The following is a 1,153,433-nucleotide window of genomic DNA, read 5'->3' on the forward strand; positions in this document are numbered from 1 at the left end:
AGTCTGTCTGTGTCCAAAGCCTATCCTTGCCCTCACAACTAAAGCTAAACAACGCATAGGGATGTCAATAACCAAAGAAATAGCTATCAACACAAAGTTCTGAGTTTCTTCCAGCTCTAGCTTCCTCTTCAGCTCCCCTTTCTCAAGTCCAAAACAGTTCCACATATTTCTTAAGATTACCTTTCTCCAGTTCAAGGCAATACAGTTCTGCACAGTCCTTGGAGTTGCCTTCCCCAAGTGCCAAACAACACAGCTCAAAAGAAAACAGGTTTTGAGGCTCCATCCTCAAGACAGCACTTGCAGCTCCTTAAGTCTCAGGGTTCCCTTCCCCAAGACTTTAATGTAACAACCAGTATTTCCTTATCAAAGTTCAACACAACTCTTGGTCAACCTGACCCTCCTTCTGAATGGCATTACCAATTTGCTCACAGTGTTTCTTCTCGGTTGTATTTCACAATGTCTTTGGCTTTCACAATTTAGGGCTCACTGGTCTAGGCGCAGTTGTCATACCACATGGTCCACCCATCATGCAACCAGGATCCCTAGGTTCATCAGCTTGCACAGGTTCTTCTGTGCCTGTCCTGTGCACAGATTTACCTTCACTTAGTTTCTATTTGTCGGCCTCTTGGCCTTTATTGGTGTTTTTAAACTTTCCTGGCTTCTGCTGGTTCGCCTCTTGGCCATGCCCATGAGTTTTATTTCCATTTAGTGTTCAGAATACTTAATTTCAAGGTTTCGTTCAGTTTAATATTCAATATGCCTAATCCCGCTTAGTTGCTAATTTTCATTTAATTCTGTACACAATATATATAAATCAATTTAGTTCCAAGTTTGTTTTGGGGTTGCTATTCAATATGCATAGTTCATCTTAAATCCAAGTTTGTATTCAGTTTAGTATTCAATTTGCTTAGTACATCTTAATTTCAAATTTGTATTCGGTTCAGTATAACTTTACCTACATGCGGTCTGCTAGGAGTGCTCCAGCTTGTGAGTGTCTTCCTCTGACACCCGCCGGTCCTCTGCATTCCTTTCCTGCGGCTCCCGCTACTTTCTGCTTCTCCGTGAACCTCGCCCGCATTCCGGGGTGATGTCTTCTACACGCTGGCAATTCCAGTGCTCCTACACGGACGCAGATGGCATCCTCTCCTTACTTGCTCGCAGCTCTGGCGGCTCACTTTCCAATCCAGAGGCTCCCACAAATGTAGCACTGTTCGCCCCTCTTGCCTTGGGCTCCACAAGCTCTCTGGGATGCCGGCTGGCATCCTGGCTCCTTCACAGGTCTCACCATGGCTGCCTTCCCATGACACAGGTTCTCTGCTGGTCTCCCTGTTGCTCTCTTTGCTTGTTGAAATGGTCTCCCTTTATACCCCTTGACAGGTTGCAGGTGTGGATTCCTTATTCGATCTGCCTGACTGTAATTTACGGGACATGCCTGACCTTGCAAGTACTCTTCAGGCATCTTCCTAGTACTAGGGTGATAAAAGGAAGGTTTAGTGTTAATTACTCTTTGTCACCTCTTCCTCGTCCCAGTACTATCAAATGTTGAATTAGGGGAAATGAGGGGAGAGGTTCTACAATAGCTCATAAAGGCTGGGGATGGTTAGGCTGGTCTTCCATAGAGAAAGGGGGATACCATGTCTCACCTGTGGGTACCTCACTCCCAATCTTGTAGTTTGCAGGCAGCGGAAACAGGCCATCAGGAGGCCAAAGGTTCACTCTATGCACACACAGGTCCTGCTGTGAGAGTGGTTGTAGGCAAAATCCTGTTGTGTTTGTGGATCACGCACAGATGTCATGAACAGGGCAGCTGCGGGTGTCTGGAGTCAACTGCATGGAGAGAGGCACAGTCATGAGTCACAGTGTATTGTGTGGGGGTGGGAGGGTGTTACGGCATCAGGCCATTGGAAAGCATTTGCATGCATATGAGGCTTCATTGCGTGGCATGTGTCTTTACAATGTTTGTGCATGTTATGACACTCGTATCATGCATTGTATTTACTTAACATGCACCCTGTTCCCTTGCAGCAGATGTTACACATCATGTGTCCGTCAGTGCCATGTCAAGCTGATATGGTGGCTGTCTTGTGTGGCAGCGTATTGCTCTCGTGCATGTGGCCGGATGTGTTTCCTATCAGCCCTCTCTTGGCTTCTGGGGGCAGCGGGTCGGCATTGCGGGCTGAGTGTTCATGGCTGTGGTACTGGCAGGGTTGATGTTGTGTCATGCAATGTGGCACTTTGTTTTACATTGGTTCGGATTATGCAAGTTGCATTGTGGTACCTATAGTCATGGGAGTGTTTGGAGTTGCTACTGTATGTGTTCATCTGCTTCTCCATCAAGTTATGTCCAACATGTGCATGTTCTCTAGCTGTACTGTGACGTTGGTGCGGGAGGTGGGCAGGTGCTACTTTTGCATTCACTTATTATGCCATGCTTTGTGGAGTTTTTCACCCTCCCGCCCCCCATTTGGTCAGGTACATTGCAGCGCCTGCATGCTGCCAGTTTTACTCACCCACTATCCACGTCTGTTGTCCGCTGTGCCTCTCCGTGTATCCAGTCAGTGTACTGTTCCGTAGGACCATGGTATTGTGGGTGGAACCAGGGTAGCGGGCACAGCAGTGGGTGATGTACAGGTAGTGGTCACAGGTCACCTGCACATTCAGAGAGTGGTAGTGCTTCATGTTGCAGTAGACTGCTTCGTGGGCCTGGAGGGGTCGGGGGGGCACCAATGCTTTCTTCCCATCAGGACAACGCTGCTTCTCCCGGCTGCCCGGCGGACAGGGATCCTCTCGCAATTCTTGGCATCTCCATGGCAAGCCTTGCAAGCACCACGTTACTTTCCATTCTTGGCTGCTAAGTTTATTTGCACGGCCACACTCGCTCTCACCTTCAGCTTCCGCACACCGGCTTGTGTCTCCAGCTTATGCACACCAGCTCGTGCTTCCAGCTTCTGTCTGCCGGCAAAGGAGATGCCACGTCTTCTCTTGAACTCAACTAACAGGTTAATTAAGCTTGACGCTCCTGCTGTTCTGCATCAACTCCTTCATCCTCCTCGTCTGAGTACTTAGGTGGTTGTGGGAATTGAAGTCCACTGATGATAACTGATGAATTTAGTGGTTGTGGGCAATGTTCCCTGTAAGGTGCGCGCCTGTGCGGCCGCGCACCTTTTGATTGTGAGCCGCGCATAGTGCTTATTTTGCCGCGCACTGCAATCATCATTTTGTGATTTTTTTTTTTTTTTTTTTTCCCCAGCCCGCGGCCAGGAAGTCAAGTCGGACTCCTGGGGTGAAATGATTATTTATTTATTTATTTATTTTCATCCCGCGGCCGGGAAGTCAAGTCAGACTCCTGGGGGCTGGGCCGCCTGGGGCTGGGTAGGGCAGGAGCCAGGAGGCACTCTGCAGTGTCTGCACACAATTCATCATCATAGCAAGTTAACACTAGATGTTGTTACCTTGCTTTGATGATTGCATCATGCATGCATCATAACTTATGATGCATGCAGATGCATGTGTAGCAAGCAGGCAGCATCATTCAAAATGGTGGGCGGGCCACCGGTGGCCGTGGGGGGCCGGTGCCGTGTGGTGCTCGGCCCGCGCTCTGCTCGGGCCGGCCGAGTTCAACGTTTACTTTGATCTGTGGAGGGAGGCGACAGGCGGCTGAAGCAATTGCACACACTAAAGCAATTGTAACACCTGCCGCCTCCCTCCGAGTCCTGACCCTGGGGGGGCAGCCTGCCTGCAGGGCTGAGCTGGGGCCCAGTGACATTGCACACTAGTTGCTTCAACTTTGGAGGAAGTAACAACAAATTTGTTGTTGCACTTCTTTACAAAGTTGAAACAACTTCCACTTGTGCCTGGGGGAAGAACAAGCCAATGAAAATTCGTGTCCACCCAGACTCAGTGCCGCCAGGTCCATCACGGCGTGACGCACGTGACTGATGCTATTGGGCCTCTGACCCACCCTGGCCCTGGCCCTGGCTGGGCATGATTTATTGGGGTGCACCAGTGGACCTCAGTCACCAGTCACACCACCAGCCAGCCCAGTGCCCAGCCCACACACAGGACAGCCACACTGAGGAGGACCACCAGGCGAGGCGACGACGACCCAGGCCACAGTCAGCAGCCAACAGTCAGCCTGCCACTGTGCTACAAGGTAAGGAGGAGAGGACTCTCGTCTTATAAAAGGGTTTGGCAAAAAACGCTATGGTGTTTCCCCATGGAAGTCACCCAGCCGCACCCTCCCCCCCACCCATGTGCGCCCCATGCTATGAGGTGCCCCGGTAGTTCTTGAAGCCACCCTGCCTGTTTTCGCGCCCAGGCCCTCCAACCTGAAGAAGGCCCAGCCAGCAGCTCCTGGGGATTTATGGGGGCGGGGGGGTCTGGCTACAGCAGCTCCTGGGGATTTATGAGGGAGGGGGGTCTGGCTGCCGCCGGCCCCGTCCAAGCACCGATTGGGCCTTGCCTTCACGGCGTTGCCGTGTCCTGATGGGGGGCACCCCACCCGAGACGCTCTATTTAAGCGGGGTGACCTGTCGGCTCAGGAGGGCCATGGACCCTCCTGGGGCTGACGGGCCAGTGGGCCCACTGCACCAGGCCTGCTCACTATCCGACTGTACCTGCTGGCTGGCGGCCAGGTCCGAATTTATGCAAATCTCGGGCCGAGCAGGGCCTGATGGGAGAAATGAACTGTGCTACAATGTGCCTCTTCTGCTGGGCTCTGCCTGCCGGAGCTTCTCCCTGCCTGTGGGGCAGGCAGCTCTGCAGACGCTCAGGGCTTCTGGGAGGGCTGGGTCTGGGTCAGTGCCGGCCTTCTCACCCTCGCTTAGCGGGGCTTCCAGAACAGGCCCCGCCGCCCAACCCCTGCCCTCTTGCTCGCAACTCATACTTACCTGGCAGGGGAGCATCTGTGATCAGAAAGGCAGAGCTCCCCGGGTGAGGCTCATCCATTGCACATCGGATTTGCTGACTCCTGCGATGTCCCCAAATGCAGGGTACTCGACTGCATTATTTCTAGTAGTGGGGGACTGCGTTCGCGATATCCCCTGATTTATTGGTAAAAGAAAGAAAGTTTAGTGTGCGAGTCAGCTGGTTTACACAGAGCCCCTGGTCTTGCAGCAGAGTTTCTTTTGCTGTAGTCAAGAGGGCCAGCCCCGAGCAGCTCAGGGGTCCAGCCCTGATGCATTGGTGAAAGAAAGAAAAAGTCACTGAGACCCTTATTGGCCCATGTGGGCCAGTTTGATGAGTTAATTTACTCTGCTGTGACTAGTAGTTTTGACCAGTGTTGCTGAATAAATATTCTTTAAAATGTACAATTTGCACGTCACTTTATCAAAAAGCTCCCCTGGGTACTACTCAAACAGTATCACAAAAGGAATGAAAAGCTATTTGCAAGTGCGAGCCACTTTTTCTTTGGTGCCTGAGACAATTACATGGCCCAGTCTGACCCCGGATGATGCTAGCCTTTGTTGCTGTGTGCAGTTCGGAAGCACCGACCCCACAGTGTCTTTGTTGAGGGCATAGGGGCATTGGTATCCCGAAAGGGACCAGGGCAGGGAGTGGACAGGTGGTGATGTTGTGTAAGTTGGCTGTAGAGGCGTTGTCTGGAGTGTTGTAATGTAACAGACACATGAACCCTCAATATGTTGAATTGGGCATATGTGTAGAAGAGATAGAGCCATCCCGTGCTTGCCACACGATTGTTCTCCACCCGACCTGGTGTGTGGAAGGTCAGTACTCCATGGTGCGACAAGTAAAAACCTTGTAGAATTAAATCCAGTTGCAAATAAATACACAGTGGGCCTCAAATGGGCAGAGTATTGTAGAATGAACACCTCTTTTCTCCACTGCTACACATATGGAGATCACATGATCTAAAAGTTACGTTACAACAGACCTTATGTTTAAACACTGGCAGTCACATGACATTCACAAATGGCATTGGTGAGGTGAGTGGTGACAATCATCTGAGATTACATGATTCAGTGCTTTTTATTTAACTGTCAGAGTGCAATGTCCATTCATATCCCGCCTTCTATTAAGCCGTCTTTGTCATTAATCATGTTCATGTACTGTTTATTTCATTAAACCAAGAGAAAGCATTTCTTTTATATTCCATACATTTAGTGAATGGAGAAGCTAATGCTGTGCCAATATTAATTTGTGAGGCAGAATCTGTGTTCCACTACAAGAACCCCTCTGTTCTTGTACCAACCCATCATAAAACGAAAGATCTTGGTTTAGAGATGTAAAAGGACACAATTTCAGAAGAGCTAAAGTCTTGGGAGGAGAATAGAGCACCCAAATGTCCCTTGAAGTAGAGCTTGTTGTGCTGCAAATTCGCATTCCTCGCTTGCACACTGTGGAATCTGATCACTAAGCTTTGCTCACTGGTATGGCGCTGCGCCGCCGCTGCGCCGACGACCACCCCCGGTCTGGCAGCGCATCACTCAGTTGCGCACATGACTGAAAAACAGCCCGCACACAACTATTCTTTGGCGCACACAGCCCAAAAAAATTAGAGGGAACATTGGTTGTGGGAATTGAAGTCCATTGATGGTTTCTGATGTACAATACTTGAAGAGTCTTTCTCAATGATTCCATATGAAGGATCAGTTTTACGTGAAGGAAAACTAGAACTGAAAAGGGTTTTCATGGAGCTTGTTCCCCTCAGGTTACGGATGAGAGTTTGGCCTAAAGGGTGTTGGGAAAAGGTCTCCTTATGTTATACAGATGCATGGTAATAGGCCATTGGGGTCTTGGGTAACAGGGGGGGTTTCCTCATGGGAAAATGGGTGATACCCTGCCTCATCTAATGAAGCCATAACATCTCACCAGTGGCTATCTCCTACCATGTGATCCTCCCTCATAAAGCCGCTCCCAGGATCAGGATCAGGTAGCGGCTGCCATCCCCTGGCCACATGGGAGGAGGTTATCACTGTGGAATCTGTGATGACTCCATTGGATTCATCACAGGGGTCTCAGACAGAGTTCAGGAATGCATAAAAATAGGACTGATAAAAGCGGGAGTTGTGAATCCTACATCCCATCTCTGGGAAGAGACATGTAGTGAATCCAGAAACTAAGGTCTGGAAAAATACCTCTTTATAATTGTATAAAGCCAAGGTCTAAGAGAGAGAAGAGAGAGAGCCGTGTTACACATCCTGAGAGAACCGATGACCAGAAGGTCCTGGTGTAAATGCTGCAAAGGAAGTTCTTGTGGAATCGTTTTTGTTTTGTTGCAGGGACAGACTTAGAGTATGCTTTGGACCATTAACATTGTTCACAATGGGAGAACACTGTGGGATCTGACTAATCACCATGTAGTTTAATCCATCTTGCTGCGGTTTTATTTAGAAGCCTTTCTTTTTTTGTCGAGTGTGCCAGGTACTTTTAGTTAGGAATTTGTCAAACTCAAACCCTCACCTTTTATATTCTGAATTGAAGAAAGAGTGTTGGAACCATACTTTGTATTTTTGTGTAGCATTCCCTCAAGTTCCCTATAGGCCGTTCTGCTACAGCTGCTTGAGCTAAACTTAACATTGGGCCTCATTCCAGGTCGGATGGTCCGGTAAAAAAATGCTGGTATTCGCAGATGCCAGCACTTTACCGGACCGCCAGACTACAGATTTGCCAGTGGGGCACCTTGGCTTACCTTCAGCTAAAAGCTGGAGGTAAGGCAGGCACCCTACCGGCAAACAAAGCCCTCATTACCGACATTGCCGATGCCGCTAATCACGGCAAATCCGCTCATGGAGTCCTATGGGACTTACTCCGTCCCTCCGGCAATTGTAATGCAGCGGCAATGCCGCCTGACCGAGTGCCAGAAATGGTAACGGGTTTACCGCCAGGATACTGACATGGTTGTAATGAGGCCCATTGAGCTGTTGGGAACTCCACACAATGCCTTCTGTGGATTATAGGCTCTTTGTCCTTCCAGGACGCACTGGCTGTTGTAGGTTCAGAAGTTCTTATCAGAGTGGACCCATTCCTTGCGCTCTAACTCATTCCGTTTCTGCCCCTAAGCTCTCCTTTCCACGTGTAGCCAGGGGTGTACTGGTAACCAAAAGAGGCCCTGGAAACAATGTTTAAAGCCTCCCCATATTACACATTTTCAGCAAGCCCAACCCTTTTCTTATGGGAAATTTGGATATAACACATATCTGGAAATAACACAAAAAAAGAGGCCTGTGTGCAGAGGCCTACCGGGAAATCTCCAGAGTTCCCTATAGGCCAGTCCAATCCTGCGTGTAGCCTTTTATTCAGGCGTGTCTCTTTGGGAGTATGTGGGACCGGGTGGTCTGTCGTCACTGTGCCCCCATCGCAGCACATGTTTACTGGTTTCTTCCAGTTCCTGGGGGTCCTTTACTGCCCATCGCAAAAGGCAGCAAATGCAGCCATCTGAAAGAAACTTAATTTACACAGGCACAGACGAGCAGTAAACCTCTTGGTTAGAAAGTCTGGGCAGATTTATTTTACATATATGTATTTACTTTCTTTATGATTACAGTTACTCTTGACTATATTAGAGGAGAGAGCACCAACCAGCCATACTCATGCACTCCTGCTCATGTGCCTGTGGTGGGGCTGGCGGCGGTCACGCAGCCAGTCTCATTGGTGCTCGGGAGCCCAGCACCATGCTGTTATGCCGGAGTCACAAGGACTTACTGGTTGCTGCAGGGCAGGGCCCTGAGAGGCTGTGGGGCACAGCCTGGGTGTTGGAGCACCGGGGATGCCTGGAGCATCCTGGAACAGAGGTGCCTGGGCTGGACCCAAGCACCAGGCTGGTCTGGGGGGCTAGACCCGCAAGGACCTGCAGGGCCGTGGTCACACGGTGTGGGGCCGTCAGGCCAGGACCGCAGGACCGTGATCACACGGTGTAGGCCTGCAGTCCCACAATGAGAGACAAAGACAGGAGTTCCAGTTGGAGTCTGCAGCCGTTCTGCTTCACGTGCCTGCAGAGGATCCTTTTATTAGCTTGGGCCATGACACAGTCATGTCCCAACTTAAAAGGACAATACACGTGGGAGGGACACATCCCCTTAAAGGGATAATACACAATGGGAGGGTCACGCATTACACTCCTCCTTTTTCATAAGGAACAAAACAAACAGTGCTGAGACATACATGATTCCCCCGTTACAGAATGACAAATACTTCTTATCACCTGGAAATTGTGGGTTAGATAGATAATAGGATATGCACATACTTAGCTACTCCAATAGTTACAGACATAACACATGCTAACCCATTCTAAACATAATCAGCGGGTGACAGTCGTGGTCGGTGAACTGCTTTTGGAGTTTAGGCAGTTCTACCACAGTTTACAAAACCCTTTATTAACCTGGGGGTCGGAACTGCAACCACTGAAAAAAAGACACCATGGATGGTGGCTGGCACAATATGCACACCTACTAACTGCAGGATCACAGCTTCACATCACTGTTCTTTACTGAGACCACTTTAAGCATGCAGCTTCTATGCAGATGCACAGCTGTCAACCCCTTGCGGCTTTACTTCCCAAAGTCCCCGACTTTCCTCCTTCTCCTCACCTGACAGACTAAAGTCTGGTGTTGTAGACGACAGGGGTCTTCAGGCTCTGTAAACTTCTTCTTTCTTCCTTTTGTTTTGTAGAATGTGTGTCTCTCTCTCTCTCTCGGAAGGAAGCCACAGTGAAAAGCTGTCCGACAGCACAACCTGTGACTCCTCTCCCGTAAGGGACTAGTTGGGGAAAAAGCATGTACCGGCACAAAAAAACCCACGCAGACTGGGAGCAGGTGTTGAAGATCCGACGGTACCAAAGCAGAGTGGAAAATGGGCTCTGCAGGTTCCACGGGGATGCAGGTATTGTACCCAAGATAAGTCACCAAGGTATTGGAGCAAACGACTGATCAAGAGTATAGTGCAAGTCCACATGAAATGTGGAACCCGGAACTTGATACAAATAGGAGCAAATAAGGAAAGAGATGAGAGAATAGCAAGTGCAAAGGAGAGCAACAGATGGGAGAGCGAGAGCGCGAGGAACCACCCTCCGCGAGGAAAGGCAGAGCAGAAGTAAAGAACAGGCGTCCCCGTAGGAACACAGTGGAGCAGAGGAGAGCAGCGCACTGGAGGAGCGCTGCAGACTGAGACAGAGGGAGATAGCTTCCCGGAAAGGCAGAAAATAGCAGAGAAAAGAAAAGTAAACTAGCGTTGTGGCAACGGAGAAAAGCGCACGGCAGCAGCGAGGCTGACCAAGCAGGGTTGCAACGCACAGCGTTCAGGGAGGGCGTGGCTAATAAGCCTCCCTGGACGCTGCAGCCACAACACTAGACCGCTGCAGGCGCGGCATAGGGAACTTAATGGAGTCTCTAATGGCCGCGATGCAGCCGCACACGGGACCACAGGCTCCATGGCATGCAGCGCATGACAACAGCTTCAAAACACATGTACACTGAGTCCTCTTTAAGCAATTGCAGGACTGCAGGAGACCAGTTCACTTTCCATCAGTGTCTGTTCGGGAGTCACTTCCCCGGGTCCAGGTCCATTGATGGTACAGTTCACGGCCCGCAAAGCTGCATCTGGCGGGTACCAGGAGCCACATCGGCATATTCCCTTGATGTTGTGGGCAAGCCAGAGAGACGCAGATCGCAGGGCGACGAGACTGCTCCATGTAATGTTGACAGGCCATGGAGTGACAGGACGTCACTCACCCACTTTTCGACCATGTTCCCCCAGTCAGGAATGACCCTCTCTCCAGGGTCGGACTGGGACAAGAAACAGGCCCGGACACCCCAAAAAAAGTGGCCCATCCCTCGCCTCAAAAAAGTGGCCCGCCCCTCGCCTCAAAAAAGTGGCCCACCCCTCGCATCAAAAATAGTGGCCCTCAAACCATCACCTGTGAATCGCGTCAATTCACAACTCTACAGAAAATGCTACTTATGGAGAGTTCATGTGTCTGTTACATTACAACACAACTCATAAAATAACATAACTTTGTATGCAAGAATGGATCACCATATGTATCATTAATATCTGTGTGTATATATCCATTTTGTCAAATTACTGTGAATGCAAGCAGACATCCAAGGCCAAATGATAATATGTTATTGTATAGCACTTACACTTAAGATCTTTTTTATAGAACAAATATGCATACAATATCACCCAACCTGTGTTCGTACTCATTTATCGACCTCAGAAGGATGAAAGGCTGAGATGGCCTTGCTGGGGATTTGAAGCTGCAACCTGCAGATCACGCACACACATCACAGCAGCGAGCACTCAACCCACTGAGCTATCCTATCAGCTATAGTAAAATGAGCAATTATTACTTAGTGGATACCATTAAACTGGTAACTGAGATTAAACAGCAGACCAGTTAAGTTCTGTTTGGCACGCCCTCTGCCAAACCTTTGTCAAATACCAACGTGTCCCAGCTCCCCCACTCCATCCCAGCTGGAAGGGTCAGCATTTCATCAGTTCTGCGTTTACCTTCTGCTTGCACTGCGCATGACGCACGCTTATCTGCTTCCGCTTGGAGGCACAGCATTATTTGCACCAAGAGTACACATGCACTAAGGATCTGGGTAGGGATTTGAATTAATTGCCAGTTGTGAGCGCTTTAAAAATGCAAAATAAATACAAAAAATAATAAATAAAGCATGAGGTACTGCACCAAAAGACGCCTTCCCTGTGTTCCACATTTCCTGCAGTAGCAGAAAGTTTGGTGCTGTGTCGGCCGGGCAAGACCGAGAGGGCTGTAGCGGCAGAAGGAATCCGGATGGATCCCAAACTGTGGGCTACTGATGTGGGCTTGCATGAATTCGTTGCCCTGATGTAATGGTTGTGCCACTGGTTTTTGCCCTTGGCACCCTATTTTAATTGTGTGCCCCAACACTTCACGTCCAATCACACTCTTCGAAGAACAACTACTGCATCTCACAGAGTAACGTCAGACCCCTCCCTCCAGACAACGACTATACAGCCAACGTACACATCACTGCCTGTCCCTGGCCCCTTTCGGGATACCAATGCCCCTATGCCCTCGACAAAGACACTGTGGGGTGCTTCCGAACTGCACACAGTCAGCAACAAAGGCTAGCTATCATTCGGGGTCAGACTGGGCCATGCAATTGTCTCAGGCACCAAAGAAAAAGTGGCCTGCAGTTGCAAATGGCTTTTCATTCCTTTTGTGATACTGTTTGAATAGTACCAAGGGGGAACTTTTTGATAAAGTGACATGCAAATTGTACATTTTAAAGAATATTTATTCAGCAACACTGGTCAAAACTACTAGTCGCAGTGTGAATTAACTCATCAAACTGGCCCACATGGGCCAATAAGGGTCCCACTTTGGCCAAAAAACAGGCCCACACCAGCATTTTGTGTTTTTGGTTGGCCCTGGACCTATTGTCCTACAGGCCAGTCCGAGGCTGCTCCCAGGTTTGGGTGATATTGTATGTAAATATGTGCTCTGTAAAGCACTTTGGATTAAGGCGCTATATAAATAACACATCATTATCATAATAGGAAGCCTGTTCTGTGTTATGCCACGGAATCAGCTTTGTGCATTTCGCACATGGCCAATTATAGTCTAAAAAATCTATGAACGAATAAAGCCGTTGTTAGGAATAGGGCGGCAGTCTTTTTACTATTTCTAAATCATGAAGCTGCGGCCAAGATGTAGCGCGAAGAGAGAGACACCTGTGGCAGGTAAGTGAGCGTATGTGTCTGAGGGAATGATCTGCAGGGGTGTGAGGGACTGGTGGAGGTGGTGTGGGGGCAGGGACTGTGATGGGCGAATTCGGTGTCCACGGCACCAGCCAAAACAAAACACATGGAAGACTGCAGGAGAGGCACAGGAATGGATGTGGGTTTATACTGACTGATACATCCCGCATTACTTGCCTGCTAATGGTATTCTGCAACTCCCCAGGTGGTAATTAACTGATAATGGCATTCCAGGTGGGCTGTACAATCTCGTAATGGCCCAGCGAGTGACCTTAGGTAACAACCGTTGGCACACTGTTATCAGACAGTGCAGCCTACCTAGAAGGACCTGATCACAATTAAAGGCCACAATGTTGTGGCTGAAATGAGAAGAAAAGAAAAAAGAAAGCTCATGGAGAGTGTGAGTGGGTATGGTCTAACCTCAAGCACCCCTAATTCCAAACCTGCCAGAGCGCCTGGAGACCGTACGAATGGCAACAGAGCGCTGTGCCCAACAGAACATCTGCTGGGTGAGCGTTTATGCACTTGCGTACCACGGCCATTTGCATAGCTCCCCTCCCCATGTGCCAGGTACAGGTAGAAGCCACCGTGTTTATCTGTGCTGGGGGGACACTTCCAACAAACAAAATGGCAATGGCCACAGAAGGGGGGCGACTTTCGTTCTATTTTAGAAACTTTGGGCCCGTTTGTGTTAGTTTACCAGTTGCCCCCGTCCAGAGATAAGGATGTTAACTGGACTGTGGCAAATGCACTTCTGACACGAGGCAGGCAACTGCCTGTTCATGTTTTACTAGGCCTGGGTGAAATGCTTCCCAATCTACAATCGCCCCAGTCACCCAGGCAGTCTAAAGTAATTTAAACCAACACATCATGGCGTCCTGCCCATCGGTTGCAACTTGCAAATGGCTTTTACTGGACGCTGTTGCTCCTCCGTGTGTGTTTTGTGGTCATTGAATTGGTTAGGTGCAGACGGTGGGTGGGAAGTTGAAGTGGAGGGTGGGAGAGGCAAACTTTCCCGATTACATTACATCAACTAACAGGAAAAGGCAATACACAAGACACACAAGTGACATCTTCTCTACAGAAGCCACGTTTACGCGGACCTAGTGGACAGACACACACCCTCTATCACTGTTTCACAGGAACTTGCAACCAAACGTAACAATGGATTTTTTTCTTCACCAATGTTTAGTCAATCTCAGTTCATAAAATGCATTGCCAAGTCATCTCATGTTTTTACCAGCGTGGTGTGTGTGGATATCATTTATTAAACCCAGGGATGTCATTTCCAACAGACATGAAAGGATACAGTGCAGGTGGGGGGAGGGGCTTTGCATAGTGCCTTTTCAAGATGCAATGGCCGGATGAATAAAGTGAGCCGGGTGATCTTGGGGCACATGTAAAATGAGGCACATAGACCAAGGACAAGTGACAGTGTATATACAGTATAAAACGTAATCTATGCAAACCAGCAGGGCCCCAAGCTAGTGTTTAGAGGCCCTTGTAACCCACTGAGTTTGCATTTGCTATTTTGAAAGTACCTGGACTAGAGAACTACAAACACAAGACAACATTTAAAAAAAAAGAATTGGTACTACAGAAGCTACTCACTCCTTACTTGGGCTCTGATCTGAGATCATAGCAAAAGTACTCCCATCTATCGCTTGGTTATTTATTTATTTATTTATGTGACAATTTTTGCAAGCGCACAAAGCCCATGGGCATCTAGGCGCTATATGGCTCAGATAAAGATGGAATGAACCAGAGGGATAGGGCATTAGTTAAAAAGATGGGTTTTGGGTTTCTGTCAGTGCTGGCTAAGACCATGCATGCCACGTGAAAGGGGGGGGGTGACATCCATGGGGGGAATCCGAATCACCAGAGCGGTCGGGACTAAAAAAAAGTGCACATTGGGCTGCGACACAACACACTTGGCAAAAGCGACCTACCATCAGGAGTTCAGGAACGTCCACCATCAGAACTAACCCCGCCGCGTCCGCGAAAACTTACTGAGGTAGCTGGTGGTGCCACTGGGTACCCCTGCAGCTCACCAGGAATTGGAGGGCCGGACTGCAGGTTAAATGGTGCAAATACCTGGGCATGCGACAGCAGGACACAGCTAAGGCCCATCTGTACACAAGTTCAAACTGTTGAATGTGCCAATGTTTGTTTTTAACAGTAATTCAGTGCATGGAATGGATGAGAGGACACACATTACTTGCAAATGAAGTGGCTGAAGACATAACTGGTTAAGAGTTTTTTGGCATCAGGAGCACATTTAAAACTGAAATTAAGCCAATAACTTTCAGACGACTGCTTAGCAATAGCACTTGTGTGGACTAGAGTTTTATGTTACTGCTTGAAAGAGCAAGCTCAAATGGATGCCCTGGGCAGGGGCAGGTGGCGGGTGTGAACGGCTATAGTGTTAGCATGGCACCGGGCAGTCAATGGGTGGGTAAATAACTAAACGCCTTCTCACATGCCATCTCCCTCATAGCTGTACTCTCATGTGACATTTTGGGTTTATAAGTGACACTGACTTAAGCACCATCTAATAGCCAAAACTAAGAAATGGCTCATGTTGCGACAGTTCCTGAAGCCTGTGAGGAATAGGCTGAGTAGTGTGGGTTCACCTTGCTGCTCTTCCCAGATCCCTACCTAATAATAAGTTACAGACAACTTTGTGTGTATGGAAAATTTGTAGGCCGTAGGCATTTTATTTTTCTTACAGAAAATCCATTATAACAAAAACATTACATATACATAAGCTTTTGGGCCCATTGTGTCCAGTTCCGAAGCCGCTCAAGGCTCCTTCTGAGTCTTTGTTATCCCTGAGCCTTCGTTCCTGGGCACATGCCGCCTACGACGTTTCTTGAACCGTGTACCGAAAGAGTACTCGGCGTTCTTTCCTCTTGCTTATTCCTTCTTTCCTTGGACCGTGTACCGAAAGAGTACTCGGCGTTCTTTCTTCCACTTTTGCACCATCTTGTACCGTGTACCGAAGGAGTACTCGGCGTCCTGGCTCCTGCCTGCAAACCCCCACCTCTTCCGTTTCTTTTGCAGGGTGGGTTGGGTGGCAACGTTTTTCCTTTCCCTTCCCCAGGTACCAAGAGCCTACCCGAGAGAGGTGAGCTCTTACCTGGTTTGTGCCGCCTCTCCTTTTCCAGGCTTACTTATACCCCCCGGCCTTTTGTTCCTTCCTGGGGGCGGCCGGGTTACACCCTGACCTCTTGTTGTTATATTTCGCACCTACCCAGGTGCTGCTTCCTGCCCTTCCTGGGCCTTTGTTTCTTGTGGCGCCATTCGGACGCCCCTCCCTACGCTTTTGCGCCGTTTTCCCCCCACCCCGCGCCTAAACTCCCAGACCCTCTATCGTTCCGCATTTCATGCGGCCCGGGGCCTGGGTCATAGGCTGAGTAGTGTGGGTTCACCTTGCTGCTCTTACCAGATCCCTACCTAATAATAAGTTACAGACAACTTTGTGTGTATGGAAAATTTGTAGGCCGTAGGCATTTTATTTTTCTTACAGAAAATCCATTATAACAAAAACATTACATATACATAAGCTTTTGGGCCCATTGTGTCCAGTTCCGAAGCCGCTCAAGGCTCCTTCTGAGTCTTTGTTATCCCTGAGCCTTCGTTCCTGGGCACATGCCGCCACACCTGAGTGGGTGTCCTTTACACCCACTCAGGTCCCCCCCAAAATCCCCCTACCTACAGCCTCTTGCTTGGAGTGCCCTAAAAATGTTGTCGGAAAAAACTCCCATCCCAACCTTTGATAGGTGCACTCCCTCTTGGTGGAACATGCCCGGGTTGCTCCGGTGTAAACCATGTCTTATGAAATGTAGACCTGTACTCTTGCAATACTCCTCTACTGATTTATTTCGTTTTTTCCTCGCTGTCTCGATCGCATGTCTCTTTTGTGCCCCATGCCAGATCCTTCTAGGTATTATTTCTGACATAAAAATCTCTGTTTTCCATCAGCTGCGAGCCAAGCTATGCAGTGACTCGCAGCTCTCTCTTTGCAATTTGCCCCTGTTCGTGCTCACCAGATCGTTCCCCCCTAAATGTAAAACTAGGTACTCAGGGGGGTTCTGATAGCCTGTTGTGGATGTCCCCCCAGTGCATCCCCGGGAGGCCCCACCATGACGTGATTGTGTTCCTGAAATGTAATCCTTGATTCACCTCTTCCAGCCACCTGCCTGACCGGGTCACAAAAGAGTGCCCTACTATCCAGGCCGATTTGTAGGGTCCGACCTCTGTGGAAACGGGGGAGATAAATGTCATATCAGTTCCTCCCTTATGTATCTCTTAAAATATTGTGATTTCCCTCCCCCAATTCGTTTCACCCCCTTCGTCCCCAGGCCCCCCGCCCACGCAGAGGTTGCTGCCCATATCCGGAAGGAGTGTGTCCCAAATTCGGTTGGATCCCATCCCGCCTTTGCCACTGCCTGCTTCAATACCGCTTGAAACTGATACCTGCTGAGCGCACGGCCGTCCCTATGTATCAATAACTGCCCGTCAGCTTCTGGTCGCGGATCTAAAAATTCCCTGGTGGTGCATCTGGGACAGTGGTCCTTCTCTCTGATGCAATTGAGGTCTATCGCTCTCCCCCTCCCTGTTTGGTCTGTCTTAGATTTCCTTAGCATTATTGACATACCTTTGTCGCCCATACTGATATCTCTCCTGCCAGCCCGTCTCCTGCTATCGTATTCCTGGCCACCAGTTCCCCTATTCTGAAAGCCCCGTAGTACGCCAGCACGAATGCTGCCCTGAACAGCGCAGTTTCGTATGTGCTGCTGCATGTATTAGTTAGCCATTTTAGTAACATTATCAATTTCCCAAAATTGACCGGCCTTCTGCTATCTGGCTTCTTCCCCTCTAGCTTCGCCCATCCCCTCATTGCATATTTTTTCTTATCGCTGTCAGTCGGGACCGGTATGCCCGCCACTTTTGCGGTATATACCACCGCCGCCAGGTGCGCTGCTGCCCAGCATTTCTTTTTACCATTGGCAAATGCCCCTTCCAGGAATTCACAGATTCTTTCCGTTGATATTTCATCCACCACTTTTACACCTGTTTCCAACAACACATCTTTTACCATCTTTCCGTTGATATTTCATCCACCACTTTTACCCTTGTTTCCAACAACACATCTTTTACCATCTTTCCGTTGATATATCATCCACCACTTTTACACCTGTTTCCAACATCACATCTTTTACCCTCTTTGCGTACCGCTTACCCGTCTTGTATGTCAGGGCATTCCTGGTCAGCTTGTCGATGACCCTTTCTTTTTTCCACTCTTTTTCCACCACTTTTGAGTCGACCTTGAGGCCAACCGTGCTTTCATTTCTAGTGCCTTCAACGGGACCCATGCCTTTCGTGGCGTGGGCGTCTTTTCCTTGTCGGCGTCCGGTCTCTGCTCTCTGAATCTCTCCCACTGAAAACGAGAGATCGCATCAGCAACCACCTTTTCCTCTCCTGCTATTTGCCTCGCCCTTATGCATGTATTTAACATCAGGCTTTCCAATGTGATTGCCCTCATCAATTCCAACACTACACTGCATGATGCACTTCCCTTGTTTAACACATGCACTACCGCCATGTTGTCCGACCATACCGCCAACTCCTTATTGCCTAGCTCCTTCCCCCATGCACATAACGCGACCCATATCGGGAAGAGCTCTAGTGGCGTTATGTTCTTTGTCCATTCCGCCGCCTGCCATGATTCCGGCCACTCATCTGCACACCATTTTCTCCCCAGTATTGCTACAAAACCAAAACCACCGGCTGCATCAGTGAATAACACTCTTCTACCTTCCTCATTCACTGGGGAGCGCCATACCACTGTACCCCTGAAGTTCACCAAAATTCAGCCCAGACTTCTAAGTCTCCCTTGATTCCTCCTCCTAGCCTGACCCTGTGGTGCCCTTTGGTAGCACCTCTTGTCTTCAGCTCGATCCTTCTCTGGAACACTTTTCCCTGCGGTATGACTCTTCCTGCGAAGTTCAATTTCCCTGCCAGTGCTTGTAACTCCTTCACGGTTGCCTTGTTTCTTCCTCGTAGCTCCTGTATTGTTTTGATTAGCTCCGTCACTTTGTCCTCTGGGATCCGACACCTCCCCTTGTTTGAGTCGATCTCTATACCTAGAAACTGGATCACCTGTGTTGACCCCGTCGTTTTCTCATCTGCCAGAGGACTGCCCCACTCACTCGTTATTTCTACGAATTTGTCCAGTGTTGCCTTGCACATGTCTGCCCCTTTGGGGCCGACAAAATAAAAAATCATTTAGGTAATGCACCATCATGGACTCCCTCATCTCTTGTGCTACTGCCCAGATTCCTGGGAATGTCTCGCGCTCCTTGGCCGGTGAACGGGATGTTGAACCCCTCACGAAAGCCTCGCCTAATTTGTTCTGCCACTTCTTGGTCGGGGTAATCTCGGAGCCACTTTTTCCTTCTCTCGATCTTTACCGGCATGGCCCCTTTCCTGCTCCAGTTCTTATTTCCGTGTCTCGTCTCTTCTGCCGCTCGGAGCTCCAGCCCTTGTGCACTTGGAACTGTTGTGGTCTCCCTTGCATTTCTCGCATTTGTGGCTGAATTTGCACTTCCAACCCCAGCTGCATGGTACCCCTTTTTCGAGGCTCCTGCCTTGCCCTGGTTCTGTCCGAGCCGTATCCGGGCTTCCACTGCCCCCCCCTTGTGCTGTTGGGGGCAGGTTGCTCTGCCATCCTCTCTGTGGCCTGAAATTTTCACTCCGAAAACTCTGTTCCCTGTATCTGTCGTAACTGGAGTCGTATCTTCGGTTACTAGATCTGTAATCTGTCTTGTAAACGCTCTGCCAGTACTGCCTTCTCTGCTGACCACCTGTATTCCGCTCCTTGGAATCCCATTTTTCTTTCAGCACATTAAAGATGTAAAGGTTGAAATTTTCTTCTTCCCAGCCCATGTCCGGGAAGCAGTCCGTCTCCTTTCAGAACTCATGGTCGTACTCTAGCCATGCGTCCCCCCCAAACACTGCGTGGACCCTCAGCACCCACTGTTGATAGGCAACTAACGCTACCCCATCCTCCGGGAATTTCTGTAATATGATTTTCTACATTATGGTAAAGGCCGACATCCAATTATCGAAGTTCCTAACTACTGGCCCCCTTTTTGAGTAAACTCTTTTCATCCTCTTTCATGTCTTCGACTGCCACATTCATCCCCCTTTTTTTTTTTTGACAATCTAATAATGTAAATATATCGATCAACTCCTTTCTCCTTTCTCTACCGTTACCGCCGTTGTTGTTCCCCCTGCCCCTATGTTTGGGCCTACCGTCGTGCTTTGCAGCGTCACTACAATTGGCGCTCCTTGTGGCACTGGGACTACTGGTGTCCCTTGCGGTGTCTGGACCGGAACTTCCTTGGGCTCAACTGGTGCCCCCTGTGGGGTAGGGACTGGGGCCTCTTTGGGTTCTATCCCTGCCCCCCTACCCCACTCCGCTTTTCCTTGCTCACCACTCCTTTCCACTTTACCCCAGCTTTTAGATGATCCCTTTCTTCATCCTCACTGCTGGTTTCCTCTGATGAATTACCCAACCATTCTTCCTTGCTCTTCTTCCCCCGTCTGCTTTTCCTGTCGTTGGTTCCGGGCGACTTACCCGAAACCGTGACGCAATTTTTTAAATCTTTACTATTTTATTCCCAACATATTCACAATACCTTTCTTTTTATCTTTTCTCTTTTTCTTGACCATCGTTTCCGTCTCCTCCTCCGTTCTCCCTGTCTCCGTTCTCCCCCTCTTCTGTCTTGTGGCACTTCTTCCTCGCCCTCACTGCTGCTGTGTTCGATGAACAGTAGGGGTGATGCTGCCTTCGCCCTTTCTTCTTTCTGCATTACTTCTAGCACCCATTGGGCTCCATACTCTTTCTCCGCTTTTCTTGCCCAATCTGAGAGTTCCCGGGCCTTCTTCGCTCTCCCATCCGTCATCTTTCTCGTCTGAATTCTGCCGGTTCTGGCAACTGCAACGACTCTCCCTCTCGCTCGCTCCGGTGATGTCTCGGTTGTTGCGTTCGTCTCAAGCGACGCAAGAGCTCCGCTTCTTGAAGGGTCGAAAGCGCGTGAGCCTGCAAGAGCAAACGTTTTTCCTTTCCCTTCCCCAGGTACCAAGAGCCTACCCGAGAGAGGTGAGCTCTTAGCTGGTTTGTGCCGCCTCTCCTTTTCCAGGCTTACTTATACCCCCCGGCCTTTTGTTCCTTCCTGGGGGCGGCCGGGTTACCCCCTGACCTCTTGTTGTTATATTTCGCACCTACCCAGGTGCTGCTTCCTGCCCTTCCTGGGCCTTTGTTTCTTGTGGCGCCATTCGGACGCCCCTCCCTACGCTTTCGCGCTGTTTTCCCCACACCCCGCGCCTAAACTCCCAGACCCTCTATCGTTCTGCATTTCATGCGGCCCGGGGCCTTGGTCAAAAGGCTTGCTGCAGTGAACTCCTGCAAAGGACGTGTTCAAAGGGAGCCCCCAGGATCCTCGCGGAGCGCAGTAGCAAACTCAGCGCCTCGAGTGACTAGTGCTGAGGCAGTGAGCTGCATCTAGAGAGGGCATGGGAAAGTATAAAGAGTCTAGACTCACTTTTTTCTTGCGTCTCTTCTGTGTTTTTAGCAAACCATTTTTACAGTGCTTCTTTTGCTGTTTTTTGCTGCAAAATTTAGGGGGCAGCGAGATCCCCGCGCTCCACCCATCCAATATTGCCTCACCAAAACTCACCATCTTTCTGTACGCACTTGCTGCAAATGTGCACATTAATTCAAAACACAGGTTTCACTGTGCCATGCAGTCGGATCTGAGTGTCACCCTGTCGCAGGAGGCCCAGCACATTTTTGTGCTCTATATAAACACATTACATACATTAAAAAAAAATTCAGAGCGTGCAAGTGCACACATGGAAAGGGTATTGCTGTGAGGGCCGGGGCCAGGAAATAACCCCGGCAGTTTTGACCTGCTGAAAATAGAAGCGCTCGGGCTCGACAGAGGCATTTCTATTGTTTGCTTACAAACGGTATTCACAGTCACTCGCCGCAAATGGGTTCTTTGACCCCCTGTGGACCCTGCCTCATCCTGCATTTGCCAAACCCCTACGAGAATAGTACGAGTCCTTACCTCAGTGGCATACTGGCTGGCTGTTGGCTGGCTGGCTGCTGTGCTGTCTGTGGCCTGGGTGGCACTGGGCACTGTCTGCTGGCTGCCTCGCCTGCTGCCTGGTGGTGGTGGTGGTCCGGACCTCCTGTGGCTGTGTGTGTGGGCACTGGGCACTAGTGGCACTGGGCTGGCAGCCTCCAAGTTGATGAGGTCCACTGGTGTGCTTGAGTTGCACTGGGGCTCAGCTCAGCTGGTGCCTGGTGGCACTGGTGGCTCTCTCTCAGTCTCTGCCCGGCGAGTGCTGTGTCAGTGTGACTGCGTTGTGCCCAAATAAATCATGCCAAGCCCAGGGCCAGGGTGGGTCAGAGGCCCAGGGCCAAGGCAATTAGCAAAGAAATAGCAGCATACTGTCAATTGGCGGCCGGCACAGTCTATTGGGCGGGCCCAGCCGAATTTTCATTGGCTTGTTTGTTCCGCGATGCTGGCGGCCCAGGGCCTCAGCCCCAAGGCACAACTGAAGTTGATTCAACTTTGCAAAGAAGTGCAATGTGTTGTCACTTCCTGCAAAGTTGAAGCAACTAGTGTGAAATCTGTCTGTTCTGGCAGTGCCGGCCCCAGCTCTCAGCCCTGCAGGCAGGCTGCCCTGCCCCCCACAGGGTCAGCCCGGTCAGGACTCGGAGGGAGGCAGGTGTTACAATTGCTTTAGTGTAGTTTGCAATTGCTTCAGCCTGCCTCCCTCCCATAGATCAAAGGCGGCACGGCACCGCCCCCTGCAGTGGCGGCCGGCCGTGGCCCAATGACCGTGATGAATTTAATTATGCTATGCCCAGCATCTGCATGCATCATAAATTATGATGCATGCATGATGCAGATGCAATCATCAAAGCAAGGTAACGTAACAAAATCTAATGTTACCTTGCTATGATGATTGTGTGCAGAGTAGACTGCAGACAGTGCAGCCGGCGGCGCCTCCCTCCTGGCTCCCTGCCCTGCCCTGCTGCCCAGCCCAGGCGGCGCAGGCGGCCCAGCCAACCCCGTCCCTGCCCCCCACTCCCCCATCTGACTTTCCAGCCGGTGGCCTGCTGTGAACCACAGTACTCGCGACTCGCAAGCTGCTGCTACATGGCGCTGCCGCGTGCACACACACACACTAGGCCTGCCAATAAATTACATTGTAATTGTTTTTTAAAAAACGGCCCAGAGGTGGCTGCCGGAAAACCGGCCCCAGGGGACCCCAAAGTTGTTCGGCCACGGGCCGAAAGACCGAAAGGGCCAGTCCAACCCTGCCTCTCTCCAGGTGCACAGGAGAGCGCAGAAGCACGCAAGATGAGCTGCAACCCATACCCTACCCGTTCCACTGCTCCTTGGCGTTGGGGGCCAGGGGTGCATGGTTTGGTCGGACACAAGTTGTTGGCTGAACTCAGGCGGCCGGCAGGTATCTCCCCCAAGCCCACGTTGGCCTGGTCCTTCGATGACATGGCAGTCAGGGTGTTATTAGTGGGGTCAGTCAGGGCCACTTGTAGGGCACACTGGGTGACTGCAGTGGCTCGGTGATTGGACCACTTACAGGACAGGTCAGGTGACACCAGTGACAGGGCACTGCGTCCACTTGCCGCACGGTTCTCTTCCCCAGGCAGGTACATGCCCACCAGTGGTAGATGTTGGTGGCATGGTGTTGAGGCCAGAAAAACGGGGGGGGGGGAACAGGAGGCACAACAGTTGGTAAAGAATGAGGTCAATGTGTAAATAGGAATTTATCCTTAACAGTGCTAATCTTAGTTACATTTCAGGTGCAGCAGGGTAAACTTCGAGGCCAATCGAGGTCCTAAGAAAAATGAACACAGAACACACACCGGGTGCAGTCACCCGATCGCCCTATGCTGCACTCCTCTTGGGATAAAATCCAAGGTATTTAAATTGTTTCAAAACTCACCCAGTGGGGTACATATGTAGATATATACTGTATTCTTCCCCCTAATTAGGAGGTGATGCCTATCAATCTTAGTACAATCAAGAAGCCATTGAGACCATACCAAATGTGGGTAGACAGCAGATATATTTGTGTAGCAAAAATTAAACATTAAATAGTAAACAACTAGCAATCACACTGTATAGTCCCAGTGTGTATACACCATAATAATACGGGTGTCATATACATTTATTGAATGTGTATTCTAAACACTCAAAGCAACAGGTTGCAATGAAGCATTAAACAAATCAATCAGTTCATAATTTTAACAATTTTAACAATTTTAACAACATAACATATGTATTTGCACGAGCAGTGTAATTCCTTCTGCTCTATGTTTTGTCCTAAAACACTCCTAAAGGTGCCAACGCGTTTCGGATTCCGATGAATCCATCTTCAGGGCAGGATGTGTCAAGTTTCCTAAGGTACTACCTACAAATAACAGAGATACACTAATTAGCTCAGTGATGTGTACCATTCTCTCAATAGGGTAAATATTGAAGTAAGTCACTAACCTTATAATTCAAGACGTGAGAATGCCCCAACCTGCATTAAGAGCAAAAAATGACATTTCTCAGCTCTTAGTTGCATATATTTCTAGGCTCTTGGGAAGTCAAAAGTTACATATGACAAGAACTCACCCGGTCCAAAGGCAAAAGCAGCGCCCCGGGTCTGGGTAAGCTGTTGAGAGGTTAGTCACGAAAAAATCCGCACTGTAAGGGTCAGAGAAAGGACACCGTACTGAGTTTGTTGGAAAGGGAAGGTCGTATCTATTAAAATCAGAAAATTAACTGAGCAGAGTGTGTAAATATAGATATAATCACTAAGTCTTATATGTCACATGTATGCACCCAGGGGGCATGAGTATTTATGTCAGAACAGCGGCGCCACCCGCGATTGTGATTAGGCGGGAGATAATTTACTATGAGTGAGCCGTGGCGTGCCGCCTAGTGCTCGGTTGTCGCTATCGGTAAGTTTATGAATACTTACAGTACACAATCATCTCATGTGGTGCGTATGCTATTGCGAAAAACTAACCTGTAGTCTGGGACAGAGCACAGCTCACGAGACGCCAGTCAGGAGGACGTGCGGCTCGGGACTGTGAAATGTTATTGTGTTGTCATGACGGCGGCGCGCATGCGCGCTACCTGTATCTGCGCCATATTGGTATGGGCATAACTTAGATTGGGTGTCAATTATAGTCAGTGCGCATATCGCTATGGCCATCCCCTGAGTCGTATATTTGTGTTACACATGGATCACTAGGTCATATCATGGTTGGAGTAATACCGTAATTAAAAGGTGAAAAAACAGTGTGAGGCGGGGCCACGAAGCAGACCACGCGGTGTCCCACCTCTCACTGACCATTCAGTGTGTCAACTAAACCGGAGCTGGACATGTAAAGGGGGAGACCCCTACGTCCTAGCCGGTATAGTGTGACCTCTAATAGGGATGTGTGTAAATACTGTGTTCTACATATTCCTGTATCGCAGCCCTTAATGAATCCTTGATCCACCTACAAGCAATGCAATATCTCTAGCGTTTGTCCATCACTATATTACAAGCAGGATATAATTGATCTCCTCCTTCGTAAATTGGTAAATCCATATTTCAGCAATCCCATAGCAAGTCATGTGCTCATATACAGCCATAGTCGCCTGAAAGAACATATAAGTAAAGCATAACAGCCTGATCAGGCATATAGTGTTCAATAGTGCCATGTTTGAACCACATCTTCACTGTTTTTTCACCTTTTAATTACGGTATTTCTCCAACCATGATATGACCTAGTGATCCATGTGTAACACAAATATACGACTCAGGGGATGGCCATATGGCACAGATACAGGTAGCGCGCATGCGCGCCGCCGTCATGACAACACAATAACATTTCACAGTCCCGAGCCGCACGTCCTCCTGACTGGCGTCTCGTGAGCTGTGCTCTGTCCCAGACTACAGGTTAGTTTTTCGCAATAGCATAAGCACCACATGAGATGATTGTGTACTGTAAGTATTCATAAACTTACCGATAGCGACAACCGAGCACTAGGCGGCACGCCACGGCTCACTCATAGAAAATTATCTCCCGCCTAATCACAATCGCGGGTGGCGCCGCTGTTCTGACATAAATACTCATGCCCCCTGGGTGCACACATGTGACATATAAGACTTAGTGATTATATCTATATTTACACACTCTGCTCAGTTAATTTTCTGATTTTAATAGATACGACCTTCCCTTTCCAACAAACTCAGTACGGTGTCCTTTCTCTGACCCTTACAGTGCGGATTTTTTCGTGACTAACCTCTCAACAGCTTACCCAGACCCGGGGCGCTGCTTTTGCCTTTGGACCGGGTGAGTTCTTGTCATATGTAACTTTTGACTTCCCAAGAGCCTAGAAATATATGCAACTAAGAGCTGAGAAATGTCATTTTTTGCCCTTAATGCAGGTTGGGGCGTTCTCACGTCTTGAATTATAAGGTTAGTGACTTACTTCAATATTTACCCTATTGAGAGAATGGTACACATCACTGAGCTAATTAGTGTATCTCTGTTATTTGTAGGTAGTACCTTAGGAAACTTGACACATCCTGCCCTGAAGATGGATTCATCGGAATCCGAAACGCGTTGGCACCTTTAGGAGTGTTTTAGGACAAAACATAGAGCAGAAGGAATTACACTGCTCGTGCAAATACATGTTATGTTGTTAAAATTGTTAAAATTATGAACTGATTGATTTGTTTAATGCTTCATTGCAACCTGTTGCTTTGAGTGTTTAGAATACACATTCAATAAATGTATATGACACCCGTATTATTATGGTGTATACACACTGGGACTATACAGTGTGATTGCTAGTTGTTTACTATTTAATGTTTAATTTTTGCTACACAAATATATCTGCTGTCTACCCACATTTGGTATGGTCTCGATGGCTTCTTGATTGTACTAAGATTGATAGGCATCACCTCCTAATTAGGGGGAAGAATACAGTATATATCTATATATGTACCCCACTGGGTGAGTTTTGAAACAATTTAAATACCTGGGATTTTATGGTGTTGAGGCCACTCTTAGGACAGACAGGTTGTCTGTTGTGGCACAGTGTGCTTACGGGGCAGGCAGGTTGACTGTGGTGGCACAGTGTTGGGTCGCTTGCTGCCTAGGTCTTTCCCTCCACCAGGCGAGAGATGTTCACCTCCTCTTCTTCAGGCACAAGCCCACACCAGTGGTAGGGTAACGCTGGTGGTAGGGTGCTGAGAGCTGTGAGGTGTGAGCGGCCACTTGCTTGTTATTTATCTCCCCCAGGCAGAAACGCTAGATGAACTTATGGCGCCATGATGTGCCATGCCTACGCTTCAGACCTTGATGATCCACATTGATTATCAGGCGAGGCACAACAATAGTTAAACAGTCACCTGTTTCTTTGTTGTTGATTGACTGTGAATTGCGCTCTAATATTGCAGCGTTACTCTTTAGCTGCTCCAGACCGGAACACGTCCCTATCCGCTCCGCCACATGGCCTGGGCTTTTTGGAGGGCCATCTGTTTCCTTTATATTCATTCCGACATGGAGCATTCAGACTATCATCGCCACATGGGCCGTGCTCTTGCGGGTGCTCCTTCTTTCCTCTGCTCCCGACTGGAGTACTTCCTTCATTCCACTGCCGGGCCCGGGATCACAGTGGGGGCTCCAGCGGTTCTTCCTTCTGCTCCTAGCGGAGCACTATAGCAATGCTCCCAACCAGAGTACTTCTTTTATTATCATCACCGCCAGGTCCGGGATCTTACTGAAGCTCTGGCGGTGGCGGGGCACCACTAGGGAAGGTGCTGCCACTTGCAGGCACTCACCTACTGATCTTGGCTCCGGACTGGAGCATAATGATCTCCTGCTACCAGGCAGCCCAGGGCCTCCTGGGGGCTGCCGGCACAGCTGACACGCGTTGTCAGCACTTTACTTTTTTTGACATCTCCTCCCCAGTGGGAGGTTGCTTCTTTGCCGCGGCCGCACCATTCTGCAGGCTGGATCCCTCCCTGGCCGCACGAGCACCCTTGTTGCCGAGGGCCGTGGCCAGGGAGGATAACAGGCAGGGCTCCACACATCGACTGCCCCTTCTCTTCTCCAGGGGGCAACACCACACTTCTTTTTGTCACGGCAGCGGCCTCTCCATTAAGCAGCACCACTCTCTCCCCGGCGGGAGGTCCCTCATTCCTTGCAGCAGCGGCCGCTCCTTTACTTCTCCCCGGGGGGTGTGCACACTTCTTTTTGTTGCGGCATAATGCTGCGTGGAGGGCCTCACAACTCTTCTCCGGTGGGAGGTGTAGCATCACTCACAGCTGCGGCCGCACCGGTTCTTCTCCCCTGGGGAGGGCAACTTGACACTTCTGCTTTCTGGGGATGCCGCAGAGGGCCGGGGCAAAGTCATGCAGAGGCATCCCTCACTTCTCCCCAGCGGTGACCTGCCGCTCCTCCTCCCGTCTCCCTCCTCTTTCCTCCCACTGAGAGGGAGAAAAAAACAATAGAGGGACAGAGACAGAGCGGAGGCATCACTGGGGCTCTTCTTCACTCGTCGCCAATGTGGTGGGTCAAGCGGCTGGCCTCATTGGTGCTGAGGAGCCCAGTACCAGGCTGTTATGCCAGAGTCACCCGAACTTACTGGTTGCTGCAGGGCAGGGCCCTGAGGCACAACCTGGGTGCCGGAGCACCGAGGATGCCTGGAACATCCTGGATGGTGGGTGCCTGGGCTGAACCCAGGGCACCAGGCTAGTCTGGGGGGCCCGGACCAGCAAGGACCTGCAGGGCAATGGTCACACAGCGTGGGGCCTGAAGGCCAGGACCGTGATCACACGGTGTATGCGGCCCCACAATGAGAGACGGACACAGGAGTTCCATAGTTGGAGTCTGCAGCCGTTCTGCTTCACGTGCTTGCAGGGGCGCCTTTCATTAGCTTGGGCCATGACACAGTCATAGCCCATCTTAAAAGGGCAATACACGTATGAGGGACACATCCCCTTAAAAAGGTAATACACAATGGGAGGGTCACATATTACAGTGCCCAACTTACACATTCAGAACATACACACACCAAGCATTCACCAACATTCTCCATAGCTTTCAGTCATATCCGTGCCTCAACATTCTATCAACATCCATAGATTGGCCGCAGGACAAGACAGAATTCAGCTAGTCACAACATGTTCTGAAGGGATGTTTCAGTTCCTGGAAGTACCATGCTGTGCTGCAAGGGAAACAAACCCACAATGATGTGATGTGATCTCGAAATCAAAGCGGAACACAGGAAATCCATTTTTAAGCAGAGTCTTTTGATCTTGAGGCTTAAGCCCTCGCAAGCCAGTGGCTGGCACCTCCCCTGTGCCCATTCCTACTGCTCCGAAAGCATTACCATCCCCTATCCTATTCCTACTGCTTTTAGTGGGTTGCAGGCAGAATGCAACACTCTGCCATGATATGCAGCACATGGCTCCGATGAGAAAGGGGTGCTATGCAAGAGCCTGTCTAATTTCTCATCTGGGAAAGCAGAGTATTTACATTTAAACAATCATTAACATAGCAGCAGAGGACACAAGCCTGTCGATGCACAATTCATATAGCCCATGATGAAGCCAATGGCTTAACTGCTGGACTCAGCTTTTAGATGGCCCAAGCCTCGAAAGATTAGCATAGCTTTGTGAAACTAAATAGCCTCTAGATTGGAGTGAAATATGCATCGCTTTTCTGAGCAACGAGCTGGGGGCAGATCTCTCTCTTCGGCCGGTGCCTCCCTCTGGAACAGCCTCCCTGCCTCTCTGAAACTTGAGCCGAACCATCCCCTGTTCCGGAAGCAGCTCAAGACTTTTCTCTTTGCTTCTGCCTTCTCTCTTCCACTTACCTGCTGATCTCCTGTCTGATAATGCACTGGTTACCTGCCTACCCACTGAATCACTGACTCAGGTCCCTGCCCTCCCAGTTGTATACTTGCACTGCCTCCTGGCAACCCTGCACTTGGGGGCTGTATCTGCATCCCTACACTCCCCCCTACTTGCACTTATCCAACACTTGTTGTCTGCACTTAACCACTGCACTGTCACCTGTTGGTCGCACTCTTTTCCTATGTCTTGATCCTATATCTTGCACTTCTTCTTCTCCCCTTCCCCTTGCACTTTTCCCCTTCCCTCTCCCCCGCACTTGTGCAAGCTCAATGTCACTTGGCCTAGTAAGATTGTTTTCTTGTCCTCCCTTGCCCCCGCCCCTTGCCTCTTTGCGCCTTGAAACACTTGTGTATAGGCGCGCTATAAATAAAATCTCATATCATCCAATGGGCCAAAAGGAAGGCGTAATAGATGGAGTGATAGAAGTTCAGCCTCCTCGGCTCAGCGGAAGGGCGGGTCTGCAGTGAAATGGGTTCATGACCCCACTCATGACCAGCTTTCAAAATTGTCATCCAGACCCCCCCCCCGCATCTCCCCCTCACAGCCCCCAACATTCTGAGGCTGGCCTTGCCCTCGAGTGTGGGTGCAGGTGGAGAGAAGCAGTATTGAAGTGAAGAACTTCTAAACACTGTCCTGCGGTTTCCCTGGACCTATTTGAAATGTCTTGACATTTTCTCTTTTTTAATGTGTTACTTATTTCACCTGACGTTAACTATTTCACATCTGAGATCTTGTTACATATGTAATGTTAGCGACTGGTCAGTAGCATGAAGGACAGACTGAAAGCTCGACCTCCCAAAGACTATATACCATGCTTACCTTCCACTCTAGAGTGTTGTGAAAGTGGTATTGCTGCTCCTGCTTGGAAACTTTCCTAATTATAACCCACCCAAGCACAATATTGTATCACCCACGAAACCACTGCCAGTGTGAAGAGAGAAGGAAATCAAGATGGACCCCTATACATGCGCTGACAACTGACAATGAAAATTCAGAACTGGAATACAATATCAGATAAACAAGACATTTTTAATTCTGTTTAAATTGAGAAACTAATGGTGCTGACTCGTGTTTCGACCACATAGGTCCTTTTAAGGCACAAGAGAAATCTATATGATATTCCCTAACTCGAGAAAAAAGTCCCGGCTAGTTTGCCTGATAAATAGATTTTGCTTTGGTGTCTGATGAGAGTCAAGTAATGGTGAAGCTTCATATGTTAATTCAGAATGTGTACAGCGCAATATCCTTGAGTATAATGCCATATCGCCAAAGCGTAAGTCATATGGGTACACTGAAATCCAGCTACACAGGCTCAATCTGGTGTGTCAGGTTCCATAAAATGCAGCACCAGTGTGAAGAAAGACTATGAATATAATGAATGCTGTGTGTTACACATGCTGCCTAACATAATGTACTAATTTCTGAACAGAGAGAACTAATATGTACCATTTTAACTAATGTAATATGTGGTATTCATTTACGACTATGTTAAAGAAAATCTGATTTCATTCATAACATGCAAGATACAGAGAACATCATCACAGGTCTTTCCTTATTAACAATTACAGTGCACACAGTTCTGAAAATAATGTTTTTATTAGAAAAGTTATTAAAGCTCTTAAACGAGATTCTTAAAAAAAAGGATAAACCCTTAAAAGGGACAGGAGAACAGATGTTCTGTGGTGGTTAACCTCACAAATGTAGGAGAATTTAAAGAAAGCTTAAGCGACAAACAAGAGGGAGTTCGAAGCAGCATACAGAGGCACAGAGTCAGAGTGCCGACACATGTTATCTTTTAGATCATTTGATATCCGAAATAAGATTTGTGTTTGTCTCACCTTAGCAGTAGTTCCATTGGAGACCATGGGCCTGATTTACAAAGAGGTTTTCAATGAGATGGTACTATTAAAAACAAGGTGTGAATCAGGCTCTATGTGTTAATGCACACACCATTTTATCAATGCAACTACAAAGTTCTACTTAAAAAATTGACAAGGGAAAGTGCACAAACCAAATCAAAGGAGATGAGAAAAGACATCTCTTGATAAAGAGGATGAACAGAATCACTTTTCAATAGGGATATTATTCTCTGCTAGTCTCCTGGGAGCACTAAGAAGTGAATCCTTCGTTGGAGCACAATTACATCTAATTTGTTAAGGTGGACCCCCCCCAATAGACCTAAGATGGATCTGCATTACATTAACCTCTGTTGATGTAGACGTTTTTTACATACCCTCGCCATGTCATTCAACACAGAAAAACTATGGGCCAATTGCTTCTTGATTCCCCACAACAAAATGATTGACCTCATTACGAAGTACCACCCATCTTCCTGTCTGTTGCTCAAAGAGTCTCTGGTTAATGGATCTCTCTGTGGTTCCGGTTTAAAGCAGCAGGTCTCCTTGAAGCTGCGGTGAGACCAGATTCTCTGGCTCTTGCAAACCACATTCTCTGGCCTGATGAATGGGGTCCACCTTACGCGGAGGCTTACTGTAAACACGCAATCCCAGACATGCCTGTTCACTGTCATTGACACTGAGGGCAGGAGCTAGCTTCAGACTCATAGTTACATATGAAAGGTTGTTGGGGTTTCCCGGCTCCTTTGTTAGCCTCCACAGCCAGCCCCCATGTGGGCCTGTTTGAAGTACACTATGATGTTAATAGCTGCCAACAGGTGCCGGGCCACCGAGCCAAACAAAAGAGTAAGGCAGATCCATGGAACATTTGTTAATCAGGCTGGTCATGGCAGGGGGAAACCTGGTCCTCTCTCTTCCTGGAGAGGACATAGTGTACTCCTGCCTGTCACATTCAAACTAAATGACAGGGCAGACTGTGCCAGTAGGCTGTGTACACCAAGAGTACATGGGTCTATGTGTTTGTTGTGGCGTGAGCATAGGAAAATGTGTGTGAATTAGCCCCACATTTTCCGGAGGTTGGTCTACCATCATTCCATTTAATTAAACATTTAAAAAAAGCCCAGCCAAGTGCACCTACCCAGTGGATGGTCCTCACCTGCCCCCCAGCCTCAACATGTGAACCAACACCCTACTGAGGGTCTGGTTTGTCATATACGGTGAAAGTACCAGCTGAGGCCATCTGCATTTCCATGCTGCGAGATTGGCTTATGTTGATTGTCCATACCTAATCCCTGTAGATATATGGCCCAATGCAAAAGCTTGGAGTTCTCCCCTAGCATGGCCATTAACCATCGAAGAGGCTGGTGGTCTGTTTGGATAGTAAAGTGAGATTAAAAAATGTAGGGTTTCAGCTTCTTTACTGCCCACACAACCACGTAAGCCTCTTTCAACGATGGCCCAGTTCCTTACCAATCACTGCTAATGTAGGCAACAGGTTGCTCTACCCTTGAGTGCTCAGCTGTGCTAACCCAAAATCACAGGCTTCTGTCTGGATAATGAACTCCTGGCCATAGTTTGGCACTTTCAGAACTGGGGCCCTGCACAATCTGTCCTTTAAATCCTGAAAGGAGGTTTAACATGCGGGGGTCCAAGTTACCTTCTTTGGCAGAACGACCGGTAGAACCCGGTGAGACCTAGAAAGGCTCTCACCTGTGTGGTGCGGATGTCCCAATCCTTCACAGCCTGTACCTTCGCTTCGAGAGATTGTTTCTTATCTCCACCAACCAGAAGGCCTAGGTAAGTCTCTGTGCCTAGCGTTATCTGGCACTTTGTGGCCTTGATGTTTAGACCTTCGTTCTGCAGCATTTCAGGTGGGATAAGTGATTTTTCTAGGTGTGGCTGAACACTGCAATGTTGTCTAAATAGGTGACACTGAATTTTTCCAGCCCAGACAATACCTGGTTAACCATTCTCTGAAAAGTGGCAGATGTATTCTTCAATGCAAAGGGCATCACAGTGAACTGATGATGCCCCTCTGGGGTGAACGTGGTCATTGTCGTTCTGTCAAGTCAACCTGCCAGTACCCTGCTGTGAGGTTAAAGGTACTCATGTACTTGGCAGCCCTCAGTTTGTCAATGAGCTCGTCTGCCTGGGGAATGGGGTGAGCATCTGTCTTTGCGAAAAGTGGACTTCAGTCTTCTCACCACTGGCCTTTTTAGGGACCAGTACCACTAAGCTAGCCCAGGGGCTGTGGGATCGCTCTCTCTCGTAGGAACAGCATCTTGAAAACTTCCTCTTTGCTGGTATCCCTGACCTTATTGGACATCTGGTGAATCCTGCTTTTCACCGACTTACTGTCTCCAGGGTCCACATCATGGGTGCACCAATCTGCATGACCTGGAGTCGGCGAAAACAGACGGGCAAAGTCCCAGTAAACAGCGAAAGTCTGTCAGTTGATTTTGTGACAGGTCTGTTGCAAGGTTGACAACTGCAACTGACCCATCTGTGGCTTCAGTGTGCAGGTGGTCTGGGAGGGGATCAGTCTCCTCCTCTGTCTCCATCTGTCATTAACGCCATGACCAAGTTATCCCAGCTATAATGGGGTTTTAGCCCGTTGACGTGAAAGACCCTCGTTTTTAGTTTGGAGCGGGTGCATCCACTTGGCAATAGGATTCGTGCTTGTAGGTGAACAATGGTCCTGCACAGCTCTCAAAGGTGAATTTCATTTTGTTTTGTGCATTTTCGGCTGTGTCGCAGCCTCTGAATCCCCTTCCTGAGCACCATCCCGCTTCATGGTGTCCCTCTCCCCAGCCTGCCTCCTAGCCCACCAGACCCCTGATTGGGTTTCTGGCCTTGTGTTTATAAAACCAGCTTGGTGTACTGCTGGAGCTGGAGGCTTCTTGGTTCTGTTGGCATAAACCACCTAATCGCTAAACCATTTGGACTGTAAATGTAAAAAAAAGGAAAAAAGGGGAGCTCTGGCACAGTGCATGGTGTTAGCATGGCAACTTGCCGATGCTTGGCTATGAAATGGCCGAAGCACCAGCCAGACCTTCACCCTCTCGCTCACGTCAGCTGGCCTGCGGCTGTTGCCGGAGGGCTGTGCGTGCTACTGTGGTAGGAGCAACATGACTGCATTAGTCTTGATTCAAGAGATGGGGATGGCCCAAAAGTGTCTTCTACAAGATCAAGGCAAGGTTCCATCCACCCCGCGTTGGCAGGGGAAGCAGTAACAACTCTGAAAGTTACCTTTGACTGCGCTAAAGGTGAAGAAAGAAAGGTGAAGGCAAGCCAAGAAAGAAGTAGGCACAGAGGTTTTCCGTCCGACTGGTCTTGCTTGGTGGGATCTCTGGCTCAGGGCCAGGGTCTGTAACTCCCAGAATTGCAGAAAGGCGTACGCCTACGCATGGCCTCCTGGGATACTAGAGGTTTCATGCATCTTTTCGATGAGGAAGGACTGGACTTTACAAACTATGACATATGTTGTGCATGCAGGAAACTTGGTTGTCCTCCAAACCGATTTATGAGGGCTTTCAAGTACATCTTTGTCATGATGCCTACCCCCGGGCATCCAGACCAAGTCCATCAACCCCGGAAGCAGGCATCATGTTACCTGGAGCCAACCCAGCAACTCCTGTTAGGGGCTATCTGGGTACAGTCCTGGCGCCATAGGCGCCAGGCTCATATGTTAAAACTTACCTGATGCAGACCATACTGCAAGGGATCCAAGCATCCAAGCCCATATGAGGCTTGAAGGAACTATTTTATCTTAGGAACTATTTTGTTACTCGTGTGTGGTTGTGGAGGAATACTTGCATGGGAATACTTTGAAGGCTATTTAAACCACGCCTGAAGAGCAGCACATGCTTCGTGTTATTCTGCATCCAGCAGCGTAACGCTCACCGTGTCTGCAGTCAGCATCCAGCATCCTGCCACACCTGCCTCGAGTCCAGAGTACCTATAAAGAAGGGAAAGAAGAAGAAAGGTTAGAACAAGAACTTTACTGGATTTCTTACCTGATTTTGGATTCAGCGCATCTTTGAAACATAAACAGACTTCATTTAAACGCGTCGCATCGCCAGCAGCAGCGCCGCGCCATACTAACCGTTCCTCGCAGCATCTCTATGATCCGGTGCTGTCTCCATCACAAGGTTGCCGCATTCCAGCACCTAAGGGGGACAAGAAAACAACAAGGTGAGCCAAGGGAACAAACAAGGACAATCTCTTGCCACCATATGCTTACCTGATTTTACCGCAGGAGGTATTATCCACCAGCACGCCAAATCTTCCTACGCTGCACCTGCAAGAAAAGAGAAAGCAGTGAGTTAAACCTTGGCATCATTTACCGGACAGTGTTACAAAACACAGACTCTTACCTGAACGCTTTCAGCTGCCACAAGACGATCATCTTTTGGGTCTAAGCTGCAAAACAAACAAGGAATTGGACAAGAGTGATTATTCGGACATTTTGAACTCTTTAGAACTTTATACTTACGGCCTTTTGCCCGGAGGTTTGGAGCCAAGATTTGTCCAGAACTCTTCCAATACCCTCAAGCCAGTGAAGTAACTGGCCATCAACACACCCCTGCATTCTTCTTAGGATGGAGAGCTCATCATACAAAACTATAAGGTGAGCTTAGTGAAAGGGAATGTCAGAAGTGATAAGTGAGGACGCAGTAAGGTGTTACTACTCAAATCCACAGGTGGCTAATTCCCTTTCCCCGTCTTCAGGAGACTACTCCTACGGGTCAAGCAGACAAAGCTAGGTGGGCCAGTCCATTCAGTCATCTCTGCACTACGCATCACGTTGGTGGAGACCGTGGCTGTCCAGTTCCGCTCGACACCCCTGTGAGCGTAACAGAATGCGAAGCCTTCCTACAAATTCTCACCCGGGTGTCATGGAGACCTCAGAAACTGACCAACTGGCCCATTTATTAGGGGAACCTAGGCTGAAGTACATGCCGCTCGCCAAGAAACTAATACACTCAGGAGAGAGTTGATTGTTTCGAAGCAACGCACTGATGACCTTGCTAGACAATTACTGCAAAACCAAGCGGGGCAAACACCCCTACCGGGACTCGGGGGGGATTCCAAACCCTGTTTCACCAAGCAACCCCGTGCAAGTGATTTTACCAGGCAATATCCCTTTAGCCTCACCAGAACGCCTTGCGGGGCACCCGAAAAGATTCGCCGTGTTCATGAACCAATGCCGTTTGCACTTTTTATGCAGACCTGGAGCCTTTCCAAACGATCAAGCCAAAGTAGCTTTCGTATTATCCTATCTCAGCAGCAGTGCAACGGATTGGTCAATCCCACTAGTCAATCAGGATGACCCTATTCTTCGGGATTTTCAGGGTTTCCAAATGAGCATGGAAAGAATATTTGCCCGGCACTCTCAAGGACAGGCCCTGGATAACGAACTTATGTCCCTACGACAGGGTAACCAAGACCTTCTAACCTACATAGCAACCTTTAATAGGTTGGTGGTGGAAACTGGATGGCCCAAGGAAAAACGGGTTACGTTGTTTCATCGGGGACTTCGAGGAGAACTCAAAGATGTTTTGGCTTAAGTTGTGAACCCACCTCAAGACTGTGCTGAATATATAGATTTAGTGGTCCAGTTAGATTACAGACTTCAGAATCGAAAGGCTGATCGAGCCAAGTTCGAGAACCGGGTGGTGGTTAAACCCAACGCTACCCCCAAAGGAACAGATGCCTCAGAACCCATGCAAATCGAAGGAGTTAAAAGACCCTTGACACAGAAGGAAAGAGAAAAGAGGCGGCAAATGCAATTATGTCTATACTGTGGAACTTCGGGACATTTTCTACGGGATTGCCCTGTAAAACCACCCAAGAAGGTGGTAGGAGCTGCTGATAAAAGCCATATGGAGCCTGACTCGGGAAATGACCACGCCCGATAAGCGTAGAGGTCCGCTTGCCGAGCTTGAAGAAGGATACTCAGACCTCGCATTTCATCATACCAATGGTCCTTATAGATCCAAGGCAGCCATCTTGTTTGCACGCAGTTAGGGCATACATTGATAGCGGGGCCATAGGAAACTATGCGGACCACGAATTGGCTTCTAGGATGAATCTACCTCTCTGCAGAAAGACCACTTCGGACTTCATCACCACAGTCGATGGAACTGAAATTGCCTCTGGGCCTGTAACTCATTCCACCGCAGAGATGACATTATTGGGTCAGGATGGGCATCGAGAGACTATTGTGTTTGATTTAATCAAAGCCCCGCAGTTCCAAATAATACTGGGGATACCTTGGTTGGAAACACATAATCCTTGTATTGGTTGGCGAGAGAAGAGAATAACCTTCCCGGATTGTGCACATACTTGTTACCCAATAAAAACCTTGAACAAGGACCTGGCCACAGTCGCTACTCCAGTTGTGCAGTTATCACACGAATATCAAGAATTCCAGGATGTTTTCCAAAAAGAACAGGCAAACACCTTACCACCTCACAGATCATACGATTGTCAAATTGATCTCATACCTGGTGCACAACCTCCATGTAGTAGGATCTGCGCACTTACGGAACCTGAGAACCTTCACCTACGACAATACTTGGACCAATACCTTGCCAATGGCTTCATTCGTCCATCCAAGTCCCCTGCATCTTCAGCTTTGTTCTTCGTGCCAAAAAAGGAAGGTGACCTCAGAACGTGCATAGACTACCGTGCCTTAAATCAGATCACGGTTAAGAACTGATACCCATTGCCTCTAATCCCAGAATTACTAGACCAAGTAAAGGACGCTTGCATCTACACTAAATTAGATCTCCGAGGGGCATACCATCTGGTACATGTTAAGAAAGGCGACGAATGGAAGACTGCTTTTCGCATTAAGTACGGGTCATTCGAATACCAGGTGATGCCCTTCGGGTTGTGCAATGCACCAGCAGCCTTCCAGGATTTTATGAACGATGTCCTTCGTGAACTCATTAACGTCTCCGTTGTCGTATACATAGACGATATTCTAGTGTACTCCTCTTCAGAATCAGACCATGTGAAGCAGGTTTGTGCAGTCCTTGAGAAACTACGCCAGCACAAGTTATATGCAAAATTGGAAAAATGCGTTTTCCATACTACAGAAGTTGAATTTCTTGGATTTATCCTGACTCCAAAAGGACTCTCGAAAGGCGGACGCAATTCTCAAATGGCCATCACCCAGTTCAGTTAAAGGAGTACAAAGCATGCTCGGATTTGCTAATTTCTATTGCAGATTCATTCCGGATTTCTCGCACGTTGTACACCCTATCACAGCGCTCTTGCAAAAAAACAAACGCTTCTTGTGGACTGAAGAAGCTGAGAATGCCTTCCAAGAACTGAAAGCGAAATTCACGTCTGCACCTGTATTAAAGCATCCGCGTCCTGAACTCCCATACATAGTTGAAACCGACGCATCCAGTTTAGCCATGGGAGCTGTCCTGTCCCAGAAGGATCCTGAAACCGGTCAACTTCACCCAGTTGGGGGCGTGGCTACGAGAGCCATGTAGGAGGACGCGTTCCAGCGGAGCTCCCGAGATCCTGAACAGATCCGGGCAAATCAGTGCAGTACGACTGCTTATTGAATACCGACGATATGCATGCCAGCGTGTGAAGGTGCTACCGAAGTACTGTGAACTTTTGGAGGTCATAGTAGCTACGACGGCTGAGATCGGAGAAGAAAAGTCGAGAGACGCTGAGAACAAAGGGCGACTCAAAATGGCCAACATAGACCTGAGACGGGATTGAAAAGAGTTGCTGGAAGACCTAGCCAGGTCAGCGTGCAGTGCGCCCACTCATCATTCGGTAGACCTGCACATCCTCAGAACCATGTCCAGTAAGGCAGTGCGACCTAAGGCGAAACAGCCCATGCTGGATGACTTCACCAAAACGTCCCCGGGCTCGGACGCCACCAAGAATAAGGATGCACCGGCCGTGGGTAGCGCGACGACTTCGAGCTCTAACCAAGAAATCCTAGCAGCGATTGCGGACCTGAGAGCGGCCTGGGAGTCGAAATTAGAACTGGCTGTCTCTGAATTAAAAACGGCATTGGACCTCAAAGTTGGGGAGGTCCAGGAAGACGTCAATCTACTGAGACAAGACGTTAGGGTTCTGGCGGAGCGCACAGAGTCCCTAGAAAAAGAAGTTGGCCCGAATACGGCGGACTGTGCCATCCACAAGGCAAAACTGCACGCCCTAATCCAAAGGGTAGGCAACCTGGAAAGTAGAGCGGAGGAGGCGGAAGGACGGGCCCGTCGCAACAATATCCGCATTGTGGGCCTACCGGAGGGGACGGAGGGCCGTGACCCTACTGACTTCGTTGAGACCATGTTGCTGCAAGAGATATCCGGAGGGGCCTTATCCCAAGGCTTCGCAGTGGAGAGAGCACATAGAGCCCTAACGAGGAGGCCGCCTCCTGGAAACCCGCCCAGACCCATCATTGCCAAAATTCTTAACTATCGTGATCGGGAAAGAATATTAGAACATTTTCGAAAAGGAGGCACGATCAAGAGAGGAGCAGCAAACATCACGGCGTATCCGGATTACACCCTAACTGTACAGCGGAGCCGCATGAACTTTGGGACTGTGAAACGGAGGCTGAGGGAGGCAGGTTACAAATATATGTTGCTTTACCCTGCAAAACTGAAGGTCATACAGGCGCATAAAACTTTATTTTTCGAGACCCCAGAGGACGCCATGGAGTGGCTCGACGCACAAGGGTGCCCTCAAGAATCGGCGGACCGGCCCCAGAAGGACTTGGAGGAGCTGCGGAAGACGTAAAATGGCGTCGCAAGATGGCGCGACTCATGGACCCTAAGACTTGATTATAGTCGGTTCGGAACCTTCGGTATGGAAGGTCAGTTGGTTGTACTGTTTGTCACAAACATTGAGATTATCATTGAACGGGAGCCCCATGGCGCGATACTCTCTCCCCACAATAGCTTAGGTTAGGTGGCCATTAGGGCGACCTCACCCTACTGGGCTCCGTGCACGGACCGGTGTTTGCGGAACCAGATGTGGGGGTGCCTGAGCTCTTTTGTTGAAGCTGGGCAACAGTTGGGGTGTGTGGTGTTGGGGGGAGGGTGGGAGAGGGAGGGGAAAGGGGGTTGGAGTTTGGTTGTGTGTGTGGTTAGTTTGGGAATGAGCTTATTCGCGGAGTGGCTGCAGTGGGACGCCTTCTGTGTCATGAGAACTGCTGGAGGTTCCCGTAAGTGGGGTGGGAAGACACATAGCTGCCATGGGTGACCTCAAGATTGCCACCTGGAACGTCCGAGGCCTCAATAATTACCTGAAAAGAAATAAAGTCATGTTGTATCTTAAACGACAGAAGATCGACATTGCCCTGCTACAAGAAACGCACCTGGCCCAACATAAACTAGACCTTGTTAAGAAAAAATGGGGAGGTACAGTGGTGGGCTCCCCGTACTCGGCCTATGCCAGAGGTGTGCTGATCTGGGTGGCCCCGCATGTCCCACTCAGAATTGTACGAGAGGAGGTAGACACGGAGGGTAGGCTGGTAATACTGAGGGTACTGATTGAGAACAGAGGACTGAATATTATTAATTCATATGCCCCCAATCAGAATACTGCTGTATACTTCAGAACTCTATGTACACGCCTGGGCCCGTGCGCAGGGGAACCGATCATCTGGGGGGGGGACTTTAACTGTGTTCTTGACCCCAAGATAGATAGGTCCGACAGGAAAGTAGACAGGCCCACCCCAGCGGCCAGGGCTCTACGGGTACTATTAGACGACTATGGACTAGAAGATGTCTGGAGATTGAAACACCCCACGGCCTTGCAGTACTCTCATTATTCGGCCCCTCAACAGTTGCACACGAGACTAGATTACTTCTTTGCTACGCCAGAAGTGACGATAACAACTACACAGGTTGAATACAGAGCGAGGGTCCTGTCGGACCATTCGCCCTTGGTGATGGCCTGGCAATATGGCCGCCCCAGAGGGCGGATTCCAACATGGCGCCTTCGGGCGGAGGCGCTCAGAGACCCGGTCTTCAGAGAAGATATTAGAGAGACGATTACAAGGTATTTTGAGGAGAACGCGGGCAGTGTGTATTCGGCTGGTACACTTTGGGAGGCCTTCAAGGTGGTAGTGAGGGGCGACGCTATTTCTAAATCAAAGGGCCTTCAGGGGGGGGTTTTAGCTGAGCTGGAGAAAGTGGAGAAAGAATTGGAGCGTGAATGTACCAGAGGGGGAGGGGACACAGACCTAGTACTCAAATTACAACAACGATGCTCAGAGCTTTGGGAGCGGCTTTGTGACCTCAATTACAGGAAATATGTGGAGAGGCAACATGCAGGAGGTGACAAAACTGGTCGCCTACTGGCATGGCTTTATAAGAGGGAAACCCCCAGGGCCCCGGTCATGATGATAGAAAGGGAAGACGGAGAGGAGGCTCACACTCAGGAAGAGGTTAACGCTGCTTTCTTAGATTATTATAAAGCGCTGTATGAGGACAAAGGGGAAGACAATCTGGATAAAATCAGGGACACACTGGAAGATATAGAACTGCCCAGGATTAGTGCAGAGGAAAGGGAGGAGTTAGATGGCCCCATTACGCTAGATGAACTGGAAGAGGTGGTGAAACGGCTGCCTACTTGTAAGACCCCGGGCACTGATGGACTCCCGAGTGAGTTCTACAAAACGTATAGCGCAGAGATATTCCCCCCTATGCTGGAGATGTACAACGAATCATTCGAGGGAGGCCGATTGCCAGACACGCTCAGAGAAGCGCTGATCGTACCACTGCCCAAGCCTAACAAGCCGAGACAACACTGTGGATCGTACAGACCGCTGTCGATGTTAAACCAAGACAGTAAGATCCTGACAGCGGTCTTGGCGGATAGGCTGCGCAAGGTCATCGGCAGGCTGATACACTCGGATCAGACAGGTTATGTCCCTGGCAGGAATATAACTCATAATCACAGGCGGCTCCACCGAGTGATAGAAGAAGGGAACAGAAGAGATGAGGAAATGGCAGTGATCTCCCTAGACGCAGTTAAGGCGTTTGATTCGGTGAGGTGGCCATGGCTGTTTGCGGTCCTGAGGGAATATGGGTTTGGGCCAGGCTATATCAGATGGGCGAGACTACTGTATAGCCAGCCTACGGCTAGGGTGCGTACGGGATCAGTGATATCCGATAAGTGGCACCTAAGTAGGGGTACTAGGCAGGGATGTCCTTGGTCCCCGATGTTATACATATTGGCCTTGGAACCCTTAGCGGTATATCTTAGACAGCAATATGACCTGGTGGGCATCGAGGTGGGAGGAAAGAGCCATTTGATATCCTTATATGCCGATGACTTGCTGCTGTACCTAAAGTATCCGGAAGAGAACCTCCAGTATGTTTTGGAGGTCATGCAGAAGTATGCCGAATTGTCCGGCATAGCGGTTAATCCTGACAAGTCGAGCATGTTCCCCCTAGGGTACTATTCGAGGGTCCCCACGGAACGCTTACCGGTATTGCCCGTGCCTTGGGCAGCCGAGTCCTTCCGATACCTCGGAATAGACATATATCACACTGTGGGAAACGAACATCTGCATAACACCGAGGTTGCTGTGGATAAAATCCGTGCGTCTATGCGATTTTGGGAAAAGCTGCCGCTAGTGATGATAGGGCGAGGGGCGTTGCTTAAAATGGTTGTCTTGCCTAGACTGCTGCATTTCTTCAACAACATACCATACTTAATAGCTAGGAAGTTCTTTACCAAACTCGATAGTATGTGCAGGGACTTCCTATGGCACGGCACTCGCAACCGAGTGGCGCTGGGGAAGCTACAAAACTTTTACGATAAAGGAGGGATTAAATTACCACATTTTGAGGCCTATTATGTAGCGAGCCAATTGCAATATGTTACACAGTGGCTCTCTGATGAGGAATCTCCCGAGTCCAGGTTGGTTGGGACAGATTGCACCCCGTTTTATTTGAAGGAGATCATCTGGGTCCCTAGACAAGACTTAAATCTTTGCCCTGGTATGCTGTTACTTGGGTGGAAAATGTGGCGTAGAGCATGCCGGCTACTGGAAAGCCCGGATCCGTGTTCGCCGCAGGTGCCACTGGTTGCCTTGACTGCGGGGGATGGTCAACTTAGAAAATTGATCAGAATGTACTGGGAACCGGTTGGGTTGGCCACGTTAGGAGATATATGGCAAGATGGGGCCATCAAGGATTTTGCAGACTTAGAAGAAGAAGCTGGGTTACATGGGGGCCAATATGTTACATACCTCAGGTTGGTACAGATTATCCGAAAATCTTGGCCTGAGACGGTGTTAGCGGAGGATCCGGACGCCCTGATTGATACAATATATGACATATCAGAGGGCGGACACGAGATCTCCAGATTGTATGAGGTGGTGATGTCCCGAGTGGGAAAGGACTTGACAGACTTGAGACTAGAATGGGAAATGGAGGTGGGGGTTCAGATGACTGATGGGATGTGGGAACGGGCTCTGGGATATCATAAAAAAGTGTCCAGAAATGCTAGATTACAGCAAATCCAACTATATATCACACACAGAGCGTATTTGACCCCCAAGAGAATAGCTAAGTTTGCGAACTCGGGCAGGCAGGCATGCCCGAAGTGTAACGAGGAGAACGCAGACATGACGCATATGTTCTGGTCCTGCCCAGTAATTGAAGTCTTCTGGGGAGAAGTGTTACAGAAGTTGGCTGACAAAGGGGTCCCGATAAGCATTGACACGACCTGGGCTTGCCTTCTAGGGGGGTTCTCCAGACCAAAGAACACCAGACATCTGGGGAAACTGAGAGACCTAGCGTATATACTCGCTAAGAGGAGGATAGCTATGAACTGGAAGCAATGCTACAAACCTAGGATAGAGATGTGGTGGAGGGATCTCCAAAAATGGGCGGAAGCCGAAACCATGGTCTGGCAAGAGGCATGCAGTAAATGCGGGGAGGAGGATGTGGGCAACCTAGTAGCCTGGAGGTCATTAGTCACTGGTCTGTTTGGGGCACGAGGAGAACCTACTGCCTCGGAGGAGGAAGTCACCCGGCCACACCAGGTCGATACGGAACTACCCTGTGGATGAGCTCTTGGGGGGGAGGGGGGGAGTGTAGTGTTGTGTTTTGTTAAGTGTTTTTTGGCTTATTGTGTATAATGTCACAAGTTTGTTTATATTGTTTTCACTTAAAATAAAATAAAAATATATTTAAAAAAAAAAAAAAACTTCACCCAGTTGCATTTTGGTCCAGAAAGTTCTCGGCACCCGAGTTAAACTATGCGGTTACCGATAAGGAGCTATTAGCTATCAAATCCGCCTTCAAGGCTTGACGGCATTATCTTCTCGGTGCCAGGCATACCATTACTGTAATCACCGATCACCGGAACTTGCAGTATTTAAAGACAGCCAAAGCCCAATCATCACGCCAACTTCGATGGGCATTGTTCTTTGCCAAGTTCGATTTCGTGATCACTTATCGACCAGGCTGTAAAAATGGCAAGGCAGATGCCTTATCCCGAATAGGAATGGAAGAAGCATATGCGGACCCGGAGCCGGTGCCTATAATTTCAGAACAAAGAATTCTTGGCATAACTACTTTACAAATCCTAGAAGATATTCAGGTAAAGATCCAACAACTCTTCGATCCACAGCCCTGTAGGACTGGGTAAAGAAAGGCTCAGACTACTCTGTCATCAATGACCTACCTTATTATCAAGGGCGTCTATTTCTACCACATAAGGAACTACAAGAACTAGTAATCTCCAATGGTCATGACACCCTGATGGAAGGGCACCCAGGTATCGCAAAAACTGAAGCTAAAATTAAGAGACAATTCTGGTGGCCCACCTGACGAAAAGACAAAGTAATTTGTAATGTCCTGTGGCATTTGCGCCCAAAACAAAAGTCTGAAGAAAAAAACGGCTGGCCTTTTACAACCCTTGTATATTCCACCTACACCATGGCACACCTTATCGTTAGACTTTATTACAGACCTACCTCCATGTAATGGATTTAACACCATTCTCGTTATTGTGGATCTTTTTTCCAAAATGGCCCACTTTATTCCTTTAAAGGGATTACCTTCTGCTTCAATTCTGGCCAAGGAATTTCTCGAAAACATTGTTCTAATACAGGGATTTCCCTCCGTATTGGTCTCTGACCGAGGTAGTCAATTCATTTCACATTTTTGGAAGAAATGTTGTCAATTGGCGCAAATCGACGTGAGGTTATCGACCAGTCACCATCCCCACACCGATGGTCAAACGGAGAAGACCAACCAGACTCTTGAACAGTACCTGCGTTGTATGTTACACCAGACTGAAAGTAATTGGAAGGACATTCTATGGATTTCCGAATATGCATACAATAACTCTGTACATTCTGGAACTGGACAAAGCCCCTTTTTACCATATGCGGGCACCACTCTCAAACCGCCTCAACACTTAGAAATGCCCGCAGTGAACCATCTGCATGCTACTATTACACAAGCCTTTAAGGAAGCAACTGAACATTTGAAACATGCGAAAGAAAAGTACAAGAAAAATGCTGATCAGCATCGAAGTGATGCTCCACAATACCAAATTGGGGATCAAGTTTGGTTGGCCACAAAAGACATACCTCTAATGGGAAAGCGGACCTTTAACCCTAGATATTTGGGACCTTACCTTATTAAGGCCATTATCAACCCGGTGGCCGTCAAATTGGAATTACCTGCTAGTATGCAAATTCACCCCGTCTTCCATGTGTCACTTCTGAAGCCAGTACAACCTGGGACAAGTCTAACCAAGCACCTGACCCCGTCCTTATAGAAGGGGAACCCGAATTTGAAGTGGAAAGTATCCTGGACTCCAAAATGGTTAAGTCAAGACTTTTTTATTTAATCGACTGGAAAGGTTACGGACCACAAGAACGGTCATGGGAAGCTAGTGACCACGTTCATGCACCTCGGTTGGTGAGAAGATTCCACTGGAATTTCCCAGACAAACCAAGGCCAAGGGGAGGAACGACTTTAGGAGGGGCCTTTGGGGGGAGTGCTGTTATGATGCCTACCCCAGGGCATCCAGACGAAGTCCATCAACCCCGGAAGCAGGCATCATGTTACCTGGAGCAAACCCAGCAACCCCTGTTAGGGGCTATCCGGGTATAGTCCTGGCGCCTATGGCGCCAGGCTCATATGGGACATCAGTCCTGGCGCCATAGGGATTAGGCTCATATGTTAAAACTTACCTGATGCAGACCATGCTGCAAGGGATCCAAGCATCCAAGCCCATGTGAGGCTTGAAGGGACTATTTTATTTTAGGAACTATTTTGTTACTCGGGTGTGGTTGTGGAGGAATACTTACCTGGGACTACTTTGAAGGCTATTTAAACCACGCCCAAAGAGCAGCACATGCTTTGCGTTATTCTGCATCCAGCAGCTTAACGCTCACTGTGTCTGCAGTCAGCATCCAGCATCCTGCCACGCCCGCCTCGAGTCCAGAGCGCCTAGAAAGAAGGGAAAGAAGAAGAAGAAAGGTTAGAACAAGAACTTAACTGGATTTCTTACCTGATTTCGGATTCAGCGCATCTTCGAACCAGAAACAGACTTCATTTAAACGCGTCGCATCGCCAGCAGCAGCGCCACGCCATACTCACCGTTCCTCGCAGCATCTCTACGATCCGGTGCTGTCTCCATCACCAGGTTGCCGCATTCCAGCACCTAAGTGGGACAAGAAAACAACAAGGTGAGCCAAGGGAACAAACAAGGACAATCTCTTGCCACCATATGCTTACCTGATTTTACCGCAGGAGGGTTAATCCACCAGCACGCCAAATCTTCCTACGCTGCACCTGCAAGAAAAGAGAAAGCAGCGAGTTAAACCTTGGCATCATTTACCGGACAGTGTTACAAAACACAGACTCTTACCTGAACGTTTTCAGCTGCCACAAGACAATCATCTTTTGGGTCTAAGCTGCAAAAGAAACAAGGAATTGGACAAGAGTGATTATTCAGACATTCTGAACTTTTTAGAACTATATACTTACGGCCTTTCGCTGGGAGGTTTGGAGCTAAGATTTGTCCAGAACTCTTCCAATACCATCAAGCCAGTGAAGTAACTGGCCATCAACGCGCCCCTGCATTCTTCGCAGGATGGAGAGCTCATCATACAAAACTATAAGGTGAGCTTGGTGAAAGGGAATGTCAGAAGTGGTAAGTGGGGACGCAGTGAGGTGTTACTACTCAAATCCACAGGTGGCTAATTCCCTTTCCCTGTCTTTAGGAGACTACTTCTACGGGTCAAGCAGACGAAGCTAGGTGGGCCAGTCCAGTCAGTCATCTCTGCACTACGCATCACGTTGGTGGAGACCGTGGCTGTCCAGTTCCGCTCAACACCCCTGTGGGAGCCAGGTGAGCGAAACAATCTTAACCCGGCCCAGACAAGACCAGTGGGAAGACCCTCTGCAGACCTTTTGACTTTGGTGAAACTGGGGCGGAACCTTAAAATTCTGGAAACGAGGGTTCCTGATAAAATCTCACGGGTATTAGTTCTGTTCAGTCTGTACTGGAACCCTGCAGGGATTGGGGAAGATGAATTTGTGGGGACTGTAACTCATCTTATAGATGACATGTGGGTGGAACTGAAGGATCCCCACATAGTGATCTGTGGGGACCTTATATTAAGTATGGACAAAATGGGTGCAAGGCTGCCAAAGACTTCCTTGTCTAAAAAAGCAGCTTTATGGGTATCGGAGTTAAAAGAGCAAGACGTTTGTATGGTGAATGGCCAGCTAAGAGTGCTACGTTGTCCCGTGGCTACCAGAAAGCTCACCTGGACTATTACTTCGTATCTGTTGGTCTATTCAAATGTCTGCATACTCTAAATATTAAACCAATGATAAATAGTGACCATTATCTGTTAAGTCTAACCTTTAAAGGATTGGAATGGGAATGTGGTGATTTGAAGGTAGATGAAATGCATCTAAACCAGGGTGGCAACCGATTACGAATACTCCCAAGGGAGGTCCGAAAGGTTACGACCCAGTATAAAAATGCCCTGGAATCTAGAAACTTGGGGGTAGACTACTCCAATATCTTTGAGCTTCCAAATTAAATCCAATACGGGCGGAAGACAAGAATTCAAGAGATTGCATTATACGAACAAAGATCTGAGAGAGGCGAAGAAAATCTTTAGAGCCAATCTTCATAGTATAGATCGACTACATATTGGTGATAAAATTGCCCTAAAAAAGAAGCGGAAGTAGCAATACAGGAATTGGCTGCTAGCTACTAAAGACCAATACTTCCAAGCAGATACAGAAGTAATAATGAGGATAATTTCTAATAAGAACACACAAGACCTCTATGCGCTGCTCAATAATAATGTAACATTCCATCTGGCTACTGTTATCCCAGCAGTCTCAGAGAAGGCATGGATTAAATACTTTACTGCTCTCTTTGCTTGCTCGACCCCAGTAGACCTTGGAAGTCTGGGAAAAGCTAGTATTCCCATGTCTATCGAGTTTGAGCGAGATGATATAGTTGTATTAATTAAAAAAGCTGAACTCCTCTAGACCTGCAGGCCTGAACAACAGCATGCTAAAACAGAACCCGGAAGATTGTGCTGACTTCTTCTGGGTTCTGTTTAACCAAATCCTACATGCAAGAGAGATTCCCCCTTCTTGGGGGGCTGCATTGATTGTACCTGTCTTCAAGAAGGGCGATAGAGATAAACCTAAAAATTATAGGCCCATCGTTCTTTTAGGTACCTTTGGAAAGATCTTTGCATCTATCCTGCTGAGATATCTAAAAAAGTGGTTGAGAGATTCAGGGCATTTTGATAAAAGGCAAGCAGGGTTTGTCTCACGGGTAGCTACCAATCTCAACCTGGTTCTGCTAAATATTCTGAAGTTGAGGGTGATTAAGAAGAAAGTATTTCTAGCATTTATTGATCTGGAGCAAGCCTTCAACAGTATTAGCAGAGGAAGACTGTGGGAGAAATTGACGAACTGGCCTTGCCCGCTGGATCTGGTGGAGGCAATTAAGGCTTTGTACTCTTTAACCACAGTTCAAATAAGGATGTCTGCCAAGGGAAAACTTACGAAAGCCATCCGAACATTCAGGGGACTGAAACAGGGTTGCCCCTTGGCCCCCAAGTTATTTAACTTACATCTGACATGGAATCTAGTCCGGAGGGAGTTAATGCCTTCCCCCCAAAATTGTATAACCAATTCATTCCATGGGTTCTATACGTGGATGATTTGGTCCTGATTGACCAAAGGCTGATAGGTTTACAGAGGAGACTCAACCAGCTAGAAGAATACATAAAGGCAAACGAGTTGAGAATAAGCGTGAAAAAAAACAGAATTATGGTGCATTCTAATGCTTGTGGGAAATTCAATTGGGTTGTGGGCTCTGTGGAAATAGAGTGTGTAGAATCTATTTTTTATTTTGGAGTTCCAATTGTAGTGTGAATGAGAAATTATGGATGGAGGAGTAAGGCTAAAATGTGTAAGACTAGCCACCCAGACATGATTGATCCATAAGAGATTTGGCAAATTCACTCTGGCACCGATAATAACCTTCTATAAACTTAAAGTTACTCTGATTCTCATATATGGAGCAGAATCAGTGCATGACCTCCCTATAGGGTTTTGGGACCTGGTGGAGGGACTTTTTGGGAGGAGGGTGCTAGGTCTTCCAAAATGCCTCCCAATTTCCCTAATTAGGTTTGAACTGGGTCTCCAATCTTTGTGTTCCATGATTAGGTAGAGCTCCCTGCGCCTGTGCCTGAAATGCACAGATGGGGACAACCCCCACCCCCTTTGAAATTGTAAGAAATGGGGGGGGGGGCAAATGGATTTTGGATATCCGGAAGGCCACCTGTAGAGAGTGGCTAAAGAATATCGACATAACAGAAGATATTCTTGCAATTAATTGTGGTAAAGTTAAGAGCCAGATAAAGCGGATGGACTGGATAGATACTCTAGCACAAGGAAGTTCTTACAGACTACCGCTGAATCTGGAGCACAAGAGGAGATCAATAAATCAACTTCAAAGGTATCTACTAACATTTCCTAGTCTCAGATATAGGGATCTCTTCATGCGGCTTAGATTGAACACTCTGCCGACTAGAGAAGTCCTTTGTATGAGAAGGCAATTGGAAGACAATGACCCCTCCTGCAGATTCTTTAAGAGGCAAGATAACATAAAAAATGTTCAGCAGCTATTTCAGAGTGTAATGGCTTGGGGACAATGAGAAGGAAATACATGAGTGAGGTGGCTAAACGTTATAAAACCTTAATGGTGGGGGAGTGGTGGGATATGTTTATAATTGGGGAAAATAACTTGATGATATTGGCTGAAATGAAATTTATGGAGGAATTGTTGGAACTTTAGACTGCAAAATGAAATTATTTGATGTTTACACCTATAATGGAGAGATGCAACGAAAAAGATTGTAAAGACAGTTTTAACCTTTTTATTTTGTGATGGAATGTAATGTATTGTTTTTATGAAATGTTGAAAATAAACCAACCATATTAATAAAAAATAAAAAATGAGCACTTAAGTAGATGCACGTTAGGTTTTTATTTGTATGCACCAATATTTTTTTGTCAGATGAACTCCTGTAGGACTATGTTTAAAGTCTGCGCGGAGTTATCTCTGTTCGGTCTGCTTTGCCTAGACCTCGCTTTCGGCCAGCGATGGAGGAGCAGCGATGGAGGAGCAGGCTGACGGGAGTTGAAACAGCCTGAGGGGTTTAGCTGCTCTGTGCCCCCTTGTACCAGAGTCAACGGACACAGCCAGGGCAAGCGGTCACTGGAGAGAGCAGCTGAGGGGTTTCCCCACCAAAGAAGAGCGCACAAGGGCGACTCGTAGCCCAACGGGCAATTAGGTAACGACTCCTCAGCGCAATGAGCGACACAGTGTTGTGGCAGAGCGAAGTGAGTTGTAAAAATGGGGGTAAGTAAGAAGACTCCTGGCTGGCAGTGCGAGTGTGCGCTTGCGTGCATGCAACTCTCTTAAGACAATGTGCACGCCAAGTCTTATGTGCATTAGAACCTGATCATTAAAAGTTACATAGCTGTATTTCTGCAAAAATAAGCAACGGTTCATTTGTTTTATCTTTGTTGAGTTTTTTTTAAATCAGGCGATTGTAATTACGCCAACATATTTTATATACGCCCCATAATATATCTTTCAACACCGGGATAGAAGGCTGTTGCTTGTCAGGGTGGGACACACATCACCTGTGACATCACGGAGACACCTTGACACAATTGCCATTGCTGCTAAAGAAGCCGGGTCTGCACGTAACACAACACGTTTTAATATTACTAAATAAAAGACGTGCAAGTATCGGCATTAACTAAAGTGACCTTGCTCTGATAAACGAACCGTAATAAAGAAGAGAAAAACAACAGACTGAAAATGAGCGTGGTATGGACATTTTGAGTTTACCTATATGAGCTGGCGACTTGTGGGGCCAGGTTAGACGTATCAAATGGGTGCACCCACAGATGTACTGAACTAGTTGAACATGCATGCATTTGTACGTTTTTGGTAAACAAATTAATGACGTCAAATATTGGAATGGTCTATTGCTGAAAACAACGAGGCGTGTCATAGCGAAGCATGAGATCACAGGCCACTTTCCCCGCTCTTGGCACTGTTTTATGGTTGGGTCTTCATCCTCCTGGTGTGGAAAGTGCGGCTTCTGTTGTGTGCGTCATTGTACCTGGCTGCTGTTGCCCAGCTTCCCCGCCCGTGCTGTAATGCTCAGTGGCTGCTCCCGACCCCGCCTGCCTACTGGCAAGGTCGAAAGGGAGCCCAAACTTCGGGGAAGCCCACCAAGTTGTGCCCAAGATATGATGAGAAACTTTCCGATCCGATCATTCACAGTGCACAAGAACACACAAGCGTGGATTATTTACCACATAGTAAAATGTGGCAATGCCTTTATACTACTCTAAAGCTAATTTTCTAGTGTGTCCAGGATGTAACCATCAATTCGACTTAATCAGGTAATAATGTCCCCATACATAATGTCCCCATAATTAATGACGCTGGGAAAAGCCTTTGGTGACCTTATGTGTGGGGACGGGTTGCGGGTATATCTCCTGCTCCCCTTGTAAAAAAAATAAATAAAAAGGGGGGGATGTGGGGTTATCCCCTGCATGTTCAATGTAATAATGTCTCCACAAAAAACTGCAACTTTTTCATCAGGAGACATTTTTGCAAGGACATTATTACATGAAACCAATTCAACGTGCCCTTTAGAAAAGTCTGATTTAAAAAACCAGTTTCCTCACATTGCATTCATATGCTGCAGAAGCTGCTGCATCCGTTTGCCTGGCACGATTATCTTGATGTTTGAATTACATTATCGGGTCAATTCATAGAATTCTGCGCAGAAGTAGTGCACACGCCTGGCACAGAGAGGGAGCGTGCGTCACAAGGGCATCAGGCGCAGCGCAAAACAGCATTTGTCGCACTGTGTATTCATGGACTTCCCAAGCCATTTGCAGCCGTGGCGCAGTGAAAATCCAGCAGCGCCAGTAACGCCCCCAAGAACGCCCCTTCCGCCAGAAAAAGCCATAGAAATCCCCAGTACAGCGCAAAGGGCCGCGCCAACCCCAGACCAGCATACAGCCCCGCTACACCGTAATCGTGTGAACATCTACCCACGCAACACCTTGAATACACATACCCCGCTCACGCCAGCCAAATCACGTGAAAAAGGCCTACCGTAACCCCTTCAATATGTGTACCATGCTCGCGGCAGCCAAAACGCCTGAAAACTCCTCACGCACCCCATTCAATACGCGTACCTCGCTTGCGCAAGCCAAATCGCTTGAAAAAGGCCTACCGTAACCCTGCGAATATGCGTACCGCGCTCACGCCAGCCAAAACGTGTGAAAACTCCTCGCGCACCCCCTTCAATACGCGTACCTCGCTCACGCAACCCAAATCGTGAGAAAAGAGCCTACCGTAACCCTGTGAACTCGCGTACCCCGCTCGTGCTTGCCTAATCGTGTGAAAACTGCCTTGCGTGCTGGCAGCACCCACAAACACACCCTGCAGGCAGCCCACACCACAATGAACCCCCCATCACCCGTGACCATGGCCGCAGGCAGCCCACACCACAAGGGATCCCCCCTGACCATGGCCGCAGGCAGCCCACATCACAAGGGCCCTCCCCATCACCCGTGACCATGGCCGCAGGCAGCCCACACCACAAGGGCCCCCCATCACCCATGACCATGGTCGCAGGCAGCCCACACCACAAGGGCCCCCGGCACCCGTGACCATGGCCACAGGCAGCCCACACCACAAGGGCCCCCAGCACCCGTGACCAAGGCCACAGGCAGCCCACACCACAAGGGCCCCTCATCACCCGTGACCATGGCCGCAGGCAGCCCACACCACGAGGGCCCACATCACCCGTGACCATGGCTGCAGGCAGCCCACACCACAAGGCCCCCCATCACCTGTGACCATGGCCGCAGGCAGCCCACACCACAATGAACCCCCCCATCACCCATGACCATGGCCGCAGGCAGCCCACACCACAAGGCCCCCCATCACCCGTGACCATGGCCGCAGGCAGCCCACACCACAATGGACCCCCATCACCCATGACCATGGTCGCAGGCAGCCCACACCACAAGGGCCCCCATCACCCGTGACCATGGCCGCAGGCAGCCCACACCACAAGGGCCCCCGGCACCCGTGACCATGGCCACAGGCAGCCCACACCACAAGGGCCCCCAGCACCCGTGACCATGGCCACAGGCAGCCCACACCACAAGGGCCCCCCCATCACCCGTGACCATGGCGAAGGCAGCCCACACCACAAGGGCCCCCATCACCCGTGACCATGGCCACAGGCCGCCCACACCACAAGGCCCCCCCATCACCCGTGACCATGGCCGCAGGCAGCCCACACCACAAGGGCCTCCCATCACCCGTGACCATGGCCGCAGGCAGCCCACACCACAACGGCCCCCATCACCCGTGACCATGGCCGCAGGCAGCCCACACCACAAGGGCCCCCCATCACCCGTGACCATGGCCGCAGGCAGCCCACACCACAAGGGGCCCCCCATCACCCGTGACCATGGCCGCAGGCAGCCCACACCACAGGGGTCCCCCCATCACCCGTGACCATGGCCACAGGCAACCCACACCACAAGGGCCCCCTCCATCACCCGTGACCATGGCCGCAGGCAGCCCACACCACGAGGGCCCACATCACCCGTGACCATGGCTGCAGGCAGCCCACACCACAAGGCCCCCCATCACCTGTGACCATGGCCGCAGGCAGCCCACACCACAATGGACCCCCCATCACCCATGAACATGGCCGCAGGCAGCCCACACCACAAGGCCCCCCATCACCCGTGACCATGGCCGCAGGCAGCCCACACCACAATGGACCCCCATCACCCATGACCATGGTCGCAGGCAGCCCACACCACAAGGGCCCCCATCACCCGTGACCATGGCCGCAGGCAGCCCACACCACAAGGGCCCCCGGCACCCGTGACCATGGCCACAGGCAGCCCACACCACAAGGGCCCCCAGAACCCGTGACCATGGCCACAGGCAGCCCACACCACAAGGGCCCCCCCATCACCCGTGACCATGGCGAAGGCAGCCCACACCACAAGGGCCCCCATCACCCGTGACCATGGTCACAGGCCGCCCACACCACAAGGCCCCCCATCACCCGTGACCATGGCCGCAGGCAGCCCACACCACAAGGGCCTCCCATCACCCGTGACCATGGCCGCAGGCAGCCCACACCACAAGGGCCCCCATCACCCGTGACCATGGCCGCAGGCAGCCCACACCACAAGGGCCCCCCATCACCCGTGACCATGGCCGCAGGCAGCCCACACCACAAGGGGCCCCCCATCACCCGTGACCATGGCCGCAGGCAGCCCACACCACAGGGGTCCCCCCATCACCCGTGACCATGGCCACAGGCAACCCACACCACAAAGGCCCCCTCCATCGCCTGTGATCATGGCCGCAGGCAGCCCACACCACAAGGGCCCCCCATCACCTGTGACCATGGCCGCAGGTCCAGACTCATGTCCCCCCCACCCCACCAGTGACGGCAACATGCATGCAGGTCCCGACTCATGTCCCCCCACCCCACCAGAGACGGCAACCTGCATGCAGGCCCATACTCATGTCCCCCGACCCCACCAGTAACAGGAACCTGCAGGCAGGCCCCGACTCATGTCGCCCCACCCCACCAGTGACGGCAACATGCAGGCAGGCCCGACTCATGTACCCCCACCCCACCAGTGACGGCAACCTGCAGGCAGGCCCCGACTCATGTCCCCCCACCCCACCAGTGATGGCAACGTGCATGCAGGCCGTGACTCATGTCTCCCCACCCCACCAGTGACAGAAACCTGCATGCAGGCCGCGACTCATGTCCCCCCACCCCACCAGTGACGGCAACATGCATGCAGGTCCCGACTCATGTCCCCCCACCCCACCAGAGACGGCAACCTGCATGCAGGCCCATACTCATGTCCCCCGACCCCACCAGTAACAGGAACCTGCAGGCAGGCCCCGACTCATGTCGCCCCACCCCACCAGTGACGGCAACATGCAGGCAGGCCCGACTCATGTACCCCCACCCCACCAGTGACGGCAACCTGCAGGCAGGCCCCGACTCATGTCCCCCCACCCCACCAGTGATGGCAACGTGCATGCAGGCCGTGACTCATGTCTCCCCACCCCACCAGTGACAGAAACCTGCATGCAGGCCGCGACTCATGTCCCCCCACCCCACCAGTGACAGAAACCTGCATGCAGGCCGCGACTCATGTCCCCCCCACCCCACCAGTGGCGGCAACCTGCATGCAGGCCCGACTCATGTCCCCCACCCCACCAGTGACGGGAACCTACAGGCAGGCCCCGACTCATGTCCCCCCCACCCCACCAGTGACGGCAACGTGCATGCAGGCCCCGACTTATGTCCCCCCACCCCACCAGTGACGGCAACGTGCATGCAGGCCCCGACTCATGTCCCCCCCACCCCACCAGTGACCGCAACCTGCAGGCAGGTCCCGACTCATGTCCCCCCGCCCCACCAGGAATGGCAACCTGCAGGCAGGCCCCGACTCATGTCCCCCCACCCCACCAGTGATGGCAACTTGCATGCAGACCCCGACTCATGTCCCCCCACCCCACCAGTGACGGCAACAACCTGCATGCAGGCCCCAACTCATATCCCCCCCACCCCACCAGTGACGGGAACCTGCATGCAGGACTCGACTCATGTTCCCCCCACCAAACCCATTGACACAACATAGAATCATGTAGCAAATGTCCACACAAATGCCACCCCACGCTACCCCCCACCCCCAGTGCAACTCCACACTCATCCATTGTCCCCACTTAACAGTACTGGCCCCATGGCATTCACCAAAGCACACATGCATGCACCCATATACATGTCCAACATAGCCACACAGCAGTGACACATGCCTGAGCCAATGGCTATTGACACATGCACCAAACAACTGAGAGCAGACAACACTCAGATTGGACTAAATGAAAATGTATTAAAAAAAAGAAAATACACCAAATAAAAAAGAAAAATGAGAATGTAAATGAAATGAACGTAAACAAATTGAAAAGCAAAATCCAAATGAACATGAAAATCCAAAAAAGAGACATTCCTGAAAGTGGTCCATGTCCAAAGTAAAGTTAGCTGTTCCAAAGGAAAATAAATAATAAACCATTACTCCATGGGAAAATAAAAGCCAAACAATCCACCAAAGTCCAACTATGTACAAGAAAGGATGAAGGGTCCATGATCCCAAAATGCTGAATTAACCTAAAAAACACCCTATAAAAAACAACTATATACAAAGTGGAGCAATGTCCATGGACTCCAAAGAAAAAAGATAAAGAAAGGAAACCTAACACTAAAGAACTATTTACAACGGCGGCAGACTAGTCCTACGCTCACCGTTGTTACCAAGAGTTTTGGCCAGGGCATCATCGAACTCGGTGTCTATAGCCCGGAGGTGGGACTGTGCTCTATCCTCGAGGACTCGCAGGGACCCGCCATGTTCTCCACGAACTCCCTGCGAGTCTCCTTGAGGAACCCCACCCGCCTCTCTGCCCGCCGCATGGAGTTCTCCACCCTGACCATGGTGAGCAGTGCCCTCTCTGCCCGCTGCCGCTCTGCATCTATCTGCCGGCCCATCCGCTGCCACACGGAAGACACTCTTTGTCCAGGGTCATCTGGCTCTTTGGCCAATGCCTGCCCCTGTGATGTACTTGGCACCGAATCCTGACGCCTCCTACGTCGAGCCTGCTGCTTCCTTTTAGCCATCTGCCTGTGCCACCACGACTGCCTCTGGGGAGATGGCAAAGTCCGGGGCCGTCGTGCACGTGTCCTGCTCGAAGGTGCCTGCACAACCTCCATTGCCAGTGGTCCTGTTGCTGGGGTGACCACCTTTGCTGTACCTCCGACTATGGCAGGGATGTAATCTCCACCAGCATTGCCGCGGTGGAAGTGGCAGGTCCACAGGGGGCCCTGGTGGGATCTGGGCTGGAGGACGGCATGGAGGACGACTGGCGCATAGTGGGTGAAGAGGAGGGGGGGGTCGCAAGAGCGCCCAGCAGATGGAGGAAACCCCTGACAATGAGCCGTCCTAGCCAGTTCATGATGGCACACACCTGTTCATGATGACGTGCGTGGTCCTGCCAGGAAGCACGCACATCATCACGAATGACACCTGTGCGCATCGCGATACCGACTAGGATGGGCTCAACCCTGTTATGGAATGCCTCGTCCACAGGTAGAGGAATGTCAGTTGATGTGGACCCTTCCCCTACCTGCGGACGGCCTAGTCCGAGGCATCCGTGCCGGTGCAAAAGATGCAGTCTCAGTACCAGAGACAGGATTAGGCACTGGCCCCTCTGCGGCGACCTGTGCTGCCACCTGCCCCTGCCCCTGGACTGCACCACTTGCACCGGTGGCATCACCCCCTCCAGGCCCCATGTGCAGGCTCCTCCTCCTCAACCACCACCAACCTGGATGCCTCTGCACCGTCTTCCGCACTGGATTGCCCCTGTGGGGGCTCACCTGCCCCTTCCACTGCCGAGGAGCCCACTTCCAACCTCGCCCTCTTGGGCATCCCCTCGGCAGCTGCAGCTGCGGATGCAGCACCTGTCCCCTCGCTCCTGGAAGATGACATATGGTGAGGGTGACTGGGCCCTGCATCTCCGCCTGGTGGAGGCATCCCCGCCGCTTTGCTCCACAGTGCCATCTCCACCCTCTCCCTGCATCATGAGACATGCACATCAGATGCACACACACCACCAGACAGTCATGCATCTGGCCATGTCTACCTCCTATCACAGAGCTCTCATTGGCAACTGTGCCGCATCAGTCAATCATGCATCGAGATGGACATGTGTCATGATTCCATGGCGATTCCCAGTCACACACTTACCACTCAGACACACGCACATGTACACGGTGCACGTCCATGAGGGTGACATAAGCATCCATGTATCACACCACAAACATGGCCGAGTACAGACACAGGCATGCAAACATGTGTACGTCGTCACATGCTGGTGCATCTCATGCATTGCAACACAGACACCATTGATGTGGAACATGCTTGACTGGACTCACATGCAGCACCGTCACATCCCTGCACACAGGCATCCATACATGGGGCATGCCAGACATACGGCCGAGGTGCCCACTCCTGCCACACCTCAACATGCAGTACGATGGACAAGAACACATGGACACTTACCACTCGACTCCAGATGGGTCTGCAACTGGAGGACCTGGTAGTGAAGCGCTGGGCGTGTGCACTCCAGGACCCGCATCTGGATGTTGCTCAGCTGGTCCTGGCGCCCCACTTCTCCACGAGCCACAACGAGGCACCGGGCCTTGCTGTGGGTCCTGGACCTGAAGTTCTCCCATCGCTACAGGACGCATTGGTAGTCACAGGATGCCACCCCCACCGTGTTGATGGCATCCACGATGTTCGACCAGCTCCCCCTCCGTCCTTCCTTGTCGAGGCGCAATGACGACAAGAGGGCATCATAATGCCCCAGGACTTGCTCCACCAGGATGCCAACTTCATTGGCAGGGAAGCTGGCAGCCCTCTGCCTCTCTGACTGGGGGTTGCCACTAGCCCCAGATGGTGTTTGGTCCAACATGGCAACCCCCGAGGCAGGTGTGGGTGGGCAACTGCGTTCCGGGGCTGGGCTGTGGAGTGATGGTACAGCAGTCGGGAGTCTTCTGTATCAGCAGAGGTGGTCACAGCAAGAGGACCTCTGGCAATGTCTTCTGTGCAGGTACCAAATAGCAGAAAAGGTTGGCAGCAGGTTGGCTGGCAGCAGCAGATGGCTTGTAGGAGGCTGCTCTGGGCTTTGGGGGGCAGGTAAATGGCCCTCTGGGCAGGAGCGTGGTCTTCCGTGTGTAGTCGCGTGCCCAGCTTGATGCAGAGTGACTCTGCATGTGAGAACACAGTGCGCTAGCATTAAATTCGAGGCGTGACATGTGCGGGCTTTGCCTTTGGCACGGGTTAAAGGTCCGCCCAGGACAGTAGTTCACTGTACGTGCTTTTCGTGGATACCGATGCCTAGGTTCCTTCTACTTGTGAGTTCACACATGACATCTTCACAGAACTAGAGTTTGTACTTCTTGTTTTGGCGGGGGAGTTGCCTAAGCGCACACGTGTTTCTCTTTTCCACGCAAGACAGACGGTGAGTCGCACATGCTTATTTTTCCCACTGTGGTTCCCCCTGTGTGTCGCGTACCCTGTTTTTGAGGTCGGAGTAGCCTGCGTGTTCCACAGGTACGCTTTTTTTGTGTCCCTTGGTGCCACAGTGTATTACGGGAGGCTTATTCCACGCATGTGGGCTACCAGGGATTGCGTTCACATTTGTTTTGTTTACTTGGGGTGCCTGAGCGTTGTGTGACCCGTCTTTATTCACCAAGGGTCAAATACAGCCTCGCAGGAGCACAGGGGTGCATCTACCATCACGTAACCTGCCCACTTCACCCTAATTGCCCAGGACAATTTTTGTGTGCACCTCCCATTGGCAATAGTCCATCTGTGCCATGGTTGGGAGACCACCAAAAGGTAAGGGCGGCAAAGCTGGGCGACCTCCCAGGGCTAAGCGTGGTGGGACACGTGGCCAAGGAGTCCAGGGAGGCCATGGGGGACGTGGAGGGGTATATTGCCAGGCTGTTCCACAGGGGCAGGGTGTCCAGCCACATGCTGGCACAGTCATGCCACCACCCCCAGCGCCTCAGGGAGATGCTGCTGCTGCAGACATCCCCGGCGCACATCTGAATCCACAGCCAGTGTCATCTGCTGGCACAGGCCACCAGGTAGTGGAAGCTGCAGGTTCAGCTGTGGCAACCACCAACCATGCTCGTGGTCAGCCAGTGCAGGCTGCCTTGGCACAGGAGGAATCCCAGGCAGATTTTCAGGTCAGGAAGGCCAAGCCATGTGTGCCTAAGGTAGCTGTGACCAAGGCACATGTATCTGGGGCAGTGGTGACATCTGCTGCCCCGAGCAGTCAGGTGGTGGGAGCTGCAGGGGCAGATGCAGCCAACACCACCCCTGCAGTAAGTCTGCTAGCAAAGACTGTGTTGGTCATAGCCCTTGGCACTGAGGCAGTTGTGCCGCTGGGTCCTGGCAACAGCACCCAGCAGCCAATTACTCAATACAGGCCATCTGTCCTCATGCCAATGACTACTCCCATTGGCCAGTCCACCATCATCACTGCCCCTACTGACCATAGTGGCATTAGCCACTCAGGATCCGCACAACCAGCCAAGAGGAGGAAGTGTGCTTCTGCGCAAGAGGCTGGGACCCTAGACACGGCTCCGGCCTCCGGTACGGCAAGGAAGAAGCCTTTCAATGAACAGGAACTGGACTTCTTGTGGCCTACATGTCAGCACACGACCGTGATATGCTGGTGGGCTCAGGTTGCCATACTACGCCTGCCCAGCGTCAGGTCCACTGGCAGTGCAATGCGGAAAGTGTCAATGCCATGAGATATGAGAGGCGCACAGCTCAGGATTGCTACAAACGGACTGACCTCCGACGCTGTGCAAAACAAAAGTGGACCTCTAATTACTCCCTGACTCTGTTGACTGGCAGTGGGCCACCACCAGAGGAGGATGAACTCACTCCGCACGAGGAAATCGCTGCAGATTTCATCGGTCAGGGACTTATCCAGGGAGTGGGAAAGATGCCGGATTATGATGCAACGTCCGGTGAGTGTTGATGCTTGTGTGAGGTGTTGTGATTAACTGTCAGTTCAGGTTATGTATTCATGAGTGCCATGTGTGACACATGCAATGCTTGACTGATGCGTGCTTGTAGTGGTGCAGTCTGCATGCAGGCCATGTGCTGCACACGGGGCAGTCCTCATCAGCACACATGCACCCTACTTTCATGCAAGTCACTCGGCGGTGTCTCCTGTTCATGTTGAAGCTCATGGACATGTTTGCATATAGTCTGTGGTGTTGTTCCACTCAACACTCGGCCTATGTCCTCACATGACTGACGGCTATGTGAGGTCACCCTGAAAGCTGCTCCTCCTCACGGGCATGCTTCCTTGCCTCTCCACCACCCTGCAGCACACTGCCTCCATGGTACTGGTGATTTCCGTGTTGGACTACTGCAATGGCCTGTTCCCCATTCCTGGGTACATGCACACTTCCCTCTGCAACCCTGCCAAACCTGTACTGTGAGGTACATCCTTTGTCCTTGATGCAGGGTGTCTCACTTGGACCGTGCAGATGGCACAGGCTCAGAGTGGACATGAGTGTTAATTCATGGACCATGTGCATACCCTACAATCCCCTATGGGTCTGTGGCAGGCTACTCATTGTATATCATGTTCACTAAGGGTCACTTCCTCATCACGCACATGTTTAGGGTGTCCTTGTCTGTGTCGAGCACAGGCCTCCCTCTGTTACAGCCACCCTACCTCCAGGCAACTGGTGTGGCTTCTGTGTGTATAGATGTACTTGCGATGGTTCCTCATGTGTCCTGCTTTCTGTCCCCCTCTCATCTGCTGTAGTCTCAGTTGACTGAGATGATGCAATTGACACCTGCCAACACTGTCTGCAACTTCACAGTACTCTGGTCAACCATTCAGATCCATGCACTGCCGCCCTGCCATTCCCCGGGAGAGGGGGCTGTGTTTGCTGCATCCCTACAGCCCAGTGCCAACACTTTGCACATGATGACTGCACTTGCCCTTACAGTGCCGTCATGTCACGAGATTGATATCACTACAACATTTGGTTCTGTTGATAGTTGAGGACGTACACATGTGCTGCACTGCACCCACGCACTTCTGAGCCATGTTTCATCCTTCAACATGCCTATTCACTTGTGTGATGTCAAAGTGATCTGGCATGTATGTATCCATGTGCCTCCCTTCACTGTATTTCAATGCACTTGAGTTGTTGCATCATGTGACACGTGTACCTTTTAAAATATTTATTTTCTTGTGCATGTTGACATGAATTTTACATGTGGCATGGACAGTTCTATTTGACTTACTGCTGTGGCTATTTGGGAATTGTGCAATGGCTATGCTACGTGCCATCTCTTTGTTGACATCTGTCATTTTCGGCTAAGATCTATGCCTGCCAGAAGGTGATGCTGATGATATGCAACATGCAGTACATGTGTGGGTTTGATATTTGACACACATCCATGTCTGCTTTCAGGGTCCCCTTCTATTTCATTGCCACTGCATGCATGCCGGAGTTTGTGTTGTGTGTGTGACATGGCTGCCTCATGTGTTGGCCGTCGATATTGTGTTGTCTATGTGTGTGGTATGTGCTGCTGACATGTTTGCTCATGTGTTTTTTATTTTGTTACAGGTGATGATGCACCGGAAGCAGAGGAGGAGGAGATGGCAGACAGGGTGGAGGGTTCAGGTCAACAACCATGCACCAGTGGGGGTCATGGGGTCGTAGGCCGCGAACATCCATCGGTGCTCCAGGCCATCCTGTCCAGGCCTGCCTCTGGGTATGGCTCTGAGGATCTCTTTGACTCTGATGATGGTCGGACCGTCAAGACCATGAGCCCATGGAGGATTTTATTTTTTAGTCTCAACATCATCGCAGGTGGGTGGCTCTGAGGATCTCTTTGACTCTGATGTTGAATCGGATGCTCATCAATCCGTGCCGTTGACGGTGGGTGATTCTGCAGTGGACGCTGTTCTGTCTGCCACACCGGCATCGGGGGTTGAGCCCTCAAGGGGCCATCATTGTTGGAATGTCAGTCTGTGGTGGTTACGGGTGCAGGGTCATACTCCACACCAGTTGCTCCTTTTCCTGGGGAAGCAGATCGATGGAGGAATGCAGTCCTGCAGCCACAGGCAGTGCCAGCACAGCAAGGACCACGTCTCCTTGGGCCCAACAGGTGTGGTGTCTAGCAACGCTGGGTGGGAGAATGCCATGTATGCCATTGCACAGCAACAGGGCGGAGCGATTGAGATGTTGGCTCAAGGCATGGAGCGTGTGGTCGATTCCATTCTCCCCCCTGATAGGCGGTGGAGCTCCAGCAGCAGGCAACGCAGTCCACGTGCCGCTCACTCAGGCTGGGCACGGCGGCCTTCAACAGGGCCCGTCAGGCTGAACTGGTGGCTCTGTGCTCAGCTATTGCTACTGAGGGACAGGCCCACAGGGAAGCCCTGAGGAAAGATAACAACTCCCTCAGAACTACTCTGGCTGCACTCATTATGAGCCAGGGGACACGGGCAGAACAGAGGATGGAGTAGCTGGAATACACCATCTCGGCTGAACTCCATGCAAGCCTGGTGGGAGGTACATCTGTCACGTGAAGCTTCGCTGGCAGAGCTCCGTGTTACACGTGAGTCCTTGCAGGAGGAACTCTGTGTTACACGTGAGGTGCTGCATGGGGACCTCTGTGCCATATTCTTGCAGAACCAGGCTCAAATGCTTGCTGCCATGGAGGGGCTTGCTGGGGCTATGCGTGGTCAGGCACCTGTGCCACACGCACCTCCTGATGTACAACGAGGGGGTGACGACGAAGAATCTCTCACTCAGGTCGGGCCGTGAAGACCATGAGCCCATCGAGGATTTTATTTTTAGTCTCATCATCATAGCAGGTGGGTGGTGAGGTGCACCCTGCACCTCCCCCTCCTGGGTAACACCCTCCCCCCCGGGTTCACTATGGCCATTTTTATTTTTTGTCTACAGTGTGGTGCTGTGTGGTGCTATGTGGCATCCGATGGCATCCACTGTGTGTTCCGGCTGGGCCCATACAGGCTTGTCTCGTGTTTGTGTTTGTGGCTTGGGGTCCGGACACATATGCCACTCATGCTTCCCCTTTCCATGGGCTCGCAAGGATGGTACTGTGTGACAGTAACTTACACAGAGGCATTGGACTTCCATCATATCTGTGGCCAGTCTGAAGCCCAACTTGTGTATACACCCCTAGTGGGGATTCATGATGGTTTCTCCAGTGCATGGTTGGACTGCATTTTGGTGAGTATATTGTTCACTGTGCATGATTTAATTTTGCTTATTCATGTATTGCCTTGACTGTATACATTGTTGATGCACTTCATGCTGTATACAGTCCCATGCCCCCTTTAGCTGTAAAGCCACTCTCATGATTGTAGGGGGACGTGTGGTGGCAATGTCACATTGAGGCACTTGTGCTATGGTGTTTCCTCACTGTCTGACATTGTCACTGTTGGGTCCTGGGTTCATGATATGTTATGCTGGTAAATTGATAGTCCTGTGTTGGTTTTGCTTATGATGTGTCACGGGATCGGTAATATGTTTCCATTGCAGATGTGTCCACAACAGAGTAGTTCACATGGAAAATGCACACAACACTGAAGGTTCATGCATTTCCCATGCTAACATGCATTAAATAGCCCTGCAAACACCGCCCACAACACACACAGCACGCCCCCACCCCAACACCACCCCAACATCCATCCACGCACACACTACTTGCCTTCTGAGACATGCTGTGTCCCTGCTGCACAAGTTCACAATGACTTTCGTGAACTGGCACTGCAGGCTCATTGTTTTGCTTTGAATTCCTATGCAGCTGCAGGGGTTTCCAGGCCGCAAACACCTCTCACTTTACTGTGTTGTGTAGTGAGCAGGGTGTTGCAGGGGACAACCCTGTGGCACCCGCATTTTCCTTTCTTTTTTGAGGTTCCCTGAAATGCATGCCACCAAAGGTTCAAGGTTTTGGTGTTCACACCTTTGGTGGCATGCATTTACGTACTTTTGTATAGGTTGGATATTTTTGCTCACTCTTTTCTTCAGAGTCCGTGCCTGAGGGGATTGTTTGTGGCCTGTTTCCATTTGTGATGGTGTACTTTGTGACAGTTGTGTCATGTTTGTTCATATTTTTACTGTCGTTTTCACATTGCATGCCATGGCGTGTCGGGGGGTCATGGGGTTAAGGGAGGTTTATGTGACATACCAGCATTTGGATGTGATATTTTACACGGGGGTGGAATCTGTAGCTTGCATGTGTGCCTTTTGGTCACACGGGATTGTGTTTAAGTGGCTAGGGATGCACACAATGCTGCAATTCCAAGGACACATTCTCAGGGTGTTAAGGTTGTGACAGTTGTGCAGGACACTGCTGGGGCGCATATTGTAGCTACCCACCAGAGCGGTCAAGGGAGCGGAAACGTGACTTGAGCACTCCGAATGTGCGCTCCACTATGCCCCGGGTTGCAATATGGCTGCGTTGTATCTTACCTGGGGTGGTGGGATGGGGTTCCGTATTGGTTTCATCATGTCGGTGCTCAGAGGGTAGGCACTGTGCCCTTGGGTTTGTGTATTTGTCTGTGTGTGACATGCATGCATGTGTACAGGCATTTGTACTCACCAATGAGCCATGTGTTGCCATGCCTCCCAGCTTCCAGGTCTCAGTGTAGGGCTGACATTCTGAATATGAAACTGTCATGGGTGGACCCGGGATAGTTTGCATAGACAGAGGTGATGATTCCCTTAGCATCACATACAACCTGCACGTTCATGGAATGCCAGTGCTTGCGGTGGCAATAGATTTGCTCAGTGGCCCTAGGTGGACGTAGGGCCAAATGGGTGTAATCAATGCACCAAGCACTTTGGGGAAGTGTGCCACCCCGTAAAAGTCCTGGACCACGGCCTGCCTTTCTGAGGGTGTTCTGGGCATGTATATGTGCCTGCTGACTGAGGGCTGTGCAGTCATGATTTCCAACACCTGGTGTAGGCAGCATGACTGTGTGGCCTGTGAGACGCCCTAAACTATGCAGTTGTCTGCTGAAATGACCCAGTGGACAAAAAATGCAGGACACTGAGCCCCTTTTCCAAGGCGCTCAGTGCTTGGGAGCACAAGGTGGGTGATGTAAGGTCATCCTCCCACTCAGTGACCAGGTCTGCCCATTGACTCCTTGGGCTGCCCTTTATTCCCCTTGGGCCTTCTACTTTGCCCAGGCACTTCCACTTGCCGTGTGCTAGGGCTTTCCACCCCCGACCCACTTCTTTGTGTGTTTCCCTGTCTGCCTTCCCTCTCTGTACTTCCCTCCAATCCCCCTCGTTTGCCTCTTCCACCCGGCTCCTACATAGGCGGCCAGCTGCCAGCCTTCAACCAGCAGCGACTAAGGCAGGTAAGAGTGGCCCGAGTTTGCTTAGAACCTCACTCTACCCTACACACCTGACCATATCGTACTTAGGTGGTATTCCTCCTATGTTTTTAAAATTGAATTGTGAAAGTGTTTAAAATCGAATTGTGAAACCTAGGCCTTTTCCCCCACTATTCAGGACCCTCAAACCTAGGTGTTCTTCTCCTTTGTTTTAAAATTGAATTGTGTAAGTGTTGAAAATTGAACTGGGAAACCTAGGCCTTTTTCCCCGCTATTCAGGACCCTCAAACTCAGGTGTTCTTCTCCTTTGTTTTGAATTTATGTAAGTGTTTAAAATTGAACTGTGAAACCTAGGCCTTTTTCACACTATTCAGGACCCTCAAACACAGGTGTTCTTTCTCCTATGTTTTTAAAATTGAATTGTGAGAGCGTTTAAAATCGAATTGTGAAACGTAGGCCTTTTCCCCACTATTCAGGACCTTCAAACTTAGGTGTTCTTCTCCTTTGTTTTAAAATTGAATTGTGTAAGTAGTGCCGTTCGGTGGCTTTGCCTCCTAGCAATAGCACTCACCTAGCGTACCTTCTAATCACTATCTAAACGCCTGTCGCTTTGTCCGATTGTCTACCTGTCTCATCTCTCTCCTACCTTCTGGGACCCTGCCCACTGTCCTTCGCTCATGTTTTTCTACCAACCACTTCCCACCCCCTTCCTCTCTCCCTACCTACTCTATGGTGCTCTCTGTCTCTCCTATCTTTTCTAACTGCTACTCTATCGACTATCCTGCTCTCCTCACGAAATCTGGTAGGAGGAAGTTTAAAAAGGACATCCTGGTCTCCAACCTAGGCCTCCCTATCGCTGACACCTATACCAGTGCCTACTCCAGACAAACCTTCACCGACATCCTCTTTGCCGTTGCCTCGCCAGACCTATGGACTCTTCATATGGTCTCTGTGCTCTCTCCCTTTTCTTCTTCTCCCATCAATGGTGGCACCCGGTGGGAGGCCCTCCTGGCATCCTTCTACTCCTCTAAGGTCATCATTAATGTTTACTTGAATGGCACAGTCTTGGTCCAAGGCCCTCAGGACAGTCTTCTCCTCTTTGATAGACGCTTCCCACGCCTCATCAATTTCCTTTCTTCTCCTGCTGTCCCCCCTCTCCCCTCCACCCCCTGGTGTCTCCTCCTTGGCTACCTTGCCCTCTCCTCCTCGGTTGGCTTCTACACCTCCGCAGGGCGTACCTCTAATTTGTACCCTTCCCCAGAAGTCTTTCAAGGAGGACAACCTTCTCCATATTTCCACGCTCAACCTTCGCCCTGCCTCAAACACACCTTTGACATCTGCCGTCTCCTGGAGGAACTTGATCTCGAAGTCCTCGGTCTCACTGAGACCTGGTTCATGGCCAGCTCTGTCACAAGCTTTGACACTCTCTTCCCTGATAGCTACAAGATCCTCTCTGTGCCCAGGTCCAAACGTTCTGGAGGGGGTGTAGCCCTGATCTTCCCTGAGTGGATTTCTGCCTCTGTCATTCCTATGCAGGTCTACTCTTCTTTTGAATGCCTCATCTGTAGGCTCTCTCTCTCTCCTGGCTATTCCCTTACTGTGGCTACCATCTATCGGCCACCTGGTCAGACCTCCACCTTCCTCTCTGAGTGGGCAGATCTCTCCTCTTCCCTCCTGGTCTCAACCACTCAACTCCTCCTTCTTGGAGACTTCAATATCCATCTGGATACTTCCTGTCCTTCCATTGGACTCTTTTGTGACCTTTGTGACTCCCTTTCATTCTCTATTCTCCCCTCTGGCCCAACTCACGCTGCAGGGCACACTCTGGATGTTCTGATCGCCTCAGACCTTCCCCTATCATCCCCTGTGACCACTCCTCTATCCTGGAGTGATCACTTTCTCCTTTTTTCCCAGCTCACCCTCTCTACCCACCAGGCCAAGCCAACTCCAGCACTGCCACCTATCTTCTCAGTTATCCGGCCCATGAAGCGTGTGTCCGTTGAGGCTTTTGCCGCCACTTTCTCCCAACCTCCTCGCCCCTCGGCTGACTCACACTCTGACACAGCCCTTTCCATGCTCCACTCTGCTATATCTGATACTCTTGAAGTTCTTGCCCCTGTCATGAGAATCCGCTTGAAGCCCAAAGCCAAGCACAACTCTTGGTACGACTCAGCTCGTCACCCTTAAACGCAAGTGCAGGAGGGTGGCTGAGAGGAAATGGCATGCTTCCGGTACATCCTCTGAAAAACAGGTCTGCCGCCTGCTCCGAAGGCAATACCAGCTCTCTGTCCGCACCAAGAAGAGAGCCCACATCCAAGCCCGTGTCTCTGCTGCATCTAACAACTCGGCCAAACTCTCTAAAATCTGCAAGGAGCTGGCCAATCCTGCTGTAGTATCTACCTCTCCTATCCCCTCCCAGGCCCTTTGCACTGCCCTGGCTTCTCATTTCATCTCTAAAACCCAAGACATCCTGTCCTCTCTCTCTTCTTCTCCTCCTCCTCCTCTGTCCACTCCCTGTTCTTCCTCTGGCCCTTCTTCGGCCACCTCTCATCCATGCTTCTCCGCCTTTCCCCTGTTCTCCACCGAAGAGGTTCCTAGACATGTCCAATCTATGAAAGTCTCATCAAAACAGGTTCAACCCTGTTCCTCCAAAAACATCAAGGACCACATTGATACCCTGGCTCCTGCTCTGACTGATTTCTGCAACCATTCCTTTGCCACGGTAGTCTTCCCCTCCCCCTTGAAGCACTCCCTTGTGCATCCACTTCTTAAGAAACCCTCGGCCGACCCCTCCTGCCTGGCTAACTATCGTCCCATCTCCATCACTCCTTTCCTGGGCAAACTCCTGGAAAAACTGGCCATCTCCCAGCTTAATCTTCACTCGGAAATCTGTTGGCTGTCTCCATGACCATCAGTCTGGCTTCAGAGCTGCCAGAAGCATGGAAACTGTTCTCCTGAACACCTGTGAAGACCTGCTCTCCAAACTTGATTCCAACAAACCCTGTGTCCTCATCTTACTTGATCTCTCTTATGCCTTTGACACAGTCAACCATGCCATCCTGCTCAAGCATCTCCGTGATAACCTTGGTATCACCGATCAGGCCCTGGCCTGGCTGGCCTCCTTCCTCTCCGATCGACCCTCCAAGGTCCAACTCGGGTCCTTCCTCTCCTCCATCTCTCTCTCTACCTGTGGTGTTCCGCAGGGGTCTAACCTCTCTCCCTGGCTGTTCAACCAATACCTGGCACTTCTTGCCCGCCGCATAGCCACTCTCTGCCCCACCTTTCAGTGCTATGCGGATGACACTCAGCTCATTTACAGGCTCCCCTCAGCCACCTCTTCTCCTTCTGTCATCTCTGACTGTCTGTCCACCATTGAGTGGTGTGCCGCCAATGATCTCTGCCTCAATGCCAGAAAGACCGAGATTCTCCTCATCTCGGCACTCCTGCTCCCTCCTTCCCTGTCTCTCTCTGGCCGGACGCTCTTGGCCCTCTTCCTGCTCCCACCTGTGAGGCCATAAATCTCGGGGTCATCTTCAACTCCACACTTTCCTTCTCTCCTCACATCTCTGATGTCTCCAAGAAATCACACTACCAGCTGCACCTCCTCAGAGGTATTCTTCCTTTCCTCTCCTTCCCCAAGAAGCTCAATGTCTCCAGAGCCCTGGTTCTCTCTAGGCTGTACTACTGCAACAGCCTCTTTCTAAATCTGCCTGCCTCTACTCTCCGCCCTAAACAACTCATCCAAAACAGGACTGTGAGACTTGTCCTTGGCCTCAAGCCCAGGGACAGCATCTCTCCAGGACTGAAATCTCTGTACTGGCTCCCAGTGGTGGCGAGGATTACGTTCAAAACCCTCTGCATTATCCACAAGGCCTTCTGGGGCCTGGGACCGCAATACCTTCAACTCTCTCTCCCTAAACATCTTCCTTCTCGAGCACTTCGCTCATCCGCCTCCAACTCCCTCAGGGTCAGTCGCTTCTCCAAGCAGCGAGCTGGTGGTAGATCTCTTTCCTCTGCTGGGGCCTCCCTCTGGAACAGCCTCTCTGCCTCTTTGAAACTTGAGGAGAACCATCTCCGGTTCCGGAAGCACTTCAAGACCTTCCTCTTTACTTCTGCTTTCTTTCCCCCTCTCCCTTGCTGATCCCCTGAACGAATCTGAAACTGCACTGGTTTACCTGGCTACCCTCTGATCTCGGGCCCAGGTCCCCCCGCCAGTTGCACACCTGCACTGCCCCCATGGCAAACTTCCCTCGGGGACTGTTTCTGTATCCCTACAGCCCCTACTAGCACTTGACACCTGATGTCTGCACTTACTCTTGCACTTGCCACCAGCTGGCTGCACTTCTTATTCTATTTATTCTATTTATTATCCTAATTAATTCACTGTTCATCCCATGCACTTTTCCCCTCCCCCCTCCACCGCACTTGCGCGAACTCAATGTCACCTGGCTTAGTAGGGTCGCTGTCTGTCTTCCCTCTGTTTCCCCTCCCTTGCCTCGTCGTGCCTTGAAACACTTGTGTATAGGCGCGTTATAAATGCCATATCATATCATATGAGGTGCACAGACCTGGTCATCAGGCATCCCAAAAAGGCTGGTCCTGGGTAAGAAAATGCTGGGCCTGGCTATCCTCCTCCTCCTCCTCCTCCTCCTGCGGTGTCCCACGATCACTGCTGCGAGAAATGGGACAGTCATCGTAGCTGTATATTGTTTGTTGTTTGCGTGCACTTTTATGCTGTGCGGGGGCACTTCCGCCTGCTTTTGCGTAGTGGACATGTTTCCGGCTTTGCACGTCTTTTGGCAAGTGTAGGTTTGCCCTGTTCAATTCCATGAATACGTGTTGTTAGCGCGCGTGTGGGCGTTGCAGGGATTTCGGCGCTGAACTTCCCCCGTTACTCCGACATTCTCATGTGTTGTTCACCCATTCCGTGTGTTCCGCCCCCTTTTTAGGTGTTTGCGCTGGACGTTGTGCGTCTTCACTGGGCGACTCGGGCACAGCTTTCAGGATGTCGCAGTGACATGTGTGTCACGTGTGGATTCGGCGCAGGTCCCAGGTAAGCCAGGTGCAGTGCCTTCCATGAATCGGGAAACGGGCACACCTGTGCATTTCGCACACGTGTGCTGTGTTTTTCATGCTTGCGCCACACATTTCGGCACACAGTGATTACATGAATCACCCTGTATGTTTGTTTCTAATTACGCACTCCTTTCTCAGCGAGCGCTGAGTATCTATCTGCCGCAGTGTAAAACAAATCATTAACGAGCAGGCGCAGCCCTAGGCTCATTCGTTTCTTTGCTCAACCATATTCACCTTGTTCTTTAAGTAATTTAACAGGGAACCTTGTGCATCCCTGATGTGCAGTTTTGGATATCCCTATAGCCTTAACGACTCATGCATTGAGTGGTGACTGGCTCCATGTTTCATGTTTGGTTTGCTTTGGGTGAAGCAAATGGAGCCGAGTACAAGACTTGTTTCTGAGGGTCTCAAAAGCATGGTGACAGTGATAAAATATGTAGGTTTCCCTAAGAGTTTTACCACTGCTGATTTGGAAACCCATATGTTGTGACAACCACCTGCTTTTGTGAGTGGGGGGAATTCTCTTCACTTCACTCACAGTGGCAGTAATAGCGCAGGTGGTATTCCCACCCGTGTTAAAACTCCCACTTGCCAATTAAATCAAACAAGACTTCACAATGGAGAGTAACTAACATGCATCATTAAGTGCTGATTTACCAGTTTACAGGTACCAGTAAAACAGACAGGAACAGTCATCCAGTTTGGAGTATTAGCTAAAAACGCCAAACTCCAAATGAGTTGTCTCTAGTGTCCCGCGGACACAGAGACTTAATGGCATCCTATTTATACAGCTCTAGATGTTTTCCTTCATGTGGAACTGTGGGTGCGTTAACTTTCTAATTCTCCTGTACATACTGTCAGGTTGTTCCTGCCTGGCATCACCAACCCACATCGTTATGTGGGTGGACTGCGAATGAGGTCCTTTCCCGTGGAAGGGAAGTGACATTGGGGTTAGGGAGGGGGGCAAAGGGGTTTCCGGCAGACTACTGCCTTGTTAAAATAAAGACGGTTGCAGAGGACCCTGGCTCCCGTGTGATATGTCCTTTTAGTCGGTTTGAGGTCCGCACAAAACCTCACAGTTAGCGACGAGGGGTTTCCGACACCCGCCCGTGCCATTACGAGGACCGCAGTCGAGCGGCTTGGCGCGTCGGCGCTCGAGTCCAGGGACACACGGATAGCAGCAGCCTGGCCCCAGAACACACACGCTGCGGCGCATCCAGCAAAAAGTGGGTGGCCCCACCTCACACAGCAGCCAGTCAGGTGTGGGGCCCCACAGAGCCCCCCAGAGCACCTGGGAGGCCCTGACCGACACGGGTGCACGCACCAAGCAGGCATACAGAGGCCCATATTACCCCTCCCACCACGTGCAGTCGTCCCAGTACAGAGGAGGCACGTACAGCAGGACCACACAGAGGAGGCACCCTGCAGCCAGCAGGGGCACTCCACCAAAGGGAGGCACATAAGCCCCAAGCAAGGGAAGGGGTAGCACCACACCCAGGAACATCACCCACAAGAGGCACACAGGAACAATACCCAGGCACTATGCCCCCAAGAGGCGCAAAAGACCCCTGTACACCAGAGTTACCAAAGGCGCAAAGCACAGGCCGGTATCATGACCAACCCATCAAGTCTGGTCACATCTACAGACACCAGGGGCAGGAGGCTCATCACAGAACATGCCCATGCCAGGACCTTTCGATCTGAGAGACACTTCCAATTTAGGACCCAGGTGGGTCATATGGCTATGTGACTTTAAATTTTATGCAGGAGCGATAGGCCTCACGGACAACGAAAGACTCAAAAACACATTATTCATGGCCGTAGGCCCGGCTGTCAGAGATATTGCAGGTGTGCTGCTAAATGTGTACACGGTGACATGTGGGGAACTTCACGGCAAACTGTCGGAATATTTTGCCCCGCACACCAACATAGACTACGAGCGTCACAAATTCAAGAGGACATCAAGTGGATAGACCACGTCCGATATGAACTCTCCATAGTAGATGAACACGTTGTGCTAAAAGGTTGCAAAGTACTCATCCTGTAGGTCCTACGAGCAAAAACAATACACTTGGCGCATGAAAGACACCGAGGGGTGGTCGCCACCAAGCGGCTACTAAGACAGAAAGTGTGGTTCCCGAGACTTGACGCCATGGTGGAGGAAATAGTGGGAAAGTGCCCGACGTGTGCACAAATAGCACCGTCACCACAACCAAACCCGCTCCAGATGTCACCCCTACCAGAACAAGTATGGGAGGAATTAGCGGTGGACTTCTTCAGACCACTGCTAGATGGCACCTATGTGTTAGTACTAATAGATGAGCACTCCCGATTCCCTGAAGCGCAAATTGTGCAGAGCACAGCTGCCGCAAGTGTCATCCCTGTATTAGACCACATGCTGTCCACGTACGGTATTCCAAGACTGATAAAGTCAGACAATGGGCCACCATTCGGAAGTCAGGACTTTGAGAACTTCTCCAAATACATGGGGTTTCAACACAGAAAAATAACGCCTCGATGGCCCCAGGCAAATGGCATCATTGAGAGATTTATGGCCAACGTCAAAAGAACACTATAGATAGCCATTATTGTCAAAAAGCCGTTCGAACAGGCCCTCTACCAATTTTTGAGGGATTACAGGCACACCCCTCACAGCACGACAGGGATATGCCGGGCTAACCTGATGTTTAGGAGACCAGTCAAAACTCGGCTACCAGAAGACCCCAGTCCTGCCGGTGCAACACCACTAGAACAGGAGGCCAGTCTGAGACGACGCCGCAAAGACCAAGATGAAGGACACCGCAGATCACAAGAGGCGAGCTCAGGAATCGACGGTGGAACTAGGAGACCAAGTGTGGATGCGTCACCCGAAACAACAGAAAGAGGATGCCACGTTTGCGAAGGAACCTTTAACGGTGACATAAAAGAAAGGAACTATGGTCACGGCTCAGAGGGAGGATCACTCCTCGGTAACCCGCAATGTCTCACACTTTAAGCGCAGGACGACCCACGCCGAAGACACCTGGGACAGGAATAATTACAGCTCTGAGGAAAGACAACGAGACAAACCCTACCTAGGAGACAGCGAGGCCTCCGAGGCAGAGGACAGTCAGATGAACTATCCAGAGACATGGGCGACTCCTCGCAGGTCAAGCAGACCCCAAAGGAGTCGTATGAAACCTCACAGACTTATTGAAGAGATGGAATAGGAGAGGTGAGGATCTGGTACTTTAAAAAAGGGGGAGATGTCAGGTTGTTCCCGTCTGGCATCACCAACCCACATCGTTATGTGGGTGGACTGCTGTTGCGGTCCTTTCCCGTGGAAGGGAAGTGACGTTGGGGTTAGGGAGGGGGGTGAAGGGGTTTCTGGCAGACTACTGCCATGTTAAAATAAAGACGGTTGCAGAGCACCCTGGCTTCCGTGTGATATGTCCTTTTAGTCGGTTCTAGGTCCGCGCAAAACCTCACACATACTGCTGGTGTTCCTTTGGAAAAAGCTGCACCTCCTGTAATCCAGAGCCTTCTACCCAACCTTTATTTCAATGGAAGAGAGGGTTGTGCACGTTTCTATCATTTTACTGGCTCTAAAATACGTTTGCTTGAGAAGGAATGTGTTTGCTCTTTAATAAAAAGAATGGATAGCAAATGGTTTCCTGTATTATTCACAAACTTCGAGCAAGATTGGATAGCTAATACATGTTTCTGGAGGTCCAGATGATAACACTGGTGTTTTATATAGTGCTACAGGGAATTCAGTAACGCTTCTTAGCTGATTCAAGGAATACCATCATTGTTACCTACAATGTGATACCATCTCCTCTCCATACCCCCATCCACCCACCCTAACCCTCTCTTTCTCTACCCAATCCTACCACCTCTCTTTACCCCCACTACCCACCCTACTCCATCCTAACTTCTCTTACCCCCTTTCCCTGTCACCTCTCATCCTTCCTCTAACTCTCAATTTATTTATTATCCTCTCACTCATGCCCTTTCTCCCTCATATTTCCTCTTGGTCATCATCAATGGCACCCTCAATCAATGGCTTCCACCCTTGCTCTATTCCTCTTCTCATTCTGTTGCAAACCTGCACCCATTTCGGATCCTCCTTTCAAACTTTGCAGTCTCCTCCTTGCAAATACAAAATTTGTAAATACAAAATGCTAATAGCATCAGTAAATGCCCAAACTAATGGCATTGCCAATGCTTGTTTTTAGTTTGAAGTCGGTGCATCCACTTCGCAAGCTGATTCCTGCTTGTAGGTGAGCCACGCTCCTGTGCAGCTCTTAAAGGTGAATTTAAATTTTGTTTTGTGCATTTTTGGCTGCTTTGTGGCCTTCGAGCCCCCTCCCTGAACCCACTCTGCTTCCTGTTGTCCCTCTCCCCTACTCGCATCCCAGCCGGCCCCGAATGGGCCTCTGGCCTTGTGTTTAGAACACCAGCTCAGTTTTTCTGCTGCACCTAGACGCTCGTATTTAGTTTGGAGCTAGTGCATCCACTTTGCAAGGTGATTCCTGCTTGTAGGTGAGCCACACTCCTGTGCAGCTCTTAAAGGTAAATTTCATTTTGTTTTGTGCATTTTCTGCCACAAGGCAGCCTCTGAGCTCCCTCCCCGACCCCGATCCTGCTTCCTGGTGTACCTCTCCCCCACCCGCTGATTGGGCCTCTGGCCTTGTTTTTAGAACACCAGCTCAGTGTACTGCTGGAGCTGGGCGCCCTTTTTTGGTTTGGAGCTGGTGCATCCACTTGACAAGGTGATTCCTACTTGTAGGTGAGCCACGCTCCTGCCCGGCTCTTAAAGGTGTATTTCATTTGTTTTTTAAATCTTCCACTGCAGCGTGGCCACTGAGCGCCCTCCCTGACCTCCATCCTGCTTCCTGGTGTCCCTCTCCCCTGTCTGCCTCCTAGCCCACCGCCGACAACCTGATTGGGCCTCTGGCCTTGTGTTTAGAGCACCAGCTCGCTGTACTGCTGGAGCTGGATGCTCGTCCTTAGTTTGGAGCTGGTGCATTGACTTGGCAAGGTGATTCCTGCTTGTAGGTGAGCCATTCTCCTATGCAGCTCTTAAAGGTGAATTTCATTTTGTTTTGGGCATTTTCTGACACTTCCCAGCCTCTGAGCCCCCTCCCTGACCCCCATCACGCTTCCTGGTGTCCCTCTCCCCTGCCTACCTCTCAGCCCACCCCTGGCTCCTGATTGAGCCCATACCCCCCTATTACACACCACAGTAGGGCAGCCCATCTGCAACTGCAGCCCCTTCTGTGAAGGACTCCGTGGCAAAGGACATCTTTTGAAGAAGAAGCAGCTACAAACCGTGCTGGCCAGTGTAAGCCTATGGTGCCTGCAGCCATCAACCAGCAGCAACTGACAAGATAGGCGAGGTCTAGACAGGGGGACCAGCAATTACTGCTCCCAATTAGAATGTCCGGCCCATCTTATTATAGTATCATTATATTATCTAAAAGCCTGTATTCAGCTGCAAATTCATATGTTAGCCACATCCAATGCCTAGGCCAACCATCACTGAACCATATCTCACATCTAGATAGATTGTGTTAGTCAGGCATATCTAGCATCTAGGTAGATGTCTACCCCCCTCCTTCATCCGAAGCCTCTTTCTTACCCTTAATCTGGCCATCCTCTCTGTGCTCTCCTTCATCCAAAGCCAAAAACCTTGGAGTCATCTTCGATTCCTCTCTTTCCTTCCTCCCTCACATTCAGATCCTTGCAAAGAAGGCCCACTTTCGACTCTACCTCCCTTTTCCTCACTTTCCCCCAGAAGCTCAACGTGTCTAGAGCTCTGGTTCTCTCTAGGCTAGACTACTGAAACAGCCTTATCCTTAATCCACCCTCTTCCTTTCTACGGCCCCTACAGCTAATCCAGAATAGGGCAGCAAGACTTATCCTTGGCCTCAAGTCCAGGAACTGCATCTCACCAGCCCTAAAATCTCTCCACTGGCTCCTGATTGCTGCAAGGATCAAATTCAAATCCCTCTGCATCATCCATAAGGCCGTCTGGTGCCAGGGACCACGCTATCTACAACTTGCTCTTACTAAATACTCTCCCTCCAGATCTCTATGTTCCTCCGGCACCAACTCTCTGTCTGTCAAGCGCTTCCCTAAACAGAGAGCTGGTGGCCGATCTCTTTCCTCAGCAGGCTCTCTATGGAACAGCCCCCCCTTCCTCTTCGTCTTGAGATGGATCTCCTCAAATTCCGGAAGCTCCTCAAGAGTTTCCTTTTCACCTCCTTCCCTTCTTCCCTCCTCTGCTAATCCCACAGTTGCTGAGATTGGTGACCAGGGCCCTTATGTATCTTTTTGGGCCCTCGCCTCCCACAACCAATCACTTCCGCCTCCGCCCGCATGGCTCCCACTGGCATTTGCCACAGCAGGCCTGCACTCATTTATTGGCAGCTGACTGTTGTGTCCCTGATTCCGGCCTATGCGTCGGCGGGAAGCTGGGAAGAGTAGGCCCGTGTGGGTGGGCCTTGCTGCGGAGCTCTGGCAGGAGCAGTGAAGACACGGACACCTTTGTGTTGCTGTCTTGCCCCGGAACTGCCTCTGCGGTGCGGGGCCGGGGCCTTTATTTGGGCGCCTTGCGTCACCGCGTAGCGGGACGCAAGGCGGATATAACATTCCTCCTTTATTATAACTGAACAATAAACAAATACACGCATCTCAGCCAACGGGCTGGCCCCTTTTCATTAAGTCACTTGCGGGGGTTTTCTACCACTCATAGTCTCTGAGTCGGCTGGAGGCCGGGTGGTGGCTCTTAAACTATATCTTCCTCCCCTGGGTATGTCCCCTTGTGTCACCTTGGGTTGCTCACCTTCATTGTCCTGCTCACCCGGATCTGGTTCGCTCCACAGTTCCTTGGCTCCTTCATCCATGCTTTATCCATTGCGTGGGTTTTCCTGTCCCTCGTCCCTCAGCGGATTCTCTTCTTCTTCCGGGGGACATTCGCCATCTGTCCACAAGTTCCATGGCACTGCTTTGAACCTTGACACATTTCTCGTCACTTGTCTTTGCCCCCGTTTTGCAGTTATCATGGTGCCATGGCGTCCACTTATTGTCCACGGGGCTGCGTCATAGCGGGTGTCCAGTTTGGATTTGGATGGGTTCCTCACCATGACCACTTGATCACCGACTCGGTGGTCGGACTGCCTGGCATGCCTCTTGTTGCTCATGTGGGTGTTGGCTCCTATCGTCCTTGTTTCTGTACGCTCGTGGTTGAACGTGTCTGGGCTCCTGATCGGGTGATGTGGTATGGAGGAGTTGATGATTGTGCCATACATTAGGTCTGCCGGCGGTATTCCTGTCGTGCTGTGGGGTGTGACCCTGTAATTCCGTAGGAATTGGTATAAGTCCACCTGCCATGGGCTGGCGTTGATGCACGACAGGCGTAGTACCTTGTTAATTGTCCGCATGAAGCGTTCCACATCGCCGTTGGCCTGCGGCCATCGCGGCATTATGTGGTGCTATCGGATGTTGAGTTCCTTGAGGTATTTTTTGAACTCTTCCCCTGTGAAGGGTGGGCCATTGTCGCTCCTGATTTTTCTTGGTAGTCCATGCGTCGCAGACATTTTCTCGATCGCGGGTATGACGACCTCTGCTGCCGTGGAGTTGACAATCTCAACCTCTGGGTACCTGGAGTGGTTGTCAATTGCCACTAGTAGGTGGATGCCTTCCTGTATTTTGCAAAAGTCTATGCTTATGGCGTCCCATCTAGGGGACCCTCGCACCGCCAATTGGATGGGCTCTGGATTGGGCGGAGGCCCTGTTATTTGGCATGGGAGGCAGGTGCGGACCAGCGCTCGACTTTCCCGTCAATCTGGGGGAACCACACCTGGTGACTTATACAGGCTTTGGTGCGTACTATTCCCTGGTGGCCTTCGTGGGCCAACACCACGACTTTGTCCTGTAGGCTCAGAGGAATGATGATTCGGGTTCCTTGTAGGATGAGCCCTTCTTCCGTGATGGAGAGGTCCTGCCGGATCGCGTAGATCCCCGTGAGGAATTCTTTGGCTTCTGCTGTCTTATTGTGGATGTTCCGTAGGAACGACCTCCATTCCCCTGATATGATCGTGTCCTTTATCAGATTGCAGCATGGGTCCCTTTGCGTGACCTCTACTATGTCCTCTAGACTGATCGCTCGGGGCATCATGGTGTGTATCACCTGTCAGATGTGCTCTTCCGTCTCTTCTGCTACGTGGATTTCCCTTGGTGTTGCCGCTCTCAGGTGTCTTGACAGGAAGTCTGCCAGATTGCCACTGCCTGGCTGGTACGCCAGTTCGAAGTCATATTGTTGGAGGTGCAACATCCACTTGGCGATCCGGGCAGGGGGGTGAGAAGAGGTGCCCGTGAAGATGGGGAGCAGTGGTTTGTGATCTGTGTAGGTTTTGAATTTCCGGCCGTACAGATACAGATGGAAGTGGCGGCAACCCCACAGCACGACTATTGCCTCTTTTTCGATGTGGGAGTATCGCTGCTCCGTTGATGTCAATGCCCTGGAGGCATAGGCAATCGGCATTTGCTCTCCCATTTTTGTCACCTGTATGAGAATGGCCCCTAGGCCCACGGGGCTTGCGTCCACGTACAGTTCAGTTGGAAGTGCTGGGTCGTAATAGGCCATTGTAGTGTCAGCTGATAGTGATGCTTTAATGTGCTCAAGCGCCTCTTGGCATGCGGGTCCCCACTCTCGCTTGGTGCCGGCTTTTGTAAGTTCTCGAAGGGGTTCCGAGAGCATGGCCAGATTTGGGATGAACCTCCCACAGTAGGTGGCCATTCCTAAAAAACTGTGCACTTCCGTTGGCATGGTGGGGGGTGTAGCAGCTTGGATGTCTGCCACTTTTTGGGGGTCCGCTGAGATGCCTGCGCGATTGAACGTGTACCCAAAGAATGATATTTCGTCCTTCAGGAATTCACATTTTTCTTTATGCATTGTCAGGCCTGTGCTCTCTAACCTGCTGAGCAGCATGTGTAGCCTTCTCATGTCTTCATCTTTGTTGCTGGCATGAATCAGAATGTCATCGCTGACATTTAAGACTCCCGGTATGTCTCGGATCACCTCCTGTATTGTTTGCTGGAAGACCTCGGCAGCTGAGAAGATTCCAAAGCTCAGTCACTTGTACCTGCGTAGGCCAATGTGAGCTGAAAATGTCGTTATGTACTGGGAGTCCCGGTGTAGCTTCAGCTGGTGATAACTGGCGTTCAGGTCGACCTTTGAGAAGATCTTGGACCCGGTGAGGTCTTCCACTATCTCATCCAGGGTCGGGGTGATGTGGCGCTCCTGCTTGATTGCTGCGTTGGGTAGCCGCATGTCTATGCATATTCTGACCTTCCCAGGTTGTTTTGGCTTCTTCGTAACAACCATTGGAGAGACCCATGGCGTGGGCCCTGTCACTTTCTCAATGATGCCCGCTTTCTCCAGTGCCCTTAGCTCCTTTTCCACTTGGCTGCGGATGTGGAACGGCGTCCTATGTCGCACTGCTCTCGGTTGAACTGACTCATCAATGTGTAGCCTGATCGATTTTCCCTTTAGGCATCCTATTCCCTTGAGTAGGTTTGGGTATCTCTCCAACACGTTCTCGACTTCTTGTGAGTCGGTCACTTCGCAAATGAAGCTTACCAGCCCTAGGTCCTCTGCTGCATCTCCACTCAGGAGACATTCGATGCCTGCATTTACCACGTAGATTTTCGATTTCAGTGACTTTTCTCCGTGGCTGATGGTGGTTCGGAACCTGCCTACTATGGGCAGTGGGGTCTTACACCTGTATGCAAATAGTAGCGTGTCCATTGCTTTCGTGTCAGGTTGGGGCTGTAGTGTCTTGAACGTGGTCAGTGGCATCATGTTTACAGAGGCCCCGGTGTCTATGATCATCAGTACATTTTGGCCTTGGATGTCTACCTGGCATTTCCGTCTTCTCAGCTTCCTCTTTGGCGTGGTGTTTCTGTAGTTGAGGGCTGACCCCAGGTAAACTTTCCTTCCTTTCTTCCACTGCTCATTCGCGGATTCCTGTTGGGCATGAGCTGCGTCATCATCTTCTTCCTCTGTGGAGGAGTTTGTGATTTCGATCCGCCGGGCGTTGGTCTGTTTCTTTTTGTTTCCCCCACTCCTGTCCTGGGATGCTTTCGGTGTCTGCTGTTGCACGCCTGATGACCTGCATACCTTGGCATAGTGGTCTTTCCTGCCACATGCACCACATGTGGTACCCTGAGCCGGGCAGTTGCGTCTTCCATGGCGAGGCCCTCCGCACCACCCACATCCCGTGGGTCCCGGAGTTCGGGGCTGCCATCTGGGGTGCGCGTAGTTTCCACCGGTCTCATCCCTCGTAGGCTGGCGATTCGTGATCTGGGCCACGGTGGCCGATGTGAGGGCCGGCTGTAGTTTCTGGAGGGTCGTGTGCCCTGGCGTGTGCTAGTTCCCTCTGGCGGCCCAGTTCAAGGATTCGGGTCAGGGAAATGCCCTTCTCGCTCAGCACCATTCTCCTCAGTTTTTCTGATTGGATGCCGTTTATGAGTTGTCGTCTGATCTCCTTCTCTATGTCCGTGAACTCGCACAAGATTGCAAGCTTCCGGAGCCTGGTGTGGTAGGCATCCAACGTCTCCTCTTTCAGCTGGATGGTTGTACAGAATATGAATGTCTGGATTGAGCTGGGGCAGAAAATGGCCATTAGGGCGTCCTTCGTCTGCTGATAGGCATCAAGGCCGTCATCGATAGTTAGTGAATTAAAGATGCGTAATACCTCATCCCCCACATTTAGCAATAGATGTGACCTCATCTTCCTCGCAGTGGTAATGTCTTTACACTCCATTGCCATCTCAAACTTCTGTAACTACAATTGCCATCTTGGGCCAACTGATGATGGGTTAGTGCAGGGGTCAAACGGATGGAGAGCCACCGATGAGCCCCCTTGTGGGCGAGCTTGCGGCGTGGACAACGACAGGTTTGCGGCCAATCTGGATGGTGTACCAGGCCTGGAGGTAGATGTGCCTGTCGCCACGTTTGAAAAGTCAACTGAGCACTTGTGGGGATCGCTGTCTCACCTTGGTGTGCCCCTGTGGTACTTTTCGTTTTTCCTGCGTGTTTCCATGTGCTGGGTGTGGTGGAGCACCTTCTCCTCCTTCAAACACCCAGTGCGTGGTGCAGGTGAACTCTGGCTCCGTGTGGCCATATGGTGGAGCCAATCCGACATTGCAAGTGGGTTAGGGAAGATGTGGGAGGAATGACAAGAATTTATTTTAAAAAAAAGTATATATATTTTTTTTTTTGGGTGGGGGTTTGTGTGTCCCCACTGTGTTTCCCAAAAATTTGCTGTTGATAGCGGCTTCAAAAGAAGCTGGGCGGCGGCGGCACGCGTGCCGTTATGTTCGCTTCCTTGTCGCCAGTGTTGTGTCCCTGATTCCGGCCTATGCGCCGGCGGGAAGCAGGGAAGAGTAGGCCCGTGTGGGTGGGCCTCGCTGCGCAGCTCCGGCAGGAGCAGTGAAGACACGGACACCTTCGTGTTGCTGTCTTGCCCCGGAACTGCCTCCGCGGTGCAGGGCCTTTATTTGGGCGCCTTGCGTCACCGCGTAGCGGGACACAAGGCATATATAACACTAACCACTCCCTAGCAATTCGTCTGCTTGCCACTTACAGCTGCTCATTCCCGAGCACTTCCCTCTGAGCACTTACCCCCATTCCCTCTTCCCTCTCCTCTCTCTGCACTTGCACAGGCAGGTTCTGAATGCTCACAAGGCCTAGTAGGTCCACCTCTATCCTTCATTGTTTTAATTGATTTTCATTCCCATGTTCCCTCTCTGTTGCCCTGTGGGCGCTTTGAAACACAATTTACTTGCTGTATAAGCGCCTTACAAATGCACAATAAATAAAAATTGTGTTAGTCAGCCATATCTCGCATCTAGATAGATTGTGCTAGTCAGCCATATCTTGCATCTAGATAGTTGTTCCAGGTCCACATCCAGACAGATTGCGTCAGGTAGCACATCTCTCATCTAGGAATATTGTCCACTGTTGTACTCGCAGCAAAGGCATATACCCCTCCGCCCTGGTTTCCCAAACCTCATAGCTACTGCCTGCATTGCTATACCCCCATCTAAGCATTTCACGGTCCCTCCAGATCTCCCAAATCTAGGCACTACTGCATTTCACTGTCTACTGTTGTATGCCCATTTAGTCCTCTATCCAGGTGTCCCAAAAATAGATGCTACTGTATTTTACTATCTACTGCTGAAGGCCCATTTAGACGATATCCAGGAGTCCCAAAACTAGGAGCTACTGCATTTTACTGTCTACTGTTGGAACCCCTTGTTAGGCCTCTCTCCCTCTATCCAGGTGTCCCAAATCTAGGTGCTACTGTATTTTACTGACCACTGTTGTATCCCCAGTCACTACATTGTAATGTCTGTCGCAAACCCATTTAGTCATTTGTCCCACTAATCAGGTGCATTTACAGTCTATTTTATGCCCAGTTAGGCGTCTCCCCCCCCCTATCCAGCTGTCCCAAAACTAGGCTCTAATGCTTTTTACTGCCAACTGTTGTATGCCCATGTATGCATCTATCTAGGTGTCCTAAAACTAGGTGCTGCTGCTTTCAATGACTACTGTTGTATGCCCATTTAGGCATCTCTCCCTCTATCCAGGTGTCCGAAATCTAGGAGATACTACGTTTTACTGTCTACTGTGGGTAACCCCCTTTAGGCGCACCCCCCTACCAGGTGCCCCAAAATGCACTTCTAATACCCAGATCAGTTGCCCAAGGCCAAGTAGGTACACATCTAGTGTTGCACAAGCCCAGTTGGACGGGCTACCTCTACTTAGCCAGATAATCTGATGTACCCTTCCCACAGGTTAGGCACCTTGCCACACAATGGCCCAATCAGAACCGCATGCTGGCGCACCAGCAGTCCTGATGAGACTCAACACACCCTAACTCATCCATCCCAAATGCACAGCCCATCATCCCAGCCTTCCCCCTCCTTCCTGCTATACCCTCCAAGTAGATCTAGCTTCGCTCAAACCAGAGTGGCTAGATGAAGAGCGGGAGCAGAAAACATTGACCCCAGTATATTCCACACCACCCAGCAACCCAGGCAAACCAACCTTCTCACCTCAACCCCCCCCGCTAACTACCCACCTGCACCATCTGGTCGCACCTCGGCTGAGGGACATAGCACTCCCTGCCCCCAACCCAGTCTTCCCTTCTCTTAGCAGAGCAAGAGCAGCCTTGGCCAAATCTCCAACCTCCACAGCCCCTCCACCCCCACTCTCACTCACACCCCATGGCCACTTGAAAGTCAAGGAAAGGCCCAGACCAAGACCACACCAGGCCCCTCCTACCTTGTCCCATTCTCCAACCCATATCCCAAAATATGCCACCTCACTATAGGGCCCACACCTCCCTTCCGGCACCCAACCCAGTCCTAGCCCTATTCTCTTCTTCTCCCAGCCCCCCTGGTCCAACTCCAATTCCCCACACCTCCTACCCACACACTCCACTGCCCACCCCTTTTCCCTAACGCCCCCCCCCGGTCACACCCTCTCCCAACCCCCAGCCATCCCCCCTACTCCACTCCTGCTCCCCCTACCATTCCCAACCCGACCCGTCCAGCACTTACAAACATACCCCAACAACCATCTTGCACCATCATCAATGCCAGGTCAGTCTCCAAAAACAAAATCCACATCTTTGATCTCGTCACAGAGGAAAATCCATATGTCCTTTTCATCACAGAGACCTGGTTTGCTGACAATTACAACGAGCATGAGGCCTTCCCACCCGGTTACATCCTTATCGTACGAAACAAATAGCAATACTACACGAACACCAATTCCCACTAATAATTAAGGACACCACAACCAGCAGCACATACTATGAATCCCTTCTGGTAAAACTCCAACTCTCAACCTCCACCTCACACAGCTTCCTACTAATCTACAGACCCCCTGGTTTAAACAAAAACTTTGCAGACACACTCTGCGATGCTCGGACAACCATCCTCAATCTCCATCCAACACTTAGCATCCTAGGAGATTTCAACATCTGGTTTGACTCACTCTCAAACCCCATGACCCGATCTCTCACAGACAACCTAGAAGCATTCAACCTGACACAACGCATCTCCACACCCACCCACACTGGAGGTCACACCCTCTATGCGATCTTCACCACTGCAAACATATCCAGAATGCCCCCTCTCACCCTATCATAGACTGATCAGTCAACAATCTTTGTCTCTGTACCACTGCGGCTCATACCCAAGGTCACGCCTACCTTCACCAACCCCCACACCTCTCATAACCCCCACACCTCTCATTCCGCTATGGAATAAAGTCATTATTACCCCAGATCTAGCCAATGCCCACCTCTCTTCTCGCTCAACACTATCCCTCCAGGAAGGACCATCCCCCCATCAAACTGTTTGACCTCTGGCCCAACGCCCTTACACCCCTCACCCCAACAAAACGGTCCTCTCAAAGATCAGGACCCACGCCCATGTGGTACACAACCACCATAAATCACTAAAAACCCTCAAGCACCGTCTGGAACAGACCTGGAGAACAATGCCTATGGCCCAGAACAAAACCGCCCTAGCAAAACTAACCAGAGCATACAGACTAGAAATCAGAAAAATCAAGAATGCATTCTATGGGAACAGAATCTTAAACACTCGGGACCCAAGCAAGGAAATACATAGCATTATTTCTGAATTCACCTCCCCGCCCTGCTCTACCCCCCACCCCATCTCTGAATCACTATGTGACACCTTATCAGAACACTTCTGCAATGTCTATCGACAGACACTCCAAAATCATCTCTAAATTGCAACACATGCCCCCACCCCCTACCTGCCAACAGCCCAACCCTCGTCAAAACCATCTTCAATACAAACTTTCACCTCTTTCACTCCAATCACACACCAGTAGTTGCTCTTTCTCCTAGCACAAAGTTGCCCCAATAGGCTCCCCTGAGGACCGCTGCCCACCCACCCTCCTCAAAAACATCCTAGCCTCAACCTGTGCAGGCAGTAATGCATGCTCAATCCTCAACCACTCCCTAACATCGGGACATTTTCCAGAAGCCCTAAAAACCTCCCTTCTCAAAAAACCTACACTCGACCCACTGCTCCCCCAGAACTACCGGCCAATCTCGAACACCCGCTTCATGGCCAAACACATGGACCACACAGCGTACAAGCAGCTTGGCCTTTTCACTGAAACCAACAACCTCCTGGACCCTGCACAATCTCGCATCAGACTGCTTCGAGGAAGAGAATCTTCCCTAGTGTCTGTCTGGGGTGACCTAAAAAGAACAGCTGATGCAGAAGGCTTCGCTCTACTCATCCTTCTTGACCTTTCTGCTGCATTCGATACCATTGATCACACGATCCTCCTAGACAGGCTACACTCACTAGGAATCAAAGACACAGCCCTCTCTTGGATCTCCTCTTTCAACTCTAATCGTTCCCAAATCATGCTCCTTCACCTGTTCACCTCCACCTCACGACAAGTAACAAAAGGGGTCCCACAAGGAGCATGTCTTTCTCTCCTACTTTTCAACATCTATCTAATCACTCTTCCGCTCCAACAATCCTACCTACTACAGCTAGGCAGATGACACGCAGAAAATCCTTAAAAACCCAAACTCTCCAGGCCCCAACCATCCATATCTGTCATCATGCCTCTCAGATATTGACTACTGGATGACGAACCACTACCTGATCCTCAATCCTAGGAAAACGGAAATCCTTGTCTGTGGGAAAACAGGACTCCTCTCACAACTTATTCCCTGCCCACAATCCCTAAACCACCCACCGGCAACCTCCACCTGAAAAACCTTGGCTGCACACTAGACACAGATGTATCCCTATCCCAACACATCAATTCCGTTTCTAGAACCTGCTGCTTCCACCTACGCATCCTCCGGCATATTTTCCCTTACCTCACCTGTCTTCACTGTTTCTGCACCATTATCTTCATCATCCTCTCCCGCTTAGACTACGCAAACTGCCTTTACCTAGGCGCATCAACGTTTCAACTAAGGAAACTGCAAAGAATCCAAAACGCTGCAGCCCACCTGCCCATTAACTTACCTTCCTGAGAACACATCAGCCTTACACCAAGAGTCCCCCATTGGCTCCCTAATGGGCAACTCAATACCTTTAAAGCCATGTGCATCACCCACCGGGCCATCTGAAACACTGGGCCGGAATTCCTTCATGACAAAGTCACTTGCTACCACCACTCAAGAACTCTCAGATCTCTCACAGCATCTCTCCTAGTGGTCCCACATTACAACTCCTCCAGATTGGGCGGATCCTCTTTCTCTGTCTAAGCACCGGTCATCTGGAACTTCCTACCCCTGCACATTCATAATATTGACAATCACCTGGCATTCAGAAAGACCCCCAATTCCTGGCTTTTCCCTTCCTCCTCTTGAAACCCTCCCCCTCTCTACACTCTCAATATGCGCACAGAAACGCGGACCCAAACACAACAACACTCCAATCCACCAATATCCCATGGATGCTGACAGCGTTCGCAGCAGCACACCTGACAAACTCGTCCTCCCCAAACACAACAACACTCCTACCCACCAATACCCCACAGATGCCAGCAGCGTTTGCAGGGGCACACCGTAACAAACTACCGTCCTCCTCAAACACAACACTCTGACCCACCAATACCCCACCGACATCGGTAGCGTTCACAGAGGCACACCATGACAAACTACCACCCTATCCTCATCCCCCACAACCTCTTCCCTCCGGGCACCTCGCCTACTGCTCAGACTTTCATTCCAGGGAGACCAGATTAACGAGACCAGCCAATCGCATTGGATCAAGATAAAGAACACTGCAGTCAAACTCCATCCAAGTCTATGGTACGTATACCTTACACCACGTCTGTGGACACAGGCCACGGGCACGGCCACCCATCCATCCATGCACCCTAGAATGCAGCTATGGCTATGCCTTTCCAATCTAGCAACTATGCTTTTCCAGTCTAGCAGCACTCATAGCAGTACACACTGAAACCCCTGACATACCTCAACACCGCTGCCATTATTATACAGCACATCCAATTAAAATAAAATTTGGTTTAGCTGGGCACACATCGAATAATTGAATATTCAGCACTAACACTCTATCCTAAACCACCAACAGCACCCACCCACGTACCTGACCTCCGGGCTGCTTAGTGGAGCCTAGCCAGCCTACCTATGTCTTAACCAATCAAAAATGCACACAAGCATTTAATTAAAACGCTTAGAACCTCCTACACATGGCCTGCGGTCACCAAGGTTGTTCCAACCCCAAAGCGTATTGAGACCATATAAATGGGGAAAAGGCGCTATATAGATGACAAATACAATACAATGGGCCTCATTATGAGAACGGCGGTAGCCATGGAGCTATTAGCTCCATGGCTGCCACCGTTCAGGGCTCCATTACCGGGTTCCTGCAATGGGGACTTACTGGGTTACTCCGAGATAGGAGGACCCGGTAAGTCCTCCATGCAGGAACCCTTCCCCATTCCCATTTGAGCCCCCATAGGGCTCAATGGGAATGGGGAGGGAGGTAATAATGGGCAGATTACATCTGGGCCATTATTGCCTCCCTCTGCCCCTGGCTGGACCCGGAAAGCACGCCTGGTTTTACCAGGCGTGTAATCCGGGTCCCGTGATGGGAAGCTTGTAATCGGCGCTCCCGGATTGAAGGGGGCCGGTGCTGTACCGGCTCCCTTCAACCCGGGAGTGCCAGGGTCGTAATGAGGCCCAATGAGTTTGGCGATCTGGCCAAAAACAGTGGTAATGCAGTGGTAAGCAAGTTACCACTGCCTTACTGCTGCATTATCGCACCACAGTACTACTACAGGTTTGGAGGTAAGGCAGAGGAAAAACCTTCAGCAAAATACTGGAGGTAATTCCTCTGCCGTACCGCCAAACAGCGAAATCATCAGAATGACCACCAGTGGTCAAAATCCCCATGGAGTTCTATGGACTCCAATAAATGGGGACTAACACCGCCTACCACCACTTGTAATCCGGCGGTAATTCCGCCAGACCAACTACCGGTACCAGTAAATCCATTTGTTGGTATTTCGTCACATTTACTTCCGAAATACTACCAAACTTGCAATGAGGCCCTATTGTGTTTTATAGATGTAGACAGGTAACCAGTAATTTTGTTGGAGGGGTTTTGAGTAAGGAGAATTTAGAATTGCTCTCCCAGGCATAGATACAAATGTATCATGTTAAAATTGTATCTCTTGGGCAGAAGGAAAGGTACATCTAGCATGGTCAGTGGTGAGGGATCATGGGAGTCAGTTAAAAACGTCTGGAGAGAACCAGGTTTCAGACCCCTGTTATATAGGGAAGTGCTGCTTTTCAAGTGGACACCACAAAAAAAAACACAAAGATTGTGTAAGTAAGCCAATGCCTGATGCATGTTCTTTATCTTGGAAAGGAGTTTGGCTCAGCAGTGGTGTTTGAAATGGATAAGCTTGGATTCCACTCTGTATCAAGCACATCCATTGTCACCCCAGTTGCCACTAAAGAAGCCAAATATCTTATAAAGAATGGAGGATGAACACAAAAAATGGTATAATTAGTTCCAAGGAACAGAAAGGAAAGAACATGAACATTTGTTCAGACATCTGCAGGGGTCATGATGGGTCACCTTGACTCCATGCAACATTGTCACATTAGGAGCAGGTGCCCCGGCCCAGGCATGGAGAAGAATTAGGAGCTAGGTGGCTGGCCAGACTCACAATAGACCTCGGGTTTCTATACACTCAGAGTCTGTGGTCACACAACAGAAGTGACCCTACAAGAACTTGAAATAGTAAAGAAACCCCAGATGGAGGATGCTAGCAGCTAAGAGGAATCCATTATCACAACAGTCTGCATGACTTCTACATCTTCTCTGCTGCCAATGGGATTGCATATATGTATGTTTATTAAGGTCCATGGTCCCTGTGCTTCGGGTTAATGGGTCACCCTGTGATAATCCTAAGGAGGAGGATACATTTTTATCATCTAATTGTTGTCTCTTTTGAAACTTATATTCCAAGAATAAAACAACATTTACATTATTTAACCTAGCAGGGCATGAAAGGAAAAGCAAAAATAAATTTCTTAAAAATGCCTGTGAGCTTCTTGGAATGCAGTAAAATGTAACAGAGTGACGGAACAAAAGAAGCAGAGGGAAAATAGCAGTATGCGTTGAACCTTTCTATGAACATGTTAGCGTTTCTTTCCTAAGTTCTCTACCCAAATTCTTAAAACACCCATAGACTCTTAATTGAGCAACGTCCTTGCAGCTTGAGGTTTCAACCATCCTCTACCGGTGTTCTTCATCCATGCAGCTCCTATTCTGAAACACTTGGCTTCAAAGGAGTGGCTTACACTTTCCCTGTGTGCCCCGTTTGATATCTTGACCACTTTTCCTAAAATTTCATCAAATATCCTGATACAGGCAAAGCTCCATGTTGAAAATATTTCCGCAGCAGTGAGACCACTGTGGACTTCACACTTCTAACTGCTAAACCCTTTAGGTTTTCCAATATCTCGTACTTCGGATTTGCACACCAAACCAAACATCTTCTATAGTCTTACAGGAAAGCTGACGTGCACCCAAAGCTTGCCATCTTCTGACCAAATTGTGTGCCAAAAGTAAATTATCCTTCCTTAATAAAGCAACCATCCTCCAATATTGGCAATGGCCAAGTGTGACCAGACATTTGAGCACAGTTGAGGAAAACTCTTAAATCCCTTCACAAGGTCTTCTAGACATGGTACGTAGACTTTGTGCAGGACAAGTGTTACTGTTGGAGATGTGGAGTCCGGCCTAAGAGGAGACCTCCACGACATACAGTGGGGCATGTGGGTTGATTCTCCCAGAGGTCCTCAGGGAATGGATTGTCCACTATGGGTGCATCTAGTTAGGGAATCTTCCCAAGTTAAGAGAGATTGTTTTGGGGTTGCCTCACTTAGTGTAGAGGTTACGCACTCCCATATTGAGGGGATACTTTGGGACCCTGTCCTATGTCTTTTTGTCTATGCCACGCACAAGTCTGTTGCCTGTCCATGTCTACCAGGGGATGTCTCATGCTACTTTGTCATCTCTTAAACTGTTAAGTTAGCCTACGAATACACTACTCTAGATAAAGGCAGGGGGACTACCCGCAGCACAGGGAAAGCCATAATGGGGAAGGTGTCATTTTACAGTTTTTCTTCTGGTGGCCAAAACAATTATCACAGCACTCCTGTTTATTTTTTAGTTTACTTATTTTCACTGCAGGGTACCCCCTGTGTCCCCTTACCCTCTCAACCATCCACACACCTGCACTCCACCCAGTTACCTTACCAGTTAGAAAAACATTTTATTCTAAACATGTGGTTCATATAACTGGAGAGAGAGAAGATTGCAGGAGAAATAGAGGTATGGGGAGGGAGCTTAACAGGAATTCCTAGGACAGCATTTCTACTGCTGCATTTTCCCAGCAAAAAAGAAACTGTATGGGGGTTTATGGGATCCATTCCTCTAGGCGACATGTGGGTGCATCCGACTAAAGTAATGCCTTCTTTCCCTTTGATTTGATATTTAAGAGGGCGCTGGGCTCTCTCGCCCCCCCCCCGCATCCCAGCCATAAAGACACACAGGTACGCACTGGCTGACCTACACACAAACCCACCAGAGAAAGCATATTAGATTTACTGGCATCTGGTGTTGCATTCTAAAACAAATGTTTGAATGATCACTGTTTGAAAAAAAGTTTGAAAAAGCAAATTTGAGAAGAAATAAAGTAACCATTACAAATAATTAATAAGTAGAGAACATGTGGTTGCAAGCAAAGAAAATACGAATTAGAGGATGGTATAGTGGAAGGGACAGGGGAATTACTAAATATCGAGATGGGGCTCATTATGAGCTCCCCGATATCCCGCCAGTAATTTCAGCGGGATACCGGGGAACTACTGCACAGTCTTGCAACCAGATATCCCAGTTTTACCGGGATATCACAGGCAGCAAAGGCGCCAGTAACTCCCCATTCCATGGAGTCCTATATCCATGGAATGGGGTTGCCAGAATCACTGGCACCGTTAGTAACAGTGCAGGTGATTCAGGCATTTATCTGCCAGTAGGGGCCTGATCTACCAGCAGGTTGGGCTTACCGTTCGATCCGAACCCCTACCACAAGACTTGATATGATATGATATGATATGATATATGATTTATAACGCACTTAATACCCAGAGGTTTCTAAGCACAGACCCAAGAATAGAACCTGTGTTGCTCTGTGTCGTCTTGTTTCCAAGGTGAGCACCTTGCCGCCGAGCTATCCTCCCAGGACGTTTTGCAGTTTATTAGTCTGGAAATGTGGCGGTATACATTATTACAGGCACCTTATTTCCAGACCAGCAAACTTGTAATGAGCCTGAAAACGTTACTGTTTTTCAACTATGCTCGAATTACTAGAGAGAGGAATAGCAGCCCCCTTTACACTCCCCCTGATAATCTGCCTGCAGAGTGATGTCTCCCCTTTGATTCTTGAGCCCCGCATAATGATTAGTCCATCACATATATTGTGCCAAACAAAGCCAGTCAATCACATGGTATGCCATTCAGTGATATATTAGTCAATGACATAATGTGCACAAACATGTTATCCCTTCAGATGCCATGACTGGCCCAAGAGATGTTCCCATTCTTGAGGTGCTCCAATCCAGTGCGGTACATAACACGGGTGTTGACCTTGCCATTCATATCACGAATATTAGATAAAAAGAAACAATGACACATGCGGGCATCATAGTGTCAACATATGGGGCAATGTTCTGCTCCAACGTTACTACGAATTACATGGTTGGATACTTCAAAGGAGTCAGTGTTTTGGGAGAGGTATGTGGATCCGCCTCACTACTGTCTGTTGACTATTTGAGGTGGGGGGCGCAGGGTACACAGAGTGGACAATGATTGACAAACAGGCCAGACCATGGAATTGGTGAACAAAGCTTTTTATTGATGAATGCGTAAAGGAGTCAACAAAATAAATAGTGTCAGAGGAAAATTAAAAAATGTGAAGATGGTCTTCCTCAGTATGCAGTGCTTGATTTGTGGAGGTGTTTGCCAGGGCTCAGTGCTGGCACTTATTTCTGGGCCCCAGCACTTATTGGGCCTCATTACGACCCTGGCGGAACGGGTTAAACGGCGCCGTAAAAGGCTGCGGCGCCGTTCAACCCGTTCCGCCACATTACGAGGTCCCCTCACGGGACACGTTAGGCACGCCTGGGAAAACCAGGCATGCATACCAGGTCCCGCGAGGGGAAGAGGGAGCAAACAACGGGCCATCTCGTAATGGCCCGTTGTTTACTCCCTCTCCCATTCCCATTCAGCCCTATGGGGGCTGAAATGGGAATGGGGATGAACCGTGTCCGTGTCCTCGAGTGAGGAATTACCGGACCATCCAAACTCGGAATGGTCCGGTAAGTCCTCATTCCGAGGACACGGGCACGGATGCGGTTTTGCCGGCAGCCATGCTGCAAATTGCAGCATGGCTACCGGCATAACTTGTAATGGGGGCCATTGTCTCAGACTCGGTTTGATTATGATGCGGTTCGTTGGGAACTTTATTATTTTGTTTGCCAGTCACATAAAATAAACACCTATAGAATCGTAGAAACATTTAAATGATGATGCTGTTTAAAGACACACTTAAACATGTCTCATGTCAAGACACAACGAGTATGTTTTTTTATGTGTATGTTGATTGGCATTTGTAAATAACACATCTGCCATAGTGAGTACATCCGTCAACCACAATAAGCGGTGGGAGTTGCAGCTTTAGCCCCATATATATGTTGAGAGCATGGGGAGCAGCCGTGGGTGGTGGCAACAGTGGCCAGGGAGCTGCCCATCCTGACGTGTCATGGGCGTGTCAGAAAATATTTGCGCCTGGTACTTATTGTCATTATGGTAGTACTGTAGGAAAAGATATCCAAAAGAAAGTGTACTTCGTGAAAGTAAAGTGTTTCAGAAAATGTTCTGTCAATGCTCAGTAAGTTTGGTGCTGAGTGCCCCCTGGGAAAGCCACACAATAAATCATGAGCTCAGAGACTCGGGTTTTAAGATGTTCATGCACGCTACTCAGGGTCTCTTCTCCTGACGTTTCATTCCAAGGTTTAATGGTTCCTACATCCTGTTTACCACAGTTGACAGGGCCCTTTGTCTTTGGTTCTTAGCCCCATAAGGTGGCTCTATACTTGAAGCCTGTGGGCGGTGAGAAGGCATCATGAAGCAGACACACATAACAGGTTCAAGTTTGTCCACAAAGTTTTATTAACTTGAAATGCAGGGTTGAATAAGGCCGAACCTGCCCTTTTCTAAGGTGGGATTTCCCTACCTAAATGAACTAAGAATAGTCTTAAAATCCTGTCTGTGTCCAAACCCTATACTTGCCCTCACATCTAACTGTATACAATGTGTAGTGATGTCAGCAACAAAATAAATAGTGTTCAAAGTAAAGTTCAGAGCTTCTTCCAGCTCTTAGCTGGTAATCAGCTTCTCATTCAACAAGTTCAAAATAGTTCAAAAGGCACAGGGGCTCCCTTCCCCAAGAGTTCGGATGTATACGTTTTGGCCGTGTCACAATTCGGCAGCGAAACCAATTTTGCAGTGGCCAAAACCTCGTAATTAAAAGCACCACACACACACCCCCCATGCACTTGCCTCATATAATACACATTTCCTTGAATGCTCTTGGCTGTTGCCAATACTTGTTTTCCCATATAATACACAGTTCCTTGTATCAGGAGGATTCCCAATCTTTCTTTCACTCTAGTCAATGTTCAAGAATGCCCCAAACTTGCATCTGCTCTGTCGGTATTCACAAGTGCTTATATTTGCTTTTACTTCGTTCAGTATTCAAAAGTGCTTATTGGATTTCATTTAGTTGTAAAACAGTGTTCATTTCCTGCTTTTCATATGCGCCGGCCAGAGCCCGGTGTTCCCCCTTCTTGGTTAACTCACTGGATGGCTCTTACGGCTCTTCTGCAAGGTCCTTGGTCACCACGGGTTCTCTTCTTTCCCTACGGTACCTCGCTCTTTCTCCCAGCGGCTGCCCGTGGCTTCACTCACCCAGCGATGCTCCACCTGCAGCACGTGCCATTATCCCTCTTGCGTTCTGCCACTGGCTTCCAATGTCCTTCAGCTTCCCTTCCTGCTGCATAAACTCTGTATACTTGAACAGGTCTCGAATGTGCCGCTTGCCACACTGCCAATCTGGAAAGGTCTGCCTGCACTCAGTAGTCCGTAGCCCTGCTTCCACAGCTGACTCCATTTCCAAAATGATGTCGGCTTTTAAAGTTCCTGCCACCATGATGAGTCCAGGCAAGACTAGATTGCTCACAATTATAACAATAGTTCTGCCTTACACGTGCTGTCCTCCTCCCATGCCAGTACACAGCTGAGGCTGACATGTGTCTGTATTAACAAAATGAGGATGTGTCTTCCTTGTTGGTCTCTTCCTCGTCCCAGTGTTGAGCTTGTGTGTCTTAGGGGACATAAGAAGGGAAGAACAGGGAAAGGGCTGAAAATAGCTTACAAAGACTTGAGGGATAGAGGGTTCATGAAAAGGAAATGGGGGGGTTCTCTCCCCACTCCCCAAGTCTACTCCAGCCAGGTGATCCTCCCTCACATATCCACCCCAGGGTCAGGATCCAAGAGTGATGGCCTTTCCCCGACAACCCGACAGAAGGATACAGGGAGAAAAGAAGTGAGGACGCCCTCAGGTTCTGCACAATGGATTCTATAAATTGAGGCATGGGTAATGGGCCTTCTAAGATGGATTGAAGCCAGAGGATGACAGGAGGCTACTGTAATGCTGGGACAGGGTTCGCAAATCTGATCCCCCTCTTCCTTCCTCTCTGTCAGTTTCTGCAGCCACCTCCCCCAATCCCTTTTTCCTCTCCAGCGTCTCACCTAATCTTTCACTCCCACAAAGCGTTTTCCTCCGTTAGCTACCTTTCTAGGGGTAGCCATTTTGTCCTCGACACTTCTTTCTTTTGTTCACCAAAAGTCCCCCTCTAGAGCCCTACCCTAGTCCTTTACTGAGCTTCACTTCCTTCTACTTCCGGTTGATTAGCCATGGTTTCTCCTTCACTTCTTTTGGACAACTCCTCTTTCAGCTTCTGGAAGTTTCACTGCTCCCCCACCTCATTCAACACTTCCTGTACCCACTCTGCTTCACTTTCCTCTATGATTCTTCTCCACTTTTATCCATCTCTCATCATTATATTCTTGCATTAACTTCCTCTTCTCCACTCCACCTTCTTAACTCCTATGGGCCCTCTCTTTGCCCTTTTCAGCCCGGCTATTACAACTCTTTAAGATTCTCTTCCAACGCTCCTAACTTATTCCCCCAGTTGGACACGTTCGTCACCACTTGGGCACTTCTATTATTACAATTAAATTTCCCAAATTCACTCCTTACTCTCCCACTTTCTTCACCTCTATGGCATCACCTTCACCCCTTTGGGCACTTTCCTCACAATCACCAAGGTTTTCCAGTTCTCCCTTATCTCTCTCACTTTCTGGGCCTCCCTTTCCCCAACCTCCTTGGTCCTTCTTCTTCAAGTCCACTGGGTCGTTGAACTCCCCACATTTTGGGTATGCCTTTACCATGGCTCCTAGATCCTCCCTGCAGCCTCCTGTCACACCTTACACCAGTCTTCTGAATCTCTGCCCAAAACTCCTGTCTCCTGCTCACCCCAGGCTTCAGGGGCTCTGTTCCAGTCTCCTGCCTTCAGCTACTTATCCAGAATCTTCTCTTCGTCTCTCTAGGCAACACCAAATTAGCTATTTCCCCTACCTCTACCACCTACTGACTGAGCCTTTTACATTTTATAGGGTTTAGCCCCTCCTTCCAGCCTCCCTCTGATGGGAATCCGGTGTGGTAGATGGGATGGGATTGGATGCCAGACTCCACCTCTGAGGATGGCTTACAGCACAGCTGTGGAATTTGCGATTGGCTCGTCGTTCTCGCTGGGGCTATCAGGTAATAATATCGCCATATATATGGTTGCCGTAAATAATATTGCCGGGAAAATGTTGTGGCGATATTATTTGGGTGACCATATATATGGGGACAGGGCAAAAAAAATAATAATAATTAAAAATAAATAAATAAATAATTTGGGGGTTGCGGGAGTGTCCCCCGCATGTTCCATGCAATAATGTCGCCACAAAAAACAGCAATTTTTCGGCGATATTTTTGCATGGCGAGATTTTTGTGGCAACATTATTACATGGGACCCCGCTGGGTGGTCCCCCTTCTACCTGCCCACTTTCCGACCATTCATTTTGTGTTTGTATCACAGGTGTGCTAGCTTTACACAGGGAACTTGGGAATCATAGTTCTCTGGGCCTGAATGTGCCTGAACCACATCCACCATATTGGATTTCTCAACTCCCTCTTTCCGTTTATGCCTCTGACATGGGACTGGTTGATTGTCTGTGGGATCACTTGGCCTAGCTCAGGTCCCCCTCATTATATAGATGGATTCAGGAGCGGTTTGAGCACCCGCAAGAGTGGAGCCAAGGGTGCAGGCCCTTGATTTTCTTAAAGGGGCAGGAGAACCTATAGTTATCCTGTGATGGGTCCTTGCCCTCTACACGTGGCACAGTGGGGTCAGATCCTCTCCATGCTGGCCCTGGGCTCAATCTCACATTGCTTGTGGCACCTGGCTCCATTGGTGACCCTCACCATTCACCAATGCTGTCAGGCAGGGCACCTTGTCACGAGGAAGAGTTTTTTGTATTTTCTTGTTCATCTAGCAATCAACTTATGATACAAAAATGGTCACACATTCAAACATGATTAGCCAACCAAATATATATGCATTTATTTATATAGTGGTTTATTTATTAGTGATGCATATTGTGCCAAGAATTAAAAGGGGATTGTGGGGAGACAGGTAGGAAGAGTTTTACAGCTAAATCACAACCCCATTCCAGAATCTGTTTTGCCAATGAAAAATAGCGGAGAACAACATTGATAACAAGGATTATATGTAAAGCTAGAAATAAAAAATCTTAAACATCAACATTCAGTCAGACATGATTAGAACATTAGTGTAGACATCAGGCCAGAAGAAGGAGTTATCACTGATCCTTCAAGGTTGGATGGAAGAGGCCGGCCTCTGGTTCTTCAAGAATTTGAGATGATCTCGTGGAAGCCTGAGGTTTGGGGTCTGTGACGCATCTTCGGATGTCGTCCTTCTCCCCTATGGGGAGCCCCTCTTCATGAGGCCAGGGACGTGAGGCTGCTAACCGACAGTCCCCCTTGGGGGAGTACTCAGCGAGAGGATCTCATGGGGAGGGATACCCCTTATGGGATTAGGCACGACTGTCTGAGGAGAACGCTGTATTCCCACCAATCACATGACCCTAGACCCCCTTCCTACAGTTACACCACCTTTCCTTCACCTTCCTCTTCAATCCTACCCTATGTACTTTACTAAGGCAATCCAGGTAGAGAGTACTGAGACGAGGAAGATCCTTAGAAAGTTACCACATCAGCACTCACTTAATACTGAGACAAGGAGGAAGTGCGGAGCACTACCAAATAAACATTGGAACCACATTTACCAGTCTAGTGGTTGCCGACTTCCTATTGGTCCAACAGTAGTAGTAATAGAGGATGGAAACCAGGAAGTGTTGTCAAGCCCTCCTACGAGGAGCCAGGAGCAGGAAAGCTATGCTTTACTGAGAAGGGGCTGTGGAGCAGTGCACCCTCCAGACAGACGGGGAACCTTTGCCAGCCGGCAAGGGGAGGAGAGCAGGAGAAACCTGCCAAACTCTTCAATGGGGAAACCAGAATCATGCCCTCCTTGGATGTACTGCGAGAGCCAGGAGGAACCCAACGTGCAGGCGGGTGCTGACTGAGAGGTCAAGAACCGGGAGGGAGTGGCTGAGGCCGGTCTAGGACGTGAGGAGGCGAATTAAGACTCTGGGTGCCCCAGAGACCTGGAAAGCGCAAGAATGTGAGACTGCACTGTTCCAGGAAGGAAAGACAACTTCAGAGCCACTGCAGAGCATGGGAAGATCCAGGAAGGTACCAGAGCCCCACAGACAAGCCCACTTACCTCAAGGGAGTCAATAGCCACACAAAACACACCACAAGGTGCGTGGGCTGCTGAGAAGTGGCTGAAGGTTCAAGGAGGTGGGGGCATAAATCAGAAGCCTGGGAAAAGAGGGTCTGGAACCCTAAAGCAGTAGGAGAAAAGCAACAAAGCAAACAGAATTGTACTACAGCATGGCAGGAGAGTGAACCAAGCCCACAGGAAGGAAACCTAAGGTCTGGGGCGTGCACCTAAATAGATTGAACTGCAACTTGATGGGCAGTTTATATAGTGCTTGGCAGGTTGGTGAACCAAGCCTGTATGACCCACTACAGCCTGGGGAGTGCATCCAGGCTACTCTTCTTCATTATAATACCTGGTGAGAGGGAATCAGGTATGCATACCAGGGTCAGGGACGCACTAGAGCTTGGGAAGTGCACCCAGGCTGCTCTTCTTCATCGCAGTACCTGGTGAGAGGGAACCAGGTCTGTACACCTGGGTCAGGGACGATGTATGCATAGATTGTTTTTTTTGTGACATGGAGGAGAAGCTCTTTGACTTGTTGGGCATGACCATCTCTTACCAAATGCATAAAGCTGATGGACTGCCTTTGAGTAGCAAAGTATTTGGTAATGGTCCACACAGAGGATCCCCAAGTCTGTGTATGGAAGGCACTCAGCCGTGACCAAGGTTAAGCTTTTAATTCTTTATCTGATAGATTTAAGATACATCCTATCTTTTTAGTGTGGGAGTCTCCTGAATATTTCTGGGAAATTATGAAACTCTCTGGAGTCCAAATGTGTTACCTTGGCTTTCTGTTTAGGTGAGTGAATCCCCTCAGTCTGACTGAATGAAGAGCTTTATATGGTGCTCTTTTACGTACATACGCCATTCATGGAATAGAAGCAACAGACCCAGAGAGGAGACCCTAGTCAAACAATTTGTTTTCAAGAGCTGTGTAAACCCAACGTGTCTCTGGTCAGGTGTAGCTGCAAGAGAATCCAGCAAAACATACCACAAACCCGCATCTCTCCAATCTTTGCTCTCTGAAAAGGGTGGCGTTTGTGTTCTCAGCAGTCTCTCCAAACAATGGCCTTCATGGAGTCACTGGACATCAGTCAAGCTTCATTTAGTCTACTTGGGATGTTGGCTCCTGTCAGTCACTTAGGGTTAGGGACCTTATCTTTGGAGGTACCCCCTGTACTTTTCATGAACAAGGTACAACTCCATGTTTTCAGTATCACACCAATTATTTGTCTGATTCCAATTTCCTTGGGGAAGAGGCTGCTCCCAGTCTAACTGGGTGGATTGTATGTCGTTTTTCTAACTTACATGTTTTCATGAACTCCCTGAAAATGAGCAAAATTTAAAATGTTCATTTTTATGGGTATTTTTTCATTGGAGGTTCCACCTAGATAACCGTAACCCCCACTTACCCTTCTCTTCCTTCCCATTCCCCCACTTTTGTTCTTCTGTTTCTTAACCTTACTTATGTTTCCATTCCAACCATATATATATGTACTGTCGCTATGGAGATTTGTCAGAATAGGGTCATGAAAATTGGGTGAGGGACATACACCAGTGATCCGGGATGAGGAGTTTCCCCTGTCTCCCAGGATGGGAAGCTCCACCCAGACTAATGAGCCGAGAGGCTCAGCTCGACTCTTGGTGAGAGGATTGCACCCCAATTTTTGGTGGTTCATCTCAGTCTCCTGAGGTGAGAGGCTCTTCCCAGTTTCCCAGTGTTCAGAAATTAGGAGAATCTTTTAGCACCAAGTATCATGGGCCTGGGGGCTCACCCCACTCTGCTGGGTTGAAGTGTTCGTGCCACATTCCTAATGTGAGGGGCTGGCGCCAACCTCCCTGGGTGAGAGGCTGACTCCAGCGAGCTGAAGAGAAGGGTTGCCCCCAGCCCTCTAAGGCAAAGGGCTGACTCCAGCCTCCTGGGGCAAAGGGCTGACTCCAGCCTCCTGGGGCAAAGGGCTGACTCCAGCCTCCTGATGCGAAGTGCTGACTGCACTTTGCTGGGGTGAGTGGCTTACCCTAGTCTCATGGGGAGACAGGCTCATAGCAGCCTCTCTGGATGAGGGGCTCACCCCACCGTCCGAGGGCAGAGGGCTTCCTGCAATTTCCTGTGGCGAGGGGGCTAAACTAGTCTCCTGAGCCACCTCACAGGGTGAGGAGCTCAATACAGCCTTTTGGGAGGAAGGGCTCAAGGGAAAGGGGCTCACCTGTGTTTCCTGAGGTGAGGGGCTCACCCTAGACTCCTGGAGTGATGGGCTCACAATAGTGTCCTGGAGCAATGGGCTCACACAGCGGCTTGGTAACAAGCTGCCTTCTCTCGTATCCTGCGGTAAGGGGCTCACATCAGGGTTCTGTGGTAGCTGCTTACCCCCAGTGACCTGCAGCAAGGCACTCCCATCAGGCACCTGTGGAAAGGGGATCCCTGTAGCATCCTGTGGCATTGGGCTCATACCAATCTCCCTGGGTGAGGGACTCAGTGCCATCTCCGACGGAGCAGAGTCCATGTCAACCTCCTTGGACGAGGTGATAATATCTGCCTCTCTGGGAAATGTGTTCACTCCAAAATGTGAAGAGAGGCTCACCCCACCCTTCTGGTGCAAGGAGCTCACCCCATTCTCCAAGGGCAAGGGGCTCACAACAGTCTCCTGTGGCAAAGGGCTCAAGCCAGTCTTTCTGGGTGAAGAGCTCAACCATGTCCCACTGGGTGAAAGGCTCATGCTAGCCTTTCTGGGTGACGTTCTCTGTTTAGTGTTAGTGGGGGATTTGCTCCTTTCAGTCTCTATGGGTGTGGGAATCCCTCTTTCCGATATGCGCATAGGACTTCCCTTAGTCTTTTTGGGTGAAATGCTCCTCCAAGTTTCCCTGCTCTCTGACTCTCTTGCTTTAGTGCTCTCATTAGCCTCTCTCTGGGAGGTGCTACCTTCAATGTGTCTTAGTGACAATGTTCCATCCTCGTCCCAGTGTGTTGGTTTCAGTTCAGTATCCCTAGACAGAGAGTTGCTCATGATCTCTTTAAGTGTAGACCCCACTAATGTTTCTCCCTCCAAGGTGCTTTCTTCAGTTTCCCTGGGTGTAAGTCTGTCATTTGTCTTTTGTGGTAAAGTACTGACCTTGGTATCTTTGGGGATCGGGCTCTTACTAGTCTGTCTTTGTGGTGTGCATATTTTATTCTCCCTCAGCTTCGGACTGGTGTTTGCCTCCCTCTGTAAAGTGCTGCCCTCGCTCTCACTTTGTGAGGAATCAAGACACTCCCCAGTCCCAATAATGAAGGATCTCATCTCAGTCTCACTGTTAATGGCGCTCTTGTCAGTTTCTATAGCCACGATATGTGGGCTCTTCTCTGTATCTTGATCTGAAAGAATGGGGCTCCCTTTCATGCCACCTGATGACTTTTCATGCTCCCCCATAATCATTCCAGGACTAGAGTTTTCCCAATTCTCTACAAACGAGCCATTAGGACTCCCTTCTGAATCCATGAGTGAAAGGTATGAGCTCCTCAGAGAACCTCCAAGTGAAAGGCTTTTATCCAAGTCCCTGATCGAAAGATCAGAGTTTCTTTCAGAACCCCTACTTGCCATGTCACTGCTTACCTCTCCTGTCCCACTGGAAAGTCTAGTACCTCTGTCAGAACCCCTGCTGGAATAGACTGTGCTTCTTGCAGCCCTTCTGGAGGAGAGGTGTGTACTTCCATCAGATCCCCTTATGGAGAAGCCAGTACTGACCTCTGATCTCCTGGAGGAGAGTCCTGTGCTTTTCCCAGACCCCATGACGGAAAGAGCACTACTTTGCTCCGAAGCCCTAATGGAGAGACCAGTCTCCAAATCCCTGATGATTGGATGAGGACTGCGCTCAACCTCCTTGGATAAGGGCACCAGGTTGTTCCCAGAGTTCTTATAAGTCTTCTTAAAACCATATACCTTTTTCTTCTCAGGAGTGAGATCCCTTATTACTCTTCTCCTGGATAGTGCCACCTCACTCATCACAGTTCCTGTAGACGTGGTCCCATCCTTCCTGGTTGATGATTGCACTGACAACATATCACTTCCCACTGATCCCACCGATGAGTTTCTATTGTTCTCTGCAAAGGAGATCTCATCATCCTTCTCTGTCTGTCCAGAGGCAGGGCCACCACACTTGATTAGGCGAGCGCTGGATGAAGTCCCATAGCCCTTGAATCCTAGGAAGAAAACAACAATTCAATTACATTTCTTAAATAACATCTTTGAAGCCTTACCCATGACATATTCTAGGTCAAACATGCAATGCTACGGAAATAAGGATATGTGCTAGAACGTCCTTACACCAGTGAGATGGAAGTGGAAATGCATGTCATAGTGTTGCCTGTGACAAATGGTTAAATGTTGGGAATCTGAAATAATAAAGGACAACAATAATATCAGTGGATCCAACGAACACCATTTGCCCCATTCTGGGTTTTTACTGACACCTTTGAAACAGGCAAGGAACAACAACAATAGCTGTGGCTTTTTTGTATAGATTGAAAAATTGGTTTATTCTTGGTTCAGTGTGTGTATGGATAGTGAGGATGGGGTCTGTGACTGAGTGGTTGAATGCATGCGTTTGTCATGTTCAACACTCCTTCCCCAATGTGTGCACAGTAAACCACACAAAGCCCCTAAGCAAAGAACCATTCAACGAAAATATTGCACCTGTAACAGACATGCCTCATGACTGACTTGTTACTTCCCAATCACAAAGCCTACAACAATACATTCCACAGATAAACACATGCCATGTACTGCTGCAAGAGAGGCATTAGTCTTGCTAGCGAGCTAAATCTTTGTTCCACTAGACCTGAGAAGGGAAGACACTGGTAAAGACTGGGGTCTGTGGCGAACCAGAATAAGTAGTCGACTAAGATGTGCCATGTTTTTAAAGATTTTTTTTTAAATAAAAGGAAAGCACCTATCTAGCCCTACTGCTATGAGGGAAGTTCCCTGACTAACCAACTAAAAGGAAGGGCGCTCGTCAAAGTCACAAATAAATAGTGCTTAGTCCAAATCCTACTAGATAGGTGCCCTAAAAAAGGAGGCGGAGCAATAGCCTCTGTCCTTGGCTTATGCCTGGCCCAATCACCTGGATCTCTTTCTCCAGTTCATTTTCAAATGTTGATCAGTTGTTCGCAATACAGTTCTCAACCTCTCTGCAGGTTTTGTATGCCAAATCTTAGTTCCATTTGGTTCCCTCTTTCAGGAAGAAAAGTTTACTAAATAAAATACCTCCATTTCCGACTGGGTGCTTGACAATATTCTGGTTTGGTACTAAATGACTGGAATCCTCCAGGTTCTCTCTCTCTCCAGTTTGGACTGTCTCTCTGTTTCTCAGGGCTCTCCAAAGCCCTCTGATAGGCTCCCTTTAGCTCAGATTAGGTAGGGTGTCTGCCCACTCAGGCCTATCTGGCTAGCCTAACCCTTGTGGTTTTCCCAGCCTTGAATATTAGTTTCTCTCGTTTTTAATGGGCTCTCCAAATCCCTCTGGTCCTCTGATATGCTTGTTTTAGCTCGGCTTTGGTAGGGTGTCTGCTCACTTGGTTTTCTCTGGCTTCCTCAGCCTCGAATATCATTGTTAGTCCTGCACAATGGTGTTACCTCTTCAGCACATTCACTTACCTTCTGCTGCTCGGCAGCTAATGCACTTCTTGTGCAGAGCTTTGGGTTCCTTTCTCTCCGCTGCAGTCTGGTCTCAGAATCAATTAACGGGCCCCAGACCCACCACAGCTTCTGTGTGGTCACTCCACCAGGCAAGACGGTCGCTTTGCGGTCCCAGTCTTCTTCTTGACCCAGGCTTTTTTTCCGTCAGTTAGGATGCCAGCCTACCAGCGTCTTGCAAGCGTTTTGTTCACTCTCCATGCTACCGATGGCTTTGCGTTCTAGCGTGCTCAGCCCCTCCAGGATGTATTCCCGTCAGAGGCTCGCATCTCTGTATGATTCTCTCTTAACTGCCAGGTTCTTCATGGTTTTATGTACGCCATTACAAACAAAAGGTGTGTGTCGTTCCTCTTTGACTGTGGAGTTCATGGGGAGTTCCAGCATTGCCTGAAGCCAAAAAGATTGAAGAAATGTCACGTTTTGGTGAATCCAAAACAGGGTTAACAGTCCCTCCGATTCCTATATAGTCAGATAATGTGTTCTGAATATGGAGTTCCTTGCGGGAATGGTAGTCCTTGTCCCCAAGAAGGGAGTCACTCCCAGTGAAGTTCCACTTGCCCAGACACCCTAGGGAGGGTCTTGCTGAGCGAGCTCGTCTCTCTGGCTTCAAAGGGGATTGCTCCCTTATGGGGAGAAGGGACGCATAGTCCAGATTCGTCAGAGGTCTGAAACAGATTTGGGGAGGGTTTATATTTCTTAGAGGACAGATTTAGCTGAGTGTTCCTTGGTAATCACAAAGCATGAAAAGTAAAGAGGAGAATTAGAATACAGCAGCATCCCCACCCCATTCCGGGAATAGCCTAATTGTCTAATTGTAAATGACATTTCAAAAGAACATATATTATTTATCAGTAGCCCACAAAGAGGCTGGCTGGTGAATGGTGAGAAGACTGAAGGGCTTATTGTACCTCTTCCTGATGTACTAATTCCAGAAACTGGTGCGAAAGCCTGGAATTACTCTTTTAACGGATCTTCCATTCTTAAGAAGCCTATCTGTAAATCTGCACATAGAGCTCTAATCCTGCAAATCAAGACAGTGGCCAACACCCGCTTTATCTCCTCCACCTCAAAGCAAATGGCCTTCCTTCTGTGATGAATTCCCCTGCTTAACTCTTGTCCAAAACGTGAGGAACCAATGGGGATATCTGTTTGCCCGCCAAGCAATGCTTAGCCTGAGGGCCATTGCAGGAGGGATCCCCTGGCTAACCACACCATGCCCCATTCATTGGGCATGGGCTCACCAAAGTTAGTGTGAACCTACCCCTGCCCCTTCAAGGGAATCTAAGAGTATGTACCAAACAGATATCACTCAAGCAAGCTTGTGGTCAAATAATCCCACAAAATATGAGAGCAGCAACTGAGCCTCAGACAGTCTCCTGCTGAGAGGCGAAATAAGATATGTTTTTAAATTGTTATATGGTTAATCAATAACTTTTAACAAATCTTCAATACATCATAACTGTACACAAAGAGAAAAATAAAAAAAACTTAAGAATAAGAAGAGTTAAAAACGAACAATATACAATTTCATTACAATTGAGATAAAAACAAAAATAAATTCTAATTTCACAATACATCAAAATACAATCAGTAAAAAAGAGAAAATTAATCATACCTAACAATTCATCAGAGATAAAATGACGAAAGTGCGTTATGCCTGTACCGGAAACTCTAACTGTAAAGAATCTAGATAATTAGTTACTGCAATCACAATGGTAGCAGTTCTACCAGAAAGACAGTTACTAAAGAGACTCATGATCACACAAGGCAAATAAATTGACATTTCAATTAAAATAGGTGAATCTTTGAACTGTCAATGCAGCACAAGTTGTAATTAAGTGCCTCAGCATTTCGATTTCATTCACATCTTGACAAAACCTATACACGCTTGACTGGGGTTGCCAGCATCCATAAGAATCAATACTTCGCTAGTTGGTAGAAAATTCCAGTGAAAGTGCAGAAAGTTACCTCTAATTCATATGTGAGGGTATATTGTTAAAAATGGAGCAAGAGTGCCTGCTTTTTTGTAATCCCCACTTAAGTGAATCAATGACTTGTATGTGTGCATCTCATCTATAGTGAGAGCCCAATTATAGCTAAATAATTGCAGTTTAACTTTCCCTAGATTTGTGGCCAGCTCAACAACGGATGACCCAATTTGTTTGAGGGGATTGCTGCAGAAGTTAAATTATTGACATACCGTTCCCCCTTATTATCCAAAATAAGAGAAATCTAAACTAGAGGGAATCCTTAGGCGGATTTAACATTTTATGACAAAAACTCAGAACTGTCCAACCGGCCGTAGCCTTAAGAGAATGGTTAACCAACTCATACCAAATCAAAGCAAGAGGCGTGCAGTTTGGTAACCAAAGCAACTTTCTCCAGAAAAAAACTTTCCAAAGTTGGTAGGAAGAAGAAAACCCAAGTGGCCTGAATTTCTAACCCACATCAAATTTTGCGGACAATTTTCCCCTCATAAAATCTCATAGCCGGGATCAGGGAGAACTTACCATACCTAGCACAGAGGTCGGAGTGGGCGGGAGCGGTCGGGAACGGTGCTCCTATACTTTTCATTTTTCAGTTTCACTGTTCCTATACTTTGATTTTAAAAAGAAACCATTCCGGAATGGTTTAGTTGTAAAATAAAAGTGTAGGAAGAAGTTGAAGCTTGCACTTCAGTGCACTGCATGGAACATTCCCTTAAACAATAGGTGTGATTGTTTGGGGGTTTAGATTGTGTGTGGGAGGGGGTGCAGCGATGGGTTTGTGGAGAGTGGGGCAGACTGGCAGGGAACATAGTTCCACTACTTCTTTTCGTACACTTCGACCACTGACCTAGCATCAATTCTATGCAATTGATTCAACAATTTGGTCATCCATGTCTTTAGCCAAGCTTTAATGTATTCTTTGTGTGGCTTAGCTGAAATGGGAAAACCTAAATAAATAACGTTGTCAACCAGCTCAATCGGGGTAGTTTCAATGTGCCAAGTATACGTTGGTGAGATCTTTTGCAGTGTACATTGCATTACCTAATGGGATTCACCTTAAGGGAATGAACATTTGCAAAGCTCCAAAATGCAGTAATCAAACGCTGTAAACCTAGTTGGGCACAGTCGAAGATGACAAAATCATTTGCATAAGCCTGACACATGACTTTCAGATTGCAGATTTTTGGGGAGGCAAAAGCAGCAGAAGCTAAAGATTCACCTATATCAGACATGTAAAGATTAAAAAGGGTGGGTGCTAACACACAGCCTTGCCTTACACCACGATGCATCTTGATCCTGCGAGAGAGAGATCCCTGTTGATTCAGTCCGACTTGAACATTCAAGCCTTCATGGTGTGAGCAAGGTCAACACCATGCCGTCACACTACCTGCGGTTTGCTCTCTGCAGGTCTGATGCGAGGTACGGCCACCGCATCCGAGGAGAACTACATGCAGAATCCAGGGAGAGAGAGGAGCATGCGAGGGAGTTGTCTGTTCTGCACAGTGCAGTTTGCAGTTCCGAGATCAGAGCTGATGGCAGAGCCAGATAGCTCTTCGGCTCAATGTACAATGCAGTGCCCAGTTGAATGAAACAGGACCCTCCCAGTTGCTGGCATGTCCAAACCAATCCCCGCAAAAAATGTCATAATACCACACAGCAGTTCTCTATTACGAGGGGGGCGGGCCAGTGCAGAGGTTTCTAGCAAAGGGTGTGTTTTTGGAGACAGCAAAGTAAAGGATTTTGAATCTGCTGGGAGGAGGGGGACAATGGGGTCCAAACTGGCACAGGAGAAAGAAGGCTGGATGGAGAAGGCAGGAGGTCAGAGGAAAAGGATTGCAGTAGTGAAGACAAGCACACAATCCCATCCTTAATTAGGAGCATCTTGATCTCCTCTGATTGTTAACAATATTGTGGTAAAATTCTTGAAGATAACATCCAGAAATATTATGCTCACCTCTTGGTAAATGAGATTTCTACCAATTGTGAGAGTTGGCCAATCAGAACAAAACAATATAACTCAACTCCTCCGCCATATGAGGGATCAACTATGTTCATACCTTCCCACACCATAGGCCTCTTGGGGACTGTTATTTGGATGGCACGGAGTGGACACCTCTTAAATATCCCTTCTCGCTACTTCCTGACAAAACACACTCCCTGGCAGACCTCTTTATCTCTATGTTGCACCTGGATACTAATAGTCTCACCAGTGCCAAATATCAAGCACTGGAGGGGGAGGAGGGGCACTTATTAGCTGTTGAATGCAAGCAAAATGGAGCACATGTGATAAAAGAACGGCCCTTGAAATGGAACAGAGAGTACACTGCAGAATTTGAGAATGTTTAACATGCCCTAGGACAAGCTCCTTTACTCTGTAATTACAAACCGGGAAGGAGGACCGTTTTAGCGATGGATGCTAACAAGGACAGATGATCTGTCATTCCACGGAATAGAATTTGCAGTAGATTTTGTAATGCCAGACCTGAAAGGAACAAACTCTTTTCCGTGATGTAGAAAGAGAAAACATCTGTCCTCTCAGCCACCCTCCCATCTCTCCACTCCAGCCCACACCACCACCACCTAACTACACTTCCACTCACCCACCTCCACCATTTCTCCACTTCTCCCTCTATATACTTCACCCATACAACCTCCTCTCCCCCTCTCTAACTCACACTTCCCATCCGTAAGCATAGCGAGGGCTGCTCTGGCCAACAATCCAATCTCAACAGCCCCCCTCACTCTTACCACACTCCTCTAGCCTCCCAAACCTCCAAAAGGGCACTAGTCGCATTTACCTCAGGACCTCCCAGGCCCTCTCCTCTGCTCCATCCTAGATCCAATTCTTTGCCCCACCTTATTCCGCCCAATACTCTCCTCCCACCCCAACCCTGTTGTCCTAGCCCTCTTTTCCTCTCCCCCAAAACCCAGAAGGACCTCCAGTTGCCTACTCAACCACCCCATCCCAACATTCACCTGTGCCTTCCTCTGAGCATCCCATCTTTTGCTCTGCCACCTCCTTTGTCCCCACATTCACTGCACCCTCTAATCCTACATCATACCTCACCACCCATACCCAGTCAGACCACTCCCGCATACAATTCTTCTCCACCAACATACCCACCTACCCGTGCTCTTGCCCCTAACGCATCCCCACGACGGAAACCAAACCTACTCTCTTGCATGCTCATTGACGCCAGGTCAGTATTGTGATGAATCCTACAGATTCCTCACTAATTCCTTGCCTAAAGTCTCCTCCCAAGTGGCCAGGGAAAGGCAGACGTTTTCTGATCCTGACCTTGGAGGTGGTGTTGTGAAGGAAGATCCCATGGGAGTAGACAAGGCCCAGAGGAATGAGAGGACTCTGTGGAATGAGACACAGTATTTGTCCTCCTCTAGGGAGGATGACTACACAATGCCAAAATATGTAATAGCTTGCTGCAATAAACATCTGGATATTCCACAAGAACTGCCTGCAAAGAGGGGTGAAAACAATTATAAAACTCCTTACAAAAATCTTGACAATTAGAAAGCTAAAGACCTCTCTGGCGCCCAAAGTTACAGTGAACGAAAGTCTATAAATAATAACAGCTTAAAAGAATTGCCTGGCCCTTGTCAACCAAGTTTGGTGACTAATTCCTAAGAAATTCCTTTAAGGAATATTGTGAGGAACAAATGTGTGTTTAAAAGTGCAAATCTAGGTCAGACAATTAATTTTGTCATTAGGAACTTCAAGTCCCATAATTACCTAGGTACAGAGATAAGGAAGAGGGTGGAAGAGGTGCAATGTTTCAGGAGCCGTCCAATCATTAATCCCAATGCCCTACACCTGAGGGAGGCTGAGAGGCTTAAAAAGCCCCCTGAGGTGCAGGCCATAAGAGATAAGGAGAAGAGTGGTAGTAGTAAGAAGCAGCAGCGTGACTCGTGCAAACAGTCTGTACTGAAGCTGGAGGAGAGAGAGGACGCCGGGACCCCTGTGTGGCAGATTGCAGCTGCCGGTCCTGAGAGTGTCTGTGCCTCCCAGAGTAGGAAGGGCAGAGGTCACACAGCAGGAAGCTTGCAGGAAAGAAGCTTGCCAGTTGGAGACCCGTGTTGCAGAGGTTGTAAAGCAGGAAGCAAAGACAAGGGAAGCTTTCCTTCTCAAGAGGCCGTCTCAGGTGGCTGGCGTACACCTTACAGCCTCGAGGAGATTTCTGGTGGCTGGCGTGCATCAGGAGATCTCCAGAGCAAGGCAAGCTCCAAATACAGGTGGCATGGGCGAAGGCGGACTGAAGGACGCAGTTTGCCGAGAAGCAAGAAGTCACCAAAGCAGAATTCCTGCGAACATCGAGGGAAATGGAGGCGTGTGGCTTACCCAGAGAGTTCACAGGTTTGTAGTGACCCCGGAAAGCTCCATCTCCCTTTGTGTGGCTCAGGCAGGTGTTTGGAGATTGAGCAACGCTCGCGTAGGAGTGAAAGAAGGTCAATTTTGAATACCAAACGATTGAACAGAAGCAGACGCGGTACTCGCGTAGAAGTGAGAGTGATTCCCAATCATGTTCTTTGAATGTTCATATATTGTCAAATTTTGGTTCGATATTTGGAAATGTATTCAGCGCATCTTCTCTATAAATGTTCCGTTTTCCCCTTTAAGCATATTCTTAGGAAGCGTAGCCATTACAACACATATTCCACCGGACTCTACTAGATTATATGACCTACTCATATGTATTGCATTAAAATGTATTACAGCAAACTGGAAAGACTTTCAATCACTCTCTACCAGAGCATGGTGGAATGCTTTATGTCAAACTCACAAATTGGAAATGTGCATGGCTAAAAATCTTAATACAATCACTAAATACAACGCTAAATGGCACTATTTCACATGTTATCTCAACTGTTTCAATGCAACCGCTCATGGCTCCTGAAGAAACACTCCCATGCTTACTTTACTAATTGAATGATTATATTTATATAAAAATGCTTGGTTTTAATTATCACTGTAATAGAAGAATCAGTTATATGCAATAAGCTGTTATACCCATCTTCCCCCCATTCAACCTCGCTCCCTTCTGTATTGGTATGTTAGCTGTCTGTTTCCCTGTTTTGTCTCCCCATCTCTCCACTCATATTTCCTTATCAGTTACTCATTGCAGAGATGTATTATATTAATCCAGGTTTAATCAGCACTATCTACAATTTCTAATCCTTACTTGTACAATTTAATGCATCAAATTTTCTATATCTTCAATATGGTTATATTCTCTTTGGTTTAAAATTGTTATCTCTGTTCATTCTTGATGTTTACCAGATCTACTCAAAGTCTGTAATGTGCTAACACATGTAACAATATCTGTATCTTGAATAATAAAAAAAAAAAATATTAAAATAAAAAAAAAAAAGAAGTGAGAGTGATTCCCAAGGTGAATTTGACTCTCTAATGAATGAAAAGCAACATTTTGTAACTAAGCTGAATGATTGTAATGGTTAAAGGTGTGAGTCTGTGTAAAACCCAGCAAACCAAGGGGGCAATATTGTTAAAAGCTAAGACCTACAAGCATTGCCCAAGCCAAGAGACAATATTGTTAAAAGCTAAGACCTACAAGCATTGTCCAAGCCAAGAGACAATATTGGTAAAAGCTAAGACCTACAAGCCTTGCCCAAGCCAAGAGAGACTAAAACGTAGGCAAGAGCAATTAAGTCAACATTGCCAAAAGCAGAAGGGGGCTAATGAAAGGTGTGCAGAGGGGGAGACTTATTGCTCAGATTTTGTCCAACATCTGCTGAATGCTGGTCGAAACTCACATTGCCAAAGACAGGGGAGATGCAGAAATAAACCCTATCCGCACACCAAGTGAAGCTGTTTGTTGTCCACCCTGTTTCTCTCGGCCTCAACCTGCTCAACATGCTTTAGTCGGCAAGAGGAAGCTGTCCCACATCATACGCGGTGAAACTCTTCAGCCCGACACGACAACGTCTGTACTGAACATTTGGCTCCTCCCCCTTTTCTTCTGACAGCGCTCTACAATTGGAGCGGGCTGGCGCACCCGCGCGTGCACCCAAGTGGATGCCATATGAAGCTGTTTGGCTGTCCCCCCTGCTTCTCTCGGCTTCGACCTGCTCAACATGCTTTAGTCGGCAAGAGGAAGCTGTCCCGCATCATACACAGTGAAACTCTTCAGCCCGACACGACAAGTAATAATGAACTCTGTTTTGTAGGCATAGTTAGACTTTGTTAACTTTGAGTTACATGAGGGGACTTTGAGGGGGCACGGGCGGGCGTCTTAATTCATGTAAGACTGCTGAAATTGTTCTATCCTTTTGTTGCAGCGTCTCCACTGCACATTTGGCTCCTCCCCCTTTTCTTCTGACTGCGCTCTACAATTGGAGCGGGCTCGCGCACCCGCGCGCGCACCCAAGTGGAACGACTAGTGAAGCTGTTTGGCTGTTCGGGTGTGCGGCGGGTGCGGGGTGTCCCTCTCCATTCTATTGACCTGGGCTGTCGTGTTTTTCATGTTTGGAGGCTGGTGATTAGTTAACACGGAAGCCCAGGTAGGAACCTCTCACGTGCGAATTTAGATTCAAAGTGATTGAATATAGTCAGAATTGCTGACTGAGCTCACAGCTACTTTATTAGGTATACAATATTTACAGCCAGGCTGCTAAACGCACCAAGTGTATTTTTGTAGTTCGTGAGCAAATTGCTGCATGCTACGACAGAGGGAGTTGATCACAAGGTCATTAATTTAACATTGTTTATGGGCTTGATCTTAAATGTGAAATGTGAATCTTCTTGTGTTCAGCGAAGACCTTTTTTGCACTTTATTTCTTCCTTGTTCCTTTGTTTTATCAACATTTACAAATTGTGTGATGTCAGCACGGTTGCGTAGTGGTCATATTGAAACCAAAATGACTACCAAATCTCGCAAAACCGATGTTCAAAAAGGCAAACTTTGCCTGGACACGCAAAACACTTCTTTACCTGTAAGAAAAAGAAATGATATTGCTTGTCCCCGAAGTCCTGTGAGAAACAAGACATCTCTTGTTGATCCTTCTCAGAATGAAATTATTCCTCATGATGTAACATTTGCGCACACTACTACACTTCCTGCCAATACACTTACAGTACAAGGAGAAGTGCGAGTAGCCTCCATGGGGAAGTTTATTGAAATTGCATTGCCTCAATTTTCTAGGAAAAGTTTCTTAAGTATTTATGAATCCGAAGAAATTAATACTCTGGGTGCAATTGAAGATACATCCCTAGGTCCTCCATCAGACATATACATCGTGGCCCCCGCAGTATTAATAGAATTAGAAAAAATGGTATTACTTTCAGATGGACCATCGACCCCGGTCACAGTCCCTCCAGGCCGTAAAGACAAAGTGCATTTACATCGCCAAGAACATCTTACTTCTTGCCTGGCAACTTATCCATCTACTAATGAAATGGACATATTGTCTAATAAACCTGCATTGATTGCGGCAGATAATGAGGAAACGTGTCAAACTACTTTTGGCCAGACATGTTCCTCTCCCGAGGGTGAATCAGGCATACCCATGTCGTCCTCGAGTGGAGAAAACAACGCTACCCTACCACTTAATTCCAATACCCTAGCAGACGATTTGCAAATTTTGAATCCTATTATCCAGTAATTTCTAGAATACTTAATCTGCTAGATCGTGGACATGACTACACTCACTACAAACTGCGTGACTTTAAATCTTCACAGGCAGCAATGCTTTCCAAATTAAATAAGCTGGAAGGTTATATCTTTGCCGAAAACGTTAAAAAAGAAGGAGGCTGTAACACACCGCCCCCTTCTAATATCTGTCATCACTCCATTACCACGCAGACTTGATCTGTGTCATCACTCCTTTGCCACGCAGACTGATCTACCTACTACTAAGAGGGTGACTCCTCAAATTTGCCTAGAGAAACCTCCAGCGTATGCATTCTCTCAATCATTTGCACACACAGTAACTGCACCTAAAACCAGTGAAGCAATTCAAATATTCACACATGCTCAACTGTGTCAGATGGTCTCTGACCATGCAGAAAAAATTGACCAACTATTATTTTTTAACCAACCCAATGATGAAACACTTGGTGCATCGGATGTGCAAGATGATTCATCACCTCCTGTTATTAATCAGTTTTATCCTGATAGTCCATCTGCCCTTGCAGCCCTATTGGACGAGGGAACTCACAAAAAAAAGTCTTTAGACGTGGGTGAGACATGTCTTGACGACATACATGATAACACACACCAAAGACATTTTGCCTCAAGAAAAGAAAAGAGGCTCTACACACATGCAATGAATCGTTTAAATTTATGCAAAGCAGCACAAATGGATTCAGAAAAAATAAAAAAAACAAAAAAGGAAACTGAGATCAAAACAAAACTGATACAAACAAGGATACTGTAAATAAAAAGAATAACAAGTCTGCGAGAGATCTAGCCTTAACTAACCTCCCCAAAATGGCAGCAACAGAATTGGGGATCAACACTGAGGAGCTTTCTCTAGAAAGCAGATTAGCTCTCCAATTACATCCCCTCATGGCGAGTAAGAGGGGAACAACTCAACTTAGTGTACTCGATAATACAACCTTGGACACACAACTTGAGTTTACATCCTCTCTCACCGTTCCTCAGCAGTCATTGCTACCTACATATTATAAACCTATTCCGAATAAGAAAAACTCAGCACTCAAAAATCAATGTGCTGCTAAGACAAACAATGGTGCTGAGGAAAGGTTGACACTTACAGAAGTAAAACTTCATGTGGAAAAGGTGATTGTTAAAAAGAAACAAGTTTCTACATGTCATGACAGTATATCTGAACATACTGCATCCCACAATTTCCAACATCATAGTGAGGTTGATTTCGGAGAGATGGGTTGGGAAAAGTTTAACTCCGACCTCGAAGAGGCTCATGTAAGTTTGCATCTATTGGAAGGTAATACCTCCAAAGCTGTGAAACTTCAAATTCCTGATCAAGATGTAGCACTGACAATTGTCCAAGACAATGAATCTGTTCATATCCCGCAGATTTCGGGCATTTTAGGTTGGATTAGTAATCCTAAAATAAATGGAGACAAGAGCCTAAATCGCTCATTTATGCTTGAGGCATTTCACAAAATACCCACACGTAGAACACTAGTATCAAGAGATATGGATCACATTGCCTCCAGTCAGCAACTACAGGATGGTATTTCAAGTGCAATCCACCATAATAGCTGAACTAATTTGGGGAAACAGAAGGGAGCTGAAAACGTTAGGTTTAGCCCTAACTTCATTGCAGTCGATTGAAGAGGCAAAAGCTTTTAATGAGACCCCCCTTGTTACTGCATCAACAATTAATCTCGAAACATCGGAGGCGTTATCTTCCCAACTTCCAGAGGCTGTGGTAATTGCACAATTAGCAGCCATTTCCACTAATACAAAAGATTGGCCATGGCTAACAGTTCTGCTGGGTTCGGGAAAGGAAGGACTAAAAACAACCCCTACATAGTAGCAAAAACTGGCTCAGGGTGATGTCCTGGAATTCATGTGGAAGCTAAAACCTCTTAACTTGGGCAACAGGATTTGCACCGCATGAACAAAGGGACATCATATTGTGCCAGGAAAAAATTTCATTAAAACAAATTCAGATCAAAGGCTTTGTTCCTTTCCAAATAGAGGCAAAGCATGGTTCCAAAGGTAGGCCCTCTGACGGAATTGGGATTTTTCTCAACAATGTACTTGTATTCTCACTTTTAAAGTTGCATAGATCTCACTCTTTTGTGGCCATTGTCATCGAATTGAGGGATGGTAATTGTGATTGTTATTTGATAATCTCAGTATACTTTAACCCGCTTTCCATGATTCTTGAAAAAGTCTTGGAAAAGTTGGAGACATTGTTTGATGAGGTCTTTCCCCCGTTGGCCCCATTGCAAAGTAATGCTTGGAGGTGACATTAATTCAGATTGTACGAGGCATTTAGCCCCAGTAGGTAATTCAGACTACCTGTTAAAAACATCACCAGCCGTTAAGAGAGGGGAACTTTGGCATACAATTCTGTCCCGGTGGAATAGTGTTTTAACTCCCTTTAAGGACAAAGGGTGTATTGAAACATGGAAACTAAATCATTTAAAATCATGTATTGATTACATTGCTGTGTCAGAAGATCTATGTCTAAAGTGCAATGAAGTTGAGATTGTTCTAACGGACCTAAGTGATCACAGCATTCTACACTTAAGGATCAAACTTCAGATCCCTGTTCTGAAGAGTGAATTACAGCACACCTTCATTCTAAGTGATCGACCAGGGGCCTCTGTGATGGAACCCACATACATGTGAGAATCTCAATGCCATAATTACTAACCACCTTACAGCAAGAAGGCAGGAGGGTTTACCAACCATTAATGACTCATTGACATTATTAGAAATAGCGGACATAATTAAGGTTTCAATTGCAGCTTTAATTAAACGTATTGGTCAAACAAACAAAGTTAAAAAACCAGCTCACATATTTAGTAACCAAGTAAGAACACTTAAAAAAAATTTTTTTTGGAGATTACGCAGTTAAAAAAAACAATTTCTAAACAGAATAGATTCTCAACTCCCAAAAAAAAAAATATGCAACAGATGTCAGAACAAAATCAAAAATTACAGTATTTATACTCAACATGTTACTAACCAGGCAATGATTACCCACCTATGTCGGAATGATAAAAGATCAACCTGGGCCTTACTGAGGGGGGGCGGAGCCAGAGATAATCACTAACAATCTTCTAATATATCTGAAGAATCATGGACTTCATTTTTCAAAGCAAAGTTTTCGCTGCCTGAAAGATTTACTAATCATTCGTCAAAATGTGCATTGTCCAGGGTGGAAGATTTTAAGGGATGGACTCTTGATGATATTAGGTGGGCAATTGGAAAGTTAAACAACTGCAAGGCACCAGGACCCGATTGTATTCCACCTTGTGTCCTGAAACATAATCCTGATCTATGGGCATCTATTCTTAAAATTCAGTTTGATGAGGTCATTAAGTGCTCACAAATTCCATCTTCTTGGTTGAAATCAATCATAGTACCCATTTTTAAAAAGGGGGATAAGTCCAACGCTGAAAACTTCTGACCCATTGCACTCATTGATGCAGGAGCCAAAGAATTCGCAATTTTGTTACTTCAACAGCTACATCATCATCTAAATACACAGTCTATACTCTTGCGGTTCCAGATTGGTTTTTGTGCATGAATGGGTACAGTACTGAATGCGACAATATTAGCACACTTATTGATCAAAACAAAATTGCCCAATGCAGGTGCATTATATATGGTGTCGATTGATCTTTCTGCAGCCTTCGACTGTGTGATCCGTACTATTTTGTGGGAGAAACTTGAAATCAAGGGCGTGCCATTTCATCTAATATCAATAATTGCAATACTACATCATGGCACATCCTACCTGGTGAGAATCGGTAATTCTGGCACAACTACAAAATCGATTCCAACAGGGGTGGTGGTTAAGCAGGGATGCAATTTGGCAGCGACCCTGTTTAACCTCTACCTCTGTGATATACAACAAATATGGCAATCTGAGATCACATATCCAGCTAAACTTGGTCATCTACAGATCCAATGGATCGCTTTTGCAGATGATGTGATGATATTTGATCGCACACCCTATGGGTTGCAGAAAAAACTTGATATTTTCGCTGATTATCTCTATAAGCATAACTTAAAGTGTAATGTCAACAAATCAAGAATTCTCTTATTCAAACATATGAAAAATAAAACTCGCACCATGAGATGGAGTATAAATAGTGTTACTATTCCTGTGGAAATGGGTCTAAGATATTTGGGATATGATGTGAAAGACTCCAACTCGAGAAAAATGTGAAGAAATAACTTGAATGCTAAACTTTGTGTCTTGGGATCACAAATGAAGATTGTATATGCCAAATTCTGTACATTTTCAATGTGCCCTCTGTTCGAATTTTACCTCCTAAAAGTAGAAGCTATTATACTGTATGGCCTCGACTTATGTTTGGTAAACATTGATGCAGTAATATATCAGATTCAGGGGCAATTGTGGAAGAATACCTTAAGAATATCTAACTCTCTTTCAAACTGCATACTGCGACAAGAGCTCGGTCTAACCGCCCTATCCGCCAGATGCCACTGGCGCCAACTAACTAATTTGTCAAAGATGCTCTTTCCTCCAGAAAACTCACTCTATGGAGACTTTTCCATCATGCTGAATAGAGGAAATCCACCTTCTGTGGTAAAGTTTGTCAATATTATGACAACATTTCTTGATGAATTTGCACTAAAACCAAGCAGCCTTGAATATAGTTGGTCACTTGTAAAAAAAATGGCTCTTTGAGCACGATTGGGCAAAAACTCTAAATGAGATGCACTCTTAGAAGTTGTACATGGAAGCGACAGTATTTGTGACATTGAGGATTCCTCGAAGAGCTTATTTACTTAAATTTCCAAGTAGCAAATTACGAGAGCTTTATCTTAGATTTAAGCTCAATCAATTCCACACTTTGGAAAAAACAGCGAGCTGGGATAAGGGAATCATCTTGAATAAGGAAGTGTTATGCAGTTTTTGTAGGAATGGCACAAAAAAAGGAAACTCTAAAACATCTGATAATCTTTTGTAGCCACTTTGAAGTGTGTCGTTCCACTTTGATTGGAGGGCAATTACTTGGTGTAACACAAAATTCTCAAGAATGGTGTTGGAAAGTTTTTATGTGGGGTTTATCATGTAAAGCGAGTTTGCCGGTAACTACATTTCTTGAGGTCTTTGCTTTAGAATTGGATAACAAGTATACTTTGGCAACATGAAATGAAATGTAACCGCTCTTGATATGAGGATCATTGAATGTATACAATTATGCTAATGGTTGTATGTTTAATTTTAAGTTTAGATTTATGTAAGATAAGGAAACTCCCTGCGTGAAAAATGTGCTATGCTACAAAATAGTGATGTATATAAGACATGATGTTTTAAACTTTTGTAAAATTGATGATGCCGTTGTAAAAGTTTGTTTATCAAACTAAAAAACAACTTTTAATAAAAAAAAGAAACCCTATCCTTGGCAGTCATTGTTTACTTGTGTGGTAGGGAAACAAGAGTGGCAAAAAGGCTGCCCGTCTGGGAAAGAGATATTCTGAGGGAGAGGAACATCATTTGTAAAAGAATATTCAAGAGCACCAATGTGAATCTTGTTTTCCCTAAAGAGTTGTTGAAAGTGCTGAGGCTACAAGTTGTTGAACACTGTGAAGTTGTTATGAACCTCTTGTCAGTTGATTTAAACTACAAAAGCACTGGTGCTATGGTGTAGTTCTGACATAGACCATTTATGTTTTTTGTGGTGTGTGAGGGGCCAGTAATGTGAGGCGGACAACTTTTTGATGATTGATTAAAACATGCCATTTTATTAAATGATGTCAAATACCTCACTAGCCGTACTCTGAGGATTTCTCTGTTTAACAAAAACTAAAGGGAAAACACTAACACAGGATGTCTGGCCCTAACACTTAAAAACAAATACACACACAAAATATATGGCAATTCAAATAACATGAACAGTTATATTCACAGTTTCTTGAGAACCTTTTAGTAACCTGGGTGAACACCCTTCCCCATGATTCAAAATAAAGTCAGCTTCAATGTTCATCAAAGGGAAACTAGGACATCCACACAGACAGCTTAGTCTCAATTCATTTCTTGATGTTTCAATGTCACAGTAACATTTTTTTTAACCAAAGATGCAACAACAACAACAACAACAAAGGTCTTCTTCTTGGTTAAATAAAGAATTCCCACTTCCTCAAAATAGCATCAATGTTATTCCCAGCCACGATGCTTTGCCACCACCTCCAGTTTTCCAAGAAGACTTAACACAATTCAAAAGAAATACAACTTCTATAAATGTTAGTGAAACACCAGCGTTGGTTAACAGTGATCATCTCTTTTCACAAGATTAGGATAGATATATTTGTCAGGATAACTTCACAGTGCTGCTGCACTACTTCAACAACATCACTTCTACCAGAGTTTACTATGAGGACATTCTCCTTTGCCTCATAGCATTCCACTTAATTTGTAGTTCTGAAGTCGTGCATCTATTGACAACCAGATATACCACCACATCGTCAGCACTTTGTGATTCAAGGCAGGTCCTGACAGTATCGTACCATAATGTCACCACAATTGTGGTGACATTACATTACTAAAACTGCACCGGAGCGCGGTACAAGAATCCTGACCCCCATTACTGCGCTCAAGCAAAGTGGGGGCTGCAGGGGTGTCCCCTGCTCTCCTTGGTTGCAGTAACGGGAGTTGGGGGGTTGGGGTGCTCCCCACATCCCGTTGTGGTAAGCGGGGGACAAGAAAGTAAAAAAAAAAAAGAAAAAAGCACCCTGCTGCATGAGCTCCGATCCACGTAAGTGGAAGGAATAGACGCCACAGGGATAGCAGGAAGTCAGCGATGCACACAGAAGTGTGCCGCCGTAAAGGTAAGTGGGTTGGGGGAATCGGGTAAGGGGAATGCATGCCAGGGGATGCAGGCAAAGTGCTGTAATTCGGTTCAGTTACGGGCCGCGCAGTGATCACATAGATTCACTCTGACAAGATTCACTTTAAGGCACTGGAACAACTTCATAGAGGCAAAGCACTCTTCCTCTGAATATCTCTCTTCAAAAGAACAGCCTCTTTGCATGTCTGCCACACCAGCAACCTAAGTTTGCCTTTATGACCCACTCTACTTTTCTCTTAGAATTCTTGCCAATATAGGTTCTGTCAACTTCAAGTAATCTGTATAAGCACCAAGGTTTCCTATCCCTAACTTTGTCTTCACCTCTCTGCCAACTGTTAGCAAATAATTACCCAGAAACCTTGCTGCCTCTCTCTTGCCTTCAGGTAAGGTTTACCCACTTGTATCTTAGGCACGGTCAAACTTCTACTGGGCTCATAGTAATTGTTAGACCGTTTCCTGACTTTGAGAAAGGCTGTGTTCAATCTCAGTAAGGGAATACTCTTGGCTTGGGCAATGTTTGCACTCTCTCCAACTGCAGATACTGGTCCTCATCACGAGTTGGGTGGTAACGCCGGCGCTATAAGCAATGGCGCTAATAGCCCTGCCGCCAAACCCCCGGCGCTATTAGCGCCGGATCACGGGTTTGGCGGAAGGGTTATTGCCCATTCCCCATTGGGCCCATTCGGGAATTCCTCATTCCCCATTGGGCCCAATGGGAAAAATGTGCGCTATTACCGCCGGCGGATTTCCCGCCGGCGGTAATCACGCCGAAATTCGGCAATTTTGCAGCGGTTTTCCCCCCAGCTCATAGCTGGGGGGAAATCCGCCAAAGCCATGATCTGGTGGACCCTTAAATGCGGCGATAATAGCGCTACCGCCGCATTTAAGGGTTACCGCCAGACTCGTGATGATGCCCACAATGTTTAAACACTCAACTTCTTTTATGAACAATGGTCGTTTGTGTGAATAAAGAGGTAAAGTTCCTCATTCATTTGGAAAACTAAATTAGGCACAAGTGACCACCTCTTCACAAGTTTTACAAGATTTAAATGTTCAACAATGACTTTTCGCGGCATTTGCTTTCGCGTGAGTAAAAGATATGTTTCTGATCACACACGAGTGCTACTTTCCATTGTCTCCTTGTTAGGAACTCAGCAAACAACTTCAACTCGCTTCTGCTTCTATGCGAGTGAAAATTGAGCTGGAAACTGTTGCTGGCAGTGCTCGCACAAGGAATCAGAACACCAGATTTGACTTGCTGGCTTCTGTGATCCTATTTCCACATGTTGCTTTCCTACTGCTTTTGGCTCACTTAGGACCCACACCCTTTCTCGCTGAAGGTGTCTCTGGCCCGGCCATTCTATTATGGTGCCCCTCTCACTACGGAGCCCCACGGCTTGATAACAGCTCCTCTCCTCAGTCTCCGACACGTTTCCTGCATGGCAACTGCTGGAATCAGGCTCACATGGGATAAGGCAGCCATCCTGCGCGCCTTCCACTGCGCAGCCTCTGCACTTCAGAGTTTGGGGGAACAGGGCCCTCTCAGAACAAGCAGGTGAAATCTGCTGCATCCACATTCCTGTGTCCCTCTGGTTCTCCCACTTCTGCTTGGATTGCCAACACTGTGCCTTCTTATTTCTGCCACTGCTACTACTGCACACACTCCATTCACAGCTCCTTCTAATTGCCTGCAATTGAGGGGGCCTTTTATGCCTCCCAGGTTCCTTCAGGTGTGGAATGTTAGGCTTAATTGCCTGACTACTGCTACAGTATAACTCTTCAGTCCTCTTCCTCGTCCCAGTACATATGGGATTATGGGACTTGTAGTCCTCAACAACAAAACCAGCTCTTTTAAGCAACTTCTGGATGTTAAGGGGTGGAGTATATTTCCCTTAGAATCATTTAAAGATGAACCTTTAGAATGTTTTGTTACAGAGGAAGACAGTTTACTTAAGACAATATTTCTAGATTCCTTTACATCCTGCTTTTGGGGGTAAGGAAGATTTCTATCCCAAAATACCTTGAGTGGTCTTTCTGTTGTCCAGGCTTGTTCAGTTTGTATGGTATTTGTACCCAGAGCCACAGATTGTATATGTGGTTCAGATACATGTAATGACAATAAGCCATTACATGTTCTGCAACTTTAAAATGTTCTCCATTCGAAAGGCCAAATACTGTGTCCCATCCCACGGGATCTCCTCACCATCCACCATCCTGGGCCTTGTCTCCTCTCAGGTGATCCTCCCACAATACACCACCCCCAAGGCCAGGATCAGGAAGCGTCTGCTTTTCTGGCCACCTGGGAGGAGACTTTAGGCAGGAGCTCAGTGAGGGATCCGATGATTATTCACAGGTGCTAAAAGAAAAGCCAAGCAAAGCTTTTGCAAAGAAACTATATTTCTGTGGAATGTATTTGTTGTGGCAAAAATTATCCTGAGCAAGACAATTATTGCTGCTATTTATGAACTGAGAACTTGTTCAAGGAGGTGGAAGAGCATTATACTTTTTGTGTTGGAACTGTACGCTGACAAGTTGAAGTGGCATAAGACAGTGTTGGAACTTTTGTTGAAATTCAGGATTTCTGTGTGTTCTTTTCTTGAACTGTGGCACAGATTCACGTTTAAACCTAGAGAAGAGGAATTCACCAAGGTTGTGAAGAGAGACTGCAGTTATATTGTGAATTCAATTATTTGTTATATTTAACTGCCATGTATTTCCTTATTAATTTGTTATATCTATGTGTAAGGGACAGAAATCCTTTCTTAGAGTGTTTCCTTTAGTTTATTTTAGGCAGGGAAATCCTCATCAGGGTAGGGATAGTGAGCCCTTCATCCAACCTTTAAATATAATAAAATGGCATTTGCTGAGATAAATGTACAACATGGTCTAACTCACATTTCTGACCCCTCACAGTATCCAAAAACAAACTTGACATCTTTCACCTTATCTCAGACGAAAACCCGGACATCCACTTCATCACAGAGACCAGGTTCTCTGACAACTACGAACCTATTGTACACGAGGCCTTGCCCATGGGTACAACCTGATTGTACAGAATAGCTCCAGCAGAGTAGAATTGTTAGCCATCCTCCACAAACATCAGCTCGCAGTCCTACCCAAACATATCTGAACCTGCAGCACTTACTGTGAATCACTGCTAGTAAAGTTTCAACTCTCCCCCTCTACCACCCACCAGCTACAATAGGAGCTTTGCAGATTCTCTCAGCGACGGCCTATCTGCCACACTAATTCAGTATCCCTCTCTCACCATATTAGGAGGCTTCACCATCTGCTTTGACACTCCATAAATCCCCATGACCCGCTTGCTCATTGACAACATAGAAGCATGCAACTTGACTCAATTGATATCTCTCCCCAGCCACTCTGCAGGCCACACCCTTCATGCTTTATTCAGTGCCACAAGCCTGATATCCTCCCTGCCCCCTCCATCCTCTAATCTGGACAGATCACTCTGCAATCTTCTTCTCTCTCCTGACCTCCCCATAGACCCTCTCCCAGCAAAACAACCCTCCCTCTCCTACCCCCAATCACTCCTCCCTCTAACCCTGATCTAGTGTGAAGGCATCACAAAGTAAGACATAGACAACAGATGTAGTGCCTGATTCACAGAACGTTTTCCTGTGGCATTGTGTCATTATAAAAGACTTCCATGAATCAGGCCCTTAAAGTTCTAACAAAAGATATTTATTTACTTAAATGTCAGGATGGTTTAAGGCCTAACTTGCCCTATGCTAAGGTGGGATGTCCCTACCTGAACTAAACTAAGGAAGTCTGAGCCAAAGAGTTCAATTTAAAACTCCATCTGTGTCCAAAATATATCCTTGCCCTCACAACCTCAGCTAAACAATGTGTTGGGATATCAAAGTCAAAAGAAATAGTTTTAAACTCAAAGTTCTGAGCTCCGTCCAGCTCACAGCTGTCTTTCAGCTCCACCATCTCCAAGCACAAGAAAGTTCATTGAAAAAGTCTCAGGGTTACCTTTATCCAGTTCAAGGTGTCATAGTTCAAAATCACTCCTTGGGGTTCCCTTCCCAGGTTTCAAGTAACACAGTCCAAAACAAAAGGGATCTTGGGACTCAGTTTGCAAGACAGCAAGTGTGGTTCATCTGCAGTGGTCTCAGTGGACTGTTTCAGTGTCCTTCTTTTCACCATTCAGTGCTCACTAGTCTAGGTGCAGTTGTTAGACCGCACGGTCGACAAATCATAGGTCACGCAACCAGGATCCCTGGACTCCTCAGCCCACACAGGTTCCTTAGCACTTGCTCCTATGCACCAAGTCACCTTCACCTAGTTCCTTTTGTCGGCCTCTTGACTGTATGTGTAGTCTTGCACTCGATTGGCTTCTCTTTGTAAGCCTTGTGGCTCTGCCACCACGTGTCACACACATCTTGCCAACTAGTGGCCTTGCCATACTGCAGTCACTCATCATCACTGTGTGGCTCCCTATAGCCTTTGATGTACTAAACTTCAGAGTTTAAATTAAGTTGTGGTGCAGCATACATTTACTATTGTTTACTTCCAGTTCAGTGTCTCATGTGCACTTATATTTCTCAATTGTAAGATCTCATTCAGTTCAGTATTTAATATGCATTTATTTGCCTCAAAGTCAAATTCTCATTCAGTTCAGTATTCAATATGCATATATAGGCTTCAAAGTTAAGTTTCCTTTTAGTTTGGTATTCAGTATTCATGTATTTGTTAAGATGGATTTCTGAACTCTGACCTGGTGGGCAGAGGTTCAGAAGACCAGCCTCGTTTCTTGGAACACGGTAACCTTCTGGACAAGCCAGACCAATCAAGGTAGCATTGGTGGCGGTCAAGACTAGGTCTCAGGTAGGAGAGCGTAATCGAAAGCCCACAATGAGCACACAGAGTAAACAACACCACAAATTACTCTCAGTCAGGTGTATATATAAAAAATACATATACATTTATTAAAGGCCTTTTAAGTCAAACACAACGTAATTATTCAGCTGTATTAATAAAACCAACACAACACTAATTATGAAACATATTTACAGTAACCAATGGCCTAATGGGATATTGCACAGCACAGATCCACAACCTGCAAAGTAGGGGGTCACACAATGTGAATATCTTATAGGCAGTCCTTCACAATTCAAACCCTAGCTAAGAGGCAGTCCAGTCCCTAGGAGGAGTGGAGCCTTGAGCTCAAAAGTACATTCGGTGCTGGTGCACACAATAGTGCGGCTACGTTCAAAACAGGGTCTCTTCAAGGGGCTGTAGCAACTCAGTAAGGTGGGTGAGGCAGTGAAGAATAAGTTCCCACTATTCAAGGAGGGTCTCCACCAGAGGGCAGAACAGGATCCAAATGTTGGGAATAGCTTGGTAGCGCAGGCTACCTCAATAAAGAAGAGTATCCCTCAGAGGACACTCGTGCGTAAAAGTCTATGGATGCGCCAGGGGCCACCTGTAAGGGATGCAAGTACTTACGACCCTTGGCGCACTCCGGACCAAACCTCGCCAATCAAGTCCAGCAATGGGTGTAAGATGCCTTTTCTCATCCAAAATCTCCTTTGTGCCAAAACGAAGAGAAACCAATAGGAGATCTGCTCACATACAACCATCCCAGACGTGGACCAATCATGGACCACGGTGATCCAGGTCATTCCAGCACACCAGACATCCTGGCACCCAGGATGTGTATTGGAACTAGACAGCGCACACACACAAGGCATGCAGAAGCCCGCAAAAGCTTCGGTTTGCGCGCGGTCTGCATGACCAAATAAGGAATTTCCTGGGTCTGCTCGCTCTGAGGGAGGCAAAGGGACAAGCTGGCCAAATGACGGAACAAAGGACTTTTTTGGCACTGGCCACTGTACTGGGCCAAACACAGCAAACGTGGTATGGACCATAGAAAAGAGTTTAAAATACATGAAAAGTAACAACTGCCACCAGCTCTGTCCAGGGTACACTTGTACATGCACCAAATATCGTTCGAGGGTGTCTAGGGCCTTAAAAATGATAAAAGGATCCCAGCGCACTGTGCTATAAGGTACTTCGTGCACTAATAAAATGTTACTAAAGAATAGCAACAAGTTGAAAGACTTAGGGGAAACAAAGTCTCCCAGTACTGACAGTCTTAAGGGCATGTCAGTTTCCCCATAACAAAATGAGCAAAAGCCCAGCGGAGTACAGCAGAAGGCTGGGCTCCACTGGTAAAAGTCAGGCTATGATGGCCAGACAACAGCAAAAAGTTGGGGGGTTCACAACTGGAGGGAAAATTACCCATAAATGGAAATCCTTCCTAACACTCACCCCTCCCAGACCAAGGACAGGGGGAACTAATCCACCACTGGATGAGCTTCTCGTTCAGGTTGGTTAAACATTCTGGACAACCCATCAGCATTGCTATGGTGAAGTCAAACTGTTGAAGGCTTATGGACCACCTGAGCAACTTGGGAATCACTCCCTTCATGAGCCACTTTAAGGGCTTATGGTCAGTTTTCACAGTGAAGAGGGCCCCATAGAGGTAGCGCCTCAGCTTCCTTAGGGCACACACAACAGAGAAATATTATTTCTTAACGGTGGACCACCTGACCTCTCTGTCCTTAAGATGGCGACTTATTAATCAAATTGGGTGTTCCTTGGCTTTCGCATTTACCTGTGATAGTACCTATTCCAGTGTCAGAGGCATCTGTCTGCACAATAAAAGGTATTTTGTAGTCAGGGGCCCTGAAAACAGGGGCCAGGCACAATGAGTCTTTTAATCCATTGAAGGCCTTCCCACACTCCTCAGACCAAGAGACTTTCTTGGGTTTCTTAGAAGTAGTCAGAGCAGTCAGAGGGGCAGATAGGGTGCCATTGTCTGCCATAAAGTTTCTGTAATACCCAGTGAGACCTAAAAAGGCTCTCACCTGGGTCTGTGTAGTGGGGGTAGGCCAGTCTTGTACTGCTTGTACTTTACTGGGTAGAGGGTGAATCCTCCCTCCACCTACTTCATGCCCAAAGTAGACCACTGGCCCTTGACCAATCTGGCACTTGATGGCCTTTACGGCCAAGTGGGCCTTCTGAAGAGCCTGCAACACAAGGTGTTTCACATGATCCTCCCAGGTAGCAATGAAAACTGCTATATCATCCAGATATGCAAGACAGAATTCATCCAACCCATTAAGGACATGATTCACAAGCCTCTAAAAAGTGGCTGGTGCATTCTTTAATCCAAATGGCATTACCCTGAACTGGTAAAGGCCTTCTGGAGTTGAGAATGCTGTCTTCTCCTTGGCATGTTCTGCTAGGGTTATTGCCAATACCCTGCAGTGAGGTCAAATATGCGGAGGTACTTGAAGGCACCTAAGGTATCCACCAGCTCATCAGTTCTAGGCAAGGGGTGTGCATCTGTCTTGCTGACAGCATTCAGAGCCCTGTAGTCCACGCAGAATCTCAGCTCAGAGGAACCTGCCTTGGGCGCCAGAAGCACAGGACTGTACCAAGGACTACTAGAGGGTTCAATCACTCCAAGATCTAACATCTTGTTGACCTCCGTCTTGATGTAAGATCTCACCTTATCTGACAACCTGTATACCCTACCTTTAGTAGGTACACTATCTCCTTTGTCAATATCATGTTTGCACCAAGGTTTCAAATCAGAAGGTAGAAAAAACAAGGGGGAGAATTGTCTCAGCAAACCTCTCACCTCATCTTGCTGACCAGAAGTCTGGCAAGGGGCCACTTTGACACCCTCAATGGAACTTCTCTGAAGGACTGCCCTGGAACAGATCAGGAAGAGGTTCTGACTCTTCCTCCTCTACACCTGAAGCCAACAGCAGTGCAGCTATTTCAACCCTAGGGATAAAAGCCTTTGGTCTATTCACATGGAACACCTTTGGAGCCTGTGCAGCCCTTCCAAGGTCCACTAAATAGTTTACCTCACCCAGTGGCTCCACTGTAAAGGTCCACCATTTATCCTGTAAAGCTCTAGGCCTTATAGGGTTCATAATCAGGACTTGCTGGCCTGTTGTAAAGTTGACAAGGGAAGCTTTATGGTCATACCAGTGTTTCACCAGAGCTTGCCCATCCTTCAATTTATCACTAGCCTGAGCCATGAGGAGGACCATTCTCTTCCTTAGTCCTAGCACATAGTCCACTACATTGGTAGTGATAGGGGGAGTAGGCATCTCCCACCCCTCCTTGACTATAGCAAAGGGTCCCCTAACAGGGTGACCAAAAAGAAGCTCAAATGGGCTGAAGCCAACCCCCTCTTGAGGTACCTCTCTGTAGGCAATCAATAAGCATGGAAGAAGGAGATCCTATTTTCTCCTAAGTGGCTCTTCCAGTGCTGCAATCATGCTTTTGAGGGTTCTATTGAACCCCTCAACTAAGCCATTGGTTTGCAGGTGATACGCTGAGGAAAACTTGTAAGTAACCCCACACTCCTTCCACATGGCTTGCATTTACCTGGACATAAAGTTGCTGCCCCTATCAGACAGGGGGAAGCCACCCCTAGTGAATATGCCAAGCAAAGCTTTTGCAACTGACTTAGCAGTTACAGTCTTTAATGGGTTGGCCTCCCATGGTCGACCAGCACCAGGATAAACCTACTGCCTGAGGATGTCAAGGGGACCATCAATGTCAATCCCTACCATTTAAAATGGTACACCCACAACTGGGAGTGGTACCAATGGAGCCTGGATTGTTGTGCCACTCTTCCCAGAAAACTGGCAGGTGGCACAACTCCTGCAGTGACCTTCTACCTGGACCCCCATCCTTGGCCAGTAGAAGTGCATGGCTAAACTTTGCTTGGTTCTCTTGATGCCAAGGTGACCAGCAAGGGGGACTTAATGCACCAGCTGCAAGAGGAAGGGTCTTACATGAAGGGGAACCACCAACCTCCTATGGTCTCCTTGTGTAGACTCTGTGGGCTCACTGTACAGGAGCCAACTTCCCAATAAATCCTATGCTTCCCAGGAGGTTCACCCTCAAGCTGGGAGCAGGCCTGTTTCCTTAGGCTTTTGTTACTCTCACCTGGCTCCCACAGAGGCCTCGATCTGAACTGGACAGCTGCAGTCTCCACCAACGTGAAGCGTAGGGCCGAGATGACGGACTGGACTGGCCCACCTAGCTTCGTTTACTTGGCCCGTAGGAATAGTCTTCTGCAAATGGAGAAAGGGAATTAACCACCCGTGGAGTTGAGCGTAAATCACCCCACCCCCGCTGTTCTCCCCACAGATCACCTTTGAAGTCCCCTCTTATAGTCTTACCTGATGGTTTGAAAAGATGAGCTCTCCATCCTGCATTGAGCGCAGGGCCGCGTTGATAACCAGTTGCTTCACTGGCTCGAAGGAATTGGTGAGTTCCAGAACAATAGGACTCCGAAAAGTATGTAGTTCGTAAGAGTTCATATGTCTGACTTTCACTCTTATCCGATTCCTTGCAGTTTGCAGCTTGACCCCAGCGAAGGGTTCCTTGTGGTAGCTGACGAAGTTCAGGTAAGGATTTGGCTTATCCTACACAGTTCAATAAAATAAGGCCAGAATGTAACCTGTTGCTTGTTCCCTTATTCAGGTGTGGAGAGAAAATATGAAGTTCGGGGAATTATGCCTCCAGCGGTAAAATTAGGTAAGTGTATTGCGGTGAGAAGAGTTCCCCTTATTTGTCCCGTTGTCTCACCTTGTTGTCCTTTTGTTCCCCATAGGGGCCGCGGTACGGCAAGGATGCAATGGAGACTGCGCCGACCCGTGAAGAGGAATAGTACCCCCGGCGGTAATCAGGTAAGTCTATGGGGGTAGTTGCTATTGCCTCTGTTTATTTCCTTGGCTCACCTTGGCTGTTCTTGTGTCCCCTTAGGTGCCAGAATGCAGTGGGAACGTGCAGAAGGATGCGGTGGATCGTGAGGATGCTGCGAAGGCCGGTGAGTTCAGCGCGGTGCTGCAACAGGCGAGGCGGCGCGCATAAAATGCTTCTTTCTTCTAGCTCGAAGGCGCGGTGGATCTGGAATTCAGGTAAGGGTCGAAGGTTTGCTCTTATTCTAATCTTTCTCCTTCTGTTCCTCCCTTTTTCTAGGAGCTGCAGACTCGAGGCGGGCGTGGCAGAAGACTGGATGCAGGCTTGCAGACACGGTGAGCGTTACGCTGCTGAATGCACAATAACGCGAAGCGTGTGCTGCTCTTCGGGCGTGGTTTAAATAGCCTCCAAAGTAGTCCCAGGTAAGTATTCCTCCCCAGCCCCATCAGAGTACAAAATAGTCCCTAGGTAAAATAGTCCCTTCCAAGCCTCATTTGGGTTGGAGCTCTGCAGCATGGTCTGCACCAGGTAAGTTTGCAGCATGGTCTGCATCAGGTAAGTTCTACTGTATGAGCCTGGCGCCTATGGCGCCAGGACTGACTCTCCATATGAGCCTGGCGCCATAGGCGCCAGGACCGCACCCAAACAGCCCCTAGCAGGGGTTTTTGGGCTTGCTCAAAATAACGTGATGCCTGCTTCCGGGGTTGCTGGACCTGGTCTGGTTCCCCGGGGGTAGGCATCATGACAGCTTTCCAAAGATGGGCACTCACATTGGCCCTTACTAAACTCAACCCTGTCAGGACCACCTTCAACCAATAAACCTTGGAGTTCAGGATGGTCATGGGGATTGAGAATTTCAGGCAACACCTCTTCCTTGTCAGGTTCAGGTGTTTGGCCAACAACCTCCACCTCAGTGGTAGGTGAGTTAGGGGGAATTTCTTCTTTTCCTCTCTCGTCTATTGACTCCTTTAGCCTTGGGTTTCCCCTTTGGCTTGGGCTTTGCCTTGGCTAAGGCAGCCCTTGTGTGTGACCTTGTGCATGGTCTCTCTGCTGTGTCACCCACAAGACCTAATCCCTGAGATCATTCCCCGGGAGGACCTTACCAGGGACTTGCCTCTGTATGTGCACTGGAATTATGAGCATAGTACCATTTATAGTAAGATTTACAGGCATTACTGGGAACTTGAGAGGGGGACCATCAGTTAACTTGGTGGGCATCAGGAGCGCTCTTGCAAGCTCCTCTGGGTTTACCAAAGTGAAATCCACAACAGTTCTGCTGGCCCCACTATCCCTAAGGGCAGGTGTATCTAGACCATTGATTAGCACACTGTCCTTAATGTAGTGGTTGGTATTGTCTGGTATGCTAGTATAAGCCTCTGAGACCTAAGGCTCCCAGGGAAACTAGGACTACCTCAGATTCTATCCCACTGGGGAAGGAGTCTGAGGAAAAGGATGCCCCTGTGATCTCTTCCTCCTCATAGGAGGGGAAGGCCAGACTCACAGAGCGGACCCCCACTGTTTTGACCTTATATCTGGGGTCCCCCTTAACATGATCATTTGCTCCACAAGCCACACAAGATCCAACTGGGTCTTGGGACATAGGGAGGCTTACTATAACCAGAGTTGTGTCTGGGAGTATAACTCCCACTACCCTGAACATTCTCTTGGGACTTACCATTGTTTTTCTTTTTGTGGCTTTTTTGGGAGGAAGATTTATCCGATCCCCCACCCTCTTTATCTTTGTTCTTTTTCCCCTCCTCCTGCTTACCAGTAGTAGTCTTAGGATCCACCTCCTTTGAATCAGTTAAGTGCTGCTTAAGCTCAGGGGAACAAGATGCATAAATATGTTCAAGCATGACTAAACACATCATACCCTCAAACGTGGTGGCCATATAGCCTTCAATCCACCCAGTCAAATGTGTCAAAGAATCAGTAACCTAGGACACCCAAGTGTTAACTTCTTTCTTTTTGTACTTTCAACATCTCTTTATGTATCAGTCTTAGACATTTCCATAATGGCACTGCACCCAGAATGGGGTAGTTGATTGAGCAGCAATGCAATCTTGTCACCATCCACAACCGCTTATACTTCACATGCATACTCACATGCAGTTAACCAGTCCATGATGTCATTCTTCTCATCATACATACTGAGCAGATCTTTAGGAAATCTTGGATGAGAGGAGGACCCAGACTCATGTCCAGATACCTTGAAGGAACCAGTTGTAGCCTGAATCTTGGCCTGTGCCAACTGGTGATCCCTGACCTTTTGTTTTTCTGCCTGCTCTACTCTTAGCTTTGCCAAGTTGAACTCAAGCTCCTTCTGCTTAAACAGCAGTTCTTGCTTCTTGAATTCAAGCATGGCATCAGAGCTGACAGATACAACTTGGGACTCTTCATCATCCCTGTCTTCATGGACCCCATGGACAAGTGCAGCAACAGCTCTTCTAGAGCAGACAGTGAGAGCAGCCCCACCACCTTCTGCACTCCCATCTGAAGTAATGGCATCAAGCTGCATCTCTTGCCAATCCCTGCTCCTTTAGATGATTTCACTTTTGGTACCTTGAGTAGATAAGCCCCTCTCGGGAAACAACATTCTCAGTGTTTCAGACTTGTAAGCATTCAAGGTTATGTTGGTTATTGATTCCATATTTTAAGGTAGGTCGTTAACCTTCAGAGTTAAGTTACTACTAAGATCACTGTGTCTCCTGGGTAAGTGTAATCTGGGTACCTTTACCAGTTCGCAACACTGGGTACCTTCGATCCTATCCCACTACTGCCACCAATTTGTTAAGATGGATTTCTGAACTCTGACCTGGTGGACAGAGATTCAGAAGGCCAGCCTAGTTTCTTGGAACAGGGTAACCTTCTGGAGAAGCCAGATCAATGCGAATATCTTATAGGCAGTACTTCACAATTCAAAGCCTAGCTAACAGGCAGTCCAGTCCCTAAGATGAAAGGAGCCTTGAGCTCAAAAGTACATTTGGGGCTGGTGTACGCAGTAGTGCGATTAAGTTCAAAACTGGGTCTCTTCAAGAGGCTGTAGCAACTCAGGAAGGTGGGTGAGGCAGTGAAGAATAAGTTCCCACTATTTGAGGAGGGTCTCCCCAAGAGGGCAGAACAGGATCCAAGAGTTGGGAATAGCTCTGTAGCACCGGCTACCTCGATAAAGAAGAGTGGCCCTCAGGGGACACTTGTGCATACAAGTCTATGGATCCACCAGGGGCCACCGGTAAGGGATGCAAGTACCGACCAACCCTTTGCCAGTCAAGTCCAGATCGTCGCAGGTTCAAATCCTGCAGTTGCGCTTCTTTACGGCTTTCAGGAGCTGTGTTACGGAATCGATTCTGTGGCGGGACAGTGGCAATTTCCACACTCCTGGTGAAGGGACCAGGCCAGCTCCAATGCAGCGAGTCTGAGGGCACAGGGAGGCTCAGCAGCAAGGCACCCATGAAGTTTGTCACCACAGCTGGGTGACACGGTGACCGCGTATGCTCAGATTCAGGCGTACTCTCCTAATTCCAGACCTAGGAAGGCTAGGTGTACAGAACACGGCGGGAGAGTGCTTTATAACCGGAGCGCTTTCAGTCTCCAAAGGCTTAAGTCGAAACTAACGACGGCGGCGGTTCCAGGGCAAAGGTCCAGTACAAGCTTGTCAGTTCACTGGGAGGACCAGGAACACTTCCGAAAAGGCTTGCTTACAGGTTAAGCAGGAGGTGCCGAGAATAGTTGGTCTCACTATTCCAATGGGTTGAAGCACCCTTGCAGGCCTTCTAGGTTCGATCAGAAACAGGGAGTCCAACGGGACAACAGCTGGGTCAGGGTTCCAAACCTTCCAGCAGGGCACCAGTGGTTCCACCGATCTGTGTCAGAGGTTCAGGATACCTGACTCCTTTACTAAGTTCGGTGTGAACTCAGAAGATCGACCTGCAATCGGTGTAAGATGCCTTCTCTCATCCAAAATCTCCATCGTGCCAAAACGAAGAGAATCCAATAGGAGATCTGCTCACATACAGCCATCCCAGGCATGGACCAATCACAGACCACGGTGGTCCCAGTCATCCCAGCACACCAGACATCCTGGCACCCAGGATGTGTTTTGAACTAGACAGCTCCAGCCCACATCATGGGCGCGCACACACAAGACATGCAGAAGTCTGCAAAAGCTTTGTTTTGTGCGGGGGTCTGCATGACCAAATAAGGAATTTCCTGGGTCTGCTCGACCTGGGAGAGGCAAAGGGACAAGATGGCCAAAGCACCTCGTGGCATGGCCATTTTAGGCACTGGCCACTGTCCTGGGACAAATGCGGAAAACGTGGCATGGACCATAGATAAGAGTTGAAAATACATACAAAGTAACAGCTACCGCCAGCTCTGTCCAGGGCAAACTTGTACATTCACCAAAAATCCTTAGAGGGTGTCTAGAGCCTTAAAAATGAAAAACTGACCCCAGCGCACTGTACTGTAAAATACTTTGTGCACTGATTAAACGTTACTAAAGAATAGCAACAAAGTGAAAGACTAGAGGAAACAAAGTCTCCCATTACTGACAGTCTTAAGGGCATGTCAGTTTCCCCATAACAAAATGAGCAAAAGCCCAATTGAGTACAGCAGAAGGCTGGGGTCCAATGGCAAAAGTCAGGGGAGGATGGTCCGACAACAGCGAAAAGTTGGGGGGTTCACAAATGGCCGGAAAATTACTCATGAATGGAAATCTTTCCTAATGCATGTATTGGCTTATATGCACAGACCGTTATTCACTTGCAGTCCCACAGGAGCACCTTGGTGCTTACATGCCCTCCCGACATTCACCAGTCTGTTGTACGTCTTCCCGGTGTTTCCGGTGACTTCCTCTTGACTTCTGAAGTCAGGAAACCAACTGGCGCGAGTCCTGCTCACCTGCAGTGTGCTTCTCTCTGCATGCCAGCCCAAGGCTTCTTCCCGGACACGGACAGCGTCCTCCCTGCACCAGGCTTCTCCTGAGAAGCTCCTGCTGCTCACTCTTGGAGATGGAGGCTCCCAGACCTGGGGAAAACACACGGCCCACTTTTTTGGGTCCCACGATTCTTCCTGGATAATTGCTGGCGTCCTGGCTCGATCTCTGGTCCAACCATGGCTGCCTCCTGATAAGGGGCTCCTGCTGCTCCTCCAGTCACTCTCTTCCCTGCTGGTCTGGTCTCCTTTTATACACCTGCAGCCCCTTGACAGGCTGCAGGTATGGGTGTTGAATTAATCATGTCTGACCACAATCAGAGGGCCATGCCTGACCCTCACAGCTCTCAGCAGGCATCTTCCTCGTCCCAGTACTAGAGTGGTGAGAGGGTGTGGTTTTCATTACTCTGTCTCCTATTCCACATCTCAGTACTGTCAATTGTTACATTTGGGAAAATGAAGGGTGCTTGCGTATAATAGCCCATAAAAGTTGAGGAGGGTTAGGTTGGTTGTCAATCGAAAAAGGTGGAAACCATGTCTCGCACCAGGGCTCCCCGCTCCCGATCCTCAAGGACCCTCCACCCAGGTGATCCTCTCTCACTTCTCCAACCCGAGGGTCAGGATCCAAGAGTGATGGCCTTTCCCTGGTCACCTGTGCAGAGGATCTAAGGGGAGCAGGAGTGAGTATACCCTCAGGTTTCTCACATACCTTTCCCAAATGCGGGTTGGACTGGGGTGCTTCACAGGGAAACCGGGAGAGGAAGTCTACATTACCTTGCTCTCAGCCTTTCCGGTCTTCAACTGTGAAGCCATACGGCTAAATGTTCAAGAACCACTAAAGTACCCGTTGGTTGGACTCTTTCCTCTGACTAATCCAACCTAGAGGAGAGTGGTCTGTTACTAAGCATAACTTGCGACCTAAGAGGTAATACTTTAGATTGATTATGGCCCATTTGATTGCCAGTGCCTCTAACTCAATGCCTGGATCATTTTACTCCCTGGGAAAGAGCTTTCTACTGATGTATAAAATGGGATGTTCAAACCCATCATAGTTTTGTGATAGAACAACTCCTAGTCCCATTAAGGAAGCATCAGTCTGGAGGATGAAAAGTTGGCCATGCTCAAAATGGGGCTCTGGCAAAGGCCAAGTTTTAAGGGCGTATAACAGATTTCATCCTCTTCTTCCCGCCTGATCTTTTGGGGCTCAGCATTTTTCCATTTATCTGTCAGTCTGGATGTCTTGCTAGAGAAATTCTGAATAATTTGGCGGTGGTGTCTGATTAGTCCCAAAAAGGTCCTCAGATATTTCTTAGCTTTTGTAGCGGGTGTATCCAGGATAGCTCTCACCTTCTCCTGTTGTGGTTGGACTGTGCAATTACCCACAAAACACCCAAATATTTTACAGCTGATTGGGCTAGCTTGCACTTTCTGGGATTACCGGTGAATCACGCTTTTCTTAATACTCTTATGATGGTATATAGGTGGTACAAATGATCTTCCCATGTCTTGCTATATATTACAATGTCATCTATATAGGCTCTGCAATATTCGAGTACGGTTGTAAGATTTTATCCATGAGTCTCTGGAATATTGCAGGAGCACCATGTAGCTCAAACGGTAGGACCTTGCATTGAAGCAACCCTAAGGGAGTGGCAAAGGCAGTTTTTTCTTCATCAGGCCCATGCAAAGGAACTTGCCAATATCCCTTTGTGGAATCTAGTGTTGAAAGGTAGACTACATTACCCAGCAGATATGTCAAATCGCCGATACAGGGCATTGGGTGAGCATAAAACGCAGAGATGGCATTTAATTTATGAAAATCTATACAGAATATCCAACGTCCATCAGGTTTTGCGACCAACATGATGGCGGAGGACCAAGGGCTATTACAAGGTTCAATGATGTTAGTCTCTAGCATGGTTTTGACTTCCTGAATTATAGTTTTTTTTCTAGCCTCAGGTAACCAATACAGTTTCAGGTGTACCACTTTACCTATGGGGGTGCAGATATGATGACAAATACCATTCACTCTTCCAGGTTCTTCCCTTAACACATCAGTGTACTGCCTTATAAGCTCATATAGATCTTGTTTCTGATTGTTATTGAGGTCAGATTAAATTAGGCCCTTACTTTCTGTATCTTCTGGCAAGAGACAAGAGAATATTATGGCCGGAGACTCTCTGGGATTTTCCTTACACTCCTTTAATAGATTTATATGATAGATTTGTGTTTTAAGGTGGGGGTCGGGTTGTGAGATCTTAGAATTACATGGCCCCGTTTGCTCTATTACTTAGTATGGTCCATGCCTCTTGGACACAAGTTCATTTTCCGAAGTAGGCAACAAAACGAGTACTTTTTGTCCTATTGAAAAGAATCTGAGGGAAACCTTTTTATTGTAAGAGGTCTTTTGTTGCTCTTGTGCCTTAACCATGTGAGCCTGTACCAAAGACCTTACAACCGTCATGTATTCTTTCAACCTATTCACAGTCTGGAAGAGGGCAATTAGAGCTTCCTCTCTCTCCTTCAAAGTTTCCCTCAACATATCCAACACATCCTGTGGTTCTTGTCATAAAGGAGGTCAAACTGGGAAAATCATATTGAGGCCTGAGGGGTTTCCCAACTGCAAACAAGGCCCAGGGTATCATTTGACCCTAATTTTTACCATTTTGTTCAACTAACCTCTGGAGTATGGTCTTAATAGTCTTATTACATCTTTCCACTAGGCCATCTGTATGGGGATGATACACTGATGTTGAGGGTGGCAATGTGCAATAGTTCTTTAACTTCCCCCATAGGCTTGCTCATAAAAGTTGAACCCTGATCCATCAATAACTTCTTCAGAAACCCCACTCAGGAGAATAAAGGTAACAGATGTTTCAGGATCTGCTGTGTTGTGTTGTATTGGCTGAAGGCTTCAGGATAACGTGTGCCGTAATCTACAATAACTAGAATGTGTTTATTCCCCAGTTTAGAAGTCTCCAGGGGTCCCACAATATCCATACCAATCCGGGAAAATTGAACCTTAAATATTGGTAACAAATTCAAGGGGACTGCTGGCAGTCCATGTGGGCTAGTTTTCTGGTCCAATAGTGCATGCTTGAATGAAGGTTTTAATGTCATCATACATTCTGGGCAAGTAGAACTTATTCGCTATATGTGCTTGAGTCTTGGGCTGCCCCAGATGACATCCCGTAAATTGTGAATGGGCTATCTCTAGTACGACCCCCTTATGACTCTTGCGGACCACCAACTGAGTTTTTACTATACCTTCTGAAGTGGCATTTCCTCTATAAAGAAGTCCACGTTTCAGGAAAAAGAAGGGTCTCCCTTTCTCAGGACCTCCTGGCTCCTATACTACCTGCAAAAATGCATCAGTCAACAAGGGGTCGTTTATTTGAGCAAAAGCTAAATCAGGAAGTGTCTCGGCTCTTCCTCTATAGGTTTTCTAAGTTCAGTTTTGGGAGGCCCATCAGTTGTCTCATCAGCCTCCCCAAAGCCTTGAGACGCCCTATCTGTGCTTTTCTTCCCAGATTGTTCCTTAAGCCTAGGGAATGCTGCTTTTTCAAGCACCCCTTGACCAACCCTATCCTCTTGATGAATCTGAAATGGGTCCTTTCCATGATTTTGTAGCAATACCTTAACATCACCTCCAATGTCTGATTCTATCACTCCTGCCTACACATCAATTCCAAATCTCCATGCTAACCCTGACTTGGGTGCTAATCTGATAAATGTATCATGGGGTGGAATCAATATCAAATCAGTAGATATCAATCTTCTTGTACCTGGAGGAATTGTCTCATTCCTAGTACTACAGATATCAAACCCAATAGAACCCCTGGTAGCAACTGAGGGGTCTGATGTTCTGGCACTTAGCTTTTCAAATGTTAAGGTCTCCCAACTTGTATCAGCTGAGCCGCATCCCACTGCTGACACCATTTGTGAAGGCATCATGAAGTAAGACACAGTAGCAGACTTAAAGTTCAAACAAAAGATATGTATTCACTTAAATGTCAGGACTTTACTTGCCCTATGCTAAGGTGGGATTTCCCTACCTGAAGTAAACTAAGGAAAGTCTGAGTCAAAGAGCTCAACTTAAAAGTCTGTCTGTGTCCAAAACCTATCCTTGCCCTCACAACTTCAGCTAAACAATGTGTAGAGATATATAAGGGAGGCATGGTATCACAAGTATGACACTGACACAAAAGGTACAATTTGTAAAACCTTTATTCAATTCTCAGGGTTTAAAAAAAACTCCTACTTTGTCCTATAAATAAGATTAGAGTAGTCTCTACCATCAAATAATAAAGAAAACACAGTCCTAGTCAGTCTCTGTCAAATCAAAATGTCCTATACTAACAAAAACCTAATGCCTGCCCTATCTCTTGTACAAAAAGGGTGCAAAGGGGAATATGTATGCAAAGGAAAATCAGTGTTAGAATATAAGGAATCAAAGTGACTGAGTCAGCTCTCCTCCCCACATTAGACAGAACAGAGTAAGGTGGTCCCCGCAGACAGGATGACACACACTGGCTCAGGTTCTCAAAATAAAGCAGTTCAAAACGTAGATCGAGGGCCCCCCTGGCCTTCCATGTTAAAGTCACCTTTCCAGCATTCCAAAAGTTCCTTCACAGTTCAACAAAAGGGTTCACAGTTCAACCAAAAGTTCATGCAGGTCTCCCTCGATCGGGCTCGGACCTCTCAAAGTAAAAGTTCACGTAGGTATCCCTCTGTCGGGCTCACTTAATCACAGCACTTGTAGGGGTTCCCTTACTCAAGCTTTATTCACATTCGTTAGTGGTTCCCTTCCCCAAACTTATCACACTTCCGGTCTCCCTCTACCGGGCTCCAACATTTTCCTGATGTCGAAGACTTTCGAATGTGCAAGGCTTTTACTATAGACCTCCGCAGGACCACTTCGACTTTCCCTTCAACTCGCACTCTTGTGTTACTTGCCCCAGTGTTCCTTGGTCAATGTTCACTTTCAACTTAACCTTTTGCAGGGGTCAATCCTGATCATCATGCTTTTTAAAGTTAATTCACTTCATGGCTTTAGAACAAATCATTTCACCTTTCGCTGAGACTTTCGAGTGGGCTATTCCTTTCGCCGGACCACTCTGCTACTCTGGATCACAGGCTTCAGTTATCTGTAAATGTCTGCCTTTCTTCACGGCTCATCCACATGCATGCAGCCTTCAATTGTAAGATATATTGTTGCCACTTCAATATTTCCTTAACACACACAGTCTTTCATCTTGCTCGCCAACTCACCGGCTCTGTGCATTCCTTTCTGGTCTTCGTCTTTTTAATTCACAAGTCAAAGTTAATACCACAGGCTTGGCCTCGCCTCCCCAACTCAGCATTTCACCCAGGAGGGTCGTGGGCACCTTTGAAACACAATGCAGTCCTCTTGTCTGGGGTTTGGCCTTTTCCACGTATCTCTTAGGGTTCCTTGGAGGCAACAACCTCCTGCAGGGAACTCCTGGGTTCCTTTGACCTTGGTTCTTGTCCCTCGATCCGTCATCTGCTCCAGTAGTTTGGCCTTCACCCCGGAGGCTCTGCTGCTTCTCATGTTCCACCTTGCTCAGAGTGTGTTTTATGTTCCCCCTTTTATCCATATGGGGAGTGCTAATGGGTATCAGATGTATGTGATTGAAGTCAAGTGCCTGACTTTGCCTGACCCGATTAGCGGGACATGTCCAATGAGATATATAAGGGTTAGGCTTGTTACTCTCAGTTGCCCTTTTCCTCGGCCCAGTGTTTGAGTAGAAAAGGAGGGGGGTTGCGAAATCAGAGAATCCTATAAAATAGGAGGGGTCATGGATACAGTAAAAGGGGGAATACTGTGTCTCAACATGGGTCGCCTCACCCCTCTCCCTCCCCCAGGGTCTGGATTCAAAGGCGATGGCTGTGCACTGGCCACCTGAGAGAGAGATCCACAGGGACTAGTAAGTGAGACAACCTTTGGTTTCTCACAGATATCACAGTCAAAAGAAATAGTGTTCAACTCAAAGTTCTGGGCCACGTCCAGCTCCTAGCTTTCTTTCAGCTGCCCGTTCCCCAAGCACAAGAAAGTTCCATGAAAAAGTATCACGATTACCTTTTTCCAGTTCAAGAGGGATCCTGAGACTCTGTTCTGTAGTATGGTTCATCCGCAGTGGTTTCATTGGACTGTTTTTACAGTGTCCTTATTTTCACCATTCATGGCTCACTGGTCTAGGCACAGTTTTTAGGCCGCACAGTCCACCCATCACAGGTCGCAAAACTAGGATCCCTGAACTCCTCAGCCCACACAGGTTGCTTGGCACTTTCTCCTATGCACCAAGTCACCTTCACTTAGTTCCTTTTGTCAGCCTCTTGGATGTATGTTTAGTCTTGCACTCGGTTGACACAACTTTGTAAGACTTGTGGCTCGGCCACCACAAGTCACACACCTCTTGCCAGTTTCTGGCCTTGCCACACTGCAGCCACACATCAAAGTTCACTGTGTGGCTCCCTTTAGCCTTTGATGTACTTAACTTCAGAGCTAAATTAAATTATGGTGCAAAATACATTTAATATTGTTTACTTTCAGTTCAGTGACCCATGTGCACTTATGTTGCTCAATTCCAAGATCTCATTCAGTTCGGTATTCAATATGCATGTATTGGCGTATATGTAGTTATTCACTTGCGGTCCTAGAGGAGCGCCTCAGTGCTTTTGTGCCCTTGTGCCCCTGATCGGCCTTTTGTATGTCTTACCTGTGGTGCCCGCAACTTCCTCCTGACTTCTCAAGTTGGGAAACCCACTGGCACGAGTCCTGCTGGCCTGCAGTGTGCATCTCTCTGCATGCCAGCATAAGGGCTTTTTGCTGAATGTGGTCAGCCTCCTCTCCGCACCAGGCTTCTCCTCAGCACCTCCTGCTGCTCGCACTTGGAGATGGATGCTCCCAGACGTGGGGAAAACACACGGCCCATGCTTTTCGGGTCCCACAATCCTCTGGGATAAATGCTGTTATCCTGGCTCTGGTCCTACGACGGCTGCCTCCTCGTAAGGGTCTCCTGCTGCTCATCCTGTTTCTCTTTTACCTGCTGGGCTGGTCTCCTTTTGCCAGGCTGCAGGTGTGGATGTCCAATTAACCCTGCCTGATCACAATCAAAGTGATATGCCTGACCATCACATCTCTCAACAGGCATCTTCTTCGTCCCAGTACTAGAGTGGTGAGGGTGTGTGGTGTTAATTACTCTCAGTGTCCTCTTCCTCGTCTCAGTACTGTCAATTGTCATATGTGGGAAAATGAGCAGAGCTGGCTTATAAAACCCCATAAAGGTTGGGAGAGGGTTAGGTTGGTTGTCAATAGGGAAAGGGGGATACCATGTCTCGCCCAAGAGCACCCCATTGCTGATCCTCTAGGACTCTCCACCCAGGTGATCCTCACTCGCTTCCGCACCCCCAGGGTTAGGATCCAAGAGCGATGGCCTTTCCCTGGCTATCTGTACAGGGGATCCAAGGGAAGCAGGAGTGAGAACACCCTAACATTTTAGAGGCCTGGGCGATGCCCTCTTCCCAACAAGGACAGCGATCCGAAGATCAGCTGAAGGCGGGACCGGTGGATGAGAATTGCAGGTAAGGCCGTTGTCGCTGTAATAATACCTGTTCTTCTGTCTTTCTTCTTTCAGGCACCGATGGATGGAAATCTCAGAAGGGGCGTGGCTGTAGAAGCTTGAGGACAGAGCAGACACGGTGAGAGTTACGCTGCAGGAGTGCAGAATAATGCGAAGCGTGTTCTGCCTGCAGGGTGTGGCTTAAATAGCCTTGCAAGTAGTTCCAGGCAAATAGTCCCTTTACCACACCCTGCCTTTCAGGTAAAGTAGTCCCTCGGTCACGCCCTGGATATGCAGAAAGGCTCAGCCTCATTAGGCTGACTAAGTAGTCCATATGGTTCAAACCATCTTATGAGCCTGGCGCCAACGGTAAGCCCTATTGGGTGTCAATGAATGGGGTGGGCCCATCAGTTCCAGGGGTTTTGGAGCACGCACCATGACAGAAGCACACAGAGAACACGTTCCAAATTCAAAATAATAAATTTATTAACTTAATGTCAGGATGGAGAAAGGGCTAACTTGCCCTAAGCTAAGGTGGGATTTCCTTACCTAAATAAAACTAAGGAAAGCCTGAGTCAAAGAGTTCAATTTAGGAATCTGTCTGTGACCAAAACCTATACTTTCCCTCACAACTAATCTACATAGGGCCTCATCACGAGTTGGGCTGTAGCCCTTAAATGCGGCAGTAACGGTATTACCGCCGCATTGAAGGGTTGCCCCTGTCAAGAGTTGGACGCTTAATAGGCTGTTTTACCTCCAGCTTTTTCTGGAGGTGAAAATCCCGTTTATCGCCCTGTATTACTGCCAGCTGTATTAGCACGCAGTATTCGCGCCAACGATTCCCCATTGAGTCCAATGGACCTAATCGGAAAAGAGGATTTACAGTTAACGCCCCAACCCGTGATCTGGCGGTAATGCCACCAGACTCGTGGGTGCTAACGCTATTAGTTGGGTGGTATTACAGCTTGATACCGCCCAACTCGTGATGAGGCCCACTTTGTCCAACATAACATTCAGAGCTTCTTCCAGCTTTCTTTCTGCTCCTTTCCCCAAGTATAAAACAGTTCCACAAATAAAAGTCTCAAAATTCCCTTTCTAGGATTGAGGATGCAAGAGTCTTATTTAGATCTTGAGCTTTCCTCCTTCCCTCCAAGTCAGGACTCAGGATTCCCTTCCACAAGTTCCAAGTCACACAATTCAAATAACCTTGAAAGGAAATGTTCATGGTCAGGACTCAGGGTTCCCTTCCCCAAGTTTCAAGATATACAGTTAAAAAAGAAATACAAAATATCCTGGTCTTTATAGTTCAGTTAATGTTATTTTCAAATATTTGTTTATATAATACTTTCACCCAGGTTGACATTTCACTGTTAATCAGGCTTCAGTGTCTTTTGTTTATATATTCTTTAAAATCACATTAGATTTCAGCATACTGTGGTTTGTTTAGTACTTCAATATATAATGGTTTGCTGGTAATATTAATTTAACACTTCAACGTATAATGGTTTGCTTGGATTTAACGTTTTTTCCCCTTTTTGGGTTCCAATGGTTTTTATTCTGTTTGGTAGGGAGGTTTTAATTCAGTTTGGTATTCTTGTTTATTGTACGTTTTCATGTCATCTGTAATTCAATATTTGTTTGTTTCACTTTAATTGAATGGTTCGTTGAGACCTCAAAAATGTGTTTCTTGTCACACGCGACCACTGAGATACAAAGTATTCTCATCTGTTTGATAACTGAAAATGAAGAGGTCAGATACTTTTGAAAACGTGCTAACCCGAAGTACGCGACCACTCTGATACAAAATATCAATGTAATAAAGAGTTCCCACACGCGGGCACCAGGTTTCTCATTCACCAAAAACTCACCAGTCAGAGTTTGTGCTGCAGTGCGGCTTACACAGCCTTCTGCTTTCTGTGTCAGGGCTCCATTTCCTGCCCCTCAGACTGTGGTTCTCCACAAAAGGGTGACAAGCACTTTGAGCAGAAAGGAAAGGGGCAGTCTTCCTGCACAGCTCCCTTCACCTTCTTCATTTGGCTCCAGGAGGTCCCAAAGCCCACGCCACACTGGGGTTCTCTGCTGCATTCACCGGCCTCCAAGTGCTTCTCCAGTCCTTCCCCTCTGCCTTTGGGGAGGGCTGCATTTATACACCTGCAGCCCGTTGATAGGCTGCAGGTGTGGATGATTAATCAACCTTGTATGACCACAATTAAAGGGACATGCCTGACCTTCACTGCTCTTAGTAGGCATCTTCCTCCTCCCAGTGCTAGAGTGGTAAAAGAGAAGGATCAACAGGGAGGCCTGTGTGGGAGAGACCAGGGGACCCTTTCTGTGAGGAGGCAGCCGTGGTGGAACCTGAAGTGTGACCAGAAAGCCATCCAACATCCTAGAGGTGTGGGAGCCTCTGTGGCAGAGTTTGAGCAGCTTGGATATGTAAACGAACAAAAGAAAGAGAGAGGATGCTGCCCGCATCCACCTAGAAGCAACAACGTTGCCAGCGCATGCAGAAGTCAAACTGGCATGCGAGCGGGGGTTGCACAGGTCAGAGCGCCAGCCTGGGAAGCCAAAGGAGCAGCAAGAGCCACCAGAGCTAGACGCTGCTGACCAGTGAGTGTTGGAGAAAAGGCACTCAGAAGCCAGGGCGCTCCGGGCGGGCTGCGTACAGCTAATGAAGCGTTGTATGAATGAAAGCTTCAAAGCAAGATGAGTGACATATTGAATACCGAACTGAACCAACGTTTTTAAATTGCACTAAACTCTACATATTGAATACTGAACTGAATAAAAGTTTAAAATAGCGCTAAACTATATATATTGAATACCAACCTGAATGGAAGTTGAAAACCGCACTAAAACTATACATATTGAATACCGAACTGGATGAACGTTTTAAACAGTGTTGAACAACGAATATGGAAGCAACCTATGGGGAAAGGAACAAGTGTGAAATAGTACAACCAAAGGTGGGGCATGAACAGGTTCACCAACAAGTGAACTTTGTGAGTAAATGCATTGCGGCAAGGCCAAAGACTGGCAAGCTGTGTGTGACACGTTATGCCAGAGCCAAGAGGCTTACCAGGAGAAGCCAGAGGAGTGTGCATCTTGCACAGAAAGCCAGGAGACCAACAAGGAGAAACATAGAGAATGTAGCTTTGTACACAGGGGCAAATGTGTGGGCTGAACAGCCAATGGGCCCTGGTTGCACGACCTGTGATGGCTGGACAGTGTGGTCCAACAACTGCACCAAGACCAGTGAGCCCTATAATGTGAAAGATAAAGACACTGTGAAACCAACCAAGAAGGAGCCCTGCAAGTGAATTGGTGACGTAACCAGAAAGAGGGTTAGGTTGACCCAGAGTTAAGTTGAACTTTAAAAGACTGAATCACACATTGATTGCTACGTTGAAGTCTTGGGGAAGGGAACACTGAGAATTGATGAACTACAACTACCATCTTGAGGACAGGGCCTCAAGACCCCTTTTGTTTGAACTGTGTTACTTTGACCTTGGGGAAGGTAGCCCTAAGGAGTTTGTGGAACTGTTTGAATTTGAACAAGGTAAATCCTAAGACTTTTTATGGAACTTTCTTGAACTTGGGGAAGGGGAGCTGATGAATAAGCTGAGATCTGGAAGAAGCTCGTAACTTAGTTTTGATCACCATTTCTTTGATTGTTGACATCCCTACACACTGTTTAGCTTTAGTTGTGAGGGAAAGTATAGTTTTTGGACACAGGCAGATTTAAGTTGAACTCTTTGACTCAGACTTTCCTTAGTTTTGTTCAGGTAGGGACATCCCACCTCAGCATTGGGCAAGTAAGCCCTTCTACCATCCTGACATTTAAGTTAATAAATATCTTTTGTTTGTACTTTAAGTCTGTTGTTTGTGTCTTGCTTCATGATGCCGTTATACCTTGCATTAACACTTTCTACATGTCATCATGTACACCGTGCAGTCCCGACAACTCGCAAGGTGATCATTGATGTCCCACCTGAAGAACCTCCACATTTTGTTCTATTCATCCCGTTCACTCAAATCCTATCCTACTTGATTCCTGCCCGTGGTACTGTTCATGTCTGGAGGTAGGGGGTGTTTGGTTTATTAGTTCTACATCAAAGAAGACTGTTTTTTTTTTTCTTGAGGTGTTCTCTACTTTCTGCCCGTCGGGTAACCCTTGGATCAAAGTTGGTCCGTAACTTTGCTGTCTGTTTTTTCCAGCATAAGCTGATTGTGCAGCCACCAATCAACTTGGTCCTCAAAGTTGCATGTCATCACAAGGCCTTTGAGGGTCATGACATATTTCTCAAGTCTCTCACCTTCTTTCTATGCTTTTTTACCATAAAAATATCTCTCATTTATGATGGTAAGCTCTGTTGCATAGTGTTTGTGCAAAATTTGTATGCACTTTTCCTACTCATTGTGGCTTTGCACCACCTCTGTAGTCAATTCCAGTAGGTTTTCAAATTACTTCTACTACGCATGTCAAGGCAATTCATAAGTAACCATTGTTTCCCTTTAGTGCCACAGCTGGCCTTGCATACTGCGATTGCCTAGTGTTCAAAGCATTATTTTTTTTTATTAGCATTTGGTTAAAATACAAAGCTTTAGCCAATTTATACACCTTTAGTTATATGACTTAACCAATAATGATGAATTAAAAACCATACACAAAAACATTTACAAAAGACAAAAATCTGTTTTAAAAAAACACAAATATAGTCAAATTTAAGCAATCAATAATTTAGACATGTTAAAAATACTTGCTATTTGTTGCATTGCCAAGTTCCATATATAAAAAGCGGCTCCAATTAGAGCAATGGATTCAGCGCTAAATAAAATACTCCAAAATTGATCGCCAGCAATTGAACTAATATTGTGTTCAAATTTCCTGTAATCAGCAAGATAAAAAGCCTGAAGGGCCCGACACTGGGTCAATAGATGACGTGAAGAATCAATATGGGCATTACATAAATGACAAACTCTATAGCAACAAGCTAGTTTAGTCCATCTACCCGTATGTTCCAAAGTCAGGAGAATATTGAGCTTTAAATACAGCATGAAACGCTGCATGTTAGAAAGGAGTAATTTCGTCAAGTAGATACACAACTGACCTCGCCGAAAAGACTGCCTAGAATAAATCTGATACATAGACTTTTAATTTAAGTCTTCAATATTAGCCACCATGTCTGCATTAATATTTTTCCTTTTCAAGAGAAGGTAAACATTAGGATGTTCCAGAAGCTCGAGCATATCAATATCAAGGCTGCCTAAATGTGCAAACGCTGAGAATTCAAGTTGCTCGAGAAACATGTTAGAACTGTCCACCTCATATAATCAAGCCAAATAACTAAAGACATTCTCTGCCTTTATAGGCGTACTCCAAATCTCAAGATACAATTTAAACCACTGATGCAGCCATAGCGAAGTAATAGATTGGCCCCCAAGTTCACAACGGATAGCCTCCACCAGAACATAAGAAGGAACCCCTTATATGGAATGTAACAGGGGACTCCAAACTGTCCATCCATTTGATCATAGATTTCGGGACTATGGCAGTACCATACAAAATCATGGAAACAATGCTTTTGCGATAAATTTCCACCATTACCTCCATATTATGACCTCCTTTATGACGTATAAACCTCCTGATCGTGAGCCATTTCTTCTTTGTTTTGCGAACAATATCTTCTCCATACTTTTGTGCCAATGGAATATTATAAAAAGGAACTCCTAGGTATACACATTTATCCACCACTTCCAATACATCCGCACCATAGTGCCACTTAAAATTAGCCTTCGAATTCTTCTTCTTACCAAATATCACAATTTTGGTTTTGGAACTATTGACAGACAGATCATTAGCCTGAGAATACAAACTAGGGCATCTAAAGATCTTTGCAGCCCAACTGGTGTATGATCCATAATGACTGTATCGTAAGCATAACCAAGCAAACGTACTGGGATTGTACCAATGCGGGGAAGGGAAATTATGGGTAGCTTCAATACTAAGACCCATATCTGCAACATACAGGTTGTATAAAAAGTGGGCCAAGGCCGATCCCTGTTTCAACCCTGTATTTGTTAGAATGTCATCAGTTTCTTCACCTTGATGGTTCACCCGCAAGGAAACCGTGGTATTAATGTAAAAAGCCGCAACACAGTATAACTGGTCAATATTCCAATTCGATTGCAGGAATTCAAATCAAAAGCTTTAGAAAAATCAATAAAGCAGACATAAATATTCTCATATTTTTCTTCCTGGGTCTGGCTAATAATCATTTGTAATGTGCTAAGATTATGCAACGTAGCAAACGATTTTTGAAATCCCATTTGGAATGGGGATAGCAGTTTTCTAGCTGTGGCCCACTCAATCAGCTTTCGCTGTAATATACAAGCGAATATTTTCGAACTAATGTCTGACATAGCTAGGCGCCTATAGTTATTAGTATTATACCGATCGCCCCTTTTATACACAGGAATAAGAATTGATTTATGCCAGCTACTGGGAAGCACACCTGTATGAGGTATTCATTGAAAAAGCTTATAAAGGATCCTTGCCCAAAATTCAGGATCAGCTTTAAAAACAGCATTTATAAGCATATCAGGGCCAGAAGCTCTGGATCCATTCAGGGAATTGACGAGAAGTCTCATATTATCCACTTCAAATTCCTGAGCAAATTCACTACTAGGACGAAAGGAAATTTGAGATTGGCTAAGCCCCGGCTTGTTGTATACCTTCAAAAAAGCTGTAGTCCAATCAACCATGCTGATAACATTACTTTTGCTCTCAGTGGAGCCATTGGAGAAGGATCAGAACCTAGACCAAAATTTCCTAGCATCGTTATTAAGTAACAATTGAAAAAGGCCTTTCCAGTCATCACTGATCAGTGCAAATTTATGATTCCTGCACCAATTTTTATATCGCGTACGCTCATTTACCAAAAAAAAAAAGAAAGCCTTTTTGCCACCTCTTCCACTGCACTGGTAGCTCTTGTGATGAATCTGAGGATGTCGTCCCTATGTCCCTCGGGGGAGACCATTCCCATGGCGCCAGGGCAGTCTGTCCACAGTACAGAAATACCCCTAAGGGTGGTGCACCGAGGAAGGATCACATGGGCAGGAAAGCCCCCTATGGAAATAGGGACGATTAATCACATGGAATGCAGTATTCATCTGCTTTGATAACCCCAGCCCCTTCTCCAATACTGAGTCCGTCCCATTCCCTCTTGAAGGGAGAGCTAACATACTCTGTTGTGAGGTTTACCAACTTAATACCTTCCCAAATCTGAAATATCCGAAGACTTTAAGCATCTCGCTTCAGAGGGAAAAGCTAGTACTGGGACAAGAAAGATAATTTCAAAGAAACAAAGTGAGCTGTTTAGTTTATTCTGAGATGTCCATTGCCAGAATGGAGGCAGCTGGCCGGCACAGGAGTTTAAAAGAAACTCAGCTGTCAAGAAGCCTGAGCGAGGCAAGCCCCCCGAGAACGAGTCACAAGAGAACAGGTCTCCAAGAAGGCACAGCGGGTTGCCTGCACCAAGCGAGCAGAGGGAAGCCCCAGAGGTAGGTAGAGGAAAGTCAGAGGTTACCCTAGCTCTGGTGAACCACTTGCAGTGCAGGACGAGAAGCCGGGAGACCAGAGATGCCGCCCGAAGTGTTGCAGAGCCAGTCTCTCTCCAAAAAGTATTTGGAAACTCAGCGAGCAACACCGTGATTGGGGAAACGCTGGTACTGTTTGTTAGGAAAGATTTCTTAATTATGGGTAATTTTCCTTCCATGTGGCAACCCCTAAACTTTTTGCTGTTGTTTTCACCAGGATCTAGACTTTGCCAGAGAAGTGCAGCCTGTTGCCGCACTCCTCTGGGCTTTCGCTCCATTCTTACGGGGGAACTGACATGCCCTTCAGACAGTCAGTACCGGGAAACGTTGTTTTCCGGAGTTCTTGTATCATGTTGCAGCTTTCGCGCAACATGACACAAGAGGGCACCGTAAACTAAGTTACTGCTCTCTTGGGTCTCTAGTCTTCTACAGGCCCTAGATACTCTCTCTGGATTGTTAATGAATGGTGCAAGTGAATCACGGACAGGACTGGTGGCAGCGATCGTTTCTTTGTGTTTTTGAGCTCCTTTTGTGGTTTAAGCGCGTTTCTCGCGCTTAGCCCAAAATGGTGCCCTGGCTCCCAAAATGGCCAGACCACGAGGCTCTTTGTCCTGCCCGCTGACCGTCTTGCCCCCTTCACCTTCCCCAGGTCGAGCCGACCCGGGGCCTTCCTTATTTGGGCATGTACTTTCCCGCAAAACACAGATGCTTTCGCGGGCTTCTACAGGCCTTGTGTGTGCCTCCAGGATGTGGGCTGTGATGTCTGGTCCCAATACACATCCTGGGTGCCAGAGAGTCTAGTGTGTCGTGAATGCCTGGGACCACCATGGTCCGTGATAGGTCCACGTATGGTGTGAGTGTTTTGTGAGCAGATCTCCCATTGGGTCCCCTCTGTTTTGGCGCGAAGGGAACCGTGGATAAGAGGGGGCTGGAAACACCACTACCATGTCGATTTCCTGAGTTCTCACGAACGAAGGAATACAGGAGCCAAGTATCCTGCAACTACGAGGCTGAGCTGAGGAATCGCTGGTGACCCTCTGAAGGACTGCTCCTCTGCACTGCTGTCGCTTTGTGAAACCCTTTCTACCTCTGATCGAACGAGAAGGCCTGTACTGGTACTTCGACCCCTTGGAATGGTAGGAAGAACTATTCTTGGCATCTTCACCATCTCCTGCACGTAAGCCTTCGGAAGTGTCTCTGGGCCATCCAGCAGACTGACCAGCCTACCCAGGAGTCTTGCTCTGTAACCGCCGTCAGGTTGTGTTGTATTACGAGTCCTTGTCACTCTCACACGATTCGTACACTTGGCATTCCCAGGTCTGAAGTGAGTAGTGTACATTTGGCTGAAATACACACGGCCGCTCCATTGCCCTGCTGTGGTAGCAAACTGTGCGGGTTCACTGTGTTTGGGACATCCTCAACTCAACTTCTGCTGCTGCGGAATCTACACAACGCCGAGACGTCCCCTGCTCGTATCTGAACCTGCCTGCACCAAAACTGACGCGAAGAAGCCTGGGTCTGCCTGCATCGGGGACCGGTGAGTAGCATCGCTAGGAACTGGTCGCCCTCCGGCAGTAGCCCATAGCTTTTCCCTGCTGTGTCTAACAGCACGCCTTTCCGTACTCGCGCTCTGCTTCTGCCCCCAGTGGAGGCTGCGCTTGAGTCGCGGAGCTCTGTTCATCTTCATTTGCTCATCGAACTAAACTGCCTGATTCCCTCGAAGAGACTCCCCTTTGCCCGCTAGCACCAGCGTGTGCAGGTACTTTTGAGCATAAGGCTCCACTCATCGTAGGGCTTGGGCTTCCTTTTAGTTAGGTGCCTCTGAAGGCGGACTGGGTCTAATTATTATTTGCACTGCCTGTTTTCCTCCCCATCTAGGTGGTCTACACATTTCGTGCGTCTAACTCGTTAGACTCGTTTGTATTTGTATATATATTGGATTTGATTGGTATTTGTTGGTTTTCTTGAGTTTTATTGTGATTTCTCGCTACGGTCAATGTTACAAAGACCTTGTAATAAATGTGTCTATATTTTTAATATAACACCTGCTTGGAGTAATTTGTAAGTGTCCTTGCTCTGTGTGCTCATTGCGGGCTTTCAGTCACCCTCACCCCTCTTGAGACCTAGTCTTGACCGCTGCGATCGCTACCCTGATTGGTCTGGCTTGTCCAGAGCTTACCCTGTTCCAAGAAACTAGGCTGGCCTTCTGAACCTCTGCCCCTCCAGGACAGAGTTCAGAAATCCATCTTAACAAATTGGTGTACAGCGGTGGGATATGACTGAGGGTATCCAGTGTTGCGCACGAGCGAAGGCATTTCAAGTTATTCCTACCAGGACACGTAGTGAATTGTCGTAGTATAACTTTTAAAAGGCCATAGTCCTATCAAACAGTATGGAAAGAAATACCTTGTTAACTTTAAATGCTTCTAAATCCGAAACATTGAAAAAGATGTGTGCAGAGAGAGGTGTCTCCTCTCAAGGCACCAAAATGGATATGATCCAAAGAATTGTGGCGTGGCAAGAAGCGCAGCTTGACGCTATAACTTCTGAGGACAGTGCGGAAGGAGGTGGATCTGCTCTCACTGGTAGAACCGACGGTTCTGCCGCTGAACTGGTCCACCGCGACCACGAGGACAGGGAGGATGAGATGTCTAATGTTTCCTCTGCCAGTGTTGATGGAGAGGCCATGCTTGATTTCAAGAAGCAAGAACTGCTGTTTAGGCAGAAGGAGCTTGATTTCAACATGACCAAACTAAAAATCGAACAGGCCGAAAAACAGAAAGACAGGGATCACCAGTTGGAACTGGCCAAGCTTCAGGTTGCAAATGGATCCAAGTGTCCTGGACATGGGTCTGGGGCCTCCTCTCATCCACGGTTTCCAAAAGATCTGCTCAGTGTGTATGAGGAAAAGAATGACATTATGGACTGGCTGAATACGTTTGAGTATGCATGCGAAGTTCACCAAGTTGACAATGCTGATAAGATTTCCTGGTTACTCAGCAGACTGCCCCATTCTGGCTGTAGTGCCATCATGGAAATGTCGAAGGCTGAGCGAGCGTATTTCGCAATGTTAAAGCAAACTCTCATTTTAAAGTTTGGAAAGACTCCTACCCAATATTTAAAACGATTGCGAGAGTATAATAAAGAAGAAGGTGGTACTTGGGTATCTTATGTAACCGAATCCTTAAAAAACTTGACTGGCTGGGTCAAAGGTTATAAGGTTTCTACCTTTGAAGGCATGATAAGTCTTGTCATGCTGGAACATATTTTTGCATCTTCTTCCCCAGAGCTTAAGCAGCATTTGGCCGATTCGAAGGAGATAGATCCTAAGAAGCTTGCCATTGCCGCAGATTTATGGGTGTCACATCGAGTGTCCCATAAGGACAAAACTCATCCTGGTAAGCAGGAGGAAGGGAAAAAGTCCAAAGATAAGGAGGGTGGAGAATCTGATAAATCTTCTTCTCAAAAGGGCCACAAAAAGAAAAATAAGGGTAAGACACAAGAGAACTCACAGGGTAGTGGAGGTCAGCCTCCGAAACAGAACTCTGGTTACAATAAGCCTCCCTATGTGAACAGACCCAATGGATCTTGTTTTGCTTGTGGAGCAACTGACCACGTGAAGGGGATCCCCGGTGTAAGGTTAAACCTTTGGGGGTCCACTCCGCTAATCTGGCCTTCTCCTCCTACGAGGAAAAAGAGATTACAGGAGCATCCTTCCCCTCAGACTCCTTCCCCAGCGGGATAGAAGCTGAGGTAGTTTTAGTTTCCCTTAGTTCCTGGGAGCGTAAAGTCGCAGAGGCTTATGCTAAGATTCCAGATAATACCAAGCACTACTTTAAAGACAGTGTGCTGATCAATGGAGTGGATACTCCAGCTCTTAGGGATAGTGGGTGCAGTCGAACTGTAGTGGATTCTACCTTGGTATCAGAGGAAGTTGCCAGAGCTACTCTGATGCCCACTAAGTTGGCTGACGGCCCACCTCGCATGTTTCCAGTAATACCTGTAAATCTTACTTTAAATGGGTCAGCAGTCAGGATTCCAGTGAGCATTCAGAAAAACGTCCCAGGAAAGGTCTTGTTAGGCAATGATCTCAGAGCTTTAGGGCTCGTAGGAGACACGGCCAACACACCCTGCACACGGTCTCAAACACGGGCAGCATTGGCCAAGACCAATATGCCGCCCCAGCCAAAGGGGAAACCCAAGGCGAAAGGATTAAGCAAGTCAAGACGAGGGAAAGAGAACATTCCCCCGAACTCACCTATCACTGCGGTGGAGGAAGCTGGTCAATCGCCCGGGCCTGATGAGGAGGTGGCGATGCCTGAAGTATTTGACCCCAACGACCATCCTGAACTAAAAGACTTGTTAGTAGAAGGTGGTCCTGACAGGGAAGAATTCAGTAAAGGCCAACATGAGTGCCCATCTCTGGAAGGCCTAAGGAGACAGGCCTGCTCCCGGCTTGAGGGTGAAATTCCTGGGACGCAACGGATTTATTGGGAAGGTGGACACCTGTATAGTGAGCCCACAGAGTCTACAGAAGGAGACCATAGGAGGTTGGTGGTTCCCCTTGCTGTAAGACCCTTCCTCCTGCAGCTGGCGCATGAAGTGCCCCTTGCTGGTCACCTTGGTATTAAGAGGACCAAGCAAAGGTTATCCATGCCCTTCTACTGGCCCAAGATGGGGGTGCAAGTAGAAAGTCACTGCAGGAGTTGTGCCTCCTGCCAGTTATCTGGTAAGAGTGGCTCAACAATCCAAGCTCCATTGGTACCACTCCCAGTTGTGGGAATACCATTCGAAAGGGTAGGGATCGACATCGTTGGTCCCCTTGACCCGCAGACATCCTCAGGCAATAGGTTTAACTTGGTGCTAGTCGATTATGCTACCAGATATCCTGAGGCCATCCCATTGAAAACTGTAACTGCCAAGTCAGTTGCAAAAGCATTACTTGGCATCTTTACTAGGGTTGGCTTCCCTAAAGAAGTTGTGTCTGACAGAGGCAGCAACTTTATGTTAAAGTATATGCAGGCTATGTGGAAAGAATGTGGGGTCACCTACAAGTTCTCTTCTGCATACCACCCCCAGACCAATGGTCTGGTGGAACGTTTCAACAGAACGTTAAAGAGCATGATTGGGGCTCTGGAAGAACCTCAGAGAAGAAAATGGGATCTTCTTTTACCATGCTTACTGTTTGCCTACCGAGAGGTACCACAGGAGGGTGTTGGCTTCAGCCCCTTCGAACTTCTGTTCGGTCATCCTGTACCGGGACCCTTAGCCATAGTCAAAGAGGGATGGGAGATGCTCACTCCCCCTGTCACTACCAACGTAGTAGATTATGTGCTGGGGCTCAGAAAACGAATGGTACTTCTGATGGGCTTGGCTAGTGATAAATTGAAGGCAGGACAAGCGCTGGTGAAACATTGGTACGACCAGAAAGCTTCCCTCATCAACTTTACACCTGGTCAGCAAGTCCTGATCATGAATCCCATAAGGCCTCGAGCTTTACAGGACAAATGGTCAGGCCCTTACACAGTGGTGGAGCCCCTGGGTGAGGTTAACTATTTAGTGGACCTTGGAAGGCCTGGACAGGCTCCAAAAGTGTTCCACGTAAATAGGCTGAAGGCTTTCGTCCCAAGAGTCGAAATTGCAGCGCTGCTACTGGCTTCAGATGTTGAGGAAGCGGAGTCTGAACCTCTCCCCGACCTGTTCCAAAGCGGTCCTTCAGATAGCTCCTTTGAGGGTGTCCGAGTGGCCCCTCACCTGACTTCTGATCAGCAGGCTGAGGTGAAAAGTTTGCTTAGGCATTTTTCCCCCCTGTTTTCACAGTCGCCTGGTTTGACACTGTGGTGCAAACATAACATAGACACAGGAGACAGTGTACCTACCAAAAGTAGGAGATACAGGATGTCAGACAAAGTACGGTCTTACATTAAGACCGAGGTCAACAAAATGTTAGACCTTGGGGTGATTGAACCCTCTAGTAGTCCTTGGTCCAGCCCTGTGGTTTTGGTTCCAAAGGCAAGCACTCCTGAACTGAGGTTCTGTGTGGATTACAGGGCTCTGAATGTTGTCACCAAGACAGATGCACACCCCTTGGCTCGAACAGATGAGCTGGTGGATACTTTGGGTGCCTCCAAGTACCTCAGCACGTTTGAATTCACTGCTGGCTATTGGCAAATAGCTTTAGCAGAACATGCCAAGGAGAAGACAGCGTTTTCTACTCCAGACAGCCTTTACCAATTCAGGGTAATGCCGTTCGGGTTGAAGAATGCTCCTGCCACTTTCCAGAGGCTTGTGAATCATGTGTTGAATGGGTTGGACGAATTCTGTCTTGCATATCTGGATGATATAGCAGTTTTCAGTGCCACCTGGGAAGAGCATGTGAAACACCTCGGGATTGTGCTCCAGGCTCTTCAGAAAGCACACTTCACCATAAAGGCTAGTAAATGCCAGATTGGACAAGGCTCAGTGGTTTACCTTGGACATGAAGTAGGTGGAGGGAGGATACAGCCTCTTCCCAGTAAAGTACAAGCAGTACAAGACTGGCTTACACCCACTACACAGACCAAGTGAGAGCCTTCTTAGGACTCACGGGGTATTACCGCAACTTCATGGCAGACTATGGCACCATAGCTGCCCCTCTGACTGCCCTCACCACTCCGAAGAAACCCAAGAAGGTAACTTGGACCGGCGAGTGTGAGAAGATCTTCAACGGCTTAAAAGAATCCTTGTGCCAGGCCCCTGTCCTCAGGGCCCCTGATTATCAAAGACCTTTTATTGTGCAGACGGATGCCTCTGACACTGGAATAGGAGCTGTACTATCGCAAGTAGATGAGAATGGTAAGGAACACTCTATTGGTTTTATTAGTCGCCAGCTTAAGGACAGAGAGCTCAGATGGTCCACAGTGGAGAAATAATGTTTCTCTGTTGTGTGGGCCCTACGGAAGCTGAGGCCCTACCTCTATGGGACCCACTTCACTGTGCAAACTGACCATAAGCCCTTAAAGTGGCTAATGAACATGAAAGGAGAGAATCCAAAGTTGCTTAGGTGGTCCATAAGTCTACAAGGCTTCGACTTCACTATTGAGCATAGGCCAGGTGTCCAACATAGCAATGCTGATGGATTGTCCAGAATGTTTAACCGACCTGAACAAGAGACTCATCCAGGGGTGGATTAGTTCCCCCTGTCCATAGTCTGGGAGGGGCGAGTGTTAGGAAAGATTTCTTAATTATGGGTAATTTTCCTTCCATGTGGCAACCCCTAAACTTTTTGCTGTTGTTTTCACCAGGATCTAGACTTTGCCAGAGAAGTGCAGCCTTCTGCCACACTCCTCTGGGATTTCGCTCCATTCTTACGGGGGAACTGACATGCCCTTCAGACAGTCAGTACCGGGAAACGTTGTTTTCCGGAGTTCTTGTATCATGTTGCAGCTTTCGCGCAGCATGGCACAAGAGGGCACTGTAAACTAAGTTACTGCTCTCTTGGGTCTCTAGTCTTCTACAGGCCCTAGATACTCTCTCTGGATTGTTAATGAATGGTGCAAGTGAATCACGGACAGGACTGGTGGCAGCGATCATTTCTTTGTGTTTTTGAGCTCCTTTTGTGGTTTAAGCGCGTTTCTCGCGCTTAGCCCAAAATGGTGGCCTGGCTCCCAAAATGGCCAGACCACAAGGCTCTTTGTCCTGCCCGCTGACCGTCTTGCCCCCTTCACCTTCCCCAGGTCGAGCCGACCCGGGGCCTTCCTTATTTGGGCATGTACTTTCCCGCAAAACACAGATGCTTTCACGGGCTTCTACAGGCCTTGTGTGTGCCTCCAGGATGTGGGCTGTGATGTCTGGTCCCAATACACATCCTGGGTGCCAGAGAGTCTAGTGTGTCGTGAATGCCTGGGACCACCATGGTCCGTGATAGGTCCACGTATGGTGTGAGTGTTTTGTGAGCAGATCTCCCATTGGGTCCCCTCTGTTTTGGCGCGAAGGGAACCGTGGATAAGAGGGGGCTGGAAACACCACTACCATGTCGATCTCCTGAGTTCTCACGAACGAAGGAATACAGGAGCCAAGTATCCTGCAACTACGAGGCTGAACCGAGGAATCGCTGGTGACCCGCTGAAGGACTGCTCCTCTGCACTGCTGTCGCTTTGGGAAACCCTTTCTACCTCTGATCGAACGAGAAGGCCTGTCCTGGTACTTCGACCCCTTGGAATAGTGGGAACAACTATTCTCGGCATCTTCACCATCTCCTGCACGTAAGCCTTCGGAAGTGTCTCTGGGACATCCAGCAGATTGACCAGCCTACCCAGGAGTCTTGCTCTGTAACCGCCGTCAGGTTGTGTTGTATTACGAGTCCTTGTCACTCTCACACGATTCGTACACTTGGCATTCCCAGGTCTGAAGTGAGTAGTGTACATTTGGCTGAAATACACACGGCCGCTCCATTGCCCTGCTGTGGTAGCAAACTGTGCGGGTTCACTGTGTTTGGGACATCCTCAACTCAACTTCTGCTGCTGCGGAATCTACACGATGCCGAGACGTCCCCTGCTTGTATCTGAACCTGCCAGCACCAAAACTGATGCGAAGAAGCCTGCGTCTGCCTGCATCGGGGACCGGTGAGTAGCATCGCTAGGAACTGGTCGCCCTCCGGTAGTAGCCCATAGCTTTTCCCCGCTGTGTCTAACAGCACACCTTTCCGTACTCGCGCTCTGCTTCTGCCCCCAGTGGAGGCTGTGCTTGAGTCGCGGAGCCCTGTTCATCTTCATTTGCTCATCGAACTAAACTGCCTGATTCCCTCGAAGAGACTCCCCTTTGCCCGTTGGCACCAGCGTGTGCAGGTACTTTTGAGCACAAGGCTCCACTCTTCGTAGGGCTTGGACTTCCTTTTAGTTAGGTGCCTCTGAAGGCGGACTGGGTCTAATTATTATTCGCACTGCCTGTTTTCCTCCCCATTTAGGTGGTCTACACATTTCGTGCGTCTAACTTGTTAGACTGGTTTGCATTTGTATATATATTGGATTTGATTGGTATGTGTTGGTTTACTTGAGTTTTATTGTGATTTCTCGCTATGGTCAATGTTACAAAGGCCTTGTAATAAATGTGTCTATATTTTTAATATAACATCTTCTTGGAGTAATTTGTAAGTGTCCTTGCTCTGTGTGCTCATTGCGGGCTTTCATCACCCTCACCCCTCTTGAGACCTAGTCTTGACCACCATCGCTACCCTGATTGGTCTGGCTTGTCCAGAGGTTACCCTGTTCCAAGAAACTAGGCTGGCCTTCTGAACCTCTGTCCCTCCAGGACAGAGTTCAGAAATCCATCTTAACACTGTTTAAGAAGAAGAGGACAGGTACGTGGGTTTACCAGAAGTTGTTTGAGGTTCAGGGAAGCTTAAAATAGGGTCTGGGACCCAAAAGAAAACCAAGGGGGAGTAACGCCACCTTGTGAGTCTGGGACTTGCACCCAAAAGAGAGGGTCTGGGACCTGAGAGAAACCCAAAACCAGTTGCTCACTTGGCAGGAGAGTAAACGAAGAGGAAGTAATGCCACTGGGTGAGCCTGGGACCTGCACCCCAAAGAGAGGGTCTGGGACCCAAAAGAAAACCAAAACCAGTTGCTCACTTGGCAGGATAGTAAACCAAGGGGGAGTAACGCCACTGTGCATGCCTCGGTCTGCACCCAAAAGAGAAGGTCTGGGACCCGAAAGAGAATCAAAACCCGCTGCTCACTTGGCAGCAGAGTGAACCAAGGGGGAGCAACACCACTGTGCAGGTCTGGGACCTGCACCCATTTCAGAAACCAAGGCCTAAACACAAGAGGGTCTGGGACCTGTGAAAGACATTTATTGTGAATTACCCAGTTTGGCAAGAGAGGACACCAAGCCATCTTTGCGAGTTGGGGACCTGCTCCCAAATAGAAGATTGGAAACCAGGCGGACAAAAGACCCTGGGAATAATAAAGTGAATCCTAGACTTGGCAGAAAGGAATCCGGAGTCAAAAGGATATAAAAACTGAACATATAAGAGACTTTACCTTATTTGTGATCCTGCCTCTTGAAAGAAGAATAAGTCTATGGGAAAGGAGCACTACCGCAATCTGGGAACTTTGTGGGTTCTTTTAACAGTTCTTTTTGATCACTTCAATAATCTGGGAACTTTTCTGTTCATTGAGAACACAAAGACCATTGTTTGGTTTAGTAAAGAATACCCTTGCACAGTTATCTAAGAATGTAAGTGTTAGGAACAGAAGTAGCGTTTTGATACGACGGTGACAGACTATTTGTTTTCCCATTTTAAAAGATGTGTTGCTTTGCACTGGAATTTGCATGACTGGCAAACAATTTGCCACCCTTTAACTGTGTCTGCCTCTGCCTAGATTTGTTGGACAGGGAGGACTATGGAGCAATTGCCTAGGAGCGATGGGACCAAGAAATTATGTAGGTTGTGCTAGTGTTTCTTTTTTTTAAAAGTATTTTTATTAGCATTTGGATTATGATAACATAAACATACCTACCCCCACCCATCCCTGCCTCCACCCCCGAACAGCTGCACATCTTTTAATTTTGTCCGATCACCGCCCCATAGTATACCAAATCCAATCCTCAATACAAGTCAGACAGATTCTTTGTGGACACCAGTTCACTCGAAGGACTTTATGGAGGAAATCCAATACCATGTCTCAATCCTCCTTAAACTTCCTCTGGTCCCCCTGAACCACATAAGTCACCCACTACAATGAGACATAGTGCCAAATCTTTGATAGCCATTCTTGTTCTGCAGGGCCGAGGCCTGTTTCCATTTGTGGGCAATAACTGACAGAGCTGCCACAATAAGAATCATATATGCCTTTGTTTGAGATTTCGATAGTAACATGTCCAAAACATCTCCCAAACCCAAAATTACTTCCCCGAAGTCTCTACATATTTGGGTTCCGACTATAACTTACATTGCTGTGTTAAGACAATTCCAGTATGGTTTCAAAATTGTTCACTCACACCATATATGCCTCCATGTCCCTATAACGTTGTAACCCCGCCCACATTTCCCAGGTACTTTTGGGAAAAATGTGTGTAATTTTTCGGGTGTCAGGTGCCGTTGTACAATTACCTTGACCCACAATTCACGGATCTGAAGTGCCCTTTTGAGTTTTGGAATCCCCTGGCATACCTGTCATTGATGTTCCGCTATGGGGTTGCTTAAAACATTCTCCCACTGTTTCATATACCCCCACTGTAAATGAGATGGCACATCCATGTTCAGCTTATACAATGCTCTGACCGAATGACGGCCACCTGAATTTTTTCGTCAAATACTTTTCAAAGGGAGTGATGTCCCTCATTGCGGAGTGTTTGTTTTCCGATGCTTGCAGCCAACGCCTCAGTTGTGTATATCTAAACCTGTTCTCTTGGCGTAAAGAAAACAACGGTTTGCACTGTTGGAATGGATTAATCTCTTGGCCCTCCACCATATGACCCATGTTTTGAAACCCTGCTTCCTCCAATCGCCTGAAGGCTCCCTGCTCTACTCCTGGTGTAAACTGAGGATTACGAAAAAGGGGCATAAATGGAGAAGGAAATGTGATAGCCAGCCGCTGTACTATAGCATCCACTATGTCACCTATCAAAGCCATAATTTTACTCCTATACATGTTAGCAGGGCTGTCAGCCTTCCAACACCATATAACTTCTTCTAGGGGCCTGCCCACCACCACTCTATAAATCTTCGACCAAATTTTCTCTTGGTTACCCCCAAACCACTCCCACATTATTCACAACTGGGCCGCTTGGTAATATGTTTTGAAATTTTGAGCTCCCATCCCACCACTCGTTATGGGTGCCGACAGTACTTTCCACGCCACCCTTGGCTTTTACCCGTTCCATATAAAAGTCCCCACCATCCTATTTAAAATCTTAAACAATTTCTGAGGGACTGGTAATGGTAAGGCTTGGAAATAGTACAATCCCCTTGGTAGTACTAATATTTTAATAACATTAATCCTATCATCCAAGAGATTGTCAGGGAATAACACTCCTCCAGCCACTTTTTGATTGAGTCTAATAAAGGGGGATCATTTGCCCAATAAAGAGATTCCAAGGAATTGGTTATCAATGTATCATAGGATATTGTAGGCCCTTATCAGCCCTCACATATAGATCCAGGTCCAAGTACTGTTCCTTTACCTTCGCTCACCGATGTAAAACCATAGTTTACGATTTATGAGTATTCATTTTCAGGCCTCCCACTTCACCAAATTTTGCTAGCTCTGCTGTTAGCCTTGATAATGAACTAGCCAAATCTGTTTCCATAATGAGTAGATCATCGGCAAACGCCATTACTTTATGCTCCACTACTCCAAAGTGTATGCCTCTAATATTTTTCTCTTCCCGGATCCTAGGTAAAAACGGCTCCAGATGTATCACATACACAACAAGGCATTATGGGCATCCCGGTTTTGTACCCCTAGACACCATGATTCCCTGTGACACATGACCATTAATGGCCAACCTTACTACCGGCGACTGATAGTTTGCCTTGACCATTCGTAAAAATCTCGGCCCAAACCCCATAGTCTCCATAGTATGAAACAAAAAAGACCACTTCTCCCGATGAAATGCTTTTTCTGTTTCTAAAGTTTACAACCCGCGGAACGCCCTAACTTATTTGCCTTCTCGACCAAATGACTCACCTGTCTTATGTTGTCAAATGCTTACCTTCTCTTATAAAAACCAGACTGATCCGGATGGATAACTTTAGGTACTTGTTAGTCCAATCTTGATACTAATATTTTAGTATAGATTTTTGCATCAATATTAATAAGCGCTATGGGTCGGTACGACCGCATTGTGTTCTATCTTTGTCAGGTTTGGGAAATAACACTACACCCATGCCTCTTCCATGGTCTGCGTAATACATCCCAAACTAGTAAAGGACTTAAAAAGAGAGGTCATCACCGGGGTCAGTATATCTTTATACGTTTTGTAAAACAGTGCCGGAAAGCCATCCGGTCCTGGGGCCTTATTCACTGGTAAAGACAAGAAAGCTACCCATACTTTGTCTGCAGTAAATTCCCCTTCTAACTCTTCCCTTTCACCTAGATCAATTTTATTTAACTGGCAATGATTCAAATAGGCCGCCTGAACTTCTTCATCTGGGGAATCTGTGGTATATAGCCAGAATAGTATTACGTGAACACCTGCAATATATCGTCTGACAAAGAGCTAAAGGTTCCCTGTCCCGTTCTGATTGTAAGGATGGTCCTTGCTTCCTCCTCCTTCCTCACTTGCCGTGCCAACATACCGATTTGTTAGATTTAACATAGAACTGTTGTTTTAAAAATAATAAGGACTTCTCGGCCTGCCTAGTCTGTAGAAGATCTAATTGTCCCTTGATGTGCCTAAATTCCCTCCTTAGGATCACCCCCCTATTTGTTTCCATCTCTGCACTGGCTCCCAGTGGCTGCGAGGATTAAGTTCAAGACCCTCTGCATTGTCCACAAGGCCTTCTGTGGCCTTGGGCCTCAATACCTCCAACTCTCTCTTCGTAAATATCTTCCTACTCGAGCTCTTCGCTCCTCCACCTCTAGCTCCCTCAGGGTCAGTCGCTTCTCCAAGCAACGAGTTGGTGGTAGATCTCTTAGTTCGGCTGAGGCTTCCTTCTGGAACAGCCTTCATGCCTCTCTGAAACTTGAGGAGAACCATCTCCGTTTCCAGAAGCACCTCAAGACTTTCCTCTTTGCTTCTGCCTTCTCTCTTCCTCTCCCCTGCTGAATTTCTGGCTGAAACTGAAACTACACTGTTCACCTGGCTACCCTCTGATCTCGGGCCCAGGTCCCCTCCCCGCCAGTTGCCCACCTGCATTGTCCCCTGGCAACCGTTGCACTTGAACCTGTATCTGTAACCCTACAGTCCCCTACCTGCACTTGGACACCTGCTGTCTGCACTTACCCTTGCACTTGCCACCAGCTGGCTGCACTTCTGTATTGTTTGATCACATGAAATGCACTGCCCCCTCCTGTTTCTGCTCGCACTTTTCACCACCCCTCTCCCCTGCACTTGCACAATCTCAATGTCACCGGCCTAGTAAGATTGCTGTCTCGGTCTTCCCTTTGTTCCCCCTCCCTTGCCTCGTCGCGCCTTGAAACACTTGTGTATAGGCGCGTTATAAATGCCATATAATATCATTCTACTCATCACTCCCTTTAATTGTAATTGTAACTTATCTTGTATTGAGGCAAGTTTATTTTCTCATATAACCTTCCTTGCCATCAACTCTCCCCTCATGGTAGCCTTAAAAGCGTTCCACACCAGCTGCTCCTGCATTCCTGTAGTCCTGTTTATTTCAAAATCCTCCCCAAGTTGACCCCATAGCTCATTGCTTATGACCGGGTTCCCGAATAGATGATTTCGGAAATTTCCAGCACCAAAGCCCGGACCTTCTAGTTCCTGTTGAATATCTATTGATATGGGTGTGTGATCTGACAGACTAATGGGGCCCAGGTCCATATTATGTACTTGCCCCAGTAACGTAGTTAACACCCATATATAGTCGATCCACAAAAAAGACCGGTGGACATGAGAGTAAAACGTGTACCCTTTGATTCCCTTCTGAGTTTCTTTCCAAGCATCAATCAACTGGGTCATACATGCTTGTAATTTGTGTGTGGAGTCCCCTATAAACTGAATATGCTGTCACACTTCTGTCCACCAAAGGATCCCAAGGTACATTAAAATCTTTATTTATTTTATTGTTTTTTTATAACGCGCCTAATACCATACCTGAGTTTGGTTTTTAAGCGCGGATCTGGGATTCAAACCTCTGTTGTTCTGCATGGTCTTGCTTCCAAGAACAGCGCGTTGCCCCTGTGCCATCACCTGTTATTATAATTTGTCCCACCGCAAATTTCTGAAGTTTGGCCAACATCCCCAGCAAGAATCTATCTTGCCCCGTATTTGAAGCATATAGTGTGGCTATCGTGTACCGTAATCTCCCCCACTGGATACGGGTGCATATATATCTGCCTTCTTTGTCCACCTCTTTCGCCTTATATGTAGTCCAACCAAGCCCTTGAAAACTATCAGGACCCCTCCCATCTTACCCCTGTTGTTAGATTGCATTATATAGGGATACCCCTTATTCCTTAATCTGTGGCTATCACTCTTATGTATGTGGGTCTCTTGCAGGGTCACAATGTCTGGTTTTCCCCTCCTTAAAGGCTTCTACCTTACTTCTTTTAACTGGATAATTTAAACCCCTAATATTCAGTGACAACAGTTGGAATCCTTTTTTACCTCTGATGACCCTTTTGGGTATGTTAATTCAATGGCAGCTGTCCCCCCTCACCCACCCCTCCGTCCCAACCCTTTTCGCTCTTCCAACCTCCTCCTCCCTCCTAACAGTCTGGTCTGACTCAACCTGCCCCCCCCCGCCCATGCAACAAGCCATGGGGGTTGAGTCTCACTAAACACCCAGAGTTAAATTTTGCGACTCTACTAGGACCCATACCCTCCATGAATTCCAAATGCCAGCCCTCATGGGCATGTAAATTTGTCCATGGGTTTACCGGGACCACTCGGGGTCCTCTTCTTCATCGTTAACTCTCAATCTTTTCTCCATTCCCATTGTTTAGTCTATACTGTCTCTCGTGGCTGCCTAGAATCTTGTTGGGCACCCTCTTGTTCTTCAATTTTCATAATCCTAAATCCTTCTTCGCAGGAGGTAATGCAATGTTGGCGTCCCTCCCATGAAAACAACAATCCAAATGGGAATATTCATCTATACAGACATGCCAACGTTCTGAAGCCCCGGAGAGGGAGATTTCAGCCCCGAAATCGGGAGAATGCATTTTCCCCCATAGGAATGCATTGGGGATATTGTTATTTTAGGCGGGAGACAGTAACAAATAGTACTGTTGTTAGGGAAAAAAACAGGAGTCTCCCGCCTAAATGGGGAGGGTTGGCATGTAAGTCTATATTGTACTTGAGCCTGCGACAAAGCCTTTACCATTAGCTCCATCATTCTCCGGTTCACCAATGTGGCTTGCGCTAGATCTTGATATAATTGTATTTCAGCACCATTCACTTTGGTGGGACTTGCCCTTCTAGCTGCCTGCAGAATCGCCTCCTTTTGGCTGTATCTTTGGAAAGCCGTTACTACATTGCGAGGTCTGGCCCCCGGGTCTACTCTTCTGGGGCCCACTTGGTGAATACAATCCAGTGGTACATCTCCCCCAGTCTCCAGCAGATCAGCATAAACCTGTTGCATAGTGTCTTTTAAATCCCTGATGTTAGATCTCCCTGAGCGATAGTCAGCTGAATCTCTAAATTATGTGTAGCCATTGCGCAATGGTCCATTACTGCATCTATCGTGCACGTATCCTCAGCCAATTCTTGGCTGGCATTTTCCGTGGTATCCACTCTCTCTCCCAGTTCAATAAGGTCCCATTTCACCTCTTGCAAGGATTGAGCTAGCTAGTGACTGCAAAGTCTCTGTCATCTGATCACTGAACTCTTTGAGGCACTTTTGGAACACTTCTTTGGTTACCACTTGCCCAGTTGTCCAAATTGGGGATCCTCTGAGCTCTCCTGCTCCTGAGGAAACTGTTCTTTCCCCAGCGTCATGTCCCCTTCCTTCTGCCAGAGTTTCTGAAGAGCTCCATCTTGTTGTTTCTGTGTCAGTTTAGGAGTAGGGGCCCCCTCTTTGGGCTCTTTAATCTTGTTCCGAGACATCTGTATGAAAGGTAGGGGGGTATCCTTGTCCAATTGTTTGCTAGTTTCCATTGACGTGCCTTATTCTTTATATCTGTATTCTGTTACTACTGACAGCTTCCACAATGCAAAGACTGCCACCCCTCAGTCTCTCAATCAGGGCCCACCAATGCCCCTCCCCCTGCACCACAGCCAAGACTGTCTATTGTTCACCTTTCCTTTTCCTTACCTGCATCTCCCCAAGTGCCCCTTCTGCCTTGCCTTTCTTTAAATTAATCCTCCTTCTAGTATGCCTTTTGTGCTTGGAGCGGTACCACCATCCGCACTCACCTTAAGTTGCATCCAAATTGCAGCGTGCTCCAGATCTTCCTGATGTCTATCTCCATCACACCCGGGTCGGCTCCTCCCTCTGTGCCCACTGCACAAATGTCTCAGTTTGCAGATCAACCCGAGACAGCCAAAAAGATCATTTGCCAAAGAAGATAGGGGGGGACATGTTGAGAACCTGCTCTGCAGTAACAACCTGCTCTGTCCGCTGCGGCAGGTGGTAGATGGGAAGCAGTCAAATCTTCCGGGGCCTTCCTGGGCCTTCCACTACTAAAATGGCAGTCACAGCTTCACTGCAAAAACACGTTGTTGATCACTCGGCAACGAAAGGAAACCTGCTCCTCAAAACATTTCCCACAGTCCTACAACATCCGCTGGGCCACTGCACTGATCAACCATCACCCGGGGGAACCTGCCACTTGTAATCTTCGCTGCTTAGGTGGTGCCAGGCAGTAGCCATCTCCTTACGGTGTTGTGGTCCCAGCGGGCTTCTTGGAATCTCTGTGGTGGTGGTTCTTAATAGTATTGTAACCTTAACATAACCATCTCTACAGTGTTTTATATTGTAGTCTTCACTTGGCTTGAAGGAGAATGGCTGTGTGTTTATTGCCTTCTCTAGAATCTCACTTGAGGATACACTTTCCACTGTTGGGTTTATTGTCTTTTAAAATCAATACTTAAATGTTGAGTCCTAACATCAGCATTGTTGCTCATTTTCTCCATCAGAATACCACCTTGCCCAGTGTCAGCACCCTCCATCTGCCATCATGCCTTATTTCCAATTCTGAACTGTGTGAGCGTACTGGCCACATCCTTGGCCACAGGGCAATGCACAGGCCCAGTGTGTCCCAGTTGCTGGGAGATGTGCCTGTCTTCCCGGAGTGTCCTGACATGTATGATACACATCAATACCTTGGGCTCGAGCCTCTGCGCTGCTGCCAATGTTGCCCTGCGGCACACTTGGTATGACCTAAACCCTCGATTTCCATGAGGGGGCCCCACCTTAGACCTGGTGCCCAACACACCCCTCTCAGTGCCTGGAGGGTCAATTATGCAGTCCCCAACTGTTCCACCCGAGCTCTACTCAGATGCCCGATGCACCGCTATATTGCCACACCCACTCATCTGTCAACACCACATGGGCCACTCCTCTAATCAGTGCACCTATTGGGGATAACTTACTCATCTCCATTTGAAGCGACCATAACACAACACAGGTAAGCTGGTTAACTGGATTAATTATGCTGCGTGGGTAGTCACCACACCAGTGTCCCGTCAATCATACAACCAGGGAGCAACTAATGAGGCTAGAAGGTAAAGCACAGAATGAGAGGATATTCCAGAACCTTAAGCATTTAATCAGATACCACAGTGATCCTATTAAAAGATAATCAGCCCATCTTAGAAAGTGAATCACCAGGCTCCCAAGCTTCTAGAAATGGGGCCACTTCCTGAATGTGCATATAATGGCCTTTGCTGGTTGGGCACTAAAGGAGAAACTGTTGGGGCCATTACGTTCCAGGTTCTGCATGGTGCTATGTGTCAACATACCAATGGTTTGCACGATTGTACCGTTTGTGAGCTCTGCTCAAGAAGATTCATGTTATCAATCCTGCAAGCTATAACTTAGGTATTTAAGTATTCCTCTGTGTAGCTTAATTGTCTTGGCATGACGTGGCCAAGGAAACTCGAAAACCGACGGAAATTACTACTACAGTGCCACAAGGCCTCAATGAGTATGAAAACGTCATATAACAGACTAAGTAGAATGGATGTAAATAGCAGTGCATTTTTGTGTGATTCACTTTAAGATCTTTGTACACAAACTCATAATTTTATTAGCACATCGCTATAAGGTTAAGATGACAGATATTTGGCAATACTGGGAAATGCAGGTATAGGCTAACACTGGCTATGCAAGCTCAGGCTTAATATCCATAGTAAAAAGGCTTTCAGATTTCAAGTAGGTAGCTGATCCGGCTGTATGAGGAATAAACGCTTTTGTATCCATCTACCACCCCAATTGGATAATAGAGGCTGTATGCTTTGCACCAGTCCTCTCTTTGCCACACTTAGGCATATGTTTTTAGTTCTACTGTGGAGAAAGGGTGATCTTCGACTAAGGGAAAGTGCTTTTCATATGTTAATAAAGGCAGATACAACAACGTGTTGGGTTGCGGTTGGTGAGACAGGCATGGTATGAAGAGAGACACAGCCTCAAAAGTAACAGTTTGAAAACCTTTATTGTCAAACCTTGTGGGGTTGGTGTAATGCCTATCTGGGTATAACTCTAAGGGGGTTGTTCCTTCAACTGATGTTTGTAAGGGCCGTCAATGTCCATAAGTCCAAAACCAAAGTTTGTCTGTGTCCCAACCTATGATTGCCCTCACGCTTAAACCAAATGTGATTGGGAACCATCTTAAAGGAAAAATGGTAATGTAAAAGAAAACATCTGGTTTCAAGTAGTCTTACCAATAGGTGCAATTCTGCCAGTTCGAAATAGCTCAACTCAAAATGATCGCCCATGGAAACCTCCACGTAGGGCTCTTGCAGCAAACCAATGAAGTTCACAGGGACACTCGGTATCTTGGGGTTCCATTCCCCAAACTTCAATCTTTCCAGTTCCAAACAAAATGATACAGTTCCTGTTAGGCCTCTCGGGGTTCCCTTCCCCAAGTCTCAGCCAGAATTCACAAAGTTCTGCAATGTTGTTATTTTAGTGAGCCCCTTAGGGTTCCCTTCCCCCAAGCTTAGGCCCCTCTGGGTCAAAAGATTCACAATTTCTTACTTTATAATTCAACTGAGGATTCACAGTTTCATTTAGGCCTCCCAGGGTTCCCGTCCCCCAACCGTAGGCCCTTACTTACGAAGTTCACCAATGCCTCTGGTGGGCTTCTTAGGGTTCCCCTGCCCAAGCATAGGCCCCTCCTCCCAAAGTTCAACAATGTCTCTTGTGGGCCTTCCCAAGCCTAGGCCCCTCTGGTCTCAAACAAACAATGTCCCTCTCGTCAGGATGTACCTTTCGCTGCACAGTTCTTTCATGAGGGTAGCATTATAGACTTTAGAGAATGCTGGGTTCTTTGCTCCTCCCAGGTGCGACCACTCTGACTTCTTACACCTCTCCTTATTCTCGGGCACCTTTTTCTCTTCTGTGCCTCTTTCACTCTGCCCTTTTCTACTTTGTTGATGCACTGCTCACCTTCTTTTCCTGTTGTGCACCCTTGCACTTGTTTTTCATCTTTCAGTGTCTCTTGCACACTTCTCTTTACTTTTCACCATGCTCTCCTGCATCTTTTTTTCCCTCACCATGCTCTCTGGCACCCTCTGTGTTTCCTTTGGGTCGCTTGCACCCCCTTTCTCAGTTTTGGGTTGCTCTCACCCTCTCATGATTGTCCATTTTCCTTTTACTGTCTCTGCGCTCTCTCTCTCTTTCTCTCTTTGTTTCGGGTCGCTTGTGCCCCTCTCCTTTTTTTTTTGGTCACTGTCACCCCCTCTTAGCTGCTTTTGCGCCGCCAGCGCGCTTGCTCTGTCTTTCTTTTCATCTGCGCCTCTAGCGCACATTTTCTTAACATTATGCTTTCTTTCTCTTGCCGCTTTCTAGCTTTTGCTTGCTTCTCTTTGATATAACTTTTTTTTCACTTTGCTGTCTGCCCGCTTTCGCTTCACCAGGCTCTTCCTTTTACAATGCTCCTGCTCTAAACACCCGCACGCTACTGAGTTTTTCGCTCTGCTTCACGAAACTTATCCACAGTAGTGCAGCGCCTGCCAGCAGTTCAAGTAAGTTCACATGGGTTTGGGTCAAAGTCAGGGTCTCACCACTTGCCCCTCGGACACCCCTGGGACCTGCAAACTTCCCAGGGGAACAAACACTGGCCTAACCAAGGTCGATAGGCTGCTTACTGTCCTGCGCCGGCTCTCTGGAGACACATTTCCCATGTCACGCTGCAGCCATTCACACAAACAGGGCCAGCGTCCAGCGTTCTGCACCCCACCAGTTTGTCCAGGCTCCTCTCCTTGCTGCCATCTGCACCTTGGCCTTCTGGTTCAATCAGCAAACCGAGCTTGCTCAATGATCCTGGCAGAATCACCCTTAATATACTGTAGGGGAGAGTTAATGGGAGTCAGGTGTGCACAGTTGGTGTAAAGTGCATGAACTTGCCTGACTCTATTAGTGGGACAATTGAAAGGTGTTAGTTGGTAGGCCTCCCTATGTATCTCTATGTTGTTGCTCTGGGTAATCATTCTAGGTCGCCTCTTCCTTGTCCCAGTACTTGTTGCAAATGGGGAGGGGGAAATGAGGTGTGATTGAAAATACCCCATTAGGGCTGAGGGAGAGTGGTTTGGTGGGGAATGGGGGAGAACATGTCTCGCCCTCGGGTACTCGTTCCCCCAATCCCTTGTGACCCTCCACTCAGGTGATACCCCCCCCCCCCCCCCGGGTCTGGATCCAAAAGCCATGGCCCTTCCCTGAATGGAAGATCCCGGGGAGTAGGTGGGAGAATACTGTCAGGTTTCTCACAGATTGCACTATTGTGTTTGGTTTGCCCAACTGCATTTGTGTGGTATGTTGTGCTATTGATAAGGGAAACTTAGGTCACACAGCTTCATGGTGTGGAATGCTGTTTTTTAGGGCTTATTTGTAAACAAATTTGATGTATACAATGGAAGATATTGGTGTAAAAGAAATGGTTTTGTAATACTATTCTTTAATGGTATTCAGCTAAATAAAAAAACATTTTTGGATTATTATTTATTCTACACATTTTCTACATATGTGCTATTTAATTACAAAATGTTCATGTGCACGTTAATCTATGTAGCATTTGAACATAGTCACCTATAGTTGCCTCTTCCACTTGCTTTGTTTTGTATGTTTTATCTTTAATACTGAGCAAATATAAACAAAAACAAATGCTCCATTGTGTTCTAATGCAGCATTTATAAACTGCCTGTTATTTCATGGAAGCTCTTTATGATGACAGGGTGAGAAAATTAGAGCTTTACTCTACTCACCATTCTCATATGGCTCAGACGAGTATTCATTGCCCATGGATGAAAATCCACTACTTGATGGTTTTCCTTGGCCTTCCAAACTCTTCACCTTCTTTCCACCTGCCTGGAGAAGAACAGGAAATGGAAATTAAAACATACAAGAGATTGCAGTGTACCAAAGAAACCAACTATACAATCATTAATTAGATACCAGAAAAAGTCATGGACAAACTAGACAGTGTCGTTGGAAGTACCGAGCCAGGATTGAACATTCTTGCAAAAATTCCACACCTTTCGCAGGAAACAAGAAGAGAAGGGAACACATGTCCTGCATTTGCAAGCAGCATTGACCTGGTGCTGCAAGTAGCTGGGACGAATCCAGGGAATTCATCGCTTCAATCCAAGGGGGAGCCCTCCCCTGTGAGGCTAGGGGGTTGAGCTTGCTCCGTAAAACCCTCCCAAGGGGTTGAGGCAAGTGGGACCTCACCTGGAGAGACTACCCCTTAGGGAACAAGGACTCCCGTTCCTACAAGGAACTCCCTAAACCAGTACAGAGAGTGGCCTACATGGGACTTTCTGGAGAGCCAATAAGTTTCAAGCCTTAAGACTTGGATAAAAGAAAGGTTAACGTATATCATTTGCAACAGGAAAGAGGGCTTGTCTCTTTAAATGAAAGTCTCCAATCCACAGAGACGAGGATGTTGAAGAGCAAGCATATATTGAATGAGAAGGAGACCGAGAGAAAGGGGGCCTGTGGAACCATTCTGAGACCACAGCGAGAAAGTGAGAAACAGCCCAGCTGGGTGCCAGAACATCAAGACAGCAGGAGAACCGATAACCAAGCAAGACGGGAAGGATGTTCCCAGAGGTGGGCCGAGGTAATGGGGAGAATGGGCAGCCATACGGAAATTATTATACAGTTGGGGAAACTCATCTCAGTATACGGGGGACGGGTGCAGGACTCTGCTCTCGCTCAGGTGCTGCTCTTCGCTCCTCTAGCTGCTCAGATCTCCTGTACTGTAAGGCCTTTAGTTCTGGATGGGGTTGTGAAGCTAGTGTCTGCTGGTGATTCCATGGTGATCATTGTGTCATCACTTTTAGGACTGAGTATTGCCCTGTGTTTTCCCCTTATTCATCTTGTGCTAAGTGGAGGGAGATGTGCGAGTGTGGATGTTTGTGGTGTCCTTGCAGGTGAATGGGGTCTCCCAGTGTTTTTGTGTAACTTGTATGATATTAATATACTGGTGGTTCCTATCTCCTGCAGTTTTCCATTTGGGTTTTTGTCCACTGCTGCCATCCTAGTAAGGCTAGTTGTCAGGGTATCCCTGCCCTGATGTTCGGTTTTGTCAGGGTAATTACAGAGCTCACAGGTGGCAGCCTGGCAGGGTATTTCCACTCCGATTTCCGCTGTGCTCTGGGGTGGCAGACTCGAGACCTGAGCATTGTTTTTCTTGTCAGAGTTGGGCTTGTTGGATTAGTAGCCCAATGGTGTTGTCAGTTGTGTAGCCCAATGTTGTGGCAGGTAACTTTTGGCCGTGGCAGGCCCCCCAAGGTCTGATTTTGGGAGGATCAGACGGAAGGTAAATAGTTTTCTAGTTGGTGCAGAAAGTTGGTATGTAGTGCGGTCATGATGGCGTGGCTTGTTTTGGTCATTTCTTCTTCTTGGTTCTTGCTTCAAGTTGGTTAGTGTTTGTAAAAGAGGGAGATGTGTTACTGTCAGGAATGGCACTCTGTCAAGAGTGGCACAGGGTACCCAGGTAGGTTTTGAGTGTTTGTTTGTTTATTTTATTTGTATGGCGCTCCAAACCCAGAGGTAGAAGGGCGCTTAAGAATTTGGTTACAGCGTTGTGAAGTATCTTAGTTTTGCAAACTTCGTACAAGTTTATAATATAAGCATATGTCTGTACAGTGAACAGTAAACAAGAGCAAATGCGTACAATATGCCATTTTCAATATAAATACAGATACCGCACGGGTCTGGTGTTAATGGCGTTATTCTTTGTTTAGAAGCCAGCTGATGACTTGCTTCCTAAAGATCTGGAAGGATTCAATCATTTTGATGTTAAGCGGTAGGGAGTTCCAGAGTTGGGGGGCAAGCACTGTGAAGCTTACCCCTCCAGCTCTTTTTAGGTGGAACCTGGGCACTGATAAGCAGAGAGTGTTGGAGGATCTGGTGGATCTGGTGCCTGGTTTCAGGGTGAATTTATTAGCTAGGTAAGGTGGTGCTAGGTGATTGAGGGATTTGTACGTGAGGCAAATGGTTTTTAGATCAATTTTTTGGCGTATGGATAGCCATTTGCAGGCTTTCCTAGTAGTGGTGATGTGCTCATGTCTGGGAATGTTGAGGGCTGCGCGCAAGGCGTTGTTTTGTATTACCTGCAACTTGTTGAGTACGGATTGATTAGCACCTAGGTACAGGCTGTTACAGTAATCGAGTTTTGATTGTATTAGGGCCCTGGCAAGGGTGAGGCAGCTGTTGGGTGATAGGAAAGGTCTGCTGGCCCTAATGAGCTTGCCAGTATAGGCAGCATCTGAGGCAGTCATATTGGTGTGTTTGCTAAGGTTGGTGTTGGCATCTAGATAGAAACCAAGGGTTTTTACACTTTTGGCTATGGGAATGGCGTGGCCGTCTATAGTGATGTTGTTATAGCTAGGGTCGAGTTTAGTTAGAGTGTTGGGGGAGCCGACGATTAGGAGTTCTGTCTTCTCATCATTCAGACAGAGGCCATGGGAGGCCATCCATGCCTGAATGATGGAGAATATTTTGTTGATCCGGGCGGCGTCTTCTTGGTAATTACCAGAGATGGTGAGGAGTATCTGGGTGTCATCTGAGTAGTTTGTGTAGGTGACACCCAGACGGTCCAGTTGGTCAAATAGAGGCTTTGTAAATATGTTGTACAAAGTGGGGGATACACAGGATCCTTGTGGGACCCCGCATGTGATGGGGATGGGGTCTGCTGCAGCTGTGGTGGAAAAGACTTGCATTGTTCTGTTTGCCAGGAAGGATTGTATCCATGTGATGGCGGAGGGGGAGAAGTGGGCTGCGGTGGCAAGGTGATTACAGAGGACTTTGTGGCTGACCAGGTCAAAAGCCGCTGAGAGGTCTAGTATTAGTAGGATTGCGGCATTGCCTTTGTCTTTAATTTCATCAATCTGGCTTTTGAGATCAACAAGGGCGGTTTCAGTTCCGTGTTGAGGTCTGAAGCCGGATTGACGTATTCCTAGCAGTTGGTTGGATTCCAGGTATTCCTGAATTTGGATGTAGGCAACTCTGTCCAGGATTTTCAGTAGGAAGGGGACTGTGGTAATGGGCCTGTAGTTGGTGGGTATGGCCGGGTCGAGGGATTGTTTTTTCAGGAGTGGGAGAACCCATGATTGTTTTAAGTTGCTGGGGATAGAGTTATTGGTGAAGGATAGGTTGATGAGTTTGGTAATGAAGGGGGAGAGCTCTCTGGCTGCATCTTTTATGATCTGAGCCGGACAGCTGTCTCCTTTGCAGTTAGAGGGTTTTAGGGTGGTGATGATTTTTTGAACTTCCGGGATGGTGACTTTCTTAAACGAGAAGCCTGCGCTAGTGTTGTTGGGTGTGGGTAGGCTAAGGTTGGTGACCTTATTGTTGAAAAGTTGTTGCCGTTTGTCTTCAATTTTAGTTTGGAGTCCTAAAATTTTGTTGTTGAGGGCGTTTTGGATGTCGGTGCACCAGGATTTGTCTTTTAGGCCGGTTTCTGGAGGTGAAATAGGGTTTTCTAGTTCCTTCAGAATTTTGAATAATTCTTTAGTGGAGGATCCTGCCTGAGTGATCCTGGTGTTGTAAGCATCTTTTTTGGTTTGGATTATCTCACTTTTGTAGCGTGAGGATAAGTTAGTGAGGTTGGATTTGTTTACCGCAGTGGGGTTGGTCTTCCAGGTGTGATGAGCCTTAGCTTTCTCTTTCCTGAGTGTTTTGAGCTCAGGGGTGAACCACGAGTTCAAATGAGCTTTAGGTATAACTTTGCGTATTTTTAAAGGGGCAACAGTGTCCATTGCTTTAGCCATGGAATTATTGAAGGTGTCGATCAACAGGTTTAGGTCAGCGTTGGCTGGGAGAGCATTAAGGGTGGGTAAGACCAGTGGTAGTAGGGCTTCAGCAGTAATGTTGCGTTTATTCCTGGTGGGACATGCTGGTGCCATGGGGTGCTTATTGGGCAGTGCCTGATTGGTGTTGACCTTAAGGGGGATCATGTGGTGATCGGTCCATGCCAGAGGTTGGGGGTCTTTGCAAGTTGTATTGCAGTTGTGAGTTGCTACCCAATCGAGGGTTCTACCTTTTAGGTGGGTGGGGAGTGTAACGAGTTGAGTAAGACCATGATCGGTTAGGACATTGGCTAGGGATGCAGCATGTGCATCGTTTGGGTCTTGGTAGCCGAGATTGAAGTCTCCGAGGATCATGATTTGTGCTGATGGTTTGGAGTTTTCGGTGATGTGGGAGGTGATGTCTTCTTCAAAGGTCCCAGGGGATCTGGGGGTCTATATATAAGGTGGATGGTGATCGTGGTTGTGGGGGAAGTTTGTAGCTTGGCTGTGAGTAGCTCACAAGATGTGAGAGCGACTGTGTCGGTTAGTCTAAGGCCTAGGGCAGATTTGGAAATGATCGCTACGCCTCCACCTCTGGCGTTTGGTCTGTCCGCTCTGAGGATAGAGTATTTGTCTGGGATGGCTAGCGATAAATGGGGTCCGGATGCCTCATGAAGCCAGGTTTCTGTTAGGGCTAGAAAGTCGAGGTCGTTGGTAAGGATAATGTCTACAATTTCTGTGGGGTGGGCAGCCAAGGATCTGACGTTGAGTAGGGCGCCTTTTAGAGGGGGAGGTGTGGGCTTGTTCGAGGCGATGTGCTTTGTGTTAGTTTTGGTGTAAGGTTTGGAGCTGGGAGTGGAAGGTGTGGTGGGGAGCCTGGAGCCTAATCTATCATTGCGTGCTGTGAGGTTGGGGGTAAGGGATGGGGTGGTTGGGACGGGCGGCTTAAAGCGGGCGGGGGGTTTGGTGGTCAGCTTAGTTTGGTAAGATTTAGCAATGGGGCTGGGGTGGCTGTTGGCAGGTGGGCCATGGATGGCAGTGGTGGTGGAGGTGGGAGGGTGGTTAGTGGAGGGGAAGGGGGATGCGGAGGGTAGGAACGGAGTGGGGCATGGGATGGGGTGGTGTCTGGGGCACCCTAGTTTAGCTAGGCCGTCCTGGAGGGCTATGTAGCTGTTGTTGCTACAAGCTACGTTGTCCTGTATTAAGCAGAATGGGAACATGATTAGGGCGAGCCAGAAGATCATGGTCTGTAGATACGGGTGGCACCGACTAAAATGCAGTGAGGCAGTAAAGACACTGGGGCTAGAGGCGAGAAGTGTGTACAGATAAGGCTAACGTGACATGTGCAGACAGGTACAGTAGACCAAAAAGGTTCACCTAAATGCAAAATGCACAGGTAAGGCTAGCGTGGCATGTGCAAACAGGTACAGTAGACCAAAAGGGTTCACCTAAATGCAGGATTCACAGGTGAGGCTAGCGTGGCATGTGCAAACAGGTACAGTAGACCAAAAGGGTTCACCTAAATGCAAAATTCACAGGTAAGGCTAACAGTAGACCAAAGTGGTTCACCTAAATGCAGGATTCACAGGTAAGGCTAGTGTGGCATGTGCAAACAGGTACAGTATACCAAGAGGGTTCACCTAAATGCAAGTTCACAGGTAAGGCTGGCATGGCATGTGCAAACAGGTACAGTAGACCAAAAGGGTTCACCTAAGTGCAGGATTCACAGGTAAGGCTAGGGGGCATGTGCAAACAGGTACAGTATACCAAAGGGTTCACCTAAATGCAGGATTCACAGGTAAGGCTAACAGTAGACCAAGGTGGTTCACCTAAATTCAGGATTCACAGGTAAGGCTAGCGTGGCATGTGCAAACAGGTACAGTATACCAAAAGGGTTCACCTAAATGCAAAGTTCACAGGTAAGGCTGGCGTGGCATGTGCAAACAGGTACAGTAGACCAAAAGGGTTCACCTAAATGCAGGATTCACAGGTAAGGCAGTGAGCTCATACGATAGGGCAGCAAAATCGCGGCACAGTAGGTTCAAAGCAGTGTGGACAGCAAGATCCCGGCAATATGGGAATAAAATGCAGTGCGGGCGACAGGCTCTATTTGGGCGGCAGTATGCGGGCTAGTAGAGTCATGAGAATGGGTTGTCCCAAAGCAGATAGGTGGGTTTGGGTGGGTGGCTGGGTGTGGATTGCATTTGCCCTCCAGTGGATAGCAAGTCAAATGAGGGGTGGTGAGATCACCTCGAGTTCTGTGTGAATAGGGGTCCCAGGCAGGTGCAGGCACAGGTGTAGAAGAAGTGTACCTTATGATGATTGCAATCGCGCAATCCGGCGCATAACAGGCGCAGAACAGGGCCTTATCAAACGCGGGCCTTTGCAACAAGCGGCCGGCTTCCGCCTACCGGCGGATGTGCATCATTAATATGCACGAGCGTTGCTTAGCAACGCGTTCGGGCGCCATCTTGGGTGCAGGCAACTCCGAAATGGCAAGAAACAACGTGTATTCATTCAGCACGAGAGCAAATGCTCAGCCAAATGGGGTATTTGGGTGAAGTGGGGTCAGGGCACATCAGTGCTCACCTGAGGCAGATGTGGATCCAATGTTTGCTGTGGGTGCGTGCGTTACAGCAGCTCCTCGTGGCAAGGTCAGCGTTGCGTGGCAGGATCCAGGTGCAGGATGGGAAAGGGCTCCTGCCCTCTCCAGATCAGCAGGTACTGAGTGGCTGTGCTGAAGTAAGGTAGCAGATAAGCACACACAGCAGGAAGTTCAACAAGAAAGAAAAGTAGGAAACTGTAGCTGTGAGCCAAAAGATACAAAGGTACAAACAAACTGGATTCCCTCTTGGGGTGTATGCTGAAATGGGAAAGAGTGTTCCACGAACCTTAGGAAACTCCAGCCTTCTGCACAGATTGCTATAACAGAGGCCCACGCTGTATGCTCATGGCTGGGAACAACAGCAGTGGGTGTCTGTAACACTGAAAACGCAACAAGGGAAGGAGCAGAGGTTGCCTGCCGGAAACCAACAGGCAAGCTCTGTACAAAGGGATTACATAAGACACATGAGAAGACAAGAACAGATATATCCAGCGAAAAGGAAGTCAAAGAGCAATCTAGCAGAAGGAAATGAAGGAAAGGCAGTTAGACTGAAGTAGATAACCTAAGGTGAAGTACAGTGGACTCAAGGAAGAGAACAAGGGAGCAGCAGTCAGGAAAACAGAAGGGCTGCAAAGTAGGAAGCAGGTCTGCAGTCAAGAGTGGGACTAGGTGCAGGCAAACTGTAGTGGACTGCAGAGGACTGTTGTAGGCTGCAAGGCAGGGAGTCCAGAAGAACAGGAGAGAGAGAGCTTAGTAGTAGGCGACAGACAGAGAGCCCAAAAGAATAGGGCCGCGAGGTAGGGAGCCCAGAGGAGCAGGGCTGTAGGCAGCTAAGTGTAAAACAGGCTGTAAGGCAAAGGAGTGTAGCAAGCCGCAAGGCAGGGAGCCCAGAGGACACGGGCTGTAGGTAGCGGAGGGAGACAGGCTGCAGGAAGGAGCCCGGAGGACACGGGCTGTAGGCAGCGGACGGAGCAGGCTGCAAGGAAGGAGCCCAGAGGACAAGGGCTGTAGGCAGCGAAGAGGTGCAGGCTGCAAGGTAGAGAGCCCAGAGGACAAGGGCTGTAGGCAGCGAAGAGGTGCAGGCTGCAAGGTAGGGAGCCCAGAGGACAAGGGCTTGGAGACAGCAGAGGGTTGCAAGCTGCAAGGTAGGGAGCCCAGAGGACAAGGGCTGTAGGCAGCCGGAGTGAGGCAAGTGCAGGGCAGGGAGCCCAGAGGACAAGGACCGTAGACAGCCGGAGTGAGGCAGGCTGCAGGGCAGGGAGCCCAGAGGACAAGGACTGGAGGCAGCCGGAGTGAGGCAGGCTGCAGGGCAGGGAGCCCAGAGGACAAGGACTGTAGGTAGCCAGAGTGAGGCAGGCTGCAGGGCAGGGAGCCCAGAGGACAAGGACTGTAGGCAGCCGGAGTGAGGCAGGCTGCAGAGCAGGGAGCCTAGAGGGCAAGGACTGTAGGCAGCCGGAGTGAGGCAGGCTGCAAGGCAAGGAGCCCAGAAGAGCAGGGCAGCAAGGAGTGAGCCCAGAGGAGCAGGGCTGCTGACTGTAGAGGGCTGCAGAGGACTGTAATAGGCTGCAAGGCAAGAAGCCCAGAGGACAAGGGCTGTAGGTAGAAGGCAGCGGAGCGTGATCGGCTGCAAGGCAGGGAGCCCGGAAAGGGCACTGGATCAAAATAGGATAATGCAGCAACAGGAACAGCATACAAAGTAAAGGGTCACGGCAAACAGGAATGGGGAGATCTCAAGATGCAAGACACTGTGCTCCTGCAGGCAGCTGCTTATATACAGCCCTGCCCTGTTCTGAGGCAGGCTAATTGACAGCACCTGGAGCAGCACACCTGAAGACAAACTGCCTCCTCCCTCTCTGGTCCTGAGCAGGTGGAAGCAGCATTGGCCGCTAGGGCTTCTGGGGATTGTGGTCCCAATAACGATGAATGAGAATAGCCAGGAATTGAGGACTGTAGCAAGGTGCATTGTGGTAAATGTAGTTAGTTGAATAAAATAAGAAAGAACCAAAGTCGAGCAAATGGAAATTAAAGACCAAGGCGTGAATAGGAGTTGTTCAAAGAGTATTAGGAGGATAAATGAGTACCAAGTAGTCCATGATGGTTGGCAATGCGTGTGCCAGCGGCGCGGGCATGACAGTTACATCCTCTGTCCATGTGTGCCTGAGAGTGTGAGGTCATTGAGATAATGTTGAGTGAGTGCTTGGAATGTGAATGTGCGACATCTGTTCCACTGGTTCCATCCCTGGCAGTTGAAGATTTAAGCCTGGGTGTTGGGTGCCATTGGGTCTATGTCTTTCTCCTCCCTTCCTCTCCTGGGGCTCAGCCCCTTAACTAAGCTCCTACACTTGTACCATCTAAATAAAAGGAACTTTCAACAACCTACATGATGTCTGGAAGATCTCACCATTTAACATCCTTCTTCTGGTTCGTCCAAGTAGCAGAAAAGCTGGGGAGCAGTGAAAATCCTCAGAAAGATTTGGGGAAAGGTAGTTATCTGGCAGAAAGAAGAGGGGGCTCTAGACAAAGGGAAGCGGTATGCAACAGGGTCATAATCTGGTATGTGGGGAAGTGTTAATGGGGGGCCCCAGTATCTGTTACACCATCATGTGCCATGGAAGTAGATAGTGGTGCAGTCTTCTGATGCATAATGCCTCCCAGCACTTTTTCTGGCAACCATTATTTTTCCTTTTGTTCCAGGACCACAACTCTCAGAAGGCTCCTGCAAGCAACCAAGAAAACCTAGAACGGGGCCAGGAGAAAGGAATCAAGAACAGCCATGGAATGGACTGGGAATTAATGTTTTAATCCAAACAGAAATGAGTCCACCAACACACGATCGAGAAAGCCCAGATGATTCCCAGGAGAATAGTGGGGCAACAGAAAATGAACTGGGATTGGGAATAGAATTCAGGGGGACAGAAAAGACACAAAAACCCTCCCCAAACCGAATTGGCAACAAAACCTACCAGCACCGGAGGAAATCCACAGGGACAATGCACACCCTGAGCCCCTGGCTCCTACCACACCATCAGGAACTTTAAACACAACCGTGCTAAACAAATGGAGGGGCTTACGGGGTTATTAAAGCCTCTTACCTATGTAACCCAGTCCTTGGGAAAAAGACAGGTAGAGATTGGTTTCTAGAGTCAGGTGAGAGCTGCAGCCAATGGAAGGGTGTGACATAACTAGCAGAACCAGAGTATAAAAGTAGATAGAATGTGAAGCAGCGTATGGGTTGCAAAGTGGAGGTCAGGGGGTGTGGAGGTCGACAAAGACCAGGGGGAGGATGGCAGAGGAGCCGCATGCTGCAATGTTGGTGGCAGAATTGGAGCAGAGTGCAGGTCAGGTATTTATGAGAGAAAGTAATAGGAGATGTCTGTTTGTAGTGTAGTTTGAGGAATAGGGTTGTGTAATAGGTGAACAGGAGAGAAAGAAAGAAAGAGCAAGAAGTATGGGGGAATTGGAGAAAGAGTGAAAGGGAGAGAGAGAGAGAGAGAGAGAGAGAGAGAGAGAGAGAATGGAGGAGAATGTGGAGAGAATGCACGGCGGCAGTGGGATTGGAGAGACAGAGTGTGATAAAGCATAGATAGACAAAAGGGGTGTTGTGAGAGGTGAAGGGAAAGGCATAGTGAGAGGTGAGAAGAAGGGCGTAGTTAGAGGTGAGGAGAGGTGAACAGTGAAAGGTAAGTAGAGGGGAAGGAGAACGGTGAGAGGACAGGGAGAGTAAGGGAGTGTGAAGATGGGACGGACATAGGAGGGAGAGTAATAGGAGGACAGGAAGGGAAGAAGAAAAAGAAAGGAAAAGAGAAGAGAGTGGGAGAAAGAAAGGTTGGAGAAGATTAAGCGAAACTAGAGGGAGAGGATCAGATGAATGTGAGAAAGAACCAGAACATCTAAGACCGGCACTTTTCTCATCAAGCAACATTGAGAAAATCGGGGAGTCTTAGGATAGGTACAGTCAGAAGAACCCTTGATGGAGAAAAGTAGATAAGGCATTTGCCTTTAGCCCTTCAACTAAGCTAGCAGAAAGTAGGTGTTCCAGATCGCTGGTTGGGCAACCTAGGATTAAGGGACACCTGGGCTAGGGTGGGAAAGCCCACAGGGGACAAGAGAGAGACACCCATTAGTGTAGCTCCCCCCTTTCTTCTAGCCTGGTGAGATATATTGAATAATGTGCATATCGTAATCTTACTAGTCAATTCATTTCAAGCTATTACCACCTTTCTGAGTTTCCCATCTCTGACAATAGCTGACATCACCAACCATTTGAACATTGTATATGCAAACAGGTAGGGCAAGAAAAGACAAGCATAAAGACGAATTACAACATAGGTTTAAGCTTGTAATATTGGTTCCTGGGCATATAACAATGTTCTGACAGCCTGAGCTGGCATGAAAGAATGGCGCTGGTCCACTGCACATGCAAACTCATCAAACATGATACCACCACAGATCACGTAATGCATAGAGCACAGGTTTAAGGAAGCACTCACAGCAGGGCCGATGCGCAGAGGGAACCTTAAGCCTTCCACTACACTACCTCTGCCAGCATTCGTTATAGCCGGCCAGTACCAAATCAGAGAACTACGTGAGTGGGGAACGGACAAGACAATAACAGGAAAAAAATCACAAATACAGATCCACTACTGCCCTAAATGCGCTGGCCTCTTATGTAGAATATCACAACTCTTAAATTCACCATCAACCATTGGCTGCTATAATTTGGAGTTGGAAACTTAAGGTTTAGATGCATGCTGTTGGTACACAAATAGTGAGAGAGTTGAAGAGGGGAGAGCCACTGTCCCCTTCAAAGCATTGAAAGAAGCAGGGCAAGCTCACAAAGAAATTTAGGTCTCTGTCCCTACACACATCTCTTCCTTGACCACTCTCTTTGAGACTAACGATTAAGACTTCATGAGCAGAGAACTTTAAAGAAAATTAAAAACTGGTTGACCAGGAACCCATTTGGTAAGGAGAAGCTGGTCATTAAAATGTATAATTTCTAATACTTTACAACAAACATCTCTACTTTCTTCAAATTATGCCAAGTCAAGAACATTGCTATATATATATATATATATATATATATATATATATATATATATATCAAAACAGGACCAAATCTCACCAGCAATTGAACATAGTTGCTGAGACTTCCAATTCAGGTCAAGGTATTGTGAGGGGTCGGAAATTAGCGGAGGGCACAAAGTTGTAATATTTTCAACATGAGACATTTTATTAACTTAAAAGGATTGGATAAAGGCCTTTGTGTCCCTATCCTAAACAAAGTTTCACTATCTAGGAAACTGATACTAAAGATCAGTCTGTGTCTTGTCATCAAAATCATAAAAACAGTCCTTGTTCCCAAACTATATCTGACATGTAAGCAATAAAAGTTAAATGTTCTGCATTTTACTTAATAAAAGCTGTATAGAAAATAAATCTGAAAATTCAAAAAATGATCCTTCAATCCAGGAGGGGTTCCCTTCCCCTGGATTATTTCAGGTAGGATAACCACAATGTTCTTCTTAAAGTCTGAGTTTTTAAGGATGGCTGAAATGTCTCTTTCATAAAGCACTTTCTTAAGGATGGCACAAGTGTCTTTTCCCAAACAATGATTCCTCAGAATTAGTATAAATGTCCCTTTGCCACAACACTGTTTGGAAGCTAACAAAAGAAGTCTCTTCAGCTTTAAAAGCTGGAAAATGATCTAATTTTCACAACTGCTTCACAAATGACATGATGGCAAATACTTCTCTTTCGCACTAAGGTTTTAAGAATGGTTTCCTGGTATACTTCCCTGCCAAAAATTCTTCAATTAACTCTTTAGATCTTCTGGTATACTCTCCTGTGAGGCATCTTTCACTGTGTCTCTTTCTTTCATAGGTTTCATGGATTACCTATTATACTACCCTGCTCGGAATTCCCCCTTCTAGATCTTGCAGATTCCCTAGTGTACTCTCCTGCCAGGTATCGTTCTGCCTGATGCATTTTGTTCACCAGGTCTTTCTACAATGTTCACTTTCTTTCTAAGTATTACACAGTTGCACTCCTTCACTGTTTATATCCTTTAACTTCAAGTACTACTTGTTCCAACTTCCCCCAAATTGACATTTCATATAAGGAGACTTGAACAATCTTTGCCTTTCAACTGCTTCATTAATATCCTGTGGCTGGTGGCAATATTTGTTCCAATTTTACCCAAATTGACATTTCATATAAGGAGACTTGTAAATCTTTGCCTTTCCAGTCTATCTAGTCGGTATTCAAAATAACTATTCAATTGTTCGCAGCCCTCCAGATAAATTGTGTATTAGGCCTTTTTACACACAGAAATCTTGCCAATACAGCCCTTTCATGTATTCCTTGCGTACTTCTTACACAGGCTATTTATGGCAGCACCCCCATAAATCACAGAGCTCACAGGTGGCAGCGTGGCTAGCAGCAGCTTGCAAATCCACTCTTTACTTTAGTAATCGACACAGTTCCTTTCAAGAAGCAACTGGGATGAGTCCTGGTTGATTTAATTTTTTTAACGCTCTCTTCTGTTAATGATTCTATCAAGATAGTACTTTCGGAGTAATGTAAAAGGGAATTTGTGTTTTGTTCACTTTGTTCAACTGCCTGCATTTTGTAGGTTACAGTGTTATCAAAGCATCTTGAACCATGAATATGCTTTTCACTTTGCTTTAGGACACAGGTAGTAATGTGTAAAATAAAAATTGTCTTACATAAGGGCTGCATTTCTGCTCAACTGGCTTTAATAGAGGCAGGGCAATTGCAGCAGCATGGGAATTTCCTACGTTTTCTTTTCACCACAGAAGCACACCAATTGCATAGCTGGGCATATGGTCTGAACCCTAACTCCCATTCTGACCACCCACAGATCCTCAAGTTGCTAGAAATCAATGCAGCTCCAAAATTCAGGTAATTAAACATCACATTAAGGGGTACCTGATAATTCACTAAAGCACAATTTGATTGGTTTTCAGCGAGTGACTACTGTCAATGTAGACAGGATGCTCCCATTCAACGCAGTCAGTCACTATTGTCTGAAGCTAATAAAATTAACCCTTCTGTGAGCATGCAGGGCCAATCCTCGATACACACTGTAATCGACATAAGAAACAGGGAAAACCAACACACCCGTCTTATTGAGGTACCATGAATTGAAAACTCTGAATTAGAGCACCTTTGCGCTAAACGGAGGAAGAAGGAAGGCATTAAGACTCCCAAGCACATAATGGATGACAGGAGCTGGTTTGACCAAAGTGTGGAAAATCTACACAGCTTGAAGGTCAAAGATGAATGCACACGCCTGATTTAACTAAACAGTGAAAACACAGCTTATAGCCCTGAAGAAAGATATTAGGTTACATCCAAAACCTGTTGGCACTAAATCATTTAAAATTGAGATTTTTTTGGACTTACATTTTTCATTTTTTGATTTCCAAGCTGTATTGTTAATTTAAATATTGCTTTGTTTCGTTTTTCAACGAGTCTTGAAGTCTGTTACCATATGCAAAATATTGTTCTTAAAAACATATGTACAAACCCAGATTGTGTGTGTTTTGGTTTAATTGCAAAATATGTGATTCTTTAGAGATCGCTAATAAAACAATTGATTTTCGTATCCATTAATGAGTGAAGAATTTCTTTAAGGACTTAGTCCATTAGGAGTGCAAGAGGGTTTCCTGTCGGTTACAACAGGTTTCCTTTTTTATTAGTTATTGAGGTACTATCCCATAACCCTGTTCATGGACCCGAATCTATAATGACAAATTGTCATTGAATGGAAACTTTGGGGTAGCTCCTGGGGGCCAGTGGAAGCAACCCGCTCTGTGATGAAACCCCTAGAAGTGGTATAACATGGAACGTCCATAGACCTTGCCCCTCCTCATCCTGTTTAATATGGGGACCCCAGTGGGAGGGACGTGTCAGAAGGAGTGCCAAAATGAGGGTGACAATTTAGGCAGAGAAGTGTTTCTATGAACCGCCACACACTGTAGCGAGACGGGGTGTGAACAAGCTCTTTCGCCTGGTATCTTGCTTGTGAGGTTGGCATCATGGAAGGAGACACAGACACCAGATTAAATGCAATACAAATTCCTTTATTAACTCAAATGTCAGGATGGTATAAGGCCAAACTTAGGTGGGATTTCCCTACCTAAAGAAACTAAGGATCGTCTCTGTCAGTACGTTCCTTTTAAAGATCTGTCTGTGCCCAAAATCTATGCTTGCCCTCACAGCTAACACCAAAACAATGTGTAGGGATGTCAACCATAAATTAAACAGTGTTCCAAAAGTAAAGTTCTGAGCTATTTCCAGCTCACGCTCATATTCAGCTTTTCTTAAATATCAACACGTTCACCACAATGTCCACATCACCTTCTCTTGGGTTCAAGGCAATATAGTTCCACACGGTTTTAAATGTCAGGATGCCCTTCCCCAAGTTCAATATCAAAAGAAGTCACAAAAGAAAGTATCTTGAAGCTTTATCTTTGAGTAGCTCAGGGTTCCCTTGCCCAATCCTTAAATGCCTCAATAGTAGTTTTCCTTTTGACACAATAGCAGGTTTCCTTGTTAGCATATAGGAGTTCTCTGGTCTTGGCGCAATTGTCGGACCACACGATTCACCCATTACAGGTCACACAACTAGGAATCTTGAGTTGAATTTCTCAGACTTGACTTCAACTCTGCAGTCAGAGGTCTTCATTTGGATTAGTTTCTTACTTTCTTTCAGTACATGATTAAACATTAGCAGGTTTGCTATTTATATCAGTTCATTAATCAAGATTAGAATATATGCAATTGTCATTCATTTCAGCATAACATTTAGCAGTTCTGCTGTTGTCATTCAATTTGATATTCAATATTAGCAGCTTTGCTGTTTTCCTTCAATTTGGTATTCATTATTAGTAGTTTTGCTGTTTTCATTAATTCGGTATTCAATGTTAGCAGTTTTGGTGTTTCCATTCAATTCGGTATTAAATATTAGCAACTTTGCTGTTGTCATTCAATTCGGTATTCAATATTAGCAGCTTTGCTGTTGCCATTCGATTCAGTATTAAATATTAGCAGCTCGGCTGTTTTCAACCTTCATGGCCCGTCCAGAATGCCCCAGTCTCTGGGTAGTTTCCCCAGCACTCACTGGTTGTGTCTTCCTCCGACAGTCCTTGCTGCTTTCTGTGTTCCGCGCTCACGTGGAGACAGAAGCTCTTCGCCCCAGTACCTAAGTGGTAAAAATGACTGGTGTTCATTACTCTTTGTTGCTTCTTCCTCGTCTCAGTATTGTCATGTCTCAAGAGGGGAAACAAGGGGAGCTGATGTACAATAGCCCAAGAAGGTCGGGGAGGGTTAGATTGGTTGACATTAGGATAAGGAGGCTACTGTGTCTCGCCTGAAGGCATCTCACTCTCAATTCCCAGGGATTCTCCACCCAGGTGATCCTGCCTCGCTTGCCCACCCCCAGAGTCAGGATCCAACAGCGATGGCCTTTCCCTGGCCACCTGTGTAGAGGATCCTAGGGGAGTAGGAGTGAGAATACCCTCAGGTTTCTCACACCGTCCATGTTTTAAACAATGACATGTTCCAATGCAGAGGGGACTCGAAGAGGCCCATGGGTCACAAGCATGCTACATAACAAAAGGAAGAAAGTCACCGGCAGGGAATAGTGCCAGTTTGCAAACCCACACAGATGGTACGTTTTATCCGTCTGACCATATGAGAATGACAAACTTTTTTAAGGCGTCTGCCCATAATCTCTAAAGATATGTGGCAGTAACTTAACATGGAAGGAAGGGGAACCCATAACACATGAGAATAACGATAGGCGAAGTGCATGGGAATGAGGTGGAACCGTCGCATATTAACCAATCGTTTGACCCGGGGCTAATTACAAAATGGCCCAGCCCATCACATGCTTAATTGGATAATCCTCAACAGTCAACCAGCATAAAATGAGGCAGGTAGAAATTCGCTTTGATTGAGCGTGGACAGAATTCCGAAGAGTTGGTGTGTTTATTGTGTGACATGGTCAGAGGCTTGACCCTGTTGGGGGGGTTGAGGGGAGGGACAAGTACCCCTGCTGACTCGTGATAGGTGGCCTATGAGGGTGTATGCCAGAGCCGATCCTACCCCAGAGGCAGAGTGAGGGAGTTGGGAGGCCCCAGTCCTAAAACCCCTATATGTGCCTTGATTGTTGATTGTGGTACCATTGTCAATCACCCAATGCCTTGCACCCTCAAGTTTGGCCTGCATTTTCTTTGTTTTATTTCAGAACTACAAGGACCATCATGCCATGCTGTATCAGCGGAGACCATTGGGCTGGGGGAGAAAACTGAAGGCTTCTAGACAGGCTCTGACACTCTGGTTCTGGAGAAGAGTCTGTGGAGAAGCTGGATAGGAGTGCAGGTGTTAGAGACGGTGGTACTAAGCAGAAAAAGTGTAGCTGCGAGTATGATGGTGGATGTGTGAGTGAGTGTAGGGAGTGGAAGGATGTAGTGTAGGATATAAATGGTGAAAAGGTAGTGAAGAGAGAGATAATACAAGAGGGAGAGAGGGGGAGAGATTGCGGGGGAGAGAGTGAAAGAGAAGAATGGATTTTCTAGAGGGGAAGATTGGAAGTAGGAGGAAATAGTCAATGGAGGAGGGAAGTGTTAGAGAGAATAGGGGTGTGAGACTGGAGGGTCAGAAGAGGAGAAAGGGGAGCAGAGAGAGAGAGAGAGACAGAGACAGAGAAAGACAGAGAGATAGAGAGAGATAAGAATGAGAAGGAAGAGAGGAAAGACAGTGGGAGGACCATGAGGAGTAGTTGCATAGACAGAGGGGGAGGAGGGGAAATGAGAGAGGGAATAAGTGGAGAAAGGGGAGTATTGAGTATGAAGGCAAATTAAGGTAAAGGAGTGCAGGGGAGTGAGAGGAAGAGAGAGAAAGAGCACGTGCCAGAACATCACTGTGATCACTGTTGGAGAATTGTTAGCGCAGGGGACCTCTACGAAGCCCCAGAGGAAGTTAGATAGAAAAGTACTTTGATCTGGAGGCTCTGCCTGAGGATAAACTAGACAGTACAAGCCAGGGAACTCTAGGAGCCAACTCTAACTTTGGGTGATAGGGTAGCCTGAATTATGGTAGAGGGAGCCCGTAGGGGATTGAGGGACTAGTTAGAAACATCAATTAGTCAAGTCTACCTGTAGTCTCAAGAGGATTGAGAGAGCAATTTTAAAGTGCTTTTAATAAAAACCCTTGAACCATGCATCAGCCTCTTGTGAATATTAAGGCCAACTGTGATAATATAGAAAGAAAAAGAGGTTTGATAGAGAAAAGAGGAGGGAGGAGGAGTTTGCTGAACATTGATGCTATATTGTTTACTTTAAAAGGATGAACACTTTGCCCAGAGCCTGTTTGGGGCAGTAGCCAAGACCCTGGCAGAAGCCAGAGACCACCATAGCTGAACAGGAATTTGGTACACCTGTGGGGGGCATTTACCAAGACCGGGGCCAGGGGCTGTGGGGGTGGGGGGGAATTGAGAGATACCCAGTGACATAAGTAGAAGAAGTGACAGCCTGTGGGGGACAATATACCCAGACCCTGGGGGAGATACCAAGAGGCCTGAAGAACACTTGCTGGGGGCCACAAATGAAAACCTGGGGTAGAACCCAGATTTGAGAAGAAGCCCCAAAGCGTGCAGTGGGATCCCACTTGGGAAGGAGAAGCATGAGCCTGTAGTGGGCTCAGCTCAGGAGGGCGACCCTTGTTTGTGTTGTTCAAAATATTGAGAGCCCAATGTCTTCCCCAATGGGTACTGACAAGTACCCATTGGGGAGACATTTCTGTCGAAGGAGTCTGAGGAAGGTGACCTGCGGACAGAAAGTTACAATATTTGAGCCCAAAATCAAGGAAAAGAAGCCATCAAAAAGGTGAGCTGGGGTCATTAAATACCATGAGACTTTGTGTGACTTTAGGACCCAACGGGGGGTACACCACTGGACTGGGCATTTTTTAGAATAGACAACAGACTTAGAGTTATATACTAGGTCCTATTAGAAGAGCTCCTACTTGCACTTATTTGGTTCATCATTACTACTTGATAGGATTATCCATAGTTTTCCTTTTGTGTTCTAATTAGCCTTCAAGGTCCTATAGGAGTTCACTCAACCAACATCCTCAGCAGTATAATACCAAAAGAGGGTTGGTTGACCCTTAGCCCGAGGATCAAGAATCCCTACAAGAAAGGTTTTAAGGTCCTCATGCTATAATGTGAGAACTATCCCCTGCACTAGTGTTCTTTGTTATCTTCTGTGCACAGTTAATTTAACACGTGAGACACCTGAGGACATTCTCACATCTACGTCCCTTGGATCCTCTGTGCAGGTGGCCAGGGAAAGGCCATCAGTTTTGGATCCTGACCCTGGGGGTGGAGAAGTGAGGGCGGATCACCTGGGTGGAGGGTTCGTGGGGAGGAGGAGTGAAATGTCCTTAGGAGGGACGCAGAATCCCCCCTTTCCATTCCATAATGAAACCCTAGTCCCAGAAGCCTTGATGGGATATTGTTACCCCATTCCCTTTGGTAAGAGTAACATCAGAAAAAAACAAGCCTCGAAGACCTAGAAGGAAGGTGAGAAAGAGTGGGGTGCCCTTGGGTAAGACATTGTATCCCCCTTTCCCTATTGACAGCCAAGCCAACCCAACCCTTCCTCATCCTTTATGGGCTTTTATAAGCCAGCTCCCCTCATTTCTCCACAATTGACACTTGACAGTACTGGAACGAAGAAGAGGCAACTGAGAGCAATGAAGACTATGCTCTTTTACTACTGTAGTACTGGGATGAGGAAGATGCCTGCTAATAAGTTCAGAAGTGCAGCCTGTCAAGGGGCAGCAGGTGTATAAATGCAGCCCTGTGCAATGGCGGAGGGGGAACGACAGGAGAAGGACCAGGAGGCATGTGCATGCAGCAGAGAACCTTACAGTGTGGTGTGAGAGTTGGCATGCCCTGGACGGATTGAAGAAGGTGAAGAGAGCCGCATGGGAAGGATGCCCCTTTTCTTTCTGCTCTATGTGCTCGTTCCCCTGTGACGGAGTGTCTGAGGGGCAGGAACTGGAGCCCTGACACTAAAAGCAGAAGGCCGAGTGATCCGCGCTGCAGCACACACTCTTAAAGCGACCAGTAAGTTTCTGGTGAATGAGAAAACCGGTGCACGCATGTGTGAACTCTTTATTACCTGAATACTTTGTATCAGAGTGGTTGCGTGCTTTGGATTATCACATTTTCAAAAGTCTCAGATCTCTTCATTTTCAATTATCAAACATTTCCAGTATTACGCAGATGACACACAGCTCTCTTTACCGCTGCCTTCCCCTATCTCCACCACCTCCTCTTCCTCCTATCTGTCTGCTTGACTGCTATTCAGGCATGGTGCTCTGCCACTGATCTATGCCTGAATGCCAGCAAGACAGAGATCCTTCTCATTGGGACGCCTGCTGCTTGTTTTCCACTCACACTCTGGCCAGACTCCTTGGGTCCCCTCCCCTCAACCACTTGTGTGGCAAACAACCATGGGATCATCTTTGACTCCTCTCTCTCTCTCCACACATCAATGATCTTGTCAAAAAGTCCAATTTTCAGCTTCATCTCCTCAGGGGCATTCTACCTTTCCTCACCTTCCCCCTGAAGCTCAATGGGCCTCATTACTACCCTGGCAGTAGCCGTGCATGGCTGCCACCGGTAATAATTTTTTACCGGGTCCAAGAAAAGGGCAATAACCGGGTTATGCCGACCTTGGCGGTAATTGCCCTTTTCTTGGACCCGGTAAAAATCAATCCCCATTCCCATTTGAGCCCTATAGGGCTCAAATGGGAATGGGGAGGATGCTAACAACGGGCACGTTAATGACGGGCCCGTTGTTAGCCTCCTGGCCTGCTAGCGGGTCCCGCTTTTCACATCTGGTCAGACCAGACGTGAAAAGCTGGACATGCTAGCAGGCCATCGTAATTGGGCATCCCGTAATGAACGGTGCCGGTCCTGTACCGGCACCGTTCATAACGGGAGCGCCAGGGTCCTAATGAGGCCCAATATCTCCAGAGCCCTGGTTCTGTCACTACTTGACTACTGCAGTAGCCTCTTCCTCAATCTTCCTCTTTCCTCCCCTTGCTCCATCCAAATAATTCAGAATAGGACTGCAATGATTATCCTTGGCCTCAAGCCCAGGGACCGCATCTCTCCAGCCCTAAAATCTCTCCACTGGCTCCCAGTGACTGCAAGGATCAAATTCAAGACTCTTTGCATCATCCACAAGGCTGTCTGGGGGCTGGGACCTCACTACATCCAGCTCTATCTACCGAAATACCTCCCAGCCAGATTCCTTCGGTCTTCTGGCACCAACTTTCTGCAGGTCAAACGTTTCTCCAAGCAGAGAGTGGGAGGTAGATCCCTTTCCTCGGCTGGCGCCTCCCTCTGGAATAGCTTCCCTCCCCTCCTCAGACTTGAGCTGGATCTTCTTAAATTCCGGAAACTTCTCAAGACATTCCTAAACTCTCCCCTCCCATGTGAAACTCTCCATCTGCTGCTGCGACTGGAGCCTATTCCCTTCAGAGTCGTACAAGGGCCAGACCACCCCCCACCAGTCCCTCTCTAGCATCCTTTGCCAGCATTTGCCCTCTGGCTCCCTTTCCTGGACTATCCCAACTTATTCCTCCCTGTGCACTGCACTCCTCCTCCCCAGCCCCCTTCTTTCCCTTGGCACTTGCTGCCTTGGCCAGACCAACACTTGGTGTACCCCACTTCTGCACTTCACCCTCTACCCCCTCCCCCTTGCACTTATCACCTTGTCATGCACTTGCATGGTAGGATTGTCACAAGGCCAATATAACCGTTTCTTTGTTGTTGTATTCTTACGATTTCTCATGTACCCCACACAGCCCTCTCTTGTCTTGTGGCGCTTGGAAACACCTGTGTATAGGCGCAATTCAAATGTCCAATAAATAAAATGCTTTGTATCAGAGTGATCGTGTGTGTCAAGAAACACGTTTTCGAAGGTCTCCGAACATCGGACCATTCAATTAAAGTGAAACTAACAAATATTAAATTACAGATGAAGTGAAAATGAATTATATGCAAGATGTATCACTATTGAATACTGAACTAAATTAAAACCTTGCTAACAAACAGAGGTAAAACCTTTGGAACCCAAAAAGGGAAAAAAGAAACTTTAAATCCAAGCAAACCATTATACATTGAAGTGATAAATTAATATTACCAGCAAACCATTATATATTTAAGTACTAAACAAACCACAGTATGCAGAAATCAAATGGGACTTTAAAGAATAAACAAAGGACACTGAAGCCTCATTAACAGTGACATTTCAACATGGATGAAAGCAGCAAATTATTTGAACAAATATTTGAAAATAACATGAACTGAACTACGAAGACAAGGATATTTTGTGTTTCTTTTTGAACTGTACATCTTGAAACTTGGGAATGGAACCCTGAGTCCTGACCAGGAACATTTAATGTCAAGGTTATTTGATTTGTGTGACCCCAAGACTGGAATAAGACTCTTTCATCCTCAATCCAAGAAAGGGAATTTTGAGACTTTTCTTGGTGGAACTGTTTTAATCATGGGCAAGGGACAGAAAGAAAGCTGTGAGCTGGAAGAAGTGCAGAATTTTATGTTGGGCACTGTTTCTTTTGGTTGCTGACATCTCTACACATTTTATAGATTAGTTGTGAGGGCAAGCATAGGTTTTGGACAAAGACAGATTCTTAAATTGACCTATATGACTCAGACTTTCCTTAGTTTTATTTAGTTAGGTAGGGAAATCCCACCTTAGCATAAGGCAAGTTAGGCCTTTTCCCATCCTGACATTTAAGTTAATAAAATTGATTGTTTTGAATTCGGAATATGTTGTCTGTGTCCTTCTTCATGATGCCTTCACACACAGCCAACTAGGCCATCCACTTTTGCTGCCCCCTTTCCCTTTACACGTTCATGCAACCACACTTAGAAAATAAAGGTATTGCAACTCAGGGGAAACACCTATTCTTCTGTTGTGAGTCTTTTATCGAACCATCTAACCCTGAGACTCTCCAGTGATCAAAGGAAGGATACTGAGAGAATACAGTATGATTTTAATAAATGAGGACACAGGATGGCGTATCAGACTCCTCAAAGCTGAGGTGAGGCATGGAGTCAAGTGCCCAATACAAGGGTTCATACATGGCAAAAGATGTTCAGTTTGTCAAGGTGATGTCCAAAGAGTCATGCAATAATGCAGAACTAAATAAGTAAACATTTGCTGAAGTGGTCTTCTCCACTTCCATTTTCTTGGGCTTACAGTTTTGGGGGTTCAAAAATAATATGCAATTGGTTCTCATTCAAACAATCCCATATTTTTAGATGAAATATTTTTCGATCGGTAGCATTGCCATGCATTTTCCATTTTGAATAACATTTGCATTCTTAAAAAGAAACGTTCTTCCAAAGGTTTTAATAAAAATGTAAAATATTTTTAAAACAGCTTGTCGGCTAAGAGGATACGTTCAGTTCTGAGGTTGCAAAGTTTCTATTCGCCTTTAGCCACGAGTGTATTTCTTGTTGACAGGTAGCAAGGAAGCCCAAGCCCTTCAGCTTAACCTTCAGGCACACATTAAGCATTTAAAAGGATGAGAGGACTGCAGCCACAGAATACAGACCAATCATACCCTAACTGCTCCTTGGTAGACACAAGAGTATTTGATGCGCAAAGTTTTTGTGCTGTGTTCAGTTGGCTATAATTGCCAACTAGACTGAAAATAGCACAAATAAACAAAATGCACACAGAAAGAAAACCAATACTGCCTCTCACCCGGTGTAGCCTGATACCTCGTGGGTAGCGGGAAATGTCATCCCTTAGGTGCTCCACCCGCTCCCAGTGTTGCTCCCATTTCTCGCGTCTGTACTCCGACTGCCTCTTCTCGATCCGCTGCAGTATCTTGCTGTTGTCTAGGGAAATCTGTGCCATGTCCCGCCTGTGCTTCTCGATGTTCAAGCTGGAATAGGTTAGGAGAATCATAAGTAGGTTTAAATATTCAATTTTAGACTTAGTAGACATGTCTTTACATGGGGGATGGTATTGAAATGGTGGTAGTGGCACTTTGATAGATGTCCATCAGTGTAGAATCAGATGGTTCTTGGCATGCCCAGGGAATACACTTAACCACCCATGGCCGTAGCCTGATGCCTAGGAAAACCTCTAGTAAGGTGGCCAGGTTCCTTGTCCGGTGCTGAATACAGTTGTTCATTGACAGTAGTAACATGTGCCTTATATTCACCAGGATAGAATTTGCTCCCCTGTGTTCCATTATCAATCATGTACTTCGTTGGCATAAGGTATTATCTCTGCTTGCTCCTACAGGAGTCCTTGGTCAAATGGACAGACCTAGTTGTAGAGAAGACAACTCAATAGGTCCCTCCTAAGGGATCACCATTATCAAGGTACCAGATTACCATTAGAACAATTTTCTCAGCCTCAGAGGAGAAGGGCACTTTTCCCGTAGACCATCAAAAATCATTGCACCCGGACCTTTATATTTAGGATTCGTCTCGAGGTACTCGAATGCGACATCCACATTCAAGCCCACTTAAACTTTGGCCTTGAAAGTGGCCCCATTTCCTGTTAACAATGAATTACAGACATCGTCTGGCAGGAACTCATGCAAAGTAACATACATACTGAGGGAAACTATTCAAATACACCTTCAATTAATTCATGTGGAAAGCAAGTCTGAAAATATCAACACAGTATGGAGAAGGGCCCATGACTTTCCATACATCTCAAGTACCTAATTCTTTTGACCAATCCCACAGTTGGAACATTTTAGTGCAACAACTTGGCTGTAGTGAGAACAGCCTCATGCAACCCCCAGAATTGACAGATCACAGCAGCCTTGCGTGGAAAGGGAAGCAGAAGGAACAACCCCTTATCACAGCCTTTGATCATCACACTGACCTCTGCCTCACCCACCTGCAAAGGGATTCTTCAAGCCCCATCCAATGGCAGTTCTCCCCGACCTATCCTCATCGCGCTCCAAGCCCAGCTCCCACTTTCCCCATTTCTATTTTTCCTTGCGACTATCTGTCCTCCCCAGTGCACTCTAATCCCACTGAGCTCTTTTCCTTGCCCACCCACTTTAAAGTCCCCTACCATCTCCTGAATTCCTAAATACTCAGATTATCATCCTTGAGGCTACACACAGAGCTGCCAATCTTCAAACAGCACATCAATGTGTTACAATCAAAACACTTACAATTAAAAATCTGATCATCACTACACAAACACTTCTAAATGTTTTATTATATCATTCACTATATGCCTAAATATTTTATCTGACCCACATTTTTATCATCTATCATTCTATACTTTTACAGAAATCCATTGTTTGTGCAGGTGGGTGCCAAAAAATACCTCTCTGCACGTTTACTTTTTCTGGCACATATTCCATGGTGGGTTGAAGCGCTTGCACCATGGATGTCAAGTGAGTCAACCAAGCATTAAAGCTCCTTTTTTCCTCCCACTGAATGTTATGGGAGAGATTTGTATACTGTGCCGGTTACCACCATTGTGGTCTAACAGCCCCAAGGTTTAACCTTATCCAAGGTTTATCCAGAAAGTGGCATATTCCCCACCAGCAGGGGTATACAGTCTTTTGATAAATTCTTAATACATTGATCCTAATAAAAATATTTTGCCAACCAGGAATAGGTCATACCTATCTCTCAAATGCAGAATCATTTCAATGCAATAAACCCTAGTGTATGTGTCACAAAAATTACTGTGTGCCCCAGCCATGCTTCCTTTGACTTCAGCAGCACTAAACATATGTGACTAGCCTTCAGTGTGGTAATACATGCATCTCCCTGTCAGTCACAGAATGCATATTTGATGGTGGAGTAGCCTGAGCTTTTTAAATGTTTTAACATCACAGTGTTACGGGTAGCTCTGTTGTCAAAAGTGAGGTCTGCTAATCAGATCCCCATTCATAATGCTCCATGTTGAAAAGCATAGTGCAGCATTCAACGTTTCTGAGCCTACATATTGACACCTCTCAACAACTGCCTTGTAATCTGGCCACATAGAAGTGCAATGTGATAGGTTAATTCATGCCAACGACTGATGGAGCCCAAAGCTTCATCAGCCAAGGATTACCCTTTCAACCGTGGGCCCCCCTGATCCAAATTATAGACAATTGTTGACCCCCAGTACTTGGTAGCAGCTGATTAATATCAAAATATAAGCCCGGTATGATTGTGACATGGTGGTCTCTGGGAATCCACAATTATATTTGGTGTCATTTATTGTTAGCTTAATTTCTAGTGACCTTCATGTGAGTGCCTTCTATGTATTTACTGTCTGGCCATTTGGTCTCTGTCACAGCAAAAGACTAACTTTCCTTGGAAATGTTTTTCAACTTCCAGGAAGACAGTAACTGCCCTCAGAGGGCAGGGAGCGGTCCAGTGCTTCAAATGTTAGGCTCTGCCAGGCCAAGGAAATCACCCCAGTGTGGTACTTAACAGAGCAGCTTTGATGTAGGAAGACAGGGGAAGGGGCAGAGAAGAGTAGCCCAGGAAAAGTCTTTCAAGCAGGAGAGGAGTTCCATCAACATGGCATTTTCGTAGGGCTTTCAAACTCTGCCCACTCCCCACTTTCTACAGCCAAAGCATCCTTCGCCCAGCAGAAAATTCTGAAACAGCAGCTCCGATTGGACCCCTTATCGAATGCTGGTAGGGAACCAATCCACTGTAGAAGATTGCCTATTTAAGGAAGCGAGACCCCACTCCATTGAATTCTATTTGGATTACTGAAGAATTACAACCTGATATCTTGGGGGTACATCGGTCTGCTCCAAAGACCTCTTCCATAGAGGTGAAGACAAAAGCTTCCAGGAAAAGGGCAGGCCTTTTCCATAAACCATCACGGGGAACATTTGGGTGACCTGCTCTCTGGACAAGGCGTCCTGCAAGCTGAGGAACTTGCTGACAGGACACACCCTACAAGTGCTCTCTATAAACCTTCCTGGCTTGGAATTACAGAACAGAGGACTTACCTTGCCCCTGGAAAACCTGGATAGGTTTCCCCAGCACCAGAAGTCAAGAAACAACTCTGGAACTTATTTTCCAGCTTCACTCTGTTTTCGTGCCAACTGAACCGTCTAGACATATTTTTCAGCTGCTGCAAGCACCCAGAGTTGCCTCTGACACTTAAAACTTTCCATCTCCTGTTGATGCGCTGACTTAACGCATTGCATCTATGCGCTCCAGCCATTTCAGATCCAATCGCCACTGAAGAACCTCATCACATCATTGGACCACCTCAAGCCGACTTGACTGCCTCAAAACCGATGATCCATTGGGAGCAACTGACTCGAAATGTCTCAACGCTGGTTCAGCCCATTGTAAAGCACATATAAGCCTGCCTCAATGGTTTCACACCCCAAGAACAAGCATTAAAGGTATTTTAAGTGGTTATGTCCCCCTGGTTTCACTTAAATAGCGCTAGCAACTATTTAGACCCCACACTGTACCCCTTTAAAAGACATCTTCAATGAACTTGTCATTGCTGCTGACAATATTGCCTGACCAACCCGGTCTTCAGTCCAAGAGTGCCACCTTTCATTACAAAGTCTGCACATTTTGTGCCTTCTCTTACAGGAGTGGGTTTTAGTGTTTTTGATTACTTTGTATTTTCAGTTTAATTAAAGTATCCTATTTTTATAGAACATTTGATGGACATTGTTTTGTTTTGGTAACACAGTACTATGGTAGTTTGGCCTCCTTCTGTGTTAGCTTACATCCCACCTGACCAATATATCCCGCCCTATCCCATTATACCTTAAAGAGGGGAAGAAGGGAATACTTGTATGGCTGTGCCTGTTTCAGCTTTATGATTGGGATCACTGCTGGTTTAGTAGTAGTTGTCCACTACTCATCCCTGTACCCCTGCAGATCAGTAGTCATCTCATCAAACTCCAACTTCAAATAGGATAAATTGCAGGCTTGTGCTATTTCATTCAAAGCAAACATTCCTTCTTTCATTCTGAAATGATGTCTGCACACAAAATGGACAGGTTAACACAAATGGTTTATTGAGATAGTTCTTACAGCAAAGCCCCAGCTCTCCATCAACTGCCACTCTACCATAAAACATAACATTCCCTTCTTTGCTGTACCGCTGTGTTCTAATGACATGGTTCCAATATAGCACAGCTGCTTCACCCAGGTGGGAGCACATTATAACACATCTCCCTCCCCTGACTTTACTGAACAACAATTGAATTACTTAACATTTTTCAAAGCCCAACTATACACAGATAAAACATGACACTTCCGAACACAGCAGCTATGTGCAGGGAACAATATGCTCAATATTCTTCACTGCTCCCAGTATGACAGGGCTTCTGTGGTCAGATACCAACAAGCAGTGGTGTTTCTCATACATGCCTAATCTGCGCCACTCTTGACAAATTCCACACCTGTCCTCCCCACACTCTCACCGCTCCCCTCATCACCTCCATCACTTGCACCCGACCAGAATACAGTAAATCTCCTTTCTTTTTCATAACACCCTTTTTTAAGCGACCCCAATCACCCACTGACACCTCTATGCTCTGTCTACCAGATTTCTCATTCACTCTCTCCACCCATTCACTTTTCTTTTTGTCCATTCTTGACCTCACTTCCTCCACCACACAATCCGTGTTGCGAGCCCTACCCAACCAGGGAGGCAACATCTTGGTGTTGGGTTTTCTTCCCTTCATTAACTCAAAAGAACTCACATCCGTGGATGCATGGGGCGCCAATAGCAAGGCGTACAACCTATCCGTCACGGCAACATGTTTTGTATCTCCTGCATGCACCTGCCATTCTCACGGCCTCCATTACACATCGGTTCACTCTTTCCGCCACCCTGTTTCCTTCCGGGTGATAAGCCACCGTTCTCTTGTGCTTCACCCCACAATGCATGAGATATTCTTCAAAGCACCCCCTACAAATTGCCTACCATTATCTATCAGTATGGAACTAGGCAATCCTTCTCTCTCTCAAATAAACTTTGTAGAAAATCCACCATAGCGGAAGCTGTAATGTCCTGCACAATTTTGAATTCAGTCCACTGCGAAAACAGATCAACAATAATCGCAATAAAACTACCATGTCCACTGCCTAGATCAACCGGACACAGAATGTTCAACGCCAAATAACACCTCACCTTCTATGGCGCCGCTACCTTCATCAATGGTTGCAGTCGTGCTACTGCGCCCTTTCTTGATTCCTCGCACTCAAGGCACTTTCCCATCATTCTCTCAACATCTCGGTCAAACCCAGGTCACCAATATTCATTTCTCAACACCACCTTGGTTTTTGTAACTCCAATGTGACCCTCATGGGCAATCTCCACCAACCTCTTTCTCAAGTTTTTTGGCACTGCAGCTCAGTCCCCCCTGTATAATATCCCACTCTTGATACTCAATTCTGATCTCACTTCCCATATGCTCCTTTCCTCCCCATCGAGCAATCATTTCTCTGGCCAGCCTTCACTCACAAACTGCATCACTCTCCGGAGTGCCCCCTCCTCCTCACTGACGGCACTCAACCACTCTTCACGAGTCACAAACACTGTATCGGTAACACTGTCCTCCGCTGTCACCAAACCATCAGATTTCTCGTTCCCTCCTAATCTCGATACCCGAACCGCCAAAACATTCTCTCTTCCTGGAATCAGTTCCATAACACATTTGTGACCCTGTATCCGGGCCACCCAACAAGCAACCCTGCCTGATACCACCTTCAATGGTCTATGATCAGTCCTAATGGTAAATCCTACTCCCCATACAACATTCCAGAACCTTTCAACACCACAATGACATGCAAGAGCCACCTTCTCCAAAACCGAATAATTCCTCTCTGCACCTCTCGGCATCCTTGAGGCATGTGTCACTATTTTCTCACCACCATCTGGTCTGACCTGTGTCAGCACAGCACCAATTCCTTATCACTAGCATCCACAGAAATGATACTCCTCCTCCTAGTGTTAAACATCGCTAGAGGCCTCGCCATATCTATCTCACCTTTAATCTTCTGGAATTCCTTCTCACATTGCATGTCCCAGCTGAATTCTACACCCTTCTTTAGTACCCCTCTCTTCTTCACAATTTCATCAGAATAATTAAGCACAAAATTCTTATAGAACTCTATCCTCCCCTAAAAGGATCTTAACTCTCCTTTACCCCTCTGGGACAGAATTTTCTTAATGGCATCCACTGTGTCATTTTTTGGACTCGACCCTTCACTCGAAATTTCATGGCCCAAATATTCAACCACCTCTTTTCCAAACACACATTTTTTTGCCCTCAACGTCACACCCCTTTTTTCAAAATAACTAAAACCTTCCTGACATTATCTTCATGCCTTTCCCTTTCCCATGTCTCTCCACATACCAGGATATTGTCCTGGAAACAATGTACATCGGGAATGTCCTTTAGCAGCTTATCCATCACCTTCTGGAAGACGGACGAGGCCGAAACCAGTCCAAAAGGCATCCAGCAAAACTGAAATACACCCTCATTTATGATAAAGGCGGTTAATTCCTTAGATTTCTCATCGAACTCGATGTGGTGGTAGGCGGATGCCATATCCAACTTTGAGAAATACTTAGCCCTTCCAATCAATGCCAACATCTCTATCATGTTTGGAAGTGGATGCCTTTCAACAACCACACATTTATTGAGTTCCCGCAAGTCCACACATAACCTTAACTCTCCACTCGCCTTCTTCACTACCACCAAGAGGACACCAAGAGGACACCCATTCCACACTTCCAGCTGGTTCTATCACGCCCGACTCCTTCAGTTTTTTGGATTCCATTTTCACTCCCTCTGTGAGAAACCTCAAGGTGTCTCACTTACTAGTGCCCGGGGGTTCTGTCATCCAGGTGGCCAGGACACGGCCATCGCCATTGGATCCAGTTCTTGGGGGTGGTCCACTGAGCGAAGATCACCTGGATGGGGGTCCTGAGGGAGTGGAAGTGGGACACCAACGGGTGAGACGCAGTATCACCCTTCTTCCAACACCTTTTCTGCATCCTACCATATAGGACATTCAGAAACACTGCCCCCCCCTTTTTCCACATGAACACTTTTTGCACACCACAAAACACAAATGACTAACACCAGAGCCATTTACCTGACATGTCCAAATACAAGGGTCATGCAGAGTCAGGCAATTGACCAGAATCACACACACACACCTGACAGCCTTTCCATTCCCCAAAGGGATAAAACGTAGAGCACGAGAGCACAATACAAGCAAGGCAGACCGCACGACGAGAGAGCTATCCAAGCACAGTAGTTCAGAAGGAGGAGAAAAGCGGCAAGAACCGACGGGGCGACAAGGAGAGAAGCGACCTTGCCGTTTCCGATCCAGACACGCACAGCCTCCTCAGAAGGAAACATAGGATTGCGAACAATAGCCCAAGTGTGTTGCAGCAGATGTCAACGGTGCACAGAGCGTGCCTTACGCTGATAAGCAGGACAAAGGGTGATGCCTGCTACCGTGGTACCATCCTTGACACCAGATACAAGTAAAGCCAAGTGGTTCATCATAGCTGGTGAGTCGAGAGGAGAACCGATAAGAAACCGAACTCTGTTGAATGAAAGTCACAAAGTGGCAAATTATGAAAAGTACAAAGAACTGTGAGCATTGAGGGAGAGCCAGCTGCAGAGGGGTTTGGCACCATGTGGGTGGTCACTCGAGAGATTCTGGCTAATCCTGTGTTTGTTGAACTACTGATACCAGAAGGCCTTAAGAGAGCCGCAAGGAGGCCCTAAGAGAGCCGCAAAGAAAAGGCCAAAGTGGTCATACAGGGGTCTAGCAACACTCCCGTACAATCGAAAGTCTTTGACCAGCACATCATTGGAAAGCTAACGGAGGTGAATCCCACATAGTGGATTCAAGGGAAGAATTGTGTAAAAAGAAAGAATTGGCAAGAGTGAACCCGACGGAAGGATCTCGATAGAACGGGGCGAAGCCTGAAGTCCCAATGAACAGTGTGTTCACAAAAGTGAACCCGGCAGAGGGGTATCCACAGTGAACTGTTTAAAAACACATTAAGATTTGTGAGTGTCACAGGTGAAATTGTTCTGAAAAGCCGTAGTGAACCAGACAGAGACTGAGATTTGAGAAGGGTCTGAGCCCAGAAGAGGGAGATCCTAGGGTGCCAGAGTGAACCCGATGGAGGGAGGCAAACATTTGAGAGGGGTCTGAGCCCGGAAGAGGGGGACACAGGGTGCTAAACCATCACCTCACCAACACATGAATGCAAGAATAAGAAATCTTTGAATACAAACCCGAATGACTCTGACAGAGGGAGGCTAATATTCTAGAGAGGTCTAAGCCCAGAAGAGGGAGACCGAAGGGTGAAGAATCGTCACCCCAAGTGCAATCCGAAAGACCTTTTTGTTTGTTATTTGAACTTTCAGATCCTCGGAAGCAGGAGAGACAACCTCTGAAGATCACAATATTGATAAGAACTGTTTGAAGGGTCTGCACCCGGAAGAGGGGGATCCAGGGTTGAAGTCATCACCCAACGTATATTTGGAACAGAACTTCTTTTTGTTTGTTATTTTTAGAACTGATCAGGTCCTTGGAGGCAAAACACTTTTGTAGAAAAGAGACACTCACCGAAGGTCGTGAAGCGGAACTGTCGTCTCATGCTGGGAAAGCTCAAGAGTATGCTGTGCTCAGGAGTCACACCTTGTCCCGTGCTCAAAACATGGGAAAGGGAGACCCCTGGCTAACACACCCTGACTTATCATTTGTGAACACTACATTCTTTCTTGTGAACCCTATCCCACACTCTTTTTGTATTTAGCGTAAGTACTGGGAATAGGTTTTTCTTAGTATATGCCCTTTTATTTGACATAACGCCACTAGGACTGCCTTATAATTTGATGGTCATAGCTTGCTTCCAACTTAGATTTAGGTTTAGACTAGGTGTCTTTCCAAGCTACCTATACAGTTTAATAAACACCCTTGAACTGTGATCACTCGTGTCTGTCTATTCTTGATACCATGCCTTCCTTACACCTCTCTCAACGTCATTGGTACAGAACGCAATTTTGCCGTCACTGGAACACTCAATTTCTTGAGGACAATTCTATGTTTCCTTCCATTCACACAACCTTAGAGAACACTTTGGGAAATGTTTCTGATATGCTACTACTCTCCCCAATGTGCATCTTCAGTGTTGGGATCTAGCCTTATTTTCAAGCCTCTCGGTTCCCTCCATCCCAACAGCGTTTCACCACTCTTGGTAACATAAATCTTCCCATGGGTTTCTCTCCCCTTGAATTTCAGATGTGCTACAAAATATCCTATTATATCGATTTTACTCAAATTGTATCCTCATATCCTCTTGTCGGAAGGCAATAGGTCACATACCTTCTCACTCACCTTCTCATATACATCGCGAGACATCAAAGACTGGTTCGCACCCGAGTCTGCCATCATTCGCACACTTGTCACTTCCACATCAGTTGATGCGAAAGGGCTATCACATTCACCATACTCATCGCATCTGACCATAATAACTGTAACCACTTCTATATGTTCATCATCATCATCACCCGATGACTGTTGTTGGAATTCCTCATTGACATACAACACCTTCCTATTTCCCCCAACAGAATAATTTTTACTGCAGGTGCCATAGTGGGCCCACCTCTTATACTTGGAGCCTGTAATTTTCCTCCCCAGACACACAGGAGAGCTGGCAAAATGATTTGAACTAGCGCATCTGAAACAAAGTCTCTCCTCCATATTCTGTCCCTTTTGCCTCTCCCCTTTAGTGCCCACTAGCTCTCACCTTCTTTTTCTTTCATTTACCAATATCTTTTGCTTGGTCGCCCACTCTCAGGATCTCACTGGGGAATGTAAGAACTCATGGTGGCAACAGTAAAGACAGACACAAGTATTCACAGTTCAAGGGTGTTTATTGAACAATGAATGCAGGGTGGGAAAACGCTTAGGCTAAACATAAATCTAAGATGGGAGCAAGCGTCGACAATGAAATGAAAAATAAGGCAGTCCTAGTGGAGTTGTGTCAAAATAAAAGGGCCTATGCGAACAAAAACCTATTGCCAAATCCTCATAACTAATTCTAGAAAGAGTTTGGGATAGTGATAGTGTTTCAATACAGAAAAGAAGTGTTCCAAATAATAAGTCAGGATGTGATTGACAGGGGTCTGCCTTGTCCGCGTTTTCAGCACGGGACAAGGTGAGACAGTGGAGCACAGCACATGCTCGGACCTTCTCAGCACGAGTAGACAGTTTCGTTCCAGCTGCCACAGTACACACTCAAGACTTCTCAGCACGAGCCGACAGTTCTATTCCATCTATCAGGTTCTTCGATGGTAAAGTCTCTTTGCATTAAAAAGTCTCTTGCCTTTGAGGCCTGATGTATCCAACAAACAAATACAAACAAAAGGTTCTTTCCACAGTTCACATTGGGTGATGGCTTCTGTCAGAGCCCACATCGTTGTGTTCAGGGAAGGGGAGGGACGGGGGAAGTTTGCGGCAGTTGCTGCCTCTATGTTAATAAAGAAGGTCGCTGGCACATTAGGCTCCTGCGTATCATTTGAGGCGTTCGGCCTAGCGCAGGCGAGCCCCCCCCCCACCGGGGGAAGTAACAATGGCGATGAGCTGGTACATGTCCCACTACCACCATGCCGAGGTCTGTGGCCGAGCAGGGTAGTGCGTCGGCGCGCCTCGGGCACAGCACCCCCGCAGCAGAAAGAACTTGGCGCCGCCTCTCGAGAGACGACGGACCTGGTGAGGGAAGCCCAGGCGACTTGCGCCCGCCTCTCCCAGCAGTATAGAAGGCGTCTGCACACCCGGTGAAGAAAGTGCGGCGCACGAAGCCCGGGGGAGGGGCTGTTGGCGAATCCCGCCCGCGACTCCACAACGAGGAGACGGAGCGTCCTGCAGAACAGAGAGGCCTCACGGGAACACAAGCTCAGCAAGGCAGCGTGAGGGTAAGCACCACCCCTGCCTGCTGTTCATCCGGGGCACCAGAGCCACGAGTGTTCACGGCTCACAAGCAGGTGACTGGTTGCTCCATGCCCGTAGGGAGGTCAAGACAAACCTCAGGCGCCAAGAGACCTGACGCACGCCTCATTAGGAACACGCTGCAGGCAGTCCACCCCACTTGTGGGCTGAGGTGAAAAAGCACACCTCAGGAAACAAGGGCCTCAACGCACGCCCCAAAGACACACATAAAAAATCCTATCACCTGCACACAGGACACCGACATATCGTCTGACATGTCGGATTCGGCGAGCACCACGGCCTCATCCTCAGGAGGAGCGGGAGCGGCGGCAACAGGGTCACCAAGAGGAATAGATACAGCACAAGACAACAACCAACACACGCAAAATGAGGGAGGTGCATCCCAAGTCATGCACATGCCAAACCCATTCGAGATACGAGATACATCAAATCTATGTCCCTGCTGGACCATATGGCTCCGAGACTTCAAGTTCCACACCGGTGCCATAGGGCTAACAGACGACACAAGGCTGAAAAATACTCTTTTCATGGCAGTAGGACCAGCAGTAAGAGACATTGCAGGGGAATTACTCAACGTAGACACTGTTACATATGGGGAACTGCATGCCAAACTATCAGACTACTTCGCACCACACACCAACGTTGATTATGAACGCCACATGTTCCATACGACCAGACAAGAGAAGGGCGAATCAATAGACAATTTCGTAATGCGCCTCCGCATCAAACTGAAACACTGTGAGTTCCACAAATACTCCAATGAAGAGGCGCTCAGATCGCAAGTGATTGCAGGATGCCTTTCATAACCTTTTCGCAAACAACTCCTACAGAAGCAGAGGTCCCTGGAGGAAATCCTAGCACTGGCCCGCATGGAAGCGGCAGTGGACTCACAACTGGACAATCTGGGGCAAGTGTCCCTACAACAACACAGTGAAAACACTGAATCAGTCAATAAACTGTTCTCAAACCCCTCTCAAGGAAATAAACGTCCCGAAGCCACGCGCTACAAATGCGGATACGAATACCCTCACACGGGGGAATGCCCAGCCATAGGACAACAATGTGCAGCATGTGGAGGAATGGATCATTACCGGGCCATGTGCAAAAACGCACCGACACACACGCCAAACAAACACTGTCATCAAGACAGGCGCCGATACATCTGCCAGAGTCCGCCCAGGTCCAGGGGAGAAAGTGAGAGGAAACCCACGAGAAGAGAGGACGGTGATCGTAAAAGCCGTTACACTCGTGAGGACAGACGCTCGTCGGAAGACACAAGACGCTCACACAGAAAACGATTTGTAAGATACGTTGAGACTCGTTCACCCACCAGCAGTGACACCGCGTCATCAGAGGAAGATCAAAGGAGGAAAGGCTATGTGTGGGCCATAAAAGACAATACTGCAGCCACCCAACACAGTCCCATATTGACACGTCATGTGAATGAGACCCCGCTAAAATTTCTGATAGACACCGGAGCGACGGTCAATGTCATCAGTGAACAAGCATATGAATCATTGACACCGCACCCCAAAATCAAGAAAGCCGCAGTAGACATCTACCCCTGCGGCTCCACGACCCCTCTGCCGTGCAAAGGCATGATCACAGCCTGTTGCACTCATAAGGAACACACGGCGAAAATCCCCCTACAGATCTTAAAAACTGAAGCTAACAGCGGATGCATTTTAAGTTTCCGGACTGCTGTAGACATAGGACTGGTACATGTCTTATACCAGTTGATGGCACATAAGTATTTCACCAAACCAGACGCAATTGAACAATCATTCCCAAAGCTATTCATTGGCCTAGGCAAGTTGAAAAACAGAAAAGTACACCTTCACATAAATCCTCATATCAAACCGGTTGCCCAGCACTATCGAGGAATTCTGTTCAATATTCAGAGGCAAGTGGAAGAGGAGCTGGATAAACTCATCAAAATGAACGTCATTGAACCCGTGTCGGGTCCCACACCATGGGTATCACCCATCGTCCCTGTCCCCAAGAAATCACCGGATGGGTCTATACGTCTATGTGTGGACATGCGCAGAGCTAACATTGCCATTGAAAGAGAAAGACACCAGGCACCTAGGATCACTGACATGATCCATCTCCTTCACGGCGCAAGAATCTTCTCAAAGCTGGACCTTACAAAAGGCTATCATCAGATCGAAATAGCACCGGAATCCCGATATATAACTACGTTCGTTACTCACCTCAGTCTTTTTCAGTATAAAAGACTCAGTTTTGGCATCTCATCCGCTGCTGAAATCTTTCAAGAGGAGATTCACAAGGTGATAAGACACGTCCCAAACTGCCTGAACTATTCTGATGATGTCCTAGTATACGGCAAATCACAAGAGGAACACGACTTGGCACTCCACAGAGTGTGTCAGGCACTGGATGAAGCAGGTCTAACATTGAACAAATTGAAGTGCAAGTTCTGAAAAGGATCTCTGAGATTCTTCGGCCGCATTTTCTCAGACAAAGGAATGAGACCAGATCCGGAAAAAGTCAAAGCCCTCAATTCAGCCAACCCCGCGTGAACACCACGGACTTGAAATCGTTTCTGGGCCTAGCCAGTTACTGCTCCAGATACCTGAAAGACTACGCCACCGTCAGCAACCAGCTACGCCTACTCACACGCAAGGACACCCCAATCGTCTGGTCAAAAGAGTGCCAAGAGGCGTTTGAGGCAATACGAGAAGCCATATCACAAGCTGAAGACATGGCATACTTTGATGCCAGCCGCGATACCGAACTGATTGTGGATGCCAGCCCGGTAGGACAAGGCGCCATACTGACACAAAAAGACCCTAAAGAACCATGCAACACCCAAATAGTGGTGTATGCCAGCGGAAGCCTGACAACCACGGAACAGGCATACTCACAGGCGGAAAAAGAGAGCCTGGCGGTGGTCTGGGCCTGTGAATATTTCCATCTCTTTCTGTTCGGCAAGGACTTCACTGTTATCACCGACCACCAGGCACTGCTCACCATCTATGGAAGCCCGAAGGCCAGAATGCCGCCGAGAATAGCTAGATGGGGTCTGCGTTTACACCGACCGGGAAAAGAGGAGAACCCTGCATATTACCTCTCCCGCCATCCAATAACCACAACCGCCTCCCAGCCATCCATAGCGGACGCCTACATAAACTACATCATACATCACCTACAACTGCTGCCAGTCGGATGGTCAGAGCTGTCGGTGCAGTCGGAGCTGGACCCAGCACTCCGTATCGCAAGGCACTGCTTGCAAACCGACAGGACGACCCTCATGAGACAACAGGCCAGAGGAGAATCAGAGACAACACGTGAGGACGTCAAGTGGCTTGACCAAGTTAGGGAAGAACTAACGGTGGTAGAGAACAACACAGTGTTAAAGGGCTGCAAAGTCGTCATCCCGAGAACCCTCCGGGAGAGAATAGTACACCTGGCCCACGAAGGACACCGAGGCGTGGTCGTCACGAAGCGTCTACTTCGTCAAAAAGTGTGGTTCCCGCAGCTCGACCGACTGGTAGAAACCATTGCAGGGAGCTGCCAAATTTGCGCCACCGCCACATCCAAACCCATTACAGACATCACTGATGCCGAACAAAGTGTGGGAGGAGTTAGCAGTAGATCTGTTTGGTCCGCTGAACAACGGGACCAACGTGGTCGTACTCATGGATGAACACTCGAGATATCTGGACGCCCAGATCGTGGAAAGCAGCGCAACATCAAGCGCCATCCCAGCACTCGACAGAATGCTCTCAGTGTATGGTATTCCCAAGGTCATAAAGTCGGATAATGGCCCCACATTCATAAGCCACGACTTCCAGATGTTTGCAAAGTACATGGGGTTCCAACATCGACGGATAACCCCCCGATGGCCCCAGGCCAATGGCATGGTCGAAAGGTTTATGGCCAATATCAAGAGAACACTACAAATCGCCCATGTTCAAAACAAGCCTTTCAAGCAGGCTCTCAATCAACTGCTCAGGGAATACAGGCACATGCCTCATAGCACGACGGGAGTATGCCCCGCAGATTTGCTGTTAAGGAGGCCGATCACCACGAGGCTACCAGAAAACCCAAGACACAAGAACTGACACCCGGGGAACAAGAGGCGAAGGCAAACGATACCGCAAGGAAGGCAAAGACAAAGGAAGTCACTGACAGGAAAGAAGAGCTTGTGAAAACATAATGCAACCTGGTGACGAAGTATGGCTCAGGCAACCCAAGAATCGGAAGGAGGAAGCCAACTTTGCATCCACCCCTCTCATCATAACTCACAAGAAAGGCACCATGGTTACTGCACAAAGGAGTGACTGCTCGGCAGTGACCAGGAACAGTTCGCACTTCAAACGTGTCATACCGACGCAAGGAGGCCAGTGGGCAATGGACAGAGACAGCGAGGATGACAGGCAACAAGAAGCAGCTTACCAAGGAGACAGGGAAGAGTCAGGAGGGGAAGCATGCACCCCACCACCTGCTGCGGAGAGACTAACCCCAAGCCAGGTGAGGCGCCCCCAGAGAAGCCCCATGAAACCACTTTGCCTCATAGCGGAAATGGGGTGAGAAAAGTCATGGGACTCGTATGCTAAAAAGGGGGGAGATGTCAGATAGCCCACATCACTGTGTGGGCGGGCTGCCGTTGCGGCCCCAGGACACGACGTCCAGGACGTGTCGTCAGGGAAGGGGAGGGACGGGGGAAGTTTGCGGTAGTTGCCGGCGGTAGTTGCCGCCTCTATGTTAATAAAGCAGGTCGCTGGCACATTAGGCTCCTGCGTATCATTTGGCGCGTTCGGCCTAGCGCAGGCGAGCCCCCCCACCGGGGGAAGTAACAGCTTCATCCATGGGTCCCTCTCTTCCGGGCACCGACCCCTCACGTATCGCATTCAACCAATCAATTGAACAGTTCCTTTCTCATTGAACTTTGGGTGATTGTTTTCCACTCCTGGATCTCCCTCAGCGGGGCTCAGATCCCAAATGACAAAGGGGGGTAGGGGAGTTGCACTTCTTTTCCCCCTGTCTTGCAATACTTCTTGCTTTCACAAATCTTAATGTCTTCTTATACAAGTTTTCGGGCTTTGCCCCTCGTTACTGGTTTCCCTCTACCGGGTTCACTCTCACCGACCTTCAGTTGTCAGCTTCCCTCTGCTGTGTTTACTCTTGCCAATGGTCATAGACAGTTCATCATGGGACTTTAGACTTCACCCCCTCTCCTTAGCATCCCTCCACCGGGTTCACTCTTGCTAATCTTTACGAGATACAGTTCATGTATTTAATGTTCACCATGCAGGATTCACTTCCCTTAGCTTTCGCAATCATCTGCCAGTCAAAGACTTTTGACGGTACAGAGGATTTTACAAGACCCCTGTATGACCACTTTGACCTTTTTTCGCCTCTTCCTAAGGGCTTCTGGTTACGGTAGTGGTGTCTACCTTTGGGTAATCGCCCAGAATTTTCTGCTTGAGCACCCATGCAATGCCGGCCTCCTCTGTTTCTGGATTTCCCCCTCCTTTCTCAATCATATCTTTAATTCTTTCAAACTTCACAAAGTTCCAATTAGCCGTTGGCTACTTTTCGTTCAACACAGTTCGGTTTCTCATATATCGTCCGCTCAATTCACCGGCTGTAATGAACCGCTTGCCTTTCTTTATCCTTGGAGATAAGGTTGGTACCTCCGAGACCAGCATTCTTCCCCGGCTTGGTTATCTGCAGAGGAGGATCTCACGTACTGTAGACATCTTATGCAACACACGCGGGCTTTGTTCGCAGTCTTATACTTTCTGTGGAGGTTTCACAGGTCTTGGTTAGAAAGGGCAAGGTCCCTTCTCTCCTTCTCACCCTCTCGGTCTGTGCCGTCTTTCAATTCCTTTTGAACTGCTGTGCTGAGTTAGCTCTCACGTCGTGTGTTCTGCCTTGCTCGTCTTGTGCTCCACCTTTTATCCCTGTGGGGAAGGGAAAGGGCCGTCAGGTGTGTGTGATTCTGGTCAATTGCCTGACTTTGCCTGACCCTTGTATTGGGACATGTATACCGCATCTCACCCCTCAGTGTCCCACTCCCACTCCCCAAGGACCCCCCAGCCAGATGATCTTGCCTCACTGGTCCACCCCCAGGAACTGAATACAATAGTGATGGCCGTGTCCTAGCCACCTGGATGACAGATATCCGTGGACTAGCCAGGAAGACATCTTCAGGTTTCTCACAGGAAGCATTTATTCTCCTTTTTGTTCAACTTACCCACACATGCCATTGAGTGCTCAACACGTTTGGCAATGGTTACCACTTCATTTAGATTTGGCTCATCTTTGAGCCACAACTCTTCTCTTATTTTGTCATGCAGCAGTGGATCATACATTGATCCCTAATATGTTCTTCCAGTTTTTTACCAAATTTACAAGTGAGACACAAATGTTGCAAAGCTGTCAGGTACTCTTCGACTGTCACCACTTCTTCTTGTACTCTTGTACCAAAATGTTAACTTTTGAGGATGCTGCTTGATTTTGAGGTTAAAATGTAGGTCAAGTTTATGCAGCGCAGCATGAAATTCATTGGAACCTCCCTCTTTATCCAATTGTGATAGGTCAGACAATGGGCCTCATTACACGGTAGGCGGTGAGCCATGGCGCTATTAGCGCCATGGCTCATGCCGGTAAAATACCGGCACCGCCTTGGCGGAAAGGGGATTTACCGCCGCATTCCAAGGTTGGAGGGGCGGTAAATCCCCTTTCCGCCATTGCCCTTCCCCATTCCCATTTCTGCCCCATAGGGCTCTATGGAAATGGGAAAGGCGCTAATTACGCCACCGCAATTTTGCGGTGCCGTAATTAGCTCCGAGGTCCCTTAGCGGGTTGGATTTTAACGCCTGCAAGAAGCAGGCGTTAAATCCTCCAACCCGCAAAGGGACCTCGTAGTACGGCGGTAAGGGTTAACGGTCACCGTTGCCATTAACGGTGACCGTTAACCCTTACCGCCGTCCATGTAATGAGGCCCAATGTCTCATATTCGCTGCCCCTCATACCCAAGAAAGTGCATTAAAAGTGATACTTTCTGGTCCGTTGAAATAGTGTTACCACAAGCTGCTCTCACATAATGAAGCAACCCTTTTTTCCATGGGGCCCATTTTATTCTGGCAGTGTCACACTCTGAGTCATCAGACTCTTGACTCACCTGTTTGTTTCTTGACATTTTCTTTCTTGCAGGTTTCTACTTCTTTATGGAAGTTCGGGTCTTGTACAGGAATGGGCTTGTCTCCTCCGATGCCAGTCTGCAGGCAGGTAACTGATAGATGATATCCCGGGTTCCTGCTGAGGGAGGATACGATGGCCTGGAGATCGTTCAGTATCCAGGAAGGATTCCAGGAAGGGCCTGGTAAGTAAACCAGGAATGGAACAAGGAGTCCAGGAGGTTTCAGAAACTGCTCACGCGGCTCCGCACAAACGGAGATAGCGAGGAGCGGCACGAAAAAATAACACCAGGAAGGAAGGGGAAAGGCTTAATTGCATAGGAAGCCAAAGGATAGACATAGTAGGATGAGGAAAAGGAACCAGGAAAACAACTTGCCGGAACGAAGGGCACGGTCAAGCTTAGCGTTGCGACGCACCCGAGCCGCGGGGGCCTGTCTCTTTTCACGGAAGCAACAGGCAGTACTGGGAGACTAGACCGTGTGTTCCTGCACGGCGTCGGCCATGTTGAGTGTAAAGATGGATGCAATAATACAATGTTTGAGGGACCAAGTCGTCCAGAAAGGGCTGAATCAGTGATTCGTGACAGGCAGGTCCTGGGGCCGGCATAAATGCTGGCAGACCGGGAACACCTTGCATTGCCATTTTACCCTAGTGTACAACAAATAGTTAAAGGGAAAACTCTCTTCTTCCCCTCCTGTTTTTTTTGCTTCCTTTAATCACTGTAGGCCTTTCAACCGGGATTCACTTTCATGTCCAACGTGTCTCTTTATATCTTGTTTGCGTGCCCTCAGGACTGTCAGCTTTTTCCGTGGCTCCGTCCATCAGAGCTCTTATAACTCCTTCACTGCATGGGTGGTTGCTGAGCAACCAAAAGCATTCTTGCGACGAACGCTACGTACAACGGTCCATTCCTCTAATCAGTCGCACACCTTGTCGCCGATCGCGTTCTTGGGAGCGTGATCAAGGCAAGGTCGCTTGCACCACAGCCCACTGCAGTCTTTGCTGCGTGTGTGCAGCTTAAATTTACTCCACTTCCCCCTGACCAGCACTGGCTCTATCGAGAGCTGAGACAAAGGCACACAAGCGCGCGCAGAACTTACCCCCAGTCCTCTCTGGGCTGTGGGCAGGTGCTGGCCGGCCGCTATCTCCAGGCAGTTCCTTACTGCTGCACCTCTTCCCTGGACGACTCCCTCTGCAGCGAGCTGGCTCCATCACTGGCAGCACAGGGTGGGGAAGTTGGACAATGCTCCAGCAGCCCCAGGGAAGCCATAGGGGAAGGTCCAAGGATTGTCGGGGGTTGCTGTACTCTGGTTCTTAACTTCCTCGTCGCCAGTGAAATGATGATGTCTGCACACACCATGGGCAGGTTTAACAGCAATGGTTTATTGAGATAGTCCTTACAGCAAACCCCCAGCACAAGCCAGATGCTGCCTTGGTCTCCATCAACTGCCACTCTTCCATAAAACATAAAGATTGTACCGCTGTGTTCCACTGGCAGGGTTCCAGTGAAGCACAGTGTCACAAGTTTCCCCCCTTCTCACCTGTCTGTGTTGTTTCGATAAGTTCTTCGATGGAGTCTTCTGGCGCACAGTGCAGGTCTTGTATAACCCGGTGCGTATGTCCTCGGGTTCCAGCGTGCGTTCAGCGTCCCGACTCCTGGAGCATTCAGAATGTCCGGGAAGTCCTGGAAACAGCGAAGAGTGTACTCAGAAAGCGAGTACATGGAGATCCGGGATGCAAGTGAGGACAAAAAGGGAAGGAATGGATGAGGAGGAAATAATAGGGGACCAGGAACCAGGAATCAAAGAAGTTAGCAAGAGCGAACTACGGCAGCACACGTCTAGCCACTGCAAGCGGTAGCGTTGAGACGCGCAGGGCCGCGGGGGCGTGTCTGCTTTATAGAACGTGATGCATCCGACGCGGAAACTGGTAAACAGCGTTCCGTGTTTGCCGGCCATATTGGGAGTACTGCTGAGTGCAAGCCCCTATGTGTCAGGGACCAGGAAGTCCAGAAGGGACGCCTCCGATGGTTCATGACAGCATGCCTCCTCCGAAGGCCTGTTCCTCCGGGTTTGCCCGGGTGTATAAGATAATACCTTTTGAGTAATCTGGGGGCATTTAGGTTTGAGATTGGTTCCCAGGTACGTTCACTGGGAGGGTACCCTTTCCACTCAACCAGATACTGTAGCTGACCACGTCTTTACCTGGAGTCATATATTCTGGACACTTCGTATTCTAGTTGGTCATCAACAATTACAGGGGTAGACCTTGGAGCAGTCCGGGAGGACTGGACGTATGGTTTCATTAGAGATGTGTGGAACACTGGGTGGATCCTCTTCCAGGAGTCTGGTAGTTTGAGTCGGAAGGCCACTGGGTTAATAATTTCCTTTATGGAAACGGGGCCATAGTACCGGGGAGCCAGCTTATTCGGTTGTAAGTGTTGAGGCAGTAGTTTCGAGGATAGCCAGACCTTATAACCCACTGCATAGGAAGGCCCTGGTCTTCTTTTGGAGTCTGCATAATGCTTGGTGTTAGTTCGGGCCTTTCTAGGTGTTCTTTGGCTTCCTTGTGTACGTTGATGAGGGTTTCAATCCAGGAGTCGACTGTATGTACTGGTGTAGGATGTGGGAGAATGGATGGTAGAACCGAAGGGTGGAATCCTTGGCTGCAAAAAAAAGGGCTGGTCTTGACAGCCGAGTGATCTGAATTGTTGTAGACGAATTCAGCCACAGGTATTAAGAGTGCCTAATCGTCCTGGACCTTGGTGGTGAAACAACAAAGATATTGCTCTAGGATTTGATTCACACGTTCAGTAGCTCCATTAGTCTGTGGATGATAACCTGAGGAGAGGGCATGTTGGATTCCTAGTATACGGCATAAGTGTTTCCAAAATTGAGATATATATTGATGTCCTCTGTCTGATATGATCTTGGAAGGGAGTCCATGAAGTCGGAATATGTGTTCCAGGAAGATTCCAGCGAGTTCTGAGGAAGATGGTAGTTTATACAATGGCGTAAAAATGTGAGTGAATAAATCAATGGTGACCATGATAGTCGTGTATCCCCTGGAGGGTGGCAATTCCACGATAAAGTCCTTAGCGATGTATTCCCAGGGCCTTGTTGGAAGCGTTGGTTGAAGTAGGAGACCCGCCGGTCTCTTGTTATCATGCTTGTTTTGATTGCAGACTGCACAGGCTTGGATGTACAGTTGGACGTCAACTTTCATTTTTGGCCACCAAAATTGTCTTTGTATTAAACGGAGAATGTTGGTGATGCCACGATGTCCTGAGTGAAGGGTATCGTGACAGAGGTTCATAATCCTTTGTCATAGTCTCTGTGTGGGGATGACCAGGCCATTATCCTTGAACAAATACCCGTCCTTTGTTGGAAGATTCCATCGATTCTTCCCTGTAAATTCCTTCCAGATCTCAGAGGACTGGGCTTGAATCTGAATGTCTTCCAGAAGGCTGATTGCTTGGGCTACAAAAATTGTGTGGGGAAACATATTTGGGAAGGACCGATCTTCAAGAGTTTCGTACTCGGGACGTTGGGATAAGGCGTCAGCAATTATGTTGTGTGTTCCAGGGACACGATGAATTCGGAACTGGTACTGGGCGAAGAAGAAGGCCCAACGGGCTTGACGACTATTCCTACATTCCAGAGATTGTAAAACTTGAAGATTCCGATGGTCCGTACGGACCTGAACAGGATGTTTTGCTCCCAGGAGAAGATGACACCACTCTGTGAAGTCTTGATGGATGGCTAACAGTTCCTTTTCCAAGACAGAATGAGTCTCGCTGGGAGTTAGGGTTCGCGAGAGATAAGCGATGGGGTGTTCTAAGTTGTCCTCAAATTCCTGCATTTGAACTGCTCCGATGGCATAGTTGGAGGCATCCGTCTCCACTAGGAAAGGTCGATCGATGTCAGGTTGAGCCAGGATGGGGGCTTGTGTAAACTCCACCTTCAGTCGTTGGAACGCTTCATCTTGGGCTGCTGTCCAGAGAAAGGGAGTATACTTTTTCAACAATGTAATGATCGGTTGAACTATCTCAGAAAAGGAAGGTATGAATTTCTGGTAAAAGTTGGCAAGCCCCAGGAAGGATTGAATCTGTTTCACCGTAGTTGGGACAGGCCAGGATAGTATGGCTTTTACTTTTGAGTGGTCCATTCCAATTCCTTCTGGACTAAGAACAAATCCTAGATAGTGAACAGTAGAGACATGGAAAAGGTATTTCTCGGGTTTAGCCTGGAGCTTATGTTCACATATCCGCTGTAAAACATGCTCTTCATGCTTAAGATGGTCCTTGGAATATATCAGAATATCGTCCAGGTAAACTATGAAACGTTGGAAGACCGCTAGGGCATTGGCGAGTCCGAAGGGCATGACCAGGTATTCAAAGTGACCAGAAGGTGTTCTAAAGGCTGTTTTCCATTCGTCACCCTCCTTTATACAGATCAGATGGTAGGCACCTCTGAGATCCAACTTCGTGAAGACTACAGCTCCTCTCACCGCTTCCAGGATATCCGAGATTAAGGGCAATGGGTAGCGGTCCTTGAGGGTTCATTGATTTAGACCACGATAATCAAGACAAGGCCTAAGCTCCTTTGTATCTTTCTTGGGAACAAAGAATAACGAAGCTCCTGCCGGAGATTTGGATGGTCGTATGGTGCCATTTTCAAGGTTGGTATCCAAGTATTCTCGGAGGGCCCTTTTCTCAGGTTCGGATATAATGAACATCCTTCCAAAATGAATCACTGCTGAAGGTTCAGTATCAATAGCGCAATCTTCAGGTCTGTGAGGGGTTAGGGCCTGAACTATGGCAGTTGAAAATACATCAGTGTAATCCTGATAGGCTGTGGGGACCTGGATAATATTTGAGACCGTGAATGGGCCCTTCTGGTCTGTCAGCGTACCTTCAGAGGATGTCAACGAGGAATCCAGGGATAGACAGTGAGACATATAATGCTCGGAACCAAGAAACAAGGATCCTGCTGCCCAGTTGATGTATGGGTTGTGCTTCTGTAACCAGGGCATACCCAGTACCATTGGATAATGAGCAGACTTTATAATGTCAAATTTGATCACCTCTCGAAGATGGTTTATCGAGAGATGGATCTCTTTGGTTTGTAGGGTTATGGGTCCTGAAGAGAGAGGTCTTCTATCTATAGCCTCTACAGGTTGCATGATGCCTCGAGTTTCATATAGAATGTGGTGGGTAGTGACCCAATCTTGATCTATAAATATCCCCATGGCCCCAGAATCCACCAATGCCAAAATGGGGTAAGTTTCTTTCTTGGATTGCGATAGAAAGGCCTGCAAGATCACAAGATTGTTTCGTCCAGGAGAGTTCAAGGATGGAATAGATGTGGAGCAAACATCTCTCTCCCGTAGCTGTGCTCCATCTAGGATCGGGAGCTGGCATTTCCTGAACGCCGTGGAGGAGCTAAGGGACATTCTCTTACAAGATGTTTATCTGAGGCACAATACGTACACAGCCCAGTGTGAATCTGTCGCATTCTTTCTTGCAGGGATATGGGTCCACGGAAGGCCCCCAGTTGCATGGGTTCTGGGTCTGTAGTGGGGGCAGGAGTGGGCTCAGGTTTAGAGGAAGGTTCTATGGAGGTCTTTTGGTAAGGCACTTTAGTCTTCTTCTTTTCCGCCTTCCTTTTCTGAATACGGAAGTCTATTTGTAAAGAGAGGTTCATAAGAGCCTGGAAGGAACCTGGGCGAGCTACCCTGGCTAGCTCATCTTTTATTTCTTCATTCAGTCCTCTTCGAAAAAGGGTAAAGCAGGCCTCCGAGGACCAATCTGCTTCCTTGGCCAGTTGCTTAAAGCGTGTCACATAGGTAAGCATATCCTGGGAACCTTGTTGGAAAGCCAGTAGGCGTTCCTGGGCACTGTAGACCTGTTCTGGGCATTCAAACAAAGTCTTTAGAGCCTGTACGAACCCATCATAGTCATCCAGGAGGGCATCTTCAGAATTAACCAAGGGCGTAGCCCAAGTTAATACATTCCCGGAAAGATGCGAAATCATAAAGCCCACCTTTGCCCCGGGGGTAGAGAAGTAGTATGACTTAAAGGTAAAGTGGACTAAACACGAATCAAGGAATCTGCAAAGGTTATTTGATGAACCATCATATTTATCCACTACTCTGCCCAGCAATACACTTTCCTTGGTCGCGGAATCAATTGACAGGACTAATTGTTTTAATGTGGCATTCTCGGCTTTGAGATTCTGAACTTCTGTTGTTAACTCCTGCATGCCACGCATGAGGTCTTGGACTGCCGCCTCCATGTCTGTATCAGTTTCAGTTTGTTGGCGTCTCAATCTGTCACAAGTTTCCCCCCTTCTCACCTGTCTGTGTTGTTTATTGGAGTTCTTCGATGGAGTCTTCTTGCGCACAGTGCGGGTCTTGTATAACCCTGTGCGTATGTCCTCGGGTTCCAGCGTGCGTTCAGAGTCCGGACTCCTGGATCGTTCAGAATGTCCGTGAAGTCCTGGAAACAGCGAAGAGTGTACTCGGAAAGCGAGTACACGGAGATCCGGGATGCAAGTGAGGACAAAAAGGGAAGGAATGAATGAGGAGGAAATAATAGGGGACAAGGAATCAGGAATCAAAGAAGTTAGCAAGAGCGAACTACAGCAGCACACGTCTAGCCACTGCAAGTGGTAGCGTTGAGACGCTCAGGGCCGCGGGGGCGTGTCTGCTTTATAGAACGTGATGCATCCGACGCGGAAACTGGTAAACAGCGTTCCGTGTTTGACGGCCATGGTGGGAGTACTGCTGAGTGCAAGCCCCTATATGTCAGGGACCAGGAAGTCCAGAAGAGAAGCGTCCGATGGTTCATGACACACAGCTACTTCAGCCAGGTGGGAGCACATCATAACACAGTACATTCTACCCAACACTTTTTTCAAAATAAAATTTCACACATTTAAAATAAAAAAGGTTGGTCAGTTTTCTGCAGTTATGGCACCTCCTCAATAGCTGTTCCCAAATGTTGCTTTAATTGTATAATCTCTTGTGATACTGAAATAGTCAAATTATTGTGACAGAGCCTTGACTCGGTCAGGGAGGTAAGAGGGAGATAGGGGGACCACAGCCTCTGAGACCCCCTCATATGCTAATTATGTGGATACCGGTGCAGCCCTCTGTCTCAAAATGCCTCCTAGCACTTTTTCTGGCCAGTGTTCCATCTTTTCCATTTAAGAACTCCAACTCCCACGGTGCACTTGGGAGGAATCGAGAAACGCAGGACTGGAGTCAGGAGAGCGCAATAAAGAACCTCCAGGAAATTGACTGGAACTGTTTCTGCTAAACAGAAGTGAGACACGCAACACCCGACCTGACAACCCCTGACGGTCACCAGGTGGGGCAGTTGAAAATGAAGTGGGAGTGAGGAGAGGCTGGCAGACTGCAGGGGAACAGGAGAGACGCATAAATCCTCCCCAAACCGATTTAGCAACAAAACTCAATAATACCTGGGGAAGCCACAGGGAGAAATAGCAGGTTGAGCCCCTGGCTGCTACCATGTCAGAGATTGTGCTGGAAAGGGGGAAGCGGCTTAGGTGGGTTTTTAAAGCCTCTCGCCTGTGGGATCCAGCTCCAGGGGAAAATACAGTCAACGATTGGTTCATAGAGTAAGGTGGGCATTACAGGAAATGGAAGGGAGAGGGAAACGGAACCAGCAGGACAGGCACAGTGTGGATTATTTGAGTCAGGTTAGACGAGGTGCAGGTGGGAGGCAGACCAGATGGAGTAAGGACAGTGCAGAGGAGCATGGAGGTGGATTACTAGGAAGCGTGCAAGATGAGATATTTGTTAGGGAGAGTGGTACGAGTTTATGAGTGAAGCATTGACTGAGAGAGTGTTTGTGAAGGTGACGATAGTAGTGAGGGAAGAGTGGGAGATAGGAGTAGGGTTGCAAGGAGAAGGGCGCAGGAAAAGAGTGGGGGGGTGAGAATACTGAGATTGAGTGTATTGGGGGAGTGAACAGGGCACTCACTATATCCCTGCGTACAGAGTGAGAAGAAAGAGACACGGATTGAGGTGAGAATAGGGTTGTGGTGAGTGGTGGGGAAAAGAGTTTAGGTTGCGGTTTGGGAAGAGTAGAATTAGTGCAGAGAGGGAAGAGTAGTGGTAGTGCAGCGAGGGGAGAGTAGTAGTATTGTGGAGGGGGAGAGTCGTAGTGGTGTGAAGAGGGGTGAGTAGTAGTGGTGTGAAGAGCGGTGAGTAGTAGTGGTGTGGAGGGGGAGAGTCGTAGTGGTGTGAAGAGGGGTGAGTAGTAGTGGTGTGGAGGGGGAGAGTCGTAGTTATTGTGGAGGGGGAGAATAGTAGTGGTGTGAAGAGGGGTGAGTAGTAGTGGTGTGAAGAGGGGTGAGTAGTAGTGGTGTGGAGGGGGAGAGTCGTAGTGGTGTGAAGAGAGGTGAGTAGTAGTGGTGTGGCGAGCAGAGAGTAGTAGGGGTTCAGAGAAGGGAGAGTAGCGGTGAGTAAGACCGGAGGGTGGAGGTAACTAGTAGGAAGAGAGGAGCTTTGGAGGGATAGTGGTGGGAGACAGCGAGTGGAGTAGGAGATAAGGCAGAGTGATAGTGACACACAGTGACAGGAACATCGGGGTGTGAAAGGAAGATCGAGTGGGGGGACTGCAATGCCTGGAAGGCACAACCCTACAGTCCCTATATAACTAACATCATTTATAGTGTAGAGCCAGCCCAGGAGGTCCGTGAGAAAGCTTATATAGATAAGGGGTTTGTCTTTAGGCCCTCTCTTATAAAAAACGTCAGAACTTAGATAGTAGGGAGAAACAATCAGTATATACTGACCTGAGGAGTAGGGACGCCTTTGTCAGGGGAGGAACTGGTGCATTTTCAACGAGAGAGTGATGGCCATTAGTGTACCCCCTTTACTCCACCTTCCCAGCCCGTTGCCCTCTAGCAAATCATCTGCTTGCTGTTGCACTGAATAATCTACCCATTAATGAAAAGATCAGCTGATACACCTCACGTTGATATGTATGTTATTTTTAATAACACCTGTGAATCATCCTAGAGACACAGCAATTTATTAAGGCCATCTGTGACATGATATACAATTGCCTCAGAAAAAAGCGCATACACTCCCTGCCTCGCAAATGATCACAAACACCCAACCACCTAAATACGCCATTGGTGATCCTATTGTTTTAAGCATATTTCTACTCTAAGTCGGAACATCATCCCAATATGTGACCACCTCCATTTGACTCTTAAACATGTTAAGCATAATCCGTTGAAAGACCAGTGATGCATTGGCCATCCCTTCAACAGGACACACCTGAACTCAAATATGACCTTGGAGTCAAGGGTGTTGCTAGGTCTGGAAGAGATCTGGGGCAATGCGAATGTTGGGGTTGTCGGGACTCGGGTCTGACTAGCCTTTTGGTTGTAGCTCCTGAGCTTCTATTTGGGGCTACAACAAAAAGGCTGGGGGCTATAGCCCCCTCCGCTCACCCTCCCCCCCAGCTTGGAGTTAAAACCAGGAGTCTGCACCCTTTCCCCATAATAACCTGACGATAAGCACCGACCAAATTCAATATAAAGGCGTATGCGTTCCCCATTGTTAATATCACGTTATGTAAATGAGGCAGTGTCAGGAGATGTGGACCCAACGTGCATTGCAGCTATACTTGCATGTCCCAGGAAACATGTGCTTCATTAAGGTGCACTGTACCAGAACCAGGGGGCGGTTGCGCAGATGTTTGCACGCAGGGATTGATTGCGAATTGAATTGGTCCCTATTGAGGGTGCGTTACATATTTCTCTGAATAAACAATGCTTCCATACTCCAACATATCATTGGTGTGCATCACAGTAGGATTACACTGCCTGATGCTAGAATCCAGATTCACTGCTATGCGTTCCAAGCCTTTGGTTCTTGGTTTCCTGCATAGCTGTGTAGGTGCAACTTTCCATTCAAAAGGTAGGTGTGTGTCTCACTTTGCAGTGGTTTTTGATGTGTGACTTGCCATTTTGTGTTTTAAAGGATAGCTCAGGGGCAAGGCGCTACCCTTGGAAGCAAGAAGCAAGACGTTGAGTAGCAATATAGGTTCAATCCCAGGTCCGCGATTGGAAACCTGTGGGTATTAAGTACATTATAAATAACCAATTACAAATAGAAAGGTTGTGGATTGCAAGTTCTTGTCTGCCTATATTTGCCCCTTCTCTTCCTAGCAAGGGTTAGTGTTTAGGGGATTGGCTCCTTTGGATTTTTAGGATGGTTGCTTTCTTTCTGCGTTGCTGTAGTTACATGTTAGTGTTTCCTTTAACCTTTGTTCAGCAATGATTTTCTGGCTGTAGAACACACAGTCTGCCAGATGTTCACTGCACACAGACAGAATCCTACCCCATTCCTTTTACCTACTACCCCTAATGTCTCCCTCCAAAGTCTCCTTTTAGTGAGTCTATTCTAGATTCTGCTGTACTTGTCAATCAGGCTGGGCAGGTCCTGAATAGGTATTTCAGGAGTTGTTATAGTCAGCTATAGCAAGCCCAAAAAATGTGTCTCCATGCTACAATTGTCGACTTGAGCACATTTTGCTAAATGCAGCTTTGCAAATCAAAAAAGCTCAGGATTGCACACCTTTACAGATGGCATTCTGGGCAAAGTTTCCCCGACCACCAAACTGAATGAGGGAACAATATAGCCATCCATTCCATTCATCCTACATAGATTACACTGACTATGTTAAGTTTAACATCATTTCATATTTGTTTAAACATCAGTCTTCGAAGGCTGTATTGAACCTTTGTCAAATAAAATGTCAACTGTTTTCCTTTCAACGTATGACAATTGTACAGTACTGTAGTTCTATTCTATGCGCTCTCCCAAAACCATCAGAACAAAATTCACCATCACCTCCTCACATTACTTAAGCACTAAACCCTGACGGGCGGGGGCTTTACTGGGCCAGGCAACGCCCGGGCCAGTTATAAGCACGAGCAAAGTGAGGGCTTTAACATTATCCCGGGCATTACCTGCCCCGGTAAAGCCCCCTCCTGGAGGGTTTTATTGCTATTAGCATCCCAGCATGTTATTCCGGGTTGCTAATCGTTTTTTTATTTCAAGTTGAGATACAGGGTGCTTTGCATTTCTGAACTTGAAAAAATGCCACAAACCAAGATGGACACCATGGATTAGGGAGAAGCAAACTACACGTAGTCCCTTCTCCCTTTCCATGTTGGCCATTGCCGTAATGGAGATGCGCTGGGAACACTGAGTGTTCCTGGCGCTGGTCAGGGACAAAGCATTGCAAGGTAGGGGATGTGGAAATTGCGGTTGGGAGAAGGAGGGGAAAGGAAGCGCAGGGTCTCACTTAACTGATTCCCGGCAGAGAAGACGGCTGCCTCCCACTTCCGAGGAGGCTGGGAGCAGGGGATTTACCATGAGGTAAAGACCCCGTTCTAAGTCTCCTGATTGGCTGGGAGGCTGCCACACCATCCTCCCCCTCCCCTGCCACCTCAGCTGGGTGCTAATAACCAAACACTGTTTGCTCTTCTATTTTGCTTGATTTTGCCTGCACGTGCAAAAAGCCCGTTCTGGCTAACCAGAAGGAGGACTCGGATCAATGACTGACATGTTCAAGGGTGTTTATTAAAATTAAAAGAAAACTCCAAACCTGCACTATCTCTATGAGGGAATTTTCCCTACCTAGAAACTAAAACTAATGATGCTCGTAAAAAGAAAACAGTCCTTGGTCCAAATCCTATTCCGCTAACTGACCCTAGTACAAAGAAAACAACAAAAAGGAGGAGGCCAGAGTTATGGCCCCCGTCTTCAGCTTCTGCCTGACCCATCACTGGACTTCCTGTGGCTTTATCTACAAAGGAGCATCAATATTTCAAAACACAGTTCATAACCTCTGTCTACAGGTTTTGTTGTCAAAAGTTAATAGGGCTTCATTACAAGTTGGGGGGATGCAATAAAAATGCAGCAGTAATACTGTTAACGCTGCATTACCGCACCGCCCAAATACGAGTATGGCAGTAAGGTGGAGGAAAAAGCTCCAGCAACATGTTGGAGGTAATTCGGCCGCCTTACTGCCATAATGTGGCTGTTTTTGTGATATTGCCATCAACGGTATTATCGCCAGCGGTAATACTGCCGAAATCCTGCATGAAGTGCTATGGACTCCAATTAATGGGGACTAACACTGCTTACCACCACTTGTAACCCAATGGTACTACTACTGGAAACAAGTGGCAGTAACAGTAATAGTGTGGTGGTATCTCAGCAGATGTACTGCCAGTATGCCACCAAAATCATAATGAGGCCCAATGTCTTCCATATGGTTTCCTCTTCCTAAGGAAAATTAGGGTTTGTTTCATTCAAGTTTCCTAACCTCAACTAGGTGCTCAAAACACTCCTAATTCTGTTTCTATACGATTGTTAGGTTTCGTAGTTCTTGGACTCTTCACAGTCCCCATGTCGTATATTGGCTTTGTTGTCACTTGTCTTGACTAGCGCGTTTGCCCCCTCGGGTTTGTCAGGCTCCTGGGATTCTGCCGGTATCCCCAGCCTTGGCTGTCTGTTCAGGGCTCTCCGAAGACCTGGGTCCTTTGACAGGCTTGCTTTCTCTCTGCTTGGGTTTATCAGGCTCCTGTAACCTGGTAGGCTTTGCAAGCATTGACAGTTTCTTGGTTTCTCTGGGCTTCCCGAAGCCCTATGGCTTCATCACAGGCTTGCTTTCTCTCTGCTTGGGTTTATCAGGCTCCTGTAACCTGGTAGGCTTTGCAAGCATTGACAGTTTCTTGGTTTCTCTGGGCGTCCCGAAGCCCTATGGCTTCATCACAGGCTTGCTTTCTCTCTGCTTGGGTTTATCAGGCTCCTGTAACCTGGTAGGCTTTGCAAGCATTGACAGTTTCTTGGTTTCTCTGGGCGTCCCGAAGCCCTATGGCTTCATCACAGGCTTGCTTTCTCTCTGCTTGGGTTTATCAGGCTCCTGTAACCTGGTAGGCTTTGCAAGCATTGACAGTTTCTTGGTTTCTCTGGGCGTCCCGAAGCCCTATGGCTTCATCACAGGCTTGCTTTCTCTCTGCTTGGGTTTATCAGGCTCCTGTAACCTGGTAGGCTTTGCAAGCATTGACAGTTTCTTGGTTTCTCTGGGCTTCCTGAAGCCCTATGGCTTCATCACAGGCTAGCTTTCGTAATGCCCGGGTTTATCAGGCTTCTCTAGCCGTGACTGTCCAGGTTCTTACCTCTTGCTTGTATCTTCTCACCGGGAGTGATCACTTCCCTGCTGTTGCGCATCCCAGCAGCAAATGCACTTCTATTGCGGAACTCCTGGATCTGGACTGCACTCTGGTCTCGGCATCGGTTAGCGGCTTCACGCCCACCATGCCTCCCTTGAGGTCGCGCCAACAAATGAGACGGTGAATCTTCAGTCTCTGCCTCATTCCCAACCTGGGCTCCCTGGTTAGTCAGCATGCCAGCCTTCCAGCATCTGGCTAGCGGTTTCCTTACCGTCCATGCCACCACTGGTTCTGCAGTCTTGCGTGGCTCTGCCCCTCCAGGATGTCTTCATTACAGAGACGCGCCTCTGCATAGGAGTTCCCATCCCATTCACAGTTCATCCTGTGTTTATGTACGTCATCACACAAAAAAAGGGTGTGTCCTTTAACTGTGGCGCTCACACAAAATCCAGCATTACCTGAAGCCAAAGATATGGAAGGAATGCCACTGGTTGGTTGTGTCAAAACAGGAGTAAAAACAGTTTTTCCAAGTCCCATGTAGGCAGACAATATATTTCGGACTGGGAGTCCTTGTACCTGAGAGGGGAGTCGCTACCAGTGAGGTCCCATTTGCCCAGACCTCCCTGGACTCACAGTGGGTGACTCCAATCTGAGGAGAACGGACAAATTTACCAGATTCGTCACATAGTGCACAGCTTCCATTCCACTTGTTCCACACAGCATATCGTTTGATGCTTGCTGTGTCCAAATTGGCACCTTGAGCAAAATGTGCATCTCTCAAGGACAATGAATTTCTTTTCAAATGTATTGTCCAATTATTTACTGCTTTGATTGAATTTTTACATTGTGCCAACACACCACCAGTGGTACCTTCAGGACTCTTGGCAAAAGGCAAAGAAGTCAAATAAAGTAAAATGCACTAAATTAACTTTTAGATGTTTTCTGATGGTCGGGAGTAGCTTTGGTGTCAGCAAGAAGGAAGTTCCAGAGAGTTTCCACGTGCAGAACATGAGCTTGGACCAACCCAAGATCAATGGATTTGATGAAGTTGAGTGATACTGACTCACAGACAAATGTGTTCATTTCGGATTGCACCATAACACAATACACAAAAAACACATTACATCTTAACAACAATTCCAGAGACAAGAACAAATTCACCCCTTTCAACACATTCTTTGAAGATATTAGTAAGAAATATGTAGTATTTACCCTTTCTAATATTGCAATATTACCACTAGCCGTGAAAATATTAAAAGTCCATCTCCTCAAGGAATTGATGCTATAAATGAATTCCTTATGAGTCATGCTTTATTCACATATCTAGAAAGTGCCTATGCTACGGCCAGTGACGGGGATATAGCAAAAAGAATAAATACCTGTCCTCAAGGACAGATCGCACAGTCCTCCTTCGTATTGCATTATATCTAGTGCACAATGCAATAGAGTGAGTTGAGCAATCGCAGCCGGAAAAGGGAGCTCAGCCAATCAGGTGGCTAGAACAGCAGGCAAAAACACTTTCTACGTCCACTGTTCCAGCCACTTGAGGCCCTTTCCTGGTTGGTGCCATCTTTTTGTTTTTTCTCGAATGTGGGGAGGCAACAGGGAGAAAATATAAATGGAAAGGCTCTCACACCCGCCCTTGTCCATTGTTTGGTAATCCCTCTACCCCTTTTTTCATTCTGTTTTTTTGGGCGCTTTATCTATGTTGCTATTAAGTACCAGTATCATGTTACTCTATGAAAATGACTCAAGAAATATCACTAGGAGGTGCTATAGGGAGGCTGTTTGACTTTAAAGTACACAGGACACTTGTGCAAATGGATTTGTGCATGCGTTAATTTTAGCCGCCATCTTTCTCTAATCGGGAGCCTATGGAGAGATTTCTCGTCTTTGCCAGCTGGAGAGGAAATAAGCTGCATGTTTTTGGATAACGTGCATAGAAGTGGCCTACAAAAGGATGTCCTATTCTAGGTCCTGATAATAGGGTAGTCATTACCATTAGCAGCCTATTCCATTAATTGTTCTCAACCGATGTCCTTAACTGTGGCAAACCGATCCAGTGTTGTGCAACTCCAGGCATCGAGGGACAGATCCATGTGGGATTTTCAGGATATCCCTCATTAATATTCACGAGATGAATTTGCATATAATGTTTCTAAATGCATGCACATTTTTGCTCATAAATATCAATGAGGAATATACTGAACACCTGTCAGGTTTTCCGGCACTAGAGGCCTGGAGTTGGACAATCCTACGCGAAACCATGCGACACAAAGATAGCATCTCAAGGCTTTATTATTTGAGTCCTGTTTGGGATGGGGTAAACACACAAAGGAACCAAGCATATCTATCTACAACTAAAACAGTATTTCCTAGTTTGGAACTACCTCAACAAAACGTATTAGGATGGGGTAACCTAAAGTGCATCAGTGGTTTCTGATCCAATAGGAATACTAGTCTGTCCCTAGATAGCAGTTCTAAGTATAGTCTCAGGGCTATAGAGCCTAGCTTGCTTATTTGCCAACATCACACTGTGGGTGATATAGCACCTGCTTGATATCCAGTCTTTTTCCCCCCACACTCTACTCACCAGAGATCTTTTACCTCATATTCTTACCAAATTATTGTCACCAAATGCAGGGGGTAGGTTTGGGTGAGGAAGCAGTATGGGTTGGGGAGAGGATGGTGGGTGGCTAGGCATGTAGTGGGGAATGCAGCAGGTTTCTCCCTTCCCATTTTGTGGCAAAAAGAAATTGGTAAAAGATTGGCTTTGGTGTCCCAGGTTTGTCAGGGTACTTAGGCTTCCTAGACATTCCAGCCTCTCAGGCCCTTCATCTCTCAGAGGCTTCTCAGCATGTCAAGACCATCAGTGCCCTTAGGTTAAAGATCTTGCTTATACCCTGTGTTCTCTTCAAGATGAACATCTCCCTTCTCTATCAAACGCAAAAGTTTGGGTCTTCTCGCTCTCCCAATGGTTGAGGGTTGCGGATGATGAATGCACCATGCTTCCAGCTCTCCGTTTCTTCCTGCTTCTTGGTTGGTGGCTTTTCACGAGCCTTCTCTATCCTGGCTCATGATCTCTGGTTTTCACATTGGTTACTTCCAGAGCTCATCCTGCTCGAGACTTTGGATAGACTGGAGTCATTATTGTTGTTGTCATTTGCCTCCGCTGATGTGGGTCTGATGCCATCCAATGATTCATAAGGCGTGGTGGCTATCTTGGGGTTAGGTTGACGTCTTGCACACAGCATCAAGCTTCACTCCAGTTTTTCGGAGGACCTCTGCACAGCCGCTGAATCCTAGGACGGTGCTGTCCTCAGTGCTTTGTCTCTTCCTGGGATCCCTTCTGACTTTCGGGACCACGCAAAGTTACACAGGCGGCCGCATACTGAGATGCCAGTATTCTGGGTCTTGTAGACTAATTTGCATATTCTGGCAAGTGTCCATTCTGGCATATGGGACCATCCAGAATAGTGCTGTATCCAACTGCATTCCTGGCCATTAACCTTGTCTCCTGGCATGGAGGGAGTCTTGCTGTACAGTTAGAGGGTGAGCGGAACCCTACACGTGGGTCTCTTATGAGACTAATTCTAGATTACATTGTTCCTGGCCTCTGTAATAATAGAGGAACAGGTTTTTGGAAAAGGGAAGGAGATGCCCAGGGCTTTATGGGTGCTTTATGGGCGAGGTCTTCACAATGAAAGAGATGGCATCAAATAGGAATGTACCGCCTCTGGGTAGCACACAGTTCTGGAACAGAGGCATTGGGAGACCGGCTTCCCTGCGTCACATGGTCCCCCGGCATCCCTCAGGAGGGGCACAGCCAATTGACAGTTACAAAACCCTTCAGCTCCAAAACTATACTTGAACTTTATACATTTTAAGATTTCGAGGCACGTTTCAAACAGCTCTCTCAATAGTATCTATTTTACTGTTGGTTCACCAAGAGTAGCCAGGGTCAAAGGATCAGTGAGCTTCCTTGTATGGGGAGCTTATGATAAGAAAGGATGTCAAACTACATTCTTCGTATTGTTTTAAGACGATAAGTATTTCACGATAATCCTTATAAAGGGAGAGAGTACGACATTCAAGGCACCAGTAGAACTCCCCTTAACTGCGTTGCCACCTCAAGCCATCATCGTGAATTACTGCAAAAGGCTCAAAATCCCTACTACCCGTTGCCTATGAGCAGGGTTGACTTACAATAACCCTGCTCAATATTCCCAACTTCTTCATAGTTTCCAACCCTATTATCCTGCCACCATATCAGCCCCTCTCCTCTTTAGAAAAGGTCTCGGGAGCAGATAATCAGTGTTATGAGTGCTAAATAATCTAAATAAATCGTTTGTGTTAATAATAATCTAAATAAATAATGCAAATTCAGCAATAAAGCAGCTGATCGACTGGAAAGAGAAGACTACCAGCATTTTTCAGAGCCAGTCCAAGCGCGCATACCCTACCCTAGGGAAGTAATATGGGCCACTTTATCCTTCAGCGAAACCAGAAAGAGTTGATAAAGGTAAGAGACGAGGCCAGGAAGTGCACACCTAGCATGCCGTCCATGGCTATAGCTGTTGTGTCTGATTGTTACCTACTGAAAGCCCTGTTTTATAAAAATCTCCAACCAATCTTTTCCCCAAAAATGGCCCAATGTGTTGGATGCTTCCGCCGCCCTATGTTTACTGTCAGATTTTGTTTTGCTGATTCTTATTTTTCTTTATTTGTGCTTACTCCCCTCCTTACCCCCCATTATTTAGCCTCCGATTCTGTCCCATTCCTTTTGATTTCATATCCTGGGATGGGTCTTCATTCGCTCTGCCCACCTGGTCCCGTTCTCCTTTTTTTGCTTTGCTGTCATTTTTCTTGAATAAAGGGGATCCCTGCACCCTCTCGTTTTAACTCTGTTCATCATTAGAAGATTGTTTTTTCCTTTTTTGGTACTCGACATGCGATTTTCTGCTGTTGCGGGTGCCATCTTAGTTTGGCCACAATGCATGTTCGAATAATAAGATTGGCGATTTCGAAACTAGGCTGGCGTTCTCGAGTGGGTGGAACTTCGACATATAGGTTGTTGATAAAAATAATGGCACTTTCCAGAATCACTGCCATTCTAGGAAAGATGGCAGTCTCAAAAATATCCCAGTGGTAGTAGAAGTCAGGCACTAGCAATGAAACCTAATGCTGTCATTGGTTCATCAATAATATAGGGAGCTGTTGCTTGGCAGCCCACGGTCAACGAGCAAAACATTCAAATCATTGTGAACATGTGCAGTATTCAGAAACTTGAGATGGCACCAGAAGATCTGGATAACCAGGTAATTAGACACAACATTAAACATTGATTAAGCTGAACACTGGTGCACTCTGGCCAATAAGCTAGGGCTAAGTTTACTCCTGTGGTCATCTTTTTTATCTTCTCCTATTAGCTTTGAATAAAAAGATGCTGGGCACCGCCTCCCTCACCTTTCAAACTCCTGACTGGCAAAGCTGACGACCTGTGGCATTACAGGTGAGATAAAAAAAACATGACAAATATGGCTTCAACCTGAATAAAAGGGGTTCAGCCTATATTCATTTACATCAGAGAAGATGGATAAACAAATAAAGCGAGATTCATAATTCGGCCTTGCTGCACACCCTCACCGTCACCAGCAGATGCCTCTCTCAGTCGCACCCCACTACTTGCCAGAACGAATTCACCAGGTGCCCGCGAACAGACCTAAACGTTCACAATACTCACACCAGCTTTCAGTTCCGGCCTTCAAAAGAGCCAAAGCCGGGGGTACCAGCTTCTCTGTGTTAGCACCAAAAAACTAGAATACCATGAGTACTAACTCATGACTACCACTCAACCTCAGAAATTAAACTTCCTTCACTGTGTTCAGAAAAGCTTTGAAAACTAAACTCTTCAACTAGACTGTGCTTAAATGAGTTCCCCTCTGTAACCATGGAACATACCTATTTGTATTAATGCATTGAACTATGTACTGTTTCGTTTCTCTCAACGTTCCTCCTATGTAATCTGTAACCAAGTGAACCCTCTGTAACAGTGCCACGAAGCTCTAGTGCCGATGAGCGCTTTATAAATACAAATAAATAATCCCACACACCCTACCCACTGCTCAGCAACACGTTCATTAGAATGCAGCTACCCCACACGACAAACTCGGCCTAGCTGTACACATACTACCTGTCTCACATCCTTGCACACCACCTCCAATCATTAGAATGCAGCTAGTCCCCATGATCAATCCGGCCACGCACTGTTTATTTCTCTGAACATTTACACTTACCGTACTGCGGTCCCCAAGAGCATTCAATCTACAGCGCTTTGAGACCATACCAATGGTGACCGGCGCTATACAAATCCTCATTAACATAACATATTGCATCCTACCTACTGGAAAGCAACATAAAAAACGTTAAGTGAGTAAAACATGCATGGGCACAGCAACATAGGCGGTAGGATGTACTTGACACATTTTCTTGAGTGGAGGCATACATGCAGAATCAAACCCCCGCCCCCCTCCCGCCGCAACGGGTATGTAGGGCAGGTGGCTGTCTCTGATGTGCTTTCTCAAAGCCACAATTAGCCCTTTCACTGACTATAGAACAGTATCTATATTATATGGCTGTGCTAGCAGAGGTATGGAGAAGGTTCCCTCGAAAGTTACATAGGAAAATGCAAATGTGCTTTCCCTTATGTGTCGAGTTGGAAAAACTCCCCGTCCTTTTGTACGTGGGTGTCGTGCCACAGAGGACTGGGTTGATGCGGCAGCAAACTGATGTGCCTGCCAGTGGGTGGACGGAGTAGGATTTGTGAGAAACCACAGAGTATTCTCACTCATACTCCCCCTGCATCCTCTTCTCAGGTGGCCAGGGAAAGGCCATTGCCCTTGGATCCCAACCCTGGGGCTGGAGAAGCGGGGGGGGGATCACCTGGGTCGAGGATGCTCGCGGATTGGGAGTGAGGTGCCCGCAGGCGAGACATGGTATCCCCCTTTTCCTATTGAAGACCAACCTAACCCTCTCCCAGCCTTTATGGGCTGTTGTAGGACCTCTCTCCTCATTTCACTACTTTGTACCTTTGATAGTACTGAGATGTGGAAGAGGGGACTAAGAGTAATGAACACCATGAACTAATTTCACCACTTTGGTACTGGGACAAGGAAGATGCATTCAGAGTACGTGCAAGGTCAGGCATGTCCCTCTAATGACAGTCAGGCAACCCCAATTGAATGGTCACACCCGCAACGTGTCAAAGGGTTGCAGGTGTACAAAGGGAGACCAAAAGTGCAGCAGAGGGAGCCACAGGGAGGCCTGTGTGGCAGAGACCAGTAGGGAACTTGTGTCGTGATGAGGCAACCATGGTGGGACCTGAGAGGAAGCCAGGATGCCGGCCGGTATCCTAGAGACCTGTGGAAGCAAGGGGAAGTCGGGCTGTTGAGCTGACACAGGTAGGAGCCTCCGCTTTGGAGGGAGGGAGACCAGCTGAAGCTGCGACCAACGAAGGAAGAAGAAAGGACGCCACCTGCGTCCGTGCCGGAGCAGCAGAACTGTCAGCGTGTAGAGGACAGCATCTGGAATACAAGCGGGGCTCGCAGAGGCCGGTCCGCCGTCCAGAGAAGCACAAAAGGATAAGCGGAGCCCCAGAGAGGAATGCCAGGATCGGTGAGTCAGGGAAAGTCACCCAGCACCGGGGCGCTCCTAGCCATCCTTGCAGAGACATGGGATTACATTTAATTAAAAGAAGTCATTGTTATCTGATAGGAAATTTCGGATGGCAAGTTAAATCATTCCACGAGTCCAGCTCGCATATTGCACCCTTTATTCCATTGTATCACACTGTCACCCGATTCTTTCTACCAATCTGCAACTTGCTGCCTCTTTCCGGCCCACAACTCCCTCTACTTTCTGGCCCCCCGCTCCTCTCTGCTTTCTGGCTTGCTGCTCCTTATCTGCTTTCTGGCCCACTGCCCCGCCTCTGACCCAACACTCCCTCTCTGCTCTCTTGCCAACTGCTTCCCACTCTGGCCCACTGTTCTCACTCTGCTTTCTGGCCCATCACTCCCCATCTAGCACATAGTTGCCACGCCTTCTCTCATTCCCCCCTCATATTGTGACTATTTTTTTAAAAATTAGAATTTGAGCTTGATCCCCAAAAAATGGGGCCCCTAAAAGTATAACAGATGTGCTGTTTTTAGATACCCCATTTTTGGAAATGAGCAGGTCACCTTATTCTCAAAGGTGACCTCCGCATTTCAGTTGTAGCGCATATGATGCGCTGGGCAGCCACCTTGAATATATTAGTGTCGGGTGTGCTCTCCCGACATTAATGTTCTACAGGGTCCCTGTACATTTCATTGTGGGTCTGTCACTTTAAAATGTGATTTAAAAAAAACAACAATATTTCTATCCCATTTGGGGAATAAAAATGCAAGTGAGACAGCAGCGAAGCAGACTTCTGCTTTCACACTTAAAAAAAGAATTGCAGGACAGGTTCAGGAAAGCTGTGGTGCAAAGTGCACCCCACAAGTGCCAATTCCAAGAAGGCCCAAGGGGATGCTTTTATTTTGTGCACATTTTAATGTGCATTGTGTTTCTGAATTCCGGACACACTTTTAAATATGCAGAAATGTGCCCTGCTTTGCACAAATCCGCAACGAGGTGAAAAAGAATGGGTGCATATAATATTCGCCCATTCAGATGTGCTTTCTGGACTGGGCTGCTCCTTTTTGTGGCGTAAGTGATTAGAGTTCTAGCTCATTGCGTCAATTGCGCCCACATTTTTTTTGAGGACTTGGCCATTTGCGCAATTTTTTTTGTAAAAACAAATTTTTACAAAAACAGCCATTTTCGTGTTTGTGTTTTTAAAAAAACTGTTTTCGCTGAAATTTGTGGTATCGCGAAATTGAGATAAGCTCGTGGGTCTGACTAATGACACTATCTGACAAGGGATGATGCCACTAAGCATTTACCTGAAGTAGGCACATTTGATTTGCATACGATTATTTATGAGGGGCTTTGGACTCCCATGGAGCGAAGGTCCTCCAGAAGCTGTGGGATGCATTTTTTGATTGATGCACAGAAACCACTAAATGACATACTTGGCCTCATTACACGGTAGGCGGAGGACCAAGGTGCTATTAGCACCTTGGTCCATGCCGGTAAAATACCGGCACCGCCTTGGTGGAAAGGGGAATTACCGCCCTATTACAAGGTTGGCGGGGCGGTAATTCCCCCTTCCCCCATTGCCCTTCCCCATTCCCATTTATGCCCCATAGGGCTCTATGGGAATGGGGAAGGCGCTAATTACGGTGCCGCAAATTGCGGTACCGTAATTAGCACCCTGGTCCCTTTGCGGGTTGGTTTTTAACGCCTGCTAAACAGCAGGCGTTAAAGTACCTACCCGCAAAGGGACCTCGTAGTAAGGCGGTAAGGGTTAACGGTCACCGGTACCATTACGGGTGACCGTTAACCCTTACCGCCTTCCGTGTAATGAGGCCCATACTGAGTCACAGATTAGCACTGAAAGCTGCAAAAGCAAATTGCAAGATCAACTGAGCTGACTCAATCCACCCCTGTAAGGGGTAGCCCCCACCGAAAGTATCTCTTGAAGATGTCCTCGACTCTTCTAATCCAACCTCATTGAATCTACCACCCGAACAACCACCATCACAGGCATCGACACCCTCTCAACAGCCTGATGATCAGGCTTAGTTATTCAGTCGACACTCTACCATTGGTGGACATTCAGTGAATCACCAAGCCACTCCCCTAGATAGACCAGTGAGCCTTGCAACCCAGTCATGCTCAGCCTCCCCTTCGCTACGTGCTAGCTGGGGAATCTCAAATATATTTAGTACCTTGGCCTCTGCAGCGATTTACATTTCTTAAACTGAACAGGGATAGTCATATAGCTCTGCCTTTTTTTGACACCTATATTCCACCCAAAGTTAATGACAGCCTTATCATTCCTCTGGGTGGTTGTGTGGATGTGACTATAGTTCAATCGTAATACACTACCATTCTTGCTCTGACATTACAATACCATAAGCTCCTTTCTGTAGCTGTGCAAGTAATTAGATTCAGGACTAACCCGATACTTCTTCTTGAGATGCACCATTTCAATACAAAATTTGATATGTTTTTTTTGCTCTGTCCCAAAGGGTATCCCCCCTTTACTTCTCTTAGAAAACTTCCCCTACACTTACTGAGTCTGACTTCACTTGGCCAGGCATTTACTCTGTCATACATATACTTCTCCATGCCTTAGGCAATGCATGTGGTTAAGGTTAGCTAAAGCTTAGGGTCAAAGGTAGCAGGGGAGTAGAATATGGGGTGAATATCATGATTGCATGCCATAATCCGCCTCGAACACGTAAATAGCGTGTATCAGCGTCTCCATTCTTACAACGCTGGCAGTTGCCATTGAACCTAGGCAGACCTTCTGCAAAAAGGATCGTTTTGGATCTCGATTCTGGTACCTCTGTTCTCCTGATTTCCTGGTAATGAACTTTGTTGTGTTTTGGACTGCTTTCCGGATTTCCCCTTGTTGTTGTGGTTTCTAACAGTCTGTGAATTCGTGGACCCTAGTTTACTGCTGGACCGTGTTGTTCACTGGACTAAGGATGCACTGCTTTTCTCTGTGCACCATCCTGTTGTTAGTGCATCCTCGTGACGCCCGGGGGTAGGTCCCTACTAACCATACCTACCTTCCTTGATTTCCTTCCTGCTCTCGTTTTGGCCTGGAACTGATTTTCTGGTCATTCATCACGCACAGGACTTCATTCTATTTCTATTTAGGTAAGACACACTTCCCTTAGGGATCATACTCTTTCTTTATTACCACTCCAGTCTCTTCATGACTCTTTGCTCTCTTGTCTATTTAGAGTGAAAGCAGAGTCCTATTAACACCAGAGGAAAACCCGAAATACTGGCTAAACCCCAAGCTTCATCAGGTTAGTACTGATCTTCTTTTCTTACATTTCATATGTATGTTGTAGTCAGTACTGAGTCCTATCCTCATTTCCACTGCTTGGTAAGTGCCTAGTGGTACCTTTGCTCTTTCATTTGATCTACACCTTTGTTTGTGTTCAGTAAACAAACAGAGGGATGTCTCGAGGGAAAGTTCACCCTCATTGAGGAGACCCTACTTTTTGGTTGTGGTTGTAGGTCAGTTTCCCGCTCTGTGGTGAGTACTGACAGTGAAAAATAAGGGGGGTGCAGAAGGTCTCCCCCTGTAATGACAAAGTGAAAGGCAGGAGAAGTAAAGGTATGTTATGTTAGAGTTTCGCTTTCCCTATGCATATCTGTGTAAATGTAAAGGCATTCTAGGGCAAACCTAGCTGGAGATTAAGTGAGCGTTATACAAAAGGTGGCGACAATAAAGTGTGTGGGGGAGGTGAGAAGGAAAGGGTGGTTGGGATGTATAGTCAGTGCTCTGAAACCAGCCATCATTGGCTGTCTAGATGTTTGTGAAAAGTCTTCCATTCATTGCCCAACTGCATGAGTGAGCTATCCAAGTGTACATGGTCTGGCCCACTTTCGCCAAATGCATTTGCACTGGGTTTGTTTCACTTTTTTGTGTGTCAAAATGCAAATGGTAAGTGGGGGTAAGGTATACTTGGGAGTGAGGAGTGGGGATAGTAAGGGGATGGGTTTGGGGGAGGGTTCTCCCTCTGCATTTTAACTGCTGCAAAAACAAAGTGCAAAATTAGTTGAAAATGCATTTAGCGAAAACAATTCCAGAAACAGCTTGGTTGTTTCTACTTGCAATAATGTCTGCTAGTGTTGCATTGGCTTACACACATGGAGAGATCTTTCTCTATTTAGGCAGATGGCTTGGTGCCCACCCCCTTGAATGTGATGCAGGCTTGGCGGGTAGTGTGAGAAACCAGAATGTGTCTCATGCGCTAGTCCCCGGGGATCTGTCATCCAGATGGCCACGACATGGCCATCGGTTTTGGACCGAGTTCCTGGGGTGGACCAGTGCAGAAGGATCATCTGATTGAGGGGTCTTCGGGGAGTGGGACACCTGATGGCAAGACACAGCATCCCCCTCCCTACAATACCTTTACCCTATCCTAGGAAATTTAGAAACTCTATCCTCCCACCCATTCCCTTCACGAATACTTTGACAAGGACAGCCTGCTCTGGGAGAAAACAGACTCACACCCGAGCATTGTACCTGACATGTCCCACTACTAAGATCGTTGTGTGGGTTCTCTCCACTGTTCCCCTCCCTTTACCTGGTCGCACTCTGAAACACCTGTGTATGAGCGCAATATAAATAAAATATCAGATCATATCATATCATACTATGGTCAGGCAAAGTCAGGAAATTACTGGTAATCACTCACACCTGACTTCCATTAACCTTCCCCACACGGATAAAAGTCGGAGCATGAGAGCACTCTCTCAGTGAGGCAAAGCACACAACACAAAGGAACAGTACTTTTCCGGCAGCAGCTGAACGAGGGAAGAAAGACGGCAAACCAAGAAGGGTACGCAAGGAGGGAAATGCCCTAGACATTTCTGACGACAAACCGTTGATTTCCAGAACGCTTTAGAGTACAAAGCATAAGGCCAGGAAACCGAACTAAAGAATCTTGTATTGTGTGTAAGAGATATGGAGGGCCCTTCTGCATGGTTGGCCGAGTTGGGGAGGAGTAGCAGCCGCCGTGGTACCGTCCATGGCTCCAAGATCAAGGCAGAGTTGGGGAAACCGATTCAAGACCGGTCTGTGTTGAAGTCAAGTTTGCAAGCGGCAACATAGTATAAAGAGCGCAAGAACAAAGATTGAAACACACGTGATGAAAGACGCAAGGAAAGCTTAATTGCTGATAGATGTTTTGAACATTCAAGGAGAAAAATATAATACCAGTTACAGAGTGGTCCGGCACCACCTGGGTGCTCAATCGACGGCCCACTCCGTGAGAAAACTTCTTCAAATCTATTGCTGTGGCTAGGTGGATGTGACGGCGTCAGCATCAGTGCAGACCGTGTACGAGCAGATGCGGACAATAAAGAAAACGAGAGGAGAGCCACAGAATCAGGGCACTTGAAGAATAAGAGGCACATTAGAGGCGGATGAGATCGCCGGAATGAAACATTGAGAGACTTATTCTGCGGCGATAGATTTGAAGATGTTTTCCCACGGAATGGGCCCCACTTTAGACACCTAGATGTGAAATAACTACTTGGCAGTCTGAGAAGAAACCCTCGACTCTCATCCGAAAGATATGACATCCTTATATTAATACGACAAAGACAGTAGAGAAGCTGCCCTTGGCGAGTGTTGATACTCACCCTACTTGGTAGAAGGGGAGTGATAGGAAATCCCCTTCTACAGTCCTGAAGAAGGTTGCGTCAACAAGAGGACACATTTATAAATGTCCGATGAGTCAACTGAAACATGTGTCGACTATATATATTCTGTGGAATTGTTTAAAAAACACAGAAAGAACCATCTGCATTATAGTGGAGGACTTTGCACATAGAAAAACAGATGAACTGCTGACCTAGGGGTCAATGAGTATAGTTGTGGTTTGCACGATTTTATAACTGTTGTTTGAATGAATGGTAGGTATGATTGAGAGTGAGTTGATTTAACGTGAGTAATACGTTGTGATTTGTGCAGTTTATGAAACTGGTAGTTTTTATATGTTAAAGAATAATAAAATTAATTTGAATCTAATGAATGACATTTATTGGTATTTGTTAAAAAGATAAATGAAATAAGTTATTCCATTCCCTAAATCCCACTGGTCCATTGTGTTCATTTTGATATTGCTACTAGCGTGGAGGACCAGGGTTGACCAAGCACCCCTTTTTTCTATTAACGTATGTGCGACAAGGTGCAGGAGCTCCTCCTCGGACATACAGACATGCAGTCCCCCAGCCAGCATTTCCAATGAGCTATGCAATGCTGGTGAAGCAAAATGCCCCAGCACTTGCATGGCTCAGTGAGCATGTGCGGCTGGGGAACTAAACTGAACTGTCAAAGCGAAACAAGATAGGAAGGGGAAAATGTGTTATGAGGAAGGGGGTACTGTGTCTCAACCTTTGGTGTCCCACCTCAACTCCCTGAAGACCCCTCATCCAGATGATCCTCCCCCACCCCCAGGAACTGGATCCAGTAGTGATGGCCGTGTCCTGGCCACCTGGATGACAGATCCCCGAAGACCAGTAAGTGAGACACTTTCGGGTTTCTCACATACCCTTCCCCTATACGAGGTGGAGCATGGGATAAGGCGGTACTTAAGAGCACAGCACACTCCTTGGCCTCTCCAGCACGAGGTTCAAAATTCCAGTTCAATGATACCAGAACCTTCAGGGGCCAAGTCTCTTTTCTGCAAAGTCTCTTGCCTTAGAAGGCCTGATAGATCAAAACAACAAACAAACAAAAGTTCCTTCGGTAATCTTGCACCTTGGGCAATCGCTCTTCGATCCTGGGATCTCCCTCTATTGGGCTCGGATCCTCCTTACAACTTGGGCCTCCATCCGTCAGGTTCATGATGGCCTTTTGAATGAAGCTTACAATATTCAAGAGCCTGAATGTCTTTTTAAACAACTTCTTGCTGTGGACAACCCTCACACAATGTCCACAGGTGTATTACTCTTCACCCCAACTGGCAGGCATCCCTCTGCACAGTTCACGTTTGCCAAATACACAGTTCACTTCGCTTTATCAGAATTCTGGATTCATTCTCATTAGCTTTCCCCTTGGCATCACTCCGTTGGGTTCACATAGCCAGTTTTATGATATGATATATGATATGATGTGGCATTTATAATGCGCCTATACACAAGTGTTTTAAGGTGCGACGAGGCAAGGGGGGGGGGGTCAGAGGGAAGACAGACAACGATCTTACTAGGCCAGGTGTCATTCAGATCGCGCAATTTCAAGGGAGGGGAATACAGTTTAATACAGTTAGCTTTTCCACTGGCACCCCTCTGTTGGGTTCATATAGCCATCCTGAACACAGTTCATGATTTGCCCCTCTCATCTGAAAGCCGGGTTCCCTTTTCCTAGCTTTCATTCGGCAACCCTCTGTCGGGTTCACACTCGCCTTATTTCACAATTGCCAGCTTTCTTTTGGCAATGGGTCAGAGACATTCGAATGTACAAGGGATTTGATGTGACCCTTGTAGGTCCACTCCGACACCTCACGCCGCCCTTTCCTAGTACCTTCTGGTACTTGCAGTTTTCACTACATGAGGGCCACCGAGAGTCCTTGCACTGAGCACTCCTACAGCACCTGACTACTCTCCAGCTGGCCCTTCTCTGGGCTTTCTCAAAGGTTCAAACACACAAGTTCTTTGTTCTCAAGTTATTACGTTCATCTAATGTTGGCACTTGCAACATTGGGCTCAAACACAGTTCAGTTTCCTATCAGCTTCCTCCGACTCACCGACTGTCTTGAGTCGCTTGGCTAGGATTGCTCTTGCTGGTGGAGTCAAGAATGGTACCATGGTAGCCAGCATGCCTTCCCACCTGTGTTATCAATGCGGGAGGCCCCTGTGCACCGTTCACATCTGTTGCTCCACACGTCAGCTATGCTTCCCGGTTTTGTAATTCCCCCTTCGTTGTCCCACCTGGTCTCGCCGCCTTTGTCCTCTGTTTGAACTGCTGGTTTGGTGTAGGTGTTTCCTCGTGCATTCGGCCTTGCGCGTAGTGAGCTCTGGTGCTTTTATCCTTGTGGGGAAGGTAAAGGACTGTCAGGTGTGCGTGGTTATTGTCAATTGCATGACTCTGCCTGACGCGTGAATTGGGACATGTCAGGTAAACGACTCTGGTGCTAGTCCGTTGTCTGTTATGGTGTAAGAAAGTGTTCAGGTCGGAAAAGGGGGGTCGAGTTTCTAAGTATCCTACAGGATAGGAAGGGTAAAAGGTCTTATCAGGAAGGGGGTAGCGCATCTCAACCTTCGTTTGTCCCACCTCCACGCCCCAAAGACCCCTCATCCAGGTGATCCTCCCCCGCTGGTCCACCCTCAGGAACTGGATCCAATAGCGATGGCCATGTCCTGGTCACCTGGATGCCAGATCACCGGGGACCAGTATGTGAGACACCTTTGGGTTTCTCACACCAAACACAGAAGTTAATTTACGCAGTCTAGTTCCTTACAAGATGACGGGTGGAAGAAAACCTACTGCTCACTTACAATAAATGCTGGTGAGCTGATGGGGACGGTGCGTCGCTACTACGCTCCTTGTTGAAAGCTGCTGATCCTTGCAGTCCTTTCCAGCTACCGTTTTCCTACTTCTTGTTACTTTCCACTTCACCTATTTCCTGTTTCTTTCCTCTCCTCTCTTCAGAACATCTGTTTCGAATTGCCTCCGTTCTGTTGACACCTGGCTTCCATCTACCGGGTTGGTTCTGCTTCATGCACTGCATCTCCTTTCCGACTCGATTCTTCTCTATTGTTTTCTGGCTTCTAACTTCCCCTAGATACTCCTCGCACCCTGCATTCCTTCTTTCCTCTTATTCAAATCTTTTCCTCTTGCTCCCTTTTGCTCCTCTGTCTTCTCTCCAATGTTTGCCCCTTTTCTATTACCTCTTGTCCAATCCCAAACCTCTTCCCTTATCAAGCCTTAACTGCCTTCTTCCTTAGAAGACTCCTGCTTGTCAGTTTACTGTGGATTCGATCTTGCCAACAGGAGAACTCTTGAACTCACAAATTACAATCTCTTCCATCTGCAAACAAGATTATCCATCCTGTAATCTGAGACAGGCTGTCTTCCGCTTGAGGGTTTCCAGAGGGTGCTGCGCGGGGTACACAGAGCTCATATTAACTCTGGTCTCTGAATACTCTGTGGGACTCTCTCATAATCATCATTGTCACCACTGCTGCGTTGTACAAAACAGTGAGTACAGTATAGTTGCTAATAGCGACACCCAAATGAAGAGAAGAAGACACAATGTATCAGTAAGTACCGCAGTTGGTTGCAGCTGTTCAAAATCTCAATGTTGAGGTACACCTAGACAATTGGTTAAACCTCACTCGGAGCTACCTCTGGGCCCATTAGCAACTGGCAAATATGATGGAAAGCCTAAAAAACATAAAGAAATCATGATTCTTGTACAGTGCAATTTACTTTAAAGCCTACGTTTGTTCCTACAGCCCGATCAAAAGTATGTTTCATGGTTTCAAATCTGACACGCAATGCCCTTTCATGGGCAACACCACTTGTAACCAATAATAATAAATTATTAGATTCTTGTGTGGGATTCCTGAACAGTCTACAAGCTATGTTCTGGTGTCGTGAGTTGGTCAGGAGACTCTATTAGATCTAAAACAAGGCAACTTGGATATTTTTAACTTCATCACTCAATTCAAACACCTAGCCTCAGAAACCGCATTGCCTGATGTTGCTTTTCTATCTTTCGCAGTAGTTTGAATGCGGACCTTAAGGATGAAGTGTCTAGGGTTCCGCACCCTCATAATCTATCTGAAATGATCTCCTTAGTTTTACAACTAAACTACAGATTACAGGAGAGAAATTTGAAAAATTAGAAGGGTAATACATCTCGATTTGCTCATGAAGTTCCACGGGTTGAGAACCCTAAGACTACAAGACCTATGGATGAAGAAGAACCCATGCAACTTGGGGTAGCCCGAGGACCACTCACTCCAGAAGAGAGAAATCGGAGAAGGTCTTTAGGTCTTGGTATGTATTGAGGCTCTAGGAACTATGTCCTAAAATACTGTCCACTCGCCTCTCCGAGGCATTCGGGAAATGCATCCACCCGTTCATGAAGGGAACCATGGATGTGTCTTCATTAAGAAGTTCCCTACATTGTGTTTAAAATTCCCATGCCATGGTCGTACTGCAGGTGACTCTTAAAATCTCTGACAAAACCATACAAAGAATCCCAACCCTTGTGGATTGCAGAGCCACCAGACTTTTTATGGATGTTGATTGAGCAAAGCAAAACAACATACCCTGTGTTATTAAGAAGATACAAGTTCCTGTAGAAGGGGTGAATGATACTCCTCTTACATCTGGACCGAGTAAAGAACAAACTTCTTATATGACCATGTTAATTTCATCACATTCAGAGACCGCATCCTTTGATCTGATAAAAGCAGCTCACTACCCATTGATTCTGGAATTACCGTGGCTCAGGAAACATAATCACTATATAAAGTGGCCGGCAGGAGCACTCTCTTTAGGTTCATAGTACTGTCTCTCTTCCTGTCTTCTACATGGTGTTTTGGGGTTATTTTCGTATTCGAAAACTGAAGAAAACTGTTCGACTAATCCTACCATTTCCAACATCCCTCTCCTCCCTGAATGTTATCTTGGCTACGAGATTGTATTCTCCAATAAGGTTTATAAGGAGCTACCCCCAAACAGGGGTGACATTTGTGATATTGATCTTATACCCGATACTCGGGTGTCATTGGTCGAATGTATACGTTGTCAGAGCCAGAAAAGAAAGCCTTACACATCTACCTACAAACCAATTTACATCATATACTTATAATTGAATCTAAAGGTCCGGCTGGAGCTTCCTTATTCTTTATTCCTAAAAAAGACTGTAAAGAATTGAGACGCTGTATCGATTATAGGAGACTAAACAAGATTACACTTAAGGATCGGTACCCGCTACCTCTCATTCAAGATATTCTAGAGGCAGTTTGTGGAGCCACTATTTTTATTAAATTGGATCTGAGAGGGGCCTATTACTTAGTGAGAATACTTAAAGGAGATGAATGGAAGCCGGCATTCCGCACACCATTCGGCCATTACAAGTACCACGTAAGGCTGTTCGGATTGGCTAATGCGCCTTCAATTTTCCAAAGATTCATAGATCACGTTTTTGCAGATCTATTGTTGCATTCCTAGGTGGTCCATCTTGATGGCATATAGATCTTCTCCAAGAACCTTGAAGAACATAAACAACATGTAACCAAGGTATTAAGAAGACTAAGAAAAAAATGATCTATTCTCAAAGATTGAAAAATGTTCCTTTCATCAGGCCACTATTCCTTTCTTGCGATTTGAATTATCGGCTGATGGAGCCACTATGGATCACACGAAAGTTAAGGCTGTGCTACATTGGAGGATACCACAAAAAGTTAAAGACATCCAGTGTTTTTCAGGGTTTGCCAATTTTTTACAGGAAATTCATCCCTAACTTTACCTCGAAAATAAAACCCTTGACTACGGTGTTACAAAAAGGAAAAAGATTCCACTGGAATATGGAAGCTCACAATAGTTTTGATCTGTTAAAACTTGCCTTCTCATCTGCTCCCATTTTGAGAATACCTGATCAGAAGAAACCTTTTTTTCTTGAAACTGATGCTTCTCATTCCGCTATAGGTGTAGTTCTCAAACAAACGTCTTCTGTAGGCATTGAACATCTCATTCTAAAACCTTAACCTCTTCTGAATGTAACTACACCGTCCTGGAGAAAGAATTGTTGGCTATTAAGAAGGCATGCTAAGAAAGGAGACATGTATTGCTAGGTTCCCAATACCCCATTACTATATGAACCGGCCACCACAACCTGAGGGTATTGCAGACTTCTGAGTGCCAGAACAGTCGGCAGGCGAGATGGGCACATTTCTTTTCATCATATGACATGATTTTACCTACATTCCAGGCTCAAGTAATCAAAGGGCTGATGCCTTGTCCCGTTACTCAGGAGGAGACACGGGTCAGTTCATCCAAGAGAAAATTTTACCACGGACTTCCTTTGTATACTTTGTCACTACACTCCTTCAGTCCATCAAGGATCAAGTCAGAACTCTTACTGAAGCAGCAAAATTAGACATACGGAAATACACTTTGTTAAAAGAAGGACTATATTTCCATGATCAGCAACTATATATACCTACACCTCTTCTCCAACAAGAAATACTGAAACTCTGTCATGACCACAAAACTGCAGGCCACAGGAATCCATACTACACAAGAATTGATTAACAGACATTTTGGTGGCCTACAGTAAAATCGGATGTCAAGGAATGTGTTTCCTCTTGTATAGTATGTTTACAAACTAAGGTTCCTCGGAAGCCCCCAACAGGAAAGCTAGTGCAACCGACTTTACCAACTCAACCATGGGAATAGATCTCCACTGATTTCATTGTTGGACTCCCTCCTTCATCCAAAAACACTATTATCGTGGTCACCATTGATTCCATGACGAAACATGAACATTTCATCCCCATGACAAAAGTTCCTACTGCAGCCCAAACGGCCTCCTGTTTTCTCCAAACGATATTCAGGTTGCATGGTCTGCCTAAAAGCATTCTTTCAGATCGTGGACCCCAATATACTTCTACCTTTTGGAAACATCGTTGCAAGGCTTTAGGAATACAGTGAAATTTTACTTCAGGCTTTCATCCTCAATCTAACGGGCAAACTGAAAGAGTAAATCAATCTCTGGAACAATACTTACGTTGTTTCATTTCTGCATCCCAGGATAATTGGAGTTCCTTATTACCATACGCTGAATTTGCTTACAATAATGCCATTCATTCTGCTACAGGAAAGAGAGCTTTTTTTATTATTACAGATTCCATCCTTCCATTCTACCTACAGCAAAACTAACTTCAACAAAGATACCTTTCGTGGACACTCTTATCACAGAGATACAACAAGAACATGCTGATGCCTTACTTGTCCTGAAAGAAACGAGAAGAAGAGCTAAACAACAAGCAGACAGGAGACACTCTCAAGAACCGACTTTCCAAACAGGAGATCTGGTTTGGCTGCTTTCTCATTTCCTTCCTAGAAGGTTGATTCCATCCAAATTATCTCTCAAATATTTTAGACCTTTTGAAGTACTCAAAACCGTAGGAACAGTGGCATACCATATTCAGTTACCACCTTCTTGGACCAGAATACATCATGCATTTCACGTTTCACAATTAAAACCTTGCATACCCAATCACTTTCCAAGAAACCAACAGAATTCCCCACCCCCGATTGATACATCGGAAGGTTCAGAATACAAGGTTGCTGCAATTTGTGACTCAGATACTTCAGAGGATCCTTGCAATATCTCATTGATTGGAGGGGTTACGATCCTTCTGATATTACATGGGAATCGGCTTCTTCAGTACATGCAGTACGTGTTAAAAGATTTCACCGTACTCATCCATGGAAGCCATGACCTATAGCTCCATGGGGAGAGGACATACTGTTAGGATTTCATCACGATCCTTATGGGTTAAATGGGGGAAGCATCATCCACAATACATTAAACAGACTCCAAGATGGCTCCTCCTTGATGCCATACACAGAAGTTCACTTATGCAGTCTAGTTCTTGCCAAGATGGTGGACAGATAAAAACCTACTGCTTACTTACAATAAATGCTGGTGAGCCAATGGGGAAGGTGTATTGCTACTACGCTCCTTGTTGAAAGTTGCTGTATCTTTGCAGTCCCTTCCAGCTAACGTTTTCCTACTTCTTGTTCCTTTCCACTTTGTCCATTTCCTGTTTCTTTCCTCTCCTCTGTTCGGAACATCTCCATTCCAAATTGCCTCTATTCTGATACCTACCGGCTTCCATCTAGCGCATTGGTTCTACTTTGCGCACTGCATCTCATTTCTGACTCGATTCTACTCTTTTGTTTCCTGGCTTCTAACTCGCTTTGACACTAGTCGCGCTCTGCATTCCTTCTTTCTTCTTGTTCAAATCTTTTCCTCGTGCTCCCTTATGCTCCTCTATCTTCTCTCCAATCTTTGCCCCTTTTCTACTTACCTCTTGTCCAATCCCAAACCTCCGTGGATTTCCATCATCAAGCTTTAACTGCCTTCTTCCTTAGAAGGGTGCTGCTTGTCAATTTACTCTTGATTCGTTCTTGCCAACAAGAGGACTCTTGAACTCACAAATTAACATCTCCTCCATCTGCGAACACGTTTATCCATCCTGCCATCTGAGACGGGTTTACTTCCCCTTGAGGGTTTCCCAAGGGCACTGCCCACGGGGTACATGTAGCTCAGATTAACTCTGGTCTGTCAATACTCTGTGGAACTCTCTCATAATCATTGTCACCGCTGCTGCGTTCTACAAAACAGTGAGTACACTGTAGTTGCTAATAGACAGTATCCATTGATTGAAAATCTCTCTCTTCATCATACAGGTCTAGATGTCAAGTGACTACTTGGAACCAACTCCCTCAAAGACTTAATTTATCCTCCCCAGAAGTTCCAAATGCCAAAAGGGCTGACCTAAATGAAACTTGAGCGAGTCAGTCGACATCTCAACGTCTAGCTCGAAATACATATAACTGCTCAGCAATCTCCTTCAAAATCCCAAAACCTGGAACCAGCTTGCCATTCTTAGCATCTTCAAATGTTTTATCCCAGACTATCACTTTAGCACCATTGTCGAATTCTTGATCCTCTCACACCTGGCTCAAGGCAGCACCCTTCTTGCGGGCGTCTCAGACTCTATCGGCTCATCAAAGGCTTACAGAAACAGGATCACATCCGCGAAGCGCTGCACTGGTGGCTACTGTAAGGAAAGCATTGTATCAAACAGTAAAGACAGACACAAGTGATCACAGTTCAAGGATGTTTATTGAACTTCAGTGGGTTGCTTGAACACTTATCTAAACCTAAATCTAGGGATGGCAGCAAGCTACAACCATCAAATAATAATAACGCAGTCCTAGTCGAGTCTCTGTCAAAATAAAAGGTCCTTTACTAATAAACCTATTGCCAATCTGTACTTCTAAATACAAAATGGTGTGGGACAATAGTGTATACAAAAAGAAAAGTGTTCAAGAAATAATATGTCAGGATAGTACAGCAGTTGGCTTCCCTTCGCCACGCTTTCAGCACGGGGTAAGGTGGCACGTTCGGGCTTTGCACACACTTTGGATTCTCTGCCATGAGGATACAGTCCAAAGCATAGGTATCAGGCCCTTCTGCCAAAGCTTCTTTCTCAATAACAGTCTCTTCTTGAAGAGGGCCTGTCACAACAAACAAGCACCAAAGTTCCATTCTTATCAGGATTTCACATTTACAAGTTCTCGCTTCCAGTATTCATCATCGGTGTGCCTCCTTCAGACTCTGACCCCCTTTTACCACTATGTTCACAATTGGTCTCCCTCGATTAGGCTCGGACCATGGATCTCCCTTGTTCGGGTTCAGACCCCTTTTAAACAATGTTCACAGTTGGTCTCCCTCAGACCTTGTAATCTCACTTTCTACGTTTCCGACTTGATATCAAAAATCAAAGACTTTCGAATGTGCTATGGGTTTTGCTTAAACCGTTGCAGGACCACTTCGATTCACTTCACACAATGTTCTTACTTTCGTTTCTGCCACTTCTTGGCTGGAAGCCTTACAGCAGCAGTATTCAAACTGTGGGGTGTGCGACCACCAGGGGTCTGTGGGTACATCCCTGAGGGGCCCTGAGAGCGCAGCATGAAATATAAAAAAAAAATTATACATATATATATATATATATATATATATATTTTTTTTTTAGATTGGAAGAACTGGGCAGGGGTGGCTCACATGGTCGGGCTGAAGCATGAAACTGTCTCAGGCAACAATGAAAAAGTGGCCCGCAGTTGTAAATGGATATTCATTCCTTTAGTCACAGACTGGGCCTCGTTACAACTATGGCGGTACGGTAACAACGCTGCCGGTAAGATACCGGCACCGTTGCTACCGTACCGCCATATTAAGGGTTGTGCTCACGAGTGCCTGACAGCCCACCATGTCTGACCTGGCAGGCCGTTCGGCACCCGCAAGCACAGCTCTTCGGATGCACCGGCCCCTGTGGGGCTCAAATGGGAATGGGGATCTACCGGTACCAGCACCCACGAAAGGGCAATTATCAGGTCCGCCTAACTCGGCATGACCCAGATAATTGCCCATTTGCGGGTGCCGGACCCAGAAGCAACTCCGGCGGCAGCCGTGTCGGTTTTACCAGCACAGCTGCCGCCAGGGTTGTAATAAGCTTATAAGCTCTACCCCCACTTTTCCAACACAAACACTCTCTTTCACCGTAACAGACAACGCGCAAGCACCAGAGCCGTTTACCTGACATGTCCCAACACAAGGGTCAGGCAGAGTCAGGCAATTACAATAACCACGCACACCTGACACCCCTTTACCTTCTCCACCAGTATAAAAGGTGGGGCACGAGAACACACTACGAGCAAGGTCGAACACACAAGGAAACAGTTACACCATACCGGCAGTTCAAACAGAGGAGAAAGGCAGTGAGATCCGGAAGGAGGACAAAGGGGGAATTGCTCTTGCCCTTTACAACTCAGACCTGCGAAGCCCCCGAAAAGGGAACTACAAGACCAGGAAGCACAGCTGACGTGTGGGGCAACAGATGTGAACGGTGCACGGGGGCTTCCCGCATTGATAACACACGCAGGGAGGCATGCTGGCTACCGTGGTAACGCCCCTGACTCAAGACAATCAGTGAGTCGGACAAAGCTGATAGGAAACATAACTGTGTATGAGCCCAAAGTTGCAAGTGGCAACATTAGATGGTTGTAAGAACTTGAGAACAAAGAACTTGTGTGTTTGAACTTTTGCGAAAGCTCAGAGAAGGGCCAGTTGGAGAGTGGTCAGATGCCGTAGGAGTGCTCAGTCGAAGGACTCTCAGTGGCCCTCGTGTAGTGCACCTGCAAGTACCAGAAGGCCCTAGGAAAGGGTGTTGTGAGGTGTCAGAGTGGCCTTAGAAGGGTCACATCAATTCTCTTGTACACTTGAAAGTCTCTGACCCATTGCCAGGAGAAAGCTAGGGGAAGGGGACCTCCACTTTCTAAAGAGAACGCATTGTGAAATAAGGAGCGTGTGAACCCGACTGAGGGATGCCAAAAGAAAGCTAGGAAAATGGAACCCGGCTTTAAGATGAGATGAGCAAATCATGAACTGTTTTAAGGATGGCTATATGAACCCGACGGAGGGATGCCAGTGGAAAAGCTTATTGTATTAACAATGGCTACGTGAACCCGACGCAGGGATGCCAAGGGGAAAGCTAATGAGAATGAATCCTGCATTCTGATAAATCAAAATGAACTGTGTATTTGGCAAATTTGAACCCAGCAGAGGGATGCCTGCGAGTTGGGGTGAACAGTATTAGACCCGTGAACATTGTGCAACAAGAGTGAACCCGGCCGAGGGTTATCCACAGTAAGAAGTTGTTTAACAAGAAATTAAGGCTCTTGAATATTGTAAACTTAATTCGAAAGGCCATAGTGAACCCGACGGAGGGAGGCTCAAGTTGTAAGGAGGATCCTAGCCCGACTGAGGAAAATCCCAGGGCCGAAGAGCACTCTCCCAAGGTGCAAGATTACAGAAAGAACTTTTGTTTATTTGTTTGCTTTGATCTATCAGGCCTTCTAAGGCAAGAGACTTTGTAGAAAAGAGACTTGTCCCCTGAAGGTTCTGGTATCGTTGAACTGGAATTGTGAACCTCGTGCTGGAGAGGCCCAGGAGTATGCTGTGCTCAGAAGTCCCGCCTTGTCCCGTGCTAAAAACGTGGGGAAAGGGCGACCCACCCATAACATCCTGACTTATTATTAAGTGAACACTTCTTTCTTTTCCGGTGAACATTTTCCCACACTCCTTTTGTAACCTAGTGGTAAGGATTGGCAATAGTTTTTTAGTATAGGCCCTTTTTATTTGACAAGACGCCACTACGACTGCATTATTATGATTTGATGGTTGTAGCTTGCTCTCATCTTAGATTTAGATTTAGATTAGGAGTTTATCTCACCCATTGTAAAGTTCCATAAACGCACTTGAACTGTGATCACGTGTGTCTGTCTTTACTGTTGCCACCATGAGTTCCTTACAATGGCATCAAGGAGGCGCTGTCTTGGAGTCAGTTTAGTGTATTGTGGATGATACTTCCTCCTTTTAACCCATAAGGATCGGGATGAATTCCTAACAGCTGCTTGCCAGGCTGACCGGCACAAATAGTGTTCATCAAAAGCTTCAGCTAGGTTGGAAGCCCAGATTGACACAGTGTCATTACAGGAATAGCTTGTAGGAGCATTAGAGTGCCATGTCATTGATACCCCACTGATCACATTGCCATGCTAGTTTACACAATCTCCCCAGAAAAGCACAATACCAGTGGAAATTGCCTCCAGAAGTGTGGCATGCCTGTATTTCCCATGTAAGCACTGTCGCACACTGAGGGATCAACAAACTACGTATTTAGTTGAAAGACAGAGGTTGGATCAAGAATATAACTGAGCAAGGTTGTGTTTTATAATTGTGTCAAGTGCAAGGGGAACAAACCAGGTAAAGGGACAACTGAAGAACAAATCCTGAACTACAACATGAGCTAGGTCCAAACTCCAAATTCCCCAAAGTATGACAGTTCATGCTCACAGTAAGAATGCCCAGAGGGTATTGTATAATGTAATTCACAGTTCTTGTGGGTTTTCCTAGATTCTGGACTTTTCTCGAGACAATGCTGTTGAATGTTGCCCCGCCTGGGCACTGATGCTTGGATTCTAGATGATAGTTAATTTCTTACCTGCCTTTCACAGTCAAATGTTTAGGGTGCAGTCATTATTGACACCCGCCCACCCAATGGTTGTGGCCTGTGCTCCGAGCTAATCACCAGTTCAATTGATAAAAAGTCCACCACATACCATGTTCTCAGAAGCTCGTCTTAGGCTCAGTAGGTTGTCCTTGCTTGAACTCCAAGAGAACCTTCCTGGCTCAGACTGTCTTGATGCCTTTCGGTCACTGGTGCTCATCTAGCCCACCTTACTCTGGTGATTCACAAGCAAGCCTTATTTTTACTTGGTGGGTTTGGCAATCTCTGGCCTACATCACTCTCCCACTCTTGCTCTTACTTTCTATTCCTTTACAGCAGGTCTTATTTATTTCCTTTAGTGACCTATCCACTCCCATCAGAATCTATATTATGCCTCCTTACTAGACTAACTTTCTTTCTCTTATGGTCTCCAGGTTATTGGGCCTGCAAAATGCTGAACTCAGGTCAACAAGGCAATCCTTCCTCAAATTGTGCTTCTTCATGTCACACCTCTTGCTAATACTTCCTACTTTCTCCTCTCAAATATTGACTTTCTCCAACATCACCCTTGCACTGATATTTCATTCTCCCTCATCCTTCCTGATGTCATCCTTCTCCACCTCTGCCCTTTCCCTGGTACTTCCTCCTTACTGGCTCACTTCCTACATGTCCTCACTGTCAACCTCTCTCCGAAAACCCTTGCCTTGGAACTGTCAGAGACACCTTTTATATCCCAGTAATTATGAGGTTGGAGTAATGAGGGGCTTCCTGAAGATACCTGGGACCTGTTGGCATTAGACGTGTGCGATTTGCTATTGACCAATGAGCCCTCCTCTTGCCCTGGTGTAGCCAAGTGTCAATATGATTTCCTTTCACACATGGCATCACAGTCTGAGGCTTTATCTTGGGGAAGCACCATCTTCACATCAGGTGGCCCTGTCATGGCAGACGCCTGATCCCACCTGGTCATGCTATGGTCAAGGTTCATGTTTGCTTTGACCTCGCTGTTTCAAGATCCTGTATCTATACGTGGTATCACCAGGGTCTCCCACTGCAGTGAACTCCTGGTAAGATCTCATTCCCAAATGCGCTGTAACCTGGGGACGGGCTCCTTGAACACTGCTCTTTTCATCATTCTGTTGTGACATCGCTGTCCATAATTTTAACAGTATCAAGAAAGATGGGGTTGAACCAAACTACAAAGTTGGGAATTGTTAAAAGACGTTTGGGGACTCCTCTGTATAATGCCTCTGGGATCTGAATCACCAAGTGGGCAGTATCCCCAGAGTCCCCCTCGCACAGTTCTCTGCTACTCTTTTTACTGTCACAGCACAAAGTCATAATATGTTCCACAGTGCATAGTATATTGTAGTGTCAGTCTCTGCAGTATTGTACCAGTTAAGCACAGTGCCATGCTAGATTTCACATTGGTCACCAGGAAAAATACCATGCCAGTTTCACATTGCCCACAGAAATGTGTCATGCCAATTTCAACAATGCCATAATCCAGTACCATTCTATTGGCGGAAAGCTCCATGAAATGCTAGAGTCCCCTAAAGCTGTCCCTGCATTAGGTCTACCATACATTGGTCACCCTGCACCTGGAGATGCCAAGAGTGCTTCTATGCCATCTCCTAGCAGGAGTATTGACAGACCTTCATGATAGTACTAACCTGGAAGGCTAGTCTGCCACACCCCTATTCTCAAACTGTGCGATAGTCCAAGCTGCCTACCATCTGCATGTGACTGCTGTCCACGGCTTATGCACAGACTGCATTAGAATCCCAGAGACTTTATGAATTTGTTGCTTACCTGTAATGGCAATTCTCCAACATTGCTGTCTTTCATAGATTCACATGTTTGATTTGCTCCCCATTTATCCTTGACTGGGCCACATCTGGCCTCCCAGCTTGGCAGTCCTGAATTACTATTCAGGTGTTTGACATGTGAAATAATTTAAAAGGTACCTCCAGATCAAATAGCCACCGCGATTTAACTGGGTAGCTGGAGCACATCCCAAGCCCACCACGCTGCCAATCAGCACGTATTATTAACTACATATTGCCAATCCAAACTGTTTCACATAATCCTTTTGATGGCAGACAAGTTTAAACCATAACTTCCTTTCTGCAATCCCAATCTATGGTACACACTAATGGATTCACACGCACCCAACCCATCACAAAACATTTTCCCACTTGTACATTGCCCCAACCCTCTCTTGTATTTGAGCGGCTTTCCCATCCACTTATCTTCTCCCTTTACTCCACAGACTAAGGCCTGGATAACTCCAAGAGGAGGAAGAATTTGCCAATCTCCAGACACAACAATTTTTCTCAGACCACTGTGGTGGTGATTTGGTGCAGTATAATGGTCTTGCAACAACACATAACCACCAGGAAATACTTCAATGCCACCTTTACACTGCCTCCCGACAAGTGACCCATGATACTCTTTTTTTTTCCATGCCGCTTCACATTGCTGCTCACTGGTGTTTTCCTCTGTGCCACACTGTCCATGCAACATCCTTGCACAGGAGGTATTCGCCCACCCTGTCCGTGCTAGCACATCAGGCTGGGAAATGGGTTCAGTGGTTTGTTTATTTGTTTATTCATTTATAATGCACGCCTAACCCAGAGGCAACAGGGCGCAACAGTACAGAATATGCACAGCTTTTGTTACAAGGTTGCATAGGTATCATACATGAACAGCAGAGATGTGCATACAGGTAGTTACATGGGTAGCATAAATGAGCAGAAAAAGATGCATGCACAGGGCAGTGGAAGGTCTAATAAATAGATACATATGAGAAGTCGTATATAAATGAAAAAAGGGTACATGTATATGTACGCTGGTATGGAGCTAACTGCCTTGAGATTTCAACCAATTTAGATATTTGGTTCTGAATTTAAGGTAGGGCTGATCTTCTCTTATAGGATGTGGCAGGGAGTTCCAAAGCTGTGCAGCTCTAACTGGGAAACTGCTACCCCCGGTTTTATAAAACTTAAATCTTGGAATGATAAGGCTGTTGGTGTTAACTGTTCTCAATGGTCTAGTGGAGATTCTCCTCTGGAATCTGTCTGTGAGATAACTAGGGGCGGCGTTGTTCAAAGCTTTGTGAGTAAGGGATGCAACCTTTAAGTGAATTTTATTTTGGGTGGACCACCATCCTGGGGCAGGCAGGGTCAGGGCAGCAAGAATGAGCCACTTTCAATGCCACAGGTTGTGTTGGAAATTGACGAAATTCCCCATGGAAACCCCTTTCCTGCAGATGGTCGGGATGAGGAAAGCGGGCAGGGTGATGTGTTTGGCGGGCCGTCCCAACACAGGACGAGCAGCACCTCCCGCAGCACCTGCTCTCCTCAAGGAACTGAATCAAGAGCAGCTTCCGGCGGTTGGGTGGGCACCTGCAGGAGGGGCTGAGTCCTTGGACTTTGAGACTATCACCATTGCCTGGCTGGCTTGAGGTCCCTGACACCTTGCAATGTACATGTGTCATGGTGGCACTGCAATGAAGTGTGCTTTAATGCCCTATCACACGGGCAGTACAGGCCGTGGAGTCAGTGACCCCCCCCCAGTCCTGGGATTTGCAACCAATCTGCCTAATGATTCAATGAAAATGCAAACAGGACACACCCCCACGCTACTTAATGCAATTTCGGTTGAAGTGTTCTGGCAGTGTCTGGAACTTATTTTAAAATGTGGGGATGAGCACTGCTCCCCCTCATTGATGTTCACTCCCGCTTCAAGTCATTGTAGGTTCTTGTCCAACCTAGGGTCTCCCAGTTGGACCGGTGAGAAATATAGTTGGTTTGCTAAACCTTGCATTCTGCTGCAAGTCCCTGTTCCAGAAATGGTTTTGTAGAATTGCAGCTGTGTTACCTATTACTTGGCTGAGCGAGCAAGCCTGTCTTCCCAAGAAATCGGCCAAGAAACCATTTGGCCAGTTGCCTTTCCATTTTTTTATTTTTACAATTGCCAATTTTATTTCTGTTGAAGGTACCTTTTTTAATTTCCCTTTCTTCCTTTTTAAGCGATGGCATATCCTGTCTTTTTTTCTTTTTACTATTTTCTTACCTCTGACACAATACTCGCTGAACACTTCCGTGATGCTCTCCGTATCTGAAACCACCAAATGCCTACTCACTTCTATGGCTGCATTTATCTTTTTGCAGGCATTCCTTTCTCCTTTTTGAACTGGTACAAATGTTCTTATTTTTAAGCTAAACTTGCAAATTGAGCAGTTATTGCACTCAAGTTTGTGCATTTTTCAGAAGGACATCCTTCATCAAATTCTATTTCTATTCCCCAAGCAATATACCTTTTGGGAAAATTAGCAGTTCATTTTGCATTTTTCACTAGGACATCCCTTCATCAAATTCTATTTCTATTACCCAAGCAATATACTTTTTGGGAAATAAGCAGTTCATTTTGCATTTTTCAGTAGGACATCCCTTCATCAAATTCTATTTCTATTACCCAAGCAATATACTTTTTGGGAAAATAAGCAGTTCATTTTGCCGGGAATCAAATTTGAGAAAAGCAGATGCAGCAATAAATTCATCTTGCACAAAGAGGAGCTTCAATGAAGAGGTTACCTATAGATTAGAGGGACAGGAAAGAAATCTGCATCAGAGTGTAGGGGCCAGGGAGGAAGAGAGGGGAGTACCTGCGTTCAGCATAGATGTTCCAGTTGTCCACTCGTCCCTTTGATTTCACAATCCCAGTCATTCTGCTGGAGAGCAAGAGATTATCTCGGTCAATGATTGCCCGGCGTTCCTTCTCCCGCTGTATGAGGAGACACACACATTTGAGTTCTGAATATAGCCTTCCTTGAAGCCAAACTAGGCATGGGCGGTGCTACTCAAAGACCTTTTCCTAAATACAAGTGCTAACTTCAGAATTTGTTTACGTAATTCTACTATGTGCGCAGAGCTCTAGATATCAGGGGGAGGTACTGTGTAAAGTCCAAAGCAAAGTAGCTAAGAAAGAATTAGTGTTTAGAGAGAAAGTTCAGTTCGGTTTAGTTCAGCTTTATTCGACTTAAGTCTTCAGCTCAACAAAAACATCAACACACATATATCCAAAAGTACCTTTGGTTCAAAAAACAGATACCAGCAGCAGTACATACATACCATAAGCCCATTACATGGACGAATGAAAAGAGGTAAAAACAGTCAATTGGTGATATTAAAAAAAATGATAAAACAACATCATTCAGTATAAAAAGAAATATCATCGATTGAGAATAGCGCCTCACAAAATCAATGCTAATTAGGTCCACTTGACAGCGTAATAATGCTACTTTTTAAAACGAATCCTATTTGCTGCCTACAACACACCATCTACAATTGCCTTAATGTTCCAGGTGGGATTATCATGCCAATTGTGACATTGTCACCTCGTTTGTGTTAGCTACTGGCTGGTGTACTCGCCATGATCTTTGAATCCGTGCATGGTGGATGAACTTGGCAACGACATTAACAACATTAAGGTCGGCAGTGGCTTTACAATGGGCCACAGGATCCTCCACACAACGAATATGTGCGATTTGAAAAGGCGGAGGCAAATACATCGCCCTCAGCTCTTTTAAACCTTCACAAAACAGAATACATGTGACAGACCTATCGTTAATAGCACATACCGGCCAAATAGCAGAAATGTGCCCGCTCCAGTTTCTCGTAAACTCTGTAACTTTCAGCATATTCAACCGAAACTCAATATAGAGTGCTTGTGCTTAGGTTGGGTATACAATGTCTAAATACTCTTCAAATCCTAGCTCTTGCTTATGCTTAATAGTCATATACAGCACCCGAGAGCTCAATGCAAGACAAGATTCCTTCATGTTTTCCCAGAATAGTATGTGGGCAGCATTTTTTACTTCACGTTTTGTACCACAGGCCATAGCTGGTGGATTAAGCCATAGACTGGTCAAATCCATAGCTGTTAAGCACTGCTTAACGTGCAAGACCCAGGGAAGTGATCGTTATCCTGCAATGGCCAGTACATGCTTAAGTGCATCCCTGTTCTTCTCCAGTTCAGGTGTCGCCCAGCACCTCACCCAGTATAAAACTGACTTGAGGCCCACCTGATCAGTTACTGGCCATATGTCGCACTCCATATCTAGTGGGGCATTTGGGGAGCTCATTGGGAGTTTTAGCAAGGTTTTTAGAAACCTATTCTTGGTAACAGCTAGGGATAGGCAGTTAATATAGCCCCATATTTCTGCTCCATAGAGCGCTGAGGACAAAGTTTGTAGGTTATAGATCTCTACTGCGGGGGACAGCCCCACTTCCCCACCCCTCTCATGACTGCCAAAACATTTTCTTACACCTCCACTGTTCTTGTCTAAGGTGGCAGACGATTTGGCTAATTGAGCTGTCCAAGGACCACTTCCCTAATAATCCTAATAACCTAATAAACTTAATTCCCAAATAATCGTAGTAAGAAGCTTGTTCTAGCCTGTGACCATCCACCTCTATCTTCAGGTTCAATCATTTTGAGGATTTAGGTCTAAACCCCATTACCTTGGTTTTACCCTTGGTTCGAGTCTCAACTGATTACACTTGTTGACAAAACAGTTTATGGTGCGTTCAAGGCCATGGAGTGGTGGCTAGTAGTGTGTAGTTCCAGTGAACATCTTGGAAACAAGTCCACAGGCTTGCCTGGTAGGTACTGCCACCCACTATGTAATCCTCAGAAACCAAGGAGGCAGTCATTCGCTCTCAGAGATGTAGAAGCCCTGATCTTAGAGCAGAGGTCTGCAACATGCCAGATGTTTGACTACAACTCCCATGATCCATGACCACCGACTATGCAGTCTAGGATGGATAGGGGTTGTAGTCCATAGGATCTGGAGAACCAAAGGTTGAAGACTCCTGTAAGCAAAGATCCTGAAGCTAGAATGAAGAATATAAACTAACGGACAGATTGCAGCTGGGCCTATACAATACAAAACTCGTATCCACTGATCAGGTTGATGGTTGGGTTACTAAAATAACCTAATGCAGCAGGTTGGTAGTGCAGACTTTGGCATGTGAAAAAAAGCCATTAGAGAAGTTGTGGTATTGGAATCCTGATGTTTCCAGAAGTGTGGTGCAGGATTCTGCTCCAAACAATAAAATGAACAGTCCCAAGGGATTTTTATGTTCTATGACTAAGTCACATTTGGGAGAGCAGGAAATGTGAGACACTGCGGCCATGGATGGCTGGCCGCTCTGCGATACTGGTCCTGTAAGCAGTATGCAGAGGAATCGCTTGGGGCCTCCATCACATTCCTACCCTTATATGACTTACAGTGACCCTAGACCCTCACCATGGTCCATGAAATATGACACACAGGCAGAGAGAGCCTATGCTCATGCGGCTCTGCGTGCTGCAGGTCAACATCAGCAAATGTCAGGTGGCAGCAAAAGACGGGTACAGGCACTTAGCTTGCAATTATATGAGTAAACACCACCCCTAGATAGGGCATCATGCAGTCGTTCCAATGAGGTAGGAGGTCACACAGACAGAGGGATTCATGGCGAACCCCCTCTTATATCCCCTCAGTGCTTGGAGCCCCAGCATGGTCTGCAGCATAAGTGAACACATGTGTGGATGTTGCAGTTTGTTGAAGTCCCTGTCAATCAAAGGGCCAATTCTGCACATTTGTCATGGATCTCCCAGGCAAGAGTCCTATGATAATCCCGCGTAGACTATAAAAGGAGGGTAACGATTTTAGCAGGGGCCAGCACCAAAGAAGCACTAGGAAACTGGAGAAATAGGCCTAGGACACCAGAGATGCACGTGAAGGCTTAGGGCTGCATATGCGAAACTTACACTAAGCCTGTAAGATTGTTTCTGCACTAGTTAGGACCAATCGAGCATCAATCAAATGCTACAAACAACTGCATTGCTGGAGCTTTAACCATCCTTCTGTAACTGCACTTAACCCAGCCACATGTGCCAAGACTGCGACACTTCTGAGTATGTATGCTCACCTCCAAACTCCACATTTACGTCTTCACTGATCTCGAAATGCTATTTCATTATAATCCCTCGGTCTCTGCTGCTTTAGGTGCTAAATGCTAAGCACCCCTTACTCATTGTCTGGAGCAAGTACAATGTGGCTTGCTGCAATCTTGCCTAGGAAACCTGGATCTTACTACGCCTGCCTGGCCCCAGTCTGTCGACGCTAAGCTATCATTCACTACAGCTCAATCGTTCCTTTTGTTCACCGCTTTTTGATTGCCAGCTTCACAACTCTATCCTCAAGCCCCTATCCTCACTCCACCAAGGCGGCAAGAACAGCTCCCATCCCTGCATACCTTTCAATGGCTAAAGCTCACCTCCTCAAAACCCCACTGAGCCATCCTTTTCAAGCTCCATCTCACAGTTCCTGGCTTGTCCCGCCAAAAAAAAGACATTTTTTCCTGCCTGTTCTCTCCCTACAATTCAGCAGAAATAGACATTTCCCAGTGCAAAAAAAGCCCAGCGGGCTGTCACAAAGCACCCGAGCATGAGAGTAGAGCAACCTGTGCCAATACCTTGGCCTTCTCCTCCGCCAGCCCATACAAAAACAAGATTGAGTGTATCCCACTGTATGACACAACTGAGCATGTTCTCCAGCCATGGCCATACTCTGTGGCCCAACTGGGAATATTCCACAACCTATTCTTTAAACGGTGGGGTACGGCCTATTTTTGGGCACAGTGGGGCCTAATCAGCAGAACAATGGCTGGCATATTCTATGGAGGTGCCCTATTAGTGAAAATTGATCCATTGAACTTGCAAGCGGAGATAGACCCTACCCTTCATCTTCAAAAGGTGATGGTTGGTTGAAGACTCTTCTTCTTCTCATTAGAATACAATATATTAATCACAACACATAGGGCCTCATCACGAGTTGGGCGCTATCCCGACTGGGATACCGCCCAACTTTATTTGCGTTGGCGCTCACCCGTCAGTCGGTATTACTGCCGGATCATGGGTTGGGCGTTGACCGTTACTCCCCATTGGACCAAATGGGGAATTCTTGGCACAATTACCATGCTATAATACCGCTGGCGGTAATTGCCCCGAAATTTGACATTTTTCCAGCACGTTTACCCCCAGCTCTAAACTGGGGGTAAACATGCCAGACTCGAGATTGGGCATAGCGGTACATGCAGCGGTAACAGGTTCCATCTCTGTTCCTCTATTGGAAGACAGCCCAATAGAAACACATGGTCTTCAAACTGTTTTTGTGCCAGTTGGAGCATATTGGCTTCCAGACAAGACTTTCTGCTTTTTACTGAACCACGAATGCAGGTGGGTTAAGTTCGCCTTTGGCCACATGCAGGGTATTTCTGTCTTTTTGAATTCCACGTTTCTTGAACTGGGGTTTGGTTTAATCCCAGTTCTTTGTTGTTTGTGTCTCTTCAGATAAATTGTTCATTATCTGACTTTTGATTGAGTTGGAGCATGAAGTAATTGCCCTCCACATCCATAATGGAAGAAACAAGGGTACCTTGTGTTCTCCAAATATTCTAATATTGAACTCATTCTGGTGGAATGGAGTTGTAGGCTCGGTCCGGTTTTAATGTAATGTAATTTTATTTGTTGTTTTTTATTTACTTAGCAGAAAATATTGATTCTAATTCACCTAAGGGCGATGCTTCACGAACATTGATGAACAAGAACAGGTCAGGATATTCTTCCAATATAACATATATGCTTGAATGTACATTGGTGACCATTTGCCCGTTGTACTCTGCCCTGAGGAAGACGAATATCAGTTTTCCATAACTAGATGTAATAATCGTTGAAACTACCATCAGCAGGAAATGTTGCGGTACAATTGATATTTATTCATCAAAGATACCTGAAGCTGACACTCGGCACTTTCTTTGTTAGCACTTATGCAATTGCTTAGCACTTTAGTAGTCACCTGAGAGGATTACATTTATAACCCATATGAAAAACAAGATAAAAATGAGAAGCTTTGTTGGCTTTTAATGTAGAATCATAGTATCTACTATTAAGTCTTTTTGCACATGAAAATTAAAAAAACTAAAAATAACGTTTTCTTTTGTTGTAATTATATTTTCCATTTTGGTGCAATATTAAATTGAAATGTTTTTAGAGTTACCAAATGTTTGTATAAACTATACGACGAATATTTGGCCAATTTTTATGGAATTTTGTGAAGTGTATTAATAAAAGTTGAATATATAAAGATTATTGTACGTCTTGACCGAGCATACTCTCTCTTCCATCAGTGAGAGTCTATTGTCTATACATTATATTTCCTTGTTGTTCTGTGAGACATTCACCCTTTGTTCATTGGTTTATTAGCTTCCCCATGTCCACAATGAAGGGGACACCCATGCGTTTGGTATAAATTGTCACCGCCACATTTGAGGGCTACCGACCAACTCGTAATGAGGCCCATCGCCAGGCAGACTTTGGCTACTTTGTAAGCTTTTTCTTAATGTCTTGGGTCATGCATCAATTGATGTAGTTCTAACAATAATTGCCAATCGTCCAGTGTTGAAGGTGAGGAAGAGGCTACTTTGTAGGTGGCTGTAGGAGAGGTGACGCAGTTACTAGAAGAAGAGGAGAGGTAGGGACTAGGAGAGAGGAGAAGTTATATTGTAAGAGTACAGGGAAATGAGCCTGTGGGCAAGAAAGAGGAGAGAAAGAAAATCTGCAGGAGAGGACAGAAAAAACTCATAGGTTGAGAAGGGAACCACCCAGGTGAGGTGAAAAATACCCTTAAGGTTTATGAGAGAAAGCCCCCCGGACCTCCAAAGGTGACGAGAGAGTGACCCCACGGGTTGTAGAATGACTCCTAAGGCTGGGGAGAGAAAAGCCCCTGGGGTTGGAAGGTAAAAGAACCCTGGGGTTGGGGAGAGAGAGAACCCCGTTGGGGAGCTAAATAACCCGGTTGTGGAAAGAGAACCCCAGAGGTTTGGGGAAAACAAGCCCCAGAGGTTTGACAGAGGAAGATCCCCGAGATTTGGGAGAGAGAGAACACGTAGATTGGGAAGAAGCGACCCAGGGTGGTGGGAAGGGGAGGAGTCACAGAAAAGGGAAAGCTCCAGGACCAAGAGGAGGGGAAACCCGGTATGAAGGTTGTATTTTATGACCAGCAGAGAGTAGTTAGAAGAATCTGAAGAGCGACGGGGAGAGGAGAGAGACGCCACATGTTGGAAGGACGTCCTCCTTGCCCGGAGGAAGGTTTAGGGGGAGGGTAAAGAAGAGGAAGAAGAGCATCAGAAAAGCAAAACTAGAGCTACATTCCTGCCAATATACCCTACATCAGGCAGACTAGTGAGGGTTGGATGAAATTTGGAGCATGGGATCAGAATGTCAAAGAGGTCAAAGCAGCCCTGAGGAGGGAGGGTGAACTCGCAAGAGAGACGTACAGTCCCCAGGAACGAGACAGAGGCAGAGGCGTGACAAGGTCAACGAGAAGAGGACTTGGTGAGTAGTCAGCGAGCCTCGGATTTAGTGTCAGAAATTCCTCCTCTGGAGACTCCAACTAGCATGCCAAAGACAGGGCAGAGGCTGGCACGGTTACATTTGGTTACCCTACTCCCCTACCAGTGGTTGTCCATCTCTGGAACGCAACATGGTCTGGTCCCTGGAGCCGTCTTGTCTGGAGCCACTTAAGAAGAAAATGATAAGTAAAAGGTCGGGTGAACGAAATACCTAAAATGGATTGATGGGTTGGGGGACCTGGATTCGAGACTGCGCGTTCAAAAAGTGAATTCCTACCGACTTTAGCAAATCCGACGAGAAGCCACCTTGTTGTTCATTTGTCCTGTTAATCCAGGGGGAAGCAATCTTGCTATTAATTAGACTTGATTACTACCTGGGGAGAAGGCATCCTTTTACCTGTTGCTTGGTTACACCACCAAGGAAAATATCATCTGTAATTTGAGTGGCATTACTTTCTTTATTGGGTTACAAATAAAATATCTGATATCCTGCGGGTCTATGCCTCTCATTTATCCGTACTGGATGGACTTTGTGACACGTGGTCTGTGGTATCTATCATGATTTGCTAACAGTGAATCCAAGCTGCCATTGCTTAGAGAATTTCACCTCTCATGATATGAAATATTGACGCTGCCCTTTAACTAAGACGAGACAGCCAGGTATTAAGCGATTGCAGATGGCCAGATGACGGTACCCAGCTCACACCTGGCTGTCAATGTTCGTTGATAAAGTCCCAGCCCTGACACAAGTTTAGCACCTCCCCACTTCCCCTGCTCCCATCTTATCTTACTTTGATCTTCTGCACGTGTATTATATGCAATGGAAATTTAAATAAGTGTGCTCTGGGTTGACTTCCTTTGGTAGGCTGGCTACCAGTAGAACATGGCAGGCAAGTGAAAGATTTGTAAAAAAAGTGTAAAAAAACACAAGGATCAAAAGAACTCAATTTGAAGGAAATGACCTGGAATGCACACAAGTCACATAATAAGGCAACCTGACATTAAATACATCGTTATTGTTACATGGGAAGCAAACGGAGTATGACTGTAGCTTTATTTTCCACATCCTGAGCGGGAGCCCACACATAACATCAGGGTGGAAGCCTACACATTCTGGTAAAGTAATGCTAGTCTAAAAAAGTGCATGTTGTGTTCATAGATACGGTCGATAGCACAGCGAGTAGAGCGCTCGCTTTGACATCTGATCCCGACAGGGTCAAACTCAGCCTTTCATCCTTCCGAGGTCGATAAATGAGCACCACACACCGTGGGTATAATAAGCAGCGCTCAGATACCCGAGGTTTCGTAGCGCTATATAAATGCTAAATTATTATTATTAGATGTGTTAATGACTGACAAAGGCCAGTGGAAAAAATGCATGACATGATCACCTGTAATCATTGTGTCACATCTTGCAGCTTTATGCACCCCCTCCTGTTTCTAATCACCCACCTTTCGCACCACTAAAGAGATATGCCACAGACCTTAGACACGCCTCATTGCCCACCTACTGCTGGGCCTGCAGCCTTCAAACGTTAATCAACGCGCAATGCGATTGAATGCAAAACAAAGACAGACTGAAGCATATCTCCTCTGAGCTTGGAAGTTAGTCCAGGGGCACTGGTAAAAGATTATCACCGTGGGTGTAGTCTTTGGCAGCTCGGGTATGGGATTTTAATTTACCCAGATCTGGTCACAAGGAGAGACTATTTTTGCTGGATTCCGGAACCGGTGATATCCGGCTGCATACTGCCTTGATTATATGAGGTAAGAGGCTCGAGATTTGAAAACCAAAGCAACCAATGTCCATTTGGGCTCAGATGTGGCGGGCACAGCCTGCAATGGCTGCCCTCTAACTTGCAAGAAACATTGATGGAGAACAGCTGCGGCACTAAAGATCAGTGATTTGCCCTCGTTGCCATGGACCTCCCAGATGAATTAGGCAAGAGCTGTTGAGAGACTCCGGTCATTAATACATGCATTTTCATTCAATGTTCCTTATAATGCCATTCACAATCAGACTCTTCCTGTACAGGTAGACCCCGAGGAAGGTCTCCGGGTTCCACCAACAGTGCAGCAACTAGGCAACCAGCGGTGTGGCGCTTCCTGTGGGCACATACTTGGCACTGCTGACGGCCAGCTGGTACACAAAATCATCTATTCTCTGCATATCTTGTGACTTTCATCCTTCACCATTAACTGTGGCTCATGTCCTAAAATCTCTCATGGTGCATTGGAGAATCTGGGTTTCGTTTAGGTGGCATCATATACCCTATGTGCAAGGTCATGGGTTTGCCACTGTTAAGGGGGGGTACAAACACGGGGGGGGGCAGGGGACTCCTATCCCTGCCTTCCCAGTCTGCATGGACCCGTGCATGTATGTTGGTTCCTCTTGCCTGGACTCAATAATTATCAGCCTCTTTCCTGGCAGGTCGCTTTCTCCTTTCTTTCAGCTGCATGTCAAGAGACTACAATTACTAGCATGCATCAGACTCCCCAACCGCGCTGAGATTAATATTTCCCATAAGACAATACCATCCACAATTGGTTCACCATACCACAATTCACCTGGGCCTAACATGGACGTCATTTAGGGGTCGCATCTGAGGTCTGCCTTGCTACGCCTACACATTTTTAAAAAAAAAAAAATATTGAGGCTCATGGGCTGTGGCCAGCAGCATGTGGCTTTGTTTCTGGAGTGGCTGGTTTTCTGACAGCTATAGCCGGTAAAATAGCTCAGTGGGTTGAGCGCTGGCTGTTGCAATGTGTGTGTGATCTGCAGGTTGCAGGTTTGACTCCCAGCAAGGTCAACTCAGCCTTTCATACTGCTGGGGTTGATAAATGAGTAGCAATACAGGTTGGGTGATATTGTATGTATAGTTGTTCTACATGAAGCCCTTAAACGTAAGTGCCATATAATAACACATCATTATCATTTGGTCATGGACGTCTGCTTGCATTCACAGTGATTTGGTAATAAGGGCCTATACGCACTGATATTAACGATACATATGGTGATCCATTCTTGCATGAAATGTATATCACATTATAGTGATATCTTAACCATATTTTTCGCAGTGTACTCAAAAATAATGCTATATGATGCCACTTCCTGTTTTGTCAAGGGGTGAAAAGTCATGTTCCATCGCTTACTGTGACGTCACTTTGAGTGTGGTTAAATGATATCACTTCCTGTGATGTCATCAGAGGTCAAGGGTCGTGTGGTGTCACTTCCACTACCCCTGGCATTTTGGTGAAATGAAGTCCTTGGGGCCGAAAGGACAAGGCCCTGTCTGGAACAGGAGGACTAGACTGAATGCCTAAGTGCAAATGTGGTAGACTTCGAAGGGGAGACCAAACACCCATTTCCGACTGCCCAGGCTTGCTACAGGGGAGCAGCAGCGGTGAGGCACGAACCAGCAGAAAGCAACACCCCCCCACCCCCAAAACGTTGATGGATAATTACTTATTTAAGGAGGAAACAGAACAATCACAGTGACTCCATGGCTGGGTGGAAGAAAAGGGAGACTGCCAAGGGGCGGGCTAAAGGCCCTGACAAAGACTTCCGGGGGAAGTTGCAGCCGATGATGGGATTAATTGGGAGCAGTTTAGAAAGAGATTGGGTCAAGGAAACGGCTGACTGGGGCAGCTCATGGGAGTGGGAAGAAGCTTCCATGCAGGAAGAGGAAGGCTATGAAAAGCCAGCAGAGCCAGTCTGCACCGGGAGGTGCTTGGGTGAGGATGGAAGAAGACGATGAAACCAGAGAGGGCGATGTAGCAGGTGGAGGAGGACTTGGAGAAGACTTTTGGAATGTTTGGATGGGAGTGAAGCTATGGTGTTGGGCTTCAGAGGGTGGTATCAATTTGGTTGTTTGTGTGTGAGTGAAGATAATTTTTGGAGGGAGAGCATGAGGGGTTTGGGAGTCGGAGTGAGAAAGTGATCTGAAGAAAGCGAATGGCAGGAGGATGGTTTATAGCCCAGGGTAATAGGGAAGTGAGAGGGCAGAGAGTAAAGGCAGGGATTGAATAGGGTGGAGCGAGATCTGGAGGGAAGCAGAGAAGATCCTGAGGGAGCTGGATAGTAGAGCCAGGAGGGAGAAAGAGAGAGACCAGGAGATGGAGTGTAGGGAGAGAAGAAAAGGTCGAGAGACAGTTATCCAGAACAAAGGCACCAGGAAAATAAGATTACCCCACTACTTCACCTAGAAAGTTCCTGAGGGAGTTTGATAGCTAAAGCTACAGACTTTAGGCATCCCATATAGTAGGGCTTTCTTAGACAATAGGTGTACCCTGGTTAAGGTGACTCTGAACTGAAAGAAAAACCTTTTGGAATAGGGAGACCAGGCTGGGGAGGTGGGAACCACATCAAAGGACTAAAGAAATAGCAGAGGGATCACCCCTAGACTGTGAACCCCAATTGCCTGTTTTTTTTGTAAAACCATCTGCATAATAAAAAGTGAATATTTGTTCTGGTTGTCTTGTGACTCATTGAGAACATTCCCGCACCTACCAAGCGGACTCCTCTTCAGTGTGACTCTGCCAGCATGTGGGAGGCTGCAGGATTGCATTTTCTTTTACAGGCACCACAAATTCAGAAAATACAAAAAGACAGAAACGTGTGCAGTGCTTGGTGATTGAATGTGTGTACATTTATCACACTATGGCAACACTTGTATTTACTGATTGCTGATTCTTACAGCACCACGTGCAAAGGAGAATTACTTCCAGGTTCCAAGTATAGAGTCACACAGATGAATTTCACCCAAATACATTACGTTTAAAGAATCTTGCACAACGAACATATACCTGTATCTTCTTGTAATTGACTTGGATGTGACCCGGGATCACAAATCCCTTGGTGTCCACCATTGGCACGGCCGACTCCACCTACGCAGACAAAAGAGATTTCTGGAGAGAATGGATGATGCAAACCTACTTTTTCACTGTGGATATCCACTAATTGTGTAGTATAACTCCACTAAACTGCAATACATATCACCCTGCTGTGCAATTGAACTCAAATTCTGCCCTGATCTTACTCTATTCCGAAAATGTACAAACATGCCCTCCCCTCAATAATGCACACTACCCAGCCCACTCCTTTGGACCAAAGGACAGAAAGAGCACAAACGAACTTCTCGCTTCATTCAGCGGGGGTGATTCTGACCGTCTTACAGTTATTATGGAACTGCGGGTTCCTGGAGATGTTTCAAGCTTTCTCCAGATCAGTGGAGGTTAGACGAGATACATTTTCTCACTTGCAACACATTGTTTCTAGAGCTTTGAGTGTGGCAGGTTAAAGGTTTTCTAGTGATGGGTACCCAGCAGCCCTGCTGATGTTTTGGCCTACGATTCCCATGATCGCTCATCAGGGAGTATTCTGGGCATGGTTGATGGGGAATGTAGGCAGATGCATCCGGTGGCCCGCAGGTGTCCCACCACACTCTTACAGTTTTATTAATATTCCTTTACATCATGGGGAGTTGTGCACTCTCTGCGCAGGAGAACCATTTCTTATGTTTTGGTGACATTCTTTTGATTTTTTTTAAGGGCTCACAATACTTTAGACATGCCCACTGATAGGTATTTGGAGCAATGACAAATCACTAAGAATTCTTCAACCAAGTCAGTGGCCTTTCTGTGGGTCAGTCTAACCGCTTTTGCATTATGCTGGAAGGGTTGAAATGCTTCTTGAAACCGTAGGTCATGTTGTGCTCGCCACTAAACGTCGCAAAGCAATGATCTAATTTGAAAATATGATCTGATGGGACAGGGGTGCTGGAGAACAAATCCATGCATTGCTAATAAACCTTCTCGCAGGGCAGCAGATCATTAAAACCAACAATTAATGACTGAAAGGAGGCATTACAGCCCAAAGGAGGGAGGACTGTAGTAGGGGTTATCGTTCTGCACCAGAGTTATGGACCTATGGCCAAGCCGAAGGCTCATAACGAGTCTACGGGACGAAAACATCCAATGCAGCCCTTCTCTCCAGGTCTGTATTGGCATTATATGTCTGAATAACAGCAACAGTCTACCATCAAAAGTGAACAGTTGGAAAAGGTGCTGAGAACCTTGCAGTAAGCATTTTCCTTATGGAATGTTGGCTTGCTGGGACTGAAATCAAAGAAACTGAATGTTGGGAGAGAAGTATCAAGCTTCCTATGAGTGGTTAAGGCTTTCCTGCTGACCTACTCTTTACAATGACCCCTCAAAAGTTCAATGTTATAATGTATGGTTAGTTTTGGTTTGGTTAGTCTGTTCTGAAACGTGAATATTAGCAGTCGGGCACAGTATAGGGCGCTACATCAGAGTATTCTAGGACAATATCTGCACAAAAACATATCGCCATGCCCTCATGTTGGCACAAAAGTCTCACCATTAGAAACCTCGACATGCTGACATGAAAATAACGGATCGTTCACATCTTAAGCCCTCCCCACCTATCGGAGGGCTCTGTTAAGTTCTTATTCAAACTCTGGTCCTAGGATATTTTGGGGCAAATGCTTGATGGTAGCAACCATGATAAATCGCCTCCCATATTTCTATGACCAGGTTATTTTACTGTTCTAACGCCTGTCCTAAAACATTTGGGGCCACCCGCAGTATCATTTGTTTGGTTCAATTCGTCGCAGGTGTGTAGTATGGCATGGAGATAGTTACCCTGTGACAGCTCTTAGAATCTGAAAATGTAGCCCTGTATCACCTGGGTACATATATAATTATTATTGTCCATTTATAAGGCGCTTAATACCTACAAATGGTTTCTAAGCACGGGATCGGGATACAAACCTGTGTTGCGTTGTCTTGCTCCAAGACAAACGCGTTGCACCTGAGCCATCCTTCCTCTCCACATGGAGGACCCATGGGATCAATGTCACTGGGTATCATTTTCCCTGTGGGTTAGTCTTTTATGGGCCTGGAACTCAAACAGTTGAGATGATGGCATGGAGAGAAGTTGTTGTTGTTAAATGACTAGCTCTGAAGCTTTAGATCTGTAAATTATGGGGTCCCCTGCACCTCTTCTCTGTTCTCAAATAGCCTTTGTTGTGTGGGACCAGTCTTCAGAGTTGGAAAAGAGAGGGTTGGGGACCAGATACATTTTCAAGACATGCCTTCAGAATGCCCGAAAAGTCAAAGTTGGTTTATTCCAGAACGAGGCACAGCAGAATTGCGTGTAGCAGAGTGAGTGTTGACTTCAGAGTGTGCAGGCCATTGCTGGTTAGGTGTGAGTAGCCCAGACATAATTTTCCAATAGCCTTAAGCACCTTCTGCTTTGCCAATTTTGGATTTAACAATCATTAATAGAAAGAGAATGTGTTAGTTTGGTTGCGCCAGTGCGATTGCTTTAGCTGAAATACTGGAAATTGTGGCGTGGGTGGGTCATCTAGAAGCGACTCCACCATTTGGTTAAGTGTTCTATCATTCCAGGAGATGGCATAAGGCAGTGGTTTATGATAAGCAACGCCCGGTGTCCAAATAAAAGACATACCTGCCCATTTTTAATGTACTCCCTGAAATAAGGCCAAGAGTCCCAACAGAGAAAACAAGCATTTGCAAAGCCAACAGTTTGGCTGTTGTGTAGGCTTTTTCCAGGCACTGCCATAATGGTATTATCCGGTAACAAGACGACAACAGCTGGCAAACCGTGTGAGTACTTGGCCACATGACACATGCCTAATGCCTAACCTAATGAATAGAATAGAGCCAAAACGGTTTTAATTAATCGAACAGATAGGATGGCACACATATTGCTTAAAAATAAAGTTGCTGATGGTACACTTGGTTAACACGTTTTTATTACAACTGCAATTAAGTATATGCTATGAGAAGACTGATTACAGATAACAATGCCAACATGAAAGCACATAGTTTGATGTTAGTGCATGATAGAGCAAGCTCAAAGAGATCTCAGAAGGGTGTGTAGTGGGTGCATGTGAGGGCAGATAACAATGAGAGGGAATAATTATCGTAGCCATGGCATCAATGGGTGGGTAAACACCAAACCCCTGTAAACGCTGTGTCCCTCCTAACACTATATTTCCCTTTTATCTGTGCAATAATTGTGCCTTTTCTGGTGAGGCTGAAGCAGCCATTTAAAAGCCACAATTAAAAATAAGTAGTATGCCATTTTGGTAATAGAAGTACAATTTTACTCCATAAAAATACTTTTACTCCCATCTTCCCAAAAGAGGATTCATATATTCTTACCTCAAATTCTTGCCTGGAGTCAGGGACAGTCAAAGCGCAGTCATGCCCGTTAGACTCACAAACTTTGAATGAATATCCAAATTGTAATTTGAATTACTGCTCATGCTAAAATCACGGGTCAGGTGAGGTACTAATTGCCTGAATTGACTGTTAAAGCACTGCAGATAACATTACTGTGAACCTGTGTTAGGGCGAAGGAGAAACCTTCCATCCCATTTAAAGAGTCAGTGCTGGATATGGTGTTACATCCAAAGAGCTGATGCACCCCCTGAGCTTGGGGGCTAATTAATGGTCTTGAGAGTTGAGGATACTCCATGAGTGGAGACAGGTATGGATGCCGTTTGGGGGTCACCAGGGGTAGCAGCTGTGACCCCTGGTGACTCTCCTGCGACCCCTGGTGAAGGAATGCAGAGGCAGTGTGTAAAACGAAGATAAAGCTAGTTTCAGAACCTTCTTTATTTTCAGAAAGCACCCTGTGAAGTTTTGGCTCTCCAATGGACTTTTTATCGCAAAGGGGCAGCTGGAGATTAGTGTTTATTCATATATGCCAGGCACACTGGATGCCCCAGACCTTCTTGTTAAGAGTTAACTTGATTGTTTCATGTTTCTGAAGCCTGTCATGTGTGCAAGAATGCTTCACATTTTGATATTCATGTGGCCTAGATTTCCCTGTATCCAAGTAAAAATAGTTGGTTGTCATTATAGCCATCTGGCCAAGGAAGGCCCATCTGTACCCGTGCACTGCAGCAGCAGTGCACACGCAGAGCAATACCAACGATGTAAGCCCTACTGGCTACCTGGGGCTGACGCCGCTTTCTGTGCATGCCAACTTTAAAAAGGCATATTTTGCTTGCTTCGACCTTTATGAGCCCCACAGCTACCATTTTCGCCTCCTCACTGAATAAAATCTCCTTGTAAAGAAGAGTTGCATCCATGGCTACAACAGCGTAATGACCCATTTCTAAGATGGCCGCCGCCTGATCGTCGTTCCCTCCAACCTCCATTGTGTGTAAACACCTCCTGAACAGCTGATTGGGTGCTTACCCAATATCAGCCAATCGCATCCGCCGGCAGGCAGAAGCTGGCCCTCGTCGAAAGGCCTGCATAAAAGGCTCTTGACTGAGCCTGAATCCCTCACTCCATACTACCCTGGGAAGGCTCCATCTGGCCCAGGGAGGCCCCTCCAGACCCGTGCACTGCAGGAGCAGTGCACACGCCGAGCAATACCAACGAGCTAAGCCATACTGGCTACCCGTGGCTGATGCCGCTTTTCTATGCATGCCAACTTTAAAAAGCATATTTTGCTTGCCTCGACCTATATGAGCCCCGCAGCTACCATTTTTGGCTCCTCGCTGAATAATCTTGGCTCTAAAGAAGCGTTGCATCCAAGGCAACGCACTGCTACAACAGCGTGGTCACCCACTTCTAAGATGGTCGCTGCCTGATCATCGTTCGCTGCAACCTCCATGGTGTGTAAACCCCTCCTGAACAGCTGATTGGGTGCTTAACCCAATATCAGCCAATCGGATCCGCCGGCAGGCGGAAGCTGGCCCTCGTCGAAGGCCTGCGTAAAAGGCTCCTGACTGAGACTGACCGAGCCGGATGAGAGGCTACCCACTATAGCTGAGACCTGCGGTAAGATATTACTCCCTAGACTGCCTTGTATACACCCACAACCTTTTTTGCTGCCCTAATCCCACACCTTTTGAGGATCCGCCTTCACCTCCTCCATGCCATCCGCTCCTTACTCAGTGAAGAAATCCTTCTTCTCACTCCCCTCAAATGCGGGCAATGTGCACACAACACCCACAACCCGGAGCGCTTTTGTGCACCTCCTGTCTAGCAGACGCGATCTAAACTCTAATTTCCATGCGCCTACGAACATCACTATAATGCGCTCCTCCACACTGCTGAGCTGTCCATACCTTGTCTGACCGCCCGCCCGCAGCATCTGCTACCGTGTACTACCGCATTGTTGTACTAACACTCAAAGAGCTCTGTGCTACTGTATCGACTGCTTGACAACTCTTCTACTACCCTTGACCCATGTATTACTGTAACCATACTGTATTGTGCTGCCTGATTATTGCATGAGAACTCACATAGAAACCCCCATTACCAGCGAGTTACTGCAACTGTATTGTGCTGCCTGATTATTGCATGAGAACTCATGTAGAACCCCCCTTTACCCATGATTTACTGCAACTGTATTGGGTTGCCTCACTATTAATTGGGAACTCACTAAGCAACCCCCACTACCCTCATATTACAGGGTAACCGTACTGCATTGCGATGCTTCATTACTGATTTTGGAACTCACCCAGTACCCCCTACCCTCAGAACACTTACTAACCACATTGCCTTGTACCCTACACCTCTTCACACAACATCCTCATCTGCTCATGCGCACTTGCCATTACATTGACCTGTGTCTAACCCACCACCAACCTGAGCGAACCCTCCTCGCTGCCCGAATGCACCCCATCCTCTCCTAAACGTTATTGCATAGCCCCACCGTGCTACACTGTACTTCAACATGTCCATCGCACTACTCAATCACCACAGCAGGTCCTCAACCTTGCATGGCATCAGATCAGCCCGGGCCACACTACCTAAGTCAGCACGCCCTATATCCCCTCAAAGCACCATCCCACGTACACCTGCCCCGCAACCAACAGCATTCAGAAACTATAACCTATCTTCAAGAACTAAGATCACTAGAGATAACACCTCCACCACTACCCTCTCAATCCCGAAAAAAACTCACTCCTCACACAAAGAACTGCACGCATCCATGGTCACCATCTCAATATCTCTCACTCCTACATACCTGCACCCTCCTCTAACATTCTAGCAGCCTTCATCAACACCAAATCCCTGCCAGCACATGCCCTAGAAATTGTGGATGTCATCACGTCCTACAAAGTTGACTTCCTTGCAATAACCGAATCATGGCTGCACGCAGCAGCTGGCCCTGCCCTGTCTATAGAAGCCCCAGACAGCTACTCTATCTGCAGAATGGACAGGCCTACAGCCAAAGGTGGAGGCATGGCCATGATAGCGAAAACTCCCCTAAACATGAGAGAGGCACCCAATACCCCCATCACCTCTGGTGAACACCTCTCAGTAAAAATGTCCCTGAATGCGAACACCACACTAAACATCCATCTCATCTACAGACCACCAGGGCCCGTAATCTCCTTCGAAAATGATGTTATCCAAATTCTATCCTCAAATTCCAAACCATCATATTGGGTGATTTGAACCTAGGCTACAGTGACTCATTGGACAAAAACGCCCTAGCCTTAGCCAACACCATGTCTACCCTTGGACCATCACATATGATCCACAATCCCACTCATGTGAAAGGCTGCATCCTTGATTGGCTTGCGGATATCAACTGCGAATCCACCATCTCATCCAACTCACCCTGCCCATGGTCAGATCACCACTTCATTACCTTTAAAATTGAAACACGCACCAATAGGAACCTCAACCCGAAATTAGCGCCAGAAGCCCAAACCAGAAATAAACCAAATATAATGGATGACAACCTTCTGCCATTACTGCAACCCTTCATAGAAACCCAAAGCAAGAACGACCAAGACCCATCCTCTATGACACAACAATGCAATGACACCATGCTGGCAGCTATAGACAAACTGGCCCCCCTTACACACTGCAAAGCCAAACAACCTGTGCATCTCAACGAATGGTTCACCCCCACACTATAAACCTTAAGAAAAACTAAAAGAAAAGCTGAAGCTTCCTTGAAGAAATCACCTTCCGAACTAAACAAAACTGCTTTCTTCCTGGCAGCTAAAGATTACAAACTACAAGTCTTCCAAACCAAAAGCACAATGTACGATGACAAAATAGCCAAAGCCAACTCAAAATCTAAAGAATTATTCTCTATCTTTAGAGAGTTAGAAACCTCCATACTCCCTGCGGTAAACTGCAATAGAAATACTAAGTGGTGTCTGGACATTCAGAACACTCTCTTGGGTAAAATAACGCAAGTTCAGGCTAAAATAGCTGCAAAAAAGGAAATGTTAGTAAACCCATCTGCCACAGTCAGTCACCAACCTAAACCCACCAACAACCTAAAAACTCCTCCCTTCGAATTCTCCTCGGTCAACAACACGGAAGTCCTGCAAATCATCTCTAGCTTAAAACCACCCAAATGCCAGGGGGACTCATGCCCACCGTCAGTCATCAAGGATTGCACACCCCCACCTCGCCTCTTTCATCACCAATCTCATAAATGCCTTGTTCCAAAACAATTGTGTCCCAACGGACCTCAAAAACTCCTGGGTTCTACCATTATTTTAAAAAACCTACCCTCGATCCCAACTAATTACTGCCCCATCACAACCGTCCCATTTCTTCTAAAAATATTAGACAGAGTTGCCTACCTCCAAATTCTGAAGTACCTGGAAGATAACAACATTCTGGGCCTCAGGCAATCCAGCTTCTGCCCGAAACACAGGACAGAAACAGTCGTCCTAGACTTAAAAGTGCAAATGGACAACTTGAAAGATAAAGGGAAGCTCGCCCTGCTCCTACTACTGGACCTCTTGGCTGCCTTTGATTTGGTGGATCATAACATCATTTGCAACCACCTCAGTACAGCCGCTCAATTCTTACCTAACGCCATCCTTTGGATAAGGTCCTTCCTCTCTGACAGAATGATGAGGGTCTTTTCACCCAAAGCAGAGGCCCCACCCACTCTGGTCACATGTGGAGTTCTGCAAGGCTCATGCGTGTCTCCCACATTGTATAACATATTTACAAAGTCACTGTTTGACCATCTTGATCACCTGGGTGTCACCTACACCAACTATGCAGATGACACCAAGGTCCTCATGCCGATCACAGGAGACTACGCCACTGACACCCGGACACCATGACACAACGCCATTTATCATACCATACAAGCTTGGATGGCACACTACAGGTTGTGTCTCAATGACAAGACCAAGTTGCTCCTCATAGGATCTCAACTCAGGCTTGCCAAAATCAGCACTGCATTTCAATCCTTTAACATTGATGGCAACAATATCACCGTGTCCAACTAGGTGAAAACATTGTGGTTCTAATTAGACTCCTTCCTCACCTCAGCTAAACAAGTGAACGCCACCGCCTCAGCCACCTCGTACACATGCAAACTCATCAACTCCTGCAGACATTTTCTCTCTCCCGACAGCTGCATCACACTGGCCAGAGCATTTTTCCTAACCCGCTTAGAATACTGCAACTCCCTATACACCGGCACCTCGACTTACAACATATATAAACTCCAGGTGCTTCAAAACAACGCCATCAGAGCAGCGTTGAACATTCCCAGGTCAGCACAGATTTCAGCAACTAGACCAACACTTCACTGGCTACCCATCCAAGAACGAATTTGGTTCAAAATGCTCACGCTGACTCACCAATGTATTCACTGGGTAGCCCCGGCCTACCTGGCAGACATTTCCAAACCCCAGACCACCAGACCCAGAAGAGCAGTCTACAAGAACTGCCTTGTCAACCCCAAATTCAAGCTCCAAAAAGCAGGGAGCAGCAGCTTCCCACAATGGCCAGCAAACTCTGGAACGCCCTACCAACCCATCTTAGAGCCCAGTAATCCTTCTGGATTTTACATAAGCAGATCAAAACTCACATTTTCACACACAAACTGCGCGTCTAAAACACATACTCCTTCAACGCATGTAACTGCTGCAACCTGTACTATTCTGTATATTATATACTTGTATATTCGAAAATGTGAAACTGTATAAAAGTGCAAAAATTGTATAATTGTAAATATATCTGTACACATGTAACCTTTGCAACAAATGTAAGATGTTTTTATGTAAGGAAGCACCCAGATGCCCTTGGGCTTGGCGCGCTATACAAACAACAAAAATAAATAAAATAAATATTTGTATGTATAGTTCTTCATGTTTGTCTCCTGTATTCAAATGCTACAAAATAGGTGTTATTACTATGAAATAAATAGTACTTCATGTATTAACCTCCAAAGGATAAACGGCTGATTCAGCCCTGCTGAAATCTGAACTTGGAAAGTGCAGACTGGCACATGTCTTAATTTGCTGAGCTATCTAATTGTGACACTGAACCTCATTGCAAGTTTGGCAGTGCAGGAAAAAAGTGGCAGTAATTCTGTTACTGCCACTTTTTTTGGTGGTAACGGAATTACCACTGTTTTTCTTGCGCCTCCAAATGATTGATTTTTTCAAAACAAAATGTAACAGTACTATTATCAGGCTTACTAGTGGGCCATGACATATTCCTTCTGCTCGTTAGCACTGTAATAGTACTTTTTTGTTAATAAGAAATGTAACTCCCACAGCAATGTATTACAAAATACTTTGGTATGCATATTTAAGGAGAAAAGGCTGGTAAGATAGCTCAGTGGGTTAACTGTTCACTGCTAGGATCTATGTATTCTGCACATCACATATTTGAATCCTAGTACGGTCACCTCAACCTTCCATACTTCTGAGGTCCAAAAATTAGTATTTATTTTGGTTGCTTGGTAACAATTTTATATAAGAGTGTTTTATGAAAAGTACTTTGGTCAAAGCTCTATATAGTAATATATTATTATAAATGCCTAAATGTTAGCATCAGTAAATACAAGCATAGACTCTGAACAATGTCATTGGGCCTCATTATAAGTTTGCCGTTCCAGGAACTACGGTACCGGTAAGCATGCTGGTACCGTAGTTCCCGGACTGGCAAACTACGAGTTGTGCTTGCGGGTGTCTTTCTGCCCGCCAGGTCGGACCTAGCGGGCAGAAAGGCACCCGCGAGCTAAGCATGTCGGATTCACCGGCACCGTTATAAATGGTACCGGTGCATCCTACCTCCCCATTCCCATTCAGCGCTATGGGGCCGAATGGGAATGGGCAGCATCTTTTTCCCGGTGCTCGCAAATGGGCAATTACCGGATCCAGCAGGACCGTAATTACCCCGTAATTGCCCATTTGTGAGTGCCAGAAAAAAATGCAAGTTTGGCGGCAGCATGTCGGTTTTACCGCCAATACCTACCGGCAAACTTGTAATGAGGCCCATAGTCTTCAATTAGTGCCACAAAAGAAGGTACTCTGTTGTGGGAGCTGGAAAATGTGATTAAGTAGAAGACCTGCAGTGCATTAATGGAATACAAAGAAAGGAACAATATTTTTTTCCCCGCTCAATTGCTTGGTCTCGGGCTTAGGAAAATAGCTCAAGTGTTATGCACAAAATGTTTAATGCATGTGCTGAAAAGTGGGATTGGGCCTGTAGCCATGATTATGTGTCCAAAATGAAATCTTTATTTGTATTCGCCGAAATGTTGTATACGCAACCTTAAAGATGCATATACCAGTTTACATGTTGATTGTGTAGGGGTGAAAAATAGATTGAGACAATCAGGCACGTAACAACACTATTCCCTGCTATGTGGAGATTCCAAGTGAGATATTTTGGGAACCATGTGGAAAACATGCAGGAAATTTGCTGTGAAAACCTTTGGTTAAGGTGTCGGTCGGAGTGTAGTCCAGCAATGGTTCTAGCGATACTCAGGGTTTGGAAAGCGGCTACAATTAGGTTCTCTTGTATGTAGACAATACATTACCTGTGATTCATTATGGATCCTGCAACGTTTCACCTGTGACATGTATCTACATTGTTTGTTTTTATATGTGAAGATTTATTTATTTGTAATTTCATATTATGCATTTTATTGTTCTGTGTGTGAAATGTTATTGATATAACTATAGCACGCAACATTACATTCAGAAAGTGTTTCTTTGCTTCCTTGAGATATGTTGGTATCTTATTTTATACTGGCATGTCTGAAGCTGAATGAGACTGGGCGAGGAATGCATTGGAACACATATATATATTTGTTCCAATGCATTGGAACACAAGTTTTGAAACATATATAAGTGTATGAAAGGGGTTTTTCAAACATTTTTAAGCCCACCATAACTTTCTTGGTGTTGTGAAAACATGGCCGAATGCTCCAACCACAAGGCTGTCTGGACTATACTGTACTGATGATCCCTAATAAGGGTGAAACCTGACATGTTGTTGTCCTGGCAGCCTTGCAAAACAGCTGTCTTGCATTGATTAAGCTGATTTATAAAGTAGTACTACTGCCCTCTTAGACAAAGACAATTTCCTTGAGAAAAAGGTTTGCATTTGGGCTAATTTGCATATCTACAATGCCTTGCTTTTCTGGCTCAGAACTAGAGGTGTGATGTCATCAATCACAGAACAGTGATTGGTGACATCACCAATGGCATCACATACACGGCCCACTTGGTTTTGTTCACTGAAATATCTGGGCCAGGTGGTTTTGTTCACTGACAGTCAGAATATTAAAATTCAAAAGATTCAAAAGGTGTTGTATAGCTATACCTTAACCTTGTCAGGTATCAGGTAATAATATTGCCATATATATGGTCGGCGTAAATAATATCGCTGGGAAAATGTTGTGGCGATATTATTTGGGGGACCATATATATGGCGACAGGGGCAAAAAAAAAAAATAATTTTAAAAAAAGAATTACAAAAAAAAAAGTTTGGGGGTTGCGAGGGTGTCCCCCGCATGTTCCATGCAATAATGTCGCCACAAAAAAAAACGACAATTTTTCAGCGATATTTTTGCATGGCGAGATTTTTGTGGCGACATTATTACATGGAACCCCTTGTCATATGTTTTTAAAGTACTTTCCTTAGGGTTTGGTCTCAGCTCATGGTGCACGTACATGGAGCAATAGACAGGCCTCAAACACACAATTCATTTGTATACATGAAGATAAACTTTAATGCTATTAACATTTTCTGATGATGCTGTTTCGGTCTTCCTTACTTTAGTTTCCCTGTATGTGCCTCTGATTTGTATGCATTGTGGGTCTTCACGTGTGGTACGTCTTGAATTGTTGGCTAGTTATTACATTTTTAACATTACGCAATCACCCCTGACATCATTTAACCAACATTATAAACACAACCCCTTGTAGGGACTTTTCATCAAAATTAATTTCACGTGATGTCATCAATGACATTTCTGATGTCATCTTTGATGTCCTGGGTGTTATTCTTAGCAGTGCATGGTGGTGGCACGAGTTATGTTTGCTTAGCTTACCATAACTGCTGAATTTCCGAGGTTTTTCAGTTTCACTTGTAAGCATAACGTTGCTTTAACAACGTTTTTTCATTGAATTTCATAGGTTTTTATTAGTGCAATTTAACCATAACGTCTCTTTAACAAAGTTTTTTAACAGAATATATATGTAGCAAACTTTATGTCTTTTTTTAAAATGTATTCTTGGTTTAACCAAAAAGCGTTTTTTACAAGACGAATCCATGAACTTTTACTAAAGTCTCTCTCTTGTTTCTAGTTTTTTTCATTTTCTATAGTTGCGATTTTTAAAGTCAGATCCATGATTTTCGCTGTGGCCGTCACCTAAGCTGTCTTCTCGCCTCCAATCAGCCGAAGAGTGGGGCTAATAGTGTCACTCCGCAGGCGCCGGGGGCATGACTTCCAGGCTTGCTCTTACTTATCAGCATCTGTAAGTGGCCCCCACCACAGGACACAACAATGTCCAGCCATCTGGCATCCTCGACCATACTTTCTACACCTCACACATGCAGCGGGTCCTAGAGCACCATGCAAGGTTTAAAAGTTAAAATGGTGGGAGGTGAGAGAGTAGTTACTAAATGTTTTCAGGACAAGATAGAACGATTAGGATAGACAGGTGAAGGCAGGGGAGGTGACAAGACTAGATTTTATGTGGGGAACTGTGCATGTTTTGTGCATGTTTTTCGGATTTTGTGGCAAATGGTGGTAGCAAATGGACATATGAGGCTGCATATCACCTATTGCAGTTGCCTGCCACCTTTGCCTCTCCTGATATGTTGGACTACATCATCCATCAGCCTTATACATCATAGTCAATTGTAGGTGATCATGTGAGCTATAGGCCAAAACATCTGATTAGCCACAGGATGTAGACCCCTGATGGTAAAGATGCCATGAATATGTGGAATTAAGTGGTGCTTTGTTGGTGATTTGAGGCTGCATTTGGCATATGACTGCAGAAACTGGGTATGAGGCTGCACCTCGCTTCCTGCTTTCATCTCTACTCGCGCTCTCTGTGCGCATCACTTTCCACTGAAATCAGCTGCTCTACACTCGTGGCTTTCTTCTCCAGCCACGCTCCATAATGTAGGTAAGCCTTGTTGCCCCTAAGTACACCACAGCCCGTTTGCAGCATCCTGAACAAAAAAAGCACTTTTCTTTTTATCTTTGGGCATTTTGTTTGTGCTTACATGAAACCGCAGCTGTAATTGTAATTTTGCACATGTTCTTAAGCACGTGTTACTTGAGTGATTGTGCTGCGTGTGGGCCATTTTTCTGCACACAATAATGGGAATTGTGGATGCTTGGAGCAGCCCTCACCACCTTCCAAGATGTCTGCATGGTTTTTGTTGTTGCTGCCTGGATAGCCTTCATCAGCCAATCGGTGGGACTGGGGACCGGCCCAGAGTACAAAGGCCCACTTCTAAGGCCCCTGTCTGCACCCTATCCGCTACAGGTATGCTACCGAACCCCCTGGTCACCTGTGATGCTGTGTGTGCCCCTTCACACCCCCGGTCACCTGTGATGCTGTGTGCCCCCCACACCCCCACCCTGGTCGCCTGTGATGCTGTGGAGGCCCCCACACCCCTCTGATCACATGTGATGCTGTGTGTACCCCCCACACCCCCCTGGTTGCCTGGGATGCTGTGCCCCCCACACCCCTCCTGGTCGCCTATGATGCTGTGCCCCCACACCCCTCCCCAGGTCGCCTGTGATGCTGTGCGTGCCCCCCAGGTCACCTGTGATGCTGTGTGTGCCCCTCCTGGTCGCCTGTGATGTTATGTGTGCCCCCCTGGTCACCTGTGATGCTATGTGTGCCCCCCCGGATGCCTGTGATGCTGTGTGTGTCCCCCACGCTCCCCCCTGGTCACCTGTAATGCTGTGTGTGCCCCCAACCCCTCCTGGTCGCCTGTGATGCTGTGTGCTCCCCATACCCCCCTGGTCGCCTGTGATGCTGTGGTGTCCCCCACACCCTCCCTTGGTCGCCTTTGATGCTGTGGTGTCCCCCACACCCACCCATGTCACCTGTGATGTTGTGTGGGCTCCACATGCCGCCCCCAGTCGCCTGTGATGCTGTGTGTGCCCCCACACACACCCCCGGTCCCCCGTGATGTTGTGTGTGCCCCCCCTGGTCTCCTGTGATGTGTGTGCCACCTACCCCCGTTTGCCTGGGATGCTGTGTGACGTCCCTCATGCCTTAGTTGCCCACCCCCCGCCTCCCTCTTAGCTCAATAATGCCCTGTTTTTAATTTTTGTATTATATTTGCATGCTGCCGCCGCCCTGCAACATGGGTTAGGCACCATGTATTTGTCTATTGCTGGACTTTCGCATCTGTGTGCTGCTGCCGCCCTGCTATTTGCCCACTGCTGAACTTTCGCATCTGTGTGTTACTGCCACCCTGCAACATGGGGTAGGCACCATGCATTTGCCCACTGATTTGACTTTCGCACCTGTGTGTTGCTGCCGCCTGTAACATGGGGTCAGGCTTAATGGATGTGATCACCTTGTACTTCTTTTTGAACTTTGCATATGAGGTACTACCTTTGCACGTTCCATGATGTTGTAATTCACCTCATACGCTTCGTTTTCTGTAACCTGAAGCACTGAAACTAAGTATAAGCACCTACATAACTTTGCGCGCTATACAAATAAACAAACAAGCACATTACATGTAGCAATGTGCCATTTGCATGAGGCATTCGTTGTAATTTTCGGTGATATTTGAGGTTGCACATCACCCATTGTAAACATACTTTCATATGAGGAACTCTGGGGTTTATGTATCTTTTGTGGCTAAGCTTGGTACCCGTTGGAATTGTTTACAACCAAGGCTGCACATATAGTACCTTATACCATCCATAAAAGGCACTGAATGGCATTTCTGGGCGTTTGAGGCTGCACTTCACATGTGATGGCAGGAATCAGACAGGTGTGTTTCTAGCTTACATATTTTGAAAGCACGTAGGTTGTTGTACGGCTATAAGATTGCAGTATCCACAGACGGAGGCTACACATTTGGCATACTATGTTATGGTAGCACTTGGGAATGTGGGGCTTTACTTGGCATAGGATTACTTCACCAGGCGTGCAGTTTAAGATAGCAGTAAATGGCCATATGAGACTGTAGAGGCTAATGCATGGCAGTGCCCCTGTCCAATGTTGGTTCTACTGGGTCTACCCATGGCATAAGTTGACCCCCTCCACGGCAATCCAAGGTATCACCCTACTTTAAGTGTGGTTGGTATCTAAAAAGGTCTTATGTCTGCTTTAGTACTGGTTTCATATTTTATTAAATGTAAGGTTATGTACGATTTGTACACCAGTCAGTCACTTCAGGTAATGTTGTCAGGGTTAAATGTCACGTGATATTTCCTGTGATGTAATTGGGGCCAAAGGTCTTATGACATAACTTCCCATGATGTCATCAGGTGTGTGATGTCACTTCGGTTCCCCCTGACATTTTAGTGAAGTGACATCCCCGGCGCCGGTACACGCTGTACGGATGAGGTGCTTAAGAAGTATCAAACGCCAAAGAGACATGAGAATGTGCTATGTGTGCTGGCAGCTGTCTGACAGCTGCAATATCGACCTTCCAAAGGACCCGCCTGTGGTACCTTGCATCCAGCGGTGACCCAATTCTCATGACGAAACACTAATGTCTAGGATAGGGGTATTCAAACTTTTTCTTACCAAGCCCCCCCCCCCCTTGAGTAAAATATGTTTCTAAAATAGACGCCGATTGCCTACTGCTTATAGTTTCTATTAACAGCAGTGACCTTAATGCTTTTTTTTATATTACAAAAAAAAGTAATTCTATTCATTTTTTAAAGTGTCTGAGGCCCAAGTTTTGAAGGCCACTGCTCTAGGAAGAAACACGTGCTGTCAGGGGATCTGCAGAGGTTTCACGAGTGATGGGAGAGGGTCATCCTGAGGGGTGGCTTTATAATACCATAAAAACACACACATCTTCCTTTCCCTCCATGACAGACGGCACTACTTGGGGAGAGAAACAGACGCCAAAAACCTTTGCCTTAACTACCGAGGAGCAGAAGTACGATGCCAGTATCTTGGAGCCGAAAGCGTGCCCCTCCTGCCCCCGAATGCCTAGTGGACGGTGGATGCGCCAACAGTATTAGTGCAATGTTTACCAAGTCCTTACATTTATGAGCCCTCTTACAAATTGGAAACCAGGGCTCAAGTCGAGGATACACGCTGGTGGACGGAGTACACCCACTTTTTTTTTTAGAGGGTGGGCTCAGACCCCCGCACCCCCGACTCCTAGCTAAAATGAAACTCATTTGAATGTATTCTTTGAATTTATGAATTAAAGTCGACCCCGGGGATCGGACTGCAGGTTTGCAGGCCAGACACTTCACCACTGCACTACATAACCTTATGAAAAACAACAGACAACTAAAGGTGAAATGTCCCATTTCGATACTGCACGTTCCAGGGAAAACATTTTTATTGGTTCTTGGACTTCAAAACATGCACACCTTTTAATGTTTTCAAAAACTCTATTAGAAGAATATATACTCTCTTGGTTTTGTGTGTGTGGTTGATTTTATGAAAGGCAAGGGCCATTCGTCCTGTGCGATTTGGGTAGTTATGCAAAGCCAACTTAATGAAATGTGCACATGACGCCTTGATGTGCTAATTAACGGCGACACCGCATCCCATTTCGTTTTTTGATAAGTCCCCACACTTTAATTTTCAGGACCCGACCCCCTAAACAAACATTCCATTGATTACATGTGATTGGTCGGTTTCACCCTGGGGCATATCTACCAATTACTCTCTTCTTGAACTATCGGTGCTGACTGGCCAGGCCCACACTTACATTTACATTTTCATACATGCCAATATGCTCTTCACTGTGTCATTCGGGATATGCTCATTTACGCCCTTTGTGTTGCCTTTTTTGTTTTTTCCGTCCCATGCAGGTACACGGCCCAGAACGAGCGTTTCCCGAACGCCATGTGCGTGTGTCTTGCTGGAATGTGCCCCCCCCCCCCCCACCAATGGACAGGCGTGATCGGTACCTTCCTGCGGTGCTCCTGGAAATCTTCCCGGTCCCATTTCTCCTGCAGGTACTTGTTGGTGGATGGCAGGAGAGGCTGGTAGGCCCGGTGCATGCTGCCTGCACACGGGCAGCCACCTGCATTCTACGACGCAGTGATGAGGGGCAGCCTGGCAGAGAGTCAGTCCGCCCGGGGTAAGGTTACCTTTCCAGTGAGCACTCAGGCGAAGAGACGCCATCCGCTCGGCTGGGTCCTAAACTCCGCCAACTTCTGCGCTCTCACCACCTGTACAAAATGGGAGTGCCAAGTTAACAAACACGCACTCAAGACCCACCATGGGTTGACGGGAGACCTAGGCCTGAACAAGGACAAGGACGTTGCTCTGACCTCATGAAAGGTGTCCAGCAAAGCGGGTTTGAATAAAGAACACACTAAAAAGCTAGTTTACTGAGCAGGACACTGTGCTCCTGAGGAAAGTACACTGACACTTCCTCCATGATAAGTGGGGCGCCTGGTGGCAGTTATCATGGTCTTTCTGAATGGAATGCTGCTAAATTAAATCCATATCAACGGGAACTGATACGGGCTCCTCTGGAACGCAATGGTGCTCTTCAATGGGATGCTCTTGAATATGGATGGTAAAGTACCCCCGGTCATAAGTTATAAGCATGGTTACTGCAAGACTTGCTCAGTGACCATATAATACCCGTTCATTTACATGGCCACAGAACCCCATGGTGACTTGCAATATCCTTTTTAGTTTTGGTTATTATGTGGCGCTTGCATTAGAGTGCAGCTACGTAGAAATGGCCGAAGGCATAACAGCTTCTAGGTTTTTTTTGGTTATTTACCCACCGGTTGACTGCTCAAAGCCATGCTTTTCACTATGGCCATTCCCACCCAGTTTCTGCCCCCTCCCAAAACACATCCTCCTGTAATCTCTTTAAACTGGCTTTATCAAGCATAATGCTCGAAGTGCCTAGCAATGTTTTTTTGAAAAACAGTCTTCTGAGCGTTGACTTAATTGGAGCTGTAAACCAGCTACTGGTGTAATACAAATCTAACCAGGTCTGCTTTCAGCCTCTGGATTTATAAGCACTTTGGAGCTCACGTTCCTGGGTGAGGGGGTCATAACTAAAAGGTGTAAACGCCTTCCATTCACGTTATGGCCCATTTTCCATCATTTGTATGATGGAGACGAGGTGCGGAATGCAACTTGCGTTTCCACCACCTCCTTCCTATTGTCATATAGATGCTCCAGAATTTCCGCCGCCAGAGATTTTCCTGCTGGCCCGAATGCTGGTGATCCCCATGGTGACTGTCTGTTTTATGCACTAGCATAAAGCATGCAGACGCCATGAGGATATATGGCATTTATGACGCCTTTACTCAAGTGTTTCTAGGTGCAAAAAGGAGGGGGAAACAGAGGGAGGACAAAACAACGATCTTACTAGTCCTTCTGTCATTCAGATTGCGCACGTGCAAGGACGTGAAAGGGGAAAAGTAGGGCGGGGAGAAGTGCAGGTAACTCAATAAGTGCAGCCAGCGAGTGGCTCATGAGTGCAGCGGGAAGGGACTCTAGGGAGCAGATTCAGACCATAAGTGCAGGGGGCACCCAGAGGCAGTGCAAGGGCAACTGGACATGCAGGAGCCTGGACCCCAAGTTCACAGGGTAGCCAGGTGACCAGTGTGTGGAGCAGCAGGGAAGAGTGAAAGCCAAAGCGAAAAGGCAGGTCTTGAGTTGCTTCCAGAACTGGAGGTGTTCTGCTCAAGTTTGCGAGAAGCAGGGAGGCTGTTCCAGAGGGAGGCCCCATCTGAAGAGATGGAGAGATCTGCCCCCAACTCACTGCTTGGAAAAGCATCTGACCCTCAGAGAGTTAGAAGTGGATGAGTGGAGAGCTCGAGAAGGGGGATGTTTAGGAAGAGAGAGTTGGAGGTAGTGCAGTTCCAGGCCCAAGAAAGCCCTGTGGACAATGCAAAGGGTCTTGAACTTGATCCTTGCTGCAACTGGGCACCAGTAAAGACATTTCAGAGCTGGAGACATACAATTCCAGGGCTCGAGACCAAGGACAAGTCTTACCGTCCTGTTCTGGATAAGTTGTAGAGGTCGGAGAGTAGAGGAAGGCAGGTTTAGAAAGAGGCTGTTGCAGTAGTCCAGCCTAGAGAGGGCGAGAGCTCTAGAGACAGTGAGCTTCTGGGGGAAAGTGAGGAAAGGAAGAATACCTCTGAGAAGGTGCAGCTGAGAGTTTGACTTCTTGGAGGCGTTAGAGGTGTGAGGAGAGAGGGTGGAGTCGAAGATGACACCAAGGTTCTTAGCCTCACAGGAGGGAGCAGGAAGAGGGCTCAGAGTGGGCGGCCAGAGAGAGGAAAGCAGAGTTGGTGTTCCGATGAGGAGGATCTCAGTCTTACTGGCATTAAAGGAGTAGTGCGCTCAAAAAATATTATTGTCCCAAAAGATGGGCAATAATCCAAAACATGCATTAAACATAATTTTGATGAAAGTTCCTATGTAAACTTTTGAGCAAACGAGGCTCAAAGCATTTACATGGGAGCATCCATTTTGCCATTTCAGGCAGCCTCCTCAGCTCATGTTAACCTCTGCCTTGGCGGCACTAAACAAGCGGCAAAAGCTGCCTTCAATTTCATTTTACGTTTTCGGTGCTCCCCAAGCCCAGAGAAGCACAGAAAATGTCAAATGAAAGGCAAAAAGCAAAGGCACAGCAATTATAAATACAACATTGTATTTCTGATTGCTGTGGTTGGAAAACCACGGCAATCACAAATACAACAACGTTGTACTTTTGACTGCGGTGGCTTTCGCTTTGAGTCTCGTGGGCTCCCCCAGGTCAGGGGAGTCCAGGATACTCAAAGCAAAAGCCGCCGCAGCCAGAAATACAATGTTGCTTTGATGGCACTACCTCTTTAAGGCAGAGATTATTAGCTGCACACCATTCCTGAACTGCGGCCAGTCAGTCTGGTATGAGAGAAGGGGAAGAGGCAGCTGAGGGGAGCCTGAAAGAGAGCTGGGTGTCATCCGTATACCTCTGAAAGTTGGAGTAGAAAGAAGCGATGCAGTGGGCAAGAGGTGCCAGGTAGTGGTTGAAAAGCCAGGGAGAAAGGTTAGAACCCCTGGGGAATACCACAAGTAGAGAGAGAGGTAGAAGAGAGGAAAGACCTCTAAAGTAGAGAGAGATAGAAGAGAGGAAAGACCACAGTTGGACCATAGAGGGTGGGAAAGGTCATCAGCCAGGCCAGGGCATGATCAATGATACCCAGGTTATCACTGAGGTAATTGAGCAGGGTGGCATGGTTGATTGTATCGAAATCAGAAGAAAGATCAAGGAGAATGAGGATAGAAGGAAGGTTAGAGTCAAGGTTAGAGAGCAGGTGTTCAGGAGAGCATTTTCCATGCTTCTGGCAGCTCTGAAGTCAGACTAGTGGTTGTGGAGACAACCAACAGATCTAGTGTGCATATTAAGCTGGGAGATATCCAGCTTTTCCAAGAGTTTGCCCAGAAAAGGAGTGATGGAGCGCATGTGATAATTAGCCAGAGAGGAAGGATCGGCAGAGGGCTTCTTAAGAAGGGGGAGCACAAAGGAGTGCTTAAGGGGGAGGGGAAGTCACAGACAAAGGAGTGATTGCAGAAATCGTCCAAGGGTGTCAATTTGGTCCTTGATGGTTCTGGATGAGCAGGGGAGAACCTGCTTTGGCGAGGCTTTCATAGATCATGCTTGTCTAGAAACAACTTCGGGGGTGAACAAGGGAAAGGAAGAGAAAGGAGGAGAGACAGGCACAGGTGGGCCAGGAGTGGAGGAGGAGGTAGAGGAGGAGAGGGTGGACAGGAAGTCCTGAGTTTTAGTGATGAAATGAGAAGCCAAGGCCGTGCAGAGGGACTGGGAAGGAACAGAAGAGGTAGAGACTGCAGCAGGATTGGCCAGCTCCTTGCAGATTTTGAAGAGTTCAGCTGAGTTGTTAGATGCCGCAGAGATGCAGGCTTGGATGTGGGCTCTCTTCTTAGGGAGGACCGAGTCTGTATTGTCTTTGGAGCAGACGGTAGGCCAGTTTGTCAGGGTGTACGCCAGATGCCCTCCACTTCCTCTCAGCCACCCTACACTTGAGTTTAAGGGTGACAATGTCAGAATCGTACCAAGAGTTGCACTTGGATTTGGGCTCCAAGTGGATCCTCATGACAGGGGCAAGGACATCAAGAGTGTTAGAGATAGAGAGATGAAGGTTAAATAGGGAGGGAGGTCTGCAGAGATCAGAATATCTGCCCTGCAGAGTGAGTCGGGCCTGGGGGAAGAGTAGAGGGAGAGTCGCAGAGATTGCCAAAGAGCCCCAAAGAAGGGCAGGTGGATGTTCAGGTCTCCGAGGAGCAGTTGAGAGGTAAAGGCGAGGAGAGGTCAGCCCACTCAGAGAGGAAGAGGGCACCCTGGCCAGGCAGCCTGTAGATAAGCACCACAGTGAGAGGCCAGGAGAGATAGAGAGCCTGCACGCCAGGCATTCAAAGGAGGAGTAGCTCTGCATAGGAATGATAGAAGTAGGGATCCACTCGGGGAAGATCAAGGCTTCACCCCCACCAGGAAACTTGGTTCTGGGTTCAGAGAGGATCTTGTAGCCATCAGGAAGGAGTGTGTTGAAGCTCGTGACAGAGCTGGCCGTGAACCACATCTCAGTGAGACCAAGTACATCCAAATCAAGTTCTTCCAGGAAATGGCAGATGTCAGAGGAACGCAACAGCTGAGCGAGAGTTGAGAGCAGCAATGTGGAGCAGGTTGCCCCCTTTGAAGAACCTCTGTGGAGGGGTACAGGTCAGACGTACACCCTGCGGAAGTGTTGCAGGTGCCCAAGGATGGGCGGAGGAGAGGGCAAGCTAGCCAGGGAGGAGGAAGTGGGTGCCAGAAGGGTGGCAGAGGAAGGAGGCAACAGGGTGGCCAGAGAAGCAGCAGAGTGCCATAGAGGTGGCAGAGGATGGAGGCGGCAGAGGAGCCAGATAGGGGAAAGAAGGGATAGCAGGAGAGGAAAGGAAGTTGATAAGGCGTGGGAAGCATCTATCAAAAAGGAAAAGGAGGCGGTTGGCCTGAGCGCCCTGGACCAAGATGGTGCCATTTAACTAGACATTAATGATGGTCTTGGAGGAGTGGAAAGGGCCCAGGAGGGCCTCCCACCAGGTGCAACCATTAATGGGAGAAGGGGAAAAAAGGAGAGCAAACACAGACCGTATGGTGGGGTCCATAGGCCTGGAGAGGGTACGAAAAAGAGGATCTTGTTAAGGAAGCACTGGTGTAGGTGTCAGTAATAGGGAGGCCTGGGTTGGAGACCAGGATGTCCCTTTTGAGCTTCCTCCTGCCAGACTTAGTGAGGGGGATAGGATAGTCCATAAAAAATCAGTTATAGAAGATAGGTGAGACAGAGCACCGTAGAGGGTGCAGACAGGGGGAGGATGAGATGGGGCGAGGGAGCCTTTTGGGGGGGGGGGGGGGGTTAGCACTGGGGAGCAAGCAGGCAGGGGACAAACGGAGGGGGCAAACAATGGACAAGCAGCGGACCAGAGAAATCAGATGCAATACATAGTCAACAGCAAAGTACATCGCACAATAGGGAACCTAGAGGAAAAAGGATGCAGATGCAAAGAATTAACAACAAGGCACAGAGCACAGCAGGGGACCTACAAGGGAAGAAAGAATAAGGACCAACAACAAAGCACAGAGTGCAGCAGGGGACCTAGAAGGGAAGGACAGAGCCAACAACAAAACACAGAGCACAGCAGGGGAAGTAGATTTGAAGAAGCAGGCAGTGCAGTGTAATGGCAAGAACAGTGGGGAACACACAATATCAGAGCAAAGAACGACATACAAGGTCAATTACAAAAGGAACCTAGAAGTAAAGAATGTACGCAATATGAATGCAGGCAATGACAATTTAAGCCAACAACCATGGAGCAACTAAAATGTCAAGAACAGCACACAATAGATCAAGGGAAGGAGGGAGCTAAGATGAGAGGTGAGGGAAGGGACCGCAGGGACCTAAGATGCAAGGGATCGCAGCGACTAAGAGAATGAGGGGGTGCACGCGACCAAGCAGAGAGAACGCATGCAGCCTTAGTTGCGAGGGAGTGCACGTGGACTGGGGTGCAGCCAAGTGCAAGTAAGCAGGTGGTCAGGGGGGTGTAGGGTCCGGTCACGGGGCAAACAACACATGTGCAAGAGTGAGACTGCGCACCAGGCAGGTCAGGGGGGGGGGTTGTGTGGAGTGTAGCAAGCAAACTCTCACCAGACCTTCTTACCATGTGGCCACAGACAGGAGGGTGAGGTCATCCGCACTCACGGTCTACGCCACTACCCCAATGGTAGTTTATGTATAAATTAAATAGAAACGGTGCTACTACAAACCTGGCATGAACCACAATAGGTTTTAATCCACCCAGTTCAATTACCACTCTGGTCTAGGTGTACCTTAACTTCTGTGTTTGAATGAAATGCGATTAACATACTAATAATACCGCTAGGGCAACCTAACTTGTGTAATTTTGCCCAGAGTATAGCCGTTTACACGATCAAAGGCCTGTGAAATATCTAAAACAAAAAAAGCACAGTAAAGCACTCTTTTGCCGTCTGGCTGGGTCTGCAAAAGGTGAATAATAAAGCAGTTATGGGCTGTACTCATCGCCGGTCTGAAGCCTCATTGAAATATATCTGTGCACCCTACAGCAGATGGCCATTGCTGCAGATTCCTTAAAATGAATGCCCCAAAATGTTTACTTGAGGCAATTCCAGAGAGAAAGGACTAACACCTTTGCTGCAGCGTGCCAAGGGAGCGAGCAGTCTCAGTTTACGTCTTGATAGAGTGTAATGCATTTTCAACCTTTTTTCCGAACTGGTCTATGATGTCAAAAAGACAGGTCGACCACTCTGGATTGCACATCGGGCTGAAAATCTGTGGCCTTGAGCCACCCTGGTCTGTGAAGGAACCCCCCAAGACCAAGCTGGCAAAATCCAGTGTTGGCAATATCCACCGATAATATGACGACATGCTCTGATGCCAAATTGGCCTTGTGGAAAATGTCCATGGCCGCCGGTTTCTTGTCATCAGGCAGAAGCTCTAGGATGGAACCCAGTTTATACCATAACTCGCGATCATATCTTGCAAGAATGGCCATTACGTTAGCAGCACCGATAGTCGTGGCTGCATTGGTTACGATTGTCTTGCAGAAGGCATCTATGCTTTTTCCCACCTTATCCTGAGGAACAGAGCAGGAAGACGGGTTGGCTGACCTATTCCTCGCAGCAGCAGAGGCAACCAAATCTGGTGTAGGCGGAGTATAAAGGCAGGCAGGGACGCTGCCTGGGGCCCTGTATTTTTTGTCAAAACAGTTCTTTTGCCAGAGCCGTTGCAGGATGTTCCAAGGTGACAAGGCCACCCTCCCAGATATCCTCCAAAAGCAGAACGGATATGACCGATTTCCTTCGCTGCTCCCTCCACTGGTATCAAACACTGTCCTTGTGCTGCTCCTCGAGGGTGATGTCGAACATCTTGGCTGCTCTCCACAGGATCACATCGAAAGCACCCACTTAATCCGGTGGAGTGTCACTAATTGGGACCTCATCAGGTTTCCCATCGGCCGGGACAAAAGCTTTGAACTCGTCAGTGTGAGACATGTGCGTTGATGCCACATCGTCCAGATGGTCTGGATCTGTTTCAGTCCCTGTCTGACAGTTGCTAGGGTCTTTCCTGGCATTCAACCCTTTTAGGAAGGGGGGGGGGGCACAAAACATCATCTTCCCGGGATGGCCCAGGGGCATCTGCGGGAGGCAGTTGTGGTGGAACAGGGGTTGATGCCAGAAGCCTTTGTTGCAATGTAGCCACCAGCGCAGTCCGGGTGGATAAAATCTCTAGTGACATATCCTTCGGTGGAGACGGCAGCAAAACTGGCTTCACCAGAGGCAATTTGTCCCCTGCAGGCATTGGATACAAGGGTGGCAATACTGGTAGCCCTAAGAGGCTTGCCTTGCCACATGGTGAACTAGACTGCTTCCTAGGAGCTGGTGTCCTGCATTGTGGGGAAGAAGGAGGTGATATGACTGGTTCCACATCCCGTTCTTCCAAATTTTCAGAGGAAGAGGCTTGGCTCTATTATGATGGTCCCCTTCGGGAGCACACCCACTCCGAGTTCTGAGTATGATGATCGAGAGAGCGCAGCTAGCGTGGACACCATTGTTGGTGGGGGAAATGGTCATCACAGTCAATGGTGCGGGGGTCATGACCATTCAAGAAGATCATTTTTGCAGTCAACGTGCCGTCGACGTGGGCACCACAGTCAGCAGTGTAATAGTCATTGAGGTCTTTTCAGTGGGGTAGCCTGCTTGCTCGACGTCTGGGTATTCGTGGAAAGTGGAGATGGCTTTGGCATGGACGATCTGGAGGAAGACTTGGGCGTCGATGAGGACTTACTCGGCACAGACTGTGATGACGTTGAGAGGGTTGATTTGACGGTCAACAACAAAGAGTGGCCACCAAACTTTGAAGTGGATTTGCTTGACAGGGTTGCCCCCGTCAGGCAGGGGAAAAGGCCTTGGCTGCGCTTTTCCTTAGAAGCCCCCTGTGCAATGACCTTAGGTGATGACCGTACCTTGTGCGACGGTCTTGGTTCATCTTCAGAAGTTTCCACGTGTCTCTTCCTGCTGCTGACATGGACTTCATGCAACCTAGACCTCTTACGGGAGGTGGTTCATCCTGCCCTGCTGTAGAGAGGCATGGCTCCATACGGAAGTGTAGTCAGAGGCCCTGCCGGCATCCTCGAGACACGCGATAAGACGCAAGTGACTTTCATGCATAACATGATGCAGGTAGGGACAGTCATGGTCTTCGATGTAGACATTCTTCAGCCCCACAGCAGCACAAGCCTCACCCATAAGGTAGTCCCAAACGGCGCAGACAAAAGTTGAAGTTTACTGGTAGCAGGAATGGTCTATGGACTCTGCAGCTTCACAGTCTGTGCCATTTGTCGACGAGTCATCAGAAAAAGTGATTTTTTCATCTAAATTATAATTAAAGTCTATTTTTGAAGATTATCTGTAGAGAGAAAAACTGAGTATTCCCAACACATATGTGTGGTAAAAGAAATCTCACCTTCGGTTTTTACTTTTATTGCTGAATGCTTATTTTTGCACATTGAACATACTAGACTCCATTTTAGTCCCAGTGGTTTTACCTTCAAGTAACCTGAAGCCTTAACAAAAATAAATTAACTGAATTGTTCTGGCTACGCTGTCTTTTTTTTTAATGTTACATGTATTAATGTTTAAAACGCCAAGTTCCACCTTGATGATGTTGTATCCTTCAGTGTCATTGGCCAGCTGGATGAGTTCCCATCTGGTAATCTGATCTGCAGCCATTTTGCTTTCGCTCTTGCCTGGATGCTGGGAATGAGAGACATGAAGAATGTCTCGACTGAGCTGAACAACTGGAATCGATCAGGGATCTGTGCCAGGAGTTCTGTTGATTTGGCAGAGATATAGTTCGATAATCTTCTCCTTCTCCGCGTTGTGCTCTGTAAGTCTTCTTCAGCTATGGCATACACGGGAACTTCGTCAGGCTGTGTTGGGGACAGTTCGTTTGGTGCCGCCACTTGTGTCTTTTCACCTTGGATATGGCTTTCTGTGATCACCATTAATGCAGAATGCAGCCGCAGACCCAGTATATATCCATCATTGCAGCTGTTCCTTTCTTCATGTCAGGTATTATGAGAGTTTTGCTGCAGTTTTAGTTTTCTCCCATGTTCTTTTTAACTTCCCCACGAAAGCAGTTTCTAAGGAATGTCTTTTTGCAGTGTGAAGGGTTTTTCAATGGCAGTCACCCAAGTGAGTTTTGTTATATGTTCAGCCATAGGGGAGCACACGTTCTTTGTACCCATGAAAGTTTTTCTTCAGCCAGCCCTCGCAGTGCCGCTGCTTTGCATAATATTTCTTCATTCTGCCATTTATTGTCTGAGTGTAGTGTTCCTTTAATCAACAAAAACGGCTCCTTTACACAAACTACTCCTTGCGGCCGGTAGTAGCATGTCTGCTCGTTCTGCAATAGTTCGAATGCGACTGTATGTGCTTGAAAAGTATTTTTCATTCTACACAGTGCGAGATATAGGAGACACTGTGCCTCTGCAAATGGAATTTCTTGTGGCAGCAATACTTTAGGGGTTCCTGAGGCATGGGGTATAAGTGAGAAAACGTAACAACTTTCATTTGTTGTTTGTTTTGCTGTATTGCTCATGTCAGCATACCATTTGTTTGTTTGGTGCGGGTGCTGAGGGTCATCAACTGTATCTAGGCCGAATTTGGAACAAGTTACTTACCTGTAACTGTTGTTCTCCAGCATGGGTCTGGCATGGATTCACATGCTCATGAATATTCCCCGTCAGGCTGGGAATCCTCGGTAAAGAAAAAAATCAGTATCAGTTTCGTTTCTGATCTGTCTTTCGTAGTAGTAACCAATCACTGATCTCTGCGTCATACTTACCACAGCCAATGACTGCCCTCTACCTAAGCCCCGCCTCTGGCAGCCATCTTCAGATTTGGTAGCACGTGAAGTGGCAGTATGACCAAGTGAAGAGCCGCAGAGAGGTAGGCGGGAGGGTTCGCATGTGAATCCATGCCAGACCCATGCTGGAGAACAACAGTTACAGGTAAGTAACTTGTTCCTTCTCCAGCATGGGGTCTGGCATGGATTCACATACTCATGAATAAAGAATACATAGCAGTACACACATGCACAACCACGGGAGGTGGCAAAGGCTCAACATTAAGCATTACATCAAACTCAACATTAAGCAATTCTTACCTCCTCACCAGGCTCACCTTAGGCGAACAGGTTGCGCAGCACTGCTTGGCCGACCCTGGACTCCTCCCTGGAATCCCGATCGACGCAGTAGAATTTCGTGAAGGTGTGCGTCGACCTCCACGTAGCAGCCCTGCAGATGTCCAGCAAGGGCACACCAGATAGGAACGCCGTGGTAGCTGCGATCGCTCTGGTGGAATGGGCTCTCGGACGGCCAGGCAGCGGTCGGTTTGCCAACCGATGACAGTACATGATACATCCGGAGAGCCATCTGGAAATGGAAGCCTTCGAGAGAGCCTTCCCCTGATTGACAGGTCCAAAGTTCACAAAGAGTTGTGACGTCTTCCGAAAACACTTTGTGCGGTCCACGTAGAACTTCAGCGCTCTAGCCACATCCAGCAAGTGCAAAGTCCTTTCAGCCGGCGACGAAGGCGACGGGAAGAAAACAGGCAACACCAAGGGTTCGTTGAGGTGGAAGTCCGACGGCACCTTGGGCATGAAGGAGGGGTGCGTCCTGAGCACTACCCTCGTGTCGTGAAAAGTCAAGTACGGGGCTTTGCAGGAAAGGGCCTGGATCTCTCCCACCCGTCGTGCAGAGGTGATGGCCACAAGAAACGCTGTTTTCCACGACAAGAACTTCAACGGAGCTGAGTGCAGAGGCTCGAACGGAGGTCCCATGAGCTTGGTCAGCACCACGTTGAGCTCTCACGCCGGAGCCTTCACCGGCGGGAACGATCTGAACAGTCCCTTCATGAACTCTTTCACCAGGCGATGAGACCACAAAGACGTCCGCCCCGTGGTTCTGGTGTATCGGGAGATCGCAGCAAGATGAATCTTGATGGACGCGTGTGCCAGTCCAGCTTTGGCCAGCGTCAGTAGGTACGGCAGTACTTGGGGAGCCGTAATCCGTAGAGGGTTAATCTTCTGTGCGTGGCACCAGACAGAGAACCTCTTCCATTTGTGTCCGTAGCATTCAAGATTTGAGGACGCCCTGGCCTTTGCAAGAACCTCTCTGCAGTCGGCCGGTATGTCGTATCCTCCAAACTCTAACGCTGCAGGAGCCAGGCCTGCAAGCTCAGCGACTTCGGGTCGTGATGGAGGATGGCGCCTCCTTCCCTGGAGAGAAGATCCGTGTCCACTGGCAGCTTGATTGACGGGGACGCTGACAAGTCCAGAAGGTCCGGGAACCATATCTGCCTCGGCCACGCAGGTGCGACGAGGATCATCCTGCACCGTGACCTCTTGAGCTGGTTGACGAGCCGGATTAGCAGTGGCAATGGAGGGAACGCGTATAGAAACAGGCCCTCCCAGGGGAACGAGAAAGCATCGCCCATGCTCCTCGGCTGGGGAAACCTGCTGGCGAACCTCCGGCACTTGGAGTTCGTCGCCGTCGCGAACAGATCGATCTGGGTTGTGCCCCACCGTCGGAAGAGGCGGTCCACTAGATCCTGTCGTAGTTCCCACTCGTGGCACGAGCGCAGCACCCTGCTGAGTGAGTAGGCAATGGTGTTTTTTATCCCTGCCAGATGAAACGGCACCAGAAACATCCCTTGGGCGACGGCCCAATGCCACAGATCCTGCGCCTCCATTGACAGGGCTGGAGACCTGGTTCCGCCCTGTTTCCTGATGTAGAACATGGTGGTGGTGTTGTCGGTGAAGATCCTCACCACCTTGCCCTTGAGGGACGGAAGAAAGGACCTGAGGGCCCAAAACACTGCACGGAGCTCCAGGACGTTGATATGGAGGGACTTCTCCGTCGGGAGCCAAAGGCCTCTCGTGTGCAGATTTTCGGTGTGCGCTCCCCACCCTTCCAGGGAGGCATCCGTGGTCACCGTCTCCTGGTGGCCGGGGGTCTGGAAGTCCATGCCCGCCGTCAGATGCGCGCGGGTGCCCCACCACAGGATCGCTCGTCGGAAACTCTCGTCGAGTGTGATCCTCTCCTCGAAGCTGCCCGTCGTCTCGATCCAGCGCGCGTCCAGGAACTCCTGCAAAGGGCACATCCGGAGCCTGCACAGGCGGATGAGGTAAATGCAAGAAGACATCATTCCGAGGAGGGACTTGATGGACCTCACTCTGGCCGCGTCCGCAACCAGCATCCGCTGCACCTTGCCCAAGATGGCCCTCGTCCTTTCCTCCGACGGAGAGGCCAGAAGCGACACTGTGTCGAGCTTCGCTCCCAGAAACAGTGCGTCTTGCGCGGGCACCAGGTGGGACTTGGCGTAGTTTATGGAGAATCCCAGGTCCGTGAGAAGTTGGACGGTCCTTGCCGTGTGCTCCACAGCGAGCTCCTTCATCTTCGCTCGGATGAGCCAGTCATCCAGGTAGGGGTAGACGTGGATCCCCTCTCGGCGCAGCTGCGCCGCCACCGGTGCGAGGCACTTGGTGAAAACCCTGGGTGCCGACCTCAGTCCGAAGGGAAGGGCTCTGAACAGGTAGTGACGCCCTTGGACCACGAACCTGAGAAACTTTCGGTGTCCCTTTAGGATGGGAATATGGAAGTAGGCATCCTCCAAATCCAACGACGACAGGAAATCGCCCTCCTCCAGCTGACCCAGGACGTGTTGGAGAGTGACCATCCGGAACTTCTGTGCCTTGATGAATTTGTTCAGTCGTCGTAGGTCCAGGATGGGACGCCATCCTCCCGTCTTCTTCTTCACGAGAAAGTATCTTGAGTAAACTCCGGAGCCCAGAAGCCTTTTTGGGACGAGCTCGATGGCGCCCTTCTTGAGCATCGCCTTTACCTCCAAGAGAAGTTGAGTGACGTGATGTTCTTTCCTGGCCACAGGGGGGACGCGCGGGCACCTCTTTAGAAACTCGAGCGCGTGACCCTGAGCTAGGGCATCCAGCACCCAACAGTCGGTGGAGATGGACTCTCACATGCTGACGAAGCTCGCCAGCCGGCCTCCCACCGGGGTGCTTCGGTGGGGGCCCGACCCCACGGCCGGTTCAGTCCTGCTTCGACGAGGCTTTGCCGCCTTGTCCTCCTTGGCGACGACGGCGGAGTCTGCCTGACTTGCCTCGTCCCCTGTAAGCTTCCTGCGACGACGAACGGGCCGCTTGACGGTAGGTGGAAAATCCGCCGCCGGAACCTTTGGAGGCACCCTGTTTGCCTCCGCTGCTCCGAACGTGCGGCCGCCGTTGCTGGAGAACCCCAAGAGCCCGGGCCGTCTCCGTGTCTGCCTTGAAGGGAATCGTCCACTGTTTTCCCAAACAGGTTGTTTCCGTCGAACGGCATGTCCAAGACTCTGGTCTGCACGTCCTGACGGAAGTCAGTAGCCTTGAGCCATCCACGCCGCCTAAGGCACACGCCGTTGCCCAACTGGCGAAATCCAGTGTCAGCGATGTCCGTCGCAATCGTAATGGCGTGGTCCGACGCCACCTCTCCTTCCTGCAAGATCTCTAGGGCTTCCGCCCTCTTGTCGTCCGGTAGGAAGTCCAGCAGGGGGGCCAGTTTGTACCACAACTCCCTGTCGTAGCGGGCTACGATAGCCAAGGCGTTGGCCGCCTTAATCGTCGTCGCTGCAGACGAGATGACTCTGCGTCCCATCGTATCTAATTTCTTTCCCTCGCCGTCCAGCGGGGAGGTCGACGTAGAGGCCGCGCCCCCCCTGCTTTCTTCCTGGCCGCCGCGGAGACGACCGAGTCCGGCGTCGGCTGTGCCCGAAGGCACAAGGGGGCCGCGTCCGGGACCCGGTACTTCTTCTCGTACCGATCCCTTCTAGCCGGCGTCGTGGATGGGTTCTTGAGGAGGGCGAGGCCCTCATCCCAAATATCATCCAGTAGAGGTACAGAGAGGACCGTCTTCCTCTTGGCCTCGCGCCGTTGATAAAGGAAACCTTCCTTCTCTTCTCTTCCGGGCAGAGCTGGAAAAGCTTGGATGCCCTGGCGATCATGGAGTAAAACGATCCAATCTCGTCGGGCGGGGAAGCCCGGGTGGGAGGTGACGACGGCAGATCCTCGTCGTCCGTACCCGTCGCGGCCGTGTCAGTCCCCGTATCATCCCCACGAGTCGTGGACGGGAGGAGGGCTGAACAGGGCGCGATGGCTGAAAAGGAGGTGGAGGATGAATCCTTCTCTTAGGGGGAGGGCTCCCAGAAGGGCCTGGCTCCGGGTCCCCCGTCGGGAGCGGTTCCTCCGCTGGTGGTAACGGCCGCTCGTCCTTATCTCCGAGCATAAGGACTGTATAGCCAACAAAATGGCCGCCGAGTTGTCTTGCGGCACTGGTTGAGGGGAGTCCGACGGGCGGTCAGGGGCCCCGTCGGCACCCTCGACGTTATCGTCGTCTCCCACGTCGGGGTCCCTCCCGACGGGCTGGTCTTCTTCCACGCTAACGCCGTGGCTTAAGACTTCGATCAGCTCTTCCTCAGAGGTTGAGGCCGAATCCACGACGACCTCCTGTCCCCCCTTTTTCTTCTCCATCGGAGGTTTCACGGGGGTCCTGTCGATGGGCATAAAAGAGGACTCCCTCCGCGGTGGCAGGGAGACTCTGAGTCCCAAGGTCGCCACCACTGGTGTAGCCTCCACAGGCTGAGCCAGGGCCGCCGCGACTGTCTCGATAGAGGCCTTGGCCGGATGGATTAAGGCTTTCCCCACCTTAGGTGCGCTCACCGCCTTCTCCTTGGGGGGAGGGTCACTGCCTCGCTCCCCCTCCGATGGGGCCTTTGAGCTCGACCGGGGTCTCTCCAGGAGCTTCGCCGGGTGCTCGGCCTTCCTCTTACCCGAGCCAGAGCGTTGGCTCGTGGTTGATGGTGCCGGGGAGGATGCGCCCTGCCTGGCGCCCGTAGAGCCCGACCGTTCAGCGCTCCCGGTGCCAGCTGACTCGCGGTGCTTGGCCTTGTGTTGGACCCCCGTCGCCGGGGCGTCCTCAAAGGTCTTAGAAGACCGCTCGTACTTCTTCTTCTTCTTCTTCTCGCCTGACGGGCTCTTCCCTTCCAGCCAGTTGGCAAGACGTTGATGGCGGTCCTTCATGGTCTGCTCCGACATATTGTCGCAAAACGCACAGTCCTTCTCCACGTGCGTCTTGTCCTCATGTAGGCAGTAAAGACAAAGGGAGTGTTCGTCCTCCTTAAAGACATTCTGAAGCTGGCATCCAGGGCAGACCCTGAACTGCTTTCCGGGCGTCGAGCTTCCCTTCTCCTGGGCCATGTCCGAGATGGGCCTGAGAAACTTCTGGAGTCCTCCAAAAGCGTGGCTCGACAAAATCTTCACCCTTGAGGGGCGTAGACGAATCCGACACAGGTCCCCGTTGATCGGATGAAGAAACGGTGGAGCTTGAGGCTCTGTTGACCGAAAAATAGAAGTTTTTTGAGAAAAAACGTGAAAAAAATAGCACTAACGCTCGAGAGCAATAGCACGAGGATCCCAACACTTGAACGTGCGGTAAAAATCTGAAGATGGCTGCCAGAGGCGGGGCTTAGGTAGAGGGCAGTCATTGGCTGTGGTCAGTATGACGCAGAGATCAGTGATTGGTTACTACTACGAAAGACAGATCAGAAACGAAACTGATACTGATTTTTTCTTTACTGAGGATTCCCAGCCTGACGACGGGGAATATTCATGAGCATGTGAATCCATGCCAGACCCCATGCTGGAGAAGTAATGCTCTTCCCATGTTTCCTGACGCGTTCCCCTCTTTTTCCTCCTGTGTCCACCCCCCCTTATTTCCCTGGGGTGCCTTGTCATTCCCTTTTTCTCTCCCACTCTGTGTATAGGTTGGAATAGCTGGTGGCTATGTCTTTGTTATCGCTGTTCTCTTCTATGGTGATTAGGCTACCTGATGATGTGATTTCTGTAACCGGCATTGTGGTTGGGTATGGGTGATTTTGTACCCACATGAGTTCTGAAGGTGTTCTGTCATTCATTGTATAAACACTAAAATCCGTGCCATTAAAATAATGGTGCTTTTGTGTTGTCCGTACACTGGATCATTGGCATTTTTATCAGTGGATTCGTTCCTTTGATCCCCATGGGCCCATATTAACTTAACACCATCCCAAATTAAATGGGTTCCCTGTTTGATTGATTTTATTCCCTCACCCCCCTGGCTCATATCAATTGAAATAAAAGCTATTGCCCAATACAGTACCAGGCCAAATAACATTGAAAAGAATATCACTGTGCACACAAACAGCACACACTCATATGAATAGCAAGGATAAACCTTCTTCTAGTCCTATCTACACTATTGTTTGTTGTCATTGGGGCCTCTTCCATGCCCATTGTAGGCTCCTAATAAATGAGATGTAAGCATTTGTTAAGCATACATGTTGAGTTTTCGAAATGTACACCTTTTAATCGTATAACACTTCAGTTTTTCAAGGTTTTCTGTGCTTAATTTTGTTTCTTAATACATGTAATCATATTGCATCCCTCCTTTCTCCCTCCACATACTTTGAGTTTGGGGAGGAGGAACAGGGGGAGACCATTTTCTTGCAATTTGAAGCCAACCGTGAAGAGAAGTAGAACATAAGAGAGAGAGTATGGAGGACCTTCATCATCATCTTTGTACAAATATTTACATTTTAGCAGAGTTTTTTCATTTTGCATATCACACTTAATATCTTTACTCACTGAGGTACTGCAGCTTTTTCAACACTGTCTTTTACCATTTGCTTACCCCTGTTCTATGCTTGCAATCTATTTTTGCCTTTTCACTTACTACGTTTGTGCACTCTGCTCATTTCCGCCATCTTCATAGTCTGTGCAGTCCGTGCTCCCATGAGCCCTGCGGACATCTGTCAAGTGAACCCAATACCTTAAACCCTGCACCTTGACTGCCGTAGGTGTGCAGTATATTAACTTATAGGGGCCACAGAACCTAGGTCAGTTCCACCTACACACAAAACATCTCACGTATACCATGTCACCTGTCATCAACTGGCAGTCTGGGCTATCTGTGGCTGGAGTGGTTGTGTCTGTGGCAGTTTCCTGGGTAAATGGGGGTACTATTTGTTTTATGGCACATGCTGCTCTTGTGAGATTTCTGAGATACTCATGGAACTCTTCTCCTAGTACTGTGGCACTCTGATGTGCATCTGACTGTCTGTGCAGGGGTGAGTGGGCTGTGTGCATCCACCTACCTGTCACAATCTCATGGGGTGACAAGTGAGGGCTAAGGGTAAACAATATACCCAGTTATTTTTGAGTGTATGGCACAGTTTTAACAATCTGCTCTTGAGCAATCCGTTCATTTTTTTAACACCTCTGTTCAATTGCGGTTGATAAATCATACAGAGCTTGTGAGTTATACCTAGCATTGCAGTTATATGCTTGGACATGTAATTTACAAAATGCATCCCATTGTCAGAAAGTATGACATCACAAATGCCCCCAACAAATATCCAGCGGGGGAATACTTCCCTGACCAAGACTTTGGCGGCACACTGTGCGTCTGGATGAGCGCAGGGGCCCGCTTCCACCCACCGGGAAACGGGACAAAGTACAATCAAATATCGAGACCCATTACACCGCTCTCCCATGTCTGCATAGTCTATATGCAGCTCTCTGAATGGCCCTTCAGGTTTTGGCAATGTCCCTCTAAGTGTCTGTAACGTCATGCAGGAGCTGTATGTTTGGCATGTAATACATACTATTATCAGCTTTGTGATTTGTTCCTGTAGTCCCGGGGCGAACCAATCTACCTGTATGTCTGCGATAATGTATTGCTTTGCATTATGGGCGAGGAAGTACAGTTGCTGGAATGCTATCTCCAATAATTTTGGAGGCAATTCTACCTTACCTGTGTTATTCTGTCTCCATAAAAGGTCAGTGGATGACTGGCTACACCCTCTCTTTATCCACATCTCCTTTTCCTCACTTGGTGCATCTTGTTGAAGCTCAATAATTTGAGAGATTGGCTAAGAGTTGAAACCTTCTGGGCGCTCTTCCTCTACTACCTTTTGTAGAATGTACTCACCTGTTGAGCACTTTGGTAAATAGGATGCTTCCTTGACGGCAGCGTCCGCTGCAACGTTCCCCAATGAGATGACATCATCCCTTTGTGTGTGGGCCTGACATTTCACGACTGCTACAAGTGTAGGCTCTTTCAACGCATCACTCAATTCTCCTAATAGTGTTGCGTGCTGGACTGGGGACCAATCTGTCCTTCGAAATCCCCTCCTACACCATCTTGCCAACCCTCCATGCACTGTCGTTGCTATGTAGGCAGAGTCTGTGTAGAGACTGCACACCCTTTTGCTGTATGCAATGCTTCTATGAGAGTCACTACTTCTGCGACTTTGGGCTGAGAAGTGTGGTGGTAATCTTTTTGTGCAATCACTTCAAATTCCCCATCCTCCACCCAAACTACTGCTGCTCCTACGTTTTTCTCCTGTTTCACAATCTATGGAGGCAGACCCATCAGCGAAATACATTTCTCCTTCTGCTAGTGCATTTTCGTGTGCCATAGGTACATTACCATCATCACCTCTGTAGGTAGCAGTCATGCTGCTGCATGTCTTATTCTGTACATGCTTCTGTGAGGAATGTGGCAGGGTTTACACTTTTTCACCGCACGATATGTATGTTTGCGCTGGATATGATTAACCCGTACACCGTTGCCCTTTGAGTAGTTAGTGTGCTTTTTGATCTTTCCAGGATGGCAAAAAGAGTGTTCTACATATAACGTGACAGAGCATCCCATTACGATTGTAGAGCTTTTTTCGATTGTGAATGCGGCAGCTGCAAGAGCCGGTTCGCAAGCAAAATGTCCTTGCATTACTGCATCCAGTGTTCCACTGTAGAATACCAGGGGATTATGGCCTAAAGATGTTTTCTGTGTTAATACAGCTGTCATGAGTGTGCCATTGCAGTGTGAGAACAGATAAAATTTGTGATCGTAGGTGAGGGTTGCTAGAACTGGAGCAGTGGATATCAGTTCTTGAGTGTGTCAAAAGCTGTGTGCATTTCTGGTGTCCACTGTAATTGAGTGTTTTCTCGTCGTGCTTCCTTGAGTGCCTGTAATAGGGGTTTTGTGTATGCTGCGTAATCTAACATCCATGCTCGGCAGTAATTACACATGCCAAGGAACTTCTGCATCTCTTTTACTGTATTAGGCTCTTTTACTGCTTTTATTGCTGCTGCTCTGTCAGGTATATTCTCTTGACATCTTTGGATATCAGCTGACCTAAGTATAACACTTCTGTCAAGCACTAAGTAGAACACTTCTGTCAAGCAATATTGCAGTTTGTCTGTCCACTTTGTACCCTTTCTGTGCTAAGTGTGTTAAAAGAGTGATGGAATCTTCTCTGCATTCCTTTTCATCTTTACCGCAGACCAACAAATCGTTTACATACTGAATTATTGGACTTGTGTGTATGTTTCCAAGATCCTTGTGCAATATTCTGTTAAAGATACTGAGTCTTTCGCAATACCCTTGAGGCAATCTGCAGTGTTCATCCACCCCGCCCTAGCGTGAATGCTGTTAGGTACCAAGACCCTGGGTGAGCGGGATTAAAAATAATGCATTTTTCAGATCCACTACTGTGAAATAGGTGGCTTGTGTTGGGATGCTGCATAATATTGAAGCAAGATTTGGAACGAGAGGGAACTCTTTCTGTACTATGTCACTGAGGGGGCGTAGGTCCTGGATCATCCTCCACGCCCCTCCCTTCACTTTCTTGATCGGGTAGATGCAAGTGTTGCAGGGTGAGTTGGATGGCACCATTATTCCCTGTATCATCAATGCACATATTGTGTCTTTTATTCCCTCTTCTGCTTCCCTCGAGAGGAGGTATTGTTTTACCCGGTGTAAAATGGCTCCAGGTTTGATCTTTATCTTTACAGGCGTTACTTCATGTAGTAGTCCTACATCGTGTGGGCCTGTGGTCCACAACTGCTGTGGTACTTGGGACATGTCTTCCTCAAAGTATGCTGGTGGTGCTTTAACGACCACTACGAGGGGTAGTGGCACTTCTCTTTTGAATCATCACATCACAGGGGATTGCAATCTCCATCACTATTTCCCCATCGTTTTCCGTGTCACTAAAAAGTTCCTTCTCTGTTAAATCCTGCAGGGCCGTATTGGCGTTGATGCACAGCACTGTTCTCCACTGGCATCCCTGCATGTCCATTGCAATTACTGCTATTCTTTGCGATGACACCTGTACTGCATATATATCTAAGGACACTATTGAACCTGGCACTATCTCTGGGTCTGTGATGGGCGGAAAATGAACTGAGGGCACTCTCCATTTCTCATTTTTCAATTCTGGCACCATTCTCGCCAGTATCCTTAACCCTTGTATGAACATATCTGGATCTACAGGTATGCCACTTGTTTGCAGGAGGTTTGCTTGAGTGTGTATTGCTAGCATGGCACGGATCGCATATATTCCTAGTGTAGAGCACGCTATTCCTCTTTCAGTAAACGATATGGTCATGTTAAGCTTGCTGAGAAGATCCCTTCTCAGCAAATTAATGGGCGACTCTTCGTAGTACAGCAGGGTTGCCTGTACAGTTTCTCCCCCCCCACTGTTATGTCTAGCTCTTCAGTATATGGAGCCTCGACCACCGCCCCAGAGAATCCTTGCGTTTCAAAAGTCTGATTAGAAAGCAGGAACAGGCCCTCTTTGAGGCATGATTTTTCCGCTCCCGAATCCACCATGAAAATGAACTGTTTGTTTCCTATCGCCGCCCCTACCAGTGGTTCCTCTGCTGCGTTAAGGGTCGTCGATAGTACTGGACACGCAAGTGTTCTCTTTGGGCTGTCCTATGCTGAATGCCATGGGAGTTCATCAGTATCAAAAACATTTCCCGTTACCATCGCCGTCCCTCTACATGGTATAGGTGCTCCATTTGCAGTGGTAGTGTGAGGCCCTGCACGGGTGGGGGCGGTACGTTTGTGGCACTGGGGGTGTTGAGGTGTGTTTTGTGGGGGCATCTGGCGCTCATTCATGTATCTAGGGTCGGGCTGACTCTCCCTTCTGTTTCCACCCATTGGTAATCCATACCGGCGCCCTGCAACGCTCACCTGGTATCCACGGGGATGTCACTCAGCCTGTTCTGACCTCTTACAACCTCAAACCCTTCCCTGGAGGCTGGGCCTGAAACACAGGATTGGTAGAGTTTAACTCCCTATTGTCTCTGTGTGTTTGAACCCCTTCTTCCCCAGGGTCCAACCCTTCCCTTTGATCCACAGCTCACTTTGTTTTCTTGGATAGTGTGCTCTCCGGCCTGCCTTCAGCGCAGGGGCGCGTTGATTGATGCAGGCTTGTTGCTGCCTAGTTACTTCACTGGCAAGAGTCCAACAGGTAAGTATGATGAGTCTTTTGAACAGTTCTCCAACTTCGTTCCGTTCCTTCCTTAGATGATGGCCGGCATCCAGGGATGGCGGCGTGCTGCTGGGATGAGTAGCGCTGAAGGTGAGTTTGAGCGCGATGCATCCCTTTCGTATTTGCATTGAACAGAGTTCTTTTTCTGTGTCTTTTAGGTGCTGCAAGGTTTTCAACGTGGATGCCGGTTATGAAGAAGAAATGCGGTGGGTAAGCGTGGTATGCGGCGCCTCTAGATGTTTCCACGCTAACCTGGAGTGTCTTTTCCCACTTGCAGATGGATGAGAAGTTCCGGAGACAGAGTTCCCCCAGAGTGGCTGGGATTCAGGTAAGCGTTTGAAGCTCATAGAGTATTTAAAAATAAGCGAAGATTTGCAGAATGCTTACTAATGCCTTTTTTCTGTTCTTTTCCCTTTTCCTTAGGAAGCGGCATGCCGGGATGGGAATGACACCGCCGAAGATGCCCACAGAACAGAAGGAGCGATGACTGATGGGCAGAAGCGCCGCAAGGTAAGGCTGTAACAGTGTTCTTGTAGGAGCTGAGCGCAGAAGAAAGATGCAGGCCTACTGGAGACCGATTTGAACACAGTGAGTGTCACGCTGTAAGTGCAGAAAACACAAAGCATGTTTCTCAGCCTGGGCGTGGCTTAAATAGTCTCTGGGTATCCCAGGTGCCTCTGGGCTGAACCGCACCCAAAAGACTAGACCACACATGCAGTTCTGGGAACCAAAATATGTGGGGGCATCCATCTTGTCCCCATCAATGCACTACAAGTCCAATCCCCAATGTTATCCTATGGGAGTGAGTGAGTCTGGTGCCACAAGCGCCAAGTCTGACTCCAAGTGGGTCTTTGGAGGGATGGAGAGGCCCTTGAGGGCCATGTAGGTGATCATGGCCTGGCTCCAGCCTGACATCTTGGAGGGCTGGGGGCAGGAATCATGACACTCCCTGGGTGGGGGTGTCCATACTGTTTGTTTGGGTATGAATTAGTGGGCCTGCTCCGACACTTTCATGAAATTCCCCCACCACCCACAATTCCAACACTGTCCTTGCCCTCCTCCTCAGGGTCCTCCGTACCCGGCACCCCCTCTCCTTGGCCCCATGAATCCTCCTTTATTGCCCCAGCCGCCTCTCAACGGCCACTGTGGTCCCTCATACTGATTTTCCCCTGACCAGGAGTCCTGGATATTACCTGTCCAGTTTGCCGCCATTTGCAATGGTATTCCAATGTCCTTCGTCCTCCTCCCGCTCCCTTCCTGCCGTACTGGTTGCTGCTACTGCACGGACCTTCAATAATTTGCTTTGTACTAATTTAACCTCGTCTGCCAACCGCCGCTGAGCCATCTCCTTCTCCTTTTCTTTGATCCTTTTACAGTGGTGCACTATTATGCTTTGAATTTCTGGCCATCCCTTGACTTCTATCCCAGCTATTTTATCAAGGGCCTTCTGTACTTCCTTTGGGAGCCCCCTTTTTATAATGAAATAAAATAGGGAAGTTGATTGGTCCCAGGGCGTGCCCGTTTCCGCTTTCCACATGTCCTGCACCCGGAGAATGAAGGACATAACATCTTCCTCATCTCCCATTGTACACTGCATTACTGACTAAATCTGGCGTGTCTGGAAATGTTTCCCGCAAGGCATCCCACACTCTCTCCTTTCTACCTGACTGAGTATTCTCATTGTTACATAATTCATGATAATTTGCGTGTATTCATGTTATTGTCCATACTAAGTTGAACTGTTCATTACCAGATTCTGCACATGCAGGCACCAACACATTGTCATGATAAGATCATACTGATTATGGCAACTGGCTGCTATAACATTTTTATACAATATCATGCATATAATTACACTGAGCTTAAAAACAAGGTAGCTTTGTGCTAGCATATACAGTGTTATGTTCTGTTGTGCATTTTATTACTGCTATCTATTTTTATTAAACTACATTCTACACGTTAATACACGCCACACTTATATAACTGGAATCGAACGTTAGTGATTCTCATTACACATATGTGATACAATCATGTGTTTATTATTCTAATGTAGTTCTTTCATTATTCTGCATGCAATGAAAACAGTTCATAAGCAACGTACTGCGATTGCATAAAGAAAGACACTGATTTTAAGGCGCGAACAAACAGGACATACTTATGGATCATTCTTAATTATTTGACCATGTTAAAGGATCTGGGGCTGGTATTCTTTATGGCCAGAGTCTGTTAGGTGGGAGCAGGTTTATGGAGATGAACGACTTCTGTAGTCGGTCCCTGAGCTGGGCCATGACAGGGTTACGACAGAAGATATAGTGTAAAGTTTGTTGCACTGGCGCGGCCAGTCTCCCATGAGAACCGGATGGCTGCAAAGATGACAGGGGAGGAGGGGGGTGGGGGAGGGGAGTAGCTTGCAAACTGTGCGCGTCTTGCAGGGAGAGCTGCAGGCCGGCGTTCTACCTTCATGGCTGACCTCCCATTATGAGAAAGCAAAATGTAGTCGGTGGTACTCAAAATGGATTCTGGTTCAACACTGGTTATCGGGGGGGGGGGGTGTTCACAGTTCCTTAGGGTATTACCGTGCGGGTGCTCCGGGGCCCTGAACCCAAAGCAGCCGCATTAGGGCCTATCCAGGAAGTGTGCTCTCTTCGAATGGAGGGGGGGGAGGTTCCGAGACCCCCTCCTCCCACACAGCATCAAGTATCATCTTCAGCTTCTGAACGATTTCCATCAATGAGAGGCCCCCAGATATACAGTTGATCTCCCATTCACTCTGCTGGGTCACACTCAGGCAACCCATCATTCAGAAGGGAATTCAGGCAGTCAGCCAGCCAGCCAATCAGGCTCACAGTGAATTCAGGCCATTCTTCTCCATCCAGACACCTACAACACGGAATGCGGATTCGGACAAGCACTCTGCCATTCAGCATTCCACACTGCATTCATACCAGTTTCAGGCAGGGCTGTCTCATTCATTGTGTCAAATACCAGATACTGGACACCCATAAAATGAAATGCGTATTCATCACACACTCCATTCACCCAGGTCCCACTCCACAGTCATACCCACAACATACAGTCATTATGGAGAAGGCTCCAGCCAGTCTTGTCTGTGCTTCCCCACACCACTATATATGGAACTTCCACCAAACAGCCAGTCAGGGGGAAGGGACAGAGTCAGGGCTTCTCAGGACTTTGGGAATACAAGGTAACAGGCAATAGAAAGCAAGAGGCCACAGGAGCCATCTTGTTTCCTATTAGGAATCAACTGATTCCAATGGCAAAGCCTGGGTATCCCAAAATGGATGATACTCAGAGCACCTTTCAAATTCAGCATGGAGCTGCCACCAGCCCATACCCTGGTCTGTGGGCCACACACCGGTGCCCAAAAACATACACTAGGGGTACAGGGTTGTACCCCCACCCATGGATGCCATAAGGGTATCCCAAGGGTCTGTACACTCCTGGGCAGAAAACAATACAGAACACACATGAAAAAAGACTACAGAACAAGGACAGGGAGGCTCTGTCCCTCCAATACATTTCCAGAATATCTTGTTTCTTGTAAACTCCGCAACTTTCAGCGTATTCAACTAAAACTCAATATAGAGTGCTTGTGCATAGGTTGGGTATACAATAATACTCTTCGAACCCTGGCTCCTGCTTACAGAACAAGGACAGGTCCCTCCAATGCATTTCTAGCATCACACTAATGCACCAAGATTAACAGCTGGGCAGTTTGAAGATCAATAAAGCTTGAAAAATAAATGTTGCCATTGGATTAGACATGTTAAGGGGTGCGTCTTGGTTGTGTATGATGATATTCAGTCCCGTCAGAGGAGTAATACACTAAACTCACAATGGGATCACATTAGAATCCAACTGCGGTCCTGGGATATGGTTGAGGGGTTATTTAGTAGTGACCATAGATTTCACTCCTCCAATGACGAGAATTGTACTGCAATCGCCAGAATTCCTATGTTTGAGAGGCCCAATTACAACTATAAATCAAGGGGCGCCGAATTATCATGTGCAAGCACTAAAATCTGTAGCAATATCTGAGAGTAACATTCATACTCCCGAGATTTGCAAACTTGAAGATGTTGAGTGACTTGGTGTAGAAAGGTACTGCCGCAAAGCGGTTAGTGGGACTATTAAGCTCTTGCCTTGGAATATAGCGGGATTAAATAGCGTTGACAGATTCGATATGGGACTCATTTATAAAAGGTTTTAATGTTATAGTATTCCAGGAGACCTGGGCAATGGCTCCTGTTTCGCTGTTTATAAAAAAAAAAACCTGAAGGGCAGACCCAGTGGAGGTTTGATAGTTTGGGTGGATGCTCTCCTGGGATGGAAGGTAGTGCAAACTGATATGGGCACTCAAGACCTCCAATCTTTATATATTACCACTGGAGAGGGAGAAGAAATTCTCCTTCTGAATATTTATAATAGGCCTTCTAACTTCCAAGGAATGAAGACCCTGACCCTTCAAGAACTTTTTAGATCAAGATGACGAGCCTGGGCGTTCAGACAAACTGATTTTGGTGACAGGGGATCTGAATCTCCAAATATAACCCATGGGCGTCCTAGCGGGACTGTGGGAGGATCAGGACTTGGCCTGGGATATCCCAGAAGCAAACATAGTAGCCCCAGTGCGTACGCACCAGCTACAGTTGAATCTGCCTGCCTCGTATCTAACCTCAATTTAAGGGCATGCAATGGGAGAACCTGAGAGGACCAAAGAAAAAACATTTGAAGGGGACAATGGGTCCTCTTTAATAGATTATATAATGATCTCAGCAACTGACTCGGCAAGGGTAATTTATTTTGAGGCATTAAACAGAACAGAAAGTGATCATTATCCAACGGCATTTCATTTTAGGGGAATGTCTCCTGCTTTGGGAGATCTGGGTGATCATGGGACTCGCCTAAACCAACCCCTGGAAATAGTTGGTCATGCTTGCAAATCCTTAAAATTGGCAAAAGTCCTAGAAAAAGAGCTTAAACCTTCACTTTACGCTGCAATAGTAGGTAATATTGTTGACATCTGTGGTAGTGAGGCTCACAACAAATTCTAGAATCCTACGAGAACCTAAACAAGAAAATACTTACCTTTATTTCTATCAGTGCAGGCAAAATAAGTGCTAAAACAATCTACAAAGAGGGATGGTTTGACGAGGACTGTCGTAAGGCCAAAAGAAAGATTTATTGTGCTGCAATAAAGGAGGGTGTGGGGGGGGAAATAAAGTGGCTTTGTAGCAAACACGGCTAGAGTACAAAAAACTAACACAAATGAAGAAAAAGGAACATGTGTCAGATATATGGAGTGCCTTGTACGATACTCCAATTTCCAAAATAGTATGTTATTTTTAGACTTTAGTTACGGACAAAGGATTACAGGGCGATCCAACATTTAATTGCTGTATTACAGCAGAGGACTGGTGGCAGCATTTTTCAACCCTTTATGGCCACTCGATCTGGGCAGTCCCACAGCCTTTGCCCTGTGCACTAGTGTCTGCTCGTTTGTCTGTCCGTTTGAGTATTACATGGGGGGGTGCGGGGGGAGTAGAATATGCTCTTTCTGCCAGAAACGCGGCCACCAGGAATGAGGTCTGGGCCTGCAGCTTGATCTTTTTAGTGACAAAGTTTACATATGGATGTCTATCCTCTGTAGAGATGTTAATTCTATCGTTAGGAAGGGACAGATAGCAGAGCCCTAGAGTAAGGCCAAAATAATCTCACTGTATAAGACGTGAGGGCGGGATTCACCAGTAAACTACCGTCCAAGTTCCCTCTTGGACCGTACGAGCAAATTATTCTGCAAGGTTTGATTGTCTAGTCTCCAGGACTGGGCAGATAACAAGGTTATCGCATACCTTCAGCGGGATTTAGGAGGAAAAGGGTACCTTAGACCAATGTTTTGTGCTGTATTTGTTGATCCAGAAATAAGTCGTATTAAACAAGATGAAATTATATACTGTATTTCTCGATCTCAAAACCGCTCAGGAAACATTGTGGAACATACTTGCTCAATGGAATTCCCCCCACGATCGGATAGAAATCATTGGTCCACTGTACTCAGAAACTAGTGCCTCAGCCCGTTATGGGCTGGGAGGGGAATACACAAATTCCTTCCCGGGTTACTAAGGAGGTAAGGCAAGGGTGCACCCTGGCACCTTTATTATTTAACTTTTATATTCAGGAGGATATAGATGTTTTAGTAATGGGATGCCAGGAGTGCCAGAAAATGTCCCCCAACAAATAACCAGGATTATTTTATGCAGATGATGCAGTTCTTTTCTCCACTACCCTGCAAGGTGTGAAGGAAGCCTTGGAAATATTTAGCCAGAAACGTAGGGTGTTACAATTGGAGCTTAATATTGAAAAATCCAAAGTCTTGGTTTTTAGGCCCCGATTTGCAATATATACTCCCTTGGCGTTAGAGGTGGAGGGAATACAATTGGGCCAAGTTAAATGCTTTGATTATCTTGGTGTAAGGTTCCAAGATACGGGAGGGGGGTAGAACAGGCAAAGTGCTCTCTTATCACCTTGAGAAACTTAGCAGGTCCATTAAATCCTTTCATGTTAAACATGAAGGTGGAGCCATTTTACCAACCCTGAACCTTTATGGAAAACAAGTGTTACCAACAGCCCTCTATGGGGCTGAATTGTGGGACCACACTAACGTGAAATAATGTATTTCAAGCAAACCTAAATTCCTAAAAAAAAGAGCTATTATTGCCCAATAGTCCTCACTCCACAATGGTGTTTATTGAACTTCATATAATCCCTGTGGTTGTCCAGTTAAAACTTAAACCCGTACTATTCCGGCTAAATCTGTGGTCTCAAGAGGGTCTAGAAAATCTACAGTCTGCACTGAGACATCTGTCATTAGATGGCAGGAACTCTATAGCATGGCTTTGCCATTTGAAAAACGTTTTCAAAGAAGCTGGCAAAAATGATTTGTGGTCCAACCCTGTGAGCCAATGTGTAGGTGCTAAGAGAAGAATTAAAGCGGCTTTGGCTAACAAAGTGCAAGATGAACCATTGTATTTGGCCACGGAACAAAAAAAGGTTCCGGATTATCTAGAGCTTTCTCCATTTGGCTATAAAGCCTACCTGGATTATATCTGACCAGCGTTTGAAGGGTCGCTGTACTTACGCCTAAGACTTGGCACTTTACCAGTGGCAGTTGTGACCCAATCATGGCATGTCTCTAATATGGCAGAATGCCCATTGAGTTGTAATCCAAAAAAATTAATTTTACATTTTATGTTATTGTGTCAAAATCCCTTGCATGTTAGGCGATTGTACTGGAGGCCAGTATTACATAATTCAGGGGTTTGGGATACCAAATCAGCACTGATTCTGCTAAAAATGAACCCGGACCCTTTTGTGGTTTTTGGGTGTGATGGCTTTCAAGGAACAAATGGTTGAAATTGGGGGGATACTGAGTAGTTTAAAGTATAATTCATTACCTGGCACTACATTAGAACCAAATGTTTGGTTTGTATGTGCCCCTCATTTAGGAGATATCCCTATATTCTAACACCCCGGTATAATTGTATCCTGAGGCTGCAAGCATTGCTATCCTCAGCAGTTTTGTTTGCTACCGTTAATACAAATGTAACTTTTTTAGCTCTTATATACTATGAACTTTGTATTAACTTTTTTATTCATGTACCTGGCTATATCTGTGTATCTGGCGAGTAGTTTTTGTATTTTAATGTTAATTAATTTGTTTTACTTGATGGCGCACGCCGAATAAAAGTATATTGACTGATTGGTAAAAAATCTGAAGATGGGCGAAAGGGGAGGGGTTATGGGTATGGGAGATGTTCCTATTGGCCGTGGGTTGTCTGACCCAAAGATGAGAGCTAGTACTAGAGCACAAAAGTGACTGAAAGTTTATATTTAAACTGCTCTAGGTTTCCAAAGATATATGAAAGATCCAATGCTTGAGAAATGGGGCTTTCCGAGACTTGTGTATTGCAGGGTTGTCCAACTCTAGGCTTCGAGGGCCAGAAATCCGCCATCGTCAGGATATCCGCAATTAATATTCATGAGAAAAAAATGTGCATTCATTTGTAATCATTGTATGTACATTTCTCATGAATATTGATGGGTATCCTGAAAATCCAACATTTCCAGGGCTCAAGGACTAGAGTTGGACAACCATAGCATGACATTGCAGCTAGGTGCACAAACATGGGTGCATGTGTCAAGCCCCCTTCAGGTAGAGACCTGCCTTGACCTGCAGGCTCCACAGTCTTAATCCAATCAAATTCTCTTAATTTGGGTTTACACCATTTGGGGTTGGTAAGCAATGCCTTGAGTGAGCTCCTGATTTCTTTCAATGCGGAGCACATTTTCCCTCAACACTTTTTTAGCATTGTTATCTGGATGCCATTATTGCTTTACGCAGCATTTCCAAGATCTCTGGTCGGGCAGAAGCAAAACATTTTCTGAAAAGAGTGAAACTCTTCCAAAGAACTATTGATTTTAATGAAGAAAGACCCAACTCTCGTTGTATAATTTGAATTGGAACAGATTGAGGGAGACAGAGTACTTTCTTCCAGAAACGATCCTCAAGTAGGCACCACATCTTTTCTGGAATGTTTGCCATCGCTCCTCATCCGTAAGTTAATATTGGTACAACTTTCGATCAATAGAACAAAAGGACAGGTAAGATGGAAAATCACCCGTAAATCTGATTCACGGTGCGTGTCTGAATAGACAAGGCCTTAGTTGTAGCTTTCAAACGACACCATGGGATCCTCCGATGCAGTGTCACTCAGCCAAAACCCCAGATATTTTAATGTAGTGGCTTGCACAATGTGTTCACCATCAAGCGTCCCGGAATAGGCATTTTTGCCTCTGTTGGGAGTTCCCGAACGTTAGGATTTTGGTCTTTGATTTATTGATTGAGGACATTGTCGGTGATGAGTTTTCAAGATATTTAATTGCCGTTGAAGCCCCACCAGCGTTTGATCGACTAAGACTATATCATCAGCATAAAGTAGCTGAGCTAGAGGAACTCCACCCTTCGCTGGCGGGAAAATTCTTATTTTCGGGCCTGTGTGCTTCATATCCGCTACAGCCTGTCTACTGCCGCAAGGAGACTCCCGCCCTCCCGCATGTCTCACTCTCGCTCGCTAATAACTCTACGTACCACACAGAGCCGATAAGCTCAGATCACCAGTGGAACTTCTTCCGACTACCTACCCAGAACTATAAGAGCGCCCATCTCAAGCAACAGGTCAGGACTATCACCCTTGTGTAACTGTTACATTATTCACCACTTGCGAACCTATCTAAAGCCCGCTGCTACAACATGCTCCCCATACCGTCATTCATCTTGAATGCCTCCATCCACAAGCAGCACATTCTAACAAGATAACCGTGTGCATTTCTCCCCGAACCTCTAAAACAACTTATCTCAACCTGCTTATCAGTCACACACTACAGTAATACCTTGTGCCGCGCATCCTTCTCGGCTGGCAACGGTAGTTCTCTGCCACTTCAGTAGTGTACGCCCATCCACCCATTGTGTTGATACCTTCCTTCTACCGATTACCCGAACATTGAAATAGCCTACTACAAACTAGACAACTGTATTTTTCACACCGTAATGCAAGTAGAGTAAATCAGCCTATCTAGACATGCATTGTTACATATCTTGTTAACAGGGGCGTTGCTAGCGGGGGTTAGGGGGCTATAGCCCCGGGTCTTTTGGTTGTAGCCCCTTATAGAATCTCAGGGTCTACAACCAAAAGTCTAGCTAGCCCCGAATCCTGCCAGTCCCGACATAATCTTAGCCCCTGATCTTTTACAGACCTTCCAAAACCCATGCTTGTTAAACTGCTGTATTTTTCACATTGACGGCAATAGCCTGTCTTGTTTACATATCAAATGTATATCTTCCTCACCTAACCGCCTTTTCTTGGGAATAGCCTACCTAGATATATATGGTTAATTATATCACCTGTCTGCTAGATTAATTAAATAGCCTACTTTTGACTTCTGTTATCTCACCTTGCTGCCACAATATTGAAAAAGCCCGTCGTACTTAGACACTGAATTGTATTATCCCTCAATGAACCGCCACTTTTCTGAAATTAGCCCATTTTACATATAGACTTATGTTTTTCACCTGACTACCACAGTTTATATATAGATCACCTATCTGCCAGATTATGGCAATTACCCTATTCTAGTCCGCTGTAGCTATATACCACATTTGACTGCCAGATTTTGGAAAAAGCCTGCCCTTATTCAACACCTAAATTGTATCATCTCTCATTTAATCTTCATTCTGAAGCGCTATTCCCCAAGTGCCTCTAATCTGCAGATAGCACATCCTAGCTTAATACCTGCTAAACCTCTACACAGCCACTTCTAGTTGACAACGCATGCACATGCAACCGCAACCCAGAGTATCCATTGCATTTCCCCAACTTATTACTCTCACTTTGGCCATCTACCTCCATATCATCCTCATTACCTTACCAAAAGGCAAAAATGCAGCACTCTACAGTCTTCCTACCCAATTTCACCACACATCTCATCCACTCAACGGCACCCCACCTCGCCACCTACCAGCTCACACCGACACCGTGCAACTTGACTCGTAGATACTCCCTCCTAGGATATCACACACCCCATCTTCACCATTTCAACACCAACACTTCACCCAGCAACCCACCTCTAAACACATACAATAAATTGAGCACCACATCTCGACAAATCTAACCAACCTTAATGTACCCCTCAACCCGCCACAAGCACACTCAAATGTGCCCTCAAATTCTAGATCACTCATAGCGCATGCACCCGACATAGCAGACCTTCTACTAGCTAATGATCTAGACCTACTGACAGTCACGGAAACATGGTTACAGGCCCCTCCCTCATGCTTGCTATCCAAAATAAATACACAATCACAAGGACTGACAGGACAACAAGCAAAGGAGGAGGAATTGCCATCATCACCAAAGCCCAGCTCTGCCTTAGAGAATTCACTTCCCTACTCTTCCCTTCAGAACTCATGTTCGTCAAACTCCCCCTCTCTGCCCAAAGCACACTACTCATGCACCTGATATACAGAGCCCCAATATCAACCTTTGAAGACAATTTACTGTCTCACAACACTGAACATACATCGAAAATCCTACTAAGAGATCTAAACCTTGCATACAAAGAACCCCTAGACTCTCACGCCTTACCCGTAGAACAATCCCTCATCGGACTAGGCTTCACACAACACATTTCTGAACCTACCTATCGCAAAGGCAGAACCATCGACTGGGTAGCCAATCTAAACTGCAACCTGAATATACTATCAAACACACCATGTGCCTGGTCCAACCACCACATCATCCACTTCGAGCTAGAATCTTAACTTCACGCCCCTTCAGCAACTGCACAAGCCGCACCGGCTTCCACCAGGAACAACAAGTCTATCACTCTAGAGGCCCTCCGCCCACTCATAGAACCCTTCTCCCTCCACTAAACCAGACCCAGAAGCCCTAGTTGACACCTTCAACAAGAATCTTCTTAAAGCAATAGACCAAATAGCCCCATTAAAAACCTGGAAAGCAAAACAACCCAGTCACCTAAGCAAATTGATCACCCCAGAACTAAAAGGCTTAAGGAAAACAAAAAGAGCATCAGAAGCCAACTGGCAAAATGTAAAAGAACTCTTCACCATCCTCGGGGAAATTGGATCTCCCATACCTCCTCAAGCCACATGTGTCAAAGATACTTCATGGTGTGCAAACATTCAGAAGGCACTACTAGATAAAATATCCCTACTCCAGACCAAAATAGAAACCAAAAAAACTCTCCTTGCTAAGAAAAGCACAACTAACTCTGACCAAACCCATAAACCCTGTCCTAACAATACAGAACTATTCGAGTTCTCCCCTGTCACTACTACGCAAGTAGAAGCTATAATTGATGGACTCAAACCATAAAAAAGTCAAGGGGACATCTGTCCCGCCTCCATCATTAAAGAAGGAGCTAAAGACTTGACCCGTTCATCACAACTCATTAACGCATCCTGCTCCGTACCAAAGAATCTCAAAGATGCCTGGGTTAAACCTCTTATAACATCACCACTGTCCCATTCTTGCTAAAAATTCTCGCTAAAGCTGCTTACATTCAAATTCAGAATCACCTTGAAACTCATAACCTCCTAGGCCCCCGTCAGTCAGGCTTCAGACCCAGACACGGCACTGAGACAGCCCTTCTAGATCTGAAGATACAGATAGATGAGGCTAAAGACAAAGGCCACCCCTCCCTCCTCCTTGATCTCTCGTCGGCCTTCGACCTAGTCGACCACAGTATCTTATCTTCACACCTTACTTCCTCAACCGCCTTCTCACCCAACAGAGCCAAATAGATACAATCCTTCCTAGCCGAAAGATCTATGAGGATCTTCTCAGACACTGCCTCAGCAAACCCATCACCCATTTTGTGTGGAGTCACCCAAGGATCCTGCGTATCCACCACCTTGTATAACATCTTCACCAAGATGCTATTTGACCTCCTTGATGACATGAAAGTCCCATATACCAACTATGCGGACAATACGCAAATTCTCATCACGCTCTCAGGCTCGTACAAGAACGTTTCCTCCCGCCTCAATGAAATCGATAGTAAAATTCAAGCACGGGCTTTGTCTAAACAATGACAAAACCGAGCTCCTACTCATTGGCTACAAACACATCCTCAACAAACTTGATCCTCAATACAATGCATTTAATATAGATCGAAACATCATCAATGTCTCCAAACATGCCAAAACATTAGGGGTCTACCACGACTCCACTCGGTCACTCTCAAAACAGGTTAATGCCACAGCCTCCTCCTCGCCCTATACCACTTAGTTAATAACGGCCTGCAGACCTTTCTTATCTACACAAAGCTGTATCACACTAGTAAGAGCTCTTATATTATCTAAACTGGAATACTGTAACACCCTCTATCTAGGTACCAGTAAGCAAAACATACACAAGCTACAAATCATACAAAATAACGCTCTCAGAGCTGCCCTCAACATACCCCGCTTTGACCACATATCCCAATCCAGACAGACAGCCAAATGGCTTCCTATAGATTACAGAATCACTTTCATAACTCTCATGATCAACCACAATTGCCTCAACAACACCACCCAAAATACCTGGCCGACAAATTCTGCACCAAGACCTCTTCCAGACCAACTAGAACCGACTATGCCCACTGCCTGAACATCCCCAAATACAGACTCCAAAGATCAGGTGGAACCAGCTTCCCGGTCCTAGCAGTTACAACCTGGAACTCCTTGCCCCCAGCCTTAAGAGATGAACACTCATTCCTAAAGTTCTGCTTCAGAGTCAAAACCTGGCTCTTTGCTACCATATCTCTCTCCTATGGTACTTACTGGAACCACACAACTATTTTTGTCTTCTTGGTAAATGTCTGCTACAACTCTACATTTATATACAAGAATTTACATGTTGGATGCAAATACCTATATTACTGCACAGCTTTCTTCTATGTAAACCATCAAATTATTCCACATTGTGGCTCTCGATTGTCTGGAGAGGTTATGGACTGTACTTTGAGAGTCTGCAATATAGGATATACATGAGGTGTTTAGATCTCCACAATCACATATCCTGTTTTCTGGTGTATATATGCGTCATCAATTAGGTCAGCTATGTGGTCGAACTCTTTGTTCAATGTCAATAGTGTATTCCAGTATGCGTTGATCACTACCACTTTCGCTGAAGCCTCTGAATCTTGGGAGTTTGTTTTAACTGCCCATTTGATTAGAATTTCCTGAGACAAGGCACACGCCAACATACATTTCATTAATGTTAGCAGACTTCCAGATTTTATTGCCATCAGCCAGCCTGAAGATGCTCGCCCTTTGTCGCCACACTCCATGAAATCTTAAATCCGTCCAAAGTTGGCTTGGTACAAACTCATGGCTCTTGTACATAAAGGACGCCAAAAATACCTAGGTTGATGTCACTATCTTTGGTAAGATAGATGTGGCCACAAGTGTTCCATGAGGCCAATTTTAATTGATACAGTTCATTTGTTGTGCAGGGCAATCAGGTTTCGGTCACTATTGGATTATTGGATTGCTAAAGTACGTCCTGAGCTGTTAATGCTCTTGATAACCAAGACCAGGCCTGCTGTTTCTCGAGGATTGCTCTAGCAGGTGAATGTACGCTGGTGATATTAATGCTTTTGGTTGCGTTAATTAGCATGTTCTTGATCACTGGGGTGGTGAGATGTAAGTATATTTGGTCTGTTCTTCGGTCATCAACAAACTATGGGTTTAAGATCGCTCAAGGTCAATTGAAACAAGTTGGGAATTTGATGAAAGAGTTCCAATACCGCTCTTCTATTCAGAATTAAAGAGTCATCAGTATCTAAAATTCATTCAAGTTTACATGCTCGATGGTCAGGTTTTCATGGATGGGATCTTCAATCCTTGCTTGTCCGACCCGCCACAGGCTTGAAACTGGTCCATCTGCCATTCGGCAGGTTAGTGATGTTATTGGCTTGTAATTCAAGTCGAGCAGGGATAATGCTTGAGATCAGGGTCCCAATCAGTTTTCCTGCGCAAAGAGACGATGTTTGCGGCTCACTTATGGTCGGTGCAATCCTGTTTTCTGCTCCGCGTCTCAATATTTGGTCTTCAGTCTTTAGAGGCACTGACCTCTAGTCGTTCTTTGAGTACGGAGCAGGTGGAATCTTTTCTGACAGTGATAAAAGGCAATGTAGGCAGCTCGAACAACAAAGCTTTTGGGAATGTAACTCCATCTTCTTGTGCGACCAGTTGTACATGCAGGTCTCGCGCTTCATTCAGGTCGCAAGATGAGTGGTCTAGAGAGTATAAGGATAATTTAAGATGCAAGTTCCGAGTTTGATATCGGGTGTGGGAAAATGGATTTATGAACTGGAATAAATGACAGAGGAAACACGCTAGCCATAGGAGACATCAAGGGTCTCTTGGCAGCTATTCCTGGGGAAAGAGCTGATATATGGAGGAGAGAAGGCTATGGGGCGCTGTTCAATAATTTCAGATCAGATGTCTGGAAGGCTCTCAGGGTACAGTATCCCGACATGTCAGATATGGATGCAATCATGACACGTAAGATGAAGACCCCCTTGCTTAAATTCAGGACATTCAAGAGTGCTGAACTCTTGAAACGGAACCGTGGGAAAACTTTGTGGCATTATTTTAACCACATTTTATGTCAGGGACTGCCCGAGCAAGCAGAGGCAGATGAAAAAGCAAGTGGGAATGGAAGCAAAGCTGTGGCCTGAAATACAGTTGACGATGGTGCATCACTGTCAGCTGTTACTGGATAAAAATAAGGATTAAGCTGAATTAGTTCAGAAGAAATTGAAAAAATATGCCATAGAAGGTGGTATTGACAAGTGGAGAAGGGTTAGGAATACAGCAAGCAGTGGGTACATCGCAGGCAAATAATCAGCACCAGATGGACCAAGGAAAAATGGGTTAATTCCACAAGGCAGAGAGGTATGGGCAATAGAGGAAGAGGTGGATTCCAAAACAATCAAGGTGGGTTTTAGAACGTGCGGAATGTGAATCAAAATGCGCAAGAAGGATTAAACCAAGGAGGACTTAGCAGACGGGCTCCTCCTGTGTGTTGGACTTGTGGGATAGCAGGACACATTGCACACAGATCTGGGAGCCAAGGGAATGTACAGAATGGCCAATTCTCAAAAGGGGGACAGCTTATCCTCCAGCATATAGCTCAAAAGCTAGGGAAGGGTTTACCAAAGATCAGACAGTTTATCAAACAGAGGTGCTGCAAATGCAACAGGCACAACAACCACAGCAAGCGCAAATGAATCCACAGCATGGACAGTCGCAGCACGCCCCCATCCAAACAGCAGTATGCAAACACAGGACAATTGTTGACACCAAGAATAGGGTGTCACTGTGGTGGGAGGAAATCCTTTCACAGGTACAGGGGTATGCATGCATCCACAATCGGACAGCTCACAGGGAGACTTAATGTGTTCAGTACTATCATTGACACCAGACCTCCAAGTGGAACCAAGGGTTGATGTGACGATAGGAGTGAAATCCTTTTCTTTTCTAGTAGACAATGAGGCTACTTGTTCATGTATACGAGAGGGAAAATATCCAATGTCAGAAATTGCCATGAACGCTCAAAGGCCCTCTCTCGAGCTACAAGTCAAGTTCCTTTTACTGATGAATTACCAATTTCTATAGGAGAGTGCGATATTTTTGTTCCATTGTTGTATTCTCAGCAGACACCAGTTAACATTTTTGGAAGAGATTTGATGACAAAACTCAACATGACTATTTTACTGACGAAGGAATACCGTGTTCCACTCCTGGAATACATTATATGAATGTGGGCAAACTTATATTGGCATGCACAGGGCAGTGGCTCTGCGAGGTGTTCTAGCAGAGCTAGAGGTTTTTCTTCATGGGGTGAGCATTCTTCTGACATGGCTACCGGGCTTAGTGGGAAAAACTATGAGTATACCGGTTGCATTTTTGTTTAGACCACAGATTCCCATGGACAAAGAGGGCGGGGGGGGGGGGCAGACCATCCCCATAGAATTAGATGAGGACAAATGTCGATGTTTGAAGGAACAGATGACTAGGGTAGACCATGGAGAACAGTGATAGCTATTGGGGAATGGCACAGGTTGACTGACATTACTATGACGTGTTTGGAGACGATCCGACAGACTATGAAGTAGTGTTCTTTGTGAGCATTACATATTAGATAAAAATAGAGTAAAGGGAGATCCCACAGCTAATGGCAATAACGCAGCAGCATCCAGCATTTTTTGATGAAAACCTGAAAGTGCCAAGCATCTTATGGACTACAGGCCCTTATGACATAGGTCTGTTTAAGTGGATAGGGGAAGTCAAGATAAAGCTGAAACCAGGAGCGATTTTACCTCAAGAGAGACAATACCCCATGTCTCGAGAGGCTGATGAGGGTATTTTCAAAACTATTTCAGCATTGATGGAACAAGGTATTCTTGTGCCATCAGAATCATTGTGCAAAAATCAAATGGGTCGTGCAGATTCATACAGGACATGAGACAGATTAACCAAATTTTAGAGGCAGAGTTTCCTTTAGTTCCTAATCCGGCAACAATACTATGCAGTATCCCAGTAGAAGCAAGATATTTCACTGTGATGGACTTGAAAAATACATTTTTCTCAATCCTGTTGCACAAGGACTCACAGGATCTGACCTAATTTAGTTCACCCAGACTCATCTGAAACATACTAGGCAGCCCCAAGAGTACTGCAAGTCTCCATCAATTTTTAATAGAGTCCTACAGGTGGACTTAGGTAATGTAGATTTGAAGAGTGCCGTGATACAGTTATTTTAATTTGTAGCACTACAGAAGATGTGTGCAGACAGGATTCAATTTAATTGATGACGATTTTAGCAGACAAAGGATACTAAGTAGATAAAGCAAAGTTACAATACCGCCAGGAGGTGTTACACATAGGGCAATTGATTTCACATGAAGGAAAAAAGGTGACACCTGAAAGGGCTGAGGCGATTATGAAAACAGCATACAGGGAAACACATACATAATCACATAGCACGAGAAATAGTTGTAAGAGCCTGGGTGTTTGATTACAGTTCATACACGAGACCCCTTTTGCAGGCTTTGAAGAAAGCACAGGTGAATGGTGTTAAAATAGAATGGACTGATGAGATGGATGAAAGGTTTGAAGAGTTGAAGAAAGTAATTTGTACAGGTCCTGTTTTAGGAATTCCTAATTATGCTGAGGAGTTTCTTATTTTCACACAGGAATGGGACAGTCATGACAGCAGTACTTACACAGAGGACTACATTGGGGTACAAACCGCTAGCGTATTACAGTGGGATTCTAGACCCAGATATGAAAGGACACTTTCCTTGTGAACAGTCATTGGAAGCTGCGCGTTCGCAAATTGAGAAATCTACAAGTATAGTAATGGGCTACGCTAGAACACTTTGTGGAACATGCTTGGTTTGCCATCTTCGAGAAACCCAAAAGGTACATTGATATATCCCTGAGAGCTTCAGCTTATGAAGTAATGATTTCAAACCCAGCGATTAAGATTGTCAGATGTTAAATAGTGAACCCTGCCACATTTGTGGTCGAGCCAGTGGCAGAGGACAAGCATTTGCATGACTGCGCAAACTACGTTGAATTTTATGATGGTATACCTTGCATCAAAGAGAATGCATTGCCAGGGGTGGAAATTCTCTTATTGATGGTTCTTGGAACAATGTATCAAATTAGTGGAGAAAGGCATTCTGGTGCTGCTTTAGTGAGGCACATAGCAAATGGCAAGTTTGAGGTTGTAGCAAGTGCCAGGATACCGTCTCATTTTTCAGCGCAAGCGGCAGAGTTAGTAGCGCTTTTGTCGTGCTCGAGAATCATGAAGAGCAGGAAGTGAGTACAGTGATGTCAAATGTTCACGCAGGGCTAGCACGTTGGAAAAGGAGGGGCTAACCCCATGTGGACGGCACTCCAATGCAGCACGTATACTGATTGGACAGGCTTATTAAGGCACTACAGCTGCCAGTAGCCATAGCAGTCGTTAAATGCGCTGCTCACACTAAGCATACAGACCATTTCTTGCAGTAACAAAGCCACAGATGCAGAAACCAAAAGGGTTGCATATTCACCAGATATTTCAAGTTGTGATACTCCAGATTTCAAGGAGAAGGTAGTCGCGTTTATGGTAGTGAAAGAAGGATATAATCGTTTGCCAAAAGCCCAATTAATGGAGATTCAAGGGAGTGCACCACAGGAAGAGCAGGAATTATGGAAGCGAAGGATGTGTGCTTTATCCCCCACTGAAACATTATGGTGACAGGATAGCACTGGTAAGGTGGTGAACTACCCTGCGCATGTGACTAGGGAAAGTCTTGCTGAAACAATTGCGGTAAACTTTATTCCAAATTTGTTATAGCACGTTGCATTTTAGGTAGTAAACTGCATCGTATGTCAAAATATTCCCGCTGGGCATACGCTGCGAACAATCAGAGGAGTAATTCCTCGACCGAACAGTCCTTCTTAGCATTCAGATATTGACTATGTTGATCTGCTGCAGGTGTGTAATGGATGCATGTATCAGATAGTGGTGGTGTACCTTCTCTGAGTGGATTGAGGCAGGTCCATGTACACACCCTAACACCACTTGCGCAGCAAAGTTTATAGTATGTGAAGTCTTTCCCTAGATGTGGAGTGTGTGAAGTGCTGAGATCCGATAATGGGCCACATTTTGTTAATGAAGTATTTGAACAGATATAACTATTATTGAATGTAAAGCACAAGTTTTCTTCTGCTTATCACTCGCGAGCTAACGGGATATGTGAGAGAATCAACAGACTCCTTAAAGAAAGGATTGCCAAGCTCAAGCTTTTGTTGAAAAGGCTATGGATATATTTCCTGCCCTTAGCTTTATGTGCCCTAAGGAATCAGCCTGGTTCAGACCACCACCGTACACCCCATGAATCGGTGATAGGGAGGCAAATGAGAATGCCTCTGACTCCTCCATCGAGAAATAGAAGTGATGTCGAGAGTACAGTGAAAATGTTAGGAATTGAGTTACATGATTACTTGACATTTATGACCTCTAGCATCTCTCTAATTTCAGATCAACTCAAGCATCAGGGGTCGGTCTCAGAACATAGATGAAAACCATCCAGCGACCGGATCAAGTGAACTATTAGAGCACCTAAACAATTTGTTGGCGACACCATGCCAATTAAAAACTTCACTAGGAAGTGGCACAAGCCGAGATTGAAGTGCCCTATTCTTGTTGAAAAGGTTACTCCCTCAGCAGTAAAAGTTCAAGGCAGACGAGCGTGGATACATCTAAACTACGTGAAGCTACATACCGGCGAGGCGGAACCAACCCCAACTGATCCAGAAGCAAGACAAGAAAAATTTCAGCATGTTTAGTTTAGTTCATTTGCTTATATAACGCACCAAACCCAGAGGCATCTAGGAGCTTGTGCTTACATATAAAAACAGTTGTTACATAATGTACAGTTATTTACACGAACGAGGATCAGTCTCGTAGAATGAAAAATAGCAATTGATACATGAGCACATAGGTCTCCTAAAATGACAGTGGGATACGGTGACATAGAATGTGGGAGATTTACAAAATGTTACATAACAATGACTTACATTGTACTAAACAAATTATAACAGAAATCTATACAGGTAAGCCGATGTGAGGCATAGCGGGAGGCGTCTAGTGTAACAGATCTAGCTGTTGGTCATTAATATGAGTAGGACTGATAGATACATGGCATGCGTATTAGGCATTGTGTCCTTAATTCCGTTGGGAGAAGAGCCAGGATTTTACCTTGTTTCTGAATACTGGGAAGGACACTTCGACTCTTGTGGGAGAGAGTTCCATGCTTTAGCTGCCAGCACTGGGAAGCTGGTCACGCCGGCCTTCAGGAATTGGAATTTTGGGATATTGAGGCAGTGGAGATCATTGCTCTGGAAGATTCCTTCCTGGAGAATATATCGGTCAAATATTTGGGAGCCGAGTTTGAGAGGCATTTGTGGGTGATCATTAAGGTTCTGAATGTGAACCTGTCTTGAATGGGGAGCCAGTTAAGATGTCTTGCTTGTGAAATGTTACGAGTCTAGAAATTACCCTACCGCAGCATAGAAGGTAGATTATGTTGGCCGAAGGCCAGTCACATCATATGCCCTACATCGCCAATAAAGAATCATCTGCATAACCATAGAGCGTCCATTTTGTGTAAAATCCGTCATCTGCTCTCTTTCCCTTTCTGTTCAAATGCTTTGCATTAATGTATTTTATTCCATTCTGCTCATGCACGGAGCAAGGCCACAAGTTACATGTTGAGAAGCCAGCCCAGACAGTAATGCCAAACAGTAGAGAAATACATTGTTTTCCTCCCTCACAAGTCCTTGAAGGCGAGCAGAGAGGCATTTAATCACCAAGCCAGGTGCCAGCCGGTCTCGCTGAAACTGTAGAAACAGGCTGTTAAAGCATGAATTATACTTTCCTAGCGGCCCCCCTTTCGGGGCCCTCTTTAGATCAGGCTGACTCCTAGTTTGCGAATAGAAACCAGAAGATCCATTCCAAAGCATGCTGTCTTTCCTACGAACACAGCTTCCTCGCTAAACAAGTGCTTTGTGTTCTTCATAACAAAGAACTGTCTGCTTACTGCAAATTGCAACTGTTGCTAAACCAATTATAATATCATAATTGTCAATTATTGAACCCTAGCGCAAGAAGATACATTATGGGCGGTTTTGATGTGTCACAAAGAGATTGCATGATTGTTTTTGTGTCTATATGATACTGTTGTAGAATGTTCACTCTCTTGCGTCTCACAAGGTTTGGGTGATCACACGTTGCGAGACGTTAGACCAGTGGTATTCAAACTGTGGGTCGCGACCCCGTAGGGGTCCGCGGGTGCATCCCAGGGGGGCCCTGAGAGCTCAGCATGAAAAAAGATTTTTTTTTTTTTTTTTTTTTTAGATTGGAAGAAATGGGCAGGGGTGGCCCACATGGGCGGGCTGAAGCATGAAACTGTCTCAGGCAACAATGAAAAAGTGGCCCACAGTTGTAAATGGATATTCATTCCTTTAGACACAGACTGGGCCTCATTACTACTATGGCGGACCAGTAACAACGGTGCTGGTAAGCTACCGGCACCGTTGCTACCGTTCCGCCATAGTAAGAGTTGTGCTCGTGGGTGCTTGACAGCCCCCGCCAGGTCTGACCTCAGCTCGTCGGATGCACCAGCACCGTTATTAACGGTGCCGGTGCATCCGAGCTCCCCCTTCCCATTTGAGCCATATGGGGCTCAAATGGGAATGGGGATCTACCGGCACCTTCGAAAGGGCAATTATCATGTCCGCCTAACTCGGCATGACCTAGTAATTGCCCATTCGCGGGTGCCAGACCCGGATGCAACTCCAGTGGCAGCCGTGCCGGTTTTACCGGCACAGCTACCGCCAGAGTAGTTATGAAGCCCACTGTTTCAATAGTACCCAAAGGGGTGCTTTGTGTTAAAATGTAAGTAAATTGTGATATATTCAGCAACAATGGTCAACATTACTAACTGCATAGTGGCCCCTCACCCATTATGGAGGAGCTAAGGAGCCAGCCCAGTGAAACAGTGAGCACTCCCTCAGCTGCTTTATCCAGCTAATGGAGTGCTCCTGGGCTGGCTGAACTGTCAAAGGGAAACACTGTTTCCCTTTGACAGTTCAGTTTAGTTCCCCAGCCGCACATGCTCACTGAGCCATGCAAGTGCTGGGGCTGGGGCGTTTTGCTTCGCCAGCATTGCATAGCTCATTGGAAATGCTGGCTGGGGCACTGCATGTCTGTATGTCCGAGGGGGAGCTCCTGCGCCTCCTCGCACATACGGACAGAGCAGCTGGAGCAGCACCCACACACAGGCCAATGCAGAAGGTACGTTTATGTTCATTGTTTTTATTTAAACATGTGTATGGATGCGTTATGAGTGAGTGTATGGTGATGGATGCTCATGTGAATGATAGAGTGATTGCTGTATGAATGTGCAGCGCCTTGCATATACACATAATCATGTTCATTGTGTTAGGACCAGTGGGGCCCAGGGGACAGGGATGGTATCTTTTTACCGCACATCTATCATTCAAAACCCTCTGCCTTGTCCACAAGGCTTTCTGGGGCCTCGGTCCAAAATACCTTCAGCTATTCCTCCGCAAATACCTCCCCTCTCGAGCTCTTCACTCCTCTACCTCCAACTCCCTCAGGGTCAGTCGTTTATCAAAGAAACGAGCTGGGGGTAGATCTCCGTCTTCGGCTGGGGCCTCCCTCTGGGGCCTCCCTCTGGAATAGCGCCCTGCCACTCTAAAACTTGAGGAGAACCATCTTTCTTCCTGCACTTATCAGACCTACCCTGTCTGCTGCCTTAAACGTAGCACTTGCAAATTGCTGGCTGCACTACCACTGTTTGTTGCCTTTATTATTTATTTATTGTTATTTATCTGTTTCTCCTCTGCTTCGCACTTTCCACTTCTCCTCCCTTCCATGCACTTTTCCCCTCACACTTGCGCGTTCTCAATGTCACTGGGCCTAGTAAGATCGCTGTTTTATTCTCCTCTGTTCCCCTCCCTTGCCTTGTCACGCTCTGAAACACTTGTGTACGAGCGCGATAGAAATAAAATATCAATGCCTGCCCCCTGGACTCCCAGCAACAATTGCAAACTGTTTGGCTATTTACCCATTTTTTGTTAAAAGTATGCTCTACAATGCAACATTTTAACCTATTTAAAAAAAAAATTCACAGGGGGAAACCCCCCCGAACCTCCCCTTAATGCCCCTCCACTTAAAAAAGATTCACCAGCCGCCACTGGCCCTCAGACTGTGTTGGGAACGGGATGGGGGAACCGAGGGACTATGGTGGGAGCACAATGGGCGGGAACCATGGGATAGTGATGGGAGCAGAGTGGGGAGAGCCCTGGGTGTGTGATGGGGTGGGGAGAGACCAGCGACTGGGTAGGAGTGGGATGAGGGAGCCCAGCGACTTTGATGGGAGCAGGTGACGGCGCGCAATATATACTGTCCATTTGGCATTTCTGGGGGGTCCCGACCTGCCCAAATTTTGCTCAGGGGGGCCCTGGCCAAAAAAGTTTGAAGACCACTGCGTTAGACCCAGTCGGCCGACTGAGAATATTTGCTTTGCAATAAACCCTAGTACTTGGAAATCGATCCTTGTGTCCGTCATATCACTGGGTGTATGGGGATGTGCCTTGTTTCCATACGCGAGGGTCTTCAGGGCCTAGCAAAAAATGGCACCCGAATAGGGATGCTCCCCCATTTGCTCCATCGTGTACGTTGAATTTGAAGAAGTCGAAAACGAATCAAGGATGAGGCCATCGAACCGTGATCGAAAGGTGTTCGGGGCACCCCTGTGAAAGTGATGAGACTCCTTTGCAGATCTGTACACTGCCGATCCCTGATCGACAAGCAGCAGCCAGAGAGCAAGAAGGCGAGGGTCCCGAAATGAGGCAGATTGAGCCAGATATGCAGTCACGACGATTCTTGGTTGTGTCTGTATACGGACGAATTGCGTCTTGAGAGACAAACTGATTGATCAGGTGAGTCATGCCCCGATTCTTAACAGCCCTGATATTGGTTAAGTGTTGCTCTTGCAAGATCAAACGCCCAGGGTAAGGTACGAATAAGATTAACATGCCTCGGAAATTGTCTTCTTGTCTAGTGGGATTTTTCCACTGCGGTAGACAATCTTTGGAAACTGGCCAGGTTGCGCCGCCCATAGGGTCTCCAGCGTTTGAAATGTATGTGAAATATGGAATAGGAGCGATAATGTCTAATGAAATTGTGGCATAGGCAGACCAGGCATGTAGTAGATTTCAGTGGCCAAAAGACGGTACTTTTGAGATGGCTCGAATAGAGCACTTGGAATCAGTATTGCTGCGCAAGAAAGCATGCCCCGCGACATATGAAGTCATAAAAGACTGGAGGAAAGAAGCGAACCACCACTTAAAAAGTCAGAAGAAACATGCTTGAAGACATAAATCAAACACAGAACAAGCGATAGAACCAGAAGAGCTAAAATGGGAAGAGGATATTAGAAGAAGGGATAGGAGTATCCAATTAAGCATACAAAAGATATATCCACAACAAGAGTTACATGCATCAGATGAACTAATACAATTTTGAGTGAAACGAGACAAGAACGCCCTCAAAATAACATTGACACGATTGAACCAATACCCATTGCTCCACCTCAGTTGCCACCCCCCATTCCTGTTGTTCCAACTGCACCATCTCCCCCTGCGCACGTGATACAATTTCCCCTGTCGCTGAGAGAGCAGGAATTAGCAGCTGCCAGAGAAGGCAGCTCTACAGAGGCGGGCCTGCACAGAGAGGAAGCACCAGAGTAACCCGTAGTACGGTTAGCAGGGAGAGGAGAGAAGAACTTAAAGAATGGGCAGAAACATATTGAAGGGAATGATGAGGGATACACGCTTAGTGCAATGTATGACTATCAGAAGCTCGGTGAAAAACAGGTATTGTTAGAATGCATGGGGGAGTATCTTATAGACAGATGGAAGAAATTAACTGGTATGATAGCACCGCAGAAGTTACAGTATCTGAATGCTTTTTCACGTATGAGGGAAAAGTGCGGCAGAAATAAAAGAGCACGTAGACAGGCTATTTGAATTTCAAGCCGAACTTGATGAATTGCATGCGGAAACGAAGAGGGAAACAGGTGGTACCTTAAGTTGTGTGGTGATTTTTTCCGTTGTCAAAACCGGTTAGTGAAGAGATGAAAATATGTACAAGAGAGGCAATTAGATGGATTATGGATGCTAGCATTTCTACAATGGAGGTGCATGATACATTTGACCAGTATACGATAGAGATGCAGAGGAAAGTATTGCAGGTGATGATTGAGTATTTGCAAGATGAATGTTGTGAAAAAAAATGTTGTACCCCTGAGCTAATGACAATATACAAGAGCATTTTCACCTGAAACTGAAAGACTGCCCTTTCCCTCGATCTAGCTATAGTGCTTAATAAAATAACGAATAAGGAAACGGCCAGTTCGTTATTTCCCATGAGGGAAGTCCCTCCCACGTTTGTGCCAAAAGTAGAAGTTCCTGGCATTAATGGAGCTCCAGCGCAGGTAATAGAAGCCCATTATACAGCACAATTCGTGCATGTCCCTTTTTCTAGGCAACAGGTGAATAATATAAAGCAAACCATCCCTGATTTGAGAAGGAATCCGGCAGGATTTTATAAAGAGATTGAGTCCTATTTGAAATAGTCTATTTTTACAATGAGTGATATTGATCTATTATTTCCTGTGATTCTCCCAGTAGACATATAGAAGCAAATTAGAAATGTAGATGACACTGATATTTTAGGTGATACTTGGGAACATTTGCTAAGAGGATATTGACAGAAAAGCTGGCAAGAAGCCATCGCCAGCTCGGTTAGCATTACTAGCGCGGATAGTACAGAAATGAAAGATTTTGGTATCTGAAAGGAGAATTATCTGGGACAAATTAACGGCATGCGTGCAAGGTAAAGATGAATTGGCTACTGACTATTTTAACAGATTTGAAGAAGTATTTGCAGACTTTAGTGGCCAAGATTTAAGCACTGAACCCGGGAAGAGATTATTTGTTAACAAATATGTGAGGGTTGCTACCGAAAATTCAAAATGTAATGACATCTGAAAGTGCTTGGCAAGCAAAATCACAGAGTGAAGTATTACACATGGCACAATACTATGAGAATAAAGTAAATACAGAAAAAGAGAAAGAAGTGAGAGATAGGGTGAATCTGAAAATGAGAGTATTGATGCAACAGGTAGTGAATAATAACAGGGGAAGAGGCAACGCACAAACGCAAGGGAATTTCTCCAATATGCACAGAGGACCAATTGGACTGAATCAATGTTCATATTGTAAGGAAGAAAATCATTGGCGAGCACAGTGCCCACATTTACAGAATAGGAATGGAAATGCCCCAAGAAGACAGAATAGAGGTCGCCCGGGAACACAAGGACAAAATAGGAACACAAGAATGCCACAAAATCAGAATAACCAAGGAAATGATAACCCGAATCAGAACCAAAACCAACAGCAGCAGAATAGTGCGGGAGAAGGAAATGTTTTTGATACTCAGTCCAATTCGTACTATTCTGGTGACTTTACATCAGATGATGTATTGTTCAACTACTAGGACAGTCCAAGACAGGGGTCAGAGCCAGTATCTATTCCAGTTGATCAGACAGGGCCCTACGTAGAGATGAAAGTTGGGAACAGAGAGCACTCTTTTCTGGTGGACACAGGGGCGCAGAAATGCTCGATTGACCATCACCTGGTTCCGGAAATACCACTGTCAGGGCAAAAGAATGTTTCAGTAGGGTTCACAGGTACCCCAGTAATCAGTCCAGTGTCACATCAGTGCCTATAACACTAGGTCCATTCACTGAGTCATGCCCGTTCCTTTTGACACAAAATTGCGGCGAGAATTTATTGGGTTTAAATTTGTTGACAAAAAATTGTGTGCGGTTATTCATTGTTCTCCTGATGGAGTGTATTTGACAATATCACCACAAAAGATGCCAGTATCATAATTTGTCTAAACAATTACCAACTGAATTAAGTAACGTACCGACTTGTATATGGGCAATGAATGACAACGATGTTGGTTGTTTGAAAATAGAACCAGTGAGAATTGCCCACGTATCGTAGGTGAGAAAGCATTGAAATGTATAGTTTCTGATTTGATTAAATGAAGCGTGATAGAAGAGATTACTGGTAGCACTTGCAACAGTCCCAATCTTCCAGTTTATAAGAAAGGAGGTAATGAAATACCACATCGTTTTATTATTGATTTGCGCGGATTAAATAAAGTAGTTGATCCCCAATTTCCATTGGTCCCAGATGTCACTACCATTTTGACAATGATTCCCGCCTCTGCTTCACATTTTAGTGTCGTAGATCTTAGGAACACATTTTTTAGCATTCTAGTACATCCAGATAGCAGATATCCATTTACTTCTACATTAGGAGGACATTCTTTCACATTCACACGAATTCCACAGGATTACACAGAGAGCCTGTGTATTTATAGCAGATTGTTAAAAGAGCAGCTAGACATGTTAGAATTGCCAACAGGTTGTGTACTACTGCAGTACATGGATGACCTATTGATTTCTGCCGACACAGAAGACATTTGCAAAGAGGGTACTGTTAAATTGTTGACACATTTGGCAGCACATGGACATAAAGCTTCATTAAATAAATTCCAGTATTGTCGAAAGCAGGTGGCCTATTTGGGCTACCTACTTTCGAAAGAGGGAAGGAGACTGACACCAGAAAGAATAGAAAGCATCTCTGGTATGCCTATTCCAAAGGCACAGAAGGAAGTCAGAGCCATAATAGGCATGGCTACATATTGCAGGGCAGTGGATTGCTAATTTTGCGATGATTGTAAAACCTATGGTGGCATTGACAAAGAAGGATGTTGCTTTGCCTTTCCCATGGAGCAAGGAATGTCAGAATGCATTTGATCTGCTCAAAGTTGTGTTATGCTCAGATCCAGTTTTATGCACACAAAATTATGAAAAGTATTTTAAGTTATTTGTGCATGAAAATAATGGCTGTGCGTTGGCTGTTTTGACTCGGGAACAAGGAGGAAGAAATAGACCATGCAGTTATTTTTCTTCCGTGCTGGATCCTGTGGCATGCATTTTGCGGCGCTGTTTGCGAGCTGTTGCTCCAGCTGCCACGTCAGTAAAATAAACCGAGGGAATGGTTTTGGGTCACGCCTTAACTTTGATGGTTCCTCACACAGTAGATGTTATTTTAAAAAGAACGCAGATGCAACATCTTACATCAGCTAGACTGACGAGATACAAAATTGTCCTCTTTGCACCACATATCCAGATGTTGCGCTTTGAATCCTGCAGAATTAATGCCCCCTCCTAATGAAAGAACGGGTGAAAAGGAACTACTACCCCATGATTATATAATGGTTACTGAACAAGAAATGAAAGGAATTGACCTAACAGACACCACACAGAAAGAGCCAGACAGAGAACTGTTTCGTGACGGTTCCTGTTTTAAATTGCCCGATGGCACATCAACTGCTGCATATGCCATCACAACACTAAAGAGTATCGTAGGATCCCATATAATTCAGCACAGGCTGCAGAGATAATAGCATTGACAAGAGCATGTGAAATTTCTGAAAATTTGAATGTAACTGTAATGTATACTGACAGTCAGTACGCATTTGGGGTGGTACACAATTTTGGTAGACTCTGTGCTGAGAGAGGTTTTCTAACATCACATGGAACCAAGAGTCAACATGGTGCTTTAATAGCAAGATTGTTGTCTGCACTGGCGTGTCCTAAGCGACTAGCAATAATGAAATGCAAAGCGCATAATAAAGTAACATGTAACGTTGGAAACGGAAATGCATTTGCAGACAAAATTGCGTAACAAACTGCCACTGATCCACACACGAAAATGTTTATAGGTCAGTCACAAGAAGTGCCCTGCATGATAGAAAATGGAATTGCCACAGTTAAAGAGATGCAAGCGGAAGCAACTGCAGATGAAATGAAAGCATGGGCTGAGGGCTCAGCAGAATTAGACGTGGAGGGTTGCTGGGTAGACAGTAGAAAGTGGATGCTGCCCAACTCCTATGTAACTACAATGGTCATCATGGCCCACAGTCCCACACACATGTGCTAAAAAGAGGATTCAGCATTTGGCCACAGTATGGCAGAATCCACACATTAGAAAAACTGCAGAAAGACTGGTCCAGAATTGTATGACTTGTTTTCAACATAACATTGGAAAAGGAACAACTACTCCAGTAGGTAGATTTTCTACCCCCTCCCCTCCTGCACCCCCAATGCCCTTTGAAGTCATCCATTTTGATTTCATGTAAATGGAAAGATGTCACAACCTTAAGTATATCCTGGAAGTATGTGCATTCAGTAAATGGGTGGAAGCATACCCACTTAAAGACTGCACAGCAATGAACACAGCGAAAGTGATGCTGAAAGAGTACTTCTACAGATTGGGCCTGCCACTTGTCATATGGTCAGACAACGGCCCGCATTTTGTTGCCACCGTGATACTACATATTTGTGCAGGCCTTCAGATTGATAAACGATTCCATTCGGCCAGACACCCGATGAGTGCCAGTCTTGTTGAGCGCCAAAACAGAATCTTGAATAAAATTAGCTAAATCTGTTCAGGGCGTCAATTGAGATGGCCTGATGTGCTGCCCTTAGCTTTGTGGTGCATGTGCACGTCTGTGCAAGCTAGGACTGGACTCTCCCCATACGAAATAGTCATGGGGAGACCTGCAAATGTTTGGTGCGCCCTGCAGCCCAGGCACTTGAATGAAGTTGAATACCCTTTGCTCAGCACTTATTGTGAAGTGTTAACGCAGAAACTATGTTTGATTCATCAGCAGGTGCTTGAGACTCTTCCTGTCAGATACACAGGCCCAGAGCATTGCCTGTAGCAGGGAGAGTGCGTAATGGTGAAAAACATTGAGAGAAAATCCTTGCTCGCACCCAGGTGGAGGGGCCCATATCAGATTCTCCTGGCAACGCAGACTGCAGTCCGAGTGGATGGTCGAAAGGCATGGATTCATGACACCCACACGAAAAGAATTCCATTTCCGTTAAGAGCTGCCTGATCCAGACAAGGAAGAAACAGCTGCCCTTGACTCTAAAGACACCATCGCCAGTTCTCTGCCACAAATACTGCCTAAGTCTGAGAAAGAGCCTGCAAAGATTGCAACGAAAGGGAAAGGGCTAAAGGTGCCCCAACTTTGCCCAGCTGAACGTGCATCATCGCGGGCTGACATTGAGCCTGCTTCATCACTCACTGCATCACGGGCTGACACTGAGCCTGCATCTGGAAGTGAATCTGCATTGTTCATTGATCACACAGTACCTGGAGCGACAAGGTACAACCTACGTTCTCAAAATCAGAAGTGATCTGATCTACATGTTTTGTTTTTGCCTCTATTCCCAACACAATGAATTGGGAACCGGAGGCCTAGGGAAGTGGAGTGTTGGAGCTGCACCAATCTGCATCAAATTGGGAGCTCTGGAACGCGGCTTACCGGTGCTATCTTTGAAAAAAGTGAATGACATATGTTGATCACCCCATGGGGACAAGAGGGGCGCATACGGTACAAACACAATTGAGGCCTGCTCTGGAGTCTTTGGAGCACTGTGCAGAGGCACAATAATCTTGCAATTCAGGCTGCCGAGAACTGGCCTAGACCCTATGCGGACCTCTTTGGGCGATTTGCTGGTTATACGGGCGCTGCTGAAAAGAACTTATTCACGAACATTGGTCGAGAGAAGGATTGCACACAATGCCCATACTTCTGTTCCCTCCTGCACCAACGCTGATGATGTAGTAGATATAGAGACTATAAAAATGTCTAGGAAAATTTGCTGTTGAAAATTCATGCTAATGATTATACTACTACTTTGTAAACGCTTTGCATTAATGTATTTTATTCCATTCTGCTCATGCACGGAGCAAGGCCACAAGTTACATGTTGAGAGAGCGGCCCAGACATAAATGCCAAACAGTACAGAAATACATTGGTTTCCTCCCTCACAAGTTCTTGAAGGCGAGCCGAGACACATTTAATCACCAAGCCAGGTGCCAGCCGATCTCGCTGAAACTGCGATCTCGCTGAAACTGTAGAAACAGGCCGTTAAAGCATGAATTATACTTTCCTAGCAGCCCCCCTTTCAGGGCCCTCTTTAGATCAGGCTGACCCCTAGTTCGCGAATAGAAACCAGAAGATAGCATGCTTTGGAATGTGTCTCTCCTACGAGCACAGCTTCCTCGCTAAACAAGTGCTTTCTGTTCTTCATAACAAAGAACTATGTCTGCTTACTGCAAATTGCAACTGTTGCTAAACCAAGTGATAGATATTAAGAAACGTGTCATGATGTGTCATATTTGTCAATTATCGAACCCTAGCTCAAGAAGATATATTATGGGCGGTTTTGATATGTCAAAGAGATTGTATGATTGTCTTTTTGTATATATGATACTGTTGTAGAATGTTCACTCTTGCGTCTCACAAGGTCTGGGTGATCACACGTTGCGAGACATTAGACCCAGTCGGCCGACAGAATATTTGCCTTGAAATAAACCCTAGTAGTTGGAAATCGATACTCGTGGCTGTCGTATCACTGGGTGTATGGTGATTGTGCCTTGTTTCCATACGCGAGGGTCTTCAGAGCCTAGCAATGTGGTTGGAATGAGGAATGTTTAAAACTGATCTGAGGCCGTTATTTTGCAACACTTGTAACTTATTTAGGTTGCGTTTGCTGGTGCCCAAGTAAAGTGTTACAATAATCCAGTTCAGAGAGATTGAGAGCTTTTGCAAGTGTGATACAGCCAATAGTGGACATGAAGGGTCTGGAGGCATCTATTAATTTGGAGGTATAGGCAGTTGCTTTGACTTGTTTGGCCAAGGAAAAAGTGGAATCTAAGTAGACCCCAAGTGTTTTGGCATCCTTTGACACTTTGATGTTGTTCCCATCTATATTGAAGGTGTTTTATTGAGCACCTAGTTTGTTGCAGCAATGCCTGGAGACAATGAGCAATAGCTTGGTCTCATCATCATTGATGCAAAGACTGTGCTTGGCCATCCAGTCTTGAATTCTGAGGTAGATTTCATTGAGGCATGCAGAGTCTTTATCATATAAAACAGAGTGTGGAGAATTTCCGTATCGTCCGCAGAGTGGTGTAACGGAAGCTTTGGAAATATGTTGTATAGGGTTGGTGAGACAGCAGCCCTGTGGGACTCGCCACCTCATAGTTCTGCCTGAGAGGAAGGATTGGACCCAAGCAGTGGCTTTTGGGGAAAAGGAGGCTGCTGTGGTTAGAATGTTGTGATCGACTAAATTGAACCCTGCCGAAAGATCCAAGTAGTAGGAGTAAGGCAGGGTTTCCATCATCTTTAGCTTAATCCATTTGGATTTTTAGATCCAAGAGTGCTGTCTCAGTCCCATGTCTTGATCTAAATCCGGATTGCCGGAAGCCAAGTAGGTTGTTTGTTTCAAGGTGGTTTTTGATTTGGATAAAGACTGCTTTATCCAGTATCTTCAAACGAAAGGAGAGTTATCGGTCTGTAGTTGGTAGGGCTGCTAGGCTCAAGATGCAGTTTTTTGATGAGGCATGACCCAGGCATCTTTAAGATTCTTTGGGACATAGCATTAGGCGAAAGAGGAGTTAATGAATTGCGATAAAGGGAGCACATTCTTTTATGAATGTGGCTGAGAAGACGTCTCCCTGGCATCTGGAGGGTGTAAGGTTAGCAATTATGGCTTCTGTCTCTGGTCACGATTGGGGAACATTCAAATAAACAGCTGTAGTTAGCAGGTGTCGGCTGTGGTTCCTTAGATTTGATGCTCGATGTGATGCTACATTTTTTGGCTTCAATTTTCATTTGTAGCAGTGTGATTTTATCGGCGATGTCCCTTTTGGATGTTGGTACACCAAAGGCCGTCTTTGATGCACAAATCGGGAGGGGAGATGGGTGACTTGTGCTCTTTTCGTTTTCAGGATAGCAGTTTTGTAGAGATATTGGAGACAGTGTTGAAGTTTTCCTTGTTTTGGGGCAAAGTTTTTTTTTTCCCAGATGGCTTCTGAACATCTTTTGGATTTGCGAATGGTTTTCAGGTCTGATGAAAACCATTTGTTGAGATGAGCAAAGGGATTTGCTTTTCTCAGTTTGAGCGGAACTATTTGGTCAAGAGCTTGGAGTAGGTTCTAGTTATAGGCAGGATCTTTATCTAGGACCTTGCAGGAGTTGGCGATAGGCTTCAGGAGAGGGGTATGCTTTCTAAGGTGATCAGATGGTTGTTTCTAGTTAGGGCAGGTGGGACTAGTTGGCCAGAGAGGAGGGGGCTACTGATGTCATGAATCTAAAAAAGATATGATGTGGTGGTCAGACCATGCACATGGGGAGTTAGAGAGGACTTTGGTGTTACAGTTTAGATCAGCTACCCAAACAAGGACTGTTTATTATGAGTTGGTTCGGAAATACGCTGTGAAAAGCCTAGCTCTCAGAGTTGTCTATGGCATCGATAGTTTGGGGGTTGTGTAGGCCTAAGTTCAGGTCACCCAAAAGCATGATTTGTGAGCTATGTTCGGTGTTCTGGGAGAGAATGAGTGCAATGTCTTCCTCAAAGGTGGACAGAGGGCCAGGTGGCCTGTGTATGAGTACTGTGTGAGCGGTTGAAAGAGGGAGTTTGGCAGAGAGAAGTTCTCCTGAGGGGATCTGCTGGCTAGCGATTTCTCAAGGCCAAGCTGTTTTTTCGCAATAAAAGCGACCCCGGCAACCACTGCTGGAGGTCCTATTGGCTGTGATTGTATAATCTTCAGGACGTGCTAGCGAGAGGGATGGTCCTGCTGTCAGGTGAAGCCACGTTTCTGTGACTCCAAAAAAATCTAGATCATTGGAGATGAGATTTGCTATATCTAGCGCATGAGTGATCAGGTATCTAGTGTTAATGAGAGCTCCTTTGATGTGAAGGGTTTCTTGTAGCATAGGTGTGGTGGGCCTAGAAGCCTGTAAGTGGACTGTGTGGGTAGTAGAAGCGAGGTCTGGGTTGCTTGAAGTTGGTTTGGTTGATGGAGTCTTGTACATAAGAGTATTTTTAGTTTTGGATCAAGAACCTAGTCTGGCATTTTTGACAGCTATAGAGCAGGGTACGTTTGGCATAGGCCTTGTAGGATATTGCAGTATCCACTGACAAGGTGTGAGAAGGTGATCACTGCTCACTGAGTCTGTGGTAGTAGGACATACTACATATGCTGAAGCATGACTGGGCATATGGCAGTAATCAGGGGGGGGGATTGGAGGGTGTAGTGGTGCTGATGAGTGGTAGTAATGTAGCCATAGTCTAGGTGAAAGTCTGTAGGTTGGCCATGGGGGCCAATGGTGGGAAAGGGGCTAGTGCCAGGGGCTAGTGGAAGCAGGGCTAGGTGCACAGTCTATGTGATAGCAACAGCAGAGCGGTGAAACAATTGTGAAAACATTAGTTTAGAATTCTGAAGTGAGTAGCAGAGTTGACAAATAATAGATAGACCTACGCCAGAGGAGGGTTATACCTTGTGAAAGATGAGCTAGTATTTTAAGATGGCGGGATCCCTGCTGACATAATTCCCAACCTTGTTCCAGATGTAATTAATAGCTAATCAATGGGAGGGTCAGACTAGGCAAAAAATGAATAATAAAACTATTTTGTAGCAAAACAGAGGTGTAGCATCGTAATATTGCCACAAGTGATGCAAAGGACAGTTAACTGTGAGAATTAGAATACAAGATGCAACACGGACAGAAATCGCTGACTAGAATAGCCGGAAAGAGCTGGTGTGCCCAATGCAATATCACAGAGGGGCAAGGCACTACAAGGCACGGTGTTCTGACACAAGTAGCACAAGGTCGCAAAGTGACGCTCTTCTCAATAGCTGTCAGGTGAGTACAAAGGCAGTGAATATGGCAAAGTAAATGTGCACAAGATCACACAGTGAATAGCTTTGAGTCAAACATGCCCACAGGAACCAAGACACATGTATACTAAAACCCAGGAGTGCAAATAGAGTGAGACAATACAAATATATAAAAAGGGATGTGGGGTAAGCACTTAGAAGCTCCTTATGGTTACAAGGAAAGTCGGTGAGCTCCTTACCCACAATTGCTGTTACAGGTACTGACCGCGCTAAACCCACGTAGAGGGCAAGCAACGACAGGATCCGTGAGCTAACACTCTTGATGGTATTGAATAAGGTAACTTAAAAACACTACTCACGAGGACAAGAGATACCACTTGAAGTCAGCAAGCCCACAAACCCAGTTGATCAAACAGGGACCCAGAAAGGCTATAACAGCAATGGGAGGATAACTAAATACATAAGACTCAAGACAAGGGGCAAGTAGGAATAGTGATTACAGAATAGTGAGGAAAACAGGCATTCACACAGGAGCTAGCTACAACACACCACACTTAATAATTAATCGGAAAATAAATGCAGAAGTGCAAGGGAAAACCTAGAATGGATTCCAAGAGAAAGTAAAGGAACAGGAGCAGAGAAAAAGTAATAAAGGCAAACCTCCCTCCACCCATCCAAGGAAAAAGGCAGGAAGCTAAATCTATAAAGAGGGAAGACTAAAGCATCAAGGTTTACAGCAGCAACGGGCAAAGTCAAAGAAATATAGAACACAGGCAAACTGGGCTGCATCAAAAAGGGAAGCACTGACAAATGCTGCCTGCAAGAGGAAGACAAAGGGAATCTAGGAAGCAGAAATCAATTAAGCACATTAATTTGGGATTAGTAGCTCCACGATTGAAGGCAGGAGAGTTTGTGATGATGGATTTAGGAACGTTTCGGGCAGGTCTCCAGTCCTCACGGGTCCAACAGGCTCGGGACAGGGCCTTATGCGGGGGGGGGAGCGGAGGGGCCTTAGGCATTGGGGCCGGCGGGACCTATTGGCTTAAAAGCCTGAATAAGCCCGAATAAACAAAAACAAACCAGCACATCAGCAGCCATCTTAGGTAAACTGAAGAATGTTGGGGGTGGCGCTGACAGACTAGTCTCGAATCTGCATGGATTTTAGTGGCACAGAATGTGTAGATATGCAGGTGAGGTTTGCGTATGTTGGTCTGGATGAAAGTCTTGATTTCTTAGCTGAAGATTTCACTGAGCATTCAGCAGGGCGCAGAAGATAGACGAGACACATGGGAATGCAGTTTTCTCCTCAGGCGGCAGCAATAGCAGAGCAGGGATGCAGGGGCTCCTGCCCTGGTGGAGAAGTGCAGACTCGATCAATGACAAAGGACGATAAAGCTACAAATTAATAAATGCAGATTTGCATTAGCTCCCCTAATCACCATTCCCATTCACTACCACCCATTCCGACCAGCCCCCAGCATGTCTTTCTTAGCCTGGCTGGGGAATATCAAGGGTGATGCATCCTCCACCTCCTCTGAGAAGTGAGGCCCCCAGTCTTTGTACCATCTCAGATGATGGTGTTCGCCCAACAATGCCTTCCTGAACACTGTCTACTCCCAGGAGTACCCAGTGGAGGTGCGTGTGATCCCTCCATCTTATGTGAAAGATAGACCCCCAGGAATACTGAAGTAAGGAATAGGAAATTGTGTCTTAGAAAATTCTGTTGCATTTTTGCAGCACATTTTAATTGAGTTGAGGGCGTGCTAGAATGTAAGAGAATGCTAGGGCTGGGAGTGCTGCATGAGAAGTCATACTGCAGGGTGAGGGGTTTCCCGACTCCTGGTATCACTCCTGGTGGGGTATGGCAGGGAGGAGAGGGCCTTGCTCCCCTGCTTTACCCCAGTACATCATTGTTTGGTACATGCTGGTTATAATATGCATGATTACGTTTTGTATGATGCGTTTACTTTGATTTGCTATCAACACAATTTTGTTCAATAAATGCAGCCTGATAGTTTTATGAAAGATGTGTGGTTGTGTTCTTGGCGGGTTCCAATGCTTGTGCTGCCCATCTATTAAACCATGAGTGGGGCGTTTGGAATAGCTTAAAATGCAAAATTAATCACTTCTAGGGGCACCTAATTTTAGCAGGTACAACATTGAGAAATTAAATTATTTGTACAGGATCACACTTTGGTTGAGTGGTAAAGCCAGAATGTGAGCCTAGCCTGAAATTTAGATCCTTGACCATGCATCTTCCAATCTCAAATTGATAGAAATATGTGTTGAAGTATTGTTTTGAATACCTACAATAATACTTAATTGTATACAGATTACTTTAAAAATGCACAAGTCAAATGATCAATCAACCTGACAATGTATTAATTCTAGAAACGTGTTGATGAAGAGTAAGAGGGGCATTTTGCTTTGAATCCCAAATTGCACAGGAAGGGACCACTCCTGTTTGCACTTTTTGCAAAAGGGGCGATTCATCAATTGTCATTGTTTCAACCAAGTACTGGAAAAGCAAAGTGTAATACGCAGGCGGAAATCGCCTTTGCTCTTCACATTTCCACTATGTGTCGGGGAAAGTGTAAATCACTTCCACAATTATGATTGTGGGAGCCAACCACAATGGATTCCTTTGTAATTTGCCTGCTTTTACCAGGTGTAAATGTCAGACAGATCCCAGAGGAATCCCTTGGTTTTCTGCCAACATAAAAATGCATGCTGGTGGAAAACCAATCTGATTTGGCAGGGGGACCTCTGTTCTCCAACCTCACATGCCAAATCATACAAAATCCTGCAGGTCAAAAAAAGTGGAGATAAATGCATTTAACACCACTTCTTGCACTACGCTTCGCTTGGAAAATGACCCCGTATGATTGTAGCTTCGTTTTCCCCATCCTGAATTAAAGCATATAGGCTCCAGTATAGATATTGAGAATTTACAAAAAATCTCACAGACACAAAGTGAAATGACATGCATGACAAGATCATTGTTTCACAACGCTTGTTCTGTATACTAATCACCCAAAAATCACACTTAAATAGCTTTTTAAAACCCTATATAATTTCAAGAAAAAAGTGCCACAGATATGGTCTACCCGTTACCTTTTCCAATCTCTAATTACTTTCTATGAATCACTTCCTGCTGTAAATAAGTTGCATCTGAGTCACATAAAAAATATATGACCTCAGTGGGAGGGCCTGTGCAGCCCTGGCTGTTTGTATTTGGGGAGAGAACGCAGAGAATGGGCCAGGGGGGCATGGGGATTTGTCCCAGGTCCAAATGTTGAATCCACCTCCGATTGCACACTTTACGAAATATTTAAATACTGCTTTTTAGTTTTAAAAGATGTACACCTTTTTCTACTTTGCACGCAACATTATAGGAAATGATCTTCTCTCGTGTTATTTTAAAGCACTGCCTAAACACCCAGCATTTACATTCTACTTTCCAAACAAGACCCACAATACACATGATGTATTCTGTTGGAATGCAAACTCTGTTAAGTTACTCAAACAGTATGAGCTCATCACGTCGGTACTTAGTTTCAATCATGAAACGTTCTGGCAGACTAGCCTAGGCTGCCACCCAGACAAAGATACATTCTATTTAGGTCGGAGCCCCACTGTTAAGTATGCATGAGAAGATCTGAAACTGGTCCATACTTGCCATCCTAGCCTTATTTTCAAGTAGGGCCTTGTTGGACCAACAGTGCAGCTTGATTACCTAGGCGTAGCAAGCACGGCAAATGCCTCACATCTGGGCACATATATGTTCACTTCGGGAGACAAACTGAAACCAATATGCATTGACAAAGCAAACAGCTTGAGCTTTTGATCAGGCACTACCATAAGGGTACCACCTGGCCATAAGATGGGGAACAGCTGGAAAATGGTGAGAGAACCTGGGCATATGATGGCATTGCCTGGCAAATGTCCAATACCTATACACAAGAAAAAACTGTTGGCTTTGCGATTGCTGGCTTAAAACAGTACTTCAGGCAGAGACATTGACAAAGATATTGGTTATAAAATCAACTGGCTGAACACACATTAAGAGTTTAATTTTTTAATCATACAAGGAGCTCATTTACAGTGGCAATTAAGTAATTGAACACTAAAAGAATGCTTAGATGTAACACTGGCAGGCCCTAAATAGCAACACGTTTGGTGTTCCTTTGCGATAGAGCTTGGTCAAAGAGTTCCAGAAAAGTTACATTTTGGTGGCAAGAGGCAGGAAGTTGATGGAAATGCGATGGGCTCTAACATAGCCATGACTAGTCGTTGGGTGGGTGAATGACCAAATAGACTGTTTCGCCTTACATTTTATCTACATCCTATCTGTGTTCCACTGAATGAGTTCTGTATTAACCCGAATGGGAAAAAGTCTGAATCAATGATAACCACTGGCATTGCACTGGCCAGTCTTTTCCATTGTTTGCAAATCAGCCTTGGCCCATTCACCAATTCAAGAAGCCCTTCTCAAACTGCTAGACCACAAGGCCTAAAAATGCATGTGGTTGCTGTGTTCCAGTGCAGAGGGGTCATGGCCTAGCAATTGAGATTGGACTGCACCTTTTGGTGGCAGCACCAACAGTCATTTGCTAATAGCTTGTCCCCTTCTGAAATGGCACAGACATACTACAGAATTATGGCATGTTGCGCAGCGCAACGGTAGTGGTAATGTTTAATTCAAAACCTTGCATCTATCACTTTTTATTTTACTACACTCCAGAATTGCATTTGTGTTGCTATCAACCTTATATTTTTTCCTTATACTCTGGTAGTTAATGCAGCAGAATAAATACTTTGAATGTAATTTGTAAGGTCCCCCAGTCAGATGATACACCTTCTGCAGAAATCTGTGTTCAAGCAACATCGGTCATTCATGGTTTGATATAATTAACCATTTTATTAAGCATGATGCGAATAAACGCTATATTCCCACAAAAGATAAACATGCTTTAAATTCCAGAAATCAAAAGTGTGATTTTAGGTTTGAGAAAATAGTTGTAGGCAGCCAGCTTGAATATTTATGCTACCTCACTTACAGGTGTGAATGGCCCTCCATCTCCCTGGTCATGCCAACAAATCCTGGCCGATCTCCTGCATTTCAGCCTCTCAGAATATCTTGGATGTTGCTGCTGCATGTGTAGAATGAAATCCACCCCCACACCCATATTCCCTCAGGTGCCACTGGCATGGCCTACTTTCTAGGGGGACATGAGGGTGGCCTTGGGGGGCCTGGCCCCTTTAGCCCTCCTGCTAGAGATGGGCCTGCTTAAAGATATTATAGCAGGCATGCAATTCTTTTCTAGAGTCACAGGAAACTTTGAAAATGAGCATTAGAAAAGTACTGATGCATTACAATTATGCCTAACCTCGAATTCGACAACTGGAAACGTGAGCAGTACCCACATTTGTTTGGTACTGAATACCTGTTGGACTAAATCTATGGTCCTGTCACAAGGAGATGCTTACAGACTCGTATTTGCTGTTTTTGTGTTTATCCTTCAAGCTTATCCTGCTCTGGTCAGAAGAGAGGTTGACCTACACACTTTTTTACAGGATCCCAAGAATGGCCCTGTTATTAGAAGGCTGCTTGTAGCAATAGAGAAATTACTACAGTTGCCAGATATATTGCAATTGCCGGAGTAAGTGTTTTTCCTTCTTTAAATTGAAGTAAAAATGAGGAATGTTAAAGTTGGTATGATTTCAGAGAACGAGCAACCTCACGAAATTCCAAAATGGCTTAAGTGGTGGGGATTAATATGCTGGTTCGTGATATACATATGCACCATTATGCTTTGTGTATTTGTTTCTACTGATTCGCCTTTTCCATTTCATCAATCTAAACAAAGCAGATGTCCCTTTAATCCTCCCCACTCCAGGAACTCTTGTAGATTTGCCCATTACAAGTGAGCCAAAGTCCCTTGTGTTGTCTCCCCATAGTAAAGTTGCTTTAGAGTCATTTCCATGGGCTGCAAACATTCTGTTAGGGAGACAAAGGAGGAGTGTAGAGGAAGACAATGATGGGATAAACAATTATCTAGACAGTACACCTGGATAATATGCGATACCAGCACATGAAAAAGGTGGGAGAAAGACATCTAAGGAGAGCTGCTACGTCTGCGCTCTCATACCTTATGTCATGGGGACTTCCAAATTGTTCATAACTACAGAAGTACCAGTGAGAAAAGCAAATTGTCTGATGCATCTCGCACTCTGCATGACAAGAGGACAGTCCCAGGGTCGAACAGCATCCTTAGTGTGGAGGAATCAAGCAACAGATCAAAGAGAAGATAATTATGTGCAAGATTTGAAGACACAAGAGAATGCCTACTTCCCACACTATTAATGATACTGCTGTTGCCTCATGCCTCCATGCCACATATTGCATCCACCATGCCAGCAGATGATGCTGCTGCTTCCACATGCACCAATAATACCACCTGCCTACTCTGCCCAATATCCTGCCCACGTGCATCAGTCCAGTCACAATCGATGTCCATTCTAAGACCTCACCACTTCCTCCCCATCTCTCCACCCTTAATTGTGCCCTCATTAACACTCACTCCCTCCCTCCCTCGCAGCCCATGCAGTAGACATCCACTATATGATCATCGCCCATAACCTTGACCTATGTGCTGTTACAGAAACCTGGCTACATGAGGCATCTGGCCCTGCCCTTGATCTCGCACTCCCCATGGGTTACACCATCTTCTGACAAGACTGCCCTCTTTCTAAAGGAGGCGGGGTAGCCCTCATAGCCAAAGACTCCATAGCCATCAGAAAGACTGACCAATTATTCAGAAGTAACTGACCTCCTAACCCTCAAACTCACCACCTCAATCAACTGCACCGTCACATTACACATTGTCCACCACCCCCTGGTCCACTTGCAGACTTCCACTCCGCCATCACACACCACCTCTCAGACAACCTCAAAACCTACTCCAGCTCATCCTTGAAGGTGATCTCAACCTAGGACTACATGAACCTAACTACACCGCAGCAAAATCACTAGCTAAGGCGCTGGAAACACTAGGCCTCTCACACTCCATATCCTATTCAACTTATAGCAAAGGCCACACCATTGACTGGTTAGCTCTCCACAACTGCCCACCTGTTGTCACGGCCAACTCTCCCCTCCCATCGACTGACCACCTTATCCTCTTCACCCTCTCCCCACCTAAACTCCAGAAACCACTCGCAATGCCTCTCCCTTCCCCCACCACCACCAGAAGCGCACGCCTCCTCACTAAAGAGGTTAGCCCCCTACCTCAGTGTCCCAGCTCTAATGGCCCCATTCTCCAAAGACCCAAATTTACTCGCTCACTCCCTTAACACTATTCTCTGAGGCTATAGATGCCACTGCTCCCCTGTCAGCAAAGGCCACCAAACATCCGGAACTCTTGGCCTTGCACTCTAATAAGCATGCAGCCCTATCTAAGTGGCAAACCAACCAACTAGTCTCAGACAAACTAGAATTCAACAAACTCTCCAATGAATACAAAAAAGTGATTATTCACACTAAGGCCAACTCATTCAATACAAGACTTGCCAATGTCAAATATAACTGCAAGGACATCTTTACCATCTTCAGGGAGCTAGAAACTCCTGCCCTCCCAGCTCCCCCAAGCCATCTAAAAAAATTAAGCCTGGTGTTCTGACATCCTAGCAGCCATACTCCAAAAGCTTGACACCCCCCAGAACAAAATCCTAACTAATCAACTCCATCTGCACCCCCCTAACCCTGCCCAGTCCCCCACCTCCAACCAAGGGGCCTGCAACACAATACTTCTCTTTCAGGGACGTTAACGAGACTGTAGTAGCCTCGATCATGAAGAACATTAAAACTTCCATGTGCAAAGGGGATATCTGCCCACCCACCCTTATCAAGGAGTGCACAGACCTGCTCACACCCTTCCTCACAGTGTTCATCAACGCCTCCTTTGCATCAGGATCTGTTCCTCCCAGCCTAAGGGAAGCCTAGGCGCCTGACACTCCAGCTTCCGTCGGGGGTCATAGAACTGAAACAGCCTCACGTCCGACTACATCAGAGACACAGGCAAACCTGCCTTACTCCTCCTCCTAGACCTCTCAGCCGCATTTGACCTGGTGGACCATAAGCTACTCTGTCAACACCTATCTGCCTCAGCCTTCTTTTACCCTAATGCAATCACCTGGATCTCCTCCTTTCTCCAAGGAAGAGCCATGCACGTCTTTTCAGACCAAGCATCAGCAACCCAAGCCACCATCCTATGCAGAGTCCCATAGGTCTCCTGGCCTGTCCCCCACGGTATACAATATTTTCACTATATCTCTCTTCAACACACTGGACGCGCTCAGTATTATGTACACCAACTATGCCGATGATACTCAAGTCCTCCCCTTGTCTGGTGACTATGAGGCCAATTCCAAAACCATCAACTCCACCATCCACACGTGGATGGCGGAGAACTGGTCTGTCTGAATGGGGAGAAGATAGAACTACTACTGTTAGCCCCCACTGACTCACAGATTAAACTCGATAACAGTACCTATCTTTCACCATCGACACCACCATTCCAGTCTCCCAATCAGTTAAAACTCTGGGAGTGTACTTCGATGCCAACCTAACTATGACCAGACAAGTTAGTGCAATTGCTGCCTCTGCTGCCTACTAAACTTCTTAATGCCACTAGACCATCCCTCTCCACCAAAAATTGTCTATCCATAGCCAGAGACCTAATAGGCTGAATGCTGGAATATTGTAACGTTCTCTTCACGGGAACCTCAGCTAAAAATGTTGACAAACTCCAAACCATTAAAAACACCTTTCCCGCTGCACTGGGCATCCCCAAAAGAGAACACATTTCTTCTGCAGCCAGACAGCAAGCCCACTAGCTGCCAATCCGCCAACACATCTTTTTAAAAACACTTGCCCTCACTCACAAATGCAATCACCACACAGGGCTGCCCTACCTTTCTCACAGTCATAATTCCTCCTGCCACCAGACCCACAAGAACACCATACAACAATCTACTACCTGTTCATAGAGTTAAGCAGACCAGAGGTGGGGGTGTTAGCTTCCCCTTCATTGCCTACAGGCAATGGAACTCTCTGCCACGTGCTCTCAGGGCTGAAACTTCACATCTCGGTTTCCGCAAAGCCATAAAAACCAGACTATTTGCTTAAAAACCTGACACACCACCATTAAGGCTCTTACCCAGCCACTTGTGTGCCCAACGACAAACAACTGTATGCTATTGATATGGAATCATCATATGCAGCTCAATATGTAATTGTGCGCTGCATTTTCACCCGTGTAACCAATCTTGCATATCTAAACTCATGTATGGGCTAATGTAACTAAGCCGCTTTCCTTGTAAAGTAACTGAGTCTCTTTCTTGTAACAGCGCCACGTTGCTTCTGGGCTGTTAGTATTATTTATTTGCATTTATAAAGCATGCAATCGCAAAAAAGAGTGCTTGAAGTCTGTGGTACAGAAAAAGCCATTACTGCGAGGAAAGCATCTGCAAATGATTTAGATTTGTGGATATTTCATCTTAATTTTTGAATCAAGGGAAATGTCATGTGAAAACACTGCATTGTGCGTTTTGTTTTTGTATTTGGATCATTCTAAATCTGTTAATAAGCAACAAAAAAGAGAAAGGTGAATCAGCCTCAGGCTACTTATTATGTATCCTGGCTTCTTGTGATAACATGCAGACAGTTGTGGAACAAGTGATGTTATCAAAGGCGGTATTTCCATTTTACTGCATGTGGTAAAAACTCAAAACCAAACTGGTCACTGAACTAGGCCAATCAAAGGGGCTGGTCATATGGATAACTTTTTCAGGTACTTTTGTAAGTATATTCTGGGTTACCACCAAATTGGTATTCTAGAAAAATAACATGATCATTAAATTGTGATTTAGGATGCACCAGGTCTGGTTTTGGCTTACCGTTTATCTCTGTATAAGAATAATATCAGGCAGTCCTGTATATTTAGGGTTCACCAACATTCCACAAAATACATGAACAGGCTCACCAAAATATCATGTAAATTCCTCAACATGTTCATGGCGAGTTAGCCATGAAATGGTAAAATAACTACTGGTATGCCCTTGCATAATATAGCATAACCATATTGAGTGCTCATTCTTTGACCTAAAGTCCATTATGAGAGAAGTACCAGCAACTGTACCGAGTGCACATTGTGTCTTATTTGTTTCTTTGTTTAACTAAGTCTCCATGTCCCAGATAGAAGCTGGGTTTCCTGAACTATCGGCTTCTCGAAACAAAACTTTTAGCTCTTACAACCTGGTCTTCTGAAAATCTGATTACATGGAAAACAGGATTAGTACCGAAGTGGAGAAAGAGACCCCTGAAAAGATCTTTAAGAAGAGAAGCATTATACAAATGTGTCTCCTTAGATTATTTCAAGCCAAAGAATGTAAACAGGAGAAAGATCATATTGTTAGTAATGCACCAAGTCGTGGTTTTCGCTACACACATTTATAAAATTGCGGGGAAAAGATATTCAGGTTGTTAGCAAATTACAGTGCATTTTAGATGGAGAACAGGAATGATCACTACAGATGGAAAAACAAGGGGAGCTGGGCACGCAGCTGCAGGCCAAAAGTATCAACCTCAGTGCACGGTTGGCTCAGAGGGACAAGCAATTTGCTGAAAGTGAGGGACAATTAATTCATTTAAAACTGTGTTAGGCAGTGTACTATACAATAGAGATGTTGCAATCTAAAATTCAGATACTTCGAAAGGATAATAGTGAACAAGATAAGGAGTTGCGTGTCATGGAAAATGAAATATTTAAACTAATAGATGAGAATGAAGAAAAACTAGAGCAGTTGATAATTACCATGAACAGATTAATGAATTTCAGGGAATAATCACTAAAGTGAGGAATGAGAATTCTGCTCTTTGTCATGAAGCACAGTAGCGCTATGCACAGTGAAGAGAACCGAAAGAGTAAATCACGAGTTTTAAATCTCAAGAAAAGCAGCAGTGCACCACATTCACTGGGGTTGAACTCAATCCAAGCACTAACCAGGGAAATGTGCGAGCATATGTCCATTTGGCCTGGCCTGGCTGTGGTCCAGTATTTGAGGCTGAACCACCCCCATCTGCTCATACTCACCCATGAGAGAACAGGAGTGGGGGACAAAATGGCATCACAAAATGTGCCATGTAGTGCCTTAAAGATTATGAAATCTATCAAGGCCTTAATCAATCCATTCAAAAAGGGAGGAGATCGCTGTATCGAAAATCATCACACGGTTGTATATGATATTTTCAAGACCCTTCAGATCCATAGAGAACAATATGGGTGATACGTTCACCTCACTTTAGATGCTGCTTCTGCCAGTGTTATTCGTGGTCTAAAAAACAGAAAAGTGTGTCATGGGAAGACTTTGAAAAATAAATTAGAAGTCAATTCTCGCCCTACCACACTATGCAAGCCAAAAAGGCTGCTTATAGCATGTCTGCACATCCAAATGAATCCCTGCACCAATTTCAAAATGTAAAAAGGGCACTCTCGTATTTTGATGTGACCTTTAACCCCCAGTCAGAGTTCAAAACTACATATTTGTATGGGCTTCAAAAAGATGGTGTCTGTTAATCTGCGAGTGACAGGGAAAAATCATTAGTGTTGATCATTGAACAGGCAACTAAACTATACAAAGTAATATTTAATGAGAGAGAAGAGGGAACTAAAAGTAAGGAAACTAAATCAAAGACTAAAGAATACACACCAGCAATTCTAGAAGTAGTCTGTAAAGATACCCCTGGAAAACTCAAGTATCTTTACAGAAGAATAAGTTACTTACCAACTAGTAAAGTTCTTTGGACTGGATGTTCCTCCAATGTATTTCACATCTGCGTCGATGACATCTGGTCAATGTCCCTCGAAGGTCTGTCGAGGGCAACGTAACCGGATGTTATAAATCGGACACACGGCACCCCAGTTTAAGGCTTTTCCCCCAGAACGTGTGGCACCAGTCTCATGCCGGCTTGACTGCACATAGCCTTGCAGAAACGTAAGCTGCAATCGCATAGGAAATTCTCCAAAGGGGCAGGTTGGGATGGCCATGTGGAATACGTTGGAGGAAAATCCAGTCGAGAGAACGTTACCAGTTGGTAAGTAACTTTCTTCAAATGGATTGTGTCCTCCAACCTATTCCACATCTTTTGACAGACTCCCAAAGCAGTACCAGAAAAATGGGAGGGAAAAGAATTTAGAGAACCCAATTAGATGGTGGAATAACGAAACCGCCTTACCAAAGGTCAGATCCTGACCATGGATTGTATCCAGGGAATAATGCTTCACAAAGGTGTTCAGCGAAGCCCATGTAGCGGCATCAAAAAAATTCCTAATAGGGATACCCTGCTGGAGGGTGGTGGAAGTAGCCACACCCCTAGTGGAATGAGCTTGCAACCCTTCAGGAGGGTCCTTACTCGCCAATCGGTAACACTCTAATAGTGAGGATAATCCACCTAGTCAAGGTCTGTTTGGTAACAGCCCGGCCTAATCAGTGTCCAGCATATCCTACAAAGAGTTGATTGTCCACTCTGACCCCGGACATCCTAGCAATGTAAAAGCTCAGAGCTCTCCTAGGATCCAACCGATTGAGTCATAAATTCCTTACCAGGATGAGGAGGATACAAAGATGGGAGAACCACCTTTGAATGCAAATTAAATTCAAATACTACCTTAGGTAGAAAGTAAGGATGTACCACCAGTACAACCCTGTCCTTGTGCAATACCGTAAAGGGAGGCTTAGAGGAAAGTGCCTGCAATTCACTCACTGCGAGCGGAAGTAACCGCAACCAAGAACAGTCTTGAAGGACAATAACCTCAAAGGACAAGCGTGCAAAGGTTCAAACAGAGCACCCATGAGAAATTTCAAAACCAAATTTAAATCCCAAACCGGCACCTGGAAAGGGGACGGCGGGAACACATTAGCCAATCCTTTAAGAAATCAAAGGAATCTTAAAGTAAGAACATTCTTCAGACGAGCGCTTAAAGATAGACAGCGCCGCCAGGTACCCCTTAATGGTACCCACTTGAAGGCCCCTTGGGCCAAAAGAAAGACAAAAACATAGTAATGGAGCAGTGAAAATGATCAACATTGTGACCTCTGCACCAGTCGCAAAACTTGAACGGCAACGGTGCAGGAATTTTGTTGCTGCCTGGCCGAAAGCAACACCGCCATCACGTCATTCGGGAGGTCCCAATCCTTTCCTTATACCTCAACCTTTCAGATACCAAGTGTGAAGGTTGAGCGTCTTTACCTCTGGATGGAGAACCTGGGGGGTGGGGAGGAAGGAGAGGGAAGAAGGGAGAAGGGAAGGAGAGGGAAGAAGGAGAGGGGGGAGGGAGAGGGAAGAAGGAGAGGAAGAAAGGAGAGGAAGAAAGGAGAGGAAGAAAGGAGAGGAAGAAAGGAGAGGGAGAAAGGAGAGGGAGAAAGGAGAGGGAGAAAGGAGAGGGAGAAAGGAGAGGGAGAAAGGAGAGGGAGAAAGGAGAGGGAGAAAGGAGAGGGAGAAAGGAGAGGGAGAAAGGAGAGGGAGAAAGGAGAGGGAGAAAGGAGAGGGAGAAAGGAGAGGGAGAAAGGAGAGGGAGAAAGGAGAGGGAGAAAGGAGAGGGAGAAAGGAGAGGGAGAAAGGAGAGGGAGAAAGGAGAGGGAGAAAGGAGAGGGAGAAAGGAGAGAGAGAGAGAGAGAGAGAGAGAGAGAGAGAGAGAGAGAGAGAGAGAGAGAGCGGATCCTCTTGGTAGGGAAGACGGCGTGGAGGGCAGATGGACATTTCTAGAAGGGCCGGGTACCACCACGCTCTCCTAGCCCAATCCGGAGCAATGAGGATCATGTGGGAACCAAACCTTTGCAACACTTGAGGACAGACGGGGACTGGAGGAAAAGTGTACAGCAGCAGTAATGACCTATCCACTACGAACATGTCTCCAAAGGCTCCTTTCAGATGAAATTCCCTTGAGCAGAATCTCTCGCACTTCCAGTTGACACTGGTGGCAAAGAGATCCAATTGTGGGGTTCCCCAAAGGATGAAGATCTCCTGAAGGACATCCTGAGCAAACTCCCACTCGTGAGGGATCGTGCTCTGCCTGCTCAGAGCGTCTGCCGCCCCATTTTCGAGTCTGGCCAGATGAACTGCCGAGATCGAAATGCCCTGCAGGATGGCCCAGAACCAGAGCTGCATTGCCTCTCTGCACAATGGGAGAGAGCCTACCCCCCCCGCCACTTTTTTTGTTGAAGTAATGCATGGCCACTGTGTTGTCCGTCATGATCAGGACACTTTTACCCCGCACAGATGGCAGGAAAGCCTTCAGGGCTAGCCTGATGGCCGTCAGCTCTAACAGATTGAGCCCAACGACCGCTGGCGGTCAAGTGGTTGGCATGGCCATTTAACTGGCCTCGGTCTTCTTTCAGGAGAATACTAGTCATTGAGCGTGGCTGCCTACTTAAGCAACACTCCATGTTTAGTCTGTGTTTTCTGCAGTTGCTCTACTCCGTCCTGACCTGTAAAGATAAAGTAGCAACATCTGATCAAAACTAATATTCAAAACCTTACCAGCCACGATGCGGATCCTTCGGCCGCCACTTGTACAGCTGGTCTCCGACTTCAGCAACTCATCGAACTCTTGATCCAGCACTTGCCGGCTTTTGGCTATCTCTGCTGCACGTTCACCGTGCGGAAGAGAAGGTAAAGGGCATACAGTTAGAATGACATTTGCGATGACAGCCGAGCGTGCCTCTCCCATACCGCGCGCATCCTGCAAGCAAAATAAAACTGAAGGATGCAGATCACGCCTCGCGCACTCTGCTACCAGTAACGTTCTAAGTAGCAAGCGCACCACACCAACACCGCAAGGCAACACCTGAGAACTGCAATCCGGACGGCAAGACACACAAAAAACACTTCCTTCTGAACTTACCTTAGCACTAAGTGCGCATTACAAAAGAGACTCCGTCCATCATTCCCCTTTCATCTGTACAAAGAAAGAAGATATAGGGATTAAAACAAAGTCAGACTTTCACGCATAGCGCGCTAACAAAGACAAGACTCACCTTCACAACACGTGAAGAAGTTTGTGAAGAGTTGAACTACTCCAATCTTACCACTACCACAGAGGCTGTACCTCAAGTCACAGCAGGACTGGACTAGAGAGCCAGTGAAGTAACTGGCAACAGCAACTCACCAGGAACTTAGCATCCCAGCAAGGCGCAGGATGGAGAGCTCACCCTACATAGCATACAGGTGAGCTTACACACTACATTCCGGGAAGTTCACAGAGCCGTGTCACAGGAGTGGGGCAAAACAGGTCTCGGGGGACCCATAAATTAGTAACCCGTAATTCCTGTTTTTTACAGAACCAGCACATAATCCCGGCCAGGTCACCCCCAGTATCCATTGAGAGGAGACTTCCAACGCTCCTGCAGAGTCCACGAAAATGAAACAAAATGAAAAGTCAGGATCAACCAATGGGTTAAGTTTCTTACCTGTAACTATTGTTCACTGGCATGGATTCACATGCTCATGAATATTCCCAGTCATCAGGCTGGGAATCCTCAGTAAAAGAAAAAAACAGTCCACTTTCACTTTAAAACTGTATTTGTCCTCTAAACCAATCATTGTCCTCTGGGCCATACTGCCCCATCCAATGACCGTCCGCTCCCTAAGTGACACCCCTAGTGGCCATCTTCACATTTGGTAAGCACTTAAAGTGACAGTATGAACCAAGAAGAGCCAGGGAGGTGGGAGGGTTTGCATGTTAATCCATACCAGACCCATGCTGGAGAACAATAATTACAGGTGTAGTAACTTAAACCTTCTCCAGTAGAGGGTTTGGCATGCATTCACATGCTCATGAATAACGATTACACAGCAGTACATATACACAACCACAGGAGGTGGCAAGGCTCAACAGAAGCAATAAACACTCACCTCTGGAACAGACTCACCTCAAACAGATTGTGTAACACCACATGGTTGACCGCAGACTCCTCCCTGGAATCTGCAGTAAAGCCTGGTGTAGGTGTGCATGGACCTCCATGTAGCAGCCCTGCAGATGACGAGAACGGGCACACCAGAGAAAACGCTGTCGTAGCTGCGATGGCTCTGGTGGAGTGAGCTCTCAAACGGCATAGCAGCAGCTTGCTAGCCAGTCGATGACCGTGCATGATGCAGCCGGACAGCCACCTGGAGAAAGAAGCGTTCAATGAGGCCTTTCCTGATTCACAGGTCCAAAGTTGATGAACAACCGAGAAGTCTTCTGGAAATCCTTTGTACGTGCCATGTAGTATTTCAAGGCACAAGCAACATCCAGCGAATGCAAGGCAGTCTCTGCCGGTGACTATGGATTCAGAAAAACGACAGGCGACACCAAACGTTTGTTGAGGTGGAATTCCGATGGTACCTTTGGTATAAAGGTAGGGTGTGGATGCAGTACCACCCTTAAAGCGTGAAAAGACAATTAAGGCTGCTTGCAAGAGGGCCTGAATCTCCACATCACGCCTGGCTCAGGTGATAGCCATAAGGAAAGCAATCTTCCACAAGAGAAACTTGAGCGGAGCCTGATGCATTGGTTTGAAGGGTGCTCCCATGAGCTTAGTCAACACAACATTGAGCTCCCAAGCCGTGGCAGGAGCCTTCACTTGCGGGAAAGTCCTGAAGAGCCCCTTAAGGAACTCCTTGACAAGCCTTTGAGATAGTGAAGGTCTGCCCGTAGACCTGGTTTACTTGGATATGGTGGCGAAATGCACCTCGATAAAGGCATGAGCCAGTCCTGTTTTGGCCAAGAAAAGCAAGTATGGCAGAAGTTGTGGGGTGGTGACCCACAGAGGGGTAATCTTTTGAGCCTGGCACCACACAGAGAAGCATTTCCATTAATGTCTGTAGCACTTCAACGTTGACGAGGCTCTGGCCTCTTACATTCTGTGGGTAAAGGAAAACCTCCAAACTCTAGGGCTGCAGGAGCCATGCCCACAGGTTCAGAGACTCTGGGTTGTGAGGCAGATTCTCCCCCCCCCCTTTCTCTCTGGCGAGAAGGTCCAGGGACAGCAGTAGCCTGCTGATGGACAGAACTGTCATACTCAGATGATCCCTCCCGTGCTTCCTCCTCACCTGGGTCCTCAAGGGAGCTATCTTGGGCTTCAAAGTCCTTCTTTCGGATCGTCCTAGGTTCTTTAATCTTTTCTTTCTTCTATTTGATGTAAATAAGGGCAAGCTCCCTCAGAATCCACTGTGGCCTGAAACGTGGTCCAAGCCCAGGGGGACCCCAAGGAGCAAGCCCCTTTGTAATGCAGGGAAAAAGCCTCGGCAAAAAAAAACACTGCCAGTAGTCCACAGATAAGATGACGAGTTGATTGCTTGTTCCACTGGAATGCAAAGATGGGTCGGCTTGAAGGAAGGAAACTTTCAATACTCGCAGATCCACAATAGCGAAACCAATGGGGCAGAGCGGGTTGTAACCAGAATGAAAGGTGAATGGCTTAAGAGTTGTCGGGTATTAAGTAGACAGAGCAAAGTGCAGCAAGCGCGGCACAATCCGCAAAGAAAACCGTGCAAGATGCAGTGAAATAGGATAAAGAAAGCCACGCGAGACGCGGTGCACTAAGAAAAAGAAAGCTGCGAGAGACGCGGAAAGATTCAGCCCGGCAACCACTAGACTACTAACCGGTAAGAGTGAAAGCCGTACAAGGCAGCGAAGCAGCGTTAACAAGAATGACAGAAAGGGATAGCTTAGGTAGCCAGGAAAGTCGGAACCTGTTTCGAAAAAATGAAACTGAAGAAAGAAGCCGAATGTCTAACAAGTGGGTGGATACAAAATGAGAGGACTACAAGAAGCACCAAACTGGAACGAAAGAGTGAGATGACACGTGAGGCTGGCGTGCCCTAGTACAGAACCTGGACAGATGAAAAAAGGGGCAAGGGGACAAGGGCAGAGGGTAGGAACTCCACACGGAAAAAGCAAAGCTCCGGCAGAGTGTCTCCTGAGAAAGAACGGATACAACGCAAGGAGCTGATGGCTCCGTCCAGCCATATAGAAGCGGCAGCCACCTTGGGGGAAGTCGACCATCAGATGACAAAACTGAATCTATGTGAACCTCCATCGATGCCAATGCTTCCAAGGTCGGCACATGACAGTATGCCCCCTCCCATACTGCATTCCCTCAGGTCTGCCTGGATACAGTCTATGGAAGCGTAGGACCAGTCTGGGAGCATGGATATGAGACTGGGGTTCCCACGTTAGCTCTACGGAAGGGTAACCCTGCCAATGCACCAAATATTGCAGAACTCCCTTCCTCTATCTGGATTCCACCAACCGTTCCACCTCATACTCCTCTGGTTCAGTGGGTGGAGCAATCTTGTGTCTTGTTACAGTATGCCTGAAGGGGTCCTCCAAGTACTCCTCGAGTAGAGAGGAGTGAAACTCTGAGGTTGTTTGGCAGGTATAGGTGATATGCCACTGTTAATCTTGGCTTTGATCCGAAACTGACCTATGTACCTGGGAGAGAATTTTCCAACATGAGTCCATCTGGGCAGGAATTTAGTTGCTAGCCAAACCCGATCTCTAGGTCCCCACTCAGGGTTGGTTCTCTTGAGATCAGCTTGTCATTTATACACCTTGTGACTACCCTCAAGGGCAATTAGGGCATCCTTGTGCACCTGTCTAAGTTCAGACAAGAGGTTATCCACTGCAGGCGACTGAGAACAATGTCAGACCAAGGGACTCATTAATGGCAGTGTGGAGTGAGTTATTTTAGGCAAATTCTGCCATGGGAATATAATCCACCCAGTTGTCTTGTTCTTTGTTATAGAACGCTCTGAGATATTGCTCCAAGTTAGCGTTCAGTCTCTTTGTTCGATTGCGGGTGGAAGCCTGAAGACAAGGCTCTGTGGATTCTCAGCTGCTCACACAACGCGGTCCAAAATTTAGATGTAAATTGGGATGCACGATCAGACACTATGGTCTGAGGCAACCCATGTAGACACACTAAGACCTTGAGAAACACTAGCTGTCTGATGGAACTCCAGGAAGAACAGAAAAGTGTGCCATTTAACTGTAGGAGTCAATTGTGACCATGATAGCCGTTATGTTCCTGGAAGGAGTATTCGACCATAGTCTGTTGAGACATAAAGCCAGGGTCTTGAGGGTAGCGGTGCTTGTTGCAGCAACCCTAAAGGTTTGCGTCAGGACACCTTACTAAAGGCGCACGTAGAACAGGAGGATACCTAGGACTTGACATTGTTCCTGGCAGGCCACCAAAAACTCAAGGGTACCCTTTTGGCCCTTATGTCCTGCCAAGGGGAGGTCATGGCACCATGCTAGGGCCTTGGCTTGCGATGGTTTACTTGGTAGGTACAAAGCCTGGTTATGAAACAGGTCACCACGGTTCTTTAAACAGCGACGAAGACTGTCCGCTCTGCCACTTGCCTTAACCGCTTCTTGGACCTGGAGACCAAAGATACAGTCTTCTTGTCAGGCAGTAGTTTCTCTGACACAGGGACTGTCAGAATCTACACAGTAACTGCGTGATAGCGCATTTGCCACCACTTTCTTGGATCCAGGAATGTATGTAATGGCAAAGTCGAAGAGCGAAAACTAATACGCCCATTTGGCGAGTCTTGAGTTCTTGCACTCCATTTCCCGGAGCACCTTCAGATGGCGGTGGTTTGTGCAAATGAACTGGTGTGAGGCTCCCTGGAGTAAGTGCCTCCACTCCTCACATGCCTGTGATGGCCAAAAATTCCTTCTCCAGAACAGAGTAGTTCTTTTAGTTGGCAGTGAGGGTTCTGGAGAAGTAAGCTACAGGATGTTCCAGCTCCTCTGCTCCTCTCTGGAGAAGGACAGCTCCTAAAGCTCCAACCGAAGCATTCGCTTCGACAATGAAAGATTGCGATGGTCGGGCTGCACCAGTATGGGCACCGTAGTGAAGCAGATCTTAAGCTCTTGAAAAGCCCTCTGGGCTTCTCTAGTCCAAACTTCATCCCCTCCTTGAGCAAGGAGGTGATGGGCAATACAAACTGAGAAATTCGGGATGAAAAAGCGATGGAAGTTATTCAGCCCCAAGAACTTCTGGATCTCTTTGATGGAGGTGGGTTTGGTCCAATATTATTGCCTTTACCTTCTCCAGATCCATCCTGATGCCTTCAGAAGAGAGTATAAATCCTAAATAAGGAATTTCTGAGACCTGAAAAACACTTCTCCAGCTTGGCATAGAGCTGGTTCTCCTTAAGACATCTCAGGACTTCACTCACATGTCTGCAGTGTTCTTGCAATGAGGGGGAGAAGATAAGAATGTCGTCTAGGTAAACTACGACCAAGACAAACAGGAGGTCCAAGAACAGTTAATCAACGAACCTCTGGAACACCGCTGGAACGTTGACTATGCCACAAGGCATAACCTGATATTCGAACAACCCCAGCAGCATTCGAAAGGCCGACTTCCACTCATCAACGCTCCTAATTCTTAACAAATGGTACGCCCCTCTAAGGTCCAGCTTAAAGAACACCCGTGATCCTTGGACTGCTTCAAGAATGTCTGATGAGGGGCATGGGATAGCGATCACGAAAGGTTATATGGTTGAGGCCTCAGTTGATACAAGGGCGTAGCTCAGACAATCCCCTCTTGGAGATAAAAAACAAGGAAGCCCCCTCCAGAAGATTTGGACTCCCTGATCAGTCCATTCTGCAGGTTTGCCTCGAGGTATTCCTTGAGTGCTCTCCTTTCCAGCAGAGATAGGGGATACATCCTGCCAAAGGGTACGGGAGTGTGTCTTCAAATCTATGCCACAATCTTCAGCTCTGTGTGGGGGTAGAAGTCTTGGAAGACAGTCCTCGAATACCTCTGCAAAGGCATGGTAATGGCTAGGCACAGAGAAAACCGTATGTCTTGGTAGGGCAATCGGTTTACCAATATGATCCTTAGTCTCTGGGTCCTTCAAACATCTTTGGGAGCAATCAGAGGATGTGAACCTGATCATATTGGCCTTCTAGTCTATGAGCGGTTTATGACGGCATAACCAAGGCATTCCCAGTATGACTGGGAAGTGGGCCACCCTCATCACGTCGAATACCAGCGTCTCACGATGGTCCCCTATGGAGACCTTGGTTTCCCTGATGATGGGTCCTGAAGATAATGGCCTGCCGTCAACTCCAACTGGCTGAGGGTTCTTCTCCTGTAATGGAATGTGATTTTCTTCTGCCCAAGTCACATCAATTAAGTTCCCCCTTGGCTCCACAATCCAGCATGGCTAGGACCTTCCCTTCAGGTTAGGACCGGGAGGGATCCGAAAGTTGAAATGGAAGACCATCAGTCTGTTGTAGTCTTCTCTTACTGGTCAGGTGTTACAGGGGCTGTTCCGACACCTCCCTTATATCTCCCCTGCGTAGGAACAGGACAAAGTTTCCCTGGCGTCTAGGTGGTACTTCAGGGCAGGTACGTCAGATATGCTTGCAAGATCTGCAACACATACAGAGACCCATCTCTCTGCGTCTTTCTTCGGGGGTCAAAAGGACTCTCGCTGCCTCAATCTGCATGGGTTCTTCAAGGGGTGCCCTGTCCTTTGGTGCAGACGGTAGAGTTGGCATAGGTGGGCAGCTGCAGCCTCTCGAGATGCCTTTCCGTGAGACGGTATTCTATCTGAAAGCTAATTTCACCAGCTCTTGAAAGGTGTTGTGCCGAGCGATACGGGCCAACTCATCCTTAATCTCTTCTTGCAACCCCCTTCTGAACCGGGTCTGTTGGGCTGAGTCGGGCCAAATAGCATGTACTGCTGTCTTCTGAAATTGGGATATGCAAGATTGCACATCTTGAGTTCCCGGTCTAATGTCCAAAAGCGCTTCATACGAGACGAACTGTACCTCTGGTCTCTCAAATCTGGATTTAAAAAGTTTAATACAGATTGATCATCCGTCAAGGAAGGGTCCGAGTGTGTAATCAGAGGAGTGGCCCATGCCAGCGTGTTTCCCACAAGGTTTAATACCAAAAAAAAAAACACCTTGGCTCGGCTGGATTCAAAGGTCCGTGGCCGAAAAGAAAAATACACAGAGCAGGCATTCAAAAATTATTTTAGTAGCTTAGGGTTCCCATCCTACTTCGCACAGGGAAGCGGCATTGGAGGAAGGTCACCTCATTGATTATCACGGGCTACTACCTTCTGGCGAAGGGCTACATTTTCTGACTGTAAAGTTTGAACCTCCATTCTTAAACCTTGAATTGCATTCACAAGTTCCTGGTACTGCTATAATGACGGCATCGTTTTAGGTTTGGCGTGTTATTCTGCCATGCTCAGATGATCCCTCCCGTGTTTCCTCCTCACCTGGGTCCTGAAGGGAGCCATCTTGGGCTTCAGAGTCCTTCCAGATCTTCCAAGGTTCTTTAACCTTTTCTTTCTTCTCTTCTTTTGATGCAAATAAGGGCGAGCTCCCTCAGAATCCACCGTGGCCTGAAATGTGGTCGAAGCCAAGGGGGACCCCAAGGAGCAAGTCCCTTTGTGATGCAGGGAAAACGCCTCACAAAAAACCCTGTCAATAGTCCACAGATAAGATGACGAGTTGATTGCTTGTTCCACAGGAATGCAAATATGGGTCAGCCTGGATGAAGGAAGGAGACCTATACTCACAGATCCACAATAGCAAAACCAATAGGGCAGAGCGGGGTGTAATTAGAATAAAAGGTGAATGGTTTAAGAGTTGTCGGGTATCAGGTAGACAGAGAGCAAAGCGCAGCACAATAAGCAAAGAAAGCTGTACAAGACGCAGTAAAATAGGATAAAGAAAGCCACGCGAGACACAGCGCACTAAGAAAAAGAAAGCTGCGAGAGACACGGAAAGATTCATCCCAGCAACCGCTAGACCACTTACCGGTAAGAGTGAAAGGCGTGCAAAGCGATGAAGCAGCGTTAACAAGAATGACAGAAAGGGATATCTTAGGTAGCCAGGAAAGTCAGAACCTGTTTCGAAAATGAAACAGAAGCCGAATGTTTAACGAGCGAGTGGATAGAAAATGAGGACTACAAGAAGCACTAAACTGGAACGAAAGAGTAACATAAAAACGCAAAGCTGGCGTGCCGTAGTACAAAACCTGGACAGATAAAGCGGCAAGAGGACAAGGGCAGAGGGCAGGAACTCCACACGGAAAGGGCAAAGCTTCAGCAGTGCATCTCCTGAGAAAGAACAGATACAATGCAAGGAGCTGATGGCTCCGTCCAGCCATATAGAAGCGGTGGCCATCTTGGTGGAGTCTAGACCATTACATGAGACAAAACTGACTGAATCTATGTGAACCTCCATCGATGCCAATGCTTCCAAGGTCGGCGCATGACAGGAACCACTGACAGGCATATCAAGTCTTTATACAAGATCTGCCTCGGCCACACCAGGGCAATGAGCATCAGCCTGCAGTGGCACATGATTGTATTGATCACACAGGAGTGGAAACGGGGAGAAGGCATATAGGAACGGTCCCTCCCACAGGAACGAGAACACACCCCTCAAGCTCCTCAGTTGAGGGAACCTACTGGCGAACCACTGGCACTTGGTGTTCACCACTGTCGAAGAGATCGATCTGGGGTCATCCCCATTTGTCAAACAGATCCACCTGGTCCTGGTGAAGCTCTCACTCGTGGCAAGAACCACATTCCCTGCTGAGCGAGTCCGTGATGGTGTTCTCAAATCCTGCTAGGTGAAACGGAACGAGGACTGCCACAAGTCCTGGGCCTCTTTGGAGAGCACCAGAGACCGCCCCCTCACCCCCCACTTCTGGATGTAGACCATTGTTGTGGCATCTGAAGATTCTCACCACAGAAAGGACTTGAAGAGCCCAGAATAGGGTCCGAAGTTCCAGGACGTTAAATAGGTCCTTCTCTGGTTGCCATAGGCCTCCGGCGTGCAACTGCCCAGGATGGGCACCCCATCAGTCTAGAGGCATCCGTGGTGACCATCTCTTGGTAAGAAGGAACCTGAAACAGAGCTCCATGTAAGAGATGCTGCTGAACACCCCACCACCAGATTGCCTGATGGAACTCTTCGTTGAGAGTTCTGGTCGATAAAGTTTGCAGACACTTGCATCCAGGAACTCCTGGAGAGGTCTCATGCGCAGTCTGAAGAGGCGAACAAGGTTTATGCAGGACAACATGCCCAGAAGCGACTTGATTGATTGCACAGTCGCTGCCTGGGCCTTGTATGGTTTTCACCCTATCCTTTGAGGGAGACGCCAAGCACGTCCATGTGTTGAGTCGTGCACCTATGAATAGAGAGTCCCGAGATGGCTTCAAGCAATACTTTGGATAGTTTATGGAGAACCCCAGCTCAGTCAACATATGTACGGTCCTCGCCTTGTTCTGGCTGGACAGGGCCATGAGCGGGCATGCACCAGCCAGTCATCCAGGTAGGTGTATACATGGATGCCCTGTAGATGAAGAGGTGCCCCCACCAGGGACAGGCACTTTGTAAACACCCTTGTGGCCGACTTCAGGCCGAAAGGCAGAGCCTTTAACTGGTAGTGCTGACCGTGTACTACGAATCACAGGAACTTGTGGCGCTTTTTGTGAATGAGAAAGTCGCAATATGTGTCCTCCAGGTCAAACAATGTCAGAAAATCTCCCTGCTCCAGCTGGCCAGAGCACGTGCGGCAACGTGACTATCCAGAACCTTTGAGACTTAAGTACTTGAGACGATGTAGATCCAGAACCGGACTCCAACACCCTGTCTTCTTTTGAACTAGAAAGTATCTGGATTATACTCTGGAGCCCTGGAGTCACTGGGGAATGAGATCGATTGCCCCTTTCTGTAACATGGACTGCACCTCCTGCAGAAGCTGCAGTCCGTGTAGGTCTTGCTGCTGAAGCAGAGGGATACAAGGACACTTGTGTTGGAACTCCAAGGTGTGCCCCTGTCCGAGAGCATCCAGCACCCATCAGTCCATGGTGATCTTTTCCCTAAGTGCGGATGAACTTTGCCAGCCGGCCTCCCGCTGGGGTGCATAAGTGGTGGCCTGGACCAGACAGTTAAGGCCTGGTTGGGGAGAGGTGTTCTGCCTTGCGGGCGGCACCACCGCTCACCTCTGCTGCCTTATTTATTTTGACATTTATATAGCGCACAGACCCCAGAGGTATCTGGGCCTTGAGGGCACCCCCATACACTTGAGTGGAAGAGCACAAGGGCTGCCTGTAAGGGGTACTATGACCCTTTGAAGATCTTCCTGGCTTTCCTCCAGTCATAACATGACAAAAAGGGCTACAGCATTTGCTGCCTTGATGGTAGAGGTCAGCATTGTAAATGATCCTCTTGCCCATTGCATCCAGCTTCTTCTCCTCCAGGTCAGGTGGTACATGGCTGTAGATGACTGGTTCGCCAAGCGTTTCATAGCTGCGGCCGAGACCACCAAATCCAGCGAGGGCTGAGATCTTAGGCACCTGGAGGCTGAGTAGGGTCCAGTTTCATCTGGGGTGTACTTTGATTCTTCATAAGGACTAGGGCCTCTTCCCAGATGTCTCCAGGAAGGGAACGGACATGGTCTTCCTCCTAGACTTGCGTTATTGGTACAGAAAGCCCTCCTTGGTCTCCACGGGACTAACTGAAACAGTTCTGAGGCCCTTGAGATGAATGAATGAATAAGATCCAACTTCGTCTGGAGGGGGGAGGCCCTATGGGGCTCATCCACATGCAGTCTCCCCATCCACTGCAATGAAATATTCGTCCTTGTCAGTACCAGTAGCCGTGACAGTGTGTGGATCCAGAGCTCCGGTAGGAGTCTTGTTGTGACGAGGTGGTGTCGGATGAAGCCAAAGACCTGCACCCCTCTTGGACCTACTCTTCTTTACCATCGGAGGTGCTGGAGGTCCCAGCGCAGACGGCGGCATCCTTAGTTGGATTTGGTGACCAGCGTGTGCAGGGTGGATAAGATGTCCAGAGATGCATCCCTAGGTCTAGAGGTGAACTGAGGCAACAGTCAAATCTGGGGAAAATGCCCCCCTCCGTGGTCCGAGCAGCATCCCTTGTGAGGATGATTGTCCTCGTTGGGACTAGAGTAGATCTGCTCCAGCCTATCCTCAGTAGCCTGCCGGTTTGCATACCTGGGAGTCCCCACAGGTGAGACCGCTTCTCTCCCCCTCTAGGGAGGTTGCTGTGCTGGAGCAGCCACCTGGTCTCTACCTTCTGCTGGTTCCTTCGACGCTGCATCCACAGCCGTATCTCGCCTTGGGAGCAAGGACACCCACTGGGCGGCTGCCACTTCTTTCCTGGACCCACTCTTTCAGAGCAGCAGTGGACATCTTTGACGACAAAGTGCTTGTGGCTGCCTTAGTCGACGGTGACATCGGTTCAGTTCACTTGGTTGAAGCCTTATTTGGCTTTAACAAGTCCTCCCTGGACTTTTCCCTCAGACTATTCGCAGACAGTTTGGAGGGGGGTTAGTGACTTCCTCTTCGAAGACGCTCCTGTTGGCAGGCTCACCGTGGAGGATGATGGGAACGCCTTTTGACCGACTCAGGAGCCGCATCAACAGCAAACCCAGCGGAGCTAGCATTGCACAGCTTGACCTTTTCTTGGGCCCCCAGACGCGGGGCATCCTCAAAGGATCTCAACCTCCTCCCGGAAGGAGAACGCTCTTCAGACCGGCTGTTCCTGGATGAGGTTTGACTCTGCATGAGGCTGCGTCAGAGGCCTTGCTCGACTTGAACCACACCTAAAGTCTGCTGCATCTGCCTTTCGTGGTTTTGAGAAACCACAGCACACTCATCGTGTTACAGATGCAGGCAGTACAAGCATTGATGGTGTCAATCTTCTACAAAGACATTTCTTAAACCACACTTCGCACAGAGCTTGAAGAGGCTGCAGCCTTCCTTCTCCTACGCCATGCTGAAAGGGTGCAAAGCAGGCCCCAAGGCCAGGACTTCTTCAAACTTTGATGATTCGACGGTGGAGGAATATCTTCGCCAGTAGGGGAGCCCCACTGCCGGTATCTTTCCGTTGAAGACCATGATCCAAAAATCGGTCAAAATCAAACTTTTTGCAAAATTTTTACGGAAAACACAAAATACGCTCCGAGAGAAATTTCAGGACTCCCAACATTAAAGCGTGCTGTAAATATCTGAAGATAGCCACCAGGTGTGGGGCTTAGGGAGATGATTGTCATTGGATGGGGGCAGTATGACTCGGAGGACAGCTGTGGTTTAGAGAAACAATACAGTTTTAAAGTGAAACTGTTCACTCTTTCACTGCAGATTCCCAGCCCGACAAGGACTATGCATGAGCATGTGAATCCATGCCAGAGCCCATGCTGAAGAAAGAGTATCCTTACTCGATAACCAAAATACAGTTCATACATTCACAGAAACAAAACTTCCACAAAAGGCAGATGCAGGCCAGTTACTGGAGGAGTATTTTGAGCCCCAGCTATTCCAAGAGACAGAAATGACAGGTACTGTGCAGAATGCAGTTAAGTGTCACAACAGAAACTGTCATTCTCTCAAATGACTTGTGAAAATACAGTCAATAGGTTTCAGAGTGGAGTTAAGTGGAAAGGCCCCAGGCAGTGGGGAAAGAAAACTAGAGGAATGGGAGTGACTACTAGTGGTCCAAATTCAAAGGGACAGTTAGTGGCTACACTTCCAATGGGTTCTGAACCCAGGAGAATAGACAAAGAAATGTACAATGTAATGGGTAAAAAGGGGAGTTAAATGTAATTTCATATGCCCCTTTGCCGAGCAAAAAACCAGGCTGGCCTAAGAAAGCTAAACCCTGAAATCACTAACAATTCACACTTTATATGCATACTAGAAGAATGAGAGGATAGATTGTGCTTTTATCACTATTGAAGAGAAGGAACAAGTTACTTACCTGTAACTGTTCTCCAGCATGGGTCTGGCATGGATTCACATGCTCATGAATATTCCCCGTCGTCAGGCTGGGAATCCTCGGTAAAGAAAATTCTGTATCAGTTTCGTTTCTGATCTGTATTTCGTAGTAGTAACCAATCACTGATCTCTGCGTCATACTGACCACAGCCAATGACAGCCCTCTACCTAAGCCCCGCCTCTGGCAGCCATCTTCAGATTTGGTAGCACGTGAAGTGGCAGTATGACCAAGTGAAGAGCCGCAGAGGGGTAGGTGGGAGGGTTCGCATGTGAATCCATGCCAGACCCATGCTGGAGAACAACAGTTACAGGTAAGTAACTTGTTCCTTCTCCAGCATGGGGTCTGGCATGGATTCACATGCTCATGAATATAAGAATACATAGCAGTACACATGCACAACCACGGGAGGTGGCAAAAGGCTCAACATTAAGCAATACGAAAAACTCAACATTAAGCATCTCTTACCTCCTCACCAGGCTCACCTTAAGCGAACAGGTTGCACAGCACTGCTTGGCCGACCCTGGACTCCTCCCTGGAATCCCAATCGACGCAGTAGAATCTCGTGAAGGTGTGCGTCGACCTCCATGTAGCAGCCCTGCAGATGTCCAGCAGGGGCACACCAGATAGGAACACCGTAGTAGCAGCGATCGCTCTGGTCGAATGGGCTCTCGGACGGCCTGGCAGCGGTCGGTTAGCCAACCGGTGGCAGTGCATGATGCAGCCGGAGAGCCATCTGGAAATAGAAGACTTCGAGAGAGCCTTCCCTTGATTCACAGGTCTAAAGTTCACCAATAGCTGTGATGTCCTCCGAAAACTTTGTGCGGTCCACGTAGAACTTCAGCGCTCTAGCCACATTCAGCGAGTGCAAAGTCCTCTCGGCCAGCGACGAAGGAGACGGGAAGAAAACAGGTAACACCAGGGGCTCGTTAAGATGGAAGTGCGACGGCACCTTGGGCATAAAGGAGGGGTGCGTCCTAAGCACCACCCTCGAAGCATGGAAAGTCAAATAGGGTGATTTGCAGGATAGGGCCTGGATCTCTCCCACTCGTGCGGAGGTAATGGCCACCAGGAATGCAGTCTTCCACAACACAAACTTCATCGGTGCGGAGTGCATCGGCTCGAATGGGGGCCCCCATGAGCCTGGTCAGCATCACGTTAAGGTCCCACGCCGGGGCCTTCACCGGCAGGAACGACCGGACCAGTCCTTTCAAAAACTCTTACCAGTCGATGGGACCACAGGGACGTCCGTCCTGTGGTTCTGGTATATCTGGAGATTGCCGCCAGATGAATCTTAATGGAGGCATGGGCTAGCCCAGCCTTTGCCAGCGATAGCAGGTACGGCAGCACTTGCGGGGCCGTAATACGTAGGGGGTTGATCTGTGCTCGGCACCAGACAGAGAACCACTTCCACTTGTGACCGTAGCATTTGAGAGTCGAGGGCGCCCTGGCCTTTGCAAGAACCTCTCTGCAGTCGGCCGGTATATCGTACCCTCCAAACTCTAGCGCTGCAGGAGCCAAGCCTGCAGGTTCAGCAACGCCGGGTCGTGGTGGAAGATGGCGCCTCCTTCTCTGGAGAGAAGATCCGCGTCTGCTGACAGCTTGATGGGAGGGGACGTTGACAAGTCCAGAAGGTCTGGGAACCAGATCTGCCTCGGCCACGCCGGTGCGACGAGGATCATCCTGCACCGGGACCTCTTGAGCTGGTTGATGAGTCGAAGCAGCAACGGCAACGGAGGGAACGCATCGCCCATACTTCTCGGCTGGGGAAACCTGCTGGCGAACCTCTGGCACTTCGAGTTCGTCGCTGTTGCAAAGAGGTCGATTTGGGGTTTGCCCCATCGTCGGAAGAGTTGATCCACCTGATCCTGGCGCAGTTCCCACTCGTGACACGCGCGCAGCTCCCTGCTGAGCGAGTCGGCGATGGTGTTTCTTTCTCCTGCCAGGTGGAAGGGAACCAGGAACATCCCCTGGGCGACTGCCCAGTGCCACAGATCCTGTGCCTCCTTGGATAGGGCTGGGGATCTGGTGCCACTCTGCTTCCGTATGTAAAACATTGTCGTGGTGTTGTCCGTGAAGATCCGCACCACCTTGCCCTTGAGCGACGGGAGGAACGATTTGAGAGCCCAGAACACGGCTCGGAGTTCCAGGATGTTGATGTGCAGGAGCTTCTCCTCCGGGAGCCAGAGGCCTCCTGCGTGGAGATCTCCGGTGTGGGCGCCCCAACCTTCCAGGGAGGCGTCCGTCACCGTCTCCTGGTACGCCGGCGCCTGAAAGCCCTTGCCCGCCGTGAGGTGCGCTCGAATGCCCCACCACTGAATCGCCCGCCGGAACACCTCGTTGAGGGGGACCCTGTCTTCGAAGGTTCCCGTCACCTGCATCCAACGGGCGTCGAGAAATTCTTGAAGAGGGCGCATCCGTAGTCTGCAGAGGCGCACCAGGTAGATGCAAGAGGACATCATCCCCAGGAGGGACTTGATGGACCTCACCCTGGCCACGTCCGTGGCTAGCAGGTGCTGCACTTTGCCCAGAATGGTCTTCGTCCGTTCTTCCGACGGTGCCGCCAGGCGCCTCACTGTATCGAGCTTCGCTCCCAGAAACAGGGCCACCTGCGACGGCACCAGGTGGGACTTTGGGTAATTTATGGTGAATCCCAGGTCTGTGAGTAGTTGGACGGTCCTCGCAGTGTGTTCGACGGCGAGTTCCCTCGTCCTTGAGCGGATGAGCCAGTCGTCCAGGTAGGGGTAGATGTGAATCCCCTGCAGGCGCAGCCGCGCCGCCACAGGTGCTAGGCACTTGGTAAAGACCCTGGGGGCCGACTTCAATCCGAACGGCAGTGCTCTGAATTGGTAGTGGCGTCCCTGGACGACGAACCTGAGGAACTGTCGGTGACTTTTGAGGATGGGAACGTGGACGTATGCATCCTCCAGGTCCAACGACGATAGAAAGTGGCCTTCCTCCAGCTGTCCCAGCATGTGCTGGAGGGTGACCATCCTGAACTTTTGTGACCTGATGTATTTGTTCAAACGACGAAGGTCCAGGATGGGGCGCCAGCCGCCCGTCTTCTTCCTGACGAGGAAGTACCTTGAGTACACCCCGGAGCCTCTTCGGGACGAGCACGATGGCGCCTTTTCTGAGCATCGCCCGTACTTCCAACAGCAGTTGCGGGACGTGATTTTCCTTCCTGGCCACAGGTGGAACGTGAGGGCACTTCTTCAGGAATTCGATAGAATGTCCTCTTGCCAGGGTATCCAGCACCCAACGGTCGGTGGAGTTGGACTTCCACACGCCGACGAAATTCGTCAGCCGGCCTCCCACCGGGGTGGCCTTGCAGACGGTGGCGAGGCGCTCCCTGCTTGCCGCGACCCCTGTAGGCCTCCTGAGACGAGGAGTGTGCCGCCTGGCAGTAGGACGACGAGCCACCGCTGGATCCCTTGGAGGCCCCCCTGTCTGCCTCTGTAACTCCGAAAGGGCCGTCGTTGCTGAAGGGCTCCTAGGGCGTGGGCCGTCTCCGTCTTTATGGCTTGGAGGGATTCGTCCACCGCCTTCCCGAACAAGTTGCTGCCGTCGAACGGCATGTCCAACACCCTGGTCTGGACGTCCCGACGGAAGTCGGTCGCCCGGAGCCAACCCCGTTGTCGTAGGCAAACTGTTGCCCAGCTGGCGGAACCCGGTATCGGCAATATCGGTTGCCACCGTTATGGCGTGGTCCGACGCCACCTCGCCTTCTTGAAGTATTTCCAGGGCCTCGGACCTCTTGTCGTCCGGTAGGAAGTCCAATATGGGGGCCAGCTTAAACCAGAGCTCCCTGTCGTAACGGGCCACGATCGCCAGGGCGATGGCCGCTTTGATGGTCGTCGCCGCCGAAATGACCCGTCGCCCCATGGCGTCCAACTTGCTACTCTCGCCGTCCGGAGGGGAATTCGACGTTGAGGCTCCTGACCCCGCCGCTTTCTTCTTCGCTGCCGCCGAGACGACCGAGTCTGGCGTTGGCTGGGCCCTGAGGCACAGGGGAGCAGTCTCGGGGACCCGGTACTTCTCGTACCGGTCCCGTTTGGCTGGTGCCGTGGAGGGGTTCTTGAGCACAGACAGGCCCTCCTCCCAGATGTCATCGATTAGAGGCACCGCGATGACAGTCTTCCTCTTGGCCTCCCGGCGCTGATCGAGGAAACCTTCCTTTTTCTGCTCCTCCGGGCAGAGCTGGAAAAATTCGGACGCCCTGGCGATCATGGCGTGGAATGAGCCAATCTCGTCGGGCCGAGAGGCCCGTGCAACGGGGGACCCGTTCTGTCGTCGTCTCGGTCGCCCTCAGAACCCGTCATCGAGCCTACCGCACCGTCATCTCCCGACTCGTGGGAGGATGAGGAGGGAACTGTAGGCCTTAGGGGGGCGAGTGGAGGAGAGGGTTGGGTCCTCCGTCGTTTGTTCTAAGGACTTCCTGACGGGCCAGGTTGCGGGTCCTCCGGCCTGGGCCGTGGTAATCTCGTCCTTATCTCAGAGTATAAGGACTGGATCGCAGACAAAATAGCTGCCGAGCTATCCTGAGGCCTAGGTTCCGGCTGCGCCGGAAGGGAAGGCTGCTCTTCCTCGCCATCGTCGTCTTCCTCGGTTATATCCCGAGGATCTTCCTTACGGGATCGAACCTTCTCGAATTGGACTTAGAGATTCCTCACGGCACCGGTCAGTTCCTCCTCCGAGGCTGACTCCGAGCTCGAGGAGGCTACAGTGCCCCCCCTCGCTTCTTCCATCATGGTGGCCATGCCGATGGGCTGAAAAGAGGATTCCCTCCTTGGCGGCAGGGAAACTCTAGTCCCGGAGGCAGTCTCCGCTGGCGGGGTCTCTGCCGGCTTGGCCAGAGTCGCCGCGATCGCCTTGATAGAGGCCTTTGCCTGCTGGGTAGGGGCCTTCACCACCTTAGGTGCGTCCCGGGCCTTCTCCTTAGGGGGAGGGGCGACGCCTCGCTCCCCCTCTCCAGAGATCGGACGGGGCTTCTCCCGAAGCTTACCCGGGGTCTCGGACTTCCTCTTCCCCGAACCGGAACGTTGGCTCGTGGTTGACGGTGCCGGGGAAGGTGCGCCCTGCCTGGCGACCGAAGAGCCCGACCTTTCGGCGCTCCCGGAGCCAGCGGACTCGGGGGGGGCTTGGCGTGGTGTTGGGCCCCTGTCACCGGGGCGCCTGCACAGGACTTAGAAGCCCGCTCGGACCCTTTCTTCTCACCCTGTGAGCCCTTCTCCAACCAGCTGGCGAGACGGGATCGACGGTCCCTCATGGTCCGCTCCGACAAGTTCTTGCAGAACTGGCAGTCCTTCTCTACATGAGTCTTGTCCCCATGAAGACAGTAGAGGCATCGCGAATGCTCGTCCTCCTTAAACACATTCTGTAGCCCGCATCCAAGGCAGCTGCGAAACAGCTTGGGTCCGGGTGACGAACTCGTGTCGTGGGCCATCTCGAAGTAGGCCGCAAATCTTCTGGAATCCTCCAAAAGGTTGATTCGACGAAATCTTCACCCTTGAGGGGCATAGGAAAATCCCGCAACGGGTACCCGTTAACGGGAGTAGAAACGGTGGAGCTTGAGGCTCGATTAACCGAAAAAATGTGAAAATTCACCTAAAAAAGCGCGAAAACGCAGCAAAAGCTCGAGAGCTAAGCACGAGGACTCCCAACACTTGAACGTGCGGTAAAAATCTGAAGATGGCTGCCAGAGGCGGGGCTTAGGGAGAGGGCAGTCATTGGCTGTGCTCAGTATGACGCAGAGATCAGTGATTGGTTACTGCTACGAAAGACAGATCAGAAACAAAACGGATACTGATTTTTCTTTACCGAGGATTCCCAGCCGGACGACGGGGAATATTCATGAGCATGTGAATCCATGCCAGACCCCATGCTGGAGAAATGTAGTGCATTTGCAATGATTGACGCAGGTGCCCAAGCAACAATGTCTCGAGAACTAATGCAAAGCCTCAATAAGGGTCGATCCCCATAAAACTGTAAAGCTGAGGCAGAGTGAAGGACTTGTGCACAACTCCAATAGGGAAGCAACACCTGTGGAAGGTGTCACTGAGGCTGACAAAGAGAGGGAAACATAGGATGAGACAGGAAGTGCTGATCACACCCATTAAGCAAATACCATTCTTCATGGGAACAAATTGCCTAAGGAGGCTGTCACCCCTCATTGATGAGGTAAAGTGAGTGTTGTGGTCTTTAGCCAAAAAAAACTAAGAAAATAATAGCTCAGAGCAACGGCGCAAAAGAAAACCACACCATTGCTAAACCAGAAAGTGCAGTGGAAGTATATCTTCAGAATGGCCATGTGCCCAGCGTCACTGTCATTCTCATGTCGGGATGAAATGCAAGGAGAAAGAGAAGCTATCTTCAGAGATTTATTTGGATCCAGAAAAAAAAAACTGGCAAACCCAGATAGATGAACACATTGCATTTTTATCTAGATGAGGAAAGCAGCAAACCAAATATTGCTGCAGAATCAGATTAGGAAAAATACATTTCATCAGTTGAAGAAACACACATGGGAGAAGGACAGGCATGGATCCCTATCCATGTGAATGGATACCCTGAAATGTTGGAAGCCACTTTGGTGCTAGAGCAGAATGTGTTTAAACAAATACTACAGAGGAAATTCCAAATTTTTAAATTAAAATTTTGATTTTTGGTCTGGATGACCCTGAATTGGTGCAAAGAATTGTAGGAAGATGTATGATAAAGAATACAATTGGGTCTAAAAGCATTCATCACAACATTTGGATTGTAAGCAGAACCCAAAATAAATTCTATTCGGGAAATATTCACAAAATGTGTATGGTATTAGATTTCTTAAATCAAAAGGCTTGGTCTAGATTTGGTGGAGCTGCACCTGAATTTGAAAACAAAAGACAAGTTTACTGTTGTGCCCAAATGGTACCATAGGCAATTGAGCTTCAAGCAAAGAAGGATGTCACTATTCCTGCATTCACCAATTTACAGTAGCATTACAAGTACATAAAGGGACAACTGATGAAGTTGTGTGCCTAAATGAATCCATGAGACAGAAAGGATTAGAATGTGAATATACACCATTGGTAGAGATTGGGGATGGGTCCATATGAATACTGATGGATAACAAAGGGTGTCAGGACATTCATTTGGAAGAGAATACAGCATTAGGGATGGCAGTGCAGGAATCTTACTACACTGCTGATCTAAGCACCCCAGTGTTTGGGAATATCCCTGGGAGCTATATGACTTCACAAGGTGAATTACCTGAATCATTGGATTCTAAACATAAGGGAATCTTTAGAATTCAGTCGGGATACCATTATAAGACGGAAGAAGTGACATGCTGTTATCAAGATAACTGTCCTATTTGAAGTGGGTGAATCTCAAAGAAAAGCAGCAAGGAACACACAGCAAATTGAGATGGATGTCAATATTCACAAATATTTGAGGGTAGCGGCTCTCCAAAGAAATACTGCCACACAATTCCAGGAAAGCTCAGGAGGTTCCTCCTTTGGAGGGTTTCCCAAAATGTTCTTAAATGTTAGGGGACAGATTCAAGCTGCAGATGCTTGCACACATGTAGGGGGAGATCAATTGAGGACAATATGTATGGAATTCAAAGAGGTTTTTGCCAAAGAGGTCTACAATTGTGGTGCCAAAGAGCTCTACGATTGTGGGCTGACCGATTTACATGTTGCCACACTGCCAGAAGGATATGGTAGGGAGCCAGTATTTGAGCAACAATATTGGTTACCCCTTGTTAGGAAAGATTTCTCTTTACTGCACCTTTCCTTCCATCATTTTGGAACCCCCAAACCTTTTGGCTTTTATTTTTGAATCTGACCTGTACATTTTGCAGTACAGTGAAGCCTTACACTGTAGTACAATGGGGTCCATTTTTGTTTTGTCCTAGACTAATTCAGAGGATGTTTGGTTACTCTAGGTATGCTAAAAGGATAAGCTGGTGGCAGCAGTGACACTTTGGGAATGTTTGTTTCAGCCCGCATTAAGCTACTAACCGTGGCTACTGGTCAAACATGACCGTGCCACAAGATGTTTGGCTTTTCCTTTTGCCATCTTGTCTTTTATCCTCCTTCCTGCCTTGCGAAGCCAGGAAAATCCTTGTAAAAACTTCCAGTTCACAGGAAAGCAGAAGCTTTTGGCAGGCTACTTCAGTGTTGCGTGCGTTCGATGGCAGGATGTGGGCTGGACTGTCTGGTCCCAACCCACAAACTGGTTTCAGTGTGTCTCAGTGGTCTGCATGAATGTTCCTGCCAGTGGTCCTGATTGGAGCACCGCTGGGGTGTGTGGGCTAGACCTGCTATTGGCTAGTGAAGGCAGCAGCTCTTACCTGGCTTTTAGGATACGAGAAACCTGAAGGAGCCAAGTAACTGGTCCAGCTGCGAGAACCACGAAGAAACCAGAGACCTGACTGAAGGAGGCTTGGCAACCAACTTCTGCTGCTGCTGTCCTGGTCCTCCTTGCTCTTGCCTTGCTCGTGATCTTTAGCAGTACTGCAAAGGAGCTGCGGCCCTTTGAGTGGAGAGGCCATCCATTCCGGACGTTTGCTCGGTGCCCTGCCAAAGGAAGTCTTAGGAAATCCCTTGGGACCATCCTGTGGCTAACCAGCTTCGATTCTGGGATACCGTGCTGCCGGAATCACCGTATAGAGTTTTGGCCTGAAGCTTCCGGGAACCTCAGCTGGCCCTATGAGGCTAACCTAATTTCGGCATCCTATCATCACAGGGACCAGAGATAGGAGGGGAAAGCCTGATTGCTGCTACTGCGTTTCTTTGCATCGTCATGCTGCAGTGACCACCATCCAAAATTGCTTACCTGACCCGAGTCAGGTCCTGCATCATGTTTTGCTGCATTCTTCCATCAAGAGTCCTTGCAACAGTGAAAGACAAACTGGAGATCAGCTCAAACCTGCAACCCCTGGGAATCTAGGACTGCGACTTTCGGAGAGAAAAGCAACGGACCATCTTCCTTTGTTCTACCAAATCTGGGGAAGAATCGGAGTACGAGGGATAAGGGAATAGTTTCTTACCTGTAACTCCATTTCTCCAGCATTGGTATCTTTCATGGATTCACATGCTTTGAATATTCCCCGTCGTCAGGCTGGGAATCCCCGGTACATTATATAGACCCTTTCCCGTAGGAAAACTTTCGACGCTTATGCGTCCTATCCACCTCGTTTTGTATCATGCGTGCCCGTACCGTCAGGACGTCATGATATAAATACAGGCCCCGCCCCCGCGCTCCCTCAGATTTCGGCCCCCAAAGTAGTGGGGAAACCGGTTTGCATGATCAGGGGAGGCAGGTGGGCGCATGTGAATCCATGAAAGATACCAATGCTGGAGAAATGGAGTTACAGGTAAGAAACTATTCCCTTCTCCAGCATTGGATCTTTCATGGATTCACATGCTTTGAATAGATTACATAGCAGTACCACCCCCAAGAGGAGGCGTGCATGCAAACCCATATACTTTTTTTCACAAAGGCCGTTCCCTATGATTATGTATACATCAGTAATAGTTAACATAGGAAAACGAACCACATACAGTCATAAATTCCACAGGATGCAACCCCGCAGCCAGGGCTTACCTTATTGGAATAGGTGTCGAAGCACTGCCTGTCCCATCCGGGTGTCTTCGGCATGTTTCTGCGACAGGCAGTAATGGCGGGTAAAGGTGTGTGTAGCCGCCCAGGTAGCCGCCATGCATATGTCCCCTAGAGGGACTCCGGCCCACAGTGCCGTCGACGATGCCGCTGCTCTAGTTGAATGAGCTCTTGGCCGTCGTAGAAAAGGCTTCCCCTGCCCTGGAATGGCAGTACGAAATGGTAGATGACACCCATCTTGATAGTCCTTGCTTTGAAATGGCTTTTCCTCTAGCACCCACACCATAGGCCACGAACAGCTGTCTCGTTTCTCTGAACGGTTGCGTACGATGAAGATAAAACTTGAGCCCTTTTTACATCCAGTGTGTGTAGCACTCGCTCCGCTCCCGAGCATGGCTCCGGAAAAAATGTAGGCAACACGATAGAAGAATGTTTATGAAACACCGAAGGAGCTTTTGGTATGAACTGTGGGTTAGTGGCTAGGACTACCTTGGTCTTGAAAAATCGTAAGTATGGTGGGTCCACCATTAGAGCCTGAACTTCTGAAATACGTCGGGCTGAAGTGATGGCCACCAGGAAGGCCAATTTCCACGACAGAAACTTTAGAGACGATGATGACATTGGCTCAAAAGGAGGTTTCATAAGAGACGTTAAGACCAGATTGAGGCTCCACTCCGGTGGAAATTTCTTCTCTGGAGGGAAACTCCGAAAGAGGCCTTTAAGGAAATGCTTAATCAGGCGGTCGCTGAACAATGGTGCCGAGTGCCGTCGACGAGTAAACCTGGAAATGGCTGCTAGGTGTACTTTTATTGACGACACCGACAGGCCCTTTTGAGCTAATAACAGCAAGTATGGAAGGAGCTGTTCCGGCTTAATCGATTGTGGGGCTAAACCTGGTTGATCCTCACACCATTGACAGAAACTTTTCCATTTGTACGCGTATGAGGCGTTTGTGGAAGGTGCTCTTGCCGCTTGCAGGATACGTCGACAGTCCTCCGGAATCGTTAGCCGACCAAATTCGGCGAAGTCAGGAGCCAGGCCGTCAACTTGAGGCTGTCCGGGTCGTGATGCCAAACGACCCCCTCCTGTCGAGACAGAAGGTCGGGGGTCTTCTGGAATCTCATCGGTTCCGCCGCCGCTAAGTGTAGTAGGTCTGAAAACCACACCTGTCTGGCCCAGTATGGGGCCACCAGAATTACCCCGACATGGGTACCTGAGGATCCATTGCAACGTCCTCCGGACAAGGGGAAAAGGAGGAAATGCGTACAGGAATTTGTTTGTCCATGGGAACGAGAACGCATCCCCCAGTGAGCCCTGCTGAGGCCATCTGCTTGCGTACTGATGGCATTTCTTGTTGTTCTTCGTTGCAAACAGGTCTATGGAAGGGTGTCCCCATTCCTTGAATACCAGTTGAAGTTGTTGGTCGTTTGTGTTGCAGGGCCCAATGCCAGATTTTCTGTGCCTCCGTCGATAGGGACCTGGAACGTGTCCCTCCTTGTTTCCTCAAGTAGAACATCGTAGTGGTGTTGTCCGTCATGACACGCACCACCGAGTCCCTCAGTTGCGGAAGAAAAGACTTCAGAGCCCATCGCACTGCTCTCAGTTCTAGCAGGTTGATGTGCAGGGAGGACTCCTGCAAAGACCACTGGCCTTGTACCTGTAACGTATCCAGATGAGCTCCCCATCCGCTCAGCGATGCATCCGTCACCACCATCTTTTGGAACTCTGGTTCCAGTAGAGGCATCCCTTTCGTTAGATGAGTAGACACTTTCCACCAGCCGAGTGCTTGAACTAGTTGTTCGTCGACGACCAGTCTGTCGGACCAGCGACCTCTGCTCTGCGCCCAACGGTCCGCTAGAAATTCCTGGCAAGGCCTCATAAACAGACGGCAGTTGTTTACTAACGGAATGCAGGACGACATGGTCTAGCAGGGACATGTACTTGCGCACAGAGACCTTGGTACCGCCTCTCCATTCCGACGCCTTGTTTTGAAGTTTTTGAATTCTTTCGCTGGATGGTTTCACCAGGCTTGTGTGTGTATGAAACTCCGCTCCTAGAAAGACCAAGGTCCTCGAAGGCTCTACTGAGGACTTGTTGAAGTTTATTGCGAAGCCCAGTTCCTGTAAGATGGACATTGTGGCTCGTAGACTGTCTCGTGTTTGTTCCTTGGATGACCCTCTGACTAGCCAGTCGTCTAGATATGGATAGACATGATGACCATCCTTCCTTAAATGGGCCGCTATAGGGGCCAAGCACTTGGTGAACGTCCTGGGGGAGGACTTGAGCCCGAACGGGAGGACCTTGAACTGAAAATAAGCATCCTGAAGGTCTAGTGATGATAGATAGTCCATGGGTTGCACCGATCTGATAACCTCTTGGAGTTTTAGCATTTTGAATTTTTAGCTCTTTAGCCACTTGTTGAGTACCCTCAGGTCGAGAATGGGCCTCCATTTGCCGTTTGGCTTTTTGACAACAAAGAACCTGGAATAAACTCCTGGAACTCTCTCTACCGCCCCTTTTCGCAACATAAGCGCCACCTCTTGTCGTAGGATTTGGAGGTGGGGCTGTGTCGAGAATAAAGGCGGAAGGCGCGGAGGCTTGTCTTTGAATTGCAGCGCATGACCCATGCGAATCGTGTCTAGGACCCATCGATCTTTGGTGATGCATTTCCATCGGTCGAAGTGATGAGACTCGACCCCCCAGGACGTTCCGAAGGCCGTCATTGGTTGCTGGTTTGCTTGTTCTTCGTTGACGACGGACCTGAGCCTCGCCGCCTGGAGGCTTGATAGTCCCTGCTTCTTCGTGCCGACTGGGACGCTCGTCTGAACCCTTGTGAAGAGTACGAGGGCCTGTTAAATCCACGGTCCCTCGAAGCTCCAAAGCGGGAGTTTCCAGAAGCCCCTCTGAAGGGGCAAAAAGAGCGAAAATTTCTACCCGTTTGAAGGGCGCCAAGGGACCTAGCAGTATCCGTGTCTTCTTTCATCCCTTTCAGCGCTTCATCCACTTTTTCTCCAAACAGGTGTTCCCCTTCGCATGGCATGTCCAGGACTTTGTACTGTACTTCAGGACGGAAAGTAGTACATTTGAGCCACGCTTGTCGACGAAGCACTACTCCATGGTTGATTTGTTTGAAACCAGACTCAGCTAGGTCAACTGCGATATTAATAGCGTGGTTCGAGGCCTCTTCGCCGTCCCGCACCAGTAACATAGCTGCTTTTCGGTGTTCGTCTGGCAGGTGTTGTAGGATAGGGGCTAATTTGTGCCACATTTCCCTATCATATCTTGACACGATCGCTAAGGAATTGGCTGCTCTTACTGTCGTCGCTCCGACCGAGAGCACCTTCTTTCCAAAGGCGTCCTGCCTCCTAGCCTCGCTTTCCGGTGGCGTTGAACATTTTTGCTGGACCCTGGCCTTCCTAGCCGCTGCCGCTGACACCACCGAGTCAGACAGAGGCTGTGATGTTAGACATTTGGGAGTGGATTCCGGAGCTTTAAACTTTTTCTCGATCCTTCCCTTTATTGCTGGTTCCGAGAACGGATGGCGCATCGTCTTGAGACCTTCTTGCCACACGTGGTCAAGGATTGGGATGGCAAATACCGATTTTCTCCTTTGACCCATATGGTCAAAAAGGAAACAGTCTTTCCTCTGCTCCTCAGGAATCAAGCCGAATTCGGAACACGCTTTCCCCATCATTGCATGGAAGGCTCCCACATCATCAGGGGGAGATGGCTGTGTCTGGCTCCTCGTAGACTCCAATTCTACATCTGAATTCCATGTCGGGTCCCTCGAAGGTGACAGGGAGATGTCTGACCCCGAGTCATCTCGTATAGAGTCGGACTCCGACAACTCACCCTCCTCCTGAGCTCGAGGACGATCTTTCACCGCCTGGGGAGCCGATGGGTGTTTCGTCGTCGAGCGAGCCGTACAAGTTTGCTCGTCGACGGAAGGAACAGACAAAAGTGACGATGACGTCCCAGGCTGAGGGAACTGTGTATCCAGCCGCTGTAGTAGCTTCTGAAGAGTATTAAGCACATCCAGAGACAAAACCGTCTGGGGGGTCAGTAACGTGGATGAAATAGGTACCATACCCCCGCTCGCACTCGTCGCCGACGTGGAAGGCCGTAAGCCTAAATCCGAAGGCTGCAGAACCACGTCGCCTTCCCCTTCCGCCGAGCAGGCCGCGTCTGGCTGCAGTAAGACCTCAGGGGGGGGATCGGGTCATAGACCTCAGGCAGCCAAGCCATAGACTGAGTCTCCGTCGACGAAGGAATCCCAACAGCTGCTGCTTGAACGGTAATAGGCATCGTCAATGACACCAAGGTCGACGAGCAAGTCGTCGCCGTCGAGCCCTTAGACTTCGTCGTCGATTTCGATGCCGACTTCCCGGCTGAAGCTTCTCGACTCACGGAAGACCTGGGACGGTCCCCTGAGGAGGATTTAGACAGCGCTAGCCTCTCCGTTTTAGATGAGGAGGAGGAGGGCTTTTTATGTGATGAGGAGGATCCAGCATGTTTCCCCTTATGCTTGTCCTCAGCGCGAATTTCTGCTGGCCGCACCTTCTTCGATGGAGGCTCCGACTTGCTCCTGGAGGCCGTGGAGCCAACTTCCGAAGCCGGGTAGGCACCCGCTCCGTCATTAAGCCAGTCGACCAGCCTTCTTTTACGGTCCTTAAGGGTTTTTTGGGAGAAACCCTGGCATATCTCACATGTATCCGCCGTGTGGTGCGGGTGGAGACAGTAGATACAGTCCATGTGGCCGTCTCCTTCATAAACCTTTTTGAGGCCACAGGTTGCACACGGGCGAAATAACGCCTTTCCAGACATAATTCTACAGAATTTGAACTTCGCTGACGCGAAACAGACAAGAACAACCGAGTTTTCACTAGTAGTAAACGCGAGGATCCCACTACTTGAAAGACGGTTGAAATCTGATGGAGCGTGGGGGCGGGGCCTGTATTTATATCATGACGTCCTGACGGTACGGGCACGCATGATACAAAACGAGGTGGATAGGACGCATAAGCGTCGAAAAAGTTTTCCTACGGGAAAGGGTCTATATAATGTACCGGGGATTCCCAGCCTGACGACGGGGAATATTCAAAGCATGTGAATCCATGAAAGATCCAATGCTGGAGAAGTTAGAGCTTCTAACCTACCCATATACTCCCATTGTAAGTCAATAGGCTTATAATAAACCTTAATTCTAACAATATTGGCTTTGCCATTGCTTGCTTGCGCAAGACCCCTGAAAGTTGGGTCTGCATTTGGTAGATCGCTTTACTTGTACCCTTACCCGAAGAAATCTTTACTGGACTCCAGAGACCCTACCTGCACTTTTTCCTGCTTCATAACTTCTGTGAAAACTTTTACCTGAACTATTGGCAAAAGGCCTCATACAACTTAGGGTTGGACAATTTTTGGCAGGGACCATCTCTGCGGACCAGTGCATAATACTATTCTAAACTTCCCTTTGCAGGAGTTTCTGATGTGTAGTATTCCCTTTAACAAAGGGCATGTATATATGTATTTAGTTTAATAGTCGTGTGATATAACTCAACTTCCTAGTAGTCATTTTTTATAGTGTGTTTTGGCCAATAAAGGAATAGTTTCTTACCTGTAACTCCATTTCTCCAGCATTGGTATCTTTCATGGATTCACATGCTTAGAATATTCCCCCATCGTCAGACTGGGACCCCTCGGTACACATATATAGCCTTTTCCTATAGGAAAACGTCCGACACTTTTTTTTGTCCTATCTACGTCCTTTTAGGACCCGCCTACGCATGCTCTGTAGGCCGTCCCAGTATAAGAGGCCCGCCCCCGCGGTTCCCCTTCAGATTTCGTCCCCTCCAAAGTAGGAAACTTATCAAATACATTGCATTCCGGGGAGGTTGGCGGGCGCATGGGAATCCATGAAAGATACCAATGCTGGAGAAATGGAGTTACAGGTAAGAAACTATTCCCTTCTCCAGCATTGGATCTTTCATGGATTCACATGCTTAGAATAGATTGTATAGCAGTAACACTTGAGACGGCGGTGAGAATGTAATGTAATATACCCTCACCATACTACACAATGCATATGTACAGTAGGAATAAGTTAACTCATAACCTTACCCACAGAAAGTATACTGTCATCAAAAAAGGTAGAAAACAGATTCTCCACAGCGTGGAGCTTACCTTACTGAAGCAGATGGCGCAGGACAGCTCTTCCCATCTGCACCTCGTCCGCATGCTGCCTGGCAAGGCAGTAGTGGCGGGTAAACGTGTGGGGCACTGACCATGCCGCCGCTTGGCATATGTCCGTCAGCGGGATTCCTGCCCATAAAGCTGCTGAGGAGGACATTGATCTTGTAGAATGGGCTCTAGGATGTCCTTGCAGTGGCCTTCCGGCCTTGGAGTGACAAAACGCAATCGTCGATGAGACCCATCGAGCCAATCCCTGTTTAGAGATTGCTTTTCCTCTCGTCGACGGACCATATACGATGAACAGTTGTCGAGTAGACCTGAGTTCCTGTGTACGATGTAGGTAAAATTTCAGAGCCCTCTTAACGTCCAGGGTATGAAGTGCTTTTTCTGCTGTCGATGATGGTGTGGCGAAGAAAGTATGGAGAACAATGGACGAGTGTTTGTGATACACTGTCGGAACTTTTGGGACGAACGTAGGATTAGTTGCCAGGACCACTTTGTCCTTAAAGAATCTTAGGTATGGCGGGTCTACGACCAGCGCTTGCAGTTCCGAGATTCTCCTAGCTGATGTGATAGCAATCAAGAATGCCAATTTCTACGAAATGAATTTTATGTCGGACGTGGCCATAGGCTCAAAAGGCGGTTTCATTAAGCCTGCCAACACTGTGTTGAGACTCCAAGTTGGGGGGAAACGTTTTACCAGGGGAAAAACTCAAAATAAACCCCTCATGAAGTGTTTCACAAGTCTGTCGCTAAATAGAGGAGACTGCCTCTTCCTCGTGAACCTTGAGATGGCCGCCAGGTGTACCTTTATCAATGTGAAGGATAACCCCCTCTCCACCAAGAGGAGCAGGTAAGGTAGAACTTGTTCCGGCGTCACCAACAACGGTTGTAGGCCTTGTTGTCCTCTACACCATTCACAGAACCTCCGCCACTTATAGGAGTAAGATTGGTTTGTAGAAGGGGCTCGAGCCGCCTGCAGAATTTTTTGACAATCCTCCGAAACGTCTAAAGCACTGAACTCCGAAAAGTCAGGAGCCAGGCTGTAAGGTTGAGACTGTCCGGGTCGTGATGCCACACCGTGCCTTTGTCCCGGGATAGTAGGTTTGGGACTCTCGGGAACGCTATGGGATGGTCCAGCGACAGGTGAAGCAGGTCGGAGAACCACGGTTGCCTTGGCCAGTATGGTGCCACTAGAATTACCCGGCAATTGTATCTGCGTATCCACTGTATTGTCCTCCGTATGAGGGGAAACGGGGGAAAAGCATAAAGGAACATGTCCGTCCATGGAAAGGAGAATGCCTCCCCCATGGAACCCTCTTGAGGCCATCTGCTTGCGAATTGCTCGCATTTCTTGTTGTCTTTGGTCGCTAAGGCGTCCAGAGGGGGGTGACCCCATTTCTCGAACACTTTCATCAGGTGAACTGTGTCCATTTCCCACTCGTGTATCTGGGCCATGCTTCTGCTGAGGGAGTCTGCTTGGGAGTTCCTCACTCCTGGGAGGTGGTGAGCCACGATGAACATTTCGTGCTTTAATGCCCAATGCCATGTTTTCTGGGCTTCTATGGAAAGAGTTCTTGATCGTGTCCCTCCTTGTTTCCTCAGGTAAAACATAGCCGTTGTATTGTCGGTCAGAACTCGTACTCGCGAACCCTTGATGTGTGGTAGGCATGCCTTCAAGGCCCATCATACTGCTTTGAGCTCTAACACGTTTATGTGTAGGAGTGACTCCGTTGGAGACCAGCGACCTTGCGTTTGGAGAGCACCCATGTGAGCTCCCCATCCGGTTAGGGACGCATCCGTGACTATGGTTCGCTGAAACTCCGGTTCCTGTAGGGGTACACCGTTGTTCAGATTGTGGAAACTCTGCCACCACTGAAGGGTCCGAAGCAGCTTGTCGTCGTCAATGGTTATCTTGTCTGACCACGATCCTTGAGTGTGCGTCCATCGGTCAGCGAGGAATTCCTGGACTGGCCTCATGAATAGGCGACAGTTTTCCACCAGATGGATGCAGGATGCCATGGCCCCTAGGACCAAAACGTATTTTCTCACTGAGAGCCTGGTGTTTTGCCGTAGTCGGCTCGCTTGCTGATTGAGTCTTGAGGTTCTGTCGAGAGAAGGTTTCACTAGCCCTAACTGGGTCTCGAACTGTGCCCCCAGGAATACCAGCGTTCTCGATGGCCGCAGAGAGGATTTTTCGAAGTTTATGGCGAATCCCAGCTGTTGTAGAAGCTGCATGGTGGCTTGTAAACTTGTGTTGGTCGACGCTGGGGAGGATCCCCTTACCAGCCAGTCGTCGAGGTATGGGTATACATGGTGGCCTTGCTTCCTGAGCCAGGCCGCTACTGGAGCTAGGCATTTCGTGAACGTTCTGGGGGCGGTCTTGAGCCCAAAGGGAAGAACCGTGAACAGGTAGCGAGTTCGCCCTATTACAAATCTCAGGAATTTCCTGTGTTTCCGACACATTGGAATATGGAAGTACGCGTCCTGTAAATCCAGGGACGCTAGAAAATCCCCCTCTTGAACGGCGCGGATCACTTCCTGCAGAGTGAGCATCTTGAATTTTAGGCTCATTAAAGACTTGTTGAGATCGCGCAAGTCTAAAATGGGACGCCATTTGCCGTTCGGCTTTTTTACGACGAAATAGCTTGAGCAGACTCTTTGACCTCTGTGATGTTGGAACTAATTCTATCACGCCCTTTGCTAACATGAGTGTTACCTCTTGTTGCAGTATCTTCAGATGGGAATGAACGGTGAACGCAGGTGGAATGTGCGGAGGGCTGTGTTTGAATTGTAGAGTGTCCGTTTCTTATAGTGTCCAGCACCCATTCATCCGTCGTTATTCGTTCCCATTCGTCGACATATGCTGACACTCTTCCCCCCAGAACGGTGTGTTGTATGTCACTGCTGATCTTTATTTTGCTTGTCTCACGACGACGGATATGATGGTCTTTTCCTGGACGTCTGGAAGTTACGGCGTCGGTTTGCCGTTTGGGAAGCACGTCTGTATCCCTGGGAGGGGTAAGACGATCTGCCAAAGGATCTGCCTCCAGACGCAGAGAATCTGGAATTACCTGAAGCCCCTCTAAAGGGACGAAAAGACTTGTAGCTTCGGCCACTCTGGAGGGCACCCAATGAACGTGCCGTGTCCGAGTCCTCTTTCATTCCCTTTAGGGCTTCGTCCACCTTCTCACCGAAAAGAAGGTCTCCGTCAAAGGGCATATCTAAAACTTTGTATTGTACCTCTGGCCTGAAGTAGGTACACTTAAGCCATGACTGTCGTAATACGACCCCATTATTGACTTGCTTGAAGCCTGACTCAGCAAGGTCCACCGCAATGTTTATTGCGTGATTTGAGGCTTCCTCACCCTCGGACAAGTAACATTGCTGCCTTCCTATGCTCTTCCGGAAGATGATCAAGCAACGGAGCTAGCCTGTGCCACATCTCCCTTTCGTATCTGGCTACAATCGCCAGAGAGTTTGCGGCCTTTACTGTGGTTGCTCCCACAGATGGCACTTTTTTGCCAAAGGCATCCTGGCGTCTCACTGTTTTCAGGCGGAGTCGTGCATTTGTGTTGGGCCTTCGCCTTCCTCGCCGCTGCCGCCGACACCACCGAGTCTGGCGTTGGTTGGGAGGATAAACACTTGGGGGTAGACTCTGGAGCCTTAAACTTTTTCTCGAGGCGTCCTTTCACTGCCGGCTCTGAAAAAGGGTGACGCATTGTCTGCAACCCCCTCCTTCCACACGTGCTCTAGTATTGGTATTGAGAACACAGACCTTCTCTTACCCATGTGGTCGAACAAAAAACAGTCATTTTTCTGTTCTTCCTGGGACAAACCAAATTCTTTGCACGCCTTCTCCATCATAGAATGGAATGATGCAATGTCGTCCGGAGGGGACGGGTGAGCTGGGCTTCTAGGGGTTTCCAACTCCACCTCTGACTCCCAGGTTGGACCCCTGGAGGGGGAAGACGATATCCGACATGGCTCCCCTGTCAGACTCCGAATCTGGCAGCTCACCTTCCTCTTGTGCCAGTGCCGATATTGGCGTGCGTAGGTGCGTCGGTGGACGGGACGGGCCCGGCTCGTCGACGGGTGACTGTGGCAGGTTTGCCTGAGGTAGTCTCTGGTCCAATGACTGAAGCAAGGACTGAAGCGTGGACAGAATTTCCAACGACAAAACAGATTGAGGATTGAGAAGAGGGGCAGATACCGGTATACCGGATCCCCTCATCGACGACTTGTCAGCCACTCGTAGCCCTAGGTCAGCTGGGCCAGCTATTCTCTCGTTCTCGTCCTCCGAGGACAGCGACACAGCCTGTTCTTGCAGTAAAGTATCCGGGGGGATCGGAACAAAAACTTCAGGCCTCCAGGCCTCCTGTAGCCCCCCCCGTCGACGAGGCCATCGTCGTCGCCGTTGTCGGTTAGACGGTGGATGCCACCTGCGTTAGTGGCAGGGTGGAGGCCGATGACTGGACCGCCGTCGACGACGGTGACTTAGCAGGTGGTTTAGACGGTCCCGCCTTTTCCACACTTGGCCTGCTTTTACTCGACTCTCGACTCGTGGTCGATCTATGATGATCGCCCGAGGAGGATTTCCTTTCCTTTTCATGCTTTTTCGAAGATGATTTCTTTGACGAGGAGTCTCTAGCTGAGTGACTCCCAGAAGACTTTTTCCGTCGGTCGAGATTTCTTCGCCGGCGGTTCCGACGACGAGGTAGCGCGACGTGATGTTTTCACCAATTGTGTGGAGCCTACCTCCGAAGGGGGGTATGCCCCCGCTCCATCATTCAGCCATGCCACCAGCCGTCGACTCCGGTCTTTGAGGGTTTTTTGAGAAAACCCTTTGCATATGTCGCAGTTATCAGCCGAATGATGAGGGTGGAGGCAATATATACAATCCATATGTCTGTCCCCCTCGTAAACTTTTTTCAAGCCGCACGTCGCGCATGGACGGAACAGCGCTTTTCCTAACATGGAGGACATTTTTTCCAACTCCAACTCCAGGTATACAACCTTGTACAAAATAGTAAGACAACGCGAGGAGATCCCACTACTTTGGAGATGGTTGAAATCTGAAGGGGAACCGCGGGGGCGGGCTTCTTATACTGGGACGGCCTACGGAGCATGCATAGGCGGGTCCTAAAAGGACGTAGATAGGACACAAAAGTGTCAGAAGTTTTCCTATAGGAAAAGGCTATATATGTGTACCGAGGGGTCCCAGTCTGACGACGGGGAATATTCTAAGCATGTGAATCCATGAAAGATCCAATGCTGGAGAATATTAACTATTTTTATACATCCTAAGTGTAATCTGCGATTCCCATTGTGTGACCTCATTGTGGACCCCTTACAAGCTCACCACAATTCGAGATCTTAGCCTAGACTGCCTGCACTGCTACCTGAACTGGTTCGACTACAGCTACCCAGAGCTGTCCCTGTCACAATAAAGGTTGGCCTTCTATACATCTGCCCACCAGGTCAGAGTATAGAAAATCAGTCCTAACACCCCTGGCATGCATGCAGTCCCTGGCAGAAATAAACATTTGGAATCTAGAGGAATTAGGCCTATTCATAGAACTTCAAATACTCTCATATTAGGTGTGCCAAAACCCAATGTCCATTGGCGCTTGTGTGCAGACTTCATAGTTGAAGAGAGTACCCGTTTCACGATGGCCCCTTCCCTTTATTGATCAAAGCCTTACAAAGGTTCGAGGGTCAAAAGGTGTTTACCACCTTGGACCTCACAGCTGGGTTCTGGTGTCTACCTTTAGCTGAAGATGTACAAAATGTATATGCATTGTTCCGGACCCCCTTTGGAAATGTGAATAACAAGAGTGAATTTGGGATATTCCTGATCAAAGCACTCCCAGATGCAGCCGAGAGAGGGACCATAGTTTATGTAGATGTGCTAATGAAAAATGAAGACTTAAAATGTCACTTCGATGAAATTAGGCATGTGCCCGGTCAATTACAAAAGGCTGGGGCAAAAATATCTTTACATAAGCACAGTGGTGTAGAAAAAGGGTACGCTTTCTAGGCCATGAAGTGACAGAACATGGGTTAAACCCGCAAAATAAAAATGTGGAAGCAATTCAAAAATCCCACCAACCTGAAAAGTGAAGTGAGTTTGCTAGGAATGACAAGTTACAAGAAATGTATTGAAAATTATGCAGATTTGAAGCAGCCTTTGACTAAATCACTGAAGCAGTGTGTAACCTGGAAATGGGAAAAGGAACAAAGTGAGGCTGTGGCCAACTAAAAAGCGCCATGTCTCGCATATAAGAAAAAAAACAAGACTTCTTAGTGGAAATAGGATTCACAGATCAATGCATGTCAGCAGTACTGGAGGCATGCCCCTGCATGCTCACACCAGAAATACAACCCCTGCAAGGGAAAAAGGCCCAAGACACTGCTTGCAAGTATAAGAAGTATTTATTTCTACAAAATAAAAGTGTATTAGCAAAGAACTCTACTGCCGCCAAACGTTCTAGGCTCCGTAGGCCTGTGTGGCACTTTATAAGCCCAAACGACGTCACTGATGATGTAATTACATACAGTACAATCATACAATACTTATTGGCGGAGCCTTCTACATGTAGGGCCTGCTCCATATGGGATGCCAGGCCATTGGTCCATCTTCGTCCACATTGGGTGCTGCTGGTGCTATTCATCCGTGGTCAGGTTGGCCCAACAATAAATTAACTAATTGGAAAAACAATGTTATTTTATTGTTTTAACGCTGCACCTAGCAGGCAGACAGATGAGCCCGGGAGGAGAGCTGAGGCCCCACTAAGGTTAAATTTATGAACCTGTAACTATTGTTCTCCAACATGGGCATGGCATGGATTCACATACTCATGAATATTCCCCGTCAAGCTGGGAATCCTCGGTAAAAAAAAGTTTCACTTAAAAACAATTTCTCCTTAACCAATCACTGTCCTCTGGTTCATACTGCCCCATCCAATGAAAGTCCCCTCCCTAAACCCTTCCTCTGGCAGCCATCTTTAGATTTGGTAAGCACATAAAGTGGCAGTATGGCCAAGAGGGGCCAGAGGGAGGGTTTGCATGTAAATCCATGCCACACCCACACTGGAGAACAATAGGTACAGTTAAGTAACTTAAACCATCTCCAGCATGGGGTCTGGCATGGATTCACATCCCCATGAATAACTAATACATAGCTGTAAAACTTTACAAAACCACAGGATGTGGCAAGGCTCAAAAGAAACAATAACCCCTACCCCTGGAACAGACTCGCCTCAAGCGAACAGGTTGCGTAGCACTGCTTGGCCGAACCTGGGCTCCTCCCTGGAATCCCTGTCGATGCAGTAGCACTTTGTGAAGGTGTGCCTGGACCTCCACGTAGCAGCCCAGCAGATGTCCAGCAGGGGCACACCAGACAGGAACGCTGTCATCGCAGCGATTGCTATGGTTGAGTGAGCTCTCGGCCAGGCAGCGGTAGGTTCACCAACCGATAAGTGATTGATGCAGCCGGAGAACCAAATTCCCTTGGTTCTCAAGACCAAAGTTCACAAACAGTCTGGATTTCACCTGCGCATCTGACTGAGGTGATGGCTACAACGAACGTCGCCTTCCACGAGAGAAAAGTGAGTAGGGCCTGATGGATCGGCTCGAAGGCCCCCCACCCCAAGATCAGAAAAGTCCTCTGAGAAACTCCTTGATGAGTCGAGGACTGCAGCAAAGATCTTCCTGGGGGATCTGGTGTAACAGGAGATAGCTGCCAGATGCACATTGATGGAGGCGTGCGCCAGACCAGCCTTTGCCAAGCATAGACCGTATGGAAGGATCTGTGACCCTCAGAGGGGTAATTATTTGTGACTGGTTGTTATGTTTTGGGGTTATGAGATCAGCACAGAGTACACGGGAGCCTCAGGTAACATGGACTGCTTTACTGGGTTCGTGGTTACAGGGAACACAACAGGAACATACATCAGGTAATCAGGACAAGTTCTTAACCAGAGAGACATCCACCGGTCCCCCTGCTCTTAGGTTTCAGTTCCAACTGATCTCTTATGGAATGAAAGCAGTTTCACCCAATAACATTCCACAGCCAACACTCCATACTGAACACTCTAAACTCAAACACACATATCAGGGAAAGACCAGAGTAAGTAAAACCCAACACTGGTACCACGTAGCAAAGTACATCCACTTGTGAACATAGCACTTCAAGGTGGACGATGCCCTGGCCTTGGCGGGGACCTCTGCAGTCCGCAGGTAACTCATAGCCCCCAAACTATAGGGCTGCAGGAGCCAAGCCCTTAGGGTCAGCAATCCTGTGTCGTGATGCAGGATTGCGCCTCCTTCTGTGGTGAAGATCCAGAACCACTGGCAGTTTGACCAGAGACAACACTGAGACCAAGAAGGTCCTGATACCAAATCTGCCTCGGCCACACCGGGGCAATGAGCATCACCTTGCACGGACCCAGTCTAGTGTTGATGATGCCTAGCAGGAGAGGGAGGGGAATGTGTACAGTTACAGTCCTTCCCACGGGAAGGAGAACACGCCCCACGGGCTCCTCGGCTGGTGAAACCTGCTGGCAAACTTCTTGCACTTTGAGTTAGTAGCTGTCGCAAACAGATCTATCTGGGGCCTGCCCCACTCGGTAAACAGGTGGTCCACCAATCCTGACAAAAGCTCCCATTCGTGGCAGGAGCACAGTCCCCTGCTGAGGGAGTCTGCAATGATGTTCTAGACCCGGCCAGGTGGAGGGGGACATGGAACATTCTTTGTCCAACGGCCCATTGCCCCAAGTCCCGCGCTTCCTTGGAAAGCACCGGGATAGCTTGCCCCCCCCCCCACTGCTTCCAGATGTAAAACATGGCGGTGGTGTTGTCCGTAAAGATTCTCACCACCTTGCCTTTCAGAGACGGAAGGAACTTGAGGGCCCAGAACACTGCCCGTAGCTCCAGGAGGTTGATGCGAAGATCCTTCTCATGTGGCAACCACAGACCTCTGGCGTCCAGACGCCGGTGTGTGCTCTACGCTCGAGGGAGGAGTCTCTGGTGACAGTCTCTTGGTATGGCGGGTTCCTGAATCACGTGCCTTGGGCGATGTTGAAGCGTATGCCCCACCATACTATCGCCTGCCGGAACTCGTTGAGCAGTATCTTGTCCATTAAGCTTCCGGACACCTGTATCCAGCGGGCGTCCGGAAATTCCAGGAGGGGTTGCATCTGCAACCTGCAAAGCCAGACTAGGTAGATAGGCTGCTGTCCACGGGAGACGCCAGGCAAGCCACGGTATGGAATCTGCCGCTTAGGAACGGCGCGTTCTGCGATGGTGTTAAGCAGGACTTTGGATAATTGATAGAATACCAGTGTTGGGCAGAATTATATGCAGTATACTTTGGGAACACCACACACAATTAAGACAAGTGACAGTATAAATTCACCTTTGGTACAAGTCTATACTACACAGTGAAGTGGTATTGATGGCTGAGCAGCCAGATTTATCTCAAGATTAAGTGAGCAGTATCAAATAGTTACACAAAGGACAGCAATTACTATGATTCAGGCAAACACTGACTCAAGGTTTTCAAGTAAAAGAAGTATATACATTTATTTCACTCTTCAGTTGTATAACATTACACCATTATGAGCAGTTAAAAAAAAAAATCGTCCCTCAATACACCACTTCCCTTAAATTCCAGACAAGTTAAGCTAACAAAATGAAGTGTGAGTAAAATGGCACTCCAGCATTTTAAAAGGGAGGTAAGGAACAAGTTACTGACCTGTAACTGTTTTCCAGCATGGGTCTGGCATGGATTCACATGCTCATGAATATTCCCCGTCGTCAGGCTGGGAATATTTAGTAAAGAAAAAATCAGTTTAGTTTCTGAACAGTCTTTCTCCTAATAACCAATCACTGGTCTCTGGGTCATATTGCCCCCAGCCAATGACTGCCCTCTACCTAAGCCCCGGCTCTGGCAGCCATCTTCAGATTTTTACTGCACGTTCAAGTGTTGGGAGTCCTCGGCTGTATCTCTCGAACTTTTACTGCGTTTTTCGAATTTTCAGATTTCATCTAATTTTTCGGTCAATCGAGCCTCAAGCTCCACAGTTTCTACTTCTGATCAATGGGGACCCGTTTCGGATTCTTCAACACCCCTCAAGGGCGAAATTTTCGTCGAGTTTCACGTCTCAGAGGCTTCCAGAAGATCTTTGAGGCCTACCCCACGTAGACATGGCCCAGGAAAAAGGAAACGTGACGCCCGGAATCCCATTTGGCCAATCAAACTGGAGTGCCACTTTGGTTACCAAGGGAACCCATGGCAGGGGTCCGAAGACCCCTCTCTCACATCCTGCCTACCCAGACTTTCAGGCGCCTTGAGGGCTTCTGTGCAGAAGGCCATGAAAAGACGGCGAACAAAGGAATCAACCCCGGTTTGGCGCACAGAGAACACCATAAGAAATACTTTAACAAAAAAACACAGCCGGAGCCGGAATAAAATTTATTTGGTCAAGCGGGTTTATGTTCGAGGCTAATATAATAGCCTAAAACAATACCATGGTTATATAAGATAACGGCGGTAGAAAAGTTAGGGTAGTTACCACTGCCGCCAGCCAAGTCTTGATGTAAAGGGAGCGAAACAGTGCTCCAAGAGACAGACAAAAAAGGGATAGGATTAACCCCTTCCAATACTCCATGTAACATGGGGTGTACTGGGTCTGTAGTTTATAGAGACTACATAAAGTTAATAGCAACTTTACATGTTTTTGAGAGACAGTAGTCAGTCCCAGAAAAATGGAGTCAGTGGGAAGTCTAAAAGACAACCATAAAAATGATGCTCCTGGAGTAGGTGAAGCTCCAGAGCCCAAGATCATACAAATGGTAAAAACACACAGCAAAACACATGTAAGAGTGGAAAAAGGCTCACACTCTTACCAGGTGAAAAAATAAATACTAGAAACCCAGCAAAGCTGATGAGGGACTCCTTAGGGAGAATTCTCATAAATGGCTAATTTCCCTTACCTAACAACCATATCAGTTAATAGCCGGACGGTCTCCTCCGTGTGCCCTTTGGCCAGCTCCCGCGAGTGGCTGCTAATCAGCCAGTCGTCCAGGTATGGGTATAGGTCTATGCCGTGTAGGCATAGATGGGCCGCCACTGGTGCCAGGCGCTTCGTGAATACTCTGGGGGCCGACTCGAAAGGTAGGGCCTTAAACTGGTAATGCCGTTCCTGCACCACGAAGTGTAGACATTATCGATGTTTCTCGTGAATGGGGACATGGAAGCAGGCGTCCTCCAAGTTCAGAGACGTTAAGAAATATTTCCAGTTGGTGAAGCACATGTTGCAACGTGACCATCTTGAATTTTTGGGACTGGAGGTATCTGTCAGACACCGTAGGTCTAGGATGGGCCTCCAGCCCCTTCCCCCCCTGAAGTCTCCTCCACTGGGGAAGCCTCCGTAGGTTTTCGCCAGGGCTGCCACTACCCCCTCAATCGAGGCCTTAGCCGGGTGAATCAGGGCCTTCACGACCTTGGGCGTGCCTGAGGCCTTCACCTTTGGGGGAGGGTCACCACCTCGCTCCCCCCTCGGCAGTCTCCGTCGAGATCGACCAGGACTTCTCCCGAAGCTTACGCAGGTTCTCCGACTTCCTCTTCACAGAGCCAGAGCTTTGGCTCGTGGTTTATGGCGTTGGTGATAGTGCGCCCTGCCTGGCAGCCGAGGAGCCAGACCGATCGGCACTCCCGGTGCCCGCGGTGCTTTGACTTTTGTTGGGCCCCCGTCGCCGGCGCACCCTCAAAGGTCTTAGAAGACCGCTCGGATTTCCTCTGCTCACCTGCTGCTGGGCTCTTCCCCTTCCAGCCAGTTGGTGAGTCGAATACGACGATCCTTCATGTTCTTACAAATCGCACAGTCCTTCTCGTGAGATTCGTCGTCGTGGAGGCAGTAGAGGCACCGAGAGTGCTCATCCTCTTTAAAAGATGTCCTGATGTCCACATCCAGGGCAGCTCCTGAACAGCTTGGATCCAACAGGCGTCGCGGTTCCCTTGTCCTTGGCCATGTCCACGATATGTAGGCCTCAAAGATCTTCTGGAATCTTCAGAGAAGTGGAAAACATGACGAAAAGATGTCCTTGAGTGGCGTAGAAAATTCTGAAAACGGGTCCCTGTTAATCAAAAGTGAAGTTCGTGGAGCTTGAGGCTCGATTGACCGAAAATATAAGAGTAAACTCTTTGAAAAAACACGGTAAAAGCTCAAGCTACAGCACGAGGACTCCCAACACTTGAACGTGTGGTAAAAATCTGAAGATGGCTGCCATAGGAGGGGCTTAGGTAGAGGGCAGTCATTGGCTGGGGTCAGAATGACCCAGAGACCAGTGATTGGTTACTAGTAGAAAGACTAGTCAGAAACTAAACTGATTTTTCTTTACCGAGGATTCCCAGCCTGACAGGGAATATTCAGAGGATTCCCAGCCTGACGGGGTATATTCATGAGCATGTGAATCCATGCCAGAGCCTATGGTGGAGAAAAGCAGTACTGCTGGAGGGTGCCCAGAGAACAGGCCGTCTCCGTATCCGCCATGATGGCCTGGAGGCACTCGTAGACAACCTTCCCAAATACGTTATCTCCATCAAAAGGGCATGTCCAGTACCTTTGCTTTGACCTCCTGGCGGAAATTTGTGGCCTTCATCTAGCCTTGGTGACGAAGGCAAATACCGTGCACCATTTGCCAGAACCCCATGTCTGACGTCCAATGCCACTGTGATGGCGTGATCGGAAGCTACCTCCCCTTCCCGGAAGAGCGATTGTCTCCATCTTATTGTCGGGGGAAGAACTCAAAACCGGCCCCAGCTTGTACCTCAGCTCCCTGTTGTACCTGGCTAGGATCGCCAGTGCGTTGGCCGCCTTGATGGAGGACATCGCAATGTAAATCAGCTTCCTCCCCATGGCGTCCATCTTCTTCCCCTTGCCATCTGGAAGGTTCGAAGATGACAGGTTGGCTGACTGTTTGCTCTAGCCGCCGATACCACCGAATCCGGCGATACCTGTAACCTTAGGGACTTGTGTGCGGAGTCTGGTACCCAATACTTTTCCAGCCTATCCCTTTTGGCTGGGGCAGTGAAAGTGTTCATGAGGGCCAGGCCCTCATCCCAAATGTCGTCCAGAAGGTGTACCACCATGACAGACTCTTAGCCTCGCGCCTCAGGTATACAAAGCCCTCCTTCTTAGTCTCCACCTGTACTAGCTGGAATAGCTCAGAGGCTCTTGGATCATGGAACGAAACGATTCCACTTCATCCGGTGGAGACCCCCTATGTGGAGCATCAAAATCTGGAGACTCGCCGTCCGCTGCGACGATATCCTAGTTATCCTCAGTCGTTGAGGCCACATCTCTCCCCATGTCGGATGGGGGAGAAGGGACCCGACGTGGCAGTTGCAATGAAGGCATCGGATGATGCTTCCCTTTCTTTGTTGGAGGCGGATAGGAGACCTGAGGAACCACAGGTATCAGAGCTGGAGGCATCCTGAACTGGATCTCCGTTACCAAGGTGTGCAGAGTCGACAGAATATCCAAGGAAATGTCTCTTGGCCAAGACGGCAGAACAGGAAAACTCAGCCCTGCGCCACCACTGTCATCCTCCTCTTCTTCCACGTCATCATGGGCCGTGTATAAGGACAATTGGTCATAGCCCGTGGACGAAATCTCCATGGCTTGGGAGACAGCATGGGCGGGCTGTTTCAGGGCCTCCTCTCCCCCCCACCCCTGAGGGTCTTGAACCAGAGCCCAAGCCGGTTTACCCCCCTCCCGGGTTGCCAGCAGACTTTTCCAACATCAATGCGTCTGCGTCATGCAATGGGGGTAGGTACACCCGAGCTGTGGGGGCTACTTTCACAGGTCCGCACCCTTAGCTGCAGCTGCCTCCAACTCTATAGTCGACAAGGTCTTAGCCGGAGCCAATAGGGCTTGCTTGGGCTGTTTGGCCTTCTCCGTACACAGCTTCTCGTAGTTTTACAGGGGTAGAAGTCTTCCTTTTCGAGAAGGAACTCGATTGTTGTCTGTCAATGGAGGCGGATGGTGATGTCCATCGCGGCCTATCCACATTAGGACCCCGCTCCATCCTCGGTGGACTTGGATTTGCGCTTCTTGGCCTTATATTGGGCCACCACGGATGAGGCACACTCACAGGACTTCGACCGCTCCTCGGACCAGCCTGTCCTAGGTGAGGTATGATCCTGCTTGTCGCACTAGAGGCCTTGGTGTTGAGCCACACCGCCAGTCTACTGTACCTGTTCCTAGTCTTGGCGAACCCAAGGCAAATTTCCCACTCCACTTCCTTGTGGTCTGGGTGCAGGCAGTAGAAGCATTACAGATGCTCGTCATGCACAAACACGTTTCATAGGCCACATTTGGTGCAGGGCTAGAAGGGGGACCTTCCCTCCTGTGTCATGGTTGGAGGGCGCAAAGGAGGCCCGATGGCCTTCTAGAATCTTCAATAAACTTTACCCTTGAGGGGTGCTGAAATTCACTGAACGGTTCCCCACTGTCAGCAGATGGAGAGCACACAGGCTCCCTAGAAACAAAAATAGAACTTTTTTCTGTCGAAAACACGAAAATAGCAAACTTGTGGACTCCCAACAATGAAGCGTGTGGTAAAAATCTGAAGATGGCTGCCAGAGGAGGGGTGTAGGCAGAGGACTGTCATTGGATGGGGGCAGTATGATCCAGAGGACAGTGATTGGTTTAAAAGAGAAATACAGTTTGTAAGTAAAAGTGAAACTATTTTCTTTTAACAAGGATTTCCAGCCTGACAGGGAACATTCATGTGCATGTGAATCCATGCTAGACCGCATGCTGTAGGAATGGGAAGGAGTACAATGTAGTAAATAAAAAGATACATGTTTCCAGGCAATATTTAGATTGTCAAGTATCCCAGGTCGATAGTGGAGCACAATGACATAGGCAATTATCAATTTGTCTTGTGTCAACATAAAATGTCACATAGATGCTTCCCAATCAACAGTAAAATAGGTCATTTTTTATACTCAACCCATGTATTTTACAGGTCCAGAATATATATCCAACTGTTCTATATATTGTATATTTGATGTGTATAATCCACATTTTGATTTCAGGGAAGTTCAGAGAAAAGGGAAAAGTGAATGAGTTGGGTCTACTCATCTTTTGCTTTAAAATGTGAACCAATTCCCCCGCCAGCGCTTCAGGAGCTGGGGGTGGTCGGATCAAGAGGAGACTGACTCAGAACAAGAGTCCCTGGAAAAACACCCTGGACCAAAAAGGGGGTGGGGGAGAAGAAAGTGACCCCTGAAGGAAACCACGCTTGCTGAGGATGGAGGCCTGTTTCAATTTAAAGAATTATTTCCTGATAAAGAGCTGGATTCAAACCACTGACTTAAGAAAAATTCAAGTATCTTGCACTTAATCTGCATCACATTTTATTTTAATTCATCTGCGAAGATGGAACACTTACAAACCATGACTTTGGATTGATTTCCAGGATTGGACTGAGTCATCTGCCAGTGATGCAGCAACATGGAATATAGGTACTATGAACCTTCGTTTTGGATGGCAACATTAATATTTACTTTGTAATTATTTTTACAAAAATTCTGCAAAATCTTTAAATGAAAAAATCTCAATAAATCTAAAAAAAATCAAATCACCAATATAAAAGACAAAAATTGATCAAAAGATAGAGAAAACATCTACAAAAGATTATCTCTCTCTTTTGGTTAATTGCATGACAAGGAACAAGTTACTCCAGCATGGGTCTGGCATGGATTCACATGCTCATGAATATTCCCCCGTCAGGCTGGGAAACCTCTAAAAGAAAACAAGTTTCACTTTCACTTCCAAACTGTATTTTTCCTCTAAACCAATCAATGCACTCGTGAGTCATACTGGCCCCAGCCAATGACCGCCCTCTCCCCAAGTCCTCACTCTGGCAGCCATCTTCAGATTTGGTAAGCACGGTAGTGGCAGTATGACCAAGAAGAGCCGTAGAGGAGTCGAGGGAGGGTTCACATGCCAATCCATGCCAGACCCACGCTGGAGAACAATAGTTACAGGTAAGTAACATGTTCCTTCTCCAGCATGGGTTCTGGCATGGATTCACATGCTCATGAATAAGGAATACATAGCAGTACAACATTACACAACCACAGGAGGTGGCAAGGCTCAACAGAAGCAATTACTCTTACATCCGGAACAGGCTCACCTCAAGCGAACAGGTTGCATAGCACTGCTTGGCCTGACTCTGGACCTCCATGGAATCCGTCGACACCGCAGAACTTTGTGAAGGTGTGCATGGAACTCCACGAAGCAGCCCTGCAGACATCCAGCTGGGGCATAGCAGACAGGAATGCAGTCGCAGCAATCGCTCTGCTGGAGTGGGCTCTCGGACGGCCCGGGGAGCAGTCGGTTTGTCAAGCGATGAGTGTTTGATGCAGCCGGAGAGCCACCTTCAGATGGAAGCCTTGGACAGGGCCTTTCCATGGTTGACAGGACCAAAGTTCACGAACTGGAGAGGTTTTCCGATAACTCTTTCATGCATGCCATGTAGAACTTCACAGCACGAGCAATGTCCAGCGAGTGCAAGGCCCTTTCATTTTTGACAAAGGCTTCGGAAAAACCATAGGCAACACCAAAGGCTTGTTGCAGTGGAATTCCGACAGACCCTTTGGCATGAAGGAGGGGTGCATCTGCAGCACCACCCTCGATTCGTGGAAAGTCAGATTTGGCGGTTTGCAGGATAGGGCCTGGATCTCATCCATCCTCCTAGCAGAGGTGATGGCCAAGAGGAAAGCCATTTTCCACAAGAGAAACGAGAGAGGCCTGATGCATAGGCTCGAAGGGAGCTCCAATGAGCATTGTCAGCACCATGTTTAGTTCCCACGGCAGGCTTTTGAGGAACTCCGAGACGAGGGGACCAAAGAAGAATCTGCTGGGCTGTCACCCTCACAGGGTTCATCTTCTGTGACAGGCACCACATATCGAAACGCTTCCACTTGTGACCGTAGCACTTAAAGAGTTGATGACGCTCTGGCCTTGGCAAGGACCTCCCTGCAGTCCACAGCCACTCATAGCTTCCGAACTCTAGGGCTGCAGGAGCCAAGCCCTCAGTTTCAGCGATCCTGGGTCATGATGCAGGATTTTGCATCCTCTGGTGAGCAGATCCGCAACCACTGGCAGTTTGACCGAACGGGACACTGACAGGCTGAGAAGGTCTGGGTACCAAATCTGTCTTGGTAATGCCCGGGCGACGAGAATCACCCTCATCAGCACTGTTTAGAGTTGATTGATGACTCACAGCAGGAGAAGTAATGAGTACAGAAACAGGCCTTCCCATGGGAAGGAGAAGGTGTCTCCCATGCTCTGTGGCTGGTGGAACCTGGTGGCAAATTTCTCGTATTTAGAGTTCGCCGCCGTCGCAAACAGATCAATCTGCCACTCGTGGCAGGAGCGCAACTCCCTGCTGAGGGACTCAGCAATGGTGTTCTTGACTCCCGTCAGGTGAAAGGGGATGAGGAACATCTCGTGGGCGATGGTCCAGTGCCCCAAGTTCTGAGACTCTTTGGAGAGCGCTGCGGATCAAGTGCCCCCTGCTTCCCAATGTAGATCATGGTGGGGTTGCCCATGAAAATCTTCACCACCTTGCCCTTCAGGGATGGTAGAAATGACTTGAGGGCCCAGAACACTGCCCGCAGCTCCAGGATATAGATGTGGAGATCCTTCTCCTCCTGCAGCCACAGGCCTCTGGCGTGCAGACAACCACTGTGGGCTTCCCAGCCCTCCAGTGAAGTATCAGTGGTGACCGACTTCTGGTATGGGGGTTTTGAAACCCTGTGCCCTATTCGATGCTTCAGTGTACACCCCACCAGCTTATCAGCCAGACGCAACTCTGCGTCGAAAGGGAGATCTTCTCCGTGAAGCTGTCAGACACTTCATCCACCAAGCGTCCAGGAACTCCTGAAGGGGTTGCATCCGCAACTTGCTTAGATGCACGACTTCATGCTGAGCAGCAACTTGATGGATTGCACCGTGGTGGTGACAACAGCAGTTGCACTCCCCAGCACGGCTGCTACCTTTTCCTCAGAGGGCGATGCTAGGCAGGAGACCACGTTGAACCTGACTTCCAGGAAGTGTTCTGCGATGGTGTCAAGCAGGACTTTGAATAATTGGAGAACCAGAGATTCGTCAGTAGCTGGACAGTTCTGTTTGTTCGACTGGCACCTCCCTTGACTTGGCCCAGATCAGCCAGTCATCGAGGTACAGGTAAATGTGTATCCCTCGTAGACGTAGATGGGCAGCCACTGGTGCCAGGCACTTCGTGAACACCCTGGGTGCTGACTTTAGATTGAAAGGGAGGGCCTTGAATTGTTCATGTCTCCCCTGCAGTACAAAGTGTAGGAAATTTCGATGTTTCCTGTGAATGGGGACGTGGAAGTAGGTGTCCTCCAGATCCAGCAACCTCATAAATATCCTTCCTCCAGTTGGCCGAGCACGTGCTGCCCCGTGACCATCCTGAATTGTTGGGACTTGATGTCTAGAATGGGCCTCCAGCCTCTGATCTTCTTGACTAAGTAGTATCTGGAGTAGACTCTGGAACCCCAGAATCATCCTGGAACTAGTTTTCGCCCCCCTCTTAGCATGGCCTGTACCTCCAGCAGGAGCTGAGGGGTGTGCTGCTCCTGCTGGGTCACCAGAAGGATCCACACACACTTTTGCTGAAACTCCAGGGTATGTCCGTGGGCGAGAGCATCCAGCACCCATTTGTCAGTATAGATATTTTCCCACTCGCTGACGAATCCCATCAGTCTGCCTCCCACTGGGGTGCATGGGTGGGTGCCCAATGTCCTGGTTTCTTCAGTCGTGCTTCGGCACCTGCGTTCTGCATGGGGGAGACGACGGCACTGACCACCTCCACCAAAAGCCTCAGAACAGCCTCTGTAGGCTTCCTGGATCGTGGACCAGGAGGGCTGACTGCACTATGAGGAGCCTCTACCGAAACACTTCATCGATCTGCCAGACTTTCCTCCGTAGGAGTGACAGGAAGAGCAGTGCTGTTGGAGTACCCAGGGCACGTGCTGCATCTGTCTTGATGGCCTGCAAGGACTTGTTGACGGCCTTCCCAAAGAGGTTACCCCAGAAGGACGCGTCCAGTACCCTTGTTTGGACCTGCTGGTGCAAATTTGTGGCCTTCAGCCAACGACGACAGAGGCAGACCCCGTTCCCCATCTGTTGGAAACCAGTGTCAGGGATGTCTGGTCCGAAGCCACCGCCCCCTTCTGGAGGAGTGCGATCACCTCCACCCGCTTGTCATCGGGCAGGAACTCCAGAATAGGGGCCAGTTTTTACTACAGTTCTCAGTCATACCTGGCCATGATCACCAGCTGTTGGCCACCTTGACAGTCGATGCTGCTGAGACGACAACCTTTCTCCCCATGGCGTCCAACTTCTTCCCCTCCGCTACCCGGAGGGACAGAGGATGAGGGGTTAGACTATCGCTTCCTCACAGCCGTCGACACCAGAGTCTGGTGACTGATGTAACCGTAGGCACTTGGGAGCGGACTGTTGCACCCAGTACTTTTTCTCAAGTCTATCCCACTTGGCCAGGGCAGGATTCTTCAACAGGACCAGGCCTTCCTCCCAGACATCGTCCAAGAGGGGCACTGCCATAATGGTCCTCTTGGCCTTGCACCTTCCTTTCTGGTCGACTCTTGTCAGTTGGAAGAGCTCGAAAGCCCTAGCGTCCATGGTATGAAAGGAATCCACCTCAACCAGGGGAGATGCCCTCTGCTGCAGCGATCCGCCTGCCGTGACCATGTCTGTTGTCGCCATGGCTGTCTCTGTCCAGATCCCTCGGGGGGAGGGCACCTGGCACAGGTATGGAGGTTGATGAGGGGGGGGGGGAATTGGATGCCACTACCTCTTTCATCAGAGGCTGATCCAGGGCCACTGCCTGCAGCATCCTTTTCTGGATTTCTGACACCGTGTGTAGGGTCAAAAAGGATGTTCAGAGATACATCCCTTAGTTGAGCCGGCGCAGTCGGCCTACTAGGTCCAGCGCCGTTTCTGCCGTCGTCCTCCACGTCCTCATGGATCATGTGCATGGACTCCCGGTCCTCCTTGTCCGAGGACAAAACATCCATGTCTTTTTTGCACCCCGAGGGGTCAGAGCCAGGCACAGCAACGACATCCTCTTTTCCAGTGTCTTCACCACAGGTCCTGCCAAGCCCCCCGGCTCAGTGGTAGGGCCACCCTGGGCGTAGCTGGAGCTACCTTGACAGGGTCCGTTCCTTTGGCCTTCGAGAGAGCGGAGGCCACCATCTCAATTGTCGATGACTATTTGTCCTGGCCCGACTGGGCCTTCTTGCTTGGGCATGTCGGCCACCTTTTCTTTCACCCTAGGCTTCTCGTACTTCTCCTGCAGCTTAGCCAGAGTTGGGCGATTTCCTTTTTGAGAAGGAGCTTGATCAATGGCTGGAGATGAAGGTACATGGTAAGGTTGATCACACCATGCCCATCGTGGGACTCGCTTGCTCGGTGAGCCCGACAGAAACAGACTCACAGTGCTTGGCCTGGTCTTGGGCCCCCACGGGTGGAGCACCCTCAAAGGACTAAAGTCTGCTCCTTGGACCAGCCTGTCCAGGGTGAGGCATGACCCTGCTTTGTGCACGGGGCAGAGGCCTTGGCGCTTAACCACGCCGCCAGTCTACTGTGACGATCCTTCATCGTTCTCTTGGAGAACCCAAGGCAGATCGCACAATCCCTTTGTGGTCTGGGTGAAGACAGAGGCATTGAAGGGGTTTGTCCTCCACAAACATGTTCCGCAGGCCGCATTTGGAGCAGAGCTTGAAGAGGGAACTTCCCTCCCTCCTCTGTCATGGTCGGAGGTGCGCAGTAGGCCCGATGGCCTACTTCTATGAAGACGTGACGATCCTTGCCCTTCAGGGTGCTGAAATTCACCAACAGATCCCCGCTTGTCGGCCAATGAAGAGAAGAGCACACAGGCTCCGTTTTGACAAAAATAGTTTTTTTCTCCCAAAAAAGTGCAAAAAGCATAGAATAGCTCATGGAGTAAATCTTGAGGACTCCCAAAACTTGAACATGCAGTAAAAATCTGAAGATAGCTGCCAGAGGAGGGGCTTAGTGAGAAGGTAGTCATTGGCTGGGGCAGTGTGACTCCAGCGCAGTGATTGGTTTAGAAGAGAAATACAGTTTGTAAGTGAAATTAAAACTGTTTTCTTTTACTGAGGATTCCAGGCTGAATGACGGGGAATATTAAGTAGCATGTGACTATGCTGGAGAAGAACAAGTTACTTTCTTACCTGGTAACGTTCTTTCGATGGGATGGCCCGACGACGTATTCCATATCTATGACAGACTCTCAAAGCAGTACCAAGCAAGGAGGTGGGAAAAGAATTTAGAACACAAATTTAGCATGCCCAATCAAATTGAGGAATATAGGACTGCCTTGCCAAAGGCCAGATCCTGACCTCTGATCGAATTGAGGGAGTAGTGACGTACAAAAGTATGTACCGAAGCCCAGGTGGCTGCATTACAGATGTGACGAATAGGAACACCCCTCTGCAGGGCAGTAGGCGTAGCCACTCCCCTGGTAGAATGGGCCCGCAAGCCAGCCTGAGGGTCCTTACCCGCCAAGCGGTAACACTCTGAGATAGTTAAAATAATCCGAGACAAAGTCCGTTTCATCACAGTTTGTCCCAAACACTTCCCAGCATAACCAATGAAAAGTTGATCGTCCACTCTGACCAGGGACATGCGCGAAATATAAAAGCTCAACGCTCTCCTAGGATCAAGGATATGGAGCCTCTCCTCTTCCTTACCAGGATGTGGAGGAGGACAGAACCCCGGAAGAACAACCTTGTGGCTCAAATGAAATTCCGAAACCACCTTCGGAAGAAAAGAAGGACGAACTCTAAGGACAACCCTATCCTTATGAAACACAGTGAAGGGTGGCTTAACTGCAAGTGCCTGCAACTCACTCACTCTGCGAGCGGAAGTTACCGCAACTAAAAACAGTTCGAGTTAACAGCCTCAAATGGCAAGAATTTAAAGGCTCAAACGGAGCACCCATAAGAAACTTAACAAGGTTCAAATCCCAACAGGGCACCAGAAAAGGTGATGGAGAGAACACATTAGTGAGCCCTTTCAAAAACTGAGAAATTAAAGGAATCTTAAAATAGGAACATTCTTCAGACGAGTGCTTAAAGATGGACAGCGCCGCCAAGTAAGCTTTAATGGTCCCCACTTGAAAGCCCCTGAGGGCCAAGGAAAGCAAAAAAGACAGAACCATGGGAATGTCACACTCAAAAGGATCCACATTCTTAACCCTGCACCAGTCGCAGAACTTTCTCCAACGGCAACAGTACAGAGACTTTGTTGCCGGCCACCTGGCCGAGAGCAACACCTCCATCACATCTTCAGGGAGGTCCCAATCCTTATACCTCAACCTTTCAGAAGCCAAGTGTGAAGGTTGAGGGATCTGACCTCTGGATGGAGAACCTGACCTCCCTCCCGTGAGAGCAGATCGTCTTGGTAGGAAAGACGGCGTGGAGGGCAGATGGACAAGTCGAGAAGGTCCGTGTACCACGTCCTCCGGGCCCACGCCGGAGCAATGAGGATCATCCGGGAACCGAACCTCCGTAACCTCTGCAGTACTTGCGGGATGATGGGGACTGGAGGAAACGCGTACAGCAGTGGGAACGACCACTCCACCACAAACGCGTCTTCTAAGGCTCCTTTTGGAGGAAATTCCAGCAAGCAAAACCTTTTGCACTTGCGGTTGACACTGGAGGCGAAGAGATCTACTTGAGGGGTCCCCCAAAGGGCGAAGATCTCCAGGAGAATCTCCTGAGCCAGCTCCCACTCGAGAGACCGTGGTCTGCCTGCTCAGAGCGTCCGCCGTCTAGTTGTCTCTGGCCAGATGAACGGCCGAGATCGAAACTTCCTGCTGGATGGCCCAGAACTCGAGCTGCATCGCCTCCCTGCACAGAGGAGGGACCCTGCCCCCCCTTTTGTTGAGGTAGTGCATGGCCACCGTGTTGTCCGTTAGAATCAGGACACTCTTTCCTCGCACAGTCGGCAGAAAAGCTTTCAGGGCTAGCCTGACGGCCCTCAGCTCCAACAGATTGATATGGAGTCTGGACTCCGGAGACCAACGACCGCTGACTGTCAACTCGTTGGCATGAGCTCCCCATCCCGTCAGGGATGCGTCCTTCACGATCGTCACCTCTGGCCAGGGCAGCCAAAATGGGGCCCCCTTCATCAGATTGTCTTCGACGGCCCACCACAGGTGGTCCTGGGAGACCGAGGGTGGCACTTGAACAGGGTCCGACAGCCTGCCGGAGGACTGAGACCACTGGAGCTTGAGTGCCCACTACAAAGATCTTATCCGCAGACGAGCCTCTGGCATCAGAAGAATGCAGGATGCCAGGAGGCCAGGAGGCCGAGCAGTCTCAAGAACTCGGACGCTGGGAGATTCTGGGCAAGTTGAAACTTTTGCACCATCTGCTGAACGTGAAGAGCCCTCACCTGGGGAGGAAAACACTGCCCCAGGGATGTGTCGAGCACTGCTCCGATGTACTGGAGCCGCTGCGTTGGTGTCAAATGGGACTTTACATTGAGGGAGAAGCCCAGCTTGTGAAGGGACTGGCAGGTGACGGACAGATGATCCAGGACTTGCTCGGGAGAGCTCCCACTGATCAACCAATCGTCCAGGTAGGGGTAGACGTGAATCCCCTTTCCTGAGATGCGCTGCCACGACCACCATGAGCTTGGTGAAAACCCTCGGGGCGGAGGTCAATCCGAACGGCAGGACCCGAAACTGAAAGTGCGGGTCGCCAACCGCGAACCTCAGGTACTTGTGATGGACCGGCACATGGAAGTAAGCATCCTTGAGGTCGAGAGACACCAACCAGTCCTGAAGTTGAAGGGCCTGGAGGACTTGAGAGTAGCCAACTTGAACTTGTCCTTCCTGAGGAGTTTGTTCAAACCGCGCAAGTCCATGATGGGTCTCAATCCTCCGTCTCTTCGAAATCAAAAAATAAGGGGAATACCATCCTTTGTTCCTCTCCGCTACAGGCACCAGTTCTATGGCGCCTTTCTCCAGCAGGGCTTGAATTTCCTGCGCAAGGAGCGGATCCGGACTCTTCAAAGAGCGGTTCCCAGGTGGATTGTTGTGAGGAGTCTGCCGAAAAGGAAGACAGTAGCCGTAGGTTATGATGTCCAGAACCCACACATCTGAAGTAATGGCTTGCCACTCTACAAGATGCTGCGCCAGCCTTCCCCCAACCGGCGAACCATGGGACCTGGCCTCATGACTGAGTGGTAGCAGCTGCGCCGTTGCCTGAGGGCATAGAGGCACCTGCCCGAGCGGCCTTGGCACCTCGAGTACCCTTGTTTCCACCTCTGGCACTCTTACGGTGGCCTCTTTGACTGCTAGCTCCTCTCGCTTTACTGAAGGACGAATAATAGCGAAAGGAACCACCCCTCCATTGCTGTCCCCTAGGACGAAAAGGCGGAGGTTGGCGAACTGCAGCGCCCAACGACTTCGCTGCAGCTTTGGAGGTCTGCAACCTCAAGGCTCTCATCAGCCTTGCTGCCAAAAAGATGTTCACCGTCAAAGGGCGTGTTGAGGAGCCGGGACTGCACATCAGGAGCGAACCAAGACTTCCGCAACCACGCAAGCCTGCGTATTACGGTGCTCGCCGCCATGGACCAGCTGACACAATCTGCCATGTCCAAACCAGACTCAACGGCCTCACACATGGTATCCTTGCCATCCTGAACCATAGCAAGGAAACCATCCCGTTCGTCTCCTTCGGGAATACGTTCAGCCGCTAATGCAACACAGTTCCACAGAGTGTGTGTGTGAAACGAGACAAGGCACATATGGAGTTGGCCGCCTGAAGCGCCATACCCCCTGAAGAAAACACTTTCTTCACCCAGCCGTCAAAACGTTTGTCGTACCTATCCGGAGAGATGGTAGGATAGGATGCCTGCTTTGCCGGGGCCGTAGCCGCAGCCGCCTGCACCACCAAACTCTCCGGAGTGGGGTACCTGGACAAGTAGCAGGGGTCGCTACTGGCTGGACGGTATTTTCACGACAAAGACTTGCCCACTGCCGGGAGACTCTCCAGAGCAGTCCAAGCCGCCGCCACCCTTCTCTGCAGAGCCATATGAAACGGCAAAACCGGGTCAGTGGGGGGAACAAGATCAAGGATGTCCGTGAGATCATCCTGAACGAACTCCCCTGGGGGAGCCAACCAACCCAAGTACTCGGTGACGCAAGACATAAGGCGCCGATAAGAATCGGCATGAGTGCCAGGCTCCGGCCTACAAAACTCCACCTCCGGAGAGGTGTCCAGTCCACTGGCATCATGCAGTGACTGCCTCAGGTCATCAAACTGGCTATGGCCCGAGATAAGCTCATCTGGTACTGTAACCGGAACCAAGCCGTCAGAGCCTTAATCACCCTCTGAAATGTACTCCAGGCAGGGAGAGGAAGACATCTGGGGACCAAAGCAGTGCCGGACCTTAGCCAGAGCCTTTCTAGGGGCTAGCGCCGTGCCACGGGGCCCCTCCGACACCACCGCTTTGAAAGGCGTCAAGGCCGCCGAATGAGTCGGTGCCGACAGAAACGGCGTCGAGCGAATCTGCGACGTCAGCTGCAGCGCCGCAAGCATCAACAGTGTCGACACAGGCCTCGAGGCCGGAGCTCCGAGCATGTCTCGACGACCTAGGCGCCGACAGCGTCGACACCCCCTCGGAGGCGGAGCCTCGAGAGAAATCGTCTACGACTTCGGCGCCACAGGCGTCGACGTCTTCTTCGAAGACGGCACAGGATCACGCGGTCTCGAGCGCATCGAGGACCGGGACCTGAAACGGGCATGGCAAGAACAGCTACCCTTGTCCGAGCAGGACCTCTCCCGCGAGCCGTGCCAACCACCCGAGCCCGAAGGCGTACTAGCGGTGTCTCTCGACCGGTGCCGACTGACCCCACTCGGAGGCGCGGACGGACCGATGCCCTGCGATTCAAGAATTGCTAGCATCTGCGTCCCGAAGGAAGCCCATTCCTCCGGTGTCGCTTGCTTGGAGGGATAAGCGACCCGCCGACGGGCGGAGTCCTCGGAAGAGGCCGGGGAAGGCGGCCGATGCCGGTGCTTCCGGGAATGCCTCGAAGAGGCGGAGGAGTGGCGAGACCGACTCCTGGAAGGAGACCCACTGGACTTCCGACGATGACGCGGAGAGTCGCCCCTCGAGTCATCCGTCGAAAGCCCCGCAGACCTCGACTTCCGGGGCTTAGACACCCGACCTACCGACAGCTTCTTCTTGCGTTCCCGCAAGGCCTTTGCCGTGAGACTGGCAGTCAACACAGTCGCCTGTATCGTGGGCCTCCCCGAGGCACCAGAGGCAGGCGTCGTGCGAGTCCGTGACCGACATCTTGGACCCACAGTCCCCGCATTTCTTGAAGCCCGGACACTGGGTTGAAGACGAATGAGACATCGCCACGAACAGGTCTTCATAAAAAACCAAACAGGTTCAACGAACTGAGAAGAAAACAGCAAACTCCAAAGAGTCGAGGCGTACTGAGATTCTCGAAGCGAACACGTTCGCGGAAAAAAAAGAACTGAGGCTATGGGCGTCGTGCGTCCTACTTATCACATCGGGCGACGTCGGCGGAGGTCCTCGGGGACGGCGCATCGACGCAGACGCCAAAGATTTTCCGAAGCAGCACAGCTGTGGACATTACCGGTCATAGATATGGAATACGTCGGAGAACACAATCCCCTCGAATGAATGTTAATTCATGGATGATTTGGCATATAAGTCTGAAATTGAAGTAGGATTTTTTTCTGTTCTCAAAGTCACACGTATGTTTAGAGCTAAAGTCAAGATTACTTTGTTTCTGCAGTGACTCTTTGGTTAGGTCCCAGCAGAGACAAAGGGGGGCGTGTAGTTAAAGTGGGCTCTGAATTTTGACAAATATTCAAACTGATCCCCTTTGTTAACAAGAGTGAGAGACTCGGGTGTGACACTTTGGACCGAATCTTGTGTCTGTCAGTATTGCGAGTGCATAAAAACGTAAGACGGGGGTTTGAATTTGGCGCAGCATAACAGCGGATGTTATCATGACACCACAGTACTATGGACTGAGTTCAATGAAGAATAAAACATGTACTCATTCTAATAACTCTAAAACTCTAACTTATCCCATTACTAATATTCAAGGAGGATCAGTCCATAGCCCTGTGGTGCAAAATATTGATGACAAGCCGGTTTATTTTAAAAGAATGTACAGGATTGAAGCTGCGTTTGCAAGGAAGATTTGAGCTAAGTGAGGTGGAAAGTAACACTGTTCAAACGTATCACCATTTTTCATGTTTGTTCTGCAAAATACCAGAGCAGAGATGTAACTTTTTACTCCAGTTTTTTTTTCTTGCTGCATTGCAGTCAAGAGCAGGCGATAAAGTGCCTTCTCGAACATTGCAGTGGGTTCTGAACAATGGGAGGTAGTTTGATTAGCACATCACATTGGTCTGAGAGGAAGGTATTATTCCTACACTTAATATACATTTGTGGGCAGTTCAGATAGAGGATTTTAAAAAGTGCCATCAGTCAGAAAAAGGGGTCTTTTCGCTGTCTGAGCTCTCAGTGTGCTACGTTTCACCGACAGGCAGGTTGACTCTGAAGTTTTTGCCGAGTTCATCCAAGCCAAGGGAAGAAAACCAGATAAAGAAATTCTCCAGTGCAGGCGGTCCTGGCTTCCTGGGGGAAGGGACACATAACCAAGTGTGTTTTTGGTGAATTCCAGGATATTAAAAACAAAAAATAAATAAATATAAAGATGCATGGAGCAAGTTTTTTAACTAAAATATTTTACAAACAGTTGCAACCTAGAAAAGCGCATTCACATTAATGTTATTTTTCATACGTTTTTGACCACCATGTAACAATACTCCGATGTAATAGAAGGTTTATGAGTTGCCAAGATTAGTAACAAATTTAAAGTTCAGTTTTAGCAGAACTCTTGGCATCTATCGCAAAGAAGTGTGTTTGAAGTCTGTTGTACAGAAAAGGTCATTTATCGTAGGGGAAGCAACTGCAAATGAATTGCATTTGTGGATATTTCATCTTCATTTTTGAAACTCGAAATGACATGTGAAAATACTGCATTGCAGGTTTTGTGTTTATATTTTGCATAATTGTAATCTCTTATAAAGCAACAAAAAAGAAAAAGGTAAATCAGCCTCAGGCTACTTGTGTGTCCTGGCTTCTTGCTATAACATACAGACAGTTGTGAACCAAGTGATATCTTTGCGTTACCGCTGGCAGTATTTATATTTTACCATGTGTGGTATAAACTCAAAACCAAACTGGTCACTGAACTGGGTCAAAGGGGCTGGCCATATGGATAACTGTTTTCAGGTACTCTGGTAAGTATATTCTGGGTTACCACCAAAGTGATCTTGTAGATAAAATACCACATAATGAAATTGTGATTTAGGGTGCATCAGATCCAGTTTTGGCTTACAGTTTAGGATCCCGGTATAAGAATAATATCATGCAGTCCTGTATATTTAGGGCTCACCAAAATAGCCCAACAGGCTCACAAAAATAACACAAATACCCTAACCTGGGGGAACATTATTTAATGTGCCCTGGCATATATTGGTTAGATTCATGTAGCCACTTTTTCATTTTAGATTGTAACCTTGTGGGTGGCTTGGTTTTTAAAGCCACACTTTGCGATGCTGGAAATGCATCGGAGGGACAGGGCCTTCAAATCCTTTTCCTTTATTGCTTGTGTGTTCGGTCTTGTTTTCCGCACAAGTGTTCATGTGGGACTCCTGGCGGTGCTGCTCTTCCTCCGTTTGGTCATGGTGAACAGACCCTTGGGTTGGGATACCCTTACAACCCTGTACTCCTAGTGTATGTTTTTGGGCACCTGTGTGTAGCCCACAGAGAAGGGTATGGGCTGGTGGCAGCTCTGGGCTGAATTGACAGGTGCCTTGAGTGTCCTCCAATTTGGGATGCCCAGGCCCCGTCATTGGAATCAGTGGATTCTGGATAGGAAACAAGATGGCCCCTGTGGCCTCTTGCTTTCTATCGCCTGCTAACTTAATTTTCCCGAAGTCCTGGGAAGCCCCCACTGTCCCTTGCCCCTGACTAGCTGTTGGGTGGAAGTTCCATATATGGTGGTGTGGGAGAAGTCTAAGCTAGCCTTTCCAATGACTGTTGTGGGTACGCCCGTGGGTGGGACCTGGTTGAATGGAGTGACGAATATGCATTTTGTGTTATGGGTGTCTAGCGTCTGGTGCTTGACACAATGGCTGAGACTGCCCTGCCTGAAACTGGTATGAATGCAGTGCGCAGTTCTGAATGGCAGAGTGCTTGTCCAAATCCACATTGTGTTGGGAGTGTCTGGATGGAGAACGGCCTGAATGCACTGTGCGTCCGATTGGCTGCCTGACTGCCCTTCTGGATGATTGGTTGCCAGAGTGTGACCCAGCAGAGTGAATGGGAAATCAACAGTATATCTGGGGACCTCTCATTGCTAGAAATCGTTCAGAATCTGAAGTTGAAACTGATGCCCACTGGAAGAAGAACTGCTGCTGCTGTCCTTCGCTAATCTGAAAGCTGCTGTGCCTTCAAGGAACTGATCCAAGAGGATCTGGCTAGGAGACCTCTTCCCGAGCTACGATGGACCATTGTGTACCAGCTGATCTTTGCCAAAGCTCCCTGGTAGACCGACCTATGAAAGGCTGCACACTGGAGAAGTAGACTGCTGAGGTGAACGAAGAGAAGCACCGGACAGCCGTCCACCGGCACCGACCGGAGCCCCAGTGCCCCCTTTGCCCAAGAACATTTTGATCCAATGACTCCCTTGTTCATCACCAACCACTTTCATCCTGCCAGAGAAAGTCAAGGCCGCCTACAACCAAGGAGAATCCGCCAGTGGGTTTCCTGCCACCCGAAGACCTCCGACAAAGCTACTGAAGCCAGCTGTGGTCCCTTCCCGTTCGCAGACGCCAGATGAAAAGACGCCCTTGCTGGTCCAAAGTTCTTCACTGACTCTTTGCGGCAACAAACCATCGTCGTGGTGCACTGCACGCCTCCCGCATTGCAGGATGTTTTGCAATCGTCAACAAGCACCGCAAGGACCATAGCGGCTGCCTCAATGACAACGCTCACCTTTCCTTCATCTTGGAAGTTCGACGACCCGTGGCTGCTGCCTGAAAGGGAGTGCAGTCAAGAAGGGCCCGTCTATTCCCCCGATTAAGAACTCTCCAACACAAGGTAAATTTGGGTTGCAGAACTATAGAAGCTAAGACTTCCTCCTAAATCTATGGTTGATATCCTTTTGCTGTGTTGATTTGTATGCTATTTGAAGAGTACAGTTGATGCATTTTAATGGAATCAGAGTAATCGTAGTACCACCTAGAACCGTATATATTTACCATTTTAGAATTGTCAGCACAAAGTGTTTTATTGTGATCGTGTATATAACCTTGAACCTTATTTATATAAAGACTTTTAACGAACAGTGTGTGGCCATTCCTTTATGGGTGTCTGGGGACTACACTGTACTTGAGAACAAGCTCACATCACCTCCTGAGAAGCTAGGCCTCTATTGCTCGTCCATTGCTACCAACAACAGAGAATCTTGGCTGGTGTCCTCTGCCATATAGAGAGCAGGAGTACAGACACCCCCCCCCCCCCTCTGGTCTTTACACACTTGCATAGTAGGGTAATGCAAACTAGCTGCATCAGAATATGATTAGTTTGTCATTTTAAGATAAAACAAATGTCAGGCAATTGTTGTGGCTTGTACCTTATTAGATCTTTTTGAATAGATGAGAATTGTCTGAGCGCTGCTAAAAATCTGAGCGGAACCCAGAAGCAAGCTGGGCATGTGCACAGGTTAGAGGGAACATTGTTCATGACTAGGAGTTCTCTAGTCACTACGGTAACTCATTTCTACATCTGTCCCCTTTCCTACATCTCTGTGGGTGATTGCACCGAAACGAGAACTGGGTGGAGCTTACCAATTTTGCTGAGGCAAAAAGATTCCAAAGAACTGTCTGCACAACCCAATATCCTTCCTGGAACTAGTGTCCAGAGAGTACGGCTTGCAGAATGGCACCTTGATGATTGCAACCCAGGAGAAGTGCCTTTGAAAAGCTAATGTGGTCGCGTTGGCCCTTACCCAGTGCGCATGGATAACAGGCGGCACCTTTTTTCCTGTGGCCGCATAGGATTCTGAAATGGCCAGCACCACCCAATGGGCGATGGAGGCCTTGGGTGAGACATCTAACATGACAAACTGTGCATCTGACCTGAAAGCCTTTGTCCAGGAGAGGTAACATTTGAGCACCCTCTGCAGATCCAACGAATGTAGCGCCCTTTCCCGCATCAGTTTGTGGATTTGGGGAAAAACACCAGCAAGCACATTTTCCGGTTTAGAAGAAAGAGGAAACCACCTTGGGCAGGAATTTGGGATGGGTGCATATAAGTACTTAATCATTGTGAAAAAACGTGAAAGGTTTGCACAATGACAGCTCCCTAATCTGCGCCAAGGCGAGCGCCACTAGTAGAAAAAGACTTTAGCTTCAGCTGACAAGTAAGTTACGCTATCGACTCAAAGGGCTTACACTGCAACGCTGCTAGCACCACATTTAGGTCCCAGATAGGAGGCCGGTGCACTGGCAGACACATTAAGCCCTTGAGGTGTGCCCTGACCACCGGGTTAGTAGCATAGTCTAATCCTTTGCATTTTTGAAGGCCCTGATGGCTGCCAGATAAGTGCGGCAATTATCCACCTGGACCCCGGAGCAGGCGAGATGTGCAAGGAGATCCACATCTGATCACAATGGCAGAATCTGGCCCATTTACTTTTGTATTGTCAGCCAGAGGAAAGCCTGCGGGAGAATGTCACAATTGCTCACTGAGAAGTAGGGTGAAGCTTTACCTGACCAGAAGCAAGCTCAGAGCGTCAGCTTGCCAGGGTCTGTGTGTTCCACTGCCCCATGCAGATGATTGAGGAAGCCTGCTAAGAACTGGAAGATGGACCAGGCCTTGCAAATTGAGCTGTAGGAGATCTGATCACCACGCCCTTGATGGGCAGTGAGGAGCAATCAGAATGTGAGTGTAGCCCTCAGAGTTCCAAAACTTGTAGAGGGTTCTCTGGAGTAAGGGAGGGGGAGGAAAGGCATAGCAGTTGCAGACATTCAAGCTATGGAGCCCTGACCTGCCCATGATGCAAAGAGGGGGCATTTGGAATGTGGAGTTCTGTGAAGACACTGATGGGTCAAGATCCAGAAATCCCCAACTCTGAAAGAGGCAACAAGGCAACACTTGTACACATTGCAGCCCAACCTGCTCAACTTGTCGACCTCTGCATTGCTGTTCCCAGGGAGATGAACTGCTCTGATCCAGATCAATTGCGAAAGAGCCCATTTCCAGATTGACGCTGCGACAGTGACCTGGTTCCGCCCCGTTTGTTCAAGTAGAACATTGTGGTTGAATTGTCTGTCCCTGACCATGACCGTCTTGCCCCTGATCAGCAGTAGAAATGCCCAGAGTATGTGAAATTGGACTTTGGTCAACGTACGTGGATTTGCTATGGCAGCCGAGTTTAGTGTTCTTAAAACCATCCAGCGTGTTATGGTGTACTGTGAGGAGCTATTGGTTGGGTTGAAACTAGGGCACTGCAACTCCCTCAGATTCACCAACACAGATCAAGAAGGTGGTTCATCAATTTAGAACTGAAATTCCTTAATGCCCGGGCGAGAGGGTGCACACAGGCAGACATTAACAGGGTGTTCGCTAGGTTCTATACTGACCTGTCCTCCGATAAGGATACAATCAACCCAGTTGCTATGGATGGGTTTCTGGGGAGGCTCCAGATTAGTCAGCTGTCATAGGATTCTAGTGCACATCTTCCAATTTCCCTTGCAGACATTACATGGTTGATAAAACTACTTACCATAGGGAAGGCACATGGCACGGATGGCCATGCGTCAGTCTTTTATAAGTGCTATAAAGCAGTCCTTGCCCCTCATCTGTTAGAAGAGTGGCAAGAGGCGCTGGTGGCACAGGCACTTCCGGACACGATGCACAAGTCGTTCATTACAGTCCTTTAAAAAGGCAGGCAAACTTGAAATATGCGGATCATACAGGCCGCTTTCACCAATACTGATGTAAAGATTTTTGGAAGGATCTTATCTTCCCTATTGATGCCATTTATGCCCCATATTGTCCACCCAGACCAATCAGGTTTGAACCCCGGGAGGTCTACTGCATTAAAATTAAATCTACGGCACTTCAATATATTGGCACAATGGACCCAGATGTACAGGCAGTGGCGGCTGCATTAGATATTCAAAAGGAATTTTATTTAGTCTCCTGGCAATTCATGTATGCAGAGTTGGAGAAATGTGGATTCTGTCCAGGGTTTCTTTAATCTCTGCGTCCATTATGCACGGCACCAGTGGCTAGGGTTAAATACCAACGGTACATTGTCTCCCAAGTTTGCATTGCCAGAGGCATGCGCCAGTGTTCTGGACATTTGTCATTGAACCGCTAGCAGATAGGATAAGACATAGCCATCGGGAGTTCCGGCTGGTGGGCGCACCTGAAATTATTTCTCTTTACACATATGATGCAGTTATTCATTAGGGACTATACATATACATTTGAGGACCATAATGACAGATCTGGGAATTTGGAGCGATTTCAGGTCTCTGGGCTAATTGCAACAAGTCAGAACTCCCACGCCCCCTAACTGATGTCACTAGGGTACTCGGAGGTCTACAGGGTTTTACTTGGTTCCCGTCCGATATCCAATACTTGGGTGTTGTGGTGGCCCGGAAGGGGGCAGAGTTGTTTAGACTCAATTATGCAACAATTATGGCACAGTTGGTGGCTACATTTAAGAGCTGGGCCCAGCTTCCCATCACTATTGCTGGTACAGTGGAGCGTATTAAGAGGACAGTGCCCCCGAAGCTCATACCTTTTTAGTAATATCCCACTGTGGCCTGAGCGTGCGTTCTTCCAAATTCTAGAGAGTTGACAATTTTTATGGCACTCTGGGGCAGTCCTCCAATGGCCCACACTGTCACAGCCTGATGAGCGGGGAGGGTTTGCAGCCCACAACTTCTATTTATACTGGGTTGCAGCCCAGGTGACATTTGCTGCCCCTTGGTTTTTTGCTGCCCCCTCCCCCCTCCCTCCACGACATCAAATTGGAGGCCACTCTCCTGGAGATGGACACTTGGATCCTTGATCTATACGTCGTGTGGGTGATAGTTGCAAGTTTGGCCCATCCAGTACTACAGTTGTGGCCTGGCATAAGCTTTGGAAGGAGATTGAAATGTTAGACCCATTTCATAGGGACCTCCCTCTCGAACTCTGTGCCTGGCTTGCCCGGGTAGACTCTGGCTTTCAATCTATGTTGGCACAGCATGGATTCCACACCCTGGCCAACAATAGTTCGAGGGAAACTATTTCTTTTTGTTTCAATATAAGGTTCGAGTCATTTTCAACCACTGGCATGTCAAAACATTTCAGTACACATGTAGTCCAAGATACAACATTGAGTTTATAGTATCAACATTCCTCTCAGCTCTAGTCTTGGCCAATATGACGTTATGCACCGTACATGCCCCTTTTCATACTATTATACTCGGTATATTCATTACCATCTCTCCATGTCTGCTTATTCACAGAACAATCCCCAATAAGAAGAGGATAGGAAGAGTGAGAAAAGACTACAGATAAAATTGTAAAAAAAAAAAAAATCATACAAAACTCAAAGTAGATGAAATAACAGTTGGTGAGATTCTACCATGCATTATTGGCAATTGATAGGTGAGGAAGGTCTGTTTATGTCTGTTACCTAATTTTGTAGCAGGGCTAGTGGTTACCCGCTCTACAGTAATGAAAAGGAGTACATCACGTGAGGTTTGCGATTGCCACTAGGATTATCAAATGCATTTACAAACGTGATCAGTGGGGCATAGTCAACAGAAACGTAGTCATTGTTCCACACATTGCTTCATCAATTTGGGACATAGCTGCCACATACCATACCTGGCACACCATTCCTTTATGCCCAATGTGCCCTGCGATTTCCAGTGTTGTGCAATTATCAAACGTGCAGCAACTGGAAAATAACTAATTTGGAACATCTGGCCATTCGTTTGTAGTGTCCTTGTGTGTCTTCATTACCAAAAAGTAAAATCAGCAGATCCATTTCTAGTTCAAAGCCACATGTCTGACCTAGGTGACTACTATCCGCCAAAATGCTTGCACTTCAGGGCATTCCCACCACGTGGTAAAGTGAGCCCACCAATGTGTTACACCGCCAACAGTTGGGGGTCGGAGGGGGGGGGGGTTGTGATTCTGTGTAAACACTTCAGGGTGAGGTACCATCGGAATATTAATTTAAAGCCATTTTCCCATAAGTGGACCACCTGAGCCATCTTATTATTCCTGGTCTATACGTTGAATCATGTTAGGTCATCTATAGGCCTTCTTTTATATGTCCCATCCGGCCATATACATGTGTGGGCTTGAACCTGATCTTGCTAAGCACCTTTTAGAGATTTGCTAGTTTAGCCTGGGGGGTTCGGGAAATCACAAAAAAAACAAATCCTCAAATATCTAGTTTCCGGCTTCCCCTGCACTGCTACCCACGGGTGGGATTCCCAGTGATGTAGCTGAAAATGCTCAAATCTATCTCTTCCACCCCGTAAGCCTCTTTGCACTCCTCAAACGGGAGAGAAGGCGATTCTCTTTAAACATCTGACCCAATGTATGCAAACCACCTTTCCAGTGGGTTAATCTTCCCTTATTTGAGCCCCGGGAAGAATTGCCTATTGCCCCACAATCCTGTCCTAGGTGAGGGATACGTTGTTACCTTGCATTTACGCACGGTTTTGTCCCAGTATTCTAATGTGACCCTAGAGGACGGGAGAAGTACAGCAAAATTCATACAGAGGGCTTCCGATCGTCTCCTGTTCAATGCTCACCCAGTGTAACTTCTTGCGTAAAGGTCTCCATACTTCGCTGTTAGGTTCACCGCTAGGTATTTCAAGGTGTGCAGGGCGCATGAAAAAAGACCTCTTCAGCTGTGCTACCGTATCCGGTGGCTCCGTAATGTTAAGTATAGTTGATTTTGTTAAATTGATTTTAAAGAGACCTCTTGGAATCTTTTGAGTAGCAGAATATGTGGTAAACTGGTTCTGGAGTTCTGCATATAGAAGATGAGGTCATCCGCATACAAAGCTTATCTTATGATGGTAGCTCGCTATTTCAAACTCCAATACCCCCCGAAGAGCGTACCAAACAGGCCAATGGCTCAATAGATAGGGAGAACCATGGGGACTGCAGGCACCCTTGGCGGGTTCCTCTGTATAGATGCACTGGGCTGGAGAGTATCCCATTTACTTTAATCTTTGTAGATGGCAACACAATAAGTAGTAGTTTGCAAAAATGCTGACCAAGCCCAAATCCCTCCAAAACGTTTGATAAATACAACCAATCCACGCAGTCAAACGCTTTCTCTGCGTCAATTGAGTGTAAGGCTATTTCTCACTTGTGTTTGTGTGCCTAGGCCAATATATCTATTATTCGACAGATGTAGTCTGGTGCTTGGCACCCGGGTATAAATCCTGTTTGATCTGGCAGCACCAGTGCCGGTAAAAGACGGGTTAATCTTGTGGAGAACACCTTGGAGTACATTCGGGAATCTTAGTTGGACCGTGATCGGCTGGTAGGACGGGCACATGGTGGGGTCTTTGTCCAGCTTAACCAATAGGGTTAAGTTCAACTACCCCATAATGGGGGTAATTGCGCCTGTTTCGACAAAGGAATTTAACAATGTTGCCATGTGAGTGGTGAGAACTGCAGAAAATGTCTTTAAAAAAGGCAGCCGTGAAGCCATTCGGGCCCAGTGCCTTATTGCCAGGGAGAGAGCGAATTGCCCATGCAATTTCCTCCGATGTTATTGGTGCATCGAGAGTTTGCCTCTGTTCAGTTATCTGTGGGAGCTTAGCTTCGCGTATAAAGGTTTCTTGTCGCTGGTCCGAAGAAGAGTCTGCACCGAACAGTTCGGAATAGTAAAACGACAGCATCTGTATTTTCTCCAATTCCTCAGTATGTAACTGACCGCTGCCATCTTTTAAAGCTACTATCGCAGTAGAACTCCGCTGAGCCTGAAGTTTATAACTAGTAGTCTAGACGCTTTATTAGGAGGTGCTAAAGTAAAAAGTTTTGTACAAGTAGTTTATGCAAAATGTCTCCTGCCCACAATGTCTTCAACTCTGCTCTGGCTACTTGAAGCGGGCGATACGTTTTCCTGTCCCCATCCCGTTTCTTCTGAGTCTCCCATTTGGTTACCCTCTCCCGGGTCTGTTCTCTGGGCAGAGTGTAGCTTTTTAATCGGTTCTCCCTGCAATGTGGGCTTGAGAGCCTCCCTTACCCCAGAGATGGAGACCCAACCTGTAAGATTTTCTTGAAGATACATAGTGATGTGTTTAGTGATATCTGTGCACACAGCCAAATCAGTGAGAAATGAGTCACAGTCTCCACCCCATGGACTTTCTACCTTCCAGGCTGTATCCTAAATGTATTGTGATGGGAGAATGGTCCGATACTAAAGCTACTTCTATGGTGGCTCTCGGCGTTGAGGGTAAAGGTTCCAAACACCAACCAGTTTTAAGTCAACCATCGCCCTTTTGAGGGGAGCCACCTTCGCAGACTCAGCAGGGGACCCTGGGCCCGATCCATCTATCCTCCCCTCCAATGCCACATTAAAATCTCCTCCCAACAGTAACTCCCCTTGTTGAAATTTTGTTACTTGAGGGGAAAGGTCTGTAGAACTGCTTGCTGTCGATTGGGACCATATTCTGACACCATTCCAAGGTCTTTTCCTGCCATTTGCAAAACAGCCCGTATATTTCTCCCCTTGGTGTCCTTTACCACCTTCACACGCTCCAACTGTAGGGATCGCACTATTAAGATGGAAACTCCAGCCTTGTTGGTATTTGAGGAGGCAAAATACTGATGTGGGAACCAGCATGATCTCATCCTAAATTCAACTCGGTTCAGCAAATGGGTCTCTTGAAGGGCAATGTCCGTTTTGAGCTCTACCAATTTCGATAAAACACTTCCTCTTTCCAGGCGAGTTGAGCCCCTGGAGGTTTCTGGACACTTTTACATCAGCCATCATCTACAACCATACGATACCTGGCTGGCAGTTTATTCCACACATTGAGGCCATCTTCACAAATAAAACTGGTTTACACCTGTACTTGTGACTTGCGCTCCTCCATTTAGAATGTTGCAACTCATTCCATCTCCCCATTGTACTTCATTTCCCACCCCTTTTCTGAACGTGTCCACACACCCATAATGAAAATAGAAAAGAAAAAAGTACTAAAAAGTTAAAGCAAAAACGAATACAGCCCCATAGGAGGCCTTCATCAAGCACTTGAACAAGCGCTTGTGTTCCTATCGCCCTTAAAACTGAACAAATTGCGAAATAACCAACCTGCTGCTGTCGTCACAACATCATTGGTACACAGCTCTTTGGTGTCTTAGTTTGACACCCTAGCCCTCAAAGTTGCAAAGTCGCCCTCCAAAGAGCAACAGTAAATAAGAGTTCTCTTCACCCGTTTTTCAGCCCAGTGATTCTTAATCTCTGCTCCATGGATGGCCTCCTACAGTGGCAGCTACACTTCCTTGATTTTGATTGTGTCCATATAGGTTCCAATGCCTGCTCGTCCTATACATGTATCTCCACTTCCAGGATATTAAATGTTTCAGGATCTTCAATGTTTCAACTGTTGCCCTTAGCGATGTATACTGGTGTGGAACAAGATCCGGAACGGGTAGCCCCATTATAGTGGATCCCCCTTTCAGTAAACCACGTTGTCAACAGCTTCATTTGTCTGCAGCGCTGTATCGTTCCCTGGGAGAGATCTTGAAACGGTGGTATCAATGATTCGCTGAATAATATGCGACTTTGTTCTGGCCCTTTGAAAGATAAGATTTGGTTTTTAAGAAATTGACCCATACTAAGACGTCTGTGATAAGATTTTGTCTTGTCTGAAAGTTAGAGAATACTCAGATCCAGCGTGAGATCTGCTACCTCATCTCATAGTATCTCTAGGAATAGATCACTGACGTATCCTTCCATATCTCAGTCAGACTTCTCTCGGCACACCTCTTACTGTTACTGCAGAAATGGTTTTTGATATCCTAAAGCTTTCCAGTGTGGTCATCCTTTGTTCAAGCGGATCATAGAATTGGGTCTGCTCGCAAAAGGCAGTTTCCAGATCATCCAATTTAGATTCCCTTCTGTTGCAGTGCATGAAAATTCCTGATAAGAGCTTTTAAAGGGCTCCGTAGGCGCCATTTCTTTTTGCAGTGACTGGAATAGGCGTACAAGTTCTTTAAGTGGCTGGCGGGGCTTCCTCAAGCGCCGGGACAGCTCTGATGGTGGCTTTGGATGTTTAAGCATGTCTAATAGATGCACCTCGGTTTTTCCTTCGGCGTGCTGGCCTTCATCCTGCCCATATGCAGGATATCCAAGTGGGGTGAGGATCAAGGATTTGAGACAGCGTGGGGTGGGACAGTTTCTCATATGTGATTGTTCAATGGAACCATCTAATTCCGGCCTCCCTCACTGAAGCAAACGCCTAATATGGGCTCTCACCTTGCCTTGCTCTTTCCGGCAGGGCCACTATGTATTGTGCCTTTATTGAAATTATATGTTTGTCCATCCAATCACCTATGTGTCTTCGTCTCTTTGGTGATACACTCCTGGAATAGAGTCCCTTGGCCTTCTCCATCTCCAGGGAGGCATTTAGGTATGCCTGTTTTCCAGTAACCAATTTGTCTGTCTCTTCAATCCATATGGGTTCATGGGTGCCTCTCAGCCGTTTGGTACTATGCGTCTGTTTTGCATGGGGCTCCAATAGCAGCTGCAACAGCCCTCAGTGCCTCCTAGTGTCATCTCTGAGCGGTAAATTCTGGGTGGGTTATGTAGCCACTTGTCTTTGCTTGATTCTACCCTCCATTGTACTACACCTACTGGGCTTCACTACGTTCTGAGCAGACCACTCGGTTCCTCATGTCTGACCAGGTGATGAGGGATACACCCACCAACTGATTTCCCGCTCCCGACACCCACCTCCAGCCTTAACCTGGGAGCCGGATGATGCGGTCATCTCCCGATCCTCCGCTGCGATGGTGGACTCCTGCCGCGGTAGTCCCTGCAAGACCCTGCTGGTGCCTCACTGGATGCCGAGGATACGAAGCTCAGGCGGCACCACCAGACTTGCACTCAACCGCCCCACCACTCTCTGAAGCAGGAATGAAGAGGGGATGCAGGGTGCAGGGGGGGGGACGGGGGAGGACAGTCAGTAGCTCTCAGGCACAGGTCTCCATTCAGCCAAGGACTTTACGGCTCCTTCTCGGGCAGCTCTTCTTCCCAGGTCTTTCTCCTTAACGTTGCCTTGTGATATAACATGGCCATCTTTATTTTCGAATGTCGACCCCGCGCCAAGAACAGCGGGAGCAAATAACATGATTCCGGGCACTTCTGATTCCCAAACGCAGTATACTGCGGCTCGACACCTTCCGATCATGGAATTCAACAAAAAAAAAAGCTAATTAACTATTTAAGCATACAGCTGGTTGATGAACAGCCTAGAGCTGCAGAGCCTCAAGGGAACACCTCCATTAGCGCCCCCGCCCCCCCGGAAACTTTATTTCTAATAGCGACATCCCAGTGACAGTACAACACGATGGGCTGTGCAGGGCATCCCGTTGCTGCAAATGAAGGTCCTGTGCAGTTACCACTATACTCCGGATAGACAGACTGTATGGGGGTAGGGGGGAGCAAGCGAGTGTCCCATATTTGATGCTAATAACTTGCACATGTGGGACTACTGGAGCCATTCTGGGAAGAGATCTGCCGACGACTGACATGGTGGTCAGAAGTATGGACCCCACACTGTTGCATTGCCGGTTTCATGTTTACAAACTTACACTTGGCCCAAATTTGTGAGCGAGCCTTGTCTTGACCAAGAGCTGTGTATTGTTGAGGTGGATGTCAGAGACTGCTTTCGGCCAACCACGGCTGCATGATGTGGTGTGGGCGAGTGATGTGGAACAATGCAACCTGTACAGTCCCACCTCAGATATAATTGGGGACAACTTAAAGCATATCTATTATGTGTATTTCCTGGACCCAAGGAGTGTCAAAGAAATGATTAAAAAAGAAATGCTCCAAGTACTAGGCCGTAGGCCCCCGAGCTCCAGAAGATGTGTGCGCCAAGTTCTCCACAGACCATGAGCCATGAATGTATAAGCCGTCCCCCAACCCTGAAGGGAGGAATCTGTTGTCACTACTAGATTGGGCTCCAGCTGCGAGAACTGAGCTTCCTCCACCACAGTGCTGTCAAGGAGCCACCCGTGGAGTTTGGGGTGAGTAGCGGGTGGTATGAGCAAACTGTCTGAGACAGTTTCCTGGTCCCAGGAGGACGTTAGATCAAGTTGAACGCCTCATTTGAGCCTGGCGGGTTGTACTGTCAGGACACACAATGCCATTCGCCCCAGCAAGTGTTGAAACCACTACGCTGAGGTTGAGGTGTTGAACAAGAAATGGCTGGCTGCCTTGAGGAAAGATTTCAATCTTTTGGTCTGAGCCACTGTATCCCACCAGACACCTAGAAATACCAAGTTCTCCAAGGGGTGCAGCTGCAACTTCCTTTGGTTGGGGAAAACAGTTGGTGGAGAACATCCGCCAAACTGTGGCATGAGTGGAGCGCTCCTTCAGGAGTGCTGAACCTCACCAGCTAGTGGTCCATGGGTATAGGTGGTGTTGGTCCTCCAACCAAAAACAAGCCCACCACGTTCAATTTAGTGAACATGTGAGGGACCCAATTGAGGCCAAACAGGAGCACCTTGTATTGGAAATGGTATGGAAATATTGAACTGCAGGAACTTCCAGCAAATGACATATTAGAACATATAGGAACGAGTCTCTTCGGTCTAAGGATTACATCCAGTCTCCTGCACACAGACTATGTGGGCTGGTGTTATCTTGAAGCGTTCGCGCGGGATAGAAAGGTTGAGCAAAGAAAGATCCAGGACTACCTGGGGCCCACCTGGTTGTTCTTGGGAACTTAAAAAATGATGGAATAATATCCGATACCCTTTTCTGGAGGTGGCACCGGCTCAGTCTGCATGTAACAGGTGTAAGACAGGTGACTATCTGCAGCAGCAGTGGGGAAAAGGTGGGGGGAGAAGGAAGGGGAAGTGTAAGGAAGGGATGCTATCAACAGTAAGACCGACACAAGGGACCACAGTTCAACAATGTTTGAGCTTCAACAAGGGTGTGATAAACGCCTATTTAATAATACATCTATAGATGGGAGCAAGCTACAACCATCAAAAAATAATGCAGTCCTAGTGGAGTCTCGTCAAAAAAAAGGGGCTATATTAAAACAGACTTCTTGCCAATCCTTACAACTACTTATACATAATGTGTGGTAGTGTTCATGAAAAAGAAAGAAGTGTTCACAAAATGATATGCCTCTTCCTCATGTTTTCAGCACGGGACAAGCCGGTTCACTCGAGCAGAGTACACACCCTGGCTTCTTCAGCACAAGGATACAGTTCCATTACAAGAATCTGGGCCTTCTGAGTCCAAGTCGCTTTAATTCTTGAAAGTCTTGATTCAGAGGGCTTGATGTACAAAAAAAACACAAAGTTCCTTTCCTCGTATTCTATTTGGGTGATTCAACCTGGATGCCCCTCTTACGGGCTAAGATCCCCTTTTACAATGTTCAGAGAATATTCTCTTTAAGGTGGCTCACGCTTCACCCGGGATCCCCTTGTTTCTACAATTGGTCTCCATCAGCCGGGCTCTGACCAATTTCAATTCACATTAACCCCTTCAGGGGCAACATGCTCGCCTTAGAAGCAAGACAACACTGAGCAACACAGGTTCGATCCCAGATCCACACTTCAAAACCTCTGGGTATTAATCACGTTATAAATAACATATAAACTGCCATGGGTTTTCCCCAACCAGTGCCAAGGCCTTTTTTGGTGTTTTCGTTATGTCACCATTCAATGCCTTGTAACGTTTTTGTTACATGAGATCTCTCGGCCAAATTTTGCCCCCCCCCCCACTTGTAGGCCGCCGTAACGCCACCCAGCAATCCTAGTTTGCAGTAGGGGGTGAGGGGAAAATAACCAAAAAGGGAGAAAATGTTGGGTTTTTCAAAAAATGCAAATAAAATCATGTCCAAAGAAGCCTGTAGTTTTTTCCTGGTCAGTGCTAGGAACAAATTGTTTGCGGTGCTGAATTCCCCATTTTCCAGGCTTTCAAGAACAGCTTGAGTGGAATAGGAAGGTAGACCATGTAGTTCTGGCCACGTGTTTCGGTCGGTGAGCAGAGTGGGACGTGCGAAAATTGTATTTCTTCCCACCAAATATCAAACTTTGTCCCAGATTGTGGGTAATATATTCTGGGGCAATGCGCGCAAGTCAAGACCTCTAGATTCCCATGGGTGTCTTTTCAGAAATGCATGGGGTTCCCCGTTTTCCTTGGTGGCTTTGACACCCTAGGCCCAAATCTGTAGGTTGCCCACATTAACAAAATCTGCTCTGCCTTAAAGCTTGGGGTTACCAATGTGTTAGCCTTTTCCATTTGCATCCAGGTAGGCGCACCTACGCATGTGAGGTACTGTTTTTGTCGGGACACCTGTGGCAACACAGGAAGGTAGGAGATCTGTTGGCAATGTGTTTCGGTGGGTGGACAGAGGGAAATGTCTTTGAAATTCGGTGGAAAAAACAATTGTCAGAAATTTCACTCTGGCCACCCACCGAAACACGCTGCCAACACCACAAGTCCTACCATCCCGCATTCCCACAGGTGTCCTGACAAAAACAGCACACATGTCTGCGTGCACCTACCTGGGTGCAAAGGGAAAAGGCTAAACCACTGGTAACCCCCAACAGGTTTGGGGAGACAACCTACAGATTTGGGCCTAGGGTGTCAAAGCCACAAAGGAAAACGGGGAAGCCCATGCATTTCAGAAAAGACTCATGGGAATACACGTCTGACTTGTGCGAATCATCCCAGAATTTATTACCCACAAGCCCTAGCAAAGACCCACATGGGAGACTGGTGCCCAAGGCCAGGTACGCGATTCCCAACCATCCGGGTATTGTGGCTGGTCTGCATTACAGCTTCTACCTCCGGTAAAGGACCGGGAGGGTCGCAGGCATCCAGGGAACCACTGCTGGGTTTGGGGACATTCAACCCACACTGGAGTCAGTCGCCCCAAGACCAGGGATATGAACCCCTACCATGTTGGAGTTCTTGCTGGTCTGTTACAGCTTTTCCCCCACCAGGGAGTCCCGGCAGTGTGCCAATAGCTCCCCGAAGGGAAAATCTGTAATACAGCGCAGCCAGAACTCCAGGACATTGGAGGTGATGTCCCCGGTCTTGGACATTTACCATGTGGGTGTTGTGATGCTGGAAATGCATCAGAGGTACAGGGCCTCTGAATCCTTGTCCTTTATTGCTTATTCCGATTTGTTTTCTGAGCAGGAGTTCATATGGGACTCCTGACGGTGCAGCCCTTACTGTATTTGGTTTTGTGAACAGACCCTTGGGATACCCTTATTGTAACCTTGGGTGGGAGTAAGACCCTGTACTCCTGGTGTATGTTTTTGGGCTCCTGTGTGTGGCCCACAGAGCAGGGTACGGGTGGTGGCAGCTATGTGCCAATTTGACAGGTGCCCTGCGCATCCTCCATTTTTTCATGCCCAGGCCCCGTCATTGGAATCAGTGGATTCTGGATAGGAAACAAGATGGCCCCTGTGGCCTCTTGCTTTCAATCACCTGTTACCTTACTTTTCCCAAAGTCCCAGGAAGCCCCGACTCTGTCCCTTCCAAGACTGGCTGTTGGGTGTCCAGGCCAGACTGGTTGGAGCCTTTCCAATGACTAAGTTGTGGGTACACCCATGGGGTGGGACCTTGGTGAATTGACTGACAAATACGCATTTCTTGTTGTGGGTGTCTAGTATCTGGTGTTTGACACAATGACTGAGACAGTCCTGCCCGAAACTGGTGTGAATGCAGTGTGTAGTGCTGAATGGCAGAGTGCCTGTTCGAAACCACATTCTGTTTTGTGAGTGTCTGGATGGAGAAGAATGGCCTGAATGCACCGTGCGCCCGAAGGCTACCTGAATGCCCTTCTGAGTGTTTGGTTTTCCGAGTGACCCAGCAGCATGAATGGGAGACAGTGTATCTGGGGGCCTCTCACTGCTAGAAATGGTTCAGAAGTTGATACTTGATTCTTACTCTCGAAGCGAAGCCAGAAGAAGGTGAACCGCTGGTCCCTTCCGTGTAATCCCAAAGCTGCTGTCTCTTCAAGAACTGATCCAAGAGAGGACCTGGTAAGGAGACCTCTCCCTGAGCTATGATGGACCATTGTGCACCAGCTGATCTTTGCCAAAGCTCCATGGTAGACAGACCTATGAAAGGCTGCTGACCAGAGAAGGGGACCGCCGAGGAGAACTAAGAAAAGCACTGGACAGCTGTCCGCCTTTGACTACCGCCATCGCCGAACACAGCCGCCGTGCACCCTTTGTCTAACATTTGATCCAAGGACTCCCTTGTTCATCACAGTCAACAGTTTTCATCCTGCAGGAGAAAGTAGAGGTAGTCAACGACCGAGTAGAATGTGCCGGTGTGTTTCCCTCCATCCGGATACTTCAAAAGCAGATTAAGCTACTGAAGCCAGCTGTGGTCCCGTCCCATTTGCCGACGCCAGACGCCAACAATTCAGAGCCCTTGCTTGGCCAAAATTCTTCACTAACTTTGCGGCAACGAACCATCGTCAAGGTGCACCACACGCCTCCCCCTCTTGCAGGACGTTTTCGATCACTCGTCAACAAGCACAAGGACCGAAGCTGCTGCCTCAACGACAACATTCACCTGTTCTTCATCTTGGAAGTTCAACAACCCGCAACTCCTGCTTGAAAGGGAGCACACTCAAAAAGGGCCTGTCAATTCCCAGACGAATAACTTAGAACTGTACAACACAAGGTACATTTGGGTTGCAGAACTGTAGAAGATAAGACTAATAGACAATATATGGGCTGGGCTTGTAGTTCATTTACAGGTTGCCCATGTTTGAGGGGGATCCTCATACAGAAATGTCTGGTTGGTAGGGACTCAGTTTTCTGCCAATTGTCTAACCAACTTGTCTCACTCGTAAGTCTATGGTTGATAGCATACGAATCAACACAGCAAAACGATATTTAAACTGAGTACAGTTGAAGCTTTTTAATGGAATCAGAGTAATCGTGGTACCACCTAGAATTGTATATATGGAACAAGTTACTTACCTGTAACTGTTCTCCAACATGGGTCTGGCATGGATTCACATGCTCATGAATATTCTGTAGTCAGGCTGGGAATCCTCGGTAAAGAAAAAAAATCAGTTTTGTTTCTGAAAGGTCTTTCTACCAATAACTGGTCTCTGGGTCATACTGCCCCCAGCCAATGACTGCCCTCCACCTAAGCCCCTCCTCAGGCAGCCATCTTCAGATTTGGTGACACGTAAAGTGGCAGTAGGACCAAGAGAAGAGCCGCAGAGGAGTAGGCGGGAGGGCTTGTATGTGAATCCATGCCAGACCCATGCAGGAGAACAACAGTTACAGGTAAGTAACTTGTTCCTTCTCCAGCATGGGGACTGCCATGGATTCACATGCTCATGAATGAATAATACATAGCAGTACACATGCAACCACGGGAGGTGGCAAGGCTCAACATTAAACATCTCTTACCTCCTCACCAGGCACCCCTTCAAGTGAACAGGTTGCACAGCAGTGCTTGGCCAACTCTGGACTCCTCCCTGGAATCCCGGTCGACACAGAATTTTCTGAAGGTATGCGTCGACCTCCACGACGCAGCCCTGCAGATGTCCAGCAGGGGCACACCAGACAGGAACACCATAGTTGCAGCGATCGCTCTGGTCGAGTGGGCTCTCGGGCAGCCAGGCAACGGTCCGTTTGCCAACCAGTGACAGTCCATGATGCAGCTGGAGCCATCTGGAAATGGAAGCCTTGGAGAGGGCTTTTCCTTGGCTCAGAGGGCCAAAGTTCACAAACAGCTGTGATGTCTTCTGAAAACTCTGTAGGCCATGTAGAACGTCAGGCTCTAGTCCCATCCAGTGAGTGCAAAGTCCTCTCAGCCAGCGAAGGAGACGGGAAGAAAACAGGCAACACCAAGGGCTCGTTGAGATGGAAGTCCAACGGTACCTTGGGCATGAAAGAGGGGTGCATCCTTAGCACTACCCGCATCTCGGGAATGTCAGATACAGAGGCTTACAGGAGAGGGCCTGGATATATCTCCCATTCGTCGTGCGGAGGTGATGGCCACAAGAAACGCTGTCTTCCATAATAGGAATTTCAGCGTTGTCGAATGCAAAGGCTCGCATGGCAGGCCCATGAGCCTGGTCAGCACCACATTGAGCTCCCACGCCAGGACCAGAGCCTTCACCGGTGGGAACGAGCGTAAGTCCTTTCATGAACTCCCTCACCAGGCGGTGAGACCACAGTGACGACCGCCCCCGAGTTCTGGTGTAGCGGGAGATAGCTGCCAGATTTTTGATCGACGCATGCACCAGCCCCTCCTTGGCCAGCAACAACAAGTACGGCAGCACTTGAGGGGCTGCAATCCGTAGATGGTTGATCTGTGCACAGCAACAGACAGAGAACCTCTTCCATTTATAAGAGCCGAGGAAGCCCTGAACTTGGCAAGTACCTCCTTGCAGTCTGCTGGGATATCATAGCCCCTGAACTCTAATGCTGCAGGAGCCAGGCCTGCAAGTTCAGCGATCCTGGGTCCTGATGCAGGATCGTGCCTCCTTTCCTGGCGAGAAGATCCGAGTCCGTCAGCAGCTTGACTGAAGGGTATGCCAACATGTCCAGAAGGTCCGGGAACCATGTGTCTCGGCCATGCCGGTGAGACGAGGATCATCCTGCACCAGGACAGTCAGTTGACTGATGAGTCGCAGAAGCAATGGTGGGAGAACACAGACTAACAGGACGTCCCAGGGGAAGGAGAATGCATCCCCCAAGCTCCCCAGCTGGGAAACCTGCTGGCGAACCTCCGGCACTTGGTGTTCGCCGCCGTCACGAACAGATCGATCTGGGGATTGTCCCATCATCTGAATAGGAGATCTACTTCATCTTGCCGAAGCTCCCTCTCGTGGCAAGAGCACAGCTCCCTGCTGAGTGAGTCAGCAACAGTGTTCTTCACTCCTGCCAGGTGAAAGGGTACCAGGAACATCCTCTGGGCGACAGTCCAGTGTCATAGATCCTGCACTTTCTTGGAGAGAGAAGGGGATCTGGTTGCCCCCCTGCTTCCGAATGTAGAACATCATGGTGGTGTTGTCGGTGAAGACCTGCACCACCTTGCCCTTGAGGCCCAGAGATCCAGGAAGTTTTACAACAACTTCTCCTCCAGGAGCCAAAGGCATCTTGCATGGAGATTTGCAGTGTGTGCGTCCCATCCCCGGGAGGTGTCAGTTGTCACAGTCCCCTGATGCGCTGGGGTCTTGAATCTGTGCCTACCGCTAGCTGCGTACGGATGCCCCACTACCAAATCACTAGACGAAATGTCTTGAGGGCGATCTTGTTCTCGAAGCTTCCCAAGACTTGTATCCAACGGGCATCAAGGAACTGCTGCAGCGTCCACATCTGCAGCCTGCACAGCTGAACAAGGTAGATGCATACATCATGCCGAGCAGGTACTTGCTGGAACTCACCCTGGCAACTTCCATGGTCCAGGGACGGCTGCGCTCTGAGACACTTCGGTGCAGTCTCGGGAACCCGGTATTTATTCTCGTACCGGTCTCTTCGCTGGGGTCGAGGACTGCTTCAGGAGGGACAGCCCTTTGTCCCAAATGTCGTCCAACAGCGGGATCGAGAGCACGGTCTTCCTCTTGGCCTCTCGTTGATAATGGAATCCCTCCTTTTCCCTCGGGGTTGAGCTCAAACAGCTCTGAGGCCCTAGAGATCATGGCGTGGAAGGAGCAAATCTCGTCGGGGGAGCCCCGAGTACCAGCGATGGGAGATCTGTTCAGTCGTCACCTGTACCAGTCATGGCTTTATCTGGCTCTGTCTCGTCCCTCGGCAGAGGGGATGGATGGTACAGTGGAGGATGGACTGGTCGTCTCTTGGCTAGTGGATCCTCTGAGGGTCCAGGCGCTGGATCGCCCGTCGGAGGCGTGGGCAGCCTTGTCCCCATCTCAGTGCACAGGATATGCAGAGCTTGTAGGATGTCCTCCGACCTGTCAGTCAGTGGTGGAGGCGGTTGCGTCCGAAGTGGCGTGGTGACTGGTTCCTCACCGCCCTGCCGTTCCTAGTCAGTCCGCCCTTCCCTCGTCAGGGTCCTTCCGTTAAGTCCTGGTTTCGACGTCCTTCCCAGGCAGTGTTGTCAGGCTTGAAAGTTCATCCTCGGAAGAGATCTCAGAGTCCAGTTGGACCACTGGAACTCCCCCTTCTCGGCCAGGAACGGTGGTCTCAGGGAGATGATCGGCATCGCCTTCACAGGAGTCTTTTTGATGGGCAGAAAAGACAATTTCCTCTGGGCGGGCAGGGGAAACTCTTGGTGGATGTCTCCTGTGAACCTGCATCCACGGCCTTCACTAGGGATGCCACCACTCCCTTGATGGAGGCTTTCACCTGGTGAACCTGGGCCTTCACGACCTTGGGCGCGTCCGAGGCCTTCACTGTGGCGGGTCAGCACCTCGCTCCCCTTGGCTCTCTCCATCGGAGTACATCCAGCCTTCTCCAGAAGCTTACCCGGGTGCACAGACTTCCTTTTCTTTGACGAGCCGGAGTGTAGGCTCGTGGTTGACTGCGTCGGTGATGCTACGCACAGCCTCGCTGCTGCGGAGCACGTACCAACTGCACTCCCAGTGCCCGCAGACTCGCTGTGCTTTGCCTTCTGTTGGGCCCACATCACCGGACCACCCTCAAACGTCTTAGAAGACCGCTCAGATTTCCTTTTGGGAGAAGTATGTTGCCGGGGCTCACCTGCCGCCAGCTTCTTTGTCTCCACCCACTCAGCGGGCCGTTTGCGATGGTCCTTCATGGTGTGGGCGGACATGTCCTTGCATAACGCACCGGCCTCCATGTGCGATTTGTTTGAGTAAAGGCACCAGGAATGCCCATCCTCCAGGAAAACGTTCCGTAGGCCACATTCTGGGCAGATCCTGATCAGAGGCGGCGAGTCTCCCTTATCTTTGGTCATGTCCACACGGGGTAGGCTTCAAGAATCTTCTGGAATTCAAGCGAAGCTCGATGAAAAAAAATGCCCTTTAGGGGCGTAGAAGCTTCCGAAAAAACACCCTCATTAAACGGATGATGAATTGGTGGAGCTTGAGGCTCAATTGACTGAAAAATAGAGAAAACTTTAAAAAACCACAACTCGCAGTAAAAGCTCGAGAGATATAGCACGAGGACTCCCAACACTTGAACATGCAGTAAAATTCTGAAGATGGCTGCCAGAGGAGGAGCTTAGGTGGAGAGCAGCCATTGGCTGGAGGCAGTATGACCCAGAGACCAGTGATTGGTTATTGGTAGAAAGACAGTTCAGAAACAAAACTAACTTTTTACTGAGGAGTCCCAGCCGGACGGGGAATATTCATGAGCATGTTAATCCATGCCAGACCCCATGCTGGAGAAATTCACATTTCCCGCCAGCAGTCTATCCTAATCCCCATTCATAAAAAGGGTGACCAGGCATCCCCCAGCTAACTACAGATTACTTGCCGTCACTGGGAAGTTGTTTGCATAAGAAAGATGTTCTTTGCCTCCACCCAGACTGGTTTTCAAGCTGGTTCCTCTACTTGGTATAACATAAGGCTATTGGACACATTAATGACGCAAGGGAGGGTCTGCATTATACTTCCGGGCAGAATTTGATTTGGTGAACTACAATATATTGTGGCAAAGAATTGAAAAACCTGGGCTGCCCACATTAGCTATTGCCCATCAAAATCTGCACCATGGCACAAGGGTGGAGGTGTGCCCAAGTAACAAAGGACTTGTGTTAGCTCCGATATCTCAACAGGGGAGTCGAGCAGGGTTGTGTGCTGGCTCCTGTTTAACTTATAACTTGCAGACATACCCAGCAGACTAAGCACCATAGTCAACTGATATCAGTGATCGACAAATTACTAGTATTGTGGATGCAAATGATTTAGTCCTGTTCAATCATACGTACTTGGGGATGAAGAGGACCCTGAATGAGCTATGATGTATGCAACTGAGAAGGACTTGTCCATTTATTTAGAAAGACTAAGGTGACGTTTGTAATTAAAAAAATGAGTTTGAAAAGACGGTTAGGTACCATCATATATCGGGAGTTACCTTTACCTAGGTTTGAAGGAGTGCTCTAGGGGATTCTGCTCAGATAAGGGATGTAAAAAGCATAAAGACTGGGCAACTTGCACACCTGTATTGTATATTCGCCAGACAGCTGGGTATAGCCTAGAAAGCATTTTGACCCTCTGCAAGCAGTGTTTTTGCCCAGCAATACTTTATGGATTAGAGGTGCTGACAATGGGACATACTGCTTAGCATAGATTAGAGGGCCTATTCTGGTGAAAAATCCTAAACCTGCCTCCTTCCACCTCTACGGCGTGTCTGAACTAGAGCTAGGCTTGATTGCTGGAGTGACCCAGTCCTGAGGAACAGAGGTGAGCTATACCCTTGTACTACTCCCAAATGTCCTTTGTTAGCAAACATTGGGGAGGGGATGTTGCGATGTTATCAAGCAATTAATTTGAAGCACTAAATCTCAAATTGTTTAAAACTATAGATTGGGTCCTGCAATTTAAAAGTGAAAAGAACTGTTAAAGCAATCATGCCAAGAAAAAAAAATGGAAAAGAAAGGTCTTGCACTTAACCAAACTGCAGAAGTATATAGTGTCTATAAATTTAAGAGGGCACAACCGTATTTACTTTAATCTCCAAATCCAGCAGTGCATACTTTATTACGTACCAACTCCCCTCTCCTTGCGATGTGGTTCTCAGATAATACTGCCATTAGATCAGAGGATTTGTCGAAAATGTATGCTAACAGAATGCATGAAGTTAAGATCTGTATAATGTAGAACAGTTTGAGTGAAAATGACTATCCAAACTACTTTTTGGACCTTGCCTAGATACTAGATTGTTATTTCATATTTCATTGTACCGCATCTGGCTGCAAGTAAAGAAGCTTTTAAATTAAACTTATGAAATTCGATACACCATGGAATGAAATGCTTTAAATCAAGATTCAAAATCAATGTATATGGGAAATTTTAAGAGGGTGAATTTGTAGCGATGAACTTTTATTATGATCTATTTAATTGAATGTTTTAATTGTGAAGTTTATATGAACCAAGAAAATAAAAACAATTTACACAGATTCCAAGATGGCCGCCTGCAGGGGATAAGACATGCTGGCGGAGCTCCCGTGTCCGGGAAATGACCACCCAGTAATCGAGACACGAATTGCAGTGGGCTGGTACCTCGGCGTAGAGCTGCAAATGGGGAGCACAACAGCGGCTTGTTTCTCGCGGCTGCTCTGGTGTCGGAGTGAGCTGGAGCCTGAGGGCAATCGCGGCCCTGGTGAGCTGCGCCGCCGTGACCCGTGTTAGGGGAGGAGGAGCTGCAGCGGAGGTGGCGAGGCGTCCGGCCGGATAGTGTTGGAGAGGGTGGCAGCTGATCGTGGGTGCCAAGGGGGCTGTGAGTGCCAAGGGGGCTGGCATTAGAGAGGAGCCGAGAACTGCCTCATCGGAGATCAGTGGAGGTAGCTGGCAGCGGCGCTGTACATCCCGCCGCCTGATATCGCAGAGCGGTGAGTGACAGCGGAGAGGAGGCGGGAGAAGCACCGCGCCAGGAGGTGGCGCAACCAGGGAGGCAGCCGCGACGGGACAGTCACCAAGCTGCACACTTCTAGATCTCATGGTGAAAGGCCCTCTAGACCACCATGGTCTCAAGTTGTACACGAGGAAGCGAAGCTTAGCGCGGGGGCACTTTACCTTCCACAGGAGTGGGAGCGGGGGTGAACCATATCTCCCGCTGGTGCCCAAAGACGCGCATGACAGGAAGGTGTGGTGGGCGCCGGACTAGGCAGCCAGGGAAGGGAAAAACTGGAAGAGGCGCAGCAGGGGTAAAGGCCTTAAAAGACCCAAGGAGTAGAAGCTTCGAATCACGAGGAGAAGAGTAAGGGGCAACGGGTACACCACACGGACAAAGCCTGCGCTGACATGGCCGTAAAAAACAAAGGGAAGGGCGGGAGAATACCGCAAACCCCAGGGTAGGCCCCAGGTACTCTCCCCACTATTTGGCCGATGAAGGAGTCGGCCAAAAGCATGAGAGATGTTTCAGAAGGCGGTGATTCAGCATTCGCAGGGGAGAATCCAACTATGTCAAGGCAGGACTTTAGGGGGGCAATGATCACCCTGCAGACCAGTCTAACCAAGACATTCCAGGAACAATTCAAACTCCTACAAGCTCATCTCAACTCAGCCCTGGGGGAAATCAAGCGGGAGCTGCGGCAGCAGGGCGAGCAGACGGATCTTTTGGAGAGTGACATGCAGGAAATGGACAAAAGTGACAGCCAACAGTGAAGCAATTGATACACTTAATGCGGCTACGCAAAATCTGGAGATCCAAATGGAAAACCGGTCTCGTAGGATCAATATAAGGGTTAAAATGCTGCCTGAAACTGTCCAGGACAAATGCTTAAAGGGAGTGGTCCAATCCATCTTCGCCGAGATACTAGGAGTGTCACCCCCGGATAAGGTGGAGCTTGATCACATACATAGAGTGGGCAGAGACCTACAGATGTTTTGGCAGCATTCACCAGGTACGCTCAAAAGGAAGCAGTCCTCCAGGAGGCAAGAAAGCGAGAGCCAATAATGTACAATGAGCATTGCATTGTTTCAGGACTTGGCAAACAGCACCCTGACAAAGAGGCGTCAAATGGGGGCAGTTCTCAAGGAGCTCAATAATAGGGGTGTTAAATACAGGTGGACCTTTCCATTTGGTCTGGTGTTTGAGTGGGAGGGGGCCCAGAGGCGGATAACCACGCTTCAGGAAAGAGCGAACACTTCAATTGGATCTGGATGATGCCCCACTGGATCTGGAAAACAACCCATGATCACCAGGTCAGAGACAAAGCCTTGGGCTTGGTCAACAGTGGGAGAAGAGAGATGGGACAAAGCTGAGCAGCATACCGCCTAAGGAAAGTAACAAGAAAAGCCCTGGGGGGGATGGGTGGGGGTGCACAAGAGGAGACCTAAACCAAAACACTACAAGGGTGGTGGGCCATTAAAGGGAGTAAATGGCAAGGGGGGGTGTAACCATGAATCAGAAAGGGTGGGTATGCCCATGGAGGGGGGGAGGGAGGCGGGAAGGGCAAGCCCTTCTAGAATAGGGGTAGGTGGGAGGGGGGAGGGAGGGTATGTTGATGGGAGAGGGGGTGTGAAAGGCAGCAGATGCTTTGTACAAGGGCTAGGACATAGGGAGTAGAGATCCTATCTAATGCTGGGGATGCAGGAGGGAGCAAGGGGAGAACCTAAAGAGATCTGCATGTTGGGTACCCCTACAAGAGGAGGAAGGGGGGAGATAGTTTGGGAGCAGGGACAGGTCAATCCATGTTCAAGTGGCTAACACATAATGAGGGGACTGAACACCCCCCCTCAAGAGAAAGAAGGTAGAGCAATTTACGAAAAGAGGGCCCAGATAACCTGGATTACAGGAAACGCATCTTAGGAAAAAAGACCAGAGGCGTCTAAAGCTACGGGGGTTTGACCAGATCCTGCATGCTTCAGGGGGGGGGTGGGGGGGGATATCGGAGCAGGTCTGGGGGAGTAGCCCTAGCCTTCAAAAATACAGTGGTCTTCAGGATCACAGAAACCATAAGGGACGAGGAGGGTAGGTATATCAGTCAAGGGGACGCATCAGGACAGCCCATATACCTTGGCAGTGTTTTACACTCCAAACTCAAGTCAGGAGCGGTTCCTGGGGAAACTGGAAGACAAGGCCTGGGGGCAAATAATCCTGTTGGGTGACCTTAACATAGCCTGGGAGAGGGAACGGGACATGTCAGGAGGTGGAGCAGTGATTTCGGCAGATCTTAAAGACTAGGTGGTGCAGGGCTGTGGGATGTGTGGTGGGAATTGAAAGGGGACGAAGGCGGCTACACTTTTCTATCCGGGGTCCACGGCTCTCAATCTAGAATCGACTAGATCTGGTTAACATCGAGCTTGGTGGGTTGGATCCGAGAGGTAGCGACGGGCCCCATTGGCATAGCAGACCACAAAGTGGTCTCCATGAAGATGGACTTGGATCATAGGGAAAGGGGGTGTGGACATGGAAGTACTTAAGGTATCTTAGAGATCCATTTCTTGCCTGATTATTGGAAGAGATCAGTAATTTCTTTACGCGTAATAAGAGTGGGGCACAAGGGATGAGACAAGATGGGATGCATTCAAGGCCACGCTAAGGGGGGAATTAATAGCAGCCACTCCGACGGTGAGGCAATTGAAGGTGTTGGAAAATCAGTTGGAAGAGGAGGTTGAGACAGCGAGGCCGAAGGCGGGGACAACACCAACAAGGACTTCCGTATTGGAGTACTGCAGAGCATTGGGGCAGTTAGAAGTCCTCCAGACCAAAAAAGCTAAAGGGGTGCCGCTTAGTGTTCGCCAAAAATTCTATGCTAAAGCGAGTAAGGCAGATGCTCTGCTCGCACACTATGGGGAGTAAAAGCTAGAAATGCCATCACGGCCCTGAAAACAGGATCGGGTAACACCAACAGGAGAAATACAGATGACATTAGAAGAATTCTACGAAACTTACGCATCACAGGACCCTCGGGACTGCACACAAGCAGTGTTTTTAGAAAGGGTGGAGTTGGGGAAGCAGACATCGGAACTGCTTAGTAGGGAGATTACAGAGGAGGAAGTGAGGCGGGTGATCAGTAGCTTACCACCTAATAAAGCTCCAGGCCCGGATGGCTACACTGCAGCTTTATAAAACATTTGCAACTGAACTAATTCCGCACCCGACATACCTCTTCAATACATTTAGGTCAACAGGGAAAATAACTCAGTCCATGGAGGAGGCTAGGTTGACCCTTATTCTGAAACCAAATAAGGACCCTGAAGAGTTTATAGGCCCACAGGTTGGAGGATTGTCTCCCGGATCAGGCGGGCTTTATAAGAGGCCGACAGACAGCAGATATCAGGAGGGTGGCCCACTTGGTGGAAAAGTCTCAAAGGACGGACACTCCTGCGGTCATATCTCTGGACGCAGAAAAAGCGTTCGACCGCGTTGAGTGGTCCTTCCTGTTCAGGGTCATGCAGAAGATTGGCATCAGCAGGGATTTTTTTATACGAATGGTCCAGGCTAATTATCAGACGCCAACCATGAGGATAGCAGTGAATGGGGCTATGTCTAGGTCCTTTGGATTGAGTAGGTGAACAAAGCAGGGTTGCCCCCTGTCCACAATGCTTTATGCAATCTGTTTGGAGCCCTTATTGCAAGCAATTAGGGAGGCGGAGGGGATACAGGGCATTCCTTTCGGGGGGATAGAACAGAAAGTAGCAGCTTTTGCTGATGACATGTTGCTTATCCTGACGGCGCCGACAGTCCATCCGAGCAAGACAAACTCTGCTGGAGGAATTTGGGGAAGCTTCCGGCCTTAAGATAAACATTGGCAAATCGGAACTTCTGAATCGGACGCTAAAGGCAGGGAATCGGGAGTCGTGGAGGGCGGCCACCCCATTTATATGGAGACCGGGGGGAATCTGGTACCTAGGAGTGAAAACTACGCCAACCCTGGCAGGTTGGTATCTTGCTAAGTGGCCATCATTATTAAAGGAAATTAAACGGGATTACTGCAGGTGGAGGGGCCTTCGGAAATCGAGACTGGCCAGGGTGGCGGCGGTCAAAATTGGAACCCTTCCACACTTGCTGTATCTTTTTTAGGCAATACCTCAGGTGATCCCTGCGGGCTTAAGGAACTGGGAATTTTAATCAGAGAATTTGTAGGAAGGTAAAATAGCACAGATCAGCAGGCAGCTGTTGATAGCACCCTGACTCGAGGGGGGACTAGCACTGCTGAGTTTAACAGTATTACGCGGCCACGCAGCTACAAGTAATAAGGGATTGGCTCCAGTAAAGGGGGGTGGGGGGGTCACACAAGATAAACAGTGGATAGCAATGGACAGAGCAGTAGTGCACCACAGTTTGGTGGAGGTATTGTGGCTCCCAAAACAGCACAGACCCAAGCATCTATAGCAGAGCACCATAACGAAATTGATGGTGGAGAACTGGGACAAACTAATGGGAACTAAGGGGATCACAACTTTTCCTTCCCCTTTACACCCTTGTTCTGCAATGGGGATTTTACCCCTGGGCTGGGGGCAATTAAGCAATGGCAGGAGGGGGCTGTAGATGGATGGATGACATGTTTCGGGGCGGGGGAAGGGGGGAATTCTCTCATTCGAGGAATGAGAGAGTGAGTACGGGATAAAGGAGGGAGAAGGGCTTAGATATGCGCAGTTACAACACTGGGTTTTGAACCCTGAACAAGCAGGCAGCAATAAGGGAAAAGACGCGGTGCGCAAAATTCCTCCCAACTAATGACGGGTCCAGGGCACTAATATCTAACCTATATAAATTCTGGATGAGGCCAACACCAGAGGTCAATAGCCGTAAATGCAGAGGTGGGAACAGATCCTAGGAAAGGCAATTGAGTGAGCAGAGCAGGAGAGGGGCTATGGAGGAAAATACCCAGATTGGTCAAAGCATCTCAGCTACAGGAAATGTGGTACAAGATTTTGTTCGGTTGGCACTATACGCCAGCCCGCCTCCAGAAGCTCTACCCTTCCAATTTGGGGAGTGGTTGGCAGGGATGTGGGCTGGAGGGTACGGCGCAACATATTTGGTGGAAATGCCCAAAAATCAGGCCGATTTGGCAGGATGTCCAAAAGAATCAGGAACAGGCATATGGGCCAGGAAATAGCAGACCCCCAGAGGAGGTTCTCCTGGGAGTTGGGGGGCATCATGACAGGGGAACCTAGGTCTCGGGGGGGGGGGGGGGGGAGCAAGGGTGATCCTCTCCTCACAATTGCAGCTATGACAGTAATAGCACAGAGGTGGAAGAGTAAGGAGGTTCCCTTCTTGCAGGACTTGTTGCAGAATCTTTGGGAAATTGTGGCACTTGAGTGGGCAACGTACGCTACGAATAACAGTATCCAGTCCTTCGCGAGGGATTGGGAGGAAACTGGTTTTTCTTAAGACATCAGACTACCCCCAGTGGAGAGGGGGTGGGGAAAAGCTGGGAGCTTTTTTTGTTACAACACCAATAACGTCGGCGAGTGGTCTATGGAGGTAATGGATCAAGGTCATGGTGAAGCTGCCTGCAAGGGTGAGAGGGAGGTTGGGAAATGAATTTTCTCTGTTGTAAAAACCAATAAAAAGTTACCAAAAAAACAGTGTACTGCTGTTGGGATATGATGGCAGGAGCTACATAAGGGGAGGGTTCTAGGATTACACTCTGCTACTCCTTCAATCTGAACCGTTGATCAAATTTGCATAAGAGACCAGTTGAAGGGGCAAGCAAGCAAAGCAATAACACCCATTCTGACCTAGGGATTTGTACAGCAAAGGTGTTCATTCGAAACCTAGGAATATAAACACGAGGGCAAAGTGAACAAGTCAGTAGCATAAGATACAAAACCCCCCCCCAAAAAAACAGACCCGGGTATACTGCTTCAACGTGTTTATTATGTGCCAAACATAACACCACAGCTTACTCCACACCTGTAAGTAACTGCAGCCGTGCCTGCATAACTACAATGAGGTAGAGACACATAGCTTCACAACAGAAAGTAAGTTTTAACCCCACAGTTAGAGCAGCTAGGGTAGGCATCAAGGCAACAGCTCAGCGGGAGGGAAGGAAGGGGGCAGGAACAAAAATGATCATACAACCTCTTTGGCACACAGCTTCTAATTCAGGGGGAAAGTAAAAATTAACAGTTTAAAAATTAATACCTCAAGCTGAGGCGCACAGAGCACTTCAGCTCCAGTCTGCTGCACTGTTGACAATTCCCCCAAGACAAAAATCAGAGGCAGATTCAACCCCTCTAGTTTAATAGGGTTTTTCTGAACCCATAATGCCCCACAAAGGGAACATCCTTTCACCTCCTTCACCGCAAGAAAAAAATTAAGTCTTGTGCCTGTGATTAAAAACCTCAAACACCCTTCCAGTGCAAATTAAAAAAGTGCAACAAACTTTAAAACTATTTACAGCGGCACTCGGCTGTCAATTATCTGGTCCAGTCAAATCCAAAACAAAAAAATCTTATCCTCTGGTTGCAAACAGATCTCAGTTTTACAACAAAAAAAAAAAGAGAAAGACATCCCTCTTCTATGCCGGCAGCCCCCAGACAAAAATGAAACTTGCAATCATGTTAAAAGCTGCCAGAAACAAAAGAAAAAAAACTCTCGTTTTTCCAAACGACTTAAAAACCGTTTTAAGAGTGTAAAAAGGAACTGGTAAAAACCTTTTAGAGCGTAAAATGTGACTTATGATTTGTTTTAAATGAAGAACAGAGTCTCCCTTAGTTGTTCCAGTAAAAAAACCAGCTGAACACTCAGTTTATGCAGTTCAGATGGGAGTTAAATAAATTTGGAAGGCACCGTATGGCAAACTGCAAAACTTGGGGGTCAATGGAACCTGCATTTTTACCATCAGTATTGCAAGGAATGTAAAAAAAGCGCCTTCTAATAAATAAAAAAAACTTCTGCTGAAGGCATCTGCAACCTACAGTAACATCTTGTGAAACAAGGCCTTTCTTGCTTGGCATCAACAAGAACTAGACCAACGTCTGGGAACTGCGAGAACCTTTAGGGTGGGGTTGTTATCCCATTCCCCTACCCGTTCAAACCTAAAAAACACCGACAATTCACTGTGCATTAGTGCAGAAAACAATAAAAAAGACCAGCAAGTGCAAAAGGTGATTTCTTCCTCTAGATTTCCAGTAAGTCCTTACAAAGCACATTCCCAATCCAGATTCTCCACCGGGAAGTGCTTTCCATTTGGCAGGTAACCGCAACTTTCCTGCGTAACCGCTGCAGCTTCACTCTTAGTTCTTGCAGTGCTAATGCAGCGTACATCTTAACTGGAGTCACGGCTCTTCTGGTTGCGCATGAGGGGTCGATGGTGACGCAGAATCTCCATGGAGTGTTGCCAGTGCCAACAGGAGCGGCAGAAGTACTTAAAGCACACCTGGGGAAGACAGAATATTGGTTAAGACCCACAATACAACTTCCCATAGGCACTACAAAATAAAAAATGCTTCAGTACAACTTTTTTAAAAATCTCTTCAAAGTCCCTTTAGGAGATGTATAGAGGCACCATTTCCAGTGTTATATCATACTTCAGGCCACCGCTACTAAACACATTTTCTAGTCCAAGTCTTTACATAGGAGGATGTTTTGGGATAAAGTACACTGCTACTTTTAAGTTATAAGGATCTTGAAAGTCAATGAAGAGCATTACCAAACAGTGGAATGGGCCAAAGAATTCCTTTAAAAGTATCACTCCGAGGTGACCTGCAAAATCCTGATTTACATCAAGTAGGAGGGGGTATTTTGTTACTTATGATACATGGCCACACTGCTCTATTTCCTGGCATCTTGCTTAATCTAAAGTAAGATCTTCAATTTGCTACTCCATATTATCAATGGAGGAGTTTTTTTTTATTTTTAAAAGTTAAGTAGCTTTATTTGTTGCAGAAAAATAGTTTAAACTGTTTGATGAAATACAGTAAAAACATGGTTTGTGCTTTAAAATAAGGATAAGGAACAAGTTACTTACCTGTAACTGTTGTTCTCCAGCATGGGTCTGGCATGGATTCACATGCTCATGAATATTCCCCGTCCTCGGTAAAGAAAAATCAGTATCAGTTTCGTTTCTGATCTGTCTTTCGTAGTAGTAACCAATCACTGATCTCTGCGTCATACTGACCACAGCCAATGACTGCCATCTCCCTAAACCCCGCCTCTGGCAGCAATCTTCAGATTTGGTAGCACGTGAAGTGGCAGTATGACCAAGTGAAGAGCCGCAGAGGGGTAGGCGGGAGGGTTCGCATGTGAATCCATGTCAGACCCATGCTGGAGAACAGTTACTTGTTCCTTCTCCAGCATGGGGTCTGGCATGGATTCACATGCTCATGAATAAAAGAATACATAGCAGTACACACATGCACAACCACGGGAGGTGGCAAAGGCTCAACATTAAGCATTACATCCAAAACTCAACATTAAGCAATTCTTACCTCCTCACCAGGCTCACCTTAGGCGAACAGGTTGCGCAGCACTGCTTGGCCGACCCTGGACTCCTCAATGGAATCCCGATCGACTCAGTAGAATTTCGTGAAGGTGCGCGTCGACCTCCACGTAGCAGCCCTGCCGATGTCCAGCAAGGGTACACCAGATAGGAACGCTGTGGTAGCTGCGATCACTCTGGTGGAATGGGCTCTCGGACGTCCAGGCAGCGGTCGGTTTGCCAACCGATGACAGTACATGATACAGCCGGAGAGCCATCTGGAAATGGAAGCCTTCGAGAGAGCCTTTCCCTGATGGACAGGTCCAAAGTTCACAAAAAGTTGTGACGTCTTCCGAAAACTCTTCGTGCAGTCCACGTAGAACTTCAGCGCTCTAGCCACATCCAGCGAGTGCAAAGTCCTTTCAGCCGGCGACGAAGGCGACGGGAAGAAAACAGGCAACACCAAGGGTTCGTTGAGATGGAAGTCCGACGGCACCTTGGGCATGAAGGAGGGGTGCGTCCTGAGCACTACCCTTGTGTCGTGAAAAGTCAAGTACGGGGGCTTGCAGGAAAGGGCCTGGATCTCTCCCACCCGTCGTGCGGAGGTGATGGCCACAAGAAACGCTGTTTTCACGACAAGAACTTCAACGGAGCCGAGTGCAGAGGCTCGAACTGAGGTCCCATGAGCTTGGTCAGCACCACGTTGAGCTCCCACGCCGGGGCCTTCACCGGCGGGAACGATCTTAAAAGTCCCTTCATGAATTCTTTCACCAGACGATGAGACCACAAAGACGTCCGTCCCGTGGTTCTGGTGTTTTGGGAGATCGCAGCAAGATGAATCTTGATGGAAGCGTGCGCCAGTCCAGCCTTGGCCAGCAGGTACGGCAGTACTCGAGGAGCCATAATCCGTAGAGGGGTAATCTTCTGTGCGTGGCACCAGACAGAGAACCTCTTCCATTTGTGTCCGTAGCATTTAAGAGTTGAGGACGCCCGGGCCTTTGCAAGAAGCTCTGCAGTCGGCCGGTATGTTGTAACCTCCAAACTCTAACGCTGCAGGAGCCAGGCCTGCAAGTTCAGCGACTTCGGGTCATGATGGAGGATGGCGCCTCCTTCCCTGGAGAGAAGATCCGAGTCCACTGGCAGCTTGATTGATGGGGGCGCTGACAAGTCCAGAAGGTCCGGGAACCATATCTGCCTCGGCCACGCAGGTGCGACGAGGATCATCCTGCACCGTGGCCTCTTGAGCTGGATCAGCAGCGGCAATGGAGGGAACGCATATAGGAACAGGCCCTCCCAGGGGAACGAGAAAGCATCGCCCATGCTCCTCAGCTGGGGAAACCTGCTGGCGAACCTCCGGCACTTGGAGTTTGTCGCCTTCGCGAACAGATCGTGGGGTGTGCCCACCGTCGGAAGAGGCGGTCCACTAGATCCCGTCGTAGTTCCCACTCGTGGCACGAGCGCAGCTCTCTGCTGAGCGAGTCGGCGATGGGGTTTTTTATCCCTGCCATATGAAACGGCACCAGAAACATCCCTTGGGCGACGGCCCAATGCCACAGATCCTGAGCCTCCTTGGACAGGGCTGGGGATCTGGTACCGCCCTGTTTCCTGATGTAGAACATGGTGGTGGTGTTGTCGGTGAAGATCCTCACCACCTTGCCCTTGAGGGACGGAAGAAAGGACCCGAGGGCCCAAAACACTGCACGGAGTTCCAGGACGTTGATATGGAGGGACTTCTCCGTCGGCAGCCAGAGGCCCCTCGCGTGCAGATTTTCGGTGTGCGCTCCCCACCCTTCCAGGGAGGCATCCGTGGTCACTGTCTCCTGGTGGCCCGGGGTCTGGAAGTCCATGCCCGCCGTCAGATGCCCGCGGGTGCCCCACCACCGGATCGCTCGTCGGAAGCTCTCGAGTGTGATCCTGTCCTCGAAGCTGCCCGTAGTCTGGAATCAGCGAGCGTCCAGGAACTCCTGTAACGGGCGCATCCGAAGCCTGCACAGGTGGATGAGCTAAATGCAAGAAGACATCATTCCGATGAGGGACTTGATGGACCTCACCCTGGCCGCGTCCGCAACCAGCATCCGCTGCACCTTGCCCAAGATGGCCCTTGTCCTTTCCTCCGACGGAGAGGCCAGAAGTGCCACCGTGTCGAGCTTCGCTCCCAGAAACAGTGCGTCTTGTGCGGGCACCAGGTGGGACTTGGCGTAGTTTATGGAGAATCCCAGGTCCGTGAGTAGTTGGACGGTCCTCGCCATGTGTTCCGCGGCGAGCTCCTTTGTCTTTGCTCGGATGAGCCAGTCGTCCAGGTAGGGGTAGATGTGGATCCCCTCCAGGCGCAGCCGCGCCACCACCGGTGCGAGGCACTTGGTGAACACCCTGGGTGCCCACCTCAATCCGAAGGGAAGGGCTCTGAACTGGTAGTGACGCCCTTGGACCACGAATCTTAGAAACTTTCGGTGTCCCTTTAGGAAGGGGATATGGCAGTAAGCATCCTCCAAATCCAACGACGACAGGAAATCGCCCTCCTCCAGTTGACCCAGGACGTGCTGGAGTGTGACCATCCGGAACTTCTGTTCCTTGATGAATTTGTTCAGTCGTCGTAGGTCCAGGATGGGACGCCATCCTCCCGTCTTCTTCACGAGGAAGTATCTTGAGTAAACTCCGGAGCCCCGAAGCCTCTCTGGGACGAGCTTGATGGCACCTTTCTTGAGCATCGCCTTTACCTCCAAGAGAAGTTGAGGGACGTGATGTTCCTTCCTGGCCACGGGGGGGGGGACGGGGGGTGGGGACGCGCAGACACTTCAGAAACTCGAGCGCGTGACCCTGGGCCAGGGCATCCAGCACCCAACGGTCGGTGGAGATGGACTCCCACACGCCGACGAAGCTCGCCAGCCGGCCTCCCACCGGGGTGCTTCGGTGGGGGTCCGACCCCACGGCCGGTTCAGTCCTGCTTAGACAAGGCTTTGCCGCCTTATCCTCCTTGGCGACGACGGCGGGGTCTGCCCGACTTGCCTCGTCCCCTGTAGGCTTCCTGTGACGATGAACGGGCCGCTTGACGATAGGTGGAAAATCCGCCGCCGGAACCTTTGGAGGCACCCTGCTTGCCTCCGCCGCTCCGAAAGGATGGCCGCCGTTGCTGGAGAACACCGAGAGCCCGTGCCGTCTTGATGGCTTGTAGGGAATCGTCCACTGTTTTCCCAAACAGGTTGCTCCCGTCGAACGGCATGTCCAAGACTCTGGTCTGCACATCCCGACGGAAGTCAGTTGTCTTGAGCCATCCACGCCGTCTAAGGCACACGCCGTTGCCCAACTGGCGAAATCCAGTGTCAGCGATGTCCGTCGCTATCGTAATGGCGTGATCCGACGCCACTTCTCCTTCCTGCAAGATCTGTAGGGCCTCCGCCCTCTTGTCGTCTGGTAAGAAGTCCAGCAGGGGGGCGATTTTGTACCACAACTCCGTCGTAGCGGGCTACGATAGCCAAGGCGTTGGCAGCCTTAATCGTCGGCTGCCGATGAGATGACCCTGCGTCCCATCGTGTCCAATTTCTTTCCCTCGCCGTCTGGCAGGGAGGTTGACGTAGAGGCCGAGGCCCCCCCGCTTTCTTCCTGGCCGTCGCGGAGACGACCGAGTCCGGGGTTGGCTGTGCCCGAAGGCACAAGGGGGCCACGTCCGGGACCCGGTACTTCTCGAACCGATCCCTTCTCGCAGGCGTTGTGGATGGGTTCTTGAGGGCGAGACCCTCATCCCAGATATCGTCCAGTAGAGGTACAGCGAGGACGGTCTTCCTCTTGGTCTCGCGCTGTTGATAAAGGAAACCTTCCTTCTCTTCCGGGCAGAGCTGGAAAAGCTTGGATGCCCTGGCGATCATGGCATGAAACGATCCAATGTCGTTGGGCGGGGAAGCCTGGGGAGGAGGTGACGGGAGATCCTCGTAAACGTCGTCTGTGCCAGTCGCGGCCGTGTCAGTCCCTGTATCATCCCACGGGTCATGGACGGGGAGGAGGGCTGAGCAGGGCGCGATGATTGAAAAGGAGGTGGAGGATGAATCCTTCTCTTAGGAGGAGGGCTCCCAGAAGGGCCTGGCTCCGGGTCCCCCGTCGGGAGAGGTTCCTCCGTTGGTGTTAACGGCAATCTCGTCCTTATCTCCGAGCATAAGGACTGTATAGCCAAAAAAATGGCCGCCAAGTTGTCTTGCTGCACTGGTATAGGGGATTCCGACGGGCGGTCAGGAGCCCCGTCGGCACCCTCGATGTTCTCGTCGTCTCCTAAATCGGGGTCCCTGACGACGGGCTGGTCGTCTTCCACGCCAACGCTGTGGCTTAAGACTTCGATCAGCTCCTCCTCAGAGGTTGAGGCCGAATCCACGACGACCTCCTGCCCCCCCTTTTTCTTCTCCGTCAGAGGTTTCACGGGGTCCTGTCGATGGGCATGAAAGAGGACTCCCTCCGCGGTGGCAGGGAGACTCTGGGCCCCGAGGTCGCCACCACTGGTGTAGCCTCCACAGGCTGAGCCAGGCCCGCCGCGACTGTCTCGATAGAGGCCTTGGCCGGGTGGATTAAGGCTTTCACCACCTTAGGTGCGCTCACCGCCTTCTCCTTGGGGGGAGGGTCACCACCTCGCTCCCCCTCCGATGGGGCCTTCGAGCTCGACCGGGGTCTCTCCAGGAGCTTCGCTGGGTGCTCGGCCTTCCTCTTACCCGAGCCAAAGCGTTGGCTCGTGGTTGATGGTGCCGGGGAGGATGCGCCCTGCCTGGCGCCCGTAGAGCCCGACCGTTCGGCGCTCCCGGTGCCAGCGGACTCGTGGTGCTTGGCCTTCTGTTGGACCCCCGTCGCCGGGGCGCCCTCAAAGGTCTTAGAAGACCGCTCTGACTTCTTCTCGCCCGACGGGCTCTTCCCTTCCAGCCAGTTGGCGAGACGCAGATGGCGGTCCTTCATGGTCCGGTCCGACATTGCCGCAAAACGCACAGTCCTTCTCCACGTGCGTCTTGTCCTCATGCAGGCAGTAGAGGCAAAGGGAGTGTTCGTCCTCAGACATTCTGAAGCTGGCATCCAGGGCAGACCCTGAACAGCTTTCCGGGCGTCGAGCTTCCCTTCTCCTGGGCCATGATCGAGATGGGCCTGAGAAACTTCTGGAGTCCTCCAAAAGTGTGGTTCGACGAAGTCTTCACCCTTGAGGGGCGTAGAAGAATCCGACACGGGTCCCCGTTGATCGGCTAAAGAAACGGTGGAGCTTGAGGCTCTTTTGACCGAAAGAGAAAATTTTCCTAGCAAAAAACGCGAAAAAAGCACTAAAGCTCGAAAGCAATAGCACGAGGATCCCAACACTTGAACGTGCGGTAAAAATCTGAAGATGGCTGCCAGAGGCAGGGCTTAGGAAGATGGCAGTCATTGGCTGTGGTCAGTATGACGCAGAGATCCGTGATTGGTTACTACTACGAAAGACAGATCAGAAACGAAACTGATAACGATTTTTCTTTACCGAGGATTCCCAGCCTGACGGGGAATATTCATGAGCATGTGAATCCATGCCAGACCCCATGCTGGAGAAACAGATGTTTTCACGTTTAAACTCTAGCAGTACACAAATTAACATTTACTAAAAATCTTTCCTTGTCAATTAAGGTCTGCCATGTATCTCGTAAATTATTCCAGTGAGCTTGTCACAGTGCAGCTTGGAGTTCTGCTCTGGCTCGAGCAGCAGGCATGAGGTCACAACTGAAGTGGAATATATTACAAAGTGGTTATGATGTCATTTTCTGATTACAGGTCAGTTGTGATGTGACAACCACTAAGAAATTTCAATGCTTTTATAATGGACATTGCATGTGTCCTGTATTATAAGACTGCTAATAAACCCACAATAGTTTTATTAGCATGGAATCGGACACAAAATACAATAGACTGTTCACAAGTCTGCAGGGTAAATATTCAGTTTAAAAGTTCTTACTTGTAACTTGTTCTCCAGCATGGGTCTGTCATGTATTCACATGCTCATTAATATTCCCCGTCAGAAGGGAATACTCGGTAAAGAAAAAATCAGTTTCATTTCTGAACTGTCTTTCTCCAAACAACCAATCACTGAGCTCTGGGTCATACTGCCCCCAGCCAATGACTGCCTTCTAGCTATGCCCCTCTGGCAGCCATCTTCAGATTTGGTAGCATGTAGAAGAGCCGCAGAGGGGTAGGCGGGAGAGTTTGCATGGGAATCCATGCCAGACCAGACCTGCATTACTTACCGTAAAAGTATTTGATTGTATCCGCTTAGATTCACATGCTGTGCATATAGCCCGACATCCAGTGGTCACTGCAGAGTATTGCATCTCGTCTTTCGAGAATCAAAAAGGAGACGTCGACATGGGCGTGCCTATACACCATCCATGACGTGTAGCGTACCCAAAATCCCTAATGCGTCAGAGGTTCCTCCGATTGTATTTTGTCTGCCGTGAGGGAGCCTATGACCATTGTGAGTGAGTACAGGTAAGAAAGTAGTAAGACGTCTATGTTCCTTCCATTCAAGCAAGGAGGAAGGGTGGGTGCATGTGAATCTAAGCAGATACAATCAGAAATGCTTTTACGGTAAGTAATGCAGGTCTTCTGATGCTTGTTAATCTGCTTAAAATCACATGCTGTGCATAGACTAGCTAGCAGTACCCGGAGTTGGAGGTGGGATGTGAGAAGGCACATTAGTGAAAAGATGTTTTCCTACTGCTTGTCCAACCTGAGAATCGGACCCAGAATGAGTGTCTAGGCAATAGTGTTTTGTAAAGGAGAGTACAGAACTCCAGGTTGCAGCTTTGCAAATGGACACTAGGGGAACATTTGCAATGAATGATATGGAAGCCCCAGTGCCTCGAGTAGAATGCGCTCTAGGCTTGAAGGGCAGTTCTCTTAGCAAGAGACAGTGTGATGCAGTTGACAATCCACCTTGAGATGGCCGATTTAGAGACAGGATCCCATGCTGGAGAACCGTTACAGGTAAGTCACTTGTTCCTTCCCCAGCACGGGGTCTGGCATGGATTTGCATGCTCATGAATAAAGAATACATAGCAGTACACGTGCACAACCATGGGAGGTGGCAAGGCTCAACATTAAGCGTCTCTTACCTCCTCACCAGGCTCACCTTCAAGTGACAGGTTGCGCAGCACTGCTTGGCCGACTCTGGACTCCTCCCTGGAATACCAGCCGACGCAGTAGAATCTTGTGAAGGTGTGCATCGATCTCCACATAGCAGCCCTGCAGATGTCCAGCAGGGGCACACCAGACAGAAACAATGTAGTACAGCGATCACTCTGGTTGAATGGGCTCTCAAGATGGCCAGGCAACAGTCGGTTTGCCAACCAGTGACAATGAGAGCCACCTGGAAATGGAAGCCTTGGGGAGGGCCTTCTTGGTTCACAGTGCCAACCTTCACAAACCACTGTGACATCTTCTGAAAACACTTTGTGCGGCCCACGTAGAACTTCAGCACTCTAGCCACATCCAGCGAGTGCAGAGTCCTCTCAGCCGGCGATGAAGTAGACGGGAAGAAAACGGGTAACAGCAAGGGCTCGTTGAGATCAAGCCCGACAGCTCTTTGGGCATGAAAGAGGGGTGCATCCACAGCACCACCCTCGTCTTGTGGAATGTCAAATAAGGTGGTTTACATGAGGGCCTGAATCTCCCCCATTCATCATGCAGAGGTGATGGCCACAAAAAAAACACTGTCTTCCATGATAAAAACTTCAGCGGTGCCGAATGCATAGGCTCGAAAGAGGATTCCCTCCGAGTGGGCCGGGTAAACTCTTCTTGGGGGTCGTCGCCACTGGGTCCGCATCTGCGGCCTTCGCCAGGGACGCCACCACTCTCTCAATAGATGCCTTAGCCTGGTGAACCTGGCCTTCATGACCTTGGGTGTGTCTGAGGCCTTCACTGTGGGCGGGGGTGGGGGGGTCAACACTTCCCTCCCCCTTGGCTTTCCACATCTGAGTCGACCGGGCCTTCTCCAGAAGCCTACCCGGGTGGTCCGACTGCCTTTTCTTCTCTGAGCCCGAGCGTTGGCGATGCTGCGCCCAGGCTGGCTGCAGCATCTCACGTCTTAGAAGACTGCTCAGATTCTCTTGGGAAAAGCATGCTGCCGGGGCTCACCAGCCGCCGGGGTCTTCGTCTGCAGTCACACGGCAAGCCGCTTGTGACGGTCCTTCATGGTGTGTGACACCATGTCCTTGCAGACCACACAGGCCTCCTTCCACGTGCGAGCAGTCTGAATGTAGGCAATAAAGGCACAGGGAGGGCCCATCATCCAGAAAGATGGGCCCGCAGCCCGGGCAGATCCTGAACAAAGGCGTGGAGTCTCCTTTATCCTCGGCCATGTCCACGCAGTGTAGACCTCCAAGACTCTTCTGGAATCCTCCAAGAAGTGACCTTGGCGAAAAAAGTCGCCCTTGAGGGCTCGTAGGAGCTCTGAAAAAACGGGTCCCCGTTAGACAAGATGATGGATCGATTGAGCTTTTGGGTCGATTGGCCGAAATAGAGGAAAATGCAGTAAAAGCGCAAGAGCTGTAGCACGAAGACTCCTAACACTTTAATGTGCGGTAAAAATCTGAATATGGCTGCCAGAGGAGGGGCTTAGGTAGAGGGCAGTCATTGGCTGGGGGCAGTATGACCCAGAGACCAGTGATTGGTTAGGAAACATTTTTTCTTTACCGAGGATTCCCAGCCCGACGGGGAGTATTCATGAGCATGTGAATCCATGCCAGACCCCATGCTGGAGAATATATTATAACACGACCAAAGGTTGATAAGTATAACAATAGCAATGTCTCTGGAAGAGCTGCGCATAAGGCGACCAGTACACTGGGCAGAAAAAAACAATCTGAGGGACCTCAATGTGTGAGGGATTTTGGGTACACTACACGTCATGTTAAGTGTTACAGGCATGCGCCCTTGACGTCCCCTTTCAATTCTTGAAAGGCAAGATGCAATACTCTGCGGTGACAACTGGATGTTGGGTTATATGATCCGTTTAGAATCACATGCTGATTAACAAGCATCAGAATAAGAGTTTTGCAGTAAGTGAGCACAAGTGTGCCTGTTAAGCCCTTCTGTATCACTTCCTCCTTACACAGTCCATCCCAGTTTTAACTCTGATGTCTCTTCCTCAGCTACATCGGTCCCGTCTCCCAATCTTACTCTTGGGACCAGACTGCCAATCTCTTGCCTTACAACTTGCATCATCCACTAAAATTCAGTCTCATTGCTCTCTCTACAGACTTCCCACTCTCCTCAGATTCAGTCTCTACTCTACCTCAGTTTGTCCGATTTATCTGACACTGCACCAGTTTAGTCTGTTGACTCAGTAAAATTCTCATTGCGTCTATAGGCTCCTTATTCTCCATTTGTGTCCACCATTCTCCTTACAGCCGTTTCCACTCGGCTCCTGAACCAATCTTTCCCTTCGGTCTTAGTGTCTCATTTCCCTATTGTCTCATCTTTCAATCTTCTCTTATCACCTCCAAGATCTCTCCCCATTCCCTGACTCTACCACTCAGTTATCCCTCCCAATCTTATTTTCCGTCTGCTCCGCCCCATTCCTCCCTTCTCATTTCAGCTCAGCCGCACAAACCATTTCATCTCCCCGTCCCATACTGAGAGCGTCTCCATTACTTAAACACCCTTTTACCCTCCTCCTGCTCTGTTTATTCTATGCTGTCCGACAGTCTTACTCCCTGGCATCCATGTTTTCCTTCTAATCTTTCTCCCCCGGGCTCATTCTGGGTCTCTTATCACCTAGCTCAGCCTCTCGTCTTGGCCCTGCCCTCTTTAACCCCCCCCGCCCCTCCCAATCGTGTTGGACCCATTACCCTAACATTTCACAACCACTGTAAACCACAGGAGTCCATAACCATATATTAAGGGGACTGGAGAGGTACGAGGTTACAGCGTCTGCCTCCCTTTCATAAGGGTGCTGTGGATAAATCAAACAGCTTGGACACTCTGCACCGAGTTTCCTTTATCTGCAGCGCACTTGTAAAGGGAGACACCTGACGAAACTAACCCAAAGGCAGTGCTTGCCATAGGAGAGCAGATGGTTTATTGGCACCGTTACAGCAAGCCCAGACTTTTCCTGGGTGCTCCTTTCAAGAAATAGACAGCACCATGCTGTATTTTATTTCTCGAAAGGAGCACTCTGAAAGGCACACAACACTCCTGATAAAACACTGATCAGCTGTCTGTTCTGAGGGATTGCCCCCTCCCCCTGCTCTCCTCCCCCATCCCTCCAAACAAGGGCCCTGTAGCTAACACTTCATTGGGCTGGGGGTTATAACGGGGACCAGCATCTCCATGCCACTGTGTGGAGCCCAGCAGTGCGCCTCCAAACTAACTAGTGTTAGTCTGTTGGTAGGACATGGCTGACGGAGGAAGGGTTCTGAAATTTGCGTTAGATGAGTCCTTTCTGACACACTTCTAACACGAACATTAACTGCAGCATGGAAATTAGGAGCTAGCAAGGCTCAACGGTAAACTGTCCCAGTCGGTTGTCCGTGCAAAATCCTGTGTGAGGTACTGTAGGGCAAAGGCCTGGTGAGCAGTCCTCTGTAGTCTGTCTGCAACATTTGCCTCTACAGAAGTTTTGAACTACAAATCATGGAATCCAAGCCCACCCGAAAACATCTGGAGTGTGTGAATGCTCCCACAGTATGAATCCTGGCGAAAAGACCTTCCCTCTTGCTGTAGGGCTTCAAGCCACTCCTGGCTGTGACCCTCAGAGCATAAGCCCAGGAAAGTGGGTAGGCTGCCAAGTAGGGGGATTGGAGACCTGCAGCTAGAAGACCAAAATCTACAACTTCCATGCAGGAGATGGTGGGGTAAATCTGGTATGGGTCAGCTAACAGCGGTGGTTTGGCCAATGAGTTTTGTGCACCTGGTCCATTAAGAAAAGAAGCCCAACTACTAATTGGACGGCAAAAGTAATATACCATTTACAAACCTACACAAAGCCAAAGGCCCACCCCACTCAGGAACATTACCGGTATCCTAAATACAACTATTCCAAATTTGAAAACAGGCCCACATTGGTTTAAATAACGAACAGTGCCATTGTTGCATGCTCATCAATAGAGCTACCGTACATTTTGGTATGAAGTAAATAACATGTGGCAAGTGGAACACCAGGAGAGGTGCACAATCTTGTTAAAAAACCTGATGATTCTCGTGGGTGAACGCTTGGCTGCTTTTACCTGGTCTCGACAGAAGAAAGGACCGGGCTGGGCATTGCAGACCTGGCACACAGAATCTTCTAAGTAGGGGTCAATTTGTACCTATATATAAAAAAAAAAAAAAGAATCAAAATCAAATAGAAACACTTGGCCAATACACCAGAGGATGCTTCTAGCCAAGCAGAAGTCCCTCAAATCCTACCCAAATTCTTTACATATGTAGCACTTCTTACTCGCCAAGAACCAATCATTAGATCAGATTGCTCCAAGTCTGTTTCAGGGGCGGGCCGGGAAAGGAGGGTGAGGGGATCTCAATGTGTGCACACTCCATAAAACAAAGGAATACATTGCTCACCTATAACTCCTGTTCTCCAGTATTGGTACCTTTCTTAGATCATTCACATGGATGAAAAGTCAAACAAGCTGGGAATCCTCCGTAACAGCAGGTTATTTTTAACCTTGAAAAGTCACGTTAGTGTTCCCGTAGTCATTTTGGGACACATTTGGCCCACAACCAATAGAAAAGGCGCAGTTAACTCCACTCCTAGAGGCCATCTTCAGATTTCACCTAACGCATGTAGTGGCAATAAGAGCCACGATATAGCAAAGCAGGGAAGGCTGGCAGGTCGCAAATCAATCTAGGAAAGATATGAATGCTCAAGAACAGGAGTTACAGGTAAACTTCTCCCTTCTCCATCATTGGAGACTTCATAGATTCACAGGCTGTACGAATAGATTAAGACGCAGTACCATATGGCCATAACGGGCAGAGGTAAGAGCCTTGTAGAAACACTTACCACAAGACACTCCCTATGCAAACAGGTTACGCAGAACTGCCTGGACGACCCTGGACTCTTCCATGGAATCCAGCGGAAGTAAAACCATGCAAAAATGTGAAGAGATCTCTAGGTCTCAGCACTGCAAAGGTCTAGAAGGGGGACCACCAGAGGAACGCTGTTCTGGCAGCCATTGGCCAGTTGACAAGCTATGCAGGAGGAAAGACACCAGGCAATTAATTTGGAACCGAGAGGTCTTCCAGAACAACTTCATGCAGGAGATTTAAAAGTTCAAAGCTCACACCACATCTATGTAGTAGAGCGTTGAAGGTGACTGGCAACACTACTGGTTCATTGAGGTGAAGCAACAAATGAACCTTAGGCATAAAGGAATGGTTAGTGCACAGTACCACTTGGACCTGTGGAAAAGCAAGTAGGGATGTTTTCAGGCAAAAGCCTGAATCTCGCCTACATGCCTAACCAATGTGATGGCAACCAAGGAACAAGTTACTTACCTGTAACAATTGTTCACCAGCATAGGTCTGGCATGGATTCAAATGCTCATGAATATAACGTCAGGCCAGGAATCCTCAGTATATATAAAAACGCATTACGCACCGTAATTGCATTTCTGATGATTGATCTGATTAGATTCACATGCTGTGCCTATGGTCCGACATCCAGTGGTAAACGCGGAGTATTGCATCTCGTCTTTCGGGGACCAAAAGGGGATGTCGGCATAGGCATGTAACACCATCCCTATCGTGACATTAGGGTACCCAAAACCCTTCACGCGCGTAGGTCCCGCCGATTGTATTTTTTCTGCCATCAGGGGGCCCAGGGCTATTGTGAGGGAGTACATAAAGATAGAAAGTAGTAAGATGACCATGTTCCATCCTCCCGAGCGGGGAGGCAGGGTGGGCGCATGTGAATCTAAGCAGATACAATCAAATGCTATTACAGGGAGTAATGCATGTCTTCTGATGCTCGTCAATCTGCTTACAAAAGACTAGCGAGCAGTACCCGGAGTTGGAGATGGGTTGTGAGAAGCAACAGTAGTGAAAAGATGTCTTCATACTGCCTGTCCCACCTGAGAATCAGATCTAGAATGTGGGTCTAGACATCGTGTTTTGTAAAGGTGTGTACAGAACTCCAGGTTGCAACTTTGCAAATGAACTCCAGGGGAACATTTGCAATAAATGCTATGGAAGCCCCAGTGCTCCAACTAGAGTGTCATCTAGGTTTGAAGGGCAGTTCTCTAAGCAAGGGTATAACAGTGTGATGCATTTGACAATCCACCTTGAGATAGCTGATTTAGAGACAGGATCCCCTTCTCTACCATCTGCCACTGAAATGAAAAACTAGTTTTGTCTTCCTCAGTGGTTTCGTTCTTTCCAGGTAAAACATGACAGCCCTGCGCACATCTAGTTTGTCTAGGCTTCTTTCGGTCATGCTAGTGGGATTCTGGAAGTAAGTGGGTAGTTCAACTGATTGGTTCACATGGAACTTCCAAAAGAATTTAGGTGCAAATCGGGGATGAGTGCGCAGAACCACCTTATCCCCGTGGACTAAAAAATGGTCTAGAGCTGAAAGGGCCTGAAGTTCACTAACCCTTCTAATAGATGTGATAGCCACTAGGAAGGCCGTCTTCTAAGTAAGGTCTTTTAGACTTGCTTTATACATTGGGTCAAAGGGAGACCCCATGAGTCTGGTCAATGCCACATTTCTATCCCATCTAGGAGCTGGTTTAGAAACGGGGGGATGAATTCTCTTAACCCCTTCCATAAAGCCCTTAACAGATATTTTCCACCACGACACCTTCTGTTGCGACATAGTGTAGGCTGAGAGCAGCTAGGTGAACCTTTAGGGAATTAAAAACCAGTCCTGAATCTACCAAGTGTGTCCGGTACAACATAATGTGGGTAGGAGAGCAGTCAATCGGGTTGATGCCCTTGGTATTGCACCAGATGACAAAGCGTTTCCACTTACTGGAATAGTACTACCGGGCGTTAGGTTTCCTAGCTTCCCTAAGTAGATCCATGCATCTGAGGGAGTTGAAGGTGTCTTAACTCTGACCTCAGGAGTCAGGCCGCCAAGTTCTGAGTTTGTGGGCACTGGTGTAGTGCTTACCCTCTGTCCTGAGACATGTATGGGCAGGGCAACTTCATGGGGGGGCTTACATGGGGGCCACCAATATCATCGTGACTGGTACCTGGTGCAGTGGGAAAGCTACAAACGTTTCACACGAGACAACAGGGCTATCCCTGATAATACACAGTGAAACAGCAGTATTCAATCTTTCCAAACATCCACTCACCCCTGCAGAAGGGGTCCTAAAGAAGGGTTGAGCTTTGTTCCAACTGCAGACAATTCCATCAACAACTTGGAAAGTGAATTAAGCAGGTTCTTCAGAACCATCAGACTTGGGGCTTATTTCATGGAGAAACTGGATAAGATCAATCAGTCCATAACAGGCCTAAAACCAAAATCCTCGTTGACACCAGGGATCAACGAGTTCCCCCAGATATTACCTTGGATGATACTCAAAGCTGTACCTGAGATTATGAACTATCCTATGGCCTCACAGTATAGACAAAACCTCTCTTGGGAAGAACACCAAGCCTTAAAATTGTTAGCTGAAAATACAGTTATAAAATCAGCAGACAAAAGGCAGGGGAATAGTGGGGGAGAGACAAGGATATGAAAATATGGTGTATGCCCTGATCAGCAATACCAATCATTATGAAAAAGTTTGCTCTGACCCGACTGACTCTACAAGATCATGTAGAGTCATACAAGACTCTACAAGATCATGACAACTCTACAAGATCTATGCACACAAGGCAGAGAGGCAGGCTTCCTAACAGAAGAGTCATGTTTTTTGAGTCCAAGGGAACGTAGGATACCCACAATATATGCGCTACAGAAAGTGCACAAGAATTGCATTGATCCTTCTCGAAGGCCTATATTTTCATTATGTGGTTCTATATTGGAACCGGTTGGTAAATATATAGAAAAGATCATCCACCAACTAGCGCAAGATTTTCCATTCTTCTTAAAAGACACTATGGCCACAATCAACCATTATGAGGTACTGCCAATAGAGGGTGACTAACCTTTTGGTTACATTAGACATCACCTCTCTATACACGAATATAACGCAGAAGGAGGCGCTGCCATGTGTAAAACGCAAGTTGAATAGTCGGCCTATACCACATGATATACCAACAGATTTTATATCGAGCCTGTTGAAAATTGCCCTGTGCAATAAATTTAATTTTTGGACGATATTTACATCCAAAAACAGGGTACTGTCATGGGGGCTTGCCTTTGAAGACCAGTTTGTCTATAGCAACCCTTTTGGACAATACGTTTCCAACTGGAAATGGTATATTGATAACATTTTTTCCATTTGGAAAGGCAGCAAAGATCTAGATGCCTTCCTGGGTTGGCTCAATGAGTGCAATTCCAATTTGATCTTCACAGGCCATTCGGATCACATACAGCTTCCTTTTTTGGATGTGATAATTTCACACCAGCAAGGTCACATATACACATCCTTGTACAGAAAGTAGACCGACTGTAGCACCTTATTGGAGTACTCCAGCCAACACCCTCATTCCCAAAAGGATAATTTGCCTTTGGCGTAATTGGACCAACTTGGCAGACAATGAAAGACATGCGAACATTCTGGGCAATGGACTCCGGGATAGAGGATACCCCCGCAAACTGGTGAAGAGATCAGCAAAAAGGGCACGATGGACACCACAGGAACATCTTGTGAGAACAATATGGAGACAGTCCGCCTGGTGTGTGACCACCTTCTCACCCCTAACGGTCCAGATTAAAAAAACGAATTGAGAGGCACTGGAACCTGGTTACCAGCACAGGGTGCACCAATGGCCTCCCTCCATTTGCCTTAAAAAGATCTAAGAATCTGCGTGACCGCCTGGTACAATCCAGGTTACAACCTATTGGAATCAATTTTGACTGGAGGCATTAAAAAGAAGGATTGGTGGGTCGTTATCCATGTGGTAAATGTAGTGTGTCCGATAACCTCTAAAACCACCAGGTTTAACCATGGGACTTTTAATTGGCAACTCCGCCAGTTCACAAACTGTCTCTTGTAATGTAATTTATGTGATCTGTTGTCCATGCAAGTTACTATAGGTCTGAATGAACACACAAAAAGTTTCCATTCGCATTAGTGAACACAGATCACGTTTTGGGACAAAATATATGGCTGCCACAATGGTGCACTGTTCGGAAAACCATACCGAAGACGACCTGCATTGGACAGTAATAGACCAATTGTCCCAGGATACCAACCAATACGTCATGCAACACAGACTGAATAGACTGGAGCAACATTGGATTTTCAGATTAAAAACACATAATCGGCCTGAATGAGACATTCAGTGGCCTATACTGCTATAACATCCAAATGGCTGCTTGGCCTCATAGCTTGGCCAGATACTAAGAGGACCTGGCCATGGATAGATGACAGTACAATTAATATTACAAACAAATATGAGACAAGGACATTGGGGCACAGGTCTTGTTATAATGATGTATAGAACTCAGATCAAAGCATGCACATTGTATGAAGGCAATTGTATTGGCGTCATTTGCTTGCCTTGTATCACGGGATCAACCTTGGGGCTGGTTTGGCGATTCTTCTGTTTAGCAAATGCAGCTGTGGCTATGAGAAACTAAGGGAACATGGTACAATATACTAAGGATGTTAGCCCTCCCCCCTTCATTGTTGTGGCCTCTCGCCTTAGGGAATACACAGTGTTGGTAAGCCTTGCTCCGTTTGTATGAGTCTATCCTTATATAGGAAATTAGCAAATAAGGTCGTGGCTCTGAAAGAATGTTCCAATAGAGTGACAATATACATAGGACGCTGGTATTGGCCCCTCTCGTTTTACGATCGAGACAGTTTCAGGAAATTCATTAAACACCATACTTGTTAATGGCTGGATGCCCGATGACTGCAGAGCCCGGTTGCTAGGCTCAGAAGTCTATGGCAGACAGAGCTTCAATCCGCGGGAAAAAAAAAAAACAGCAAGTTGGGCCGTCTGAATTTGTGGCTTTGTATGGGTGGTGAAAACCTGGTTCTCGGGTGAGGATGTACTCTCAGGTCAGCAATTGGCTTTGCTGTCTTTGAAAGGTACGGGAAGACCACGAGTAAGGCAATTTTTAGCTGAGGGGGTCAGATACTAATGGAGAGGTGACAAGACCTGGGCTACGTACCGCTGACTATGCGCTGCGGCAGCGCCACGTGTGTGCAGTTCCCGATGCCAGCAACTAGTTTGCTGACTCCCTGAGCAGCCGCTGGGCGATGCCGTCAACTGCCGGCGGAGGTCGAACAAAATAAGTATCAAATCAGTGCTTGCGAGCCGAATTGTGGCTGTAGTTGCAGAGGGTTCCAAACGAGACACTTAACGATTTATGCGTTTGTCTTCATTCAGGTGGCAAAAACAGAGAATAGCGTGTACAAGAGGCTATGTCTGATACTTTGTACTGATCCAGACCAACAAGGCAGCGTCCAGGCATTTTTCATTTCACAGGGAAGCCAGACCTGCTCACTGACAGGATGCATACTTGCCAACCCTACCGATTTAGGCGGTAGGATACCGCTTTTTAAGCAGTCCTACCGCCTACCGATTTTTTGACACTTTTTTGCCCACGCCAGCTCGGGGGAGTCTTTCAAGGACTTCCTCGAGCTGGCGTAGCGGGAGAAGGCATGGCATGCAGGCTTTTAATGCCAAAGGCACCCACGGCGGTGGGCTAAAAGCGCCCCTCTGCCGCAGGTGCCTTTGGCAAAAGGCGCCATTAGCCCCCCACCACGCCAACTCGGGGGGAGTCTTTCAAGGACTTCCCCGAGCTGGCGTAGCGGGAGAAGGCGCAGCATGCAGGCCTTTGATGTAAAAGGCGCCCACGGCGGTGGGCTAAGGGCGCCCCTCCGCCGCGAGTGCCTTTCACAAAAGGCGCCATTAGCCCCCACCACGTCAACTCCGGTGAGTCTTTCAAGGGCTCCCCCGAGCTGGCGTGATGGCAGAAGGCGAGGCAGGCGACTCATTGTCATTGGATGCACCCGCGGCGGCGGGCTCATTCAATGACAATGGGCTGCTGACGCGCCCTATTCCTATCATTACCTCCTCGGCTGACTATTTTTGAAACTTTAAGATTCCTACAGATTTTTGGTCACAGAATGTTGGCATGTATGCAGGATGTGGGTTAGAGGTAATTATAACTACGTCGATAGAAGTCCTGTAACCTCTTTGGCAACAAGGTAGATATTAGGATGGATTGGGTGAGGCCTTACAATCAACACTGCCTCTTGTATCATTCTACAGCAGATACAAGAACAATATTGACACAGGTTCTCAGGAATCCAATAGAAGGAGATATCGCCCTGACCCTTCCCTCTGAGGTACCAGTGACGTCCAAGAATGTGCAATCAGTCACTATTGCTCACATGAAATAATTCAAGAATCTGGCGCAATTTTGCTTGATAGTAGCTAGAGGTAAGCTATAAATTAGTCATTATGTTTCAACAATCCAACACTGGGTTAATATGGAAATAGGAGACATTAGATAGAGACTAATTGGTGTTAACCCTATAATTGTTTCAGTGCATGTGCGTGCCGGGTTGTTTCCCCTCATTTGGGTTGGTAGTGGGGATTAATACAACCCTTCCCAAATAAGAAATCAGAATTATTTTTTTGTTTGTTACCTGAAGGGCTTTAGAGGAAGCCCCAAATGTGTTGTGGCTTCAATAGGCAAAGCATAAGTTTAGGGTTTTTCAAAATGTGGTGTACATTGTGTTAGGCAGAATTATATGTAGTACCCTTTGGGAACACTACACAATTAAGACTACAAGTGACACTACAATTTCACCTTTGGTACAAGCCTGTACTACACAGTTATAGTGGTAGCAGTAGTGGAGCAGCCAGACTTATCTTAAGAGTAAGTGAGCAGTACAAGGAGTTAAAGGGACAGCAATTACTATGGTTCAGGCAAACACTGACGCAAGGTTTCTAAGTAAAAGATTATATATTTACTCAGTTGTATAAAATTTCACTAGTCTAAGCAAGTCAAAAATCACAATCACCAATACACCACACCACTTTCCTTAAATTCCAGACAAGTTAAGCTCACAAATCAAGTGGGAGTAAAATGGCACTCCGGCAATTTAAAAGGGAGGTAAAGACAAACTTATTAGAAATTAGGCAACACCCAACAGGTAAGTAATCAGGGCAGTAGAACAAGAGACTACAAGGTTAAAATCAGATAGAAAAGCCTTAGGGCCAAAGTCAATAGGACAAAAGTCTTTTGCTCAAGATAATAGGATCAATGTAGTTTGCTGTAAAGTTCATGGCACAGATTCCGGACGAGGTTGGTCGATAGAAAAGTTAGACCAAAGAGAAGAGAAGGACAAGCCCTCGGATTGGAGAAGGATTTCAAACACTTTCACAGCGGCGGACCGAAACAGACTACTGGATTTGCACAGTACCTTAAAACAGAGGGAGCTGTAGCTGAGGCGGACGTTCCTGGTGGTTCCTGCAGGCTCACGGTTCCTGAAGCGACTGTCGACACGAAGTAGGAAGATTGGAGGGTCCTGCGCCACCCAGGGAAGAAACCAGCAGCAGAGAAAATCAACGAATAAAAGGTGTGCTCCTTAAAACCCAAGCAGTGCCCGACCTTCCTGGCTATCCAGCCCAATGTAGCTCTGTACAGCGAATTCGAACAGAGGAGGGGTCCTAGCTTGCAGTTTGCACAAACTGGTTGGTCCCACCAGCTCAAGGGAAGAAGTTTCCTGGAGGATCTTCCGTCTGATTTGGAGATGCGGCCCTGCAGCAGGGCTTCACCGGGTGGTTCAGTCGTGGTAGGGGTCTTCCAGTTCCTCGGTTCTTTCGTTCCAGTGGCAACTCTGCTCTTCCAGAGACCAGCTTTTTATGCAGCTTTCCCCATTCATACAGCCTGGCCGTCTATCACACAGCAGGGTGGCTGGCCTGGCAAGGCCAGTCCCCTTAACCAATCAGATAAGAGTGCTACTTGGGTTACCAAGGCAACCCATGGCAGGGGTCTGTAGAACCCTCCCTCACATCCTGCCCACCTAGACCATCAGGCGCTTTAAGGAGGGCTTCTGTGCAGAAGCCTGCGAAAAGACAGCGAACAAAGGAATCATTTCCGGTTTGGCGCGTAGAGTAAAACACAAGACTATCAAAAAGAAATGGTGACTAAACCCAGCTGCAGTCAAAATAAAATGTATTTGGTCAAGCGGGTTTATGTTCGAGGCTACTATAATAGCCTGGAACAATACTACGTTTATATAAGAGATAATCGCGGCAGAAATGTTAGGGTAGTTACCACTGCCACCAGCCAAGTCTTCGTGTTAAGGGAGCGAAACAAGGCTCAAAGAGGCACAGACAAAAAGGGGATAAGAGCTAACCCTTTCCAATATTCCATGTAAGATGGGGTGTACTGGGTCTGTGGTTCAAAGTGACTATATAAAGTTAATGGCAACTTTACACGTTTCTGGGGGACAGGAGTCAGCCCCAGAAAAATGAAGTCAATGGGAAGTCTCAAAGACAACTCTGTCACTGCACTGAAGGTGATGTGTAACGCAAAAAGTGGTGCACATGGAATAGTTGAGGCTCCAGTGCCCAAGATCACACAAACCGTAAAAATACACACAGCAAAACACATCCAAGAGTGGGAAAAAGGTTCACACTCTTGCCAGGTGGAAGAAATAAATCCTAGAAATCCAGCAGAGCTGCTGGGGGACTCTTTGGGTAAGGGAAATCAGCTATTTATGAGAATTCTCCCCAACACGTTGCAGAATGTGTTTTTAGAGACATTGGATTCATACACTTGTTCGTCTTTGTTTTCTTCCTCTTTCCCTTCCTTCTCTGCAATTCATTAATAGAGGAGACGGAGCGTGCAATACAGAAGATACAACAAAGTGGAACACCTGTTAATCAAATTCAATTACACACCAAATGGAGTTACTTTGTTAATAAGTGTATTTTTATATCTACATGTCCTGATGAGGTGCACTGGTTGGAAATTATCAACCAATCAGTAACCCGAAACTTGAGTCGACATTACCATAGTCACTGCACCATCTAGGAGTAGATTACTACTTGGGTTACATATACTAAACAACAAAAGAATGTGGCAATTGAATATACTGAAATCAAATTGACAATCTATACCATATCCAGAATGTATTTGACACTTAATGACTAAAAATACTGGTCAGCATCCAATAGTCTATGGGATAGACTTTCTTTTCCTATTTTAGAGCATATGATAGAGATTGTATTTCGTTTTGCACAATTATGAATGTTATTGTTTTGAATGGGTATTAAATGAATGTTCTTTGATACATATGGTCACTGGTTGGTGTGGAGTTTTTAGCATAATTCAGTTAACGATTGTTACTCTTTTGCAATAGTGTTTGAATAGCTATTTTTATGATATCGATGAGTTTAGGGTAACTCAAATAAAATGGATACCTAGAGGCCTAGTCGCCATTCATACTCTATGGGTAGTGGGAAATCTCTGCTGAGCAGGTCCACTAGAAGGTTGAGTTTGCTGGGAACATCTGGTGTTTGAATGCCCACATCCAGATGTTCTGGTACATCTTGGATAGCCCTGGAGTGTATGCCCCCTGTTTGGGTAATACATGGCTGTGGTGCTGTCTGTCAAGGTCAGAACCGTCTTTCCCCTGTAGCTGTGTCTGAAAGGCCTTCAGTGCTTTGAATACTGCCAACAGGTGTATGTGGTTGAACGCTACGTGGAGACTACACTCCATGTGCTGTCTGCCGTAGCCGATAACCCCGCCCCGCCCCAACCCGTGAGAGATGAGTGTCGTGAGAGTGGCTTCTACTGCAGGGTCAGTGAAGGACTTCCTCTTCGAGAGGTTTTCGCCTCGACCACCACTGCAGAGAGAACGAGGGCTTGCGAGACAACCATCAGATCCTCCCATTGTCCCCTAGCCTGACACCACTGGCTGTTGAGCCACTCATGCATGGGGCGCATGTGCAGCGGTGCGTGAGGAACTAAAATGCAGGACGCAGTCATTCCTGGCAGTCGCATGGCCTTGCGTACAGTCACTTCCCGACTGGCTACATATTGAGGGATCTGAGAAAGCATGTTCTGAACCCACTCGTTGGAGGGTAAGACGAGGCAGTCTGTGGTCCGAATTAGAGCCCCCAGAAACTGTTTGACCTGACTGGAGTCTTAGCTGGATTTCTTCTCGTTGATGGAAAATCCCAGACTGAACAGGAGGTCTATTGTCTTCTCAGAATTCACTAGGCACGTTTCGTAAGAGTCCCCAGCAATGAGGAGGTTGTCTAGGTAAGGGTAAACCAGGATGGATAGTCTGCGCAGGTGTGCTGCCGCTTCTGCCAGAAACTTTGTAAACACCCTTGGCGCCGAGGCAATGCCGAAGGGGAGTACCTTGAATTGATAGTGCCTGCCCTCTATCATGAACCTTAGATATTTTCTGTGCGCTGGCAACATTGAAATATGAAAGTATGTGTGATGCTGGAAATGCATTGCCCTATAGTCCTTTTTCATGTGTTTGGTATTATTTTCTGCCCAGGAGTCCATGGGGACTCCTGGCAGTGCAGCTCTTCCGGGTTTTGGTTCGGTGTACAGACCCATGGGATACCCTTATGGCACCCCTGGGTGGGGGTGCAACCCTGTGCCCCTAATGCATGTTATTGGGCACTCGTGTGTGTGGCCCACAGAGTAGGGTAGGGTGGGGGCTGGTGGCAGCTCCATGCTGCATTTGACAGGCGCTCAGAGTATCCTCCATTTTGGGGATACACAGGCTCTGCCTGTGGAATCAATTGAGTCCCAATAGGAAAAAAAAAAATGGCCCCTGTGGCCTCTTGCTTTCTTTTGCCGGTTACCTTGTTTTCCAAAGTCCTGGAAAGCCCCGACTCTGCCCCTTCCCCCTGACTGGCTGTTGGGTGGCAGTTCTATATATGGTGTTGTGAAGTCCAGGCCAGACTGGCTGGAGTCTTCCCAGTGACTATGTTGTGGGTACACCCTGTGGATGGGACCTCGGTGAATGGAGTGTGACCAATATGCACATCTGGTTGTGGATGTCTGGTTTCTGGTGTTTGGCCATGACTGAGCCAGCCCTGCCCGAAACTGGTATGAATGCAGTGTGTAGTGTTGAATGACTGGGTACTTGTCCCAATACACATTCCTTGTTGCGAGTGTCTGAGAGGGAGGAGAATGGCCTGAATGCACTGTATGCCTGACTGGCTGACTGCCCTTCTGAGCGATTGGTTGCCCGAGTGTGACCCAGCAGAATGAATGGGATATCAACTAGTATTATCTGGGGGCCTCATTGCTAGAATTCGTTCAGAAGCTGAAGTTGAAACCGACACTTCATCTCCGACAACCGAGCCTGAAGGTTTACTGCTGTCTCCCTTTGCCAAAATCTGAAAGCCGTCGAGACTGATCCAAGTGAGGACCTGGTTAGGTGCCCTCTTCCAGTGCTCCAAGGGACCATCAAGCGCCGCTAACCTTTGCGAAGCTCCCTGGAAGTCAGCTCCTCGACAGGCTGCCGACCGGAGACTGGGACCGCCAAGGAGAACGAAGATGAGCACCGGACATTCCATCCACTGTTGACCAGGGTTCGCAGGTTTGCTATAACCTGCTGGAGGCCCGTCGAAGCAGTGTTGCCAAGAAGTGGTAACCGTTTGACGCTGTGCCATCTAGACCAGAGCTGCAATGTTCCTTTGCCGAAGACTATCAATTCACAGACTTGCTCATCCGCACTGCCGCCCGCCTTATCCCGGTGGAGAAGGCCAAGCCGTCAACCCGCCATGGAACATGCCCCGGTGGGTTTCCTGCCACCCAAAGACCATAGAGACGCTGGCCGACTCAACGCCCACGCTGGGCCACAGTTCTTCACAATCTCTTTGCAGTACTGAACAATCGCCATTGAGGTGCCCTCCACGCCTCTTACCTCGACTAGCACCGCCTCGACGCAGAGTTCATTTTCTGCAAGGGATCTCAACAATCTGTGGCTCCTGCTTTGAAGGGAGCCGCTCAAGAAGGATCCGTCGACAACTTGTCAAAATCTACCATTCCAGGTACATTGGGGTGGTAGAAACAGAAGGAAATAAGACTTATTGAATATATGGACTGCTTTATTTTACAGGTTGCCCATGTTTTGGGGGTGGTCTGGTGGGGGAATCGCCACACAACTGTGTCTAGGTAACAGGGACAGTATTCTGCCAATTGTTCTAACCAACTGATTTCCTCCCATGTCCATTGTTGGTTACATTTATTAATTGATTTGTGACACATTTGACCAGATTAAAGTTGATGCACTTTGATGAAATCTGATAATTGTGGTACCACTTAGAACTGTACATAAAGTGAGTTATTGTGTTTGTGTATATAATCTTGATCCTTAATTACATAAAGACCGTTTTAACTAACAGTGTGAGGACATTCCTTTGTGGGGGCTTGGGGACTATACTGTACTTAAGAACCAGCCTGCTTCACCTACTGAGAAGCTAGATCTCGATTGCTTGTCCGTTGCTACCATAATAGCAAAGCTTGGCTGGGGTCCTCTGTGTCCCATCTACCATATAGAGAGGAGAAGTACAGACCCCTCCCCGCCAGTCTTTACAGTATGCATCTTTCATGTCTAGTGTCGCCATGCAATCCACCTGTTTCAACAGTGGGATTACTTCCTGCAGAGTTACCATACAAAACTAAGTTTGACACAATCTGTTTGCAAGTCTAATACAGGGTGCATGGTGGTCCTTTTTGGGTACAAGGAAGTAAACTGAATAAATACCCTTGTTCACCTGACAAATGGGGAACGGCTTCTATGGCGTCCTTTTCCAGAAGTGCTTCCACCTCTTGTATCAGGATTTGCAGATGGTCTGGCGTCAGGCGCCGTGCTTGGGGCGGTCTGAATTGTGGTGCTTGGGCGAATTCCACGCAGTACCCATGGGCAACCATCTTGAGAACCCTCTGGTCTGACATTATCCCCTCATGCCGAAAGGGAAGATGTTCATCGCACCCTGACCGCGGTGACATGTAAGGGGACCTGGATCCACTAGTCATTTCCGACCAGAGGCTGTGGCTCCCCTGGACTTGGGGCATTGAATTTCCTGCGCTGCTGTCCCCTGGGTGGATAGTTGGTGGGGGTGTTGGATGCTTGTCCTGAGTTCCAGGTCTTTCCCGTATTATACTGTTTGCGTGGAACGAGATTGGCCCTGAAAGGACTGGCGGGAATAGCTTCCCCTCTGGGGGGAGGGTTTTTGGATGATTTGCTGAAGGGACTTGAAGAGTCATGCTCCTTCTTGGCAGTCTCGAGGGCATCGGCGACTGCTTTACCAAAGAGATTAGTCTCCGACAGGTTTATTAATAAAAGCTGCTTGAAACCCGAGTTCCTGAGCCAAGTGTGCCGTTTAAGCAGGGTGCCCTGAGCTATGGATCTTCCCGCCATCTCCACAGCATCCAGAGTGTTCTTCAGTACATTCTGATTGACCTGCCTGCCTTCGGCCGCAATGGCGAGCCATTTGGTTCTAGCGGTTTCAGGCACCTCCTGGAGACTTTCCTGCAATAGGTTCCACTGCACATCGGCATAATTGGCAAGCAACGTAGTGTTTGCTATACGCGTGGAAAAGGCAGCTGCTGTGGCGATTCGTTTACCCAAGGCGTACACTCTTTTCAACTCCTTATTTCAGGGGTGGGGGTGCCTCTCCTGTAGCAAGGAGTACCCTTGCCAGTTTCTGGGTGGTAACCACTAGGGAATCAGGCGTGACATGGCCCTTAACTTATGTAGGGTCAGTAGGCGATGAGTGAAATCATTTTTCCCCATCCTCGGATTTACTGCCCTAGTCTGGGCTGGTGTGACCAAGGAAGGAGCCAATTCCCTTTTAATGGAATGCAGAAGAGGGATGGCTTGGCTGGAGGGGGACTTTTCTTTGAGGATATCCTCTACAAAGTCCTGTTCAGACAAAGCCTCTTGGTTGGCAATTCGAAAATGTGCAGCTGCCTTTCTTAAGATGGCGTTGAATGCCATCTGGTCGTCCACTGGGGAAGCTTGGCGGGCTGGAGTGGAGAGAGGGGAATCCAAACATAAGACATCCTGGTCGTGAGTAGGGAGCATCCATGGGTCCACCTCAACTTCGTGACTGTCCCCTCAGTCCCCCTGTGAGATCCACCTGGTCATCCACAGTGTAATCATGTAGGAAAATAGTATCCTCCTCATGACCTGGTGTCCATCTGGATCTCGTCTTCAGGGAGGATGAAGTGTAATCTTCATGAGAAGGTCCTAAAGCTCTTGAAAATTTAGAAGCAGGCACATATGAAGGGTCCTCCCGAGTTCTTGGGGATAGGTTGCTCTGAAAGTGAGATTTCTCCAACCTATCCATACACCCATCGAATTTCTCTTGTCCATCTAGACGAACCAGAAGGGTCCGAGGGTGGACACTCATTTTTCTCCCTGTGGCGTCGAAATTTGTCACCAGTAGAGCTAGACAAAGGTACAGACCCTGTAGTCCCCACAAGCATCGGGGCGAGTCTTTTGGTGCATCCACAACCCGTCCCTTGCGCTTCGTCTTTAGACCTCTCCTTCAGCCCCACTGCTGAAGCAATCATAGCAATGCTTTCAGAGATGTCCGGCAAAGCGGGGAGATGTACCAGTTGACTAAGAGGCCTAGCAGTAGATTTTTCTCCTACCAGAGCCTTATGGGGCGTCCGAGTGTCAACTAAGCACGTTTCGACGGCCGGATGCGTATTGCAGTTAGCGCCCTTTCGTTTAGAAGGCCCAGTCGCAAGACACTGCTGCAGATGCAGGGAAGGCGGTTTATCTTGATGAGGATCCAAGTGACATTTTCAGTGGTCCTGTTGGCGCTTTCGCCCGTTTTGGTGGTACTGTCGAAACCAGGACTGCGGTTATGTTTAGTATAGCGATCATGTATGACCCTGTTGCTGGGTGTTTTCCCCATAGCGTAACTCGCGTCAGACCTAGCAGGGTTGGGGATGGGTGTGGCAGACGTAGGCATGTCCGCCGTGAGGTCGATGGCATCCGACATGGATGCCTGGCGATCACTACTGCAGCTGTCATTTATCCAGCCCACGACCTGCCGCAGGCCACCCAAAGTGGCACTCCTTAAGCGTCTTAGGGTGCAGGAGTTATAAAGGCCATGACCACACCTAGAGGGCAAAGAGGGGGAAAGCCGACAGACATAGCTGAAAGGATATGGCTACCTCAACCCCACTCTCCCTACTGTGTAGGCCAGCCAGAGGGCCCGGCCACGTGGACAGCTCCACCGCCAGATCGTAGGCATCGAAAGTTCACTGCAGTCTTCAGACAATGTCTCTTATGAAAGAGCTCTGCAATAGGGTGACCAGTAATCGGAGCAGAAAAAAAAACACTGAGTGACCTCGTCACGTTAGGGATTTTGGGTACACTACACGTCACGATAGGGATAGTGTTACAGACACGCCTATGCAGACGTCCCCTTTCAGTCCCCGAAAGACAAGATGCAATATGGTGCGGTTACCGCTGGATGTTGTACAATATGCACAGCATGTGAATCTAAGCAGATACAATCATCAGAAATGCTTTTATGTTAAGTAATGCATGTCATACCTGACTCTCCTTGACTTGGGTCTGGTTTTTTAATTCCCTGAAAGTCCACCTAGCTGCCCTTTCAGCTTATACCTACTTACCTACGGTAAGTAATGCATGTCTGATGCTTGTTAATCAGCTTAGAATCACATGCTGTGCATAGACTAGCGAGCAGTACCCAGAGTTGGAGGTGGGTTGTGAGACGGAAGATTAGAGAAAAGATGTCTTAGTACTGCTTGTCCCACCTGAGAATCAGACCAAGAATGAGTGTCTAGGAAATAGTGTTTTGTAAAGGTGTGTACAGAACTCCAGGTTGCTGCTTTGCAAATGGACTCGAGAGGAACATTTGCAATGAATGCTATGGATGCCCCAGTGCCTCGAGTAGAGTGCTCTAGGCTTGAAGGGCAGTTCTCTCTTAGCAAGAGAGAAACAGTGTGATGCATTTGACAATCCACCTTGAGATAGCCGATTTAGAGACAGGGTCCCCCTTCTCTACCAGCTGCCACTGAAACAAAGAATTGTTTAGTCTTCCTTAGTGGTTTAGTTCTTTCCAGTAAAAGAAGACTGCCCTGCCCACGTCTAGTGTGTGAAGGCTTCTTTCGGCCATGTTAGTAGGGTTCTGGAAGAAAGTGGGTAGTTCGATTGACTGGTTCACATGGAACTTCGAGATAAATTTAGGCGCAAACCTGGGGTGTGTGCGCAGAACTACCTTCTCTTTGTGGACTATGACAAAGGGGTCACAAACAGAAAGTGCCTGTAGTTCACTAACCCTTCCGATAGAAGTAATCGCCACTAAGGAGGATGTCTTACAAGTCATGTCTTTCATACTTGCTATATATAGGCTCAGAGGGAGCTCCGATGAGCCTGATCAAAACCACATTCAAATCCCATCCAGGGGCTGGGTGAGAGATGGGCGGATAAATCCTCTTAACCCCTTCGATAAAGGCTTTAAATCACCGGTATTTTCCACCACGATACCTTTTGATGTGGTGTAGGCTGATAGAGCAGCCAGATGAACCTTTAGGGAATTGAAGACTAACCCACAGTCCAACAGGTGGGTTAGATACAACACAATGTGTGAGGGTAAGCAATTGATGGGATTGACGCCCTTGGAATTGCAACAGATGAAAAAACGTTTCCATTTGCAGGCATAGCAATAACATGTATTAGGTTTCCTCGCTTCCCCGATTATGTCCATGCACCTCTGAGGGCAGGTGTCCAAACTCTCAGGAGCCAGGCTGCCAAGTTCAGAGTCTGTGGGCATGGGTGTAGGGTTCACCCCCCCACCCCCACCCCGTCCTGAGACATGTTGTACGGGCAGGGCAGCTTGACTGGTGGAGAGAGGGACATTTCCATCAGGTGAGCGAACAAGGGTTGGCGGGCCTACATGGGGGCCAGCAGTATCATGGTAACTGGTTCCTGGTGCATCTTGTGCACTATCTTGTTGAGAAGGGGAGTCAGGGGAAAAGCGTAGACAAATTTCCCTGACCAAGTTATCCAGAGACCGTTCCCCTTGGATCGGTTCTGGGGGTACCTTGGAGGCGTAATCTTGGCATTGGGCGTTCCGAGTAGTGAACAGGTCGATCTCTGGGAAACCCCATTCTGCAAAGACGATGGGCAATGTCTTCGTGCAGTCGCCATTCGTATTCTTCTGGCAGAGGAAAAATCCCTGCCGAGTACGTCTGCCAGAAGATTGAGTTCCCCTGGAACATGTTGGGACAACAAAGACATCTTGGTTTGGAAGCCCATATCCAAATGTTTTGGGACAGCTTGGATGGTCCCGGAGAGCGAGTGCCCCCCTGTTTGTTCAGGTTATACATTGCTGTAGTGCCGTCGGTTAGGATAAGCACTGTCTTCCCTTGCAGCTGCATCTGAAAGGCTTTCAATGCTTTGAACACACGCTAATAGCTCCCGAAAGTTTATATGATTGGACGCTACTTGAGGGGACCACACTCCGTGTGCTGTCTGCTGAGAGATGCGTCTGTCATGAGAGTGGCTTCCACTGCAGGGGTGGTGAAGGTCTTCCCCTTCAAGAGGTTCTCTTGACCACCACTGCAGAGAGAGCACGAAGGCTGGCGAGACAACTACCAGATCTTCCCATTGTCCGCTGGCCTGACACCATTGGCTGTTGAGCCATGCTTGCATGGGACGCAGCCGCGCGTGGGGAAGGAACAAGTTACTTACCTGTAACTGTTGTTCTCCAGCATGGGTCTGGCATGGATTCACATGCTCATGAATATTCCCCGTCGTCAGGCTGGGAATCCTCGGTAAAGAAAAAAACAGTATCAGTTTCGTTTCTGATCTGTCTTTCGTAGTAATAACCAATCACTGGTCTCTGCGTCATACTGACCACAGCCAATGACTGCCCTCTACTTAAGCACCGCCTCTGGCAGCCATCTTCAGATTTGGAAGCACGTGAAGTGGCAGTATGACCAAGTGAAGAGCCGCAGAGGGGTAGGCGGGAGGGTTCGCATGTGAATCCATGCCAGACCCATGCTGGAGAACAACAGTTACAGGTAAGTAACTTGTTCCTTCTCCAGCATGGGGTCTGGCATGGATTCACATGCTCATGAATAAAGAATACATAGCAGTACACACATGCACAACCACGGGAGGTGGCAAAGGCTCAACATTAAGCATCACATCAACTCAACATTAAGCATCTTACCTCCTCACCAGGCTCACCTCAGGCGAACAGGTTGCGCAGCACTGCTTGGCCGACCCTGGACTCCTCCCTGGAATCCCAGTCGACGCAGTAGAATTTCGTGAAGGTGTGCGTCGCCCTCCACGTAGCAGCCCTGCATATGTCCAGCAGGGGCACACCAGATAGGAACGCCGTGGTAGCTGCGATCGCTCTGGTGGAATGGGCTCTCGGACGGCCAGGCAGCGGTCGGTTTGCCAACCGGTGACAGTACATGATACAGCCGGAGAGCCATCTGGAGATGGAAGCCTTCGAGAGAGCCTTCCCCTGATTGACAGGTCCAAAGTTCACAAAGAGTTGTGACGTCTTCCGAAAACCCTTCGTGCGGTCCACGTAGAACTTCAGCGCTCTAGCTACATCCAGCGAGTGCAAAGTCCTCTCAGCCGGCGACGAAGGCGACGGGAAGAACACAGGTAACACCAAGGGTTCGTTGAGATGGAAGTCCGACGGTACCTTGGGCATGAAGGAGGGGTGCGTCCTGAGCACTACCCTCGTGTCGTGGAAAGTCAAGTACGGGGCCTTGCAGGAAAGGGCCTGGATCTCTCCCACTCGTCGTGCGGAGGTGATGGCCACAAGAAAAGCTGTTTTCCACGATAGAAACTTCAACGGGGCCGAGTGCAGAGGCTCGAACGGAGGTCCCATGAGCTTGGTCAGCACCACGTTGAGCTCCCACGCCGGGGCCGGAGCCTTCACCGGCGGGAACGATCTGAACAGTCCCTTCATGAACTCTTTCACCAGACGATGAGACCACAAGGACGTCCGCCCCGTGGTTCTGGTGTATCGGGAGATCGCAGCAAGATGAATCTTGATGGACGCGTGTGCCAGACCAGCCTTGGCCAGCGTCAGCAGGTACGGCAGTACTTGGGGAGCCGTAATCCGTAGAGGGTTAATCTTCTGTGCGTGGCACCAGACAGAGAACCTCTTCCATTTGTGTCCGTAGCATTTAAGAGTCGAGGACGCCCTGGCCTTTGCAAGAACCTCTCTGCAATCGGCCGGTATGTCGTATCCTCCAAACTCTAGCGCTGCAGGAGCCAGGCCTGCAAGTTCAGCGACTTCGGGTCGTGGTGGAGGATGGCGCCTCCTACCCTGGAGAGTAGATCCGCGTCCGCCGGCAGCTTGATCGGCGGGGACGCTGACAAGTCCAGAAGGTCCGGGAACCATATCTGCCTCGGCCACGCAGGTGCGACGAGGATCATCCTGCACCGTGACCTCTTGAGCTGGTTGACGAGCCGGATTAGCAGAGGCAATGGAGGGAACGCGTAGAGGAACAGGCCCTCCCAGGGGAACGAGAAAGCATCGCCCATGCTCCTCGTCTGGGGAAACCTGCTGGCGAACCTCCGGCACTTGGTGTTCGTCGCCGTCGCGAACAGGTCGATCTGGGGTGTGCCCCACCGTCGGAAGAGGCGATCCACCAGATCCTGCCGTAGTTCCCACTCGTGGCACGAGCGTAGCTCCCTGCTGAGTGAGTCGGCGATGGTGTTTTTTATCCCTGCCAGATGAAACGGCACCAGAAAAATCCCTTGGGCGACGGCCCAATGCCACAGGTCCTGAGCCTCCTTGGACAGCGCTGGGGACCTGGTTCCGCCCTGTTTCCTGATGTAAAACATGGTGGTGGTGTTGTCGGTGAAGATCCTCACCACCTTGCCCTTGAGGGACGGAAGGAAGGACCTGAGGGCCCAAAACACTGCACGGAGCTCCAGGACGTTGATATGCAGGGACTTCTCCGTCGGGAGCCATAGTCCCCTTGCGTGCAAATTTTCGGTGTGCGCTCCCCACCCTTCCAGGGAGGCATCCGTGGTCACAGTCTCCTGGTGGGCTGGGGTCTGGAAGTCCATGCCCGCCGTCAGATGCGCGCGGGTGCCCCACCACCGTATCGCTCGTCGGAAACTCTCGTCGAGCTTGATCCTTTCCTCGAAGCTGCCCGTCGTCTGGATCCAGCGCGCATCCAGGAATTCTTGCAACGGGCGCATCCGGAGCCTGCACATGGGAATGAGGTAGATGCAGGAAGACATCATCCCGAGGAGGGACTTGATGGACCTCACTTTGGCCGCGTCGGCCACCAACATCCGTTGCACCTTGCCCAAGATGGTCCTGGTCCTCTCCTCCGACGGGGAGGCCAGAAGAGACACTGTGTCGAGCCTCGCTCCCAGAAACAGTGCGACTTGCGCGGGCACCAGGTGGGATTTGGCGTAGTTCACGGAGAATCCCAGGTCCGTGAGGAGTTGGACGGTCCTTGCCGTGTGGACCACGGCGAGCTCCCTCGTCTTGGCGCGGATGAGCCAGTCGTCCAGGTAGGGGTAGACGTGAATCCCCTCGCGGCGCAGCTGCGCCGCCACCGGTGCGAGGCACTTGGTGAATACCCTGGGTGCCGACCGTAGTCCGAAGGGAAGGGCTTTGAACTGGTAATGACGCCCTTGGACCACGAATCTGAGGAATTTTCGGTGCCCCTTTAGGATGGGAATGTGGAAGTAGGCATCCTCCAAATCCAATGACGATTAGGAAGTCTCCTTCCTCCAGCTGACCCAGGACGTGCTGGAGGGTGACCATCCGGAACTTCTGCGCCTTGATGAACTTGTTCAGACGTCGCAGGTCCAGGATGGGGCGCCATCCTCCCGTCTTCTTCTTCACGAGGAAGTATCTCGAGTAGACTCCGGAGCCCCGAAGCCTCTTTGGGACGAGTTCGATGGCGCTCTTTCTGAGCATCGCCTTTACCTCCAGGAGAAGTTGAGGGACGTGAAGTTCTTTTCTGGCCACGGGGGGGACGCGCGGGCACCTTCTTTGAAACTCGAGCGCGTGGCCCCGGGCCAGGGCGTCCAGCACCCAACGGTCGGTGGAGATGGACTCCCACACGCTGACGAAGCCCGCCAGCCGGCCTCCCACCGGGGTGCTTCGGTGGGGGCCCGACCCCAAGGCCGGTTCAATCCTGCTTGGACGCGGCCTTGCCGCCTTGACCTCCTTGGCGACGACGGCGGGGTCCGCTAGACTTGCCTCGTCCTCTGTAGGCCTCTTGCGACGACGAGCGGGCCGCTTGACGGTAGGAAGCGAAACCGCCGCCGGAACCTTTGGAGGCGCTCTTGCATCCACCGCTCCGAAAGGGCGTCCGTCGTTGCAGGACTCCAAGGGCCCGGGCCGTCTCAGTATCCGCCTTGATGGCCTGAAGGGAATCGTCCACTGTCTTCCCAAACAGGTTGTTCCCGTCGAAGGGCATGTCCAGGACTCTGGTCTGGACGTCCTGCCGGAAGTCCGTAGCTTTGAGCCATCCACGACGTCGAAGGCAAACACCGTTGCCCAGCTGGCGGAATCCAGTGTCGGCGATGTCCGTCGCCACGGTGATGGCGTGGTCCGAGGCCACCTCACCTTCCTGCAGGATCTCAAGGGCCTCCGCCCTCTTGTCGTCCGGCAGAAAATCCAGCAGAGGAGCCATCTTGTACCAGAGCTCCCTGTCGTAGCGGGCCACGATAGCCAAGGCGTTGGCCGCTTTAATCGTCGTCGCTGCCGACGAGATGACTCTACGCCCCATAGTATCCAATTTCTTTCCCTCGCCGTCCGGCGGGGAAGTCGATGTGGAGGCCGCACCCCCCCCCCGCTTTCTTCCTGGCTGCCGCGGAGACGACGGAGTCCGGGGTAGGCTGCGCCTGGAGGCATAGGGGGGCCGTGTCCGGGACCCGGTACTTTTTCTCGTAACGGTCTCTTCTAGCTGGCGTCGTGGAAGGGTTCTTGAGGAGGGAAAGGCCCTCATCCCAAATGTCGTCCAACAGAGGCACTGCGAGGACCGTCTTCCTCTTGGCCTCGCGCCGCTGATAAAGGAAGCCTTCCTTTTTCTTCTCCTCAGGGCAGAGTTGGAAAAGCTCGGAAGCCCTGGAGATCATGGAGTGGAAAGATCCGATCTCGTCGGGCGGAGAGGCCCTGGCGGGAGGCGACGACGGAAAATCCTCGTCGTATGCCTCGTCGTCCGTACCCGTCGCTGCCGTGTCAGTCCCCGTATCATCCCCTCGGGTGGACGGGGAGGAGGGCTGGAAGGGGCGCGACGGTTGAAAAGGAGGTGGTGGATGGATCCTTCTTTTCTTGGTAGGGGGAACACCAGAAGGTCCCGGTTCTGGATCCCCCGACGGGAGAGGTTCCTCCGTCGGTAACGGTAGCCTCGTCCTTATCTCGGAGCATAAGGACTGTATGGCCAACAAAATGGCCGCCGAGTTGTCTTGCGGCGCTGGCAGAGGGGAATCCGACGGGCGAGCAGGGGCCCCGTCGGTATCCTCGACGATGTCGTCGTCGTCACCTGCGTCGGGGTCCATTCCGACGGGCTGGCCTTCTTCCACGCCTAGGCCGTGGCTTAAGACCTCGATCAGTTCTTCTTCTGAGGTTGAGGCCGACTCTACGACAACGCCCTGCCCCCCCTTCCCCACGGAGTGTTTCACGGGGGTCCTATCGATGGGCACAAAGGAAGACTCCCTCCGAGGAGGCAGGGAGATTCTGGGCCCTGAGGCCGCCACCACTGGTGCAGCCACCACAGGCTGAGCCAGGGCCGCCGCGACCGTTTCGATAGAGGGCTTGGTCGGATGGATCAAGGCCTTCACCACCTTAGGTGCGCTCACCGCCTTATCCTTGAGGGAGGGGGCACTGCCACGCTCCTCCTCTGCCTTAGAGCTCGACCGGGGCCTCTCCAGGAGCTTCGCCGGGTGCTCGGCCTTCCTCTTACCCGACCCAGAGCGTTGGCTCGTGGTTGATGGTGCCGGGGAGGGTGCGCCCTGCCTGGCGCCCGCAGAGCCCGACCGTTCGGCGCTCCTGGTGCCAGCGGACTCGCGGTGCTTGGCCTTATGTTGGGCCCCCGTCGCCGGGGCGCCCTCAAAGGTCTTAGAAGACCGCTCGGATTTCTTCTTCTTCTCGCCAGACGGGCTCTTACCCTCCAGCCAGTTGGCGAGACGTTGATGGCGGTCCTTCATGGTCCGTTCCGACATGTTGCCGCAAAACGCACAGTCCTTCTCCACGTGCGTCTTGTCCTCATGAAGGCAGTAAAGGCAGAAAGAGTGTTCGTCCTCCTTGAAGACGTTCTGCAGCTGGCATCCAGGGCAGACCCTGAACAGCTTTCCGGGCGTCGAGCTTCCCTTCTCCTGGGCCATCTCCGAGACAGGGCCTGAGAAGCTTCTGGAGTCCTCCGAAGTGTAGCTCGACGAAATCTTCACCCTTGAGGGGCACAGATGAATCCGACACGGGTCCCCGTTGATCGGATGTAGGATCGGTGGAGCTTGAGGCTCTTGACCGAAAGAATCGAAGTTTTTGTAAAAAAGCGCGAAAAATTAGCACTAACGCTCGAGAGCAATAGCACGAGGATCCCAACACATGAACGTGCGGTAAAAATCTGAAGATGGCTGCCAGAGGCGGTGCTTAAGTAGAGGGCAGTCATTGGCTGTGGTCAGTATGACGCAGAGACCAGTGATTGGTTATTACTACGAAAGACAGATAAGAAACGAAACTGATACTGGTTTTTTCTTTACCGAGGATTCCCAGCCTGACGACGGGGAATATTCATGAGCATGTGAATCCATGCCAGACCCCATGCTGGAGAACCAAGTATATGCACGACGCCATCATTCCTAGCAAGCGCATTGCTTTGCGTACCATCACCTCCCGACTGGCTACATATTGAGTGATCTGAGAAAGCATGTTCTGAACCATCTCGCTGGAGGGGGAAGACAAGACAGTCTTCCATCTGAATTAGCGCTCCCAGAAATGTTTACTTGGCTGGGGACTAAGCTGGATTTTTTTTCGTGAATTGAAAAACCCAGGCTGAAGGGGAGATCAACTGTTTTTTGGGTGTTCGAAAAACAAGCATCGAAAGAGTCCCCCGTAATGAGCCAGTCATCGAGGTAAGGGTAAACTGGGACTGATAGTCTGCACAGGTGTGCTGCTGCCAGGACATTGGTAAACGCCCTTGGTGCCGAGGCGATGCCGAAGGGGAGTACCTTAAATTGGTAGTGTTTGTCCTGGATCATGAACCTTTCTGTGCGCTGGCAACATTGAAATATGAAAGTATGCATCTTTCATGTCTAATGTTGCCATGAAGTCCCCCTGTTTCAGCAAAGGGATCACCACCTGCAGTGTTACCATGCAAAACTTTTGGCGTTTTATAAACCTGTATGCTGGGCGCAGATCTACAACAGGACGCATGGTGAGATCCTTTTTGGGAACAAGGAAGTACACTGAATAAATACCCTTGTTTACCTGAAGAATAGGGACGACTTCTATGGCGTCCTTTCCCAGCAGTGCTTCCACCTCTTGGATCAGGATCTCCAGATGGTCTGGTGAAAGGCGCAGTGGTCTGAACTGTGGAGGTCGGGCAAATTCCACGCAATAACCGCGGGCGACCATCTTTAAGACCCACTGGTCGGAAGTTATCCCCTCCCATGCCTGGAGGAAAGATGTTAATCGGCCCCTGACCGAGGAGACATGGGAGGGGACCTGACTTGGTCATTTTTGGCCAGAGGCTGTGGCTCCTCTGGGATTGGGGCCTCTGCCTCTATCTTTGCTGCATTTCTGACCCCTTGAGGGGTAGTAAGTGGGGCTTCCAGATGTTTGATTTGTGTTGAAGTTGCCTGTGCCATAGTTTTGACCAGCATGGGCTTTCCCTCGAAAGGACCGCCAAGAATTATCCTCTGGGAGGATGGTTTGTGTAATTTGGTGCAAGGACCTTATAGTCTCATGCTCCTTCTTGGCTGTCTCCAAATCTTCATCCACTGCTTTCCCGAAGAGGTTGGTGTCCTCAATGGGTTTATTAATGAGGGAGGCCCGAGTCTCGGGTCTAAATCCTGACTTACACAGCCATGCAGGTCTTTTCAGAAGAGTCCCTTGTGCAAGAGACCTGCCTGCTGTTTCTGCAGTGTCTAGGATGTTCTTCACCACATTCTTTGATATACAGAGGGTCGGAAGGAGAAGGTCGAAATAATTTTCCGACTCTCTGGTTCATTGCCAGTGTCTGAGCAGGTGAGCCCAATGAGGGAACTACCTGTCTTTTAACAGAGTTAAGGAGGGGGATGGATTGACTCGCCGGATGTTTTTCCTTAATATCCTCCACGAAAGCCTGCTCAGGTACCGCCTCTTGAGTGGCAATTTTGAAGTATTCAGCTGCTTTCTTCAACATGGAGTTGAAAGCCATCTGGTCATCCACAGGGGAGGCCTGGGGTGGACAGAGGAGAGTCTAGGCACAAAATATCAGAGTCCTGATCTTGCTGTGTCCAAGGGTCTTGACCTTCCTGCTGGGTTTCCTCCCAGTTCTCCTTCGTATCCTGCTGATCTTCCTCATAGTTTGAGAAAAGAAGCTTCTTCATTATAGATGTCTGTTTGTCCATATGGACCACGTCTTGTTGGAAAACCTGAGACAACTTCTTGGATTTGGAGGTTACGGTCTACCCGAGCCCTTTTCGGGAGAGGGGGGAGGGGGGCTGGGGGATAGGGGTGGTGCTGATCAGAACTGATAATCTGCTCCGGCCGATCCATACAACTCAAATTTTACTGTAGTCCATTTAGAGGACCCAAACGGGCCTACGCGAGGAGAAACGACGTTCTCCACACTGTGGCGTCGAGTGGGTGTTGGAGTGGCTCTTGACTATCTACGTAAGTCATCAGAATCGGGAACCAAATCCACCGAAATCTTTTCCGCGGCCTGGCCCATAACCTTAGGCGTAACCGGAGTATGGCCCCCACCGCCACTGCGATTCTTCTGATGCTACTCTGGATATTCGCCGAATCGTCGTGAGACAACAGCCCCAATGATTTGTCTGCAGTAGAGCTACCATCCGCAGCACTAGAAGGCCTAGCGGTCTGCTTTTGGGGGAAAAGGCCTAGCCGTAGTTTTCGGGCCTACTGAGGCCCTGGCAATCGCCGAAGGGTCAGGCTCCCGAGCTTAGACACATGTTTTGGAGTAGCGCGCTAGGTCTGTTTCAACTGCACAGTCGCAATGCGCTGCTGCGGATGCAGGGGAAGTCTTTGGATCCGACGGAACAGGCAAAGTTTTTTGCGGCCCCGTTGGCGCTTTTGCCTTTTTCCGCAAAGACGTCGAAATTGGCGTAGGGGTTGTGTGCTTAGTGTGATGCGCTTGTACGCCCCCGTCACTGGGTGTAGTACCTGTAGCAAGACCAGAGTCTAGCCTGGAAGGGTCGGGGATGGGCGTGGTGGACCTAGAAGTGTCCGTCTTTAGGTCTATAACATCTGCATTGGACGTTTAGTCATCCGAAGTACCCCCCCCGGTCACTTTCAGCTGGCGTGGCGGTGGGGGCTCCACACGCAACATACCGTACACGGTCCACCGCTTTGCACGGCGCTCCTTAAGGTTCTTGAGCAGAAAGTTTGCATGCCGCACACTGCTTCTCATCGTGCTCTAGGGGGAGACAGGCGTTACACATCCTGTGTTCGTCCTTCCAAGGATATTGACCCTACACTTAGGGCAGAATGTAAAAGGCGTCCTTTCCATAGCAAAGGGGAAGGATGACCAGACCGACAGGGAAAAGGAGGAAAGACATACTAAATATGGCCACCCAGACCCCGCTCTCCCTACTGTATAGGTCGGCCAGAGGGCCCGACCACGTGGAAAATCCGGCTGCCGGATCTTAGGCGCCGAAATCCACAGTCGTAGAAGATTCCCCCGTAGTCTTCGTTGAAAATGCTCTTATTGGGCTAAGTGACTTAACAGGGAATAAACCAACAATTCAGTAAAGATAAACAATGTCTCTAGTAAGAGCTCTGCTATAGGGCGACCAGTTATCTGGGCGGAAAAAAACAATCTGAGGGATCTCAGCGCGTCAGGGATTTTGGGTACTACACATGTCCCGATGGGGATAGTGTTACAGACACGCCTATGCTGACGTCCCCTTTTGGTCCCCGAAAGACAAGCTGCAATACTCTGCGGTTACCACTGGATGTTGGACCATATGCACAGCATGCAATTCTAAGCAGATTAGCAAGCATCCGAAAGTACAATATGATGAGCAGTTTATGGAATTGATGTTCTTGGAATTACACCAGATGAAGCGTTTGCACTTGGAGTAGCAATGTCTGGCGTTAGGCTTTCTTGCTGCTCAAAGTATGTCCATGCATCTCTGCAGAAGGTCGAGGTGCCTGAATTATGACCTCAGGAGCCAGGCCACCAAGTTCAGAGTGTGCGGGCATGGATGCTGTGTCTCTCCTTGTCTTGCGATAGCATGTTGTATGGGCAAGGCAGTTTCATTGCAGACGAGATCAACTTCTCCAAATGTGAGAACCAGGACTGGCGGCCCCACATCAGGGGCCAAGAATATCATGGTAACTGGTTCCTGGTGCATCTTGTGCACTAACCTGTTGAGTGGGGGTGTCGGACCAGGGTGGAGCCGAATGTAAAGCAACCACTGGCTGCGGCTGTCTGTACTCCTCTCCTCTACATAGCAGAGGAGAGGCACAGAGGACACCAGCCAAGATTCTCCATTACGGCAGCAATGGACGGGCAAATAAAGGCCTAGTTTCTCAGAAGGTGAAGTGGGCTGGTTCTTAAGTAGTGTAGTCCCAAAGCACCCACAAAGGAATGTCCGCATGCTATGTTAGTGGAAACACAGCTCTTTATATAAATAAGGTTGAAGGTTATACACACAATCACGAGAATACACGTTGTGCTCTGACAATTCTAAATGTATACAGTTCTAGGCGGTACCATTATTACTCCGATTCCATTCAAATGTATCAACTGTGCTCAGTTCAAATAGCATAAAAATCCATACAGCAAAACTATATCAACCATAGATTTAGGAAGAGAAGTTGTTTAGACAATTGGCAGAATACTGGCCCAGTTACCTAGACACTGCTGCAAGGATTCCCACCCCCCCCCCCCCCCAACATGGGCAACCTGTAAATATAGATGCACTACAAGCCCAGTCCATATACTGTCTTAGAGCCTTTTCTTCTATAGTTCTGCAACCCAAATGTACCTTGTGTTGTGGAGTTTGTTGGGGAATCGACGGGCCCTTCTTGAGTGCGCACCCTTTCAAGCAGGAGCCACGAGTCGAGCTTCCGAGATGAAGAAAAGGTGAACGTTGTCGTTGACGCAGCAGCTTTGGTCCTTGCAGTGCTCGACTAGTGATCGAAAACCTCCTGCCTCAGGGGAGGAGTATGGTGCACCTTGACGATGGTCCGTTGCTGTAAAGAGTTAGTGAAGAACTTTGGCACAGAAAGGGTGTTGAGTCGTCAGCGTCTGCAAACGGAACCATAGCTGGCTTCAGTAGCTTTGTTGGAGTCTCTGGTCTTCGGGTTCGGGGAACCCACTGATGGATTCTCCCCGGTCGACTACCTAGTCTTTCTCCGGCAGGACGAAAGCTGTTGACGGTGATGAACGAGTCAGTCCTTGGATCAAATGTTCTTAGGCAAAGGGAGCACAGCGGCTCTGGTCGGCGACGGCTGTCCATTGCTTCTCCTAGTTCTCAGTATCAGTATTGTTTCTGATCTGTCTTTCTTAGTAGTAACCAATCACTGCTCTCTGGGTCATACTGCCCCCAGCCAATGACTGTCCTCTCCCTAAGCCCCGCCTCCGGCAGCCATCCTCAGATTTGGTAGCACGTTAAGTGGCAGTATGACCAAGTGAAGAGCCGCAGAGGGGTAGGCGGGAGGGTTCGCATGTGAATCCTAGCCAGACCCATGCTGGAGAACAAAAGTTACAGGTAAGTAACTTGTTACTTCTCCAGCATGGGGTCTGGCATGGATTCACATGCTCATGAATAAGAGAATACATAGCAGTACACACATGCACAACCACGGGAGGTGGCAACAGGCTCAACATTAAGCAATACAACAACTCAACATTAAGCAATTCTTACCTCCTCACCAGGCTCACCTTAGGCGAACAGGTTGCGCAGCACTGCTTGGCCGACCCGGGAGTCCCGATCGGCGCAGTAGAATCTTGTGAAGGTGTGCGTCGACCTCCACGTCGCAGCCCTGCAGATGTCCAGCAGGGGCACACCTGACAGGAACGCCGTGGTAGCAGCGATCGCTCTGGTCGAATGGGCTCTCAGACGGCCGGGCAGCTGTCGGTTTGCCAACCGGTGACAGTGCATGATGCAGCCGGAGAGCCATCTGGAAATGGAAGTCTTCGAGAGAGCCTTCCCTTGATTCACAGGTCCAAAGTTCACAAACAGTTGTGACGTCTTCCGAAAACTCTTCGTGCGGTCCACATAGAACTTCAGCGCTCTAGCTACATCCAGCGAGTGCAAAGTCCTCTCAGCCGGCGACGGGAAGAAAACTGGCAACACCAAGGGCTCGTTGAGGTGGAAGTCAGATGGCACCCTGGGCATAAAGGATGGGTGTGTCCTCAGCACCACCCTCATGTCATGAAAAGTCAAGTATGGAGGCTTGCAAGATAGGGCCTGGATCTCTCCCACTCGTCGTGCGGAGGTGATGGCCACGAGGAAAGCTGTCTTCCACGACAGGAACTTCAAAGGCACCGAATGCATAGGCTCGAATGGGGCCCCCATGAGCTTGATCAGTACCACATTAAGCTCCCACGCCGGGAATGATCGGAATAGTCCCTTCATGAATTCTTTCACCAGGCGATGAGACCACAAGGACGCCCGTCCCGCCGTCCTGGTATATCGGGAGATTGCAGCCAGATTTATTTTGATGGCGGCGTGAGCCAGTCTAGCTTTGGCCAGCGACAGTAGGTACGGCAGTACCCGAGGGGCCGTAATCCGCAGAGGGTTAATCTTCTGTGCACGGCACCAGACAGACAGAGAACCTCTTCCATTTATGTCCGTAGCAGGAGAGTTGAGGATGCCCTGGCCTTTGCAAGAACCTCTCTGAAGTCGGCCGGGATGTCGTACCCTCCAAACTCTAGTGCTGCAGGAGCCAGGCCTGCAAGTTCAGCGACTCCGGGTTGTGGCGAAGAAAGGCGCTTCCTTCTCTGGAGAGAAGGTCTGCGTCCGTCGGCAGCTTGACTGGTGGGGACGTTGACAAGTCCAGAAGGTCCGGGAACCAGATCTGCCTCGGCCATGCCGGTGCGACGAGGATCATCCTGCACCGGGACCTCTTGAGCTGGTTGATGAGCCGGAGCAGCAACGGCAGCGGAGGGAACGCATGAAGAAATAGGCCGTCCCAGGGGAACAAGAAAGCATCGCCCATGCTCCTCGGCTGGGGGAACCTGCTGGCGAACCTCCGGCACTTGGAATTCGTCGCGAAGAGATCGATTTGGGGTTCGCCCCATCGTCGGAAGTCGATCCACTTGATCCCGGCGTAGTTCCCACTCATGGCACGAGCGCAGCTCCCTGCTGAGTGAGTCGGCGATCGTGTTTTTTATTCCTGCCAGATGAAGAGGCACCAGAAACATCCCTTGGGCGACGGCCCAATGCCACGGAAGAAAGGACCTGAGGGCCCAGAACACCGCGCGGAGCTCCAAGATGATGTGGAGGGACTTCTCCTCCGGGAGCCAAAGGCCTCTTGCGTGAAGATCTCCGGAGTGTGCTCCCCAACCTTCCAGGGAGGTGTCCGATGTCAGTCACCTGGTGAGCTGGGGTCTGAAAGTCCGTGCCCGCCGACAGATGGGCGCGGGTACTCCACCACCAGATCGCCTGACGGAACGTCTCGTTGAGGGATCCTGTCCTCGAAGCTGCCTGTCGACTGGATCCAGCAGGCATCGAGGAACTCTTGTAAGGGTCTCATCCGAAGCCTGCAAAGGCACACCAGATAAATGCAGGAGGACATCATCCCGAGGGGGGACTTGATAGATCTTACCCTGGCCATGTCCGTGGCCAGCAGACGCTGCACTTTGCCCAGAATGGTCCTGGTCCGTTGCTCAGACGGCGAGGCCAGCCGCGCCACTGTCGAGCTTGGCTCCCAGAAACAGGGCGACTTGCAACGGAACCAGGTGGGATTTCGGAAAGTTGATGGAATCCCAGGTCTGTGAGCAGCTGGACGGTCTTCGCAGTGTGCTCCACGGCGAGCTCCCTTGTCCTTGCCCGGATGAGCCAGTCGTCCAAGTAGGGGTAGACGTGGATCTTCTGTAGGCGCAGCCGCGCCGCCACCGGTGCGAGGCACTTGGTGAAATCCCTGGGTGCCGACTTAAATCTGAACGGAGGGCCTTGAACTGGTAGTGCCGCCCTTGGACCATGAACCTGAGGAACTTTCGATGTCTTTTTAGAATGGGGATGTGGAAGTACGCATCCTCCAAGTCCAACGACGACAGGAAATCGCCCTCCTCCAGCTGTCCCAGCACATGCTGGTGGGTGACCATACGGAACTTCTGTGCCTTGATGTACTTGTTCTGTCGTCGTAGGTCCAGGATGGGGCGCCATCCTCCTGTCTTCTTTTTTTATGAGGAAGTACCTTGAGTAAACTCCGGAGCCCCAAAGCCTCTTTGGGACGAGCTCGATGGCACCCTTCTTGAGCATCACCCTTACTTCCAACAGTAGTTAGGGACGTGATTTTCCTTCCTGGCCACGGGTGGAACGCGAGGGCACGTCTTCTGAAACTCGAGGGCGTGCCCTTGGGCCAGGGCGTCCAGCACCCAACGGTCGGTGGAGATGGACTCCCACACGCTGACGAACCTCGCCAGCCGGCCTCCCACTGGGGTGCTTCGGCAGGGGCCCGACCCCCACGGTCGGTTCAATCTTGTTTGGAGGCCGCGTTGCCTCCTTGACCTCCCTGCGACGACGACGGGCACCACCCGACTTGCCGCGTCCCCTGTAGGCTTCCTGGGACAAAGATCTTGCCGCTTGGCGGTAAGTGGAGGAGCCACTGCCGGATCCCTTGGAGGCACCTTGTCTGCCTCCGGAGCTCTGAAAGGACGGCCGTCGTTGGAGCACTCCCAGTGCCCGGGCAGTCTGTGTCTTGATGGCCTGAAGGGACTCATCAACCGCCTTCCCAAACAGGTTGTTCCCGTCGAAGGGCAGGTCCAAAACCTTGGTTTGTACGTCCTGGCGGAAATCCGTGGCCTTGAGCCATCCTCGTCGTCAAGCAAACGCTGTTGCCCAACTGACGGAAACTGGTGTCAGCGATGTCCGTTGCCACCGTGATCCGAAGCAATCTCCCCCTCCTGTAGGATTTAAAGGGCCTCAGCCCTTTTGGCGTCCGGAAGGAAGTCTAACAGAGGGGCGATTTTGAACCACAACTCCCTGTCGTAGCGGGCTACGATAGCCAGGGCGTAGGCGCCTTGATAGTCGTCGCTGCGGATGAGATGATCCGTCGTCCCATCGTGTCCAAATTTCTGCCCTCGCCGTCCGGCGGGGAAGTTGATGTTGAGGCCGATGCCCCCCCCAGCTTTCTTCTTTGCCGCCGCCGAGACGACCGAATCCGGGGTAGGTTGTGCCCGAAGACACAAGGGGGCAGCGTCGGGGACCCGGTACTTCTCGTACCGGTCCCCCTTTGCCGGTGCCGTGGCAGGGTTCTTGAGGAGGGCAAGCCCCTCATCCCAGATGTCAAGAAGCGGTACGGCGAGGACCGTCTTCCTTTTAGCCTCGCGCCGTTGGTATAGGAACCCTTCTTTTCTTCTGGGCAGGGCTGGAAAAGCTCGGATGCCCTGGAAATCATGGCATGAAAGGATCCAATCTCATCGGGCAGGGACGCCCGAGCAGGGGGCAAAAGGGGGAAATGTCCCGTCGTCGTCTCCGTCATCTGTACCTGTCGTAGCCGTGTGTGCCTGTATCATCCCCGTGGGTAGTAGACCGGGGGGAAGGCAGAGCAGGCCGCAGAGGTGGGAGAGGTGGCGTAGGATGCATCCTCTTATGCGTTGGACTCTCCGAAGGTCCTGGCTCCGGTTCCCCCGTCGGGTCTGGCTCAGGTACCTCCGTCGGGGGAAGGGGCAACCTTGTCCTCATCTCCGAGCATAAGGACTGAATCGCTGACAAAATGGCCGCCGAGGTGTCCTGCGGCGCCGGAAACTATGGGCGCGAGGGCTCTTGAGGAGCCTTGTCGGCGACACAGTCGCTCTGGTCGTCGGGATCCCTCCCGATGGGCTGGGCCTCTTACACAACTTCGATGAGCTCTTCTTCAGAGGTTGTGTCCGTATCCACGATGGCCACCAGCTCCTCCCCCACCTTTTCCAACGAGGACTTCGTGGGGCTCTTCTCAATGGGCTTGAAAGACTCCCTCCGCGGTGGCAGGGAGACTCTGGGTCCTGAGGGCGCCTCCACTGGTGTAGCCTCCACAGGCTGAGCCAGGGCCGCGGCGACATCCTCAATCGAGGTTTTAGCAGGGTGAATTAAGGCCATCATCACCTTCTGGACGCTCACTTTGGGGGGAGGGTCCGAGCCTCGCTTCCCCCTCTGCTGGAATCTTTGAGATCGACCGGGGCCTCTCCAGAAGCTTCGCCGGGTTCTCGGACTTCCTCTTACCTGAGCCAGACCGCTGGCTCGTAGTTGATGGTGCCGGGGAGGATGCGCCCTGCCTGGCAGCCAAGGAGCCCGACCGTTCGGTGCTCCCGGTGCCCGCAGACTCGCAGTGCTTAGCCTTTTGTTGGGCCCCCGTCACCGGGGCACCCTCACAGGACTTAGAAGACCGCTCAGACTTCTTTTTCTTCTTCGCCTGACGGGCTCTTCCCTTCCAGCCAGTTGGCGAGACGGAGGTGGCAATCCTTCATGGTCCGCTCCGACATGTCCCCACAAAACGCACAGTCCTTCTCCTTGTGCGTCTTGTCCTCATGGAGACAGTAGAGGCATAACGAATGCTCGTCCTCCTTGAAAACATTCTGAAGCTGGCATCCAGGGCAGGTCCTGAACAGCTTCCCGGGCGTCAAGCTTCCTTTCTCCTGGGCCATGTCCGGGGTAGGCCTTGGAACTTCTGGAATCCTCCAAAAGCGTAACTCAACGAAATCTTCACCCCTGAGGGGCGTAGAAAATTCTGAAACGGATCCCCCTTGATCGGATGTAGAATCGGTGGAGCTTGAGGTTCTATTTAACCGAGAAATGAGAAAAATCTCCTGAAAAAGCACAAAAACGCAGCAAAAGCTCGAGAGCTACAGCACGAGGACTCCCAACACTTAAACGTGCAGTAAAAAACTGAGGATGGCTTCCGGAGGAAGGGCTTAGGGAGAGGGCAGTCATTGGCTGGGGGCAGTATGACCCAGAGACCAGTGATTGGTTACTACTAAGAAAGACAGATCAGAAACGAAACTGACACTGATTTTTTTTTTCTATACCGAGGATTCCCGGCCTGACGACGAGGAATATTCATGAGCATGACACTCCATGCCAGACCCCATGCTGGAGAAAGTAACAAGTTACTTAACTATAACTGTTCACCAGCATGGGTCTGGCATGGATTCACATGTATTCCCAGTCAGGCTGGGAATCCTCGGTAAAGAAAAAGAAAAGAACAAACATTCAGTTTCACTTCTGAACTGTCTTTCTCCTAACAACCAATTGCTGGTCTCTGGGTCATACTGCCGACAGCCAATGACTGCCCTCTACCCAAGTCCCTCCTCTGGCAGCCATGTTCAGATTTGGTAGCACATAGTGGCAGTAGAACCAAGAGAGGGGTAGGCAGGAGGGTTCGCGTGTGAATCCATGCCAGACCCATGCTGCAGAACAATAGTTACAGGTAATTAACTCGTTCCTTCTCCAGCATGGGGTCTGGTATGGATTCACAGGCTCATGAAGAATACATGATAGTATACACATGCACAACCACGGGAGGTGGCAAGGCTCAACATTAAGCATCTCTTACCTCCTCACCAGGCTCAACTTCAAGTGAACAGATCACGCAGCAATGCTGGGCCGACTCTGGACTTCTCACTGGAATCCCATTCGACACGGTAGAATTTCGTGACGGTGTGCGTCGACCTCCAAGTACCAGCCCCGCAGATGTCCAGAAGGGAGCACACCAGACAGGAAAGCCAGAGTTGCAGCAATTGCTCTGGTCGAATGGGCTCGGACGACCAGGCAACGGTCGGTTTGCCAACCGGGGACAATGGGTGATGCAGCTGAAGAGCGACCTGGAAATTGAAGCCTTGGAGAGAGTCATCCCTTGGTTCACAGGCCCAAGTTCACAAACAGCTGTGACATCTTCCGAAAAAACTTTGTGCCCCACGTAGAACTTCTAGCCACATCCAGCGAGTGCAAAGTCCTCTCAGCCGGCGACGGGAAGAAAACAGGTAACACCAAGGGCTAGCTGACATGGAAGTCCAACAGCACCCTAGGCATGAAATACGGGTGTGTCCGCAGCACCACATGTCTCGTGGAATGTCAAGTAAGGTAGTTTACAAGAGGGCCTGAATCTCTCATGATGCCTACCCCCGGGGAACCAGACCAGGTCCAGCAACCCCGGAAGCAGGCATCCGGTTATTTTGAGCAAGCCCAAAAACCCCTGCTAGGGGCTGTTTGGGTGCAGTCCTGGCGCCATAGGCGCCGGGCTCAGAGTAGAACTTACCTGATGCAGACCATGCTGCAAGCTTACCTGGAGCAGACCATGCTGCAGAGCTCCAAGCCAAATGAGACTTGGAAGGGACTAATTTATCCAGGGACTATTTTTTTACTAGGGTGGGGCTGGGGAGGAATACTTACCTGCGACTACTTTGGAGGCTATTTAAACCACGTCCGAAGAGCAGCGCACGCTTCACGTTATTCTGCATCCAGCAGCGTAACGCTCACCTTGTCTGCAAGCCTGTATCCAGTCTTCTGCCACGCCCGCCTCAAGTCTGCAGCTCCTAGAAAAAGGGAGGAACAGAAGGAGAAAAGATTAGAATAAGAGCAAACCTTCGATCCTTACCTGAATTCCAGATCCACCGCGCCTTCGAGCTGGAAGAAAGAAGCATTTACGCGCGCCGCCTCGCCTGCTGCAGCGCCGCGCTGTACTCACTGGCCTTCGCAGCATCCTCACGATCCACCGCATCCTTCTGCACATTCCCGCCGCATTCTTGCACCTAAGGGGAACACAAGAACAGCAAAGGTGAGCCAAGGAAATAAACAGAGGCAATAGCAACTACCCCATAGACTTACCCGATTACCGCCGGGGGTACTATTCCTCTTCACGGGGAACAAAAGGACAAGGTGAGACAACGGGACAAATAAGGAACTCTTCTCACCGCAATAGACTTACCTAATTTTACCGCCGGAGGCATAATTCCCCGAACTTCATATTTTCTCTCCACACCAGACTAAGGGAACAAGCAACATGTTACATTCTGGCCTTATTTTATTGAACTGTGTAGGATAGGCCAAATCCTTACCTGAACTTCGTCAGCTACCATGAGGAACTCTTCGCTGGGGTCAAGCTGCAAACTGCAAGGAATCGGACAAGAGTGAAAGTCAGACATATGAACTCTTACGAACTACATACTTTTCGGAGTCAATATTGTTCTGGAACTCACCAATTCCTTCGAGCCAGTGAAACAACTGGTTATCAACGCACCCCTGCGCTCAATGCAGGATGGAGAGCTCATCTTTTCAAACCATCAGAAGAATATTCCTATGGGCCAAGCAAACGAAGCTAGTCCGTCATCTCGGCCCTACGCGTCACATTGGTGGAGACCACAGCTGTCCAGTTCGACGCCTCTGTGGGAGCCAGGTGAGTAACTATCCCACTTGTGTGGAGGTGATGGCCACAAGAAACGCTGTCTTCCACGATAAAAACTTCAGCGGTGCCAAATGCATAGGCTCGAACGGGGGGAGCCTAGTGAGTACTAGTCAGTACCACACTGAGATCCCACGTCGGGGCCTTCACTGATGGGAACGAGGGGAAGTCCTTTAATGAATTCCTTGACCAGGCGGTGACCATAATGACGACCACCCCCTAGTTCTGGTGTAACAGGAAATCACCACTAGATGAACCTTTATGGAAGCATGGGCCAACCCTGTCTTTGCCAGCGACAGCAGATACGGCAGCACCTGCAGGCCCGTAAACCGTAGAGGGTCGAGTTTGTGTACGGCACCAGACGGCAAACCCCTTCCACTTATGGTCGTGGTATTTCAGTGTAGACTGAGCCCTGTCCTTGGCAAGGACCTCCTTGCGGTCTTCCGGGAGATTGTATCCACCAAACAATAGCGCTGCAGGAGCCAGGCCAGCAAGTTCAGCGACCCCAGGTCATGGTGCAGAATCACAAGTCCTTCCCTGGCGAGAAGATCTGTGTCCGGCGGAAGCTTGACTGGAGTGGACGCCGACATGTCCAGAAGGTCCATGTACCATATCTGCCCCGGCCACGCCGGTGCGATGAGGATCATCCTGCATCGGGACCGTCTGAGTTGACCGAGTTGCAGAAGCAACCTGGGAAATGCATAGAGGAACAGGCAGTCCCAGGGGATGGAGAATGCACCCCCCCCCCCCCTCATGCTCCCCAGCTGGGGAAACCTGCTGGTGAACCTCTGGCACTTGGTGTTCGTCACAAACAGATCGAACTGGGGATTGCCCCATCGTCAAAACAGTACGTCCACCTGATCCTGCCGAAGCTCCCACTCATGGCAAGAGCGCAGCTCCCTGCAGAGAGAGTCGGCAACAGTGTTCTTCACTCCTGCCAGATGAAAGGATACCAGGAAGATACTCTGGGCTACGGCCCAGTGCCACATAGCCTGCGCTTCCTTGGAGTGTACTGGGATCTGGTGCCCCTCCCCCTGCTTCTGAATGTAGAACATCGTGGTGGTGTTGTCGGTGAAGACCTGCACAACCTTGCCCTCGAGGGACAGAAAGGAATAATTTGAGGACCCAAAACAAAGCCGGGAACTCCAGGACGTTTATGTGCAACGACTGCTCCTCGGGTAACCAAATGCCTCTTGCTTGGAGATTTCAGCTGTGCGCGCCCCATCCGTCCAGGGTGGAGTGTCACAATCTCCTGGTGTGCGGGGGTCTGGAAGTCCATGCCCGCTGCTAGATGCGGATGCCCCACCACTGAATCGCTCGATGGAATGTCTTGTTGAGTGCGATCTTACCCTTGAAGCTTCCTAATACTTTGATCCAACGAGTGTCGAGGAACTCTTGCAGCGGCCACATCCACAACCAAATGAGGTAGATGAATGACGACATGCCGAGCAGGGACTTGATGGACCTCACCCTGGCAACTTCCACGGTCAGCTGTTGTACTTTGCCCAGGATGGCTTTTACCTTGTCCTCCGACAGCAAAGCAAGGCGCAACAGCGTGTCAAGCTTGGACCCCAGAAACCGAGCGTCCTACGATGGCACCAAGCAGGACTTTGCATAGTTTGAGAACCCCAGTTCCGTGAGCAGACGGATGGTCCGCTGTGTGATAGACATTGAGTTCCCTTGGTGTCACTCTGAGAAGCCAATCGTACAGGTAGGGGTAGATGCGGACCCCATGCAGACACAGCTGCGCCACCACTGGTGCCAGGCACTTGGTGAAGACCCTTGGGGCCGACTTCAAACCAAAGGGAAGGGCCTTGAATTGATAGTGCTGCCCCTGGACCACGAAGCATAGAAACTTCGATGCCCCCTGTGAAGGGGGATGTGAAAATAAGCATCCTCCAGGTCCAGCGACGACAGGCAATCCCCTTCCAACAGTTGTCAGCATGTGCTGAAAACCATCCGAAACTTCTGGGACTGTTTGTTGAAGTGGCAGAGATCCAGGATGGGCTGCCAACCGCCGGTCTTCCTGATGAGCAAGTACCGCGAGTACACTCGAGCCCCAGAGCCTCTTCAGGACGAGTTCTATCGCGCCCTTTTTCAGCATCGCTTATACCTCTAGAAGCAGTTGTGGGACGTGAGGTTTCTTGCCTGGCCACTGGTGGAATGCAGGGACACTTACTTAGTGTGGATCTGTGGGCCAGAGTGTCCAGCACCCAACGGTCGGTGGAGATGGACCTCCACACGCCAAAGTTAGCCAGCTGGTCTGCCACCGGGGAGCTCACGCGGCGGCCTGATATCACGGCCAGTTCAGTCCTGCTTTGTCATGGACGGCCCACTTTGGGCGCCTTGGCGACTATTTCCTACGGCTTTGCTGCGGCCACTGTAGGCTTACTGGGCCGAGGACGGGATGGTTGGCGGTACGAAGAGAAATTGCTACCAAATCCTTTGGGAGGCACCATGGGATTTGCCTCCGCAGGCCCAAAAGGACGGCCGTCGCTGTTTGAGTGTCCCCAAGGCACGAGCTGTCTCGGAGGCCTGCTTTGATTCGTCCACTGTCTTACCAAACAAGTTGTCCCCGTCGAAGGGCATGTCCAATACCCTGGAAATTGGTGGCCTTCAGCAACCTCACCGACAAAGGCAAACGCTGTTACCCATCCGACGGAAACCGGTGTTGGCGATGTCCGTGGCCACTGTGATGGTATGGTCCGATGAAATCTTGTAGGGATTTCCAGAGCCTCTGCCCTCCGGAAGAAAGTCCAGGAGAGGGACGATTTTAAACCAAAGCTCCCTGTCATGGCGGGCCACGATGGAGAGCGTTGGCCGCCTTAATGGTCATCGTCACAGACGAGATGAACTGTTGTTCCATGGCAGCCAGCTTCTTTCCCTCGCCGTCCAGTGGGGAAGTGTAAGTGTAAGTCTATGCCGGCGACCCTGCAGACTTCTTCCTGGCTGCTGCCGAGACCAGAGTCCGGGGACAACTGAGAGCCGAGACTTCAGTGCAGAGTCTGGCACCCTGCATTTCTTCTCATACCGGTCTCTTTACTGGGGCCAAGGACAGGTTCTTCAGGAGGGACAGTCCTTTGTCCCAAATGTCATCCAACAGGGTGATCGAGAGCATGTTCTTCCTCTTGGCCTCTTAGCACTGAAAAAGTAATCCCTCCTTTACCTCGGGGGTTCAGTTGAAATAGCGGAGGCCTTAGAAATCATGGAACAAGCTAATCTTGTCGGTTGGAGAAGCCCTGGGTACCGGCGACTGGCGGACCGTTCCATCCTTGTCCGTACCCGTCGTCGCCGTTTGTCTGGTCCCTCAGAAGAGGGGATGAGGTGAAGGATGGATTGTCTCCTCTTAGCCGGCGGGTCCCCTGATGGTCCAGGTGCTGCTGGATCACCCGTCAGAAGCACGGGCATCCTCATCTCTGAACACAGGGTGTGCAGAGCTTGCAGGATGTCTGCCGACATGTACGTCGGGGGTGGCGGCGGCAGTGGCGTGGTATCCTCAGTTCCCTTGTCGCTTTCCACATCTGCCTGGTCAAGGTCCTTCCCATAGGACCTGGCCTCAATGAACAAGCACCGTCTTTAGGCCCGAGAGCTCCGAGTCTGGCAGGAGTAGTGTCCCCCCCACCCCTTCTCAGCCAGGGGCGACAGCCTTGGGGAAGATGATCGGCATCATCTTCACAGGAGTCTTCTCAATGGGCAGGAAAGATGATTCCCTCCGAGTCAGCAGGGAACCTCTAGTCTTGGTGGCGGCCTTCACCAGGGACACCATCACTCCCTAAATAGATGTCTTAGCCTGGTGCACCTGGTCCTTCACAACCTTGGGCGCATCCGAGGCCTTCACCGTGGGGGGTGGGGAGGGGAAGAGGACAACGCCTCGCTCCCCCTTAGCATTCTCCTGAATCGACTGTGCTGTCTCCAGAAGCTTACCCGGGTGGCCCGACTTCCTTTTCTTCGCTGAGCCGGAGCGTTGGCTTGTGGTTGACGGCATCAGCGATGCTGCGCCCAGCCTGGCTGCCGCAGAGCCCGTACCAACGGCGCTCCTGGTGCCCCAGTGCTTTGCCTTTTGTTGTGACCCCATCGTAGGAGCGCCCTCGAAGGTCAGAAAACCACTTAGATTTTCTCTGGGGAGAAGCATGATGCCGGGGCTCACCAGCCGCCGGGGTCTTCGTCTGCAGCCACTCGGCGAGCCACTTGCGACGGTCATTCATGTGTGGCACCATGTCCTTCCAGAACGCAAAGGCCTCCTCCAAGTGCGAGAGGTCTGAATGTAGGCAACAAAAGGCAGAGTGCCATCGTCCAGGAATATGTTCCGCATCCTGAGCAGACCCTGAACTGAGGCATTGCGTCTCCTTTATCCTCGGCCATGTCCACGCAGTGTAGGCCTCCAAGAATCTTCTGGAATCCTCCAAGAAGTGAACTCGCTGAAAAAAAAAAAAAGTCACCCTTGAGGGGCGTAGAAGCTCTGAAAAACGAGTCCCCATTAGTCGGATGATGGATCGATGGAGCTTGAGGCTCGATTGACCGGAAAAGAGCAAAAACGCAGTAAGAGCTTTGAGAGCTAAAGCACGAGGACTCCCAACACTTGAACGTGCGGTCAAAATCTGAGGATGGCTGCCAGAGGAGGGCTTAGGTAGATGGCAGTAAATGGCTGGGGCAGTATGACCCAGAGACTAGCGAGAGAAAGACAGTTCAGAAACTAAACTGAAACTGCTTTTTTTCTTTACCAAGGATTCCCAGCCTGACGGGGAATATTCATGAGCTTGTGAATCCATGCCAGGCCCCATGCTGGAGAAATTATAAATTACTCACCGTAGTGACTAACATACTCTTAGTCCATAGTCCCCTTTCCTCCATACTGCATGGGCGATTACAACTGAACGTAGCCCAAGGGTGGAAAGGAGACCCTCCTTAAGCAAACAGGTTCCAGAGAACCGCCTGTCCGAAAACCAAATCGGACCTGGAGCTAAACAGTAATGCTTGCAGAAAAACGATGGAGTGGCCCCATGTGGCCGCCCTGCCAGTGGACATGGCACTGATGAGCGATGGCCGTTGCCTTGGCTCTGAAAAACATGGGCATGCATGTTTGCCGGAAGGGGTCTAGGCTGGCCCTCGTACGCTTCCTTGATGGCAGAGACCATCCAGCGGGAAATGGAGGCTTTTGAGGCCCGATGGCCTGGCGCCTCCAAAAGTGATGAATAGGGCATCTGACTTGCAGAAGCCTTTGGTCCTGTCCAGGTAGAATTTCAGGGCATGCCCGACATCTAGGCAGTGCAGAACTGTGAGGCTTGTCCTTCAGGTCAGCAAAGAATGTGGAAAGGACGATCTGGTTTAGGTGAAAGGCTGATGGCACTTAGAAATGCCGGATGGGTCAGCAGGACCACCTTATCCTTGTGAAAGGTAGTGTATGGCTCTGAGGCGACTAACGCCTGGATCTCGCTGACCCTGCGTGCCCAAGTAAGGCCGACTAGTAGGGCAGTCTTGATGGTGACTAGCCTGATATCCGCGGATGCCAGAGGCTTCAACAGCTTGTGCGCGAGGGCGCCCAAGACTAGGTTCAAATCCCACATGGGGTGTGGCTTCCTGATGGGCGGGCAGAGTCTAGCGAGTCCGGCCAGGTGTCTCCAGACAATTGGGTTGGAGGCGTAGACCACTTCCTCCGAATTCCTGTAGGCCCCAATGGCTGAGAGGTACGTGCGGCAGGTGTCAACTTGCACGCCAGAGTTGGCAAGGTGCACCAAGAATGACAGAACGTCATCCAGTGAACAAGCCAGCAGGTCGATATACTTGGAATGGGCCCAGTTGCAGAACCCGATTTACTTTTATACTGGGCTCTGGTAGCCTTGCTCCTAGCCCCTTGTATGATTTCCAGATTGGCCTGGGATAGGTTTAAGTGGCTGAGAGTCACCTGCTCAGGAACCACGCTGTGAGCTGCGGGGTGGACAACCCTGCCCCCTGTTGTGTCAGAAGATGTGCTTGACCAGTCGGGAGGTGGATTGGAAGGACCTCCGAGAGGCTGAGCAGCTCCGAGGACCATGGCTGGCTACCATGGAGCTATCAGAATGACGTTGAGCTGGTGAGACTCCTCGAACTTGCAAAGCACTGATTCAGTGGAGTGGGCGGGGAGGCGTAGGCGGACATGCCATTCCATTGGATCCATACAGCATCTCCCAGGGAGCCTAGGCCCTGCCCCTACCAGGAGGTGAACTGGGGCACTTGTTCTGCATGGTGGCAAAGAGATCCACCTGGGGGAGGTCCCATCTGTGGAAGATCTCCTGTGCAACGAGGTTGTTCAGCTGACACTTAGTCATCTACTCCCAACCTGCTGAGCCTGTCCGCTTCCAGGTTGGATTCCCCGGAACGTGGACTGCTACGAGGAAGATCTCTTTCTCCAAGGCCCATTCCCACATGTTGATCGCCAGTCTGCACACGGCATGGGACCTGGTCCCCCCCCCCCGCCATTGCTTGATGTAGTACATACTGGTAAAGTTGTCTGTCGGGATGAGGACAACCCTTCCCTTGAGACGTGGGAGGAAGACTGAGCGCTAACCAGATGGCATTAAGTTCCAGCCAATTGATGTGGTAATCTTGTTCCCGATGGGTCCACATGCCGTGGACCGAGATCCTCCAGGGGGGCTCCACAGCCCTTGAGGGAGGAGTCTGCGGTAATAGTCACCTGCGGGACGGGGGCGGAAGGGCTTGCTAGTCCGCAGGTTGCAGTCCTCAGACCCCCATGTGAGGTCCGGGTGGAGAGAAGTGGAGATCTCGATTTCAGCTTGTGGAACGGTATTACCCAAATTGTTCAAACACAATTGTTCGAATGACCCAATTGATCGAAAGTCAAGGGTCCGAATTGACCTTTGCACAATTGACGATAGATAGATATGTAACAATTGACCTTCACAATTCGGTCAATTGTGCAAAGGTCAATTGTGATTCGAACAATTGTAGTTCGAACAATTTGTATACATCCTGTGGAACCAGTAGAGGGGATAGCAACGCTGAGAAGTGGAGCTGAATCCTTCTCATCCTGAGTCTTGCTGTGACTTCTTGAGATTCAGCGAAAAGCCCAGGTCGTGTAGCGTGTTCATCTGTGCCTGGGAGGAGTGGTGAACTGCTTCCTGAGATGTAGCCCTGACGAGCCAGTCGTCTAGGTAGGGGTATATCTGGGGGCCCAGAGGAGGGCTCCAACCGCATTCATGAGTCTGGTAAAGACCCTGGGGGCCGAGTTGAGGCCAAAAGAGAGGTCTTTGTACTTAAAATGGCAGCCCATGATCCTGAACCGGAGGAAAGACCGATGGGGTTGCCAGATCGGGATGTGCAGATAGATAGGCCTCCTTCAGATCCAGGTAGCACATCCAGTCTCCCCTGCATAGTGTCTCTGCAATAAAAGCTGGCATCACCATCTTGAACCTCAGGTTGAGGGTGGAAAGGTCCAGTACAACTCTCAGGCCAGCCTTGTTCTTTCTTTGAATGTCGAAGATCCTGGAGTAGTAGCCCAAGCCCCGATTGGAGACTGGGACTTCCTCCACGCCTGGGCTCGGGACGAGCGACTGAATCTTCGCCAAAAGAGTTGCTGTCCCAACTTGCGGGAGAGGAGGGAAGAGAGGAAGGAATACGTAGACGGTACCCCGAGGATACTACGGACAGGATCCATGGGTCCACAAAGGTGTCGCCAAAAGTGTGTGAAGAGCAAACCTGCCCCCAACTGGCGGCCCATGGACCCAAGTGAGTCGGTCATGACTTCTTGCCCTCGGAGGCAGAGAGGGCACTGGAAAAAGCGCTTGCCCCACCCCCCCTCCTTTTGATGCTTCAGCCAGCTAGGGGTCGGCAAGCATTCCGGCTGCCTAGACCTCCATTCCTGGAAGCCGCGGAAGCCTCCCATGAGCGACCCTTATCCCACCGCTGCTGAGACGGGGAGTACGATTTGGGTGTGGTCTTTGTCAGAATGGACAAAGACTTAGCCGTCAGAGCTATTCTTCTTGTCCAGCTCTTCGTTTGTGCTGGAGTGGAAGAGGTCACTGCCCTCAAATGGCAGGTCTAGAATATGTTCCTGGACATCCGGGTTGAACTTGGTTGCCCGGAGCCAGGTCATCCTTCTCATGTCTGGCAATACAGGTGGCACGTCCTGAAGTATCGATGTGTGCCAGCGTAGACGCCATGATATCCTGAGCCACAAGCTTGGCCTCGACTAGCCCGCCTTAAAGTGATTGGCAGTGGGTGGGAATTTCCAGGAGGGAGTCTGCAATTTCCTGCCATAATCTCTGGTTAGCGGCTGCCAGCATGGCGTCTGCATTGGCCTGTCGCAGGTGCAAGGAAGCAATGGAATACTGCTTCTTACCGTATGCCTCCAAGGTTTTCTCCTCCTTGCCCAACAGCGCAGATGAAGACGACTGAGGTTTGGAGTACACCGATGCCGCAGCGATCACCGAGGAGTGTGGCTGAGGATGGGAGGAGAGCAAGAGTGTATCCCCCCTCCATCTGCCTGTACTTGGTGTCAAGGCGGCAGTTGACTGGCAGGACGGAGTGTGGTTTGAGCCAACCCTTCTTGGCAAGGGAGACTACATCAGTTTGCAGTGGCATTCCCGTTCGGACAGAAGGGCGCCTTGTGAGGACTTCAGCGAGGACGCCCTCTGCCGGCTGTTCAACCTGGGGCTTTCGTGGGCCCAGGTATTCATCCAGGCCCGCAATACATTAGTGGAAGGCCCTGCACGATGGTGTGTCAGGATCCTCATCAGTATACTGAGGGTCTGGGGGATCCTGTGGAGGAGTATCCGGAGGCTGGGGCCCGGGGACCACCGCCAGAGGCTGAGGAAGACGCAAAGGCTGGTATGGAACTGCCTGTGTACTAGGCTGAAGAGCCGGAGGAGGTGGCTGCGTCAGGGCCAGAGGCGTCGGCAGAGGAGTCTGTGGTGCAGATAGCATAGCAGGAAGGACTTCCCCCCCAACTGCGTCCTTGATGATAGCCCCCATATTTGGAGACTTCATGGGGCAGGGGAACCTCTCAAAGATCTGGTCCTCGCTGGTTGAAGAGGGCACTGAAGGGGTTACTAGAGCAAACCGAGGCCGCTGCCGACCCTGTACATACGGATGCAAAGGAAAACAAATATGCGTAAGGGTAGGCCGTAGGCCATGCTCCTGGTTGATGCCAGTCCCACCTCGATGCTTGTTCTTCGCCCAAGTCTTGCAGAGGCATCGAACGGGCGTCCTTTTCTGGGCAGTCAGCCATTTTGTTGAGCTGCCTTCCATGTGGCTGTGACTTGATGCTCAGCTCGTTGATGCAAGCCCCTGCCAAATCGCTTATGTGAGCGGCGTGCGACTTGCCCTGCTCCTCGGGCCCTTGCCCGCTACGGGTAATAACCTCGACCCTGGGGTCGTTAGAGCTGTGTTCAGGCACCCCCAACCCCCCGGTCAGACGTGCTACCGGTAACAGGGTGTAGTATCTCAGCCATGATGCCGGTACAAGGGCGCAAGCCTGTAATAGAGCCTAGTGGCCCCTCAACCCTGGCACCGGGAGGATCCGAGGACCCCTCAGCCCAATAGCTGTGACAGCCTCGTGCGCAAGTTGGTAAAAGACCTGACCAGTCCCTCCTGCGTAGGAGGGCCACTGGGAAGGAGTCTACCTTGTGAGGTGCGGATGAAAATAGGAGGACCCTACCTCTGGCCTGGAACATCTCACAAAACTCTTGACATCCTCAGGAGATTGCTGAAAGATCTCCCTCCACCTGGCTAGTCTGTTCTTCAGCTCTTTCGAGTACAGCGAGCCACATGCCGAACAAGCTTGCCAACTGTGGTCTGGGCCAAGGCAACGTAGGCAGAGGGCGTGGGGGTCTGAAGTTGGAAAAGACGAATTGCAGGATGGGCACCTGCTGAATCCTGTCGAAGTAGGCATGCGCAGGGGAGGAGCTGTGGCGGCTGAGGACCAAGTACCTAGTACCCATTGAAAAAAGACAAAAGAGGAAGAATCCGCAGGTGGAATTACATGGCTGAAGTCAAACCCAGGAGCGCTGGTGAATTCGGCCGGTTCCAGTCGGTGCGGAAACCGGGACAGATGTGGCACCAGAGGGCGGAGTCAGGGCAGCGCCTCTAGATTTAGAGAAGATTTTTCTCGTAAAAAAGGGTCCGTCTCTCTTCCCTCATGAGGGACGCCCAAGCAGTGTGGAGGAAAGGGGATGGGACGTAAGTAAGAAAGGTAACAGCTGATAGAAAGTAAGAGGCGACGGGAGCCATCTTTCCTATTAGGAATCCACTGATTCCAATGACAGGGCCTGGGCATCCCAAAATGGAGGATGCACAGTGCACCTATCAATTCAGCACAGGGCTGCCAACAGCCCGTATCCTGGTCTGTGGGCCACAGAGGTGCTCCAAAATATACACTAGGAGTACAGAGTAGTACTCCCACCCAAGGGTGCCATAAGGGTATCCCAAATGTCTGTTCACCAAACCAAATACAGGAAGAGAGTCCCACTTGAACTCCTGCGTGGAAACCAAGACAGAACACATGATGAGACGCCATAAAGGACAAGGATTCAAAGGCCCGGTCCCGCCGATGCATTTCCAGCATCACAGGGGCCGAGCGTAAACAAATTCCCCTGACCATGTTATCCAGAGACTGTTCCCCTTGGAGCGGTTCTGAGGGTACCTAGAGGGATAATCTGGGAATTGCGAGTTCGAGAGATGCGAACAAGTCCATCTCCGGGAAGCCCCATTCAGCGAAAACATTGGAGAATGTCTTTGTGTAGTCGCCATTCGTACTCTGTGGGTAGAGGGAAGTATCTGCTGAGCACATCTGCCAGAAGATAGAGTTCCGCTGGAACGTGTTTGGACAGAAGGAACATTGTGTTTGAGAGCCTACATCCAAATGTTCTGGGACAGGTTGGATAGCCCTTGAGTGTGTGCGCGCCCCCTGTTTGTTCAGGTAATACATGGCCGTGGTGCTGTCCATGACGACCAGCACAGTCTTTCCCTGCAATTGTCTGAAAAGCCTTCACAGACTTGAACACCACTAACCGCTCCAACAGGTTAATGGGGTTGGATGCTACTGCTGGGGACCAAACGCCATCTGCTGAAGGAGGTAAGGCCCCACCCCGAGAGCAATGTGTCTGTACCGAGTGGCTTCTGATGCAGGGGTGGTGAAGGTCTTCCCTTCAAGATGTTTTCCCTCGACCATCACTGCAGAGAGCTGGCCTGACAACATTGGCTGTTGAGCCACTCTTGCATGGGGCGCTGTTAGGCAGAATTATATGCAGTACCCTTTGGGAACACCACACACAATTAAGACCAGTGACAGTACAAAGTCACCTTTGGTACAAGCCTGTACTACACTGTTAAAGTGGTACCAGTAGCGGATCAGCCAGACTAATCTCCAGAGTAAATGAGCGTATAAAATAGTTACACAAAGGACAGAAATTACTATGCTTCAGGCAAACACTGACTCAAGGTTTTCAAGTAAAAGAATATATATTTATTTCACTTTTCAGTTGTATAACATTACACCATTATAAGCAGTTTAAAAATCTCTCAATACACCACACCACTTAAATCTCAGACAAGTTAAACTCACAAAATGAAGTGGTAGCAAAATGGCACTCTAGCAATTTAAAAAGGGAGGGAAAGACAAAGTTAATAGAAATTGAACCACAACAAGTACATACTCGGGACAATAGAACAAGAGGAACTACAGTGATAGAATCAGATAGAAAAGGCTTAGGGCCATAGTCAATAGGACTAACGTCTTTTGCTCAAGATCACACAGTTCAGGGTAGTTTTGCAGTAAAGTTTGTGCCACGGATTTCGGACGAGGTTGATTGGTAGAAAAGTTAGTTTAAAGAAGAGGACAAGCCTTCGGATTGGAGAAAGATTTCACACTTTCCCCGTGGCTGAACGAAACGAGCAACCGGGTTCGCACAGTACCTTAAAACAGAGGAATCTGTTGCTGAGGCAGACATTCCTGGTAGTTCCTGCAGGCTCACGGTTCCTGAAGCGACTGTCGGACTGACACGAAGTAGGAAGACATGGAAGAAACCAGCAGCAGAGCAAAGCAACAAATAAAAGGTACGCTCCTTAAAACCCAAGCAGGGTCCGACCTTCCTTGACCAGAGGAGGGGTCCTGGCTTGCAAAGTTTTCTGGAGGATCTTCTCTTTCGGTGGATTCTGACGATTCGGACCTGCAGCAGGGCTTCACCAGGCGGTTCAGTCGTTGAAAGGGTCCTCTTCTGTCAGCTCCTTGTTGGTTCTTGCGTTCCAGTGGAGACTGCCTTTTCTGTCCCAAGGACCTGTTTTTTTATGCAGTCCCCCCCCCCCATTCATACAGTCTGGCTGTCAATCACAGCAGGGCGGCTATCCTGGCAAGGACAGTCCCCTTAGCCTATAAAGACAAGAGTGCGACTTGGGTTACCAAGGGAACCTGTGGCAGGGGTCCGAAGATTCCTCCCTCACGTCCTGCCTACCCAGACTTTCAGGCGCCTTAAGGAAGGCTTCTGTGCAGAAGCCAGCGAAAAGACAACGAACAAAGGAATCAACCCCGGTTTGGTGCGCAGAGAACACGAGAAAGACTTGGTCTGTAGTTTAAAGAGACTACATAAAGTTAATGGCAACTTTACATGTTTCTGGGAGACAGTAGTCAGTCCCAGAAAAATGGAGTCAGGAGACAACCCTGTGTTACTGCACTGAAGGTGCTGTGTAAAACACAAATGGTGCTCATGGAGTAGGCGGGGCTCCAGAGCCCAAGATCACACAAACGGTAAAAACATACAGCAAAACACATGTAAGAGTGGGAAAAAGGCACACACTGTTACCAGGTGGAAAAAAGAAATCCTAGGAATCCAGCAAAGCTGCTGAGGGACACGTTAGATAAGGGAAATCAGCCATTTATGAAAATTCTCCCCAACAGGCGCATACACAAACGTGCGTGGGGGTCCAAATAAATGCAGGATGCCATCATGCCTAACAGTCGCATGGCTTTGCGTACCGTTGCCTCTCGACTGGCTACATATGGAGGAATTTGAAACTGCATGTTTTGAACCCTCGGTGGGGAAGACAAGGCCATATTCTGTCCGAATTATGTCCCCCAGGCTGGGGTCTAGGCTGGACTTCTCGTTTATGGATAATCACAGACTGTAGAGTAGGTCCATCGTCCTTTGGTTGTTTGATAGGCCGTATGAATCATCAGTTATGAGCCAGTCATCGAGGTAATGGATTGCCTGCGCAGGTTTGTTGCCACTACTGCCAGCACCATTGTAAATACCCTGGTGCTGAGGCAATGCCCAAGGGAAGGACCTTGCACTGATAGCGTTTGTTCTCGGTTAGGAAAGACTTCGTAGTTGTATGCAATTTTCCCCTCCACCTGACAACCCCCAAACTTTTTGCTGCCATTTAGACACCATTGACTGACTTTGCCAGAGAAGCACAGCCTTCAGCTGTACGCCTCTGGGCTTTGGTTCACTTTTTATGGGGAAACAGTCAGTACTGGGAGACTTTGTTTCCCTTAGTCCTTCTCATGTTGCAACTTTTGTGCAACATGTAACAAGTGTGCAATGTATCTTACCATACAGCACACATGGGTCTATAGTCATTTCCAAAGGCCCTAGATACTCTCGCTGGACTTCATGACCTGTGCAGATGTGTCATGAACAGGAATGGAGGCAGGTATCGTTATTTTGAACCCTTTCCTGCCACGTTAACCGCATTTGGCACAAATAGGTGGCCTGGCTCCAAAATGGCCATGCCGCAAGGTTTTTTGTCCTGTCCTTTGGCCATGTTGCCCCTTCACCTTCCCCAGGTCGAGTCGACCCGGGCCAGTCCTCATTTGGTCATGCACTTTCCCGCGAATCCCAATGCTTTTGCTGGCTTCTGCATGCCTTGTGTGGGCCTCCAGGATGTGGGCTGAGATGTCTGGTCCCAATACACAACCTGGGCGCCAGAGAGTCTGGAGTGTACTGAATGCCTGAGACCACCATGGTCTTTGATTGGTCCACGCATGGAGTGCGTTTTTGAGCAGATCTCACATTGGGTCCTCTGTTTTCGTGCGAAGGAAACTTTGGATAAGAGGAGGCTGGAAACACCACTACCAGGTCGATCTCCCGAGTTCACACTGAACAAAGGATAGGATCCAAGTATCCTGCAACTATGAAGCTGAGTCGAGGAACCGCTGGCACCCCGAGCCCGCTGTCGTCCCGTGGGACCCCTCTGCATCTGGTCGTCATAAGTCTGGGAAAACACTTCAACCCATTGGAATAGTGGGACCAACTATTCTAGGCACCTTCACTAGACCCTGCAAGTAAGCCTTCTCAGAAGTGTCCTTGGGCCAACCAGCTCACGCAGGACCTTTGCTCCGTCTCGGCCTTCCTTTCGAGGAGGCCCTCGAAACTTGGTATATTGCTAGCTCTGCATCCACGTCAACCTCACACCGAATTTCGTATACTTGGCATTCGCAGGTCAGAAGTGAGACGAGTGCGCCCGGACCGGAGTAAACGCAGTTACCATTTTGCCCTGCTGCAGCAACGTCCTTTGCAAGTCCGCTGCATTTGTGACCCTCTAGCCCCGGAAGCCTGCTGCAGTGAAACTGGGGCGATCCATCCACCCGGAGCAGAGAAATCGCCACTGTCCCGTTTGGGAATCATTGCTGAATCTCCGGAACTAAAAAGGTCCCTCCCGAGACGTCCTTTTTGACGCATTGAAACCTGCAACCGAATTGGACTAACCTACCGAAATTTGGGTCTCCTTGCCTCACGGACCGGTGAGTAATCAATACCCCAACCGGTGGCCCCTGGAGCAAGAGCCCATCTTTACGCATGAGTGGCCCCTGGGGGCCACATGTTCACTGCAATTGTGAAACAGTTACTCCATCCCGAACTCTCAAACTGCCTCTGCTTCAAGTGGAGGTCCTTCTTGAATAGTGGGAACTTATTATTCTTCGCCTTATCCACCTTCCCGAGCTGCTAGAGACCCCGTTTGCCCATTGGAACCGCGTGAGTTTGCATGGCAAGTACTACTGAGCACAAGGCTCCCCTCTTAGGGCTTGAACTGCCTCTTAGATAGGTGAATAACTGATGTTGAACTAGGACTGAAGATTAACTGCAATGCCCGTTTGCTTCCCATTTAGGTTGTCGACATTTTGTGCAGTCACCCCTTTAGACCCCGCCCCTGGTCTGATGTATTGGTTTACTTAGTGTTACTGTGATTCTTTGCTATGGTCAATGTTACAAAGGCCATGTAATAAATGTGTCTATATTTTTGGATATAACACCTGCCTGGAGTAATTTTTAAGTGTCCTTGCTCTGTGTGCTCATTGAGGTCTTTCAGTCACCCTCACCGCTCCCCTCCCAAGACTTAGTCTTGACCGCCTGCCATAGCTACCCTGATTGGTCTGGCTTGTCCAGAGGTTACTCCGTTCCAAGAAACTAGGTTGGCCTTCTGAACCTCTGCCCATCCTGGACAGTTCAGAAATCCTTAACAACCCCTTCAATGAAAGCCTTGATAACTGGCATCTTCCACCATGACACTTTGTTGTGATGTAGTGTAGGCTGAGAGAGCAGCCAAGTGTACCTTAAGGGAATTAAAAACCAGGCCTGAATCAAGCAAGTGAGTCAGGTACAATACAGTGCGAGTAGGAGAGCAGTCAATGGGATTGATGCCTTTGGTATTGCACCATATAAAGGGTTTCCATTTACTGGAATAGCAATATCGGGCGTTAGGTTTTCTTGCTTTAAATATGTCCATGCATCTGAGGGAGTTGTAGGTGTCCGAACTCTATGACCCAAGAAGCCAGGCCGCTAAGTTCAATGTTTGCGGGCATAGGTGAAGTGTCTCCCCTTTGTCCTGAGACATGTACGGGCAAGGTAGTTTCACTGGGGGAGATGGAGAAGTCTCCATCAGATGAGCGAACCAGGGTTGGTGGGGCCACCAATATCATGGCGACTGATTCCTGGTGCATCTTGTGCACTATCTTGTTGAGTAGGGGAGTCAGGGGGGTTGGGGGGGGGGCTTAAACAAATTTCCCTGACCATGTGATCCAGAGTCCGTTCCCCTTGGAGCAGTTCTGGGGGTACCTGGAAGTGTAGTCTTGGCATTGAGCTTTCTCCAGAGTTGTGAACAAGTCGATATCTGGGAAGCCCCATTCTGTGAATACGTTGGAGACGATGAGTGTAATTGTCATTCGTGCTCCATGGGTAGTAGGAAATCTCAGCTGAGTATATCTGCCAGAAGAATGAGTTCCCAGGAACATGTGCTCGACAGCCCACTTCCAAATGTTCTGGGGCAGTTTGGACAGCCCTGGAGAGCGAGTGCCCCCCCCGTTTGCTCAGATCATACATGGCCGTAGTGCTGTCTGAGGATCAGTACAGACTTCCCCTGCAATTGGGTCTGAAAAGCCTTCAGTGCTTTGAATACTGTCAGTGGTTGGATGCCATGTCTGACGACCAGACTGTGCGCGGTCTGTTGAAGTAGATGCACTCCCCACCCTGTGAGATGCGCCTGTAGTGACCGGCTTCCACTGCAGGGTAGTGAAGGATTTTCCCTTCTAGAGGTTCTCCCTCAACCAGCACTGTAGTGAGAACGAGGGCTGGCGAGACAACCACTAGATCGTCCAATCGTCTGCTGGCCTGACTACTGTCTGTTGAGCCACTCTTGCATTGGACGCATGCACAAGCGTGCGTGAGGAACCAAATAAATGCATGCCGCCATGATTCCAACAGTCGCATAGCCTTGTGTACAGTCACCTCTCGACTGGCTACATATTGAGGGATCAGAAACTGCATGTTTTGGAACCTCTCGTTGGAGGGGAAGACGAGGCCGTCCTTTGTTCGAATTAGAGGCCCTAGGAACTGCTTGACTGGGGTTTAAGCTGGACTTCTCGTTGATGGAGAATCCCAGGCTGAATAAGAGGTCCATCGTCTTTTGGCTATTTGACAGACATGTTTTGCAAGAATCCCCCGTTATGAGCCAATCGTTGAGGTAAGGATAAACCGGGATTGATAACCTGCGCAGGTGTGCATGTACCTTTGTAAATACCCTTGGTGCTGAGGCTATGCCGAAGGGTAGTACCTTGAACTGATAGCGCTTTTCCTGTATTATGAATCTGAGGTATTTTGTGTGCACCGGCAACATTGAAATATGAAAGTATGCATCTTTCATGTCCAATGTTGCTATGCAATCGCTGTGTGAGCAGGGGAATTACTTCCTGCAGAGTGACCATGCAAAACCTTTGGGGCTTGACAAATTTCTTCGCTGGATGTAAATCTAGTACAGGGTGCATGGTGTTATCCTTTTTGGGTACAAGTATGTACACTGAATAAATACCCTGGTTTACCTGTAGAAGAGGCACCACTTCTATGGCACTCTTTTCTTGCAGGTTCGCAACTTCTTGTAGCAGGATGTGCAGATGTTCTGGCGTCAGGCATCTTGCTCATGGAGGTCTGAATTGGGGGGACTGGCCGAATTCTACACAGTACCGTGGGCAACGGTCTTGAGTACCCACTTGTCTGTAGTTATCCCCTCCCATTCTTGAAGAAATGTTAACCCGCATTTTTGGCCTGAGGGCGGGGAGCCTCGAGGGGTAGAATTCAGACCCCTTCCCACGTCATTGGCCTCTTGGGGGGATACGGAGTGGAGTAGGTGTTGGTTTCTTGGGTAGATGACCAATTATTTCCCCCAAGCTGTATTGGTTCTGAGGGAAACGTTGACCACAAAAGTAGGGTGATCTGATCCAGGGTCTTGAGGGTGCCATGCTTTGGCAGTTTCGAGTGCTTAGTCAACCGCCTCTCCAAATAAATTAGTCTCCTCCACCACCTTATTTATTAATGAGGCTTGAGTCTCTAGTTTAAAAACAGAGTTGTGTAACCATGTGTGCCTCTTCAGGAGGGTACCTTGAGCCAAGGATCTGCCAGCTGTCTCTGCCGACTCCAAAGGATACTCCGATTAACCTGCCTGCCTTCTGCTACCGTAGGGAGCAGGCGAGCTCGCAGTGGTTCAGGAACTTCTTGAAGGCCCTCCTGTAGCATGGCCCATTGTGCATCGGCATAGCTGGCCAACAAGGTTGTATTTGCGATGCAAGTGGAAAAGGCTGCAGACGCCATTTGGGCGTCAACCAGGGAGGCTTATCGAGTGGGTGTGGGGTGGGAGAATGCAAGCACAAGGCATCAGGTTCTGGTGTTGATTAGGTGACTGTCAAGGGTGAGGATCAATTGGGTCGGGGTCCAGCCCCCCCCCAACCCTCTGAGTCCAAATGAACATCCTGAGTGTTCATCCAGATTGTATAGATCCACAGGAACCTACTCAGTGAGGTCAAATATACTCTTCTTGCTCTTGAGAAGGGTGAAAGACTTTGAAGCTTAGCCACAGGGAGAGGGCGATTCTCCTCTCTAGGTCTTTTGGGCGTGGATTGCGAGGTCTACAAACTTATCTAGCTTCTCCATACATCCCTCAAACTTCTCCCTGGTCCAAATAGATGAACCAGAGGGGTGTAAAGGGCTCCTGTAACGGATCTTCCGTTGGAGAACAGAGCTTTCTCCTTTAACCTTTAAGAAATCCCTCCAGTGCCTTCTGAAAAGTCCTTTCGGGGTACCGATTAATTGCGCATCCTTCCGTTTGTCCTTGGGCCTCTGTGGGTTCAGATGAATCCTTCGGCATATCCCTGGATTTCGATGAATCCTTGGACGATTGCTTTTGACCATCCGATGAAATAATCCTAGCGATTCTTTCGGTAATCACCTCAAAGTCGGAAGTTGTGTAGTTCGGGCTGCGGTTGCACGGTTACTTCGTCAGAACCGGGGCCTTCGACCGTGGACGCTTTCTTCCGATGCGTCTCAATGGACTCCTGAACATTGGGGCAGTGCCCTTCAATTTAGAGCGCCCAGTCTCAAGGAGCACCTGTGGTTGCAGGGAGGGCTGCCGATCCAGATGATCGGCAGACACGGTCAAAATTTCCAATGTGCCCGTTGGCGCTATGGACCGTGATTCGACTGTTTTCTCAAAGACGTCCCTGGGCTTGTGTTCTTAGCGTGCAAGTCTTTGTTGCCAGGGCATACAGTCCTCATAGCAGGACCAAAGTCTTGCCTAGCGGGGACAGACTGAGCGGGAATGCTCTGCCGAGGGGTCAATTGCCTCTGAATCGGAGGCCTGTTCGTCACTCAGCCCCTCAGCACAATCCTCAGTTGTGGCAGTGGGAGAACTAGACTGCCTGTGACAATCCGTAGGCCGCCCACCGCTTAACACAGCGCTCCTTCAGTGTCTTTGGACGCAGGAGCTTGCAAGCCGAACAAACAGTCTTGTGATTAAGGGGCAGACACCGATTACACTTATGGCGTTTATCCTTCCAGGGAAATTTGGCCTTACAAGAAGGACAAGACCTAAACAGTCCTCTCCATGGCTGAGAAAATGACCCAGGGAACAAAGAGGAAAGGGAAAGACATTCTTGGAAAAAGAAATGTCCACCCGGAACCCACTCTCCCTACTGTGTAGACCGTCCAGAAGGCCCGGAACACTGTCCAAAGATCTGTGGAACCTCTGGAAACAGCCAACGATGGAAGGGACGGTAGGATAATAAACGACAAAAGGTCAAGGAATAACAATAGCAATGTCTCGGATGAGTTCAGCATAAGGCGACTAGTATGCTAGGTGGAAAAAACAATCTGAGGGACCTCAACGCGTGAGGGATTTTGGGTACACAGACCATCACATAGGGATAGTGTTACAGGCACGCCCATTTCGACGTCACTTGATTTGCGGAAGACCAGATGAAAAACTCTGCAGTTCCCACTGGATGTCGGACTATATACACAGCATGTGATTCTAACCAGAATCAGAACCTTGTTTACCTGTAGAATGGGGCCCCTTTGTTACCCCGATCAGCTTTGGAAAGTGGGTAGGATTGTCCGCGAAAGGAGCTGCGAGAACTTCCACTTTGCTGCTGAAAGGGCCTTTGAGTTTTATGGTTTAAAGATTGCAAAGTCTCAGGTTCATTAGTCCCAGTTTCTAGCGCCTCATCTACAGCTTTACCAAACAGGTTAGATTCTTCCACCGGTTTGCTGATTAGACACTTGTGTTTCTGGCTTGAACCCTGAATTTTGTAAACATGCGTGCCTCTTCAAAAGGGTAGCTTGAGCCAGAGATCTCCCTGCTGTCTCCGCAGCATCTAGGGTGTTAAGGATATTATGATTTACTTGCCTCCCCTCCGACACAAACGCAAGCAAACGTACTGTTCGGGACCTCCTTGCAATCCTTGTCCGGGGGTGCTTCACCCGCTCTTTCACTAGTTGGTGACCACAAGGTAATCGGGGGTGGCATGTTCCTGAATATAAAGAGGGTCGAGGGGGGGGGGGGTGGGGGCTGGGGGGGGACAAGTTACTTGCCTGTAACTTTTCTCCAACATGGGTCTGGCACGAATTCACATGCTTATTCCGTTGTCAGGCTGGGAATCCTAATCCTCGGTTAAGAAAAAAAATATGTTTAATATCTGAACTGTCTTTCTACTAACAACCAATCACTGACCTCTGGTCAAACTGCCCCCAGCCAATGACTGCCCTCTACTTAAGACCCGCCTCTGGCAGCCATCTTCAGAGTTGGAAGCATGTAAAGTGGCAGTAGGACTAAGAAGAGCCGCAGATGGGTAGGCAGGAGGGTTCACATGTGAATCCATGCCAGCGAAGAGTTACAGGTAACTAACTTGTCAATCCGTGCCAGACCCCATTCTGGAGAAGGAACATGATCATGAATAAAGTATACATAGCAGTACATGCAACTATGGGAGGTGACAAGGGTCAACATAAGCATCTCTTGCCTCCTCACCAGGCTCATCTTCAAGCCAACAGGCTGCACGGCACTGCTTGGCCGACTCTGGACTCTTCCCTGGAATCCCCCTCGACGCAGTAAAATTGTGAATGTGTGCATCGACCTCCACATAGCAGCCCTGCACATGTCCAGCAGGGGCACACCAGACAGGAACGCCGTTGAGCAGCAATCGCTCTAGTAGAGTGGGCTCTAGGATGGCCAAGCAGCGGTCGGTTTGCCATCGGGTGACAGTGGGTGATACAGCCGGAGAGCAACCTGGAAATGGAAGCCTTAGCACAAGGCCTTCCCATGGTTCACAGGACCAATGGTCACAAATAGCCGAGAGGTTTTCCGGAAACTCTTCGTGCAGGCCACAAAACTTCAATGCTCTAGACACATCCAGCGAGTGCAAAGTCCTTTCAGCTGGCGACAAAGGCGTCGGAAAAAACAGGTAACGCCAAGGGTTTGTTTAGAGGAAAGTTCAACGGCACCTTGGGCATGAAGCAGGGGGCGTCCGTGACACCACCCTCATCTCGCGGACAGTCAAGTAAAGCAGTTTATAGGAGAGGGCCGGGATCACACCCAATCGTCATGCAGAGGTGATGGCCAAAAGAAAAGCTGTATTCCAAGACAAACTTGTGGGACAAGATGCATAGGTTTGAACGGGGCTCCCATGAGCCTACTAAGTACCACATTGAGCTCCCAGGCCAGGAACGAATGGAATAGTCCCTTAACTAACCAGTGCGACCAGAGGTGGGGGTGTCTGTAGTGGGATATTACCACCAGATGACCCTTTGAGGTGTGAGCCAGCCCCGATTTAACCAACCACAGCAAATATGGACGTACCCGAGGGGTCAATCTCCTGGAACGGCACCAAATTGCGAACCTCTTCAATTTGGGCATGTATCATAGTAGCTGACGCCCTGGCATTGGCGAGTACCTCCTTGCAGTCCGCTGGAAGATTGAAACCCCAGAATTCTAATGCTGCAAGAGCCAAGCCTTGAGGTTTAGTAATCCTGGGTCATGGTGCAGAATTGTGCCTTCTACCCTGGCGAGAAGACCCATGACCACTGGCAGTTTGACTGGAGGGGACGCCGACCTGCTGAGAAGGTCCGGGTGTCAGATCTGCTGCTGCCACAACGAGGATCATCCTGCACAGGCACCATCTAAGTGTATTGATGACTCATAACAGAGGGAACGCATACAGAACCAAGTCATTCCGGGGGAATGAGGATGCACCCCCCCCCCCCAATGCTCCCTGGCTGGGGAAACCTGCTGGCTAACCTCTGGCACTGGGTGTTTGTTGCAGTCACAAACAGATTGGCACACAGCGTTCTTTATTCCTGCCTGGTGGAATGAAATGAGGAACATCCCATGGGCAACGGCTGTGCCACAATCCCTGCGCCTCCCTGGAGAGCGCCAGGGATCTGGTGCCCCACTGCTTCTGAATGTAAAACATTGTGGTGTTATGTCTGGTCTGTGAATACCCTCACCACTTTGCCCACAAGGGATGGCAGAAACTACTGTTGGGCCTAAAACAATGCCTGTAGTTACAGTACGTTTATGTGTAGCGTCTACTCTTCTGGCAGCCACAGGCCTGTGCTCCGGAGAGTAGATGTCTGGAGTGGGCTCCCCAACCTTCCAGAGACGCATCAGTCATGACCGTCTCCTGGTGCGGGTGGCTCTGGAAATCTGTGCCTCCGGCGATATTAGAGCGTACACCCCACCATCTGATGGCTCATCAGAACTCACCGAGCGCGATCCTGCCCTGGAAGCTTCCAGGCACCTGGAGCTAACAGGAGTCGAGGAACTCCCATAGAGGCCGCATCCATAAACTGCAGAGCCGAATCAGTTAAATGCACGAAAACAATGCCGAGCAGCGACTTGCTAGTCCTCACTGCAGTGATCTTCAGTGCCACAGCCGTTGCACCTTGCTCAATATGGCCGATATCCCTTCCTCAGACGGTGACGCCAGGTATGACAGTGTTGGGCTTCGATCCCAGGAACAGTGCATCCTGCGATGAGTGAAGGACTTTGCATAGTTCACAGAGAACCCCAGATAAGCCAGAAGATGGATGGTCCGCTTGGAGTGTTCGACAGCGCTGTCCCTTGACTTGGCCCAGATGAGCCAGTCCAGGTAGGGGTAAACGTGGATCCCTTGCAGTCGCAGATGGGCTGCCACCGGCGCCAAGCACTTGAAGACTCTGGGCGCCGACTTCAGCCTGAATAGAATGGCCTGAACTGATAATGCTTCCCCCGAATGACAAAGCACAGAAAACTGCAGTGTGCTTTGTGTATGGTGACGTGGAAGTACACGTCCTCCAGATACGACTACAGAAAGTCCTTCCTCCAGCAGGCTGAACACGTGCCGCAGCGTGACCATCCAGAACTTCTGGGACTATTTGTTGAGCCGACGTAGTTCGAGAATGGGCCTCCAGCCCCCAGTCTTCTTTCTTACAAGAAAGTACCTTGAGTATACGTCTGAGCCCCAGAGTCGCCGTCGAACCAGCTCTATGGCCCCCTTCTATAACATGGCCCGAACCTCAAGTAGCAGACGAGGGTTGTGGTTCTCCTGGAGGGCCACTGGTGGTAGTCGCTGACATTTTGTTGGAATTCTAAGGTGTGTCAGTGGGCGAGAACATCCAGCACCCATCGGTCAGTGGATATGGTCTCCCATACAGCGAAGTGCACCAGCCGGCCTCCCACCAGGGTGCACTGGTGGAGGCCTGGCATCCTGGCTGGTTCAATGTTGCTAGGAGGTTGACTGGCTGCCCTGTGGTCCCAGACTACGACATCCGCGCCAAACCCCCCCCCCCCCCCCCAAGGCCTTGGAGCGACTCCGGTTGGCTTCCTAGGTTGAGTATCAGGTGGGCTGGCGGTAACCCTTTGAAAACTCCATTTCCCATCTGGCAGAAACCCGTGTCTGCGATGTCCAGGGCCCAATGTGATTGTGTGGTCCGACGCCATTTCACCTTCTTCAAGGCTCTCCAAAGCCTCAACCTGCTCGTCATCGGGGAGGAAGTCCAGTAACGGGGCCACCTTAAAAACACAGCTCCCGGCTGTACCTGACCACAATTGTGAGGGCGTTGGCCACCCCGACAGTCGCTGCCGGGTAGATAACTTTCATACCTATCAAATCAAACTTCGCTCGACTTTCTTCCTGGAGGCCACCGAGACCACCAAACCCGGCAACAGTTGAGACCGTAATCACTTGGGTGCAGAGTCTGGCACCCTGTACTTCTAGCCGGTAGAGGGGCTCTGCAGCAGGGCAAGCCCTTCATCCCAAACATTGTCAGAGTCAGAAAGAATTGTCTTCCTCTTTGCCTCCTGGCGCTGATACAAGAAGCCTTCCTTCTCATCCAGTGTGAGCTGGAAAAGCACAGAAATGCATGGAAAGATCCTACCTCTTCCAGCAGAGGCTCTGGGCGGAGGCAATGGGAGGTCCCCCATCCCACCATCATCTGTGCCCATTGTGTTGTCTGACTCAGTCTCCCTTGGGCGAAGAGGGGGGGGGGTGGGTGGCATGGAGGCATAAGTTTCCCCTTCTTGGCCGGAGGTTCCCCCAGTATCAATGGGGTCGCCGGCAAACTCCTCTATCTCAGACACCAGCGTGGGTTGGGTCGAGAGGATGTCTAGTGAAAGGTCTCAAGGCAGAATCTGAGGTGTAGGGTCGCTAGTTACCAGGCCCTCATCGTCCTGGGGCACCTTGTCGCCTCCATATATGGTTGCCCCGTTGTGTGGCGAGCTTTCCCTAATCCTCATCGCCCTCCTGGACCATAATGATCATCCTCAGGTTGGTCCCTACGGCCTTCAAAAGCAAAGCCTCCACCACCTCGAGGGAGTGCGATGGTTTCACCTGGTGCTCTTGGGCCATCATGGAAAGGCGGTTCCCTTGTCGTTTGGCCATTTCCTTCCTGGCTGTGTCAGACACTTTGGCCTTCTCCACAGGGGCCTTGTTAGACCATCTGATCGATGGGGCACAAGGGCTCGATTGACCGAATAGAGTTTAACTTTCAAAAACCGAAAAACTCAGCAAAAAGCTCAAAGAGCGAAGCATGAGGACTCCAACCGTTGAACGTGTGATAAAAATCTAAAGATGGCTGCAGTAGGGCCTTCAGTAGCAGGAAGTCATTGGCTGGGGCAGTATGACCCAGAGCTCAGTGATTGGTTTATGGGAGTGTAAAGCACTGCAGGAGGGGGTGTCTGTACTCCTGCTCTCTATATAGGAGGCACAGAGGACCCCAGCCAAGATTCTCTATATTGGTAAAATAGTCGAGCGATCAAGGCTTAGCTCTCAAGAAGTGATGCGGGCTGGTTCTCAAGTACAGTGTAGTCCCCAAGCACCGACAAAGGAATGTCCACACACTGTTCGTGAAAACAGTCTTTATATAAGGAACAAGTTACTTACCTGTAACTGTTGTTCTCCAGCATGGGTCTGGCATGGATTCACATGCTCATGAATATTCCCCGTCGTCAGGCTGGGAATCCTCGGTAAAGAAAAAATCAGTATCAGTTTCGTTTCTGATCCGTCTTTCGTAGTAGTAACCAATCACTGATCTCTGCGTCATACTGACGACAGCCAATGACTGCCCTCTACCTAAGTCCCGCCTCTGGCAGACATCTTCAGATTTGGTAGCACGTGAAGTGGCAGTATGACCAAGTGAAGAGCCGCAGAGGGGTAGGCGGGAGGGTTCGCATGTGAATCCATGCCAGACCCATGCTGGAGAACAGTTACAGGTAAGTAACTTGTTCCTTCTCCAGCATGGGGTCTGGCATGGATTCACATGCTCATGAATAAAGAATACATAGCAGTACACACATGCACAACCACGGGAGGTGGCAAAGGCTCAACCTTAAGCATTACATCAAACTCAACATTAAGCAATTCTTACCTCCTCACCAGGCTCACCTTAGGCGAACAGATTGCGCAGCACTGCTTGGCCGACCCTGGACTCCTACCTGGAATCCCGATCGACGCAGTAGAATTTCGTGAAGGTGTGCGTCGACCTCCACGTAGCAGCCCTGCAGATGTCCAGCAAGGGCACACCAGATAGGAACGCCGTGGTAGCTGCAATCGCTCTGGTGGAATGGGCTCTCGGACGGCCAGGCAGCGGTCGGTTTGCCAACCGGTGACAGTACATGATACAGCCGGAGAGCCATCTGGAAATGGAGGCCTTTGAGAGAGCCTTCCCCTGATTGACAGGTCCAAAGTTCACAAAAAGTTGTGACGTCTTCCGAAAACACTTCGTGCGGTCCACGTAAAACTTCAGCGCTCTAGCCACATCCAGCGAGTGCAAAGTCCTTTCTGCCGGCGACGGGAAGAAAACAGGCAACACCAAGGGTTCGTTGAGGTGGAAGTCCGACGGCACCTTGGGCATGAAGGAGGGGTGCGTCCTGAGCACTACCCTCTTGTCGTGAAAAGTCAAGTACGGGGGCTTGCAGGAAAGGGCCTGATCTCTCCCACTCTTCGTGCGGAGGTGATGGCCACAAGAAACGCTGTTTTCCACGACAAGAACTTCAACGGAGCCGAGTGCAGAGGCTCGAACTGAGGTCCCATGAGCTTGGTCAGCACCACGTTGAGCTCCCACGCCGGGGCCGGAGCCTTCACCGGCGGGAACGATCTGAACAGTCCCTTCATGAATTCTTTCACCAGACGATGAGACCACAAAGACGTCCGCCCCGTGGTTCTGGTGTATCGGGAGATCGCAGCAAGATGAATCTTGATGGACGCGTGCGCCAGTCCAGCCTTGGCCAGCGTCAGATGGTACGGCAGTACCTGGGGAGCCGTAATCCGTAGAGGGTAAATCTTCTGTGCGTGGCACCAGACAGAGAACCTCTTCCATTTGTGTCCGTAGCATTTAAGAGTTGAGGACGCCCTGGCCTTTGCAAGAACCTCTCTGCAGTCGGCCGGTATGTCGTATCCTCCAAACTCTAACGCTGCAGGAGCCAGGCCTGCAAGTTCAGCGACTTCGGGTCGTGATGGAGGATGGCGCCTCCTTCCCTGGAGAGAAGATCCGCGTCCACTGGCAGCTTGATTGACGGGGACGCTGACAAATCCAGAAGGTCCAGAACCATATCTGCCTCGGCCACGCAGGTGCGACGAGGATCATCCTGCACCGTGACCTCTTGAGCTGGTTGATGAGCCGCATCAGCAATGGCAATGGAGGGAACGCGTATAGAAACAGGCCCTCCCAAGGGAACGAGAAAGCATCGCCCGTGCTCCTCGGCTAGGGAAACCTGCTGGCGAACGTCTGGCACTTGGAGTTTTTCGCCGTCGCGAACAGATCGATCTGGGGTGTGCCCCACCATCGGAAGAGGCGGTCCACTAGATCCTGTCGTAGTTCCCACTCGTGGCACGAGCGCAGCTCTCTGCTGAGCGAGTCGGCGATGGTGTTTTTTATCCCTGCCAGATGAAACAGCACCAGAAACATCCCTTGGGCGACGGCCCAATGCCACAGATCCTGCGCCTCCTTGGACAGGGCTGGGGACCTGGTTCCGCCCTGCTTCCTGATGTAGAACATGGTGGTGGTGTTGTCGGTGAAGATCCTCACCACTTTGCCCTTGAGGGACGGAAGAAAGGACCTGAGGGCCCAAAACACTGCACGGAGCTCCAGGATGTTGATATGGAGGGAGTTCTCCGTCGGAAGCCAAAGGCCTCTCGCGTGCAGATTTTCGGTGTGCGCTCCCCACCCTTCCAGGGAGACATCTGTGGTCACTGTCTCCTGGTGGCCGGGGGTCTGGAAGTCCATGCCCGCCGTCAGATGCGCACTGGTGCCCCACCACCGGATCGCTCGTCGGAAACCCTCGTCGAGTGATCTCTCCTCGAAGCTGCCCGTTGTCTGGATCCAGCGCGCGCCCAGGAACTCCTGCAACGGGCGCATCCAGAGCATGCACAGGCGGATGAGATAAATGCAAGAAGACATTCCGAGGAGGGACTTGATGGACCTCACCCTGGCCGCGTCCGCAACCAGCATCCGCTGCACCTTGCCCAAGATGGCCCTCGTCCTTTCCTCTGACGGAGAGGCCAGAAGCGACACTGTCGAGCTTCGCTCCCAGAAACAGTGCGTCTTGCGCGGGGACCAGGTGGGACTTGGCGTAGTTTATGGAGAATCCCAGGTTCGTGAGTAGTTGGACAGTCCTTGCCGTGTGCTCCACGGCGAGCTCCTTAGTCTTTGCTCGGATGACCGTCGTCCAGGTAGGGGTAGACGTGGATCCCCTCTCGGCACAGCTGCGCCGCCACCGGTGCGAGGCACTTGGTGAAAACCCTGGGTGCCGACCTCAATCCGAAGGGAAGGGCTCTTAACTGGTAGGGACGCCCCTGGACCACGAACCTGAGATGTCCCTTTAGGATGGGAATATGGAAGTAGGCATCCTCCAAATCCAACGACGACAGGAAATCACCCTCCTCCAGTTGACCCAGGACGTGTTGGAGGGTGACCATCCGGAACTTCTGTGCCTTGATGAATTTGTTCAGTCGTCGTAGGTCCCGGATGGGACGCCATCCTCCCGTCTTCTTCACGAGGAAGTATCTTGAGTAAACTCCGGAGCCCCGAAGCCTCTCTGGGACGAGCTTGATGGCGCCCTTTTTGAGCATCGCCTTTACCTCCAAGAGAAGTTGAGGGACGTGATGTTCTTTCCTGGCCACAGGGGGGACGCCCGGGCACCTCTTTAGAAACTCGAGCGCGTGACCCTGAGCTAGGGCGTCCAGCACCCAACGCTCGGTGGAGATTGACTCCCACACGCTGACGAAGCTCACCAGCCGGCCTCCCACCGGGGTGCTTCGGTGGGGGCCTGACCGCACGGCCGGTTCAGTCCTGCTTCGACGAGGCTTTGCCGCCTTGTCCTCCTTGGCGACGACGGCAGGGTCCGCCTGACTTGCCTCGTCCCCTGTAAGCTTCTTGTGACGACGAACGGGCCGCTTGACGGTAGGTGGAAAATCCGCCGCTGGAACCTTTGGAGGCACCCTGTTTGCCTCCGCCGCTCCGAAAGGGCGGCCGCCGTTGCTGGAGAACCCCAAGAGCCCGGGCCGTCTCCGTGTCCGCCTTGATGGCTTGAAGGGAATCGTCCACTGTTTTCCCAAACAGGTTGTTTCCGTCGAACGGCATGTCCAAGACTCTGGTCTGTACGTCCTGACGGAAGTCGGTAGCCTTTAGCCATCCACGCCACCTAAGGCACACGCCGTTGCCCAACTGGCGAAATCCCCCCTTTTGTCATCTGGTAGGAAGTCCAGCAGGGGGGCCAGTTTGTACCACAACTCCCTGTCGTAGCGGGCTACGATAGCCAAGGTGTTGGCCTCCTTAATCGTCGTCGCTGCTGACGAGATGACCTCTGCATCCCATCGTGTCCAATTTCTTTCCCTCGCCGTCCGGTGGGGAGGTCGCCGCGGAGACGACCGATTCCGGGGTATGCTGGGCCCGAAGTCACAAGGGGGCCGCGTCCGGGACCCGGTACTTCTCGTACCGATCCCTTCTAGCCGGCGTCGTGGATGGGTTCTTGAGGAGGGCAAGGCCCTCATCCTAAATATCGTCCAGTAGAGGTACAGCGAGGACCGTCTTCCTCTTGGCCTCGCGCCGTTGATAAAGGAAACCTTCCTCCTCTTCCGGGCAGAGCTGGAAAAGCTCGGATGCCCTGGCGATCATGGAGTGAAACGATCCAATCTCGTCGGGCGGGGAAGCCCGGGTGGGAGGTGACGACGGGAGATCCTCGTCGTAAACCTCGTCATCTGTACCCGTCGCGGCCGTGTCAGTCCCTGTATCATCCCCACGTGTCGTGGACGGGGAGGAGGGCTGAACAGGGCACGATGGCTGAAAAGGTGGAGGATGAATCCTTCTCTTAGTGGGAGGGTTCCCAGAAGGGCCTGGCTCCGGGTCCCCCGTCGGGAGCGGTTCCTCCGTTGGTGGCAACGGCAGTCTCGTCCTTATCTGAGCATAAGGACTGTATAGCCAACAAAATGGCCGCCGAGTTGTCTTGCGGCACTGGTTGAGGTGAGTCCGACGGGCGGTCAGGAGCCCCGTCGGCACCCTCGACATTTTCGTCGTTTCCTACGTCGGGGTCCCTCCCGACGGGCTGGTCTTCCACGCCAACGCCGTGGCTTAAGACTTCGACCAGCTCCTCCTCAGAGGTTGAGGCCGAATCCACGACGACCTCCTGCCCCCCTTTTTTCTTCTCCGGGTTTCACGGGGGTCCTGTCGATGGGCATGAAAGAGAACTCCCTCCGCGGTGGCAGGGAGACTCTGGGCCCCGAGGTCGCCACCACTGGTGTAGCCTCCACAGGCTGAGCCAGGGCCGCCGCGACTGTCTCGATAGAGGCCTTGGCCGGATGGATCAAGGCTTTCACCACCTTAGGTGCACTCACCGCCTTCTCCTTGGGGGGAGGGTCACCGCCTCGCTCCCCTCCGATGGGGCCTTCGAGCTCGACCGGGGTCTCTCCAGGAGCTTCGCCGGGTGCTCGGCCTTCCTCTTACCCGAGCCAAAGCGTTGGATCGTGGTTGATGGCGCCGGGGAGGATGCGCCCTGCCTGGTGCCCGTAGAGCCCGACCGTTCGGCGCTCCCGGTGCCAGCGGACTCGCGGTGCTTGGCCTTCTGTTGGACCCCCGTCGCCGGGGCGCCCTCAAAGGTCTTAGAAGACCGCTCGGACTTCTTCTCGCCTCACGGGCTCTTTCCTTCCAGCCAGTTGGCGAGACGATGGCGGTCCTTCATGGTCCGTTCCGACATATTGCCGCAAAACGCACAGTCCTTCTCCACGTGCATCTTGTCCTCATGTAGGCAGTAAAGGAAAAGGGAGTGTTCGTCCTCCTTAAAGACATTCTGAAGCTGGCATCCAGGGCAGACAGCTTTCCGGGCATCGAGCTTCCCTTCTCCTGGGCCATGTCCGAGATGGGCCTGAGAAACTTCTGGAGTCCTCCAAAAGCGTGGCTCCACGAAATCTTCACCCTTGAGGGGCGTAGACAAATCCGACACGGGTCCCCGTTGATCGGATGAAGAAACAGTGGAGCTTGAGGCTCTTTTGACCGGAAAAAGCAATTTTTGGAGAAAAAAGGTGAAAAATAGCACTAACGCTCGAGAGCAATAGCACGAGGATCCCAACACTTGAACATGCGGTAAAAATCTGAAGATGGCTGCCAGAGGCGGGGCTTAGGTAGAGGGCAGTCATTGGCTGTGGTCAGTATGACGCAGAGATCAGTGATTGGTTACTACTACGAAAGACAGATCAGAAACGAAACTGATACTGATACTGATACTGATTTTTTCTTTACCGAGGATTCCCAGCCTGACGGGGAATATTCATGAGCATGTGAATCCATGCCAGACCCCATGCTGGAGAAATAAGGCTCACAATCACAATAATGCACTTCGTGCTTCGACAATTCTAAAATGGTAAATACACAGTTCTAGGTGGTACCATGATTACTCTGATTCCATTAAAATGCATCAACTGTACTCAGTTCAAATGGCATACGAATCAACCATAGATTTAGGAGCAAAACAAGTTGGTTAGACAATTGGCAGAATACTGGGCCCATACCCATAGGCACAGTCCTATAGGAGGATTCCCCCACCTGGGCAACCTGTAAATGAAGCTGCACTACAGGCCCATTCAATATATTGTCTATTAGAGTCTTATCTCCTATGAAGGTTCTACTGCCCCAAAGTACCTGGTTTCATAGAGTTTCAGTGAGTTGTCAACAGGCTCTTCTTGAGTGCTCTTTCAGGCAGGAGACAGGTCGTCGAGATTCAGTGAAGGTGAAAGTTGTCGTGGAGGGAGCATTTCGATCTTGGTGCTCGTTGACGAAAGCTTGTGAACGTCCTGTGTAGAGGCGTGCAGTGCACCTAGACAAGCGTCCGTTGCCGCAAAGTCACTGAGGAACTTTGGCCCAGCAAGAGCGTCGACGAACGGGGACGCAACCACGGCTGGCTTGCGAGGCCTTCAGGTGGCAGGAAACCCACTAGCAGAGTCTCCTCGGTCGTCAGTGGCCTTGACTTTCTGTGGCAGGACGAAAGTGGTCGACGAGGGTGAACAAGCGAGTCCTCGGATCAAATGTTCTTAGGCTAAGGGAGCACTGTGGCTCATGTCTGCAGTGGACGGCTGTCCAGGGCTTTTAGTTCTCCTAGGAAATCCCCCCCCCCCTTCTGTGATCGGCAGCCTTTCGTAGGTCTGTCTACCAGGGAGCTTTGGCAAAGATCAGCTGGTGCACGATGGTCCCTCATAGCTCGGGACGAGGTCTCCTAGCCAGCTCCTCTTGGATCAGTTATTTGAAGGCACAGCAGCTTTCAGATTAGCGAAGGACAGCAGCAGCAGTTCTTCCAGTGGGCTTCAAAATGATTTCTAGCAGTGAGGCCCCAGATATACCATTGATCTCCCATTCACTCTGCCGAGTCACACTCAGGCAACCAATCACTCAAAAGGGCATTCAGGCAATCAGGCGCACGGTGCATTCAGGCCATTCTTCTCCAGACACTTGCAACACAATGTGGATTTGGACAAGCGCTGCCATTCAGCACTACACACTGCATTCATACCAGTTTCGGGCAGGGCTGTCTCAGCCATTGTGTCAAACACCAGATACCCATAACAGCATGCATATTCGTCACACTATTCACCCAGGTCCCACCTCGCATGTGTACCCACAACATAGTCATTGGGAAGGCTCCAGCCAGTCTGGCCTAGACTTTACCCCCACTGCCCCCCCAAAACACCATATATGGAACATCCTCCCAACAGCCAGTCAGGGGGAAGGGACAGAGTCGGGGGTTCCCGGGACTTTGGGAAAAGTAAGGTAACATGTGATAGAAAGCAAGATGTCACAGGGGTCATCTTGGTTCCCATCAGGAATCCATGGATTCCAATGACAGGGCCTGAGCATCCCAAATGCTCAGGGCATCTGTCAATTCAGCATGGAGCTGCCACCAGCCTGTACCCTGCTCTGTGGGCCACACACACACAGGTGCCCAAAAACATACACTAGGGGGCACAGGATCATTCTCCCACCAATGGGTGCCATAAGGGTAGCCAAGGGTATTTTCACCAAACCAAATACAGGAAGAGCGAGTCCCGCATGAACTCCTACGCGGGAAACAAGACAGCACATACATGATAAAGCAATAAAGGGCAAGGACTCAAGAGGCTCTATCCCTCTAATGCATTTCCAGCATCACAGGGAGAAAGACAATTTGGAAAGGAAACCTTGTTTTTTCTATTAGCAAGGATTCCCAGCCTAACTGGGAATATTCATGAGCATGTGAATCCATGCCAGACCCCATGCTGGAGAACGAGGTGTTCTTGCAATAAGCGTCTGGATGTTGGGGGTCGGTATTGTGGTAGTTGGCTGTACTCTATACAGTAACCAAGACCGTCAATCATGATCACCCACTGGACTGTGGCGATTCCCTCCAATGTATTAAAGATGTTTTTCATCCCCCGACCAGTGAGGCATGGGAGAGGACCCGGACTAGCAACTCATTTTTGAGTGGAGGCCGGGGAGCCTCTTGGGGTGGAGTTTCTACCCCCTTCCTTTACCACGGCTCGCGGACCTCTTAGCTGATATTGGCCCATGGCAGTTGCTCCATGTGTATTCCCTGTTCAGTATTGATTGTGGAGGGAATGTGGGAAGGATTGTCCCCAAAAGGAGCAGCAAGAGCTACCCCCTCGCTGCTGGTAGGGTCTGAGTAATTAAGGTTTAGTGTTCCTGGTTTGCTGTTTCCAAGGCCTAATCCACTGATTTACCAAACAGGTTAGTCTCTTCCACTGGCTTATTAATTAGGTATGCCTCGGTTTCCCTTATTGTTTAACCATGCATACCTCTTAAGCAGGGTCACATGGGCCAGTGTTCGTCCAGCTCTGTCTGCAGCATCCAGGGTGTTTGAGGATGTTTTTGATTAACCCGTCTCCCTTCTGACACAACCGCCAGAAGGCGTGATCATGTTGGCTCCGGGACTTCTTGCAGGCCTTCTTGGAGCAAATTCCATTGGACATCCCTATAACTAGCCAGCAATGTGTTAACTATACTAGTGGCGTAGGCTGCTGATGTTGTAATGCACTTCCCCAGGGCATATAACTTCTTGCAATCCTTTTCTGGAGGTGCCTCGGCCGTAGACAAGGGTACTCGGGCTCTCTTCCTTGTAGATGTGACTACAAGGTAGTCGGGAGTGGCATATCCCCGGCTATATAGCCGGTCTGTTGGAGGGGCGAAAGCTTTGACTCGTGGATTTACTGCTCTGGTTTGAGAATGTGTTAAAGAGGGAGCAATGCGCCTGATAGAATTTAAAAGTGGTATTGCTCGACTTGTGGGTGGTTTTTCATTTAAAATGTCCTCCACAAAGTCGGTGTCTTGTACCGACTCAAGTGGCAATCTAAAAATGTTGGCTGGTAAGCCGCACCGGACCTTGCAACTACAACTTTGGACACCTAGAGTACGATCGCAACTGGGGCAGGGAGCCTGCAGTCGGAGAAGATACATTGCAACCGTAGCCACTGTCCTGGTGGGCTGGGGACAAGTAGCAGAGTTGATACCGATGAGGTGCCCTGTACGGATCGCGCCCATTACGGTTGACTTATAACTGATGCCGGTTGAATCAGGGAGAGGTCAGCAAAGCTCTCCCACAATTTTTGTACACCCATCTTGGTTATTTTCTTTAGCCTTTACTCTTGCTATGAATGCCTTTCATACTCTTATATGCTCTGGCATGAGTCCCGGGAGGGGTCAGGTCGGCCCTTTGAATACCTCACTTATAAGAGCCCTGACAAATTTGCCTATCCATTACCTGAATCAGAAGACGTGTCGGTGGCGGCGCTCCTGGGTTCTGCCCCTTGCTGGGGAGATTGTTATTCATTATGCTCTATGGGTGCACAAGCAATCTCAGAACGGCGACCCCTGAAATCGATTGCCTCACCTTGAATGTACAATGCCTAAATTCTTTACTGCACAGAATGGACACTCAACACCTCACTCCGGTTGCTCCAAGAGATCCACCTTATCTTCAGACCAATTCTGTCTCAATAACAAACTATCCCACAAAATGTTGTGCCTCTTCTGGGCTGAAGAAACACAAGGTTGCAGATGGAAAATGACACTGCTCTTGCTATATGCCCCCAATACTCACCAGGAACATTTCTTCATCTCACCAAGCTACATGGAGGAGCATGCAGAAGGGGACCTTAAACGCAGTGATTAACCCAGATTGATAAATCACTACCATCCCCACCCCCCCGAACTCTCAATGAGAAAAGGAACTTCATAGAGCTCACAATTCTGCGTGAGCACTCAGAGGCGCTGCGCTTCCACCAGGAGGAACACAACTACACCTTCTCCGGATTAGACGAGATTCTTGTATCCGACACTCATCCCACAGACAACCGCCATAAGATTCTCCCAAAAGCCTCATCAGACCATGCTCCAGTAATGCTCACGATGGGCCCTCTCTGGAATACTCCACCGCCTAAACCAGCTTGGCGACTGAAAAAGCTCTTGTTGGAGGACCCCCTGTTCCGGTCCTGCATCTCTGAAGCCATACAACTTCACTAGGGATGTGGGATACGACAGTGTGCGATGCCGAGAAGGCAGTAATTCGGGGCCACGATAGACCAAACAATAGCGATAGAGCAGATGTTCTTCCAGTCTGAAACCTTGATAACTGGCGTTGTGTTAGTTCATGGCAACAGATTTTCTCCCCTTTCTCCTCCTTCCCTCTCCTTTTTTCTGCATTACACTTTTATTCAATCCTCTTCCCTCCCCCTTAATTCACAACTTGCACCTATCGACCATGCAGTCATGTTAAGCATAACAGTTAGTTACACGTTCGATCGAGGACAAGTCTGTCAAGGAGGCTCAGGGGTTGTGTGCTTTCTTACGTGGTGTGTGTCCTTGTCGCCAGGGTGTTGTCTACCCCATAGTAGAACCAGTGGCCGGCAGAGGTCAAGTCACTAGATGAGCCTGCACCAACAGGGAAGCTACTTTCGGCCTGCTGCATAGCATAGGCCGCCCACCGCTTTGTCCACCATTCTTTTACTGTGACACTAGAGTGGGCAGGACTGCTCGTTACGATCGAGGTATGAACAAGTTACTTACCTTTAACTGTTGTCCAGCATGGGTCAGGCATAGATTCACATGCTCATGAATACTTCCCATCAGGCTGGGAATCCTCGGTAAAGAAAAAAAAATCAGTTTCATTTCTGAACTGTCGTTCTAACAACCAATCACTGGTCTCGGGGGTCATACTGTCCCCAGCCAATGACTGCCCTCCACCTAAGCCTAAGCCCCTTCTCTGGCAGCCATCTTCAGATTTGCTAGCATGTTAAGTGGCAGTAGTACCAAGAGAAGAGCCACAGATGGCTAGGCAGGAGGGTTTGCATCTGAATCCATGCCAGACCCATGCTGGTGAACAGTTAAAGGTAAGTAACTTGTTCCTTCTCCAGAAGGAAAATCGATCTGAGTACGGCAAACCTCTTCCACTTGTGCCCGTAGCATTTGAGAGTAGACCAAGCTCTGTCCTTGGAGAGCACCTACTTACAATCTGCTGCGAGATCGTAGCTCCCAAAATCTAGTGCTGCAGAAGCCAGGCCTTCAGGTTCAGCGATCCCGGGTCGTGGTGCAGAATCGCACCTCCTACCCTGGCAAGACGATCTGCGACTCCCGGAAGCTGACTGGAGGGGACACCGACATGTCCAGAAGGACCGGGTCCCATATCAGTCTTGGCCACGCCGGTGCGACGAGGATCATCCTGCACCGGGACCGTCCGAGTTCAAGGACTAGTCAAAGAAGCAACGGAGGGCACATACAGGAATCGTCTGTCCAAGGCGAAAGAATGCGTTTCCCCCCATGCTCCCTGGGTGGGGAATCCTGCTGGCGATCCTCCGGTACTTTGTGATCATCGCTGTTGCAAACAGATATGGGGATTGCCCCATCTGCGGAACAGGCGATTCCCCCTTGGCCCTGCCGATGAAGTTCACACTTGTGGTACGAGCGCAGCTCCCTGCATAGAGTCTGCGACACTGTACTTCATTCCTGCCAGATGAAACTGGATGAGTAACATCCCCTGGGCTATGGCCCAGTACCAAAGGACCTTTGCCTCTTTGGAGAGCGCCAGCGATCTGGTTCCCCTGCTTCCAGAAGTAGAACGTGGTGGTGTTGTCCGTGAAGACCTGTACCACCTTGCACTTGAGGGACGGGAGAAAGGACTTGCGGGACAAAAACACTGCCCGTAGCTCCAACACAGTGGTGCAACGTCTTCTCCGGTAGCCACAGGCCTCTTGCATGAAGGCTTCCGGTGTGTGCTCCCCATCCTTCCAGGAAGGCGTCCACCGTGACCGTCTCCCGATGAGGTGGGGTCTGTAAATCTGCAACTTCGGACAGATGTACATGCACTCCCACCACTGTATCGCTCGATGGAAACTTGTCAAGGGTGATCTTGTCCTCAAAGCTTCCTGAGACTTGTATCCAACAGGAGTCGAGGAACTCCTGCAGGGGATGCATCCATAGCCCGCACAGCCGAATGATATATATGCATGACTACATCATGCCGAGTAGGTACTTGATGGACCTTACCCTTGCAACCTTCAGGGCCAACAGCCGTCGCACCTTGCCCGAGATGGCCACTATCCGCTCCTCCGACGGAGATGCCAGGCACGACACGAGTCGGGATCTCAGAAACAGTGTGTCCTGTGATGGAATCAAGCAGGGCTTTGCATACTTCAGCTAGAACCCCAGATCCGTCAGGAGCTGGACGGTCTTTGCCGTGTGTTCGACGGCCATGTCCCCTTGGGAAGTCCAAAAGGACGGCTGTCGTTGCTGCAGTGTGCCCGATGCATGAGCAGTCTGTCTGCCTTGATGGCCTGAAGGGACTCGTCCACAGTCTTCCCAAACAAATTATTCCCAAAGGGCATGCGCAACACCCTCGATTGAACATCCTGGCAGAAATTAGTGTACCTCAGCCAGCCCCACCGAAGGCAAACACTGTTGCCCATTTGGCAGAATCCTTTGTCGGCAATGTCAATGGCCACTAATGGCATGTTCCGAAGCCACCTCTCCTTCCTGTAGGATCACCAATTCCATCGGCCCTCTTGATGTACTTCTTGTGGCAGTCCAGGATGGGCCCAAAACTGCCGGTCTTTTTGACAAGAAAGTAACGAGAGTACAACGGAGCCTCTTTGAGACAAGCTCGATCGCACCCTTTCTTAGCATGGCCTGCAACTACAGCAGCAGCTGAGGGATGTGATTTTCCTGGCGGGCCACCGGAAGTATACGGGGACACTTCTGTTGGAACTCTAGGGGGTAAGATCGTCCAGCACCCAACTGTCGGTAGAGACGGTCTCCCACACGCTGGCGAACTTTGCCAGCCGGCCTCCCACCGGGGTGCATGGGCGGGGGCCAGACTCTTCTGGGCGAGTCCTGGCAGTATGCCTCCCCTGCCCATAGCAGGAACCTTGGCCTGCAGCCACTCGAGGCGATTGCATCAGTAAGGCCACATGCGCAGCACCATCTCCAGACAAGCCATGTCATCCACATGCGTTGGGTCTGAATGCAGGCAGTAGGCGCACAGGGAATGTCCATCGACTGAAAAGACATTCCGTAGGTTGCAGCCGGGACAAACATTGGAGGTGCTAGGTCCTTCTCCGCCATGTCCATGCAGTGTAGGCCTCGAAGAAGCTTCTGGAATCCTCAAAGAAGAAACTCAACAAAAATCCGCCCTTGAGGGGTGCTGAAGAATACGAAAACGGGTCCCCGTTAATCGGAGGGTTGGTCGATTGAGCTGGAGGCTCGATTGACTGAAAAAATAGAGCAAACCGTAGAAAATTCACAAAACGCAGTTAAAGCTCAAGAGATATAGCATGAGGACTCACACTTGAAGGTGCAGTAAAAATCCGAAGATGGCTGCCAGAGGAGGGGCTTAGCTAGAAGGCAGTCATTGGCTGGGGCAGTATGACTCAGACCAGTGATTGGTTGTTAGGAGAAAGACAGTTCAGAAGCGAAACTGATTTTCTTTACTGAGTATTCCCAGCCTGACGGAATATTTATGAGCATGTGAATCCATGCCAGACCCCATGCTGGAGAAGACACTTTTACACCTACGGTGCGTCTTTCCATGGATAAGGGCAAAATGTAAAAAGGGAGTCCCGTCCGTAGCTCAGGTTAAACGCGACTGTGAAACCATAAGGGAAGAGAGGGGAGAAGGAAATGCATTCTAAAATAGAAACAGAACCCTGGGCACCACCCCTAATGGGTAGGCCTGGCCAGAGGGCCGAGGCCACTGTCGACCTAAGCACCAGCCACAGAACGCTGCAGTCTTCGGTGTTGGTTCAGGAGTAGTTGAGTGATGAATTTTAAACGTCCAATAGTCGTGGACAATGAGACAAACTTAAAAATTTACGAGCTCAGCATAAGGCAACCAGGTAGCTGGGAAAAGACAATTTTAGGGACCTTGACGCGTGAGGGATTTTGGGTGCAGTACAGGTCACGTTAGGGATAGTGTTACAAGCGTTCCCATGTCGACATCCCCTTCGATCCTTGAAAGGCACGATTCACTAATCTGCGATTACCACTAGACTGACGATTCTGAGCAGATCCACAAGCATCAGAACTATTTTTATACATACCGTCATTGTAATCTGCGATTCCCATTGTGCGACCTCATTGTGGACCCTTACATGCTCACTCCCTCTGAAGATATTAGCCTAGAGCCCGTCACAGCTACCTAAACTGGTTTGGCTACAGCTTCCCATAGTGGTTCCTTGTCACAATACAGGTTGTCCTTCTATACATCTGTCCACCAGACCACAGTACAGAAAATGATTCGTAACAATCCTTGACGGTGCAATTGGAGAAACCAAGGCAGATTTCACAATTCACTTCCTTGTAGTAAGGAAGTAGACATTAGAGGCACTGGAAGTGTTTGTCCTCCACAAACACGTTCCTCAATCTGCAGCTGGAGCAGAGCTTTAAGAGTGAACCTATGTCCTCCTACATGGTCCAGCTTGCAGTGTAGGCCCGATGGCCTTCTGGAATCTTCAATGAACGCAACTATTCTTGCACTTGAGGGGCATTGAAATACGCAGAGAAACTAGTCCCTGCTTCCAAGCAAAGTAGCGACAGAGCACACAAGCTCCATTTCAGAAAAATGGAAACTTACGAAAAAAGCGTGAAAACGTAGAAAAGCTTGGAGCAAAAACATGACTCCAACACATGAATGTGCAGTAAAAAAAATCTGAAGATGGCTGCCGGAGGAGGGGCTTAGGTAGAGGGCAGTCATTGGCTGGGGGCAATATGACCCAGAGCCCTGTGATTGGTTTATGGGAGAAAGGCAGTTTGTAAGTGAAAGTGAAACCAAGGATTCCTGGCCTGACAGAATATTCATGAGCATGGGAATCCATGCCAGACCCCATGCTGGAGTAGTATGCGTCCTCTAGATCCACCAACGCCCAGGAAGTCTCCTTCCTCCAGTTGGCAGCACGTTCTGCAATGTGACCATCCTGAATTTTTGGGCCTTTTATATGTTTGGACGCCGCAGGTCCAGAATGGGCCTCCAGCTCCCGGTCTTCTTAACCAAGAAGTATCTGGAGTAGACTCTGGAGCCTCAAGGTCGCTTTGGAACCAGCTCCATCATCCCTTTACTTATCACGGCCTGTACTTCGTGCAGGAGCTGAGGGATGTGCTGCTCCCGCCAGGCTACCAGAGGACACTTCTGCTGGAACTAGCACCAATGTGTCAGTGGAGATCTACTCACCAACGAAAGCCTGCATCCCACCGGGGTGCATGGGTGGGGGCCCAGATGTCCTGCTCTGTTCAATCTTGCTTAAGGGCCTGCGTGCCACCTTGGGACCAACGAGGGCCACCTCCACCAAAAGCCTTGGAATCGCCTCAGTAGGCCTCCTGGGTCGTGGACTGGGAGGTTTGATGGTACGAGGATCCTCGGCTGAAACCAGACGATCTGCTGAACTTCCCGCCGAAGGCACAAAAGGAAGGGCGGTATGGCTGAAGAGTGCTCAGAGCACGGGATGGGTCAGTCTCAATGGCCGGCAACGATTTGCAAAAGACCTTCCCAAAGAGGTTGTCCTTGAAGGGCATGTCCAGCACACTCTTCTGTATGTCCTGACGGAAGTTGGTGGCTTTCAGCCAGCCACGACGACTGAGGCAGACATCGTTCCCCCATCTGTCTGAACCCTGTTTCCCCGATCTCCAGGGCCACTGTAAGCATGGTCTGATGCCACCTCCCCTTTCTTGAGGATGGAAAGTGCCTTGGCCCAACTCCAGCAGCGGGGTCATCTTTTAACACAGCTCCCATGTAGTACCTGGCCAGGATTGCAAGTGCGTTGGCCGCCTTGAATGTTAATGTCGCCCGAGTAGATCACCTTTCTTCCCATAGTATCCAACTTCTCCTCGCTATCAGGAGGAACAGAGGATTAAGACGAGGGGTTAGACTACTCTGCCAAGGCTGTGGATGTAGGCACTTTAGTGCGGACTCTGGCACCTGGTACTTTATCTCCACCCTATCCCTCTTGGCCGGTTTATCAAAGCTAGGCATTCTCCCAAACTTTGTCCAGGAGAGGCACTGCCAAGATTGTCTTCCTCTTGGCCTCACGCCGTTGGTATAGGAAACCTTCCTTCATCTCTTCTGGCATCAGTTGGAAGAGTTCAGACGCTCTGGCGTCCATGAAATGGAATGACCACCTCATCTGGGGGAGAATGCCTTGACTGAGACAAACCGCCTGGCGTGGCGTGGCCAGGTTGTCATCTGTCGTTTCCTCCGTATCCCTGTTGGACGTGTGGAGGTTGTTGCGGCGTAGGGTGCCGCTTCCTCTTTTTTGCTGGAGGCTGGTCCAGCAATGTTGGCATCCTTTTCTGAATCTCCGACCGGATGGGTAGGGTTCGGGTTTAGGGATGGCATCCTCTCCACCAGCTTGGCCGATGTTAGGCATAATCCTGTGCAGTGCCCTTAGGGACCACTACACACAATTAAGACAAGTGGTAATACAAGTTCACCTTTGGTACAAGCCTGTATTACACTGTTAAAGTGGTAGCAGTAACGGAGCAGCCAGATTTATCTCAAGAGTAAATGAGCAGTAGTAGAGATTACTCAAAGGACCACAATTACTGTGACTCAAGCAAACACTGACTCAAGGTTTCAGTTAACAAATATAAGTACATTTATTTTTAAACCATCTGTTATAAAACAGATCTATACATTCAAAACCACACGTAAAATACACTACACAACCAATTCCACTTGTTCCAGCAAATTCATGGTAAGTACATTAGGATTTGACAGACCGGTGTTGCAATATTAATGCGTACTCGGGGATAGAAATGCTCACGAAGTAAACACTTTGTACTTAAGAATTTCAAACAAGGGAAAAGTGAATAAAAATCATAGGCAACACTTTTTCAAGGCAAGGAAAAGGACTTATTTGTAGATACAGATTAAAGTCAATAGGCCTGCGCCAGTGTCAATGGAGCAAATGCTCAGTTGCCGAGGATCACCCATTGAACAGTTCGAGATGCCAAGATTTTAAAGCTTGCCAAATGGAAGGAAAAGCTATAAGAGGGAAGGAAGAAAACAAATCTTCATGGAGGAAAAGGGTTCCCCCGATTCCGGCTGGTCAGACGGAGAGAATGACCAAATGTGCACAGTACCTTATTCCGTTGGAGAAAAGCTGCTGCCACGGCAGTTCCTGGTAGTTCCGGCAGACTCACGGTTCTTGTGGCTTCAGTCGTGGGGACAAGGACGACGTCTGGAGCGATCTGCACTACCCAGGGATGAAGCCAGCAACAGCGAAACAGACAACCATGAATAAAATGTGCTCTCCTTTAAATCAGGAGAGCGCTCTTCTGATGGCTATCCGGACCACTACAGCATAGCAGTGATTTCGACCCAGGAGAGGATTCTCTGACTAAGAAAAGACAATCTGGTTGATCCCACCAGGCTCAAGGGAAGACGACTCCAGACTATCTTCTTAGTCGTTGAAGGGGTAGATAGTTCTGGACTGCATCAGGGCTACACCGGGACTCGGGGTTGCAGCAGCCGTCTTCTCCGCTTCTCTTCGGTTGCTTGTAGTTCGAGGTGACTGCTTTGTAGCTCAAGAGTCCTGCCTTTTATGGCAAATCCCCCATTCACACAGCCTGGCTGTCAATCACTCAGCAGGGGGGGGGGGGGGGGGGGGGTTGTCCAGCCCGGACAACCACCTCAGCCAAACACAAAGTGCGACTTGGGTCGGGGGGGGGGGGGGGGACTACACCCCGCCCTCACCATTCAGCCCACCTAGACACCCAGATGCCAAAGGAGGGCTTCTGGTCAGAAGCCTGCCAAAGGTCGGCGAACAAAGGAGGCAAACCTGGTTTACCGCGCAAAGAAAGACCCAAGAAGGATGTTAACAAAAAGGAATTGCGATTAAACCCAACCGGAGCTGAAATAGTAAGTATTTGGGCTAGCAGGTTTAAAGTTAGAGGCTACTAAAATAGCCTAAAACAATACGTTATGTAATATAATCGCGGTAGGAAAATTAGGATAGTCTTAATGTTAAGGGAGCGAAACAGTGATCCAAGATGTACAGATGAAAACGACTAAGAATTAACCCTTTCCAATACTCCATGTAAGATGGGGTGTACTGGATCTGTGGTTAAATGACTATGTAAAGTTAATGGCAACTTTACCCTTTTCTGGGGGACAGTAGTCAGCCCCAGAAATGGAGTCGGTGGGAAGTCTAAAAGACAACCCTGTGTCACTGCACTGAAGGTGCAGTGTAACACACAAAAGATGGGCTACTGAAGGGGTGTACTCCAGAGTCCACAATCACAAAAACAGATGAAACATGCATGGCAAAACACAGGCAAGAGTGGGCGAAAAGCTCACTCTTACCAAGTGGAAAAACATAAACTCCAGCAAAGCTGCTGAGGGACTCACTAGGTAAGGGAAATTAGCCATAGAATGAGAATTCTCCTTATCAGCCGAGGCCTCCTGTATCAGGGGTATGGACAAACTGGGCATTGCCTGGGCTTCCTTGACTGGGTAAGCACGCTTGGCCTTCGAGAGGGTGGCTGCCAACAACTTCATAGTCAACTACTTCACCTGGACCTTCTGGGGCAGGACGGTCGCCTTTTCCAGCACAGTTTTATTCTCTGGCTTTTCCCACAGCTTTACCGGGTTAGCAGATTTCCTCTGAGGAGCTGGAGCAATGGAGGCAGATTATCGTGCCCTGCCCATCGCAGGACCCATTTGTGTGGCGACCCAGACTGAAACGGACTCGTGCTTGGCATAGTCTTTGGCCCTCACGGATGCAGCGCCCTCAAAGGACTTAAGTCCGCTCCTCGGACCGGCTGGTCCTGGGTGAGGCTTGCCCCTGCTTGCCGCAAGAGGCAGAGGCCTTGGCGCCGAGCCACACCGCTAGGTTACTGTGACAATCCTTCACAGCTCACTTCGAGAACCTGAGGCATATTTCACAATCCACTTCCCTGTGATCCAGGTGGAGACTGGCACTGGAGGGGTTTGTCCTCCAAACACATTCCACAGTCTGCAGCAGGAGCAGAGCTTCAATAGGGAACTCCCCTCCCTTCCGATATGGTGCAGAGTAGGCCCGATGGGCTACTGGAATCTTCAATGAAACGATTCTTGCCCTTGAGGGGCGTTGAGATTCACTGACAAACGGATCCCCGGTTGTCGGCCAAAGGAGCGAAAGAGCACATGGGCTCCGTTTCTGGTAGGCAGAATTATATGCAGTACCCTTTGGGAACACCACACACAATTAAGACTACAATTGACAGTAAAAATTCACCTTTGGTACAAGCCTGTACTACACTGTTAAGTGGTAGTGGAGCAGTCAGACATCTCAAGAGTAAGTGAGCAGACTCAAATAGTTACACAAAGGACAGCAATTACTAGGATTCAGGCAAACACTCACTCAAGGTTTTCAAGTAAAAATATACATTTCACTCTTCAGTTGTATAACATGACACCATTATAAGCAGTTTAAAAAAATCACGCTCAATACACCACACCACTTCCCTTAAATCCCAGACAAGTTAAGCTCACAAAATGAAGTGCAAGTAAAATGGCACTCCAGCAAGTTAAAAGGGAGGGAAAGAAACGTTATTAGAAATTAAATCAAACCAACAGGTAAGTACTCGGGCAGTTGAACAAGAGTAACTTCGGTGAGGAAATCAGACAGAAAAGGCTTAGGGCCAAAGTCAATAGGTCAAAAGTCCTTTGCTCAAGATCACACAGTTCAAGGTAGTTTGTGGTAAAGTTTGTAGCACGGTTTCCAGACGAGGTTGTTTGATAGAAAAGTTAGTTTAAAAGAGAAGGACAAGCCCTCGGATTGGAGAAATATTTCACACAATTTCCCCGCGGCTGAATGAAACGAGCAAACGGGTTTGCACAGTACCTTAAAACAGAGGACGCTGTAGCTGAGGCAGACGTTCCTAAAGCGACTCTTGGACTGATCAGAAGTAGGAAGACTGGAGGGTCCTGCACTACCCAGGGAAGAAACCAGTAGCAGAGCAATGCAACGAATAAGATGCGCTCCTTAAAACCTAACAAGGGTCCGACCTTCCTGGCTATCCGGCCCACTGTAGCTCTGTTCAGCAAATTCAACCAGAGGAGGTATCCTGGCTTGCAGTTTGGGCGAACTGGTTGGTCCCACCAGCACAAGGGAAGACATTTCCTGGAGGATCTTCTGTCATCGGATTCTGGCGATTCGGACCTGCAGCGGGCTTCACCAGGCGGATCAGTTGTTGTAGGGGTCCTCTTCTTCCAGTTCCTCGTTAGGGATAATTCTCTTCAAATGCTAATTTCCATTACCTATAGAGTCCCCCAGCAGCTTTGCTGGATTTGAGGGGTTTATTTTTTCTCTCCTGCTAAGAGAGACTTTTCCCCACTTTTAGGCTGATTGCTAGTGTGTGTGTTTTAGGCTATTTTGAGTGCTTATGGTCTATGGGGTTCTCACCCTCATAAAAATAATATATAGTTTTTAACATGGGTGTTACACAGCACTCTCCGTGCAGTACCACAGGGGTGTCGTAGCGACCCCCAAACAGACTCCATACCCTGGGACTGACTGTCTCTTAGGGCATGTAAAGTTACCATTGACTTTACTGGTCGATAATTATGAACTAAACCAGTACAACCCATCTTACTATGGAGGTACTGGGAAGGGTTAATAGTTTTTCCCTGGTGTTAATTTTCGAGAGGGTACCATACAGTCCCCCTCTCCAAAGTTTCTGGCTGGTGGCAGTGGTTACTGTTAGGAAAGATTTCGTAATTGTAGGTAATTTTCCTTCCTTGTGGCAACCCCTAAACTTTTTGCCGTTTTTCACCTTGTTCTTGACTTTGCCAGAGGTGCAGCCTTCTGCCGCACTCCTCTGGGCTTTCGCTCCTTTCTTACGGGGGAAACTGACATGCCCTTAAGACAGTCGGTACCGGGGAACGCTGTTTCCCGTAGTTTCTTTTATCATGTTGCGGCTTTCGTGCAACATGACACAAGAGGGCACTGTAAGCTAAATTACAGCTCTCTTGGGTCTCTAGCCTTCTACAGGCCCTAGATACTCGTTTAGGATTGTATCTGATCGGTGCAAGTGATTCAGGGACAGGAATGGTGGCAGCGATAGTTTGTGATTTGAGCTCCTTTTGGCGTTCTAAGCGCGTTTCTCGCGCTTAACCCAAAATGGTGGCCTGGCTCCCAAAATGGCCAGACCATGAGGCTCCTTTGTCCTGTCCGCTGACTGTCTTGCTCCCTTCACCTTCCCCAGGTCGAGCCGACCCGGGGCCTTCCTTATTTGGGCATGTACTTTCCCACGAAACACGGATGCTTTCGCGGGCTTCTACATGTCTTGTGTGTGCCTCCAGGATGTGGGCTGGGATGTCTGGTCCCAATACACATCCTGGGTGCCAGAGAGTCTAGGATGGTGTGAATGCCTGGGACCACCGTGGTCCGTGATTGGTCCACGAATGGTGTGAGTGTTGATGAGCGGATCTCCCATTGGGTCCCCTCCGTTTTGGCGCGAAGGGAACCGTGGATAAGAGGGGGCTGGAAACACCACCATGTCGATCTCCTGAGTTCTCACGAACGAAGGAATACAGGAGCCAAGTATCCTGCAACCAAGAGGCTGGACCGAGGAATCGCTGGTGACCCGCTGAAGGACTTCTCCTCTGCACTGCTGTCGCCTTGTGAAACCCATTTCACCTTTGATCGAACCAGAAGGCCTGTACTGGTACTTCGACCCTTTGGAATAGCGGGAACAGCTATTCTCGGCATCTTCACCATCTCCTGCCAGTAAGCCTTCATAAGCGTCTCTGGGCCATCCAGCTGACTGACCAGCTTACACGGGAGTCTTGCTCTGTAACCGCCGCCAGGTTGTGTAGTATTTCGAGTCCTTGTCACTCTCACACGCTTCGTACACTTGGCGTTCCCAGGTCTGAAGTGAGTAGTGTACATTTGGCTCAGATACACACGGCCGCTCCGTTGCCCTGCTGTGGTAAACTGTGCGGGTTTCTTCGATTGGGACGTCTTTTTACTCAACACGACGAGGCGTTCCCTGCTCTTCTGAACCTGCCAGCTGCTGAAACTGACGCGGAGAAGCCTGGGTCTGCTTGCATCGGGGACCGGTGAGTAGCATAGCTAGGATCTGGTCGCCCTCCTGCAGGAGCCCACTGCTTTTCCCTGCTGTGTCAAACAGCACCCTTTTCCGTACTCGCGCTCTGCTTCTGCCCACTGTGGAGGCTGCGCTTGAGTCGCGGAGCTTGTTCTTTTGTGCACTAAACTGAACTGCCTGATTTCCCTCGAAGAGCTTCTCCTTTTGCCCGTTGGCACCAGCACGTGCAGGTACTTTTGAGCACGAGGCTCCACTCTTCGCAGGGCTCGGACTTCCATCTAGTTAGGTGCCTCTGAAGGTGAACTGGGTCTAAGCATTATTGCGCACTGCCTGTTTTCCCTCCCTTTTAGGTGGACTACACATTTCGTGCATATAACGCTTGAGACTGGTTGTATTTGTATATATATTGTGTTGATATGGTATGTGTTGGTTTACTATCGTTATATTGTGATTTTCTCGCTACGGTCATTGTTTTAAAGGCCTTGAAATAAATGTGTATATATTTTTAATATAACAACTGTTTGGAGTAGTTTGTAAGTGTTCTTGCTTTGTGTGCTCATTGCGGGCTTTCAGTCACCCTCACCCCTCTTGAGACCTAGTCTTGACCACCGCGATCGCTACCTTGATTGGTCTGGCTCGTCCAGAGGTTACCCTGTTCCAAGTAATTAGGTTGGCCTTCTGAACTTCTGCGCCACCAGGACAGAGTTCAGAAATCCGTCTTAACAGTTACTACCGTAAATATATGACGAGAATATTTGCCTATGGGATTTTCCCATTGTTCGAGGCTACCACTTTTACTGACAGCCTCTAACATACAGCTGGTTTATTTTTATATTACCTTTAATCCGGTGTTTTTTTTACCAGAACTTTAATATTTCTTTCTCGTGTACCTCTGAAATCTGGTCCGGTCCACCACGACTTAAAGAAGCGTACCTTTTATTCATTTTGGCAGCACCACGGCTGGCTTCATCCCTGGGCAGTGCAGTAACTTGAACCTTCCTCTACGACAAGAGCCTCTCTTCCGCTGCTGGATCTTCTGAACTGCAGAAACTGCCAGGAAATACCACCACCGCAGGAGCCTCTTCCACTTTAAAAAATTACATTGTTCCGCCAGGCCTCCCGTTTTGTTGGGTATCGCTAAAGGTGTTTTAAATCCTTTACTTACCTACTCGGTTGGACGTCCCCATCGTCTAACATTGTCTTTTACCTTCTGCAACCGCCTTTTCAAATCGTTAAACAGACTTGACTGCAGCTACTAGAACAGTTTGATCCTGGGCACATTGCCTTGTACCATTGACTGGCACAGGCCTATTGACTCTGGATAAATCTGTTACAACTAGATTGCTTCTCACCTAGAAATGTGTTGGTGCACCCAACTCTTATAACCACCTTTTGCTTCCCCTTTTAATATTGTGACCTGCCATTTTGCTTGGGTTTCACTTAAAACTTGCTTATGCTAAAGTGCTGCCTTGACTAACTTGTTCACAATCTGCTTGGGAATTGTTGCTGATGTGTTACAGAGTCTAAACCTAAATAACTTGTCCTTTCCCTCCCTTTTGAGGGATTGTTAGATGCCATTTCTGCTTGGTTTATTCTGTGCAGTTTTGCTCAGTTTTCACTCTTGCTCAAACTGGTCTACAATTTAAATAGGGAGCTGTGTATACTTTGACTTTTAACTTGCTTTGATAATAGTGATTTGTGTTTTGAATTTAAGAGTGTAAAATAAGACAATGCATTACTTACCGTAAAATCATTTGATGGTTCTATCTGCTTATATTCACATGCTGTGCATAGTCCGACATCAAGCGGTCACTGCAGAGTATTGCATTTTTTTTTTGTAGTCGAAAAGGGGACGTCGACAAGGCGTGTCTAACACTATCCCTATAGTGACGTGCAGTGTACCCACAATCCCTCACGCGTCGAGGTCCCTCTATTTTTTCTGCCCTGAGGGAGCCTATTAGACGTGAGTGAGTAGATAAGGATAAAGAAAGTCTGTTCCTTCCATCCGAGCGGGGAGGAAGGGTGGGCGCATGTGAATCCAAGCAGATACAACCATCAGAAATGCTTTTACAGTAAGTAATGCATTGTCTTCTGATGTTTGTTAATCTGCTTAGCATCACATGCTGTGCATAGACTAGCGAGCAGTACCCGGAGTTGGATTGTGAGAAGGAACAGTAGAGAAAAGATGTCTTAATACTGCTTATCCCACCTGGGAATCAGATCTAGAGCGGGCATCTAGACAGTAGTGTTTTGTAAAGGTGTGAACAGAACTCCAGGTTGCCGCTTTGCAAATGGACTCAAGAGGGACATTTGCAATGGAAGCCCCGGTGCCTCGAGTGGAGTGTGCTCTTGGCTTGAAGGGTAGTTCTCTCTTAGCAAGAGTGTAACAGTGATGCATTGTACAATCCATCTAGAAATAGTGGATTTTCAAACTGTATCTCCTTCTCTTCCTGCTGCCACCGAGACAAAGAACTGATTAGTCTTTCTCAATGGTCTAGTTCTTTTCATATAAATCACCACAGCGGAGAAGTGGGAGGACAAGTGGTCCTTTGTGGTGCATTTGTGGTGCATTCTAAGTATTTTTGCAGTTACCATCATTTGGAGGCGGAGCTTTGCACCCGTGAGCAGCAGCAGACTCTACAAAACACCATTTTCAGCGCGGCGCGCGGAGAAGTGGGAGGACAAGTGGTCCTTTGTGGTGCATTCGTGGTGCATTCTAAGTATTTTTGCAGTTACCATCATTTGGAGGCGGAGCTTTGCACCCGTGAGCAGCAGCAGACTCTACAAAACACCATTTTCAGCGCGGAGAAGTGGGAGGACAAGTGGTCCTTTGTGGTCACTTGTGGACTGCGGTGGACTGATGCGGACAATATCCTAGAACCTGGGCGTGGACTCGTCAAAGGGACATTTGAAGAGTGGTAAGGTAAATACTGTTTGTTGACACCGAGGCAGCGTCCCGGCTGAGAGAGGGGAGTGGGTATTCCACCCCTCAGATTCCGCCTGAGGCTTCACTACGCACTGTGGGTGGTTACTCTCTCTGACTTTTCAGGGACATCTCATAAAGTATTTGTCTACGAGGTATCACCTACGGTATTCTCACTGTACATCAAGGTGAGCCCGGTAACAATGGCTAAACCTAAAACAGGGAACGCAAGATACAATCTACGTAAAGGCAATGGGGGAAAGGGGAGAAACAACCTTTAAAGTCAACAATAAAGGCTTCCATAAACGGAGACTGTGTCCCACCAGGAAAAGGAACCATCCCGGCCATGTTTGGGAATCGAGTACCCAAACCCATTACAGGGGGGGATATGGTGGATCCTAAAAAAGAGACTCTCCGGCCCACACAATGGCAGTGGGGTGCTAGACTCCACCAACTACCAAGACATCGACAACAACTCACTGTTGGATCTCTGTATATCGATTCAAAAATCAATGGCAACTTTAAATGAACAGCCTGCTCATGTTGGGAAAAGCCCAATCATGGTGGAAGCCCAGGTTATGAGACCCGCCCAAGAGGAACATCAAAAAGTCAGTGACTTCTAATTCAAAGCACACGGACAATTCGATCTCTGACTTATCTGGCATCCTCCCTATTCAGCCCATTCCTACATTCCCGGTCGAGCCAACATTGGGCCGATTATCGGCATCCCCTGGCCTCTTCATGGACCCAGAAGAGCTGGAGCATACGGATGAGGAGCGTAAGGGGTTGACGGAAGACCCCAATGGCATGGCAATAAGTGAGCTGCAGGCTTCTATGGCGTCAGTACAATTTGCGCTGAAAATTTTATTAAAGCTGTGTGGGAGGATCCACACAAACAATTATTCAGCTTAGACTACCAAACCCCTCGGGGTGTTTAGATCTAGACCCATCAACACCGTCTGTAATAGAAGAAGTCTTAATCCCTATGGGCCCAAGGACAAAGCAAATTCTGTAGTGCCTGAGGAAGTCGCTACGGTCGTCCCTTTGACCAAAAAGCAACGCAGACATCAGAAGCGGGAGGCGACTAAAAACGTTGTAGTAGAAATTGCCTCTCCCTTACCAGCCACTATCCCGCCGGTGGCTCGTACAAAAAAAAGCAAAAAAAGGGGGCGGAAAGCGAAGAAACGTGCCAGAAGAGGGGCGGGATCCTTATCTGGCTGGATTATCCCAGATCCAGTACAAGAAGCTGAGAGTGCAGCCCAGGAAGTTACGGACTCTGCAATGTCGATTAGCATTATTGGAGAATTCACTAAAGGCTCGTCACCTGGGCGAAACGAGGAAAGTAAGGGGGAAGAGTTTTTTACATCCCCCCCATAGATGAATCTGAAGATCAAGAGGATATTCAAGCAAGTAAAATCTGCATAATTAAAAACCTGAACCAGAAAAAAAGATTTATGGTTGACAAGAACTGAAGTTCTAGCCAAACTCCACTTAATTCCTCAGCTGCGTGTAATACCTCGGAAGATTTCCTCTTTGTCGAACCATTGGAGGTGCGTAACCCTAATGTCTCGGCCCTTCATTGCTGTGTTCTAGCCTCGGCTCAGCTGATCCGGTCGCACAAGAAATCCCTAAAACAGATTGGTGTGGAGGTGGATGCGAACAAAGATAAGGAAGATCCATCCCTCCCCAGCAAGGATTATGTGGTACCTAAAAACAAGGCTGGTATACCCCCTCAACCATCCACCGAGAAGGTCCAATTAGCTGATATCCAGAAGACTCTGAAATGGCTAGCGGACTCATTGCCCATGGTGTTGCAGCAGCCATGAGATTTTACTATGCTGAGCTGGAACACTCATGGCTACCAGCACCTTCTTTCTGATAAGGGCTCGTTGGCTCTTATAATCGAACACTCAATCATTCTACTGCAAGAAACTTGGCTGACATCTGTCATAGATATGGATGGATACAGGACATATCACACTCTGGCGAAGAAGGGAGAAAGGGGGCGTCCGTTTGGGGGCCTATCCATTGCAGTGAGGAACAAGATCTCGAGCAGACAGATTCCAGTTTTTAACTGACTATATTTGTGCTGTGGAAGTGACGCTTAATATAAGATCCCCAAGCGACAGAATGCTATTTGTTAACATTTACAACCCTCCAGGAGCAAAGATAAGAGAACTTATTCAAGACACTCTCCATGATCTCCTTGCTGAATGGAGAACGACCAATGAAAAGTTTCTTGTTATTATTGCCGGGGACCTAAATTGCCATATAAATTGTGGTGGAGGTACCGGCAATAATCCCTATCTGTCCAGGAATAGTCTCTGGGACCTCCCGTCCACCGACAAGGAGGGGGAGGGCTGGTTGGGATTCTCGGCTGCTGGGACCTAGAGATAATTAATGGTCGGACTCAAAGTGATAGGCCTGGCAAGAATACTTGGAATAATGGAAGATCGGGGAGTACTCTTGATTACATCTTCACTAGTGGGGAGGTTGCCTCAACTGTGTACGATATGTTGGTAAAAGAAAGTGAATGGAGTGACCACGACCCTCTGATCCCGACTATGGGAGTGTCTATCCCTAGGGGGGCAGAGGTAAACTTGGGACAACTGTCTTGTAATCACTCCTTAAATCGCATCTCTTGGTCGGATAAGAATATAGCAAATGCCTCTAGGGCCACTGCAAGATTGGGCCCTGAAATGATTGACCAACTTAATCGTATGTCACCAATGCAAATTGAAAAATGGATTAGTGATTTTTCGGGTGAGCATGGCGCCCGTAAATTGCAAATGGTGGCGGGGAAGATCCCGAAATAGGCTAATTATGACAGGGCCATTAGAGATAGAAAGCGAAAATTGAGAAGAGATATACGTTGGACCAGAGACGGCCCGCTATCTAAAATGGCCGCTGCCATAATGACAAGGAAGTTGAAAAAGGAATATCGGTGGTGGCTGATAATACACGAGAGCGAGAACGTTGGCTAATTGGCAACATACTGTTAGCACTATATGCAGTAGAAATAACCGAAATATCTGGTCAGTTTTGGGGGAGGCTAAGGAGCCGAAATCATCCAATATGGTCAATCCCATATCCCATAATGACTGGATTTCTTTTCTGGAAAAACGCAATGGTGAGGCTGATAACACCAGTAACACCATGAGGAGGAAACCTAGGGCTCCCCCTTTTGTGTCCTCCACTAAAGAAATCCAAAGTAGAATTGAAGAACTTAATCCCGCCCGAGCGCCGGGTCCGAATGGTCTCTCAAATGTGGTACTGAAGGAAAATCCCCCTTTCTGGGCATGCTTGCTTAATATACTGTTTAGGAAAATTTTCCAAGAGGGTCTAATACCAACATCTTGGCAGGCAGCAATCCTTATTCCGGTGTTCAAAAAAGGTAATAGAACGGAACCGGAAAACTACCGGCTATTATCCATGCTGGACTGCACTGGAAAGAGGTTTGCTGCCCTTATACTCAGCGAACTCGTAAAATGGGTGGCAAGTGTTGGCATTCTGGACAAGTTCCAAAGCGGCTTTAGAGCAGGCTACTCTACCACCCACAATTTGTTCATAATGAATGCACTTAGAACTAAAGCCTTGAAACACCATAATCCGCCAATATATGCACTTTTCATTGATTTCAGGGCCGCTTTTGACTCAGTGAACCGATCTCTTCTGTGGGAGAAGCTAAGGAGATTTGGCTGCCCTGAAACTTTATTGTACTACCTAGAACTTCTTCATTCGGATAACACGGTGCAGGTGCGTCTGGATAACTGAGGGACAATGACCAATCCCATACCCCAGACCAGAGAGGTGAAGCAGGGGTGTGTCACAGCCCCTACTTTGTATAATCTATTTGTGTCCGATGCACCAGATTGCCTACAGGGAGTCAACAACTGCCCCCCAAAATCGGCTCTTGCCATTGCCCCATGCTTGCATATACCGACGACCTGGTGATATTAGACCACACCTTTAGTGGACTGGTTAGATCGGCAAAGCAATTATGGATCTACGCTGAGACTAACGAACTTGTAATTAACATCAATAAAACAAATCTGATTTTGTTCTCGGCAGGGAGAGTCGCTAGACCTCGCATGATGATTGGGGTGACCAAAATCGACTATACCCTTAGTTATAAATATTTAGGTGTTGAGTTTGATCATAAGGGCAATTACCTCACCTGTATTCAACTGCGGAAAACTAAAGCGGCACAATTGACAGCACTTATCTATAAATTCACGCGAGAACGTAGTGGGTTCTCGAAATGGGCGGCTCGCCAATTATATATCCAATGTCTAGTTCCGATGGTTTCCTATGGTTTAGATCCTCTCTATAATATGAATTTGGGATGGCTACAGCTTATAGAGGGTATCTTTTGGAAGAAAATGTTGGGTCCCTCCCAATGTATACCCATGGCTGTGATCAGACTTGAACTGGGAATCAGCTCTCTCAGGGCCATAGTGTTAAAAAAGCGGATGGAATTCTATATTCGCCTTAAGAATGAACCGACAAACGATCTTCTGAGATGCATTAGTAAGGATATGAAAATAGGCAAATTGGAAAGCTATGAACATCAGCTGACTAAATTATGCGAGGAAGTGGGATGGCAACCGGAGTGGGGTTGTGATAATGAATGTCTGTTCAATAAGTTTGGGCAGCAACTCAGGCTCTGGGACTGGCAATGTAACTATGTCCATCTTGAAGGCCTGAAAACCTACAACTTTATCACACATGTTCTATACACCTTTATGAAGCCACAGCCATATTTAAATATATGCCAGTCGGATGAACTGAGGCGTTTTATCCTACTTCTTCGCATTAATCATCTACCATTATTGGCTTCTAGGGGTCAGGAGAAGGGTCTAGTTAAAATTGATAGGTTCTGTAGAATATGTGATCTCCCTGAGGAACCTGAAACTGCACGACATGTTTTTACATTGTGTACGATGACGAGAGTCAGCCGCATTAGACACCTGGGCGGATTTGTTCATAACAAAGAATACATTGAACAAATAGAATTCTGGACACAGTGTGTCAATACCTGCAACCCTAAATTACACATGGCACTATTTCAGGTCTGGCGGGATGTTAAGGTCTGTATAAAACGTAGTCCCAGAGAGTCCCTTGGATTAATGTAGTAGAGACCGTGTGGTTGCTTGTGCTGTATAGATTAAAGGCTACAGTCACGATAAGAGTTGTTGTCCGAACACGACGACTATTATGCCTAGGGGGCTGTATGGTTTCTATTTATTTATTCATTATCCTATGTCTTTCATTATTCATTTTCCTATGTCATTTTATTTATTTACTTGTTTTAGATTTGCACATAGAACATGGCATGTTTAGTGGATTTGAAGATTTTAAGATCTTTTTTGTATATTTATTTTTCCTTCCATTTGTATGGTTATTATGTGTAAAGTTTGTACTTGTGTACTAAACTATATCACATTAATAATAATAAATAAAACATCATGGCTCTGCGAACATCCAGTGTATGCAGGCTCTTCTCACCTAAGTTTAAAGGATTTTGAAAGAACGTTGGTAGTTCTATTGACTGGTCGACATGGAATTTAGAGATAAATTTTGGTGCAAACCTAGGAAGTGTGCGTAGAACCACCTTATCCTTGTGAACTGTTACAAAGGGGTCTAGTAGAGAGCGCTTGTAGTTCACTTACTCTCCTAATGGAGGTGATGGCTATTAGAAAAGCAGTCTTAAGAGTGAGGTCTTTAAGTGTTGCTTTGTGCATGGGTTCAAAGGGTGACTCCATGAGCCACATTTAGGTCCCATCCGGGAGCGGGGTTAGCTATGGCAGGGTGGACCCTCTTCACGCCTTAAATGAATGCTTTAATAACTGGGACTTTCCACCATGGCACTTTAAGTTGGGAAGTGGTGTATGCGGAAAGGGCAGCTAAATGGACTTTAATATAGTTAAACACCAAGCCTGAGTCTAGTAGATGAGTCAGGTACAGAACAATGAGTGGGAGAGCAGTCAACTGGATTGATGCTCCTTCCCCTACACCAGACGACAAATCTTTTTCATTTGCTAGAACAGTGACGAGTGTTAGGCTTTCTAGCCTCCCTGAGAATGACCATGCATCTCTGCGGGAGTTGTAAATGTCCAAATTCTATTACCTCAGGAGCCAGGCTGCTAAATTCATGGTCTGAGGGCATGGATGTAGTGTCCTGCCCTTGTCCTGTGACAGCATGTTGTACGGGCAGGGAAGTTTCACTGGAGGAGATGGGGGCATCTCCATCAGGTGAGCGAACCAAGGCTGTCTGGCCCACATAGAAGCCACCAGTATCATGGTAACTTGTTCCTGGTGCATCTTATGCACGATCTTGTTGAGAAGGGGAGGCGGGGGGGAAAAGCGTAAACAAATTTCCCGGACCATGCTATTGATAGACCATTCACCTTGGATTGGTTCTGAGGGTACCTGGAGGCGTAATCTTGGCATTGGGAGTTCTCCAGAGTTGAGACCAGCTATTTCTGGGAATCCCCATTGTGTGAAGACGAAGACTATGTCTTCGTGTAACCGCCATTCGTACTCTGAGGGCAGAGGGAAGTCTCTGCCGAGTTAGTCTGCTAGCAGATAGAGTTCCCCTGGTACATGTTGTGACAGTAGGAACAGGTGTTTGAGAGCCCACTTCCAGATGTTCTGGGACAGCTTGGACAGTCCTGGAGAGTGAGTGCCCCCTTGCTTGTTGAGGTAGTACATGGTGTACCTGGAAGGCTTTCAGTGCCTTGAACACAGCTAGTAGCTCCAGTAAGTTTATGTGCTTGGATGCTACGCTCCGAATCCAAACTCTGAACAGTCTGATGGGATAGGTGAGCCCCCCATCCTGTGAGGGATGGGTCTGGTTAGAGTGGCTTCCACTGCGGGGGTGGCAAATGGTTTCCCTATTACCAGGTTTCCCCTCGACCACCACCGTAGCGAGAGAACCAAGGCCTGCGAGACCACCACTAGATCGTCCCATTGTTCGCTGGCCTAAAACCACTGGCTGTTGAGCCACTCTTGCATTGGGCGCAGGCGAGGTACCAAATAAACAGATGACGCCATCATTCCTAGTAAGCGCATTGCTTTGCGTACCGTCACCTCTCGACCGGCCACATATTGAGGTATTTGAAACAGCATGTTTTGGACCCTCTCGGAGGGGAAGACGAGGCCGTCCTTTGTTCGAATTAGAGCCCCTAGGAATTGTCGGCGGGGTGTTCATCCCCATAAGCAGGGCGTGAGCCAAGCTTGTCGGGGCCGGGGACAGACTAGGAGTGTGAACGCTCCTTCGAGGTCTACAACTTCTGAAATGGAAGTCGTGTTGTCACATTCCTCGTCACTTTCGGCAGCGGCAGGTGATGAATCAGATCAGACCTAGACATGGTGTAGGCTGCCCACCTTTTGACCCTGCAGTCTTTTAAAGTCTTCGGCTGAAGGAGCTGACAGGCCGCACAGCAGTCTTCTTTGTGGTCGAGGGGCAAGCAACGGTTACACCGTTTATACTAGTCTTTCCAGGTAAACTTGCCTTTGCAACGCGGGCAAAACCTAAAGGGTGTCCTCTCCATAGCTGAGGAACCGATTGCATGGGACAAGAACCCCGAAGGAAAGGGAAAGGCGTTCTCAAAGAGAAACAAATGTCCCACGACCCCACTCTTCCTACTGTATTTGGCCGTCAAGGCCAGGCCACGTGTTCGGCGAATGCCGAACAACCTCCTCCGACGAAGGCACCGCCGTCGGAGATCTTGATCGGCGGTGAACAGCTTTGCAGCTACGACGCCGAAAGAGGGATGCAAGTAATAATAATACATTTTTTTTGCAATGTCTCTCGAGGAGCTCCGCGTAAAGGCGACCAATATCTGGGTGGAAAAAAAACAATCTGAGGGACGTCGACGCGTGAGGGATTGTGGGTACACTGCACGTCACTATAGGGATGGAACAAGGTACTTACCTGTAACTGTTGTTCTCCAGCATGGGTATGGCATGGATTCACATGCTCATGAATATTCCCCGTCGTCAGGCTGGGAATCCTCGGTAAAGAAAAAACCAGTATCAGTTTCGTTTCTGATCTGTCTTTCGTAGCAACAACCAATCACTGGTCTCTGCGTCATACTGACCACAGCCAATGACTGCCCTCTACCTAAGCACCGCCTCTGGCAGCCATCTTCAGATTTGGAAGCACGTGAAGTGGCAGTATGACCAAGTGAAGAGCCGCAGAGGGGTAGGCGGGAGGGTTCGCATGTGAATCCATGCCAGACCCATGCTGGAGAACAACAGTTACAGGTAAGTAACTTGTTCCTTCTCCAGCATGGGGTCTGGCATGGATTCACATGCTCATGAATAAAGAATACATAGCAGTACACACATGCACAACCACGGGAGGTGGCAAAGGCTCAACATTAAGCATTACATCAAACTCAACATTAAGCATCTTACCTCCTCACCAGGCTCACCTCAGGCGAACAGGTTGCGCAGCACTGCTTGGCCGACCCTGGACTCCTCCCTGGAATCCCGATCGACGCAGTAGAATTTCGTGAAGGTGTGCGTCGACCTCCACGTAGCAGCCCTGCATATGTCCAGCAGGGGCACACCAGAAAGGAACGCCGTGGTAGCTGCGATCGCTCTGGTGGAATGGGCTCTCGGACGGCCGGGCAGCGGTCGGTTTGCCAACCGATGACAGTACATGATACAGCCGGAGAGCCATCTGGAAATGGAAGCCTTCGAGAGAGCCTTCCCCTGATTGACAGGTCCAAAGTTCACAAAGAGTTGTGACGTCTTCCGAAAACACTTTGTGCGGTCCACGTAGAACTTCAGCGCTCTAGGCACATCCAGCGAGTGCAAAGTCCTCTCAGCCGGCGACTAAGGCGACGGGAAGAATACAGGCAACACCAAGGGTTCGTTGAGATGGAAGTCCGACGGTACCTTGGGCATGAAGGAGGGGTGCGTCCTGAGCACCACCCTCGTGTCGTGAAAAGTCAAGTACGGGGCCTTGCAGGAAAGGGCCTGGATCTCTCCCACCCGTCGTGCGGAGGTGATGGCCACAAGAAACGCTGTCTTCCACGACAGAAACTTCAACGGGGCCGAGTGCAGAGGCTCGAACGGAGGTCCCATGAGCTTGGTCAGCACCACGTTGAGCTCCCACGCCGGGGCCGGAGCCTTCACCGGCGGGAACGATCTGAACAGTCCCTTCATGAACTCTTTCACCAGACGAGACCACAAGGACGTCCGTCCCGTGGTCCTGGTGTATCGGGAGATCGCAGCCAGATGAATCTTGATGGACGCGTGTGCCAGTCCAGCTTTGGCCAGCGTCAGCAGGTACGGCAGAACTTGGGGAGCCGTAATCCGTAGAGGGTTAATCTTCTGTGCGTGGCACCAGACAGAGAACCTCTTCCATTTGTGTCCGTAGCATTTAAGAGTCGAGGACGCCCTGGCCTTTGCAAGAACCTCTCTGCAGTCGGCCGGTATGTCGTATCCTCCAAACTCTAGCGCTGCAGGAGCCAGGCCTGCAAGTTCAGCGATTTCGGGTCCTGGTGGAGGATGGCGCCTCCTTCCCTGGAGAGCAGATCCGCGTCCACCGGCAGCTTGATTGGCGGGGACGCTGACAAATCCAGAAGGTCCGGGAACCATATCTGCCTCGGCCACGCAGGTGCGACGAGGATCATCCTGCACCGTGACCTCTTGAGCTGGTTGACGAGCCGGATTAGCAGTGGCAAAGGAGGGAACGCGTAGAGGAACAGGCCCTCCCAGGGGAACGAGAAAGCATCGCCCATGCTCCTCGCCTGGGGAAACCTGCAGGCAAACCTCCGGCACTTGGAGTTCGTAGCCGTCGCGAACAGGTCGATCTGGGGAGTGCCCCACCGTCGGAAGAGGCGATCCACTAGATCCTGCCGTAGTTCCCACTCGTGGCACGAGCGCAGCTCCCTGCTGAGTGAGTCGGCGATGGTGTTTTTTTATCCCTGCCAGATGAAACGGCACCAGAAACATCCCTTGGGCGACTGCCCAATGCCACAGGTCCTGCGCCTCCTTGGACAGTGCTGGGGACCTGGTTCCGCCCTGTTTTCTGATGTAAAACATGGTGGTGGTGTTGTCGGTGAAGATCCTCACCACCTTGCCCTTGAGGGACGGAAGGAAGGACCTGAGGGCCCAAAACACTGCACGGAGCTCCAGGACGTTGATATGTAAAGATTTCTCCGTCGGGAGCCAAAGGCCCCTTGCGTGTAGATTTTCGGTGTGCGCTCCCCACCCTTCCAGGGAGGCATCCGTGGTCACTGTCTCCTGGTGGCTGGGGTCTGGAAGTCCATGCCCGCCGTCAGATGCGCGCGGGTGTCCCACCACCGGATCGCTCGTCGGAAACTCTCGTCGAGTGTGATCCTTTCCTCGAAGCTGCCCGTCGTTTGGATCCAGCGCGCGTCCAGGAACTCCTGCAACGGGCGCATCCGGAGCCTGCACATGGGAATGAGGTAGATGCAGGAAGACATCATTCCGAGGAGGGACTTGATGGACCTCACCTTGGCCGCGTCGGCCACCAACATCCGTTGCACCTTGCCCAGGATGGTCCTGGTCCTCTCCTCCGACGGGGAGGCCAGAAGGGACACTGTGTTGAGCCTCGCTCCCAGAAACAGAGCGTCTTGCGCGGGTACCAGGTGGGATTTGGCGTAGTTCACGGAGAATCCCAGGTCCGTGAGAAGTTGGACGGTCCTTGCCGTGTGAACCACGGCGAGCTCCCTCGTCTTGGCTCGGATGAGCCAGTCGTCCAGGTAGGGGTAGACGTGGATCCCTCGCGGCGCAGCTGCGCCGCCACCGGTGCGAGGCACTTGGTGAACACCCTGGGTGCCGACCGAAGGGGAGGGCTTTGAACTGGTAATGACGCCCTTGGACCACAAACCTGAGGAATTTTCGGTGCCCCTTTAGGATGGGAATATGGAAGTAGGCATCCTCCAAATCCAACGACGACAGGAAGTCTCCTTCCTCCAGCTGACCCAGAACGTGCTGGAGGGTGACCATCCGAAACTTTTGCGCCTTGATGAACTTGTTCAGACGTCGCAGGTCCAGGATGGGGCGCCATCCCCCCGTCGTCTTCTTCACGAGGAAGTATCTCGAGTACACTCCGGAGCCCCGAAGCCTCTTTGGGACGAGTTCGATGGCGCCCTTCCTGAGCATCGCCTTTACCTCCAGGAGAAGTTGAGGGACGTGAAGTTCTTTCCTGGCCACGGGGGGGACGCGTGGACACCTTCTTTGAAACTCGAGCGCGTGGCCCCGGGCCAAGGCGTCCAGCACCCAACGGTCGGTGGAGATGGACTCCCACACGCTGACGAAGCTCGCCAGCCGGCCTCCCACCGGGGTGCTTCGGTGGGGGCCCGACCCCACGGTCGGTTCAATCCTGCTTGGACGAGGCTTTGCCGCCTCGACCTCCTTGGCGACGACGGCGGAGTCCGCCAGACTTGCCTCGTCCTCTGTAGGCCTCCTGAGACGACGAGCGGGCCGCTTGACGGTAGGTGGAGAAACCGCCGCCGGAACCTTTGGAGGCGCCCTTGCCTCCGCTGCTCCGAAAGGGCGTCCGTCGTTGCTGCAGAACTCCCAGGGCCCGGGCCGTCTCAGTGTCCGCTTTAATGGCCTGAAGGGAATCGTCCACTGTTTTGCCAAACAGGTTGTTCCCATCGAAGGGCATGTCCAGGACTCTGGTCTGAACGTCTTGACGGAAGTCCGTAGCCTTGAGCCATCCACGCCGCCTAAGGCAAACGCCGTTGCCCAACTGGCGGAACCCAGTGTCGGCGATGTCCGTCGCAACGGTAATGGCGTGGTCCGAAGCCACCTCACCTTCCTGCAGGATCTCCAGGGCCTCTGTCCTCTTGTCGTCCGGCAGGAAGTCCAGCAGGGGAGCCAGTTTGTACCAGAGCTCCCTGTCGTAGCGGGCCACGATAGCCAAGGCGTTGGCCGCTTTAATCGTCGTCGCTGCCGACGAGATGACTCTGCGTCCCATAGCGTCCAATTTCTTTCCCTCACCGTCCGGTGGGGAAGTCGATGTGGAGGCCGCACCCCCCCCCCCCCCCGCTTTCTTCCTGGCCGCCGCGGAGACGACGGAGTCCGGGGTAGGCTGCGCCCGGAGGCACAGGGGGGCCGTGTCCGGGACCCGGTACTTCTTCTCGTACCGGTCTCTTCTAGCTGGTGTCGTGGAAGGGTTCTTGAGGAGTGTGAGGCCCTCATCCCAAATGTCGTCCAATAGAGGCACTGAGAGGACCGTCTTCCTCTTGGCCTCGCGCCGCTGATAAAGGAAACCTTCCTTCTTCTCCTCAGGGCAGAGTTGAAAAAGCTCGGATGCCCTGGAGATCATGGAGTGGAACGATCCAATCTCGTCGGGCCGAGAAGCCCTGGTGGGAGGCGACGACGGTACATCCTCGTCGTATACCTCGTCGTCCGTACCCGTCGCTGCCGTGTCAGTCCCCGTATCATCCCCTCGGGTGGACGGGGAGGAGGGCTGAAGGGGCGCGACGGCTGAAAAGGAGGCGGAGGGTGGATCCTTCTTTTCTTGGTAGGGGGAACACCAGAAGGTCCCGGTTCTGGGTCCCCCGACGGGAGAGGTTCCGTCGGCAACGGTAGTCTCGTCCTTATCTGAGCATAAGGACTGTATAGCCAACAAAATGGCCGCCGAGTTGTCTCGCGGCGCTGGCAGAGGGGAATCCGACGGGCGATCAGGGACCCCGTCGGTACCCTCGACGATGTCGTCGTCACCTGCGTCGGGATCCATCCCGACGGGTCGGTCTTCTTCCACGCCGAGGCCGTGGCTTAAGACTTCGACCAGCTCCTCCTCCGAGGTTGAGGCCGAATCTACGACGACGCCCTGCCCCCCCTTTTTCTTCCCCACAGGGGATTTCATGGGGGTCCTATCGATGGGCACAAAAGATGACTCCCTCCGAGGTGGCAGGGAGACTCTGAGCCCCGAGGTCGCCACCACTGGTGTAGCCTGCCCAGGCTGAGCCAGGGCCGCCGCGACAGTTTCGATAGAGGGCTTGGCCGGATGGATTAAGGCCTTCACCACCTTAGGTGCGCTCACCGCCTTATCCTTGAGGGGGGGGGACACCGCCTCGCTCCCCCTCCGATGGGGCCTTCGAGCTCGACCGGGGCCTCTCCAGGAGCTTCGCCGGGTGCTCGGCCTTCCTCTTACCCGACCCAGAGCGTTGGCTCGTGGTTGATGGTGCCGGGGAGGGTGCGCCCTGCCTGGCGACCGTAGAGCCCGACCGTTCGGCGCTCCCGGTGCCAGCGGACTCGCGGTGCTTGGCCTTATGTTGGACCCCCGTCGCCGGGGCGTCCTCAAAGGACTTAGAAGACAGCTCAGATGATTTCTTCTTCTCGCCGGGCGGGCTCTTCCCTTCTAGCCAGTTGGCGAGACGTTGATGGCGGTCCTTCATGGTCCGCTCCGACATGTTGCCGCAAAACGCACAGTCCTTCTCCACGTGCGTCTTGTCCTCATGTAGGCAGTAGAGACAAAAGGAGTGTTCGTCCTCCTTGAAGACGTTCTGCAGCTGGCATCCAGGGCAGACCCTGAACAGCTTTCCGGGCGTCGAGCTTCCCTTCTCCTGGGCCATGACCGGGCCTGAGAAACTTCTGGAGTCCTCCAAAAGCGTAGCTCGACGAATCTTCACCCTTGAGGGGCGCAGACGAATCCGACACGGGTCCCCGTTGATCGGATAGTGAGTCGGTGGAGCTTGAGGCTCTTTTGACTGAAAAAACGAAGTTTGAGAAAAAAACGTGAAAAAATAGCACTAACGCTCGAGAGCAATAGCACGAGGATCCCAACACATGAACGTGCGGTAAAAATCTGAAGATGGCTGCCAGAGGCGGTGCTTAGGTAGAGGGCAGTCATTGGCTGTGGTCAGTATGACGCAGAGACCAGTGATTGGTTGTTGCTACGAAAGACAGATCAGAAACGAAACTGATACTGGTTTTTTCTTTACCGAGGATTCCCAGCCTGACGACGGGGAATATTCATGAGCATGTGAATCCATGCCAGACCCCATGCTGGAGAAAGTGTTAGACACGCCTTGTCGACGTCCCCTTTTCGACTATGAAAAACAAAATTCAATACTCTGCAGTGACCACTGGATGTTGGACTATGCACAGCATGTGATTCTAAACAGATTAACAAACATCAGAAATATATATATTTTTAATACAAAGCTTTGGTCAGTGTTTCCTTGTCCCATAGTACTGAGGCTCTATTGTGTAAACCCTGAATACTGCCCATCTCCCTCATGAGCTAAGTCTGACTGCTCAGCCACAGGTAGCAACTAAATCTGTGTGGTACACACTGATACCAAAAGGGATTTATTGCATATACCTGTAGTCCTATTCTTCTGTAGTGCTCCATAAGGAAACTGCATAGGATTCTGCCTAACAGTTCTTTCGTTGCAGTGGTGACTGCATAAAAAGCAGGTCTCTGGGACTGGAAAGACAGTTTCCCCCCCATTCATACAGCAAGGCCAGTCCCCTTAGCCAATCAGACAAGAGTGCTACTTGGGATACAAAGGGAACCCATGGCAGGGGTCAGAGGTCCCCTCCTCACATCCTGCCTACTCAGACTTTCAGGCACCTTAAGGAGGGCTTTTGTGCAGAAGCCCACGAAAGACAGCGAACAAAGTAAACATCCTCGGGTTGGCACGCAGAGAACACCATGAGAAAGACTAATAAAAAGAAATGGCGACTAAACCCAGCCAGAGCCAAAATAAAAAGTATTTGGTCAAGCAGGTTTATGTTCAAGGGTAATATAATAGCCTAAAACCATACCATGGTTATAGAATATAACCACAGTGGAAACGTTAGTTACCACTGCCACCAGCCATGTCTTAATGAAAAGTGAGCGAAACAGTGCTCCAAGGAACACAGACAAAAGGAGATAAGAATTAACCCTTTCCAATACTCCATGTAAGAAGGGGTGTACTGGGCCTGTAGTTTAAAGAGACTACATAAAGTTAAAGGCAACTTTCCATTTTCTGGGACTGACTGTCTCCCAGAAAATTGTAATCAGTGGGAAGTCTAAAAGACAACCCTGTGTTACTGCACTGAGGACACTAACAAAAATGGTGCTCATGGAGTAGGTGAGGCTCCAGAGCCCAAAATTACACAAATGGTAAAAACACATGTAAGAGTTGGGGGGGAAAAGGCTTACTCTAACAGGTGAAAAAATAAATCCTAGAAATCCAGCAAAGCTGCCGAGGGACTCAATAGGTAACAGAAATTGGACATTTATGAGAATTCTCCCTAACAATTTGAAAAAATAGAACCTTTTAGCATATAAAAGCACAAAAACGTACAACACCTCACATAGCAAGACATGAGGACTCCAACACTTGTCTACAGTAAAAATCTGAAAATGGCTGCCAGATAGTAAAGATTTCATAATTGTATGTAATTTTCCCTCCATGTGTACTAACAACCGTTTTGCTGCTGTTTGGACACCATTGACTGACTTCGCCAGAGAAGCACAGCCTTCAGCTGCACTCTGGGCTTTCGCTCACTTTTATGGGGAAACTGACATGCCCTTAAGACAGTCAGTACTGGGAGACCGTTTCCCTTCGTCACCCTATGTTGCAACTTTTGTGCAACATGTAACAAGTGTGCATTGTATCTTACCATGCAGCACACTTGGGTCTATAGTCCTTTTCCAAAGGCCCAAAAAACTCTTGGTGGACTTATGAACTGTGCAGATGTGTCCTGGACAGAACTGATGGCAGCTATCTTTTCGCATTATTTTTAACCCTTTCCTGCCAGGTTAACCGCGTTTGGCATGAATAGGTGGCCTGGCACCAAAATGGCCATGCCACGAGGTTATTTGTCCTGTCCTTTGGCTCTCTTGCCCCTTCACCTTACCTAGGTCGAGTCGACCCAGGTCAGTCCACATTTGGTCATGCACTTTCCAGCAAAACCCAATGCTTTTGCGGGCTTCTGCATGCCTTGTGTGCCCCTTCAGGATGTGGGCTGGAACGTCAGCCCAGTACACATCCTGGGTGCCACAGAGTCTGGAGTGCCATGAATGACTGGGACCACCGTGGTCCGCGATTGGTCCATGTAGGGAGTGTGTGTTTGTGAGCAGATCTCCCATTGGGTCCTCTGTTTTGGCGCAAAGGGAACTTTGGATAAGAGGAGGCCAAAACACACCTACCAGGTCATCTCCTGAGTTCTCACTGAAGAAAGGATAGGATCCAAGTATCCTGCCACTATGAAGCAGAGTTGAGGAATCGCTGGTAACCCGCTGGAAGGTTTGGCACCCTGAGCCCGCTGTCGTCCCGTGGGACCCCTCTGCATCTGGTCGTCCTAGGTCTGCTAAGACACTTCAAATAGTGGTACCAACTATTCTCGGCACCGTCACCAAAACCTGCAAGTAAGCCTTCTCAGAAGTGTCCCTGGGCCAACCAGTGGGCTGACCAGTTTATGCAGGATCTTTGCTCTGTCCCCGCCGTCCGAGGCGGCCCTTGAAACTTGGATTACTGCTAGCTGTGTCCCCAGCACCCTCACAGAATTTCGTACACTTGGTATTCCCAGGTCTGAAGTGAGACCAGTGCGCCAGGCCTGGAGTAAACCGTGTTGCCCTGCTGCGGCAATGTCTTTTGCAAGTACACTGCATTTGTGACCCTCTTGCCTCTGAAGCCTGCTGCATTGAAACTGGGTCGATTCATCCACCCGGAGTGGAGAAATCGCCACTGTCCCATTTGGGAATCATCGCTGTATCTCAGGAACTGAAAGCTGCAGACATGTCATTTTTGCTGCATTTCGAACCTGCAACCCGAGTGGACTGAACAGGCGGAGCTTGGGTCCAAGTGCGCCTGGGACCGATGAGTTCTTGCAACACTAATCGGTGACCGCTGGCACCAAGGGCCCCTTTTACGCACCAGTGGCACCTGGAGCCCCTCCTTTCCACTGCTAGTGCAAACTAGCGACTCCATCGCACACTCTGGAACTGCCTCTGCCTTCAAGTGGAGGACCAGCCCGAATAGTGGGAACTTATTCTTCATCACCTCATCCACCTTCCAGAGAACCCTCTCTTGCCCATTGGAACTGTGCGCTTGCATTGCATGTACTATTGATCACAAGGCTCCTCTCTTAGGGTTTGGACTGCCTTAGTTAGGTGTGTTGTCGAAGGGGCCTAAAGACTATCTGCACTGCCCGTTTCTTTCCCATCTAGGTTGTCGACATATTTCGTGCATTTAACCCCTTTAGACCACAATGGTCTTGTAATACACATTGTATTGTTAGTGTTGCACTGGTTTACTTAGTGTTACTGCGATTCTTTTGCTATGGTCTATGTTACGAAGGCCTTGTAATAAATGCATATTTTTTATATAAAACCTGTCTGAGTAATTTGTAAGTGTCCTTGCTTTGTGTGCTCATTGAGGTCCTTCAGTCACCCTCACCCCTCCCGATACCTAGTCTTGACTGCCTGTCATAGCTACTCTAGTCTGGCTTGTCCAGAGGTTACCCTGTTCCAAGAAACTAGGCTGGCCTTCTGAAACTCTGCTCTCCAGGTCAGAGTTCAGTAATCCATCTTGACAGATGTGCTTATTGAGGGGAAAAGGACAGTCATTGGTTGGGGCAGTATGACCCAGAGGTCAGTGATTGGTTTAGAGGAGAAATACAGTTTAAGTTAAAGTAAAACTTTTTTTCTTTTACTGACAATGCCCAGTGTGACAGGGAATATTCACGAGCATGTGAATCCATGCCAGACCCCATGCTGGAGCTGGAAGGCAATTCCCAACAGGGACGAGACTAGACCATTTCTCAAAAGCAAACCAAATATGACTGCACACATTTCTGTCCCTGCTGGCCCGACCTCCTTCCACCACACTGTCTTTGCAGATTACTATTGGCAGAGTAAAACAATTGAAACAATTAAGAGCCTAAAGAAAAAAAAAGGAAGCCGGTTTTGAAATCTTGCTGAGGGGACTCCGTTCTAGAACCTAAAGTCAATGCATGCAGAAACAAAAATGATCGATAAATGACGTAATTGCCCACAACCCTAAATACCAAGTACAATTAAGGCTTACCTTCTTTGTAAACTTTGCAGTTTTGATTTCAACAAATGCAGCACTGACAGCCTTCAGATAACTGCGCTGGTTGTTGAAGGTCACTCTACCTGAACCTTGGGTGGAAGGGAGAGATGTGCAAATTAGACATTTTATTTGAACTGTAAACATCAAATATGTACCAATGGCTAAGGTTGATTTGAAAGCAAAGCACCCTAGGTAGGCTGCAACTACTTGCCATGAAGCTAAATTTTACTGAACATCCGTTGTGGTTTCATCTTGAAATTGCCACCCTGTCTCCCCAATACGAAAAGAGCTACAAGTGTATATTTCTGCAAGCACTGTTGTGTGCTCAACACCTTCATACAAGTTACACACCTGTATGCAATACACATAGATGCAAATGGAGGAAGTGAATTCATGCAGGAGTGAACACAAATATGAGCGCATTGAAGCTTGCTAAGAAAGTGGGCAGAGCAGCCCTTGTTTCATCTCTGCATTCAAGCAGGCAAATGCACACGTTTGCAAAAAAAAGATCAGTCGAATACCTGGTGTCTCAATAGTGGCCATGTGCAAAGTAAGCAGAAAAATGGTGCTTACCTGTAAAGAGTTCGGCAGCACTACAATCTTTCTGGTATTAATGTTTGTATTTTCCAGTCAAAGGGGAATCTGATACTGTGGTAGTTGATTGTATAACAGCTCATCGTGGCGAACATCAAGCTAATTTCAATTTGACCAATAAGGGGGCAAGGACACAAGTTGGTTTTGGTGAATAGTATCAAAGGGAAGGTCAGGCCACTGGGCCAAAAGAACTACACAAAAATAGCCTTTGAATTGTTTTACAAATCGATATGGCTAGAAGAACAAGTTACTTATCTTACGTGGTAATGTTCTTTCGATGGGATGTTCCACTGACGTATTCCACATCTTTGACAGTAATTACCACAGCTGTGCCCCTTTGGAAAGCTTTTTCGGCGTAGTCATCCTGCGTCAATGACGTCGATACGCTGTCCCTCGAGGGTCTCCGTCTATGGTCGACGTCACTGGATGTTATATCTAGGACACAACGCTCATAGCCTCAGTTGTAGTCCCCCCCAGAATGTGTTTCACCAATCTTCTGCCAGTATTACTACAGAAAGCCTTGCGGAAACGTAAGCTGCAATTGCATAAGAAATTCTGTAGCAGGCTGGTAGGGAGGGTACGGTGTGGAATACGTCAGAGGAACATCCATCGAAAGAACGTTACCAGGCAAGATAAGTAACTTGTTATTCAAAGGGATTGTGTCCTGCGACGTATTCCACATCTTTGACAGAATCCCAAAGCAGTACCAACATATGGAGGTGGGAAAAGAATTTACAAATGCATCAATTTAGAATGACCAATCAAATTGCAGAATAGAGGACTGCCTTACCAAAGGCCAAATCCTGCCCATGGATAGAGTCCAGGGAACAATGTTTCAAAGGTATGAACAGAGGCCCATGTGGCTGCTTCTCAAATATTGCAAATCGGAACAACCCTCTGTAGGGCAGTGGAGGCAGCCATACCCCTAGTAGAATGAGCCTGTAAGCTTACTGGAGGGTCCTTTCCCGCCCAACGATAACTCATATCATCAAAATGATCCATCTAGATAAGGTCTGCTTGGAAACAGCCTGACCGAAACGCCTTCCAGCATAACCTATAAAGAGCCGATTGTCCACTCTGACCCGGGACATCCGTGAGATAGAAACTCAAAGCTCTCCTAGGGTCCAACCTATGGAGCCTCCCCTCTTCATTGCCAGGATGTGGAGGATAGAATGCCGGAAGAATTACCTTCTGCCTCAGATGGAATTCCGACACAACCTTCGTAAGAAAAGTCCACACCCTAAGGACAACCCTGTCCTTATGGAACACAGTGAAGGGTGGCTTAACTCAAAGTGCCTGTAACTCACTGAGCGGAGGTGACCGCAACTAACAGTCTCAAAGCACAAGAATGTAAAGGCTCAAATGGAGCACCCATTAGAAACTTGAGAACAAGGTTCAAATCCCAACCGGGCACTTGGAAAGGTGACTGAGGGAACACATTAGTGAGCCCTTTCAGAAACAGAGAAATTAAAGGAATATTAAAATAACACTCAGACGAGCGCTTAAATATGGACAGCGCCGCCAGGTAACCTTTAATGGTACCCACTTGCAAGCCCCTGAGGGCTAAAGAAAGCAAAATAGACAACCACAGGAATGTCACATGAAAAAGGATCCACATTCTTAACCCTGCACCAATTGCAGAACTTTCTCCAATGGCAACGGTACAGGGACTTAGTTGCCGGCCGCCTAGCCGAAAGCAATACCTCCATCACGTCTCCCGGGAGGTCCCAATCCTTATACCTCAACCTTTCAGAAGCCAAGCGTGAAGGTTGAGGGATCTGACCTCTGGATGGAGAACCTGACCCCCCCCCCCCTCCCGTGAGAGCAGATAGTCTCGGTAGGGAAGACGACATGGAGGGCAGATGGACAAGTCGAGAAGGTCTGGGTACCACGTCCTCCGGGCCCATGCCGGAGCAATGAGAATCATCCGGGAACCGAAACTCCGTAACCTCCGCAACACTTGTGGGATGACGGCGACTGGAGGAAACTCGTACAGCAGTGGGAAGGACCACCACTACGAACGCATCTCCTAAGGCTCCTCTTGGATGAAATTCCCACGAGCAGAACCTTTCGGACTTCCGATTGACGAAGGGCAAAGAGAGCCACTTGAGGGGGTCCCCCAAAGGGTGAAGATCCCCAGGAGAATCTCCGGAGCCAACTCCCACTCGCGAGAGATCGCGCTCTACCTGCTCAGAGCGTCCGCTGTCTCGTTTTAGTCTCTGGCCAGATGAACTGCTGAGATTGAAACTTCCTGCTGGATGGCCCAGAACCAGAGCTGCACCGCCTCCCTGCACAGAGGAAGTAACCCTGCCCCCCCCCCCTTTTTGTTGAGGTAGTGCATGGCCGTGTTGTCCGTCAGAATCAGGACATTCTTTCCTCACAGTCGGCAGAAAACCCTTCAGGGCAAGCCTGACGGCCCTCAGCTCCAACAGATTGAAACGAATCTGGACTCCAACGGAGACCGACCGCTGACTCAGCTCGTTGGCATGAGCTCCCCATCCCTTGAGGGACGAGTCTGTCACGATCGTCACCTCCGGCCAGGGTAGCCAAAACAGAGCCCCATCAGATTGCCTTTGACGGCCCACCACAGAAGGTCCTGGTGGCACGTGAATGGGGTCCTACATCCTCCCGGAGGACTGATCACCGGAGCTTGAGAGCCCATTGCAGAGAGCTCATCCGCAACCTGGCCCTGGCACCAGAAGAATGCAGGATGCCATGAGGCCGAGCAACTTCAAGAACTCAAACGCTGGGCATGTTGAAACTTGTGCACCATCTGCTGAATGTGGTGAGCCCTCACCTGGGGAGGAAAACACTGCCCCAGGGACGTGCGAGCACCTTTCTGATGTACTGGAGCCGCCGAGTTGGCATCAAGTGGAACTTCAAGTTGAGGGAGAAGCCCAGCTTGTGAAGGGAGTGGCATGTGACGGACAGATGATCTGGAGAGCGCGCCCTGATCAACCAATCGTCCAGGTAGGGGTAGACATGAATCCCCTTTCCCCGAGATACGCTGCCACCACCACCATGAGCATGGTAACGACCTTGGAAGGGGAGTGGTGGGAGGGGGTCAATCCGAACGGCAGGACCCAAAACTGAAAGTGCTAGTCGCCAACTGCAAACCTCAGGTACTTGTGCTTTGGATGGATCGGCACATGAAAATAACAGTCCTTGAGGTCGAGACACCAACCATTCCTGAAGTTGAAGGGCCTGGAGGACTTGAGAAAGAGTAACCATCTTGAACTTGTCCTTCCTGATGAGCTTGTTCAAACCGCGCAAGTCCATGATGGGTCTCAATCCACCCTCTCTTCGAAATCAAACAATAAGGGGGAATACCATCCCTTGTTCCTCTCCGCTACAGGCACCAGTTCTATGGCGCCTTTCTCCATAAGGGATTTAATTTCCTGCGCAAGGAGCGGATCCGGACTCTTCAAATCGAGATTCCCTGGTGGATTGTCGTGAGGCCTCTGCCGGAAAGGAAGACAGTAGCTGTGGGCTAAGATCTCCAGATCCCACACATCTGCTGAAGTAATGGCACGCCATTCTACCAGATGCTGCGCCAGCCTCCCCCCCCCCCGAACCGGAGAAGCATGGGCCTCATGAGTGAGCTGAAGCGGCTGCAGCAGTGCCTGAGGGCAAAGAGGCAACTGCTCGTGCACCTTGTTGTCCACCTCTGGCACTCAAACGGTTGCCCCTTTGACCTGCAGCTCCTCTCGATTTACTAAAGGACGAGTAATATCGAAAGGAACCTCCCCTCCATTGCTGTCCCCTAGGACGAAAAGGCGTAGGTTGGCGAACTGCAGCGCCCAACGACTTTGCTGCAGCTTTGGAGGTCTGCAACCTCAAGGCTCGTCAGCCTTGCTCCCAAAAAGATGTTCACCATCAAAGGGCATGTTGAGAAGGCGGGCTTGCACATCAGGAGCAAAACCAGACTTCTGCAACCACGCAAACCTGTGTATTATGGTGCTCGTCGCCATGCACCGGCTGACGCAATCAACCATGTCCAGACCCGACGGATTCACACATGGCATTCTTGCCATCCTGCACAATAGCAAGGAAACCATCCCGTTCCTCCCCTTCGGGAATATGATCAGCCGCTAGGCAAATACAGTTCCACAGAGTGCGTGAAACGAGACAAAGCACAAACTGAGTTGGCAGCCTGAAGCGCCATACCCCCAGAAAAAATTACTTTCTTCGCCCAGCCGTCAAAATGTTTGTCGTCCCAATCAGGAGGGATGGTAGGGTACAACGCCTGCTTTGCTGGGGCCGTAGCTGCCTGCACCACCAAACTCTCTGGAGTTAGGTTCATGGTCAAGTAGCAGGGGTCGCCACTGGCTGGACGAGATTTCTTTCGCAAGGACTTGCTCACTGCCGGGAGACTCTCCGGAGAGTTCCAAGCCACCGTTCTCTGCAAGGCCATATGGAATGGCAGGACCGGGTCACTTGGAGGACCTTGGTCCAGTCAGGTCATTCTGCTGAAAAGCCCGGGGGGAGGGGTGGGGACCACCCCAGGTAATCCGTGACCCTCGACATGAGGCGCCGGTATGAGGAGTCTGCATGCGTGCCAGGCTCCGGCCTACCAAACTCCACCTCCGGAGAGGTGTCTAGACCACTGTCGTCATGCAGCGACCGACGCAGGTCCTCAAGTTGACTATGACCAGAAACAATGTCATCGGGAACCCCTGCAGGAACCTCACCTTCATCATCCACCTCAGAAATATAATCGAGCTGGAAGGAGGGTACAGAAAGAGGCACAAAGACATGTTTAGCCTTGGCCAGCGCCTTCTGGGGGGTGCCACCGTGCCATGGAGCACCTCCGACAAAGCCACCTCGAAAGGCGTCGATGGAATCGGCATCGAGCGCGCCACAGACAGCGTCGACACAGGCCTCGAGGGCAGAGCCCCTGAGCGTGTCTCGACAGCCTGGGTGCTGATGGCATTGACGACTTCCTCAGAGGTGGGGCCTCCAGAGAGTCCGTCGATGACCTCGGCGTCGATGTCTTCTTCGAAGACTTCACAGGTTCTCGCAGTCACGAGGTTTTTCGAGGACCGGGACCTGTAATGGGCAGGTCTAGAGCGACCATCCATGTCCGACCTGGACCTTGAAAGCGCCGGGTGGTCGCGACGACTGCTCGAGCCCGAAGGCGGGCGAGCGGCGTCTCTAGCACGGCCACGACCGGCATCCTCAGATGGCACGGACTGACCAGAGACCTGCGATTGAAAAATCGCCAACATTTCCTTTCGGAAGGAATCCCATTCCTCAGGAGTGGAATGCTTGTTGGGACAAGCAACCCGCCGACAGGCGGAATCCTCGGAAAAGGACGGGGAAGGAGACCTGTGACCGCGCTTCCTGGAGTGCCTCGAAGAGGCAGAGGAATGGCGGGACCGACTCCTAGACCGAGAACCCCTGGACTCAATGACTATGCAGAGAGTTGCCCCTCGAATCGTCCGTCGAAAGACCAGTGGAACGCGACTTCCGGGGCTTGGCCACCTAATCGACGACAGCTTCTTCTTACGCTCCCGCAAGGCCTTAGATGTGAGCCATTGCAGTTGACAGTCAGCCGTATCATGGTCCTCCCCGAGGCAAGCGTCGTGCGTATCTGTCAGCAACATCTTGGACCCGCACACCCGACACTTCTTAAACCCGGACCGCGGGGTGGAAGAAGCCAAATACAACATACAATAGCAATGAAGAAACAGGTTCGAAGAACCGAAAGAACAGGATTCAGTAGAATCTAGGCGCGCTGAGATCTGAAGCAAAAACGTTTGCGGAAAAAACAGAACTGAGGCCACAAGCGTCATGGGTCCTAGATATAACATCAGGTGACGTCGACCATCGACAGAGGCCCTCGAGTGACAGTGTATCGACGTCACGGAAGGATGCCTACTCCGAAAAAGTTTCCCGAAGCAGTACAGCTGTGGTAATTACTGTCAAAGATGTGGAAATATGTCAGAGGACACAATCCTTTCAAAAATAATTTTGCAAATTAATGAACCAGCAAACCATGTGTTATTTTTACACCAAACATTTTAAATCGAATTATAGAGCCATCAAGAGAAGCACAAGGATTAACAAACACGCCAATGGGGACGGTTAGGCAGAATCCTGGGCAGTGCCCTTAGGGACCACTACACACAAGACTACAGGTGGCAATAAAAGTTTTATCTTTGGTACAAGCTTGTACTACTAAGTTATAGTGGTAGCAGTAGCAGAGCCGCCAGGCTTATCTTAAGAGTATATGAGCAGTAGCAGAGATTACACAAAGGGACCACAATTACTGTTACTCAAGCAAACCCTGACTCAAGGTTTCAGGTAAAAAAATAGAAGTACATTTATTTTTAAACCATCAGTTATAAACAACACTTCTATTAAACTTTAAACAAAACACGTTAAATATACTACAAATAACCAATTCACTTTGTACAGTAAGTCTCAAGGTAAGTACCCTGTGTTTGAATGAACCAGTGTTATGAACAAAACACGATAGCATGGATACAGTTGCGATCACTTTTTGACAGTTCGGTCTACTAAAAAACGCGTATCGGTGACATGAAATGCTACCGGGGCAAACACACACTTCGCACCCGAGATACCCACAAGGAGTTGGAGGCAAAAATCACAGGCAATATTTAGGTTAGGCAGACAGTATCGAGAAACTCGGAAACAGGAGTTCAAAAGTCAAAGGGTCGGAAGCCAGGTTTAAGTGACACCGGAGACCCGTTGCCGAAGAGGACACCGTTACAGTTCACGATTCAGCGTAGCTCAAAAGTACTTGAATATTGTCAATGTTTGGAAGCAAATGTTATAAGAAGGAGGGAAGACAAGGACGAGCCTTGAAGATGAAGAAAAGGGATTCACCCAGTTTCCTAGAGTAGAACACAATACCTTATTCTCACGATGCAGCTGTAGCCCTGGCAGTTCCTGTTGGTTTCCTGCAGACCCACGATTCCTGGAGCTTCGTTGTGAATGACGTCGTCTGAAGGGGGTCTACACCACACAGCGATGAGGCCGGCAGCAGCAACAACAAATAAAAGATGCGCTCCTTAAAAACAGGAGAGGCTCAGCAGGTGGCTATCCGGACCACTACAGCAGTGTTCAGCGATTGACCACGGCGGAGACCTCTGGCTGAAGATGAGCTGGTTATCCCCACCAGGCTCAAGGGAAGACGACTCCGAACTGGATCTCCTCTTAGTCGAAGGGTAGATAGCTCAGGACTGCAGCAGGGCTTCACCGGGACGGGATAGTTGCAGCAGCCGTCGTTCTATCTGCTCATCTTCGGTTCCTTGTAGTTCCAGAGGCGACTGAATTCTAGCCCAAGAGACCTGCAGAAGCCCGCCAAAAAGACAGTGACCAAAAAAGGCGAACCTAGTTTGCCACGCAAAGTAAAACACAAGGACTTTAACAAAAAGAAATGGCGAAGAAACCCAACCAGAGCCAAAAGAAAGACGATTTGGTCAAGCGCGTTTATGTTCGAGGCTGATATAATAGCCAAGAACAGTGCCACGTTTATCTAACATAATCGCGGTAGAAAAGTTAGGGTAGATAACACTGCCACCAGCCAAGTCTAAATGTTAAAAGAGCAAAACAATGCTCAGGGAGGTACAGACAGAAAAGGGGTACAGATTAGCCCTTTCCAGTACTCCATGTAAGATGGGGTGCACTGGGTCCGTTGTAAAAATGACTATGTAAAGTAAATGGCAACTTTACCTTTCTCTGAGGGACAGTAGTCAGCCCCAGTGAAATGGAGTCGGGGCGAAGTCTAAAAGACAAGCCTGGGTTACTACACTGAGGGTGCGGTGTAACCCATACAAGAACAGGGGCACCTGGAGTGGTGTGCTCCAGTGCCCAAGATCACACAATGAGTAAAAACATAGGCCAAAACACAAGTAAGAGTGGAAAAAGATGTACACTCTTACCAGGTGGAAAAAATAAACTCCAAAAATCCAGCAAATCTGCTGGGGGACTCACTAGGTGAGGGAAATTAGCCCTAGAAGGAGAATCTTCCCTAACAGGGACATGGTGTTAACATGAACAGAAGGATAATGAACACGTTACTTGCAGCTATTGTTCTCCAGCTGGGTCTGGCATGGATTCACATGTTCCAAAACATTGCGTCAGGCCGGTCATCCTCAGTAAAGGAACCAGTTTAACTTACAAACTGTCTCTCCTCTAAACCAATCACTGAACCAATGACTGAACTCTGGGTCATACTGCCCCCCCCCCCACCCCCCCTGGATTTTGCTGACTCTACGAGCCAAGGCTGACTAGTAAGGCCGTCTTGATGGTAACCAGCCTGAAGTCCACGGACGCCTTTGGCTCGAACGGTTTGTGCGCCAGGGCGCACAAGACTATGTTAAGGTCCCACAGCGGGTGCGGTGAATTGACGGGGGGGGGGAGGTGTTGCGGGTAGAGCCTTGAGAGTCAGATGTGGCTTGACGATAGGGTTGGAGTATTATAAAATGCCCTCCTCCGAGTTCCTGTAAGCCTCACTAGCTGCGAGGTATGTGCAGCAGGTGTCCACCTGCAAGCCTGAATGAGCGAGGTGCGCCGAAAAGGAGAACACGTCATCCAAGGTGCACGGCAGGGAGTCTATTCCCTTGGAGTCTGCAGAATCTGGTCCATTTGCTTTTGTACTGGGCCCTGGTGGCTATGCTCCTGGCACCCTGTATGATCTCCAGATTGGCCTGTGAGAGGCTAAGGTGGCAAAGCGTTACCTGCTCAGGTATCACGCTGTGAGGGCTAGCTTACCTGGCGCAGGGTGGAGGACTGCCTGCCCCCCCCCCCCCCCCACTAAGCAGAATCCTGTGCAGTTCCCTTAGGGAACACTACAGAAGATTAGGACTACAGGTGAGAGCAATAATAAATCCCCATTAGGATCAGTCTGTACCACAAAGATTTAGTTGGTAGCTGTGGCTGAGCAGTCAAACTTATCTCAAGAGGGAGATTAGCTATTCAGGGTTTACAGAATAGGCCTACTGTACTATGGCACAAGGAAACACTGACCAAAGCTTTGTATTAAAAAGTAGATGTATATTTATTTTATACACATCTAGTAAAACACATTTATCACGGACATCAAGCAAGTTAAAATAAGTCAACAAAAAATACACACTCCCTAGTTAAATTGTAGACTAAGTGAACCAGAGTGAAAACTGAGCAAAACGGCACAGTGAAAACCACACACAAGGTAGGCTATCAATTTCTCACAAGGGAGTGAAAGCACAAGTTATTTAGAAATATCTTCTTACACACCCTAGCAACACTTCCCATAAGTTTGTGAACCAGTTTAAGCAAGACAGTGCAACATTGTAGGAAATACTTAAATGAAAACTGAGCAAAATGGCATTTCACAAGGTTTAAAAGTGGGAAGGAAAGTGTGGTTATAAGAAGTAGGGGCACCACCACATTTCTAGCTGAGAAGCAATCTAGAGAAGGCAATTAACAAATTTAGCCAGTCAGTAGGCCTGTGCCAGAGTCAGTGGTACAGGGCAAGGGCCCAGGAGCAAAATGTTCTTGTAGCTGCAGTCAAGTCTTTGAAAAGGTGGATGCAGAAGTTGAAAGACAATGTTAAGCGAGAGGGGCGGCCAACCCAACAGGTAGGTAAAGGATTTAAAACACCTTTAGAGCTACCGCGAAGAAAGGGCGGCCTGGCGGAACAATGTACCTTTAAAATGAAGCAGTGGCTCCTGCGGTGGCGGTTGTTCCTGGTAGTTCCTGCAGTTCGGGGGGATCCAGCAGAGGGAGAGGCTAGTCGTGGAGGAAGGTTTGAGTTACTGCACTACCCAGGGATGAAACCAGCCGCGGTGCTGCCCGACGAATAAAAAGGTATGCTCCTTTAAATCGCGGTCCGGGTTGACGGGTGCCTGGTTATCTGGTCTCCAAGTACAGGGTACTGGCGATTCGACCAAGGAAGGTCCGGGAAGGCGATTGGCAAACTGGTTAGCCCCACCAGCTCAAGGGAAGAAGACTCTTGGAGATGAAGATCTCTCGTCATGTGGAGAAAAGTGGTGAAATGCTGCAGATGTCTTTGGCTTCTCTCCTCTTCGGCTTCTTAGTTCCAGTGGCAACGTCTTGCTCTTCGTCCTCAGGACCCTGCTTTTATGCAAAAAGATCCCCATTCATACAGCCTAGCTGTCACTCACAGTGGAGTGTCATCTTGGCGGGAGACCCTCCAGCCTATCAGGATAGAGTGTGACATGGGTTGCGGGGGCAATCCTGTCCAGGGGTCCTACTCCCCCTCCCACACAATGGATTCACCCCAGACTCCGTGGCGCCGAAACGAGGGCTTCTTGGCAGAAGCTCGCCAAAAGTTCGAACAAAGGATCCCCGACCTGGGTTAGGAGTTTAGAGAAAGACACAAGAAAGAAGTTATATTAAAGTTCTGGCAAATAAAACCTACCAGAGTAAAGTTAATATTAAAATACACCGGCAGTATGTTAGAGGCTGTCAGAAAAAGTGGTAGCCTCGAACAAAAATCCTATAGGAAAATATTCGCAATTTAATATTTTTGGTAGTAACCACTGCCACCAGCCAGAAACATTTGAGAGAGGGACTGTACGGTACTCTCGAAAATGAACATAAGGGAAAAACTATTAACCCTTCCCAGTACTTCTAGTAAGATGGGTTGTACTGGTTTAGTTTACAAAAATTGACTAGTAAAGTTAATGGGGACTTTACATGCCCTGGGAGACATTAGTCAGTCCCAGGGTATGGAGTCTATGTTTCGGGGTCGCTACGACACACCCGTGTCACTGCACTGAGGTTGCTGTGTAACACATGTGAATAAAGATGGTTCCTATGGAGGTGAGAGAAACCCCATAGACATTAAACACAAAAATAGCCTAGTACACACATAGCAAAGATGCCTAAGAGTGGGAAAAAGTCACTCTTAGCAGGAGAAACAAAAAACTCTTCAAATCCAGCAAAGCTGCTGGGGGACTATAGGCGAGGGAAATTAGCCATAAAATGAGAATGCTCTCCAACACCCCCTGCTGAGCTATTCTATGTGCTGGGCCTGTCGTGGGCTTTTCCGAGAGACTGAGCAGCTCCGAAAAGCACAGCCTGGCCGGCAACCACAGAGCTATTAGAGTGATTAGGAGTTGACGCAATTATTTTTCAAATTACCCTGTGAATCAGGAGAGTGGGCAGAAAGGCGTAGGCTTTCATGCCAGTCCACTGGAGGTGAAATGTGTTGCAGAGAGCCGGGGCCCTGACCCTGCCAGGATGCAAACTGGGGCACTTCTTGTTGTGCCAAGTGGCAAAGAGATCCACCTGGGGGTGACAGCACCTGTTGAAAAGGTCGTTTAGCTGCCACTCAATTGTCCGCTCCCAGCCTGCTGAGCCTGTCCGCTTCCAGGTTGGAGTCGCCCGGGAGGTGGACTGCTGTGAGCAAAATCGAGAAGCCCAGATCGTGCAGTGTCTTCATAAGGGCACAGTAAGAGTGGAGAACTGCTTTCAGAGATGTAGCCCTGACTAGCCAGTCATCGAGGTATGTGTAGATGTAGAGGCCATGTGCTCTGAGGGGGGCCCCCACCGCATTCATGAGCCTGGTAAAGACCCTGGGGGCCAAGTTGAGGCCAAAAAGGAAGGATCTTATATTGAACATGGTAGCCCCACGATCCTGAACCATAGGAAAGAATGATCAAATCGTGACGGGTAGGTACGCGTCCTTCAGGTCCAGAAGCAAATCCAGTCCCCTCTGTCCAATGTGTGCTATAAAAGCTGGTGTGACCATCTTGAATTTTTGCAGGGGTAAGGAGAGTTTGAGGGTGTAAAGGTCCAGCACAACTCAGGCCTGCATGGTGGTTCTTCTGAAAGGCGAATATCCTGGAGTAAAAGCCACATCTCTGCTGGGAGGCTGGGACTTCTCTGCGTGGCTCTCTGAAGCGACTGGATCTCCGCCAAAAGAGATACTGTCCCAACCTACAGAAGATGAGTGGGACAGAGGAGAGGCTGCGATAGGAAGGCGGTACCCCGTGGATATTACAGAGAGGAACCAGGGGTCCGCAAAATTCTGGTGCCAGAAATGTGCATGGAGAGCAAGCCTGCACTCCACCGGACAGACGTGTCATGCCTTCTTTCCATGAGGCAGTCACTGAGGAGGGGGACTAGAAAAAGCCCTTACTCATCACCCACCTCCCCCTTGTTGCTTGCGTATGTACAACCTCTTTCTGAGTGCTGCTGAGTTTGAGTGTACGATTTGGGTGAGGACTTAGCCGCTTGTGAGCCGTTTTTCTTTTGTCCAGCTCTTCATCCGTAGTGGAGGAAGACCACCCCTCCCCCCTCCACCCCCTGGCATGGTAGATCTAGTATGTTCCTGGACATCCCGTTTCAATTTTGTTGCCCAGAGCCAGGCTGTCCTCATCTCCATGGGGAAAGAAGATGGCACGGCCTGAGGTGTCAATATAAGCCACTGGATTCCATGAGGTCATGCGCAACCAGTTGGTCTCAGCAAGCCCTGCCTTAAAGCGTGATTGGCTCTGGGTGGGGAATTCCGGGAGAAAGTCTGCAATTTCCTGCCATTATCTTTGGTTGGCGGCTGCCAGCATGGCATCAGCATTGGCCGGACGTAGATGTAAAAAGGCGTTGGAATAGAGTTTGCCATAAGCCTTCAAGATTTTCTCCTTGCCTAAGAGCACTGCAGATGAAGAGGCCGAGGACGACTGGGGGTTCAATTACAGTGATACCAAAGCGATCACCGAGAATGGGTGAGGACTGGCCGAGAGCAAGAGTATCTCCCTCCACCTGCCTATACTTGGCATCCAGGTGTCGATTGACTGGCTGGGCCGAGTGCAGTTTGAGCCAGCCCTTCTTGGCCAGGGAGACTACTTCGGTCTACATAGGAATACCCCGATTTGGTAGAGGGACATCGTGTGAGGACTTCAGCCAGAACCCCCCTCTGCCGGCTGCTCGACCTCAGGTTGGTGTAGGCCCAGGTACTCTGCCAGACCAACAAGACGTTTGTGGAAGGCCCTGGCTGAGGATGGCAGGTCTGGATCATCCTCATCCTGCAGATCTGAAGGATCCTGTGGAGGAGTAGGAGTTGGCGCCGGAGGCTGGGGTACAGGGACTGCGGCCGGAGGTTGCAGAGTTGGCTGTCAAGCCGATGGAGGCAGCTGCACCGGGGCTGGGGGCCCGATGGAGTCTGTGGTGCCATTAGCATGGCGGGAATGACTTCCCTGATGGCGCCTTTGAGGATAATGCCCATCCAAGGGGACTTCATGAGGCCAAGGAACCCCTCGAAGAAAACCTCACCGAGCGGTGGCGGGGGGTGCTGACGGGTAGCGGGGGCTGCATACCCTGGCCATACGGACGCAAAGAAATGCTGCCCTGTGCGTAAGAGGGGTACCTGGTTGACACTCCGCTGAATTCATGGAATGTCGGACGGGTGCCTCCTGGCACGGCAGCCATTTTGTCAGCCTGTCTGCCACGTGCTGCTTGGCAGCCCAGTCTCCTACAGGACTTTAGGCCTACCCTGCTCCTCGAGCCTAGGCCCAGTAGGTGCGACACCCTCGACCCGGGGATCGAAGAGCTGCATTTAGGCGCCCCCTCGGATGCATTTCCAGTATTAGGGTGTAGCCCCTCAATCATGGTGCCAGTACCAGAGCAGAGCCCCTAAGGTTAAGACCCAGTAAAAAAACCATCTGGTCCCTCAACACTTATGAGGATCTGAGGATTCGGCCCGGAGACGGTTAGCTGCACAGGCCTCGTTGCAAGCGCTGGAAGAAGGACCCAACAGGTCCCTCCCGTGCAGGAAAGTCCCTGGGATGGAGTCTCCCTTGCAGTGTGCGATGGAGAATATCGGGCCTACCTTGGGCCTGGCTCGATGTTACACAAAGTTCTTCCGGTCCTCCAGGAGACTTCAGTAAGATCTCCCTCCACCTGGCTAATCTGTTCTTCAGCGCTTTCGAGGAAAGCAAGCCACACGCTGAACAAGCTTTCCAAATGTGGTCTGGGCCAAAGCAACGTAGGAGAGGGCGTGGGGGTCTGAAGTTGGGAATACCCCCTTTGCAGGCTGGACACCTGCTGAACACTGGAAGTCGACATGCGCCGGGGAGGTGCGCGATGCCGGAGGAACAAGTACCTGAATGACAAAGAAGGGAATAGTTTACCTGTAACTCCATTTCTCCAGCATTGGTATCTTTCATGGATTCACATGCTTAGAATATTCCCTGTCGTCAGACTGGGACCCCTCGGTACACATATAGCCTTTTCCAATAGGAAAACTTCCGACACTTTTGTGTCCCATCTACGTCCTTTTAGGACCCGCCTACGCATGCTCCATAGGCCGTCCCCGTATAAGAGGCCCGCCCCCACGGTTCCCCTTCAGATTTCGGCCCCTCCAAAGTAGGAAGGGTTAACTTCATCAATTAAATACATTACATTCCGGGGAGGTTGGCGGGCGCATGTGAATCCATGAAAGATACCAATGCTGGAGAAATGGAGTTACAGGTAAGAAACTATTCCCTTCTCCAGCATTGGATCTTTCATGGATTCACATGCTTAGAATAGATTGTATAGCAGTAACACTTGAGACGGCGGTGAGAATGTAATGTAATATACCCTCAACATACTACACAATGCATATGTACAGAAGGAATAAGTTACCTCATATAACCTTACCCACATAAAATAAACTGTCATTAAAAGGTAGACAACAGATTCTCCACAGCGTGGAGCTTACCTTACTGAAACAGATGACGCAGGACAGCTCTTCCCATCTGCACCTCGTCCGCATGCTGCCTGGCAAGGCAGTAGTGGCGGGTAAACGTGTGGGGCACTGACCATGCCGCAGCTTGGCATATGTCCTTCAACGGAATTCCTGCCCATAAAGCTGTTGAGGACATCTATCTTGTAGAATGGGTTCTAGGATGTCCTTGCAGTGGCCTTCCGGCCTTAGAGTGACAAAACGCAATCGTCGATGAGACCCATCGAGCCAATCCTTGTTTAGAGATTGCTTTTCCTCTCGTCGACGGACCATACGTGACGAACAGTTGTCTAGTAGACCTGAATTCCTGTGTACAATGTAGGTAAAATTTCAGAGCCCTCTTAACGTCCAGGGTATGAAGAGCTTTTTCTGCTGCCGATGATGGTGTGGCGAAGAAAGTAGGGAGAACAATGGACGAGTGTTTGTGATACACTGTCGGAACTTTTGGGACGAACATAGGATTAGTTGCCAGGACTACTTTGTCCTTAAAGAATCTTAGGTATGGCGGGTCTAAGACCAGCGCTTGCAGTTCCGAGATTCTTCTAGCTGATGTGATAGCAATCAAGAATGCCAACTTCCACAAAATGAATTTTATGTCGGACGTGGCCATAGGCTCAAAAGGCGGTTTCATTAAGCCTGCCAACACTGTGTTGAGACTCCAAGTCAGGGGGAAACGTTTTTCCGGGGGAAAAGCTTGAAATAAACCCCTCATGAAGTGTTTTACAAGTCTGTCGCTAAATAGAGGAGACGACTGCCTTTTCCATGTGAACCTCGAGATGGCCGCCAGGTGCACCTTTATCGATGTGAAGGATAATCCCCTCTCCGCTAAGAGGAGCAGGTAAGGTAGAACTTGTTCCGGCGTCACCGACAACGGTTGTAGGCCCTGTTGTCCCCTACACCATTCACAGAACCTCCGCCACTTATAGGAGTAGGATTTGTTTGTAGAAGGGGCTCTAGCCGCAAGCAGAATTTTTTGACAATCCTCCGAAACGTCTAAAGCACCGAACTCCGAAAAGTCAGGAGCCAGGCTGTAAGGTTGAAACTGTCCGGGTCGTGATGCCACACTGCCTTTTTCCCGGGATAGTAGGTTCGGGGCTTTGGGAAACCCTATGGGATGTTCCAGCGACAGGTGAAGCAGGTCGGAGAACCACGGTTGCCTTGGCCAGTATGGTGTCACTAGAATTACCGGGCAATTGTATCTGCGTATCCACTGTATTGTCCTCCGTATGAGGGGGAACGGAGGAAAAGCATAGAGGAACATGTCCGTCCATGGGAAGGAAAACGCCTCCCCCCCGGAGCACTCTTGAGGCCATCTGCTTGCGAATTGCTCGCATTTCTTATTGTCTTTGGTCGCGAAGGCGTCCAGAGGGGGGTGACCCCATTTCTCGATCATCAGGTGAACTGTGTCCATTTCCCACTCGTGTATCTGGGCCATGCTTCTGCTGAGGGAGTCTGCTTGGGAGTTCCTCACTCCTAGAAGTTGATAAGCCACAATGGAAATTTCGTGCTTTAATCCCCAATGCCATGTTTTCTGGGCTTCTATGGAAAGTTCTTGATCGCGTCCCTCCTTGTTTCCTCAGATAAAACATGGCCGTTGTATTGTCGGTCAGTATTCGTACTCGCGAGCCCTTGATGTGTGGTAGGAATGCCTTCAAGGCCCATCGTACTGCTCTGAGCTCTAACACGTTTATGTGTAGGAGTGACTCCGTTGGAGACCAGCGACCTTGCGTTTGGAGAGCACCCATGTGAGCTCCCCATCCGGTTAGGGACGCATCCCTGACTATGGTTCGCTGAAACTCCGGCTCCTGTAGGGGTACGCCGTTGTTCAGATTGTGGAAACTCTGCCACCACTGAAGGGTCCGAAGCAGCTTGTCGTCGTCGATGGTTTTCTTGTCTGACCACGATCCTTGAGCCTGCGTCCATCGGTCCGCGAGGAATTCCTGGACTGGCCTCATGAATAGGCGACAGTTTTCCACCAGATGGATGCAGGATGCCATGGCCCCTAGGACCGAAACGTATTTTCCCACTTGGTGTTTCGCCGTAGTCGGCATGCTTGTTGATTGAGTCTTGAGGTTCTGTTGAGAGAAGGTTTCACTAGCCCTAACTGGGTCTTGAACTGTGCCCCCAGGAATACCAGCGATCTCGATGGCTGCAGAGAGGATTTTTCGAAGTTTATGGCGAATCCCAGCTGTTGTAGAAGCTGCATGGTGGCTTGTAAACTTGTGTTGGTCGACGCTGGGGAGGATCCCCTTACCAGCCAGTCGTCGAGGTATGGGTATACATGGTGGCCTTGCTTCCTTAGCCAGGCCGCTACTGGAGCCAGGCATTTCGTGAACGTTCTGGGGGAGGTCTTGAGCCCAAAAGGAAGAACCGTGAATTGGTAGCGAGTCCGCCCTATTACAAATCTTAGGAATTTCCTGTGTTTCCGACACATTGGAATATGGAAATACACGTCCTGTAAATCCAGGGACGCTAGAAAATCCCCCTCTTGAACGGCGCGGATCACTTCCTGCAGAGTGAGCATCTTGAATTTTAGGCTCTTTAAAGACTTGAGATCGCGCGAGTCTAAAATGGGACGCCATTTGCCGTTCGGCTTTTTTACGACGAAATATCTTGAGTAGACTCCTTGACCTCTCTTTGATGTTGGAACTAATTCTATCACGCCCTTTGCTAACATGAGTGTTACCTCTTGTTGCAGTATCTTCAGATGGGAATGAGCGGTGAACGCAGGTGGAATTTGCGGAGGGCTGTGTTTGAACTGTAGAGAGTGTCCGTTTCTTATAGTATCCAGCACTCATTGATCCGTCGTTATTCGTTCCCATTCGTCGACATATGCTGAAACTCTTCCCCCCAGAACGGTGTGTTGTATGTCACTGCTGATCTTTATTTTGCTCGTCTCTCGACGACGACGGATATGATGGTCTTTTCCTGGAAGTCTGGAAGTTCCGGCGACGGTTTGCCGGTTGGGAGGCACGTCTGTATCCCTGGGAGGGGTAAGCTGATCTGCCAAAAGATCTGTCTCCAGATGCAGAGAATCTTGAATTACCTGAAGCCCCTCTAAAGGGACGAAAAGACTTGTAGTTTCTGCCACTCTGGAGGGCACCCAATGAACGTGCCGTGTCCGAGTCCTCTTTCATTCCCTTTAGGGCTTCGTCCACCTTCTCACCGAAAAGACAGTCTCCCTCAAAGGGCATATCTAAAACTTTGTATTGTACTTCTGGCCTGAAGTAGGTACACTTAAGCCATGACTGTCGACGTAATACGACCCCATTATTAACTTGCTTGAAGCCTGACTCAGCAAGGTCCACCGCAATGTTTATTGCGTGATTTGAGGCTTCCTCACCTTCTCGGACGAGTAACATCGCTGCCTTCCTATACTCTTCCGGAAGATGATCAAGCAACGGAGCTAGCCTGTGCCACATCTCCCTATCGTATCTGGCAACAATTGCCAGAGAGTTTGCGGCCTTTACTGTGGTCGCTCCCACGGATAGCACTTTTTTGCCAAAGGCATCTTGGCGTCTCGCTTCGTTCTCAGGAGTCGTCGTGCACTTGTGCTGGGCCTTCACCTTCCTCGCCGCTGCCGACACCACAGAGTCTGGCGTTGGTTGGGAGGATAAACACTTGGGGGTAGACTCTGGAGCCTTAAACTTTTTTTCCAGGCGTCCTTTCACTGCCGGCTCTGAAAACGGGTGACGCATTGTCTGCAACCCCTCCTTCCATACATGGTCTAGTATTGGTATCGAGAACAGACCTTCTCTTACCCATGTGGTCGAACAAAAAACAGTCCTTTCTGTTCTTCCTGGGACAAACCAAATTCTTTGCATGCCTTCTCCATCATAGAATGGAATGACGCAATGTCGTCCGGAGGGGACGGGTGAGCTGGGCTTCTAGGGGTTTCCAACTCCACCTCCGACTCCCAGGTTGGATCCCTGGAGGGGGGGATGAGATATCCGACATGGCCCCCCTGTCAGACTCCGAATCTGGCAGCTCACCTTCCTCTTATGCCAGCGCTGAGATTGGCGTGCGTAGGTGCGTCGGTTGACGGGACGGGCCCGGCTCGTCGACGGGTGACTGTGGCAGGTTTGCCTGAGGTAGTCTCTGGTCCAACGACTGAAGCGTGGACATAATTTCCAACGACAAAACAGATTGATTGAGAAGAGGGGCAGATACCGGTATAACGGATCCCCTCGTCGACGACTTGTCAGCCACTCGTAGCCCTAGGTCTGCTGGGCCAGCTATTCTCATTCTCGTCCTCCGAGGACAGCAACACAGCCTGTTCTTGTAGTAAAGTATCCGGGGGGATCGGATCAAAAATTTCAGGCCTCCAGGCCTCCTGTAGAACCCCCGTCGACGGGGCCATCGTCGCTGTCGGTGGGACGGTGGATGCCACCTGCGTAAGTGGCAGGGTGGGGGCCGATGACTGGGCCGCCGTCGACGACTGAGTTAGCAGGTGGTTTTGGCGGTCCCGCCTTTTCCACACTTGGCTTGCTTTTACTCGACTCGTGGTCTATCTATGATGATCGCCCGAGGAGGATTTCCTTTCCTTTTCATGCTTTTTTGATGATTATTTCTTTGACGAGGAGTCTCTAGTTGAGTGACTTCCAGACGACTCTTTTTCCGTCGGTCGAGATTTCTTCGCCGGTGGTTCCGACGAGGTAGCGCGGCGTGATGTTTTCGCTGATTGTGTGGAGCCTACCTCCGAAGGGGGGTATGCCCCCGCTCCATCATTCAGCCATGCCACCAGTCGTCGACTGCGGTCTTTGAGGGTTTTTTGAGAAAACCCTTTGCATATGTCGGTTATCCGCCGAATGAGGGTGGAGGCAATATATACAATCCATATGTCCGTCCCCCTCGTAAACTTTTTTCAAGCCGCACGTCGCGCATAGGCGGAACAGCGCTTTTCCTGACACGGAGGACATTTTCTGTACTCAAATTCCAGTAATGCAACCTTGTACAAAATAGTAAGACAATGCGAGGAGATCCCACTACTTTGGAGACGGTTGAAATCTGAAGGGGAACCGCGGGGGCGGGCCTCTTATACGGGGACGGCCTACGGAGCATGCGTAGGCGGGTCCTAAAAGGACGTAGATAGGACACAAAAGTGTCGGAAGTTTTCCTATTGGAAAAGGCTATATATGTGTACCGAGGGGTCCGAGTCCGACGACGGGGAATATTCTAAGCATGTGAATCCATGAAAGATCCAATGCTGGAGAAAGAAGAAAAGTATCCGTGTGTGGTATTACATGGCCGAAGCCAAACCCAGGAGCGCTGGTGAATTCGGCCTGTTCGAGTCGATGCAGAAAAGGGGACTGAGGTGTGGTGCTTGAGGGCGAAGTCAGGGCCGCGCATGCTCCCGGGCTGCAACCCCACGCGCCTCTAAATTTAAAGGGGAAGGTTTTTTCTGGTGAAAAAGTTTCCATATCCAGTCCCTTGGAAGGGACACCCATACCAGTATGGAGCAAAGGGGAAGGGACGCAAGAGTAGGTCTTCCACACTGACGAAATTCGCCAGCCGGCCTCCCACCAGGGTGCACGGATGGTGGACTGACTCACCTGGTCCAATCCTGCTTGGACGTCGACGGGCTGCCTTTGGGACCCTGGCAAAGACATCCTCCTCTGAAGGTCTTGGAGCAGCCCCTGGTGGTCACCGGGGCTGAAAGAGCGCGAGGGTCGGCAGTAAGAAGCTGAACCCCCACCAAACCCTTTGGGACTTTGTTAAGCAGAAACCTGTGCAGTTCCCTCTGGGACCACTGCAAAAGATTTAAGACTACAGGTGTTGGCAGTAAACCCACTTGGTAGCAGTCTGTACCACACAGATTCACTGTGGTAGCTGTGGCTGAGCAGTCAGACTTCCCTCAAGAAGAGTTAGGCAGTATATAGAGGATACAGGATAGGTACTGAGGCACAGTAGTACAAGCAAACACTGACCAGAGCTAGGTGTAAAAGTATATACTTATTTATTTTAAAGGCACACTCATAAATTACACTAGCACAGAAAAAGGTAAGTCAAAACACAGTCACTATTACTTATATGTACATCCCTAGTCAATTGTTGGACACGTCTAAGTTAACACCACTTATTTCCAAACAGAGTAATGCGAGCAGCAAGGTAAAACACTTTTCACATACGGTTAGAAAAGGCAGTCAATCGTGGAACAAGGAGAATTGGTTCGTGGCCCGCTTTAGAGAGAGCCAGGCGAAAATATGCCCAAGATCACACAATGTCACAAGTCTTTGCAGGTGAGTAGAAAAGGTTTTACTGAATTTAGAGAAAGTTTAGTTAGGGTGTCCCAGGCTTACCCAGGTTCGAGAGCCGAGGGCTAAATCTACCCCGTACAATCGGTGGCAAGGGAAGCCGGGCGGGACACAGTACCTTTAAAAGTGGAAAGGATCCTCCAGCGGTGGTAGTTGTTCCTGGTAGTGGGTGCAAGTCGCGGCGTCGTCCAGAGGAAGAGGTGATCTCGACGTGGAGGAAAGCTGAAGGTCGTTGCACTACCAGGGATGAGACCAGCCGTGGAGTTTTTCGGTCACAAAGGATTTTACCCCTCTTTCGCGGTTGAGGTAAAAAGTGGTATCCCAGTTGCCGGGGTGCTTGGCACAAGCAAGGCGGCCACGAGATGCTTCGGGACGGCGAAAAGGAGGCAGCAACTGGTTGTCCCCACCAGTTAAGGGAAGGAGACTCTCCGGCGGGAGATCTCCTCTGTCGTCGGAAAAAGTGGTGAGACGGTTCCGCAGGGCTCCACCGGTGGTTTCGTCTTGGCAGGTCGGCTCGGCTTCTCCCTCTTCGGCTTCTTAGGTCCTGTGGCGACTTCTGAAGAACCAGTCCCAAAAACCCTGCTTTTATGCAGCAAACCCCCATTCATACAGCCTAGCTGTCACTCAAACATGCTAAGTGGTGAGCGGGGTGGCTCACCACTTGGGCCAATCACACTAGAGTGCGACATGGGTTGGCAAGGCAACTCAGTCCAGGGTGCCTAAACCCCCTCCCACACCCCCTGTGGTACCCAGACAGAAAGGCACCACTGTGGAGGGCTTCTGTGCAGAAGCCCGCCAAAAGTGGAACAAAGGCTCGACTCGGGTTCAGGGTTACTGAAGTGAACCTAGACGCCATTTTGGCGGCGAGTTCTGGCAAAAAATCCCAACCGGTGAATTTATATTAAATAAATAGGCGGTATCTTTAACATTGCACCAAAAAGTGGTGCATTAAAAACAATGGGAAATCCCATTGGGAAATATTCCGGTGGAGTATTTCCGTGGTATCCACTGCCACCAGCCAGAACTCGGCGAGGGGGGACGGGACAGTACCCCCTCGACAACAGACCCAGGGGCAATCTAATTGCCCCTACCAGTACTTCCACAGTAAGATGGTTTGTACTGGTTAAGTTCCTAAGTTAAGACTAGTAAAGTCAATGGTGACTTTACAGACCCAGGGAGATAGTAGTCAGTCCCAGGGTGTGGAGTCTATGTTGGGGGGCCTCTATGACACCCCTGTGTTACTGCACTGAGGGTGCTGTGTAACACATTCAAAAACCAATGATGCCTATGGGGAAAAATTACCCCCTAGCCCATAAGCACATAGCAAGTCACAGAAACACTCTCAAGTCATGTCCAAGAGTGAGGGTAAAAGTCTCACTCTTGGCAGGAGAAAAAAAATAAACCCCAAAAATCCAGCAAAGCTGCTGGGGGACTCACTAGGTTAGGAAATTCAGCCTAAACAGAGAATTCTCCCTAACAGACTTGCCGACTGAGGTCCAAAAGGACTGCTTCCGTTGCTGAAGAGTGCCCAAAGCATGAGCAGTCTCCACCTTTATGGCTTGGAGAGAATCATCCACAGCCTTCCCAAACAAATTGTCCCCATCGAAGGGCATGTCCATCAACTTTGACTGAAAGTCTTGCTGAAAGTTGGTGGCCTTGTGCCAGCCACGATGAAGGCAAACGCTGTTGCCCATCTGGCAGAACCCCGAGTCAGCGATGTCCGTGGCCACCGTGATCAGACGCCAACTCGCCTTCCTGTAGAATCTCCAACGCATCTGACCTCTTGTCAGGAAGTCCAGGATGGGAGCGATCTTGAACCACAACTCCTGGTCGTAGAGTGCAACAATGGCGAGGGCGGACTTTATGGTAGTCGCCACAGAATAGATGGCCCGTCCCATGGCATCCAAATTCATGTCCTCGCTGTCTGGTGTGGGGGTAGCCACCGATGCCGAACCACCCAAGGACTTCTTCCTTGCCTCCGCGGACACTAGAGTCTGGCACCCTGTACCTTGAGGCGATCCCTCTTCGCCAGAGCTGTGGAAGAGTTCAGAAGCGCCAAACCCTTTTCCTAAATGTCATCCAGAAGAGGGACCAAGAGGATGGTCTTCCTCTACGCCTCTGCGCTGGTATAAGAAGCCCTCCTCCAGAGCAAGATGAAAGTCCAACGCTCTGAGATCATGGAGTGGAATGAGCCAATCTCATCCAGCAGCAAAGATCTGGGCGGCGGGCGGAGATGGAGGAGGAAGACAGGGTTTCGGGGTGGGGGGGGGGAGGGAACAGGTGGTGAGGAGGTGGAGGGTGCACACTCTTCTTGGCTGGGGTTCCCTGTGGGGGGTTTCTGCCGTCGCCCCACTCAGCGTTACCCTAGTCTGGTTCCCCGACATTCTCATCCGAGGAAGAAATATCAGTGCCCTGGAGTCCGGTTGAGGCACCCCCCACCCGTGTTTTTGTAGCATCCTGAGAGGTCAGGTTTAGGCATGGCATCCTCTTCTCCGGTGTCCTCTTCCAACGGCTTGGCTGAGGCCTCCCACTGCGAGATGGGACACTCTGGGCATTGCCGGGGCCACCTTAACCGTTAGCACCCTTGGCCTTCGAGAGGGTGGGCGCCACCAACCATCATCTACTTGACCTTGACGGCCTGGGCATTGTGGGGCAGGTCGGACGCCTTTTCTTGCACCTTTGTCTTTTCCCGCAGCTTCGTTGCATTACCTCTTCGAGGAAGCGCTGCAACCATAGCTGGAGAAGAGCGTGACCTGCCCATCGTGGGACCCGCTTGACCGGCGACCGACGGAAACTGGCACGTGGGTCTTAGCCTTGTGGATGGAGTGCCCTCAAAAAGACTGCGCCTCAGGGACAGCTGGCCCTGGGTGGGGCATGCCCCTGCTTGCCGGATGGGGCAGAGGCCTTGGTGCTGAGCCACACTGCAACACTACTGTGACGATCATTTACAGTTCGCTTGGAGAACCAGAAGCAGATTTGGAAGATTTCCCATTATGATTCCATGTGATCCGGATGGAGACAGTGGAGGCACTGTAGGAGTTTGTCCTCTACAGTCTGCAGCTGGGAGTAGAGCTTGAAATGGGAACTCCACTTTGACATGGTCCAGCGTGCAGAGTAAGCCCGATGGTGTTCTGGATCTTCCATGAAACTTTAGACGATTCTTGCCCTTGTGGGGGCATTAAAATTCACCAAATGGATCCCTGGTTGTCGGCCGAACGAGCAAAAGAGCACATGGGCTCTGTCAAAAACAGAACTTACTGAGAGGAAGAAGAAAAAAAAAAAAACGAAAACGTAGAACAGCTCAGAGCAAAACACAAGAACTCCCAACACTTGAATGTGTGGTAAAAACCTAAAATGGTTGCTAGATGAGGGGCTTTGGGAGAGGGCAGTCATTGGCTGGGTCAGTATGACCCAGACCTCAGTGATTGGTTTTGAGGAGAAAGACAGTTCGTAAGTGAAAGTGAACCTTTTTACCGAAAATTCCCAGCCTGACAACTGGGAATACTCACATGTGAATCCATGCCAGACCTCAATCTGGAGAACATTTCCACTTGGGACCATAGCACTTCAAGTCGACAATGCCCTGGCCGAGAGAACTTCCTTGCAGTCTGCCAACAACTCATCCTACAAACTCTAGGGCTGCAGGAGCCAAGCCCTATGGTTGAGCAATCCTGGTTTGTGATGCAGGATTGTGCCTCCTTCTCTGGAGAGATCTGGGACTGCTGGTAGCTTCATCAGAGACAACGCTGACAGGTTGAGAAGGTCTGGGGACTAAATCAGCCTCAGCCGCGCTGGGGTGACGAGGATAATCCTGCATCGGCACAGTTTGCGTTGATTGATAACTTGCAGCATGAGAGGCAACTGAGGGAACGTGTATAGGAACAGGCCTTCCCACGGGAAGGAAAACACCCCACCCCCCATGCTCCTCAGATGGTTGTACCCTCTTGCGATTCTGGCATTTGGAATTGGTCACCGTCACAAACAGTTCGGTCTGGGCTATGCCCCACTTGAGGAAGAGGCGGTCCACCTGATCCTGTCGAAGTTCCCACCCGTGAAAGGAGCGCAAATCCCTGCTGAGGGAGCCTGCAATGGTTATATTGACTCCTGCTAGGTGAAGGGGGACGAGGAACAAGTCTTGTCCGTCAGCCCAGCGCCACAATTCCTGAACTTCCCTGGAGAGCACCAGGGAATAGGAGTGCCCGCGTTTCCTGATGTATAATACAGTGGTGGTGTCTGAAAATACTCACCACCCTGCCCTTCAGGAAAGGAAGGAATGAAATGTGGGCCCAGAACTCTTGCCTGTAGCTCCAGGCAAGTGAGATGGAGATCCTTTTCTTCCAGCTGCCGCAGGCAACTGCCATGCAGACACCCCATGTGGTCTCTCCAGCCTTCCAGGGAAAAGACTGGTGCGTCTCCCAGAAAGGGGGAGGGGGTGGTTCTGAGACCCTGTGCCCCGGGCGACATTGGAGCAGACTCCCCATGGAACTCTAAGTCCAGAGTGATCTTGTCTGTTAAGTTCACGGGCACACGTATCCAGCGAGTGTCCAGGAACTCTTGAAAAGGTTGCATCTGTAATCAGCAAAGGTAGATGCAGGGCGACGTCATGCAGAGCAATGACGATTTCTGCACCGTAGCACCTTCGCCCGCTACCCTCTCCTCCGAGGGCGATGCCAGGCAGGGCATTGTATGGAGTCTGGGTCCCAGGAACAGCGCCCTCTGGTGCCTCCCATTCCCCGATGTAGAAGGAACAAGTTACTTACATGTAACTTCTCCAGCATGGGTCTGGCATGGATTCACAAGCTCGTTAATGTTCCCAGTCAGGCTGGTCATCCTCGGTAAAGAAACAATCAGTTTTGTTTATTAACTGTCTTTCTATTAATTACCAATCTCTGGTCTCTGGGTTTTACTGCCCCCAGCCAATGACTGCCCTCTACCCAAGCCCCTCCTCTGGCAGCCATCTTCAGATTTGGTAGCATGTAACGTGGCAGTAGGACCAAAAGAAAAGAGCCGCAGAGGGGTAGGTGAGAGGGTTCGCATGTGACGATGCCAGACCCATGCTGGTGAACAACAGTTACAGGTAAGTAACTTGTTCCTTCTCCAGCTTAGGGTCTGGCATTGATTTGCATGCTCATGAACAATACATTGCAGTTCAGATGCAATCACGGGAGGTGGCAAGGCTCAACATTAAGCATTTCTTACCTCCTCACCAGGATTACCTTCAAGCGAACAGGTCGTGCAGCACTGCTTGGCCGACTCTGCACTCCTCCCTGGAATCCCGGTCGACTAGTAGAGTTTCATGAAGGTTTGCGTCAACCTCGACGTAGCAGCCCTGCAGATTTCCAGCAGGGGCACACCAGACAGGAACGCTGTAGTTGCAGCAAACGCTCTGGTCGAATGGGATCTCGGGCGGTAAGGCAACGGTCATTTTGCCAACCGGTAACAGTGGGTGATGCAGCCGGAGAGCCACCTGGAAATGGAAAACTTGAAGGCCTTCCCTTGGTTCATAGGGCCAAAGTAGTCAAACAGCTGTGATGTCTCCCGAAAACTTTGTGCGGTCCATGTAGAACGTTAGTGCTCTAGCCACATCCAGCGAGTGCAAAGTCCTCTCAGCTGGCGACTGATGCTGGAAATGCATCGGAGGGACAGGGCCTCCGTAGCCTTGTCTTTACTGCTTTTTATCGTGTGTTCTGTCGTGTTTTCCGCGCAGGAGTTCATGTGGGACTCCTGGCGGTGCAGCTCTCTTGGTTTGGTGAACAGACCCATGGGATACCCTTATGGCACCCATGGGTAAGGGTACAACCCTGTGCCCTAGTGTATGTTTTTGGGCACGTGTGTGACCCACAGAGCAGGGTACGGGCTGGTGGCAGCTCAGTGCTGAAATGACTGGTGCCATGAGCGTCCTCCATTTTGGAATGGCCAGGCCGTCATTGGAATCGGTAGATTCCTGATGGAGACAAAATGGCCCCCATGGCCTCTTGCCTTCCATCACCTGTTACCTTGATCTTCCCGAAGTCCCAGGAAGCCCTGCCTCTGTCCCTTCCCCCGGACTGGCTGTTGGGTGGAAGTTCTGTATATGGTAGTGTGGGGAACTGTCAACCAGACCGGCTGGAGCCTTCTTAACGACCGTATGTTGTGGGTACGCCTGTGGGTGGGACCTGGGTGAATGAGTGTGTGACGAACATACATTCTATGATGTGGCTGTCTAGTATCTGGTGTTTGACACAATGGTTGAGACAGCCCTGCCCGAAACCGGTATGAACGCAGCTTGTAGTGTTGAATGGCTCGGTACTTGTCCGAATACACAACTTCTTGTGAGTGTCTGGAGAGAAGTGAATGGCCTGAATACCTTGTGTGCCCGATTGGCTGGCTGCCTGCATGAATGGGTGTAGTGATTGGATGCTGGAGTATGACCCCAGCGGAATGAATGGGAGATCAACAGTATATCTGGGGACCTCTCACGGCTAGGAATCGTGTTCGGAAGCTGAAGTCCACTACGACGTGTAACTGGAGTAACTGAAGCTTAACCTTGAGCCCTGCTGGACGGGAAGAATTGCTGTTGCTCTCCTTCGCAATCTGAAAGCTGCTGTGCCTCAAGAACTGACCCAGAGAGGACCTGGTAAGGCGCCCTCTTCCCGAGCTACGAGGGCCCATCGTGCACAGCTGATCTTTGCTTAAAGGCATGGTCGGGGAAAAGATAGGATTATCAGAAAATGGCGGCTCCCTGGTGCTCGTTTTCACGTGCGTTTAATGGACGAAAAACTCGGGTAAGGTCCATAGGAAAGTTTTCTAAAATCGAGCCACTTAGGCTTAAAAAAAACATGGCCGACCCGTAGGGACAATAAAAATGTTTACTAGACCATGCCTTTAAGCTCCCTGGTAGACAGACTTTCGACAGGCTTCCGACCAGATACAGGGATTGCTGCGGACCTCCAAGGAAAAGCACACAGACTGTTGTCCGCCACTGTCGACGACCGCCGTCGACTGGAGCCGCCGTGCTCCCGTTGCCCAAGAACTTCATTGATCCAAGGATGCTCTTGTCTGCATCGACGCCGCTGTATCCTGCTGGAGAAGGCCTGACCGTCGACGAGCATCCACCGGTGGGTTTCCCGCCACCCAAAGACCACAGACGCCGACAACTTGACGCCCTTGCTGGGCCACAGTTCAACTCTTTGCAGTCCAGAACTATCTAAACCAAGGTGCCCTGCACGCCTCTTCCTGGCAGGACGTTTAGGCTTCGTCGTCAACGAGCACCGCTAGGAACGACGCAGCCACTTCACCGTCGTAGCTTGACCTGTTCGGACGTTCGACGACCCGTGACTCCTGCCTGAAAGGGGGGACAATCAAGAAGGGTTGTCGATTTCCCTGACGAGGAACGCTACGCCAGGTACACTTTGGGGTTGCAGAACTATTGGAAAGTCTAGTGGGAACAATATATGGACTGGGCTTGTATCTTTCTTCTACAGAATGCCCAGGTTTGGGGGGAGGAATCTCCACACAACTGTCTAGGTAGCAGGACCAGTATTCTGCCAATTGCTTAACCATCTTGCTTTCCTTCCTCTCTCATTATGCTGTTTCCTCTATTTTGATCTGTGTGTCATTCTGACCATATGCACGTTAGGGGCACCACTTTAGAATTGTATATATTTACCATGGTTTTCGGAGTACAAAGTGAGTTATCGTGATTGTGTATATGATCTTGAATATTAATTATATAATGACTGTTTTAACCAATACAGTGCATGGACATTCCTTTGTGGGTGCTTGGGGACTACACTACTTAAGAACCAGCTTGCATCACCTGAGAAGCTAGGCCTCGATTGCTCGACTACGTTACCATAATAGAGAATCTTGGCAGGGGTCTCTGTGCCTCCCCTCTACGATAGAGAGCATAAGTGCAGCCCCCACTCCGGTCTTTACAGCGACGTAAACAGGTAACAGCAAGGGCTTGTTGAGATAGAAGTCCGATGGCACCTTCGGCATGAAGGGGTGCGTCTGTAGCACCACCCTGGAATGTCAAGTAAATTGGTATACAAGAGGTCTTGAATATCCCAATTGTTGCGCGGAGGTGATGGCCACAAGAAATGCAGTCTTCCAGGATACAAAATTCAGCAGCGCTGCATGCATAGACTCGAACGGGGGACCCATGAGCCTAGTCAGCATCACACTGAGCTCCCACGCCGGGGCCTCCACCGGCAGCAACGAGCAGAAAAGTCCTTCAATGAATTCCTTGACCAGGCGATGTGACCACAACGACGACCAACCTCGAGTTCTGGTGTAGCGGGAGATAGCCGCCAGATGAACCTTGATGGAAGCATGGGCCAACCCTGCCTTGGCCAGCTATCGCAAATACGGCAGCACCTGTGGGACCATAATCCTTAGAGGGTCGAGTTTCTGTGCACGGCACCAGACGGCGAACCTCTTCCACTTATACCCATAGCATTTCAACATAGACAAAGCCCTGACCTTGGCAAGCACCTCCTTGCAGTCCGCCGGAAGGTCGTATTCACCATACTCTAGTGCTGCAGGAGCCAGGCCTGCAAGTTCAGCAACCCTGGGTCATGGTGCAGAATTGCGCCTCCTGCCCTGGCGAGAAGATTGGTGTCTGCCAGAAGCTTGATTGAGGGGACGCTGACATGTCCAGAAGGTCCAGGTACCATATCTGCCTAAGCCACGCGGGTGGGACGAGAATCATCCTGCACCGGGACCGTCTGAGTTGATTTATGAATTGCAGAAGCAACGGGGAAACGCATAGAGGAACAGGCCGTCCCAGGGGAAGGAAAATGCATCCCCCCATGCTCCCCGGCTGGGGAAACCTGCTGGTGAATCTCTGGCACTTGGTGTTCGTCCCTGTCGCAAACAGATCGCTCTGGGATTGCCCCATCCTCGAAACAGTAGGTCCACATGATCCCCGCTAAGCTCCCACTCGTGGCAAGAGCGCAGCTCCCTGATGAGTGAGTCAGCGACAGTGTTCTTCACTCCTGCCAGATGAAAGGGTACCAGGAACTTGCTCTGGGCGACAGCCTTGGAGAGAGCCAGGGATCTGGTGCCCCGATGCTTCTGAATGTAGAACATCGTGGTGATGTTGTCGGTGAGGACTCGCACCAACTTGCCCTTGAGGGACGGAAGGAATGATTTGTGGGCCCAAAACACGATCCAAAGCTCCAGGAGGTTGTGTAACAACTTCTCCGGGAGCCAAAGGCCTCTTGCGTGGAGCTCTGTTGTGCGCGCCCCATCCCTCAAGGGAGACGTCCGTTGTCACCGTCTCCCGATGTCCTGGGGTCTGAAAATCCATGCCCACCGCCAGATGCACGCGGACGCCCCACCACCAAATCGCTTGGCGGAATGTCTCGTTGAGGGCGATCTTTTCCTCGAAGCTTCCCGATTCCTGGATCCAACAGGCATCGAGAACTCTTGCAGCGGCTACATCCGCAGCCTGCAGTTGAATGGAGATAGATGCAGGACGACATCATGCCGAACAGAGACTTGATGGACCGCACCCTGGCAACTTCCATTGTCAGCCGTTGTACCTTGCACAGGATGGGAATAGTTTCTTACCTGTAACTCCATTTCTCCAGCATTGGTATCTTTCATGGATTCACATGCTTTGAATATTCCCCGTCGTCAGGCTGGGAATCCCCGGTACATTATATAGACCCTTTCCCATAGGAAAACTTTTTCGGCGCTTTTGCGCCCTATCCACCTCGTTTTGTATCATGTGTGCCCGCACCGTCAGGACGTCATGATATAAATACAGGATCCGCCCCCGCGCTCCCTCAGATTTCGGCCCCGAAAGTAGTGGGGGAACCGGTTTGCATGTTCAGGGGAGGCAGGTGGGCACATGTGAATCCATGAAAGATACCAATGCTGGAGAAATGGAGTTACAGGTAAGAAACTATTCCCTTCTCCAGCATTGGATCTTTCATGGATTCACATGCTTTGAAAAGATTACATAGCAGTACCACCCCCAAAGAGGAGGCGTGCATGCAAACCCATATACTTTCTTCGCAAAGCCCATTCCCTATGATCATGTATACATAAGTAATCGTTAACATAGGAAAACGAACCACATACAGTCATAAATTCCACAGGATGCAACCCCTCAGCCGGGGCTTACCTTATTGGAATAGGTGTTGAAGCACCGCCTGTCCCATCCGGGTATCTTCGGCATGTTGCTGCGACAGGCAGTAATGGCGGGTAAAGGTGTGTGTAGCCGCCCAGGTAGCCGCCATGCAGATGTCCCCTAGAGGGACTCCGGCCCACAGTGCCGTCGACGATGCCGCTGCTCTAGTTGAATGAGCTCTTGGCCGTCGTAGAGGAGGCTTCCCTGCCCTGGAATGGCAGTACGAAATGGTAGATGACACCCATCTTGACAGTCCTTGCTTCGAAATGGCTTTTCCTCTAGCACCCAAACCATAGGCCACGAACAGCTGTCTCGTTTCTCTGAACGGTTGCGTACGATGAAGATAAAACTTGAGAGCCCTTTTTACATCCAATGTGTGTAGCATGCGCTCCGCTCCCGAGCATGGCTCCGGAAAAAACGTAGGCAACACAATAGAGGAGTGTTTATGGAACACCGAAGGAGCTTTTGGTATGAACTGTGGGTTAGTGGCTAGGACTACCTTGTTCTTGAAAAATCGTAAGTATGGTGGGTCTACCATTAGAGCCTGAACTTCTGAAATACGTCGGGCTGAAGTGATGGCCACCAGGAAGGCTAATTTCCACGACAAAAACTTTAGAGACGATGACGACATTGGCTCAAAAGGAGGCTTCATAAGAGACGTTAAGACCAGATTGAGGCTCCACTCCGGTGGAAATTTCTTCTCTGGAGGGAAACTCCGAAAGAGGCCTTTAAGGAAGTGCTTAATCAGGCGGTCGCTGAACAATGGTGCCGAATGCCGTTGACGAGTGAACCTGGAAATGGCTGCTAGGTGTACTTTTATTGACGATACCGACAGGCCCTTTTGAGCTAAGAACAGCAAGTATGGAAGGAGCTGTTCCGGCTTAATCGATTGCGGGGCCAAACCTGGTTGATCCTCACACCATTGACAGAAACTTTTCCATTTGTACGCGTATGAGGCGTTTGTGGAAGGTGCTCTTGCCGCTTGCAGGATACGCTGACAGTCCTCCGGAATCGTTAGCCGACCAAATTCGGCGAAGTCAGGAGCCAGGCCGTCAACTTGAGGCTGTCCGGGTCGTGATGCCAAACGACACCCTCCTGTCGAGACAGAAGGTCGGGGGTCTTCTGGAATCTCATCGGTTCCGCCGCCGCTAAGTGTAGTAGGTCTGAAAACCACACCTGTCTGGCCCAGTACGGGGCCACCAGAATTACCCGACACGGGTACCTGAGGATCCATTGCAACGTCCTCCGGACAAGGGGAAATGGAGGGAATGCGTACAGGAATTTGTTCGTCCATGGGAAGGAGAACGCATCCCCCAGTGAGCCCTGCTGAGGCCATCTGCATGCGTACTGATGGCATTTCCTGTTCTTCGTCGCAAACAGGTCTATGGAAGGGTGTCCCCATTTCTTGAATACTTGTAGTTGTTGGTCGTTCAGCACCCATTCGTGAACTTCGTTCATTTCTCTGCTGAGGGCATCGGCTTCCACGTTTCTCACGCCTGGTAGGTGGAACGCTAAGATTTGCATGTTGTGTTGCAGGACCCAATGCCAGATTTTCTGTGCCTCCGTCGACAGGGACCTGGAACGTGTCCCTCCTTGTTTCCTCAAGTAGAACATCGTAGTGGTGTTGTCCGTCATGACACGCACCACAGAGTCCCTCAGTTGAGGAAGAAAAGATTTCAGAGCCCATCGCACTGCTCTCAGTTCTAGCAGGTTGATATGCAGGGAGGACTCCTGCAACGACCACTGGCCTTGTACCTGTAACGTATCCAGATGAGCTCCCCATCCGCTCAGCGATGCATCCGTCACCACAGTCTTTTGGAACTCTGGTTCCAGTAGAGGCATTCCTTTCGTTAGATGAGTAGACACTCTCCACCAGCAGAGTGCTTGAACTAGTTGTTCGTCGACGACCAGTCTGTCGGACCAGAGACCTCGGCTCTGCGCCCAACGGTCCGCTAGAAATTCCTGGCAAGGTCTCATAAACAGACGGCAGTTGTTTACCAACAGAATGCAGGACGACATGGTCCCTAGCAGGGACATGTACTTGCGCACTGAAACCTTGGTACCGTCTCTCCATTCCGACGCCTTGCTTTGAAGTGTTTGAATTCTTTCGCTGGATGGTCTCACCAGGCTTGTGTGTATGAAACTCCGCTCCTAGAAAGACCAAGGTCCTCGAAGGCTCTACGGAGGACTTGTTGAAGTTTATTGCGAAGCCCAGTTCCTGTAAGAGGGACATTGTGGCTCGTAGACTGTCTCGTGTTTGTTCTTTGGATGAACCTCTGACCAGCCAGTCGTCTAGCTATGGATAGACATGGTGACCATCCTTCCTTAAATGGGCCGCTATAGGGGCCAAGCACTTGGTGAACGTCCTGGGGGAGGACTTTAGGCCGAACGGGAGGACCTTAGAACTGAAAATGCTTTCTCCCGACGACGAATCTTAAATATCTCCTGTGTCGTGGGCGTATTGGGATGTGAAAATAAGCATCTTGAAGGTCTAGTGATGATAGATAATCCATGGGTTGCACCGACCTGATAACCTCTTGGAGCTTTAGCATTTTGAATTTTAGGCTCTTTAGCCACTTGAGTACTCAGGTCGAGAATGGGCCTCCATTTGCCGTTTGGCTGCTTGACAACGAAGAACCTGGAATAAACTCCTTGTCCTTCCTGTGCCACAGGAACTCTCTCTACCGCCCCTTTTCGCAACATAAGCGCCGCCTCTTGTCGTAGGATTCGGAGGTGGGGCTGTGTGGAGAATAAAGGAGGAAGACGCGGAGGCTTGTCTTTGAATTGCAGCGCATGACCCATGCGAATCGTGTCTAGGACCCATCGATCTGTGGTGATGCATTTCCATCGGTCGAAGTGATGAGACTCGACCCCCCAGGACGTTCCGAAGGCCGTCATTGGTTGCTGGTGTGCTTGTTCTTCGTTGACGACGGACCTGAGCCTCGCCGCCTGGAGGCTTGATAGTCCCTGCTTCTACGTGCCGACTGGGACGCTCGTCTGAACCCTTGTGAAGAGTACGAGGGCCTGTTAAAACCATGGTGCCTCGAGGCTCCAAAGCAGGAGTTTCCAGAAGCACCCCTGAAGGGGCGAAAAGAGCGAAAGTTTCTACCCGTTTGAAGGGCGCCGAGGGACCTAGCAGTATCCGTGTCTTCTTTCATCCCTTTCAACGCTTCATCAACCTTTTCGCCAAACAGGTGTTCCCCTTCGCATGGCATGTCAAGGACTTTGTACTGGACTTCAGGACGGAAAGTAGTACATTTGAGCCACGCTTGTCGACGAAGCACTACTCCATGGTTGATTTGTTTGAAACCAGACTCTGCTAGGTCAACTGCGATATTAATAGCGTGGTTCGAGGCCTCTTCGCCATCCCGCACCAGTAACATAGCTGCTTTCCGGTGTTCGTCTGGCAGGTGTTCTAGGATAGGGGCTAGTTTGTGCCACATTTCCCTATCATATCGTGACACGATCGCTAAGGAATTGGCTGCTCTTACTGTCGTCGCTCCGACCGAGAGCACCTTCTTTCCAAAGGCGTCCTGCCTCCTAGCCTCGCTTTTCAGTGGCGTTGAACATTTCTGCTGGACCCTGGCCTTCCTAGCCGCTGCCGCCGACACCACCGAGTCAGACAGAGGCTGTGATGTTAGACATTTTGGAGTGGACTCCGGAGCTTTAAACTTTTTCTCGATCCGTCCCTTTATGGCTGGCTCCGAGAACGGATGGCACATCGTCTTGAGACCTTCTTGCCACACGTGGTCCAGGATTGGGATGGCAAATACCGATTTTCTCCTTTGACCCATATGGTCAAAAAGGAAACAGTCTTTCTTCTGCTCCTCAGGAATCAAGCCGAACTCGGAACAAGCTTTTCCAATCATTGCATGGAAGGCTCCCACATCATCCGGGGAGATGGCTGTGTCTGGCTCCTCGTAGACTCTAACTCTACATCCGAATTCCATGTTGGGTCCCTCGACGGTGACATGGAGATGTCTGACCCCGAGTCACCCAGTATAGAGTCGGACTCCGACAACTCACCCTCCTCCTGAGCTCGAGGACGATCTTTTACCGCCTGGGGAGCCAATGGGTGTCTAGTCGTCGAGCGAGCCGTACAAGTTTGCTCGTCGACGGAAGGTACAGACAAAAGTGACGATGACGTCCCAGGTTGAGGGAACTGCGTATCCAGCCGCTGCAGGAGCTTCTGAAGAGTATTAAGCACATCCAGAGACAAAACCGTCTGGGGGGGGTCAGTAACGTGGATGATATAGGTACCATACCCCCGCTCGCACTCGTCGTCGCCGACGTGGAAGGACGTAAGCCTAAATCCGATGGCTGCAGAACCGTGTCACCTTCCCCTTCCGCCGAGCAGGCCGTGTCTGGCTGCAGTAAGACCTCGGGGGGGGGGGGGGGGGGGGGGGGGGGAAATCGGGTCATAGACCTCTGGCAGCCAAGCCATAGACTGAGTCTCCGTCGAAGAAATCGCCACCGCTGCCGCTTGAACGGTAATAGGCATCGTCAATGACACCGAGGTCGACGAGCAAGTCGTCGAGCCCTTAGACTTCGTCGTCGATTTCGATGCCGACTTCCCGGCTGAAGCATCTCGACTCATGGAAGACCTGGGACGGTCCCCCGAGGAGGATTTTGACAGCGCTAGCCTCTCCGTCTTAGATGATGAGGAGGAGGAGGGCTTTTTATGTGATGAGGAAGATCCAGCATGTTTCCCCTTATGCTTGTCCTCAGCGCGAATTTCTGCTGGCCGTACCTTCTTCGATGGAGGCTCGACTTGCTCCTGGAGGCCGTGGAGCCAACTTCCAAAGCCGGGTAGGCACCCGCTCCGTCATTAAGCCAGTCGACCAGCCTTCTTTTACGGTCCTTAAGGGTTTTTTGTGAGAAACCCTGGCATATCTCACATGTATCCGCCGTGTGGTGCGGGTGGAGACAGTAGATACAGTCCATGTGGCCGTCTCCTTCATAAACCTTTTTGAGGCCACATGTTGCACACGGGCGAAATAACGCTTTTCCAGACATAATTCTCCAGAATTTGAACTTCGCCGAAGCGAAACAGAAAAAAAAAACAACCTAGTTTTCACTAGTAGTAAACACGAGGATCCCACTACTTTGAAAGACGGTTGAAATCTGAGGGAGCGCGGGGGCGGGTCCTGTATTTATATCATGACGTCCTGACGGTGCGGGCACGCATGATACAAAACGAGGTGGATAGGGCGCAAAAGCGCCGAAAAAGTTTTCCTATGGGAAAGGGTCTATATAATGTACCGGGGATTCCCAGCCTGACGACGGGGAATATTCAAAGCATGTGAATCCATGAAAGATCCAATGCTGGAGAAGGCCTTTATCCTGAACTCTGACAGCAAAGCCAAGTGCGACACTGTTGAGCCTGGACCCCAGAAACCGATCCTCCTGCAATGGCAACAAGCACGACTTTGCATAGTTTATCGAGACCCCCAGTTCCATGAGCAGGCCAATGGTCCTCGCTGTGTGCTTGATGGCGAGCTCTCTTGACTTCACTCGGATGAGCCAATCGTCCAGGTAGGGGTAGACGTGGATCCCCTAACGGGGCAGCCCCACCGGCACAAGGCAATTGGTGAAGACCCTTGGCGCCAGCTTCAACCCGAAGGGGAGGGCCTTGAATTGGTAGTGTTGCCCCTGGACCACGAAGCATATAAATGTTCGATGCCCCTTGTGGGTGGGAAAATAAGCATCCTCCAGGTCCAACGACGACAGGAAGTCGCCTTCCTCCAGCTGTCCTAGCACGTGCTGGAGGGTGACCATCCGAAACTTCTGTGACTATTTGTTGAGATGGCTGAGATCCAGGATGGGCCGCCAACCACCAGTCTTTTTCCTGACGTGGAAGTACCGCGAGTACACTACGGAGCCTCTTCGGGACGAGTTCTATTGCAGCCTTTCTCAGCATCGCTCACGCCACTAAAAGCTGTTGTGGGATGTGGTTTTCTTGCCTGGCCACTGGTGGAAAGCGTGGACACTCCCTTTGGAACTCCAGTGTGCGTGTCTGTGGGCCAGGGTGTCCATCACCCAACTGTAGGAGATGGAATTCCGCATGCCGATGAAATTCGCCAGCCGGCCTCCCACCGGGGTGCTCGGATGGGGGCTCGACGGCACACCCGGTTCAGTCCTGCTTTATCGTGGACGACCCACTTTGGGGTCCTTGGCGATGACAATGATTTCCTCTGGCCCCTGTAGGCTTCCTGGGCCGAAGAACAGGATGGTTGACGGTACGAAGAGTAGTTGCCACCGAATCCTTTGGCAGCACCATGGGACTTGCCCCCTGAGGTCTGAAAGGACGGCAGTTTGAGTATGCCCAAGGCACGAGCAGTCTCAGTGTTTGCGATGGCTTGCAGAAATTCGTCCACCATCTTGCCGAACAAGTTGTACCTGTCTAAGGGCATATCCAACACCCTTGTCTGGACGTCCTGACTGAAGTTGGTGGCCTTTAGCCAACCCCGCCGACGGAGGTAAATGCTGTTGCCCATCTGGCAGAAACTGGTGTCAACAATGTAAGTGGCCACCGTGATGGCATGTTGTCCGATGCCACCTCGCCTTCTTGTAGGATTTCAAGGGCCTCCGCCCTCGTCATCCGGAAGGAAGACCAGGAGAGGGGCGATTTTAAATCAAAGCTCCCCATCGTAGGGGGCTACGATGGCGAGAGCATTGGCCGCCTTAATGGTCGTTGCCGCCAACAGATGACCCATCGTCCCATGGCATCTAGCATCTGCCCCTTGCTGTTCGGTGGGGAAGTGGAAGTAGATGCCGCCGACCCTGCAGATTTCTTCCTGGCCGCTGCAGACACTGAGTCAGAGACATTTCAGAGTCTGGTACCCTGTATTTCTTCTCGTACCCGTCTTTTCCGGGGCCAAGGACAGGTTCTTCAGAAAGGACAGTCCTTCGTCCCAGATGTTGTCCAACAGCAGGATTGAGAGCATGGTCTTCCTCTGAGCCTCTGAGATGAAGGACAGTGCAGTTAATCTTTCAGGCCCAGTTCAACATCAGTTATTCACCTAATTGAGAGGGAGTTCAAGCACTAAGAGGGGAGCCTTGTACTCAATAGTACATTTAATGCAAATGCACGCGGTTGTTCCAAAGGGCAAAATAGGGTCTCTTCAGGGGTCTAGCAGCTCGGGAAGGTGGATAAGGTGAAGAATAAGTTCCACTATTCAAGGAGGACGTCCACTTGAAGGCAGAGGCAGTTTGAGAGTTTGGGATGGAGTCGCTATTTCGCAATAGTGGACAGGAGAGGGGGGCCCCCAGGGACCACTAGTGGGTAAAAATGGGCTCTTGCGTTAGGGGCCACCGGTTGGGGTATTGATTAGTCACCGGTCCCCGAGGCAAGGAGACCCAAACTTCAGCAGGTTAGTCCAATTCAGTTCCAGGTTCGAATGCGGTAAAAAGGACGTTTCGGCACCTTTTAGTTCCTGAGATCCAGCAAGGACTCCCAAACGGGACAGTGGCGATTTCCCCGCTCTGGGTGGATGGATCGCCCCAGTTTCACTGCAGCAGGCTTCAGGGGCAAGAGGGTCACAAATGCAGTGGACCTGCAAAGGACGTTGACCCAGCAGGGCAACATGGTAACTGCGTTTACTCCGGTCCGGGAACACTCGTCTCACTTCAGGCCTGGGAATGCCAAGTGTACGAAATTCGGTGTGAAGGTGCTGTGGACACAGAGCTAGCAGTATACCAAGTTGCAAGGGCCTCCTCGAAACAACGGTGGTAGAAAGAGCAAAGGTCCTGCTTAAACTGCTCAGCCCACTGGCTGGCCCAGGGACACTTCTGAGAAAGCCTACTTGCAGGTATTGGTGAAGGTGCCGGGAATATTTGGTCCCACTACTCCAATGGGTCGAAGCATCTTTGCAGACCACCTAGGATGGAGATGCAGAAGACTCCCACGGGACGACAGCGGGCTCAGTGTGCCAAACCGTCCAGCATGTCACCAGCGGTTCCTCGACTCAGCTTCGTAGTTGCAGGAGGCTTGGATCCTATCCTTTGTTCAGTGAGAACTCAGGAGATTGACCTGGTAGTGGTGTTTCCAGCCTCCTCTTATCCAAAGTTCCCTTTGCGCCAAAACGGAGAGGACCCAATGGGAGGTCTGCTCTCACACACCCTCCATACGTGGACCAATCACAGACCACAGTGGTCTCAGGCATTCAGGACACTCCAGACTCTGGCACCCAGGATGTGTATTGGGGCAGACATCCCAGCCCACATCCTGGAGGGGCTCACACAAGGCATGCAGAAGCCTGCAAAAGCATTGGGATTTGCTGGAAAGTGCATGACCAAATAAGGACTGGCCCTGGACGACTCAACCTGGGGAAGGTGAAGGTGCAAGATGGCCAAAGGACAGGACGAAAAAATCTTGTGGCATGGCCATTTTGGAACCAGGCAACCTATTCGTGCCAAGCGCAGTTAACATGAAAGGAAAGGGTTAAAAATAATGTGAAACGATAGCTGCCACCAGTACTGTCCATGACACATCTGCACAGTTCATAAAAAGAACAGCGAGAGCATCTAGGGCCTTTGGAAAGGACTATAGACAAGTGCTGTATGGTAAGATTCACTGCACACTGGTTACATGTTGCACAAAAGTTGCACATTAGAAAAGGAAACAAAAGTCTCCCAGTACTGACCGTCTTAAGGGCAGGTCAGTTTCCCCATAAAAGTGAGCAAAAGCCCAGGAGTGCAGCTGAAGGCTGTGCTTCTCTGGCAAAGTCAGTCAATGGTGTCTAAACATCAGCAAAACGTTTGGGGGCTGACACATGGGAGGGAAAATAACATCCAAATATGCAATTTCTCCCTAACACAGGCACAGCTGGATCGGCCGCTGGAGGCATAGGCATTCTTGTACTCCTCTCTGAATACAGAGTGTGCAGGGCTTGTAGGGTGTCCTTCAGTGGTGGCAGCAGTTGACAGGTTGGGGTTCTCCACTGGGGCCGCATCTGCAGTCTTAGCCAGGGACGCCACCACCCCCTCAATCGATGCCTTAGCCTGGTGAACCTGGCCCTTCATGACCTTGGGCGCGTCTGGGGCCTTCACCGTGGGGGGGAGGGGGGAGTGAACGCCTCGCTCCCCCTTGGCTTTCTCTGCCACAGTCGCCCAGGCCTTCTCCCGAAGCTTACCCGGGTGCTCACACTTCCTTTTCTTCCGAGCCAGAGCGGTGGCTCATTGTTGACCGCGTCGGCGATGCTGCGCCCAGCCTAGCTGCCGTGGAGCCCGTACCAATGGTGCTCCTGGTGCCCGCGGACTATGTGCTTCGCGTTATGTTGGGTCGCCGGAGCGCCCTCAAAGGGCATTGAAGACCGCTCAGACTCAAGTATGCTGCAGGGGCTCACCCACCACCGGGATCTTCGTCTGCAGCCCATCGGTGAGCCTGGGACATCCCATGTCCTTCCAGAACGCACAGGTCTCCATGTTAAAGCTGTCCGAATGTCAGCAATAGAGGCACAGGGAGTGCCCATCCTCCTGGAAGATGTTCTGCAGCCTGGGCACATCCTGAACAGTTGTCGAGTCTCCTTTATCCTCGGCCATGTCCACGCAGTGTAGGCCTCCAAGAATATTCTGGAATCCAAGAAGTGAACGTGAAGAAAAGTCACCCTGGAGGGGCATAGAAAGTTCCAAAAAACGGGTCCCAGTTAGTCGGTTCATGGATCGATGGAGCTTGAGGCGCGATTGACTGAAAAATAGAGCAAAACTTAGAAAATCGCAAACGCAGAAAAAGTTCGAGAGCTATAGATCGAGGACTCCCAACACTTGAACGTGCAGTAAAAATCTGAAGATGGCCGTCAGAGGAGGGGCTTAGAGGGCAGTCATTGGCTTGGGCAGTAAGACCCGGGGACCAGCGATTGGTTGTTAGGAGAAACAGTTCAGAAATGGAAACAGATTCTCTTTACAGAGGATTCCCAGCCTGACGAGGAATATTCATGAACATTGAATACATGCCAGACCCCATGCTAGATAACATCATTGTGGTGGTATTGTATGAAGACACGCACCACCTTTTCCTTCAGGGATGGCAGGAACGATTTGAGTTCCCAAAACACTGCCTGTAGCTCCAGCACGTTGATGTTAAACGTCTTTTCCTCCGGCAGCCACAGGCCTCTGGCGTGAAGACTTCTGGTGTGAGCTCCCCATCCCTCCAGGGAGGCGTCCGCCGTAATAGTCACATGTGGTGGGGTCTCTCCATGCCTCCATTCCGATGCGAGCGCACGCCCCACCACCTTATCGGCTGTCAGAACCCCTCATCAAGAGCGATCTTGTCCTGGAAGCTTCCGGACACTTGGATCCAACGGGCATCGAGGAACTCCTGCAGTAGCTGCATCCATAGCCTGCAGAGTTGGCATGACAACATCATGCTGAGCAGAGACTTGAAGGCCCTCACTGTGGCGATCTTCAGAGCGAGCAGCCGTTGCACCTTGCCCAGGATTGCCGCCATTCTTTTCAGACGGTGACGCTAGACATAACACGGTGTTGAGCCAGGATCCCAGGAACAGAGTCCTGCAAAGGAGTTAAGCAGGACTTTGCATAATTCACTGAGAACCCAAGATCTGTTAGACGGCGATGCTCCTTGAGCTGGCCCGGATAAACCAGTCATCCAAGTAAGGGTAGACGTGGATCTCTTGCAGTCGCAGATGTGCCGCCACCAGCACCAGGCACTTGAATACCCTTGGTGCCGACTTCAATCAGAAGGGAAGGGCCTTAAATTGTCAATGCTTCCCCTGAATGGACGAAGCGCAGAACCTTGCAGTGTGAAAGTACGCATCCTCCCGGTCCAACGACGAGAGGAAGTCCCGCTCTCTACTGTCCTAGCAAGTGCTAAAGCGTAATCATTCGGAACTTCTGGGACTTTATGTATTTCTTCAGTCGTCGGAGGTCAAGAATGGGTCTCCAGCCCCTGGTCCTTCTCACAAGAAGTAACTCGAGTACACTCAAGAGCCCCGGAACCGCTTTGGGACGAGCTCCATCGCCCCTTTCCTTAGCATGGCCCAAACCTCCAGCAGCAGCTGAGGGTTGTGGATTTCCCCGACGGGCCACCAGTGTTATTTGGGGACACTTTCGTTAAAACTCCAGGGTGTTTGGGTAAGCGTGTGCAGCACCAAATGGTCTGAAGATCGTCTTCCATGTGCTGACGAAGTTCGCCAACCAGCATCCCACCAGGGTGCATGGATGGGGGCCAGATATCACAGCCAATTCATTCCTGCTTCAACGTCCCGCGCTCGGGACCTTAGAAACGATGTCCTCTGAAAGCATTGCGACGGCCTCTGTTGGTCTCTGGATGCAGAGCGGTGAGGGGTTGGCACTAAGTGGAACTCCTTCCATAACCCTTGGCAGAACGGGGAGCTTTGTCGTCGGGAAGAATTCCAGGATTGGAGCGATCTTGAACCACAGCTCCTGGTCGTAGCGCATGATAGCGAGGTCGTTGGTGCCTTAATGGCTGCCGCTGCAGAGTAGATCACACATCGTCCCTTGGCATCCAACCTGTTCGCCCTCACTGTCCGGAGGGGTGGATGCCGCTGAGTAAGAAATACCAGATGACTTCTTGGCCAAGAGTCCGGTGACTACTGGGCCCGCAAACACTTGGGTGCACAGTCCGGCACCCTGTACTTCTCACGGCGATCTCTTTGCTGGGTCCGTAGATCGATTCTTCATTAGAGACAGGACCTCGTCCCAAATGTCCTCCAAGAGTGGGACCAAAAAGGATGGTCTCTCCACCACAACACTGGTGCATGTCGTCCTATGGAGCGAGCTGGAAGAGCTCCCAAACTCTGGAAATCACCATGTGAAAAAAGCTCATCTCATCCGGCGGGGAGGATCTGGGAGGTGGTGACGGGAGGTCCCCCATCCCACCATCGTCGTCTGTGCCACTCATGTCCATCTCATCCCTAGGGGGGTTGGGGGGATTAGAGGGCGGCAAGGAGGCATTGGGCGTCTCTTCCTCTTCTTGGCCGGCGGTTCCCGTCGCCAGAGGGTCGGCCGGCTGCGCCATAGGCATTCTCATCTGTATCTCGGAGACCAGAGTATGTAGTGTAGAGAGACTGTCAGGTCTCTAGGTGGACGTGGCGGCGGAGGTGCAACAGGAAGCTGGGATGCAGGCACAGGGCCCAGGCCCTAGTTGGCCTGCAACTCTGTCGCCCTCAATGGTATCCTAGTCCGCACCCTCGCCGTAGGGCCTGATCCAGACGTTCTCCTCCCAGATAATCTAAAGATAGACAAGCTCCTCCTTAGAGGAGATATCCGTGTCCTGGAAGACCTCTGTGCCTCCCCCCCTTGGCATCGGGGGGGCGGCATCTTCTCCAGGGTCTTCTCTATGGGCTGGAAAGAAAAGTCCTTCCTGCCCAGGAGTGACAATATTGCCCTCAGGGGTGCGTCCTGTGGATCCGCCTCTGCTGCTTTCGAAGGGGACATCACCACCACCACCTCGATGGAAAGTGTTAGGGAGAATTCTCATTTTATGGCTAATTTCCCTCACCTAGCGAGTCCCCCAGCAGCTTTGCTGGATTTCTGGAGTTTATTTTTTCACTTGGTAAGAGTGAGCTTTTCCCCCACTCTTACCCATGTTTTGCTATGCGTCTTACCTGTTTTTGTGATTCTGGTTTTTGTGATTCTGTGGACTCTGGCGTACCCTGCTTCAGTAGTCCTTGTGTTACACAGCACCTTCAGTGCAGTGACACAGGGTCGTCTTTTAGACTTCCCACCGACTCCCATTTCTGGGGCTGACTACAGTCCACCAGAAAAGGGTAAAGTTGCCATTAACTTTGGTCATTTAACCACAGATCCATTACACCCCATATTACATTGAGTACTGGAAAGGGTTACTCCGTATCCCTTTTTATCTGTACCTCCTAGAGCATTGTTTCGCTCTTTTAACATTTAGACTTGGCTGGTGGCAGTGTATCTACCCTAACTTTTCTACCGCGATTATATTATATAAAGGTGGTATTGTTTTATATTAGCCTCGAACTTCAGCCCGCTTGACCAAATACCCTCTTTTTGCTCCGGTCGGGTTTATTCGCCATCTTTTTTGAAAGTCCTTCTTGGGTTTTTACTTTGTGTGGCAAACCAGGTTTGCCTCCTTTGTCCAGTCTTTTGGCGGGCTTCTGCCGAGAAGCCCTCCTCCAGGCGCCTAGGTAGGCTGAATGTGAGGGAGGGGTGTAGTCACCCCCTGCACAGGGTATCCTAGCAAACACAAGTCACACTTTGCCATGATTGGCTGAGGTGGTTGTCCAGGCTGAACCCCGCCCTGCTGCGTGATTGACAGCCAGGCTGTGTGAATGGGGGATTTTTGCATAAAAGGCAGGTCTCTTGGGCTAGAAGTCAGAGTCGCCACTGGAACTACAAGGAACTGAAGAGAAGCGGAGAAGACGGCTGCTGCAAATACCCCGTTCCGGTGAAGCTCTGCTGCAGTCCTGAGCTATCTACCCTTCGACGACCAGATAAGATACAGTCCAGAGTCTTCCCTTGAGCCTGGTGGGGATAATCAGCTCATCTTCCACAGCCAGAGGATCCTCTTGGTTGAAATCGCTGCACACTGCTGTAGTGGTCCGGATAGCCATCTGAAAAGCATCTCCTGTTTTTAAGGAGCGCACCTTTTATTCACTGTCGCTGCTGCCGGCTTCATCCCTGTGTGGTGCAGACCCCTCCAGACGTCCTTCGCACCGAAGATCCAGGAACCATGGGTCTGCAGGAAACCAACAGGAACAACTGCCGTGGCACCAGTTTCTTCATTGAATAAGGTACTGTGTTCTTGTGGCATTAGGGTGAACCCCTTTTCTTCGCCTCCAAGGCTTTCCCTGGTTTTCCCTCCTTATAACTTTTGCTTCCTCTGTTGACAATATCCAAGTATTCCTGGCAACGTTGAATCTTGAACTGTCCGACTGTGATCCTTGACAACAGGAAAGCGGTTCCACTCGACACTGGCTCCAGCCTATTGACTCTTGAATTCTGTCAAATAGTGTTTTCTGATTCTGTCTGCCTTGACAAAAGTATTGCCTGATTTTTCCCCCCCCCCAACTCTGTGGTTAACTAAGGTGCCAAGTGTGTTTTTGCCCCGGTAACATTTCTTGCCGCAGATACGCATTTCTTTAGTAAGACCGAACTGTCATTACTATCAAAAAGTGATTGCAAGTGTATTCCCGGTAACGTCTTTTGTTTCATAACACTGGTTTGTTAAAACATAGGGTACTTACTTTGAGTTAAGAGTGTACCAAAGTGAACTGGTTGGTTGTAGTGTATTTTACGTGTGGTTTTGAATTAATAGAAGTGTTGGGTTTATAACAGATGGTTTAAAAATAAATGTACTTATATTTATTTACCTGAAGCCTTGAGTCAGTGTTTGCTTGAGTCACAGTAATTGTGGTCCCTTTGTGTATAATCTGCTACTGCTTATATACTCTTGAGATAAGCCTGGCTGCTCCGCTACTGCTACCACTTTAACATAGTAGTACAGGCTTGTACCAAAGGTAAAACTTGTATTGCCACCTGTAGCCTTAATTGTGTGTAGTGGTCCCTAAGGGCACTGCACAGGATTCTGCCTAACAGAAGACTGGGCCTTTGTCAGGTGTACTTGGGCCTTGCCGGTCAGGACCAGTCCCTTGTCCTACTTAGTCTTCCCAGACGCCTTGTCCTGCTTGGCCATCTCCTTAGGGGGAAGAGTCAGAGCCTCGGTACCCCTTGGCCTTCTCCGGCAGGTTGGTCTTGGACCTCTGTCTCCGGGGGCCACCTCCAGTTTGCCCGAATGGTCAGACTTCCTCTTGGACAACGATCTTGCGTGCTGACTGGTTAATGAAGTCGCTGGAGACGTCGCACGCCCTGGCTGCTGAGGAGCCCGCTGCAACGGCGCTCCCGGTGGCAGTGGACCTGCAGTGCTTAGCCTTTTGTTGGATCCCTGCAGGAGGGTCACCCTCAAAGGACTAAGAAGTCCTATCAGCATTCCAGGGAGAGGCATGCTTCTGGGACCCCACCCAATTCAGCAGCCTTGGCCTGTAGTCATTCCTCCAGCCGATGCTTTATCGTGCGAGTTGAGAGCTCATGGCAAAACGCACACAATCTTCCACCTTGTGCGTCGGATAAAGGCATTAAGAATGTCTATCGTCCATATTAACATTCCACAGACCGTACAAAGCTTGAAAAGAGGGGGGATTCCTTCTAGTCTGCCATGATCCAAGCGGTGTAGGCCTTTAAGCATCTTCTGGAAGCCTCCATGAAGAAACTATGGAATTCGCACTGGAGGGGCGCTGAAAAGTCTGAAAACCAGATCCCCGTTAATCAGAATGTTGATTGGAGCACAGGTGCTCGGCTGACCAAAAAAGGAAGGGATTGGGTAGAGGGCAGTCATTGGATGGGGGCAGTATGACCCAGAGCTCAGTGAATGGTTGTTAGGAGAAAGACAGCTCAGAAATATAAAAACAGGATTCTTTTACTGAGGATTCCCAGCCGGACGACAGGGAATATTCAACATGTGAATCCATGCCAGACCCCATGTTGAAGAAGGTTGCTTGCAGGATAGGACCTGGATCTCACCTACCCTCCTGGCAGAGGGGATAGCCATGGGGAAAGCCGTCTTCCACGACAAACTTGAGAGGCTTGATGCTGGCCAAGTACAATAAGTATGGAAGGACCTGAAGGGCTGTGACTCAACAGGTTGATCTTCTGCATCCGGCACCACATTGTGGAGCACTTCCACTTGTGCCATGGATGACGATCTGGCCCTGGCAAGGACCTCTCTGCAGTCCGCAGGTAGCTCATACCCACCAAACTCCAATGCTGCAGGAGCCAAGCCTTCAGGTTCAGCGACCCTTGCGCCTCCTCAGGTTAGCAGGTCTGCGACCACTAGTAGCTCGAATGATGGTGAAGTCTATAGGCTCAGAAGTTCTGGGCAACTAATCTGCTGCAGCCACGCCAGGGCGAGGAGGATCATCTTGCACCAGTTGAGTCAATGGATGACTCAGGAGGGGCAACGGAGGAAACGTGTACAGAACAGGCCTTCCGCACAGGAAGAATGCGTCCCCCATGCTCTTTAGCAGGTGGAACCTGCTGGCAAATCTCTGGCACTTGGAGGCCGTCACAAATCGGTTGATCCGGGTCTACCGCACTTGAGGAAGAGCCTGTCCACTTGATCCTGACGAAGCTCCCACTTGTGACAAAAGCATAGTTCCCTGCCGAGGCATTCTGCAATGGTGGACCCTTGTAAGGTGGAACATCCCCTGGGCGACGGACCAATGCAATAAAACTTGTGCCTCTGGAAAGCGCCTGGGATCCGATGCCCCCTGCTTCACATTGTGGCGTTATCGTCCATGAAGATCCTCACTACCTTGAGGGCCCAGAACACTGCCCGCAGTTCCAGGACATTGATGTGGAGGATCCTCTCCTCCGACAGCCATAGGCCTCTGGCATGGAGGCGTCCGGTGTGGGCTCCCCAGCTCTCCAGGGAAGCGTCCGAGGTGACCATGCCCCGGCGATGTTGGAGCGCACTCCTCACAACCTTATCGTTCAACAAACTGGTCGAGGACAATCTTCTTGGCGAAGCGTCCGGCCACCTGGATGCAACGAGTGGCCAGGAACTCCTAAATGGGCACATTCACAACCTGCACAGTCTGTTCAGGTAGATACACATGCTGATCAGCGATATGATGGTCCTCAGCGTGGCAATCTTTAGTGCCAATCGGCGTCGCACCTTGCCCAGAATGGACGCTATACTGTCCTCCGATGGAACCGCCAGGAAAGAGACTGTTGAGCCTGGACCCCAGGTACAGAGCGTCTTGCGATGGAATCAAGCAGGACTTCAGTAAGTTTATGGAGCACCCCGGATCCATCAGCAGCTGGACGGTCCTCTGAATGACGGCAATCTCCCTTGACCTGGCACGGATGAGCCAGTCATCAAGGTAGGGGTACACAAGTATTGTAGTCGCAGATTGGCTGCCACTGGTGCCCAGCACTTCATAAAGACTCTGGGCACTTCAGTCCGTGGGGATGTGGAAGTATGCGTCCTCTAGATCCAGCGACGACAGGAAGTCTCCCTCCTCCATCCCAATTTGCGGTACTTAACAAGTCATCTTATATCGAGAATGGGCCTCCAGGTTTCTTTTTAATAAGTATCTGGAGTAAACACCGGAGCCCTAGAGTCGCTTTGGAACCAGCTCTATTGCCCCCCCCCCACCCTTTAACAAGGGTCAAACCTCCATCCACAGCTTAGGGATGTGCTTTTCTTGCCGAGCCACCAGTGTTACCTGCGGACACTCGTCGAAACTAGTGCGCCAGCGAGGGCGTAGAGCACCCATTGATCGGTGGCTATGTTTTCCCACACGCTGACAAAAGTTTGCTAGCCTGCCTCCTGCTGGGGTGGGTTCTCGCCCCCCCCCCCCCCCCCCCACATCTTGGCTGGTTTAATCCTGCTTGGAGGCCTGTGTGCAGTCTTGGGAGGCTCGATGACGGCCACCTCCAAAAGCCTTTGAACAACCCCTGTAGGCCTCCTGGGTCAAGGAACAAGGGGGGGTTGACTGTACAAGGACGTTCCTCCGCCAAAACCTTGCAATGATCTGCCCAACTTCCCTCCAGAGGACAAAAGGATGGTGCTGTTGCAGCGTGCCAAGAGCATAGGCCGTTGATCTGTGATGGCCAGTAGTGATTTGACGGCCTTTCCAAAGAGATTGTCGCCGAACAGCATGTCTAGGACCCTCGTCTGAACATCCTGCCAAAAGTTGGCCTTCAACCAGCCTCAGAGGCAAACCCTGCTCCCCATTTGGTGGAACGCTGTGTCTGCAGTGGCCATGGTGATGACGTGGTCGGACGCCACCTCACTCTCCTAGAAGATCTCCAACCCCTCAACCACTTTGTTCCTGAGGAGAAATTCTAGTAGTAGTGCCATACTTTACTATAACTCAGTCAGACCTAGCCAGCATTGCTAAAGCATTAGCCGCTTGACTGCCGTAGAAGCCAAGTAGAGGACCTTTCTACCCAGGGCGACCAACTTCTTCCCTTCGCTGTCTGGGGCAACGGAGGATGAGGACTGGTTGAATGACTTATTCTGCGCAGCCGTCAAGACCATAGTCTGCTTATGTCTGACCGCAGACACAGACTCCAGCACCCAGTATTTCTTTTCCAGCTGGGGCAGGGTTTTTCAGTAGCGCCAGGCCCTCATCCCAGACGTCATCCAGGAAAGGCACCGACAGGGTGATTTTCCGTTCGCTTCCAGGTGATAAGGAAGCCCTCCAAGTCCTCTGGCGTGAGTTGGGATTCTGATGCACGTGCGACCATGGAGTGGAATGCACCCACTTAGTCTGGGGAGAAGTCCATAGAGATAGAGAGATGCCGCTGGTGTCTATCGTCGCTGTGTCAGTCCCTGTATCCCTAGGGGGCGGGGGTGTGGTGGCTGGTGAGGCAGCATTGGGTGCTGCTTTTTGACGGTGGCGGGCCCAGTGTCAATGGGGCTGGTGCCGTCAGCATCCGCTTCTGTATCTCAGGCACTCTGGGAGGTGTCGGGGAGATGGCTTGCTGGGCCCAGCATCTAGGTCTTCCCCATCAGAGTCACACCCTTTGACAATTTCCTCCTAGACGTTCATCATCCCAAACATCCTCCGTGACTGGACTGAAACTGAGGGGTTGGTCTCCGGTTTAGGGACGGGATCTGGGGTCTTATCCACTGGTTTGGCCTAGGACCCCGCTTGGGAGGAAGACCCACTTTAGCAGTCAACCTGGATGTTAGGAAAGGTTTCCATTTCATGTGTAATATTCCCTCCAGTTGTGTACCCCCGCCCCCCAACTTTTTGCTGTTCTACAACAGTCTGACTTTACCAGAGGAGCACAGCCTCCTGCTGCACTCCCTTCGGCTTTTCTTTCACTTTTTTATGGGGAACTGACATTCCCTTAAAGGCAGTCAGTACTGCGAGACTGTTTCCCTTACTACTTTTCAATGTTGCAACTTTGCTGCAACTTCCAGTATAGTGCACTTGTGTCTTCCCGTCCTTTCTAAAGGCCCTAGATACCCTTGAAGGATTTTAAAAAAAAAACATTTTAGGAGAAGTGCAGGTGTACATTGGACAGGACTAGTGGCAGCTTATCTTTTCATGTATTAACCGTTTCCTGCCAGGTAAACCGCAGTCACCGCATTTGGCACAAATAGGTGGCCTGGCTCCAAAATGGCCATGCCACAAGGTTCTTTGTCCTGTCCTTTGGATATCTTGATCCTCTACCTTCCCCAGGTCGAGCACACTCTAGTCAGTCCTTATTTGGGCATGCATTCTCCCCAATTTCGCATGCCTTGCGTGTGCTTGCAGGATGTGGGCTGGACTGTCTGGTTCCAACACATCCTGGGTGCCAGAGAGTCTGGCCAGAGAGTCTGGTGTGCTGTGAATGCCTGGGACCACTGTGGTATTGCCTGTGAGATCTCCCATTGGGTCCTCGTTTTGGCGCGAAGGAGATTCTTGATAAGCGTGCTCCAAACATCCATACCATGTCGATCTCTGGAGTTTACTAAACGAATGATAGGATCCAAGTAGCCTGAAACTAAGAAGTCAAGTCGAGGAACTGCTAGTGATCTGCTGGAAGGTTTGGCCTGCTGGACCCCTCTGCATCTGATCGTCCTAGAAGGTCTGCAAAGGCGCTTCATTGGAATAGTGAGACCAACTATTCTCGGCACCATCATCAAACCCTGCATGTAACCCTTCTCGGAAGTGTTTCTGGGCCAGTGGACTGACCAGCTTGCGCAGGACCTCTGATACCGCCGCCGTTTCAAGGAGGTCCTTGAGACTTGGTACATTTCAAGCTCTGTTCACAGCACTCACACCGAATTTCGTGCACTTGGCATTCCCAGGTGTTATGCAGCATTATGCAGTACCCTTTGGGAACACCACACACAATTACAACTACAGGTGACAGTACAAAGTCACCTTTGGTACAAGCCTGTACTACACTGTTAAAGTGGTACCAGTACCGGAGCAGCCAGACTCATCTCAAGAGTAAGTGAGCAGTATCAAATAGTTACACAAATGACAACAATTACTATGATTCAGTCAAACACTGACTCAAGGTTTTCAAGTAAAAGAATATACCTTCATTTCACTCTTCAGTTGTATAATATTACACCATTAGTAAAATAAAAAAAAATAAAAAAATCACTCAACACACCACTTCCCTTAAATCCCAGACAAGTTAAGCTCACAAAATGAAGTAGGAGCAAAATGGCACTCCAGCAATTTAAAAGGGAGGGAAGGTAAGTACTCTGGACAGTTGAACAAGAGGAACTTCAGTGAGAAGATCAGATAAAAAAGGCTTAGGGCCAAAGTCAATGGGTCAAAAGTCTTTTGCTCAAGACCACACGGTTCAGGGTAGTTCGCAGTAAAGTTCGTGGCACGGTTTCTGGACGAGGTTGGTTGGTAGAAAAGTTAGTTTGAAGAGACGGACAAGCCCTCAGATTGGAGTAAGATTTCCCACACTTTCACCTGAGGCTGAACGAAACGAGCATAGGCCAGGCCCACTCTTTGAGAGCAAGGCGGAATGTGCCCAAGATCACACAGTGGAAATGCACTCAAAGTCTTTGCAGAAAAGTCAAAAAGAGGTTGGATCAGTTCAGAAAGGCAAAGTGAGCCGGTCTGAGGTCAACCCAGTTGGAAGGTCAAGGATTTACGACACACCTTGGACAATCCGTTGCAAGGGGGACCAGGCGGGACACAGTCCCTGAAATGGTGAGAAAGCTCCAGCAGTGGCAGTTGTTCCTGGCAGCGGGTGCAAGTCGTGGCTTCAGCCAGAGGAAGAGATGATCTCGACGAGGAAGAAAGCTGGAGGTCGTTGCACTGCCAGGGAAGAAACCAGCCGCGGAGTTCCCGATTAAAAGGTACAACCCTTTTATTCGTGGTGGTGAAGAGTGGCTATCCAGCCGCCGGGGTGCTTGGCACGGACGATTCGACCACGAGACGTCCAGGAAGGTGTAAAAGGCGAACTGGTTGGTCCCACCAGCTCAAAGGGAAGAACTCTCTCCGGGAAGATCTGTCGTCGGGGGAAGTGGTGAGTTCGTACAGCAGGGCTCCACCGGTTGTGTTGCTGTTGTAGATGGCTCAGCTTCTCCCCTCTTCGGATTCTTTAGGTCCTGTGACGACTTCTGAAGTTCCAGTCCCCAAAGCCCTGCTTTTATGCAGAAAAACCCCCATTCAACAGCCTAGCTGTCACTCACACATGCTAAGTGGTGAGCCGGGAGGCTCACCACTGGGCCAATCACACAAGAGTGCGACTTGGGTCGCCAAGGAAACTCAGTCCAGGGTGCCTAATCCCCCTCCCACACATCCTGTAGACCCCAGACAGAGTGGCACCATTTGGAGGGCTTCTGTGCAGAAGCCCACCAAAAAGTGGAACAAAGGGTTCGACTTGGGTTGGAGTTTGAGGCGAACACAAACTCCATTTTAAAACAGTCCTGGCAAAAAGACCCAACCGAGGAATAAATATTAAATAACCCGGCGGTATCTTTAACATTGCACCAAAAAGTGGTGCTTTTAAAATCAATGGGAAAATCCCTTAAGAAATATTCCGGTGTTAGCCACTGCCACCAGCCAGAAACTCGACAAGGGGGGACTGGACAGTGCCCCCCTTGGAAAACAGACCCACGGGCAATCGAATTACCCCTCCCAGTACTTCTACAATATGATGGTTTGTACTGGTTCTGTTCACAATTTGAGACTAGTAAAGCCAATGGTGACTTTACATGCCCTGGGAGACAGTAGTCAGTCCCAGGGTATGGAGTGACACCCCTGTGTTACTGCACTGAGGGTGCAGTATAACAAATACCAAAAACACATGAAGCTCTATGGAGTACAAGACCCCATAGCCCATAAAACACATTCACAGTCAAAGGACATACTAAATCATGCCTAAGAGTGGGAGAAAGTCTCCCGCTTAAAAGGAGAAAAAAAATAAACCCCAAAAATCCAGCAAAGCTGCTGGGGGACTCACTAGGTTTGGGAAATTAGCTTCAGAGAATTATCCCTAACAGTAGGTTACAGCCGGGGCAAACCCTGGAGGGGCATCAAGTCGTCCTCATTTGCCATGTCCACATGTGGTAGGCCTTGCAGAAGCTTCTGCAATTCTCCAAGAAGAAACTCTACGAAAAGTCGCCCTTGCGGGGTGCTGAAGATTCCGAAAATGGGTCCCCGTTAATCAGAATATGGATTGGGTGAGCTTGAGGATCGATTGACTGAAAAAAAAGAAAAAAACTTTGAAAATAAAGATCTCAAAATGCAGCAAAAGCTCGAGATCTAAAGCACGAGGACTCCCAACACTTGAACATGCGGTAATAATCTGAAGATGGCTGCCAGAGGAGGGGCTTAGTTAGCAGGCAGTCATTGGCTGGGGGCCGTATGACCCAGAGCTCAGTGATTGGTTGTTGGGAGAAAGACTGTTTAGAAATTAAACAGATTTTTTCTTTAGCGAGGATTCCCAGCCTGACAACAGGGATTATTCATAAGCATGTGAATTCATGCCAGACCCGATGCTGGGGAATAAAGCTTCTTCCCATATGCCTCCAAGATCTTCTCCATGCCTAGCGGCGCTGAGGACGAGGTGGCAGATGACGACCAAGGCTTTGAGTAGAGTGACGCTGCAGTGATCACCGAAGAGTGCAGTTGAGGGTGTGCCGACAGCAAGAGGGGCTCCCCCTCTATTTGGCTATACTTGGCATCCAGGCGCTGATTGACAGGCTTGGCCGAATGGGGTTTGAGCCACCCCTTTTTGGCCAATGCGACAACGTACTTCGGCATTGGGATCGCCATTCTAGCGGCGTGGCGTAGAGCGAGGACCTCTGCCAATACCCCAGCCTGTGGTTGTTAGACCACGTGTTGAGGAAGTACCAAGTATTCTGCCAGACCTCGAGTCGTTCATGGAAGGCCTTGGCTGACGGTAATCTGTCAGGGTCATCTTCCTAGTCTGTCCACCAGGGTGTCTGGTTGGTCCGCAGCAGGTGGAGGAGTGCCGGGCACCGAGGGCTGAGGCGTGGAGACCGGAGCTGGAGGGTGCAGGGGAGGCTGGTATGGAACCACCTGAACTGTGCGAGGCAGGGAGGCCAGAATGGGCAGTGGGGGCTGCACTTGGGCATGCAGCGTTGGAGCCATAGGAGGAATGACTATAGGTGCAGTCGGAGCATGTCCGATTCACACCCAGAGGATGGCACCCATCTGACGAGATCTCATGAGCGTGAGGAACTTTTCAATGAACCCGTCCTTGCAAGCTGGCGGGGTGGTAAGTGATATGGACTAGGTAGCAGGCAGCTGCTGAGGTCGGTGCATACAGTCTAGCCGGTTGTGGGGATAAACCTGCCCTGCGATGCTGATGGATAAGCTGTAGGCCATGTTCCTGGTTGACACCCGTCCCGCCTTGTGACTCGTTCTCCCACCTGCTCTGTACCTCAGGAAGGTATCAAACGAGCAGCCATTTTGTCTGGCACAGTGGCCATCTTGTCGAGCTGCATCCCATGTGCTGAAGTCGTGGTGCTTGGCTCACTAGGCACAGCCTCCTCCAGGCCTCTTGGCAATGGAGTGCGAAGCCTACCCTGCACCTCAGGCCAATGCCTGGTAGGCATGTTGCCTTCGACAGAGTTGCCAGTAGTGCTGTGTGCAGGTGCCCCCTCCGACATGTTGCCGATATGAGGGCATAGCCCCTTGGGTGTAATTCCAGTAAAAGAACCTTGTGGTCCCTCAGCACCGTCACCGGAAGGATCTACAGACCCCCGCCGGCGTGGCAGACGGTAGCTGTACTAGCCTTGGTATTCATGCTGTTACGAGAACCTGAGAGGTTCCTCCCATCTGGGCGTTTGAGGAAAGGATTCACCCCTGCGGGGTGCAATGGAAAAGAGCAACCCTCCCTTGGGCCTTGACTTGTGCCTGACAAAGTCCTTCAAGTCCTCTGGAGGCAACTTCTCAAAGAGCTCCCTCCACCTGGCTAGTCTGTTCTTCTAAGCACACAAAGTGTCATACGGTGCAACCCTCCCGTCCATGGTCGGGGCCACGGCAGCCAAGGTAAAGAGCATGGGGATCTGATGTCCGGAAGAGCCACTCGCAGGCCGACACCTGCTGAAGCCCATTGAAGTCGGCATGCGCCGGGGAGGAGCGTGGCGCCAGAGGACAGAGTACCTGATAAGACAAAAAGTAGCTTTGGAAGAGTGTGTGTTATTACATGGCCGAAGCCAAAACCAGGAGAGCTGGTGAAATTGGCCTGTTCCTGTCCACACGGAAAAGGGGACTGGGGAGTGGCACCAGTGGTTGGAGTCAAGGGAGCGCATGCACCGAGGGCTGAACCCCCCCACCCCCCCCCCGGCGCACCTACATTTTGGAAGAACATTTTTCTAGTGGAAAGGGTGCCGTCTCCAGTCCTTAGCGAGGGACCCCCATGCAGTATGGAAAAGGGGACGGGATGCAAGTACACCCAAGACGGAGACTGAATGATGTCCTCTGTATCAGTCAGTGCCCTTTGACTTTGTTTTTTGGGAGGAGGCACGAGTCCTCGTTGTCTACTGGTACTGTGAAAGACTTGGAATGGGGTCGATGGGTGACATTTTGTCCTTCATGTAAACCTCAAAGGGGGGCTCAGAAAGCATGGTTCCCAGTACTGCTGAGCCTGCCGCCTTGTGTAGAGTATCTGTAACTGCTCCTAGGAATTGGATCCTTCGCGAGGGATCGAGTTGGGATTTTGTCACATTTATGGAAAACCCCAGCTTGAACAGCGCATGGCATGTTTCTTGCAATCTGATGCAATTCATCTGGAGTCTGGGCTTTGACAAGCCAGTCTAGATAGTGGTATAGATGGACTGTCCTTAAATCGAAGGTAAGCTGCCACTGACGCCAGCACCTTTGTGAAAACCCTGGGAGCCAAAACCTCTAGGAGGGGCTCAGATAGCATGGTTTCCAGTACTGCTGAGACTGCTGCCTTGTGTAGAGTAGCATCTATAGCTGCTAATAGAAATTTGATCCTTTGCGAGGGATTGATATGGATACTTTGCCAAGTATTGGTGATGTTGTTCTCCATTTTGGAAGGGGGAGGTAGAAGGTCTTCAAGCCTGATAGAAGTAGAAGTCAGTCCTATAATCCTAGCCAACTGCCTAAAAGATTTTCAACACCACAGGTATAGGCACCTGTATAGTGGTTAAAACCAGCTTGGGTCCAAGGTTGTGTTGGTACCAGAGTAGTACGACACAAATTGTCCTCTGACTGGAGAAAGTTGAGGCACAATGTGAGGAGACTGAGCTCACAGGAGTGCTGAACAAGTGACCTGGTGGAACCGTAAAGAATTTTGAAGCATCGAAGTCTTCCGAGTCAGAAATTAGAGTAGAATTATCCTTCTGACTCTTGTACCGAGCCTGAGACAAAAGCCAGAGATTTCTTCCATTTGTTCCTTTTTGGAGAATGGTGTGCCGGACTAGATCTCGAATGAGTGCTTATGCCTCGTATGAGATTTCCTTGGTACCGAGGAGCTTGAAAGCTCAACTACTACTAAAGTACCAGAAGTTTAGCAAGCAGAAGCTGACCTGGCTTTGTCCGGTACAGGGGAAATCTGAGTCAACCCCGGAGGCGCGGGCCTCTTTGCATGTACCTTTGCCTGTTCGGTATACCGAGGCAATAGGTTTTCCCAGTATCATTTTTATCTGGAGTAACTAACTGTACCGGTTGGGTCATCCGAGACCCTTTCCCAACTGCAGGTACTTTCAGGTTGATAGGCCATGGGTTTCCCCTTTGAACGGTCCTGGGAGAACTCTGGAAATGAGGAGGCAGTCTTCCCTTGGGTACCAATGGCCGGTGCCAAAACTAGTATGTGACCTGAAGGTAGTCCTGCTCTTACCGATGTTGGCCACCCTCCTGTTCCGAACAAAGTCTTTGGTATCGGTCGCAGCTCAGACAGGGAGAGTAGATGAGTCTGCAGAGACTTCTGGTGAATTCCACAGCAAAAGATGCAGGTACTCCCCAGGTGATGTATATCCAGACAGCAGAAGCAAGGCATGGTGCAGATCGACCGCACAGAAATGCTTCCAGCAACGCACGCAGTGCTTGAAACCTGTCGCATACGGCATGCGTAGAGGGAGGCACCACAAATTGAAAAAATACAACTAACCAATCATTAGCAAAAAAAGATGGGACTGCAAAAAGGAAACCCTGAAAAAGTTGAGTACAGGCAAAATTCCAACCCGCCCAATAGGCGGAAAAAGAGGAACTGGGTGTTGGACATTGGCGACGTGAGGGTAAGATGTGTGACAAATGCACAGAGGGGTGCACGCGTGACAAAGGCCCTTCCAAAACAAGTGACTGCTATCTTTTACAGCCCGCCAGCAGATGCAGACATTCCCAACCAGTTGGGAATGAGAGAGCCAGGACGACCAAGTTTACCACCTTTTTGGCTGCTTTGTTTTGGGGAGGAGGGGAGAGCAGGTGCTTCCCGTTGGCAAAAACTAAAGCAAAATCAGGCACAAGTGAAGCCAAAAATACAACAAAAAAAGCATTAAAAAAGGCAAGCAGTCAGAACAGACTATAGTTCAGTTAGCATTGACAAGCCAGGCTAGGATTGTAAGGTAAAACATAGATCTGCTGTTGGAATTTGTGGTCGTGTTTGTTTCCTTCAGCAAACGTCCCTTCTCTTGTGGGTGAAGTCCTAAAGGCTAGTTTGCATTTCCACAAATCACAAATGCTTCATCCCTATACTGATAGCACCCATTTGATCTGATTTCCTGGCTGTGCTTACCCTCATGTTTGAGCCTTTTGCCCTTATTCCTTGGTGATCTTTCAACCAAATAGGGCCCGCTGAACCTAGAATGTATGCACATCTAGTGAATGTTAGAAGTTTACGTTGCAGTACATTTTGATTTGTCAAGACTTCTTGAATAAGCCTGAAGGACAATCAGGATAAAAATGAATGCAGTCCACTTGAAGGGATAATTCAAATGGATTTCTAGTCCATATCTGATAAAGCCAACTAAGGTTTAGAGGTGTCTAGCCTACAGTACGAATTAAAGTCATAAACTGACTCTGCAAGCCTTTTCATTTCCCCCCACAGAGGAACAACCCATTTTCCATCGAGCCACCCCAAACTCCAGGGTCTCATGGGAATGTAATCCAGTCCTGGGGGTCACTATGTCCTCCACCACTCCGAAGCATTTTCCCACAAGTAAGTTTCCATGTTTTAGTGTCGGACAGTATAGTAGACAAATCACTTGTGCTTTATGCTACCTCCCACATTTTCCTACTTGTCAAGTCTAGCTCGGCTGACTGCCCGTCCCTTTGGGAGTCATGCAACATACCGGGAATCCCTGCACCAGCGGTATGGATTGATCTGTGGATCCAATGTAGAGTCCAATAAAATAAGCATTCTGTTCTGAACAAGTCACACAAATACCTCACTGCAGAAGTGTTATCTATCCGAACTGGAAAACTGTTTCCCCTGCTTATGAAATGGTTAAAGAATAATTCTCTCTTCAGTCTACCTTGAGGTCCCTTTTGCTGCAAACCTTTATTGCTTTTGAATGTTAAAGGCTCTGCTCCAAAACGATCAAAGTACATTTTTTTTTAAAAAGCAGCAAAATTAACATATTACAGTACGGTAGCAAGTGTTTAACCCTATATTGAGTATGTCCAGCCTGAAATGCAGGAATCAAAACAGACTCAATTTTGTTTTAGAACTTACATTGCCAATTTATCAGTTGGCCAAAAATTACCATTGCGCAAGACAAAACTGTTTCAGTGATTAGTGCAGTTTAGATTGCCAAGCTCACCAATTGGGTACTTGTGCTTGTCCGTGTCGATGCCAGCATAGACCACTCCTCCAAACAGGTCATTCATAATGGCTGCCAGTGCCTCTGCGTTCAGCATGCCATGCAAAGCACCTACAAACACAGTTTTACTAGGATCCAGTCTCTGAGAAGGGCTCCGCACAAAATTACTGTCTGCCAGGACCCATGGTATCACCTGCACCTGCAAACAAATCAGAATGTTAAAAAGGCCACGCTAGAAAGGTAGCAAGTGTGTTCTAGTCCAATCCGTCTTTGCAATGGACTTTGCTGACCAAGAGTAAGTTTCAACAACTTAACCACTTACTCCGAGTAGCATGTGTGAAGGATTAATACAGTCCCTTACCTCCTTACAACGCATCCGGCGGCTTGACATCTTGAAGTAATGTTCGCTGAGCCCATCCTGGCTAAGTAGGTCTTGAGTGCAGGCTTGGAGTAGAGCCCGTACAGATTTCTCAGACTCAAACACCAAATAGACATATCCTGTGCAGAAAGGGGTAACCATTAGTCCTGGGAAGTCTTTGTTCCAAGATTAAAGCAGCAGAGATTGGTTCTGGGCTTGTCCAATTAAGTGCTGATTGCCTACACTGAATTGAGATATGTGGTCGCTGTGTTTGAACTGCAGCCAAAGGCCATATTCAGTGACTTGGTAAACTCATACACTAACACCTTTCAGACTGCCAAACGAGTCAAAGAAAACCAACAGGTAAATAAAAGCTTGGTAGATTTGGAGATTTAGCAGGATTTAGGCAAGTTTCACACAAAAACTATTAATAAAAATAAACTGCTTTGAATTCACCAAAGAATATAAGTGCCCCTGCTACCCCAGCCCTACCAATATTTCCCAACACACCAACTAGATTAGGAGTTTAATAGAGCAATAGACCCACTAATATGTCTGGTTCAGAGCTTTTAATGTTAGAAGTGTTAAAATGCTTCATTTGTTATACATTTAGCAATATAGCTAATTCACACCCTGACCCCCCACACAGATAACCCAACAACCTAATCTGTTTTAAACATCCTGTTTACATGCAAATTGGCAAATGAAAATCCAGACTTGGTAGTACGGTTTCATTTCTTTTGCAAGGCTAGTTTTGGGGGTAACAGGCTCAACTGTGTTCTTAAATGGTCAGAATTTAGGCACGAAAACTCAACTACTAGGTAAAGTACAAAATAATCTTAGTGCCACTAAGAATTTGTCACCCCAAAACCCATTTGAAGTTCCCATCTGTAACAGGGTGCAGCTATAACACCTTCATACAATAGGACAGCCATTTAAAACATGGATGAAATGCTGCAATGGTTACATGGAGTCTTAAAACTAATCCAATTACAACCAATACCAAATTCAGCAACTCCAAAGTAACATTCCTTTGTTGTTTTAGGGGGTTCGCCCATCTAAGCCCCTTTTTGTTCCTAGTTACCGCCCCATCCCCAGAACCACTAGGCCCACTCCCAACACCCAATTTTTAGTTTTCCCAAAATTGTTATTTTGGATTCGTAATTGGATTAGACATTTTGGGGTTCCACATAATCACGGCCTACCGCTGCAAACAATACTTTACAGGAGATTTTTGGATAGCATTCATCTTTCACTATTCAGAGAGATTACTGAAGGGGTGCAATATACAAATCAGACCATGAACAGCAGGGAAAAAACATCCATACTTTCCTTCAGAAACCATCAGTATATTCAAATGTTTTACTTGACAAGTGTCATACAACATGGCACAATTTTTTAGTATGCTTAAAATCAGCCCTTCACCCCGCTTGTACAGATCATGGAACATTTACTCTGTATCAAAGATCAGGTTATGAAAATCCAAGGATCTTGGACTCATTCCAAGTATTCGAACAATCCAAGTGCACAAAAGGTTTTTAGGTGCTCAAAACACCTGTAGCCTTAGGCAACATAACAGGATGGGTCTTTTAATATGTTTAACTGTGTGATGACTACTCTACTTATCCAAGACCCAATTATACCCGACATTTTGCATGTAGCCAGTGCTGCAAGATGAAACTTGCAAGAGTCAACCTAGACAGTTTAACCAGATTAGAAACAGTAGACCATGCTAAAGGCAGCTCATGCAGATATGATCGGATATATGGCATTTGTAACGTGCCTATACACAAGTGTTTCAAGGTACAACGAGGCAAGGAAGGGGGAACAGAGGTAGGACAGAGACATCAATCTTATTAGGCCAAGTGACATTGAGATCGCGCAAGTGCCGGGGAACGAGGCAAGGAAGGGAGGGGGGGGGGGGGGGGGGGGGGGGGGAAACAGAAGAGGCAAGAGTGAGTAGCCGCCTGCTACAATACTGTTTGATTGGGTGGTTTTGGTGGCCAAGTCATTTTGTTGAGAACACACTTGTCCATAAAGTAGCCAAGTTCCAAAAGGGTTGAGCCAAACCCTTTGCTGAGAGAACCAGCGAATAACCCAGCAAACTGCACCCCATGGCTCTAGTGCAGCTGGACTCATTTTGGGGACAGGATTAAAAAAACATGTTAACTGATCAGAAAAATGTAGCACATTATATACTAGAATGGTTAGGGTAAACAGACATTATCAGTCAAGTGGAAAAAGTCAATCGAACGCTTTTGGAAATGGGTAGTTTGTGTGCATGCGCATGTACAGCCTAAACAATTGGGCATTCAAACTGCCAGGTGAGGGGGCAGACTAATGTTAAAAACACCTGCAGCACGGCTAGACCACATGGGGCAGCTAGGCCCTCCTTGCTTCTCAACGGGACACTGCAGTAATCACTAAAGTAGATTTCTTGACCAAGACAATTCTTTTCTCCCCCTGCTTCTGGCGGATCATCGAGAGGATGGCAGCTGCAAAGAAACATACTAAGTCTTGATATAAATGAGGGTACAGAATTCTAATAAATGATTTCCTATAATACCATATTAGGTGTATTCACAATGGAGATCAGAATAATCTGCCTGGTTCCCTTTCCTCAGACTAGTGCCGAGGGGGTAGTGACTGGAGCCATTTAATGTACAGCAACAATTTAATTGTAGTTTTGCGCAGAGCACCAGGCTCCATCCCTCAACTTCCCAAGTCTTTCCCCAGCTACTTAGACAAGGACTAACATATCAGAGGTTGCTGGGCATGTGCAAGAAAAAGAATTACCAAAAATAGTCTTTGCATCATGAAACTCAGACTTGCATGCTATGCAGTCAAATCTAGTGGTTGGCTCCTAGTATTACAACTGACTTAACATTTCCATCAAAAAGGGTGCCTCCATAATTGGAGCCAGAGGTGTACTCAAAGCTCATTCCAATCACTGCCCACCCAAATTACTAATTTTTACCAAGTCAGTCTCTGGCTTGTGTCTTAAGAGTCACATGCTTTGCATAGGCTGCCATTCTGTACGGGTATCCAAGATGCACCCTATATCAAAATCCTTCAGAGGACTACGGACCATGCAAGCAGCGTGAGCAAAGGAGTCTACTACTGCTCTCATGTGGGCGCATACAAGTCAGACACAAGCCAGAGCCTGGTATGAGCTTAGAATAGCATGCAGTACCTCAAGGATTGGTGAGCTCAAGGATCATTTGAAAATAAATGTTAAGTACAGCCTATGCTACCAGGGACTGACTGCTTGTGTTTGCACAATAGTGTCGTGCTAATATGTGCAGTGAACGCCAAGTAGCTGCTTTGCAAACTGCGTTCAAGGAGTCAAACTAACTAGACAGCTTGTGGCCCCTGTGCTTCCGAGTGAGTTTTTCCAACAAAAGGAATCCCTCTCACAGGCCTCTCCAAATGATGCTCTCTCTTCTCTTAACTTCAATCTTCAAAACAGGACCCACTCACATCCCAATTCTTTTTGTCCTTCGCTCAAGTCCCTTCAGCCTGGCATCTCACCAACCCTGTGTCGGGCAGACCGCAAATGTAAATATACCCATCCTCAGATAATCCCCTGCCCGACCCCAATCTCTTCTTATGCCCAGAGTAACAAAGTCATGAGTGCAAGGATCAACTATTCTGATCTTATCCTCATACTAGTCCATCTTTTTAACCAATTCCCCCAACCTTTCCCAGACTACTATGTTCTGACAAGGTCTCAACTTGGCTCCTTTTGCCACATATTACTCCACCCCGCCCTCCTGCTTTCCAAACTGTTTGCCTTTTTTCATCTCAGATTCAGATACTGCTCACTTTCTTGCTTGTGTTCATCCTGCATGACATCTACATCTTATTGATTGTTATTCTCAAAATCTACCCTCTGCTTCTCCCGTTCTTGACTTCAACAACTCCTCCCTTTCCACCTTTTTACTCTTCCTTTAAGGCAACTTAAATTCCTCTTCAAAAGAAACCTTCCCTTGATCCTTCTTCCCCTTCCAACCATCTTTCTTCCCTTCCCTTTAAGGTAGTTTAACATGCAGCCTATTCCCAAATTTCCTTTTCTTGAGTCCAACACTTTACTATGCCCTTCTCAGTCTACGGAAACAGATTTAGTTTGCATTTCCAACTACTTTCGGCATGCTAATCTTTCCCAAATTCTTATTTGCATTGCTCCATCAGCTGCCTTCAACACCATTATTCTATGCCTCTTTATTTCTGGCTCTTTTCTACACAGTTTTTCTTCCCATCTTAGTGACCACTCTTAATCTCCTGGTCCGGTCAAACTTCCCCTACACATCTTCATGGAGTCACTCAAAAGCTCAGTCCCTGGTCCTCTTCACCCTCTACCAATCTTATCCATTACTCTCACTTGGGTTGTCATTCCACTTCTAGACAGTTTACTCCCAAATCATAATTTCTTTCTCTACATTTTCCGATTCACTCCACTCAACTATTTCAGCCCGTCTCCTTGTTCCTCACTACTTGACGAATGATCATCATCTTATTGCTTCAAAAACTGTTTTCTTTGCTTCTGCAGTCTCTTCTACACTTCTCCTTCCCTTCAATGTCTTCCACACCGCTCCGTTAACCCATCTGCTCATAATTTAGGTGCCATCTTTGATACAACTTTTTCCTTTGCTCCTCACGTCTCAGTAGCATCAAGACTGGTCGATTCCAGTTCTACAATATTCACAAGAATTGTCCACTTCTTGACCGGTCATGCGACATGGGCCTGGAAGCGGTCTGTTGGTCAGATGATAGCAATGCAGGATTCAGCCCGAGAGCCACCTTGAGATGGAAGCCTTAGACAGGGCCTTCCTATACCAAACAGGTCCAAAAGTGAAAAACAGCTGAGACATCTTCCAAAAGCCTTGTGCGTACAAGGACTGAACAACGTCCAGCAAATGCAATGCCCTTTCAGCATGCAGGGTTTGCAAAGAAAATAGAGTTACAAGCAAGAAACTCACCCCTTGCTCCAGCATTTGATCTTCCATCGATTCACATGCTGTGAACAGAACATGGAGGTATACATTTAGTTGGTGGTAGAGCACAGGAAAAGCCTACCTTAGTGGAACAAATTGAAGGCCCGCTCTCCACTTTCTGGTAGTGGATCATAAATGTGTGCTGGACAGTCCAGGTGGCAGCTTGGCAGATGTGCCCAATAGGGAAATCCTAGACCATGTAGCCACGGATGCTGTTGTCGCCCTAGTGAAATGGGCATATGCTGTTCCCCCTTGAGGCTGGTTTGCTTTTGCGTGACAAGGTGGCAGATGAGATCCATCTAGCTATTCCTGGTTTAGATATTGCTTTTAACTTATTAGATGGTACGTAAGTGAGGAAAAGCAGCTGTGTGTTCCTGAGGAATTTGGCCAATCTAGGTAGTATTTGACCTCTTAATGTCTAGGAAGCATAGCATGACCTCCGCTGGGGCTCTAGCACCTTGGACAAAATAAGGAAATTTTAATCCAAGGGAATTTTGGGTATGTAGTGGGGATTGGTTCCAAGGACCACCATCTTTGTAGAACAGTAGATCCAGTTCAGTGCACGTTTGTAATTCAGAAACCATTGTGGAGGAAGTGATGGATATTAATAGACTGTCCACAATAAAATTTGGATGTTTGCAGTAGCCAATGTTTCAAACGGTGACTTCATGAGTGGCAAGGACGGTTCTATATAACATTACTCACGGTAATTGTATTTCTGATGCTTATATCTGCTTAGATTCACATGCTGTGCATAGGCCAACATCTAGCGGAAGCTGTGGCGTATTAGTTTGTTTTTTCGAAACTCGAAAAGGGGTGTTGAACTAGGGCGTGCCAGTAATACTATGCCTAGTGTGATGTCCACTGTACCCATGATCCCTCACGTGTAGGACCCTCAGATTGTATATTTTCTGACATGAGGTAGCATGAGTTGTTGCGCGAGTACAGAGTATCCAAGCAGCTAAGATAAGACTACAAGCATCCATGCACCTTCTCTCAGAGAAGAGGAAGGGCAGGCGCATGTGAATCTAAGCAGATACAAGCATCAGAAATATGATTACAGTGAGTAATGTATCCCTTCTGAGGCTGGTTGAATCTGCTTAGATCAAATGCTGTGCATAGATTAGCGAACTGTTAGATGAAGGAGGTGAGAAGGGTCATGAGCGAACAAATGTCTTAGAACCGCTTGTGCCACTTCAATATCTGTCGTGGAATGAGTGTCAATGCAGTAGTGCTGAGTGAAGGTGTGAATAGAGCTCCATGTAGTTTCTTTGAAAATGGTGTCAAGGGGTATGTTTGCAATGAAAGCCAGAGTAGCCCCAGTACCTCTTGTAGAGTGGACCCTTGGCATAAAAGGCAGTGTTTTATCTGAAAGTGAGCAGCACAGTTGGATACATCCGACTATCCATTTAGTGATGGCACCATTAGAGACGCAATCTCCTTCTCTGCCTAGAGCTACGGAGACCAACAGTTTTTCTTAGCGGTCTGGTCTTGTCCACGTAGTAGAGAACCACTCTCCTCACATCTAGTATGTGGAGTTTCACCTCAGCAGAGCTTTTGGGTTCTTGGAAGGCCAGTAGCTCAATGGACTGGTTAACATGTAATTTTGAAATGAACTTAGGTGAAAACCTAGGGTGAGTGCGTAAAACCAGTTTATCATTATGAACAGTAAAGAAAGGATCCTGCACTGAGCTTGAATTTCACGGACCCTTATGGATGTAATGGCTAAGAAGGCAGTTTTATAAGTCAGGTGTTTGAGACTAGCTTTATGCATGGGTTGAAAGGGAGGTCCCACAAGTTTAGCAAGCACCACATTAAGGTCCCAACCTGGTGGTGGGTTAGAAATTGGAGGGAGGAGTCTCTTTACCCCTTCCATAAAGGCTTTGACAACTGGCACTTTCCACCATGACACCTTGTTATGAGGTGGTGTAGGCTGACAGTGCCGCCAGGTGTACCTTGAGTGAATTAAATACTAACCCTGCATCCAGTAGGTGGAGCATATAGGTGACACTATTGGAAGGAGTACAATCAATTGGGTTGATTTGTTTATTCTGGCACCAAATAACGAATAATTTCCATTCATCAAATTAACAGTGCCTTGTGTTAGGTTTTCTTAATTCTTTTAATGTATCCATACATCTCTGGGGTAAATTGAGATGGCCGAACTCTGACTTCAGGAGCCATGCTGCCAAGTTCATCGAGTTGGGTTGAGTATGCACCGTTTGTCCTTCGTGCTGGGAAAGTAGGTTTTACCAGCATGGGACTCTGATTGGTGGGAGGGGGTTGTTGCACACCGCTAGTTTGTGTAGGTGTGGAAACCATGGTTGTCTCGCCCACATGGGAGCAACTAGGATGAGCGTTATCGATTCCCTGTGCATCTTGTTGACCCCATCAGAGGGGTTGGTGGAAAAGCGTAGGCAAACATCCCTGACCAATTCATCCAGAGCGTTCCCCTTGGAGCCTGGCTGGGGGAACCTCAATGCGAAGTCTGGGCATTGTCTGTTTTCGCCTGTGGCGAATAGGTCTATAGTGGGGAAACCCCACAGAGTAGAGATCTACGACTTCTGTATTCGCCATTCGTGTTCCTTTGGGAGGGGATCCCTGCTCAGAGCATCCGCTAGTGCATCGAGATCCTCTGGAACATGTTGGGCTGACAGGTAAATCCTCCGTCTGAGTGCCCATTTCCAAATTTTCTGGGCTAGCTTGGACAGATTTAGTTAACGAGGGCCCCCTTGTTAAAGTAAAACATAGCAGTCGTACTGTCCGTTAGGATTTGCACTGATAGGTTGGATAAGAGGGGTTCAAATACTTGAAGCGCTCTGAAGACTGTCAGAAGCTCTAGCAGATTGATATGGTTCTGAGCCACTGTGTGATACCAGAGACCCTGAGCTGTGTGGTGAAGGTAGTGAGCTCCCCACCCTGCCAGTGAGGTATCTGTTGTGACGACGGCTTGTATCTCTGGATCGTAAAAGGGTTTCGCCCTTGCAAGATTCTCTTGTCCACCAGCGAAGACTTTGTACTCGTGTTGGCGAAATGACCACTAGATCGTCCCACTGACCACTTTCGCCAACCATTCTGCATGGTTTGAACGCGCAGGCGCGCGTTGGGGACCAGGTAAATGCAAGATGCCATCATGCCTAGCAAACATCGCTTTTGTACAGTTATTTGGCAACCGGAATGGTATTGTGGAATTTGCAACAGATTTCGAATTCTTTCATCTGATGGAAAGGCCAACCCCTCTTGGGTGTCTAAGACAGCTCCTAGGAACTGTTTTGAGGCGCTGGGCACCAGGCTTGACTTTTTTGTTGATTGAGAAGCCCAATTGGAAGAGGTCGATTGTTCTTTGAATGTTCAATCTGCAAATTACTGGGAGGGGGGGTTCTCCTGTGATGAGCTAGTCGTCCAGGTAAGGCTACACTGGGAAAGCCTCCCTGCATAGGTGCGCCGCCACCATCGCCAGTACCTTGGTGAATACCCTTGGAGCCGAGGCTATTCCGAAGAGCAGCACCTTCAACTGGTAGTGCTGGCTGTCTATCTTGAAACGCAAGAATCTTCTGTGTGCTGGGAACATGGAAATATGAAAATGGGCATCTTTCATATCCAATGTTGTCATGTAATCTTTTTAGCAGGGGGGATTACCTCCTGGAGTGTAGTCATGCAGAATTTTTGTGGCTTGACATACTGGTTTGCAGGGTGCAAGTCTAATACCGGGCGCATCGTTAGATCTTTTGGCACAAGGAAGTAGGTTTAATAAACACCCTTGTTTACCTGGTTGCACGGGACGAGTTCTATTGCTGCAAGAAGAATGACAATCTCCTCGAGGATCATTCTTTGGTGCTCCAAGGAGGGTACTTTGTCTTGGAGGATGGTTGCGGGGACGTTCTAGTAGCTCTATACAGTATCCTGCGGACAATGTGGACAGCACCATTCTGTCCGAAGTGATCCCATCCCATGCGTGGGTGAAGGTGGAAATGCGCCCCCCACCCCTACTGGGGATGCATGGGAAAGGACCCAGAGTGGAAGGTCACTGCTGTTTATTGGGTGGTGTAGCACCTCTACTGGGGCTGCCTCTCCCCCTAGCGCGGCCCTTGCGTTGACCTCTGGTGAAACCCCGAGTAGCCTGGGACACATTACTGCCCCATGAGGTTCCTTGACGCAGATAGTAATTGTAAGCTCTCTGGGAGCTTTGGCCGCGAAAGCGACAAAAATTGTCATTTCCCCCCTTTGATATGAGGGCTTATTTGTCAGTTGGCAGAGGGACTTCAAGGTCTCATTCGTCCTTCGCAATCTTTAGTGCCTCCTCCACTACTTTACCAAATAGGACGTTCGGTTCTACCGGCATGTCTGAGGGTGGCTTGGGTCTCGGGCTTGAACCCTGATAGTCTTAGCCAAGCATGGCGTTTAATAACCGCCTTCTGCTATTAGTCTCCCTGCTTTATCTGCTGCATCGAAGTTTGCCTTAAGGATGCATCCAGACACAGATCTTCCGTCTGATGCAATCTGGGCCAACTGGCCCTTTAGAGGTTCAGGTGCAGAGGCTATAAGGGCAGCTACCTTTCTGATTGGTGGCAATTGTACCTTGCTAACAGAGTGGTGGTGTTGGCAATCCGTGCTTGGTATGCTGACGTGGATGCCACCTTCCTGCCCAGAGCATATACTCTTTGTCAGGGGGTGCTTCAGAAGATGCTAGTTGTGTGCCCGCCCTTTTTCTGGTGGTTACCACCAATGAGTCGGGTTTTAACTGACCCCTTATGTATAAGGGATCGGCGGGAGCAGGGCGAAATTATTTTTCTACTCGTGGATTAACCAACCGAGAAAGATTAGGGGTTACCAGAGAAGGATCGATTCTGTGCTGGATTGATTTTAATATGGGGATAGCTTGGGCAATGTATTTCCTGTCCCCTAGAATTTCTTCTGCAAAATCTCTCTTCGTGGACACCGTGTGTCAATTTGAAAATGGGCTGCAGCTTTAGCCAATACCTCATTTGATTATCAACCGGTGAGTCATTCATGGGGCGGGGGGGGTCTTTGGGCATAGGGGAGTCAAGACTATAGGATTCCGCCTCATCTTCCTCTTCCTGGTCCTCATCCCCATAGTAATCAACCCCTGCCTGGTCTTCCAGCATCTGTATTTCTGCCTCCTCACCATATGGCTGGTAAGGCTGAATTATAGAAGGGTCTGAAACCAAACCCTGAACTGGAGTCTCAGAATGGAGCCTCTTAGTAGGGGGTTGAGGGTCTTTGGATCCCAAAGGGGCAGAGGTAGCTGGTGTACTATGACAGCTATGAAAATAATGTGGGTCCTTTTTGTAGAAATCTACAAAAACGGACATCCTCCTCATTACTCCATCAATGTCCTGATTTCAATTGCTTGGAACTAGGGAGAACACTCTCCTGCTGTGGTTCCTCATCCACGTTTATATCCTGAGGAGTGGGAGGAACAGTCTTTTCCTTGGTGACAGGGTCAGCTACCTTGGACTTTTCTTTGAGTTTTTCCTTCTGAACCAGATGTTCAGAGGTTTTAGGTTTTTCCCCTTTCCCATGACTAGAGGAATGTTTTCCTGAGCCTTTAGAGTTTTCTGAATGTTTCGACGCTTGGCGTCAAGATTCGCGAGTCTTGGAAAAGGGGCGTTGAATCTCGGAAGCAGATGACGAACTTGCTACAGAAGTAGACGAACATGCTACTTGGGGGAAGAGGTTGGATTCGTCTGACGACCGGGCCTCAATGACCTTTGGTACTGTGGCACCTTTAGCAACCATGGATGGTTTCTGTGTCTGAGGCGAATGTGACCTGGAATGCCCAGGACAGCGAAACGGCAGACCGCTCTTGATGCCTTCTTTTGCCATTCGCTCGACATACGTGTCGAATCTCTGCTGGGGTTAGTGCGTTTGGTGGAAGAGGTGTGCGTTGCACATTTGCCAATTTGATAATGTGTTGCCAGGTGTTGTCCCCATAACTGAACCGCTAGTCAGTCCTCCGAGGTCAGGGGCTTGCGCGTGGGTGCCTGACAACACCTCTGTGCCCTCGCTGTCGGATAAGGCAGCGTCGCCGCCATTGCTGAAGGAACCATGGCGTACACGGCCTCTAGCTGCCCGGCGTAGTGGGCCCAGCGCTTTGTCGAGCGGTCCTTTAGTGTCTCGGCCTTGAATAGCTTACAAGCTCTACAATTAGCCTTGGTATGGTCTCGTGGGAGACAAGCTACACCCTATTGTGTTTGTCTACCCAGGGAAACTTACGGTTACACTTTGGCCAGAATGTAAAGGGAGTACTCTCCATATGTTACTAATTGGTAGCGGGTGGGTATATGTAGGAAACTAGTGTGTGAGAAACCACCCCCACTCTCCCTACTTGCACAGGGCAGAGGCCTTCCGAGCCCCAAAGTCCGTCATGTAGTCTCGATAGCTGTTTTCCTCAGTCTCGATTCACTGACGTCGATCTTCGGCATAGGGTTAGAGAACGGGGAATTTTTGTAATTAAGGTAATAAATGGTTAAGCCAAAAAATGTGAAATGCTTCCGACAAGTATGGCGTTAAAAAACAATCTGAGGGTCCTACATGCGTGAGGGATCATGGGTACATTAGACGTCATACTAGGGATAGTATTAGAGGCACGCCCTAGTTAGACGCCCCTTGGAGTTTGGAAAAACAAACTAATACGCCACAGCTTCCACTAGATGTCCCCTATGCACAGCATGTGATCTAGCATGTGATCTAAAGATAGATCGACACACCTCCCCTCTGCCCCACCCTTGGACAAATCCTCAAAATCCTCAAACTTTGCAAAAGTACATGGCCCACTCTGAAAGAAGTTTGTGAGGTTTGATCAAGGGGGGAGGGGCACAGTTATAGGGGGTCCCAACATGTATTTTCCCCATAGACATAATGGGAAAGAATTTCTGTCGCGCCTACAGCCCAAACCGCTGGACGGATTTTCACCAAATTTGAAGCATAAGCGGCGGCTTGGTCCCAAAAGCGTGCTTTTGCTGATTTGGTGTAAATCTAAATCCGTCCAGTAGCTTTTTTTTAAACGACTGAAACGCAAGGCAAAACAATTTAGTGATATATGTCCGCTCCGTGGACTCACTTCCCCGTTTGATCCGCGGACTGGCCTCTGGCCATAAAAATTCAGACTTTTGCGTGGTCCACAGATATCAGGACGCAGCCGCAGATTGGGTGGTGGGAAAATCGGTTTTCCTGAAATGTCTCATCTTGGATTCGCAGACTTTTTGGGGTTCGCGGTAAAAAAAAAAAAAAGCAGCATTGCACTTGTCAAACTCAAACAATCCCTGGGGGGTGGAGGGTGAGGATTGGATATGGCCATAAGAAACCAAAAAATGGGTTGTTTCACCCCCTGGCCCGAAAGTCCACCAACACCCCAGATGTACTGGGGCAATCCTGTGGTGTTCGTGGACACTTCAGATATCTTAGGACATCTGTACCTATTTCTGCATTACAGAGTTGGGGAAAAGCAGTTTTTGGATGGCTTATAACTTTTGTGCCACTCAATGAAACTGCATGTAATTTTGCAATTTTATTCTAGAACTAATACCGAATGGTTTTGTGGGATTCTGTCAAGAGAGGCAAAATTAGAGGGGGGTCCCAAAATATTGTAAAGGCATATAAATGGTGTTATTTGACGAATCTGCACAACATTTGGCAAAACGATTTTGGATCTAGATATATGGTTTTCTAAAGTTTAGTGGGATTTTCCTCAAGAGGGGGCGAAATTAGAGGTGGATTTCAACATTTTTAGATGGCTTATAACTTTGATGCTATTTGACGAATGTGGACAAAAGTTTTAAGAAAGATTATAGACCCAACCTTCAATGTTTGTGTAAAGACTGAATGGATTTTATCAAGTCGGGCTAAATTATGACTATTGTATGTACATACATTTTGATACTTTAAAAAAATAAAACATGGGCGGATTTCAAGCAAACTCGTGAGGAGCACTGGCAAGGAAATTAAAGCATGGCTTTGCAAGTGTGGCCGTGTTTGGTAAGCTAGCAACCATAACTCGCACCACCAACATGCACTGCTAAGAGTAAAACCCAGGGCAAAGATGACATAACAAACGGCACTGATGACTTCACATATCTGCTCACTTATTTTGGTTCACTGAAAAATCTAGGCCAGGTGGTTTTATTCACCGACAATCGGAATATTAGAATTCAAAAAAGTGCTGTATATCAAAATGTTAACCTTGTCGTATGTTCTTAAAGTACATTCCTAGGGTTTGGTCTCACCTCATGGTGCACATGCATGGGGCAATAGCAGGCCTCAAACAATACATTTGTATACAGGAAGATAAACTTTAATGCTATTAACATTTTCTGAAGATGCTGTTTCTCATTTCCTTACTTTAGTTTCCCTGTATGTGCCTCTGATTTGTGTGCATTGTGGGTCTTCATATGTATTGTTTGCACTAGCACAAGTGTGTAGTAAGTCTTGAATGGTTAGCTAGTTATTACATGTTTAACATTACACAATCACCCCTGACATCTTGTTACCAACATAATAAAAACAACCCCTTGTAGGCAGGGACATCAACATTAATTTCACATGTGATGTCAGTGATGTCATCAATGACTTTTGTGATGCCATTTGATGTCCTGGGTGTTAGTCTTAGCAGTGCACGGTGGTGGTGGTGCGAGTAATGGTTGCTTAGCATAACTGCCAAATTTCTGAGGTTTTACCTATAACCATAACGTCCCTTTAACAGTGTTTCCATTGAATTTCATAGGTTATTAGTGCAATTTAAGCACAACATTTAACAAAATCTATATTGTATTTGATGCTTGCATCTGCTTAGATATTCACATGCTGTGCATAAACCGACATCTAGTGGAAGCTTTGGAGTATTACAGTTTTCAAAACTCAAAAAGGGATGTCGACAGGGTATGCCTGTCATACTAACCCTAGTGTGATGTCCACTGTAGCCATGATCCCTCATGTGTCGAGGTCCCTCAGATTGTTATTTTTCTGACATGAGGTAGTATAAGGTGTAGCGCAAGTACAGTTTTATCCAAGCAGATACGTATCAGACAAGCTCATAAGCATCCATGCGCCATCTCTGAGGGGAGGAAGAGTGGGCGCATGTAAGAAAATACAAGCATCAGAAATACGATTACATTGAGTAACGTATCCCTTCTAAGGCTTGTGGAATCTGCTTAGATCACATGCTGAGCATAGATTAGCGAGCAGTGTTAGGAGGTGGGATGTGAGAATGTTCATGAGCAAATAAATGTCTACGAACCGCTTCTCCCACTTATGTATCTGTCTGGGAATGAGTGACAATGCAGTAGTGCAGAGTCAAAGTATGTATTGAACTCCCTTTAGACAGTATTTGCAAAACAGCTACATGGATATTTGCAATGAGTCAGGGTTGCTCCTGTGCCTCTTGTTGAATGAGCCCTGGGCGTAAAAGGCAAGGTCTTCTTTGATAGGGAATAGCACAGTTGTATACATCCGACTATACACCTAAAGATTACATTTTTTTTTAAATGCCGTCACCTTCTCTGCCTGGCGCTATGGAGACAAACTATCTGTTTTCCTAAGCAGTATGGTCTTGTCTACATAGTAGAGGACCGTCCTCCTCACATCTAGTGTGGAGTTTTATCTAGGCTGAGCTGTTGCTGTCCTGGAAGAAAGCCGGTAGCTTAATTGACTGGTTTACATGAAATTTGGAGATTAGTTTAGGGCAGAACCTAGGGCGAGTACGTAAAACCAGCTCGTCTTTGTGTACAACAAGAAAGGATCCTGCACTGACAATACTTGCATTTCCCCGACTCTCCTTAAGGAAGGGATAGCCAACAAGAAGGTGGTCTTGTAAGTCAGGTGTTTTAAACTAGACTTGTGCATTGGCTCGAAAAGGGGTCCCATGAGCTCAGCGGGTACCACGTTGAGATCCCCATCCTGGAAGCGGGTTTGAAATGTGAATGCTTGATGATAGGTACTTTTCACCATGAGACCTTATGAGAAGTGGTGTAGGCTGATAAAGCCACCAGGTGGACTTGAGTTGAATACTAACCGTGCATCTAGCAAATGGAGCAAATAAATTAGAATGTGGGTAGGAGTACATTAAATGGGGTTAATTTATTTAGACTGGCAAATTACGAATCTTCTACATTTGTCAAAGTAACAGTGCCTAGTGTTTGGTTTTCTTGATTCTTTTAAAGATATCTATGCATATCTGTGGAAGTTTAAGATGTCCGAACTATGACCTCAGGAGCCATGCTGCCAAGTTCATTGAGTGAGGCTGCGGGTGCACCATTAGTCCCTTGTGCTGAGTCAGTAGATTGTACAGGCACAGGAGTTTGATAGGATTGCACATCGCCAGTTTGCACAGATGTGGATACCATGGTTGTCTTGCCCACATAGGAGAAACTGGGATGAGTTTTATTGGTTCCTTGCAGATCTTGTTCACTACTTTCAGAGGTGTTAGAGAAAAGCGTAAGCAAATATCCCTGACCAGCTGATCCATAGGGTGTTCCCCTTGGAGCCTGGCTCGGGGATCCTGGACGCGAAGTATAGGCATTGACCGTTTTCGCTTGTAGAGAACAAGTCTACTGTGTGGAACCCTACTGAGATAAGGTGGTCTACGACCTTTTCATGTAGATGCCACTCGTGTTCCTCTGGTAGGAGATGTCTGATCAATGAGTGCTATAGAGTGGAGTTCCCCTGGAACATGTGACGATAGGAACATTGAGTGCCCATTTCCAAATTTGCTGCGCAAGTCTGTAGATTTAGAGAAAGCGTGCCCCCACCCCTCCCAAACATCGCTGTAGTGCTGTCAGGAATTGCACAGATTGGGTATTTGCATCCCATTTAACGAACCAAAGGGCGTTGAATACTGCCAGAAGCTCTAGTAGATTGATGTGGTTCTGAGCTGCTGTGCAAGACCACAGACCCTGAGCCTTGTGGTGAAGGTAGTGAGCCCCTCCCTCCACCCCGATAGAGGTGTTGTCGTGACAATCGCCAGTATCTATGGATCCTAGAAGGGTTTCCCCTTCAGCAGATTTTCCCTTGTCCACGAGCGAAGATTTTGTACAAGTGCTGGCGAAATTACCACTAGATCGTCCGACTGACCACTTGCCTGAGACCACTGTTTCGCCAACCACTCCTGCATGGGTCACAGGCGCGCGTGAGAAACTGGGTAAATGCAAGATGCCATCATGCCTACCAAACGCATAGCTTTGCGCACCCTTATCTGGCGGCCGGACTGATAATGCGGTATTTGTAGTAACATTTTGGACCCTTTCCTCTGACGGAAAGACCAACCCCTCGTTTGTTTAAAACAGCTCCAAGGAACAGTTTGGAAGTGCTTGTCACTAGGCTTTACATTCTCGAGGGAGAAGCCCAAATGAAAGAAGGTTGATCTTTGAGTGTTTTGTCTGCAAATTAGGGGGGAATCCGCTGTAATGAGCCAGTCGTCCAGGTAAGGGTACACTGGGATTGCCTCCCTACGTAGGTGCACTGCCACCACCGCCAATACCTTTGTGAATACCCTTCGAGCAGAGGCTATTCCGAAGTGCAGCAGTTTGAATTGGTAGTGCTGGCTCACCATCTTGAAACAAAAGAATCTTCTGTACGCTGGAAACATTGGAATAGGAAAATAGGCATCTTTCATATCCAGTGTTGCCATGTAATCTCCTTTCAGTAGAGGGATTACCGCTTGTAGCGTATTCATATGGAACTTTTGTGGCTTGACATACTTGTTTGCAGGGCGCAAATCTAATATTGGGCGCAGTGTTAAATCTTTCTTTGGCACAAGGAAGTTGAATAAATACCCCTGTTTACATGGTTGGCAGGGACATCTTTTGATGGGGTCCTCAAGGAGGATATGCTGGTGTTCTTTTGAGTGGCTCTTTTGTCATGGGGTGGTTGTGGGGTCGTTTGAGCTCTATACAGTATCCGCCTGCTACTGTTGACAGCCCCCATCTGTCTGAGGCGATTCCCTCCCAAGCGTGGGTGAAGCTGGAAATGTGCCCTCCTACTGGAGCAGCATGGGAGGGCACCTGAAGTGGAATGTGACCGCTTCTGAGGTGGGGTGCCACCTCGAGGTGGGTTGCCCCTCCCACGACCTCTGTGCTGTCCTCTAGGATAGCCCTGAACTTGATTTCCCCAGGAGGAACCTTGGTTTTGACTAATTGGATCCTGTTGAGAATCTTGGCTGCAAAAACTGAAAATTGCCATTACTCCTTTGGCCGGGTGGCTTGTTGGCCCAACGATTTAAGTGGATCATACGAGTCTTTGGCTATCTTAAGGGCTTCCTCGACTGCCTTGCCCAAGAGCATATTGGGTTCAATAGGCATGTTAATTAAGGTGGCCTGCGCTTCTGGTCTGAAACCCGATTGCCACAGCCACGCATGAAGTTTAATAACAGTACCCTGAACAATGATTCTTCCGGCATTGTCTGCCGCCTCAAGGTTGGTCTTAAACAGCTGGACACTGCCCTCCATACTGCAGCCACCTGTGCTAGCTGGGACTTCAGTGGTTCTGGGGCAGACGATAGAGCTGACACTTCCTCCCATTTATGGCAGTTGTAACTGGCCAAAAGGTTTGCATGGTTCACAATTCTTGTCTGGTAAGCCACGGAGGAGGCGTCCCTTCTACCCATGGTGTAAATCTTTTTTTCTTTCCTGGTCAGTTGGGACCTGAGAAAGCAAGGGGGTGCCTGCTCTTTTCCTAGTTGCAGTTACAACTAATGAGTCGGGCTTCAGCTGCCCTCTAATATACAGTGGGTCTGAAGGTGCAGGTTTAAAGAGCTTTTCTATACGTAGGTTTACAGCCTGTGTGAGGTTTGGGGGCCTCTAATGACGGTTGTATCCTGAGCTGTATTGAGTAGAGGAATAAACTGCGCCACTGTTTTCTTGTCCCCAGGGATCTGTCCTACAAAGTCCTTATCCTCCTGTACCTCCTGGGTGTCAATTTGAAAGTGCTCTGCTGCCCTAGCTAGCACCTCATTAAGAAGGGGTTGGGTTGTCATTAGAAGAATCAACGATAGGAGGGTCCTGATCAATAGGTGAGTCTATTGGATACATACTGGCATCTAGGTCCTCATCGTCCCCATAAGGGTCTGCTGCCTCCACATGATACTGAGTGTCAGCGGCCTCTACAATTGAGGTCTTTGTGTTTGGAGTCCAGGTCATAGAGCTCTATGACTGTTCTATGCACTAGAATTTCTGTACAAGGCCTTTTAGTAGGGGGTTGAGAAGGTTGAGCAGAGACTTGTGACCCATAGGGAGCTGTAGTGGGGGGGGGGGGGGGGGAGTGGAAAAACTGGAAGTTTGCAGAGTCCTTTTTCGTAGCAATTGGCCATAAAGGACATTTTTTTCATGACCCTGTCTAGGTCTTGTGAAGCCCATTCTTCTGAACTTGGGATTAACAAGGGATGGGCAGGAAGTGCCAACTCTTCATCTAAGGGAGGAATCCCCCCCAGATGTTTTACGACTAGCCTCTACAGATCTATCTGTATGATAAATGGGCCTAGATTCTTCAGGTTTTTCTTTAGGAGGTTTTTCCCTATGAGGGCTTTTATCCCTACAAGAAGTCTTAGAGGACCTTTGTATACTCTTTCACCCCCTTGGCGCCCAGAAACATGTTTGACTTCTCGGGGCATCTACCTGATCTGACGCAGAGCGTCGACTTTCGGATGTGGGTAGGGCCGAGGCCTCGTCTGCGGACAATCGGCCCTTGGGAGTTTGACGCATGACACCCTCGCAGTCTTTCGACAGATGGGTCCCATCTTGCGGCAATCGAGCGAGAATGCCTAGGGGACAGGGACTAAACAGACCTTTCCCTGGGTGCCGTGCGTTGTAGACCGCTCGACCCATGCGTAGAGTCTCGACTTGGGGTGATGTGTTCAGTGGTGGATGGTTTTGATGCGCTTCCGCCGCTGGGTAGCCTGTCCTCTGGGGTTGGGGGTCCTGCGCTGGGGTAGCCGAATCTACCCCGTTGCCTTTGCCGTCCAAAACAGCAGCATTGCTGCAATCACTGAAAGCACCTACCTCCTTGGCCTCAAGCTGCCTGGCAGTGTGCCCAGCGTTGTGTCGATCGGTCCTTTAAAGTCTTGGGCTTGAACAGCCTAAAAGCTCAACAAGACCCCTCGACGTGGTCTCTTGGGAGAGAAGTTAGACTAAATGCTCAATGACCCGAGGAAATTTGAGATCGACTTGGGGCAAAATTTAAATGGAGTCTTGTAACTACAAACTATGGCAGCTTGGCGAAAATAGTGTAAGGAAAGGGGCATCTACACCCTAAAATTACCTCTTCTCTCCCTACTGTCTGGGCCGAGGCCCGGGGAGGCCTTCCAAGGCCGAACGGTCCACCATGGTAATCTTTCGATGGGCAGTCTGTCTTCACCAGCGTGATGTTTCGATGGTCGGTCAAGTTAAGGATAGAAAGAATTAACTATTGGTAACTGAAATAAGTAAAAGGCTTTACGCTGAAAGAGGAACTCTGCTATACGCGTCCGTCTAGAATGGCGGAAAAAAATAATGAGGGACCTCAACGTGTAAAAATGACGTCACTAGGGATAGCATCACTGGCACGCCCGGTCGACGTCCCTTTGAGTTTCGAAAACAACTGTAATACTCTGCAGCTTGCACTAGATGGCAGCCTATGCACAACATGTGATCTAAACAGAATCCACAAGCCTCAGCATTCATTGATGCATGCGATAGCCCTCCCTGTGTGAATGCCAGGAGATCATGAAGGATGTGTTCTGGGTATGCCGAGTGGTTGCATATTTTTTTGCTGAACACACCACCTACAAAAGCCCTTCCAGTTGAATCGATAAGCGCAATTGGTAGATGCTGCTCTCACTGCACGCAGGAGGTTTTAACATTCCTGGGGTATGGTCCAGTGAGTGAATTCTGCAAAGTCAGAAGCTACGCGGTCAACTTGAGTGAGTACAAATCATGGTGCAGTACTTTGCCTTGGATTTGTGAGATCGGTGTGACTTAAGATGAACTGACTTGCGTTCAGACTATTTTAGGAGGTCGGAATACTAAGTCTTGCGTGGCCAATTGGGTGCCATTAGGATCACCATGCATAAAATATGCTCTTCTCATTTGAATAGTCTTGCAAATGACAAAGGAAAGGCATAGACAAACAGGTTGGTCCACAGGAAAAAGGAAGGTTTGGCTCTTGGTGCTGGGGGTAGGGAATTCCAGGCCTTGGCTGCTAGCACTTGGAAACTGAACCCACCAGCTTTTCGTAGTTTGTATTTGGGAATATTAAGGCAGTGAGAATAGATGGATATAGGTCTGATGGATTGTTTTCTGGAAATGTACCGACCAGGTATTTGGGTGCCCGAGTTTGAGAGGCACGTGTGGGTGATTAAGGTTCTGAATGTGATCCGGTCTTGTATTGGGAACTAGTTAGTGTTCCGTCTTACGAGAGATGGTTGGAGCGAGGCATGTTTTAGAGCAGTTCTGAGAGCATTGTTTTGCAACAAATAACTTATTCAGGTTTCGCTTACGGGTGCCCAAATAGTGTGTTACAGTAGTCCAAATTTGAGAGTATACGTGTTCTAGCCAATGTGATACAGCAGTGTAAACTGATGCAGTTGCATTAACTTGTCGGGAGAGGGTGGAATCAAAGCACACATCTTTGGATACTTTGATCTTGCTACCATCAATGTTGAACGAGTTATATTGAGAATTTAGGTTATTAAGGCCTAGCCTAGAGCCGATAAGTAGTAGCTCGGTCTTGTCATTGAGGCATAGACCATGATTGGCAATCCATACCTGAATTCTAGGTTTCGCACAATAGTTTGGAGTCTGTCATGAGCCTGAGAGTGATGAAGATGTGCGTGCCATACGTGAAATTCGTGTAGGAGACACCCCAATCGTCTAATTCAAACAATAGCTTCATAAAGATATTGTAGAGGGTCAGGGAGTCAAGAATCCCCAGGGACTCTGCGCATGATCGATGCAGGTTCTGCTGAGGCTCTAGGAGCAAAGACCCTCAGTTCTGGTTATTTACTTCACTTCAAGATGGTTTTGAATTTGGATGTATGCCGCTTTGTCCAATATTTTCAAAAGAAAAAAAAGTTATAGGTCTGAAATTAGTCGGAATTCTAGGGTCCAGGTTAGGTTTTTGAAGGAGAGGCATGACCCAGGCATTTGAGATTTTTTGGGACAGTGCATGATTCGAATGAGGCGTTGATTAAGTGAATTCCTTCGCCCCGTGCTCTAGGTTTTTTGCTGGGCCGAAGTCACCTTGGCATCTTGAGGGTTTTAGGCTAGCAATGATCGCTTCTACCCCTTTAGTGGTGACTGGGGTGAATTTGAATAGGCTGCAAGAATTAGGAGGGGGGTTAAGTGGATCACGCAAGGTTTAAGGCTTGATGTGAGGCCGAGTTTTTTTGCTTCAATTTTTTGCTTGTAATAAGACTTTGACTAGAAGGGCATTTCAGATATTATGCCGATTCAGGAGGAGACACTGGTGACTCCCAACTCGGAGGATGGCGAAAAGCTCTTTGGAGCTGGACTTTGCGTTTAGAATTGTCATTGAAGGTGTCACTTTTGGTTTTCAAGATGGCAGCTTTCTAGGCGTTTGAGGCAGTGGTTAATTTATCCTTGCTCTGGACCGAGTTTTTTTTCCTATTAGCTACAGAAAAACATCTTTTGGATTTGCGCAAGGCTTTCAAGTCTAGAAAACACCATTTGTTTAGGTGTGCTGGTGGCTTAGCTTTTCACCGTTTGAGAGGAGCTATTAGGTCTAAGGCTTTGAGTAGGTTTTGGTTGTATAGGTCCACCAGGCTGGCCGGTTCCTTATCTAAATTCTCGTGAGGGTCGGTGATAGGCTGAAGTATGGGGCGTATGTTCTCCAAAGTGATCAGGTGATTGTTTCGGGTTAAGGCAGGAGGTACTGGTAGGTCGCTAGGTGGAGAGCGACTGGTATCCTAGATCACAAAGGATATGACGTGGTGGTCAGACCAGGCGCAAGGAGAATGAGTGTATCTTAGTATTGCAGTTTAAGTCTGCTAACCAATCCAAGGTTCTGCCTTTGCTGTGTGTTGGTTCAGAAATGCAGTGTGAGGAAACCAAGCTTAGTGAGTGTTCTCCAAGGCTGTGGTGTTAGCGTCTTGGGTATCATGCAAGCCTAGGTTAAGATCACTGAAAAGCATTATTTGGGAGCCAGGTTTGGTGTTCTACATGAGGTGGTGTGCGGTGTCTTCCTCAAATGAGATAGGTACTGGAGGTCTGTACAAAAGGTGGATCAGTAGTGTACGTGAAGTTGATAGGAGTTTGATGGAGAAGTTCTCCCTAAGAGAATGGTTCGTTAGAAAATGAGGCCAGGTCGGCTTTTGGCAATAATTGCTACTCCACCACCTCTACTGGTTGTTCTATCAGACCTGATTGTGTAATTTATAGGGTAATGTTAATGTAAGGTAATGTCCTGCGGCTGGGTGTAGTCAAGGTTCTGTGACTGCTAAGAACTCTAGGTGATTGGATGAGATCTGCCATGTCTAACGTGTGAGCAAAGACCTGGCGTTAATGAGGGCTTCTTTGATGTGAGGTGCCTCTGCTAGGGGAGAGCCTGTAGGGATATTGGATGCCTGAAAGGGCAAGGTATTGTTGGAGCTGTTGTGATCAGTATTGATGGATGTAGGTTTAGTGGGAGGCGTCTTGTGTAGGATGGTCTTGCAGTGAATGCTGGCTAGCCAGGTGTTACTGACGCGCGAACCTAGCCTGGCATTTCTGAGGCCAGTAGGGCAAGGTATGTTGGAAGAAGGCTGAGAGGTGCATCATAACCATTCACTTGGCACGAGGGGCCAGTTACAGTTCACAGTCTTCAGTGTTGAGGGTTGGCAGGAGTCAACTAGGAGGGAGGGGTGGGGGAGGAAGGCATTTTGTAGGTGCAATAGTATTAAATGAGGGGAAAAGGGTGGCCATGGTGAGGGTAAGAACCCGGAAGTTAGCCATGGGAGCCCAGAGAAAACAGACAACTCAGGGCTGAGAGCCTGAAGATTGGAAGCCGCGCAGGTAGGTGCTGGTGGTTGTTGGAGGGCTAGGAGGCCAAATGGCAAGGCTGGATGCAAAATCTGAATTGGTAATTCGGGATGTGGGGCAACCTAACAGTTAGAAACACAGTAGTGATGGGTTTTGGTAATATTCGCTTAACAGGGAGAGCATGGTCTGAATGACACAATGGTGCAAGGCAAACTCAAACTGGCTAGCAATTTGAGAGATAGGTAGCATAACAATTCCAATCACTGGTGCTAAATATTTGTCAGGTTAGGTAAGGCCAAACTGGCTTGCAGTTTGACATAAGGCGGCATATCAGTTCGAAACACAATGGTGGCAGATTGTTGTGAATGATCACATTCGTCTAATGGGGAATCGAGGCCAATATGCATATAAACAGGGTGGAAGGAACTGGATCTGCAGGCTAATTGGCTAGAATGTGTGTGGCAGAGGAGGTATGTGTCTTGTAGTTCTAGGGACAGTCTTATGGCTGTACCACCCATATAACCTGTTGTAGCTTTATGATTTTTGTATCGCCGTTTGATGATTTGGGTTTAATTGCAGTAGGTCGAGTAGCAGGCGCCACTTGCTGTCTGGCATTTTTTACGACAAATTATCTGCAGTAAACTCCTGTGCCTGAGAGTGCTTGGAGATGGGTTTATTTTTGCAACCGGGGAAGTTGCTTGGCTGAGTGGTGATTTCAAGCAGGTGTCCCTGTTGAACGACTTAGTACCCATTGTCTGCTATTGGTTGCGACTGATGTTTGTAGCGTTACATTTCCCCCCTACTTGTGCCATGTTTCCAGACATGCTTGGGGTTTTGCTAGCCTACCTCTTTGGAAGCCTGAGGCCCCTCATTGCACATAGTCTGAGTGCTGAAAGTGTGCATCCTTGAGTAGTATGAACTCTTAGTATGCTGGCGCCTCTTGCATTTGCAGATGAGCCAGTTCTTCCCAACACTATTCTAAAGGGATGAAAATTCGTTCTGCCCAGTCAAGTGATCGAACTCTTATCAGCCTTCACCGCCTTGTCTATCTCTGGGCCAAAGAGGTTGTCGCCTTTGAAACACTGGCTGAAATACATCAGAAAAAGCCATTCTTGCCTATAGGGCATCACTGTTGCCCATCTTTTTAAAACCGATTTTGGATCAGTCAACAGCGATGGAACAAGTTACCTATAAATTATCACATGCTCATGAATATTCCCCGTCAGGCTGGGAATCCTCGGTAATAAAAAAAAAAAAAAAAACAAAAAAAAACACAATTTCAATTCTTAACTGTCTCTCATTATAACCAATCACTGAGCTTTGGGTCATACTGCCCCCAGCTAATGACTGCCCTCTAAGCCCCTCTGGCAGCCATCTTCAGATTTAGTAGCATGTAAAGTGGCAGTAGGACCAAGAGAAGCGACGCAGAGGGGTAGGCGGGAGGGTTTGCATGTGAATCCATGCCAGACGCATGCTGGAGAAGTTATAAGTTACTCATCGTAGGGACCAATGTATTCAGAGTCCCCTTTCCTCCATACTGCATGGGCGTCCCTTCCAAGGGACAGGAGATGCAACCTTTTTCAACAGAAAAAAACGTATCCTTCAAATTTAGAGGTGTCCGCGGGTGCGGCCCAGGGAGCATTCGCTGCCCTGACTGACGCGTCAACCGTTTTAACATTGCCTAATGACACCAGTATTAGGGGGAGTTTGGTGGGATGTATGGAGGAAAGGGGGACTATGGACCAAGTACGTTAGTCACTACGGTGAGTAATTCCACTGCATGGGTGATTACAACTGAATGTAGCCCCAGAATGGAGAGGAGAGCCTCCATAAGCAAATAGGTTCCCGAGCACCGCCTGTCCGAAAGCCGCGTCCGATCTAGAGCCGGCACCCAAACAGTAATGTTTACAGAATGCAGATAGAGTGGTCCAAGTGGTAGCCCTGCTTATGACTTGCCAAGGGACAAGGCGCTGGAATGCGATGGCAGTTGCCTTGGCCCTGACTTTGTGGGCATGCATGTGTGCCAGCAGCGGCTTGTGCTGGCCCTCGTACGCTTCTTTGATGGCTGAGACCACCCAGCGGGATAGGAGGCCTGGTCTTGAGCCTCCGAAAGTGATGAAAAGGGCGTGTGATTTGCGGAAGCCCTTGGTCCCGTCCAAGTAGAATTTCAGGGCACGCCCGACATCCAGGCAGTGCAGCACTCTGTGCTTCATCCTTCGGATCGGCGAAGAGTGTAGGAAGGACCATTTCCTTGTTCAAGTGGAAAGCAGACAGCACCTTGGGCAGAAATGCTGGGCGTGTCCGCAAGAGTATGTTGTCTCTGTGAAAGGTAGTATATGGTTTCCAGGTGACCAGTGCCTGGATTTCGATGACTCTACGAGCCGAGGCCGACTAGCAAGGTCACCTTGATGGGGACCAGCCTAATGTCTGCGGATGCCACTGGCTCAAGCGGTTTGTGCGCCAGGGCACCCAAGACTATATTGAGGTCCCACACAGGGTACAGCCTCTTGACTGGTGGGTAGAGTCTTGCCAAGCCCCGTCAAATGTTTGACAATACGAATGAGAAGATTCCTCTCCCCCCCGCCCCCACCCCTCCCTCCTAGTTCCTGCAAGTCCCGACGGCTGTAAGGTAGGTACGGCAGGTATCCACCTGCACAACAGAGTGGGCGAGGAGTGCGAAGGAGAACACGTGTTCCAGCGTACACGCCAGGGGGTTGAGTTCTTTGGAGTGTGCCCAGTGGCAGAATCTGGTCCATTTACCTTTACACTGGGCGCTGGAAGCCTTGCTCCTTGTGCCCTGAATGATTTCCAGATTAACCTGAGAGAGACTGAGGTGCCGCGGCGTTACTGGCTCAGGTACCACGTTGTGAAGGCTAGCTTCTGTGGCGTGGGGTAGATGACCCTGCCCCCTGCTGCACCACATGTGCTGGGCCCGTCCGGAAGTGAATAGGAGGCATCTCCGAGAGGCTGAGCAGCTCCAAAAACAATGGCCTGGCCGGCCACCATGGAGCTATTAGAATGAGGCTCAGTTGGCGACACTGACGTTGCAAATCACTGAATCAGCAGTGTGGGCGGGAAGGCACAAGCCTTCATGTGGTTCCACTGAAATACATCGCCCAGGGAGCCGGGGCCCTGTCTGGAGGCGTACGGATGACACTTGTGTAGGTGGCAAAGATCCACCTGGGGATTAACCCACCTGTTGAAAATCTCTTGAACAAGGTCGTTCAGCTGCCACTCATTTGTCCGCTCCCAACCTGCTGAGCCTGTCTGCCTCCACATTGGATTCCCCGGGAGGTGGACTGCGTGAGGTAGATGTTTTCCATGGCCCACTCCCACATGCTGATTGCCAGTCTGCACAGAGGCGGGGGGGGGGGGGGATCTGGTGCCTCCCTGCTTGTTAACGTAATACATGCTGGTCAAATGGTCTCAAGGGCAATGTTGTCCTCCTCCAGAAAGAAGTGGTAGGAATGCTCAGAGCGCTAGCCACATGGCGTTCAGCTCTAACCAATTGATCTAGTATTCCTGTTCCTGTCGAGTCCAGGTGCCGTGGACCGAGAAATCATCCAGGGTGGCTCCCCAGCCCTCGAGCAAGGAGTCGGGTGATGTTTCCTTCGGAGTGGGCAGCCGAAAGGGCTTGCCCATATGTAGGTTGCAGTCCCTGGACCGCCATGTCAGGTCCGGGTGGAAAGATGAAGGAACATTGACCATCTCGGATTGGCAGCCCCACTCCTGGTTCCATGAGGCCACGAAGTGCAGCTGAATCCTCATCTTCAATCTCGTGTGTGGAACGGCTAATAGGACCACCACCAAGAGAACAAGGAGAGGCTGGTACCACCATGTCGATGTCACCTCTCTGTAGTGCAAGTCGGTGGTAGCCCTTTTGACAGTCGAGATCTAGTCCTCCGATAGAAATACCTCCTCGGGGCACATGTCCCAGATGAGCCCCAAGAATGTTGGAGTCTGCGTGGTGTGCAGCTGCAACATCTTGAGCGAGAAGCCCAGATCATCAAGGGCATGGAAAGAGTGGTGAACCGCTTCTGGAGATGTAGTTCCGACGAGCCAGTCGTTGAGGTATGGGTAGATGGAGGCCCTGCGCTCGGAGGAGGGTGGCACCATATTCATGAGCCTGCTAAAGACCCTGGTGTAAAGACTGGAGGGGGTGTCTGTACTTCTGCTCGCTATATGTTAGAGAGGCACAGAGGACCCCAGCCAAGATTCTCTATTGTTGGTAGCAATGGACGAGCAATCAAGGCCTAGCTTCTCAGGAGGTGATGCAGGCTGGTTCTTAAGTACAGTGTAGCAGTCCCCAAGCACCCACAAAGGAATGTCCACACCCTGTATTAGTTAAAACAGTCCTTAAATAATTAAGGTTCATGGTTATATACACAATAACTCACTTTGTGCTCAGTAAACCTACAATGGCAAATACAGTTCCAAGTGGTACCACAATTATCAGATCTCATTAAAGTGCGTCAACTATACTCTGGTGAAAAGTCACACAAATTAATAAAGGCAACCCACAATAGATATAGGAGAGAAAGCAGTTGGTTAGAACAATTTTCAGAATACTGGCCCCCAACGTTACAGTTCTGTTGAGATGTACCCCCCCCCCAACCTGTAAAATAAAGATACACTACAAACCCAGTCCATACATTGTTCATTAAGTCTTATTTCCTTCTACAATGTTTCTATCACACCAATGAACCTGGAATAGCAGAGTTCGACAACGGATCCTTCTTGAGCGGCTCCCTTTAAAGCAGGAGCCATGGATCGTCGAGATCCCTCAAAGAAAGTGAACTCCGCGTCAAGGAAGCAGCTTTGGTCCCATCGGTGCTCGTCAACGGTTCGAAGACGTCCTGCAAGGAAGAGGCGTGCAGAACACATCGATGGGGATATTTCAAGACTGCAAAGAACTGTGGCCCAGCAAGGGCATCGAGTCGTCCGGCATCTATTGTCTTTGGGTGGCGGGAAACCCACCGGCGGATGCTCTCGGTGAGTCGACGGCCTGGCCTTCTCCGGCCAGATAAGGTGGTCAGTGGTGCAGACGGAAATCAAGTGACTTAATGGAGCATTGTGGCTCTGGTCGTCGATGGCACGGCATCAAGCGGTCCCCTCTTCCAGGCAACACAGCTTTGACGGGCCTCCAGCAGTTATAGCAAATCTGCGAACTATGGTGGACTATGGTGGACGGAATGTCCAGTGCTTATCTTAGTTCTCAGCAGTCCCAGTCTCCGGTCGGCAGCCTGTCGAGGGTCTGACTTCCAGGCAGCTTTGGCGAAGGTTAGCGGTGCTCGATGGTCACTCAGCTCGGGAAGAGGGTGCTTAACCAGGTCCTCTTGGATCACACTCGAGGGCTTTTGGATTTCGGCGAAGGGAGACAGCAGTCAACCTTCTTCAGGCTCGGTTGTCGACATCTAACGTCAGTTTCAACTTCAGCTTCTGAACGATATCTAGCAGTGAGGCCCCCAGATATACTAGTTGATCTCCCATTCATTCTGCTAAGTCACACACGGGCAACAAATCACTCAGAAGGGCATTCAGCCAATCAGGCATACAGTGCATTCAGGCCATTCTCCCTCTCAGACACTAACAAGGAATGGTATTGGGACAAGTACCCAGCCATTCAACTCTACACACTGCATTCTTACCAGTTTCGGACAGGGCTGTCTCAGTCATTGTGTTTCATACTAGAAACCAGATATCCACAAGTGCATATTGGTCACACACTCCATTCACCCAGGTCCCACCCACAACATAGTCACTGGGAAGGCTCCAGTCAGTCTGGCCTGGCCTTCACAACACCATATATGGAACTTCCACCCAACAGAGGTCAGGGGGAAGAGAATCAGGGATTCCAAGGTCTTTGGGAAAACAAGGTAACAGGCAATAGAAAGCAAGAGGCCACAGGGGCCATCTTGTTTCCCCACCAGGAATCAACTGATTCGAATGGCAGGGCCTGGGTATCCCCAAAATGGAGGATACTCCGAGCACCTGTCAAATTCAGCATGGTGTTGCCAGCAGCCCATACCCTGCTCTGAGAGACACACATGCCCGAAAACAATACGGGCACAGGGTTGCACCCCCACCAATGGGTGCCATAAGGGTATCCCATGGGTCTGTATACCAAACCAAAACAGGAAGAGCTTCACAGGACAAGGACAGGAAGCGCTGTCGCTCCAATGCATTTCCTAGTATCACACCTGAGGGCCTAGTTGAGGCCAAAAGGAACCTTGTATTGAACAAGCTAGCCCTTGATCCTGAATGGTAGGAAAGAACCATGGGGCTGCCAAATCTGGATGTGTAGGTACGCGTCCTTCAGACCCAGGGAGCACATCCAGTCTCCTCTACACAAGGTCTCCACTATAAAAGGTGGCATAACCATCTTGAATTTTTAGAGGTGGAGTGTGCAAAGGTCCAGCACAACTCTCAGGCCCGCCTGGTTCTTCTGAAGAGCGAAAATCCTGGACTAAAAGCCAAAGCCTTGCGGGGAGGCAGAGAAATCCTCCACTGCCTGGCATTCTACAGAGTGATCGGATCTCCGCCAGAAGAGTTGCTGTCCCAACTTGGAGGAGAGGCTGGGATGGGTAGGTGGTACCCAGTGGATACTACAGATAGGATCCAGGGGACCGTGAAATTCTGGCATCAGAAGTGTGCATGGAGAGCGAGCCTGCCCCCACTGGAGACAAGTGGATCCGAAGGGGCGTGTAATGCCTTCTTTCCCTCTGAGGCTGTCGTGGACGAGGGGGACTGGAAAAAGCCTTTACTCTTCCCCTGACCCCCTTTGAACTGGTGAAAGCAACAGACGGTGAGTGGTCCGGCTGCATGGAGCTCTGTTCCTGGAAGCCGCAGAACGCTCCATATGTACGCCTGTTGGAGCGCTGGGGCGTACGACTTGGGCATGTTCATTAAGATGGATAAAGACTTGGCCATTTGGGAGCAGTTTCTTTTTGTCCAGCTCTTCATCCGTGGGAGTGGAAGAGGTCCCCCCTCCCGCATCCACCACCCCACAGTAGGCTCTAATATGCGTTCCTGGACGTCCAGGTTGAATTTCGTGGCCCGGAGCCAGGCCATCCATCCATCCATCCATCTCATGTCAGTGACGATACAGATGGTTAGGCCAGAGGTGTCCATTTGGGCTACAGTGAATTCCATGCGCCACCAGCTTGGCCTCTGCCAGCCACACCTTAAAACGTGATTGGCTCTGCGTAGGGAGTTCTGGGAGGAAGTCTGCAATTTCGCGCCATAACCTCTGGTTAGCGGCAGCCAGCATGGCATCGGCATTGGCTTAAAGGTGGTTCAGGGACGCGTTGGAATAGTTTCTTTCCATACGCCCCCAAGATCTTCTCCTTGCCTAGTAGACCCGCTGAGGACGACTGAGGCTTGGAGTATAGTGATGCCGCAGTGATCACAGAGGAGTGTGGCTAAGGATGGTTCGAGAGCAAGAGTGCATCCCCCTCCATCAGCCTGTACTTGGCGTCGGGACTTAAGCCAACCCTTCTTGGCCCGGGAGACTACATCGGTCTGCAGAGGAATACCTGTTTTGGCAGAAGGGCATCTCGTGAGGACTTCAGCCAGAACCGCCTCTGCTGCCTGCTGAACCTCGGGCTGGGGGAGGCCCAGGTATTCCGCCAGGCCAGCAAGACGTTCCTGGAAGGCCCTGGCTGAGGATGGCATGTCCGGATCATCCGTGTCCTGCGGATCAGGAGGATCCTGCAGAGGTGGAGTAGTTGGAGCTGGAGGCTGGGGACCTGGGACAGCAGCCATGTGCTGAGGTGGCGGAGGCTGGTACGGAACCGCTTCACGGGTCGGCTGGGGGAGCCTGGACAAGCGGCTGCACTTGTGGTGCCGCTAGCATAGGTGGAAGGACTTCCCTGATGGCATCCTTGCAGATTACCAACATCCGAGGTACCTCTCGAAGAACCCCTCTTCACTGGTCTGAGAGGGGGTAGGGGGTACTGACAGGGTAGCCAAAGGCTGCTGCAGCCACTGCATAACCTGCCTGTATGGACGCAGTGGGAACCTGCCCTGCGCATAAGGATTGGCCATCGGCCACGTACCTGGTTGAGGATAGTCCCACCTCAACACTCGTTCATCAACTCCTGAAATGGCATCAGACGGGTGCCTGTCTGGCGCAGTGGCCATCTTGTCGAGCTGTCTGCCACGTACCTGCTACGTGTTGCTCGGTTCGCTGGGCCCAGCCTCCTCCAGAACTCTGTGGATCACGAGGCCTACCCTGCTGCTCTGGCCAAGGCCTGGTAGGTGAGAAACCCTCGACCCGAGGGGGCGGGGGTATTCGTGGGGGCGATACAGCTGTGATTAGGCATCCTCTCCGATGTATTGCTGGTACTAGGGTGCAGCCCCTCAGCCATATTGCTGGTACAAGGGCAGAGCCCCTCGGACGACAATCCGGTACAAGAACCTTCCAGTACCTCAACACTGCCACCGGGAGGATCCGAGGACCCCCTCGGCCCAAGGGCCAGTAGCTGAAGCAGCCTCAATGCAAGTGCTCATACAAGGACCTGAACGGTCCCTCCCACGCGGGAGTCCTTGGGAAGGAATCTCCTTTGCAGGGTGCGATGGAAAAACGTGGACCTTCCTTGGGCCTGGCTCAATGTTTCACAAAGTTATTGAGGTCCTCTAGAAGAGCTCCCTCCACCTGGCTAGTCTGTTCTTCAGTGCTTTCGACGAGAGGGAGCCACACGCTGTACAAACTTGCCAACTGTGGTCTGGGCCAAGGCAACTTAGACAGAGGGCATGTGGTTCGGGACAAATCCGTTGCAGGATAGACACCTGCTGAACCCTGTGGAAGTCAACATGCAGCGGAGAGTAGCGTGGCACCTGAGGACCAAGTACCTGAAAGATAATAAGAGAAGTATCTGCACGTGGAATTACATGGCCGAATCCAAACTCCGAAGCGCTGGTGAATTTGGCCCGTTCCCGTCGGCATGGAAAAGGGGACTGGGGTGTGGCGCCGGAGGGTGGAGTCGGGGCAGCGCATGCTCCCAGGGCCACACCCCCACCCCTCTAAATTTAAAGGGGAAGATGTTTTTCTGGTGAAAAAGGTTCGGTCTGCCATCCCTTGGAAAGGACGCCCATGCAGTATGGAGGAAAGGGGACAGGACGTAAGAGTACAATGGTTCCAGGTAAGTAACTTGTTCCTTCTCCAGCACGAGGTCTGGCATGGATTCACATGCTCATGAATAAAGAATACATAGCAGTACACATGCACAACCACGTGAGGTGTCGAAGGCTCAACCTAAGCATCTCTTACCTCCTCACCAGGCTCACCTTCAAGCGAACAGATTGCGCAGCACTGCTTGGCCGACTTTGGACTCCGTGGAATCCCGGTCAACAGTAGAATCTCGTCAAGGTGTGCATGGACCTCCACGTAGCAGCCCTGCAGATGTCCAACAGAGGCACACCACACACACTGTAGTTGAACTGGTCAAATTGTCTTGGACGGCCAGGCAACTGTCAGTTTGCCAACCGGTGACAATGGGTGATGCAGCCAAAGCCACCTGGAAAGGGAAGCCTTTAAGAGGGTCTTCCGTTGGTTCTCAGGGCCAAAATTCACGCAAAGTTGTGACGTCTTCAGGAAACTCTTGTTGCAGTCCACGTAGAACTTCAGCAAACTAGCCACAGCCAGCGAGTGCAAAGTCCTCTCACCGGCAACAATGGTGTCCGATAGAATACAAACGCCAAGGGCTCGTTTAGATGACATTCTGACAGCACCTTGGGTTTGAAGGGGTGCATCCGTAGCACCACCCTAGTGTCATGAAATGTCAAATAAGGTGACTTACATGACAGGGCCTGAATCTCACCCACTTTTCGTGCAGGTGTGATGGCCACGAGGAACGAGTTCTTCCACGACAAAATCAGTGGAATTGTCTGCCTAGGTGCGAATGAGCTTAGTTAGCACCACACTGAGTGCCCACGCTGGGGCTGGAGGCTTCACTGGTGGTAACGAAAGTGGTGTGACCACAGATGAAAATCCCGGAGATCTGGTGTAGCGCGAGATATCCGCCAGATGAACTTTGATGGAAGCATGGGCCAGTCCTAACTTGGCCATTGACAGCAAATATGGCAGCATCTGCAGAGCCGTGACCCACAGACGATCGATCTGTGCAAGGCACCAAACAGCGATTCTCTTCCATTTATGTCTGTAGCATTTAAGAGTGGAAAATGTCCTGGCATTGGCAAGCAACTCCTTGCAGTCGGCTGGAAGGTCATAACCCCTGAATTCTAATGCTGCAGGAGCCAGGCCTTCAGAGATCCTGGGTCATGGTGCAGGATTGCACCTCCTTCCCTGGCGAAAAGATCTGCGACCAACAGAAGCTTGACTGGAGGGGACGCTGACATGTCGAGAAGGTCTGCGGCCACGCCAGTGAGACGCAGATCACCCTGCACCAGGACTGTGAGTTGATTGACAAGTCAAAGAAGCAACAACAATGGAGGGAACGCATACAGAAATAGGCTGTCCCAGGGGAATGAGAATGTCTCCCATGCTCCCACCTGGGGAAACCTGCTGGCGAACCTCCAGCGCTTGGTGTTCTTCGATGTCGCAAAGAGCTCGATCTAGGGATTGCCCCACCTGCAGAACAGGTGATCCAGTTGGTCCTGCCGAAACTCCCCCTTGTGGCAACAGCACAGCTCCCTGCTGAGCGAGTCGGTGACAGTGTTCTTCACTCCTGCCATATGAAACTGGATGTGGAACACCACCCCGCCCCCCGAGCGATGGCCTAATGCCACAGGTCCTGCACTTCCCTGGAGAGCGCTAGGATCTGGTGCCCCCTGCTTCCTGATGTAAAACACAGTGGTGGTATTGTCTGAAGACACGCGCCACCTTGCCCCCGAGGGACGGAAGGAAAGACATGAGGACCCAAAACACTGCCCGCAGTTTCAACAAATTGATGTGCCACGTCTTCTCCAGTAGCCACAGGCCTCTTCCAGGAGCTCCCCATCTTTTCAGGGAGGCGTCCATCGTAACCGTCTCCTGCTGAGGTGTGGTCTGGAAATCCGCACCTCTGAACAGATGTGCGTTAACTCCCCACCACCGAATTGCTCAATGGAAACTCTGGTTGAGTATGATCTCATCAAAGCTTCCCAATACATATATCCAACGGGTGTTGGACTCCTGCAGTGAACGCATCCCTAGCCTGTACAGCCGAATTAGGTATTTGCATGACATGCCGAGCTGAGACTATATGGGCATCACCTCTGCAATATTCAGGGCTAGCAGTCGCTGTACTTTGCCCAAGATAACTGCTATCCTCTTTGACGGGGACACCAGGAACGACACTGTTGAGCCATGATCCCATAAACAGCACGTCCGGTGATGGAATCAAGCAGGAATTTGCATAGTTCACCGAGAACCCCGGATTCACGTTCTTTGCTGTGTGGTAGACTATCCCCTTCGAGCTGGCCTGGATGAGCCAGTCGTCCAGATAAGGGTAGACCTGAATCCCCGTATGCGCAGCTGCGCCAGGCACTTGAAGACCCTTGGCGCCAATTTCAAACCGAAGGGAAGGACCTTGAATTGGTAGTGCTTCCCTTGCACAACAAAATGCAGGAACTTGGGTGTCCTTTGTGAATGGGGATGTGGAAGTATGCATCCTCCAAGTCCAACAACGACAGGAAACACCCCTTTTCCAGCTGTCCGAGCATGTGCTCAAGAGTAACCATGCAGAATTTCTGGGACTTTATGTACTTGTTTAATTGACGAAGTTAGAGAATGGGCCTCCAGCCCCTGGTCTTTCTGACGAGAAAGTACCTGTAGTACACATCAGAGCCTCTATGGGACAGGCTCTATTGCGCCTTTTAGCATGGCCTGCACTTACAGCAACAGCTGAGGGATGTGGTTTTCCTGCCGGGCCACTGGTGGTATGCTGGGACACTTCAGTTGAAATTCCAGGGTAGATCAGTGGGTGAGAGCGTCCAGCACCCCACGATCGGTGGAGATGGTCTTCCACACGCTTACTAAGTTTGCCAGCCAGCCTCCCACCGGGGTGCACGAGTGGGGGCCTGACGCCACGGCCTGTTCAATCCCTTTTGGACGTCCAAGGGCTTCCCTGGGGACCCTGGCGACAAAGTCTTCCTCCGAAGGTCTTCGACTCCAGGGCCGAATAGCGGGAAGGATGGCGGTAAGAAGAGGATCCCCACTGAACCCCTTGGAGGATCCTTGGGACTTGCTGCCTGAGGTCCAAAGGGACGGCTTCAGATGCTGAAGAGTGCCTAAAGCATCTGCCATATCCGTGCCAGTCTGGTTTGAAGAGACTCACCCACTGCCTTCCCGAACAAACTGTCCCCGTCGAAGGGCATGTCCAGCACCCTCGACTGAACATCCTGCCTAAAGTTCGTGGCCTTGAGCCAGCCACGAAGAAGGCAAACGCTGTTGCCCATTTGACAGAATCCCTGTTAACACTGATTTCCTATACTCTGGCCTGGTGCACAGATATATAGAAGGCCAACCTATATTGTGACAGGGACAACTCTGGGAAGCTGTAGCCAAACCAGTTTAAGGTAGCAGTGACAAGCGGTCTAGGCTAAGATCTTCACTTCAACAGAATGTATAAAAATAGTTATTTAATTATGGCCAAACACTAAGAAAAATGAATCCAAGCAGGTAGACTTATCAAGCAATACCATCAAACTAAAATGACAATGCATTACTTACCGTAAAAGCATTTCTGATGGTTGTATCTGCTTAGATTCACATGCTTTGCATAGTCCGACATCCAGTGGTCACTGCGGAGTATTGCATTTTGTTTTTCGTAGTCAAAAAGGTGACGTCGACAAGGTGCGTTTGTAACACTATCCCTATAGTGCCGTGCAGTGTACCCACAATCTCTCATGCGTCGAGGTCCCTCATTTTTTCTGCCCTGAGGGAGCCTATTAGACGCGATTACAGAAAAGATATAAAGGATGTCCATGTTCCTTCCATCAGAGCGGGGAAGGGTGAGCGCATGTGAATCTAAGCAGATACCGTAAAAGCATTTCTGATGGTTAAGTAATGCATGGTCTTCTGAGGTTTGTTAATCTGCTTAGAATCACATGCTGTGCATAGACTAAAGAGCAGCACCCGGAGTTGGAGGTGGGTTGTGAGAAGGAACAGTAGAGAAAAGATGTCTTAATACTGCTTGTCCCACCTGGGAATCAGATCTAGAGTGGGCATTTAGACAGTAGTGTTTTGTAAAGGTGTGAACAGAACTCCAGGTGGCCGCTTTTCAAATGGACGAGAGGAACATTTGCAATGAATGCTATGGAAGCTCGATTGGAATGTGCTTTAAGGGTAGTTCTCTTAGCAAGAGAGAAACAGTGATGCATTGGACAATCCATCTAGATATTGTGGATTTTGAAACTGCATCTCCTTCTCTTCCTGCTGCCACCGAGAAAGAACTGATTAGTCTCTGAGGTCTAGTTCTTTCCATATAAAACTAGACGGCTCTGCACACATCCAGTGTATGCAGGCTCCTTTCTCCCAAATTTGAAGGGTTTTGAAAGAACGTTGGTAGTTCTTTTGAGTGGTTGACATGGAATTTAGAAATACATTTTGGTGCAAACCTAGGATGTGTGCGTAGAACCACCTTATCCTTGTGAACTGTTACAAAGGGGTCTAGTATGGAGAGCGCTTGTAGTTCACTCACTCTCCTAATGGAGGTGATTGCTATTAAGAAAGCAGTTTTAAGAGTGAGGTTCTTAAGGGATGCTTTGTGCATGGGTTCAAAGGGTGAGCCCATAAGCCTGGTAAGTACGACATTTAGGTCCCATCCCGGATCTGGGTTAGCTATAGGAGGGTGTATCCTCTTTACTCCCTGCATGCATGAAGGCTTTAATAACTGGGACTTTCCACCATGATACTGTTGAGAAGTGGTGTATGCGGAAAGTGCCGCATTAGACCATATTGGTCTTTAATAGAATTAATGACCAATCCTGATTCTAATAAGCGACTCAGGCAAAGAACAATGTGTGTGGGAGAGCAGTCAACTGGGTTGATGCTCTTACCTCTACACCAGATGACGAATCTCTTCCACTTGCTAGAATAGCAGTAACGAGTATTAGGTTTTCTAGCCTCCCTAAGAATGTCCATGCATCTTTGAGGGAGCTGTAAATGTCCAAATTCTATGACCTCAGGAGCCAGAGCCAGGCTGCTAAGTTCATGGTCTGTGGGCAGGGGTGTATCATCTTGCCCCTGTCCTGCGACAGCATCTTGTACAGGCAGGGTAGTTTCACCGGTGGAGATAGAGACATCCCCATCAGATGAGCGAACCATGAACCATGGCTGCCGGGCCCACACAGGGGCCACTAGCATGGTGACTGGTTCCTGATGCATCTTGTGCACTATTTTGTTGTGAAGGGGAGTCGGGGGAAAAGCGTAAACAAATTTCCCTGACCATGTTATCCAGAGACCGTTCCACTTGGATCGGTTCTGGGGGTACCTGGAGGCGTAATCTTGGCATTGGGAGTTCAGAGTTGCGAACAGATCTAGATCTGGGAATCCCCATTGTGTGAAAACGAAGACGATGTCTTCTCGTAACCGCCATTCATATTCTGCGGGTAGAGGGAAGTCTCTGCCGAGTTCGTCTGCTAGCAGATTGAGTTCCCCTGGAAAATGTTATAACAGAAACATGTGTTTGAGAGCCTACTTCCATATGTTCTGGGACAGCTTAGACAGTCCTGGAGAGAGTGCCCCCTTGCTTGTTCAGGTAGTACATGGCTGTGGTGCAGTCTGTGAGGACCATCACGGTTTTCCCTGCAGGTGTGCCTGGAAAGCCTTCAGTGCTTTGAAGACCGCTAGCAGTACCAGCAAGTTTGTGTTTGGCTGCTACACGAGTCCAAACTCCATGTGCAGTCTGATTGGGATAGGTGAGCCCCCCCCCCACCCCTTCCCCCGTCCTGTGAGGGATGCATCTGTGGTTAGAGTGGCTTCCACTGCGGGGGTGGCAAATGGTTTCCCTATTACTTTTGTGAATACTCTCGGTGCTGATGCTATGCCGAAGGGTAGCACTCTGAACTGGTAGTGTTTGCCCTCTATCATGAACCTGAGATATTTTCTGTGCGCTGGCAACATTAAAACATGAAAGTAAACATCTTTCATGTCCAGAGTTGTCATGTAATCTCCCTGTGAAAGCAGGGGATTACTTCCTGTAAGATCACCATGCAAAATTTTTGAGGTTTGACAAATTTGTTCGCTGGGCGCATGGTTAAGTCCTTTTTGGGTACAAGGAAGTACACTGAATATTCATTACCTGTGATAGAGGCACAACCTCTATTGCTCCTTTTAGTAGCAGCAGTTCCACTTCTTGAAGGATGGCGAGGTGCTCTGGTGATAGGAGTCGTCCCCTTGGGGGTCCGACTGAATTCTATGCAGTAACCATGGGCTATGGAACAAGTTACTTACCTGTAACTGTTGTTCTCCAGCATGGGTCCGGCATGGTTTCACATGCTCATGAATATTCCCCGTCATCAGGCTGGGAATCCTCGGTAAAGAAAAATCAGTATCATTTTCATTTCTGATCTGTCTTTCGTAGTAGTAACCAATCACTGATCTCTGCGTCATACTGACCACAGCCAATGACTGCCATCTCCCTAAGCCCCGCCTCTGGCAGCCATCTTCAGATTTGGTAGCACGTGAAGTGGCAGTATGACCAAGTGAAGAGCCGCAGAGGGGTAGGCGGGAGGGTTCGCATGTGAATCCATGCCAGACCCATGCTGGAGAACAACAGTTACAGGTAAGTAACTTGTTCCTTCTCCAGCATGGGGTCTGGCATGGATTCACATGCTCCTGAATAAAAGAATACATAGCAGTACACATGCACAACCACGGGAGGTGGCAAAGGCTCAACATTAAGCATTACATCCAAAACTCAACATTAAGCAATTCTTACCTCCTCACCAGGCTCACCTTAGGCAAACAGGTTGCGCAGCACTGCTTGGCCGACCCTGGACTCCTCCCTGGAATCCCGATCGACGCAGTAGAATTTCATGAAGGTGTGCATCGACCTCCACGTAGCAGCCCTGCAGATGTCCAGCAAGGGCACACCAGATAGGAACGCTGTGGTAGCTGCGATCGCTCTGGTGGAATGGGCTCTCGGACGGCCAGGCAGCGGTCGGTTTGCCAACCAATGACAGTACATGATACAGCCGGAGAGGCATCGGGAAATGGAAGCCTTCGAGAGGGCCTTCCCCTGATTGACAGGACCAAAGTTCACAAAAAGTTGTGACGTCTTACGAAAACTCTTTGTGCGGTCCACGTAGAACTTCAGCGCTCTAGCCACATCCAGCGAGTGCAACGTCCTTTCAGCCGGCGACGAAGGCGACGGGAAGAAAACAGGTAGCACCAAGGGTTCGTTGAGGTGGAAGTCCGACGGCACCTTGGGCATGAAGGAGGGGTGCGTCCTGAGCACTACCCTCGTGTCGTGAAAAGTCAAGTACGGGGGCTTGCAGGAAAGGGCCTGGATCTCTCCCACCTGTCGTGCGGAGGTGATGGCCACAAGAAACGCCGTTTTCCACGACAAGAACTTCAACGGAGCTGAGTGCAAAGGCTAGAATGGAGGTCCCATGAGCTTGGTCAGCACCACATTGAGCTCCCACGCCGGGGCCGGGGCCTTCACCGGCGGGAACGATCTGAACAGTCCCTTCATGAATTCTTTCACCAGACGATGAGACCACAAAGACCTCCGTCCCGTGGTTCTGGTGTATCGGGAGATCGCAGCAAGATGAATCTTGATGGAAGCGTGCGCCAGCCCAGCCTTGGCCAGCGTCAGCAGGTACGGCAGTACTTGAGGAGCCGTAATCCGTAGAGGGTTAATCTTCTGTGCGTGGCACCAGACAGAGAACCTCTTCCATTTGTGTCCGTAGCATTTAAGAGTTGAGGACGCCCTGGCCTTTGCAAGAACCTCTGCAGTCGGCCGGTATGTCGTAACCTCCAAACTAACGCTGCAGGAACCAGGCCTGTGAGTTCAGCGACTGCGGGTCATGGTGGAGGATGGCGCCTCCCTTCCCTGGAGTGAAGATCCGCGTCCACTGGCAGCTTGATTGGCGGGGACGCTGACAAGTCCAGAAGGTCCGGGAACCATATCTGCCTCGGCCACGCAGGTGCGACGAGGATCATCCTGCACCACAACCTCGTGAGCTGGTTGATGAGCCGGATAAGCAGCGGCAATGGAGGGAACGCATACAGGAACAGGCCCTCCCAGGGGAACGAGAAAGCATCGCTCCTCGGCTGGGGAAAACCTGCTGGCGAACCTCCGGCACTTGGAGTTTGTCGCCGTCGCGAACAGATCGATCTGGGGTGTGCCCCACCGTCGGAAGAGGCGGTCCACTAGATCCTGTCGCAGTTCCCACTCGTGGCACGAGCGCATCTCCCTGCTGAGCGAGTCGGCGATGGTGTTTTTTATCCCTGCCAGATGAAGAGGCACCAGAAACATCCCTTGGGCGACGGCCCAATGCCACAGATCCTGAGCCTCCTTGGACAGGGCTGGGGATCTGGTACCGCCCTGCTTCCTGATGTAGAACATGGTGGTGGTGTTGTCGGTGAAGATCCTCACCACCTTGCCCTTGAGGGACGGAAGAAAGGACCTGAGGGCCCAAAACACTGCACGGAGTTCCAGAACGTTGATATGGAGGGACTTCTCCGTCGGCAGCCAAAGGCCCTTCGCATGCAGATTTTCGGTGTGCGCTCCCCACCCTTCCAGGGAGGCATCCGTGGTCACTGTCTTCTGGTGGTCCGGGGTCTGGAAGTCCATGCCCGTGGGTGCCCCACCACCGGATCGCTCGTCGGAAGCTCTCGTCGAGTGTAATCCTGTCCTCGAAGCTGCCCGTTGTCTGGATCCAGCGAGCGTCCAGGAACTCCTGTAACGAGCGCATCCGAAGCCTGCACAGGCGGATGAGATAAATGCAAGAAGACATCATTCCGAGGAGGGACTTGATGGACCTCAACCTGGCCGCGTCCGCAACCAGCATCCGCTGCACCTTGCCCAAGATGGCCCTCGTCCTTTCCGACGGAGAGGCCAGAAGCGCCACTGTCGAGTTTCGCTCACAGAAACAGTGCGTCTTGAGCGGGCACCAGGTGGGACTTGGCGTAGTTTATGGAGAATCCCAGGTCCGTGAGTAGTTGGACGGTCCCGTGTGCTCCGCGGCGAGCTCCCTTGTCTTTGCTCGGATGAGCCTGTCGTCCAGGTAGGGGTAGACGTGGACCCCTCCAGGCGCAGCCGCGCCGCCACCGGTGCGAGGCACTTGGTGAACACCCTGGGTGCCGACCTCAATCCGAAGGGAAGGGCTCTGAACTGGTAGTGACGCCCTTGGACCACAAATCTGAGAAACTTTTGGTGTCCCTTTAGGATGGGGATATGGAAGTAGGCATCCTCCAAATCCAACGACTACAGGAAATCGCCCTCCTCCAGTTGACCCAGGACGTGCTGTAGGGTGACCATCCGGAACTTCTGTGTCTTGATGAATTTGTTCAGTCGTCGTAGGTCCAGGATGGGACGCCATCCTCCAGTCTTCTTCACGAGGAAGTATCTTGAGTAAACTCCGGACCCCCGAAGCCTCTTTGGGACGAGCTCGATGGCGCCTTTCTTGAGCATCGCCTTTACCTCCAAGAGAAGCCGAGGGACGTGATGTTCCTTCCTGGACACGGGGGGGGGGGGGGGACGCGCGGGCACTTTAGAAACACGAGCGCGTGACCCTGGGCCAGGGCGTCCAGCACCCAACGGTCAGTGGAGATGGACTCCCACACGCTGACCAAGTTCGCCAGCCGGCCTCACACCAGGGTGCTTCGGTGGGGGCTTGACCACATGGCCAGTTCAGTCCTGCTTCGAGGAGGCTTTGCCGCCTTGTCCTCCTTGGCGAGGACGGCGGGGTCCGCCCGATTTGCCTCGTCCCCTGTAGGCTTCCTGTGACGACAAACGGGCCGCTTGACAATAGGTGGAAAATCCGCCGCCGGAACCTTTGGAGGCACCCTGCTTGCCTCCGCCGCTCCGAAAGGGCGGCTGTCGTTGCTGGAGGACACCAAGAGCCCGGGCAGTCTCCGTGTCCGTCTTGATGGCTTGTACGGAATCGTCCACCGTTTTCTCAAACAGGTTGCTCCCGTCGAACGACATGTCCAAGACTCTGCTCTGCACGTCCTGACGGAAGTCAGTTGCCTTGAGCCATCCACGCCGTCGAAGGACACGCCATTGCCCAACTGGCGAAATCCAGTGTCAGCGATGTCCGTCGCTATCGTAATGGCGTGGTCCGACGCCACTTCTCCCTGCAAGATCTCTAGGGCCTCTGCCCTCTTGTCGTCTGGTAGGAAATCCAGCAGGGGGGCGATTTTGTACCACAACTACCTGTCGTAGCGGGCTACGATAGCCAAGGCGTTAGCAGCCTTAATCGTCGTCGCTGCCGATGAGATGACTCTGCATCCCATCGTGTCCAACTTCTTTCCCTCGCCGTCCGGCGGGGAGGTTGACGTAGAGTCCGAGGCCCCCTCCCCCCCCCCGCTTTCTTCCTGGCCGCCACAGAGACGACTGAGTCCGGGACCGGTACTTCTCGTACCGATCCCTTCTCGCAGGCGTTGTGGATGGGTTCTTGAGGAGGGCGAGACCCTCATCCCAGATATCGTCCAGTAGAGGTACAGCGAGGACCGTCTTCCTCTTGGTCTCGCGCCGTTGATAAAGGAAACCTTCCTTCTCTTCCAGGCAGAGCTGGAAAAGCTTGGATGCCCTGGCGATCATGGCATGAAACGATCCAATCTCGTCAGGCGGGGAAGCCCGGGAAGGAGGTGACGGGAGATCCTCGTCGTAAACCTCGTTGTCTGTGCCCGTCGCGGCCGTGTCAGTCCCCGTATCATCCCCACGGGTCGTGGACGGGGAGGTTGGCTGAGCAGGGCGCAATGGTTGACGTGGAGGATAAATCCTTCTCTTAGGAGGAGGGCTCCCAGAAAGGCCTGGCTCCGGGTCCCCCGTCGGGAGAGGTTCCTCCGTTGGTGGTAACGGCAATCTCGTCCTTATCGCCGAGCATAAGGACTGTATAGCCAACAAAATGGCAGCAGAGTTGTCTTGCGGCACTGGTTGAGGGGAGTCCGACGGGCGGTCAGGAGCCCCGTCGGCACCCTCGAAGTTCTCGTCTCCTACGTCGGGGTCCCTCCCGACGGGCTGGTCTTCTTCCACGCCAACGCCGTGGCTTAAGACTTCGATCAGCTCCTCCTCAGAGGTTGAGGCCGAATCCACGACACATCCTGCACCCCCCCCCCTTTCTTCTCCGTCTGAGGTTCTGTCGATGGGCATAAAGGGGACTCCCTCCGCGGTGGCAGGGAGACCCTGGGCCCCGAGGTCGCCACCACTGGTGTAGCCTCCACAGGCTGAGCCAGGGCCGCCGCGACTGTCTCGATAGAGGCCTTGTCCGGATGGATTAAGGCTTTCACCACCTTAGGTGCGCTCACCGCCTTCTCCTTGGGGGGAGGGTTACCGCCTCGCTCCCCCTCCGATGGGGCCTTCGAGCTCGACCGGGGTCTCTCCAGGAGCTTCGCCGGGTGCTCGGCCTTCCTCTTACCCGAGCCAGAGCGTTGGCTCGTGGTTGATGGCGCCGGGGAGAATGCGCCCTGCCTGGCGCCCGTAGAGCCCGACCGTTCGGCGCTCCTGGTGCGAGCGGACTCGCGGTGCTTGGCCTTCTGTTGGACCCCCGTCGCCGGGGCACCCTCAAAGGTCTTAGAAGACCGCTCCGACTTCTCGCCTGACGGGCTCTTCCCTTCCAGCCAGTTGGCGAGACGCAGATGGCGGTCCTTCATCGTCCGCTCCGACATATTGCCGCAAAACGCACAGTCCTTCTCCACGTGAGTCTTGTCCTCATGCAGGCAGTAGAGGCAAAGGGAGTGTTCGTCCTCCTTAAAGACATTCTGAAGCTGGCATCCAGGGCAGACCCTGAACAGCTTTCTGGGCGTCGAGCTTCCCTTTTCCTGGGCCATGATCGAGATGGGCCTGAGAAACTTCTGGAGTCCTCCAAAAGCGTGGCTCGACGAAGTCTTCACCCTTGAGGGGCGTAGAAGAATCCGACACGGGTCCCTGTTGATCGGATAAAGAAACGGTGGAGCTTGAGGCTCTTTTGACCGAAAGAGAAAAATGTTCCTAGGAAAAAACGCGAAAAAGGCACTAAAGCTCGAGAGCAATAGCACGAGGATCCCAACACTTGAACGTGCGGTAAAAATCTGAAGATGGCTGCCAGAGGCGGGGCTTAGGGAGATGGCAGTCATTGGCTGTGGGGAGTATGACGCAGAGATCAGTGATTGGTTATTACTACGAAAGACAGATCAGAAACGAAACTGATACTGATTTTTTCTTTACCGAGGATTCCCAGCCTGACGACGGGGAATATTCATGAGCATGTGAATCCATGCCAGACCCCATGCTGGAGAAAGTTGACAATACCCAGCGGTCTGATGTTATTCCCTCCCATGCTGGTAGGAAAGATGTCAACCGGCCCCTGAACGGCGATGCATGCGGGGAACCTCTTGGAGTGGGGCCCGACCTCTACCCTTGCCACAGCGTTGTCCTCCGAGTGTATTGGCCACTGGTTCCCGGAGTAGAGGACCAGTTGCCTGCAGTGTACTGCTGTTGACGGCCTCGAAAAAAAACGTTTGTTACCGAATCCTCGCTTATTGGGAGGCCTTGAGATCTGGTCTAAAGTCTTTAGGGTGTCGAAATCCTTAGCGGTCTCCAGTGCGTCGTCCACCGCTTTTCCAAAGAGGTTAGAATCCTTGATTGGTTTATGAGTGACGCCTGGGTCTCTGGCTGAAAACCTGAGTTCTGGAGCCAAACATGACGCTTCAGAAGTATCCCCTGGACTAAAGAACGGCCAGCCATTTCTGCAGCATCAAGTGTTTTAAATGATGCTCTGGTTAACCAGAGTTCCTTCCGTTACCGTGGTTAATAAGCAAGTACGTAAGGGCTCAGGGAATTCTGAGGTCTTGGCGTAACTTCCCGCATTGGGCATCAACATAACTTGCCAGTAAGGTATTATTGGCAATTCTGGTGGAAAAAGCTGCCGAGGCTGTAATTCTCTTACCCAGGGCGTAGTCTTTCCTTCTTGTCCGGGGGTGCTTCGCTAGTTGAGAGCGGAACCCCTGCCCTTTTCCTTGTGGTAGTTACTACCAAGGAATCTGGTATAGCGGGACCCTAAATTTATAATGGGTCTGATGGAGAGGGAGTAAACAGTTTTTCAATTCTTGGGTTCACCCCCCTCTAACCAGCGCAGGTGTAGACAGCGATGGGATGATTCGTCTCTTAACTGAGGTGAGGAGGGGAATGGTCTGGCTAGTGGGAGGTTTTTCCCTTAATGATTTTTTTTCTACAAAATAAATATCGCGAGTAACATCGGGAGTAATTTCCCCAGTCTCAATTTCAAAGTGTGCTGCTGCTTTCCGTAGTAGCGCGTTGAAAAAGGGGGTTGGTCATCTATAGGTGACGGTTCCTGACCGGTGTGGTTTGAGGAGAGAAAAGGTTCAGGTGGTCAGGGTCTGTATACGCTGTTGGGGACTGCCAAGGCTGTGAGCCCCTCCACCTATGTCAGGGTTTTCCTCAAAACCTTCAAGGTTCTGTTGGTCTTCACCATTTAAGAACTCCTCATCCTCTTGAAAGAGAGTTCTTCAGTGAGGTCATAAGTATTAATTTCCTATTGAAGGGGGTCAAATAGTCTAGGATATTTAGCCCTGGGGTCCGCATGAAGTACCTCTCTTGGCCTCTTGGGCGTTTTATGTTCAGGAGTGGACATAAATCTATCCAGCTTGTCCATACATGATTGGAATCTCTCAAATGTCCAATGTGGTAATCCAGAACGGTCTGGAGACGAATGAGGAGGCTCCTCTGCCTGTAGCCGCCTAGATCTGACCCATAACGTCGAGGATAAAGTCCCTTCGCCTCCTGAGAAAAAGCTTCATAGGCTAGGACCTTCCTTCGACGGCAGGAGCGGTCCCTGCCTCCCTTCCGGCATTCTCAGCCTCTCCCTGGCCTTGTGAGCGGGGTTCGGCATATCACTCTCTGTCCGTCTCTGGCCGTCAGTGGAAAATATACGAGCCAAGCTCTCGACGATTAATTTCTCAGTCGAGGGTTTGTCTGGCGTCATGCTGAGCAGTGCCAAGTCTTTCGGTGACGGTCGCACTCTTACGAGGCGCGTCGCCTGTAATTTTGCTGGTAGCGCCCTTGTCTGCAGGTAGCCCAGTCGCGTCTGCGGTGGCGGGGAGGGCTTGCGACCCTTATGGTCGGTGGAGGGTGCCGGTAGGCCCGCCGTCTCCGTTCACACTAGGCCTTTCCTAGACTTCGACGAAGTGCCATGGGTTGGGTGCTTATGTTTTCTGTGTTCGTCAGTGTCGCCGGGGTGTTCATCCCCACAAGTAGGGTGTGAGCCTAACTTGTCGGGGACAGGGACAGATGCCGAGGTGGGAGTACGCTCCCTAGAGGTCTACAACCTCCGAAACCGAGGTCGGTTTATCACTGTCCTCGTCACACTCGGCGGCGGATGAGGAGTCAACTCTAGACATAGCGTAGGGTGCCCACCTCTTGACCTTGCGGTCCTTTAAAGTTTTTGGGCAAAGTTTACAGACCACACAGCCGTCCTCGTTGTGGTCGAGGGTAAGCAACGGTTACATCACTTGTACTCATCTTTCCATGCAAATTTGCCCTTACAGCGTGGGCAAAATCTAAACGGAGTATTAAAAGTGATAACCCCGAAGGAAAGGGGTCGGGTGAAAGAGAAAGGCATTCTTATAAGAGAAAGAAATGTCCCACAACCCCCACTCTCCCTATTATTTTAGGCCGGCGAGGCCAGGCCACTTGTTCGGCAGCGCCGAAGGAACTCCATCTAAGTCACCGAAGTTCTTACTTGGCGGTGAAACAGCTTTGCCATCGAAGGAGGGATCCAATGTAATGTATAATAAATAACGACCAAAGGGTCGAGTAAATGTTTTGCAATTTCTCGCGAACGAGCTCCGCGTTAAGGTGACCAATATCTGGGCAGAAAAAAACAATCCGAGAGACCAAGACGCGTGAGGGATTGTGGGTACACTGCACGTCACTATAGGGATAGTGTTAGACACGCCTTGTCGACGTCCCTTTTCCACTACAAAAAACAAAATGCAATACTCTGCAGTGACCACTGGATGTCGGACTATGCACAGCATGCGATTCTAAGCAGATTAACAAACATCAGAAACATATATACCGTCACAGGTTCAAGTGCATAATACAAATCAAAATACTCCTGCAAGGGAATGAATAGGTGAGCATCACACACAAAAAAGGTCCACAGAGATGGTCCCTAACTAATACTTGAACCCTAAATTGCTTGGGGACTTGTGCCCTATTGTTCAGGATACAAAGACAGCACTCAGGAGGCAGGAGAAAATGTAGGTAGGGTCTCTGGGGTCCAGTGATGGATTCTTAGAGACAGGATTCAAGATAGACAAGTGTCCAAAATTACCCCAAACAGTTGGCAAAGCCAATAGGTTTTAGATAAAGGATATTATAAAGTCCATTGACTTATAATGGGAGTGTAGGGGTATGTTAAAAGCTTAGTAACTTACCCCCCCCCCTCACTCTGAATCTTCCCAAGACTTTCCAGAACAAAGGAAGGGTGCCCCGACTTGCTTTTCCCGCCGAATTCCGCAGTCCGATTTTCATGGGTTGCAGGTTCGAGTGATTCTCCGTTTAGGATCTTTTGTTGGTGCAAGGACTCTTGATGAAGAAATGCAGAAACAAACGAAGCAGCACCCTTCTCGGGACTGTAGATGGGTCAGAAAATCAGGTTTCGGACTGTGCATGCCGCGCACAGCGATGCAGCAGGACTCAGACTTTCCGGTCTCTCAGGCCCCCTTGGTGCTAGGATGCCGAAATTTCGCAGAGGGTGTCGTTGCAGTGGCAGCTGAGGGTGTGCAACAAAGATAACCCAGTAGCCCAAAAACAAAGCTGGTCAGCCACAGGACGATTACCGGACAGTTCCGAAGGCGGTTTTTGTGCTGGGCACCGAGTAGGCTTCGGGAATGGATGGATCATAGCACCTTCGCGGGCCTACTGGAGATCACGAGACAGGGCTCCACCAGGACTGCAGCAGAAATTGGTTGCCAGGCCTCCTCCAGACAGGTGACTGGTTTCTTTGCGGGTCTTCTCAGCTGGACAGATTCTTGGCTCCTTCAGATTCTTCCAGGATCTGAGAAATGCATGCAGGCCCCCCCCCCGCATCCTAAAAGCCAGGTAGGAGTCGAAACTCCCACTAGCCAATGGCAGAACTAGCCCACACACACCCCCCACAGTGGTCCAATTAGGAACAATGGCAGGAACACTCCTGCATACCACACAGATACCAGGATGCGTATTGGGTCAGACTGACCCAGCCCACATCCTGCCTGCAAGCACACAGAGCCCTCTAGTAGCCCGCCAAAAGCTCCTGCTTTCCCTGGCACTGGAAGTTCTTATAAGGATCTTTCTGGCCTCTGAGGCCAGGAAGAAGGCTAAACAAGATGCAAAAAGAATGGACGAAAAACCTTGTGGCACGGCCATGTTTGGCCAGTAGCCGCAGTATGTATTTTTATTTTTTACATTTGTATAGCGCACTACAGCCCAAAGGCATTGAGGCGCTTTTTACAAGAAAGTGTATGTAGGCAAGAATACAAATTAGGACATGCTGTTACTTAGTTACATCATAGGTGCTAGGTTACAAAGTACAGTTGGCCAAACATGGTTGGTTTCAGTAGAGTACAAAGAGCTAAGACTAACATTTCAGACAAATAGCCTGGTTTTGATGGCTTTGCGGAACGCTAGGTGAGAGTTGATTACACTGTGTGTGGGTAGTGCGTTCCAGTGGGTGGCAGCGATCGCTGGGAAGCTGGAGCCCCCTGCACGCACGCTGCATGTTTTGGGCTTGGTGATCCATGTTGGTGTAAGCTAGCCTCGATGGCCTGGTGGATGTGGGCATGGCCATGCGCTGGGCGAGGTAGCGGAGTTCCAGATCATGGAGGCATTTGTGAGCGATGGAAAAGTATTTTGAAGATGATTCTCTGTTTAAGGGGAAGCCAGTGCACCTGTCTTCTCAGGTCCGATATGTGGTCCTTTTTAAGGAATCCTGTGGCAGCCCTAAGGGTGTTGTGCTGGACAAGTTGGTTTGGCAATGTTTTTGCTGGATGTACCTCCGAGGAGAGCGTTACAGTAGTCCAGTCTTGTGCCGATAGTAGCCCTAGCGATGGTAAGGCAGTTCTGTGCAGTTAAGGGTCGTACTGCATTGAGCAGTTTTGAGTAGTATGCCGATGAGGCAATGGTATTGACCTGCCTGTTCATGGTGAGGTTAGTGTGTAGGTAGACTCCCAGGGTTTTAACTGTACGGGACACAGCGATGGGTATATTATCAATGGTGAAGGAGCAATAGTTCTTGTCAAGGTTACCCAGGATGGTTGGTGACCCCAATGAGTAAAAGCTTGGTTTTGTCACTCTTGAGGCACAGCCAGTTTTCTGCCATCCAAGCTTGGATGGTGCAGTAGATGGAATGAAGGGTGATCGGTCTGCCTCAGTCACCTGTGAGAGGGATGAGCACCTGGGTGTCATCAGCATAGTTGGTATGAGATGCCCAGGGTGTCAAGAAGGTTGAAAAAGGGGCTTAGTAAATAGGCTGTAGAGGGTGGGCGCGATGCAGGAGCACTGAGGCACCCCACATTTGATGTGGCTAGGAGAGGCACATGCTAAGTCGGAAAAAACTTTAATGGCCCTTTCCTGTAGAAACGAGGTGATCCACGCACACGCATTAGGGGAAAAGTTGACTGCTATGGAGAGGTGATGGCAGAGAGTATTGTGTTTGGCCTCGTGGACCACGGCCAATAGGTCAAGGAGCAGAAGGAGCGCTGGTTTTCCGGCGTCTAATGTCATCCATTTGATTTTTTTAGGTCGAGGAGGGCCGTTTCAGTCCCATGTCGTGGCCTGAAACCAGACTGGCGAAGGCCCAGAAGGCGGTGGTCCTCAAGGAATTTTTGGACTTGCAGGTAGGCTGCTTTGTCCAGAAATTTGAGCTGGAAGGGGGCATTGGTAATCTGCCTGTAGTTCCCCGGTGCTGAAGGGTCAAGGGATGGCTTTTTGAGGAGCGGTCATACACAGGCCTCTTTAAGGGCGGATGGGACATGGCCAGACTGGAAGGAGGCATTGACAAATGCTTGTCAAAAAGGGGGCAAGTGTCGTGCCACAATATTTAATGAGCTGAGCAGGGAAAGCGTCCCCCTTGCAGTTAGACGGTTTGATGGTTTTTAGGAGGGAGATTACTTCGGATTCACTCATGTCCTTGAAGTTGAATACTGGGGAGGAGTTAATTATAGTCTCCTTATTCGGATTACTATTCTGAGTGGCAATTTGGAGAGTTGGGGCCTTTTGGTGAGCTAGGACTTTCGTTTGCAGGGTATTTAATTTGTTGGGCATGAGAAGATTGGATGTCATTGCACCATTTTTCATCCTTCAGGAGGGTGGGTGGCGGGGTGGACGGGGTTTCCAGCTCCCTGAAAATAGCAAAGATTTCCTTGGTGCCAGATTTTGCGTTGGCTATCCTTGTGTTGGAGATTTCTTTGGCATGGATTATGCCCGATTTATAGTCTTTGGAGATGGTCTTGAAGGCTAATTTGGTTGCGTCATTCGGTTTGGCTTTCCAAGCTGCGAGAGCGGCTCCTTTTTTGCACGCATTTTGTGCAGTTTCTGGGAGAACCAGGCATTGGTGTGCTTGGTTTTCTTGGCTTTCCTGGGAGTGAGTGAGCAATAGAGTCAACTGCTTGGGTAATTGCTAGTTTGAAGGTTTTGTCAAGAGTTTCCAGGTCCTGCGAGAAGGGAGCCTGGAGTGCAGGCACTTTGAGTAATGGAGTGATGTTTTCCACCGTGAGTTGGCGAGAACTTCTGGAGTAGCCAAACGTGGTTAAGCGAACACGAAATTCCCCAGAAAGTGGGGAAAAGTGGCTGCTGCCACCAGCCCATCTTTTAAGCACCACAGAATAACCAAATGATTGTTAGTCTAGGGCAAACAAAAATTAACCCCATTGCACTGCAGTGTAAGCTGCAGTGTGCAATGATAAAAAGTTACAACATGTGATACAAACGTGTAGCAACATAGTCACAAGACTAAGACCAACACTGCTTCCCAGTACTGATGGACTTAAGGACATATCAGTTTCCCCATAACATATGAGCAAAGGACAGTACAGTGAAGCTTAAGGCTTCACTGCACTGCAAAAAGTACAGGTCAGATTGAAAAATAAAAGCAAAAAGTTTGGGGGTTCCATAAAGATGGAAGTAAAGGTGCAATAAAGAGAATCTTTCCCAACAATCCGGCGTCAGCAATCTCCATGGCCACCGTGATGGCGTGGTCCAACGCCACCTCCCCTTCCTGCAGAATTTCCAGTGCCTCCGACCTCTTGTCGTTGGGGAGATAGTCCAGGATAGGAGCGATCTTGAACCACAACTCCCAGTTGTAAATAGCCACTATGGCGAGGGCGTCCTTGATGGTAGTAGCTGCAGAATAAATGACCCGTCGTCACATGGCATACAACTTCTTGCCCTTGCTGTCCGGTGGGGTGGACGCCGCAAAGACCAAACCACCTGATGACTTTTCTGGCTGCCATGGACACCACAGTCCAGAGAGGGCTGGGCCCATAAGCACTTGGGCATGGAGTCTGGCACCCTGCACCTTTTCTCAAGGCAATCCCTCTTCGCCGGGGCCGTGGAAGGGTGCTTCATGAGCACCAAGCCATCGTCCCAAATGTCATCCAGAAGTGGAATCGAGAGGATTGTCTTCCCCCTTTCCCTCTGTGCTGATAAAAAGTAAGCCCTTCTACTCCGGAGCGAGCTAAAAACGTTCTGACACTCTGGAGAGTGAGTGGAATGAGCCAATCGCATCCGGCGGTGAAGATCTGGGTGACGGAGACGTGAGGTCCCCTAACCCGCGTCATCATCCATGCCAGCCGTTGCAGTGTCCGGCTCAGTCTCATCCCTCATGGAGGGAGTTTAGAGGGGGGGGGCGACAGGGATGAGGGGTGGCAAGGAGTTGGAGGGTGTACCCTCTTGGTCGGGGGTTCCCCCATGGGGTGCTGCCTCGGCTGGATCTCCGATACCAGCGTATGGAATGCCGAAAGGATGTCCACTGAGTGTCTCGAGGAGGTACATGAGGTGGGGGTGGCAGCTGAGGTGCAGGCGGAATAGGTTGCTGGGGCACCGGCTGGGAGCCCAGGCCCTTGTCGTCCTGCTGCTCCTAATCTGTCCTCACCTTCGTTGGTGCACTCGTCGTAGGGCCTGCTTCAGTTTACCTCCTCCTGGATAGTTTGCAGACCGGTGAGCTCCTCTTCAGAGGAGATATACATACCCTAGAGGGGCCCCACCCCCTTCTTAGTTTCTAGTGGTGAAGGTCTCGGGGAGATGACAGGCATCTGCTTCTCCGGGGTCTTTTCAATGGCCCGGAACGCAGCCTCACGCCTGGGAGGAAGGGACACTAGCCTTGGGGGTTGCGTCCTGCAGAGCCATCTCGGCGTCCTTCAGCAGAGACATCACCCCCCCACCTCCCCTCCCCAGCACAAGGCCCGATTGACAGAAAAAAGAACAAGTTATTCTCTTACCTGGTAACATTCTTTTGATGGGATGTTCCTCTGACATTCCACACAGCTGTGGTAATCAATGTCAAAGATGTGGAATACGTCAGAGGACACAATCCCCTTGAACTAGAGCAAACTGTCAAACGCAAAAATGCAGTAAAAGCTCGAGAGCTAAACACAAGGACTCCCTACACTTGGTTGTGCAGTAAAAATCTTAAGATGGTTGCCATAGGAGCAGCTTAGGTAGCGGGCAGTCATTGGTTGGGGGAGTATGACCCAGAGCTCAGTCATTGGTTATAAGGAGAAAGTTCAGAAATTAAACTGATATTTTCTTCACCGAGGATTCCCAGCCAGATGACAGGGAATATTCATGAGCATGTGCATCCATGCCAGACCCAATGCTGAAGAAATGTATGTTATGTTTGGAGGCTTTGCCTCCCTTTAGAAAAGGCATCGACTCCTTAAGCTTCTCTTCGGGCACGTGCTCCAAGATGGGCACCAAGCTATACCACATTTCACAACTGTATCTGGCCATGATGGGCAATGCGCTCGACGCTTTTAACTGGTGGCTCTGACTGTAAACACCTTACCAAAAGCGTAAAGGTTCCAGCCCTCATTCTCTGGTGGCACACAGCATTTTTGCAGGTGAGTGGGCCTTCCTGCCCGCTGTAGCAAAGATCAGATTCAGATGTAGGATAAGCTGTGGGAGATTTTGGCCTCTGGGGCCGTAATTTCTTTTCTAGTCTGCCTTTGATGGCAGGTTCTGTGAAGGGTGCTTCAAAGTGCAGAGCCCATCCTCCTAGACATGGTCTAGGATAGTGATGGGCTATGTCCTCGGATAGCATAAAAACATCTTTTCCACGCTTTGGATACCATGGAGTGGAAACGCCACATTTTGTTGTGAGGGGTGCATTTTGCCGCCTGCTAACCAAGTACAAAAGTGCATAGGAGAGGACACAATGTATTTGAACAACTTTAATGTTTCACTGATGGCAATACATTTTCCAGCATATCCTTATTCTCCACAATACGATCATTAAACATACAAGCATGTTGAAAAGGCAGCAGACTTCTGGAATTGTTTTGGTGCAATAAACTTTGGTTCATCTCCTGCAGTGCTGATTTCTTATAGGACCCAAGTGAAATTGGAGGGGCTCTAGAAAACGTATGGAATGCAGATTTTGGAAGGGAGAGGCAGGCGACCAGTACGAAAAGACTCCAACATATTTGGGGACATTTCTAGGTTATCCTAGAAAAGGCATATAGATTATGCTAGTGGTAGAGGCAAATGTCTGTTCATACCAATCTGTTTTTCAAGTTAAGTGACCATCTGCTGTTTTTGGCTCGAACATTGGGGAATGAAATTAGAGGACAATCAAGAAAAAATAAGTACTTAATTGCAGCCATGCATTCAGAATTGGATCCAACATCACTTGGATACCGGACTGGGCAATCTGACTGCATCTTGGACAGAAGCTTGTTCTTCGATTCAGTATCTGATCAAAAGGTGGCTCAAAGTCAAAGGGGTGGGAAGTAACATTTTAACTAGCCACAAGGTTGGATGCCATTTGCGGCTCATTCTTGCACGCGAACAAATAGTAAAGCAAGGCTGTTCTTGCCTCTACCAACTAAATGGAGTGGAATGAGTTGAAAGGATATGCAGCTGCAATAATGTTAGATACTCCAGTTCTGCTGGTTTGTGTGCACCACTGTAAATGGCACTGCATTAGTAAAGATCGACTTCAAGAGCCTAAGATACATTTACAGTTGGTAAGAAAAAGCATGGTTTAATAGCAGTGCAATTGGGGAGTTTGTGCTTTACTACACACTTAAGGGACAGCCAGTAGAAATGTTAAATATGTGAACTGTGGGACCATTGAATTGATGAATTCACTTTCACTACTGCAATAAGGGCACCCAAAGGGGACATACAAGATGTTAGCAATACTACGTGAATTGTCCAAGGTTTTCACATGTGGTATAACTTCAGTAACCGTTTAACCAACAAAAACGTACATGTTGCAACAAAACCCACTTAGTGGTCAGTCGAAATGACATGGGTGGGGAACAAGATTAGACAATATAAAAAGGACCCAGTGTTCCTGACCCTCTATCTTGGAAGCCATAAAGCCCTTAAAACTGCTCATATTGCGAGTGGCAGTAGCTTATAATAAGAGTAAGAAAGCAGTTATGCTGTCAAGTATTTCAGCAGTTAGTAAGTGAAAACAAGCAAAAAGTGCACTTTATTTTTTTAGTGGATAGCTGCTTTGCACTTTCCAGCTAGGCCTGCTTCGCAGGAAAATTATTTCGACAGGCGTACCAAATAGCCTGGTTGCAGATTAGCAGATTACCTCCAAAAGCTGCTCCATGAAGGATGTTACTGTTCCACTGGTGACAAGTCACGAGAACAAGCTTGGTGTTTGCAGTTAGTTAAGGTTTCTGAACTTCTTGCATCACTTTACAAGATGGTCAATAAGACTGAGGAAGAAGGCCTCTGCCTTGTGCCCAAGATGCAGAGACTGCCAAATTGGTTGGATTGAGGAAAAACACACCACCTCTTTATTAGCAGTTGCAGGATGCATGCCAGGCCTCAAAGGCTTGTCAAAATATTTACCAAATCATCTGCCACAGATCAGGTGCTGCCCTCCATGCCACCTAATGGAACAAGAGCTGGCTAAGAAGATGAATAGCACGAGGTGTAGTCAACTACAAGTAAAGGCTTGATTTGTTCACTTCTGTAGGCGGTTCCGCAATTGCCTGGTTTCTCTGCGCATGTGCAAGAGCATTTGAGCATGCTGCATAGTCTAGAAACATGAATGGAACCTAGCAGAAATGGAGGATGCCCCCTCCCCCCCGCCAAGCAAAAATGCACATCTTTAGCCAGAGGGATCGTTTAGACACGTTACTGCTGAACCCAGTCCTCGTGTTGCAGCAGTCTACGCCCAACTCACTCAATTTATCAGTAAACTAACTCGATTGTCTTAGATAGCCTGCAGATGTGTACCTCAGATAACTTAATTGTGGCTGGAGTCCTCGGCAAGAGCTCCATCATTAGGGCTCTGCAACATGTAGTGACAATATGCTGAAGGGTGCTACGAAAGACCTAGCAGTAAAGCACCGCCCCCCCCCCCCCCCATAGGATTAATTTCCTGACTGATTGGTCTGAAATAACACTATTCCTGGTGAAGGAATTGTGATCCACAAGCCTATGTAAGAACTACTGCAGTCACATATGCAATGCAAGGACAGGGGGCACTTGTGATAAAAACGACAAGTGACTGTTACAAAACAAGGTAGCCCCCAAACGCCCCCTGCCAATCACAAAATGCTTATTTACACAAGCTGGTCAAATCTGCCATGGACCCATAGGTCAATAATTAAAAATGTAGTACTACAATCTGATCACAACATGCTCCTACCAGTCCGATAAATGGACCGTGGTTCCAATCCACAATAGTTTATTTCTGGAAAATTAGTACTATCCATAACAAATGGATACAAAATCTGTGCAAGCACATACACCAGGCATAGCTATCAAATAGAGCAATTGAACAGGCTGAAAACTAGATATTCCAAAAACTGACCTGCTGGAACAGTACAACCCATTCCCTGGTGACCAGCCCAGTGATTGCATTTCTTCTGAACAACGAGGCCAGCCTAACACACGTTGCCAAACAGAATAAGTGGCACAGACTATTGTAATTAAGACAAATGCCTCCGGCATCCATCTAATTATTAAACTGGCAACATTTGGGCAAAATGAGAAGGCAAGTCTTTCCACCTCAAGGAGCAACTGGGGCGTTCGGAAAGAGGACGATTATGTCCCTGCAGAGCTACATGACCATATAGTTACTAAAGGCAAGACTGAGCTACTGTTTGCACAACAGGGAAAATAAATTGGCAAGCAAGCCAGCTTCCCCCCCCATTCCAAATTATGTGCCATTGCCATGCTGACCAACAAGGCGGTAGGGGGGGGGCTTTAAAGACAAGATTAACAGTACAGCTTTAATCGCTGTTAGGCAGAATCCTATGCAGTGCCCTTAGGGACCACTGCACAGAGTTAAGACTACAAGTGGTAATACAAGTTCATCTTTGGTACAAGCCTGTACTACACATAAAGTGGTAGCAGTGACTGAGCAGCTAGACTTCTCTCAAGAGCAAACGTGCAGTAGTAGAGATTACACGAAGGACTACAATTACTGTGACTCAAGCGAACACTGACTCAAGGTTTCTGGCTAAAAAAAATAGAAGTGCATCTATTTTTAAACCATCTGTTCACAAACACTTCACTTCTAGTAAAATAAAACCACACTTCAAATACATTACACAACCAATTCCCCTTGTGCAGAACAAGTCATGGTAAGCACCTTAAAATTTGACAGCCTGGTGTTTTGAAACAAAGACGTTACCGGGAGTATATATGCAATCACTTTTTGACAGTAATGACAGTTAAGTTTTACTAAAGATAAGCGTACCCGTGGGAAGAAATGTAACCGTAGTCAAACGCACTTAGCACATGAATTAACACGAGAGTTGGGGATAAAAATCATGGGCAATACCTTTGTCCAGGCAGAAAGAATCAGAGGGCACTTTCTAACAAGTCACCCCTATTCCTCGAAGTCGGATACAGTACATTATTTGTTGAACGCTGGTGCCACGGCAGTCGTTCCTGGTAGTTTCCTGCAGACTCACGGTTCCTGGAGCTTCAGTCGTGGAGAGAATGACGCCGCCTGAGTGATCTGCTAAGCCAGCAGCAGCAACAGTGAATAAAAAGTGCGCTCTTTTAAAACAGGAGAGGCTCCTCATATGGCTACCCGGACCACTACCGCAGCCCGCAGCTTGCAGCGATTTCGGCCATGAAGAGGATACTCTGGCTGTGGAAGATGAGCTGGTTGACACCCACCAGGCTCAAGGGAAAAAGACTCCAGACTGGATCTTCTCTGGTCTTTGAAGGGTAGACAGCTCAGGAGTGCAGCAGGGCTTCACCGGGACACTGGGTGCAGCAGCAGTCTTCTCCGCTTCTCTTCGGTTCCTTGCAGTTACAGTGGTGACTGACTTCCAGCCCAAGAGTCCTGCCTTTTATGCGAAAATCCCCCATTCACACATTCACACAGCCTGGCTGTCACTCAGCTGGGGGGGGGGGGGTTGTCCGGCCGGGACAACCACCTCAGCCAATCAATACAAAGTGAGACCCTGGGGGGGGGGGGGACGGGGGACTACACCCCTCCCTCACATTCAGCCCACTTAGACACCCAGACGCCAAAGGTGGGCTTCTTCATAGAAGCCCACCAACAGACTGAACAAAGAAGGCAAACCTGGTTTGCCGCGCAAAGTAAAACAAGGACTTTAACAAAAAGAAAAGCGACTAAACCCAGCCGGAGCCAATATAAAAAGTATTTGGGCAAGCGGGTTTATGTTCGAGGCTAATACAATAGCCTGGAGCAGTACCACGTTTATATAGTATAATCGCGGTAGAAAAGTTAGGGTAGATACCACTGCCACCAGCCAAGTTTAAATGTTAAGAGCAAAACAAAGCTCAGAGGTAGAGACAAAAAGGGGTAGGAATTAACCCTTTCCAATACTCCATTTAAGATGGGGTGTACTGGGTCTGTAGTTTTAAAGGGACTATATGAAGTTAATGGCAACTTTACATGTTTCTGGGGGACAGTCAGCGGGATGTCTAAAAGACAACCCTGTGTCACTGCACTGAAGGTGCTGTGCAACACAAAAAGTCCAAGATCACACAAACAGTAGAAATACACATGGCAAGCATGGGAAAAAGGCACTCTTACCAGGTGGAAAAAAATAAACCCCAGAAATCCTGCCGAGGGACTCACGAGGTGCGGGAAATTGGCCATAAATGAGAATTCTCCCCAACAATTGCTACAAATAAAACCATTTAAAGAGGTTTCTATAACTTTCATTTGGTTGCACAAGAACATGTTAGTCCATGTACAGTTTTGCTACAGGCCATGCAGTCTTTAAAATACCACTAGACCTGCAGGGCAAGTTCCTTAGTTTAAATAAGAAACACTGACCCCATGGTGACTGGTGCCAAAATATTTACCAATACTTTCTGAAAAATTGTGCAGTAACCATAAGCACAATTCACATCTGGGGCAAGGGCGCCAGCCATGTTTAAGGAAACATGCAATTTACTGCAAGAACATTCTGTTTGAAACCTATAACATTTATTGCAAACATCCCCATACTCTGCATCCAAAGGATACGCCATTCATAAAAAAGAATTTGGCAATGCGAGTGGGTTAGTAGAATTTGTAAGCCCTACATTAGCAAAGAAGTAGATTCCACTAACTTCCTACAAGATACACCGGATAGACTAACTGGAACATGCAGGTTCCTAAGCACTTGGACACATGTTCGGTCTGTACTGCAAGTGCTGCACAGTGTGCCATGCTAGCATTCTACTGACCCTTCACAAAAACAAGGGTGGTGGAACTAGCAGATTAAAGATTTGAGAGTCCAGACCCAACTTCCTTTTACTGGCATGTCTAAGATTGTGTAAACTCAATGGACGGGGAATTCATCCAATCCTACTCTGATAGCCCTACACAGAATCAAAAGCTTAACCATTCCAGATGAAGAAACCATATCTGCCACAATAGTAATTTCCTACTAGCATGTATTGAGGACGATAGGTTATTTATAACACGTTTAATACCCAGAAGTTTCAAAGCACAGACCTGGGGATTTAACCTGCGTTGCTCCATGTCGTCTTGCTCCAAGGAGAGCATGTTGGCCCTGAGCTACCCTCCCTACGACACTGTGCAAGTATAAGGAAAAGTAACTCAAGTAATACTCTTCATTGGCGATGTTACATCCACAAGACAAAGGCAAATTCAGAAAAACTGGGTTCTGCACAACTCCAAATCCTGCACGCACCAGCATTAGTAAGAATTGGACTTTGTAGTGAAATTAGGAACCCACATTAGGAGGCAGCACATCACAAGCAGCCAATCGTAAAGGTGCAGAATTACCAAAATTTGTTTTAGTAAATCGTAAAGGGGCAGAATTTGACCAAATGTGTCTTAGTATATGGTGAGACCATTTAATCAGTCTAGTCTGCATGTCACTCCATTTCCCCCCGCCTTACCACAACACATTGAGCTAGGAACTTAAGTCACAGAATAGCTATGCCCAATTTAAAAGCATTCAGCAGGTGATCAACCTACTTTACAAGTCCGTTTAGATAGGTTGGCCACAATAGGTGCTGCGATCCCAAGTAGGTGCGATTAATGCAAACAAGTGCCGTCAGCCCGCGCCACATAATTTACCAATCATTTGTTAAACCAGGGTTAAAATGTATATAAAACTTCCAAACTTGAAAGATTACCAAGAAATACCACCAAAGGTGCAAGACAACCTGTCCCCGGAATAGACGTGAGCAACTGCATTACCATCACCAGTGACATCCCAGGATTCCTTGGTGCTCTGAAGAATAAATAAAAAGTAATCCTACCATGTCTTTATTACCTTTAGGCATATTACCTTTGGGAGGGCAGCGGGGGTGTTTGCCATCCTTACCAGGCCACTCTACACTGAGGGAGCCAAATACACGGAAGGTGTTGATCAGCCCAGCTGTGAAAACGAAAAATAGAAAGGTCCGTTCTATTACATCCTAAGCAACAGTTATGTGCCAATAGTACCATGCAATAGCTTCCAGGAATACCCAAGGTTCCAAACTACCGTGTTAAAGTTTAACATTAAGAGGAAACTTACATCAAATATCAACAGGTCTGGCAAATCACTATTCCTAGGCATTCTCTCAAAAACTCTGCAAGGGTTACAAGATATATTTAAGGCTGGATAAGGGGAACATGTCATCATCCCAATACCAGTGTGCATAATGTCATGTGGCGCTTCCTAGAGCCAGCATAATATGAAAGCCCCATCTGGATTAACCTAAGTGACTTTGCCAGAGAGGAGCATAGAAATTAATAATTCACAGTTTAGCAGGATCTAAACACAGCATTTGTTACTGACTTACTTTCTGTGATGTCCCAGGGAACTCCTCCAAGAAACACTTTGCACGAATAGACTGGGTTCTTGTAGTTACGTGGTGGCAGCTGTCCACTCCAGGTGCAGGTTGCTTCGTTCACAGCTGGAACAAATTAACCAAGTTAGAAAAAAAATGGTAAAAATGAGCAAGTACTGCACAATCTTGTGGATGGCCTGGAAGAAGCATTTAAAGACCCTCCATACAGATGGCCTGCACTTTCTGGAACTACCAGACTTCTTCTCTAGTATCAGGTACTGGGCCAAGGAACCTCTACCATCTGTTCATTGCAGTGTGAATGATGGGACTGCAGTCCAGCCGGCACAGGAAGGTACTCCGACTACCCACTCGTGGCAGACAGCACCATGGCACTTCACTGTTAAAGTGCTGCACATGGGCAGGGTGATATGGAGAAAAAGGGACTGCAGTCTCAGTCCAGGAAGTTTGCCAATTGCAATGTGGGGGGCACCAGTGCTCACCATCCTACAAACTCCCATCATCCCCAAACCCCATCGCTTGGCATGCTTTTAAAAAACAAAAAGAATCAATATGCCTGCACCAAACACGGTCCTCAGGAGGGAATATCTTGTGACGAATTTACCTTAAGTCAAGGAAGCCACCCCCCCCCCCCTTTGGGACACCAAGGGCAGCCTTTAGGTGGCTGGCCTTTCTGCCAAGATGGGGGACTTTACAAAATGGGGTCGCTTTACATGCGTTTTTTCAGGGAATAGCTTAAAGGGTGCAACATATACACAAAACAAAAATCAGTTAAAAGCACAGTCTGTTAGAGAAAAATTGCCACTATAAGAACACTGCAGAGTAACTTCAGTATACAACTCGTTAAACGGCATGGCCATGTTTAATACAAGTGTTTTTTAGACAAACAGGTGTCTGGATGGTCATAAAATGAAAAATGCGGACCTAAAACATTCCCATAATGATGTACTGGCACCTGATTTTAGAGGGGTTACACCAGTCAATTAGCGAGGGAGGTGCTGCTACAATGGCCAGGCTCCAAAAGCCCAACATGTGCTTTGTAGGTTGTGGCTCCACTGAACTTGATCAACTAGCAGATTAATACAAAAGTGAATTTGTGAAGCAGCCAAGAAATGGACTAGCACTTTCATTTAGATCACTTTAATAAATGGTGGCAGCAATCACAACTGGACCACCCTTTCCATGATATAATTTTGGATTAAGTAAAAAGTTAATTCCTTGTTCCAGAGCAGCAAACAAACGTAAATGTCGTAAAAGCCTGAATATTTTACATAGGGAATACCCCAAGTCCCAAAATGGTGTAGAATTTGCATTTATTTCAAGGGCCTGAATCCCTTAATCCCCATCCCACCCTCCCCCTCCACCCCCAACTAGAGGGAAGCCAGACAATTTAAATGAAAGTATTCTAAAAAATTAAAGAAAACAATTCTAAAAGCAGTCATTGTGCTTAGCTCCATGCATGACTGGTGGCAATTCTTTGTTCCCCGCCCTCCCAGCCCCAAAATTACCAAATTGCTGCAGTGTCATGCAGCCTTTTAAACTGCACTTCGTCCCTGCACGTCACCATTAAAATGACAACCTAGGTTTCGAAGGTCATCTACTCAATTCATCTAAACCCATTCCATCGAAGTTTTTCCATCGAAAAAATGTCCATCTAATGCATGTTTTTGGGGGTAAAGGGTTAATTTTTGTTCAGGTGCATTTTAAAGGGTAAAAAAACAGGGGTTTGGTGGTGACCCACCAAAAAAATGGAAAAAATGCTGAGATGGAATCATTTTTAGATTGAAACATTTTGATGCAATGGTTTCAGATAAAATGACCATAAATCGTTTCAAAGACCAGGTAAGATCCATATGGAACAAGTTACTTACCTGTGACTGTTGTTCTCCAGCATGGGTCTGGCATGGATTCACATGCTCATGAATATTCCCCGTCGTCAGGCTGGGAATCGTCGGTAAAGAAAAATCAGTATCAGTTTCGTTTCTGATCTGTCTTTCGTAGTAGTAACCAATCACTGATCTCTGCGTCATACTGACCACAGCCAATGACTGCCATCTCCCTAAGACCCGCCTCTGGCAGCCATCTTCAGATTTGCTAGCACGTGAAGTGGCAGTATGACCAAGTGAAGAGCCGCAGAGGGGTAGGCGGGAGGGTTCGCATGTGAATCCATGCCAGACCCATGCTGGAGAAAGTTACAGGTAAGTAACTTGTTCCTTCTCCAGCATGGGGTCTGGCATGGATTCACATGCGAACCCTCCCGCCTACCCCTTAGGCGAACAGATTGCGCAGCACTGCTTGGCCGACCCTGGACTCCTCCCTGGAACCCGGATCGACGCAGTAGAATTTCGTGAAGGTGTGCGTCGACCTCCACGTAGCAGCCGTGCAGATGTCTAGCAAGGGCACACCAGATAGGAACGCCGTGGTAGCTGCGATCGCTCTGCTGGAATGAACTCTCGGACGGCCAGGCAGCGGTCGATTTGCCAACCGATGACAGTACATGATACAGCCGGAGAGCCATCTGGAAATGGAGGCCTTTGAGAGAGCCTTCCCCTGATTGACAGGTCCAAAGTTCACAAAAAGTTGTGACGTCTTCCGAAAACACTTCGTGCAGTCCACGTAAAACTTCAGCGCTCTAGTCACATCCAGCGAGTGCAAAGTCCTTTCGGCCGGCGACGAATGCGACGGGAAGAAAACAGGCAACACCAAGGGTTCGTTGAGGTGGAAGTCCGACGGCACCTTGGGCATGAAGGGGGGGTGCGTCCTGAGCACTACCCTCGTGTCGTGAAAAGTCAAGTACGGGTGTTTGCAGGAAAGGACCTGGATCTCTCCCACTCTTCGTGCGGAGGTGATGGCCACAAGAAACGCTGTTTTCCACGACAAGAACTTCAACGGAGCAGAGTGCAGAGGCTCGAGCGGAGGTCCCATGAGCTTGGTCAGCACCACGTTGAGCTCCCACGCCGGGGCCGGAGCCTTCACCGGCGGGAACGATCTGAACAGTCCCTTCATGAACTCCCACCAGACGATGAGACCACAAAGACGTCCGCCCCGTGGTTCTGGTGTATCGGGAGATCGCAGCAAGATGAATGATTGACGCGTGCGCCAGTCCAGCCTTGGCCAGCGTCAGAAGGTACGGCAGTACCTGGGGAGCCGTAATCCGTAGAAGGTTAAATCTTCTGTGCATGACACCAGACAGAGAACCTCTTCCATTTGTGTCCATAGCATTTAAGAGTTGAGGACGCCCTGGCCTTTGCAAGAACCTCTCTGCAGTCGGCCGGTATGTCGTATCCTCCAAACTCTAACGCTGCAGGAGCCAGGCCTGCAAGTTCAGCGACTTCGGGTCGTGATGGAGGATGGCGCCTACTTCCCTGGAGAGAAGATCCGCGTCCACTGGCAGCTTGATTGACGGGGACGCTGACAAGTCCAGAAGGTCCGGGAACCATATCTGCCTCGACCACGCAGGTGCGACGAGGATCATCCTGCACCGTGACCTCTTGAGCTGGTTGATGAGCCGGATCAGCAATGGCAATGGAGGGAACGCGTATAGAAACAGGCCCTCCCAGAGGAACGAGAAAGCATCGCCCATGCTCCTCGGCTGGGGAAGCCTGCTGGCGAACCTCCGGCACTTGGAGTTCGTCGCCGTCGCAAACAGATCGATCTGGGGTGTGCCCCACCGTCGGAAGAGACGGTCCACTAGATCCTGTCGTAGTTCCCACTCGTGGCACGAGCGCAGCTCTCTGCTGAGAGTCGGCGATGGTGTTTTTTATCCCTGCCAGATGAAACGGCACCAGAAACATCCCTTGGGCGACAGCCCAATGCCACAGATCCTGCGCCTCCTTGGACAGGGATGGGGATCTGGTACCGCCCTGCTTCCTGATGTAGAACATGGTGGTGGTGCTGTCGGTGAAGATCCTCACCACCTTGCCCTTGAGGGACGGAAGAAAGGACCTGAGGGCCCAAAACACTGCATGGAGCTCCAGGACGTTGATATGGAGGGACTTCTCCGTCGGAAGCCAAAGGCCTCTCGCGTGCAGATTTTCGGTGTGCGCTCCCCACCCTTCCAGGGAGGCATCCGTGGTCACTGTCTCCTGGTGGCCGGGGGTCTGGAAGTCCATGCCCGCCGTCAGATGCGTGCGGGTGCCCCACCACCGATAGCTCGTCGGAAACTCTCGTTGAGTGTGATCCTCTCCTCGAAGCTGCCCATCGTCTGGATCCAGCGCGTCGGCGAACTCCTGCAACGGGCGCATCCGGAGCCTGTACAGGCAGATGAGATAAATGCAAGACGACATCATTGCGAGGAGGGACTTGATGGACCTCACCCTGGCCGAGTCCGCAACCAGCATCCGCTGCACCTTGCCCAAGATGGCCCTCGTCCTTTCCTCTGACGGAGAGGCCAGAAGCAACACTGTCGAGCTTCGCTCCCAGAAACAGAGCGTCTTGCGCGGGCACCAGGTGGGACTTGGCGTAGTTCATGGAGAATCCCAGGTCCGTGAGTAGTTGGACGGTCCTTGCCGTGTGCTCCACGGCGAGCTCCTTCGTCTTTGCTCGGATGAGCCAGTCGTCCAGGTAGGGGTAGACGTGGATCCCCTCTCGGCGCAGCTGCGCCGCCACCGGTGCGAGGCACTTGGTGAACACCCAGGGTGCCGACCTCAATCCGAAGCGAAGGGCTCTGAACTGGTAGTGACACCCTTGGACCACGAACCTGAGAAACCTTCGGTGTCCCTTTAGGATGGGAATATGGAAGTAGGCATCCTCCAAATCCGACGACAGGAAATCGCCCTCCTCCAGTTGACCCAGGACGTGTTGGAGGGTGACCATCCGGAACTTCTGTGCCTTGATGAATTTGTTCAGTCGTCGTAGGTCCAGGATGGGACGCCATCCTCCCGTCTTCTTCACGAGGAAGAATCTTGAGTAAACTCCGGAGCCCCGAAGCCTCTTTGGGACGAGCTCGATGGCGCCCTTCTTGAGCATCGCCTTTACCTCCAAGAGAAGTTGAGGTACGTGATGTTCTTTCCTGGCCACAGGGGGGGATGCGCGGGCACCTCTTTAGAAACTCGAGCGCGTGACCCTGAGCTAGGGCGTCCAGCACCCAACGGTCGGTGGAGATGGACTCCCACACGCTGACGAAGCTCGCCAGCCGGCCTCCCACCGGGGTGCTTCGGTGGGAGCCCGACCCCACGGCTGGTTCAGTCCTGCTACGACGAGGCTTTGCCGCCTTGTCCTCCTTGGCGACGACGGCGGGGTCCGCCTGACTAGCCTCGTCCCCTGTAAGCTTCCTGTGACGACGAATGGGCCGCTTGACGGTAGGTGGAAAATCCGCCGCTGCAACCTTTGGAGGCACCCTGTTGGCCTCCGCCGCTCCGAAAGGGCGGCCGCCGTTGCTGGAGAACCCCAAGAGCCCGGGCCGTCTCCGCCTTGATGGCTTGAAGGGAATCGTCCTGTTTTCCCAAACAGGTTGTTTCCGTCGAACGGCATGTCCAAGACTCTGGTTTGCACGTCCTGACTGAAGTCAGTAGCCTTGAGCCATCCACGCCGCCTAAGGCACACGCCGTTGCCCAATTGGCGAAATCCAAGGTCAGCGATGACCGTTGCAATCTTAATGGCGTGGTCCGACGCCACCTCTCCTTCCTGCAAGATCTCTAGGGCTTCCGCCCTCTTGTCTGGTAGGAAGTCCAGCAGGGGGGCCAGTTTGTACCACAACTCTGTCGTAGCGGGCTACGATAGCCAAGGAGTTGGCCGCCTTAATCGTCGTCGCTGCCGACGAGATGACTGCGTCCCATCGTGTCTAATTTCTTTCCCTCGCTGTCCGGCGGGGAGGTTGACGTAGGGGCCGCGCCCCCCCCGCTTTCTTCCTGGCCGCCGCGGAGACGAACGAGTCCGGGGTCGGCTGTGCCCGAAGGCACAAGGGGGCCGCGTCCGGGACCCGGTACTTCTTCTCGTACCGATCCCTTCTAGCCGGAGTCGTGGATGGGTTGAGGAGGGCGAGGCCCTCATCCCAAATATCGTCCAGTAGAGGTACAGCGAGGACCGTCTTCCTCTTGTTCTCGCGCCCTTGATAAAAGGAAACATTCCTTCTCTTCCGGGCAGAGCTGGAAAAGCTCGGATGCCCTGGCGATCATGGAGTGAAACGATCCAATCTCGTCAGGCGGGGAAGCCCGGGTGGGAGGTGACGACGGGAGATCCTCGTCGTAAACCTAGTCTGTACCCGTCACGGCCGTGTCAGTCCCCGTATTATCCCCACGTGTCGTGGACGGGGAGGAGGGCTGAACAGGGCGCAATGGCTGAAAAGGAGGTGGAGGATGAATCCTTCTCTTAGGGGGAGGGCTCCCAGAAGGGCCTGGCTCCGGGTCCCCCGTCGGGAGCGGTTCCTCCGTTGGTGGTAACGGCAGTCTTGTCCTTATCTCCGAGCATAAGGACTGTATAGCCAACAAAATGGCCGCCGAGTTGTCTTGCGGCACTGGTTGAGGGAGATCCGACTGGCGATCAGGAGCCCCGTCGGCATCCTAGACGCCCTCGTCGTCTTCCACGTCGGGGTCCCTCCCGACAGGATGGCCTTCCACGCCAGAGCCGTGGCCTAAGACTTCGATCAGCTCCTCCTCAGAGGTTGAGGCCGAGTCCACGATGACCTCCTGCCCCCCCTTTTTCTTCTCCGTCGGAGGTTTCACGGGGGTCCTGTCGATGGGCATGAAAGAGCACTCCCTCCACGGTGGCAGGGAGATTCTGGGCCCCGGGGTCGCCACCACTGGTGTAGCCTCCACAGGCTGAGCCAGGGCCGCCGCGACTGTCTCGATCGAGGTCTTGGCCGGATGGATCAAGGCTTTCACCACCTTAGGTGCGCTCACCGCCTTCTCCTTGTGGGGAGGGTCACCACCTCGCTCCCCCTCCGATGGGGCCTTAGGGCACGACCGGGGTCTCTCCAGGAGTTTCGTCGGGTGCTCGGCTTTCCTCTTACCCGAGCCAGAGCGTTGTCTCGTGGTTGATGGCACCGGGGAGGATGCGCCCTGCCTGTCGCCCGTAGAGCCCGACTGTTCGGCGCTCCCGGTGCCAGCGGACTCGCAGTGCTTGGCCTTCTGTTGGACCCCCGTCGCCGGGGCACCCTGAAAGGTCTTAGAAGACCGCTCGGACTTCTTCTCGCCTGACGGGCTCTTTCCTTCCAGCCAGTTGGCGAGACGTTGATGGCGGTCCTTCATGGTCCACTCCGACATATTGCCGCAAAACGCACATCCTTCTCCACGTGCGTCTTGTCCTCATGTAGGCAGTAAAGGCAAAGGGAGTGTTCGTCCTCCTTAAAGACATTCTGAAGCTGGCATCCAGGGCAGACCCTGAACAGCTTTCCGGGCGTCAAGCTTCCCTTCTCCTGGGCCATGTTCGAGATGGGCCTGAGAAACTTTTGGAGTCCTCCAAAAGCGCGGCTCGACGAAATCTTCACCCTTGGAGGGGCGTAGACGAATCCGACACGGGTCCCCGTTGATCGGATGAAGAAACGGTGGAGCTTGAGGCTCTTTTGACCGAAAAAAAATGCTATTTTTCACGTTTTTTCTCAGAAAAATTTCTAACGCTCGAGAGCAATAGCACGAGGATCCCAACACTTGAACGTGCGGTAAAAATCTGAAGATGGCTGCCAGAGGCGGGGCTTAGGTAGAGGGCAGTCATTGGCTGTGGTCAGTATGACGCAGAGATCAGTGATTGGTTACTACTACGAAAGAGATCAGAAACGAAACGGATACTGATACTGATTTTTTCTTTACCGAGGATTCCCAGCCTGACAGAGAATTTTCATGAGCATGTGAATCCATGCCAGACCCCATGCTGGAGAAATTGATTTTACTGCTTGCGTCATAATAATTTGTAATTTGAACCTGAATACATTTTGTATTCTAAATCTGCGCCGTGCAGTCAAATTGCGGTGAGCTTCGCTGACTTCACTTTTGTAGTAGAACTACAAGTCCCAGCTGAATTGTACTTCGACCGTTTATTTTCTAATGTCAGGTGCGCCGGGACGGTCCGATTAAGGTCTGGGAATGTTCGGATCTCTAATCTCTTGTTAACATGGGACTTACTGAGGTATTAGAACTACTAAAAAGTGCACAGGAGAACTCACGGATAAAAATGTAAGGTATACGAGGATACCTTGGCTCGCATTGCTCAACGTTCAGAGCCTAGGTAAGAATGTGATCAAACAAATGCTGAACAATCTTTGTTCAGCAAGCATCACCACACGCAAGCACCAGTCGATCTATAATATCTCCATGTGTGAGGGACCATATTGAGGATTCCCAATCTCCACCAGAGTGCAGTCAGTTAATGATTTTGTAGTACAGACAACCTTTCTTTTAGCAAAGACAGCATGAAACACCACAGACCATATCCTTCAAGTGGCATCTACTAAATACCCTCACGATGTGGGATCCCAATTCCCAGATAAATGAGGATACAAATGAGAATATAGCTCAGCCACTTGCCCATCTGGAATGTTGCCCATTAAATACAAGTTCTATGGTGAAACATGCTACAGAAATTGCGGATATGATTTCAGAGAGAAATGTGGGTATCTTGTTCCTCACTGAAACCTGGATGACTCAAACTACTAGTCATGTGATATCACTAGCTATTCCAGAAAGCCACACAATGCTTCATGTAGGATTGTCCCGGGAGGATAGCACAGCGGCAGCGTGCGCGTCTTGGAAGCAAGACGACACAAAGCAACAACAGGTTCGATCCCCGGGTCCGCGCTTAGAAACCTCCGAGTGTTTAAGCGCGTTATAAATACGTAACTAAGACAAAGAAAAATCACAACTAAGAAAAACTAACAATTCCTGTAACAGCGCCTCGATGCCTGCGGGCTGTGTGAGCGCTTTATAAATGTAAAAAATAAAATTAAAATAAATTGCTATTTTTAGAAAGGAGCTAAATATTCACATGTCCAGTACCCCAGGCCTGGAACATTGTGAATTTCTTCATGTCAGACTTCATGTTAATCTTCATGTTAATCATGTGTCCTCCATTAGCTTCCTATTGCTGTATCACCCCCCCCCCCCCCAGACTAACTCCTAACTTTGATGAACACTTAATGGGCAGCATTGGAAACATTTCAAAAGATACCTCAGCAGCCGTTATCCTTGGAGGCATGAACTTATTGGACAATAAGTCTCAGGATATAAAGGCAAAGGAGCTCGAACCTTCACTTGAGGCTATTAATTTCCAACAATAACTTAAAAATCCTACCCAAAATGCTGGTAACATTCGGGATTGGATACTGACAAAAAAAAACAGGAAATTCCCATTACCTCCATTCTAGAAGATGTATGGTCCGATCATCACCTGATAAATTTTACCTGTCATACGGCTGACAAACATGGTCCTACAAAATCTAAACCTATGCGAACTTGCCATAATATGAAGGCAGTAACTAGCAAGGCTTTTAAGGAAAAGGCTGGCCCTCTCCTGCCCTCGCTACTTCAGCGTACATCACTAGATACTTTCACTCAGGCTTTTAGAAAGGCAACTAACCAATCCTTTGATGAATTGGCCCCCATTTAACCAAATAAAAGTTACAAATCCGCTAACTGTAGTTCTCCAAGAATATTAAGCCAGAATAAACAACCATAAGGCTGAATGTCTTTGAAGAAAAGTCCAATCTGTAGCATCACTAGCGTCTTATAAGCTTGCTGCTAAGTATTATAAATTGATCATTCTTTGATCCTAAGCAGAATATTTTAATGCGAGGATTCAGCAAGCTAAATCTCAATCTAAGGAAATCTTTTCAATTCTTAAATTGAAAGACCCAGGCCCCTCCCCCCCAATTACACACTTAGCTCAAGAGAGCGATAAGTGGTGCCAAGCGATTCACAAATTTTTTCCGAAAAACAGTAAACACCAACAGGCCATTGAAACCCAGAAGAAAATATTTTCTGATCATGAGATAACTCCAACGCCGATTCCTGTTGAGTGATTTGTCCAATAGTCATCCAAATCCCTTTTCCTTCGTAAAGGTTTCTATTCCTGAGGTCTTGGAAGTTATTCATAAATTGAGGCCATCATTCTATCAGGGAGATATTTTCCCTGCCAAGTTATTCTAAGATTACGCAGATACTCTGGCACCATGGGTTGTGCAATTTGTAAATCTTTTGAAGAGGCATATGTTCCTGCAAACCTCAAGGAAGCGTGAATTACACCTCTTATAAAAGGAAAATTTGGATCCATTTATACCAGGCAATTTTAGGCCCATAACAAATGAGCCGATTTTGCTCAAAATCAATAGGATTGCATACCTACTATACCAAAAGTTCATAGATACCAACAAACTCTTGGCTAGTGAGCAATCCGGCTTTAAAGCCAAACATGGAACAGAGACCGCTCTTTTGAGTCTCCAGGCCAATATTGCTAGCATTGTTGAGAAAGGTAACACTGCCTTACTCATGTTACTTGATCTTTCCTCAGCGTTTGACCTTATAGATCATGATCTTCTGGCTGAGACTGAAATCAATTGGCAGATGTTCCCCTTCAGCAATATATTGGTTTAAATCCTTCTAGGTCCAAGGATGGCCGCAGTTATAAAGGGTAACTTTAGCTCCTTAAAAACACTGACCTCTGGTGTACCGCATGGCTCATGCTGGTCACCTCTGCTTTTTAGTATCTTTTCGAAACGTGCAATATGCTTAAAAAAAAAAAAAAAGTGTCCAATTCACAAACTATGCTGACGACACTCAGCTAGTCTTTGAATGGTCAGGCTCCTATGAAAAGGATGTGCAAAGAATTAACAAAGTGTTCAATGCTATTAAAAAATGGATGGCAACCAACTCTCTCACTCTTAACGAGGCTAAAACAGAACTTCTAATTCTTGGCACACCTCAAAAAGCAGGGAAACAAACAATACTTCAATGAAGCTATTGAGCTTAATTTTTTGTATCATAACATGATAAGACCTTGGGCATTTTTATGGACTCCATCTCGCAGACAAGAGCCACGTTTCCCATGTATACAAGAGACATGTTTCCCCATTTAAAATCAATCTTATATGGCAAATTCAACCATACTTAAGAGCAAAATTATAGCTCCTGCAATCAAGGCTAAATTAACTCCAAACTGGATTACTGCAATCGCTTTCTGATGGGTACCTCTAAGGGGAATATAAAAAAAATTGCAGACCATAGAATGGTGCAGTTACGGCTGTCTTGGGCATGAGTCGACAAGGAAAAACATCAGTATCCAGAAAAAACCTTCACTGGCTACCAGTTCAACAGCGAATAAAATTTAAATGTTCTGTTATGACCTTTATATGTCTGACAGGCAACGCCCCTAACTATCTCGCTAAGAGATTTACTAAGGTTGCGGTTCAAAGAATTCTTTGATCTAACAAAAAATAATCTGCAACAACCACGTAAAACTTTGTAAAGAGTAGGTGGTACTAACTTTACTCACTGGCTCCGGTGATTTGGGTCCATGCCACCACCCATAAAGATGGTGAGACGTGCAGTTTAAGAAACTGCTTAGGACGCACCAGTTTGATGAAGGAGAAGTCGAATGAATCTTATTTCGTCTTCTTGCAGTCTTTTTGTTCCATGTTTTGTCTGTGTGAGCGCTACGGGGCCTATGGGCGAAGGGTGCTATATAAAAACCAGAATAGATAAGACACTGCTTCCTGTGAGGACTACTTTTCCAAGAAACTGGGCTGATCAGCTATTGCCATGGGTTCAAACGGTTGTGGCAGAATCAAATTAAATTCATGACAGTGAGGAAAAAGTGGGATTGATCTGTGAGAAGCTATCAATTACCATAGTGTCGTTAAGTTGAATGCCATGCATTCCATATTGTGGGTATTTATTAAACAGATTTTTATTTGTGAGTTCTATTTAAAAGATCTTTCCAGGCCTAAAAAAGTGGTCCAAACATTTACTCTGATCAAAATTTCCGTTTTCATATTAAACCTGATTTGTACTTCAAGTTGGCTGTTACATGGGCAATACAGCCTAGTAATATGAAGATTCAGCAATTGCTACTTTGAACTTGTGAAATATGGTGGTTTATATACAAAGTGAACTGATTCAATGATCAACTTTGATATGACAACCATACAGACAGCCTGCTACTCAGTAGTGGCGGATTGATTTTCGGAAGCGACTGTGTGGCGGACTCAGTGCGGCTTGACGATCCAACGCGTTACGTTACGAAGTGAGGTCGGGAAGAACACTGGTAACACCAAGGGCTGGTTTAGATGAAAGTCCGACGGCACCTTGGGCATGAAGGGGTGCAATTCCAGCACCACCCTCGTTTCGTGAAATGGCAAGTACAGAGGTTTACAGGAGAGGGCCTGGATATCTCCCATTGGTCGCGCTGAGGTGATTGCCACAAGAAACGCTGTCTTCCACAATAAGAATGTCAGTGGTGCCAAATGCATAGGCTCGAACGGAGGACCCATGAGCCTAGTCAGCACCACGTTGAGCTCCTATGCCGGGGCCGAAGCATTCACCAGCAGGAACGAGCAGAAAGGAACAAGTTACATAAATGTTCTCCAGCAGGGGTCTGGCATGGATTCACATGCTCATGAATGACAATGCCTTACTTACCGTAAAAGCATTTCTGATGGTTGTATCTGCTTAGATTCACATGCTGTGCATAGGTCCGACATCCAGTGGTCACTGCGGAGTATTGCATTTTGTTTTTCGTAGTCGAAAAGGGGACGTCGACAAGGCGTGTCTGTAACACTATCCCTATAGTGACGTGCGTTGTACCCACAATCCCTCACACGTCGAGGTCCCTCTGTATTTTTTCTGCCCTGAGGGAGCCTTTTAGCCGTGAGTGAGTACAGAAAAGAGAGAAATATATATAAAAGGATGTCTATGTTCCTTCCATCCGAGCGGGGAGGAAGGGTGGGCGCATGTGAATCTAAGCAGATACAACCATCAGAAATGCTTTTACGGTAAGTAATGCATTGTCTTCTGATGTTTGTTAATCTGCTTAGAATCACATGCTGTGCATAGACTAGCGAGCAGTACCCGGAGTTGGCGGTGGGTTATGAGAAGGAACAGTAGAGAAAAGATGTCTTAATACTGCCTGCCCAACCTGGGAATCAGATCTAGAGTGTGCATCTAGACAGTAGTGTTTTGTAAATGTGTGCACAGAACTCCAGGTTGCCGCTTTGCAGATGGACTCAAGGGGAACATTTGCAATGAATGCTATGGAAGCCCCCGTGCCTCGAGTGGAATGTGCTCTTGGCTTGAAGGGTAGTTCTCTCTTAGCAAGAGTGTAACAGAGTGATGCATTGAACAATCCATCTAGATATAGTGGATTTTGAGACCGCATCTCCTTCTCTTCCTGCTGCCACCGAGACAAAGAACTGATTAGTCTTTCTCAGTGGTCTGGTTCTTTCCATGTAGAACATGACAGCTCTGTGTACATCTAGTGTATGCAGACTTTTTTCTCCCGAGTCGGAAGGGTTTTGAAGGAACGTTGGTAGTTCTATAGTTTGGTTTACATGAAATTTCGAGATGAATTTAGGTGCAAACCTTGGGTGTGTGCGTAGAACCACCTTATCTTTGTGAACTGTTACGAAGGGGTCTAGTACAGAAAGAGCCTGTAGTTCACTTACTCTCCTAATGGAGGTGATAGCTATTAGGAAAGCAGTCTTAAGGGTGATATCTTTAAGAGTTGCCTTGTGCATGGGTTCGAAGGGAGGGCCCATGAGTCTGGAAAGTACCACATTTAAGTCCCATCCGGGAGCTGGGTTAGCTATCGGAGGGTGTATCCTCTTTATCCCCTCCATGAAGGCTTTGATAACTGGTATCTTCCACCACGACACTTTAAGTTGGGAAGTGGTGTATGCAGAAAGTGCCGCTAGGTGGACTTTAATGGAATTGAACACTAAACCTGAATCCAGTAAATGGGTCAAGTATAGAATAATGTCAGTAGGAGAGCAGTCAACTGGGTTGATGCTAGTACCTCTACACCAGATAACGAATCTTTTCCATTTGCTAGAATAGCAGTGTCGAGTATTAGGTTTTCTGGCTTCCCTGAGGATGTGCATACATCTCTCTGGGAGTTGTAAATGTCCAAATTCTATGATCTCAGGAGCCAGGCTGCTAAGTTCATGGTCTGAGGGCATGGATGCAGTGTTCTGCCCTTGTCTTGTGACAGCATGTTGTACGGGCAGGGAAGTTTCACTGGGGGAGATAGGGACATCTCCATCAAGTGAGCGAACCATGGCTGCCGGGCCCACATTGGGGCCACTAGTATCATTGTAACCTGCTCCTGATGCATCTTGTGCACCACTTTGTTGAGAAGGGGAGTCGGGGGGAAAGGCGTAAACAAATTTCCCTGACCATAGAATCGACAGACCGTTCCCCTTGGACTGGTTCTGGGGGTACCTGGAGGCGTAACTTTGGCATTGTGAGTTTTCCAGAGTTGCGAACAGGTCTATCTCCGGGAAACCCCATTGAGTGAAGACGTCTAAGACGATGTCTTTGTGTAATTGCCATTCGTACTCTCCGGGCAGGGGGAAGTCTCTGCTGAGTTTGTCTGCTAGAAGATTGAGTTCCCCTGGTACATGTTGTGACAGTAGGAACATGTTGTGTCTGAGAGCCCACTTCCATATATTCTGGGACAGTTTGGACAGTCCTGGGGAGTGAGTGCCTCCTTGCTTGTTGAGGTAGTACATGGCTGTGGTGCTGTCTGTGAGGACCATCACTGTCTTTTCTTGTAGCTGTTTTTGAAAGGCTTTCAGTGCTTTGAACACCGCTAGTAGTTCCAGCAGGTTTATATGCTTGGATGCTAAGCTCGGAGTCCAAACTCCGTGGGCCGTCTGATGGGATAGGTGAGCCCCCCATCCTGTAAGGGATGCGTCTGTGGTTAGAGTGGCTTCCACTGCGGGTGTGGCAAAAGTTTTCCCTAATAACAGGTTTTCTTTTGTCCACCACCGTAGCGAGAGAACCAAGGCCTGCAAGACCACCACTAGATCGTCCCATTGTCCGCTGGCCTGACACCACTGGCTGTAGAGCCACTCTTGCATTGGGCGCATGCGCAGACGCGCGTGAGGTACCACATAAATACATGACGCCATCATCCCTAGCAAGCGCATTGCTTTGCGTACCGTCACCTCTCGGCCTGCTACATAATGGGGAATTTGAAACAGCATGTTTTGGACCCTCTCGTTGGAGGGGAATACGAGGCCGTCCTTTTTTCGAATTAGAGCCCCTAGGAATTGTTTGGTTTGGCTGGGGTCTAAGCTGGACTTCTTTTCGTTGATGGAGAAGCCCAGTTGGGACAAAAGGTCTACGGTCTTTTGGGTATTGGAGAAGCATGTTTCGTAAGAATCCCCCGTTATGAGCCAGTCGTCGAGGTAAGGGTATACCGGGATGGATAATCTGCGCAGGTGGGCCGCTGCCAGTACTTTCGTGAATACCCTTGGTGCAGATGCTATCCCGAAGGGTAGTACTCTGAACTGGTAGTGTTTGTCCTCTATTTTGAACCTGAGGTATTTTCTGTGCGATGTCAACATTAAAATATGAAAGTATGCATCTTTCATGTCCAGTGTTGTCATGTAATCCCCTTGTGATAACAGTGGGATTACCTCCTGTAAGGTCACCATACGAAACTTTTGGGGTTTGACAAATCTGTTCGCTGGGCGCAGATCTAATACAGGGCGCATGGTTAAGTCCTTTTTGGGTACAAGGAAGTACACTGAATAAATACCTTCTGTTACCTGTGATAGGGGGACGGCTCTATAGCTTCTTTCTTCAGTAGTTCTTCCACCTCTTGAAGAAGAATGGAGAGGTGTTGCGGTGTCATGCGTCGGTTCCGTGGGGGGTTTGTACTTCGGGGAACCGTTGAACTCTATGCAGTATCCGTGGGCTATGGTGGATAATACCCAACGGTCTGACGTGATTCCCTCCCATGCTGAAAGGAACGATGTTAGCCGGCCCCCGACCGGTGATGCATGGGAGGGGACCCGAATTTTCGGGTCATTTGCTGGTATTGGGCGTGGAACCTCTGGGGCTGGAGCCATGACCTCTTCCTTTGCCACGGCGTTGGCCTCTTTGACTGAACTGGGTGTTACCCTGGTTAGTGGGCCAGTTGGAGCCAGAGTAATATTGTTGTTGGTTCTGCTGCTGTCTTTGGCCACGAAAGGAGCGTTTATTACCATAGCCTCGCCTGTTAGGGGGCCTAGAAATTTGATCAAGAGTCTTGATGGTATCAAACTCTTTTTTAGCATGTTCTAGGGCCTCATCTACTGCTTTCCCAAACAGATGCGTCTGTTCAATGGGTTTATTTATGAGGGAGGCTTGGGTTTCGGGCTTAAAACCTGAATTGCGTAGCCAAACGTGGCGCTTGAGAATTATTCCCTGCACTAGGGAGCGGCCAGCCGTCTCAGCGGCATCTAGGGAGTTTTTAACGATGCCCTGGTTTACCAGTGTGCCCTCTGATATTATAGCTAGCAGGCGAGAACGCAGAGGTTCAGGTGCTTCCTCTGCTTCTCTGCGCAGCTTGTTCCACTGTGCATCTGCGTAGCTAGCTAAAAGTGAGTTGTTATTAGCAATTCTAGTAGAGAAGGCGGCGGAGGTCGTGATTCTCTTCCCCAGTGCGTAGAGTTTTTTGCCTTCTTTGTCTGGAGGTGCTTCACTAGTGGATAGTGGCACCCCTGCTCTTTTTCTTGTGTTGGTAACCACAAGGGAGTCCGGAATAGAATGTCCTCTGATGTATAAAGGGTCAGAGGATGAAGGGCTGAAGAGCTTTTCTATTCTAGGGTTGACCCCTCTTACTAAAGCTGGGTTAGTAAGGGAAGGAGAAATTCTTCTTTTAATAGAAGCCAGAAGTGGAATAGATTGGCTAACAGGGGCTTTTTCTTTGATGACTTTTTCTACAAAGTCAATGTCTGGAAGAGTTTCCCCTGTATCAATCTCAAAATGCGCTGCTGCCTTGCGCAATAGTGCATTGAGGGAAGGTTGGTCATCTATGGGAGAGGAGTTCCCATGTGAATCCTTGAGAGAAGGGAGAAAGGCATCAGGGTCTGAATGTACTGATGGGGATTGCCAAGGCTGCACTGACGGTGAATACCAGGGCTGCGAGGTAGCTGTATCCTCTTCAAACCCTGTAGCAGTGGTGTAAGGATCTTCTTCGAACCCCTCTTCCTCAAGTTCTACCTCTTCTTCTCCACCCAAACACTCCTCATCTTCTTGGAGGTATTGCTCCTCCTCAGTGAGGTCAACCAGCCTAGGAATCTTGACTCTAGGGTCATCCTGTGGCCATTCTCTTTGTCTTTTGTGAGTGGGTGGGTCTTGGTTTCCTAGAAACCTTTCCATTTTCTCCATGCAAGAATGGAGTCTTTCAAGGGTCTCATGAATAGTCTAGAGGGGGGAAATTAGTGTTTTCGCCTTTGAATCGTTTCGAACGCTCCCACAACGTCGACGAGAGGTTCCCGTCTCCTTCTGAAAAGCCTTCAGGTAGTTCGGAAGCGTCCTTTGGAGAAAGGGGGAGTTCCTGGCTACTTTTATGTTTTTTCGACGCGGTATTCGACGTTTGTTTCGTCGTCCGCGTACGTTTGTCTTCGGCAACAATTCTCGCTAGGCTCTCGACCACGATTTTGTCCGTCGAGGGCTCTGGTGTCGACGTTGTGTGCGTTGCGCGTTGTACCTCGACGGTCGCTCTATGGAGCGTTGCGTCGGATGTTTTTGGGGTAGCGCCCGTGTTAGATGGAAGCCCAATCGCTGGTCGCGGCTGCGTTTGCGGGTGGGGCTTGTGACCTTTACGGTCTGCGGTAGACGCCGGAGTGCCCTGCGTCCCCTTCGGCGCTGATGGATCCTTCGTTCTCGACGAAGAGCCGTGGGTAGTGTGTTTAGCCTTAAGGGGTTTGTGTGCGTCCTTGTCGCCGGGGTGTTCATCCCCATAAGCAGGGCGTGAGCCGAGCCCGTCGGGGCCGGGGACGGACGACGAGGAGCGGGAGCGCTCCTTCTGGGGGTTCATGACTTCCGTAACGGACGTCGAGTTATCGCACTCCTCGTCACTTTCAGTAACAGCGGCAGCGGGTGAGGAATTTGACTTCTACATCGCGTAGTCCGCCCACCTCTTAACCCTACGTTCTTTAAGAGTCCTGGGTTTTAAGAGCTTGCAGGCTGCGCAGCTGTTCTCTATGTGATCGAGGGGTAAGCAACGATTACAGAGCTTGTGCTTATCTTTCCAAGTATATTTGCCCCTGCAGCGTGGGCAAAACTTAAATGGTGTCCTCTCCATAGCTGAGGCAATAATAGCTGGCGATAACAACCCCAAGGGAAAGAAAGGGGAGAAAGAAAGACATTCTCAAAGAGAAGAGACAAAGTTTTAACCCCCACTCTCCCTACTGTAAGTTGGCCGTCGAGGCCAGGCCATGTGTTCGGCAGCGCCGAAGGATCTCCTCCGCTCTTCCTCTCCGTCGAAAATCAGTTCGGCGGAGAAACAGCTTTACAGCTAACGTCGAGGGGGAGGGATCTTTATCGTATATTAAGTTATGACAAAAGGACCGAGGTCCATGGCAAGTATAGCAATGTCTCTCTAGGAGCTCCGCGAAAGGCGACCAGAAACTGGGCGGAAAAAAACAATCTGAGGGACCTCGACGCGTGAGGGATTGTGGGTACAACGCACGTCACTATAGGGATAGTGTTACAGACACGCCTTGTCGACGTCCCCTTTTCGACTACGAAAAACAAAATGCAATACTCCGCAGTGACCACTGGATGTCGGACCTATGCACAGCATGTGATTCTAAGCAGATTAACAAACATCAGAAACAAGAATACATAGCAGTACACGCACAACCCCGGGAGGTGGCAAGGCTCAACATTAAGCATTTCAACAACTCACCATTAAGCACCTCTTACCTCCTCACCAGGCTCACCTTCAAGCTAACGGGTTGCGCAGCACTGCCTGGCCGACTCTAGACCCCCTGGAATGCCGGTCGACAATAGAATCTCGTGAAGGTGTGCGTAGACCTCCACGTAGCAGCCCTGCAGATGTCCAGCAGGGGCACACCAGACAGGAACACCGTAGCCATAGTAGCAGTGATCGCTCTGGTTGAATGGGCTCTCGGACAGCCGGCCAACGGTAGTTTGCCAACCGGAGACAGTGCATGATGGAGCCGTAGAGCCATCTGGAAATGGAAGCTTTTGTGAGGGCGTTCACTTGGTTCATAGGTCTAAATTTCACAAACAGCTGCAATGTTTTCCGAAAACTTTTGCGGTCCACGTAGAACTTCAGCGCTCTACCCACATCCAGCGAGTGCAAAGTCCTCTCAGTCGGCGCCGGAGGGAAGATAACAGGTAACTCCAAGGGCTTGTTGAGATGGAGGTCTGACGGCACCTTGGGCATGAAGGAGGGGTGCGTCCTCAGCACTACCCTCGTCTCGTGGAATCTCAGATATGGAGGCTTTCAGGAGAGGGCCTGGATCGCTCCCACTCATTGTGCGGAGGTGATGGCCACCAGAAAAGCGGTCTTCCACGATACGAACTTCAGCGGTGCTAAGTGCAGGGTCTAGAATGGCGGACCCATTAGGCTGGTCGGCACCAGATTGAGCAACCACTCCAGGTCCAGAGCTTTCACAGGCAGGAATGAGCGGAACAGTCCTTTCATGAACTCCTTCACCAAGCGATGGGACCATAGCGACGAGCGCCCTGGAGTTCTGGTGTAGCAGGAGATGGCCACCAGATGGATTCTGATGGAGGCATGTGCCAGCCCCGCCTTGGCCAGTGACAGCAAGTATGGCAGCACTTTAGGGGCCGTGATTTGTAGGGGGTTTATCTTCTGTGCACGCCACCAGACAGAACCTCTTCCACTTCTGTCCACAGCACTCGAGTCAAGGAGGCCTTGGCCTTTGCAATGACTTCCTTGCAGTCCACTGGGATGTCAGCCTCCGAACTCTAGTGCTGCAGGAGCCACACCTGCAGGTTCAGCGATCCTGGGTTATGATGTAGGATGGAGCCTCCTTCCCTGGCGAGAAGAACTGCGTCCGTTCGCAGTTTGACTGGGGTGGATGCTGACATGTCCAGAAGGTCCGGGAACAATATCTGCCTCCGCGACGCCAGTGCGACGAGGATCATCCTGCACTGGGACCTTCTGAGTTGACTGAAGAGTCGCAGAAGAAACGGCAACGGTGGGAACGCATACAGGAACAGGGCGTCCCAGGGGAAGAGAATGCATCGCCCATGCTCCCCGGCTGGGGAAACCCGCTGGCGAACCTCCGGCACTTGGTCTTCATCGCAAACAGATCAATCTGGGAACTGCCCCACCGTCGGAATGGGATATCCACTTGATCCTGCCGAAGTTCATGATCGTGGCAGGAGCGCAGCTCCCTGCTGAGTGAGTCGGCCACTCCTGCCAGCTGAAAAGGTACCAGGAATATCCCCTGGGCAATGGCCCAGTGCCACAGATCTAGCGCTTCCCTGGAAAGGGATGGTGATCTGGTAACCCCCTGCTTCCGATGTAGAACATCCTGGTGGTGTTGGTGAAGACCCGTACCACTTTGCCCTTGAGGGACGAAAGGAAAGACCCCGAGGGCCCAGAACACGGCCTGGAGTTACAGGATGTTGATGTGCAGGGACCTCTCTGGGAGCCAAAGGCCTCTTGCACGAGATCTCCTGTGTGCACTTCCCATCCCTCCAGGGAGGAGTCTGTCACCATTTCCTGGTGCGCTGGGGTCTGGAAGTCCATGCCCGCCATGAGATGCGCGTGGGTGCCCCACCACTGGATTGCTTGACGCAAAGTCTCGTTGAGTGGGATCTCTTCTTCGAAGCTTCCCGCCACTTGCATCCAACAAGTGTCGAGGAACTCCTGCAGTGGCCGCATCCACAACCTGCACAGACGCACGCGGTAGATGCACGATGACATCATGCCGAGCAGGGACTTGACCATGGAAGAGGCCAGAGTGAGGACTATCAAGAGCTGTTATACCATGCCCAGGATGGCCCTCGTCCTTCCCTCGACGGTGAGGCCAACCGCGCCACTGTGTTTAGTCTAGCTCCCATGAACAGGGCGTCCTGTGAAGGTACCAATTGGGTCTTAGCAAAGTTGAGCGAGAATCCCAGTTCCGTGAGCAGGCGGATGGTTTTCGCTGTGTGGACCGAGAGTTTTCTTGACTTTGCTCGGATGAGCCAATCATCCAGGTTGGGGTATATGTTGATCCCCTGCAAGCGCAGCCACCGGTGCCAGGCACTTGGTAAAGACCCTTGGAGGATGCCTTCGGGTTGAAGTCAGCTCCAAGTCCAGCGACGATAGGAAGTCTCCTTCCTCCAGTTGTCCCAGTACGTGCTAAAGGGTGACCATCCGGAACTTCTGGGCTATGATGCATTTGTTGAGGTGCTGAAGGTCCAGGATGGGCCGCCAGTCGCCTGTCTTCTTTCCGATGAGGAACTACCGCAAGTAAACTCCAGAGACCTGGAGCCTCTTTGGGACGAGTTCCATCTTGCCCTTTCTCAGCATGGCTCGTACCTCCAGAAGCAGCTGTAGCTGTCTAACGTGGTTTTCTTTCCTGGCCACAGGTGGTAAATGGAGGCACTTCCTTTGGAACTCCAGAGTGTGCCTGTGGGCCAGGGCATCCAGCACCCAATGGTTGGTGGAGATGGACTCCCACACACCCAAGTTCGCCAGCCTGCTCCCCACTGGGGTGCTTAGCTGGGACTCCCACCCCCCCCCCCCACCCCCCTCCTTTCCCCCCGACGTAATGGCCGGTTCAGTCCCGTTTCGCCGAGGCCTTGCCACCCTGGGCTCCTTGGTGATGTATCCACCGGCCTTGCTGCGGTCTCTGTAAGCTTCCTGTGACTAACGGGCAGCTTGGCAGTAGGAGTAACTACCGCCGAATCCTTTGGCGGCACCTTGAGATTTGCCTCTGGAGGTCCAAAAGGACGGCCGTCGAAGTGTGCCTACGGCACGGGCCGTCTCTGCTTTGATGGCCTGCAGCGACCCGTCCACCTCTTACCCAAACAGGTTGTTTGGGTCAAAAGGCATGTCCAGTACCCTGGTCTGCATGTCCTGACTGAAGTCGGTGGCCCTGAGCCAACTGCGCCAGCAAACGCTGTTGCACATCTGACAAAAAACTATCGGTGATGTCCGTACCTACAGTGATGGCGTGATTTGACGCCACCTCGCCTTCTTGCAGGATTTCCAGGGTCTCTGCACTCTTGTTGTCCGGAAGTACAGGATAGGGGCGATCTTGAACCACAGCTCCCCATCATAGCAGGCCACGATCGCGAGGGCGTTGGCCGCCTTGATGGTCATCACTGCCGACGAGATGACTCGACATCCCATGGAGTCTAGCTTCTTTCCCTCACAGTCCGGCGGGTAAGTGGAGGATGATGCCGTCGCCCCAGCTGCTTTCTTCTTGGTTGCCGTGGAGACTACAGAATCCAGGTCGGTTGCGCCCTGAGGCACAAAGGAGCGGAATCCGGGACCTGGTACTTCTCGTACCGGTCTCTCTGCAGGAGCCGCGGAAAGGTTCTTCAAAAGGGACAGTCCTTCAGCAGGACAGAGTACGGTTTTCCTCTTGGCTTCCTGTCGTTGATAAAGAAATCCCCCTCTTTTGTTCGAGGCACAGCTGGAAAAGCTGAGGCGGGGGAGGGAGCCCGGGCGGGAGGCGATGGGAAATTCATTCTGTTGTCTCCGTCAGTCCTGTACCTCAGGGTGAGGGTGGGGTGAAAGCTGGATGGGAGGGGGAGGATAGACTCTCCTCCGCTTGCTCAGTGGGCTCCCCGCCGGTCCAGGTGCTGCTGGATGGTCTGCTGGGGGTCGGGGGGTCAGGGCAACCTTGTCCTCTCCGTACACAAGGTCTGCAAAGCCATCAAGATGGCTCCCAAATTGTCCTGTGGCGTAGGCATCAGTTGCGACGGGAACGTCGGCTGGGGAGTGGGGTCCTCCATGGCCTGAGGCTCCTCGTCGGCTCCACTGTTGCTCCCTACATCTGCCTCGTCGGGATCCGTCCCATAGGTCCCGACCTCCTCGAACTTCTAGTCCAGGATAGCTTTGACGCCAGCCAGCTAATCCTCAGAGGTCGTGTCTGTTAGGGATACCGTGCCCCTCCCTATCCCGGGGGTATTCGATAGCTTTTCAGCCTATTTCCCTCCAGGGTGGCAGGGAAACTATAGGCCTGGAAGTAGTCTCCACTGGGGTAGCCTCCACAGGCTTCGCCAGGGCCGCCACAACTTCAATCAAGGCCTTCGCTGGGTGAATCAGCCTTCACGACCTTGGGCGCATCAGAGGCCTTCACCTTAGGGGGAGGATCACCACCTCACACCCCCCTCCCTCCCTCCCCGGCTCTGTCGGGATCGACCGGGCTTCTCCCAAAGCTTACCCGGGTTCTCAGATTTCCTTTTCACCGAGCCAGAGCATTGGCTCATGGATGGCGTCAGTGAGATCACGCCCTGCCTGGCAGCCGATGAGCCCGCAGGCTCCTGGTGCCTGCGAACTCGCAATGCTTTGCCTTTTGTTAACCCCCAGTCGCCGGAGCGCCCTCAAAGGTCTTAGAAGACCGCTCGGACTTCTCACCTGTTGCTGGGCCCTAAGCCTCCAGCGAGTCGTTTACGATGGTCCTTCATGTTCTGGTCCTCCACATGCGACTTGTCAGCGTGTAGGCATTAGAGGCACCAGGAGTGCTCATCCGCCTTAAAGACGTTCTGCAGTCCACAACCTGGGCAGTTCCTAAACAGTTTGGATCCAGTAAACGTTGAAATCTTTGCCCTGGGGAACGTCCGAATCGGGATAGGCCTCAAAGGTCTTCCGGAATCCTCCAAGAAATGTAATTAAGACAAAAATCCACCCTTGAGGGTGGTAGAAATTTTCCGAAACGGGTCCCCGTTGATCGGAAGAATTATTGGTGGAGCTGGAGGCTCAAATTGACCAAAATAAATAAGAGTAAACTCGGAGGAAAAAAACAAACAATACGCAGAAAAAGCTCAAGAGCTACAGCACGATGACTCCCAACACTTGAACGTGCAGTAAAAATCTGAAGATGGCTGCTTAGGAGGGGCTTAGGTACAGGGCAGTTATTGGCTGGGTCATACTGCCCCAGAGACCAGTGATTGGTTAACAGGACCGTTCAGAAACTAAGCAAACTCATTATTTCCTTAGAGAGGATTCCCAGCATGACAGGGAATATTCATGACCATGTGAATCCATGCCAGACCCCATGCTGGAGAAAGTCCTTTCATTAACTCCTTGAGCAGGTGGTGCAACCACAGCGACGACCGCCCCAGAGTTCTGGTGTAGCGGAAGATAGCCACCTGATGAATCTTGATGGATGTGCGTTCTAGTCCTGCTTTGGCCAGCGACAGCAAGTACAGCAGTACCTAAGGGGTCATAAACCCTCTACAAGTTATCTTCTGTGCACGGCCCCAGACAGTGAACTTCTTCCACTTATGTCCGTAGCACTTTAGTGTAGACGAAGCCCTGGCCTTGGCAAGTACCTCCTTGCAGTCTGCCAGGATCTCATCCTCCAAACTCTAGTGCTGCAGGAGCAAGGCCTGCAAGCTCAGCAACTCTGTCCATGATGCAGAATTGCACCTTCTCTGCAGAGAAGATCTGTGGCTGCCGGAAGCTTGACTGGAGGGGACGCAGACATGTCCAGGTACCATAGGTCTCGGCCACGCCAGTGCAATGAGGATCATCCTGCACCAGGACCGTTGTGAGTTGATGAGTCGCAGAAGCAACAGCGGGGCTGCATATATAACAGGCCGTCCCAGGGGAGTGAGAACACATTCTTCCCATGGTCCCCCCAGCTGGGGAAACCTGCTGGCGAGCCTCCTCAACTTGGTGTTCAGCAGGGCTAGCCCCATCGACGAAACAGAAGATACATTAGATCCTGCCGAAGCTACAACTCGTGGCACGAGCACAGCTCCCTGCTGAGGGAGTCCATGTTCTTCACTCCCGCCAGATGACTCATATGTCCTGCGCCTCTCGAGTGTTCTGGGGATTTGGTGCCCACCTGCTTCCAGATGTAGAACTTTGTGGTGGTGTTGTCCGTGAAGACCTGTACCACCTTGCCTTTGAGGGATGGAAGGAAAGACTTGAGGGCCCAAAACACTGCCCGAAGCTCCAAAATGTTGATATACAACCTCTGCTCCAGTAGCCACAGGCCTCTTGCGTGGAGATCTGAGATATGAGTGCCCCATCCTTCCAGGGAGATATCCGTTGTGACCGTCTGATGGTGAGGGGTCTGGAAATCTGTGCCTGCCGCCAGATGCGGACCCCCCCCCCCCCACTGTATTGCTCAACGGATCTGGTCCTCGAAGCTTCCCGATACCTGGATCCACCGGGCATTGAGGTACTCTTTCAGTGGCCGCATCCGCAGCCTGCACAGTCGAACAAGGTATATGCATGACATGCCAAGAAGGGATTTGAAGGACCTCACCCATGCGATCTTCAGGGTCAGCCGTTCCACCTTGCTTGGAATGGCCACCATCCGCTCCTCCGATGGAGATGCCAGGCACAACACTTGAGCCAGGACCACAGGAACAGCGCGTCTTGCGATGGCGCCAAGCAAGACTTTGCATAGTTCACCGAGAACCCTAGTTCCGTCAGCAGACGGACGGTTTCTATCGTATAAACGACGGTGATCTTCCTAGATTTCACTCGGGTGAGCCAGTCGTCTAGGTAGGGGTTAACGTGGATCCCTTGGAGACGCAGCCACGCCGCCAGGGACTTGGTGAAAACCCTTGGCACCAACTTCAAACCGAATGGCAGGGCCTTTAACCGAGTGCTGCCCTTGGACCACCAAGCGCAGTAACTTGGTGCCCCTTGTGGATGGGGATGCAAAAGTAAGCATCCTCAAAGTGTAGCGACAACAGGAAAACCCCTTCTTACAGCTGTCCCAGCATGTGCTGAAGGGTGACCATCTGAAACTTATGGGACCTGATGTACTTGTTCAAGCAGCGACGGTCCAGATGGGCCGCCAGTCTTCTTGACGAGGAAGTACCGAGAATACACTGGAGCCTCGGAGCCTCTTTGGAATGAGTTCCATTACGCCCTTTTTCAGCATGTCCTGCACCTCCAGCAGAAGTTGAAGGATGTGCCTTTCCTCCCTGGCCACGGGTGGTATACGTGACACTTACGTAGTAATTCCAGAGTGTATCAGTGGGCCAGCGCTTCAAGCACCCAACGGTCAGTGGAGATGGTCTTCCACACGCCGAAGTTAGCCACTGGCCTCCCACCAGGGTGTGCAGGTGGGGGCCAGACATCCCGGCCGGTTCAGTCCTGCTTTGCCGTGGAGTCGCCTTGGCAACGACCTCCGGCCTTGCTGCGGCCCCTGTATGCCTCCTGGGTCGAAGAGCGGGACGGTTAATGGTAGGATGACGCAAAGCTAGCAAAGCCTTTGGAGGAACCCTGTGACTTTCCTCCGGAGGTCCGAAAGGATGGCAGTCGTTGCTGAAGCATGCACAAAGCGTGCGCTGTCTCCGTATCTGCCTTGGACTGGTTCTTCATGGACAGACCCTCAGCGCAAATGTCCAACAGCGGGATAGACAGTACGGTCTTACTCTTAGCCTCCAGGCGCTGGTACAGAAGTCCTTTTCCGAGAGCCAGTTGAAAGAACTGAGGCATGAAACAAGCAAATCTTGTCAGGCGGCGAGGCCCTGGGCAGCAGGGATGGGGGATTCGCACAGTCCGTGCCAGTCACCATATCTGGTTCTGCCTCGGCAGAGGGGAGGGAGGCAAAGGATGGTTCAGGAGTGGAAGAGGGAATTCTTATGTGGGGGGGTTCTCCCGATGGCCCAGGCCTCGTGGGGTCTCCCGCCAGTGATGGGGCATCCTGGTCCGAATTTGAGCACAGGGTGTGCAAAGCCTGCAGGATGTCCACCAAAATGTCTGACGGCCCCGCCAGAGGCAGTGGCTGCTGCGGAGGGGACTGGCAGTGGATTAGTGCTTTCTGAATCCTGTATGCCTTGCTCCTTGGTGTCTCCGACACTCCACATCATCGGGGGTTACTGCCGTAGGACCTGGCCTCAAACATCTGATCCAACGCGGTCTTAACAGCAAGCTCCTCAGAGGAGGAGCTGTCTGTGCCCTAACCGTGACACCCCCCCCCCCCCATTCTTCTCGATCAGAGGAGACGGTTTCAGGGAGATGACCAGCATAGTCTTCACCAGTGTCTTCTCCACTGGCAGAAAAGGATTCCTCCTGGCCGGCAGGGAAAAACTCGCTCTGGAGGCTGCATCCTGGGAACCTGCATCAGCGGCCTTCGACAGGGACGCCACCACTCCTTCAATGGAGGTCTTTGGTAAAAGCCTGTACTACACTGTTGGTGGTAGCAGTAGCGGAGCAGCCAGACTGCTTAAGAGTAAGTGAGCAGTACAAATAGTTACAAAAAGGACAGGAATGACTACGATTCAGGCAAACAATGACTCAAGGTTTTCAAGTAAAGGAATATACATTTATTTCACTCTTCAGTTGTATAACATAAGCAGTTTAAAAATCACTCAATACACCACTTAAATCCCAGACAAGTTCAACTCACAAAATGAAGTGGGAGCAAAATTGCACTCCAGCAATTTAAAAAGGGAGGGAAAGAGTTAATAGAAATTGGACCACATCAACAAGTATGTACTCAGGGCAATAGAACAAGGGGAACTACAGTGATAGAATCAGGTAGCAAAGGCTTAGGGCCAAAGTCAATAGGACAAAAGCCTTTTAAGATCACATGGTTCAGGGTAGTTTGCGGTAAATTTCGTGCCACGGATTTCGGACCAGGTTGGTAGAAAAGTTAGTTTAAAAAGAAAAGGACAAGCCCTCGGATTAGAGAAAGATTTCACACACTTTTCCCTGGGGCGGAACGAAACAAGCGGGATTGCACAGTACCTTAAAACAGAGGGAGCTGTAGCTGAGGCAGATGTTCCTGGTAGTTCCTGCAGGCTCACGGTTCCTGAAGCGACTGTCAGACTGACACAAAGTAGGAAGACTGGAGGGTCCTGCACTACTGAGGGAAGAAACTAGCAGCAGAGCAACAAATAAAAGGTGCGCTCCTTAACACCCAAGCAGGGTCTGACCTTCCTGGCTATCCAGCCTACTGTAGCTCTGTACAGTAAATTCGTCCAGAGGGTTGGGGGGGGGTTTGGGGGGTCCTGCTTGCAGTTTGGGCGAACTGGTTGGTCCCACCAGCTCAAGGGAAGAAGTTTCCATCTTCGGTCGTCAGATTGACAATTCGGACCTGCAGCAGGGCTTCACCGGGCGGTTGTCGTTGAATAGGTCCTCAGCTCCTCATTGGTTCCTTCATTCCAGTGGCGACTGCCTTTCCAGTCCCAGAGACCCGCTTTCTATGCAGTTCCCCCCCCCCCATTCATACAGCCTGGCTGTCAATCACAGCAGGGTGGCTGTTCTGGCAAGGATAGTCCCCTTAGCCAATCAGACAAGAGTGCGACGTGGGTTACCAAGGGAACCCATGGCAGGGGACTAAGACCCCTCCCTCACATCCTGCCTACCCAGACTTTCAGGCGCCTTATGGAGGGCTGCTGTGCAGAAGCCTGGGAAAAGACATTAAACAAAGGAATCATCCCTGGTTAGCGCGCAGAGAACACCACGAGAAAGACTAACAAAAAGTAATGACTAAACCCAGCTGGAGCCAAAATGAAATGTATTTGGTCAAGGGGGTTTATGTTCGAGGCTAATATAATAGCCTAAAACAATACCATGGTTCTATAATATAACCACGGTAGTAAAGTTAAGGTAGTTAATACTGCCACCAGCCAAGTCTTGATGTAAAGGGAGTGAAACAGTGCTTCAAGAGACGCAGACAAAAAGGGATAGGAATTAACCCTTTCCAATACTCCATGTAAGATGGAGTGTACTGGTCTGTAGTTTAAAGAATCTAGATAAAGTTAATGGCAACTTTACATGTTTATGGGAGACGGTCCCAGAAAAAATGGAGTAAGAGGACAGTCTAAAAGACAACCCTGTGTTACTGCACTGAAGGTGCTGTGCAACACAAAAATGGTGCTCATGGAGTAGGTGAGGCTCCAGAACCCAAGATAAAATAAATGGTAAAAACACATGCAAGAGTGGGAAAAGGGCTCACTCTTACCAGGTGAAAAAATAAATCCTATAAATCCAGCAAAGCTGCTGAGGGACTCATTAGGTAATTTACCCTGGTGCGCAGACTTTTCTTCACTGAGCCGCAGCGTTGGAAGTGGCGTGGTCTCCAGTTCCTCACCTCCCTGCCACTCCAAGTCAGTTCCCTAGTCGCTCTCCCCATCTGCCTCGTCGGACCTGGCCTAGAAGCCCTCGTCAGGCACTGTTAGCCTTGAAAGCTCCTCGGAGGAGATATCCGAGTCCAGCAGGACTAACTTATCCCCCTACTCTCCCCACTTCTCAGCCAGAGGGCGACTGTCTATGGGAGATGATCGGCATTGCCTTACTCCGCAGTGACCACTGGATGTCGGACCTATGCACAGCATGTGATTCTAAGCAGATTAACAAACATCAGAAAGGAAGATTCCCTCCGGGCGGGCAGGGAAACTCGTCTTAGTGAGGTGTCCTGTAAACCTGCATCCGCAGCCTTCGCTAGGGACGCCACCACTCAATAGAAGTTTCGCCTGGTGACCCTGGGCCTTCACGACCTTGGGCGCATCCGAGGCCTTCGTCATGAGGGGAGGGTCAGCGCCTCGCTTCCCCTTTGCTTTCTCCGGAGTCGATTGGGCCCTCTCCAGAAGCTTACCCGGGTGCTCAGACTTCCTTTTCTTTGCTGAGCCTGAGCGCTGGCTCGTGGTTGACTGCGTCAGCGATGCTGCTCCAAGCCTGGCTGCTGCAGAGCCTGTACCAACGGCGCTACTGGTGCTTATTGACGTCCAGTGCTTTGCCTTCTGTTGGGCCCCTGTCACTGGAGTGCCCTTCAAGGTCTTAGAGGACCACTCCGATTTCCTTTTGGGAGAAATCGGTTGCCGGGGCTCACCTGCCGCCAGGTTCATAGTCTCCAGCCACTCAGTGAGTCACTTGTGACGGTCCTTCATGGTGTGGGAGGACATGTCCTTGGAGATCGCACAGGCCGCCTCCATGTGAGATCTGTTCGAGTGTAGGCAGCAGAAGTGCTCATCCTCCAGGAAAATGTTCTGTAGTCCACCTCCTGACCAGATCCTGAACAGAGGTGTTGAATCTCCCTCATCTTCAGCCATGTCCACGCGGAGTGGGCCTCAAGAATCTTCTTGAATCCTCAGAAGTGAAGTTCGATGAAAAAAAAATCGCCCTTGAGGGGCGTAGAAGCTTCTGAAAACGGGTCCCCATTAAATCGGATAATTAATGGGTGGAGCTTCAGGCTCAATTAACCAAAAAATAGAGAACACTTTGAAAAAACACAATATGCAGCAACAGCTCGAGAGCTATAGCACACTTGAATGCGCGGTAACAATCTGAAGATAGCTGCCAGAGGATGGGCTTAGGTAGAGGGCAGTATGACCCAGAGACCAGTGAAAAGACAGTTCAGAAGTGAAAAGGATTTCTTTACCGAGGATTCCCAGCCTGATGGGGAATATTCGTGATCATGTGAATCCATGCCAGTCCCCATGCTGGAGGAAAAAAAAAAAGGAAAAAAAAAAGTTTAATTTCAGAACTGTCTAACAACCAGTCACTGAGTTCTGGGTCACACTGCCCCAATCCAATGACTGCCCTCTACCTAAGCCCCTCCCTCTGATAGCTATCTTCAGATTTAGTAGGACCAAGAGAAGAGCCACAGAGGGGCAGGTGGGAGGGTTTGCATGTGAATCCATGCCAGACCCATGCCGGACAACAGTTACAGGTAAGTAACTTGTTCCTTCTCCAGCATGGGGTCTGGCATGGATTCACATGCTCATGAATGAATATATAGCAGTACACACGCACAACCACGGGAGGTGGCAAGCCTTAACATAAGCATCTCTTAGCTCCTCACCAGGCTCACCTTCAAGCAAACAGGTTGCACAGCACTGCTTAGCCAACTCTGGACTCCTCCCTGGAATCCCGGTCAACGCAGTAGAACTTTGAAGGTTTGCATCGACCTCTACGTAGCAGCCCTGCAGATGTCAAGCAGGGGCACACCAGACAGGAACACTGTAGTTGCAGTGATTGCTCTGGTCGAATAGGCTCTCGGACAGCCAGGCAACAGTCGGTTTACGAACCGTTGACAAGGGGTCATGCAGCTTTAGAGCCACCTGGAAATGGAAGCCTTGGAGAAGGCCTTCCCATGGTTCACAGGGCCAAAATTCACAAAAGGTTACGACGACTTCCGGAAACATTGCGCAGTTCACATAGAACTTCAGTGCTCTAGCAACATCCAGCGAGTGCAGAGTCCCCTCAGCCAGCGACGAAGGCGTCAGAAAAAATACAGGTAACACCAAGGGCTTGTTTAGATGAAAGTCCGTGTCACCTTGGTTATGGAGGAGTGTGTCCCATAGCACTACCCTTGTCTAGTGGAATGTCAACTAAGGTGGTTTACAAGAGAGGGCGTGGATCTCTCCCACTCGTCATGCGGATGTGATAGCCACAAGAAAAATCTCAGTGGCGCCGAATGCCTAGGTTCAAACGGTGGATCCATGAGCCTCATCCGCACCACTTTGAGCTCCCATGCTGGGGCCAGAGCCTTCACTAGCAGGAACCAGAGAAATAGTCCTTTGACAAACTCCTTGACCAATCAATGAGACCATAAGGATGATCGTCCAGGATATCTAGTGTAGAGGGAGATGGCAGCCAAATGAACTTTGAAGTGTGGGCCAGTCCTGCGTTGGCCAATGACAAATACGGAAGCACCTGCAGAGCAGTGACCCCATAGATGGTTGATCCGACTACAGCACCAAAATGCAAACCTCTTCCACTTGTGCCCGTAGCATTTGAGAGTAGACAAACCTCTGGACTTGGCAAGCACCTCCTTACAATTTGCTGGGAGATCATAGCCCTAAACTCAGCACTGCAGAAGCCAGGCCTTAAGGTTCAGGGATCCTTGGTCGTGGTGCAGAATCTTGCCTCCTTCCTTGGCGAGATGTGCAACCGCCGGAAGCTTGACTGGAGGGAACGCCGACATGTCCAGAAGGTCTGGGTACCATATCGGTCTCGGCCACGCCAGTGCGACAAGGATCATCCTACACTGGGTCCTTCTGAGTTGCACTAGTCGAAGAACCAACAGCAGGAACGCATACAGAAACAAGCTGTCTCAGGGGAAGATAACACGTCCCCCATGCTCCCGGCTGAGGAAACATGGTGAAGCTCTGGCACTTGATGTTCGTCGCAGTCGCAAAAGAGCGATCTGGGGATTGCCCCATCTGCAGAACTGGTGACGCACTAGGTCCTGCCGAAGTTACCACTCGTGGCAAGAGTGCAGCTCCCTGCTGAGAGTCGGGAACGGTGCTTTTTACTCCTGCCGGATGAAATGGGATGAACATTCCCTGGGCTACGGCCCAGTGCCAAAGGTCGTGCACCTCTTTGGAGAGCGCCAGGGATCTGGTACCCCCCTCCCCGCTTCCCGATGTAGACCATCGTGGTGGTGTTGTCCATGAAGACATGTACTACCTTGCTCTTGTGGGACGGAAGGACTTTAGGGCCCAAAACACTGCCCGCAGCTCCAACATGTTGATGTGCACCGTCTTCTCCGCCGATAGCCACAGGCCTCTTGCATGAAGACTTCTGTTGTGCGCCACATACTTCCAGGGAGGCGTCTGTCACGACAGTCTCCTGATGAGGTGGGGTCTGGAAATGTGCACCTGTGGAAAGATGTGCATGCACTCCCCACCACTATCGCTCGACGGAAACTCCCTGTGTGACGTAAAGCTTCCCGACACTTATCCAACGGGCGTCGAGGAACACCCTCAGTGGACGCATCCGTAGCCTGCACAGTGACATCATGGCAAGCAGGGACGTGATGGACCTCACTCTTGCAATCTTCAGGGCCAACAGCCGTTGGACGTTGCCCAAGATGGCCGCTATCCTCCGACGGAGATGCCAGACAACACATTTGAGCCAGAAACCGTGAGTCCTGCAATGGAATCAAGCAGGACTTTGCATAGTTCAAAAAGCACCCCAGATCAGTCAGGAGTTGGACGGTCCTCGCCCTGTGGTTGACGGCGATGTCCTTGGAGCTTGCCCAGATGAGCCAGTTGTCCAGGTAAGGTTAGATGGGGATCCCTCGTAGACGTAGCTGCGCTGCCACCGGCACCAGGTACTTGGTGAAAACCCTTGGCACTGACTTCAATCCAAAGGGAAGGGCCTTGAACTGATAATGTTGCCCTTGAACCACAAAGCATAGGTACTTGTGTTGGCCCTTGTGTATGGGGATGTGACAATAGGCATCTTCCAAGTTCAGCAACAATAGAAAATCCCCTCCTCCAGCTGTCCTAGCATGTGCTGAAGTGTAAACGGCCAAAACTTTACTTTTTCAGACGGCAGAGGTCCAGGATGGGCCTCCAACCGCCAGTCTGATGAGGAAGTAACAAGAGTACACTCAGGAGCCTCTTTTAGACGAGCTCCATCACAACCTCTTAGCACGGCCCGCACCTCCAGCAAAAGCTGAGACACGTGGTGGTCCGGCCAGGCCACTAGTGGTATACTTCCATTGGATATGATATGGCATTTGTAACGCGCCTATACACAAGTGTTTCAAGGATGCCTAGGGTGTGTCCGTGGGCGAGAGCGTCCATCACCAAACAGTAGATGGAGATGATCTTCCACATGCTGATGAAGTTCGCCAGCCGGCCTCCCACCGGAGTGCTTGGGTGGAGGCCCAACGCCACGGTCTGGTCGATCCTGTTTTGCCTTGGCGACGACATCCTCTAGATTTGGCACAGCCCCTTTAGGTCTCCTGGGCCGACGAGCGGGAGGCCAAAGCACCTCCCCCGAAACCTTTGGACAAATGCTGGGATTTTTCGCCAGAGGTCAGTCGCTGAAGCGTGCCCAAGGCACGAGCGGTCTGGGTCCACCTTGATGGCCTGAAGAGACTCGTCCACGGTCTTCCCGAACAAATTATCAAAGGGCATGTTAAACACCTTCGACTAAACATCCTGGTGGAAATTAGTGACCTTAAACCAACCCCTACGAAAGCAAACGCTGTTGCCCATTTGGCAGAAATGTCGCAGATGTCCGTGGCCACTAATGGCGTGGTGCGATACCATCTCGTCTTCCTGTAGGATCTCCAAAGCTTCGGCCCTCTTGTTGGGAAGATGTCCAGGAGGAGAGCGATCTTGAAACAAAGCTCCCTGTTGTAACTCGCCACGATGGCAAGGGGGTTTGCAGGCTTGATGGTAGTCGCTACCAATGTGGCAACTCTTCGTCCCATGGCATCCAACTTTTCACAGTCCGGGGGAGGCTGCCAACGAGGAGGCGCCCGAATATTATTTCTTGGCCACCGCCGAAACCAGAGTCTGGGGACAGCTGGGACCGTAAGCACTTTAGAGCAGACTCCAGCACCCTGTATTTCTTCTCATAATGGTCCCGCTTTCCTGGGGACGAGGAAGATTCATGGACAACCCTTTGTCCCAAATGCCATCCAAGAGCGAGATCGAAAGTAGTCTTCCCCTTCGCCTTGCAGCGCTGGTAAAGGAAACCCTTTTTTCCTCCGGACAAGCTGGAACAGCTCTGAGGCCCTCGAGATCATGGTGTGGAACGAGCCCATCTCGTCGGGCGATGAAGATCTGAGCAGCAGAGACTCTATATCCCCCAAACCGCCATCATCTGTGTTCGGATCCATATCATTTGCTTGTTGGCTCGTGGTTGAAGGTGCCGGAGACGCTGTACTGGCCCTGGCTGCCGCAGAACCCATCACAATGGCGCACCCTGTGGCAGTGGACTTGCGGTGCACAGCCTTAATTTGGGCCCCTGCTGGACGTGCACCCTCAAAAGGTCTTAGAAAACCACTCCAGCTTCTTCTGGGCAGGGGAGGCATGCTGCTGGGACTCACCCAGCGCAGGGGCCTTGGCCTGCAGCCACTCGTTGAGACGCCCGAGTCGGTCGTTCAGCGTGTGGGGTACCATCATATCCCCAGTACAGCAGAAGACCCATATGAAGCCAGGCTGGAAGGAGTCCGGCTATTGTGGGGGAAAAAAAAGTCAAATGTTTCTACTTCACTCAAATTGACTTGGCCGTTTAATGTGGAAGAGTACTTTGGTTCAGTTACTGGCGAATCTCTTTAAGCCGTGTTGCACAGGATGCACAAAGCTCCCATTAGTGATGCAGTAACACCAAGCATATATGGTGCTGCCTGATGTTCAAACAGATATGCTGCCCTTAGTTCGGTTTAAGCAAAAGGATATGACTGCGGCCAAATATAAAACCACCATGTAAGCAGGTGGCTCCGTGTAACAGAAAGACCGACCAGTTCAGTCTATAGTGAAGGCTTTGCACACAATTTTCTATGCAGAGATTTATTTGCGTGTGTTAGGGGGAAAAAAAAAAACATGTGTATGTAGTTTTCCCTCCATGTGTTAACCCCCAAACTTTTTCCTGCTGTTTAGACACCACTGACTGACTTTGCCAGAGAAGCACAGCCTTCAGCTGCACTCCTCTGGGCTTTTGCTTACTTTTTATGGGGAACTGACATGCCCTTAAGACACTCAGTACTGGGAGACTGTTTCCCTTAGTCCTTTTCTCATGTTGCAATTAATCTTACCATACAGCAAACTTGGGTCTATAGTCATTTCCAGAGGCCCTAGATACTTTCGCAGGACTTCTGAACTGTGCAGATGTGTCATGGACAGTACTGGTGGCAGCTATCGTTTCGCATTATTTGTAACCCTTTCCTGCCATGGTAACCGCATTTGGCACAAATAGGTGGCCTGGCCCCAAAAAGGGCATGCCACAAGGTTCTTTGGTCAACTTGCCCCTTCACCTTCCCCAGGTCGAGTTGACCCGGGCCAGTCCTTATTTGGTCATGCATTTGCCCACAAATCCCAATGCTTTTGCAGGCTTCTGCCTGCCTTGTGTGCGCCTCCAGGATGTGGGCTGGGATGTCTGGTCCCAATACACATCCTAGGTGGCAGAGTCTGGAGTGTCCTGAATGCCCGAGACCACGGTCATCTGCGATTGGTCCATGTATGGAGTGTGTGTTTGTGAGCAGCTCTCCCATTGGGTCCTCTCTGTTTTGGCGCAAAGGGAACTTTGGATAAGAGGAGGCTGAAACACCACTACCAGGTCGATCTCCTAAGTTCTGACTGAACAAATGATAGGATCCAAGTATCCGGCAACTATGAAGCTGAGTCGAGGAACCGCTGGTGACCTGCTGGAAGGTTTGGCACCCTGAGCCTGCTTTCGTCCCGTGGGACCCCCCTCTGCATCTGGTCGTCGAAGGTCTGTGAAGACGCTTCGACCCATTGGAATAGTGGGAACAACTATTCTCTGCACCTTCACCAAAACCTGCAAGTAAGCTTTCTCAGAAGTGTCTCTGGGCCAACCAGTGGGCTGACCAGCTTATGCAGGACCTTCTGCAGTAGTTTCGAGAAGGCCCTAGTGCGCTCGGACCAGAGTAAACACCGTTACCCTCTTCCCCTGCTGCAGCAACATCCTTTGCAAGTCTGCTGCATTTGTGACCCTCTTGCCCTGAAGCCTGCTGCAGTGAAACTGGGACGATTCATCCACCTGGGAGCGGAGAAATCTCCACTGTCCCGTTTGGGAATCCTTGCTAGATCTCAGGAACTAAAAAGGTGCAGAGACGTCCTTTTTGGCGCCTTCCAACCTGCAACCGAATTGGACTAACCTGCCGAAGTCTCTTCTTAGGGCTTGGACTGCCTCTTAGGTGAATAACTGGTGTTGAATTGCGCTTAAAGATTCACTTCACTGCCCGTTTCCATCCCCTCTAGGTTGTCAGCATATTTCGTGCAGTTCTTTTTTTAGACCCCCCTGGTCTGGTATATATATATTGTATTGAGTGTTATGTATTGGTTTACTTAGTGGTATTGTGATTCTTTGCTATGGTGTATGTTAAAAAGGCCTTGTAATGTGTATATTTTTGGATCCAACACCTGTCTGGAGTAATTTGTGAGTGCCCTTACTCTTGCTCATTGAGGTCCTTCAGTCACCCTCACCCCTCCCAAGACTTAGTTTTGACCGCCTGCCATAGCTACTCCGATTGGTCTGGCTTGTCCAGAGGTTACCCTGTTCCAAGAAACTAGGTTGGCCTTCTGAACCTCTGCCCCTCCTGGACAGAGTTCAGAAATCCTTAACAGCGTGGAAAAACTACCCTGTCAGTGCAATTATCGAGATATGCAGATAAGAGACAGGACATAGCAATTTGTTTTGAGTTCCAAGAGGCTAGTGGCAAACACTGGTCCTTGCCAAAATGGACTGTGGTTCCAAGGTCAGGTTTCATCCGAGTATTTTATCAATTCTAAGCTCCTTTATTTACTATATGGAGAATACATAAAAGGTTGGGATGCCACAAACTATTGTGATCCGGAAGTTTAGCAAAGCACACCTTTAGTCATTTCATTATCGAGCCCAAACTGTGGTAGGGCATCATTGCTTTTTCCAATGTATGCTAAAGCAAGTTTCCTATAGGTGTTGGATATTGTAGGTGCAGTCAAACTGCCTTTAATACCAAGTAATCTGTGCAGCGCACTACAGTCCAAGCACAGAAATCTGAAGATCCCACCTAGTATTACGATTGTTGAAAAAACATAGGAATTAGTCATTTTGTGGATCTTTAAATTCCAAAAGTAGAAGTTACTTGAGCCAGTCTGGCTTTATTCCCCAGGATAAGAACCATTTTAACCTCCTAGAAAGCAGAAAAATGCTGCCGACTACAAATGCATCAGAAACTAATCAGACATAGTATCTGCCATAAAGCACAATCAACCACTAACTTTGGTTCTGTGGTTCTACTTGAAAGGCTCTGAATTTCAGAGGATGTAAACTAATGCAAATAGGAAAGTAATTTCATGTTTACATAGGTTTCTGGAGGCCACTAGTGGGAAAGGGGGTGGGAGGGGGAGGTGAAGGACTAGACATTGCAACAGGATTAATTACGCAGCAAATTTTATTAAGCTTACCAGCTGCTTGTCTGTGGAGTCTGGCTTCTCTCTCAATGCTGAACGGATCCTCTGGTGAATCCATTAGATCCCAAGAAGGCCAGATGGATGCTCCAGGCCATCTCTTGGACACTCCAATAGGTGAGCCTGTCACAGCAGATAGGTTAGCTTGATCATGGTCCAGTCGTGATCCACCCATCTTTAAAGGGTCCCTGCAGCTTCCCAGGGGCATGAAGGGTATAGGTGGAGAGATCCGAAGACTAGACTGCAAAGTACACATCAAGACATTTAAATAGGCCCATTAAAGCTGTACATACCATATGCAGAAACACATTAGCCTGGCCACATGTGCCTTACCTACAAAGCATTTGGGACTCCACCAGCTTCCTGCAATATGGTGTAAGATGCCATCCATTAACATTTCTGCACCGAAGTCCTGCGAGTTTGTATCCAGACTACCAATACTTTTACATGGAAACTAAATCAAGTTAAAATTCGTTGGTATAGGCAAAGTGGTGCATCACCTAGCCAACTGGAGTTTCCAGTTTACCAAGTGGGAACTGAAATGGACTAGCTTTACCTGTATACCAAGTGAGGTAAAGCTTCTGAATGGCTCAAGCCTGCATTCCAACAAACTTTGATACAGCTCAAACACTAATCAAGAAATCCCAGCACCCAAAATGACAAAAGATTCATGCACAAGTACTCCATTCCGTAATGAAATTGATGCGTTGAAGAAACAAGTGCCGCTAGGCATGCAGTAGGGCACCTCACTAGGTCACATAGGAACCACATTTTTCAACCCCGATTAAAACCACTCCCAGAATTGTTGAAAGTTGCAATACCTAAAAGTCCACTGTGGATCAACCAGGTAGTCAGGGTCTGAGAACAATTGCTTTTTTTACTACGCACAAAGCTTATTTGAATATTTTCCTCCAACTCCTCAAAGAACATTTGCAGTAATTGCATATTCTATAAGGCAGTAACTTCAGTTTTACATTAGATGCGTGAAAAATATTTTGGTGTTTGATTTGCTGCACATAAATTACTTTTATTCCAGAAGTGGCTCCAGAACTCACGATTTCCTACTCTCTCATTTCTTTGTGCTCGCACATGTACATTCCTGTACTCAGTCATACCTGAAGTGAACCAGACCACTATTTAAAATGTATTCTAGTTTCGATTCAGAAGTGTCCCACAGAAGTGTATACAGATGCTTTCCCAAAAGATTGAAGTTGGAGGAACAAGTAGACTGAATGGCCCAGGTTTGTTTCTAGATTTGTATCTCCCCAGATAAGAAATTGAAATCCTTTACCAATTTAGTTCAAAAATGTTAGTGTTAGCATAGGGGACTAAACATTTCCAGTGATCATCATTGTGCTTTTGTCTTGGTACTCTACCAGTTTGTGGGATGCTGTGTCCACCTAGTGAGAAATGGAGACATACTAAAACTCCAGCATTATCTTACTTACCTGTAACTATTGGTCTCCAGCATGGAGACACATGCTCCCGAATATTCCCCGTCAGGCCGGGAATCCTCAGTAAATGGAGAAAAAAAAAAAAAACAGTTTGTTTACAAACTGTCTCTCTCCTATAAACCAATCACTGAGCTCTAGGTCATACTGCCCCAGCCAATGACTGTCCTCTCCCTAAGCCCATCCTCTGGCAGCCATTTTCAGATTTGGTAGCACGAAAAGTGGCAGTGTGACCAAGAAGAGCGGCAGAGGGGGCTGGAGGGAGGGTTCACATGTGAATCCATGCATGAAACCATGCCAGACCCACGCTGGATAACAATTACAGGTAAGTAACTTTCTCCAGCATGGGTGTCGGGCATGGATTTGTATGCCCATGATTAAAGACTACATAGCAGTACATACACAACCATGGGAGGTGGCAAGGCTCTACAGAAGCAATTACTCACCTCTTCACCCTCATCTTCAAGCTTGGCCAACTCTGGACTCCTCTCTGGAATCCCCGTCGATGCAGTAGAATTTCGTGAAAGTGTGTTTAGACCTCTGCGTAGCAGCCCTGCAGATGTCCAGCAGGGGCACACCAGACATGAACGCAGTCGTAGCAGTGATTGCTCTGGTAGAATGGGCTGACCAGGCAGCAGTCGGTTTGCCAACTGAGTGATGCAGCTAGAGAGTCACCTGGAGATGGAAGCCTTGGAAAGGGCCTGCCCATGAATCACAGGACCAAAGTTCACAAAAAGCTGAGAAGTCTTCAGGAAACCTAGTGTGGGCCACAAAAATTCAGCACTCAGTCCACATCCAGCGAGTGCAAAGTTCTTTCAGCCAGCAACAAAGGCTTCTGAAAAAACAAAAACACCAAGGGTTCATTGAGATGAAATTCCAACAGAGCCTAGGACATGGAGGGGTGCATCCGCAGCACTACCCTCGTCTTGTGGAAAGTCAAATGAGGCCGCTTAAAGGACAGGGCCTGGATCCCACCCACTCTCCGGTCAGAGGTGATAGCCACAAGGAGAGCAGTCTTCCAAGAAAGGAACTTGATGTATAGGCTCAAAGGGACCCCACTCCATGAGCTTAGTCAGCACCACGTTGAGTTCCCACGTTAAGGCAGGCGCCTTCACCGGTGGGAACGATCGGAAGAGTCCTTTAATGAACACCAGACGATCTGACCAAGAAGACTGTCCCAGGGACCTGGTGTAGCGGGAGATAACAGCCAGATGCACTTTGATAGAGGCGTGCCCCGACTTAGCCAGCAACATGTATGGAATGACCTGGAGGGCTCTAATCTTCTGCGACCGGCACCACATCGCGGCATGCTTCCATTTGTGCCTGTAGCACAAATCAACACCCTGGCAAGGACCTCCCTACAGTCCACCAGTAGCTTGTACCCACCAAACTAATGCTGCAAGAGCCAGCCCTTCAGATGCAGCCATCCTGGGTCGTGGTGCAAGATTGAGCCTCCCTCCGACGAGCAGATCCGCAACCACCGGTAGCTTGACTGGAGGTGCTGCTGACAAGGTCAGAGTTCCAGATCTGTCTCGACCACGCTGATGCAACGTGGACCATCCTGCACAGACACCGTCTGAGTTGAATGATGACTCTTCGAGGCAATTGGGGAAATGCGTACAGGAATAGGTCTTTGCACGTGACGAAGCATGCGTACCCCATGCTCCACTGTTGGGGGAACCTGCTGGCAAACCTCTGGCACTGTTAGTTGACGTTGCAAATAGGTTTATCTGGGGTCTGCCCCACCCGAGAAAGGCTGTCCACTTGATCATGCCGAAGCACCCACTCATGGCAAAAACGCAGCTCCCTGCGGAGAGTCTGCAACTGTTTTACTCCTGTGAGGTGAAAAGGAACGAGCAACATCCCCTGGGGAACGACCCAGTACCACATCTCCTGCACCTCTGGTGAGTGCTGGGACCCCCATGCTTCTGGATGTAAAACATTGTGGTGGCATTGTCCATGAAGACACACCACCTTGCCCTTAAGGGACAGAAGAAATGACTGGAGGGCCCAAAACACTGACTGCATCTCCAGGACATTGATGAGGAATAACTCCTCCGGCAGCCACAGGCATGTGGCGTGGATATGTCTGGTGTGGGAACCCCTGCCCTACAGGGAAGCATCCGTTGTGACAGTCTCCTGGTACAGGGGGCTCTGGAAGTCCATGCCCCAGCAATGGAGTGCACACCCACCACCTTATCGCTCGACGGAACTGGTCGAGAACCATCCTGTCTGAAGCTTACGGGCGCCTGGACCCAAGGCGATCTTCAGTGCCAACAGCCACTGCACCTTGCCCAAAATGGCTGCTCTCTTACCGAGGGGACCGCCAGGCAGGATACTGTGTTGAGATGGCCCCCAGGAATAGCAAGTCTTGCGATGGGGTCAAGCAGGGCTTTGCATAGTTGGAGACACCAAGAGCCGTCAGCAGCCAGACAGTCCTCTGAACAGCGATGTCCCTTGCCCTGGCTGGATGAGCCAGTCGTTTAGGTACGGGTACATTTGTATCCCCTGTAGGCACAGAAGTGCCACCGTCGGAGCCAGGCACTTCATAAAGACTCTGGGCACCAACTTCAGGCTAAAGGGGAGCGCCTTGAAGTGGTAGTGTTTTCCCTTATATGAAGTAGCGCAGCAACTTGCAATGTTTTGTGAATGGGGACATGGCAGTATGCGTCCTGTAGACTCAATGACAGGAAGTCTCCCTCCTCCAGTTGGCTGAACACGTGCTCCTGAATTTGAGACTCTGTAGTCGAGTCATTGTAGATCGAGAATGGTCCCCCAGCCCCAGGTCTCCTTTCTTACTAAGTAGTATCTTGAGTAAACTCGAGCTTGTGTGCTTCGGAACCAGCTCTATTGCTCTTTTTAATATTGCTGAGCCTCCAGCAGCAGCCGACGATGCATTGTTCCTGCCGGGCCACTGGTGGCATCCGCGAACACTTGCGTCGGTAGGCAATAGTCCAGCAACCACCCATCGGTGGGGATGTTTTCCCCATGCTGACCAAGTCACTAGCCGGCCTCCCACCGGGGTGCAAGTCCAACGCCTTGGCTGGTTCAGTTCTGCTTGGAGGCCAGTGCGCCACCTTGGGAGCCTCGACAACCACCTCTGAATGCCTTGGAGCGACCCCTGTAGGCTTCCCGGGTTGTGGAACAAGAGGGTTAGTGGTATGAGTCCGATCCTTCATCGAAACCCTTCAAAGACCTGCCCGACTACCCTCAAGGAACAAAAGGACGGTGTTGCAGCATGCCCAGGGCACGGGCAGTCGCTCAATGGCCTGAAGAGATTCAGCCTTTTGCAAAGAGTGTCGAACAGCATGTCCAGGACACTCGTCTGAAACTCTTGTCGAAAGTTGGTGGCCTTCAGCCAGCCAAGATGACAGAGGCAAACCCCATTTCCCATCCGACGGAACTGTGTCCGCAATGTCCAGCACTACGGTAATAGCGTGGTCCGACACCACCTCGCCCTCCTGAAGGATCTCCATCGCCTTGACCAGTTTGTCCTCGGAGGAAATCCATAGCTCCAGGTCATAACTGGGCAGGATGGCTAAAGCGTTGGCCGCCTTGACACTAGTCGCTGCCAAGTAGATGACCTTTCTACCCACTGCGTCCAACTTCTTCCCCTCAGTGTCTGGGGGAACGGAGGCCGATGGGTTGGAGGACTACTACCATGCAGCTGCCGAGACCAGAGTCCGGTGATGGCTGTGACCACAGACACTTGAGTGCAGCCTTTAGAACCCAGTATTTTTCAAGCTAGTCTCTTTTCGCCACAGCAGAGGCGAGGTTCTTCAGCAGCACCAGTCCCTCATCCCACACGTCGTCCAGGAGGGTCACTGCAGAATGGTCTTCCTTTTCACCTCCCGGCATGGGTACAGGAGGCCCTCCTTCGTATTCTCTAGTGTGAGCTGGAGAGTTCCGATGCGCGAGTGATTAAGTGGAAGGAACCCACTTTGTCTGGGGAGAATCCCATGGAGGCAAATAGAAGCAGTAATTTGTGTCTGTCGCTGCAGTGTCCATCCCAGTTTCCCTCGGACGGGGGGCACTGGAGCAGAGGCGTAGGGTTCCCTCTTCCTTTTCTTCGGTGTTGGTGGCCCTGGTGTCAACGGGGTCGCTGCCAGTGGTGCCATCAGCATAATCTTCTGCATTTCGGACACCACGGTGTGGAGGAGAGAATGTCTGCTGTGCCTGGGGAGTAGGGTCGCTGGGCCTAGCGCCTATGTCATCCCTGCCTCTGGCAGCAACCTCCTAGATGTTCCCGTCACCAACATCTTCTGGGATGGTGTTGACAGAACCCTCATCCTCAGCATCGGAAGAAATATCCATGCATTGGAGTTCTTCAACCCCGCCCTTCTTTGAGTCCTGAGGGGTCTCTTGTCAAAACCATCAGAACACAAACAAGAGGCTGTGATATCGCAACAGCCCTTCACCATCGAGAACAGCAAGACACATCTGGCACAGACATGGACCGATATTGTGGAGACTACATCTCCCAGCATGCCTTGTGACATGCATTTACTCGGTCGTCACCCGAGGTTAGTATCACCCCATTAACACACCATAGTGACCTAGAACAATTTGGAATTTTGACCAGACCAACTTACACCAACTCAGGCATGGATTGACACTTTGGAAACTACGTTTCCCATACTTCTGTGTCCTCACGTGACATGCTAAATGCAACCAATCTGGTTGCCACACGGGGAAGCAGTGTTTAGTTGCTTCACCCTGACAACAGCACGCGCAGAGGACTTTCAGTCCATAGACGCAGATCTCAGCCGCATCGACTCTGAAGCCAAGATTCATTTAAAGAGGCAAGCTTTCGAGCCAATCTGTACAATCACATCATGAAGCTTGTCAGCCTCATACGAGGCACTCTATGCCTGGCGACTTGATCGCATCGGGACCACAAGTGACACTGTACACCCCTGTTTCTACAGCTACACAGCCACGCAGCACCAGAACACAAACGCGCCCGCCTAAGTGCCGCCACCACCGGGCCCACGAGCAGACGCTATAAGTAAGCCATGGACCCTTGGGGTCCTATTCTTCACCTTTCCATTGTAGCTGGCCAGGATGAGTAACAGCCATACCTTGTATTTGTCTCTCCAAATGCAGACACTCTCCTTCGCTGTACAGCGGTCGTTTGCCGCCCTTTAATGACCTGGCGCCGACACTATCAATGCAGAGCCGGATAAATGGTCCAACTCTCACTATAGGAGTGAGTACCGTAATATTGGTTTACTCACTCTTTCTTCTGACTAAAAATAAATCACAGGGCCTCTAACTAAGTCCTCTGCACCTGTTCCCTCTTTCTACTCTGCAGGTTAGGAACCCATTTGATGCACATTCCTACCTCTGGCAGAACGTACATTAGGATTTTCTCCATAGTGCCAAGTCACTGGCCCCTGGTGGTCCAGAGGAGTAGAGTTGGCTTTATGCAACCAAAGAGTACGGTAGTATATACCATTAATGGGTTCAAAATTAAGCGAAGATGACAGCCGTTTGATGAGACTAACCAAGTCCATTTAATTTTTTCCTAGTATTGAGGCTCTATCGATTCACCCCCCCCCCTTTTTGTTTGTGACGAGGCAATGTGAACTTGAGGTTTGCACTCTGTCCTGAGGAAGGTTGATCAAAATAACTGGGGAAGTGGCTCCTACCCTTGTTTGAAAACTCAACCGAAACATGCGTCGTTGAGATTTTCAACCCAAGGAGATGCAGAGGGTCACATCGTTTAGTATTGGAGTGTTAAAATGACATTGTATTAGAATGAGAAGGGAACATTATTTTACCCAATTGTCAGAACGTATAAGTATGAGAAATGTGTGAGTTATGATGGAACAGAATCTGGAGGGATATTTCTTTTGTATTGAGCCTAGCTTATTCATTTGTGAGTTTGTTCACCCATAAGTAAAATAAATGTTTAATAATGAGTCGATAACCGTATATCATCTTTGGTCTAGTTGGTTCAAATTTCCTTTTTCCTGGATCTGGAGGAGGCATACCCCTGTGAACCACACAAGGCAGGGGCCTTACCTTTGAGTCACGCCACCAGTCTGCTGTGCCGATCCTTCATAGTGCGCTTTGTAAAGCCACAACAGATCTCGCAATCTTCCTCCTTGTGCATCAGGTGGTGGGGTGGGGGGGCGGGGGGAGGAAAAAAAAATAAAAAAAAATAAAAAGTACTGGGAATGCTTGTCCTCCACGAAAACAATCCGCAAACCACAGCTGGTGCAGAGCTTGAAGAGGGAACTCTTGTCCTCCGACATGGTCCAGCGTGCGTTGTAGGCCTGGTGGCCTTCTGGAAACAGAACACACTTGGCGATTCAGTCCTTGAGGGGGGTCGATGAAAGATGCCGAAAAACGGATCCCCATTAGTCGGATGCAGAAACTATAAAGCACACCGGCTAGAACAAACAAAAATAAGATTTTCCTAGCAAAAGAAAGTGTGAAATACAGCAGAAAGCTCCAAGAGCGAAACACGAGGACTCCCAAGACTTGGAGGGCAGTAAAAATATGAAGATGGCTGCAAGAGGGGCTTAGGGAGAGGCAGTAATTGGCTGCAGGCATTATGACCCAGAGCTCAGTGATTGATTTATAGGACAAAGTAAGATTGTAAAGTGAAACTTTCCTTTCACTGAGGATTCCCAGCTTGACGGGGGAATATTCATGAGCAAGTGAGTCCATGCCAGACATCATGCTGGAAAATGTAGTTTCCTCGTAGGGTAAGTAATGCCGCCAGACAGGCAAGATGCTTGTAGTGACTTTAATCCCTTGTTACAGCGCGGGCCACCATAAGAGACAGGAGCAATGAGCAACACTGGCACACCCCACCCAGCAGCCTTAACTGTCCAACTGCCACTCGCGGAACTCCCACACCTTGCACCCACACCACAAGTCACAATGCCCCCACGCACACAAACCACCACACGCCCATCGGAGCCACACTACCGGAGCTACAACGTGCCAAACATCCACGCGCCCATAAGAGCTACAATACAGAAGCTACACATCTCCCTCCGTCAATTTGAAGTAAGAGTTCTTATTACAGTACCAAACTACACACTACATGTGGCCAGCACACAATGCATCCAGCAACCAACCAATGGTCCACGAGAGCAATCCCAATGTGACACCGAAGTCCCCAGAACACGCAGACCATGCCGGCACACCAATATGTAACTCAAAACAAAAAGGAATAACTTCCCGTTAACTTCCAACAGCCACCAAAGCGAAGATAACCAAATTGGCCAACAAGATAATACCAACCCACACATAGCTAAAAGCCACCAACATAAATACCATAAAAGGAACCAACCTTCGAGGACTAAAAACAATAAAAACGAACATCCACCAGTCCTGAGGTATACCTCAGAACTTGGACCTGCCACACCCAGACAGTCACTAAATGTACCGATACTAACACACGCAACCAACAAGCATGAACCCCATCCGCCCCGAGCTGCACATCAGGGCCTCGGGTCTGCCACACAAGCATAATCCCAGCTCCATAGAGCAAACCACCCGCAACTAAACCATGTGACCCATCAACCATACATACCTGGGGCAACCCCACACAACCATCTCACTCCCACATACTTCTCAACAAACACCCATGTGGCCCCAAGACACTGCCAGCATAACCATGGTGCCACTAAAGTGACTAACCACTGTAATGCGAACTCTATTATGGGAAAAACTCGACCCGCGAAATGCACCCTACAACACAACGTGGCATACTGCAATACAATGAGTACCCCAGACAGGACCCAGCCAGCATCCTGCATCCGCCATGAGATAACCACCTGAGTCCCGACAATACATACATTGCCCAGCCAATGCCACTGTAGACCCACTCGGCCACCTACAGAGCACAACCTCCTAGTACGAAGGCAACAACCCAACCTACAACCACTAAAATCACATCAGTACAACACTGAACCAACAGGCCCTTACGAAGCACAGCAAAGTAAGCAACTGGTCGCTAAAACGGCCCAATACACCAGCAACAGAGAACCTTGTACTCTGGGAAAAGGGCACTGACCAACCGAGTGAATATCTACCCTTGCCCAAACAACGCATCACCAACCTACGCAGACGCTCAATCGCGTGCCAAACGTACGCCACACGAAAACCCTTCCATGTGCAAAGATGCTTAAATAAGCGCACAAAACGATCCCCACTTCCAAACAATGTTATTCGTGCCCACACCCTGCAGTTCATCACCCCTTTTTGTAGGGAAAACAAACATGTAATACAAATATCTGGGCATGAAATCCCCAGACCCAAGTCTGCCCCGCCCCCCCTGTAAGAGAAAACATACCAATATACAGGTTACAATTAGCACATAGAACCACAAAACAGCCATCGAGTCCGCCCTCCCCCCCACCTGTACGGGAAACACATTGTAGCATAATGTACATTAAGCTACTATGCATGACCAATTATATGCCTTGTGACTGGGCCACTACAGTTACATGCCAACACACAGGCCCAAACAGGACAAAATGCTACACAGGCCACATACAAAACCCTAAAAGCATTCACCCTGGCCTCATGACCCAATAAGTCTTCAGCCACTGAGGTCATTCACCCTCACATATAAGTCTTACAGTTCAGGGTCAAAACTTCTCAATGTACGAAGCAGACCACTGCAACCGTCACAACACGGTCATCAAGGCAACCTTCTGTCTGACATACGGGACAATGATGCACACATCCTCTTTCCATGCTCACTGTTCTTGCAGTTGTCCTCTGAAAACCGCTTCGGTGCTGTCACATGAGGAGTAAACAGAGTAAACATTACTTCCCTGCCACGAACTGGCACCAATACGCTCACTCCCTCCGACTACACGGACAACCGACAACGCTTAGAGGTAACGTGATCCACGCGCTGGAAAGGAGACGCTGACACCTCAATCAACGACTTTCCTAATTCCGGTGCAGGGTCTTCAGGTAAAACACGACTGCCACAACTCACCCTGATCAAAGTTCCTGGAAGTTTGGCTGAAGGCCATCTCCACGCCTGTACTCAACGTGCTTGTGGACTGCACCAGACTCACTTTGGAGGAACTCAGTCATGTTTCTGGCCCTTTTCACCCTCTCACCAGCGAACCCCCGGAGCACCACCTCTGGCACCAAGGTTGCTCTGGCTCCTGAAGGACTCACAGGAGCTACACCTCAGCGCCATCACAGCAGGAGTTGAAACACCACGTCACTGGCCTTCAGCTACAGTGCCTCACGCTGGACCCCAGCAACTACCCACTGCCTCTGTCTTAACATGACCAGGAGCACCCCATCACTGGGCCCCAGCTGCAGAGTAAATGCTGGACCCCAGCTTGCGTGCGCTCAGTCCACCGACAGGTGTCCACCTTGTAGGCATGGGCAGACACAAACACGATCCTGGGCAGACTCCGCTCTGTGCACTTGCTACGATGCCAGAATACTGGAGCGCTCACAGCCAGCAGCGAACACACAAGACCATGACCTCCAGGTCCAAGCCCTGGCCCCTGCCGGATGGGGTGGATGTCAGACGGAGGGCAGTGTCCTCAAGAGCTCCCCGCCGCAACGGCGACCATCTTAGTCACCAGTGTAGTGGCCTCGTAGGGTAAGTAATGCTGCCAGACAGGTAAGTCGCTTGTAGTGACTTCTTGTTACTGCGCGGGCCACCATAAAATAAGAGCAATATGAGCAACACTGGCACACCCCACCCAGCAGCAGTAACTATCCACCAATTACCACTCGCAGAACTCCCTCACCTTGCACCCAACCCACATGTCACAATGCCCCCACGTGCACCAACCACCACGCGCCCATATTAGCAACACTACCGGAGCTTCAACATGTCAAACATCCACGCGCCCGTAAGAGCTACAATACAGAAAGTACACTACTACAGAGAATATGGCCTCAAAACATGTCCTTAAATGCCCATCCTGCCACCACTGAGGCAGGTTGCATAATCGCCACTCTGACCCCACTGATGTTCCATTAGCTTCAACGCCATGCTTCTCCAGGTGGCAGTCTGATAGCATACATACAAACCTGACATGAAGCCATGTGGTAGCTGCTGGACCTCTGGTAAAGTGGCAGTGGGTGTATACCCCAGACTCACTGCTGAACTAGGACCATGTCTAATGCATGACACCAACCACAGGGCAACTGCTTGCTTGGACATTACCAACTGGGCCAAACTAAAATAACTGGTCAGATTTATATAAGGGTTGGAGACCTGTCCATCATATCTGGTGTCCCGACAGCCAACGCCAATCATATCCAGTGTAGCAGCAAAGGTAATCAGACTCGTATTGACCAGAAAGTCGATTTTGGGGAGTAATTTAGGATGCATCTGGGGCACTATCTTGTGGGAGAAAGCTTAAGTGTCAGACTGAGCAATATCAGCACAAACAGCTTTAGCATCAGCGGCATTACCTAAAAGCAGGGCCTGACAGCAGAGTACTTACTGTACTAACATGCATACATGCGTAAATCGCAGTCATTGCTGGATAATCAGAATCTGCTGGGAGAATTAATACTATTCCCTCCAACCATCATCGAATTGCTTAAAGATGAAACCTCAAGGACGATTGAGCTGTCCCACTTGGGCTATACAGAGCAGATCCGGCTGGCAGTTCACTGACCACGCAGACATGTGATCAATACGTGGAGGAATAAGCGCACCAGTATTTTTAATTTCATATTATGTGCAAAGAATGGAAAGGGACAGTCAACAGTATGGCCAGCGAATGTGATCATATTTAGCTACTCTTATAACACCTCCACACCAAAGCAAGCTAGCGGTCTGAGGTAAAGGTGGTGCCCGTTCAAATGTGTGAGGTAGTGCCCCTTCAATTTTGTGGGGGTGTGAGCCTGCAAAATTGATCACATTACCAGGTCCAAGAACCAGTGCTGGTGGGAACATTCAGGTGCTGAGTAGCATCTTGCAGCCACTCCAACCAGTCAGCAATGGTGTGGAAAAATCTCCCAAGCCAGTCGATCATAAAATGTGAGTGGCGACTCATGAATCGCTCCCTTTCCTAGCAATTTACCCTTAAGCCAATAAACAGTGCCTCAATTATCTCCACCCGTGGCGGCCATCTTAAGATTCATCCGGCGCAGATAGTGCAAAGAGCCACATGCAGGGTAGCAGGAGGATTGCATGGAACCATAGAGGCCAATGGTGAGACTAGTGGTTACAGGTAGGTAAATTATTCCTTCTCCAGCATTGGATCCTTCACAGATGGAATATATTAGAACGCAGTACAAATGCATTGGCAGGCAATTTGGGAGGAGAATGGCATGGCTTGCCTTGCGCAAATTAAGGCCAACCTGTCCAAACGTTGGCTTATTTGAAGGATTTCTTCCAATGCAGTAGAAATTGGAGAAGGTTTATTGAGGCATCTATGTAGCTACCCTGCGGATGTCAAGACACCTACAATCTTGCAAGAAGAGCAGCAGTAAACAAGAACGTGCATGGGGCTGAATAGGAAGCAGCCCATTAGCTGACAGCTAGTCGAAGTAGCGAGTCATATGGAAGCTTTAGAAAGGACTCGTCCAGTAGCGGCAGGCCTAAAGCCAACAGGGACGATTCTCCAAAAGACATGGTACAATGAAACTAGTATGCGAGTGCTCGCATGCCATCTAGGGAATGAAAAGTGCTCAACCAGTGTTGGAAAACTGAATAGGCCAGACCAGCAGCTTGTGGCAGGAGAGAGGACCTTTGGCATAAACGTTGGATTGTGGAAAGCATAGATAGCCACTTGAAACTCGCTTCCAAGAGAAACTAAACATTGACCTTCTGCATCAGCTTGAATTAACCTACATACTCTCCACCCCAAGCAACCTTGAGAGAACATTAAGTTCAACAATGGGCATGTTTGGTTAGAGCGAGTAAAGTCCAAAGCCATCCCTTCATAAATGTTTTCACCAGCCTATGTGACCACAGTAAAGGTGCCACTGCTGTGCGCATGAAGTGGGAAATGGCAGCCAAGTGGACCTTGATGGAAGTACAAGCAAGGCCACTAGCAGTTAAGGAGAGCAAGTATGGCAGGATTTGTTGTTGGTAGGAGTTACGGTCATCTCCCTTGCGACAAACACCAAACTGTACCCTTGCCATTTGTTATAGCAGGATGAGTCCGAGCCCCGTTTAAGACATACTTGCAGTTCTGGGGTGTCAATGTGGTGGAATTCAAGGGACACATGAGCCAGGTCGAGTAAGGATGATAGTGTACCGTGCTCTTCTCCTGGACATATCAGAAGCTTGATGAGGCTGACAAGAGCATCAAAGTTCAAAACCAGAACTGTCTTGGTCATGCCGGCACATCGGCTGTTTGTGTGGAGGACTCTTTGGGTGAGTGCAAATCAGAAAAGCATAGGAAGTATCAAGTTACTTACCTGCAACTCTTGTTCTCCAGCATGGGCCTTACATAGTCTCACCTTTTGTATCGGCTGATCAATCTTTTTCTTGCCCCCGACCTTCCATCTCACACATTCACTGAAGAGCTGGGTTGTTCTTTGCCTGTCGTCACTGCATCGCCTTAAGGGGCAAGGACAAAAACGGGGGCAAACAGGAAGGATCCCAATAGGGAAAAAGCCAGAAGGCAGAAAATAACCTTGAAATATCTTGTGGAATGCTGCTGGTGGAAGACCAGGGAAACATCTGGAAAGCAGGAGCAGGATCGAAGGCACACCAAGGATGAAAAGCACTGGGAACAAACGGGAACAGACAAGGACCGAGCAGAGACTAGCATAGGTAATGGTTGGAGCGAGGGATGCTGGAGGCAGAAGAACATGCAGAAGGGAGGAAAACTGTCTTACCCAAAGGAAACCATGGGTTTCAAAACGAGGCATCAGCAATCTGGACAGGCTATATTGCAAGCAGAAGAAACAGGTGCCATATGGGACAAGACCAGACGTGTGAGAAACATCCTGGTCTAGTGCAAGGAACAAGTTACTTACCTGTAACTGTTCTCCAGCATGGGTCTGGCATGGATTCACATGCTCATGAATATTCCCCGTCGTAAGGCTGGGAATCCTCGGTAAAGAAAAAAAAAAAAACAGTTTAGTTTCTGAACTGTCTTTCTCCTAATAACCAATCACTGGTCTCTGGGTCATATTGCCCCCAGCCAATAACTGCCCTCTACCTAAGCCCCTCCTCTGGCAGCCATGTTCAGATTTGGTAGCACGTAAAGTGGCAGTAGGACCAAGAGAAGAGCCGCAGAGGTATGAGGGTGGGTTTGCATGTGAATCTATGCCAGACCCATGCTGGAGAACAGTTACAGGTAAGTACCTTGTTCCTTATTCAGCATGGGGTCTGGCATGGATTCACATGCTCATGAATACAAGAATACATAGCAGTACAAATGCACAACCACGGGGGGTGGCAAGGCTCAACATTAAGCATCTCTTACCTTGTCACCAGGCCCACCTTCAAGTGAACAGGTTGCGCAGCACTGCCTGGCCGACTCTGGACTCCTCCCTGGAATCCCGGTCGACGCAGTAGAATCTTGTGAAGGTGTGCGTCGACCTCCATGTAGCAGCCCTGCAGATGTCCAGCAGGGGCACACCAGATAGGAACGCCGTGGTAGCAGCGATCGCTCTGGTTGAATGGGCTCGGACAGCCGGGCAACGGTCGGTTTGCCAAGAGGCGACAGTCCGTGATGCAGCCCGAGAGCCATCTGGAAATGGAAGCCTTTGAGATGGCCCTTCCCTTGGTTCACAGGTTTAAAGTTCACAAATAGCTGTGATGTCTTCCGAAGGGTCTTCGTGCGGTCCACGTAGAACTTCAGCGCTCTAGCCACATCCAGCGAGTGCAAAGTCCTCTCGGCCGGCTACGAAGGGGACGGGAAGAAAACCGGTTACACCAAGGGCTCGTTGAAATGTAAGTCAGACGGCAACATGGGCATGAAGGAGGGGTGCGTCCTGAGCACTACCCTAGTCTCATGCAATGTCAGGTACAGAGGTTTACAGGAGAGGGCCTGGATCTCTCCCACTAGTCATGCGGAGGTGATGGCCACAAGAAACGCTGCCTTCCACGATAGGAACTTCAACGGTGCTGAATGTAGATGCTCGAATAGCACCCCCATGAGCCTGCACAGCACCACGTTGAGCTCCCACGCCGGTGCCGGAGCCTTCACCAACGGGAATGACGGGAACAGTCCTTTCATGAACTGCTTCACCAGGTGACGGGACCACAGATGATCGCCCCGGAGTTCTGGTGTAGCGGGAAATCACCTCTAGGTGGATTTTGATGAGGCATGAGCTAGCCCCGCCTTGTCCAGCGACAGTAGGCACGGCAGTACTAGAGGGGCCGTAATCCGCAGAAGGTTAATCTTCTGTGCACAGCACCAGACAGAGAACCTCTTCCATTTGTGTCCATAGTCCGAGAGTCCGAGGACGCCCTGGCCTTTGCAAGCACCTCCTTGCAGTCTGCCAGGATATCTTACCCTCCAAACTATAGTGCTGCAGGAGCCATGCCTGCAAGTTCAGTGACCCCGGGTCATGGTGGAGCATGGCGCCTCCTTCTCTGGCGAGAAGCCCGCCTCTGTCGGCAGTTTGACCTGGGGGAGGCTTGGGGTGCTGACATGTCCAGGAACCGGATCTGCCTCGGCCACGCCAGTGCAATGAGGATCATCCTGCACAGGGACTGTTTGAGTTGGTGAGTCGCAGCAGCAATGGTGGGGGTGGGAACGCATACAGGAACAGGCCGTCCCAGGGGAATGAGAAGGCATCGCCCATGCTCCCTGGCTGGGGAAACCTGATCTCCGGTGTGCGCTCCCCATCACTTCCGGGAGGCATCCATCGTCACAGTCTCCTGATGTGCTGGGGTCTGGAAGTCCATACCTGCCACCAGATGCGCGTGGGAGCCCCACCACTGATAGCTTGAAGTAAGGTCTCGTTGAGCGAGATCCTGTCTTTGAAGCTGCCTGCTGCTTGCATCCAACGGGCGTCGAGGAACTCTTGCAGTGGATGCATCCGCAGCCTGCACAGTCGAACGAGGTATATGCATAACGACATGCCAAGAAGGGATTTGATGGCCCTCACCCTTGCGATCTTCAGGGTCAACTGCCGTTGCACCTTGCCCAGGATGGCCACTCTCCTTCGGAGACGCCAGGCACGACAGTGTTGATTCAAGACCCTTAGAAACAGTGCGTCTTGCGATGGCACCAAGCAATATTTTGCATAGTTCACGAAGAACCCCAGCTCCGTCATCAGTTAGACGGTTTATGCCATGTGAGCGACAGCAATTTCGCATGGATGAGCCTGTCGTCCAGCTAGGGGTAAACGTGGATCCCTCGCCACTGGCGCCAGGGACTTCGTGAAGACCTTTGGTGCCGACTTTAATCCGAAGGGAAGGGCCTTGAACTGATGGTGCTGCCCTTGCACCACGAAGCACAGGAACTTGCGGTGCCCCCTGTGGATGGGGATGTTAAAGTAAGAATCCTCCAGGTCCAGCGACGACAGGAAATCTCCTTCGACCAGCTGTCCTAGCACGTGCTGAAGGGTGACAACCCAGAAGTTCCAGACTCTGATTTACTTTTTCAAGTGGCAGAGGACCAGGATGGGCCACCAACTGCCAGTCTTCTTGACGAGGAAGTGCTGAGAGAACACAAGAACCCCGAAGCCTCTTTGGGACGAGCTCTGTCGCGCCCTTCAGCACTTCTAGCAGAAGCTGCATGACGTGGTTTTCCTGCCTTGCCACGGGTGGTGGCGTTGGAATTCCAGAGTGTGCCCGTGGGCCAGTGCGTCCAGTACCCAACTGTCGGTGGAGATGGTCTTCCACACGCCGAAGTTCGCCAGCCAGCCTTCCACCGGGGTGCATGGGTGTGCTTCCCCCTCCCACCCCAGTCCTGCTTCGCCATGGAGGGGCCACCTTGGGGACTTCGGCAACAACCTCTTCGACCTTGCGGCGGCCACTGTAGGCCTCCTGGGTCGAAGAGCTGGTTGCCGATGACGCGAAGCCACTGAAGCCTTTGAAGGAACCCTGGGTCTTTCCGCCAGCGGTCTGAAGGATGGCTGTTGCTGCTGAAATGTGCCCGAAGCTCACGCCGTCTTGAAATCCTTGTACAGGAAGCCTTCAATTTCCTCGGGAGCCAGTTCAAACAACTCCGAGGCCCTAGAATTCATGGAACAAGCCAATCGTCGGGCGGCAACGCAAGATCCACTCCGCTGTCGTCTGTACCCATGCCCATCATCGCTGTATTCGGTTCAGTCTCGTCCCTCGGTGGAGGGGAGGCAGGCGATGGATGCTAAGGAGGTGGAGGATGAATTCTTCTTGCGCAGGGTTTCTCCTGACGGCCCAAGTGCTACGGTGTGTCTCAATGGCAAAAGGGGTATTCTTGTCCGAATCTGAGCACAAGTTGTTCAAATCATGAAGGATGTCCACTGAAATGTCTGCTGAGGCGGCTGTAGCGGAGGGACGGCGGCAGTGGCGTAGTGTCCACCAGATCCCGACCGCCCTGCTCCTCCTCAGTGTCTTCCCCACTCTACACAACTGCCTCGTCAGGGTCCCTCCCGTAGGACCTGGCCTCGGCAAACTTTTCATCCAAAACTGTCTTAAGAACAGCAAGCTCCACCTCAGAGGAGAGGTCCGTGCCTTGCAGGACTACCGTGCGCCCCCTCTTCAATCAGGGGGAGGACGTTTCAGGGTGATGACGGCATAGTCTTCACCAGTGTCTTTACGGGCAGAAACTGGCCAACAGGGAAACTATCGGGAGGCCGTTTCCTGTAAACCCACATCAACAGTGACCACGAATTCAATGGAGGTTTTTGTTGGGTGAACCTGAGCCTTTACAACCTTGGTCGTGCTTGGGGCCTTCACTGTGGGGGAAAGGGGGCAGTGCCACACTCCCCTTTAGCCTTCTCCGTCGGAGCAGATTGGGACTTCTCCAGAAGTTTACCTGGGTGCTCAGACTTCCTCTTCTTCGCCGAGCCGAACCGTTGGCTCGTGGTCTAAGGTACCAGAGATGCTGTGCCTGGCCCGCCCCAACGACACTCCTGGTGCCGGCGGACTATGCTTTGCCTTCTGTTGGGCCCCCCAGAGCGCCTTCAAAAAGGTATTAAAAGACCGCTCAGATTTCTTCTTTCGGCTGGGTGACCAGGACTCACCCGAATGGAGCCACTTGGTAAGCCGCTCGCGATGGTCCTTCATGGTGCGTGGAACCATATACTGGCAGAACGCACAGGCTCCTCCACGTGAGTCTGGTCGGTATGCAGGCAGTAGAGGCACAGAGTGCCCATCCAGGAAAATGTTCTGTAGGCCGCATCCATGGTAAATCCTGAACAGAGGCGTCGAGTCCATCTTCAGCCATGTCGACGCGGCATAGGCCTTCAAAAATCTTCTGGAATCCTCCAAGAAGGCAACTAGATGAGAAATCACCCTCGAGGGGCGTAGAAAGGAGGCTCGAATGACCAAAAAAATTAGAGCAAACTAAGAAAAATCGCAAACGCTGTGAAAGCTCAAGAGCTATAGCATGAGGACTCCCATCACTTGAATGTGTGGTAAATATCTGAACGCCCTCTACCTAAGCCCCTCTGGCAGCCAGTCATCGACTGGTGGCAGTATGACCCAGGAACCAGTGATCGGTTGTTAGGAGAAAGTTCAGAAGTGAAACAGATTTTTTCTTTACTGAGGATTCCCAGCCTGACTACGGGGAATATTCATGAGCATGTGAATCCACGCTGGAAAAGGGTGCGCCGACCATTTCCTTGCGGCTATCGAAACCAGTCTGGCAATGGTTGCGATCGCAGGAACCTAGTTGTGGACTCCAGCACCCTGTACTTCTCCAGCCTATTGCGTTTGGTCGGGCCATGCAAGGGTTCTTCTATAGGGCCAGTCTCTCCTCCCACATTGTCCAGAAGGGGTACCACCTTGGTCTTCCCTTTAGCCTCTGGTACAGTAAATAGTCTCTTGGTCTCCTCGGGAACAAGATGGAAAAGCTCAGAAGCGAAAATGTAATGGAACAACCCCACCTCAGCTGTGGAGATCCACCAGCTGTGACATGGTTATCGTGCCTATCTGTCCCTGTGCCAAGGTCCACCAAGGTGAGGGCACATGACGCGGAGGCTGAAACATGGGCGTCGGATGACACCTTAGCTGGAGGCTGTTCAGGGGCTATAGGCACCAGGCACGGCAGCATCCTCTTCTGGATTTCCAACAGTAAAGTGTCTAGGGTTGATAGGATGTCCAGAGAAGCATCGCTTGGCTGGGCTGGCGTCATCTGAACACTAGGCCCAGCGCTGTAGTCATTGTCCGTGTCCTCCACATCCTTTTGGACCATGCAGGGACTCCAGGTCCTTGTCTGGCTGAAACTTCCAAGGCCTGGGACTTCCTCACCCACTCTCTTTTTAGAAACCCTGACGGGTCGGAGCCAGGATCAGACAGCATCCTCTTCTCCAGCATGCTAGCAGACTAAGCTAGCATCGCTCTGGAGGCTGCCCTTGGGCGCTGTGGGGGTTACCGTCATTGGGTCAGCCCCTTTCGCCTTCATGAGGGCAGCCGCCACCAGCTCAATCGGTGACAAGACACTTCTGCCACGTAGGCTTTGAGCATGTCGGCTGCCTTCTCCTCGGTCCTTGGCTTCTCCCGCAGCTTATCCGTGTTGGACGATTTCCTTTGAGGAGCTCGATTGCTGGCTGGCGATTGATGTGAATGTAATAGTGCCCTGTCCATCAGAGGACCCGCTTGCAGGGTGACCCCGATGGACTTGCAGTGCTCGGCCTGGTCTTGGGCCCACACTAATGAGGCAACCTCAAAGGACTTTGCAGCAGGTCTCTGCTTAGGGCACGGGACAGAGGCCATGGATTGGCCACGCTGCCAATCTACTGTGCCGATCCATCTTTTCGTAAGCAGAGGCAGATCTCACTCCTTTGATCCGGATGAAAACAGGAATTGAAGGTTTGTTCTCCGCAAACAGATTCCATAGCCTGCATCTGACGCATGGCTGAAAAGTGATCTTCCTCCCCAGTCAAGGCCAGTCGAGAAGTAGGCCAGGTAGCCTTCTGGAAACCACAACCATCTTTGCCCCTGAGGGGTGCTGAAATTCACAGAAAACTGACCCCCATGTCGGCAGTTGGAGATAAGAGCACACAAGCGCTTTAGAACAAAAATTGAACCTGGTTTGCACCAAAAAGAAAAAAGGTAGCGCACAGAGCAAAAAACTCGAGGACTCCCAACACTGAAGCATGCAGTAAAAATCTGAAGATGGCTGCCAAAGGAGGGGCTTCGGGAGAGGAATGATTAGCTGGGGCAGTATGACCCAGAGGACAGCAACTGGATTAGAGGAGAAATATACTTTGTACGTTTACGTGAAACTCCTTTGCAGAGGATTTCTGGGCAGATCGGGAATATTATATTATTGAGCATGTGAATCCATGCCAGACCCCATTCTGGAGAAACGTCACATCTTAGTGTGTGTCTCGATTTCAATATGCCATTTTACAAAAAGGTCTCAACTGTTGCATCCCCATGTAGCCTAGAAGAACTTTATTAACTTGACAAACTACTACCAGGAAAAAACTTAACTCCTAAAGCTCACGTTTTCTGAGCAAGTATGAGAATGTCATCCAGTTAAGTTTTTCTTGGCATTTCTGGACTTGTACATTCACATTTCTTTTTAATAAGGGGCAGGGCCAGCACACATTGCAGCATTCATGAGGGACAAAAAAAAAAAAAATACTGGATGGCCTGCATGCAGGTCAATGGAAAACTAATGTCCGACTCCCAAGCCTGCTCGTGAGAAGTGCAAAAACTTTGGGAATCTTTAATACCAAGTATTCAGTAAAATTCTAGTTAGCAAATTATGCAAGATCAGCTTTGCAGCATGCGGTGTACTACATCCTTATTCCCCCCATGAGGTAGCTATTGCCCAGATGACACCCAAAAGCTGCATATAAAATGCCATTCAAATCAATGTCTGTGCTCATTTGGACTGCAACCTTACCATGAATGCAGGATCAGTGACATTCAAAGACAACACTGCTACTTTTGTCTTCCCCCAAACCAAGAATATGAATGCAAAAGTTAGTCTTACGATTAGATCAGAAAGATGATCGGAGCCAGAGCTGAATCCACTGGTGTCAGAGTCTGAAGGGCTGCTTGAGCGGGAATCCAGAATTGATCTTTCCAAACGAGAGTTCCTCAGTAGAGGCGCAGGAATCTTGTCCAAGTCTGAGGAAGCATGTGGATCCATGGGCAGGTAACCCAGCGGTGGCTTTCCAAGAACATTCCCCAGAGGGCTGTTCAGCATGCTGAGAACTATGGGGACAAAAAGGAAAAGTTAGAAAATGAAGTTTCCAAAAATCAGTCCCAAAGGTCGGTTACAGCACTCTGGATTCAAACCCACCATCAACTCAGGCTCACTACCTGTACCCTCCTTGCAGCCACATTAAAGCGAGAATCCACATTCAAATGCTCACGCTCCCATTTTTTGCTCGAGGCTTTTCTAAAAAAAAAAAAAAATCTAGAAGCTGCATATTGCACCACCGAACCACGCATAATGCAATTTTGTATTTAAATCATGTATTTGGCCTAGCCTATGCAAGGTCATAAATTAAGTTTTGGTTACAGCTAACCATATGTTGCATTTATTTCTGAGCTATACACTGGACAGTTCATAAACCTAGACTGCAGGATGATGAGTTGATTAGGGGAATATTTCAGCCTGAAAAAAAACATTTAAAAAGATTCCAATCTCTTCAACAAATCTGATTAAGCAGAGAATAACAGTGTGCCATTTGACAGCCTGCGTGTGTGGGCACATTCTCTTAAAATGAAAGCCAATATAATCAACATTTTGTACCTGAACTTGCTTGGTGACCTTAACTTTGCAGTGCTGCAATAGAGCCATACCTTTTAACAGGAAGCCACAAGGATAACTGATAGTGTAAAGTGCCCACCTCCCTTTTAGCCTTGGCTGCTCTACCATGTTTACTGAGTCAAGTGGCTCGATGTAACCTTGTTAACCATTTGTGGGCCATCGTCACCCTAAACCAGTGACCATAATCTGGATATCCCTCTACTACTTTGGTGTGAAAGCTGGGCTGCTTGCACTTCATAAGGAACAAGTTACTTACCTGTAACTGTGTTCTCCAGCATGGGTCTGGCATGGATTCACATGCTCATGAATATTCCGTCAGGCCGGGAATCCTCGGTATAGAAAAAAAATCAGTATCAGTTTCGTTTCTGGTCTGTCTTTCTCAGTAGTAACCAATCACTGGTCTCTGGGTCATACTGCCCCCAGCCAATGACTGCCCTCTCCCTAAGCCCCACCACTGGCAGCCATCCCCAGATTTGGTAGCACGTGAAGTGGCAGTATGACCAAGTGAAGAGCCGCAGAGGGGTAGGCAGGAGGGTTCGCATGTGAATCGATGCCAGACCCATGCTGGAGAACAACAGTTACAGGTAAGTAACTTGTTCCTTCTCCAGCATGGGGTCTGGCATGGATTCAGATGAATATAAGAATACATAGCAGTATACACAACCACGGGAGGTGGCAAAAGGCTCAATATCAAGCAATACAACAACTCAACATTAAGCAACTCTTACCTCCTCACCAGGCTCACCTTAGGCGAACAGGTTGCGCAGCACTGCCTGGCCGACTCTGGACTCCTCCCTGTAATCCCAGTCGACGCAGTAGAATCTTGTGAAGGTGTGCGTCGACCTCCACGTAGCAGCCCTGCAGATGTCGAGCAGGGGCACACCAGACAGGAACGCCGTAGTAGCAGCGATCGCTCTGGTCGAATGGGCTCTCGGACGGCCGGGCAGTGGTCGGTTTGCCAACCGATGAGTGCATGATGCAGCCGGAGAGCCATCTGGAAATGGAAGTCTTCGAGAGAGCCTTCCCTTGATTCACAGGTCCAAAGTTCCAACAGCTGTGATGTCTTCCGGAAACTCTTCGTGCGGTCCACGAAGAACTTCAGCGCTCTAGCTACATCTAGCGAGTGCAGTCCTCTCAGCCGGCGACGGGAAGAAAACTGGCAACACCAAGGGCTTGTTGAGGTGGAAGTCCGACGGCACCTTGGGCATGGAGGGGTGCCGTCCTCAGCACCACCCTCGTGTTGTGGAAAGTCAAGTATGGAGGCTTGCAAGACAGGGCCTGGATCTCTCCCACTCATCGTGCAGAGGCGATGGACACAAGGAATGGTGTCTTCCGCGACAGAAACTTTAACGGCACTGAATGCATAGGCTCGAATGGGCCCCCCCCATGAGCCTAGTTAGTACCACGTTGAGCTCCCACGCCGGGGAAGGGGCCTTCACCGGCGGGAATGATCTGAACAGTCCTTTCATAAATTCCTTCACCAGACGATGAGATCACAAGGACGCCCTTCCTGTAGTTCTGGTGTAACGCGAGACGGCAGCCAGATGTACCTTGATGGAAGCGCGAGATAGGCCAGCCTTGGCCAAAGACAGTAGGTACAGCAATACTTGAGGGGCCGTAATCCGCAGAGGGTTAATCTTCTGTGCCTGGCACCAGACGGAGAACCTCTTCCATTTGTGTCCGTAGCACGAGAGTTGAGGATGCCCTGGCCTTTGCAAGAACCTCTCTGCAGTCGGCCGGGATGTTGTATCCTCCAAACTCTAGTGCTGCAGGAGCCAGGCCTGCAAGTTCAGCGAGACTGGTTCGTGATGGAGAATGGTGCCTCCTTCTCTGGAGAGAAGATCCGCGAAGGCAGCTTGACTGGTGTGGACGCTAACAAGTCCAGAAGGTCCGGGAACCAGATCTGCCTCGGCCACGCCGGTGCGACAAGGATCATCCTGCACCGGGACCTCTTGAGCTGGTTGACAAGCCGGAGTAGCAACGGCAACGGCGGGAATGCATAAATGAACAGGCCGTCCCAGGGGAACGAGAAAACATCGCCCATGCTCCTCGGTTGGTGAAACCTGCTGGCGAACCTCCGGCACTTGAGTTTGACGCCGTGGCGAAGAGATTGATCTGGGGTTCGCCCCATCGTCGGAAGAGTCGGTCCACTTGATCCTGGCACAGTTCCCACTCGTGGCACGAGCGCAGCTCCCTGCTGAGTGAGTCGGCGATGGTGTTTATCCCTGCCAGATGAAAAGGGTACCAGAAACATCCCTTGGGCGATGGCCCAATGCCACAGATCCTGGGCTTCCTTGGACAGGGCAGAGGATCTGGTTCCGCCCTGCTTCCGAATGTAAAACATTGGTGGTGTTGTCGGTGAAGATCCTCACCACCTTGCCCTTGAGGGACGGAAGGAAGGACCCGAGGGCCCAGAACACTGCGCGGAGCTCCAAGATGTTGATGTGGAGTCTCTTCTCCTCCGAGCACCAAAGGCCTCTCGCGTGGAGACCCACGGTGTGCGCTCCCCAACCTTCCAGGGAGGCATCCGTCGTCACCGTCACCTGGTGGGACGGGGCTAGGAAGCCTGTTCCCGCTGTCAGATGAGCACGGACACCCCACCATCGTGGGACACCCCACCATCGTATCGCCTGACGGAACGTTTCATCAAGCGAGATCCTATCCTCGAAGCTGCCCGTCGTCTGGATCCAGTGGGAGTCGAGGAATTCTTGCAAGGGCCGCATCCGAAGTCTGCAATGAGGCACCAGATAAACGCAGGAGGACATCATTCCGAGGAGGGACTTGATAGACCTCACTCTGGCCACGTCCGTGGCCAGTAGACGTTGCACCTTTCCTAGGATGGTCCTTATCCTTTCCGACGGTGAGGCCCGCCGCGCCACTGTCAAGCTGTGCTCCCAGAAACAGGGCGACTTGTGACGGGACCAGGTGGGATTTTGGAAAGCTGATGGAGAACCCCAGGTCCGTGAGCAGCTGGACGGACTTCGCAGTGTGTTCCACGGCGAGCTCCCTTGTTCTTGCCCGTATGAGCCAGTCGTCCAGGTAGGGGTAGACGTGGATCCCCGCAGGCACAGCCGCACCATCACTGGTGAACACCCTGGGTGCCATTTTAATCCGAACGGGAGGGCCTTGAACTGGTAGTGCCGCCCCTTGACCATGAACCTGAGGAACTTTCGGTGCCTCTTTAGAATAGGGATGTGGAAGTAAGCATCCTCCAAGTCCAAGGACAGGAAATCGCCCTCCTCCAGCTATCCAAGAACGTGCTGAAGGGTGACCATCCGGAACTTCTGTCCCTTGATGTATTTGTTTAGTCGTCGCAAGTCCAGGATGGGACGCCATCCTCCTGTCTTCTTCACGAGGCAGTATCTGGAGTAAACTCCGGAGCCCCGAAGCCTCTTCGGGACGAGCTCGATGCCACCTTTCCCGAGCATCGCCCGTACTTCCAACAGCAGTTGAGGGACGTGATTTTCCTTCCTGGCCACGGGAGGAATGCGGGGGCACCTCTTCTGGAACTCAAGGGCGTGCCCCAGGGCCAGGGCATCCAGCACCCAACTGTCGTTGGAGATGGACTCCCACACGCCGAACTTCGTCAGCCGGCCTCCCACCGGGGTGCTTCGGCGGGGGCCCGACCCGACGGATGGTTCAATCTTGCTTGGAGGGCGCTTTGCCTCCTTGAGCACCTTGGCGACGACGGCAGGATCCACCTGACTTGCCACGTCCCCTGTAGGCCTCCTGCGACCAAGACCTGCGCCGCTTGACGGTAAGTAGAGGAGCTGCTGCTGGCTACCTTGGAGGCACCCCCTCTGCCTCCGGAGCTTCGAAAGGACGGCCGTCGCTGTTGGAGCACCCAGTGCACAGGCCGTCTCCGTGTCTGTCTTGATCGCCTGAAGGGATTCATCAAACGACTTGCCAAAAAGGTTGTTCCCATCGAAGGGCATGTCCAAAACCTTGGTCTGAACGTCCTGGCGGAAATCAGTCGCCCTGAGCCATCCTGGTCGTCTCAGGCAAACGCTGTTGCACAACTGACGGAAACCGGTGTCGGTGATGTCGGTAGCCACCGTAATGGCGTGGTCCGAGGCAATCTCACCTTCCTGCAAGATTTCCAGGGCCTCAGCCCTCTTGGCATCCGGAAGGAAGTCCAACAGAGGGGCGATCTTGAACCACAACTCCCTGTCGTAGCGGGCTACGATGGCCAGGGCGTTGGACGCCTTGATGGTCGTCGCTGCAGATGAGATGACCCGTCGTCGCATCCAGTTTTCCTACCCTCACCGTCCGGACGGGAGGTTGAAGTCAAGGCCGATGCGCGCGCGCCCCCTCCCCCTGCTTTCTTCTTGGCCGCCGAAACGACCGGGTCTGGGGGTAGGTTGCGCCCTAAGGCACAAGGGGGCAGCGTCGGAGACCCGGTACTACTTCTCGTACCGGTCCCTCTTCGCAGGAGCTGTGGCAGGGTTCTTGAGGAGGGTGAGCCCCTCATCCCAGATGTCATCAAGAAACGGTACCGCGAGGACCGTCTTCCTTTTAGCCTCACGCTGCTGGTAAAGGAACCCCTCCTTTTCCTCGGGGCAGAGCTGGAAGAGCTCGGATGCCCTGGAGATCATTGCATGGAAGGATCCAATCTCAGACGGGGACGCCCGGGCAGGGGTGACACGTCCCGTCGTCCGTACCAGTCGTAGTCGTGTCCATGCCAGTATCATCCCCGTGGGTAGTGGACCGGGGGGCAGAGAAGGCCGCAGAGGAGGTGTAGGATGCGTCCTCTTTAGCGGTGGGCTCCCCAAAGGTCCCGGCTCCGTCGGGTCTGGCTCAGGCTCCTCCGTCGGGGGAAGGGGCAACCTAGTCCTCATCTCCGAGCATAAGGACTGGATGGCTGACAAAATGGCCGCCGAGGTGTCCTGCAGTGTTGGAAACGACAGGAGCGAGGGCTCTTGAGGAGCCTTGTCTGCGTCACCGTCGCCCTCATCGTCTCTTATGGATCCCTCCCGATGGGCTGGGTCTCCTCCACGACTTGGATGAGCTCCTCTTCAGAGGTCGTGTCCGTATCCACGACGGCCACCTCCCCATCCCACCCCCGTTTCCAACGAGGACTTCGTGGGGGTCTTCTCGATGGGCCTGAAAGACTCCCCCCCCCCCCCCCCTCCGTGGTGGCAGGGAGACTGGTACCTCAGGGTGCCTCCACTGGTGTAGCCTCCACAGGCTGAGCCAGGGCCGCGGCGACATCCTCAATCGAGGTCCTAGCAGGGTGAATCACGGCCAACGTCGCCTTCTGTACGCCTGGGGCCTTCACCTTCGGGGGAGGGTCCGAGCCTCGCTCCCCTTCTGCCAGAGTCTTCGAGATCGACCGGGGCCTCTCCAGAAGCTGCGCCAGGTTCTCGGACTTCCTCTTACCCGAGCCAGAGCGTTGGCTCGTGGTCGATGGCGCCGGGGAGGGTGCGCCCTGCCTGGCAGCCAAGGAGCCCGACCGCTCGGCGCTCCCGGTGCCCGTGGACTCGCGGTGCTTAGCCTTTTGTTGGGCCCCCGTCGCCGGAGCACCCTCACAGGATTTAGAAGACCGCTCAGACTTCTTCTCGCCTGGCAGGCTCTTACCTTCCAGCCAGTTGGAGAGCGAGGTGGCGATCCTTCATGGTCAGCTCTGACATGTTTCCACAAAACGCGCAGTCCTTTTCCTTGTGCGTCTTGTCCTCATGAAGACAGTAGAGGCATAACGAATGCTCGTCCTCCTTGAAAACGTTCTGAAGCTGGCATCCAGGGCAGGTCCTGAATAGCTACCCGGGCGTCGAGCTCCCTTTCTCCTGGGCCATGTCCGGGGTAGGCTTCGGAACTTCTGGAATCCTCAAAGCGTAACTCGACGAAATCTTCACCCTTGAGGGGTGTAGAAAACTCCGACACGGATCCCCGTTGATCGGAAGTAGCAACGGTGGAGCTTGAGGCTCTTTTAACCGAAAAAATGAGAACATCTCCTGAAAAAAAGCACGAAAACGCAGCAAAAGCTCGAGAGCTAAGCACGAGGACTAACGTGCGGTAAAAATCTGAGGATGGCTGCCAGGGGTGGGGCTTAGGGAGAGGGCAGTCATTGGCTGGGGGCAGTATGACCCAAACACCAGTGATTGGTTACTACTGAGAAAGACAGATCAGAAACGAAACTGATACTGATTTTTTCTATACCAAGGATTCCCGGCCTGACAACTGGGAATATTCATGAGCATGTGAATCCATGCCAGACCCCATGCAAAAGAAAAAAGTTATCCTTCTTAAAAGCCCATTTAAGTGTGACAAAATAATTGGCCTTTGAAGGTTAAAGTCACAATGACAATATAAACAACGAATAAAATTTAAATGAGCAAGTTATCCACAAATGCAAATTCTGAAGTACGACAATTGAGCCATAGTTTAAAAATGGCTATAGTAAATGTCAGAACTTCATTCACCCAAAACCTGTAATCCAGAAGTACTATAGACATTGCATAGTAATCAAAGCTGCAGTCCCATATATCACCTCACAAAGGAAAAGGTCTATGGAATATTTTTTTTTTAAGAATCTGCAAAGTCATAAGTGATCCATGCCATAACATGCAGCATTTAAAATTAGAATAAAGCAATACTTTTACAAAAATATTAAAATAAGAATTTGATACTGGATAATACTCAAGTGAGGCACACAATATTTGGACAATGCAACATTCTGCCAAAAAGGCTGGCTTGGTTAGTCAGTCTATTGAAAATCAAGCTTAAATTTACCGCCATCCAAATGAAGCGCCATACCCCTCCCAGCCAATAGAGCTTTGCATCAATTAAGTTATTTATCTCAGGACTCGTGAGAATAGAAACGCAATTTATATGATTTATCAGGAAAAGTAAAAAGCGGTCCAATCTTAGGCTCAACTCAGATCCAATAGCAGACACTGCTTGGTAGAGCCAAGCTTCCCTCAAAAGAACCTAACATTTTCAGCCAGTGCCCATTTTACATATCCCATTTCAAGCCTGCAAAATATTAGGGCATTTTGTATTTATACAACCAAAGAAGCTTGGTGGGGGTTTTATATAGCGCACGCTTTGTGCTTTTGAGCGAGCATCACAAAACCTACATTAGTGTTAAACAGATCTGTTTTTAGGCATTTCCAAAAAGATACATTTTGTCTCCATGTGCAAGTAAAGTGGGAGTTTGTTTTGTTGCTATACCAGGTTGAACGCATCAGTGTTTAATTCTATCAATCTGGTTCCCATTTAGGAGGAAATAATCTAAACCAGTTAGTTCTACAACCTCCTCCACAATAGGTGTCAATTGGTCATCTTTACCAGGGAGTCAAATGACATTTGGCCAGACTTCTCTCCAAAGAATGTTTGATCGCATCCAAACTGACATGTAACCTATGGGTTTAGGATACAGCACAGTGAGGTCACCTATAAGATCAAGTAATCTTCAACAGCCCCAATTGCATCATAAAATTATGCGCCTGCAACACCACATTCATCAGGTACAGAGTTAAAACAGGTAAGGAGACAACAAGGACCTCCGCTTTAAGCCTGTAAACTACAACCGCTATAGAAAAAACCTACAGGAAGATGCCCATATTATACAGCTATTGCACAGCTGTGTCCTTACAGAAGAATGACAGTCAATACAATGTTAATGCAAGCAAAATAAGACATGCATTACTCACCGTAATAGCATTTCTGATGATTGTTATCGGCTTACATTCACATGCTGTGCATATGGTCCAACATACAGTGGTAACCGCAGAGTATTGCATCTAGTCTTTTGGGGCCCGAAAGGATGTCGGCATAGGAGTTTCTGTAACACTATCCCTATTGGGACACGTAGTGTACCCAAAATCCCTCACACGCCGAGGTCCCTCCAATTGTATTTTTTCTGCCATGAGGGAGCCCAAGGCAATTGTGAGTGAGTACATGGAGAGAAAGTAGAAAAACATGTTCCTTCCACCCCGACAGGGGAGGCGCATGTGAATCTAAGCCGATATAATCATCAGAAATGCTATTACGTTGAGTAATGCATGTCTGATGCTTGTTAATCTGCTCAGAATCACATGCTGTGCATAGACTAGCAAGCAGTACCCGGAGTTGGAGGTGGGTTGTGAGAAGGCACAGTAGAGAAAAGATGCTTGTCCCACCTGACTCAGTTAGCAGGAGTGTCTAAGCAATAGTGTTTTGTAAAAGGCGTGTACAGAACTCCAGGTTGCCACTTTGCAAATGGACTTTTGGGGAACATTTGCAATGAATGCTATGGAAGCCCCAGTGCCCAGAGAAGAGTGCTCTCGGCTAGGACAGTTCTCTTAGCAAGAGCATAACCGTGTGAATCATTTCACAATCCACCTTGAGAGATGATTTAGAGACAGGATCCCCTTCTCTACCAGCTGCCACTGAATTGAAAAACTGGTTTGTCTTCCTCAGTGCTTTCATTCTTTACAGGTAAAACATGACTGCCCTGCGCACATCTAGTGTGTAGGCTTCTTTCAGCCATGCTAGTGGGATTCTGGAAGAAAGTGGGTGGATCGATTGGTTCACATGGAACTGCGAGATGAATTTAGGCACAAATCTGGGATGAGTGTGCAGAACTACCTTATCCCTGTGGACTGTAACAAAATTGTCTAGAACAGAAAGGGCCAGTAGTTCGCTATAGCCATTAGGAAGGACGTCTAGCAAGTAAGGTCTTTTAGGCTTGCTTTATGCATTGGCTCAAAGGGAGATTGGGGTCTAGGCTGGATTTTTCTCATCGATACAGAATCCCAGACTGAATAAAAGATCCATCGTTCTTTGGGTATTTGACATACAGGTTTCGTAAGAGTCCCCTGTTATGAGCCAGTCGTCGAGGTAAGCAAAGACCCAGATGGATTGCCTGCGCAGGTGCTGCTGCTGCTACCGCTAGTACTCTTGTAAATACCCTTGGTGCGGATGCTATGCCGAAGGTTGTACCTTGAACTGATTGTGCTCGTCTTGCATCATAAATCCGAGGTATTTTCTGTGCAGCGGCAACATTGAAATATGAAAGTATGCATCTTTCATGTCCAGTGTTGCCAAGTAATCCCCAGTGAGAGCAGGGGAATTACTTCCTGCAGAGTCACCATGCAGAACTTTTATACTTTACAAATGTGTTCACTGGGCACAGATCTAGTACAGGGCCCATGGTTAAATCCTTTTTGGGTACAAGGAAGTACACTGAATAAATACCTTCCTTTACCTGTAGAAGAAGCACAACCTCTATGGCTCCTTTTTCTTGCATCTCGACTTCTGAAGGATACGCAGATGGTCTGGTGTCGGTTGTCTTGCTCGTGGAGGTTTGAACGTTGGGGACCGGCTGAACTCTATACAGTACCCGTGGGCCACAGGCTTTTAGCACCCACTGGTCTGTAGTTAGCCCCTCTCATGATTGAAGGAATGTTAACCCGCCCCCAACCGGGTACGCATGGGAGGGGGACAGAGTCTTCGGGTCATTTTGAACCTGAGGCAGAGGAGCCTCTGGGGCGGGGGTCGGGGGTAGAGTTCTGGCACCTTCCTTTCCTCTGGGGTACAGGGTGGTGCATCCGCTGGTTCCCTGTGGAGAGGACCAATTGTTTCCCCGGTCTTTGTAATTTGGTCTATCTTCTTAAGGGTATCATGCTCCTTTTTGCATTCTCAAGGGCCTTGTCGACTGCTCTTCCAAGCATGATGGATTCTTCCAAGAGATTTATAAGTGACGCTTGCGTCTCTGGCTTGAATCAAGAGTTTCTTAGCCACACGTGTCTCTTTAGGGAGTGCGCTCTGAGCCAAAGGTCGACCCGCTGTTTCAGCAAATCCAAAGTGTTCTTAAGTATACTTTGGTTTACTGGTTTGCCCTTCGTCACCGTGGCCAGGAGACGAGTCCTTCGTGTTTCGGGAACCTCCTGTAGGCCTTCTTGTAACAATGCCCACTGCGCGTCCGCGTAGCTGGCCAACAAAGTGGTATTGTTGGCAAGGCGTGTAGAAAAAGCTGCTGCGGCCGTGACCCTTTTTCCAAGGGCGTAAAGCATTTTACCTTCTGTGTCAGGGGGTGCCTCGCGGATTGACAGCAGAACCCTTTCCCTCTTTCTTGTAGTGGTCACCACCATGTAGTCTGGGTTGGATTGACGGGGATCTAAGGGGGAAGGCCGAAAAAAGCTTTTCCATCCTCGGATTAACAGCTCTTGTGAGAGCAGGTGTTGATAAGCAAGAGGAGAGGAATAGCCTGGCTGGCCGGTGGCTTCTCTTTAATATCCTCCACAAAGTCAGCTTCATCGGGGGTGATTTTGAAGTGTTCTGCTGCTTTGCCCAACATGGCATTAAATGTCATTTGATCATCCACTGGCGAGGGCCGTCTAGTGCAAGTGGTCTGGGGGAATCCAAACACAGGGCATCAGGATCTGGTGAAGGATTTGGAGACTGCCAAGGCAGAGTTTCACCCATATCCGGGTTTCCCCCCCTACCCCTCGATGGCATCATGCATGCTCTCAGGATTGATGAACTGCTCTTCAGCCCGAGTGTTTGCATAAATCTCTTCCTCAGTGAGGTCATAGGTGTACATATCCTCTTCCTGAGAGGGCTCAAAGAGTCTTCGGCATTTTGCTACAGGGTCCAAAGGGCTCTCATCCGGTGGTCTTCTTGGGGTGGGTTGCTCTGAACAGGTAACAAACCAGTCAAGCCTCTCCATACAATTTTTCAAACTTTTCCCTAGTACAAGCAGAAGACCCAGAATGGTCTAGAGGTGTGAAGTGATCCTGTAAATGATCCTCTGCCGTCAAATGTCAAGCTTTTTGTTTTAACATCTAAAAAAATCCCTTCCTCGCCCTCAGAAAACTTCTGGGGGGAATGATGGGTGACATGTCTCTGTGCTTCTCCCTTGGGTTGGCGGAGGGTTCCAGTACTCCCCTTAGGCCATCCTTGTATTTCGACAGATCCTTGCCTTTTCCGTCTCAACGGAACTTGGCATATTAGAAGTAGTGCCCTTTGTTTTTTAGGGCTCTGTCACTATGCAGCTGCAGGGAGTGTTGCCGATCTTGACGGTCGGCGGTTACAGCCTGTCAGAAAAAGGTTGGGGCCAGGGAAGGCGTGCTGGGCACTGGAAACGGTGCTAAATAGAAGAAAAACTACACTTCCAGCATGCCTTGAGACTGGGTGTAGTTCTGTTTCAGCTGAACAATTAGTGGCTTTCTTAAACCATCAACCGCTCATGCTCTGGTGCAGATAATGGAGGTTATCAGCACGGGCAGCACCGGCAGGCATGAGGTGAAGGAGTCAGGATGCAAGATTAAGGAACGCCGAAGGGCTGTTCACACGTATCCCGGGCCGCAGCGGTGATATGAAGCAGCTGATGCACACGCTGTAGGAGAACCTTGGCCGCGGGGGTGACTTTACGAGAGAAGGCAGTCTCCAGGGTCCGGGTGTCCTCGTGAGGCACCCGGACCAGCAGATAAGTGCTTACACTTTCTGGATGACTGTACGCATTTCGTTATGGATTGCCCTGTTCTTTTTGTAGCAGACAGACATTCATTACTGATGCATGCCAAATGCACATGATTAATGGCTTCTGAACTTTGGTTGAGGCAAAGCTTGCCCTGGGTTACATGCATATTTGTTTGGTTACATGAATTATGAGTACTAGGTGGTACCCCAGTGCTTATTACAATTACTCATCGATGAGAATATTGTGGCAAACATTAGACAAGGGGCCCCTTTTACGTGAAAGAAGTGCTGTTTGTTGCTTTAATGTGCCCAACGTGCCACGAGTCTTGTCTTTCATACAAGGGTCATTCCCTTTGTTTGAGCCATACGGTGTGCATTGCAAGTCACGTTTGTCAGGGAAAAACCTTGGTTTCAGTCCTATGCACGTTTTGGAGTTCTAACGGTGTGCAGTCATAATGTCGACAGTCAAAATGTCGACAGTCAAAATGTCGACAAATGTCGAAAAACAATAATGTCGACAAACAAAAGACATTTTTCGATTATTTTTTCGAAATTTAATTTATTGTATAAATAAATATATATATATATATATATATATATGATGTGTTGAGTATGAGGGGTGGTTGGGGGGTGTGGGGGGGTGTTGGGTGGGGGGGGTTGGGGGGACCCCCCCATAGTAAATGATCCTTTTTTAGGTTATTTATTTATTGAATAAATAAATATATAATTGGTATGTGTTGAGTATGAGGGGTGAAAGGGTGGTTGGGGGGGTGTTGGGTGAGGTGTTGATAGTTTTAAGGGTTTATAGTCATAATGTCAAAAAAAAAATGTCGACATTTTTTTTTCGAAAAAATGACTTTTTACATTATAAGTATAGGATGTCGACATTATTTTCGACATTTTTTTTCCGACATTTTTGTCTGTCGACATTTTTTTTTCGACATTATGACTATAAACCGTTCTAACACATGTTTAAATGTGCCTTTATGTTGAAACTGGGAGCAACTTCAGCCCATGTTGCGTTTATTGGAATACCTGCTTGCAGTAGGGTTAAGGGGTAGTTCCGCTTTGGTTTAGGAGGTCAGGATAGGATTACAGACAAAAGTACAGGATTAGGGGTAATAGGTAGCCATTGTAACTGATCATGTATATGCATGTCCTTTGTCATTCCACCCCCTTTCCCTAACTTAGTCTCTCCCCGTTCCCCCATTGGTCCCCTATTATATTCAGGCGCTCGTGCCAATCACGGTGGGAGGGTCGATCTATTCGGCCTCTGGTTCGGGAGAAAGGGGGAGGAAAAAAATGTAAAAAAATTTAAAAAAAACGAGCCCCTGTTATCCCATTAATAGTTTTAACACAGCTGGAACTTCCGGTGTACCCGTTGACGCCGAGTGCTTCGACTTAGTCGAACACTGACTTGGGGCTGTCTGCTCAGTGATTTGTAAATGTTTGCTTTAGTCTCCGGGGTGTATATTCCCATAGTTTCTAAGTCGTGCCTGGCAGGGCTGAGGACAGACGATGGAGTGGAGCCATCGTCGCATTCAGTGGCTGCGGCAGATGACTCGGCCTTTGACATCCCATAGGCCGCAAATGCTTGACTCTGCACTCCTTTGATGTTTTAGGACGGAGGAGTTTGCAAGCCACGCAACCAACTTCGTTGTGATTGAGGGGCAAGCAACGGTTAGACCATGTGTGCATCTCTCCAAGGAAATTTGCCTTTGCAAATGGGGCAAAACCTAAACAGAGTTCTCTCCATAGCCGAGGATAGGTAAAGTGATAAAGACCAAAAAGGAAAGGGGAGGAAAGGGAAAGGCATTCTCAGATTGTACAGAAATGGCCACCCTGACCACGCTCTCCCTACTCTGTAGGACGGCTGGAAGGCCCGGCAATGTGGTCGGCAGTGCCGACTAGATCACCGTCCAAATGTCTGTTGGATGTTTTCGGCAGAGATCTGAAGCAGCCGTCGAAATGAAGGACGGTTATGGTGAACTCAGTATTTAAACTATTCGACCAAAGGTCGAAGGGACAATTGGCAATGTATCTGACAAGCTCCGCTTAAAGCGACCAGTATGCTGGGCAGAAAAAAACAATCTGAGGGACCTCGACATGTGGGGTATTTTGTGTACACTACACGTCACTTAGGGTTAGTGTTACAGGCACGCCCATGTCGACGTCCCCTTTCGATTCGCCAAAGACAAGATGCAATACTCCACAGTGACCACTGGATGTCGCACTATATGCACAGCATGTGATTCTAAGCAGATTAAGCATCAGAAGGGAATAGTTTACCTGTAACTCCATTTCTCCAGCATTGGTATCTTTCATGGATTCACATGCTTAGAATATTCCCCGTCGTCAGACTGGGACCCCTCAGTACACATATATAGCCTTTTCCTATAGGAAAACTTCTGACACTTGTGTCCTATCTACGTCCTTTTGGGGCCCGCATACGCATGCCCCGTAGGACGTCGCGGTATAAAAGCCCCGTCCCCGCGGCTCCCTTCAGATTTCGGCCCCTCCAAAGTAGAAAGGGTTAAACCTATATACATTGCATCCTGGGGAGGCTGGCGGGCGCATGTGAATCCATGAAAGATACCAAAGCTGGAGAAATGGAGTTACAGGTAAGAAACTATTCCCTTCTCCAGCATTGGATCTTTTATGGATTCACATGCTTAGAATAGATTGTATAGCAGTAAACTGGAAGACTGGTGAGAATGCAATGCAACATACATCCACAAAAAATACATAATGCATAGGTGCACAAGAAATAAGTTTACCCATATACCTGTATCTCCATAAAGCATACGGTTACCAACAGGTAGAAAAAAACTCCACAGTGCAGAGCTTACCTTAATGAAACAGATGGCGCAGGACTGCTCTTCCCATCTGCACCTCGTCCGCATGCTGCCTCGCAAGGCAGTAATGGCGGGTAAACGTGTGGGGCACCGACCATGCCGCAGCCTGGCATATGTCCGTTAGCGGAATTCCTGCCCATAATGCTGCTGAAGAGGACGTTGATCTTGTAGAATGGGCTCTAGGATGCCCTTGCGGCCTTGGAGTGGCAAAAACGCAATCGTCGACGAGACCCACCAAGCTAGTCCTTGCTTAGAAATTGCATTTCCTCTCGTCGACGGACCACACGCGATGAACAGTTGTCGAGTAGACCTGAGTTCCTGTGTACGATGTAGGTAAAATTTTAGGGCCCTCTTAACGTCCAAGGTATGAAGAGCTTTTTCCGCCGCCGATGGGGCCGCGAAGAAAGTAGGGAGGACAATGGACGAGTGTGTGATACACTGTAGGAACTTTCGGAACGAAAGTAGGATTAGTAGCCAGAACCACCTTGTCTTTAAAGATTGTTAGGTATGGAGGGTCTACGACCAACGCTTGCAGTTCCGAGATTCTCCTAGCTGACGTGATAGCAATTAAGAACGCCAACTTCGACGATATGAATTTCATGGCCGAAGTGGCCATAGGCTGGTTTCATTAAGCCTGCCAGCACTACGTTGAGACTCCATGTTGGTGGAAAACGTTTTATTGGGGGAAAAGTTCGAAATAACCCCCTCATGAAGTGTTTCACTAACCTGTCGCTGAATAAAGGAGACTGTCTCTTCCTCGTGAACCTAGAGATGGCCGCCAGGTGCACCTTTATCGATGTGAAAGATAAACCCCCCCCCCCTCTGCCAAGTGAAGCAGATAAGGTAGAACTTGCTCCGGAGTCACCTTCAACGGGTGTAGTCCTTGTTGTCCTCGACACCACTCACAGAACCTTCGCCACTTATAGGTGTAAGATTTGTTGGTAGAAGGGGCCCGAGCCGCTTGCAGAATTTTCTGGCAATCCTTCGAAACGTCTAAGGTACCAAATTCCGAAAAGTCAGGAGCCAGGCTGTGAGATTGAGCCTGTCCGGGTCGTGATGCCACACCGTACCTTTGTCCCGGGACAGTAGGTTTGGGACCCTCGGAAATGCTATTGGTTGTTCCAGCGACAAGTGAAGCAGGTCGGAAAACCACGGTTGCCTCGGCCAGTACGGTGCCACTAGAATTACCCGGCAACTGTACCTGCGTATCCACTGCACGTCCTCCGTATGAGGGGGAACGGAGGAAAAGCGTAAAGGAACTTGTCCATCCATGGGAAGGAGAACGCCTCCCCCATGGAACCCTCCTGAGGCCCTCTGCTTGCGAATTGCTCGCATTTCTTGTTTTCCTTCGTTGCGAAGACGTCCAGTGGGAGGTGACCCCATTTCTCGAAAACTTTCGTCAGCTGAACTGTGTCCATTTCCCATTCGTGTATCTGGGCCATCCTTCTGCTGAGGGAATCCGCTTGCGAGTTCCTCACTCCTGGGAGATGGTGAGCCACGATGGCTCTCGTGCTTTAATGCCCAATGGCACACTTTCTGGGCCACCAAGGAAAGGGTCCTGGATCACGTCCCCCCCTTGTTTTCTCACATAAAACATGGCAGTCGTATTGTCCGTCATCACTCGTACTCTCGATCCCTTGATGTGTGGTAGGAACGCCTTCAAGGCCCATCGCACTGCTCTGAGCTCGAACACGTTGATGTGTAGGAGTGACTCCGTTCGAGACCAACGACCTTGCGTTTGAAGAGTGCCCATGTGAGCTCCCCATCCGGTTAGAGACGCATCCGTGACTATGGTTAGCTGGAACTCAGGCTCCTGCAGGGGTACACCACTGTTCAGGTTGTGGAAACTCTGCCACCACTGAAGAGTCCGAAGCAGTTTGTCGTCGATTATTATCTTTTCTGACCACGATCCTTGGGCCTGTGTCCACCGGTCCGCCAGGAACTCCTGAACTGGCCTCATGAATAGGCGACAGTTGGCCACCAGATGGATGCAGGATGCCATGGCCCCTAGGACCGAAACGTATTTTCTCACTGAAAGCTTGGTGTTTCGCCGTAGTCGACCCGCCAGTTGATTGAGTTTTGAGATTCTGTCGAGGGAAGGCTTCACTAGCCCTGACTGGGTTTCGATCTGTGCCCCCAGGAACACCAACGTTCGATGGCATCAACGAGGATTTTTTGAAGTTTATGGCGAATCCCAGCTGTTGTAGAAGCTGCATGGTGGCTTGCAAACTTGTGTTGGTCGACGCTGGGGAGGATCCCCTTACCAGCCAGTCGTCGAGATACGGGTATACATGGTGGCCCTGCCGCCTTAGGCAGGCCGCTACTGGGGCCAGGCATTTCGTGAACGTTCTGGGGGAGGTTTTGAGCCCAAAGGGAAGAACCGTGAGCTGGTAGTGAGTCCGCCCCATCACAAACCTCAGGAACTTCCTGTGCTTCCGACACATTGGAATATGGAAGTACGCGTCCTGCAAATCCAGGGACGCCAGAAAATCCCCTTCTTGAACAGCTCGGATCACTTCCTGGAGCGTGAGCATTTTGAATTTTAGGCTCTTTAAGGAGTTGAGATCGCGCAAGTCTAGAATGGGACGCCATTTTCCGTTTGGCTTTTTCACGACGAAGTATCTTGAGTAAACCCCTTGACCTTTCTGTGATGCTGGAACTAATTCTATCGCACCTTTTGCTAACATTAGTGTTACCTCTTGTTGCAGTACCCTCAGATGGGAACGAGCGACAAACGCAGGTGGAATGTGCGGAGGGCTGCGCTTGAATTGTAGAGAATGCCCGTTCCTTATTGTGTCCAGCACCCATTGATCTGTCGTTATTCGTTCCCATTCGTCGACATAGGCTGATACTCTTCCTCCCAGAACGGTGTGTTGCTCGTTATTGCTGATCTTAGTTTTGCTTCTCTCTCAACGACGGATAGGATGGTCTCTTCGTGGAGGTCTGGAAGTTCCGGCGTCGGTTTGCTGCTTGAGAAGCACGCCTGTATCCATGGGAGGGGTACGCCGACCTACTGAAGGATCTGTCTCCTAACGCAGAGAATCTGGAATTACCTGAAGCCCCTCTAAAGGGACGAAAAGACTTGTAGCTTCGGCCACTCTGGAGGGCACCCAATGAACGTGCCGTGTCAGAGTCCTCCTTCATTCCTTTCAGGGTCTCATCTACTTTCTCTCCGACTAGAAGGTCTCCCTCAAAGGGCATATCTAATACTTTGATTTGTACCTCCGGTCTGAAGTAGGTCCACTTAAGCCAAGACTGTCGTCGTAACACAACCCCATTATTGACTTGCTTGAAGACCGATTCAGCGAGGTCCACTGCGATTTTTATTGCGCGATTGGCGGCTTCCTCACCCTCGGACGAGTAACATCGCCGCCTTCCTATGCTCTTCCGGAAGATGATCCAGCAATGGAGCCAGCCTGTGCCACATTTCTCTGTTGTATCTGGCTACAATAGCCAGAGAGTTTGCAGCCTTTACTGTAGTTGCTCCCACAGATGGCACTTTTTTGCCAAAGGCATCCTGGCGTCTTGCCTCGTTTTCAGGCAGAGTCATGCACTTGTGCTGGGCCTTAGCTTTCCTCGCCGCTGCCGCCGACACCACCGATTCAGGCGTTGGTTGGGAGGATAAGCACTTGGGGGTAGACTCTGGAACCTTAAATTTTTTCTCAAGGCGAAAGTCCTTTTTCTGTTCCTCCTGGGACAAACCGAATTCCTTACACGCCTTCTCCATCATAGAATGGAATGATGCAATATCATCCCAGGGGGGGGGGGGGGGTTAGGGGGAGTGGCTGAGCCGGGCTCCTTGGGGTTTCTAATTCCACCTCTGACTCCCAGGCTGGATCCCGGGAGGGGGATGAGGAGATATCCGACATGGCTCCTCTGTCAGACTCCGAATCTGGCAGCTCACCTTCCTCTTGGGGTGCCTGTGGTGCTGAGACTGGCGTGTGTAAGTGAGTCGGTGGACGGGTGACTGTGGCAGGTTTACCTGAGGTAGCCTCTGGTCCAACGACACGTGGACAGAACCTCCAACGACAAAACAGATTGAGGATTGAGAGGAGGGGCAGACACCGTAACTCCAGATATCCTAGTCGACGACTTGTCGACCACTCGTAGCCTGAGGTCTGCCGGGCCAGCTATTTCCCCCGCTCTCGTCCTCTCCCGAAAAGAGCAACACTGCCTGTTCCTGCAGTAAAGTATCCGGAGGAATCGGATCGAATACTTCAGGTCTCCAGGCTTCCTGTAGAACCTCCGTCGACGAGGCCACCGTCGCTGGGACGGTAGATACCACGTGCGTCAGTGGTAGGGAGGAGGCAAATGACTGGACCGCCATCGACGATGGTGGCTTAGCAGGTGGTTTAGGCGATCCCACCTTTTCTGCACTTGGCCTGCTATTACCCAACTCGTGGTCGGTCTATGGTGATGGCCCGAGGAGGATTTCGGTCTTTCCTTGTCATGCTTTTTTTGACGAAGATGACGATTTTCTCGTCGAAGATTCTTTAGCTGAATGACTCCGAGATGACTCTTTCTCCGACGGTCGAGATTTCATCGCCGGTGGTTCCGACGATACAGCGCGGTGTGATGTTTTTGCCGATTGTGTGGAGCCTACCTCCGAAGGGGGTATGCCCCCGCTCCATCATTCAACCATGCCACCAGCCATCGATTTCGGTCTTTGAGGGTCTTTTGAGAAAACCCTTTGCATATGTCAGTTATCAGCCGAATGATGAGGGTGGAGACTATATACAAACCATATGTCCATCCCCCTCGTAAACTTCTTTCAAGCCGCACACGGAACAGCGCCTTTCCCGACATGAAGGAAAAGTTCGCCTAACTCCAAATTCAAGTACACAACCTTGTACAAAATAGTAAGACGCGAGGAGATCCCACTACTTTGGAGACGGTTGAAATCTGAAGGGAGCCGCGGGGGTGGGGCTTTTATACCGCGACGTCCTACGGGGCATGCGTATGCGGGCCCCAGAAGGCCGTAGGTAGGACACAAAGTGTCAGAAGTTTTCCTATAGGAAAAGGCTATCTATGTGTACCGAGGTGTCCCAGTCTGATGACGGGGAATATTCCAAGCATGTGAATCCATGAAAGATCCAATGCTGGAGAATTAGTTACGCAATCCAGGTCTCCAAATCTCTCAAACATGACTTATTTTTAAAGGCCCTTTTGATAGCTTTAAATCTTCCACACTTGGAATGCTCCAGAGACCAGTTCAAATTAACAGAAGAGGCAATGCACGATGCATCAGATGTTGACTGAAGCATTGTTAGGTTTAAAAACAATCCATCTTTCCCCAACAATCCTGGCTAGTATGATGACTCAGTGCCTTCAAATAGGGCTTGGCATTGTATCATAGCTTTTAAAGACATCAAGCCAAACTCAGCTCATTTATTGCATTGCTATTTTCCAGCATGGATTCACATGCTCATGAATATTCTGTCAGGCTGGGAATAGGCAAAAGTAAGACAGTTTCACTTACAAACTTCCTTTCTCCTATAAACCAATCACTGAGCTCTGGGTCATGCTGCCCCCAGGCATTAATTGCCCTCTCCCTAAGCCCCTCTGGCAGCTATCTTCAGATTTGGTAGCATGTTACCAATAAGAGCTGGGGCGGGACGGTTTGCATGTGAATCCATGCCAGACATGCTGGATAATAGTTACCTGCAACTATTGTTCTCAAGCATGGATTCACATGCTCATGTATAGAGAATACATAGCAACACATTACACAAAGAAAGAAAATGCATGTACCTCCGGAACAGGCTCACCTTCAAGCTAACAGGTTGCATAGCACTGCTTGGCTGACCCTGGACTCCTCTGGATCCCAGTGGACACAGTAGATTTGTGTGACAGTGTGCATGACCTCCTCGTAGCAGACCTGCAGATGTCTAGCAGGGGCACACCAGACAGGAACGCAGTCAATCGCAGCAATCGCTCAGGTGGAATGGACTCCAAGACGGCCAGACAGCATTCGGTTTGCCAACTGGTGACTGATGCAGCCGAAGAGCCACCTGGAGATGTAACCTTGAAGAAGGCCTTCCCATGGTTCACAGGACCAATTGCAGAGGGCTTCCGGAAACATTCATGTGTGCCACAACTTTATCACACAAGCCACAGCCATCAAGTGCCAAGTCCTTTCAGTCGGTGAAGGTTTTGGAAAAACACAGGGCACACCAAAGGCTCGCTGAGGTGAAATTCCGACGTAATCTTTGGCATGAAGGAGGGGTGCATCCGCAGCACCAACCTAGTGTCGTGAAAAGTCAGGTAAGAGTTTGCAGGAAAATGCCTGGCTCTCACCTACCCTCTTGGCAGAGGGAATGGGCACGAGAAATGCAGTCTCCCCCAAACGAAAAGTTCCTGAAGCATATGCTTGAAGGGAGCCCCCCCACCCCAACATCCTCTCCCTCTACCCCCAGGAGCCTCGTCAGCACCACGTTGAGTTCCCACTCCGGGCCTGGGGCCTTCACTGGCGGGGACGACGAGACAGTTGGCCCAAATTAGACCGTCCTGGAGACATGGTGTGGAGGGAGCTATCCGCTAGATGCACCTTAAGAGACCACCAGCCCCACCTTTGTCAAGAACAAATACGGAAGAATCTACAGAGCCGAGGCCCTCAGAGGGTTGATATTCTGCATCCAGCACCACGTTACAAAACGTTTCCACCTGTGCTTGTAGCACTGTAGAGTCGACAACGCTCTGCCCTTGGCAAGGAGCTCCCTGCAGTCCACGGTAGCTCGTACCCTCCGAACTCCAGGTCGAGAGATCTGGAGTCGAGATGTAGGATTGCACCCTTTCTCTAGCAAGCAGATCCGCTTGATCTCGGCGACATTGACAGGCTGAGAAGACCTGGGTACCAAATCTGCCTCGCCGACAAGGATCAAACTGCATCGGTCCGTTGAGTGGATTGGTGACTCACAGAAGAGGCAATGGGTGTGGGAACTTACAGGAACAGGCCTCCCCAAAGGAAGGAAAACACGCCCCTCCTCCCCATGCTCCTCGGCTGGTGGAACCTGCTGGCAAATCTCTGGCATTTGGAACGTGTCGCAACTAGATAGAACTCGCGTCTGCTCCATCTGAGGAAGAGGCTGTCCACTTGATCCTGTCAAAGTGCCCACTCGTGACAATGGCCCAGCTCCCAGCTGAGTGAGTCTGCAATGGAATGAGTAACATCTCTTGAGCGACCGTCCAGTGCTACAAGTACTGCGCTTCTCTGGGGAGCGTCAGAGATCTGTTCCACCCTTGCCTGATGTAGAACATTGTGGTATAGTCTATGAAGACACTCCCCACCTTGCCCTCGAGGGATGGAAGGAATGACTTCAGGGCCCAGAACACTGCCCGCAGCTCCAGGACATTAATGTGGCAATCGCTCTCCTTCAGTAGCCACAGGCCTCTGGCGAGGAGATTTTGGTGTGGGCTTGCCAGCCCTCCAGGGAAGCGTCCATCATGACCATCTCCTGGTATGTGGCTCTGCAAATCCATGCCCGTGGCATTGTTGGACCGCACGCCCCACAGCTCAATGGAACTCCTCGCCGAGAACCATCTCATCTGCAAAGATGGATCCATAGTGTCCAGGAATTCCTGAAAGGGGGGCCGGGGGAAGTTGCATACACAACCTGCAGAATTTGATCAGGTATATTCTCGACATGCAGAGCGACTTGACGGTCCGCACCATGGTGGTCTACAGTACAAACAACTGTTGCACCTTGCCCAGCATGGTCGCTATCCGCTCTTCCGAGGGGGCTGCAGGAGACCATGTTGAGCTTGATAGCCGCCACCCACCCCCCAGGAATAGCACATTCTGCGATGTTATCAAGCAGGATTTTGGATAGTTTATAGAGAACCCCAGATCGGTCAGCAGCGGGATGGTCTTGTCTGTGTGTTTGACGGCTACTTCCCTGACTTGGCGCAAGTTACCCAGTCATTGATGTACAGGTACACTTGCATCCCTTGTAGACGCAGATGGGCCGCAACTGGCGCCAGGCACTTCATGAACACCCTGGGTGCCAACTTCAATCCGATGGGAAGGGCTTTGAACTGGTAGTGCCTTCCTGTACCATGAATTACAGGAATTTCCGATGCTTCTAGTTAAGGGGAACGTGGAAGTAAAAGTAGTCAAGATCCAGCGGCAAGAAGTCTCCTTTATCAAGTTGACAGAGCACGTGCTGCAACGCGACCATACTGAATTCTTGGGACTTCAGGTGTTTTAGACACTGCAGATGTAGAATGTGCCTCCAGCCCTTTGTCTTTTTTACCATGAAGTATCTGGAGTACACTATAGCGCCCCAGAGTCACATTGGAACCAGCTCTAATGCCCTTTTTTTTAATATGGCCAGTACTTCCTCCAGGAGTCGAGTGATTTGCTGCTCCTGCCGGGCCACAGGTTTATCCAGACACTTCTGCTGGAACTCGTGTGTGTGGGTGAGTGTCCAGCACCCCTCGGTGTAGATCTTTTCCCCACTCACTGACGAAGCCCGCCAGTCAACCTCCCACCAGGGTGCATGGGTGGGGGCCCAACGTCCTGAAGGTTCAATCTTGCTTCAGGACCTGTGTGCTGTCATGGGAGCGCTACAACCACCTCCACCGAAAGTCTTGGAACGGCTCCTGTAGGCCTCTTGGGTCGTGGCCCGGGAGGTTTGACAGTACAAGGAGGACCCTCCGCCGAACCCTTTGACAATCTGCCAGATTTTCTGCTGGAGGCGTTGATGCAGACTAGTGCCCAGGGCACAGGCTGTCTGTGGGCTGCAACGATTAGTCAGCCGCTTTCCCAAAGAGGTTGTCCCCAAATGACATGTCCAGCACCCTGTTCTGGACTTCTTGACGGAAGTTGGTGACCTTCAACCAGCCACAACAGAAGCAAGACAGCTTCTTCACCTTGCTGTCAAAGGGAACTGAGGCTGTGGATGAGGGATTAGAAGAAATCGTCGCCGCCACCGAGACCAGAGTCCAGGGAGGGCTGTGACTAGGCACTTGGATGCGGACTCGGCACCACGTACTTCTACTAGGGGAACAGCCCTCGGCAGTGGAGACATGCCACTGTCGTGCATGTCTGTAGTTGCTTTGTCCATCCCCGTATCCCGGGGCAGTGCATGTGCAGTGGTTGATGAGGCAGTGTAGGATGCAGCTTCCTCTTGTTCGCCAGCGGGCCTGGTGCCACTGGTGCAGTCGGGATCCTCTTCTGGATCCGACACCAGGGTGTTGAGAGTTCAAAGTATGCCCAGGGATATGTCCCTGGGCGGTGTCCTGAAGAAGGGGGGGGGGGGTCTAGGTAGGCTTGCTAGGCCCTGTGCCGTCATCCACCTCAGTGTTTCACTTTGTCGTTCTCAGCGTTCCCGTCATTGTTTCCCCAGGTCCTCTGGGACTGTGTAAACAGACACCAGGTCCGCCTCATCCAAGGAAGAAACATCTGTGCCCTGGAACGCAGTTGAGGCCTCCATCCCCCTTTTTTGCATATGGGGGCTGGAGGGGGGTCAGTATCAGCCCCTTTTGCCGTAGAGGGGGCAGTCGCCACCAGCTAGATAGTCGAGGATGACTGTCTGGACTACCTAGGTCTTCAAGGGCAGGTCATACACATTAACCTTGCGGCCTAGTTTTCTCCGGCTTCTCCCGCAGCTTCCTTTGGTTAGCCGATTTCCTGAGGAGGAAATACAGCAATAAATGGAGATGAGGCAGAAGCTGAAGATGAATGTGCCCTGCCTGTCACGGGAAACGCTTGCCGAGACCTACACGCAAAATGACAGCTTTGCCTGGTCTTGGGTCCCAACGGATGGAGTGCCTTCAAAGGACTTAAACCCCACTCGGACCAGCCAGTCCTGGGTGAAGCATGCCCGTCCTGTATGGTACAGATTTTGACTAAATTCCAGTTCCTAGCCCAGCAACTGATCAGCAGGGATTTCAACTGGATTACCTTGGGGGTCATGTGGGGCTCCATGTTGGCCCGGGAGGTGGGTGGGCTGCTTCAATTTCCACTTCTATCAATATTGTTTTTCCTGGTTACCTCTTGCTCCATGCTTGCATGATCAGGAGACGTGCGGACGTCGTTCAGTCAGTTTCATTGTGTTCGGAGATCCAGGTATTAAGTAGTTTCCTGAATTTTGCATGGTCCTACACATTTAATATTTCCTTGGTATGGAGTTCCATAAATCGACGGCTAAGCAGGAGTATGCTGTTCTATCAAATTCTCTCCGATACCATTTGGGTTCAGATGTTGCAGGATCTCATGGTTCTAGCTGGTTTGTAGATGGATAATCTCTTTTGGATAAAGTCTACTCCCTAGCTGTGTATTGCTGTGTGTTATGCACAAGGCTTTGAGGGAGATTCTCTTTGACCGGGAGCCAATGTAGCATCCTGAGCACTGGTGTGAGGATCTATTCTTCTGAGTGAGAGGAGTCAGACTGCCACGTTTTGTCTTCGTTGTATTTCACTCATTAGGTATTCCAAAGTATATGCTGTTTGCATAATCAATCCTGGACGTGAGGGATATGATGCCCAGTGTTTTGTGCGTGAAGTAGAGGAATGGTGATATTTTATAGTTTAGGGGCAAGAAACATTTCTGGATTATTGCATTCACTTGGGAGTTCAAGAGTTAACTTGCTGTTCAAGAGGATTCCAAGGTTTTTTTTACTGCTTTGGATAGCATTGATTGGTTCCCCAGCTCTATTGGCCATGGTATGTGCTTGTCGTTCCCTCTAGTATTCCGTGTAATCAGGATTTTAATTTTGTCTGGATTGATTTTTAGCTTGTTAATGTTCATCCATTGGTAGAGCTCCTGGAGACTCTCCCCTAGGGGTGCATGGGCCTCTTGTATGTCCCAGAATTTGAAGATGTATATTGTCTGTAGTTGTATCAGGTTAGTTTGCCTTTTGATGAGGTCAATTAGCATTGTCAGGTAAACATTGAAAAGGAGAGGATACCGAGGAGCCTTGTGGTACTCCACAGGAGGAATCCCGTGGTGTGGATTTGAAAAGCTTTCAGCTAGTTTTTCCTTGCCACACGAAATGTCTTGATCCAGAGCAATGCTGTGTCAGTGAGCCCCATTTCCCCCCCCATTCTTTTTTATTAGTATATTGTGATTGACTTGCCGAAGACAACCGAGCGGTTGAGTAAAATCAGTGCCAATTAATATATTCATCTTAAGTCATCCTATATTGAGGCTGTTGTGGTTTCAGTTCCTTTCAGGGGTCTGAATCCTACTTGCGCATGATCCAATAGTTGGTTATTTCCGACGTGCTCGAGTAATAGTTCTTAGATGCAAGGCTCCAGTATTTGCCGGGAGAGGGATGCTCGATATTGGTCTAGTATGGGAGGTCTTCCATGTCGCCCATTGTGTCCTTGAGTAGATGTTTGAAGTAGGCAGTTTTGAAACCTCTTGGTAATTTCCCTGTTGAAAGTTATTGAAGAGGTTTAGTTATTAATCCACGTGTGTCTTGTGCAAGGATACATTTTTAAAGGTCTGGAGGGCAGGAGTCCACCAGAGAACCTGCCTTGTTGCTCTTGCTAACCACACTTCTTTCGACATCTGTTGGACGTAGTACATTTTATTATCTGGCCCTGGGGTTGGTGATAACTGGTGTGTTGACTGATCTGCTTTGTATAATTTGGTGTATGCTGGCGAGTTTCTTAAAATGGTCTGCAAGATCATAGTTTTTGGGAGGGAGATTGTGTGTTTCTCATCTCATTCATGAGGTTGAATGATTCTTTGAAGGTTAGTGTTTTTCGATGCGCTCAGTATTTTTGCTTTTAGAATTTCAGATGTCTTTCTTGGTTGCATTTGATCCTCCATTCTTGTTTTCTGTTAAATCTTTTCATCACTTAAGTGGTGAGTGTGCCATTTTGTCACCGCTTTGATGGGATAACTCGTTTCTGCACAGATGACATTTACTGTTTCGCCAACTCGTTTTGCTTTTTCGTCTAGGTCTGTTGCTGGCTTCGAAATGTCTAGTCACTCCTTTAAGTTATTTTTTGCTGGTTCCCCAGTTTTTTAAAAGGGTGGATATTTCAGGTTTTTTGGTGGCTTTGATGGCATTTGGATCACTAAAGGTATAATGAGGTGGTTGCTCCAAAGTATTTGGATGGGTGGTGTTAGGCAGAATTATATGCAGTACCTTTTGGGAACACCACACACAATTAAGACTACAAGTGACAGTACAAATTCACCTTTGGGACAAGCCTGTACTACACAGTTCTAGTGGTAGCATGAACGGAGCAGTCAGACTTATCTCAAGAGTAAGTGACCAGTATCAAATAGTTAAAGGACAGCAATCACTATGATTCAGGTAAACATTGATTCAAGGTTTTAAAGTAAAAGATTAAACTCTTCAGTTGTATAACATTACACCATTATAAGCAGTTTAAAAATCACTCGATACACCACACCACTGCCCTTAAATCCCAGACAAGTTAAACTCACAAAATTAAGTGGGAGCAAAATGGATAGAATCAGGTAGAAAAGGCTTGGGGCCAAAGTCAATAGGACAAAAGTATTTTGCTCAAGATCACACGGTTCAGGGTAGTTCGCGGTAAAGTTCGTGCCACAGATTTCAGACGAGGTTGGGTGGTAGAAAAGTTAGTTCAAAGAAGAGGACAAGCCCTCGGATTGGAAAAAGATTTCACATACTTTCCCCGCGGCTGAACCAACGAGCAACCGGGTTTGCACAGTACCTTAAAACGGAGAGGAAGCTGAGGCAGATGTTCGTGGTAGTTCCTGCAGGCTCACGGTTCCTGAAGGGACTGATGCGAAGTAGGAAGCCTGGAGGGTCCTGCACTACCCAGGGAAGAAACCAGCAGCAGAGCAAAGCAACAAATAGTTGCGCTCCTTAAAACCAAAGCAGGGTCCGACCATCCTGGCTATCCGGCCCACTGTACAGGGAATTCGACCAGAGGGGTCCTGGCTTGCAGTTTGGGCAAACTGGTTGGTCCCACCAGCTCAAGGGGAGGTTTCCTGGAGGATCTTCTCTGTTGGCTGAAGCTGACAATTCAGACCTGCAGCAGGGCTTCACCTGATGGTTCAGTCGTTGAAGGGGTCCTCTTCTGTCAGCTCCTCGTTGGTTCTTGCGTTCCAGTGGCGACTGCCTTTCCAGTCCCAGAGACTGGCTTTTTTATGCAGTTTTCCAACCATTCATACAGCCTGGCTGTCAATCACACAGAAGGGTGGCTGTCCTGGCAAGGCCAGTCCCCTAAGCCAATTAGACAAGAGTGAGACTTTGGTTACCAAGGGAACCCATGGCAGGGGTCCAACGACCCCTCACTCACATCCTACCTACCCAGACTTCCAGGCACCTTAAGGAGGGCTTCTGTGCAGAAGCCCGCGAAAAGACGGCAAACAAAGGAATCGACCCCGGTTTGGCACACAGAAGAACACAAGACTAAACATGAAATGGCGACTAAACACAGCTGGGGCCAAAATGAAATGTATTTGGTCAAGCGGGTTTATGTTTGAGCCTAATACGATAGCCTAAATACCATGGTTATAAAATAGCCGCGGTAGAAAAGTTAGGGTAGTTACAACTGCCACCAGCCAAGTCTTGATGTAAAGGGAGTGGAACAATGCTCCAAGAGAGACAAAAAGGGATAGGAATTAACCCTTTCCAATACTCCATGCAAGATGGGGTATACTGGGTCTGTAGTTTAAAGAGACTACATAAAGTTAATGGCAACTTTACATGTTTCTAGGAGACAGTCCCAGAAAAATGGAGTCAGAGGAGACCACCCTGTGTTACTGCACTGAAGGTGCTGTGTAACAAAAATGGCAAAAATGGTGCTCTTGTAGTAGGTGAGGGTCCAGAGCCCAAGATAATTGGTAAAAACACACATCAAAACACATTGTAAGAGTGGAAAAGAGGCTCGCACTCTTACCAGGTAAAAATCCAGCAAAGCTGCTGAGGGATTCATTAGGTAAGGGGAGTGTAGCCATTTATGAGAATTATCCCTAACAAGAACCTGTTCCGCAAATGGGGCAATCCCCAGATCGACTTGATGCGACAAACACCAAGTGCCGGAAGTTTGCCAGAAAGTTTCCCCAGCAAAGGAGCATGGGGGACGCATTTTCATTCCCATGGGAAGGCCTTTCTGTATGTGTTCCCTCAGTTGTCATTATTACTTGGAGTCAATCTACTCTAACAGTGTCAGTGCTGGATGATTCTAGTCGGCCAAGCCAGATCTGGTACCAGACCTTCTCAGCATGTCAGCGGCACCACCAGTCGAGCTGCCAGTGGTTGGACCTTCTCGCCCGGGAAGGAGGCGCCATTCTTCACCACAATCCGGGCTCCCTGAACCTGAAAGCCTGGCCAGAATTCAGTGGCTACGATTTCCCGGCAGACTGCAAGGAAGTTACCACCAAGGCTAGAGCATAGTGTACTTTGAAATACAGACTCAAGTGGAAGAGATTTTCCATTTGGTGCTGTTCCCAGAAGATCGATTCACTGAGGGTCAATGCCCTGCAGTGGCTTCCATATTTACTGTCATTGGCCAATTCGGGCCGGGCCACGCCTCCATAAAGGTTCATCTGGCAGCCATCTCCCGCTACACCAGATCCCCAGGATGACCATCATTGGGGTTGTGCTGATTGGTCAAGGAATTCGTCAAGTGACTATTTCGCCCATTCCGCCTTTGAAGGCTCTGGCATGGGAACTCAATGTGCTGTTAATAGGCTCATGCAAACTCAGTTTGAGCCGCTGCATTCTACACCAAGCTCTTGTCGTGGAAACCGGCTTTCAATCACCTCTGCACAACGAGTGGGGGAGATTCAGGCCCTCTCCTCTCAACCACCTTACTTGACTTCCCAAGGGACGAGGATGGGGCTGCATACGCACCCCTCATTCATGCCCATGGTGCTGTTGGTCTTTCATTTAAATTAGCCCTTGGTGTTGCCTGTGTTTTTCCAACGCCTTCGTTGCCAGCTGCAAGGACTTTGCACTTGCTGGATGTGGCTAGAGCGCTGAAGTGTTGTGGCCTGCACAAAGAGTTTCTGGAAAACCGCTCTTTGGTCCTGTGAGCCATGGGAAGACCCTGTCCAAGGCTTCCATTTCCAGATGGCTCACTGGCTGTAGCACCCACTGTCACCGGTTGGCAAACTGGCAGCGGCCTGGCTGTCCAAGAGCCCACGCTAAAGAGTGATCACTGCTACAACGGCTTTCCTGTTTGGTGTGCCCCTGCTGGACATCTGCAGGGCTGCTACGTGGAGGTCTACGCACACCTTTATGAAATTCTACTGCGTCGGCAGGGATTCCAGGAAGGAGTCCAGAGTCGGCCAAGCAGTGTTGGGCAACTTGTTTGCTTGAAGGTGAGCCTGGTGAGGAGATTCTTAGGTTGAGCCTTGCCACCTCCCATGGTATGGATTCTTTATTCATAAGCCTGTGAATCCATGCCAGACCACATGCTGGAGGAAGAGTAAGTTACTTACCTGTAACTGTTCTACAGCATGAGTCTGGCATGGCTTCACATGCAAACCCTCCCGCCTACCCCTCTGCGGCTCTTTGCTTGGCCCTACTGCTACTTTACGTGCTACCAGATCTGAAGATGGCTGCCATAGGAGGGGCTTAGGTAGAGGGCACTCATTGGCTGTGGACGGTATGACGCAGAGCTCAGTGATTCTTTAAGAGAAAGATGGTTCAGAAATTAAACTGATTTTTCTTTACAGAGGATTCTCAGCCAGATGACAGAATATTCGTGAGCATGTGAATCCATGCCAGACCCATGCAGGAGAAAAGATACAGGTAAGTAACTTGTTACTTCGGCAGGAAGTTCTGAGTAGGGTCCTGGACATGCCCATTGGGGACAGTCTCTTTGAGAAGGCTGTTGGATCATTGCAAGCCATGACAGACAGCACATGCCCTTGGTACACTTCAGCAACAACAGCAGGTCGTCTAAGTGTCGCAGCAGGTGAGTGTGGTGTGCGGGGGAGGCGGGGAGGGTGGGAGTAGCAAATCATCTTTCCACCAGCCCTGCCGATCCACAACTAGGAGGCCTGCAGAGGTAATTCCAAGGCATCGTCTTGGCAGCACGCAGGCCCAGGACTAAACTGACCAGGATGTCCAACCACCCCCCCCCCCCATCCATGCACCCTGGTGGGAGGCCCGCTGGCAGGCTTTGTCAGCAAGTGGAAAAGTATATCCACCAATGGATACTAGATGCTCTCGCCCACGGACACACACTAGAGTTCCAGCAGAAATTGGTGCAGATACCACTGTTGGCCCAGCAGGAGCGGCACAGTGATACCGGAGTCTACTCAAGATACTACTTGATGGCCCGGGGCTGGAGGTCCATTCTCGGCCTGCAGCGTTTCAACTACTGAAGTCCCAAATTCAGGATGGGCACATTGCAGCATGTGCACGGCCAACTGTAGGAAGGAGAGTTCCTGAAGTTGCTCGATCTGGAGGACGCGTACTTTCACGTCCCCATTCACGAGAAGCATTGGCAATTCCTGTGCTTTGTCCTACAGGGAAGGCACTACAATTCAAGGCCCTTTCCTTCAGACTGAAGTCAGCACCCAGGGTGTTTACGAAGTGCCCGGCACCAGTGGCAGCCCATCTGCGTCTACAAAGGATACACCAATTCGACCAGCGGAGGGGTCCTGGCTTGCAGTGTGGGCGAACTGGTTGGTCCCAGCAGCTCAAGGGAAGAAGTTTTCTGGAGGATCTTCTGTCATCAGATTGACGATTCTGACCTGCAGCAGGGCTTCACCGGGCGGTTCAGTCGCTGAAGAGGTCCTCAGCTCCTCGTTGGTTCCTTCATTCCAGTGGCGACTGCCTTTCCAGTCCCAGAGACTGGCTTTCTATGCAGTTATCCCCCCCATTCATACAGCCTGGTGGTCAATCACAGCAGGGTGGCTGTCCTGACAAGGACAGTCCCCTTAGCCAATCAGACAAGAGTGAGACTTGTTACCAAGGGAACCCATAGCAGGGGTCCGAAGACTCCTCCCTCACATCCTGCCTACCCAGACTTTCAGGCGCCCGCAAGAAGACAGCCAACAAAGGAATCAACCCCGGTTTGGCGCACAGAGAACACGAGAGACTAACAAAAAGAAATGGCGACTAAACCCAGCCGGAGCCAAAATAAAATGTGGTCAAGCGGGTTTATGTTTGAGGCTAATATGATAGATCGTCTAAAACAATACCATGGTTATATAAGATGACTGTAGTAGAAAGGTTAGGGTAGTTACCACTGCCGCCAGCCAAGTCTTTATGTAAAGGGAGCGAAACAATGCTCCAAAGAGACAAAAAGGGATAGGAATTAACCCTTTACAATACTCCATGTAAGATGGGGTGTACTGGGTCTGTAGTTTAAAGAGACTTCATAAAGTTAAACTTTACATGTTTCTGGGAGACCACATTCAGTCCCAGAAAAATGGAGTCAGTGAAGCCTAAAAGACAACCCTGTGTTACTGCACTGAAGGGGCAGTTTGACACAAAAATGGGACTCTTGGGAGTAGGTGAGGCTCCAGAGCCCACGATCACACAAATGGTAAAAACACACTGCAAGAGTGGGAAAAAGGCTCACTCTTACCAGGTGACAAAAAAAAATCCTAGAAATCCAGCAAAGCTGCTGAGGGACTCATTAGGTAAGGGAAATTATCCATTTATGAGAATTCTCCCTAACAGGTGGTGACGGGACCATGTTTTAATTGGCAAGGACATTTAAGTTACTCGTTGTATTGACATCTTAGTCCCCTTTCCTCCTTACTGCAGGGACAGGAGACAGAACTTTTCACCAGAAAAAACCTTCCCCTTTAGAGGCATGCTGGGTTGTGGCCCTGGGAGAATGTGCTCCCCGACTCCGCCCTCAGCACCACCTCTCAGTCCCCATTGACTCAATATTTTAAACATTGCCGATCAACACCAGTTTCATTGGTGGGAGGGTGGTGGGACGTATGGAGGAAAGGTGATTAATAGTAAATTAGTCACTACAGTAATTAATTACTCTTACATCCCGTCCCTTTTCCTCCATACTGCATGGGCGATAACCAAGTGTAGCCCTAGGGTGGAGCAGAGACCCTCCTAAAGCAAATAGGTTTCTTAGAACCACCTGTCCGATAGCTAGCGTACAAACAGTAATGCTTACAGAATGCTGAAGGGGTGGCCCAGGTGGATGCCCTGCTGATTACCTGTCACGGTACCCGCCATTGGAATGCAATGGGCATGCATGTTAGCTGGAAGTGGCATGTGCTGCCCCTCATAGGCCTCCTTGATGGCCGAGAGCATGCCGTGCTATAGTGGCCTTGGATGCCCGCTAGCCGGGCGTTGACCCACCCCCGAAGGCGACAAACAGTGCATCCGGCTAACAAAGCCCTTGGTCCTGTCCAAATAGCACTTCAGAGCATGTCTGACATCCAGACAGTGCAGAACCCTTTGCACATAGTCCTTAGGCTCGGCAAAGAAAGTAGGTAGAACCATTGCCTCATTTAGATGACGAGGGTACATTGCGTAGGAACGCTGGATGTGTCTGCAGGACTAACATATCCTTGCGAAAAGTAGCATATAACTGACGCCACCAGAGCCTGGATCACCGACTCTGGCAGCCCACTAGTGAGGTCCACTAGCAGGGCTGTCTTAATGGTGACCAGTCTGATGTCCGCTGAACCCATTGGCTTTAACTGCGTGAGTGCCAAGGCTCCCAGGACTACATTGAGGTCCCACACAGGGTGTGGATTGTTGATGGGCGGATTAAGTCTGGTGAGGCCCGTCAAACGCCTCTGGACTATGGGGTTTTTATAGGCCCGAATGGCTGCCAAACATATGCGGCATGAGTCCACCTGCACACCCGAGTGTGCAAGGTGAACCAAGAAGGAACAAGTTATGTAACTGTTCTCCAGCATGGGTCTGGCATGGATTCACATGCTCATGAAAATTCCCATTCAAGCTGGGAATCCTCAGTAAAGAAAAAAAAAAATCAGTTTCTCTTCTGAACTGTCTTTCTCCTACAACCAATCACTGAGCTCTGGGCCATACTGCCCCCCAGCCAATGACTGCCCTATATTTAAGCCCCTCTGGCAGCCATCTTCAGATTTGGCAGCACGTAAAGTGGCAGTAGGACCAAGAGAAGAGCTACAGAGGTGTAGGCTGGAGGGTTTGCATGTGAATCCATGCCAGACCCATGCTGGAGAACAGTTACAGGTAAGTAACTTGTTCCTTCTCCAGCATGGGGTCTGGCATGGATTCACATGAATACATAGCAGTACGCGCACATGCAAGGCTCAACATTAAGCATCCCAATTTTAAGCATCTCTTACCTCACCAGGCTCACCTTCAAGCGAACAGGTTGCACAGCACTGTTTTGCCGAGACTCAAACCTGAAATCCCGGTTGGCGCAGTAGAACTCTGAAGGTGTGCATCAACGTCCATGTGGCAGCCCTGCAGATGTCAAGCAGGGGCACACTAGACAGGAATGCGGTAGTTGCAGCGATCACTCAGGTCGAATGGGCACTTGGAAGGCCAGCCAATGGTCGGTTTGCCAACTGGTGACAATGGGTGATGCAGCCGGAAATCCACCTGGAAATTGAAGCCTTGGAGAGGACCTTCCCATAGGTTCACAGGGCCAAAGTTCAAAAAGTTGTGACGTCTTCGGAAAACTTTGTGCGGTCCACATAGAACTTCAGCGCTCTAACCACATCCAGAGAGTGCAAAGTCGTCTCAGGCAGCGACTAAGGTGTCGGGAAGAATACACGTAACACCAAGGGCTTGTTTAGATGAAAGTCCAACGGCACCCTGGACATGAAGGGTGCGTCCGTAGCACCACCCTCGTCTCATGGATTGTCAAGTAAGGTGGTTTACAAAAGAGGGCCTGGATCTCTCCCACTCGTCACGCGGAGGTGATGGCCACAAGAAACGCTGTTTTCCATGACAAATATTTCAGTGGTGCCGAATGCATAGGCTCGAACGGTGGACGAGTAAGCTTAGTAAGCACCACATTGAGCTCACGCTGGGGCCGGAAACTTCACCGGCGGGAACAAGTGAAATCGTCCTTTGACGAACTCCTTGACCAAACGATGCAACCATAAGGATGATCGTCCAGGAGATAGCCGCCAGATGTAACTTGATAGAAGCATGGGTCAGTCCTGCCATGGTCAACGACAACAAATGTAAGCACCTGCGAAGCAGTGACTTGTAGAGGGTTGGGTACGGCACCAAACAGCGAACCTCTTGCCCTTGTGCCTGTAGCATTTGAGAGTAGATGAACTCTGGACTTGGCAAGCACCTCCTTACAATCCGCTGGGAGATCATAGCCCCCAAGCTCCAGTGCTGCAGGAGCCAGACCTTCAGGTTTAGCAATCCTGGGTCGTGGTGCAGAATTGCGCCTCCTTCCCTGGCGAGAAGATCCTTGTCTGTCAGAAGCTTGACTGGAGGGGACGCCGACATGTCCAGAAGGTCTGGGTACCATATCTGGCTTGGCCACACCGGTGCGACGATCATCTTGCTCCGGGACCGTCAGTTCATGGATTAGTCGAAGCAACGGCAATGTAGGGAAGGCATTCACAAACAGGCCGTTGCAGGGGAAGAGAATGCATCCCCCATGCTCCCCAGCTGGGGAAATCTGCTGGAGAACCTCCAGCACTGTGTTCGTCACCCTCCCAAACAGACCGATCTGGGGATTGCCCCATCTGCGGAGCAGGTGATCCACTTGGTCCTGCCGAAGTTCGCACTCGTGGCAAGAGCGCAGCTCCCTGCTGAGTCGGCGATGATGTTCTTCACTTCTGCTACATGAAATTGGATGAGGAACATCCCCTGGGCTATGGCCCGTGCCAAAGTTCCTGCGCCTCTTTGGAGAGCGCTGGTATCTGGTTCCCCCTGCTTTCGGATGTCGAACATTGTGGTGGATTTGTCCGTGAAGACCCTACCACTTTTTCCGATGGAGGACTGTAGGGCCCAAAACCCTGCCCGTAGCTCCAACATGTGCAACGACAACTCCATTAGCCACATGTCTCTTGCATGAAGACTTCCGGAATGCACCCCCACCCTTCCAGGGAGGCATCCGTCATGACTGATGAGGTGGGATCTGGAAATACGTGCCTGCAGACAGATGTGCGTGCACTCCTCCCCCATATAATCGACAGAAACATGTGTAATCTTCTCCTCAAAGCTCCCCTCCACTTTTACCAAACGGTGTCGAGGAACTCTTGCAGTGGACACATCTGCAGCTTGCACAGCCGAATGTGGTACATGCATGACGACATCTTGCTGAATAGGGACTGGATGGATCTTACCCTTGCGACCTTCAGGACCAACAGCCGTTGTACCTTGCCCAAGATGAACATGATCCTTTCCTCCGATGGATGGCAGGCACGACACTGGAGTTGGGCACCCAGAAAGAGTGTATCCTGCGATGGAATCAAGCAGGACTTTGCAAAGTTTACCGAGAACCCCGGTTCCGACAGGAGTGGGCCTGTTTCCGTCTTGAGGTCGACGGTGATGTCCCTCGAGTTCGCCCGGATGAGCCTGCCGCCCAGGTACATGTAGATCCTTGTAGACGTAGCTGCGCCGCCACCGGTGGCCAGGAACTTGAACATTCATGGTGCGAACTTCAACCCAAAGGGAAGGCCTTGAACTGGTAATGTCCTTGAACCACGAAGCGTAGGTATGCAGTGTCCCTTGTGTATGGCGATGTGAATACAGGCATCTTCCAAGGCCAGCAACGCTAGAAAATCCCTCTTCCAGCTGTCCTAGCACATGTTTTTAGGAATGAGTTGGAAAGGGCCACCATCCGAAACTTTTGGGACTTTATATACTTGTTCAGACGGCAGAGGTCCAGAATGAGCCGCCAAACGCCAGTCACCTTTCTGACGAGGAAGTAAAGAGTACACACTCTGGAGCCCCGGAGCTTTTTCAGGACAAGCTCGATCACTCCCTTTAACATGGCCAGTACCTCCAGCAGCAGCTGAGGGACGTGGTTTTCCTGACAGGCCACTGCTGGTAAACTTTGACACTTCCGTTGGAACTCTAGGGTGTGTCCATAGGCAATAGCGTCCAGCACCAAACTGTTGGTGGAGATGGTCTTCCACACGCTGACCAAGTTCGCCAGCCAGCCTCCCACCCGGGTACATGGGTGGGGGCCCGACTCCACGGCTGGTTCAAGCTTGTTTCAATGTCGAACCACTGCCTTGGGGGTCTTGGCGACGTTTTCCTCCAGACTTGGCGCAGCCCCTGTAGGTCACCTGGGCCGATGAGCAGGGGGCTGACGGTAGGACAAGACACCTGAATCCTTTAGAGGAACTTTGGGATTCCTCCAGAAGTCTGAAAAGGACAGCCATCATTGCAGAAGCATGCCCAGGGCACGAACCAACTCCACACCGAGGATGAGCCTGAAGACTACTTCTTGGCTGCTGCCGACAACGGCTGGGACTGTAAACACTTGGGCACAGAATCCAGCACTCTGTACTTCTTGTAGCAATCCCTCTTCGCCAGAGCCGAAGGGTTCTTCATGAGGGCCAAACCCTCGTCCCAAATGTCATCCAATAACAGGATCGAAAGTACGGTCTTCCTCTTCGCCTCCCGGCGCTGGTAAAGGAAACCCTCTTCTCTGGGAACAGCTGAGGCCCTGGAGATCATGGCGTGTAACGATCCAATCTCGTCAGGCGGTGGAGACTGGAGATTCCCCAGGCTGCTGCCAGTGCCAGTCGTCGCTGTGTCTGGTTCCGTGCCATCCCTCGGTGGGGAAACTGGGGGGGGGGGGGGGTGAACTCTCCTCTTGGGTGCAAGTTCCTCCTATGGCCTCAGCATCATGGGCGGGGACGCCGGTGCAAGAGGCATCCTTGTTGGATTTCCGAGTACATGCTATGCAGAGCCGCAAGAATGTCCGAGATATCCCCAGGAGGCTGCTGGGGTGGAGGCGAGATGGACTAGGGAGTTTGCGGCTTAGGCTGATGCGCTCCGTTGTCACCGCCCTGTTGCTCCTAGTCTGTTTCCTAGTAGTCACCTGTGTCGTCTGGATATCTCAAACCCTCCACTCCCCCAACAGGGCCTGCTCTATACCCATCGCCCCTCCTAGAGGACCAGGAGGCTGATGAGCTCTTCCAGAGGAAAGGTCTGTGCCCTGGAGGACTACCGTGCCCCCCCCACCCCACCTCTCTGCGACCAGGGGGAAGACTGTTGTGGTGAAATGATGGGCATCACCTTCTCTGCGTCTTCGATGGGCTGGAAAGAGGACTCCCTCCTGGCAGGCAGAGAACTTCACCTTAGGGACCTTGCCCTACAAATCTGCCCCAGCAGCTTTCACAAGGGACGCTGCCACTACTTCGATGGAAGTGTCAGTCTTCACCTTACTTAGGGGGAGGGTTGCGACCCCCCCGCCCCCTTCCCTTTGGCCTGCTCAGTCAGTCCGGCTTGGGTCTTCTCGAAAAGCTTGCCCGGATGGTCTGACTAACTTTCGAAGAACCAGAGATCTCGCCCTGGCCACCAAGGAGCCCATCGCAACGGCGCTCCCGGAGGCAGTGGACTTGTGGTGCTTAGCCTTATGTTGGGCCCCCGTGGGAGGGGTGCCATTAAAGGTCTTAGACCACCCAGCTATCTTCTGGGCAGGGGGAGGCATGCTACCAGGACTCAGCCAGAGCAGGGGCCTTGGCCTGCAGCCACTCGTTGAAGCACTTGCATCAGTCGGCCCGCATGCGCAGCACCATCTCCCGACAAGCCATGCAGTCATCTTCCATATGCATCTGGTCCAAATGAAGGGAGTAGAGGCACTGGGAATGTCCGTAAAGACGTACCATAGGTTGCAGCCGGGGCAAACCTTGGAGGAGCCAAGTCCTTCTCCTCCGCCATATCCACGTGGTGTAGGCCTCAAAGAAGCTTGGCTCAATTGAGTGAAAAAAGTAGGAGTAGAGTAAACTAATTAAAAAATATATATAAATAAAAATGTTTAGAAAATTGCAAAACACAGTAAAGCTTGAGCTATAGCACGAGGACTCCCAACACTTGAACGTGCGGAAATCTGAAGATGGCTGCAAGAGGAGGGATTTAGGTAGAGGGCAGTCATTGGCGGAAGCAGTATGATCCAAAAACCGGTGATTGGTTGTTAGGCGATACAGTTCAGAAGTGAAACTGATTTCTTTACTGAGGATTCCCGACAGGGAATATTCATGAGCATGTGAATCCATGCCAGAACTCATGCTGGAGAAGCATCCTTCAGATACAGGAAGATCATCAAGTCCCCCATGCACAATGTCTCTGCCATGAGTGCTGGTGTTACCATCTTGAATTTTTTTGAAGAGGAGAGGTTGAGGGTGGAAAGGTCCAACACCTCAGGCCAGCCTGGTTCTTCTGAATGGCAAAAATCCAGAAATAGAAGCCCAATCCTCGCTAGAACGTTCTCAACTAGCAACCGAATCTCTGCCAATAGTGTTGCTCTCCCAACTGTGTGTGAAGGGCAAATGTTAGGGAGAATTCTCATAAATGGCTAATTTCCCTTACCTAATCGAGTCCCTCAGCAGCTTTGAGGGATTTTTAGGATTTATTTTCACCTGGTAAGAGACGAGCCTTTTTCCACTCTTACAATGTGTTTTGCTGTGTGTGTTTTTACCAATTGTGTGATCTTGGGCTCTGGAACCTCACCTACTCCAAGAGCACCATTTTTGTGTGTTACACAGCACCTTCAGTGCAGTAACACAGGGTTGTCTTTTAGACTTCCCTCGGACTCAATTTAACGGGAACTGACCGTCTCCCAGAAACATGTAAAGTTGCCATTAACTTTATGTAGTCTTTAAAATAAAGACCCAGGACACCCAATCTAACATGGAGTCTTGAAAGGGTTAGTTCTTATCCCTTCGTCTCTTGGAGCACTGTTTCCCTCCATTTACATCAAGACTTGGCTGGTGGCAGTGGTAACAACCCTAACTTTTCTACCACGGTTATCTTGTATAACCATGGTATTGTTTTAGGCCATCATATTAGCCTGAAACAAACCTGCTTGACCAAATAAATTTTATTTTGGCTCTGGCTGGTTTAGTCGCCCTTTCTTTCTGTTCAAGTCTCTTGTTCTTCTCTGCACGCCAAACCAGGGTTGATTCCTTTGTTCGCCATCTTTTTGCAGGCTTCTGCACAGAAGCCTGCCTTAAGGCGCCTGAAAGTCTGGGTAGGCAGGATGTGAGGGGTCTTCGGAACCCTGCCATGGGCTCCCTTGGTAACCAAAGTCACTCATGTCTGATTGGCTAACGGGACTGGCCTTGCCAAGACAGCCACCCTGCTGTGTGATTGACAGCCAGGCTGTATGAATGGGGAAACTGCATAAAAAGCAGGTCTCTGGGACTGGAAAGGCAGAGTCGCCACTGGAACGAAAGAACCGAGGAGCTGACGGAAGAGGACCCCTTCAACAACTGAACCGCATGGTGAAGCCCTGCTGCAGGTCCGAATCGTCAGAATCCACCGACAGAAGATCCTCCAGGAAACTTCTTCCCTTGAGCTGGTGGGACCAACCAGTTCACCCAAACTGCAAGCCAGGACCCCTCTCTGATCAAATTCGCTGTACAGAGCTACAGTGGGCCGGATATACCCTGCTTGGGTTTAAAGGAGCACGCCTTTTATTTGTTGCTTTGCTGCTGGTTTCTTCCCTGGGTAGTGCAGGACCTTCCAGTCTTCCTACTTCGTGTCAGTCCGACAGTCGCTTCAGGAACCGTGAGCCTGCAGGAACTACCAGGAACGTCCGCCTCAGCTACAGCTTACTTTTTTTATATCTGATTATAACAGATACAATCAATTCATAAATACCAGGAAAAAAAATACAGTAATACAAACTAAGCTTTAACAGAGCACTACCCATCAAGCAAAACTGCAGAGATGCAATGTACAAAGTTTATCCCGCTTTAACACATAGGACAAAAGCACAAGACAAAAGAAACACCCATTATCAACCCATTAAACAACTTGCTCATCGCAACCATCATTATGCATCCCACTACCATATAAAATCAATGAGACTTCCATAGTGACCAATAGTTCTCCTTATCCTGCTTCCCAAAAAAATAAATTGAAATTCAGATAACACAAGCACATCATTAATCCATTCTTCAACTATTGGTTTCTTCCCGATTTCCACACCTTCAAAATCTGTTTTACAGCTATCACCAAAACCTTATATATCCAAGCCCCACACAGCAAGCCTTCAAACATCGCCTACATTTTGCTAACAAAACTTGAATGGTTTCCTTGGACATGAGATGGACATAGTAATATCTAACCTATCCAATACTTCTCACCAAAAAAATCAATACCCTTGTACAATACCATAACATATGGACCAATGTTCCGTTCCCACATCAACAAAGATTCCCCAGTCAATAAACCTAAAGCAGACATTTGTACCGGATCCATTTTGCTGCTATAACCAACCCTCCATATATATCCCCAGGTATCATTAATCCCACAACCTAAATCTAATTCCACTTCTCCTTCAATTTATTCCATGACTCAAATCACTTGACTACCCTCACGCGAGTTTTAAATATGTGGATACACGACATATAGATAAACTAAACATTCCAACCCGCCAGCTCCTTCTCTAGAGGTATAGACAACATATTAGATACTTGATTCATTAAATTCACTTATTTCTTATATCTAATCCTCTCTCCCACTCAAATGAAACCGTTCCTGAAGCTCCTCAAAGGATCATAAACGTCCATCTCGCAATATATTACCCAATGACAATATACCTTTTGATAACCAGCTACGCCAGTAGAGAATTCTGTTACCCATTTGTAAAGCAGGATTATACCAAATTGACGAATTAAGATTCCTAAAAACATTTCCATCAAAATTAAGAATCCACCATGACATTAAAACCTTAGTCACCCTAATAGTCGGCAACTTAGACCTTTTAGGCAATCGCCCCATGGAAAAAATATATCCCTAAACTGAATGATAACAAAGCCTCCCTTTCCACAGTTAATCAAGCCGGTTCCTCCTGCAACTCCACATCTGCATATAGAGCTGCTTTTTTCAGAATAAAACCACTATAATACTTCTCCAGATCCGGATATCCAAACCCCCCCCCCCCCCCCTTCCTTAGTACCCCATAGCAAAATGTATTTTGGAATCTTAGAAGCCTTCTTCACACCCCAAAGGAAATCCTGAAAACACTGGATTGATTGCAAAACATACAAAATCTTCGGTAAAAGTGACATTTTGATGGTATTAATTTATGCCTAAATCCTATCTTGACCACCTCCTAATATCTCTCCAAAGGGTATCCAACAACTTAGTTACATTAAATTGAACAATTTCCTGCATATCTTTGATCAGAAAAATCCCCAAATATTTCACACTTCAGACCACCTGCAATTCCATCCTACAAAATCCCCTTGTCTAACTGCAGTTGAAAGTGGAAATACCTCAGTTTTATCCCAATTGATCTTGTAACCTGAAGATTTGCCTACCCCCTCAAGTACCTCCTTAAGCGCCAAGCTACTCTTTTCAGGATTATAGAGTACAACCACCATATCATCCGCATAAGAAAGCACTTTCACCTCCTTCGTACCAAAACTTAAACCACATACTTTGTTCATTCCGTATCACTGCTAAGGGTGACAATGCAATATTAAATAAAAAAGGTGTCAAAGGACATCCCTGTTGTACGTCTGCCGAGTTGAAGATTGACATATTAACCCAAACACGCCCCAATGCAGAACTCGTAAGAGAATCACTCCTCTATACTCAATCCCAAATCCCATTCTTTCCATAGTAAAATCTAAAAAGTTCCAATTCACTATCAAACGCTTTCTCAGCATCCATGAAGACCAAGGCAGCATCAACACACTGGTCACCATAAAGAATGATATCTATTAATGTTCTTATGCTATCATACCCCGATCTACCTTTAATGAAACCTACGAGACTCATGAATGATACTCCTAATGCAACTACTTAATCTATTTGCCAATATTTTACTAAAAAGTTTAACGTCCACATTTAACAAGTAAATTGGTCTATAATTCTTACAATCTTTGCTATCCCTTCCTTCTTTAGGCATCACCGTAATCATAGCCTCAGACATTGACCTACAAAAATCCTCCCCCCTTAAAAGAGTTAAGTCACACAAAACCGGAACCAAAAAAAGTGTCAAATTCCCTATAGAATTCAATGGGTAATTCATCCAAACCTGGATATGTCCCCTATTGTAATTGTCCAATAGCCAGTAAGACCTCATCAAATCCAATATCTGCCTCTAACGTAACGGAATCAGTGGATGTCAACATATTAACTGGTATATTATCAAAAAGGTGGTCGTAATCTTTGAGCTATTGATTTTTCTGTATACAATTGTAATAATTTCTAAAACTTGTACAAATATCAATATTTTTCCACAGTAACTCTCCATTCTCATTCCGTATTCCTTGAACAAATGACTGTCTCTGCATACCTCTTAACCTATTCGCCAACAACCTACCACTCTTGTCACCAGTTTCACAATATTTGTCATGTAAAAAAAAAACGACGGGCTCCCGAGCCATTCAAAGAATGGCTCCTTGAGGGGGGGCCCCCGTTAGTGCAGACGCTCTTATTGGGCACGGCGTATTACAAGCAAGGGGGGCGGTAGCCATTCAGGTCACCACCCCAAAAAGGAGGGTGGGTGACTGCATAGACTAGCGACGCAGGGAAATGCGCCCTAGCCGGAGACCCTATAGACCCTATAATTAGGGCTCTGCGCATGAATGCAGCCTCATTGGCCGACTCCCACTATTGTTGCTGGTTTGGTGCCCCAGCTCCAGTTCGGTGTTGCAGTTTCTGGCAGTTCCGGGAGAGAGTTCGAGCGTCGGTGTTGTGTTCCAGCAAGCAAACGAAGACAAGGTACCGGGGAGGGGAAAGGTTGGTTTACAAGGCAGGGTTAAGGGTAATTTAGTGCGTGCAGCTGGGGCTCGTCGGGCATGCAGAGTCGTCTCTTGTGCACGCTAGGAGACATCACGTCACTCGGTAGTATGGACAGGGTGGTCACGAGGTTTTGGGGTGGTAGCAGATTGAGCACCAGGCTCGGGGCGGAAAGGTGGTCTGTGGGCCTGCACGGTAAAATAGGATGCATGATGTCCCATGGGGAGGAAGGGGTGTTGAGAGCCTCGGCACAGGGCGTCTGTTGGCCCCGCAACTTCACATGCCCCAGAATGCAGCACGGCTGTCCCTTGAAATACACTCTAATGCGGAGTCACCGCAGGTGGGGTAAGGAAGGAAAGTAACAGGGGAAAGGGCCGGTTCCAGTTAGGAACTGACAAAGGGTGCAATATTGCAGTGAGGGGAGTAGGTTGGGGCACAGTGGCACGCCGGGAATGTGGAGTGGGAGTTATGGTAAGGGTGCCGACAAAGTAGGTGGTGACGGTGGTGGGGGAGGGGGGGAGGAGTATTGCAGTGAGGGGCGGCACCGCAGACAAAGGGTTTTTCATGTTCATGTATTTATAAAAAGCATTATGTTGCGGCAACGTCGGAAAACCAATGCGCAGTGGAAATATGTCACTCGCTTATGGCGAATAGATCGCACAGGGATGGGCATGCTGGAGTGGGGTAAATGCAATGTTGCAGATTCATGGGGCACACAGCGGATGGGATAGGCAACAGCATGTTGGTTACAATGCGAGGGGAAGAGATGCAAGGTGTTCAAGGGACGACAACTCATCGTGGTTAATGGCGGATGCCAGAAGGGGCCTTGATGAGTCAAATTATGGCGTTGCCTCTGGGACAGCTGGGGAGGATGAAATGTCTCTGTAAGCGTCTATGCACAAGTTTTGGCAATTTGCACGGTGTTGCTGCAATGTTTAGTACGATGCAATGGGATTTAGATGTTCATCAGTGCTGCTTGTTTTGTTTGAAGCAGTTTTCGCCGTGGCCATGCATAATTCGCAATATGATGGTTTTGTAACGCGCTTAGCGTACTGCTGAAATGTGTGAATTGTAACCTTTGGCCATCAGACCATTTTCCAGGTTTTGATTTATTTCCAATGCGTTCTGGGAGTTGTAGGCAATATAATAGGGCGCTGCCAACGGGAGTTTGGCTTCCATGGGTGCACCCATGTACTTACAGGGATCGCATGTCCTGACAGGCAATTGGGGCAATGGCACCGCTTGAAAGGACGTTAGGGAGGCATGAAATAACGAGACTTTACAGAGAAGTTGCAGGAGATGAGCTGCGCCGGCACCGTGGGACTAAAGGTGCCGGGAACTTGCGCTGTTGAATTGCGAGGTTCTCCTTTGCTTCCTGCTCCCATTATTGTTGCGTCCCCCTTGCTGTTTCCTATGCCCATTAGCTAGATTGGGCACACTAAAGCGCTTAGAAGCTACCCCAGGTCAGGAAGCGCTATATAAAAAATAATGGCAGGCTAGTAGCAGTTTTTCAGGTGCTGACAAGTGTGGTCAACTCCATCAGTATAGCAAAATATGTCTTGATGCCCGCTCTGGCGTATGTTTAGAATTGGTACAGTACGGACTGGGGACATGAGCAGGTAGGTGCGCATTGTGCTGCATAATATGTGCGAATTGTCATGTAATCCACACTCGCCATAGGTGAATGGGCCATTATGGCACGATTCGACTGGCAAATCACAGCAGATCAATGTTCGGCCATGTGTTGCACACAAGGCCGGTTAAGGCGGGTGGCAGGGACCATGAACGCTCGTGCAGCCACAAAGCATGGAAGGGAAAGGCACGTTCATGCAGGGAGGCACGACCCAGGTGCCACACAATGGCGGTTCAAATCGCGCAGCAAAGTGGAGAGGTCGGTTTTGGGGCCGTGGATGGACTGCCTCGTGGGTAATGGCGGCGCAGCAGTAGAGTGCAAGGCAGGGGTTGCGCTGGGAGGAGTGTAGCAACGCGGCCAGTGGAAATGTTACACCCAGCAGAGGGGCCGAAAATGAATGACCATCGGTCCTCTCGCTACTATGCCTGTTGCAATAACAGACCAGCCATAGTAAGTATTTTCGGATGTATTACCATTCCATGATGGACAGCCATTACGCTCGTATTTTACTCTCAAATGCCTCTGAGAGTTGGAAGGGGGTTTAACGGGACCAGTTCAGTTCACCTAGGAATATGATTAACAGATACAGGAAGAGCATTTGGTTAGAACAATCGGCAGAACACGGTCAGCGCAGAATCCTGAGAACACCTGTAAGTTAAATATATATATATATATATATATATATATATATATATATATATATATATATATATATATATATATATATATATATATATATATATATATATATATATATATATATATATATATATATATACACATTACTCACCGTAATCGTATTTCTGATGCTTGTATCTGCTTAGATTCACATGCTGTGCATAGGCCGACATCTAGTGGAAGCTGCGGAGTATTACAGTTTGTTTTTCGAAAGTCGAAAATGGGCGTCGACACAGGCGTGCCAGTAATACTATCCCTAGTGTGACGTCCACTGTACCCAAGATCCCTCACGCGTGTAGGATCCTCAGATTGTATTTTTTCTGACATGAGGAAGCATGAGGAGTAGCGCGAGTACAGATAATCCAAGCAGATAGATAGAAAGGTAAGACTACAAGCAATCATGCGCCTTCTCTCAGAGGGGAGGAAGGGTGGGTCGCATGTGAATCTAAGCAGATACAAGCATCAGAAATACGATTACGGTGAGTAATGTATCCCTTCTGAGGCTTGTGGAATCTGCTTAGATCACATGCTGTGCATAGATTAGCGAGCAGTACCAGAAGAAGGAGGTGGGATGTGAGAAGGGTCATGAGCAAACAGGTGTCTTAGAACCGCTTGTCCCACTTGTGTATCTGTCTTGGAATGAGTGTCAATGCAGTAATGCTGAGTAAAAGTGTGAATAGAGCTCCAAGTAGCCGCTTTGCAAATGGGGTCGAGGGGAACATTTGCAATGAAAGCCAGAGTGGCCCCAATGCCTCTAGTAGAGTGGGCCCTTGGCGTAAAAGGCAGAGTCTTTTCAGAAAGAGTAACAGCTGTATACAGTTGATAATCCACTTCGAGATAGCGCCCTTAGAGACGCGATCCCCCTCTCTGCCTGTAGCTACGGAGACAAACAGTTGATCTGTTTTCCTTAGCGGTCTGGTTTTATTTACATAGTATAGGACCGCCCTACGCACATCTAGGGTGTGTAGTTTCACCTCAGCCGAGCTTTGCGGGTTCTGGAAGAAAGCCGGAAGCTCGATGGACTGGTTTACATGGAACTTGGATATGAATTTAGGTGAGAACCTAGGGTGTGTGCGTAAAACCAGTTTGTCCTTGTGGATAGTAAAGAAAGGATCCTTCACTGACAGAGCCTGAATTTCACTGACCCTTCTTATGGAGGTAATGGCTACTAAGAAGGCCGTTTTATAAGTCAGGTGTTTGAGACTACTTTTATGCATGGGTTCGAATGGGGGTCCCATGAGCTTAGCTAGCACCACGTTGAGGTCCCATCCTGGCGGTGGGTTAGAAATAGGAGGGTGAAGTCTCTTTACTCCTTCCATGAAGGCTTTAACCACTGGTACTTTCCACCACGAGACCTTGTTATGGGATGTGGTGTAAGCCGAGAGGGCTGCCAGGTGTACTTTCAGCGAGTTAAAAACCAACCCTGCATCCAGCAGGTGGAGCATGTATGTCACAACGTTGGAAGGAGTGCAATCAACCGGGTTGATTGGTTTATTCTGGCACCAGATAACGAATCTTTTCCACTTATCAAAGTAACAGTGCCTTGTATTTGGTTTCCTGGACTCCTTTAGAATGTCCATACACCTCTTTGGTAATTTGAGATGTCCAAACTCTGACTTCAGGAGCCATGCTGCTAGGTTCATAGAGTTGGGTTCTTGATGCACTGTTTGACCCTGCTGCTGGGACAGTAGGTTGTACCAGGCTGGGAGTCTGATGGGTTCGCACACCGCCATCCTGCGTAGGTGTGGAAACCATGGTTGTCTCGCCCACATGGGAGCAACTAGGATGAGCGTCATCGATTCCTTGTTCATCTTGTACACCACCTTCCTGATGAGGAGTTGGTGGAAAAGCGTACGCAAACATCCCTGACCAGTTCATCCACAGGGCATTCCCTTGGGAGTCCGGTTGGGGGAACCTGGATGCGAATCCTGGGCATTGTTTGTTTTCGCTTGTGGCGAATAGGTCTATAGTGGGGAACCCCCACTGAGAGAAGAGATCTTCTACTACATCTCTGTGAAGGACCCATTCGTGTTCTTCTGGGAGGGAGTCTCTGCTTAGAGCATCCGCTAGGGAATTGAGCTCCCCTGGAACATGTTGCGATGACAGGAAGATGTTCCGTCTGAGTGCCCATATCCATATTTTCTGGGCAAGCTTGGACAGATTTGGCGAACGAGTCCCCCCTTGCTTGTTCAGATAGAACATGGCTGTCGTGCTGTCCGTCCTGATCTGCACCGACAAGTTCAGTAGATGGGGCTCGAACGCCCTTAGCGCTCGGAATACTGCCAGAAGCTCTAGCAGATTGATGTGGTTCTTGGCTACTGAGTGAGACCAGAGACCCTGAGCTGTGTGGTGGAGATGGTGAGCTCCCCACCCAGTCAGGCATGCGTCTGTAGTCACCACTGCCTGTACTTCGGGATCGTAAAAGTTTTCCCCTTGCGAGATTCTCTCTTGTCCACCAGAGTAGGCTCTGTACTAGAGTTGGCGAAACGACCACTAGATCGTCCCACTGACCACTTGCCTGAGACCACCGTTTCGCCAACCATTCCTGCATGGGACGCATGCGCAGTCGCGCGTGGGGGACCAGGTAAATGCATGACGCCATCATGCCCAGTAACCGCATAGCTTTGCGTACTGTTATCTGTTGACCTGACTGATAATGCGGAATTTGCAGAAGTATATTCCGAATTCTCTCTTCCGAAGGGAAGGTCAATCCTTTCTGAGTATCTAGGATAGCTCCTAGAAACTGTTTTGAGGTGCTTGGCACCAGACTTGACTTTTTCTCGTTGATGGAGAAGCCTAATTCGTGGAGGAGGTCGATAGTCCTCTGAATGTTTGACCTGCAAATTCCTGGGGTTTCCCCCGTTATGAGCCAGTCGTCCAGATAAGGGTACACCGGGATTGCTTCCCTGCGTAGGTGTGCAGCCGCCACCGCCAGTACCTTGGTGAATACCCTTGGTGCTGAAGCTATCCCGAAGGGCAGTACCTTGAATTGGTAGTGGCGACTGTCTACCTTGAAGCGCAAGTACTTTCTGTGCGCTGGGAGCATGGAAATATGAAAATAAGCATCTTTCATATCCAAGGTTGCCATGTAATCCCCCTTTTTTAGGAGGGGGATTACCTCTTGTAGCGTGGTCATACGGAATTTTTGGGGCTTGACATACTTGTTGGCAGGCCGTAAGTCCAATACTGGGCGCATTGTCAAATCTTTCTTTGGCACAAGGAAGTAAGTTGAATAGATACCCTTGTTTACCTGGTGTCCTGGGACGAGTTCTATCGCGTCCTTTTCTAGCAGAATGGCGATCTCCTCGAGAAGGATCCTTTGATGCTCTAGGGAGTGCACTCTTTGTCGTGGAGGATGATTCCGGGGACGCTGCAGTAGTTCTATACAATATCCTGCGGATACTGTTGACAGCACCCATCTGTCTGAGGTGATCCCTTCCCAAGCCTGGGTGAAGGTGGAAATGCGTCCCCCTACTGGGGTTGCGTGGCAAGGGACCCTGAACTGAGCGTCACTGTTTTGGTGGAGGCGTGCCCCCTCCCTTGTTGGGGCTGCCTCTGCCTCTTCCACGACCTCTCTTGTTACCCCTGCCGTAACTCTGGGTAGACTGCTGGTTGTTATTCCATTGTGTACCCTGTCCCTGGGCATAGTTGCCTCTGTGAATTTTGGCCGCGTGGGCGACGAAAATTATTGTTCCACTCTGGTTAGGGGGTTTGTTGGTAAGCTGGCCAAGGGATTTGAGAGTCTCATTCATCTTTGGCATTTTTAAGTGCGTCTTCGACCGCTTTCCCAAACAATAGGTCGGGTTCCACTGGCTTGTCTATTAAAGAAGCCTGGGTCTCTGTCTTGAATCCCGACTGCCGTAACCACGCATGTCTCTTGATAACAGTACCTTCTGCTATCAATCTCCCTGCGTTGTCAGCGGCGTCGAAAGTTGCTTTTAAAATGCAACCAGACACGGCTCTCCCCTCTGCCGAGATCCGAGCCAGCTGGCCCTTTAACGGTTCTGGAGCAGAGGCAATGAGTGCCGCGACTTCTTCCCATTGATGGCAATTGTAACTAGCCAACAGGGTGGTGGAATTCGCAATCCTTGCTTGGTAGGCGGACGTTGAGGCTACCTTCCTGCCAAACCCGTAAAGCTTTTTGCTCTCCTTGTCGGGAGGAGCTTCTGATGAAGATAAGGGCGTGCCAGCCCTTTTTCTAGTGTTGGTCACCACTAGGGAATCTGGTTTAAGATGTCCCCTTATATACAGAGGGTCAGACTGGGCTGCCCGGAAAATCTTTTCAATTCTGGGGTTGACAGCTCTGGTGAGGTTAGGATTCACCAGGGAAGGATCTATTCTTCGTTGGATGGATTTGAGGATAGGGATGGTCTGAGCGACCGGTCTTCTCTCTCCTACAAACTCCTCCGCGAAGTCCCTTTCCTCCTGTACACCGTGGGTGTCGATGTGGAAGTGTTCCGCTTCTCGAGCGAGAACCTCGTTAAGGAGGGGCTGATTATCAACTGGAGAGTCAGTAACTGGGGCTTCGCTTTGTACTGGGGAATCTACTCTGAACATTTCCTGCTCATCTTCTTCCTCCTCCAGGTCCTCATCTTCTGCATAGTAATTTGTCCCGGTTTGTTCCTCCATAATTTCTAACTCCTGGTCCTCTTCAGGGAAAACTTGTCCCTGGTAACTGGGGAGTGGAGTAGAATATGGAGTGGAGTAAGGCTGAACCTTGAAGGGTTCAGGTCTTTCGACCCGGGGCTTTTTACTTAGCGGGATAGGATCGGAGGAGCCTGAGGGTGTGGCCCCTTGAGGGTTATATGAAAGAAAGTGTTCTGGGTTCTTGTCATAAAAATCAGCCAAGGAAGACATCCTAGACATAACCCTGTCTATGTCTACACTGGACCATTCCCTGGAACAGGGTATTACTTTAGCAGGTGATGATTTATGGGACTTTTCAAGGGTAGACTTGAGTTTACTTGTCTGCCTAGGGTGAGAGGATGGCTTTACAGGGGTGGAAGGCTGTGCTTTCCGCTGTTTCCCCCCCTCCCCGTGCGTGGAAAAATGTTTTCCCTGTCCCTTGGAGGCCCCAGAGACTTTCGACGCCTGGCGCCGAGGGTCTGGAGAGGTATCTGGGCGTGGGGCCTCACTGGTGTTAACCGCGGTCTCGGTATCTTGGAGCGCGGCCTGGGGGTGGAAGTCGTCTTCGTCTCCCGACGATCGAACTTCCGTTAATGTGTGTAGCGAGGCACTCTTGGCAAGAGTGGATGATTGCCTTGCGTCGTGAGGTGATCTCGATCGAGAGCGCCCAGAGGACACCGAGTCGGACCGTTCTTTTTGTGCCTCTTTCCGGGAAGTCGACGTCGTCGAGGTCCGGTTGGTCTTAGTGTGTTTAGTGTGTGCTAGGTGTGTAGCGCTTGCGTCGCCGGGGGTCTTCCCATAGCCGCCCTGCCGGACGACCTTCCGAGGTCGGGGACCTGCGCTCGTCGGCTGTCTTTCGACGCCATAATGCCCTCGCCGTCCGAAAGTACAGCGTCGCTGCCATCGCTGAAGGCACCCTCCGCTGCCATGGCCTCCTGCCTGGCGTGGTGGGCCCAACGCTTTGTCGAACGGTCCTTAAGTGTCTTAGGTTTAAACCTACTACACGCTCTGCAGTTCGCTTCGGGGTGATCCCTCGGCAAGCAGAGATTGCACGTGGCGTGCCTGTCGACCCAAGGGTATTTGCGATTGCACTTGGGGCAGAATTGAAAAGGGGTACCCTCCATACGCACCTTAAGGCAGCGGGCTGCTAAGTGTAGGAATATATAAAATGTAACTATATATGTCAAGAGTGAAGAGTATGTACCACCCCCCACTCTCCCTACTTGTAAGGGCCGAGGCCAGCGGCCTACTAGGCCCGGGCCGAGGCCAGCGGCCTTCCGAGGCCCAGATCCGTCGTGCAGCAGTCGACGGTCGATGACTTCTCCAGCCGTCGTCGAGGTTGAGGGTCGACGTTGGGGTGGGGAAGGGAATGAATAAGAAGTATAATTATAATAACAGCAAAAGTATGGCTAAGGCCAGGGAACTCCGCAAGATGCTTCCGACCAGTATGGCGGAAAAAAACAATCTGAGGATCCTACACGCGTGAGGGATCTTGGGTACAGTGGACGTCACACTAGGGATAGTATTACTGGCACGCCTGTGTCGACGCCCATTTTCGACTTTCGAAAAACAAACTGTAATACTCCGCAGCTTCCACTAGATGTCGGCCTATGCACAGCATGTGATCTAAGCAGATTCCACAAGCCTCAGAAATATATATATAAAATAAAGTTTGCTGTGGCAATTTTTCTCCCACTCAGACAACTGTCATGCCTCTCATTGGGGCGGCTGTGGAAGGGGTGGGGGAGGTTGGGCTACAAGGGTGGAGGGTAGTGGTTAATTAAGGGGGCAAAAAATTGGGGTGTGTGAGCAGCGGATGGAGTCGTGCCCCCACTGAGGGTGTTGGCGCCAAGACCCTGTTCCGCCAACAAATTATTTGCATGTGCCAGTCTTTGCCAAGTGTGATCATAGTCCTGTCTTTTACACTCCCATGTTGGGCATATTTCCTCTGTAACTGACAACTTCAATTTCAAATCATTTACTTAAAACGAGAAGTCCGGTTAATCATAGTACCTCTAATGCCTTACAGCTATCCCACACAACCCCTCTTCCAGCAGAACCTTCATTTAGTTAAAAAATAGTCCTTTGTGACAACAGATCAATCACTACTTCTTTCTCTTCTAATATACCAGTTTTTAATCTCCACTTCCTATAAGTGGAGGTGATTGCATCCATCTGCAAACAAACAAATATCCACCAGGGTATGATCAGAGAATTCCCCCCCTCCCTAATGTTATCTAACGTTTTGGCCAACGTCGTCTTAGTAACTAATAAATAATCCAACCGGGAGAAATTATGCAACGGGGAGAAAAATGTAAATTGTCAGATGGATGCAATTCTCTCCAAATATCAATCAATTCAAATTTCTCAAGGGAAAAATTCAACTCCCTACATACCCTCGTATTAGTGTATCTACACGAGCTGACTATCAGGTTTGCAATCATGAACACAATTAAAATCCCCCCCAAAATGATCACCATGCAGGAGTTTCAAAGGTTCCGAAACAGCATCAAAGAAACCTGCACTAGGTACGCATTGTCCATAAACAAAACCCAAAGTGATAATTTCTCCTTCATCAGCAAAAATCATGCGACCCGCTCCATCCATTACTACTTTTTCAAATTTATATTGCAATCCCTTCCTGAATAAAATACTCACAGCTCTTGAATTTGCAGAACAGTTCGATAGATCCTTGTCATATTTAGAAGTATTCAGCCATTGTCTAGTTTCATCAATTAAGTGTGTTTCTTGTAAGAAAACAGTATCAGCTTTGGACCTCCACAGTCGTGCCATAACTTTCCTCCTCTTCCTAGGGCATCTCACACCTCTTACATTCCACGTTACCACTATCAAAGTATTTATCCCCATCACAACAGATTACTATACCCCAGTGTACTAGGAAGCAAATCCACGTGGCAGCAAAATTCAAAAACTGAGTAAGGCATCAACCCATAGAAACAGACAAATACACACAAATCCACAAGACAAAAAAAATAAACCAAGAGCAAACCAACTAAAACCTGAGAAACCCCTACAGGTAATATTAAATTCCAAAATACCCTGAAAAAGGTATTCCAACCCCATCAAGTTTGTACGTGCCAATAAAGTAAGGAACAAGTTACTTACCTGTAACTGTTCTCCAGCATGGGTCTGGCATGGATTCACATGCTCATGAATAATCCGTCATCAGGCCGGGAATCGTCGGTATAGAAAAAAAAAAATCAGTATCAGTTTCGTTTGATATGTCTTTCTCAGTAGTAACCAATCACTGGTCTCTGGGTCATACCAGAGACCAGTGGTTTCTGGGTCATACCAGTCAGCCAATGACTGCCCTCTCCCCAAGCCCCGCCCCTGGCAGCCATCTTCAGATTTGGTAGCACGCAAAGTGGCAGTATGACCAAGTGAAGAGCCGTAGAGGGGTAGGAGGGTGGGTTCGCATGTGAATCCATGCCAGACCCATGCTGGAGAACAACAGTTACAGGTAAGTAACCTGTTCCTTCTCCAGCATGGGGTCTTGCATGGATTCACATGCTCATGAATATAATACATAGTAGTACACATGCACAACCAACGGGAGGTGGAAAAAAAGGCTCAACATTAAGCATTACATCAAAACTCAACATTAAGCAGTTCTTACCTCCTCACCATGCTCAATTTAGGCGAACAGGTTGCGCAGCACCGCTTGGCCGACCCTGGACTCCTCCCTGGAATCTCGGTCGACGCAGTAGAATCTCGTGAAAGTGTGCGTTGACCTCCACGTAGCAGCCCTACAGATGTCCAGCAGGGGAACACCAGACAAGAACGCGTGGTAGCAGCGATAGCTCTGGTCGAATGGGCTCGGACGCCCAAGCAACGGTTGGTTTGCCAACCAATGACAGTGCGTGATGCAGCTGGAGAGCCATCTGGAAATGGAAGTCTTTGAGAGTCTTCCCTTGGTTCACAGGTCCAAAGTTCACAAAAAGCTCTGAGGTCTTCCGAAAACTGTGCGGTCCACGTAGAACTTCAGCGCTCTAGCCACATCCAGCGAGTGCAGTGCAAAGTCCTCTTGGCCAATGACGAAGGCGACGGGAAGAAAACCGGTAACACCAAGGGCTCATTGAGGTGGAAGTCCGACGGCACCTTGGGCATAAAAGAGGGGTGCGTCCTCATCACCACCCTCGTGTCGTGAAAAGTCAAGTATGGAGGCTTGCAGGATAGGGCCTGGATCTGTCCCACTCGCCGTGCGGAGGCGATGGCCACAAGAAACGCAGTCTTCCTTGACAGGAACTTCAACGTGCTGAATGCAGGGGCTCGAATGACGCCCCATGAGCCTGGTCAGCACCACGTTGAGTTCCCACACCGGGGCAGGGGCCTTCACTGGCAGGAACGATCGGAACAGTCCCTTCATAAACTCCTTCACCAGGCGATGGGACCACAAGGACACCAGTCCTGTGGTTCTGGTGTATCGGGAGATCGCAGCCAGATGTATGATGGAGGCATGAGCCAGTCCAGCCTTGGCCAGCGACAGTAGGTACGGCAGCACTTGAGGGGCCGTAATCCGTATAGGATTAATCTTCTGTGCACGGCACCAGACAGAGAACCTCTTCCACTTATGTCCGTAGCACGAGAGTTGAGGACACCCTGGCTTTTGCAAGGACCTCTCTGCAGTCAGCCGGGATATCGTGCCCTCCAAACTCTAGTGGTGCAGGAGCCAGGCCTGCAAGTTCAACGACTCCGGGTCGTGATGAAGTATGGCGCCTCCTTCTCTGGAGAGAAGATCCGCGTCCATATGCAGCTTGACTGGTGGGGACGCTGACAAGTCCAGAAGGTCCGGGAACCAGATCTGCCTCGGCCATGCCGGTGCGATTAGGATCATCCTGCACCGGGATCTCTTGAGCTGGTTGACGAGTCGGAGCAGCAATGGCAACGGAGGGAATGCATATAGAAACAGGCCGGCCCAGGGGAACGAGAAAGCATCGCCCGTGCTCCTCGGCTGGGTAAACCTGCTGACGAACCTCTGGCACTTGAGTTTGTCGCCGAACAGGTCGATCTGTGGTCCCCCCCCACCCTCGGAAGAGTCGATCTACTTGATCCTGACGTAGTTCCCACTCGTAGCAAGAGCGCAGCTCCCTGCTGAGTGAGTCGGCGATGGTGTTCTTTATCCCTGCCAGATGAAAGGGCACCAGAAACATCCCTTGGGCGACGGCCCAATGCCACAGATCCTGGGCTTCCTTGGAGGGGGCTGGGGATCTGGTTCCTCCCTGCTTCTGGATGTAGAACATTGTGGTGGTGTCGTCAGTGAAGATTCTCACCACCTTGCCCGAGAGACGGGAGCAAAGACCCAAGGGCCCAGAACACTGCACGGAGCTCCAGGATGTTGATGGAGTGTCTTCTCCTCCAGAAGCCAAAGGCCTCTCGCGTGAAGTTCTCCGGTGTGCACTCCCCACTCTTCCAGGGAGGCGTCACTTATCTGGTGGGATGGGGTCTGAAAGTCTGTGCCCGCCATCAGATGAGCGCGTGTGCCCCACCACCGCATCGCTCGTCGGAAGGTCTCGTTGAGCAGGATCCTGTCCGAAGCTGCCCGTAGCTTGGATCCAGTGTGAGTCGAGGAACTCTTGCAGAGGGCGCATCCAAAGCCGGCACAGGCGCACGAGATATATGCAGGATGACATCATCCCAAGGAGGGACTTGGACCTCACCCTGGCCACGTCGGTGGCCAGCAGACGCACCTTGCCGAGGAGTGCCTTCGTCCTTTCCTCCGACGGCGAGGCCAGATGCTCCACTGTGTCGAGCTTGGCTCCCAGAAACAGTGCGACTTGCGACGGGACCAGGTGGGATTTGGGAAAGATGGAGAATCCCAGGTCCGTGAGCAGCTGGACGGTCTTCGCTGTGTGGTCTACGGCGAGCTCCCTGGTTCTTGCTCGGATGAGCCAGTCGTCCAGGTAGGTGGAGACGTGGATTCCCTGCAGGCGCAGCCGCGCCGGTGCGAGGCACTTGGTGAACACCCTGGGTGCCGACTGGTAGTGCCGTGTTTGGACCACGAACCTGAGGAACTTTCGGTGTCCTTTCAGAATGGGGATGTGGAAGTACACATCCTCCAAATCCAACGACGACAGGACATCGCTCTCCTCCAGCTCTCCCAGCACGTGCTGGAGGGTGACCATCTGGAACTTCTGTGCCTTGATGTACTTGTTCAGTCGTCGCAGGTCCAGGATGGGGCGCCATCCTCCCGTCTTCTTTTTCACAAGGAAGTACCTTGAGTATACTCAAGAGCCCCAGAGCCTCTTCGGGACGAGCTCGATGGCACCTTTGAGCATCGCCCTTACCTCCAATAGCAGTTGAGGGACGTGATTTTCCTTCCTAGCCACGGGTGGAATGCGGGGGCACTTTAGAAATTCGAGGGCATGCCCCTGGGCCAGGGCGTCCAGCACCCAACGGTCAGTGGAGATGGACTCCCACACGCTGACGAACTTCGCCAGCCGGCCTCCCACCGGGGTGCTTTGGTGGGGGCCGACACTGCTGTCGGTTTAATCTTGCTTGGAGGCCGCCTTGCTGCCTTGGCCTCCCTGGCGATGATGGCAGGCCCACCCGCCTTGCCTCGTCCTCTATAGGCTTCCTGTGACGAGGAGCAGGCCACTTGGCGGCAAGTAGAGGAGCCACCGCCAAATCCCTTGGAGGCACCCTGCTTGCCTCCGGTGCTCTGAAAGGACAGCCTTCGTTGCCGGAGAACGCCTAGGGCCTTAGCTGTCTGTCCGCCTTGAAGGCTTTGAGGGACTCATCCACCGTTTTCCCCAAATAGGTTGTTCCCGTCCAACGGCATGTCCAACACCTTGGCTTGTACGTCCTGGCGGAAATCCGTCGCCTTGAGCCACCCTCGTCCAAGGCAAACGCTGTTGCCCAGCTGGCGGAAACTGGTGTCAGCAATGTCCGATGCCACCGTAATGGCGTGGTCCGACGCCACTACGCCTTCTTGCAAGATCTCCAGGGCCTCGGCCCTCTTGTCATACGGTAGGAAGACCAACAGGGGGGGGGGGGGGGTGATCTTGTACCATAACTCCCGGTCGTAGCGGGCCACGATCGCGAGGGCGTTGGCCGCCTTCATCGTTGTTGCCCCGACGAGGTAACTAGTCGTCCCATTGCGTCCAGCTTCTTTCCTTCGCCGTCAGGCGGGGAAGTTGAGGCCGATGGTCCACCCCCGACCCCCCACTTTCTTCTTGGCCACCGCTGAGACGACCGAGTCAGGGGTCGGTTGAGCCCTAAGGCACAAAGGGGCCGCGTCGGGGACCCGGTACTTCTCGTACCGATCCCTCTTGGCAGGCGTCGTAGACGGGTTCTTAAGGGGGGAGACCCTCATCCCAGAGGCCATCCAGCAGAGGCACGGCAAGGACTGCCTTCCTCTTGGCCTTGCACCGTTGGTAAAGGAAACCTTCCTTCTCTTCGGGGCAGAGCTGAAAAAGCTTGGATGCCCTGGCGATCATTGCATGGAAAGATCCAATCTTGGACGGGGAGGCCTGGGCTGGTGATGGGAGCACCGTCCCGTCACCACCGCTGTCGTTGTTGCTACCCATTGTGGCCGTGTCTGTTCCCGTGTCATCCCCAGGGACAGGGGACGTGGGTAAATGCCGAGCAGGCCGTGAGGGCTGAAAAGGCGGGGCTGGATGGATCCGTCTTCTCTTGTTCGGGGGTTTCCCGCCGGGCCCGGCTCTGGATCCACAGTCGAGCCTGGTTCCGGATCCTCCATCGGTGGTAAGAGCAATCTTGTCCTCATCCCCGAACATAAGGATTGTATTGCCAACAACATGGCCACCGAGTTATCCTGTGGCTCCGTACGCGACAGGCGACTAGGACCCTCACCGGTGCCGTCACTCTCGTCCTCACCCTCGTCGGGATCCCTCCAGTGGGGGACGGGCCTCTTAGAGGGCCTCGACGAGGGTGTCAAAGACTTCTACCAGCTCCTCCTCGGATGCTGTGTCCGTGTCCACAATGGCCACCGGCCCCCCCCCCCTCTTTTTACACTGGGGTCTTCACAGTGGTCTTTGATGGGTCTGAAAGAGGCTTCCCTCCGGAGGCTGGGAGAAGCTGGGCCCTGAGGTCGCTCCACTGGTTCAGCCTCCACAGGCTGCGCTAGGGCTGCCGCGACTTCCTCGATAGAGGCCTTGGCCGGGTGAATCAAGGCCTTCACCGCCTTGGGCGTGCTTGAGGCCTTCACCTTGGGGGGAGGAAACGGGGGTCACCGCCTCACAACCCCCTCGGGCGAATCCTTCGAGATCGACTGGGGCCTCTCCAGAAGCTTACCTTGGTTCTCAGATTTTCTTCCCCGAACCAGAGCGTTGACTCGTGGTTGATGGTGCTGGGGAAGGTGCGCCCTGCCTGGCAGCCGAAGAGCCCGACCGTTATGTGCTCCTGGTGCCTGCGGACTTGCAGTGCTTTGCCTTCTGTTGGGCGCCCTCACAGGACTTAGAAGACCGCTCAGACTTTTTTTCTTCTCACCTGACGGACTATTTCCTTCCAGCCAGTTGGAGAGACGAAGGTGTCGGTCCCCGTCCGACATGTTCCTGCAAAACGCACAGTCCTCCACGTGAGTTTTGTCCTCATGAAGGCAGTAGAGACATTGCGAGTGCTCGTCCTCCTTGAACACATCTTGTAGCTGGCATCCAGGGCAAAATCTGAACAGCTTTCCAGGCGTCGAGCTTCCCGTCTCCTGGGCCATGTTCGGGTAGGCTGCAGAAACTTCTGGAATCCTCCAAGAAGCGTAACTCGATGAAATCTTCACCCTTGAGGGGCGTAGAAAAAAAATCTGACACGATACCAGTTATTCGGATGTAGAGACGGTGGAGCTTGAGGCTCTATTTGACCAAAAAATGAGAAATTCTTTGAAAAAGCGCGAAAACGCAGCAAAAGCTCGAGAGCTAAACACAAGGACTCCCAACACTTGAGCGTGCGGTAAAAATCTAAAGATGGCTCCCAGGGGCGGGGCTTAGGGAGAGGGCAGTCATTGGCTGGGGCAGTATGACCCAGAGACCAGTGATTGGTTACTACCGAGAAAGACATCAGAAACTAGACTGATTTTTTCTTTAACGAGGATTCCCGGCCTGACGGGAATATTTTTGAGCATGTGAATCCATGCCAGACCCCATGCTGGAGAATTACATATTAAGAAGTACCTTAGTCTCCCTATCATGTAGAACTAAATCAACTTATAAAATTACATTCAGCCCCCCACAACATCACCTCATCTAAATACATATAACTACATTCAATAATTCTCATATCCCACAATGTTAACCAGTATCACACATGAATAATTCTAACCTTAAAAAAAAAAATTTATGTAACATATGACCACCAATATACTAAATGTAATTGACCCAATCACCCGACAGCAAGAGCAAATCAATCTCCCAACAACCCAAATCCCAACATATGAAACATTAGTCAGACTTCACCTCCCACTTGTTGGAAGTGAATACCTCCAATGTGCCATCATTTAAATCTACAAACATCACAATATATACATATTCCGCACGCAAGGTTTAGCAATCAACTATGCCAATATAATTCAGTCACTCACACATCTTCCCCACCACGAATGTACTGTAAAGTCACAATATCCAAATCATTAACAAAACAATGAAATCAGACACCTCAACAATATCCTCCCAATTGTAAAATATCCCACAATAATAAGTATTCCCTGATCACATTAGCGCAATTTGTAGAAGAACTTGGCAAGCAAGTCTATAAATACTTTGTCATGAATCACTCTAAATGACCATTAACTGAGTTTGCAATTAGATCAACAAATATGGCATGGATTAAGCACACATTTTTACAATAGAACTAACATTCCGTATAAATTCAAAAAACCCAATCGTCACATTTGCAGTGCACATCACTTGGAACTAAATGTAATGGAGCGTAAACAAAAATAGGAAAAGAAAAGCACAGAGTTACAAAAGCCAACCAATATTTCTAACATCTTAAAAAAGAAAATTAGAAAAAGATTGTAGTAAAATTAAAAGCATATCTAAAATGTCCTCAATCTTATAGAGGCTGTATAGTTTCAATTACTAATAAATTCATGTCAACCAAGAATGATGTCACTTCATAAGTAAGAAATGTTTCATGACCTTGTGACAATCTTTCCCAGAAAAGAGTAGAGTTCAAGGTTTCCTGATTATGCACAAATCTTTGGAATCTTTTGTCTCATGGGCCACGTACCCTTACATTCAGATATGGGGAGTGATTTGTTTCACTCCGTCTTCACATTTGTCACAGAGGTAAGTTGTTGGGTCTCGAATATGCTATAATTCCAAAGTCAGTACCAAATTTAGCCTAAATCTTAAGAAATAGATGTTTGCTAGACGCTCTTAAGGTATGCCTGAAGGAAACCAAGTGGTCTGTCAGCTTTTGTCCACAAGGCTGAGAGTTTGGCCTGTCTCATTTTGGAGACAGTTCTAATCCAGTCCTTTCTCCTTAGATATTTTACCATAAGAGGGTTCTGGATAAGAATATCCACTGGAGTCCACCGCTGTCAAAGTAACTGTACAGAAGGCAGTCAATTTCTTCAGGAAGCTGTTATCACTTTTCATTTGGTCTGCTGCTGCCTCATATAGTGAAGCTTTCTGCGGACACAGGATTAGTCTATATAGACTTAGCCATTTCCATTCCATTTTGCCCAACTCATATCGTAGGCTTGCAATTGGTATACAGTTTGGAAGAGATAAGACCCTTTTCCATAGCCGACTCAATTTTGTCCCAATTTACATCAAAAGATTGCAGATAGCATTCTATCCCATAGCTGATAGATGGAAGTACCTTTGCCCCATAGAATTTTATCAGAAATATAAGGGAGAATTTGCAGTACTTGTAATGCTCCCAATTATCTTTGCTTGGGTTCCATTATTAAATACGATAGAGGGATAAAATGGTATTTGACATCCCAAGTAGGTAACATCATCTATCGGCACCACGATATTATTCAGACGCCATGGATAGGATTTGATATTTTTGTTAGGATGTTTAAAAATCACAGACTTTCCTGGATTTATAATCCCATCACTTTGGACTGCATAGTCAGATAAGGCTATCAGTAGCCGCTGTAGCCCAATTTGAGTATGGTACAATACAATAATATCAGTGTAGGCAAGCCATGATAATTTACCTGCACTGATCCTTGGGGCCACTAAGCCTTTATCCATCAGCCATTGATAATATGAATAGAAAAGGGGCCAAAGGCATCCTGTCAGACCCACCCCCTCTCAGTTTTATTAGTATTTGATAGCCAACCAGATCTTGTAAGTATCTGAGAGCAGAGATGGAGATATATTAAGATGTTTAGAATGCCATCAGGCAAACCCCAGTTTTTTTAGTTTACACCACAGCCTATTCCTACTTATTTTATCAAAAGCCTGGGAGAGGTCCACCCAGGCAGCAAAAAGCAGAGTGCCAGCTTTGGAAAAGGAAGCAGATGTAATGCAGGAAAGAATAAGTATGTTTAGCGTTGTTAAGCCACGCCTAAAGCCCGTTTGTTCCCTAGGAATTATTGTCTTGGATGTAGCCCAATTTTCCAATTCCATCAGCACTAAACAAAAAATATTTTGCTGTCAGCGTCCAATAAAGAGATTGGCCTATAGTTGGTAGCCAAAGCTCCATCTCCCTTTTTATAGACCAGAATAATGATAGCCTGTTTCCATGAGTCTGGGGTTACTTTAGCGAGAATAATATTGGCAAACGGGATCTTCAAAATTCGGGTCCGTATAGGGGAGTTTTTTTAGGACTGAGTTGGAAAGCCCATTTGGTCCAGGTGCCCTCGAGTTAGAGGATTTCTTTATCAAGCTATGTCTTGCACATCAGAGTGTAAGGTCCAGTATGTATTATGTGATATGGATAGGATTCTGAGACAATCGGGGCATACATTTTCATAAAATGATCCACCCAAGCCTTTTCATCAACAATTGACTAAAGATTAAGAACTCTAGGATTGGTCAGAGTTGATGAGACCAAAAGTTACTTGAATTTTCATGAGATATTGCCTTCAACATTTCTTCCCCATCCTTTTGAAGTAGCATACATTTATGGCTTCTCACCCAGTTCTTATATTGGTTATTTGGTTTGTTCTATACTCTCCCTTTCATTTATTACTGTTTTTTTTTATTTTGTTCCTTTCAGCTCTTAGTTTCTTTTTTAGATAGATCTGGTTATCAAAGCAGTATTTGTGGACATTATGTGGATTATCTTTTCTCATCCTGGGAAAATTGAGGGACCATATAAAGCCCGTATAATTAGTGGGATGGCAGTGATTTGTAAGTTCCCCAGGAGAGAGCACTTCACAAGCTTTCCCCAGATTATCATTCAATATTTGACCCCCTTTTACGAACTTTACCAGTCTATTGCTCCCTGCATTCACCTTCAATGGATGGGAATGATACAAATCCATAGATTGAGTTTCCAAGCTTATTACAGAAGTCAACATGGCAAGATCACCGTCAATGGTGTGGGTCAGCTTTAAAGTTATTTCTTGAAGATGTTTCCAGAGACATAGTCAATGGTTGAGAAGGAGTCTCCTCTTGCCCAGGATGGCGCACAGGGCATGTCCCCCTTCACATCCCCATTTAACCTCGTTAGATTCCATTCTAGCATAAAGTTCTTCCACGCGTATCCATTCAATTTCTTTAGTGGGAAGCTATTCACAGATTGCGCATTAAAGTCACCCAGTATTATCAATTCATCTCTCTGAAACTTTGTTTGCACTTCTACCAGTAGATCAGACATATGCTTAAGGAAGGATCCATGGGGGACCACCATTGGGTTCCAATACACTGTTATCACCCAATGTATAGAGAACAGAGTATCATTCCGCAAAACTCACCATCAATAAACCTTGGATAAGTTTGATACTAAATTACATTCATGCTACTAAACAGGCCACCACTTGGCCGCCCCACCCCAGTAGAGATAGCACCTTGTTGGATGACATAAAAACAATCAATTCCACCTCTTCAACTAGCCAAGTTTCTTGAAGCGAAATCAGACCAAAATTCTAAATAAAGTTGCTCTGATAGTCTCCCACAAAAGGATTATAACCTCGAATTCCAGGATAAACATCCCATTTTTGGCTAGAGCCTCTTCAGGCAGAATCATTTTCTGGAAAATGTGTGCAATTATTTCAGGAACCATTTCCCATAAGTTACCCGCATCTCCTTTTTCTAGAATCCTTGTCAGGTGGAATAATTGATGCGGTGCAGGGATTGGTTTAGTTACAATATAGCCTCTTTTTGACCATTCCCCATTTGAGTTAAGCGTGGAATCAGAAGCTAGCCTCGATTTAATTAGTAGTTCAGTTACGGCTGTGTTTGGGTAATTCAGGAAGCTGACTCAATCAATAGAAGTCAAGTGAGTTCATCAATTTCATCTCCTCCAAAATCACAGGTCGATTAATTGGACTTCTTGACTTGTTCGCTTGAGACGGATATAAAAATCCTGAGGCTGGGAGTTGGACCAATCAGTTTTGCTCCCATGGCCTGCTGGAGATTTTGTATTCGAGCTAGGGAGCATTGTTTTGGGTGGTTTTACTATTCTTTGGTCCACTTTCTCCGACTGCGGTGTGGCTTAAACCATCCATTGACCCCCCCCTATATTCTTCCTCCAGGCCTTGAGCGTTGTCCTTACTCCTCTTTCATAGTCTGGGTATTAATTCCCGTCTCTTGATTTTTTGCTTCCAATACTACATTAGCCTTTAAATGTTTATGAAATATTGGAGCAGTTTTCATTGGTGGCAGTCAGTTTCAATCTTTGTTTAAAGGGAGAACATTTGGGGCTAACTTAGGTGGAGCCGCGGAGTCAGTTTGACTACTCACTGACTTTTGAACTCACAGGGGAGGCATCATCCACTTTATTTGGTTCCAGGTCAGACCCTTTTAGTTTCTGATTTTTCAGCGAGCCTAACCTTAGACCTTTCAAGTTTGCATTAGCTGCTCCCAGCTGGGCCTGTTTATTCATACTTTTTGTAGACTGCTTTAACTTCTCTTTACAAGATTCCTCATGTTTCTTTCCTTTCACCTAGTCATTTCTCTGTGCCTTTTTAATTCCTCAGCTTTCCTTTTGTTTTTCCATTCAGCTTTAGTTACTTTATCCAAGATCTCCCGTTTACCCCGCTCTTCATTGGCTAAATCAGGGTTTTGACGCTTTTCTTTTATCTCCTGAAGAGCAGCATTATCCTCTGCCAATTGTGCAAGATGCATAAATTCTTCCATTGTAGAAGCAGATAGGGGCGTGTCTTCCCAGACATTATTAGCCCCCCCATCTGCACTCTTCAGTTGAGCCTCTACTTGCTCCCGTTTTTTTTTTAGACCCAGTTCCCCTTTTTTTATGAGAGCCAAATCTTGTTTAAGGTCATGTCCCTGTACATGCAGAGATTCAAGTTTAACTGGATTTCCAGAAAAGATTTCCATAGGTTTGTTGTAGATATTCTCATTTATAGATGTTTTCAACGCCACCATATTAGAGTCCACTGACTATATCCTTCGACATTTCCAGTAGAATTCCTGAGTGCATTTCCACTTTTGTTTTAATATTTTCAAACACCTTCACCAGAGAATTTCATACAAAATTCAAAGCTGCAATAGTGGGGGTGCCGGTTCTTCCCCCACCGCTGCTTGTATGTTTCCATCTTCTTTTCTCTGATTCGAGGATTGATTATAATTTTGATGTTTTGGTGAGACATTTTCCTGCACTTCTAACCCTGATTCCACTTCTGGAAACTGCTCCACTGATCCAAATTTTGAATATATAGAGAAGCTACAGGGGAGTGTGCACTTTGATTAGTTTGATTAACTGAGATATTTCTTGACTCCCGAGATTGAGGAGAATGGTCAATCAGTGAGGATATACAGTTATTAAGCACATCAATGTCTCTTGGAAAGTCTTAGTATTTTTCATTTTGGCTGGAACTGCAAAGTTTAAATTTGAAATTAGAGTAGTTTTGTCTCTGGGATTTAGGAGCTCCACTTGGGCTGTGTCTGTTTTTTCAGTGTTAAAACACTACCAACCGGAACTAGTTGGACCTTCCAAAACTTCTGAGTAGGTGCTGTTAGGTGGCAAAAAACAGCCCCTCGCCGAGACAGGTTGAGACATTGTAGAGTTTAATGGCATATTTCGCCGATCCAGAGGGGTGGAGTTAAATTGACTCTTCTGCTCCCACAAGCTATCAGACACAGGTCCACTCCGCAAGTTGTAAACATTTGACATCGCTTACTTACAATAGAAATAAGCGCCCACGACAGATTGAGTCAAATGTCTTATACCCACAGGCCTCAGTCTCCTCTTAGGTTGTTAATAAAACTCGGGAGGCTGCTACGAATCGTAAAGTCAATAGGACAGAATAGAATGTTAAAACCCAGCCCCAGAATCACAAGATCAAAGGAGAAAAACTCCAACAGTCTCTTGCGGCTCTTAGCTGGACCGCTGGTTGGGGAACAGAGTGGGGGGGCAGGAGGGGGCGGGAGTAGAAAGTCAAAATATAGCTCACTGTTGCCTTGTGGGTGGTTGTGGTAGGTGCTCTGTAATGTGGGGACCACAGATCAATCTGATTTGTTGAAGTCTGCTTAGAGTTTCCTCCTCCTTACATTCCTAGCACAAAACAGCAAATACTATACTCCCAGGCTCTGCCTTAAGAAGTACTGTATTGCTATCAGCCACTACGGTAATCAGAAAATCAATTCAAAGGTTGAGGGGGCTACAGCGCCCAGCAAACAGCAAAACAGTATGGACAGAAAGCAAGTGCCCTTGACTAGCACGGGCTTAACCGTATTTTATACTGGAGCGTATTTTATGCACTATCCATTTTGCCCTTGACAGTTCTGGCTCCCTTAGCCCTGCTGGTCACAAATTTAGCGCAGCTTTCACATAAAAAGTACCTGGACATTCTCGCATATGCTGGTATTATAATCAGCGCAATCACAAAAGCTCAGACTGATTTCAGTTTTAACCATCAAGAGCATAGTTCTGGTAGTCCAGTTGGTTGTGCCGTGTTTTAGGTGCAAGGCGCCTGCCTCGAGATTATAGTGGAGTAGGAGTGTGCAATTGACCTAGCATTTTAGGCCCAACAGGCTTTAAAGTGACTGTCCCCTGCTATGCAGTGAACAAAGTGAAACTACCCCAATTTCCCTCATGTCATTACCAAACACAACCACCACTAGATCATGCTGGCCCTTTGACTCACCACCTTGTCCGTCACCAGAATTGGGCAGAAAGGTTACTCACAGGTAATAAATGTGTCTAAGAAAGAATGGAACCAGCGCCTTTGCTGCACAATGAAGAAAACAGTCATCCCAATGCATTCCATCTGTGATCAGAAGGGAGTAGTTTCTTACCTGTAACTCCATTTCTCCAGCATTGGTATCTTTCATGGATTCACATGCTTAGAATATTCCCCGTCGTCAGACTGGGAACCCTCGGTACACATATATATAGTCATTTCCAATAGGAAAAAACTTCTGCCCTATCCCCGTCTGCGTCCTCTACGGGGCCGCCCACGTACGCCCCGTTGGACGTGATGGTATATAAGCCCCGCCCCCGCGGGTCCCTTCAGATTTCGACCCCTCCAAGATAACGGGGGAAAACTTGCTTACATACCAATCTTCCACATTGCAGTCCGGGGAGGCCGGAGGGCGCATGTGAATCCATGAAAGATACCAATGCTGGAGAAATGGAGTTACAGGTAAGAAACTACTCCCTTCTCCAGCATTGGATCTTTCATGGATTCACATGCTTAGAATAGATTGTAAAGCAGTAACATCAAGAAGGAGGTGAGAGTGCAATGTAACTTACATTCGTAGAGACACCCCCAAACACTACCGTTTACACCATGTATGTAAGCAACAACTTATTATACTGATACGAAACGGATTTCCGCCATACAATGCTATGTCATATGACTCAGTATGCACCCCTTGCGCATATATCTACCCGACCACTTATGTTTAGGTCAATAAACTATGTACATTCATGTATACACTCTGAAAAAACAGCTGAGGCCAAATAATAGGCAGCATTATTCTTGAAACTTTGGCTTACCTCATTGAAAAAGGTGGCGAAGCACTGCCCTTCCCATTTGTACCTCATCCGCGTGCTGCTTTTCCAGGCAGTAGTGGCGCGTAAACGTGTGCGGAACAGACCATGCCGCCGCCTGGCAGATGTCCGTCAGCGGAATTCCTGCCCATAGAGCCACGGAGGAAGATGTCGATCTCGTGGAATGGGCTCTGGGACGATGTAGTAGAGGTCTCCCGGCCTTGGAATGACACAGGGTAATCGCCGAGGAGACCCAGCGAGCCAGACCTTGTTTGGAGATAGCCTTACCCCTAGCCGAGGGGCCGTAGGCGACGAATAGCTGTCTGGTGGCTCTGATATCTTGCGTTTTTTGCAGGTAAAATTTTAGCGCCCTTTTGACGTCCAGAGTGTGAAGAGCCTTCTCCGCCGTCGACGAAGGAGATGCAAAGAAAGTAGGGAGTACCAGGGTCGAGTGCTTATGATAGACCGACGGTACTTTTGGGATGAATGAAGGGTTAGTTGATAAAATAACTTTGTCCTTAAAGAACCTCAGATATGGAGGGTCTATGACCAGTGCCTGTAGTTCCGACATTCTTCTAGCCGAAGTGATGGCAACTAGGAACGCGAGTTTCCAAGATAGAAATTGTAGAGATGAAGAGGACATTGGCTCAAAGGGAGGCTTCATTAAGGCAGCTAGAACCGTGTTCAGACTCCACGACGGTGGGAACCGTTTTTCCGGAGGGAAGGTTCTAAACAGACCCTTCATGAAATGCTTCACTAGCCTGTCACTGAATAGTGGAGGGGACTGTCTTCTTCTTGTAAATCTCGAAACAGCCGCCAGGTGTACTTTGATTGACGATGATGACAGTCCGCTCTCCGCAAGATGAAGAAGATACGGGAGGATTTGCTCCGGAGTTACTTCCAAAGGTTGTATATTTTGTTGTGTTTGACACCATATACAGAACCTTTTCCATTTGCTTACATATGATTTGTTAGTGGACGGGGCCCTGGCCGCCTGCAGAATCCTTCGGCAATCAGTCGAGACTTTTAGGTTCCCGAACTCCGAGAAGTCAGGAGCCATGCAGTTAAGTTCAGGCTGTCCGGATTGTGGTGCCACACGGTCCCCTCGTCCCTGGACAGGAGGTTCGGCACTTTCCTGAATGGTATCGGCTGATCCAGCGACAGATGAAGGAGGTCTGAGAACCATGGTTGCCTCGGCCAGCGCGGGGCCACTAGGATGACCCGGCAATTGTACCTGTGGATCCCCTGGATCGTCCTCTGTATGAGGGGAAATGGAGGGAAGGCGTAGAGGAACTTGCCTGTTCACGGAAACGAGAACGCTTCCCCCAGGGAGCCTGTTTGGGGCCATCTGCTCGCGAACTGAACACATTTTCGGTTTCTTTCCGTGGCGAAGAGATCGATCGACGGGGTCCCCCATCTTTCGAAGATTTCCCCGAGTTGAGTGGAGTCCAGCTCCCACTCGTGTATTTGTGACATAGTCCTGCTCAGGGAATCCGCCTGTACGTTCTTCGCTCCCGGTAGGTGGTATGCCACTAGGGAGATGTGGTGTTTTAAAGCCCAATGCCAGATCTTTTGAGCTTCCTTCGAGAGGGTCCTGGATCTGGTGCCACCCTGTTTTATCAGGTAGAACATAGCTGTCGTATTGTCCGTGAGCACTCTTACTTTTGACCCCTTGATGTGTGGGAGGAAAGATTTCAGGGCCCATCTCACCGCCCTTAGCTCCAGGACGTTGATATGTAGGCGAGATTCGGTCGACGACCACCTGCCTTGGGTTTGGTGACGTGACATGTGTGCTCCCCAGCCCGACAGAGAGGCGTCTGTAATGATGGTGTTCGGAAATTCCGGCTCCTGCAGGGGGACCCCTCTGTCCAGGTTGCGCGCCACTTTCCACCATCGGAGGGCTTTGATAACTCGTTCGTCGTCGACTATTATCTTGTCCAACCAGCGGCCTGTGGCCTGCTTCCATCTGTCTGATAGGAACTCCTGTAGAGGTCTCATGAACAACCGGCAGTTCGCGACTAGGTGGATGCACGATGCCATGGAGCCGAGGAGAGCCGCATATTTTCTTACTGACAACCTGCTCTGTAAACGAAGTTGGCTTGTCAGGTGTTTGATCTTCAACAACCTTTCCAGGGATGGTTTCACTAGTCCCGTGTGGGTGTCGAATTGAGCACCTAGGAACTTCAAGCTCTTCAAGGGCTTTAGTGAAGACTTTTCGTAGTTCACTGCAAATCCCAGACGCTGTAGCAGTCGCAAGGTGGTCAATAGGCTGTCGTTGGTCGACGCTGGGGAGGATCCCCTCACGAGCCAGTCGTCGAGGTACGGGTAAACGTGATGCCCTTCCTTCCGCAGCCAGGCTGCTACGGGTGCTAGGCACTTTGTAAAGGTTCTTGGGGAGGACTTCAGGCCGAAAGGGAGCACAGTAAATTGGTAGTGCGTTTGGCCGACTAGGAACCTCAGGAACCTCCTGTGGTGAGTGCGCACCGGAATGTGAAAATACGCATCTTGGAGGTCCAGAGACGCCAGGAAATCGTTCTTTTGGACCGATCTGATTACTTCCTGTAGAGTAAGCATCTTGAACTTTTGACTCAGCAGGGTTTTGTTGAGGTCCCGTAGGTCGAGGATGGGGCGCCACTTCCCGTTTGGTTTCTTTACTACGAAGCAGCGTGAGTAAACCCCTAAGCCTCTCTGCGAAGCAGGGACTAACTCGATGGCGCCTTTTTTTAGCATGAGCGCAACCTCTCGACGCAAGACGTTTAGGTGTGGTTGAGACAGGCGTATCGGTGGACGTCTTGGAGGTCTGGATTTGAATCTTAGGGAATGTCCCAGTCTCACCGTATCCAGAACCCACCGATCTGTCGTAATTGACTCCCATTCCTCGACGCAACTTGACACTCTCCCTCCTAGAACGTCATTGTTGATCTTTTTGTTTTCCCGTCGACGACGAGTAAGTGGGACGTCTCTTGGAGGCCTGGAAATTTCTGCGTCGGGTCGAGGACTGTGAGGCGCGCCTATAGCCTTGGGACGGATATGAAGACCTCCCGAATGCTCTATCCCTGGATCCCGCAAATCGTGCGTTTCCCGTAGCTCCTCTAAAGGGGCGAAAGGAACGAAAGGGCTTACCGCTTTGGAGAGAGCCCAGTGAGCGCGCCGTCTCAGAGTCCTCCTTCATTCCTTTCAAGGCCTCATCCACCTTTTCGCCAAACAGGTGGTCACCTTCGAAAGGCATGTCGACGACCTTATATTGCACCTCGGGTCTAAAGTTGGTGCACTTGAGCCAGGCCTGGCGTCGTAGAACCACTCCGTTGTTAATTTGTTTGAACCCCAAATCTGCCAGGTCCACCGCTATATTGATAGCATGGTTCGAGGCTTCTTCTCCTTCACGAACCAGGGACATAGCTGATTTTCTGTGTTCTTCTGGGAGGTGGTCCATAATGGGTGCCAGTCTGTGCCACATCTCCCTGTCATACCTGGCCATGATTGCCAGGGAGTTCGCTGCTTTCACTGTTGACGCTCCCACTGACAGGATCTTCTTACCGAAAGCGTCTTGGCGTCTAGCTTCGGAATCCGGAGGGGTAGAGCATTTATGCTGGGCCTTTGCCTTTCTCGTCGCCGCCGCCGATACCACCGAGTCAGGCGTGGGTTGCGCAGAGAGGCATTTTGGCGTCGAATCTGGAACTTTAAATTTTTTCTCTACGCGGCCCTTGACCGCAGGTTCCGAGAATGGATGCCGCATGGTTTGGACGCCCTCTTTCCATACGTGGTCCAGTATCGGTATCGAAAAAACGGAACGCCTATTCTTGCCCATGTGGTCAAAGAGGAAGCAGTCCTTTTCTTCTTGTTGGGTCAAACCGAACTCCTTGCAGGCCTTTTCCATCATGGAATGGAAGGCCCCTATGTCATCCGGTGGAGACGGGTGAATGGGACTTTTCGGAGGATCCACCTCCACATCCGAAACCCATGACGGGTCTCTCGACGGCGAGAGGGAGATACCAGAAGCTGACCCCTGTTCAGAGAGGGAGTCCGAGAGCTCACCTTCCTGGACTGTTGGAGCAGTTGGGCCCACGACCGATCTAGTCGGGCGGTGTGAAGGTCCGGGCTCGTCGACGAGGGGAGTCGTCGGAACAGGTGGGAGCCTTTCGTCCAGGGACTTCAAGAGCGAGTGTAAGGAGGAAAGTACCTCCATGGAGAGAGTAGCCTGGGCGTTTGGAGGCTGGGTGAAAACTTGAGAGCAGGTTGCACCAGAAGGAAATCTGGGCCGTAGCCCCAGGTCTTCCGGGCTCACTATTCTGAAGCCGTCGTCTTCTTTGGAGGCGATCGAAACTGCCTGTTCTTGCAGCAGTGTGTCGGGTAGCCCCATGTCGAACACTTCTGGCCTCCAGGCCTGGAACTCCGTCGACGAGGGAATCGTCGTCGACGATGAGCCCGTTTGAAAGGCGGGGGACTGTGACGGAGTGGGCACTTGGATCGTCGCCGTCGTCGACGGAGGGCCTGCAGGTGGCTTAGGCGGTCCCGCCTTCGCGGAGCTCTCCCTGCGTTTATCCGCCTCTCTACTCGTAGCTGATCTTTTCTGATCGCTCGAGGAGGATTTTGGCCTGTCCTTATCTTTCTTCGACGAAGAAGAAGAAGAAGAAGATTTCTTCGTAGATTCTTTCGATGAGGCCTTAGAGGAATGACTTCGAGGCACGTCCTTCTCCGTAGGTCGTGATTTTTTGGCCGGAGGTTCCGACGGATGTGAGCGTCGGGGGGCTTCTGATGTTTTCGCTGAGGCGATACTGCGCGCCGATCCTACCTCCGACTGAGGGTACGCTCCAGCGCCGTCGTTCAGCCACGAGACCAGTCGCCGATTCCGGTCCTTCAGGGTTTTTTGGGAAAACCCCTTGCAAATATCACATTGGTCCGCCGAGTGGTGGGGGTGAAGGCAGTAGATGCAGTCAAGATGGCCATCCCCTTCATAAACCTTCTTTAGACCGCACGTGGCACACGGGCGGAAAAGAGGCTTACCGACATTATTGCCAGCCCAACAAACAAAACTCGTAGGAGTTAGAAGTGGACCAAACAGACAAACTCGCAGGAGTTAGAAACAATTCGATAAGTATTTGAAGAAAATACACGAGGAGATCCCACTATCTTTGGAGACGGTTGAAATCTGAAGGGACCCGCGGGGGCGGGGCTTATATACCATCACGTCCAACGGGGCGTACGTGGGCGGCCCCGTAGAGGACGCAGACGGGGATAGTGCAGAAGTTTTTTCCTATTGGAAATGACTATATATATATGTGTACCGAGGGTTCCCAGTCTGACGACGGGGAATATTCTAAGCATGTGAATCCATGAAAGATCCAATGCTGGAGAAATAGGAGTAACAGGTAAATGGGCCTTTCGGTTGAGGTGGACGCTTGTGGCCAGGGAAAGAATGAGCTGAGTGTTTTGGTCCAAAGTTTTGGTGAATGCAGAGCTCTCTCCTTTAGTGTTTTGGATGGTCATGGAGATGAAACTCAAGCATGTGTAATCGTTTGGCGTGGGCCCTTCTCATTACCAAACGTATACAGTTATGCTGGCCTCCAGATGTGTCTACAGATGTCTGCACTCAGTCCCACTTTCCATGATAGAAACCCATGCACCCTTTTCAGGATTCACCCAAGTATTCATGAATGCACGGACATTTAATTTGAACAAAAACCTGTGCACTAGTGATCTGCAGCACACGATCCCGTCATGAGACATGTGGGTAACAGACTCCTCTTGAGTGTGACTAGAATAGTGTGTTCCTGAATCATCCAATTCCCAAAGAAATAACATGAGCAAGTCAGGCTTCCTTTTCTCCTTCTCCATTTGCAAACCTATTCTGTTCGCCTCCCTAGCATCCGTACAGTAACGCCTGGATGAGCAGGCCAGGTCACGCCCAAACACGTAAAAAATCTGGTAATTCCCGTCACCGCCCCCATGTCTAACCTCTTATCGCAGATAATCCCACGTGACCAGGGGAAGAGGGGCAAGGAGGTCGGCGAGAAATAGGCTCCAAGAGTGTGTGTGCTTGCATCGGAGAAAGAATGGCTGCAGCACAAATTTATTACCATATGAACGAACACCTTCCTGACACTGATGCAAAGATATGGGTGCATGGCAAAATAGGACGCAAATGCGGGAACAGATATGCGGGACATAGCGGGAACAGATGAGTGCACAAAGGAGTACAAGATCCAATATCCCCTCCTGAACTGTTCCAACTGAAAGTACCGGATATCAATGCCGAACAACGATGTAACCGATACTGGCTCCTCACAAGTATTCGACTCATATTGCACAGATGCAATGAGGAAGTATTGCACGAGACACACAGGGCCACACTGGCAATGTGCTTTCCTCTAAAGGCCAACACTGCTATACCCACATGCAGCCTTTAAAAAGAAAAGGCAACAGCAGTGCACATGTACATTCAAAAAACCAAACGATTAAACACAAGGCTATCAAAGGATTAAAACTAACAATTAAATGTAAAAAAGGGGATCAAAAATAAAAAACGAATCAGAGTAGCCATCATCTTTTCTTTTTTGAAGTTAATCATAAACACTCAACAGGTGACTCCTCCATAGGTTGAAGATCCAACTCAAAGAAAAGCCTCAGCACTGTTAAGATCCACAAAAGAATGTACAATCCCATCAAGCACCACCCTTAAAATTGCAGGGTAGATAATGTAGTACTTCAAGTGCTTCCCTCTTGCTTTCTCCTTGGCTGCTGTAAAAGTGCTCCTTTTCTCCAGTACATCGCGAACTAAGTCCCCAAATATCATGATTTTTTTGAGTACCCCAAAACAAGTCTTTTCTTGCCTTTTTAATCGCCAATTCTAGTACTGGAAATCTAAAAATAAAAAAAGTGTTGGGGTCTTTGTCCAGGTGTTGGTTTAGGGCCCAAGGATCTATGAGCCCTCAAATCTCCAGAGGGGATTGAGGATCAAGATCAGGCAATTTAAACAAAGCTCTTTACAGGAAAGCTGCCGGAGAACCCTGTTCAATATCTTCTGGAAAGCCAGCCACCCTGATGTTATTCCTCCTCGAGCAGTTTTCTTGTTCAGAGCACTTGAGGGTCAGCTTTTCCACCTGGGCCTGCAATTCCTGAACCTGGAGTTTCATTTTCTGAGGATCACTCATGACTGGGAAGTTTAAAAATATGGAAAGTCATCTGACAGACAGGCATTCTTCCACTCCACCCCCTCCCCCGTCCTTCGATTCCCAAGTGGGTCAGCTTTAAGGCTAAGGGGCAGACAGCATCCTCTCATCTGGGCGCTTTTCTATTGGCCTGGCAGAGGCCTCCCGCCTGGGAAGAAGCGCCACCCTGGCCACTGCAGGGGTACCCTGTACTAGGTCAGGGCCCTTCACTTAAAGGGCGGCCGCCACAGCTCGATGGGTATAGCCTGTATCATCTAGGCCTTCACAGGCAGGTCGGCCAACTTTTCTGGTTGCTTGGCCTCCTCTGGTTTCTCCCGTAGCTTCCCCAGGGTAGCAGCCTTTCTCTTTGACAAAGAACTGCAGCGATGACTGGAAATTGAGGCCGCGCGTGAGGAATAACGTGCCCTGGCCGTCTCAGGACACTTGCAGTGACCCTGGCGTAACTTGACTTGCAGTGCTTGGTGTGGTCTTGGACCCCCCCCCTCTCCCCCCCTGGATGGAGCGGCCTCAGGATTTAGAAGTCTGCTCTGGCTGGCTGATCAGGAGGAGGCATACCCCTGTAAACCACACGGGGCAGGGGACTTAGATTTGAGCCACGCCACCAGCCTGCTGTGCAGCTCCTTCATAGTCTGCTTGGTAAACCCACGGCAGATCTCGCAATCTTCCTCCTTGTGCATCAGGTGAAGAGAAAGGCACTAGGAGCACTTGTCCTCCACAAAAACATTCCGCAAACCGCAGCTGTTGCAGAGCTTGAAGAGGGAACCCCTGTCCTTCTCAGACATGATTCGGCGTGCGGTGCAGGCCAGATGGCCTTCTGTAAACTTCGAAGAAGCACTCTACTCCGCCCTTGCGAGGTGATGCAAGATGCTGAAAACAGATCCCCATTAGTCTGATGAAATTAAGCACACAAGCTCAAACAAAAAGGATTTTCCTAGCAAAAAACACAAAGATCCAAGAGCAAAACGAGGACTACTTGGACATACAATAAAAATCTGACGATGGCTGCGAGTGGAGGGGCTTAGGGAGAAGGCAGTCATTGGCTGGGGTATGACTCAGAACTCGGTGATTGGTTTATAGGAGAAAGACAGTTTATTAATAAAAGTGAAACTCAGGATTACCAGCCCAACGACAGTGAATATTAATGAGCATGTGAATCCATGCCAGACACCATGCTTGAGAAAAATTGCGTCCAGGGAGAGCCCTGTGTCTCGCACCAACTGTTGGGAGGCTCATGGTCTCGAGTTGATTAACTTCTGCGAGTTGGGGTTCTCATCTTTGAAATACTTCAGAAGTCTTAGAATGATCAGACATTCATGCCGTATGGCTATATTGGACTGCTATGAAGGTGTCTGCGAAGGTTGGGTCATAGGTTTGTTCCCCTTAAATTAGAATTTGAGGTTCGATTGCGAGAATGTGGTTAGTTGATGGCCAAGGGACTCGCAGTTGGGTCGGCTGTTTTATTGGGTTCTCTTTGAAGGCCACTGCAAATCCTCTTTTCGCATGTTTGTAGTTTGTTGGCTAGGCAGCTGTGAATGATAACTTTGTATTGGTGTCATAGAGCTTATTGGTGTCCAAGGTTATTTGTATTGAATAGAACCAGCTTAATTAAAAAGATGTATCATGAGTTCATATGACACCCCTGTGCCAATATTCGGGTTAACAATTGGTTTCAATTCAGATTTTTGAAATAGGGTATTACACTGGTATAAACACTGAAACCCAACACAAGGTCACCCCAGAGTAGGTTTATGTAATACACTAAAAGATGGCCTCTGTTCTGAGGCAACGTGCCAAGATCTGCTTCTCTTAAGACCCCAATAAGCTCCAACAACTGCAAGTAGAGCACTGTAAACATGATCTTAAAATACTGAGGTTTAGTAGATCGAATTCAGGATATATATTTGGGAATAAGTAGGAAGGAAGGTGTGAATCAAAAAAACTCCCACGCACATTACTGCAGATGCATTGCATTAATACAATCCTAAATTCACCGTAGACGTGGGTCTAAAATAAGTCTATTAACCATCCCAAAATGGTTACCAGATCGGCCATGCAGTTATGCTGTAAATTAGTAAACTGAGAAATTGCTCCAGCTCAGAGGATATTGATCATATAATCAAACTTAGCAACGTAAAGGTGAAGTCTAGTGAAGTAAAGCAGACATGCGAGCCGAGGACACCTGCTTTGCAGCAGATGGACTGTAGTAAGGAACAAGTTACTTACCTGTAACTATTGTTCTGTAGCATGGGGTTTAGCATGGATTCACATGCTCATGAATAAAGAATACATAGCAGTACAACATCACATAAGCACAGGAGGTGGCAAGGCTCAAACAGAAGCAATTACTCTTCCCTCCATAACAGGCTTACCTTCAAGCCAACAGGTTACGTAGCTCTGCTTGGCCAACCCTGGACTCCTCTATAATCCCTGTAGATGCAGTAGAAACTTGTGAAGATGTGCGTGGACCTCCATGTAGCAGCCCTGCAGATGTCCAGCAGGGACACACCAGACAAGAATGCCATCTTCGCAGCAATCGCTCTGGTGGAAATGGGCTTGGACGGCCAGGAAGCAGACGGTTTGCCAACCTGTGACAGTGATACAGCTGGGGAGCCATCTGGAGATGGAAGCCTTGAAGGCCTTCACATGGTTCACAGGACCAAAGTGAATAGTTGAGACATCTTCCAGAAACTGTGCGCGCCACATAGAACTTCAGAGGACGAGCCACATACAGCGAGTGCAAAGTCCTTTCAGCCAGCCACAAAGGTTTCAGAAAGAACACAGGCAACACCAAAGGCTCAATGAGGTGGAATTCCGACAACCTTTGGCATGAAGGAGGGGAGCATCTGCAGCACCACCCTTGTGTTGTGAAAAGTCAGAGAAGGCAGTTTGCAGGAAAGGGCCTGGATCTCAACTACTCTTCTGGAAGAAATGGCCACAAGGGAAGCCGCTTTCCACAATAGAAACTGATGCCTCGGATTGAAGAGGCCCCCCAATGAGCCTCGTCAGTACCATGTTGCGTTCCCAAGCTGGAGCCGGAGCCTTCAGCAGCGGGAAACAGATATAGTCCTTTGAGAAACTCCTTGAGACGGAGGGACCAAAGCGAAGACCACACTGGAGATCTGGAGTAGCAGTAGACAGCCTCTAGATGCACCTTTGAAGCATGCACCAGCCCCACCTTGGCCAAGGACAAGTATGGGAGAATCTGCAGGGCCGTGTTTCTCAGGGTTGATCTGCGTCCAGCACCATGTTGCAAAACATTTCCACTTGTGGCCGTAGAGACTAGCTGACGCTCCCACCCAGGCGAGGACCTCCCTGCAATCCGCCAGCAGCTCATACCCACCGAACTCAAAGGCTGCAGCAGCCAGGCCTTCAGGTTCAGCAATCCTGGTCATTGTGTAGGATTGCACCTTTGCTGGCAAGCAGATCCGTGACCACTGGCAGCATGACTGGCGGTGACGAAAGGCTGAGAAGGGTCCAGGTACCAAATCTGCCTTTGCCATGCTGGGACAAAGGATCATCTTGAATCTGCACCATCTGAGTTGATTGAGGACTCGAAGCACTAGCGGCAACGGTGGAATGCATACAGGAACAGGCCTTCCATGGTAAGGAGAACGAGTTGCCTATGCTATTTGGCTGGTGGAACCTGCTGGCGAGACTGTCACCAACCAGTCGATCTAGGGTCTGCGCCACTTGTGGCAAGAGCGCAGCTCCCGGAAAGAGTCGGCAATGGTGTTCTTGACTCCTGTCAAGTCAAACAGAATGGGGAACATCCCCCCCTGAGCGACGGCCCAGTGCCACAAGTCCAGCACCTCTTTGGAGAGCACTGGTCATCCGGTGCTCTCCCTGCTTCCTGAAGAACATTGTGGTGATATTGTCCGTAAACACCCTCACCGCCTTTCCCTTGAGGGATAGAAGGACCGACTTGATGGCCCAGAACACTGCTTGCAGTTCCCTCTTCTCCGGTAGCCACAGGCCTCGGCATGGAGACTTCCCGTGAGGGCTTCTCAGCCCACCAGGGAAGAATCTGTGGTGACCATCTCCTAGTATGCGGCTCTGGAAATTCATGCAACCAGAGATGTTGGGAGTACCCACCACCCATCGCTCCATCGAACCCCTCTGCAAGAATAACCTTGTCTGCGAAACATCCGGATACCTGGATCCACTGAGCGTCCAGGAGTTCCTGAAAGGGTCACATCCGCAATCTGCAGAGTCTGATCAAGTAAATTCACGACATCATGCCGAGCAGCAACTTGGTCTGCATTGTGACATGCCAACAGCCACTGCACCTTGCCCAGTATGTCTGCTATTCTCTGAGGGGGGCCCAACAGGCAGGAGACTTGAGCCTGGACCCCAGGAACAGCACATCCTGCGATGGAATCAAGCAGGACTTTGGATAGTTCACCAGATCTGTCATCTTTGTGGGTTCGTCTGCGACTTCTTTTGACTTGGTCTGCATGAGCAAGTCATTGAGGTACAGGTACAAGTGTATCCTTTGTAGATGCAGATGGGCTGCCACTGGTGCCAGGTACTTCGTAAACACCCTGGGTGCTGACTTCAGTCTGAAGGGAAGGGCCTTGAATTGTTGTGACTTCCTTGTAGGACAAAGCACAGGAATTTCCAATGCTTCTCGTAAATTGGGACGTGAAAGTACGCGTCCTCCAGATCGAGCAACTTCAGGAACTCTTCCTCCAGTTGGCCAAGCACATGCTGCAATGTGCCCATCCTGAATTTTGGGACGTTAAAACGCTGCAGGTCGAGAATGGGCCTCCAGCCCCTGGCCATTAAGTAGTATCTTGATTAGACTCTGTTATCACCGTGCCGCTCCTGCTGGGCCAACGGTGGTATACGCACACATTTCTGCTGGAACTTTAGTATGTGTCCGTAGGAGAGAGCATCACGCACCCATCGGTTGGTGGCTATCCTTTCCCACTTGCTGACAAAGCCTGCCAGCGGGCCTACCACCAGGGTGCATGGGGGGGGGGGGTTTGACATCCTGGTTGGTTCAGTCCTGTGCCTGCGTGCTGCCAGGACGATGCCTTGGAATTACCTCTGCAGGCCTTCTAGTTGTGGATCGGCAGGGCTGGTGGAAAGATGACGATTTGCCCCCCACCCCCTCCCATCCGGCACACTCACCCGCTGAGACGCTTAGGCGAGCTGCCGTTGTTGCTGAAGTGTACCAAGGGCACGTGCCGTCTCAATGTCGGTCATCATGGCTTGCAATGATCCAACAGCCTTCTCAAGGAGACTGTCCCCAAAGGGCATGTCCAGGACCCTACTCTGAACTTCCTGCCGAAGTAACAAATTACTTACCAGTATCTTTTCTCCAGCATGGGTCTGGCATGGATTCACATGCTCATGAATATTCCGTCATCTGGCTGATAATCCTCTGTAAAGGAAAATCAGTTTCATTTCTGAACCGTCTTTCTCCTAAGAAAGAATCACTGAGCTCTGCATCATACTGCCCACAGCCAATGAGTGCCCTCTACCTAAGCCCCTCCTATGGCAGCCATCTTCAGATTTGGTAGCATGTAAAGTAGCAGTAGGGCCAAGCAAAGAGGCGCAGAGGGGTAGGCGGGAGGGTTTGCATGTGAAGCCATGCCAGACCCATGCTGTAGAACAGTTACAGGTAAGTAACTTACTCTATAGCATGGGGTCTGGCATGGATTCACAGGCTTATGAATAAATAAACCATACCACGGGAGTTGGTAAGGCTCAACCTAAGAATCTCACCAGGCTCACCTTCAAGCGAACAAGTTGCACAACACTGCTTGGCCGACTCTGGACTCCTCCCCGGTATCCCTGCCGACGCAGTAGAATTTCATAAAGGTGTGCGTAGACCTCCACGTAGCAGCCCTGCAGATGTCCAGCGGGGGGCACACCAAACAGGAAAGCCGTTGTAGCAGCAATCACTCGGTAGCGTGGGCTCTTGCACAGCCAGGCAGCGGTCAGTTTGCCTACCGTTGACAGTGGATGCTACAGCCAGCGAGCCATCTGGAAATGGAAGCCTTGGACAGGGTCTTCCCATTGTTCACAGGACCAAAGAGCAGTTTTCCAGAAACTCTTTGTGCAGGCCACAACACTTCAGCGCTCTAGCCACATCCAGCAAGTGCAAAGTCCTTGCAGCTGGCAACGAAGGCGTTGGAAAAACACAGGCAACACCAAGGGCTCATTCAGATGAAAGACCGACGGCACCTTGGGCACGAATGAGGGGTGCATACGCAACCCCATCCTCGTCCCTTGGGAAGTCAAGTAAGGTGGTGAGAGGAGAGGGCCTCCATCTCCCACTCATTGTGCAGAGGTGATGGCCACAAGAAAAGACATTTTCCACGACAAAAAAGATTGATTGGTGCAGAATGCAGAGGCTCAAACGGAGGTCGCATGAGCCTATTAAGCAGCACATTGAGTTCCTACGCCAGAGCCTTCACCGGCGGGAATGAGCAAAATAGTCCATTGACGAATTCCTTGACCAATCAGCACAACCACAATGATGGTCATCCTGGGGATCTGGTGTAGCGGGAGATGGCCGCCAGATGAACCTTTATGGAGGTGTGGCCCAGCCCGATTAGGCCCATGATAGCAAATATGGAAGCCGCAGCGGGGCGTTGACCCTCAGTGGATCGATCTTCTGGGAACAGCACCAAATAGAAAATCTCTTCCACTTGAGTCTGTAGCATTTCAAAGTACACTATGCTCTAGCCTTGGCGGTAACTTCCTTGCAGTCAGCCGGGAAATCGTAGCCACGGAATTCTGGCCAGGCCTTCAGGTTCAGGGAGACTAGAGCGTGGTGAAGAATGGCGCCTCATTCCCGGGCGAGAAGATCCAACCACTGGCAGCTCGACTGGTGGTGCTGCTGACATACTGAGAAGGTCCGGTACCAGATCTGCCCTGGCCACACTGGTGCAACAAGGTGTGGCCGACGAGGATCATCCAGCACTGACACTGTTAGAGTAGATTGATGACTCCAAGTAACATCAACTGAGGGAATGCATACAGAAAGGCCTTCCCACGGGAAGAATGCGTCCCCCATGCTCTCCTGCTGGGGAAACTTGCTGGCAAACTTCCAGCACTTGGCGTTTGTCGCATCAAGTCGATCTGGGGATTACCTCATTGGCGGAACAAGTTCTTGTCATAAATGGCTACTTTCCCTTACCTAATGAGTCCCCGAGCAGCTTTGCTGGATTTTTTTCACCTGGTAAGAGTGAGCCTTTTTTCCACTCTAACAATGTGTTTTGCTGTGTGTGTTTTTACCAATTGTGTGATCTTGGGCTCTGGAGCCTCACCTACTCCATGAGCACCATTTTGTGTGCGTTACACAGCACCTTAAGTGCAGTAAGTTTGCCTTTTAGAATTTCCTCCGACTCAATTTTTCTGGGACGAACTACCGTCTCCCAGAAACATGTAAAGTTGCCATTGACTTTATGTAGTCTCTTTAAACTACAGACCCAGTACACCCCATCTTACATGGAGTATTGGAAAGGGTTAATTCTGATCCCTTTTAGTCTGTCTCTTGGAGCACTGCTTTGCTCCCTTTACATCAAGACTTGGCTGGTGGCAGTGGTAACTACCTTAACTTTTCTACCGCGGTTATCTTATAACCATGATATTGTTTTAGGCCATTATATTAGTCTCAAACATAAACCCGCTTGACCAAGTACATTTCATTTTGGCCCGGCTGGGTTTAGTACCCCACCCCACCCCCATTTCTTTTTGAAAATTATTTCTCACGTTCTTCTCTGCGTGCCAAACTGGGGTTGATTCCTTTGTTTGCCGTCTTTTCGCAGGCTTCTGCACAGAAACCCTCCTTAAGGCGCCTGGAAGTCTGTGTAGGCAGGATGAGAGTGAGGGGTCTTTGGACCGCTGCCATGGGTTCCCTTGGTAACCAAAGTAACACGCTTTTCTGATTGGCTAAGGGGACTGGCCTTGCCAGGACAACCACCCGTCTGTGTGATTGACAGCCAGGCTGTATGAATGGGTGGGGGGAACTGCATAAAAAGCAGGTCTCTGGGACTGGAAAGGCAGTCGCCACTTGAACGCAAGAACCAACGAGGAGCTGACAGAAGAGGACCCCTTCAACGACTGAACCGCCAGGTGAAGCACTGCTGCAGATCCGAATTGTCAGAATCTGCCACAGAGAAGATCCTCCAGGAAACTTCTTCCCTTGAGCTGGTGGGACCAACCAGTCCGCCCAAACTGCAAGCCAGGGCCCCTCTGGTCGAATTCCCTGTAAAGAGCTACAGTGGGCCAGATAGCCAGGAAGGTCGGACCCTGCTTGGGTTTTAAGGAGCGCACCTTTATTTGTTGCTTTGCTATGGTGGTGGTGGTTTCTTCCCTGGGTAGTGCAGGACCCTCCAGGCGTCCTACTTCGTGTCAGTCCAACAGTCTCTTCAGGAACCGTGAGCCTGCAGGAACTACCAGGAACATCTGCCTTAGCTACAGCTTCCTCTCCGTTTTAAGGTACTGGGCAAACCCAGTTGCTGGTTTCATTCAGCCGCGGGGAAGTGTAATCTTTCTCCAATCCGAGGGCTTGTCCTCTTTGAACTAACTTTTCTACCACCCAACCTAGTCCGAAATCCGTTGCACGAACTTTACCGCAAACTACCCTGAATTGTGTGATCCGAGCAAAAGACTTTTGTCCCATTGACTTTGGCCCCAAGCCTTTTCTACCCGATTCCATCACTGTAGTTCCTCTTGCTCTATTGCCCCAAGTACTTACCTGTTGGTGTCGTTCAATTTCTATTAACCGTCTTTCCCCTCCCTTTTAAATTGCTGGTGTGCCATTTTGCTCCCACTTCGTTTTGTGAGCTTGACTTGTCTGGACTTGAAGGGAAGTGGTGTATTAAGAGTATGATTTTTAAACTGCTTATAATGGTGTAATGTTATACAACTGAAGAGTGAAATAAATGTATATTCTTTTACTTGAAAACCTTGAGCCAGTGTTTGCCTGAATCATAGCGATTGCTGTCCTTTGTATAACTATTTGATACTGCTCACTTACTCTTGAGCCAAGTCTGGCTGCTCAGCCATCACTACCATTTCAACTGTAGTACAGGCTTGTACCTGTAGTCTTAATTGTGTGTGGTGTTCCCAAAGGGTACTGCATATAATTCTGCCTAACAATTCTGCACTAGGTCCTGCCGAAGCTCCCACTCGTGGCACCGGCTGTTTCTCCTTGCCAGAGTCAGCAACCTTGTTCGTGACCCCTGCCAGAAGAAACAGAATGAGAACCATCTGAGCGACAGCCCAATGCCATAAATCCTGTGCTTTTTTGGAAAGCGCCGAGACCTGGTGCCCCCCTGCTTTGATGTAAAACATTGTTGTGGTATGGTCTGAAGCCCCGCACAACCCTGCCCTCGAATGACGGCAAGAACAATTTGAGGGCCCAAAACACTACCTGCAGCTCCAGCACGTTGATGTGCAGTCTTTTCCTCCAGCAGCCACAGGCCTCTGGCATAAGACTTCCGGTGTGGGCTCCCCATCTCTCCAGGGAGGCATCGGTCATTAGTCTCCTGATGTGGTGGGGCCTGGAAATCTGCGCCTCCAGTCAGAGCGCACGCCCCACCATCTCGTCGCCCAACGGAACCCCTTGTCGGGAGCGATCTTGTCCTGGAAACTTCCGGGCACCTGAATCCAACTGTCGTCAAGGGCCCTCACTTTGGCAATCTTCAGAGCAAGCAGCCGTTGCACCTTGCCCAGGATGTCTGCCCCTCTCTCCTCAAATGGTGATGCCAGGCATGACACCGCGTTGAGCCTGGGATCCCAGGAACCGTGCATCCTGCGATGGGAGTCAAGCAAGACTTTGGACAGTGCAAAAAGAACCCCAGATTCGTCAGTAGGCGGTCGGACCTCGCTGTGTGTTCAAAGGTGATGCTCCTTGAGCTGGTCCGGATTATTGACGTCCAAGTAAGGGTAGACGTGGATCCCTTGCTGTTGCAGATGTGCTGCCAGTCACTTGAAGACTTGGCGGCGACTTCAATCCGAAGGGAAGGGCCTTGAATTGGTAATGCTTCCCCTGATCAACGAAGCACATGCACGCAGTGTCCCTTGTGAATTGGGATGTGGAAGTACGCATCCTCCAGGTCCAACTACAACAGAAGTCTCCCTTTTCTAGCTGTCCAAGCATGTGTTGAAGTGACCATTCAGAACCTCTGGTACTTTATGCATTTGTATTGGTTGTCGGAGGTCGAGAATGGGCCTCCAGCCCCCGGTCCCTCACAAAGTAATACCTAGAGTACACACAGAGCCCCGAAGTCGCTTTAAGATGAGCTCTATCTTCCCCTTCTTTAGCATGACGCGAACATCCAGCAGCAGCTCAGGGATGTGGTTTTCCAGATGTGCCACTGGTGGTATTTTGGGACTCTTTCGTTGAAACTGCAGGGTGTGTCCAGGGGTGATAGCATCCAGCGGGCAGTGGAGATGGTTTTCCACACGCTAATTAACTTCACCAGCAGGCCTCCCACTGGGGTGCATGGGTGGGGGCACCAACATCACGGCCAGTTCATTCTTGCTTGGATGTCGACAGGCAGCCTTGGGGCCCCTGGCGACGATGTCCTCTGAAAGCCTTGGAACTGCCCCTGTTGGTTTCTTCTTGGGCCGAGGAGCAGGAGGGTTGGCGGAACAAAGAGGAGCTCCAGCCGTAATCCTTGGAATAATGGGGAGACTTACCTCCTGAGGAAAAGGATGGCTGTTGCTGCTGCAGCGTGCCCAGGGCACGTGCCGTCTCCGCCTGTATGGCCTGTAGTCATCTACAACCTTCCCAAAAAGATGGTGTGTCAAAGGGCATGTCCAAAACCGTCATCTGGACGTCCTGTCGAATGTTGGTGGCCTTGAACCAGCCACGAAGGCAAATGCTGTTGCCCATTTGGTGAAACCCCCACGTCTGCAATATCCGTGGCCACTGATGGCGTGGACTGACCACTTTGCCTTCCTGCAGAATTTCAAGCGCTTCGGACCTAGTCGTCGGGGAGGATGCTCCCCGTGGACCTCTCCAGTAGTACAGACTTGGGTCCCCTCCTTGAGAGGGCATGAATGGTCAGATTTCCTGTAGGCCGTAGATCCTGTGCGTTGGCCGGTGACCAAGGCTGGAGACGAAGGCACCCTGGCTGCCGAGGAGCCCGTCACAACGGCACTCCTGGTGACAGTGGACTCGTGGTGCTTAGCCTTCCGTTGGGCCTCTGTAGGAGGGACACCCTCAAAGGTCGAAGCCTGCTCGGTCTTCTTGCAACTGTTAGAGGCATGCTCCTTGGACCTGCTCAGAGCAGGGGCCTTGTCCTGCAGCCACTCGTTCAGCCACCGGTCGCGCGTGAGGCCATCTGGCAAAACGCACAATCCTCCTTTTGCGCCTGATACACAGTAAAGGCACTCAATGCTGCGAACAATGGAGCACAAGGCCCGATTGACCGAAGTTACTGACCTGTAACTGTTTTCCAGCATGGGTCTGGCATGGATTCACATGCTCATGAATATTCCCCGTCAGGCTGTGAATCCTTGGTAAAGAAAACTCAGTTTCGTTTCTGATCTGTCTTTCTCAGTAGTAACCACTCACTGGTCTCTGGGTTATACTGGCCCCAGCCAATGCCTGCCCTCTCCCTAAGCCCTGCCCTCTCCCTAAGCCCCGCCCCTGGCAGCCATCTTCAGATTTGGTAGCACGCAAAGTGGCAGTATGACCAAGTGAAGAGCCGTAGAGGGGTAGGAGGGAGGTTTGCATGTGAATCCATGCCAGACCCATGCTGGAGAACAGTTACAGGTAAGTAACTTGTTCCCTCTCTAGCATGGGTGTCTGGCATGGATTCACATGCTCATGAATATAAGAATACATAGCAGTACACATGCACAACCAACGGGAGGTGGAAAAAAGGTTCAACATTAAGCATTACATCAAAACTCAACATTAAGCAGTTCTTACCTCCTCACCAGGCTCAACTTAGGCGAACAGGTTGCGCAGCTACTAATAAGCTATCACTTGTCTCTGGGTCATTCTGACCCCAGCTAATGACTGCCCTCTACCTAAGCCCCTCCTCTGGCAGCCATCTTCAGATTTGGTAGCAAGTAATGTGGCAGTAGGACCAAGAGAAGAACTGCAGAGGGGTTGGAGGGAGGGTTTGCATATGAATCCATGCCAGACCCATGCTGAGAGCAGTTCAACGGCAGGAACCTCAACGGTGCCTAATGTAGAGGCTCGAATGGCAGGCCCATGAGCCCGGGGCCGGACCCTTCACAGGCGGGACCGATCGGAACAGTCCTGTAATGAACTCCTTCACTAGGCGATGGGACCACAGAGATGACCGCCCCAGTGTTCTGGTGTAGCGGGAGATCGCTGCCAGATGGATTTTGGAGGCGTGCGCCAGCCCCGCCTTGGCCAGCGACAGCAAGTATGGCAGCACTTGAGGGTCCGTAATCCGCAGAGGGTTGAACCTCTTCCATTTGTGTCCGTAGCACTTAACAGTCCTCAACTCTAAAGTTCTCATTTATGACTAATTTCCCTCATCTAGCGAGTCCCTCAGCAACTTTGCTGGATTTCTGGGGTTTCTTTTTTTCTACCTGTAAGAGTGGAAGCCTTTCCCCCCACCCCCCATGTGTATTTCTTCTTTGTGTGATCTTGGGCTCTGGAGCCACACCGCTCCATGAGCCCCACTTGTGTGTGTTACACAGCACCTTCAGTGCAGTGACACCGGGTTGTCTGAGACTGCCCCCCCTGCCCCCCCGACTAAGTTTTTGAGGCTGACTACTGTCCGAGAAACATGTAAAGTTACCATTAACTTTATGTAGTCTCTTTAAACTACAGACCCAGTACACCCCATCTTACATGGAGTATTGAAAGGGTTAGTTCCAACCCCTGTGTCTGTGCCTCCTGGAGCCTTGTTTCGCTCCCTTAACATTAAAACTTGGCTGGTGGCAGTGGTCTCTACCCTAACCTTTCTATCACGATTATAGTATATAAACGTGGTACTGTTTTAGGCTATTGTATTAGCCTAGCTCATAAACCCGCTTGACCAAATAGATTTTAATTTTGGCTCCAGTTGGGTTTAGTCGCCATTTATTTTTGTTAAAGTCCTTTTGTGTTTTACTTTGTGCCAAACAAGGTTTGCCTCCTTTGTTTGGCGGGCTTCTGCCTAGAAGCCCTCCTTGGCGTCTAGGTGGGCTGAATGTGAGGGAGGGATTTAGTAACCCCTGCACTTTGTGTCCATTGGCTGAGGTAGTTGTCCGGGTCGGACAACACCCCCACCCCCCGCTAGGTGATTGGCAGCCGGGCTGTGTGAATGGGGGATTTTGGCATAAAAGGCAGGACTCTTGGGCTGAAAGTCAAGAGTCGCCATTGGAACTGCAAGAACCGAAGAGAAGCGGAGAAGATAGCTGCTGCAACTCCCAAATCCCGGTGAAACCCTGCTGCAGTCTTGAGCCATCTACCCTTCAACGACAGAAGATCTAGTCCGGAGTGTTCTTCACTTGAGCCTGGTGGGACCAACCAGCTCACCTTCAACAGCCAGAGAATCCTCTTCTGGGTTGAAATAGCTGCACACAGCTGTAGTGGTCCGGATAGCCATCAGAAGAGCCCTCTCCGGTTTTAAAGGAGCGCACCTTTTATTCACTGTTGCTTCGGTGCTGCTGGCTTCATCCCTAGGTAGTGCAGATCGCTCCAGACTTCCTTGTCCCCACGACTGAAGCTTCAGGAACCGCAAGTCTGCAGGAACTGCCATAGCACCAGCTTTCTTCATACGAAGAAGGTACTGTGTCCGTTTGGTCGTTCTCTCCGTCCGACCTTGAGGAAATCGGGGTAAACCCTTTTCCTTTCCGAAGGCTTGTCCTTTCTTCCCTCTTATAACTTTTGCTTCCCTTTGACAATATCCAAGTAATTCTGGCAATCTTTAACCGTTCACTGTTCTAACCATGTGATCGACAACAGGATTTCTGTTCCACTTCACACTGGCGCAGGCCTATTGACCAATCTACCTTTTAGATTAAGTGTCCTCCGTTTCTATTTGCCTTGACAAAAGTATTGCCTATGATTTTTTATTCCCTATTCCCTAGTTTCAATTCTTGGTGCTAAATGTGTTTGACTTCGGGTGTATTTCTTCCCGCAGGTACGCTTTATTTTCGTACGACTGAACTGTCAAAAAGTGATTGCGTATTAACCTCCGGTAACGTCTTTTTTTCGAAACACTGGTCTATCAAAGTCTAATGTACTTATCTTGAATTGATCAACAAAAGGAATTGGTCGTGTGTAGTATATTTTAAGTGTGGTTTTATTTAATAGAAGTGTTTTGTGAACAGATGGTTTAAAAATAAATGTACTTATTTCTAACCCGAAACCTTGAGTCAGTGTTTGAGTCACAGTAATCTAGTCCTTTGTGTAATCTCTACTACTGCTCATTTGCTCTTGAGATAAGTTGGCTGCTCAGCCATTGCTACCACTTTACTGTGTAGTACAGGCTTGTACCAAAGGTGAATTTGTACAACCACTTGTAGTCTTAATTGTGTGCAGTGGTCCCTAAGGGCACTGCATAGGATTCTGCCCAACAAGGAAGACCTGGCCTTTGCAAGCACCTTCTTGCAGTCCGCCGGGATATCATACATTCCGAATTCTAGTGCTGCAGGTGCCAGGCCTGCAGGTTCAGTGATCCTGTGTTGTGATGGAGAATGGCACCTCCTTCCCTAGCAAGAAGATCTGCGTCTGTCAGCAGTTTCACGGGGGGGGGGGGGGGGGAGCGCTGACATGTCCAGAAGGTCCAGCAACCAGATATGCCTCAGCCACACCGATGCAACGAGTATCATCCTGCACCGGGACCGTCTGAGTTGACTAATGCGTCGCAGCAGCAACGGCAGGATCGCATACAGAAACAGGCCGTCCCAGGGGAATGAGAATGCGTTGCCCATGCTCCCCGGCTGGGGGAACCTGCTGGCGAACCTCCGGCACTTAGCGTTCATCACTGTCGCAAACAGACTGATCTGGGGATTGCCCCATCGTCAGAATAGGAGATCCACTTGATCCTGCCGAAGCTCCCACTCGTGGCAAGAATGCAGCTCCCTGCTGAGTCGGCAATGGGGTTCTTTATTCCTGCCTGATGGAAGGGTATCAGGAACATCCCCTGGGCAACGGACCAGTGCCACAGATCCTGTGCGTCCTTAGATAGGGCTAGGGATCTGGTGCCCCCTTGCTTCCGAATGTAGAACATTGTGGTGGTGTCGATGGAGACCCTCACCACCTTACCCTTGAGGGACAGGAGGAACGACCCGAGGGCCCAGAACACAGCTCCGAGCTCCAGGATGGTGATGTGTAGTGACCTCCCCGCCGGGAGCCAAAGGCCTCTTGTGTGGAGATCTCCGGTGTGCACTCCCCATCCTTCCAGGGAGGCGTCAGTCATCACTGTTTCCAAATGTGCCATGGTCTGGAAGTCCATACCCACCGCTATATGTATGCGGTTGCCCCACCACTGGATCGCTTGGCGGAACCTCTCGTTGAGGGAGCTCCAGTCTTCGAAGCTGCCCGCTGATTGCATCCAACAGGCGTCAAGGAACTCCTGCAGTGGGTGCATCCGCAACCTGCATAGGTGCATGACAACATCATGCAGAGTAGGGACTTTAAGGCCCTCACCCTGGCCCTTTCTATGGTCAACAGCCGTTGTACCTTGCCCAGGATGGCCTTCGTCCTTTCCTCCGATGGTGAAGCCAATTGCGCCGAGTCTGGGTCCCAGGAACAGGGCGTCTTGCGATTGTACCAAGTGGGATTTCGCAAAGTTGAACGAGAATCCCAGATCCGTGAGGAGTCGACGGTCTTCACTATGATTGACAGCGAGTTCTCTTGACTTTATTCAGATGAGCCAATCGTCCAGGTAGGGGTATAAGTGGATCCCTTGCAGGTGCAGCTGCGCCACCACCAGTGCCAGGCACTTGAAGATCCTCGGTGCTGACTTCAATCCAAAGGGTAGGGCCTTGAACTGGTAGTGTCTCCCTTGGACCACGAACCGTAGGACCTTTCGATGTCCTTTGTGTATGGGGATGTTGAATTAGGCATCCTCCAAGTCCAGCGACGATAGGAAGTCGCCCTCCTCCAGCTGTCCCAGCACGTGCTGAAGGGTGACCATCCAGAACATCTGGAACTTGATGTGTTTGTTGAGGCGGCAAAGGTCCAGGATGGGTCACCAACCGCTGGTTCTTTCAGACGAGCAAGTATACTCCGGAGCATCCTCAGGACGAGTTCTATCGTGCCTTTAGCATTGCTTTTAGCGTACCTCTAGAAGTAGCTGTGGCACATGGTTTTCCTTCCTGGCCACGGGTGGTAGACGGGGACACTTTCTTTGGAATTCCAGAGTGTGCCCGTGGGTCAGAGCATCGAGCACCCAATGGCCAGTGGAGATGGGACTCCCAAACACTGATGAATCTTGGCAGCCGGCCTCCCACCGGGGTGCTTGGGTGGGGACCCGACGTCACGGCTGGTTCAATCTTGCTTCGCTGAGGCCTTGCCGATGTCCTCAGGCCTTGCTGCAGCAACGATTAGCAGGTCGCTTGGCGGTACAACGCGGAACCGCCACCAAATCCTTTGGAAGCACCTTGAGACTTTCCTCCAGGGGTCCGAAAGGATGGCTGTCGTAGAGAACCCAAGGCCTGGGCCGTCTCAAGTGTCCGCCTTGATGGCCTGTAGGGAACTGTCCACTGCCTCGCCGAACAGGTCGTTCCCATCAAAGGGCATGTCCAGTACGCTGGTCTGTACGTCGGTGGCCTTGAGCCAACCACGAAGGCACACGCCATTGCCCATCTAGCGAAACCCGGTGTCTGCGATGTCCGTGGCCACTGATCTGACGCCACCTCGCCTTCCTGTAGGATTTCAAGGGCCTCCTCCCTCTGGTCATCCGGCAGGAAATCCAGGAGGGGAGCGATCTTGAACCACAGCTGTCGTAGCATGCCATGATCACGAGGGCGTTGGCCGCTTTGATGGTCGTCGTGGCCGCAGCCAAGTTGTCCCATGGCGTCCAGCTTCTTCCCCTCGCCGTCTGTCTGCAGGGGGGGGGGGGCGAGTGGAAGTTGATGCCATCGCCCCTGCCGATTTCTTCTTGGCTGCTGCAGAGACCACTGAATCCGGGGACGGCTGAGCTCTGAGGCACATCAGGGCGGAATCTGTGACCCCGGTACTTCCCATACTGGTTCCTCTTCCCAGGAGCCGTGGACAGGTTCTTGAGCAGCAACAACCCGTCTCAGAGGTCGTACAGTAACGTGACTGAGGACCGTCTTCCTCTTGGTCTCCCGTCGTTGGTAGCGTAAACCCTCCTTCTGCTCTTCGGGACAAAGCTGGAAAAGCTGATGCCCTGCGATCATGGCGTGAAAGGAGCCAATGTCATCAGGAGGGGAGGGCAGGGGGTGATGGGAGATCCGTCCCCTCCTCATCCCTCAGTGGAGGGGATGGAGTTGAAGACTGGAAAGGAGAGGGGGGGGGTGGATTTGGCTCTGCTTGTTTGGGGGGGGCTCTGATGGTCCAGGCACCTTGGGGGTAAGGGCAACCTTGTCCTCATCTCCGTACACAGGGTCTGGATAGCCATCAAGATTGCTCCAGAGTTGTCCTGTGGCATAGGCATCAGTTGCGATGGCTGCGGCGTGAGGTCCTCCGTCTCCTCCACAGCCCGCGGCTACTTGTCGGCTCCACATTTCTCTCCATGTGCGCCTCTTCGGGATCCCTCCCGTAGGACCAGACTTCCTCGAACTTCTTGTCCAGGACCTTTTTGACGCTAGCCAGCTCATCTTCGGAGGGTATCTGTGTCCATTATGGCTACCGTGCCCCCCCTTTCTCATCCTGGGGGTCTTCGATAGGTTGTAAAGATGATTCCCTCTGGGGTGGCAGGGAAACTAAGCCCAGAAGCCGACTCGACTGGGGTAGCCGACAGGCTTCGCCAGAGCCGCCACGACTCCTTCAATCAAGGCCTTCGCTGGGTCAATCAGGGCCTTCACGACCTTTGGCGCGTATGGGGCCTTCACCTTTGGGGAGGGTCACCACCTCGCCCCCCCGCCTTGCCTTTCTCCGTCAGGATCGACCGGTGCTTCTCCTGAAGCTTACCTGAGTTTTCCGACTTCCTTTTCCCTGAGCCAGAGCGTTGTCTCGTGGTTGATGGTGTCGGGACGGTGTGCAGTCATAAAAATCAAATAAATGTCGAATTACAAAGAAATTCGAAAAAATGTCCAAAAAAAGTTGGAATTTTTTGGTTTAAATATTTTTTTGGGTTCTGCATGTAAAAAAAAAAAGGTCAAAACTAAAATTTAAAAAAAAAGGGGTTGGGGGAACCCCCCCCCCCCCCATTTCGAATAAAAAAGAAATTAGACTTGACATTTTTTCAATTTGACATTATTGAATTTGATTTCATGACTAAACTTGTCAGGACGTTGTGCCCTGCCTGGCAGCCGAAGAACCCAAACCAACGGCGCTCCCCGTGCCCGTGCTGCTTTGCCTTTTGTTGCCCCCCCCCCCCCCCCCATCGCCAGAGCGCCCTCAAAGGTCTTAGAAGATCGCTCAGACTTCTCACCTGCTGCTGGGCTCTTTCATTCCAGCCAGTCAGTCGAGTATGATGGTCCTTCAATGTCCGTGAGGACATATTCTTACAGAACACGCAGTCCTCCTGCCTTCACGACAAATCATCCTCAAAGACATTCTGTAATCCACATCCAGGGATGTTCCTAAACAGCTTGGATCCAGCAGGCGTCTTGTCTCCTTTGTCCTGGGCCCTGTCCACGCAGACTAGGCCTCAAAAGATCTTCTGGAATCCTCCAAGAAGAAACAATGAAAATTTGGCCTGGAGGGGCGTAGAAAGTTCTGAAACGGATCCCAGTTGATCTGAAGAATAATCAGTGGAGCTAGATGCTCGAATTGACGAAAAATAAGAAAACTCTTAGGAAAAAGGCAAAAATGCAGTAAAAGCTCGAGCGCTATAGCACGAGGACTCCCAACACTTGAACGTGCGGTAAAAATCTAAAGCTGGCTGCCAGAGGCAAGGCTTAGGTAGAGGGCAGTCATTGGCTGGGGGCAATAGGACAGAGCTCAGTGACTGGTTTATAGGATAACGACAGTTTAAGTTAGTGAAACTTTTACAGAGGATTCCCAGCCAGACAGGGAATATTCATGATCAGGTGAATACATGCCAGACTCCATGCTAGAGAAATAGATTGTATTCCTACTATAGCATTAGGGGAAGGCCATGGGACTCCAGACTGGGGGGTATACAGTGTGAAAGTATTTGGGCTGCACATTCAAATTGGACCTGTTCAGAGCTCAACAGGATATGGTAATGCCACTGCTTTTTTGGAAATGGTTGCCTTTTGCCAATGGGAGGTGGCACTATGCGAAATGGTTATCCTCCCAAGGTGGTTGGAACAAGTTAAACTATTCTCCAGCACGGATTCAAGAGCTTATGAATATTCCCAGTCAGGCTCTGGGAATCCTGGGTAAAAAGAAGGCAGTCTTGCTTTAAGCCTACAAAATACTGCCTCTTGTATTAACCAATCACTGTAGACTGGGTCACACTGCACCCATCAAATGACGATCGACTCCCTATACCCCGTCCTCGGCAGCCATTTTCAGATTCAAAGCACAAGAGGTACCAGCATGAACCCAGAAGGGCCACAGGAGGGAGGATGTGCATGCAAAATCTAGACCCATGCTGGAGAACTGTTACAGGTAAGTAACTTGTTCTCTCTCCAGCATGGGGTCTGTCATGGATTCACATGCTCATTAATAAAGAATACACAGCAGTACATAATTACACAACCACAGGAGGTGGCAAGGCTCAACAGAAGCAATCTCTTGCCTACTCACCAGGCTCACCTTCAAGTGAACAGGTTGTGCAGCACTGCTTGGCTGACTGTACTCCCTGGAATCTGCCAACGCAGTATTGACGGTGTGCGTCACCCTCCATGTAGCAGCCCTGGAGATGTCAAGCAGGGGAAACAAGACAGGAACGCCGTAGTCGCAGCGATCGCTCTAGGCAAATGGGCTCTCGGGTGGCCAAGCAACAGTCCGTTTGTCAACCAGTGACAATGGGTGATGCAACCGGAGAGCCACCTGGAAACGGAAGCTTTGAAGAGGGCCTTCCCATGATTTACATAAAGTTGCAACGTCTTCCGAAAACTTTTTGCGGTCCACATAGAACTTCAGCGCTCTAACCACATCCAGCGAGTGCAAAGTCCTCTCAGGCAGCAACATAGATGTCGGGAAGAATACAGGTAACAAGGGCTCGTTTAGATGAAAGTTGGACGGCACCTTGAACATGAAGGACGGGTGCATCCGCAGCACCACCCTGGTCTCGTGGAATGTCAAATAAGGTGGTTTACAAGAGGGGGCCTGTATCTCTACCACTGGTTGTGCGGAGGTGATGGCCACAAAAAAAAAAAAAAAAAAAACTTGTGGCGCAGAATGCACAGGCTCAAACAGGGGATCCCAGGAGCCTAGTAAGTACCACATTGAGCTACCACACCGGGAATAGAGCCTTCATCAGCAGGAACGAGCAGAATAGTTACCTAACAAATTCCTTGACCAAACAATGCGACCACAAGGAGGATCGTCCTGGGGATCTGGTGTAGCAGGAGATTGCCGCCAGATGAACGCTGGAGGTGTGAGTCAGCCCCAATTTGGCAAACTACAGCAAATTCGCAAGCACTGGAGGGGCCTTGACCCCAAGAGGGTCGATGTTCTGATAAGGGTACCAAATAGCGAATCTGAACCACAGCTCCCGGTCGTAGTGCGCTACAATAGCTAGGGCATTGGCGGCCTTGATGGTCGTCGCTGCAGAAGGTATAACCCCCCCCCCTTCCCATTGCATCCAATTTCTTCTCCTTGCTGTCTGGAGGAGTGGATGCTGCTGAAGACGTAGAGCCCGACTACTTTAGGCCGCTGCAGAAGTCACCGAATCCAACAAGGGTTGGGCCGGCAAGCACTTAAGTGCTGAGTCTGGCACTCTGCACATCTCCAAGCGGTCCCTCTTCTTCGGGCCATAGACTGGTTCTTTGTAAGCACCAGTCCTTCATCCCAAATGTCATCCAAGAGGAGGACAAAGGGATGGTCTCTTCACCTTGCGGCGCTGGTATAAGAAGCCCTCCTCTGGAACAAGCTGAAGAGCTCCAAAGCTCTGAAGATCGCATGTTACGTACCTCTCATCTGTCGGAGGGGATCTGGGTAGAGGTGATGGTAGGTCCCCCATCCCGCCGTTGTGTCTGACCCAGTCTCACCTTTGGGGGGTAGCAGAAGGTGGCAAGGGGGGGTCAACAGGTGTCTCTTCCAGGAGGGAGGCCCCCCCGTTAGAGCAGTCGGCGCCGCTGGGAGAGCGAGCGGTGTAGTCGCCGGCCTCCTCTTCTGTATCTCAGATACAAGTGTATGACGGTCAGAGAGAATGTCCATTGAAAGATCTTTAAGTGCCAGCTGTGGTGTAGGGACCGGCAGCTGGTGTGTGGGAGCAGGGCCAAGGCCTTCCTTGTCCAGAGGCCCTCCGTCATCCTCCTAGGTGGTATCCCCCCCACTCCATCATAGGGCTCGAATCACGACGTTTCTCTAACCACCCTCCTCCTGGATGGTGGAGGTAGATTAATTCCTCAGCCAAGGAGATATCCATGCCCTGGAGGACTTCAACGCCTCTCCCCATTTCTTCACCCCAGGGAAATGACCGGCATCTTCTCTGGGGTCTTCTCAATGGGCTGGAATGAAGACGCCCTCCTGGCAGGGAGGGACACTCTTGCCTTCCTAGGGGCGCCCAGTGGGTCTGCCCCACGACCTTCGAGAGTGACAGTATCACCTCAATGGAGGGGGCCACCATTGTGACCAGGAAAGCCAAGCAGGACCATAGACAACTTATGCTTGGCCTTCTCCTTAGAGCCTGGGCCTGGGGCCCGGTTCCCTTTGGCCTTCATTGAGGGTAGGGCAGACGCTGTAGCCAGTTTGGTCCTCATTGTCACCTCTAGGGCCACCTTCAACTTGTCTGGGTAATCGGCTTCCTCTTGGATGAAGATCCGGGGCGTTGACTGGAGACCGATGTAGCCGGTTATGTCGAAACGAGCCCTGGCTGCTGAGGAGCCTGCAGCAACAGCACTGCAGACGGTAGCTGACACACTGATTGGTCTTTTGTTGGACCCTCGAGGGAGGGGCACACTCAATTAAAAGCCTGCTCAGCTCTCCCGGAACCGGAGGAGGCATGCCCCTGGGAACCACCCGGTGCGGAAGCCTTGGCCTGAAGCCACTCTCCAGAGTTCACGGCAAAACAGTCTTCCGCCTTAGGCGTTGAGTACAGGCAATGGGAATGTTCGTAGTCTATAAAAACATTCCACAAACCGCAGTTGGTGCAAAGTTTGAAAAGAGGGGGAATCCTTCTCGTCAAACATTATCTATGCAATGTAGGCCCAAGGTATCTTCTGGAAGTCTCCACAAAGAAACTAGACGAAAGCCACCCTTACTAGGTGGTGAAGAATCGGAAAAGCAGGTCTGCGTTAAATAGCAAGTTTGATAGGAGCACATGGGCTCGATTGAATGAAAATAGAGTACAACTCTTCCAAAATGGAAAAAAAAGTGTAGTAAAAGCCTAACTAGGAGGACTCCAACACTTGCGGTAAAAATCTGAAGATGGCCGCCAGGAGTGGCTTGGGTAGAGGGCAGTAAGACCCCACAGCTCAAGGATTGGTTGTTAGGAGAAAGACAGTTCAGAAGTGTAACAAACTGATCTTTCTTTTAGAGTATTCCCGGCCCGGCGATGGGGGTATATTCCTGAGCATGTGAATCCATGCCCGACTCCATGCTGGAGAAGGAAGTTACTTCACTGTTCTCCAGCATGGACTCACATGCTCATGAATATTCCCAGTGGTCGGGCTGGGAATACTCTGTAAAAGAAAGATCAGTTTTTTATCCACTTCTGAACTGTCTTTCTCCTAACAACCAATCACTGGTCTCTGGGTCATATCGCCCCCAGCCAGTGACTGCCCTCTACTTAAGCCCCTCCTCTGGCAGCCATCTTCAGATTTGGTAGCACGTTAAGTGGTAGTAGGACCAAGAGAAGAGCCGCAGAGGGGTAGGCGGGAGGGTTTGCATGTGAATCCATGCCAGACCCATTCTGTACAACAGATAGAGGTAAGTAACTTGTTCGGTCTAGCATGGATTCACATGCTCATGAATGAATACATAGCAATACACATGCACAACCACGGGAGGTGGCAAGGCTCAAAATTATCTTACCTCCTCACCAGGCTCACTTTCAAGCGAACAGGTTGCACAGCACTGCTTGGCTGACTCTGGACTCTTCCCTGGAATCCTGGTCAACGCAGTAGAATCTCATGAAGGTGTGGTTCAACCTACACGTAGCAGCCCTCCAGATGTCCAGCAGGGGCACACCAGACAGGAACGTAAATTGCAGCCATCGCTCTGGTCGAATGGGCTCAGACTGCCAGGTAAAGGTCTGTTTGCCAACCAGTGATGCAGCCAGAGAGCCACCTGGAAATGGAAGTCTTGAAGAGGGCCTTCCCTTGGTTCACAGGGCCAAAGTTCATGAACTTCTGAGGTCTTCAGAAAACACTTTGTGCGGTCCACAGAGCTTCAACGCCCTAGCCACATCCAGCGCGTGCAAAGTCCTTTCAGCCGGTGACAGGAAAAAAACAGGTAACACCAAGGGCTCGTTGAGATGAAAGTTAGACGGCACCTTTGGCACGAAGGAAGGGTGTGTATGAAGCACTACCATCGCCTCGTGGAATGTGAAATACAGTAGTTTACAAGAGAGGGCCTGGATATCTCCCACTCGTCATGCAGAGGTGATGGCCACAAGAAACGCAGTCTTCCACAATATGAATTTCAGTAGTGCCGAATGCATGGGCTCGAACAGTGGAATCATGAGCCTAGTCAACACCACATTGAGCTCCCACGCCAGGGCCGGAGCCTACCGGCGGGAACAAACAGAAAATTCCTTTGATCAACTCCTTGCCCAGGCATTGTGACCACAGCGACAACCGTCCAAGTGCTGGTGTAGCGGGAGATAGCCACCAGATGAACGATGGAAACATGCATCAGCCCTGCTTTGGCCAGCAACGGCAGATACGGCAGCACCTGTGGTGCCGTAATCCGTAGAGGGTCGATCTGTGCCTGGCACCGGACTGCGAACCATGTCCTTAGCATTTCAGTGTAGACGAAGCCCTGGCCTTGGCAAGCACCTCCTTGCAGTCCACCGGCATATCGTATCCTCCAAATGCTAGTGCTGAGGGAGCCAGGCCTGCAAATTCAGCTACCCTGGGTCGTGATGCAGGATCGCGCCTCTTCTGGCGAGAAGATCTGCGACCGCCGGACGCAGACTGGAAGGGACGCCGACTAGTCTAGAAGATCCAGGTACCATATCGGTCTCTGCCACGCCGGTGGGACAAGGATAATCCCGCATTGGGACAGTTTTAGTTGATGGACTAGTCGCAGAAGCAACGGAGGGAACGCATACAGGAACAGGCTGTCCCAGGGGAACAAATGTGCGCCCCCCCCCCGTCCCCCATGCTCCCCGGCTGGGGAAATCTGCTGGCGAACCTCCAGCACTTGGTGTTCCTCACTGTCGCAAACAGATTGATGGGTCAGTCCCCCACCATCGGAACAAAAAGATCCACTTGGTCCTGCCGAAGCTCCCACTCGTGGGACAAGCACAGCTCCATGCTGAGGGAGTCAGCGATGGTCTTCACTCCTGCCATGCCAGATGAAACGGGACGAGACACGTCCCCTAGGCAACAGCCCAGTGCCATAAATCCTGCGCCTCTGGAGAGCGCTGGGGATCTGGTGCCCCGCGCTTCCGGATGTACAACATTGTAGTGGTGTTGTCAGTGAAGACCCGTACCACTTTTCCTTTGAGGGACGGAAGAAACAAGTTGAGGGTCCAAAACACTGCCCATAGCTCCAATATGGTAGCCACAGGCTTCTTGCATGGAGACTTCCAAAATGCGCGCCCCATCTTTCCAGGGAGGTGTCCATCATGACCATCTCCTGAGGTGGGGCATGGAAGTCTGTACCCCGTTGAAGATGCAGACCACCCCCAAACACTCAATTGACATTCGTCGAGATCTTTTCCTCGAAGCTTCCAGATACCTGGATCCAATGGATGTCGAGGAACTCTGGCAGTGGCTTCATCCGCAGCCTGCAGAGCCGAATGAGGTATATGCATGACATTGTGCCAAAAAGGGTCTTGATGACATCACCCTCGCGATCTTCAGGGTCAACGGCTGTTGCACCTTGCCCAGGATGGCCACTATCCTCCGGAGATGCCAGGCATGACACTGGAGTCGAGCCCCCAGAAACGGAGTCTTGCAATGGCACCAAGCAAGACTTTAAACACCAGCTTCGTCAGCTGCTGGACGGTTTCGGCAGTGTGTGACGGCGATCTCCCTCAATTTCGCTCGGATGAGCCAGTCGTCCAGATAGGGGTAACTTGGATCCCTCGTAGACACAGCTGCACTGGCACTTGGTGAAAACCCTTGGCACCAACTTCAATCCCAAGTGAAGGGCCTTGAACTGATAATGTTGCCATTGAACCACGAAGCGCAGAAACGTGTGGTGCCCCTTGTGATTGGGGATGTGGAAGTAGGCATCCTGAAGTCCAGTGACGATAGGAAATCCCCTTCTTCCAGCTGTCCTAGCACATGCTGAAGGGTGACCACCCGAAACTTCTGGGATCTGATGTACTTTTTCAGACGGCAGAGGCTCAGGATGGGCCTCCAACCGCCCGTCTTCTTGCCGAGGAAGTACAGAGTAAACTCCCAAGCCCCTTTGGAACATGCTCTATTGCACCCTTCTTCAGCATGGCCCGCACCTCCAGCAGAAGCTGAGGTACATGGTTTTCTGGCCTGGCCACTTATTGAAATTCCAGGGTGTGTCCGTGGTCAACAGCGTCCAGCACCCAATGATCGGTGAAGATGGACTTCCACACACGGACCAGGTTTTCCAGCTGGACTCCCAACGGTGTGCGGGTGGAGGCCCGACGTAACAGCTGGTTCAATCTTGCTTCGCCACGGAGGCACCTCCTTGGGGAACTTGGCGACGACAGTGACCTACTCCAGGCTTGCTGCAGCCCCTGTAAGCCTCCTGGGCTTAAGAGCGTGCCGGTACAACGATGAGCTTCCACCGAAGCCCTTGAAGGATGCTTGGGATTTTCCTTGTGGTCCTCCGAAGGACAGCCGTCTGTTGAAGTGTGCCCAAGGATCGAGCCATCTGTATGTGCCTTGATGGCCTGAAGGGACTCGTCCATGGTCTTTTCGAACAAATTATCCCTGTCAAAGGGCATGTCCAACACCCTCGACTGCACCTCCTGGCGAAAGTAGTTGGCCTTCAACCATCCTTGCCGACGAAGGCAAACGCTGTTGACCATTGGCGGAATCTTGCGTCTGCAATGTCCATGGCCACTAAGGGCATGATCCGATTGCACCTCACCCTCCTGCAGGATCTCGTTTCTGCTAGTCATCGGGAAGGAAGTCCAGGAGGGAACAATCTTAAACCAGAGCTCCTGGTCGTAGCACGCCGAGAGGGTGTTGGCCACCTTGATGGTCATCGCTGTTCGCTGTCAGTGGGGCGGGGGTGTCGTTGACGTGGAAGAGCCAGCAGATTTCTTCCTCACTGCCGCCGAGACAACCAAATCCGGGGAAGGCTGGGTCCTCAAGCACTTTGTGCAGAGTCCAGCACCCTGTACTTTTCGTACTGGTCCCTCTTTTCCGGGGTGAGTTCTTCATAAGGGAGTCCCTCATCCCAGATGTCGTCTAACAGAAGGATTGACAGCACAGTCTTCCGCTTCGTGGCCCTGCTACAGGAAACCTTTCCTCTGGAGTCAGTTGAAAGCGATCCGAGGCCCTCAAGATCATGGAACAAGCCTATCCCTTCAGGCGGTGAGGCTCTGGACTGGAGACCAGAGGTCCCCTAACCAGTCATCCGTGCCAGTCGTTGCTGTGTCGGGTCCGTAACAACCTTCGGGGGGATAGAGGGGGGGCTGAAGGGTGACAAGGCGGTGGAGGATGAACTATTGACAGGGGACGTTGCCTGATGGCTCCGGTGCCGTGGGATCCTCCGATGCCGCGGAGTCTTCTGTTGGCAGAAGAGGCATCCTCGGCCAAATCTCCGAACACAAGGTGCAAAGCGCCTGGAGGATGTCCACCAAGCGGTCTGCTGAGGTGGCAGGTTCTCCGAGTCCTCAAAGCCCTGCTCCTCCTCGTCACCCTCATCGGGGTACCCATTGTAGGCCTTGGCCTCAAATAATTTCTCCTCCAATAGGTTCTGACAGTAGTAAGCTCCTCAGGAGATGTCTGTGCCCTGCAGGACTACCGCGCCCCCCCCTTTTCTACCAGGGGAAACGATTCGTATCACCTTCTCCAGCGTCTACTCTATGGGCTCAAACGACAATTCCCTCCTGGCAGACAGGGACACTCTTGCCTTAGGAACCTGCGTCCGCGGCCTTAGCTAGGGAAGCCACTACGCCTTCAATGGAAGGCTTTTCTGGGTGAATCTGGGCATGCATGACCTTGGTTGAGCTAGGGGCCTTCACCTGGGGGGGTGGGGGGGGTCAGCACCCCGCTCCCCCTTTGCCTTCTCCGACTGGTCCGCCTGTGGCTTACCTGGGTGGTCCGACTTCCTCTTCACCAAATCGGAGCGTTGGTTTGTGGTCAAAAGTGCCAGGGATGCTGCGCTTGGCCTGGCTGCCGGTGGTGCCCACCACCGTGGCACTCCTGGTGGCCTTGGCTTGGGCCCCTGTTTCGGGGCGCTCTCCAAGGTCTTAGAAGACTGCTCCGATATCTTGTGGTTGGGGAGGCATGCTGCCGGGACTCCCCTGTAGCAGGGGTCTTGGCCTGGAGCCACTCTGTGAGGCGCCTCGCCAGTCCTTCATGGTGCAGGGGACCAACACAGTCATCCTCCACGCGAGTTTGGTCTGAATGTAGGCAATAGAGGCACACGTGTGCCCATCGTCCAAGTAAATGTTCCATAGGCCGCATCCTGGACAAATCCATCTCCACGCGGGGTGGGCCTTGAAGAAGCTTCTGGAATCCTCCACAAAGAACTCAAAAAAAGAAGGAAAAAAAAAGCCCTCGAGGGGCGCTGAAGAATCTGAAAACGGATCGACGAAGCTTGAGGCTCGATCTGAAAAATATAGTACAACTCTTGGGGAAAAAAAAAACGCAGTAAAAGCTCGAGCGCTAAGCACGAGGACGTAACAATCTGAAGATGCCTGCCAGAGGAGGGGCTTCGGTAGAGGGCAGTCATTGGCTGTGGAGGTATGACCCAGAGACCAGTGATTGGTTGTTGGGGAAAGGCAGGTCAGAAGTGAAACTGATTTTCTTGGATTCCCAGCCTGACAACGGGGAATATCATGAACATGTGAATCCATGCCAGACCCCATGGTGGAGAACAAACAAGTTACTTGTAACTGTTCTACAGCATGGGTCTGGCATGGATTCACATGAATATTCCTAGATGGAGGCGTGCGCCAGCCCCGATTTAGCCAATGACAGTAAATTCGGAAGTACTCGAGGGGGCTGTGACCCTAAGAGGGTTGATCTGCCACCAGCACCAAAACGCTCCCATTTGTGTCCGTAGCACTTAAACGATGCCCTGGCCTTGGCAAATACCTCCCTGCAGTCTGGCGAAAGCTCGTAACCACCGAACTCCAGTGCTGCAGGAGCCAGGCCTTCAGGTTCAACGATCCTGGGTCGTGGTGCAGAATCGCACCTCCTTCCCCGGTGAGGAGAGGAAGCTGGACTGGAGTGGACGTTGACATGCTGAAAAGGTCCGTGTAACAGATCTGCCTCGGCCACACTGGTGAGACGAGCATCATCCTGCACCAGCACAGTCTGAGTTGACTGGTGACTTGAAGTAGTAATGGTGGCAACGGCAGGAATGAGTACAGGAACAGGCCTTCACAAGAGAAGAATGCGTCCCCGGGCTCCCGAGCTGGGGTAACCTGCTGGCGAACCACCGGCACTTTGTGTTTGTCGACTGTTGCAAACAGATCGATCTGGGACTGCCCACTCGTAGACAGGCGCCTCGTGGGATTGACCCTATTTTGAAGCAAGGAGCATGAGGTATTGGAACCTTGAAATGAATGAAGTCTGAATCAGCACACTGGGCCAACTCATCACCAACAATGTAAAAGTGGAGCCAGAACTAATATGATGTGTTTTGACAGAAGTAAAGTATTAAAAGCATTGAATGCTCGCTAACACCCTGATGGAATTAATAGGACCTGAACATAGAATATAGTGCGGAGATACTAGAACATTCAGGAAGTTGGAGCCTTAATTGGATGAGCTTGCAGTACAAGCACAGAATAGGGATACCAACTACATAATGTTGCCTGAGGACGACCAAAGGTTGAAACACGGGTCCACTAACCTATTTAAAAAAAAAAAAAATTGATAGCATAGACCATGTTTGGATATGCATCTCATTGAGATTACAGTCAAGGGCATTAATGTTAACTGTCTTAAGCACCATATATCAGTATTACTCCATTTTGTAACTGCACTTTAAGAGGTTGTCCACTTGGTCCTACTGAGGCTCCCACTCGTGACAAGAGCGCGGCTCCCTGCTGAGGCAGTGTTTTTGACTCCCGCCAGGTGAAAAGGAATGAGAAACATCCCCTGGGTAATGGCCCAGTGCCACATTTCCTGCTTCTCTGCAGAGCGCTTGTGATCTGGTGCCCCCCTGCTTCTAGATTTAAAACATAGTGGCGGTATTGCCTGTGAAGACCCTCACCACTTCGCCCAATGACTTAAGGGCCCAAAACACTGCCTGTAGTTCCAGGACATTAGTGTAGCCTCTTCTCTGGCAGCCACAGGCCTATGGCATGGGGCAGCCAGTGAGGGCTCCCCAACCCTCCAGGGAAGCGTCCGTCATAACAGTCTCCTGCTAAGGGGCTGCTCTGGAAGTCTGGGCCTCCGGAGAAGTTGGAGCACACCCCACCACTTGATTGCTAGACGGAACTTGTCAAGCACGATCCTGTCCTTGAAGCTTCCGGACACCTGGATCCAAAGGGCGTCTAGGAATTTGTGGAGCAGTCACATCCGCATACTTGCAGAACTGGATCAGGTAGATACATGGCAACATGCCAAGCAGCGACTTGGTGGCCCTCACCGTGGTGATCTTCAGGCCCAAAAGTCATTGCACCTTGCCCAAGATGGCTGCTATCCTCTCCTCTGGGGGAGCCATCAGGCAGGATACCTTGTTGAGCCTGGATCCTAATAACAGCTAGTTCTGCGATTGAGTCCAGCAGGTCTTTGCATAATTCACTGAGAACCCCAGATCTGTCAGCAGCTGTAAGGTCCTCTGATTGACAGCGATGTCTCTTGACTGGGCCCAGATGAGCCAGTCGTAGAGGTATGGGTACATGTGAATTCCCTGTAGGGGCAGATGGGCCGCCACCAGAGCCAGGCACTTCGTAAAGACACTGGGTGCTGAAGTCAGTCTGAACGGGAGAGCTTTGAACTGGTAGTGCTGCCGATGCACAATGAAGCCTAGGAACCTGTGAGGTTTGAGAATGAGGTGGTGGCATTACTCTCCCTCTAGCTGTCAGAGTACATGCTGTAGCGTGACCCATCCTGATTTTCTAGGCCTTTATGTAGTTGAGTCGTATATAGAGAATGGGCCTCCAGCCTCAGTCTTCTTTCTTACTATAAAGTATCTTGAGTAAACTCCGGAGTCCGAGTTTTCAGAACTAGCTCCATCGCCCCTTTAACATGGCCCGAACCTCCAGCAGCAACTGAGTAACGTGTTCCTGCCAGGCTAATTGTGGTATTTGCAGACGCTGAAACTCCAAAGTCCATGGGCGAGAGCCTCCAGCACCCATCAATCGGTGGAGAGGTTCCCCCACACGCTGATGAAGTTCGCCAGCTGGCCTCCCACCGGGGTGTAGGTATGGGGACCCCCACCCCCAGTGACTTGGCCGGTTCAGTCCTGCTTGGAGGCCGGCAACCCGCCCTGGGAGCCTGGACAACTGCCACCTCCAAAGGCCTTGGAACAACCCCTGTAGACTTCCTGGCTTGCCAAACAGGAGGGTTGGTGGTAAGGATGATCCGCCACAGAAATTTCTCAGACCTGCTCGAATGCCCTCCTGAGGAACGAAAGTACAGTGCTGTTGCAGCGTGCCCAGGCCATGGGCTGTGTCAGTCTTGATGGCCTGAAGTTTCAGCAATGGCCTTTCCAAAGAGACTGTCTCCGAACAGCATGTCCAAGACCATCGCCTGGACCTCCTGCCTAAAGTTGGTGGCCTTCAGCCAGCCACGATGGAGGCAAACCCTTTGGTGGAACCCTAGGTCAGCAATGTCCAGGGCCATGGTAATGGCGTTGTCTGACGCCACCTCGCTCTCAAGGATCTCCATTGCCTCGACCTGCTTGTCCTTGGAGGAAATCCAGGCGCAGAGCCATCTTGCACCAAAGCTCCCGTCCATACTGGCCAGGATAGTGAAGGCGTTGGCCGAATTGACTCGAGTAGATATTCCTGGGGAACAGAGGCTGAAGATGGGTTGGATAACTTCCGCTCAGCAGCCGAGACCACCAAGTCCAGTGATGGCTGTGAACGCAAACACTTGGGGGCGGACTCTGGGACCTGGTATTTCTTTTCAAGTCGGTCCCTTTTTGCCAAAGAAGAGGCAGGGTTCTTAAAACAGTGCCGGCTCATCGTCTCAGAGAGGGGGACCGATGATCTGGTCTTCCTATTCACCTCCCGGGGTTGATACAGGAAGCCCTCCTTAGTTTCCTCCGGTGCGAGCTGAAATGTCAGAGTGGAAGGAGCCCACTTTGTCCAGGTGAGAATCCCTTGGCGGCATAGAGGATGTCATCGCCATGTCTGTACCCATATCCCTAGGATGGGGAGGGATATTGGTGGTTAGAGCAGAGGCGTAGGGGTGCCTCTTCGGCGGTGGTGGCCCTGGTGTCATTGCCGGTGGAGCATGCAGCAGCGCCAGCATACTCTTGAATCCAACACCATGTGTGGAGGATCGAGAAAATATAAAACAGATCTCTGGGAGGTGCCTGGGGAGTAGTGTTGCAGGGCCCAGGGCCCATCTCGTCCTCACCACCAACGCCTCTGGCAGGTACCGACCTTTCTGTAGTTTTAGTATCAACATCCTCTGGGATGGTGTGGACGGAACCCTAGTCCTCCACGAAGAAATATCTGTGCCCTGACTTCACTCCTTTGGGTCCCGAGGGGTCTGCTTGGGGGGTGGGGGGTCACATGGCATCCTCTTTTCTGGGGTCTTTTCCACTGGCTTGGTCAAAGCCTCCCGCCTGGGATGAAGATCCACCCTGGTCGCTGTAGGCGTACCCTGGACTGTCAGCCCCTTTTGCCTTCGAAAGGGCAGCTGCCACCAGCTCAATAGGTAGAGAAGACTTAGCCTGTATCACCTGGGACTTCATGGCCAGGTCGGCAACCTTTTCCTGTTGCTTGGCCTTCTCTGGTTCCTTCCGTAGCTTCCCAGAGGTAGCCGACTTTCTTCGACGAAGAGATAGATATTGTGGCCGCTGGAAAGGATTAACACGCCCTGGCCGATGCAGGACCTGCTGGCGCAGCAACCCGGACGGAACTGTACTCCCAGTGCTTGGCCTGGTCTTGGACCCCCCGCGGATGGAGCACCCTCAAGAACTTAGAAGCCTGTTCTGGCTGGATCCAGGTGAGGCATGCCCCCCCGTGAACCACACAGGGCAGGGGCCTTGGATTTGAGCCATGCAGCCAGTCTGACGTGCTGATCCTTCATAATGTGCTTGATAAAGCCACAGATTGCTCAATCCTCTTCCTTGTGCGTCGGGTGAAGACAAAGGCACTGGGAATGTTGGTCGTCCATGAAAACATGCCGTAAATCACAGCTGGTGCAGATCTTGGAGAGGGAAGCCCAGTCCTTCGTGTAGGCCTGATGGCCTACTGGAAACACTCGACGAATCAGCCCTTGAGGGGCGATAAGATGCCGAAAAACATACCTGTTAATCGAATTGATCAAATGGAGCACATAGGCTCGAACAAAAATACGGTTTTCCTAACCAAAAAAAGCATGAAAAAGGCAGAAAACAAGTTTAAGAGCGAAACACAAGGACTCCCAACACTTGAACATACGGTAAAAATCTCAAGATGGCTGCCAGAGGAGGGGCTTAGGTAGAGGGCAGTCATTGGCTGGGGGCAGTATGACCCAGAGCTCAGCGATTGGTTGTTAGGCGAAAGTTCAGAAATGAAACTGATTTTTACCAAGGATTCCCAGCCTGACGGGGAATATTCATGAGCATGTGAATCCATGCCAGACCCCATGCTGGAGAAGGATACATCGGTCACACCACCCAGTGATCCACGAATGTTCCATGCAAACAGACTCGAAACCCACATAGAAAAGAATGCATTTGCAACAGTCTTCGTGTAAATCTGAAAGGGAGGCATCAAAAGGAATGGAAGCCAGGAAATCATGCCCATTTGGAACTGAACAATTCAATCATGAGGCACTCCTGAAAGAGGAATCAACACGAACCCTCTGAATTTAGCAGAGGGCCGAGTGAATGACAGCAGTCCTTGAAGCACCAACTGAAATATTAAAAACTACCAATTCTACCAATGCTGCACTCAAGTACAGGAGTGTAGCGAATGGCTTTCAAGTGCAATGGCCCAGCATTTCAAAGAACAGATTCACGATGCAACATTGGTGGTGCTTACACTGGCCCAAGGTTTGCAAGAATGCCATCAAGTGCAGCTTTGGCAAGTGGCAAGGTATCTTATCAGAAATCACAAGTAGGCTTTCCCCGGGCCAAGCGGTCTTTGGTAAAGTGGAAGCTACAGAACCCAAAGTTGTATTTGCTGAGGAATGAGTTTAGGTTCACCCACTGGACAAATAGCAAGTGTTCAGAAGGTAATCAGTTGCATGATGCCAATTGCTTTGGAAGGCCTGGCCACCAAGTACAGCCATCGCCTCCCACTCAGAATGCCATAACAAGAGCTCATGCTGCATAACCCTTCAACGCAAGCACCAGATTGCAAACAACGAAGTTGCATACACAGGCAGCCTAGAATTGGAACATTTACTTCAGGTTGCTTTATATAGTCTGAAAAGTACACACCCTCCTGCCCCCAATAGCATTTGCATTTAGGAAACGTTGCACCTTCATGAACAGTGCTAAATTGCAGGCATGATCCAATCCCTAATATATAGGACCATCAAATTCACTTGACAGGAAGCCTTTCACTTCCATCGGACGACGATTAAGAATGGGCGAGGCATTGCAGGGATTGTGGGCAGTGTGCCAGGCAACGAGTGGCATTTCCCAAACCTCTTTCACCAGTCATTTTTCCCGAGTGCACAGACGAAGCCTAATCAAATTCCATAAATGGAGTTTGAATTAACCTAGTACCATTCATTATGCTAAGGGGCCAGGTTGGCCACATACCTGTACTGCGAAGTGGTTGGTTGTTGTCACCTTCAGGAGACCATCTGATGCAGGAGAAGGTGCTTGCACCTTAAGCAGTTGGCAGCATGTATTTATACAGTAATAAAAAGTGCCAATAAAATGCCACATGCACCTCTTAACAAGTGGCACCGTTAATCGAGGCAGGTCAGTTGGGTCAACATTTGGGGCGTGTTATTTAGCAATGTATTTCAAGGTCATTACAGTAGGGTCCTGCATTAAAACATTAAATGGGAGGTAAAGTTTTACAAAATCACAACGCTACTCGGACACAGCATAACCGCAAAAAGGTCAACCGATTCACGCGGTCATGCCAGCAGAGTTAAGATGGGTGAGACCTCTGCGGCCAACACTAGTTCGCTACTGCTCTCGTTCCAAGGCAATAGCAACCACTTAGTAACCCCACCCAACAAGTCGTGCAGGCAAGCCCACTTCCTACAAGTTCCCCGAGTAAAGTAACATGGTAACAGTTTGACAAAGTTAGTCTGCTACGTAAAGCACACTTGTCCATAAACCAATTCTGTAGCTTGGTTCTGCCAAGTCATTCCAATACGTGTGTAAATATCTACAAGTATGTAGATCAACATTAATCGCATGCTGTACATAGCTGAAACGATCATCCCAGCCCTTTACTACACTATGTACCGGCTCCCATGCCGGCCACTGCATTTTGTGTCCAAGCCTCCGCCCTCATCTCCCACACCCGACAGCAATGCCATGCAATATACGAACGTAAAACAAGGTAGTGGGTAAACTGTTGCAATATGGCACTTACCCGATGGTGTGGCGGACTGGGCCGCAGCCTCCAGGTCGTGGGTGCCCCAGGGTCTGTCCCACCCGGTCATGCTGAGGGACTGCAGGCCAAGGCACAAGTCGTTGGTGTCCGGGAGCACCCTGGGCGAATCCTGCACGGAGGAGGGTGGGAAGAGCATCTTGCTTGCGACGGCCCCCTCGGAGTCTTGGAAGTCTGTTTGGGCGCAACACAAGAAATCCACGAGTTAAGGAATCCGAGTTCTGGGCTTCCCAAAAGCCACTCCAATGGCGGAGCGCAAGTGTCGTCGTTCCTATGCGCCCTCCAAACCCAGTTGGCAGCCATGCATTCTGCGGCCCCTCAGCCCACCAAAAAACATCTACCTCCCCCCACCCTACCCTGTCTGCATTACGGACTGAGCCGGCATGTGACCAGGCGGCTGCCCCGCTTCCACTCTGCTGCCTGTGACATCAGCTGTGCAACACAACAGAACAATTGCTTAAAAAGGGAGGGGTGGGCAAACATGACAGATTAGCAGCATGAGAGGAAGGTGCCACCAAGGTAGGGTGGGTAGGTTGGCAAAAGCAGACAGTGCTGTCAGACAGAAGCGCGAGTATCCAAGTCAAGCAGCCGGGAGCTGGGTGGGTGCGGACAGGGGAATCTCAGCCGAGCCCGGTGCATAGGCGCAGCGGCAGCACAGAGCGATCAGACGCGGTTAGTTCTGTGTTGCGTCGCCCAGCCTCCACCCGCCCGCGCTCCAGCCCCTCCCCGCCCAAAAAGCACTGCTCTTCAGCTTTTTTGGACCGTCTCCAGCCCTGAATCAGCAGCCCAAAGCTGCGCGAAATTCTGCTAGCATAATCTGTTCGCCTAAACTTGGCCGCTGCCTCACTGACTCCGCATTGTTTACCACTGAGTAATGGTGATAACCTTCAGCAGGCAGGCATGAAATGAACACATTGTTTTAAGCTGCAAAGGGAGTGCGCCGAAACGCCAATCGGTACGCCAGTGCAGGGAGGGCATGAGACAGCAGATGCTGCTCGAGGGAGGGGTAAGGGAGACATGAAAGGGAAACTCCAGCATACACTCGCGCACAGCGAGCGGCATTCTCCAATCTGCCGCGTCACACACGGCGGTGCAGACTAGGCAGGAGCTCGCATGCACAGGTAATTTCTACACGGGTCAACACTCATACCAAAATAGTTTATGCAGCAAAGCCTTGCCCATAAAAATATATAAAGCATGAACCAGTTATGCTCGGAGGCCGGGGGGGTCACAAACAGCTGCGACGTGTCTTGGAGAAAGTTACTCAAAAGTGGGCACCACTGCACTCCTAAACGCCGACTCCACGCACCTGTGTTCAGCCCTATGGGGTGGCACACGACGCGAAGCAGAATGGATGTCAAAAAAATCTGATCGTGTGACCACGCCCCAACCACAGTTCTGGCCCAATGGCATGGATTGGGAATTTTACGAGAGTAGAATAATACGACTACGCTGCATCTATTTCACCAGTGGTAACTTAGAAATGGTTCTAGAGTGACAGTTTGAAGACGACCACAACCAGGCGCACAATCAGATGCTAAAATGCCATTTAGTCTTCAGAGCCACATACGTTTTACGAAACGCGTTTTGTACCTCACATTAGTTTGCAAAAGTTGCTGTCCCTTTGTGTCTAGGGGGAGTGGGGACTAATTTATTGCTGTACACCTAGAGTAACTATGCCCCAGCGCAATTACATGAAGGGCGCGCAACAGGAGCCAAATGCAGCTCCTGGGTGGAACAAGGGGCGAGTACATGTAGTAATGCAAATCTAAACTTAGAACGTGATTTTGTCCACCATCACCTGCTGTGCTTTAAATGTCATTAGATTTTCTCCTAATGTTTATGGATAGATTGTCCCAAATGAGACATTACTCACCATAATAGCATTTCTAATGATTGTATCTTCTTAGATTCACATGCTGTGCATATAGCCTGACATCTAGTGGCAATCGCAGTGTATTGCATCTTTCTTTCGAAGATCGAAAGGGGACATCTACATGGGCGTGACCAACACTATCTGACATGTGTCTACCCAAAATGCCTCATGCATCGAGGTCCTTCAGATTGTGTTTAAATCAGCATTGAATTATTAGTACAAGAGAAGGTTTAAGAGGTCTATGCTCCTACTCCATGATGGGAGGAAGGGTGGGCGTATGTTAATCTAAGCAGATTAAATCAGAAATGCGATTAGTGAGAAATGCAGGTCTTCTGATGCTTGTTAATCTGTTTAGCAATACATGCTGTGCATAGACTAGCAAGGCGTACCCAGAAATGGTGGTGGGATTTGAGAAGGAACAGTAGCAAAGAGATGTCTTAGCAACACTTGTCCCACCCCAAAATCCGGCCTAGAGCGAGCATCTAGGTTGAACTGTTCTCCAGCATAGGGTCTGGCATGAATTCTCATGCTCGTGAATAAATGCATAGCAGTACACATGCACAACCACAGGAGGTGGCAAGGCTCAAAAGAATCACTTACCTCACCAGGCTCACCTTCAAGCAAGCAAGTTTTGCAGCACTGCTTGCCCGACCCTGGAATCAGTCAACAGTAGAATTTTGTGAGGGTATGCGTCGACCTCCACGTAGCAGCCACGCAAATGTCCAGCAGTGGGGGTACACCAGACAAACACCACAGTAGCAGCAATTACTCTAGTAGAATGGGTTCGACGGCCTGCCAGCAATTGATTTGCCAACTGGTGACAGTGATAGACGGAGAGCCACCTGGAAAAGGAAGCCTTGGACAAGACCTTCCCCATGGTTGACAGGACCAAGGTTCACAAAAAGCAGGGAGTTTTTTTTCAGAAACTCTTCGTACGGGCCACAAAACTTCAGCGCTCTAGCTACGTCCAGCAAGTACAAGGTCCTTTCAGCCGACGACAAAGGCATCAGAAGAATGCAGGTAACACCAAGGGCTTGTTAAGATGAAAGTCAGACGGTACATTGGGCATGAAGGAGGGGTGCGTCCGCAGCACCACCCTGGTCTTGGGGAAAGTAAAGTAAGGTGGCTTACAGGATAGGGCCTGGATCTCACCACTCATCGTGCAGAGGTGATGGCCCCAAGGAAAGCGGTCTTCCACGACAAACTTGAGCTGAATGCATAGGTTCACACAGAGCTCACACGAGCCTAGTCAGCACCACATTGAGTTACCATGTCGGGGCCGGAGCCTTCACTGGTGGGAATGAGCCAAATGGTCCCTTAATGAATTCCTTAACTAGAGGTGCAACCACAATGAAGACCGCCCCAGAGATCTAGTGTAGTGCGAGATAGCCGCCAGATGAACCTTGGAGGTAGGCAATGACATCAAATGACAATGCATTACTTACCGTAAAAGCATTTGATGTTGTATCTGCTTAGATTCACATGCTGTGCATAGGTCCGACATCCAGTGGTCACTGCGGAGTATTGCATTTTGTTTTTCGTAGTCGAAAATGGGACGTCGACAAGGTGCGTCTGTAACACTATCCCTATAGTGACATGCGTTGTACCCACAATCCCTCACGCGTTGAGGTCCCTCTGTATTTTTTCTGCCCTGAGGGAGCCTTCTATACGTGAGTGAGTACAGAAAAGAGATGTAGAAAGGTGTCTATGTTCCTTCCATCCGAGCGGGGAGGAAGGGTGGGCGCATGTGAATCTAAGCAGATACAACCATCAGAAATGCTTTTACGGTAAGTAATGCATTGCCTTCTGATGTTTGTTAATCCGCTTAGAATCACATGCTGTGCATAGACTAGCGAGCAGTACCCGGAGTTGGCGGTGGGTTATGAGAAGGAACAGTAGAGAAAAGATGTCTTAATACTGCCTGTCCCACCTGGGAGTCAGATCTCGAGTGTGCATCTAGACAGTAGTGTTTTGTAAAGGTGTGCACAGAACTCCAGGTAGCCGCTTTGCAGATGGACTCAAGGGGAACATTTGCAAATAACGCTATGGAAGCCCCAGTGCCTAGAGTAGAATGTGCTCTTGGCTTGAAGGGTAGTTCTCTCTTAGCAAGAGTGTAACAGAGTGTTGCATTGAACAATCCATCTAGATATAGTGGACTTGAGACTACATCTCCCTGCTGCCACCGAGACAAAGAACTGATTAGTCTTTCTCAGTGGTCTGGTTCTTTCCATGTAGAACATGTCAGCTCTGTGTACATCTAGTGTATGCAGACTTTTTTCTCCCAAGCTGGAAGGGTTTTGAAAGAACGTTGGTAGTTCTATTGACTGGTTTGCATGGAATTGCGAGATGAATTTTGGTGCAAACCTTGGGTGTGTGCGTAGAACCACCTTATCCTTGTGAACTGTTACGGAGGGGTCTAGAATAGAAAGAGCCTGTAATTCACTTACTCTCCTAATGGAGGTAATAGCTATTAGGAAAGCAGTCTTAAGAGTGAGGTCTTTAAGAGTTGCCTTGTGCATGGGTTCAAAAGGCGGGCCCATGAGTCTAGAAAGTACCACATTTAACCGGGTTGATGCTCTTACCTCTACACCAGAAGAAAAATCTTTTCCACTTGCTAGAATAGCAGTGGCGAGTATTAGGTTTTCTGGCTTCCCTGAGGATGTCCATACATCTCTGCGGGAGTTGTAGATGTCCAAATTCTATGATCTCAGGAGCCAGGCTGCTAAGTTCAAGGTCTGAGGGCATGGATGCAGTGTCCTGCCCTTGTCCTGTGACAGCATGTTGTACGGGCAGGGAAGTTTCACTGGGGGGAATAGGGACATCTCCATCAAGTGAGCGACCCATGGCTGCCGGGCCCACATTGGGGCCACTAGTATCATGGTAACCTGATACTGCACCACTTTGTTGAGAAGGGGAGTCGGGGGGGAAGGCGTAAACACATTTCCCTGACCATTGAATCGACAGACCGTCCCCCTTGGACTGGTTCTGGGGGTACCTGGAGGCGTAACTTTGGCATTGTGAGTTCTCCAGAGTTGCGAACAGGTCTATTTCCGGGAATCCCCATTGCGTGAAGACGTCTAAGACGATGTCTTCATGCAATTGCCATTCATACTCTTCGGGCGGGGGGGGGGGGGTCTCTGCTGAGTTCGTCTGCTAGCAGATAGAGTTCCCCTGGTACGTGTTGTGACAGTAGGAACATGTGTTTGAGAGCCCACTTCCATATATTCTGGGACAGCTTGGACAGTCCTGGAGAGTGGGTGCCCCCTGCTTGTTGATGTAGTACATGGCTGTGGTGCTGTCTGGAAGGACCATCACCGTCTTCCCTTGTAGGTGTTCCTGGAAGGCTTTTAGTGCTTTGAACACCGCCAGTAGCTCCAGTAGGTTTATGTGCTTGGATGCTGCGTTCGGAGTCCACACTCCATGAGCAGTCTGATGGGATAGGTGAGCCCCCCATCCTGTGAGGGATGCGTCCGTGGTTAGAGTGGCCTCCACCGCGGGTGTGGCAAAGGGTTTCCCTATTATCAGGTTTTCCTTTGTCCACCACTGTAGCGAGAGAACCAAGGCTTGCGAGACCACCACTAGATCGTCCCATTGTCCGCTGGCATGACACCACTGGCTGTTGAGCCACTCTTGCATTGGGCGCAGGCGCGTGAGGTACCAAATAAATACACGACGCCATCATTCCTAGCAATCGCATCGCTTTGCACACCGTCACCTCTCGACCTGCCACATATTGGGGGGATCTGAAACCGCATTTTTTGGACCCTCTCGTTGGAGGGGAAGACAAGGCCGTCCTTTGTTCGCATTAGAGCCCCTAGGAATTGTTTGGCTTGGGTCTAAGCTGGACTTCTTCTCGTTGATGGAGAAGCCTAGTTGGAACAAAAGGTCTACAGTCTTTTGGGTGTTTGAGAAGCATGTCTCGTAAGAATCCCCTGTTATGAGCCAGTCGTCGAGGTAAGGGTATACTGGGATGGATAACCTGCGCAGGTGGGCCACTGCCAGTACTTTCGTGAATACCCTTGGTGCAGATGCTATGCCGAAGGGTAGCACTCTGAACTGGTAGTGTTTGCCCTCTATCATGAACCTGAGGTATTTTCTGTGCGCTGGCAACATTAAAATATGAAAGTATGCATCTTTCATGTCCAGTGTTGTCATGTAATCTCCCTGTGATAGCAGTGGGATCACTTCCTGTAAGGTCACCAAACGAAACTTTTGGAGTTTGACAAACTTGTTCGCTGGGCGCAGATCTAATACAGGGCGCATGGTTAGATCCTTTTTGGGTACAAGGAAGTACACTGAATAAATACCTTCCATTACCTGAGATAGAGGCACGACCTCTATGGCTCCTTTTTCCAGCAGTTGGTCCACTCCTTGGAGAAGGATGGCGAGGTGTTCTGGTCTCATGCGGCGTCCCCTCGGGGGTCTGTAGGTTTGGGAACTGTTGAACTCTATACAGTAGCCGCGGGCTACGGTGGAAAGTACCCAGCGGTCTGATGTTATACCCTCCCATGCTGGAAGAAAGGATATTAACTGGCCCCCGACCGGCGTTGCATGGGAGGGGACGCAAATCTTCGCGTCACTTGGTGGTGTTGTTGGCTTGGGAGCCTCTGGGGGTGGAACCCCGGCCTCTTCCCTTGCCACGACGTTGACCCCTATTACCCTGGTAGTTGCTGGCAGAGTACTGTTGATTTTGTTGGCGTTGTCCACGAAAAAAGCGCTTATTACCAAATCCCCACCTGTTAGGGGGTTTTGAAATTTGGTCTAAGGTCTTTGTGTCAAATTCTTTCTTCGCGTTCTCCAGCGCGTCATCCACTGCTCTCCCAAAGAGGTTGGACTCCTCTATGGGTTTATTAATAAGGGACGCTTGTGTTTCCGTCTTAAAACCGGAATTGCGAAGCCAGATGTGACGCTTCAATAAAATTCCTTGTACCAAGGTGCGGCCAGCCGTCTCTGCTGCATTGATGGTATTCTTGACGATGCTCTGATTGACCAGAGAGCCCTCGTTAACTGTAGCCAGTAAACGAGTCCTTAGGGGTTCGGGAACTTCTTTGATGTCCTGTTTGAGCTTAGCCCATTTAGCATCAGCGTAGCTTGCCAATAGGGTATTATTGGCGATTCTGGTAGAGAATGCTGCGTAGGTGGTGATTCTCTTGGCTAGGGCATACAGCTTCTTCCCCTCTTTATCCGGGGGTGCCTCGCTAGTAGATAGTGGGACTCCTGCCCTTTTCCTGCTGTTGGTCACGACCAGGGAGTCCGGGATTGAGTGACCCTTAATATATAATGGCCTGATTGAGAGGGAGAGAACAGTTTCTCAATCCTCGGATTGACCCCTCTCACCAATGCAGGAGTGGAAAGAAGGTGTAATACGTCTCTTAACTGAGGCGAGGATGGGTATAACCTGGCTAGTGGGGGGTTTTTCTTTGATAATCCTCTCCACAAAAATCGGTGTCTGGGGTGACGGCCCCAGTTTCGATTTCGAAATGTGCTGCTGCCTTCTTCAGCAGTGCATTGAAGGTGGGTTGATCGACAGGCGAAGGGTTCCTGACTGGTGCAGTTTCAGTAAACCTGATGACTATACTGCTACTGCCTCTGTCAGTCGACCTAGCCGGTGACTGCCATGGATTTGGGTCGCCCTCGCCTGGGTCTTCCTGGAATCCTTCCTCACATAGGTTAGTTTCCTCGTGAAAACCTTCCTCTTCTTGTTGGTCCTCAACATAGGTGAACTCATCTTCCTCTTGGTAGGTGTCTTCCTCAGTGGGATTGTAAGAGTATATGTCCTCCTGTATGGGGTTATAAAACTTCTGGTATTTAGCCCTTGACTCTCCAGGGGTGCCTCCCTTGGTCTCTTGGGTGCCCTGTCTTCTGGGATGGACATGAACCTGTCTAGTTTGTCCATACAGGTCTGGAACCTTTCAAAGGTCCACTGAGGTCGGCCAGGACAGTCTGGGAAAGAAAAGGGGGTTTCTTCCTCCTGTAATTGTCTGGTTCTGTCCCATAACGACGAAGAAAGAGCCATCACCTTCTGAGTATCCTTCTTGCTGGCTAGGGCCTTCTGTCGCCGTCGGGAACTAGCCTGATCCGTTTTCAGGCGTATCTTTGGCCTTGTGCGCGGTTTTCGGCGTTTCACTCACCGAACGTCTCTGGCCGTCCTTAGATGCTATGCGCAAGGCTTTCGGCGATCATTCTCTTCCGAAGGATCGGTCGCCGTAGAGTCGTTGGTCGTCGAGTCCTTGGTGGCAACTGAGCGCTCTTGCGATGCGCGTCGCCGGAAATTTTGGTGTTAGCGCCCTTATTTTTAGAGTCGCCTCGATCGCCTGTCGCGGAAGCTGTGGCGGGGAGGGCCGACTACCCTTACGGTCGGCGGAAGACGCCGGTGGGCCCGGCGTCCCCGTTGGCGCTATGGCTGCCTTCGTCTTCGACGAATGTGTGCCGGGGGGTATGTGCTTTGGTGTTTTTCTGTGTGCGCCCTTGTCGCCGGGGTGTTCATCCCCATAAGCTGGGCGTGAGCCGGGCTTGTCGGGGACGGACGAGGAGCGTGAACGCTCCTTTGAGAGGTCTACAGCCTCCGTTACGGGGGCCGTGTAGTCACTGTCCTCGTCACACTCGGCGGCGGCAGCGGGCAAGGAGTTGGGCCTAGAAATGGCGTAGGCCGCCCACCTTTTGACCCCTGCGGTCATTTAGAGTTTTGGGCTTAAGTAATTTACAGGCCACACAGCTGTCCTCCTGGTGATCGAGGGGTAAGCAACGGTTGTACCGTTTGTGCTTATCCTTCCAGGTATATTTACCCTTGCAAAGCGGGCAAAACCTAAATGGCGTCCTCTCCATAGCTGAGGGTAATAAGTGTGACTACGACCTCGAAAGAGAAGGAGGGGAAAGAGAAAGGCATTCTTAAAGAAAAGAAAGACCACAAAACCCCACTCTCCCTACTGTGTATGGCCGGCGAGGCCAGGCCACGTGTTCGGCAGCGCCGAAGGATCCCCTCCGCTCGTCCTTCCGTCGAAGATCCTGCTCGTCGGAGAAACGGCTCTGCATCGAGGGAGGGATCTACGTTATTGATATTAATAACAAACGACCAAAGGTCGAAGAAACTATTTGGCAATGTCTCGAGGAGCTCCGCATAAAGGCGACCAGTAGCTGGGCGGAAAAAAACAATCTGAGGGACCTCGACGCGTGAGGGATTGCGGGTACAACACACGTCACTATAGGGATAGTGTTACACGCCTTGTCGACGTCCCCTTTTCGACTACGAAAAACAAACTGCAATACTCCGCAGTGACCACTGGACGTTGGACCTATGCACAGAATGTGATTCTACGCAGATTAACAAACATCAGAAATGGAATTACTTGAGATGCAGTGACCCTGTGAGGGTTGATCTTCTGCTAACAGCAACAAATTGCAAATCGTTTCTATTTGTGTTGTAGCATTTTAAATTAGATTACTCTCTGGCCTTGCTAAGTACCTCCTTGCAGTCCGGTGTAAGATCATAGCCACGGAACCCAATACTGCAGGAGCCAGGCCTTCAGGTTCAGAGACCCCGGGTCATCGTGCAGAATTGCACCTCCTTCCTTGGGAGAATATCTGCAACCACTGGCAGCTGGAATGGAGGGGATGCTGAGACGGCACGGGTTCTAGATCTGCCTTGGCCACACTGGTGCAGTGAGGATCATCCTGCACCCGCACCATCTGAGTCGATTGATGACTAACAGGTAAATGAGGGAACGCATACAGAAACAGGCCTTCCCAGGGGAAATAAGGAGTCCCCTCCGCCCCATGCTCATCGGGTGGGGGAACCAGCTGGCAAACCTCTAGCACTTTGTGTTTGTCGCAAACAGATCGATCTGGGGACTGCCCCTGCCGAACCTCCCACTCGTGGCAAGAATGCATCTCCCTGCTGAGAGTCAGCGACTGTTCTTTACTCCTGCCAAGAGTAACGGAAGGAATGTTCCCCTGGGCAACGGCCTAGTGCCACAAGTCCTGCCCCTCCTTGGAGAGTGCCAGATCTGGCCCCCTGCTTCTGGATGTAAACATTGTGGTGTATTGTCCGTTTAGACCCTCACCACTTTGCCCTTGAGGGACGGCAGAAACGACCCGAGGGCCCAGAACACAGCCCATCGCTTCAGAACGTGGATGTGCAGCGTCTCCTCTGGCAGCCACAGGCCTCTAGCTTGAAGCCTTTCGGTGTGGCCTACCCAGCCTTCCAGGGAAGCATCCGTTGACTGTCTCCTGGTAAGGGGCACTGGAAATTGTACCTCTGTTATTGGAGCGCACGCCCCACCATGTTACTGCTCGGTGGAACTTGTCGAGCCGGATCCTGTCCTAGAAGCTTCCAGAAACCTGGACCCCAATGGGTGTCAAGGAACTCTTGCAGCAGGCGCATCTACAAGCTGCAGAGCTGAATCAGGTATATGCACGACATGCTGAGTAGAGACTTGATGGTCCTCACTGTGGCGATCTTGGTGCCAACAGCTGCTGCACTTTGCCCAAGATGGCAGAATCCTTTTCTCCAACAGTGACACCAGGTATGACACCGTGTTGAGCAGGATCCCAGGAACAGTGCATCCTTTGATGAGTCAAGCAGGACTTTGCATAATTCACTGAGAACCCCAGTTCCGTCAGCAGGCAGACGGTGCGTGCTGCATGTTTGGCAGCAATGTCTTCTGCATGAGCCAGTAGCCCAGGCAGGGGTAAACATGTATACCTTCCAGTCAGATGGGCCGCCACCGGCGCCAAGCACTTGAAGGCTCTGGTGTGAACTTCAGGCCGAAAGGAAGTGCCTTGAACTGATAATGCTTCCCTTGAACAACTAAGTGCTGAAAATTGTGGTGTCCTGAAGCACTGAAACTTGCAGTGTCCTTTGTGTATGGGGACGTGGAATTATGAGTCCTCAAGATCAAACAAAGTCCCCCTTCTCCAGCTGGTCGAGCATGTACCGCAGCTTGACCATCCTCAACTTCTGGCACTATGTACTTCAGCCGTTGTAAGTCGAGAATTAGCCTCCAGCCCCAGCCTCCTTTCTTACGAGAAAGAACCTAGAGTATACTCTGGACCCCCGGAGTCGCTGTGGAACTAGCTCGATTGCCCCTTTTAATAAACATGCCCGAACCTCCAGCAGCAGCTGAGGGATGTGGTTTTCCCCTTCAGGTCACCAGCGGTACGTGGACACTTCGATTAAACTCCAAGGTGTGCCCGTGGGCAAGTGTGTCCAGCAACCATCTGTCGGTGAAGATAGTCTCCCACACGCCAATGTAATTCGCCAGCCGGCCTCCCACACGTGTGGGAGCCCAACATCCTAGTCAATCTTGCTAGGAAGTAAACAGGCCACCTTGCGGCCCCAGATGACAGCATCCACCACCTAAGGCATTTAAGCAACCCCTGTTGGCTCCCTGGGTCGAGGAGAGGGAAGGCTGGCAGTAAGAGGAAGAGCAGTGTTAGGGAGAATTCTCATTCTATGGCTAATTTCCCTCACCTAGTGAGTCCCCCAGCAGCTTTGCTGGATTTCTGAAGTTTTTTTCCACTTGGTAAGTGTGCCTCTTTTTCCCCACTCTTACCTGTGTTTTGTCATGTGCACTACTTGTGTGATCTTGGACTCTGGTGCACACCACTCCATGAGCCCAACGTGTGTTACACAGCACCTTCAGTGCGGTAACACAGGGTTGTCTAAGACTTCCAAATGACTCCTTTTTCTGGGGCGGACTACTGTCCCCCAGAAACAGGTAAAGTTGCCATTAACTTTAGTCACTTTAAAACTACAGACCCAGTACAACCCATCTTACCTGGAGTACTGGAAAGGGTTAAATCCTACCCCTTGTTTGTGCCTCTGAGCTTTGTTTTGAACTTTTAACATTTAGACTTGGCTTGTGGCAGTGGTATCTACCTTAATTTTTCTACCGCGATTATACTATATAAACGTGGTATTGTTTTAGGCTATTATATTAGCCTCGAACATAAACCCGCTTGACCAAATATTCTTTTGGCTCCGGTTGGGTTTAGTCGCCATTCCTTTTTGTTAAAGTCCTCCTTGTGTTTTACTTTGCGCAGCAAACCAGAATTGCCTTCTTTGTTCACTGTCTTTTGGCAGGCTTCTGCCAAGAAACCCTCCTCTGGGCGCCTGGATGTCTAGGTGGGCTGAATGAGAGAGAGGGGTGTAGTCACCCCCTGCACAGGATATCCTAGGAAACCCAAGTCGCACTTTGCCATGATTGGCTGAGGTGGTTGTCCGGGCTGGACAACCCCCCTGCAGCGTGATTGACAGCCAGGCTGTGAATGGGGGCTTTTCGCATAAAAGGCAGGACTCTTGGGCTGGAAGTCAGTCGCCACTGGAACTACAAGGAAGGAGAAGCGTAAAAGACGGCTGCTGCAACTACCCCGTCCCGGTGAAGCCCTGCTGCAGTCCTGAGCTATCTACCCTTCGACAACCAGAGAAGATACAGACCGGAGTCTTCTTCCCTTGAGCCTGGTGTGGTCAACCAGCTCATCTTCCACAGCCAGAGGATCCTCTTCGGGGTCGAAATCACTGCACCGTGCTGTAGTGGTCCGGATAGTCATCTGAAGAGCCTCTCCTGTTTTAAAGAAGCACACCTTTTATTCACCGTCGCTGCTGCTAGCCTCATCCCCGAGTAGTGCAGACCTCTCCAGACGTCCTTCGTCTCCACGACCGAAGCTCCAGGAACCATGGGTCTGCAGGAAACTACCAGGAACAACTGCCGTGGCACCAGCTTGGTACTGTGTCTTACTTCGAGGAAATAGGGTGAATCCTTTTTCTCCTCATCCAAGGCTTGCCCTGGTCTTCCTTCCCTCATAACTTTTGCTTCCTCTGTTGACAATATCCAAGTACTCCTGGCAACATTGAATCTTGAACTGTTTGATCCTTAACAGGAACCGGGTTCCACTTGACACTGGCTCCGGCCTGTTGACTTTTCTATTTCTGTCAGCGAGTGCTCAGATTGTCTGCCTTGACAAAAGTATTGCCTATGATTTTTACCCCCAACTCTCTGGTTAACCCAGGTGCTAAGTGTGTTTTGCCCCGGTAACATTGTGTGCCGCGGATACACGCATCTTTAGTAAGACCGAACTGTCAAAAAGTGATTACATACGTATTCCCGGTAACGTCTTGTTTCACAACACCGGTCTGCCAAAACAGAAGGTACTTACCTTGAGTTGTTCTGTGCCAAGAAAATTGGTTGTGTGTAGTGTATTTTACGTGTGGTTTTGAATTTATTGAAGTGTGTTTTGTAACAGATGGTTTAAAAATAAATGTACTTCTATTTTTTACCTAAAACCTCGAGTCAGTGTTTGCTTGAAAATCACAGTACTGGTGGTCCTTTGTGTAATCTCTACTACTGCTCATTTACTCTTGAGATAAGTCTAGCTGCTCCGCTACTGCTACCACTTTAACAGTGGAGTACAGGCTTGTTCCAAAGGTGAACTTGTATTACCACTTTTAGTCTTAATTGTGTAGTGGTCCCTAAGGGCACTGCACAGGATTCTACCCAACAAGCCCCCTCCGAACCCCTTTGAAGGCTGGATAGACTTCCCTCCTGAGGAACAAAAGGACGGTCGTCACTGCTGTAGAGTGGTCAGGGCACATGCCATCTGTCTTGATGGCCTGGAGGGATTCTTCCACAGCCTTCCCGAACAGGTTTCCCCCCTCAGGGAATGTCCAAAACCCTGGTCTGAACCTACTGTCTAAAGTTGTTGGCCTTGAGCCATCCACAATGGCAAAGAGAGACTCAGTTTCCCATCTGGCGGAAACCCATGTCCGCGATGTACAGGGCCATTGTGATGGTGGGGTCCGACACCATCTCGCCTTCTTGAAAGGCTTGTCAGAGGGAGTCCAGTAGCAGAGCCAGCTTAAACCACAGCTCCCGGTCGAATCTAGCCACGATAGCAAGGGTGTTGGCAGCCTTGACGAGTCAACCTTTCTACCCATAGAATCCAATTTCTTCCCTGTGTTGTCCAGAGTGTGGTTCGGGGGAGATTGGGGGGGGGGGTTCGAAGAAGCATAGCACGATTTCTTCCTGGCGGCCGCCCTGACCAGAGTGACGAAGATGGTGTCTCAGGCTGAGATCCGGCATACTCTTCTCGGGGTTCCTCTCAGCCAGCTTGCGCGAAGACTTCCTCAAGAGGAACTCCACCATCACCTCGATAGAGGGGGACAATTTTGCTTGGAGCACCTGGGCCTTCACAGAAGACCAGATCACTTGTCTGGCTTGGCCTTCACGGCTGCATCGGACGCCTTGCTCTGCCTTCTCTGGAACCTTGCTGGATCCCTAGTCTACTTTGGCCTTCTTTGTCGCAGATGGGTCGGACACCACACCCCGCTTAGACTTCTGTTTGGCCTTCTCCGGATTCTCTCAGCTTCCCCGGGGTAGTTGACATCTCTCGGACGAAGAGCCAGAATGGAGACTGGAGACTGATGCAGATGGTGATGACGATCGCACCCCGACCATTGTGGTACCCTCAGCGATCGACAGAAGTGGACGCAGTGCTTGGCCTTGCATTGGCAGCCATGGGTGGGGTGCCCTTAAAGGACAAAAGCCTGCTCAGATTTGCCGGATCTGGGAGAAGCATGCCCCTGGGTACCACCTGGTGCAGAGGCAGTGGCCTGCAGCCACAACTACAACCGTTGTCTATCCATCGTGTGATTTGTGAAGCCATAGCAAATCACACAATCTTCCTTCTTATGAATCAGGTGCAAGCAGTACAGACACTGGGAATGCTCGTCATCCATGTATACATTCTGCAAACTGCAGTCAGAGCAAAGCTTAGAGAGAAGCAATGTGTCTCGTCCAACATGAACCCTGCGGTGTAGGCCTGAAGAATATTCTGGAATCCTCCAAGAAGAACGACAGAACACCCTTGAGGGGTCCTGAAGAAAAAAAACAAATGGGTCCCCGTTGAGGATAATCGATGGGAGCACGGGCTAAATTGACCGAAAGAGTTTAACTATCAAAAAGCACAAAGAAAAGCTTGAAGAACGAAACACGAGGACTCCCAACACTTGAACATGCAATACAAATCTGAAGATGGCTGCCAGAGGGGCTTACATAGAGGGCAGTCATTGGCTGGGGCAGTATGACAGCTCAGCAATTGGTTTATAGGGCAAAATTTAGAAACAAAACTAACTTGAGTATTCCCGCCTGACAGGAAATATTCATGTGCATGTGAATCCATGCCAGACTCCATGCTGGAGAAAAGTGCCTACATAAACTGCAGGTTCCTGCTTTGCAAATGGACTCAAGAGGAACATTTGCAATGAATGTTATGCTAGCCCGTGTGCCCAGAGTAGTGTGCACTAGGCGTGGAGGGCAGCTCTCCAAGCAAGAGTGTAGGCACAAAGATGCAGTTTACGATCCACTTTTAAATAGCCGATTTAGAACTAGGGTCCCTTTAACAGCTGCCACTGAAATGAAAAGCTGTTTTGTTTTAGTGGTTTTGTTGTTCCCAGATAATAGATCACTGCTCTCCTCACATCTGGTGTGTAGAGGCTTCTTTTCGCCATGTTAGTAGGGTTCTGGAAAAAGGTGGGTACTTCTATGGACTGGAACTTTGAAATAAACGTATGCGCAAATGTGGCCGAGTGCCCAGGACCACCTTGTGAATAGTGACAAATGGGTCTTGAACTGAAAGAGCTTGCAGTTCAACTACTTATTGATGTGACCACCACCAGGGCAGTCTTGTAGGATAGTGCTTGAAGTGTAGCCTTGTGCATTGGTTCAAAGGGAGGCCCCATTAGTCTTGCAAGTACAACATTCAGGTCTCACCCATGGGCTGGGTTGGAAATAAAGGGTATGAAGTCTTTTTACCCCTTCCATAAACACTTTAATTACTGGAATTTTCTACCACAAAACCTTCTGGGAAGTGGTGTATGCTGAAAGCGCAGCCAAGTGGACTTTGTTAATTGATAACCAGTCCTGAATCTAGCAGGTGAGTTAGGTACAGGACAATAGGTGTTGATGTGCATTCAATAGAATTGATGTTTTTGCCATTACATCAAAAAATGGAAACGCTTTGTCATCTGGAGTAGCAATGGTGTCCCCCCGCCCCAGTATGTCCCTACATCTTTGAGGGAGTTGGATGCCCTCTGGCGGATTGGTCTCGTGGTCTTACCCACATAAATCAAATGACATGAGGTGATGTAAATTCCGTTCTTAGTAAGGCAATTGGCATGTACCTTCAGTAGCCATTTGACAGCCATTATTGAACTGGTGCCTAGTTTCAGTGAACCAAGAACGCAATTGCCGAGCACAGATCATGCGTAGGATACAGAGTGCTGGACAAACTCCTTGTGCACCATTTTATAAGAGCTGGTCACACAGATCAAGACATGAAGTGGTTTGCGTTACAAACCGTAAGGGCTCCCATCACGAGGAGATATTGCCACCATGTTACAGAAAATAGAACAGAAGTGAATCTATTCCCTGGATATGGTCAGACATGCCTTCATAGCCTACTAAGGGGTTAATGATTGGAGCGTGCCATGGAGTTCAGGCATAGGTGTGTGCTAGATGCACTCTTCACACATCTGCATGTTCATGAAATCTTTGGCTCATCTTACAGCAGTGTGGTAGGACTCGATTCCCATAATCCACCAGCAACTAGATAACACAAGACCTGGGGGTTCACACAGACACAGGAGAGATGGTGCTCTTGATCCCACATTCCTAGATGCGACTCCCATTCTGTCGATAATGATTTCCTTATTGCAATAGTGGGCAGGTGGATTAGGTTTCCTTCCACCAACCTAAGAGGACAGAGTAGAGATTTATGTCGGATGGTTCCATCTATGCTCAATCCACCAGACTTTGTAGTTGAGGGATAAAAATATTCTTCCTCTTTTGCAACTCCGAATTCCATTTGAATTCTGCAATTTCGACTTTCCCAACATAGGGTGTCTTTACTCTGTCCATATGCAGGAGATTCAGTCCTATTTTTAAGTCTATGGTCGGCTCCTGATCCCTGCCACTCTTAGCTTAGCGAAATACGTGCCACCCCGCCACAAAGAAGAGTGGAGCGGCTGCAACTATCACAGGTAAGAACATTTGTAGCGCTGGTACTGTGGATGGAAGCTAAACTGTTAGCCCAGGCTCTAAGACATTATGGCACCTGACAGTCCTTGCGTTTAGTATCCATGCACCCTAGCTTGACTTAAGTGTTTGATTCTACTTTTTTGAAGAACGGGTCATGGCTAGGGTTAAGCTGTACACACGAGACTTTCTTCTAGTAATTGTAAGCCAGCAATCATTTTTTTAGTTACGTCAGACGTTGCAGTCAGACGATAGAATGCATTAGTTTTGCTGTGATTAATGCAGTAGAGGGAACAGTGATGGTCCTTTCCTTTAGCTAGAGTAGAGGAGCACATGTGGATGACTCCACAGTGCCAAAGGCGTGAACACATTGAAATCAATGAAGCATTACCAGAGAGTGTGGACTTAAGACACCAGCAGCCATTCTTGTGTGCTGTACTATTGGAAGCAAGTGCCAACAGTCGACATATGGGGCCCCATCAAGGATTGGCTTATTGCAGGGCATCGTGGTCACACAACATAAGGGGACTATGCAATCCGAGGTTACGGCCTGCCTCAGATTCGGTTACAGTGCAGCAGAATGGAATACATTACTCACCATAATCATATTTCTGGTGCTTGTACCCGCTTAGATTCACATGCTATGCATAGGCAGACATCTAGTGGAAGCTGCAGAGTATTAAAGTTTTCGAAACTCGAAAATGAATGTTGAAAAGGGGCGTTCCAGTAATACTATCCCTATTGGGACGTCCCCTGTACCCATGGTCCCTCACGCGTGTAGGTCCCTCAGATTGTATTTTTTCCCTGACATGAGTAGCGCGAGTACAGAGTATCCAAGCAGATATATGAAAAGCTCATGTAACATCTATGTGCCTTCTCAGGGGATGAAGGGTGGGCGCATGTGAATCTAAGCAGAAACAAGATTATGGTGAGTAATTAATTCCTTCTGATGCTTGTGACATCTGCTTAGATCACATGCTATGCATAGATTAGCAGTGTTATGAGAAGGTGGTGGGTCAGGAGAAGGAGTAGCAGCAAATAGATGTTTTAGAACTGCTTGTACCACCTGTGCTCCATGTAGCTGCCTTGCAAATGCTGTCTAGGGGGACATTTGCAATGAAGGATAGAATGGCCCCGGCACCTCGTGTAGTGAGCTTTTGGTGTTACAGGCAGCGTTGTCCGATAATAACATAATTGTATACATTTGACAGCCATTTGGAGATGGCCCTTTTGGAAACCTGTTCTTCCAATCTGCCTGTAGCCATGGAGACAAACAGGTGATCTGTCTTCCTCACTGGTTTGGTCTCATCTACAAAGTAGAGAACTGCCCTCACATCTAGTGCATGGAGTTTGACCTCATCTGAGCTTGTTGGCTTCTGGAAGAAGGCCGGGAGCTCGATGGACTGGTTTAGGTGAAACTTGGAAATTAATTTAGTCTAGAACCTAGGGCGCATCCGTAAAACCAATTTGTCTTCATGAATAATACAGGGTCCTTCACTGACAAGGCTTGGAGTTCGCTGACTTATGGAGGCAATTGCAACTAAGAAGGCAGTTTTATAGGTTGTGTCTAAGAGTAGCCTGATGCAAAGGCTCAGAGGGTCCCATGAGTTTTGCTAGTACTACATTTAGATACCAACCAGGTGGGGAATTAGAGACCAGAGGGTGTAGTCTCTTTATTCCTTCCATGAATGCCTGAATGACTGACTTTCCACCATGAGATCGTCCTTTGAGAGGTGGTGTATGCATGAAAGCTGCTAGGTGGATTGAGAATTAAAGACCAACCCTGAATCCAACAGGTGGAGCATGCAAGTAATAATGTGTGATGGAGTACACTCCAACGGGTTTATCTGCCTAGATTGACACCAAATGACAAATCTCTTCCACTTGTGGAAATATCAGTGTCTGGCTTCCGTGCTTCTTTTAGGGTGTCCATACACCGTTGTGAAAGATTAAGGTGTCCAAACTATGACTTCAGCTGCCAGGTTCAAAGAGTGAGTTTGTGGATGTATTGTTGACCCCCCCCCACCCCCGTTGAGTCAACAGGTTGACCTGGTACGGGAGTTTGATGAGGTCGCACATCACCAGTTTGCGCAGATGTGGATACCATGGTTGCCTCACCCACGTAGGAGCATCCATGAGTCATCCATTCCCTGTCCACTACCCTGCTGATTAATGGAGTTAAGGGGGGGGGGGGGGGGGGAGCGTATGCAAATCTCCGACCAATTCATCCATAGGGTGTTCCCCTTGGAGTCTGGACGCAAAGTCTGGGCATTGCTTGTTCTCTTTTGTAGCGATGAAGTCGAGAGGGGTAGCCCCAAAGAGAAGAGGTCTACTACGTCCATGTGCAGTTGCCACTGGTGCTCTCTCGGCAGAGGATCTCTGCTGAGCGCATCTGCTACAGTGTTGACTACCGCTGGAACGTGTTGGGATGTTAGGGACATCCCCCGTCCGAGTGCCCACTTCTGTATTTTCTGTGCCAGCTTGGACAGATTTGGAGTGCGTACCTCCCAGTTTGACAGAACATAGCGGTAGAGCTGTCTGTTAGGACTTGTACCGATTAATTTGTCAGACGTTCCTCAAAGGCTTTTAGTGCCTTGAGTATTGCCAATACCTCTTGTAGGTTTATGTGCCTTTGTTCAGTGTCTTGTGACCACAGGCTGTGTGAAGGTAGTGGGCCCCGCACCCAGACAGTGACCTCTTGTGATGACCGCCTGCGCTTCCGGTTCGTGGAAAGGTTTGCCCTTGAGCAGATTCTCCCTTGACCACCAGCGCAAGTTCTGAACCAGTGTTGGCAAAACCACCACTAGATCTTCCCACTGACCACTTGCCTGAACCCATTGTTTCGCCAACCACTCCTGCATTGGTTGCAGGCACACGTGGGGGCCAGGTAAATGCACGCCATCATACCTAGCAGACGCATTGCTTTGCGTCTGCTTATCCGGAGACCGGCTTGATACTGGGGTATTTGCCGAAGCATGTTTTGTACTCTTTCCATGGATGGGAAGGCTAAGCCCGTTTTCGTATCCAATACAGCTCTTAGGAACGGTTTTGATGTGTTCAGATTTAACTTTGTTTATCGGAAGAGAATGTCTATAGTTCTATAGTTGCAAAAATTGTAAGCTTCTCCCGTGATCAGCCAGTCGTGCAGGTAAAGGTACAATGGGATTGACTCCCTACGTAGTTGCGCTACCACCACCAGTACACCTTGGTGAAAAACCGTGGAGCCGAGGCTATCCCAAAGGGCAGCACCTTTAACTGGTATTGTTGATCTGCTACTTTGAACCGCAAGAATCATCTGTGCGCTGGGAACATTGAAATATGAAAGCAAGCATCTTTCATGTCCAATGTTGCCATGTAATCCCCACGTTTTAACAGGCATTACTTCCTGTAGCATTGTCATGCAGAATTTTTGTGGCTTGACAAACTTGTTTGCAGGGCGCAGGTCTAGTACCAAGTGCATGGTCAGATTTGTTTGGAACAAGGAAGTATGTTAAATACCCTGGTTTACCTCCTTGTACAGCACGACTTTGATGGCGTCCTTTAGGGGTAGAACCTGGACTTCCTCCAGCAGGATGAGTTCTTCCTGTGATGGTTTTTTTCTGGTGCGGTGGGAGGTTTGATGGTCTTCCTAGGAGTTCTATACAGCAACCACCTGACACCGTTGACAGCACCCACTTGTCTGATGTTATACCCTCTCAATGCGTGGGTGAAAAAAGATATTCGTCCCCCGACTGGGGAGGCAAGGGAGGGGGGGGGGATCTGTAGCAGGTAGTCATGGCTTGGAGGGTGTCCCTCCACCTCTGGTGGGGGGGGGACCTCTGCCGCGACCCCTGCAGGAACCCTGGGTAGCCTGTTGGTTGGTGTTCCATGAGGAACCTTGGCTAAGATTATATCCGGTGCCTCTGTATTTTGAGCCTGAAAGTGACAACCAGGCCAAAGAGGTGTCAATCATTTTTATGAGTTGGCCAAGGCTTTAGTGTCTCATTCTTCATTGGCGGACTTGTGTCTCTTCAACTGCTTTACCAAACACATTCTGCTCAGACACCTTGAGTAAGGTAGCTTCAGTTTCCAATGTAAACCCCGACTGTCTAAGCCAGGCGTGGCATTTTAAAATTGTGGCTTCCGCGACAATGCGGCCAGCGTTACCCGCTGCATCAAAGTTTTTTTTCAGAAGAATGCCAGCTGCAGCTCTGCCTTTGGCAGCCAGAAGGGAGCGTTTGGATTAAGTGGCTCTGGTGCGGACTCTGCCATGGCTGTCACCTCATCCCATTTGGTGCAGTCATAGCTGGATAGCAAGGTGGAATTATTTGCTATCCGTGCTTGGTATGCCACTGATGACGCCATCTTTCTACCCATGGCATACAGTTTTTTGCTCTCCTTGTCCGGAGGATGCCAAGGGGTACCAGCCCTCTTCCTGGTAGCGGTGACTACCAAAGAGTCTGGCCGAAGTTGTCCCCTTATATAGAAAGGGTTGGAAGGCGCTGGGCCAAAGAGCTTCTCAATTCTAGGGTTTCCTGCCCTGGTTTCATTAGGCCTTTTTAAAAAAGGCACACGGAATCCTTCTTTGGACTGACTTAAGCAGGGGAATAAATTGGGCTGCAGGTTTGTTCCAAGATATTTTCTGCAAACGTTCCTGTTGGATCTCTTGCGTTTCAATCCCAAAATGCTCTGCAGCCCTTAGGAGTATATCATTGAACAGGGGCTGGTTGTCCACAGGGGAGTCGGGTAAGTGAGGGTCTTGCGGGACCGGAGAGTCCATTGCAAAAACTGACTGTCATCTTGATCCTGATCGTTCCCCCTCCCCACACTCCTGGCGTCGTACTCTGTTATCCTCATCCATGTATACATCAGCCCCTGCATCCACGTCATACAGGCGAGAGGTGGGGAGTTTTGGGGACTGGCTCTATGGACAGTTCCAAAGGGGAAAAAGATCTTTACTTAGCCGGTTGCGCCGGTATCTGGGACCGAGAGGCTGTGTCTCTTGTGTTTTGAGCCAGACGCCTGGGTAGTGTTGGTGAGATTTGTGAGAACATTTGGGTGTTCAGCGAAAAAATTAGCCAAACAAGCCATACGACTATCAATATCCTTTGTGGACCATGAGGCAGAACTGTGGATAGCCCCCGAGTAGGCAGTGGTAGAGGTGGGAAGAGCTATCTCTTCCTCAAATAGCACTTCATCTACACAAATAGGATCAGGCTCCTCATCGGTGTCTTGGGCAGTAAAGCGCACAGGTTCTGGGTTGGATGACTGCTCTATAGGTCTGTCTCTCCTATTGAGTCCCTATCCTTAGAGGAGCTGGACTTGGTTTCGTTATGATCCTTGCTCTACGAGGAAACTTGTTGGAGATAGGGGTCAAGGTAGGGGCCTTGGGGGTCTGTCGTGCTAATCCTGACTCCCTGGCTTTGTCCCCGGGTGTAGGTAGAGTCTCGACTGCGGGGATGGCTTGCGCAGCGATTTGAGGCCGGGCGGGGCTTTTTTTTTAGTCTGTCGTCTTGTCTTAACGGGCTTGTCATTAGACAGCCGTATGGTGCGCTCAGGTGACTTTGGATCAGAGGATCTGCCCTTAGTCGACTCTTGGCATGCGACTTCGCTCACACCGCCATGGGGAGTGTGCTTAGTGTGGGGGAGTGTTGTGGCCTTGCCACCGGGTGTTTTCCCCGTAACAGAACTGCCCGTTTGTTAGGGTCAGGGGCTGGCACTGGGGAACAGGAAGGTTCCCCATCACCCTTGCCGTCTGAAGGGCCAGCATCGCTGGACGCCCTTTCAACATCCATGCGGCCTCTGCCTGCAATGCGTGATGGGCCCAATACTTTGTCCGCCTGTCCTTCAGTGTCTTGGGTCGGAGCAGTTTACAGGCCCGACAATGAGCCTTGCTGTGGTCTCTGTGCAAACAAAGGTTACACACCCCGTGTTTGTCGACCCACGTATATTTCTTATTGCAGGATGGGCAGAATTTAAAGGGAGTACGCTCCATTTTGTTTGCTGATAGCTAGGTGGCAATGGGAATATACTTTAAGACCAACCCCCACTCTCCCTACAGCAAGGCCGAGGCCGAAAGGGCTTTCCAAGGTTGGGTGGGGCTGTCGAAATCTTCGTCCGACGGTCAGCTTCGTAGTCTTCACCACATCAGTGTCGGTAAAGGACAGAAGAGATACCAACTTAAATTATAAAGGTCAATGTGCAAGCCGAAATGCACTCTGCAAATATTGGACCGCTCACGACGGCGGAAAAACAATGAGGAACCTACATGCACAAGGGATCATGGGTACAGGGGGCGTCACAATAGGGATAGGGATAGGGATTACTGGCACGCCCCTTTTCAACATCCATTTGAGTTTCGGAAAACTAATACTCCGCAGCTTCCACTAGATGTCGGCCTATGCATAGTACGTGATCTAAGCAGATTTCACAAGCATCAGAAACATTGTTTTGCCTCTATAGGTCATACTGGGGTGAACAAAGTGAAACCAGTGAGAGGCTATTACGACATGTGGACATTAAAATGCATTAGCAATAAAGGGCCCCAACATTGGAAATAAGTGCCCGGTTTTTACACTGTTAGGGTGTCTAAATGATGAATAATCTTGTGCCCCTGTCCTTTATAGGGTCCGATATTGGGTCAAATCACTGAAGCACCAAGGATTAATTCCACAGTTCACACTTCCTCCAAGAGTACATATTGAAGGCGAGAGTGAGCAAGTAGAATGATAGAATTATACACAACCCGATTTGTGCAGTTTGTTATAGTAAACGGTTGGTTTGTAATTTGGTTTTATTGTTTGTAGATTTCATTTGAAGACCTGTTCCACTGGATTGTGTTGGAAGGGTGAGGAGACATTTCCACCCCGCCCATTGTCCTGAAGGTCGGATTAACGCAAGGATATAACTAGAAGTCCTTCATGTCGACCGAAACATGTGTAGACAAAGTTAATGAGCCGTTTGGTGCGATTAAACAGATAGTTGTAATTTGTAAGGGCGTCTTCTTTCGAAAGGGTCTTATGTATCCAATTACACATGATTGTAGAATTTGCATTGAATGTGTGAGTATGTGTAAGGATGGTGGAATGATGTTTTTGAATTGTTTAGGACCATATTTTTTATGATTAAACCGCATCTATGTGTTAGAAGAATCTTTCCAACCTTGTAGCTGAGGTCCATGTGTGTTTATTTTTTCTACGACTTACATGGAGGACCTTCAGTGTTACAGGTACCGTTACACAATAAATCATGAAGGAACAAGTTACTTACCTGTAACTGTTCTCCAGCATGGGTCTGGCATGGATTCACATGCTCATGAATATTCCCCGTCGTCAGGCTGGGAATCCTCGGTAAAGAAAAAAACCAGTATCAGTTTCGTTTCTGATCTGTCTTTCGTAGTAATAACCAATCACTGGTCTCTGCGTCATACTGACCACAGCCAATGACTGCCCTCTACCTAAGCACCGCCTCTGGCAGCCATCTTCAGATTTGGAAGCACGTGAAGTGGCAGTATGACCAAGTGAAGAGCCGCAGAGGGGTAGGCGGGAGGGTTCGCATGTGAATCGTTGCCAGACCCATGCTGGAGAACAACAGTTACAGGTAAGTAACTTGTTCCTTCTCCAGCATGGGGTCTGGCATGGATTCACATGCTCATGAATAAATACATAGCAGTACACACATGCACAACCACGGGAGGTGGCAAAGGCTCAACATTAAGCATCACATAAACTCAACATTAAGCATCTTACCTCCTCACCAGGCTCACCTCAGGCGAACAGGTTGCGCAGCACTGCTTGGCCGACCCTGGACTCCTCCCTGGAATCCCGGTCGACGCAGTAGAATTTCGTGAAGGTGTGCGTCGACCTCCACGTAGCAGCCCTGCATATGTCCAGCAGGGGCACACCAGATAGGAACGCCGTGGTAGCTGCGATCGCTCTGGTGGAATGGGCTCTCGGACGGCCAGGCAGCGGTCGGTTTGCCAACCGGTGACAGCACATGATGCAGCCGGAGAGCCATCTGGAGATGGAAGCCTTCGAGAGAGCCTTCCCCTGATTGACAGGTCCAAAGTTCACAAAGAGTTGTGACGTCCTCCGAAAACCCTTCGTGCGGTCCACGTAGAACTTCAGGGCTCTAGCTACATCCAGCGAGTGCAAAGTCCTCTCAGCCGGCGACGAAGGCGACGGGAAAAACACAGGTAACACCAAGGGTTCGTTGAGATGGAAGTCCGACGGTACCTTGGGCATGAAGGAGGGGTGCGTCCTGAGCACTACCCTCGTGTCGTGGAAAGTCAAGTACGGGGCCTTGCAGGAAAGGGCCTGGATCTCTCCCACTCGTCGTGCGGAGGTGATGGCCACAAGAAAAGCTGTTTTCCACGATAGAAACTTCAACGGGGCCGAGTGCAGAGGCTCGAACGGAGGTCCCATGAGCTTGGTCAGCACCACGTTGAGCTCCCACGCCGGGGCCGGAGCCTTCACCGGCGGGAACGATCTGAACAGTCCCTTCATGAACTCTTTCACCAGACGATGAGACCACAAGGACGTCCGGCCCGTGGTTCTGGTGTATCGGGAGATCGCAGCAAGATGAATCTTGATGGACGCGTGTGCCAGACCAGCTTTGGCCAGCGTCAGCAGGTACGGCAGTACTTGGGGAGCCGTAATCCGTAGAGGGTTAATCTTCTGTGCGTGGCACCAGACAGAGAACCTCTTCCATTTGTGTCCGTAGCATTTAAGAGTCGAGGACGCCCTGGCCTTTGCAAGAACCTCTCTGCAATCGGCCGGTATGTCGTATCCTCCAAACTCTAGCGCTGCAGGAGCCAGGCCTGCAAGTTCAGCGACTTCGGGTCGTGGTGGAGGATGGCGCCTCCTTCCCTGGAGAGTAGATCCGCGTCCGCCGGCAGCTTGATCGGCGGGGACGCTGACAAGTCCAGAAGGTCCGGGAACCATATATGCCTCGGCCACGCAGGTGCGACGAGGATCATCCTGCACCGTGACCTCTTGAGCTGGTTGATGAGCCGGATTAGCAGAGGCAAGGGAGGGAACGCGTAGAGGAACAGGCCCTCTCAGGGGAACGAGAAAGCATCGCCCATGCTCCTCGTCTGGGGAAACCTGCTGGCGAACCTCCGGCACTTGGTGTTCGTCGCCGTCGCGAACAGGTCGATCTGGGGTGTGCCCCACCGTCGGAAGAGGCGATCCACCAGATCCTGCCGTAGCTCCCACTCGTGGCACGAGCGCAGCTCCCTGCTGAGTGAGTCGGCGATGGTGTTTTTTATCCCTGCCAGATGAAACGGCACCAGAAAAATCCGTTGGGCGACGGCCCAATGCCACAGGTCCTGCGCCTCCTTGGACAGCGCTGGGGACCTGGTTCCGCCCTGTTTCCTGATGTAAAACATGGTGGTGTTGTCGGTGAAGATCCTCACCACCTTGCCCTTGAGGGACGGAAGGAAGGACCTGAGGGCCCAAAACACTGCACGGAGCTCCAGGACGTTGATATGTAGGGACTTCTCCGTCGGGAGCCAGAGTCCCCTTGCGTGCAGATTTTCGGTGTGCGCTCCCCACCCTTCCAGGGAGGCATCCGTGGTCACAGTCTCCTGGTGGGCTGGGGTCTGGAAGTCCATGCCCGCCGTCAGATGCGCGCGGGTGCCCCACCACCGTATCGCTCGTCGGAAACTCTCGTCGAGCTTGATCCTTTCCTCGAAGCTGCCCGTCGTCTGGATCCAGCGCGCATCCAGGAATTCTTGCAACGGGCGCATCCGGAGCCTGCACATGGGAATGAGGTAGATGCAGGAAGACATCATCCCGAGGAGGGACTTGATGGACCTCACTTTGGCCGCGTCGGCCACCAACATCCGTTGCACCTTGCCCAAGATGGTCCTGGTCCTCTCCTCCGACGGGGAGGCCAGAAGGGACACTGTCGAGCCTCGCTCCCAGAAACAGTGCGACTTGCGCGGGCACCAGGTGGGATTTGGCGTAGTTCACGGAGAATCCCAGGTCCGTGAGGAGTTGGACGGTCCTTGCCGTGTGGACCACGGCGAGCTCCCTCGTCTTGGCGCGGATGAGCCAGTCGTCCAGGTAGGGGTAGACGTGGATCCCCTCGCGGCGCAGCTGCGCCGCCACCGGTGCAAGGCACTTGGTGAATACCCTGGGTGCCGACCGTAGTCCGAAGGGAAGGGCTTTGAACTGGTAATGACGCCCTTGGACCACGAATCTGAGGAATTTGCGGTGCCCCTTTAGGATGGGAATGTGGAAGTAGGCATCCTCCAAATCCAACGACGATAGGAAGTCTCCTTCCTCCAGCTGACCCAGGACGTGCTGGAGGGTGACCATCCGGAACTTCTGCGCCTTGATGAACTTGTTCAGACGCCGCAGGTCCAGGATGGGGCGCCATCCTCCCGTCTTCTTCTTCACGAGGAAGTATCTCGAGTAGACTCCGGAGCCCCGAAGCCTCTTTGGGACGAGTTCGATGGCGCCCTTTCTGAGCATCGCCTTTACCTCCAGGAGAAGTTGAGGGACGTGAAATTCTTTCCTGGCCACGGGGGGGACGCGCGGGCACCTTCTTTGAAATTCGAGCGCGTGGCCCCGGGCCAGGGCGTCCAGCACCCAACGGTCGGTGGAGATGGACTCCCACACGCTGACGAAGCCCGCCAGCCGGCCTCCCACCGGGGTGCTTCGGTGGGGGCCCGACCCCACGGCCGGTTCAATCCTGCTTGGACGCGGCCTTGCCGCCTTGACCTCCTTGGCGACGACGGCGGGGTCCGCTAGACTTGCCTCGTCCTCTGTAGGCCTCTTGCGACGACGAGCGGGCCGCTTGACGGTAGGAAGCGAAACCGCCGCCGGAACCTTTGGAGGCGCCCTTGCCTCCGCCGCTCCGAAAGGGCGTCCGTCGTTGCAGGACTCCAAGGGCCCGGGCCGTCTCCGTATCCGCCTTGATGGCCTGAAGGGAATCGTCCACCGTCTTCCCAAACAGGTTGTTCCCGTCGAAGGGCATGTCCAGGACTCTGGTCTGGACGTCCTGCCGGAAGTCCGTAGCTTTGAGCCATCCACGACGTCTAAGGCAAACGCCGTTGCCCAGCTGGCGGAACCCAGTGTCGGCGATGTCCGTCGCCACGGTGATGGCGTGGTCCGAGGCCACCTCACCTTCCTGCAGGATCTCAAGGGCCTCCGCCCTCTTGTCGTCCGGCAGAAAATCCAGCAGGGGAGCCATCTTGTACCAGAGCTCCCTGTCGTAGCGGGCCACGATAGCCAAGGCGTTGGCCGCTTTAATCGTCGTCGCTGCCGACGAGATGACTCTACGCCCCATAGTATCCAATTTCTTTCCCTCGCCGTCCGGCGGGGAAGTCGATGTGGAGGCCGCACCCCCCCCGCTTTCTTCCTGGCTGCCGCGGAGACGACGGAGTCCGGGGTAGGCTGCGCCCGGAGGCATAGGGGGGCCGTGTCCGGGACCCGGTACTTTTTCTCGTACCGGTCTCTTCTAGCTGGCGTCGTGGAAGGGTTCTTGAGGAGGGAAAGGCCCTCATCCCAAATGTCGTCCAACAGAGGCACTGCGAGGACCGTCTTCCTCTTGGCCTCGCGCCGCTGATAAAGGAAGCCTTCCTTTTTCTTCTCCTCAGGGCAGAGTTGGAAAAGCTCGGAAGCCCTGGAGATCATGGAGTGGAAAGATCCGATCTCGTCGGGCGGAGAGGCCCTGGTGGGAGGCGACGACGGAAAATCCTCGTCGTATGCCTCGTCGTCCGTACCCGTCGCTGCCGTGTCAGTCCCCGTATCATCCCCTCGGGTGGACGGGGAGGAGGGCTGGAAGGGGCGCGACGGTTGAAAAGGAGGTGGTGGATGGATCCTTCTTTTCTTGGTAGGGGGGGAACACCAGAAGGTCCCGGTTCTGGATCCCCCGACGGGAGAGGTTCCTCCGTCGGTAACGGTAGCCTCGTCCTTATCTCGGAGCATAAGGACTGTATGGCCAACAAAATGGCCGCCGAGTTGTCTTGCGGCGCTGGCAGAGGGGAATCCGACGGGCGAGCAGGGGCCCCGTCGGTATCCTCGACGATGTCGTCGTCGTCACCTGCGTCGGGGTCCATTCCGACGGGCTGGCCTTCTTCCACGCCTAGGCCGTGGCTTAAGACCTCGATCAGCTCCTCTTCTGAGGTTGAGGCCGACTCTACGACGACGCCCTGCCCCCCCTTCTTCCCCACGGGGGGTTTCACGGGGGTCCTATCGATGGGCACAAAGGAAGACTCCCTCCGAGGAGGCAGGGAGATTCTGGGCCCTGAGGTCGCCACCACTGGTGCAGCCACCACAGGCTGAGCCAGGGCCGCCGCGACCGTTTCGATAGAGGGCTTGGTCGGATGGATCAAGGCCTTCACCACCTTAGGTGCGCTCACCGCCTTATCCTTGAGGGAGGGGGCACTGCCACGCTCCTCCTCTGCCTTAGAGCTCGACCGGGGCCTCTCCAGGAGCTGGTGCCGGGGAGGGTGCGCCCTGCCTGGCGCCTGTAGAGCCCGACCGTTCGGCGCTCCCGGTGCCAGCGGACTCGCGGTGCTTGGCCTTATGTTGGGCCCCCGTCGCCGGGGCGCCCTCAAAGGTCTTAGAAGACCGCTCGGATTTCTTCTTCTTCTCGCCAGACGGGCTCTTACCCTCCAGCCAGTTGGCGAGACGTTGATGGCGGTCCTTCATGGTCCGTTCCGACATGTTGCCGCAAAACGCACAGTCCTTCTCCACGTGCGTCTTGTCCTCATGAAGGCAGTAAAGGCAGAAAGAGTGTTCGTCCTCCTTGAAGACGTTCTGCAGCTGGCATCCAGGGCAGACCCTGAACAGCTTTCCGGGTGTCGAGCTTCCCTTCTCCTGGGCCATCTCCGAGACCGGGCCTGAGAAGCTTCTGGAGTCCTCCGAAGTGTAGCTCGACGAAATCTTCACCCTTGAGGGACACGGGTCCCCGTTGATCGGATGTAGAATCGGTGGAGCTTGAGGCTCTTTTGACCGAAAGAATCGAAGTTTTTTGTAAAAAGCGCAAAAAAATAGCACTAACGCTCGAGAGCAATAGCACGAGGATCCCAACACATGAACGTGCGGTAAAAATCTGAAGATGGCTGCCAGAGGCGGTGCTTAGGTAGAGGGCAGTCATTGGCTGTGGTCAGTATGACGCAGAGACCAGTGATTGGTTATTACTACGAAAGACAGATCAGAAACGAAACTGATACTGGTTTTTTTCTTTACCGAGGATTCCCAGCCTGACGACGGGGAATATTCATGAGCATGTGAATCCATGCCAGACCCCATGCTGGAGAATATATAATACAGCAGTACAACAATACACAACATGCGGTGGCATGGCTCAACAGAAGAAATTACTGTTACCTCCAGAACAGGTTACGTAGCACTGCTTGGCAGACCCTGGACTCCTCCATGGAATCCCTACCGACGCACTAGAATTTCATGATTGTGTGTGGACCTCCATCTAGCAGCCCTGCAGATGTCCAGCAGGGGCACCCCAGACAGGAACACCGTTGTAGCAGCGATATCTGGTGGCATGGGCACCGACTGTCAGGCAGCGGCCAGATAGTAAGTGAAGCAGCCGGAGAGCCACCTAGGAGATTGGACAAAGCCTTCCCATGGTTCACTGGACCAAATTTCACAAACAGTTAAGGTGTCTTCCGGAAACTCTGCTGGTGTGCCACGTAGAACTGGAGGGCATGTGCCACATCCAGCAAGTGCAAAAAAAAAAAAAAAAACAAAACCACAGGCAACACCAAAGGTTCGTTGGTGGAATTCCGACAGAACCTTTGTCATGGAGGGGTGCGTCTCAAGCACCACCCTGAACATTGAAAGTCAGATAAGACCGCTTGCAGGGCAGGGCCTGGATCTCAACTAGCCCCCTGCCAGAGGTGGTGGCAATGAGAAAAGCAGTTTTCCTTGAAAAGAACGAGAGGCCTGATGCATAGCCTCGAAGGGAGCTCCTAAGAGAGTGGTTAGTACCACCTCCAGTACCCACGCTGGGGCAGGAGCCTTCACCAGCTGGAACGATCTGAACAGTCCTTTGAGGAACTCCTTCACAAGATGGTAGGACCAAAGAGAAGTCAGCCCTGGAGACCTGGTGAAGTCGGAGGTAGCCCCCAGATGGAGGTGTACACGAGCCCCGCCCCAGCCAAGGACCAGTACGGAAGAATCTGTGGGCAGTGGCTCTCAGTTGATCTGCGTCACCACCACACTAACATTTCCACTTGTGCCCACAAACGACCATGCTCTGGCAAGGACCTCCCTGCAGTCCACTGGCAACTCCTACCCTTTGAACGGTAGGACTGCAGGAGCCAAGCCTCCAGTTTCAGCAATCCTGGTGCAGGATTGCACCTCCTTCCATGGTGAGCAGATCTGCGGCCACTGGAAGCAATGTTGACAGGCTGAGCAGGTTCAGGTACCAAATCTGCCCCAGCCATGACTGTTTTAAGTTGAGTGATGAGACAGCAGGAGAGGCAACAGGGAATGCATACAGGAACAGGCCTTCCCACAGGAAGGAGAATGCGTCCCCCATGCTCGGCTGGTGGAACCTGCTGGTGAATCTCTGGAGTTCATCGCCTTTACAAACAGGTCAATCTGGGGTCTGCCCCACATGAGGAAGATGCTGTCCACTTGATCCAGTCGCAGCTCCCACTCGTGGCAAGAGCATAGTTCACTGCTGAGGGAGTCAGCAATGGTCTTGACTCCTGCCAGGTGAAAAGGAATGAGGAACATCCCTGGGCGACGGCCCAGTGCCACAATTCCTGCACCTCTCTGGATAGCACCAGGATCTGGAGTCCCCTGCTTCCTGATGTAAAACATTCTGGTGGTATTGTCCGTGAAGACAATCACCACACTGCCCTTGAGGGACAGAGGGAACGGATTGAGGGCCCAGAACACTGCTTGCAGTTCTAAGACATTGATGTGGAGATCACGCTCCTCGCCACAGGCCTCTCGTGTGGGCTCCCCAGCCCTCGAGGGAAGCATCCATGGTGACAGTCTCCTGGTATAAGGGCTCTTGAAATCCATGTCCCCAGAGAGCAATCGTGTCTGCAAAACTTCCAGACACCTGGATCCACCAGGCGTCCATGAACTCCTGAAGGGGGTCGCATCTGCAACCTACAGAGCCTGATCAGGCAAATACACAACAGCATCATGCTGTGCAGCGACTTGGTCAGCACCGTGGCGATATTCAGTGCCAACAGTGGTTGCACTTTGCCCAGTATGGCCACTATTTTCCCCATGGCGGGGTGCGCTAGGCAGGAGACTATAGCATCAACACCAGGAACATCATGTTGTGTAAAGGAATAAAGGACTTTGGCTAGTTCAGAGAAACCCCAGACCTGCCAGCAGCAGGATGGTCCCGTCTGTACGACTGCAATCTCTCGTGACTTGGCCCGGATGAGCCCGTCATTGAGGTACAGGTACACATTTGTCCCTTATAGATGTAGATGGGCAGCCACAGGTGCCAGGCATTTTGTAAACACCCTGGGCGCCGAATTAAGTCCAAAGGGAAGGCACTTTGTTAACTTTTGCCCTGTACGACCAAGCGCAGGAACTTCTGCTTGTCATGAATGGGGATGCGGAAGTAAGCGCCCTCTAGATCCAGTGACGTCAGCAAGTCTCCTTCCTCCAGTTGGCCAAGCATGTGCTGCAATGTGACCATCCTGAATTTTTGTGACTTAAGGTACTTGTTTAGATGTTGCAGGTCGAAAATAGCAAAATAGACCAGGGGCTGCAGGCTAAGAATTATCTGGAGTAGATGAGCCCCAGAGTCGCTATGGAAGCAGCTCCGCCCCCCCCCCCCTTTTCCTAGCATGGCCTGTACTCCCTGCAGGATCCGAGGGATGTGCTGCTCCTGCTGGGCCACAGGGGGTATGTGGACACTGCTGCTGGAATTCAAGTCGTGTCCATGGGTGAGATCCAGCACCAATCACTTGGTGGAGATTCCCATTTGCTGACAAACCCCGCCCGCTCGCCTCCCACCGGGGTGCAAGGGTGGGGGCCAGATTTTGTGGCTGGTTCAATCCTGCTTCAGGGCCTGCGTGCCTCCTTGGGACCGACAGCAGCCACCTCTGAAAGCCTTAGATGGACCCCTCTAGACCTCCTGGGTTTTAGAACCAGAAGGCTTGCGGTAGGAGGATTCCTCCCCGCCGAAACCCTAAGCTGATCTGCCGGATTTTCCTCCTGAGGCATGAAAGGAATGCTGATGCTGCTGAAGCATGGCTAGGGCCCAGGCCGTCCGTCAGTCTGGGTAGCCTGCAACAACTAGTTGGACCTTCTGAATAGTTTGTCTCCATCGAAAGGCATGTCAAAGGGCCCCCATCTGAACTTCCTGCTGAAAATTGGTGGCTTTCAACCAGCCAGGACGACAGACGCAGACAGCAATCCCCGTCAGAACCCTGTGTCCGCGATGTCCAGTGACATGGAGAATTCCAAGAGCCTCAACCAGTTTGTCGGGGATAAAGTCCAGCAGCGGGGCCATCACGTACCACAGCTCAGTCGCATCTGGCCAGGATCGCAAGAGCATTCGCTGCCTTGACAGGTGTCACAGAGTAGATCATTTTTTTCTACCCATGTCGTCCAACTTCTTACTCTTCCCCTCACTGACCAGGGGAACGGAGGCCGAAGGTGGATTTGAGGACTTTGTGGTCTTGGCAGCTACAAGGAAGGAGCACGAGGAGGTATGCAACTGTAGGCACTTGGTGCAGACTTCGGCACCCGATATTTCTTTTCCAGCCTGTCCCTTTTCGCTGGGGCTGAAGCTGGCTTCCTCATCAGTACCAGGCCCTCATTCCAAATGTCGTCCAGGAGAGGCACTGCCAGAATGGTCATCCTCTTAGCCTTCTGTCACTGGTAAAGTAAACCTCCCTTCCTAGTCTCTTCTGGCTTCAGCTGGAAGAGCTCAGACGTGCAGGTGACCATTGAGTGGAACAAACCCACTTTGTCCGGGGGAGAAGCACTTGGCAGCAGGGAAATGCTGTGTCAGTCGGTGTGTCGCCGTGACTGTCACCAGGGCCCAGCACCTAAATCATCCCCCAGTCCTCTGGGACTGAACAGACACCGTGTCCTCTTCGTCTGAAGAATAAATATCCGTGCCCTGGAGTATGGTGGAGGCCTCCACGCCCCCCCTTTTTTGCATCCTGAGGGGTTGGTCTCAGATTCAGAGATAGCATCCTCTTCACCAGTGGCTTGGCCGAAGCCTCCCTCTGGGAGGAAGGGCCACTTGGGCCCCACAGGGGTCCCCTGGACCACATCATCCCCTTTCACCTGCGAGAGGGCAGCTGCCACCAACACCGTCACTGAGGAAGACTTTGAGGACTACAAGGGTAGGTCAGACACCTTACCCTGACTTTGGCCTTCTCCGGCTCCTCCTGCAGCTTCCCAGGGTTATCAGACTTCCTCTTCAAGGAGGAGCTAGAGCGATGACTGGAGATTTGAGGCAAATGGTGATTAGCGTGCACTGCTCGTCGCGTGACCCACTTACACAGCGACCAACTAAACGGATGCAGTGCTTGGCCTTATCATGGGCCCCAGCGGATGGAGCGCCCTCAAAGGACTTAAAAGCCTGCTCCTCACACTGGCTGGTCCTAGGAGCAGAGTGCCAGTTTGCCACACAGGGTAGAGGTCTTGGCGTTTAGCCACACCAATCTACTGTGCCGATCCTTGACAGTGCACCTGGTGAAACCAAGGCAGCTCTCACAATCCGCTTCCTTGTGATCCAGGTGAAGACAGTAGAGGCACTGGGAGGGTTTGTCCTCCACAAACATTACTCAATCCGCAGCTGGAGAAGAGCTTGGAAAAGGAACCTCAGTCTTTTTCCTCAGACATGGTCCAGCGTGCAGCGTAGGCCGGATGTCCTTCTGGAATCTTCGATGAACTAGAGGATTTCTATCCTTCAGGGGTGTCGACAACGGATCCCCGGTTGCCGGTCAAAGTAACGAAGAGCACACAGGCTCTTGACGAAAATGGGAACTTTAGCAAGAGAAAAATAAAAACGATAACGTAGAAAAGCTCCAAGCAAAACACGAGGACTCCAAACACATGAACATATGGTAAAATCTAAATATGGTTGCCAGAGGATGAGGAGCAGGGAGTCATTGGCTGGGGTAGTATGACACAGCTCAGTGACTGGTTTATAGGAGAAAGACAGTTTGCAAGTGAAACCCAAGGATTCCCAGCCGGACGGGTAATATTCACGAGCCTGTGAATCCATGCCAGCCCCCAGGCTGGAGAAAGTCCACTTTTTTAAAACCGCAAGTACAGTTGCATTGGTAGGAAAGCAAGGGTGGGAATCGACCCCATTCCCAGAGAACCAAATGGAAACCTTTCCATTTCTTACAGGTGATGGACAAACGTCTTTGCAGCCGCGATACATGTTGAGGTGACTGAATTGTGATTATAGGAGCTAGGCTTTGAGGTGGAGCAAAAATTAATAACCTTAGCCCATTGCCAGGAGAGCTGGTTGTGGACAGGCAGTGCGATGGGCCAGACCTTGGAGCCAACTAGGAGACCCGAGAACCAGCATTGCATTGTCCAAGTCAGTGCCACAATTAACAGTCTACATGGCTACTATGACTGCATGGAGGACTAGGGACGAGGTACTGCTGGAAAGGCATACAGGAACTGGTTTCAAGGGGGCATGAATACCTCCTCCAAGCTGGTTTGTTGATGCAGCCTGTTTGCAAACAATTCACACGTTTTTCCTTTGTGGCGAACAGGTCTATGTCCAGTTTCTCCACCCCCTCCTTCATCCCCTCCCGCCCCCCAACACAGTTCAGAAGACAACCAATGCTCTGCAGAACTTCAAATTCGTAGCAGGAGTGAGTCTGCCAGGTGTGTATGCTGGGAAGGTGAACGGGGGCAGGACCTTCTCAGGCTACAGCCAATTTTCACAGGGTGTGCATTGGTAGATACTCCCTTCTTTCTGGGGCTGTAGATCATGGTAGTGTCCGACTATCACTACTTTCCCCTGCAGCTTCAACAGGAAGGACCACTGGGTCCAAACAGCATGGAGCTGCAATACATTGCTTTTTTCTCCCATTCACAGACCTCCAGCATTGGAATGATCAGTATTGGCTCCCCAGTGTTCATGTAAGAGTCACTTAGTACTTGGCGGGGGGGGGTGACGCAGCCTTGCAGAAAGCACTGGTTTGTCTTGTCTCAGCTGTTTCCAAAGACTTCTTCCAAGCATCCAGAAAGTTATGTAGGGAGTGCAAATAAAGCCAGCAGTTTTGGATCAAGGGAATGCATAAGGACTTGATCGCCTGAACTGAGGCAACTGGCTTCAGAGACTCAGATTTGTGGACAATGCACAGACCCAGTCATCACATGTGGTTGCAGTATTCCGGACTACTCCAGGAATAACATACATTGTGATAAAATTACAAACCATCCACTGCAGCCTTGATGAATAGCAGCCTTTGGTGGAGGGTAGGAGCACAAACCAATCAACTGTCCAGATATGGATAGACATGGATTCCTGTTCTTCTAAAGTATGTACAGCTCGGATAAACTTTAGGCTGGGAAACTGATAGATTTTTGCAGGCTAACCAGCTGAAAAAATATGAAAGCGGAGAAACTTGAGGTACCGAGGTACGGGATGGGTCGCCATCCTTTACAGTTTTACGAACCAGAGAAAACACCTTGATAAGAGCGACTCGTTTATGGCCCGTTTGCAAATCATACTTACACTCACAGCACATGGAAGCTTCCAACTTGCCAGCAGGGGTTATTGCAGTCTTAAGATTCCAAGAGTGGCAGTACGCCACTATAAAAAGCACCCATTTGAACAAGGTTATTTGCTGCCACAGACATGAGGAAAGAAATAATGTGCACTCCCACTAGGATGCAGAAACAGAGTGGCAATGTACTAGAGTCAAGCATGCATGCTGGATTGGCCTCTGGGTTGGGCCATCCGAGGACTGATGAAGCCTTTTATTGATCACCCAAGGTATGCTGATCCCCTATGGGACAAAAGACAAGTGGTAGGCTTTGCCAGGCTGTGACATACTGCTTGAAACTAAAGGACTGAAAGGAATGTCGTTGCCTCAGAGTACCAAGAGATCTGGTTGTGTCGCGATCGCCAGAAAATGGCATACCTTTTTCCAAAAAGAGGTATTCTCCATCCAACAGCATGTAGACCACTTTAGTCAGTACACCGGGTCAAGAGGCCTTAGGCCAGTATTGATCCGAGACCTGCACCTTTGAACATCTGGCAGAAACCCATCTGCAGTACAGAGAGCGTGGATTGAAATGGATTAATACTCCCTAAGCAGCATAAAAGCCTCCTGCCTTTTGTCCAGTGGAGGTCAGTCTAGAATGAAACCGATCTAGAGCTCCCCATTGCTTCACGCTAGAGTCTGCTTCTTAAATGGTGGTTGGAGCCGTTGATATCACAATTTTACCGACATCAAGCTCTGTCTTCCTGGTCTGCAGGAACAGTGCAGAGAGGGGGTTAGGAGACCTTTCACGGCTGCAAGCATTGTCAGGTGTCCCATCCCTCTGACAGGTGAGGGGGAAGGGATTCTTCATGGCCACAAGACCAGCACCCGCCGCCCCCACACCCTAGTCCCCTTCAAAATGTTTTATTTGCTGCTGGTATAGGATAAGGCTCCTGTGGGCAAGAGGGGTACCATTTCTGCAAACTTCACCAGTGTCAACCATTAACTTTGATCTCATCTGGAGACACCCGTCAGGAGTTCAGGTGCCCCATCAGTCTGCACTGTATCCTGCTGCATGTCCTCCTAGGAATGGGGGACGAGCCAGAGAAATGCAGAGAAAGTTGCTTTTCAGTTCGAGGAAGTCTTGAACTGTAGTGCAGAGCCCAAGGCTAGGGTTGAGATTTAGTCTCTGGTGTAAGAAGCCTCGTTTGAAATTCTGACACCAAAGTTTAAGGTCCTGAAAGCTTTCATGGACCAATGCCTTCAGGTTTGAGCCAGTCTTGGGGGGCCACAATGCTCCATTGGTCTCAATGGGGCCTTTAAGATAGAGTAGAGGGTGGGATGTACCAAACAACTCTTCAAAGAACATGCTCTGGACCTTCAAATTCAGTGTCAGTAGTGCTCGATGTCCTCAGGGTGAACATTGGAAGGTTGACAAAGAGGGTGTGCTGTATGGCTTTAACGGGAGAATTGGCTGCTTTGTTCTTCTTGTGGCACAGAGTAGGTGTTCTGAAGCACCTGTAGGTGATGTGATCATTGACAAAGCTCAAGACTGACTGTCAAGGCCTAGCCATCAAACTAGCGGTTGACCTGGTCATGGATGGTTTGCGCTTGTGGACAAAGCAGTCTGACTTGCTAGAGGATGGGACCAGACCCATTTGAAGTGCCTGGTAACGAGGAGTAAGCTGCTGGTCAAGCATGGAGAGTTTAGCAAGACCTTTGTGAGCCTGGGGGAATCCTCCCAAGTCATCCTTTCCTCCAGTGACGTCTTCATATAAGCCTTCTCTTAGAAGAGGTGCTCCGACTGGGACTGGCTAGGATGCAGTGTAGCACCTTGATCAAGTCAGGCAACCAGTCTGCTGTGCAGCTTCTGAACATTTGTACTGGAAAAAGAAAATTGAAGTGTCCAAATTGTGGTCAGGTCAGTGTCAATTCATGCCACCTTTCACAAACATGTTTTTTAAATTTGGATTGGATTTTCAATATTTATCCAACCAAGTATTAGTTGCACCACACTTACAAAAGCATCACAACCAAACCAAGTATACATATGGTATTGGGCCAGATACAGTGCACAAGTAGGTTCTATCAAAGCATGAATTGAACAAACAGGTCTACGTTATCTGTATCTTTATTCAAGAGTATCTGGTGCCCAGGGCAGCCCAAGTCATGTCTGCAAAGCCCTTTCTTGTATTTGGGCAAGATAGCTTCCAACACTGGTATTTTGGGTGCGTTCTTTGATTTCCACTGGATCACAATGGTCTTGCGAGCTGCAAACTATGTGGATGAGTGTTAGGGTAGCTCTCTCACCGGTTCTCAATCCGGTGGAGTAGTCTTTGTTAAGCCAGAATTTGATTAATCGTAATTGTGCTGCAAGTACTCCATCCCATCCATGCATTCTGATTCCTCAGTCCCCCTTATTAGTTCCAGTATATTTATAACCTGAGTTTTTTTTTAGGTCTCCAAATGAATCTTGCAATCTGTGAACCTAGTCTAATCATAGGTGGGGTAGGTTAACATGATCTGAGCCAAGTGAAGAGGTTTTGGAAGTGTGTTACTTTTAGTGCGTGTATCCAGCCTGATGGAGATAAGGAAAGACATAACATCTTTCCAGGCAGGACTTTTTCCAGGATGGGAGGAGTGATCCATGATTAAACCTCTAACCGAGCTTGCCCTCATTCCTATATGCTGGATGGTCCCTCTGCCGAGATGCCACATTATGCCTGACGGAAGATTGACAAAATGTATTCTATATCCAGCGACTGGGACAAACTGAGTTAAAGCATGCAGGATGTCTGGATATTGCTGCAAATACAGGTGAACATCCACAGACTGCATGGACACTGCATTCATGTTCTGTAATACACCTCCACTAGTTTTGGGAGGCAGTGGTTCAATCACAAGTGCATAGATCAACAAGGATAGTGGGCATCCTTGAGGTTTACCGTGTGTAGATGCAAAGGGGAAGCAACAGGCCCATTGGTCACCAGACAAATGCTTTTCAGTATCTCGAGAGGCGTCTTCAGGGATTACTAGGTTTAGCAGGGTCGGTCTGAAACGTGCCCGTTAATGAAGCCTGTTTGATCCTGGTGAGTCAGTTTAAGCAACAGGTGTTTCGCCAAGCATTTTGTATCAAGGTTGGCAATCACACTATGAGCTACAGAGACTGGTCCCTGCCTGCTTTGTGAAAGAGCACACAATTGCGTTCCACATAAGTGTTTAATCTGCAAGTAAGGCAGGTTTAAAAAAAAAAGAATTAAAAACCTTACCTAGGATTCCCAGACAGGGAATACTAAACAGAGTGCAATTCTATGAAAGATCGAATGCTGGAGAAATAAAGGCTAGTGCTGAACAAACATGCCCCATACCTCATTTGGAACATTCCCACAACAGGGTAAAGACATAGCATGTTAAATTCTCACCTCACAACTGCCCCAATTACACAGCACTAAAGCTACTTTGTTGGAGGTTGGCCAGTTCTACTCCCCCCCATACATTGTAAGCAAGTATCGATCTAGTATGGCAACATGAATTATAGGATTTTACAAGGAACATTAAACACCAGAATTTATAGCCATGTAATCCCATCCCCGTTACAGCCATGGCGCCCGTTGTACTGGATCCTCTGACTAAAGGGGAACCTTTAGACTCCAGAATTGGGCACAAAATCCACAAACAAGGCATGGCGGTCCTAAGCAGGTGTATTAGATCAATTGTGCACCAAGTGACACGGGGCAACCACTAGACCCATGGTACCAATCTAGCAAATCCCATTCAAGTCCTGTATGCATTACGCACCTAGCATAACGCCCAGCACATGTGCTGCCATGTATCATGTCCGTGAAGCAGTGAAGCCAATAAACGCCGACATCTTTCAACAGGTAACCCTCCATAAGAGCATTAAGGAAGCAATAGCATAGAGCTCTGACCATGTACTGGCGCAACAGCCCTTGGAGCACAATTTGGATCCCCTCTAGCTCTCATCAGCTCCTCGAGCCAAATATTGCAGACTGTCAATGAGCAGGAAGGGGAGGCAGTCACCAACTTGTCACCCACTTCTGCGTTCCCCAGACCATGCAGAAATTACCGCAACAGGCACCCGAGATCATAGAACTCATCTCCCACAATGCATTTGCTATTCAGGGTTAAATGGGGTTCACCTTGACCCACCCACCCCCAAATTCCCTAATCTGCAGCATCCACCACGCCCCCTCAAATCAGATGGCCACTTACCCAGATCCGTCTAACTACAGAGGGCAAGTGCACAGATCAAGTGTCTCCACTTGGAGAACCTAGTTTGCATTCTAAACACACCCATCTACAGACTACCTCGACACAAGACTGCTAAACCACAGGCCATGCCAACCCCAGCAAACTGTTCTACAATGGATTAAAAGTTGTTGACTATGTTCGCACGCAGACCAATTCAACCCCCAGATTTATTTTTCAATACCACCATCTTTCCCCCCTCCAGGCAAGTACTAAGACCGTGCCTGAAGGTGTTAAAAGCCCTATGAAATTACCTTGGAAATGGTCACATCGTCCTTTAGTAATCGGTGTTGTGCAGACTCCAGTAAAATCAAGTGAATTGTCGAGTATAGCATTTATTCTACGGAAGATGTCTGCGTTGCTACAGGTGGAGAGAGCAGGACTATCTGTAGTGTTCCAGCAATCTTTACCCCTTGAGAGATCTTCCTTCTGCAAGACAAAAAAAAGCCATAGGTGGCAAACTTACCAAATAAATGAATATGCCTAGTCAAAGTAAATAACTTTTGAATGATCTTATGACAAGCTGTGCTACAGAAGCCTACTCCATGAGTCTGTATCCTGACAATTGAGACTAAAAGCAGACATGTCACTTCAGTGCATCCCAAACCTGGCAGAGGTGGCACCCCAATCTATGCTCAAAAAAGAATCGGCAGTTGTCACAAACCACCTCCCTCTCCTCCCCCCAGACCTCCCACCCCCATGTCCACAGCATCAATTTAGGTCCCAATGGACCGCAAAATAGTCTAAGCAACACTGCTTCCATAGTGCTGCAGGCATAATATAAGCAGCAATTTTGCTATGAAATTCTGAAGGTTTGCTAATCAAATTGAAACTTGTGTAGCAAAGTTAACTAATTAAGTTGTCATGGTTCAAAGCACCGCTAGCCCTGCTTTCGTCCCTTGCCATTGGTGCTCTGCACCCTTTTCACTGTTCACTAGTCCTAATGCAGAGAAAGCGCAGCACTAATGAAAGCCTCCACTCTAAGTGGCAAAGTCCTGTATGGGAGTGCTAGGCAAGCATTGCATTTTTCTTTTTCAAATAATTGTAAACCAAAAGTAAAATTGGGGTGATACTAACTATATCCAGACGGCAAAGGGTGCGTTATTTGGTTTAAAAAAATAAAAACCGACAGTCATGCAATTCCATTCTTAACAATTAGGTTCTTACAGAACGCATAATTACAGTAGTGATGCTCTAACACTACATCTGTTTTACAGTAATGTTTAGGTCAGTGTATCTAAATCAGTGTCCACCATTTCACTTTGACGAAGATGCCTCATATTGACGAGTGAACACTTGATGTGCATGATCAGATTCATTTGATGGCAAACCTAGTTCTGTGACTTGCCGGCTGCATACATCTGTGCAATTGGTGCTCAACTCATGAGCCGATTCCATACTCCTTGACATTGTTTCATCAATCACCCTGTTGCTTTATACCAGACATCCTGAAAGCAAGACGACCAAACGACAATATACCTGCTTGCTACACCATCTACTCTGCATAGTCTTACTTTCCTCATATATTGCAAAGACAACCAGGTGTAGTGATCAATACTTCCATCCATTTGGTACATCTACTGCACAAACCTACACTGTAGTCAACCTCCAGCGCCCACTTTGCTTTAGAATTATGACTGCATTATATATTAGCACCTGCGACCACTGGCCAAACTGTTGGAGCCTTTTAATGCAACTAACCTTTTGCATAGTGCAGTAGTTTCTGAAGGGCTAGTACCAGTTGCAAGGAAGCTTAACACTTTGTTTGCAGTAAATGTCAAGTAAAAGTGTATGGGTGGTGTGTGCAACCCATAAAGCTGGTTTGTAGTGACATGCACCATTTGACAGAAATCACATTGACATGTGTAATCATCCGTTCCTATGGGTGGAGTGCATTTCTTATGTCGAATAAGACAAGCAAGTTACCCAACCTGGAAGTCTAGCTGAATTTGCCAGTCCCAACTGTTCTCAATGTTATTTCAACAACGCAGAAATGCTGCATTGTTTATCATTTCATGCCTTCGGTACAAATAACCTCTGGTGACATTAACATTAGTAAAACATATAAAAAAGGGTCTGTTTGCTAATCAATACAATTTTAATTAGCAAATACGCTGGCCATTCTTACAGTATGGTACTTCTGTAGCTCTTCTGGCTAAGTCAGCAGCAAGGTCATGCAAAGTCCACGTAAGGTGCATTTCAAGCTTAAAAGTGATGACTCAACGGGACACTAATTGGATGTACATTCCTTTGCTCTACCCTCCCATACTTTGCTACCAGCACCAGGATGCAGATATCCTTTAGCACAAGCACGGATAGTCGCACCAACCATTTGAGCAGGTGTAGGCCTACAGCAGGCTAGTTTACAAAGCAAATACCAGATACAGCAAGTCAGTAATGTGTTCAGAGCTATATGCTCCCTTTAAAACAAAAGACTTGAAAACTCCTTCATGGGAGCGGCCCCTGGGGGAACAAGGACAACACATGTATCATCTGCCACATAAAGCACATTCTGCAAAACAGATCTGCCTTATATACGGGCCATCCTATGCATATGAAGCCCTACATACCTGTAATTAGTACTCCAGCACTGGTCTCCTTCATAGATTGAAAAGCTGTACATTTTAAAAGTCAAACTGGGAATTCTTGGTTACTATCGAACTTTATTTCGGTTATGAAGCCATAAAGGTTTAGCAAACAGTTCTGTGTACAAATACAAGAACACGTTTTTCCATCAGAGTGCAGAGGACATAACGACCGCATTAGATATAGGCTGGTTATCCCTTAGTAATGACATACGAACTGTAATCAAACCAACTGTCTATGTTAGGCAGTGGTGCTGGATAGGGTCAATGGAACGTGAACAATGGACTTGCAATCCTCTTCGGGCCCATTCCCCAGCGGGCAGCATTTGCTCCTGTGAACGGACCAACAAGGGATACTATCACAGGAGGAATGACAGTACAATTACAGATTTTGAAAGGGTACCACTTAGTTCATTAGAGTGCAATATACCCTCAACTAAGTCAGTCCATGAAATCAATTCTGATGCAGTCACACGTTAGATCCCTGGGAACGGGACCTAATGCAAATGTTGTGACCCCAGTTGACAAATGTGCATCCCCTCACCACCCAAATCCAATGCAGACACTTAAAATTGCATCTCTGGGCTCATGGTAATTCTAAACAAGCTTGGGACCCTATGGAGTTAGTGACTTCCCTGTCCGTGAGACCAGCCCACTATTGTCCGTTAGCCTTTCAAAAGTGTGGCCCAGCAGGGCATTGGCATTCCTGGTTAGTTGATTGCAATTGGGGCCCTGGCTACATTTGGGTGCAGCAATGGGGACAGGAGGAAGCAGTAGATGGTCCTGTTGTGTGCATGGGTATTATGATCCACCTTGGGTAATGCCTCTACCCCCACTGGGCCCACTGGGAAAAGACAAAACGTGTACTTGAGCCCATTTGAAAGTCCTTCACCTCTGTGGTTGGTGATGGAGTCATCATGGCCAATGTTCGGCACAAGCAAACCCTCCTCCACTTTTGGCCTCTTTTCGACCTAGTGACCAAACAGAGGCCCCTACTTGCTTGTACAACTGTCCACAAGGTCAGATGGAGGACCACTTAAAGGAGACGCGTGCTAACTTTTTTTTTATTATACCCATCATTCGGTCATTTTTTTCTCCTATGCATCTTACCTTAGTTTTCCTCACTTACACATGCGAAAACAGGGTGAGCGCAGCCATCTTGTGCTAATCTTATGTGAGGCATCGCACTAGCTTCCAGTGTGCCCGCAGCAAGAATACAGATCACCGCCCCTGAAGCTGACATCACTAGATGCGTTTGGCCCTTTGCCCAACGCCTATGCATGTCTTATGTCAAAAATGCTGCGCACAAGATACTGACGTGTCGAAATGGCAGGACGCCTCTTTCCTCAAGTATAAGCAGACTGCTTCTCGGACATCAGAGTTGCTTTTTCAATCGTTTCACTATGTTTTTGGATACCCTGCGACTTGTTTCTGCTCTGTTCAACTACCTTTGTAGTACGAAGCTCCTGTAAACAGATCGTAGCAGAACTGATTTCAATCGTTCCTTGTGTTTTATTTAAAATGTGTCATAATGGCAACAATACAGCCCTACCAGTATGAGCCCAAGTATTCCGAGGAGGAAGTAATTGAAAAAAATATGTGGAAACGATGGGGAAATCGAATGACCAGACCATGAGCCCGCGCCTAGTCGCATTGAAGAGGTTTTCACCTGGTGTACCTGCAATCGTTGCGAGATCATGCCAACTGAGGTGGAGACCTGTTGCTGCCAAGAAAACTGATAGCTTGGCCTACCTAACAGAAGACACCACCGCTATGCATTACTGAGCTGCACGACTTCAGGGCAGCCTTCCTCACAAGGTCTATGTTGAGGATTATGATGGTGCTTATGCATGAACTTTGCGCATTAGTTCGCCTTCACAATTCAAGTAACAAGTGTATTTGTGATGTCATTGTGAACAAACATTTCATGTTGGTCTTACATTGTTGTAACTTTGATTGATCACTGACGAATGAAGTCTGCAAATTGAATATATGCCTCACTTTATGGAAATCAGTGTTCCATCGCTTACGTGTAACGTGTCAAGACTTCAAAGCCCAAGTTGTAAGGGCAACTATGCCATAGAATTTAAGATGCATTTTCAATTAAGGGTGGTACACTTAGCAGGTTCATTTAATTACAGTAGATGTGCTTCTCTTCCACAGGTGGTGCAGTCTGGAGGACTAGATTAGTTTACATGGGGGCTTAATGGCAGGCTTGGATTCCTCGTTCAATGAGTAATATCCGCCTTTGTTGGAGTCATTTGTGCCAAATTCCCCAGTGACACTGGACAGTACAATTTGTAGTTTGTGCCATTAACATCACCAAATGACATGCATTACTCACCGTAATAGCTGCATCTGCTTAGATTCACAAGCTGTGCATATAGTCAGACATCTAGTGGTAACCGCAGAGTATTTCATCTCACCTTTCGAGGACCAAAAGGGGAAGTCGGCATAGGCGTGTAACACTATCCCCAACATGATGTGTAGTGTACCTAGAAATCCTCACACGTCAAGGTCCATCGGATTGTATTTTTTCTGCCGTGAGGGAGCCTTATGACCATCGTGAGCGAGTACAGGAGAAGTAGTAAGAAGACTATGTTCCTTCCATCCGAGCGGGGAGTAAGGGTGGGCGCATGTGACTAATCCGATACAATCAGAAATGCCATTACTGTGAGTAATACATGTCTTCTGATGCTTGTGAATCTGCTTAGAATCACATGCTAGGCATAGACTAGCAAGCAGTACCCGGAGGTGGCATGTGAGAAGGAAAAGTAGTGAAAAGAGGTCTTAATACTGCTCGTCCCACCTGGGAATCAGATCTTGAATGATTATCTAGGCAATAGTGTTTTGCCGCTTTGCAAGGAGAACATTTGCAATGAATGCTATGGAAGCTCCCAAGCACCGAGTAGAGTGCGCTAGGCTTCAAGGGCAGTTCTCTTGGCTGTAGCAGAGTGTTATGCAATTGACAATCAATTTAGAGATGGCTTATTTACAGCTGCCACTGAAACTAAACACTAGTTTTTAGTGGTTTAGTTCTTTCCAGATAGTACATGACTGCCCTGTGCACAACCAGTGTGTAGGCTTCTTTCTGCCACGTTGGTGGGGTTCTGGAAGAATGTAGGCAGTTCTATAGACTGGTTCATATGGAACTTTGAAATTAATTTAGGCGCAAACCTTGGGTGAGCGCGCAGAACTATCATCTCTGAATTGTGACAAAAGGGTCTAGAATAGAAAGGGCCTGTAGCTCACTAACTTGGTATAGACTTAACTGCCACTAGGAAGGCAGTCTTGTAACAGAGCTTTGAGGCTTGCGTTGTGCATAGGTTCAAAAGGGAGACCTCAAGTCTGGTTAATACATTTAGGTAACATCCGGGAGCCAGATAGGAAATGGGAGGATTCATTCTCTTAACCCCTTCCATACAAGCTTTAATTACTGGAATCTGCCACAACGCTTTCTGCTGGGACATAGTGTAGGCTGAAAGTGCAGCTAAGTGGACCTTCAGGGAATTGAACACTAGGCAGGAGTCCAGCAGGTGAGACAGGCATAAAACTATGTGTAGAAGATTCAATTGGATCGATGCCCCTGGGATTACACCATATGACAAAGCGTTTCCATTTATTGGAGTAGCAATGTCTGGTGTTAGGTTTTCTTGCTTCTTTAAGTATATCCATGCATCTGAGGAAGTTGGAGATGTCCAAACTAAGATTTTAGGAGCCAGGCCGCTAAGTTGAGAGTTTGTGGGCATGAACGGAGCATCCCCTCTCCCCACCCCCAAGCCCCCCAGCCCCTCCCCGCTGTCCTGAGATAAACATTTTTAAGGGCAAGGCAGTTTCATCGGAGTAAAAACATTTCCATCAGATGGGAGAACCAGGGCTGGCATGCCCATAACGGGGCCACCAATATCAGGGTAACTGGTTACTGGCGCATCTTGTGCACAATCTTGTTGAGTAGGAGAGTTTTGGGGTGGGGGGAACAAACCTCCCTGACCATGTTATCCAGAGACTGTTCCCCTTGGATTGTTTCTGGTGGTACCTGGCGGCATTATCTGGGCATTGTGAGTTTTCCAGAGTTGCCAACTCTATCTCTGGGAATCTCCATTCTGAGAAAACGGAGACAATGTCTTCGTGTAGCTGCCATTTGTATTCCAAGGACAGTGGGAATTTCCAGCTGACCATGTCTGCTAGAAGATTAAGTTCCCCTGGGACATGTTGAGACAATAGAAACATCTTGTGTTTGAGAGCCCACTTCCAAATGTTTTGAGATAGTTTGGACTACCCTGGAGAAGGAGTGCCCCCTTGCTTGTTCAGGTACCACATGGCTGTGGTGCTGTCCGTGAGGACCAGTACTGTCTTTCCCTGCAGCTGTGTCTGAAAGGCCTACAGTGCTTGGAACACCGCCAACAGCTCCAACAGATTTATATGGTTGGACGCTACTGCTGGGGGGGCAAACCATGCGCCGTCGAAGGCGAGCCCCCGCCACCCTGTGAGGGCTGTGTGTCGTGAGTGGCTTCTACTGTGGGAGTGGTGAAGGTCTTCCCCTTCAAGAGGTTTTCCCTTGACCACCACTGCAGAGAACGAGGGCTGCCGAGACAACACTATCGTGCCATAGTCCGCTGGACTGACCCTATTGGCTGTTTAGCCAATCTTGTACTGGGCGCATAAGCAAATGCGAATGAGGAACCAAGTAAATGCAGGATGCCATCATATCCAACAGTTGAATGGCCTTGCGTACAGTCACCTCGTGACGGTCTACATAATAAGGGATTTGTAACCACATGTTTTGAACCCTCGGAAGGATGACGAGGCAGTCTTCTGTCCGAATAAGAGGTGTTCTGGTGTTAGGCGCCTTGATCTTGGGGGTCTGTACTGAGGTGGCCGGCTGACTCAAGGTACCCCATGGGTGATCGTGTTGAGCACCCACTGGTCTGATGTGATCCCTCCCATGCATGCAGGAATGATGTAAGCGTACCCTGACTGGCGAGGCATGGGAGGGGGGGCCCCCGATTCAAGAGTCAAATTTGACCAGAGGGCAGGGAACCATCCTCTAGGGGTGGTATTAAGACCCCTTCCCAGTCGTCATCTGGAAGGATAAGTACTGGGGGTGTTAGATCCTTGTCCTGAAGAACAATTGCTCCCTGAGCCATACTGATTATGTGGGGAACCTTGATAGTATTGCCTGTGAAAGGAGTGGCGAGAACACTGACCACCCCCCCTCCCTCCCTCCCTCCCTCTGTTGAAAGGTTCCGAGTAATCTGATCCAAAGATTTGATAGTCTCGTGTTCCTTCTTGGCAATCTCTAGAGCCTCGTCAACCGCCTTCCCAAACAAATTGGAATCCACAAGTTTCTTTGATCAATGACGCTTGAGTCTCAGGTGTGAACCTCTGAGTTAATCAACCAGGCATGACACTTTAAAAGGGTACCTTGTGCCAGGGTACAACCAGCTGTTTCAGCAGCAGCAGCCAAGGTATTCAAGGATGTTGCGATTGACTGGTTTGCCCTTCCACACAATTTCTAGTAGGCGGGAGCGCACTGGTTCGGCAACATCCTGCAGTAGGTTCCATTGGACATCCTAATAACTCGCCAAGAGTGTGGTATTGGCTATGCGCGTGGAGAAAGCTGTGGCAGTGGTGATGCTTTTCCCCCAAAGCATACAATTTTACAATCTGTCTGGTGGCGATTCGCCCGGAAAGGGACCCCTGCCCCGTCGCTGTGACCACCAGAGAATCAGGTGTGGCATGAGCTCTGATATACAGGGGATCGGTTGGTGAGGGCTGAAAAAGTTTCCACCCTAGGATTAACAGCCCTGGTCTGAGGGGGGTGGGGTCAATAAAGAGGGGGCGATGCGCCTCTTGATGGAATTAAGAAGGGGAATAGCTTGGCTAGCGGGAGCCTTTTCTTTTAAAATGTCTTCCACAAAAGAGTCTACCACTGCTTCCTGTGTGGCACTCTGGAAGTGCTCAGCTGCCTTCCCAAGAATATCGTAAATGCCATTTGGTTGACCACAGGAGAGGCTTGACGCAGAGAGACAAGGGAGGGTCAAGGCAAATTAAATCTGGGTATGGGATAGCCAAGGTGGGTTTGCATCAACTGGCTGATCATCTCCCCAATCCGTGGTTTGATCAAGAGGATCATCGAAGGGATCATCCCCTGTGATTAAGGGTCAATAGGAACCTCTTCTGGATCCGATAGGCCGAAGATCTCATGGAGGGGGTCTGAGGTCCTCAGTATTTATTACTGTAGGTACATCATAAGGGATCTCCTCAAGGCTTTTTGGAGTAAACCTCTGGAAAATCCCCGAATTTCTCTAGCCTGTTCATACAACCCTCAAATTTCCCTCTCGTCCATACAGATGACCCAGAGGTAAGAGGTTCGGGGGCTCCTCTAGAGGACCCTGCAGCCTAGAACGTCAAGATCTTTCACAGAGAGCCTTAAACAGACTGGGGAGTCTTTCAGGCGTCCTGGCGCCTTGCAATGTATTTTTGGGCCTTTTGCGCCCTTCTGGGCACCCTGATGTCTTTCGACGTATCTGTGTTTACTAGCCGTGGAGACGATCTTCGCGAGGCTTTCTCTGATGCTTGGCGTTACTGGGGGTGTTTTGGCTGGGAGAGCAGTTGCATATTGGCACAACCGGCATCTAAGAGTCGGCGTGCTCTTGGAAGGCACATTGACGGCCTTTAGTGATTTGGTGATGGCACCCTTACTTACAGAGTGCCCAGATGCATGCTGCTGGCACAGTTGCAGTGAGGTCTGCGAATCGGTGGGTGTCAAGGAACTAGACACACCCGTTGGTGCCTTGGACCGCTTCGACTGAGGTCGCTGCGGTACCGTGGGTTGTGTATTAGTCCCATGTGAAGTGGGTGCGTACTAGTCACTGGGGTGTATCCTCCCCATAGCAGGACTTGCGTTGTGCCCATCGAGGCCAGGGACGGACATCTTGGAGCAAGTCTGCTCCGTCGTAAGGTCAAAGGTGTTAGTGTCGGAGCCATGGTCGTCGCTATGGGCCTCATCACTTTCGGCGGCTGTGGTGGCAGGGGGCTACCCTCGGCCTGCAACATTGCGTAGGCTGCCCACCATTTCACACAACGCTCATTTATGGTTTTAGGACGTAGGAGCGTACAGTGCCGACAGGACGCCTCAACGCGATTGAGGAGAAGACACTTATTGCACCACAGGTTGCTAGACTTTTGAAGGACATTTTCCCCTTACAGGAAGGGCAAAATTTAACGGGAGTCCTGTCCATAGCGCAGGTAAACTAAGGCGCTGACAAAACGAAAGGGGCAAAGAGGCGAGACAGAAAGACATTGAAAAACGAAACCCTCAGACCCCACTCTCCCTACCGTGTAGGCCAGCCAGAAGCATTGATTGGAAGGCCAGCTGTCGATGCCTGTTCTGTCTTTGGCAGCAGTTCAGTAGTCGAAGGGGAGACAAATATTAAACAACCAAAGGTCAGGATTTTAACTAATTGGCAATTAAGGTGAGCGCTCTGCAGAAGACAACCAGCTAGCTGGGCGGAAAAAAAAAAACTGAGGGACCGCCACGCATGAGGATTTCTGGGTACACTACACGTTACGTTATAGATAGTGTTACAGACGCTTATGCAGACGTCCCCTTTCGATCCACGAAAGACAAAATGCAATACTTTGTGGTTACCACTAGATGTCAGACTTATTGCACAGCATGCGATTCTTAGATCCACAAGCATCAGGGAAAAAAAAATGTGCATATACAAATTGTTTCAATTTCAGCGATTCAAGAACACGCTCAATCGTCTATGAGTGACATAAAACGGTTGATGCCCTTTTGCGCACCTCATCCCCTCCATTATACCCCAATCCAGTACTGGTGGGTATGGCCAAGGTGCCAAATACCATGTAAAACGCAAAGGGATCCTCCCGACTCACCTCTTCAAGACCACCTCTGTAATCCACATGTTTGTGTCCCTTCAGCAGTGTTCCAGGCCTTTTTGCCTCTTGCTCATACAGCCACCCTCCAGTATCAATGGGAGTTTGCATCTGTAGCCATGCACTCGCAAGGGGGCTGGGAGGATGGGAAGATGGGAACACGCAAGGTGCCAAACACCATGTACACTTCAAAGGGATCTTCTGCACAGTGGCCATTGTTCACATGGCCTAGACCCAGTGCCTCCGGACCCCTCTTCAAGACCCTGTCCTTGCAATCTCCCAGCAGTGTTCCAAGCCTTTTGCGCTGCGTTCGTCCCCATCCATCCTCCCTAGTATTAATGTTAATTGGCACCTATGAAGAGGGTCATACTGAGCCATAAGATTGTCTGAGGCACATATGAAAACGTGGCACAGTTCAAAGTTGCTATTCATTCCTTTTCAGGAACAATTTTAACCAAAAGTATTTTGATGAAAAGGTGATGCAATTTGGGCATTTAAAATGTATATTCAGTGTTCACTACTAGTCGCTTAATGAAGTAAATTAAACTGGCACACGGCCCAAAAAATAGGCCACTACAAAAAAAAAATCCAACACAAGCATTTTGCGTTAGTGTTTCAAACCAGGCTGTACGAGCAGCCCCATTCCTGTGCACTCGCAAGGGTGCAGGGTGGGTATGGCATATGTGAAACGTGCCATCAAAGCTGAGTGGATGTCAACAAACACGCCACACATCACATACACCCACTGTTCTAAGCCTTTATACATTGAACAGGAGAAAATCTGAGATCTACAAGGCATCTCGTCGTCGTGCTACCTGTTCCCAGATACTGGTTTCACAGCTTTTTGCTCCCCTGCATGCTGAATCAGCTCATTTGTTCATTCAGGTAAGGGTAGGACACCGATTTACTTCTCTATGTTCATCGATTGCTGATCTGAAACTATCGATTTCCACCTAAGGTACCCAGTATTATAATGTTCATTTATATCAAAGACTTTGTCGAATGTTTCAAGTATTTTGATCTCGGTTAATAGCACATTTCAACACTGCACGGGAATGGAATCTTTCGTGGTGCATGTTTGCAAGCAGGTTCTCTTTTGATGCTTGAATGTTATGGACAAGTAACATGTTACGATTTGTGGTAGATCAATTCTGTAAGTAACGCTGTGTTCAGTCGATTAGGTTACACAGGTTCTTTCTTTAAGTAAAAATATTGCAGACAAAGCTGTGTTGCAATTCCTTGAATCACATGCATACACTATGTGTTTTAATCATTTATATTTTTTATACAGATCAGACTTAAAGAATGCCGTCATGCATAGTTGTCTGGTGCCCTTCTGAGAGCCATGCCAAAACTCAGGGCACAGTCCTGCATACATTCCCGAAGGATATTGATTTAATAAGATTGATTATAAATTGCAGTTTTCCAGTGGATGAGATTGAAAGTAGAGCACAGGCTGGCTTGGACGATGTGAGGGCCAATCGATACCGCCTCTGCAGCCTGCGCTTTACTGACGATATGTACAAAGTATACAAAAAAGTGTTGACCCAGAATTCATAAATTGCTTCCAAACGCAATTCCAAATCCATTTCGGTACACGCTGGCTCAGGTCAGTAGTGGCCGATGAACCTGTCATGTTTGTAGGTATGTAGGACAACCATAGTATGCTCTATGATCTCTTGATTTAATTAAGGCAGTGTAATGAAAAGGTAACTTCATTAATAGGTTAGAGCTTCGGTGTATATTTACTTAAAAATAGTCTTCCTCAAGTTCATAGTTCCCAGATTCTATTTAATTTTAAAATGTTTTACTTTACATCTGTCTCCACTTTCCAGAATCAGTGAAATGTGACCATTGGTAAAAAAAATGCCATAGCGCCCTTTAAAAGTCAATGTTTTTGAAATCTGTTGCTTGACATATCCTTTTTACGTAGAGCACACTCATGGAAGCAGAGACCCAGACACGTCAAGCATCCCAATTGTGAGCCCTACTGACATGAACAAAGGGATATTTGTTGGATCAGCCCACGTATCTAATACTAACTTTTCCCTTGCACTATTTTCTGACAATGTACTAAAAATGACGGAGCAAGAATCCTGTCTCAATTACTTTTCCGGAATTAATAAAGCTCACTCACCCATCTAGTAATTATATTGTACTGGTCCTTTGCGAAGGTGTTATGCTTTGAATTTCAAACTTTATATATAGCTTTGGTTATTTACACTAAGTGGCATGTATTGGGTGCCTCTGTATGTACCATTGTCTGCCCCCCACTGTTTGTTCCATTTTGCGGGTTTCATCTATACTAAAAATAAGTACGGTTATATAGGGTGATGCTGGAACTTCCACTACAATCACTTCCTCCTATGCAACAGATCCAGAGTATGAGGTATGCGTACTTACAGTTCAGTTCCCCTTGCAGGAATGAAAGTAAATCCTACAAAGGTTATCATTTGACAGTGAATTGCATGCAACCTTGCAGTTTCAAACTTTTCTGATTATGGTTCCAACGTTACATTTCCTCCCCAATGCAGAATAGATTAAAAGCTACTTTTGAAGGCGACATTACAATCAGTATGTTTTGCACTGTGATCTCAGAAGGCCATCAGGTGAAATCTGAAATGTATATTATGACCAAATCATGTCCACACTGAGGGTATGTTAACCTGAATGTTCGATTTGTGTTGCTACAACAAATCCAGTATATGTGTGTAAGCATTTCATACTATGTGTGTAAGTGCTCTGTTCGATGAGACAGTTTCCAGTACAATTTTTTTAATGAATATTCTAGTTAAGGAGTGTACCAAGGTGTGGAATTGGAAGAGTCCAATTAGTGGGAGGGTCAGCAGCTTGCTAAGGTTCAAAAAGGGGACAGGAGGTAGTGTTGGAGGAAAGCAGTGTTTATAGTCTAAAATACATTAAGAAAACAAAACGAGGTCCCTTTCCCAACTCTTGTCCCACCACCCCCACGATAAATCAATTGGCATTAAATGCAGTATTCTTTTTTGGAGCCCTTATAAAAGTCATCCTTTTAAATGCTAGCCACTGCCCCCATATTTTCTATGAGAGCCAGAGGATTCTCTGCATCTATCTATCTCTATCTCTATCTCTCTATATCTATCTATATCTATCTATATCTATCTATATCTATCTATATCTATCTATATCTATCTATATCTATCTATATCTATCTATATCTATCTATATCTATATCTATATCCCTGTTCTAGCTAAGCGTACCACTCCAAGCTCTTCCTATGCTTGGAACATGAGGCCTGCCAAGATCCCCCCCCCCATTTAGCTGCTATATCCCTCTGCTATGCAATGGAGAATCCAACCCTCTCGCCCCCTATTTTGTAAACCCGTGTTCCCCCAGATCTGCAGAAGGGCTACTCGAGAGTAGGCCAGTAGATGTTTATATAACCCTCAATGCCTCAAAATATAATCCTTCTGAATAGGTTTTTTGCGACACCAAGTGAAAGAACGTTCCACGCTACACCCTGCATTCAAAGCACATTAGGGGCCTTTTGCATTACAAACCAGCACTAGAATAGTAGGTCCCATGTAGAACTATCAGTCTACTGCTGATAAATTATATTGAGATTAGTGCCTCCGTCCAATTTATTTCTATAACGCTGAACAAAAGGCATGAGAGAGCAGAGAACTAACAAAAACATGTAGAATCAGAGGGATCCACGATCAGGAACAGCATGGTAGAGTTGCATTTCATTCAAAAAGGAATGTTTGCAATTTGCGTTTAAAGCTGGGAAGCTTCTACCCCCCCACCCCAAATCCATCCATTTCCCTTTCACGTTTGTCAGAGGTTGTGTAGCAACGTGGTTTTATGACTTTAAATAACACTGCTATATCTTTATCCCACCAGGAGTTTCTCTGATAATCGGTTTATTTTGAGTGGTGAGTGTGCCAGTAGGACCCAGCCATTCTGAAACTTCTGCAGGGAATGTTTGATATATTTGTAGGGCCGTTTATCAGCTTGGTAGATAATTCCTGAAAGATATTCCACGGGTTCAACAGCCTTTACATTCCACCCAGACATACTACTCCCTCCCTTCATTATGTGATACCAGAAGCTTCCTGCTGTGATCTTTCCTTTCCACGTCTTGGCCGCATTTGCCTATGTTAGGGAGAATTCTCATTTCATGGCTAATTTCCCTTACCTATAGAGTCACTCTTAGGCATTTTTGCTATGTGTGTTCTAGGCTATTTTGGTGTTTAATGCCTATGGGATCTTCTCTCACCCATAGGAGCCATCTTTATGCACATGTGTCACAGCACTCTGTGCCGTGACACAGGGGTGTCGTAGCAACCCCTAAACAGACTACATACCCTGGGACCGACTACTGTCTCCCAGGGCATGTAAAGTCCCCATTGACTTTACTAGTCAATTTTTATGAACTTAACCAGTACACCCCCCCCCATCTTAATATGGAAGTACTGGAAGGGGTTAATAGTTCTCCCCCCCCCTCCCATGTTCATTCTCATGAGGGTACCTTAAAGTCCCTCTACAAAGTTTCTGGCTGGTGGCAGTGGTTACTACCTTTTATATTTGACCACAAATATTTCTATGGGATTTTCCCATTGTTCGAGGTTACCACTTTTACTGACAGCCTCTAACATACCGCCGGTCTATTTTATTAACTTTACTCCGGTAGGTTTTATTTGCCAGAACTTTGAGAAAACTTCGAGTCTTACTCCATTTTCCTAACCCAGGTCGGGGATCCTGTGTTCGTCCTTTTGGCGGGCTTCTGCCAAGAAGCCCTCCTTTCGGCGCCACTGAGTCTGGGGTGGGTCTGTTTGGGAGGGGGAGTAGAACCCCTGGACAGAGTTGCCACAGCAACTCATGTCGCACTCTAACCTGATAGGCTGGAGGGTCTACCGCCAAGATGACCACTTCACTGCGTGAGTGACAGCTAGGCTGTATGAATGGGTCTCTTTCTGCATAAAAGCAGGGTCCTGAGGACTGGAAGAGCAAGACGTCGCCACGAACTACGGAACCGAAGGGGAGAGAAGCCAGAGACATCTTCAACATCTACACCACCGGTGAAGCCCTGCCGGATCGTCTCACCACTTTTCTGCCACACAAGGGAAGTGCCTCCTTCCCTTGAGCTGGTGGGGTCAACCACTTCGCCCATCGCATCCTAGGACCTGCCTTGGTCGAATTGACACTGCCCCCGCACTTGGAGACCGGATAGCCAGGCAGCCATCTACCCGGACCGCGATTAAAAGGAGCCTACCTTTTAAACTTCTTTTGGCAGCACCGCGGCTGGTTTCATCCCTGGGTAGTGCAGCAACTTGGACCTTCCTCCACGACGAGAGCCCCTCTTCCCCGGTTGGATCCCTTGACCTGCAGGAACTACCAGTAACTGCCACTGCAGGAGCCACTTCTCCACATTTAAGGTACATTGTTCAGCAGGCCTCCCTTTCTCCATGGTAGTCCTAAAGGTGTTTGAAATCCTTTAACTACTTGTTGGGTAGGGCGCCCCCTTTTAACATAGTCTTTCGCCTTGCATCTACCTCTTCAAAAGTTTTCTACTAAAGACTTGACTGCAGCTACAAGAACATTTTTGCTCCTTAGCTCTTGGTCCTGTACCACTGTCTGGCTCAGGCCTTTTGACTTTGGCTGATTTGTTAGATCTGCTCACTAGATTAGTTTTCAATGAGAAATGTATTGATGCACTGAAATCTTCTTTCCTACTGTTTTAACCTGCGGAGTGCCATTTTGCTCAGTTTTCATTTACTTATCCTTTGGTTAAAGTGTTACTGTGCATTACTCTTCCACCAAACTTCAGGGAAGTGTTTTTAGGGGGTGTCTGAGGATATTTCGATTTAACTTGTACTTTCACTCCCTTTCGTTACATTTTTAGAGTGCCATTTGAAGTTGGTTTTCACTGTGCCGTTTTCACTATACCGCAAACTTGTCTACAATTGAATAGGGAGTTGTATATGCTTTTCTTTTGACTAAACGTACTTTAACTAATCTATGTGTGGACTTAGAAGTGTATAAAATATATATTCTTTTTAATACAAAACGTTTTCCTTGCTCCATAGTACTGTATTGCCTATTGTGTCAACCCTGAATACTGCTCATCTCCCTCGAGATAAGTCTGACTGCTCAGCCACAGCTACCAACTAAATCTTTGTGGAACAGACTGATGCCAAAGGGGATTTATTGCTCTCATCTGTAGTCCTAATCTGGGGTAGTGCTCCCTACGGGAACTGCCCTGGATTCTGCCTAACAGCCTGCAATAATTGCAGTCCAGCCTATGCCAACCCCACATAGCAGGTTTGTAGTGGGGAATGTCTCCACCAACTTAAAGTCTAGTTTTATATGGCCTTCACTACGTTTCCAGATTATCTGCGCGTTTGCCACTACTAGTTTTGGTCGAGTATATTTCCCCCCATGTCTGGTTCCAGAGCACTCATCCCATAAAGAATAGTGTAATGTGATGCATGGGGCTCCATCCTCATCAGCTGGGCTACCCCTCGCCAAAGCAAAAGGCATTTTCATATCAAACGACATTACCCGGGGGGCCCTGCAGAAGTGAGGCCTTTGTAACCAACCCATTTTGGGGCAAATGTTTCAGTAGGTCTATCTTGAGCAGTCGGCCAGGATTTTTGCTAGAATTGTATTTGTTAAGCAGGGAAATCGGTCAATTAAGATCAGTAATTCTGAAATCCTATTTTGTATGCATTACTACAATGGTGGCCATCCATAAGTCCCTTGGTAAGATCCCTTTATGACATTCAACATACTGGCAACTGGCGATAACCCTCAAAAATATTGTTTCTCAAATAGTCCAATAGATGCACCAGTGTTCCAAAGGTATAATAAAGTCTGAAAGGCATACAGCACCCAAGCTCTCATCATATCAGCATGGCTAAAAGTACTGGCACCCCTCCCCCCCCCTGCAGTGTGCCATCTCCTGGGTGGCTGGCGGCAGGAGCCTCTAGTGGGGAACCCAGAGCTTCTACCAACGTCTTGCCCACTGTGTATGATCCATTGCGTTTGCTGCGTTACCTTCTTTATTAACTTAAACATTTTAAATATTCAATGTTTGAAAGTCACCCATTGGCCTGAGGAGTCAAAAATATCTGATGTACGACGACGAGCTTCAGATTGGTTCAAAGTGGCATCAGATTACTGGGGATTACTTTAACACAGAACCTGGCGAAGCTCTAACATGTGGGGTCTGCTTTTGGTCTCATGGCTGGGCCAGATAACTCAATTAAGATGTGACATTACCAAAATGTACTTCTTTCAGGCTCTCCCAATCTCAATATCGTAATCCTTTAAGACTCTGAATAAGATGATCACTGCCTTTCTATGGAATAAAGGCCAGATATTTGCCCTATAGGTCTCCACAGTAAGGGGTGGGCGAGGCCTCCTAACTTCCGAAGATATTACCACGCAGCCCAACATAGGGTCATTAAAGACTGGTTCTCCCATAATGCAGACCAAAGATGGGTCCAAATTGAGCAAGACGTCGTGGGGCCCTCCATAGCAGAAGCCCTCTGGCTGCCTAAAAACAACCAGTCTAACATTCACCAAATTAGTCAAAATCTCATGGGACAAGGTGATCGGATGCCATCAAATAACTTCCTTCCCCTCACATTTACCCTGATCTTCCGTAATCAGCAATTCACACCTGGGCTCGAAAAAGGTTAATTCGCCTTCTTGGAAACAGGTGGGATATGAAAAATTGAGGGAACATGTTCAAAGGGGATGAAATATAATCGTTCGAACAATGCAAGATAGAGCTGGGCCTAAAGGAGGCACAGAGGTGGCAGTATTTCCAAGTGCGGCACTGGCTTGTGGCTCCGCCAATAAGCACAAAGCCACGTGACCCCTCACTGCATTCGAAAACCTTCATTTCAGATACAGGGGACAAGCATCTCATCTCCACCATTTATAAACTGCTGGCGGTAGACTCTTTCCCCACTTCCCCCCCAAACAAACACATGTGAAGAGGACTAGGAACCCCGATTTTAGAGGATGAGTGGGAACGACCCTGGGTAGATCTCCCTAAGCTCACCAGTTCTTTACAAATTTGGGAGTGCTGGTTGGTACAATCATATGACCCAATGGCACTGTACACCTCAATGCCTAAATCAAATGTTTGCAACCAAGTCACAGCATTGCTGGCGAGACTGCGGGCGCTGGAACCAAATTCAAAGCATATTCAGAACCCATGCTGTATGAGGAGCCAAAGAAAGCTTGTTAAGTCTGAGGGAATGCACAAATGTCCCATGGGTAAAATCAAAGCGTAAAGCTTCCCAGTCTGGCGGTGTTGCTAATAATTGCACAGAAATGGAAAGCGACGCAACATCTGCAAGAACATGACTGGCTAACCAAGGTATGGAACTTTGTCTCCCTGGAGTGGGTCATGTATTGGATACAAGGAGACCAAAGAAAATAGTGGAATGGGAGGCGGTACTGTCTTAGCTACACAATTACTATAGAGAACCCTACTTGCAGAAGCTACGAATACTGGGGATTAACATTCATTATGAATCTTCTACCCAAACTCACAGGATTGGGGCACATGCTTGGAGGGGCAGGTTCTCAGTTTGGTCGTTTGGTCTTATTTATTAGCATTTTTAAAGTGTGCAGCAGCCCTTCGGCATCATGGCACGGTTACAGAGAAACTTGCTGGTTACAGAAGAGAAAGAAGGCTTGGTGGTTACACATTGTGGGTAACATTAGCAGTCAGTGGTTACATTACACGCTTAGAGGCTACATAGGATGCAGTCAACTTAGTTACCAGATATGCTGTGTGGCGGAGAGGAAGAGCTAGTTGAACAGAGTGGTTCAGGTATTTGCGAAAGGTGGGTTCAACTCAGAGTGCGTTGGTGCATTAATGCGAGGATCTTAAAGTTGACCCTTCCTTAATTGGGAGCCTTTGGGCGGCTCACCTAGCCTGGGAGATTCTCTTTTGGGGATGCAGAGGGCTGCGTGGAGTGTGTTTTGTACTTGGAGCCTATTGAGGTTTTTAACTGGGGTGCCTGCAAGGAGAGCATTACAGTAATCAGGTTTTGCTCCGATTGCAGCACAGGCGATAGAGAGGCAATTTTGGGTGGTTAGAAAATGTTTTATGGCATTTATAAGTTTGTGGTGTGGGCAGAGGCAATGGCGCTAACCTGTCGTGACATTGAGGGTCGAGTCAAGGTAGACTCCAAGGGTCTTTACTGGGGTGGATTCATGTATTTTAGTGACAATGGCAAAGTTGTCATCAAAATACCAATAAAGGAAATGGCTCATGGAAGCTGTTGGGTTTAAGCTAACAAGTTTCTCCTAGGCTAGAAGCAAGAGCTAACTAGCTCCCAACTATTTCGAACCTTGCCACTGCAGTTTAGCACCTGCCAATCTGCTCTAAATTAGTGTGCAATTTCAACCCTGCAATTCCCAAACCGCATTTAAGTAACCTGCACTTGCCACTCAAACCAAATGAGTACTTGTAGGATCAAGTATCTAGGAACCAACGACTCATTTAGTTTCCCTCAGCTTTGACCAACTAACCAAGTCAAACACTAGCAATAAACCACATTCAATAGTGATGCAAGAATGTATACAGGTCGAACTATTCATCAATCAGCAAAAATCTATTAATCGACTCAATGTGCAAATACCCTCCTAAATTCTTTGAGACTTATGAATGGTTTTGTCATTAACTCAGCCTCTCATACACCAGCCTTCCGGAAGTGTTGTCTGTAGTATCAAGAAAATAAACTTCAGCTTTTTCTATACAAGAACAATCGAATCCATCTCCATATAGACAACACGCCCTAGACATAGTGTCCAGAAGTCCGAATTGCTTTTCTACAAATACATAGTTAGGTCCTCTGGACCAGCACACTTGGTTCGCCCAAGAGCCAATGACAATGCCACCTGGCAAAGTAATATCGTCACTGCTTTTTTTTTGCAAGATTCCATACTCTTCAAACAGGGCCTTATGTGCCATTACCTGCTTAGGATTGTAAACGTGTTAAAAGGGAATTAATGTAGCTGGCATAATATGCAGTTCCTACAACTACATTTTTTGGAAGAGTTTGACCCACAAACTTTGGAATCCCTGATTTTGCAGACGCTTAAAGCTCCGTCCAGGAGTTCCTACCCAATCGTCCTTGCCTGGTTAACACTGTTCAATGCAAACCACTTTGATAACGGTCTCAGAATGGTGGGGGTCCTGATGAGAAATTCAGTCGTTTAGACCTAGTTAGTGAAAGACAAATTACAATTAGTCTTCCTTCTAGCTTGTTAAGTACTAGGGTGGTTGAAAATAAGGTATAATGCTCTGCCCACTCCACCTACCACCCCCACAAGTTGTGCTCAGATCGTCCTATGTTGAACTCGGGCAAGGGAGCCTCCAAGAAATGGATCAGTACCGAGTACAAACAAGGGAACCCTATCCGACTTCCCATTGTACACATCTTAAGGAAAGCCATGCATCTATTCTCTCAACAAACTATGTTCAGGGTTAAAACTGGGTAATTCTCACCATGCCTTCAACCACCATTAGTCCCGCACTCCACTATAAAATGAGATTACAGTAGAGTGGTCCCCTAAAGGTTCATGCAGTCGGTCAGTAGGTCTACCACGTATGGTTCTGGGCCCATTCAGCCAACAAATTGTGAAAGCCAATGTCCAGGAATAATCTACATCATTTCTGGAAGCCTTTCCTACCTTCTAAAAGTGAATTACCTTTACGGTTCAGGTTATCCGATTATCCAATTAGCTGACCCCCTGCTTTTAAAGCGATACCCAATCTATGGGTTTGAAAAGACCTTGAGGCGGTTGGTTGACTGCAACCTGTAGCCCTTCAGATGTGTTTGACTAAGACTTGCATGATCCCTCACCAATGGCGGCTAGGGCTGATGGGATTTGTAATCCGAAACAGCAGTAAGCCCAAAGGTTGAAGCCACCGCCTCAAGGGTCCTGAATGAGAACTATAAATGTATATATATAAAAACGTCAAGAGGAGTATAGAAGGTCTTCAATCTGAAAGTCTTTTATGGATGCCTACAGTTCGGAGTTTGACGACAGGCAGTCTTGTCAGTTTACAAGTTGCACAAAATGCAGGGAGGCCGCAACTCCTGCAAGAGTATCACATTGCTTCAAGAAGTTCACAGGTCAGGCTGCTAAGCAAAACTACTCTATGGTTACGGAACACCTACAATCTTATTGGGACGCATCGTTGGACCATAGTCAGCTAGGCTTAAGTAAACATCTGCATAATCAGTCGGGGCTAACTAGTAGTCACATTACCGACATTTATGTCCAACATTGTAGAAGTATTAGTAGTAAAATTTTCCAACAGCGAGCTTTTCCGCATCATGGTAATGGGCAGATGGATTGCATTCCAGCAGGCAACCAAACTTTAATGTTATGGCAGACCATTGGTCTCCCTGTTTTGTTAGAGGGTACTTGGAGCAATCGCCTAGTAAACACTGAAAATAAAGCATGAATCGAGCTGCTTATTAGGTGGGGGAAAAGGACAGAAATCCCAACGAGGACTTCAGGAATAGACCAAACCAGCTCATCTTACACACCATAAAGATAACAAATACAGAGTGGAATGCTCCAAGTCAATCTACAGGTGTAGCAAAGCCGACTACTACCTTTGCATTTACAGCTGAAACATTCACTGGGCTTAAAACCAAATGGCAATTAGCCAGTTTACCTGCACTAGTGTTGACTAGCAGATAAATCCCCCTCTGCGTTGGTGTTTCACTGGCTCATGTGACACTATAGCCTGTACTTAATGGATATTTCTGCTGTGGATTATGGTGCTGGCGACATGTCAGGGAATACCAGCCAGGAATGGCTGCTTAGAAAGGTTAACAGATTTACCCATGTGCATTTTTTTACACCATCATAAACGTTAATACAGCAAACCAGCCCTCCTATGGTAGATTGGCTCATGACAACACGCTTGGGACAATAGCAATGTTTTTGCTTCAAGAACATTCTGCCAGGTTTTGCACACCACGGTCAGTCTCACTGTACGTAGGTCAACTTCATCCACCGTCAGAATTTGGCAAACTCTTCCGCCTTAAGCAGTACATCTGCAATCAAATACAAGTCCAATGTGACAGTGATAAATAGCAATGGGTCAATAATAAAGCCAACCCATTGGCATTTTTCTTTGCCAGTGTGTCCCTCTTGCTAGGGACCTGTAAAGAAACGCACAGGTGGGGGAGAGGGCGGTGGGACGTCTGTACTATATGGCAAAGAGGACCCCAGCCAAGATTCTCTATTGTTTGTAGCAATGGACGAGCAATCAAGGCCTAGCTTCTCAGGAGGTGATGCGGGTTGGTTCTTAAGTACAGTGTAGTCACTCCTCAGGCACCCACAAAGGAATGTCCACACACTAGTTTAGTTAAAACACAGTCTATATAAATAATGTTCATGGTTATATACACACACAATCACAGTAATACATTTTGTGCTCCAACAATTCTAAAATGGTAAATATACAGTTCTAAGTAGTACCACAATTACTCTGATTCCATTAAATGCATCAACTGTACTAGTTCAAATGGCATACAAATCAACACAGCAAAACAATATCAACCATAGACTTAAGAGGAAGACAAGTTGGTTAGACAATTGGTAGAATACAGAGCCCCTACCGTCAGGCACAGTTCTGTATGAGAATTCCCCCACCTGAGCAACCTGTAAATGAAGATGCACTACAAGCCCAATCCATATATTGTCTATTAGAGTCTTATCTTCTATAGTTCTGCAACCCAAATGTAGCTTGTATTATGGAGTTCGTCGGGGAATCGACAGGCCCTTCTTGAGCGCTCTCCCCTTCAGGCAGGAGCCACTGGTCGAACTTCCGAGATGAAGAAAAAGGGGAACAGCGGTCATTGAGGGAGCAGCTTCGATCTTTGCATTGCTAGTTGACAAAAGCTTGTGAACATCCTGTGAAGGAGAAGCGTGCAGTGCACCTCAGTGACGTGTGTTTCCGCAAAGAGTGGAAGAACTATAGCCCAGCAAGGGCATCGACGAATGGGAAGTGACCACGGCTGGCTTCAGTAGCTTTGTCAGCGTCTGAGGTCTTCAGGTGGTGGGAAACCCACCGGCAGATTCTCCTAGGTAGACCTTGACTTTCTCCGTCAGGACGAAAGCGGTCGACGGTGATGAACAAGGGGGTCCTTGGATCAAATGTTCTTAGGCAAAGGGAGCACAGCGGCTCCGGTTGGTGACGGATGGCTGTCCAATGCCTTAGTTCTCCTCAGCAGTCCCCTTCTCCGGTTGGCAGCCTTTTGGGGGTCTGACTTTCAGGGAGCTTTGGTGAAGTTTAGCAGTGCACAATGGTCCCTTGTAGCTTGGGAAGAGGTCTCTTTACCAGGTCCTCTTGGATCAGTTCTTGAAGGCACAGCAGCTTTCAGATTACACAGAAGCAGTTCACCTTCTGGCTCGGCTTCGAGTGTAAGCATAAACTATCAACTTCAGATTCTGAACGTGAGGCCCCCAGATTTACTAGTTGATCTCCCATTCATTCTGCTGAGTCACTGGGGCAACCACTCAGAAGGGCATTCAGGCAGCCAACCAGGCAGGCTGTGCATTCAGTCCATTCTTCTCCATCCAGACACTCAACACAGAATGTGGTTTCGGACAAGCACTCTGCCATTCATCACTGCACACATACCAGTTTCTGGCAGGACTGGCTCAGTCATTGGCTCAAACACCAGATACTAGACATCCATAGAACACAATTCATATTTGTCACACTCCATTCACCCAGGTCCCACCCCACGGGCATACCTACAACATACAGTTGTTGGGAAGGCTCCAGCCAGTCTGGTCGGCAATTCCCCACACTACTATATGGAACACCCAACAGCCAGTTAGGGGGAAGGGACAGTCAGGGCTTCCCGGGACTTCGGGAAAAACCAAGTTAACAGGCGATGGAAGGCAAGATGACACGGGGGCCATCTCGTCTCCACCAGGAATCAACTGATTCCAACGACAGGGCTTGGGCATTCCAAAATGGAGGATGCACTCGGCAACCGTCAATTCAGCATGGAGCTGCCACCAGCCTGTACCCTGCTCTGTGGGCCACCCACAGGTGCCCAAAAACATACACTAGGAGTACAGGGCTGTACTCCTACCCAAGGGTGCCATAAGGGTATCCCAAGGGTCTGTTAAAAAAAATGAACTAATGCGCGGAAAACAGACCACTCAATAAAAAGCAATAAAAGGACAAGGATACGGAGGCTCTGTCCGTCCCATGCATTTCCAGCATCACACCACCTCAGCTCCTTTTCTAAGGCAGCTGGCAAAAGGGCTAGAGGAGTAGTTATTTCCAACTGTGTTCCCTGCCCACAATGTGGCTCTTAGTTTTTTTGCACCCACCCAGGACCTGCTAAGACATTCTTAAGAATGGAATTAAGGGCTGCCACCAAGAATAGGAACAGTTGCAAGAAAAGTTGAGCCTTGTAACAAAACAGAAGGCAGGTGAAGTGCCAAGGACGAGTATGATTGTCCTTTTTGCATAGACTTAAATAGCCTGGCACTTGAGGGGGTAAATGTGGTTTCAGGCTCAATCCGAAAAGACAATGCCAACATTACTCTCCCTTTACATTACTTCACTAATCACCGTCTTCAAGTAGGCCTCCATCGGCCACCTAAGCGGCCCCACCACTCATGTGGGCTTCAGTTGCCTCCCACTAGTGGATCGGGCACTGCCAAAAGGGACTTAAGACAGTACTCACAGCAGGTCAAGAGACACCAAACAGTGGGCTCAAAGCTAGGCTCAAAAACATGCATTACATAGCAGTAACTTGTAGTTTGGGGGGCGGAGGGAGCAAAGGGGGGGGGCATGTGCTTGTAACCTGCAACTGCCCTTACGAGGTGGGAAGGGTTTTTAGACCAGCGCCACTTTTTCCCCATGCCGCCAGTGGGTCAGAGAAATCAGATTTGCGACACAAGTAGTACGTAAGCCGGATGTATACGATCTGCCTGCGAAAGAGGGCAGACTGCACGCAGTAAAACACTCTGGGCCCCCATTTTGACAGTTCATTAAAAACAGGGGCCGAGCATGTCCACACCCCACCTCCACTGTTAAGGAGGCTGGAGACACCCCTGCCACCCCTGAGGCGACAGATACCCGAACAAGAGGACTCTGTTCAGGTAATGTCAAAAAGGGAAAAAGGTACACCCATAGTTAGGTAAAAAGACCCAACTAACAAAAAACAAACATATTGGGTAATTCTGGTAAGCCAGGACTCCCCCTTTAACACCCGTAAAACAAGCCAACAACTCAAGAAGCTCAGCTTCCTTTATCAGATTAACAGCTTGATCATAAGTGTTAAAATATGGAGGAATTGGATGGTAACAATTCTAGTGGGCCCTTCTGCAGCCTCCTAATACTGCTGGCACTGCAACAGCATTCCCGATTTAACCGTTGCCTATCATCACATGCGGATGTAATCTCTCCCTACACTGCCAGACCCATCTGTATACCAGAAGTCGACATGTTCGGTCATCTAGTGTATACTCGGTCCCTGGTCAAAAGTTGCTAGATTTTCTTAACTAGACAATGTGCTTCATTACGAGGTTGGCAGTAACCTAGTGGTGCCACTGGGACCATACAAGCCCTGGCAGAACGCAAAGTCAGGCACCAGAAAAGGGTAGTCCCCATTCCTGTGCAGTCCAATAGGACTCACAGGAATGGGAACAATGAAGCAAAGGCACTGTTGCCAACAGTGCCTGTGCTTCTGTGACAACTCTGCTTTCCAGGGGGTGTTGCGCCCGGCAGGTCAGACATGCCGGCGGCATCTGCTCAGGCAAGCAGCGTTTTAGTCTGCTGGTAAGTTGCTACCGGCACACTTGTTTCCGGACCAGCAGACTCTTAATGAGACCATATATCTGGTGACAAAATGTAAAGTTTGAGACCGTCAATCCACAGTTAGACCAGGATGTTAGCAACCATCTTAAACTCAGCAGCAAACAGCACTCAAATTGAGTCCCTGAAATGCAATACTTCTGGCCTTATGCACCCTGCCTGGGCACTTCTGCCAGTCAGGTACAACTAAATCATGAAATTCTATAATCCTCCACCCCCCTCCATTTATCAGTAGGGTTTCTTCCAGCTTAGAAGAATCTGCTCACCTTCCAAAGAGATTAAACACTTACCTCCCAGGCTAAATCATGAAAACTTTAGACCTGGGCTACCAAACTTTTCTACTTCTGAAACGCTCCAACCTGCCAGCCAACTAGAGACTGGAAATGTAGCCCAATATCCCCACTGTTGACCGTTGCACTGGCTCCTGGTTGTTCACTAGGTCGGATTCCCAAAGCTTTACTAAAAAAAAAAAAAATTCTCAACATCTCACTTTCACAAGAAAACCATCTGGGCACTTTCCTACTAACATAGCAAGCATACTTTGCTCACCTTATAATGCAACAGCCCTCCACTGCTGAAGCACCTCACTGATCTTGCGGATAGCCAACAGTACCTTACACCTAGGCCCCACAGGGCCGGGCCACTCCAAATGCAGTTTACACGCGCACTGTACAAGCTGAAGACAGGAGTACTGTGGGCCAGCATTGGATGAAAAACAGACCTCAGATACTTGCATCAGGCTTTCCTTCCTCCTGCAAAGACAAACCCCCAGGGCAGCGGACATAGTGCTTGCCCCACAGTTGCCAAACATCGGATTAATAGCATCAAGTGTTCTGTAGCCATAGACTTCAGACAAAGGTAATTGGGGCCAGGCGTTGAAAACGCCCATACATGAGCTGCATTCTGAGACACCAGGTGACAGGGAAAGAGCCAGTCTAGCCGAAAGAGGCAGTGGGATGCAACATACATTAGTGGATGCACTGCATGTCTGGCCCCATCTGCAAAACACCAACTCCTGATGAGCCAGGAAGAGGCGCAGATGCATAGGTGATGCACCTTTATTTTCTTGTAACAGTATTGCTGAAACCAGCAATATGGACAATCCCAGGTATGTAGTAAATCACTGTTGCTTAGTTGAACTACAATGAAAATGTGCAATCTTGCATTTTATATACTTTTGGCAACGTATTTTCTTGGATAACTAGCCTCTACGCCAGCTTTTAGGCTGGCGGTTAAAGCAAATTTAGCCATTCATGCAACGCCTTTGAGGCAAAAGTCTAAAAAGTTTGAAAGAGGAACATTAGTATGACAGGCTGCAAGAAGAATTCGCATGAAAGGGGGGGGCGCAGTTTATAACAGTAGTCCTATGGATAGGCAGCATAGCATGCACGTTTACTCCATTAAAACTAACTATTATGACATTGAGCCTGCACCATGCCGCCACACCTGACCAGCTGTACCAGTAAAGCGGTGCCCTCAGAAGAATGTAAAGAATGGGAACTTGGAAATATACATCTTAATTTGCATGAATTCGGTGCAATGATTCATAGATTGCAGAACTAGCGGAAGGTAGCGTCCTGCCTAAAAGGTCACCACGTCTCAATGTAATCCTTTAAAGAAACTAGGAAAGACTCTAGGTTTCAAAATATATGGAGGCTTGCACGACAGAAAAGTAATGTTTTAATGGCCAAGTTTCCTCGGGAACAAATTGGATGGTTTCCCCATTGTCGGATGTCAGTGCAGTTGTTGCTTAAGGCTTTGGTGAGCAAGGCAGATCCGTCAAGTGTACTTATGGAGCCACAGGAGGCAAGGCTACGTCACTAACGATCCTTTCCAAGTTATTGCTAGGGCCAGGGTCAAGGATACAGACAAAATGATTACATCAGTGGCAGGAAGGGCTAGGGCAGGAGGTTTCGGTAGTAGCAAGTAAACAGTAACGGGGATTTGGGGAATACCAAGCAAGGACCAGAATTTTAAGAGTTCAGTCGAATGGCTGGAAATGTTCTAGGTCAGCCCTCGGAATGAAGAAGTCTAGCATTTCTTGGTGGTTTTTCATATTCCCAAGTTAGTGCTCACGAGTGAGCAAGATCTTTGCACCAAAACCGTGGTTCCTCTCCCAGAATGGGCCTTTGGAATCTCCATCTGGGTAGGTCTTGCAGTGTATGCTAGAGTGGTGCTGCTCTTCTGCGCCAATGGCACTCAACTGCTCTTAGTCCCAACCACCTCATCATCCATAATGTCGCCCTCCCACTAAATGGCCAGTAGTTATTTGGAGCTCCACGGATGCACCTCCTTCAGGCCAATATAAGATCTGATGGGGCAGTGCCCAGACTGAGCAGGTGTTCACTTCCCCTTCATGCTGCAGGGGTGCCAGTTGCTCTGCAGGGACTACCCCACCCCTGAGGACGCCTCCCACTCCTAGAAGAGCAGAGGCCCGTGGCCAAAATAAATAAAATCACCTCCACCCTCGGTATCTGAATGCACAATACTTATTCTATTTTGACCCGCCTCTGCCAGAGTAGCTACCCAATATAGTACTGTGGACTAATGACTGTTCCAGACTTTGGAGGAGGCTAGGGATGATGTTGCAATGTTTAGGATTGGGTCAGGGACCCAACATGACCAGAGGAATAAATAGCACAGGCTACTGTGGGGTGAAAAGAGGGCAGAAACCGTATTTACCGCAAAGTTCGCTCCCTGTGGGAAAACATCGGCGTGTTTACGGGTGAGGTAGCGGGCCCTCTCCTCACGTCCCACCAACTCCTTCCGCTGGCCGCGGTGCAGCAGGCCGCAGAGCTCCCTCCAATCGTGGTGGGTCCTGCAGTCACTGTTGCCAGCCGGGGCCCTGCGGGCCTCGCGCCGCGGTCCCACTCTCGCGCTCATCTAGTCTCTTGGCGCGTGCGGACAGGCCGAGAAAAACAGCAACTACACGTGACGACGGGGCGCGGCAACTGGAACGAGGACAGCGCGAGCTTCGGCATGGGACCCCTCCCACTCCAGACCGCGTGACGCTACGCTTCCCCGCCCCAATCCCCGGGCCCACGTTCCAAAGCGCCAGACATGTTCTAGAAGCTCTGATGAACGTGCGCAGGTCTTTGCTAAAAGCCAGACACGGTAAAACAAATAAAAGCCAATTAACGCGGTAGCGCCGTCAGGTGTCACGCAGTGATACGTTGTGGACACGATGAAAAACCCCACCATTACAAACAACCATCAAAAATCAGCACTACTCGTGAAACTTTGCAACTTGAATGCAAGATCACTGCCAACTGGGAAGAGCGTGTTCAACTAATATCTCTCCTTGCAAAGTATGCCGCAAGGCAGTTGTAGCCTGCTTCCAGCTGGAAGATGATTGCAAGTGGACCCATATGGAGACAGTAAATACATGAGAACCAACCTGGGTGTCCCTGTGCTTTCTCCCCCACCCATGTAGCCAGAGGCGTTGCTAGGGGGTGGCTAAGGGGGCTAAAGCCCCTGGTCTTTTGGTTGTAGCCCCGGATAGAATCTCAGGAGCTACAAACAAAGAGCTAGCTAGCCCCCAGTCCCAACAGTTCTGACATTAGCGTAGCCCCGGGTCTTTTCTAGACCTAGCAACACCATGATGTAGCACACTACACCTTTGGTGTTGGCAAATAAAAGGCAGTGGAATTTTATTTGCACAGATCTGGTAATAACATTCAAAATTACATAACCATAATATGCTGCACTTTTGGGCACCAGGTCCTTGAGTTACACCCTCTGGCCCGTGCCACCTTGTGGCCTGTCCTCTCTCCCTTTTTCTAGGGGGGGGAAATAAAATAAAAAAAGACTGCATACACAGTGAACTCTAATCTGGGTCCCTGTGCAGGGTCCCAAACTGATTAGGTTTGAGCTGAAACTCGGCCCCTTACATTGGACTCAGGGGCTGGCCCTGGGTTTTTGTGCCTGTGCGGGGTGCTGCGCTGCTAGCCCCCTGGCCATCAGCTCCCCAGGTGCTTTCGCTTGTTCTTGCCCTGCCCGTTTCCTCCTTTCTCCTCTGGTGTTGCACCTCTTTGGAAGGGCAAGGTGTTTCACCTTCATTCTTCCTTTCCCAGGCTTGGCGACCATGTCACTGTAGAGGGAGAAGAGGGAGCGCCGCCCAAATGTGTTGGGGCTGGTGCTTGTCCCTCTCCCCTGCCCGACAGCCATGGGGCACTGGTTACCCAGCCCTGCTTGGTACCTTGCAGCGTTGCCCAGTTGTGTCCTCCATAAATACTCAGTGATCTTCTACAGGCTCCCAACCCCAGCCCGACAAGCCAAATATATGCAGCATTGGGGTGGTAGGGGCATGCATAGCATAGGTAGGTACTCTGCCACAGTAAGCATGCACATCAACTGATGCATGACAAAGCTGTGGATGCAGACACCATCAGTACTATTGTGGGGCCAGCAGCAGTCACACGGCTGTTTTCACAGGTGCAGGGGAGCCCAGCACCATGTTGGTGTGACAGGTCACCTGGACTTGGTTGCAGGGCAGGACCCTGTGACAGACACATCCTGGGTGTTGGAGCACCTCAGGCCAGCATCCTCGATGGTGGGTGCATGGGCTTGATCCAAGGCATCAGGCTGGTCTGGGGGGCCCAGACCTGCATGTACATGATCACATGGTGTGGGCCTTACAGTAATGCAACTCAGTTGCAGGACTAAAAGGGGCAATCCCCATGCAGGCGTACCAGGGTGCAGGCAAAGCACGGACATACTAACTGTAACATCCTCCGTTATTAATGTTGCACAGGGACATGTGTCCGCTTTCAGTTGTGTTGTGGTAGGCAGAGCACCCGCCTTCGCACCAGTTCATGCTTGATGAATAAAGGAGACACCGGCATAATTTACTGTCTCCGTGCCTCATTGTTTCCTGCTGTTTTATTGGCCTTGATGGATAGCGTTATATGTGCATGCCTGCACTAAACAGCGACAAGGTAATCAAGCAGACTCACAACGTGCAACAATCCTTTCAACGCCCATGCCCTCCCATGTCCGCACGATGGTGGAAGTTCCAGCTGTTCTCCCGAAATGTCATGGAGCAGGAGACACCCACTCTACTCCAGACCACTGCGCACGCTCTAGAAGAGGCCAACTTGACTTGATCAAAAGTATGGTGACACTGCCAAGAAAATGAATCACAATGCCTGCACTGCCATAGAGGAAATTTAAGAGCACATGTGCGCAGCAACGAACACATGCCACAATACGCATGTGCATGTGAACAGCCACCGTCATGGAGGAATTGTGACAATTAAGTGCACCAGAGTGATTCCAGCAACAAAAGACTCAATTTTCAAGAAGCAAGATTTTCTGTCAAGCTGCCACAAGTCAAATTCTTCTGTGCCACAAGCACCAGACCCAAGACAGCACGTGGTCAGGAAGGCCTCTTGTGCTTTTCCATCCAGCCCTCAAGGGCAGCTCACTGCACTACTCAAAGGTGAGCCCTTAAGAATGTTGTGCCCCAGCCACCATGTCAGACATGGAAGTGGGCAGCAGCTCAGAGCCCTCGGTCCAATTCAACCCCTAGTAATCCTGCACATAGGGAGGGAGGCCATGACTCTTTACAACTACAATCCATGCAGCATTGACATATCCAACACAAGCAGCTTGGCACCAAGATGGTCCAGGTGGTTAAAGGAACTACAAATATTGACACAACAGGCGTTAAAGAAAAACAAGCCTTAGAGGAATATTATTGCACTCACTAGGACTGGTAGTGAGACTGTACGAAATGCCAGAAAGCTTGATGGATACATTCCAAGGTATAATTGATTTGCTGAATAATTATTTTGCACCGCTGAAACAGTGACTGCAAAACATTTTCCACACATCCATGCAGGAAAAAGGAGAAAACCTGGAGAATTTTGTAAGGAGATTGTCCTTTTTTGCAAAGTACTGCGATTTCAATTGCTACTCCACAGAAGAGGCCTTAAAATCATTTCAGGGTGTGAATCACCTGATTTCTGGAAAGAACTTATACAAAAGAGTAGTTCAACTTGTGAGAGCAGACACTGCCCTCTCTCTACAAACTATCGCTAAGCAATATTAAAATCACGCAATCTACGTCACCAGCAACTCTGTGCCCCATATGCATGTCTGAACACAGTTCAAAACAAAAGGTGTTGGAGATTATGAGTAAAGTGTCACAGGTAATAGTGATATTCAACCGAATTGGTAAGTGCATAAACAATTCATAAATACAACAAATATTTAATAAATCTACACCATATATTAAAGTATTAAATAACAATTAGTATTGGGAGAGCATCAAGGCCCCCTAATATAATGAATAGGTCTAAAACATTAGTAACATAGGAAAACGTGGACCTCAAATGGTTGCCTGGTGGATAACAAATCAACCAATGATTACACAATGCTCATCAGTGTGCAAATACTTCAGCTTAGTAGCGGATATGGGAAAGAAATATATCAGTGTGTTAACATCTAAAATACAGTAGTCTTGACATGTTAATGTACACATCAATGAGGAACATTCATTAGGAGAAAATCCTATTCAGGGGTTCCGGTCAAGGAGAGCTGGAATAAAAATAAAAAAGTGAGTTTAAAAAGAGTGGGGAATAGCTAATTACTAACTAAACTGTCACTCTTAGTTTGTTAACTCAAACAGTGAATCTACTAACAGGATTAAACAATTACCTGAGTAGTTTTGGGGGGCACCTCTGATCATTTTAAGAGGGAGACTGGTTAATAGTCTAACAACTGGAAAAAAAGCAAAAATCCTCAGCTTTTCTAAAGTGCCAAAAGAAGAACGTGCCGTTTGTATTGATAAAATGGGTCACTCAAGTTCATACTCACCTCAAAGGCGAGTTAGCTGAACGTATCGGAGTATATAGAGATTAGCGTCATCTTGGTATGGCTTGCAGTGACACCTGTATCAACGTTAAACCTAGTCCATTTTATTAAAAAGTCGGCGTGTTCTGGAAACCAGGAGATCAAGTCTGTGTCCGAGGACAGGTAGTCCTTTTAAGTCGGACGAGACTAAAGGAAAAAAACCATTGGATTTACAGTTAAACCGCTAAATGAAGTGGTATGTCAACAGATCAAACATTAAAATATAATACTTAAGATCGTAGACACTCTTACTGCTCTCTTCGTGCTTTACCAAGTTGCGGGAAGAGACAACATCATAAGTGACAAAGGATCAATGGCTCGATCAAGTACGCAGCTGTAAATAGTGAAAAACACGAATGCCGAGTTACAGATCTTGCTAGAAAGGGCACCCACCTCTAGTGTAGCCGGCGGCATCTCTTGCTTTCCTCTTGAAAGAACTCAAGAGGTATGCTGGCATTTGCATGTGTCCCCTACAGCTCACTCGACTCCTCTGCTAGCATCCCCGGGTGTTGGGTTTACTAAGTAACTATGGCAATGCACCGAGGTGCGTGTGCACCTGGGACTGTCTTTTGGGGCATAGCTAAACTAGTGGCGCCAACTTAGAGTGTCAGATTCACAATTGTTGATAAAGGGCACTTTGTCCTGTTAGTGAGTAACCGAACAGGGGATAGAAACCTATAGTTAATCAGTTGTGGAATATGAATAGTATTAATTTTAATTGTTAAATTATTGTGGTTCCGCAGATGAACCAAGTGCGCTCAATTGTTGGCAGTCCCATTTGGTGTCCATACAATAAAAGAACAGGATACAGATTCCATGCATCCATCCAATTAATGCCTATACAAAAGTTGAAACATGTCCGAAAAACCAAATCGGGTTAAACATGCTAAAAATGTTACGTAATGGTCCCACCGTTACCCATCATTGCCCAATTCGGACACAGGTAACAGTGCCAGTCGCCTCCCCTCTATGTGAGAATGGGGTTCTATAGAGGTATCCCGGTCCCTGGTATAGTATATTCTGCAACCATAGTGAACTGTATAAATGCATGGCACTCCGTCATTTGCCCCATTTGTATATGACTCAATAAATACAATCAAATAGCATTCCTTACACAATAAGCCCAATGTCATTTGTAAATCACCTTATCAAGATTAGAGGACGAGCTGCTTTTTAGTGTGGTCACCACTATTCTGCCCACAGTTCACCTCTAGCTACGACATTTAAGATTTTATTTTGTGCCATTCAACCGAATCGTTGAGGCCTTATAGATTTTTTTGTTCTTTTTTAAAAAGCTTCCTCTCCAGTGTCACCGTCTGGCTGCCTTTAAATGCCAGTAGAACAGTCCATGTAAAGTCTTCAAAACCGTGTGCCTTCTGTGCAAAATGTTTCACCATTGGTGCATTTTCAATTATATTTTTTAGGCAACTCTTGTGTTCCATGATTATAGTTTTGATTTTTCTAAGTGTTTCCTATGTAAGGTAATCCGCATGGGCATTTGATCATGTATATCACGTTTTGGGCATTACAGTTGGTAAGACTGTCCATGGTTTGTTCGTGCCGATGTCCACCTCTTTGGATTTTGTTAACTTACAAACTCCAGTTACCACAATGGAAGTGTCCATCGGTGGTAGTAGCCCCCGAACTGTGGGGAGACTTGGAGTAGTTGGTTTTATGTTCTTTAATTTGCTGCAACTCACCCTATTCCCCATCGCGGTGCTTTTGTAGGCGAAGATTGGGGTAGGCATTTGGCATGTAGAGGTCTTGAATACTTTCCAATGTTTGTTGATAATGTTCTTAATTTGTAGACTTTGAAAGTGTTCACACATTATTCTGTCTTTTGATTGTTCGTTTTTTCTTCCAATAAGGCCTCCCTGTAATTGGATGCTCTTTTTGCATCTCTTTCGACCATTCTTTTCAGATAGCCTCTTGCTTGGAGTTTTTTGGCAAGTAGTTTTGCTTCAGTTCTGCAAGTATCTTGAGCTGAACATTTGCGTTTAAGATGCAAAAATTGCCCGAAGGGAAGATTCTTGTAGATTATTTATGTGGTGGCTTCTGTAATCAAGCAGCAAATTCTTGTCAGTGCGTTTGTGGTATGGTTTCACTTTAGCACACCATCTCTGTGAAAGATGGTAAGATCAAGAAAGGTAGAGGACATCTTATTGGCCGTCAGGGTAAACTGGAGATGAGGATTCAATGCATTTAGCCAGATGAAGAAACTATTTGCTGTCTCTATTGTACCTTCCCAGATGACCAAAATGTCGTCAATGTAACAAGTCCATTTTTTTTATATTGGTGCTGAAAGGATTAGTGATGTTATAAATTCCCGAGTCATCACGAACCCCAGTCCTTTGTTAAGCAACTGTTCCACTTCAGTAGCCGATAGTCACTAAAAGCGACTGCCGCTCTGTTTCGATCCGTCATTCCAGTTGCTTCGATCTTGAACCCGATACAAAAAAGGCAGCGAGTTGCCTCTTCTGCCTCTATTGCCATTTTGTCTATTTGGCTGTCCACGCCCTCTTGGGGGTTTATTAGTAGCCGAAGTCCCTTCCCCTGCATCATCCCGATCGCTACTGTCGTTACTTGTGCTGTACAAAGTATTGCAGAAACACTATTGTGTTTGTTAGGAGCTGTCTGGTGAAGGGTTTTGTTGACATAATCTTTGACATAAGGGAATGCTTTCTCATGAGTAAAGCGGGCTAGGTCTTCATCCTTTGGATCCTCTCGGTGTGTTTTGAACTCAATCTTTCAAAATGCTCCAATTTCTTTTCATAATTCGAGGCAATTGTTTTTTCAAATCTATTTTTTTAGATCAATTTCTATTTTGTCAGAGGTCTCTTTAGCTGTATCAATTATAAGGATGAGCCAGTCCCTTTCACATCTGTTGGCTATATAGCTTCAATGTATCCAGAATCTTTTGTTGTCCAGAAATAATCTGGGTTCATTCTGTACAGCAAGGCCTGTGGTAGTGATTTACTTCAAGTACTCGAGCATGATTGCTCCATGGAGTTCTGTGCAAATTAATCTTTCTTAGCTGCACCAGCTCGTTCCATTCAGCTGGGTGTGGGGTGAGATCCAGATGTCGGTACAACTTTCCACACTTTAGCCCATGCCCGGCAGTAGGCCATCATTGCAACAAATGGATGTGAAAACCATTTTCAGTTGGTTTGTAAGAACATTACATTTTTCCAGTCAAAGGAAGCCAGCAGACAACAGGAAGCATGAAAGTCAATCGCCTGAGGCAAAGTCCTCGACCGGACACGTGGCGATCTCCCACAACTAGCAGTCACAGCTCACAGCAGAGCACACTCATGCAGAGACTGGTGGCGTGAAGGGAAGAATCTTAGCAACAGACGCAGAAACAACTCAGTTGGACACCAAGACAGAAAATCATACCTGGCAGCGTCCCCACGACGAAGACGTGAATCAAATTCCATGTGTAATCGCGATATGGCACAGCCACAGATTACAGCCCAACCCTGCTACTGCAGATAAACGGACAGACGCAAATTCCTCAGACACCAGAGCCACGGTAAATGTTACTACGAGGGGCATATAGGTTTCTTCATTAAAGAGCTGAGCAAAGCAGACAGACATATTTCCATATGGCACAAATAAATCCCTCCACTGCAGAGGAATGTTCACAACCACATGCAAGTACAAGGACAAGCTCAAAAGTCAAAATATATATGGTGAGGGAAGTACCAGGGGAAAGCATACTCCGCTTCCAGTCAGCCATTCAAATGGGTCCAATACAAGTAATGTACCAGATCAGGTCTGTCTATACAACCAGCCCGAAGGAGATGAAGAAAATGTTCCTGGCACTCTCCAAAGGCTTCGAGAAACTAAAAGGCAAACAAAGCTACACAAACACCCAGGTAAAACCCAAGGTCCAACACTACAGAGGCATACCCCTTAACTTCAAAAGGCATGTGGAGGACGATATACAGTCCTTACTAGAACAAGACAATTGAGCCAGCAGCAGAACCCACACCTTGGGTGTCCCCCATAGTACCTGTGCCAAAGAAGGAAAACACCAGCATCTATGCATGTATGAGACCCCAATGTGGCAATAGAAAGATGACACCTGGCACCCATGACAGAAATAATGCATGGGGCAAAAGTATTTTCAAAACTGGATTTAAACAAAAAGGTACCATCAGCTAGAGCTACATCCATCATCTAGATGCATAGCAACCTTTTCCACATACCTGGGGCTTTTCAGGTACAAGCATTTCAGCTTTGGGGTATGGTCAGCCGCAGAGATTTTCCAAAATGAAATTTATCAAGTCAAACATATTCCCCACTGTTTAATAGCGACGACATTTTGATATTCAGGCCACACAATGACACGGTCAGGAGTGTGCATGGTGCTAGAAGAGGCCAATTTGACCCTAAATGCTGACAAGTACGAGCTCAGCAAATCAACCCTAAAGTTCAGACATATATTCTCAAACAGCCTACAACCAGACCCCGACAAAGTGCAAGCATTAGTGGAAGCCCCTACAGCCACCTCATTGTCTGCAGTCCGATCTTTTCCTAGGAATGGTGAGCTACTGCACTAGATACATTCAGGACTTTGCCTCAGTCAGCACACCCCTCCAACTACTCATGGGGAAGGGACAAGAATGTTCCTGGTCCAGTGAGTGCGACGAGGCTTTCCAGAAAACACGAACGCTACTGCCTCATGCATGGCGCATTACGACCCAGAACTGAGTCGATACCAGCCCTGTCGGTAATACTAGCACAAACAAAGCCAGGAGTCCCGCCCAACTCACCAAGACGCATAGTAGCATACGCAAGTCGCAGTCTCTCTGCAATGTAATGCTCATATTCACAACCAGAAAAAGTCTTGCAGTTGCATGGGCATGTGAACATTTCCATCTGTTCCTGTACAGACACCCATTTACCATCACAGACCAAGCCCTGACCACCCTCTATGGTAAGCCACCAGCCAAGATGCCACCATGCATTGCAAGGGGTGGGGTGGACTCAGACTACAAGAGTATTCCTTCCACATCATACACCACCCTTGGAAAGACGACAACCCAGCAGACTATTTCAATATCCCTTATCAGCTCAGGACGAGAAGCAATCCATCAAAGCCAACAAATACATAAGCCATCTAGTAAGCAATGCACTACCCAAATCAGACACAAGTGCTCAGCTGATAGAGGGCCTAAAAAAATGACCAGCTGCTCCAGAAAATACAAGAATGCCTGAAGTCGGCCCAGTGGCATACCAAAAGCAAACACGATCAGCACACACACCTGAGACATTTTCAAACATTCCGACGCGCAAGACCCACGTTACCGATGTCCCGGAAGGATTACTGCTCAAAGAAAATAGAATGGTCATCCCGGCAAGCTTGCAGAAACAAATACTTTTGTTGGTGCACGCTGCACATAGAGGGATTGCCCCCATAAAACTGAGAACCAAAGTGCGGTTCCCACAGATGGGCGAAAGAGTAGAAGTGCTACGTAAATGCATAGCATGCAAAGCAGTCGCCCCCAGGCACGTTTCCGGAGCCTCTCAAGATGAGATGTCACTACAGGTATGGACGAGGTTGCAATCGACATGTTCAGCCGACTAGCAAATGGCAAATGTGTACTCTTAATGAAATGTCCAGGTTCCCGGAAGTTCATTTAATTAATTCCAACAGCACCCAGGCGGTGATAGCGGCATTAGACAAAACATTTGCCGACTATGGAATTCCCTCCATCGTGAAGTCAGATAATGGACCCCTTTTCAGAATACATGATTTCACAAGGTTTGCAGAACACCTCGGGTTTCAACACTGCAAAGTCACACCCCTATAGCCACAAGCAAATGGAATGGTTGAGGTTTATGAGCAACTTAAAACGCACTCCACAGGTATGCGCAACCACCAAGGGATCCTTCATGCAGTCACTATGCACTTTGAGGGACTACAGAAACAGAGCAAATAGCTATGGGAACATGCCTTTTGCACTGTTTGGGCAAGTCATAAGAAATACATTGCCGCACAATCCCAACATTTCTCTCCACTGAAGGTGCCGACACGGCCCGGATCAAAGCTAAAAAAATAAAATAATGTGTATGCTGATCACAGGCGGAAAGCAAAGCCCAGCAACTTCCAAATAGGAGAAGGTACTGGTTTGGCAAATGCAAGACTCTAAGGAGGTACCCCGCTTTTAAGCCAGAGCCAATGACTGACTCCTGTGCAAGGGTCCATGATAACAGCAGACAGTCCCACTAGCACCGTCAACAGAAACTGAATTCTTTGACATTAGGTGAAGAGCATCAGGAGAACAACAACCCCATAGGCAGAGAGGACTTGTCCAACCTGGACTCTGAATAGAGAAGGCGACATGGACGCCAATGACTGCAATGCAGAAGACAGTCCCTGCGTGCGCAGTCCTTCACGAAGGGTAGTTCGCAAGCCATCTCGGATTGAAGAAATTTACTAACTCCATTTTTCTTGTTCAGGGGGAGATGTAACGTCCTCTGTTGCACAGGGACATGTCCCCCTTCAGTGGTGTTGCGGGTTGCAGCCCATGTGTTGTAGGCAGAGCGCCTGCCTTCACGCCAGTTTGCACTTCATGAATAAAGGAGATACCAGCATAATTTACTGTCTCCGTGCCTCATTGTTTCCCACTGTTTTATTGGCCTTGATTGATCGTGTTATATTCACATGCCTGCACGCCACACTACCCATGTCTGGAGTCCCCGGGGGCTACCGTTACATGAGGCAGTGCAGGTTCATTACAATGCAGATAGGGAGGTCGCTCATGCTTATGCATGTACCGAATCAGCTGACCCGATAGACATTGCACCAGTGAGTGATCCACTCTGCAGCTGTGTCGGCACATGGGGAAGGTGTGACATGCCCTGTAATGCCGGCAAGGCAGAGGTTGCAGCTTCCCAGTTAAGGAAGTGTACATGCACCACTGAGAATTTGAGCAGGAGAGTGTGGAAAAAAAAGCACCGTTATCCTCCCAACTGTTGGACCTGCAGCTTGGTCAGTGGAGACCCCTTGGTGGTCCCACTGGATGCAGCCTTCTGTTCAGTGGGGGTGTCTGTGCGCTCTGTGTGACTTTGCCAGGTGTGATGCTGAGGCAGCATACAGGAAAACCAGGTGGCAGCTGCAGGTGCTCCAGCAGTGGTCCAAATGCATAGTCTGCAGGGTGCACCGACTCCCATGCCAGAATTTGATGCATCTGGGGCACCAGCAGCTCTGGGCCCCAGGTGGAACTTGTGGTTGAAGCGCCTAGAGATGTACTTAAGTATAGACTTCTTCGCTTGGTCAAACTATTGTATGCTGCAGGGCCAAAAGTGTTGGAACAAGGAGACGTTGCAGCCGGTGGTGAAGGACCATTTCATTCCATTGGTGAATGTGGATGAGAGGTTCATAATGTGCGCAGCTAAGCAGAAGGGCAAGTCGCTGGACTCCTTCCATGGTAAACTGAGGCATCTGGCAGCCACATGCGCTCGAAACAATGAGGAGATAGCATGCAACCAGTTAATTCAAGGATGTGCCTACAGAAAGATGCAGCGACAGGTCATGAGGAACAAGGGCTCACCCTGGTGCGGATTCTAGAACTGGAGTGATCCTGTGAACTGGCAGACACAAGAGCTTCCAAGATGGACGAAGCCATGAAACTGGTAAAGCTGGAGGATGTCTGCATGATAGGGCATACAGCCATGGGCCTAGAAGAGACTGGGGAACAGATGCAGATTCACACTGCAGATACAACCTCCCGTATGCGGTCGAATGTCCTGCAAAAGAGCGAGTGTGTGGTAGATGTGGGGCAGTCTATCATTTTATGTGCATGTGCAAAGCCCTGGGGCCGGTAGTCCCACCAAAAGGCCCTGCCAAGAAGGGCATGTCTGCTCAGAGACACTTCCCGAGGTTAGCCCAGGTGGATCAATACGAGGACCAGCCAGACCATGGACCTGACCCAGAGAACGAGGAAGACATGTTCATCTCCAGTCTGGAAGGACAAGGGGCAACCAAGATTGTGTTTATGGATGTGAAATCCCTGGTACTGATCAACATGGGGGGCATCTGAGTGATGGCCTTGGAACACCAGGCCCACCGGCTCAGACCCAGGGGAAAGTGAGAATCTTCACCTTCAGTGGTAAACACCCGCTGCTGTTAAAAGGGGCGTTGCAATCTCGAAAGTGGGCCATGGGCCGAATACCATCAAGGTGATATTTTTAGTCACAGAGACACAAGAACACTGCTGACATGTTCCCCAGCAAATGACCTCAAGATGGTCTGGGTCTAAGTGGAAAACATTCACAAGGTACTGCAGAAGTTCAAAATGAGTTTGTGGGTGTAGGAAATGGGTGAGCCAGTGAACCTTCATATTGACGAATCCATCCACCCGGTGGCCCTGAAGCACAGGAGGGTGCCATTTCATCTTAGGGGCCAGGTGGACAATGAGAGAATGCCAATGGACATTGAGACAGTAGAGGGGCCCACCCTATGGGTGTCTCCAATAGTGTTGGCACAGAAGCCAAAACAACCGGAGTCGGTTCAGATCTGTAGATATGCACCTGCCCAACAAGGTCATCAATTGGGAAAGGCACCTCACACCCACACTGGATGACATCACTGCAGAACCACAAGGAGCAATGTTTTTCTCCAAACTATACCTGGGGGTGGGCTATCAGGTGTTCCTGCACCCAAAGTCTTGGTGCATTACAACTTTCACAACTCACAAGGGCTTATTCAGATATAAGTGACTCAGTTTTGGCTCATCATCGGCCGCAAAAGTTTTCCAGAACAGTATCCGTGAAGAGCTAGCTGACCTGGCTGGAGTCATTAATATCATTGGACATTTCGGCTTTCGCCAGGTCTGAGATTGAACACATGGAGGCTAGAAAAGACTCCGGATCAGGTCACTGGGACTCCCCCTCCTTAAGGGGAAATGTGAATTCAAGGGAAAGTTAAATCAGATTCATGTTTGAGCAGGGAAGCATGTCACCGGATACCAGAAAGGTGGGGAACATCAGGGAGGCAAAGCCCTGGAGTCAAGTCATGGAGGTGAGAAGCTTCCTCGGTATGGTAACATATTGAACGATTCATCAGGAATCTGGTCACAGACAGCAAATGCCAGTGGGGCCCATTGGAACAGTGTTCGAGGAAATCAAGACGTCCCCAATGTCCAACAGCACCATGGCATTTTTCAACCGAGCCGTAGTGTCGGAGATCATGGTGGATGCAAGCCCTTTTGGACTGGAGCAGCAGAACTCGAAGGGTGAGGTGCAGCCTGTGGCATTTGCAAGCATAGCCTTGACAGATACAGAGCAGTGGTATTCCCAGATTGAACATGACACTGGTGTGGCACTGGCGGTGCTCTGGGGGTGTGTATTTCAGACTGTGTTGGGGAGACCGGTGACGGTTGTGACAGACCAAAATCCGTTGGCAATCATGGCTGGATCGTCAGATGCCAATGGTTTGGATTGAGTGATGGATGCTGGCCTTCTTGCAGTAAGATGTCTGTTTGGTGTACCTGCGAGGGGCAAACAATGCAGAACTGTACAGACATCCAGGGAAGTCTGAAGGGACATCCATGGAAGTCTGAAGTGGAGTCTGGGAATTGAGAGAGGGATGTTGAGGAAATGATCAGGCTGGTGGCAAGTCCAGCACTCCCCTCCAAACTTGATGTCTGTGCAAGAGCTGGTGGATAGCTCCGCAGAAAACAAATGTTTCTGCCTACTCAGTGAGGCCCTCACCAAAGGCGATTTGAAGTGGGCTCTGGTGGGACTGGACAAGTGCACACAAGACGCAAAGACAGTGCTGAAGCAACTGTAGAAAGTGAGGATCAAATTGTCATTTTCAGAATTGGGGCAGCTATTGAGGTCAGAGGATGGTTGTGCGAGTGCGCTGGTCACCAAAGTAATAAACACTGGCTCATCAGGGGTCGGCCAAGACCCAGTCATGCTTAAGGATGAATGTGTGGTTCCCGAACCGGCTGGTGGACGAGTTTGTGAAGAATTGTGTGGTGTCAGGCTGCAGCCCCATGCAGAGAAGCCTAGGTGCACTGGACGGTGGGAAGAGGTGCACATTTATTTTGGATAGATAGTGAGACGTGCACTTCCTGGTGGCAACTCATAAAGGAGGTAGAGTTTGTGGAATCAACCTCATTTGAGAACGTTGTCCTTGTGGTGGAGAAGGTCTTTGCATCTCATGGATTCCCAGAAGTAGTGTGTACTGATAATGGCCCACAGTTCCACAGAGACAGTTTTGCAGGATTCTTGGAGTGCAGAGTCAAGCACAGGAAGTTATCTCCATTGTGGCCCAGAGCAAACGGGGAGGCTGAGCATTTCATGCAGACCCTGAACAAGGTGTTTAGGATCGCTGATTGACAAGGGCAATCCCGGCGTCGAGCTTTCAGTTCCTAAGGGAATACAGGACACCTCTGCACTGCTCCACAGGAGTTGCCCCTGCCGAAGTGCTGTTCAGAAGGTGCCTGTGTGGGTTTTCACTGGACATGGAGGATATGGCACCGAGAGTGACTGATGGAAGAGCAGGTGGCCGAAGAACAAAGGATGCGCAATGAGAGAATATCCAGAGGAAACGGACAACCAGACATCCCTGGGCGATGACGTGGTCAGAAACTAGCACCCAGAAGGCAAGATCGCTACCCTAAGACCCAAAGCCACTGGACATGGTAGGAGTAAAGGGGGTCAACGGTGACAGCATCCAATGTGAGGATGACGGTGACCCAGAACTCTAGTTTAAGAAGCTAAGTGGCAGGAATACAGTGACCCAAGCCCCGTGTGGAGTGAGGCTGACTAAATTATTGATCAAGCATGGAGCCAGCAGCAGCCAACAGATCGTGGCCCAGGGATAGAAGAGTCCAGAAGGAGTACAGGTAGGAGGTACCCCAAACAAGAATCCAGGTGCTGTCCGTCCTGTCTGAAGGACTATGTAGTGGACAATTAACATGCTGCCAGTGTTGCATCGAGAGAAACCAGAGACAGGTGTGGTGGGTTTGAGTTAAACTTCATTGCTAATGTGTGTTTAAAGTGTTGACAGTTTTAGTGTACATGTTACGTTAATTGTTATGAAAAAGGTGCGACGTAGTCATGTTACAGTCACGACCGAGTGATGCAACATCACAGGAATAAAAGGGGCATCCCCACGCATGCGCGCTTTAGCCCGGATGGAATACCTGTGTCAGTGTCCGTCTGTGCGGGGCCCGGGGGCTACCTTTACACAAGGCCATGCAGCTTCATTACAATCACACATTGCAGACCTGTTCCATGGTTGGAGTCGGCAGCCGTTCTCCTGCTGCATGTGCCTGAAGTTGCTCCTTTTATTAGCTTGGGCCACGACAGTCATGAACCACCTTAAAAGGGTATTACCCATTGAGAGGGACCCACATCTTAAAATGGCAATACACTGGATAGTCACATCACACTCCTTTTCCATAATAAAGGAAACAAACTTTGCAGAAACATACAATTCCCCCCAGTTACAGAATGACAACATACCACTTGGGAATTATGGGGTAGACAGATAGGATATGCCACTGATGCATACATAGGGACACAGATCGTTGCAGAGATAACACATTAACACTCACATACTCAGTGGGTGACAGTCATGGTTGGTGAACCGCTGGGGGAATGGTGGCAGTTCTACCACATTTTGCAAGACACTATTAACCTGGGGTAACTGGAACTTCAACCACTGAAGGAAGCCATTGCTAGCTGCTAGCACCATTTAGAGCATGCCTACAAACCACAGGAGCACAGCTTCACATCCATTTAACTTGGACCACTTTAAGCACATCTACATGCAGACTCACAGCATCTAAACACTTGTTTGCCGAGTCTCTTCCGTGTGCTTGAAGGACTGCAGGAGACAAGTTCAATTCGCTCCAGTGTCCGTTCAGGACAGTCATTACCACAGGTCTGTTGATGGTACAGTCAAAGGCCGGTGAAGACGCACCTGGGAGCACCAAGGGCCACATCAGCTTGTACCTTGATGTTGGGGCAAGCAGTGAGATGCGGGTAGCAGGGAGTCTAGGCTGTGCCACAAGGAAGTTGACAGGGCATAGGTGGCAGCATGCTACTTACCCACTCTTGGCCATGCTCCCCCAGTCAGGAGTGTCCCTTCACTGTGGTGGCACAGAGGGCGCACAAGGCATCGCACAGAGCTGCAACCCTTGCTTCCTCATAGTACTTTTTCTGGGTGGTGGGCATCAGTGCTGTATGATGGTGATTAGCCAGACAGGTTGGCGAGATGTCTAGGCCACCTCTTCTCCCCCAGGAAGGAGTGTTGCGCTAGCTTTCCTTTTCCCGCATCCACTGTGGCAGGGTGTCACTGGAGGCAGGGTGTTGGGGCCACTTGCTGTGAAGTCAGGGCAACAGTAGTGGCAGGATGTAAAGGCCACATGCTCACAAAGTGCTAGTCATGGGTCCCCTGCTCCCCGGGCAGGAGTAGTGTCTGGAGTGGCACCATCCATTCTTCTCCCCACCCGGAAAGGAGTGTGGGCAGGAAGCTGCCAGTAGCAGAGGGTGCTCACCAGTGGCAGGGTGTCACCGGGAACAGGGTGTCGCTAGTTGCACGGTATCAGTTGGCGCGACACAGAAGGCACATTCTCTCCCCTCAGGCAGGAGCTGCATCTTTTGTTGCTGGCTCTTTTATCAGCAGAGCTCCTTGATTTCAGTGCTACAGTTCTATTGCAGTGTCATGTTATGTAGCTCTGAGACAATCACTAGGTTGGTCAGAATTGCTGGCTCAGGACTTAAGGGGGATCAGGGGGGTCTTCAGGCTCTGAGCCAGAGCGTATTAAAATTCACTGATGGAGGTCCGAGATCTGTAGAGGGCCATCAGCATTTGGATACTCTACATAGAGCTGCTGCCCATTTCACCACCCAGCCGGCCCGGTATCCTTAGAAGGGACACTTCGTAAAGCTCTGCTGTCAGGTGCACTTTTGTTTTACCATCAGGCCCAGGATCTGCACAGAGGGCCCTGTGCAGCCATTTACGTTCCAACATGGAGCACATCAAGAGAACCCACCGCCTCCTGGCCCAGGATCTCTTGATCCATGCTCCAACAGAGCACATCAGCACTTCCCCACCTGCAGGCCCGGGTTAGCCCTGGGCTGCAGTCTCATAGCTGCTGACATGGTTGGGGCAGACTGCACTCTCGCCAACCTAGTTTATGCTCCGACGTGGAGTGCACCATTTTCACTGCCAGGCAGCCTGGACTTGGTTATCCCCAACCTGCTCCCTGCTGGGGGCCTGCGGGGGTGGGGTGGTTGGGCACTCGATGCCTTTTCGGCGGGCATCAGCTTTTCTTTGGGGCTGCTCCATTTCCTTCTTTTCCCGGCAGATGCTGCAGGCAGACCCCCCACCCTGACCGCACAAGCACGCTTCTCTCGGAGGGATGTGGCCAGGGACATCTGGCGGGAAAGACACCCAGCATGACATCCACCCCACCCCCGGATGCCACTCCCTTCTCCCCTTTGAAGAAAAATAAAAGAGGGATAGCAAGGATGGGCACATTGCAAGGGCTCTTACTCCTCGGCGACATTGTGGGACCGGCCGCAGTCAGCCTCAATGGTGCTGGTGGACTTGGACTTGGTTGCAGGGCACGACCCTGTGGGCTGAGGAACTCAGCCTGGGTGCTGGCAGCATCCTGGATGGCGGGTGCCTGGGCAGGACCCAAGGCACCAGGCTGGTCTGAGGGGCCTAGACCAGCAGGGACCTGCAGGACCATGATCACAGTGTAGGTCTGCAAGCCCAGAATGAAAGAAAAGTATGAATGCAGTAGAACTGTGGTCAGAACACCCAATTGGACCCTGCCCTTCATGCCACAACCCATCTGTGCCACTGCAATTAGGGCAACGATTTTAGCAATCAAAAAAAATCACGACAATTGTGTACAAGTTTATATAGGACTAGGACAAAGGTTAGCGAATCAAATGTATATACGGAGAATGGCAAAGACCCGAGAGGGCTGCACAGGTGTTTAGAGGTAGTTTTAAACATCAATATGGGGGCATTTGGCAGTCCACTTATTTGAGGGACACCACAATGTCAAGTGCAAGAACTAGTTTGATTGCCAGGGTTGTTAAGTATTTCGATTTAAAAAAAAAATCGAGATTAAAAACAATCAGGTACACCAATGGTTCGGTCAGATGGTACATGTAACAATATTGGGGCAATGTGTGTGTTGAGGTCTCCAGCTCGCTCATACCCTCACAAGAAGATGCCAGCTGCTTGATAACTTGGACTGCGCCCCATGCTGAGGCGTGTCCATTCTTTTTATTTCCATAGTGACATAGGGTGTTCCCGTCACCAGGGAAATCCTACATCACATCCGTCAAACCTTCAAATGACAAATGGCATGAACAAACATAGTACAGACTGAACATAAACCGTAGTAGGTTTGACCTTGTAGACAGTGCCTCAGTCGTGAAAACACCCCGGCAGCTTCCGGTCTTGCCTCCTGTTGGCTACAGAGACACGTCCTTCACATACTGCCTAGGAATCAGCTTGTCACAATTTCCTCCACTACCTCAGATTCCAGCTGGGAGTTACATATTGAAGCTTCAACTGATCAGACCATGGCAAGTCCACCCCGATGTGCCCTCAGAACCAGCTGCTGTTGTGCGTGAGCAATTCCTTTCTTCCTTCAGCGGTTCAGCCCCATTTCCATGTGACAGTCCATTGGCTATCTCATACGGCAAACAATTTGTGTTGTGGATTCCTTGTGCAGGTCAACAGTGCCCCCTACTTCCATGAAATCTCTGGTCTTCTTGGAATTAAGCTTCTCATGGGTAACAAAGCTTTCCCAGATCTGGCAACACTAGCCTGTATGATTGGGAATTGGTGAACAGACTTTGCACCAGAGGAAGGCGTCCACTCGAGCAAGCCCCATCAGGGCGTGCAGATCAGGAAGGAGGTCAACGTGTCAACCAGTTGTGGATCCATGTCGTGGGCAATTCAAACGCCTTATTAAGTGTCCCCATGAAACACTCCAGGCCCAAGTCCGTGGAAGATTTAAATCACTCCTTTTGTTTTAGGATGGTTGGGTAATTTAGTTTTCCCCTTCTCTAAAAAAGGATTTGAGTACAGTCTAAAAATGCTAAAGCAATATATTAAACAAAAATTATATGTGCGTAGCAAAAGGAATTTTGAAGAACTTGCCATTACACTTGAAAGACGCCATTGAAAAAGCAACAATTAGGGAGATATATGGTCTTTAAGTCTATGAATGAAGTTGTACTGGCAAGTTGTTTCCAAATTATGAGTGCAAGGATCCATTTTGATCAACATTCTTATGTCGACCTAGTTTTGGGCTTTATGAGAGATGCATTGGATGATCAGCAACTAAGATAGACTACAGCCTCTTGATATATTTTATTTCTTGTTTACCCTGGCCCTAAATTTAAATTTAATAGGAAGGTGTTCCTCTGCCGGTTGAATTTCCCAAAACAGTGTAGACACCAATATATACAAGGTTCAATGATGTCAGGAAACATTGAGCCCCAACACATGCAGTGTGCATTTCATTTGAAAATCAGACTTTAATTATGGACTTTTCAAACCTGTACTATTTATCTTGTATGAATGAGAGAAAAAATGTTATGGGCAGTTGGAAGTGGATCTAGGTCCCCTGACCTAGGCACCACCCACCTTAGCCCTACCTCTTCCTTTCAAACTCTTATAGGGCATCTCTGACCAGGAGGACCCAGGGCCCGAACCTCTGCTCAAACAGGTAAGCATGCACAGACATGCTTTTTCTCCCTCTGTCCCAACAGGCCATACCCACCATCAGGAAACATCACTTCTCCAGGGCAGGGGTGCTCAGTAAGTTGTGCGTTGGTAAAAGTCTTGTTCGCCATAGTGCGTGTGCCTGCTCCCACTGCGCTTTGTCCTGGTTGCTTCCTTGTTTGTTGGCCCTCCCACCACGCCCCCATTGATTGGCAGCCACTTCAATTCAGCATCCAGTGCACACCCTGCTGTGGCAGGCCCCTTGGCCAGGGACCAGAGGCTAAGGACAGCTCTAGTGGTGTCTGCTGTGGTAGTACGTAGTCTGCAACCATCGACCTGTTGCAACTCATCAGGTAAATCAAATCCTGGTGTATTGTGCTGTGCTCAAAAACATGCCCCTCCTCCCCTTTTCCAGTAAAGTGGAATCTGGCTGTTTTCACATTCCGGTAACTGGCATTATTGATGGCTCTCTAGGTTCCCACCTAGATTCTCCTGTCCCCTGGCTCGCAAAAGCATGCTGTTCATGTCCCCTCCCGTGTCTCGTCTTCCCTTATTGTGACCCAGGTCTCCCTGCTCCTCCTGCGTGTTGTGTGGCACAGGACTGTCTCTGCTCACCCTCTTCGCACCCCCTACTCCACCTACCTCCTTGGACCACCTATGGTGCTCCGTCCCTCGCATCTTCTCCAACTGCTACTCTTACCCTATCCTCTCACTAAACTCTGGAAGTTCAAGAGGGACATACTGGTCTCCAACCCAGGCCTGCCCATCGCCGATACCTGCACCAGCACTTCCTCCAGACAGACCCACAGACATCTTCGTCCCCACTCCAGACCTATGGACCATTCATATGGTCTGTTCCCTCTCCCATTAACAGTGGCACTAGGTGGGAGGTCCTCTTGGCCCTCTTCCACTCCAAGACCATCATTAATGTGCATCTGAATGGCACAGTCTTGGTTCAGGGCCCTCAGCCCAAACTCCTGCGTCTTATCAACTTCCTCCCTTCTCCTGCAACTCCTTCCACCACCCTCATCTTCCTCCTCTGTCCACCCTCTAGCCCCTACCACCTGCGCAGGTTATACCTCAAGCCGGTACCCCTCCACAGAAGTCTTTCAATTTGGCAACCTGTTCCATGTCGCTACTCCACTTGTTCTGCTGACAAACACGTCTGACATCTGTCACCTCCTCGAAGTACTCAACCTAGATGTACTTGCGCTCACCGAGAGATGGTTTACAGGCAGTTTTGTCACGTTTTGACTCTCCTCCCTGTGGCCTACAAGATACTCTGAACCCAGAACCAACCGTACTGGAGGAGGAGTATTCCTGATCTTTCTGAGTAGGTCCCGGCCTCCATCATCCCTATGCAACCCTATTCCTCCTTTGAATGCCTTGTCTGCAAGCTCTCCATCTCTCCTGGCCTCTCTAACTGGCCACCATCAACAGGCCGACTGACCAGGTGGCCCTCTACCGCTGGGCTGACCCCTCTTCTCCCCTTCACCGCAACCTTTCACAGATCTTACATCCACCTGGATGCTTCCATTTCCTCCTTTGGGCTTTTCCACAACCTCCGAGACGCTTTCCATTCTGCCTGCTGGCCCAACACTCTGCATGTTCTGATCACCTCAGACATCCCATCTAACCATCTCACCACTCCTCTTGGGACTGACCACTTTCTACTCGCATCTGAAACTATCAGGCAAAGCCCCCCAAACCCCTCAGCACTGCCACCTACCTTCCCGGTCATTTAGCCCATGAAGCGTGTGTCAGTGAATGCCTTTGCCTCTACTTCCTCTGCTCCTTGTGGGGCAGACTCACACCCTAAAACTGCCCTTTCTAATCTGCATCTTTCTATTTCCAACACCCTAGACATCCTTGCCCGGGTCATGAGAATCCGGCTGAAGCCTACCTCCAAGTGCAACTCTTGGTATATGCCGCCTACTCCAAAGGCAATACAGACTGTCCTGTCCAAGAAGAGAGCACACATCCTCTCGACAGCCTCCAACATGGCTGAATTCTTTATAATCTGCACGGAACTGGCCAATCCTGTTGCTGTCTCTACCTCTCCTGTTCCCTCCTAGGCCCTCTACGGCTCTGGCCTCTCACTTCTCCACTAAAACTCAAGACATCCTGTCATCTATCTCCTCTCACTCTGGTGGCCCCCCTTTGGCCATCTCTCCCTCTCAGACAACACCCGAAGAGGTTTCTAGACAAGTCCGATCTAGGAGTGTCGTCCAATAGGTGCTCCCCTGCTTGAACCATCAAGGACCATATTGACACCCTTGGCCAATTTCTGTAATCACTCTTGCCACTGGAACTTCGCCTCTCCCCTTAAGCACTCCTTAGTGCACCCCATCAAGAAGCAGTCAGCCAATCCCATTTGCCTGGCAAACTATCTCCATCACCCCTTTCCTGGGAAAACTCTTGGAAAAACTAGCCATCTCCCAGCAGATCTACTGTGGAGAGTAAGCTGGTTGTGTCCATGACCATCAGTCTGGCTTCAGAGCTGCCAGAGGCACAGATTCTCCTGATCTGTGAACATCTGCTCTCCAGCCTTGATTACAGCATTCCTTCTGTCTCATCCTCCTTCATCTTTCCTCTGCTTTTGACACTATCAACCACACCATCCTGATCAATCAACTCCGTGATAACCCAGGCATCGCGGATCAGGCGCTGGAGTGGCTGACCTTCCTCTTGGGCTGCCCCTCTCAGGTCCAACTGGTCCCTTGCTCTCTGCCACCTCTACCTGTGGTGTTACCCAGGGCTCTATCCTCATTTTTCAACCTCTAATTGGCCCACCTGATCTCTTTTCTCCAACTGTGTCATGCGGATGAGACTCACTTTCCTTAAGGCTCCTCTCAGTCTCCTCACTCATTCCCGACTACCCGTGATTCAGGATTGGTGCGCCTCCAAGAATCTCTGCCTTGATGCCAGTAAGAAATTTCTCATTGGTACCCCCGCCCCAGCATTCCCCCTCATTCTGGCTTCAGGCCCTCCTTCCTACGAGGCAAAAAACCTTGGAGTCATCTTCGACTGAACTCACATCTCGGACGTTGCCAAGAAGTCCCACTACCAGGAGCACCTCCTCAAATGGACTACCCTTTCCCACAGGTGGTCAATCTCCAGAGCCCAGGTACTCTAGACGGGACTACTACAATAGCCTTTCTCAGCCTCCTTCTCAATCTGCCTTCCTCTACTCTCCGCCCTGTAACCCAGAACATGACTCCGAGACTTATCCTTGGCCTCAAACCCAAGGACTCAGGCCCTGAAATCTCGCCAGTGGCTGCAAGGATCAAGTTGAAGATCCTTTGCATTGTCCACAAGGCTTTCTGGGGCCAGGGCCCCCCATTACATCCAACACTCTTCCAAAATACCTTCCCTCAAGCCCTTCGCTCAGCTACGTCCAACTTTAAGGGTTAAACGTTTCTCCGGACAGAGTAGGGGATAGATCTCTCCTCTGCAGGTGCCTCCCCGCCCCTCTGAAACTTGAGCCGGTCCACCTGAAGTTCTGGAAGCAGTTCAAAACATTCCTCTTTGCTCATCTCCCTTCCCTGCTGACCTAACTGTCTGATGAACCGACTGGTTGCTTGGGTACCCTGAGTCACTGGGTACCAGGCTCTTTCTTGGTCACCCTTGCACTGCCTCTGGGTTTATCATGCACTTAAGGGCTGTAAATGTAACCCTACAGTTACATGTTCCCCTTGCACTACCCAGAGCTACGCTGCCCTGGCTGCACTTGCTTGGAGCATTGCTGCCCCATTTTCTCCTCCCCTCTCCCCCTTAAACTTCTCGCACAATCTGAATGACACAATGCCTAGTAAGATATTTGTCTTGTCCTCCCAGTATTCCCTCCCTTGGTGTGCCTAGAAATAATTGTGTACAGGCGTATTATATATGACTTATATCATATGATTTGAACATATAGATTGTTTAACAGCCGCATTGTTTGATAATGGAAAAAGGTTACTCTAGCCCCAGATATTTCGGACTACACGTACCATGATCTGGCTATTGATTGCAAGGAGTTTTAGTCCAAGGCTTTTGGAGCCAATGCTTGCAGACTGCTGCTCTAGGACTACTGTTCGAAATTGAGTGTTGCTCAATAGGTTTTTACATAGTTTAAAAGCATGTGTAAAGGAGCATTTACTCCAGACCAATACTAAGACTACTTAACATGAACGCTACAAGTCACCCTGTAAGCCAGGGTTACTATACAACGCCTTTTGCGCCACTACACCGACTAATGGGAGCCAGGTGTAGCCCGCTCCCTTTTGTCAGTGTAGTGAGAGTGTCACCCACTTCCATTAGATGGGAGCGGGGTAACGAAAGAAAGAAAATAAAAAAAGACCCTGCAACACCAGTTTAGACCCACGTTAGTGTGTGAGAACTGATGCTGCAGGATCAGGGAAAAATGGCAGCACACTTCATGGTGTGCCACGAAAAGGTAATAGGAGAGGTGGTAGCAGGGCACAGTGATCTGTGAGATCCCGAGCCATAATGGGTGTCGGCAAATTGTCGACAGGGGCAGTGCAGTGTTAACAGAATTCTGCAAAGTAGTAACTTTTTATTGCTTCCTTGTGTTACCTTTAAAGCATTTTAATTCTATGGAGAGGTGCATCTAGCACAACCCTTGCAATAATACATTCTGGTGAGCAGTTTAAGGTGTCCCAGCTACCTGCTTAATGCCAAACACCAATGGGTTGCCATTTCTTCCAATAGTTTTGCCTCTTTCATATCAAATATTTAAGTCTACAAATGTGCCAGCGAGGGTCAACCTACAACATGAGTGATATTAGATTCTCCTTTTTTACATTTCCTGCAACAAGCATTGTCCCCACTGATATATGTAGTCCCCCATGACAGGTGTTTCCATAGAGATGGCACTTTTTAGGCAAACAATACAACAAAAGCCTCTAAATATGGGTATCATCCATTACAACTTTGTCAATGTCATGTCCTTATTCATGATCTGTACTCAGTAAGCCAGGGCAGTCCCGCAAGTGCCTTACACATTTTTATCAGTGGACAATGTGCCAGGTGAGCAGTAAAAGGGCGAACATGAACTGGACCCAAAAAAAGGAATAAGTGAACAGAAGACTGTCTAGAATTGGTCAGGTAGTGCACATCTCAACCTTGAGGCTCCTGGACCAGTAATTGTTTTTGGTGGGGAGCCCATGTGTATAGATGGGTAAGAGGCTTGTGTGTGAGCGAACCTAGTCCAAAAGGTACGTACGCACGTTGAAAATGTATGGGTAGTGATGTAGGGACAAAAACAAGCCAGGGAAGTGTGGTGGGGCCATTCAAGTTGTACAATATTGAATTGGAGGGCAAATATCAAGGCTTAAGTGGTGCTAGCAATTAGCTTCTAGGCCTGCTCCCTAGCCCTAATGTATAGGACGAACCGGGTGGACAAGTGACAGGATGATTGAGGGGAGTAGAGGGAAAGCGTGGCATATGAGGGCTCGTGCATAAACAATGCCAGTTGTGGAAACTCCCGCAGGGACCAGCTGTGCATTGAAAGCGTACCAGCATGAAGGTTTTTGGGGGTGAATGTAAAGTTGCCAATTTGAGGCAGGCCCAAGCAGTAACCAATATGTGTACTAAATGAGACGTTTTAGTGGCTTAGGGGAGGGTATATCTGCCTGGTAACTTCCAGTAGTGTTAATCAAAAGGGCGGTATTGCAGATTTTTTTTTTGTTTAGCGCTGGCCATGTCCAGAGGGTCTCAGAACATGGTTCAAAGTTTGAAAAGGCAGTAGTTAAAAAGTTACACCATCTTTTCAGAAAAGGCTAGGAAGATTAGATAGTCAAATGATGGCTTGCAGAGGGCAGGGTTATGTATGGGGAAACATGCATGTTTTCACGCTCTTTCTGAAAGTGGTGCTAGAGGATGCAGTCTGTAAAGAGGTAGGTTTGGCATGCAGTGGGTGCCCAGTGGGTAAGTGATTGTTTTTGTATTCATGCGCAAGTACAGAGTGGAACGTGTAGAAGGTGTTAGCTAGGCTGTCTGGTGTTTGTGCGGGTGATGGGTTTGAGTTTGTCATTAAGGTAAGATGGAATTTTGAGGTGGATGGCTTTGAATACAATGTATAGTCTTTTGAAGGCAATTCTCTTGAGTATGGGCAGCCAGTAGAGATGGTCAAGAGTGGGGATGTGTGTGTTATGTCTGGCTGCTGCATTTATTAAGGCTTGCAGGGGGCAAGGGTGCTGTTGGGGGGAGTCTAGTGAGGAGAGCATTTTTAAATACCAGCTTAGAGAATCAGTGTTTAGATTGCAGCATGGAAGTCTTCAGAAGAAATGTCTGATTTTGATGAAGTGTAGGTGTAGATTGCGTGTTTAGGGGAGAGCAGCTATGTGGTGTGTGAAGGAAAGGTGGGGGAGTTGGTGAAGCCAAATGATTGGGATACATGTGGGTTGGATCCAGGAGCAGGGTCTGGTTTGTGCCTTGGGGCATTCTGTTTTGGAAGGGCTGAGTTTGAGGAAGTGGATGGCCATCCAGCTGGTGACTGGTGGAGGAGACAGGTTTTGAGGGTGTGGAGTTGCCAGTGGGAGGACATTTTAAAGTTCATTTGTAGGTTGTTTGCATATTGGTGTAAATGGACGTGTTTGCCAAGGGTATGTCAAAATAAAGCTTTAAGAGTCGAGATGGGGGCGCAGCCTTTAAGAACTCCATATTTAACAGAGGTGGGGTCTGATTGTTAGAGTATGGAGATTCTCCTGCCACTGAGAAAGGAGGTGAACCAGTCAAGCACAGTGCCAGAGGCATTCATCCTGTAGGCTAGTACAATGGTGTGGTCGATTGTGTTGAAGGCTTCGAAGATGTCATGGCGTAGTAGTGTGGTGTGTCCTTTGTGATGCTGGGGAGGTAGTCGAGGATGTGAGTGCTGTGTCTGGGCCGAAAAGCCAGATTGGAAGGGGTTGATGTGTTGCAGTTGGGAGGTGACAAAGTGTGCCATGATCCCAGCAAGGTATGGTAAGATAGTAATGGGCAGTAGTTTCCAGGGAGTGGTGGGTGGGGTAAGATCTCTCCAGTTTGAGTGTAGTGGGTATAGTACCATGTGAGACCAGAGTTAATGTTGAGCCAGTGGGGTGTTAGTGTGGTGAGGCAATATGTATCATCCAGGAAGTGCGCAGGTTTTGTTTTGGCAGGCGGGTGATGAGGGTGTTCGTGTCAATAAGGTGGAAAGTGTGCCATGTGCTTGGAATGTTTGAGAGTGGGAGAGCTGAGGGGGTTGGCTGTCCCCATTTATTTTGTGGGGAAGTAGTTAATGAGTGAGCTGCATACTGCAGTGGATGGTGGTTTAAAGGGACGTGACGAATAGTTTCCGGGTACAGTTGGAGTTCTTGGAGGAACGTATATCGCCATTTTCTATTTGTTGTCACAGTGCGAGTGGTGTCCTGGTTGAGATTACTCTTACTCCCAGGCCCTATAACAGCTAAAGTGCAGGCTTGCCCAATGATGGGTGACAAGACTCCATGATCTATCCACCACTCATTGGATGTTACACACTGCAGCAAGTTTTGGTGACCAAGTGAGAAGCATTTACCTTGTGCAGGCCCCACTCATGCCAGCCATTCCTGACAATTTAAGACCAGCCGATTTCCAGTCAATGCAATAAATACACAAAACATTTTATTCCTGATGTAAAATCCTCTGCTGCAAAGTCTACCATGGGTTTACCCATATACTCGCATGCCCCAATTGTATTCATGGAAAGCTACAGCATGCAGCAGCTTTGTAGGCTACAGAGCTAACGTCAGTTTCAGGGAAATTAAGTTGACTGAAGCCTTCAACTGCAAACGGTGGGTGAAGCATGTGATGCCCACTCCACGCTCAGTCCATGGGCATCCGACTTCCTTTATCCAGATTTTGGACGTCAACTACATGGGAGTTATGCACAAATGAGAGCGTGGTGGCAGACTGAAATGGGGTTGCATGCTGGACCACCAATTTAGTAACTGACTTAGTTAAAAAGCAGTCAAACTAGAGTGGTTATCACATCAAAAGAGACCCGCCTGCTCAAACACTTTGATTAACAGGGGGATGGGGCAGGGGCAGTGAAGAAGCTTGTGGTGGGTAACAAGATTGACGTTAGTAAGGCAGGGGATGGGGGTGCTTGGTGCTGCAAGGGGGTTCAGGGACCCCTCCACTTCCCCCACCAGACTAGGATAATAGAGGGTAAGTGGTGTTGAGAAGTACATTACGATGAGGAGCAGAGATCAATGGGGGGGTGGCGAGTACTGCATGCAGTTGACGATCAACCAATAGGGGTCATCCAGTATTTAACTGCCCATTGGATTTTAAAGGAGTCAATCTCCAAGGGTTGGTCATTTTGACATGCCACCAACGGACTCCTGGTCTAACTGCTTTAGAACAGAAGGTATTGGATGTCAGAAGTTTAGCAAGGTGGCCTTTTATGCCTGCCAATGACTTACAGTTGGGTTGTAAGCCATATTAAGGGTCATTTCATGAAGTAGTGAAGCTGCCGAAGAGTGGGGCTGGTTACATAATGGCTAATAGGAAGGGGCACTGCATTTGGAGGGTAAAAAGTGGTTCAGGTGGGTATGGGAACCAAGTCGATGAAGGCTGTGTGGAACAGATTGGGTGAGGAGAGGAGACAATGTGGGCCACCCAACATGCTTTAGACACCGCATTTCCATCAATCAGACTGATCACTCGGTAATCGAGGAAACCAAGCCACCTATAAACATTTAACCTTCCGATGGTGTCGATAACCATGTTGCTGGACCAGAATGCTTTAAAAAATGTCCAGTGAGCAGGCAGGACATGGAAGTACCTAAAAGTTCTGCCAAATGGCATTTTAAGTGTTAAGAACCTGCACCCATAACCAGGGTCGGACTGGCCCTTTCGGTCTTTCGGCCCGTGGCCGAACAACTTTGAGGTCCCAGGGGGCCGGTTTTTCGGCAGCCACCTCTGGGCCGTTTTTTTAAAAAAAAATACAATGTCACGTTTTTTTTAAAAAAATTACAATGTCATTTTTTTTTTTATTGGCAGGCCCGGCCTGCCCACCACAGTAACAGTGTCACTGTCTGTGTGCGTGCGGCGCCGCGGCCCGCACGAGCAGCTCCAGCTCGCTAGGGCTCACACTCACAGTCACTCATCAGCAGGCCGCCCGCGGCCGGGAAGTAAAATGGGGGGGGGCGCTGGCCGCTGCGCTGGGCTGGGCAGGGCAGGAGCCAGGAGAGAGGCGCGCGCCAGCGGCACTGTCTGCAGACTGCACACAATTCATCATAGCAAGGTAACACTAGATGTTGTTACCTTGCTTTGATGATTGCATCTGCATCATGCATGCATCATAATTTATGATGCATGCAGATGCACGTGCACCATCACGGCGGTGGGTCACCGGCGGCCGTGCCGCCACTGCAGGGGGCCGGAGCCGTGTGGTGTGCTCGGCTCACGTTCTGCTCGGGCGGCAGCGGCCTGAGTAAAGTTACTTTGATCTGTGGAGGGAGGCAGGATGAAGCAATTGCAAACACTAAAGCAAGTGAACACCTGCCTCCCTGCGAGTCCTGACCCTGGGGGCAGCGTGCCTGCAGGGCTGAGCTGGGTCCCGGCAGCAACATTTCACACAGTTGCTTCAACTAGTTTGCAGGAAGTAACAACAGTTGTTGGCACTTCTTTGCAAAATTGAAGTTTAACTTGTGCCTCCTGGGGGGACCGCCATGGAACAAGCCAATGTAAATTCGGCTGCAGGAGGAGGGCAGGCTGCCCCTGCCCGCCCGCCCAATAGACTCTATGCCGCCATTGCTAATTGCCTTGGGCCTCTGACCCACCCTGACCCTGTGCATGATTTATGGGCACGCCGGCGCTCACACCACACAGAGCAGCAGGCAGCACATGATGTGACATCGCAGTGGGGCAGAGAGACCGAGCCACCAGGCACCAGCTGAGCCCCACCACAGAGTGCAAGCACACCAGTGGACCGTCCTCACCACAACTTGGAGGCCTCCAGGTGCCATCCCAGTGCCCAGTGGCAATGCACTGGCACTGCCAACACAGCCACACTGACTGAGGACAAGTGGACCACCACCCAGCCAGGCAGCAGGCGAGGCCGGCGACGAGTCGGACGGAGGCAGAGCGGCCGCCAGACAGACAGTGCCTGCCCACCCAGGCCACAGCAGCCATCAATCAGGTAAGGACTCAGACTAGTATACTCGTATAGTGGGTTCAAATGCAGGCGCACCCTGTACCCTTTTCCTATAGCTCCCCTGCTGCAGGCGTCCCCTTCCGTAACCCCCAAGTTTATCCCAACCTCCCTATCTCTTTTTAACCAAAACCCTTGCTCTACTTAGCCCGTATCCCGTGTGTACATGCATGCGCTCCCTTGCGTGCATGGAGCGTCTATGACCTGTCCTCTGTGGATGTTTTGCACATGTACATGTCAACAAATCGCCGGGATCTCCCATGTGTGACAGAGTGGCCTGTATTAGAAGAAGTCAAACTGTTTAAACGGGATAGTCATGACTGGTGTTTCACATGCATGGACCTGCCCACCCCTTAAGGCCATTTGACTGCTTTCAGTTGATTTAAAACTTTCCATCTATTACTTTTTGATTGTTTCGTTGACATTTGGAAAAACTCATGTCTTTTTAAGCAACATACATTTTTGGGCTAGCGGTCCTTTGTTTGATGCCTCAGAGAATGTGTGTGGTAATTCAAGTAACATGTCCAGCACAGATGAGAAGCACATAGTTGTGTTACTTTGTTGATTTGTTAACAGATTTTCCTTTTGATGTGTACATTTTTTTTCCCTCTTGCCATTTAAACTCAGAGGCCCTTTTAAACAGAAATATATATTTTGGGACTTAGCCTCAAGCGTCCAGGAACTTCTTTCCCAGCTGACGGCAATCACTGCAGTATGTCAGAGGTGTCAGAAACATGGTATTTCTACTCACCACTTATGTAAAATAAAATATATGTGAAATGGAATGTCACAGCAGAGCTCTGACATTTGAAACTGCTTGAAACCTTTACTCTGGAGGTTATTGATGCCACCAGGCCGGCTCCTCGTCAATATTTGCGTCCATATTTTACCATGGCTTGTTTTTAATTGAATACATTAGAATCCCATTCCATGCATTTCTAGACAAAGCTCATTACTCTTTCCTCCTTTCATTTTTGGAAGTCCAATCTTGGATAAGAGCATTTCTGAATGGTGACATAAAAGGGACCCTGGGATGACAGCTGGAGCAATCGAATTATTCTATCTTCTGGGATAGCCTTGCTCTTGTGGGAATCCAAGAGGACAAAGGCTGGCTTCTGCCCTTATTGAATTAGGATTCCAGGACGCGAAAGACGTGATCATTGTGTCCAGTATCCTGTTCTCGGCTGTAACCTCCCCCTTGCACATTTCCCGAATACGGGCGTTCCAACATGGCAGTGCACATGGTGCACCGTGCACGCCCGTGGTTTGCAGCGCAGGGAATTCTAACGGGAAATGCATGGTTCACCTGGTTAAAAGCCCATTACAGACCTAAGAACATGCCCCCATCCAACCATAATGCCCTGCACTGATGACCAGCGGTGCCCCTGGAGTACAGTGTCCTGCCAGGTGCCCTGCCCTCGCAGTGGCTTACCAGTGTCCCCATCCTGACACTTTACCAGGCAATCACAATGCCCCCACATCCTCCTTAACCCTCACGCAGTCGCATACCCTAACAGCACTGCATTTTAGCTATTTTTCGTCTGCATTTTTTTACTACCCTTTTTGTTGGCAACGTTTTCACAGCAAAGGTATTTTCATCCCAATTTTCTCAGAGACCACATTTTACTTGGCAACATTTTAATTGAACAACAGGGTGTTTGGGTGGTGTCTGCCAGTTTGGCTTCCACACACAGTAGCACAAGTTTACCTAGTCGGTAGTCGCCAAATTGTAATGGAGCTCAGGTTGTCATCAACATGGAGGTTCTAGAAGTTGAATGGGCGAGACCTGAGAAATATGTAACTAGATGCAGGGCCAGTGGTTGTTCTCTCCTACACTCACTTATGCTGGCCTATGCTTTACTGTAATGACATCACACAATGTAATATTGCCATTTTGAAAAACATTTCCAGGGCTACTTGTGTTTCCCAGCCCACCCATGCTGGAACCTCGTCGTTTTAAACTTGCAGAGTCTGAGTAGTGATGTCTAGAATGACAACTCTTAAGGCCGCCAGATTCTCGAAAGAAACGAAGCACACACAATAGGGCGTTCCAACAATCGAGCTCTTTACTACACACAGTGTTGCCCTTTTGAGTTCGGATCTTATTTATTATACATCGTTTTTTGCAGTTAAGAGTGAACTGGAAACCTTCGCCTTCAAACGAACTGGCACTATTTTTCTCCAAGGCTTACTGCGTAATTGGGGTTGGGTCGCTTGTGCTCTTTGTTCAGTTTGCCCCCATGATCTATTCCCAGAGTAAACACCCAAGTGTGTTGATTGCCTGGAAGTAGAGGGAACGTGTGACAGAGACGGTGCCAAAGTGCACGGTGCCTGGAATGAGCGAGCACACCTCATAAACGCTCTCATTACAATTCGCACCTCTTTTGCAGGCACATCCCTCTACAAATTGCCCACTGCTTAAATCATGCTGCTCAGCGGCATGCCAAGGCAAGCACTGGGGGTTCCCCCCCACGAACAGTGTGTGTGGCTTCAAAATGGCCCATACCCACTGGGGCATTTTCTTTTTCTTGAACTGTCACTTTCACTAAACGTGACCGTTTGCGTGTTGTGCATAGTACGCGTCACAGTTTTTTTTCAAAGAAAAGGCAAACCTATTGTTTTTTTTTTTATGTTGAAACATATAGAACACGCACACATTTTTGACATGAGTCAGAAACCAAACTAAATTGCATGCAAGAAAGAGCCGGGTGGGCAGGGGCTTGATAATATTACATGATTGAAAAATAGATGACAATTTCTAAACCAAAATAATAGGGCATGATTCATTTCGAAAAAGTGCATGATTTCAATACCCTAGAAAATACTAGACACTGTTGTATTGTTATAAACGCAGACTTTTAAAAAGTATATTAGTTAAGCTCATATTACTTAATACGTGTGTCTTTTTAAACGGTATATATGAGCATTCTTTGAAACCTCTTTTGTTTTCAAACTTCAAAGGCCCGAGAAGGCAAATGGCTTTTGCATTGTTTTCCATGAATATGTTTACAAATAATTCACGTGTATGCTTGTATGCTTGTTTAAATTAATTTCATCTTTTCAGCACATCTACATTAGAGAGCTGCCAACACAATGGTTGTTAAAGTAACTAGAACAGGCTTTTTTCTTAAGAGAAATAGATGTGCAAGGTGCGGCTACCTAGAAGATCGGTAGTTCTTTTGAATGCAAATGTCATTTTGGGCAGGCAATTAAGCTGACATCAGACAAGAACTTGGTAAACCATTACCATTGGCAAACCAGCTGGCCTGTAGATGATACTGTATCGCCCAGAAGCTCCCATTTCCAACAGAGGAAGCGGCATCCCCGCCCCCCAGTATGTCCTAGAAGGAGCCACTCCCATTTCCAACAGAGGATGCGGCATCCCCTCCACCCCCAGTATGTCCTAGGAGGAGGTGTAGACTCAAGGCAGCCCCAGCACACCATGTACGTAAGCTACTTTGTGGATCAGGACATCAGCATGTATCCGGGATCTATGAGGGGTACCAAGTGCACCCATTTCCCATAGCTCCCCTGCTGCAGGCGCCCCCCTGCACCCATTTCCTACAGCTCTGAAGTTGCCAGTGGCAGGGTACACGAATCACGCAGGAGCAGGGGCGTAGCCGGCCTCAGAAGTTTTAGGGTTGGAGGCTGTTGGACAATTTTAAAAAGCAGGTTGAAAGTGGGGCCTCGAGTGACAGAATATCCAGCGACCTCCAAATGCTTGCATTGCGAAGTGATCAAAACCTTACCCTAACATCCCCAACCTATCCATAACCTCTCCCTAAACCTCATTCCGGTTTCCCTACCCCCCTCCCCTCCTATCCAACCATCGTCACCCTAACCCTCCTTCCCTGCTGGGGTTGCAGAGCCCTGTATAAGCATTGACTTGCAGCAGATCCCAAAACCGCAGTGGGGGTGGTTGGTTCATGCCACTCCTGCGCCTCGGAGCTGTGGACGGACCCTGTCACAGAACTGTATGCAAAGTAATGTTATTTTATGAGTTGTGTTGTAATGTAACAGACACATGAACCCTCCATACGTAGCATTTTCTGACCTCTCCCTAAACCTCATTCCGGTTTATCTACGCCTCTCCCCTCCTATCCAACCATCATCACCCTAACCTTCCTTCCCTGCTGGGGTTGCAGAGCCCTGTATAAGCATTGACTTGCAGCAGGTCCCAAAACCGCAGTGGGGGTGGTCGGTTCATGCCACTCCTGCGCCTCGGAGCTGTGGACGGACCCTGTCACAGAACTGTATGCAAAGTAATGTTATTTTATGAGTTGTGTTGTAATGTAACAGACACAAGAACCCATATGTTTCATTTTCTGTAAAAGTCATGAATTGACGCGATTCACGGATGATGGTTTGAGGGCCACTTTTTTTGAGACGAGGGGTGGGCCACTTTTTTTGAAGCGAGGGGTGGGCCACATTTTTGAGGCGAGGGGTGGGCTACTTTGAGGCGAGGGGTGGGCTACTTTGAGGCGGGGGTGGGCCACTTTTTTTTGTTGTCCGGGCCTATTTCTTGTCCCAGTCCGACCCTGCCCATAACCAAACGTTTGGATGTAGTTCAAGCTCTAGTGGAAGCCCATCTGCCTCACAAGTTGGATCACTCCTGGTGAAGTCTAATCACTGGGCATAGACTTCAATTTAAGCAGCTTGCCATGCACTTTGTTTCTACCTCTGTAGTACAAACAGCTTGAGCCGCCGCATTTGACGGACACCTCATGCATGTGAGCATGACAAGTACCCAGTCTTCCTGCTAACCCTATAAAGGTCTCTATATACGAGGTCAGTTAGTTGCCCTCTAGTTAACCCTTAAAGTGCACTTTTCCTCCTCAGACAAGGTCTGGTACCCAGGTGGGGGTCAAATTGGGCCTTTTACAGACAAGGCCCTCTACCCTCTGAGGTAACCATTGCATTACCATTCCTGTGCGTCACACCCTCAGGTCTCCGATGAGCCGCTTTTGTTCTCATCTAGCAGAACACATTACCCACAAGCCCACCCACACATTGAGAACTCCAACCTCCGCATACCTCAAATAATGGTAGGCTAGCTAGCATCGATTAGCCAAGGGAATAGCTTCCACTGAGCGAGGGATTCCTGAGCGACAGTGATGTCAGCCAGAACGGCAGGATGGAATTCACGCCAGTTAAAAGCTATCCCTCTAATTGTGCATGGTACCCGGAGTCACTGTTTCCATGATCAGCATAATCTGGGACAGTTGGGATCGTCACACAGGCCCTCCCCCAAGACCCCACAGCTAGCAAAAATAATATGGCAGAAAAGATTGGGATCACTTGCTCCAAAGTCACAGTAGTCATTTATGACTTCCATAATCCTCTGCAATGATCACATTAGGAGGATACACCATTCAGTAAGGGAAGCAGTTGCCAATGTATTCCTCGCGAAGCCATAAACACCAAGGATATTGAAGTCATCATCGCCCTGACCCTCTTAGGAGCAACGCTTCCATTTGAAGCATGTGATTAAATAAAAACCTGAAATGCGTCAGCCCATGATACTCCAGGGCTGCAACTAAAGTGAAGGGTCCTGTGCGTGTGGTGCACGAGGGACCCCATTTATTTGCTTGTTCTTATACAATAACACTGTTTGAAAGCACCCACAGGTCAGGGAAGGTACATTACAACACAATATTAAGAGCTGAGGGACAAACCTATGCCTTTGAGTATTCAGAACGTGCAAGTGCAGAAAGGAAGAGGGAAGAGGGGGTAAGTGCTGGGGAGTCTGAGTGTGTCAGTTCTAGAGTGGAGAGGTGCGAGCTGAGCACCATTAAGCTCATCAAGTCCAACCTTCAGGTCAGGGTGGCGCTGGCATAGCGCTCTGCACCAGAACCAATACCTGGTTGATCCAGCTTTCGTTTAATGGTGTGTGGAGCACTGTCGCAGGAGAGAAAGACTTGGTGCGACACCTGCTTGGTCCAACTGCACTCCCGCAAGCCCGATCTCAATGCCCAAGCTCAGAGGTGTTGCTAGGGGGGGGAGGTGGAGATATAGCCCCGGGTGTTTTGGCTGTAGCCCCAGATAGAAGCTCAGGGACAACCAAAAGACTAGCTCGCCCAGAGTCCCAACAGTACCAACATTAGTGTAGCCCCAGATCTTTTCCAGACCTCCTAACACCGCTGGGCTGCTCCACAAAAGCAGCCCGGGACACTAAGCCAACTTCCTGCCACCTGTCTCACAAGTGGAGCTGCTCCCGACATATGCAGCCCAGGCCAGGACGATCCCCAGGTGGCCTACACCACCAGAACAATCGCTTGGCCACTGCCAACATACTAGACCTGGGTCAAAACACCCTGAAAACATGGCCCATGCTTTTGAGACTGGGGAGTAGGGTGACCAGACATCTCGGTTTTGCTGGACTGTCCCGGAATTGGGTGCTCCGTCCCCTTTTCTGGAAATTATGTTTCCATTGGAAAATGCAGTGGTCCTGTTTTTTGGTAGTAGGTCTTTATAGCGGCCAGGCAAGAATGCACAATTCACACAGAAACGCTGCATTTTATGAAGATAGCGATAGGTTATAAAATGATATAATGTATTTATTGCACCAGTAACTTCAACTTTCTCCTCCATCCACTACCGAGTAGCACCGTGACAGCCACTTTCACGAGTCAGTCCTACTTTTATGTTAGTTGTCCCATCCTTTTTTTTTACTATTTAAATCTGATCACCCTATCGTGGAGACAGAAAATCAGTAGATCCTTGAGCCAGACAGCCCTGGCAAGGCTACAGTAGAAAAGGTGATGGCTGGAAGGTTGAGTTGATCTTCACCTCTGGAATTGCTCTGGGAAAACGCTCCAGACCATCGTTCTTCACCTGGCAGAACAAGCAAATATCCTTTTATAAATACACAAAGTACCCTTTTAAAGCATAACTTTCCCTCTACCCCCCCTTCCCCCCTCCCCTTTATAAAAGAACAAAATTAAACAGCTGGTGTACTGGAGCAGCTTGGTGCCCATCAGACCCAGGTGCAAAGCCACAAACTATATGAACAGGACACCAACGCCCTGTCCGTCCGTGAATCCTTGTGCCGCCTATTACAAGGGAAACTTGCAGGGTTGTCCAACGTCTGGCCTGGAAGGTTGGACATGACGATTTTCAGGAGATCCCTCAATATTCATGAAATAAGTTTGCACACATTGATTCTAAATGTACACACATCTCATTATTAATGAGGAGTTATCTGAGTGCTTGCCTCGAGGCCTGGAGTTGCACAATGGGTTAGAGAGTCATAACCAGTTAAGGGCCCTTCCCTTGCTAGCTGCCTTTCCTCTTCATGACCTTCCTACCGCAGCCCAATCCAGGGCGATCAATAAGCTTCAGGGAAGCAAGAAGCAGCCAGCAGAGCACAGGTGCGCAAAAAGAACATTAGATGTTCACCCACAAAGCCAAGATCACCAGTTCCATGCATGGCTCCTCCAGCCTGTCTCGAGTTTTACCCACTGCATGCTGGGGACTTGTGCTTGCGACCCCCCCCCCCCTCCCCTCTTGTAAATAGGGGCCTACAAGTCCCATCATACAACGAGAAAAATGAGGACTGGTTCGATTGGTCATGCTCGTCACTGGGAAACATGGCAGCCAATCCACCGGTCTCACCCACACACCTTTCGAGGCAGATTAATAATAAGAAAAGTTCTTGAGAAAGGCTGCTGCCCAGAAGGATTAAGCTGTACACAAGGATTAAGCTGTACACATTTCTGTAACAATAAAAGTTTTCATAAAATGAAAAAAAAAAAAAAAAAAAAAGAGAAAGAGTTCCCAGAAAGAACTAGAAGGGAATCATGAGATTCTCAAGAATAACGGACAATAAAGGTACGCATTCCCAGAGGACACAGGGGCCCACCCTCACTTCTCAACTCAGCCACCGCATTAGAGACTAAGGCTGCGAGAAGTGCGTTATATTGCGGCTGAGAATTATACTTCATTGGTTTACAGTAGCGGCGTGGCAGGACGCAGAAAAAGACAACCCATCGCAGCGCAAATAAGGCGGAAAACAAACAATATTTTAAAAAAATATATAATAAAAAAAACGCAAAGAAAGATACACGAACCCAGAAATCAGCTTATTAAACGTGGGAGTATAAAACGCACACGCCAACGTCCACAGTGCAGCTTTTAGCATAAATGAGGTATGTGCTTTAAGGAGAGACCCTTCGCACAAGCATTTACATATTCAACGCTGGGGCATTTAAACTTCGATGTCAGCTCGTGCTAAAACAATGCAACCCCAAATTACACAAGGGGTATTTACAAGTGCTAAAAATGGGTGCACACGTCAATTAACCGTTTGTATGATCGTCTTAAAAACAGATCAAGCAGATTTCAACCCGCGTGACGCTAAATCTTTCCTTTCCGCGCTGTGCTAGGACTAGGGCTATCCCAAACATTAGCACATTGCTGAAGCCATTCCTTGTTTCCGGGGCTGCACACTTCTTACCAGTGGAAATGCCATGCTGCTAGCTCTGCAGCGAGTGGAACCGGCGATAATAGGGGCACAGTGGGCCGGTGCAAACCAAGATACAGATTGTGTTATTGCAACAGCTGTAGGCCGGCCGACTGGGACTCTTATAAAGTTGAGTGCCCCGCCCCCGCAGTCTCGTGTTCCTCCCGGGCCCTCAAAACACCTGAGCGTGGGCCAGACGAGGAACCCGGGCGCAGGCGCGCATTACTGCGCCCCCTCGTGGAAGTAAGTAAGTAAGCAAGCAAGCAAGCACTCTTCAAGGTTCCCTACACGCGGGGAAGGCCCAGAGACCTCAGGGTAGGGCGCAACAGAAGGCCCCCACGAGAGCACCTATCACCCGAGGAAATATGGACTATGCTGACTACGGCAAGAGCCACAGGTTCACCCAGCCACTTTTTAGATCAGACCGCGGTAGCCATTTGGACTTAAATGGCCTGTAGCGGTGTAAACAAACATCTCACTTTTATCAACATATGACCCAATGCCATGTTGCTGCTGGTACACCACACATACCTGCCAAACTCGGCCTCATTTGCAGAGTGTTTCCCACCTTGGACTGAGATATCACCCTCCCGCTAAACTGTTAGAAACTTCCGTGGGATCAATCTCTCGGAAAGCCTTCATCACCTTTCAAAACGTGATTTGATTACGCTGCGACTACTCAGCAGGTTAATAGGTATAGACACTTTTCCGTTTCTGAGTTTTCATTCAGTCAACGACGTAACCCACACCTTTTTCTTCCATGAAATCAGATGTTGGTATTTGATCCCATTTAAGTCAAGGGAGATTAACCCGTTTTTGGAAGGGTGATGGATGTTTACCAAGACAAGGAATGAAATTGTAGAATCCTTCCTGGATGCTTGGCATCTGCAAGCCACCCTATCCATGTCCTTAAATATTAAGCAACATAAAGAATGGCAAGTTCCCTCTCCCCAAAGCAATTCCAAAAAGGAGTAAAAAACCTGGCCCAGAAAATACTATATCTCCCTGCAGTGACATCAGAGCAGTTGATTGACCAATTCCATTGTCCTCTGCCATGATTTCACTTTAGGAGGATACAGCATTCAAAAAGAGTAATATTCTGATGGCCTTCTATATATGTCTCTTGCTTGGCGCTATCAGAGAGGTAGATCCTTGCATTTTGTGAGTGATATGATATGATAGGTTATTTATAACACGCTTAATACCAAGCGGTTTCTAAGCGTGAACCCAAGGATCGAACCTGCGGTGCTCCGTCTTCCAAGGCGAGTGCAATAGACACAACGCAAGGACACACAGTGCAACAATACTTGAACATTGGTATAATCAAGATGCCCATTAGCAGCAGCAGGTGAGCAGATGAAAGGGTGCTGAGGGAATTAGGAACAGAAAGGCACGTGTGGAATGGCACTTGGGGTTGTCAGGTCTAAAGGGAGCCCGGCAACGCAGGACCACCATTGTAGCATGGCTTGTTGCATGGTAGACATGATTGTCCTGAGCAGTCTCTTGCGAGCCTGGGATCGACTATTAGACCTTAGGTTGACATGAAGGGGAAAGTGGATAAGAACTCTTTCTGTTCAAGATATCTTTCAGATTAAGCTGTTACTCTTCTAGGATTGCCGAACCAAGGCATACTGTTTGTGCACATCTCGGTTCAATGAAGGTGGGTTTCTGTCTGCTACCGGCCCATCATTGGCCCGCATCTTGTGTAAGCAAGGTTGATGATCGTTTGAAGATACATTGACACTCTCCTTTTTGCCATCTCCATGTTCATGATACTCATTGACCTCCAAGTTCCTTACCTCAAACTCTCCTTTGTAATCTCATCTGGGTGTTTTTTTATGTCATTGTGCTTTTCCTCAATGTCAAACAAATTTCTAGAGCAGGGTTCTGAAACCTTTGGCTTGCCATATGTTTTGGACTCCAAGTCCCATCAGCGCTAGCCAGCATAGTCAAGGTAAATTATAATGGAAGTCATAGTCCAAAACACCTGGAGAGGCACATGATGAAGACCTCTGTCCTAGACGACATTCCTTTTCTCTCTTGTCAATATACGCCCTTCCCTTTCTTCTGACCATTGAGGGAAGAGATGAAACCTCAGCGTAAAGACCCAGCCAGTCCCATAGCACCTGGGATCAGACTTTTGAAAGATTTCCGAGCAGTAGCAACAACAAATGGGGACTTCAAGGTGGTTGTGTGGATGACTATGGCTCAGGACTATGCGGATGGGACATGGTATGGCACCCCTCTCTTGCTTATGGCACTTAAAAGCTGTTCAAATAACCATGATTCAATACTTTACAAGGCCCAATATTTACAGACAAAACATAACAGGTGTATTTATAGAGCACACGTTCACACCAGTGCCCCCCTTGGCGCTAATAATAGATGCTTATTGTTACCAAACTTGCTGGTACTCATTTCATCAACCTCGGAAGGATGCCCTGCTAGGATTCTAACCTGTGGCCAAGAGATGAAACCAGATCCCTGTAGTAGATGCATTAGTCCAATGACCCACCGAGTAGGTTACAGATATGATATGATATGGCATTTATAACGCACCTGTACACAAGTGTTTCTAGGCGCCACAAGACAAGGGAGGGAAGACATAGGGAGGACACAACAAACAATCCTACCAGGCCTTGTGGCATTCGGATCGTGCAAGCGTGACTAGCAGTGCAAGGGGAAGGAGAGGGTGAAGTGCAAGGGAGATGAAAGGTAGGAAGTGCAAACACAGCAGCATGGTTCTGAGTAAGTGCAGCCAGCACAGCGCGGCTCTAGGTAAGTGTGGGGTGCTGTAGGGGTGACAGTTACAGGGCCTAAGTGCGTGGTAGGCCAGGAGGCAGTGCAAGGAAGACTGGTCGCGGAGGAGCTTGGTATCCAGTGTGACGCTGAGGAAACCAAGCAACCAGTCGGCGCAGCAGACAGGTAAGTTAGCAAGGGAGATGTTAAGAATCTCCCTTCTTTACTACATCCCACATTATTTTGTTGTCCCATTGTTCCAAGTACAAGACCATCATTATATATGTCGTAGAATATACTTGGCAGAATCACAAAATGACAACTCGCAGATTTCAGGCCAGGGAGAGCCCAGGACTGATGTGGGTAAGTGTAGTCCATCAGAGGAGTGAAGGGAAAATATCCTGGAAAACTCTGGAAGGGGGACAAAGAGCCAGGAGGGGATGTGGACACCCTCTGAGAAGTGAAGGAGAAGTGCCTTCGAAAACCTGGAGAGGCAGACCATGAGTGAAGAGGAACTAGTGATCCTAAAAGGAGTGAAGTAAAAGTGTCCTGGAAAGCCTGGAGTGGGACATCATGAGTGAGGAGGGGAAATGGAAACAGTCTGAGGAGTGAAAGAGAAGTATTTTGGAAAACCTAGAAAAGAAGACCAGGACTGAGAAATGGGCATGTCGATTTTTAGAGGAGTGAGGGAATCGCATACTGGAAAACCTGGAGAGGGAGCCATGGATGGAGGAGGGTAAGCGCAGTCCATCAGAGGAGTAAAGTGAAAGTCTCCTGGAAAACCCAGGGAGGGGGAGGCCAGGATCTAGGTGGGGAAGTTGAGACCCTCTGAGTAAGAAAGAGAAGTATCCTGGAAAACCTGGAGCAGAGGACCAGGACTGGGATCGGGAAGTCCAGACCTGCAGCCGAGTGAAGGAGAAGTATCCTGGAAAACCTGAAAAGGAAGACACGGATTGATGAGTGGAAATGGAGACCCTCTGAGGAGTGAAAGAGAAATATCCTAGAAAACCCAGGAAGGGAGGCTAGGACTGAGAGGAGGAGGTGAAGACTGTTAGAGGAGTAAAAGGGCTCTATCCTGAAAAATCTGGTGAGGGAGACCGGCACCAACGAGGGGTACTGGAGACCCTTAGAGGGGTAATGACCGAACAACAGACGTGGAGACTCTTTCAGGAGCGAAAGAGAAGTATTCTCGAAAACCTGGAAACAGAGGCCAGGACTGAGATGGGGAAGTGTAGACCCTGTGAGGGGTCAATAATGCGAGGAAGACAACTGTTTGTACTTTTCTCAGAATTAAACATTTTATTAAAAGAAAAAGATGCAAATAATTCCTCGCTAAACCTACTCTGTCAGGGTATTCCCTTACTATTCTAAGAGCTAAGGGAATCACTCCTAACATAAAGAAACTGGCCATCACACTAAACAACAAAACATTCAATGAAAATCATATTCAACATAAAAAGGATAAACAATATTTAACCAGTATTTGGATGACTTTCACCTGTCCTGGGTAAATACCTTCCCCAGGGTTTTTCAAAGTCAATTCTCTGTTCAAAAAGAAAGAAAATGTCTTGAGATAGTTCTTATAAGTTCCAAATCAATATAAACGTTCATCAAACAAGAATCCACTGGTAACTATTCTTCAGCTTTCAGTTGAAAACGTCCCCTCCCAAGTTCAGCCCCCTCAAACAAATAGCACCAATGGTAATCCTGGACATCTCTTTCCAAGATGAATAGACACAGTTCAAAGATTAGGGTAACAGATTCTTCTGCTTCTACAACTGTACAATTGCTTAAGACATCTGCAGTACATTTGGCATACTTGTCAGGATACTTTTTCTTCTACTACTGTTACTGTGGAAACAGTCTCCCGTTGTTCGACAGCATACTACTACTTCAGCCAACTTCTTTATGATAGCCACTGACAGATTATACACCACCACAGTTCAGGTACTTCTACTTCTTCTGCAATTTGGTACTTCAGTTTTATCAGGCATATAAAGACAAGACACGTCGACCTCTACAGGTAGGAAATGCACTCTTCTTTCCTATACTTCAAGAAAAGGGCAGACTCTTTGCCTCTTCTGTTGTCTGCCTTTCTGCCACTTAAGTGTTTCTGCTTGACTCTGTGCAAGCACCCAGCTCACTTCCCCAGCTTTGTTCACAACTTCTTGGTTCCAATAACTACCCTTAACTTGTATTGCCACTCTTCCAACTTCAGGTAGTAATGCCACACTTGTACCAGAGGATAAGCAACCTTCTTCACATATTGGCAACCCACTGTAGCAAGAAAGAATTCCAGAGTAGTTGTTAAGAGTGAATATTAATGCTTTTAATATAACATGGTAGCCCTTGTTTGAGACACGTGTTTCGGCAATTGCTATGTCTTTTTCAATCAGGGCTGCTACAAAATACATTGAAGGTTTTGTGGTTTCAAACATTAACATATGTACAAAGTCATATGTAACACGATAAAAAAGAAAAACATTCACAAAAACAATGATTCCAAATTGGCAAAGTCATTAGTTACCACAGAGAATGGGATGGGGGAGTGGGGTGGATGTTTCGGAAATGAAAAAGAGTAACGAAAACGGAAAAAGGGGAGAAAATAGAGAAGATACCAATGGGTACACGTTAGTGTGTTCTATGTTTCCTCAAAAAGGTCATGTCATAGTGTCACTTAATTACAAGTAAACAGGTTTCTTACCATTGTCTGCTTGTATTTTTGGTTAGATTGTCTGGGGTCATGCAGGTAGGTTGCACGGTTGTTAAGGGTTAAATCCCTCCTAGGGAGCAATATAGTATCATTCAGCATTGAGCTAGATCATTGAACTGAAACAGCAATTTCCCTTAGCTGAGCGTTAGTGAAGATATACTGAGATCATTGTTATTTGGACCAATCTTCCATCTATGCACTTTAAATTACTGAGTGACATGGCTGCAGGTATCTATTCGTTTGTGTCCTTTTTCTCTATTAGTGGCCATATACCGGGAGCGTGAGGGAAAAACGCGCTATTTAAAAGTACTTGCGCTCCCATATTCGCCGTTTTGCTATATGTACTAAAGTTTCTTTTATGCATGCAATGGATATGATATGATAGTTTATTTATATAGCGCCTATACACAATGTGTTTCAAAGCGCTTCAAGGCTAGGGAGGGAACAAGGGAAAAAAACAATGACATTCTTACAGGCCATGAACAGTAAGGATGTGAAATTAACTATCATACTCGGCCTGACGACATTTCAGATAGTGCAAGAGCTAAAACAAAGATAAGGAAGGGAGGGGGAGAGTGGGAAGGAAATGGAAACAGACAGGCGACTACCGTACTAGGCCTGACAACATTTCTGGTAGAGCTGGAAAAAAAACAAGAGGTGAGGGAGAGGGGTGCAGAAAGGTAGGGGAGGAACAAAACAAGCGACTATCATATTAGGCCTGACGACATTTCAGATAGTGCTGGAGGGGGCTAGGGGAGGAAAAAAGCAGTAAGGGGAGGGAGGAGGAGACAGACGAGGTTGCTATCATACTAGGTCCAAGGACAATTCTGATAGAGTAAGTGCATAGAAGAAAGTAAGGGGAGGAGATAGGAAAAGGGAGAAGGGAAAGGAGGAGAGACAGAAAGTTAGCAGCCAAAAGAGTGGAGAAGCAAGAGGGGAGAGTGAATACATTTGCAGAAGTCAGTAGTAACACATAATGTTGCAAGCCAGGATACAAGATGAAGATGGGAACAGCATGATTCAGGGCCACCATGAGTACAAGATGCAAAATAAGTTCAGCATGAGAGTTGAGAAAGGGTGACGCACCATGAATGAATGAAGTCCATAAGAGTCAAATCCAGCATTGTCCACAAGGCGGTGATGGTGAAACCGGAATGTATCAGGACAGACTCCTGTAGAAATAGGCTTGAGTGGGGTGAGGGGGGAGCAGGGTAGAAGAATCAAGCAAAACAGGCAACAGCTGTGTGCGAGAATGGGGTGCACAAGGGAACATCACAGGGGGACCAGAGGGAGTAACACATGTTGGTGCATGCCTACCTGCTGTCTGAGCAGGGGGTCGGGCCCGGGGTCCTCCTGGTCCGAACAGGTCCAAACAGGAATTCCCTTTTCTTCGTCTGCCCTTCGCTTAGGACGCTCGGGCGAGACACGCCCTTGATCCAATAGTTAGGAGCAGGAAGGAAGAGGCAGGGCTAAGAAGGTGGGTGGTGCTTGCTAAGTGGTGAAAAAGCAAACAGGAAGGCACCAGGTGGGCGGGGCTTAGGCCAGGTGACCTAGATCCACTTGCACCTGCTCCCCATCTGCAAAGGAAAAGAGGCTGGAGGGCTCCTTAAGTAGGAAAAGAGAACGGCAAACAGGAAGTCACCAGGTGGGCGGGGCTTGCTAAGTGGTGAAAAAGAGCGGCAGGCAGGAAGGCACCAGGTGGACGGGGCTTGCTAAGTGGTGAAAAAGAGCGGCAAACAGGAAGGCACCAGGTGGGCGGGGCTTGCTAAGTGGTGAAAAGGAGCGGCAAACAGGAAGGCACCAGGCACGCAGGGCTTGCTAAGTGGTGAAAAAGCGCGGCAAACAGGAAGGCACCAGGTGGGTGGGGCTTAGGCCAGGTGACCTAGATCCACTTGCACCTGATCCCCATCTGCAAAGTAAAAGAGGCTGGAGGGCTCCTTAAGTGGGGAAAAAGAGCGGCAAACAGGAAGGCACCAGGTGGGCGGGGCTTAGGCCAGGTGACCTAGATCCACTTGCACCAGCTCCCCATCTGCCCCATCTGCCCCATCTAATGAAGTAATGCAGTCGGGTATGGAATGTTTACTATACTGCTGCAAATGAAACAAAAAATGTTTTCTCCGCTCATTCCGATTCCAATTACATAATCGGTACCAAAATGGAGCGGTTTTGCGTGTCAAGTGTGCTGTCATATTCCCAAAGATGTTAAATTGCCTGGGGTCACGAGTAAGGGCCTACCTGCAAAGTCACTTTTTAGGCTCCGACTGTCAGCAACCTTGTGCTTTGGATGCAGTGTGTTTTTCTCCATTCTTCCGTGTGCTAGAGTTGCCATGGCAGCGCAAGTCCTTCTTTGATTGACGTTCCATGGCAATCGAGGGCACCATGTTTTGTGTCACGAGTGCTGTGTCAGTTAACTGTTAGGTATACTTTGTTCCCAAACTATTGAGTTTATCGATTGTGTATTAAACTTGTTCTATGGAGTGTGGCTTAAATGGTGCTCATGAATATGAATTATTTGAGACTTTTGTATTCTATGACTGTCTCGCATTTTCAACATTTTTAAAGTTCAATATACGTACTGAGTTCCCATTATCTTGCTTAAATTCATATGACACAAAATAAACTCAGTTGTGCTGTCTCCATCTAGCATTATAAAACAGCGTAATGGGACATAGTCATTATACATAACATGGGTATTCCTATATATATATATATATATATATAAATATATATATATATATATATATATATATTCTAGTTTCAATGCATATTTTTCCCCAAAAAAATTCCGTAACCTAAAACATCTTAAAAGTGTGAGCCCTCTTAATTCAGACCATATAGAGTTACTATATTTTGTGTGCCATAATTTTCATGTGTTCTTGTATTAAACGTGTATTCGTTTGTAGAGTTTGTTGATGACACATTCTTTTGTTTTTTCATCCGTCGGGTAATGTCTCCAGGAACTTGTTATAAAAATACAACCATCTCATTATCCGTGTTAAGTCCAACTTCTGTAGATCTGAATCTGCATTTTGTGCGTGCTTCCTCTTGTCTCAGTAGCATTTCCTCCTCATCGGCCTAAGGCAACTTTTTTTTAGGCCAATGAATTTGATGTCTCGTTTGTCATTCATCTGATGATATTTTTGCCAATGTACAGCTAAAGGTAAAGTTCCATCCTGGATTCCTATTCAGGACAAATGGTCTCGTATCCTGGTCCTTAGTTCACGGATAGTACTCCCTATATAGATTTTGTGACAGGTACAGATGATGGCATATACCACAAATTTCAATTTGCAATTTATACTTTCCTTGATTATGATGGTTGTCCCATGGGTATCTGTAAATCTACTTGTATATTCATGTGCGTGTTTGCACATAGTGCACAAACCGCACTCTCTGAAGCCAGGTATTGCTGTTTGTAACCATGTCATTTCATGTTGCTTCTTGTCTCCCGGCAATAGTGAAGGGCCGGATGAGGATGATCTGTTTTGTGTTTGTAGTTGCGTGTCTGGCTCAGAGCCCTCGTCGGCTGATCCCCTTCCCAGGAAGCAGACCGCCTCTTTTGGGTGCAGATCTGTCTGCGAGTTCCCTCCCATGTGAAGTTCAAGGCGGTAGGGAAGTTCCAGCGATATTGCACTTTCTGCTCTTGCAGCCATTCTGTGAGATTTCGGAGGGCTTTGCGTTTCTGGAGCGTTGTGTTCGCTAGAACTTGATACAGGCAGATGGTTGCTCCCCTGAAGTTGATTTGCTTTGAGGATCTAGCCTACCTCCTTATCTCTTCCTTGACTTTGAAGAAATGAATTCGGGCGAGGACATCCGGCGGTGATGTTGTTGTTCGTCTCGGCGCGGTGTGATGGACTCTGTCAATTTCTAAAGGAGAGCTGTCCGGCAATGTTAGGATAAACCTGAACAGGTCCTTAGTGAAGCCCTCGGGGTCGGTTATTGCGGTGGGTATCCCTCGAAGACGGATATTATTTAGGCGAGAGCGGTTCTCTGCATCCTTCTGCTTGGCTTCGAGTGCGTTGCATCTGGCTTCCAAAGCTGCGATCCTGTCCAGGCCGCGCTCCAGCTCGAAGGTGTTGTTGCATAGGCTGTTCTCAACCCATTCAGTGCGCTTTTCCACCTCCTCGACTCACTTGTCCAGTGAAGAGATCTTTCTGGTAACCTCATCAGTGCCTTTTTGGATTTCTTTGGTGAGCGTCGATAATAGATCTTTGAGATCTGATTTGGTGGTGAATTGGCCAGCATCCGGCTCCTCCTGGGTGTGGGCGCCTCCTGCTGCTGGCCCCTAGTCCCTGAGTGGGGTTGCCCATCATTGTTGCAATGTCTGCTTGCTTTGCTGATTTACCACTTTTTTCGCCATAAGCTGACTGTGAGGGGAAGGGGTTCCCAAGGCGACAGAGCTGGCGCTGTTCGCAGTAAGGAGGGTTGGTGTTGAGGCTCAGGCGCCTGTCTGGATCTTCTTATAGCACTCTCTGCGGTGGAAATAGTAATGATGCAGGTTGCTGCGTGGGTTCTGAAGCTCAGTTGCAGTGCTTCTGCCTGTCTCTGTGGGTGTTTCTACGTGTTCCTGCAGTCGTGGTAGGAATGTATAGGCGCTGATATTACCCCGCTGGCCCCGCAGCCACGCCCGCTGGCCACTCGAGTCCCCACTCGGTGCTCGGTGGTGGGCGGGCCTCTCCGCCTCAGGGGGTACTGCTGCTGGGTCGGTAGGAGCCGGGGCTTGGAGGAGCTCCTGGACCCAGATCTCAAAGGGCCAGGCTGATGGTACAGATGCAGGGGCAGAGGGGTGATTAGATCTTCCAGGTAGACGGTGCTGTGCAGTGCCCCCCGGCCACCCGCTGGTCGTGGGTGTAGAGGAGCTGGTTCTACTGCGAGCAGTGGAGCGGGAGGTCCAGAGGAGCCTCAGAGGGCCCGCGGCTCAGGAGGGTGTGTGTGGGGATGAAGTGCACCTCCCCGGGAACGCAACAGCCCCAGGGGCGAGCCCGACTCCACGAGTCCGCAGGTGATCCTACCTTGGTGTGGCGCTCTCCCACCTGCGCGGCCGGTGCCCGTCTAGGATTTCAGCAGCCAGGTGGCCATACGTGCTGATTTAGCAATCCCCAAACAGTCAGGGGTCCCTGCGCCATCTGCAAGAGCTCACTCGGAGTGGTCGGCAGCATCGGGTGTAGTTGCACTTCCTTCACTCGGATCGGGTTAGACGCCGCTAGCCTGGCGGGACCTCGGGCCGTTCAGGGGAGTGGGACACCTCCCCCACTGCAGCCCACTGGGGATGGCCACCATCTTGGTTCTTCCTCCTAGCCCCGTGGCGATTCAGGTGCGGCGGGGAATCCTCCCTCTTTGAGGAGATTTACAGATCAGTTCGGCGGCTCCAGCATGTAGAAATATATTCCGACGGCGGGGCTGGGCAGGAGCATTCATGGAGCCATGCTTCTCGGTCGGCTCCCACCTGGGGTTACAATCTTAGGATTGACCATCTCAGTTTTTTATTTTTAAACAGTTTTTATTGAATATTCAAACAACCAACACAAACCAAACTTGCAGTATATACAATGACATTTCAATTATACATTCTACAATCACTTTAACTGCGTCCCTTAACCCGCCCCCCGTTACGAGCCCATTTCTACTGATGTTCTATTCTTGTATCTTGCGATTGAGTGTTTGTTCCCGAGGTTTCTGGTGGGTCTTCCGCTGACCCGAATAGCCCTGCTATCAGTAGTCTCCAGGCCATCAAGGTCTCAGCCTCCTCCCCCCCCCCCAACGCTGCAGGCCTCTTGCCATACCATGGTCTCCGCCTCCACCCATTTCTGTAGATCTTTCCACCATACCTCAAAACGTGGTTTGTGGCACGTCTTCCATCCCATAGCAATTCTCCTTTTTGCAAGCACATATGCCAGATCTTTCAGTTTACTCACATGCCCAAGTTTACGCGGCCTAGGGAACCCCCCCTAACAGGCAGCCCCACACTGTGTCCACTACAATCTTAATACCTTTTTCCGCAAGTTTATGTGCGACCTCCCCCCAGAAGCTCTCAATAATCGGGCATGACCAGAACATATGCACCATGCCCGCATTCTCCTCTTTACATTTAGGGCATGCCTGCCGTCCTGCATTTTTAAACTTATCAATTCTCTGGGGTGTCAGATACGCCCGGTGCGTAACATATAGTTGCACCTGTTTAAGTCTTGCATTCCTTGAGACCTTCTTATGATACCCTTGGGCTCGTTCCCACATCCCATCCTCCATTGGGACTCCCACCTTCCTTTCCCAATGAAGCCTTAACTGCGTCGCCTCCTTTCCCACTTTGGACATCAGTATCTCGTATATTCTGGATGTTTCATGCCCCCCCCTCCGCTATATCATATATTACGTCCATAGTAGCATCTGGTTCTTCTTCCAGTACCAGTTCAGGCCATGTACTCCTGATCTTCCGCACCAGTCTATTGTACGTAATATATTGGCCAGTGTGTAGTCCAGTACTCACCCCCAACTCCTCAAAGCCCGTTATACTCCCATCCTGCCAAATATCCCCCATCGTTGCTATCCCAACCGGCTCCCAGTGGTTCCTAATCAACTTTCTTAGCTGCTCTTCTCCGCCCGCCAGTGCAACCAATGGCACCTGTGGGGAACACGGATATGGGTTCTCCATCAGCTGACAAGCCGTGCGCCACATCTTCCACCCGAGCACCATCATTTCTGGGCGCCCGTCCATTGCTACTGGGGGCAACCACATAACCTCCTTCAGGTAAAACGGGGTACAGTCTCGCATGAACAACCTGGTTTCAGTGGTTACTTCTTCTGAAAGCCACTTAGCTACATATTGCAGTTGGCTTGCAATGTAATAGACTTCATAATTGGGCAACTTCATACCCCCTTTCTCATGAAAGTTCTGCAGCTTCCAGAGGGCTACTCTATTTTGTGTACCATGCCACAGGAAGTCCCTGCATATGCTGTCTAGTCTACTGAAGAACTTCTTGGGTATGAAACACAGGATATTCCCGAAGTAATGCAGAAACCTATGCAAGACCACCATCTTTAGCATCGCCCCACGTCCCATCATAGCTAAAGGCAGCTTCACCCAGAACGGCATACAATTCTCAATTTTCTTAATGGCTACCCCTGTATTGAGCTTGTGCTCTTCTAGTACCGCATGGTATATATCTATGCCAAGGTAGCGGAACGTACTAGCTGCCCATGGTACTTGCAGCACCGGTAGTTGCTTCGGTGGGACCCCTTTATATACACCCAATGGGAACATGCTGGACCTCTGGGGGTTCACTGCTATACCTGACACTATATATGCTATACCTGACAAAATATATTGGAGGTTCTCCTCCGGATGCCGTAAATACAACAATATGTCATCTGCGTATATGGATATCAGATGTTGCTCACCTCCCACAGGGATGCCTATTGTGTCATATTGTTGCCTTAGATAGATTGCCAGGGGTTCCAGGGCCAATATGTAAAGCATTGGGGACCATGGACAGCCCTGCCTTGTTCCCTTTTGAAGTTTCCAACTTTCTGATATCACTGACCCCGTTTTAACTCTGGCCAGCGGCTCACTATATAACATTTTAGCCCACTGTAGATATCCTGGGCCCATCCCATAGCCAGCCAGGGCCGCCAGCAACCATGGCCATTTGACCGAATCGAAGACCTTTATTGCGTCCAGCGAGACAATCGCCAGTTCGTCCTCGCTCTCGTTGCCATGTTCAATGACTCTGTGGAGCCTTCTAAGATTATTGGATATGTTCCTGTCAGGGACATAACCCGTCTGGTCCGGATGTATTAATTTACCTATGACCCTTCTTAGCCTGTTTGCCAAAACAGCGGTCAGAATTTTACTGTCTTGATTTAACATCGACAGAGGCCTATAGGAACTGCAGCTATTCCCTGGTTTATTAGGTTTGGGTAGTGGTATTATAATCGATTCTCTGAGGGATTCTGGCAATCTGCCCAGCTCGTACTCCTCATTAAACATATCCAGCAGCGGGGGGAGCACCTCATCCTTAAATGTTTTATAAAATTCACTTGGGAGTCCATCAGCCCCTGGGGTCTTACTAGTCGGCAACTGTCTCACCACTTTGCTTAACTCCTCCAGGGTGATCAATGCATCCAGCTCCTCTCTTTCCTCGGCGCTAATCTGCGGCAACCCTATGTCCTCCAATGTTTCTGCTATCATTGCGCGATTATCTTCTCTGTCATCCCCATATAGTAACCCGTAATAGTTTGCAAATTCCTGATTGACCTCCTCCTGGGTTTCCACCACCCCTCCACCTTCCCTTGTTATCGATCTGATCGGGGGTCTAGGGGTTTCGCTCTCATATAACCATGCTAGGATCCTTCCGGTTTATCCCCTCCCGCATGCTGTCTCTCTATATACTTCCTATAATTAAGGTTGATCAACCTCTCCCAATGCCCTGCACACTTTTGCTGCAGTCCTAATATCAGATCAGCGTTCTGACTGGCCCTGTCTTCCTTCAGCACCTTCTCCAGTTCATCCTCCGCTTCCTGTAGTTCCATCAGGATCCCAACCTGCAACCCCCTAGACTTTGCTATGACCACCCCCTCATAACAACTTTGAAGGCCTCCCACAATATGCCCGCCGAATCCACCCTGCCGTATTCATCTCAAAGTAATTAACAATCTCGTCCCTCATGCCCTCCCTAAACAGGGGGTCTTTGAGCGCCTCAGCCCAAAGGTGCCACGTCGGGACTCTCGCTCTCGGGGGGTAACATTGCCATCTAAGGATCAGGGGAGAGTGGTCCAAAAGGACCCTAGCTTTATATTCAACTTGCGTGGTCTCCGCCAGTATCTCAGGGGTGACAAAGACATAATCCAGCCTTCTGTGCAGTTGTTGTGGGGCGGAATAATGCGAGTATTGCCTCTCACAAGGATGGCACACCCTCCATGCATCTTCCAACCCAAAGTCCAGCAGCAGCGTCCGCAACGCTTTGGCCGCCGGGACCGGTCTGTCCATTTTCCCATCTGATCTGTCTACCCTGGGGTTTAGTACGCTGTTAAAATCCCCTCCCCAAATCATAGCACTCCCCACACACATACTCAGATTGTTGCACAGGGTTTTGAAATACGCAGCTGTATTCTGGTTCGGGGCATACGTATTCACGACACTTATTTCCCTGTTTTCCACCAACCCCCTCACTACTACCATCCTCCCGTCCGGCTCAATTAGGGTCTGTATCAATCGAAACGGGACATGCGGAGCCACCCAGGTGATCACACCCTTAGCGTAGGCCGAATATGGTGAACCCACCAAAGTTCCCTTCCACTTCCTCCCAATCATCTCCAATTTATCTCCTAATTCCCCCTCCGGCAGGCCAACCACCCAGATGTTGTTCCGTCTTGCTCTCCCTTCCACTTCTTCCGCTCGGTTCTCGAGGTTGGCAACCTGTTGTTTTAGTATGTGGACCTCCTTCGCATTCTGTGTGCTGACGTCTGTGTTAGTCTTGACCGCACTCTCCAGGCCACTTGTTCTTTCTGTCAGTGCCCTGACATCCTGTCGCAGCAGGGTGACTTCAATCCCTACTGTCATGATGCCTACCTCCAAGGAGCCAGGTCCGACCCAGCGACCCCAGAGGCAGGCATCATTTCCCCCAGGGGAGTGCCAGCGGGCCCAAGCTGGGGACCTTTGGACGCAATCCTGGCGCCTTAGGCGCCAGGCTCATGTTGGACCTCTGTCCTGGCGCCTTAGGCGCCAGGCTCATAAAGCTAGACATGTGTTCAAATGTTTTAATGTGCACTTACCTGATGCAGACCATGCTGCCACATCCAGGCCCTCTTGAGGCCTGAATGGAACTACTTTACCTGTGGGACTACTTTCCACCCGGGTGTGGTCGGGGAAGGATACATACCTGATCGGAGGAAGGATACATACTTGGGACTTCTTCCAAAGCTATTTAAACCACACCCGATCAGCAACTCACGCTTCGCGTTGTTCTGCTCCTCGCAGCTGGACGCTCACCGTGTCAGCTCCTGCATCTGGACTTCAGCCACGCCTGTCAGCATCCTGGGTAACCTGCAAAGGGAGACAAGAGACCTACCAGCTAATCTGCACCACAGAGACATCACCGACGATCCTGAAAAGGAAGACATTTTTAAAAGCATTTCGTTACGATCGCTGCAGCGCTGCATTTCACTCACCTTTCCTGGGTTCCTCCATCTTCAGCAGCGATCATCCGGATACACAGCCACTTCCCAGAGCCTAGAGAAAAAGACAAGAATAAGAGGTGATAGAAGGAAGGGAATAGGAAAAGCTCAGTTTCCTTCTAAGACTTACCTGTTGGGTCATTCCCATTTCATTTCGGGTCTTGCTGCTTCCAAGCAGGACCCCGGCCCCTATGGGGAAAAAAGACAAAGACATTAGATGAGCGAATGCAAAAACATTACCTGAGCGCTCATCTATGTCTTACCAGATCTTTACTGGAACTGCACGTTTCACTTCGGGTCGGCGCCATATCTCTGGCATTCCGAACCCCGGCCCCTATGGGGAAAAGATATCAACATCAGCGCTTTATTGCAAGGAGTTTCCAAAGGAATCTTCATTCATCACCTGAAAAAAGACAATGAACATTATTATTTAAAGCTTGAACTTTTGAACTTGCAACAGAACTTTTACAGCGCCTTACCAGTATAATCAAGCTTACCTGAACTCCCATCCAACCTCAATCCAGTGAAGTAACTGGGTTCAACGCGCCCCTGCGTCAGAAGCAGGATGGAGAGCTCGTCCTTTCAGACTCTAAGGTGAGACTTCACGGGGAATCGTGGAAGGGTATCGTGGAGGGTTGGAAGAGAGTGGGAGGCTTGAGCATAACTCAGTCAGTAGGTAATACTCCCTTTTCACGCACAGGGGAATATTCCTGCGAGCCGGAGAAGCCAGAGTAGAGGGCCCTTCCTGTCCATCTTCAGAGTCCCGAAGCCAGACCTGCGCCTCCGTGGGAATCAGGTGAGCGTTACAGAACGCGAAGCCTACCCACAATTTCCCACCCGGGCGCTATGGAGACTTCCGAGACTGACCGGCTGGCCCAGCTTTTGGGGGAATTACGGGCAGAGGTGCACTCAGCCTGCCAGGAGACTAACGCTCTCAAAAGAGAACTGATCTTATCTAAGGAAAGAACTGATGACCTAGCCAAAAGGTTATTACAGGCCCAGGCAGGGCACACTCCTTTACCTAATTCCGGAGACATTTCCACATCAATGGGTTTGAGTAACCCGGTACAAATTAATCTACCTGGACACATGCCTTTGGCCCCGCCTGAACGTTTTGCGGGGGATCCCAAGAAATATGCCGTCTTTATGAACCAATGTCGTTTACACTTTCTATGCAGACCCGGAGCCTTCCCTAACGACCAGACCAAGGTAGCCTTTATACTATCTTACCTCAGTGGCAGTGCTGCCGATTAGTCTATTCCATTGGTAAATCAGGATGATCCCATTCTCCAGAATTTTCAGGGCTTCCAGGCCAGCATGGAAAGATTGTTCGCTCGACACTCTCAAGGACAGGCCCTTGATAACGAACTGCTATCCTTACGACAAGGTAATCAGGATCTTCTGTCCTACATAGCCACCTTTAACAGACTGGTTGTGGAAACTGGATGGCCAGAAAGCAAAAGGATCACATTGTTTCATCGAGGCCTGCGCGGAGAGCTTAAGGATGTTCTAGCTCAGATAGTAAACTCACCCCAGGTCTGCGCAGACTACATTGACTTGGTGGTTGAACTTGATCACAGACTTCAAAATAGAAAAGCAGATCGGTTCAAGTATGAAAACCGAGCACCGATCCAAACCCACCCTACCTCCAAGAGTACCGACGTATCTGAACCTATGCAAATCGGTGGTGTTAAAGGACCATTAACGCAGAAAGAACGAGAGAGAAGGCGGCAAATGCAACTTTGTCTGTATTGCGGGACTTCCGGTCACTTTCTTCGAAAATGTCCAGTTAAACCTCTTAAGAAGGTGGTTGGAGCTACTGATAACGAATTAGTGACACCTGATTCGGGAAACGACCTAGCCCGGCAAGCGTAGGGGTCAGCTTGCCGAGCTTGAAAACTAACTCTTTGACCTCGCATTTCGTCATGCCAATGGTGCTCGTGGACCCAAAACAGCCTCAGCAGTTGCATGCTATAAAAGCATACATCGACAGTGGAGCTATTGGAAATTACATAGACCGTGAATTGGCTTCCGGGATTAAGCGTCCTCTCCGCCCGAAAGTAACCCAAGATGTCATTACTACAGTAGATGGAACCGAAATAGCCTCAGGGCCTGTAACGCATTCCACTGTTGAAGTGACACTGGTGGGCCAGGATGGACATCGGGAAGCAATCGTGTTTGATGTGATCAAGGCCCCACAATTTCAAGTAATTCTTGGAATTCCTTGGTTAGAAACACATAATCCCAGAATTGACTGGCGAGCAAAGAAGATAAGTTTTCCTGATTGTGAACCAACTTGTTATCCAAGAAATCCAGCTATGGGTCTAGCCACAGCAACTTCTACCCCTGTACAGCTACCGTCAGAATACCAAGAATTCCAAGACGTTTTTCAGAAAGAACAGGCTAACACATTACCTCCCCATCGGTCTTATGATTGCCAGATCGATCTGGTACCCAATGCTCAACTACCTTGTAGTAGGATTTATGCTCTTACGGAACCTGAGAACCTGCATTTGCGTCAGTATTTAGATCAGTACCTAGCCAATGGTTTTATTCGCCCGTCCAAGTCTCCTGTCTCTTCAGCTCTGTTCTTCGTGCCAAAAAAAGAAGGCGACCTTAGAACGTGTATAGACTATCGCGCCCTAAATCAAATAACGATTAAGAATCGTTATCCTCTGCCCTTGATCCCTGAGCTTATCGACCAGGTGAAAGACGCTTGTGTGTACACCAAGTTAGATCTCCGAGGAGCTTATCACCTGGTGCGCATAAAAGAAGGCGACGAATGGAAGACTGCATTCCGCACCAAATTTGGGCTCTTCGAATATCAGGTGATGCCCTTCGGTTTGTGCAATGCACCTGCCGCCTTTCAGTACTTTATGAATGATGTTCTTCGGGAACTTATCGATGTCTGCGTCATTGTTTACATTGACGACATCCTGGTGTACTCTTCTTCAGAATCTGATCACAGAAAACATGTTAGGGCAGTTCTTGAGAAACTGCGCCAGCACAGACTATTTGCAAAACTCGAAAAATGCGTTTTTCATACCACAGAAGTTGAGTTTCTCGGGTTCATCCTGACACCTCAAGGAGTCCGAATGGACTCGCGAAAGGTGGACGCCATCCTCAAATGGCCATCTCCAAGCTCGGGGAAGGGAGTTCAGAGCATGCTCGGCTTTGCCAATTTCTATCGAAGATTCATCCCGGAATTTTCCCGAACAGTCCAACCCATCACCGCTCTCCTAAAGAAAAACAAACGCTTCGAATGGACTCTTGAGGCCGAACAAGCCTTCCAGGACCTGAAAACCAAATTCACCTCTGCACCTGTATTGAAGCACCCGCACCCAGATCTCCCGTACATAGTGGAAACCGATGCTTCCAGTTCGGCCATGGGAGCTGCCCTGTCGCAAAGAGACCCAAAAACTAACCAACTACACCCAGTGGCCTTTTGGTCCAGAACATTTTCTCCTCCTGAAATCAACTGCGCAATTACCGATAAAGAGTTACTGGCCATCAAATCTGCTTTCAAGGCTTGGCGTCACTACCTTCTCGAGGCAAGACACACCATCACCGTAATTACGGACCACAGAAACTTACAGTATTTAAAGACGGCCAAAGCTCAATCTTCACGACAACTCCGATGGGCTCTATTCTTTGCGGAATTTGATTTTGTAATTACCTATCGCCCTGGCTGCAAGAATGGAAAAGCAGACGCCTTATCCCGGATTGGCATGGAAGAACCTAATTCGAGCTTAGAACCTGTGCCCATCATACCTGAGCAAAGAATCTTAGGCTTAACTTCATTGCAATCTATTGAGGATATTCAAACGCAAGTAAAACTTCTAGACTCTTCAACCTTACTGGAATGGAGTCAAAAGGGTCCTCATTACACCGTTAAGGATGACTTACCCTACTTCCAGGAGCGGTTGTTTCTGCCAAGTAAAGAATTGCAAGAACTTGTTATTGCCCATCATCATGAATCTTTAATGGAAGGACACCCTGGTATCGCTAAAACAGAGGAAAAAATCAAACGCCACTTCTGGTGGCCTTCTTGGAGAAAAGACATAAAGTCTTTTGTACTGTCTTGTGGAATTTGCGCCCAAAACAAGGCTCAAAAGAAAAGGCCAGCCAGCCTACTTCAACCCTTGGATATTCCTCCGGTGCCATGGCACACCACGGGGAATCGTGGAAGGGTATCGTGGAGGGTTGGAAGAGAGTGGGAGGCTTGAGCATAACTCAGTCAGTAGGTAATACTCCCTTTTCACGCATAGGGGAATATTCCTGCGAGCCGGAGAAGCCAGAGTAGAGGGCCCTTCCTGTCCATCTTCAGAGTCCCGAAGCCAGACCTGCGCCTCCGTGGGAATCAGGTGAGCGTTACACCTACTGCGTCTATTTTGTTCTCCAGGGCCATCCGCAAATCCGCCATGGCCATTCCCAATTTGCCGCTCTGTTCTGTTATAGCGGCTAAAACCTGATGATTTTCTCCTTCTGGGGTACCTCCAACGGAAGCGGCCGCTCCACTTTGTGCTGGGGTCAAAGGTGTCCGCTGTGCCTTCGCGAAGGTCTCCATCGTGGATTTCTTATTCTTGGCCCTCAATCCTTTAACCGACATTGTACCAGCTTCCATACATGTATGGTTCCAGTTCTTTAGTGTTATCAAGCCTCCACCTGTTCAGTTTGGTGCTGGAGCATGTACTTTTGAGAGTTGCAATAAGTGGTGGCATAAGTGTTTCGTTTCGAGTGGGCTGTGTCCTCCCACGTCCTCCTCCTACTCTTGTAGGCAATGTCCCTTTAGCCTGTTTCAGCAGGCCCTTAGGCGCACCCTTCGTGTCGCCACCACTGTGCTACAGGCCCTCACAAAGTTCAGCGCCATGTGTCCTCTTGTAAGGGGAAGTGTCCCGCAGCATCTGCTTTCAGCCTACATAAATCTTCACTCCTGCTCGTGCCGCCATACAACATTCACCCAGTCCTCCTCTATTGTGCTTTGCCAAGCATAGGTCCTCATATATTGCCTGCTGTTCCCAGCAACATATCCACCTTCATGGCGCCTGTGCCCTCTGCTATTAGAGATGGACACTTCAATTGAGGGCCACGTGCTCCAGTCTCTTAGCCCAAGCCAAAAACACTGTCATCTTGCCCCAGCGCCACCCATGTGCCAACGCTTCTCTGAACAGCGGTGCCGTTATGCTGATGCCTGTTAGTACGGTCTTCCGCTCACCGCTATAAACTGGGGGAACGTCCCAAGCGCTTCCCGTGTCACACGCAGCACGGCCTGCCCATTGCCATGGCGCTGCACAGGAATCACTTTATCCTCCGTCCTTTCATGAGTGAACGTCCCCACATCCACCAATTATGGGCGCGCACCTCGTGCTGCCTTTCCTTCCCGGCACTCGCAGCCTGGTTGTCCGCGAAAATGTCCCGGATCAAACTCCTGCATACGCGTGCATCAGGGCACCGGCCAGGCACCCATTGTGTGCGGTTGGGGTGCTGCACAAGCGCTGTATGCCGGTCCCGTGCCCCGCGCTCACGCTGCTGCTATTACAACAGCCTCAGGACACTTGCCTCCAAGGTCTGCCCAACCACTGCCAAAGTCTGCGTCGCAGGCCGCCACTTTTCTAGTCAGTTCCGTGGCATGCAGTCAGCAGGGGCTCCGCTCAGCTTCCGAACGCCAGCATTTGTCCTTTCACTTGGCTGCCAGGTCTATACAGCCGCTCCCGTCATTTCGGCTGTGATTCCTTTGTTGTCGGACATTTTTAATTACTTTGTATCCAGCGGCCGTGTTCTTCGTGGAGTGTTTCCCTCAGAACGCTGCACACGATTCACTTGCTCTTCATAGTTTGTGCAGAGCACACGTTCCCATGCCTGTGCTGCCAATCCTGGAATATGTGAGGCGTTTTGAAGGGTAGTTTCACGGATCATTTGTCAGATCCACCGGAGCTGCACAGGAAGGCACGTCCTACTCCATGGCTGCCAAGCCACGCCCCCATTTACCATCTCAGTTGTACCAGGAGGTGGAGAGATCTCAAACTGACAATAAGCTTCTGGCATAGTGGTAAAGGGATCCGGGAGATTTGTGATGGAGAATCATTTGTATTGAGGAAGAATCAAGTGGAATTGAACCACATCTGGAACCAAAGCCTTTTGACCGTGGAGAAACTTTGCGTTGTAGAATCATTTGTACTGAGGAAGAACCCACTGGAATGAAGCTGCCCTCTGGAACCAGGGCTATTTTACCTTGCAGAACCTTTTATGTTGGAACTGTTTAATTTTCCTTTAAAAGCTCTTTTTGAAATCACCAAAGGTTAAAGACACCTCATAATTTAGTTTAATGTGTAGAACGTTTGGACAAAATGGGCTTCATCAGGGCCTAGGTGGTATCGCAGCTATTAGCGCCAGATTCCGAGTAGTGTTAAGGCAGTAATTCCTCATTTTTTGAGTATCCATAGGAATCTGTGGGGATTCTGGCAGTAATTGTACCAGCAGTAATTGCACTGAAAATGGGCCGAAAGCTGGAGATTTACCTCCAGCTAAGAGCTGGAGGTAAATCTCCAGCTTTCCGACCAAACGCGGGATTGGGTGGAGCGGTAATGCAACGGTAATAGCATTACTGTTGCATTTTTACAGCTCCGCCCAACCCCTGATGAAGCAGACAGTTTTGATTTTGACATCCTGACATAGGCAGATCATTCGTTTTTGGTTTTACGTAGGGGACACTCCTCAAACCCTCAAACTCCTCAAACTCCTCAGGGTCAGAGAGGCCTTTTCCCAACCCTTTTGATTTCAATAAAAGTCTTCAAAAATATGGCTAATGTTCCTGAGTTTCATTCCTGACTCTTCAGGGTGTAGTGAGGCCACTTATTTGTGATTTTGTTGCCAACAGATTTGTAAATGAGACAGAGCCTCGCGAGCTAAGCTCTTTTTCAGATGGGTAGGCGATAAAGAGATATAAAGCCAGACTCAATGTTTTTTTTTGTAGACCAGTTACAAATAAATCTAGCAATATAAATGTAGACCACTTGGAGTGTGTGGATGGTAAAGTGTCAAGCATGGCATTACATTAGTTGAGTTCAGAAAGTGCAGTAGAAATGACAGTAGCAGCCACTTGAAGAGAAAGGATGAGAAGAATCTTTTGGTGACTTTTAGTTTGGGTATTAACAATTACAAAGTGAAACTTGTGGCTAGGGATCATTATCTGGGGCTCATGTTTGACTTCAGATGAAGTGGATCACACAAGCCTCTGCTGCCGTAAAATAGGACTACAAATGTCATAAATGGTTTGAAAAGGGTCAACAGAAAAAGTGAGGGGCATTTACTAATCTCCACACCTACCAGTTATGGCAGAATACAAAAGGGTTACAGGTGTCGCCCAAGGGTGCATGTCATAATTACAGTAAAACTATGTTGTGCACTGGGCTAGTGTAAGCCTTTCATCATTCACACCAAATCAGTCTATGATATAACTTCTGCTTGAGCAAAACAACAGAGGCATTGTTCGTTTGTCTGGCAAACTCCCATCTGTCCATTGCTCTGCAGGTGAGCAATATGTGAACAATATGTATGGGCTTGATATTCTGTTAACAGTGGCCCACTGACGAGTTAGAATACACTGACAATTAATGTATAATTATGAGTACATAAAAGAGAGCTACATAAAAGAGACCCCTGGTTGAATCACAAGTATCAAGAGGATCAGGCTTGCTCGGTAGCAGAGTTTATTTTAGTTTGGGTTGAGAGCCTTCTGCGAAAAGCAATCCCGCGAGAAGGAGGTCACGAGGCTTTTACCTTCCCTGTCCCAGCTCTAAGTAATAGCACCCAGATGCCCCCATCCCAAGACCCCAGCATTCCAAGGTACCAGTTTGTCCTAGACCACAGACAATAAAACTGTTAAACCCCTAATCGATCAGAAAGCAGGGACCAGTTGCCTTCACCGCAGGTCATGTGATTTGTGCTGCGAGGTGCTGGGAGGGGTAAAATAACATAGCCAAAACAAGGGTGGAGAGCTTTGGATGGGTGCTGACGTGTCTGGAATCGAGCTAGTGTGTGCGATGCAATGACCTCGAAGTATCCTCTTAGCTCTTGCCTGCAGTACCAGGTGCACATTAGGTTGGAGATATAGCATACATTGTTTTTCTTCACGTAATCACCAATTAGGTGTAGCTTCATGCAAGATGAAGCACAAGGAGGAACCCATGTGGAAGAAGATGGACAGACTGACGGGCTGCGACCAATGGTCTGGTATCCCTTATGGAGCAGGTAGCCTATGTATAGGGTCTAGCCAACCAGCCAGTTGGATTTGTACATTATTTAATTTACTTCACTGATGATGCGGTGTGCCTTCATAAAGTGTTACTCATACTGATTGTGCCAGAACATTCTGTGGCAGCAGAGTGCTTTGCTGGCGCGTTTCTATTTTGTGGAAATAAAACTTTTCTCTCCTTGTTGGGCCTTTTTCCCTAGTGGGTTGCATTTTTTCTGGTGTGAGCGTGGAGGTGTTTCTGTACAAGGGTATAGCAGGGGCCCTCTTAGTCAGGCCTTTCCAAGCCTTTCCAAGTCTTCCTAACTCACACATCTTGAGTTTAAGAAAAACACTTGATATATTCTGGTCTGTGCAATTTCTAAAGTCATATGACAATATCTTCTTCAATATCATCCTGTATTCACCCTAAATAACTAATAGAATATGAACAAGGAAATGTATCTTACTAATGATTTGTTTCTTGAATCGGTTTGATAATTATAGTACCAGTTACTGGGTCCCACTACTAGAACCTTTGTAAGTACAGTGTCAAACAAACAATAGACCATCAGATTGATGCACTCGAAAAGGTAACTGTTTAAGTTAATTCACTAAACTGTTCTCAGTAGACATGTTGATGAAGATGTAAAGAGAGTGTTGTTAACATCCACTTATGCAAATAGCCTCTTCTTCAGGCCTATGTAGTTGTGAGCGATCCATGAAACCTTAACTTTCCCATTCAGCATCAGAAGAACAAGCAAGCATTATATACAAAGGCACAGTACTAAAGATCTAACCCATCTAGCTTCCAGAGATAATAAAATCTATTCCTTTGGTATTCAGTTTGATGAGTGGGTTGGTGGGCGTCATGTGAGAGCACTAAAATTCGAAATCAAAAATGTGCATAGAAAGAGTTCAGCGCTGTGTTAGCACAGTTTTAAAATCAAGTAAAATCCAAGTTTTGATAACTTTTATTAGGCTAACTGAAAATATTAGGATGAGATGGTAGATGCATAAGCTTTCAAAGCCACAGTCACATGTTAATTGAGCAAGTTAGAAAATCACAGACAGAGCTGGACATATCTTTTACATAGAAAGACCAAATAAGACATTCTCCACCTTTAAACACGATTGGCTGCAAGAGGATGTATGTACTGAATTCAGTCCTGCACGTCCCCATCATCTACAATGCCATATAATTAAAAAGAAACTGACACATACACAAAGATTGGGAAGCGGTTCTCACCGCCAGTGCAGGTAAATGACATTTCAGCGGCTGTGTTATTCCTCCAATGTTTTGCATGTAATGTGTCCAAACACTTAAGCACAACCAGTCTAGTAAGTGGAACCCAGTATGAAAAAAACAGTTATACTGTTTTATTGATATTCTAAAATGTAGCATACAGTGGCTCAGTTTGAGGAAAGAAGGGATATGCTTTTTCACACTTTACCTGCACAAGTGAAAGTGTTTCATATGTACAGTGGGCTTACATTTCCAATGTTTCAACCAGCCTCCAGTGATTCTAAATACAATGGGCCTTATTACGAGGTTGGAGGTAAAAAACTGTTTTTACCGACATGGAGCTAATACCGTGTCCGTGTAGGAAAGAGTCCCCTAACAGTGACGTATTAGGAGTTCACGTGCACAAGCGAAGCGTCATGCCGGTAACATCAGTACCAGCATGTTGTTAAAGTACCAAAAAAGCCCCTTAGCGGCATCATCGGAAGCACAGATAGCACTACAGCCGCCGTCTACCTCTAAATAACGGGCCCGGCATCAACGGATACGGCATTAGTGGGCACCGCTATTAGCAGTGACTGCTATTAATCGGGACCAGAAGTAACGTCATAGCGACGGAACGGGTAAGGGCACAACGGCCATCTTTAAAAACACAATCCATTGCCATCCTCACTACAAAGCACCTGGAGACTCATTCCAACAGCAGAAAAGCATCGTCACCACCAGCATCATGCCAAAGGCAGTGAAAAAAGGGGCATCCTGTCAGTGTAAAGAGCGCTTGACAGAGGACAAGCTCACAATGCTAGCAGACACGCTGGCAGAAAAGGCTGCGGTTGTCTTTGCTAATAACCTCAAGAGAGAAGCTCAGATCAAGAAAAAAGAGATCTGGCAACTAGTTGCCCAGAAAGTGAGTTCAGTTGGGAACACACCCCGCACAGTGAAGGATGTGCGCAAAAGATGGGACGATCTCAGAATCAGAAACATCATGTCGGCCAACCGGAGCCAGGGCCTGGCCACTGGCGGTGGGCCTAGCTCCCCGATCAAACTAAGCCACTCGGAGGAAACATGCGCCAGCACTATTGGCATTGAGGCGATTGAAGGTGTGGGCGACATGAAACATGGCGCCACCTCATCGATAGATGGAGGTGAGTGGCCTAAGAAAACACTGTATGATCATAGTCCAGCAATTTGACCGTACCATGAGGAAATGCATGACCCATTACAGACAGGACACATCCCTGCCTAGATGCCGTCCTCAGCACTGACACATCCACATGCATGCAGCATGCCAATGCCATACCTGAGACACACCCCACAAACATGGAAACAGCATTAGTCACACTGCACGCAGTCCACAACAGAAATGCATGTCACACAGCATACACCACCTCAAACATGTGTGACCCTGATGTATGCCTGCATGCTCCCCCCATATAGCAAGCAACCTGATTGTCAAAACTCCAATACCTAATCCCCTCTAATGTGTAGAACAGCAATAATACCAATGTATGCATGCTGCTTGTAGAACCATCCCTGATGCCGTCCCTCTCTCGGTCCCCCACAGGCTCATATCCTGACAGCGAGGCCCGGGACTCAGCGCCACAGGCAACAACTCCCCGGAGGAAGGCCAAGGGCAGGGAAGAAGGCCTTCAACATTAAAATGGCCAGGCAAGCCACGGCTGCCACTGAAGGGGAAGGCACCACAGGATTCCACGTCACTGGTGCAGCCAAGGGCCCCTGCTATAGCAACAGTCCCCACAACATCTGTGTCCCCTGCACAGGAGCCAGTGGCCAGTGGGGCCTTTTCAGCTGCCAACAGCTCTGCTGGGGAAGCGGCAGCCACGGCACCCCAGACCGACGTGGATGTGCAGACCCAAGGCCAGGTGTGTGTCCTTGTGGAGGATGACTCATCTGACTTACCTGCCACACCCAGTCCCCCACCATCACCCCAGATCACACCATAGTACTCCACCAATGACAGCACACAGGAGCAGTCTGGAGAGGAGCCTGGGCAAGGGAGCATGAGCCCCACAGAGGAGCCACACGATTTTGGTAATTTACCTCATGCAGCATCCACCTCCACTGGTGTCCTGGATGTGGTGCAGCAAACGGCACATACAGTGCAGCGCCAGGAGGAGCTGACAAGCCTAGTCAGGCAGTTTGTAACGGACGGTGCCCAGGCAAGGCAGGAGGGGCAGGACAAAACTGCGTCCCTGCGGATGCCTTGGAGGCAAAGCGTCCTGCCCCGAGTCTGGAGCAAGCGGGCACGGCATCCTCATCGAGCTCCACTCAGACCAGCCCCCTTCGCAGGTCTGTGCGCACCTTGCGGCATTCAGACATGCCACCACGAGATGCGGGAAGTGGACAAAAGTAGATGGGGCAGCCTGATAATGGCAATTGATGCAGAAACCTACAGCATTTGCTTGGACACCATGTGTGGGGGAGTTGTGGGGGGAGGCGGAGGGGGAGAGTGTGTGTGGGGGGAGGGGGAGAGGGTGTGTGGTGGTGCTGTGGGGGGAGGGGAGAGGGAAGAGGGTGTGTGGTGGAGTTGTGGGGAGGGGGAGGGGTAGAGGGTGTGTGGTAGAGTTGTGGGGGGAGCGGGAGGGGAGAGAGTGTGTGGGGGAGTTGTAGGGGGAGGGGTGAGAGGGTGCGTGGGGGAGTTGTGAGGGGAGGCGGAGGGGGCAGAGGGTGTGTTTGTGGTGGAGGGTATGAGCACTGTTCACTATTTTACTGTTTAATACACCCATTGTGTACCAGAAAAAATACTTGAGTGGACATTCATTATTGTATATGTGTCATTTATTGGTCTCAGTCCCACTTTCATGGCACCCTCTGACCCATGTGTCTTAGAAGTATTGGTAACTCACAGACTGGTGCACAGCACGTCCCTCCTGCGCATCTGCACCGCGATGATGTGTGCCCACATCTCCTTCTTCCTCTTCATCATCACCTGGTGGTTGCAGTGCAATGACAGGGGGCAGGGGCTCGTTCCATTGGATACACATGTTGTGCAGCATGACACATGCCATGATGATCTTGGCCACCTTCTCATGCATGTAGAGGAGTGCCCCACCCAACCGGCTGAGGCAGCGAAAACGTGCCTTCAACAGGCCAAAGGTCTGCTCGATGACCACACGGGTACGGGTATGGGAACGATTGTAGTCCTCTTCGTGCCTGTTCTGCGGGTTCCGGATAGGGGTGAGGAGCCACGTCTTCAAGGGATAGCCACTATCACCTGCATGGGTGCAAAATAAGGTATATGTTGGTCAATTCATAATGGACTGCTGTAGTTATCACACATGCCTACAGATATTTGGTGGTCACATGCACATGTCCCTGGTTGTATGCACACATTTTACCTTGCCTCAATGTGTGCTGTGCCATGGTCTTAAGGTGTGGATTGCGTCTTGAGACTGATACACAGTGTACACTGCCTTGATGTTGCTCATGCATTGTGTACGCATACCGCTGTGTTTGTGTTATATACGTGATGTGTAGTTTCAGTATGATTTGCTTACTGGCAGCATTGGCAGTAGTCTCTGCTTTAATTGGCATTCAGCGCTGATTATTCCCATGGTGACATGCGTTGTGGCCCTGTGACAAGCAGTGGATTGCCTTGGTGATTTTGATTTGTGCACTCTCGTGGATGCTTGTCCTGTGTAGTGATTTGATGCTGACATTTATACTGTGTATACTCACAGCATGTTGCTGGATTGTGTTACGGAGGGTGAGGTCTGATGATGGGTGGTGCAAGTGTTGTAGGGTGTGGGGTGGTTGAAAGTTTGGCATGTTGTGATTGGTGTGCAGCTTCCTTCATTGCTATGGGGATTGGTTGTCAGGTTCAGTTTGGGATGCTTTGGGGCACAGTGTTGTGGTATGTGGACATAGTGCAGTCACCACAACAATGACACCATGATGGTGTGTGCATCTCTCCCCCCATTTCACTTCCATGTGCCTGTCATGCAACTTACCAAGCAGCCAGGCACGTCGTCCTGCATGTCGCTCCATGTAGCGTGGTAGCGTGGAGTTCCGCAGGACCATTGAGTCATGAGTTGATCCGGGGAATCGGGCACAACAATGTGTGATGATCTTGCTGGAGTCACATACCATCTGTACATTGATGAAGTGATATAGTTTACGGTTGCGGTACACCACCTCCGTTACATGCAGGACCACCAATTCCACATGGGTGCAGTCAAGTGCACCAATACAATTTGGCATGCCTGCCAGGGTATGGAAGCCAACTTTTGTGTCAAATATCTCCTGGGCAGTCTGTGGTAGGGATATGTAGTTTCTTGAGTGCTTCTGGAGGGCATCCAGCACTTGGTTCATCATTCGAGAAAATAAGGGTTGTGATATGCCATGCATCTGCCCCACTGTGTGCTGTTAAGTGCCTTTGGCCAGGAAGTGGAGCACAGACACTACCTTCAGTAGAGGGGGGATGGCGGTGCATATTTCAATAAGGCTGACAGTGTCATCGTGTATCATGTCCACAATGGTGGTGATGGTATCCCGGTCCAGACGGTACAGGGTATGGATCTGCTCAGGGGTTAGGTTGAATAGACTGGCTCTGATACGAGGGATTGGGGGCTGCCTGCATGGTACCACTGGCTGCACTGGTGGGGCTTGCTGGGCCTGTCTCACCCTCCTTCTCCTCCTGTGTCTCCTCTGTGGTGCCGGCTGTAGTAGTTGTTGTTGTTGTTGCTGGTGTAGCAATGCAAGCATGTCCTCCAGCCCCAGTATTGCTACTACAAGTGGAATCATTTTGGTGTGGAAAGGGGTGTGGTGTGTGGGCGTGCTCCTTTTGTGCTGGGCCAGGCTCCATTGCCTCCACCTGTGCTGATTGCGTGCACCTGTGGCAGTTGGGAACACTGCACATAGCTGTTTGCGGATGGTTTGCGATGCCGGTATTGCCGGCATCCCGGTATCCCATCCCTTATTAGTGCCTTCACGATGCCGGTATTTCAATGTCTGCCTGATTTGTGATATCTTTCTGTTAGTGGCATCCCGGTATTGCCGGCTCAAAGGGCCGCGTGCCCGCGCGCATGCCGGTAGGGGGGAGCACGGTATCAGCAGTGCAACTAATACCGGGTTCTTGAGTCGGAATAGCCCGGAGCGGTATGCGGTGCCGGTAATCCCTTACCGGCATCGTTTTTCCATTACCTCCAACCTTATAATGAGGCCCAATGTGCATTCGCATCTTCCTGGCAGTCACATACAAGTTTCTTTCATGCTGGGTTCCACTTATTAGACTTGTCGTGCTTAAGTGTTTGAACAATGAGTACTGCTTCCTAATGTTTGAGTATATTTCTGTTTCTATCAAATTGTATGGTACTGTAAACAAAGGGGCCATGCAGGACTGAATTCCTTGCATACCTCTGCCTACAACCAATAGAGCTTAAAGTGGGAGAATCTTTTTTTTTTCCTTCTATCTGAAAGTTATGTCCAGCTCTTTATGTGATTTTCTTCATTGCTCATTTATCGCGTGACCAACATCTGATGAAGTTTCCCCAGGACTTTGAAAGCTTATGCATCTACCATCTCAGCATCATATTTTTATTCTGTCAAATAAAATGTGTCAAAACTTGCATTTTGCTTGAAATAATATTTGAAAAGACATCTGAAAATTTGCAGTTGCAGAAAAGAAAAATAGCCCTTTAAAAGTTTGATTTCAGAGGAGCAACATATCTGCATATATGTGGACCTAATAACAGATGTATGAATGGCTGCCTTAACATTGAGATTGAAAAAGGTCTAATTTATATGTGCCGGTTAGTAGTAACAAGATAGCTATAGAAGTTTTAAAATGAAAATTTATTTTTAAAAATGTACAGGCATATCACAATATAATCCGGACTCTGAAATTAGCATTTGGAAAATGTTAGACTTTGTTGGTAAAAAGTAGAAATCTAACAGAGCATTTGTATGTGGAAAAGACAACTATAAATCATGGATATAGAAGTTGTAATCCTATATCTTGTAATTTAGCAGCAAGTAATTTTAGATACCAACAAATAAAATTATTGACAAGGGCAATCGCCCTGAGTCTAAGTCAGCCGGTCTGGTAAAAAAGTGCAGTTATTCATGGATACCGGCACTTTACCAGACCGGCCGAATATGGGTTTGCTGGTGAGGCGCCTGCCTCACCTCCATTTAAAAGCTGGAGATAAGGCAGGTGCCCTACCGGCAAAAAAAGCCCTCATTACCGGCACCGGCAATGTCGGTGCCGGTAATGACGGCAAATCCCCTCATTGAGTCCTATTGCCGGTGCCGATAATGACGGCAAATCCCCTCATTGAGTCCTATGGGACCCCATGAATGGGGATTTATACCGTCAGACCGGCACTCGGAATACAGCCGCAATGCTGCCAGACCAAGTGCCAGAAATGGTATGAGGCCCAATGTCTGGTTTAAAACACTTAAGAAGTAATGCATGTATTTAATCCTAAACACAGACCCAAAAAAATCAATCTCCAATAGCTGAAGGTGCACTGGTAACAGAAATTATTTCTTAAGGAAATTGAAAGCTTTATTCAAGCTTGAAAAAAGTCACTGGAAGAAGCCGTTATTGTTATGGTTTTCTTTGTATTAGGGGCCAAAGAACATGCCCGGGGTTGATTCCAAATTCAATCCAATGGTTGTTATTAGTACATTTATCAAGTTTTGTATAACTCTATTACCTCCATGCAGAAGTGTGTTGACTTATTCACTCACCATAAACTTGCTAGCTCTCATGTCATTCCATGTCGTCTCTTTGATATACTTGGCTTCAGTATGCTGCAAATGTGTATTTCTAATTTGTTTGCTTTTTGAATGACACTTAGGGGCTGGATTTCTTCCAGTAACAAAGTAAGACTTTTGTTTTTATTTTTTTATTTAATAACTTTCTTTATCAACCACATCAGTATATATGTAAATGAACAGCATTAATTAACAAGTGGATCAATAAATTGGAATACAAAATAAATAACATTTCAGAAAATGATTCAATAATTAGATAATTAAATAACAGGAATTAAAGAGGTATTAACTACTTTTATAAATACATATCAAATTAAGTAGATGCAATAGACAACCAGGGGAGACAGACAAGACATGAAAGGGACAAGGGAAGGCAAATTCATAAATAGTAACAGAGCAGAGGAATAATGTATTTATTTAGTCTGAACGGTTGAGATATTGGTTAACTATATCTCATTTATTAGTAAACGTATCAAAGTTATTGGTAGAGAAAATACAACATTTTGTAATCCGATGAATAGAGCAAATATAATTCCACCATGAGGTATAAGAATGTTTGCTGGCATCTTTCCAGTTAGAAGTGATTATATTAAAAGCAATGCAAATCAAAAGATAAATAAACTAGAACATACAGTAGTTTGCATGTAAGGGTTCACAATGGGTCCAATCATTAAATTACATAGGTGCTTTAACATGAAAAATAATTTGTAGATATTTCTAAATTTTGGACCAAAAAGAGTGAACACATTTACAATCATAAATTAAATATAAGAAGTCTGCATTGTGAGTTCGCCATGATCAACATTTATTGGGAGAATTATTTGAAAGTTTAGCAATTCTTGCAGGCATTAGGTAAGCACAATGTAGAATTAAGAAATACGTCTGAGTTAAATTGGCATCAACAGAAGTGGAATAATACTGATTCCAAATACAGGTCCATATATCCTGAGAGGGTTGAAAGTTTCAATCTAACTCCCACTGTCTGACAATAATGGCATTAGATAAATCCATTCATTTAAGAAGCAATATAACTTAGCGGTTTTGGTGGAGGATTTATTCAACATTAGGGTTAATAAAGGTGAAGCAGATTTTTGGGTTAAGGTTGAATATGAGTTGGAGAAGGTCTTTGTTCCCTTCTTTTTTCTTTATATATATATCCCTTCTTCTTTCTATTGTTAATTCTTTTGATCTCTCATACCACTTTTACACGGATGACTCCCAGATATGCGATTCTTTTTCTTCTTTCTCTGACTTGCTTCATACTATTTTCACTGCTTATCTGTTGGCCATCCAATCCTGCATACGTCTCATTTTCTCCACCATAGCGCTTTTAAAACTGGAATTCAATTTTTCCCTGCGCCTATCATTTCCACAGTGCTCCCTCCCACCGCCATCTCTTCCTCCTCCACTATTTTTGTTCACAGTCCACTCTCAAAATCCTGCAGTCATTTTTGACTCTTCACTCTCTTTTGCAGATCATATCTCTAATACATCTCCTTCCTGCCAATTTCAACTCTAATTTAAAAAAGAATGCCATTTTTCTCTTTTCAAGCCACAAAACGTCTTACTTCCTCACTGTTTATTTCTCGCCATGACTATTGTTCTGCCTTACTGTGATGCTGGAAATGTATTGGAGGGACAGGGCCTCCCTGTACTTGTCTTGTACTCCTTTTATCATGTGTGTTCTGTGTTATTTTCTGCACAGGAGTCTATGTGGGACTCCTGGCAGTGCAGCTCTTCCTCTTTTTGGTTTGGCGAACAGAGCCTTGGGATACCCTTATGGCACCCATGGGTGGGGGTACAACCCTGTACCCCTAGTGTATCTTTCTGGGGAACCTGTGTGTGGCCCACAGAGCAGGGTATGGGCTGGTGGCAGCTCCATGCTGAATTTGACAGGTGCTCTGAATATCCTCCATTTTGGGATACCCAGGCCCTGCCATTGGAATCAGTTGATTCCTGATAGGAGGCTCATGTGGCCTCTTGCTTTCTATTACCTGCCACCAAGTTTATGAAAGATTTGGTTGGTGTGTATGTGAAGGGTTCTGATATCCTCCAATGGATTGAAGCGTTTGAAATGGCTTGGGGAATCCATGACATTGATAAAAGAGATTAGCCTAAGTGTTTGTTAAGTAGAGTGCCTCAGACTGTGTTAGGCAGAATCATATGCAGTGCCCTTAGGGACCACTGCACACAATTAAGACTACAAGTGGCAATACAAGTTCACCTTTGGTACAACCCTGTACTACACAGAAAGAGTGGTAGCAATGGCTGAGCAGCCAGACTTATCTCAAGAGCAAATGAGCAGTAGTAGAGATTACACAAAGGACTACAATTACTGTGACTCAAGCAAACACTGACTCAAGGTTTCTGGTAAAAAAATATAAGTACATTTTTTTTTTTTAAACCATCTGTTCACAAAACACTTCACTTCACACTCCACTTCTAGTAAAATAAAACCACACTTCAAATATACTACACACAACCAATTTCCCTTGTGCAGAACAATTCAAGGTAAGTAACTTAGGATTTGACAGACCGGTGTTGGGAAACAAAGACGTTACCGGGAGTACATACATGATCACTTTTTGACAGTAATGACAGTTCAGTCTTACTAAAGATAAGTGTACCCGCGGGAAGACATTTAACCAAAGTCAAACACACTTAGCACATGAATTAACACAAGAAAATTGGGGATAAAAATCATAGGCAATACTTTTGTCAAGGCAGATAGAATCAGAGGACACTTTCTAACAAGTGAATAAAAGTCAATAGGCCTGCGCCAGTGTCAAATGGAACAGGGTTCCTGTTGCCGAGGATCACACGGTTAGAACAGTTAACGATTCGAGATTGCCAGGAGTACTTAGATATTGTCACAAAGGGAAGCAAAAGTTATAAGAGGGAAGGAAGAAAAGCACAAGCCTTTGGTGAGGAAGAAGAGATCACCCCAATTCCTCAAAGTCAGACACAGTACCTTATTCGTTGAAGCAAGCTGGTGCCACGGCAGTTGTTCCTGGTAGTTCCTGCAGACTCACGGTTCCTGGAGCTTCATCTTGAGGACAAGAAGGAGGACATCTGGAGCGATCTGCACTACCCAGGGATGAGGCCAGCAGTAGCAAAGCAATGGTGAATAAAAGGCGTGATCCTTTAAAACAGGAGAGGCTCTTCAGATGGCTATCAGGACCACTAGAGCAGGGTGCAGCGATTTCGACCAAGAAGAGGATCCTCTGGCTGTGGAGGGTGAGCTGGTTGATCCCACCAAGCTCAAGGGAAGAAGACTCTGGACTGGATCTTCTCTGTCATTGAAGGGTAGATAGCTCAGGACTGCAGCAGGGCTTTGCCGGGACTCGGGAGTTGCAGCAGCCGTCTTCTTCTCCGCTTCTCTTGGGTTCTTGCAGTTCCAGTGGCGACTCTGACTTCCAGCCCAAGAGTCCTACCTTTTATGCCAAAATTCCCCATTCACACAGCCTGACTGTCAATCACTCAGCAGGGGGGTTGTCCGGCCCGGACAACCACCCCAGCCAATCGACACAAAGTGCGACTTGGGTCTCCAAGGGGACCCTGTGCAGGGGGTGACTAAACCCCTCCCTCACATTCAGCCCACCTAGATAGCCAGACGTCAAAGGAGGGCTTCTGGACAGAAGGCCGCCAAAGGTCGGCAAACAAACAAGGTAAACGTGGTTTGGCATGAAAAGTAAAACACAAGAAGGACCTTAACAAAAAGAAATGGCGACTAAACCCGACCGGAGCCAAAATAAAATGTATTTGGTCAAGAGGGTTTATGTTCGAGGCTAATACAATAGCCTAAAACAGTACCACGTTTATATAGTATAATCGCGATAGATATTTAGGGTTGATACCACTGCCACCAGCCAAGTCTAAATGTTAAGAGAGCAAAACAAAGCTCCAAGAGGCACAGACAAAAAAGGGTAGGGATTAGCCCTTTCCAATACTCCATGTAAAATGGGGTGTACTGGGTCTATATTTTAAAAAGACTACATAAAGTTAATGGCAACTTTACATGTTTCTGGGGGACAGTAGTCAGCCCCAGAAAAATGGAGTCAGTGGGAAGTCTCCAAGACAACCCTGTGTCACTGCACTGAAGGTGCTGTGTAACACACAAAAGTGGGGCTCATGGAGTGGTGTGGCTCCAGAGCCCAAGATCACACAAAAAGTAGAAATACACATAGCAAAACACATGTAAGAATGGGAAAAAGGCTCACGCTCTTACCAGGTGGAAAAAATAAACCCCTGAAATCCAGCAAAGCTGCTGAGGGACTCACTAGGTGAGGGAAATAAGCCATAAAGGAGAATTCTCCCTAACAGACTGGTTATGACTGTATTCCGAAACTGAGTGTGGAAGAAAGGGGTCAGTTTGAGTGTATGAAATCTGCTTTGATTGGCAAGTTTGGCAAGACACCTACCCAGTACCTTAAAAGTTTCAGGGAATATAAGAAAAGAGAGAATGTGTCTTGGATTGACTGGGTGAGTGCCGCACATATGAACATGATGGCGTGGATTGAGGGTTACAAGGTGAAAACCTTTGTTGAATTGTCCCACCTTTTTGTTTTTTGAGCATTTTTCTGAAGCCTGTCCACCAGAGCTGTGTCAGTATGTTGCTGAACAGAACATTTTAGATCCCTTTAAGCTACCCAGGCTGGCTGACATGTGGGTCTTCCACCGAGTGTCCCATAAGGAACCCAGTGGGAAGGACAAGGACAAAGAAAAGCGGACCTCTCAGAAGGCGGAGGAGTCCCAAAAGCATTCACATTTGGGTCAATATAAACCTTCCTCTCCTAAAACCCAAAAAATCTAGTGGGGATATGTCTTTTGTGGGTGGGAGTAAGAGGAGTGGTCCTCCAGCTGCAAAGCAGGCTCCCAGTAGCTCCATTACGGTACATTGCATTCCTGGCACTTGTTGAAACTGTGGGGCTCTGGACCACAAGAAGGGTGACCCCAAGTATAAAGGTAAGGCACTTGGAATCCAGGCTGTCAGCCTGACCTATTCTTACTTCATGCCTGAGGTGGAGGCCACTGTCCTCCCCTCCTCTGCAGGAATCACACTCGGTGCTCCTGCAGAGATTTCCCTAGTGTCCGTTGGGGCCGGGGACTAGTACGCAGAAGTATTGGCTCCAATCCCACAACACACCTGTAGGTTTTTGAGAAGTGTCCTCTTGAATGGGCAGCCTTCTACTGGCTTGAGAGATACTGGAGCAAGTATGACAGTGGTGGACAGGACCCTGCTCATGCCAGAGCACTATGTAGGTGCTCCTCTGAGAACTACCAGGTTAGCTGGTGGGCCTCCCAAATGATCTCCTGTTGCCCTAGTCACAATCACGATTGCAGACAAGACAGCAAAGCTTCCTGTCCCGGTTCAGGACAATGAACTTGCTACCATTTTGTTAGGCAATGATCTAGTGGGATTGATCTCTGATGGTCTACCCCTGACTGCTGCTGCAGTCACTAGTTCACAGGTACCACAGGGTCTGACTGCGAAAAGGGCGACCCAAGGCAAGACGCAAAAGTAAGAAGGGCACTTCTGTGAAGGGGGCTCCTTCTCTTCCCACTGGGATTCATGCTCCGTTTGGGCTGGGTCCAGTGGTACACCCAAACTCAACTCCTGAGGTAGAAGAGCCTGAAGACCCTCCTGCTCAACTCCCTGACCTTCAATGCCTGCGGGCTGAAGGGGGGCCCCCAAGGGGAGACTTCTGAAAGGGACAGAGAAAGTGCCACTCTCTCGAGGGTCTAAGAAAACAGGTCCAGGCACAAGGAGAAGTGCCTTGGACCTTCAAGATCATGGGAGGGTGAGCTCCTTTGTAGTGATCCCACTACACCTGAACCTGGTGCCCTCAAGTGGTTGGTTGTACCCCAGGTTTACAGGCCCTTCCTACTGCAGTAGGCGTATGAAGTGCACTTAGCTCGTCATCTTGGGACCAAGAAGACTAAGCAGAGGCTCTATGCCCATTTCTACTGGCCCTGCATGGGAGCAGAAGTGGAGTCCCACTGCAGGACCTGCCCCACTTGTCAGTTGTCTGGCAAGACTGGAGGCAGTGTCATTGCCCCACTGCAGCCATTACCAGTGGTTGGCACCCCATTTGGGAGGGTTGGTATCGACATTGTTGGTCCCCTTGAACCTCCCACTTCAGGTGGACATTGGTACATGCAGGTCTTGGTAGATCATGCCACCAGGTACCCTGAGGCTATACCCCTTCGGACTGTTACTGCCAAGGTGGTTGCCAGGGCTCTTCTGGGCATTTTTACCAGAGTTGGATTCCCTAAGGAGGTTGTCTCTGACAGAGAATTCAACTTCATGTCGAGTTATGTGAAAGCGATGTGAAAAGAGTGCGGGGTAACCTACAAGTTCTCCACCTCCTACCATCTCCAGACCAATGGTCTGGTTGAGAGATTTAACAAAACTCTCAAGGGCATGCTGGGTGCTTTGGAAGAGCCCCTAAAGAGGAAATGTGATCTCCTCCTGCCATGCCTGCTGTTCGCTTACAGGGAGGTACCTCAAGAGGGTGTTGGTTTCAGCCCCTTTGAGTTACTCTTTGGGCATCCCATGAGGGGGCTCCTTGCCTTGATCAGAGAAGGTTTGGAAGCCACCCCTCCAGGTCCTGCCAAGCAAGTGGGGGATTATGTGTTAGGCCTGAGAAGGAGGATGACACAGATGATGGTCCAAATGACAGCGAATCTTAAGGCCAGCCAGGAATTGAATAAATACTGGCATGACCTTAAAGCATTACAAGTGGATTGGACTCCAGGACAGGAGATCCTTGTGATGGAGCCTACCAAGCCTCGAGATTTGGCAGATAAGTGTACTGGACCCTTCAGAATCATCTCCAAGATGGGGGCAGTCAATTATCTGGTTGACATGGGAGTCCCTGGGGTAGCCCCTCAGGTATTCCACATCAACAGTCTCAAGCCTTTCCATAGGCGAGCAGAAGTCTCATGTATCTTGCTAGCTTCAGAGCAAGAAGAGGATGAGAGTGAGCCCCTTCTTGATATGCTGCATAGCAACCCACTGTCATGTTCCCTGCCCCCAGCCGGCTGGAGCCAGGTCACGATCCCCTGTATTGCCCTAAAGGGCCTCTCCATCCTACCAGAGACTCACTTAGAGTCAGACCTGGCACCTGTGGTGCCAGGCTCACACATAACTCTAAGAACAACTTGGCATTGGACTTGTGATGGATTGTGGGCAAGATGGATGCCCCCACATAACCCAGTTCCTTGAACTGAGTATGCAGTCTAGCCTTTTGGGTGTGGTCCAAACCAGGGATACCTGGGATACCTGGAAGCTATTTAAACCATGCACGGGCAGAGAAACATGCTTCGCGTTTCTCTGCACCTGCAGCGTGACACTCACCGTGCTCAGATCAGTCTACCATAGGCCTTTGCCTTTCCTCCGCATCCCGCGCACCTGCAAGAACAAGAACAGCATTAATATTCTGCTTACCTCGGGGAGTATCCAGCTTCCATCCATCTCTCCTCCGGTCCTGCGGGTAGCTATGGATGTGTCACCTCCATCTCGGCACGCTGCATCCTAAGGGAAGATAACGAACGAAAGAAAAGATATTAGTAAGCATTCTACATATCCTAGCTTACTCGAAAACTGCAAGAAGAGTTAAAAGCTTACCTGAATTCGAGCCGCTCAAGGTACCTTCAGCTCCGGAGCGTCCCATCGACCTGCAAGGGGGAAAAGACATTACGGGATAGCACGGAAAGCATAAGGAAGCAATGCACATTGCGCTTACTCACCGCACCTCATTCTATCAGCCGGCAGCTAAGCTGGAACATTGCAGCGCCTGTAAAGGACACAGAGAGAGACATTGGTCAATATAAGAAAGAGCGAACAGCGCAGCGCATCGTGCTTTCACTCACCGCTTAGCGCTCGGCTGCCCTCAGCAGCACAATGCCATCTCCGACCTCTCCAACACCTAAGGGAGAAGAAACACATTATAGAGGGGACAAGAGCCAAGAAAAGGACAGTTCTTTAAATATCACCCAACCTACCGGTCAGGCTGAAGTTACAGCAAGCTCAGTCCATTGTGGCTGCGCCAGTGAAGCAACTAGGCTGCATAGATCCCACATCAGTTGACGCACCACTGCACTGAAGGGCAGGACGGAGAGCGCACCACACAAGAAAACAAGGTGAGGAGTGGACAAAGGGGAAGGTTTGGACCCCAAGGGAAGAAGGGGGGTCAAGCAACCAGAGACAATAGAGTTAAACCCCGGTAATCCTGTGTTTCAGGCCCAGTCTCTAGTCAACAGATTCCAAGGAAGGGTTCGAGGTCGTAGGAGGTCCAAACAGGCTGAGTGGCGTCCCTGTGGATACCAGGTGAGCGTTACAGAATGCAAAGACTCACACCAAAATCCACCTGGACGTCATGGAAACGTCAGAAACCGACCAGTTAGCCCAAATGTTGGGGCAGATATGTGCCGAAGTACATGCAGCCAGGCAGGAGACCAACACCCTACCCTGAAAAGAGAGTTGATAGTCACTAAAGAACGTACTGATGATTTAAGCCGGCATCTTCTCCAGTCACAGGCAGGACATGCACCGTTACCGGGTAACGTGCCTTCAATGCCATTACCCTCAGTAAAACCCTGTTCAAATAACCTTTCCTGGGGCAGTTCCTTTGGCTCCTCCCGATCGATTCACGGGGGATCCCAAGAAGTATGCAACATTTATGAACCAATGCCGTCTGCATTTCCTTTGTAGGCCAGGGGCCTTTCCAAATGACCAATCACAGGTTGCTTTCGTGCTCTCCTATCTGAGCGGTAGTGCCGCAGACTGGTCTGTAACCTTTGTCAGTCAAGATGACCCTCTGCTACATGACTTCAGTGGTTTCCAGCAGGAGATGGAGAAACTCTTCACCCGTCGTACTCATGGACAGGCATTAGACAACAAACTTTTGTCCCTTCGTCAAGGGAACCAAGACCTATTAACATATATAGCCACCTTCAATAGACTCGTGGTAGAAGCAGAATGGCCGGAGGAGAAGAGAACCACGTTATTTCATCTGGATCTGTACGGAGAGCTAAAATATGTTATCGCACAAGTGGTGGATCCCCCGAAAGACTGTGCAGAATTCCTCAACCTTGTTGTTCAATTAGATCATAGGTTGCAAGACTGAAGAGCAGATCGAACCAGACTGGACCCTCGCCCTATGTATGTGTGTTCAAAGGACAATGTCTCTCGAACAACAGAGAGCTCAGGGGAACCAATGCAGATCAGAGTGGTCAGGTCCACCTTGACTAAGGCTGAAAGGGATAAAAGGAGACAGCAGCAGTTATGTTTGTACTTGTCAGAATCCGTCCTTGGAAGCTCTGGCAGAGTTGGAAACATTAGATCACAGGAATTGTTTTAGAATTCTAGTGTTCCCCCAAAATGGCCGCCACAGCAATATATGTAGACCACGCCCTTTAGAACAGCGTGTTGTATCATCATTTTGACACTCTAACGCTGCTGTGCTAGCACTGTATTGTTCCACATTGTGCCTTTTCCCTGCTCCTGTTCCCGTACCTCCTGTGTTCTCTCTCTCTCTATTTGGGAAAGGTAGCCCTGTGCACTACCCCTGTGCATAGGTGACTTGGCGTTGGTGGTTCGGCTCATTTCTTGTTTTCCAGGTGAGCCAGCTATCGTTTGCTTCCTGGTTTTGGGATGTTGAGTTCTGTTTCTTTACTTCCGGTCCTGGAGTTGGAGCGCAGACACTATCGGTGAGTTACTTTCTTTCTCTTTCTCCTGTGGTCTTTTTGCGCCCTCTTGGCGTACCTTTTATTCTTTCCCTAAACTTCTGTACTTATTCAGTCTAATTTCTTTCTGTTATAGAGAGCTTACCTGTATCTTACTTACCTCCTTTCCTTGCTGACGCCACCCATTTTTGTAGCGTAAGGATTCTATTCCTTTCACCTCGGATCCTCCGTTCTTTCGGGGCTTACTCTCCCTCTCCTCTTCTTTTCTTCTTTCGGCCCTGTTTTCCCAAAGTGCGGTCTGCTCTGCACTATATCTCCTCGAGAATCCTGTTTCCATCTCTCGGTACTGGATACTACATCTTCCAGAAGCCACCGCTCCGTGAATCGGTACTGAATACTACATCTTCCAGAAGTCACTGCTCCTCGAATCAGTGTTGGATACTACATCTTCCAGAAGGCACTGCTCCTCGAATCAGTGTTGAATACTTGTAACGCTCACCTGGTATCCACGGGGACGTCACTCAGCCTGTTCTGACCTCTTACAACCTCAAACCCTTCCCTGGAGTCTACTCGACGGAGACTGGGCCTGAAACACAGGATTGGTACAGTTTAACTCCCTATTGTCTCTGAGTGCTTAAACCCCTTCTTCCCCGGGGTCCAACCCTTCCCTTTGATCCACAGCTCACCTTGTTTTCTTGGAAAGTGTGCTCTCCATCCTGTTTTCAGAGCAGGGGCACGTTGATTGATGCAGGCTTGTTGCTGCCTAGTTACTTCACTGGCAAGAGTCCGACAGGTAAGTATAATGAGTCTTTTGAACAGTTCTCTAACTTCGTTCCTTTCCTTCCTTAGATGATGGCCGGCGTCCGGGGATGGCGACGTGCTGCTGAGATGAGTAGCGCTGAAGATGAGTGAGAGCGCGATGCGTGATGCAACCCTTTCTTATTTGTATTGAACTGGAGTGTCTTTTCCCTCTTGCAGATGGATGTGAAGTTCCGGAGACAGAGTTCCCCCAGAGCGGCTGGGATTCAGGTAAGCGTTTGAAGTTTGTACAGTCTTTAAAAATAAGCAAAGATTTGCTGAATTCTTACTAATGCCTTTTTCTGTTCTTTTCCCTTTTCCTTAGGAAGCGGCTTGCCGGGATGGGAATGACACCGCCAAAGATGCCCGCAGAACAGAAGGAGCAATAAATGATGGGCAGAAGCGCCACAAGGTAAGGCTGTTCCTAAAAGTGTTCTTGTTCTTGCAGGAGCTGAGCGCAGACGAAAGATACAGGCCTACTGGAGACCGATCCGAACACGGTGAGTGTCACGCTGCATGTGCAGAAAACGCAAAGCATGTTTCTCAGCCTGGGCATGGCTTAAATAGTCTCTGGGTATCCCAGGTGTCTCTGGGCTGAACCACACCCAAAAGACTAGACTGCACATGCAGTTCTGGGAACCGAAATATGTGGGGGCAACCATCTTGTCCCCATCAATGCACTACAAATCCAATCCCCAATGTTATCCTATGGGAGTGAGTGAGTCTGGTGCCACAAGCGCCAAGTCTGACTCCAAGTGGGTCTTTGGAGGGACGGAGAGGCCCTTGAGGGCCATGTAGATGACCATGGCCTGGCTCCAGCCTGACATCTAGGAGGGATGGGGACATGAGGGGCAGGAATCATGACAATACTGCATCTTCCAGAAGGCACTGCTCCTCCAGAGACCAACCAGGGAGACCTTGTACTTCTTGCAATCCAAACACCAAGGATCACACTTCTGTGACCCAGGTTTTTTTGTGCCAGCGGCTTTTTCCCTGCTTTGGGGTTTGGATCCTCGGGGATCATCGAGGCCAGGTTCCTCATCCTGCCAAGGTGTCCTCTGAGGGAGCCAGACCTTACTTACACCACAAGAAAAAAAGAAACCTAAACAAAGAAGGCTCCAGAATCCAAAGAGGACTTCCTCCAGGCGAACACCCGAGCATCGCTACAGCTCTTCAGAATCCTCAGGTGAGGAGAAGGTTCGGGAGGATAGGCGTCGCCCTAGTCAACCTGACAGTACTGTGGAAAATCAGGCCATTTTAAAGAGTGTCCAGTAAAGCCACAAAAGAGAACAGTAAGGGCCATGGACAAGGACGATACCACCAAAGAATCGGAAAACTACCAAGCCCGGCAAGTGTAGGGGTCCACTTGTCGAGCGAAGAGAGTGAACTACAGACCTCCCATTTTGCATTGTCTGTGATCTTGATCAATCACCAACAACCATCTTGGATGCACGCAGACAGTGGAGCCGTTGGGAACGATATGGACCAAGGTCTTGCAGCAAAGATGGGGCTTCCTTTATGCCCTAAGTCAATCACAGACACTGTCACCACTATTGATGGCATGGAAATAGCTTCTGGTCCAGTATCTCAATGCACTGCAGCCTTAACCCTTTTTTGCCAGGACGGACACCAAGAATCTATCGCTTTCGACCTCATCAAGGCGCCTCAGTTACGGTTGATTTTAGGAATGCCATGGTTGGTAGCTCACAATGCTCGAATAGATTGGCGAACAAAAGAATTGGCCTTTTCCGAGAGTTGTGCTCACACCTGTTATCGCCAAGGGAAACAGCCAATGGATACCAGAACTTCTGCTCTTGGAACAGTGGCAACCAGCACTTTACCAAGTGAATACCAGGATTTTCAAGATGTATTTCAGAAAGAACAAGCTAATACCCTACCGCCGCACAGACCATACGATTGCCAGATCGACCTGATACCTGGCGCACAGATCCCTTGTGGGCGAATCTACGCCCTCACTGAACCAGAAAACCAGCACCTAAAGTCCTACTTAGACCAATACCTGGTAAATGGATTCATCCGTCCCTCGAAGTCACCAGCAGCCTCTTCCCTATTCTTCATGCCGAAGAAGAAAGGGGACTTGATTATGTGCATCGACTATCGCGCACTGAACCAGATCACTGTTAAAAATCGTTACCCTCTGCCACTAATCCCCGAACTGCTTGACCAAGTCAAAGACGCCCAAATCTACGAAAAATTACATCTTAGAGGAGCGTATAACCTTGTTCGAATGAAAAAGGGTGCCGAATGGAAAACCGCCTTTCGTACCAAGTATGGCCTGTACGAATATCAAGTAATGCCCTTTGGCCTTTGCAACGCACGCGCTGAATTTCAATATTTCATGAACAATGTCTTAAGGGAATTAATTTATGTCTGTGTCTTAGTATATATTGATGATCTCCTAGTATATTCTGCATCAAAGCAGGACCACGTCAAGCAAGTTCGATCCGTACTGGCAAAACTCCGCCAACATCAACTCTTTGCTAAGCTCGAAAAGTGCTCATTTCATGTCTCTGAGGTGGAATTCCTTGGCTTCATTCTCAGCCTGAAGGGAATTTGAATGGATGTACACAAGGTAGATGTTATCCTAAACTGGCCATCGCCAAACTCATCCAAGGGGGTCCAGAGCATGTTGGGTTTCGCAAACCTCTACCGTCGATTCATCCCGGGGTTCTCGCAAATAGTACATCCCATCACATCATTGCTAAGGAAATGCAATAAAAAGTTTCACTGGACAGAAGAAGCAGAAAAGACTTTCCGGGAACTGAAGGTGAGATTCACTTCAGCCCCGATCTTACGTCATCCTCGCCCAGACCTCCCGTACGTGGTGGAGACAGACGCCTCAAATATGGCAATGGGAACCATCCTCTCACAGAAGGACCCAGAAACAGGTTAATTACACCCTGTCGCCTTCTGGTCACGTAAATTCACACCACCCAAGCTCAATTACGCTATCACGGACAAAGAACTCCTAGCCATCAAGTCCGCCTTTAAGGCCTGGTGACATTATCTCCTAGGTGCCAGACATATGATCACCGTAATAACTGACCATTGAAATCTCCAGTACCTAAAAACAGCAAAGGTTCAATCTTCACGACAATTACGCTGGGCCCTTTTCTTCGCTGAATATGATTACGTGATTACGTTTCGACCAGCAGTTAAAAACGGAAAAGCCGATGCTCTTTCTCGTATGGGTGTTGATGAACAGGGATACAAAACCCCTGACCCAATAGCCATCATTCCAAGTGACAAACTCCTAGGAATCACAGCAACCATGACCCAGAGCGAGTTACATGAAAACATCCAAAGTTTGATGAGTCCTGAGCAATTGCAAGAGTGGAGTACACAAGGGGAACATCACACGATAAAGGACCAGTAGCCCTATTTCAGGTACCATTTACTTCTGCCAAACCGAGAACTACGAGAACAAGACATGTCCGGTTATCACGATTCCTTAATCGAGGGCCATCCTGGAATTGCAAAAACCTTAGCCAAGGTAAAACGGAGTTACTGGTGACCCACGTGGCGTAAAGACATTATCCAATTCATCCTATCCTGTGGAGTCTGTGCACAAAACAAATCATCCAAGCAGAAACCCGCTGGACTCTTACAACCATTGGATATTCTACCAGCACCCTGGCATACGCTATCCCTCGACTTCATTACTGACTTACCACCCAGTCAAGGGTTTAACACCATTCTAGTGGTTGTGGACCTGTTTTCAAAAATGGCACACTTCATTCCTCTTAAGGGTCTCCCAAACGCATCCACTCTGGCAAAGGTGTTTCTCGAACTCATCATACGGCTCTATGGGTTTCCTTCGGTACTGGTCTCTGATCAAGGTACTCAATGTGTGTCCAACTTCTGGAGGAAGTGCTGTTCTATGGCATAAATTGACATCGACTATCCACCAGTCACCATCCCCAAACGAATGGTCAAACAGAGAGAACAAATCAAATGCTCGAGCAGTATCTACACTGTGTGCTACATCAAGCAGAAGGAAGCTTGCCAGACCTGTTATGGATAGCCGAATATGCCTACAATAATTCCCTACACACCAGCACTGGGCAGACTCCCTTCTGTGCCATATATGGCAGGCATCCACGCACTTCCGAGCTAGACGCCCCTACGGCCCTGGAAATGCCAGCAATTAAAACCTTGCACACAACCATTTCTCAAACATTTAAAAGGGCAGCTGAACATTTACTCCAAGCTAAGAACTGCCAGAAGAAATTTGCTGACCAACGCCGAGTAAAAGCCCCTTATTACCAAGTTGGAGACCAGGTCTGGTTGGCATCTAAACATGTGCCCATTAAAGGAACCCAGACTTTCCGTCCAAGATACCTGTGTCCATTCACCATCACCTCCATGATAAATCCAGTAGTAGTCAAACTAGCCTTACCATTCAACATGCAGATTCATCCCCTGTTCCACGTATCTCTCCTAAAACCTGTTCAACCTGTGACCCATGTTACAACACCACCGAAGCCAGTAATAATCGATGGGGAGCAAGAGTTCGAGGTCAAGGGATATTCTGGATTCAAAGTATGTCAGATCTAATCTATACTATCTAGTGGACTGGAAAGGGTACGGCCCGCAGGACAGGACATGGGAACCTTGCGAGCACATCCATGCACCTCGCTTACTCAAAAGGTTCCATCAAAACCATCCAACCAAACCAGGGCCAGACAGAAGAACCACCTTGAGAGGGGCCTTGAGGGGGGGGTGCTGTCATGATCCCTGCCCCCAGCCCTCTGAGGCACAAGGCTGGTGCCGGGCCACGATCCCCTGTATGGCCCTTAGGGGCCCCTCCATCCTACCAGAGACTCACTTGGAGTCAGACCTGGCGCCTGAGGCGCCAGGCTCACACATAACTCTAGGAACAACTTGGCATTGGACTTGTAATGTATTGTGGGCAAGATGGATGTCCCCACATAACCCAGTTCCTTGAACTGAGTATGCAGTCTAGCCTTTTGGGTGTGGTCAAACCAGGGATACCTGGGATACCTGGAAGCTATTTAAACCACGCCCGGGCAGAGAAACATGCTTCGCGTTTCTCTGCACCTGCAGCGTGACACTCACCGTGCTCAGATCAGTCTCCTGAAGGCCTTCGCCTTTCCTCTGCATTCCGCACACCTGCAAGAACAAGAACAGCATTACTATTCTGCTTACCTCGGGGAGTATCCAGCTTCCATCCATCGCTCCTCCGCTCCTGCGGGTAGCTACGGATGTGTCACCTCCATCTCCACACGCCGCATCCTAAGGGAAGATAAACGAACGAAAGAAAAGACATTAGTAAGCATTCTTCATATCCTAGCTTACTTGAAAACTGCAAGAAGAGTTAAAAGCTTACCTGAATTCAAGCCGATCAAGGTACTTTCCGCTCCGGAGCACCCCATCGACCTGCAAGGGGGAAAAGACATTACAGGTTAGCATGGAAAGCATAAGGAAGCACCGCACATGGCGCTTACTCACCGCACCTCATTTTCTCAGCCGACAGCTATGCTGGGACCTTGCAGCACCTGTAAGGGACGCAGAGAGAGACATTGGTCAATATAAGAAAGAGCGAACAGCGCAGCGCATCACGCTTTCACTCACCGCTTACCGTTCGGCTTTCCTCAGCAGCACAACGCCGTCTCCGACCTCTTGGTCCCCAAGGGAAGAGGGGGGTCAAGCAACCAGAGACAATAGAGTTAAACCCCGGCAATCCTGTGTTTCAGGCCCAGTCTCCAGTCAACAGATTCCAAGGAAGGGTTTGATGTCGTAGGAGGTCCAAACAGGCTGAGTGGCATTCCCGTGGATTCCAGGTGAGCGTTACACCCACAGGATGGCTCAGTGGAGGGAGTGCTTCTCTCTCCAGATCTGACACCAGAGCAGCAGAGGGCTTGCAGGGCTTTGCTCCAGCAGTATGCCCCTCTGTTCTCACTGACACCAGGCCTCGCCCCATGGTGCAGGCACGAAATTGACACTGGTGACAGTGTATCTGTCAAAAGCAGATGCTACAGGATGTCAGATACAGTTTAGAACCACATCCAGGCTGAGGTCGCCAAGATGTTGTATCAGGGTGAAATTGAACCCTCAACCAGTCCCTGGTCCAGTCCAGTCGTCCTTGTCCCCAAGGCAGGTTCCCAGACAGGTACCAAGGATTGGCGGTTCTGTTTGGACTACAGAAGGGTCAATGCTGTCACCAAAACTGATGTGCACCCATTGCCCAGGGTTGATGAGCTTGTGGACACCACAGGTGCTGCTAAATTTCTAAGCACCTTTGACCTTACCTCAGGCTATAGGCAAATAGCTCTGATGGACCATGCAAAGGAAAAGACAGCGTTCTCAACACCTGATGGACTCTACCAGTTTAGAGTCATACGTTTTGGGTTAAAGAACGCACCTGCCCCCTTCCAGAGATTAGTCAATCATGCGCTCAGTGGGCTGGGGGCCTTTTGTTTGGCCTATCTAGATGACATTGCTGTCTACAGTTCCACCTGGGAAGAGCATTTGACTCATCTGGATAAAGTGTTGCAGGCCTTTAAAAGGGCTAACCTCACTATCAAGGCCACCAACTACCAGATAGCTCAGGGGAAAGTCACTTATCTCGGTCATGAGGTAGGAGGGGGTCACATACGACCTCTCCCCAGTAAGGTACAGGATGTACATGACTGGGAGATTCCCACTACTCAAACCCAGGTGAGAGCTTTTTTGGGCCTCAGTGGGTATTACTGCAACTTCATGGCGGACTATGGAACCATAGCTGCCCCCCTGACAGCTCTGACTTCACCCAAGCAACCTAGGAATGTTAATTAGACTGAAGACTGTAGGAGGGCCTTTGATGGCTTGAAGGAAAGTCTGTGTTGTGTACACCTGATTACAGTAAACCCTTTATTGTCCAGACTGATGCCTGCGACACCGGAATTGGAGCTGTCTTGTCCCAGTTAGATGACAAAGGGAGGGAACATCCTATCATATTCACCAGTAGGCAACTCAAAGGTAGAGAACTTAGATGGGCTACTGTTGAAAAGTAATGTTTCAGCATGGTTTGGAGCCTTAGGCATTTTAGGCGCTACCTTACGGGGTCTACCATCAAGGTCTAAACAGACCATAAGCCCTTAAAATGGCTTATACAGATGAAGGGTTAAAACCCGAAACTGCTCAGGTTGTCCATTAGCCTGCAAGGGCTAGACTTCACCATTAAGCATAGACCAGGTAAGAGTCATGATAATGTGAATGGCCTTTCCAGAAGGTATGTTGACCATCTGGATGAGGGTGTCAATCTTGTCGGAGATTGGACTACCCTAACCTCAGTCTGGGGTGGGGGGGCGGGGCAACTGTGAGGCTGGAAATGCATTGGAGGGACAGGGCCTATATGTAATTGTCCTGTACTCCTTTTATCATGTGTGTTATTTTCTGCACAGGAGTCCATGTGGGACTCCTGGAAATGCAGCTCTTCCTCTTTTTTGTTTGGTGAACAGACCCTTGGGATACCCTTATGGCACCCATGGGTGAACCCAGTACCCCTAGTGTATGTTTTTGGAGCACCTGTGTGTGGCCCACAGAGCAGGGTCTGGGCTGGTGGCAGCTCCATGATGAATTTGACAGGTGCTTTGAGTATCCTCCATTTTGGGATACCCAGGCACTGCCATTGGAATCAGTTGATTCCTGATAGGAGACAAGATGGCCCCTGTGGCCTCTTGATTTCTATCACCTTATTTTCCCAAAGTCCTGGGAAGTCCCTTCCCCTGACTGGCTGTGGGGTGTAAGTTCCATGTATGGTATTGTGGGGACGTCCAGGCCAGACTGGCTGGAGCCTTCCCAATGACTGTATGTTGTGGGTACACCATTGGGTGGGCCCTGTATGAATGGAGTGTGTGACCAATATGCACTTCATGTTAGGGGTGTCTGGTTTCTGTGTGGATCACACAAAGAATGAGATAGCCCTGCCCGAAACGAAACTGGTATGAATGCAGTGTGGAGTGCTGAATGGCTGGGTACTTGTCCCAATACACATTCCTTGTTGTGAGTGTCCGGAGGGAAGTGAATGGCCTGAATGCACTGTGAGCCTGATTGGCTGCCTGCCTGCCTGAATGCCCTTCTGAATGATTGGTTGCCTGAGTGTGACCCAGCAGAGGGAATGAGAGACCAAACCGTATATGTGGGGACCTCTCACTGATGGAAATTGTTCAGAAGCTGAAGTGGAAACTTGGACTGATCCAAGAGAGGACCTGGCTAGGAGACCTCTCCCCGAGCTACGAGGGACCATCGTGCACCAGCTAACCTTTTCCAAGGCTCTCTGGAAGTCAATCCTCAAAAGGCTGCCGACCGAAGACAGGGACCGCCGAGGAATCATGAAGTGAAGCAACCGGACATAGGGGCCGTCGAAGTCCATCGCCGTCGACCAGGGTTCGGAGGATCGCCGTAACCGTTGGAAGCCAGTCGAGTCGGGTTGACCAGAAACATGGACCGCTTGACGCTGTGCTGCTCGACGATCGGAGCTGCAACGCTCCACCTTTTGTCTAAGACATTTGAATCCAAGGACTCTCTCGCCAGCACCGTCGACCGCTTTGTCCTGCCGGAAAAAGTCGAGGCCGCCAACTCGCTGAAGAGAATCCGCCGGTGGGTTTCCCACCAACCCGAATTCCACAAAGACGCAAACGAAGATCCGAAAGCCAGCCATAGTCGAGTCCTGATCAGCGACGCCAACATTGATGACCCGACGCCCTTGCTGGGCCTACGTTCTTCATTGACTCTGCTTTGCGGCATCAAACTTTTGGCACCTGCCTCAAGGACTGTCAATGATCCTTGGGTCCTGCCTTAAAGGGAGTCCACTCAAGAAGGATCCGTCGATGACCCATCGAAGAATTCTGCTAAACCAGGTACATTGGTGTAGTAGAACATTTGTAGAAGGAAATAAGACTCTGTTTAAACAGTATATGGACTGGGCTTGTCAGTATATTTCATTTACAGGTTGTCCAGGTGGGGGGATCCTCACCCAGAACTGTGCCTAGTGGTAGGGGCCCAATATTCTGCCATTTGTTTAACCAACTTGTCTTCCTCCGTAAGTCTAGTGTTGGTTCACTATCTATTTTGATTTGTATGCCATTTGAAACTGTCAGCAATGGTGCATTGTAATAGAGTCAAAGATTAACTGTGGCACCACATAGAAATTGTACATTTATCATTATAGTATTTCCTGAGCACAAAGTGTGTTATTGTATGTGTATACAACTTGAACCATATTCATATAAAGAACTGTGTTATCCCTTACATAGTGTGTGGACATTCCTTTGTTGGGGACTTGGGGACTACACTGTACTTAAGAACCAGCCCGCATCACCTCCTGAGAGTGTAATCCTTGATTGCTCGTCCACGTTTATCAAATGGAGAATCTTGGCTGGGGTCCTCTGTGCTTCTACTCTGCCAAGGGCTGGAGTACAGAAACCGCCCTCCAGTCTTTACACTTACTAAATGGCTTCCCAGCCTATCATCATTTTCCCTTGCACTCCATCTTCAACTCAGCTGTCAGTGCTCTTTTTTGTCTTTCCTCTTGCACTTCTATCTCCTTTTCTCTCTAATCAAGTTTGTGCTTTCCTTTTAAGTTCTGTGTTCTTTTTCACTTTCTCTGTTTTGTCTTTAAATGTATTCATGGTCTGGCTCAACTCTTTATGTTTTTCTTTATCTCCATCGACATCCCAGTTCGTACTTACTTTATGTTCTCAAACATTTTTCATGTCAGTTCCTAAGCCTCCGTGTGCACAATTTTGTTTCGTTCTTTCTCATTACTTGCACCTAAACATTGGAACTATTTTCACTTTCTATTAGATCCTCGCCTACTCATTGCACAGTCAATTGTAGAACTTTCAGTTGGTCTCAGACCTTTGGTTGAGCTTGCAGCTGTCACAGTACCTAGACTCAGCTTCCTCCAACAGGAAAACCATACCTTCTCACAATAGTGTTGTCAATGACCTGCACCTTTGCTTCCACCCTCTACTAATTGCTGCACGTTTATTGTGGAACCACAACAATGTCATTTTCACTGTTTTCATCTTTTTAGGTAAGGCTTCCAGGTTTAAGAGCTGTAACCACCCCATCAAACCCTCCCTTTCACCCAACCCTTGTTCCTCAGCTTCTCAGCTTTTCCATAGTGTGGCTGATAGAAGCCTTTTCGGAGGATTACCTGTGCGCTTTTTTCTTTGGCATCAATTCTGTCTCGAGGAATGTAACATTTGCATAATCTCCTACTATTCCCTTCATATGCCTGTATAGATTAAAAGTTCTGTGTCTGCATGCATGCCAACACACCACATAAAATGACTGAAGGGAATTTCACTGTCTTTGGTTTCTGCCACCCACACTCTCGCCTCAGCATGAGAGGGAGCTCCACTTTGTTGATTGTGACAGCATGCAGCTATTGCACTTGTCTCTTCACCCAATTCCACCACAACCTGCAAAGTAAATTTGAGGCGTCTGGTTCTGCTACAGTAGTCACTGGATCCTCACTCCCTGGTCAAATTCTATTGGCCTGCTTCAAGAAGCTCCAAGCCACCTGGTAGATCCCAGTAAAGTTGTTGGCCAGAGGAAGTAGGATTTACTAGACAGACCTCTTTTGGCTGAGAGATGCCGATTCCTGACAAATGCACCCTTCTTGTTGCATAACTATTGGGGCGCTCAATAACTCAAGTGGTAAGTGGGTATATCGATAAACAACACAGAAAAGCCTACAACAAGAGATCAATGAAAACCTATTCCATACATGGAATGAATCCATCTTAGATCTTAGAGCAAAAATAACCAGATGGCATGTTAAACATACACATGCGTACAACAAGATGGATAAGAAATTACAGTGTATTTTCATGTTTGTAATATGTCCATCAAATTTAAAACTGTACGACAGTTCATCATATATACAGTGTTATTTCATAGTGTGATATCAAACGTCATTCAACAACAGGTTGCTTTATGTTGTTACAGCCGACAGACAATTGATGCTGCTGGTCAAATGTTAACTAGATCTTATACTCAAACACTGAGTCTAAGAGTGTAATTTAAAGACTTGGTTACGAGAGTCCAGCGTCCCATTACTAAACACTGTCTCACTCCCTTTTTTTCTTCTACAACAATCAGTCCCACAAACATAACCACAACATTCGAAGACAATGGGCCTCCTCACGAGTTTGGCGCTAGTCCTTAAATGAAGCAGTAACGCTATTACCGCTGCATTTAATGGCTGGCCCTATTATGAGTTGGGTGGAAAGTTTGGAGTTTTACCTCTATCTTTTTGCTGGAGGTCAAAATCCTGCTTTCCGGCCATTTTGGGTGCTATTAGCGCAGCGCTAATTGCACCCACGCTAATAGCGCCATGAAACCCCCTTTGGGCCCAATGGGCCCAATGTGGAATGGGAAATGTCGGTTAGCCCCCTACTCGTGATCAGGCGCTAATAACGGCGGACTGAGTAGAGGTAACGCTATTTGCGTTGGCGGTATTACTGCCGGGATACCACCAGACTCATGATGAGGCCCAATATATGATTATTTAAATTTTGAGGGGTCAGTAATGTGAGGCTGACAACTGTTAGAAGATTTTTCAAAATATGCCATTTTATTTGAAAGAAAATGTATCAAAATGCCTCACTGTCTCTACAGTGCCTAGTCTAAAAGCTAAGGGAATACACTTTAACACAGGATTACCGGCTGTCACACTAAACAACAAACACATAAAGAAAAGGTATGGCAATTTAACTTAACATGAACAATATGTACATTTACTAAATTACCTCCTAAGGTCCTGGGTGCTTTCCCTTCCCCAGAGTTCAAAGCCGCTTCACAAAATGTTCAATCTTGGGGCCTCATCATGAGTTGGGCCTTAGCCCTTAAATGCAGCGGTAATGCTACTACCGCCTCATTTAAGGGTTGGCCCAATCATGAGTTGGGTGGTAAGTGGGAATTTTACCTCCAGCTTTTTGCTGGAGGTAAAAATGTCTCCTTACCGTCTGTTTTTGGTGCAATTACCACCGGCGCAATTACCGCTGGTGGTAATAGTGTCCCAAACCCCTTTGGGTCCAACGGACCCAATAGGTAATGTGAACTAACTGCTGGACCGCTACTCGTGATCCGGCACTAATAGCACCGGACCGAGTCGCAGTAACACTATTTGCTTTGGCGGTATCCCAGTGGTATTACTGCCGGGATACCGCCAAGGCTCTGATAGAACCTGTGGAAAGGAAATGTCTTAACTCTGTTATTAAAGTTGTAAAGTCAAAACAAAAGTTCATCAACAAAAGTTTCTTTGGTTACATCTCCTCCTTTTAACAAAAGTTCCACTAGCAAGAAGTTTTTCACTTTTCACTTCAAGTAAAATAGCTCCAATGGTAATCCTGGTGACGATACTTTGTCAAGCCCATAGAAAGATTTGACCCAGTTCAAAAGAAAATGTAATTTCCACACTGTTAATAATGCACAGTTTTTGGTTAACAGTTCTTCGAATTATGGTTTGAAAATTCAAAATGGTATATTTGTTAGGATTACTTCTTAATACTGCTACTTCTGCTTCAACAACTGTATTTCTTCGTAGTTTACCATGAGAACAGTCACCTTTGTCCCACAGTAGTTCACCTTGGTTTCCACAACTGCAATGTAGCATCTACTGACAACCAAATATACCTCTTGAGTTTCAATACTTCGGACTAATGCCACAACTTCAATTACTTTTAGACATACTTTGACAAGATAGATTTTACAGTACTTCAACTTCTTCAGGTAGGCTAGGCACTCTTCCTTCCAACTGCTGTCTTCAAAGGGGAAATCTCTTAGCCTCTCTTGTCTAACTGTCAGAATTGACAACCTGTGTTTGCCTTTGATGTGGCAAGATTGTCATGATACATTATGCTATAGCCATTATACCTATACATTAGGTTTCAGAACCCTCCATTTTGCCCCCTTCTGCATCCAGCTCCTCTGACATGCCCACGCCCTGCCTTGGATAGAATAGCAGAATAGGCCCAGCTACAAGGGACACGTCAGCTCTTTCCTCCATTTTCTCTCAACAAGTGTTACACTATTACCATATATAGTATGCAACAGTTGCTTACGCCAAAAGCTGCTTATGAACATTTCCCCACAATGTACTCAGTGAATGTAACTGCAAGGCTTCTCCAGAACAAGCCACTTTAAGTATTGCAAGCCATCTGCCACATCATGGAAAATAACACCTACTATTTTGAAAGTACTACAACATATTAGTGATTTCCTTATGACATGCTATACAACATGCACTCTAAGGGCTACCCCTTCAGAGCTCGGTCTGACAACTGCCTGCCACTTGTCATTCTGTATTTTCTTAATTATCAGCTAATAATTCTGTGTATGCTGTTTATTTTCTATCTAATACAAGAAGCTTGTTTTGCCTATCAGTCTGATGTCCTGTCTCCTTCTTGCTGCATGCTTAGGCCGAGGTGATCCTTGGGAGGGATCCATTTGGCCACCACAGAATGGTGACGTTTGACTCTCTGGTCTGAACTGCACCAGAGATCTGTGCGGAATGCAAGCAACCACAACCGCAAGGCCCAGGAAATAAAGTCCTTGAGACACAGACAATGTCGCTTCTATGAGGCGTGGCTCACCTGTTGGCTTTGAAGTTGCAGAATCTGCTGTGTGGTTCTGTGGCAAACCACAGATGATCACCAGCGCAGCACAGCTGTGAACCTCATCCCCGCCAGCTGATGGGTAAAAATAACCTTTGCTTATTGTTATTTGCTGTTCCTTTGTTTTAGGCGAAAAGTAACTGTATTTTTCACGCTGCCATTTTCCACCCCACCCTCCTTTTTTCTATCCACTGCTCTGGTGAGGTTATATCAATATGGTATTTGATGTATATGCTGTCTCTCTCTCCACAGTGAATTGATTGCCTCCTCTGGGATATTTTGCATGTGTGTATCAAAGTGTCCAGCTGCACTGCAGATGTCTTTAGCTCTGTCAGTAGCGATCATTGTGTGTGTCCTGCTTCTTCTGATCTGCAGCGTTTATTGGCTACACTGTAAAGATATATGCTTGGTAGAGTGCCCATGATTAAATTAGTGCCACAGGCTTTCTTGTGCGTAGTTACTATTGCTGCCGTTGAGAGACCACTAGAGTTACGGGTGCAGTATGACCGTCTTGGCAGAAAAGTTAATAAGTAACATTTCCCACTGTATTTACTCATAATATAATATCATTGGACGTTAAAAGCTACGTCGACGGTGCCCAGGCACTGCCCTGATTTACTTTCTCTTTTCTCACAGCTGCACACTGCAGACGAGGAAGCGGTTCCTCTGGTCCCATCTTGTATATTACTTTATCTTTATATTCTGCAACCTCTATCCAGCCTTGCTTGCTCTTGTCTGACCTACTGTAACACCTCCCTTGTTTGTCCTTCTTTTGTCACCAGCAGTAAATATCAATTATTGTTAGGTTGTTTGCACCATCCCTCCCGGCCTGCACTGCCTGCAGGCCCATCTCCCTTTTGTGTCTCCTTGCTCTTTTCATTCCTAGACTTAGCCATGGGCTCTGAGTTATCTAAAAAACCACCAACACCTGCAGTAGGGAACAATAGCGTTTTCAGTTATTCACCTGTAGAAATCAAGACCCGGACCAGGGTTGGGTTGCTGAAATTATACTTTTACTCATGTGATTTTAAACTAATGAAAATATAGTCCATGAACTCCTTGAGAGTTACTCCACTCTTAGGCAGTCTTCCAGGTATAGGATTAAGCCCTCCTAAGTCTCCTTGTTGTCCGGATAGGCCCACCAGTTGTTCCTTCTCTCCTCGTCCTCTTCGTATGACTAGGAAAATCAACAACAAACGCTGGATTAGTTCCCGGGCTTTTATAGGATGTGAGTGACTTGCTTCCCCCCCAATGGAAAGCTTCCCTGTCAATCAGACTTCTCATTGGCTGGTATTGCCATGTCCCGCCTCCTTTAAAGGCTGCCGTGGTTTCCCAGAGTGGCTGCTTCTGCTGCCTGCCCGAAGAGTCCCGCTCCCAGGCCATTCCATCCTGCAAGTCCCTCCCCCCCTTTGAAGTCTCTCCCTCTCGCCATGTGTGTCTGTCTCCGTGGCCGCCCCAGAGAGGCCCGCCCCGCCGAGCAAGCCGTCTCTCCCTTCTCTCCCTTCCTGGTGGGGAGAGACGCTCGGCGGGCCGTGTGGGCCGGCTCCCCGCGACCGCCTGTACCTCCCGCGGGTTCGCCGTCACCAACCCGTCTCCCGGGCTGCAGGCCGCGGCGGCGTTACCCTTGGCGGGTTCAGGTAAGGCTGGACGGGAGGGGGCCGCTCCTTTCATGTCGCGGCTCGTTGCCGCGATCCCGTAGAGTCCCGGGGATAGCGGGCGGGACGGGGCTGCGTTCTCTGGATCGCGGCCCCATGCCGCGATCCCGCGGAGTCCCGCTACCCCTCCCGGCACCCCCTCCACTCCGGGCCCCTTCTCACATCACCCTATGGAGCTTTTAATTGTAAATATTTGAAAGATTGGAATTTTTTTTTACTCAGTTTCAAAAGACATTTCAATGGCCACTTGAGGGGTCATTTGATACTGATAATCTTGTTGTCTTGCACAGAGCTTTGGCACATAGAAAGTCTAAGGTGTCTCAAGATCATTGGTGAGCCAATTTCGCCTGGTATAATCAATCAACAAACAAATTATGTGAGAGTCAGACTAGATCACTTAAGAATACTCAGGCTAAGCTAGAGAAGGCGTTCGAACAATACAAGCAGTCCTCCAAGGCCGGCCAGCCAACCAGTAAGTTCACTCTCAAAACAGGCCTCTATCCAAGGGTTCCTCTAGACACTATTAAACTCACCACCTTTAGAAGAACATACAGCACCACCGGTTAACCTTTTAGACAAACTACCACCATACTCGCCCCCTCTTACTGCCATCACACCAGCTACACTGCCTACGATTGCCCCACCCCACGCCACTCCAGCGGGTCCACAGCGAGCGGCCCCGCCAGCCCAGCCACCCGCCACACCCCGCAACACCCTCCTCAGGCTGTCCCGCCCCCCCTCTGCCCCAATCGCCACCTCACTTTGTACGCTCTGCTGCCAGAGTCAAACCTCTGGCCTCCTCCACCCTCATTGCTCCCGCCCACCATCACCACCATCACAGCCTGGAACACAAGTGGACCTGTAACTATTTACGAAGATCACTCGCTGCAGCAGACCCAGGTTCCCTCTTTACACTGCAGCATTGCAGGAACTCACTAAACAAGACCTCCAATTGTCACATACCTACATGTCTGCACGCCTTTATTGCACACAATGGATGCCTCACCTTCCACCATTACCACCACCACCCTTCTGCCTATGCACACCTACCCTCAGGCGAATGCCGGTGCTGAACCTATGAGACTTTGCTCCCAATGGAGCTCCACTGATTTATATCATATGGCACAACAATTCCCCACTTTGCCTCACAACCCCACAGCTTTCATGGAACATTTGAACACAGTCATAGCATGTTATGATCCCACCATTGGGGAGCTTAAACAACTGCTATGGGTGGTGCTCAAAGACATTCTATACAAACAGATTATGGAGAAACTACAATGCCCCCCCTAGATGCACTGGGTGCTGGAGTTGCTATCACTGCTAGCGTTTCCGCTCTCGTCGCCCTCATTAAAGAATAATACCCTGTCAAATCTGACTGGACCAAAATCGCTGCCTGAAAGCAGAACCAGTCTGAATTCCCCTCAGATTACCTATTCAGATTGACTGACTGTTTCACTAAATACTAAGTATTGTTCATGCTGGGGAACTGGTCAAGCCAGCACTGGTGTCACATTTTGTTAATGGTCTCCTCGCTGAAATCTCCAACAATGTCCAGAACGTTCAGATAGGCTGACAAGCTTAATCTATCGAGAAAGCACTGCAGGTTTCTCAACACTTCTATGACACAATGCAAAGACAAGAACAAGATGGGGTCACCCGGCTTATGGCATTACAAATGCAGCATGCTTAACAAAGGACTTTCTCCAGCAACTGGCTACGCCTGTGTAATACATGCCAACCCTAAGCCCAACAGTCTCCTCCTCCTTTTGCCCAGGGCATCCAGCCACAACAGACGTTTGCACACCCATTTCTGCCAGCACAGCAGCCTCTGCCGGGGCAACCTTTCAGCAGATATTTTAAGCAGATAGGCCATCTCATCCAGCAACATCCTACCAAATCTGCCAGGCCACAACAATATGTTCCCACTACTGCACGCAATGAGTTCTTTCCCCCTGGTAATTTTAATTTCTACCCGCCACCACCCCCTCCGCCTCTTCCTTCTCCTAACCGGGGCTAACAAAATATACATATCTCCTACGGCCCACAATGAAATTGCCAGATGGACCCTGCCGTGCTGTCTGCTGCTTTGCTTCCGCTGGACCAGTTCAGTCCTTTTCTCAAATGTAACGTTCAAGGACAAAATATGAATTGTTTAATTGATACAGGTGCTCGACGCTCCATGCTACGAGCTGCAGAATTTCCACATGTTAATGTTTCTAAAGAAATTGTTAATGCTATTGGTATGTCTGGCACCACCAATCCACACCCAGTGTCCAATGCACTGTCTGGGAGGCATAAGCAAATGATATGGGTCACATTATCTCTGTTAAACCTGTTCACATCACCCTTAATCCTGAGGCCCCTCTGCCATGAGTGGCGTAGTAAAGGATTTGCCCTCAAACAGAGGAAGGTATCAAACCTGTCATCTCTTCCCTCATCGACCAGGGCATCCTCTACTACACCACTGGCCCTTGCAATACTCCGATAATCCTGATATCCAAAAAAGGGACAGACAATTCTGTTTTGCACACAATTTGCACGCCCTTAATAAGGCTGTCATATCCTCACATCCGGTTGTCCCAGATCCCCTGACCATTCTCTCCTAACACTCAATTTTTTGCTTGCATTTATTTTGTCTCTGCCTTCTTCTCTGTCCCCATCCACCCCGACTCGCAGTACCTCTTTGCCTTCACGTACAAGGGACATCAGCTCACCTACAGGTCCCTTCCCATGGACTTTGTTGACTCCCCATCTCTCTTCTCTCAGATGCTGCAGGAGCAGGAAGGCCTCCAAGATCTCACCTTCTCGGGGGGCTCCACTATGATCCAATACGTCGATGACCTTCTCCTGGCATCACCTTCCTTTATGGAATCCCTCTCTTGACTCCAAATTATTCCTCACTGCCTTAGCAGCGAAAGGTCACAAAGTTAAGTAGGCCAAATTGCAGCTCTGCCTCCTGTGAGGCAGGCTTGGTATCACAAGTAAGGACACAGAAACAAAGGTACACGTTTCAACACCTTTATTAAGTTTGAATGTGGTTGGAGACTTCCTAACTGGCTTTAAATCTATAATGGGAGTAGTCTCAACCATCGAAGTAAAATAAAATGGTCCAAGTCAGTTAGTCAAACAAAGGAAAAAGTCTATGTCAGAAACCTATACTTGCTCTCGCGTTTCACAATAACTAAGTGTAGGAAGGTGCATGAAAATAAAGAGTGTATTAAAAGAATGTCAGAATGGCAATGAAAGTGGCTCACCACTCCCTTCCCCAAGTTCAGTTCAAAGGGGTTCTTACAAAGTTCCTTCAAAGTGGGTAGTATGCACAACACAGTTCTCTTCAATGGATTCTTTCGGGCTTCCCTCACCCGGCTTCACAATTGTCAAACAAACAGATATCCCCTAAGTTCCTTCTTAGTTACGTTCACAGGCTGTCCTTGCCCATCTTCAAACACTTAAACATGGATGAAACCCTTTCCAGCTAAACAGCTCTGCTTCACAGAGCTTGGGGAAAACTGTCTTCCCCAACCTTTGTACTTATGTTCACCTGTTAGAGACCGTCGAAACTGCATAATATTATCACCCCCATGCGTGATCACTCTGACAGCAGGGTCATTATTATTATCACCTTGCCAGAGACCTTCGCAACCGCACAGTATTCTCACCCCTATGGTGACCACTCTGACAACAGGGCTGGTTTCTTAACATCCGTGCCTCTTGAATTTGGTTTCGCAGAATGGGCCCTCTGCCACACAGTTTTTCATCAAATATCCATGCCTCTTCCACTTGGTTTCACAGAACGGGCCCTCGACCACTCTATTCCACATTTCACAAAAGCATATAGTTCATTATGAAAGGACCACGGCCACTCTATTCCTCATTTCACATAAATATCTTTTCACTTTCACATTAGCCTTTCGCGATCCCTGCATGGTCTCTTTCCCTAGTGTCCTTCCCTTCAATGGCTTTCAACACATTTTGCTTTCATTATTCACTGTTCTGTTATCTTTTAAGAAGCGTTTCACAACGTGCCTTCTCACACGGCACCGCTCTGTTGCTTTATTTCTCATCGGCTCCCTCGCCAGCTCACGTAAACATTCAAGCTTTCAATTCAATCTCTTTATCCTTCAATGCGTAGCCTTTCGTAGCCTTTCGTGTAACACTGTAGCTTTCCACAATTGCGCACATCACAAACTGGGCTCTCCCTTCCTTTGAACTCACTGGCTGTGATTGCTTTCGCGTCCTTCTGCTTTCACCTCGTCGAAGTCAGGGTCTTGCCCACATGCCCCTCAAACACTCCCGGGTGGTCTTGCGACCTAGTGGAGGAAATTAGCCGTTTGCTGGTGTATGGAGGAAAGGGACTAGCCGGCCCCTCTGCTCCCTTCTCTGAACTCTCCTGGCTTCTTGGAGACACAGCTCCCTCTCCACGCTTTCTCCTGCCTCAACTTGCAGCCTGTCAGTGTCTTAGTGTCCCGTTCTCCCTGGCCTTGTTCTCGGCAGCTCTCTCTCAGTTGCTCCTCTGTCTCGCAATCCAGCTGGCCTTCCTTCTTGGCCCCTGCCTTCCTCTTCGTGTCTTTCTGCCCTCCACCTTTTATAGTTTTAAAAACAGTCCATGAGTTTCAGGTGTGTGTGATTGTGACTGAGTGCCTGACCTTACCTGGCCTTATTAGTGGGACAATGCCAGTACATGTTACTGCTGGTAATCTTCCTAGTCTCAGTCTTCCTCTTCCTCGTCTCAGTAGTTGGGCTGATAAGGAAAGGAGGGAAGTTGTAGTGTCACAAAAAGGTAGAGGAAATTTGGGGTGAATAACTGTCAGAATATGGGGAATATCATGTCTCACCTCCAGTGCCTCCTCCCCACCCCCCCGAGGACCCCATACCCAGGTGATCCTCCCTCGCTTGTCCACCCCAAGGGTTGGATCCAATAGCGATGGCCCTTCTCTGGCCACCTGAATAAGGGATCCCTGGGGACTGAGTCATGAAACACCTTCAGGTTTGTCACACTCCCCACAGTCCGGTACCTAGGACATGACATCTCCCATGGAGATAGGCGTCTGGCCCCCTCTCGTGTATCATGCATCTTACAATGTCCCCTGCCCACCACTAAAAGGCAGCTTTACTCCTTTTTAGGAATGAGCAATGTCTGTCACCCCTGGATCCTTGATTATGCCTATACTGTAGAACCGATGCAAAAGATGCTCATGGACTCCCAGCCTGATAAACTCACATGGTCTCCTGAAACTTCCACAGCCTTCTCCAAGACCAAGACTGCCCTTTCCATTGCCCTCGCCCTCACCCTTCCTGATTACTCTAAATCATTCACCCTGTTCTGTAATGCGAAAGAGCGGTATGCCTTAGGCATACTCACACAGAAGCACAGGGACCTATTGCACCCTGAACCGCATTTTAGCTCACAGTTAGACCCTGTAGCGTCTGCCTTTCACAGTTGACTCAGAGCAATGGCTGCCACTGCCCTTCTCCTTGCAAAAGCTGACATTTCCCTAGCTCATCACATAAACGAAGCAGTGCCACACTCTGTATTAGCCCTCCTCCTCAGGGGGAAGACACAACACCTCTCTGCAGCACGTCTCACCAAGTATGAGAAACTGCTCCTCTCTTCCACCAACATTACTCTCATTAGATGCACCCCACTCAACACTGCCTCCCTCCTACCCACTCCTGATGACAGTCACCCGCATGACTTCCTTGCAGGGGTTGACATTATGTCATCCCCAAGAACCGACCTCAAGGACATCCCCCTGCCCAATGTAGATCTAGTGCTCTTCGTGGACGGTTCTTGTTTTAGGAACTCTGCAGGGATTCTACAGGTAGGCTTTACTGTTTGCACCTCCTTTGAAGTGTTAGAAGCCTTTTAGCTCCCATCAGCATGATCAGCACAAGTTGCTGAACTCATTGCCCTCACACAGGTTTGCACGATCACCACACAACGCACTGTCACTATATACACTGATTCACGTTACACCTTTGGTATCTCACACGACTACAGGACCCTCTGGAAACAGAGAGGTTACCTGACTGCCCAAGGTACCATAATAGCAGTAGATGCCTTTGGTTATTGTAGGCCACGTCATCCTTCCACAACAAATCTACCCATTATGAAACAGTTTCATGATCAAATCAACACAGATATTCCTTAATAACCTGTGTCAACTGTTCTCTTTGAATATCAGACTAAGCTGAGGATGCTTTTCAAGCACTTAAGCAGGCTTTTACCTCAGGCCAAGTATTTGATCATTTGAACATTTCTATAACATTTACTATAGGCAGGGGAGGGGTATGTTTGGCTGTTCAGATACATTGGACTACAACTCCCATAATCCCAAACCATTAACTCTTCTTTCTAGGGCTGATGGAAGTTGTAGTCCAAAGCATCTAGGCAAGCAAAGGTTGCAGACCACCCTTGCTACACATAAAACTGTAAGTTGTGTATGATGATTTGGCTTAAAATCCTAATTTCTTTTTGCCTTGTGTCCTTACCTCTGTTGAGAGAAATTATTTTGTTTTAGAGCATGAACTGTTTACAGCAGAGACAATCTTTTCAGAATGGAGACATTGGTTGTTGGGAAATGTTTTCATGTTCAGTGTTAATGTGAAGTTTAAAGTTTTAATGCAGGAATACTGTTGGAGTAGCAGTCATTCTCATTGTGTGTATTTCTTTGTGCAATATAATTTTGTTAGATTCTACATCCACGCAATAATGTTAAGAAATATTCATTATAAGGAGGTACATATGGTGCTCATCCTGTTCTGGCTTGCAGCTGATCAAGTTTCCTTGGCACACTCTTTTTTTACTAGCGTGAAAGAGGCATTGAGTTAGCATTCTAGAGTTGTATCTTCTCTATCTATTACTGTTCAATTGATCAATTTTGCAGTAATGTCCTATTTGTAATGCCATAAAGATGCCATGAAGATGAAGGCACAGAAGACCCAGAGACTGGAATCTAGTGTTTGCTACACATGTTTATTGAGAGATTGCACACTTTGGGAAATAACAGAACAAAAGCCCTCTGGGTAACAAGATAGGAACATACAACAACATCAAGGCTCCTTCTATCCCACAGACTCTCGACCGAGGTTCCTACTGCAGGACGTTACTGTGACAGAAAAGAACAACCCTGGAATGCTACCAAGTTCGTTACCCGAATGGTCTGTCTATGTCTTTGTGTCCTGTGGTTTCACAGGGACTTAGCCTTGGGTTCCTTCTCTCCCTTCTGAAGCTCAAGCAAAGGATGTAGGTTCGAACAAAAGCATACTGCACAAAGAAATATAAGACCTAGGGATTTCTTTGCACAGGAAAATAACAGAGCTTTTTATAATCAAAACAGTGCGTGGAGGAGTTAAACAAACTGGTGTACCCTTTGCTGTAGCAGGATCTCTGGTCCAGAGTCCAAAGGTTCATGCTGTCATCTAGGAATCAAGCTCCCTTAAAGTCCAAAAAAGTAACTCATGGTCCTCAGTAATGGTAGGGCCTCAGGGCCATTCTTTCGTCATGGTGGGATTTGTTACTTTGAGACCCTAGTTGTAGTTCTTTGTCAATCTTGGCCATGCCGCTTCCAGGGCTAGTAGATGGCCTTTGGTGGTCATTGGGCCAATCATGTCCTAGCTGTCCAAATAAACAGATGTATATTTCTTGCTCTTGGGAAGGATCAATTCGGCTAGGCATACCCACCTTACCTACGCTGGTATGGATAGGATTCCCCTCAATAACCGAGTACTAGCTCTAGGGTCTTGGTGCTGTGCTTAGATCCTACATGCTCCTTCCCGCTATAGTCTAAACCCCACCTTATTTCTCTGTTAACACCCTTCTAGGATTTGGTGATAAAAACACCCTGCATGCTCTGCTAAATTCAGCAAATATAGTGCCCCTGACTTGCTCAGCAACCTTATTAGAACTCTCTGTTCTCACCATGCCTAATGGACTGGGGTTCACTGAAGCTGCCCCCTTCCTGGGCCCTGCCTCTGACCCCAGGTGACTCTCTGAGTAAGGACACCTAAGGGTGTCATACCTTTCTTTTGGGCCCAGGTTCACAAAGCTTGCTACCTGCTTTGTCTTTGGGACCTGACTTCTCTCCAGCCATGGCAGCACTACTCTTGTCACCTGCCACTTAGCATTTTTCCCTGCTGCAAATTGGCCATGTTGGCCTGGCCAATGCTGGTTCTCAATTTTGGACCTCTGTGTCTTCCTCATAGCTTTTTTCTCTTCCTCTCGCTCTCCCACCTTTAACTTCAACATATCCCTTATATCTCTTTCCCTGAAACATGTATTTTCGGTTCCATGTCTTAAAATCGCGGCCGTGGCCGTGTACACAAAATATTATGGCAAAAATTCTGTAGTTTTTCTGCCACAATCATGTAAAGGATGCGGGTGACACCCCCGCAACCCTGGAACCATTATACCATTTAAGAGGAGCGGGGGACACCCCCGCAACCTCCGCTCCCCTTAAATGGTATAATGGATACACCTTTACCGGGTCAAACTAATGCTGCGATTTTTTTTACCAGCGACATTTTTGCCGCAATTTTATTACCTGATACCGTGTTTTCCTCCTCAAGTATTTCCTGCTCTCTCGCTCTCTGTCTGTCTTGTTTTCACCTCTCCCGCCAGAACTTACTTTGACTCCTCCAGCTCTAACCTTTCCCATTCTCTGCTTCTCTGCTTCTCAGTCCTTCCTCTACCTCTAATCATTGATCCTCTTTCTCCTTCTTCAGCTCAGTTATGGGTTTCCCAATGAGTATCGGCAGGCTGCACGTGTGCCTTAGATCTTGACTGCCGAGATCTTGGGATGGCTAGAGGGGCTCTGGAGGTTGCACCATTTACCACCCCAGGAGTCACATCTCAGAGAGTGTGGCTCCACCTCGCGCCTAGAGTTCCCCAGTCTCCCATTTCTGGTGGGGCTTGTGTGACTCCATCAGAGCACCTTGCAGGGAGATGGAGGTTGAAGTTATGATCTTATATTATAATTCTGCTCATGCTGGACCAAAGAAAGTTATTTTGATCATTTTGTTGGCCTACTTTGTCTATGGATGTTCAGTTTCGTATTGCCCTGTTTGTGCGTGATGAGTTCACATGTTGGAGGCAGGCTGTATAATTGTGAAATCTTTGAGAGACGGTGTGGGTTTGTATGATGTGATGTAACTGCGAGTGAACTTTTTAAAGGTTTTTCGAAACCAAATCAAAATAAAAATAAAATAAAAAGATGTTGTTCCTTCTTCCCTAGGGGAGGCCTCCAGGCCATGTCGTGGAGTGGGGGGGGGGCATATGACTTCAAAGAGAAATTGTTTCTTTTTGAAGTCACTCTCCCAAATGACAGGAACAAGCGTTCCTGGCTGCTGCAGAGAGCTGAAGGACTATTTCCCTGGACCAATGGATTCAAAAAGGTATGAACATGTATTTTGTTTAAATGTGTGTGCATGCATGTAAGTGTGTGTGTATATGTATATAATGTAATGTGTGTGAATGCATGATGTATGGGTGGCTGCCTGGGTGTGCGTGAGTGTATGGTGAAAGGGTGCACATGTAAATGGCTGGGTGGCTGGGTGTATGTATGTCAGAGTATGGTGAATAGTGTGGGTGCTTGTGTTTAATGCCTGAATTACTTATTGGTAATCTTTAATTACTCCTAGCCCTACTCTTCCTCACCCCAGTACTTGTCTATGAGTAACAAGTACTGGAACGAAGTAGAGAAACATGGAGGAACATGGCAGTAATGCCTGGATTAGTGACCTGTAATCTTCATTACTACTATTCCCACTCTTCCTCGTCCCCATGCTTCCTCATCATACATAAGCACTGAGACGAGGAAGAGGGACGTGGAGGTAATTCTGGGCACAGGAGCTGATTTTAGGGGGTCGGGGTAGCGGGTCGGAGGGAGAGGGGATGTGTGGAGGATTGAGGGGGTAAGGTATTGTGCGCTAAATCATAATGGTCATCCATGTCCAGGCTAAGCAGGCATGATATGTGTTATTAGTGGCTAGGCAGGCATTTATGTGCAGCCAGTCTAATCATTTCTTCCTTTGGCTTGACTTTTTTTAACTGGACATCTCTGATAAAGCAGTCCTGCTAAGTGTATGTACTTGGCTAGACACATATTTGGGTGCTAGTCTAGCTGTTTCTTACTGTGGCATTGTATATTTTTCTGGGCATCTGTGATAAAATAACCATGAAAAGTGTTATGGTTTGACTGGCATTTTGGTGCAACCAGTCTAGGTATGTCTTAATGTGGCATAGCATGTTTTACCATAATATGTTATTGCGTGCCTAGACTAATCTACATTGTGCAGCCACTTGGACATGATTTCATTGTGGCATGGCATTTGTAATAGCAAAGCATTACATTAATTAAAGCATTAATGTTCCTGTGCACTGTTGGTGATTTGCATGTATTGGATTTTTTGATTGGTGTTACGCAACAAAACAATTTCAAACTCTCTGGCTTTTTAGCCAATTTTTCTCAGAAAGTGTGCTGTATAATGCATTCAAAAACCTATTTATATTTTTCTCCTAGCGCAGTGTGTAGCGTGCCGCTGCAGCAGCATGATTGTGTGTATTGCCCGAGCATGGTAGTCTAGGCAAGCCCTGACATTCTCATTCGTTTTTTTGCGGCAGGGAAACCCCTCTTAGCTTTAGGGCCAGAGATGCTGTTTTCCAACCTACAATTTTCTTTAAATAAAAGCCTTTAACCAATAATATGTATAAAAATATGTGACACCTACAAAAAATTGAACATAAATCACACATTTGAAAATCTCATCATGAGAATCTTGAATTGAATAGCCCACTGAGGGGTAACAGACATAAAGATGAAATATACACCACAAAGTCTAACTAAAGTAAATGTCACATGAGTCACAAACATAGACACCTAAAGCACATCACAAACAAAGCATTAAGAACATTTAGACCATATATTTACAGATGTTGAATCTGAGAAATTGTTGTGTACAGCTTTTTTCACTATTTCACTATAATCAAAACGAACTCAAGCAAATAGCGAGCAGATACAACATAAATTACACACAGAAGGTTGCTGACACATTTTTGATTAATAATAGTGATGTCCACTCAAGGGCTTGAGTTTCAGCTGTAGAGCTGTTATGTTTAACCACTAGCCCGCCTTCTTCGGGACGTAAAACATATCTCATCTTGATCAATGTGGCTCAAGGTGATCAGATAATAGAATTGTTTGTTTGTTTGCTTATTTATATAGCGCAGCCTAGCCCTTAGGCGTCTGGGTGTATTGCTTAGTTATATAGACATTGCGTTACAATTATATACAAGAATGGTTACAAAGGCAATATAATTTATACATAAATACAGTAATATACAGTGAGTGGTTACACTCAGGCAGAGTCATTTGCATATGAGGAAGGTTAACAAGTCGATGTTAACAATTGCGGGTGATACTGTTTGTGTAGCCTGCATAGGCGGTGAATGGCTTGTTGAAGTAGCATAAGGTAAGCAGGTCAAGGTTGAGAAAAAATTAAAATAAAGGAGACAGTGATTAGAATATTGGGAAGCGTTGAGCGACGGATCTGTGTTTCTTATTACTCTTTCAACAGTATGCATGATTTTGAAGGACGGTTCAGTTCTAAGGGTCAGCGGTAGAGTTTTCCGAAGTTTGGAGGCAAGCACAGGGAAGCCGCCTGCTTTCTGGAGCTTGAACCTCAGAACTTTCAGACAGTGGGCTTGTGCCAATTTTGTAGGGCGTGAGGTGGTGTTACGAGTGAAGTTGTCAGCTAGGTATTTTGGTGCCTGACTGGCCAAGAATTTATGGGTGAGAGAGAGTACTTTATGCTCTATCCTTTGGGGCACAGATAGCCACTGGGTGTTTCATCTCAGGTCCGAGATATGCTGATATCTTGGGACATTCAAGGCTGCTATTTAAGTATTATTATGAATCACTTGCAACTTATTGATGTTAAGTTGACTAGTGCCTAGATAGAGTGCGTTACAATAGTCCATTTTGGAGAGTACTAGCGCTCTAGCTAAGGTTGTACAGTTGGTGGTGGATAGAAATGGTCTGCAAGCATTGATTAGCTTACAAATGTAGGTGGTGGATGAAGAGATAGCGTTGATTTGTCTAATTAGGTTGACTGAGGAGTCGAGGTAAATGCCTAAAGTTTTGACATCCTTGGAAACTGTAATGTTGTGGCCGTCTGTGTTGAATGATGTATGAAGTTTGTCAAGATTATTAAGTCTGAATTGGGAGCCTAGTAGAAGTAACTCTGTTTTGTTGTCATTGAGGTAGAGTCCATGTTTAGCCATTGGCCATCTCCCAGCTTAATCTTCCCATTGAATCTGTTGGTTGTCTCCATGACCATCAGTCTGGCTTCAGAGCAGCCAGAAGAACGGGAACTGCTCTCCTGAACATCCGTAAAGACCTGCTCTCTAACCATGATTCTAATCTCCCCTCTGTCCTCATCTTACTCAATCTCTCTTCTGCCTTTGAGACAGTCAACCATGCCATCCTGCTCAATTGTCTCAGTGATAACCTGGCTATCACCTATCAGGCCCTGGCCTGGCTGACCTCATTCCTCTTTGATCGACCTTCCCAGGTCCAACTTGGGCCCTTCCTTTCTTCTATCGCACTCTCTACCTGTGGTGTTCCCCAGGGGTCTAACCTCTCTCCCTGGCTGTTCAACCAATACCTGGCACCTCTCGCCCACTGCATTGCCGCTCTCTGCTCCAACTTTCAGTGCTGTTTATGACACTCAGCTCGTTTTCAGGCTCCTCTCTGCCACCTATTCTCCTTCTCTTGTCTCTTATTGTCTGTCTGCTATCCAGGAGTGGTGTGCCGCCAACGATCTCTGCCTTAATGCCAGTAAGACAGAGATTCTCCTCATCGGCACACCTGCACCCTCCTTTCCTATCACTCTCTGGCCGGTCTCCCTTGGCCTTCTTCTTGCTCCCACCTGTGAGGCTAAGAACCTCTGGGTCATCCTCGACTCTACACTCTTCTTTTCTCCTCACATCTCTGACGTCTCTAAGAAGTCAAACTACAAACTTCACCTCCTCAGAGGTAATCTTCCTTTCCTCTCCTTCCCACAGAAGCCCACTGTCTCTAGAGCTCTGGTCCTCTCTAGGCTGGACTACTGCAACAGCCTCTTTCCAAATCCACCTGCTTCTACTCTCTGCCCTCTGCAACTCATCCAGAACAGGACGGCAAGACTTGTCCTTGGCCTCAAGCCCAGGGATCGTATCTCTCCAGCCCTGAAATCTCTCCATTGGCTACCAGTGGCTGCAAGGATTAAGATCAAGACCCTCTACATTGTCCACAAGGCCTTCTGGGGCCTGGGTCCTCAATACGTCCAACTCTCTCTTTGTAAATACCTTCCTACTTGAGCTCTTCGCTCCTCCACCTCAACCACCCTCAGGGTCAGTCGCTTCTCCAAGCAACGAGTTGATGGTCGATCTCTTTCTTTGGCTTCCCTCAAGACCTTCCTCTTTGCTTCTGCCTTCTCTCTTCCTCTCCCCTGCTGATTTCCTGTCTGATACTGCACTGGTCACCTAGCTACCCTCTGATTTCGGGCCAAGGTCCCTGCCTGCCCAGTTGCACACCTGCACTGCCTCCTGGCAACCCTTGCACTTGGGTCTGTATCTGTAACCCTATAGTCCCCCTACCTGCACCTTTGGACACCTGCTGTCTGCACTTACCCTTGCACCTGCCACCTGCCGGCTGCACTTCTTGTTATTGTTTTGATCCCATGTACACCACTGACCCCTCCCCTTTCCCCTGGCACTTTTCCCCTCCCCTGCACTTGCGCAATCACAATGTCACTTGGCCTAGTAAGATCGTTGCCTCGGTCCGCCCTCTGCCACCCTTCCTTGCCTCATCATGCCTTTAAACACTTGTGTTTAGGCGTGTTACAAATGCCATATCATATCATATCCATGCTTGGATGATGGAATAAATGTTGTTAAGGACTTTGGAATCTTTGGAATAGTCACCTGTTAACGGAATGAGTATTTGGGTGTCATCTGAGTAATTTGTGTAGATAATGCCCAAATGATCTAGGTCGTCAAATAGAGGTTTGGTAAACACATTATAAAGTGTTGGTGATACACAAGAACCCTGAGGGACACCACAGGAAACAGGAGCTGATTCGGCAGTGGCGGAGGGTGTAAAAACCCTCATGGATCTGTTGCGTCATTATATTATACTCTTTGAATGTACAAAAAGGTTCCAAAATAGAGACTTATAACAAGATGATAACAATTAAATTAAAAAAGCTGTGTGTACCATGGTGGGCACTCTTATGGTCATTGCACATGGCAAAGAGAATGTATGATTTATCACAAGGAGGTCATCAAATACGTGCATTTTGGTCAAAGTTGTATTTTCAAACATTCAAGTGTTGTCTTTGATAGTGGTTTTGCTGCATTGAGGCAGCACACTCCATCCAATAGGTAGTGTCTATTTCTCGAAGTATCTAATACTGTGTTTATGTAATCACTGTGAGGAACTCATGGTGGCAACAAGAAAGACAAACACAAGTGATCACAGTTCAAGGGTGTTTATTGAACAATGAATGCTGTATGTAGGTTTGAAAAACGCCTAATCTAAACCAAAATCTAAGATGGGAGCACGCGTCTACCATCAAATGAAAAATAAGGCAGTCCTAGTAGTGTCGTATCAAATAAAAAAGGCCCTTTACTAAGAAACCTATTGTGAAGCCTTACAACTTATACAAAAATAGGTGTGAGATAGTTCTCAAGAAAAAAAAGAAGTGTTCTCAAATAATATGTCAGAATGTGGTAGCCTGCATCTTCCTTCCCCTCGTTTTTAGCACGGGGGAAGTCTGTCCCGGGCTTCTCCAGCATGAGACGAGAGATCTAATGGTTGCTTTCAGGACCGTCGATGGCCAAGTCTCGTTTCACTTGAAAGTCTCTTGCTTACGAGGGCCTGGCGGGTTCAGCTAACAAAGCAAAAGTTCCTTTAAAAAATGAAAGTTTGTTTCCAATGTTTGCTGGGTGATGGGGTCTCTCCTGGGTCACCCTCTTCTGGGCGCTGACCCTTCTCAATTGTTTACTACAGTTCACATGGGAAGATGGCTTCACCCGTGGGTCCCACTCTTCTGTGCGCGGACCCTTTACGTATCGTAATCCTCAATTTATTTGTCAGTTCCTTTCTTACTTGAAGTTTGAATAATAGCTTCACCCCTGGATCGCCATCCGTCGGGCTTGGACCCGTCCTTACTGGCGATACTCGGGTGATGGCTTCACCCCTGGATCTCCCTCTGCCGGGCTCGGACTCGTCTTCTCTGGCATCACTCCTTTGGGTTCACTCTTGCTGTCTCTTAACTTTGCTTTCATTTTTCTCAATCTTGGGGTGACAACTTTTACCCTTGGGTCGCCCGCTTCCGGGTCCGACCCCTCTCGATTCTTAGCCTCTCTTAACCGGGTTTACTGTGGCTCTCAATCAGGGTGCTAGTGGCTGACGCCCTGGCTCCCCGTCTTCCGGGCGCTGACCCCTTTTTACTTTCAATGTTCTCTTTCTACACAATTCAATAGTTGCAGGATTCACTTCCCTTTCTTTCACAGTGCTTGTTGATCAAAGTCTTTCCATTGTACGGGGATTTTGCTCGACCCTCTGTATGACCACTTTGACCTGTTTTGCTGGCCCTTCTACGCCCTTCTAGTAATTGTAGTTTCACTCAGATGGGGATCGACCAGAGTCTCTTGAGTTAGCACCCACGTGGTGCCGATTTCCCTCTGCAGCTGGTCTCCCCTTACCACTTTTACAGTTCACTCACAGTTCCTTGAACTTGGTTCAAACTTGCCACTTTGCAATTCTCTCACTCAACACAGCCCGGTTTTTGTCGATTCTCCCCTCGACTCACCCGCTGTGATGAACCACTTGGCTTTTGGCTTTCCTGGATTCAAGGCCGGTACCACGGTGCCTGAGCTTAAGCTTGCTCTATGTAACGTCGACATCTGCTGCAAGACACTCGTGCTATTGTTCGCGGTCTTAGGCTTTCTTCCACAAAGGTAGAAAAGGGCAAGGTCACTTCTCTCCTCACCACCCTATCGATTCCTGCCACCTTTCTCCGTCCCCTGAACTGCTGCACCTGATTAGCCGTCTCGTCGTGCTGTCTGCTTTGCTCGTACTGTGCTCTCTGGCTACACCTTTTATCCCGGTGGGGAAGGGAAAGGGCCGACAGGTGTGTGTGCGATTCTGATCATTTGCCGGACTTTGCCTGACCCGTGTATTGGGACATGTCAGGTAAACAGCTCATCTGTTAGTCCGTTGTCCCATGTGTTGTGCAAAAGTGTTCATGTTGGAAAAGGAAGGGGAGCAGCGGTTTAGAATGTCCTACGTGAGAGGAGGGGGAAAAGGTGTCAAAGGAAGGGGGATGACGCATCTCACCCCTCGGTGTCCCACTCTCACTCCCCGAGGACGCACCATCCAGTTGATCCTTCCTCACTGGTCCACCTCCAGGAACTGGATCCATTAGCGATGGCCGTATCCTGGCCACTTGTATGACAGATCCTCGGGGGCGAGCTAGGGAGACCCCTTCAGGTTTCTTACATCACTGAAACCACTACTCATGGCAGTGACAAAGGCACTACAGAAAGACTCTGCTGGGGATGTTTCCTTCATGTGACCAACCCACAGGCCTGCCACTGCAGATCCTAATAGGCAACCTTATTCCATCATCACAGGCTGGTTTGCCAAAATGAATTAGTTGAGGGGCATCTGTTACAATAACCTAGTCCGTGGGATTTTGAATGAAGGGAAGGTATGCCTACTGGGGATGCACTGATAATGTACTTCAAGTAGGCAGTCTCTACTCTTCCTCATCTCAGTGTTTCTCATGAGGGTTGTGTTATCTACCCTACACAAATACATGGATGCGTGGGGAATTAGTGTGCCCAATCAATTGTAGGAGGATGAGGGAGGTTGTGGTGCAGTTTGGACATACTGCGTTCTCCCTGGATAGTTGTCCCATGTCCCATAGGGGGGATCCTTCCCCATGAGATTTACCCGCTGAGTACCACCCCCAGCAGGACTATCGGGTAGCAGCCTCACCGCCCTGGCCTCATGGGTAGTGGCTCCCCCAGGGGAGAAGGGACAACATCCAAGGATTCATCACAATGCTCACTAAATTAGAAAGTTTGAAATACTTTGCAACTTTCTCATCAAAATACACTATTTATTAAAACTGCAACAGCTATTTACATTTCAGGTGAGAAATTAAGGTTTTACAGGTCATCTTCTGAGTTCCAGAGTTAATTTTCATGATCTACAAAATCTTTGTTATCACAAAGCTCTTCGTCGCCACCACACTTACACAGTTCTATTCAGCTTAGTGACTGACCTTGGCATTTCCAACGGTACCATCTGTGTAATTGATTGTGGTGCACATGGAAGCGTACATATAGTAGGAGAATATTGATTATCTGCCTTCTCCTAACCGAATTGTGATGGCACTGGGAGATTCGGTTGTTGATGATCCGCGTGTCGCCATTTCATCACCTGGTAATGAGTCCTTAAGATATATGGTATTAGAGAGGATCTTGTTGGTGGCAGAGTTTCACTTTGCATCTCTTTTTTTGTGAACATTCACCAACACAGTTAACCAATGTCCGAAACCTTTGTTCCTGGTGAGTATACTTGGCAAATGAATTGCTCTATCAATCGTTCATCTTCCTTCTTAAATTCATCTAGACATCCAAGTATTCCAAAAGCTTCAAGGATTTTTTTTTCTGCAGTCTTGAAACCGTTCATCAAAGAGAGTTTTCCTTTCTTCGTAAAGCACCCAGTAACATCACACCCTCAAAGAGCATGAATGCCTAGTAATGCCTGCATATTTGTAGGGCCTTAGTAGGAAAACACACATTTGAGATCAATAAATCCTCTATTACTTCCAACTCCTGTGACAAATATGCTGTCAAATGGAAGAAACAGTGACCACTACAGTGAAAGGACAAACACATTGGTATCGGGTGAAAAAATGTAGAGGGTAGTACCATGACGGCGTGATACATAAAGGGAGTGAAGAATGTTTTTGTGTCTGCCTCCTCCTGTGTGCTTTCAATGTCTCAAACATCATTTCCATCTGATGACTTGGCTTCATTTCTCCAGCTGGCTGCCAGGCTCCTTTTTATCCTCTGTGGATGCATAATTGCTTTATTTGAGAGGTAAGCTTTTAACTCATCTTTAGTTTTAGAATGCAATAGGAGTGTTCTCATGGAAAACATTTCAATATTTGTAGAATCTATGATTTTGTGCACAGCAGTGAAAGGAATTCGATTTACAAATGGAGACCCGGCCTTCCGTATTCTATAACAGCGCTTTCATCTGGCAGATCATCCCTATTTGGCCTTCTTTGTAACGCCCGCTCTCTGGTGCAGCACACATATGATGTGCATGATTTACTCTGTACGTACGGTCCTGATCTTCTCTGCATTATGGAAACATTGCTATCTGAGACTTTGTCTCCAGATTTCAGCCATGCTATTCTTGCATTGCATGCTAGCTTTATCGTAGATTAGATTAGATTAGGGATTTGTAACGCGCATATCCTTCTGGAACCAAGCAGTAAACTGCATCTAGGCACAGATATTAAAATCCTTTGCTCCCATTAGGATGCAGCCACAGAAACTATTAATCACTGACATAAATATGTTTTCAGTTTTTTCCCAAAAAGAATAATGGATGACATATTCCGCAATTCTGCTAGGTGCACGTTTCAAAGGTGAGGGTCTCTGATGGAAAAGCATTGATCCCCTGAGAAAGACAATTGGATGGCGGGGCAACCAGCAGGTTTTTGTGAGAGGAGCGCAGAGTGCGAGATAGACCTTAATTTTATAAGTCAGGTACAAAGGTTCGGTTCCTTGAATACACCTGTAATCAGACATAACAGTTGAAATTCAATTGTTTTCTGAACTGGCAGTCAGTGCAATTTTCGGCGATGCCCCAATTTATTTTGGTAGATTGTACACCAATCTGATAGCAGCATTCTGGGCTACCTGCAGTCGTTGCAGTTGACAATCTGGGGTCCCAAGTAGCAGCGTGCCGCAGTAATCCAATCTAGAGTTTACCATAGTTATAGTTCCCACGACCACGGCATGGTCTGATTCAGAGACAAAAGGCAGAATGGGTTTCCTTCATGTGGATCGGAGCCCAGCACATCCGGCAGGAGGTGTTGCGCTTGTCTTCAAGCAGCATTTGAAATGTGCAGCTGTCTCAATTATTCACAACATAAAAATACGGCTTTCTCCTACTATGACAGTTTGCGTCCTAATTGTTTATCGTCCACCTTCTTAGGATCCCTCCTTCCCTGCAACATTTTACGATTTTGTGGTTGCTCTTCAATTGAAGTACTCTTGTTTATTTGTCATGGGGGGTTTTAATTTCTGGCCGGATGACTCCTTAGATACATGTGCAGCTAACTTGCTGGCCTCAATGTCGGATCTTCATTTGCATCAACTGATTTCTGGTCCTACACACTCTCAGAGTCACACTTTAGATTACATTTTTTCTGATTCTGACAGTGTGGTTGCTCACCCTGCCTAGAGTGGTCCGACTATTATATTATCCCATCCACTTCACTTTTTTGTGCATACGGTTCCTATCTGTACTAAATCCAAATGTGTTTCTTCCCACGTTTGGAGTCATGTTGAATTAACTATACTGTCTGCCTCTATTCATGACCATTATGAAAGTGTTATGTCTATGCCCCAAACAGACCCTCTCCTAGCCTTGTATACAGTTTTTAGTATGGCTGCAGACAAACTAGCTTCCACTAAAAAATGGAAAAAAACAGTTAGATTGTCAAATCACTGGTTCACTCATCTTCTTTGCGCTCTTAAAGTGCAATACAAGTAAGCAGAACACCATTGGCGCCGAGCATAGTTAGAAACTGATAGTGTCTATTTAAAGACAGTCCATCGAAACTACCACAAGGCCATTAAGGAGGTGCGAGGAACCCAAGGGCATCCACACATCTTCTCCCCCATGCTCCTCCTCTCAGGTGTCCAGGGAAAGGCCATCATTCTTGGATACTGACCCTGGGGGTTGATATGCAAGGGAGGATCACCTGTGTGGAGGGAACTTGGGGAGTGGGGAGAGGATGTTTTTGGGTGAGCCATGGTATCCCCCTTACCCTTATCAAAATGAAGCCTACCTTCCTCCTGCCTTTGTAGGCTATTATCTGTCTTTACCTCTTTCTTGCACACAAAATGTCCCACAGCCATTTCCTTTCAAGACTGGGACGAGGAGGAGGCAACTGGGAGATATGCACACTTCCATTCATCAACACCACTTTGGTACTAAGACGAGGAAGAGGGCTTCGCGGGAGTATCATTATAATAGCCAGGCATGTCCATCTAATGGGCTTAACTATGGTCAGGCATCTGAAGTGAAGGACTTATACCTGCAACCATTTAACAAGCAACAGGTCTATAAAACGAGAGACCGCCCAACAGTAAGGGGAAACCGGCCTGGAGAGAAGGACGCGGCTTGCAGAAGCGGAGCGGGCTGGAGAGGAGCCGGCAGAAAGGACGCCGTGCTGAGCAGGAGCCGAACGAAACCCCTTGGCCAAAGCTGTCAAGGAGTTCCCCCCTTCTCACCTGAGTTCGATCTTTGCTGGATTTCTTGATCGATGCCTTCTTGCGGACGGATCGAGTCTTGAATAAGGCTGCACGAGTCTCTTCCGACTCCAGCGTGCGTTCAAAGTTCCGGGATGCAAGGATCCAGGAATCCAGGAAATTTACAGAGTGCGCTGCTAGCACACGAGTCCAGGAATCAAGAAAGGAAGGAAAGGTGCTAGGAATGGGGATGGCTGGAAGAAGCAAGGGAAACAATACCGTGAGCTACAGAGCACACGTCTGGTCGCTACTTCGCAATAGCATTGAGACGCGCGGAGCCGCGGGAGGCGTGGTCTATAAATAGAACACGCTACGTCCAAGGTGTAGAGCGAGGAAGGTGTTTCACAGTGGACGGCCATGTTGGAAGTACAAGGGAGTGTAAGCCCCGTTGAGACAAGGACCAGGAAGTGCAGAAGGAGCGTGTTCTGTAGTTCATGACAGCATGCCTCCTCCGAAGACCCGTTCCTCCGGGTTTGCCGGGGTGTATAAGGTGAAATCTTCTGAGCAGTCGAGGGGCCTTGAGATTAGAAAGTGGTTCCCAGGTTCTTTCACTAGGAGGATATCCTTTCCATTCAACCAAGTATTGAAGCTGACCCCGTTTCTACCTAGAGTCACATATTCGGGATACTTCATATTCCAATTGGTTGTTGACCAGCAGAGGAGGAGGTCGGCAGGATTTCCGGGAGGATTGGGTGTAGGGTTTTAATAAGGATATGTGAAATACTGGGTGAATTTTCTTCCAGGAGTCTGGTAGTCTGATCCGGTATGAAACTGGATTGATCATTTCCTTGTTGGGAAATGGACCATAGTACCGAGGGGCCAACTTGTTTGGCCGTAGATGTCGGGGTAATAATTTCGAGGACAACCAGACTTGGTCACCAATTGCATAAGAAGGACCTGGTCTTCTTTTGGAATCCGCATACCTCTTAGTCTGTGTTCTGGCCCTCTCTAAGTTTTATTTGGCCTCCTGGTGTACGTTGATGAGGGTTTCTATCCAGGAGTCGACAGTAGGTACTGGTGTAGGATGAGGGAGAACAGAGGGTAGAACCGATGGATGGAAACCTTGGTTACAATAAAAGGGACTGGTCTTAAATGCTGAATGATTGGAATTGTTGTAGGCGAATTCAGCCACGGGTATCAGGAGCGACCAGTCATCCTGAACCTTGGTGGCGAAACATCGAAGATACTGCTCCAGGATCTGATTAGCACGTTCTGTGGTCCCGTTGGTTTGGGGCTGATAACCAGATGAGAGGGCGCGTTGGATTCCCAAAATGCGACAGAGATGTTTCCAGAATTGAGAGACATATTGAGGTTCTCAATCAGATATGATCTTGGAAGGAAGTCCATGTAAACGGAATATGTGTTCCAGGAAGATTACAGCAAGCTCGGACGAGGATGGCAGCTTACACAGGGGTGTAAAATGAGCCATATGAGTGAACAAATCTATGGGAACCATGATGGTCGTGTATCCTCGGGAAGGTGGTAATTCCACAATGAAGTCTGTAGCAATGAATTACCATGGCCTTGTTGGCAGTGTAGGTTGTAGTAGAAGACCCGCCGGTCTCTTGTTATCATGTTTATTTTGACTGCAGATAGTACAAGCTTTGATGTACTGTTGTACGTTGGTTTTCATTCCAGGCCACCAAAACTGTCTTTGTATGAGTCGGAGGGTGTTGGTTATGCCACGATGTCCGGAGTGAAGGGTATCATGACATAGGTTTATTATTCTTTGTTGTAATTTCTGTGTAGGAATGACCAGTGCATTATCCTTGAATAAATATCCTTCCTTAACTCTTAGGTTCCATGGATTCTTCCTTGAAATATCCTTCCAGAGGTCAGAGGATTGGGTTTGCACTCGAATTTCTTCCAGGAGGTTGACTGCTTGAGCTACAAAGATCGTGTGGGGAAACATCTTAGGAGAGGCCCTGTCTTCAGTAGTTACATAGTCAGGACGTCGAGATAAGGCGTCAGCAATCATGTTTTGTGATCCGGGAACATGAGTGATTTGGAATTGGTACTGGGCAAAGAAGTAGGCCCAACGCGCCTGACGACTGTTCCTGCACTCCAACGACTGTAGAATTTGAAGATTCTGATGGTCCGTGCGGACCTGAACTGGATATCTAGCACCCAGAAGTAGATGTCGCCATTCAGTGAAGGCTTGGCGGATGGCTAACAGTTCCTTTTCCAGGACTGAGTAATGTGTCTCACTGGGAGTCAGGGTTCGTGAGAGGTAAGCAATGGGGTGTTCCAGTTTATTCTCAAGTTCCTGCTTCAAGACCGATCCTATGGCGTAGTTAGAGACATCCGTTTTGACTAGGAATGGCCGATTTATGTCGGGTTGGGCCAAGATGGGGGCTTGCGTGAACTCTGTTTTAAACGTTGGAATGCCTTATCTTGCGGTGTAGACCAGATAAAGGGGGTGTCTTTCTTCAAGAGGGCAACGATCGGCTGAACAATCTCGGAAAAGGTAGAGATGAAATTCCGGTAGAAGTTGGCAAGCCCCAGGAAGGATTGAACTTGTTACTCCCAGCAGGCCCCTTTGGCGGCTCTGTGTGGGAGCGACTCTCAACTACTTGAATCGGTCCGCAGATACTGGGAACAGGTAGGCCTAGCCACCCTCGGGGACATATGGCAGGAAGGGGAGGCGGTGGACTTTCAGCGGCTGCAGGAAGAGACGGGAGTACATGGTGGCCAATATATAACCTACACTAGGCTGGTGAAAAAGACTAGAGAAAGATGGCCGGAGACAGTGCTCGCGCAGGATCCAGATGCCTCCCTGGAAACCATGTATGATGTATCGGAGGGCGGGCACGAAATATCGAGGATATATGAGCTCCTGCGAGCAAGGGCAGGGAAGGAGTTGCTCCAATTGAGACAAGATTGGGAGGAGGAGGTGGGAGGACCCATGACGGATGGGCAGTGGGAACGGGCCCAGAGGTACCATAAAAAGGTGTCCCGTAACGCGAGATTCCAACAGCTTCAATTGTATGTTACCCACAGGGCTTATTTAACCCCCGGGAAGATTGCAAAGTTTGGGGGATCAGCTATGCAGCAATGCCCCAGGTGTGGGGAGGTGAATGCGGGACTGCTACACATGTTTTGGGCTTGCCCGGAGGTGCATAGATTTTGGAACGAGGTCAAGACGAGACTGGCTGGCGGGGAGGTGGTGCTGGATGTGGAATCGGCCTGGTCATGCATGCTTGGACTATTCCCTACACCCCGGCATTTGAAACACATAAGCAAGATGAAGGACCTGGCCTATGTCTTGGCCAAACGTCGGATCGTCATGGGCTGGAAGGCGGCCCACAGACCTAGGGTGGAGTTGTGGTGGACAGACCTCTTGAGGTGGGCGGAAGCTGAATCCGTAGTCTGGTTTGAAGCGGTCACCAGGGGGGGGCGAAGAAGAGGCAGAGCCCTTGCTGGCCTGGCGGCAATTGGTGGCCTTGTTAGCAAACCCTCACCAGGGTGACAACGAAACAGAGGACCCGATTGATGGCTGTCTAGGTAGTGTGCCACCCAATGATGTTCCCGTAAACAATATGTGAGAACCGGCTCTAGTTTAAAGGGGGAGGGGGGAGTTGGGGAGTTTGAAAATGTGTTGGAATATGATGCTTTCTATGTTTTGAAACAGTTGTAGTGTGTTTGTTTGACCTTAAAAAATAAAATAAAAATATATTTAAAAAAAAAAACATGGTGATTATATGAATGAGAATATGCCTGTGATTAATTGTACCTTAAATGTGTAATTTTAAGATAGTTGTATCTGTGTTTTTGCTGAAATTGTATTTTTCAAATAAAGTTTGTTTGATTGCTTGAAAAAAAAAAAGGATTGAACTTGTTTCACGGACGTGGGAGCGGGCCATGCCAGTATGGCCTTTACCTTTGAAGGATCCATACCAATTCCTTCTGGGCTAAGGATGAATCCTAGATAGTGAACAGAAGTAACGTGAACCAAGCATTTTTCGGGTTTGGCTAAAAGTTTGTGTTCACAGAGTCGTTGTAATACTGCCTTTACATGTTCTTCATGCTTTAGAGGATCCTTGGAAAAGATCAATATGTCATCCAGATAGACAATGACGAAGAGGAATAACATGTCAGAAAAAACCCTATCCATAAAACGTTGAAAAACTGCGGGGGCATTAGCTAGTCCAAAGGGCATGACTAGATATTCATAGTGACCAAATGGTGTTCTAAAGGCTGTTTTCCATTCGTCTCCTTCCCAGACATGGATCAAATGATAGGCACCCCGGAGATCCAGCTTTGTGAATATTACGGCGCCTCTCACAGCTTCCAGGATATCTGAGATCAGGGGCAGTGGGTACCGATCTTTGAGGGTGCATTGATTTAAGCCACGATAGTCGAGGCAAGGTCTGAGTTCCTTGGTGTCCTTCTTGGGAACAAAGAACAACAAAGCACCCGCTGTAGATTTTGAGGGTCTTATGGTGCCGTTTTCAAGGTTGGTATCCAGGTATTCTCGGAGGGCCTTTTTCTCTCGTTCGGAAAGGATGAACATTCTGCCGAAGGGAATCACTGCTGAGGGATCTGTATCTATGGCACAGTCTTCAGGTCTTTGAGGGGGTAAGGCCTGGACTATAGCAGTTGAAAATACATCAGCATATCCCTGATAGGCCTCTGGGACTTGTATGATATTGGAAACCATGAGTGGTGTTTGCTGGTCTCTTAGTGGTTCTTTAGGGGGTGTCGAAGAGGGATCCAGGATTAGACAGTGAGACATACAAAACTCTGAGCCTAGGAATAGTGATCCTGCTGTCCAATTGATATACGGATTGTGCTTCTGTAACTAGGGCATACTCAATACCATGGGGTAATGAGCTGACTTAATGATGTCGAATGTAATCCGCTCTTGATGATGGTTTATGGAAAGCTGGATCTCTTTTGTCTGCAGGTTTATGGGTCCTGAAGTGAGGGGTCTTCCGTCGATTGCTTCCACCGGCTGCATGGTGCTTCATGTCTCGTATGGAATATGATGACTAACAACCCACGCTTGATCAATGAAAATTCCCATAGCTCCACAGTCTACCAAGGCCAGAATGGGATAGGTCTTATCCTTGGAGGGCGACATGAAGGCCTGTAGTATCACCAAATTGTTTGTCCAGGAGAGTTCAAGGATGGAATTGATGTGGAGCAAACATCTCTCTCCCGAAGCTCTGCTCCATCTAGGATCGGGAGCTGGTGTTTCCCGAACACCGAGGAGGGGCTAGAGGACACTCCCTAACCAAGTGTTTGTCTGAGGCACAATACATGCACAACCCCGTATGAATCCTTCTCATCCTTTCTTGCGGGGATATAGGTCCACGGAAGGTTCCTATCTGCATGGGTTCTGGTTCAGAGACTGAGCCTGGGTTTGTGTCCGTTTTGGCGGTACTCTCAAAGGACAGCTTTGGAGGATTGCCTCTGGATTTCTTCTTTTCTGCCTTCCTTTCCTGGATACGGAAATCTATTTGCATGGCAAGGTCCATTAGTGCCTGGAATGAGTTTGGGCGAGCCACTCTGGCCAACTCATCCTTAATCTCCTCATTCAGTCCTCTCCTGAAAAGGGTAAAACTCGCCTCAGGGGACAAATCAGCTTCCTTGACTAATTGCTTGAATCAGGTAACATAGGTGAGCATATCCTGGGATCCATGCTGAAAGTCTAACAGGCGTTCCTGGGCACTATAGACCTGCTCTGGACGGTCAAACATGGTTTTAAGGGCTTGTATGAAGCCATCATAGTCATCTAGGAGAGCATCGCCAGAATTAACGAGGGGCGTAGCCCAGGTTAAGGCGTTTCCTGAAAGGTGGGAAATTATGAACCCCACCTTAGCCCTGGGAGTTGAAAAGTAGTAGGGCTTAAAAGTAAAGTGGACCAAACATAAATCCAGGAATCCGCGAAGGGTTTTTGCTGACCCATTGTATTTGTCCAATATGCCGCCCAGCAACACACTTTCTTTTGTGGCAGAATCACGGGATAGAACGAATTGTTTGAGAACCGCATTTTCCGCCTTTAGATTCTGCACCTCGGTTGATAGCTCTTGCATGCCACGCATCAGGTCCTGGACAGCCGCTTCCATGTCCATATCGAGTTTGGTCGGATGGCGTCTCAAACTGTCAAGGAGTTCCCCCCTTCTCACCTGAGCTCGATCTTTGCTGTATTTCTTGATCGATGCCTTCTTGTGGACGGATCGAATCTTGAATAAGGCTGCACGAGTCTCTTCCGACTCCAGCGTGCGTTCAAAGTTCCGGGATGCAAGGATCCAGGAATCCGGGAAATTTACAGAGTGCGCTGCTAGCACACGAGTCCAAGAATCAAGAAAGGAAGGAAAGGGACTAGGAATGGGGATGGCTGGGAGAAGCTAGGGACACAATACCGTGAGCTACGGAGCACACCTCTGGTCGCTACTCCGCAATAGCATTGAGACGCGCGGAGCCGCGGGAGGCGTGGTCTATAAATAGAACACGCTAAGTCCAATGTGTAGAGCGAGGAAGGTGTTTCACAGTGGACGGCTATGTTGGAAGTACAAGGGAGTGTAAGCCCCGTTGAGACAAGGACCAGGAAGTCCAGAAGGGGCGTGTTCTGTAGTTCATGACAAGAGCTGGCCGTGATCGGGCCAAGGCACCTACTGTCATCCATGTCCTGTGTACACAGTAGGAGCTGTGGGACACTGAAGTCTCACGATCGCCGCTGGTAGCTTCCGCTAAGGAAAAGCGGAGCTACACGCAGCAAGATTTGACAATGGCGAGTGCTGCTGGCTGGTGTCCCGTGAAGCAAGAGTAGAGCGAAAAGAAGCCGTATAGGAGAAACAAAATGCCTGGAGGAGCAGCGACATACCGGTGAGTGTAAAGAACGAACTGAAAACTATAACAGTGGGCCTCATTCCGGGTTTGGAGCTAACCATGGAGTAATTAGCTCCATGGTTGCCTCCGAAACCGTCCCATATGGTGAATGGAGTAATTACCGGTCCATTCCAGGGTTGGAGGGACCGGTAATTCCCCATTCACCTTTTGCCCTTCCCCATTCCCATTTCTGCCCCATAGGGCTCAATGGGAATGGGGAAGGAGGTAATTACGGCACCGTAAATTAATGATCCGTAATTACCTGTGAAGTACCTTTGCGGGTCCCGTACTTAACTCCTGCTAAAAGGTAAGGGATTACCGGCATCGGCACCCTTACCGGTGCCGGTAATTCCTTACCTCCAACCTCGGAATGACCCCCAGTTACTTTAGAAGAATGAATTCAGGGGTTTTGAATGCCAAACAAGCTGCAAAGTGTTATCAGTACGTTTAAGAGTGCCACGAGTATTATTGAATACCGAACTAAAGGAAAGATGTGATGAACACATTTGATTACAACATGTGTGAAAAGCAAGTGATTAAAACTTGTGAACAAAGTGAAAAGGAAGTGATGAGCACATATGAGTAATGTGAAAGCAAGGTGGTGGAAAAAGGGCGAACACCACAAAGTGAGTTGTGTAAGATACACCTTGTGGCAAAGCCAAGAGACTGCCAAGGAGAATCTGAAATGAGTGTTAACCAATGACACACGTTTAGAAAGAGAAAACCTGTGTTGGCAAAAAGTCTGAAGAATACAGAAAGCATAGTAAAGTGCCAAGGGTTATCGGTTGCGTGACTTACAATGGGTGGACTGTGTGGTCTGACAACTGCACCTAGACCGACTGACCCCTGCTTGAAAAGAGCCAAAGAAAGTAAAGAGAAAGAAGCTGTATTTTATAATAGTTACTGAAGTGAATGGGAAATACAGAAAGAGAGCAATCTACGTGAACTATTGCAAAGCCTGGATGATTTAGAAGTTGAATCTTTTGTCTGTTATGTTATGTTATGTTACTTGGCATTTATATAGCGCATTATGTATCATTGGTATGACCTCAAAGCGCTGGTAGGTTGAACTCCCTCGGCAACCGCAGTTCAAGTCAGTAGAGAGAGAGAGAGAGTGTTGTATGGTGCGTGGGCACACCAGATATGTGTGCAGCTGGTGTGGTTGTTGCATGATAGCTGCTTCTTAGCGGTAGGTGTGGTGCTGAAGAAATCAGTTGGATATGTTCAGTCTGGAGGGTGGAACTCAGACTGAGTTCTGGCTGTGCTAGGCCTGAGGAGACGCCAAAGCTAGCCGGTATGTGCTCAGCTAGCTGTGTTTTATTAGGATGATGAAGGTGTTTGTGGGGTCATATTAGTATGAGAACAGCTAGGCCGATGTGCCATAGTATAGCTGTGTTCTAGTTGAATGATGGTGTATAGGAGAGAGTAAACCTAGTAGTGTGGTATGGTGGTTATCAGTAAAGTGCCTGCGACCAAGCACGAGAGCAGGACAGGGGGCGTACATAGCAGCATACGTATATAAAGCGGCAGGATGGCTAGGGTAAACATGTGATACAGATAACATGGGGATACAGGTACATAGCAAATACATAGCATAAATAGGAGATACAGAGATATACAGAGATATATCCACTCCATCCACTTAGTCCTTTCCATCCACTCCATTCACTCTATCCGTTCCATCCACTCCATCCACCTATTCCATCCATTCCATCTGTTCAGCCGTTCCATCCACTCCATCCTTTCCATCCTCTTCATCCGTTCCATCCCCTCACCCGTTCCATCCACTTCACCCGTTCCATCCACTCCATCCGTTCCATCCACTCCATCCGTTCCATCTACTCCATCCGTTCCATCTACTCCATCCACTCCATCCGTTCTATCCACTCCATCCACTCCATCCCCTCACCCGTTCCATCCACTTCATCCGTTCCATCCACTCCATCCGTTCCATCCACTCAATCTGTTCCATCCACTCCATCCGTTTAATCCGTTCTATCCGTTCCATCCACTCCATCCACTCCATCCGTTCCATCCGCTCCATCCGTTCTATCCACTCCATCCGTTCCACCCATTTCGTCCGTTCCATCCTCTTCATCCGTTCCATTTTCTTCATCTATTCTATCCGTTCAATTCACTTCATCCATTATGTCCATTCTATCCGTTCCAGCTACTCCATCCTTTCCATCTACTTCATCCGTTCCATCCACTTCATCCATTCCAGTCTGTTCATCTATTCCATCCACACCATCCATTCCATTCACTTCATCCGTTCTATCCCCTCATCTGTTCCATCTCTTGTCTGTGTCTTACTTCATGATGCCTTCACAGAGGCCACTTTGGTAACTTTTACTTATTTTTAGGGTCACATTTATGCCACGAAAAATCAATCTAAAGAGAGCTTTTCACTGTGGTTCAGGAACTTTTCTTCCCCCATGTCTGCTGTCCCAACTATTCCTGCATGTCAGGCCTTGTGTGACTCCCTATCAGACGTCTTCATTCAAAAGATAGACAAGATTTGAGAGAACATCTCTGCCTCCACCCTGGACCAATCTACTATCTTTTATTTCCAGGGAGATACTATTGATGGCATGGAAACTTCTCTCTTGACTTTTTTTCCTGCCACTGAGGACCAGGTTCTCAAGGTTGTTACACAACTCATATCCTCATCTCCACTGGATCCAGTTCCTCTTAAGAAGGTGAAAAGGCTTGGTGGTGAATTAGTGCCAATTCTTACTACAGCCCTTATTCACTCATTGAGCTCTAGTTCTATTCCAGCGGTCCTGAAACGCACTGTAGTTTCTCAATTTTTTAAGAAAGCTACCCTGGACCCTGTGGTCCCAGCAAACATTTGTTTAATCTCTTGCTTAATGTATCTAATGAAGGCATTAGAAGCAATAGTTACCCCTCTTAGGGGTTTTCTAGAAAACGCGGGTATCCGTAATGTATTTAAATCTGGCCTGCGACCTGCAATTGGGTAGAATCGGTACTAGTCTCTGACATTGATGATCTTACCTATCTTACCTTAGTTCTCGATCAGGTTGGAGAAGGTCTGCTCATTTTGTTAGACCTATCTGCAGTATTTTTTTAAAACTATTTTTATTGATTTTATTTCAACAACCAACACAAAACAAATCTACAGTGCATGTTATAATATTGAGTACACATCACTTTATCTGGGTCCACTGTTTCCCACCCCTTCCTACCCCCCCTTCCGAGCCTACTCTCCTTCCTGTTCTGTTTCTTCATCTTGCAGTAGGGATTCCTTATCAGTGGTTTCTGTTGGATCCCGGTCACTTGACCCATCATGCGTGGGCCCAAATAATTCAGTTATAAGTTGTTTCCAAGCTATCAAGGTCCCGGCCTCCTCCCCCCCCCCCAACATTACTTGCCTCTTGCCATACTACAGTTTCCACCTCTGCCCATTTCTGTAGATCCTTCCACCATACTTCTATTCTTGTCCTATGACAGGCTTTCCACCCCATTGCAATTTTCCTCTTTGCTAGTACATACGCCAGGTCTTTCAATTTACTCACGTGCTTGAGTTTACGTGGTCTGGGAAACCCTCCTATCAGGCACGCCCACACTGTATCTACCTCTGTTTTAATCCCTTTGTCTTCCATCCTATGTGCTATTTCTCCCCAAAATCTTTTTATTATTGGGCATGACCAAAACATGTGTACCATTCCGGCATTTTCTTTGTCACATTTGGGGCATGATTGTCGTCCTGCATTTTTAAATTTGGCTATCCTTTGGGGCGTCACGCCCTGTGAGTGATATATAATTGTATCTGTTGTAATATCCCTGGGTCCGCTCCCACATCCCATCACTCATTCAGGCCCCCACTTCCTCTTCCCAGTCTTGTCGAAGTTGTACCCCTTCCTTTCCCACTTTGGTCATCATCAGCTCATATATTCTTGATATTTCGTGCCCCCCCCTCTGCTATGTCATATATTGTGTCTATGGCGACATCCGGTTCATCTGGTAGTATTACTTCAGGCCATGGTTCTTTAATTTGCTGCACCACCCTATGATATGTGATATACTGCCCTGTATGTAACCCTGTTTCCTCCACCATCCCCTCAAGATCCCTTATACTCCCCTCTTGCCAAATATCGCCCATCGTCGCTATCCCCACCGGCTCCCAGTGCTTCCTAATCATTAGTCTTAGTTGCTTTTCTTTTCCCCCCAGAGCGACCAATGGGAGCTGCGGGGCACACGGGGACGGGCTATCCATTATCTGACAGGCTCTCCGCCATATCTCCCACCCAAGTGCGATCATTCTTGGGCGCCCTTCCATATCCGATCTAGGCACCCACATCATTTCTTTCAGGAAAAATGGGGCACAGTCCAGTTGGAACAGCCTGGATTCAGAGGTCGGCTCCTCAGGAAGCCATTAAGCTACATATTCGGCCTCATTACGAGGTTGGTGCTAGTCATGGCGCTATTAGCACCATGGCTAGCACCAATAACGGGACCGTGTCCGCCCTCGTTCAGTGGGGACTTACCGGTCCAGTCCGACCTTGGCGGGACTGGTAAATCCCCATTGTAAAAGCCATTCCCCATTCCCATTTGAGCCCCCATAGGGCTCAATGGGAAGAGGGAAGGCGTCAATAACGGTACCAAATTGCGGTACCGTTATTGACCCCGGTATCAGTTAACAGGTCCCGTCCATATCGCCTGGTAAAACCAGGCGTTAAGGGTGGGACCCACTAAGGGACCTCGGAATAGAGCACAAAGGGATTACTGGCAACGGTGTCATTACCGGTGCCCGGTATCCCTTTGCGCCCACCTCATAATGAGGCCCATTGTAGTTGACTTGCTATGTAATAAATTTCATAATTTGGTAATTTTATATCCCCCTTCTCATGTGGGTTTTGCAGCTTCCAAAGGGCCACTCTGTGCCTTATCCTCTGCCAGAGGAATTCCCTGCATATGCTGCTCATCCTGGCAAAGAATCGCCTAGGCATCAAGTATGGGATGTTCCCAAAATATTGCAACAGTCTTGGCAGGACCACCATTTTAAGCATTGCCGCTCGTCCCATCATCGCCAAGGGAAGCTTCACCCAGAACCTCATACTATTTTCAATATTCCGGATAGCTTTCTCAGTGTTGTATTGATACTCTGCTTCCACCGTATGATTTATACCTATTCCAAGATATTGAAACGTGCTGACCTCCCATGGTATCTGAAGGATCAGTAATTTTCTTCTAGCGGGATCCCTTTATACCTACCCAGTGGAAATACACAAGACTTTTTGGGGTTCACTGCTGTGCCTGAAAGCCTTGCAAATCGCTCCATCACTTCCAGGACACACTGGAGGTTTTCTTCCGGGTAGCGTAGATACAACAGCATATCATCAGCATACAAGGAAATTAGATGCGGTTCCCCTTTTATGGTGATGCCTATTGTATCATACTGCTGCCTCAGGTATATTGCCAGACGCTCTGGGGCCAAAATGTACAGCATGGGGGACCACGGCATCCCTATCTAGTGCCTCTACTGAGTTGCCACCTCTGTGATATAACTGCCTCTGTCCTCACCCTGGCCAGCGGCACACTATATAGTAATTTGGTCCATTTGAGATATCCCGGCCCTACTCCATAATTTGTCAGAGTCGCAATCAGCCATGGCCATTTGACCGAGTCGAAGGCCTTTATTGCGTCCAACGAAACTATTGCCATCTCACCCGTCTCCCCGTTGGCATGTTCATTGACTCGTGGAGTCGTCTGAGATTGTTGGATATGTTCCTGTTGGGGACATAACCAGTTTGGTCGGGGTGTATTAAATTATTAATGACTCTCCTCATTCTATTTGCCAGGACCGCCGTCAATATTTTACTGTCCTGGTTCAACATCGACAGGGGTCTGTAGGAGCCACACTCACAGCCAGGCTTGTTTGGTTTGGGAAGCAGTATGATGATCGCCTCTCTTAGGGACTCTGGTAGTCTTCCGACTTCATATGCCTCATTGAGCATCTCTAAGAGCGGGGGAGTAACTCATTTTTGTACATTTTATACAATTTGCTGGGTAGTCCATCAGAACCCAGGGTCTTACTAGTGGGTAGCTGCCTCACCACTTCTTCCAATTCCTCTAGAGTGATCAGTGCGTCTCGCTCCTCTCGTTCCTCAGCGCTAATCTGCGGCAATCCAATATCCTCCAGTATTTCACTTATTTCCTTGCTGTCACTTTCCTCTGCATCTCCATACAGGATACGGTAATAGTCTGCAAATTCTTGATTCACTCCCCCCTGAGTGTCTCCTATACTTCCATCCTCTTTCGCTATCGTCCTGGTTGTTGGTCTGTGTGTCTCGCTTGTTTATAGCCACGACAGAACTCTCCCTGGTTTGTCCCCCCCTGCATGCTGTCTCTCTATGTATTTTTTGTAGTTGAGGTTGCACATCCTTTCCCAATATCCCGCGCATTTCTGCTGCAGCCTAAGTATTGCTTCATTATCTTCTTTAGTGTTACCTACCCTTTTCAATGCCATTTCTAGCTCAGTTTCCACTCCTTGTAGTTCCGCCAAGATCCCACCTTGTAGCCCTTTGGACTTGGCTATAGCTATCCCTCTCACCACTACTTTAGAGGCTTCCCAGAGCACTCCCGCCGACTCCACGCTGCTAGTATTAGTCTCAAAATAGCTTATTATTTCCTCTCTCATGTCCTGCCTAAAAATGGTATCCTTCAACACCTCTGCTCGGAGGCGCCATGTCGGTATCTTCGCTCTAGGAGGTCGGTATTGCCAAAACAATATCAGCGGCGAATGGTCCGAAAGGACCCTCGCTTTATATTCTGTCTGCGCTATTTCTGTCATCAGTTCATGCGTGATGAACACATAATCCAGTCGGGCGTGCAGATTCTGAGGGGCTGAATAATGCGAGTATTGTCTTTCTTGTAGATGGTGTGAACTCCATGTGTCCTCTAACCCGAGATCCGCTAACAGAGACTGCAACGTCCTAGCAGCTGGGGTTGGTTTGTCTATTTTGGTATCTGATCTATCTATTTTCGGGTTTAGTACACAATTAAAGTCTCCTCCCCAGATCACCGCCCCCCCCAGGCTCACGCTAAGTTTGCTATATAGTGTTCTGAAGTATGCCGCTTGATTTGGGGTGTATGTATTTATAATACATACTTCCTTATTTTCCACCAACCCCTTTATTATTACCATCCTCCCATCTGGCTCGACCGTGGAGTGCAGCAACTGAAACGGTACATGCGGTGCGACCCAGGTAATCACCCCTCTAGCATAAGCTGAATATGCTGCACCCGCAACAGTCCCTCTCCACTTTTTCCGGACCCCCTCCAGTTTTTCTTGCGTTAGGTGAGTCTCTTGCAGCAAGGCTATGTCTATTTTGTGCCTGCGGAAATACATCATTACCTTGTTCCTTTTTAAATAGCTATTGAGCCCTCTAACATTCCAGGTAACTACTTTAAGGTCTCCCATAACATATCCGGATCCCACTCCTCCCTCCGCAAGTACAGGCCAAGTCTCAGGTCATCCCTTCTTTGACATAGGCTTGTTCCCCAATACAAACTTCCCCTAACTATTAACTCTTCCCCTTCACCCCACTCTCTGCCACCCCCTCCCTTCCTAACACCATCACACTCCCCAATTCTTCCCCAACTCCCCTCCTCCCCCTTCCCTTCCTCGCCCCAACAACTCCCTTTTCCTTCCCCAACTGTTGCCCAGCTCCATCCCTGGATCTCAGGCACCCTCGCATCTAGCCCTTTTTCGACTATTGCCGTATTCGCGGCTCAGCAGGGAAATATCGGCCTAGTGGCGGTCCTGCTTTTCTAATTCCCGGGGGTAGGGTGTCTCAGTTCCGTTGCTCCTTTCTTTTGATCAAGTCAAGCGCGCCTAAAGCCGCCCATATTACATTGCACTGTCTATATTCCAGTCCCACATATTCAAATGTCTCATGTTACAATGTCTCATTACTACGACTGCTGGCCTTGCCATCATTATCTTCCCTACTATCTCCTTTCCCGCCTCCCCCCGCCCACCACTTATCATGCTTGGCTATATAATCACTTATCGTGATCATCTCGGCCTCGCTCCTCATCTTGTTCCAGACAGCCATTTGCGTCCAGCCATGCTGCCGCGGCCTCCGGGGTGTCACAAAAGTACACCTTGCCTTTGTGGAAAATCTTGAGTTTTGCAGGATACAAAAGCATGTATTTAAATCCGGCTGTACGCAGTCTTCTCTTGATCGCCACATAGCTGTAGCGCTGTCTCTGCACCAGAATGGTGTAATCAGGGTATGCAGTGATGGTCGCAGACGCTCTTGCTATTGTCCCTCCTTTCCGGAAGTGTTCCAAGATCTTCTCTCTGTCCCTGTAATTCAGGATCTTTGCTATAATTGCCCTCAGGGGTGCTCCGGGTTGCGGTTTCCCCATCAGGGCCCTGTGCGCACGTTTGACTGCGAACCCCTGGGAGAGCTTGTCTGCTCCTATTTCTTGTATAAACATGTTCTCCACATAGTCCGTGAGGTCTTGGCCTTCTTCCACCTCCGGTAGGCCGACCACGCGTATGTTATTACGACTCACACTCCCCTCGGCTTCTTCTGCTCGGTTTTCCAGGTTTGCCACCAGCTGCTTCAGTATGTGGACTTCCCTGGCATTATTTGCGCTAGTGTCCGTGTTGATTTTCACTGCGCTCTCTAAGCCACTAGTTCTCTCCGCAAGTGCTCTCACGTCTTGCCTCAGCAGATTGACCTCTATTCCCACAGCATCTATCTTCGTTTCCAGCACAGTCCTCAGATCCGCCATCGCTATTCCCCACAAGGCCTTCAGTTCCGTGATGGCTGTTAGGATCAAATTGTTCTCGCTTGACGATGCCACCGCTGCAGACGCATCAGCCGTACTCTGCGTTGGGGTGGTGGGGGACTGTTGTGGTTTAGCAAATATATCCATTGTGGGCTGTTTGCCCTTAGTTTTGCCTCCCCTCACCGACATTTTCTGCACTGGGTTTACCCCAAAATCCGTTTTGTGCACCTAGCAGGTCTTGTGCCTCCTCCGAGTTCCTTCCTGTGGCCGAAGGCCTCCCGTGTTGCAGCTCATGCACTGTTCCAGTACTTCTTCGCGCCAGGTTCAGTGACTCCGTTCCCCTGTACAGTCACTTAGCGGCAGCCTCACCATAGCTGGTCCAGGGCAACGATCCTGAGCATCTGTGTTGTTATTGTCTTGATGCTCACCTGGTGTGTGCTTCTTGCGCGCCTTCCATGCCCAGATAATATTCTTAGTTCCCGTGTTGTTTAATTCAGTCCCTGTCTTGGGGCCAGTGTGTTGTTTTTGCTAGCCAGTGTGTTAAATGCCAGCTGTTCCTGGCTAGGGGCCTTGCGGTGGCTCCCAGCACTCTGACGTGGGGTTACTTTCCTTCATTCCACTCTCTCTCCCCTCTCATCTGGTCCGTTTAGATCTCAGTGTTGCCTGAGCCTTCTCCCCCATTCCATCTTCTTCTCAATTCCACTGTCTCTGTCCACTCTCTCCCTCTTACAGCTCTTGCTTCTTCCTGAGCCTTGTTTCCTTGAGGACAATCAGCCTGATGCCATCCAATGTGCTCCTTCTGTCCTTCAGCATTCGGCCGTGCATCGTGCATCTAGATCTGCCTTTTTGGCTTGTGGGTGATGTTATTTGGCTGTGTGCGCGCATTGTTATTGCCGTTCCCAACGCCGTACGCGCACACCTGGCTTAGCCCCCCAGCAAGTTCCCATGCTCCGGCGAGCGTCTGCCAAGTCCCTTGCAGCCGCGTATTAATTGCATGCTCTATGTACGCTTCCCGCAGGTCCCGTATCCGGCCCCCGCTCCTCAGTCATATGTGCTGGTCTTGTCCAAGCAATTTGCTCGCTTTTACTTCTTGCTGCATATTAAGCCTACTGCTTGTGCGCCTGGTCTCCTGTGTGCATTATAATATAGCTGTTGGTCCAGGACTCAACGCTGCCTTGACTGCTAACTCTGCCCGCCTCGGCGCGCTCTGTGCAACAGCTTGCGGTGCCAGGGGGGGTGCCGGTCTGCTGCTTTTCCAAATGCCTCACTGTCTCTGGGGGCCGGTCCTGCCACTCCCAATGTCGGGTCGGTCTCCGCACGCAACGCGTCCACCCAATGCACTTCACAACGAGCCTCACTGTGCCTGATCGGCCTTCCCGCTCAGGCTATCTTGTCCACTGCATTCCGCGGGCATTCATGCCCCGCTTTTCCGTCCACTCGGGGGCCCGCGCTCCTGCGCTGCCACCACTGTTCATATGTACGCGGCGGCTTGCCGGCTGTCCTCTTTCCTTTCAGCAGCTCGCTCCTCCGCTGCTTTCTTCGCCGTCCGGGGTCCCTTTGTCTCGGGTCGCCGCCATCTTGTTGTTGTTGCCACGGCTTGCGACCCAAGATTCAAAGTGTCTTATCTCCTCTTCTCTTGGCATGATTTACCCGCTGTTGTTAATTCCATGGTCTCTCCTTCTTCACACACCTTTGGTGCTATTGTGGGACTTCAATCTGCATTCTGGCAGCATACGCTTCCACGGATCATCTGTCGGATCATGGAGCTCTCTGGAGTGACAGCCTACTCCATGGCTGCCAAGCTACGCCCCCTCTATATCTGCAGTATTTGACACGATTGAACACTCTGTTTTGTGTCACCGCCTGAAAGAGATCGGTATTGGTGGGTCTGCTTTTTGCTGGTTTAAGTCCTTTCTTGCTGAGTGGACACAAGTACTTTCTTTCCCTCCTTTTCTCTCTGACCCCTCATCTCTTACCTGCAGAGGTCTGCAAGGGTCCGCCATTTCTCCTGGCTCTTTAATGTTTATGTTCTCCCACTTACTAAGCTTATACATTCTCATGGGTGCTGTTTCTATGCCTACACAGATTACACGCAGCTGATTCTTAGAATCAACTGCGATCAGGGACCGGTGACCTCACGTCTTAGAAATTGTCTTGCTGACATAGGAAGCTGGATAAACACAGACTGGTTAAAGTTGAATGCAGAGAAACTGAGATCATGGTTCTCAGTCGTACTCCAGCTGCCCTATTATTGCAGACTAATGCATTTTTGCCTTCATCTTTTGGCCCTCTAGCTACACCTGTATCATCAGTTAAGAATTTAGGAATGAAAATTGTCTCATTTCTTTCTGTGGCACCACAGATTAGCGCTAGATGTAGCTCGGACCATCTAAAAATAAAAAACATTGAGGAAAATGTTTCCATATATCCCGGCTAACCTGCGGAGCCTGGTTGTCTCTACTATCTCCGGGACACTAGACTACTGCAATTCTACCCTGCTTTCCCAACCAAAGATTTTGATACATCGTCTTCAAGTTGTACAAAATTCTGCAGCTCGGTTGCCTGTGGGTCTACCAAAACAGGTCAACACTTCCCCTGTGCTCCGTAGCCTTCACTGGCTCCTGATGGAAAGCAGAATTAAATTTAAGTGCCTCTGCCTGGTCCACCAGGCCTATTATGGTTCAGGCGCACTTTACCTCCACGAGAGGTTTACTAGATATGTCTGTTTTGTCGAGGAACCTTCAATCAGCCCATCTACTGCTCCTTCGTGTACCTCTGGTTTCTAAAACTAAAATTGGTGAAATGGCTTTGTCGGTAGTGGCTTCGATTTTATGGAGCATGCTCCCTCTTTTTTTACGCATCACTGAGGACCATTTTTCTTTTAGGAAGGCCTTAAAAACGTTCCTTTTTAGAGACGGGAGGTAATGCGCTGCCTGTGTTCTCTTCACCGATGACTGGGCTCTTTTCTGAGGATTAGATCTTTTCAGCACCAGGATAACCTTGGGTCTAAGCTGCGCTACATAAGTGTTATTAACATAACATAACTCAAGCATTCCTGTGAATCAATGTCAGTTCGACTCCATGAAGCAATCACCAAACGTGTGAACAAAGACCAATCTGCCTTCAACTGCACTGTGGGTTCTGATACTTTTGTCTTAACAACTTTGCATGCACTTTTACACACCTGAAGGTTCTCTTTCTTCATTGGTGCTGTGAGAAACCTGAAGGTGTCTCACACGCTAGTTCCCGGGATCTGTCATCCAGGTGGCCGGGACACAGCCATCGTTATTGGATCCAATTCCTGAGGACGGACCAGTGGGGGAGGATCACCTGGATGGGGGGTCCTCGGGGAGTGGAAGTGGGACACTGAAGGGTGAGACATGGTATCCCCTTTCTTATAGAAAAGAGAATTGGTTGGGAGGCACTACCAACAATAGTTAGAGTTTACTATAGGTAAATTTGCCCAAAGGGTCATAGGAACTCTGTCATTCAAGTATATAATATTTCAGGTGCAGCAGGAAGAAGCTCGAGGCCACTCGAGATATAAAATACTGAAGAACAAGACATGCACCGACCTTTGCCGGCCGGTAACCCTGTGCTGCACTCCTCGCGGGAACTAGTCCCAAGTAGTAATTCTGCCTTGCAGAGACTAAAAACTCCCTCGCGGGAATATTTGTTCGACAAGGCTCAGTTTTCACCAGTCTTCAGAATGGTGTGATTGGCTTGATCTAATGTTCAAATAGTCAACCGGGTACATTCGGCTCTGTCTAGCTGTGAGTCTCCAACCAAGAATGAATCCGGCTGAGAACAAACAGGTGTAAGGCAGACCCGATTGTTATTACATCATATCGCCAGCAGATTTGATAAAAAGATTTAATTTACACCACACCAATACCTTAGATGTCTGTAAAAGAACTAATTTAATTCACAGATTTAGTTCATACAAGTCAGTTTGTAATTCAAAAACAAAGGACAGCATTTCAATTGAGCTAAAAGAATGCTCTAAAACAAACTGTGTGCGGTAAAGTACAAAAGTAAAGTACACTTCATCTCAGTATAACATGATAGAGTAATTCATATACATGACAGTAGTCAAATTTGTATTTCACTGCTTCTGAGCCTTTACATTCACTCTGCTCAGAAGTTTTTCTAAAGACACTCCTATTGAGTAATCAGTGGCAACACATTTCGGATTATTGGAAATCCATCTTCAGGGCAGGACATGTTTTAGTTTCAACAAAATTCGATAGGGATTCCTACAAAGTATAAGGATACACTCATTAGATTTATATAAAGTTTGGTAAGCAGAGATAATTCATGGCAACCTGTATGATGTAAGTGACATAGCAAAACAGTTTGTGAGTATTAGATCAAGGGTGCAGAGTCAAACTCTAATGTGCTGTTAATATAATTCATCATGACTCACCCGGTCAAAAGAACCAAATGTCTAGCCGGGTGCAATGGCTGTATCGGGCTGTGGCTCCGACAATGCGCAACTGGAGGTTTGGAGAAAAAGGAAAGGGGGGTGATATTAGATCGTATGCTCTCAAGCCAGATAGGCTGTAATCAACGTAAGCTTCGGAGTGGCTGTTGGCCCCTATTCTCGGATCAGTGATAATTGCATAATTCAACGATCGTGATCAGTAATCGCCTGCATTTACTTGAAACTTACTTGGAAGGGAATTGCCCACGGGACGCCGAACGAAGCTGCCCGTCACAAGGACGTGCTGCACTGCTCTACCAAGCAAAGTAGGTTGCCATGGGAGCAGACGCGCACGCGTGTCCCCGCGCGGGTCGCCATCTTCGCATGGGACATCGTATCATGGGCGCGATCGTAATACGTAAAACAATCTTGTCTAAATTAGATCCTTTAATAAGGCTCGACTAGGTCGTCTGTTCTCAAACGAGCACGTTGGTCCAACCACACACTGTGTGTAGCGACTAAACTCCTAAGGCATATACTGAGGGCAGACGCGGTGCTGCGCGTGCGTGCCATAGCTACTATTGCTAGGGACGCGCACGGAGCATGCGCCGCGTTGCCGTTCTCGTGTAGTGTATCCACATCCCTTCCCAGATCAGCGTGCCAGTGAGACTGGCTTAATAACTAATAACACCATCCAGTATAATGAGTCAATTCGGTCAGGTATGCCGGGTCTAATAAAAGAACTCGGAGAGGAGGTATACCTGGATTAAGAGTGGCAGGGGGAGGGGCAAAATCTCAGTCAAAGACTGCTTAGTGCCGCTTCCCCCGCTTGATTACAGAAGAGTCACAGTCTTCACAGGTGGGTCGATGCTCAGGCACCCGCCTGCATCGTACCCTCATAGACTGTCAAACAAGTTGTCAACTGGTTGTCAACAATAATCAGGATGGTTATTTTCGTAAAACTATACTCTCCATTGCACCTTGAGTGATATATATACTTTGTAGCAATCAGTATTCAAATCTGCTAGAGGATTCAACTGGTCACCCTGCCGGTTGTGCCGTTCACATTCTTGAATGAGTGATACAGTTGCTGAAGACTCATATTACATTCGCCATACCACAGGTCCATCATGTTACAGAGTTATTCAATGAAACTCCTGGTACCGAGCAGTTCACAATCTGCAGGACCACAGCCAGAATCAAAACATTGAGTTGTATGTGTAGGGGTCAAAATGAAAGCCCTGCATACTTATTGTTGCTTAGATGAAAATTCATAGTAGTACACACTCTTGTCCAGATGTATGATATCTCAACAAACTATTAACTAGGCATTACTCAGTTAAAAACACTATTAAAAACACAAACACTGGATCAACATGGAATGCATTAGAGAAAACACATTAGATCAAATTCACAATTCATGCCCCTTGGGCTGAGGCAATCCAAAAGGTCAATCCAACTAATCTCCCTCTGGAGTAGTCTCTTTTGTACATCTCCCCCTCTCGGACCCAGTTTGACTTTTTCTAAAATCATACACTTCAATTGGGCAATAGAATGTCTTGCTTCCACAAAGTGCGTTGCCACAGGTGATCTCATGTTTTTGGTCCGGATGTTGGACTTTTGCTCAGTCCAGCGCAATTTTGCCTTTCTTGTAGTGATCCCCACGTAATAATAACCGCAGGGGCACTTCAGGGCATAGACAACATTTGTAGAATCACAGGTGCATGAATGTTTGAGTATAATTGGTTTGCCTGTGTGTGGGTGCGAGATTATATTGCCTGGTATGATGTTGCTGCAATGTTGACAGTTATGACAAGGTTGAGTGCCCTTAGGCTTAGGCTGTACACTCAGAGTAGTAGGCAGATCTGCTCTGACTAAGCTGTTTCGTAAAGCATTGCTATTTCTGTAAGCAAAAATCAGAAGATCTTGAAAGAGTGGTTGTGTCCGTGGGTCCATTTGCAACATTGGCAGTTTCTTTGAATAATACTCCGGATCTTCTTGCTCTGTGCTGAGTATGTGGTGACATACACCATGGACTCATCTTTCTTGGTGTTCTTGGGTGTGAAAAGGGTATCCCTTTCAATAGTCGCCACTTTTTCCTCAATTTGTGATAGTTTTGTGGGATTATATCCTCTCTCTCTAAATTTTTGACGTATCGAAGCTGAAAGTCTCTGATATTCTGTGCTCTCTGAGATATTCCTCCAGTAGCATAGGAACTGGCTCAGAGGAACGCTGTCAATCGTCCTTCGAGGATGGAAACTTGTAGCCAGTAAAAGGCTGTTTCTATCAGTAGTTTTGGTGAAAATTCTTGTCTCCAGATGGTTCTTTTTGACATAAAGTTCAACACTTTTAGGTGTTAGTTCTAGGAAGCAACCTACTTTGCTTGGGAGAGCAGTGCAGCACGTCCTTGTGACGGGCGGCTTTGTTCGGCGTCCCGTGGGCAATTCCCTTCCAAGTAAGTTTCAAGTAAATGCAGGCGATTACTGATCACGATCGATGAATTATGCAATTAGCACTGATCCGAGAATAGGGGCCAACAGCCCACTCCGAAGCTTACGTTGATTAAAGCCTATCTGGCTTGAGAGCATACGATCTAATTTCACCCCCCCTTTCCTTTTTGTCGGAGCCACAGCCCGATACAGCCATTGCACCCGGCGAGACATTTGGTTCTTTTGACCGGGTGAGTCATGATGAATTATATTAACAGCACTTTAGAGTTTGACTCTGCACCCTTGATCTAATACTCACAAACTGTTTTGCTATGTCACTTACATCATACAGGTGGCCATGAATTATCTCTGCTTACCAAGGAAAGCAGGTCAGTCTATCTCCATTTTGGAGAGTTACCTATCGAGTTCCTTCAAACTTTATATAAATCTAATGAGTGTATACTTATACTTTGTAGGAATCCCTATCGAATTTTGTTGAAACTAAAACACGTCCTGACCTGAAGATGGATTTCCAATAATCCGAAACGCGTTGGCACTGATTACTCAATAGGAGTGTCTTTAGAAAAACTTCTGAGCAGAGTGAATGTAAAGGCTCAGAAGCAGTGAAATACAAATTTGACTAGTGTCATGTAAATGAATTACTCTATCATGTTATACTGAGATGAAGTGTACTTTACTTTTGTACTTTACCGCACCCGGTTTGTTTTAGAGCATTCTTTTAGCTCAATTGAAATGCTGTCCTTTGTTTTTGAATTACAAACTGACTTGTATGAACTAAATCTGTGAATTAAATTAGTTATTTTACACACATCTAAGGTATTGGTGTGGTGTAAATTAAATCTGTTTATCAAATCTGCTGGCGATATGATGTAATAACAATCGGGTCTGCCTTACACCTGTTTGTTCTCAGCCGGATTCATTCTTGGTTGGAGACTCACAGCTAGACAGGGCCCGAATGTACCCGGTTGACTATTTGAACAAATATTCCCGCAAGGGAGTCTTTAGTCTCTGCAAGGCAGAATTACTACTTGGGACTAGTTCCCGCAAGGAGTGCAGCACAGGGTTACCAGCCGGCAACAGTCGGTGCACGTCTTATCCCCTTTCTTATGACACCTTTTCCCCATCCTGCCTGGTAGGATACTCAGAAATTCTACCCCCTCCTTTTCCGACACAAACACTTTCTCACAGCGTGAACGACAACGGACCAATATCTGAGCCGTTTACCTGACATGTCCCAATATATCACATACAGGGGTAACTGCCTGACGATAGTTGAAGCATACTTTTAATGCTGTATGCCATTATTCAAAACACAAGGGGATTAATTGGTGCTTGCAAAGGTCACCACTATTCTAAACTTGTGTCAAAGTCTAAAGGATCCCAACGGGGAAAGGGGCTCCATGCACATTCATTCGTACATGTAGACACAAAATGTATACATGGTGTAAGTTTATTACAACAAATATATTCACCAAGGTTAATCAAGGTATGAAAACTGGATGCTTTCAAGAACAATCAAGTAGCATTTTCTAGGAACATAAGCCCTAAAGGCCTTCTGCAGCGAAAAGTTTACAGAGGTGTAGGTCTGCAACCCCGTTTCCTCTCCAAGGACTTCAAAGTCCAAAATGGTCCCTGCTTGCCAGACGTCTCCTAACTTTACCAGCCCCACTGATTCCCAATGGGTCCTGATTATCGCCCTTAACTGCATATCTTCCCCTGCCAACATGACCAGCGGTACCTGCGGGGAGCATGGGAATGGGTTCTCCATCATCCGGCATGCCCGACGCCACAGCTGCCACCCAAGCACCATCATCCTAGGGCGCTCTCTCATTTCAGACTTGGGCAGCCAGATCACCTCTCTCCAGCCTAAATAGCCTAAATTCAGGGGTCGCTTCATCTGAAAGCCACTTAGCCACATATTGCAGCTGACTTGCTACACAATACACCTCAAAATTGGGCAGTTTTATCCCCCCTTTTTCATAGAAGTTCTGCAGCTTCCACAGCGCCACTCTGTTCCGGGTACCATGCCACAAGAAATCCCTGCACATACTGTTCAGTTTGGCAAAGAACCTCTTAGGTATCATGTATGGAATATTGCTAAAATAATGCAGAAGCCTAGGGAGGACCACCATTTTTAGCATTGCGCCCCGTCCCATCATCGCTAGGGGCAACTTCACCCAGAATTGCATACACTTCTCAATTTTCTCAAGTGCCACCTCAGTGTTATGCTTATGCTCCTCCTTCACCGTGTGGTACACGTCTATCCCCAGGTACCGGAAAGAACTAACCGCCCATGGTATTTGTAACACCGGTAGCCGTCTCTCAGGGATTCCCTTATAGCCACCCAGCGGAAACATATTAGATTTTTGGGGATTCACCGCTATCCCAGACAGCCCTGCATACCTCGCCATCACCTCCAGTATGTACTGGAGATTTTCCTCTGGATACCTTAAGTATAGCAGCAAGTCATCTGCATATAAGGAGATCAGGTGTCGTTCTCCCCCCACTTCAATACCTATCGTATCATATTGTTGTCTGAGGTATATTGCCAGGGGCTCCAGGGCTAATATATAAAGCATCGGGGACCAAGGGCACCCCTGCCTAGTGCCTCTACTAAGTTGCCACCTCTCAGATATTACTGATCCCGTTCTAACTCTGGCCAGTGGTTCACGATATAGCATCTTAACCCACCTCATATAACCAGGCCCCATACCATACCTCTCCAAGGCCGCCAGCAACCATGGCCACTTGACTGAGTCAAAAGCTTTGACCGTATCTAAGGACACGATCGCCATTTCGCCTTCAGTCGTACTACCCCATTCAACAACCCGTCAGAGTCGTCTGTGATTATGGGTAATATTCCTATTCGGGACATAGCCCGTCTGGTCGGGGTGTATTAGCTTACTAATCACTCTCTACAATCTGTTCGCCAGGACAGCCGACAATATCTTGCTGTCCTGGTTCAGCATCGAGAGAGGTCTGTAAGAGCCACAGCTGTGTGCGGGTTTATTAGGCTTGGGAAGCGGTATTATGACCGCCTCCCTGAGTAATTCCGGCAACCGTCCCACCTCAAACGCTTCGTTGAGCATTTCTAACATCGGGGGGAGCACTTCCTCCCTATATGTCTTATAGAATTCACTAGGGAGCCCATCTGCCCCTGGGGTCTTGCAGGTAGGTAACTGCCTCACCACTTCTTCTAACTCCTCCATGGTGATTGGTGCATCTAGCTCCTCCCTTTCCTCCTTACTTATCATGGGTAGTCCTATGTCTTCTAACGTTTCTAGTATTTCCTCTTGGCTGCCACCCTTCTCGTCTGCGTACAGCACTTTATAATATTCTGCAAACTCCCCGTTGACCCCCTCTTGGGTGTCCACTATGCTGCCATCTTCCTTTATTATCGTTCAAATCGTAGGTCTGGGAGCCTTGCTCTTGTATAACCACGCTAACAGCCGTCCTGCTTTATCCCCTCCCGCATGCTGTCTCTCTATGTACTTTTTGTAGTTAAGGTTGCAGAGCCTTTCCCAGTGTTCCACACATTTCTGCTGCAGCCCAAGTACCCGCTCCATGTCTTCGCATCCGCCCTTTAATGCTCCCTCCAGTTCCTCTTCCGTTCGTCGTAGGTCAGCCAGAACCCCGCCCTGCAGGCCTTTTGATTTTGCTATGGCAACCCCTCGCATTACTACCTTAAAGGCTTCCCATAATGTACTTGCTGAGTCAACGCTACCCGTATTCTCCTCAAAGTAATTAGCAATCTCCTCCCGTATGTCTTCTCTAAAGACTGGGTCCTTGAGCGCCTCTGCTCGAAAGCGCCATGTTGGAATCCGTGCCCTCGGGGGGCGGTACTGCCACCCCAGAACCAGTGGCGAGTGATCTGAGAGGACCCTTGCCTTATATTCCACCTGAGTAACCTCTGCTATCACATCCGACGTGGCAAAGACGTAGTCCAGCCTCGTATGTAGCTGCTGAGGGGCAGAGTAATGCGAATATTGCCTTTTTTGGGGGTATTTCGTTCTCCACACATCCGCCAGACGAATGTCATCTAGCAGTGTCTGTAGCGCTTTCGCCGCCGGGGAAGGTCTATCAACCTTGCCATCCGATCTGTCTACGTTGGGATTCAGTACACAATTAAAATCTCTACCCCAAATCACTGCGCTACCCATACATATGCCGAGGTTGGCACACTGAGTCCTGAAATATGCTGCTGTGTCCCAATTGGGGGCATATGTATTTACAATGCTTATCTCCTTATTCTCCACCAACCCTCTCAGCATGACCATCCTCCCATCCATCTCCGCTACCTCCTGCAATGGTTGGAACGGGATGTGCGGAGCCACCCAGATTAGTACTCCCCTGGCATATGCCGAGTATGTCGAGCCCACCACCACCCCTTTCCATTTCTTAACAATCAGCTCCATCTTTTCCCGTGTCAGATGCGTTTCCTGCAATAGCGCAATATCTATTTTTTGCCTTCTTAGGTATAGCATGACCTTATTCCTTTTCAGGTAGCTGTTAAGTCCCCTGACATCCCACGTGATTATTTTAAGATCCCCCATGGCTCATTACCGTCCTCCTTGTCTACCTCTAACAGATCCAACATTCCCGCGCGGTACAGATTCAACCATCCAATTCTTCTATATAGGCTCATGTTCAAACTTAAACTCCCAACAACTATATACACCCCAAACTTCCCGCTCCCCCCCGACCCACCACCCATCCTCCCTTACCCAACAACAACTGTTGCCCAGCTCCAGCCGTGGATCTCAGGCTCCCCCACATCTAGCTCTTTCTGGCTCATGCCTATACTCGAAGCTCCGGGGGGTAGGGTGCTGTCGCCCAGCCGCTCCTACTGAGCTTAAAGTTGACTCCACATTGCTACACAGTTTGCATATGTACTTGCGCTTCTATATTCAAGTCCTTCAAATACGTTGCATTGGCGGCAACTTGTCAAAAAAAAAATCAGCAACATTTTGCCACACCCATTAATCAACGTTTTTAACTAATCACCCCCAGAGTGCCCATTTTACACCATGACAATGTGTATACAATGTCCCAGTCACTTATCCTGTTCCTCTCGGGTCTCCTCTGCATCCCCTTCCGGGCAGCCCTGCAAATCCAGCCATGTTGATGTGTCCTCTGGAGTGTCAAAAAAGAAAATTCTACTCTTGTGCACCACCTTCAGTTTAGCCGGGTACAGAAGCATATACTTCATCCCAGCCGCGCGTAGTCTCCTTTTGATAGCCACGTAGCTGTACCGTTGTCTCTGGACCAGCATCGTGTAATCCGGATACGCCGTGATGGTGCTTGAAGCTCTCTCGATTGTCCCACCTTTTCGGAAGTACTCCAGTATCTTCTCGCGGTCTTTATAGTTCAATATTATGGCGATTATAGCACGGGGAGGGGCCCCTGGTCGCGGTTTCCTCATGAGGGCTCTCTGTGCACGTTCCACTGAGAATCCTTGCGAGAGTTTTTCGGTCCCAATTCCCTGTAGGAGTAAGTTCTCAACATAGTCCGTCGGGTCTCATACTTCCTCTCCCTCTGGCAGGCCCACCACGCGAATGTTATTCCTTCTCGCTCTCCCTTCCGCTTCCTCCGCGCGAGACTCCAAATTGGCTACCTGTTGTTTGAGCACATGGATCTCCTTTGCATTGCTGGAGCTGGTATCTGTGTTGGACTTCACCGCACTTTCCAAATTGCTTGTCCGGTCTGCCAGACTCCTGACATCTTGTCTCAGCAGGGTGATCTCTATGCCCACCGCGTCTATCCTAGCCTCCAAGGAAGAACGTAGGTCTGACATTGCTATCCCCCATGAGTCTTTTAGTTCCGTGATAGCAGCCAATATGTGACGATTTTCCGTTGCCGCTGCACTCACCGCTGGTGTCATAGAGTTTATGGACGTCGTGGCTGCGGGAGATTGTTGTGTTTTAGCAAAAGTGCCCATTGTGGCTTGCTTAGTCTTGCTTTTACTGGCGACACCTCGCGCCGCAATTCTGAGACCTGTGTCCTGCGCCCAACGTTGCCAGAGCCCCGGTGTGGCAGTCCTGCTTCCCTGTGTCGATTATGCGCCACTGTGTCTTCCCAGCAGTGAGGTGATTACCGAAAAGTAGCCTTTATTAAGAGTGGTTTGTGCCCTCCCACGTATTAAGTGTCTTACAGTGTCTCAAAGGGCACTTTTTCAATTTATGGGGGTGTATATCGGATTTGCCCTCTGTTCGTGTGGGCTAAGCCTCCCCTCCTCAATAGTGCATGGAGGGGTGCGATAAAGGTACCTCCACTTCAGTTTTAATCAGCCGTGTCCCAGTTGGGAGCAGTGCGGTCACGTTGATGTAGGCAGGAAGGAGATGCCTCTTGTTATTCAGTGTCCCCTCTGCAAGCCGTTGCGCGCCTGCAGCAGAGACACTCATAGCGATCCTCGCCGGGCACTCTAAAATCCTCACAGAGCCCCGGACGGCTCCTGCTGCTACAAATGTAGCCGCCCACGCAGCTTCTGTTCGAGCGGATGCCCGCCGCTCGCAGCCCCCCCCGCTCCACAATCACTATATGCAAAGCTTCGCTGCAAGCGGATGCCCGCCACCGCCGCTCGCAGCCCCCCGGCTCCACAATCACTGTATACAAAGCTGCGTTGCAGGCGGATGCCCGCCGCCACCGCTCACAGCCCCTCCACTCCACGATCGCCACGTACCAAACTTAATATCAGGCAGATGCCTGCCGCTCGCAGCTCCTCCGCTCCACTTTTGCTGCCAATGCCGTGTTAATATTCGTCAGGGCTGCCGGCTCTGCAATGCGAGCGCGTCTTTGCTCGCAGCCGGCAGCACCCTGCACAAACCCGGACTCGAGTCCTCACTGGCCAACTTTCAAGTCCTAAAGTTCGAGTCCTTTGTTCGCCGCAATCTTGTGCTGCGGTCTTCTGGAGAGGTCGCAGCAAACAATATTATTTAAGCTGCAATGAGGCTTCCTCTCATCATGATAATATCTCCGTATTGCGGAGTATATGCTCGAACGCATTAACCTCCATTCCTAGGCGCCTTTGGTTGTCTGAAGCGTGTGTTTTCACGGATCGATCGCGGATCCATAGGAGCAGCTACAGAAGACGCGTCCTACAGCATGGCTGGCTGGCCACGCCCTGGCTAAAGAGATTGTCTCTGTCTGTTCTCTCTGCTCACATTGTTGTTTCTTGTCCCCCTTAGGTGCCGGAATTCGGCGATGTAAAGATGGAGACAGCGCCGGATCGAAGAGATGCTGCGTGGAACGGTGAGCATGGGGCGGGGCTGCTGCTGGAGATGCAACGCGTTTAAAACAAAGTCTTTCCTCAGGTTTGAAGATGCGATGAATCTGGGATCAGGTAAGAAATCAGGTAATACTCTTGTTATAACTTTTGCTTCTTTCCTTCTTTCTAGGTCCTCCAGGTTCGAGGCGGGCGTGGCAGAAAGCTGGATGCTGCTGCTGGCACGGTGAACATTACGCTGCTGGATGCAGAATAACGCGAAGCGTGTGCTGCTCTTCGGGCGTGGTTTAAATAGCCTCCAAAGTAGTCCCAGGTAGGTATTCCTCCCCGACCACACCCGAGTAACAAAATAGTCCCTAAGGTAAAGTAGTCCCTTCCAGGCCTCACATGGGCTTGGATCGTCTTGCAGCATGGTCTATGGCGCCAGGACTGATGTCCCATATGAGCCTGGCGGCATTGGCGCCAGGACTGAACCCAGACAGCCCCTAGCAGGGGTTGCTGGGTTTTCTCAAGGCAACATGATGCCTGCTCCCGGGGCTGATGGACATGGTCTGGATGCCCGGGGGTATGCATCATGACAGTTAGGCAATTACCAACAACTACACACATGTGACTACCCTTTCTCTTTCCCGCTTGGATAAAAGGCATAGCACATAAGCACACTCAGAGCAAGGCCGACCGCATGAGGAAGCAGCCATTCCAGGACGGCAGTTCAAATGGAGGAGAAAGGCGGCAAGACCTGAAAGGACGTCAAGGAGGGAGTTGCCCTTGACCTTTTCAACCCAGACCCGCAAAGCCTTCGATGAAAGAAGCATAAGACTGGGAATCGCAGCTGGCGAATGGTGTGTCAGATGTCAGTGGTACATGGAACCCTCCCACACTGATTGACAGGGTGGGGAGAAGTGGTTGCCATTGTTGTACCGTCCTTGACTCCAGCGGCAAAGGAACCGCCAACGCGTTCAGCACAGCCGGTGAGTTGGAAGAAGATGATAGTGGACCGGACTGTGTTAGGCTCAAGGTTGCAGTGGCAACATTGTATGTGAAGAAAGAAGATAATAGACAGAGGTCTTTTGTGAGTGGAATTGGTACCAGAAATAGAGTGGTACAGCGCCACGTGGGTGTTTATTTGAAAGACTGGTACCCCTCTCTTGAAAGAAAGAGAAAGTATTGAACTAAGAACATTTTTGGTTAATGAAACTACAAAGGAAAACGACAAGTGTCAAAGTGGTCATATTAGGGTTAAGCCAAACCCCTTGTACAGTCGAAAGTCTTTGACACGTTGTGAAAGTTTGCACGAAATGAAAGGAACTGTGAAAGAGGCGTTTGCGCCCGGAAGAGGGGAACGCCATGTGATTTTGTGAAACCAGTATCTGTTATAAAAATCCCACATTGTGAAAACTAGGTGAACTGTGAGAATTTGGCAAACGTTAACCCGACTGAAGGATGCCTGCGAATTGGGGCAAATAATAAACATTGAAACATTGTGATGACAAGCATGAACCTGACTGAGGGATGTCCACAGTGAGTTGATGGTCTGAGCCCGATCAAGGGTGGCTATCGTAAAGGAAATGATCAGAGCCCAGCTAAGGGGGATCCAAGGGTGAAGAGTAATCACCCACAGTAAAGAGTATGCAAAGGAACTTTTGTTGTTTTGGTGTATCAGGCCCTCTGTAGCAAGAGACTTTGCATGAGAAGAGACTTAAGCACCGAAGGCCCTGATACTGGATGAGGAACTGTAAACTCTTGCTGCAGAAGGCCAGGAGTGTGCTGTGCTCAAGAGTCCTGCCTTGTCCTGTGCTAAAAATGTGGGGAAGGGAGACCCCGGCCATAACATCCTGACTTATCATTTTGTGAACACTTCTTTCTTTTCTTGTAAACATTATCCCACACTATTTTGTAAACATAGTGATAAGAATTGGCAATAGTTTCTTTTTAGTATAGTCCTTTTTATTTGACTAGATGCCACTAGGACTGTATTATTATTATTATTAAATGGTTGTAGCTTGCTCCCATTTTAGAGTTAGGTTTAGCTACGAGTTTATCTCACCTCTTTTACAGTTTAATAAACACCCTTGCACTGTGATCACTTGTGTCTGTCTTACTTTGATACCATGCCTTCCTTACAGTGCACACAGGCTACAACTGTCTGATTCAATATGGTCTCGTTAAAACTGTTGTACATTTGGCAACCTTTTTCTGTCATTCTTGATGCGTACTTCTGAATTGTCTGTGTCACATGGCTTGGTCCAGCGATTCATTTTGAAGGGGAAAAAACAAAGGGTTAAGCACTCAACTCTACCTCTCCCGAAAACCTTTGGAGGCTTTGGGCTCACTGACTTTAGACAATACCACAAGGCAGCCCAGTTCAGGGTAATGATGGAGCACATACGGATGATATTGGCACCTACTGGATTTATATTGAGGACACTCACACCCACACTTACACCCATCCTAAGAAAGTGCGAGACCTCCTCTGGGCCCTGATTAAGACCCTCCCAGCCCACCTCAGGACACACCCAACCTTGGCAGTGCTTTGGACCTCCTGGAAAAATAACAAGGAGAACAGGACTCTATCTTCCTGGCCGTCCCCCCTGACCTCCCTATGGGGTTCCCCTTTTAACCTTGGTAGTAAGAAGCTTTGTGACACTCAGTCGTGGTCGGACATGGGCTTGTAGAGAGACGCTCAATTGTTCCGCCAGATTTCCTTAATTGAATATGACCAACTAGCAGAGGCCATGGGGGATAGAACACTCTGACGGTCTTTGAATATCTCTGCCTCAAAGAGATCTTCACTAACCCCAAATGGTGTGCTGAACTGACTCGTCCCCTCAAGCCCTTTCAGAAAACAATGGTACAATCCACATCAAGGAAGGGGTCTCTCTCTAAGATATACAGAGTCCTCATTACAGCAAACCTAGAGGGTAGGCAAACTTTCAAACACTTTTGAAAGAGACTGGGAATTGAGCATAACTTTAAGGTCCTACACAACTGGCATCTCACCCCTGCTAGACCTTCAAAGATGTTCAGGGGAGCATCACTTCTCTGCTCTATAGAATGTGCCCAGCGTGGAACTTGGTATCACATGTGGTGGGAGTGTCCGTCCGTCCAGACCTACTGGTCTGAGCTGCTGAGTTGGATCAAAGACATTGTGGGCATCGCGCCCTCCTTGCACCCTCTCGAGCTTCTTCTGGGCATCCCAGCCCCAGATTCTGATGTGAGCACCTTTCCAAGGGTGATTGGGGCGATGCTGAGAGCCGGACAATTGGCCCTCACCCAGAAATGGAAACACTCCTCTACCCTGACCAAAACGGAGTTGCTCACCGAATTATGGGCCATCTTCACATACAAAAAACTGTCAGCAGTCACCCATAAAAGAATTGACTCCTTCGTGTTGAACTGGACTGCAGTCCTCTTGACTGAAGAATTAAGTGCCTTGAAGCTTTAATATACGACTCCAGCAGGTCCCACCTGGCCATATTGACACCTGAAACCTACACTTACCCCAGGAGTACTTGTTGACTCCATAACTTCAGTCATGATTGATCAATTTGCCTCATTAACTTGATGTTGCTTGTCCCCAACAATCGGTTGGGCTTGGTAGTATTAAAAGCAGGAGGGAGGGGGTGGAGTGGGGGAGGGGAGAAAATGAACAGCATTTTTCTTTCTGTATTTCAAAAAAGTTGGTACCAGGGTCTCCCTTTTGGTTATTTTTTCTGTCAAAATGCTTAATAAAAACAAAGTGAACAAAAACTGTCTTTGTCGAGATGTTCTTTTCCAACATAATTCACAGGATTAGTCAATGTCATGATTGAATTGTAGATCTGTTGAACATCTTCCTTTTGGCATGTTGCTTTGGATGCTGTTAGGTGGTGATGTGTTGGCCGTTCCTAATCTGTGATTCCTACAATTTGTTTTGCTTCTGCAGACAGCCTTGACAGTTCAGGAGAGGTTAAAAAGAATCGTGCTAGAGCCTGTTTCTTTTGAGTAATATTAACCACGCCGCCAAGTACTTTCATTGCCCTATTTTGATTTTCCAGAGCTTTATCTGAACCAAAAGCACAAAAGGGTACTTTTGTCTTGCTTACTACCCAATTGCCTTTCTGAAACTCACTCCACAAGTCTGGGTGTTTGCTTTCAAGCTGTTTCATTTCTGCAAAGTACCATGCTATCATATTTGCGTAGTTTATCAAACCGAGGGGAAAAAAGTACTTAACAAACTCTTCAAGTGATGCAAGGTGTAAATCCCAGTTTGCAGTTTGGACAGATCTGTTGAATAAAAGCATTGTGTCCACCATATGAATGTACTGACGAGCCACTCTTAGTGTTGGTTTTTCTTGAGATTCTTTAGCCTCAAATTCTTCCATTTTGGCCATCACATTCAAACGACTGATTTGGTTTCTTGGAAATCATCCACTTGTAAATTTTAAGTAACTTCTTTAGCTCAGCTTCTATCCTTTCCTTGATTTCATTATGCTCCTTGTATAATTCATTGAGGATACATTTGAAAAGTGCAAGCCTTAGTGGCGTGTGTTCTTCAACTGTTCTCCTTCGCACTTCCCTGATAGAATCTTCGACACAACATTTGCATCATAAAGTACAGTTAAGGTGGACTCAATGCCTGTGCCATCCAAAAAAGAATCAATCGCTTGAAGCATTGCCATTATTGAATATAGCTCACCTAGTGTTAGCATTCAGTTATATGAAAAGTCTTTTTTAGCCATAGCTAATTTTAAAACAGGCTTGTAAAGGCCAAGATCCAATGTTACAACTGTTTTTGATTCTCGTGTAACAATAGATGTTATATTCTCCAACTTCTTCGTGAATGTGAGCTGTGTTTGTGTGCTGGTTGGGCTGGCATCTATGACTAGGAGCACACAGACTCTAGTTTCTTTAATTGGAGGATCACTTATAATGGAATTGTAAGCTGACCAAGTCGGAACTGTAATGAGTGGTTCTGACTCTGTCTCAAATTCATCAGTCTCAGTTTTCTTCAGTGAGATTACAATCTGTATCCAGCAACTCTTCATTGAAACATTCTTGAAAATCACACAACGGCAAGACTACAACCATCATCTAAAGTAGGTCCTCAAGCCTGTTGGAATCTAAAATAACCTTATTCTTTTCTGTATAACCACTGATTTGACTGCTTACAGGATGGATTCTGAGGTCTACACCCTTTGGGAATGTTACAAGACATGACCTCAGACAGGGACCGAGGAGTCTTCTGAAGTGATCGAAGTGATGATGGTCCTGATATTTCAGTTAGGCTTAGGACATCTGACTCCTCCTTCTCCTAAAAGACCACAATAACTGTACAGTGCAAAGTTCCTTTACCATACAAAGTATCTTCATGGAAGTCAATGTTGTCAGCAGCACAGTAGACAAATCTGCCTCTGACCAACTCTGAGGGAACGTAAGATCTTCCACACTCCTCCATGCATTTTATTACCTCTGTGGCTATCTTTGTCTCAAACCGAAGGACTCTGGTCTGATCTATAGAAGCTCCCATGCTAGGCAGAAATTAAATGATGACTTTGTTGCAGGGGTGTGCAGTGTGATCCCAACTGCCACTTGCAGGGGCATTTTGCGGTATGCCATGTGGTAGAAGTGCTTGTGTAGGAAGCTTGTCTTGGTGGGGGGCGTGGCTTGATGGCTACGTGAGAGGACGTTCCTTGGAGGAGCTCCCGATGATCCGATCCTGATCCTGGGAAGAAGTGATGGTTTTTGGCGGACTTTCGAGCCCACGGTGTAACCAAAGGCGTATGAAAGTGGGGGGCACATGGTGAGTGCCCTCCCCACCAGCGAGACTGCATATCCACGGAACTAGACTCTGAAGAAGGTGGCGGTCGCGCAAAGGAAGGGGAGCACCCAAGATGGCCGTCTGTGGACAAAGGGCCATAAATGGTCCGATGAGCTGAGGAAGTTGGTCGGAACGTGGGCAAGCCCAACCAGACAGATGGGTCGCATGCGCCTCTGGCAGAAGGCAAAAACATAAGGGCGAGCCCACACTGAAGAGGCCCTGGATCGTGGTGGGCTAGCAGAGTGAACCCGGGTCCAGCGGAACCTCGCTGTGAAGAGGCCGGCGAGCGAACCCCGCGAGGATACAGCTGGGGGCGTGGGCCCAACCGACGCCGCAGGATGTCCTCCAAGGTGGTGCGACCCCGGATCAAACAGCCCACGATGGAGACCTACGTTAGGTCGCCCTCGGGCACAGAAGGGGCAAGAGCAAAGAAACCCCCGCGGCGGCGACGGACCCACCGGGTACTATCCAGGAGGTGCTGGCAGCAATTGCCGACTTGAAGGTGGCCTGGGAGACGAAGCTGGGCCTGGCCATGAAAGAGCTGCAAGAGGGCCTAAACCTTAAGATAGGAGCGGTCCGAGAAGAGGTGAACCTGTTGCGCCAGGATGTGCGAACGATCGCGGAGCGCACTGGGGAACTGGAGAAGGAGTTGGCCCCGACCACGGAGGCGTGCAACACACACGCCAAGGAGCTTCATGCCCTCGTGCAACGAGTGGGCAATTTGGAGGACAGAGCAGAGCAGGCAGAGGGGCACGCCAGGCGCAACAACATTCGCATAGTGGGGGTACCGGAGGGAATGGAAGGATTGAACCCCACAGATTTCGTTGAAACCATGCTTTTGCAGGAGATTACAGGCGGGGAGCTGACCCAGGGGTTCGCGGTCAAAAGGGCGCACAGGGCCCTGACCAGGAGACCGGCCCCAGGATTATACGCTGCTCGTACAACGGAGTCGAATGAACTTTGGAACGGTGAAGAGGAGGCTTGGAGATGCAGGCCACCGCTACATGTTGCTTTAAGCCGCCAGGTTAAAGGTGTTTTATAAGAACAGATCCCTCTTCTTTGAGACTCCGAGCGAAGCGATGGAATGGTTGGATATGCATGGTCGACCTCAGGAATCGGATGCCCAGACAGAAGCGGCTGGAGATAAGTAGCACGTGGCAGAGGCACCCGTGAGGCCATAGCTATGACATTGGGACTGGAATATAGTTTGATATTGTGCTTGTGTGGAGGAAGTCACGGCATCTGCCGGCGGGTCCCGTTGAATTCACTTCTCCTAAATAGATGACTGGGATCTCCTGGGGAGCAACCTCTGCACCCGATAGTAGTATATTTAGTTAGGTCACTGTTAGATTGGTGACACCCCGCGGGGTCCTTGTTCTTGGTCACGAGACGGGTCCAGACGTGGGTAGGCCTGAGATGGAGCTGGGCTATTGTTGGGGGTTGGCGGGGAGGGGGGGGAGCTATGTGCAGTGGTGTGAGGTTGGGGAAGGGGGAGGGGGGCACTGTTCGTGAATAGAAGGGAAAGAGCCAGGAAACGACCCTACGTGGGGAACATTATGGGAAGGGGCGGGATGGAGATAGACCGACCGGATGGCATTGGGTAATCTCAGAATCGTGACCTGGAATGTACGGGGCCTCAACAGCTACCTTAAACGTAACAAAGTGATGTTGTATTTAAAGAGGATGCGCGTAGACATAGCCCTGCTACAAGAGACCCACCTCACTAGGGAAAGGCTGGAGGTGGTCAGGAGGAAATGGAAGGGCACTGTTGTGGGGGTGGCGTACTCGGCGTATGCCAGAGGGGTTGTCACCTGGGTGGCGCCCCACGTGCCGTCTCGGGTGCTTGATTCTACGGTGGACCCGGAGGGTAGAATGGTGGTGGTAACGGGTCTCTTGGAAAACAGAGAAGTGCACATCATAAATTTGTATGCCCCCAATAACGATACAGCGGCTTACTTTAGGACCCTCTACGGTAAACTTGGCCCCCTGGCAGGGGGTACGGTAGTGTGGGGGGGACTTTAACTGTACCGTAGACCCCAGAATGGACAGGTCCAAGGACAGGGCAGGAAAAATGGCACCGGTGGCTAAAGCGCTGAGTACCTTACTGAAAGACCTAGGCCTAGAGGATAGACAGTACTCACACTACACAGCGCCACATGATTTGTACACAAGGTTAGACTACGTGTTTGTAACAGCCGAGATAGTGAGAGATATAGAAGGAGCGGAATACAAGGCCCGAGTGCTGTCGGACCACTCGCCTTTGGTGGTAGACTGGAGACACCAGCCCCCACGACCGCGGATCCCTACATGGAGACTTAGGACCGAGGCTCTGCAGGATGAGGGGTTTCGGGAGGGCCTGAGGGATGCTATTGAAGAATACTTTGATACAAATACAGGAAGCGTAGGCTCTGTGGGCACACTGTGGGAAGTGTTTAAGGTGGTGGTGCGTGGGGTAGCCATTTCCCAAGCTAAGGGGCTACAGGGGGGGTCGAAAAGGGAGCTCCGGGAGGCGGAAAGGGAGCTAGAGGAGCTCACGCGTTGCGAGAGCACCGCTTATGATAACAGAACCAAAGTAGAGGAGCTACAGTTGTCCTGCAGCGCACTCTGGGATAGACTGTGCAGACTCAGCTACAGGAAATATACGGAGAGGATACATGCAGGGGGCGACAAGCCGGGCAGACTGCTGGTTTGGCTGTATAAGAGTGAGACCCCCGCTCGGTGATTAGTGAGATTCAGGGCGAAGGAGGTTGCATATGCAACACCCAGAAAGAGGTAAATGAGGAATTCCTTAGGTTTTACAGACACTTGTATGAGGACACGGGGGAGGATATGGGTCAAGACATACTGGACACATTGGGGGACATTGAGCTGCCCACCTTAGATGATCTAGAACATTCTGAGTTAGACGCACCCGTCAACTCGGACGAGCTGGAGGTAGTGATTCAGAACTTGCCCACTTGCAAGGCGCCGGGTTCGGATGGGCTGCCCAGCCAGTTCTACAAAACATACCAGCAAGAGTTGCTTCTGCCACTGCTTGCTACTTTCAACAAGGCCTATGAGCAGGGAGAACTCCCGTTGTCCCTCTGTGAGGCTGTAATCATCCCACTCCTGAAACCAGGCAAACCGGCCGTGGAGCGCGGGTCTTACAGACCGTTGTCCATGCTTAACCAGGACAGCAAAATAGTCACGGCGGTGCTAGCTAATAGACTGAAGAGAGTGATTAAGAAACTGATACACCCAGATCAGACGGGATATGTTCCAGGTAGGAACATCACCGATAACCACAGGAGGCTACACCATGTCAAAGACCAAACTGAGGAAGACACGGGCGAGCTGGCTATAGTGTCGTTAGACGTGGTCAAGGCCTTCGACTCGGTACAATGGCCCTGGCTGAAAGCGGTCCTGAAGGGGTACAGAATGGGACCTGGATACCTCAGATGAGTCCAGTTGTTTTATAGCACCCCAATGGCGAGGGTCAAGACAGGGTCCATAGTCTCAGATTCTTGGCAACTAGGCAGGGGGACCAGACAGGGATGCCCCTGGTCACCCATGCTATATATACTGGCATTGGAGCCGCTGGCAATATGCCTGTGACAACAATATGGGGAGGTGGGCATAAACACTGCCAGTGGAGAGCATCTGATATCATTATATGCGGATGATATGCTCCTTTATTTGCGCTACCCAGAGGAAAACCTACAGTACGTGCTAGAGGTAATAGAACAGTACGCCATCCTCTCGGGAATATCGGTGAACCCTGGAAAGTCCAGTCTGTTCCCCTTGGCCAGATAAAGGAATGTCCCGGTGCAGAGGCTGCCTGTCCTGCCAATACCATGGCAGCCCGTGACATTTAGGTATTTGGGAATAAATATTTACCACAAGGTCGAGGCAGAACACAAGCACAACACGGAAACGGCGATTGAGGGGATCAAGAACAGCATGGTATTCTGGTCCAGATTGCCCCTGAACATGATGGGGAGGGCAGCCTTGCTCAAGATGGTGGTCCTGCCTAGACTTTTGCACTTCTTCGTAAACGTCCCGTTTCTGATACCCAGGAGCCTATTCGCCAAACTTCACAGCGTGTGTAGGGGTTTCGTGTGGGGCAGCTCTAGGAATAGGGTGGCTCTGTGGAAGCTCCAGAACCCGTGTGACAGGGGGGGGATAGGCCTGCCTAATTACGAACTCTATTACCTGGCGGGGCAACTGCAGTACGTGGCCAGGTGGCTCTCGGCTGAAGACTCGGCGGAAGCCAGGCTCCTGCGTGGAGATACAGCCCCATACTTTCTGATGGAAGTGGTGTGGTTGGGCAGAGACAAACTGGTGGGCAAGGGGCGGCTACTGAAGCTGGGCTGGGAGATCTGGCACAGGACATGGAAGATTGGAGGGGACTCGGAGGCGTACTCCCAGCAGGCCCCTTTGGCGGCGCTGTGCGGGAGCGACCCCCAACTACTTGAATCGGTCCGCAGATACTGAGAACAGGTAGGCCTAGCCACCCTCGGTGACATATGGCAGGAAGGGGAGGCAGTGGACTTTCAGAGGTTGCAGGAAGAGACGGGAGTACATGGTGGCCAATATATAACCTACACTAGGCTTGTGAAAAAGACTAGAGAAAGATGGCCTGAGACAGTGCTAGCGGAAGACCCAGACGCCTCCCTGGAAACCATGTATGATGTATCGGAGGGCGGGCACGAAATATCGAGGATATATGAGCTCCTGCGAGTAAGGGCAGGGAAGGAGTTGCTCCAATTGAGACAAGATTGGGAGGAGGAGGTGGGAGGACCCATGACGGATGGGCAGTGGGAACGGGCTCAGAGGTACCACAAAAAGGTGTCCCGGAACGCGAGATTCAAACAGCTTCAACTGTATGTTACCCACAGGGTTTATTTAACCCCCTGGAAGATTGCAAAGTTTGGGGGATCAGCTATGCAGCAATGCCCCAGGTGTGGGGAGGTGAATGCGGGATTGCTACACATGTTCTGGGCTTGCCCGGAGGTGCATAGATTTTGGGACGAGGTCAAGACAAAACTGGCCGGCGGGGGGGTGGTGCTGGATGTGGAATCGGCCTGGTCATGCATGCTTGGGCTTTTCCCTAGACCCCGGCATTTGAAACACATAAGCAAGATAAAGGATCTGGCTTATGTCTTGGCCAAACGTAGGATTGCCATGGGCTGGAAGGCGGCCCACAGACCTAGGGTGGAGTTATGGTGGACAGACCTCTTGAGGTGGGCGGAAGCTGAATCCGTAGTCTGGTTTGAAGCGGTCACTAGGGGGGGCGAGGAGGAAGTAGGGCCCTTGCTGGCCTGGCGGCAATTGGTGGCCTCGTTGGCAAACCCCTCACCAGGGTGACAACGAAACAGAGGACCCGGATGATGGCTGCCTAAGTATTGTGCCACCCAATGATGTTCCCGTAAACGACATGTGAGAACCGGCTCTAGTTTAAGAGGGCAGGGGGGAGTTGGGGAGTTTGAAAATATGTTGGAATATGATGCTTTCTATGTTTTGAAACAGTTGTAGTGTGTTTGTTTGATTTTATAAAATAAAATAAAAATATTTTAAAAAACAAAAAGCTTGTCTTGGTGATAGCATTTCATAAGTAACACATATGTGCCAATTTATGAGCCCTCTTCATTACAGTGGTATCCCACTTTTCTGAGTTACTTTCATATCCATCTGTCCTTGACAGCACCACTTGTAAAAAAGAACAACTACCTTTGGAACAGCATCTGCCAAATTCACTTCTTCAAAACATCAAGTGAATTCATTTTCACAAGTTAGTACAGCTGTCTGCAAAGTTGTACCTACTTAAGGAAGGGTTATCATATTTTTCTCAATATCCTATAATTCTTCTTCTGCATGATATAGTGCAACATCTGCTGCTACTTTTAGTGAGACCCGTTGTGGGGAAAATCACTGATTGAAAATACAAATTGAACATTTGTTGCTTCTTATGACAGTGAATTTGACTACATCTTTCCGCTTAGTGTAGGCTTGCGTCGTAAGACATTCACTACATGTGTGTTCCAACATAGCTTGTGATATGCAATTTCCCTTGCGTGAGGGTCTCCAGGATATCTACAATAGCTAAGACGAATTTTCAATGTGTCATTCTTAGACAGTTCTACTGCTCTCTTCAAATTGATGCCTGCTGAATCAATTGATATCAAATATAATGGATTTCTTCATTTTCCTTCTTTATTGCAAAAGAAGCCTTTATTTCTGTCGTACATGGTATTTTTGATCTTGTAGTGTAGCTTTGTTCTACTTCTTCCTCTTCTTCATGGCTGGAGATAAAGTGCTTTGGCTCACATACCTGCTCTCCATACTATCTTTTGCTTCGATCCATGTTTGCCTGATGAGAACATTGCTTGTAGCATTCCAAATGCCATGATGCTTTTTTTTATTTTTCAGTTCTTCAGGTGTTAAGTTGCCTAATCGAAGACTTATGTTGAAGTATTTGTTATTGTTCCACTCGTCTCTCTTCTTAATACACTCTAAAACCTTTTCATAACATTTTGGATTAACTAGGGGAGATTTTTTTCTTTGTTGACGTAAGATACACAAGGGAAAGTCTTTTATCTCTTTTTTTTTTTTTTTTGGCTGAGAGTGGAGGTTCTACTTTTAAATGACTTTCGATATCTGGTTGTATCAACATTTTGAAAACATTGATTTTAAGGGAAGATAAAACTAAATTTCACGTTTTAACTGCTCTTAAATAATTTTCACATTTTCTTGCCAATTACCAGAACCTGTAACAAAATAGAAGGAACAAATTTTAGAAATCATGAAAAATGAACCGCAAACAGAAACTTCTAAACAATAAGAGTCATCAAATTCTTTTAAGGACCTACTTTATTCAGTTTTTATGGTGAACAAAAAGGTCTATCGAAAATATTTGATAGGATCACTCTGAAAGGAGTTATAGATCAAATTCTCATTAATACATTGTAGCGGCGGCCATCTTGGATTAATGACATCACACAGGCCCTCTGCCATAAAGTCAGACAAAACACCTGCTAATAAATAATTATATGTTTCATTTGCAATGCACCCCCAGCATTCATAATTTCCCTTCATTTAAAATCCCAAGGAATTACAAATGCCCTTCAACTAAAATGTAAAGCGGAAGACCCTGCTCGAATAGGCATCTGTGATATGGGAGCAGAAGAGTTCATGAGCATCAGCGTGAAGCAAGCAAGGAACACTCTCACCGCACAATAACAAACATTCTAAATGGTATACTGCCCTGATATGGTTTTGGTCTGCTATGCCATGCGCTAGTATTGTTAGCAATCACAGCCAATTGACAAAAAGAGTGCAAACTGAGCAAGCCATTCCAGAGGCTTGGATATTTCGAAAGAATGGTCGAACTTAACACCTGAATTATTAATTCAGTGGGCATAAACCCTGAAGTATAAAAGGGAACTGCTCACAGAGAGAAGTGTGGATATTAGAGGTTGGAAGCTTAGAGAGTTGGTGATTGAAGGGATGAGATGAGAGGAGGATGAAAGGGGTCATCAAGGAGAGGTGGAGGGATTAACATCAAGGAGACTAGAAAGCTGTACAGTAGAAGAGGCAAAGGAGGAGAAAAATCATCCAGAGGTGAGGAAGGAGGCAACATTAAGAAAAGAAGAAACACGTGAAGGAGAGGGTGTAAAGGAGGAGAGAAGTCACTCAAGAGGGAGGACAGAAATAACACCAAAGAGAGTAGAGAAAAGCAGAGGAGAAGGGGTGAAGGGGAAAATAAATAATCTCAAGGGAAGGTAGGATGTCACTGTAAGGAAGATAAGGAGGCATGCAGGGGACAGAAGGCTAAAGAGAAGACACCCACAGAGGAAGAGGTGACAGTTTGCAATGATGCAGAGGAGGAAAAGAGGAGTTGATGAAGTGGAGGAAAGCTAAGGGGGCGGAGGAGTGATGCAGACCATTTCAGGGAGGGGGAAGGAGAAAGAAAGGAAAGGCCCGGAAAGGGAAGAGAGGCCTACAGAAGGGGCTAAAGCCAGGGGTAAAGCTTACTACCCAAGATCTGGCAAAGGCTGTGGCAGACCCTGTAAACAGCAACTAGGAGAACAGGCTGCCAGTTCCCAGGCCTACAGCAATCTTTGGATAAGATCCCCCGTAGTTGGAGGAGAGCCTTGCAGATTGAGGTATTGGAAAGGTCTGCAGAGGAGTGCAAAATACTGACAAGCGCAATGCAAGATGTAGATCGCTTTCTACAAAGTCAAGAAAGAAGTGCTGGTGCACTGAAAATCCTATAAAATGTGAGTGCCTGTGTTTGACCTGCGGCTGACAGAGCTCAAGATGAGAGAGGGGCGGATGACGGTCTTTTGGTCCTCTAGCAAGTTTTATTTTGTTATTTGTTGTCATTTGTTATACATTACCAGTTCCTATTCTACCCTAAACCATTTGCATATTTATGTTGTACAATAACACCCTTGACATTTTGGCTCTGATTTGTCTGTTGAGCCCATGGTGGTAAAAGACCATAGACTAAGCCTCCTATCACTGACAACAAAGACCTGATTGAGGGAGAACATGTTGTGGTGGTCCCCTATTTTGATTTTATGGAAATTCGTTTTTCATCTCATAGAACTTTCAGATGGTAAAATGTACCTTTTGCACTGTTTCGCTTGGCCAGGGGAGTATTTCACTTCCACAGACAACTTGGGTCATCTCAGATATCAGCGCTGATCCAAGCGTATACAACCACGGCTGTTGCAGGGGCCATATATGGCAGTGAATTATGAGGCCATGGCAAAGATTCTCCTGTAGTGGTCAAGGAAAATAGATATTTGAAGACCCTCCTTTGTTTAACAGGAGCACCTCTCCCTTTTGGTAATAGAGGAATTCTTTAATAGACCTATTGATTATGTGGTGTCTATAAAGATCATAACTTTATGGTTGAGAACCTAGGCAAAACCCAGTTCCTCGGTCTATAAGATGCACCGTTATGAGGTGAAACAGCTGAGGGGTGCCAGGTCCTTGCTCTGGCTGTTACACACTAAGATTTAGACTAAGGAGCTTCAGGTGCAGTCGGCAAAGAAGGATCGTAGCTCCATTCAAAGAGAAGACACTGGGGAGCTGAGACTTGGCATTTGGGAATACATAGATAGCAATGCCTTGGTGATGGCCTGCTCCAATCCAAGGTTTTAGGTCTAAATTGTTTTTAAGACTTTCCGATTCTTTGAAGGCTACTTGGGATTAATGATCTGTCCTGAGATGAGTGCCATGTACACCAAATTAATGGTTGTCTCTCTTCCTATTATGACGCTTGTTGGGAAATGGTCTGTGCTGGATGAACATGAGTATTTATGCCTGGAGGGGTGTTCTACTCAAGAAATGGTAATACATGTTTTCCTTGAGTCCAGCCTATCTTGTTTTACGAGTGAGATGGCTTAGGCTATGCCGGCTAACAGTGACTGATGAAAGGCATGTAACTGGAGTCTCTGTTATGGACCTCAAGGGCCATTAGTCCAGAAGTGACCTTTGTAGCTTAACATTTCATTTGGCAGGCTTGCAGCCTAAGGCACGAGTTTGTTAAGGGTTAACTAATGATTTTATTGTCAACCTATGGAGGGACTGCAAAGTTCTAGAGATACAGTTGATTAGACAAGAGCTTCTTCTTTCTTGACTTGAAATATTATTTACTTTTGTAATGTATATGTTAAATTGATATTAGAATGATATTAGGATGGGACTCATTACAAGTTGGTCGGTGTGGAATCAACGTGCCGGTATTAACAAATACTGGCCTGCTCCTGCTCCAGCCAACTACAAGTTTGCCGTTGCGGTGGAGGAATCACTTCCAGCTAAGAGATGGGGTTAATCCTGCCACCCTACCGGCAAAAATCACTGTTATTACAGGCGCCGGTAATACCGGCCGCCTGTTATACTGGCAAAGTCCCCCATGGTGTCAAGTGGAATAGGGACTAATGCTGCATACCAGCACTCGTAATCTGGTGGTAATACTGCTGGACCAAGTGCCGGTAACAGTAATTCCATTTACCGGTATCCCGGCGGAATTACCACCAGGATACCTGCAGGGTTGTAATGAGCCTCAATTGTATTTTGGGTGTTTTGGCTTGGATTCAAACTTGGGTTTTTATTTATTTATTTTATTTTGGATATTTTATATACTGTTCTTTTATGGATATATTTCTTAATAAAGCCTTTAGTCCTGTAAACAAAAGTTTATAGCTGAACTAGATGGTAAGGATACATTTGTGACTGGAAAGATAATTGTGTTGCATCATTAATGCTCCTCAGACTAATTGTTTATTTCTTTGTTCCACTGCAGAATTGACTTGTTTCTGATATGCATCCAATGGTTCTTCCCAATAAGACCCCAAAAGGTAAGTGTATTTCTTTTGATTCTTTTATATAGGGGTTCTTGGGGAGAGGAGAGCAGGTAGCACTGTGTGAAAATACTGTAATGCCTTGATCTCAAGACCAGCATTGTGCAGAGTGTTGTTGATCCAGAAGGGTACTCGGGGAAATCTGGATTAAACTAGTGGCATGGTATCTCAGCTCTGTTTGTAGTAAGAGTTGTGGTTAGGTTGAATATGTTGAGTAAGAATATGAGGTCTCTACTTGTTAAAGTTGTCTGTTAACATCTATTCTCTCACGCTCTATCTTGGCCATTGCTTTTGTATATAAGCGGCCAATCACAGAATCGAGGTACATCAAAACTCTTCTGCTCCCCCAAGATTGCTGCCAGTTTAGTTTTCTCTACGGTGGATTTTCAATCCCTACGTCTCCCAGATTTTCATTGGACTTCCATACAATTTCCGGACGTTCATGGTGGGTCTAGTCTTTTAATTTTTTAGTGGACATCTAGTTCTCTGCTTGAGAGTCAGAGGTAGGCAGGGTGGCTTTCAAGAAGAGCTGTCCTTTTTCTTGGATAGAGTGGAAAGAGGTCAAAGTGGAGCATATATATTCTGACACTGCTCTGTCTTATCCAGTTTGGAGATGCTCTGGAGCCACTGCAACAGCCATAGAAACTAATTTAGCCGGTTTAACAAGAATTATATTCAATGGAAATTGTCCAGGACCAGATCTAGGCTCAGCATGGACTATGCTGAAGAAAAGGCTTGTATCCTCCAGTTAATTAAATGATGGTAGAAATGCACCTTTGCTTGATCCAAATATTATGTTGCTGCCACCATGAAGTCTATAAACCGCATTTATATTACTGCATCTGATAGAAGACTTAGTAAGCAAGCCCGACCTCTGAATGCAGGTAATGATCAGAGAAAGTGTAAGCATCACAAACCTTTGAAGAGAAGGAACCATATTAAGTTGAATAGTTGGACTGCTGGTGTTGTAAGCTGGTAAAGGTGGGGGTGTGGGGTCCATTCATTGCTTTGCTGCACCTCATCCTAATAGTTGGGTGCAAGCACCATATCTTCTTTGCATAGTGGAGCTCATGGCATGACACAGTAACTTTGCTGACATTAATTTAATGTTTAAATACCCGAGCCAGTGACTGCATTTGTAAAGCACTCTTTTTGTACGCATACCGTTTTGTGGTGCACAGCTTTACCCATGTTTGACACTTTAAAGGAGCTTTCGTGTGCAAAGAAACAATTCCTGCTGCCTTTTCCCATACCTGCATCATCACTCTTCATCAACAATAAGGATTCCAGGATATCTCCCTTAGTTTAATGATGCCCATATAGATTTGGAGATGTTTAGTGACATCATTGACAGGATAGGCATTTCTTTAACTTAAAGGTGTGAGGGATATGGAATTGAATGGTAGGGAATTTCAAAACTTGCAAACTAGTATCTGAAGCTTATATCGCTTTCAAATTGTGATCTAAAATTTGGAGCTTTTAGCCAGTCATGTTGATAGGATTATGTGTGATAATTGTCTGCTTTATGTAGACTGAGGATAGAATATGCTGGGACTTAAAGGCCAAGTGGGCAACCTTCAAGTTTTAGCAGTTCCCCACATCAGTGATATGCTCACGTTTCTGTAGTGCACGGATAGCTTAGATGGCAGCATTCAATGCACCATGGGTTTGGGAAGATCCCTATAGAGTGTTTTTCAATTACTTCAGCCTTGAGGTAATTGCTCTAACAGCATTGTGCTGTAATGTTGGGGTGGATAGATGCATAGTCCTTTTTTAGTTTGTATAGTAAAAGAGCATTTACTACATACACATCTCTGACCTAAGAGGCACATGTAAGAGCCAGATTCTTTTCTAGGTTCTTATAGAAATGGGAGGGTGCTGTGACTCATGAGAGGAAGACTGTTGGGTTTTGTGACCAAGTCCCATGGTGGAGACTGAGTGATGGGACTTGGGAGACCATGTAGACAGTGTGCCGTCCTCCATTCCATGATTCCAGCCTTGGAGAAGTTAAACTGAAGATCCTCCAGGCAGGGTCAGACTGGGGCATACAATCTGTCCAGGCACAATGAAAAAGAGGCCCACAATCACACAGTTAGGGAAGCCCCTTGCATGAATAACCCAGCAGAAACAGGGAAAGCCTCTCCCAGGTATGAGGAATCCTCTAACGCTCCCCAAAATGCAACCAGCAATACTGTGAGGGAAAGTGTTCAAAAGGCCAGGTATCAATCACACCCTTCCCAGTAGTAGCTGTGTGCCTGCAAACAAATTATTCTTGATGGTAACCCTGCTGATGAAGAAAGACTCTTTCAAGAAGGCTTAAATCATGACATACGCTTGCGGGGCAGATACTGTCAGCCCCGTGGACAACTGTTTTAAAGTTCTTTGAGCGGTTTGCCAAAATGAATGGTATAGCCACAAGTCCCGGTCCTGCCGGCACCCGCAAGCTTGGATCACTGAGGTACATGGGCACCGGAGTGGATTTTGCATGGACTACTCTCATCACAGGCCGTTTTCCAGCAACCTCAGGAGGCTGGAACGATGATGCAGTGCAACCAAAAAGAATTAAGGTAGGGAAATGCCCTGATAAGGGTTTCATACATGGAGCATCTCTTGTGTGCGGAAGCCAATATCCATTAGCTTAAAAAATAGTAGTTTCAAGCTAAGCAAGCTAATTTGCATGCTTCTATAGTTCTAATGATGAACTAAACTTAACACCTCAATTATTAGTCCCTCGGATGAACCTGCGCAAGTGTAAAGCCCACACAAAGCACTGAGGGATGTGTCAGGGTTAGAGATTAGATCTCGGAGAATTGGGGAATGTGGATCATTCCAGTGACGAAGTTGGAGGAGTTCAGGAGGTGGTGAAGGAGGTGTTGCTGAAGGAAAGGAGGAGAGTGGAGGAGGAAGAAATGAGTCATCATGGAGTAGTGAAGAGCTTATATTAGAAGAGTGGAGTCAAGCTATGGGTAACTTTTTGAAGGGCAGGGCAGTAAAGGATGAAAACCAGCAGTTGTCTTGCCTCTTCACCTATGAAGCTTTGATTTTGCCTTCCTCTCTGCTGCACCTCTGAGGAGCCCTAGCTTGCTAATTACTGTGCTCTCTCCACACTGCAGTACTGAACTATAATGCATTTGCTCCTGCTGCTCCTCCTACTCACCTCTCCTTATGCTTTCTCCAATCACGCTACAAGTTCCTCCTTTCCTATCCCGATCCCACACCCTCCATCTCTCTTTCACCTACTTCCAACAAAGCAGATGAGCAAACCATAGCTCCCCTAACACCTATCCACCTCGCCTCTCTTCCTCTGAGACTCCAGTTCTCTACTCCCCCTTACCGTATCAACTGCACATTGCACTCTCGAATGCTCAGTCTGTATGCAACAAAACCTCCTTTATCACTGATGACTTTCACACCAACTCATGTTCCCTCGATCTCCTTACTATCAATGAAGCCTGTATTTCTCCATCTGACACTGCCACTCCAGCGTCCCTACACAACTCCAAACTGTCCTTCATTCACTCTCCTTGTCTGACTGGCAGAGGTGGAGACATCGGACACCTACTCTGTTCCTGCCTCTACGCCTCACAAATCTCCAATGCCATGCCACGTCCTCTCCTACCACTTTTGAATTCACTCAGTTCACATAATCTCCATCAATCACCCTTCTGGTCCCACTGGACCATTGTTTGATGAACCTGGGCAACTCCTTGATTCTCTTTCCACTAAATATTACCTCAATCTCTTAGGTGACTTTAACCTTCCTCTTTAAACACTTCTCAGAAATCTGTACTTTAGTCTTTTCTTAATTACCACCAACCTACCAACCCACACCAGGGGCACTTCTTTGGATCTCTTATTCATCTCCACCTCTCTTTCAGCCACTAATACGACTGTCACACCACCCTATCCGATCATGCCATTGTTTCCACCACCATCTCTTTTCCACCCTCTGACCTCTCCTCACTACTTACCTCCGCTATTACTAAAGGAAGATGTAAACCCTCTACCATTCCGCCTTTCTTTCTGACATAGAGTTCTCACACTCCTCCTTCACACATGATGCCTCTTCCATGAACACTGCCTTCTCCAGCTTCCAATCCCTACAATATGACTCCTTCTCCTCTCACCTCCCACTGCTAACGTTGACCCCAAAGTCTCAGCGTCCTTAACCATGGGTCACCCCATTAATTCCTCTCTCTGCACAGACATGCATTGGCTGCTGCGTACATGGAGGAATACCTACTTGCACGAGGACCTGTAACTTTACCTCTCTGCCCTGAACTCTCTGAAGTCCTTGCTTGGTAGAGGGAAAGGTAGTTCTACCTCACCCTCATTAACTCTCACTCCAACCATTTTCACTGGCTACAGGGCACCCTAAACTCATTCTTCACTCATCTTGAACGTATGACTATCAGCTCCACTCTAACAGCTAATAGCTTAGCTGAATACTTCGCTGCAAACATTTCCAAAATTAGAGACCCTCTCCTGACATTCCTCATGCTCCCTCCTCCTACATTCTACACTCCACCACTCTCCCATCATCCTCTGCCTTTATCTCCCACTTCTGCCTATCTCTACTGATGAAGGCTAACTTCTCTAGTGCCCCATCAAACTTTCTTGTTCCTCAGCTAGTTCAGCCTATTGCCCCTTTACTGGCCTCTCACCTCGCTGAACTCTACAACCTGTCATTTGACTCTGCTTGCTTTCCCTCTATATTCAAACTGGGCACGGCCATCTCTCTCCTAAAAAGGCAAGGGGCTGACCAGAACCTACCAGGTAACTTTCACCCTGTATCTCTCCTTCCACACTTCTCTACGGTGTTCAAAAGGGGTTGTTCTAAAAATGTCTTAGACATCCACAGCCTCTGAGACCCCTACAAGCAGGTTTCCACTCCTGTCACTCACGGAAACTGCTCTCATGAATGTCTCCAACATCATCACCTATCCCCTATCCTAATTCTCCTTGACCTATCTGCTGCCTTTGACACTGTGGATCAATCTGATCTCCTTAATACTTTCTCTCTTCTTCGGATTTGTGAGCAAGCCCTTGCCTGGATTGAACCCTACCTGGCACCGCTCCAATTCTCTGTCTCCTGGAACAACATCTATAAAATCACTCTTCTAACTGCTGGTGTTTCACAAGACCATGTCTTGGGTCCTCTCCTCTTTACACTCTACACCTGTGCTATTTGGGCACTTATCTACTCCTTTGGGTTCTCATACCAACACTTCATGGACAACAGCCAAAGCTTCTTTTTTCCTGAACTCTCCTCTGATCTCTCTATGAAAAATTCAAATGTCTCTCTGCCATTATTGGATGGCTTCACACTCTCCGGTGTTAAACTCTACCAAAACATTCAGCTAAAAACCTCAGTGTCATCTATGACCCTTCTCAGACCTTCTCCACTTTCATCTCCAAAGCTGCAACGTCAACTCACCTCAATCTCTTAAATATTAGGAAAATCAGGTACCTCCTTCATTTCAACACTGCCAAGCAACTCTTAACCAGTGAACTCTCTTTTCCAAACTGGACAATGGTGCCAGCATCCTCTTTGATCTCCCCAACGTCCTTTCTGTCTCGTCAACAAGATCATTATCTTCGCAACCAGGACTCTCTTTGAACTCCCTAACTTCTTACCTACTTCCTCTTACCGTCACCAGATGGCTGATGATGCAAAACAGGTCCAGATTTAAGTTTCTTCTGCTGGTTCACAAATCTATCCACAGTAAGGCACCACCATATCTATCCTCCTCTATCCAACTCTACAAGCCTTCTCGTAATGTCTGCTCTGCCTGCTCGACTACCCTTGTGGCACCTAACTCTCCCAGACCTTCCTCTCACTTCTGCTCTTTCTCTCTTCTTGCTCCACTTGCATGGAATTATCTTCCCCCTGTGAGGAACCAGGAATGAGAAACGGACACAGAGGACTCATGGTGATTGGTATAAACATGTATTAAATAATAAAGTGGTTGGAAAATGTATTTTTGTCCCTAATCTAAACGGTATTTCCCTACCTTAAACAAAAAGTAAGGGCCTCTTGTGATGAATCCTGCGCAGTCCTCACAGAAACCCTACCTAAAGTCTCCTCCCAGGTGGCCAGGGGAAGGTAGACGCTACCTGATCCTAAAACTGGGGGTAGTATTAGCCGGGAGGATCACCTGGGGAAGGGTCCCAATGGAGTGGGAGGACTCCATTGTAATGGTAAGAACTCTTGCCGTCAACAAGAGGAAATTAAAGTTGAACATCAGAACATATAAACAAATTATACAATGACACTGCTCCAATTGCTAAGAGTTAGTTGCATAAATGCAAATTGTTTAATCTTGTTCAATGTCAGCCTAACACGTGTTTCGAGCAAACAATGCTCTTCTCCTGAGGCTCAAAGATTTTCCTTGTTGCTTATCCAACCTTATTATAGTTGCGTTGTTGCGTTGCACTCAATTAAATACCACCTTTGCAGTAACCAATATTGCCCAAACCCAATTAGGGCAGTTAAGAAGAACTATTGTATATTGTATTGTCACCATGAGGAAATGGCAATAATTAAGGAAGACCCAAACAAGCACTGCCAGACCCAAGAAGAGCGAGGGTGATAAAAAAAAAAATTATCAGTATTTAATTGATGCAAAAGTGGGGAAGCAAGTGTGGCAGAAGAACTGCTTTCCTGATAGCCAGCATTCAGGAGGAGAGGAGCAGAATCTGCATTATATGTGGCATAAACAGCACCAATGTGGTCATGTCTTTACAGAAGAAGTGTTTATTTACGAAGTTGTTCAAAGTCAAAAGACTTTATTAAATTGTTGCCAAATGAACTTAACCATGGAAGTACTTACAGCGGAGTTCGAAGTTTATGGTCCTTGTATGCGCATATACCAGGACAAGGGAACTTGTAGTGTTAAACTTGGCAGGTGATTATCCAGGTGGAGGATATTAATGTACTTTGTTGTGGTTAAGGACTGTGGAGAAGCCATTACCATATATTGTGTATCATTGTTGCATCATCCTGACAAACTATTTCTGTTGCCATTGATATGATATGGCATTTATAACGTGCCTATACACAAGTGTTCATTCTGTTGAAACTATTGGGAAGACCCATAGAGAGACTTGTTGGAGCAAGAAGAACATTCTTTTCCAGAACTGTGTTAAACAACTGAAGTTTCTTATTTGAACTGTGAATACAAACATCCTGCTTGGAATCTGGAGATGGGAACATTACCCTTGTCACAAGGAAACACAGTTATTAAGTATATGTTTGATTGATATAACTGTGGTTTTGTTACATTGCCATATATTTACTTCACATGTTTGTTGTGTGTATCTATAAGTGTGAGGGACAGATTCCTTTTGTTAGAGTGTTTCCTTTAGTTAGTTTGATAGGCAGGGGCATTCTCTTTAGGGTAGGGATAGTGAGGTGTTTATCAACCCATTTTAAATTAATAAAATTACATTTTATGAAAAACCTTCACCAAGCTGTCCGCCTCCCATTTCTAACCCCTCACACTGTCCTGTGTGAAGATGTCCAAAGCAAAAATGTCCTGTGTCTGAAATCCTACCCTAGCCCACTCATTCTAAAAGTAACTCTAAGGTGTTAAGGATATTTTCTTTGGTTTGAAAAGTAAATAAATATAACAATAGTTCCAAATGAATAATGTTCACAGTTCCAGGGAATGACTCCCGTTGCCAGGTTTCTCTCTCCACCAAAACAAAAGTTCAAAAGAATAACCAAGTTCTTTTTAGCCCAAAAGGATAATCTCCTCCGCTTGTTGTTGCAGTTCACCCCGGGGGAGATGACTCCCTTCCACAGGTCTTTTCCACATTCAATGCAATTCAAAATCCTACAGGCATGAATCTTCCTTGGGAATCTCTGGCTCATAAAACACCTGGTATACTCTCCTTCCATGTTGTCCCATGAAGTTCTTTGATACAATCTGTGTGCGGGTCCCAGATTTGCAGAACACCTGGTGTACTCTCCTGCCAGGCTCTCTCATATATTCATTTATGGCCAAGATCTGACGGCATATGATTTTCCCCAAGGTTCATTTTATAACTGTTGTATTTGTATCTCTCCAAATACAGGGACTCATAACGTTTGTGATGTAAGCCATAGGGAATTTGCCTCACGTTCCAGTTAGGGACCAGTAATGCCTTTTCAAGCTCTCTACTGGGTCCCCAGCCTTCAACCGTGGGCTCACTGGCTTTAGGATGGCTATGTTGGCTTCTACAACTCAGCGTGGATCCTAGGTTTTGGAGAATATTGAGGGTTTCTACCACACTATGGCCCTCATTACGACCCTGGCGGAAAGTAACTGACCCGACCGCTATAGCGTAAATAGCGTTTCTGCCATTGCACGATGGAGTAAAGTGCGGCTAATTCTGACCCATCGGGCACGAGCATTACGCCATGGCGGAAGTGCAAAGTCTGCGATGGCGGAAATCTCCCCAAAACGCCCCTCACCGCCGTCGTACGGCGCCCTAGGTGCAATTCCGCCACCCATCATAGCGGTCACCGTAATGAGCGCTAATCGCAAAATACGGTGACCGTAAATATACGGAAACGGAAGTAAAAACATGGGGCCGGAACGGGAAACAGCACGCCGTACACCTATAAAATCAGAATCCAACACAACCATTAAAAATCCGACCCTGAGACACATCCCAACCCGTTAGCCACCCTAGTTAAAACAATCAAAATGGGAAAAGTTGCCAAAAAAGCGTGCGACCGCAAGCGGCAGGTCCACTTCTCCCATGAGGAACTCACCGTGCTCACAGAGACCCTCCAGGAGAATGCTGGCGTCGTCTTCTCGACGCAAATGACCAGGACGGCACTTGCGAACAAGAAGGCCATATGGGCCCTGGTGGCACAGCGGGTAAGTGCGGTGGGGACCGCACCCCGCAACCCACAGCAATGCAGAAAGCGATGGGACGACTTGCGGATACGCGTACGGAGCATACTATCAGCCAACCGTAACATTGCCACAGCTACCGGGGGAGGATCGGAATCACCCATCAAGTTGACCCCCTGGGAAGAAATCTGTGCCTCCACCATTGGAATGGAGAGTATAGAGGGAGTCGGAGGGATGGAGAAAGGAGTGCAGACATCCGAAGAATCAGGTAGGTGGGCCAAATAAAACAATGCTAAATCCACAATGTCCAATCATGTGAAGTACCATGTGTCCACATAGTGCAACAGAAACACATGTCCAGGAGAACGTCCACATACATTGGCCTGATAGCGCACTTTAAAAGTCACATTAAAAACATAAATAATTGAAAATCCTAAAAACACCCTCTACACGTGCAGCTTGCACACCCTAACTGCAGGCTGCAAAACAACGGCATCCTCAATCCACACAGAAATGAAACCACCTCCAAGGCCCTGACCCAAATCACCCTCAGGTACCACCCCAATGCATGTGATACATTGCCATTCCAATTTCCACAGACCCATAAATAACGCTCGCCCTCCTTTACTCCACCACAGGGTCCGAGTCAAACGACGAGCTGCAGGACACCCCTACCAGCACACCTGCAAAGAGGGCCAAGACCAACGGCCAAAGACCCTCCACCTCAGCTGCACGGATCAAGACACGGCAGCAGCACAAATCAAGTGGCAGCACACAGGAGGGGACTTCAACAGGCACCCCAGCAGCCAGCATGCCCACACCAGCAGCACCACAGGTCCCCCCAATGGATGCCACAGAAGGCACTGCTTCTGATGGCAGCAGCACCATAGGTGACACTGCATTAATGCCAGCATGCTCCGACACAGACAACGGTGCTGTCGATGTAGGACCCATCCATGACCTGTCACAATCCCCCTGTTTGTTTCATCCCGTACACCATGAGGATACCATGCAGGGGCACCCACAAGACGACGACTGGCCATCCCCCACAAGCCCTGTGGCAAGGCAACATGAGTTGATCAGCCCCTCTGTGACACCACCGCAAATGGCCATGGCCCAGCAGAGGCAACAGTCCCTCGACCAGGTGATCGTGCAACAGCAGCAACTGGCCATGCTCCTCAAGGAGCATGCTGATGAATGTGGGGCTTCTAAGGCAGCCATAGAAACATCTACTGAGACACTTAGGGCACAAATGGAGCGAAGTACAGAGACACTAAGGGTACAAATGGAGAGAAGCACCGAGAGCCTGAGGGGGGAACTGCATGCGACGTCCAAAGACGTATGTGGTGAACTTGCCGCTGTGCGCCGTGTGCTCACTGAGCTCTCACAAACCCTTAGGGACATGCATGGACGTGAGCAGGCAGAGACATCATCCGTTGCAAGTTCCGTCCAGGGCAGCCCCCAACGTAGATCTGGGAGGAACCTGCGCTCCACAGGCAGGGGTGCCCCTGATACCCGGAGAGGGGGCTTGCAATAGCGTCTGCCCACTGACAATGAGCATCTTTGGACACTGGTGTTCGGGGGGGAGGTAGGAGGGTGGAGGGGGGGTGTTGGGCTTTCTTGGGTGGCGGGTCGATGGGGTGTGTAACATAATTTCACATATGCTATAAACATTACATAATCATCCAATGAGATGTGTGGACATTGTTCCTTGTGTACGAGGCCTTTATAGGCGTACAGTCCACATTGTGCATGTTCCCGACACACACAGTGCCACAAGTCCCGTGTCCATGCATCAGCCACCAGGCGTGAGTGCTAGAAGCATGAATCTATGATATTCTGACGAATTTCACGGGCCTCCTGTGCCTCGCGGACTCCTTGAGGTGCTGCCACATCCCCAGCCTCATCATGACCATCTTCAGGTGCTTGCAGTTCTGCATCAGGGGGCATGGGCACATTTCTACGTACGCACATGTTGTGTAGCATGACACATGCCATGACTATCTTTGCAACCTTCTCATGGCGGTACAGGAGTGCCCCGCCAGACCTGCTGAGGCAGCGGAAACAAGCCTTCAGTAGGCCGAATGCCTGTTCTATGACTACACGGGTACGTGAGTGGGCATGGTTGTAGTCCTCCTCATGCTGGTCCTGTGGGTTCCGGAGTGGTGTAAGGAGCCATCTCTTCAGTGGATACCCGGCATCACCTGTATGTGGACAATAAAGGATGTTTGTGGGATGACATTGCTACGTACGCATCCCCCCCCCTTCCTGCCAGGTCATTGCCGCATCACATACCCCACATTATCATGCATGGATTGAGACTCACCGAGTAGCCAGGATCTGTTCCCTGCGTGTCGCTCCATGTAGCGTGGTATTGTAGAGTTCCTCAAGACCATAGAATCATGGGTTGATCCAGGAAATCGGGCACAACAATGTGTAAAGATCCTGTTGGAGTCACACACCATTTGTACATTAAGAGAATTATATTGTTTCCGGTTGCGGTACTGGACCTCCATGGCATGTGGGACAACCAATTCCACATGGGTGCAGTCGATGGCACCAATGCAACCCGGTATGCCGGCAAGTGCAAGGAATCCCACTTTTGTGTTTGTAATCTCCAGCTCCGAGCGTGGTAATGAGATGTAGTCGTCTGCGTGCTTCAGGAGGGCATCGAGCACTTGCAATAGTGTCCGTGAGAACAGTGGCTGTGAAATGCCATGCAACTGTCTGACTGTGTGCTGGTAGGTGCCTGTGGCCAGGAAGTGGAGTACAGACACCACCTTCAGTAGGGGTGGGATGGCGGTTGGGCTATCTATCATGCTGACAAGGTCAGCGTGTGTCATGTCCACAATGGAGATTATGGTGTCCCGGTCCAAACGGTAGAGGGTGTGGATCTGCTCAGCAGTGAGGTTGAACGGATGAGCTCGGAGGCGTGGGATTGCGGGCTGCCTGCGTGGTGGTAGTGGCTGTGCTGGTGGGCCTTGCTGGCCCTGCCTTGCCCTCCTCCTCCTCCTGCGTCTCCTCTGTGCGGCCGGTTGTTGTAGTAGTTGGTGTTCGTCTTCTTCTTGGAGTTGGAGTACTTGCAGTGCTATCAGGTCCCCCAGGCCCAACATCGCTAGTCCTGCCGGTAGCATTTTGGAGTGGGTGTGGTTGTGGGAGGGGGTTGGGTGTGCAATGTATGTGTTTTCAGGCTGTGTAGCCTCCACCTGTGGTGATTCATTCCACCTGTGCCAGCTGCAATCCCCTTTGGGCGAGCACTGCACCGAGGTTCACCGACGGGCGGGGCGTCCCATTTGTGAGTGAAGCCAGTTGCCATTTTCACACACTGCCGCACTACATGGATGAATTTGTGATTTCAAGCGGTCACAGATGCCTTTTCGACGTGATGTTGCAAATGAGGCATTCGAAGGACAGCGCTTTCGGTTTTCAGCTAGCGGCGAGGAGACGCCCACAGGTCTGACTGCAAATATAACGTTCTATTGTTTAATGTCCTTGGGACAGGGGCCATGGCGAGAATGCAATGATTGATATGAATAGTATGGGATGCGCAATAGCGTAGTGGACGAATAGGCAGGACGTTCCCACATACATGTTACTTCACAACACTATTATTCCGGCCTGGAGCACAGTGGATTTTGCAGGCTGCATTACGCACAGACTCAATGGAGATTTCAAATGTTATGTGAGTAAATAATCAGGCGTTTTAATACCGGGATGAGGGAATGATGTATGGATGCATGGACAGATGATTTAATTGAGAGTTTGCCATGTACATGGCTTATTGGAATCTATCCCCTTCCCCTGCGCTATGTGATGCAGAGCTGCCATAGTGGGACCATCGTCTATCTGCCCTTGTTGAACCCTCCCAGTCTCGACGCGCCTTCCAACACTTGTGTCTATGCACGTTACTAATCCCATCTCATGGATTCTGTTTTAACAGACGCATGCACACAAACACTCGTTTGTAATGTTGTTTTCACCTCGATTTATATGGTTATGATTGGCAAGTGATTTTTGGGTGGAAATAATCCTTTTGAGTGGGCTAGCATGCATATGGCTGTAGATTTAGTGTGATCATTGAAGTGAGTAATACTAATGAAGTTCTGATGGCCATACTATTCTTTTTCATTTCATTTGGGTGACAGGTATCTCCTCCCCTTTTGCCGCTGCCATCTGTATGCCACTCCTGCAGATGGCTTTTACTCCCGACACCTGCTGCTTCGAGTTAATCAGTGGAGCACCATTACGATCTTATGGGACGATCGCCAATGGGCCACATGCCCTTACGCAGTACTAGTGGCTAGGAGCAACATATCTACCTTTCAGCTGGACTAGTGCCTACCTAATGGGACGGCCCTGCGGTTCTAGGCGCTTCCATGTTGCCTTTTTGAACGTGAATGTAGCCCCTGTGTACCATGAAGGAACAGGGCGTCACACAAGGAGTAGCTGGTCATTTATTGCGGATGCAGCCCACAGTAATGTAGATATTTTGGGGTTTATGACCTAATAGCTGTATGGGCTTGGTGAATTTGATGTGCATTAAAATTTTATTCTGATGTTAACCGTGTAGAGTTATTCTTTGCAAGTAATGTAGCATATTCCTATTTGTGGAGCGATGTATTGTGAGTAGATCTGCATTGGGTTCCGGCTTCTGAGTATAGTTGCGTGGTACTGTACTGGCCGCGTTTGCCTACGAAGCCCACTAAGGTCAGGGATGGGGCTGCCATTATGACTGTTTTAATGATGTCATGCTTAGGGGCGGGGGATTAGCTTTTGTGTAACAGATGCCGGTCAGCCAGGTGGATTGGTGGAATGACGTGATTATCAGAAAATGGCTGGTCACAGGTGCCTGTGTTTGCGTGCGTTTCTTGGAGGGAGACTGAGGTCATGTCCATTGGAATAGCTTCTGTATTCGTGCCATCTGTGCCCTGCAGCTCCCATTGGCCCCTCTTGAGATGAGCCTGGCTGCTCAGTCACTCTGCCAACTTGTGTGGTACATGCTTATGCTGATGGTTGGTTTGTTTACTGGCATGTGTACAGGGCTGGTGCAGTCTCCCTCAGGATACTGCTTTGAATGTTGCCTTACACTGGTGTCAGGCGATGGGGGCCTGTTGTTGTTTTGTCTCATCTTTCAGTTCATTTTGCTGTACTTGAACCTTCACATGCCTGTGCTGCATCAGTACGGCAATGGTGACATGCCAAATATGGATGGCCACTCACAAGGCACTTGGAGCCCCTACATTCATTTGTTCGTTGGCATGCATGCGTGACTTGTGCATTTCACTGGTTGCATTGTGTAACTTCATTGCACCTACGAGGAGTTGTGCAATGTGGCCAGGGAGTGGTGTACAGGCACTCAGTAGGGCCATTTACGGTTGGTTCACGATGCCGTAATTCTCACCATGGCGAAATGGTACTTTCCGCCATACTTGATGGCGTTAAGTAAATGTCCGCTGGGGTCAGAATTCGCGTACCGTTGCGCCATGGTGGTAATTACGGTTTTGCATGGCGCGCGTGCGCGTACTTGGTGCAGTTAGCGTTGGCGTTCACTACGGTGTCGCTAATGGCATCGTACTTTACGGTGACGGGTCATAGTCGCACCGAGCGGTATTCGATGGCGGTATTACATTTCCGCCATCGTTTTTCGATTTCCGCCAGGGTCGTAATGAGGGCCTATGCCATGAGGGTCTGAGGTACTGAAGGGGTGTCCCTAAAAGGGAAGGGGGATAGTCTCACCCAATGATGGATGTCTCTCCCCCTGAGGGTTGCCTTCACTCATGTGATCCTCCCTCAAACAGCCACCGCCAGGGTCAGGATCAAGTAGCACCTGCCATCCCCTGACCACATGAGGAGAGCCTACCTCTGGGAAAAGAGTGATGACATCATCAGATTCATCATACCCCAGACATCCGTGAAACAGTCCACACTGATATGTTTGAAACCAAACTAAAAACCTACCTCCTCGCCTCTGAGTTACCTTCATAACCTAAACCTACCTCTCATCTGAGTTCAAGCTAAAATGTTTCCGTCGCCACTATCCTGCCTCTGTCCCTCACTGTCTCTGCCTCCAACCTAACACTTAATCTATCATGGTCACATCCCTAACACAACTGGCCGCATTGCCTACCTGTACTTACAAAAGTCTAATGTTGATTGCTATAATCTATGTATGTCCACTCATAAATTGTCCACGGTGACTGTTCCATTTTCTCCCCTCTATAACCTGGTTAGAATGTCACTCGAATTCACCCCATTGTTAGAAGCTCACTGCCAAATCTGATATCTTAGGAGGGAATATGAGGCAAAGCTGGAGAGAAGGAATGATGAGGAGGTGCTGACAGAGGGAAGACGTCAGGTGGATAAAAGTATGGAGTAGGTAGAGACTGGCAAAGAGATGGAGATGGAGACTAGGAAGAGGTGGAGTGGGGGAAAGCTATTAGAGGAGGAGCTAATGTTCAGAATGTTGGGAATTGTCAAGGAGGGAAGGAATGAGGAAACATCATCATAGAGGAAGGAGGAGAGGGACCAGGAGGGGGGAAGTGACAGAGACAAGAGGCAAAGGCAAGGTCGAGAGGTTATCTGCTAAATGCCACCAGACACTGTGTCAGTCTGCCAGCTGCACCCCAGGTACTGGGCATGGCATGCCAATTTCTGGGCCCAAAGCGATCATAGCTAAGATCACTAGATGATGGGGGAACCACCCCAAGACTGAAGAGCCTTACGAACCAGTGGTGGTGAAGAGTAGTATATTGGGGAGCAACATCCTGACAAGCACAACGAAACTAAGATTGCTGTCTACCAAAAGCCAAGAAAGAAGTGCTGGGGCACTTCAATCTCAAAGACTCACTGATTTTGTTTGACCACGGATGGTAGAGCCCAAGGAAGACTGGGAAGGACTGACAGACTACAGTCCTCTAGCAAGTTGGATTTGCATATTGTGGCCTTTTGAGTTTCCCATTACACTGTTTCCAGTCCACCCAATCCATTGGCACTTTTAGAAACCCTAGCTACTACAAGCTGCTCCTCACTGATGACACTCACCAAGGCCGACACATGTCTGGGGATGCGTGTGGTCTTGTGCAGAAGGCATGTGACCTAGCAGTTTGTGTTGGACTGCCCCTTTTGTGATGGGACCAAGCCTGATTTGCATATGATCTTTCCCCTTCTGTAATGGCTTTTCAGGCTGAAAACGATGGTCTGGAGGGTTGCCCAGAGCTGTGCCAGTGGTTATGATTAATTCAAAACCTTCCAGCCATCACCTTTTGGTTTTACATTTAAATTGTGAAAATAAAACCCTTGAACTTAAGAATCTGAGAGCTGAGTTGTCTGTGGATCCCCTCTGCGTGGCAGTTTGCCTTTTAAACCAAAGAACATCTCTTTGGTTTAACCTGCATTCAGTTGCAGGTAACTGTTGTGCTTTCAGTCCTGGATCCTTTGAGGCCATTGTGTCAGCAGACTGAAAATACCTGACTTTGTTATAGCTCAAAGATATGCCCATGTGTTATATGCTGACCTTTTAGCTGGGCAAAAGGAGGGACATATGGACATTAAACAGTCTGACAGTAGTTCCTTGATTCAAAATAAAGTTCAATAAAACTTCTACAACACTTCAATAATGTCAGAATTCCTCTTCGCTGGTTGACCCCGTAGTGTAGAAGAAGAATTCTTCCCACCAATGTAACCCTCTGAATGGTAATAATTCACATACAGAGGGATCAATTAATTGAAAGATGTTTTCAATGATGTTTGGATTTCCCTCAGAGACCACCGTAGCTGTAGAAGGAAAGAAGCATAATTAGTATCCAAGTATACCGTGTGTCTTCTCTAAGTACTAACACTCCTCCCACACTAACCTGCTTAGAGATAGGACAGATCTTAAGTTGATTAACCTCGATCTAGCAGGAACCGGAAACAATAGGAATACTCTGCAAAACAAACGACCTCTCTGGTTACTATTCCCTTTTACACTACAGTACTAATAAGAAGAAAAGCACAGAGATTCATACCGGAGGGAATCCAGGGTTTTAACGATGCATTGTCCCACGTAGCAGCGGAGGCTGTCCCGCGGCGCAGCCGATGCTGTCCCACGTTGCAGCGGAGGCTGTCCCGCGACGCAGCCGATGCTGTCCCACGTTGCAGCGGAGGCTGTCCCGCGGAGTAGTCTAAATATATTCAAGAGAAGTCCTTTAAACAATCCGGGTCAAATCCATACAAGCAAATGTACACTAGAGGAAAAGACGATAATCAAAATCCGAGAGCAGAAGGCAAGGGTCGAAAAACCAGTAGATCATTGAAATACCAAAACAGACTAGGATTATCCAAAAGCAAGGTCGGTTATGGAAGCAAGGGTTCAGGATACCAGGTAAACGAGATGCAAGACAGTAAACAAGTAGCGCCAAAATGCTTTCTCAGAAGCACTGAGCAAGCAGGGGGGCGGGGTTAAATATCCAATGTCACATGATCACCACCGTGAACCGACACGCACGTTGCCTCTCCTTAGCAACGCAGTGCTAAGCTTCCATGGCAACCTCCAGCCACCTCGGAGGCCCGTAGTTCGGGATATTCCTTTCTGTGAACCACAGCGCAAAACTCGGTTGAGTCCCGTGTTTTTACTGATGAAACGAACAGTACGTATCCCATTCCGGGAATTTGCGCGCATAACAGTACCCTCTCCCAAAGATGGGCCCCGTCTTCTCGAGGCCCAAAACTCAGATAACAAACGAGCAGCGTGTATATGACCAACAGGCTCCCATGTTCTGTCTTCCGGACCATAACCCTTCCAATCTACATAATACATCCTGATACCCCTGGAAACCTTGGTGTCTAGGATCTTATGGACTTCATACTCCTCCTCACCCTGCACAGACAGGGGAGGCGGACGGGAAGGGAGAGAGGTATCAGGATGAAAAGCCTTGAGAAGGGACACATGAAAAACAGGGTGTACCTTCCATTTGGCAGGAAGGGATAGTCGTACAACGACAGGGTTTATTACTGCCGTGATAGCAAACGGACCGACGTAACGTGGGAGAAGAGCTCGTCTACCAGGGATACGCAAATTCTTTGTGGAGAGCCAAACCTTACCCCCAACAACATACTTAGGAGACGTAGAGCGATGGGCGTCAGCGAATCGTTTGGCAGTAGACTGAGCACTGTCCAGGTGTAATTTAACCTGTGACTGTATCGAAACAAGTTGCTGGATGCAAGAGGAGGCTGCAGGGTGGTGAGTGGGCAAGACCGGAGAGAGGGGCATCGACCTAGGATGTCTGCCATATAAAGCAAAAAACGGCGAAGAACGTGTAGAGGTATGGAGAGAATTATTATAAGCAAACTCTGCCATAGGAAGCATGGACAACCAGGTGTCCTGATACTGATGAGTAAGACATCTAAGAAACTGTTCCATGGTTGAATTGAGACGTTCGGTCTGTCCATCCGTTTGAGGGTGGTACGAGCTGGAGTACCGCTCATCAACACCAAAAGAAGCGGTAAGAGATTTCCAGAAACGAGAAGTGAATTGTGAGCCCCTATCAGTAATGATAATGAAAGGGAGACCAAAGAAACGAAAAACTTGTTTAAGAAACAGATCCGCCAATATAGGAGCAGTAGGGAGTCCTTGGCAAGGTACGAACAATGCCAATTTAGTAAAGTAATCAATGACCACCCAAATGGTATTGAAGCCCGAAACCGGGGGCAAATCCACCACGAAGTCCATGGAAATCATATACCATGGATAATCAGGAACAGGCATAGATTGAAGCAAGCCGACCGGTTTGGAACGAGAACTTTTACATTGGGCACAAACGTAACAACAAGCAATGTGTTTAGTAACATCTTTAGCCATAGAAGGCCACCAGCACCACCGTTGTAAGAGATCAATGGTTTTCTTTATACCCGGGTGTGCTGCTAGCATTGCATCATGACACCACTTGATGGCCTTTATACGCGTATCCTCATCCGGAAGAAACAGCAGACCCTTGATATGAGGTAACCCTTGTATGACTTCAATGTTAAGTCTAGCGATCTCCCCAGGATTGTCTCTCGCCCAATCCTGTAATCCATCCCGAAAGGTGGGTTGTAAAGTACATGCGCAAATCACTTGGTGTGGTAATAGCGGACGACCATCCGTACTTGGATAAGGCGACTCGCCATGAATGCGTGAAAGTGCATCGGCCTTCGAGTTTAAAGAACCGGGCCGGTATGTAATGATGAAATCAAACATAGAAAAGAATTCATGCCACCTAGCATGCCGAGCAGTGGAACACTTAACGGACTGTAAGGCCACTAAATTCTTATGGTCGGTAAAAACCTGAACAGGGAACGCTGTACCCAATAAGTGATGACGCCAGGTCAAAAAGGAATCCCGTACCGCTAATAACTCTCTTTCAGTTATGGTATAGTTCCGCTCATAGGAAGTTAGTTTCCTTGAATGAAATGCCACCGGATGCAACCCCTTGGTTTCAGGACATTCCTGAGACAATATGGCACCAAGAGCAATGTCTGAAGCGTCGGCCTCTACAACAAATGGCAGACTCGGATTAGGGTGTTGAAGCACCGGAGCGCTGGTGAAAGCTGTCTTGAGAGTCTGGAAAGCCTGTTCACACGCATCGTCCCAAATAAAAGCCGTTTTACTGCTCGTCAAAGAGGTCAAGGGAGCGACCAAAGTGGAAAAGTCCTTAATAAACCGCCTGTAAAAGTTTGCAAAACCCAAGAAAGATTGCAAGGCTTTCAAAGAGTTGGGCGGAGGCCATTCCAAAACCACCTTGACCTTAGACTGGCTCATTTGGATCCCTTTACTGGTTATCTCATATCCCAAAAATTCCACTTCCGAAGCATGGAAAATACATTTTTCTAACTTAGCAAACAAATTATTCTCACGTAACCTTTGTAACACACGGGAAACGTGTGTAACATGTAAGTCATAGGATGCTGAGTATATCAATATGTCGTCCAAATAGACTATAAGAAACTGGTCCATCATGTCATGAAACACATCATTAATGAAATATTGAAATGTGGCGGGAGCGTTACAGAGCCCAAACGGCATGACTCTGTATTCAAACAAGCCATACCTGGTTTTAAAGGCTGTTTTCCACTCGTCTCCACTACGGATTCTTACCAAGTTGTAAGCACCACGTAGGTCTAATTTGGTGAATATAACGGAGGAACCCAGCTGATCCAGAAGTACTGAGATGAGAGGAATAGGATATTGATTCCAAACAGTAATGGAATTGAGAGCCCTATAATCAATACACGGGCGGAGGTCCCCCTCTTTTTTAGGTACAAAGAATAAAGGAGAGGCCGCAGGTGAACGAGAAGGGCGAATGAACCCAGTCTTCAATGACTGATCAATGTATTCCTTAAGAATAAGGTCTTCCTTGTGGGTCAATGAATATATTCTACCGGAGGGTAGTTTACCCCCTGGAATCAAATCAATAGGACAGTCGTAGGGTCTGTGTGGAGGCAAAACCAAACCACCTCCTTCATCAAACACATCTTTGAATTCCGAATATTCATTAGGCAACACACTGGTGATAACTGCTCCAACAGTAGGGGCGATATCCAAAAGAGGACGACAAGGACTGCTCACTGGGAGTTTGTCCTTCCAACATCGGTTCTCGCAGAACTCTGACATAGGTTCTATACTGCCCGAGTGCCAATCAATGATAGGGTTATGCAACCGTAACCAGGGAAGACCCAAAATGAGCCTAAACTGAGGTGCAGATATAAGATCAAAGAAGATCATTTCGGAATGCCCCATTAAGGTTTCCATTTTCAAATCCTCTGTCTGCTGGATGACCATTCCGGAAACCAAGGAAGAACCATCCACAGCGTTTACCAAAACAGGATTGGCTTTACCAATGGTAGGAAGACCCAGAACCTTGGCGTATAAAGAATCAATGTAGTTTCCTGTGGCGCCAGAATCTATGATTGCTGTGGCTTGAACTATCTTATCGTGTGGTAACGTGAAAATTACCGCTACCTCAATTGGTTGGACAGATATGGAATCCTTGGATACGTAATTGCTCGACAACCGGACTCCTTTCATTGCCGAGCTTTCGCGTTTCCCTGTTTCTTGGAGGGTTTCTTGGTACAAACTTTCAAGAAGTGTTCCGCAGAACCACAATAGAAACATAGGTTGTTCTTCTTTCGATGCTCTCTTTCTTCTTGTGAAAGAGGACCCCGTATAGCTGCCCCAATTTGCATTGGTTCGGATGTACTAGGGGAAGATAAAGGGTTGACTTGGATTTCAGGAATCAGACCACGTTTCTCCCCTTTTCTAGCAGCTTTCCGAGCGTCTATCTGAAGAACTAGTTCCAGTAGTTCTGGAAAGGCTGTAGGAACTACAGGTACTATAGCAAGAGTATCCTTTAAGGTTTCAGACAAACCTTTATAGAAAAGGAGGCCTTCTTATCATCAGGCCAAGCCGTCTCAGCAGCTAACTGATTGAATTTGGCTACGTAGGCCAACAGCGTCATATCCCCTTGTTGCAGGCTTAATAACTCCAACTCCATGACTTGGGCTTTGTATCGAGTATCAAACACCTTCCCCATGGCTTCAATCAATGCATCACAATCGAACAATAACGGACTACCCTCCTCCAAAAGAGGATTAGCCCAAGCAGCGGCTGTACCCCCCAGATGGGACAACAAGAAGGCTGCCTTAGTAGCAGAATCAGGAAAAGAGCCTGGTCGACATAAAAAATGTAAACGGCATTGATTTAGAAACGTCCTGAAATGTTTTGGGTCCCCATGGAATCTTTCTGGTGGAGCCAATGGAAACTGGGAAGTAACATACACAGGACCGGCCCCCGCCTGTGCAGGTTCAACGACCGGGGGGGTTGGTAAAGCTGGTGCTGCACGAGGCAAGGGTTGTATGGCTGTCTGGAGCTCTAGAATTTGTTGCTGAGTGGCGGCATGAGCGGTAGCCATATCCGTTCTCAAATCCGCCACTAACTGGAGGAGGTTAGCTAGGGTCTCATTGGGGTCCATGTTTAAGGCTTCTGATTATGTCAGAATTCCTCTTCGCTGGTTGACCCTGTAGTGTAGAAGAAGAATTCTTCCCACCAATGTACCCCTCTGAATGGTAATAATTCACATACAGAGGGATCAATTAATTGAAAGATGTTTTCAATGATGTTTGGATTTCCCTCAGAGACCACCGTAGCTGTAGAAGGAAAGAAGCATAATTAGTATCCAAGTATACCGTGTGTCTTCTCTAAGTACTAACACTCCTCCCACACTAACCTGCTTAGAGATAGGACAGATCTTAAGTTGATTAACCTCGATCTAGCAGGAACCGGAAACAATAGGAATACTCTGCAAAACAAACGACCTCTCTGGTTACTATTCCCTTTTACACTACAGTACTAATAAGAAGAAAAGCACAGAGATTCATACCGGAGGGAATCCAGGGTTTTAACGATGCATTGTCCCACGTAGCAGCGGAGGCTGTCCCGCGGCGCAGCCGATGCTGTCCCACGTTGCAGCGGAGGCTGTCCCGCGACGCAGCCGATGCTGTCCCACGTTGCAGCGGAGGCTGTCCCGCGGAGTAGTCTAAATATATTCAAGAGAAGTCCTTTAAACAATCCGGGTCAAATCCATAGGAGCAAATGTACACTAGAGGAAAAGACGATAATCAAAATCCGAGAGCAGAAGGCAAGGGTCGAAAAACCAGTAGATCATTGAAATACCAAAACAGACTAGGATTATCCAAAAGCAAGGTCGGTTATGGAAGCAAGGGTTCAGGATACCAGGTAAACGAGATGCAAGACAGTAAACAAGTAGCGCCAAAATGCTTTATCAGAAGCACTGAGCAAGCAGGGGGGCGGGGTTAAATATCCAATGTCACATGATCACCGCCGTGAACCGACACGCACGTTGCCTCTCCTTAGCAACGCAGTGCTAAGCTTCCATGGCAACCTCCAGCCACCTCGGAGGCCCGTAGTTCGGGATATTCCTTTCTGTGAACCACAGCGCAAAACTCGGTTGAGTCCCGTGTTTTTACTGATGAAACGAACAGTACGTATCCCATTCCGGGAATTTGCGCGCATAACAAATAAATACAACAGCTACTTTAATTCATCAACAAACAAAGTCATTGTACAATGCTCCTCAAACAAACTGCACAGAAACCATAAAGCCGTGTAAAACATTACATTTTTTCACAATTCTTGAAGCCCAACTTTAACTCAATCTATGCCTCTGTCCAATTGCTTCCTTCGGGAACTTAGAAAATGCACTGATTAAATGCAAATCTAATTTATTTTTATGTTTTTAATTTGCTTAGCTCAAAATAGAACTTTTCACATATACTTAAGAAAAACCATATACAATTAATTTGTATACAACATACTCAAAACATTAAAAACAAGTATACAATCTATACATACAGGTCTATCTTACAAGTGTACTTCATTTGACTTACATCAAATATTCAATAAATAAGACATACAGGTACTTCAAATACTAGACACCTTTAAATAACACCAACATAATAGATGATATTCAAAACATAATAAATGCTACAATACATTGCACCAGAGTTCTTTAAAATACAAATAGAATAGGGGGAGAATATATAAGGCCTATTATCAATTCATGTTATTAGCAGTGCCCAGTTTGATATACTACCAAGAGGACCATAGAGACATACAATTCCCAATGCCATGAATGAATGTCCTCAGACCACACTCTTCAGTCTGAGCTCCACATATTGCCATACATCATAAAATGCAATATTCAAAGCTATAGAAGTGCCATTTATACATCGCTCCCAGAATGTATCTTCACTGATCCGGCTGACAGCATAGACACATATTACAATGTATCTCAGACAAATGGCTCATAACAGGACAGATCGTTAATACGTGGTTATTAGTCTTTGCATAACCATTCTTTCTACATATTTGACAGTATCTATCAACTTTATCTAGCCCCATTCTGACACCAATATGTGATAGCATAGGCCAAATATTTAGTCTAAGCTGCAGCATATCTCAACCTAGGAGAAGGATTGACTATCAAATAATGTTGAGGGGCGTTATAGCTACATGTATGCGTAGCATGCCCAATATAAGATTTTAATTTGTCTAAGTGTATAAAGTTCGATTCCAGTCATATAATCCCATTTCATATTTGAACTCAGGCGTCAATTCGTAATGACCAGTCAGGATTCTAATTTTTGGACTCATCTAGCACATGTACGTCAGATCTCATCATATGAGCACCAAGAAGGTTTAGCAATGGGCCGATTGGATTTTTAATAGCTTTAATATATAACGTCTCTCTTCTTAGTTTGAACATTCCACATAGGGTCATCAGCCCCAACTCTATCCCAATAGCCTCTGTCAGGGTACATTGGCTAAACCCAGTATATATCTCCAAATCTCAACCTCATGTATATCAAGCCACTCTAGTCCTTCCATATAACTTGCATCCAATCCATATAAAAATGTAGGAACAATGCCCTGCTTATAGACTGAATAAATGTGTATCCTGCAGTCTGGCCATTTTCATCAGTGAAAGAGCCTGAACCTTTTTTCAAGCCATAAATAAACCATTTTTTAAATGTTGTTCTTCTTTATCGTAGCCAAGATAAATACCAGTGTCAAAGCACATAATCTTACTTTTATTTCTACTCTTGCCAAGGATCATGTGCTTTGTTTTTTCACAATTGATTTCTGACCATTCTCACTCGCATAGACAATTAGCTCCCTTGCAGCTCTCTTAAGGCCAACTGGAGTGCGATCGATAAGCGCTAAATCATCTGCACACAATAGCATTCACACAGGATGATTGCTGATTTTAGGTACATACTATTAGCATTTTCTTGTCTTTTAGTCAAATCGGCCAAGTAGAGATTAAAAAGCATAGGTGCGAGCACACATCCCTGCTTCAAACCCTCGGGGATGTTAATATTGTTAGTGCACGCCGACACACTACTCAATTGTTCCCTAACACGGGTATTCTCCTGCAAAAATTTAATATAATATAAGAGTTGTGGGTCCATCTTACAATGTCTCTTTACAATGTCAAATGTTCACCGAAAGTCAACAAATAATAAACATAAAGGTGGATTTCCAACAATGGCAGTTCCACCTATAAAAGAATTCAAGGTGAGCAAATTGTGAGTTATTGCAGACCCTTTCCGAATTCCAATTTGAAAATCGCTTATGATTTTGTTGGTATCCACCCACTGCTGTAATGAGCGCAGCAAGAAACTAGCGAAAACCTTACTCGTAACATCTAGCATAGACAGGAGGGCTTAGTTCTTAGGATCATCCCTGCTCTGCTTTTTGTGTATAGGTATAGCTCTTTGCCATGACTCTGGTACAGTGCCCTCGACAATGATTCTATTGTAAAAATTGGCAAGATTTCTGACCAAACCTCGGGGTCATGCAAAAGCGTGATATTAGCAAGCCCTTCAGGGCACTGGGCTTTAGATTTCTTAAGGCGCTTAATCTGCCAGAAAACCGTTTCCTGACTAAAATCCAACTGGTCACCATGCCAAACAGTAGCATCTTCCATGTCTTGAGCACCATATTTCACAGCTATGAATTCTTCACCCTTATATTTACCAATAGGGTTGGTCATAAAACAATCTTTGTTGCACTTGACCTTCTGTAACATGCTCCAAATCATGATTGTTCTCCTCTTGCCTAGTGCTCCAAAAAACTGCTGCCATTTAGCATTGCCAGTAGCCCACCTCCTTCTCTTTATCCAATTTGAGTACTTATTTGTACAGGTTCTAATGGCACTCACAGCAGCATTATTCAGAGGATTAGTTAATTTAATATGTCTTATGTCATGGCAAAAACACATTTTTCCCCTACTTATCTCTAAATCAAATTTATGTTTGCTTCCACTACTGTCTAAAACTTTATAATGACCGTCCGTCACAGGGATGGAGCATACAGCAGGGACGTCATTTGGGGGTCACCAGGAGTCGCAACTGCAACTCCTGGGGGCCACAGTTGCAACCCCTAGGACTTTTTTGCGACCCCAACTTAAAAAAACCCAGGTCTGGTGGGTCCCCGGCCCTGTCCTCACCCATTAGGGTGAAGGCTGTGCCAGGGACGCACTCAGTAGGGTTTGGAGTTCACCGTGACATGTGGCACATGTCACATGCCACGTTCAGCTCCAACCTCTTCTCCCTTGGCTTCCTTGCAGCTGGATCCTGTTTGTGAGCAGCACTGAGTAGCTGAGGGGGCCTGGAAGGACGGACCCAAGTTTCAAGAAAACCATAAGAAGGCTTTTTTTGTATAATATAATTGGACCTCATTACAAGCCTGCCAGTATGGAAACAACGGTGGCAGTAAACCCGCCGCCACCGTTGTCTCCGGACCGGCAGACTACAAGTTCTGCAGGCGGGTGGTGTCACTCCCGCCAGGTCTGACCTGGCAGGAGTAACGCCACCCGCCTGCAGACGGAAATGGAAACACCAGCACCGTTATTTACGGTGCCAGTGTTTCCATTGTTCCCATCCCCATGGAGTCCTACCAGACTCCATGGGAATGGGGATTAACGGAATTATGCCTCTGGAATTACCGGTTCACCGGGGTTGTAATGCCCCGGTGATTCCAGCAATCACGGAGGCGGTAATTCATTCCAGGTCCGGTGGCAGCCTGCCTGTTTTTCCGGGATGGCTACCAACGGACTCGTAATGAGGACAAATGTGTGTTTTGCATGTGTGAAGTGCGTGTCAGATGTATGTATGTCAATGGTGGGTAAATGGGAAGTGATGGGATGTGTGTTTTTGAATGCTCACGGTGGGTGGATGTGTGCTACTGCAGAGAATGCAATGAGTGGATGAATATGTGCCTGTGTAGAGAATGCAATGAGTGGATGTAAGAGAATGTGTGTGTGAGTGACTGGTGGGTGAATGAGTATGAATGTGATGGTGTGTTTTTGAATGTTCTGGGTGGGTGGCTGTGTGCAGCGCCTGTGTAGAAAATGCAATGGGTGGATGCAAGAAAAGGTGTATGATTGAGTGACTGGTGGATCAATGAGTATGGATGTGATGGCGTGTTTTTGAATGTTCTATGTGTGTCTGTGTAGATAATGCAATGATTGCATGTAAGAGGTGTGAGTTAGTAACTGGTGGGTGAATGAGCATACATGTGGTAGTGTGTGTTTGAATGTTCTGGGTGGGGTTCGGTGTGTGCCTGTGTGGTGAATCCAGTGTGAGCAAGTGCGAGAGGAGATGTATGGGTGAGTGACGGGTGGGTGAAAGGGGATGCATGTGTGTAAGGCCCTGGGAAACTGGGGATCACTGGAGCATTTTTGCCACATCCTTCATTGACTTTGCATGCTTTACTGGTATTTTTGGGCAAAGGCAGGTTCATGTGTGCCATTCCCTGGCTAGACTGGCATTTTGGTGCAGTCAGTCTAGCGTTTGCTTATTGTGCCATGCCATTTATTATTCAGCATCTTTAAAAAAGCAAGCATGATAAGTAGTGTTCTCTCACTAGACTGATATTTTGGCGTTGAAGGCTGTATATTCTTCACTGTAGCATAAGGTTTTATTAACTGAGCATCTATGATGAATCAAGCAAGAAATGTGTTCTTATGGGTCTAGACTGGCTTACAATGGAACTAGTTTAGACAGGTTTTCCTATTGTGACATGTCACTTTTAATGGCCAAACCAACGGGAGTATGTACTTACTTAGGAGTACTGGCATATATTGGCAGAGCCATTATTGTGCCCAATGCCTGTAATGATACTATAGAAAAATGTCTTAAAGCGAACATAAGTATAGTCTTATATGGAATACTAGCATATGTTGGTGGAGCCAGCATGGAAATGCATGGGCACAGCCATCATACACATCTTTTTTATACTGGCATTTATTGCAGGGACTGGCATGATAATACATTGGGAAATGCCCACTTCGGTTGCATCTATTGTACTTTTTCATGATTTACCCTACACCCTACAAAACCGATTGTTGCCCTTTTACCCACGGTGTAGGCCTTTTACCCACATTTTCCCAGAAAGTGTGCTTTGTAATGTACCATTTTAACCCATTATTAAAAACATTTACTCAGTAGAGGGAGAAGAATCCCCCTGTTCCCTCCCAACCCTTTTTTGTTAGTTCGGCTCCCTCGTTATGCTGAGTCAGAATCACGTACTTGTGGCAAATATTTATACCCTCCAAAATAACAACTCACCAGCCACCACTGATGCTGGTATATTTGTGGGCCAGGCACCGCCCCCTTCTCTCTATGTTACGTTAAAGATTTAAGCTTTGATTGAAAAGCATATTTACTTCTTTCACTTGCAGTAGTGCATGCCCCTGCAGCAGCATAATCATCATGAACATCCCGCACACGTGGTAGTCTGGACCGTCCCGGGCTGTGTCGTGCCCTGTGCTTTGTTAAGGAGTTTGGGGGGAGTGGGGGAGGCGCCCACAGCATGGCTCGCAGGGGAGCTGCCAAATTTTTTGCTACGCCATTGGGCACCACTGGGTCTGACAAAGGGGTAGTGTGCAGTGCGCGCCTTGAAGTCTGCCAGCGAGTCCCCGGCTAAGAAGCAATTTGTGGGTGTTTCCAATTTTAAATAACTGTGTGGTGCTATGAATGTATGTGTGCAGATATGATATTACACTAAATGGTGTTTTCTTTTTAACATCCTCTGGCACCCAGTATTACGTTTAGATAATAAAAACTATGGGGGGGTCTTGGCTATATCGAAAGAACCTTTCCCAGGTATTATACTCCAGCAAAGATAACATTACCAGGTGCACTCCCCTCTGTGCATGCAGACCAGTCTAATAAGGTTCTTCTATCATAGTGGTAGCTGAATCATATATACATTTATAACCAGGGAATATTGTTGATACTAAATCCTGGTCAATGATTTAATTTTCAGGCCATGCTCGTACAGTATTTTTCTCCTGGTCTAACAGCAGCACACGCCTACCTAGGTCAGTGCTTTTCTGGATTGTTTAACACAACAACACTACAGATAACACATACTTCTGTGCCCATTGATCTATAGATGTTTCATACACAAGCTGTAGCATGCGTTACAGTTTTGGTTACCCTGTTAGAAATACTTCATTATGTATGTTTTACATATAGACCCCACGTCGAATCTGGAAAATGGCATTTCCCAAATGTGTAATCGTGGACAATTCATGGCTCTCTCTGTGCCTCGGTTCTTATATCTGACTGAAATGACAGAACCTGGAAACACGGGTGCTAGATGCAGCTAAAAAATCAGAAGGTCCTTTGCTATCACTTCCTGTAATGTCACTTGGGGGTGGGTCACATTACATCACTTCCTGTGATGTCATCGGGGGGTCAATGGTCGTGTGATGTCACTTCCGCTACCCCAGGCATTTTGGTGAAATGACGTCCCTCGCAAACAGGATTAATAATCCATGTCACAATTTCTCCCACAATAATTTCTCGTAATCTTACATTTGGTCTCATTTGCTCAACTATGATACATTTACCAAAATGTTCTAAATTTGTTTGCAACCAAATTAGTTGCTTTCCCTTGTTTTTAACCTCACTGCCACCAATCCGGTTTGGTTAACGAAGATGCAACATAGAATGATCGCTATACTTTGTATCAATACCATCCATTTGTCTGACAAAACCCCAAATGGGTTCCTTTACATAGATATAATCTAGGTTGGCTCAGCTTTCCATTATGCCATGTGCATTTCCCCGGTAAGTCCCCCTTAGTGCGACCATTGAGCATTACAAGGCCCCAATCTTTGAAGAACTCCACCTAACCTCTACCCTTCTGATTATACTCACGGTGTTCTAAACTGCTCTTTGAAAAAAAGGGTCTCCTTAATCCGAGAATTGTCTTTACATCCTGCATTCAAGTCACCACGCACAATTATCATCCCCTCATGGTATTTCAGACTCCATGCCAGCGTAATATCATATAATACCTCTAGTATATCCTCTGTATGATTAACACCTTGTTGGCCATACACACATATTACTAATATATGACACATCTGAGTAACTGTGTCATCAATTTCCACTGCTAACAGCATATTATTTATGTATTTAGCGGGCACCTCGTACGCCTTAATATGATTGCAAACCCCTATCAAAAGGCCACCAGCAGGTCCTCCAAGCAGGGCTTTTTTTAGCATACTTCTGGAATGCCATATAACCATCAAAATAACATTTTTTAGGTAAACAGCATTCTTGCAACATAAACAAATCAAAATGGTATGCCCCCCACTGTGCAAGTAAAATGGGAGTGCCCATGTGTATTCCATACAAGAATCTCACACAATCACACCGCATGTTCAGAACTTCTGGGCGCATAATTAGCCGGAAATAGAGAGGATAACCAAGCCCATTTACTAGAGTCAATATCCTTAGTAGAGACTGTACCAGCACTTACCACATTAGATGCCACTGCTGTCGTAACCCGTATAGTCTCAGACTTTTGTTCATACTTACCTACAATCACGCTATCCATTTGCAAGTAATAGCCCGTTCTTAACATGCTACTCTTATGTTTCAATATTAGATCTACAATTTCACTTGAATAGCACTTAACCCTCGTCATAGGTTTACCCTCAGCCTCAAACATTTCCACATAATGTATGTCCTTGGATTGTAATACACTTACATGGTAATTCATAGAATTTCGCAGAAAAGTGTCGCAAGCGGCTGGCGCAGAGTGTCCGCGTGCGATTGACTGCGCCAGGCACGTGCGCTAAAACCGATTTCCGCGCACAGCGTATTCATGGATTTCAGGCTCCCAAACCAGCCGTGGCGCAGAGAATCGCAGCGACACTGCAGCAGCGCCAGTAACGCCCCCAAGAACGCCCTCGCGCAAGGAAAAGCCATCAAAATCGCTAAATCATCGCAAAGGGCTGCGCTAACCCTGGACCAGTTCACCGGGCTGGCAAACAGCAAACGCCAAGCGGGGAACGTGTATTGCAGGGGTGCGCGGGAAGTTCCACACGCGACTGGCCCCGTGCAAGCAGGGTACGTGAATTTCAGGGGTGCGCGGGAAGTTGCACACGCGATTACAGCTGGGTACGTGAATTTCAGGGGTGCGCGGCAAGTTCCACACGCGATTTCTGCAGGGTACGTGCATTTCAGGGGTGCGCGGGAAGTTCCACACGCGAATGGGCCAGTGCGAGCAGGGTACGTGTATTACATGGGTGCGCGGAAAGTTCTACACGCGATTTCAGCAGGGTACGTGTATTTCAGGGGTGCGCGGCAAGTTCCACACGCGATATCTGCAGGGTACGTGCATTTCAGGGGTGCGCGGGAAGTTCCACACGCGAATGGGCCAGTGCGAGCAGGGTACGTGTATTACATGGGTGCGCGGGAAGTTCCACACGCAATTTCAGCAGGGTACGTGTATTTCAGGGGTGCGCGGGAAGTTACACACGCGAATGGGCCAGTGCGAGCAGGGTACGTGTATTCCATGGGTGCGCGGGAAGTTCCACACGCGATTTCATCAGGGTACGTGTATTCCATGGGTGCGCGGGAAGTTCCACACGCGATTTCATCAGGGTACGTGTATTTCAGGGGTTCTGGGGAGTACTACACGTGAATTGGCCGTGTGAGTCCTCCCAGGTGTACGCTCCACAACCTCCACGGCCCCTGCAGGCAGCCCACACCACGGAGGACTACCCTGCACCCCTGCTCATGTCCCGCAGGCAGCCCATCCACCATGGGCATGCCCCCCAGCCAATCCACATGTCACCTTGCACTACTGATCAACAATGCATGTCTACCACCACCCCCACCCCCCAGCACTGTGGGGCACCTGCCAGCAGGCCCCCACCCATGTCTCCCACCACCCCCACCCCCCAGCCACCAGGGGCAGCCTCCACCAGGCCCCCACTCATGTCTCCCACCACCCCCACCCCCCAGCATCCAGGGACACCCTCCACCAGGCCCCCACCCATGTCTCCCACCCCCTCCCACCCCCCAGCAGTGCAGGGGCAGCCTCCACCAGGCCCCCACTCATGTCTCCCACCACCCCCACCCCCCTGCCACCATGGGCAGACTCCACCAGGCCCCCACTCATGTCTCCCACCACCCCCACCCCCCAGCCACCAGGGGCAGCCTCCACCAGGCCCCCACTCATGTCCCCCTGCACCCCCACCCCCCTGCCACCATGGGCATCCTCCACCAGGCCCCCACTCATGTCTCCCACCACCCCCACCCCCCTGCCACCATGGGCAGCCTCCACCAGGCCCCCACTCATGTCTCCCACCACCCCCACCTCCCAGCCACCAGGGGCAGCCTCCACCAGGCCCCCACCCATGTCTCCCACCACCCCCACCCCCCAGCATGCAGGGGCAGCCTCCACCAGGCCCCCACTCATGTCTCCCACCACCCCCACCCCCCTGCCACCATGGGCAGACTCCACCAGGCCCCCACTCATGTCTCCCACCACCCCCACCCCCCAGCCACCAGGGGCAGCCTCCACCAGGCCCCCACTCATGTCCCCCTGCACCCCCACCCCCCTGCCACCATGGGCATCCTCCACCAGGCCCCCACTCATGTCTCCCACCACCCCCACCCCCCTGCCACCATGGGCAGCCTCCACCAGGCCCCCACTCATGTCTCCCAGCACCCCCACCCCCCAGCATCCAGGGTCACCCTCCACCAGGCCCCCACTCATGTCTCCCACCACCCCCACCCCCCAGCAGTGCAGGGGCAGCCTCCACCAGGCCCCCACTCATGTTTCCCACCACCCACACCCCCCAGCATCCAGGGTCACCCTCCACCAGGCACCCACTCATGTCTCCCACCACCACCACCCCCCAGCCACCAGGGGCAGCCTCCACCAGGCCCCCACCCATGTCTCCCACCACCCCCACCCCCCAGCAGTGCAGGGTCACCCTCCACCAGCCCCCCACTCATGTCTCCCACCACCCCCACCCCCCTGCCACCAGGGGCAGCCTCCACCAGGCCCCCACCCATGTCTCCCACCACCCCCACCCCCCAGCAGTGCAGGGGCAGCCTCCACCAGGCCCCCACTCATGTCTACCACCACCCCCACCCCCCTGCCACCATGGCCACCCTCCACCAGGCCCCCACTCATGTCCCCCTGCACCCCCACCCCCCAGCATCCAGGGTCACCCTCCACCAGGCCCCCACTCATGTCACCCACCACCCCCACCCCCCAGCATCCAGGGTCACCCTCCACCAGGCCCCCACTCATGTCTCCCACCACCCCCACCCCCCTGCCACCAGGGGCAGCCTCCACCAGGCCCCCACCCATGTCTCCCACCACCCCCACCCCCCAGCAGTGCAGGGGCAGCCTCCACCAGGCCCCCACTCATGTCTCCCACCACCCCCACCCCCCTGCCACCATGGGCAGACTCCACCAGGCCCCCACTCATGTCTCCCACCACCCCCACCCCCCTGCCACCATGGGCATCCTCCACCAGGCCCCCACTCATGTCTCCCACCACCCCCACCCCCCTGCCACCATGGGCAGCCTCCACCAGGCCCCCACTCATGTCTCCCAGCACCCCCACCCCCCAGCATCCAGGGTCACCCTCCACCAGGCCCCCACTCATGTCTCCCACCACCCCCACCCCCCAGCAGTGCAGGGGCAGCCTCCACCAGGCCCCCACTCATGTTTCCCACCACCCACACCCCCCAGCATCCAGGGTCACCCTCCACCAGGCACCCACTCATGTCTCCCACCACCACCACCCCCCAGCCACCAGGGGCAGCCTCCACCAGGCCCCCACCCATGTCTCCCACCACCCCCACCCCCCAGCAGTGCAGGGTCACCCTCCACCAGGCCCCCACTCATGTCTCCCACCACCCCCACCCCCCTGCCACCAGGGGCAGCCTCCACCAGGCCCCCACCCATGTCTCCCACCACCCCCACCCCCCAGCAGTGCAGGGGCAGCCTCCACCAGGCCCCCACTCATGTCTACCACCACCCCCACCCCCCTGCCACCATGGCCACCCTCCACCAGGCCCCCACTCATGTCCCCCTGCACCCCCACCCCCCAGCATCCAGGGTCACCCTCCACCAGGCCCCCACTCATGTCACCCACCACCCCCACCCCCCAGCATCCAGGGTCACCCTCCACCAGGCCCCCACTCATGTCACCCACCACCCCCACCCCCCAGCATCCAGGGTCACCCTCCACCAGGCCCCCACTCATGTCTCCCACCACCCCCACCCCCCTGCCACCAGGGGCAGCCTCCACCAGGCCCCCAACCATGTCTCCCACCACCCCCACCCCCCAGCAGTGCAGGGGCAGACTCCACCAGGCCCCCACTCATGTCTCCCACCACCCCCACCCCCCAGCAGTGCAGGGGCAGCCTCCACCAGGCCCCCACTCATGTCTCCCACCACCCCCACCCCCCTGCCACCAGGGGCAGCCTCCACCAGGCCCCCACCCATGTCTCCCACCACCCCCACCCCCCAGCATCCAGGGTCACCCTCCACCAGGCCCCCACTCATGTCTCCCACCACCCCCACCCCCCAGCAGTGCAGGGGCAGCCTCCACCAGGCCCCCACTCCTGTTTCCCACCACCCCCACCCCCCAGCATCCAGGGTCACCCTCCACCAGGCACCCACTCATGTCTCCCACCACCCCCACCCCCCAGCCACCAGGGGCAGCCTCCACCAGGCCCCCACCCATGTCTCCCACCACCCCCACCCCCCAGCAGTGCAGGGTCACCCTCCACCAGGCCCCCACTCATGTCTCCCACCACCCCCACCCCCCTGCCACCATGGCCACCCTCCACCAGGCCCCCACTCATGTCCCCCTGCACCCCCACCCCCCAGCATCCAGGGTCACCCTCCACCAGGCCCCCACTCATGTCCCCCACCACCCACACCCCCCAGCATCCAGGGTCACCCTCCACCAGGCCCCCACTCATGTCTCCCACCACCCCACCCCCCTGCCACCAGGGGCAGCCTCCACCAGGCCCCCACCCATGTCTCCCACCACCCCCACCCCCCAGCAGTGCAGGGGCAGCCTCCACCAGGCCCCCACTCATGTCTCCCACCACCCCCACCCCCCTGCCACCAGGGGCAGCCTCCACCAGGCCCCCACCCATGTCTCCCACCACTCCCACCCCCTAGCAGTGCAGGGGCAGCCTCCACCAGGCCCCCACTCATGTCTACCACCACCCCCACCCCCACCCCCCAGCAGTGCAGGGGCAGCCTCCACCAGGCCCCCACTCATGTCTACCACCAAGCCCACCCCCCTGCCACCATGGCCACCCTCCACCAGGCCCCCACTCATGTCCCCCTGCACCCCCACCCCCCAGCATCCAGGGTCACCCTCCACCAGGCCCCCACTCATGTCTCCCACCACCCCCACCCCCCTGCCACCAGGGGCAGCCTCCACCAGGCCCCCACCCATGTCTCCCACCACCCCCACCCCCCAGCAGTGCAGGGGCAGCCTCCACCAGGCCCCCACTCATGTCTCCCACCACCCCCACCCCCCTGCCACCATGGGCAGACTCCACCAGGCCCCCACTCATGTCTCCCACCACCCCCACCCCCCAGCCACCAGGGGCAGCCTCCACCAGGCCCCCACTCATGTCCCCCTGCACCCCCACCCCCCTGCCACCATGGGCATCCTCCACCAGGCCCCCACTCATGTCTCCCAGCACCCCCACCCCCCTGCCACCATGGGCAGCCTCCACCAGGCCCCCACTCATGTCTCCCAGCACCCCCACCCCCCAGCATCCAGGGTCACCCTCCACCAGGCCCCCACTCATGTCTCCCACCACCCCCACCCCCCAGCAGTGCAGGGGTAGCCTCCACCAGGCCCCCACTCATGTTTCCCACCACCCACACCCCCCAGCATCCAGGGTCACCCTCCACCAGGCACCCACTCATGTCTCCCACCACCACCACCCCCCAGCCACCAGGGGCAGCCTCCACCAGGCCCCCACCCATGTCTCCCACCACCCCCACCCTCCAGCAGTGCAGGGTCACCCTCCACCAGGCCCCCACTCATGTCTCCCACCACCCCCACCCCCCTGCCACCAGGGGCAGCCTCCACCAGGCCCCCACCCATGTCTCCCACCACCCCCACCCCCCAGCAGTGCAGGGGCAGCCTCCACCAGGCCCCCACTCATGTCTACCACCACCCCCACCCCCCTGCCACCATGGCCACCCTCCACCAGGCCCCCACTCATGTCCCCCTGCACCCCCACCCCCCAGCATCCAGGGTCACCCTCCACCAGGCCCCCACTCATGCCACCCACCACCCCCACCCCCCAGCATCCAGGGTCACCCTCCACCAGGCCCCCACTCATGTCACCCACCACCCCCACCCCCCAGCATCCAGGGTCACCCTCCACCAGGCCCCCACTCATGTCTCCCACCACCCCCACCCCCCTGCCACCAGGGGCAGCCTCCACCAGGCCCCCACCCATGTCTCCCACCACCCCCACCCCCCAGCAGTGCAGGGGCAGACTCCACCAGGCCCCCACTCATGTCTCCCACCACCCCCACCCCCCAGCAGTGCAGGGGCAGCCTCCACCAGGCCCCCACTCATGTCTCCCACCACCCCCACCCCCCTGCCACCAGGGGCAGCCTCCACCAGGCCCCCACCCATGTCTCCCACCACCCCCACCCCCCAGCATCCAGGGTCACCCTCCACCAGGCCCCCACTCATGTCTCCCACCACCCCCACCCCCCAGCAGTGCAGGGGCAGCCTCCACCAGGCCCCCACTCCTGTTTCCCACCACCCCCACCCCCCAGCATCCAGGGTCACCCTCCACCAGGCACCCACTCATGTCTCCCACCACCCCCACCCCCCAGCCACCAGGGGCAGCCTCCACCAGGCCCCCACCCATGTCTCCCACCACCCCCACCCCCCAGCAGTGCAGGGTCACCCTCCACCAGGCCCCCACTCATGTCTCCCACCACCCCCACCCCCCTGCCACCATGGCCACCCTCCACCAGGCCCCCACTCATGTCCCCCTGCACCCCCACCCCCCAGCATCCAGGGTCACCCTCCACCAGGCCCCCACTCATGTCCCCCACCACCCACACCCCCCAGCATCCAGGGTCACCCTCCACCAGGCCCCCACTCATGTCTCCCACCACCCCACCCCCCTGCCACCAGGGGCAGCCTCCACCAGGCCCCCACCCATGTCACCCACCACCCCCACCCCCCAGCAGTGCAGGGGCAGCCTCCACCAGGCCCCCACTCATGTCTCCCACCACCCCCACCCCCCTGCCACCAGGGGCAGCCTCCACCAGGCCCCCACCCATGTCTCCCACCACTCCCACCCCCCAGCAGTGCAGGGGCAGCCTCCACCAGGCCCCCACCCATGTCACCCACCACCCCCACCCCCCAGCAGTGCAGGGGCAGCCTCCACCAGGCCCCCACTCATGTCTCCCACCACCCCCACCCCCCTGCCACCAGGGGCAGCCTCCACCAGGCCCCCACCCATGTCTCCCACCACTCCCACCCCCCAGCAGTGCAGGGGCAGCCTCCACCAGGCCCCCACTCATGTCCCCCTGCACCCCCACCCCCCAGCATCCAGGGTCACCCTCCACCAGGCCCCCACTCATGTCTCCCACCACCCCCACCCCCCTGCCACCAGGGGCAGCCTCCACCAGGCCCCCACCCATGTCTCCCACCACCCCCACCCCCCAGCAGTGCAGGGGCAGCCTCCACCAGGCCCCCACTCATGTTTCCCACCACCCCCACCCCCCAGCATCCAGGGTCACCCTCCACCAGGCACCCACTCATGTCTCCCACCACCCCCACCCCCCAGCCACCAGGGGCAGCCTCCACCAGGCCCCCACCCATGTCTCCCACCACCCCCACCCCCCAGCAGTGCAGGGTCACCCTCCACCAGGCCCCCACTCATGTCTCCCACCACCCCCACCCCCCTGCCACCAGGGGCAGCCTCCACCAGGCCCCCACCCATGTCTCCCACCACCCCCACCCCCCAGCAGTGCAGGGTCACCCTCCACCAGGCCCCCACTCATGTCTCCCACCACCCCCACCCCCCTGCCACCAGGGGCAGCCTCCACCAGGCCCCCACCCATGTCTCCCACCACCCCCAGCCCCCAGCAGTGCAGGGGCAGCCTCCACCAGGCCCCCACTCATGTCTACCACCACCCCCACCCCCCTGCCACCATGGCCACCCTCCACCAGGCCCCCACTCATGTCCCCCTGCACCCCCACCCCCCAGCATCCAGGGTCACCCTCCACCAGGCCCCCACTCATGTCTCCCACCACCCCCACCCCCCTGCCACCAGGGGCAGCCTCCACCAGGCTCCCACCCATGTCTCCCACCACCCCCACCCCCCAGCAGTGCAGGGGCAGCCTCCACCAGGCCCCCACTCATGTCTCCCACCACCCTCACCCCCCAGCATCCAGGGTCACCCTCCACCAGGCACCCACTCATGTCTCCCACCACCCCCACCCCCCTGCCACCATGGGCAGCCCCCACCAGGTCCTCACAATCCCCAATCATGTGCGTAATGGTCAGCCTCCACAGCCAAAAAGCCCTACCAAGTAACCCATTCAGCCACATGGAAATGGAAATCACATGTTACACCCCCAATGTACATGAAGCTAATGAACCCATGTCCGTCACACACAATGGTTGCAATTGAATGGGAAAACACACAACATGACATGCATGAAACCAATGAGATGATACCACACAGTGAAGTATGGAAACAAAATTGTATTGAAAAAAATAAAGAATGCTAAAGAAAGAAAACAAACTACAATGTGAATGAGAAATAAAAAGCTGCATGTCCGTATAAAAACACAAAACTGCAAATCAGAATCCAAAAAAATTTTGTCCAAAGTCAAATGTAAAAAAATCTCCATGCAATAAAGAACTATGTACAAAACGAACAAGGGTCCATGAGCCCAACTGAACAAAGGAAACCTACTAAAAAACCTACCTAAAAATCAACTATATACAAAAAGTGGAGCAGTGTCCGTCGACTCCAAATCATAATAAGAAAGAAAGGAAACCTAAAACTAAAGAACTATATACAAAGGCGGCGGGCAAGTCCAGCGGCTCACTCCGTGGTGTCCCGGGCCAGGGCATCATCGAACTCCTGTTCGATGTCCCGGAGGCGGTCCAGTTCCATGGCCCCGAGGGTCCGCAGGGACGACGCCGTGTCCTCCTCCAACCCCCTGCGGATTGCCTCGAGGCACTCGGCCCGCCTCAGGGCCCTCCGCATGGAGTTCTCCGCCCTGACCATTGTGAGCCGCGCCTCTTCCGCCCGCCGCCGCTCCGCACCTATGGCCTGGCCCAACCGCTGCCACACGGAAGACACTCTCTGTCCTGGGTCCCCCTGCCCTCCGGCCGATGCCTGCCCCTCCGATGTCGAAAGCCCCGAGCCTTCATGTCTCCCACCATGTTGCTGCTGCTGCTGCTCTGCCTCTGCCCGTGCACTGCCTCCTGCTGCCTGCACATCCTCTGCCGGCTGGGGTGCAGTTGTTGATGTGGCCACCCCTGCTGGACCTCCGACTCCCGACTGTGGCAGGGATGCCTCCTCCACCAGCCTGGCCGCACCGTCAGAGGCAGCTCCACAGGGCACCCAGGTGACTGATGGGTGGGAAGATGGCACAGAGGACGACTGGCGCGTAGGGGGTCCAGTTGAGGAGGGGGTCGGAGCAAGCCCCATCAGACGGAGGAATCCGGCCTGGGTGACCTGTCCCAGCAGGCTGACGTGGTCAACGAGCCATTCGAGATGACGTGCAGTCTCTCCATGAAAAGACTGCAGGTCACCTCGCATGGCCCGTTGACGCAACGCCACACCAGCCAGGACAGGCTCAACCCGGACCTGGATGGCCACGTCCGCAGGCAGAGGAAGGCCAGTTGACGTCAGCTCATCCCCTGCCTGAAAACGGGTCTGGACGTAGGCATCCCTGCTGGTGCAAGATGATGCAGGGACAGGATCGGGGACAGGATTGCACACAGGCACCTCCGCGGCCGCCTGTGCTGCCTCCTGTCCCTGGTCCTGCACTGCACCACTAGCACCAGTGGGATCCCCACCTCCAGACCCCGTCTCTGGTGCTTGCACGGCCTCCTCCTCCACCAAACCCCCCACCAACCTGGATGACTCCGTGCCATCTTCCCCTGTTGGGCCCTGTGGGGTCCCAGCTGCCCCTTCTGCTGCCGAGGAGTCCAACTGCAACCTCCGCCTCTTGGACCTCCCCCCGGGAGCTGCGGCCTGGGACGCGGCACCGGACTCCTCATTCCTCGACGAGATGACAACACGGGAGGGGAGCCGGGCCTTGCGTCTCCGGCTGGCGGTCGGATCCCCGCCGCTGTGCTCCACAGCACCTTCTCCGCCCTCTTCATCAGTTGACGCTGCAGACAGGGAGAAACAAAACACAGGCATCAGGGCACTGTACAATGGACACATACACGCATGACAGTTGCACATGAGTGGCATTGGCAAACCTCAGACATGTCATCACAATCCCCAACACACATGTCACTGCAACTCGCACACATGAGCCATACCACAGCCATATCGCAACTGCCACCACCATCCATACACATACAACAGCATGAGCAGCCAAAGGGGAGCCAGACATCACATGCAACACAGGAAGTGCACCACACATGTACACACACCACCACACTTGCATGCATGTCTACACCTCTGCCAAGTGTCGCACTGTTCAGACGGGCATCCATGTCACATCTGACAATCAGGCTTCCACATACCGCTGTCACATGCATCCATGTTGCATCACTGTTGCACCCTTGTCAAATACACACACATGCACTTGTACACAGTGCTCATACATGCAGCCGAAAACAACATACATGCCTGACATGACGGACATGTCTACTTACATACACATTCATCCAAATATGTGTGCATGCACAACTGCATTTGCCATGCAAGCCCACACACACAAGCACCATCCATGTCTCACACATTACAGCCCTCGCATGTGTCAGCCCCACGGCCCTGTACACCCCCACCCATACTCGAACCCATTCAAACAGATGTGCAACCGGCACAATGCCGAATAATCACCACACGCACTGCTCACAATCAGGATGCATGTACACTCACCGCTCCACTCCAGACGGGTCTGCTTCTCTAGGACCTGGACGTGGAGCGGTGGGGATATGCGTTACAGGACCCCCATCTGTTCTTCCGACAAGTGGCCCCGGCGCCCCTTGGCATCCGCTGCCTTCAAGAGGCGCCGGGCCTTGTTCAGGGTCCTGGACCTGAAGTCCTCGCAGCGCTTCCTGACATGTTGTAAGTCCCGGACTGCCACCCCCTCCGCGTTGATGGCAGTCACGATGTCAGTCCAGATCCGAGTCCGTCCTTCCTTGTCGGCGCGGGAACTTCCGAAGAGGGCATCATACTGCCCCAGGACTTGCTCCACCAGGACACCAACTTCGGTGGCACTGAAGCTGGTGCCCCTCTGCCTCTCTGGCCGGGGGTTGTCAGTGGTCACAGATGGTGTTTGCCCCGACATGAAAACCCCAGAGGCAGGAGTGGGTGGGCAACTGGGTCCTGGGGCTGGGCTGTGGAGCGATGGAATTCCAGTCGGGAGTCTTCGCTTCCAGCAGGGGTGGTCACAGCAACAGCACCCCTGGCTGATGTGCAGGCAGCAAATGGCAGTGCACGTGGGCAGCAGGCAGTCAGGCAGCAGCAGATGGCAGGTGGGAGCGTGCTCGGGGCTCTGGGGGGCAGTAGTTCGGCCTTCTGGGCAGGAGCGTGGTCTTCCGTGTGCTTACGCGTGGCCAGCTTGGTACGGAGTGATTTGGCACGTGAAAATCCTGCACGTCAGCGTGAAAACCGAGGAAAGGCCCTTAGCGCGTAAGCGTGTCAGCACGCATACGCGATTCTATTGGACCAAAGGCCCTCAGCGCGTAAGCGCGTCTGTGCCGTGACCCGCACGGGTGTTTCCCACACAGCACGTGATGACAGAGCACACGTGGAAAGACTGCACGTCAGAGTCTCATCGCGTGTAATTGGACAGCACGTCAGAGTCTCATCGCGTGTAATTGGACAGCACGGCAGAGTCTCATCGCGTGTAATTGGACAGCACGTCAGGGTGTCATCGCGTGTAATTGGACAAAAGTGCGCGTACACGCGATTGGCCTATGTACGTGTATGTCAGGTGTGCGCGGACACTTACACACGCAAGTACGTCAGCGCACCTGTATCCCGGTGTGCGCGGGAATTTCCACACGCTATTGGACTGGGTACTGGATTTCAGGGGTGCGCGGGTCACACGCTCGCCTACAACACGCGCAACGCATTAATTTGCGCGCTAACAAAATAACAAGCTCAGACCCAGGATGAACATACCGTTCCTAGCAGCACTGGGCGTGGCCTACCAAAGGAGGAGGAGGAGGATAGTCAGGGCCAGAATATTCACACCCAGAACCAGCCTTTTCGGGATGCCTGATGACCAGGTGCATGGGAGGTACAGGTTTCCACCACACATCATACTGGACCTGGTGAGTGAGTGGGAGGATGACCTCACATCACCCACCCTGTGCTCCCAAGCACTCAGCCCCCTGGAGAAGGTCCTCAATGTACTGCACTTCTTAGCCACTGGATCATTTCAGCGGACAAGTGCCATTGTGGGTGGTGTATCACAGGCCACCCAGTCACGCTGCCTACACCAGGTCTTGAAAATCATCACTGCACGCCCATCAGTCCGCAGGCACATATACCTGCCCAGAACCCCTGCAGAAAGGCATGCTGCCGCCCTGGATTTCTACGCTGTGGCACGATTCCCCAAAGTGCTAGGTGCCATCGACTGCACCCATGTGGCTCTACGTCCCCCCAGGGCATCTGAGCACATCTATAGGAACCGCAAGCACTGGCATTCCATCAACGTGCAGGTAGTATGTAATGCCAAGGGAATCATCACCTCAGTATATGCCAACTATCCCGGGTCAACCCACGACAGCTTCCTTTACCGAATGTCCACCCTAAGCCGGGACCTAGAAGCTGGGCGGCATGGCGATACATGGCTGCTTGGTGAGTATGAATGCCACTGCACATGCATGCATGTCAGATACTGAGCAAGGTCACAACCCCACCAATGATACCAATCACCACCTCCACAGGGGACAGTGCCTACCCTCTCAGCTTTGTCACTTCTGCGTGTCGGGCCATTTCCACAAATCACACGCGATGAGACTCTGACGTGCTGTCCAATTACACGCGATGAGACTCTGACGTGCAGTCTTTCCACGTGTGCTCTGTCATCACGTGCTGTGTGGGAAACACCCGTGCGGGTCACGTCACAGACGCGCTTACGCGCTGAGGGCCTTTGGTCCAATAGAATCGCGTATGCGTGCTGACGCGCTTACGCGCTAAGGGCCTTTCCTCGGTTTTCACGCTGACGTGCAGGATTTTCACGTGCCAAATCACTCCGTACCAAGCTGGCCACGCGTAAGCACACGGAAGACCACGCTCCTGCCCAGAAGGCCGAACTACTGCCCCCCAGAGCCCCGAGCACGCTCCCACCTGCCATCTGCTGCTGCCTGACTGCCTGCTGCCCACGTGCACTGCCATTTGCTGCCTGCACATCAGCCAGGGGTGCTGTTGCTGTGACCACCCCTGCTGGAAGCGAAGACTCCCGACTGGAATTCCATCGCTCCACAGCACAGCCCCAGGACCCAGTTGCCCACCCACTCCTGCCTCTGGGGTTGTCATGTCGGGGCAAACACCATCTGTGACCACTGACAACCCCCGGCCAGAGAGGCAGAGGGGCACCAGCTTCAGTGCCACCGAAGTTGGTGTCCTGGTGGAGCAAGTCCTGAGGCAGTATGATGCCCTCTTCGGAAGTTCCCGCGCCAACAAGGAAGGACGGACTCGGATCTGGACTGACATCGTGACTGCCATCAACGCGGAGGGGGTGGCAGTCCGGGACTTACAACATGTCAGGAAGCGCTGGGAGGACTTCAGGTCCAGGACCCTGAACAAGGCCCGGCGCCTCTTGAAGGCAGCGGATGCCAAGGGGCGCCGGGGCCACTTGTCAGAAGAACAGATGGGGGTCCAGGAACGCATATCCCCAGCGCTCCACGTCCAGGTCCTAGAGAAGCAGACCCGTCTGGAGTCGAGCGGTGAGTGTACATGCATCCTGATTGTGAGCAGTGCGTGTGGTGATTATTCGGCATTGTGCCGGTTGCACATCTGTTTGTATGGGGTCGAGTATGGGTGGGGGTGTACAGGGCCGTGGGGCTGACACATGCGAGGGCTGTAATGTGTGAGACATGGATGGTGCTTGTGTGTGTGGGCTTGCATGGCAAATGCAGTTGTGCGTGCACACATGTTTGGATGAGTGTGTATGTAAGTAGACATGTCCGTCATGTCAGGCATGTATGTTGTTTTCGGCTGCATGTATGAGCACTGTGTACATGTGCATGTGTGTGTATTTGACAAGGGTGCAACAGTGATGCAACATGGATGCATGTGACAGCGGTATGTGGAAGCCTGATTGTCAGATGTGACATGGATGCCCGTCTGAACAGTGCGACACTTGGCAGAGGTGTAGACATGCATGCAAGTGTGGTGGTGTGTGTACATGTGTGGTGCACTTCCTGTGTTGCATGTGATGTCTGGCTCCCCTTTGGCTGCTCATGCTGTTGTATGTGTATGGATGGTGGTGGCAGTTGCAATATGGCTGTGGTATGGCTCATGTGTGCGAGTTGCAGTGACATGTGTGTTGGGGATTGTGATGACATGTCTGAGGTTTGCCAATGCCACTCATGTGCAACTGTCATGCGTGTATGTGTCCATTGTACAGTGCCCTGATGCCTGTGTTTTGTTTCTCCCTGTCTGCAGCGTCAACTGATGAAGAGGGCGGAGAAGGTGCTGTGGAGCACAGCGGCGGGGATCCGACCGCCAGCCGGAGACGCAAGGCCCGGCTCCCCTCCCGTGTTGTCATCTCGTCGGGGAGTGAGGAGTCCGGTGCCGCGTCCCAGGCCGCAGCTGCCGGGGGGAGGTCCAAGAGGCGGAGGTTGCAGTTGGACTCCTCGGCAGCAGAAGGGGCAGCTGGGACCCCACAGGGCCCAACAGGGGAAGATGGCACGGAGTCATCCAGGTTGGTGGGGGGTTTGGTGGAGGAGGAGGCCGTGCAAGCACCAGAGACGGGGTCTGGAGGTGGGGATCCCACTGGTGCTAGTGGTGCAGTGCAGGACCAGGGACAGGAGGCAGCACAGGCGGCCGTGGAGGTGCCTGTGTGCAATCCTGTCCCCGATCCTGTCCCTGCATCATCTTGCACCAGCAGGGATGCCTAAGTCCAGACCCGTTTTCAGGCAGGGGATGAGCTGACGTCAACTGGCCTTCCTCTGCCTGCGGACGTGGCCATCCAGGTCCGGGTTGAGCCTGTCCTGGCTGGTGTGGCGTTGCGTCAACGGGCCATGCGAGGTGACCTGCAGTCTTTTCATGGAGAGACTGCACGTCATCTCGAATGGCTCGTTGACCACGTCAGCCTGCTGGGACAGGTCACCCAGGCCGGATTCCTCCGTCTGATGGGGCTTGCTCCGACCCCCTCCTCAACTGGACCCCCTACGCGCCAGTCGTCCTCTGTGCCATCTTCCCACCCATCAGTCACCTGGGTGCCCTGTGGAGCTGCCTCTGACGGTGCGGCCAGGCTGGTGGAGGAGGCATCCCTGCCACAGTCGGGAGTCGGAGGTCCAGCAGGGGTGGCCACATCAACAACTGCACCCCAGCCGGCGGAGGATGTGCAGGCAGCAGGAGGCAGTGCACGGGCAGAGGCAGAGCAGCAGCAGCAGCAACATGGTGGGAGACATGAAGGCTCGGGGCTTTCGACATCGGAGGGGCAGGCATCGGCCGGAGGGCAGGGGGACCCAGGACAGAGAGTGTCTTCCGTGTGGCAGCGGTTGGGCCAGGCCATAGGTGCGGAGCGGCGGCGGGCGGAAGAGGCGCGGCTCACAATGGTCAGGGCGGAGAACTCCATGCGGAGGGCCCTGAGGCGGGCCGAGTGCCTCGAGGCAATCCGCAGGGGGTTGGAGGAGGACACGGCGTCGTCCCTGCGGACCCTCGGGGCCATGGAACTGGACCGCCTCTGGGACATCGAACAGGAGTTCGATGATGCCCTGGCCCGGGACACCACGGAGTGAGCCGCTGGACTTGCCCGCCGCCTTTGTATATAGTTCTTTAGTTTTAGGTTTCCTTTCTTTCTTATTATGATTTGGAGTCGACGGACACTGCTCCACTTTTTGTATATAGTTGATTTTTAGGTAGGTTTTTTAGTAGGTTTCCTTTGTTCAGTTGGGCTCATGGACCCTTGTTCGTTTTGTACATAGTTCTTTATTGCATGGAGATTTTTTTACATTTGACTTTGGACAAAATTTTTTTGGATTCTGATTTGCAGTTTTGTGTTTTATACGAACATGCAGCTTTTTTTTCTCATTCACATTGTAGTTTGTTTTCTTTCTTTAGCATTCTTTATTTTTTTCAATACAATTTTGTTTCCATACTTCACTGTGTGGTATCATCTCATTGGTTTCATGCATGTCATGTTGTGTGTTTTCCTATTCAATTGCAACCATTGTGTGTGACGGACATGGGTTCATTAGCTTCATGTACATTGGGGGTGTAACATGTGATTTCCATTTCCATGTGGCTGAATGGGTTACTTGGTAGGGCTTTTTGGCTGTGGAGGCTGACCATTACGCACATGATTGGGGATTGTGAGGACCTGGTGGGGGCTGCCCATGGTGGCAGGGGGGTGGGGGTGGTGGGAGACATGAGTGGGTGCCTGGTGAAGGGTGACCCTGGATGCTGGGGGGTGGGGGTGGTGGGAGACATGAGTGGGGGCCTGGTGGAGGCTGCCACTGCACTGCTGGGGGGTGGGGGTGGTGGGAGACATGGGTGGGGGCCTGGTGGAGGCTGCCCCTGGTGGCAGGGGGGTGGGGGTGGTGGGAGACATGAGTGGGGGCCTGGTGGAGGGTGACCCTGGATGCTGGGGGGTGGGGGTGCAGGGGGACATGAGTGGGGGCCTGGTGGAGGGTGGCCGGGGGGTGGGGGTGCAGGGGGACATGAGTTGGGGCCTGGTGGAGGGTGGCCATGGTGGCAGGGGGGTGGGGGTGGTGGGAGACATGAGTGGGGACCTGGTGGAGGGTGACCCTGCACTGCTGGGGGGTGGGGGTGGTGGGAGACATGGGTGGGGGCCTGGTGGAGGCTGCCCCTGGTGGCTGGGGGGTGGGGGTGGTGGGAGACATGAGTGGGTGCCTGGTGGAGGGTGACCCTGGATGCTGGGGGGTGGGGGTGGTGGGAAACATGAGTGGGGGCCTGGTGGAGGCTGCCCCTGCACTGCTGGGGGGTGGGGGTGGTGGGAGACATGAGTGGGGGCCTGGTGGAGGGTGACCCTGGATGCTGGGGGGTGGGGGTGGTGGGAGACATGGGTGGGGGCCTGGTGGAGGCTGCCCCTGGTGGCAGGGGGGTGGGGGTGGTGGGAGACATGAGTGGGGGCCTGGTGGAGGCTGCCCCTGCACTGCTGGGGGGTGGGGGTGGTGGGAGACATGGGTGGGGGCCTGGTGGAGGCTGCCCCTGGTGGCAGGGGGGTGGGGGTGGTGGGAGACATGAGTGGGGGCCTGGTGGAGGGTGACCCTGGATGCTGGGGGGTGGGGGTGCAGGGGGACATGAGTGGGGGCCTGGTAGAGGGTGGCCATGGTGGCAGGGGGGTGGGGGTGGTGGTAGACATGAGTGGGGGCCTGGTGGAGGCTGCCCCTGCACTGCTGGGGGGTGGGGTGGTGGGAGACATGGGTGGGGGCCTGGTGGAGGCTGCCCCTGGTGGCAGGGGGGTGGGGGTGGTGGGAGACATGAGTGGGGGCCTGGTGGAGGGTGACCCTGCACTGCTGGGGGGTGGGGGTGGTGGGAGACATGGGTGGGGGCCTGGTGGAGGCTGCCCCTGGTGGCAGGGGGTGGGGGTGGTGGGAGACATGAGTGGGGGCCTGGTGGAGGGTGACCCTGGATGCTGGGGGGTGGGGGTGCAGGGGGACATGAGTGGGGGCCTGGTGGAGGGTGGCCATGGTGGCAGGGGGGTGGGGGTGGTGGTAGACATGAGTGGGGGCCAGGTGGAGGCTGCCCCTGCACTGCTGGGGGGTGGGGGTGGTGGGAGACATGGGTGGGGGCCTGGTGGAGGCTGCCCCTGGTGGCAGGGGGGTGGGGGTGGTGGGAGACATGAGTGGGGGCCTGGTGGAGGCTGCCCCTGGTGGCTGTGGGGTGGGGGTGGTGGGTGACATGAGTGGGGGCCTGGTGGAGGGTGACCCTGGATGCTGGGGGGTGGGGGTGCAGGGGGACATGAGTGGGGGCCTGGTGGAGGGTGACCCTGCACTGCTGGGGGGTGGTGGGAGACATGGGTGGGGGCCTGGTGGAGGCTGCCCCTGGTGGCAGGGGGGTGGGGGTGGTGGGAGACATGAGTGGGGGCCTGGTGGAGGGTGACCCTGGATGCTGGGGGGTGGGGGTGCAGGGGGACATGAGTGGGGGCCTGGTGGAGGGTGGCCATGGTGGCAGGGGGGTGGGGGAGGTGGTAGACATGAGTGGGGGCCTGGTGGCGGCTGCCCCTGCACTGCTGGGGGGTGGGGGTGGTGGGAGACATGGGTGGGGGCCTGGTGGAGGCTGCCCCTGGTGGCAGGGGGTGGGGGTGGTGGGAGACATGAGTGGGGGCCTGGTGGAGGCTGCCCCTGGTGGCTGGGGGGTGGGGGTGGTGGGTGACATGAGTGGGGGCCTGGTGGAGGGTGACCCTGGATGCTGGGGGGTGGGGGTGCAGGGGGACATGAGTGGGGGCCTGGTGGAGGGTGACCCTGCACTGCTGGGGGGTGGGGGTGGTGGGAGACATGGGTGGGGGCCTGGTGGAGGCTGCCCCTGGTGGCAGGGGGGTGGGGGTGGTGGGAGACCTGAGTGGGGGCCTGGTGGAGGGTGACCCTGGATGCTGGGGGGTGGGGGTGCAGGGGGACATGAGTGGGGGCCTGGTGGAGGGTGGCCATGGTGGCAGGGGGGTGGGGGTGGTGGGAGACATGAGTGGGGGCCTGGTGGAGGCTGCCCCTGCACTGCTGGGGGGTGGGGGCGGTGGGAGACATGGGTGGGGGCCTGGTGGAGGCTGCCCCTGGTGGCAGGGGGGTGGGGGTGGTGGGAGACATGAGTGGGGGCCTGGTGGAGGCTGCCCCTGGTGGCTGGGGGGTGGGGGTGGTGGGTGACATGAGTGGGGGCCTGGTGGAGGGTGACCCTGGATGCTGGGGGGTGGGGATGCAGGGGGACATGAGTGGGGGCCTGGTGGAGGGTGGTCATGGTGGCAGGGGGGTGGGGGTGGTGGTAGACATGAGTGGGGGCCTGGTGGAGGCTGCCCCTGCACTGCTAGGGGGTGGGGGTGGTGGGAGACATGGGTGGGGGCCTGGTGGAGGCTGCCCCTGGTGGCAGGGGGGTGGGGGTGGTGGGAGACATGGGTGGGGGCCTGGTGGAGGCTGCCCCTGGTGGCAGGGGGGTGGGGGTGGTGGGAGACATGAGTGGGGGCCTGGTGGAGGCTGCCCCTGGTGGCTGGGGGCTGGGGGTGGTGGGTGACATGAGTGGGGGCCTGGTGGAGGGTGACCCTGGATGCTGGGGGGTGGGGGTGCAGGGGGACATGAGTGGGGGCCTGGTGGAGGGTGACCCTGCACTGCTGGGGGTGGGGGTGGTGGGAGACATGGGTGGGGGCCTGGTGGAGGCTGCCCCTGGTGGCAGGGGGGTGGGGGTGGTGGGAGACATGAGTGGGGGCCTGGTGGAGGGTGACCCTGGATGCTGGGGGGTGGGGGTGCAGGGGGACATGAGTGGGGGCCTGGTGGAGGGTGGCCATGGTGGCAGGGGGGTGGGGGAGGTGGTAGACATGAGTGGGGGCCTGGTGGAGGCTGCCCCTGCACTGCTGGGGGGTGGGGGTGGTGGGAGACATGGGTGGGGGCCTGGTGGAGGCTGCCCCTGGTGGCAGGGGGTGGGGGTGGTGGGAGACATGAGTGGGGGCCTGGTGGAGGCTGCCCCTGGTGGCTGGGGGGTGGGGGTGGTGGGTGACATGAGTGGGGGCCTGGTGGAGGGTGACCCTGGATGCTGGGGGGTGGGGGTGCAGGGGGACATGAGTGGGGGCCTGGTGGAGGGTGACCCTGCACTGCTGGGGGGTGGGGGTGGTGGGAGACATGGGTGGGGGCCTGGTGGAGGCTGCCCCTGGTGGCAGGGGGGTGGGGGTGGTGGGAGACCTTAGTGGGGGCCTGGTGGAGGGTGACCCTGGATGCTGGGGGGTGGGGGTGCAGGGGGACATGAGTGGGGGCCTGGTGGAGGGTGGCCATGGTGGCAGGGGGGTGGGGGAGGTGGTAGACATGAGTGGGGGCCTGGTGGAGGCTGCCCCTGCACTGCTGGGGGGTGGGGGTGGTGGGAGACATGGGTGGGGGCCTGGTGGAGGCTGCCCCTGGTGGCAGGGGGTGGGGGTGGTGGGAGACATGAGTGGGGGCCTGGTGGAGGCTGCCCCTGGTGGCTGGGGGGTGGGGGTGGTGGGTGACATGAGTGGGGGCCTGGTGGAGGGTGACCCTGGATGCTGGGGGGTGGGGGTGCAGGGGGACATGAGTGGGGGCCTGGTGGAGGGTGACCCTGCACTGCTGGGGGGTGGGGGTGGTGGGAGACATGGGTGGGGGCCTGGTGGAGGCTGCCCCTGGTGGCAGGGGGGTGGGGGTGGTGGGAGACCTTAGTGGGGGCCTGGTGGAGGGTGACCCTGGATGCTGGGGGGTGGGGGTGCAGGGGGACATGAGTGGGGGCCTGGTGGAGGGTGGCCATGGTGGCAGGGGGGTGGGGGTGGTGGGAGACATGAGTGGGGGCCTGGTGGAGGCTGCCCCTGCACTGCTGGGGGGTGGGGGTGGTGGGAGACATGGGTGGGGGCCTGGTGGAGGCTGCCCCTGGTGGCAGGGGGGTGGGGGTGGTGGGAGACATGAGTGGGGGCCTGGTGGAGGCTGCCCCTGGTGGCTGGGGGGTGGGGGTGGTGGGTGACATGAGTGGGGGCCTGGTGGAGGGTGACCCTGGATGCTGGGGGGTGGGGATGCAGGGGGACATGAGTGGGGGCCTGGTGGAGGGTGGTCATGGTGGCAGGGGGGTGGGGGTGGTGGTAGACATGAGTGGGGGCCTGGTGGAGGCTGCCCCTGCACTGCTGGGGGGTGGGGGTGGTGGGAGACATGGGTGGGGGCCTGGTGGAGGCTGCCCCTGGTGGCAGGGGGGTGGCGGTGGTGGGAGACATGAGTGGGGGCCTGGTGGAGGTTGCCCCTGCACTGCTGGGGGGTGGGGGGGATGGGAGACATGGGTGGGGGCCTGGTGGAGGGTGACCCTGGATGCTGGGGGGTGGGGGTGGTGGTAGACATGAGTGGGGGCCTGGTGTTGGCTGCCCCTGCACTGCTGGGAGGTGGGGGTGGTGGGAGACATGAGTGGGGGCCTGGTGGAGGGTGACCCTGGATGCTGGGGGGTGGGGGTGGTGGGAGACATGGGTGGGGGCCTGGTGGAGGCTGCCCCTGGTGGCAGGGGGGTGGGGGTGGTGGTAGACATGAGTGGGGGCCTGGTGGAGGATGCCCATGGTGGCAGGGGGGGTGGGGGTGGTGGTAGACATGCATTGTTGATCAGTAGTGCAAGGTGACATGTGGGTTGGCTGGGGGGCATGCCCATGGTGGATGGGCTGCCTGCGGGACATGAGCATGGGTGCAGGGTAGTCCCCCGTGGTGTGGGCTGCCTGCAGGGTCCGTGGAGGTTGTGGAGCGTACACCTGGGAGGGCCCACACGGCCAATTCACGTGTGGTACTCCCCAGAACCCCTGAAATACACATACCCTGCTGAAATCGCGTGTGGAACTTCCCGCGCACCCCTGAAATACACATACTTTGCTGAAATCGCGTGTGGAACTTCCCGCGCACCCCTGGAATACACGTACCCTGCTCGCACTGGGCCAATCGCGTGTGGAACTTCCCGCGCACCCCTGCAATACACGTACCCTGATGAAATCGCGTGTGGAACTTCCCGCGCACCCCTGAAATACACATACCTTGCTCGCACTGGGCCAATCGCGTGTGGAACTTCCCGCGCACCCCTGAAATACACGTACCCTGCTGAAATTGCGTGTGGAACTTCCCGCGCACCCCTGAAATACACATACCTTTCTGAAATTGCGTGTGGAACTTCCCGCGCACCCCTGAAATACACGTACCCTGCTCGCACTGGGCCAATCGCGTGTGGTAATTCCCGCGCACCCCTGCAATACACGTACCCTGATGAAATCGCGTGTGGAACTTCCCGCGCACCCCTGAAATACACATACCTTGCTCGCACTGGGCCAATCGCGTGTGTAACTTCCCGCGCACCCCTGAAATACACGTACCCTGCTGAAATCGCGTGTGGAACTTCCCGCGCACCCCTGAAATACACATACCTTGCTGAAATCACGTGTGGAACTTCCCGCGCACCCCTGGAATACACGTACCCTGCTCGCACTGGGCCAATCGCGTGTGGAACTTCCCGCGCACCCCTGCAATACACGTACCCTGATGAAATCGCGTGTGGAACTTCCCGCGCACCCCTGAAATACACATACCTTGCTCGCACTGGGCCAATCGCGTGTGGAACTTCCCGCGCACCCCTGAAATACACGTACCCTGCTGAAATCGCGTGTGGAAATTCCCGCGCACCCCTGAAATACACGTACCCTGCTCGCACTGGGCCAATCGCGTGTGGAACTTCCCGCGCACCCCTGAAATACACATACCTTGCTCGCACTGGGCCAATCGCGTGTGGAACTTCCCGCGCACCCCTGAAATGCACATACCTTGCTGAAATCGCGTGTGGAAATTCCCGCGCACCCCTGAAATACACGTACCCTGCTCGCACTGGGCCAATCGCGTGTGGAAATTCCCGCGCACCCCTGAAATACACGTACCCTGATGAAATCGCGTGTGGAACTTCCCGCGCACCCCTGAAATACACATACCCTGCTGGAATCGCGTGTGGAACTTCCCGCGCACCCCTGAAATCCACGTACCCGGCCAAATCGCGTGTGAGACTTCCCGCGCACCCCGGTATACACGCACACGTATTTTTGGTCAGCGGGTGTCCGTGTTTGTGGGTACCCCTTTGCACGTCATTTGTCCTGGAGGGCCACAGTATAGGACATTCATCATGGCAGTATATAGATGCTATTTGTTGGCGCACCTTTTGGCGCACATTTCTTACAGCCGCAGAGACGCTACCGCCTGCTTTCTTGTGGCGGTCGTGTTTGTGCCTGTGCGCTGGTTTGAGCGTGCGATTTTTTGCCCTATTCTATTCCATGAATACGTGTTGTAGGCGAGCGTGTGGGCGTTCCGCGCACTTGTGCCCTGTACTTCCCCCGTGACGCCCACGTTTTGGCAAGTTGTTCCCCATTCCGAGTGTTACGCCCGTGTTCCGCCTACTTTTGTTGCGTGCGCCGCGCTATGTGCGAATTTCGCTGTGGCCTGTGCGATTTTTGCTGTGACCTGGCGCACGCTGTTAGATGGCCTGTGCGCCAACGTGCGCCGCACACTTTTTTATCGCACATCCGCTGGTTTTCTCGCGCATGGACTTCCATGAATCGATGTGCGCTGCTTTTCGTGCGATTTTCGCACTTGCACTGCAATTTTCGCTATTCCACTGCGATTCGCACGTTTTTGCCCACTTGCGCCGCGCTAATTATTCCATGAATCGGCCTCTAAGTTGTGGTACCAATCCAAATGTATTGTGAATATGGGACCTGTTTAACCATAAATCATCTTTTTGGGGGAAAAGGTAAAATACAATGAAAGACTTAACATCTCTAACAAACTCAAAATCATTCCCACTGGTAGATTGGTCCTTAATCCCACCCTCATTAAGCCCAGACTTCACCGCTTCATCCTCAGAAGAATTCAAAGAGGACTTCCCTTTATTCAATACTCTGTCACCCTCATTATATTGAGTGATAGCGTCCTTAAATCTGGGTTCCACAATTTCAACCACTCGCTCTTCTGGCGGTGCCAAAATAGTCTCTTCGTTAGTTTCCCATTCCTCACCGTAATTCTAGGTGCTCCTGCTTGCTATTTTTCTTTCTTTTTTACTGTGTCTACTCTGTTGATCATCAGCTGGCATATTTGAGTCCAGCTCTTCAACATTAGACTTTTTCTTCTTTGCAGGCATGGCTTTAGTCACATTCTCCTTTTTATAGCACCGCTGATCCTTACAGGTCATATAAATACCATCTGCTGTGGCTAATTCAATGACTGTACTGTTGCATTGGTCAGAAGCTACACCTTGGTCAGGCTCAATAGATCTAATAGTATTATTGCCTTCATCGGGTTATACGTTAGACTCTAAAGCCAGAGCAGGGCCAGCATCCTTTTCATGTATTCAACTTTGTTAAACAAGCATATACAACATATCACTATGGCCTTTCAATTCTTCAATCATCTTACCTCACAGTTTTAGTAAAATCTCCAGTGCAAAATGCACAGTTCCCACATTAATATTACCAAATGCAGAACATATAGCACTAACACTAGGCTCGCATTCACTGGCACTTGCAGCGAAAAGTGTAGGCCAAGCCGAAAGCCTTCCAATTAGGGTTACAATTTCCACCTCGCAACTTTCTTTTCCGGTCATTTCTGCACTAATAAAGAACTTGACTGGGTCATAGTATCTCTCTGAGGACATGTCAGCCACTCTGTGGCCATGTTGCCTGCAATCTCGTTCTGTAGCGAGAGACATCGAGTAAGTAAAGAATTATTATAGATACCTGTAGTGTTAATAGCACTACTCTCGCAGTCTCCTTGCCCATGCCCTGGTTCTTGATCTGTGCTGCTGTTACCAATGTTTCTTTGAGGACCGGAGTACCCGTAATTTTGGAATTAGAGTCACTGATGAGGTTCCCTTTAGCTCGTGAATTTCACACCACATTTCCGAGACCCTCTCCTGTTCCTCCAGCTGGTGTTCAGAACAAGAGTAATTACAGCCTTTTTTGGTAGTTTTTCAGGCACGTTAAGTTGTAATTCCCCTTTGACTTCCTTTGATTACCCATCTTAGTGGCAGCGACTGTTGGTACCAACAATTATTAGAACTATACAATAGTTCTCACACTAACCATGTGGCTCGTTCAGTGTCTCACACACCAAACTGCCAGAAGACCTTTAGCAAAAAGTAAGGGTAAACCTTAAAAGGAGCAATTTAAAAGAGTCCCAGGTTCCTATGAGCCACTGGAGCGCTCTACCAATCTGTGATAAAAGCATATACATTCTATGCGTTCCCCACCGGTGCAAACTTAGCGGGGGCATCTTAACGCCATTCACCTCCCCCCCACTGCACACCCAACCAACCCTTAGTCCAGGTGTCGTGTAGGCCGGCACAACCACCCCTGCCCCTCTCCCCACTCCCCCCCACCCTTTCTGCTGTGCCGGCCTTCCCTCATCCGCATTCCCTGTGCAAGCAATAATAGGCGGAGACAAGTTGTATGATTGGAAGTGTTAATGCCACAGCAGCTTTATTTTGCATAAAGTCTTGGAGTTATCTTACATACGATCCGTAATTCACCACACCACAGGTTCTTCTACTCCGTGTGAGGTTACCTAGGGTCCCCCCCCCCCGCCGTCGGCGTCGAGCGGACTCCTCCGGGGTACCCCGGCCCTGTCTATCTTCTCTCTACCCCTTGGTCATCTGTCGTTGATTGCCACTTGCCCCCATCCATATCGTTTTGTTCTCCTCTTAACTTTGGTCCGTTGACTCAAATGCAGCTCTGCCCGCCCCCTCCCCTCTCTGAGTCCCCAAGGTCCCCTTCTATCTACCGCAGGCCGCCCCTTGGCGCCTTGCGACTGGAAGATCCTATACAGACACCACCGACAGTGTCCCAATGCAACTCGTACTTCACATACAACAACGGGCCGACCCCGACCTCCGGTGCCGACCCACCACTTTCTCCCTGCCTAAAAAGTCATCGTCCTGCGATGTCCATATGTACTAGTGTCCCGTACTACTTTGACTCACAGTCCCACCTTCTTCTCTAGCACAGCCTCTACTCGAGACCCTCATCCCCAAATTCCTTCCCCCCCGGCGGGCTTCCCTTGAAGACCTTTGTTGTATTTTGAGCTTCGTTCTTTTGATCCCCCCCCCGCCCCTCTCTTTTGGGTTTGGAATGGTTTCCAAGACCCCTATCTCCCTCCCCTTTTTCCCCAGGGCCTCCCCTGAGTCTAGTACTCCTGGGGCACCGTGAATTCTAATCTGTTGGCTGTGCATTCCCCTATGGGCCTGACAGCGCTTTGCTACAGGGATCGCAATCTAACTCCGCCGGGCGACCTGAAAAGGAAACAAAAGAAACAAAATTTATTACATCACATTTCCTCATAAAGGGAGGGCGGGTGGGAAAATGCTTCTTTTGGACCACACTCGGCGGGGGCAGGAACCGGGGGAAGTGATCGACCGTGTGACGATCCTACCCTTTTGTAGGGTCTTCCCCCCCCGGCTTCCTGCTCCCGCCGGCCCCCCTCCCCCAACCAAGACCATGATCCCCAGCCACTTCCGGGGCGGCCCCCTCCCCCTCCGCCCCCCCCCGTGGTCGTGAGTTGGCTCCTCCTCCCACGCCCCCGTGGGACCGCCGAAGGAGAAGGAAGAAGGGGGGGGAGTGTCTCTGGCCCGGCAACCCCCACTAAGGGGCGGCGCCTGCCATGCCGCGTCTCTCGGCGCATTCGCCCGCCATAGCGGGGGCATCCTAACGCCATTCACCTCCCCCCCACTGCACACCCAACCAACCCTTAGTCCAGGTGTCGTGTAGGCCGGCACAACCACCCCTGCCCCTCTCCCCACTCCCCCCCACCCTTTCTGCTGTGCCGGCCTTCCCTCATCCGCATTCCCTGTGCAAGCAATAATAGGCGGAGACAAGTTGTACGATTGGAAGTGTTAATGCCACAGCAGCTTTATTTTGCATAAAGTCTTGGAGTTATCTTACATACGATCCGTAATTCACCACACCACAGGTTCTTCTACTCCGTGTGAGGTTACCTAGGGTCTCCCCCCCACCCCCGCCGTCGGCGTCGAGCGGACGCCTCCGGGGTACCCCGGCCCTGTCTATCTTCTCTCTACCCCTTGGTCATCTGTCGTTGATTGCCACTTGCCCCCATCCATATCGTTTTGTTCTCCTCTTAACTTTGGTCTGTTGACTCAAATGCAGCTCTGCCCGCCCCCTCCCCTCTCTGAGTCCCCAAGGTCCCCTTCTATCTACCGCAGGCCGCCCCTTGGCGCCTTGCGACTGGAAGATCCTATACAGACACCACCGACAGTGTCCCAATGCAACTCGTACTTCACATACAACAACGGGCCGACCCCGACCTCCGGTGCCGACCCACCACTTTCTCCCTGCCTAAAAAGTCATCGTCCTGCGATGTCCATATGTACTAGTGTCCCGTACTACTTTGACTCACAGTCCCACCTTCTTCTCTAGCACAGCCTCTACTCGAGACCCTCATCCCCAAATTCCTTCCCCCCCCGGCGGGCTTCCCTTGAAGACCTTTGTTGTATTTTGAGCTTCGTTCTTTTGATCCCCCCCCCGCCCCTCTCTTTTGGGTTTGGAATGGTTTCCAAGACCCCTATCTCCCTCCCCTTTTTCCCCACGGCCTCCCCTGAGTCTAGTACTCCTGGGGCACCGTAAATTCTAATCTGTTGGCTGTGCATTCCCCTATGGGCCTGACAGCGCTTTGCTACAGGGATCGCAATGTAACTCCTCCAAGACTCTCTGCGGGCTGCCGGCGGCAGAGAGTTCCCCCATTTTTTCCTTCCTGCATCTCATACCCTCACCCGTGCCATCGTGGCCAGTACTCGCCGAATGCAGACATGTTTAAGTATGGATAGAGGAGACCGATTGGTAGGAAGGAGAAAGCTACACATACCCTAGCGTGTCGATGTTTGTGGGAGGGGAGATGCACAGGGAGGAATCGGCCCCCCTTAACCCCCCACCCCCCTTGTGGACAATCCCCTTGTTGAAATCCCTCCGCCGCATTGCGCTTTTACCCTTAAAACCCAAACGTAATATCCACCTGAAACATTGACTGGCCCCACACTGGTGTTTGACCCCTTTAACGAGAGCGGATGCTGCCCTTTTTATATCCACTTCCGGTGGTTAAAGTGTACGAAAAGAAGTAGTAACAGTGCTGCTACTGACGTGTAATTCATGTAGCGCCATAATCCAACTGGCTTTACAGAGCACATATTACATGCAATATCCCCCAACCGTAATTGGTACGACATTAACCAACCTGCATACAGCTGTGACTGTTTCCAATATTCATCATTTATACCTGCGCACCTCGTGTCTTTTTCGCTTGGGCGCTTTACCCCGTTACCTGCGTAGGCCCCATAACCATGAACGTGTTACCTAAACATTTCCATCGCCGAGTTGTACAGGGCCAATCGGGGCATCCTGCCATAAATGGCCCCTTCCGGCAGACGCCATTACCCACGAGGCATTGCGAACTCTTAGTCACCCCCTTGTATCCTCGCACCTCAGACCCACTACAACCCGGTGCATTATAAATTTGATGCTGTGCCCCATTCCGTCCCCTTCGTTCCCACCACTGTAAAACATCTGGTGCCAGGTTTCCAAATCCATGGACATGGGATTATAACACCGGATAAGCCCATTAGGAAGCACACCCCGTGGAAGGAAAAGCCACTTTAGCAAGAAATGCATAAACTTACTGCAGGTTGCCCCGCTACACCCAATGATGGGCAACTTGCTGGCTAAAACTGCCAAACCCAACCGAGCATGGTGCTGCCACCAGCAAACTAAGCAAATCATGCTAGCATCTCACTGAATTACAGCACGTGGCGCACCGGCCTTTAAGTTGATAGACACACTTGGCGCGGAGGCCATTAATTTAGAAAATCACCAGCCCCCATATACTCGAAATAACTCAATGTGGCGCGCGCCCATCCAACTTGTTACACACGTGCTGCCTAAAATTGAAAACACCCGTTAGTCGCGCGTTGGCCATCAGAACTGCTGACAACATGCTGCATTACCTTGCGAAACGACCGTATGCTGCGGGGCGGCCATCGCAATTGGGAAAAACCTGCTGTGTTCACCTGAAACAAGCTAACCTTTGCACGGCGGCAATCTTACTTAACCAGAACATGCCGTGAGCTCGATTTAAACCACTAAACGTGGCGCGGCGGCCATCCGATACTGAAAAACATGCAGGGGGGACCTTATGAGAACACCCACCTTAGTAACGCTGCCTGAACCATATTCCATTCGCAAAGCGGACGCACGGCTGCACCTTGCACATAAAAACCACTTATCCCTCCATAATCCCCCCACGTTGCGGCCATTACCTCTACGCTCTATGGGTACCTCGACACTCCTTGTCCCACCGGAACCGAAAACACCCTTGCCGGAACACTGGAACTCCCACGCTGCTTCGCACGAACCCGCGCAACGTTCTTTCTTCCTTTGAAGGAAAGCTGTACACCCCTGCTTTAACTCCCCATGTTACCGAAAAGTGTCTTCCCTTTTTCATGATAACGTGAGACCCCGCGTTAGCCTCCCTGTCTACCGCATCCACAATATTAGGCCCTGCTCCCTGAGCTACCTAACCACTCGTTATCGACATGCCCTCCCACCCGTCAGCTCCTCACAACTGCCGCCATGGGTCAGTCCCTTTTGACATATCATATTGGACTTATATAGGGCTACGGAGACTCATGCATCGGAGCGCTGTTTTTTTTTTTTTTTTACCCACAGCCTGTGGTGTTCTTTAATCAAACGGCTGCGGTTGGCCCTGCCAGGATCCGAACCTATGTTAGCAAACACTGCACGGATGTCAAAGTGAGCGCTCTCCTCACTGTGCTACCCGACCGGTCCTCTAATCCCTCCTAGCAAACCCAATCTCAGTACACAGCATACTTGCCCTTTAATATGAATTGAAGGGCTCCAGACAACCTATCCTTACCAACAACATGATATTTCCCACCTCCAAAGTGCCCGAACCAGTCGCTAATTCACACTCGGCGGGGGCAGGAACCAGGGGAAGTGATCGACCGTGTGACGATCCTACCCTTTTGTAGGGTCTTCCCCCCCCCGGCTTCCTGCTACCCGCCGGCCCGCCGCCACCCCCCCCCACAACCAAGACCATGATCCCCAGCCACTTCCGGGGCGGCCTCCTCCGCCCCCCCCGTGGTCGTGAGTTGGCTCCTCCTCCCACGCCCCCGTGGGACCGCCGAAGGAGAAGGAAGAAGGGGGGGGGAGTGTCTCTGGCCCGGCAACCCCCACTAAGGGGCGGCGCCTGCCATGCCGCGTCCCTCGGCGCATTCGCCCGCCAGTTCACTAATTCCAGCCTGCTATTCTCCGTCAACTATCCGCTCTTATTAATGTCAATCTATCACAGAGCACACAAGCATAAAAGGGGGTTTAGAGTTTGTTTGTGAGTAGCTGATAATTCCAAATGCAGAACGAACTCCAGAAGTGCTGAGGCTCACCTGCGAGGATAAGCATACGCTGGTTGGAGCAGGGGAATCCTCCAGAGAAGCAGCCAGCCTCAAGCTTTCTGCTTTCCACCTCTCCTGCCACCTCTCCTGCTGAAGTGCAATCTTGTAGAAGATTGCACTTCAGCCGCACTTCCGCGGCGCTCCACGCTACTGCAGCGTATTTGTATCATCGCTCCTCGCTCCTCCTCTTCCTCTTTTAAGCCTCGCACAGCCAAACGAACGTCCCCTGTGCAGATGACTGCACTTCAGTCACACTTCAGCGTCACTCCACGCTACTGGAGCGTATTTGTATTCTCACTCCTCCTCTTCCCATCAAGCCTCACACAGCCAAACTAACGCCCCAGGTGCAGGTATCTGCACTTCAGCCGCACTTCCGTAGTGCTCTGGGCTACTGGAGCGTATTTGTAAGGTGCAGATGACTGCACTTCAGCCGTACTTCCGAGGATCTAATGCTACCATAAGACAACAAAAGGCTTCTTTGCACTGTTTAATTGTACAAACCTTTTTAATTGCAATGACAGCAAACATTTCCTAATAACCCTTAAATCAGCAGAAAAATACCAAATAGATTGGGTTCACGGACTGCCTGTCACAAGGGCAAAGTGGCAGGGAGCCAACAGACACATCCCCACAGCCTGGCCAAGTTCAAGTATGTAGTTGATTAAATCTAGCTTATGTAACTGGCCTTGTTAACATGCTGCTAAAATGAGCATGTAGGTATGGTTCCATGCCTTCAAATGATTTACAGGCTAAGTCAGAAAAATGGATGGGAGCGCTCACATAAGGAAGCAGAGATTCCATGCAGATTTGATGCCGCACAGGCACATGGCTAATCCGACAAAGTAAGTTAAAAGGTATACCCATTATGTTCCCCCTGTTATAATGTTACTGGATGCCATTATATTATGTTTGCCACTAACCATGTTTAAACCACTGTCCCTAGCTTGCATGAGAACAGATGTTAGCTTGCAGTGCCATGTCAGCGTTAGCCCGCCGCAAAAGAATGCTCGCCTTTACTGTTCACGTTTCTGATGTATATCCCTTTTGGAAGGACTAAGCGTGTTCTTTGCTCTCACTTTTTACTGAAAGGTGGCTTTAGCTGCCTAACTTAAGAAAACATGGGACCGCGATGTTGGTTAGAGTAGTGCAGAACCGAATTGGGACAAGGGTAAATGTGTACTGCATGAATGCGAAGAAAACATTTTAGATGAGAGCCCTGTGACTGCCTTGTCTCATCCTAGACTTTGTCACCTGAAACCCCCCATGTGCAACACAAGTTATGACCCTGATTTATATTTCACACTCTCCTCTATCCTGGTACTTAAACTGTAACAGGCTGTATTTTCAAAGATTATGTGCCTTGTAGTTGACCCTTATCTACCCACGTCTCTAAGCAA

The 1,153,433-nt window shown here is 49.1% G+C and overlaps 2 protein-coding genes and 1 non-coding gene across 7 annotated transcripts; 1 reads left to right on the forward strand and 2 right to left on the reverse strand.

Moving 5' to 3' along the window:
• Window positions 1-4,881: 4,881 nt before the first annotated feature.
• Window positions 4,882-5,045, forward strand: LOC138505286 (U1 spliceosomal RNA). The gene has a single exon (XR_011280101.1). It is a non-coding gene; the product is annotated as a U1 spliceosomal RNA (small nuclear RNA).
• A 94,129-nt stretch (window positions 5,046-99,174) lies between these two features.
• Window positions 99,175-443,550, reverse strand: LOC138504297 (uncharacterized). 2 transcript variants are annotated; one of them, XM_069624699.1, is made up of 6 exons: window positions 443,521-443,550; window positions 272,427-272,507; window positions 260,825-260,890; window positions 198,006-198,189; window positions 174,525-174,627; window positions 99,175-104,618 (listed from the first exon to the last, which is right to left on the reverse strand). In XM_069624699.1, the coding sequence occupies exons 3-6, from the start codon at window positions 260,884-260,886 to the stop codon at window positions 102,334-102,336; spliced, it is 2,634 nt and encodes an 877-aa protein (XP_069480800.1). In that variant the 5' UTR covers window positions 260,887-260,890; window positions 272,427-272,507; window positions 443,521-443,550; the 3' UTR covers window positions 99,175-102,333. The 2 variants fall into 2 exon arrangements, with proteins under 2 accessions (XP_069480800.1, XP_069480799.1); XM_069624698.1 differs by lacking the exon at window positions 443,521-443,550 and adding an exon at window positions 290,017-290,130 and having other exon boundaries at window positions 260,825-260,943.
• A 6,221-nt stretch (window positions 443,551-449,771) lies between these two features.
• Window positions 449,772-967,753, reverse strand: CPEB1 (cytoplasmic polyadenylation element binding protein 1). Of its 4 annotated transcripts, none has more exons than XM_069624702.1 (12): window positions 967,654-967,753; window positions 900,347-900,521; window positions 859,280-859,471; window positions 749,144-749,367; window positions 727,669-727,912; window positions 689,738-689,851; window positions 689,224-689,328; window positions 629,204-629,340; window positions 628,843-629,041; window positions 569,426-569,520; window positions 463,547-463,627; window positions 449,772-451,295 (listed from the first exon to the last, which is right to left on the reverse strand). In XM_069624702.1, the coding sequence occupies exons 1-12, from the start codon at window positions 967,666-967,668 to the stop codon at window positions 451,185-451,187; spliced, it is 1,692 nt and encodes a 563-aa protein (XP_069480803.1). In that variant the 5' UTR covers window positions 967,669-967,753; the 3' UTR covers window positions 449,772-451,184. The 4 variants fall into 4 exon arrangements, with proteins under 4 accessions (XP_069480803.1, XP_069480802.1, XP_069480801.1 ...); XM_069624701.1 differs by lacking the exon at window positions 967,654-967,753 and adding an exon at window positions 929,140-929,412 and having other exon boundaries at window positions 689,239-689,328; XM_069624700.1 differs by lacking the exon at window positions 967,654-967,753 and adding an exon at window positions 929,140-929,280 and having other exon boundaries at window positions 451,040-451,295.
• Window positions 967,754-1,153,433: the final 185,680 nt, after the last annotated feature.

Source organism: Ambystoma mexicanum, chromosome 11 (assembly GCF_040938575.1).
Source record: "Ambystoma mexicanum isolate Mex_15411 chromosome 11, UKY_AmexF1_1, whole genome shotgun sequence".
Lineage (NCBI taxonomy): Eukaryota > Metazoa > Chordata > Amphibia > Caudata > Ambystomatidae > Ambystoma > Ambystoma mexicanum.

Coding starts and splice junctions, on each gene's coding strand:
- LOC138504297 (XM_069624698.1), bottom strand. CDS start 290,109: ATGCACCGGGCCTACCAGCCTCTCCTGCCATCCACCAACAAGTACCTG. Junction 198,190..260,824: donor AACATCTATGCTGAACGCAG/GTACTCCCCTCT, acceptor AACCTATTCCAG/CTTGAACATCGAGAAGCACA. Junction 174,628..198,005: donor GAGGTATCAGGCTACACCGG/GTGAGAGGCAGT, acceptor GTTCTTCTCCAG/GCAGGTGGAAAGAAGGTGAA.
- CPEB1 (XM_069624701.1), bottom strand. CDS start 929,340: ATGAGCGCGAGAGTGGGACCGCGGCGCGAGGCCCGCAGGGCCCCGGCT. Junction 689,852..727,668: donor ACTCCACAGACAAGCAGCTG/GTAAGCTTAATA, acceptor AATTTGTTCCAG/CTGTGAACGAAGCAACCTGC. Junction 689,329..689,737: donor TCCCTGGGACATCACAGAAA/GTAAGTCAGTAA, acceptor TCGTTTTCACAG/CTGGGCTGATCAACACCTTC.